Raw genomic sequence first — 1153433 nt, forward strand, 5'->3', positions numbered from 1 at the left:
AATTAATCCGAGCAAAATCATAGGTGTGTTATTAGAAGCAGACAGTTGAAACTGTCAGTAACAATGCAGAACAGACAGAAATATTCCATGAATATTTCTGCATATTGCAGTCCCATCCCAGTCATAAATGCCATATGGTTTTTCCTAAAAATAATATGCAAATAATTTTTAATGCATGGGTAGTTTAAAAAGAATTTATTACTGGTCTGCCTGAAAATGTTCCTATTCAATAAATTAAAGAATATTAAGGAAGTATTAGAAACCTGGATAAAGCCAGGGTTACATGTAACCAACATAAAAACTATGACCTTGATTATATAATTCTAGCTGTGCTGGAATCAGTAGCAGGTAAAATAACCGAAGGCCTGATACATGATGTAACCAATACAGAACATGACTGTGTAATTGGTGCCAATGAGCATGTCAAATTGGGTAGCTTTCTGGGTGAGACTGCCGAATATGATTGATAAAGGTGACTTCATTGACATACGCTTCTGTAAAACAACATACAACAGGACATCAATCTAATTAAATGATTAGTATTACACAAAATCAGTAACATGTAATAATTAATTAAAAATCAACTTAATGACAGATCTCCAAAAGGAACTATAAGCAGCTAATCATAATGCCTTGGGTAATTCTTGAGGAATTTGTGGAGTTCTCTTCTTTTCCATAAGTGAGTTTTTCCCGCTGTGTTGGTGCGGGATGCTGCCAGCCCAGCCCAGCCCAGCCCAGCCCAGGCTCTGGCAGTGTTCAGGGCGCCAGTGCAGCTCCAGTTGTCTGGATCCCTGCTGGGAGATGGCACAGGCTGTTTACTCAAACAGGCATCTGCGACCACACCATCACTAGTTCCCTTGGCCTGGTTTGGAGTCCTGAGAGCTGAGTGCCTCTCTGACATGAAGTGGAACGAGCTCGAAACACACCCTTGACACTGGTGCCTTGGGGGATTGAGCCCCACATTTTAGAAAATGCTCTCCTCTGCTACTACATAAATTTATGAGTGATCTGAAGAAACATTCAACAGCATTAATGGTAAAAATTGCAGATGACATAAAATGCATAAAGTACTAAATAATGCAAAGAGAAAACAGTTTTTTTGTAGGGAAATTGACATCCTTTAGTAAGCCAGGACCATTTGAACGTGCTTTTTGAGACAGCTGAATGCAAAGTCATTCAGCAGGAACAAAGAATGTAGGTCACGTTTAGAAGTCTGGAGACTGTGTCCTGGAAAGCAGTGACTCTGACAAGGATTTAGGGGTCACAGTGGTTAGCCAACTAAAGAGAAGCTCCCAGAACAATGTTCCAAGGCATTTGGTACAGCCTTCAGATACAGGAATGTTCGGTGGTGACATAAACAGCATCCAATTCTACCGCACACTTTTGATAAAGGTGCTTAAAAATCAGAAATATTCAGAAAAGCACTCCTAGAATACTGTTAGTATTAATTTCCAGTAGTAATCTGGAAAACCTGATTAACAATAACAGAGATTAAAAGTCCAAATTACTTACTTTACCCAAAGTGGCATTACGAAGTGACTGCATTGTGGTTTATAAAAATCCATTACGTATTTCCAACAAGGAAAGACAACTCTGTCAGTAGCAAAACAGCTCTTTAAACAGGGTAACCATAGGACTGTTAAAAAAAGTTATGCAGGTTTTGTTTCTATTTAGAATTGCATTGTTTTAATTTGAGGATGAACATGAAAAAAGTAAAGGAAAAGCATCTTTTAAAGTGCTTTAAAAGAAAAGCATGGCAGGCTAGCATGACAAAGGCAAAGAGACTGCATGGTACGGTGTTGAGTCTTCATGTTGAACACAAAACTGTAAATGAACAAAATAACACATTTTAAAAGACAGTTTCCTATTGTTTTTATACTTCCATGTTGATTTATACTGTATTCTTTTATTTTGGCCTTTATTTTTTTTTTTTTAACATAATCAGAGTGAAGATCTTTCTTGAACATCTGTGAAATATTTTGCACACTCAGGCTAGACGTAAATAATACATGTTGGAGAGATGTAAACACCAATGGGAGAAATAAATTATGTACGTGAACACAGGGCACTATAGCTAAAGTAATGAGCTGAAACATAAGAAACTTCCATTAACTTGATCATCAGAAAAAAAATCCTTATAATTGGAGGAATTCAATTTTGAAGAGATGTCTCCTTTGGGAAGCAGAAGCCCCATTACCTGAAGCATTTAAAATGAACTGCACAAGACAGCATTGAAGAAAGTTAAAGACCAGTCCTTTATGAAGACCATGATTGTCTTTTCCATCTCAAATCTTTGTGATCTCCTGTTTTTTCTTATAATTTAAGACTATCATGAATATTTTGATTGTCGAGCTACAAAACAAGCAGTTTAAAGAACAGAATTTTATTGCAAGATTACCAGAATTGTTTTAAAATTAGTTTCCATTCTCCTATCTAGTATACAACATTACCAATATCACCATGTTACATCTAAATATAGACTAAGAGATTTTCAAAAACAACAGACTAAAAAGCAATATAGTTGGTGAAATACTCAGTGTGGAGGTGCTCAATTTTTAAGAACTTGCATCTGAAAAATGTCAATCTCTACTAAAGTGCCTCAGCGCTCCATTGACCATTGGGGAAGAATTAAGTAAGTGCCTTGGAATGAGATCCACAAAAACTAAGCTAGGTGGTAAGAGTGTGCTGAGGACAAAGTTGTACACTGAGTTCTGAATCTCTTTGATGTTCAGGTGTTTTAATGCTATTACTCCTTTGAGCAGAGGCTTTCCTGAAGGTTTTAGGTGCTTGTTTCTCTTTCAAAAACTAGGAAAACAAGTGTAGCTGGAAGACTCTTGTCTCTGCTCTATAATTCAGTGATTAAAGAACTCCTCCAGGATGATGAAGACACAGCAACAATTAATTTTCTCCTTTAGTGAATCTCGCGTCTCCTAAGACCCTATCTGAGGACTATTCTAGAGGAATAGAAAAGAAGGGGAGCGCTCCAGCCCCTTCTTCCTTTGAGCCACTTACAGTTTTTGTAGACTGAAGGCTTCATTTGTCTTCAGACAGATTAAGCAGGAGCCTCTATTCTGATTAGGGGTCTATCACTGGGAACAGGTCACCCTGGGCTTAAGATCCTGCTCCACTGTTTCTGGATTTATGGATACAAAACACATAAATGGTCCATAGTACAAACACAAAAAGCCATCTTTTGTCCTTCCCAACCAAGTGCCATATCCACAAGGTTACAGACTAATTCCCCCTCTCTGATCTAATGCATTTTTAATTCTTTCAAAGTGAGCAGCTTTAGCAGAAGGGACAGATTGTGTTTTCTTCTCTTCCACATCCCTGCGGACTGTGAGCTGTTTACCTGACAAGTAGAAGAGAGTTGAAGTCTTTGTTTTACAAAGGAAAGCAACCAGATCTTTTACCTAGAGAATGTCTTAACCACTGATATTTTTATATTAAAATGCAGAATAACCAAGCTTTTGGGGAGAAGGCATCAGTTATGGCTGATTTTTTGTGTGCAGGTGGATTTAGCAGATATTCTCCAAGATCTGAGGGGCTTGGGCACAAGAGGAGCAAGTCAGTCAGATGAAGCCTGAGATGCCTTTGGGCGAATACAGTTTCTGGGGAATTTAAGCATAAAAACTGTAGCGTCTGTGGAGGTTAGTCACCTCCAAGGTCAGCTGTAACTGAGCGAGTGATGTGAAGGAGCCTGGCTCCAGTTTCAGTATCTAAATTCCACATCAGTCCCACCTTCAGCACCCAAGCCCTGCCGCAGGAATTTGGGGACTGGGTGAACCTCATAGAATCAACTAGGTTGGAAAAGACCTTTCAGATCATCAAGTCCAAGCATTGCTCCAGGACTGCCAAGTCCACCACTAAGTCATGTCACTGAGGGCCTCATCTGCATGGTTTTTGAACACTTCCAGGGACGGTGATTCCACCACTTCCCTGGACAACCTGTTCCAATGCCTGATTGCCCTCTCAGTGAAGAAATCTTTCCTAATATCCAATCTAAACCTCCTCCGGCTCAGCTTGAGGCCATTGCCTCTTGTCCTATCGCTTGTTCCTTGAGGGAAGAGACTGGCCCGCACCTCACTACAACCTCTTTTCAGGTAGTTGTAGAGAGCGATAAGGTGCCCCCTGAGCCTTCTCTTCTCCAGACTAAACAACCCAGTTCCCTCAGCCATTCCTCATCAGACTTGTGCTCCAGACCCTTCACCAGCCTCGTTGCCCTTCTCTGGATCCGCTCCAGCAACTCAATAATACCAAGCGACAGATTTGGTAAAAACACTTGGTGTTTTTTTGGACTCCGGGCTGGCAGCTGCCCCCCGCCAGGCACGGTCCTGCCAGCCGCCGGTGGAGCACATCCCCCGGCCGGGGCTCGACGGGGCGGCGGGAGGCAGCGACCCGCGGTACAGTCAGGAATTAGCTCTGGGGGAGCCCACTGGGGCCGATAGTCCCGGCGCGGCCTCTCCCCCGCGGCCCCTGGCGCAGGCGGCAGCGGGCTCCCCTCGCACCCACCGCCCAGCAGACTGGGAGTGTTGCCGGGGCGGCTCCGCAGCGCCGGAGGAAGACCGAGCCCGCTAACGGAGGCGGAGAGGGGGAGAGAGACAGAGGCGACGGCACCGCCCTCCGGAGAGAGCGGCAGGGAGAGGCTGGTGCGAAGCGCCGCATCTCAATGAGGGCCGGGCTAATGCAAATCACTGCAACCGGCAGCAGCAGAAGAAAGGCGAAGCAGCTGCAGCCCGGGCTCCCCAGCAGCGCGCTCCAGCCAGGGGAGGCGTAACAAAGGCAGTGGAGCCGCTTTCTGCGGCAGCTCCTGCTATTAGAGCCGGGTGGTCGCCGGGGGGGAAGGGGGAGCTGTCGCTCTCTGGCCTCGTCCTATTTGGAGCTGCCGCCTTCCCTCCGCGCCCCGCCAGCAGGTCCGAGGGAGAAGGTGCTCGCCAGGCTGCGGAGAACAGGTGAGCGCCGGGGCCGAGGCCGTCTCTCCCTGCGCGGGGACTGCGGCGTCGGGGCGCGGCGCGGCGCACCTGTACCCATTGTGTGAGGCGGTGGCCTCCGCCGAGCGCCGCAACGCCCTGCCCGGGCGGGCCGCGGGTGCCGGTGCGGTGTGTGCCCGGCGGTGGGAGCGCCGGTGTGGGTCTGTCCCCCGGTCTGCTTCCCGGCACGCCGGGAGCGCACCAGCTGTTTCCCCCGTGCGCCCGGAGGCGAACGCACCTCGGTTTTGTCAGCGTGTGCGTTCACGGTGCGGTACCAGCCCGCAGCGGGGCTGAAGTGCTTGATGCCGCCTTCAGCGGTCTGACTGTGTGTCAGACACGTTTCCCCTACCTACCTCAGCAGAATAAACCCCTCTCTTCTTGAAGCCGCTGCGGCATGTAGCCACGTTTTAGCCCCCCCGCAATGACTTGGTAGTGAGCCTGCGGCTTAGTCTCTGAATGATCTTCGCTGGGTGCCAGTCGCATCGCTGCGTGATGTATTTTTTTTCATCAGATTGTTTTATGTAATTGCTCACCCACACCTGTATTATAAATAATTCTTTAGCGGATGTACAGAGTGTGAAGTGTTGGGCATGGTGATTTTGCAGGGGTGTGTCCCTTCATTTTTCTGTCTCTATATGTATGTGAATATATATACCCACACAAACGGAAACATCTGATCAGATCAAATTGTTTAGAATTTCTTTGTCTTGTGATTTGAATGCGATTTCCTGCAAAATAGCAGGACTGTGGTGTTCAAGGGGGGCTCTACTTCCCTTTTAAAGGGCGTAATTGGGAATTACAGCCATTATTGATTAAAGCATATGTGTGTGTTGAAGAAAGGGCAGCAACTCGCATTTCTACCTTTCCCCATCCAAAATTGGTAAAGCTGAAAGTCTCTTAAAAAAAAAGTATATCTTCATGTAAACTTGTGTTTTGTTTTGTTTTTTTTTTTTTTGGGGGGGGGTGTTGGGTTTTTTTTGTGTGTGTGTGTGTTTGTGTCTGAGATGGTTTGAGCAAATGAAATAGCAGACGTAAGAAAAGTCCATTTTTCTTGGCACAGGCATAGCTTTTGAGATACAGTTTCTGACTTGTGGGTTCTAGGATTGGTTAAATCTGAATAACAGGTTTTCATAGGAATTAGAAATGAAGTAAAACAACTGACATGATTTTTTTAACATGGAAATGTTGGTGGTATGTTCTTGACTCTAAGCTGGGAGTGATATTTTTTATTAAAACTATAGAGGAGTGTCCGTGAAATGCCACAGTAAGTGTTCTTTCACTGAAGTGGGCTGTATGTATGTATGTATATACTGAGGAAGAAAATTGTGTTTTTCTTTTATCTTTATAATACACAAATATATACTACAATCATAGAATACCTCAAGTTGGAAGGAACCCATAAGCGTCATTGAATCCAACTCCCTGCTCCTTGCAGGACTACCTAAAACTAAACCCATATGGCTAAAAGCATCATCCAGACATTCCTTGAACTCCGACAGGCTTGGTGCCATGACCACTTCATACTGTACTGTTTAAGTATTTTAGGTACCTTTAAAGTATTTACAAATATAAATCTTGCATATAAACATAAGCACATGATCCTGTGCTAATGTAACAGAGTAAGCTGTGAGCTGTAACCAAATCAGGGTAAATAATCTCCACCAAGGCCCCACACTTGCAGTGGTTAGCCTTAGGTTCTTGTTCCAGTCAAGCATTGTGAAGTTGCTGAGCACGTCTCCTACAGCTTTGCAGCATCAAGGTTCAGCTGTATAACCACTGCTTTAATGCAAACTTCTGTAAGCAAAAGAGCATCCTTAAGTCTTTCTGTATTTCCTCTTATTGCTTTACAACTGGTCTGAATACATTTTTTTCTTCATGGTCACACAGTTATGAGTGGTTGAAACAAAGCTTGTGCTTGCTATTTTTTTTCTTTTTATTGGAAATCAATGAGAGAGGCCACTTGTAAATTAGGTCTGTGTGTATGTGCTATAAATAAACTTACCGTGCTTTGCTGTTCTGCAGACAATGCAAATCTAGATGGCTCCTAAATTAAAAGAAATGTGTTTTCAACCTAATGATCTTTTGATAATACTATTTTTATCATATTTTTGTTTTATTTATGAAGATTAATGTGCAACTTGTAGTGTTCAGTCTTGTGTTGGTCGTAAAAAGGAACAGAAGTGTCTACTTCCTTGATTTCATTTCAGAACATGTGAGCTTGCGTATACATGATCTATATTGAACAGCTGGGATCATTTTGGGCAGAGCTGATAGGTTTTTGTCATTGTCAAATGTGGGAGACACCAACTGATAATTTACCCATCAACACTGAATTTATCACTCCTTTGGTGATAGTTTTGTAGGCAAAAGAAGCTGTCAGCCTTAATCAATTTGAGTATTAGGCTTAGGATATTAATAATGCATCTTGCTAATGTTACAGAGCACTGAAGTAGCTTGCTCATTGAAAGGTACTCATTTCCTGTCTCCCTCTAATACTTTTTTTATTATTTCATTGCATTTGAGCACTTCTGTTTTTCAGTGTATGCAAAGTATTTGCACAAGGACAACTGAAGGAATTTACTACAAAGCTTAGGCTGTAGGGAAACCAATATTTGGAAAATGCAAGGACTGTTACAGAGTGGGCTTGACCCACTGAGTGGTAGTCCTGATTCTCATCGCCAACCTGTGACACCTCACCTATTCCTTTGACAAGTTCTTAACTGCTTACTTGTTGGTGACTGATTGCTTTTCTGAAATGGCACATCTTGAGATCACAGTTGGAACAAACTGTGGGGATGCATGGTCTAGAAGGTAGACTGGACTCAAATAGCATCTGAATATAACACGAGTAGAAGTAGAAAGTTGATGTGGTTTTTTTTGGTTTTGGTTTGGTTTTTTTTTTCCCCAGTAGCTCAACTTTGTCACCTCATTTTCACAGTTCTTACTGAATTTGAACGCTTTTAATGTTGCATATTACTAGCAGTTGGTTTCATGAGTGCCATTGCTATGCTGTATACAAGCCTAACTTATAAACCAGGTTTTATGGCCTGGCAAGAGAGGTAGCTGTAAAATGAATGTGTGAATATAGCATGGTTTCATTCAAATATTTTTTCTCAACCTGGAAAGCAGTCCTTTGTAAGTGCCATGCATAGAACATACATTCTCAAAGTAAGCTTCCTTAAAATGTGTAAGTTTCTTAAACTTTTTCTGTTCTCTTGTTCATCCCTTAGATTGAACTTCAACATGTCCTTTGGGAGAGATATGGAGCTGGAGCATTTTGATGAGCGTGATAAAGCGCAGCGATATGGCAGGGGGTCCCGGGTAAATGGTTTGCCCAGCCCTACTCACAGTGCCCACTGCAGCTTTTACCGAACCCGCACTCTACAGACCCTGAGTTCTGAGAAAAAAGCCAAGAAAGTTCGTTTCTATCGTAATGGAGACCGGTATTTCAAAGGGATTGTATATGCCATCTCCCCTGACCGGTTTAGATCCTTTGAAGCTCTCCTGGCTGATCTGACCCGAACTCTGTCTGACAATGTGAATCTGCCCCAGGGAGTGAGAACAATCTACACGATTGATGGCTCCAAGAAGATTTCCTCCTTGGACCAGCTAGTGGAAGGTCAGCAGTAAGATTTGGAGGCATAAAGTTATGTTTGAGTTGATGTTTGTTTGTCTAATCTGTTCAGTTTTCTGTAAATAGGTAATGGTATTGTTGTTCTTACTGATAAAGAAAGGATCCTCAGTGGTATAAATAGAATCGTGAATATCTTACAGTGTGCTATGAAGAAATATTGTTGCCTTGCTTCTTATTTCCCTCATATTGAAAGTGTTTGACCTTTCCCTTTCTGTTAATCTAGTGTTGATAGTCCTAGATCTTGAAGATCACATCTGTTGCTTCTCTTGAACTTGCCTATTTAAAAATGCCAATGCTGATGAGAGTTTAGTCAGTTAAGCTTGATGAAACTTACATGAAATTAAGCTCTGATGGATTTTATCCTTTTCCTTTTTTTTTTTTTTCCTTTTAAAGTCTGTGTCTACCTAGTGAAAAGCTCCAACTCTTCCCTACAAGTAGATATGCCTTAAGTAAAACACCCTAGTCTCATGGAGTAGCATAAACGTAGGTAACCTGTTAAAAAAGTAATTCTGTAGCCATGGTGTAGACTGTAAACTTTTCTCCCCTGTAGCATTTCTCTTTGCCTCTTCCCCAGTCCATTGGCATCCTTACCTTGTTTTTGAGTAAGGCTCATGTACCTGCAGTATGAAGCATTACTAGTGATTTGGTCAGAACTGACAGGTCCTGGTCACTGTCGAAAACCAGAGACTCCAGCTGCCAATTTGCCCATTGACACTGAAATTATCACTCCTTCACTGATAGTTTTGTTGGCAAAAGAAACTGTCAGCATTAATCAATTGGCATAGTAAGCCTAGGTTATTAATAATACTTTTACAAGTTGTAAGAGTTGCTATAGTAGCTTTTCCAACAGAAAGTGCCTCTGGCTTTGGGCAGGTTTCTTTTTGTGTTTGTAGGCAGTAGCTCCTAGTACAAAACATGAGACTGTATAAATTCTGAAAGCATTAACTAGTGCACTTTTGGCCATAACCAAAGTTGGTTTTTATCTGTGAAATTCAAATGCAGGTGCTTGACTGTGTTCAAAGAGAATAAAGGTGGAACAATGTTTTTATTGTTGTATTGTGGGCAAACCTGCAAAGCCACTGGACAGCCAATTTAGAGTTGTAACAGAGATTGTAATTTCTTTATGATTTTCATTTTTAGCATTGGGTGAGAGAATTTGCAGTATCAGAATGTAATGAGAGAATCAGAAGGTGGCTAAAGTGGGGAGAGAAGAAGAAAAGGTTAATGAGATGAATAAAAATCCTGAAGAGGAGCACATCTTTGCATAGCAGGTGTTTGGCCACCATTGAGTTGTCTCCTTTAGGTGTCATAGTAGAGAAAAGCTTTGTAAGAAGTTTTATGAAAAGGATCTTTTTGATAGTCCCACTTGCATAAAAAGGAGAGTAGGAGACAACATGAAGACGCTCAAAAAGAAAATTAATGTGGTAGGGTTACCCATGTAAGTAAGGATTTTTGGGGTTAGGACAATAGGTTTAGTGAAATGAAAAGGAAACTGATCTAAGATCAATGTTATGAATTCTAGGGCAAAGTTAGAACTGTATTTGTCAGGACAGTATTTAATTGGTGCAGAAAATCAATTTCTGGGAGGAAACACCAATATTAATCAACATCTGTTTAAAAGCAGTGTACATTTTATTCTCTCATTTGATTGGTATGCTCATCAAGAAGCAGGTATCATTGATGCTAATGTTGCATCAGTGCAGAGTCTTTCATGGCCAGTCAGAACCAGCTTCTGAAAAGAAAGAAGTGAATGCATGAATAAATTCAGCAACCTGTAAGATTGGTTTATTTTGGCATCCTAGAAAAGAATAATACCATTTATAAGTCAGTTAAAACGAATGACTACGGCAGCATGTATATTTTAAAGAAGGGCTTTGGGATTTCTTTTAGTTCTGTGAGACTTTATTCTTTACCTTTTTAATGAACACATCTCCCTTTCTGTATAGTTCCAGACAGTCTGATTTTCTTGTGCCAGTAACGCTGTGGGATTTGCAGAAGCCACTCTTTGAGTGCAAGTGGAGATCTACATCCTTCTTCCACCTGAAAGGGGGCTTCTGTCTGTTTGTATAAAGGAGATGGGTTATTTTGTTGTTTCCATCATAGAGTTTCACTGTACAGTGCAGGTTCATATATTATTAGTTCAGCGATTGTTTTTACATAATCTCCTTTCACTCTTTACTGTACAAATTTATTAGAGTTTGGCTACTCTTGTACTGCATTAATTAGCTTGAAGCTGTGCTTTGTGTTTGAATAGCTGGGAAATCACTTGATTTTTGCCTCTTGCCAAATGACATTTGTGCTCAAACTATTGAAATATGAAGTATTGCTTTCTTCATAGTGAGACTATTCCCGTACTGTATGAATCCATTTAATGAGACTGTTATGAATTTAGATGATTTTTTTCTGTTTGTTGGGGGAAGGGGACACTGATTTTAGCAATTGTGTTGTAAGGTAAATGTGTAAGGTCTTGTTTGTTTTTTTTTCCTTTATGTCTGTGAAGAAGTTCCTGTACTCTTACCTTCCAATATGGTAGATGAAGACAGAGAAGCAACTAGCTCCTGGGGGAAACAAGACAGCAGCCACTGTCTTTTATCTCAGAGCTAAATACATAGAACTGCGTGAAAGATAGTCCCAAAGGAAAAAGATTGTAAAGGAACTGTTTTGTTTCAGTAATATTTAGTTCTGTCCTGCATAGAATTCAGAACTGGCATGGCTGTATGCTGATGTTGTAAGTTATTTTGAGGTGCATGAACACGTCTTCCCTTTATTTGAAACTAATGACTTCCCTAGGTTGGTTGGTTGGTTGGTTTATTTGTTTTTAAGACTTGCTATATGTGAGATTTGTTGGAATTTGATAACAAGGGGTGTGTACTGTTGCAAATTTTCACATGCTCTGAAACTTCTGTTCTCCTCTGCCTTAGATGAAGGAAAAAATGAAATGGATTCATGTTACATTCTTTTTGTCAGACCTCATGTTCAGGACCCTCTTACCTTTAAAGAATTGTTTCCAAATGTGACATGACTTAATTCCCGATGTATGACATGCAATCTAAGCATGTAGAATAAATAAAGATGAAGTTGCTCTTAAGGCTAAATTGTCTATCTATAAACAAAGTCTAAGAAAAAAACTAAATGCCTTTTGCTTTTCCAAAAGTATACTACTTTTAAAGCTTAAGGCAGAGACTCATGGGTCTTAACCAAAAATTATCATTGAACAGTATATGAAGAAAAGTAATAGATTAGAATGAGCAGTATAACTCTGAAACAAAGAGTATTATTTACTGTTTTTACTCCTGGGGTCCTGCTATGTGGAACGAAGACCACAGAGTCAATCCATAGCCATAACTGCATCCCTTTCCCATTAATTTTTATTATAATATTACATCAGAGTCTTGGGTATGAACCAGAATCATTTTAGGTTTCCACAATACCTACCACAAAAGATGAACCCTGCAGCAGAGAACTGGCAGTCAAAAGACAAACCAAAAACCCCAAACCACAAGGCTGAGACAGTACTGAGAAACAATATTGTCACATGTCAATATTGGGTGCGCTGCCAGACCTGTAAAGACTTGTATGTGTGTGTGCACGTTTCGTGTAGGCATAATGGCAAAAATAGTTTTCAGGAATAATCTGAAAAATAAAAATGAATGTGTCTCGGGGATTATGTTGGGGCTGCCGTCCCTCATTGAAGGAGCAGTTTGAAAGAGCAGAGATATACCAGATTTAAAATCTGGTAATGGCTCTAACTGGCTGATAACTCTTGGGAGAAGTGAACCTCACTGGAGTAGCAGAGGAGATGATGGATCACCTGAGGTCTGCAGGAAGGCCCTTGTGAGTTGGAGGTAGGCGGTTGTGTTTCATGCAGCAGAGAGGCTGCCTGTCGGAGGAGGGTTCAACAGGCAGTGTCTCCTTGCTAAAGTGGTGGACAGACTGTGACAAAGTTCCTAACTCTTTTTGTATGTGGGTCTTGCTACTCCCACTGTCACCTCATTCCTCTTAACCCAGCTTTTCCCTCTCCTACCTGAGTCTGTTGCTGCCTTCTTGACTCTGCCACCTGCTCCAGCGGTGCTGGTGAGAAGCCCGGCCAGGTCAGACTGCAGGAATTGATTGACATGGTCTCTTATGCACATTAGAGCTAACGCTCTTTCTTCTAAGTCATGTCTACCTCAGCAGCTGGGAATTGGTGGGCTGGAAAGATTCATATGCATATGTAATATGCTATCAAAATAATAATAGTAAAGTATCTGTTTAAATGTTTGTAGAGCTGTATCTGTGTGGACGTTTGTTTATAGGATTGAATTTACACTGGATATTTACTATGGACTTGATCCAAGGCTATGAAAGTTAGTGAAACTTGGACTGGATCCTGTGGCAGAAATGCCTGCAATCCTTATATTGTTTAATAAACAAACAACTGAATAATCCGGTTGCATAAAATGGTAGATGGTTATTCTGGCACTGTTTCTTTGATTATTTTATTTCAAGAATTTGAGAAGATTCATCCATTAGATTCATCCATTTACACTGTGTCTTCCTTAACTGCTTGGAAGGTCCCATGCTTTCTTATTCTAGGTACTTTCCAGTTAATTTTTTTTTTAAGCACGTAAAATGCCTGTCTTGCTTGTAGAAAGACTGCAGAAATTTGGTGGGGTAGAGAGGGAGGATGTATGTCTTTATTTTTTCTTTTGAGTTTTGATGAGGAAAACAAAAAAGTTGAGCTGAGCAGAAAGAAGGATGTGCGAAAGAAGTCCTTTAAAAGGTTTGAGGAGATCTGATTTAAATCAGCACTTTCTGGTGCTTGTGATTGCTAGGTGGACATGGGTAGGTCAGATTTATTTCCTGTAGCTCTGTCTCTTTTGCACTGTTGCATTTTTTTCAGACAAGGCAGTAGTAATGTAGTTTAAGTAGGTTATTGCTCTATTAACTAACACATTTGGGAGCTATCAGGTAGTAACTTATTTGGTTCAGGTCATCTTCCTTTTACAATCTTCTCTGCTTGGTGAGGGATAGTCAGAATTCTTTGTCCTTTCCCCTGAGAGATTGCTCTTCTGCCTTCTGTATGTACAAAACCAGAGGGTGGAAGTGAAGCAGGGCAGGTGTGCCTGTTGCATAGGGTGCTGGGGATGTCAATCCTTTCCCTGCTATCTGAATTTGTTTCCTGCCCTATCCACTGGGAAAATGGACCACAATGAATGCTGCACTGAACATCCTCACCACCGAAGTGTGCAAGCACTGTGGTTCCTCTGCCTCAGGTGGGCTTGTAGATTAACTTTCCTTTCCTAGTATGTACTCTGCTTCAAAGAACCAACGCTATTTTCAATAAATTAGCAGTTCTGCTGCCTCTACAAAGAGGGGTTGGTTGTTCCCTCTCTGCATGATTCGACCAGGTTCTGTGTACCTTCTCCAGGATTTTCACCTAATATCAGCTGGCTTCTTTACAAAGCCATTTTAGGCCAAGTTGCCTTTAGCACAGAAAAGCAATGCAAATAATACCTTTTAAAAGGTAACACCTTGATTGTTCTTGTAGTGAGAATACCAGCAAGCTGAAGGAAACAAACAATTTACTAATACCGATAGGCCAAAAAAGGGATCAACACTTGCACCAGGAAAGGTCCTGAACTTGCAGGCAGTGATTCAATGTCTCCTTAGCAGCCACCTTGTACGGAGATATTATTTTTCTAAATTATATTTTTAATACATAAAGCATGTCATGAAATTCTTGTGCACGTTGTGGCCTATAAGAACTATCCTTCAGTGTTACATGGCGCTAATGGTTCATCTGCATTGAATTTTGACGGATGTGTAACTACAGGTAGTAGGTTTTTGTTTGTGTCTCTTTTTATTTTGTAAGTATAAACTGTGTTTTGGGATCTGTCCTCCTACATGATTAGCCTTCTGATTAGCTTCTCAATGCTGAGATGAATTTAATTGTTCCACATGGAATTTCCTGAAATGTTGAGCACTTGCACAAAATAGATTGTGGGATTACTGGTTCAAAACTGGCAAGCATTGTGTATAATTTTTTTTTTTAATTTTTTTTTTAAGGGTTAAAGTGATGTTTGTTTCATTTACACTGTTGCTATGAAGAAGTAGGAGGGCTGTCAGGAAAGGGATACTTTATAAGATTTAGTAATGACTTTTTTTTCATAGATGTAAGATATCCCAAAACAGCTGGGGGACCCCTTTTTCTAATGGCTACTGACTGATACTGTAATCAAGAGTCAAAATTTCATTAGTGACAGCTGACTGCACTGTGAAAAGCTTGCTCTCCTCTCTTGGGGAACTGCAATCAAATAGACACTTCAAATGGGCTGTCTTTTCTATGCTTTTGTTTAATCCAGCATGTCCAAGGATTCCTTATTCAGCACGTTATGTTATAAATCTAGTGCTTGGAGATTGTTACCTTCTTCCTTCAGCTGCCAGTTAGTCAAAGCTGGTGCTTGTGGGCTGTATTTGTGCTTAGGCTTGACCCAGAATAAGAACTGATGATGCTCAGTGGGATTACCTCTGGATGTGTATTTTCCTGGTGCTTTGGAGCTGGGAACACCAATTTGCTGCTGGTATTGCCTGTCAGCAGATTAGACAGCTTCTGTCTCTCTTCAGGTACAAGTGAAGCTTCACCTTGAACAGGGGGTGAAGCTGTTGTCTGCAAGGTTATCAAAAATAAAGATAAAAATAAAAATAAAAAAATTTGTGTCTTCACCTAATAGTTATGAAGAAGCAGTAGTTGAGGTGGAAGGTGGATTTATTGGACTAGTAAGTCATGCCTCTTGTGAAACTTCTCTGCAGTCTTCTCTCCTGAAGGTAACTATGAAAAAAAAGAGAGGATGAAAATCTAGGTGAAGGATTTTTGTCCTTTTCTTTGAGATTTCATCTGCATACAGACACCATGGCTCTAAAGGATTAGGCTAGATACTGGAATTTCTGGGTGCTGTCAGGGTGCGTTCCACATTCAGGAAACTGTTTGATAAATCTTGGATCATTACTATGGTTAAGCCTTTCTGTTCTGAAGTTACTACATATCTCTAATTTCCCTTGCATATATATATATGCAATGGGTAACAGGAAGAACTTACCTTTGTCTCTCGTAAGGTTGGTGTAAGTATTTCATCTTAGATTCTTTTCTTGATGATTTAGATATTACTAGAAAACAGATTAACTTGAGTTTTCATGATGACTACTAAGCATTGCAATGTCTTCATCTCTCTTTATTTTGTTCTGCTTTAGAAGAATACTTAAAAAAAAAAAAACCCAAACAAAAAATCTTTTTATGGTTCTTGCTTGATCATACTCCATTACATTTATCTTTCCTGCTGAGTGGTCCATCTTCCCGTGTAGCTCTGACTTCTTTGTCTTTTGGTGTTCTTCCACCGCCTTTCTGAAAATCTCGGTACAGTGTGTTACTTTCTGGTGTCTGGAGCATCATGCCGATAGGCTTGAACCTCTGTTGCACCTGGGGCCTCATGTCTCAGATCATCCCCCCTATTTCTAACTGTGGTGACTGTGTACCTGCCAGCATTCCTTGTATGCTGTCTTGTCTGTGGGATTGGGTTAGGTGCTTTGAAACTTTAAAGTTTGTGCCCAGAAGTAAAATTCAAGTACTTATTTTTCTTTTAAGAATTGAACTGTAAGTCCTCTTTCCTTAGGGTAGGTATCATTAGGAAAACCTTCGGTTCTTATGTGTTTTTTGGCATAGCAGGTACATCACTCGTTTTTTTTCTGGTTTTGTTTAGTACCTTGACTAAACTGCTAAAATGAAGGTCTCTGTGCTGATAGCATACACTGAACTTCTGAACCCAGAAGAATTAAACCATCTCAGATGTCTTTGTGGTATTTTTCAGGATGAGATTTTTGCATTATTTGTAATGGAGTTTAACTGTAGGCTACTAAAAGGTGTGGTCTTGCTGGATCTAGTACTGTTTCCTTTGGTGGTTTTGTTTTTTTTTCCAGCCAAAGGGTGAACTGAATCAGCTGATTGTTGCAAAATTAGTATTGTCTTTGTTACATTCAGCCAGATCACCAAGTTGATCTAACTCACCCAGTGCAACTGGCAGCGCAGTCACTCAGTCAAGCTCAAGGGAGACGCTGGGTGCATCTAAGCATGTTCCCTTTTCACAGCAGCCTGCAACTGGACTCCGTTAAGAGGTTAATCAACTGGGATATGCTGGTGTTTCTGTCTTCTAGGTCCCCCAAAATTGTGTGGGATTTGCAGAAATAGTTTGTTGTAGATAATGCTCCAGTGGAAATATGGGCTACAATCCGTTTTTTTTCTTTAAAGTATGATATATTTGTTGTGAGTAGCACTCTGTAATCACTCCTGTTTGCCTTCCTTTACCCCCCCCGTATCATATGTTGAGTCAGTAGAATAATAGATTTCCTGCCTCTATATATCCTGCACTTATGCTACTTAAAGCTTTAAATAATCAAATGTTAACAACTCTCCAATGACACTTTCATCCACCTTTTATGGAAAGTTATTTGTAGCCTATAGTTTTTGATAATGTTTCATATTATTTCCCTTGAAGTGTTTGGGGCCTGCTGTTTTGTTAAGAGCAGGCCACTTAAGCATGAAGGCTGGGAGACTACTGTGATAATGTGCTGGGGCTGGGCAGCTGATCAGATATGAACACTAGTTACTGACAGCAACGATCCCTACTGCAGATGGTGTTTTCTGAAAAGAAAACTTCTGCTTTCAAGGATTTTGTAACAGCATTTTCCAAATGGTTAGCTGATGAGTGATGTTTAGAAGATGTTTTACAGTCTATAGCATCTAAGAAGGGAAGAGATCAATACTTTATGTAGATCAAGAATGATAAGAATAATGTTTAATAATTTGAGAAGGATTTGATTTGATATTTTTCTGTTGTGGTGATGGTTTTTTTTTTTTTTTTTTGTTGTGTCCCTCTCCAATCTGACTTGCTGGTCTGGCACTTTTGTTTCTGCAGGGGAAAGCTATGTATGTGGTTCCATAGAACCCTTCAAGAAACTGGAGTACACGAAGAATGTAAACCCAAACTGGTCAGTGAATGTTAAGACAACTTCTACTTCTCGTTCAGTGCCGTCTCTTGCCACTGCTAAAGGAGGTACTCCAGATGCAAAAGAAAATAAGGATTTCATTAGGCCTAAACTAGTCACTATCATCAGGAGCGGAGTGAAGCCACGAAAAGCAGTCCGGATTCTGCTCAACAAGAAGACAGCACATTCATTTGAACAGGTTCTTACTGATATAACTGATGCCATCAAGCTGGATTCAGGGGTGGTTAAACGCTTATACACACTAGATGGAAAACAGGTAAGAATTTTCATGGTGATCATTCTAAGCATGAAGAGAATATAATTTTCTGAAAGGAAAAGAATAGTACATTAGTTTTAAAAAAAAAAAAATCACTTTTTTCTAGAACACAGAATCAGGCCTTTCACTGCCTATACTGTGCTTAAGATCTGTGAACAGGAACATATCAAGAAGCATTACTTGCCTTCAGTGATGGTCTTGCCATTTATGATAAATAATGGCTCTAAATCTGTCAGCTGAAAGCGTGATGTGGTTTTGGCTCTGCATGCCGGAAACGTAGGATGTCATTTTAAAGAAGCTCATTCTGTTAACTTGTTTCAGATTTTTCTTGCAGCAGTTCTATGAGTCACTGTACTTGCCTTTCCATAAACTGTAAGAATATACAATGAAGATGCACTCCACCATGATAAATGCAGGTCTACTGCTGTCCAGAGTGACCAACTGATGAATCTTACAGCTAAAATGGACTATGAAGAAGGTGCAAGCTTAGAAAATGAGTGAGCTTTTTCCGTTTTGCAGGAAAACAGGTAGGGTTATGTCTGGTGCCCACATTTATTGAGGAGTCTCTTGTAGGTTACATGTTATTTCTTCTCGACACCTTCAAGCAGTGTCTCTTTTTTGCTCTGATTTATTACATTCCAGTGGGGTGAGATTTTTGAGAAGCTTCTTATTGAACTTGAGGATGGAGGGGCAAGAAAACTTACTACAGACTAATCCTACTTCTTTTTTGTCTTTCACTTTATTTGTAATTTATCTATGGACATATATTAATTATAGCAAAACTGGAGAAGCTGTTAACCTGGTGAAGGGCAAGACTAATTTCAGCATGACCTGAATTGATTTAGAGCAATGGTGACTCTAGAGAAATAAGGCCGATATTTGCATTTACACATGTAACTTATTAAACTGAAGAAATGATAGAGGTATAAAATATGGGTGGAAAGATGAGCGACCAGTCTCCCTCAGAAGCTAGAAGTTGCTAGTGACCGAGATATTTCTGCTGTAATATAGCTGTTTTATAGATTCTGTCTCAAGGATTCACAGATATACAGGTGACAGTAGCTGTCAGAAGATGCTGCAAAATATCCGTGATACAGACCAGTACTCGGCTAGATTCAGTGGTGATCCTAACACATCTGCAGTTATGGTGGTTAATATGCAGGCGTAGCTCTGGAAACAGCTACAGCAGTACCCTTTGATCTCAGAGAGGGCTGGTTAATGGACAAACTGCTTATTCAGAGCACTGATTCAAATCGGAGCCAAGTCTGGCTTGACCAGAGCTCACTTCCATCTGCTGTTTTGTATCAGTAACCTCTGATGACAGTTACAGGCAGCAGTTTGATTCTTGATGACTGCATACATGCCTGCTATGATTCTATTACTCTGTCTTTCTTGGGAAGTTTGACCTGGAGCAGAAACGTGGATGGGAAGTTCTTTTTGCCTGCAGCAAAAGTATGTGTCTGGGGAAACTCTCAACCCCTATCCTTCTTACCTTGCCTCATGCTCCAGGGTGCACTAAGGCTAGTAGCTTTGAGGAAGGAGTTGGGATTTTAAAGCTGCAAAGATCAGTGGTGGTCTCTGCTGTGACCTTGACAGAGTACCTCAAGTGACTATTCTGGTTCCTGAAAACCCTCTCAATAAAATACGATTCATATCTGTTTTGTGTTGTATATGTAAATAAACTTGTGGTTTAGTTACGAAGAAGTGCTGGCTGGAAGGATGCCAGTGTGGCCTCCTGTCTCCTGGATAATGTACTCTTTTTTTTTTTTTAATATTCCAACTTCCCTTTAATGATTGTACTTAAAATGAAAAAAATACCTTTACACCTGTTTTAGAGCTCCAATTGCTGGAAGTAAGTAGTAATATCCTACTACCAGGAGAAATGGAAAACCAGGATTTCTTGGTCCTGATGTTGTCGAAGTTCAGTTGAATCCTTTGTTGATTCATGGGATTTGAGGTGAATTTAAATCGGTGGTGTATCAGGACACTTGTTAGCTACCTAGCCTGAAACTCTCGTGTCAAAAGGCTCTTGCAGGTGACTGGTGTCTCCACACTCCTTCCCTTTTTAGCTTTTTGAGATTGCGTAGCTCGCTGTGTAACCCTACTGGCAAGGGCAGGCTTTGGGGGAAGGTGTCCATTTTTCCTGACAGTGTGACAGAGACCTTGCTCGCTGCACGTACAAAGCAGCTTTGCTGGCAGAAAGGGAAATGAATGATCCGGTGCTCAGCAGGAGCAGCCTGTTTCTCACCCCTGTGTGGGGAAGTCATTGATTTCCTGTGCTGCTGGGCAATTGCTGCTCCATTTTTCTCTGCCAAGAGCCTGATCTCCCAGATGGCGTTGTGGGCCCAGTGATTGATTTCTTTATTGCTCAACTCAAGCTGTGAATGATTACTGGGAGGAAATCTATGGTAAATCCAAAATTTTGCCAGTAGTGTTTATAGTTGGGAACTTCTACTGTGACTCCTGCTGGAGCTTCGAAGGTTCTGGAAAAGCCTGTGTTCAGTGGCTAAATCTAACAAATCTTGTGATTAAATCTTTCATCACTAACTTAAAAAGCAAGAAAGTCTTACAGCTCTGATCCAAGAAAAGTAATTTACTGTAAGGATAAGAGAATAAAGCTCTCCTAGGATTATTATTTGGAAATGTAACTTAGAGAAAGAATAGTTTGTACAGTCATCTCTTGTGAGTTATTTTATGAGGCAAACACTGGAACTGCCCATCCGTGGTGAAAATTGACATGAATCCCATGTGTTCTTAGTGCTGGTGGGCAGTGAGGTTTGTATATTGTTATTGGGTACTATCATTTGATACCTCAGGCTAATGAAGAGAAAGTAGCAGGAGTCAGTCTTAAGTGGACATCCAAGTTAGGTGATTGTCCCATACTGACACTACACATTGAGGAACGGAGTTTAAATGTTTTCCCTCCAACAGCCTGGTCAGATGTGATGTTTTGATTTGTATCTCTAAAAGGTGTTAATAAATACTATGTTCAGTTAAGAGGAATTTAAATGATGTCCTTTAATATTTGATGACAATGTAAAGAGCTTGTCTTGATGACAGAGGTAGTGCTTGGACAATCGGTACCTGAGGAAAAGTTATGATTGCTAGGAAGAAAGCTCTTCTGTAGCATCCACTTGCTTCTCCCAGCCCCCAAATTCCTTCTTGGTTTTGGAAAACTCAGTGATTTTTTTGGTGCACAGGATGCTTTGTGGGTGTTTCTTAGAACTCCAGGGACCTTAATTAAGTAGGTGTGCTACTTAATAGCCATTTAAATTTTTTCATGCTGAAATAGCAGGAGAAAGGGGGGGGGAAAAAAAAAAAAGAACCCCCAACCAAACAAACTAAACCCACAAAAAACCCCAAGAAAACAAATCCCAACAAAATTAACCAGTCTTGTCTCATTGTGTCAGTGTCAGTTCAGGGACTGAAACTTGATGTTTTTCAGAATTGGATCTCATATATTTAATTTAGTTTTGTTATAATGTGTTTCTTCTTACTACAAACAATGGCATGGTTTATTTGCATTTCCTTATAACTCATCAGAATCTGTATTTTGACTTCAAGGTTTCTGAAAATTTTAAATATAATTTGATTTGCACTAAAAGGGGCACAATATACAACTATTGTCTGATCATATAGCAAGTCAGTGGCCTGCATTTAGTAAACTCTTGCAGTTCAATTATTAATGATTCCTCAGAGCCAGGTAGGTTTCATATCATGCCTAGAATACAGTACATGTATTTTTATGGATATATAATTATTTTTTTTTCCTACTGATACAAGGAACTGATGCTGTTTAGAGGAAGAGAGAGAATCAATTCCATGTAAGATACTATGGGTTTGAAGAAGATGGTGGGACTCTCAGAAGTGTTGAGAGCCTTATGAGCTAAGGCCAAAATAAAAAGCTTTCTAGGTCTTGAACTGTTTTCCTTGCAAAATTTGCCGTGTAAAGAAAATAAAAATAGAAAGAGTAGGTTTAATGGCTGCCTGTAGGAACACCAATCATAAGGGCATGCTCTTACTGCATTACTCTTTTTTTTTTTTTTCCCCCCCCCCAGATTACAAGGTTTTTTAAGTGCACAAGAAGGTATTTTTAGTGTTGACCCTTACTGTTATCATGTACTTGTGCAGAGATGGAACACTGTCTCATAGCTAAAATATGTCCTGCTCTACTGTAGCTGCACCTTTGCAGTTTGTTTTTTATCCTTCCTTTAACAGAAAGTGTCATTTTTAGTTTGATGTGCATTAAAACATGGTTTTGTAAAAGGCAGTGTGTGCCTTTTACATCAAGGCTACAAGCTGCCTGTGAAGATAGAACCTGGTGGCTGTGTTGCAAGCTCAGATCTCTGTTTTCTAGTTACTTGGTATACTTCTAGAACACTACCAGAGACTAAAATGGGAGAAAAATAACGAAGGTCACACTTAACAGCAAAATTATGAAACAGTGCCATTTTTAGAGGAATTATGATATGTGTATTTGCACAAGGTATTTACAATTTGCATGTTTAGTCAGAGACTAAAGTTTGGACAAAAGTACTTTGTTACCTTGTAAGTCCTCTATTTGCTTTTGGCAGAACAAACATCTGGTTTGTAATGGGTCCTGCTTATTTGAACAGGTGGTTTGTTTAGCTTAACAAGATGCAATCATGCAAATTATTTTTTAGTTTATGCATTATGCTGTTGGTTTGACTCCAGACAGAGTAAGTGGTCAGTGGCAGAGATACCAGAATAAAAGTCAGTGTCTGATTTATTCATTTTTTTTTATAAGTATCTTATTGCAAATAAAATTACCTTTACAAATATGAAGTACAGCTACTGTTACTTGAAGACATACCTTACGGAAGTATGTGTGAGAGACGTAGGATGTCCCTGAATAACTTTGCTTTAAGACATTAAAATAGCTATTAAAAAATTGTGGCTGCAAGGAAAGGGAACATCACAGTGCTGGAAAGCTTGAAGCTTGTTCATAGAGTGTAATATGGTTTTGGTTTTTACTGGAACCCCACTTTAAAGGGGATATCTTATGATGCAGACAATCTACCTTTCTTGTGGACTCCTCTCTGTGAAGGCACCTAGTATCTTTGTTTTTGATAAAGAATTAATACCACAGTTTTAAGAAAGTACTCTCTCAAGTAAAAGAAAGCAACTGCACCTACAGCTAAACTGACCATGTGCTTTTAAAATTGTTTTGTTCTAACAAGTAGAAAACATGTGATAATAATGTCTATATATTACAGTAAATTCTTGGCCAAATATACCTTTTTGTAGGATGGATTAAAGATCTCAAATGTCTTTCTCTAGACTTGGATTGTCCTTGGTACAGAAAAGCCTATGTGTAAAGCAAGGTAGGTATCATTCATGAAAAGACATTCTCTGCTTAGCATTTGTGTAGCGTATGTTATACAACAATGGAGACAAAAGGAACGTTAAACACAATAAAATTTATGTGCAGCAAGTGATTTGTTTTCTTTGTGCTCTGTGATTTTGATCCACATCAGTGTTTGTAATCAGTTCCATTCTTATTATACAAGGTGCATTTAATTTTAAGGGTGACTGGTTGTGCATGTTCTTTTTATTTGTTCTTAAGTTGTAGTTACAATCTACTTGAGATGCACGCAACTTAAAATTACTCCCAGTTTGAAAAATATGGACAATAAGTGCTATTTTATCTTGTGTATGACCTCTCTCGAGTGCAGTAACTTTTAACTTCTCTCTTCTGTTGAAGGCTTTGGAGCTCACTGCCAGCCACAGGCATACAGGGGTGGTGGTGTTTGACCAGAGAACCATGGTGAATTCTTTGGGAGATGTAACTGTGCAGATACTGACTAATTGGGAGCAAACATTAAATAAAATGGCTTCTGCAGTTCATGCAAACAGTTTAACAGGGAAGCAACAGCTAGGGAAACTTGTGCTTATGTTTTTAAGGTGGTACTTTAATATTGCACTACCAACTACAGACCTGAAACCCAATGTGCTTACACTGTACAAGCTGTTCCTTCCTAAAGGGCTTCTAATATGAGTGCTTGTCTGCCATACCCCTCAGAAAATGCCTGTGCTGCTTAATTTTAAGCTTCGAGCCCTATCTGGGAGATCCTGACAGTCCACCATGTTATGTAGCTGTGAGAGACACTTTCCAAGAACAAAGAGTGTCTCTCCAGCTTTTAATGCACCTCACTTCCCCTTCTTCCTGCCTGCAGAATATTTAATCAAAACCCTTTTCCTTCCACTGGAAAATATATCATTTCTGGCTTTGATGTTCTGAAACAGGTTTGGTTTTTTTTCACTTGAAATCTTTTTCTTAATACTGGGCCCCTTCTTGAAGACATGATAGACTGAAAAACAAAATAAAAAAATTCAGGGACTGCAAATTGCCTGTCTCAGCAGGTAGTGATGGGCTCTGGGGGGTATTGGAATATTCTTACAATTGCTATTAGAGAAATGGACTTCCATTACAAATTAGACTGTACTTTCACAAGAAAATCATGAAAATCTGGTTTGAAATAATTCAAAGACAGTTTGCTGGCAATTGGTATTATCTTGGTGTTAGAAGAGAGCTGTGATAGGTCCTTGAACCCTTATGACTCTGGATCGGCTGTTTTGATGTCATGGTATGACATTGACTAACAATTTTAATTGTTATTCAAAGTCCTCTATACAGGAGTGAATAGAAGCCCATTCCTAATTGAAAGCAGTGTGTTCATTCATTTGTCTAGGGTCAGTTCCTATTAAGCTTAGACTGACAACTGTGTTGCTCTGTCTCTAAAAGCGGTCTCACAATAGGAGTTTCCAGGGTTGCTAACTGACATCCCTTAGGAACTGTAGGCTGACTTTGAAAATTAAGAAGAGAAGATGCCATCTTCTGTGACCTTTAGACTGGCTTTTGTGCTGTGCAAATGAAAAGCTGTTGTTAATTGAGTAAGATTGAAAAGTTGTGTATCTGCTTTGCTATGCTTTAAATATCACATAAATTGACATTACTCACAAGCATATCTAGCTACTCATTAGAGAGTTTATGTATAGTCAGAAGCCTTTTTTAAGGAAGAGTAATTTCTAACTCCTCAAAGAGGAGTATCATGTAAGTGTGAGCAAGGGTGTCTTAGTGGAAAAGAGATGGTGTGGTCATTCAGAACTGTTAGTTTCTATGATAAGCGTCCTTTTCCTCTACATCTGGACTTTGCTTCATTGCTTTAAATGTACAATATAAGTAAGAAGAGCTTCTTATCCAGTTAAGTTCCAATTTGCATATTGCTGACTGGTGAGGGGGAGAGGAAAAGCGAAAAGGAACATCCTGAACTGTATGGTCTTGTTGGGGGTGTGTTTGCATGTATTTTTTTCTTATTTGTTTGGTGGAAGAGGTCTTGGAAAAGTACTTGTAGATTTCTCTGATAATGCTGTATGATTATTTTGTGGAGAGAGGCATGAGATTACTGGTGATCATTGAAAAGAGTTTCCACTACTCAGTAACACGCAGTCCGCAGGATCAGATAGGTTCTCTGTCAACAGCTGAAATCTTTCTGTGATGCTTTCAAACAGTAGTCATCCTAAACTTTCTATGTTTTTCACCCTCGACATGTAAGTTATTCTATTTTATGACTTTCACTGAATGAGCTGAGCTCAATAGTTTGAAGACTTTACAGTGTGTATTGTCAAATGCTTGTCTTCCCTGTGATTTTATTTTTAGTCCCTGAAGCTGTTACTGTTAGTAATATTTTTTTCCTTAGCGTGAGTGTGGTGTGTGTATTTTCCTTTCTCTGAAGTGGTATGATGTAGTAATCAGTATGCTGTAAAAAAGCATAATGAATCTTGGATTTGCTGGGTTGCTTCTGTTCTTTCTAAAACTAGCTCTTACAAGAAGAGGAGGAATTTTCAGTCATTTAGCAGAATTTTAAAAATCATCAAAAGAAAAAAGACATTTTCCTGTCATAGTTTTTTGTAGCATGTGTTTCCTTTCTTCCTGAGAAATTATACTATTCATAGAAAAAATTCCTAATATTACATGCAGCTTATTAGAATGAAAATGTTTACTTTTTAATGTAAGCATTTTAGTATGATTCTATGTTTGGATTGTTGGGCCTTGAATTTTTGCACAAACACTTGGAAAATCTTAGCAATCTCTCTTTTGAAAAAAAAAAAAAGTTAATAAACTAAGGCCTGCTAACTTTTTAATCGAACTTCAGTTTGAACAGCTACCTGAGACTTAGTGTGTCCTTGATTATTTCATTTACTTTTCTCTTCAACGCCTTTTTGCCAAGCTCTTGTGTGAAATTCTTCCATGAATGATGAATATTAAGGGGGCAAACTACATAAATATTCTGTCACTAGTCATATTTTTCTGTGAAACCTAATCCTTTAATTTTTCTCTGCCTATTTATGGGAACAAAGATCTTTAAAACATGACAAAATGGAATTGTTACTGGCAGAATAGTTCTAAAATTACTGATGGTGGTGGAAAAGCTAGTGATAGCCCAATTTTGTTCCTTGTTTTTCCAATTAAGCTTTTATGAACTCAGTTTCTTTTCTGAAACTGCAGTCACCTGTGAAGCATCTTAACATATTTTAAATACTTTCCAGCTGCTTAAGCCGTGTGCTTTGCTATATCTTACAGCGAGTGGCAAGAAACACAAATGTCTTTGGATATTCTACCTATTTGGTCTGGAATTGCCTTTCATGATTCTTTTTCTTTAGAAAGTAGTCTAGGGCAACAATGTACTTCTCAGGTGCTCATCAAGTTAATCGAGATGAATCCAGGTCTCTACCTCTAGAATAATTCTTTCTTAAATGAACCCTGCTGTATATAGAAGTTGCAGTTGCAATTCTGTTTCCTCACTCTGTGTGTCTGAGGATTTCTGCTGTGAATTTCAGTAGAAGTGGGACTGAGACTTACGGGTTATTCAGGGACAACAATATTAAGTACTATTAAATCAGCACTGTACAATGTATTCTGCCTTTTTGCCCCTCCATTCCTCTTTGAGCTTGAAACTAATTTGTTCAATCCTGTAGGAAGTATAGACTTAATCTCTTCTGAATCTACATCCCCACTACTCTGTGCCAGTTCATGGGTGCAGAATGTCCATACTCAATCAGATTTAGGAACTAATACAATTACCAGTAGGTTAAAATATTTCTGTTGTGCTGAGTGAAGACAGTAATGCTCTGAAAACAGCTTAGATTTTTATAAACCAATCAAACTCTTTTGAGACTGTTTTCCTGATGTCACCAGTTAATGATATGTGACAAGGTGTGTATCACAGTTTTTTCTTAAATTGTAAGTAATTTCTGTTACAGTTTTCCCCCAAAAAACTTCCAAAGTGTCAGACCACCTGCGACAAAGAGGTGTTTTTCTTGAGAAGGCTGCTGAGGAGAAAATCAAGCTTCTTCCTTAGGATCGAATTCTTAAAGTCATAGACAGAAGAGCAAAGAAGTCTTGGGAGACTTGAAGGACATGGGTATGGTACTTTACACATAGATAAAACTGAGTGCAAATGAGTGTGAAATTATCAGAGATAAGTGAGTGTGAGTTCAGAAAACAAGACAAAAGACTATTGTATGCTTCCACTGGAATTAGGAAAGCATTATACGGTTTAGAATTCAGAGTTGGATGTTACTGAAAATAAAACTCCTGTTAAGTAGTTAAGGCTGATTGCTGCTCCCAAATCAGTTGTTGTGGTGGATTTGGTTTTCCATTAAATGTTGGATCTCAGAAACTTCTTTTAAATAAAACTCCTCTGAGCTTTAATGGCTTAAAACTGAGTAAGACATTGACTCATTGAGTGAATGGAGAGTGAAATTTCAGTTTGAACTGCTTTTAATTATCTTTTTGGCTTGGTTAAAACAATGATTTTCTCAAAGCTGACAGGCAGTAGGGGAAGATGGGGGCATCTTGTGGAATAGTCACAGTAGAGTGCCTTTGATTAAAAGTGAGGGAAGGCAGGCATTGCCTGAAAGGCACATGGTGACTCTTGAAATAGAAGAATGTTTGCTATTTAAAATGCCTTCACCTGCCTTCCCTTGCAGCCAGGTTATGTGTGTTTTGCATTAATTTGAATTGCAAACTGCAGCTGCTGCTATATAGCATGCATCCAGAAGCTAAACCTTTGACACTTTCTTTATTCTAGTTGTCCCTGGAATATCCCACTGTCTCATGTTCCCTTTCTTGATTTCTGATATGCCTCTGAATAATTTTTCTGTTTCTGAAGGTTTTCGAAGACACTCCTGAATTTTCTTTGGGTTTCTAACTACTATTCTTGTGTATTTCAGTATTATTTTATTTGATGTCTAGTCCCAGCTCCTGTTCTTTTAAAATCTAGCAAATTCTGACAAATGGCACTTTCTGTGGAGGTTGCTGTCTGTGTGAAATGGTCTCCTGATCACATTTATATTCTACAGTCCACCTCTTTCCTTCTGTTTGCATAGCTTGTATGCTTATAATCGAGAATTCTTTAATCTTCTGCTGTTTCTCAGTGTAGGAAATCTGTGTTTGCATCTTACACCCACACAAAATCTGAGTTAAAGCTAATGCAATATATGGAGTGTCTAAGTGGTATGCTTACATGCTCCTTAGAAAGGAAATAACTTTCAGAAGGAGGCGAGTGTAGCATGCATTTGTAGTGGGAAATGATCTTGGCACACTAGACACTGATAATGAGAAACCCTGTGTTGACATGAGAATAAACTCATGCATGCTATGATTCTGTGTTGGTGCTTCAGAATAAAAAGGTTAAGAATATAGAAGCTCATGATCATGAAAATGTCCATATATGACATTGTTGATTCTGATACAAAGTAGTTTATTTTCTGCTCACTTCTTGCAATAACTACATAGACTTGAATAGGGTCAGTGCCCCTGTGTGGGTATGATGGTGGTAGCAGAGATTATACTTAAGCATCTGGGTTTAGGGTGAGAGCACCTGGAATACAAAAAGGAACTGTATTATTTCCTGTTGTCTGAATAGTCCATATTGCTATATATGGACTATATACTTCTATTCTTCTTGCTACTTAAAAATACCTCCTGTGCTCCAGCACATTCAGTTTTCTATATATTTTTGAAAAGGAAGAAAAATTATGGGCCTTAAAGGAAAAAAAAAAAAAATAAAAAAAATTTGGACATTTCAGTTTCTAAACCAGAACGCATCTCTTCTGGGGCAGATTGAGGAGCATTGCAAATACTCTGGAGAAATCTGTTTAAATAGAATGTGATCTTGATGAACTGGGAACACGGACTGCAATCAGTGTAAAATTTAATAAGGGAAATATGAAGCAGTTAATGTAGGAAAGAATAATCGAATGGCCTGTTGGAACTAGAGGAACAGAAACCAGATGAGAGTGCAGTAAGCGTGACGTGAAGGTTTTTAATGCAAGAAGTGTTGAACATTTCATTGCTATGAGGTGGTGGAAAAACATATGTACGTAGGAGAATGGGACATAGAAGTAAGAAGTGTTTGTGCAGTTGGTTTGGATCTTTGTGAAGGCAGTTTTTGTCATCTGCTTTTTTCATCAGGGATAGGCAAACCAGAATTTCTGTATCTTATGTAAAGACAATTGGATTACTATTAGCATTGATTGCTCTCAGTATGCTGAGCAAAGGTTGAGAGAGACAGTATCTGAAGGGATGTAATAGGAAGAACAGGGCTACTCTAACTGGCTGAGAACCAGGAACACTGACACGTGAACTTTTCACTTTTTTGGTCAAATTTAGCAACAAATAAACTGGAGATGGACGTTCAGTATCTGTAGTATGGACATGACAAGCAACTAGGTAAAGTCTTTCTGAGGCTTCAGTTCTATAACATAAGATCGAAAGGAAATAAAACCTGTTATAATCATGTATAAGTATTTCAGTAATTAATAAAATGTCAGACATTGTCAGTTACAGTATTTGTCAAAATGAATACATTTATCCAATAACTTTTTGACAAAAAGCTATTCAGTTGAATGCTTTTTTTAATCAGAAAAATTAATTAAAACATGAGCAAGAAATAATGCTGTGAAGCTAAAATTAATTTTAAAATACTTACTAAATTTTAAGTGTGGGACTAAAGGAGCAAATGGGTAAAGATGTATAGGAGTCATCACAGATGAATGGTATTTGTAGAAATAACATCATCTTGAAAAATGCTTTCAACCAAAATCATATTGCAGCTTATTTAAATCTCATTTAAGCAGCAGTATTTAAATGTGGCATCTTGGTATGTAGCTTGCTGTGTTTTATACTGTGGTTGTTTCTGTGGGGAGAGAGGTGATAAGAACAAAAGGATGAGACTTTCCCTTCTCTGGTAAGTCTTCAATTACACTGTAGGAGGAGTAGCTTTTAAATGTGGCATCCCTGTAAAAAATGAACCCTTCTATCTGCAGATGGAGGAGGGCTGTCCTAGAAAAGAAAATTAAGCTCTGGTTTCTCTTGTGCTGAGTCCAAGTGAATGCCAGTCATCTTTCACAGCATACAGCAGGAACTGCTCTCTTAAATGTTACTGAAGGAGGGGGAGAGGAACGACTGAATGTCAAATTGTGCCTCTGCAAGAAAAGGAAAGCTTTAACAGTGCTTCTTCTCTTATAGGTAAATAATCAGAAGGATCAGTGAAATAACATGTGGGTGCTCTGAAAAATGGCCTGTGTTTTGGCTATACTGATTGAAGCTCTTCACCACCACCTCCAGTTCATTCCTCCTCCCTTGCCTCTAGTTTCATTTAGTGGCATCTTGTCCTGCTGTAGCATTGAAACGTTATGATGTTATGCAGTCACCAAGCTTACTTTTATTTTTCTTATAGCAGCCTGTCATGACCTAACATTATTCTGAAATGACAGGCAACCTTACAGCTCCAAGTTATCTCTTCCAGAAGAACATAGAGAGACCTTGTGGGAAGTTATTGTATCCCAAATCAATGTAGTCTGTCTATGCAGTAAGTGTTTCTGTTCTTTGGGAACAAAACCTCGCTGAAAACATGCACCAATTTACCTGAGATTTTATTCTGTGTCATTTTAGATTAGTCCTCGGAATTGAGTCTTTAAACTTGGTACAAAACCAGCCAGATTAGAAAAGGTGACAATCAATTTTCAGCTTGCCAAGTAGAGCTGGAACAGTTTTCTCAGGTGCAGTGGGTGTGTGCTGCGTTAGAAAGAACAGACACCACTTCTTCCTGCAGTCCTAATCAAGGTTAGGCAGAAAATGCTGGATAACAGTTAAATGAGGGGCTTATGCAAAATAAAACTGACACATTTTTCCTTTAGTAAGGAAATTACTTTTTAAATTAGTACTTTAATCACTTAGAAATAGAGATATAGAGAAGGAGAGGCTGGTTATTTAACAGTGGACATGAAGATGAGCATCTGGATAATCTTGCTTCCGTGAGGAGAGATAGACAGAAGTTGAGAGGACAATATAAAGTTGTCATGCATGATGCTAGTGGACTGGATCAGTGAGGCTAAACACAGCACAGAAGGAACAGCAAGGAGAGAAGAATTTGTATAAAGCAGTATACTGCTACTGAAGAGACATGAAAAGATTCCCTCCCTTCCCCTTTACACAGGAGCCTGTGTTACATATAGCTCAGGATTTAAAGTCCTGTGAAACTCGTACAGGAGCCCTGGGAGTAGAAGAGTTATTGGTAGGCACTATAGAGGGAGAAGCAGCTGTCTCCTGGCAAATTCCGTGTAATGCATCCCAAAGGAGGAAGAGAGGACTCTAGACCCTAGAAGGGTAGATGCTTCTCTATTTCCAAAAACGTAACAAGTAATTTAGAGAGTCTTCTGAAGAGTTAAGTTGGTGAAACTGTAGCTGAAGCTATGTAAGGGCTTTTGGAATAAAAATTTTGCCAGACAAAAGACTTCTTATAAGCCTTAGTAGCTTGACTTGTTTTGTCTTGTTAGTGAAACCCTAATTTGGGGTTTTTTTCCACTTTAGGCAGCTATTTTCTGTACAACATTGAAATCTTTTGTAGGCTTCATGTTCTCAAACTTCCTTTCTCAGAAAAGACTTAAGTGCTGTGAGTAATACCATTCTGAGTCAAGTGGCTAATGCTAACAAGTTTAAAGTATTTTGACAAATCCTGCAATAGAATAGTAAACTAAATTAAGCAGGGTTTTTTTGGTACTGCTTTCATTCATAAAATTTCATACACTGTGAAAATTTTCTTCAAACATCTTACCTTATTCACTTGCATCTAAATTGTCACATGGAGGAGAAGCAAGACTGTCAGCCACTTACCAACACTCCAAAGCAGCTGGGCAAACTCTACTCTTCCTAGTTGTCTCCCTTCCTATAGGGAAAATGGAGTGTAGGAAGGGGCAGGGATGCAAGAGGAGAGGTTGTTTTGGGGGTGCTTTTTCCTTCCCCCAATAAACGTAAAGTTATTTCCTGAATGAGGACACAATCAATCTATATCAAAAAGAGATTACTCCCCTCCCACTTTTGTTTTATGACCCTGTATAATTTAGGTTTTATTTCTTCAGAAATGCCTGCATAAATCTCTGCTACTCAGTAATTTGCCCATCTGGGAAGGGCAGGTTGGAGCTCATGTGTGTGCGTACGTATATATACACCCACCCAGAGCTCGCATTGCTTCTGTTGAGAACAAATAAGGAGTTAGATTTTTTTTTCTGCTAATTTGTTTGTTTGTTTGTTTGTTTCTTCGAGGCAGTGTTGTCTGTGAGCAGAAACTGTGCTATCCCAGTTATTTTTTCAGGAGGATTTTTAACCCCATCTTATCCCTGCCCCTTGTTGGTGTGGCTCAGATTTCCCTCAGCATAGTGAATTTTGGTTTTGCTGGGAACTAGGACTGAACAAAGCCTGTCTGGGCTAGTCCTTAACTATGGCAGTTGGCTTTATGGGAGAGCAGGTACAGCTTTTGGAGAGGAAGATGTTGCTAGAAAACTTGGCGTGGTTCTTCCCTGATTTTGCTCCATTACATATAAATGCCATCATTCTGCCACTTGCTTCAAAATATTTGTTAAAATCTTTCCAGGGTGTGCAAAAACTTGTCACCAGCAGAGTCATTATTTTAACATTGCTGCTGATCTTCAGAGCTACTCAAGTGTGTTGCTATCATGTGAAAATGTGAAAGCCCTTACTTTCAGAGGTTCTGGGCAAATGTTTGATATTTCTTATAGAATCATTTAGGTAGGAAAAGACCTTTAAGAACATTGAGTCTAACTGTTAACCTAACACTGCCAAGTTCACCACTAAACCATATCGCTAAGCGCTATGTCTACATGTCTTTTAAATACCTACAGGGATGGTGGCTTAACCATTTCCCTGGGCAGCCTGTTCCAGTGCTTGATAACCCTTTTGGTGAAGAAAATTTTTCCTACTATCCAATCTAATCCTCCTCTGGCACAACTTGATGCTATTTCCCTGTGTCCTATCACTTCTACATGGGAGAAGAGACTGACAACCACATCACTACAACATCCTTTCAGGTAGTTGTAGAGAGCGATAAGATTCCCTCTGAGCCTCCTTTTCTCCAGGCTAAACAACTCCAGTTCCCTCGCTGCTCCTCATCAGACTTGTGCTCCAGACCCTTCACCAGCTTCATTGCCCTTCTTTGGATCTGCTTCAGCACCTCAATGTCTCTCTTGTAGTGAGTGGCCCAGAACTGAACATAGGATTCAAGATGTGGCCCCACCAGTGCAGAGTACAGGGGGACGATCACTGCCCTAGTCCTGCTGGCAGCACTGTTTCTGATACAAACCAGGATGCTGTTAGCCTTCTTAGTCCCTGGGCACGCTGCTGGCTTGTATTCAGCCAGCTGTTGACCAAAACATTTCAGAATGATAAAAGATCCTTAATCCAATGAGTGTTTTAGGATGAAGAATGAAGAAACTCTTAAAATAAGCAGCAAACTGCATATTCTTGATTTTAACATATATCACAACAGCTGCCTTGTTCCAATAAGTTGATAGTTTGATGAAAAGTTTGAGTTATAATCTTCAGGGTAAACTGAATTCATGTAGGCAGTGAAGAATGGATTTGTCACTCACTGTCAAATGTGTAAGTATAATGCTGTCAGATATCCAGGTGGAGTTTTATTGACTGACTTCCTGAGATCAAGGGAAGTTCAAGAAGACTTATGACCAGAGCATGTCTTCAGCAGAAGAGAATTAAGACTGCCTAGTGGAGACTGTATCTCCATCTTCCTTTTTGAAGAGCAGAGAATGTGCAACGATGTATTTCAGTGAAACAAGTTAACAGCTGACATGCTAATAAAAGCTTCTTGCACTTCAGAACACAGTCTGTAAGGAGAGAAGTATGCTACCCACCTTTTAGGCTCTAGGGTGACAGCACCTCTAACTCTTCTAAGTCATCTAAATAGCCAAATAGTTAAAAAGTATAAAACCACTTCTGAGATAGCTGGATAGTTTTCTTACATATCTCACACTTCTGTCAAGTGAATTTGATCTGAATTCATAGATCTTCTGCTGTTCAGTGTCTGGTTAAAAGAACTTAAATTTCTTATGTCTTTTCTATTTCTGTTTTGAGTTTCTCTTACAGGTAACTCAGAAGTTACTGTAGTTCTGTTAGAGTACCACAATAGAAAGAACTTCACAGGCAGTATTTGGTACTGCAACCCTTCAAGCTGTAGAAGTTAAAATTCAACTTCTACTTACAAAACTCACTGAAGAAGCTGTGTGCAGTAGTATTTGTCAGGTCATTAGGGTGAGTTTTTTTTGTGGTAGGAAATAGGCTGTTGGTGTGTAATGGAGTACACTGGAGAAACTTCTCACGTGCACCCTATAGCTCAGAAATTATTTCACTATTACACTAAAATATACAGAATCTGTGCAGAACTTGTTTATATAGCAGGTAAGATGTTAAACTAAAGGAACTCAGGGAATTGTTCAGATGGGATGCATTTTTTTTTATCATTTTGTAATTCCTGATAACTGATAGATGTGCAGCATTTCTCCAGAGCAGCTGCTTTCCTTTAGCTCCACTAGGTTTTACACATAATCACCAGTGAGAATACTGGTTTTCACAGTTCACTGAATAGCTAAAGACAATACAGTTGTGTGACTGATTTCTTTGATTTGCAGAAAGCACCAGGAAGATGCATTTTCTTTTAAACTTGCTGACATCTTCTTCAGTTCTGGTTTAGTTTCCCATGGAAATAAAGTGTATGGACTGTTTCAGTCCTTGACTAACACACTTTGAACCTATGGGTTTGCTTAAGTTAAGCTTGAAAGAGCAATGCAATTTTGAAGCAGTTTAAATGACTTTGTGGAAAGTAAAACAGGCTTGGATCTTTGCAATGCTGCAAGAGGACGTTTCCCTTTGTCAAGGCGAGACAGACAGTACTTTTGTCACTGATGCTGTGTTTCATAGAGTCATAAATCACAGAATCATTAGGGTTGGAAGGGAGCTCTGGAGATCATCTAGTCCAACCCCCCCTGCCAAGACAGGGCCACCTAGAACAGGTTACACAGGAACGTGTCCAGGTGGGTTTTGAATGTCTCCAGAGAGGGAGAACCCCAACCTCCCTGGGTAGCCTGTTCCAGTGCTCTGCCACCCTCGATGTAAAGAAGTTCTTCCTCATGTTGAAGTGAAACTTCTTGTGTTTTAGTTTATGGCCATTGCTTCTCATTCTGTGCTGGGCACCCCTGGAAAGAGTCTGGCACCATCCTCCTGGCACCCGCCTTTGAGATATTTATATGCATTAATGAGCTCCCCTTTCAGTCTTCTCTTTTCTAGACTAAACAGGCCCAGCTCCTGGAATCTGTCCCCATGAGAGATGCTGCAGACCCCTGATCGTTCTTGTGTCCCTCTGCTGGACCCTTTCCAGTAGCTTCTTGTCTTTCTTGTACTGAGGAGCCCAGAACTGGATACAAACTCCAGATTTGGCCTCACCAGGGTCAAGTAGAGGGAGAGCATCACCTCCCTCGACTGCTGGCCGCATTCCTCCCAATACACCCCAGGCAGTAAACATAGTTATAATCTAACCCTAATTCTGTGGAGGTGTCATGGCAAATTGAAGAGTGCTGAGGTTAACATGGCAGAAGGAGAATCCATACTGCGCCTGTCAGTGGGAACCTGCCATCAGTGAGTCTGTCCCTGAGCAAACGTACTCAGGCTTTCTTCATCTCTCTTTCTCTTGAGTATATCATGCTGAGGAGTTAAGTTGCCTGTCTAGGCAGCTGAATGTACTAGTTTTCTCTTTGAAGTGAGGACTTGTTATAGTGATTTCCTTTCCTGGGAAATACAGTATGTGGTGGGGTTTTAACCCCCCTTGTTCACTGGTAAAAATATATGCCTTGAGCATGCTCTCCACACATGCATATACACAAAATGTAAATGTGGTTAAAACGCATTAAGAAAATGGCTGTCTCTGGCGTTTCTCTAATTACTAAAGAAGATTAAATATTTACTACTGATAAATATTTATTAATGAATAAGAGACGTGAATATACATTCCTTAACTCAAGTGAGCTATGATGTATGCAATTGTTCTGCCTTTTCACTATGTGAACCCTTGCTTTATCCAGCTTGCAATTATTCCGGGCACATCTCTCAGCAGTTGTTCTGTGCCTTTTTCCCTCAGCTCTCATCTTCCCTGAAAGGGAAAACACTGGCTGAAATGGGAAGCATTCCTCTTCTGCTGTGGTATAAATCTTCAGGTATATTTGCCAACTTGAACCAAAGGGAGACCAGGGCTTCTTACTGCTGATGCAATGGAACATTAGGTCTCCATAAACACAATTTTACAGAAATAACGAAAATTATCGCTAGTAATTTAGTATTTTAGTTTATTTGTTTTAACAGTGGGAATGCTGTAGGAAGTAATACAGAACATGCCCACCCTGTTTAGGGTTGTCTTTACAGTTGCTTTGTTTCAGAGTTTTTATAAATGAGTCTTTCCCATTTCCGTGGCAACTCAGTTGTCTGCATCGGTTGCCAAGGAACAGCTTCTGCTGCACAAAGGACAGGGACACTGCTACACAGTGATTTCATTCTTGGCACTAATAGGCGGTGGAAATGGAAGCTTGATATTTGATGGAGTATGGCCTCCATGCTGACTGTTGGCAGGAACTTTATTATTTTTAAAGTTTGAGGTGTTGGCTTCTCTTTGTACTGCAGCCATTACAAACCTCCTGTTAGATGCAGTTACAGGACTCCTGTAAAAAGATGTAATAGTTGCATAGATGTAAAGCACTGGAAAATGCATGTTTTCAGAGCAATTTAACCAACCATCTGATAAATTGTGATATTCTCTGGTTAAAAAATGAATTGTTTTTACAACGCAAGGTAGGTTCAAATTCTGTGATTTGCAGAGAGCAATTTAGATGTTCTCTTTCTACATATGACAGCAAAGGCAGGATTAAAAGTGAGCACTATTAGAGTTACTCTTGGATATTAGGGTAACTCTTGGACACATGGCTCCCTAGGCTCGCTGGAACTCTAAAAGTATTTTCTTATTTGACCTCTGGTAAAACTACAATCTGGATTCCCATCTGATCTTTCTTTAAAGAAGCACAAACTGGCACCTGTCATCAGTTCGTCAGTTTTCTAGAATGCATGCAGATAGAGGGAGCATATTGTGAGTCATGATTCTATATTAGCGTAAAGTTTTGTTTTTGAGGCTGCCTTGCAGCCATCAGTTCTGTGGCTGTGAATTTCTGAGTGCATGATCTCAAAGTAGCTAAGGAATTCATTTGGAATTTGTTACAAATTAATTATGTATTTTCAAAGGAAAATAGTAATTTGCTTTTTAGTTTTATAAGTGGCAATAGGGGCAAAATATTTTACATAAACATACTAATAAATCCGGTTCTGTGACAGTGAAAGGGAGAATTGGACCATTCCTCAGAGGCTGGTGTAGAAACAGAAATAGGGTCTTTTGATCTTAGTATAGAATCTGTATCTCAGATTTAGTCTACCTCCTCTCATTGATTCTCTAATGAAGTGCCATTACTATACAGTGTTACATGAGTGCTACTCATCAGTGGGTTTTGAGTCAATGAGCATTTGGAATAGCTTCAAGAAGGGTGAAGTGAATATTGTGTAATACAGAATATTTTGTTATATACAGAAATGCAGATACTCCTGTGAAAGAGAAAAGCTATTGTGCAGTGTTGTCTGCCCACATGTGTATAAGAAAAGAGGTCAAGAATAGTTCTTTGTTCTTGTAGCTAAAATACCAGGAGGAGTTTGCGATCACAATGCAGTTTACAGAGTACAAGGAGAAGCTAGGTAAGTAGCAATTCAATAACATCCTTAGTTCTATGGTTTAGGCAAAAAACTATGTTACCTGCAGCCACTTTGCTTTTGTAGGTACTGAGTCAGGTGTAGCCTCTTAAGGTAAGTGTGGTCAAAAAACATTGTTATTTTCCAGGTTTTGGACACTTTTTAAAGCCCTCTGTCAGCCAGTACTAGCCCTTCTTACATGAACTGGCATGCCTGCAGGCTAACTCATAGGAGTTCTTTTGGACTCGATTTACGTTAGTTTAGAGATGCTTTGGCTTTGCAAAACTGAAGTTCAGTCCCTGGAGTTAGTGCTTCTGAATGGTATTCCCAGCATGATGGATTACTGAGTCAGGTGCAGTTTTATCTCTGACTGTTGTTATCACCTTTATTACTGAATTCATTATTTTTTAAATTTCTAATGTAAGTGAAGAATTGCTGAAACCTTTCCTGTGTTGTTGTAATAAAAATAATCTGTTGTTTCATAGTGAGGATGTTTGTAAGGAAAGCTATAGTGCAGTCAGCACAGATAAGCCTACTGGAAATCAGAGTGAGCAATAACTTGACTTAGACTAATGTTTGAAAAGCTAGATACCAGATTTCCAATATTGTATTACACCTTAAGCAAGCCAACTACATTTCGCAAGTTAGGAATAAAGCAGTAGGTATGGTGATAGTATTTCATAGTGCAGAACAGAGAGCCCTCAACCTTTTTTCTCTTAGCTTTAATCTGAAAGCTTTGAACAGAGAAGGCAGAATGCACTGGAAAAACAAAAGAGCAAGTTACCTGTCTTTTAATGAATGGCATAAATAGCAGCCTATCCTTTGTACTTGCTCTCTCTTTCAAATACTGTATTCCATGATACAAGCTCTACAATGTTCTTTAAAAACCATTTGGGTATTATTAAATGGGGAACATCAAATTCCCTTTCTGTGTAATGCACTTACAGTAATTTGCAGTTGCCCAAATAGCTTTACAAGTCACTCGAGGCATGATTTACTTAAAAATTATATGAATCAATTAAATACTAAACCATACTTAGTGTGGAAGTTATAGCAGAGACTGATAAAAGCCAGGCAACTAGATTAAGTATTTGACCTAAACTTGTCCTTTGGAACCAGATGCAGGGCAGCACTTGAGCTGTACACTGACTGTAGGTACTCTGAATTGTACCAACGTTCTCAACTCCGAGTAGATAGGTTGGTTAGAGAGCCTGTGATCACTGTTTAAATATTTATTAAATAAAAATGTTTATTAGAAATACCATTTACAAGGGAGAAAAGGACATTTCAGTACAATTGAGCACTACTTCTTGGGTTATTATTAGACCTTTCTTTAAATGAGATCAGTTATCCAGATTGTTTAGAACCTGGTCACACTGGGGATTTTTTTTTTTTTTCCCCTCCTCTTATATAATGGACTTTAAAATCCTGATTTGATACAGCAAATCCACACAAATGTTTTATGTAAAGTGCATGTCCTATATTCCATCTCTCTTTACTGCCTCCCCTGCCAAAATCCAATAAACTGCTGAACGCACACATGAATAGAAATTTCTAAAAAAAGTCTTTATTTTTGCTAAGTCTATAGTGGCTAAAAAGAATGTATTCTAGAAGAGGGCTTGAATGGTGAAACGTGGTTTCACCTTTGGTTTATTGCCCATGTTGGTGCAGCTTTGGTGGGGTGGGGTTGGTTTATAACTTGCTTACATGGCCTGGTGTGCTCATGTTGTTGAGGGTTGGCTTCCCAGCCTGGTTCTGCAGCTGTCAGCACAAAAGCTGTACCAGCCATCCCTGTCCTGTGTACTCCTCCCAGCTTTTGATACTATCAAAGTATTCTTCTGGTTTTGATCCTGGGTTGGAGAGTGTCCAAGTTCCTAATAATTCAGTCTCATAAGAAGGAACTGAATAATGGTTTAAAGGTGTTTGTGTTACCTAATGTTAATAGTCCAAGTTCCTAATAATTCAGTCTCATAAGAAGGAACTGAATAATGGTTTAAAGGTGTTTGTGTTACCTAATGTATCTTACAGTCATCCCAGTCTGAGCGAAAAATCAGTCTCTTGTTACACTGCCTCCAAAGTATCTGGAAAAAAAAAGAGACATTGAAGTTAATCATAACTATTTCACAGCGCATCTTAAAATTCACAAAACTAAAGCTTAGCTTCAGTCTGTGTTATGTATTGGAGCTGAGCTGTGAGATAATTCTGTAACCATGCTAATATTGCCTTAAGAAAAGAGCCAGCTGATCAAGTAAATAGCTTCCTAGAAATCTCTTTGGGTAGATTTCCCTGTAAAGACAAGGAAATCATTCAGAAGAATATTATCATAGAGTTGAGACTTTTCTAAAATTTCACTGAAAACCAGCATTTCTGTTACTGGAATTTCTATTTAGTAAGTTGTCAGTACTTGCTATCTAAATAGTGTACCATTGAAATAAAGTTACTCATGCTATATTGCTGTTCATTTAATAAAGGCATTGACACCAGCTGTGTGATACAAGGGAATCTATACACTTAACAGGTTGCTGACCCTTTTTTAGCCTTGTGTTAGAAGAAGCTAAGGATGTAATGTTGGCTTTACATATGAATGCATAAAAAGGCACCAAAAAGAACTCCTTATTTGTTCCACTCCTGCAAAAGGACTCTCCATATGAGATTCTACATGCCTTCTTTAGTCATCACCTGGCCCAGAGCTGCTCCAGTTTTTGGGGAAACTGTTTTGTCTGTTCCTAGTTTGTTTTTTTTTTTCCTCAGGTTGCCCCTTCAGAAATTAGGTAAGTAAAATGCATGGCCTCTGCATTTCTGACAAGTTGCTGAAAGTCTCATGATCCCTCTTAGATTATTTTTTTAAATTCTTTTTCTTTGTGAGAGTCTGCTCTGTGTGCTACCTTGTTATTTAAAGCTCTGCAAAGGTGTCTTGAACTTCTTCAGGTATTCTATATAGAAGGACCTTCTATAAGCTCCTAAAACCTAGCCTACCCAGTGAATGCATGTATTTGTTAGTCTGGTTTTAAGTGTCACATAGTGAAACTGATGTTCCTTTACCTATTATTAATTTTCCTGCCATTTTAAACAGCATGTTGAAGTTTGGTTGCATTAAATTTCTGATTTTGGTTAACAGAGACAATTCATAGCAAATCATAGAATCACACAATGGTTAGGGTTAGAAGGGATCTTAAAGACTATCTAGTTCCAAACCCCCTGCCACAGGCAGGGACACCTTCCATTAGACCAGGTTGCTCAAAGCCCTGTCCAACCTGGCCTTGAACACTGCCAGGGATGGGGCAGCCACAGCTTCTCTGGGCAACCTGTGCCAGGGCCTCATCATCCTGACGGTAAAGAATTTCTTCCTAATATCTAATCTGAATCTACCCTCTTTCAATTTAAAGCCATTTGCCCTTGTCCTATCACTCCATGCCTTTGTAAAATAAGATAAGGAACAGGAGGACATAAATTTGGTTACTTACTAGAAACTCGTGCAATTTTCACCTTAGCGTCATTTTTTGGTCTACTTATGTTGTGAGGCCTTAATGGCTTTAGCTCATGAGTCACAAAAGCTACATCTAATATTAGTGACATTTGAAATGTGCATGTAAGAATACGCTGTCCAGGGTTTGAAGTTGGCTTAGAGAATTAAGTCTAGTTTAGTTCAACTTCCCCCCATTATACGGGGAAAAGCTCCAGGGCAGAGTATCATACTTCTGTGCTTAATCACCCAAGCTGGAACTTCTATACTGTCTGCAAACCTGCTGCTTTGGCTGATGGAACAACAGGTGATATTGATAGTTCTCTTGCCCTTTTTCAAAGGGAGCAGAGAAGGGTCACAGCAATCACAAGGCTTCAGAAATATTCACTTTCTTTTGAACATGCACAGGCTTGGCTATGTTTTCACTGCAGTGGCAGCAGCCCATCCCGTGATTTGAAAGTGAAATTATATTTATTGTTCACATCTGTTTTCAGAGGGAAATCTTGTGAGAAATGATTGTTTCAAGCAAAATGCTCCCTTTTCTGAAGTTGATGGATTTTTCTTTTTTTTTTTTTTTTTTTTTTTAATTGTGGGTTTAAATTTGGGGAGGAAGCTAGCCTGGCAGACTGTGGTTCAGTTAGTGAGGTTTAACAGCAGCAGCAGCAGCAGTGGAATAGTCTCAGGGGCTGTGGTGGGAAGCTTTCACGGATGTGGCTGCTGCTGCATCTCAGTAAGTGCAGCTGAAAAAGCTGAAGCCAGCTGCGGTTGTGGGGAGGGATCATTTACGATTCTGTTCACCATCAGCAAATTGCAGCTTTGGAAAGGCGACGTTGACTCACGCTGAGAAGCACAGTGTCATAGGGCATGAACAGCAGGACATTCTAAGCAAGCTGAATGTACCTTGGCAAGATGTCTGCAACTGCCTCTGGTGTTCGGGATAGTTGTTGTCCTTAGAGGGGTTTTTGTACAGCTTCAGTGAGGTGGTTTACATGGGTTATGTGTATTCTTTAGAGTTTGGATTGGATTTATTTAGTTGGTTTACAGTTTCTTGGTTGCAGACACTAGAAAGGGGGAGTATTTTAACCTGTTACTTTGTGTATTGAATGTTAGTCATCATGTTTCTACATTAACTTGATCAGTTGTTCTACCTAGGGAAGATCTCTTTCCAATAATTCGGCCGTGATTTGCCTTTGATCTATGCAGCAAACCATAATGCTTTTCTTGATTGCTCTCTCATGATTGCTCTACAATATTTTGAGAATTCTTCTGCTGTGAATCTTTATTTGGCAGGTACATGGAGAGCTACAGGATGTAGCTGAAAACTGACAACTTTCCACATCCTGCTGATCTTGGCCACATTGCTGAATGGTGGTGGTGTCTTGTACTTCTGACTTTGGAGTCTTGTGTTATATCTTAGTCAAGCTTTTAATCTTGGTTTAGAGCTCATTGTCACAAAAAATATTTGGATTGAATAAAGTGTCTGTGCAACGTATGAAGATATAATGTCTCTTGTTGTAATGGTCCTCAGGTAAAATTCCAGGACAAGAAGCTGTTTCTATTAGCATGGCTACTTTCTCAGCATTCAAACTAGTAACTATATCAATCTCTTTATCCCAAGCACTTACAAATCAAAGACCAAATGATCATGATCAGTTTACAAATCAGTAGGCTTATTTTAAAAATAATAAAAAAAGAAACTTTCACTTCCTTCCCCTGCCACTCCCTGCCTTTTTTTTTTTTTCCACCTGGTGCTCTTCCAGACCTTCAGCTGGGGATAGTTAACAGTTCCTTGGTACTGCACACTGTATACTGAAATTTAAATTGAACAAGTATTGCATAAATGCCTGAAACCAGAAGTGGGAGCTTTGGGGAATTTACAGAATATTGCATGATTCTTCATTAAGTTGTGCATTGGCAATGCAGAGGAGTTAGATTCTTCCAAATCCAAGCCAGGGTTATGATATGGAAAACAAAGCATCCTGCATGTGCAAAAATGAAAACCATATGCGATACTGCCATGCCTTTAAACAGTTGTAAGTGAGAACATGTGAGATTGCAGTAGAGTTTAAAATGTGTGCAAGTAAACATGGTGTGTTCTTCCCTCTCCTGCTGGTAGATTACCCTTTGATGCAATTTCACTTCACAAAGCAGTTTGCAATTTTACAAGACTGCTTTGTCCCTTAGCCCAAGTAATTTTTTTTTTTTTTTTTTGACTATTTCTAAGCTGTCCCCAAGACTTCTCTAGCAACTTAGTGTCCAGCCATAAACAAACTAACTAGTGGAGATTACAGAAGTCTTAGAAATTATAACTTTAGGATACACCAGAAGCAAATGCTAATCAGGCAACATGGTGTTTGCAATCAGATTTGGTGGCAAATGCAGGAGACATCAAACTTTCTGGTCAGTGGCCCATAAACTAATGGTTAGGCCTCTCTGCTGAGAGGCAACATGGAATTTGTGAGACTCCTGCAGCTACGTTTCAGAAACATCTCTACACTTCTGGAAAGATTTTTAAAGGTGTTTATGTGTACTTAGCTGCCTGCAGCTAGTATTCATCTGAAAGCCTTGCTAGATGCTTAGCAGTATCATTAGCCACCTAAATACCTTTTAAAAACTGTTCATTGCAGACTTTGCTGGGATGAGTCTTTTAAATTTAGCTCTAATGCTCAGGTTTCTCATGCTGTGCTAAGACAGGTAATGTCAGGTAGAAAGTACATATAAGCAAAACTAGACATAGTTTTGGAAACTGTATAATAATGGGGTTTATTTTTTGTATTTCAGGATGTACTGTGTTTTGTGTGCTGCACAGAGAAACTTGGGCAGGTTTCAAAAGAGATTATCAAATAGTTATTTTAGTGAACTGTGTAAAGGTTCCCCTTCAGAGAAACAAGTAAGGAAAGCTAGCAGGAAAATGGAATTTTCCTGGCCTTGGAATTTCAGTTCAGTTCCTAGTTCTGGTTCATAGAATCAAAGAATGGTTAGGGTTGGAAAGGACCTTAAGATCATCTAGTTCCAACCCCCCTGCCATGGGCTCAAACATTCTAAACAAATGGTCCATCACCCGTTGTTTCTGCAATGGGGTCAGGGGCTGTTTCTAACACTCTGCTTAACATTCTCACCATAGCAAGTGATTCTTAATCTTCACAGCAACCTAGTATAATAGAAACAAGAGGTTTTAAAAAAAAACCCATAGAGCTGAGCAGTAGAAGGCCCTTAATACAAAGGGACCTAGGGTAGACACTTAGTGGTGACTTCTCATTGATTTCTACTTAGCAATTCCTGGAATAACCCAAAGTCTTCTCTCCTACGGTTCAGCTTTTCAGCTCTGCTGCTTACCTTCCCAGTCTTCCTCCACAGCCTCAACTCAACTACTGCTTGAGCACTGCAGACTCTGCTAGACAAACTGCCTCAGTATTTAGGAGAGGATCTAGGTTGTCTTAAGCCATAAATCACTTTTTTATTTTTTGCAGTGCACGTTAAGATTTGGAATCCATCCCCAACCATGACCATTTAAAGCAACACACATTTGCAGAGAGGTTTGCTGGAGAAACTGTTTTTATGCAGGACTTGTAAGATGCTTTCTTGTTATCCTTTAAGTATGCCAGTTACAAAAGAAAGTTCAGGGAAAATGGGGTGGTGTTCAAGAATGGAGGAAGGCAGTGGAATGACGGGTAATGCACGAAAGGCTGAAGTACTCTTCCAGTCCCGCATCAGTCTTTGTAGACAAAGCTTCTTTCCTAGCAAAGTAGTTTGGGAGGGAGAGGAGCAAGAGCAATAGCTCACTTGGGAAGTAAAATTTTGACATTAGGAGAAACATTTTCATTAAGAGAGCAGTACAGCAGTAGAGCAGTCTGCTCAGAGTTTGTGTAGTCTTTATCTCTAGACTTTTTTGGAGCTTGAATAGATGGAAACCATCAGGAAGAAATGGGAGTCTGGCCTAAAGATCTCCAGATGTCATTTCCAACCAAATATCTACGGTTCTGTGAACACTATTCTTTATTTTTTTTATTGGCCTCTTTGGGTAGGCCAGCAAGCCCAGCTTCTGTCATGAGCTGGTGGAGAATAGCAGTTCTCCATTTGTAGCCCACAGTCAATGTGACAGACCACATTCCTCAGGGAAGAGTGTGCCTTTGAATGTTAGGTACATGGCAGCTACTAATCTTGAATCCTGTGTATTAACTGTGTAATAATTTACCCATGTAGAGGTTTGATAGTCTTGACATTTCATTCTCTTGTATGCTTTGTAAATCACAACTGTTGATATTTCCTCATTGTTGTCCTTGGGAATAATTTTCTTTAGTATTCCTCAGGAGACCTCACTGATCTGCATAATCAGTCTGCTTGCTGATGGATGAACGTGTGCAAAGATTCAAGATTTGTGCAGATGTGTGTCATAAAACTTTATGGAACATGGATTAAGTAAAAATAAGAGACAACACACTGGCATTCCGTGACGCATAGATTCTGAGATTATTTTTTTTAAAGGTTATAACAAAACTTCAATCTTGCATCCTTTCTTAGGATCCACAACATCCAATCTTGCATCTGTTTATCTTAGAAAGAAACAACAGCCCTCTTTGCCTCAAAATCCTAAAGATAGCTATTTCATATTCAGTTCAAATTTGACTTCTAGATACATGCATTTCTGGTATCTGTCATTAAGATCAAATATGTTTAAAGTAGGCCTTTTTTTAATATGACCTATTGGCATAGTATGTTCATACAAAAATAGAGGATATATAAATATATCTTGTACAGAGCACTTTATATCTTAAGGTCCTTTCCAACCCTAACCATTCTATGATTCTATGTTAAAGCTTGTTTGAGTTATAGAAGTATGAGCTTCTGAATGGTGTATTTCTAGAAATACTGTCATTTTTATTTCTGTTTAAAAAATGTACATTTACATGATTTCTAGAAGATGGCATGTACAGATGGTAGTCTACCTCCCTTTCTTTTTTAAATCTTTCTATGACTTTACCAAGGTACCTTCAGTCCTCTGCCAAAACTGTTTCAAACATGTCTCTGGAACTAGCTGTTTGTTAGTTAATACAGCATTAGTTGTTAGATCTGGAGCATAAAATGGTAATTGTACCTCCCCCTTCATGCTATCCTTGTGGCCCTTCAGTGTGTTCTTACTTTTGTGCTTTATCTTTAATTAGGTACTTTTCTGTTTATCTCTGAGCAGCTATGGCAGTCATTACAAATGTATTAGAGACTTGCCTGGTTTTGAAACTCAGGATGATTTTGAAGATGCTAATGTTCAGTGTCATAGAGAGGTGGGATTTTTTTATTACCAGCTCAAGCACGTATGATATAATTAACATGTTTCATCCAGAGCGAATCTCCAGAGCTTTGCTGTCAACACAGAGCAGCATCCTAGAAAGCAGTTTCCTGTTTGGCTGGGGTTCTTTTAGCAGCGCTGCCAAAAGATGCAGTTGTTTCCTCTTGCCTCTTCTGTGCCAGGACAAAAGATGACTGACTGGAATTGCAAAAGCATTAAACCCAGTAAAAACTGGGGGATGGAGAGAAAGTACTACAGCTGGCCAGAGGTGGAAGGGTAGGATGTGACTAGCCCCATGACAGCAGCACTAATGTGGGTTGGCTGCAGGTGTTGGTGGAACTACATCCTAGCAGATAGCTGATGAATATATTTGAGTTATGTTCATTTCAGAAGCCTGTAATTTGGTCACATTCAAGAGGGTTTTCACAAGTATTTTGAAAGTCATGAACTTGGCTTTAGCTTCCTAACCAAATGGCGAGTCTGTGCTCCAGATTGTGGAATTGTAAAAGCTTCTCATTGAAATGAGTGTTCAAAGATTTTTAATATGAAAAAACCTCTTCATGTCAAAGTTGTACTTAATGAGGCTTCCCACATCAGAGTGACGTGAGACTGCTACATGGCATGGAAAGTTTTACTCCAGATGCATCATTCCTTGCCATATTTTGAAGAACATTTTGATTTTTAGAAGAGGATTAATATTTTTATTAAAAGGGGAAACACAAGGGAAAAAAGGCTTCTGATCAGAATAGGATATTAATTGATCTCTTAGCATGGATGGTGCATTACGTAGGCCTGTTGAGCTCACTTCTGCATGTGGAGGGTAAGCAGACTTTGCCTGCTGGGGAAGAGACATATCTCCAACTCCGTTCCCTACAACAGCAGCTTCTGGGGGGATAGTTCCCATGTGGCTGGTAATGCTCAGTGTATGGTGAAGTCATGTGAAGTTTGTCTTTTATGTAAAAGCTTCTTGGTTTCCTTTCATCAGTCTTCAAAAATTCTCAGCTTATTCATCTATTTGCCACTTCGTGCCTCAGGGGAGAGGACTTTAATTTAGAGATACTGCTTACATGACCAAAACAAATAAAGGTTATTCAGCAACCTCTGTTTGCTAACTGAGTGCCCTTTTCAGCTTCTGAAATGAAGATGATGTGCATGGTAAAACATTGCACTGGAGTAGCAAATTATTTTTAGAAGATGATGTTTTGGTGGTAGGAAAGTTACAAGAAGATGGGCATAGTTGTGATCTGTTCTCTAAATAAAGCAATGTTAAAGTGATGAACAAGGAGGAAATGTTTTCTATGGCTTCACAGAAATCCCTTGTGGAAAGTTCTTAACTCGTGTGCATTTAATGGTGCTTAAAGCTCAAGGAGTTTTCAGCCCATTGGAACAATTCTTTCTGTTTAGACAGGAAGAAGTGCAAGTGCCTGCCTTGGGCCACAGAGCTGGCTCATGGAAAGATCAGTGTGGTGTGCTTCAAGTCACAAGTAACTGTACGCGTACACTGTTGGGGCTTCATGTGAACAGTTGCTTTCATGATTTACTTTTTATCCCACTTGATCACCTCCTACTGTTACTGCAACACATTGGGATTTTAAGGCCACATAAAAATCATTTCTCTGTTGCTAACATTGAAGAATGAAAAATGGTTTGAGTGTGGCCTTTTGAGGTAAAACCATCCAATGTAATACTGAGTTAATTACAAAATACTTTAGAAGTTGTAGCCTTATCTTTCCTGAAGAGAAAGGTAGTTAGTATCTGCTAACATCATGTTTATTTAGATGTTTTGTTTTTCCCAGGGATAAAAGAGTCTGTTTATTTCTCTTGTGTTGTTTTGAAATTTAAGATGTTCAACAAAGCTCAGTTTTGTGGCTCCCTGCAGGATGTTTAGCTTTAAGTTAGGAGTAATGGTTGTTTTTATGATTGTGTTAAAGAGGCAGAATAATAAAAATCATGGAGTCCTTCACTTTTCAGTTTTATGAAAACAAATATTTTAAGTAAATTTTACTTTGTTCTGTTTTGAAAGTAAGAAAAGACAAAGCAAAAGGGAAAGCTAGTTTTCTGTTGTTGATAAACTTTGAGTGTTACAAAACAACCACGGAAGGCTTTTCAGTTGTCTGTAACCTGTCTTGGCAGTGAGCTCCTGCACAGCCTTCCCCTTCCAAGAGTCATTTTTATGTCTGTCTTTATTTATACTATCATACAGTGAGGAGATGTGTTAAATAGCTGAGACCTCTGCTTCTCTGTAAAATTTGAGTCAAGCCAATGACTTAAAATATTGTTGAGATAAAAATACGTGGTTTGGAGTACCCAGTGTGTTTGCATAGGCCTGCTTCCTTACAAGATTAGTTTGTTTAGGATTAATTATTTATTTATTTTCTTTCCTGTTTTCATACAATTATTTGAAAACCTCCAGGTTGAGGTGTGTATGGCCTTTAGTATAAGGTTGTATGTAGGTCTAACTTTGTATTGAAATAGTCCAAATGATGTATTAGACTCTGGGAATGGCTGGAGCGCCTCTAGGAGTCTCATTGGTGAAGGATAAAGTACAGCACAGATGACTGCATGTGTCTGCAGGTACCATGCACAATAGAAGAAGTTCTCACAAGATAGGAGCTCTAACTACCATTATTCAGTACACTCATTTTTTAACCCAGTTTTTCTAAGAAGTTCAGGAAAAAATATTGTATTAGGGCCCAAATGGTGGGGCCCTAATTAGCTGTTGTGTTTTCTGCTCTTTACAGATCTATGTCTCCCTCTGGAGTACAATGAACTGAGAAGTTACATTTTTGGGATGTGGACAGCCCGTGACTCCCTCCAAAACTGGAATGTGAATGGGGGCATGGTCAAGGAAGCATGTTTGTTGTTGTTTGGTAGATCGTGATGTTTTCTAGACAAAGATGATTCCCACTTGATTTCAGGTAATAATACTGTTTGGGTAGAGAAATTAATCAAATGGGTCATCAATATTTTTGGATGCATAGCAGACTTGAGTAAGTCTCCAGGTAATTTTTGTGAACTGCTAGTTTTTTAATGCTTTGTGCTGATCTGCTGTTGTGAAACACAACTTATCTTTTGAGCAGAAGCTCCTGGGTTAAAGGGCAGTGGCACAGCTGTGGCAGGCCAGCTCAGCAGGGAGTGACAGTTCTCAAGGTATCTACTCTCCCTCTGTACCAGCTGACAGAAGGCTGGTGCATCTGCTCGTATCATTAGCAGCTGCTCTTCTGGGTCAGGAGCTTTTTAATACAGGGCTCCAGTGACCGCAGCCTTTGTGGAGAGTTACCTGAGCTAGCAACATAAAGGGAGGGCAAAAATATGTTGAAACTAGATCCCATGCTGCTCTTCTAATTCTTAAATAAGACACGCCATTCCTACTAACATAGAGTGATTTTGCTGTTTCCACTTACTGGATTTCTGTAGTACTGAAGCATAGCCCTTAGCAAATCACTTAGGATGTCATAATGTGGCTGTGCTGTAATATCAGTTTGTACTCAGAAGCTTCGGCAGTACCTAAAGTGTCTGCAAAAATGTAGAAATGTATGTCTGTTGAAGTTGAGGGGAAGTGATCTTTTTACAGCTGTAAAAGCAAAGGCATTGGGGATGTGGTACTAACTTTGGCATTTAATTGATATGCTATAGCAGCAATAGGAGACTAACTCCTGCAGTCCTGGGAAAGAGAGAAAGAACTGTTCAGAGCAGGAATTAACCAACATGCTGTTAATCTTTCTGACTTTTGGAATAGAATTTCCAATTTTGTTTTGGATGTTGGAGTTTTTCTACATCAGAAAAGGAAGAATTAAAATGGCAATGAGTGGTATTGTCTACCGTATCAGAGGGTGGAGAGGAAGGATCCTCTGAATTAGAGAGGGTAGAAAAAACTTATATACAAAGCAAGAATTGCAGTGGAAGAGAGTGTTTGATAAATAGATCAGAGAAAAGGGTCTGTTAATGGAGAAAAAAGTTCAGAAATAGCGAAACAATAGAGAAGTTGTAAGAAACTTTCTCAAAGATTGATACCAGTGAATGAAGGGGGGGCTGAGAAGTTACGGGTATGTGTGTTTGACTGAGACAAGAAAGAAGCAAAAAGCAGCGAAAGATAAGCGGATCTGGGTAGTGGTGGGTTAGATAAGAGTACAGAGCTGGATCAAGCTTAATATCTGTTGTAAGACTGAATCTTCATAAGGCTGCTGGAGAAGACAATGCAACTCTGCCCTCATCTTTAAGAATGGTTACTTTTTTGCTGATGCTTGAAAGCATCCAGCTGGCTGGAAGCACCCACCTTTACCCAGGAAAGGAGTATTTCTGGTTTGGTTGCAGGTCATTTTCCCCTCTTGTGACTAGGCTTATATTTTTCTATTGCGAAGGTAACCTAAGTTCAAGCATACAATTAGGAACATGCTATTTCTGGTGAGAACTTCACTGAAGAGGAGCAGCTCCTACACAGTCTTGCCACATGTGTTACTAATGATCATTTGAGCTATTTCATAGGAAAAGCTCCTTCATAAGCATCCTTCATAAGTTAGTGACCTGGAATTTTTTTATGAAGCTGTGTATGTATTTATTCAGTAAATAGATGATTAAGAATTTAAATTCAGCTCTCAGGATCTCTAGGCTGAGGACTGACACATGTTTGAGGCCTAAGGAAAATGCAAACAGGAGCTAAGGCAGCCTGACCCTGCATGGGAAAGTAAGGAGCCATGCACAGCCGTGAGCCTGCTTCTTCAGGTGAGATTCATTTGCCTCACTTCAGATGTTTACAGCTTAGCCTCCTCTGTTTAAGCTAATTGTCTAGGCTATTGTGATAGCCAGTGAAAAGATATATGCATTGCTAAGGCATGACTCGTGATCTTTTGTAAGATGAGATGACCTGGACCTGCAAGAGAGGATTTTTTCTTTGTGAAATGGAGCTTGAGGTAACCAGAGTACATGTAGATGTTTGCATCATGGAAAGCCACAGCTGGGGCAGAAGAGCACCATGCTGCTGGAGGATGTGCCTGGCACTGGACACTGCTAGAAGCAGAAGGAAGACAAAGGGGATAGGACTTTCTGCTGCTTGTGAATCCACACCTCAAATCAGCGACATAATAGCTCTCTTAGAGGAGGATAGCCTATCTGACAAATGGTTGGTTTCCAGTTTTGAGGGTGTTTGTTGGTTTAATTTAATTCCTCTTGGGAGAGAGTGAGTTATGTAACAAAGTGTCAGCACACCCACAGCAGCAGAGTGGTGACAGTCACCAGGTGAGAAGAGCAAACCCAAGATGCTCTTTGCCCTGGAATTTTAAACAAAATGGGCTGTTCAGAGGTGTTTAATTGCAGGCTTAGCAGCTCCAATTTTTCTGTCCTTAATTTTGTGGTAGTCATTGTCTTTCTTGAAAATGTGGCTTCAGAACTCCTGCAGCTTTGTGTGAGAATCTGTACTGCTTTTTTAATTCTAAGCTGCTTAATATTATGCTTTGAAAGAAACTCTAGAAATGTGATTCACAGCATTTTATCCACATAATGATTTTTATTCACCATTGAAGATCTTCCATTTGCTTTTTACCTTAGCAGGTTTGGGGCTGCCTTTGTAGATTTTGAGCACATTGATTTGTCAGTGTTGTAAGAACTTTTTGATTTGATTACTTAGGCAGGAGTAATCTGAATAGTTCAAATTTTTTGCTACCACTCAAAACCAAGTATAACGGAAGAGAATGCAGACTGGGGATGCCTTGCGTTCTTTGGTAACATAAAAAAGCTCGAAGAGTTGTATTTTTTTTAAGAAAAATAACAGCTTGTAGGGTGGAGGTTATTTCAGAGTTTCAGTTTTTATTCACTGTAACTGTATGTGTCTCAAAAGAATAATTGACAACAAAAGAATTAGATTTCTGGTAGTTTCTCTGGCCTACAAACATCTAATTACATTTGTTAACCTGCAGTAAGAAAACAATTGCAAGAATACAGGACATGTTGATGTAATTATTTTCACTGTTTATCCTGTGATAGCAAAATGCACAAAGACAGATTAATATAACAATCCCTATTAAATGTTTCTGTTCTGTAAGACTTGGGGAATGATGCTAATGCAAATGCTATTCTGAAACTATCCTGATGATAGTTTCAGAAATTTCAGTGGTCATAGTGAAAGAGCCAAAGGTAGGGAGGGGAATCTGCTAAAAGCTGAATTATGTTCAATTTTTGCATGGTGAGTATCAGAGAAGGTACTCTGTTAACCAAGCCTTTCTGGAGGAAGTTTCTGAAAGCTTTCCTTCGAGCAGTTCTGAGTGTCCATCAGGCCTCAGTCTAGAGAGTGTTGCTGAACTGGTAATTCTTGCCTTGGCCTTTATTAGGTAATAATATCCACAGACTACAAAATCATCTTTTTTTTGTCCTTCTGAAACTGCGTTAGGTGTTTATTGAAATGTCTTTCCTAGTTATTCCTGATACTTTATTTCCTATTTTAACTGCTTGCTGAGCAGGGGCTGGTATTTTCTTGCAGCTGTCTATCATAACTATCGAGATCTCACTGCTAACAGGTGATGGTTTACTCGAGATCACAGTTTCCTTTCTGAAGTTAGGGTTGTTTCTCACATGTGCATAATTTGTGATTTAACTACATTGAATGCTACCTGCCACTTTATTGTTTGTTCAGTCGTTTTTCATAAAGTCTTTGTTTTGTTGTTATGGTTTAACTCCATCTGGCAACTAAGCACCACACAGCTGCTTGCTCCCCACCAACACCAAAGCAGAATGGGGGAAAGATAATTGGAAGAGTAAAAGTGAGAAAACTTGTGAGTTCAGATAAGAACAGTTTAGTAATTGAAATAATAATGACAATTTGTAATGAAAAGGAAAATAACAGAAATAAATGCCAAGAAAGACAAGTGATGCAAATGAAAACATTGCTTACCACCAACTGACTGATGTTCAGACATTTCCTGAGTGGCAGCCGCCTGGCCAACCTTCCCCTAGTTTATATGCTGAGCATGATGCCATATGGTCTAGGATATCCCTTTGGTCAGTTGGAGTCAGCTGTCCTCGCCCTATCCCCTCACAACTTCTTGTGTACCCCCAGCCTGCTCGCTGGTGGGGTGATGTGAGGAGGCCTTGGCTCTGCGTAAGCAGTACTCAGCAGTAAGGAAAACACCCCTGAATTACCAACACTGCTTCCAGCACAAATCCAAAACATAGCCCCATACCAGCTACTACGAGGAAAATTAACTGTATCCCAGCCAAACACAGCACATTTCTGTAGTTTGCCTTTTTGTCTATTACCTTGAACAACTTAATATCTTTGGTGGATGTTGTCAATGCACTCCTCACCCCTGTATCGAGAGCAGGAGGGCTGTATGTCCTATACTTCTCAGCACAGATATCTCTAGATCTTCACTGGTGATGGCAAGAATTGGAAACAGGAGTAGGAGAATGTGGTCAATCTTTCAATGAATTATTCACTAGTGCAAGAAGGACCTTTGCTATTTTGCATACTTAACATCCTAAAAAGCCTTAATTAAGGTCTTTGTTGAAGTCTTTGTTGAAATTTTAAGGAGAGGAACTGGGTTAGTCTTTTCCAGTGAACTCCAGTATGCTGGTCACGCCATTACAAAAGGCATTCTGATGCTACTATGTACAGCACAGATCTCAGGCTTAAGGTCTTTCCTGCAGACTCTTAAAAGGCTGTCACTTTTGCCACCACAGAGTCCTCTAGTACCAAGGTGCTTTTAATTGAGAGGTGGCATACCATTGAGTTAGTAGTTCACCGATTTCATGCTTGAGTTCCTTTAGGATTCCTGGGTTGAGTGCCGTCTGGTCCTGGTGAGCTGTTAGCATTTGTTTTCTTGGCTCCTGCTGTATCTGCTCATACAGTCATTGCAATTTCAAGCACATCCTTGGAGCCCCTGCCAACAGGGATACTGGTAGGGAAATCCTGAGAAATAGTGTTGCAATATTGTAGCAATAATGTGGCAAAACTCTGAGATCTTATAGGAGGAGAAAGTGATTTTATTTTACTAGAGAACTGATTTCATTCCACACTCTCACACCTGTGTACTTACAAGCACCAAGATACTTCTGTCCACACAGTTTAGCACTGAGGCATTGAGATGTGTGTAACCAAGTTGCTGGTTCAGGATTTGTTGCAGTGATTTGGAAGACAAGGGACTCCAGCTGTTGAGTTCTCATCACAACTTCTGTACCCTTAGTTTGGCAGGCATGTAGTTAGTCTCCATCTGGTTAGTGGTTAGTTTCTCCATCCTTTCTTACCTCTGCATCATCATTAATTAGTTGCAGTTTTAGACTTCTTTTCCTGATCTGAGTACACCAAAACTCTGCATATAAATGTGCTGCAGTCTTGCTGGCCTGCTAATCTAGGTGCCATAAACAAATGCCATTTTTATATTCCCTTTTTTGTTTTTTTCTGGTGTTTCTGTGCTCAAACTATTACTATTTATTCTTCATTCATACCAATGTTAATACTTCTATCACAGTTCTTTACAGAGGCTCCTCAGCTTCTGGTGTTCTTACCGTCACTGCAGTGAATCTGTCTGGTGGATTATCTGTAATGCCTTTATCTTCTGAATATTCCTTCACTATCCTGATGATGAGTTGCATCCCAGAGTTTCTGGCAGACTTCCTGTTCCTGATGTGCTTGAAGAAAGATTTATCATTAGTATCTGCCAATTGTTCATCAGATTTTTTTGTTTGTTTTGCCTGCCCTGCTGTGTTTTACATTTAATTTGCCAGAGTTTAAGATCTGTTGAGCTATTTTTTTTCTATTTGGGCTTGAATAGACTTCAGCTTTTTTGAGGGTAACCTCACTTCTGCACTGCTGACTTAACTGTTCTGGTTTCCTTTCTTCCTTTCTTAGGTTTTACTTAATAGGAAGCATGTACCTGCCTTGTCTTTCCAGTCTTATCACCATTCATAATCTCCACAGTGCCTGTAAAGATTTGAATTCTTTTCCTGGCCCTTTTGGATTCTCTTAACAAACTCCTTTACCTTCTCATGCTTGCACTCTGAGACTGGGCGCAACCGTAGGTTTATTTTTCACCTCCACTGCTCTAGTTGAGAAGTTGTTGCATGCAGGATTTTTCAAAATCTTGCAGCTGAAGAGCCATTCTATATTTAGGACCAAATCAAGGGTTGCATTTTCTTTTGTGGACTTCCTACCCAGCTGCTCTGTGAAACAGTCACTGAGTTAATGCAAAAAAAAGTCACATCCTGATATGGTGGGATATTTGTGATCTACATTGAAAGGAAGTGATCTGAAATCTCCCATTATGATACTGCACTTTTGTCATATCACGTTAAATGTTGCTATTCTGATTAGGTGGTTGTAAGGACCAAATATCTTCCCGTTTCAGCCTGGAATCTAATCCATAAGTATGTTGCTTTAATTGCGGAAATGACAGGTTTATATATTTGGAATAAGGGGAACTGAACATACTTGTAAATCAAAGTTGTACTCTATTTAGTATAATCGTAGAATAGTTGGGGTCAGAAGGGACATTTAAAGATCATCTAGTCCAACATCCATGTCCTGCCATGGACAGGGACATTTTAACTAGATCAGGTTGGTCAAAGCCCTGTCCAATCTGGCCTTGAATGCTTCTGATAATGGGCGTCTACAACTTTTCTTGGTAGACAAACAACTGTCCCAGTGTCTCACCACTATTGTAAGTACTCTTCATAGTGACCAATCTAAATGTACCCTCTTTCAGTTTAAATCTGTTGTCCCTTATCCTATCATTATAGGCCCTAGTAAAAAGTCTCTCTCCATCTTTCTTATAGGCCCCTTTTAAGTATTGAAAAGCCACAATAAGGTCTCCCCAAAGCTTACACTTCTTGAGGCTGAAGAACGCCAACCCTCTCAGCCTTTCTTCATAGCAGAGGTGTTCCAGTTATGAGGAGAAATTCTTCCTTTGTGTGTTAAAGATGTTTTCACTTAATCCAGTAGGCAGTGTTGAAAGCCTCTAAAGGTACAATGAAGAAAAAACAAGTGATGCTAACTCTCTTTAGATTCCTCAAGTAGGCTATTTCTCAGCAATGTACATTCCCAAGTACAGGGTATAGTGTTCAGGAGGACTTCAGCTGCTCTAGCAACTTCCAGAAAACAGTATTGTAATATGCAGAGTCTCGCAAAATTTCAGCAATTCTTTTGATGGGCAGTGTTGAAAGCATCTCATGGTGAATGTCTTCTGTATTTGCTTCTGACTAAAAGGAAGAAAGGGGTCGAAGAGGGTGATGAATTGGATGGAAGTGGCTATTAAGCAGTGGCCTGGAAAACATGCTTCAGAAAATCAAAGAATTTGTCGATGTCTGAGGACAGAAGATTTAGTGGTTTCTTAAAGACGTGCTGTAAGGGCACAAGTACAAGCTGTTTCTTTGGGAAGAATAGATAGCCATAATTGTCGCCACCTAATTGCACGTTATTCATTAGTCTGAAACTAAAGGAGCCATGCACAAAGGGGGTACTGGTTCAGCTTTTGAACGTGTCTTATAAAAGAAAAATACTCTCTTGTAGAGACATTATTAGAAGGACTCTACAAAACAAGACAGAGTTGGCAAAGCTGCAGCAAGAAAACATTCTATAAATATATTAGTAGCAAGAGAAATCGCTAAAGAAAGAAATTGCCTGTTAGGCAGAAAGACTAGAAAGTTATCGACAGATGTTGCTAAAGAGGTTGTAAGCACCATTTTTACTTCATTGATCAGGATTAAGTGGGCAGAAGCACAAAGGGCTAAGATGTCGGAACACAGCCTAGTATGCATACACAGAGGCTTAAGCTTGGGGTCTTTCCCTAAATGCTCTTATGGCAGATAGAAAGTTTAGGCAAATCACTAAAATGGTTGATACTATTAGGGATGTTCTTTGAGAATGAACAGAAGATAACCAAAATTCTGGAAGACTGAAAAAGGACCAGCTTAGTGCCTGTTTCTAAAGAGAATGAGAAGTGGAAATATAGAACAGAACTACAGGCCAGGCAGGTTAACTTCTGGAAAAATATTGAAACAAATTATTTATGAGTATTTGGAAGAAAGTGAGGTGGTAAGAAACAATCCACATAGACTTGCCAAAGACAAGTCATTTTGAATCAGTTTGTCTTCCTTCTGTGACAGAGCAACATGCCTGCTGGATATGGAAGAAGTAGATTTGATATATTTTGACTGTAAGAAAGCTTTCAACATGTTCCTAATGCTCCTATGAGCAGGGTGTAAAAGTACTATCTAACTGAAGCTTTGTACAAAGAAGACATAAAACCAAGTTTAGTGCATCATTATGCTTGTTTGTTTTTGGCTGCAGAGAAATTCCTCATTTTGTAGTAACCTGCCCCAAATCTGCTACTGATTAATATTAATGTCGTGAACAACAAGAACTTTTAATTAAGATCTGTCCTGCAAATCATATCAGAGATAGAAGCTATGTTAGAGAACAGATTTAAAATCGATGGTTTCTTTTTTTAAACACTGTAAAAGCTAAGTGTGAAATTGGCAAGAATAATCAAGTACCACATGGAAATCAGTTGCTAGCTAAGCAGGTCTGAATAAAAGAATTTTGAAGTTGTAGCTGATTCCAGCTGAACACTAACTAGGAATGACATCTTGTTGGAAAACATTGCCATTGGCTGTATAAGAAGAGTGGTTATATGCAGCACTGGTCTGTCTTGGAAAATACCGAGTAAGGAGTGAAATGAAATGTGCCCTGCATGAGGCTTCAGGCTTCAGAAAAGATGTTTGACGGGTTAGAGACAGGCCAAATGCAAGAGCACGAAGAATGAGCAAAGATCTAGAAAACGTGCATGACACGATCCACAGCTGTGGCAGTCTGTGCCTGCAGTTCTTGTTCATTTGCTGAACTCTTTAGGCTACTGTTGACTGTGAGTTACGGTAAATCTTGTATATAATCATGGGTTTTATTTTTTCTTTTCACGTAATCTTCATATAACTATATTAAAAAAGAGGGGAGGGAAAGTCCTTATTCTGAAAAGGTTCTTACTGAGATTGCAAAATGTAGTACTTAAAAATCGAGAAAGTCCTTTTGTTACATGCATAAGTATATTCAGCCTCCATGTGTGACTATAGGCTGTCTTTTTAGTTATGCAGTTGCATATTGTTTTTTCTTATGCAGGTTTCTCATCCTATTTACTGTCAGGAATGCACAGAAAACCAGCAAAGGTGTGTGGTCATCCTAATCATAGAATTGTAGAATGGTTTGGGTTGGAAGGGACCTTGAAGATCATCTAGTTCCAATCCCTCTGCCATAGGCAGAGACACCTTCCACTAGACCAGGTTGCTCAAAGCCCCATCCAACCTGCCCTTGAACACTGCCAGGGATGGGACAGCCGTAGCTTCTCAGGGCAACCTGTGCCAGTGTCTCACCACCCTCACAGGGAGAACTTCTTCCTTTTATCGAATCTAAACCTACCCTCTTTCAGTTTAAAGCCATTCACCCTTGTCCTATCCCTATATGTCCTTGTAAAAATCCCTCTCCAGATTTCTTGTAGGCCTCCTTTAGGTATTGGAAGACTGTTATAAGGTTTCCCCTGAGCCTTCTGTTCTCCAGGCTGAACACGCCCAACTCTCTTAATCTGTCTCCTTAGCAGAGTTGCTCCAGTCCTCTGATCATCTTCATGGCCCTCCTCTGGACTTGCTCAAGCAGGTCCACATCCTTCTTATCTTGGGGACCCCAGAGCTGGATGCAGTACTCCAGGTGGGGTCTCGCAGGTGTTTAGTTTTGTGAAGTTGTGAAGTCTGGTGTGTTTAAGGTTATTAGTTTTGGTTGGTTGGTTGGTTTTGTTTGTGGTTATTTTTTTGGGAGGAGAGGGGGTGTTTGGGTTTTTTTGGTGGCTTTTTTTTTTTTTTAACTCGTGATTCAACTTGTATACTATGCAGTATTGATCACTTCTGTCAGCTTACTGGAGGAAGTAAAATGAGTTTCAGCAGTTTAATATCCAATTGGTCACATTCTCATTGTATAATTTTAGTGTAGAAGATACCTAAGGAACTATTGCCTTAATATAATCAAGCAGATGAAATTACTTGTACTTTATTGCTTGCTATAGTTTTCCATGATAGCTTGTGGTATATATTGGTTAAGCTATCTCAATGGCCATATTAGAAACAGAATGTTCACTTGAAGAACATGAATTCAGTGTGGTATCTTTTGTTCTTCCTATTCACGCTGTAAATTATTTTTCATTACTGTGATGTAATGAAATTCATTTAGTTATATGCTATGCATAAAAAGATTATTATAGCGATGTATATAAACTCATAGGTAAGCAAGATCTTATTTTGACCTATCTTCAGTTGATGCAACTTTTCCAGTGCAACTGGAAAGAGGTACTGGTCTGTGTTTTCTGTATAGAAATGGGTAACATTTGTAAAAGGCACTTACATTGTGTGCTGAAGGGCAGGGGCTATGTATTTTTGGAAGGTGACTTTCTTGAACTACATGTTTTAACTCTGTTTCAGTCTGACTCCATTCAGACAAGAGAACTTTGTTATCTTGTAAAAGTGAATGATTTATACTTGCACTGTGCCATTCAGCCCAAAGAATCTTGAAGTAGCCATAGAAATGCAGAAAGTATTGGGTTTGCAAAAAGCAAATCTGTTTCTTTTTACCCGTTATTATGTCAGCCAGTTTCAAATAGGAGCTGTGCAGTGAGAGGCCGTAATTGCTTGTCAGGAGGGATAGAGGAGGTTAGGGAATACCTTTCCTATGAGACCTTTGTTGAGTAACTTGAAGATTTCTGATTGTTAAACTGAAATCCCCGATTTCAACCATCTTCTGTATGAAATCCACAGACTGAAAGTCTCAGGAGTGATGGTGGTCACAGCCATGCATGCATTCTCTCCAATATTTCTCTGTAAGCTTCCGGGGGCTGTACTAATGAAAGCTCCTGGTGTGACTGCAATGCAGTCTGGAGTGTGACTGCAGTTCCCTATGCATACTGACTGCGTGTGGTGCAGGGCACTGGACGCAGTGAACAGAAGCGTGAAACCCCTGTCTTAGCAATGGGAGTGGAATGAGCCCACAATGGAGAAACTCCCATACAGTCTCTGTTGGCAAAAAGAATTAGAAATTGTTGTGTATTAAACAGTTTCCTTTCATTACTCCTCTCCCTAAACATATCTCTCCACAAACATGCTTAAACTTTCTAATGGTGAAATACTAAGCTTTACTTATTCATGCAGATTGTGCATGAAAGCATTTTAATGAGTCTGTCAGCTGAGTGGCCTCTGACAAAAGGAACTGTAGCTGTTCTTGTAGGGTAGCTTAATAGATTGTCCTGCAATAAACAACAACCGAACAGAAGAGGATAGCGTTTGAGTCAATTATGTTGCTTGATTTTGTCAGCTGGCATATGGTATTTGCAGTCCTTAAATTGGTTTAAAACATAGATCTCCTGCTGTGCTGATAGGTAAATCTGATTATTCAATGATCTGGCTTTTCCTGTAAGATACCAGAATTAAACAAGGCAACATATTTATTGCGACATGCACCAGGACCTCATCAGTGTGTCCTTTAATGAGGAATTTGTGGAACCAGCTTTGTGGGATTAGAGTACTGGAGGTAAGGTTTGACTGTTGCAATGTGCCTGGCATTTATGAGGAAGTAATAAAATGTATCTAACGCGCTACCCTAGGTTTTATTATAGCTTCACTCTGAAGCAGTAATAAATACCTGCTTACCAACTACTGTAGAACAATTTATTAATCCTCACTGCAATATTAGACACAAAACTACATGCTTCAATATTTGACTTTCCCTCAGTGTTCATAAAGAAAATGACTAAGTTCAGTTCTGGTCTCAGAAATTTGCAGTCAGACACAGAAAACATAGGGCATTTGCAATTTAAAACTTGCTTCAGACCCTTTTTCCTCCACATTACGTCGTGTTTCTCTGGTTATAAATTCATTGAAATTAATCTTTTCTGTTTGTTTTTTTTCTTTTTTTCTTATGTATGGCAGATATTTACATGGTATTCATCATCGTCTACACCTTAGAGTTGAGTAATGTAACAAAAGTTTTGCTGTATAGCTCAGAACTCTGCAATGAATGGTCCAGTCTCATGAGTTACTGAACAGTCTCAACCCATTGAAGACCAAAGTAGTAAATCTCAAATGTGGGAAGTAAAAGGATTTAAGTAAAGAAAATGCTGTTTTCAAAATCTACTACTGATTATGCCCATCCACAATATTTGGTAGTTTAAATCCTTTTAGTTTTAGAGGGGAGCTGCGTGGCATTCATCACTCTTGGTAAACCCAATGCATATCCACAGTAGTTTTGCACACACTGGATTTACACGTCTTGATGGGGCATATATATACCACTTGTACAGAAGAATGGTTAGTTCCTGCTTGCATGGGATTAACTGTTTATTCACAGTACTGTTGTTCTGTGCTTGTATGACAGCTTCGCTGTTGCTGGGGAGCAGTGCAGGTGTAGGTACCTGGTGATGTGATAGGCTTGAGGGATTGCACAAAGGCTCCAGGTTAAGCTGCTGCAGCAGCTACCAGGGCAATGGATCCAGCCTTTGCCCTGAAGATCCTTTTCTTACGCTTGCAATTTGCCCTGAGGAGATGAAGCTGTCTGCAGCAGAACTAAATGAATTCTCCTGGAGGCCCAGATCAGCCTCTGTACCACAGGTTGAACAGAATAAAATCCATATGGTTCTTTCAGCCTGTTTCTGTAAAATATCTAAAGCTTGCGGTGCTGTGAGCAGAAAGATTTGCAAATACTAGTTGCGCAAAAGTATACAGGAGGTAGACAAAACTGATGGTGATGTTGATTTTAAAGTGAAATATATGTGTATACTCTGTGTGCCGTATTCTTGCTGATTCATGAGAATATTTTTCAGAGTTGGCCTTGGTTGATGACCATCAACACTGGAGCTGTGTATCAGTTATGTGCTCAGGCTAAAAGTTTCTACCTTGTTTAAAAAGTAATCCAGGAATCATTTCCTTCTTCTGCAAGGTTTGTACTATGCTTCTGTGTGTGTTAGCACTAAGAAGTTATGACAGTTATCTCGGGTTATCTCTTCTCATGATTCTGCAGTTCAGAGAAACAGACACAGAATTTTAGTTCAGTGTGCGCATAGTTGCAAGCTAATTCTTACTTGGATTAAAGAATGGGATCTGAAAAGTGCAGCTGATGTTGATTGCAGCTCTTTTTCTTATCAGATACTTCAAAAATCTGATTCCCCCTTCTAATATGAAGAAAATTATTTCAATAGTTGGCAATACCAGTTAGGGGACTTGCCCAATGCTCAGAGAGGAAGAGTGGGAGGAGACTCTGTAGGAAATAACTTTTGTCCTAAATTAAGTTCCCAAACCCCAGAAAATACTCTGCTTGCCATGTGGAAAAACCTACCCTTTTATAGTTCTAGGGAGAAGATAAGAAAATTGGATAACAAAGCATTTGGGATGTGGCTAGATGTGCAGGATTCTCAGGGTGGCATCTCTGCCATGGATGACTGACACCGGTAATGACTGTATGCATCCCTGTTAGGGAATACTTGTTTTCTCTGTTGAAAGTCTCCTGCTCTGTTACTCAGACCCCAGCTCCAAGTGCCCGGTCTCTGCAAAGAGTGTGTTCACTAGCTATGTAAGTGCTTCAACCAGGAGATGCAGGCCGTGCCCAAGTACAGTGGGCAGCTGAGTTAATAAACCCTGCTGGATTGCTGCCGACTCTGGCATGAAGCACAGTGTGCAGAGATGAAAAAAAATGAAAAGTGAGACTCTGCAAAAATACATTGAGACTCTTGGCAGAGGAGTTTGTAGTCTAAAGTGATATCTGTTAACTAAAACTGCTTCATTTTAATCAACAGGGAAAAGTCGATGATCACCAAGGCTCCTTTCCTCTTTGGGAGATTGTTAGCATGCAGACTGTTACTGTAAGGAACCTAAGCAGGATCAAAGTGGGTACTTTTCACTTGCATCCATGTGCGATTTCTAGGTGCATATGGAATTTGGCCCATGCAAATGTAACCCCTTCCAAGTGTTTGATAGTACTGGGTGGTGAGGGACGTTGGCAAAGACTGTGTGCCTTCAAAACAAATCAGGGTGAAGAGCTGAGCTAGAGGACTTCTAATTTGTTGAGTCTTTTTAAGTCCTTTATAAATATGGTGATAAACTTGTTTCATAACTTTTGCTCATTTATTCTGTGTTTATGTGTATATTTTTTTCTCCTGAAAAATTTATAGTGCAGGAAATGGAAATACTATTCCTGAAATTGCCATTGCAGTCTCAGTAAATATAAAGACTTTCTGATAGTCACAAATAAAAACAAACAAAGAAATTCAATGACCAAAGGAGACATGGTCATAGAAGGAATAGCATATATTCCTGTATTGTGATTACAAAGAAGAAACCAAATTTATGTTGCTTATGTCAGACTAGGAGCCAAACACCATCCGTTTACATTTTTAAGGCTTTATATCAGATGCAACACATCCAAATGTCTGCTGTTCCATTTCTTTTGTTAGTCATTCTGTAGAAATAATATCCAGTTTTCAAAGGACAAATGTTTGTTTCCTGAAAATCAACAAAAACGTATTAGTTACTCTGACATCTTGTTTAAGTTACCTGAATCTATTGACATACTGTTCACTGTAGCTGGTAACACACTTAAGTTATTCATAGTGCAGTAGGGCATTTGCACAAATACCTCACTTTGAGGATTTGTGGGCATTAACGGGCAGCACTCTCATAAAGTAATGCAGTTGCAGTTCCCATAGTGCCATGTCATGCTCTACAAGGTTGGCATTGCCATACACTGGTGATGTTACAAAAAATCAGCAGAACTAAATAAGAAAGCTAAATTAGTTTATTGTTTGTCTCTGATTCAGATCTCATTTGGAAGTTCTTATTTCTTTGGCTGATATAAAAACATTTACAAACTAGTTTTGTTTCTATGCTGGAGTTTATTTTCAGTGGCTCAGACATGGACACATTTTTCCTCAGAACAGCCTGTAATTCCTTATCACTTTCCCACTCTTCTGACTGAAGTATTTCAGTTAATTTTTTCAAATGGACTTTCCAGTTCAGGGCCAGGAGAGCACGATGTACCCAGCCTGTGATTGCTGTTCCCCCTGAACCTGATTATTGAGCATGTGCAATGTCTTGTGGATTAAAGGGAGCTGAGAACCTCAGAAGAACAAGGTCTGTGTGTCTGTCTTGGAACACCAGGACTGACACCTGCAATGAGGCTTTTGTGGTCTGGGATAAAAAGTGGTTAAGGAGAAAGATCAGAAGAATTAATGGGATCTGATATGTAATCTTCTCTCAGAAGAATCCTTGCAGGCTGGGGGGATGTTGATGGTTGTTGGAGGGGGTTATGGAAGTTCACTTTTCTTAGTGGAGAAAAGGCTGGCGTTGACCCTTGCTGCTGCAGAGGCGCTGTTTGTGCTTTTCCAGAGCTTTTTGGCTTCTTGGAACCTTCTGAGATTTCACAGGTGCTTACCATATGAAGCATCTCAGACCAAACCTGCCTTCTGAATGCTGCTTCTTTTGAAACTGCTCAAAGCTAGTGTTGGCCAAAATTCTACCAGTCTCCTGTTTCCTTACAAAATATAAATAAAATATAAGTAAAATATAATGTAAAAGAGGTCCTGCGGGGAGCCAGGCTCCCTGCGTGGGTGCGTAGAGTATGACATTTTGTGTGGCTTGCTCCTGTTTGGACTGCAGGAATACAAGTGTCTGGCTTTCTTACCAGACACCATGAGACATTCTCTCAGCAGCTGTTCATGCTAATTTAGTCTTCCTTTGCAGACAGATCTTTTACTTTGATTGCTTGTGCCTTTACAGAAACAAAACTTAAACCACCCAGAATATCTTCATTTACTCTGCAAGACTACTGTAGTTCGTCCTTTCCACACTTACCATCTAAACAGTAAACACACAGAGTTTTCCAGTTGTTGAGGGTGGGCTTGCTGCTTTCATTTATTAGTTTTGCGTTTAGTATTTATTCTTTGCATTCACTCACAGGGGTGCTGATGAACTCATCTTCAGAATAGTCAGATTTAACAGGGCTCCTTTTATTCTCTAGAGCAGTGTGTTAAATAGATTTCCTGATTGCTTTGAATATCTTGGCTTTAGTGATTGTGCAGAATTATTCTAATATTTCTGACATAAAGAAGTAAAATTGCATAAAAATAAAGCAAGTGGCTGGGTGATACAGTTGGAGGCAGACATCTCTGGTGGAAGTTATCTAATTGCAGCCAACATTGCAATTAAACCTAATGTGTGCCTCCAGTCATGTCAGTTCTGTGCATTCAGTTATTATTAGGCAGGTCCAGCTGCCTGAACATCACTTCATTAAAAGTGAGACTCCAAAGACAGCCTTCAAAAAAGTATGGATATAGGATCTACACCCCATTGAATTCATGAGGAATTGGGGTATTCTGAAAACCGTTTACTCTGCTGTAGACACTATTTTGCTGCAATTATTGTTTAAAATATATTGATATTGCCTTCTTGGATTTAAAGTAACTCAGAAGGAAGAAACTAAGAAATACTCTTCATTATACAGACAATTTTGGCCTGATGAGAGAGTGGTTGCTCTGACTTCAGAGGTGGGACTGCAGCATTTTAGTTGCTTGTCTACACATCTGCCTTTTGGCCATAGCATTTAGCTTAAAATAGCCTGTTGTAGGGGTGAAATGAAGTATCATGTCTGATTATTTGTAAATCCTATTCATCTTTCTCAGTGCCAGTCAAAGAAAAGATGCTCATCTATTAAACCCACACAATTTTCCCTTCAAATATCATGAACAGAAAGGGTCCCATTCTCTCTCATTTCCATGTGTGTTGGCATGCCAAACTTGCTTGTTACTGTGAAGTTCTGCATGACTTTAGTGTGATAACATTAATTTTTTTTTCCTTTCTTATATTCTCAGTGTTTCCTTGGTAATCTCTGCATTTTAAGCATCAGTCCCATCAACACTGAGACACTTGAGTGTCACCACGTGGCATGTGTGGAACAGCCAGGTGATCAGACCTAGTCAGCATGGTGTGTGTTAGCTGAGAATGGTGATTTCTGCCCTGATAATCAATGCTGATAACACAGCAGTATTCAGGGTCGTTATCAGATTCTGGCCTCATAGGCAATCCTGATAAGCTTGACATACAGTTGATTAACATTAAGCATACAGATATGTTTATACTCTCTCCTCCCTGAAACAAATTCATCAGGAGTTATCAGTTTTGTCTTGGAAACCAGTGGCTTTTGTGTAGGAAAACAGAAGCTTCATCTAACCTCAGCTTCAGGAGTAGATTTTAGCTAACCATGTTTGGATTTTCCAAACTGCGAATCTGCAAGTCCTTCCCACGCCCAGATCTGCACACACAGATATGTGAAAATCAAAGGGCATAATCTGGTAGAAATTCTGCTGTCATTATAGGATATACAAGATGATGACAGTTTTGGCTGAAGTGCATTTTTCTAACAAGCAGCATCTGGCTTTTAGTATTAAAAATAAGTCTGTGAATAAAATCCAAACTATTCACAATGTGTTATCATAAGACTATTTTTCAGGAACATTTGTCTTTTAGGTACTGGCTAGAGTGATTCATTTCTAATGATAAACATTTTGCCTCTTTTGCCGAATCCATTGTTTTAGTTCTAAAAATGAATCAGTGAGAACAGAGCTTTCTATTTACAGCTTGCCCAGCTCAGGTTAATGAGCCAAAACAAAATATGCAGAGTGTTGGCTGTGAAATAATAGCTCATTTGCTGTGGGCAGAAAGCATTCTTCTCAGAAGCAAAGGAATTGTTAGGGCTAATCAGATACTTTTTTTTTTTTTTTTTTTTTTTTTAATAATTAGAAAAGCTAATTCAGGAATGAGATGAAAAATAGGCATATGAGCTATATATTTTGGAGGATGATGTCTGCTCCATGTTCTGTCCTTACCTCAAAAAGAGAAGAAGACAAAAAGAAAGAGAAAAGAAAGAGAAAAAGAATCTTATGCAACATGAAAGAATATACTGTTGTCCTTTTGTTCCCAATTCCTGCTAGTTTTGGGAAGGAAGAGGACAACAGCATCACTTCTTAGGTTACAATTCTGTCTTTACTTTAACATCCAAAACACATTGTGTAACATTGCTTGGAGTTTGTGTATGAGCTTGTTGTCTGAAGGTGCAAGATCCTTTCCCAGTCAGTTTTGAGGCACTGTGTTTCAAACTACTCATAGCTGACTTTGGATGCCCTGTCACTGGAAGTGTTGAAGATTACTTGGATGGGGCTCTAAGAAATCTGGTCTAGTGAAATGTGTCCCTGCCCATAGCAGGGGTGGTTGGACTAGATATCTTTAAAGGTCCCTTATAACCCAAACCATTCTATGATTTTATGACTTATTTGAAATACACAGCTCCTGTCCATTTGTGGCAGTTTGCATGAAACTCCCATCTCGGTTTAATATTCAGTACTGCTGTAATACATTTTCAAAGCAGTGTTAGGTTGACCTTTCTTATGGGACATTATAGACCATCACTTTGTTTAACAGTGCTTTCACATTTAGATACAGGTGAACCATTTTAAAAGTATCATATTTCTCATTGATACCTCTTCTCAAAGGGTGTTACAGCTTTGTGCTCTCATTAAGTCTGCCCTCGTCATGGGGTTAGGCAGTCGAAACTGAGTTTAAGGAAATACATGTAGAATAATTCTGTTCACAACAAATAAATGCAGTTTCAGCAACTGCATGTGAGTATTTAATCTAACATCTTCGTCTAAATTGCATCTAGTTTATGTAGAGAAGTCTTGTTCTTCATTATGGCTGTTAACCACAGTGAAGAGTTAGTCTCTGCTGGAGATTGCATTGCAAAAGAGGAGATGGGGGAGGAATAGGAAGAGGTGGGTGTGTGAGGGCACTGCTAGATTTCTATGTCATGTGTGTAAATCTGTACACCTGAAATATCAGTCATTAGCTCACATTAAACTTTGGAGGAAAAAAAGTTCTTCTAAACTTCAGTTGGTACCTAAAAACAAAATTACTAGCATCTTGCAGTAAGTTGTATTACCTTGCCGTTAGTAAGGCTGGAGAGAATTATTCGCTTTCTCCTCAATCATCGTTTTTTAGACTTCTGCCAGGAAGTGAACTGCAAATAGGATTTTTACTTTGCCAAAAGTTTTTAAAATAGCTGTCTTTTCTGTCCTCTTTTGATTTTAAAAGAAATCAGTCTTTGAGATGTCTTAGATACACATTCGGGTTTGGGTTTGTTTTTTGTTGTTGTTGTTGTTTATTTGTTTTAAATTCAGCATTATATATATTACACCAGTATGCGTCAGTGCTTTGGTACTTGCCTTTTATTAGCTCCTTACCTTGCTTAGAAAAAAGCAAACCTGAATTTACCATGTTATGGACACCAAATGTTGCAGACATGATACTGAGGGCTGAGCACTTCCAGGTGATTTGTTAGCAGCCCCTTATAATAACAGAAGAATCTTAAACTGAAAGTTAATTTCAAGGACTGCTTAATAGGGTTACAGGAAGGTGTCCCATGGGTCCTTACAAGGGAAGCACGTGGTGGGTGTGAGCTGTGTAGTGCATCAGAGGCAGAGAACTGTAAGGACAGAGGGACTTCTGGGGTGAACATACTACGTAATTACATAAAGTGAGAAGTGACGCTGCTGCTTTTCTCTTTGTGCATTTATGGTGAAAAAATCAGATTCTTGCCTGAAAATCTAGGGGCAATTAGAGGAATAAATAGAGGCCTGATCCTCAGTTCTTCAACCTACCTCTCCCTCAGCATAGGTGATTTTCGTTTCAGTGCATGACCAGAGCACCACAGGCTTACCAAGCTATGAATTAAAAACAAAAGCATAACATGGTTATAATAACTGACATTTAGGTTTTCCTTGCTCTTGAGTGTGATAACATATGGGCTAGAAAATTATTGTCCTGCATGTTAACTGGCTTTCTAAACTAATAATGATCTGTGTTGTACTTTTCAAAGTGTTAACAGCTTCATTATAGGCTCAAGTGCTGCTGCCCAGAACAGTTTTACCTGGCTATTAGAGCACTCTCCAGAGGAAAGGGAAGTATTTCCTTTAACCATTAGAATATTGCTTGTCTACTACCTTGGACTGAAAAGAAGTGTGCTTGTTTTCCCTGATGGAAAGGCTTTGGCTTGTGAAAAAATGCTTGGAGTGAAGCATTTAAGATTGGCAGAGGTGATATTTAAGGTACATCCTTCCCGCCCCCCAGTTCTTCATGTTTCCTCTTAATTGCTCAGATACTCTATTGAGTGCTTTCAGTCATTTCAGATCCTGTTCCTGAGAGATCTGATGAAGTACCTCATACAGATACTTTTTCTACTCTGGAAGATAAATGCCTCATTACTCTTTGTCAAGGTTTTGCTTTTCTTGAAAACACCTGAGCTTACTTATGTATTCAAAATTTTTGCCTGCCTATTAGGTGCTTTCTTCTTGCATGACGTTTTCACTCCCCTTGGCACATCAATAATTTTCTGTTTCCTTTATTCCTAAAGGTATAATCACCCAAAAAAGCACTGAAGTCAAACTTTGAGGGTTCTGAGATATTGGAAGCCCAGTCAGGTCTTGGGAATACTGTAAGGATGGTGTTTCTGTAAGTTGTCTGTGAAGTGCTTATGTACCCAGCAACATATGAGTTCATAGTTCCCACGCCCAGTTCAATAACTGGAAAAAATAAATTATTGCGACTAGGTGGTGTACACTTGGGAGTGTATTTCTGTTACAAAAATCAGAAATATTTTTGCTACATTATAATTACGCTATTATATTACAGATCTTTATCTCCTCCATGCAAATTTTCAGCAAAGATTTGTACTGGAAGTATTATAGTTATTATGAACATCCCAGAGTTGAGACATATCTAATGTATTGTTCTGGTTTTCCATTTAAGGAAGATGTGGCATCATGATAAATGAATACCACAAAATGTTAGATTTTTACTATTCCTCTGAGTAGTGCCTGACCTTTATTTAGTGCATAGTTTTATAACTGTGCAGCACTGAAATAATGTATTCTGGGTTTTGGATTCTGTGTTAATAATGTCAAATAATCATGGTATTAAAAGAAAAGGAAAAAAAGGTTTAGGCAATTAACTGGTATTTATGAGCCTTTTACATTTGTGACCCTTACAAAAATCTTAATGCTCCTGCAGTCTGCGGGGGCTTATTTCCTCTTGTGGAAACTCTTTTTTGCTGTTAGTAGGAGCTGGAAACCTGTTTCCAAGGACTAATTGTATCCCACAGATTCGTCCAGCACCATTTAGCCAGCTCTGATCTAACACTGGCATACCTGTGTAATCTTTTCTTTCTAGGGAAAAAATTGCAACCTAGCTTCAGTTCAGTGCTGCTCAGTACTTCTGCTTCACTTTGGAGCTCTTCGAACCTGGTGCTGGCTGCAGCAAGCTCCATTCTTTCCCTTCCTGGATGTACTGTGCAGAGGAATATCAGAAGATACCTGTCTTCTCATCAGTCCTGCAGAAAAGGGAAAAAACAAAGAGGGGACACATCCACTCGTGCTCCTGAAGTCCCTAAATATTTCCCTTTCCCACCTTCTGTAACTAAAATGTTCCTTTACCTCTAGAGGAGGGAAGAACTATGCCTACTTTTCAACTCTGATTTTGTGCTGTAGGGTCAGAAGTGGCAAAGGTGGTCAGTCAGTCAGTGGGAGGTTTTCACTGGCAAGAATTTGAATCATGTATTTTCACATCTCTAAGGGGTTAATTCCACCAGGATATGGAGCCATAAGAGACCGCAACACTGTTCGTTGCTGAGTACTTACACAGACTCCGAAGATGGTGGCTGGAAACATATTGCCATGTTATTCTACAGTCATGCTGTAAAAGACTCACAGTTTATCTACTTCCATTTAGGACTATGCTGTGGAACTGTAGCAGTTCTTGCAATAACGGGTCATTTGAAAAGCTCAGCAGGAATGAAATGGAGCTCACAGCTGATTGCCAGCCAGCTGTTGGCTCACTGAGCCTTTAGCAAGAACAAGCAATGTAGCTCCCAGGGTGTAAGCATGCTGCGTTGCCCATGTTGCCGCTGCTCATGGGGTAGCAACACATAAAACTTTCTGGTGTTATTTCTAATTTCCTAGCTCTTCTTCTGGGTCTTTCTGCTTTGTACCTGTCCATAACTTTGAGGGGTAGAATAAATAATTAGATAGAACAAAGGTACTCTTATTGTAATTTCTGAGGCTGGTACTTTCAATTACAAGGTGTCCCTAGCTTATAATGTTTTACCTGCTGTCAGCAGTGTGCAAAGCTGAAATACTCACGACACAATTGTTACTCCAGCTGAAGGACAGGCTAGCAACCGTGTTGCAACTTGAACCCTTTTTGTTGCAATCATATTGTATGCTATCCGCTTAAACATAGGTTGCATGATCTGCAGTCCCTAAACAAACATTTTCTTGCTGTTGCCTGTGCAGATGTATGTGAGGCTGATGAGCTGATTGGACTCTCCTTGTATTTCTTCTTTTGAGCTTAAATAGTCCTACAAGCTATTTTTCCTGCCCTGAATTTCTCAGTGAGTACATTTTGAAATGCATATCCTCAATCTTGTAACCTTCCTTTCTGTGTCGTTGGAAGCATTTCTTTTTCCAAAGCCCAGGTCCATTAGTAATTCTGCCTAGCAGGCCATGCAGAGCTATTATTGTTTTAAAACTTTATCAGCTTTTCACTGAGAAATAAGATGACAGTGTCAGTACCGGGCTTAATTGGGCCTGTGATTAGACAAGAATGCAAATTCAATGCGACACTTAGTGAAGGGGGGAAGAAAAGGTTTCTCTGTGGACAAAAGCAAGAAGTAGAGCCTGTAGGAACTTGCTTAATGGCACTGTTTTCTCCTAAACTGAAGACCTGTCACTTTCTATATGTGAAATTTTTTAATATGCAAAAGGCAGATGTAGCTATGAGGAGAGCAGTATGACATTTTAAGATACTTTGATAAAAATCTAGTAGGCAGGGAAGTTAGAGCAACAGAATTCTTTCACAATTGATATTTGACTTTTAATCTGTGTTTGCAGTAGATATATATTTGTGCATTAATTGAATAAGAAAAATTCAATAAATAAGGAATTTATTAGATAACCAGTTCAGAATGTAGCTATATGAATTTTCTGTATGTTTGCTGAAATTAAATGTTCTTCTAAGGAAAACAGCAAGAAGTTTTACTTGTCTTAGCTACTTGCTGTGCCTCATTTGAAAAGGCTTGTGAGAAGCCTTGCTTCATAGGTTGACAGTCTTTGAAGAGGTACTTCCATTTGAAGTGTCTTGTGTTTGGTTTTTTTTTCCTTTGTTGTGTTTGGAGGTAGGGAAGAACACCTGTAGACTGATATTCTATGAACATATGAAAAACTCAGTTACTGGGATTTTCTGGTTTGGGATACAGCTGTATCTGTATCCTTATGTTCCAGCAGACAGGGGGAGGGACAAAGGTAGAAGAGAATAAAGGAAAGTGTGATTCATCTCACCTAGCACTGTCTAAAGTTCAGTGTCTAGACTAAGCTAATTGTTCAGAGATAAATAGATATTTCCACAGGGCAATTCAGTTCCTATTGGAATAAGCTGATATGACTGATTCAATGAATTACCCTTTCAGGTTTGCAGTCCTCTGTTGACTGTGCTCTGTCTTCAGGCAACAAGCTGAAATCTTTCTTGACTTGTGTGCTAAGTTTGTTTTTAAAGTCACAGGGTAGTCTTTTAACTTCTAATTCTTTCATTCTGTTAAAAAAAAAAAAACCCTCACAGCACTCCTCCCCCCAAATACCTAACCCCATCCTCTCGTGTAAGGTCTTCTAAGTAGTGAAAATATTAAGCAAATCTTAAAATCTATGGTTGCATTCTTGTTTAAGCTCTGCTGGAACTGAATCCTTAAAATATCATATTGGTCCTCTAACAGTGAGTAGTCTGTCTCTTATTTCTATGTCTTTATTTGATGGTAGGCTTTTTGTTTTGTTTAGGGATAGTAGGAGACCTGGGGAGGGAAAGAACAAGGCATCTCCCTAGGCAGAGGTGCAAATGCAATGCTGGCTCACTGCATGCTCTTAAGTCACTCTTTCAGTCACATTCTTTAGCTTCACCCAGACATCGAAGTCAAGTCTCACTATTGTTTCTGAAGGAAAGAGATGAATTTTCAGCCTACATCATGATGAGCTGGAAAACTGGCACAAAGAGTTGAAGACCCTGAGCAGTTTGCATGTTGTGCCAGTGCTCTCTCCATATTCCTGATGCTACAGAGAGAAGTTTCATAATTATCACCAAACCAATCTCATGCATTAGTTGTCTACAAAATAGTATTTGATGTGAACAAGGTGAAAATCCTTGTTCACTAAGAGTCCACTAAGTCTTCAGACTATTGCCTGACTGTAACATCTCCTTTCCTTTGTAGAGTGCAAGTCTTGGAGACTGTATAGGAAACAGAATCAAACTGCTTGAAGCTGCACCACCTGCATGGAACAATGCAGTTACCTGCTATGATGCCATCTTATAGCAACTTCCCCAACACTGGCACCTTTCTGAAAAGGTCTCATCCATACTGTGCACATAGTCAAGATTATGTGTTCCCCAGACATGTCCCTTGCTGCTGCCTTGCTTGTGGCAAAAGACTGTCTGCAGGCTAATACAAGGGTACTAGGAAATCACTTTTTAAAGCTTGTTATTTCAGTATGAATAATTGCATGGAGAGCTTTGGGCTGAAAGGTCTGGAGGTAAATTTGCTCTGATGCTCCTGCATCCCTTGCAGCCATGCTGGAGGCCAGGAAAGATGAAAGGAAGCTCATACAGAATCAGTTATCATGATCCAGTCATCTTATATACACATACTTAACTAATCATTCTACACCTTCATCCACATCAGGCTCCTGTCACAGACTGACTTTAGTGATCTGAAACTTGTTTGGTTTTGGTTTTTTTTAAGGGGTTGAAACATTTGCTGGAGAATTGATTATTAATTGTGACAATTATGTGTATTATTTTGACTGATTATATGAAGATGAGAGGACTGCTTAGGACGTGACAGAAAATAAATAGTGAATTAAACTACAAAAAAAAAAAAAATTCAAGAGAATGTTTCTAAGATAGAGCATGTAATAAAGGGGAAGGAATGACGACCTGTTTCCAAAGAGAAAGAGCAGTATTGTGGATTAAGGCAAGGAGTTCTACTGGATGTCTGGGACATCCTGGGTCACCTAAGCTCTAAGAAAGGGGATGAGCTGGAAGCATTACGTGCTTAACGTTTTTTCCTCTGCTTTTTGAGTGCTTTGGGGAAGAATGAACAATGTTGATTTGGAAAGAAGTTGCCATTTTGAACTGTTTAATCAGTCACTGGTAACAACTAAGCAAGTCTTACAGTTAGGCTTGTCATAGATTCCCCCAAGAAATGTAGTGGTGCAAGGTGGTACTTACAAAGGCGTGAAGGCATAAGAAATTGTCTTTAAGTAGTGTGTTGGTAAGACAATTCTTATTAGAAGTATGGCATCTAAAGATTTACACATAGCATCCCCAGCAGCAGTAAGCAAAAGAACATGGACATATATTTCTGTGAACCCTCAATAGCATCTACACTGCCATTGATAATATCATGGTATATCAGTTAATTTCTCATAAGGTCAAATTTGGTTTTCCATCTTCCCCCTTGTTCTGCCTGTAGGGATATGGGATATATTTGAAAGAAGGGCACAAGTGGCTCTGCTTCTGAATTTAATGCAAAATCTCCTGAAACAGAGAAACATTTCTTAACAAGGCAATATTTTCTTTTTTTTTTTTTTTTGTTATAAAAAAGATGTCTTCTAGCAAAGATGACCTTGAACAATTTTGAAAATTCTTCTCTTACATGCTGCTATGGGATTCTGCACCCATTATTTAAAACTTAGGGCATGTTTTGATGTATTACACATAATTAAAAATATATAATATTGCAAGGATTTTACATCAGTCAGAGGTATGGCTCTTCATAAGTTAGTCTTGCATATCAGTGCCTGTATGTATCACATTGTCCCTATGTTGAAATAAACCACAAATATGACTTCTTTGCTAGTATGGTATTTTTGGATAATCATCTGAACTAATTTATTTTTTTTATTGGAGAAAATTGTTCAATTTCTATAGCTGAATGAGAAAAACCATGAACCTCCCAAGTAATCTTTTTTTTTTGTTATGATTTTTTTCTGTGTGCACAAATCTTAAAGTTGTTCCCTTCAGCAGCTGTCATTCGGTTCTCTTGTGTGTATGCATCTTGAATGATAGTTGGCAACATAGAAATGTTTAAGAGAAGAGTCTGGCTTCATCTTGCATGAATGGGGAGTGTAATAACTGTCTGGTTTACTCCCAGATATCAGAGTGCCAAATGACTAACTATAACAAAGACTGTGGTAATTCTCTCCTAAATTTAACTGTTCTCTACCCCAAAAAACTCATCCTAAAACCCTATAAATGCACAAATGGTAGAAGCTGCCTTACTGGGAGGAACCTTCACGTTTTGCATGGACAAAATATCTATTGAAGAATTACTTAGCAGCAGTTCCTGCACTACTGTAGAGATTGACAAGGGGTGTAGTTGTTTAATGATGGGAACAGTTCTGAAGCTGTCAGCTAACATGTCTTCTGTTCTTATTACATTTTGAGTGGTTTAGTTTCCAAGGCAACTGCTCATGTCAGCATACAGAGGTGCTTAAAGCTATGGAAAGACATTTCCGAACAAATCCTTAATTTAGTGACAAAACATAAAGGACTAACTTCCGTCCTTCTTTCCAACATCTGCAGAGAATTCAAGATTCCCTGTGAGACAGCAGCATGTCATGTTAATACAGAGATTTACCAGAGGGGAGTGATTGGGATGAATACCTAAGTGAGGCATGGTATTTACTGATGGAAAAAATATACCTTTGATAGGATCTCTTTACTGGGAGGACTAGAAAGTGAATAATGAAGAGATTGTAATCATTGTTAAGGCATTGTTGTGGTGAGGTTTTATCTTGGTGTTGGTTTTGTCTTCCGGTTGGAAAGAGAAAACTGGATTATTGTAAAGCAGCACATTGTGAACACAGTGCACAGCACTGTGGAAGGTGCAATATTTACAGATGGTGCTTTTCCTGGACCTATATTTCTCAGTCAAGTAGGTCACCTTCTGAACTAACTGGGGCTGCTTTCTTGAGGGAGTAGAGCAAATAAGCATCCTAAAACTGCTGAGCTGATGAGCCGTTACTGTAATAGCTTTAGTTCAAAATTCCAGTGAAGTACAAAAGAAGTACTATTTTCAGTGCCTTGTGAACCAATAGGAGGACTTTGTCCATAACAGAGCACAGTGGTTATCTATGAAAGAAAAAATAAGGGAAATTATCCATGGGTGCAAAGATTAAAAGCTCAGAACAATCTGTTGTGGTCACTTACCCTGATCTGCCATAATAAGCAGAACAAAGGGGTTTACTCTTATTTTGGTTACCAGACTTGTAGCTATATTTGAATAGTATCTGCTATAGCATAAACACTGATATTTAAAAAATTTCTGATGATTGAAAAATCCCCTATAACCCTTGATAGTTACTATAAGTGGCTTAATATTATGTGGTGCACATTTTGATACAAATTTATCCGGCTCCATCTTCCAGTAGTTTGTCTTGATTAGGTCTTTGGAAGCTAGAGAGAAATTCTAAATAATTAAGTTTCTGTTTCTGGTACAGTTGCTTAGTCTTTCGTCCTTTTTACCTTCTCTTTGACTAGATGAATACATAGGTATTTTTGAATGTTGTAGTAAAGGGGTATGTTCTCATCCCTCAATTGTTCCACTAGCCTTTTTCTAAACTGTCCACTTTACTGCCACTGTCCTAGAGGAGACAATGTTCAAGGAACATCTGCCTTAGCCTGAAACACAGAAATACCATCACCTGTATACCATTATTTGAGATATCATTCTGTACATCCAAACACTGCGTTTGCTCTTTGTGATCAGAACATTACAGCAGGCACTAACATTTACCAGTTCACCCATCAGAGGCAGCACTCCTCATTTAAAACAACTATTTCCACATTCTCAAGATATCAATTAGCAATCTGTCCCAGTTGTCATTCATTATATTTACTTCTTTCAGTTGCTTGAACCCCACATCAGCAACCGTCTTATTTTCCCAGAACCCAGTGTCTGGCTGACAAGACTTTTTAATTATGCAGATAACCCTGCTCAGTTCCCTTGGTTGTTGGACTGGACCCTTTTCACAGTCTTTCTGGACTTCTGTTGCTTCAGAGGACCTCATTCAGCCTCTTTTACATGTTCTGAATGCAAGGTATCCCCTAGTTTACTGATTCAAAACTGGTACTGGAGCAGCTGCTGTTTAACATCCTCCTTTGATGATAATGGTAGGGGCATTATTTCATCCTTTATATCCTGGTTTATATCACTTACCCCTGTTTTATATCACTTACCTAGTTAACAGCTCACTTGCAGAAGTTTTTTCTTTTTCCCTTCTTTTTTCTTTGGCAACTAAAAGGAATCTCAAAGAAATTCACTTTGCCATTCCATTTATGTTATCTTCTGTATTTCCATGCTGCATCAGGCTACTAGATAGCAAATTGAGTCATTTCTTAATCCTATGGTGCTACTAATTTGTAAGCCTGCTGGTCAGAAAATTCTTCCATGATTATTGTAATGTTATTTCTCATCCTTTCAAACATTAGTTTTCTTCTGATATATAGCCACCAGTCAGTACTGGGTTTTGTTTACTTTCCAGTGGCACAGTGAGCATGGAAGAGAAGGGAAAGTCTCCAACAAAGCTATTTGCTGCTCCCCAGCTCTGCTTATCACTCCGCAATATTACTGACAAAGCTTTGCTGCTCTCATCCACCCCTCTGCTCAAGCCAAAAGGGATGAACAACTGACTCAGCTGCTGAGCATGGCGACAGTAGTCAGGAGTACAGAATGTCAGGGATGGTTCTGGTATGTACGTGGTATTGTACCCAATATATATTTGAAAAACCTAATTACTAAAGAGGTGTTCCTCAAGAAAACATTTCCTAGTTAAGTAGAGGTGTGGATAAACAAAATGGGGTTCTTGCTTTGCTTCCATCCAGTGGAGGAGCACCTTCCTCTTCTGAACAGTTCAAGTTCTACAAGAATTCCTGTAGATCAGGAATGGTCAGACTGTGTTATCTCTGTTTCTGTCTAAGTACTTCACGAATGTACATAGGAAGATGGTTTTTAAACCTTTCTCTATCAGTTTGTTACACAAATATTTGCTAATGGAATGAAAAGTGTATTTTGTAAGTTTCAGGAATATTAGGAAATCTTTAATCTGTTATACCAGCTGCATCAGTTTACACTTATGAGAGGTAATATTTATGGAATTATTCCTTCTATTGAAGAGGTCATTAAGAAAAAAAATGGCTGTAGTTATGGTGAGATGTTTGCTTTCAAGGGGGACAGTTTTAATGTCTTTCTCCAGAATATATGTATACCATGCTGGTGAAGGGTAAATTAGAATCTGATTCCTAACCTTGGAAGAATTGTATATCGGTTATGATTAAGTCCCCCAAGAAATCCCAAAAGTTTGCATAATTGAAGAGGTAGTGCTCAGAATAATAACAGCAAGCGGAGTCTCAACATGGAGAGTGCTAAAGGAACTTCATGCCTCTCTCCTAATGCTACCGGTACTGAATACCGTGATAGATTCAAGTTACAACTTGTAAAGGAAGGTAGAAAAAATATTTCCTAAAATTATGTATTGAGTTTATTTGGTATGTTTAGGAAGTGATGAACTTCAAGACTATTTCACCATCATGGGTTTCTCTGCTCTGAAGATTGCGTGGCTGTGTAAGTTAACCTCTTATCCCTGTTCATCCCCTTTGTTTTACAGCTGGTGATTCAGGGTGATTCAGTAGTGTCACTGGGAACAATCCTGTTTACATATGTACAAAACTGAAGAGTCAATACTTTTAAAAATACATGCTTTTGTGGATTTTCTTGAAAGAAATCTTAGTTTTGCTGCAAATGGGATGTGGAAAATTTTAATTTCAAGGAATAATAAAAATACTGTTGAAGAAGCGGAGACTATACATTAAATTATTATTTTTGTGGTGATTTTTCCCAAGACATTTCCAGTTCATATTTGTAAAAATTTTTTCTGCTGTAAATACAAGTACCCTTTGAAATGGATCATGGCAGCCACTTGCAGACTCAAGTTTCAAGCTTGTAACTGATCATGGGGAATTTTCATTCTTTGGGAGATTCTGAGCAGAGTTTTGTGCTTAATTGGGACAAAATATCAATCTCATTTGTAGATGGAGCACTTCAAAAACATAAGCACTGTTTTTGTTTAAAATATTGATGAAATGCCTATGTTCTCACAAAATGTTTTAATTAAACCAAATCCTTATTTCCCAATGAGAAAAATTCTGATTTTTTTTCAGGCTGTTTTACACAAAAGCACAAAACACTGAGTTAAAATCCACTTGCTACAGTAGGAATTAATTTTTGCATGCATGACAGAATTGAATTTTGGTTACTTAATGAGAATCTTTTTATCATGCATAAAAAATAAACCATTTTGTTGCAAAGTTGTTGGCTTGCAAGACTAGTATGACCAGGTTAGAGTTTTGCTATCTGTTTTTCATGTCTATCTTGAGTCCTTTATCAAATTGGATAAGATAACTGAGCCCCTTTGGTTAGGAATCCTGAATTTTCCTGAAAAAAAACACCAATGTGTTTTGTCAAGTCTTAAGCAAGCATTGCTGAGTAAGTAGATCAGCAAAGCCCAGTTTGGATTGGTTGAGTAGGCAGAGGAGGACACTCACCATTAGACTTTTGATGCAACAGGGATATGGAGAAATAGAATCACTTGGTGCTGCTTTTGGAGTGTTTTTGCTGAAGGCACCACTTCAGCAGGCATCCTCGGTAGGTGTATTCACAGTTGTTCGTTCTGAGTTTAATGACTAAAAATACATTCTTTATATTCTTTTGACTATTAAAATTCAGGACCCAGCCATCCACTGAGCTGGGAGAGGCGCAGTGAGTAGAGCACATCCACATACGCACTGCTGTGCCATCTCCTGAAGGGCATGGACTTCCTGCTGCTGTTGGCACCCAGCTGGCCCATGGCTGAGCATGTGTGCACAGGTCTGCTTTGGCTTGCTTGGTGTTTGCACTGAGGTTGCTGGCTTACATTTGAGGTGCAGGATCTCCTTCCCATCAATATGGGAAAAAGAAATACTTGGGTTTGATTATAATTATGTTTACAAGGCAACAGTACACAACGTTTTTTTATTAGGTTAAGGGGAGCTGTTCTGGAAGTTTAAAGCAGCTTTAGGCTTGAATTTTAACTATTCCAATACAAATGATATTGAACAACTAGTATTTTATGACATGAATCGAACCATGTTACCATTCTACTTTGGCATGTAACCATTGTAGCTAACCCTATCTTGTCATGTTGTCCAGTATAACAAAATCCATGCCAGAACAGCTTCCCAAAAAACTTTCGCCAGGGAACGGTTTCAGTGCCAGAATCATACTCATGTGGTAGGAGCCTCTGCTTCTCTTTGCTGAAGCCTTTGAAGATAGAAAGCTTTCATTTTCCCATTCCTTTGTAGTTGTTTCTGCTTGCATATGTTTGCACATCTACTGGGAAAACCTAATACCGCCAAGCACCAAAAGGCTGCTCCTTGTGCTCTTCTCCAGACTGCAGAAGGAGCAAAACTATGGAACTGGAGCTGAAAGTTGTCAGTGGTTAGGGTCAATCTCTAAGAATGGTCTGTCATTAAATTCAGATCAAGTGACTTTATTATAATTGCAGAGTAGTATTGAGGACTTCAAACATTCTTTAAATCTCCCTTGTATATGCAGTAAGGGGACCATATGGTGACTTGTTTCCTGTGTAGTTATGAAGACTTAATTATTTATTTTTCAAGCTTCATCTTTAGCATTTTAGTTTTGCAAGCCAAAAAAAAGGAGGGGAGGGGCAAAAAATAGGCTGGACCACACAATGGACTAATTTTTGGCTAGATTAGGTTAAACAGATCCACTTGGAAATAAAAATGTACCTTTCGATCACAAAGCACAGATTTGCTGGTGTATTATTCTTTCTGTTTTTTCCATTAAAAGACGTTTATTTGTATGTTGATTTTGCTGTGTAATAATAAGATCCATCTCTTCCATCTGCATGTATCAGAGGTTGGGCTATTCCTACACCACCTTGGCATTGTTTTGCTGACTTTTTATTTTCCTTCCTACCATGCTCTTTGATGGGTTAAACATTCACTGGAATTATTTTTCATATAGACATAGTGGTAGTAATTCTTTTTTTTTTGGATGATGCTATTTTTAAATCTTAGAAACAAAGTGTCAAATTGCAAGGTTTAGATTTTTGGAGTCTTGAAAAGAAGACAAGCCTCTGGGCAATTTTTTAAAGGAAGGCTTATGGAGTGATAAAGTGCAAGACAGTATTCTTTGGGACTTGTATGCTGAGCAGCTGCTACCACGGATTTATTAATGCATTGCTGTGATTCAGAGCTGTCTTTTGGAAGACCAAACTGTGGCTTTGGGGTGCTTCTAGAAATCTGTACAGTTCTTTGCACTTCTCAATATTCTTGTCAGCTACAGTGAACACCGCTGCAGATTAGGCCTGCTACAGCTTTCTGCACTGGTAGTGTCTGCTTTTCAAGCGGGCGTTTAGAGTCTTGCCCCAGTAAAAAGCATAAGTAAGTCATTTATGTGTATAGCGCTTAGAGAGATACTAAGGAGGGCAATAGTTTGCGAAAGGCTTACAGACTTCACATTTGGTGGACTGGTTTAACAGATAGCCACCCGGAATAGCTCAACACCAAGGGTGAGGTTTTGGGGTTAGTGGTATTACCTAAGTTGTACAGTAGTCATTACTCCAATCTCTTTTATATAGAAATCCACTGCATTTCATTTTCTGTTAAAAAATGCCTGCAAAATAAACTGTCACATTTTCATCATTGTTTCAGGAACTCTGTGGGTTAAGTTTTTCTGGGTATTATTTCTAGCATATAAGGTTGTCTTTTTAGACTTCAGAACTGCTGCAGTCACATCTGTAAAAGTGACGGGTATGGTTGCACCCTGAGTTACTCAGCAGGTTGCAGTAGTTGATCATAAGCTGCCTCTGTACACTGCTGTGTTTTAGAGCTTTGAAGTCTTTCATTTCATCTGTAGTCTCTTGTTCTGACTGTGGACAGTGGAAGTAGAAAAATCCTGGTAGACTTAGTTGTTCAATTGTATGAAAGATGTGGGGTCTGCTGAAATAAATACCTTTTTATTTTTACTTTGGCATCTGATATCTGTATGTATTAGTGGTTACTGTTGACTCACCCAGAAACAACATAATTTGAGACCACCAGAAATAATAGTATTTTTCAAGAATCCATGAGCTGGAGCTGACTTGTATATGTTGTAGCGTTTTTTTTTAAGACTTCTTCATGGAAACTAAGCATTTTGAATTGGTTTTGAAAGGTGCTATTAAAAGGTAATTACTAGTGGAAGTTCCGAGTAAAATGAAAGTTTCAATTATTAAGGCTTCTTGTAGGAGGCAAGCTGCGGAGAAGGGATGGCTGTATTGGTAATTAGTATTTTTCAAAAGACCATATAAACCAGATAAAATCCTTTTCAAAGTTATGTATGGTGAACTTTGTAGCATTTGAAAGAAACATAGGCTGTATACACCGATACTTTATTTAAACATAAGCTTCAACTTTAATCCTCATAATGCAGGGATTCTTACAAAATGATAGTGGAAGATGAGATACACAGCATTAATTAGAGAGAAATATAAATAGGATATGGAACTCAAGATGTTTAATCCTAAGAGGAATCTTGCCTTAAAGCTTCCCAAAATTGCTGGAATACAGAGGCTGAGAAGGTTATTTGACTAAAATCTGAAGGACAAGACACATGTAATGAAAGATCAAAGAAAGAAGAAAGCTTAGGAGAGAGACAGAACAGGAGGGATTCTGTGCAGAGTTGCTGACAAGTTTTAGATGGAAGTGAGCAGGTAACAGGGGAATAAGGCAACTAGAAGAAGGCCTTTAACATGGATTTTGCTTTGAGGTAACAAACTAATCCAAGCTGAAGACCTTCACCTCTGTGATATTTCTGTATGCAGAGGATTTGTCTCCCGAGGTGGCAAGCTCTTAAGGAATGGATGTAGGGCTAATGAAGGTTAAACAGTTTAGTTTGGATTCCAGAGGTCAGAAGTTCACACCAGTCCAAGATTAAATTAGAGCTAAGCCTGGAGTATGGATGGTTTCAAGATTTTAAAGATTTTTAGATTATATTGAATTATATAGAATTGGGGCCACTAGGAGGAGGTTCTATTCCAACAACTATGTCAAGAAAATAGATTATTTTCACTACAGGCGTGTTTCACTACTGTCACCCTTGAAGCTACAGTAAAAAATGGGAACAGTCAATGAAAAGGAAAAGCTTTCAAAATAAAATCATTGGACTCTGCATTGAGTAAAAGAGTATTAACCATTCTGCCTTTATTTTCTTTACCTTTTCCCTGCTTTATAGTTTTCTTCAGCAGAAATGTTATCCTCCGCATCTTTTTTTTTTAGGTCTTAGTGCTTTTGCAGGTTTTTTGAATGTAGAATAAGTTTCCAGGAAGAGATAAGCCATGCCTTCTTGGCGCTGTTAGCTGAATAAAAAGTTTTATTAATTTTCTAAGAGATTCCAAGACTTACGTATCAAAGTGTACTTGTCTGCATTGACTGCCTTCTGTGAAGAAGACAAAGCTTGATATTAAGATTCCTCAGTCTGTGAACATGCTTGGTTTTGAGATAGGTGAAACCTTAGGTGGTTTCATCTGTTCTTTGTCACATCTTGATTTTCATTCTAGAAACACATGAAGTGCATTTACTAAGCTATTGATCATTTCAGTTTACTGCTTCAAGCAGTGTTTGTTCATGTTCTGTTGATCATTGATGAAAAGTCAGTCCATGGCAAGGTAAGAACAGCTTCTTGGCTTTAATAAAAAATAGCAGTATGAGTCGAGGTCTTCTTTTGTTTTCAGTTTTCCTCACACTTCACAAGATCAAGAAACATTTCCTGTAAAAAGTGTCTGCCTCCAGAAAGTAGATAACGCTGTAGATAATTGCTGTAGATAAAGCACTGATCCAGGCAAAATACAGGAAACTTCTCGGCACATACTTCCTTAACAAATCAGTTCATCTGTCCTTCTGTTTCCTAAGTGACATGTATACAAAACATAGACCAGGGCTGTCCTATATGTTTCTATAAGAATTTAAAATACTGTATAATATAAAAACACTTAATGCATTTCTGGTTCAATGCAGTTCTAGGTTTGGGATTTGTTTTTGTTTTGTTTTGGTTTTTCTTCTATATGGGCTTTTTGCCCTGAACTGACGTGTGAAATGGATGTAAATTGTTTTTGAGTCATATTTAAGAATGTTGTTCTCTGATGAGGTTCCATTTTTATAAAGCATGATGGAGGCAGATTATTTAGGACTGCTGTTTATAGTGCTCAGCTTAGCTCTTTACCGAACTGCACAACCCCAACTGCTTTTTTTCAGGTGTAATATGTTCAGGGACAGAACATATTACACCTCCTGTGTGAAGACAGGCTGAGAAAGTTGGGGCTGTTCAGCCTGGAGAGGGCTGAATGGAGACCTCATAGCAGCTTTCCAATATCTGAAGGAGGCCTACAAGGATGCTGGAGAGGGACTCTTCATTAGGGACTGAAGTGATAGGACAAACTTAAACAGGGGAAGTTTAGGTTAGATATAAGGAAGAAGTTATTTACTGTGGGGGTGGTGAGGCACCGGAATGGGTTGCCCGAGGAAGTTGTGAATGCTCCATCCCTGGCAGTGTTCTAGGCCAAGTTGGATGGAGTCTTACATGACATGGTTTAGTGCGACGTGTCCCTGCCCATGGCAGGAGGGTTGGAACTAGATGATCTTAAGGTCCTTTCCAACCCTAACTATTCTATGATTCTGTATTAGGGCTTCTGGCCACCAGCTACCTTCTTCCCCATGCAACCTTCTCTGGAACAAACCTGGCCCTTTGTTTAGCACAGGTGGGATTTCCCTCACTGTGCCCCTCTCAGGCCGGATCAGGAGCTGTAGTGTAGCCCATGGAAATCTTCTTTAACCAGAACAGTGGGCTAAACCTGAAGTAATACGAAACAAAAACATACTGTGCAGTGCAATTCCTGACTAAAACTCCTGCATTTGATTAGTTAAACAGGTTCTGTTCTGGCGTGTGGCTTTCAAATGTGTTGGTTATCATAAGGACTTTACTTATAGTTTGAATTGTAGAGGGTTGATTGCACTGTTTCTGCTAAAACATGACATCTGCAACTTAGATACAAGGTTGCGCAAGTGTTGTGGCCAGTGTTCAAAGTATCAGTTTTACAGGATTTTAAGGCTTTTCATTAAAGTTGCTCTTTCCCATCATCCTAATGAGGTCTACAAACCTAGGCTTCAGCAAATTTTTATCTTTGTTCATTCTGAAACCAACTAAAATCACAATTAAAAGCAGGCAGATGACAGCTGCTATTGAATGCCATAATCTCTAGAGTGAAAAAATACCTTTCCTAGTATGTAAAAATCTGGAGTAAAACAGGCACTGGGACGTCAAAATGACAGCTGACACGTATCGTAGTCTCAGGTCAGCCTCTTCACTCAGGTCACTAGTGCTGTCATCAACGCCTGTGTTCAGAGGCTTTTCTCGTGCTTGAAGCTCTGATGAGCTCAGCTGTCATTCTCAAATACATGGAGTATAGAAATATAAATGTTAATGGAAGTGTTCAGAAATTTTTTAAGTCCATCTTTTGACTGCCATGATGTTCTTCTGATGTTACTGAGTCTGTCTAGCTGAATTACCCTGCCTTATTCTGCTCAATGAAGAAGATCGAAACAACATGTCATTTCTACTTCCTATGTCTTTTCTTAGCCTGGAACTAAAATAAATGCTGCAGCATAATGTGTTTCAGTTACATAAATGCTTTTCCTCATCTGGTTAATTTTCTTTCCCTTCTCAACTTCCTACTGACCTCTTCACCAGTTTCCATCTCCAGGCAGAAGTATTTGTGACCTCCACTTTTAATCCATAAGGTAGTTAATTATGGCCTAACATCTAAGAAGCAGGAATGCAACTAGAATAATTGCTCATCTGCATTGTTGCGGAAAGGTCTTGAAATGATAGCCAACAATTTAAATGCTTTGCAAATAGGTTCTCTGTGTGATGTAACAGATACACAATTACTTGGCATACAGCAGCAGCTTAGTGATATGATGTTGGAGTGTATTGGGTCCCTGGGGGACTGCACCCCATGGAAGGGACCCACGCTGGAGCAGTCTGTTCCTGAAGGACTGCACCCATGGAAAGGACCCACGCTGGAGCAGTTCATGAAGAACTGCAGCCTCTGGGAAGGACTCATGCTGGAGAAGTTCATGGAGGACGGTGCCATGTGGGAGGGATCTGAAGCTGGAGCAGGGGAAAAGTGTGAGGAGTCCTCCCCCTGAGGAGGAAGGAGCGCAATGACAATGTGTGATGAACTGACTTCAACCCCATTCCCTGTTTCGCTGTGCTGCTGTGGGGAAGGGAGTAGAGAATTTGGGAGTAAAGTTGAGTCCAAGAAGAAGGGAGGGGTGGAGAGAAGGTGTTTTTAAGATTTATTTTTTATTATTATCTTACTCTGAATTGGTTGGTAATAAATTAAACTGATTTCCCCAAGTCAAGTCTGTTTCGCCCATTACAGTAATTGCTGAGTGATCTCTCCCTGTCCTTATCTTGACCCATGAGCCTTTTATTGTATTTTGTCTTCCCTGTCCAGCTGAGGAGGGAGTAACAGAGCGACTTTGGTAGGCACCTGGCATCCAGCCAGGGTCAACCCACCACATGAAGCTGGGCTTAATTTCAGCTAGTGCATTATATTATCTTGGATCATGCTGATATGCCAATTGTCTTGCATTCCAAGTGACAGCAGGTGAATGCTTCTGAAATATAAGGACAATGCTCTAATGCAAAAGGATTTTTCCGTGCAATTTAGCACCAAGATATTAGTAACTTGTAGCTGTCAATGGGATTATGAGAGATGTACATTTAATTTCAGATTTTTTTTTTTAATACCATATTAAATCTACTTTTTGTGTAAATTCCCTTAGCATCATACAGTGCATTTCAGCAGAGGGACTTTTGGTAACCATCCAGAAATTTAGGATTGGAGTTCAGTGTTCCTACTGTTCTTCTCTAAGTTGTTATGGGTAAAAATATGTAAAAAATGTGTGTGCATCACCCCACTACCATTGAATACCTGCCCAGGTCTGTTAGCTGGGATGCAGGTGCCAAATATACCAAATGTATGTAAGAAACCATAATCTACATTCTCAGAAGTGAAGAGATATTGCACCACGTTGGCTGTGCAGTGTGGTGGCTTCTTGCTCCATCTGTGCACTTCAGAAGGGTCAATATGAATTTGGCATAGCATGTGCACTGTGGCATATTGCAGGATATCACATTGCTCATGGTGACTGAAAGACTAATTTGTTTAGCAGTAGAATGGTCTTTATTTTCAGGGTTTTTTTTTAGGTTGTTCTTACTGATTCAATTTGAATTTTACTCATAATTACAGAACTTTACAAATCAATTTAATGGTTAATTTACAAAAATAAATACAAGTAATGTGCTGTTATTTTTTTCAATTGGTAATGTGCTGCGATTTGAAAATCATCATTGGAATAAAATGGCAAGTTGAAAGAATGATAAATAACAAAATAATAAATAGTAATTTAAAAGTTAAAATGAAAAAGATGACCTATTAATCCATTGGATTAATCCAGGTAATGGCAGCGGTTTCAACTATAATTAGGACTGTAGTGAAAGAATGTAGAAAATATTTCCCACTAATAAAATTCAGGATGGAAAGCTGCATTGCTCACATACTCAAAACGTAACAGCTTACAGGACGTTGTAGCTTCTGTTTTTACAGACAGAAAGGATGATAAATTTGAGGTACTTAAAATTGCCATAGGAGCTTTGGGACGTCAAGTGTTCCTAAGGATTGAGATATTTTAAGGGCATAATTGGGGGTACAGCAAAAAGGAGATGGGTCATAAATAAGGGAGACAGAAATTGCCAACAAATAGAGACAAACATTCTATGGAGTTTTACTTGGTCAACTTAAAAATCCCAGTACAGGATGCTGGAAAAATGCTATTGCTGAAACCCGGAAAAGCATGCTGCCGTATGTGTGAGTTTATACTCGGAGCATTTCCCCTCTTTGAGTATTGATGGGAAAATGCAGTCATTCGATGCTACTTGAGTAAGGAAAAGCAACAAGTTTTAGTAGATACAGAAAAAAGATTTGCGTGCATTAAAGGACTGCCCTTCAGAAGTTTGGGTTAGTTTTTTCTTTTTTCAACAGAATTTTCATGTTGGATTTTACAGCTGAAAGAAGATTTTTATGTAGGTAGTTATTATTTCACATAGGAAGGACTGATCCTCCTGGACGAGCAGTTTTTGTCACGAAGACAATAAATATACTTCAGAATACACTTGGCAGAACTTCAGAGTCAGTACTGACTTTTAATTTCTTTCCACTTTTGCATCATCTCTTCTCATGAGAACAATACAATTTGAAAAACCTGTATGTCTTCATGCAGCCTGCAGCACAAAGCTGTAGCTGTTGTGAAGTCCATTGCAGAACTGACCCAAGCATCTCTGGAAAAGGACTGTATAGTGAAGGTGGTGGTTTCCCATGAGAGACAGTTCATTCTGAGAGGCACAGATGCATGTGCAGGGCAGCTTTTTCAGCAAGGGATGGCTAACAGAGGACACTACTGTATAGTGAGATCAGATGGCACTACACTACCCTTCCTCAAGACTGAAATACTAAAACGACTTTGAAGCCCTGTGCTGTAAGAAATGCATATTAAGGCCATCAAGTATCTGAAGCCTTTCTTGACAGAGCAGCCAGCTACCAGGGAGAGAAGCTCTCAAGTACTTTAAACTATGGAGGTAACTGGGTACTGCAGGGACAAGCATGGCATAAGCTGGCATTAAGAGTTGGAAGCAGTAGCTGTCATGAAGCTGGTGGGAGACTTCTTGTGTCTCTGATGGTGATGCCTAGGACACTTCATACAACTCCCTTTTCCTCTTTTCCTGTTTAAAAACAATAAATATTTCTTTTATGCTGCTACTGTTCTGAATGGCTCATGAGTTTTCTTTTCATATGAGGACCGTAGCCCTTTCTTTACAAGTAAAATGAAAGCAACTCATGCCCTGTTCCCTGAGAAATCACCTCTACAAAACTTTGGGTAAATGTGAAATGTGAGTTTCCTGTTGGCTGCAGATGCTTTGTTTCTTGCTGGGGCTCATGCAGTTTCTTTCCAGCCTTGCCTCACAAGAAGACTTACTGCCTTCATTTTACTAGTATACATACTCTTGACTAAGATCAAATGCCATTTCATTGTTTCTTGATACCAAATGTGTGTATCTGGTATTACTTGAATAACCCTTATAAAATAAATACTACCATAGTGAGTCCTCTTTTTAGTAAACCACTAAAGTACTTTTAAGCTTTTCTGTCTGTTTTTAAACAAAAAAATAAATTGATGAAATACCAATCCATATTTCTCTTTTCTACAGCCCAGAAGTTCTTTACTGTGAAAGTGGTGAGGCACTGGAACAGGTTGCCCAAAGAAGTGGTAAATGCTCCATCCCTGGTAGTGTTCAAGGCCAGGTTGGACAGAGCCTTGGGTGACATGGTCTAGGGTGAGATGTCCTTGCCTATGGCAGGGGTGTTGGAACTAGATGATCTTAAGGTCCTTTCCAACCCTAACTATTCTATGATTCTACGATTGTACTGCTGCTCCTTGACCCAGCAAATTGTTAAGAAGTGATGTGATACTGATGTGTAGAGGATGGATGGGTACAAGAGATCCTCTGAGAGTTTAATAAAAGTAATCTCAGTGGACATCAAGAGGCAAAACTGAAGGTGGAGCAGGTATGGAGATGGGAATTCCGAGACTGAACACAGCAAATGCTTCCTGCCTGTGTACTTGGAGAAGTGCAGAAAATGGAGCAGTAGTTGCAGAGGCATGAGAAACCAGGGTATCTGATTTTACCTTCTTCCTTTTCTTTTGCTCTTTCTGGAATGCCTACTTCAGATCTTGAAACCAAACTCTCTGTTCAGGTGAGGTTAGTCTTTGTGTTAGTCTTCATCTAAACTCCTGCCTTTGACAGTGCTTCTTATGGAGGCTTTTCCACCTTGGAATCACCTGGCCTTAGAGCAGGCAGGCAGGGGTAGCTGGTCACCTCCATTTCCCTATTCCCACCTTCTTGAATAGAGCACCTCCCAGCCTGCTCACTCTTTCTTCTCTATTAAACAGCTTGAGAACTCTCTCTAACCTCTGCCTTGGTTAATTTTTTCCTTTAGCAACAGGGAAATTAATTTGACTTTTGTACCTTGTCCAATTTCTCTGTAACTTTATCCAACCTTTCTGAGTGTCCTGATTCACCTTGGTACCCCCTGTCAATCTTCTACCTCTTACCCTCACTCAGCTTCTCTGTACCTTGTAGTCCCTTAGCGCTGTTGACTCTGCTGCTGCTTTTAGTTCTTCCACTGGTTATCCTGTAAGGGCAATTTGTTTAATCTTTTTCCTATTTAAAACTCCTTTTTCGGTATTAATCACAAAGTACTGTAACACTTTGTCTTGTGGTGGGCCTGGTTTTCGCTATTAAGTTAATTTCTCTGTATCTTTGTTATTTGGTACGTCTAAGCTTTCTTTTTGATTCAAAATGGTGGTAAAGTGTAAGACTATCAGGAGATATCCACTGATACAAGTGGAAAGTGGGGAATACGCAGAGTCGAAAGCATTGATTGCTACAGCGCCAACAAAACAACTTTCCCAAATCTCTTTATAAATAGACTGCAATTCAGTTTTTAAACCTCAGAGATGATATGGTTAAAGTGGCTATGTAAGTGGTACCAACTTGTTATAGTGTACCGGCTAGATATGAAAAAAACCCAAATCTTTTTTATTGTGGAAAATTTGTTGGTTGCTTGGGGTTGGGTTTTTTTGGTTTTTCTTTTTTTCACATAGGAAGATACAGAAAAATGATAGCTTGAAACAGCATTTCAAAGATTGCATTTGTTTTTCTGAACAGTGAATGTACTCTACCAGAATTGAATGCTTCTGTTATAGCGTTTGAAATATACCATTACTTAGACACATGCCCTATGCCAGCCATATTACTTGTAAGCAATAAATCAGCGTATCTTCAAACAAATTAAGTCTGACAGCTGGCCTTTCATCACTGCCTATCAAATGAACCGTCAGACTGTTCAACTCATTAACCTCCTACTTAAGTCAGAATCCAGTCTGGGTTTCATATGAAGTGAGGTCATGGTAGCCTTTTAGCATCTGTTCTTTAAGGAAGTTCCTAAGGGTTCTCCTAGGAAGAAAGCTCGAAATCCTCTTCCCTCTCAACCTAAATCCTTTAACCCGCTGGCAAAATTTGTGGAACTGTCAAAATACTTTGGTGATAGTGACAACAAGGAAATTCAAGCAAATGGCTTTGGAAGGGTGTGTGTGTATCTTGATGTTGTCTAAATATGCAAGTATAGCATTGCGATTTATGCTATTTAAAGAAAAGTTGAAAATAAATTACTTTGGAAGCCAACCTCTAATTGGTGAACACAGAACAACTTAGGCTGGGGTGTTTTAAGTTGCAGTACCTGTTACCTAGACAATGGGTAATGGCATATGTACCAATTACCCCCTTTCTGTGGGCATATGTGGGTGGATATTAGGGTACATGGTTATAACTTCTGCAGATGTGAAGAGGAAGCAGAGAGCACTAAGGAAAGTGTTTCTAACGAATGGTCTGGTTTCAGCTGAACTGTGTTGCATGTGCGTCAAGCAGTATTGACTTTATTGTGCTAGGTTTTGGACAATACACAGTATAATCTTTGCCCAAATTATTTATAGACTGAAGTGGAACAGAGATTGATGAGATTAAGAAGTGGAGCATAAACAGAGCTGTTGCATCTTTTAGCGTGCAAGACTTGCAGAACTGACTCCTATCTCACACTTCCTTGAAATCATCTGTACTGTTTTGTGGTCTTTCTTTGACCCTTTTGCTTTCACTTGATTCAACCTTCATCACAGGCATGAGAACTAATGTGTGATAAGATGCCCAATGAGTCTATAGGTAAGTCTGCAGAACAAAAACACATAGAATTTTAGTAGGCACAAAGCAGACTTGAATGCAGTGAAACACAACTTTTATTGCTGGCAGAAGCCCCATGTTAGCACAAGTAAATAATATGCTATTGGTCCAAAAATAGAGGTGTATATGAATAAGGAAAAAAAACAACCCAAAACAAAAAACAAACAAACAAACAAACTAAAAAACCCCAACCACTCCAGACAACAAAAAAATGCAAACAGACCCCCCCCAAACAAACCAACAAATCCCCCTGCAATTATTTCACCTTTGCAAAGTTTGGTTCTGTACACAACATTTAAAAAATCTGAAGTTATTTGGAAGTTATAGCTCATAAATGAACAGGCTAATGTTATTTTATTTTGGTTATGACTGTGCCATTTCTTCTACATGAAATACCCAATATAAATTACCAATAATTTTTTTTACCTCCTCCAAGTTCAGATTTCATTTCAAGGTTCATTTGTGTGGAGCTCTATATGTCAGCCAAAAAATGATGATCTGAATTATATTTTGAAGTTTGGAGTAATAGTTGGATAAGGAAGCATCCAAGAAAAGGTCTGCTTAGCCTTCATTAGTAATGAATGAAAAACTGAGAAACAGATGGTGGGAGTTAGATCGGATTCATAATGAAATCCCAGAAGGTTTTGTGCTAAGGCTTGTGCTGTTCATCATGCTTATAAATATCTGGGAAGAGGGGCCAGTGTTGGCTTGACAGCATGTTTCTTATTGGGAAAGTCAGTGGTAAAGCTGGTGGCCAAGACTTGCACAGACAGATATTTCATAATATTAAACAACTTGCCAGAAAGAAAGCACAAATGTAACTTGTCAGCAGATGAAAAGTGATGAACCTAACCAGGCATTCAATAATTTATAAATCAGCTGTTTCTGTTAAGGAAAAAGATCTTGAAACTGAAATTGATTATATTTTGAAAGCTGCAGCTTCAATACTCAGCAGTCGTCAAGGACACAAATTGATGTTAGAAGTGGTTTGGAGACAAAATAGCGGATGCTGCTGATGCCCACAGCATTGTAGTGGCATGCACACTTCTCAAGTTGTGCATGCAATCCTGCCCAATCCTGGTTTTTCTCTGATGTACAGAGAAGAGGAGAAGATATGGAAAAACAAAAGACCTGAAATTTCTTCCAAGACTAAAGCTTTTTAGCATGGAGAGGAAAGCCAACAAACGAGAAAAGGAGTTGAGGTCCATACAATCATGAATAACATGTGAAAGTTGAATAGGGAATTACTGTTTGCTGTTTCTCATTGCATGGGCAATAGTTGATAGTTCTCAAATAGAAATAAGAAACAGTTTTTACATTTATTTCCAAAGTTTAATGTAATTTCTCAGGGGAAAATATAAACCAAAAAAATATTGGTAGATTCTAAACTCTGTGAACTGTTAATGCAGTGACTTAAACTAATATGTCAAGTGGATAAATAACCTTTGTTCTGAGCCAGCACAATTGATCATCGTTTTCAGTTCCTTTTTAGTTTCCATCTCAACGTTAAATTAAAATGCTTATGACTGTAAGGTCTTATGTGATGCCTGTTATTTAACCTGAAGACATACTTGAAAAATCCTGACAGATACAGTTGTATATATAAGCAAGTGTGTGTACGAGGGTTAAAAGTCCATTTTCCATTTACAGAAAAGGCCAGAAATTTTGTTTGAATGTAAAGCTACTTTCTCTCAGAGGCTAGACTCTTGCCCTAGTGTTTTCAGTTTCAGTCAACAAAATCAAACAGGTTTACACTGATTCTTCAGTGATGATACTCAGTATCTCTCATTAGCTTCAAATGGCATTAGAAATAAGGGGTTTTTAATGAGGTTGGTTATTCTGAGGGAAGAACAGTTCCTGCTCTGCTTAGGTTGTCACAGGCATATTGACTTAAGGGATGTTGCTGTCATTTACATACTCTGTGCGGCACAGAATGATGATTCAAAGCCCTTGGCTCTATTCTTTCATTTTCTTTTAAAGATGAATTGTGAAAGGGGAACATGCAGGGACATTTGATATATCCAGGGAAGAGAGTCCAAATGTAGAAACAGACAGCTTTACAAACTATGCCAAGTGTATCATGTTTATAATAGTCCTCTTAAGAGATGTAATAAATATTTTCTAAAACTTGTTCTAAATTTATGTTTTACTAGGAAAAAATACCTTGTGTACAAAAGGAAGAACTTGCTGCATCCTGTCCTCTTTAGATCCCAAAAGTTTGTATTGTTGAGAAGAATAAGAATGTAAAACCAACTTGGTTTTGACACCTTGTGTCTGCTCTCCACATGAAATCTGAAGATCAGCAAACACAAAGGTTGTCTTTGTTACAGATAATGTCATCTTTACAGAGAGGTGACCAAATAACCTGCAATAGACTGATTTGGAGGTAGACTTTTCTCTGCACAACAAAATCAGGAGTATCTAAAGATCTTATCTAACGACTCAGAAAAGTGCTTAAGTCTTTAAATTATTTTCATGAATGCCAGAAGATGCTTGAGTAGAACTCACAAGTTTCTATCTAGGCTTCGGGTTTCTGTAACTTTGCAAACATTCTTATCTGTGTAGTTAAAAAGTAAACTGTAAATACATTAGTTTTGGCATTGTAAAAGGGAGAAGGATATTTGTTTTCCCAGAAGTGGGGAATTAATTTTTTGTGTAAATGCTGTAGTATTATGGGAGAAAAATATTTGAAAGGGCTCCAAAGGGGTCAGTAGCCTGTTGAGTCAGCCTCCCTTTTCCAAGGGAGGACCAACTCTTAGCATGTGTTTGTCTAAAACTTCAACTGCCAAGAGATTCTGCAACTTTCCTGTGGAATCTTTTCCAGTATTTTACTGTTCTTGCTATCAAAAAGCTTTTCCTAAAGATTAACATAAATCTTCCTTGCTTATAATGAAATTTCTTCCTTTCCTAGCAACATATCCTTTTCCTATGCAGTAGTCCTTGCTGAATACAAATGCTTATGACCAAGGAATGCTTTCCCTCCAGACTAAACAACTCTAGTTTGTTCAATTTTTTTTTCATGTCACATTTTGTACATTTTTCTTTTTTCTTTGTCTTTCTTGGACTTGACAGTAGCTCCTGACACTGTAACTCTGTGTTCATAACATTAAATCATTTGCAGGCCCCCTGAAATACTTTTTGGTCTGAGCTAACCAGTACACTCCTGCATTAGAGAAATGTAGAATTTAATTGTATAGATGTCACCTGAGGGTCCAGAGTAGCACTGCAGAATGAGTAGGAATGTATAAAACATGATTTGCATGCACTTCTTACATATTAAGTCTATTCTTGTCTCTCACAAATCTCATCAGCAATGACTTTATCATATTTCTTTTGGGGTCACTGACTGAAAAAAAAATGCTGTTAAACAACATCAAGCCCAGTGCCAGTCCCTATGAACCCCTGCTGGAAATCCTGCCTTTTCAAGGTGATTTCCCAGTTGCAGCTACTGTTTGAGATCTGTTGTTCAGCCACCTTAATTCAGTTATCATGCACTTTACTGATACTGAATATTACTAGGTTTTGAATCAGAATGTCATGCAATAACAACTCAGATGTCTCATCTAAGTTTGTCTGTTGCATCTATGTAGTTACCTTTATCAACCAAATTGTTATTTCATCAGAGAATAAAACCAGGTTTATTTGACAAAACATGCATTGACTGACCCTAATTATGTTCCTATCCTCCAATTCTTTATTTTCCAGATGCATTGCCTTTATCAGGACTGGTGTCAGGCTAACTAGAGTATATCTGCCAGTGTTATCTGAAATGACCTTTTGTTTTTTATTGGTACCCTTACAGTCTTTAAAAGATTCTCTAGCAGACAAATATTTATGTATCAACCAGACAGATTATTTTTAAGCTGATCCTTCTAGTCTTTTTGATGATACTTATCCGGCTCTTCCGATTTTAAAAGGTTTGTTTTTGTAGTAGATACTTTCTGATACTCTCTTCAGTTACCCAGGGACTGGAACACGCTCCGTCATGACTTGATTCAGTAACTTTTCTGCCACTTCTGAAATGCAGGATAGACAAACCTTTTCTGCATCTTTATTGACAAATTTACCATCCTGATCCATGGAGAACCTATACTGCTGCTTTTGTTCTTAATTTGCTCAAACATTTTCAGTACCCTTGGAGGTGAGACTTTTCCTTTCTCATATTTCTTTGCTGGTTTTCTGTCCTTTAACAGCTTTTACCATGCTGCTATTTATTCCTCTCTTTTCCGTTTGTGTTATTTGATAAAAGATACCTTAAATTGTTTAACCACCAAACCAAGAAAGGCTTTTAGTCCATATTATCTTAATCGGCCATGACACAAGTTCTGGACAACAAGCAAAAAAATAGTTGTACTATTTTTCTCCAGTCAGTTATGCTCATAGTTATGGAAGAAATCTATATCCACTCAGAGCTGGGGAGTGTCTTGGAGCTGCAAGTCTGTGCTCATGTGTTTGGTTCAGAGTTGTTTCTGTTCTCCAGTAATTTTCCAATTGTAGTTATTACTTCAGAGGTAATGCACTTCCATTGTCAATTTACAGTTCTTTACCCAGAAAACAAATGTACTATTCAAGAAGTTTTTGGGGTTTTTTTGTTATTGGAAGATTATTGTGTAGAATGTTTTAAAAGCAGATGCCGTGAAATGCTGCTGTTCACAAGAAGTCAGGCATACATTTCCTATGTTGAAGTGTGGGAAAGTAAAAGCTTGGTCACTGTGCAATGGTGGAAAAGAGCATTGTTCATTCTAGTGGAAGGGAAGAAGAAGAAAGTGGCAATTGAGATAAAGTCTGATTCAGTACTGATCTCTGGAGAATAAGTGTTTGGGTGGCTGATGAGCAGACGGGCAAAGGGGCAAATGAGGTTGAGCTGCACTAAAATATGAGATTTACCTGGAGACATCTCAAATCAGAATGTCACTTCTTGGCATTTTAACTGCTCTTCTAGAAGAAATATTGTAGAAGGGAAAAAATGAGAATGAAAATGCCTTTCAGTAATGTTTTGTTGCCTGCAATTATGTTTTTTTATACTACTACTCTTTTTTGTCTGCATTTCTGGCTGGCATTTAAATAAATATTTTCAGTAGGGTTGATCAGAAGCTAGAATTAGGGATGCAATTAGAGTACTTCATAAAACTGAACTTCTAGTTTCCCTGTGCTTGGAAATGTTTGTTGCATTGGGAAAGAGTATAGACCTCAGAACTGGTATGTATCACAAAGGCAGTGAAGAAAGAAAAGTACAAAGAAAATTGCCTAAAGCTCTCTTAAGGTGTAGATAATTGAGGCCCTCACAACAGACTTCTGCTTTTTAAAGTAGCACAGATACATGGGAAGTTCCTGTTGCCAGTGCATAAAATAGGCTTTTTGTACATAAAAGCAATGAGGACTGTAACATCTATGTATCTTCTCACCAAGCCATTTATTGACAAGCTGAATGTGTGGAAAATTATGACTCTGTTTTCCTTGGGATGCTTGGATGAGATTGTTGCCTTGGAAAGTGTGAATTTTATGACACTGTTTGACATGTCAAGCATTTGAAATCTAGCACATGAGATCCCTAGTCCTCCAAAGGCCTGTGAAGGTGAAGAAGGAAATAACAGTCTTTAAGGAGCTGGAAGAGCACAAAACAGCCTTCTGCTGCAGAGCCCCTGTCCCACAGGCCTGTCCTGAATGGTGCTCCGTGTCTCCTTTCATATGAACTGTACTGGTAACTGTCTGTCCTTCGCAGTCAGTGATTCAGCACCTTTTAGGAATTGTGAAAATGCAGAAAATTACTAACATTTAAGTAGTTTAGCATGCCCTCACACAGCAAAGCAACATGTATTCTGCTGGAATGGTGGCTGACAGCTACTGAAAATCTGCAAGTGCTCCCTGCCCCTTTCAGACACACATTGGATAGACTGAAGTCAGCAAGTTTAGGTGTTTTGAATTTATCATTTCCCATGTACATAATGATGTGTAGGAGAGCTCCTCTGACTTTGTTGTCCATATCCTGCTTTATTAACAGTAAAAAAACAACTATGCATGATCAGCAAAATCCATCGAAATGCAACTGCCTCCATCCTCATCCACAGTTTAACTGCAACATGAAAATTAAAATTGACACAAGGATTCCATTTTTCCTCCTGTTTCTTCTAAAGGATACCTTTTGGAAAATGCTATTTTGACATGCATGTGAGAGCCTCAGTATTTATTTGCACTGCTGTCACAAGAGCACACAGTAGAGATTTCCACACTAGTTTTAAATCACTAAACTGATACTGGAAGCAGTGTCTCTGCAGCAGCACAAGACTCAGTATGGGCCACTTTACAGACTAAGAAAATTGGGGATGTTCAGCCTGAAGAAGAGAAGGCTGCATGGTTTCAGGCTGAGAAAGTTGGGGCTGTTCAGCCCAGAGATGCAAAGCTGCATGGAGACCTCATAGCAGCCTTCCAGTTTCTGAAGGAGGCCTACAATTATGCTGGAGAGGGACTTTTCATCAGGGACTGTAGTGATAGGACAAGGGGTAATCGGTTTAAACTTAAACAGGGGAGATTTAGATTGGGTATAAGGAAGAAATTCTTTTCTGTGAGTGGTGAGGCACTGGAACAGGTTGCCCAAGGAAGTTGTGAATGCCCCATCCCTGGCAGTGCTCAAGGCCAGGCTGGATGGGACTCTGAGCAACCTGGTCTAGTGGAAGGTGTCCCTGCCCATGGCAGGGTGGTTGGAACTATATGATCTTAATTTCCTTTCCAACCCAAACCATTCTATGATTCTACGATTTTAGCTCCCTATGCAGTCACTGTTTCCACAGGGCAAGCATGTCCCCATTTGCCACTGCAGAGAGACAGTTGTGATGATGTCTGCCACTGACTCTTAGCAATTTCTTTTCACCTTATTGTGGTGTCATATGTGGAAGAGTTAAAAGAAATAAGAAAATTATTCTGAAGCGTAAGAATGAGCATACAGAAATTAAAACAGCCCCAAGTTCAGGGTCAATAAGTTAAAATCCAAATCTTATGCTTAATTGTATCAAAATAACGTCACACTTCTCTACCAATGTATCAAGACGTAGCTGGAAGCCTTAGTGATAGTGAAGGTGAAATGCATAAGAAATACCTACTGAATGTGCTCTATTTTGTTCTAGATTGTCTCTCTAGCTATTTTAAACCTCATTATAACCAGAAAATTACCTTGCATAACAGCATGCACTACAAGAACTGAAAGGGTTTGTGAATAGCAAATGGCAGTCAAGTTCCATCGCAATCAGCAGTGCTGTTTTTAGGCCAGCTGAGTACTGCTTCTCAAAAGTTTTCTATGGTTAAAATGTGATTGTTATCAGTGTGATGGTAAAAGCTCACAGAAAGAAGTGAAATTTCTTCTGGCATTGCTTGAAGCAGGCTTAAAATGCTCCTGCTGAACTGTGCTGGGAGTCCAAGAAGAATTTCATTTCAGGTGATTAAACTCTGTCCAAGTTTAACTTAGTGAAATGATCTCTCACCATTTATATTTTTAAGAGAAGCAAAGTCTTCACAAGAAACATAACTATTGCTCCTAATATCCCCCTCTTTAGGAAACACTTGGAGTTTGATAATGAACCTAGAGGTGGTGTTTTCTGAATAGCTACTGCCTTTGTAGGAGATGCGCAGCATTCAAGATGCTTCCCAGGCCTGAAGATGATCTAGGGCACCTACACAATCTGAGAACTACAACCCACTCCAAAAAAGGCAGAGGAAACTGCAGCCTTTGTGCTTCTCTCCTGAAGCCTTCACCTGCCCCACTCGGTCAAACAGTAACCATGTCTTGAAGGGTAGGTTGGGAGGCTTGTTTTTTAATCCAGCAATACAGGGAGAATGGGGACAATCTCAGAAGATCAAGACCCCAGACAGGACTAAGTAGCATTCACTTACAGGGCTAGATTTCATTAGAAGATGCTTGGCAATTAATCTTTCTAGTTTATGATATGGAGGAGGAACCAAGACTGGAAGTGAGAGCACGTGGTAGTCATGGTAATATAGAGGAAACATGAAAGGCCAGTTGCTGTTCTCTCTCAAACACACACAAACACACATTTATATTATTCTTTCATCCTTGTGCCTCTGTCTCTATAAAGTCACTGTGGCTTACATCAGAAAATATAATCTGCAAAATTTACTTAACAAAGTGGAGTAGAACTGTCCTGTTGCGTTAAAAAAATGCTTTGAAACGTTGTTAACATTCAAGGTAAAATGATAAACCCTCTCCTTCTTTAGTCAACTACAAGCCCACAGACCAGTCTTGGCAGTAAGAGCTAGGTGAGTAATCACTGGGAAAAGCATGCAAACCTGAAGTCCTCATCCAGAAAGGTCCTGGCCTTAACATCCTTTTGTGCTTTTGAACAGTGGTCTTTTACCCTTTATCACTTTCTACTTCAGTCCTTAACCTTCTTGCTCCTGTCCTTTACTCCATCCCAATTCTACACTCCTCAGCACTGTGCTCTAAGCAGTTGTACAGTCAAAAGCAATTCCAGATGTTGGGTTAATGATACCATTTGAGCACCATCCTTTTATGAATCTATCTGAAAGCTCTGCAGTGCAGAATGAACTGGCAAATACATGGCGAAAAGAAATGGAGGAAACCTGACCTGTGTCACAGGCTCCTGTTTTCTCTGACGGAGGACAAGGGGGAAGATGAGAGGGAAGGGATCTGTGTGCCATACATTTAAATGGCTGCAGGCAAGACTGAAGCTGTGACATTGTAGGACAGTTGTTGGAAGGCAGCAGGTGGTAGGACAGCAGCTCTGTTTTGAGCTTGTGGACTGACTGTGGTTTAGAAAGGAGCTGAGAATCAAGTGTGTGGAGGATAAGGACTTACTTTTGATGAAGGAAAAATGCTGTCTAAAGGAAATGAGGTCATAGAAGGGGACTGTCAATTCTGCATATTGAGTTTATGTTTGAGCCTGGTTGCTTATCAGGACATTGTGATCCTAAAATATAAAAAAAAAAAAAAAAAGAAAAAAGCAAGATTTCTCTCCTGTGGTATAATGATTATCTTCAATTTGGTGATAAGGTGACTTTGCTTTTAATAAGTTAAGCTACTTTTTCTACCCCTGTGCCTCTTCTTTCTTCTACCCTGCAGTGGCAGAGATCAGCCTCCCAAACAGTAATGGTTTCCTGCTGAGCTGCTCTAGTGGGAGCAGGCATGGGCTGCTGTACAAACACAGGTCTGGTCATGGAGGAAGAATTGGAGGGGTTTTAGGTATCCCATCTCCACATGATTTAAGCCCTCTAGTTGACAGTGCTCAGACTTCAGGTTTTTGTTGTAGCAAATGGGGAAGGAAGTAATGCAAATATTATTGGGCATTCATTGAGGCTGCAACACGATGGGGAAAATGACTGCAAATGGCTGAAGGGTTAAGTGTTAAATCTGGGCTTTCAGTGTAGTTTGGATACTTGTTTGAACTATTTATCTTGGGCATTGCCACCCCTTCCTGTTCTCTGCACCTTGCCTTCATTCTTGTCGTCTGGCCATCCATGAGATATCATGGCCTTCATTCTCCTCATACCAAGCAACCAGAGCTTGAGTTCTGTTGCAGTAAGGGGGCAGTTGACTGTGGTGTGCTGGTTGCCTTACAGACATCCTAGGGGAGGGCCTCTCCCTAACCTTGGCTTCTGAATTTTCCTTCCAATGTGCCTGGAAGGAGATTGGAATTTACATTATGCTGCTGCCTTTTAAATATGTAATACTGCCAAAGGTCCTTAGAAAATGTTGAATAGCTATCCTTTTTTGAGTTGTGTACATACTTAGCTTTTTTGTAAAAACAAAACAAAATTACCCGAACAGCAGTGTATTAAATAGCCATTTTCTTCCTTCTTTATGCTGTGTGCCATGCTGTCTCACTGCTACTAATAGTTAATGTATAAATACATTACTGCATTATAGAACCACTATTTGTTTAATACTCATAAAGTCACTTCAGAGACATTGGCAGGCTTTATCTCCATTTTTCAGAGAAAATGGAAACATGGAGAGATGAAATACAGAATACCCTCTGATACTGGATAGCCAGAATGGTGTGTCTGTACCCAGGCTCCCAGCTATGCAGCCCTTTTCAACAATCTCCTGTGCAGCACAGCTTCATTGTGTGCAGCCGCCTCAGCCTGGCACCCTCCTCTTCCCCTGCAGTTTCATTTTGTTCAATACATACCTACTAACTTTTCCAGCAAATGAAGAACAGTCCTACAGATAATAGCTTTCTTCATTATCCTTTTCCAAGGACACCTGCTCAGGGAACGAGCTAGTGTATGATCATGTAATTAAAGATTGTATAATGTCCATTCCCCAGTAGCAGACTATGGGGAGTGCAGCAGCCGCAGCCCCTGGCTCCCATTCTAATGCCGCAGTAGCATCTGGTGGTTGGAGCAGCAATTGCACAAGCTAAAATGGGCCTTTTCAGTTTCTTGTGCCATAGAGCTGGGAGGGGCACAGCCTCCTTATTGTTGCTTTGCGCTTTCTAGGGCTAGAAATTGCCCTAAAGGGACAGAGCATTAGAAAAAGAGATTGATTCCATACACTTCTGCAAGATATGCGTTTGAATAATGTACACCCACCTTCAAATGTGAGGAAACTGGAGTTTTCACAGGGAGAGAAATGAGGCTTTTCTTTGACCTTTCTTTGGTGTAGTCCCTGCTCCAGAGGGTGAAAGGGCCAAATCTTCTGTATAAAGCACTTAAGTTGTCTGAGTTTTATCCTAGCTGGTTACAGAGAAATGGCTGGATAGGTGCTGCTGAAGATTGCCCTGCTGTTTTTTTGGGACTGACACTGGTATAAAAAATGTCAAATGGTCTAAGAACTCCACACGATCATCAAAGACGATGATCTATACTATCTATATATAGTGCAGCCATCTCTACACATTGCATAAATTCTTCCTTCTGGAGAGAAGAAATTAGGAAAAGCAGATTTCATGAGACAAAAATAAGATTTCTTTCAGAAGAGAAGTAGTAATTTAAAATCAGAGCAATTCTTCTTTGCAGTGGTGTCTCAGTGGTGTGTTGTCCATTCTCGTTACAGTTCATCATCAAGCATGTTGGAAACTGCAAAGATTATATGTACATTCTGAAAATGCCTGGCAAGATGTTTAGCCACACAGCTTGACTTCAAAGCTGACAAAAAGCTGTGGCCAAAAGCTGTGTGCTTAGCCCCACTTACGCCTAGTGAATATGGCCCTGTGCTAGGGCTTCTGATTGCCCTCACAGGAATGTCACAGACTCTGAGCTTCTCTCCCTTGGCTCTCCATGGGGCTTCTCCCACCATGAGATGACAAGAGGTTTTCAGAACATTACCATAGATAGCCCAATGTTCCAATCCTGTTGCAGCTCCTTGCGCATTTTTTCACCTGAAAGATCTCTGAGTCCCTTACTTGTCAGCAGGTTATGAGGGATTACTCCAAGTACTCAAGCCAGGAAGGAAAGCAGAAAAGTAGATAAGCTGCACTAATGTGGTCACTAGATAGACATACGGGGGAAGAAATGCTGCAGTGTGCTTCTGCAGATGAACAGTTCCTAGTTTCAGTGTTTCTCTTGTTTTTGTAAGTTGGGGAGCATCTTTACAACAGCACAGTTGAGGCTCTCCTGCTTTTCCTGCCAAGCAGAGGCTGGTAGAAGTCTTTGGTTGCAATAGCTCATATTTTTGATATGCATACTGAGTTTGACTTCAGGCTGTGGCAGGATGATTTCCCATCGGTGTGACACAGCTGCTCTGGGCTGTTGTATCTGCCTTCTTGGGCCACATTGTTTAGTAGCTTGCTGCTTTCTGTTGACTCTGCTTAGCTGAAGTGGACTGCTCCCCGTGCAGTGTGACTTCCACTCAAGTAAATCAGAGATACTGTGCTTGAAATGTTATTTTCTCCCCTAATATCTCAGTACTGTATGACTTAATAAAAACTGTATTGTTGACTTTAGTTATTTCCTAATAGGAAAAAGAATAATGTTAGCTCAAATGTTTTTGAAGATCATGTATTCTTGCTTTAATAGCACGCCATTGAACAAAGGCCAGATGTTGTTCATTGATAAACTTTTCATCTCTTACTTTAGGTTTAAAGCAGAAGATTTTGGTTCTTTAGTGCTCAAGAAAAATTAACTTCCTTCTCTGCATTATGCTTTTTACTGAACACTCTCCAAACTCAGGACACATTGTAAATGTAAAAAATATATCTGTACTGTAACACATTGATTAAACTGGTACAAATCATATGATGGCTTCTGGAAGGTCAGACTGAGATTGAGCTTGAAACAGAACCTACAAGAGTGCATTGCTAGGCCTAGGGGTTAAATCTCTATAGCCCAAGTACTACAGGGGTATAAGCCTTTATTCCCTCTTAGGATTTAATACATTAATTAGTCTGTTATGGCTGCTAATTAGCCCTTCCTGTACTTCAGTCCTGGACTTTTAGGCCTGTGATTGTCAAGGTTTGCGTCACACTGTCACTTCAGAAAGGGTCAGTTATATAAATGACATTTTCTAAATGGGAAAACATTTTCTAAACTTGCAGATATTTTTAATTTTTTAAGGTATTTAAAACAGTAGTAAATATAGGATTATGTCCATTAAATGAATTGGAAGCTGCAGATTTTGAAGGGTCAAGTGTGTTGTGCATGATAGCATGTAATGGAAAATAATACCAGAGGAAGCTGTCATACAGCAAGGCTTCCCTCTGCATCAGGTAAAGTGGGGTGACGGCAGAGACTTTTCTGCTGAAGGACCATGTATGCTCGCTTCTTAGTGGCTTCGGACTGTCTTGTGCTGTCTGTCTGCTGAGTTACTTCTTCATATCCAGTTGGAGAAGGTAAAGGCTGTTGCTAGCAGGTAGGCACACAGTGGCAAGCTTATATGAAAGCATGAAAGAGCAAGCAAAGAGAAGTTATAAGGTGAATATTTGCAAACATAACAATAAAATCACACTGTCTTTCAGAAGATCCAGCATACTCTACAGTGGGTTCACAGCGGTCATTTCAGCTCCAGAAAATATCACCAAAAGTCTTTTGTGTGTTTATCTTTGGAAGTTATAAAAAAGTACTCCATGACATTGTATGTATCTGGAACACCTTGTTCCATCCTGGGGTTCTTTGTTTTTCATCTCATGGAAAAAGCACATGTGTTTCACTCCATTGGTCATCTAGCTCGATGCTGGAATCTTGACCGTGCTGTGGTGAAAGGTTTCCATGGCTTTGTTATCTGCCTGTTGCTTTTATTTCCTCTGAAAGTTACAATTTGTGCTTGTGAGTGAGAACATGCTGTCATGGTTATTATGGATCTGTGCTCAGAGGCAAATGAAGAGCATGATGAAGAGAGAGCATTTCCCATTTCCTGCCAAACAAGAAAAGAGTTAGGTCTGAGAGACAAATCCATTTTCTAACAGCCCATGTCACAAATGTCTCACTTCAAACCTTAGGCAGCTCCAGATCTTAACTACTGTGAATTGCAATAATGGACAGATTCAATTGCAACTTCCATTTTGAGTTCAGAGCGGAAAAGCTCCCTAAATTAAATGTGGTAGATCAGATCCTCAGAGATTGCAAAGGCAGTGGTTTCCTTTTCTCCCCCTCTCCTCTGTCCTGTTTGCAACAAAAAGACCCTGGCAAGTTTGTGTGTCTGCAGAAAGGTCATTTAGTAGACATGCTACTCCACATGAGGCATCCTGCACAGGAAGAGCTCTGTGCTTTGTCTAGACTGCATATTTCTTGACATGAATAAGAGTTGGCCTTTATTGCTTGCTTCATCTTATCCCTGTGTTATGCTTGGATAAAGCCTCATCTGTGAGATATGAAGAGACTTTATAGAAATGGCTGTTTGTGCAGTAGAGCGTGTGATCCTTCCAGCTTCATAGTAATCTGAGAAAGTAGGTAAGATAGTAGTAATATGAAAATGGCATGTAGGGTTAGTGTTAAAAATAATCTACTGCTCATTGTTCCCTTTCCATGTAACAAAGTAATCTGTTCATCGTTTCTTATTACCCTTCAACCTCTTGTCACACTGGTATTAAGCCTATTATGTGAATTAAATGTGTTCTGTAAACTTAGGTCAGTTCTTAATGGACAATAATTTAAATTATGAGATACGTAATTGGTTATAACTTGCTCTAATTGACATTTTCCCTGAACAACTCCAGTGCTCAGGCAGCAGGAGCATGGATGTTATTAACCAGGGCAAGTGTGAAGGATGTCCCACTTTTATGTCCTGTTTTGTTTCCCTGGATCAGATGCGCAATAACTTTCATCCAGACAAAATGTCTTTCAGGTCATGTATATATAAGTACCTTCAACCTCAGAATCATCCAGAAAATTTCTGCCTACCTTAATTATATTAAATTTGAATGCTTTTACAGGCAATGACTTATAATGAGCAGACAATGCAGTGTATGTGTTTGCTGTGTCTTTCAAACATTGGTCACAGACTCATTCCTTCCAAGGAGCGTAGTCTTAGGACAGCATTTAAAAAAGAGTATTTTATATTCTTACAATTACCAGGAATTTGAAGCCCTCATATATGAAAGGGCAGAAAAGAAAAATTTCTTCCAGAAAGTGTTACATGTAGCAATAACAGTGCATTGACATTTTTTCTCCTCTAGCCCAGGACTTAGAACTGCAAACATGTTTTCAGATGATGGACTGCACATAACATATGTTAATGTAATTTGCCATCTTAAAATTGTACTGTCTTTAATTTTTTTAAAAGTAGAGGAATAATTATTTCTCTAAGTTGAGCAGACAGAAAGTAGACATTTATTCCTGCAGAGTGGAAAGCTCTCATGAGCTTTAAAGTACTTTTCAAAAAATAACTGCAGCAACTGCAAAGGTTTTTAGTTATGGAAAGACTGGAAATATTTTCTCCTCTTTCTTAGACTCCCTCAGAGCTGCCAAAGGTTACAGTCACCTGTCAGTCAATGAAAAAATAAAGGCAGTTTCTTAACAGGAATCAGATACTGGTTTTATACACAAGAACAGTCAAAAAGCACAGAAGTTTTCAGGTCCTATTAAGATATTAAGTCAGATTTTTGATGATTTATGTTTGTGCCTGTTCCTGAGTTTCTGCAAAGCATTTTGTGTCATTCGTAGAGTGTAAAAAAGTTGAATGTCACCTATGGCTTTTTCCTCCTGAAAGTTCCCTGTCTGCCTGAGTATTTAAAATATATCTTAATTCCCATACTTCCAGGGAGTTTTGTTCATTTTGTATGGTGGCAAATGCACTTTCTTCAAGACTGCATGCGCGGATTTTAATCTGCTGTAATGCTCTGGATGTCAGCCATTTCCTTACTGCAAATGAATAATGAATAAGCTGTGGTTTGAAAGCTAATGGTTCAAGATGAAATCAGAAGCTCATTGCAACATGGATGATATTCATTTGTCATCTCCATAGAAACATCTATTTATCAAGACACTGCAGCTAAGACTGTAACAAGAAAGTAAGCAATTGTTGGAATTTTGGGCTTTCGCTGAGAAGCAGATTTAGCAAAGAAATTATAGGATTGCACAGGAATGCACCATTATTTTTTAAATTGGATTTTTCTCCTTTCACCTTGAATGATATGGATTTGGTTGTTTTGAAAAGTTGAAAAAATACCAGTAGTATGAGGAACAAAAAGCATAGATATTCTGGGAGCGGTCTTCCATTTTCACCTGTTGTGGTCCATGTGCCTGAGAGCACATGGTAATTCCAGAGCTAGAGTTGTGTGGCCTTCTTGCATCCAAAGTATGGCAGTAGGGCCTCCTGCATATAATATGCCAACTATAAACTTAACTGAATTTAACAGTGCTGCTTAGCAACACAAATAATTTTCTGTTGGGTAAATTTGAGATAGAGCAGACTTATTTCAAAGGTAACTGAGTTTGGGTTAAATCCTTTATTTTTGTTAGTGGGAAACAGGGGCTTGCAGAAGAGGCGGCACAACAGTAGATTAGGTATCATTTGTCAGGACTGGGCTCACCACTGCTTCACTCAGACAGTTTATTCCTTTCTGATTTGAATAGTCATAATAGTGCAAGCCCCAATCCTGAAACACTGTTTAATACGTCTTTCCATAACAAGCTTGAGTTTTTATCTTTTTGGATGTGATGCAGTGGACTGAATACTTTTTTTTTCATGCTCTTAAGACAGCTTTAATTGCATGCCAGGAGGTAAGCTCAGAGCTTGAGAGGCAACAGAAAGAGCATTAAAGGCTTGTTTTCTAACTTTTGTTTATGCTGTGTTTCAGCTTTCGGGAGCAGGGAAGAGCTTTCCCAAGCTGGTGCTACTCTCCCAGGAATGCCACATGCCCTTGCTGGGGCAGGTGATGCAGGAGGGAGAAGAGTCTTTTCCCCTCCCTGAGTTTGACTGAAGTTTCCATAGGCAGATGAAATAGTCACCTCTCTTCCTCAGGAACAGGGCCAAGGATACTCTGGCTTCTGTGTGCGAGGTTAATCATGTCACGTAGCTTTGTAATTTGATGTACAGGTAAAGTTGGTGAGGAATTTGTTCACAGAGCACAGGCAAACCTGAGAGGGATTGGTGGCAGTGAGGGTTGTCTCCAATAAATTAGGGACCTACAATCTGTTCTATTGTTTATTTCTGTTCCACTTTTGTTTATGAAAGTGACTTACACTGAGCTATTTTTTGCTGTTTTAAAGGAGCATGCTCATAGCCCCCATCAGTTTTTTTCTTCTAAACCTATATAAAGTCTGCTTATTATCCCTTACAATTAGTTTCAAAAATCAGTTTTTAAAAAATAAGCAGAAATTTCAACTTGATTTTGCAGAATACGTACTGTGTATGTGGCAGTTCTTCAAATGTAACATGCATTTACTTCCAGCGTGTTAGCAGACCTCATGACATAGGGAAGCATTTTTACGTTGATACAAATAGTGCAATTTACTGTTACACAAAGTATGCATGATAGTATGTACACCTGAATTGATATCCTCTAGCCATGCTGATGATGCTCTCCTGTAGTGCCTCTTGCCCTGTAGTTACTATAGAGATGGAAGATGCTTCAGTAGGACCTAATCGTTACCTCCAATTTACAGATAGCTTCTCCTCTTATTTTCCAAGGGCAGAATATTCTTTGACTACCCAAGAGTGAAAATCAGGAGATGAACAGGAAGCAGAGAGAAAACACAGTGGGAATAAGGGAGTTGAGGCAGCGGATATTAATGGGTAAAAGAATGTGAGTGAGAGAGTGGTGGCAGGAGAAAGTGAACTGAAGGAAAAAATCACAGAATTGCAGAACGGTTGAGGCTGGGACCTCTGGAGGTCACCTAGTCCACCCCCCTGCTCAGGTAGGGTCACCTGCAGCAGGCTGTCCAGGCCGATGGCTTTTAAATATCTCTGAGGCTGGAGACTCCACAGCCTCCCTGGGCAACCTGTGCCAGTGCTCGATCACCCTCACATTAAAATCTGTTTCCTGATGTTCAGAAAAAATGAGAGAAAATGTGAAGAACAAATTTCACGCTATGAGCACTAGCTTTGGTGATTGCTCATAGCTGTAAGAAAAGCTAAGTTTATGCATCTGAAATGTCAGTAAGGGAAAAAGGCTTTCTCCTGGGTAGAAACAACCAATTTCTCACCCTTAAAAATAGAAGTCATTAGTTCTGCAATGAAAGCTCCCTTCAGGGTGTAGGAGAGTTTATTTATGATCTTTTTTCCCCTTTATTTCTCCATTTATGTGCTATTTTCCCCTTAAGTCTGTCTGGGTATATGAAGCCGAGTATGAAGCCGTGTGTCTCTTTGCTAGAGAGTGCAAAAACAGTAGCTGAGCGCACCGCGGCGGGTGCTGGGTGCTGAGAGGAGCGGGCCTTGGCAGCGCCGAGCTCCGCGGCGCCGCAGCTCCCCCGTGTGTGCAAGCGGGAGGCGGCAGCGGCGCCGAGGATGGGGGGGCTCCGCTGAGTTCTAGCCTCGCGGGTGCGGTACCTCCGTGCGCCTGCGTCTGCTGCGTGTCGGGTTAACCCCAGCCGGCACTAAGTACCACGGAGCCGCTCGCTCACCCCCGCCTTCCCCACGGTGGGATGAAGAGGAGAATAGGAAAAAGGTAAAACCTGTGGGTTGAGATAAGAGCAGTTTAATAATTGAAATAAAATACAATATAATATTAATAACGAAAAAGGATTTTTTTTTTTTTTTTTTTAATTTGAGAGAGAGATAAAACTAAAAAAACCCCAGCAAACCAAACAGACAGCAGTGATGCACAACACAATTGCTCACCACCTGCTGGCTGATACCCAGCCCGACCCAAGCAGCGATTGATCCCTTCTGGCCAACTCCCCCCAGTTTATATACTAGGCATGATGTGCTGTGGTATGGAATACACCTTTGGCAAGTTTGGGTTAGGTGTCCTGTCTCTGCTTCTTCCCGGCTTCTTGTGCCACTCCTTGCTGGCAGAGCATGAGACTGAAAAGTCCTTGGTTGTAGTAAGCGTTACTTACCAACAACTAAAAACATCGGTGTGTTATCAGCATCATTCTCAGACTAAAGCCAAAACACAGCACTGCACCAGCTACTAGGAAGAAAATTAACTAAACCCCAGCTGAAACCAAGGCACTGAGCGTGTCATCAACAGGCATCCCTGCTTTTCAATAGACATTCACATTTACTAACACTCACTTTAAACATTAAATAAACTCAATTAAAATCATGATAAACTAAGCTAGTTCATCACATGCTGTGGAGCTTGAGTATGCAGAGGGTTTGAAGCCTGCGCTGGGTAAGTAAAATTGAATTAAGACCTGTGGAGCCACTTCAGATGGACAGAAAACTATTTAGCCTCATTTAGAAGCAGTATTCATTTTTCTGAATATTCCTGGCTGGTTAGGAGGTTCTTTCTGGTTCTTTTTCAAGATTGAATTAATTCTGAAGTGGTCACTATGAACTCAGTAAGTCAGACAGTAATCTTTTCACAGGAAATATTTTAAAAGATGCCTCAGATAGTAACTCAGAACTTTATGTTCTTCTGAACCTTCAAGTTGGTTGAGTTGTGCCATCCCAAACAGTGAGTGGGTTTTCTCCTCTCATATTTTTCCATCAACTTTTGAGTCACTTGAAAGAAATTAATGCATTACTTCTGTGATCAAGTTTCTGTTTGCATAGAAACATAGTCTGAAGGATTTTTAGATATATTTTATGAATCTATTAGTGGTCTTTTCTGTTGCTGTGCCTCCATTTTGTCCCTCTCCTGCACTAATTTGCAGGTTTAGCAAATTTTGAGACAATTAGGGATGCCAAGTAAATATATTTATGAAGGTTATTAACTAGTAAGACTGGTTTTTACTGACACTCAAAGCTACTGCACCTGTCAGCGCTGAGACGCCTCTTGAAGGTAATTCAAAACACAAGTTTTGCTCCTGCTTGGAACCACATTTCTTTAAATCTATCTCTTTCCATGGAAGAACTTTCAGTTCGTAAAGTTAACTTTTGTGAATACATTCCCTCTGTGAATAGCACAAACGCAATTTATTATAACTTAGTTTTAAACAAATGCAAATACCTACACTACGCCCAAATCAAAGACTGATAAAACACCTTTCTGCGTCCTACCACTGGCCTTACACAGATGCTTCACTGGTGGTGCTAAACTCTCTGGCTCCTACTGAGAGCTTATTCCAGGTCCTTGTAACTTATTTCTGTACCAAATTACTACTCTTAAGTAGACAAAAGGCATTTTGTATGCTTTCAGGTTCATTTTTATTACGAGAAGGGAAAATGCCCTTCTTGTAATAAACATGCCCACAGCCTCTTGGCTTATGCAAAGAAGGATGATAATAAAGGCTAATCATCTTGAACAAAAGGTAAAGTACCTCTATAAAACTGCAAAGAGATGGAAAGAAGTATCTTTGGGGATTGAAAGAGTTAATGGTTTTAAATGATGGGGAAAGTTCATTTATAGGTGTATGTTTGAGGTTTTTTGGCTGAGTCTGCTATAAATTTGCTAGAAAATTGTAATTATGCAATTAATCCAAAACAAATGCATCTCAGAGATGTTTCTGCCTAACACACATTAAGAAGAGTAACTATGCAGAGTGCCCTTGAACAGTTCTGCGCTTGACAGTACTCTGCAAAGCATGAGTGTGAAACTCTGATTTTTCTGTCATCATGTTCCCCTTGTTCAGGTTTTCCTTTAAGCAATAAAAAGACTTAAACTTTGGATTCCAATATCAAGCTGTTACTATGGTATCTCTTAAGAAAGAAAAGCATCTCATATTTTTTCTGAAGTGTTACCTGCACTTGCTAAAAGTAATTAACTACACTTCCAAACTAATGAAGCCAGTCAGAGTAACTGGAGCCTTGCCATTAATATAAGTGAGAGTGTTTATCCCCTGTCACGTACCTAATGTTTGTGAATATCATTCAAGGAGTCCTTGAATAGTCCCAGGACTAAGACTGGTTCATAATTACTTCCATCGCCATCAGAGTGTATCACCATCTGTGGGCTGTGTAGTAGGTTCCTTCTTGCTGCTTTTATCTGACTTGATAATTTTTTTTAATGTGGCACAAATGACCTGACCCAGCTTTGACATTTGATGTATCCACAGATCCATCTTTGCTTTCACGTGGTTAAGATGCTTATCTTTTTCCCCTCTTTGCTTCTGAGCTGACAACCCAGTTCTTTCACTTGCTCAGTTAATAAAAACCCACCAGCCAAACCTCCATAACAAACAAAACAAGAGAGATTCAGGCTATGAAGTTTCACAGACATGCCTAAACTTAGGAGAGAGAACCAGTTTGGACAAACCTTCATCTGTGGTGGTTTGGGTTTGTTGTTTTTTTTCTTATAGGCCAGACGCTTTCTGCTTCATTATGTTGGCAGTTGCAAATTGTATCCTGGGATCTTTAGATCTGTTGAGACTGATGCACATGGGATGTGTAGAGAAATGTCTACAGATCTAACTCGGTTTCGTGAGTTGTTCCAGATGCAAACACTGAGCTTGGGTGCAGTGTGGAGGTCAGCTGTCCTCTTGGGGATCTGGCCCTTGGTGCTGCAGAAATACATCAGTGAGTGAAAAGAAAATTCAGAAACACAGCAGGGCATTATCACAGGTATAATCGCTTGTGGTGCAAATTTCCTTTCACAACATGTTGCTGTTTTCTGTTGTATCTTTCTCTCTTGAACTTATCTGTGCCTAGCAGCCTCCTGAATCACAAATGTGCTAAAATCTCCTGCACTTTGTAGCCTGACTTCTTTCATCTTTATGTATCACATCATTCCCTAAAAGATGTAGGATTTCAGAAGCAAAGGATTTTTAACTGAAGGCTATTACATTTGAGTTCATGATAGTAAAATTAGAACATAAGCGATACAAGTTGAAAGATTGTGAAGTTGTGTAAGGAACAGCCAAAATGCCTCATGGTTTTCTGGGCTTCTGGGCTTCCAGTTCAACAAGTTATTTGGGGCTGCAGTGTCTGAGCACAGAGTGGTTCATCTTTTTTATTTCATTTGGATTTTGAGTCAGTTCTTCTTCAAATGTGTTTTAATAGCATATCATTTCCAAGCGCATCTGGCAAATATTTTCAGTACAACTGTTGCACGTAAGCGACGCTGCACTGCCAGCAGAGACGTGCATCTGCATCAGGGTGTCAGTTTGATATATCTTATTATGTCAAAAAGAATCAAAACACTTCCAAATCCCTTTGGCACTTAATATGTCTCCACATGTTTCCTCTAAGCCATGCTACAGCTTAAAATAGGTCACCCTAAAGGTGCACAGATGAGGATGAACTTTCTAGTAATTAAGCATGAGTGCAACGCTCTTCGCTTGTGGAGTCTATAAATATGCAGCTGTCGGGTCAGTGATGAATGTGAGATGGTTGTATGGCAGCCAATAATTTTCCTTTAGATGTTCTTAGGAACAAGTATATCTTAATGATATTGGTATCGGTATATTCTAATAATTTTAATCTTAACAACTCTGAGTATCTATTAGTAAAAAAATACCTCCTTTCACAGTTTACAGCTGAGATTAAGATTGCAGTTTAAATTATTTAAAAAAAAAGTTTTCTAGCAAAAGAGAATGTATTTTGAAGGAATTTTTTCTATGTCCTTGTGCTAGAACTTCCTGATGTGCTTGAAAAAGCTCCTCTTCACTTTCCATTGTGGTGTTAATTTATTCTGTGTTTTGCTGGCCTGGATTTAGCTGAAGTTTTATCTGACTGTATCTTTTTGTTTAGCTACCTCTTACTAGGTTTCTTTTTAATTCCCAAATCTTTGCATAGTCGCTTGTGACTATCAGTGCTTCTTGTAAAATCCTTTTTCCAAGTGTCAATCTGAGTTTTTTGATTACTTACTTTGATGCCATCTCTAATCCTGATGGTTCACATCATACTCATTGATTGGTAAATTCTGCTAATTTTTTACTTGCTAGATTTACTAATGTCCCAGAATTTGCTGTACTGAGAAACTCACAAGCAATAGTCTGCATTCCAGTAAGAAACATTTACATGGAAAGCAATTTCCACATTCAGCATGGTTCAGAAATTGTAACAGTTGTAGCCAGCCTGCTAACACTGTTCTGACTGAAGTGTCTCTTCCACAAAGCTGAGATTAAAATTCCATATTTTTGTCATTATTGCTTGTGTCTGCTCTTTCTTTATCCTTAAGCTTCTGAACTCTTTCACAATGTAAATTTTTGTTAGTTATATTCTCTCTGCATGTTTCCTATCTTTGCTGCTCGGTCCTAAGGAACCAAACCTAGTGAGAACGGTTTTCCAGTTACCAGAATCCTGCTACAGATTACACATGGAGACCCTGTTTGTGTTGCTTAGTAATTTTTCTGAAGGACACAGTCTTTGTTAATGGAAATGCCTTGAATTTATACCAGTTACTAGCAAGACAAATTCTCTGATTAATTTCCCGAGAAATACTCTTGGGGAAGTATATAATTTGAACAGTGGCTTTGCTAGATGGATACTTATACACTAATATTAATGTTTATTTAACATGCTCTCTATCCATCTTGTTAACATCTGTTGTATTAATGGAAACTATTGCCAAATAGTTTCAAGAGTGATGGTGATGAGATGGCGTGCATCTGAATGTTGGTTTGGATTGGACTTTAGATTTATTGTCCCTGTTCTGCACTTAGAAGGAAGGGAATCTCTCAATTTTCACTTTTCTTGAACATAAAGAGCTTTAATAGTTGAATCATTTGATCTGGATATTGAAAGGATTACTATTATTGTTCAGCCCAACTGACCCTCTGGAATTTGAGGTAGGTGTTCAGCTCTTCGAGGTTTTGCATTTTCTGCTATTTTATTGCCCTTATCGTTACATGAAATGCTACATTATCAGCATACGCGTGTTGGTTTTGTACTGGTTCCAGCTGCAGTGTGCAATGACTTGTTGAAACCTTGACATCTGTTTTCCCTTTTCCTCCTTTTTTTAGAAGTCAACCATGTCGCTCTTTTTCAGTGTTGCATGCTGAGCCTTAACTTAGCATGTGTAGCTAGCAAAAAAGCATCATACATCTCAGTTATGTTCTGGACAGTATATGATGGAATGCTGTCCTGCATGCTCTTTATTAATGGTTATGCCTGAAAGAAATGCAGTGTACAGCATTATCGTCAGAGTCCACCATCAGTCAGTAAGCTAACATGAGATCACTGTGTCATGGCTATTAAGGCGATGCCTGCATTGTAGCACTGGGATTTTGGAATTAAAATGCTTTCAAAGAAGGAAAAATAAGTCTCCTATCTCTAAACGTATTTGGGTAGCTATATGTTATTGCACAGTCCATTTGCTGTTTGAATCACTAGCTAAATCTGGTTCTACTACAGGCACAAGGTGCGATAAATTTGGTTCAGATGTTAATCACTCTTACAAATTCCATGTTTCTGCCTGCTTCTGCAGTGCACGCTCTCTCTCACAAGAACAAGAAAGCCAGAAATATTCCTGCATTTGACAAAGACATACTATGAGACAGGTTGCTCTGAATCCAAAGACCAACCAGACAAAAGGGATTCTTTGTTTCTAGGGGGCTTTTCAAAAACTGCCACCTTGAATGCCACCACTGATGACATGCTAGTCTCTTAATTTGGATGCTTTGATAATGGTGTGTAGACTATAACTTTGACCTTTTGGTGTCTCAGCCAGTGATGTATATACTGCAATTTCTGTTAGAGACAGATTTGCAGTATCTAAAGCAAAATTACAAATCGAAGATTTCCATTTGGATTTGGATCCAGACAACTAGTAAATTTTATTCAGACAATTCCCAGATAAATGGTGTCTCCTGCAGTCTCAAAGGGAAGACTGTATGATCTTCTGGTGTCTCAAAAAAGCAATTGCAGCTTGCTGCCACAATTCCCATCAGGGAAGGTAGAGAGCAGCATCTTGCCAGCCACACAGATCAGGACCCAGTTTATAGCTTCCTGCTGAGCAGAACTTCACAAAAATAAGCAGACTTCTGGAAAAATACATAGTGGATCGTGGTGAAAAATGAATCAAGGACTCATACATACCTTATAGAATGTGTTTGATGAATCTCTTCATTGAAAATAGAAACAAGTGTTGCATACTTTCAGGTAAAATGATGAGAGTGTCTTTGGCTGAAAAATTGTATGAATTTGAGGAGAAAGTGCAATCAGGCGACTTTACTGATCTGCAAGAATTTGGAAAAAAAAAGGATTTTGAGAAAAATTGATTATGTGCACCTTATTTTTTAAATTTATGAATGAAATCCAAGTTTGCGAGATTTGGGGGGGAAATACATTAAAACTACTTCAGAAATAGCAGACCCACTAATTGTCTTATGAGGAAATGGGACAACATAATGCATTTATTAAACACAGCAAGTGTGACTGAGTACAATGTTTAATTTCCTCTAGCACTAGAAGCTTACCTGAAAAATATTTTTATCTGTACTTTAAAAAGACATTTCCTTTTTACCTCCAAACCTGTAATTATAATTTCCAGAAATTGGTGCCTGACTACATTTTCCTCTTGGATGAATTCATTTCATCTAGCTGGTCTCTGCCCCCTCATTTACCTACTCTAAGCAACTAGAAGGATAGGATTAAATCATCAGCTAAAATTTGTCATGAAATGTGAACAATGAAAATTCATGATTGATTGTTCTTGCTTATTTTAGAAACTTTACACACAGACATGAGAATCTAGTCCAGTGCTCTGCTATTGACTGCAAACATAACAAAGTTGTGGATTTTAATTTTTTAATATATCTGGCATAGTATTCTAAAAAGTAATATTATCAAAACCAATTAAAAAACCCCAGCATTTTCACCTGTAACATGATTGATGATCCAAAAGCCACGTGGGTTTTCTACTGCATGGCCTTCAAATTGTAGGTTTTTCATTTGTAAGAGGTTTTGTCATACAAAGGTTTTCTCCAGCCAGTGAACTCTCAAGTGTTACTGCTTTTTGAAGAAGACACTGACAAGTACTAAAGATAGTTGAAGAAGGCTCTGAAACCAGCAGCTTTTGTTTGATTTCAGTTTCAGGAGTGCAATGATTTGAGTGGCAAATAAGTAAAAGTCCATCTTGATAAAGAGGATATTAGCCATACTACTGTAAGTGGATGAACAAGCTTCCTTAGGATTTCTCACTCATTAGATCATGAGCTATGCTCAATTTTTCTATTCCTGAGTATTTAACAGTAGAATTCAGTAATAACCACAAAATGAATAACTCACAGGGGTATGGTACTGCATTCATCTTTTTCAGCAAAACACAACTTGTATAACTGCATAAATTGTTTCCCTTGTACATACATTCTGAAATTCAGATACATTTCAAGAGAAGTCCACAGAGTTGGGTGAGATAGTATCATGGTTTTCCTGGTAATAACTTGCAAATGTTTTTGTTTCACTTGCCTAGTCTTTGAAACTGTTTTAGTACCTCTGACAAGGCTTTACTCAAGCACCTAAATATAATAAAAAAAAGTGTATTCTACTTAGTGATCAGAAATTAGGGTAATGTTAATTTTCTGGTTTTTAGGATTATCTAAGTATGCTATTTACTCTTAAAATAGTTGCCACCTGTTAGGGCAGAACTACAGGAGGGCTGCTGGAGTCCGCATTTTGTATGTTTGACCACTGAATGGTAGCGTTGTATTGCAGCTGATAAAGGAAAATACATCAATATGGCAGAGAAAAAAAATTAATCCAAATGTAGTTGAACTCTCATATCAAAGTCCCACTGGCATATTAATTACATCTTCTGCTGTTAAATCAGCCATTCTCTCAATGTTTGATCATTCTGAAAAAGCATCCTCTGTTTAACAGTAATTTATTTTAAATGTGTGAGGAGTTTTTTCTTCTCTGTCCCTTTACAACTTCTGTTCTGCTGTTTGAATTGTCCATCACAAACATGTTGATCTGTTGTGCAATTGCTGTGGGATTAACAGAAGCATATTTTACAGTGAGTAGCAGGATTCAGTTTCCATCAATGCAAAAGAAGACTGTAATTGATGTGGCCAAGTGATTCATTATTTAGGAGAAATGTTTAGCTAGTGTATGTGTTCAGCTTTTATGAGCAATATTGTCTGGGCTCTGGGACTGCAAATTCATCTCCCTTTTAATTGTGGTGTAGGAATAAGCATTGTGTATTTGACAGGGAAAAAAAGGGCTTGGGGATGCACTGCTGACAGATGGACATCCTGCTTCTTAATTCAGTGGGACTTCTGAACCTGAAGGTTTGCTTTCCCATTTCTTTGCCAAAAATATTGCTTAGAGATTGCTGCAGTCCTTGAATTGCTCCTAAGTATGTCCTTCTGCTTACTTACCTGAATAAAGTAATTCAGCTTTACCTTTTGTATTATTAATAAAAATTTAAAATACTCAAATTTAATTATCAATTCCAATATAATGATAAACAATGTTATGAATAATATACAGTTATGTTTGAGATAGCACCTGTGGTGTTTACTTTCCCTGGGTGTGGGAGTATTTCTGGCTTATGCTGCAGCATACGGGTACCTGGCCAGCTGCTGCTTCCAGTAGGTGTTACTGAGATGCTGGGAGAAGAGAGCACCCCTCTATCCTTTCTCAGTATGGATACAAGAGGCAATAATAATGCCTGATACTGCTTTCTGTGTCACCCTTTGGCAGACAGTAGAGGACATACAGCTGCTTTATGCTCTAGCAGCCTCTTATCTGCCAAGAAAATGCTGTGGACCACCTATTGGACCACAAACAACAGGATACAGCTTTGATTCAGACTTGGAGCAAATGTATGTCTTTTTGTTGACTCTGTGGGGAGGTTGGATCAAGCATTACGTGGCTTGTTGGATGCAAGTCATTGCTTGTTTGTTAGTTTTTTATTTGCTAGACATTCTACAGTAGTTTAAGGAGTAGCCAATGCCACAAGTTTTGATTTCCCATCAAAAACATAGGGTATACCTGGCTGAAACACAAATTCTGATTTTGTAGGAAATGCCAATCAATAAAAATTTTGAAGCTCTATAAGAAGTAGAGTTAAAACTTACTATTCAGAGTTTTTTAACTATTCTTAGTCCTGGATGTTGCTTTGGAGTTGAGCAAATTATGGGACCTTGAGTATGAGTATCCATATAAAAAAGTATCAGTGTGATGTTCTTACTGTGATTTTCTCCTTGAACAGTTCATCTCATCTAATCTATTTAGATAGCAAAATCTCTGCAGCACATAAACCTTGGATTCTGACTAAATAGAGTTATTGGCATCTGTCAATAACTTGGGGAAGTGAAGTTTCCCAAAAGGTCAAGATGAGTCAGTTTGTGGATATGCAAAACCTTTGTTGAATCCCTATTGGCAACCTAATGATTATCAAATTTAAAGATAAAATGCATAAAATACGATGAAAAACTATTGCTTGCTATGTAAACCTTACCGATCCAGATTTCCTCAATCTAAGTTGTGTATGACAGTGACTCTCAAAACAGATATAGCAGAAATAAAAGAGGCTCTGAAGAAACTTTACTGACAGTTGTGATTTTCCGTAGATATCATGAATGTGCAACGCACTCCACTTTTGCAAGCATAAAAGCTCATGCTTCACTGGTCTTTGACCATTAGAGGACTGGGTGAAGCTAGTAAAGGCATCTGTTCACCTCACATCTGGTAACTGCAAGATCTGAAATACTCCCCTGAAATGCCTGCTAATAGCTGCTGTGGATGGACTGGAATGCTGCAGGGCAGGAGCTGTCTAGTTAAAGATGTATACTGAGTTAAGGTTTCAGTAATAGTAGCAAAGTATTTGAAACCCCCTTTATGCAGGCAAAGGGGCAAAGTAGTATCATAAATTTAGGATGCAAAGAGGAACACGCTAAGATTATGGACTTGGGAAGCCAGTAGTTTTACGGGTTATATTGTAGCCTCCTAAATTGGAAATATAGAAGGTATAGAGTTTTCTGATAACTGTAATCAATGACATAGTACAGAATAAGAGAAAGGAGCCAAAGACTAAGCCACTCCAGAAATTAAAGAGTGGTTTGAAACAGAAAAGAAATGTACTGATTGCAGTCTTTGCGAGCAGGAGAATAACTAAGTATGGTACTATGAAAAGTCTCCCAGAAGGGAGATTTCCACTGAAATTATGTGGCTCTGATAAATTGGAGTTATATTGAGGATGAGGAGAAAGCATTTCAGAAAGAGGCTTTTGTTGAATTTGCAAATACTATCCTTAGTGAATTCATGGAGAGATTGTAAAGCTCCACAACTTTATGCCTGTGGTGCTCTTTAGAGGGTGCTGAAGAGGAGGATGTGGGAGGAGAATTACATTGTGTTACAAGAGTGTTGTAGCCAGGGTAGAGTGAATAGAAAGAGTGTGCTCAAATAATTCATATGTAGGGGAGAAAATGGAGTCTGGTAGAAAAGGAAATGGGAGCTGCTTTTGGCAAGGTACATTGTTGTGGTGTGTGATGTAAAAAGCTGAGTTTAAAAGAGAACTAAAGTGAGAGGGCAGCAGTAGTGTTTTAAGTTAGAGGTGGCTGCAAAGAACAAGCATCAGTGCTGGTGACTTTTTGAAGTAAGAGGTGCAAAGGGAACTTAAATTTTAGTATACTGCAGGGTTTCAGTAGTGGAGTAGCGGGACAAAAGACGCAATGAGCCGGTTAGAAAACTGGAGGGCAGCAAGTTTACATTTGATACAGGAGATGCAAAAGAAGGTGAAAGGAGGAGATGCCCACTCTAGGCTTGATAATGCTGCCCCTACATTTTTCCTCTTTCCCATGTGAATGTGTATTATTTTGTTCCACACTAGCTAGTCAGTGCAATTGTGCGTTGGTGCAGCTGTGAAAGCAAGAAAACATTCGTGGAGGAGCAATTTTTGGATGTGGATAGGAGCTTCATTCTCACTGTTCTTATCCTGTCTGCCACAAAGCAATTCTTGATAGGAAGGTTTTGAACTGGCCATGTTAGTAGTTCCCATAGAGAAACCTTTCATTAAACAGTATTAGTGTTTCTCAGCATTGCATTCATGCATAAGGCTATGGGTTCCCTGTTGGGAAATATCCCCTGCTCTCCTCAAATTCAGTAACAAAAAAGCTTGTTTACTATATTAGTTTTAATCTGTCAAAAAAATTGGGTCTCAACTAATGTTTCAGGCCAGGGTATAGCAGTTTCAGTCTGTCAGAACTGCCAAGTTTCTATCATCTTTATCTGAACTTTAGAGGATTAATTTGAAAGTTTGTTTTTGGTTTTTTTTTTTTTTTAATGTCACAAATGAAACACATTCCTCAAGAAGGTGATGGCACAATTGCAAAACCTGAGATCTTAATTTAGATTGATTTTCTTGTAAGTGCGCTATCATTTAGTGCAACACGGAAAAAAAAAAAAGAAACAAAACCAAACAAACCAGAGGATATTAAGATTAGTGTATAAAGCATAGTGCAGAAAGGTTTTCTTGTCCTTATGAAAAGCCCTTGCTGACCAAGACAGAAATGTGTATTTTAACTGAGGAAAACAAATACTTCACTCCTAGTGATTTATTTGCCAGATGTTAGCTGGATAAAGATCATCAGCATATATGTACTCCCTCGACCGAGCAGTGTGTGGCACAGAATGGATGTTGATGAATACACAAATTGCAGAAGTAGACTGATGCTACATCTTCGACAGCTTAAAAAGTAGAGCAGCCTCTGTATTGGTGACAGAGGGAACAAACTGAAGAGCAGTCAGTCGTGAGCTGGTGCTGATGAACAGGTAGCTAAAGCAGAAGGTGTGTGTGGGGTGAAGCAGAACTCCCCTGGGTCTGAGGGTGCTGGCTTGCTTTCCCTTTCCACCTGTGAGGCAGCAGGAAGGCAAGTTATTTCTGCTGAATTTGAGTACAAAAATTCATGTTTCTATCTATGAAGTCATCTTGTGTTCATCTATTTTGGAGGGATTTCAGAGGCATTAATCTGCAATGTGGCCTCACAAGAAAGTTGGTAAAGACTAGCTTCAGCCAGCTGAACCCCTACAGTAACAGCTCTTCATTTACAGAAACCCCTACAGTAACATCTCCTCTGCATTTACAGAGGGCACTCTTGTAATGAGAATCTCATGATAAAATGCTCTTCACTGGAAAGCTCTCACAGCTTGGTGATGCAGTTGTCACCATGGAGATTTCACTCTTAACAGAAAAGAGCAAATTCATTGCCGATCAACTTCAGAAATGTGTAGCAGATACCTCCCAATGCCTTTGTCTAAGCCACCATCCAGAATTTGGATCAGAAACTGAAAGAGGAAGTACTTATATGCTGATCATAAATTATATTTTTTGTAGATGACTGCATCTCAAGAAGTGGCATGTGTGTAATGACAGATACATGTGAAAGTGCATGAATAAAAACCTCAGAGCCTGAGCCAACAGGAAGTGAATCAGACCAGCCTTAAACTTAAAGGAAATATTCAAATGTGATCTGTGAATTCCTGTTGAGGTCTAATTCCTTCCCATCAGAAAGGATATTTCTTGCTATTATTCCATAGTCCACACAGAATGGGGTCAGCTGAGGTTCCAAAAAAAAAGCCAAAACAACAAAACAAAACAAATTGTGATATCAAATTTATTTAGAAACTATGACTGTTTTTCTTTCCCCTTCCTGAAAGCCTTATTGATATGTTTGGATTTCTTGTTTCACAGCAATGACCTAATAAGCAATTATACCAGTGTGGAATGATTAATTTCTGATTTTACTGAAGCCGTGAAATCGTTCTGAATGAGTAATTTTTGGTTGTTTTGCTGGTCTTTCTGCTAAGGAAAGCTCTACATAGTAAGGAATATATTACAAAACTGAACAAAGCATTGGGAAAGCTAGTATGGAAAGCAGCCCTGTACTGGCTAGGAGATAAATATAGTAATGTAGAAGGTCTCTTCTGTTTCTGTAATTCTGCTAGGATTATGTAGTTAGTTTGTTAATACTTATACAAACAACTTGGACTTGGGGAAACTGGTGGATGAAAAGCTGGACACGAGCTGGCAATGTGTGCTTACAGCCTAGAAAGCCAACCACACCCTGGGCTGCATCAAAAGAAGTGTGGCCGGCAGGTCAAGAGGTGATTCTGCCCCCCTACTCCTCTCCTGTAAGACCCCATCTGGAGTCCTGCATCCAGCTCTGGGGCCCTCAGCACAGGAAAGACATGAACCAGTGGTCCAGAGGAGGGCCATGAGAATGATCAGAGGGGTGGAACACCTCTCCTATGAAGACAGGCTGAGAGAGTTGGGGTTGTCCAGCCTGGGGAAGAGAAGACTCCAGGAAGACCTTCTCTTCTATTCTGTGGGGCAGAGTTTTTGGTAGGGCCTTTTGCAATAGGATAAGGAGTAATGGTTTTAAACTAAGACTGGGTAGATTCAGACTAGATGTAAGGAAGAAATTTTTTATAAGGAGGGTGATGAGACACTGGAACAGATTGCCGAGGTAGGTGGTAGATGCCCAATCCCTGGAAAATTCAAGGTCCTGTTGGATGGGGTTCTGAGCAGCCTGATCTAGCTGAAGATGTCCCTACTCACTGCAGGAGGGGTTGGACTAGATGTCCTTTAATGGTCCCTTCCAACCTGAACTATTCTATGATTTTATGATTCTATGATTTATAAGCTCTTAAGAAAATCCATAGCTGTCATGAGACTACTTACTGAATTGGTAGATGGTAGTGAAGTCAGTTCAGGATCTAATCTGAGATGTTCCTCCATGAAGCAATAGACAAAGAGTGTGGAAACAGGTAAATAAGTACTGCAGTGGTGATGGTTAGATGGTTAGTTTGGTTAAGGAAAAAAATAGAAGGGAAACATCAATAAAGATCAATTTATATCTTAAAACAAGGAAAAGCTTTGTTTAATTGGAAAGATCAGTCAGGAGATAACAAACAGAAGTATAGTGAGCTCCTTCACTGTATGAAGAGCTAAAAAGACCTACCTAGGAATTAAACATTGAGGCTGAGCGAACTAAAATGGGAAATGAAAATGAAAAGCACTTCCATAATAAAACTCATAACACTTGACACAAAATTAATGAGTCAGAGTCCTAAAATCATGAGTCATTTAAACGCTGAGGTTTTTCCAAGGATAAATGGGGTGTTTTAATGTCTTCTTCACTGTGAGGGAAATGATAATCAAACTCAACATGGGATTGTTTCAGGTTCAAAAAGGCTGCTTTAAAATAGCTTTAAAACTTCCCAGCTAGCTGGCTACAGGATGAAGTCTGGAAGGCATTTGCCACTGACTCTGCTTGCCCCATCCTTTGGGCTGCTTATTTCCCACCAGCCCCCATTACCTCTCTGTTGCATTCAGTGTGCACTCCTGCCTCTCAGCCCACGTCTCCTCCTTTCTCTATGCCTCGTGTTTTCCTTTGTCATCCTTCATTTCTCTTTTTGTTTTCAGAAGAGCCCTGTACCCACTTACCATTTGAGTTCTCCTTGTATCCTTCTGCATCTTTTTTGTTTTACTACCTCATTTCTTTGTCCTTACTTTTCTTTCCAGCCCCCTAACAGTGTAGTGCCTTAGGGCACCCCAGCTTGAGGTTTTATCAATGTTCACCCAAAACTGCTTTCAGCTTTGAGCCTAATTAGGTTGTTGTTATTGAAAGAAGACAAACACACAGACAAACACAGACAAACGCACCGCCCTCCTCCTTTTCCATCCAAAAACCCAGCGTTATGAAAATTGTAACAAAAATGTAAGAGTTTTAGTAATCCTGATGGTGATAGTGTACTGTGCTGGACCTGTGAGCTATTCCTGAATGCAGAGGAAAATCTGAGTTTCTGATTACTTTTTATTTAAAAATTTCAGAGTTGATACTAACTTGGTATGTGATCAACTTTAAAACAATAGGAAAGTATTTGATTTGCTGTGACTGACACATGCAAATAATTTTGTTCTGGATTTTTGTGTGTTTTAAAACGTGAACTCAAAAAGTCCCTGATACCACTATAGCCAGAATAAAGCAATTACAAAAGGTGATTTAATCTCTAGCTTTCATTTCATGCTTTTAGAGAAAGGATTGATTCAGTCCCTCTCTCCATCCCTCCCTCCCACTTCTCCCTCTCCGTCTTTGCCTGTGGCCCTCCCCTCTCTTTTCCCTCTGTTCCCCCTTCCCTCTCTCCCTCTCTCTGCACTTCCTCCTCACTGCTACCAACTGGTCTTTCTTCCTTGTGGTGAGAAAATAAAACCAAGTAATGGCTCTACAAGCTGCTATTCTTACTGTGTCGTCATCTGTGCTCCAAAACATAAAGCATAATTTCTCACATCTTCTGTAGATGCAAGAAAAAAGGGTCTCCATAACAAAGTTAACAACTTCAAAGAGGTAAATATTAAGAGCTTAAGTGTTTCAGATCAGTCAAGAGAAAACTAAAGGCTCCACAATACTTAGGAGATTTCTCATTGGTTCCAGATACTTGCATGTTTAAAAAAAGAGAGAAAAGTGAAAAATTTTAAGGTGCTTATAGTGTCTGTGCAATGGTGAAAAGCCAGTCCTTGTGGCTGGACTGGAAGCCCAGTTTGCTGCTCTGCTCCCTGTTCTCCTTGGGCAGTTCAACTGCTCTGCTTCCTGCTCCCCCAGCAGTATGGGTGCCTGGTCCCACTGGGTCTCTATGTCCCCTCGGCTCTTCTAGTGAAAGCACCACAGCAACTAGGGAGATATGAAATAATCTGGAGTTCTTCCTAGGCAGACATCTGCGTTTCCCACTGGAAGGGCATCTGGAATCTTAAGTTGTTTGCTAGGACAAGGATTTGTGAGGGATCCAGATTTCAGCCTGTACAACTTGTTCAGGTGAGTTTAGGCATGCCAAATTCTTCTGCCTCTCCTCTGTTTTGCATTGGGTATGTACAGGTCAGCTAGTCTTTTTATGTGACTTTTGTATAGCCTGAAGCCTGTACTAGTGATCAATTTTCTTTGCTGCTGCTTGTCATCTTTCTCACCATGGATGCAAAGGATTGTAATGCCTGATCTTCCTGGCCTCCGGTATCGTTACTGTTATTTATTCAGTACCCTACAGAGCATAAGAGAGACACCATTAACTTTAAATATCACTTCTTTGCCAGAAGGTTTTTTGTTTACAAGTGTCGCAGTATATTTAGTACCAGGTGTGTGGTAGAAAATATTTATGTTTTCAGTTTAGTTTTACTCTAAGGTATATGTTTGACTGCTGCTGTATAAACTTTGTTTTCACCATTGTGAGATATGTCCTGGTAGATTATGGAAGATAAAAACTTATTTGTGAAAAAGAAGGAGAGAAGATATATTCCATGACTTATAAATAGTAAAAATGTTAAAGGAAGGCTTTTGTAATTTGCTATATTAAAAATTTACTAATTTTAAAGCTGACAACGTGCAACAGAGCACACTGGCCTCTTTTAAGCACTGGCACAGTCTGCTGGTACAGGTGATATAAATCTTTGATCTTCTAAACCATAACTTTTGAGGAGCTGTGTTCTCCAGAAGTGAAAATCCGTAATAAAAAGCAGGTCCTGTTGCTTAGCTGATAACTGAGTGTGAAGAGAAAGTGCTTGCAGATTTCCCTCTAAAAAAGCCTGGAAGGGAGTGCTGTGTCTTTGTTAGATGCCTGCTGGGAAGGACCGTCAGTGTAACCTCTGAGGATTACGAGCCGCGGAGTGGGGCGGGCTAGGGATGCTGAGACAGAGAGAATGGAAAATGCAGACAGCAGAGGACATCTCAAGGCTTCCAGCAAATAATATAAAAAGATACTGAAAGCCTGAAGAGAAGATATTCTGCAGGGGGATGGGTTTCGAGGGAACTTATGCTCTTGCTAGAAGCTTTCTAGGAGCTAGAATTTTAATTCCCAAATTATTAAAATCTCAGGAGGCAAGAAAAACAGTAAGAAGTGTATGCAGTTTTATATGCAGAGTAGGAAACTGAGAGCATGGAGAAAAGAAGCAAACAGGAGAACGCTTTAAATTATAAGCATAAAGTTTAATAAAAGGACATCTACGTACAAATTGTGTTCTGTTGTGCTAATCCTGTTTTCTTTCTTATTTGCATATAAATTGCACTGATTAAACCTGAGATGCTTAAATATTGGCATAGTTGAGCCTGGTTAGGTGTTGCTACCTCCATTTTAATGTCTTGTTTAGGCTTGAATGAAACTCTCTTAACTGGGCAGAGCCAAGCATTTTTGCGTTTTATTAAATCCGTACAATTTTTTAATTCAAATAGGAATTTAATTTTTATTCATGCTTGTTGTCAAAATAGCTCAACTTGATGCCTAAGGTCGCTTCCTATTCATTCAGTTCTAATACTCTGCTTAGTATAAACACAAATGGAAAGGTTATCATTCCTCAGAAGAGTGTCAAACTTGGGAGGCAAACAGGAAATTACAGGATTTTTAATGTCATTCTGCAAATTAGTAGCTTTGTACATGCTGTGGGAGATGTGGCAATTTCAGAGGAACTTGACTGAAGGGAAGAGATGTTTGAAGCTTGGTGGGAGTATGGGGTGGGAAGATAGGCAGGATATGTCTTGCAGATAAAAAAATGGATGGGAAGTAAACGAGTTTGTATAAAGGTTGCTGAAACACTAATAGAACATAAACTGAGTAGGAACGTGGTAAAAACCTCCATCAAATATTTACATTTCTGCTGTTGGTGTTAAGGTACTGTCTGATGTTAAGATGACAGTGGTGATAGGAATAGGGCTGTGGTGGACATAAATTTAAAATTATCTGCGTTGCTTAAGGAAAGGATATCTTGGGGAGTACCTTTGTCTCTTTGGGGTTATTTACTTCATCTAGTTGTTCTTCTCTTGATTTCCTGTTTTTTTCATTTGCTCTTGTTCTACCTTTAAAATAGTTTTAATGATAAACTTTATTCTGCAAGCAAGTCGCGACATCTACCACAATTTTTCTTCCTCGAAATTTTTCCAGTATAGAGGCTTGTAACTGTTGTAGATGACAAAGCCTTTCAGCATGTTTCTGGGAAGCATGTTATGAATTTTATAACCTCTAGATACCAGTCAGTGCAGCTTGGGGGGTGCATGCTTTTATGCCAAAGTCTGGCAAAATCTCATTAGCTAATTTTTTCACTTGTGTTTTTGTATGCTTTAAGAGCTGACTTTCCCTCCCCCAGCTTTTTATGAGGGGGTGGTCTGGCTCAGCTAAACTGTTCACAACTATGTTGTTAATTTTTGGAGATTCTTAAATGCTTTGCTTTCCTATCTGTAGACTTGAAATTTATTTGTGAAATTATCCTGTTCAAACATTTGTGCACTATTTAATTACAAAACATTGTGTAAAAATAAGCAAATACAACCTTCTAAAATGCTCTTGTAGATGTGAAGCAGGAACAGAGTTTACCAAGTGTCTTTGGTTTTTTTTAAAGTTTATCAGATATCTAATTTTTTTCTAAAATTTGTCATAAATGGATCTATAAGTCCCTCCAATTAAGTCAGGTTTGGGGAAAGTTACTGGTTTTTCTTTAAGAATCATAGTATGAAGTCATATGAAAGGAAATGTTAAACTGTTAAGTAGTGTCTTGTGAAATAAAAGCTGTTGTAAAGAAATCATAGAATCATAGAATTGTTTGGGTTGGAAGGCACCTTCAAAGGTCATCCAGTCCAAGCCCCCTGCAATGAGCAGGGACATCTTGAACTAAATCAGGTTTCTCACAGCCGCATCCAACCTAGCCTTGATGCACCAGGCATGGCGCATCTACAACCTCTCTGGGCAACCTGTGCAAGTGTCACAGCACCCTCCTTATATCTAGTCTGAATCTACCCTTTTTTAGTTTAAGACCATTAGCCCTTTTCCTAGCACCATAGGCCCTGCTAAAAAGTCTGTCTCCATCTTTCTTATATTCCCCTTTTAACTATTGAAAGGCTGCAAGAAGGTCTCCCTGTAAATCTCACGTGTGGACAATAATTCTATACCAGCATAATCCTGGCTATTCATATTTAGGAATAGAAAGGGATTATCCTTTTACTCAGTACTAGAAGTATTCCCAGCTCACCGGGTTGTTCATCTTGGCACCTTCGAAGAAACTTCGCATTGATTCTGCTGGCAAAGAGGAAGAGTGTGCTAGGGAGGCTCAGTTCACCCATATAATTTTCATTCCCAGTCAGGGAGATTTTGCTGCAACAACTATGTTTCATTCTGCATACACAGCTGTAACCTTGTTTCAGTGCACCAAAGGATAGAGATGTGGGCACAAAAGCAAATTAATTGTCCACTAACTACTGAATGGTGTACCATTACGTTGTGCATAAACAAAAAGCATTTACCTCATACCCCATTGATGCATCATGTAATAAATGTGACAGTTATGGCTTTCTGTCTTATCTCTCTCTTCCTGCGGTGTCCATAAAAGTGTTTCTCTCTTGTAACAGATGGTCAAGCCACAGCTTTGAAATTTATCTGGAGATGAAGCCCTGTTGATAGCATTAAAAGTGAAGAGTTTTCATGCAGATGGGGACAAGGAGGAATTTATTCTTGTTACAATTCTGGTGATGAGGTATTTCATACAATGTTTTCCTTCTTTTTTGCTTGCAGGTGATGTGCCTTCAGGATTTCTTTGGCGATGATGACATTTTTATTGCATGTGGACCAGAAAAGTTCCGTTACCAGGATGATTTCTTGCTGGATGAAAGTGGTAAGAAGATGTATTTTTAAAATGTTTACAACCAGCATATAGGGCATATTTCCATATCATGCTAATTAAGCCAAAACTGTATGACCTAAATTAATTTCAGAAAGAGCATAAATATTTTTATTCTTTAAATACTAAATACTGAAAATAAGAGGTAACTGAAAGCAACAGTAAACCTGCCAAGGGAAACATATTTGCCTGTGCAGCGTAATACTTCAGCCTGAATTTCATATACCATAGAAAGTAGTCATGTGTTTGGTGGAACTTCTTTTTTGCAAAGTCTTGCATAGAGTTTTGTATTTATTTTTTCTTTGAATTTATTTTTTTTATTTATTACAATTTTTCAACCTCACAGTCCTTACAGTTGAGATATAGATAATGCTCCACAGGTAATATGATAAAGGAAGATAGATACAATTCTGTGTCAAAGATAAATATAATCAGCAAATGCAGACAAAGTAATCTGAGAAAATTCAGGGAGTTCTCTGTTTTCTCAAAGGTCATTCAATAATGTAACCAGTGTACGTAATCCTCTAAGGAAAATACACGTTAGATTTGCAAATACCTTTTTTGTTACAAAGAGCATTCCTAACTTAGGAACTTCAGTAACAAGAAAAAAACCTATAAGATTTGTGCATTTTGCAAGACCCAGCAAAGGTTTTATTGCCCCTGCAGTCTCTCTCAGTCCAGGGTATGTTTGTAATCCACTGGTATCCACTCCTCTCATCTTTTTTTTGAAATATCAAAGGTCTCAACAGCTGACTGGAAAATCAGAAAATTTTTTTTTACAGTAGTAAAAAAAAAAGTAGGCTTCTTTCATAGTCATCATGTGCATATTTGTTTAACTTCACCACTTCATCACTGTTTTTGATGCAAATGCACATTCAGAATGAAAGATGGTGCAATTGTACTTCCCTGACTAACCTGCAGAACTGGAAGGGTTCTTGGTTTACCTGGATCCAGACAAATGCTCCATTAGCTTGTGTAGGAGCAGAAGGAGCCAACTTGTGCAGACCTTACATTGTGAGTTGAAGGATAAGTCTGGAAAAGGAGTTATCTTTGCTGCTGGCAAAGGAACAACGTTTTGTATCAGGCACAAGCAGAAGCAAGCACACATTCTGCCCGCTTCTAGAGGACCTTATAATACGGAAATAAAAATCAAATAGTGCAGCAGATTTGTTCTTTGCAATAATTGTAGTTGCCTGTATGGTAAAATGCACTAACTGTGGAAAAGTAACATTAGCCATCATTAGGGCAGGAATTAGAAAGGAAATGGGGACGTATTTGGGCAGCAGTGGGGTTTCCCAGGTGGTAATGTGGCTAGCACAGCTGTCCTTGCCTTTAATAAGCAGAGAGCCAGGTAGCTGACTGCACAGCCTGGATTCACTTGTGCCTCTTATCTAAAAGATGACACTGGTGGCTGCCTGGTGTCTCCTCACAGTGAATCTTGTGGCAATTTTTCCAGTGCTGACTCGGGGAGAAATGATGACAACAGATTTGTCTAAATTCCTTTTTGAAGTACATAGCTCTTTTTTGGATGTCTAGAGTCAAAGTACAGACATAACCTGACTCTGCCTAGTCTTTATTTGTGTGACACACCATCATCTCTTTGAGTAAGCACTATCTTTCTCTGGAACATTGGTGCTTAAAACCATATTATGCTGAGCTGGGAAAAAGATTAAAAAAAAAAAAAGAAGCTTGAAATCTAGGCTGAAAGTACAACTTCAGCAATTTGTAGTGGTGTTTGCTTTAAAGATTCAGTGAACATTGACTGTTTTGACTACAGGAGCAAAAAAAGAACAAAAAATCAGACTCCAGACTATGTCTCTAATTCCTTTGTGAAGTGTACATCAACTATTTTGGGATGTTTTTCAACTAAGTTTGCTATCAGAAAACTTGTATAGGTTTTTCACCATTGATAGGTAATCTACCAAGTAGATACACATCTAGTTAGGCTTCTCTGAGGTAAGAGCAAGATTTGGACAGAGAATTAAAAGACAACTGAGCTTTTAGCTTGTTTTGTTTCGCAAATGAAGTTTGTGTGATAACACTGTGTGTTCTTGTGTCCCTCATAGTTAATCTAAGAACACTGAAAGTATTAGTAAGTGCTGTCCAACTGTGCAAGGCTTGGAAAGCCTGTCTCTGTTTCCCTGAAAAGCAGCTTGAAGCAACACTGTGCTATTCTCTGTCACTACATCCCTCTAGTGTTTCCCACTTTCAGCCAGTTAAGGTGTTGCGGCTCAAAGAATAAAGAAAAGCAAAATTTGAAGGTGGAAAAGAAAAGCAGAGCGAATAAATGCTTAAACAATCAGGGCTCTGGGTTTTTGGGAATTACTTATCAGGGAGGAAGAATGCCTTTGTCCTGTTGTCTCCTGATACTAGAGGCGAGTGAGAGACAAAGTTTCTGGGATTGGAAAACTGATCACCTGTACTGGGATTAATATTAATTTATGACAGGTGTCAAGAGAGTATGTATCTGCAACTGAGCCAGTCCCAGTAGGTTTCTTTCCCGGTAAATAAAACTTAGTCGTATTGACAAGGTAAATGGTAGATGTTTGATTGACTCAGTTGAAGGTGGATGTTTAGAACAGTTCATGTGAATTATGCTCCAGAAATGTCTGGTTTGCTTTTGTAAAGGAATCTATATCCCTGATTTAACTGTTCTTACCTACATTGTATTTCTCTAAAGTTCCTGAAAAACTTTTAGGGTGCAATTAATTCCACCCTATCAGAAAGGAAAAGTCTAAAGACTCGTGAGTCTACATTATTTTTAGTCATGTTTCTTTATCCTGCTCCCATGGCTTGCTCCTAGCACAGGGTAACACCTTTTAAAAGCCATAGAATCAGAAATTTAGAAAGAAACAGTCTAGAAGTAAGTGAATCAATCTCCCTGTCGAAGTGTGGGATTAACATTCCCCATTTCATTTCTGACATACTCGTCTAACATGCTGCTTTAAAGCCTCTGATGAGGAGGAATCTGTAACCTCCTGAGACATTCTTTGACAGTGGTGAACTCTCCTCACTGTTTTTCAGCGATCTTACCCCAGATTCCCTTGCTATAAATGAAGCCCGTTACTAATTTTCTTATCTACTGTGAACATGGGAAACAGATGATTCCTTTTTCTTTGGAAAATTCTGTGGACTTCCATAAGCCACATCAATTTTCTCTTGTTTAGGCTGAACAATTAGTTGAGCCTTTTTTTTGACTTCAGGCTCAAACCTGTCCTTGAAGGAGAGTTTGTTCCTTCTTTGTATTATCTCCCTTCTCTGTTTTATGTCTCTCAGGAAAAGGCACTGCACATCCCCTTGGCAATCAATTAAGAAAAGTCAGTTAATTAGGGAACCATCAAAGAGAAAAAACAAGCAGTTGGCACATACATTGCAGTTTCTTCTCTCTTCCTTGATATACAGATGGTTTGCATATTGAACACACTATAACAGGAAGTACAGAATCAATAGGCACCACCCACATCATAATTCCTGGCAATCATCTCTATATTCAACCTAATCAATAGATACAATAGCCACACATATTCTACCAAGAGAACTGCAGATGGGACATGAAGATGTATGGGAATGACCATAAAATTAAGAAGTGAATACTCCATGTTTGTCAAGCATCAGTGGCAATGCTACTTTCATAGCATGTTTTTGTGGGAAATGTAAGCACAAAAACATTCTATTAATGAAGCACGCATTACATCCACCAGCTTGTAAGAAGAAAAAATCCTCAGTGTAGAATATGGCAGTGGCTGCTTCAGGCATTGTTAACTTGCAGTTCTGGAAGCTTTCCCAGAAATCCCAGTTTTTCTTTAGCTCTTTTCGAAGAAGAGGTCAGAGGATGGTTTTCTATAGCTCTCAGCTGTATGTTGGCAGAGATTAGGGTTTAAGGGCCACGCTCACAAAAATATTTGCAATCAGCTATTATTTAGGCACTTAAATAGGATTTGGCAGTGTAAATAACTTATGGGATTGGCCCTACATGAGAACATCTCCTTGGCTTGTATGGATATTTCTTTCTTAGCACTGTAAAAGATGAGAGTTTTTGCAGATGGCAGTATCAGACTTAAATTTTTTAAAATTAAATTATTTTTTATGTTTAATTAATGTTGGCTGAGTTCTTTGGAAGCTTGAAAGTTGCACAAACCCAAGTATATCAGAATTCATCACACACTGAGACACATCGTGTAAAAAGACTGATCTTGGCTGACCAAAGCCAGTGTCTGCCTCCAAGCAGAGCATAACCAACATAGAATGGGTGTGTCTGGATGTGAAAACAACTGCAGATCGCTTGTCAAGAGCACATATTATTGTTATGGAAACAATGATGAGAATGAGTCTCTTCTAGGGGAAAATTAAGACTAGAATCTCTGAAACCTAATTTCACTTTGACTTTGCTGGCCTGTGTTAGTCCTCAGCTCAGCTTCTCTGTGCCAGAAGTGTTACTGCTTCATCTCGCCAGCAGCAGACAATTTGCCAGGAAAATCTGAGTCCTGTGGTGTCCAGACATGCGCACGTGCACGTGGAGGCATGCACACACATCTGATTCAGTAACTGCAGTTAGGGTCAGGAGTGTCATGTTTATCCCTGTTAATAACTGTCAGGTTTCTGTAACCTCCATTACTCTGTCCTTCCTAAAAGAGGGAGGAAGGGGAAGTCGGTTATAGTCCTTGTCTACCCTGATTTATAGGACGGAGACTGATGTGTTAAGCAGCTTTTGGCTGGACTTTGGAGTGGAGAGCATGCTGGCTGACTTACTCTGCCCTCATTAAAAACTTGTGCTTTGGCAATTGGAAAGTAGTGTTGGGTTCTGGGGATTTTGAGATATAACTTTGCTTTCAACAGAGGCATAAATACAAAGTGTTCCAGTGCAGTGTGATATTTTCAAATGTCAACAACTTCTGGGCCTTGGAGACAGATATTCTGTGTATGAGGCAGAAACAAACGCAGGCAGGAGGGACCAGTCCTCTGACTGTGAGTTCCATTTAGGCTAATGGTTCAGAAAGGGCAGAAGGAAAGAAGCTGATTTTCCTGTGGATTTGCATCCAGTGCCGCCTTTATTTTCCTACTCCACCCTCTCATCATGCCTTAGACACTTGCACAGCCCTCTCAGCTCCCTACCATTTGGCATGCAGCTGCTTGTCCTTGTTCTCTTCCTCACAGTAAGGACATTAGCGGGGTCTCTCTTTTATCCAGCCATGTGACAGTTTGACAACTATCTCCAAAATGATGGGAACATCGCCTCACTGAGACGACCTGCATCCAGCCATGCTGGAAGTAGCTCCTTCCCCCAGCCCACGCACCAGGCTTGGCTCTGGCTGCGTGGAAGTACTCGTCCATAGGGTAGCGTGCGAGTGACTCGCTTGCTTCAAATGGTGATCTGCAGATAAATACTGAGAACAGGCTGTTAGAATGATCATCAGGTGGCTGTTAGTATAATATCATGTGGAGCTCATGAAATAAAATCTGTAGTAATGCTTAAATCAAATGAGCTTTTCACATGAAAAACACATTTACAGAACTTCAGTTTTTTTCTGTGCAGGATTTCTCTTTTAATATTTGGCTTTTTAGAAGATACGTTCTTGATTACGTTAAGTCCATTTCTATATTCGTTGTCTGCAAGCTATTTGCTTTTAATATACTCTGTCTCGCAGGTCTACTTATTTGAGGCATCGTTTCTCGCCTTTCTGCCTAAGCATCATTAGCAGTGAAAGTTTGGTCACTTAAATCATAAATCTTTGCTCCCTGTCTGGTAGATTTATAGATGTGAATAAGGACATTAGAGCTTTCAAGAAGATTACATATATACTCTTCAATCCAGATTTATACTGAAGTGCTTATCTCTTCTTTCCCTTTCCCCACCTCTTCACCATGCATGCAAGCATATTTGCATAGTTATAATTTTTCATCAATGTTGCTATGAAAGTTGCCTGTATGTATAACTAGAAAAAATCGTGATCACTTAAAACTTATGAAACAGTCCCTCATTGAAACTAGCCAAACAGTAAGACTGCAGTTCATGCCAATTCACTGTGTTCATTGAACCAAATGTTCTTCAATATGTTTTCTTCAGTATTTGCTTTCTCTGATGTCTGTTAAAAATAGCATGAATGAAACACCATTCAATAAATTAGAACTGATGGAAATCCCACTTCATTTGCATAAGGAGTTTTGAGTGTGCATATTCCTTCAACATTTTTCCATGATAAAGCTGATTTTGGATATAAAAATACCAAAAATGTTGAGTCCAAAAATATCAAGCATCTCTCAGTAATAGCTGGATATTAATAAAATTGCATTTTTATTGGGAATTTATAATATAAAACTTCAGCTTGTTTTAAATGAAAGAAAAATTGGTATTAAACATCATCAGTATTATTATCTTAATGTACGGGAGGTTTTATTCATAACTAGTAATGTTAATATATGGTTAATAACAGAGTAGACAGAATGTGTTTATTGGTTTTGTATAGCTTTTGATATTTTTGAGCTTTCATTTTATTTTTGTGTGGTAATTTGTTGAACTGAATCTTGCCAGAGGAATATTTAGATTATTCAGATTGCTTCAGTAGATGATTTTTCTTCCAACACATTTTAAGCTAGTTTCCCAAACATCTCAGTTGTATACCCAAATGTAAAGAGTGTAATTCCAATTTTTATGACCAGTTTTATAAACAAACTTTCAGTTCTGGGGAAGTAACACAGACATTTGTTAGACATAACAGGGTAGATCTTGGCACTTGAGTTCTTAATTTGACTGCCTGCTATCTCTTCTTTCATAGAACTTGCTTTATTTTACAGCCTTTGATCCTAGTTCACAGTTTGTATAATTTGTATAATTTGTTATAGACCACAGGTTAAGTTTTGAGCTTGTATGTTCAATCTGTATCCTCAGAGGATGGTATTAACTTCCTTTGAGTGTTTTGGGGAGAGACGTTATCATTTATTTTACCATTTCCAGTGATGATGGAAGCAGCAGATAGTAGCTGTATATTATAACCCTCTCCACCAAGTCTGTTAAGGAGTTTGGTGACAAGCGTAGAGGAGTTTAGTATCAAAGATGTTAGGAATCACCTTTCCCACATGTTTATCTTTGTACTTTTCCTTGTCTTTAATTAGCTTGGTAAAATGGACCATACAGTGTTGGTAATCTTGGCAAGCATATTAGTGTTTTTCACAGTTTGCAGATCCTTTCCAATGCTGGAAAGTATTAGAATCTGATCTATTTTTGAAAAGATGTACCCTATAGTCCTATTGCAGGAGATCCTTTGGGTGAGCAACTTAGACCCATTTTGTCGAGTTATTACAAGTTTGTATGAGACATCTTCAAGATGAGCTCTTCTTGTAACGTCAGCGCTTCATTATTCAGTTTGAGAACCTGAAATGTGCTGTCTGGTAAACTGTATTAGGATGTGCCCTGGAGACCTGCTGGTTGTGTCAGAGAGATTTGTGTTAAGAATAGATTCTACCTGTCATCAATAAAATTGGACTTCTTAAATCGCCCATTTAATTTTCTACTTCTCATACTAGATACAGACCTTATACCTGGAGTTTAGTCATGTCTTGAGTAAGTGTGTGCACACTTTTTTAATGCCAGAGCTGTCCACAGAGTCTCTTATACTGGCAAAATCTTTTGAAAAGAGAACAGTTATTCAAAATCCAGAGTTCATTAGCTTTTAGAAAGCAGGAATTTTCTGAAGGCATATGAGGAAAATGTATTCATTAAGGGCCTTTTTTTCTTAAACTTATCAAACACAAACTGCAGTACAGCAGCTGAGAGAGAATGAAAACCTACCTGGATAACATTTCAAAGTGTTCAAATCAGAAACTGAGTACATCAGTGATAAGTATTCATATTTATATATTCATACATATCTAGTGAGATGCTGTATATACAGACACAAATGCATCAAGCATAGAGGGTTTTACTGTCCTGCAAATACAGCCAGTAGAAGACCTCTGCAGAACGGCTGTGGTGGTCTGCACTGCTAAACTGATGGCTCACAACATATGCTGCAGCAGTTCAGTGCTGCTGTTTTCAAAATGCAACCTACAGAAATTTCCCACTGAAAAACTCTGAAGTGTTTCTTGAGGCTTCAGCTTGCTTCTGTGAACAGTCACCTTGGAATAAACTTTTTTCATAGCATAGCTCCCTGCAGGAGGACTGGATGCTAATATTATGCATAAGGTAACGTAAGGCTGAGTAATTATTAGGAAGGCTCATGTTGCCGTGGAATTAAATACCTGTAGGTGGTAGGTCATGGAGCTCTGATTTGGATTCTTTTATTCTTCAGTCAGAGTTTTGGTTTTGGTTGGTTTTTTTTTGTTTTGGTTTTTTTTTTATAATTTTGTTCTACAGGAATTGTAACATTTATGTTTTTTCTTTTGGAAGAAAATCTTTTAGGGAGCTAACCTGAGTTCTCATTATTTAACTGAAAGACCTGGACCAAGGAAAGTTTTTGGAAGGTTGTTAATTATTCCTTATAGAGTGGAGGGTGGTTAGAAGACAAAGAAATTTAGACCACTTTTAGTTTTTCCTGTTACTCTGGAATAGGAAAGAAAAAATTTTCACAGGTACTTAGAATTGTTAAGATTGTCTAGGGAAAAAGGGAAGACAACTTACAGAGCTATCTAGTTTGTGCTGAAAACACCATGTTTGGGAAGTAAAAAACACCTTCAGGAGAACAAGTTTGATGAAGCTTTATACAAATTATTTCTGTCTTTAACTTTATAGACTCTTTCTGTTTTTTTGCAAGCACATATTAATGTCTAGAGAATAGGTGACTTGAGAAAATGGAATGGGCTGATTTTTTGTATAGCAGTTGTACAGTAAGGCTGGAAGATACGATATATTGTTTTCTACTTTAAAAAAATAAATTGGGGAATTATGGGGAATACACACCAGGGAGCCTAACTTTGGGATCAAATAAATTGCTTGAAATTGTTGTTACAAAAAAAAATCTTAAATTTATACATAAGCATTTAGTAATAAGGCAAACCTACATAAATAAAACAAAGTTGATTTTTTAAAAATCACTTGAGGGAGGACCATTCTCCTGAGATTCTGCTGGGAGTCTACTGGGATCACAGACCAGACTGGATGCAGACAGACAACTGTGTAGTTTTTAGCAGCAGGAGGAATACTAACGTATTATGAGAACCCTTAAACTTCCTAGATGCAGATTAGAGATAAAATGCTTCTAATGCTACCTGAGAACATTTATTCTGTTTAATTTAGGGCTGCTAATAATAACAGTATTACAGAAGAGCTGTTTTAGAAAAAGCATTAGATGTTGTAATTGTATGTTGGTTTCATTTATGTTGAATAGAAGATTAAAGAAAACAAAACCAGTCCTGCAGTTAAGTGGGTTTTTTTATATTAAGAGAGAACACTTTGAAAAATCAAGGTAATTAGTGAATTCCATTGCACTTCAGAGTTTGGGGATTTGAACGTTGGAGGAGGTTTGAAATTTCAACCAAAAAGCAACCCAAAATCTGTCTTAGGTTTGCATTGGTCCAAAATATATTGGTGAGATCCAAACTCAACTATCAGAAAATTAAAAGTCTAAAAAGAATTGGTTGGTAAAGAAGTTTATACTGCACTCTTGTCACTGTTGAGGAAAAAATATGTTTGTATATGCTACTAAGATAGTAACAGAATTTAATGCTACCACACCTTCCTGTAAAGCAAAAAAAATTTGTATCAGTAAAGCTTATCTGTTATTTCTTTACTGATCTGATTCCCATGCTCAATATAAACAGGCTTTTTAGGACATCAGCCTTATGAACAAACTCATCTGTAAACTTCAAAACACTCCTCTGAACAGTCTCTGAAGTATGTTTTGATATACAGGATGAAAGATGGTTTCATGGGCTATTTCCAGCCTAACATGCATTTTCAATCGGCCATTATTTAAACTTTCTCAAAAAGAAAAAAAGTCATTCAGACTTTACACACCTCAGTAAGTGTTGTGGTGTTAGCAGATGTTCTTAGTAAAGCCATGTTTTCCAGCTATCCACTGTTAGCCTATTGCCAGGATGACTCAGCCTGTTTACTTTAGTTTTATCTAAATAATTACAGCAAAATTTAATTGCCTGAACCAGATAGCATTCAAGGAGAACCCATTAATATTAGAGATAAAAGCTGCCTAGGGTTTTTTTAAATTAGAGTCAGTCCTGAAGTCCTCAGGTTTTTTTAACTTAGGAACCTGATTTCTGGATTTTCTATTGATAGGTAAAGCAATGCTGTGGTAAGTCCACTGCAGCTGAAGGCAGCAATACTATCGTGGAGGTAGAAGAGGCAAAAATGCAGGTGGGCTGGCAATTGTACAAGCCTATAGATGGCAGGCGGGTTTTGCTGCCCACATTGCAGCACAGCTCAATGTGCGAGGCATGCGCATCCAGGTGTGAAAGTGGATTTAATGTAACCATATAACAGTGTTTTGCTTCAGTAAGAGTGCTGTATTTAATTGGTGCATGAGGATTTTGTCTGTAAAAGCAAACTTTTGAGGAGGTCCATACTGTAGTAAGTTTGTCCAAATCTCCAGTTTTGCATTTTTTCTTGTATTCATTTGTAGACTCCTTAGACTCTGATTGATTTGATATTTTTCTTATGTTGTAGCTCAGTATTTTTTCTCTTGTGTATGAAAATTTGATGAAAAACACTCAAAATTGTTAATATCTGACACTATAATTATTCTTTTTGTTAAGGGCATGCCAAGTAATGCTGTTTTTTAAATAGCTGTGAAAATACCAGGTGGTTTTATTTCTTCAGACAACATCACTTTAGGATTTTCTTCTTTAAAAATTGCTGCCTACTAACTTTCAGTACTGTACTACAGGAAGATCTGAGGCACTAACTAGAAAAAAAAAACAACAATCTGTAATAGTCTGAATTCCTTGAGTTATGTTAAATAACTTAATTTGCTGCAAGAGAGCCCGTGCGTGCCTGTTTAACCTTCTTTAAAACCAAACCTACTGCAGTGGACACTTACATAACAGTTTTTGTTAAAAAGGAACAAAAATATGGTTATTATAATTCATTCCCTATTTTTTCAATGTTTTGAAAGTTTCATCTCCTTTTCCTAACCATTACAAGCAATCTACACCTACTTGTATAGTCCTGCCAACCAAAACCAAATTCAGACCAGTTACACAGGTCTGAATTCAGAATAGGGAAGTGCATGATTGGTGATTGGTGAATTGGACTAGATTTGGATGCAGCTTTTCACAGTGAGGACAGAGAAATGATGTGAAAGAGCCAACAGCTTTTCTCTTCCCCCCTTCTGTGATATAACACTCCATTTTAAATGTATGATTGAATGAGGTTTGGTAAATGTCAAGATGAGAGGAAAACCTGCAAGAAACGAAGTAAACGTGCCATTATTTTCATAGTAAGTATTGTAAGTACATAGCAAGGTAGCACAGAATAGCAAACATATTGTTGATACCTGATATTCTTGTCATGGGCAAGACTATAATTAGCTTAAACCCCTACACATTGATTGAGCTATACTGGGTGCTGAAACCAATGACTTCCTAGTAAGCTGAAATAGTGTGATTCTTACTGGCGCTGGTCCACATTTTCCACAAAACAAGTGTCCTTATATTTTGTATGCAGGAATGTAAGAGTCATAAAGCTGAAGAGGTAGGAAGCAAGAGGAAGCATGTGTCTACGGTGTAGCGTAAGGACGTAGAATCATACAATCATAGAATAGTTAGGGTTGGAAAGGACCTTAAGATCATCTACTTCCAACTCCCCTGCCATGGGCAGGGATGCCTCACCCTAGACCATGTCACTCAAGGCTCTGTCCAACCTGGCCTTGAACACTGCCAGGGATGGAGCGTTTACCACTTCTTTGGGCAACCTGTTCCAGTGCCTCACCACCCTCACAGTAAAGAACTTCTTCCTTATATCTAACCTGAACTTCCCCTGTTGAAGTTTGAACCCATTATCCCTCCTCACTACAGCCCCTGATGATAAGTCCGTCTTCAGCATCCTTGTAGGCCCCCTTCAGATATTAGAAGGCTGCTATGAGGTCTCCACACAGCTTCCCTTCTCCAGGCTGAACAGCCCCAACTTTCTCAGCCTGTCGTCATACGGGAGGTGCTCCAGCCCTCTTACCATCCTCATGGCCCTAAGATAAGAGGTTCCTTGATACTGTGTTGTGTTAGAGATGAATTTAATGAATTGCTTTGTTATGAGGTATTGCATTCCCTTTATTGTTATTGCATTGAGCTCTAATATAATTTGCATTGCATTGTGCTGTAATGGCTTTCATCTTTAGTGAGGTGGGATATTGAGTATTTCCTCTTCTTACTTTTATGATGTCATTATTTCCAACTCTGAATTTGACCCAGGTGCTTAGTAGGTATTTGGAACTTGTTATAGATGAGGGGCACTTATTGGTGGAGATACAGTTATATATAGCTGGAGTGGATTGTAGTACGGAGGTACAATAGTAGTTCTTTGAGTTGTTTAAAAGTAACTGGAGTATATGGATACAGTGCAAAACAGGAATCTTTGTAAGCTTGAGTGCAATATTTATAAATATTCTTTATGCCTCTTCTTTTTAAAGGGAAGGACGAATGCTTCTAGCCTGAGACCATGACAGGTTAATTATTTCAAGATCTAATACATGAAATTACAGGATATGAAAGACCATAGAGAGACCTTGCAGATTATTGTTTTTATCACAGTCCCTTTCACACCATTCATCATGAATGAATGATTTGTGAATTCCTGATGCTGAAAATCACAGAAACACAGAACGGTTGAGGCTGGAAGGGACCACTAGGGATCATCTAGTTCGATCTCCCTGCTCAAGCAGGGTCACCAAGAGCACGTTACTCAGGATTGTGTCCAGACAGCTCTTAAAAAACTCCACGGAAGGAGACTTCGCAACTTCTCTGGGCAACCTATTTCAATGCTCAGTCATCCTCGCAGTAAAGAAGTTCTTCCTCAGGTTCAGGTGGAACTTCCTGTGTTTCAGTTTGTGCCCATTGCCCCTTGTCCTATTGCCTGGCACCACCGTGAAGAGTCTGGCCCCATCCTCTTGCCAACCTCCCTTCACATACTTATATACATTGATTAGATCCCCCCCAGATAGATAGACCTTGTTGGGATGGGAGACCTGAATAAGAAGGTTCAATGGTTGTTACCAAGAAGAGGAAGACATATAAAGTCAGTAGTGAAAACTTCAAGGGATGTTTACCAGCTTTTAGGCAACTCTGTTTCTGAAATGGAAACTCTGTGGATAGTTACTTGTTCAAATTATATTGCTGCAGTAGAATGTAAATGAGGTGTCCTTTTTAAAGCACATAAGTAGTCTGCATTAAGCTACAGGAATTTTGTTACGTTTGGGGAGGTTTTAAACTTTAGGGAGGGTTTTGCCTGCATAGTATAGGGCACCAGCCTTATTTCTTTCAGCAAAACACTCATCTGAAAGATTAAAAAAAATGCTTGCATTCTCATAATTCATGTTTCAAATTATCAGACTGTATGCTGAAGACAATTTGTATAGTTCTTGTTGCTGTCCCAGAATATTGACATGCCTGTGGGGTTGATTTCTTTATCACTGGAACATATAAGGGGGATTTACTTTCTCCAAGCTCTCAGATGGATGGCAACAGACCAGCTTTCTGTGATGTAAATTGCAATACCTGTATCTGTGGTTTCACATTAACTTTTCACATAGTTTTCATATATTTGAATGGAGCAATGAATCTGGCTTTGCAATAGTACATAAAGTTCTTCAAGAAAGAGTAGAATAGAATAGTTCAGTTGGAAGGGTGTAAACATTCCTGCTTTCCTAAGAGACCAAGCTTCTGAAACATGTTTTCTTCTGTATATGGCAAGTTTGGAAAATAAGTCACTTGCAGACATAATTTGATAAAGAATGTCTATGATTAGTAAGACTATATTAGCATGTTAGCTATGACAGAGTTGCCAGATGAGCCGTTTCTCTCCTCAACAGATAACAGGGAAGACTTTTAAACATGTGTAATGGATGCTTTCTAAATGAGACAAAATCATACAATCGTAGAATGGTTAGGGTTGGAAAGGACCTTAAGATCATCTAGTACCAACATTAGATTAGAACATAATTCTCCTTTAAATGACACAGAAGTCCCTTAATTGTGCGTTAAGAGTGCCTAGCTTTCTTCTAAACAGTTTAAAATGTTAACTGCTCTTCCACAATATTCTTAGCTTTAGTGGCCAGTTACCCCCATGTTTTCCAGAACTTTCTTTCCCTCTCCTCCTCCACACATAGGAAATAGCCTTCCTGAACTCATCCATAAGACATCTGTTTCAAGTCTTTCTTCAATGATATTACTTATTATTAAAGATTAGTATCTTCAGAAGATAAGAAGATGAGAATAAGATCTTCTGGTAAACCTCATGATGCAATTAGGTGGACGGGTAATTGAGGATGCTTAACATGAGGGGCAGGTCTTTTCTTACTCCTTTTTAAATAACCTACATGAATTTTTCTCAAAACTATTAGCCCTTCTGCTATCACCACAGGACCTGCTCAAATGTTAGTTCCCATCTTTTTTATAGGCTCCCTTTAACTAATGAAAGGCCACAATAAGGTCTCCATGGAGCTCAGGATGCCGTTGGCTTTCTGGACTGCAAGTGCACATTGCTGGCTCATGTCCACCTTTTCATCCACCAGTATCCCCAAGTCCTTTTCGTCGGAGCTGCTCACAACTCCTTTATCTCCCACCCTGTCTTGATACTGATATTGACCTAGGTGTAGGACCTTGCATTTGGCATTGTTGAACCTCATGAAGTTCACAACAGCCCACTTCTGGAGCTTGTCCAGGTGCCTCTGAATTGGTCTTTTCCAGTGTACCCTTTAAATATGTGCCTCCTTTCCATTACACTCCTGCACAAAATAAAGTACAGAATGGAAGTTGGCCTGTGTGGCATGATAAAAAATATAGGTTAGTAAGTTCAATGTCTATATGAACTTTCACAGATTACTGATGCCATTGCAAATTCACAGTAACAAACAATTCTAGTCCATTTACAGACTCCAGTTTAGGAAACTATTCCCAGAAGGGTAGCAGATTCACTAACTCTCAGGTAATTATTTCCTAAAATTACATACTGGAAGATGACTTGAGTTTAAGGATCATCCATAACATTCATCCAGGGGTTAGTCCTTTATTCCAAGTCAGGAAAAGGTAATTTAGGTAGTATACATGGGACATCTGAATGTGTGATTCTGTGTAGCCATTTTATTACTGCTTTCCCTTACTGACAAATTCTTTAGAACGAAGATTGCATATTTCTTAAGGGAATAGTTAGCAACTCTTATATATGGGAACAGCTTCAGTAAACTAGTAAACACCTGGTCATGTATATTTAATGTTATTCTTAGGTATACTGTGATGAGTTCTGACACAGCAATGCGTGTGCAATGAGAATGGGAAAAGTGAGAAGGAAAAAGATCCTCATCCTAAAACGTGATTTTAAAAAGTTTGACTGCATTCCTCCTACTGCAACATACACTTGCTGTGCATTTATCTTTAGAAGTAGTGTTGCTGTCAGGCCTCCCACTCAGCACATCTTTAGACACCACATCTTGTGTGTATTAGAAGTGCCTAACTAGGCAGAATATCTGACTGCCACCATTGCTACAGTTGAAGTTGGCCTCATTTTCTTTAAAGTTCCCTGTGGTTTGCAAACCCAGTAATGAAGAGGGAAGAAAGAAATGAAATGAAACAGTAATATATATCTCCCAGGTATTTCAAAGCCACAGAGTGCTAATTAAAATATCTGATACTTGGGGGTATAAAACAGTGCATAGGTTAGCTAGAAACCATGGCTGCACAGATTAGCAGTGGCAAAATAAAAACATAATTGTCTGGGGGGAGTTTACATGTGTGTTAGAAGAATTTTATCGGAATAGGTGTTGATTTATATGTCTGAAAACTGTAATTTTCTTCCAGCATTTGCGTATATTATCTGTGTTGTTAGATACTTGAGCTGTAAAATGTCAAGAGATTATCAAATGTGGTGCAACTGTTACTGGTGTGCTTTATGCATGGTGTTGAAGCTATGCCTTCTTAGAATATAACTCCTCACCCAAGGAAAGTGTCCCATCTTTGCTGGCTCTGGCTCACCTCGTCACAGGACAGGGGATGGTTCATATTGTGTAGAAATGCTAGTGAGTAGCTGTTAGAACTCAAGAAATTTGATGCTAATACTTTTTAGCCTGTCTTCTTTACCTTCAAAGTGTCTCCAAATGAATCATTTAATGCACTTGTTTTCCTCTACCCTGAGTGGTAATGTGTGGTCTGTGATAGAGAAGGGCAGAAATAGAAATGATGTGTGGAAATAGCTAAAACTGGACTATAATAAAAGCAGATACACTATAAGGAAAGAACTAAAAATACCATCTGGATAGACGTATGTGTGTGTGTATACACAAATGGGAACAAAACTTTAATGGCCAGTATACAGATTCTGTTTCTTAGGGATTAATTTCTTGCTTTACATTTTGTTATTTGGTAAACTTTTACTAATTTTAAACATCTCTTTTATAGAAGTACCTGTAAAAATCCAAATAAATGCTTCAACTAAAAAAAACCAAAACAAAAAAAAAAAAAAAAAGGCAAAAAACTTTTCCAAATCCAAAACACTATATAATAATACTGTGCAAATATTAAGCAAATTGGGGTCACAAATGTTAAGGAATTCACAATTATGGTTACATATCAAACTGTGTTTTACTTAATCATTTTTTGGCTCCCTCAGTGCTTCAGCGTGGCTGTTTCCTCCTTCCTCTACCATCCCTTATAGGACAGCATCGGGTATGCTGTGAGTCTCCAGTTCTCCTTTCCATGCCTGGAATAGCAGTAGCCTGGGGACATTGGGAAGGGAAACTGGAAAGAAAGTCCTGCTTCTCCCCAGAAGGGTCCAAGTGGGAGATGCTCAGTGGTGGCTGTACAATATGGCACACCTAACCATGTCATCAGTGAGATGGAAGCTGTAGAGGAGATGGGTGCTCCATTGTGCAGGCAGGCTCTTCAGAAAATATCTCTATAAAGTCTGAAGACCTCTAAGAAAGTCTTTTAATCACATGAATCACATCTAAAGGTTTGTATTTTATCTAGACCTTTGCTTTTCTGTATAGCTGTGTAAATCACAGGAAAACTAAACTTGATCAGTAAGAATTTTTATGGAATCAGGTGTTTTGGGATCTGTTCCAGTCTTGCTTCCTCTGGCTTCTTTAACCTGACAAATAATAAATTTTCCCTAAAAATTTCTAACTTCTGGGAATCAGTTGAGGACTTACAAGTTGAATAAATCAGCCTGAGGACAGACAGTAAACATGGAAGATTTCAACCCACAGCTAAAGTGTTCATGAAGTTTTATAAGCAACTGGTAAACAGCATTTTATAATGGGAGGTATCAAGCAACTATAACATTGAATTGAATTTTCAGTTGCAGTGAACTGTAATGTTCCTCTGAATGTAATCTCAATAATGTGTTTTTCTCAGGAAGACTCGTGGTGTAGGCAACGTTATACACGTGAGTTGCGAAGAAACAAAAGTTCTTGGCACCAAATGTTTTACCTTTTAAATGTGGCAATGTGTTAAATATGAATCACAGAATGGTATAATTTAGTGTTTCTTTGTGGATTTCTTGACATGTACTTCAGCAGAAGTACAAAATTTTAAAATTGCAATTTTATTTTAAAAGTGTATCTTAAATAGCGCTGCTAATTACAGCAACGAGAAAACCCTTGCATTTTCTATGTTGGGATATCTATTAAGTATGGTGTCTAGAGAATGATGCAGCTGTGCCATCTGGGACTTCTCATGCAGTTATTAGCCCAAGGGTCTAAGTCCTCACAAAACTCAGGGGTGTCTGATCATGTATATCATCAAAGCAAAAATAATAAAAAATCAATAAAATTTACTGGACATCTTTTATGTCAAAAAAGAATTATGACAATGTTCAAAAATTTTCAGTGTGTTATCAAGAGTAATCAGTGTTTAAGGCCAAGTTAGATGTCAATTTGAGCAACCTGGCCTAGTGGAAGGTGTCCCTGTCCATAGCAGGGGACTTGGAACTAGAACTATTTTGGAACCCAAACCATTCAATGGTTCTAAGATTAGGACTATGAGCTGGTTTTGGCAAAAATAAATAAAAAAATACCATATTATTAAGATATTTTATTTTTTATGACTTTATAGAGGAAAAAGGAAGTTTTAGGTAGCTTGATGTTTGAACCGTTCAAGAAAAGGTCATTTTAAAAGCAAGTTACGTGGAGCTAAAAGCCTTTGAAAGGTGTAGAATGAGAAGATAAGTTGGAGCTGTGCAATTAAATTGAGGCCTGAAATAGAAGACAATTCTGGCATTTGGTTTTAAGCCAATAGACATCTTTGGACTGAAAAAATAAATTATATCTGGCCCTCTGCTGTCTTTAGTACACCTTCTCTTAACAATGCAAATGTGTGTATTGCAACATGGCATGCATTTGAAACAGAGAAATTTAGCTCTGTGGTGAAAGGAGGCTATTTTCTAATACAGTGTGACTGCTAATGGCAGACTTCAGCAAATACTTGTGGCAACCACCAGATTCAAAATAATAAAGCAGTCAAAAAATGCTGTAATAGCAAGAACAGCAATAGAAAACTTGATGCTTGCAGCCTTCTTAACTTGCACATGGAAATGTAAAAGACCGGTATCTTACACTGCAAATCCTCCTTTGCCAGGACATCACTGTTCTTACAGCTGGCACTGGTGGTCTTCACCTCATGAGATCTTCTCAGCTTCTCTGTAGTCATTTCCTTGCTCTCCAGCTGCAGCCCCAGTGTTGCTTGTGTTATTTCCAACTCATCAAATGTGATTTTTCAGGGGTTCCTAATTGTCAGTTCCTAGCCAGATCACAAGCCCTCTGCTGCATCCTTCTCTTTGACCCTTTTCAGATCACACACTGTCGATCACACTTTCCACAGTAACATCTTCACTGTTAACTCCTGCGTTTTCCTCTCCCAGTTTCTCTTCCTACTCTCTCACTGCTTCAGTATTATCATCACAAAAACAAACCAACCCCTCACCTACTTTTAGGGAAGAGGGGAGAGAGGTGATAGACAGAATAAACCTCAAGATGTGATAAAATGCTGGTAGACAATGTATTTGTTTCTGGCTGAGTACTGCAGTTAAGGATGTTCTTCAAAATCACTACTCAGTTAAAGCTTCTGTGTCCTGGGAGTATTTATGTTAATGGGAGAAATTTTATTATATCAAGGTCTTTCAATATTTTCTTGGTGGTACTACTCATGGTAGAAGCAAACTCACTGTCAAAAAAAGCAGAAACTTGATTACAGGTTTGGAATATTTAGTGAAGGTGGACATTTAGGCATTCGCTCATACCCCTTAAATAAGATTTATTTCCAAATTTCATTTTCTTGACCTGTTCAGAGTAAAAAAAGAAATAATCAAAATCACATAATTAAAAACAACCCTAAAATATCATTGCATAAATATGTAAAATTATTTATTCAAGAGAAGATGGGGAAAATAGGAAGTCTTGTTAGAAGGTTTTTCTACAGCCAAATACAATCCAAGAAGAACATCATCAGCTAGTATATATTCTCTTAGTCCCTTCATAGTAAATCAATGAAAATCAAGATGCACAAGCTGAGAATATGCACTGAAGTGTGCATATTAAACATCTGCTGTTTAAAAAATAGATCTAAAAATATTTGGAGAGTGAAATAAACTGTGAAATGTCTGCTTTTTGTTGTTTTCAATTTTCAGACATTTAGTCCTCTAGACCGTATATGTAAAGTTGAAAATATATCAAGGTCATATAATTACAGAAACCATAAAACCTAAGATGTAAGAAACGGTATTAAAAGAAGGCTAACTATGCTAAACCAGTTCGGTCAGTTTGTTTGAGGTACTCAATATGATGTACAGGTAGAAAGTTATGGAAATTCCAAAGAAATGTAAGGAATGGTTTTGTAGAAACGATGGAGAAAAAGTTGTTAGGACTGGATTGCTTCTTGGTTCATTTTCATAGCATGCTTTAAGAATAGATTTTCTTTACTGATGCATATGCTAAAAGAATCCTTTGCTGTAGCCTCTCTGCGTTGCTTCCCAGAATCTGAGGATGAAATACATAGCTCTGTTTTTCATGCAGGTTTATTTTAATAAAGGTGCAACATTACTAATATTTGATCAGGTAAACTTGCAGAAAAATTACCCAGGTTAGGGAAGGTCACACTTCACTAGGATGAGTGCAGAGGTTCTTATTACTGTGTGCAACATTGCTCTTCTTACTTCAAGTCATGCAGCTTATAGTTCTCAAGCTGCATGTCTCATAATGTCAGTCTACGTCCTGTATCTGATAACAGCTTAATCTAGTTGGTTAGTATCCTTTCTTTGTAAGATAAAAAGGAGAAAACATAAAAGACTGTTCCTTGTCCTCTTCGTTGCTTGGTAGATTGTAGAATAAATCCAGATAAGCGAAGCATAAGGCTTTTGCTTTCTGTAGGTGTTCTCCACTTCTATAGTACCAATACAGTACAAATCACCACATATTTTCCCACCCCCTACGTACATAAAGAAAAAATGGCTTATGCCTGAGATGTAAAATTAATCTTGTGGAGATCAGCAACATGCTGCTATTCTCAAATTCTGTTGCTTCCATAGAGATTCATTTTCCATTGCAAATTGCTAGGAGAGCCATAAAATATTTAGATATCTACGTATGTAGAAACCTTTTGTTGGATACAATTGTGTCTGTATATAAAAGATCTACAGTTAACTTTGGGGATGGGATCTATGCAGAATAAAAAAAAAAAAAAAAAAAAGGAAAAGCCAATATCTAGTATTAATGCTGTAGAATATTCCATATTATTTAAACTAACTTTCCGATTAAAATAAAATTAATTGCTCATTTGCCATAGTAATAGAAAGCAACGTGTTGTGTTAAACCAAGGATGAATGTAAAGTTCTATTCATCTAAAAAGCTTCCTCAGCAAGCTGGAAGAACAATGCACATCTCTTGTACAGCTCTAGGTTCTTTATTCTCTCCATGGTGTAATTTAGCAAAAGAAAATGCCACATACACCCTCTTGAGATACATTAACATGTGGAAAGTTGTGCTGAAATAGACCAAGATAACAGATCAGACCAAATTCTTTATAGTCGTCTTTGAACTACAGTCCATCCACAAAAGCCTTGCAGAAATTCTCCCATAGAAATGGATAATTTCCTCACAGGTTCGGCCCTACCTGTTTAGGTGATACTTTATTTCTGCCTTTTCCCTCCGTTACAGGAGGTGCAGAGGAACCCTACGTTTCCATGACAGTTAGCTGCTATGTATTTCACCAAGACTCTGGTATCACTGGTAGAACTTCACACATCCAAGTGATACATTTAAATTTCTGTCCCCAAGAATCACAGTTCTCCATTTGACTCCTTAACTTTCTCCTTTCTTGGCTCCCATGCACTAACCTGTCCTGTCTTAAAAGGAGTTTATTGTTTCCTCTGAATTTCTTCAAACAAGAGTCCATTGTTCAACACAGTGCACCCAGATGTTCCAGTTGGACTCTGGGAGGGGATGGCGAGTAAAGAGGAAGCCAGAATCAGAAACAGTAAAACTTTCACAAATGGCTGTTCTGTTGTTATGTCTTTTGAAAATGAAGTATGCGCCTACTGTGTTCCATAAACAAACACATGCATTGCATTAGGTACAAGCCAATGCATTTCATTCAAGCACATCTAAATATTAGAGGGAAACCAGCAACGAGTTATGGTTGCAGGGAAAAAGTAGGGGGAAGAAGAAAGAGTTCTGCCTAGTTCACTGAGTAATACTTGACTGGAGGACATTTATAGGATAATATTGAAAGAGCAAACAAATATGCCATCTAATTAGGAAATTGAGAAAAAAAATAACAAGAAAAAAGAGAAACTGAAGAAGACACAGCAACAGCTATAAAAGTGTCTGTTGAATTGCTGTTCATAATGAAGAATGGGGAGCACAGCACAGTATCTGATTTACACAAGGTTTCTCTCAAGTTACAGAATGCAATATTTGTGCCAGCTTAAAACTGGAAATTACATTGGTGTTTGTGTTTTGCGTGCTTCGCGCAAAAGTTCTGAGCGGATATTTGTCATTACTGGATGAATAACCCTTTCTTATAAAATTATTATGTTATCCTCACCCACAATGAATTCAAATAAAATATATTGGTCCGTGTATGTGTGTATGCTGCCATATTAATAATAATTTGTGGGATGATAGAGATGGTTTCAGCTGTCTAATTCAATACGGGAAGTCAGTGAGATCATAAATCATGGAACAAATTATCTTTTATCTTGAAAGAGAGTGAAAACACTGCTGTTAGATTTATGTGAATGGACATATGCTTTTGCACCTAGGTGTTCTGAAAGCAAATTAGTAAAACGGTTTTCCATACAGATGCATTTGAATTTTCAGATCAATAATTACAAAAGCATTTATACTTTCTGGGGGTCCTTCTTTATTTTTTTGTCATCATGTCACTCAGTAAATAAATAGTTTATTTTAAAACCCTTTAAATTCCTTTTTTAAAATTCTAAAATTATTTGTGTGGCTCCTAGACTTTAAAGTTCGCATACACAAGCAATTTCAGCTGCTTGAAAAGTAATCACACATCAGCTCAGCTGTAGCAATTGTGCATGTGCACATAACTTAATCTTTTATTGTAGGCTTAGCTAAGCCATGTTGCATTAATTCGCTTTTAGCATGCATATGTGCAGATAATTGCAGTGACTCAGCTGACACTCAGTAACTCAGTAACTGCAGTAACCTGATCATCTGCTTGAGCATGTTTTTTTTCAAATTACTGTTCTAAACCAGACCTAATGAAGTTTCTCATTTCTTTTGCTTTTTAAAAATACTATTTCTTTTTTGATTGGGCATGGATCCTTTTTTTTTTGTGTGGTTGGACCAGCAAAGTTCGGCACATTAATTTCAGGCCACAAAGTGAGAGGGATTGCAAAGACCTGTGTCCACAGCTGTGGCTCATACTGCTGTGAAGAGAGAAGTCAAACCTCCTTCTCTGTCAGAGACACAGGGAGTGAGAGCACTCATCAACGAGCTCAATACAGACAAGCACTTTGGAGCCATGAAACGATCTCCTGCCCACATGGGAGTCTGCAGGAAAGGGTGAGAGGTTGACGGCTTTTTGGATCTGGCCCCATTTCATCTTAATCTGCTCTGGCTCCTGATCTTTTCAAAGTCTCCCCATTGTGCGTGTGATTTCTACTAAACATGCAGAGAAATTTTTAAGATCAAGACCATATGATATAGCAAGATTAATCTACCCTTTGGCCTTCACCTCTCCCTCCCACTGGGGGAGAGGTTTGGTTCTGCTAATTTGTCATGTTACTTTCTTTTCTTTCTCCTGCCATCATTTTTTTTTCCTCCTCATGGTTCACCTAAACTGGGGATTTTGGCCCAAACACTCTCAGCATATAATGAAGATAAATAGAATTCTTCATGTCCACTACATGAATTTTTAAGACATGATTGTTTATTTCACCCAGTTTTAACATGGAGAATTTGTAACTCATTTGTAGAGTAGAAGTGTTTTTTTGCTTTTATTATATATTGTGGCTGAGTGAATCCCTGTAGGTCTGTGAAGCAGATGTGTTAGTACAGCCGCTGTAACAACTTCATTCCTTCCCTCATCTTTTGCAATTCAGTCAAGTTTCAAATTGTTATGATATGCAGTAATTAAATATGAATAAATAAAATATCACCAGATAATGAAGCTGCGGTCCCTTCTGTCGTGTTAAATCATTTATGAGGTGCCTGTGAGTAGGAACTGTGGCTGATGATGTCTTCTGCATTGAAGTCTCTGATTAGTTTTGGAAGCATTTGTGTGAATTTTTCTGTAATATTTGCATCAATAGCCAGAAAAAAAATCTTTTGCCTCAATAAGATGTATATCCTCCTGCCTCATCAATCCATTCCTTTCATGTCTTCTGACATCTGAATAACAACTGAAATTGGACCAATTTTGCAGATAACAGCTATGTAATTCAACTGTGTTGCCTTATTAGGTATCGGTATGTAATTTGCAAGCTTGTTAGAATTAGGTTAGGTTTTGGGGAGCAGGTGCAGAATACCTCTGTTTATCTATCTGATGTGTTTAAATTCATATTTACCCCAAAAAAATATTAATTTCAGTGAAGGAATGGAAGAAACAATGAACAAAATTAAAATCTTTGTTTGCATTTGTCTGTTTCAAAGCAGAACAGGTGTTAATCCAGGTATTTTAGATCCTACAAATCCTATAGATACCAAAATAAGGTATGAATACAGTATTCATGCTCTTCTGAAAACTCATCCTCTCCCCGTGGCTTTTGACCCATCTGAAACATTACTTCTCTATTTATATCTATTACTTTTATATTTATAAATATCTCAGATTAATAATACTTTATTTCAGGCTCTACTGTTTGCACTGTATTCCTCTTACCCATGAGAGGGCCATAGAATATCTAGTTTATAAATTAGGAGAAGGCTGTAATTTCTTTTCATCAGATGTGAATATTAGTTTCCTCCTCTTCTAGCAGGAAGGCAATTTAAGCATCAATTTGACCACTTTAAAAGCTGCTGCCTGCTTGAAAGAATTCAGGGAGCTGGAATGCTACTGCTCTTCTCTCGGTGTTTCAGTTGGCCACTTAGGATGTATAACTCAGTCCATCAAGTGTTCCTTGCTCCTGGCTTTAGACCATAACTGCTGTGGAAAAAGCATTGTCCAGTGGTTACCTATAGGGTGATGGGTTAAGACTAGATAATCAAAGTAGTTGAGTTTATCATGTTCTCTTGTGATTTATCATTGCATTTGCACAGGTTTGTCTTTATGCCACTTTTATCTTTTTTCCAATATTTATTTATTGTTAGAATCACGTTTCCTTAAAACAATGTTTCTAGTACCCTGTTTTTGTATGATTGATGAACTGCATCTTCTGTCACATAAAGATAGCATGGAACATAATAATTAAAAAAGAAATTTGACTGGGACTGATTATTTTTCCTCAGTACCATCACGAAATTCTTGTGGATACTAGAGATGCCCAATTGAGATTTAAATAAACCCTCTCACACAGTCAAGCAGTCTGTTCCAGCAGCCCAGAAGTTAACATATGGTAATGCTAATTTACCTTTCTGAGCTCCATTTTCATGTAGCTAGATTGCTACCCGTATTCAAGTTAAATCCAGGATGATACCTCCAGATCTCTACACTGCAGTCACAAAATAAACATGCCTCATTAAAAAACTCCCATTTGTTCATAGCATTATTTCAGTGTAGGAAAGCACGCCCTTCTACACAACAGAGTTTTGGCATCCAGAATTATCTTTTATCTCCACAGGTTTGCATGCAGGCACATGTAAATGTGGAGTAAGCAAACAAAGCCCAGCTTGTGGCACCTAAATAGAACCACATGCCGCAAACCTCAGCCAGCAATACAGCTGCTAGCAAAGCTTCAGTGTGCATACATCCCAGGAGCAATGTCAGCAGCTGCAAGCCCAACAATATTTCTGGCAGTGATGTTCTCCAGTTTAGGCCCGGCCACGCTTTGCATCTCTTGCCCATCTGTTTGGTTTGCATTGTGTTATATCATCCCAAATGCAATATTTAAACTATAAAATCATTGGGGGATCATACAGAGGGGGAAGCTGCCTTGCACACGTCGCCTCAGGGAGAGCTTTCTATTCATAGAAGTTAGTGTCAGAGAAAGTGCAGAGGCTGTTTTGTGGGAGGAACAGACATCTGGGAAGCTGGGAGTGACACTAACAAAACCATGGGGAGGTTAGAAGCAAATCGGAAAGTTAAGGCAATGATATTTTGTCTTCAATATTTCTACATTTTGGTTACAAAGCGGATTTATGATGTTCTTGAAGAGTTTCTTGGGTTCCAGATGTGGGTAAAATGGAAATTAGGAATCTAGGAACTATATTTTATCATTGGCATTGTTGCCTAATTCAGTATTTTGTGACTTTGAACAACGTTGCTATATATGTGCTTAAATTTGTGAGAAAGAAGTCACATTTTCTCTTAGAATGTCTAGAAGAAAATAGGAGTAGGTCCTGTGAATAAACCTGGTTTTTAAGTTAACTTCTAGGTTTAGCTGTGTTTAGAATTCTTGAATATTCTTGTAAGAAAAAGTATATTAGAATGACTTTTCACAGGAAATTAAGTGTCTGCTTGTGAATATTGATAGAAAATAAGTGAGTAAACATTGGATTTGCATCATGTCTTTACTGGTAGCTGTTCCTTATCTGTTCAGAAACAGCTTCCAAGACTAGGAATACTCTTACATATTGAATAAACCCAAACTTCTCAATGCATGTTTTGGGGAAGCAAGACTTTAAATAAAGAACATATCTGAGAAAATTGTGAGTGACTCACAAAGAATAATATGGCAGAACATGTTAAATTAATTATTTTTTATCTTTCATAGTTGCTTCATGACTTCAACTTAAAAGCAGTGTTTTGTCAACCCATATGACAGCCCTTGTCAAACACTTAGTAGAATTTCATCTTCATTTGAAAAATCAGCAATGGATATGGTTTCACATTTAATTTTTTTTTTTTTTTTTTTTAATTAATGGAGGATATACAGGGCTAGAGATGTTTCTTGGACACCACCTTGCAGAACAAAAAAATTAAATAGGTCATAGAATTTAAAAAAATGAGAGCCTGTGAAACGTACTTGTCTGCTCTATTGTTGGGCTTAGCATACTTTGTCAGTTGTAGTAAAAGCTTTCATTTCATGGAAGAAGGTCAGCTCAAAGTGGATTTTTCTAATATCAGCTAAGTTTGTGCAACTCAGTAGTGAAATAATTTTACAGAAAAGACTCTAAAACCAACAATTTTCTGAAATGTTAGATACTATCATAAATGATACCTGCAGTTTTATAAGGTAGAGTGTAAAACATTGCTTCCAACAGTAACCTAACTGAATGTGTATAAATAGGGTCTTATCGATGCATAGTTAGCACTTTTCCTGTCCCCCTTTGCCTACCCACTGCTTGTTGATTGTCTTTTAAGCATCAGCTGCATAGTAAACTGTGATCCTTGCTTCAAATGTTTAAAATCCAGACTGCTTCAGAAGATGGTGTGGGCTAACATGTTTTCGGTTGGTTGGCATGGCAGCTTTTCTTGGACTGGGTAGCACGTGTGAACTTCTGTTTTCATTTTGTTTTTTCATCCGGACATGCATATATAGGGGATGAAGAATGAAAGGTGTGTTTCTAGAGCAGATTCAGTTATGGAAGATGTAGACAGAGCCATGCCGTTCCTCAAACAATTCTGGCTTAAGAAAGCATGGTTCTAACGCACAAAATCAGTTTAGACCTGTCCAATGAGAGTAAAAAAGGATGTAATGCATGAAGTTGGTAAGAAATGTCTTCTCTCATTATTAATTTCCATCATATAGTTGGTTTGGAAGGAATGTACGTGAATCTTAATGCTACGAGAGATTAGCCAACAAGATTCTGAACTGTCTGTGAAGGAGAAAGTCTGTGGTTTTGAGGAGATTACAATTCTGCTAATGCCCTACTGAGAGAAATTCTTAAAGCTAATTAATATGGCTTTTGGAGACAAATAAAAGATTTATATCTCAATAGTCACCCCACTCAGAAAATGATAATTATTTTAATTCACCCATTAAGCAGGCACTTTTCTGTCACTAAAATATTCTTGGACTTTCAGTCAGTTTTACACTAGAGTGCCTCTCTTCCTCTTCCTTATCTTGCAGCTAAATCCAGACAGAAGCTTTACCTATGTTAATGTAATCTCCAGATTTAAAATGCGCTCTCAGCTTATTAAGTAAAATATTACTAGTAACTGGCTCAGAAGCAAAACCCTGGTGTGTTCCTCCACTCATTCTCTCCTAGTTTGACAGTAAACCCATTAGCAACTACTCTGGTTTGGTTTTCCAACACCCATCTTAAAAGCAGTTTCTGTAGATGGTATTTTCCTAAATTGCAGCTTTGGTTTCAAAATCCCATTTAGAAAAGTTTCTAATTTCTACTGTCCCCCCATTGTGATGTTATACAAAGGCTAATTTGACAGAGTTTTTTCTTGACAAAACTATTTAGGATATTATATGATTATGTTTCATTCTTTAAAGGGTGGCTACAAAGAAGGTGGAGACTCCCTTCTTACAAGGAGGGGTGATGGGCACAAGTTTCTCCAAGAGGCAGTCCAATTGGACACCAGAGGAAAATTTTTCACAATAAGAACAATCAGCCACTGGAATAATCTCCCCAGGGAAGTCGCAGTTTTCTCCAACATGGGACACTTAAAATACAGCTGGACAGGGTGCAGAGCCGTCTAGTCTAGGTCATGCTTGGCCATGACAGGTTGGACCAGATGATCCTTGAGGTCCCTTCTAACCTAATATTCTATGATTCTATGATACAGTTTTGATCTCTTCCAAGCTTCAAATGGTTTCCTTCCTTTATAGTTTTGTTTTGACACAGAATGTAATGTCACAGAGTGGTTGAAGTTGGAAGGGACATCTGGATGTCATCTGGTCCAATCCCCCTGCTCAAGCAGGGCCACCAGGAGCTGGATGCCCAGGATCATGTCTAGATGGCTTTTGAATATCCCCAAGGCCAGAGACTCCAGCAGCTCTCTGGGCAGCATGTGCCAGCACTTGGCCACCATCAGAGTGAAAAAGTGTTTCCTGATGTTCAGAGGGAACCTCCTGTGTTTCAGTTTATGCCCATTGCCTCTTGTCTTGCTATAAACAAAAGGAAAGGAGCTTGACTCTGCCTTCTTTATACCTTCCCTTTGGATACCTTTTTCCATAATCTCAAGTTAGTCTGACCATTCTGCAATTCCCAGTTTTCTGATTTGTCCGAGTTTTAAAGATTAGCATTTGCTTTGACTTTTTCTAGTCTCTTGGAACTTTACTTGTCCTTCACAATTATAAAGAAATAGCATCTGATAGCTCAGAGATTCTCTCGAGTGTGTCTCTAAATAGTCCTCACATCTAGCTAATTTGAAAACGTTATCTAAGGAATCTGTATCACCTGTTCTCAGTGCATTTTGTCTTCTAATCTCACTATTGCTAAAGTTATCTGCCTGATTGCAGTTAGTCTTTTTTGATGAAAATTAAAACAGAGAAATTAAACAGTTGGCTTCTCATATTCCTCTGTTTTTAATGGATAGTTGATTTTTTTATATATATATATATTTTTTTTTTTTTTTTTCTTGTGCAAGACTCCTTGGTAGTCTAACTAATTAGCTGTGCAAGTGCCTTGGGAATTTGGTTTGTGCTTAACTGTTGTGACTATAATATTTATCCCAGTGTAGTGTATTTTGTTTCTTTGAAGAAAAAAAAAAAGACTTTTAAAACTTAATACTGCACAATGAAGTTGTTTTAGACTGTTAAGTGCATTATAAATATGCAGATTTACTTGAGAAAAAACATCAAAGCAGAAATAAATAGGACATTCTCTTTGAATACATATTTTCTCCCTTATCGCAAATCAGTTAGTTACATGGAAAAAATCTGTAACTTCAGGAGACCCGATTAAAAAGTGTTAAAAGTTAACTGTTTTGAATGGATGTTTCTCGGTAACAGCTTTAGCTGAGCATTTAAAGCCAGTGTTCTGCAAATGAGATTTTTTTCTTTTCTAACTGTAGAAAGGACTTGAACTTCTAAACTTCCAAAAGAGTCATTTGAAATGGAAGCAAGCTGAAAAGAACTGATACTTTTCAAACTGCAAGTGGTAGTACCAAAACCCCATAATTTGTTGGATTGTAAAATTGTCACTTCTCTTAGGCTGGGAAAAAAAAATTAAAAAATATGATGGAATGCCTGTGTACTTAATGCTTAGGATGATGTTAATATTTACCATATGGATTGGATAGGAGGTCTGTTTATTCTCAAAGTAAAGAACAAGATGATTTTTAATAGGTAATATTAAAAATGTTACCTCTTTGTGCTGAACTAGAAAGCAAGCCATTGATCTCGCTGAACAGAAAAGTTAAGAACTAATGAATTTGTACCATCCTCTTATTTAACTTCCAATTGCATGAATAAAGCAATGACAAGAAAAATGCCATCCAAAGTGTGCAGTTAAAGAAAGGCGCTTCAGTGATGAATTTTTCCTCTTACTTCACCAGGGGTATTTGAGGCATATCTGCTGTTAGAGGATTTGCCCAATAAACAAGCTTTTGTCAAAGAAAAAGAAAGTCATAAGCAGAGGCAGGGAACATTTCTTTGCTTAATGAAGAATAATGCTGAGGCCATAAATAAAAACAATATATTTGTTGCAGTTGTAATCAGTTGTGTCGTCTTGACCATTTCCAATTAAAAGTAACTTTCTGGTATTTTGGTCAGCACAGCTAGTGTGGTAAACCTGTGCAGGTAGTAGTTGGGTTCTGAATATAGGGGCAAACTAATGAACAATTTATATCAGTATTGGAACAGTTTGCATAAAGTATATTGAACAGTGATAATTAAAATCCCTGGAAGTGAAGCAGAGTATGTGGCAAGATGCACAAGACATACATGTTAAAAGATTACATGTGTGTTAGCAGTGTGTTTTAAGTAATGACAAATAAAATTCCTATTTCAACTTGGTCTTCAAGTTTCTTAAAAAAATTTCAGATAACACAATTTCACTTTCAGAGATTCATATTTTAGACATGCAAATTCATTCACAGGGGTTCAGTAGGAAATATTTCAGATTCATTTAGGCAAGCAGGTTTTGAGGAAGTCTTCTAATTTTGGCTGCCTACAAATGCAGAACAGGAAAATAATTAGATATTGTGCCTTGTCAGTGAATCTGCTGCAGTGATAAAAAATGTGTTTTTAACTCCTTATTATCACTGCTGTGAGGTGGAATTTTTAATGATAGCAGATTCCTTCTCTGTTGAAAAGTTAAATTTAACATTGTAGCATTAGTATAGTCAAAATATTAACATGGAAGTTTGTGTAACATGATTCTGACAAAAAGGTTAGCACTTGGAAAAGTCAGGAGGATAAAATCTACTCATACACAGTAAGATCATGAAATACATCAAAAATCTTGTGTTACTGTTTGTATCAAGTAAAAGAGCCTATCCCTATCCAAAGATTCTGCTTCCAATTAGGCTATGTTCACCAGTACTCAAAAACCTATAATTTATATCTGGTCATTCATGAGTAAGATTCATCTTTTCTAACTTACATGGTCCTAAGATAGGTCACAGAAATGAACATGTTCCATTGACTGTAGAAGATGCATGGGGTGAATAGTTCACACGTATATCATATATTTAGCTATCTAGTACTAGATGAGTTCAATCCTCCAAACAGTGTCTAAAAGTTATTTAGACAGGAGAATGTTTGAAAATAAAGTTGGAAAATCTTGGAGCAACATTTTGATTATACATAAAATCTACTAACATTTTTAGAAAAACTTTATGGGCGACCTCACTGAATTTAGAAACAAATAAGGACTTTGAAAGTTATACATTGGAGCAGAATGAGATATTAGTCATAATACATGAATTCACTTATACTTTCCTTATTACGAGCTTAAAAGTCACTTTTACAGTAGTACGTACATCTGAAAGCATTCTTGGGTTGGATGAAGCCTGCAAGAGCTATGTTCCTAAGAGCTTGCAAGATTATTTTATTGATTTTCAATAAGACATAATTGGCTTTAACTGTTCGTGTTTTATCGTATGTGGCTTTTGCCTTGTTGGTAAATACTTATCCTAGTTTCAAAACTGGAGATTTTTTCACATGAAAGAAAATCTAGCTTTTTCTATATTTTATACCTGGTCAAAATATGTTTTTGGCAGGGAAAAAAGAAAGAGGCTATTTAGCTATTTGCTACTACAAATATGTGGCATACAGTTGAAAGAGACAGTATTCCTAATCTTTGTCATGAGTGGAGGACTGGTTAGCAGTAAGAAATCAAATCAGAAGTTAAGATGTCTCAAACCCCCATGCATTTACAGTGACAGCTTAGTGCATAGGATAATATTTTAGGATTTTTGTATTCTATGCATACATCACTGTCCATCTGGATCAGGAACACACTGAACGGGAAGACGTGGAACAAAATTGAAGTAGACACAATCATGACGATAGAAGATTTAAAATTACTTAAACCTCTGTGAAACACCTTATATCCCTTTCATTTCTGGAAACTGTATGACAGTTACCCTTTTGAACATGTAATTACAAGTCATAACTGCCACTGATTCATCAGTAGGGTTGGGTGAATTGCAGTGTCACTAGACAGGATGGTACCATTTCCCTTTTGCTGAAGAAAGTGAAACTTAGTTCCTCAAGCAGAGGATTACTGGTTTTAATTGAAGGCATGAATGCAACTGAAAAGTAAAATCTTATTAGCTGCATTAAGAATTAGCAACATGGAACAAATTACTCAGCATTAAAAACTAAAATCGGTACTGGATTTGGGGTAATGATCTACTGATTGGCCTGAGGACATTGCTAGTGAGGCTAATGTCTTTAAGCAGTGGTAAAAGGTACCAGCCTAAGGCTTACAGTAAAATGGCTTACCAACAACCACAGACTTGATCTTCCCTCCTTGCTTGTCTGTAGGATACAGCTGTTGTTGAAACCAAGTTAAATGTTCTCGTCTTAGAGAAACAGATTGACAGGAATACCAGAAAATAAATACCTATCCCCTACATAGGGACCCCAAAAAAAAAAAAAAAAAAAAAAAAAAAAAAGCGAAGCACAGCAGAAAGTGATATTTTAGCCCAGAAAGAACTCATGAAGGCCAGTCAACAAGCTGACAAGTAAGTCTTTTTGATCTTCTGGTAATTTAGGTAACTTTTAACAGTCTTCTCTAAAAACATATTAAATTTATTCATTTTATGACACATTTATTGCAGATTAGTTACTCTCTGCTGCTTTCTTGCCATTGTAAAATCTAATGAACATAGAAGCTAATGAAACATTTTGGAAATGAAACATCACAGAGCTGGAGACTGGAGGCGTTATGATTCTGCATGTTAGCATTCTATGATTCTATTCTATTCTAATTACTTCATGCTTATATTTTACCCATTTGACAACAGGAAGAATTGAGAGCTCAAACGTGAATATGTTCGGGTTCCTCTTAGTTGTACCAGTTCCTACTGCTCATTGACAACACTGTGCAATCTCAGGAATTTCGTGGTCGTTATCTTGTCCCTGTCATTTCTCACTAATGTCAAGTCATAGCCTTGGGGTATTTCCTCTTTTTCTCAGCCTTGTTGTTGTTAATGTCAATTAAATGACTCCAACCTCTGTAGGAATATTCCGTGCTATAAAGGGACTGCAGTGTTAGTCTTGCTGCCATTAGTCTGTACTTCTCTCTCTTACTTTGTAGTTCTGTCTGTAGTTATACAAGAGAGCATATTATTGAAAGATGTTTTGGTTGGAAAAACATTCTTATTTATCTGGTATTCTGAGTTGGAAAGCAATAAAGCCCGTGATCGGACCTTTAAGTTGACATTCTTTTGCTTCACATTATTTTGAGTGTCATCATTTTGTTCCTTTAATCTTAGTCAGTCAGTGGTTAGAGGAAGGACTGGGGCTTCATGATACATTTCTTTCCTTGCTGAACATAATATAGAAATACCTGGTGTTTCTCTTGGCTGAGCATGCCCACATGAGTGAGAAAAGGAGTATAACTCTATTCTGTCAGGAATTCAAATCTATTTTGATACAGTTTTGGCTTACCAAGGATCCGTTGTATAGTTATCAGAATACTGTTGAAGAGAAGATATATATTTATTCCTTACCAGTATAGATTCTGTGAACAAAATACGGTTTTAAAAAACACACATTATTTTTTGTATTTTCCCTCCCTCTTTACATTTAGTTCTCCTACAGCAACAAGCAGATTATGGTAATGTTTTAGAGGAGACAACCAGTGGTAGTGTGGTTACTGAGTGGGATCTTTGCCTTCAGTAAAATTTTATTTTCCAAACTAAACATGACAACAAAATTACATACATAAACTGTTCATAGAAGCTGAGACCTATTTAGAACAAGAAGCATGGTTACTTTCTACCCATGACTGGAAATCTGTTTAGACTCTAACTAGTCTTGAAAATACGAGTTGCCTGACCCTGATGTGCACTGAAGTCTCGCCCACATGGTTCTCCACATGCCGTACTGCAGCCAATGTCATTTATGAATAAACTTCCAAACCCACAGGAAACATGGCACTTGACAAAATTTACCTTAGAGGTTTCACAGTGGTGTTTGAACTACTACCTTTTAAAACTGCACAATGTGAATTATTTTTGAGAGGAGAAAGAAAATTCTGCCAAAGAAGTTCATAACTGAGCTCAGAAAGGTTTGTACAAATAGAAAAATAGGTAAAGAGAAAAAATTTATGTGACAAACTAAAGAGAAGAGAGAGTTGCTCTGACAGCAAAGAATGCTAACAGCATCCAGGGCTGTATGAACAGGAGTGGACTCAGTAAAGGCAGGGAAATGCTTAGTCTTCTCTACTCAGGACATGTGAGGCCACATCTGGAATACTGTGTCTGTTTTAAAGTCCCCAGTTCAAGGAAGGCATTACTAAATAAGAGGCAGTTAGAGGAGGATCATGATGATGGTGGGGAGCTATTGCAGTTGCCGTGTGAGGAGAGCTGGTCTTATTCAGCATGGAAAAGGAGATGGCTTCAGGGGGACCTGCCAGCAGTCCCCAGTGCCAATGGGACAGCATCTCTTCTCCATCAAGATGGTGGAGTCATACTCCTTTCTGCCCTTTTTAAAGATAGGAGTAGTATTTGCTGGGTCTTCAAATGACTATTCCAATCACTGTTATCTTTCAACGATTATTGTAAGTGACTTCATAATGACATCAGTCAACTCTCTCAGCATCCCTTCTTGCGGGGTTCCATGGACCTACTTACGTCTACTTTGCTAGAGTATTCTGTAATCTCTCCCTCTTCCACCCAGGTTAAATCTTCCTTTCTCCAGGCTTTCCCCCTGCTTCTGGGACCTGGGATTCCTGAAGACCGGACTTGCTAGTAAAAACTGAGGCAAAGAAACCATTCAGTACTTTAGCCTTTTCCATGTTCTGTGTCACCAAGGCCCAGCCTCATTCAGCAGTTGGTTCTGCCCTTGACATCTCTCATCAGATTCAATTCCAGTCGGGCTTTGGCTTTCCTAACTGTGTCTCTGCATGCTCAGACTTCCTTCCAGGTTACCTGTCCCTACTTCTACCTTCTTTATACTTCCTTTTTATGTTTGAGTTTTGTCAGGGGCGACTTGTTCCTCCATACAGACATCCTGGCATTTTTGTCCATCTTCCTGCTTGTTGAATGGGCTATTTTGGAGCTTGGAAGAGATGATCCTTGAATATTAATCAGCTTTCTTGGGTCCCTCTTTCCTCCAGGGCCTTATCCAATGGGACTCTTCTACGCAGATACCTGAAGAATCTAAAGTCTGCTCTTCTGAAGTCCAGAATTGTGATCTTGTTTTTTATCCTCTTCCATCCCCTCACAATCCTGAACTCCATAATTTCGTGGTCACTGCAGCCAAGGCTGCCTTCGGCCTTCACATCTCCAGTGAGCCCTTCCTTTTTTTGTGAGTGTAAGCAGAGCATTTCTCCTCACTGGTTTCTTTATCACTTGGATCAGGAAGTTGTCACTGATGCTTTCCAGGATCCTCCTGCACTGTTTATGCCCTGCTGTGTTGTTCCTCAGGTTCATTGAAGTGTCCCCCAGGTGGACCAGGACTGTGAATGTGAGGCTACTTCAAGCTTTGAGAAGGAAATTGGACTAGAGAACTTCTCATGTCTAGCCTGGATTTTCCTATGAACCTGTGATGATTGTTCATTTCTCAAATTATCATATAAACATATGGTCATCTGTGTTCCTGCTCCAGTGGAGAGATTTAATGTTCAGCTAGCTGTGAAAGGTGGCTTCCTCATGGGATGATATGCCACTAGTATAGGGTTACTCAAATAACAGGTCATGGTCTATATGTAGCCCATCAAGACAATTTTCAGACTACTCCTAAGATCACCCTTTCTAAGGAGACTGAGTGAAGAGTGGTCAAATGCCCTAGTGGGTGCAGCCAGCTGCCAGCCTCCCTCTTTCCCAGAAATGGTAGCACCCCTCCATAGCATGTGAGCAGGAGCATTTGTTGCTGGGAGAGCAAGAAGATGGTTGCAAGATACTTTTAGCCTATGCTGTTCAGGTCACCCACACTTTTCTTGCACATGTGTGACAAACTTCAGATGAACTATAATAACTTAAAAAAAAATTGGTTTGTTTTCATTTCTGAAAGGGTTGGGTGAAAATGATATAAGGTTTGTCTTGAGTATTGTCCTCAACAGCATTATATCACTAGGATGGAAAGATAACCTGAATGTGCATTTAATTGCCTCTTCTTTCCTTTCATACCACTTTTCACCTTTCCAATACTGTGAGAGGAAATACACATTCAAATACAGAATCTTACCTCTACCCTCATTCTAACTCTGGGTGCTTATAAGGTATTGAGGGAACTTGGATGAGTATTAATACTTGTAATAAGATGAGAGTTAAGCTTTAGTGTATAGCATGAAATGCAAGAGAGGGATGTAGATAGTTGTTTTCTTTATATGTTGGAAACAGAAAAGCTTTTTACACAGTAAAGTATATTACAAAAAGTAGCTAGCCGTTTTCTTCATGGACTCTTCAGTTTTTCTACTAAGCAAATGGTTATATTCTAATGGTTCTAGCTTGATTGGGTCATTCTACTTTAGTCTCCTTGTTTGCTGACCATTAGAATATTCAGTTCCTTTCTTGATGGATTCTTGTAAATGGGTCATACACTGGGATTACATCCTAGTTTTATAAGGTCAAACAAGTTGGCTGCTAGGTGTTTGGGCATTTAAAATCTTTATTTACAATAAGGTAAAGAACCTGTTAACATTCCACATGTATAGATGGTTTCTGGAGCAGCTGATATGCCAATACATCAATGTAAGGTGCCTGCTGTGGTTACCTAGTGGAATCTAATTGAAAGCTTTCATCTGATTCCTCCTGTTTTCAGTTGATAATTTCGTCTTGCAACAGAGTAAATGTTTTTCTCCGTTTCCACTCATTGTTCAGTATAAAATGAGAGTAGTCATCAATGAATCACATAAAATGTCAACAGAAAGAAATAAGCTACTATTGGGCATCAGGAAGGTGGGAGAGTTTGAGAAGAAAAGCTTCTCTGGGAAGACTGGGGCATTTATCTGGCTCTCTAAGGTGTGCTGGATGTTCCCTCAATAGTACATCAGTTCTTGCTTCTATTTCCTTCAAGAATTTGACAAAAGACAAATAGTTAGGACAGCCAAAAGAAATACATTTCATTACATCATTCTCTGGTGGATATGTTTAAGTTATTTAGTTATGCTCAATTTTATTTCTTTGTTCTCTAATCTGTCTAAACTATGTTACAGACTCCACTGATCTGTGAAGACTAAATAATGTGCAGACTTGTACATGGTATTTTCTGACTAGGGAGAAAAAAAATCTTGTTTCTCTTAACCTATGTTGAGGAACCTTAACCATGGGAAGAAAATGGGGAATAGGTCTGATATAGTACTATATGTTTACTGGTGTATTTTTAAACAAATGAGGTATACTGACATCGTCAGGTGAAGACGGTATAAGCATTGCTGCAGACTTCTAGTTGTATATTAGCTAAGAAGCGAAAATCTGTTTTTTCCTCAACTGTATAATATGTCTGGTGATTAATTCAGTATCCATTATGAGTGCAAGACATCAGCATTATGCACACTAAGTTCTTCCATCCTCAGGCCAAGAACCATTTTGCAGGCATAATGCAAGAATGCCTACAGAGCTGTGTGGGTGTATATAAACCCTAACCTGAACATCTTGAAGTGTTCTCAAGTGGGAGGGTAATTTCGCCTCTTCATTGATTTTACTGATGTCTCTTATGAGCAAGTAGTGCCATTTCCCTCAACCTGTGATGAATCGCGTGTGCTATACAATGTGGGCTGTTGCTCACCGGAGGATTAGGCAGGAGCAACAAACCTGCTTCACTTTCTTCAAATCTTTCATGAGTGACAGACACCTGCATCATCTTGTACAGTCTTAACATTTTGGTATATAAAAGCAGCTTTCCAGTTCATCCAGAGGAGACTGCCTAGGTCGACAGAAGTGCTTACATTTCATTTGGATCATTTACAGAAAAAACCACTTTTGCTGAAATCCTCAAAAGCAAATAAATTTTATGTGTAGTCTAAGCACTGTTAAATTAACCTATCCTAAGTACCTGCAGTAACCATGGTATCTGAAAGTCTGGATTACTGCAGCAGTTCTTTGTCTGGGATGTGGTACATACTGTACTTGGATTTTAGTGGAGCCATTTATACAGATTTTATATTTTCCCATAAAACTCCTCAAGGTGAATGAAAACAAGCGTGGGCTAAATGTTTGTGCTTTTCAGTGTTCTTTCTATTGCAGAATTTTGCTGGCTTTCTTAATTGCTAAATTATGCAGTTTCTTTGTCTTTTAGAATGTCGGGTGGTGAAATCCACTTCCTATACCAAAATAGCTTCGACTTCCCGTAGGAGCACCACCAAGAGCCCGGGCCCATCCCGACGCAGCAAGTCTCCTGCTTCTACTAGCTCAGGTAAAGCACATAAGAAATCTTCCTTAACAACAGCAATCAATCTGTTTCAATACAATTGACAATGTGTTTAAAATTCCATGTTTCTGAGGAAAAACATTGTATGTATGAAACAGTCCATAGTAAAAATTCACTTGTTTTCTTAGTTGTATCTATCTGAGATGAAGTGTCTTCCCAATACAGAATGGTTCTTCACTGTTCTATAAATCATGATCTGGCATTACCATGGTTCAGTTTATTTTCTGTGCATAATTTTGGTGCCAGTACCTAAAGACTGACAAAAAGAAGGTATTCTTCGTACTACAAACTGGATGAGCACAATGCAGAAAGTAGTCCAAGTTACACAGCATAAGTTCTGTGGTTGATTTTGCAATCATCTTTTGTATTTTGTTTCTGAGAGTGTTAAGAGGCAGCAGTGAGGAAAGGATAGGTTGAGGACAATGAAGATATTGAGGAAAGAGGGGCAGGGCAGAGAAAGAATGCAATTACAGATGTGAATGTGAGGTGCAAAGATAGCTGAGGAGCAAATAAGTCAGAGTTGGCCTAACAAGTCAGTGGTACAGGCTGGAGAAGACACAGCAAAAAGCTTTAGAAAGTTCTGTCTGAAGGGCCTTGATTTGGCTGCCTTTGCAATTGCTCCCACTGAACAGTGCATGACTAGTTCCCCCCTGCAGCTTTTTCCAAAGCAAACCAAATAAATAGGCAAAAAATGCATTAGGTAATATGCCAGTATTGGTGCCTAAAAGTACAAATAATACTTGGTGTGGGCCAGTTGAGTAGACCCAATCCAGCATTTGCAGCATTGCTTGCGAATATGGATTTTGCAAAAGGCAAGAGTTAGAGCTGTCTGAAAGCCACCTCACTCTTTCTGCCCTAAGTCTTCTGCCAAGAGGGAAGTGAATATCATACTGGGACCTACATCCAGCACCATAAGGTCTTTATAGGGAGGTGATGATCACAATGGTGCTTCTGGCTGGTTTCACAGAGGCAGGGGCATGGGCCAGCTGGAACCATATGTTTTTACAGGAAGACAAAGTTGAGAAAAAAGTGTTTCCTTACTCACAAGAGGAACGTGGGAGAGACAATGAGATAAGGCGTAGATGTGGGTAGCAGGGCTGGGGGACAACGTGCCTTGTACGCATCGTAAGAACAGCTGAAATAGAGAAACCTGAAAAGAGGTAATGGGAAGAAGTATCAATTGCTAGGAAGAAGCCCAGAGTAGCACTTTCTTAAACATATATTAGGTAGCTTTCTTTGTAGCTAGGTGGAACAGAGTTTAATTTAACTTCAGCAAGGGAGGCCCTTTTTAGCCTGTGAATGTTATGGACTCTCTCTGGTTTTTTCCTATTAAAGAGTCATTCAGGAGTACAAGTAATGGACACTGAATGGTGTATGTTCATTTCTATGTGGAATAACTATCCTGCTATGCATAAAAAATGTTTCTGCCATGGGACTAGCAACATTTTTACCATGTTGACTACATGATGCCTTGTTGGGTTTGGTCCTGAGAGAAATAGTACTGGTTTTATTTAAAAATGCAAGGGAAGGGTAGGTAAGTAAATCTTAATTTCCTGCAGGTCAGTTTTATGGCGGGTCTGAGGAGAATACCATTACATGTTCAATCACTGCAAAAGATCGGGGGATTATTTTACAGCTCTTAAAAAAAAAATAATTTTTTTTTTTTATGCCCCAATAATAATGTATCATTAAATTTATAAGAAGAAAAGAAACGGTGTAGTGGAAATATTAAAAATGCAAACCATTTTGGATGGTTCTGTGCTGATGACAAATTTACCCATCTTAAAAATATCCTACATAAAAACAATAAAATTACAGGAAATAGGCACATACTAGTTTGTCAAAAGATGGTCCATGACCTTGCCTGTTTGACATAATCATTTGGACACTGTAATTAAAATTTTCTTAGAGAAAGACATCAGACAAAGCCCTACAGGCATTTATACAATGCCAACAGAACAGTCTGTCAACTGTTAGGAGCATGGGTGAAGAGTTTGACGACTGTCTCTGTAAAGAATTGCTTCCTAATGTCCAGTCTTAACCCTAATAATAATATAGTGTTATTGTGATGTAGTGATATTGTGGTATAGTGATGCTAACATATCATCACTATATTCTATTTTATTTTAGTTATTAAACTGTTATTATACTGTTAGATATTTTTCTTTCATTAGGGATAAACATAAAAAATACTAAAGAAAAACAATAGATTCTTTGCTCAGATCAAAGATCATCCGCATTCCAAAGTGAAAAGGTGTATCATTTTGTGAAGAGTTATATCATAAAAGAAAGTTGAGAAAAGTAGGGGTCAAAGGCAGGTAGAAAGCATTATTGATAGTGTACCCTGGAGAAAAAGCAAAGCAAGCTTTATGGAGAAGAGCATGTGGCTAATTAGAAAAAAATTTGATTCCTCCTGTTTGATTCTTGCTGCATTTTGAAAAGGCTATGCATTCTAGCTACACAAAAGGATCAGAGGTCTGCCTCAGTCATCAATTCATGCCCATATCAAAATGATACACATGGATAACTACATGGGCCAAAAAAGGAAAGTTGCATAGGCAAAGACTGTGTTAAAAAAAAAAAAAATCTCAAATTTGGATATTGAAACATTATTTTATTTCTTAACAGGCACAGGGTAGCTGATTGGGATTTGTTATTTTTAGAGTTAATGAAGGTACAGTCATTGGGTCATTTCCCCATTGTTAGGGAAATGGATGTGGAAGTGAGACTGGGACATGTAGACAGTCTGCTTTGATTTAAGCACTTAAATTTCATCCTCAAGAACTATTTCCTTTCTTTGACATAGAATTTCAAGTGGTAAGTGGATTAAACCAAGTTTTGGCTTGAACTAAATGTTTATAAATGCAATGAAGTCTATGAATCCCTTGTTCTGAGCAAATAATGGTATGGTTAATGAATTTTCCAAAATTCATCCCAGTAGCTTTTGAAGTTGCTTGCAAAAATCAAAGAGGTTATTTTGTGGGATTGCTCAGTTTATTGGTTTTCTTTACGGTCTTTGTCTCATTTTCACATCTCTAAGTTTGAAGCAGTATCATTTTATCAAAACTCGTGCCTTGAAGATAAATTCAGAAATGTTAACAAGTGATTTTTAGAGAAAATTCTCCTTGAAGGCCTGAATGTCCCCTCTCCTGGATAAGCCCCCAGGCACTGGGGGCAAGCGGCTCTTAGTGACATTCCCAAAGATTTTAGGTAACTTCCACCCTTTGGAGGTGCCCTTCTGTCTCCATTGCCTGTAAAGGTGGCATCCTCGTCAAGCTTGAAATCCCTGTACAGAACCTGCCATAAAAACACTGTCCAGCTTTGCAGGTACATGGCTATGGGAGTAATGACATGGGAACAGTGGGATAAAAAATACTGTCCTACAGGCTCTGTGGACAGTCATGGCAGCAAGGGAGAAAGAGTGGAGCTGTGAGTGAAAAGCAGGCTTCAGGTTCAGAGAGAAAGACCCTTAGCAACACCAGAGGCTACATTAGTGCTCAGTGCCACACAGGTTCAAATCTGTGCTCTGGTCAACTGAGGGCAAGGTAACACGTCAGTCTGTAAGGGAATGGGAGACACACTCTTCCTTTTTTGAACCATACAACCTTTAGTGAGCAAAAAAGCTGCACAGAATCACAGAATAGTTAAGGTTGGAAAGGACCCTAGTTCCAACCCCACTCACACTAGACCATGTTTCCCAAGACACTGTTCAACATGGCTTTACACCATTTCTTGACATATTTAAGAAGAATGTATGCTTTTCCATAGGTAGTGTTGTTCACCTTTCTTTCTTCCATCTTTGCTTTTTTTTTTTTTTTCCTGAACAGAGCATATGTTAATGTGCTTAGATTTTCCTGGTAGCCTCCCTGACTCCTGAGAGCAGATGCATCCTATTTCTATATAAAAACACAGAATACTTTTTTCTTAAAAGAGTACATGCAAGCTAGGAAGGTCTGTGGTAAGGGCTGACTTCTCCATCATGTGTTTTGTTCAGTTTTTTATTTACATCTGACAGTGTTCCAAAACAGTACCACAAGACAGCAATTTCGCTGCAGGAGGATTGCTTTCTGGTTTTTCACAAATGCATTTGAGGCATCTGCTTCAAAATGCTTTCAGTCTAAATAGAAAAAAGAAACAGAGAAAGATAGTGTGACCTCCCAGGCGGGCAGAGGGCTGAAGTCTGGTTCCAGGTTGTACAGATAATCCTGCCTCTATTTAATTTTCCTGATGTCTTCTTAAAGCCTGTAAAACACTTAGATTATTTTTTTTTTATTTTTTGGTTTGGTTTGGTTTGCTTTGGTTTTTTGGTTTTTTTGGTTTTTTTGTTGACATCATATAGTATTTAGGAAAGGACATCATAACAGAGATGTTGAATTTCAGTGAGACCAGGTATCAGCTTGTTCCTGGTGGCTGAAAATTATGAATGTCTGACAGCTATTTAGTAGCTGTCGGCTTCTGTCCAGCTACCAATTAACGCCATTGGTGGCAGCCTCAGTGCAGGTGGAGAGACAACAGGTTTGAAGAAAGCAGTGCTTCATGATTATTAGTTTTAATCAAATCAAGAGCAGCATGAGACTTTTGGAATTATTGTACCCTTGGTCCATTAAGTTAAGGAAAGATACTGCATTTGGATGAACTCTCTTTAAGCCTCTGAAATCTCAACTCTAACTTTCAGGATTTGCTCTCAAAGATAACTGTTTTCTTTTTTTTTTTTTTCAGTTTGAGCACCTCCTTTAAAATTTTTTCCTTCTCACTTTTCCTCCTCTCTGAGCTATCTCCCGTTCCCCTCAAATTGTCACTCAAAATATTTTCGATGCTTGAAATCTTATTTCTAACAGCAACTCAGGTTTGGTGTTGAGTTATTTAGGAGTTTCAGTTTAGTGCAACAAGCATCTATTTCAAGAGTGACAGGGTTAATACGTACCTGTTCCGAATGGCGAAAGCAATGTGTGTGAAGAATGGATAAAGTAGGTGGTATTAACAAGGGCTGTGTGGTTGTTGTTTTTATTTAAACTATGAAGCTACAGGTCAGACTAAAGCCTGATCAAGACTGTAGATGTTGCCTAAAGAAAAAAGTGGTTTAGGGTATGGAAATTGGATCTTACTGAAAGCTTCTCTAGAGCAGATGCCTGTGTTTTTCTCAGCTAGTTAGAAAAAAGGAAGTAGATGTGTTCCTCTGCAAAAAAAAAAAAAAAAGCTTTCATTTAGTTTGATAATTCATCCCTAGGCCATTATCCAGAAACAACCCTTCTTCAGCCACCTGACTCAAGAAGGTCTTTTGGATCCCAAAGGAAGGAACACGATGTATCATATTGTCTTTGGCGAGGTCACATGTTTTTATTCACACTGTTATAGGTACTCAGCTGACAGATTTTGTAATAAATATGCTGAAGCAAAACTTTCCTGAAGCCAAGAGTACAAACCCATGGGAGCGATGGAGTCATCCTACAGACGCAGGGATTTCCATATTATTTTTACTTTGATCGTGGCTTCCTTTTAATTTTTTGTTTATGGTGTTTGTATTTGATACAAATCATTAAAAAATTAAGTTTTATCATTTTATAGCCTGTAACAAAAAAAAAAAAAAAGTTAGTAAGAGAAATAGGTTTGGCCAGACTAAATAGTTTAACCTTCTTAAAGGATTAAAAAGTTATATTGCATATGAACATCGTCATAGTTGGTACTCATTCACAGAGACTGATTTGGGAATCCTAGTATTTCCAATTAGGCAAAACAGTTTGAAAGAGAGATTTTTATTAAATCTTATATATGTGTAGATGCTCTCGTCATTAGATACTACATGAAATTAGCCAAGATCATAGATGTCAACTGTACTCTAATGAAATGCAGAGAAAAAAACAAAAGGCATTTACTCACCTTCTGAGGCTACAAAAAAAAACCAAAACAAAAAAACCAAAAAAACCCCAGCATTGATTCCAAGGAACTACATTTTCAAGGAAATCTCCTGCCTTCTGAGATATCGGGCATGTCTGCAATGTGTAGGTGTCTGCAGCTATTCTCTGCTTGATAGTGCAGACATAGCTGACTTCAGGTTGAGGTAGAAGTGCTATCATAGTGGCCACTCCATGGAGATCAGCATGGGCTGAGCTTGTGAGGGGTTTACAATCCCTGCTGAGCTTTGCACTGCTTGGGTTACATTGTGCAGCTACCAGAGGTACTAGTGACTTTTAGGAACTCAGGTATTAGTGGCTGCTGGGATGGGAATGTAAACCTGACCTGAAGGTGACCCTTTCTGCTGACATTTCTAATCTGTTGATCTGTTGATCAGATGAATCATAGAATCATAGAGTCATAGAATCGTAAGGGTTGGAAAGGACCTTAAGATCATCTAGTTCCAACCCCCCTGCCATGGGCAGGGACACCTTGCCCTAAACCATGTGGCTCAAGGCTCTGTCCAACCTGGCCTTGAACACCGCCAGGGATGGAGCATCCACAACCTCCCTGGGCAACCCATTCCAGTGCTTCACCACCCTCACTGTAAAGAACTTCTTCCTTATATCTAATCTAAACTTCCCCTGTTTAAGTTTGAACCCGTTACCCCTTATCCTGCCACTACAGTCCTTAATGAAGAGTCCCTCCCCAGCATCCTTGTAGACCCCCTTCAGATACTGGAAGGCTGCTATGAGGTCTCCACACAGCCTTCTCTTCTCCAGGCGGAACAGCCCCAACTCTCTCAGCCTATCTTCATACAGGAGGTGCTCCAGCCCTCTTATCATCCTCGTGGCCCTCCTCTGGACTCGCTCCAACAGCTCCCTGTCCTTTTTATGTTGAGGACACCAGAACTGTACACAGTACTCCAAGTGAGGTCTCACAAGAGCAGAGAAGAGGGGCAGGATTACCTCCTTCGACCTGCTGGTCACGCTTCTTTTGATGCAGCCCAGGATACGGTTGGCTTTCTGGGCTGCAAGTGCACACTGCCGGCTCATGTTAAGCTTTTCGTCAACCAACACCCCCAAGTCCTTTTCTGCAGGGCTGCTCTGAATGGGTCTGCGAAGCCTTGTCTTCAGTGGCAGACAGATCTTGTATCTGCATAACTTCATGACACAAACTCTAGAGATGATTGAATGTAAAAAGGACAGTTTTAACACCAGTTGAAACAAATGCAGTACTGGCTATTTGGGATTTTTCTCAACCTGTTGCATGCTAAGGTAGAACTTAGAAAGCCTTGTCTTTCTGGGAAGTGATAATGAGGGTGTTTGCTCAATGTGGTGTTCTGGGCAAACTGTCTTTTGGAATGAAGACAAAGATGATGAGATGTATACAAGTAGAATACAAAAGCAGAAGGAATGAAAACGCAATGTATGGTTTGTTCTCTAACTACTTTTTAACTACATAATCTTATTGAGACAAAAATGTTGTTTTGGAGAGGACAGTGACAAAACTACAGGAGTAATTGAGACAAGGTCAACTAGTGATCTTGTATCACCATTTTCTAGCTAACAGTTGCTGAATATGACCTAGACATGTTGTGATTTCTGTAAGTAGTTTTTCAGCTTAGCTTGTCTCAGTCATAAGTAAGTTGTGGCCGTGAAAAAGCCTGCACCATTCCTTTCCCTTTGTCTCCTCTTTCCTCTTTGCACACATACTTGTGTTTGGCAAACTACTTTTGTAAACACAGAGTCATCTCTATCTGTTCTGTAGAGTTCAAGATGCTAACACATCAACAGGCAGTTTTATAGGAGAGTATGATTTTATTACAGTGCAATGGCACTGGCAGCTTCTCAGACTGGCACTTGATACGTTAATTCAGCTTTGCTCACTTTTTGGTTTACTTAATAAAAAGATGCACTATCAAAATTTATTTATTGGAATGCTTTCAGAGTATTTTTTGTTTATAGCATTTTCACTGGTTTATAAACCTCATCATATGAAAACATATTTTGCATTTATCTCAGTAGATGATGGTATCCAGCTTTAGTGTTCTATTTTGTGGGAGTTTCTACCTTCATGTGTGTGCCAGGTGCTGGAAAAACAAAGACAGGTTCTTGCCCTGTTATGCATCCTCAGCAAGAAAGGACAGTAAGGAAAGGAGTTCACAGTTAAGCAGTTGCATACATCTGCTCAGAGCAGACACAATAATTTTGTTATTGTTTTAGCCTTTTAATACAATTTTTACCTGTGAAATTCTGAACAGATAAATCTTTTTCATGAGACAATGGGAGGGTGCCGTGTGTTAAGCCAAAGTCTCTGACCCCTGCCATTTTATGAATAAAAAGTGACAAGAAACCTCTTGCCTCACTCAATAACATGATTAATCACAACAGTGATTTACCAATTTCATATGTCTTTATCTACATCAAGGTTCCCTGTAGGCATATGTGCTGTATCAGTCAGTGAGAAATGCAGTGCAGATACTGGACAGGAGTGCAGTTTCCAAACAGAATGCATTCCACCTAGAACTGGATTTTAGAGCCATTTAGACTATATTTCTGTACTTATCTGGAATACATTATTATTAAAAATTACAGATTTTATTCACACAACTATTACGATGCTATCTGGTCATGAGTGGCATATGTAAGAATGGTATAGTGATTGTAAATGGAGTTGAGGAAGGGGATCAGAATTAGTCCAGTCTCTTCCTGCTGCACAGCACCTAATATCAATTCTATTTGAAAATAGTGTAAGGACTCAAAAAGAACTAGATTCAGAGGTGAAATGGCCAGCAAGCCATATACAAGGTGATACAAAAGGAGGGCCCCTGGAGTGGACTGGGGAATTATTCGCAATTTTCATTTCTTCCTTGCTGTGATGTCTGTCTTAAGCATTACATCAATAATATCAATAGTAATGTATATCTCCAGGTATGCAGAATATAATTGTTGTCTGAAGACAGACAAAATGATGTGCAGAGAGAGTTTGTTCTGACAGAACTTAAAGCCTAAGTAGACAAGTGGTAGAGATGATATGACTTGTCTGATGTTCTGCAGGTGCATATACAGAGTTGGGAATAGAATCCATGTCACCCAAGTCTTTGCTGAGGTTGACTGTAATGTAGACTCTGTATGGCCTTCAGTCATCAGAGTTTATTTAATGGAGTTCTGTGCTTGGAATAAAAGCCACCAAAATTGGTAAGTGGGGAGAATTTTGACGATTTTGCTTCATATCCAGCATATCCTAAACCTCTAGGTATGTGGGTTTGGATTCATCTTGCCTAACTGTAGAAGTCTACACTGCAGTGAATGCTCCTAGTACATTGTTCATAAGGTCTGTTTTAGATGATTGCCTGGGGATGGTACAGCTCATGATATGGCAGCAGCTTGGTTAAAATAAGGTCCATAAAACTACTTCAGATATAGAAGCCAATAAAATAGGTACCTGAAAATTGGTAAAAGGAATCTCATCCCCAGTGCTAATTGTCATGTCTAGAGTTTCCTAAACAGCTCTCCATAAGGAGACCTTGTACACTCACAAAAATCCTGGTATGTGTTTTAGGTATTTACCACCTTTGTATTTTGGAATGGATAAGGAGGTGAGCAAGCTCCTTTTAAATCTCATGAGGGCCTTGATCCATTAATTGTGCTCTTGATTTCACATATTACAGACAGCCAACACAAGCACAACTATCATAATTTCCCTTTTTAAAAAGTGCTGTTGGGGACAGCATTGGTGCTTAGCTTAAATGCTTTGGTGGTGGCAAGTGTAATTTTTAGGATTTATAGTACTTTGTTTTTTCATCTCAAGTAAATACTCATTAACATGGTACATGTGGGAAGTACATCAAGAGTTAAATACACCAATGCATCTATTTGTCTAGTTCCACTTTGTAGTCTCAAGTCTTTGTCTTCAGGACAGAATAACTGCAATAGTAATTCTAAAAAAAACTATTGTTGAAAGTTATGGGGAAGGAGTCATTCTATAAGCAACAGGAAATGGTGCCTGGTGCTACAATGTTTGTTAAAGTGTATCTATCTGTTGCCTTAAGTTTTCTTATAACAATAAGACCTAAGTTGGTTTAAAGAGAAGGCAGAGCACTAGTATTGTTATGCAGCAGTCTTGAGGACTAGCTCTGTGTGAATAGTAGTAGTTTAGTATTAGCTTCTAAATAACACCAGATTTGTTTACAAGAAGTCCTTTAAAACTTTAAAAGTTTGAGATTCCAAAAAACTCTTTTTTTCATGTCCTCATCTTGCCCTTTTCTTAAATGTTTTCAGAAGTATTGATAATAAATTTTATTTTAGTAATTTTGGCCAGACATATGGGGTGCTTTGCTGGATACTGTATGAACTTCAGTGAATGTGTCCATATGCGTGTGCTTTCCCACATACACTTAGTTAGTACAACATTTGAATCAGTGCTGATATGTGCAAACCATTGTCCTCTGTATAAAGAGAATCCAAAGCCTAAATAAGCGGAATGGTTTTCTAGAAAATCAGCCTATTGAAATCCTGTTAATGTGTCTTGTTGTTCCTATGGTTGTACAAATATATTGCACCTTTACCTTGAACAATGCCTTGCACAAAGTGATGTTGAGATTTGATCACTTATAGCACCCAAGCACTATTAACTGATCATTACTTATCATGCAGTATAATGTGTTTTATTGATGTGCGTGGCATGGTAGGTACACATGTTTCTCCCTTATAATGTGTAAGCCCATTATTAACCAGTGAGAACAATGTATTATGTAAAAAGTAAGAAAAATCTATTAAAAATCCCTACTGTATTATCCAAAGGAATTAGCATTTGCTTGATTGCCAGTCAGCCAAGGTTTTACAAGAGTTATAGTCATTTTGATTTTCGGATGAATCATTTGGTATATTGCCCCCAAAGGCACCTCATTATGATTCAGTGCACAGCATAGAAAATTGCCTCGGCTTTCGGGGCTCCATGGAAAGCGAGTGGGGGTTGCGGTGGCTCAGCATTGTGAAGCAGTAGCATTGTGCTTAATTGACACCTTTGATGTATCCCTAAGACAGCACCTGCACCTCCCACTGCTGCTCTGAAGACGTCAGCCTTACGCAGAAAAGGCTTCTGCTTATGAATCCTGCATCGCATTCAGCTCACTCTGTGAGCAGCCCCAGCTATCCTTAACTAATCCCATTGCTTCTCAGTTTGGTTACAGCTTGGCTTAGTACAGAGCAGGAATTTTGCTGCTTGCTATTATCAGGTTAAACAGTAAGATTTTGTCCATGTTAGAACACATAGAAGGTAAGTCAAATGCCTTGTCGATACCCTAGTGTGTAAATATTCTCCTAAAATTCAGAATCTGGGAATCTGATTGTTGATTCTTTTTTCCTGGTGCTGATAAATGTGGACTGTGATATAACAATTGCTTGTTAAAGAATGTTTACATATATGTGAGATACACGCTTTGTAGTGTTTCTATCAGTGATTCAGTATGAACATTATTGATAGCCTCTCGTGTTCTTACTTTGTAGTAGAATTCTGTCCTCTGCTGGTATTGTTTTGTTAATTGAATGGATAACATCACATGCATGCAAAAGATGCTTCTAAAATGATCAGCACTAACATATATGAAGGAACTTACCTATTTGAGAAAGTGGTGCTTTGCTGTAAGTCATACTTATTTGCCTCTAAAAAGCCCTTCTGGGTTAAGTCTGAGGTGATGTTTGGGTCAGATAGTATTGCAAAAATCTCTTCAGATGAATGAGTGAGGAGCAGCAAGCAGCTGATACATTCTTGCAACCAGTAATGCTTTTAAATTTTGGTGGGTAGCGCTTCAAGCCATAAGGAAATTGAATTAAAATGTTTACATTAGCAAGTGTCTGTTAAGGTTAACAAAGAACCTTGCTCCCTATCACTTTCAAGCGCAGGAACAAATGCAGTGTAAGAAAACATGATCATGTTCTCTGCCGTTGACTAAACAGTCTTTTCGGGTTTGTTGATCACCTGCTTGGCCTCTGTATAAAAATTGGCTTCATGAACCAAAACTCTAAGGCAATAGTTCTTTTGTGAATTACCTTATTTAATGTTTAAAACATTAAGCAAAACCAAATTAATCTGTTCAACAAAGAATGAAAAGAAATATATTGATTCAACTATTTCTTTGCTTTAAATAATGCCTTGTATTTATTTTTTCAATTTATCGTTCTTTTAGTGAATGGAACCCCTGGTAGCCAGCTTTCTACTCCCCGCTCTGGGAAGTCTCCAAGCCCATCTCCCACCAGTCCAGGAAGTCTACGGAAACAGAGGGTAAGGAAATAAGGAAACTGATTTCTGAGCATGGCTGGGGAGATTCCAGCATAGGGCTTGTTATCCAATAGACTTCTCCCCACTGATTCCTTGTGTGTAGAGTCCTAGGGTGGAAGAGCCTGGCTACAGTCCTTGTTGTGTTTTTACAACACACTGAAGTGGAATACAACTGCTCTGTGTCTGTCAAAATGCTAAGTATGCTGCGAATTTGTTTTTCCTTGAGGGGAAAAACAGGGATATCTTTCTCCTATTATACAAAACTTTTGTTTTGTTTTAGTTTCTTTTACCAAATGTTTCAGAGCTGAAAGGAAATGTTTACATTGTCAGAGACGTATTTTGTTTTGTTCTTAATTTGCCATGAGCATTATGTCACTTACAAAACCTACAAAGAGCTTTGATTTTGAAGCAAGGTGAAAGAATGCAGTGTGGAATTTAGAAGAGGATTAGCTGTGATATCATAGCCTTGTGCAGTGAAGATACTATCAGTACCAAGGCAGCATGAGACTTGTCAATCACTTTGTTGGACCAGAGTTACTAGTAGCTGTAGGTTCTCCCTAGTTATAACCTATAGAGGAATCTACAATGTACCTAAGCATCAGGAATTAAGTTAGTACCAATCTTACTGCTGTAACCTGCTGACAAAATATTACTCGTTCAACCCAAAAGGCTCCACATGCTGATTTAATTAACTATATCTGTTCAAAAGCAATGGGACAGATGTCTGTGTATCTTCTCTTCTGCTATTTTCTAAACTGTGATCTGTTCTCAATGAAAGCTTCCCTAAGACAGTACTCTGTATCTCAGACTTGTTTATAAATACAGTTTGAACACATGCTTTTTCTGGCTTTTCAGTTTTTAAATAAAGACATAATTTGTGTCTCTCAAAGTAAGGGGATTAGGTACAAGATTGACAGTGCTGGACTTCAGGGGCTGGTGCAGACCTGCTTCCCCAGATAAGGAATAGCTGTAGCATGGCATGACTCCCTTCTAGCCTGTGTACCCTTCTTGCTGTCCAGTAGATACCAGAGAGCTGAGGAATTGTGCCTGCCCAAGTCTTACCTCAGGCTGGGATAGAGCCATGGGTTTCTGCATGACTAGTTTATAGAAGTGGAAGCCAAGTGTGATCCTGCAGTATAGAGAGAGCCAGAGAGTGGCAGCTTGAAACCTCAGGGTAGCGTCATGGTTTTCATCATCTGGTACACAGAGAGTAAAGATGCAAGTTTCTGTACCAGGGGTAAGCTGATACTAAAATCTTCTTGAATGCTATGTCTTACACTACTGTTTGTTCTTACTCTCAAAGCTTATTAATGAATCATTAATAAGTCACCAAACAGGGAACAGAGTCTCCCAAATGAATTATACGTTGGTGACATAAGTGTGCCTGTTTAGATGGATGATATCAGTATACAGTGGATTTTCATTTGCTGTAAGGCTGTCTCATTTTATTGGTAACTTTCCTAAACTTCCTTCCCACCACTGATACTTCTCTCCCCACAGTGAAGAGATGTTTTTCTGTTAACGTTTGTGGGTGGGTGAGTGGGAACCATGTGGTCAGCACAAGTAGACACAAGGAGGTTTTGGCCACAATTTTTCTGCCTTTCAACTGTGAAGAGGAGAGTAGATGGGCTTCTCCCTATCCGGGTTCCTTATATGGAAGTGTAACAGGATCATTGAGTGGCAGTATTATGGATGCAAAGGGCTGTGTAATGGTAACATCATCACGTTGATAATTCTGTAGAAAATAAATATTGAAGTAAATGAGAGGAGAGATAAGACATTTTTAAAGAGTTGAATTCCCTTCTCAGATATTCATATCCAGTCTCCTTGACCTCGGTAGGGGACCTTTCCTGCTTGTCTGGCTTTATTTTGGACAGATTTTTTTTTTTTTTGCCTGATGAAACATGGAATACATTCATGTAAAAATAGATCACAATCATGTAAAAATACATTGCAATAATATTATTTAGGTTACAAAATCAACTATTCAGAACTTCATGGATGGGAACTTTACACTTGCTCTGAGAATTTATTTCAGTTCCTTTCATGTTTAACTTGTGAAGTGAATGAGCTAGAAGTTTAATGTAAAAACATATGATTGTGTTGTTAAAGGTCATAACGTGTACTCCATTGACTAAATTAGTTATATGAACAGCCATTATGGTGCTTACTAATCTTAATTTTCATATTAGCAGTATAAATGGTGTTCTGTTTGGTTTTAGTACCAACTTTTGTATGTTGCCATTTATATTTTATTTAGAGGACAGGTGATTTTATGTACAATTATTTTCATAAACCAAATTTGAACCCAAAGCATTTTGCTTTGTCTTCAATGGCTGCAGATACAGGGCTGACAAGGCACCTGTGGGATGGTTATTCCCTAAGAGATTGTTGAATTGTCGGTATCATGTGATAGACCTACAAGAGAGGAGACTGATTTCAGTCCCTGCCTTGCCCCCAGTGTTTCAAGGTGAGGTATTCCTGCCCTGACAGAAGAGTGTTGGCTGCTAGAGCTACAGTCTGGGGTTGGAGGTGATGGCTGGGCTTCTGACTGGTCTGGGTTTCTCTTTACATGGTGTTTGAGGGAGTTACTGCTTTAGAACTGGAATGCTAGGTCCTGGAAATGCCAGCTCAGCTGTGTAAGTCGGTTTTTTTCTGCCTCTCTGTTGGTTAGAGTTAGAGGAGTGCCTGTTCTCTTGTGCTGCCAGATACATGGGATGCCAGTGGTGTATACTGAGTCAGGAAGGCAATAGCAAACGCTAACTCTAGCATAGCCTGATTCCCCTGTATGTAACTAATCCATCGGCTCTTCACCATCCCTAGCTGAGTGCTGCAAGGGAGTTGTAGGCTTAGTACATCAAAATGCTGAGGGGTCTGGACAGGCTGACAGGGTTTGTCCTGGGAAGTACAGGTGAGGGGAGGTCATGCTTTTGAATTCAGAGGCACAAAAGCGAGGTACTTGCAGAAACTGGGGGATTTCTCCCTCAGAATAGTTAAGTCCTGTAAAAATAGTAGAGGTGGTAGAATTTTCCAAAGAAAATATTCCATCTAATTATAGGGTTCATTAGGCAAATTAAAATACGGATCAATCATTTTACTTACTGGCCTTTGATTGAAAGCTTTCCATTGATGTAAATAAAGCCAAAAATGCTGCTGTGGTACGTGCTCATGAAAGCAGTACTCTTGTAATCCTAGAGATAAAATTTTTCACCCTCAAAAGCCACAACATAAAAAGATGAAGTTTTTTATCCTTTCTCACTTGCATATGTATGTGATTGAGTTGTTTCCAGAAATTCAGAAATCAGTGGAAGTTACATTTTTATACTCTTGGGAGAATTTCAGTCTATGTTTGAGGAAAGTAAGATTTGAAAGAATAATTTCATGGATGTAATACAAGGACTTCCAAGTGAACTAGGAACCATTTATCAGCTGCCTGAGCTAACTGTTAACCAATTATCAGCTTCAAAGTATTTTAACTTGCAGGATGTGTACTATAGCTATACTTTCCTGTAATTTAATTCTTTCTTTATATTTATTCTTAAATAGGAAATTAAGAATTTTGGTTTAAAATTATTATGTACTTAATAGTGTATTTCCACAGAGGATTAAAACATGTGAAATTCAGATTTATAGCAGTTGAAATAGAGTTATTGTGTTGCACATGCGTATAGTTCCTACCACAACAAAGCATGGTTAATGACCCAGATTCAGAAAAGGTGACATAACAATCAATATCATAACAATAAATATACATAACACATTTTATTTGACTGGCCTTTATAATGCTTTATGAGCTTATTTTTACTCTGTCTTCTAATCAGAGTAATTATTTCAATTAAGGTAGACACATACTATTCTTCATGCCTCATTTTCTGTTGCTTGCCATTATCTTAAATGTTTTTTCTACTTGCCTAAAGCCTACAACCTATAGAATAGTAAAAAGTAGATTTAAGGTACCTCTTATCTAATCAGACAGAGTTGAATTCTATGTATATAAGTCTTCTTTTAGTTATATGTGGCCAAGAAGTCTTATTCATTCAGCAAGTTTTGTCTTTTTATGAATCTATGCAAAATAATAAATGGGTTCTTATATTTTTCAGAAATATAGCTCTTTGGCTAATTATAGGCAAGGAAAATTCTTGCAGAAAGGAAAACTTTGAAAAAGTTTCAAGTATTTAAAAGTATATGAAAAAAAAACCCCAGAGAATATGATACTGAAATCTCATGCATGATTTTGCTTTAAAACGAGAGTTTAACATAGAGTTATTAAAATAAGCACAAAAACATTCCATAAATATTAAAAGTAAGTCCTTGTAAGTGTCTTCTTTGTAAGTTCTGAATACATGGTTTTTATATTCAGAGAAGTGAGCCATCACCTTGAAGATATTATTCAAAAGTTAGGGGTGTTACCCTCACTAGCAAATCAAATGATTGTTTTTCTGTACTATGTATTAGAATTTCCCAAACTGTATGTGCTGAAAAGAAATTTTAACAATTAACTAATTATTTAGTATTCATAATGACATGATCTTGTCTGTTTAAAATGCTTCTTTTGTCTAGATTGTTCACAACAAAATAGAAATGTATTTAAGATCTGATTTTCACTCAGAAAGTACCTGCAAATATAAACCTGCATAGATTATTGAGATCCTTGTAAATTTGAAATTTGTAAAGCATTCGTTTTAGGTAGTCCTTGTTTATAGTATAGCTTTTAGATTTGTTTATTTTGTGTCAGTTATTTTCTGTGATTAAAAAAACAAACAAACCCCAAACCAAGATCAACCCTAAAGCTGACTCCATCAGCCTTCCCATTCCCATGCATTCCTGTATTTCGTCATATAGTTGTTTTGTTGTATTTTGTAAATATGTCTTATACTTAAAAGATCCACCAAAACACTTTAAAGCGATCAGAAGTTGGCTATGAGTTGTGCTGGTCACCTGCCTGTGCAGCACTCCTCTAAACCATCAGTGATGCTTAATTCACTCTAAAAAGATAGCACTCTGTCCGCTACCACTTCTCTTTGCTGAACTTTCTCTTTCATTCAGTGCTATTGTGTATCTTGGCAAGGATTGTTGTGCTGTGTAGGTTGGACAGGGCAATGTGTCATCCCCTAGCACCTCTGGTATTTGAGGAATATCTGATCCATTAGAGGATGCTCGGAGTGGGTGTTTTAAAAACAATGAATTCATGTACTCAAACTCTCCTCTGCTGTCAGGAGCTGGTTGCTTGGCTACCGTCAGAAAGAGCCTGTGATGGAGGGTTTTACATGCTGTCTTTTTACACATGCACACAGACACAGAAACACTGTGGAAAAGAGATACTATTATCAGTGCAATATAGGTAACGGCAATATTCAATGTCAGCATTCTGGGGCTCGAATGCTGCTGGACCCATGCTATATCACCACGGGGTGGCAAGTTTTGATTACCTTATGTAAGGTAAGCACTTACTTTCCTACTGCTGTTTGCCAAACAGCAAAAAGGGAGCTATATTTCCTTTGAGATTAAATTCATAGTGCCAAGTTTCAAAACAATTAGGAGACTCCTCCAAACACACAAATATTGTCTTAATAGTGTTTAATAGGACAGAATCAAAGAAAAAAATAATTGTCTCTTAGAATATGTTGTACTTTGAAACTCCAGCATTATTTACTATCTATTTGTTGATTAAAAAATAATTATATGACATTAAGCCAAAAATCTGAGTATATAGAATATGTGTATTTTATGTTAAACAATATCTTCTGGTCCACAGTAACAAAAAGAATATAAGACATTTGCAGTGCAACAAATCAAACACAATAAACAAATCTATACTGCACTTCATCTTACAGGACCTGTATCGCCCACTCTCTTCGGATGATATGGATTCAGTAGGAGACTCAGTGTAAAAGAGAAAATGGAACAATGTTTATGGTTTGTGATTTGGTGAAGGTTTAACATTTTTAAAGAGAATAGCTGCTAATTTACAGTAATAGTGAATCGCACAAAAGAGTTTTGCATATTTAGTGTTAAAAACATGGGGCCAAATTAATTCCAGTGTGTGGGGGTATTTTTGGCTTTACCACTGCATTTTAATGCAAGAATTTGTAATGAATGAGCCATTGAATATGTCCATCAAATACAAAACAGCATTGTGCATACTTTAAGGAACGAAGATTGGATAAGGTGAATATAATGCACAAATCTATAATGGGCACATTTATGAATAGCACTCTTTTTATAATCTAAGGTACTGATTATATGTTCTGTTTTTACCATGGGTATCTTTATTCATTTTGGTATGAACAGTTAATGAATACTTTGCTTTTACCAATGAATAGGTAAAATGCAGAAAAGAAAAAAACCTGCCATATTAAACTGCTTGCACCATGCTGTTTGATCCTGACACGCATATTTGGAACACTCTAAGTTTAGTCTTTTTATCTAAATGAAAAGAAAATTAAGAAATCTTGTGCGGTCACAGGACAAAAAGTAAATGCTTTTAAAGCAGTGTTCAAGTTCTCTTCACTGCATTACCATCTCATGACTGTAAACAGAAGGATGTTCACAGGCAACATCAATGTTTTACCTGGCAAGAGCTGTTAATACTGATCGTCTGCGTGTTGCAAGTAAATATGGACAGATTTCTAAATGAGGAAATTTGGGGGCCCGCTGGCTATCAGCATCATCAGACACACATATGATACCTTTTGGAAAAACACAGTTTGGCTGAGAAACTAGTGATTATTTTCACTTATGTTGAGAACAGGAACACTGGGTTTTTATTTGCTGTAACAAGGCATTTTATGCATTTTAAAATGAAAGCCTACAGAAATGGTGGTACTGTAAATCATCCTCCTATCGACCTAATTTCTATGTTTTCATAATTTGTAGAGGTGGTCATTTTTTACATCATGAATATGCAAAACTCTAGTGTTAAAGTAGGTCATGCATTTTAACCAGTTGCTTAACAAATTATCTACTAATTTTATTTGTTTTCTGCTGCTTTATTGTGAAAATCTTAGTCTATTTTAATTTACATAATGGCAATATTTCCCATCATTGCATATTGCTTTAAATTTTATCTGTTGTATTTAAGCCCATAGTGTAGAGATCACACATTTTTTACTGTCTTATACCTTTCTGTTCAGTATCTCAAATACTAATGATTTAAGAATTAGAAATTACTGTGATTCTGATCCTCAACAAAAGCTATAGAGATTATATTGTTGAGCTACTTAGTGATGATTTAATATATTTTGAAATCAGGAAAATTTACCTAATAGCAGCAAATGTTTAGCTGCCACATGCCAACTTTTAAATGTAGTGAAATAATTCCTTTACACTAATTTGTCCATAATAAAATTCAACATCTGGAAAATGTTGGCATGTGATGTTACAGCTTCACTGTATCAATATTGGTTTCTTTATGGAGGGTATTTGCAAAATGAAGTAAAAGGGCAGCAGAATACAAAACTTACCTTCTCTAGTTTCAATACTTGGTTCCAGTATCACGTGGAGAGAAAGTCATTGATCTGGCAGGTTTGGTGAAGCAGTTAGGTCATTCTCTTTTGAAATGCATGTTTTGCCATTCCTGCTTCAGACTTCAGATCTAAAACTGTTCCCAGTAATACGAACAGTCATGTGCCCCCCCTCCATACCCCAATCCTCTAAGGCTGTCCTGTTCTACTGAAAAAGTTTGCAGCTGTGAAGTTACTTGCATTTTTGCCACTTACGAGGGAATGTTTTTATAAAATATATTACTTAATCCCAAGAAACACGTATTATGTAAAGGCATTATGTTCCCAAATATTCAGACAATTCCACCAGACTGAATAAAGTACTTACTGACGTTTTGAAAATTGTTTTCTTCCTGTAAAGAAAATAAATTCCAGGAATTTTAATTTTCCTCCCCTCTCCTGTATAAGCTACTGCTGTGTAAGGCAGTTTATTAAGAATGTTTGTTCTGTGCAGGGAGCACAGATTGCCAGCAAACCTGAATCCCACAGCTTTGCTTATCTGTGGACAAGGAAAATGGACCTTATATCAATAATCGTTATCATAGCGAGTTCTCAATCAAGACTGTTTCAAAGAATATGCTAGTCCAGAACATTTAATCATTTCAGCATATGACTTGTATTAAGGGGCTATTCAGGGGCAATATGTATCAATATTTCATTTAAAGAATGAAAGTCTCTTAGAGATTGAAAAGGTACACTGTTTATAGACTTTGAGATGCCTTTTGTGTGGAATGTAATTCCCATTACACATGAGCAGAAATGAAATGTTTCCTTTGAGCAACACCAGAAGGTTTCAGTTTATGGATGAAACTGAAATTGTGTTTCTTGATGCCGTAGTTCTGCTTGCAACAGCACAGGTTTTAGTTTGTTCCTAGATTTTATCAACCTCATTAAATAACTTAATAGCTTAAGCAACTTTATAGTGTTTGACCCTCTTATAGTTCTCTGTATGCTGCATTACTTGTGCCTACTTTAAGGTGATTATGATGTAGCTGAAGAGTCTTGTATAGATTATGAATGCTTTGCTTCCCTTTGAGCTTTATGAATACTTGTGATTATTTCCCTAATGCTTTCTGCAACTTTTCAGGGGTTTTTTTTAATCCCTTCTTCTTCTATATAACAAAAAGTTCACATGTGAAGCACAGAATGTGTATGTTTATATTTATATACACACACATATAGATTAATTGCTTTGAAACCCATGCACAGTTATGTCACATTTGTGGCTTTAAACAAATACGTGGGGAAAATGTATTAATGGAATGATGTTCATCTGGTGGGATTCGCTGTAGCTCTGCTAAAGTCAGTGGAGCTGCACCAACCTGCACTTGCTGAGCAGCTCCCCCGAGGAAGACAATTATAAGAGATCTCGTGTACAAACAAGGGCTAAATTCTGATGAGTTTGCAGTTAGTGGCAAAACCACCATTGACGCCAAGGTGGGAAGGATTAGGACCTTGTGCACAAATATATATACACAGACAGAACATTAATCATAAATTTGAAATGGTATGATTTTGGTATGTTCAGACTAGAGTCTCTTGAATTGCACTGTTCTAAAGTTTTTAACTCATACAATATTAGAAGTTATTTTGTTGAAATCTTTAAACATAAACATACATGAGTAAAATCTTTAATATTCATTATCCAATGTGAAAATTGCTTTTCAATTTGTAAAATAATTCAGCAGCAGCACATTATATTTACTTATTTTTCTCTTTAAACCGTTTTCACAGGGCATATATGATTGTAAAATGAAAATTCTGGGGCATTAATATTATGGCCATAAGCATATATTATAAGAAAGGATATATAATATTAAAGAGCCTTGAAGAACACCTGGGTTGAGATTGTGTGATATAACAATTGAAATTAATAATAATGTTTGTTTACTTTTACAGTTTCATACTTCCCACTGCTGTGAAGTATGTGAACTTTGTATGGTGGACTATGTTGCAAAAAATGTCCTCCAACTCTAAATGTTAAAATGAAATAATAGTAATATAGAAAAAAACCTCTGATCAACCCAAGTTTACTGTTTTGTCAAAAATAGTGGTGAAATGAACAAACAGAAAATCGTTGTGGTGCTAAAATACCTCATCATTTGATGAGTACATAGATTAATGTTGTCTGTGCTTTTTCTTGTATTCAATTAATGGTATAAAACCAAATGAAATATTCATTATTTAATCTTCACTTTCAGTTTATCTGTTAGTGACAGAATGAGAACTTGTAACTATGAATGAACAACAGAAAAATAATGTCACCCAGTCAGCAGTAGCTTTACATGCAGAGCAAAGCAAGCAAGTAGTGGTCACACTCTGGAAATGGGTGTGCTCCCCTTAGGAACCCCTCCATTCCAAAAGCAGGGCTTGCCAAGCACAGCAGAGGCTATTCTGAGCTGTATTTGCTGTCATAACACCTTTCGGCTGGCTCAGTTTGCCTCTTTCACCTCGCACCTGATCTCAGACTGGCTGAGCTCCCTCACTCCCCATGGAAGGCAATGGGTATGTAGATACACATGTTGTGTACACACACTTAGCGAAGGGTTGTTAAAAACACATGCAGTGCACACATACTTATCCATATGCATTTTAGTGTCTGTATTTGCGCATGTTGGTTATATTCAGATTTTCTTAACTCTCAGCAGTGAAGTATGAAAAAAGGTGTACTGTATTCAGTGTACTTGTTGTCTGATGTTCTCTGAGGTAATTAGTTTGTGGTTTGCCCTGCAACACAGTGTTTTGGAATTTGAACTCTAGTGAAAGAGGAACTAATGATGTTTGTGCTAAGGCCTCTTAATTTTGTTAGTTGCACTATGATATTGTAAATATCGGCACATTTACAACAGAAGTTTAAGATTTTACAAAGTTATGCATACAATTATTTTATTTTTCTTTTTCAAAAAGTGCTTGGATATTTGCTTTTTAAAATATACCATTTTTGTATTAATGTGATGCAGGAAACCAAAAAGAAAGTTGTTGATTTATCAACAAAAAATGTAAAACTTGCAAATGAATGTTTTATTTCATATAATCATCCGAAGAAAATCACCTTAATTTTTATGCCATTGTTTCATCATACTGTGTTGTACTTGTGTTTCATATTTGACCATGTCATCCTGGTTGCAATTTGTTGTTTCGCTAGATTTAACATTACTGTAGGTTATTGTAAGCGATGTAATAAATATATTTAAAAAATGCACACTGTTCAGTGAGTTTATTTTGGAAATGTGATTAACAGGCTTTAAAAAAATACTTGCAGTTGGTATTGCTTGTTCATTTTGGATCAGCACTGTCCATCTAATGGTTCACTGAGCATATGGGATTCAGGCATCCTAATGGGTCCCTTTAAATAGTAGACGTATTTTGCGCTTTTTTAAACTCCAGACTCTAGTGTGTAGATGCAAAAGATCCTTCAAGGAAGAATTTGGCTTCTAATGTGGTTGTTTTGAGTCAGTAAATATACCTGCCTTGAATTGCTTATGGGTAAGCGTGCGTGTATATGCGATGGGGTAGATTTGAAATATGAAGTGAGAAATTAGTAGACTATCCAAAGCAAGGTACCAGCCCCCTGCTGACAACTCAGCTACAGCAGCGCTCCTCTTAAGACAAGTATTAGGAAAACAATGTCTGTGAAAAGCTAAGAGGACTGAAACGTACCCACGGTGATTTAAAATAAGTACCTTGTTTTCTTGATATATCTTTCCACATTTTAAAAATACACATCTATAGCCTGGTTTTGTTTTTTTTTTATTTAGCAAGGGTGGGGGAAGAGAGGCGTTACAATTTCTGACATGTCATCTGCCAGTCTGATGCTTCAGCTGATGTTCAGACACTCTCCTAGAGGGATCTGTGGGCCTGATAAAAGTTCTAGTTTTGAAACCCACTTGGTTGCGAATAAATAGGTCTGCCTAAAACTGGTGTACAGACACAGATAGAAGCAGTACTATAGAAATGAGGAAGAGTAGACACAAAATAATTGGGGTTTCTGTCTCTACCAAGTAACATTTAAGAATACCAGGAGAGCTTTTAAAACTCAACTTGAAGAGATTAAAAATAAAAGTGGCGATTGTGCTGCGCCCTTAATTAGATGGAAGAAATAAGAACCTTCTTTCATGGTCTTTCAATTATTATTCAATAGTTGAGTGGAAAACTTTACCTGTGTATAACTTTAGAAAAGGAAAAAAGAAACCTTCTCATTGCATCATTGTACATGTAACTTTTCATGTTAACCACAGTATGGATAGAGTAATGACAGATCAATTTCCGATTCCATGAATCTGATACTTTATTTTTTAGATCATCAGTCTTTTTTGGAGGATTCCAAAGGTTGAGTGAGCCTACAGTCTGAATTATGGCTCTGCTTTGGAAGCAGCTGCTTGGCACTAGCAGAGGTTAGATTTAAGTTTACTTTTAAATACTATAAAGGAAACTATGTTGGTCTTTCAGAATTGCCTTGTCATGCAAATCAAATGAGTGTATAAGCAGTTGATGCTGCAGCTTAGTAAGAGGATCCTAATAAAAAAAGTACTTCAGCTTGAAAATTCAATTTTAATCTGTCAGCTTGATTTACTTGCAAACTCTTCCATTTGTCCCTCTATCTCTCAAAGAAGAAAATCAACACAAGTTCCTGAATGACGTGCACTGGAGTATTGCTTGTGTAGTTTAAACTTTTCTCTTCTCCAAGCTGTGTAAATCCTGAATTGCATAAATGAACAAAAAAATATCATTTCCCTAGGTAGGGCCTCTCTTTAGTCAAGTGTCTAACAAGCCAGGGCAGGATGTAGAACTGTGGATAAGTAGCAGGTTTGCATACATTTTTTATTGTTCCTTTCCAGATGAAGCTGTTTATAAATAAATTTGGATCTTGTTTAGTGCACTGTCCAAATTTGAAAAGAAAACAATTACATCATTTCTCTTTCTATACGTTGAATTCCACTGACTTCCATTCTTTCAGCATGCGGATTGTGGATTTGATATTTCTCCATGAAGTAATTCTTTGCCAGCTCTGTACTGTTTACATGAAAACTTTTTTCCCCTTCTGAGCTGTCTGGGCCAAAAAAATGTAAATGATTAAACAAAAGAAAATCAAAACTATTTTTCACTAGTTAGAGTTGGGAGAGGGAGTTTCAATGTAACCCTTTGCTTCTCTCTAAATGGAATAATAAAAACTGAACTTGTTTTCTTAACACTGGCATCAAAATATGTTATTTTACTGTTTTAAATCAGTTGTCCTCTGCTTTACCTTTTGTTCTCTGAAGATGTACCATTTTGTCGTATTGACTCACTTATTTCTTGCTTAACACATATTGCAGGAAATTTTTGAGCCCTTCAAAGTCCTTCAAAGCTGATAACCTGCACTGGACTGTTTTCTTAATTTTGCTAACAGTGATGATCTTTAGGCTAAGGAATTGACTTTGTCAGGATTTCATGATGGCTACCTTGCAAAGGTTATTTATAATGAGACTGAGCCCTAGTATGGGCTCCAAAAGAGGTGAGCGTGATTCCTTAACTGTTTAGATTTGGTTTTAATGCTGTTTATCCTTGCTGAGCTGAACATCTTACACATATTACTGACACAAATTGCTTTTTGTGTGTTTTTTAATTCTGTAGAATTCTTCAGAATAGGGAAATCTTAGGAAGCATCATTTAAAGACATTGATAATTCCCTTATCCTGAGCTTCCTTCCTGAATTTACACTTTGTTTACGAATTTTACTCTTCACATCACTAAGCCTGTTTCTAAAACAGCAGAACTCTGCATGAGATCCAAACTTAGTGTTACACCTGTGTGCATTTCTGTTACTCACATTTCATCCAGATGCTTCCTTCATGCTAGGAACATACAAAGGGATCTATTGTTGAGAGACTTTCTAGACTCCATATGCACTAATAAAGGTTTTGAGAGGTTTGGAAAATTAAATGCAGTGTTTGGGGTTTAAGATTCAGGAATCTGAATTGCCTTAACAAACTTTCTAGTCATACTTGTTTTAAGTTTCTTTTCATAACTGCTGACACTTGTAGTCCACAAGAATAATTCCTGCTGTTTTGTTGAAGTGGGATTATAAAATTAATTTAGGCCAAAGTTGAGTATGGCGATAGAGAAATCACAGTAATATTTATTATTTTACTGCCTTTTTTTCATGGATTTAGCACAATTTCCACTGAGATACAAGCTATTTACAAAATGGTTGCTAAATAAATCTCCCAGTGAGACGTGGATGAAACTCTATAGTGCTAATGTTTCCATTCACATCAATGAGATATGTGATGTGCTGGCCATCTGTTGTATAAACCTGAATAGGATCTGAAATCCTTACACCAAAGACCTGACTTTTTTACGCCATCACTTTTATAGAGGTGTGCCATAAAAATGGCCATGTGCTGGCGACCTGTGCAACTGGATCCCTTTAAATCTGTGTAATAGTGATGACATTTCAAGCACGTCAGCATCTCTTAAAATTAAAACAGCTAATTGCATTAAGGTCTGTGTGTTGAAGAGATTATATTCATGCTTAGAGTTTGTTTGTCCCCCCTCCCCATCTGCGATATCCCTGGTGGGGTCCACAGCTGTGAGAGCGACAGTGTGTGCAACAGACTGCCTTACGATTGGCAAGCCAAGTGGAAGGAACACCAAGACCCACAAGGATTGCTGGACTCGGAGGGCTTTCAGCTTGTGAGAGCAACAAGCTAATTAAAGTCTAAATAAATGGAACGTCCTTCCAGCTGAAGTAAAGATAAATAAATAAATGCCTATGTGTTGTTCCAGAGGATTGAATAAAGATGAAAATATTTGTGTCCTGTTTATCCAGTAACGTCTCTTTAATGGTGAAAGGGGTCCATCAGCAGACTTGGTGAATATATGCAAATGTACAGTTTATGATTTCTTTTTAATCTGTTTTAATAGGAGGGGTTCAGCAAAGGTAATGAAAAGTATGTGATTTCTTCATATTTTTCAACTAATTTAAAAATTTTAAAGTTTAAAGCTTTCAAAATCTCAGTATGTATTTTTAGCAAGTCTCTGCTTAGCTACTGTTCCTTGTCACTGGCGAGCTCTGCTTCTGCTCACCCACTGGTGCTTTGCACGCAGAGCTCACTGAGGGGGCTGTATGCTTTGTTTGCAGACCTTTGGTACAGTAAATGCTACTAATGCATCACTTTAGTTCTTCTTCAGTTACAAATATCATCTTAGTCTTCCCATTCTTATGTAGTGTCAACAAGAAAGGGGTTTTATATCCTTTAGATTTTCAATGGGCCACTTTTTTTTCAGTTTGTTTAATTAAACCTAGCCTAGATACATATTTAGTGAGCTATACCTAAAACATATAGGAGTGAATTTAATTTCAGTTATGTGTAGGCCATTAAGACTACATTTTTTTAATACATTTGTATTTATAAAGTGTATTATATATGTATGTAAAATATATTTAATTACATTTATAAATATATTTGTATTTAAAGTGTAGCACTTGCTGAAGCGCTTTGCTGAAATGAGCCCTCAAAGGGATCTAATTTTGGAAGGAAATGACTGAGCAATCACAGTTCTCAGCTACACCTCATCTTGAGGGTCCTTGAGAATTTAGGTTCCCAAATAGACATTTGAGTCACTCTAGGCACTCATTCTGAGAAGATGTGGCCACCAAGTTAAGTCTTGATTTTCACTTCTCCCATTCTCACGAATGAGAACAATGGGTGCAAGACGCTTTTAAAGAGACCATCAGACTGCTAAAGAAGGCTGCACTGGTGTGCGGTCAGTAGTCTTGACCTAACATCTGCTGAAAAGTGTAATCCTACTATTTAAAATAGGAAAAAAAAAAAAATCAATAAAGTAGTTGTTTAATAATCTATTGAAAATCTAGCACTAACCTTTTTGTGTTGTACCCCTTAACTGTTGTAAAGGTTCATTCCTGATTGTATATGTAACAAGTATTAAACATATTAAAATTGTAATTCATGTAGGAAAATACTGTGGAGTGGGAAAAGAAGTAAGAAATTGGATGCCTGGTCTAGGAAAACAAACAGGCACAGCAGAATGAGTAGAGAAAACATGTTTTTCTGCGTATTTTACAAGCAGGCATGTAAAGGAAACAATTCTCTCATTACATGTGTATAAAAATAGGCTTTGAGGGTGACTTCTCCAGGCATGAGAACTCCTAGCATTTGCCGTTACCTTGATCCTCATCTGCTCATTTGTTCAAAAAATGAACCAGAGGTAAGTTTTTACTGACATGTCCCACAGTTTAGCACAGCAATACCATATACATAAGCACATCCTAATCATGAAACAAGGGCAGCAATATCTTAGTGAACTGCATAAAATCCATCAGTGCTCACTTCTCGTCAAGAGGCAGCAAAACTAGTCCAAAAACTGATTAATGCCATTTTTAATTCTGGTCAAAGCTCAGAAGAAATGCTTGGATGGATGAGAACAGTGAGCTGGGGTTGATCGAAAGAAAAAAAAAAGGGGGCGAAGAATCTCTTGGTAGATGGGATGTGCCAGCTTTCAGGATTATTGAGTGAAAAATGGGCCATGTTTAACCATCTTCTAAATCATCTGACCTTAATCTATTATGGGAGAAATTAAAAGTTAGTCTGTTCAAATGAACTTACCATACTGGCCAGCTTTTAACTCTGCTAACTGCCTTCTCCCTGGCTCTGTACTCTGCAAAAATCCCAACAGCTGCAGCATTAGTTATTCTTGCTCCAGTCATCAGCTGTGCTCTGTGGTGGCAGAGGAGAGAGATTGTTCCATAGATGCTGTATGAAATTTGTGAAGGGGATTGGTGCCCTGATTATGGGCATCTAGATACCTTGCAAATACAGATAAGAAGCTGATGATGTTAGTTATATGCAGTACAGCCTACAGTTTCCATAATATATAGATTGAAGGAGGTAATTAAGTGCTGCAGCACTTTGTAACCTTTCAGCATGTGAACCTGAGAAAGTTTTAGTTTTGGAAATCCTCTGAATACTTCTCACTTATGTTGCAACACGAGGACCTGAGGAAAAGCTTGATTTTGCTGTAAGTTTAAAGGGCCGCTGTTACATTTGCAGCTTTTCTTAGTTTCCTTTGAAGATGAGAGAATTCTGATGATATGTTTGTGTAGTTGTTACGCAACACAGGATAAAGTTTTGGGTGAAATCCAGTCCATCTCGTATGTCTGTGTAGTTTCATCCATCTGTATGTGTGATGAAGCAGTCTTCATAAAGTACATGACTAGAATCCATATGTAACTGATAGACATTGATATGTGCTTTGGAAGTCTTCCTTAGTGAGATCCTGCCTGCTATACTTTTGGCATCCAAGCTGGGTGGCTACAAATTTCCTTCCAGAGATGATAGAGATACCATCCTCCTCCCATTAACCGTATAGGCAAACATAGACACTTGCTGCACAAGTACTTAAAACCAAGGTATAGACTCATGCCTCAAGTGAGCTATACCCAATCAAACGCTTTTCCAAAGAAGCAAACATTATTCACCCTGACATTTTACTTTTTCCATACATTAACATAATGATGACTACGTTCTAGAACACAGCTGGGGCGGATTTAACCAGAGGGAGGTTTGCAAAAGTAAGGAATTCTGCCTGTAACAAAGCCAACTTCAGTCAAAGGAGACATTTGTGCTTCTAGTGGGTGCTGAGTTAACAGTGTTGCTGAGAAAACAGTCTCCTGCCTGCAGAGGGCATAAAGCTCTTTGGCAGGGTTTCCCTGCCAAAATATGTGTAGAATAGGGAGAAACTAATGGACCATACATAAAAGCCTTGCTGCACATTGCTGCACATGATGGATCAGAGATGTCTCCATGTATGCTAGGGTAAGAAAAGTATAATTTCAGTGGAGAAATTGGACTCTTCCCAAGCATTCACATATCCCTCCACCAAAGTAAATCAATACCTTACATAGGGAGCACTGAAGCCACTCTGGGATGTGTGTCCAGCAGGAATCTGCTGTGGGTACTCGTCCTCCTTAAAAATCTTCTGTTTTCATTTGTGTCTCTCCATTTCCAGAGCTCCCAACACAGTGGCTCCTCTACCTCATTAGCATCCACCAAAGTTTGCAGCTCTATGGATGAAAATGATGGACCTGCAGAAGGTAACATTTGAAGGCTGACATTTCAAAGCAGTCAGTGTAGTGATAACAGCAGCTGTGTAGGAAATGAGTCATTCCTCCTGCCGGAGAAGGTGGGAGCATTGGGGGTTGGATGACTCTCCATGAGGAGGCTCATCAGTCTTAGCAAACCAGTTAGGTTCACCGTGGTTCAGAATTGATCTGGACATCACTGTTCAGAGGTGGTTTTGTTGCAGGATACTCAATATACTAGTTCCGCAGGTGACGCAGTGCTGAGTGGATTATTTTAGTAATTTTTTGTCTCATCTGTCGTGGTGCTAAAGAGCATACTGCAGTCCTGGGTCTTCATTCAAAAATGATTAGTCTTACCCCATGTTAGGGCTTTGAGCAAGTTGGCTAACGGATAGTGTCTGCTTGAATACTGCCAGTTCACACGCACATAGACGTAAGCGTGTGTGTTTGTTCCCATCTGACAGTAACTCTACATGCGGCCTGTGAATTCAGGCAAACCCCAGCTCCCCTGGATCGTAACATTCACTTTTAATATTAAACTGAAAAAAAGGGACAGATAAAAATACAGTTAAAAGCACTGTCTAAAAGAGTGTAAATTCAAGTCACATTTCTGAGAGGCATTTTTTTTAATGTTATGATATTTATATGGTAGGTTGTATCAGCTGCAGTTTACAGTCAGCTTTTAGAGGCATGTTAGGTATTTGTAACATGCTATTTCAAATGCATTTAGAAATAATGGTACATGAATGAGCACTAAAACACATGAAACTACAAACTTTTCTTATGCTTAGACACTGTGTAATGCAATTTTACCTAAACATCTGGTGCCCAGGTTGCATGTGAGGTAGTATTATTGAGAACATTTGTTTAAAAACTAAATATTTAATACTGGGGGAGGGGGAGAACTAGCACTTAGCACATGAGGAGTTTTATGGATGTCTCAGTTTACAGGATGTAATAAAATAAGTGCTTGAGTGTTGGACTTCTTTGGTACATATATTTAATCATGCTGTGTCAAGGAGTTCCAGCCCTTTTTGGAGGCTGGTCTGCGCTTGTGCAGATCACAGGGGCCTTTTCATAATTAAAAAAATACAATTTTGGTTTCGTCCTGGGGGCATATTGCAGTGGGAATGGTAAACTATGTAACAGTCAAATGGCGGTATGTTTGAGCCCCCAGAAGTCTTATTTTTCATTATTGTATCTGTGTGAAACCTGTTGAGTATATACAATGTCAGCAGCATGGTTTCACTGTACAGTAAGTGAGATACTGACGCTGAATGGTTTCCAGGCTCCAAAACCATAGACTTAAAATGCATGTTATGTGCAACATCTGTGTTTCCTTCACTAACAATAAAAATGTACTAATGATTCTTTCAGAAGTGTTGGAGGAAGGTTTCCAGGTTCCAGCATCAATAGCAGAGCGATACAAAGTTGGAAGGACTATAGGAGATGGAAATTTTGCTATTGTGAAGGAGTGTATAGAAAGGTGAGGAGCATAATATACTTATTACTGTAAAAGCAATCATTAATGCCATGGTTTTTCTAAATCATGTCTTTAGTTGTAGAATATGGGACATATAATAGGGTAATGTCTCAATGCCAGATGGAAAAACTGGTGTAATGCCCTCTCATATAAAAAAAATAGAGTGAGTCCAAGGGACAGTCTATGAATTTAATTCTTTGTGGGTTTTATATGTTTTTTTCTGCTGCACTCTGCATGATTTTACCAGTTCTTTGTGTTAAATCTTTCTCATTGTGCTGAAATAACATCTCTTCTTGCAGTATATTATTGCAACTCTCCCTTTACATTAGACTGATGAAACATTTCACATGTAGATGCATTCTGTAAAGATGTCAGGAAGTTTTGTGTGTGCAGTGTAGTGGTCATGGTGAGTACAAAGGACTGATTTTGGATCCATCTATTCTGCCATCTGACACTGAGGAATAACCTGTTCTATGTTTATCTTTAATTACATGGGCATCTATCTCCTCCTTGCCTGCTTTATGCCATTATATGGGCTCCTTCCAACTTTGGAGCCTGCACTTCAGCCATCAAAATCTAACTTCTTCAGTGTCCTTTACTGTTAAGAAGTGAGAACAGTCCCCTTTAAAGACTGATTTTAGACATCCACTCAAGATTAACCACAAGTCACTTCAGCTGTTGGTGTTGCTAAAAGCATCCAGGTTGACTATCTCAGGTGTCGGGTTTTAAATCTGGCCAGGCAGGTCATGAGCCAGGCTTGAAATGGCTCTACCCAACATTAAGAGTGTAAAAAATAGGGAACTAAGAAAGACAGAAATTCTCTGAGAAGAACTGCAGATGCCTTTTGGTGGTATTGTTAAAAACAGGAGAGTATGGGATAAAAAAGACAGAAGGTATTTCACCTGCATGTCAAAGGATTTTGAGATCGCTCATGTTATACAGTGGTACTGCAAAGAAGGCAAAAAAATTCCAGAGCTAGAGATGTCCAAAAGAAAGAATAGAGGTGTCAAGGTCTGATAACAAAATTTCACAAGTGAAGTTGTGTATCTGCTATTACCATGTCCTAGAGAGAAGACTCTCACAGAAGACTGTAACTTCACCTCTGAGATCAAAGAAAGGATTTTAGCCTGTAAGAATATGGTATTAACCCTAGAGACTGAGTAAAGGTTAGATCTCATGGCAGATACTGATAAATTAGCTTTCCTGGTTTTAAACTAGAGTCTCTGGAAAAAGACAGTTCCTGCTCTGTATCTCAAAGTGTCTGGCAAAGTCGGAGACCATGAAGACAGCTGTTGGAGAAAGGGGAAGAGCGTATTTTTTATCAGCTGACAGTGTGCTTGTGGGACTTGACCAAAGCTCTCATGGGCCCTTTAGAGTTCTGTCAGACTGAGTTCCTGGTGGAGCTGGTCATCTTGAGGGTGAAAACTGTTCAGATCAAACCCTAAGGTCTCAACACTAGACTGGGGAATCTGGAAACCCAAAGGAAGCAAAGCAAAATAATATGAAACAAGAAAGCACTGAAACACAACCCATGGAGGGGGCATGACTGATAAAAAGCACAGGTGAAAACATAGAGCCAAGAAAAGAGAAAAAAGCAAGCTAAAAGTAAAGTGAGCAGTGACTAGGAGAAACAGATTACAAGGCAAAATAATAAAAGGTTGAGGTTTGGATACACTGTCATTCAGCTGAACACGCTAGTTGTGCTGAGAGATGGTTCAAATGTGCTAGAGTGCATTTTACAACTCTTTCTCAAGCTGAGAGAAAAGGCATGAACAAAATTAAATATAGGTCCCACCACACCTAAATATAATACCGATTACAATATCCTTGAGACCTAAAATGAAAACTGTTTCCTCTCCTCTTGTCTATACCACTGGTCCCAGAAGTATCTGATAACATGACGTACCTAGTGAATATGTGCTCAAATGGCATGATTGCTCAGGTATTCCGAGATACATGCTTTTATGGTCTCTGAGCTATACCATTTCAAGATCTCATTTGTACCAGAGTTACTACTTCGTAAGAGCTTGAAAATTACAGTAGAATTTTTTCTGATAGTTTCCACTTCTAAAGCAGTATACCCTTACTGTCACGAGTGTGGAAGGCGAAATAAAGGCTCAAAGGGTAAATTAAATCCAGTATGTGTAAAACCCCTTCAAAAACATTCTTCACAGTCTTTCTGAGCAAAAAACACCTCACATCAAAGTCTGATTCGTCCATCATTTGCAGAGCCAGAATTGATGGAGTGATACTTGGGACAGAGGACTTTTCCACTTTCCTCTGATGTACAATTCCTGTGTGCATTAGACTTCAAAAGAATAACACCACGAGGTGTTAAGCAAGTAGGGGGGGAATGGGTCTTGTTATACAACTTCACTGATCACATGGGTTCTTCTTCTCGATAGCTGTGGAGATCAGCCTGTGCGCACTGGTTAGCCACTCTGACAATTCAGATGCATTCACAGACATTTTCCTCTGACAACAACCAGTCCAAATAGAAACCATAAACAATCTTTAAAATTTTCACGAGGACTTCTAAGTCCCATTCTGTGCATCTGTGAATGCACAGGCATGTTCACACACAAAAACATTTAATATACACACAGAAATAATGAAGATAGATTTTGTCTCCAGTGCAATGGAAATCTCTCTGAGCTTTGCAAAAGATTAAAACAGCCAGGGAATGTGGCACAGGGCCGTTATGAACTGGAAGTCTAACTCTGTGTCCTGCTGTAGTGTTGCAGGTCCAGACTTTTATCCAGCTATAATGTGTTCCCTACTTTGTGTGGCACCTTTTCATTGTTTGGGTAAGAGGTGATATGCTCATTTCACTCTGAGTTTCTGGCATGGCTGTGCATTTTTTTTTAGCATGTGTGTAAGTTGCTGTGCTGCTGACAGCCTGTGGTTCTGCAGCTTTTTAAGGGAAAGGATTTGCATTATCTTAGCTTTAATTTTCTTTTTACCAAAACAAAGAGCAGTCAGAGTTGTCATCTGCTCATTACATATCTACTTTATCATATGTGCAATTTGTCCTGTGGTGTTTTTATATGTGTTCATTTTTAACTTTCAGATACTTCCAAATTCTGACATTTCTTCACTAGATCAGATTTCCCAGTGTTTTGGAGTACATGGAGTCTCTCATGGCCAACAAAAACCATCAATTTCCTTTCTCATGACAGAAAGGAAGCATTCCTAGGGCAACCAAGCAGCTTGAAAGACTCCTATTGAAAGAGGGCATATTTTGTCTGAGTTTGAACCCCAGATATTTTAATTTTTAACATTCCTTCTCCTACCTCCTCCTTTCATTCTCCAAAAATAGTGTCCCTGTCTCTGCCTGTCCTGTCACTGAGCTGGCACTGTAGTCATCAAACAGCAGCACCAGGAAGGGGCGCCCCACATGGAGTGAGGACCATTTCCGGAGGCTGTAGCATTAAACCTCTTTGTGTACAGATATAAGAAGCTTTTAATTTTGCTTTGCTTAAATCTTGAACAGCCATGCTGTACATTTTTTACAAGTCATAAACATCATCATCCAATATGACTTCTTTGCACAGCCATTGAATGTCTTAATACAGCCATTGATGTCTTAATACAGGCTGTCTTGGCTCCCTGGGAACTCAGACAGAATTAATATTTTATTTTGTTTTTTTTTAATTTTACTGAAGTCTTTATTTTCCTTAAATTAATATAGTGGTACATCATTGCCAGAGGAGTTCTCTGTGCTTAAATATGGCAATGAAAATACCCTGTCATTTTCCTAATGCAGTGGTTTCAGTTTGTGACTCACTTTGCATGTCTTATTTGACAGACTGTGCACATTTTTAGGCATGTTCATTTCTCTCATTAACTTACTATATATTAATTCAATCTATCAGTTTAACTGTGTTTTGCTAAATGAACAATGAAAAACAAAATCATCCCATATGCTTGAGAGGTTTTTTTTTTTTTTTTTTTTTTTTAACCAAACATATGCTTAAGGGCAATATAATAGACTTTTGTAAACTGCTTAGATCTTTATTATAAAATGAAAGTGTTTCGTTAAGAGCTTTTTCTTATATTACCCATTCTCCATTTAGTCTTCTAGTGTAAATAGAGCTTGTGAACAGAGCTTCTTGGTTTCATCCTTACAACCATCTTTTGGTTTTGTAACTTGATTAAGAAATGGAAGTTGATACTGTTAACTTGTCTACAGGCTTATTTTCCTATGTTAGCGTTCTATATAATATATATATGTAGTAGTGATAAGTATTATATGGTTTCAAAAAAACCCAAACTCAATCAAAAGGAAATGTGTCCTCATGCTTAACTATTTCTCTAGAATTTCTTACTGTCTCCAGAAACTTTCATATTCTGTTCTAAACATTGTATTTAACTCTGCTAAATATCGTATACTTACTGAATACATAAAACATTATTTCAAGGACTGACTTTTCTACCATAACAGTTGTGAGTGCACATGTGCAAACAAAAGACTTTTCACTTCAGGTCTAAAATAAAAATATTTTCCATAGCTCATAGGTTTTTTTTGTATAACAGAAAACAAAAATTTTGGGGTTTTAGAAGATTTGGAATCTGTAAATACTGTATAATGTTTTTACATAAAACTGCAGAAGGAATAACAATTACTAATATAAAATGGAAAAATAAGGTTATTTTGTTTTGAAAACGTTGTAATGTCCTCATTTTTAAAAAAAAATGCTTACTGTTTTTTTTCCTCAGGCATACAATAAATTTGGATCAAGTTCACAATTCCAGTCAAATCCAAGCTTCATTTCTTGACAGAATAATTACTTGAATGGAATTATTGCCCAGACCTATTGTGCTCAAAGGACAAATATTAACTCGATTGAGAAAAGTATTCAATGTGATCGAACATACAAATTTTTCTTTTCTCTTTCTTCAGATCAACTGGTAGAGAATATGCCCTGAAAATAATCAAAAAAAGTAAATGTAGAGGAAAAGTAAGTATGAAAAACTCATAAAAGACAAAAGATTTTGATTTTTTTTCCCAGGAAACATTTTGTGAGAGATCAGTTTGGGAAGCTGTTGGCGTTTGTCTACTTCTTGGCACGTGTTAGAATCTTTTTGATTGAAGCCTTTGTCTGACCTCTGGAGGCCCTTGGAGTAGCAGTATAAATGGCTGCGATGTGGCCATAGAAGCATGTGTTCATTGTCCAGTTTGTTGGTTGTGTGTGGACACTCCGCTTGCTCTTTATCCCTGTAATTATGTCCTCTAACTTGCATAATTCCAGATGCATAGAAAACAGAAAAATAATACTAATAATTATAACGACGCTGGTTACTATGTCTAAAGAGTTTGCAAGGTTAATCAAATTGATGTCACTTTTATACCAAGTGACTGTTAGCTTTTGAAATCTATAACAAAAGATGCTGCTTCTGAGAAAAAACTTTAGAAACTTCCATATTTAACTTTTCTCTGTTCATGTGTTTCTTTTTCAGTTATCACGTGGATGTTGTTTCTAGACATGTTCCTTCCATATTGCTGGAGGCAACATCTGTTGCCTTTTTAAAAAACTCTGAGGAGTCTGTGCAGGTCCCAATTCTCTCTGGTTTTTTTCCACTGTGAAAATTTTTCCCACAAATCCATAGTCATTAAAGATTTATTTTGTGTGGCAGGAACACATGATCCAGAATGAGGTATCTATTTTAAGACGAGTAAAGCATCCCAACATTGTACTTCTGATTGAGGAGATGGACATGCCAACTGAGTTGTACCTTGTCATGGAACTTGTAAAAGTGAGTATTTTGGAGACAAGCTGCTTATTAAGAAATGTTTCAAACATACTAAGAAGTTTCATTGGTACTAATGCTTACTAAAAATCATGGAATCACAGAATAATTTAGAATGGAAAGAGTTTCTGTCCAGCACCCTACTGAAAGATGTGTGACACGCTGTCAGATTTTTTTCTTATAACTTTCAAATATTTCAAACATTCATCTAACTTTCTGTAAGCCCACTCTGGACAGTACTTTAGAGATGACCAGTTTTATTTGCTCCCCCAAAATAAGTGTCTTTTAAAAGTTTCAACTTAAAGAAATGCATCTTCCTTGAGGTGAATTGAAAATGCCCCCAGTCTGAATATCCGTAAATACCAGCCTTCAAAATTCAATATTCTTTTAAGAAATACAGTTTAATTAAATTTTATTAATTTATATTAAACATTATTACTTGTCCTTTTTCTCTATTGATTTATAGTAACACATTGTGAGGCTTGCCTCCTTGATAATAATCTAAATTTAAGCTGGGGGAAGGGGGAAATGAAAGAGAAATGCCTGCTATTTAAAGCATGGTTCTATTCTGAAAAGTGAGTTTGTGAATGCAGTATTTTATATTTGAGACCCTATTTATTTCTTCACAGTAACTTCCAGATCTCATGCACTTCTTTCACTTGCTGGTGGAATGACATATTCAGACTGGATTATGAAATTCAGAGTAGGTCATCTCTTGCCCCAAATACTGTCAGCTGTGCAGTGCAAGAAGAATTAATTTAGCCTCGATTCTGGTACTAATACACAAGTATGTCACTGTGCATAAAAGGTGGTAAAAATACATTTGCATAAATTGTACAAATCAGGGCAGAAAACTGCTGAGGACATCTTGTCCTCCATACTTATTTTAACAGAATACGCCTGCTTTTCACATTCACTAAATTAGTAATTAGTGATTCTTTTTCCTTCCTCAGCTATTCTATGGGAAGGACATCTTTCCAGCAGCCACCTCCATTTCTGTATCTTGATAAGCATGCTCTCCTGGGGCAGCCTATCATGCCACCTGGGAAATCCACAGTTTTAGGTGTTTAAGGACAAAGATTTCAATAAAGCTGTGCAGCAGCAGCAGCATTTGTGTGCAGGCCTGTTGTATGTGCATGCTTAACACTTGTGAGCAAATCAGGTACTCTGAACCCTGCCACCCAGATCATTTACATTTAAATTAAATTTAAAAGTGTTGTCACCTTTGGCAGGCATTCTCGGTATCCATGGTTAGAAACAGGCATCAGCAGAGGTCATGAGAGAAAGTGATTTTGGCAAGCAGGATTGTTATCTGCTTTGCTCTAGGTAAAGATTAGGGGATGTTCTTAATATAGGCAACTCATTGAGATGCGACGTAGGATGATCCCAGGTCCAAGTGTTTCTTAAAGAACTTCTCACTCTCTGGACTGGAATACAAGACCAAGGAGAATGAAAAGTTTTTTGTTTTGTTCCATTATGCCCCATGCTCCATGGCAGCACCAGTGACACAAGCTGTGTTCTCAGTGTAGAGCTGGGAGTATGTCAAGTGTGGCCTGTGGGTGGATGGTCACAGATTTTCCAAGTCCTTTTGATGGGCTGGGATAGCCTTATCATCCATGAGAAGCTCAGGTGATGCCCCACTGCTTAGAAGATGGCAATGTCATCCTCTTAGGTTTGAGCCTGCCAGGTGTCCTACTTGGCTTGAGTGGTGCTATGGAGCTTAACGTACCACTAACCCTACTATCCACCACCTCCAAGCTCTGAGGAAGCACACTGGGACATGTTGGTGGCAAGGAGCTGACAGGGTACTCAGCATCCCCATTTTTGTCTCTGATAGAGGGGTTAAATCCTAAGAAAAAAGCAAAATACTGGCACTCTTCCACACCACAAATCCCTCTGTGTAACCAGTGCCAGAAGAATTTCCCTACCTTCATCATAGTCACAGCCCTCTCTCACACTCAGGAGTGCAAAGTGAAGTAGCACAGCTTCAAATCAGATGCTATTAGCCATCTAACACGATTTTAATCATAATTACTGCTCTTTTCTACAATAAGTGAGCTCACTTGGAGATCCATGCTATTGTAGGTTTTTTCCAGTGTCGATGAGAGCTTGTTCAAAGCTGCCTCAATTCTCTTGCATGACGTTGTAATCTAACATAGCCACGGCTTCAGCCTGCATTGACAAATCCTTCATCTTGGCCCCATGAGGTGTGCTAAGAAGTAAAAGCTGAGCCTTGTCTAACATGCCAAGACATAAGCACATAGCTGGTTTTATGGGTGCAACCTGCTGTGTTATTCATGCCTGAAAAATGTTCAAATTGTAGTCTCCAGTGGATTTTTAATCAAAGTCCTACTCAGCTAAGTAAGAGGAGGGGACTGACAACCCTTACAACATAACTAGCCGAAAGATCTGTATAAAAAAAATCATCCATTATATTCACCTTCTGGAAAAATATCTTTTCTTGCACTCTTTCTTTTTTACTCTTTAGAATTTCTGCACATACTAAGATATTTATGCTTTTAGTTATGTTATAGAATGGCTTTATAGACATTTCTGTAGTTCAGGTATCTTAGAAAGCACTGGTTTAATGTTTTTTACTTTTATGTGCACTAATAGAAGAAATTTAGAAGAAATATCTTGATCCTGGGAAGTTAACCTTGTTTCTTTAAAGCAAATGTCTATTCCTTAATATTTAATGGAGAAAAAAACCCAAATAAACCAAGTATTTCTGGAAAGACATTAATTGTTAATTCATCAATTGCTGACTGTTAGTATTTCATAGCGTGCACTGTTAAAATTGATTAACCATCTGTTATTGACTGGCTTTTGAAGACCTGACGTTAAATCAAACTCACAGACGGGAAAGAAATTCAAGGAGAAAAGGCTTGATACCGCAGAGCACGGTTTCAGTTAATACCACCCTGCATTAATTGGCAGTAACATGTTTGACATAAGTGGCTGCTGCAAATAGTGCCCTCACCTCATGGCAGATAGGCCATTCATTGCTTTGTAAAGTGTAAGAAAAAGCACTTCATAAATACAAATATAAACACATTGCAAGTGGTGCTTGTAGAAGGAAGCAAAGACCTGGTTTCTGGCACGTTGCCTTTTTGCACAGCGAAACAAAATTGTTATTTAAACCTAACAGGGGTTTGGCCAATTTAACAAGCAAGATTTATTGCAGTTTCCTTTAGTGCTCCAGGATATGATTTCACTTTTGCAGAAGAAAAGAGAGATTATATCATTTATATAACAAGGTAATAAATAAATAATTAGTTACTGTACTTCCAAGTATACTTCCTCATGTGCACAGATGATAAAAACTGCATTCAGATGTTGCTGATCCCATTTCACTCCAGAACTGGGGATTTAAGACTGAAATGTCATCCTGAACTCACCCCTTGTGCCTGAATAAATGATAGTGACCTGCTGCGTGAATCAGCTAAGCAGAACCTTGCAGGTTAAAGTGCTCTTCAGGGAAAGGGAAGTCTGAAAACAATTCTGCCTGATATAGCTGTCAGCTGTGTTGACTCTTTCCAGGATATTACCTCTCTTTTCACTGCAGAGAATCCCACAGACTAAGTATATGCTTTTTTTATCTGGCTACCTGGTAAGAGACTTTACTGAGTAAACTGCTTAAATGGGGAAAATTAGTTTGCTTCAGCTTGGCTTGACTGTCTATTAATGTTCTCTGCAGCCTCTATCTTTTTCTGAGTTTAGTTTTGGGTTTTTTTTTTTTTCTTGTGCATGAACATTTGTTCTTTTTCTTCTGACTTAAGGCCAAAATTTTCCCTTCTCTTTTTAAAGTTCAGCTTCTTTCCTTTTTGCCCCTCATACCTCAGCTTGGACAGTTTTCTTTGTTTGGAAGCAGATCTTTTGCTGATGTTACTGGCACTTCTCCTGGGCATCTGGAATATATTAGATAAGACCAAAGATCTGTCTAATCCACTACCTCATGTTAAAAAGCAGCTGGTACAGGGACTTCACAGGAAGGATCTTATGGAAGATAGATTATCTATCCCACATCTTTTGCCACATGCTGATATCTAATACTTAGGGATCAGATAATGCCATGAAGTACATGGTATTGTACTTTTGCCAAATACTTGGCCTTTTTCTGTAATCCTCTATCTGGTTTAGCTTGGCCTTTTAGTCCTCTTTTTCCTAGATGCTATGTATCTTGATCAGTCACCAACCAGAGCAAGAGGTTTTGATGTGGTCCAGATTTCACAATGGTTGGCTGCAAGCAGTTTCCAAAGCTGGGGTTTTGCATCTACAGTGGGAATAAACCTGCCCTGGCAGGCTTCAGCTGCACCTCAACAATGCAAAATTCATAATAGTTTGTTTAGGGTTTTTAACAAGTAGGGTCTGTTTTCTCAGGTTTGAGTCTCTGGTGGTTGTCGTTTCCTGCCTTTTTCTCTGTAGCTGTGGTTCCTGGGAAAATTATGGGTTTTGTTTCTTCCCCCTCCTCCTTTCTCTTAGTGAAAACAGTGTTTACTCTGGAGCTGAGCCTTAAAAAAAAAAAGGGGGGGGGCAAATAACTTGAGACTGTTGATAAAATCCTGAGAGTTGGGAAAGTTGGGATTCCTCTCTTGTTTTCAGAAAATACCTACTTTTTTCTTTAAGATACAGTCTCCTGTATTTATTTTTTATCTTTATGTTTTGGCTGCAGCATGGATTTTTTGCACTGGTTTTGCAGAATTATCCTTCTCCCCCCCACCCCCCACCCCCCCATGTTTTCTTTATGGTGCTGCTGCTTTGGTTTTGGCCAAGAGCCCAATACCTCTGAGTAGTATCTCTCAAAAGATATTTGTTTTTTCCTTCACTCTGGCAAGATTCAAGATTCCTCCTTAATTTCTTCTTTAAACTTATTTTTTGGTCTTTCTCCAAGCACTTACATGTTCTTCTTCCCACTTGCCAACTCAGCTCTGGAAATACAGTCCAAATGTCATGGCTGCCTTAGATCCTGATGAAGATTATTTCAGCTTCGAGAACTTCACCCAATTTTCCTTCTTTTCTTCTTTCTTTCTTTCTTGTTTTTCTTTCACTGGAAGTAGCTTTTAGCTGAATTAGACAGCACGATGAGCTGGAAATGGCAGAAGCTGCCATCTGTATTTGTAGCTGTGGTGAAATACTAATGTTAATTCTTAAGTGTCTTCCAGTATGACTGTCTGACATATATGCTGGAGAGTTCTTCAGTGTTAGCTGCAAGAAGCTTCACACTACCAAAAACTTCACATCTTGTGTAGACAAAGTGGTTTCTATAATCCATGTTTTCAAAGTTTTATGAGACAGAAACAGATTTTTAAAATATGCTAGCAGTGATGACAGGTAGCTGGTTTGAGTTTTACTCAGAGTTCCTTTGTTTTCCTGGAGTTCAGTCAGGATTTGGGCAAAAATTTTGTATCAGCGTGTTTATGGTTATAATAAAGAGTGGCAAGGGTTGGTACATGGCATCATCACAGGCGTGTTGGCATGCCAGAAATTCACAACAGTGGCTCTGAATACACAGGTTGTCAAGTGCTGGACACGTTACAAAAGCAGCAGCAGGTGGGAATGGTTTGCAGTAGAGATTCCTGCCTCTTGGCTGACCGCCTAAGCCACGATGAGTGGTTCTGAATTACTGATATATTCAGCTGCCATTATGGGGGACGTTATCACAGTACCCATAGTTTATAGCTCCAAGGAAACTGTGCTATTCCTCCCTCCTCCTCCTCTATAAATGATGCTCCTTGATCTTCCCTAAATTTTTCAGTCATTTCACAAGCAATATTGCTCATATGCCATGGTCATTTTACTGCAGGGAGGAGATCTTTTTGATGCTATCACTTCCACCAACAAATATACAGAGAGAGATGCCAGCGGGATGCTTTACAATCTGGCCAGTGCCATCAAATATCTTCACAGCCTGAACATTGTCCACAGGGATATCAAGCCGGAGAATCTACTGGTAAGTGAAGGTTCAACTTTTGGCATTGTTGGTAACTTGGGAGTGTGTGACAGAAGGTCCACGCTTCTCCCTCCTTCCACACACCCGCCAAGTTTATTTCAGTCTTTTAAGTCACTAGCCCTTTTTTTAACCTTAGCATTGTAAAGCGCTCCTAAGAATAACAGCTATCACAAGAAGTACAGTAACATAAGCTGGTATGTCTAGACTGTTCCTCAGGACACAGCAGCAAAATTGTTCCAGAGATCAATAGAAGTGACCTTTTAGTAAGCTGCAGTATAATTTCTAGCTTCTCATAAACACAGAGGTGTTCTGTCCTCAACAGATTACTGTGTACTTCTGCAGCTGCCTAAGTAATTAGCAGCAGTTCAGTTTTACGAACACTGTGGATGTAAATGTTGTGCCCTAATCATGAAGTACAGCAGAGCACAACCAGGAAGAAACTTCAGTGTTCTTCCTTTCCTTGCTACATCTTTCAAATAGTCCTATAGCACTTTGTATTAAGATACTTTCTAAAATAGACAGCCTAAATCTTCATTTTCCTGGTTGAATTTGTATGACCCCTATCCACTGAAGACAGTGAAAAATGTACCCTGGCAACAAGTCCTTCATCTGAGAATTTTCACTCTTGAATGCAGCAATTGTGATGCCCAATGGACATAGTTTTATTTCTTCTGATTATTTCACTGTTCTCTGAGTTTTCCCAAATTCACATGTTCTAGTACCAAGATGTCCCAATTGTCCATATATTCTGTGACCATAAAACAGTGTTTAAGATACCTAGAATATCAGTTCTCTCAGTTGTGTGCTCTCTGGCATGGCTTAATGCATTTAGTCCTGATTGACAGTGAAGAAGTTTTATGGGAAAGTTGACTCAAGTAGATCTTACTAAATTTCCAGGGAGGGGGATTTTTACAGTTGAGGTTCCTCTAGTGTTAGATGCCTTTATAGTTCTGGGTGAGGAAGCAGCCTGCCCTCATTTTCCAGAAACTGCTACAAACAATGTCGGGTAGAAGTTTCACTAAACACTAGTGATTGATACTCCTTTCGCAGCCCTTGTGCTGGTGTTCAGAGGTGACTGCATGCAGAAGTTATAGCAATCACATGCCAGGATTCATTAATGCTGTGACATGGAGTGTGCAGGAGGGTCTTGATCTGGGGCAAGGCTTGCCCTTCTGCTGTCTTGATGTGTCTCTAAAGTCTGAAAACAGAAGAGTTAAGGTTTTGAGGGAAGAGGGAAAGGTAGGCAGGAGGTGGAGGCAATAGGGAGTAGATTAGATTTACCTTCCCAGCCATCTCTGGTAATTACTCACCACCAGGAATGATCACACTGTTTGCATTATAGCTGAATTGATTCTGAATGATTATTCCAGTGCTGTGCATATGTAAAGGTCCTACGTCGATATTCGTAGTGAGCAGTGAGGATGCAGCCCTTAACCTCTTGCAGCATCCGAACTCTTAGAAGCCAGCAACTGAATATTAATTCTCTAAGATTTTTCATGGCCTTGAAAGAAATGAACACTGTTTTAGAAGAATGCTTTGGAAACAGCCTCATGTGAATTCTGACCCTGTCTTGGACATTGGCTGTCTGTGGCCTTAGTATCTCTTGAACTTTCTACTTTTATGTTCTTGTCTGTCAAATGGAATGCATAGTTCCTTGTATCACAAGATTGCAATTAGGGTTATAATTAATGGCATTTATAAAACACTTACAAAATGTCATATGGGTCTTAGTCTTTCTGATGTTAAAGACCTTCTACTTGCCTTCTGTAGCCTGCCTTTTGCTTGCAGGTCTGTAACCCCTCAGCTAAGTGGTCATGGCATTATGTTCCCCTTGTTCTTGTACTGCTGCTTTCGTGTCGTTACTATCACGGTCTGGCATCTGCAACTGCAAACCCCCGTAGTGTTACAGTAAGTTCTCCTGGCCACCAGTGTGAGAATCAGCCTTTTTCCTCCCTGCCCTTTTCCTACTCACAGGTTGTAGCTTTAGGTTTAGAGCAGCCTATAACAGACCTGCCCAGAGCAGAGCAACCTTCCCTGGGGGGAAAGGAGGAGCAGCACCTTTCTCTCTCTCTACTTTGTTTTTTCCTTTTCCCCAGAAGTAAATGTCATGCTTTGAACTGGTCTGTGCCATTAGCTACGAACCCTGCTGATAAACCTTCATGTGGCACAGCTACACGTTGGGCAGAGAAGAGATTCAGAGCAGCCCTGTAGAGAAGGACTTGGGGGTGTTGGTTGATGAGAAACTTAACCGGAGCTGGCAGTGGGCACTTGCAGCCCAGAAAGCCAACCGTATCCTGGGCTGCATCAAAAGAAGTGTGACCAGCAAGTCAAAGGAGGTGATCCTGCTCCTCTACTTTGCTCTCGTGAGACCTCACTTGGAGTATTTTGTTCAGTTCTGGTGTCCTCAACATAAAAAGGACAGGGAGCTGTTGGAGCGAGTCCAGAGGAGGGCCACGAGGATGATAAGGGGGCTGGAGCACCTTCCGTATGAAGACAGGCTGAGAAAGTTGGGGCTGTTCAGCCTGGAGAAGAGAAGGCTGTGTGGAGACCTCATAGCAGCCTTCCAGTATCTGAAGGGGGCCTACAAGGATGCTGGGGAGGGACTCTTCATTAGGGACTGTAGTGGCAGGACAAGGGGTAACAGGTTCAAACTTAAACAGGGGAAGTTTAGATTAGATATAAGGAAGAAGTTCTTTACTGTGAGGGTGGTGAGGCATTGGAATGGGTTGCCCAAGGAAGTTGTGAATACTCCATCCCTGGCAGTGTTCCAACCCTGGCCAGGTTAGACAGAGCCTTGGGCGACATGGTTTATTGTGAGGTGTCCCTGCCCATGGCAGGGGGGCTGGAACTAGATGATCTTAAAGTCCTTTCCAACCCTAACTATTCTATGATTCTATGATTCTATGTATGAACCTGTCTCAACATCCTATGTGCAACACTAGTAATAAGTGGTTAAATATTCCTTAGTATCTTCAAAATATGCAAAGCCCACCTAACAGTTAACTGTCTAAGAGTTTAGGGTATGCTGAATACCTGTGATTTCTTAGCTTTTTTTTTTTGTTCTCTAGAGAGTGTCTTCCGTGTTTGAATTGGAACATTTTTCATAATTGCTGCTATTTAGCACATTTGTTTTGTCAAGTCATGGGATGTCTTTATAGCCATATAATAAACCCTAGAGAACAACTTCTCTGACTGTTGCCATCTGCACTGATCACAAGAGCAGCTTAGAAAATACTGACAGTCTTTATAGTAATAGGATACATATGGTGGCACACAATTATGTGTGGCTGCATTCAATTAGTGTTGTACAATTACACAGTTTTATTGCTTAGTTAAAACAGTGAAAGCACTACATAGTGGGTAATTTGCACTAATCCCCATTTCTTTAATTGCCCTTCAGTATTTAAATGCAGTGGAACATAGATAGCATTTGTTCTGAATAACGTGAGTGTTAAATTATCTTTCACATTCCTTGACTGGCAAGTAACATACCACAGCTTTACATTGGGCTCCTTTTTATATGCAGTTATAACAGGGTGAGGAAAAGTTACTTTCTTCAATTTTACAAGTCAACTGAAGTAGTTTTCCAAGGAAAGTAATTCCTAGAAACAGATGGGGCAAAATACTAGAAAGTGCACAGTACCGAACCTTCTGCATTGGTAAATATTGACAAACAAGCCTCTTCCATAATTAGTTTCTAGGATATATGAGTCATACAAGGTGAGACCTATTGAATGAAGAAATTTGTGAACATTCACTAGGCTAACACAACTCGGAGGGTTTTGTAAAAGATAACTGCATGAAATAGGAGATGCTAATTAGACTGGATTCAGCTCTTGATGTCTAAATGCACACTCCCCATTTTTCAGCAAATGAATATTTAAAGCTCTAGTCTCTAGCCTTTAATTAAAACTGTTGTTGAAATTAGATTTATTACTGCCATTTCAGAGAGCACTTTCTTTAGTTTCAGGAACCAGATGTATTTAACAATCTGTGTTTTTAATAAAACTGTAATTGCCTTTTTTTTTTTTTTCCAGTGCTTTTCTATAAGCCTATCTTTTTTTTTTCTGGTTTAGTAGCAGAGAAATGGGAATCCATATGAAATTGCTGGTCCTCTTAAAGATCCAGTTGTATTATTAAAAATAACATAAGGAAAGGAGAAGGATTTTGTTTATTCTGAATATCTGCTTAAGGCTCTATCAGCCGGTAGCAGGGATTCAGGACAGGGAGGGGTTTCCTCTTTAGACATGACTACCATTAACAAAGGACAAACTGGGCAGTAAAATATATGTCATTATTATGAGCTATAGCAGATCTGTAGCAAACAGTGGTGAGACTACAAGATTTCATTTTTGCACAAAGTGAACTGTTCAAGGGTTCATTGTAGAAGTTATTGTGGTTTTGTAAGGAGAAATAGAGCATTTTTCTCTGCAAACAGTTGTAGATAAATGTGGTTTCTGATGTAGGAGTAGCTGGTCAAGATGGGTATGATTTTGATTTTAATTGTGAAAGATGATATCTTCTATTTTTGTGCAGTTGTTTACTGCTAATTCTTGTCAGGATCTCACTATTGGTGAGCCAGACTGTGTACTTTGATTTGGGTTGCAAAATAATAAACTGCCTCCTGCAAACTGTTTCCAATTCTTAAGGTGCTGTTGCGATAAACAGCATTAAGATGCGTCATAAACAATTTCAAAATGGGAAGCAAGAACCCAAACAAGCAGTTAGATTAGGGAAAAACTCACAGTCTAGTGTTTTAATTTAGATATGTTTTATTTTAAACATTTTTGGTAAGTTTACGGTGTTTGAAAGTTAGAAGTTGTTCTTTTGCATTAAGCCAGCTTTTAAATCATGGTTTTTTTCTGATGGTTCTAGCTTTTTTCTTGTGACTATATCTTAATCTTCCCTTGCACCCATAAAAGCCCATGAAAAATCATGTTACTGCTGTGAAGACCACGTTTTAAGACAGGATTTTCATGTACGCTCATTAATAGCCCATGATGGTAACATGCCACAATGACACTGATCGGTGTTTAACAGTCATTCAAGGAGAGGACAGTGTTTCTAGGTGAAACAGTCCAGCTAGGTGACTTCAATACACAGGAAAGAATCTGTTGCTGCTATCAGTGCAATCACTGTTGCATTATCTAAGAAGCTGAAAATCCGGTGTAAGCCTTTAAGCTCTGTGCAAGTAAAATTAATAAACTCAAAAACCCTACACTGTGAATTGCTGTCAGTGAAGAGTTAACCTGGGAATGTCCCTGCTGGAAGGTCAGACCTTTGCTTCTGGGCTCTAGCTTCTAGCTAGCTATGTCCTTTGTTGTCCAGGTAAAAAGGTAAGTCTTTCCCAAGCATCCTGAGTGCATTCAAGGGAAGTTGTCCAAATACTGAATTTTCAAAGCACACAGAAAAGTATGTTGTAGGTAAGGAGGAGAACAAAGACTGTAATTAGAAGGCAGTTAGTAAATGATACAATAGTTACCTTGATGGTATTGTGTTAAACCTTTGAATTTTCCTCCTGATTTAGGTTTATGAACACCAAGACGGAAGCAAGTCCCTGAAGCTAGGAGACTTTGGCCTAGCAACAATTGTGGATGGACCTCTATATACTGTTTGTGGGACCCCAACATATGTAGCTCCAGAAATCATTGCAGAAACTGGGTAAATCACTTCTAGTGATGATTCTTTAACATATACACAGTGGAGCACGTTCTCACCAGCAAGTCAGGCAGGAGTTCTTGCAATTAAGAATTTTATGCTGCCTTTGCTTGAGTGGGATGCAGAATCATGGCTTATAGAACAGTTCAGCTGGGAGGAACCTCATAAGGCAATCTTGTCCAAAACACCTCAGAGCAGGGCCAACTTTGGAGTTATAGCAGGTTCCTCTGCCAGTTGTTGGCCTCAGACTTCTCATCTTAACACTGAGTTACTAACTAACCACTTGCAGATACAGTAGAAGTAATTCTTAAGTTATCATTTACTTAATTTTGTTTCATTATCACACACTGTGCTCTTCTGATTTATTCCACAGAGTAGGTGCCTGATAGCTTGAGCAGCCTGTGTCACCTTTGCAGGCTTCATGTTAGGTGAAGGTAGGCATCACTGTCTAACTCAAGAATACAGTACAGTGTCTTCTGTACACTCCTACATTCTGATCTAATGTAGTTTTAAGATACAAATGTAAAAAAAGATTTTAAAGTGGAATGAGGATAGGCAGGTGGGACCTAGAGAAAGTTCAGATAAGAATATATAAGAAATTATTAATAATTTTGAAAATGTTTCTTCTGTTCTTGTACTGTAGTTCATAGGATTCAAATGTCTCTAACCATGTCTCTCATACTTCTAGATATGGCTTGAAGGTGGACATCTGGGCAGCGGGTGTGATTACTTACATCCTGCTCTGTGGCTTTCCTCCGTTCCGTGGGTATGGACTGATCTATTCAACCATCCTTATTCTGTGAATTGGTCCCTGTGCTGCTTTTGTATTAAGCACAGAAATTCCCACTGGAAACAGTTCTCTACTCGTAGGTTGTTTTGTTTTTTTCCTCTGCTCTGCACAGTAATTTGCACAAACCCCATAAATGCCTGTGATTTTACTGTAAAAATTCTGTCTCATGTTTGTTTAGTTTAAACTTCATTGCATTATAAAACAAGAGCCTTCATTACAGGTTCTGTGTGGCTTTGCCTGATGTTTAAAATACACACTGAAATAAGCCTCTTCTTTCATGGACCAAATACAACATATTCTGTGATCAGTAAAAGGTAATTAAAATGTAAGACCCTTAATAAGGACATATGAGAACTTTCCTCCCCCTCAAAACAATTGCAAAGTCGCTGACAATCCTAAAGACAAGCAAGTTACCTCAGAAAGAATGCACCAAATGCATTTTGTTTTACTTCACTTTTCACACCCGTGCTTGCGGGCCTGGGGGGAATTAACAGCTTCCAAAACCATACTAAGTGATCACCAATTAAAAGCAATTTCAAGAAGCCTATTGAAACCAGCTCTGGAAATAATTTCTTTGTGGGTTTTGTTGTTGGTTTTGTTTGGTTTTTACTTTATAGAAGTGGAGATGACCAAGAAGTACTTTTTGACCAGATTTTGATGGGACAAGTGGATTTTCCATCTCCATATTGGGACAATGTTTCTGATTCTGCAAAGGTGGGTTTTATAGTAGATGATACTTTCTTTTCCCAGTGCCAGTATCTAATACATGGCGTTCTCTCACAATGCTGTATTTGACATGTTTCATACATGTCTTGCTACACCTATAAATTCCTCTAGGTCACCAAGTGTGATGTTGTTTGATCGCTGTCTGTCTGTTAGACTTTGGGTGGTTCTGAAATAGACCCCATCTCTATACGATGTCTCACTCAACAGAGACGCCAGCAGCCCTTACTGATCAAGAAAACTTTGAAGTGACTTCTTACAGAAGTACTTCTTAGCTTGGAAACTCCCTGGGACTGCGCTTTATACGTACTTATGATGTGGACCAGGTACCAACCTGGGCCCTTTGAATATTATATAACAACATTATAGGGAGGCTGTTTTCCCCTTATTAATCCCATTAGATGATATGTCTGTTGTTTCTTTCTGTCAAAGAACCAGGCCGCTCATTGCCTGTAATTCCTTATTGTGGTCAGTGTGGTATGAAATACAGACTTGTCCTGGCCACCAGTTCATGGGCCATAGCCTCTTGGCATATGACACAGAGGAGGCAGAACGTGAGGTGTGCTAAAGCAGGTACAGTCCTTTTCAGATACAGACCCTAACAGAGTTCATTATATTTGCAGAGCAGATCAAGTTTTTTAACTCTCGTTAGTGCACTGGAGCAACAGTTTAACTGACAGATTTTCTAGGGATCTGGCATTCACTACAGTTATATGTATACATGTATATGTAGAGATAATACATATATGTATGTAATAAAAAAAAGCCAAAACCATAAAACTATTTATATTGTCATCCTGTAGATAACGGCTTAATTATCACATAATTGTGTTGTAGCAGGCTCTATTTCATAGCATCATTAATGAGAACTCTGCAAGTCCTTTGCCAGCGTTGTTCTGTGAAACTCCTTCTTCCGAATAGTTGAGTCTAAAATTTCTGGTTTGAAGTATTAGCCTATTTATTTAACTTCTGCTTGTCACTAAGAATTATAAACTTCAGGTTTTGATGATACCTCTTTATTTGCTGTCATGCTGCCATCCTGTTTTCTGAGCAATCCACTCAGTGCTTGAATTACGTATGTTTATTTACATGCTAGTTGAAAACTAGGTAATTGCACAAGAAATCAGACTCTGAAAAATGTTTTTAAGTGGATTTTTTTTATATATTTTCTATGTCATTTATTCAAGAGCTTGAAGTAAAATTCCTCATTTGCTGGCTTTTTTCCTACAAAGGAATCGGCTTTTTCTTAATGGGAAGCTAACCTAATTTCATGCAACCATCTGTTTTGTACATTATGTATTAAGTGCTTTTCTCTGAAACAGTGGCTACAGAACTGTAACTCAGAACTGTCTTCTAGCTTTTCAAGGTACTGTTAGATATTGATTTAAAAGTTCAGCTTGAAGTTCAGCAGTTCATAGTTGGGTTTTTTTTTTTTTAATAATCTTAACGTATTTCTGCAGTTGGCAGTTCACTCTCTCTTTGAGAACTCTTACATAATCAGCTGAAAAGAACTTTAGTGAATTAAATGATTTGTTCTTTAAAAGAGTTCCTTAAATTTGACCCAGTATTCCATTTCTCAGGAACTTATCACGATGATGCTTCAAGTAGATGTAGATCTACGATTCTCAGCCTTGCAAGTTCTTGAGCATCCATGGGTTAATGTAAGTATTTTCAGGCTTGTAGATGCTGCTTGTAATTAGGCACCTTTGAGCTCTCTTCTGTCAGGTCCTTTCTATGCCTTTTTGGAGCCAGCACATTCTAAAAATGCTTCAGATTTAACTGGAAATAAGCTGGGTTACAGGCTGGTTTAGTATATCACACATACCTCAGAGTATTCACTATTTTATGCATGCTTAGCTACATTTTCTCTGAAATATTTTGGGCCAGGTTTTAAGCAAATCTCAACCACTCATGACAAATTTATACCTCCAACAATCGTCTTATGGGTTCAGTGGCACATATTGCTATCCTAAAGTCAGATAGACTCAAAAATCTGACAGTCATGATTGAGATATTGAAATATAGTCCATAGTGTTAAGCCTACTTGAGCCAGCATGAAACAGGGAAACCTTTAGAATCATATTTAGCTTCTGACATTGAAATATATGTATATTTATGTGCAGCCATACCCATTTGATTTGACTTACCTATATATGTATCCTGGCTTGTCTCTAAGTGATTGGACATTTGCCATAAAAGTGGTAATCGGTGAGGTGGCATGTGGATAAATCTGGCAGAAAATAAACAGATTTCTCTTTAATTAATGCTGAGACAAGGACACTACTTAATATTTTTTAATTATTTCAGACTATTTAATATATCTTAAAATATTTGTGTGACAAGAGGGAAAAATTGGAGAAAATCCAGGTTCAAATTCAGAAGGGAAGATTGAGAGAAAAACACAATTGGGATGAGCAGAGAAAAAAAAAATAAAATAAAGGAGGAAGAAATACTGCTTCATTTCGTTGGTTGCAAGTTTGAGTATGCAGTCCTCCCTGGAACACTATTTGGTTCCTCAGCTGCTGTATCCAAAATCTTTTTCTCACTAAAACACTATCCTAAAAATTCAAATATACAGTAGCCTCAAATGTTTGGGGTTTTTTTTATGAAACTGTCCTCCATATAACCCAGAATTGTGGTCATCGCTTAAGTGTTTACCAAGTATATGCTTTACTCTTGGAATCTCCCTTATTGCCCAAACTTTTTTTCTTAAATTGTAAATACTCTTATCATGCAGAGCACTTCTACAGTGTATGAAGAATGCAAGGATCCAGGACAATGTCTGATGAAAATCCTTTCATTTTTAAGATGACATTCTAGCAGCTGAAATATTAACTTTCCTCAGTGCCAAGTGCTGTCCTTGGACATAGTGTTCTGTCACAGTTTATAATGACTTTTGGTGACTGAGGTGTCTCTCTCTCCACGGGAGGATGATGGGTGGGGATTTCTGGACTGCTGCTGAGGAAGAGATGTAAGTGACTGATCAGAAGCCGCAGAGAGGCCAGGTCACCCGCAGTGTCACTCTGCATATTGCTGCTGAGGTTACTGAAACATCACATGTTTACACCACATAAGGATGTTGTCACTAATCTTCTTTTTCTGAAAAATATATTAGAACTGTTAATTTCCTCCCAGGCACTTTTTTTTTTTTTTTTTTTTTTTTTTTGGCTTTGGTTATACCACAGTATGTTTTAGGATGCCTTTTTAGAGAGATGTATGAAGGTGTGGCTCTTTGCCAGTAACGTAATGGCGATGGTGTGCAGGTGACATGAGGGTCTGCTCCCTGCCCTCAGTAGTGCCTGCTGATGAGGAAGGATGGGGAAAGGGGCTGGGGACTAAAGCTTTTTAACACTTCAGAGCTCCACTAACCAAACCTGAGCTCTGATTACTGAAGAACCCTGGCAAATTCCTGGGTTTCTGTTCAGTAAGTTAAAACGTGGTGCAGTTTGCCAGAGAGTGCTGTAGAGTCCAAGTATAAATGGATTTCAAAAGAGAGTTTGATACATTTTTGGAGTATGAGCCCATTGGTTCCTATTAAATATAGTGGTCTGGATACAACTCTTGGCTCACAAAGTTCTTGAGTACTTGGTTGGCAGAAACTGGAGTATATACCAGGGAAAGTTAAAGATCTACTTGTCTTCATTAAATGTACTATTTCATAAACAGTGACTACAGCGCACAGTTAGAAACAAAATATTGTGTTCAATTCACCTTTGGTCTAACTCTGCTGCAGTTTTTCTAGTTTTAGGCTGATTATAATTCTTTGCAATCAAAATCTGTAGCAGTTCTGTCCATAAATAAGTGAAACAACTATTCCATGACGGTTTTTTAATTTCTTCTTTTCTGTCCAAAATTTTGTAATTTCTCCTTTTCTGCTTTTAGCAAATGAGACGAATCAGTATTTTGTCTTCAGCAATATACTAATGATAGTTCATAACACAGATCAAAACCTCTTTTGAATTCTCTTATGTATCCTCCAGATATTTTTTCTGGAAGGAGAAAGGCCAGCACTGGGACCAGTTCAGGATAGTGCTTGAGCACATTCCAAAAGTCACTCCTATTTCAGGGCATCACACATGGAAGCACTTAATATGAAGCATAAAATTAACTAGATGGCACTAAAATCCTAGTTCACTCCAGGAGAAATAAGAACAAGGCTGAGTTGAAACAGGTGCTTGAGTGCTTTCGTGGAAAAGGACACTTCACTGAAGTGGGTCTGGGAAGTACACAGTAGACAGCCTAGAAGGGACAGCCTGCTTGTTTACAGCGACAGAATGATGCACTGGTGTCAGATCCGACCTCTCATCACCATACCATCACCTGCCTGACCAGCTGCAATTCTGTCACACAGCTTCCTTGTACCTCATTTTCCCAGCTTCAGTACAGGGAATTAATACACTCATCCCTGTTTACAAAAGGCTCTGTGATCTATGTTGTTGTAATTACCTGAGTGATTATCTGCAACTTCTATAAAATACTGTTTCTGAGAAGAAATGGCACACAGAGTTTTCACCTAACAGTCAATTTTCCCAGATAACATGTTTAAATACTTTTCCATGGCATCAAATACTGGACTTTCCCTTTTCTTTTTCCAGTTTGGAACCTATTCATAGAGTGGTAAACTTGCATAAAGTACTGGATAGGAGAGCTGGCTTGAAAAATACGCATGTGTTTTCTTCAGCAATTTTAAGAACATTTTCTCTCTTTGATGAAACCATTGATAGAAGTGTTGTAACTGCTTACACTGTATAAAACCATTTTGTAGATTGTAAATAACCATTCTACTTTATAGCTGCTTACTATGTGATTACTTGGTAAACTGCTGAGATTCCTGGAATGTGCTTTGACAGTTTCAGTAGGAGCCAACCCTCATTTCAGTTTCAGTTTTTGCTATAAAAATAGCTGGAATCCTCTTGGAGAGTGCAAAACTTGTTCTGGGCAGTGAGACCGATAAAGCAGTTCCTATGTCAATAATACCCCAGCTGTTTTCAATTCAAAAAAACAAAACCTGAAAAGATGTTGGCTACGTGCCACTGCCACAGATGGCGATCTTGAATTCTAAATGCAATTCAGCAGCAGTTCCTTGCCCCCTCCATTTAGTTTATTTGGATTTTTCTGTCCTATGCAGTATACTTAGACCTGGAAACAAATCCATCAGTTTATACTTCCCCTACAGGGACCCCAGCTCTTTCCTTTACCTGCTCAAATTCTTTGCAAAACCAAAAAGTTATAGAAGAGGCTGGAAGCCTGAGGTCTGGCATTTTAAACATTGATGATATTGATAACGTGAATTATACTATGCAAGTTGCAGGACAAGCCTACTCTCTTTTTGTTGTATAAGTAGTAAATATTTCCTTATACAGCAGTGAAGGCTGAAAAGAGTGGATTGCATTCTATAAATCCTTCTCTGTTAAAATAATCAATATAAAATGTGATATGTGGTTGCTGGAGGAGGAAGATGGCACACACCAGCCTAAAAAGAATTAGCAAAATTGGAACTTTTATATGTTTCCTTAACCATGTCTGCCTTGGAAATTTGTGTGCAAAAGAAATGAATAACCAAGCAGTAAGTAGTACTAAGCTGAACATTTGCAATGAAGTTAATTTAAAAAGACATTTCATATTTGGCAGCTGCACTACCTTTGGTTACACCCTAGAACACTGCCTAAAGAAAAATGTCCTTACAATCCTTAAAGGAAAGAGAGTCCAAAAGGTTTTCCAGCACTTCTATTTGTTCTAACTTTCTGCCATTATTTATATAATGACCTATTCGTCTGATGCTTTTAGACCTGGAAAGTAAAGCTCTTGTGACTGGCTTATGAAATGGATCTGAGTGCTTCAGGGCAGTAGGAATCTGTGAATCCTGAACTTTGTTCCATCTTTTCAACACTTATTTCTTTTTTTGAGTGACAGTGCCTCCTGCCATAGGAAACAAAGCAAATATGAAAACAGTGTTTATTAATTACTCAAATTATTCCAAGACCCTCCGCCCCCCCCCCCACTACCCCCCTTTTCTTTTTTTTCCCCCCAATTTTTTTTATTTCTTGGAAATAGAGCAGGAAAGGTATTTTATGGAAGCTGATTTAAAAAAACAAACAAACAAAAAAATCAAACAAAAAAACCCCTTAAGATCCCAAGCAGTTTACGTTGTCCAAGTGAAAACTCAAATTCTGGACCAGAGTTTTGAAACTGTCAATGTTTTTTGACTGCTCCGCATCTGAGACATGCACAGGAAAGCAATTCTTCCAGAGCATCAGCAGTCAACATTTTCTGAAGCTCATGACCCTTTAAAGTTCCCGGAGTTAAGCAACAAAAATCATTAGTCATCTTTAAAAGATCTTGTCCTGACTGCTGAGATGAAGCTCAGATAAAATTCTGTGTTCCTAACCCAGTGCAAGAAGTAGTTCCTGTAGCAAAAGGTTGAAATAGGGTAAAGGAACAGTTAAACTATTTGGGGTCTGACATCCTTCCCATTTCAGCAACCCGATGAAATTCTTGTCAGCAGTGTTTAGTCTGTTCTCCAATTCTACAACTTACCCTGCTGATTCTGGTGAATCTGATGGGATTTTTTTCACTTCTTGCCTTTTAAAGTGCAGAGCAGCTTGTTTTGTATGTAGTTAAACAGCTGCCATCTCTCTTCCTCAATATCTATTTTATTGTTGGCTGAAGTGATTCCCAGAGCCAGCAAATATATATTAACTTGTTTATATAGCATGTTGGAATTAAAAAAGAAATAACTACTAAACATCAGATAGCGCTAACAGGAGCAAGAAAATTTAAGACGATATTAAAATTTAAAACGATAGAGTAATTCCTGTATATCCCTATACTGCATCTTAAATTGAGCTGGAAGATATTTCATCTAAAAGCTGGAGCCCAAACTATGTGTCTCTGGAGCATTGCCACTGGAACTGTGGGTGTGGTGCTTCACCAATAAAATATTACCACAGTCTTCGTAACCATTGTCTTGTCCATAATTTAGTCTTTTGACAAGATGACATGAACATTTGGCAGGCTTTCATGTCAAGAAAGCCAAAAGAATGGTTTTTTTATTTATTTATTCCTCCCCCTCCCCCCATGAAGAAGAGTTCACTTTACAGAATAGCTCTCTTCTGGGAAAGGCAAGGTCAGCGGAAAGCAGGTTATTTTTAGGGGTCATATACCACCAAGCCAAGACTCCCCAGTGCTAGATAATAATCGGCTACTGGGTTGTATTGTTTTGTGTTTTGCAGCTGTGTGCACTTGACCATATTTTGCCAGCTGAGGTATTTCGTTAAGAGGTGAGTGAGGGATCTCTAAACACAAACTCCCCAAGCTAAATAAATAACAAACCCTAACCAACCTCCCTAAAATTCCCATATGCTCACTGAACTCATGATTTACTGCAGCAACTCTCTAACTCTTTAAGCACACTCAGAATTGCTGCAAAGCCAGAAAAAGAAGTGTCAGTCATCTCTCTGTATTCTGATCTTGTCTCGTTTGCCTGTATTCTGCTAGAATTTTGCTTAAGTGGAATTTTAGAACTTTTTCAACTGTTGATTGCTACACACACCATGCAAGATTGTGTGTGTAGTACCAAATTGGGATGACCATTGTGGAAGGCCAGTGACCTGATATCCTTGCATATTCTTCCTATTCTGCATTTTGTTGCCTATTCCACCTATTCTGTATATTGTCGCCAGAGATCCTGCATATGGAGATGTCCCTGCTCGTTGCAGGGGGTTGGACTAGATGACCTTTGAAGGTCGCTTCCAATCCAAGCTATCCTATGATTCCTATCCTATGATATTCTGCTAGCACGGGAGTCTCACCAGCCAGTGGCCTTTTGCACTGTTTTTCAGGCATAAGGCTCTTAGTAGCAATTTCTAAAAAAATCCTTTCTTCTCTTGGGCTTGAATTCAACCTGCTGACTTGCACAGAACTGCAAACTCCCTGCTTTCTGCTCGGGTTTTGCTTCAGCATTGAGGATGCCTGCATGTCTCGGTGCAGATAGACAGGTTTGCTCTGCAAAGAGGGGTGTCTCAGCTGGGAGGAGGCACCTCCTGGCCCAGCTGCATGGCTTCTGGGCTGGAGCTCACGTGCAGCCGGCTCTCTTGGTGTGTGTGATAGCAGAGCATGTGTCTGCCTCTGGCCATGCAGTTGTGTGCCTGCTTTCACCTTAGCTCAAGTTGAGAACATGTGTCTTTCAGCAAGGAAGAAGAGGCCATCCACAGCTGGCTCCGGCCCTGCTCTTCTTTCCCAGACAGTCTGTGCCTCTGATCATCCTGTACCTCAGCCACGGCGTGCCTCAGCTCTCATCTTCCTTGGGTTTCCCCACCATGGGACTCCCTGCGCTGTGGCTGCAATATTCACCAGCCACAGAGTCCCAGAGTTTGTAACCTTTTGATGAGACAAGGATCTTATTGGTGTCTCTCAGGGCTTTTGGAGATTCTTTCCTGCATCCTACCAAAGCAGGGCCTCTGGCTTCTCTAATCTCTTGGGTGCTTTCTACTTTTGAGGTCATTGTCTTTGAATTTATATGATGAGTAACTAGAATCATAAACAGCTCCCAGCGTATCAAGCTTTGAAATATTAATGAACCTAAAAATAAATGGGCAGTGGTAGTTAAGATGTGGTAGAAAGAATAATAAAATATTTAACAACTATTATTAATTAATATTACCTAAAGTTTGAGAGGAAGGTACTGGATAAATTCTTTTAAAAAAGAGGGGCTGGTTCATGCCATTATATGATGTCCATCTTATAAATACCTTAGATATGGAGACAAAGATTGGAGACAAAGATTGACACGTATTTCATTACTAACTTTTTGTAAACTTTTCTATATTGACAGGTGCTATCAGAATCACCTCGCAATTCCTTTATTTCACCTTTTCTCTCTGAAGTTTTATCCTGCTTTATTTCTCTGCAGGATGATGGCCTTCCAGAGAATGAACATCAGCTCTCAGTAGCTGGGAAGATAAAGAAGCATTTCAACACAGGCCCTAAACCGAACAGCACAGCAGCTGGAGTTTCTGTCATAGCAGTAAGCATCTGAAATACACAGCCGAAACACTTAAATTTATGTGCCCACAAGACAGTATGTGTCTAAGACATGCCACCAAAAGAAACTGGAGAGGGTTAATCTTTAAATAATTCTAATGTTTAATTAATATAAACATAGTTAGACTGGTATTCTGCGCAATTTCTTCACTGATTCTCCTTGTGAGTCACATTGTTATTTAATAGCCGTAGGAGATATAATTCTGTACACACATTTCCACATTTTACCAGAAGATCAGTAGACCTAAGTCCAATGTAGATTCAGTAATTTGAACTATGGGATCATGACATTTTACTTGGCAGCAGAATCATCACATGGATTGAGGCCACACAGAGGTTGTAACAGGACAGCAGCACTTTAAAATGGAAATTACTTAAAATTTGTAACAGAAAATCTGTATGGCAGCCTAAGTTTCTCTCCTCTGAAGACTTCAAAGAGAGCTGTGTTGCCTCACTGCTGTGATGCCTCACTGCTACATTCGTAGTTGATATGAGTCTAGCTCTGCAGATTTAGCTGAGCATCAGCAGCATTTTATTGTACTGCCACATGCAAGCTGCTTCCCTTTAGGCAGCAGGACTTAATGGGGCAAAGACTTAATGGAGATCCTTGCTGCCTTCTGTCATGTTGCAATTCCAGTCTAGGCATTCCAGGTTAGAATATGTCGGAGCTTCTGAAACCAAACTTGACCAAACTTTTGACCAAGCTTTACTGAGGTTTCAATGACATCCTCAGTGTAGCATGCATCCCATACATTTGTATTTTTTCACCAAAGATGAATATGTGTGTTAGATGTATATGCACACAGAATATATTCAGTGTATTATGAGATTATTCATACTATTGCCATTGAAATGTAACACACACATCCTTCACATTTTTGATACATCTGCCTGTGTTTGTAAGCTTTTCTTTATTACTCATGGTAATGTTAATGCTCCAAATAGTCACTGAAAATAAGTGACACATTAAACATAACCATTCCCATATCAGATTACTCAGTGTTCATTCCCAGCTTCCATAAATTGCAGGTGGTGTGACTGCACATGTACACTTTCTTGTACTGTTTCCACTTTCATGTTTCTCAGCTCAGCCCCTCCAGTGGTGAGTTAAATCAGCATGAAGTAAACTCAGCTCAGCACATGCAATCTGGCTCACAGGTGTGAGCTGTTTCTGCAGCAAAACGAATATCTCTCAGTTGCTTGGTTTAAGTACTTAAAATTTCAAGCTGTGCCTCACTCATATTTTTTCTTTACTCTTTCCAACCCTGAACGTCCTCAACATGGAAGCAAGTTGTTCCTCATGCTTTTCCTAGATTTTCTCAGTCATCAGCTAACATAGCCAGCATTTATTTATTTTCATTTTTAAGCAATAATACTGCAACAGCTCTCCCACAACTAAAACATCACATACCCATTGCTCATCTGAAATACAGGTATGTTCTGTATAGCCTAGCTGAAACTGTGTACCTTTCGAATGGACTGCCAGCACGCTTGTCCATGAGAATTACTGCTCAGATCCTCCATGCTAATAACTGCAAAGCTTAAAAGCAAGAAATTATGCCTTTGTCCTCATCCATCCCTCGCCTCCTTTATGTTTTTAATTTCCCCACCCTCCTCTTTCTTTTTCCTTTGCCCCAGTTGCTCTGCCAAAGAATCGTTTACAGCAGTTTGACACTTGAGTAATGAAAAACGCACTGTAGTGAATCTTTCCACTGCAAAACATTATACATGGGGGGGGGGGGGGGGAGGGAGGGAAATTACATGTTTAGTTATATTTTTAATGGCTTTTATTTATTTTTTAGTGTTTGGAAATTTAACAGATCATTTTTAGTAGTCATCTCTATGGGTGAACATCATACTCTGTCACGATTAATACTGCAACTTGGCCTATAAAGTAAAAATGTTTAGAATATTTTTACAGAATTTAGAAAGTGGTTTGATTAGCTTGTGTCAATTATTTCCTAAAAACTTGGAAGAGATGGGGAATTATAGACTTCTTTAGTGTTTTGGTAATGTTCCAGGAAGCTGGATAATTTTGATTTTAAGAATAAATTACCTTTATTTTCTACAAAGCTAATTTATTAAGTAAAATCCAAAAGCAAAACAACAAAGCCTTTAATTGTTGTTTCTGCATTTGAGAGCATATTTAATATACATTTGGTATGTATGTCATCAGGGTTTTACATTTGGGAATCTTCTTTTAACTGTGCAATCTCAAATATCATAGAAGTAAACCCTATTAATGAAGACTGCTCTGCATTTAGAATTTTCAAAGTATGTACAGATGCTGTAACGTATTGTTCAGCGCTAAAGATGTGCATTAATTATATTTTCTATTAAAACACTGTTTTATTGTGCCTGCCTGTATGTTTACTGTAACTTTTTGAGAGAGTGCTTGTGTATATAATATATAGAGATGCTTTCTATATATTACATAACACATCTTTGTCTGTGTGTGTGTTTGTGAAAATATGTTAATATGTGGATATATTTATATAGTTACTTAATATTATAAAAGATAAATATTAGTATTATTTTTGAGTTTTATAACTCTGTTTATGCATAGAGATAGCTATTCTGTGGTATTTAGTTCTTAATTTGTCCTCACACTGGTATGATATTATATGCCTGTTTTCTTCAGTGGAAATAAGTAACACACCTCAAAGATCTCAAGTGGTATTTATCATATGCACCAATTAAAACTATAATATGAAAACTAAGTTTTTAAAGATGTGTTTGTGGTCACTTTGACCAGGAGAAAGTTTGAAGCCACGTGTATTTTATATACATCTACTGTGGCTACTGCTTCCTTCAGCAATGCCCAAAAACATTGCATTGACTCCTTCAGTGCAGACTTATGTCTGATTTTTTGATGTGGCAATCTTCAGTAAAAGTTTTCTCTGACCATTCAAGGCAGAGACATCCTAGAAGTTCTTGTGCATGTGTCCAGACTTCACATTGTCCAGATTTGAAAGGATTTGTCAGTTTGGACAAGCTACCAAAATTAACATGTTGTGCATGCCTAGCAAAGTAGTTCCTTTGCTGATGTAGCAGAAGATGAATCCTTAAACAAAATTAACTGTACAGGCAAAAAGACTTTTCTGTTGATACATTAGTATATCATTAAAAGTTCTGCCAGCATAACTATGTCAGTTGGGAAAAAAAAATCCCTTAAACCAGCATAGCTTCACCAGCAAAATTTTGATTGGAGAGCTAGCTTTTAAAATAGCAAGAGAATTAACAAGTCCCTAAAAAGCACTGCTTGCTGATGGGAGAGTATGTAGGAGAAAGATCACTTAATTTGACTTGTTCTTAAACTCTCATCATAATCATTGACTACTGGTCCTTGTAGGAGACAGGGGCTGGGCTAATGCCCCTCCAGTTTGTGTCAGAATGGCCACATATTTGCAGGATCAGGTTTCTCATACAGCTTTCCAATAGGAACAGTATCTTGTAGTTCTGTGATGTTGTTTATAAAAAGAGACTGCAGTGAAAACATAAAACCAGACTTCTACTAAACAATCTTTTTTAAATTTGGGGATAGATTTTTTTTCCTTCAATTGTCCAAGGACATCATTCCATTTTTTTTTTTCCTTTGGACAAAAAACAATATCCTGTGGCTGTACCCTCTGGGCATTAGTGACAGTGGCTAAAGCGACCAAGAGCCAAAGTCACTTTTTAAGAATGCTTCTGCGATCCAGAGGTGTGCTGTAATTCCTTGTATGAACCAAGCATCATTTAATTTGTGTCCTTGTCTGAATTGTTAAAGCTTTGCCTGTATGTTGTCACTTTTGTGCTTGTATTTTTGCCATTGTTACGACAGAGGAAAGACTAATGATAATATCCTGTCAAAGTTATATGAGGTCTCTGTCTTGGCAATGGGAGTAAACTCCAGCTGGAGAACCAGATGAATCGAGTAGGCCAGAAGATAAAAGCTGCTCAGAAAGTTAGTGTAGCTTTGCAGAGTCCTCTCTGGGCTGGGGACACCAGTGTGGGGCCACTGCCTGCAGTCCAGCAAGGGGAAGGCAGCGGATGGATCACGGCCCTGTGTTCTGCTGATTTTAAAGTAAAATTGGAAATTACAAGTGGCTTTTTTAGCGGTGGGATTTCTTGGAAGAGGAGCCAAGCTTAGTCTGTGAGTTTTGCTTGGCTTAAAGATGAACACGTAGCTCCCTTTCACTTCCCACCTATTGTCCATGTTGTCCTGGTATTGTTGTCCACAGTCGGTTTTCTCATGGCAGGATTTCCACACCAACTTAATTGTTTCAATTCGCGTTAGGAAGCAACTCTCCCTTTTTTCTCTGTATTACTTTTTAGCTATTCGATTTTAGGGCAATATTTTTGATCTGCTTTTCAAGAAATTATCCCTCTTGTGTATTTTATGTGCAGCATACAAGGAAGCCAGTAGATGGCAATAGTAGACCAGTGTACTGAAGCCAACAGAAAATTAGGTACAAGGTTCTCGTGGTTTTAAACAGGAAACGTCCTTTAAATAATTCTAAATAAGATGAAAGAGTCATTGTTTTAACAAAATGGAATAAATTATTAAAATCTACACTTGCAGGAGAGTCATCAAGAAAAATTTAAATTTGGAGTTAGCTCCTAGCTACCCTTGAAGTGTTTGGTAATTGGAAATGTGTTGAACTGCTTTTCTGAATTTAGAATTAGGAACTGTCATCAGTATTGGAAATATGTGCCATGCTCTTATTGAAGCACAAAATGGCCTCTTCTCTTCATAGGACAAAATAGGAAAATCATTGCAACTAACAATTTTAAAGCAGGCAGAGTGTCTCCCTCAAGATATTTTTCCCTAAAATTTCATTTAACTTGGCTAAATGATGTCTCTACCGTCTGTTAGTGCAGCAGGAAGGGCTAGAGAAAACAGCACATTTTCTTTGTTCTTATGCACATGATTCTGCTAATGATGAATTAAACTTAAAAGGTCTGTATTCTTTAAGGAATAGCACGAGCACACTTTCTTGGACACAATGTTAAGTTCATTTCCATTTTGACTTTAATTGGTGCAATTTTAAACCAAATAGTTTTCTACTGTTATATTTTTGAGCATGAGGTGTAAGCTGAAATGATAAACAATGTTATTCATGGCTCTGAGTAGTTCTACTCTCCAAGGTTAACACATTTTTAGAAATAAATTACCATGATTGATGGGGTATCAAAACCTGATTCTTTTCATCTTTACACATTCCATGATTATGAAGCAGTCTAATTTAAGCCTTGTGTAGTCTGTCTTGCCTGCTCCTTGTGATGGTTGCACTGCATTTTTTAAAAAAAATTATTAAACCTCTCAGTTTAATTGCAAAAGATAATTTTCCATTACTGGTATGTGCAACTTAAAAGGGCACGTCTGTCTTTGGAGGTAACAAGATATTTTGTCAGACTTTTAAATGAATGCGTTATGCATTAAGTAACCTATTTCACAAACTCCATTTTAGCTTGAATAAATTGGCTTCTAATTTAGCAAGACCAAATCTAGAGTTAGCATCTTTTTCTTTTATTTCTTTACTTTCTTTTTCATCTCCAGTACGTAGATTTAGAATGTTAGATAAGTGCCTTCTGAAAGTGAAAACAGTAAATATGCACTAAATAAGGAACAGCTTGCTCTGGAGTCTGAATTCTTTAGCCTAACGTCGATCCACTGAGTTGCCCCATTTCTCTCTGCTCAGCTGGACCACGGGTTTACCATCAAGAGATCAGGGTCTTTGGACTACTACCAACAACCAGGAATGTATTGGATAAGGTATGAGATGGTGCAGCGCCAACAGTCAGTGTTTCCATGGCAACGTGCTGGCAGTCTCCATTAACCAGTTCCTTCAGTGGATAAACATGCTTTTTGATTTGTTATCCGGTCCATATGCTGCTTTATCAGTTTCGTTTTAATCTTGATTGAGATGCCACACCCCCTCATTCCCTTTCTTCACCCATCCCTCACACCCACATTGCCAGCTTTCTCCTCATTGCACATGCTCAGTATCAATTTCCCCTGTAGTTAAAAGGACAGTGTATATAGAAAATGTACTAGATATGCTGAAGTACGCACCCTCTCCCTCCCTATCGCTTGTTAAGGCATCTGCTTCCCCTACGCTCCTGTTTTGAAACACACGGAGCAGCAACAGGCTCTCAGCATATATTTTCCTCTTTTTCCATGCAAGTGGAGCTATATACTGTCATTTTAAACCCACTAAACACAATCCTTACCTTAGATCGAACAATGCATTTACATAACGCGGGCCGTAGAAACTCTCCCAAGTTCAATGAAATACAATGCATTGTATGTGCTGGTAAGCTTGTGTTTCTAACAATGCATTCTTTCTCTTTTCTTTTTAAACCCTTTCTGATACCTATTTATTTTGATTTTTTTTTTTTTAAATATTGCATGAGTCTTTTGAATATATTTTTCTTCATTGTGTAACTGTGCCAGGGTTGTTGTTAGCTGGCTTAACCTGTATGACAAAATGGGACTCTGGGTGGGAGGGGGTTATTCTAGCGTGGGGGCAAGGAGGGATCCAGGTCTGACGGCCCACACAAGGCCCACACACCTCAATGAATCCAGATCCCTGGAATTTCCATCAAGTGGTTTTTTGCTGGCTTTTTTCCTTCTTGTTACTCACAAGACCCACATTTTGATAGCTGGAGAAATTTTTACAAGTTTCTTGCAAAATCTGCTTTTTCTAACACTGCAGTGATTGGAGTCTTTAAAAACTCATCTGTGAGATGTTTGGAAAAACTCAGCAAATTAACCACGTTAACAAAAGAGCAGAGATGGTCACTGCAAGTATTTCCAGTAAAGTAAAACTCCCACCCTGGATCACTTCACTGAGTGCATGGATTGGGCTACAGCATGGTTTCCATAAAACCTAGCAGTTCCCTGGCACACACTGAGAGTTAAGTAGATTCTTATATGGATGTTCTGGGGAAATTAAAAAAAAAATTAAAAAAAAATTCCTATTTTTCAAGCAAAAAGTAGAAACGTGGTTCCCATCCATTAGAACACCAGCTAGCAAGAGTTGAGAAACACTTTCACTCCAAGTGTTCGAGTGTGTAGCAGTACCTGTAATTCCAGCCTGTCACACTTGCGCTGGTGGCTATAAACCTACCATGGCCTGCAAGATAATAGCAAAATCTGCTTGGTCTGGCTTGTCACTTGGCATCACGCTTTCCAGGCTCCATCCCTGTAATAGAGCTGAGAGACAGCAGCACAACATAAATGCTTTTCTAGTTTGGAGAAGCGGGGAATGGGCTCTGAGTGCCCAACTTTAGTTGAGTGTGGATTTGATAGTGTTAGAGCAATTTTTCCTTTCTGCTTGCAATGATGGCATTTTGTGGCAAGCAGGACTTTGTCAAATAGTTACAAATTTAATGCCACCTCTGTAAAATGGGGGAAAGCTGACATGAGCTTTATTTATCTTTCTGGAGTTGAATTGCTCTCCATGATCAGCATACACTCCTTCTCTGCGTTATTGTTTTTATTTTACACACAAAAAAAGAAAAAAAAAAAGGGGGGGCGAGGGGGGGAAAGGAAGAAATCTGTCTTTCCATTTGCGATAAAACAGTGTTTGGATCTTTTAAAACCCCAGCTTCAGGGGAGCAGACCACCAGAAACAGGAGCCTGTGATAAAAGCAAGGATCTCCTCTCGGATTGGCCTTGACTCAGTTTAACTGCATAGCCCAAATTTTGAAACAAATATGCATTTTGAGAAGGTGGGGGGGAGACTCTAATTCTGAAACTTGGTAAATAAATAAACACTATATATAAAAAAAAAAAAAAAACAAAATAGGCCATTTGACTAAAGCAGTAGTAATGGCTGCCATCAGCATACAAAATGACACATCCCTGAATAATGGGCTGGAGCAGATGGGCGATAATCTCTTTTATTCATACATAAACTGCTCTGTTTTCCAGCTGGGGGCAGTAACAACAATGCTTATAATTAGTGCTTTCTAAACAGGGCACCTAGTGCGGAAAGGCAAATTGGGAGAGCAGGGCTCCTAGGTGTAGATGCTTAATTAGGAATTACTATAACAGGGGATACCTCTAAACAAGCACTGCCCTGTGTTCTGTCCTTATTCATCTCCAATAAACAAGCAACTACTGTAGTGACCAATATTTTAGTCTAAATAAAACCATTTTGATGCAGCAAGAGTTTACTTTTTAGTAGCACAAATGCAAAGCTTATGAAAAGTTTCATCAATTCCCGTTGATAAAACAGTTAGTTTATCACAGGCACATGAAAATTAACCTGAATTCACAAGTACAGCAAGGTCCCACGGAAAATTTAACACTGCCTTTTTTAGTGTTAAACTGTTCATTTCTTCTCCACTCCTTTGATCGTTTTCATCCCTAGCAGTCTTCTAAAATATCTTTTTAAATGGCACTAGGAAGGAAGGAAATATCCTTCAATCAACCTGAAAAGCTTTCCCTTTCTCTGCCTAAAAGATTTTCCTATTCAAAGGGCCTCAAAGTCCTGATTTTCTATGTACCTATTCTGCATCCTGTTTTATTGCATTTCGGTAGGATAATGTGTGCAAAAGTGAATTTTTTGAGATGCTAAGATACAACAAACATTATGTACAGTGATAGTTGTTGTAGCAGGTATGAGATATAATGTTTGGAAAATCTTACATTGTTCCTCTAACACGAGGAACAGAAAAAACACAGGGGTCAAGTCAGTAAAACCATTTGGACCCCAGACTGATACATGTTTTATAATTAGCCCACCTGATGCTGTTGGAACATCAGCCCTGCAATCAGAAGTGCAGGAAAGGCCAAGTCAGTGCTGGTAGGGGGTGAGACCTGGAGGTCCCAGTTAAACCCCCACAGTCTGCACTGCCCCAATGTTGGTGAAACGTTGTTGTTAATAGCCAGAAAAGCCAGCCTTGGTGCAGGTAGGTAATGCCCATGGTGCAATCACATCTTCATTCACCTCAAATTACTAACGTCAACTCAAGTCAAAGACAGCAGAGATGATACATCTCTGAGCAGAGATACTATGTTTTTTCTCCAAAGTCATCCCATTCTCTGCTAGATCTCTTTGTAAAAGGGTTAAAGCAAATGCATTCATCTTTTATAATTTCTCTTTCCTGGAATTTAGCAACAGTGACCACAGACAGTCAAAATGGCACCTGCATTGTCCTTCGGAAATATCATAATTGATAGATTTACTGTCTTTTTTACTGAAAAAAAAACTTTTCTTTTAAGATGTACTTAAAGGAGGCTTTTAAGAGGGTTTTTTTTGCTTTCTTGTAACTAAGCCAGACTATTAAAAGTATTTCAAGCTTTCCCTTTAGCCCTGACTCTTGCAGTGTCCAGTCCATAGCCTTCTTCAGCTGCTTTACCTGTACCTCCTAATGGCAGCACATTTTGAAGGCAAAACTTTGTGTAAGTTAAGTTCCAATGTTTTCTTTGATCCTGAATTTCCTTACTGCTTCTGGTTTATGTCTGAATCTTAACATTATTTTAATCTGCTACTGACAGAATGGCATGAATTTTCTGCCTTTTCTGGGCTGATTCTGAACATCAAGGGAGCATCAGAGTGGTTGTATCTAACATAGTAGGAAATATTAGTATATGTAATATTATATAGAAGCATACAATGTTAGCATATGTTATTTTCTATATGTCTACAGATACTATATAAAAGGTAAAGGAGCAAAATAAAACCCAGGAAATATATGGGAAAGACATTAATGATATTATCCATGTAATGACAATAGAAAGGAGATGAGTTATGTTAGATACTTCACATAATCATCAATCCAGAAATACTGAGTTAATAAAATAGCGGATTTTTAAAATACAGTTCTTACTATCACAGTTTTATATGTATCCAAATAGCTCATTTAAAAACCTATCGTTCCATCCTCTGTGTTTGGTTCCTAGTTCCTAATACTTTGCATCTGTTGAGTTACTTACACCTGTCCCAGGTTGATACAATACATTTTCAAGTCAAAAGTTACAGCCAGATGTCTTGACATGGAACAAGGAAGTTGAGAATCAGGCTTGATATCTGTAAAGTGCCATTTTTAATACCTTAAAACCCTCTGTAAACTGAGTATTGGTAAAAACAGGCAAACATCTAAACTCATTTAAAAATCTTTTCTCCTGCTCTTTGACTAAGAAACCACAACTGATTTACAAACTATAAATAAAATTCACCCATGCAAACAACTTGGCACTAAGTCTCTTCCACATGTAATTGAAACCAGCTGAGGAATTGTGTCTCTAAAAAGGGGGGGATGTCAAAGAGTAAACACAAACTTAAATATAGCAATAGGAATTCAGCAGTTACATGTGTAGAATACTTGTCTTTGTACTCACCAACGCAGTACAAAACATACATCAAATTGATTTGGTTTTCTTTCTTTTTTACTTTCATTTTAGCTAAGTTTCATGCCAGAAGTTACATGGTGTGCTAAAGCACTGGCCTTTTGTATTTGGAGGTCTAGGTTCAAATCCACTCGATTAACTTGTCCCCTCGATGTGGTCATTTGCACATCTCCAAATCACTGTGTAACTTGACTTAGTTATAGCTTGTGCCCGAGGAGCTAAAACTAACCTGTGTCTTTCACTCTTGGACTGAGGTGCATTGCTAAGTTTGAAGTACTCTCCAAAAAGTGTCTCGAATCATGAAGCGATCACATATATATATAGAGATATATATATGTATGTAAAACTTGAGAAACCCATGGAAAAAATTAAAAAAGAACAGATTGAAAAGCTGCCTGGCTCGTTCCACAAGCATTGTTTAATGGTCATTTTTACAGTAAGGAAACCTGCTGATGCATATCTCAAGGTATTGAGTTCACTAGCCAGAAGCGTAAGGAAATAAGATAAAATTATCTAGGTGTGAACATTTAAATATGTGCATACACATACATGTATATAAAAGAATACACTGAAAGAAAAATACCTGTGTTTCAGTACATATGTCTGTGTAACTCCACACACTAAACAAAGCAGCACAAAAATTGCAAACAAATTGCAAATATGCTGCTGCAGAATGAAAGTGAGTGAAGGGAAGGTTTTCTGAGATTAATGTGTGAACAGCTGCATCCCCAGTTCAGTCTCCTGGCTGGTGTGAATAATGGATGGGCTAAGAGGCAAAATGCACAATAATGTTCTTTTATTAATGAAATGAATATATATCTATATTTGGTGGCCAGCAGTAAATTAAGACAAGTGAAAAGAAAAACAGTCACTTCTCACATTCATAAAATGCAGTTACTTCAATCCAATAATTACTGACCTGACAGAAAATATCACCCCACAGCTAGAATAAGGTGCTTCCTACTGCAAATCCAACATATATATCAAAGCAGTTGTAGTTTTTGAGTGTCTGTTCGTAAACACAGAGTTCAACGTTTTCCAGGGTAAAAACCTAATTTGTATGGCCCAGGTCCTGCAACATCAAGAGGTAGGAATCAGGGTAAAGACACTCCCTATGGCAAAATCCTGGAAAAATGCTAACTACATCTTAGTATAGGGGTGGCAGAAACAAAGGTTTTAAAATAATGCTACGTTACTTCAAATTCAATGCATTTCCAAAAATGGCTTGTTAACTATTTAGTACTGAGTGTCAGGATTACTAAATGTTGATGCAAACTGCATTAGTGCTTAATGAAGTGCTTCAGACCCATCAGCACCAAACTATTAGAGGCTATCCACTTATCTGCTGCTGGATAAGAAGCTCTACATTTCCTCATATGGATTGTAGGAGGACAGCTGCATATCTTAAATGAGAATGCTATCCTTACATTTTAGTTGCCATTACATTTAGTTGCCACTATTAAATAGTGCTCAAAGTTTTCACTCTTTCACCTCAAGCCAGGGAAAAAAATGTCGAAATATGATAATGAAAATCTGGCATTTGCAGCCCTGTGAAGCATAAGTGCACTTCAGATCCTCTTATTATTTATTAAAAGAGTACCCTCAAGTAGAAGTGCCATAGAAATCCATAATGGACTGATTCATGCGCTGATGAACTACCCAGCTGAATAGCAGATGAAATAATACATCTCTTAAACCAAGACAATGTGTATAAGAGGCCCGTGCTACAAAAACAGTAATAACAATGAAAAAGCTGATTTTTAGAACATACTCGTGCACTAGAGGGTACAGCAGGTGAAAATTGCTTGTACAAAACACATGCGGCCAATACTCAAATGTAACTTACCATGTCCTCTGCATTCCAAACCATTAATCTATTGTATTTTTAAATTCTTTAGAGGTAAAAAGTAACCATGACCTCATTAAATGAAAAATAGTATTTGTGCAGAATGTAGAATGGCAATACCACCCGGCAGTGTATTAGACACTGGAAGTTCAAAGCATCATCGATTGGGTAGAATAAGCCAGATCTTGAAAGTTTAGTAGGGCTTGTAAGTTCTCTGTCTGTGGCTAGAGGTGACCTGCTTCGTGGTTCTGACATGTTAAATACGAAAGGTTAGAATACGACCTGTGTATTTTTGCTTTCTCTAGATAAACACTTCCTTCTTTGGCTCTCTGTAACTTTATGCATTTTTATTCTATACACTCTTTGGGTGAGAAAGACTATGAACGTCTCAGCCCAGGAGAGTAACCACAGTAATGCCCCTGAGTCTACAAGCATGTCTTTGCAAAGACCAACTAGATGAAATTTGGTGGAGACTTTGGATAAAAATGTAACAAAACCTATAGTCTCTAAATATCTCAGGAAGTTTCTGAAGTGTTAGGAAGCCAGAAATAAGGTGCTGGATCAGGTGAGATCATCAGGATTTTTTTGCTTAATATTTTTCATTATTGAGTCAGGAAGTGCCTTTATTTAAACAAATGCATTTAAACAAAAGCCCCCAAAGCTTCCCCAACAATATTAGCAAACTAGTATCTTGGGGTTTATTTTTTAAAGACATCTTTAAAAACATGTCCTTATATTTAATTATCTAAGTACTTTTGCAATTTTAGAATTTCATCCTTTAAAAAAAAAGCAATGTCCTAGATGAAATTTCAAAATGAATATTTTATTCAAAGTATTCTCTTATTTAATTTTAAATATCTTCAATTTTCACATACACATTTACCATTCTCATGTAGCAGGTTTTAAAAATAAATTTTGAATTTAATACAAGTATTTTTATTTATTCAACCAGAAATGTTTAACTTTCTCAGAGGAGAGTATCTATTACCACAGGATGATGTGATGTGGTTTCAACTTTAAATAAATGCTTATTTCCTGTAAGCATAAAAAAATCTTTTAAATGGAAATCTGTATTTTATAGAGTGGTAATATATGGCATTCTTTTCAATTTTCACACAGAATTACAAACTGTATGCTGTATATTCACTGTGTGTAAAAGATCTAGGTATTCTTCTGTTTCACATTAAAAATAATCAAAAACTGAATTGGTTCAAGACTAAGAAACATAGAAGGCATTGAAAATACTAATTAGAGCTCTTAACCGAAAGACGATCAGTAAACAAATTCTCAGCAGATGAAAAGTGTTGCATTTTGTAGCAATTATTATTTAAAATATGGGGATGAACTTATTAAAGCTAATTATTTTACCCCTTTAAAGTAGAGCTATGTAGGTTCTAGACACAAAAATAATAGTTCAGCCATTTAGCCTAACTAAATCCATTTGCTATAGTAGCTCTGTACTCTTGTCCATCTTTCCGTCTCTGTTACATCATTATTGAATGCTGATTGCATTATTTTAGAGCGTGAATTGCTATAATGCTATTCTGCACCAGTATGATGGATATAGTTTTCATTCTGTTCTCAAAAATATGTTGGCTATAAATACATCTCTGCTCTCCTATGAGGCTCACACTATAACTGGTAAATTTTCTAGAGAAATCAGTCATGTGTGTCTCAAGAGAACACAATAAATCCTTTGAAGCAGAATAACCTTTTGGCCGCATTCTTTTAAAAGGAGATTTTCATACTAGGGATAAATTTTACAAGCTTTACCAGTTAAACTTATTCAATTCTCAAAGTTATGTTTGCCTCCAGTAGCATGATCAGATATTTGCTTACATTTTGTATGTCATCTTAGTAGCCTCTTTCTGTTTTGCTTTTCCAAAACAATCAGGAGCCATGTTTTAAGAAGGCAGCCCTGCTCCAGAAGACAGTTAGCTATGTGTCAAAGTGCTCTTGCTGAATCAAGGCCATTCTGCTGAACTTGTGCAGTCTAATAATCCATACTCAAGAAAACCAGTCCCAGGATTGAAATCATTAGTCAGACTTGGGTTGCCCTTAATGTGGGTTGCAGTTTCACCATGTAAATGTTCCAGAAAAGCAGAAGAAGGGATGTGGCTAGAAGTTACAACCATCTTATTGAGACTTGCATTCTCAATAGTTGCAGAATGAGCAAAAAATAAAGACCACGAAGAAAACATCCTTCTTCGCCCTTCCTAGGTACTCTAGATAGACCTGGATAAAATTAGTGGAGTATTTAATTTGATAGACTTTGGTTAACAGGAGGAAACAGGTGGTCAGGCTAAATGGGTCTTTCCATCAGAATTAAGCATTCTCCCTAAGAACATCCATAGAGCAGCATGAGAAGGTGTCAGAGAGCTGGGCTATCTCCCTTCAGTGTTTGTTTTTCTCTGTTGTCTGACAACTTCATCACAATTCATCTTTCTTAGCTGATTGCACTGTCTTGAACATGGGTGAGCGTGGATCAGCCTTCATTAGGTCAAATCACAGACAAACGTATATCTCTGCCTTGTCTGTAGAAAGAGATATATACTTTGAGAAGGGTGGGGGGAAGGTCAGTTGGTATTTGACTTGAAATTTGAATCTATTAAAGGATGAAATTAATAGCTTCCAGAAGTAGAACATATGGCATGCATATATATGGTACTGTATCTGCTCAATGATGTCACGCTACCTCTTAAGGTTTGGGAAATGCACTTTCTAAAGCATTTAGCTATGTTGTGGGCTCAACCTTTCAGACCTGAATGAGACAGAACAGGTTTAATTTGGTCTGAACATTTATTATCCCTGGTATTTGCAGGCCACATAAACTCATGGTTTTCGTTAGCTTTGCATTTCACACACAGCCTAATTTCATTTATTCTTATTTTATGCCCCTGCCAGACCACCGCTCTTGATAAGGAGAGGCAGGTTTTCCGACGAAGACGCAACCAGGATGTGAGGGGACGTTATAAGGAACAGCAAGCTCCACCTGAACTCAACTCCGAATCGGAAGACTATTCACCAAGTTCATCCGAGACTGTTCGCTCACCTAACTCACCCTTTTAATAAAACACTTTTACTCAAAAGTCTTGGCTTTAACCCTTTGAGACCCTGAAAATCCTTCAGACCTGTGTGAAGTGATTACAGCTGATCTATCCAGCGGTAAATGCTGGGATGGTGGAACACAAAAGGGTGCTCACAGAATCTTTGTAAGAATAATTTCCTAATTGATTGAAATACGTGTTCTCTATTTAGATTGCAACTTGCTGCTAATATGATCCTCAAAGGGTTAAGGCTATTTTGCTTTTTTATTTAAAGATAGAAGCAGTGAATGTTTTCATCAGTGAAGCTAGGAACTGCAGTATGTAATTTTAGCACGTTAACCCTCTGAGTAAAAGATCAACTTACTTAAATCTTGACAACCCACATTAGGGCTTTATTTTTTCTTTTTTGCTTTTATACGCACATATCTTTTATAGTACCCTAAAGTTCCTTGCCTGTTTCTGGCCAAATCAAACGCACTATTCCTTAGGGGTTACAAATATAGGCTTTAAAAATGAAAATAAAATTAAACGAACAGTATATTCTATAGCAGCTCTTTCTAAACCTGCATCATACTTCCACAGGCAGTGACTGTTGTTGGAGGATATTATGCAGGCTAAATGGGAAATTCAGTTTAGGGCAGACTCATAGTTTACAGAAGATGGCATGATGATGGCTACAAAAGGTTGCTTCCATATCGTTTGCTGCTAATGACAATGCAGAGTCTTGGGAAATGGCTTGAGGACACGTTCTGTCATGTAATGGTATGTAATGATCTAGCTGAGAAGTTCCTGGTTCCTTTGCCTCACATTCAGAAATGTACAGGCATTCTCTCAACATGACCTGGTTATCCTGGGAGAGTCATTTTTAAAGATTAATATTGATAAGAATAACACTTAAAATAGCTGAAGTACTTCTAAATCCGGGAAAATACAAGTAATTTCATATATATGTAAAACCTAAACTGAATTAGTGGAAGTTCTGTCTTAGAATGGACAAACTAAAAATTATCACCAGTTCTATTTGTAATATTTAATAAAATGGATGTTTACAGAGAGTATACACATTTGTAGTTTGTTAAAACCTCAACACAGCATTATAGCATTTTATTTAACCATTATCCTAAAGTTGGCTTTCACAGAAATATTACACTTTGTAGACTTTTGCTTCAAATGTGATAATTTAAAAGAAAAAAAATTATGAAATCATTCAGAATATCAATTGAATGAAAAAGGCAACTTCCAAACTCCTATTCTAAAATAAAAACCAACATTGCAAAATTTATACTTGCTTTTATTACTCATATAAAATGGAAGTTTTCTGCTCTAAAGTTAAAATTTTCTCTGTTTTTAAAAAGTCACATAGATGTGTTTGCTTCTCTCTCTCTCTCTCCTTGCTCTTTTTCTCTTTCTTTATCCCTTTTTCTTTCAAATTATACCACTAGAAATATCAATACGCTGCCCAAAAAAAAAAGCAGACTTTTCTGATCTTGCTAGGAAGTATAAATAAATTTTGGAGGAACAGGGCAAGTTGCCTACAGAGCCACTTCCTGTGACTCGTATTTGCTCAAGGAACTGTCCCTAAGAGCAGCTGTGGCAGCGAATGTGTACCTGCAGCTTGTTGAAGCTAGTGTAATTCTCTTTTGCATTTCTAGTTGGAAGTATCATTTGAACTGTATTTCAAGAAACATTGAAATTCTTTTGTTTCTCCATCCTTTGAAGTGCATCTTTCATTGCCTCAACCGTGAAAATTTATATTCTAAAAGCTCTAAAGATTTCAAATACAGGAATTTCATCTTGTGAATCTTCACACAAGTGGTACAAGCATTTCATACAGAATACTTTTAAATTCACCCAGTGTTAATAATCTAGAAACGAGACATTTAATAGAAACTAGTTCTCCAGATTTCCTTGGTAATACAGAGAGATGAGCATTTCCAGGTTTGATTCATCTCACCTGTCATGGGCACACATTTTAGGCAGGACTCATGCTTTGATTCACCTATTGCTCTCCATTGATGGTAGAAGAAAGTGCTGGAAGCTTACATCTGACACCAAACTTCAGCTTATGAGTTTAGTAGAATGAATCTCACCCTAAGTCATTGGGAGACTCTGATCTCTGAACATACATCCATGGGCAGAAGGCCTGTGCACAGCCTCTGTTACTGGAACCTGAGTCATAACATCTTAACCCAAGTGAAGCAAATAAGTGTCTTGTTGGAGAACTCCACAGGGGAAAGAAGTGAAGGGATAAAGGAACTGCTATACAAAAGTTCTCATATTTTAGGTTTTGGGAAAGGGCTATCTGTGGCAGATCCATGCCCAGGTGACCCTAGAGTCACAGCAGAGAGAAGATCCTTGGTAGATAGGGCACAGCCACTGGACTGTGATGTTGTTGGTTGTAGTTTGATAACATTTGGATAGGACAGGGATTATTTTTCCTCAGCCAAGGTAAAGCCTCCCTTGTCACTTACCTTCATCAATTTACTGTAGGTCAGGATCTGTCACATGTTCTTCCAGCATCGTTCTTCCCACATTATATCACAGCCTTCCCTTTAGGAGAGATACAACTCAGCCATGTAAATGAAAGACATATATTTCATAATAAAAAAGTATCCATTAATACCACATGCTACTTGACTATTGGGAAACTTCGGCAGTCTTAAAGCAAAGGCCAACGTTCATTCTTCTTAATTAGAGAGGGAAGTCAGGACAAAAAACTAAATATAAAAATATACTTCACCTTATGCATGTGAAATATTATTCAAAAACCCATCTGGGATTTTCCTATCACCTTTGCTTTACTTTAGAATACAGGGTTATCATTAAAATGTTTGGCTCCTTCATCTTACACCATCTTGTACTACTTCAAATAAATGTGAAAATAATCCTAGATCCTGAAAACCCTACTCTTCCCCAGCATCTTATATGTTTCTGATCTTTGGTTCCTGTTTTATGAACTTAAGTATAAAAATACATTTCTTCCTTGTTATTTTTTAGGTCTGTGAGAGAGTGGGTTTCAAATTGCTGATAGCCTCTTTTTTAGGCCTCAAGGAAAGATATCTGAATATTTAAACTGTTTTAAAAGAGTTTTCAAAGATGTTTTTAAATATATCTGTGTATCCATATATATTTTTAAATATAACCATATATATGTGTATATGTGTATGGTTTCATGGAAATAATAATGGTTCAGGCTCGTTTGGCAGTGACTGCCCTTTTTCTTGTCTAACCTCTGAATTCCTGGGGGTAAGTGAAGACAGAAAATGTGGGCCTAAAAATACTTGAAACACCAGTGAAAACAAGAAATCAAAGATAACAGACTATTTCTAATGTGATAATCTGTGAGAGCAGAGAGCACATAGCACAGTGTGGTCATTTTACTATAATACATACCAGTCCTCCTCACTTCTTCCTTCATTTCGCTTTTGAATCATTGCATTGTACTGTTGCTAAATGTGACGACAATTTTCTTTTCCTAATGCGTATTACATATACAAGGCCAACTTCTTCCCACCAAGCCTGTGTAGTTAGCTGAGATGGATGGCAGTCCTGGTAGGAACTGTCTATCACCAGGGAGATGGAGAGGAGCACTTCCAAAGGGTGCTTCAGGTCATCTAATATTCGGTCTCTGGAGATGCTTGATAATCTGATCTTAATATTAACAAAAGTGTAGGACAGGATCACTTCCAGCTTAAATCTTCTCAATTAAATGTAAGTGAGGATAATGTGGACTCCAACCTAAGTGCAATATTTTAGTGAGCTTACATTCAGTGAATAAACTTTGATGTGAAAATGTAGTACTGATAGGTGATAGCACAGGATTAGTTAAATGGCACCGAGCTGGGCATTGTCTCATATAGATGTATCCATCTAATAGTTAAGCGTCAAATCTAGGGCAATCATCTAAAATTCCCTTATAGTTGCTAGAGACTGGCTTCTTCAGTAGGTAATTAAAACTTGAGAATGGATGAATAGCTCACTAGATGAGGTGCCTAGCCAAAATATATCTAGAGCATGATTCATTAAGTCATGACATATAAATTAATATTTCTGTAAGTTACAATTCTCATAGCATTAATGTACAAAAAAATTCCAGAATATTATAGTTTTACTCAGAGGGTTAACAGAAGAGCACTAGGCATGCTGATTACATTGGTGTATCCAAACTGCTTTGCTTTTTTAGCCAGTGTTTGCTGATTTTTTCAGAAAATTCTTGAAAAATTTCAAGTTTGAAATAATTTCAGTGTTGTCGTTTAAGGAATTTCTATAACCAAATCTTATTTTTAGCTTAACTTATCACAGGAATAATATGTATCATTGATGCAATGTAAGTCTGTAGTTATCAATTTTATTAATTCCACAAGTGACTCCAGAAATCTCTCTTTTTTTAAGTACTTACTATAGAGCTTATAATGGTGGCATAGGTGACTGAGCCTGTCTTTCTTATAGGTAAACAAACAGTATTGTAATTTCAAGAAAGTCCTAAGAATCAGCTTTTCAGTTTGGTAGTGTATTAGTTAGGGGGAAGCTATCTCATGACATGCATTGTGTAAATCATCTTTGTAGATGAAGATTGTTCATATTAATGAACACATTCTTTTTCCTTGACATTGTAGCAGAAACTGTTTACTTGTTAATGAACAACCAATACATTAATTTGCTTCAGACTGTTAGAGGGGAAAGTGAGATTCCAGTCATTGACAATGTTATTGCTTTACAGTAGCCCTCATCTAATTTAAATGTGGTGCATACTACAATAAGCAAAGCCAAACCTGTGAATAAACTCCTGAAAAAGCCTGGTGGGTCTTCATTCAGTTGGGTGCTTGCATACAGTAGCATGTGGCAGCAGGAAGGCTTTCAAGAATTGTCGAAATGAAAGCGATATATCCACAAATAAGAGCTAAATTGCAATCCTTTCCCTATGGGGCATATATTTTAAAAGAAAAAAAAAAAGAAAAGAAAGGAAAAATTGGCTCAAAGGTTTGCAATGCTATTATGTTACCACAGGGCAACTACATTAAATCATTGTTATTTGGTAGCCTGGGGTATATGTTGGAAAATGGCATCTCTTTTATTTAGTTTAGATAGTGGGTAGGGAGAGCTTTTTTAATATTACTGCAGTGGCTGCTAGTGCTGCCATGGTTAAGGATGTGTTAGTACTTCTATTGTAAACTCTTAGTCTCAAAGGTTTTTAATTTGATTGTAGAAATTTGCTTCAGGCAGAAACTTGGCATACATTTTTTCAGCTCAGAGTGATGTTTTTCCTAAAATATGAGGGAAATCAGCTTGACCTCTTTGACACATATTTTCTAAGTGTACACAAACATTGACACACACAGACATAAAGGCAATTTTTATGCAGCTCATTTCAGATGTGTTACATTTTCAAGCATATCTCACAGGTCTTAACTACAAAGGAGACAGCTCAGAACTTCTGGGCATTTCGAAAACCAGGAGAAAACTCAGTGATCAAGAGCAAAAATGTTCCACATGTGGGAAAGTTTTATTTTGACGTGACAAGGATTTAAAGTGTGTACAGTAACGAGTAGGTATATACACCCTGCTGAGTGCTCGTGTAATTCCTAAATCCATTAGCTTAAGTCATTCCATGTAGCAAATGCTGAATGTGAGTATGCTGAGTTTCCCTGTAAGACTGGGAGAAGAAGCAGTTTCATCTTGTATCTTAGAGTAGCACCATGGACAAAGCTGACTTTACACCAGCCAAAAGGGTCCACAAGAGAAGAATCAAAGGAACATGTTTTCTCTTAAGGGGAAAAAAATTGTCTGAATAAGACAGGTTGAAAGTTCACACCAAATAAGATAGGTATTAAAAGCAGTTTAAAAAGCATAAGTATGGAATAATTTAAAACTATAAAAGTGCAAAGGAGCCATGCAGTGTAATGAATCCATGTGCAGAGCTAATTACCTACTAATCTGGAGCAAATTTACAGCTACAAAAAGGCATAATTAATGTACAACTCAAACACACCCAGCAGCAGATGGAATTGAAATCCCAGTTCTTTTAGCAAACATAATGCAGGTCTCTTCCTCATATATTCACTAAATGAGACCGTGTGTAGCTTTTTGAAGTAGTGTTACATACAGGCTAGTGGGAAAATTAGGCGTTTAAAAAGTGACTGTAAATTAATTGTTTTTAATAGGAATTCTGCAGCATGCTTCTACTTTAATGGGTCCTTTTGGGAAATGACAGCTTTCAAAAAGTGATGTCTATGCATTTTATAATTGTTTGTATATATACTTGGACAGTCCATACCAAACAGAATTGAGTTGCTATACTGAGGCTTTGTTTTACCTGCAGTTTTCTGCAGCAGGGCGAAAGAAAGGAAAAAAGTAGCCATGAAATAGAGTTCATGGAATGACCCACCTGTGATGGAGATGTCTTCCTGATCCTTATTATTCATCAACTTGAGTGATGAACCACAGCACTGTCATTTCCAAAAGTGTTCACCCTACCTAAGTGGTGGAGGAGGGACACTGGACACAGTTATACCATTTTTTTGGCATCTGCCTGCAGTGCTGCACATCTGTCAAGCCATGAGTAAATGTCAGGTTGAGAAAATAACTGTTTATTCTAAATGACAGAGCTAGAAAAAAGCATATAGGTAAAGATTAGCCATAAAAAATGTTGACTGGCATTTGGAAGATGGTTTCTGACCAGCTGATCAAACATAATTTTAAGTTTTTTTCCAATGGAACCATTGGAGCTAAGGAACTCCAGTTAATTTTCAGGTGGAACTTGATCTGTTGACGAGAAACTTTCTTCTTGAGGTGTTTCTGATATGTCCTCATATATGTTTCTTGTTGTAGGAAGACACTGGACTCAGAAACCCAGAAGATACCTTGTATTTCTATGTTCCTAACAGATTTTAAAGCTAGTGATGAGTTGTACGTACACATCTAATTTTAAGTGCCTGGAGAAAAAAGCAGTTATGAGAAAGAAGCCTAGCTTACTTGTTTAGAGCTACTCTTAAGAGGAGCTGACATTCCTACTATTACTGTTACTGCTACTGCTATTACTACTACTACCATCATCACCACTACCACCACCGTTGCTGTTCAGAGGTAATTATTTTTTTTTCCTACACATCTCATTAGGTGCCTGGAATGCTTCAAATTCTGCTAATAAGACCAGAAGGGTCTTATATGAATAATAGCACCTATAATTTTATTTTCTTTTCAAACAGAATGGCCACAGCATAGAAGCTGGGATGCATAATATGGTGAGAGTTTGAGAATTGGTAAAAGAGGAATTGATAAACTGAGAGAGAGGATTATTTGTAAGGTATAAATGCAATGGATCATATGTCCAAGGGAATTCCTGGTGCTGTATCTTGCAAAGGAGAGAGATTGGTAATTTTTTTCTTCAGCAAATCCAAGCACATAGGAAATGGCAAATTAGGCTTTAAGATAGGAACTTCTGAAAATTTCACGTTCATTATGAATCTTAACTATGTGTAGTCTTGGTGAAATTACTTCGGTGTAATAGGGAGTTAAAATTTAAGGTGGGTAACATGAGATCTTGACAGCTTTTGCCATTGATAGTTAAGGGGTGGGAGGAATAAAATTGACTGACTGATGCTAAAACCAGAAGTAGTTCGTGCCTTCAAGGAGGCATTTCCAGAGAGAGTTGATCTGAAAAAAAGGGAAGAGGAGTACTCCTGTGTAATTCCCAGAGGTCAATTTCTCACTTACTACTTGTGCTGATCTTTGGTGTCTTATCTGAGGGGAAAAAAATTACTCAAACTGGTCCAAGGTTAAAGACATATCCACTATAACTTACTTTTTATTTTATTAAGGAATTAATAATAACCTTTTATATTCTGCCTGAAAGAAAATTGTTAAAGGATTAGTTGAGTATGAAATTAAATAGCACTTTTCTCATGCATGCTAAAAAGCTATCTAAGGAACTGTTGGCCTTTAAGAAAGTTTCTAAATTATTTTAATTTAGAAAAATTTTCATTTCTTTTGAAAAATAAGAAACTTAGGAATTGCTATGTGGTTTGAATAGCTTAGATGAATTTTTAATTTTCAAGGTACTCATTAAATGATTTCTAGATTATACATATTCCTGAAAAAACAACGAAGGAAGTCAAATGGCATTTTTTAAATCCTACCACTTACGCTAATAAATGTAAATGAACAGGAATGAGATCTGATATTATCACCTTAACTTATAAGCTGTTTGTTGCTTAATTTTATGTAAAATATTTGCTCTAAAATGGTAATAAAAGAGTAGGAAAGGACAAATCACTTAATACTTCAACTCTAGTCTCAACTTCCAACAAGGTCATGTTTCTTGAGCAAAGGAGCATTACAATATATTTCAATTCAGTCATCACAAGAAAGCCACTAAGGAGTTATATCCTGCTGCATTCCTGAGAAGCTGTGCACAGGCTTTAAAAATTAGTCATGCAGCCACATCCTAGTTTTCCCACATAAACCTCTGCACCAAAGCGAGTCTTGATGAACATGATTATAAAAAAAAGAAGCAACTATTCAAAAAATCTGCACTTCATGTGTTAATTTCCCAGTGCAGAAGATGAGTTTGGATAAGTGTATTGAAATCAAATATAGTTGTGGACTGACAGCCTTTGTATCTGGTGCCATTCAACACTATACATACCAATTCTCATGAGAAAAGTGAATACTATTTTACAGTGGAAGCCTGCTAAATCCCACTAATGACTGGAAGTTTCATTGTAAATGGCTGGATTTTGGGAATTAGCAGGTGAATGGAGAAACACAATAGAAGACTAGAGAATAATGCATTGAATAGTGTACTTTTTCATTTGTTCTGACAATTGATTAAGTTTTAATTTCATACTTCATACATAATCAGCAAGTGTGCTAAAGTGTTAAAGCTAACAAATAAGGAGTCTGAGTAACATAAGATCCCACCAGGGTTCTCTGATTATTTTTGCTGAAAGGCAGAAAAAGTGCTATTTTATCTGTGTTGTTAAAAGCGTGTATTTTATCCTACTCTCATTTACAAGTTAATAGTTGCTATTTAACAGCTGGTTCATGGAATGATTCTTGATGCAGAAGATAGATGCAAAACTAAAGAGTGTCAAAGATATCTGTCTGTCTCAAAGATGAATTTTTATGTTCACGGAGATTATGAACTGACAATAGGGATATAGGCATATGGTACTTTCCCTTTTGGACTTTGTCTTCCCAAAGAAAGTATCCTCCATCTTACTGGCAGTACAAGATTTGGCATGTTAAAACGAAGGCTAGTGATTTGTGAAAACCATAAACCTTCATGAACCTTTGCTGTCTTCAAATAAAACAGCCCCCTTCTCTGTCGGAAGAACCTCCACACACCACCAGCCCCTCCAGGCCACTTGTTTCTTTCTCCTTCCTACACTCCCCTTTTCTTGTTCAGTATAAGTGTTTTACATCCATGTGGTAAAACAGATCGAAGAAATTGCTCCAGGTAAATACAAAAGTTTTATCTTGCATTAGCTACCTAGTTCTGTTCATTGCTCCAATATACCAGCATGCAAGGAAAAAGGGTATTAAAATAATGATTGCTGCAGTGGGAAGATGGGACTACTTTCAACAGCAGTGGTGGCTTAAACTGTAAATGAAAGTAAGGGGCAAGTATTGCATCTGCTGGGATCATGTTCTACTCTTTTCCTCTTTATATCTGGATCTTTCAAGTCATTTTTTGTTTTGAATAAACTGAAAGAGTGAGAGGATGTGAAAAAAAATACAATAATGAAAGAAGACAGACTTGGAGGAAGTTGGGACACAATAATTTGTGTTTAAGTATTATATATGCTCAGTAAAACTGGGAATATGTGGAGAGGAGGAATCATGTATTGCCTTCAGATTGCCTACATGCTTTGGGTTTTTCCAATGCTTTCTAAAGGACAATGATGGAAGACACACACAGAGTCTACCTTGCAGTCATTTGCCCCAGGGTGATAAATGACACACAGCTTTATTATTTGTTGCCACTTAACCTTCAAGACAGGAAAAGGAAGTTGCTGGAAACCTTAAACCTAGATGCTGTCCTGGTTGTAGCTTTTTGCTCTGCTCCAGAGCTGCGCTGGCTATGCAGTGTTTTCCTGTCATTATGGTGTAGGTAGAAAACTAAATCCCAGACAACTGTACACCATCAGGTAGGCTTTGCACTGTTGGTTTCTGTCAGAAAACATCAGCATCTGTGAGGTTCCTCTGCACTGTACCATCAGCAGCAGCTTATAGAACCATATAAACATAGAATGGTTTGGGTTAGAAAGGAACTTAAAGCTCATCTAGTTCCAACCCCCTGCCACAGGCAGGGACACCTTCCACTAGACTGGGTTGCTCAAATCCGCATCCAACTGGGCCTTGAACACTTGAACACTTCCAGGGGTGGGGCATTCACAGCTTCTCTGGGCAAAGTGTTTCAGTCCCTCACCACCTTCGTAGTTGTCCTGGGTTCAGCTATAGCAGTCATTTTTCTCCTTCTTAGTAGCTGGTGCAGTGCTGTGTTTTTTAACTTTCAGCCTGGGAACAACGCTGATAACACCAATGTTTTTAGTTGTTGCTAAGTAATGTTTATTCCAACCAAGGACTTTCTCAGTCTCATGCTTTGCCAGGGAGGAGGGGAAGCCGGGCGGAAGCAGAGACAGGACACCTGACCCAAACTAGCCAAAGGGGTATTCCATACCACAGCACGTCATGCCCAGTATATAAACCGGGGGGAGTTACCCGGAAGGCCCTACTTACTGCTCGGGTCGGGCTGGGTATCGGTCGGCGGGTGGTGAGCAATTGTATCCTCTCCCCTTGTTATTTCACGAATCATTATTATCATTGGTGGTAGCAGTAGTGGTTTGTATTATACCTTAGTTGTGGGACTGCTCTTATCTCAACCCGTGGGAGTTACATTCTTCCGATTCTCATCCCCATCCCTCCGGGAGCGGTGGGAGGAAGAAGGCGGGGAGTGAGCGAGCGGCTGTGTGGTTCTGAGTTACCGGCTGGGCTCAAACCACGACAGTAGTGAAGAATACATAGCGAATATATAGTGAAGAATAGCTTCTGACAAGGTAAACATTGATGATGCCTTAAATACCTTTAGTCTGGCTAGATGAACAGCAGTGAAATGTTCTTTCTAAAAGATATTTGAACCAATGATAATAATAAACTACCCACTTCTGCAAAAGGACTGAAAAATGTGGCTATTGGGGTGCTGACTTGTTGCCTCTGTACTGAGTTTGAGCACATGCCAGGTGTTAGGCACTAAACAGGGACCATGTGGGCAGCTTGCACATCAGTAGTAAATGGTCATAGTCTTCCATGGAAAGCAGATGGATTTGGGTTTTGGGTTTTGCTTTTGTTCTTTTAAACAGGAAACTTTTTCAAAACTCAAACTTACTCCTGCATTTTTTTTGCTATTATTTCAGGGAAATGGAACTTTGGAAACATTAAAAATAAAAAATAAAAAAAATTAACAGCTTTACATCTTGTCATTATTCTCCTGTTTGGGCAACAGGCAGATAAGATTTAGATTATGCCCAGCTGCTCATTCTGAAGTACAGACATGTTGCACTGCAGGCAGATAAATCACCTAAATGGAAACCTTGGTAATTCACTATTCATTTCCTTTCATGTAACATGGAGCTTGGTCTTGTTATTTTACATGCAATCGCCACATAGTCAAATCTATGGTACCATTATGTTCCAGGATATCCCCCAAATTGCTATCTTCTTATGCCAGCTCTTGGTATACACAGGTAGCAGATTTAATGAATGACGTTATAATTATAAAGTTAAACTTCTAACACTGAGACAGTTGCCTGTTTTCAGAGGTTGCTGGATTTTTGATCAAAACCATGAATTTTCGTGTATTTTTTGGGGCAGATACTGAACTTAGAAAAATAGCAAGTTTAATTATGCTATATAGTAAAAAAAAAAAAAAATAGTAAAAAAAATATTCCTGGTCCAAAGCTTCTCAAATCACCTGCATAGAAATAAATCAATTTATTCTTTTCTGTTAGATGCCTGAAAAGGCAAATCCACTGACCCTGAAAATATCTCTTTCTCTATTCTTGGCCACATCCATAATCCTCCTTTCTTAATAGCTGAGAAGAAAGTCGTAATTAATACGCCACTAGAGAGTTTTCATTATTTCTTGGGAATTACCTCTTAATTTACTAGATTAGCCTGATTAAGTAATGAATTTGTCAGTTCCAATTTTTCCATAAGAATATGAAGTATGTCATTTTTGACCAGGTGATGCTGAATTAAACTGCAACCGAGGAAGACATTTTGGCCTAGATGCTTGAGTTAAAAATTCTCTAAAACCATCTTCTTAATACACACCTAGTTACTGAAGGCTGCAGAGCCCCACAGACCCTCTTTACCTGCAGACTTTGCAGCCACTGAGCTGGAAGCAAAGCACAGTGGCCTGGCAAGCTCTTCCTCTGCGCTGAAAGCCACGACACAAAAGGAGAAAGGATGTTGTAGACCACAATCCTGCTGTTATGGCACAGCAATTTGGTTGTTTACTGAAATGGTGTGTTGAAGTGCCACTAAATATGTGCAATCACTCTCCTGCAGACGCAGTCCCTTCCATTGGCTGGAGGAGGATAAAATTCTGGGGGTTTTTTTCCCCAGTATAGGTCAAATTTTCTGTGCATCAATGAAGAACGCCATCCTTCCTTCACCAATGTGTAGCAGAAAAGTTTTGTGTTGTTTCTGTGTTCATTCTTTGAGAACTGTGGATTTTTCCCTTTGGCATTTTTGTTGTTGCTAAGAAAACACCTGTGTGTAATTAGTTATAATATTTACTCTATTTATTCTATTTGTGAGTTTGTAGTGGATCAGAAAGTGTCATCCTCTTCTCTTTACACGTCAGGAGAAACTGGTCCATATTCCTTGCAGTCTTTCTCATTTCACCCAAATGGGTCAGTTAAGTAGCTAGGTCACTGACTGCATGTATTAATGGGCTCAGTAGCCTAATTTGCATAAAATATGTAGTGGTTGCCATTAAAATGTCAACCTTTACCTCTTCTAGCAGCTATACTAAGAAGGAAGACTTTAAGGTTCCTGCCTGTGACTCGAGGTTGATGGTACCATAATTGCTATAGGTGGAAATTTTCTAGGGCCATTGGAAAGTTTCAATGACTGGCTCTGTGCTTGTATGGGAATGTAGACTGGCAGAAACTGGTACGGCTAGTAAAACCCTGAGAGAAGCTAAGAACTCAGTCAGTCTTAGGAGCTGGAGTGGGGTGGAGACTGGTATACATAATTATATACATAAAAAATGATAGATGGAGAAAGCCAAACCACAAATAACCATGTGGCACTGAAATTCCTAGAGGCCAGCAGTTCACAAATCAAGAGAACATACCCAATGAAGAGTGATAAACTGAAAAGGAGAGCACAAAATCCTGACACGCCGTGAACCAAGAAAAATTTCCTGACTCCAGGATTTCAGCAACTCACAGTCTAAAAGGTTTGGCAGTGCAGGAGCCAGTGAGGTCTGGCCAGATGCTCTGGCTGCAGAGCATTTCGTGCTGCACAAGTGTGCAAATCATATAGTGATGGTGAAGTGCAATGCTATAAGGGGAGGAGCAGTCCATACCAGCATAGGGGCAGGAGCTGCCTATTCCAGCTCCCCTCTTTGAAGTACTAGACTTCACGTTTTCTGCTTGATTCCCAAACCTGTGGATTTTTTCTTTTAGGCCAAATGAAGAGGTGACAGCTGCTTTTGTTTTTACCTCCTGTCTGCAGCTCTGATGTTGTGTCTGCACTACAGGGTTATGGTCTGCACAGGGGAAACTTCACCACAGCTGGTGTGGAGGAAACCCTGAAACACATCAAATGAATGAAGACTTCTAGAAGTAAAGCTCTAATGGTGAGCATGCGCAACCCTCGGTGCCCAGAAACTTTTCAACTTGCCCAAATCACAGGAGCAGCATATGGCCTCTCTGTGACCCCCATGAGCATCAGCATAGTGACCAATTTTATGTCCTTGCAGCAGAGCACAGAGGTACTAGAGCTCTTCAAATAAACAACAGGAAAATGAGCTGTCAGTTTGAACAGCAAAAGCCTATGTGATGCCCCAGTTTTGGTTTATTTGTTAATTTTATCTTGTGAAAGGTGTTCTTCAGAAAGGTGGTGGTCTGTGTGGAGGAGTGGCACCCAGTTCCTCTGGGAGCAGTGCAGGCTGCTCCGCCGAGCCATGGAGCACACACGAACAGGGAAACTGCTGAAAACAGCTAGGAACAGTCATGGCCTGATTTCAAAAGTGATGGAAAGACCATTTGAAGGAACAAAAAGGGGTGGGCAGAATTTGCTACAACCAAAAAACAGTGGAGTTGGCTGAAGCAGAGGCTGAGTCAAAGGATTTATCTGCAAGGACACAATGGGCAGTGGGAGGTGTGTTAATAAATCCTTTTTATTTCTATTCTGTCTGGCATAATCACTCTGAGCTTAAAACAAGTTGGCTGTTCCATATCTGAGCAGTTCAAAGGCTTCTTCTGGGGCCTTCTTTCTGAATAGAGTAAGTTTTGGTGGGGCCAGCTCAGCAACGTGCCTGACTCGAGACAGTGACGTTCAGGGAGACCTTGGCCCTCTTTAAAAGTTTTCATGTTTTCAAGCCCTTGCACACCATCCTTTCTGTGCCATTCCAGAGAATGGGTACCACTGTCACTTCAGGGAGAGGAGCTCCCAGGTGCCTTCTGTGCCACATTCCCTCACCCAGCTGTTTCCCTGGGACACCAGGGCTGTGCGCTTACCCCTTCAGTGATTGGGGTTACACTATAAATGAGGTAATGGAAATTTGGCCTAGTTGGAAAACTGAATGGGATACGCAGAAATCAAGCTTCAAACTCTTACTTTACTACTCGAAGTCCGAACATGGACGATCAATCTCCCATGGGACTTTATTCAGTCTCACATGTGCTGCCTTTCATGTGCGTCTTAAATTACACTTAAATGAGGCTCTTGTGCCCACAGACCTGTCAACGTACCACTGCTTGCCTGCATCTGTGGAGAAAAATTCATTAGTTTGGGTGCCAGAAGACCATTAGTTAAAATCCTAGGTCTTCCTGTCTGTGTCCCTCACTGTCATCACCCTGCTCTGAGCCCACTTCTCCCTTCACAACTTCTGAGTCTGTTGGGTGATTTCAACTAACTTGGAGAGAAGAGGCAGAATTCTCAAAAATAATTAAGGGTTTTCAAGTATTGTGAGAAGCTCAGTAGCTGGGAGCTCAGTAGCTGGGAGAAGCCTAAATTAGCTGTCTGCCTTTGTGCCAGAGAGGTGGATGGGAGCCAGCAGTGCTTCTGCTCAAAGGGGCAGCTTGGTGGTTGTATCTGGCTGTCTTTTTGCAAAGGTGCTGGGCTGAGGTAGCTGGAGGTTCACGTGGAGAGCTGGCTTGATGCTGGGCAGCAGACAATACAATGGACCTTCAGGTGGCAGCTCTTGCCACTTTGGTGTCATCTTTTCTCACTTGCAGCTGGAGGACTTGATCTTACTACCCTTTCTGCATCTTTCTTGTCTTGATGCACTGAAATTAGAGGTGAAAATGGCTGCTCCTAGGCTTCCTGTCCTAGGTTGCATTGTATAATTTTGATCTTTCCAACATAAAATGGGCTGTTCTGAAATTTTCTGACCATGACTGTAGCTCTCATTGGAACAGACCTCTTCAATATTTGAGTCGTCTGAATATTTTTTGAAAGAAAATCCCTTATTTCATAATTCTGATTTTCTTCTCAGAAAAAAAAAACCAAACAAACCAAACCCCCAAAATCACCCCACATCATTGATTTTTCAACTAGTTTTCCTTAGAAGCTATTAGTCAGCCCTTATGAAGAAAAGAAAAAGATTGGGGGGGACCCCAAACCCCAAAGCCGACTCCTGAATATTTTGCAGATCTTTAATATTATTCTTTTAAAAAGATCCACACAGGCTGACTACACAAGTGACACTGCCTTGAAAGCTTATGTGAACACTTCCTTGGCTAATGCTCATCAATCTGAGGAAGGAAACCAGGCGACACACTGTGAAAAGCTGACCCTGATGCTTGTCCCTGTGCCATATGGCAGCAGAAGCTGGCATTGTTCTTTGGCACTTAGACCAGAAATCTCTTTTGCCCCAGCCTACTGCTGTTTACAGAAATAGTGCTTCAGCCCTGACCATAAATGATGTGCATGTGTCAGATGACAATGCTGTAATGTGCAGTAACCTTGTAAACCTGGGGCACAGCACAAACACTGGGAAAACAAACACATTGTAAAATTTAAGTAAAAAACTTTAAGTTTGATGTGGTTTAATTTACTGCAAATGAGTAGAAGGAATTCCGCTCTGTTTCTTATAGGAGAAAATTGACTGGGAAGAATCACAGCTCTGTCTAGTCTGGGCCACTGGCTTTATCAGGGTGAATCCACCCCATATAGAAATGTTATAAGCCTCCCAATGTTCTATAGTTCCAGTGTTAAATTCTTTGATAATTGTATCTTGAACTATTTCTCTTGGTAGCCTGATCTTTAACCCAATAACCTTCTGAGTCAATTTTTTTTCCTGTTATCCAGCTTAAATCTCATCTTTCTTAAATTCTGGTTTGTGCCTGCTTCTGCTTCCCTTGTCTGCTTTTCATGCTGAGCCCTCAGGTTTATAGGCTGAGTCATTCCTACTTGAGGTTTCTTCCCATTTTTTACTTTGTTCTGCTAACTTATGCAGTATGTTTCTCTTTTGTTCAAGAACTTAGAATTTAAGAAGCTCTTATTATCCTTACCATTTATTTTCCCACTTCATCATCTGTCTAACCTACCATGTAATTCAACCCCTCTGCAGTGGCCGCAGTTGTTTTTTTACAGAAAAACTGTATCTGGGATGTGAATGATCCAGAGCTTCAAAAGCAAGCTGTTGAATATTAATGACTGCCTTTTTATCTCCAGGATGACAGACTGTCAATATCCTTCCTGACAGTAGGTTACCATCCACTTCAGCTTGGCATTAATCATGCTAATTTGATGACTTTTAGTTTAAATGTTTGCTTGTACAGTGGATCTTTTCCCTGTCTTCCCCTCCTTACTTTGTTTTTGATTACCCTTTTGATAGTTGGTGGCTTAACTAGACAACAAGTGTTCCCCTGACTTTCAGCAAATCCTTCTTTTTGGAAGCATAATCTAATAGGTACATAACACAGACTTGGGAGATTTCAGTCTGTTCAGAGTTGCATAATTTCACGTCTTCTACCTTGGTACCCCTTTTTTTCTGCCTTCTATAAGGTGTGATTTAGTCTTCATGCCTAATCTGAAGCAGTAGACAAAAGATGTTTTGGTCCTTAATCCAGTTTGAGCAAAGGTTTGCTTTCCCTCACTAGGGAAAATAGTGCTGTTAACACTATTTTAACAAAAATAGAGCTGTAATCCTTGTCTTGTGATCTCCTGATGTGCAGCAGGTCAGAGCACTTACTCATAATTAAATGAGTTTGTCAACAAAATATGGTCTTGTTACAAAGGGAAGGAAAATAACTAAGTTGTCAAATCTTTCTCCTCAAAGGCAAACAAATAACCAATTAAACCAATTCTTCTTTGTTCTAAATTCATGAGCACCTACAATGCTCAGAGCTGGAGATTCATTCCCCCATTCTCATTGTCCTTTCTCAGATCCATGCACAGTATGTGCCTTATCTTTCTCTGTAGAAGTTCAGGACCAGTCACCCAAAACCCATCACTGCTTCACTGTGATTGATTGCCAACTTCTCTGGGCAAATATTAGCAATGAATTATATACAGTCAGCGTGCTACAAACATGCAGGTTTCTAAGTACGAAAAAATAGAGAAAGCAGGGTTCAGTGAAAGATGTGTTCCTCACCGGGTCACACCAAGAAGCTGCCAAAAGATGCATTTTTCACTAAGTCACACCAACAAGCTGCCAAAAGGAGGAGGCAAGAAGTTCAGACCCCATTTATCCACAGTCCTTTAGCCATCAATTAAGAACAGCAGGTGACTACTAATGTAGCACTCTTTAAAGTATTAGTAACTAATAGCACACTATAACTAATCCAATACATTACTAGTAAACACAGTAGCAGACTGGCATTTCTATAACATTGCTGTAGTTGGGAAGCAACCTTTATTCTGCTCATGAGGGTGAGCAGCCTGTCTCCTACTTCAGGCACAAAAAGAAGCATTTAGGGGTGAAAGTTGAAGCCAGTCTATCATTTAGGAGGTTTAAAGGGTCCATTGACTAGAAAAGTTGAGATATCCATTAAAAAGAAGGTATGGGCAAAGGCAGTCATCTCATCAGGAGGTAAACATCAAATCTGATGAATAATGGAAAGAGAGAACTTTCTCATGTTACTTTAGTGTAAGCAGATTAAGCATATTTTTGCTTTTATATTTTTCTGCCTACATCTTCTATAAACATTTGTGGCTGTGTTGTCTCTTTTGAATATTATGAATAAATGCATGTTTGTGTCTTTGCTTAGCCTGAGGTGAGGGAATTGGAGCTGGCTCACATTTGCATTTCAGGTCATCCACCAGCCGCAGCAATGTGTTCCTCTCCCCGGCCCCCTTTCCTGCACATTGTCCATTGCATCCACGGGATCCAACAGGTCAAGCCCATCTGAATCACATGGGGAGCTAACACAGGGGTCAGGAAAGACAGAAATACCCTCCAGCTCTCCACTGGGGAGGCAGAGGCTTCCTGCCATGCTGAAAGGTGTCAACAGCATCCCTCTGGTTCAGGTGTCATCGTGGCAGAGTGTTTTACACTGGGAAACAAGAGAATCAAGTTTTTCTCCAGCATGATAGTTGATTTATTAAATGGCTCAAAGCAAAGCCATACTTTGAGCCAATCTGCATGGGAGTATAGGTTGCCTGGCTAAGGGAGAAAAAAGACTCCCAGAAGGCAGGGTACGAGGAATAAATGCATGGTCCAGGCCTGCACCAAGCTGTTTTGTCTCACTCTGGGGAGATCAGGCTTTGCTACAGGCTGAAGAAACACTGACCAGCTGCAGATGCTGCTAAATAAATTGATGCTCCACAGATTTAACAGGAGGCCTCCGAAGGCAGTGGTACACAATGGTCCCTGGGGAGGTTCTGTGGCCTGGCAGCGACGAGGTCTTCCTGATCCATGGTGCAGGCTCATAGACAAACACAGATCGGCACCATGTGTGTCTACATCAGAGTCCGTTACTCCAATCTGCATTTGTAGTCAATGCAGGGAAACAGGCACTTACAAGACATGACTTTTCTCATCCCAAGGTCACATGAAATATGTCGAATGAATGCTATATGACTTGCTCAGGTGTAAACATCTGTAAGACTGCCCATGGCAAGGGGTTGAAATTAGATGATCTTAAGGTCCTTTCCCACCCTGACCGCTCTGTGATTCTATGATTTCTTGGGAATAATCCTTTTCAGTACTGGTCCACTATATTGTTTACCTCCCAAACTCCTCCATGATGTTCCCATAATGTTTTCCCAGTGGCAGAATTCCTCTGCGTTTCTTGGTGGCAGGCTTTGTGGGCTCAGTGAACAATCAGATGGAGCCTGTTCAAACCACCAATAGCTGAAAGCTTTATTTCAGTATTAAAGTCATTTTGCACCCTCAGACGTGATATCGTTCAGTGATTGCTGCTGATTATTTAGATACTAACAGGATTTCCTAAGCATTCAGTCAGCCATGGGAAAAAAACAGGTAGGACAATTTCTTTTCTCTCTGTCTCTGAAACAAGGCATGCACAAACCCAGGAGAGACACAGCAAGCAGTATGGCTGTTTTGGGATCAAGGGGCAGTATAATGTCCAGGGGACAAACGAGGCAGTGAGAAAGATGTGCAGCAGTGCCATGACTCTCCTGCCCACAGTTCTGACAGGCATGGACACACTTTGGTTACAAAACACAAAGGAGACACCTCTTGAGGTCTTGGATCTTCTCCTGAAACCCTTCCTGCAAGCACTTCTGACAGGGCAAAGGCAAGCACCAAAATCTTTGTGCGTAAACCTCTGAATTGAAACGTGCTGAATAAGCCCTGGTAAGTTAACACAATAACCTTGTACCAGCAAAGTACCCAACAACAATTTTATCTTTTTTAATCGTATTGGATGGGTTGATAAAGAATGCATCCTTCCTATACCAATACTGCAGTAATTTCTGGCTCTCATAGCACTGTGACTGAAAGGTGGAATTATTTCCTATATCTTTACGGCTATTTCAATTAATTTTAAAACTTTTTCCTCTGTGATCTTGTTTCATTCCTAACAGGTTGTGACACATCTTATAACCTGGCCCTGCAAAGAGAGTTAATATTATATCTTTTTCTACCAGTCCCTTACATGGCACTTTTCTACAATAAAAACAGGACAAGAAATCATTAAATTAGAGTATTTCAAAAACCCTTGGTCCATCTAATCTAAGGTATGCTTTTGAGTGGAACATATATTTTCCTCCTACAAGTATTCAAGCGAAAGGATATTTGTGATATAATCTTATGACAGCCACAAAACCTATAGCTTTTGGGGCTGGAAAAGCCATTCCAAGGGAAGGACAGCTCTGCAACAGCATTGCTTCCTCCACGCCTTTCTAATCTGGGTATCCCATGGTGCTGGGCACCTCAGCCCCAGCCCCAAGATGCTGTTACTTTTAGGGTTAGGTTTCAGAGAGCCACAAAGTCTATAGCTCCAGGGACAGTGGGGCTGGAAAAGGCACACACATGGGAGAACAGCACTGCTGCCTCCACAGCTTTCTGATCTGGGCATCCCATGGTAATGAGGACCTCAACCTCAGCCTCAAGCTGCCATTCATTTTATGATTAGGATTAGGGTTCAGAGACCCACAAAGCACTCAGCTCCAGGGACACTCTGGCTGGAAGCGGCACACTCAGGACAGCACTGCACAGCACCAACATTTTTGCCTCCACATGTTTTTAATCTGGGCCAGCTGTGTTCCTGGGGAACTCGGCCTCAATCAAATCTGTCGTTAGGGTTAGGTTAGGGTAAAGGTTCAGAAAGCCAAAAAGACCACACCTACAGGTACGCTGGGGTAGGAAAAGGCATGCCAAAGGAAGCACAGCACTGCACCAGTGTTGCAGCCTTCAGAGCTTTCTGATCTGGGCCACCCATCGTGCTGGGGACCTCTGCTTCAGTCCCAAGCTGCCATTATCATCAGAGAGCCACAAAGCCTACAGATCTAAGGACACTGGGTCTTGTTGTATTTTGCAGGGGGGTTGGAACTAGATGATCTTAAGGTACTTTCCAACCCTAACCATTCTATGATTCTATGATTCTATGATTCTATGATCTCAGTTGAAGTGCCTGTTTATGGTGAACGCTGTGTTCTTAGCTCCTCAATTTAAATGTTGGTTTGTTTTTTAGAAATATCATGTTTAGCTATCAATTAAAAAACTTTTGCTTGAGAACTGTCATACTGAAAATTTTAGGGATAGATAAAGGAAATATAACTTTAAGGTACCGCCTTAAGAATCTTGGTTGTGTTTTATCTTCTGCGATATTTTATACTAAACTGCAATGGCAGAGATTTGCTAAATCCAAAAAGAGTAATTAAAGCTAAGATCTCAAAGGGTTGTTTTAGGGAAGGAGGGATGCATGTCTCATACCTGTGTAGATGCATCCAAGTTGATACTGCTTGTACAGTCAGTTTGCAGAAGCAGCCAGATGGATGAGTACTGTAAGGTGCTTTATTTGCCTCGCAAGTTGATGACAGTGGCAAGTTGTGGCTGGTGGTTAGTTAGCCAAAGATGCTTTGTCAGACCTTTTCATTAGTGAATGCCTCTGAGAAATTGAAAAGCTTTTGAATGCTGAAGAGCCAAGTTTTGTTCACATCTGGGCTATGGAACTGCCTTCCCAAGCGATAATACTCCCAGTGATTGGGTCACACAAACAGAAATAACAAAGTCATGTGGGTAACTCTCCCATTGCAGTCCTTTCTTCGCAACCCATTTTCAGTCATCACAGGGACTTTCTCCATTGCTGCCAGTCCTACCCAGTGATCTGTGGTCCCTAGGAAAGCTCTTCTTACCATCTCAGAGGTTGGACTTTGTCTATCCTTCGCAGCAATTTGTCTCCATGCTTGAAAACAAGCAGACTCACCTTCTGGCTGTGACTTTTCTCATGTCAGCTGAAGCCTCAGGATGCTGATCTGTGGTGGTGGCAATTTCTGCTCTCCCTTGGTGTCCCACATGGCTCAGTCTCCTCACAGGAGAATCAAGGAGTTGTGAACAACAAAGAAAAAAACACAAACCCTAAGTACTCTCTGTTACCCAAGGTAGCAGCACTTTTATGGTATAACTGTAATTTATTTACGGAAAAGTGAAGAAACTGTATTTCATATTTAAATGAAAAGTCACCTATTTCATGCTTATTTTTGATAATATCTACTGGGCATTGAGTGCAACAAATATAAATGATCTAAACCTAAAAGGGTTACAAATAGTTTCAGGGAAAGAAAAGACCTCTGCACCTAAAGAGTGTGAAAGTAGCAAGGGAACACTCATTTCAGCTGATGTATTGTTTTGTGAGAAGAATTGGGTTATGGGTTGATCTGAATGCTAAAGCTGCGATATGAAGCTACTTGCTTCAATTGCTGAAATGTAGTTTTAAGCTTTGAATTGTGTACCTCCTCATGACTGAGAAACAAACTCAAGTACATATGGTCTAATGTAAGGCTGAGGCTTTCAAAGGCATTTTCTTCATGTGAACTTACTTTCCCTCTCCCACTGCCTTTCTGGTAAAGTAATTTTTCAGATTGGGTTGTTCCTATATCTTCAAAAATAAGGGAGAAGATTGAGTTTTATAGTCCTTGCCAGGATTCTAAGACATTTGGGAAAATGTAGATAAATGTTCTTGGGATTTTTTAATCTTAGTTCCTTAAAATAACCAAACAAAATAAAATAAAATTAAAAAAAAAAAAACCAAAACAAAAAAACAAAAACAAAAAACAAAACCAAAAAACCAACAAACCCACAACCAAACCAAAAAACACACACATCCCTCCATCCTCCCCCCTTTTCTCCCCTCCAAATCCCAGACAACTTCCATAAGGAAAACAAAGTTTCAGCAGTTTCTGGTGGATATGGGCTGACCTTTGTGAGTCAGACATGGCTAATTACTGTTTCATGCAGAAATTGGGCAAAACTGTTTTTCATGATGTCATGCTTCACACCTAGATTAACTACAACGGTTTTAGCTGAGTTTAGTTTAGTTTCTGGTTTGTTCAGTTCTGAAGCATTATAAAAACAAAACACTATAAGGGGCATGACCCCGTAGAAATGAAAACACAACAAGGTCTTGCACTAATAGCTGTAAAATACTACTGCTGAGTTCAGTGTTGCTTTAGCAAATTCCCTAAACTTTTCCAGTCGCTCTTTATCAAAAAGTAAGGATAACTCTTCTATTCATTGCACCTGCTGCTCCTTTGCAAGTAATATATATATATTTATACACGTATGTATACACACATACACATGCGTGCATACACACACATATAATTTTTTATGTATATCTTATATATTTGTATAGTGTGTCTTTCTACTTGAGTAGATTGACAAAACTGTTTGATTAAAACTTAAAGACTTGCATTAGAAGTTCATGTTAGTTATTGACGATCCAGCCTGCACAAGGCAAATGGCCAGGAGAGGTACCTGCTGCACAGATTTGGGGACAGGAGAAGAAAACAGTTTGTGTGTTTAATTCCTGTGAAGTGCCATGACGCTTTAACTGAATTGTGCCTGTGTTGGCTAAAAAATTCTCTGAAATAAACCTGAAGTGGGAAGCTTTTGCTATTACCATATAGCAGTGCACAGAAGCACCACCCACAAAGCAGGATCTCATTGCAGTAGATGTTATAAAAGAGCATCAAAGCTCACAACAGTTCTGAAAAAGCCAGAGATAACAGGAGATGGTACCTAAGAAGGAGCTGGGACTTCAGCTTACTATGCAACAGTTTTTCATTATTTCTTTTTCTCACATGCCACTTCTTCCACCCATCCTTTTCCTGCCCCATCCTCCTGTTAAATTTGTCAAGATGGGGTTCTAGATTTAGAAGGTCTGAACTTGGATCCTTTAATAGTTTTCTTTTTGTTTCAATTTGCTGATGCAGTGCTCTTTAAGGGGTAATAAGACAAGGGTAATTAGACAATAAGGGGTAATTAGACAATAAGACTATTTTTTACATTAGTCATTGATATCATATATGTGCTTAGAGATTAAGTGAGAGTGGAAAGCTGAGAAAAGCAGCAAGTTTCACATCATTAGTGCATAAGGAGTGGAAAATTACAGTTCCTACCTGCATGCAAAGGAGAGGAAAATCACTGGACTGGAAAAAAAAAAAGGAAATTTATAAGTAGGGGTTGGAGAAATAATTTGCAAAAGGAGAAATTATCAATGTGTTTTTATCTGTGTGCATGTCAAGGTTTTGCATATATCCGATTGAGGTGGTTAGCTAAACTTTTAATTCTGAAACTTGGTTTTGTTCTCAAATTTTCTGAAGGATTTTTTTTTTTTTATTACAATGGGGACCACATCATTTATTGGGTTAGAGTGGTGCTGTAGATTAAAGGACAAGAATAAGGTGGACTGAATGAAGGCTGCCTCAATTTTCCTTGATTTTGCTACTTGAATTGCAAGCTTACTCAGACTATTTTAATACAGTTTTTGCTTAGTTTTATATGTGTTTGAATTTTTTTAAAGATATGATAAAACCATGGTGTTATGGTGCCCAGCACATCTCTGTTTTTCATTTCAGTCAGTAAGTTAAACAACAGTTACTGGATCTTCTAGCTGATATCAGAAAAGGCAGTAATGCTTTAGGAAACTTGGAGATCAGATGAAGAATTCTGTCTTGCCAAAACACCTGGCTTTGATGGAGTCCCAGAAGGCTTACGTAAAGATTTTTCAGAGTTGCTTTTCCATCTGATAGGGAATAAGTTCAGTAACTCTAGAAAAAGTGGCTGTTTGCCATGCAAGAATTAAGCATTTTAGCTAAATCTAATAAATGCCCAGAATGTGATGCTTATTTCCTGATTTCACTACGTAATGTAGATGTAAAGATTTTTATCGAGGATACTGGACACTAGTCTTCAAGACACTATCAGAAAATCTATTCACCAGCAAGAGACTGGTTATGTTCACCCCAGACATGTGTTCTGTAATGTCAGACACTTAATTAATATACCCCAGGTCTCCTGTAGATCTAATCTCCTCTCCGTCTGTGTCTCATCTCCACTGATGCTGAAGAAATATTTGACAGTGAATTTCTATTTATAATTTTATGCTCCTTTTCAGTTCCAGAGCCATGTATTGTTACCTGCAGGGTTTGTAATCTGAGTCTATAAGTAAGAATCAAGTGATTGTATCCAAGAGCAGTCTGGCTTTAGATAACCATATTAAATAATCTATTCTCTGGACTTCTCATGTAAAATTTGCCTCAACAGTTAAAACAACTAACATTAGATTGAGGGCTATGGCTTCTTCATTTACAGATTTTATTTTTTTTTTTTTACACAGACAAAATTATTACCTGTTTACACAAAGAAAACTATTATCTGTTGCTCATTCTATACACCCAGAAGTCTAAGAGAAGAATATACTTTAAAAAAACTAAATTGCTTATCAGGTTGCAGATGCCTTGAGCAGCTGATATATCCCGCAGACCATTTTTCTGTATGTTTAGAAATGTCATAAAGTCATTTATGCACTAGCCTCAAGAGTATCTGGTTCTAAATGAAGTTTTAATTAGTCATACGCCTTGCTGAATTCTAAATTAACTCAGGAAAGACACCTGGGTACTATTATGGAAATATAATTATGACTTCTACCCAATGTGCAAAACCACTAAAAAAACCAACCTCAGCAATATTTTAGAAAAAGGACAATAATAATTCTGGAGATATTAGAAAGTCACCTACATAAACCAGTGGTTATTTCAGAACAGAAATAGTAATATGAAGCATGTTTAGTTCAGGTTATCTCATCAGGAAGGGATATATTCATGACAAGCATTTAGAAAAAGAAAAATGGTTAATTCATATGCTGACATGTTTTGTTTAGGGCAGAAGAGAGAGAAGAGTTGTAATAAAAATATACAAAGAAATAACTGATAAACACAAGGTGAACAAGCACTATTTTCGCAACCATTCTCAGAATACAGAGATAACAGTATGTTCAATGTAGTTGAAAGACAGTACATACCAAATGGATGTGAAAAAGTATTTCCTTTTGCTGTACAATCTGCAGCTATTCTGCAAGATGAGAAATACCTGGAAAACATACAACAACTTTTTAAATGGAGTTGTAAAATCATCTCAAATACAGTAGGAAACTTTTAAAGCAGTTCTCTAGGGAAGATTTTTAATAAAAGTTTGAAGGCATAATATTTCTTTATGCTTCAAAACATGATCCAATTTACAAATGGTGGTAGGTAGAAATAGATGTCACCAGTAAGTCAGGCCATGACTGGTTATCAGAAAGTTTCTTCTATCTTTCTTGACTGGTATGGCTATACCATTAATACAATCTACAGATTAGTTTCCTTATAATCCTTCTAAGCCCCACCTGTCTTGAGAAAAACAATGGAAACTCAGTGAGTCAAGGAATTTGGTAAAATCACAGTCACAATACTGACTCCAGTGTTAGAGAATTTACTGGGATTGTAAAAGAATTTACTATAAAGAATGTAAATACTATCCTTACTGTAGAAGAATTTACTATATATAAGATATGAAACTGTAGAAAAGGCATCTTCTAGTTATTAGGTAGTGTATTCATTATATATTATCTACACAATTTCTTCTTTCTAAACCTCACAAAAGTACTTTGTGATTGATTCTTTCCATACTGTCATCAAATGTTGATGACAGTTCATCATCAACTAGCTCTGAATAGATCTTGATCAAATCCTTGTTCAGAGGATGTACTCCTACCATTTGTACACTGTTTATTTAATCCTGTTCCATTTACCTAAAAAAGGAAAGATTGCAAACTGATTAAGCCACTTGGCACATCATAATTAGAGAACAAGGTTCACTGCTGTTGGATCTGCTGTAAAAGAGAAGTGCAGAATACAGCTGCCTATTAATTGGAAATCCTTGCAGGAAGTACTCTACACCTGTTCTCTGTAGCATTTACTGGTTTCCAAATTGTGTTTTGCATTATTATAAGGAATTCTATTTGATGCTGTAACCCCCTTGGAAACCCACAATTCTGGTTGTTCTGGGGATTGCTTTTCCTCCCTGTCTGATTTCAGTATAGTTGCAAATCATTTTGCATGAAAAGTGACTGTTGGTGCATAGGAGTTTCTGATGAGGATTCTTTGATCTCAGACTTTTATCCCATCTTTTAATCCCATTGTGTCTTAGTTTGTTTACTTTGTGGCTTGACAGCAGAATTTGCATGCCTCTCCATATTTTCCTCAGTCAGTGAGATTTAAATATTGTTACTAGTTCTGTTTGAACACCCACACATGACATTCAAACCCAAACTATTGTCCTAGCCAAAGCTATTCCTTTGTAAGACGCTTACTACACTGGCAGCTCTAGTGATGCATAATTAGAGTATCACCTTGTTGGCCTTTGCAGAATCGCAGACTTGAAGCAGTTTACTGAAAGCATAAGTAACTGCTTATTTGATAACTCATTTTGCAGACTCTGAAAAAGGAAGAGATTCATCATGTAGTTGCAGGAGCTAATTGAGGTGAGGAATGTAGAAGGCTCAACTTGCTTCTAATCAATAGAAATTCATCTAGGGAAATATAATGGTTGTGAACATAAAGAAAAATGGGTAAAAATGCGGAAAATCTTTATTAGAATTCATAGTCATTCTTTGTCTGAAGCATTCTACCCCAAGAAGTGTTGGGGATAAACACTGTAAAGAAACTTTGAGACTATAGAGACTTCGTGCCATGTAAGTGCAGGAAACTTTTCTAAAATATAAAATTATTTCCAAGACAAGAAACTCACAGGTATCTGTAAGTGTTTAGAAAAATGCACAAGTGACTGTGCACCATTAGGCAGTGAGGAGTCAGATGGAAAGGAGACTTAGCTAAGGGTGAAATCAAATAAATTTCTCGCATCTGTGTTTTCCATGGAAGGTGCTATTCAGAGGGCATTTCCTATGGGAAATCAGACGTTGGCCTTAAGAGAGATTGCAGTGTCTCAGGAGGAAGTTATGAAGCAACTTGAGAAAGACAAATGCAGTGAATTACCAGGAGCAGATGGTATTAATCTGAGAAGTCTGAAAGAAAGAAACTGTGAAATAGTGGAGATACTGGTGTGATCCTTCCACGTATGGTGATTGCTTTGGGGGGCTTCAAAGTAATTTGATTCAATTAATTTGATTTTTTTTTTCCTTGGCAGAGGATTTATCCAGGATCTACTGTCTGGATGGGTTTCCTTGTTGTTTCTAGGCTGGCAGGATCGGTGAGGTGCAGGATGTGAGGAAGGCTAATTCAGTTGGCTTAGACCAGTGTGGCTGCTGCAGAGGAAAACCTTCAGTGCTTAGGCTTAAATGCAGACAAAGGAAATGTGGAAAAACTGATTCTCAAGTTAAGTCATGGGAAAAGATTTTCAATGAATGGCTGTTTGCTAGTGTCAAGATGTCAGTACTGAATAGGGAGTTGAATAAATCTGTAGAAGATATGCAATTGTGGGAACTAAAAAATATAAAGAAATAGGAAATACTCTAAGCAGATTTGCATAAAGTATATGTGGGCTAAGAAATAAGATGTCAGATAAGGTAAAATCTAATAAGTAAGGGTTAAGGAGTAGATCCAGTATAAAAAACATATCTCCATATAGAGCAATAGCTGGTGAATTCATGAAAGGTTCTATGCAGGAAAAATGGAAAGTATCAGAGAAGGTTGAAAAATATGAAACTTGAATTGCAGCAAATTCTTGTGTGGAACACATTAGGTGAACAACACAGTGCTATGCAGCAAATGAGAGTGAGAATTGGAAAGGCAAAGGTTTTATTCTGACAGCCCTTCACATAGACATTTCCTGTGAGCAGAAAAGCCATAGAAGTGAAAAGTATCAGAAATTATTTCTCCTGAAACATAACAGTGGGAGGATAGTGATAAACATTGTATTTATATCAATGTGGATGTTTTCTGTAAGTGTTCAACTGTGACACCGAAAGTAATGTTGCTTGTATAACTGCCATTTTTCTGGTCCTGACTTGGGATTATATATTTTTAATGAGATACCATACAGAAAATAGGAAATGGGATTAGGTACCTGAAAGACTCTAATAAAGTATCTGTGGGATTTTCTTTTCTACTTTAAGAGCAAGAATTGAGGAAGGCATATGGCTACTGAGACAAAAATTGATTGGATTTAGAGGGAAAAAAAAAAAAGGAACAGAATCCATGAGGCCTAAGTTCTTCTGAAGCGGGTTTGTAATGCTCCCATAGTAGACGGAGGAGGTGCTGGTACAGTGGATTTCATGATGAAGAAGGTCTGCAGACATGCAAAGTCCAAACAAGAATATGTGGGAGTCAAACAGCTAGATAAGGAGAGCTTATGTGGCAAAACATGGTTACAGGGAGAATACAGAGTTTGCCTAGGGAATAGGAATAAAGTTTTGAATAGTTTTGCTGCGCAGAAGAATGACAGGGACAAACAGAAAGAAGATAGGTGACAATGGAAAAAGGGAAACTAGCTACCAGAGAAAAAGAAGGCAGAACAGCCTGCATAGTCTGAGACTGGAGAGTAAAGAGCAAAAGATACTGTTCAGGTAATTATCACACTGAGAGAAGTGATAAGACAGAATGATCTAAGGACAGACAGAAAACTATTAGAGAAGAACAAGAAATTTGCTTGAACATGAAGAATAGAAGTTTTTATGAACTAAATGACAGCTCATTACTGTGAGATGTTAGGCCTGCACTAAATAGCTGCAGAGAAAAAAAGGATGTGCTGTGGATGCACATGATTCCAGAAAGGATTCTGGAAGAAAATCTATGGGTCAGCCTTCAAATGAAGGCAGATGGTACTCCCAAATTCTCCCTGAAATAGATGAGAGATAATTACCTGGGCTGGCAAAGTTACTCAAAGAAACAGAAACTCCATTGACCCTCTGAAGAATCCTCCTGTTTGATAGAAAAGCAGGACCAAAGTTTGACAAAGCTATGAAGACAATATCCAGGTTTGAATTTTTAGAGAAGCTCTGGGACATTGGCAGTTGAAAAGAATTCACACAAGGACAATATTTTACATTTCCGTACACTCCTCTTAAATACCCAAATTTCTGGCTTTAGGAACTCAGGCTAGCACAACTGGTAGGGAGATCTCCAACCTTGGAAATAGAAAAGCAAACTCAACAGACACTTTTATAGTCCCTGTGCTTAGATTTAATATACACAAATATGAAAATCCAGCAAATGGAAAAAAAATTAATAAAGAACTGGTGTCACAGGTGCAAGCAGATTTCAAGGGATAAGAGAAACATGTTAGAATAGCTACACTGGTCGTAGATCAGCTGTTGAGGAGTGCACAAAGTTTAAAAAAACAGATATAAATGTGAAGTTAGAATGGTAGGTTGCATATAATGATATGGTAGGTAATGATAATATAACAAATGATAGTATGGACAAAGTGTGAATCAAAATTATGCCAGTCAAAAAGGGGTATTTGTTGGGGTGCTACTAAGACCCTTGTAGTCATCCTACAAGTGGTCCTACAGTCTTCACTGCTTTTGATCAAAGCTGACAAAGGCACAAGACCTTTCTGTTTCCCTTGCCTTGCCTTCCCATTCCCCTTTTGTCTTAGAGCGCTTTCCGCTGGCTTTACTGAGAAGATACTTGCTAACTACTCTTGAGACCATTGGGTATCCTGCTGGCCATAATGGCTTTGCTCTTTGATGGAGTCCCTTGGCTGTGTTCTTGCAAGGTCTGTTTCTTATGTTACTCTGTTTGTGAGTTTCCAAAGCAGTCTTTGTTTGTATGCTGCTCAGTTCAGCAGTGTGCTGCCTTGTAACTTTTAGATATGAGAATCTCTGTGTTGTTAAGAAGTGCTTGTAACTTGTATAAAGTCATACACAAAATCCTAAAGTGGGAGTTTCTGGACTCCATTCTTGTGCGCAGTCCAACAGCATACCACAAACCTGAGAGGGAAAGTCAAATAAAGTGATGATAGGTACTTCCTTGTGGCTTCAGAGATGACATGCAACCAACAATGTGAACAGCTTAATTTTGTGAGTTCTTGAAACCTTTATCACAAAGCTAGAGATGGTGAAACATTTGAAATGCTACATCCTGTTCCTTTTAATAGGACTTTCTAAATCATTTTGGGTTGTGTCCATGCTACAAAGAGGCTTTCCTTGAAATTCTACAACTGTTCACATACTTGGTCTGACTGATTTATTTGCTTTGTTCTATTATAGCTTAATTTTCCAAACAGCAACTACAAACCTGCATTTGTATGATGTCAGCATCTTCTGCAAGAGATTAATAAAATGCATCTGATTGGGTTTTGTTATAAATTTTTGCTTGATTAGTGGATTTAAAGCATCCTTTGACCCAACAGCTGTGAGTTTAGAGGAAGGAGGAAATGCAATCATACTTCTCTTGCTCCAAGGGGACTGCAGAGATAACTTGCTGAATCAACCAGCAGGATGCTCAGTACTTTAGCTAATCCAACTTGCATGTAGTCTCACCCTCAAGATGCACCACTTTTCTCCAGATACATGCTGTATCTGCAGGAAGACAGAGGCCTAGTTATCACTAGGAGAAATCTCCGTAATCGGGGTATTTATTTCCCTATGAGAACCCAGTTGCTCTTCCTTTCTGTGTTTGCACTATACCTGTGGGGGAGCACCAGCTTGACAGGTCATGGATCATCTCTTAACCCCTTGTATTGCAATGAAGCTTGATTAACCATAAACTATTTCCAGGTTAGTCAAGTAAATTTGTGAACATATTTTGTGGCAAGGGGCTGGTATTACTTAGGAATGGTAAAATTTTAATTTGCTCTATAGTATCTGAAACCTGTAAATTTTTAGGTCAATCTGTGGGTCTGGATACCTTATCTGGGCATTCTAATCAACTTCAAATGCAGATGCTAGGCTGGACTGTCTTTTGCCTGGTTATCATCAAGCAGTTGACATAAAATGCAGGGGTCTGTTAGGGATGTGAAATGTATTTCCTTCTGCAGTGAATGGGGATGTTTCCAGGAGGGGCATTTTTTATGTTAAAGTTAAAAATGCCTCTTCTACACCCAGCTCATACAGAAATAATCAGTTTAATGTGAGTATATACTGCCATGTGGTCAAGCTTTAGGTGAGAGCAGATTTACACAGAGAAATCAAAAGGAAATGGCAGGAGACGTCTCTTGCTGGATTCTGTGACAGTAAGTGGCCACACAATGGAAAGCTGCCAGCACTAATCTCTAGTCTTTTCTTCATTCTCAGAAAGTGCTCTTTCATTTTATAGAATATTAGTTTCAAGGCACCCTTCTGCATCCATTATTGGTTATTTTTTCCTTTATAACAAGAGGCGTATGTAAACAAAGAATCCATATTCTAAGGAGCTTAAATGCCCCAGAGAATTATATTTAGTATCAAGATTCAGAAAGCCAAGTATCATACATTAGTTGTTAGAAAACAAGGTATTTGGATGGTTAAGATGAATAGACATCTCAAGTCTACAAATACTTTAAGATATATATGTATGGAAGAATGGGGAAGTGCACTTTAGGTATATCAAAAGAAGCATAAAGAGGAAAAGAGTGGAAAACTATGGCTTATGAGAAAAAATTTGACAGGATATTTGTCTGAGAAGTAATCTCTCCTGGGAAAGGTCCTCTGAACAAACCAAAGCAGGCCAGGCAAAGGGCTATAAAAAGTTCAGAATTATGTGCTGAGATGTAATGGCTGTAATTTCATTTTCTTGTTTGTTTTTCTTTCTCACAGCTCTTGGTGTGGGTTTTCCAAGGGAGCACAAGTTGATTCTGGTAGGGGCAAAGACCCAACATTGTCGTATACATGTCACTGGCAGCACTACTTACTCAGCAGCACAAAAGGGATCATGGGGACAGGAGGTCCGTGGGAGGATGGCAACTCTTTCTTCCCGCAGCTGAATCATGCTTCATGGTCCTGGCTGCAGACAGAGAGAAAAAACAGCATTGAGAAGGGACTTGTGGGATTGGAGATATTCACAGGACCCTACAACTAGCAGCCACCCTCAACAAGTTCCTCAGCCCTTGCAAGCTGTTTGTCACAGTTGGCTTTGTGCTTGCCCTCCTTGCCCTGCTTCTGGCTGGCTGAAATGGGAGTGTCATCGAGGAGCAGCAAGGGCAGCTTGAGCTAAAAGAATGGCAAAAACACAAGGGAAAAACAGGGCAAGAAGGTGACTGATAGTATTGCAATAGATTTTGTGGTTTGTTACTTTTTTTTAATTGCTGGTGAGTAAAACTTTTTATGTGTGTGGAGGAAAGAGTTGAAGATCTGTAAGACACAGCTCTCTACAGAGGCGTCTGTGCAGGGGGCTAATGTGGACAAGGGGCTGTCATTTGCTGCAACGTTATGCACAGTAGGAATGGCAATAGGTCATGTCTTCTGAAAATAGTTTTGGAGAAGGAGGTCTAATTTATGCATTTGGGTACTCTGATACAATGCTGCTCAGTGTGATATCTGGGTGCATTTCAGATATCTTCAGCTCCTGGGACTGAGACATTCACAATTAAAGTGAGACAAGTGGAAGTTGGGGAGGGTTTGCTAGGGAAGACTTTCCAAAATTAGAGTCTTTCCATGCCTCACATCTCACCCCACCCCCATGCATTTTTGTAGAGTTTTCACTCTAAATCCAAACATGCACCAGAGAAAAGAAACAATGAGATCTCAGGGTCAAAGGGTGAACTTTGCTTGTTGCAACATCTGTTCTTGCTTACACAGGGAAGTTGCATGGGTGTAAGGAAGAGAAATCAAAAAAAGTGCTTAAAAAATGGTCATGAAATGCTGGAGAAAATAATTTCTTGTTCCTATCAACTCTCCCCTCCCCCCCTGCTGGTGCCCTTTTGGAAATCGTTATTCACATTTTTGACCGAAGAGTAAGAAGTGGATTTGAGGAGACTGTGACTAAATGCAATTTGGCAAAAGAGAAGGAAAAGGGATTTTAGCAAAAGCAGAAGAGTTCCCATTTTTAGTAGAAAAAATCAAGCTTCCCTCTTCAGAGGATTTCACTGATGCATTCAGCTGGGGAGACAGCATATGGTTTACATAATGAGTTGCAGCTTTATTAATACGGAAAGCAAAACAAATGACAGACTCATTTTTTTGTGGCTCTAGATGGAGTTAGACCTGATACTGCACTCCTTGATTTTCATGATCAGCCTGTGCCTTGCCACCCAACCCTCTGAACCCTCTGCCCAGGTGCTGGGCTGTCATGACACGCAAACTTTTGATACGAACATCACTGGCTTGTCCACTAACTACTGAATTTCAGAGTCCCTTTTAGCCCAAAACATTGAAATGTAAAGCAAAGGCAGAGCTGGTCTGTGAAACTAGTGAAAAAACCTGTGACCTTGTCTCTGGGAAAGCTAAGATTAATGAAGAGAGCAATACAGCACAGTAGCCAGTGATCATATGATAAAATAGAGTTATCTGCACTGTGATTGCTGAGAGAAAATCCAGCAAATGGCTATCTTACATGACAGTCACTGTCAGGTGTCTTGACATCAAACACTTGCCTGTTACAGGACCAGTTAAAGGGCAGGACACAGCTTCACAATCCTTGTTCATAGGAAAAGATGCAAAGTAAGATTGCTTTCAGATATTAAAAAGCTGAGTTCTTCACCCAGAATTGAATTCTCTTCCTGAATTCATGTCGCACCTTCACTTTCCATCCTAGTTTTAGACTTTGGAAGTCTGAAGTCATTGACTTCACTTGGCCTAGACCCACCTGTTTAAAGGCTGTACTTTCCCTGGTGCCAAGCAGGTTTAATACTCATGAATCAACAGACATAACTAGGAACTAGTAAAACATACACATATGTGCAAATGCACATGGCTACAGACACAAACCTCATCCTTAGTGGTGTTTTGCCACAAGGACAAGAGGAAGTGGCACTGGGGAAGCCCACTTGTTTGTAGCGCTGTAGGGGAGAAGGTGGGTTGTACTGTGGTGCTCTCTTCAAAGCCTCTGTGCTCAACACAGCAGCACCCACCTCAGTTGTCAACTTGTGGGTTTGACTGCTGAAATGCAAAGTGCCTGAACACCCAGATTTATGTGTGCTGAGTGTTTAATCCTCTTCTTTACACCTCCTGGGATGTCCACATCACAGGCATTAGTGAGGGGGTGGGTAGAGCATTTTGTTTTGGGCCATCTTTTCAGTGGCTATAATATTGGGGGGGAGGGTTGTTTTTATGATTTTTTTTCTTTTCCATCTTGAGAAACTATCTCCAGGTCACTGTTGTGGTTTCATCTTCTCAGGCCTGCACTGCCAAGGTAAGCTCTATTTCAGGATAGATCTTCAAAAATCTTGTATTTTACACATATAGACAAAAGTAGGAAAGAGTTGGAGTATCTGAAGCATCAGAGAAATCTGTCAATCTCTCTTTAATTTGGGATAAGAGTAGGCAATTGCATGATCCCAGTGGATATTCTTCTCTTTGCTTGATCTGGTCATCTCTGTGTCAACTGGTTTATTACAATTGCTTGTGTGAAGATTTTTTGAGATGTGAAGAGAGACAATAAATACATTCCATGGTTCACTGCTGCTCTTCAAATTCTTTCTATAACTTAGATGAAGTAGTGTGGCTGTCTTTTCCCTATAACCCTTCTTTTTCAAGTCCCCTGGTACCTGTGTTTATCCAGGTTGCACAATAGATGAAGAATATGACAAGGGAAAATATATGATTGTCTGGAGTGTCTTACTCCATTAATGCAGGGTGAAACAGAATGGAGAGGTTGATATTTAGAATAACGATTTGCTATTTGAAATCTTTTTCACTTACAATGTTTCTTTAATGTAAAACAGAAACAGCAAACTTGAGTTTTGTTTTAGTAACTTTACTGATCTACCTCTGTTTGTAAAACCAGTCTGATTTTTTCTCAATTCACAAAACTAAACCTGGGGTCAGATTTTAAACTGGGAAGACCAGTGTTTGAAACTCCAAAGTGCTTTCCTGTAAAAGTGTCTAAATATTAATTTTGCTACTGGCATGTACGTTCAATTGTTTATCATGGCTGTCCACTACTGAGTAGGTGTGGACACACATCAGTGCACGGCTGGGAGTTTCATGGGCCTTGAGGGCTTTCTCCCAAGCAGAGTTACTGAAAAAGTGCCTCAGTTTGCTGCTAAATGGAAATACTTTCTGGGTGGGCTTTTTAAAAAAATGCTTTGGGTGCTATAAAAAAAAGTCAGCTTCCAACATCTGAACACTGATTTGATTTTAGTAAAGTCTTCGTTCAGCACAGTAATATTTCCTATGCAAAAGAATGACAAAGTTGGAAAGTTTCATCAACGATACATCAGCAGGATTTTCAGTATTTTCCAGTTACTTTATCAACCAGTGATGCTCCATCTTGTGTGACTTTTTGCTGTTACTATCAATCAAAAGTTGATAATGTAAAATGAAAGGACAAAAATATAGTTGACAGTTGTTAGAGCTTGAGACACAGGATAGAAGGGGGATGCTAAGTAGATATTTAAAGAGCAGCTTTTTATTGGAGCAGAAGAAGAAGGTAGAATACATATATCACACCTTGCAGTGGCCACACAGAGGAGCAAATGCACAGCCTGAGCTCTTTGGCTGCCTGCAAGCCTTATAACCAAAGCTGACTGGAAGCTGAAGGCTGGCACTGCTGCAGCAGTGGCTGAGCGAACTCCAGCAGTCACAACTGCAGTGAGCAGCACTGAGAAATGCAGTGACACATGTATTTTAATTCCATTCTTGTAGACATGGTCAGGCCTAATGCACCGATGTCACAAGAAATATCTGCTGAGTGGACTTCCTGGAGCAGTTGTGGGTGTTGTAAGTAGAAGCCAAGAACCTCTTCAGGTGCACTTTGAGGTCTGATCACCTCTGAGAACCACATGAGGAAATGTACTGACATGGAACTGTCTCAGCTCGGGCCCTAAGAGAGAGCCATCCTCTGCCAGCCCCTTGCAGTGGCCGTTTGCAGATGCTGGTTATGGTTATCATGTTGGCTGACCTGCCAGTTATAGTTTACTCTATGTCCTGGGTTCAGCTATAGCAGTCATTTTTCTCCTTCTTAGTAGCTGGTGCAGTGCTGTGTTTTTTAACTTTCAGCCTGGGAACAACGCTGATAACACTGATGTTTTTATAGAATCATAGAATCATAGAATCGTAAGGGTTGGAAAGGACCTTAAGATCATCTAGTTCCAACCCCCCTGCCATGGGCAGGGACGCCTTGCCCTAAACCATGTGGCTCAAGGCTCTGTCCAACCTGGCCTTGAACACCGCCAGGGATGGAGCATCCACAACCTCCCTGGGCAACCCATTCCAGTGCTTCACCACCCTCACTGTAAAGAACTTCTTCTTTATATCTAATCTAAACTTCCTCTGTTTAAGTTTGAACCCATTACCCCTTGTCCTACCACTACATTCCCTAAGGAAGAGTCCCTCCCCAGCATCCTTGTAGACCCCCTTCAGATACTGGAAGGCTGCTATGAGGTCACCACGCAGCCTTCTCTTCTCCAGGCTGAACAGCCCCAGCTTTCTCAGCCTGTCTTCATACGAGAGGTGCTCCAGCCCTCTTATCATCCTCGTGGCCCTCCTCTGGACTCGCTCCAACAGCTCCACGTCCTTTTTGTGTTGAGGACACCAGAACTGTATGCAGTACTCCAAGTGAGGTCTCACAAGAGCAGAGTAGAGGGGCAGGATCACCTCCTTCGATCTGCTGGTCACGCTTCTTTTGATGCAGCCCAGGATACGGTTGGCTTTCTGGGCTGCAAGCGCACACTGCCGGCTCATGTTAAGCTTCTCGTCAACCAACACCCCCAAGTCCTTTTCTGCAGGGCTGCTCTGAATCTCTTCTCTGCCCAGCCTGTAGCAGTGCCTGGGGTTGCCCCGACCCAGATGTAGGACCTTGCACTTGGCTTGGTTAAACTTCATAAGGTTGGCATCGGCCAACAACTTAGTTGTTGCTAAGTAATGTTTATTCCAACCAAGGACTTTCTCAGTCTCATGCTTTGCCAGGGAGGAGGGGAAGCCGGGCGGAAGCAGAGACAGGACACCTGACCCAAACTAGCCAAAGGGGTATTCCATACCACAGCACGTCATGCCCAGTATATAAACCGGGCGGAGTTACCCGGAAGGCCCTACTCACTGCTCGGGTCGGGCTGGGTATCGGTCGGCGGGTGGTGAGCAATTGTATCCTCTCCCCTTGTTATTTCACTAATTGTTATTATCATTGGTGGTAGCAGTAGTGGTTTTGTATTATACCTTAGTTGCGGGACTGCTCTTATCTCAACCCGTGGAAGTTACATTCTTCCCATTCTCCTCCCCATCCCTCCGGGAGCGGGGGGAGGAAGAAGGGAGGGGGGAGTGAGCGAGCGGCTGTGTGGTTCTGAGTTACCGGCTGGGCTCAAACCACGACAGTTCTTTTTGGCGCCCAACGTGGGACACGAAAGGTTGAGATAACGACAGATCTGACCAGAGTGTGTTTAATCATATTTGTGACAAGCATTCATTGTTACTACTCGTCACAATGGTGATTATTTGGCTCTCAGACTTGTTGCGCTTGATATCAGAGTTTCGGCATGTTATACCTTACTTACAGCCACTATTTGCTGTTTTAGTGTTTATCGGCTGGGGGGCCTGGGCTAAGGTTCTTGTTTCACTGTACTTCATGGTAATGACTTGTAATACAATAGACTCATTGATCATGAAACTGGTCTGGTTTGTGCTTCCAGCGTGGCCATCACCACTATACATTGGGAGGTATATAATGAAATATTTTAGCAATTGCATATCTTTTTTTTTCTCCTCGGGGGGTAAACTTACGAAGGAAGCATTCTCTTTCACCCCCCGTTCCCCCACCAGCCTATTTGCAACAGCAGTTGAGAGTTCTGAAGGTTTTAGATGGCCTTTGAGTACCCTTGAAACCTGCCTGCTGATTGTGCTGGGGATCAGCATGTTGGCAAACATACGCAGTGTGTTTTACCCATGGCCATCCCGTCATAGGAACATCCTATTTCGTTTAATCTCAAAAATTCAGCAGTATCAGGTTCGAATCTAGTCTAGGGTTAGAAGACGATATAGGAGGACAACCAGGAGATTTTCCCTGAGGCTGGACAGTTATGAGTGGCAGGGTGTGTGGGATAGTATGGGCAAGTACCTAGGCCAGTGGGCCCCTCCAGTGCTTTGGAACTTCACCACTGAACAAGTGCAACATCCGGAAAAACTAGTAAAACACTTAAACGAGGTGTGCTGTCGTCCTGGTTATACCAGAGAGGGACAAATCTTGGCAACGTGCTGGGGCTTGGCCTGTGCCTACAGAGCCCTGCTCAACACTATCCAGCACCTTCAAAGGGAAAAAAATGTCTCTGGATCTGATGGCAAAGCAACAGACAACGCAGCTATGCCAACTACAAGCACAGCAGCTACTCAGACCCTGACCACAACGGACAACACAGCTACTCCAAGTACAGCAGCTACATCAACCCCAGTGACAAGCACAACAGCTACTCAAACCCTGACCACAACAGACAACGCAACTACTCCAACTTCAAATACAGCAGTTACACCAACCCCAGTGACAAGCACAACAGCTACTCAAACCCCGGCAGCAACAGACAATGTGGCTACTCCAAGCACCGCAGCCACACCAACCCCAGTGACAAGCACAGTAGCTACTCAAACTCCGACAGCAACAGACAATATAGCTACTCCAAGCACTGCAGCTACACCAACCCCAGTGACATGCACAGTAGCTATTCAAACCCCGACAGCAACAGACAATGCAGCTGTTGGTGTTACTCAACTCCCAAGCACAACAGCTGCACCAACCCCAGCAATAGACATTGCAACCACTCCAATCCTAGTGGCAGGCACTGCAGCCACTCCAACCACAGTGACAAACACTGCAGCTAAACCAAATGTCCAGTTCGTGACAATGTCTGTTGCCCCTGTAAGCAAAAGCAGACGAGAGGCACAAAGAGCAACCCGCGAAGCGAAGAAAGATGAAGACCCAATGCCATTACTACATGCAACAGCATCTGAACAAGAGTTACTACTACGTGGGTCAGAGGAAGAGGAAGAAGAAGAAGAGGTCACTTCTCGACCCCGGACCTCAACCGAGCCGCGGAATATGCGAAAAGATTTCACCCGTCTTCCAGGGGAGCACATTGTCACCTGGTTGCTCCGGTGTTGGGACAATGGGGCCGACGGTCACGAACTAGAAGGTAGGGAAGCCAAGCAGCTGGGATCACTTGCTAAGGAAGGAGGAATTGACAAAGCGATTGCAAGAGAGAAGCGAGCCCTCAGTCTTTGGAGGCGGCTCCTGGCAGCTGTGAAGGAAAGGTTTCCCTACAAAGACGATATTACGAATCGCTCAGCCAACTGGACCACGATAGAGAAAGGCATCCAGTCCCTGAGGGAATCAGCCGTTATAGAGATGATCTATCGTAGGCCGGATTCCAGGAACACATCCGTAGATCCAGATGAAGTCGAATGTACATGACCCATGTGGCGGAAACTTAACACGGAGTGCGCCATCATCATATGCCCACATTGCATCAATGACCTGGAATGACGGAATATCACCAACAGTGGATTGCCTGATTCGTCAACTCCGAGAGTTCGAAGACAATCTCACCCCTTCCATCATTTCAGCTGTGGAAAAACTGTCCCAGGAGTTCAAACAATTGAGAGACGATTTATCCGATCTATCCAGCTCTCCACGCGTACCAACCCATGTCTCAGCTATTAACAGAAGGCGCCCTACTGCTCGAGAAAGAAAATATAGGAGGTACACGCCACGGGCCACCCTATGGTTTTACCTGCGGGATCACGGAGAAGACATGAGAAAGTGGGATGGAAAAACTACTTCAGCTCTGGAGCAACAGGTGCGTGAACTGAAGAGGAGAACAATGGTCAAGGATGATCCTCCCAGGAAAGCTGCTGCTCCAGTCTCTGGCGAGCAGTTTCCCAGATGGAGTGAAAGAGCTGATTTTACTCCAGCTCCTGTGATAAGGAATACTAATCCCTTTCTACAAGACAGAAGTGGAGAATTTTGTGATCACTATTAGAGGGGCCCTGCCTCCAGCCAGGTGGAGGAGAGGGATAATCGGGTTTACTGGACTGTGTGGATCAGATGGCCTGGCACATCAGTCCCACAGAAGTATAAGGCTCTAGTAGATACCGGTGCACAGTGTACTCTGATGCCATCAAGGTATCAAGGGGTGAAACCCATTTATATTTCTGGAGTGACAGGAGGATCCCAAGCGTTAACTATGCTGGAAGCTGAAATCAGCCTGACTGGGAGGAAGTGGCAAAAGCACCCCATTGTAACTGGTCCAGGGGCTCCATGCATCCTTGGCATAGACTATCTCAGGAGAGGGTATTTCAAAGACCCAAAAGGGTATAGATGGGCTTTTGGTATCGCTGCCTTGAAGACAGAGGAAATTAAGCAGCTGTCCACCTTACCCGGTCTCTCAGAGGATCCTTCTGTTGTGGGGTTGCTGAAGGTCGAAGAACAACAAGTGCCAATTGCGACCACAACAGTGCACCGGCGGCAATATCGCACCAACCAAGACTCCTTGATTCCCATCCATAAGCTGATTCGCAGACTGGAGAGCCAAGGAGTGATCAGCAGGACCCGCTCACCCTTTAATAGCCCCATATGGCCAGTGCAAAAGTCTAATGGAGAGTGGAGATTAACAGTAGACTATCGTGGCCTGAACGAAGTCACACCACCATTGAGTGCTGCCGTACCGGACATGTTAGAACTTCAATATGAACTGGAGTCAAAGGCAGCCAAGTGGTATGCCACAATTGACATTGCCAATGCATTTTTCTCAATCCCTTTGGCAGCAGAATGCAGGCCACAGTTTGCTTTCACTTGGAGGGGCGTCCAGTACACTTGGAACCGACTGCCCCAGGGGTGGAAACACAGCCCTACCATCTGCCATGGATTGATCCAGACTGCATTGGAACAGGGGCAAGCTCCAGAACACTTGCAATACATTGATGACGTCATCGTGTGGGGTGATACAGCGGAAGAAGTTTTTGAGAAAGGGAGGAAGATAATCCAAATCCTGCTGAAGGCCGGCTTTGCCATAAAACGGAATAAGGTCAAGGGACCTGCACAGGAGATTCAATTTTTGGGAATAAAATGGCAAGATGGATGCCGCCAGATCCCCACAGACGTGATCAACAAGATAACAGCAATGTCTCCACCAACTAACAAGAAAGAAACACAAGCTTTCTTAGGTGTTGTGGGGTTCTGGAGAATGCACATCCCAAATTACAGTCTGATTGTAAGCCCTCTCTACCACGTGACCCGGAAGAAGAATGATTTCAAATGGGGCCCTGAGCAACAACAAGCCTTTGAACAAATTAAACGAGAAATAGTTCATGCAGTAGCCCTTGGACCAGTCCGGGCCGGGCCAGATGTGAAAAATGTGCTCTATACCGCAGCTGGGGAGAATGGTCCTACCTGGAGCCTCTGGCAGAAAGCTCCAGGGGAGACTCGAGGTCGACCCCTCGGCTTTTGGAGTCGGGGATATAAAGGATCCGAGGCCAGCTACACTCCCACTGAAAAAGAGATACTGGCAGCCTATGAAGGGGTTCGAGCTGCCTCAGAAGTGATAGGAACTGAAGCGCAGCTCCTCCTGGCACCCCGGTTGCCTGTGCTGGGCTGGATGTTCAAAGGCAGGGTCTCCTCTACACATCATGCAACGGATGCTACATGGAGTAAGTGGGCCACACTAATTACACAACGAGCTCGAATAGGAAATCCCAGTCGTCCAGGAATTCTAGAAGTCATCATGGACTGGCCAGAGGGCAAAGATTTTGGGATGTCACCAGAAGAGGAGGTGACGCGTGCTGAAGAGGCCCCACCATATAATGAACTGTCAGAGAGTGAAAAGCAATATGCCTTGTTTACTGATGGGTCCTGCCGTATTGTGGGAAAGCATCGGAGATGGAAGGCAGCTGTGTGGAGTCCCCTGCGACAAGTTGCAGAAACTGCTGAGGGAGAGGGTGAATCGAGTCAGTTTGCAGAGGTGAAAGCCATCCAGCTGGCCTTGGACATTGCTGAACGAGAAAAATGGCCAGTACTTTATCTCTACACCGACTCATGGATGGTGGCAAATGCCCTGTGGGGGTGGTTGCAGCAATGGAAGCAGAGCAACTGGCAACGCAGAAGTAAACCCATCTGGGCTGCTGCATTGTGGCAAGATATCGCTGCTCGGGTGCAGAACCTGGTGGTGAAGGTACGCCACGTAGATGCTCATGTACCCAAGAGTCGGGCCACTGAGGAACACCAGAATAACCAGCAAGTGGATAAAGCTGCTAAGATTAAAGTGGCTCAAATGGACTTGGATTGGCAACATAAGGGTGGATTATTTTTAGCCCGGTGGGCCCATGACACCTCAGGCCATCAAGGCAGAGATGCAACATATAGATGGGCTCGTGATCGAGGGGTGGACTTAACGATGGACACTATTGCCCAGGTTATTCACGAATGTGAAACATGTGCTGCAATTAAGCAAGCCAAGCGGTTAAAGTCTCTCTGGCATGGAGGACGATGGCTGAAGTACAAGTATGGGGAGGCCTGGCAGATTGACTATATCACACTCCCACCAACCCGCCAAGGCAAGCGCTATGTGCTTACCATGGTGGAAGCAATCACCGGCTGGCTGGAAACATGCGCTGTGTCCCACGCCACTGCCCGGAACACTATCCTGGGCCTTGAGAAACAAGTCTTGTGGCGACACGGCACCCCAGAGAGAATTGAGTCAGACAATGGGACTCATTTCCGGAACAACCTCATAGACACTTGGGCCAAAGAGCATGGCATTGAGTGGGTATATCACATCCCCTACCATGCACCAGCCTCTGGGAAAATCGAACGGTACAATGGGCTGTTAAAAACTACACTGAGAGCAATGGGTGGTGGGACTTTCAAACACTGGGATACACATTTACCAAAAGCCACCTGGTTGGTTAACAGTAGGGGATCTGCCAACAGGGCTGGCCCAGCCCAATCAGAACTTTTACGTACTGTAGAGGGGGATAAAGTTCCTGTGGTGCACATAAAGAATTTGCTGGGGAAGACAGTCTGGGTTATTCCTGCTTCAGGTAAAGGCAAACCCACTCGTGGGGTTGCTTTTGCTCAGGGACCTGGATATACTTGGTGGGTAATGCAGGAAGATGGGGAAGTCCGATGTGTACCTCAAGGGGATTTGATTTTGGGGGAAAACAGCCAATGAACTCAATTGTATGCTGTTGCCTGCTCTATAACACTTTTATAGCCCAACAGCTAGATATCTTCAGGTTGCCAGCAATTGACCCTAACTTCCTTCCGATCATCACCTCAACAAAGAATGAATTTTGAGGAAACCAGATGAGCTCAGCAGTGACCAGACGAGTTTGGCGGTATCATCAGCAGGCAACAACCCAACACTACATACCGTCCCTCCTGCCCTGAAAGACTATTACAAGAGATGGAGCCTGACATCATGGACTGGATGAGTTCAGCAATTTTACAGGGATTGGTCCATGGACTAAGGAATGATATTTTTCTCTGTGTGTGGGTGTGGGTGTATATATATGTGTATATATGGGACAGGGGTGATGGTGTGCTGAGAGATGTGGGATCTGAGCATGACATGAATGGTATGGAATAAGGGGTGGATACTGTCCTGGGTTCAGCTATAGCAGTCATTTTTCTCCTTCTTAGTAGCTGGTGCAGTGCTGTGTTTTTTAACTTTCAGCCTGGGAACAACGCTGATAACACTGATGTTTTTAGTTGTTGCTAAGTAATGTTTATTCCAACCAAGGACTTTCTCAGTCTCATGCTTTGCCAGGGAGGAGGGGAAGCCGGGCGGAAGCAGAGACAGGACACCTGACCCAAACTAGCCAAAGGGGTATTCCATACCACAGCACGTCATGCCCAGTATATAAACCGGGGGGAGTTACCCGGAAGGCCCAGATCACTGCTCGGGTCGGGCTGGGTATCGGTCGGCGGGTGGTGAGCAATTGTATCCTCTCCCCTTGTTATTTCACTAATCGTTATTATCATTGGTGGTAGCAGTAGTGGTTTTGTATTATACCTTAGTTGCGGGACTGCTCTTATCTCAACCCGTGGGAGTTACATTCTTCCCATTCTCCTCCCCATCCCTCCGGGAGCGGGGGGAGGAAGAAGGGGGGGGGAGTGAGTGAGCGGCTGTGTGGTTCTGAGTTACCGGCTGGGCTCAAACCACGACACTCTAATTCTGCCAAAGTCTTGCTGCTGTTGCTTGGTTCCCTGCTGAACAAATGTACAGCTTTTAGTGCTTGTCCTCATTAACAAACATGACATTGCCATAGGTTCAGCTGTTGTTTTCCAGCTCACCCTACATATGGGTGAGCCAAAGGCACAGCATCGTTTGGGGCTGACAATCGCACATGTCGTTCTGATCATATCCTGGTATATTTTGGGCCTGGTGTTTTGAACTCTTGGATCTCCAATATTGCTGATAATAAAGTGTATATGCTGTTTCACTGCTGCATTATTGCATCCCTCCTGGTGTTGAATGAATCACTCAAGCAGAAGTTGCTGGAATTTGAACCAAATTCATGTCTCCTGAAATTTTAGTGGTGGCTTTATTTATGAGTACAATTTCTATTCTTAGCAGCTATCCTTGTTTGTGCAGGGTAGCACATCTCTGGAACCACTTTAGCAATATCTATAATAAATGATTTTGTGCTTCAAATATTAGATCCTCAATGGTTTAAAAATAAAGGGTAGAGCTTTGTCCTGGAGTGATGGTCTTCCCTCAGTGAGAGGCATAGCGTGTTCCTTTGCCTTGTCATAGCAAAGAAAGATATATATGAGGTAGGAAAGAGGGAAACATGCTCCTTAAGGGCACCCGATTAGAGATATACCTGAGATACACATGTGGTCCTTCAGGAGGAAGAAGACGAAGTCTTAAATCACCTTGTGGCTTCCTGATTTCAGATTCAGTGAGTGGAATGTCTTTGTCTTGCCAAAATGTTTGCACAATGGCAATGTCCCTAGCCCTTGCCCCACTCAGTCTGTATTACAGTTCCACCTTCTGTGAAAGCTAATGGACAGGCACATGCACCAACCCTGCCTGGAGAAGTCAGGCTGGATGGAATTCCTCTTGCCTGACTTCTGATGTCCACAATGCAGACCTTATTTTTCTCCACTGACTAAATGAATGCTAAAGTAATTAGTCAGCTGAAGCCCATGTGGTCACTCTCATTTGCACAGTGTGCTGGGTTAGGGTCCTTTTGGATGAAGCTGTTATAATATGTGGAGGGATGGACGTTGTATGTTCTACATATGTTTAGACATACCATGAAATTTGCTGATTAACAAATATCATCTAAGTTCCAGAATATAGTTAAAGATTAAAAGCTTATGTATAAATATGTTTCTTCAATAGTATACATGTATAATGATGATCTGGAGATTGGTTGTTCATGTACATAACCCTCTACTTGGGAATAACTACATTTTCTTAAAGTAAAACCTAGCATCTCCGTGAAGAGTAGATATTTATAGAATACTGATGACATATAAACCTAACACAGGCCACCTGCTCTAAATATTTCTCTTCCTGACGGCAATAAACCCAATGAAAAGTCAAAACAGAAATCCAGGTACAGAATTCATGTTTACTCTTGCTAGACTTGGAGAAATTACTTTTCTTTTAGGAGCCACGGTCCTGGTGTTTGATACACTGATTGAAAGTTTCATGGGAGGTCAGGTAGGTGGCAGAGGGTAAAATAGTAAAGAAAGGCCTGATTTTTAGAAGAAATACAGAAAATGCCCTAGGCTGAAGCTTAGTGTATCAATGTAACTTCTATGATGTTTTACATGTAGGATCAATAAACTTGTAACTTATTAATAATATTATATACGGATGTATATCATATCTGTAGTGAACAGGGATAGTCATAAGGCAATCACTGTTCACTCTTTGTTTTAAAATCATAAAATCATTTAAGTTGGAAAAGACCTTTAATATCATTGAGTCCAACCATTAACCCAGAGCTTGCAAGTCCAGCACTAAACAATGCCCCCATATGCCACATCTACATATCTTTTAAATACCTCCAGGGATAGTGACTCAACCACTTCACTGGGCACCCTGTTCCAGTGTTTGACAACCCTTTTGGTGAAGAAATTTTTCCTAATATCCAACCTAAATCTCTCCTGGTGGAACTTGAGGCAGTCACCTCTTGTCCTGTTGTTTGCTACTTGAGAGAAAAGACCACCTCACTACAACCTCCTGTCAGGCAGTTGTAGAGAGTGATAACGTGTCCCCTGAGCCTCCTTTTCTCCAGGCTAAACAACCTAAGTTCCCTCAGCTGCTCCTCATGAGACTTGTGCTCAATGAACATTATTTGTTTTATTTGTCTGGCATCCTTTCTCTTTTGGGAGCTTGTAGGCTCACAGAGTAGGCTCCCCTGTGGAGTCAGCAACAAGTTTCCACAGTGCCCCCATCACAAAACACCTCTGACTCCTAGTGAGGTAGAAACTTCACTTTCACAAATCAGAAGCAGTACCATATTTGCTTTGAGAGCTGTGCTGACACTCTTCCAACTGATCGTTTCAGTGGCTTGAGAGTATGAAGTCTCAAATGATCAAATAAGCCTGAGAGTATCCATGTAATGGGAAGGATCCCCATTTGTCTATTCAAGAAATTTCCCTGTGCAGAAAAAAGTATTTTTAGCAGTATTTTAACTGCATATGTTGGAAATGGTCCACATATATCACTTCTGTCATGTAGTGATTAGATCTGTGGCTGGGTCTATGACCAAATATTGAGATATAATGAACAGAGTAATATGGAAAATAGGTTTGACCCATTAAGTAAAAGTGAGAACTGGATCTCACAGTGTAAGTGCTCTTTGTGTTTGCCTAGAGCAAACAAGCAGGAAAGGAAAAGCATTCATGTGGAATGTGGACGAAAATAATTCAACAAGAGTTACTGCAAATAATGTAGAAAAGCACTGGTGAAAGCAGATATAATTCCTACTACAGGCAGATCCCAAAGGCTGTAACACCAAGGCAGAAAATACAGAGAAGAAATTAAATAGTTTGATTTGATAGCCTTGTGTATACGCTAAGGAAAGAAGTATGTCCTTCTACTGTCATAGTACCTTCAACAGTTTTCAAAACAGATAAAGGATCTTTTTCCACAGTCCTCTTCCAGTGATGGCAAAAAATTATTCCCAAATTAGCCTACACAGGTTCTTTCTAGCTGAAAAGTACGTAAGCTATTTTCCAAGATGAGGCAGACATCTGGGGTTTTTTTCAGGTTCCACAAAGCCATTGTATTGGATTTTAAATATTTCCATATATTTCCTTTTATATTTCATATGTATAAAGATTTCTATATATTTAATAATTCCAGTTATCAAGGGGAAAAACCAATATTAAAAAAAATGCTTATTTTATTCTTCAGTTTAACAAAAACTGTATAAAACCTCTTTTAATTGCACAGAATTGCCTTTAATTTTCTTTTTTGGGGAAAACATTTAGCTCATTGCTGTACCTTAATTATTTCATATACACAAACGAATTGGCTTACAGTCTAATATGTTCTTTTGGTAGGGAAATAATGGAATTAACTAGAATTACTAGCTTCCTTCTTTGAAGACTTACAGATGCTGCTTGCTACGTAGGACTGGAGGTATTCTTTATTTTTAAGAGAAAGGAAATGTTTTTGATCAGATTACTTCATCGTGGAAGAATTGCAGCTGCATTTTGGTAGTGTTTTTTGTGTACCTACTCCATGTTATGGCTAACAAACTGAAAATTCATCTAGCTGATGCAACATGAAATACTGAATACTTCCAAAGGACACACAAGTGCTACTTAGCAAGACGTGTGCTTTGCCTCACAGGCCACTGGTGTGAGTAAGCCAGCCACAGCTGACCACAGCATCTGCTACATGAGAGCAAAATGTTGCAGGCATCAAATCTTGTTTGCAATTGTATTTTCTTAATCTTTATAACAGTGAATTCTCCTCTGCACGCTTTTTCTTCTCTACTTCCTTTCTTTGTATTCCTCTACATGTAATTTTAAATTGAAAACATATGACTTACAGCCTAACTCTATCCATTTACTCAGCTGTACCTATTCAATCAATTTAAATCGAAAGGAGAGTTTACCAACTTTCAAAAATAAATCCAGGACCAGTGCAGAGTATTGTATAAACACAGGTCTAATTTCATTTTTACTTCTTTTTAGAAAAAGAGTGTGCGGGGAGAAAATTTTACAAATGACCTTTCTGCTTAGATAAAAAAGAACAGGGAACATGGTTGTTCTTCACTTGGATTCTTCCTCTTCTAAGGCCACAACAAAACTAACAAGCCCTGAAACAAAACTGGGCATTTAAATTAATGGCTTCTGGCAAACTGTCAGCTGATATTAACTTTATCATTCACCAGAATGACAGTTTGAAAAGCTTCAAGATAGGGCATTTGAATGTTAGAATCCTGATTAACAGATTAAATGAATTCCACTTTATCTTTCAGTCCAGTACCATGGGCCAGGACCCCTGGCTTACTAATCTTCTCTGACTTTTGGGTAAGTATCACTGACTGCAGCTTGGACTCAGACCATCATAAGATAGATGAAGATAGCATGGCAGGTAGCTTAGTTGCTGTTTTCCAGCAACTATTTCGTTATTTTTGCTGGCCAGTTTAGATCTTATTAATGCTAATACTGGAATAGGCTTGTGACACACAATCCTAAACTGTGTTTCATGTGGCCTGAATTTTCCTGGAAGCAGAGGTTTTTAAACATTTACATTACGTTCACATTTAGTGTCACTAAGCTCCAGGGCCCGTCTTGCTATGTTTTGTAAAAATATTTAGTTCATGCAGTCCTTCTCCTGAGGTGCTGCTGTACTTCATCAATGGCAGAAAGCAGTATGCTCTCTAGCCGGAGCCAATGACTTGCTTGTGAGTGTATGCTTATTCCCATTGTTAAGTCAGAAATTTTTATAGTTTGCCAGCAAATACCAGCAAGTTTTGTTTATGCTATTGTTAAGCAGGCATAGTTTCATACCTAACATAACAATGATGCTTGCAGTTTTCCCAGGGATTTATTTTTGTTTAAAAAAATAGCCACTTGCAAATTTAAACGTATTTAGGATTTCAGATGCACTTAGAACTCAGATGCACAGTTAAATGTGAGGCTTTCATAGAGGTGTTTGAATAACTAAGTGCAAAAAATAAAAAGACCGATTTCACAATCAATTTTGGCAAGTGCTTGGAACAGGAACATGGAAATAATAACACATGGAAATGGTTAAAACCATTCTGAGGTCCAAACACCTTTGTTTGCAAAACACAATTCTCAGATTTCCTTTATTTTGGTAGACAAGAGTCTACAACAGCCTCATTTCTGTAAGGAATTACCATGTCATTGAGACAGGTATCATTGTGGCAGGACAATTGAAAGAGGAAATTAATCTTTGGATGAATCTTGGAATGGGATTCCTCACACCACCTTAAGCTGTCTCCATTTGAGTTAGTCATACTGAACAATCTTTGTGGACAAAAGAAAGAAACAAGCATTTTAAACCAGATTTCTATTTTAAGTGTTTGCTTTAAAATGTGAGGAATTGTGTTCTTGAAACTCATTTATTTCCTCTGTCAGTATAGGGAACTGAACACAACTAGTTCTGCTGAGGATGTTCATAGTGCATATGAGTTGCGCAAACTGAGTCACACCTGAGCACTTTCCATTTCATGTGCTGTTGTCCGTTCCCAAGGACAGATAGGTCCCAGTATATTCTTCCCATTCACCTTCTGTTCCTTGATTTCTCTGTTCCTGAAAACAACAGAATCTTGAAGCTGATAAACAGATATTTTCCACTATTCAGATTTTATTCTTGCATGTCTGGTAAATGACATCTACATTTTCAGCAGCGACAAACTTACTGGTTTTGCTATTTGCTGTAGAGCTGCTCTTTCAGGAATATGTGCCTGAAATGCTGTTCCTTTTTAAGGTAATTTTTTTTGCTCCCTTTCCAAAGAAGGTAGTATGTGTTGGTGAGGCCATGACAGTTGATTAACTCTGGTTATCAGGATGCTTTCTTTATTCCTGGTAAGTCTCTTGCAGATGTGTGGTTGCAGTTTATCACATCACTTTGAAAGCAGCAGCATTGTGCTCTTTTGACCTTTCGACCATTCTTCATTAAAAATTCATTGTTATGTTTCCCCCAAGAAACCTATATTTCTCCTCAACCATGTTTCAGTCCTGGAAAACACTAAAATGTTTTTAAACTCGTTTTCCCACCCAGAAAAACATTGCAAAACCATGTTTCTGCAGCACCTCCTACCTAAGAAGGCCAGAGCCCTTCACAAGCATGTATACACAAAAGAAAAGGGAATATCATACTCAAAAGACGGACAATGAAGGAAAAAGCTTCATAAATTGCCAAAGCTCACACAGCAGTACCATTATGGTATACAGTACTTTTCACATGATGCTCTCTTTTTTGACATCCACTCCTGTGCCTTAACCACAGCAACCCATAGAAACACATTCTTCTCTCTTTTCTGAGAACTGATTTATCACTAAGGATGGTTTATTATACAGCCTTATGCTGTAAATCTTTCCTGCTCTAATGGCTGATAGAAGTCTGGCACCACAATGAGTTCCTGCTCATTTACTCTCTGGATATCAGGTACGCTGCTGATGTGAGAATGAGTTTCCTGGGAAGTCCCTCTTAACATAGAAACGTGAGAAGCAAAGAATTTGATTCTGCTGGGATTTTTCCCATTAATCAGGGTTCTAAAAGGTTTCAACAACCCTTTGTTTCCTTCATCTTCGTTTTTGTTGCATCACAGGTTTTATAGGGAAGCATTTTTTTTTAAATCAAAAAACCAGAAAACAATCGAGCAATAACTGTGAACTACTGCCTCAGTAGGACTCTTTGTTCAACACAGTCACACAGAGGCAGTCTGCTTTAAAAATGTGTACAGCTTCAGTTCTGTTAAATATTATTTGTCTTAATGCAGGCAATAATCAACACTGCATACATCTGTGAGGGCTGAGAAGGCAAGAGATCCCACATATCCTTTTAGATTATTTCTGTAGTCTCATGAATTTATTTAGGGGCTTGGAAAGGGTATTTAATTCACTACAGAAATTGCTTGCCAGTGCAAGCAAGGCTTAATTCATAAGTAGTCTGCTGGTGTAGAGTGCTTTACAGTCCTCATATTGAAGGTGCCCCTGTAGCGCAAAGTACTGTCAGCATGGAGCGGTGGCACAGTAATGTGAAGGATGACTCTTGGAGGCTATGTCTGAATGGAAGTCATAAATGCAGCTGCGGCTCATGTTACCATGCCTGAGATAGCTGCAAATAGGCTGTTTTGGGTAAGGCTGGCCCCATGTCCACCCCAGTCTGAAAGCAGACTGGGCACAATGGAATATGGCAATGAGTTTTCCCTCTCTATCATTTTACCTGAGTAAAAAACGCTGGTTACAGTTAAACTCCAGAAAAACAGGTAAAACTGTTAGGATCTACAGAGTATCTCTTCCATAATATCTATATTACAGGGTAGTTGGTCTCAGTGGGTTTCTTGTAGATCCCTCCAATACAACTTGTTACCAGATAGCAAAAGTCTTAATAGCTGTGTCTGTTTGTGAGTGGCCTAGTGCTAACCAAGCACAAATACTGGGACGTGCATTTTCCTACTTAATCATCACCATTAAGTCTATTAAGAGGGGAAAGTTTTGGCCTTGTAAAGGTCCCAGATATTCAATTACAGCAGGTTGTCCACTGAGTAATGTGTTAATGTGAACAAGTCAGAGTTTTCTGTTTTCAGTCTTTTTTGTCTTTTTTTTCTTTCTAATTTGGGTTGTGTTTTGAAATGTCTATCCCATGTTCAGAGCTGTCTTTGGGAACAGTTCCCATCGGAAACCTTTCCTCCACAGCAGCTGCCTTTGCTGTGACCAATGTAACTGGCAATGAGCTCAGGGGAGTGTGTGGGAGGCAGCCCCCTTCCCACTACATCTGGGAAGGGACTTTGGAAAAACTCCTGTAAGCCACATTACATTGGACTTAGTCGTTCATAAGGAAAATGTGCGGCTCTTGACCTTGCAAGCAGAGTCCTCTGCTAGCATCCTGCTTAATCAGGTAAGGTCCATGGTGGGAGGGAAGGATTTGCGGTTTTTTGCTAAAGTAGAGGAGGCCCCTCTGACATCCGTTCATTTCACAGGGAAATAAGGGGACTCCTCCTCCACTGGGAGATCTTTTACAGGTGCTGACTCTCCTGGAGGGGATTTTTTTGCTGAACACTTATCTCAAATAGCCTCCTTTTTCCTGCTTCATAGTGTAGTTTCCACTTTGCTCCTGCCTCAGCCCAGATGTATTGAACATCTTGATCACATTAGGTTGTCCCATAAAATAGGAGAATGGGAGAGTGTTGGGGGATGGCAGCTCCTAACAGCTCGTTGGTTAGGAGGAAGGTTTTAGAGAGGCAGCCTACCAACTGAAAGGCTGCAGCCTTGGGAAGGGTTAAGGAACTTCTGGTGCAGAGGGGTTTGAGACTGATTTTCTCACAATGAGGCCTGCAAAAGAAATTGGTGAAACCCATGTGGAAATCCAAGGTCTTCATGTGGAGTGGACTCTGTACTCTCTACACATACATTGGCTTTTGTGGATGTCAGCTTGGAAAACAGGAGCAGGGATCTTTAATCAGGTGGGGTGGGGTATATACAGACCGAGATGCCTCTTAACTTCCTTTGAGGATCCCCTTCTGTGTTGTGTCAGACTCACAGCAGCTCTCTGGTACGCTTCCCATTCACAGACCCTGCTATATCTTCTCAAAAGTTGAGTTTTAGCCTCCATTATTCTAGGTTGGAGAAACCTATAAGATTTCAGTTAGCTTAATCCCTTTCTTGTGGTTTACGCTTTCTGGGTTGTATTGTATCTGAAGCAAACAACTGCAGATTTCACTGAAGGAGCTCTGAAGCAGCTCTGGGTTCTTCAGACACCACAGCACATAAGACAGAGATAAGGGGAAGCAGAGGCTCATCTACATCACCACTCTGGACTGTTCATCAAGGTTTTGGTCTGTCTCCATTTAAGATTACTGGTCACCTCCAGTTATCTTATTTGTCTTGGTAAGAACCTTCTTAGGTGTTACGAAGCTTAGCACTCCTTGGGGAGAGGCACTTTTCTGTGTGCACAGAAGCAGAAGTGCAAACGCCAGGAACTTCAGCAGTGAAAACCCAGATGTTAAGACAGAGCCAGTATCTAGAGGTTTGAGAATGGCAGTGTTAAGGGTGCACAGCTGTAAATACCTGTGGTTTGCCTGAAGTATAACAGAAGCACTGAAGTCTAGACCTATAATCTACTCATATCTGGTTTTGTGCATATTTGAAGTACGGCTTATCTCATGATAGCTTTTGTACAATCCCTCTGGCATACAAACTCCGCTCCTCTCCACTGGAGTCACTGGAGCTCCACTGCTTAAGGGGGGATAACAGCAATGTGCTGTGTTTACGCGGTTGTGACCAACAGTTTGTTTTCTGTACAACTTTCCTGCATAACAGATTTTGGGTTTTGTTAAGAAGGCAAAGGATATTTACACATTTAAGGTTCTCCCTCTATATGAAATAACAACTTTCAAAAATCTAAAGCCCACTGACTTTTAGAGAACTCATGTTACTTATAAAAGGAAGAAAAAAAAGAAGGACATGAATTGTGTTCATATTTAAATGCAGATTGGCACAAGTTTTACTATGGATTACTAATCTCCCTTCAGGTTTATCTTTGTTTCATGAGCCATTAGGTCAGAACATGAAAGAGGTGATTATTCATGGGTGACATGGTTTAGTTTGAGATGTCCCTGCCCATGGCAGGGGGGTTGGAACTAGATGACCTGAAGGATCTTTCCAACTCTAACTATTCTATGGATCTATGATTCTATGATTCTGCCCCTCTACTCTGCTCTCGTGAGACTCCACTTGGAGTATTGTGTACAGTTCAGGTCTCCTCAACATAAGAAGGACATGGAGCTGTCGGAGCAAGTCCAGAGGAGGGCCATGAGGATGATAAGGGGGCTGGAGCACCTTCCGTATGAAGACAGATTGAGAAAGTTGGGGCTGTTCAGCCTGGAGAAGAGAAGACTACATGGAGACCTAACAGCAGCTTTCCAATATCTGAAGGGGGCCTACAAGGATGCCTGAGAGGGACTCTTCATCAGGGACTGTAGTGATAGGACAAGGGGTAATGGGTTCAAACTTACACAGGGGAAGTTCAGGTTAGATGTAAGGAGGAAGTTTTTTACTGTGAGGGTGGTGAGGCACTGGAACAGGTTGCCCAAAGAAGTGGTAACTGCTCCATCCCTGGCACTGTTCAAGGCCAGGTTAGACAGAGCCTTGGGTGACATAGTCTAGGGTGAGGTTGGAACCAGATGATCTTAATCTCCTTTCCAACCCAAACCATTTTATGATTCTATGGTTCTATGTAAGGACGAACAACTAAAATGGAGATTGCTTCCTAAAGAAAATCATGTGTATTTGTGTGATGGTCACAAAGTTACAAATGTTCATTTCCAGTATTGTAATTTGCAGGACCCCCATTACCTGACAGTGGAAATGACAGTTCCTTTAAAGGCATGTTAGTAGTTTATTGCATTTTCTGCATCAGCTTAGATATGCTTGTTGGTCACCATCACTGCTGGAAATCTGCATACTTCCTAATGTTTAGAATTCTATGTGCAATGGTATGTATAACATGAAAATTATGAATATAAAGAACAAAAGTCAGCAGGGACATGTACAATTCCACCTATTTTTAGTGTTCCATCCAAACGCTTGTTCAGCAATGTTTTTGTCTTTTTCCCCAGTATCCCTCCCCTTCTATGTGTATGTTGTGTGTGCCCTGCCTGATAACACTGAAAACTGGTAACTCTTGACAATTTGAGGGCAGACAGAGGAGGCATCTGTTGTACGTCGTGGCTTTTTTTTGATGCCTGGTGATAATGCTGATACAGATACTTTGATCTTCAAGCAGTTTGACTTCATGGAAGAGATTCTGACTGTGTAGATGTCTAAGCAACTTCCATCAGCTCATAAATCTAAATAATTCTCAAACTCTCCTACTGCTTTTATATTCTCCTAAATTATACAGTCTAAAGTATTTTTCAACTGTTCCACTTTTCTAACCAAGTCTTTGGAGATGTTGAAAACTGAGCCTTTAGTGTTCTGTTTCTATGGCAGGAAGGGTGCAGGCAGCATTTGTAGGCCTGGGCAAATGAAGATGGTTTTCACTTGCTTTGTTCTTGGGCAGATGTTTGTCATGCTTAGCATCCATTCTCCTTTTATGCCTTTATTAAAAACCTCCCTTCCACACAGAATAAATTTTGCAGCCTACTTGGGCTCTCATTGATGTTGCAAAGGTCTTTCCATGGCAGATTTGAATAAGGGACAGACATTTTAATATTTTTTGGTAATGACTCCTGTGGTTTAGGATAAGTTTTTTTGTTACCACTGGAATGTAATAAAAGCTTATTTTGAACACTTTTGATGAAGGGTAAACTCCTTCCACACCTGTATGTCTGGAGGGGTATGCAAGCAGTACCCACCCAGAAGTCAGACCCTGCTCAGTCTTCCTCAAACTAGTCTTGACATTTAAAAACTGCTCTTAGAACTCCCTCACATCACAGATCAGCACCTTACAGACACGATTCCAGCTTCCTTTCCCTTGATAAAATCTCTACTTGAAACGATGTTTCTTCCAGACTTGTCAGATTTCAGAAAAAAATGTGATTTATAGAAGAAATTCTAGTTTGCCAGTAATGTCATGATTAGGCAGAGAAGGAAGAGGAGGAGGAGGACCTTTGCATTGACCTCTCTCCCTCCTCTGAGCTCTGTTAGGCACTGACTACTGAGTCCTGGTCTCATTCAGACCAAATATGAGTTTTGGCCAAATTTGTTCTGTAGAATGGCTCCAAGTAGAGCTATTTCATTGTATTGTGTATCAGCAGGTTAAAATTGCTGAGGCATCTGTCAGAGCACAGTAACTATCACTGCTTTCTTCTTACCCAAATCCTGTGTGGCCAGCAATGCCATTTTGCAGCCAGAGGGAAACAAAGAGCCATTACTTTCAGTGTGCGATTCTGATCAGGATATATATTGATAGTTTGTGCTAGGAAGAAGGGTTTATGAGTGCCTCTGGCAACTGGTGGTGTGAGCTGTGCACCTATAAATTTTAAGTTGGCAATATGAAACAAAAAATATTCTCTGGCTATAGCCTGAGGTAACAGGGAGCGGGAAAAGCCAAGCTGCACTGCTAATCCATAACCACAGAAATTACCTCCAGTACGAAACAAACACTACATAAAATTTTAAAATCTGGCCAGCCTAATATATGTAGTAAACTGCCAGTAGTATAATTCAAGCCAACCTTAAAAATTGTAAAATGTTGCATTTAGTCATTTATACACTTCTGTATCAGCATTAGCTAAGAACAAAGGTTGACAGCCATTCAGGAGCTTATTCTACTCAATGAATATTACCACCAAACCATTCTGCTTTAATAGTAATACTTGTTAACTACCAGAACACACCTACACAAAACCAGACATATACTAATTTTGCAGAATTTAGTTTCATTTAAAATATCATGAAGAAACATTTGTGAATTTCAATATAGTTATTTGGATTACACAATGTTGTAGCTGAGAGAAGACTAACCTTAGAGATTTGGCAGCAGTTGCATTTGAGAAGCGATAAACCCATTATAAGCTCAGTATATGCCCCCATCTGTTGACAAAACAAAATTATAGAAAATGTTGGACTGAAATCAAATGTTTTTAATAACTGGTTTTCTTCCCCCTTCAACAATAAATTAAATTCAGTATGACAAATAAAACGTAAAATGCACAACAGTATAAACAAGATAATTTTTATTGTTTCATAGCAGATTTTGAAATTTCTTCTGTGGAGTTTCTCCAGGTATTTCAGGCAGGTATTTGTGCTATTTGCAAGGCTGTCTTTCTGTAACGAATTTCATTTTGTGGGAACCTACTTAACTCACCCTGCTTAGCTAAATTATTTAAGAAATTAATTCTGCTTTGTTTCTAACTGTTTGCTGCATCTGCACTTAGGAATAGCAAATGGGACAGTGTTGGAGCTGTATACTTCGTTAGCCAATTAAGTTTAAAAGGCAGATATAAAATACAGAAAATACATGTTCTTTTGTGATTTCTTATTAGGGCCTGATGCTGTAAGTTTCATTTTTGTCCTTCAATATGCCTCCTGTCTTTAGACCAAAAGTCTGTTGGAGCATGTTGAGGCTTCTCTCCTGTTCAGACTGCAAACTCCTGCTGTGGATACATTACTCCCCAGTCTGTGAATAAAGACATTCCCTTACATGAATGTTTTGAATTGCCAGAAGTTGCACAACCTAAGGATATATCTCTGGATCTAAGCATGCTCCTTAAATACTGCTAGAAACGCTGGGGAATTTTCCTCACTATTACTGGTATCTGGGAGACACTTCGTCACCCGGTCCCTGGATCGTGGTCTGGCTTGTGCACCTTTTACGGAGGTGTGTTGAGCTCTTCCTTGAAGACCTTCAAGTAGGGTTTTAGTGAGTCTGGCACTTATTTCTGTAACCCTGAGCTTGTGGTTTAGATTTGCTGTATCCTGTGTAAGGAATTCTTTGTTGTAAGCAGGGTGCATTAAATCATCTTTAATTCAAATCAGGGTACAGTAAAATGCAAATCCATTTATTCATTTACAACATGGTAACAGAAATTACAGTTACAGGCACTCAGAAAGAAATACAGGAGGAACAAAATCATGCTGAAACTGCTGCCACCAAGATCTAACTAGAAAAGTCCCTCTTCTTGTATTTGCCTGACTTGCAGTATATGCTTCCAGCATGCGTTTCTTTGAACACAACGTGCTCCTCAGGCTTTGCTCCCCAGGGACAACTTGCTCTCGGCAGAGCATGCCAGGTTTTATAGCTCATCCCTTTCCTGAGGTCCTTTGTATTCCTACTCCCTTCCACCTCCCACCTCTCTACACATTATCTCCTTCGACCTTATTCCACGGATACCTACAACATGGCTCAGAGAAGGGGTGGTTGGACAGTGTGGTTAAGCTTTAATTCATCCAGAGAACTGATCCAGCCAAGAATGAAGCTTGAGGGGAATGAAAAAGGGAGAGAAGGTCTCTCTTTCCACCCTGATCCACTTCTTTACCCACTTTACCTGGCAGATGGGAGAAGAAGCCATACCCGCAGTATAGGGAGAGTCCAGGTTTGGCTGGATCAGATAGAAAGGAGGGGCTGGATGGCCAACACCAGTTTGAAATGCCTTAACTTGTGTAGGTATGAGGTATTTACTTCTAAAGCAGTCTCCCCAGAGTATGTTTGTTACCAGTGAAGAGAAATAAGTGTGTAATACCACAGGAAGATTTCTCTCACTAGGTATGTTAGATACCTAAGACAGGCACCTCAAACAGTTCAAATGACTCTGTCTCCACAAGTGCCCATTTGCATCTTTCCATTGACAGTAAAGGTATCCTGGGGTGACATGTGCTGATTTGGGTATCTGATTTTAGCTGAAGCATTGGGTGAAACAAATACTGGGTTTTGTGGATGCATTTCCATGCTGAGCATGTCCCAACTAATGGACTTGAAGCCCACCTGCTTCAAGTAAATTAGTAAATAGCTAAATGGCACGAACATATGTAACAGGTTCCTTACTTGACTTGCCTCAATGGGAATCAGTTCATTTGGGGACACACTAGACTAGAATTGGTAAGCTTTGACTCTCGGTCTTCAGGAGATGTTTTTACAAGATGTTACACTTCAAATGCTAATCAATCAGATATTTCATTCAGGGGGTCACCACATACTTTTGTTAGAAATTTGGGCTTCAACCTAGTTCCCTTTTTCCCTGGAAGATACCAAGAAAACTATGATAAATTGTCAAGTGTGATATACAAATAAATGTTGCTATGAGGTGTGTTTCTCTGGAATTTAACGAAGTTTGTAAGACAGTGTATCACTATAATCTAGATTTAGTAGTGGCGAAGTCAATCTAAAATGTTTTCCTTCTGCATCTAAATACCTGTCAGTCTTCCTTCGCATAAGATCTGTGTGATTATAATTTTTTGAAACACATGAAGCAATTTTAAAATCAAAAAGCAACCCCACAATGTGTCACAACTAACTTGTAAGAAAGTGTCATTTTCTACTTACTGTAAATAGCATGGATCTTAAGCTTCTTATGTAATAAGTGTCTAGAGTTCCTTTAGCCTCCGCATTCTCTATTACACATTGATTTTTAGTGTAGTGGATAGATAAGGAAAAGTGAGCTCGTTAATGAAATCAAGGACTACATCTGGTCTTTCCTTAATTCACATACAGACTTTCTGAGGAGCATTTAGCCTAACATAGCCAAGTGCCACTTTCTACTTATCAGCTGGAACTGGTGTAAAAGTGGACTCACCAGCTCCGCTTTGCGGTTACAGTGACTGGTTTTGAAGACAAAGAGTTCAGTCAGGTTTTATGACAGCTCCACTCTTATTTTCTTCCCTGATTTCACAGTGGCCTCCCTAGACAAGGCTTTGAAAGACAGAGCTAATAGGTCACTTCTCAGCAACATGGCTTTACTTGTTAAGAAGCTGGGGGCACTTGTGTTACTCAGAGGATGGTGGTGCTGCTCCCGGTTTCTTTCATCTGGATACTCCTACTTCAGGGAACAACATGTTGAACAGTAGTGTTTTGTATGATTTCTGCAGGACAACTTTATTCCTTTGCATTGAAAAGAGGACAATACGGTGCTGTTAGCAAAGCTTTGGAAAGGCGTTCAAGAGTGTGAGTTGTCCCTTCTCATTATGCCATGGGAAAATGGAGTTGCTGAAGAACCTAGTTGTGTGCTTCCAATTCCCCGTGTTTGTTTTCTGTCTCATATGACCTAGCGCTGTTCAGCCCAGGTCCTGTTGGCACATCTAGCCTTCTTGGGAAATGCTTTTGGAAACTGAGCCATATGAACTATCTGTCTGCTGCCTGACAATCTTTGCTGAGTAGTTTATTGATAAAGTTGCCCCTCTTACTTGTCCAGTCCACCACCATTACCAGCAGAAAAGAATTTTTAAAGATTGCACAAAAAAGCTCCATGAAACTGTTGTAGTATTTGATCACCTCTGCACTTCCATAATAAAACCAGTAAGACTGGTAAGCTTTTCTCTAGTCAACTGCCAGTATTTCTAGTAATAGCTATTTAAACCAATAATAGTTGATTTATTGTGTAACATTAGGATACTGTTAGGATATTGTGTAACATTAGGATATTGTGTTACATTAGGTTATAATGTAACTTCTTTTTTTCTGGTTTGCTTCATTTTATATATTACATATTATATGATTGTAAATAAGATTGCACAAAAAAAAAAAAGTAAATAGAAAGAAAGGTAGAATTTAAAATTATTTGAGGTTAAAACTTGCTTTACCAAAACCATGGTTTTGAGCTAAATTGGCTATGAAAGTTACTTGAACACTGTTGGGAAATACAGAGCAGTGAGGATCCCATATTTTACATACTTTGCACATTTAGACATAGTTTGCACTTATGGTCTTAGGCCTAGGTGATATAATTCTAGATAGCAGATGAACAGATAAATGGTAAATGGTAAAAAATAGTTGCTAATGAACTCTGTATTTTTGCTGTTGTCACTCTAATCCTTCTTTAGCTGTTGTTTGTACATGAACAGTGATATTCTATAAAATCCTTTTTAAGTTCCATAGTCTTTGTAGAAGTGACTTTATATGTGAAAATATTTTTTTCATGCTTATGCAACTCCTGATTTATTACAGAAAATAATGTTGATCTCATTATTTAACACTTATTAAATTTATTTCAAAATCCAGGTTTCATATAAAGTCTCTTCCCTCCCAACATCAAAAGGCCTTGAGATTGATATCTGACTGAAAAATGAAAGGTGAAGTATTTGCAAGTTCATTGAGAAAAAAATGTCAGACAGGAGCAACCAGAATGCCCCCCGAAGCAGTCTTGCAAATGAGGAGTTTTACTTCAGGCTACATAGGGATCTTGTGCCTTTGCTTATTAGCGTGTGTTGCAAGACGCATGTTAGTCTGGACAATCCCAGAGTGTATGCAGAATGTATCCAGTCAGCATACATCATCACTGGCACTTGGGACACTCATTAAACTGGAAGATATCTTCTTTTTTGGAGTAACAATTCTTCTGTCTAAGATGTTAATATCTATTCATCTGCAGTGACATTTATAAGATTGCCTTTTATATCTCCATGGCTTTCTCCTCAGTCATTCATTTTCCAGTCAACCGCTAAGTACATTCCTATGAGTCCTTTATTTTTTTATTATAAGAGATAGGTAGCTAGCTGTTATAAATCCTGTAAATCCATGAAAGCTGCTTTTTACTATTTATATTATTGAAAGGCCAGCCTGTACCATAATGTGCATAACTGCTTAGTCCAACAAAGAGGTAGGCCGGCTCCAAACGAAGAATTAGGCGGACTGTAGAGGTTGCCCCATGCCAACCCTGGCAGCCCCAGGAAGCGTCCAGTACACAAGGAACACACTTTTCTATACAAAATTTCCCTATCATATGTTCAAAATTACTGTTCTCTTCCTGCCTTAAGTGGGCATGTGGCTTTTTTGGAGGAAGGGTTTGAAACCCCACTTCCTCTTCCCCTACTCTTTCATACTGCTGGCTTGAAACAGCTATGGGATTAATAACCAGATGGAAAAGAAGGAGCAGAGAGGGTGTCAGTAAAGTAATTTGATTTAGCTCAGGTGTTTTGGCTTCAAACCTGATCGCTGTAGTCACTGCGCGCAAGGGCCACCAGTGCTGCACCTCGGCAGGGAGCAGCTGGTGCCTCTCACACCTCATCAACATAATCGTGTAATGAGTTCAGACAGTGACACCCGCCTGGCCCTGCCACTGCACAGGGATTACACCCCTATCACAGCCAGCCTAATCTGGGGCCTGGGGGAGCACAGGTGTAACTGAGCACCTAATTTGGCCCTGAGGCACTATTATTATTGGTGATGTGGAAGGTGGTTCGACCTGACACTTGAGGCAGGGAGCCTGGAATTGAGTCAATAACCAGAATCTTCCTTGTTTAGGCCTAGAAACTGAGAGTGTTTGGGACACAAATGTGAGATCAGTCCTAACATGTTTTTCAACATTTTCCGGACTTCCAGCCTGTCTGATATAAATCTTTGTCTCCTCTGATCCAGTATTTGTATATTCTTGCCTTTGGTTTAATAAAGCAAACATTTGGTTCTGCAAGTAATCCTTCCCCAGATTTTTTTTTAAAAGCCTTTTATCACACTGCCATTGATGGGGGACATCTCAGAGAGCTGGGACATCTCCAGGTTTCCTAGCAGAAGGTAACTGCTCTACACATCTCTACACTGTTTGATTGATTGACAGGAATTGGTGTAATCAACCACTACCTCTCAGGAGGAGAAGGTGCTTTGGGTTGACTTTAGAAACTCTTGATTTGAATTGCCGAGGTGAGTATCTCCAGAGAGGACGCCTTTAACATCGGAGCGGGGGGAAGCACAGCGTCCAGGAGCCTCAGTTCGGAGCAGCAAGAGCGACCGAGGGAGCCTCAAGTCCTCGACAGGACTTGCCCAGGAGCCGGCAGCTCAGCTGACGCGAGCAGTGACTGACAGGGGGCGGTGCCAGGAGTGACGGCACCAGCCCTCGGTGGGGAAAAACCCATCCCAGGGAACGCGAGCGACCAGGGCGCGCGGCAGTTCGCGCAGGCAGGGCGAGCGGGCAGCGAGCGGAACGGTGAGCACTCGCCTCAGGACCGCTGCCCGCTCTGGGAGCTCTGCCCCGGCGGTGGCCAGCGTAGGCACCCAGACAGAGCCGATGAGAGGGGAGGCTGCGACGCAGACCTCGGAGTGTAGAAAGTGCCTCGACTGGTCTCTTGAGGCGAGGGTGCACAATGGGCGAGTGCAGCCCTGGTGGAGGTCCTCCTGCAGCAGGTGGCTGAGCTGCGGGAGGCTGTTGGAGAGCTAAAAGATGCCAGGGAAGCTGAGAGGAAGCTGGGCTGCTTGCTCCAGGCCCAAACTGTGCAGGGGCTGCAAACGTCCAGCATTGCTCACATAGGAAAGAAGGAGGGCAGCAACCCAGGAAGCTGGGAATTAGTTACGAGAAAAACGAACAAAAAAAGGCGGAAGAGGACAATTAACAACAAGGGGCTTCTTCCTAAATCTGGTGTCCCCACCCAGAACCGCTTCGCAGTTCTGCAGGGGGCTAATGAGAAAGCACCCACCACACCTAATGAGCATCCTGCTGATGCACCAGTAAAGAGGATCACTACTGGTGCCTCCAGGAAAAAGCGGAGGGTCATAGTAGTAGGGGACTCTACTTTGAAAGGCACAGAGGCACTCATCTGCCGGCCTGATCCAGTCTCGAGGAAGGTGTGTTGCCTGCCAGGGGCTCGGATCAGGGATGTTGCTGAGAGGCTGCCTGCTCTAGTAAGTCCTGCTGACTATTACCCCCTTCTAGTGGTCCATGTGGGTGCTAGAGATATAGATAGCAGTAGCCTGGCGAACATTAAGAAGGACTACAGAGCCCTGGGGGAGGTGGTTAGGGGCTCTGGAGCTCAGATAGTTTTTTCATCGATTCTCCAGGACAAAGGGGAGGACTTTAAAAAAGCTAGGCTCGTTTGGCAGGTTAATAAATGGTTAGAATGCTGGTGCCATAGTCAGGGGTTTGGCTATTTAGAACATGGGGCTCCATTTGGGAGGCCAGATCTACTGGAGGCTGGTGGAGCTGGTCTGACAAAGAAGGGGAAGAGCTGTTTTGGTAGGAGGCTTGCCAGGCTGGTCAAGAAAGCTTTAAACTAGATGTGTTGGGGGAGGGGAACATTGATCCATCCCAACACTCCTGGTCAGTTGCCAGCACCTGTAATAAGTGCTTGGAGCAATGTAGAGATGTTCCAGCTGCCCCAGCCATTGAGTCGGCTGCATTTGGAGCTCGGCTAAGGTGCCTCTATACAAACGCCCGTACTATGGGGAACAAACAAGAGGAATTAGAGATGTGCGCAAGGCTACGGGAATATGATGATGTCATTGGTATCACAGAAACATGGTGGGGTGGCTCCTATGACTGGAGTCGATGGAATGGAAGGTTACAGGCTGTTTAGAAAAGACAGGCCAGGCAGACGGGGAGGGTCATTGCTATCTATGTCAGTGATAGGCTAGAGAGTATGGAACTCTGTCTGGGGACGGGTGATGACTTAACAGAGTGTTTGTGGGTCAGTATCAAAAGGAAAACAGCAATGGGGGACATTACGGTGAGGATCTGTTACAGGCCACCTGATCAGGAGGACTCTGGATGAAGCGCTCCACAGACAGATAGGAGTAGCCTCATGCTCGCAGGCCCTTGTCCTCATGGGAGACTTCAACCATCCTGACATCTGTTGGAGGGACGGTGCAGCCCAGCACAAGCAATCCAGGAGGTTCCTCGATTGTGTGGAAGACAACTTCCTCTTTCAAGCAATAGAGAAGCCGACAAGGAGAGGTGCCATGCTTGACCTCGTGCTCACCAACAGGGAGGGACTGGTTGGAAATGTGATGCTCCAGGGCAGCCTTGGCTGTAGTGATCACGAGATGTTTGAGTTTGAGATCCTCAGGACAGTGAGAAGAGCATGCAGCAAGCTCACTGCCCTGGACTTCAAGAAAGCAGACTTTGGCCTCTTCAGGAACCTCCTTAGTAAAGTTTCATGGGATACAGTCCTAGAGGGCAGGGGGGCCCAAGACTGCTGGTCGATATTCAAGGATCACCTGCTACGTGCTCAAGAGTGTTGCATCCTGACTAGAAGAAAGTGCAGCAGGAGGGCCAGGAGACCTCCATGGATGGACAAGGAGCTGCTGAGGAAACTTAGAGGGGAAAAAAAAGGCTTATAGAAGGTGGAAGCGAGGACAGGCGACCTGGGAAGAATATAGGAGCATTGCCCGGGAAGCTAGGGACCAGGTTAGGAAAGCTAAGGCCCAGCTAGAATTAAGTTTGGCAAGGGATGTAAAAGATAACAGGAAAGGATTCTATAGATACGTAGCAAATAAAAGACAGACTAGGGACAATGTGGGCCCTCTCCAGAAGCTATCAGGAGAACTGGCTACCCTGGATTTGGAGAAGGCTGAGGTTCTTAATGACTTCTTTGCCTTAGTCTTCACCAGCAAATGCTCTGACCACATCACGAAAGTCTTGGAAAGCAGATGCAGGGACTGTGAGAATGAAGACCTTAGGCCCACTGTAGGAGAGGATCAGGTTCGAGACCATCTTAAGAACCTGAACGTGCACAAGTCCATGGGACCTGATGAAATCCATCCACGGGTCCTGAAGGAGCTGGCGAATGAAGTTGCTAAACCACTGTCCATCATATTCGAAAAATCCTGGCAGTCAGGTGAAGTTCCCGATGACTAGACGAAGGGTAATATAACCTCCATTTTCAAGAAGGGGAAGATGGAAGATCCAGGGAACTACAGACCAGTCAGTCTCACCTCTGTGCCTGGCAAAATCTTGGAACAGTTTCTCCTGGAAGACATGCTAAGGCACATGAAAAGCAACGAGGTGGTTGGTGACAGCCAACATGGCTTTACTAAGGGGAAATCCTGCCTGACCAATTTGGTGGCCTTCTATGATGGAGCCACGGAACTGATGGACAGGGGCAGAGCAGTTGACGTCATCTACCTGGACTTGTGCAAAGCATTTGACACTGTCCCGCATGACATCCTTGTCTCTAAATTGGAGAGACATCAATTTGATAGATGGACCACTTGGTGGGTCAAAAACTGGCTCGATGGCCGCACACAAAGAGTTGTGGTAAACGGCTCGATGTCCAGTTGGAAACCTGTAACGAGTGGTGTCTCTCAGGGATTGGTGTTGCGACCGGTCCTGTTCAACATCTTTGTCAGTGACATGGACAGTGGGATTGAGTGCGCCCTCAGCAAGTTTGCCGACGACACCAAGCTGTGTGGTTCGGTTGATACGCTGGAGGGAAGGGATGCCATCCAGAGGGCCCTTGACACGCTTGTGAGGTGGGCTGATGCCAACCTTATGAAGTTTAACCAAGCCAAGTGCAAGTTCCTACACCTGGGTCGAGGCAATCCCAGGCACTGCTACAGGTTGGGCAGAGAAGAGATTCAGAGCAGCCCTGCAGAGAAGGACTTGGGGGTGTTGGTTGACGAGAAGCTTGACATGAGCCGGCAGTGTGCGCTCGCAGCCCAGAAAGCCAACCGTATCCTGGGCTGCATCAAAAGAAGCGTGACCAGCAGGTCAAAGGAGGTTATCCTGCCCCTCTGCTCTTGTGAGACCTCACTTGGAGTACTGCGTACAGTTCTGGTGTCCTCAACATAAAAAGGACATGGAGCTGTTGGAGCGAGTCCAGAGGAGGGCCACGAGGATGATAAGAGGGCTGGAGCACCTCCCGTATGAAGACAGGCTGAGAGAGTTGGGGCTGTTCAGCCTGGAGAAGAGAAGGCTGTGTGGAGACCTCATAGCAGCCTTCCAGTATCTGAAGGGGGTCTACAAGGATGCTGGGGAAGGACTCTTCGTTAGGGACTATAGTGGTAGGACAAGGGGTAATGGGTTCAAACGTAAACAGGGGAAGTTTAGATTAGATATAAGGAAGAAGTTCTTTACAGTGAGGGTGGTGAAGCACTGGAATGGGTTGCCCAGGGAGGTTGTGGATGCTCCATCCCCAGGTGGTGTTCAAGGCCAGGTTGGACAGAGCCTTGAGCCACATGGTTCAGGGCAAGGTGTCCCTGCCCATGGCAGGGGGGTTGGAACTAGATGATCTTAAGGTCCTTTCCAACCCATACTATTCTATGATTCTATGATTCTATGATTTCCATATTGCATCAATAAAGCCGACAGAAGCAACACATGGAGTGTCAGAAGGCAGAGAATGCCCTGTGTAGTTGCATGTTCCCCTCAAGATATGGTGTCATTTAGTGTTGTCCTGGCTGCCATCTCTGCTCCTTTTTGTAAGAACAGGTTTCTTTCCAACACTGTTTCCCCCCTTCTCACTTCTTTAGTTCAGGATATGTAGTGAAAGGCTTAATTGAAACAAGGACTTTTCTATGGGAGTGTGCTGGTTTTGGCTGGGGTAGAGTTAATTTTCTTCACAGTAGCTGGTATGGGGCTATACTTTGGATTTGTGCTGAAAACAGTGTTGATAATACAGGGATGTTTTGGTTACTGCTGAGCAGTGCTTACACAGAGCCAAAGCCTTTTCTCACCCCACCCACCACTGGGCAAGCTGGAGGTGCACAGGAAGCTGTGAGGGGACACAGCTGGGACAGCTGACCCCTACTGGCCAAAGGGTTATTCCAGACTACATGGTGTCATGCTTAGCATAGAAAGCTGGGGGAAGAAGAAGGAAGGGAGGGATGTTCACAGTGATGGTGTTTGTCTTCCCAAGTAGCCATTACACATGATGAAGCCCTGCTTTCCTAGAGATGGCTGAACACCTGCCTGCCTATGGGAAGTGGTGAATGAATTCCTTGTTTTGCTTTGCTTGCTCATGTGACTTTTGATTTACTTGTTAAACTGTCTTTATCTCAACCCACGAGTTTTCTGACTTCTACCCTTCTGATTGTCTCCCCACCCCATTGGGCAGGAGTAAGTGAGCGGTTGTGTGGGGCTTAGGTGCCATCTGGGGTTAAACCATGACAGGGAGAAAAACCTCTCTCAGCTAATATATGGAGGAATCACCTTTTTTTTTTTCTTTTTCTCCAAAGGCCTTGTTTGAAAGTTTCACAATGGTTTCAGGAATCAGTGAAGCTAAGTCACATCCATTTGCAAATTATCCACACCAGAGAAAGACATTAATACTTCAACTGCAGGATAAAGTGGTCTGATATCCCCAGTTGCTGGTGGCATTTTTGTCCTCTGGAACGACAAGGGAGCTGAGGACTTCTTGTAGAAATCCCTCTAGCCTGGGATGTTACAAAAGGCAAAGAAATTACCTGTGGAACTGCAGAGGTGGCACTATATTGTTCTAGCAGTTCTTAATGAAACTACTGCATTGGTTTGAATGCTACAAGTAGCCACCTCTCTCTTAGTAAAAATCATAAACTAAATAATAGGGACTACCTAATTTCCATATGCTTGAGATTCTGCTAATGTAAAATGTCTCAAGGCGGTGTATTCTGGAACTTACCTCAAATTGTTTAAAGGATCTGGATGTCTTTTGAATTACTGATTTTTGCTTTTTATATACATAGAAAATGATTAAAACACAAAAATCTTACCAATATATTAAAAGGAAAAATGGATCAAATTATGACAGGGTCATCCTGATACAACACCATGGAAAATAGTAGGTAATAAGGAATTTACAGATTAGTTAAAGCAATGAGCTAATTTGCTGTCACAATAAATTGTAACAAATAGATACAGTTGGTATAGGTTTGAGGAGATTACAGATGTGTTGAAAGAAATAACAATGGTTTTATAAAAGGCATTTGACTAATACTGCATAATATTTTGAAGAAGAAATAACAGTTACATCCATATCAGTATCTCAGAACATAGTTGTTTCAAATGTCCAAAACGTAGTTGTTTTTCTTCTGGAATCCTGCAGAAATGCTTTTCCATTAGAAACCCCTTGCCAAAGGCTAAAAGCAATGGAGGATACAGCAAGAGGGCACTCTGAGTGTCCCATATTTGCCCAAGGCAGAATCCCATTTTTCTTATTTTATCTGTCAAAAATGGATTTGTTTCTGAGTTCATAAATTTCTTGTTGATCTGAGATTTCATATATTTTCTTTTGGAAAAGCCTTTCAGTGAGTCTACTTTGGAGTTATGTTAATGTTTGCTTAGGCTCTTAACCTTTTATTCTTTGAAAAATGTATAGTCTGTATTTTAGTGTTAATTTTTATGGGAAGTCCAGAAATCTTTTAGCTGTATTGTAGAACAAAGCACTATAAGGAGGAGAACCTTTAATGAAAATATGCTTAAAAGAAATTACTGCAAACATTGATGTCTGAAAAGAAAAACGGTCTTCAAGAAGGACTGGAGGTTTTATGCACTTATAAGTAGATCCACATTAAACGATTAGAAATGGACATTTCCAGGAGTTGCAGTCCCACAATGTTGGATTGTCTACAGGCCGGATATAGAGAGATGCTATATTCTTAAAACAAGATTTGAGTTTAATTTAAGTGGTGGCAATATAAATATAAGTGGTTTACTCTTCAAATCCTGGTTTGCGAGTGGCTGCATCTGTTAATCTGAAAAGGTTCCTACACAAATCCCCAGTTTATTCTAGAATTGTTAGTGAAGATGTCTTATTTCTTTTTGCCTCTAGATATAAAAAATGGACTTGGCCTTGGGCTCCTTGTTTTGCCCTGAGCCCAGATCCTGTCAGATTCCGCAACTAGAATTTCCACTGTTCCCTTTATCCTCCTTGGTACACTCTAACCTTGAGATTTAATGATTTCTTTGTTTTGTTTTGGCCTGGTTTTTGCTAGAAAGTTCCTAAGTAGTATAAAGAACAATCCATAACTGAGCTGCCTTGCACACATACATACATGCATGCATACTTATGCTGTAAGTGCCTCTGAAAGGCACACTGGTCCCTTCCCACCCCATGGCAAACATGCAGTGACAAAAGGGATTCCAGAAACCTCAGAAAGAGGGAGAGACTTGGAAGAGAGTGGTTAAGCAGTAGGTTGAAAATGTCCCTGTAGGCAACTTATCTTGAAGAAAAATTGCAGGCAAGCAATCTTTTTTCCAACTTTTTATCCTTATGTACATTCAGAACCCATCCTTTCACCCTTCCCTCAATTAAGACTGCACTTTGAAGAAAACCATAACCCCTGAGCTCTCTAGTTCTGTATGTGTTGAGTTGTCACATTCATTATGGGCTCACATGGAACTTAGAAGGTACTCCTGACTAGTGTACTGGCCAGATCATCCATCAATGGAGAAGGATCAGCATGCCTTGGGACACTAATCCCAGCCTACATGGAATGCAGTGTACATGAGTACATTACCTATAGCCAGCTCCTGTGCAGGATCCATATTCATTCATTACCTGTCTAGAATTTTACGTCACAGATGAATGCTTCCCACCTTACATTCTTAAGTGCTGCAGTAGGTGTCTGGCTAGCAGTCTTATCTCCCACAAGATACCTCTTACCATAGAGGGACTTTGCAAGTTAGGGCATAAGCCTCTGCAATGAGGCTCTGACAATGGAGGAAGCTATAGCAACACTGATGATATTTTTTACCTCTTTCCAAGGTATCCAGTTTCATGGATCTGAAGCTAGTATCAATGAACTTCATGAAGGAATGGCCAAGGAGGACCCCTGACCAGCAGAAGCTTTTTCCAGTTGATATTGGTGTCCCATCATGCACAGGTATACATAAGGCAGTACACAAGGGGAATGCAAGACTGAGCATGCCAAAAAGCACTAAGGTCTTGACAAGCTGAGCACCTTCTATGTAACTTTTTGCAATACCTGTAGTCAGAGATCCAAAACAAGGGACAATTTGTGGGTGTCTTGGCTACACCTAGCAACTTGAGCAACTAAAGGTGAAGGCTTGGGAACTGTCCTGTGCTCCTCTGCACAGTGTAACTGGCATGCCATTAATCTATCATCCTATAAACAACACCCTGAAGTGTGCATGGGCTAGGACAGCTTAAGGGCTGATCCCAGGGAGTCTGGCGGCATGGCTAGAGACTGTCATGTCACTTGCTTTAGAGTCAGAGAAGGGCTCTGACCTGTGTTAATTACTAGGAGAATAATACTCCTACATGACCACTGGTTCTGCATGAATAGACAGCTGAAAGATAGGGTACCCTTTTTGTTTCAGGTTTTTACCTCCTGCAATTCACACTGGGACAGCAAGGAGCTTGGTGGAGAGATTTGTATGGGTCTTCTGGAGCCTTGCATATGTGTGTTTTATGCTGAATTTGTTTTAGCTCTCTCTGGCAGTTAGGGGGAGTGAGGGCATGTGATGGATACCAAGAGGGACATGGTTGCTGGAGAGAGAAAACCCAAGTTACAGCCTGCTCTTCATGGCAACTAAAAACAAGGGGTCAGAGGCTTTAGCAGAGGAAAGAGGGAGAGGGAAGGAACATTGCAGGAGCAGAGCTGGGACACTCTGGGCCTATTCGGAAGAAATGGACCAAGTGTTTTGTTGTAGAGGAAATCTGTCCCTCTCTGACTTTTCTCCAGCCCCGACCCCTTCCCAGAGTCCTGCTGCTTTCCTACTGAAGCAGTTCCTTTTCTCCATTATTACTATTTGAAAAGATGTGCATGCAGGGACACTGGCCACCAGGCACCTTTTTATTTCCTGCTTGATAGCTCTGTACAAACTAATGTATCTGAACGGCCTTGGGCACTGTATCTGTAGGTGTAACTGTACAGGGAGACTGAAAGACCACTTTCAATTGTGCTTGCTGCCTTTTCTGGCAATCACTAGTGCTACACAGTGAGAGAAACTAAGTATATCGTTCTTAAATTTGCACAGCTATGATACTAGGGTTAGCTTTGCCACAGGGTTTGGTCATTGCAGCATCCTGCCAAGACTAAGCCTCTTCAAAGTATAAACAGACATGAAACTTTTAAGTCAATTTCACTAGTGCTAATAGCTTTTATCTGTTTGCAATCTTCTGGCACCAGAGGAGACTTTGTTTTTTTCTATCTAGTTTTGTATATAAAAGCATATTCTCTGCTTGATATTAAGAATACTAGGCTGAAGGTAGCTTGGCATTGTGGCAACCTTTGGCACACAGAGCCCTGATGCCAATCCTTTAATGAATAAAAAGCACTCCAGGCTCCAAAGTTTGAGCATTCTGCAAATGGGGTGCCACTGACAGAGAACTGCTTCTAACTAATGATGCAGAGCAGTAGTGCTGTTTAGGCATGATGTCACCATAGAGGCACCCATAAACCAAGTCAGTTGTTTGGCAGATTTTCATCTATGTAAATCCCTCTGTAAACTAATTATATGGACACAGCTTATAAATTTTACAAGAAAGCAATCTCCAGACTTGTTTTTCTTGTTGGTTGCAGATCTTGAAACTTAACTGTAGAATTTGCAAAACCAATCACTGGGGTTAGAGAGTCTATAAACTGTACTGTATTGCATAGACATGCACATTTCCAGTACATATGTCCTTCTTTAAATACCAGCGTAAGTTTTAGTCCATTCATTTTTAGTGTTTGCAACTAACATACGCACACACGCACCCCCAAAAGGTTAAATAAAACCAGTCCACAACTAAACTCTTGGAAAATGTGCATAAACTCCAGCTAGAAGTCTCCAAATGAAATATTTATGTGTACTAGACGTCTTGTATCTGGAAGTGGTTCACTTGCTGTTATCAGAAGTCAGGCCTTCACTCCCTGTGTCTGTTTCAAATGCTTTTATCACTGGCAGCATGAAGTTTGCTTCAAACATCCTGCTTGCTTTTCAGCAGGGCTGATGCACTATATTAAAACAAGCATTCACCACAACTGTTGTTCACAGGCAGCATTTTTAGCTCTACAAACACAACCCATGAGGTTCTCTATCTACATAATCATTATTTACCTAAGGCTCTTCCAGTAAATTGAGCCTAACTAGTCTTTTCTCAGGGTAAAATGCAGCAGCCTTTCTTTTATAGTTGCTCTTGTAGAGAAAGCAGCATCCTCCTCGACAGTGACAGTATCTGGACAAGGAATAAGCCTTATTGCTGCTGCATCATCCTCCTGGCTTAGCATTGGCTTATAGTCCAATTCTTAACCTAGGACTAACTGGCAGGAACACAGCCGATAACTGCGCATTATTTTCATTGTAGGTATGTTTTAGTTGCATCATGTATCCATAATGCTGCATCTTTCTTAGCTGGAAGATTGAGAGTTGAGAGATTGTATTTAACTGATTTGGCCAAAGCTGCTTCGTCTTCGACAGGCAGCTCTCAGAGACTCCCTGGAATCAGTAACTCTCATTTCTACAGAGTAGAAAAGGCAAGTCAGCCCAGTTTTACTTTGTGGTAGAAATGGGGCAACTGAAGCTTTGGAATAGTCTTGTGAAACAAACGAGATCTCTGTATCTTGGGTTTTTTACATTAAGAGACCTGGCAACAGACAGGTGTATGCTAACGTAATTAACACAAATTAAAAAACAAACAAACCAATAGAAAAAAAGTCCAAATCCATACCCCAAAACAACAAAGAAAATTAAATATTCTGGCACAATTGTAACATTTTTCTCTTAAAAAACCACAGAAATTAAATAGAGAGTAAAACGTGACAGTGGTGTTTCTCCACAAAAAGCTTTATCAAGCTGGTCTATGTGACTATACCAGCCTGTTAATACATTCTCCTTGTCCTGTGCCTTTGTGGAAACTCCATTTTTTTAACTTAAACCATAATAAAGATGGCATATTATTGTTATTATTATTATTGTTGTTGTTGTTATTACTTGTTTGGGTACCCATAACTATGAATGCCATGCAGTAGGATTTTTTTTTTCTATTTTTGTAACCCATGGCCAATTTCTCATACAAAAGTTTGCTTGGGAATAAAACCTTCTAATTTGTGACTAAATCATACTTCATGTAATGCTGACAGACTTCATGCAAACAACAGTACTAATTAAGATTACAGTAATATTAATTTTTTTGTTTAACTGCAATGGTGCATTTTTTTTAATCAATTCAGTGAATAAAATATGACATTAGGGACGACACTTGCATAATAGTGGAATGGAGGTTGTGACATATCAATAAACTGTTTCACATGCCACCACTAACATCCTCCCATCTCCTTTCTCATCTCTCCTCCAGACCAAAACAATCAAGTTAGTTTATCTACAATCAAGTTAGTTTAACTTCAAAAGCTTATATAAACAGATATCTGCTAAAATGTATTCTAATAAAGGGTCTCAAATATTGGCTTTAGTTCATTTTGATAATTGTTTAATGAACAGTCCTTCTAAGTGGAAAGGCAATGAGTGGGGCAACAAATTGAAGTGTTGGTTGTTATTCTGCTTTTTAGTCAATCTGGAGTTTTCTAATTATAGTGAATGCATTTTGCTTACCGTTGCTACCTTAAATTAGACATGTGACATTTAGATAACTATCTATCTCCACTTACTTGCTATAACATTTTTAGGGACCTCAGCACTTCCAGAAGGTAATTTATCTCACCTGTTTTGTTCTGCTATGCAGGGAGTGTAGATATCTAACTTCCAATGCCCCAAGTAAGACGAAGTTAATTCCATTTTATTAGACATTGAAAGATACCCAAAATGGCTTTCATCAGATCTTTGCTTTCTGAGAGGTCTATTATACAAGATTATCGCCTGTTCACAAGGATCCAAAATATCCCTTACAGGCATGATTTTTCACTTCTGCTGCTCAAAGTGTTTTTAGTAGCTTCTCTTCATGTACTGACAATGAAAAGAGTTGCAAAACACACTCTGTAACCTCTGTTTTATCTCCTGAGACCCCAGGAAATACAACCACCCAGGCATGCATAATTTTTGGCATATACATATGATATAAGAAGGATTTCTTAAAATAATTGTCTGTTTCTAATGATAATGTGGATGTTTTGACAAAAAGTTCATTGAAATGAAAAACAATTACTGAATTCTTTGCATATTTTATTTTTCTTTTTGATTTCCAACTCACACACATCTGGCATATTTTACATCTTTGCAATAAAACATGGTTACAATAGCTTAAGGAATTTATATATCCAAAATATTTCACCATGATCTCAAGATGAAATGAACTTGTCTTCCAGATGTTCAATAGTCTCCCAATTCTAAGCTACAAACTCAAGATATTGCTTACAGACGGGTGATGAATAACTTAAATCATTACACTGATCCCCATGATTTCAGAATCTGATAAATACAAACAACAATGAAGAAGGAAATTCAGTGCTAAACTTACTAATACAAGGTGGATAACAAATAAGTAATCACATCAATAAATAATGATATGTTTCGGTGCAAAGTGCCAATACAAAGAATCCATTATCTTTTTAAATAAATGACTGCAAGTGAGTGTAAATTCTGAGAAAATTACATTCCTGTTACATGCCTCATAGCCCTACCGACACAATATGTACATCTATGACAATACAGTCACCAAATATACAAAGAAGAAACATGAATTAAAGTGTATATACCCCTGGGTGTGTAATTTGATCAGTAATGTGCAGAAAATTATTCCGATAGTTATCATTACGGTATTGTAAAACATGAAGTGCCTTAGTCTGAGTAGCTTCAGGTGAGATTTTCAGAAGAACTGAAAAGAATAACCTCAATCACCTTTACAATCAAGCTAAGGCTGTCAAATAAACCAAGCTGCTCAGAGGAAAAATAAGGGAAAAAATCACTGGGGGCTTTCTTGCCCATGATTTGTTAATAATCCAGAAGTATAGTACTTTGCCTGTATTGGGAGTCATCAAGCATTGCAAAGCATTAAACTGAACTTCCCTCTTTGCTCCCTTTCTGTCTAGTCTTTGAATTTTAAAGGGAGGAATTTAATTTCTGTTGTATAAAGTATAAATATGGCAAATGATGGCTTTTTATCCAAATGCTTCATGAGCAGAACTCCACTTAAGAGGGGTAAAGTTTAGATTCAAAAAGTAAAAAACACAAAAAGTGTTGGTGGAAATGTCAAAATTACTGTTTGCGCCCAAATTCAACCCTTTAACACAAGCTGTACCCTTAGGCAGATCTCCAGTTCGATTTGTGTAAATGCACCTGTTCCTTCAAGACATCAGGTTTAAAGTACATGCAAGTTGTAACTCCACAATAAAATTAAGAAACAGTTTTGTTCTTTATACAAGGTTTTACTTTTACAAAAGTATCCCTTTAAAGTTAAGATGTGCATCTGATGTACAAAGTATCAAACGTATTTTTTTATCTCAGCTGGAAAAGAGGCTGGAGATGGGATGCATGTTAGGTTCAAAGCCTAAATATTGAAATAACTGGAATCAAGGTTCCCCAGAATTTTCAAAAGTCTCTTGTGGCGCATCCTCCTACCTTTTCTCAATAAACAAAGATATATGAAATAATTACCAAAACATCTCCTAATTCATATAATTTACATGATACAAGCTTGCTTTTCAGCAGCTGGTGTTCAGTTGTGAAAAAACACACAAAGTAAAATGGTTGCTGACTACAATGTACAGCTATTGCTGGGTGTAATGGAATGTACAACGGAGGTCAATGCAGACGTGGTTTTCCACCAGAGACTACACCTTTCATTGCAGCACTTGTGCTCTCAGCTTTACCTGGGCTTTCAGTTCTTCATTCTGCTTTAGTATCTGTTCTGATGTTCATAATGCCACCGGTTAAAATCTATATTAAAAGCTACGATGCTGCCAGAAGCCATGCCAGTAATCAGAGTTCTGAAAAAGATGGAAAAGATGGTCCTGTTAATACTTTTTTACCTTCTCAAGCAATGGCTTAGTATAAACAGTAAAAAAGCTAAAAGAATGAGGCCCTTTTCACAACACTGTCTGAAGATTAAATTCATAGGTGGGATTCAGTTTGCAATGGAGACGCTACATTTAGATGTTGACATATAAGCCAAATTTCTACATTCCCCGTCAGTCATTCCACCATAGAAGGCTACCAAATTGGTCAAGTACGATTTCTCCCTCGCCGAATCCATGTTGACTACTCCTGATGATCTTCTTTTCCTCCACATGCTTAAAGATGACATCCAGGATGAGCCGTTCCATCACCCTTCCAGAAGGTGATGCTGACTGTAGTTCCCATTGTCCTCCTTCTTGCCCTTTTTGAGGACTGCCTTTCCTCTAGTCCTCAGGGACCTATCCTGTTTTCCATGGCATTTCAAAGATGGTGGAGAGTGGCTTAGCAATAACGTCTGCCAGCTCCCTCAGCACTTGTGGGTGCATCCCATTGGGCCCATGGATTCGCGGGTGTCAAGTTTGCCTAGGTGATCTCTAACTTGATCCTCTTGACCAAGGGAAAGTCTGCCTTTCTATAAACTTTTTTGCCTCCAAGTTCTGAGATTACTGAGGGCTGGCCTTAGAAATAAAGACTGAAGCAAAGAAAGCACTCAGTAACTCTGCCTTCTCTGTATACTTCATCACCAGGGCACACACTCCATTCAGCAGCGGGCCCACATTTTCCCGTGTCTTCCTTTTACTACTGGTGTACTCAAGGAAGCCCTTCTTGCCCTTGACATCCCTTGCCAGATTCAGTTCTGAATGGACCTTAGCCTTCCCTAGCTTCCTTGGCCTCCCTGCATACTCTGAGCACATTCCTATACTCCTCCCAAGTGGCCTGTCTCTTCTTCCACACTACATAAACTTCCTTCTTCCACTTGAGTTTTGCCAGAAGCTCCTTGCTCATCCATGCAGGTCTCCTGCACTCTTTGTTTGATCTAGAGGTTCATTCAGTTGCTGTCACATAAGTAAAAGCATCATGCCATCTGAGATGCTCTCACATATCCTGTCCTGCCTTGCCTCCAGGTGCCTCTATAGAAAGGTATAGGTCTCTACTAGGTCATTTGCCATATGTGCTACACTAGGTATGTACCTCAGACCTCCAAGGTATCTCAAACAGTACTAACACACTATGGTTAGGCCATCGAATTAGGCCCTAACCAGTACCTTCAATGCAGCCTGAGACCAATACAGGTCAATAGGCATGTACTTTAGGGTGACCTTAATTGTCCTCTAGACTTCACAGTCTCTAGCAAGTAAATTGCCATGGTTCTTACAGAAGCATATTCTCGTACTCACATAAAGACACCTATACCAAAACACTTTCATTCAGATGTTTTAGAACTGAGCTGGATATTTTAGGCACCTTGTGCCACCGGAGGTGTTCCAGGATGACTGACATGCCTATGCTGGCTGGCAGCTGGGACACAGGACCTGTGGAATGCTCTGCATTTGAAGCTGCAGCTGGGATCAACTGGATATCCTAGGGCCTCCCAGAAAGAATGAGATGCCTCTGTGAAGACAACTGAACTGATCCCTTAATCATAAACTGATCACACCTTGGTACTCCTAAAGAGTTTCATATTGAAAAGTAGCCCCATACTTACGTTGCTTCGGTGGCAATAGTTGACGTGATTTTCCAGTTATCACATATCCTTTAATTCTGGTAGCTGAGATTTAAAATTGGATTAGATATCTATAACCACTTCTATCAAACCATACAATAGCCATTCTCTGCTTAATTATGTGACTAAAGCTAAGCAGGTACTTTTAAAGCACTTTGCACAGCTGGGGCTTCCCAGACTGGTATTACAATAAGGGATAAAGAAAAAAAGCTAGCTGAAGTTTTTTGCAGTGTAAATGAAACTCTTCAAACAGAGCACAGTAGTGTATGCATAAATTGGCAAAGTTCCAGAGTGAATAGGCCTCTTTCAGTAAGTTAGTTTCAATTAGACTAGGTGGTTTTGTTGCTTTACAAAATGGGTACATAGCACAGGAATGCTGAAACATATAAGAAAAATAAACTGAAATGAATGCTGTATGATGTTTCTAATATCCTGTGAATTCTTTGCATGTCATGAGTTTGTATATTAATAAGAAATACAAGACTTGTGCATGACACAAACAGCGAATCCACTCACAACCCTGCATAAATGCAACATATAGACTTACATTATCACATTACAATAAAAGACTGAGGGACCAGTTTCATATATCTTTTATATTTACAGTATCCATTTTAGCGATGCAGTAGTGACTGCAAAAATCTAGGCTTGTACTCTGCATCTTCATGGATGCAGGCCAAAGGAAAGGACCACACTCACTTCTGGTGCATAGATCCACTGATAATATTGCACATTATAGTCTAGATGCAACCCCAAGAAATTCTCAAGCTTTACATAGCTGAAAATCAGAAATGTACACAAAATTTTGGAACTGATTAAGGCATTGGTTAATAGGCACTACTGCACTCTAATCCAGTCTGACTATTCCTGTGTTCTCAAATATAATTTTACTCATATTTTGCTAGCTGAGTCTCTGGCTTACTGACTTCAATGATGTAAAACCTCACCGTAATGTTAAGTGCTTGTGCTATGAAACTCAAGGATCAGAAAAAATGCAGTCAGATAGATAAATCAAGAAGATACCAACAAGGGTAACGATTTTGTACCTGTTAACGACTGCATACCATAAATTCATACCTGAAAATTCATGGAGATGTGTAATTCGTAAAATTTTACCATTTACATACAAATATTAAGAACAAACTCACCTCTGATCATGAGACAGATCCATAGCTCTTATGCCAGCATCACAGCCAGGGTAAATATAGAGCTGCTTGAAGTCACAGGCCTGCCATACTTCCACTACACCATTGTCTCCCCCTGTCACCAAGTTCTGCCCATCGCTGCTCAGGAGGATGGCCTTCAGGAGGAAAAGGCAAAATCCAATTGCACAGTTAGCTTTTATGGAAACAGGTCAATATTACAAAAAATTAATCAACTTACAAGCATCTAGTTTGCTCTGCCCACTTTAAATTTGAAGAAAAAGGCTCCCACTCCTCTTTCTCCTCAATCAAAAAGTAAAACAATTGTGTCATTATAAACATGATACACGACCAAAAGGTATTTAACTGAATCTGTCAAGACTTGAGTTCAGCACATACATAACATTTCAATGTTTGCCCTACAACACTCAGTGCCATCACTAACACCTAAAGCAGAACAGTGATCTGCATTCCGAATGCTGCTGGAAGTGCTAGTGACAGAGCAGAGCCCTGAAAGCAAAAATTCATGTCTTGGCTAATAAATGAAGAACGGACACTTTTCAAACCATTTTGTTTTAAAGACACTGAAATTTAATTGCAAACAAAAATTCCAGGAATCATGTGGGACCATGAACAATTTGTTCTTACTTATTCTGGAAAAGTTCAAGCACATTTTTGCATTTGGAGATGGAGACGAGATGATCTGTGTTTGAATAGGACTTAACCAGGAGGTGGCAATTTTCCATATGTGATTTCCTTTAAATCACATGGCACATAAATTCAATTTATTTTAAGAAATAAATGCGAAACACAACAAATATTTGTTTGCATTAAGATTTACCCTGGTTGAATCATTGATCTCCATCTGAGCTAAGAGTTTGCCATTAATGCTGAAATTGCTGAACCGTCCTCGTTCATAGTAGATGATGCAGTGACCTTCACTAGATACTGAAATTAAGCGAGGATACAAGCAGTTTTCTGTTCCTTCCAGGGCTCTCAGCAAATCTCCAGTAATTGTGTGTACCAGACAAGGACCTTCTGTATATGAAAACATAATAGATCATACATTCGCTGCTTATACAAACTGTATATGCTGTGCACAAAGGCAATGCATAATACACATTTATATCACATTAGATGCAATGTTTGCTGAAAGAATTTAAAATATGCAACTGAAAAGGAAATGCAAGAGCTAGCATACTAAGAAAATAGACATAACATTCCTAAAAGTGGTAATTTATTGTTTACTCAAACTGGTAGAAGTTTTCATTAATCTATCTTCTAAAATATTCTTTCCTCTTTCAAGCATTCAGAAGCCTCAGTCTTACTGTTTTCCTGCAACAACATGAACTCTTTAGTCTGCCCATTCACATTAAACAGATGGGGCCCTACCTGTGATTAGTAGGAGCAACTCCCAGAGGGCATAAAATTGTATCACTGCATATTTCTCCTATAGACAATGGCAGTTCCTGTAGGTCCTCTCCACCAATGATACACTATATGCATAGATTTCAGTTCTGAATTGTTTTAACAATGGGAGTTTTCTTACAGCCAAGAGTTACTACAATATTTGGACTGTAAGAGCTCTTAGGAGATCACACTGTAACTGCACTACTCCAGAGGGATTTTCATGAGAGATTTTAGCGTCTTTTTATTACTTCTGATGAAAGAAAAAAAAACCCTACGAAAACTAAAATATACATTTAATATACATGCAAAACTAGGCTACTTCCATTTCAAGATCTACGAAGAAAGCTCTTTTGAAAGTGAGATCTGTATTTCTACTAAGAAAAAAGAGTCTCTTCTGTGATAAATGTAAAGAGTCATGGTAAATACTAAATGTTTGTTTTTATGAATCACAAGATACTCCTGGACAGCACAGTAATCTCTTCCTTATACAACTGGCTCATGACCCTGAAAGTAAATTCATAGTGGCAGACTCAGCCACCTCATGCTAAGCCTTTCTAACTTCTCTGAAATTCACACAGCAGTTGGGTTTGCCCAAGTAGAATGAATCACAGCATCAGTGAATTTATGTGTAAGCCCTCTTATTCAGGTTTTTGTCTGTGTTTGCATAAAACCTTATGCAGAGAGACCTCAAGCCTGACTGGGCCTATGGGATACGACTGCGATGCAATTAATTTATTTTCTCATATAGCTGAGTTTCAGCTTTGGAAATACTGAAGTGCCAGAATGTTATAAGTGATGCCTCCGCCATTAGAATAATTACCATTTCAGATTTTTCAAAAGAAAAATGTCATACCTTCATAGCTAAGTGGTCACAGACACGAAAAGCCACAAAGAAAATATGATTTAGGATGCTCTGTAAAGACATACAGACTGACTGCTCTTTTTTGGAGTTGTTGGATAAGAACATGCAAGCATCAACCTGATACACAGGAGTTTTCTTAGAGGAGTCTTATACGTGTTGTTTCCCTGCCTCTGCAGATTCTCAAGTGCTGACTGAGCATGTTATGACAGTGCTGCAGCCAGCTCCGGTGGGATAGCCTCCCCATGAGGGAGCACAGGCAGCACTGAGGCAGGACAGCAAAGCAACCATGCCATGAAATGCAATCAAAGAAACTGGAAAGGGACTGGAAAGGACAGAAACTGAAGCCTTAAAGCAGTCGTCTTCTAGAAACTAGCAATAAAAAAGTGATTTTCTCTCTGCATTTATACATGGGCTAGAGTTTGAAAAGGATGAACATGAGAAGAGTAACTCAGGACAGACAGGGCCTCCATTTCTCTTGATCAATTACAAACATTCTGGAATTGATGTAATTTGGTCCTCCAGCAGCCTTTACCTCTAAAATCATAAAAATTACCAAAACATTACATACTTAATGAAGCAGAAGATAAAAGAATACAGATTCCAGCAGTAAGAGTATGTAAAGCTGTCTTAAAAGATAAGAGATAGCAGTACTGCAAGAAAAAACTTTAGGTTCAGCTTCACTGTACACTTTTTTCATGAATTACTTGACTTTGCCTATGACTGTTACATAGTATGTTATTACAAGAGTTAATGACCCATTAGGATTTCCTGTTAAAAATGCCTTTACTCAATAGTTTTACACTCAGCTTTGAAATTAAATGTTGAGCTCCGAGGCAGTATAAAAGATGATAACCCAGGAGCTCAGGTTGTGAGCAAAACCAGGCAGAACAAGCATCACATCTGTCTTAGCTTCAGAAACAGCAAACTTTTTAAAAAGGAGTACAAAGATATCCATGGCGATGAATAAAACTGGCATCACTGCAGAGAAAGCAAGTAGCCGGATATGGATGTAGGAGTGGAGTGGAAATAAGATGGGAAGATATATAATGAAGAAGAACCTTAAGTGAGGACAAGAGTAATGTAAAGAAAGTAAATGTAACTAAGGGAGAAGAGATAATGTAGCACAAAAGAAAGGAAAAGAGAAGGAAGAGGATGGAGAGGCAAATAGGAAAGGAAAAAAGAAAAAGACATGAAGTTTGCCAAATTAAGAAAAAAAGCTGAACGAGAGAGGGCAGTGGGACTAGAAAAGTGCACATGGAATTAAGGGGAAAAGGAGAAAGCAGGCGGAACAAGCAAAATGGAACAAATGAAGGAGAAACAGAATAAGGAAAGATGAAGCAAATACTCATTGAGGCAAGTGCTTCATTTACATTGATTACCTGCTATACAGAAGAATGCTGCAGGTATGGAAAGGCATTTTGAACATTTGTATTAGCAATTGTTGGATACTCTGGACTCCATAGATAAGTATCAGGGAGAAAGTCTGAAGAGATGGTTGAGAAAGTCTGAAGAGATGGTTGAGAAAGTCTGAAGAGATGGTGAAGAAAGTTTAACAGAACCTGCAGATTCCTCATTATTTGGAATCCACCACAAAAACCCCTACTGGATGAAGTGCTGTCCACAGATCAAAACCCAAGTAAATTAACCCTGATTCCCTTGCCAGGGAGACTGAGGTCAGTCCTACAAACTGCCATTCTATTAACATCAGGGTGGAGAATTTGGAGCTGGCCTTTTCCTACATATAGGTCTCTATCAAAAGGGTTGTTTTTGGATTTTTTTTTTTAAATTAATGGACATCAGTATGAATTATTGTGTAAATTTTTATTGACTACTTTTCCAGATCTGGGGGGAATAGTAGCACAGGCTGATAGTTGGAAGGAACCTAATTTGTGTCTAAACCTAGTAAGTCCGGATAGTAAGTAATAACATTGAAAGTAACCTACTGCAGATTCCCCCAGAAATACAACACATCTTTAGCAGAGGAGACTTTGAGTAATTAAAGCATATGTGGTTTGAGGGAAGACTGAGAAGTACCACAAAAAAGGCTCTAAAAATTTTAAGACTTCAATCATAAAAACATTTCTGACCTTTAGCACCACTGATAACAAGTCCCAGCTCTGCACAGACTGACACACAGACAACTTCATGGTCGTGACCAGTTAGAACAGCGCGAGGAGCTGGATAATCACCTGTTAAAAAAAAAAAAAACAACCAAAAAAACCCAAACCAACAAACACACAAGAAGAAAACAAAACCAGGAAACAACAAAGGAATGCCAAACCAGACCTGTTTTATCAACAAAAGAACTTTGCTGTAATTTGCCGTAAGTCAGTAAGCACCAGGGAGGTACAGTGTGCTTAAATATCTCACATTTAGGTTTCTGAGCAAAATGCATTCAGGTAACACAAAGTTTCACAAGCACAGCTTCCCAATACATTAAGAAAATTTTTTTGGTTTAGAAATTACATGTTCATAATACCCAAATAATAACAATACATAGCTGGTTTATGACCTAAAAATAATGTGTAAATGCATATTTCAGATAAAGAACACAAAGTGTGGTGGTATTAAAAGAAGCTGTAATGTACAGGTCTGCTGTCAAATATGTATGTCTCCAGACTTCTGCTAGCAACCTAAAGAGTAGCATCAGTTGAGGATGTTTACGTATTAACAATCATAATTTGCTTCATGAAACCGGGGGTGGGAAGAGAGGAGGAACAGCACTGTAGTAGAAAGATACTACTGTTGCATAGACATTATTGATTCAGAGACACACTGAACGCTTATAGATTAAAATCATACCTAAAAATGGTTATGTGTATACATCATTTTACATATATCACTATGGATACCGGTGCCATTTTTATCACATTAAATTTATTAAAAAGTAGGATGGACTACTCCCTAAATATTTATTTTTCATATTTAGGAGTGAAGTGTAACTTATTTATTATTGTGTTCAGACAATTGGGCATTTATGGAGTGTCTACATGACAAATAGCAACATTTTTGTTGTTTCTAATAATAACAGATGCTGACATCTTAAAAGTGGAACTCCTATATGCAGTTAAGGAATTGCTCAGTATTTGATATTGCTTTGCTAGGCAAAGCTAATCAGTAACAAAAAATTAGCAACTTGGTAGATTTCACAAATTTCACCTGGTTATGATGAAATATAGAAAAATGGGAAATCCCAAAGGACTGGAGCTCTGCCAGTGTAGTTCAAATACTTAAAAAAGATAGAAGAAATGATCTAGGGAACTACAGATGAATTACTGTAACATTAATCCTATGCAAAATAACAAAATGGTAAATCCACAGTTTTGTCAACAAAGACTTGGAAGCAAAAATTTCATTAATGCCAGTCACTGCAATGAGAGTCTTGTCAAGCAAGCTTATCTGGTTTTGACAGGATGACAGGTATAGCTGATAGACATCTATGTTAAAATGGCTTCCATGTATTTTTTTCAAGGTATTTGTGTTAGTAGAACAATGTTTTGATCTAAACTCATTTTATATGAAACTGACTGTGGACAACAACATGGATGGCACAGAAGATGGTTCAATGAGAGATCTTACAATTTTTTAACCACAGAAAGGTATCTACTATGAGCTACATATTAGGATATTGGAAAGTACAGTGTCCAGTTAGGAGCTGGGAATTGATTCTTGATCAAATACTAACAAATAATGTTATATACAGTATAATATAAAATCTTTGCTGGTAATATATGGTTGCATATAAAACTGATACAAAGATTCATGGGCAACTGTAAAATGAAGCAAGAACATTCTTTGCATTGCCTAGTTAAATTAAAAGGTAGAAAAATGTCTTTTATTTTATTTATTTTGAATACAGCCAGGTGGAAGGTTGATGCTCCTGCCTAAGCACAAGCGCTGCTCACTGGAGAGGAGATTCGTTCAGGAAGACAGTGAGACAGAAAAGGATTTATGGAGCCAGAAAGGAAAACTTCCTCCACATTAACTTTCAATGCAATACCCTAGAATAGCAAACAGGCATTGAGAACTATCCTGCCACTATAGACCAGAAAGATTAAAGTCTTGTACCCACATTTGCAGAAATAAGTTTAAAGGAGGGTCACACAACTGATATAGGAAACAAGACAGAAGGCTGCACAGTGTTTAAAGTGTTTTCTTTCTTCACTACACAGAAAGCAAAGCAGTCACTCGACCAGTGTAGCTGGCAGTCACAAGTGTAAAAGATGTCAAATAACCCAGAAATTTATCTTGCAGCTAATGGCACAGTGAGGTCCAATGGGTGAATGGCTGCACACATTTCAACCCTGTGATACAATGCAGTTTCCTAACTGGAAAAACAAACAATAAAACAAACTAAAAAGGGAACTACCTGAGTTCCTAAGCAATATTGCATGAGTTTCTGAAAGACATGCATTAGGAATGGAGGCTTACACAGATTTCTGTGGGTCTATGAATTTAGTCTTTTTTATTGCAGACACTCACATCAAATAACCTATTAATAAATTAATGAAATGTCTACCTGGGTATGTAACTTGGAAGGATGTTCCAGACCTTTCCTATTCTAAAGGAGAGAAATATTCTGATTTTCAGTATGAATTTAATTCCTGTCTACCTTGTATCTATTTCTTCTTGTGTCAGCATTGTCCTTTAGCATTAGGTCTTCTCCCTCTCTTGTGTTTTCCCCTTCCATGTACTTACAGAATAAATCAGCCCTCTTGGTCTTTCTTTATTACTCTATTAAACAAACCAAACTGCTTTGAAGTGGCAGGCTTGCCATTTTTTAGTCATTGCAGCAACCCATTTCTGTGCCTGTCTTGCTCCAGTTCTGTCTTCAAATTGGGGTAGCCAGAACTGTATGTAACAAAAGTTCTTGAAAATTTAGCATGAATCTACAGGATTTCTTGCCAAACCCTAACATCTCCCCTCATCAAAATTTTAATAATAATTCCATGTATTTTACTATCTTTCTGAACCACCTGAGAACTACCAACCATGGATTTAAAGACTCTAGTTTTGGACGCAATAGTACAGGGTGGCTCAATCTACCTGTTTTTACCGTTGCCTAGCATAGACACATTAACACTTTCCTATCATTTAGGAAAACAGCTACCACAGTAAATCCTAGTTTCCCAATCTTGAACCTAGCCTGCAAGAAAAAAATTGTTCTGGTCTGGAAACTGAAGATGTGAACAGAAAACTGGGCTTTACTGCTGGGGAAGGATTGTAGTTGGAGCAGACAGAGAAAGATGCTTTGTGTATCTCATCAAAGATTACCTATATTTTGAGATTTAGATTTTTATAATTTCCCCATCAATGTTGATGTTCAGAACCCCATCTCTTTTTGATTTTTTTTTTTCCAAGCGTATAACAGAAAACTGAGGGGGAAAAAAGAAAAAAAGAAATTCAATTAAATTCAGAACTTTCCACTTTTTTTTTTTCCTTCTGTATGTCCTCCTGGGAAAAAGAAAATTATGCTTAAGGGTCATCTTGTTTTAAGCTCTGATTACAGAGGTATATACAGCAGCATCATCAGACTGCAAGGGTGAGAGACTGAAATTATTAGATAGTTAGAAATTTTTAAGGGTAAAGAAATAATGCAATTTCCAAAATGGTATTTTCCTTAGTGTTTCCTAGGAAAGCACTTTAATATCAAGAAACTGTAAAATGCCCAAAAATGAACATATTTGACTTCTTGATTTTTATCAGAAACAACTGCTTATGAGAAACTGCTTATGAGAAACTGCTTATAAGAAAAAACTGCTCTGAATTATAGATCTTTGAGTCCTATTACTCAGTAAATACAAATTAATAATGGAATATCATTAATAGGAGTAACAGTCTAACAGTAATTGAAAATGGGATTTTTCCCCTTAGGGCTCTGTGAAAAAATTATTCAGTGACACTTTCTACAAGAAAAGCTGTGGCATGGGGAAGAGAACCTCAGTCATATTATATTTTATTGCTAAGGACAGAAGTTGTGAACTCCAGGAATCATTCAAAATCTAGCAAAATATTCTGTCACTGTCACATCACCACTCATCGATGCAGCCAGAGGTCAAAGGCTGAAGCTCTGAGAATTGCAGATGAAAATATCCTACCTAAGGACTGAGATAGATAGATATCATCACTGTAAACTCCCTGTAATTTCCCCAAAGGAGCACCTTTGATCTGAATTACTAGAGGGCAGAAGGAAAAAATAATAATCTGCATTGTATTTCAAAACAAATAAGCTTTTCTACAAAGTTGAAAATAAAATACGTCTTCCCTTCCCTCTGAAAAATGTAATGCTTAATTCTATTGTAAGGTTCATCTGGAACAAAAGGTGCTCTTGCGTTGTAATGAAAATAAAAGAAGAAAGAGAACAGACAGTGTTACTATTTCTCTCACACTGTCTTTTTCCAAGAATTATGTACAGATTGCTATGGGCACACATCTAGGAGTTTTCTGTGTAAAGAAACATAAGAGCACAAGGCAAATTTCAGCCTCCATTTCATCTCTGACTTTGATGGAAGCAAGTACAATGCTTTAGCTAAATTATCCGTTGAAAATAATTTATTTTACTATTTACCTTACTATTAACACTTTTGAGGGGATATTCATCAGAAAAAAAAATCTTAGAAAACACTATGGCTTTTATGGAAGTGAAAATGTAACAGCCTTCTTGAATTTCTACTGTCAGAAAAAATATATCCTGTAGTTTGGTGAATATATAAGTCTATGACCAATAAATAGGAATATTTCAAAGTCGGAAATCTCCAATAATAATGTCCACAACTTCAGAGAGCAATGGTTATAAAAGAAAGATTTCTGACCAAAATATAGTCATATATTCAAAATATTCCCAGCTTTGGCAGAACTGGCTTATTTGATGAAGAATGTGAGCAGCATTGCATGTACCTACAAACAATTCACTCAGGTGAGTGGAATTTCAGGTATCTTGCACCTATCCAGGCCTTAAAAGAAAAAATACGGTGGAGGAGAGGAGAGTAAGGATTTGCAGCTTCTCTTCCTATTTCTTCCACTAAATTGCTTGGGAACTTTGGCAAGTTGCTGAGCCACCCTGCACTGTACAGCCCCAGCAAAGCATGGGCACAGACATCTGTTGGTAAAATGGTAGATATAACTGCATTAGTTCAGGTGTATTATTGGCTCATTTACCTTTGCATAGCAGTCTTACAAGAGAGATGTCTTTGGCTACCACAGGCAGTGCCAGTAAAAATTACACACTATTTTTCGAAGAGCTTCTACTCTGGCCGAACAGTGCTAATATACTATATTTTAAAAATTAATACCTAAATTGTGCAAACATTGTACCATAATAACTCTTTAACAGCCAAAGCAGACTGTATGTGTGCCAATGCACTTTGCGCAGGACCTTCAGACAGAAATCCAGTCCACTTCATACAGAACACACGGGTGACTATTTTGAAACTGATGCTCTTTCAAAGTTAAACTAGGGCATATTAAAATATAGAGGGATATAAAAGAATAAGTGAATACTCTGAGTTCAGAATAACTATTCTTTCAAGATACGAACTCATGAAACCCATGATGTTCACAATTTAAAATTGTTTAAAAAATATGCAAAAGGAACACATAAAGGTATACTTCATGACAGACTTAAAAAAAGTGCAGGTGAAGTGCAGGTTAACTTAACAAGGATCTTTAATGGGGGCAGTTACCCTCCCTTTCAGGTATATACAGAATACACTCACTTGGAGTGGATGAATTGTTAGCACCTCTGAGGATTATGTTATAATGCTAAACAAACTCAGATCAGGGCTGATAGACACAGTATTTTCCAATGGTCAGCACAGTTCCCATTAGAAAAAGCAGGGTTAACTTTCACACCTCTTGTGACCATCCTCTTGGAAGCTACAATAGGTAATGAGAAATGTCAAGTCCTAAAATCAATGAAATTTCAGGCTCTAGGGACAAAACAGGAACAGCATTGATCCTTCTAAAGAACACCAGTCAGAGGGTGAATGTAATATATTGCACAGAGAGACTCAAGAGGATAAACGGCCAAGTCCAACATACTTACCTGACAAAAAATTCAATCAGCTTTTAGCACAAGCTGCCTAGCCTTCTTTTCTTTCATGCAGGAGTCTGATTCCAATTAAAGTGTGCAAATTAATTTTTATCACTTCCAAATTAGTTTCTGAATTTGTGTCTGTTTCAGATGAAAGCATCTGTCCTTCACTTTTCTGCAATTCTATCATCCACTTTGGTATCTGTTCAAAGACTTGGAGATAATTCTAATTTTCAAAGTCACTTGTTTGAAAGCAACATTCAATAAAGCAATCATAAAAATATAAAAATAAAACAACTACAATGATACATGTTGAACTCCAGGGCATATCATGTACTCCCTTTGCTCCTTTTTGTGATTACTAATAGAGTTGCTATGTGAAAACAAATTTGTATACAAATTAGCACTCAGTTAAAACAAATCCCTATATTTTCTAAGAGAAAAAATGTCAAAACACAAATTGTCAAATGTCATCACAATAATTTTTCTACTCAATCTCTTAGAATTGCAAAGATTTACGTTTGCCAGATCGCTTCAAAGAATTAAAATAAGCAAACTACGCCTTTTGCATGTGCCATGTCTTCTTAAAGGAAAACAGATTCCTCTCACTGTTCTCTCAACTGCAGCAGATTTATATAATGTGGTCATCAACTTAATACGGTGCAGATTCAGATTACCTATTTCAGATGGGCAATTTTGACTTAGAAAGTAGGCACCTGACCATGGCAAGATGACTGAGCTTCATTCAGTTCAGTGTATTTTCCCAAAGGTGGTACTTACCTAAGCAAAGATAAAGAAATAAGGGGAGTCTCAAACATACATAAAAACCTGCATGCAGCTGCCCTTCAGCCTAAAGGAATTCATGCCGTATCTCCCACTTTCCAGGAGCATCCCCAGGCACCAGCCTCTAGCCTAGCCTGGAAAAGGACATTTTCTATCACTGCTCTTGGAGCTTAGCCATTGCACAGTCATGAAACCCAATTTTCCTGAACCAGAGAAAGTACAAGTAGGGAGATTTGCCCTACATACTGCTGTTGAAGTTTCGGTTCATACTGTAGTTTTGGTTCCTGATATCTTGATTCAGCTCTACTTCTATCCAATCATCGTGTCACATAAGATCCATAAACAAGAGCAGAGAAAAGAATTTTGCTTTTCACCAAAGCTGGAGCTTCACAGCAGGCCCCTCCCACATTAATTTATAACCTGATAGTCAGCATATGCTTGTGAATACGGGAATGCGAGTTTGAATTCCCCCAGTCTCCAGAGGCCAAGAACTGGACTCTCCAACCTCCTGGACAAACATTCTAACCATAAGGCTTTTTATAAGGCTACTTCATCGAAAACATTGTCTTTAAAATCTGGTAAAACTTGATTCTTCTCACAGTAATTGTCAGAAGTGTCAAGAAATTGTGGCAAGTACAAACTGAACTAGAAACTCCTTTTTGATATTTGTTGTAGAGTAAAAGTGGTAACTTAATCAATGCATTGATTGGAAAAAATACTTTTAAATTATAAAATGAATCTCACCATGCTGTCATAGGCAAGTTTTCAACTACTGAGCTGGAGCAGCCACTTGCAAGAGTCTTATCCAATGGAGTCTTTTCTCCATTCTCCTCTTTAAAACATAGCTGGTTCTGTATTTCCCACAGACAGAGCTGGGGTCACCCTCTGAGCACATGCCTGCACAGGTATTTCAGCAGAAGGCTCCGCACAAGTCCAACAGGTTGGGTTATTGACATACATGTTGTTCAGTAAAGATTTTATCTAACTCCTGGATATGGAAATTTAGCAGAAGGCTTTTGTCCTGACAATCTTTTGCCCCAGAGTATTTCACAATAAACGATTGTGATTACTATGTTTTCTAATGAAATGGTATCTACATTTTCTATACAAATGTTAAATTACATAATCTGATTAGGACTGAGGCTTGCTTCTCTCTCACCCCGGTTCTTCCCCCCTCCCCCCTACCTTACATTTTCTGAAACAGCTAAGTTCCTTTTGGTAATTGGGTGCACTGAAGCTGAAATTGATAATTAACTGTCTTTCAGCTTAAAAGATCATTATAAAGTCAAGCATCTGACCCAGATAATTACTATACCTGACATTTTTCTTTGAATTCTTCACCTTCTTACAGTCTGTGGTATAAAATACCTTATCTGTGTCTCCAGATGACAGCTTTTAAAAAACCTAATCCCTCTTTTTCCCCCCTGAAAATATCATCTACATCTTTCTGGAAATTCATTCTAAAGATGTTAAGTAATTGGATTTGACCTACAGTGAACATCTCACTTTCATTTTCCCTACAAGATAAATCATAATCTTCTACCAGTAAGTATATAAGAAGAGTAGATTAGGAAATATTTTTTTACTACTTCAGTGGCTTTAACTATGTAAAACTTCAAACATATTTTCACAAGGATTGTTAAGAATGCTTCACTCTTGAAAATAAGTATACAGGGAATCAGTCATACAACTATCATGCCTGTTCATATTAGGGAATAGAATCTAGTAGGTATTACTTAAGCAGAAAGACAGTTATTGTATTAGTTTTAAAAGGCAGAAGGTCCTTCAGGCACATAATTACTTATGTGATCTATTCTTACCGATGTATGTTCATGAAAGGTCAAAGTAGCTGTTAATAAGAATGTGTTTACAACACATGAACTTCCGGTTTTAGTACAGTATCAGTACATAATTAGCATATTCATAATAACTTTAATCCAGTGAGTAGAGATAGCAATAATAGTGATGATATAATTCTTTCTCAGCACGAGTCTTCAACATGTCTCCAACAGGAGTATTAAAAAATTTTATCATTAGATTTTGAAGCTACAGCAGTGGACTTGGGTATTTAATCTTCCTGAGTTCTGCTACCTATGCCTGCGAGATGTCATTTACCTGGACATGGCTGCAAGCACAGTTTCCCATTACCCTGACTATAAGGCATTTTTCTTCAGCAAAACACATATAAAGGTAGAGACAGACAACAAATCATATAATTTGGTTTTGTTTTCATTGATTTCTCTCAGCTGACTGATATCCTTTCTTTTCATAAAATTAAAGATCTCCAAGGCAGACACTTCTGCGACTACACAGCTAAGATATTAAACCTGAGATTCCAAAAAGTACCACTTTCTTGCAGTCAGATATGTTCATGACGACAAAAAGGTATCAGAACTAAAATGAACCTATCTGCAAAAGAATTGAAGCAGCTTGTATCAGCCAGTAAGGAAATGCTAATGGCGAGGCTGCCCAAGCCCCATATAATCAAAGGAAGTAAAGGAAAAGTCTTCATTTTCTTTTCTTCAACAAAAGAAGCAAGCTCTTATTCTTTTCCGACTGAGCACAGAAATTACTCATACCTGATATGAATCACAAAGGCATTCAAAGAAGTAAAATGGTGTCAAGAGTGCCTTGACATGAAATTCCTTTTCAGACTGAATTTCTCCCTAACTGAGAATTAAGTGCTAAAAAAGCCCCGGAATATACATAAAAATCAGATAAATTTGTTATGGGAACATAATTTTACCCCTCCCCCTCCTTCATTCTCTCTCTGTTATAAAAGCAAATGAAAGTCAGGTGAGAAAGAGGCTTTTATGTGTCTTCCCTTTGCTCTGCTTACAGACAAATGGAAGAAAATTAAAACACCATAAAAAAAATGCTGCTGCAAAATTAACAAAATATTTACTTTGTAACAAATAAAACACTTTTCCACCAGACATTCAGCTGAAGAAATACTTTCACTTAGATGTCTATAACTGACAGGTCTACAACTGCCTCCAGTCATTACTTGAAGCAGAGATCAAAATTGATAGTGATGGCTTTTTCCATGTTCATCCAAAAAGGTAATATCCTTGTCCTGAAAAAAATTATCAGAATTCAGAAACTGCTTTCAATGAAAGGGATTTAGTGTTGTACAAACCAGCTCTAGCATATGGATAAAAGTGGCTCTTGTCTTTAGCTGTGGTCATATTACTGGCTTGGGTGAAGGGACCTTGTAAATTAATTGTGAGCTTTAAATGCCTTCTTACATAAATTAGTATTATTATTATTGTGCCCTCTTCACCCTGCAAAGCACTGATAGTTAGTTCCCTACAAATGAAATGTAAACTTTTCCTGACATTTTATATTTTTCTATTTTTATTCAGTCATGTTGCTTCACCAAAGGTTTGCTTGCAATAGAAAGGCCTTTCTCACAGATACTCATTTAATTCCATGGCATGTGAGATATTCCTTTTTTGAAAAGGCAAGCAGCTGATATAGCATGCTGTAGCACAAAAGGAGTAAGTCAAAATGCCAGAAAGTACTTCTGGAGAAAGGAAAGTCAAAATATAGTGATATACATCCAGTCACTTAAAGGCCATAACCATCTTGTTCTAATTTATGATGACATGATGCTATAAGTGATAAAGGCAATTATGAATTTAAGAATTACTCCCATACTATTATCTGTTACCATGCACAGACTGTTTAAACATTTTTTTGGCTAGTACTCAGTGAATTGCTTAGCATGTGGTGCTCTTCTTATACCGACTTTCAACCTGTAAGAGAAGTAATGGATATATTTGGTAATATTTTCTGAAGCTGACAAATGGAATACTAAGAATGAATAGGTGTGACAGAGGACCTCTCAGTAAGGTGTGTTTTTACAGGATACTTACTGCTGTTTGGATTGTCACCTATAATATGATGTCGGCCACTCCAGTACCAAAGCAGCAATGTAGCATCACGAGACCCAGACACGATGTAGCAATCACCACCAATATAAGACTCTGATCTGGCAAGGCAAGTCACTACATCCCAGTGGCCAAACACAATCTGAGTTAATTTTCCTGGTGGGAGTGCAAAGTGATACAAATTCAGGCTTTTTAAGTACTTGCAGCATTTAGAAATCATTCACTAACTCATTAACAAACATTTTTGCCTTATGTCCCCTAATTAGAGTTCACTACATGCTAGAAGAAGATTAAAAAACTCTTCTTTTTCTCTCTTTTTATGTTCCTATTGAGGGCTGTGCCCTGTGTCAATCCACAGCCTAACCCTTATCTCTGAAAATCAAGTCAGTGCTGCCGTCACTGAATATTAAGTGGAATTACAGCTCCATCAGTATTTAAGCAATAGTGTTAGACCATTATTTGTGAATTTCATGAATGATATGCATAAGACAGCACATGAACTTTTCCATTATGCTACGTTTCCATGGTGCTACATTATTATATTAAAAATATATATTTGTTCTATGTTAATGTCAAACTAAGTTTTACTTCATTACCTCCTTCTTTCTATTATCGTAAACATTTTTTAGCAATACACTGAATAATATTAGACTCTGCAATCAGACAAAGAAATGAAATATTGTTTCTTGGTAGCAAGCTATGTAACCTACTTTCTTATTACATGAAATAAATAGAGATGGAAATAACACAGCCTTAAAAATACTGTAACAAAAATTTTTCTTTATCCTTTTGATATGATTGATTTCCTGAATATAACTATGTTTTTCAAAAGTTACCACTAACAAAATTGTATGCCTGTTTCCTTTTACATACTTTATCTATCTTCCATTAAAAAAGCATTTTAAAGTCTTTATGCTCAAACAATAACGAAGGGTATTATAAAATGCCCCTTATCATGTATTGAGGGGGAAGCACAGGCATTAGATATGGTAGTATTAAGACCCAAGAAGAACAGGTAGTTGTATTTAGGGTCACCTGTTTCTGTAGAATAAACTCGAAAGCTTTTGTCCCAGAAACCACAGATAAGAATATAGCGATTATCTGCTGTGACCACGAAGCAATGTGCATTGATCTGGATGCTCTGATCCACAAGGTCTGTGATCTGCCGTTTGTTCACACCAGAGTTATTGGCTGTAACGACATGCAAAACACATTTTACAAGTAAGCCATTCCAACACCTTCCTGTCATCCACTTACAGGAGAAAATGAATACATTTAACTTTCAATGAACTGTGAATTTGTTGTTGAGTAAGCATTTTGAATATGAACATTTAGAGCTGTCTATATGGGTGTCAGAAATACAAAATTATTGTGAGATTTCTGGTTTCCCTTTGCATAAGACAAAATATTTTACAGGAGATGACAATTTCTTATAAACTGCCAGATGCACTGCATAATATGTGGTAGTATTTTAAGTGCTCTGCAAAAGTATTCTCAAAAACCAAACTGAACTAGGGGAAAGTGATAGAAGTCCATTTTAAATGCCAAGTCAACACTAACAATACTGCAGAAAGTAAATTCTAGGTGATTGGTATCTCACCTACAGAAAATCTCCCAGCTTGCATTGTGTGACCTTGACATCCCTTATACCTGCAGACATTTAATCAGATCAAAGACATAAGAGTTCAACCAATGAGGCTATTCAAATCTAATGTGCTTTTTCAACACTCTCTTATCCCTCAGAGAGCCAGGCCATGGATATTAATGTCAGAAGAGGCAATGCACCTGGAAATTCCCCCAGAAAGAGGGAAAAGGAATGGTTCATGCAGAATCCTACCACCCTGACAGTCAAATTGAGCTGCGAGGAAAGGCTGGGTTAAGTGAAATAAAACTCATTCTGAGAGACATGTTTTCTCCTAACATAGGAACAGGACTTAAGGCAGATAATATTCTCAAATTTCTTTTGTCCCTATTTTTGGTTATTCTACTTAAATTGCTAACAACTGCATGAAATAAAAAACTAAGCCAAAAAAAAGCACCCTCAACTGATTTTAAATTTGCTTGTAAAAGTTAATATCACGTTTATATACATTCCAAGAATCACAGAATCATAGAATAGTAAGGGTTGGAAAGGACCTTAAGATCATCTAGTTTCAACCCCTCTGCCATGGGCAGGGACACCTCGCACTAAACCATGTCGCCCAAGGCCCTGTCCAACCTGGCCTTGAACACCGCCAGGGATGGAGCATCCACAACCTCCCTGGGCAACCCATTCCAGTGCTTCACCACCCTCACTGTAAAGAACTTCTTCCTTATATCTAATCTAAACTTCCTCTGTTTAAGTTTGAAGCCATTACCCCATTACCCCTTGTCCTACAGTCCCTAAGGAAGAGTCCCTCCCCAGCATCCTTATAGACCCCCTTCAGATACTGGAAGGCTGCTATGAGGTCTCCACACAGCCTTCTCTTCTCCAGGCTCAACAGCCCCAACTATATCAGCCTGTCTTCACATGGGAGGTGCTCCAGCGCTCTTATCATCCTCGTGGCCCTCCTCTGGACTCGCTCCAACAGCTCCACGTCCTTTTTATGTTGAGGACACCAGAACTGTACGCAGTACTCCAAGTGAGGTCTCACAAGAGCAGAGGGGCAGGATCACCTCCTTTGACCTGCTGGTCACGCTTCTTTTGATGCAGCCCAGGATACGGTTGGCTTTCTGGGCTGCGAGCGCACACTGCTGGCTCATGTCAAGCTTCTCGTCAACCAACACCACCAAGTCCTTCTCTGCAGGGCTGCTCTGAATCTCTTCTCTGCCCAACCTGTAGCAGTGCCTGGGATTGCCCTGACCCAGGTGTAGGACCTTACACTTGGCTTGGTTAAACTTCATAAGGTTGGCATCAGCCCACCTCACACATATTTAAATTATCAGAGCCTCTATGTCCATCCACTGAAAGATAACGAATGAATAACAAATTACTCAAATTTCCAGAACAGGTGGGCACAATATTTATGCCCTAGCTTTTGAGAGGAAAATATGAAGAGAAAACCATTGTCATTATATGAGCAAATGAAGCATACAGAATGCAAAAGCTAACTCTCCTGAGGTACTTGTATATAAATCTTTCAACTGTGAATATTGGCACAGACGAAAAAGGAACTTTTCATCTGGAGATGTTTAAAAATGCATTTTTTTTCTCACCAACACTGCAAAATTGTCTCTATCCTCAATTTCTGTTTAAAAAATATGCCTACTGCAAAAAAAACCCAACCCAAAGCAAAACAAAAAACCCAAACCACTACAAAGAAAATAGTTACAAAAGAGAAATAATGACCATTAGGAATACAAGTCCTGCATTGAATAGATTTAGCAGATGCTGTTTCTTAAAATAATTCACTTTCTCAAATATTTTGGGATTTGAAAAATACAATCATGCACCGATTTAAAATCCAGTCTTTCATACATTAACTTAGTAATGCTAGCTAAACCAATCCAAATCATAAATTGAATGAAAAGAAATGGATCTGTGTCTGCACTGGTATATACTGTACTGGCTGTAAGAAATGAAAATATGTGAACTCTACCAGATCCTCACATTTTATTTTACTAATGTGACCTGATAAGGGAACAGAATTATAGATACGGGTTGACGATGTAACAGACTTAATTGGTTGTTTCTTAAATACCAATTGCTGCTGATGCTAATAATAAATAGCACTCATGTAATTCATTCAGCATCAATAGCTAATGCTTTTAGTTCTCCAGGACTGACAAGAACAAATATTTTCCTATCTTCTGTGTTAAATGAAGCACAATATACAAATATAGCTTAATCAATAATTCCTGAAAATGCCGTTTTCAAATATATCACTACATTCTCATCTTGACATACCAATCAATGGATCCATTTCAATTGGAAGATGATGGGCTTGATCCAAAGAATATCCTGGAGCTCCCCGAAGGCCTACACATGAAAGGAAGAATAAAGCACATAGGAACTTTGTTGTCTAAATTTTGTATATGATTTTTCTAGGGTTAAAACTGCTTTATTGGATATATAAAAAAGTAACTTCTTACTATTAACATGAATAATGTTCTATGAATCTTTTAAGATTCCTTCCTTCGTGCTACACAAATATGCATTTGTTAATTCTTAGTTATGTAATACTAACTATAAATGTATGAACACTAACTTCATCACGATTTCTGCAGCCACAAACATTCATTAAATAACTCCTTTAAAATAGTGTGACAGAGATTTATTTTTTTTTTTATATTTAAGCACTGGGTGAGATCTTATGACACAGAAAGGACAAATAATTGGATTAAACATTGTTATGAGTTTCTTACACATGGAAGTGACAGAAACTTGAACCTTTTCACAGATTTATCTAGAATTTTTAGTGGGGAACTTGTGGGCTGCAGTAAATTTCCCACAATTATTCCTATTATTTCTATCCTGAGCAGTCCTTTAGCTATTCAAATGTGCATCAGGTGCTGCATGCTTAGTGCTATCTGCTCTCATGCATGGACGGCATTGCTTTGGCTCTTCTGAGCATCTTCCCTAGCACATAAATCACAATGGTCACTAGTGATAACACATTTTTTGTCAGAAACTGCCATGTTGAACAAGAATATCCTCTATAAGAGGAGATACAGAGTTTTAGAGAATAAAGTCTGTCTTCTGCTACAGCAATAGTCAACTGGAGGAGGTAAAAGAAAACAGGGCCTATAGCTAGCCCTGCTATCTTCTGAGAAACACTGCTATGAGAACTTCTTCCATTCTTTTTCTCCTTTCAAAACCAAAGCAGATTGGGCTTCTATTAGGTTTGTGTGGCAAGTTTTTGGTAGCAGCAGGGGCTACACTGGTGGCTTCTGTGAGAAGCTGCTAGAAGCTTTCCCCATGTCCGACCAAGCCAATGCCAGCCGGCTCCAAGAGGAACTCACTGCTGGCCACGGCTGAGCCCATCGGTGATGGTGGTATTGCCTCTGGGATAACTTATTTGAGAAGAGGGGAAAAACCCTGTGCAATAGAAACTGCAGCTGGAGAGAGGAGTGAGAATATGTGAGAGCAACAACTCTGCAGACACCAAGGTCAGTGAAGAAGGAGGCCAGGAGGTGCTCCAGGTGCCAGAGCAGAGATTCCCCTGCGGCCTGTGGTGCAGACCATAGTGAGGCAGGCTGTGCCCCTGCAGCCCATGGAGGTCCGCACTGGAGCAGGGGGATGCCCGACGGAAGCTGTGACCCTGTGGGAAGTCCGTGCTGGAGCAGGTTTGCTGGCAGGATTTGTGACCCCGTAGGGGACCCATGCTAGAGCAGTCTGTTCCTGAAGGGCTGCACCCCTTGGAAGGTACCCACGCTAAAGCAGTCGGTTCTTGAAGGATTGCACCCATGGAAGGGACCCACACTGGAGGAGTTTGTGAAGAACTGCAACCTGGGGGAAAGACTCATGTTGGAGAAGTTAATGAAGAATTGTCTCCAACATTACACACACATTAGACCCCACACTGAAGCAGGGGAAGAGTGTGAGGAATCCTCCCTCTGAGGAGGAAGGAGTAGCACAAACAACATGAGATGAAATGACCACAATCCCCATTCCCCTATGCTGCTGAGCTGGAAGGAGGTAGAACATTTGGGAGTAAAGTTAAGCCCAGGCAGACGGAAGGGATGGAGGAAAGTGTTTTAAAGATTTGGTTTTGATTTCTCATTATCCTACTCTGATATGACCTGTAATAAATTAAACTAATTTCCCCGAGATGAGTCTGTTTTGCCCATGATGGTAACTGATGAATGATGTCCCCCTGTCCTTACACCAATCCACGAGCCTTTCATCATATTTTCTCTCCCCTGTTCAGTTGAGGAGGGAGAGTGATAAAGCGGCTTTGGTGGGCATCTGGCACCCAGCCAGGGTCAACCAACCACAAGAACAGATCTTTGCTGATATTAACTTGGATTCACTTCTATTGTGAGATGGCTGTGCAAATGCCTTCTACTGTGTATAAACTCTAAAGCTCTACTTACCTCCCACAACATTAAAAGTGATCTGTGTATACATTTCTGTAGATGAACCTATCCTTTATATTAGAGATGTGATTCATTAAAAGATATTATGGTAATAGTAGAAAATTGATACCCTGTCCTGGATTAGCCTTTTGCAAAATGAAAGACATTGCCAGGCAGGATGTAAAAGTTAAGAAAATCATTAGAAAGAGTTTTGATTCTCCAAATCAAAGTCTTGTTTTCATGTCTCTTCCTGTTATAATATATTCAGAAAGTATTCTCTTTGAAATTTACGCCAGAGGTTTTCAAATTATGTAAAATTTAGTTCATGGTTGGTGCATGATGTGAATTCTGCATGTTTGCAACATGATTTCTGTTTTACAAGAGTATATATGAAAAACTACAACATAACAGTCACAGGCTAACACAACTTGCACTAAACGGATGACTTCAAATAACAGTTGTTAAGGAAATCCTTGAAATCCAGGATACAGCAATATTAGTAACCTTGACTCCTTTCCAGTAAAGTATCAGTAGGAATTTTGGCTTCCCCTTATTTAGCACTCTGGATGAGAAAGGGGTACTCAAGTACTAAACAAGCCTCCTCAAATGCAGGAGACGTGAATGATGATGGGTACAGAACACTTGGGCAGCATCCCTGAAAAATCCAGGGGAACTAATTAGGAATTAGTCACTCAGTGTTAGTCAAAAAAGTATTAAAATACCAGGGGACAGTTTCTGTATGTCTCAATAATTTATGATATTGGCTTTTCCACTGAGGACACTGTCAAAAATATATATATATATATAAAGTTTTGTCTTTTTTCCCCCTCCAAATTCTTTGCTTTCATTTTAAAGAAATGGGCAAAACATTTTTATATCTAATGCAGTTGCACCTGATAGAGTATCATAAATGCATGGATTTGTGAAAGGCAATCAAGTATCCTGTTCTGTTCTTGTCGTATTCTCTAAACCACCACACAAATTTTGTTTGTAAACAGAAACAAGTACCTTGCAAATAAATGTGAAATTTAATATTCATGGTAACATTATTTAAATGTTCAGAATATAAGTAATACTAAGCCTTATATTATTATTCAAGAATTCAGAATTATATTAACTTTACTTGCTTTGATAGTTCCTATAATGCATGCCTATAAGGAAATTTCCATTCGTTCCTCTAATTAAGGCTTGTAACACCAGTCTTTGGCCAGCCTTGTGCATAAGAGGTAGGATTTATTTCACCTGACTTGAATTATTCACTGAGGAGATGTTTACATTTAAGCTATTGAAATCCCTAGGTAATCTAGAATCTCTTTATATCTGATGGAGGCAGATATCTAACCTAAATATTACAAATCCCTCTCCAGGGGTTTCTCCTGTGTGTAAAGAGTGGAGGATTTTTCTTTTTTTGTCTAGTCCCTAAAAGTTCCTGAGCCAGCTACTGAGTCACACTCTCAAATACCAGGTACTTTCTTGTTTCTCCCCAAAATTCCAGATACTTCAGCATATGGATTATCACAGCAGGAAGATGCCTCAGAAAATGAAACCTGTTCATTCCCACATGCACCTCATAGCCTCACCACCTATTTAGCAATGCCTGGGACAACCTCAGCACCTGCAGGTCCAGGTAAGCAGAGAGGACAGTCCTAGTGGCAATACAGAGAGGTGAGCAGAGGATCTGCAGGGGAAATTTGGGATGACCTTGATGGATGGGCTTTTGAGAGGGAATGAGGAAAGTTCTCTTCTGAATAGTTTGGTGTCCAGGTGCTTAAACTTCCTTAGGATCCCACATTACCTAACAGTGACCCGGGGGAAGGCTTATGACAAGTTCCTGGACAGACCTAAAATCTCTCTCAAGCAGCAGATAGTGATGTATGCTCTCTAGCATGCCAGTATGTATTCCTGAAACCTGGGACATATTAATATTGGCTGTGTCAAGAACAGCTGCACTCTCCTGAAAAGCATTATATCAAAGGCTGATCCTGATGTAACCACAAATCGATTGGCTGCCATGGTGATGTGCTGCTCTTAGGGAGAGTGTTTCTAGGAATGACACCAGAGAAAACACAAGCTTTGATTATTTGACATAAACCAGAAAAAACAATACATTTTTTGTGCACAGGCAGGTGAGTGAGATTAACCCACATCTAGCTAAATTGCACTCAAAATTAAAGCTGTTCTATTAAGGTCTTCAAATTTGAATAAAAGGTGCCTGTGAGAACCTACCTACTGTGTTGTGCCACCGATTGACTGCAAACAGCCTGCTGCAAGTGACGGTCACCACGGCGGGAATGGTCAGGTGGGGCAATGTGTTGGCTGCTACGTGTGTGACGGGGGAATTTGATGGGAACTTCAGCACCATGATGACATCCTGCTGCATCTGATCTTTAAACATGAGTGGGCTCTGTGGAAGGAAACACTGTTGAGTAGAAAGGAGAAGAGAGCAGAAGAAAACAGAAGGGATAACACAATTAGTGAGAAGGTCTGAGGGAAAACAAGGTTAAAAAAGAGCAGGCAAGCATGTGCACATACAGGGAAAACAACGCTACCTGCACACCTACACTAGTGATGGAGGAGAGCAAGATCAGAAGCTATTATGGGATCATTACATGAGGGCAAGTGGAGAATAGGCATGGTAAGGGTTATCATTACAGGGTGCAAAATGACCATTAGCATTAATTAATATACAGTAACATGTAAAATTATACAGCAGTTAATATCCATACAATAGAGATACGATTCAAATAAAAGAGTTAATGCATCATAAATATAAATGCTATAAATTACAATGATTGAAAAAAGACATTTTAAGAGGGACTAAAAACCTCACAGATATTTAATTTTTGTTTATGAATTCTTTATATGAAATACAGCACTTCTAAACATAGACAACTTAATTCTATGTAAAGGATATACTTATTAGGGTGTCACTAATTATAAACCAGTTTGATGATTCTACAAGTGACACAGTTTCTTGTACATGGATAATAATACTGTTATTAAGTGCTGGTTTTAATGTTATTGTTTTCAACCACTGTTTTAACAAATAGAATTATTTCTAGAAGTTCAAATAATCCTTTCTACTTGTCTTTAAACTATTAAAAATATTATTCATATCTTAAATATAGAAAATAAATACTATGTACCTTTGACATCTAGACATTACTTAAAATAACACAGCTAACGCTTCCAGATCAATTCCCACTTTTGCAGTGTACAGCTAAATAGAGTGATTTCATTGTAGATAGATAAAATGATTGAAACTACTGCACATCTTACTGTCAATTTACAAAATTTACAAGATAATATCTATAAGCATTTAATCAAAGGCACTGAGGGGCACAGAGATCTGTCTTGTTCAGTCTGGCTATTTCATGTAATTCTTTGCAAGAAGCACAGAGAAGAATGTGTTTGGAATGAATTTCGGAGTTCAAATTGAAATTTGAAATGTACATTGTATTCTCCCGGAGGAATAGGCAGGAAGATTCCAGCAGGATTTGAACTCCCATAATTTTTCTCAAGCAGACATTGTTCAAAAATCAGCCCCTAACAATGCATCCTTTTAAACAAAACAAAACAACATGCTCACTCTAAGAAAAGCCTGCAGCCACTCCCACTACTTGCAGGAATAAGAATGTAAATATGTATTTATCAACTGTATATTTATGAAAATAAGGTCTTTTTATACAGTATTAGACAGGAACATCCAGGACTATAGGAAGCTAAAGCTATTCAAACCTCCACCTTGCTCTGCTAGAGCACTGCAAGCCCTTGCTGTCAGGAGAAGGTATGGCTGCATGGGCAATGGAGGGCATTAAAAGTGGTGTTTAATGGGTGGGTACTTTATGACCTACAAAGGATCCTCAGGTTCAAAGGGAATGCATTCCCAGCCAGCAGTTACATCTCACCAGGTGCATGGCAGAGCTCCGAGGTGGATGGGGCTCAATAAGCAACTGTGATGGCGTCTGTCCAAAGTTCTGTATCTGCGCCTCCATGGCCTGCGGGCAAGGGAGAGAGACTGTCATGAGCAATATGCATCAAGGAGAGAGGTCAACACACTGTGTGACAGTGCAGGCATATCCCAAGTCAGCCATGAAAAAAGTCCAGAAAATTCACCCGGTGCTCTCCTCCCAGGCTGCAGACTCATCCAAGTGTTAGTATTTTGTAGCCAAGCTTTGCTTCTCCTTTCAAGCATGCTTTAGTTAACCAACTAACCATTCTCATTTCCAGTAACTGGCATTATATGTGAAAATGTTAACCTGTGAGGACATGCAGTTCAGGTCTTGAGAGAGCTTTGTTTTTGCACTAAAAAGAACATATATACCTTAGTAAAGTCCTTTGTAAGGAGAAAAGTATGAGGATCTCTAATAAAATAAGCCTCTGGAATCTTAAATGGGAGGGAAAAAAACCAAACTGAGAAACAAAATTCATGTATAAAATATAATAAAAACAAAATACTTACTATTTCAACAACATTAGTAGGCTAAAACAAAAAAATGACGGAAACAAATCTTGACAGGCACATTGAGACTAATGTATAAATCTTTCCAAGTTGAACACATTCACTGAGTATTTCATGCTTAATTTTATTGCTGCTTTTTTTTTCTCATGGACTTTCAGGATTCACAGGTTTGAAATGAAAACTTAGCAATTTGAATACATTCTTCAAGACTCAAATCTACTTTCAGAATAAAACTGGAGTAATTCGATAAGGAGTAGAATACAGCCCATATGGAGAGATGCTTCCACTACTCAAACAGTTCATAAAAAAAAAATGTATATTTAAGATATTTTCTTTAAAATGTTGGTAAAAGATTGCTGCTTGTAAAAGAAATATTGTTAAAGAACATGCCTTATTTTTCAGACAGATACTATTTTATTTGACCTTGAAAATTGAGAATAAAGCTTTCATAGAAAACTAAACTGGCAGATTTCGAAATGCACTGTGCATTATGTACCTATATATTTACTGTTCCCTGCACTACTGATCCTTAATATTTTTCTTGTGAGCTTTATGAATTTTTCATTTGCTACCACATAAGAAACATGAAAAAGCACCAGAAACATCACTGTCTTGGTAAATGACATTATTTCTTTCAGACATAACATGGTAAGAAGCACAATAAATACTTCATGATAAAGAAGAATCCTTTTAATCTATATATTTTGTAATTCCTACAAGCCAATCTGTGTTTTCCTCCACTTCACAGGATAGATGTAAGAACAGATGTTAGAGAGACATTTCCTCACAGGTCACTAATGTCTACCACTCTTGATGCCCTACATTGACAGGTATATAATGGAATACCACAAACAAACATTTGCCAAAAAAGAAACTTAATGCAAAGCCCAGTCAAGCAGCTGAAGGACTTTCAATGGGTTGTAGCCCTAGTGCATTTGATGCTGTAATTATCCCAGTACAGGTGATTTCTTGTTTGCTGACTAATTCAGAGTGAACTTCACAGTCCAAGGCAGAGCGTTTCTTGGGATCTGGTAAGCATCTTGGGTTTTATTAACATTATTTAATGATAAATTAATTTAAAATCATAGAATAATTTTATCCAAAATCAACATGTGTGTGTGGGCATATGTGTGTACATGTGTACATGTCTATACAGCAGCTATCTATGCGTACCACATAAATAGTATCTCTTCACACACAGTGTAGACACCTTCACTCATGTAGACACTTTTTATACAGGAACATAGAACTCACATCATGTCAAATCGAAAGTAGTATTTTCTATTTCATTCAGTACTCAAGACTGATCTGCCTGGTAGGGAGAAGGGAAAGGAATGATACCTGTTCGTGAATTTCATTTTCAAAATGGCAAAGACTAATGCTAACAGTATCAGGCACTGTGTGATATATGCTTCCACCCAGATCTGTCAATAATATTTTCAGAAAAGCAATTTCCATTTTTCTTTTTCAAATAATTAACAAGGTTAACTTAATTTTAATTTTTTTTAAGAATTCTCTGTTGAAATAAGAGTGTGAATTGTATTTGGCAGCAATACTGAACAGAACCCAGATATTCCTTTCCCATCACCCTTACAGTGATCTCTTAAATGATACTTCTGTTTTCTCATAGGCACATTGAAATGAATCATTAATTTATTTTTTTTTCAGTGCAGCCCAATTCTAATTTATACATTTACTTTCATGTTGTCTAGTTTTGGCAGATTCTGAGAGTTTGCCTGTAAATTCTGCACATGTAAACTTTGCTGGCTCTGCCTCCCAGTTCAGGTGGATTTATGATAGTAATAGGGGAAGAGTAAGAGAAGTAGAATACAAAAGCTTAAAATGTAACTGTCAAAAGCTACTGCTACTTTACAGCTGAAAATATTCTGGTAAATACTCACATACTTCACACACCCATCATTTTAAAACATTTAAATTAACACCAAGTCCTTCTGTATCCAGAACAAATGCAGAATCAAGACCTTGATATTCTGGGGAATATTGAATATTTTTGCTGGCTTGCACTTAATAAGACAACGATCTTTCCCCTGCTGAATGGATAGTAATATTATCTTTCTCTTTCAAAAGTACCTTTTGTACTTTTTTGTACCTTTTGCTCTTAGAAGCAAACAATGTTTCTTACAAAATACCTGTAATATTCAGCTATGTACTGAGACTATAGATTGCAAACACCACAGATGTGCACAGCTACAACTAGTATCCCTCTCTGGAGCTCACATTAAAAAGGATGGAAAAACCTTGTCAAAACTTAACACAGAAGACAAACATAAGCATAGGAAATAAAGCGACTGGCCCAAGGGTATTCCTAATGCTGCCTCCTATTAGATTACTTATCACAAAATAAAAAGCAGGTACAGAACAGATCTGTGAATAATAATGTAATACATTGATTTGTTTACAAGAGAACTCTGGCTGTATCCAAAATTAATCTGAAAACTGGTAAATGTACACCACATTTTTTCTTGAATTGTAAATCATCAAAATTCAGATTTATTTAATGGTCTTAAAATTTTCATTCTAATTAATCAATTCCTTTTCTCCCATGAGATCTTGAGTATTGTGTGCAAAGTGCTATCCCACTCCCTGAGACGCTCATTCTAGTCAATTTTATACAAATTTTAATAAAATAAAGTTTATTTGTATTTCACCTTCAAAGGTCCTTCGTATAGAACCAATATAAGGTTGGAATTCAGAGGCTGCCAGATTTAACACTTTTGGAACAGCAAAATGGCAATAATATTAGTTTTTGCTTTGTTATAAGGTGTTGCAGAAAAGCTGTTTAGTGGGCTGATTTGAGATTCCCTACTGTTTTTAATACACATAAAAAGAGATTTGTATTCCAGACACTTCAGGGAGTATCTGTTAGGATCTGATCATGTATTGCAAAAGATAAAATGGGTCTTAGCCTATTATCTGATAATCATAGGTCAGAACAAGGAAAGAAAACATATCTGCAAACTTGCTGGCAGTTCAAAGTTTAAAATGAGTAGATCTCACACATCCTAATTTATGCAATCCAGCAAAACACAACTTCATAGCACTTAATATTGGCCATTTAACAATTACATAGATTTGTATTATATGTTTGCATATATTTTGGTCAAGAAATTAATATAGCAAATCATCCAATCTTATGAATGATACTAATCTTAGACACAATGAGCTATATCCTCAATGTATTGTGCTCAAAAGAAATACATTATTGGTTTTCAATTTTTATGCTTAAAGATAGCCTGTACATTCACAAGGACACTGGGATGCTCCTCTGCAACCTGGAGGATCCATCTTTAGTGTCAGCTTCCTGTGGAATGAAGAGTTCAATACATCTGTTTTGCTCATTATGCAGTCTATTGAGGTATTTGCATTTTATTTCTTAATTCTGGTTGAAAGAAATACAAATCTGCCAATAAACAATTCAAGCAATGTTTCTCTAGGTGTACAAACTATTTTTAGTGGTCAAAGGCAATGACTCCAACAGCAAGCAGTGTAACTCAACAGAAGTAGAGCTGCAGAGCAAAAGAGTTGGTCCCAGAATAGACTATGATATATTTTTATAGTTGGAAGGGACCTGCAATAATCATCCAGTCCAACTTCGTGACTGCTGATCAAAATTTAAGGCATGTTATAAGGGCGTTGTTCAAATGCCTCCTAAACACCGACAGGCTTGGGGCACCAATCACTTCTTCAGGAAGCCTGTTCCAGTGTTTGATCACATTCTCGGTGTGATCAAAGAAATGCTTCCTAATGTACAGCCTAAATCTCCCCTGGTGCAGCATTAAAACCATTCCTATGTGTCCTACTGCTGGCAACCAGAGAGAAGACGAAGCCACCTTCCTCTTGAGGAACCCATGTTTAAACTGTGCCCACTGTTTTCCCACCAGGCTGGCTCTAGTGTGAGCTGCAGACCCCAACAGCGGATGAGCTCTGCTAGCTTCACCCCTGGAGCACACTGCTTCTGTGGCTTGTAAGCCAGTTCAGACACTCCAAAACTGCTCTGCAGCATGAATGAAAGCATGATCAGCAGATTCATTTCAGAAGCATAGACCTAATCTAAATGAAAATGCTAAAACTGACTCATCTGACACATCAAAGAAGTGAAGGTTTTGTTTCCTCTTTGACATAGCTTTGCAAAAAGGGTAAGCCATGAACCAGTTTATTTTTAACATACTTCTTCTCTTAAAAAGTTTTTTTAAAAATGCAGAAGATATTCATGGTCCATTTCATTTGCAAACTCCTTTTGCTGAGAGAGATGCCTGGTGACTACAGAAGAAACATAAAAGCACAAGCACTTTTACTTGGAATTACAGAGGCAAGAAAGAAATTCCTAAAAACAGACTGCATTGCTGATAGTAACACAATGGTTTTATTCTTACGTGAAGAGGCCTTGTTTTATCCATCTTCACTGATTTCTACCATAATCAGTTAAACTTTCTAAAATATGTACGATCTGATTTTCTCTATGGTTTTATTACTTTTTTTTTAATATAGTAACTCTATTTATTACTAATTCCCACAATCCTGGTGTGTTTTGTTCCTCTTGTGAACCACATTCAGGTTTTTCTACAATCCATTTTCCCCTGCGCATGGGGGCTGTGTCCAATGAAGAGTGAAAATCTGTAGGCATTTGAGAAATATGCACCACAGCAATAGTCATCCAGCTCTGCTTTCCTGAAAGTTTATTTCATTTTTGCATCCAAGTGAACACAGGAATATTTTATGTGCTCCCTCACCCATGCAGCCAGCATGCTCAACAGCCCCCAAGCACTGTCTTCTTCAGAGCAAATATGATTGACAGCCCTTTGGTGGGTAGCATAAGCAGCTTGAAATGTTACTGTTTTGTACAAGTAGTGTGAGATACTGCTTTTTTATTTGCATCTACAGCTGCTAAGCAGCATCAATATCTTTTTGATAAGTTAGGTTAAGAGTATTAATTTCCATTTTATTATTGTATGTTTGGAGCAAAGAAGTGCTATAGTTTAAATTCAAGCAATGACTCAACTAGTCTGGAGGCTTCGAGACAGTCAGTTATTTAATCAGGATACTCAAGGGACTGAAAGATGGGCACATTTCTCCACAGGTCACTATTTTATTAATTTAACAATGGAGTAGGGGCAACCTTAAGCTTCTTCCCCTCACAGGAGGTATCTCATTGGATCCAGTGTGCAATTAAACGGCTCCCTAGCAGAAGACCGATAGCTCAGAGCTGACCTTCAGCCTTCTCCCAGAGTCAGCCCACCCCTGAACTTCTTCATTCCCCTGTGAAAGGAAATAGTACTACGAAAGGAATGAGAATGTGAAAGGCAAGATCTCACGTTCTCTTTACACGCATGAGTCACATTGGTGACCTTATTTGTCTCAGGGAGCGCTGCCTTTTAGCTTTCACATTTACCTCATTCAGCTGCTAATTGTGATACCTAATTCTTCCCTCTTTCACCTTTATAGTTCTCCCATTCTTGCCCCTGGCAGTCCAATATGCCTTTCATGATGCAAAACAATTTTAAACACTCTGGCAGCTTAAGCAAGCATTTGGTTAATACACTCCAAATGGAAAATAAATTCAATACATCTCACAAGCAGCAAGAGAGAAGGTAAAGCAAAAATACCACAAAGATGGATATCCTGCAGCCAGGGCAGGTTTAGCTGAGAGTGTTCCTTACTCTTTCAGACTTACTCTCATTTGCAAAGATCCTGTGTGCCTGAGCACAAACACTTCCTCTCTAGCAGCCCAGTCCCCTGAAAATCAGGGAAAACTTCCTTACACTGAAAAGGGCTCATGTCAAAGAGTGAAATCCTCTCCTTCATTCCCCTCTGGAACAGAACAGAATAGAATAATCTCAGTTGGAAGGTACCTACAACGATCATCCAGTCCAACAGCCTGACCACTCCAGGGCTGACCAAAAGTTAAAGCATGTTTTTAAGGGCATTGTCCAAATGCCTCTTAAACACTGACAAAATTGGTGCATCAGCCACCTGTTCCAGTGTTTGACCACCCTCTCAGTAAAGAATTGTTTCATCATGTCTAGTCTAAACCTCCCCTGGCATGGCTTTGAACCATTCCCACACATCCTACCACCAGTTACCAGAGAGAGGAGACAAGACCTCTCTCTCCACTTCCCCTTTTTAGGAAGTTGTGGAGAGCAATGAAGCCACCTCTTACATAAAAAACATTTTCTTATTCTCATTTCATGCCACTATTTTCTTCAGTTGAACTATTGTATTTCTTATGTTCATATTAGTAATAATTCCTGTCCCATACAGGTTGGTAACATTTACTCTTGTGTGTGCACTGATGTCATGCCAAATGAAATCATCGCTCTGTCATCATTCTCCCATATCTGTATTAAGTTTATAAAAGAAAATGTTTATTTCTTTGATCAGTAAGTTACTGAATACAACGCGTTAGTAAATATTTTACTGCTAAGTTACTTTTGTGAGAGATGTAATAGCATGATACAATAATTAAATGTATCTATACATAACTTCATTGTATCAATATGTAACTTTATGCCCTAAATAGTTAAGGTTTTGAAAAACCTGGGCAATTAGATTTTATTTGTAGGTGACTGATGATTTCCCTGTAATAATTTTTGTATTGTTACATAATGGACAACCTCAGAAACTATTCTTCTCAAACTGACAAGTAATTTTATTTTTTCTGAAGACATTCCCTCATATCTTTTAAAAAAAGTATTTTTGTTGTTGGTTTTGGATGATAAATATTTAAGGGGGCTGACTGAAATAATTTCTCATCACCTAAACTCTACCTATATAATGAAACACTTCCATAGGCTTTTTTTTGTTATTCATGCACAAACACTTATTGTGACATTCAAAAGGCTACATGGACAAAAGCTCTATGTGATTTGTTGGGTGAGAGGCCAATCTAGATGATCTTTCCCATCTGGTGTTTAGGTCTATAGAACAAGCTTGTCTTTGACATCTCGATTCTGCAATGCAAATTACTAAAATGTACACCTGAAACATAGAATTTCCCTGTCGATACTAGTCCTTCGTATTAGTCCCTTACATGATGGTAATCAAAGCATCACAACATGCAGAATTGCAGATGTGTCCTAGGTAGCATTTGCAAAACAAACCAAACCAGTTCCATTGTCTCAATGTGCCTCCTGTTGTATAAATCATGTTAAGAGGAAGTACTCACTCTTAGCTCTCAGCAAGATCTTGCTCAGAACATCATCTTCTATTCTGGCTAAACTGTTTCTTTCTTCCTGAGTTCGTGTCACCAGTTTCAACAAGTTCTAAGACATACAAGTCCTTGTTGTTACCAAAACTTCCCTTGAAGCTATTCTTACCTGCGTCTTTCAGAGTTTTCCCTTTTTTTTTTTTTTTATTATTCTACCATTACAGCCTTAGGTTTGTCATACCTCTTCTTGATACTACTGCTCAGGAGTTTTGCTCTTAAGCTAAGCATTCCTTTCCTCTCCCTTATGTCATTCTTTAATTTATTTTTCTCTTTTGAATATAAAACACAAGGCAGGATGCTGAAATCTTAATTTATGCTTTTAGATCTCTGGGATGGAATTTTATTTTTTTAAACAGAGCAAACTTATGACACAAATATTCTTTTCTGAAAAGGCCCCTTGGATTCCAAGCATATTATCTCCAACAGTGAAAAGTTATTTCAAAGCTTTTCTAAAGCAGAGATAAGTTAGTTACATTTTTGTGAGTAAGAACTAAAAAAAAAAATCCTCTGAATTTCTAAATGTAGCTTCTCTTCCGACTGGAATCACTGCAGATTTTCAAAGTCTACAAAAAAGCAAGTGAAGGAATAAAAAAATTCTATTAAAACTGTCATTAGCATCCCTTAGTTGGCAGTCACTAAAATTTACAGACATTTAAAAAAAACCACTGCTGCTGTCTAGGATGCTACAATTGTTTCCACATGTGAAAAGCAGTGAGTAATAGCCAGAAAGTGTGAAGTTCCAATTGTGCTAGGCTAAAAATTGTCAGTAGCATTTTTCAAAACACCATCAACTGCATTTAGAAACCTGCTAAATTTTACAAGTCAGAAGTACTTAAAGTCTTTTCTTTTGTTTAGAAATGCCTAACTAGATTATATTATACAGTATCTCAATTCAGTAATGAAAAAGGAAGTCCTCAAAGTCAAGACAAAAAAATCCCAAAAAGCTCTGGGAAGGCTGCAAACATAATTTCTCTGCATCAACAACTATACCAAGATCTCTCTCTTCCTGTGGTAGTTCCTTCACTTCCTCTATAAGGCTCTCAAGGACTGCCTTCCTCACCTTTTCCCTTCCTCCTTTCTGTCCTTTTTCCCTCTTTTTGGTTCACCTGGCTTCTCGTGCTTCGATTGCACTTTGGCCTCTTTCCCGCCCTCCCTCCCTCAAGAAGACAGGAGTTATGTAAATGCCCATCCTCCCATGCAATTCCATTTCCCCTCCTTCATCCCTCATTTTTTATTTCAGACATGGTCACCCTGACCTGTTTGGTTAAACACTACAGCACATGCAGGGCTTTATTCTGGGCAAAAAAATTAGGTACTTTTAATTTTCCTATTATTTATAAGGAATTAAAAAAAACCCCTTACACATCACTGGTCCATCACCATTTATACTAACCAGCTGAAAACAGAAGCTAGTTATTCTGTGGCAATGAAGACAGTGTTATCATTATACCTTTATATTCCTACAACAATAAAGCTCCAGATATTTTGCAGAAGTAAAAATGGCGCAAAACAGAGAAGGTACTTTTAAAAATCTTGTTACTTTTCCTCTCCACTGAGGCAGAGGAAAGAAGAAACTTCTGTTCCTGAAGATCTCCTGGGGAAAAAGACATGGAGCAATCTCGGGTCTGGACAAAACAGCAAAACTGAGCACCCCTGTGCTTATTCTATGGCCTGGTCTGGAAAGCATAAGCAGCCAACCTGACCTCCACTCACAGCTCTCAAAAGGGCAATGTACCAAGCAGAAAAAGCAGTGGTATTTTTGAGGAAGCTGTGGGAGTGACTATTTCTGAAAGACCCCCAACTTTCAAGCTGGGTGACCAAATGACTTGTGACTTCTGCTAGCTAAGAAAGATCACAGAAGAAAAAGCCTGGCTTTGCTGGTACCCTCACAGCTGCCAGAAGAAAAGGAAAAAATAACCAGGATGAAAATAAACTACAAGTACCCTAGACTTATGAAGTGCTTTGGGGAGTAATTGGGAGTGAAGCCAAGAAAGTAGCATTGGGCTACTTCCCATGGTTTTCAGAGACGTTCATGTCAACTTAACAGTGCACTGACTCTTACATACAGAGAAATTTTACTCCATGATGTTAGAAGCAAGAATTTGCTAGGGACCACATTGGGTTTACTACTACTTATTAGCTCCCCTGGCCTTTGATTTTGTTTAAGACACCATATATGTTTCTAATTGTCATTTTTAGGAGCACAGAGGCTTCTAAGTGTAGCCATCCTATCCATAAAAATGCAACAGTATATCAGCAGGAGGCTTCACTGAAACTTTGAAACTTCATCCACTCTTTTCTAATTAATTTTTTTTTTTCTTTGTGACTAAGAGCTTTAACAGTGCATGCTTACAGCTGGTTTTATCTATGCTTCTTTATTTTAAAAGCTAAATTGTGAGCTTTACAAATTCACAGTTAAATTTTTAAAATCAACAATAAGTGTATGTAAAGTTTCTGCATGATGAGCTTATTGTGGGAGGGAATGATTTTTAAAGAACAAAAATTCTTAAATTCTCTCACTTCATTCATTATTCTTCTGCCCATAAACTGAATTTATGCTATTTTTACAGAAAATGTCTCAAGTTATTTCCTCAATCTTCTTCCACTTCTGTTATACTTCCCTCCTAAATACCATTCTTTTTCTTTCTATCTTAGGTAATGCTCATACATTTGCATTGTATGCTATAAAACTACTACATATTTATACATTTTGTGTTACATTCTGACAAAATTTTCAATATAAGAAATAAAAAAGGGAATGTGAATATTTAGGACAGTATTTAATTTCTGTGAATTGGTGTAAATTACATGCAACTGAAAAGCTCCAAAGAGCTAAACTGACTGACAGAATTTCCACCTATAATGTAGCAATTAAAAAAAAAAAAAAAAAATCTACATTAAGCATTAATTTATCAAAAAATAAAAACTTATCAAGATAATCCTGAATTAAAACAAAAAAGATGCAGTGACTTATGATGGAAGTTCATGTAATCATAAGAGGAACAGACTGATGCAATTACTGACAACATAGTTGCGTTCATATTATACTTACAGCTATCACCATAACAGAACACAGCAGAATAAAAGACACAGGTGAAAAAGTCCAAAGTTTTCTATCTGCCCATAGTGTACATTCTTCCTAACAATGCATTTTTACTGTGTTTGTCCATTCTAGTTTGAAATGAACCTTTTACTGAAGCTTCTACCATTTCTCTTTCAAGACTGTACAGTCAAATTCCAGCCTACAGACCTTAGGAAACTTCTTCTGCCATTAAGCCTGAGCTTTCCTGCCTGAAGTTGATCCTGTAACTGCTAGTTAATCTGGCACCAGACCAAGTAATATCCCTATCTCAGCTGGCATGAGCCACCCTCCATATTCCTGCCTTTCTGCTACATGTCCCCTTTCACTCTGTTATTTTCTGTCAAGCTCTTGAAATCCTCTTCATAAGCCAGTCTTCTCTATCCTCTCATCACTAGGATACTCTTCTCTGAACTCTCTCAAATCTTTCTGGTAAACCAGCATAGAGAATAATGCACCGTGCTCATGAAGAAGTTCAACCAAAACACGAGAGAAAGGGGGACCATTAGCGACTGTTCATACCCCATGGCAATTTGGCCAGTAGTTGACAAGAATTCAGATGATCATAAGCAGGCAGTCTTTCGGACTACTGGAACATTGACATGTTTTGATGCAGAAGTAAATAAATGAAGGTATAGGATCAAGCCTATAGAATTTCATTGTCTTGCAAAATAAACATTATCAATAGCTCGAATAACAAGTAATCTTTACTTCCAGAATGATAACTTACATGTTTCAGAAAGCCATTACACAGAACATAGTCAACATATTTTTTTCTACTTATTTTACTGTTAAGAACTTCCCCTGTAGGAAAACTCAAAAAACCAAAAAGGAAAACAGGGGAGCAAACAATAGAACAGGCCTTCTGAAAGCTTGCAGTAATAAAAGAAGAAAGGGTACTTAATCATTACAGAATGCATTTTAGCTGTGACTTCTTTTTCCTGTGGTTTATTATTGAAATAAAACATGACCACTGAAGGCATTTTTTTAATGCTCAGAGAGCAGAACAGACTAAGTAAACCGAAGCATCTAGCATGCGTAGTTTGTTCTTGATATAAAACTATTCAAAATTAAAAGTGTGACTTCATGTTGGGTCTACAAGGATGCTGGGGAGGGACTCTTCCTTAGGGACTGTAGTGGTAGGACAAGGGGTAATGGGTTCAAACTTAAACAGGGGAAGTTTAGACTAGGTATAAGGAAGAAGTTCTTTACAGTGAGGGTGGTGAAGCACTGGAATGGGTTGCCCAGGGAGGTTGTGGATGCTCCATCCCTGGCGGTGTTCAAGGCCAGGTTGGACAGAGCCTTGAGCCACGTGGTTTAGGGCAAGGTGTCCCTGCCCATGGCAGGGGGGTTGGAACTAGATGATCTTAAGGTCCTTTCCAACCCTTACGATTCTATGATTCTATGATTCTATGTTCTACTGCTGCTTTGTCAAAAAGAAAGCAAAACTCCTAAGTAAAATCATTCCATGTTAATGAATAAAAAGGAGTAAGTTAAGAATGTGGTAATATAGCATTAGTGGCTTTCTTTTTTATCTGAATGGAAAGTAAATGCTAGCTTATCTCTTTGCTCTCAGCTTTATCTTTCTATCATAAATCATCTGCCTTGTTTCCACCTTAAGAAGGTGCACTGAGATTTACCAAGCACATACTCTTCACTACAAATTGTGGTTATGATGAGGCTCCAACCATCTGCCAGCCTTCAATTTATCCACTGCAGGACACAAGAACTATCTCAGAGAATAGGCAAACCTTCAAAACTAACATCGGAAAAAAGGACTGACAGGGAAGTAGGTAAAACATACATACTGAAAGGTGTCACACATAGTATTCATGAAGCTTCAGTGTATATTAGAATTTCAGTTTTGGGAACGGGTTATGCTGTTACATTTAAAATAAATGTGCTCAGTTATTTTCAGGGTTTAGCTTAGAAAGAAATAATTCTGTTTGGATTATTTCCCAGAACACATTCTTCAAAACTTCACTTTGTTCTTGACATAAATTGAAAACAATAATATAGATATACTGTATACAGGCTTCAAAATGGCATTAAAGAGGCACATTATCAATATGTTTAAAACATTTAGAAAGCTCAGCTTTGCATCTTTCTAAGTGAATGACTAGATACTTAGACTGAGTAATATCTGTTCCAATAAACTGCTGTGTGTGAAATGTTTTGAATAATAGTTAATTTATGCTGAGGTAATGACAGTGTAATATAACTGAAATCTGTCCTAATAGGAAAAAAGAAGCCCCTTCCAGCTATTTCTGTTACAATCAGCTGCAATAATTCTCACCCCATATCTCTCTCTGTCTCTCACATAAAATATTACTCTAAGTATATGTTAAAATCCTTGCTGCTAATTTTAAAAATCAATAATTGGTACCTGTCATCCATATGGAGAAAACCAAAATAATCAGACAATAAAGAAGAAATTTTCATGTACAAGACCTGTATTTTATGTATTTCTGCAATAAAAGAGAGCAATTGTGGTTAATCATGTTCTTTTTATATCAGCAAAACATTAAACTCAGTTTGGGTAAGACTCCAGGATGTTCTGCAAAAAATGCATATGAATTTCTAACGTAGATGAGAACTGGTCAAGCAATTTATTCCAACTAATACTGAAAGTAGGTCGAGACATTTTCCTGGGCTATGAGTTATTTACAAACTCATCCTAGTATTCTTTTGATGAATTAATTATCTTAAATAGTTACTAAATAGCATGGTTGAATCTACGCGTAAATTGTTTTAAGCAATGGTAGAAGGATGTTTTAAATTTGGAATCCTATAGAACGGATTATGATTTCTGACTCCTTGTCATAAATGGCTTGTGTTATTTAGGGTAGGTATTCCCAAGAAGTTACTTCACGGTAAAATTGGATGAACAGTTCAAATGCTTCAGTTATTCTGCAGAAAACAACTTCTGAAAGCCCTTTCCCCTGAACAAGAAACAAGTAAAAGAGCACACAATTGGGCAATTACTGTGTGGTAACTGACCTGATGCAATTTACACTAATTCCTTATTGAATATTCTGATTTAAGGTGTCTCCTCCTGTATTCAGTGTCTTCTGCAGGAATCTTTACCTACAGAAATAAGTATCTTCTACCCTCAAAAAATCCATGTGTTTTTCTCACTGATCTAGAGAGTTATCATAACAAAATGACAGCAAGTAAAAACTCTTCCTTTCCTATTTACAGAAGAGGATACTGAGCTCCAAAACTCACGAGAAAGACATAGAAATTATTATATCCATGGATGCTCCCAGAGTGAAACATAAAAATATTTTAGTTTTCTGTTGATGAGGTCTTAATGCACACCTAACAGACTCACAGGCTAAAAATACTACAAACTAATCAAGGTGGTTTTCCCCAAACCAATATAAATTTGGGGGAAAAAAAAAATCCCTGTTTTGTATGTCTGGGAAACACAGTATTTGGGACTGAAGGTGGTGTTGACTTCTCAACAAAAATCAACAACAGTTGATGCAAGTACATATTTCTTAAAGAAGAATTGAGGCCTTAGCATTTAAGAAAATAATTTCTATTTTGATGATGGCTTTTACTTGAATAACTGTACTTGCTATACAGATTCCTCCAATTAACTTTGAAAAAAGTGGATATTGATATGACTTACAGCTTCCTACTTACTTCACCACTATCTGTATTCATGCCTAAGCAGGACTGCTCCTAGAAAGGAAGCACAAACCAGTCCCTTGTATGGAGGCAATTAAGCACAACTGAACATGTAAGTGGCCAGTGCTGTGGGTACAACTCAATCAAGCAGATCCACAGGGGTGGTTTTGATATTCTTGTCACATCAAAGAAATGGCGCCCAGAAGAAAAAGATCTAACAAGTTAAAAATGAAATTAGACTAAATAAGATTAACTCCGAGCAAAAGCAAGAACAAGCACATGGTTGCAAGGATTGGAGTTACCCTGAAAGCATTATATAGTGCTATTAAAATAGTGTGTTAATTTTTTCCTCATAAATTTGCCAGGTTTGGCCACCAGGGAAAGGGTTGCATTCCAGTTCCCTTTGTTAAAGATATATCTATCTTGCTGAGTCTTGACAGCCCTATCATGTCAGCCCTCTGTAGTAGCAAAGAGTGTTTCAGCAAAGAGGGGGGAAAAAAGGAAAGGAGAAAAAAAAAAGTGAAAACTGATGTGATCTACTCTGCTTCCTGTAGGCATATTTCACTATAGCAGATCCAGAGGGATGCTTTGTTATTCCTGTCAGATTAAAGAAAGAGATAACAGAAGAAAATATAGAGGAAAAATAAAACCCAGAAATGAGGGTAGCTGAAAAGCACTGCAAGACTACTGCATCATTATGACTTCTCAAATTATTTAAATATGCTAAATATCTAGTCACCACCAAAGAAATAAATATTGCATAGGCCATATGCTCTGTTAGCTGCCAGAAAAACTGTCCTACTAGGATTAGTTTACAGGCACAGCAACTGCCTGTTGAGCACTAGCAATTTTAATCATTTTTCAATTTGCTGTGTGAGTTGCGAGTACGCTCAGGTATTTTGACAGGTGGCTGCTCAGAACAAGTATCTGAGTCCAGTAGCTTCACACTGCTTTGTTTTCCTGTGCACTTGCAATTCCTGTTGGAATGGGGGGGATACAACTGTTTGGTGAAGATGCAGCAGCCACAGGAAAGTCACCGTACTGTAGTGCTAAGCTGTATTTGCAACTTACAAAGAACACGAGGATGACACGTTAGCCTCAAGTCTAGTGCAAACCAATAGCTGTGTAATACAATGTTTCACTTGATTTTTTCAAAATATTTCTAATCACAAACAAGCTGAACATCTGAAATAAAAAAGAAATACAGATCTGGCTGTTATTTTAAATAAATAAACAGAACACCTAAATAGTACTTTTCTGCACACTAGATGTGCTTTCAGTACTACCTGTGATTAATCTATTATGCATTGACTGCCCCCCTATTTTGTGTTTAATCTACAAGGTAGTACTGAAAATAATTTTAACTCTTCTGTTGCATTTTCTCATGATCAGCACAACTGTGCTGTTCCCTTTCAGTCACAATACTTTGTGTCATACAGAAACAAGTTCCTAACTTGAAAAAAGCCCTAATTCTATTGATTTCTGAGTGTCCAAATTTCCGGGTGGTTGGGAAAAATGAGGCTTCTAAAATCTATACACATTCTGGGAGAAAACAAGAGGAGGAACTATATTTGCCTAAAGAAGTGAACCAATAACATTGAAGCACGATAAAAAAAGTACAATTCTGATACTGTTCTTTATACATTAGCATTCTCAGCATCAAGCCCCTGAAGACAGCCAGATCTGTCCAGTGGAAAGAATTTGGATTATGATGTAAACTAACAGTAAAGACAATTCCAAATAACATCTAATGTCCAATATAACTACTGTTTACATATTAAAAAGAGATACAGGCTTTGTACCAGGGATGTTCTGTCATGTTTCACCACAGGAGAAGACTGTCATGGTAAAGTTCATTATCAATTACTGCTTTACAAGTACAAGATGAGTTAAGCTGTCATAATTTTCTCAGCCAGAGATCCTGTGCTGTCAAAGAATGTCAATTTTTAATGTGACAAAAGGAAGAAAATTATCTGTTATTCTGACCTCTAATTTCTTGACATTTTAATGCTATAATTGCTGTGGCTTTTGCTGCAACTATGATTTCACCTGTCAAGTAAGAATGTATCAATATCCTTAAGCTGTTCTTCAAGTTTCAGCTTTCACCTCATTGCTTTTACTTTAAAAAAGGAAAATTTTACAAATAGAATACAAAAAGTTGCAATAATTAAAAAAAAGGAATAATTTGGGGCTTGAAAAAAAATGTTCATTTTGCAACGCATTTTTTCTCCTCCTTATTCCAATATGAAAAAAGAATTACAGGGTGCAGAATAAAAGAGACCATTAGAACGGACAGAACTGAAGAATTTCCCAATATCTAATCATAAAAGATCTAAAAACCAGAATTCAGTTTTACACATTCTGTGGAGCATATAAGTCAGGACTTTCATGTTGCCTTCAGCACTACTTGAAATAAATTATAATGATCAAGTATTTTTTGTGTTATCAAAAAATTACAAAGTTGTTTGAAATATCAAAATCAGTATGTTTAAATGAAATCAGTATATTTTCAGTGCAGATCTTCAGTTGCCAAAGAGTTATTACAGGGGCAGATATATATGATTTCATAGACTCTAGTTATCTAAAACAATGCTATCCCAGCATTCCGGTTTCACCCACTGCAAATTCATAAAATAGAAAATGAAGCAAGTAAGCCAGGTGGAGAGCCTTCTACTAAATAGATCCAAACAGAACAAAAACACAGGATGGCCATTTTTCCAGTGTTAAATAGTAGAGAGTTCTTACAGGGCCTCCCCATGCATGTGAGAAAGATGTAAAAAATGGCAGGCATGAGTTATCCCACTGTTAGTTTTGCTTCAGCAAGAATGCTACTGAAGTGACTACCATTCTTCATTCAGCTAAGAATGTATTCCTCAGTGGTTAAGTAAGGTGCTCAAGCAACAGGTGAAAGGGCCAAAGTATAGCATGAACAGTGCACTGTCATTTTAAACAATGTCTTTCTAATACATCACCCCTAAATCGAGGATTTTTTTATTTGGAGCCTGATTTCAATAGACAGGTTCTACCGGGGCTCAGCTCAATATGAATTTAGTTATGGCCACAGTTTGAGGAGGCTACTGCCATATTTGAGCCCATTGGCCAGATAATGGCTCCTGCCAATATGGTACTATTGATTGGCTTATTTTACAGCCATTTATTGAGAACATTCACTGATTTCTGTGTGACAGAACAAAAATGTTTCAGTTTATTTAGACAATACATATCAAGAGCATTTGGATACTGAGAGATGCATTTTCCTGGACAACTGTAAAGCTCAATTAATTTTAAATTGCAGTGATTCTAAGTTAAGATGCCAGATACCACCACCTGCCACTGTATAACGTAGTATTTTTTATAGTGCTAGTGTTTCTACCCTTATATTTCTGTATTTATAAGTGTTTTTCAGAGGCTTTTAGAAGATCTTTTTGCTTTTAATTTCTTTTCTGGAATATCTAGTAAAAGCCAGAATAAAGTAAAAAAAAAATAAAATAAAAAAATAGCCACACCAAAACCCACCACCCGGCCAAAAAATACAACAAAACAATTTATACAGAATATACACATATTTGTAACAGAAACACGACATCTAAATACTTGATCTACTAGATCATCAAGATGTGAAATGCTTTATTACTGGCCAGCAAATGCCTGCTAGTTTCAAAAATAGAGCTCAGGGAAACAGAAGATGACTCTAAATCTGTCTATATTTACAGGTGTATTGCAATTTCTTCTTAAAAAATAATAAAAAGTATTTTTTTAACCTTTTTATGGCAAACCACAAATCCCCATTGTCTGAGATCTCTTGGAGGAGAAAGTGTGCTATTTTTAAACGCATTCATACAAGTTTAGCTATCTATATATAATAAAAACTAGGAGGATGCATGTTTTCTAGACATGTTACTTTCTCATTGCTAACAATATATTTTATTTACCAACCTAACTTGTGGCAATGAAGATGAAGTTGTGCTTTTAGAAGTTTGCATGGTGTAAATAGCCTAAGAGTTTTATATCCTATTGACTGACAGGGCATAGGTTAGACGTACAAGTGAGTGTACAGAAACATCTCCATGAATATCCTGAAATTTCTGATGACAAGTTATGCATGTAAGTACAGCCACAGAACAGCTGAAGAGTCTAATCATGTCATAAGATGTTAAATAAGGTGCACAGACAGACAGATAGACCTCAATCCTACAAACTGCTGTGTAGGAGTAGACTCAGTCAAGACATAGGAGTCTGCCCATGCAAAGCAGGACCTGAAACCATGCAAATCCCTTGTATTTATGGTTCTTGGCACCTGTTTTATACTTTAAAAAGCATTTGTCCTTCATGTATATCCAGTTTTGTACCTTACTGATTCTTCTCGTACTCAAAAGTTTTAAATCCAGAAAACCATTATGCAGATTTTAACATTAAATATTCGAGGCAGTGGGATCAAAGCAATTCTAGCCATTCTTACAGCTAATCAAACACTAACTGTTTACAAAATATAAGCTTTGCAATGCGTGCTGTGAAAAAACAGCTCTAGGAAGCTAGGGGTCTAAATGTTGTTTTAGTTATGTTCCTCAAAAAGCATCACATGTAACAAGATGCAACAACACACTACTAAAAAGCAACATGCCAAAACCCAATATTTAGCTGCATACGAATGCTAATCTAGAATCTATTTCTTTCTGAAATCTGTAGATTTCTGTCTCCAAGATTGGAAAACAAACAAACAAACAAAAACCCATTGCCTGGCAATGTATAAATTATTACTGTTTTGCATACAGCAGATGGCAGCTATCTGGGGGAATGGAAGATTGTGTGTACAGCTTCATCACAGCGGTACTCATCTAGCAGCTGTTGCTTCTTCACACTTTTCACCAAATTTCAATTGTTTTAGCCAACGAATAGATGATATTAGAAAATGATCATTCAAATTAATAATCTTACTAAAAACAAATATAGTCACTGGAAGGAAATGTATCAGGATAGCTAGTGCAATTTTTTTTTAATGTACTGACTAAAATGCTCACTTGTATACATGCACACATGTATATTTCACAGATACATACATGCACAACATAGCAAACATTTTCTGTATTGGTAAGAGTTTGATTATACTTTATGTGATTATGTTATTAACATAAAGTAATATGAATAATTGCTACTGTCACTCTAGCAAATATATTCTTATTCAGATACATATTCTCAACAACATTATCTGACTGAAAAGGTTACATTTTTTTCCCTATGACTATGATACAGCTTTTTCTTTCAGCTTTTCGGTTCTAATTGAACTTAATGAAATTAATAAAATTATTAAAATCTAAAGAATAGATATTACCGAATATACAATACATAATTTCCCATATCATAACTGACCATTAAATATATTAGTAATTTCAAGCAAACAAAATACTTTGAGATATGTGTTTTATTGCTGGTTTAGTAGTACTTGCCTCCGAAGTCACTTAGGGCCCAAGTTCTGAATCAAGTCACACAGAACAATTTTCTTGAGCAGCAAAAGATGGAAACAGTACTATTTCTTGTGAGATGACAGCAGGTTTTAGAATGAAATGGCAGTAAACACCTACCTCCCTGAGGACAGGATCAGTGATACTGTCCAGGTTCACAGAGCCTTCATATGTTAGGTAGTGGAAAACATTGAGTGCACGCACTGCTTCTGGTCCTCGTTGCTTGTAGCCAAATATAAGGTCAATCCACTGATGAAGCTGACATGATACAAATTCACTTTCCAGGGCCTGCAAGTGAAATTCAGAGTTAGGAAGTAAATTCTATCTTGCAATTTCATGCTTAAATTATGTCTTACCTTTTCCGATTAACTGAGGAAACATAATGGATATCATTACATTTCCTGTTCAGGCTTATTTGATATATTTGAAATCCTTCAAACATTGAAAACCAGAATTAATTATATTCAGAGAAATACTAAAAATATATTATTCTTTGCTTCAGTTTTATATCATGCTAATTTTCTTCTCAGCTACTGGGTTTCTCCTAGCTGCGAGGGTTTTAATTATTCATTTTTTTGGGCTTGTCTAGTAAGTTAGGTAATTTGTCAAGAAAAAAATATGAAAATGGGAAAACAATTTCAAAAAAACCAATCTTCCAACTCATTTTACAACTAGCAGTTATTAGTCTTAAATCTAAAATGGAAAATTGAGGATTAAGAAGCTGTATCAGCAAAATAAGATTCTGAACTCCATGTGTAAATTGTGACTGATTTCTCAAAGGCGAAAAGCATTTTTCATACTCATTTTTGACATTACATTGGTTTACTAGAGAAAACACAGTCCGTGACTACTTAGTTTAAAAATGGGTTCAAAGATTACTATTCCTTTGCTCAACATATGGAAAGAGATTATTCCCAGACAAAGGAAATGATGATAGTATTACCACTGAACCTGATCCAACCAATGTGCCTTTATCAGACATGACTGGCATCCTTAGAACATACCATTGCCTGAATTGGAGCTTTCGAAAGCTGAAGGCATTATACAGTTTCTTCATACCCCTCTACCTATCTTAGTTTCCCCGATCCTGTATCTGGATACACAAATCATTCTCCTATAAAGATGGCATCCTGACACACTTGTTCCTTCTTTCCTAATGCTACCTTCAGAGAAGAACCGTGATAAACAGGAACTGGTGTTAAAACAAAGATTTATGGTTCATTGAGCAAGTTTTTATACATGTCATTGATCACATGTCCATCACAGTCCTGATTTTGTATGGTGTCATATACCTAATTCCCTTCAATCAGAACAAGTGCAGTTCAGTTGTCAGACCTAGGAACTAACTTTTGCTGTAAAAAGAAAAACCACAGAATCACAGAACGGCTGTTTGGAAGCGACCTCTGAAGATAACCTGGTCCAACCCCTCTGTTTAAGGAGGGCCATCTACAGCAGGCTGTCAAAGGCTGTACCCAGACAGCTTTTGAATATCTCCAAGGGTGGAGGCTCCACAACCTCTCTGGGCAACCTGTGCTAGTGCTTGCTCACCCTCACAGTAAAAAAGTGTTTCTTGATGTCCAGAGGGAACCTCCTGTGTTTCAGTTTGTGCCCATTGCTTTGTACCAGGCACAGTGTGGTGGAAGACTGGTATGGTGTGGGATTTGGGGCAGAGACCAGAGGGCAAGGTGGAGAGAGGAACCAGAGCTGTGAAGGAGAGCGGTTCTGCATGGGCCTTAACACTACACAGTCTCCAGCTGCAGGCTGTGATGGTGCTGTGTGAAGTTCATGGTCTCCCCATATTGGGGTGTCCTGTGAGGTATAGTGCTGGGCAAAAACAATATGCAGGGTGCACTCAAGAACGGGCCACCAAAAGGCCACAAAGTCCTACCCGGACCTCAGTGGGGACAAGGCTCCTGATGTGTGTTTTAGTCAGGAGAAAGCTTCTAATATCAGGTATGACCTGATTAGCTTGTGTTTCTCCCAAGTACTTCTGCAACACTACTCATGCGATACTTGCAGAATCCTCTCCCTAATTTGCTCTAATGCAAAGGCTGCTTCCCCTCCATGTAAGTGCCTCCTGAAAATTTATGAGCTGTTCACTGTCAACAATACATTGTTTGGTTTCTCAAGAATATGCAATGCTCAGCAGGGAATAGGGTGAGGGAATTTTCTGTGTAAAAAATAATTTGTAGATACAGTAGCAACAACATACAGAAAAAGATAACAGTAATATCCTTAAATTAGGCTGTTGATAGCCCTAAAGAACAGTATTTTTCAAGAATATTTTGCCTTTAAAACATTGGGAGCTTATTTTTTTGAGCATATTTTTAATGTGACATATAAGGAAACAGTTATTTTATTTTTTTTTAGAAAAGCAACAATAATTATTACTTATATAATTAGATAACATTATTTATGTTTTTTAAAAATTCTTACTGTTAAACAGAAATGAGATAATATCCAGCTTATTTTCCATTATAACTGAAGTATACAGAAAACAGTTTTATTCAGGCATTCTCAAATTGAACTTGCTTGAACCACTGTTATTAAGGCTTCATTTTCAAATAGCATTTGAGTCAGTATTTTTTCATGGATTTTGTTTTGAGGAAGGAATCTTTTGAGTTACTGTTTTCAATGGAGTGACTTTTACTGCTAACAGGTAAACCACAAGGGTTATTATACATCTAGGGTGTATATACATATATATATTTTTATGTATATAAATTTTGAAATAAATGTACTGTGGTTTTTGTGTGTTTGCAGGCGCAAGTGTATGCACACATGTTCCACAGGCTGAAAATCTGACCTGTAGCAGCTGTAAAATATAAATAGGTATTAGTAAGCTTATGTTTATGTTTAAACTAAATAAAGTCAATATAAGCCAACTTGCTGCTTGGTGGGATCAGTCACTATAGCCGTTTTCAGACCTTTGTGCAGTATGAACACTGCACACTTTCCACTCATCCTAATTTGATGTTAAAATTATTTTTTACAGAGATTCCAGCAGGAGGCATTTTTATTTTTATGCACACTAAGTGCTGTGTAAAGTGTCAAGAGTTCTGGATTAATAAAATATTCTATTCCAACCTCTTTCTGACACAATGTTTTGTGTTGCCTGGGTATTTTGTGTATCCAGAGCAGAGGAAAGCTCTGATGCTGCCCCTCATCTGGACTACAGCTGCACCTGCCCCTCCTGTTTCTGCAGTTCCTGCCTTGTTTCCTTTCCCTGCATAGCTATATGCTGTCTGTCTCTCCAAGAACTCCTGCTACAGTATCTTGTTATTAACTTCTATTCAGTATGTTTAAAAAAATCTTCTTAAAACTACTCTGAGACACTTCAGTTTTGTAGGTCTGCCCAATAACAGACCATTAGCTATTTCATCAACTGGGTGGGGTTTTCTTCTCTCCCTTCACATTCATGCTCCTCTGCAGCCACTGAATGTACAGATTCTCTCTGCCTAGTATTTCTCTGACTCATTTACCATTTTCTGCACTGACTGTGGAGTAAAATCTTCGATTCTTGTCATTAAATAAACCAGGCAATACTAATATCTGAAATTAGTTATGTTTGTCTAAACAAAGGAATATTTTCATAAAAGTGACAAAAGTGCATTCTACAGATCTGGGTTATTCAGAGATGCCTGCACAGAAACTGATCCTTTATGTGAGCACTGCCATTTCCAAATTCCATCGAAACCCCTATTAGCTGAACAAGTTTTAATTGCATTGATGACAAACCTTGGCAATACACAAAATAAAATCAAAGCTACTACTGAAGAAGTAATATCAAATCTTATCTACTGCTTATCTGGTAAAAAGGAACATCAACTGCTGCTGAATAGTGAGCAGAAAAGATAAATCTTCCAGAACCTCATAGCACAGAGATTTCATAATAGATGTTTCTAATGACTATTCAAGAAGCTTTTTAATTATGAAATACTATGCATGCTTCTGAATAGCCAGGGAACTGGACAAAAATGTAACTGGCAGCAGCAGAATAGTGCAAATAAATCATTTCAAAGACAGAAAGAAAATTCAATCTTAGTAACAGTTATGTAATTGGAACAAAATATGTATAACAAAAACAGGACACCGTTTAGTCTCTCAAAAATATAATTTACAGTGAATGCATTTTACTCAACACTGTAATTTGTAATATAATATGTGCATAAGCCATAATGAAAATATCATTATAATTAACTTTGAATTACACAATCTTGCATCTTTTGTTTCAAAACTGAAGAATGCTTATTATAAAAGCTCTGCTTCAGTGTTTCACAGTGGTGTTCCCTGCCTTGATTTAACATGCTTGACTTACTGACTGAATCTGTTCTATTTCTGGCTCTCAGGACTCCTCTAAGTCTGTGGGGACTGAGAGGCTGAGTAGGACTACAGATGCACATCTGTGGAAGGTTTTATGCGTGGGGTTTTTTTTTTTCTTGGTAAACTGGGAGATTATGATTGATGAGCCCAGCATTAGGGTAATGTTATCAGGGACACTTTCTGCCTCTGTCCTTTGTGCCATCGCTGAGGTCAGACCATAATCATGTTAGCATTGAACGTAGTGCTTTATTAATGTTTCATGAGTAACTCTGTAGTAATCAGTCTAGCTTTGTATGGATAAATAAAACCGCTACAACAACCCCTGATCTATACACTGACTGCTTTAGAAGCTACTGCAAAAAGTCTTAAAAGTAACTTGACTGAATCTCTTTTCCAGCCTTTATAACAAGTCTAATTTTCACAAGTTTAAAAGAATCTATTTTGATGGAAAACCATTTCCACTTCCATTTCTGTGTTTAGTTAGAAGTGTAAAACACCCAGCTGAACAATCATATAAAACAACACCAAATTCCTGCCTGCCACTTATTAATTTGCACAGAATTTTAGTAAAGCTTGTTAACCACTTTGTTGAATTACATTGATTTATGCCACTGTGTCTCTGTGATATTTTCTAGGCCGTTCCCTGTTTGCTTTGGTAAGTCTCAGGATGAATGCTGAAATTCTTGATGTTATTTAAAGAAAATGTTTACATTCATAAATGTGCAAGTATATAAGGATTCGTATTTACTCCCACATAAAATTACACATTATATGTGCCTGCAGCAAGCAAAAACTATGTATGAACTGAAGGAAATAATGTCAGCTAAGGAAAAACAAGATCCCACTATATGTTCCACAGTATTACACATGATCCTTTCCACTGAAATTAAATGATGACTGCTGATTTCATTAGACAAGGGATCAGGATAATGCTCACGTGAAATACTCCTCTGTTTTCTGTGGCTTTCCTGTAAACATGTTCTCTACTTGCTTTGCTAAGTTGCTGTAGAAATTCCAGAGTTGCACAAGCTTGCTGTGTTTTACACGTCAGCACCACACCCAGAGGTTTTGTTTTTTTCTCAAGATAGATTCTTGTATAACAGCCAAAGCTTGGCCTGAGGATGACCTAACTGAGTAATACATCTGTTGCCTGGTTCAAAACACGGAACAGACATGCGGTAGGGAATGTCAGATTTTCCAATCCCCTTATATTTGTTACTTACTTTGACCAGTACAATTCCAGTGACCAAAAAGAGCGTGCACTGGCAGTTTGCTGGATGCACTAATAAAACCCTATGTGAGGAAGTTTTTCTGAAAAATTATTACACACTCAAACTACTACACTTTCAAAATGTAATTCCATTACTACTTATTACACACACTATCTGCATTTTCTTGACAGGGATTATCCCGCTTTAGCTACTTGCTATTTTACAATAAGCTTTATAAACCCCCCTATGTATATATCACACTCTTTAAACATCCCTAAGTTATTCACTTCAATTTCTATCCTCTGAACTCCGTCCAAATGTGAATACTTCTTCTATCATCTAGTCTCCCAGAAGTGAATCCAATATTCCAGGTGCAGTCTCAAAAGGACCATAGACAGGTACACCTCCTCTGTGATGCAATGATTTTCCACAGATGGCATCAAAATACACTTATTTCTGGTGAATAGAGAATTACAGAGTTTTATCTAATCTAATTGCTGATCATTGCCACCCTTCCCCTCGCTACTGCTCTGGTTTTGGTACTATTTTTGTTTCCAGACTTCGTTTGTTTCCTATTGAATATCTTTAATTCTTTCCTCTCAAGGTGATTTTCAGTGTATTTTCTGCATCTAAGTCAAATAAATCTGTGCCTCTTTCTCCTGTTTTCTAGGCAATTCTCAACTTTATTATCATTTGTGAATATCATCAGACTGCTCACTTGAAGATAGCATATATCTGTGTAGAACTAAATTTTAACTACTAATGATGCTTTGCTAAAAGTAGATGCTGGGGTGAATAAAGGCCATGCAGAAACTGCCTCCAGGCAAAACTGTAATAACGGCATGATGCTCACATCTGTGGGGACAGGAGTGAAAGACAGTGTAGGAAGGGTATGATACATAAATGAGACAATTTCTGATTTTAGAAAGCTGCAAAGTACTCAATTAGTTGAAGTCTGTAATTCTAACACTACCCGAATCTTAACATGAGTTTGTCTGTCTCCTGGCAGTCTGAGCATAATTCCACATGTATGGAATCAGTCCTTAGTGCTATTACAGCTTAAAATTTAAAAGGTATTTCCAGCTTTTAACTATCAGCCTTTCTTGAAAGTATAGTCCTGGAGGATCATTAATGTTATACTCTAAATTCATGCAAGCAGTTATTTTCTTCAACAGCACAAAACATTTCTGTAGAGAGCTCCTATGTGATTTTCAAAAAAGCAGAAATTACATGAGAGAAATTAAATAAACTAAAGCTGGCACTTTTCTTCAAGTGATCTCATGTCACAGTGCCTTTTATCCTCCTATTACTCATTCCATCTTTGTGGAAAGATGGAGAAAACACAATTTAGGATACAAGAACAAATATTCTTTACAAAATTTCCCAAAAGGAGTCATTAATATGCATTTCTCATTATATTCCCAAATAGTTGGCAGCTTTTTTATCCTTCTTCACTAAAGTATCACACTTCTGTTCTTACAAATGTCAAAACTAAACCTCTTGGTCAACTTTAGTGTTCTTACTCCTGGGCCCAGTTCAGGTTTAGCCACAACCACAATCCAAAAAAGGGCTCTGTGCAGCAACATGGGCACTCTGGAGACATGTACCCGTGACTGTGCATCCCACACTTGAGAATGTGAATGGAGTGTAGTGATCCTTTGAGGCAATCTCCATATTTGCTAGTAAAATTGAATTTATTGCTACCAGCTGTGACAATTACTTGTTTTTAAAAATAATGTTACAATACATGTATCTATAAGAGAGATCAGCCAAACAAAGGAGGAAAATGTTGTTCAGCTTCGTCCTGCCAACAAAGGACTACTCCCTGGAACACATTTCTCATACTTTGGGAAGTGCATTTCAAATGTCCCAAGTGATGAGGTTGCCATTACTTCATTAGGAGACTGCTGTACATATATCAAACCATTTACTCTTCTAAATGGAGGACGCTTCTAAATCATACACATCTAGGAAGAGATTTATTTTTATAATATTATTCTATTCTTTTGAATTTTAAATGGCTACTTTTTCTTTCAAGTCCCGAAGGACTTCTTTAAACAGGCAGTTCTTGAAATTAATTTGCCAAAGTGATTCGAAGAAACACAACACTGCCAGACCTACTTACAATGCTACTACAAAAGCAGTATGTATGGAATAATGCACAAGCTAAACAGTTCTGCAACTGTATGGAAACCCATAGCTTATTCAACATATAGTCCTAACTCTATAAGCAAGACAAGCAATATGACTTTAAGGAAGATCTGTTTCCAGAACATAACCTTAAATTGAACTATTCCTGGCCAAAATATCAGAATATACCTTGTTTTTCCTAAAAAATACAAGAAGCATATGTGCATATTACCTCTATCATTAATAAAATCATTATCTATCAAATTAAACAAAAAATGTACAATATAGATAAATGTTTTTCATGCTTAAATTCTGCAGACTTCATGGTGATTTACATCAGAGCAAAATTCCTTCAGAGACTGCAGTTACTGGCTTATGTTCATGTTTCTACACTTTCAGCTCACCTTCGATGAATAGGAAGTGCATAGCTTCAGTCAAGTAAGGAATACAATATATCTTGCAAGATACCAGCATTTATAATAACCCTTTATTTTTTTATGTAGAAAGTGGTGAGGAGGAACAGACATATTCTTCAGGCTATCCTGTATTGTCCAGCTCATGCCCATCTGATGCTTTCTCATGAGAGAACAAGTAAGTGAATTTCATTTTCCATGATTTGGGCACACGGAAGGAAAATCCACTCTAAACTAAAATGTTCTGTCAAGCAAGACAGAATGCAAATTCTCCTTCACTTTTCATTTTATTTCTATAAATCTAGTTCTACAGAGGTGAAATATGGCTTTAGTTTAGCTTGCTAAAACAGAGAACTCTTTACTTAGGCTAAAGTGCAGCTTACCATCCTGTTGATACGGACAAAGTCTTCAGGCTTCTTGGCCCATGGGGGGAGATCAACATCATTCACAACAACTTCATCTTCCCTGATTCCTAGATTATAGCCATTACTGTTGACAAACATCTCTGGTAGGTAGTAAAACTCTGGAATTAACTCCTAGCATGGAGAAAACACACAGTGAGAGTTCACATTTATACAGAGATACTAAACAGTGCTGCCAGAATCAGGTTCTGCTATACAAATTAAAGCTTTCCTAGTTTTGCTTATGTTTTCTGTGCACTTGTTTAAGAATTTTATAATCTGTTTTCTTGTACTTAGAGTCAAACATATTTTTCATAATGAAATAGTCAATCTTTGTTTTTCCCATATCTGTTTATATGAAAAGTATAACTTTCAAAAAGCAGTGCATACCAATAAAGGACAACTTTTCAGGATAACAGGTAGGAGAAACTGTATGCTAAGCCTTCAATATTATAAATAATGTCATATTTTTTAATTGCTATTTAACTAAAATACTTAAGGGAGGGGAAGTTCCTGATACAACACTGTCTCGATTTTACTTTCTCTATACTCTTTAATTGCATAAGAAAATATGGCTATTTGATTACCTATATAAGGACGAAGAATTCATGGTGAATTTATTTTTCTACTGTAAGAAAAATTTAAAAATGCATGGAGGAAAAAAAATCAGTACAAAAAAATGTCCTTAGAACAAACACATGATATAAAAAATGTGAAAGATCACTAAGTAGCAAAGATCATCTGCAGTATATTAACACATTATAGATAAGTTAGTGTGAAGTTTTTCCCAATTTCCAGGGTAGCTAAACAAAAATGCATTTTCACATAATAAATATTGCCATTTGTTGCTGTCTATTATTTTAGCAGTAAGTATTGAACTGCAATAACAAAAAGCTTTAAAGCCTGCTATCTCTTTTCTAATATCCAGATGTGGATTAAATTCACTAAATTACATTGTTAAAAGCATTATGGTATTCAGTTGTGTAACATGATCAAAACTGATGACACAGCACCTGAAACCTGCATCTCTCTGTGGTCCTTTCAAAGGCTGCAGACTTGAGAAGCATAAAAAAAAAATCACTGCAGACACAAATTTATCTAATTAAAGCTGATCTGCAACTATACAGAATAGAGCAGTTAAAGCATAGATGGTCCTTTCAAATATACTCATTTAGAGAAAAAGATAATATTTATGTTTAGGGAAGCAATTTACTTGCTTCTTTACATCATTTTTAATATGTTAAAACCAGTCTGAACTCAGATTAGACTTAAATGCAATGCAAATCAAAACCTTACCAGTGCAAAACACTAACCAAGTGAGACATGCTTAAGCTTGAATAGCTTATTTTGAAACAAGCCGTAATTTCAAAAAGCCAAAAAAAATTAAAAAGTATTACACGCAGTAAATAATAAAAGAGCAGCTAGAGCAAAGCCAAACTAAAAGCAATCCTCAATATCTTATAAAAGAAAAAATATTATTTTACTGACAATCTTAAATTTGATTATATACCTCTAATATACTCAGAATATTTCTAAAAATAACCTTTGCCCCTCTCCCCTAGACAGGATTCACTAACTCTCAGGCTCCTGAGGAAGCCCTTTGGCTTTCTCTAATGGAACCCAAAGAAGAATGAATGATCCTCACAGTAGGAGAAAACCAGACATTAATCTTTCTAGAGCTCAACAAAGTTCTAGTAACTTGGGACTAACAGCTGGCCACAACCCAACATGGGCTACCATACAAATCACTGACAAACTAAAAGCATTGCCTTAAAGAAAAATGTATAAGGACCTCGGAATGATGAAATATTAATAAGTCAAAATTAAATTAAAATTTAATATTCAAATGGAACAGAATTTATTAAAGGAAAAAAGCAAAATTTACTTCTATTTTGTACAGAAACCTTGAAAAACATACCACTGTTTTTTAATTATTACCATTTTGTATGCAACATGGTGGTGTAATGGTACTAACCTGTAATGTCAAATAGCAAGCAGTTTTTGATTCCATCAAAGATACTTTAACTCTTATATTTCCTTTTTCAGCTTTAAATGTTCTAGGATCTAATTGTGAACTTTTACATCTAACATATCTGAAAGATTTGTGCTACTCAGAGACACATCTAGCGTTTAACTGAATTCTACTAACCTTCTGATTTCAGGGGTATCTTGAAACAAAGGGATCTAAATCACTAAGTATTTTTAATGGTATTTCCATTTAGTAATTTTATCTTTGTTGCTATTTGCTTTCAGTGTAATTTAATGTTCCTTTGCCTGGTACAGCACAAAACATAAATAGAAATAGAATAAATAGAAAGCATGTGATTAACTTTCTTCATAAGATTTATTGTGTTGTATATGTTTACTTTGACCTGTCTTATTCCTATGCTCTGGAAACTAAACAGTGCCAGACATCTAAATGTTTTTCAAATAACACTCTTTCTAGAACCCTAATCTTTTCAGTTACAAATCTCCTGTTAATTCAATTTTAGTTTTTAGTCAAAGTAACGAAACTAAACATAGCATTTAAAAAAAAAAAAAAAAAACCAACTATGTTATAATCTCAGGATTCTCTTCAGTGTTACTTTTAGTGCAGCCTGCAATTTTTTGTGCTTATTTGAGTACTATTTAGCACAAATTGAACCTTTCCTTGAGATATGAACAATTCATCCCCTTCTCATTTCTAGAGAATAAATGAACATATACTAAAACAGAGAACCACTATGAAAACTTGTGGCAGCCTGTAAGTATGAACTTGCTGATATTTGGAAAAATCTTCAAAATGCGTGTTTAGCTACTTAGAAGCATAGAAAATACAACTGATTTGGAGAACTGTAATAGCAAGGTTTGGTTTTATGTGTTCATTTTTTATTCTGCTGAGAAAAAAAAACGAAGCAGCTGTGCTTCTACCTCATGCCAATGGCAGGCGCCAGGTGAGGATGGAAAGGTGAAGATTCCCTTCCCCAGAGCCCCCGAGCATGCTTCGCTAGGAGAAGTACAAGCTGCGAGAGGCAGACAGAGGAAGGATTATCAAGGACAATGCAGGCAGCAAGGGTGGACTCTGGAAGGTTGCTGGGAAAAGGAAGAAGTAGATATGAGTGAACCTCAGAGGAGACAGTAAGATGACAACTGAGGGCTGCAGAGAATATCTTTAAACAACAAGCAACTGAAAGTTGCAAGAATGAACACAAGAATGAGGGAAAGGATAACACTAGCAAGGGCTAGAGTTGTTTTTGAAACCTATTTACATTTTTCTTCACCAGAGTTTGGCTCTTTTTCTTTGTTTCCTAAGTGGGTTTGTGCCAGTTCATATTCTAACAAAGATTATGGCTAGAGAGAGACAGCTCTTTTGGTGGTTTTCGTGTTAAGGACAGAGAACAGACACCTCAAATATTTGTTTCAGGGTTACATTTGGAGAGGCGACTGTGCCCATCCCTCCATTCCAGAAGCGGTTCGGCTATACCAACTTTCCTGCCAGGTATCTGTCTACCCTGTTGTCCAAGAATTTGAGTGACAGCAACTCCACAATCCTTCCATCAACTGATTTCAGTATTTTTCACCTGAGGAATTTTTACCTATCACCTGGCCTGAATCATTCATTATACAATCTAAGCCCATTTTCCCTTGTCCTAGCTATCAATCCATCCCACATACAGAGACCAAATTACTGTTTTCTCTTTGCATAGTCTATTAAACGTTTGGAAAGCATTATCCTACAGCTTTACAGCCTTTCAGCTCCTACAAGTCCAAATAAAAGACAATGATCTTACCTTTCGTATCGCCACATTGCTTAAGTTTTATTTACAGATATGTAAAATACGATTTTAATCTCCCCAAATATCCAGCAGAATTATTCTTATACAGTGCATCACTTAATTTACTCCTATATATACTTTGGCCTTATTATATTTTGTCACATGTTCATCACACAGAAGCCAAAATAAATGTTTTTATCAACTTCGGTGGTCTTTAGATCAGAGATTAAGATTGCATGCTTTTCTGGCAGCATCTGCTATTTTTCATTCATTTTTACGCACAGTGTAATTCACCATACAACACAGCTTCTCATAAATCACCAGCTCCATACTTTAGAAGGGTTATTGTTAAATTCGCCCCGAAGATAGGGAAAAGGAGACTCAGAAATCAGAAGGGGAAAAATTTATCGCAAGGATGGTATTTACACCAAGGGATGGGACACAGAGGACCTTCTGTCTCCCAATCTGCTTTCCACTTGACAGACAGAATAGTTGATAAGTGGATCCTTAAAACTCTTACTACACCTTCAGTGGCACTAGTGGTAAAAGGTCGATGCAAAGCCAGGTCTACGCAAAGGAATGCTTGTTTGAAGCTACCATGATTTTGAAAAGTTATATTTCAAGCTACAAATGTTCGTGAAAGACAAATCTCAAAATACTTTCTTCCTACACTACAAACATTGACTCAGCCAGTGTAAAGACATGAAGAAAAACATCAAATATAACAACATAAAATCTTTCCCAGAAGTTATAGCAGTTTGCAAGCATAAAATGAGGGAATGCAAAGAAAAAAGACACCAAAGACCAATACCTTTAAAAAGTATGGTATATTTTAAATAGTTACGGACCAATTGAGCATTTTAAGTGCATATTGTTATTGTAAGTCATTCAGCTGATATATAATTTTGCATTAACTGATGCAATTCAGTAAATTTTATTGATTTCTTTGCTCTTGCCAAAACATATCAAAAGGTTCTAAATCAATCTTTCTGACTACATAACCTGTCATGGGTAGTTTCTTACCACAAGAAATATCTAGAGTTCAAAGAGTTAATAAAAATAGGGCTTCTAGTGATCTAAATCTATTTGCAGTAATTTCTGTCTAGTTGTCCTTGACATTTCACAAGCTGGTAACCTCCTCTGCTTTCCTTTGATTCACACTTCTAATAAGACAGGTTAGTTTTCTATCATTTAATAGTCAGCTACCTTTCAAACTGCCCGAGAAGCTTGGCTCTTCTCAGATGAAGAATGATGCAATAAAGTTACTGAGGGGTGTAAAAAAAAGGTAAAATGAATATTATAACAGACATTTCTTGTCTGTAAATGCAATCTCTAGTTTATTTTAATAGCTATACTAAAACCCCAAGGTATAGTTAACAGTATTATATGCTTTGTGTCTTCATATAAGAAAACATCCCCAAATGCATTTTCTAATTTACAAGCCTGTGACAAATCCAAGCTGCTGAGAAATTAAACTTTAAAAATATGTCTTGGGGTGATAGAGGACCACTATTAACACTATCATAATTGTACACCACTTGCTTCAAATCTGACGTTTCTCTTTAATATGTTTTGCTAAGGGTATACCATTTTATGGACTCCCAATGAAATCAAATCCAACCCAGACGTTTTCACTTTTCTAATATAATTCACTTTAAGGTTTTAAAGCTGCCATTTCTTTTTCTTTTTTTTCTTTTCCTCCAAAAAGGTTGATCCCCTGGCATCCATTAATTCCACAAGAGCCTAGTACTAGGTCAATGAGTCATTCATGAGTACCTCCATTAACTGCATTAATTCACACTAAGGCATCTTAATGACATTTTGTCAGAGCTACCTTTCTAAATTCTAAACACACTATCCAAAAAGTAATATAACAAGTTTAAGAGGTATTAGGAAAGATTAGTGCCTGAACAGGAGGTTCTGGGGAAGTCAATGTTACCAAAAACTGGAGCAGGGGGGAGGTGGAAAGTTAAAAATGTGAAAGCTGACTGGCCAACTTATAGTCATTTCCGGGTGACTTGCTCAAAGGTCACTCCATGAACATTCATTCTTCCTCCAGCTTGTACTGATTATCTCACGAGAAGGTCGATGTTCATAAAAGCAGACAATAAAATAAACTGTTATCCAGGTCCTCCCTTGTGTGTTACCACTCTAACATAGCGCATACCGTATTAGTTGTGTTTCATCCACTGTAGGTGAACAGGTTTCTTTGAAAATGAACCAAAACAATTGAAACGTTTGTCCCAAAGGAACAAGATCGTTTAAGTAGATCTTTAATCATCCATTGAGCAATACTTTATCATATATTATATTTTTCAAAGGTAGAGTACCTTTTGCCACAATTTGACATGTAGCAATTACAGCTTTTTTATCAGACTGATCAAACTACTGCCACAGCCCTATTTTCATTACCTTAGTGTGAAACAATTTAGTTCCAGAGAAAACTACACATATACAAAGGGGGAGAGGGAAGGAGAAAGGCAAAAGGGAGAAACAGAAAGAATGTCAGAAAGGACATATGCACGTGAAAAAAGGAGACTGACTGACAGAATTGCAGCTTCCTAAGGAGACATGCATTCTTTTGCAAATGTCAGGTATTTGTTTTTAAAATTTTAATGCAGAATTTCTGAAAAGTGGTTTGGATGTTTCTTTTAAAACTACATTGAGGCTGTAAAAGACCACTATTGTGGGAAGTGTCTGCATTGTTTAAAAATCTCAATTTACTAGTTAAAACTGACCTACTTCAGAAATGACTTCAGCACTTAAGAATAAAGCATCTGATAGTCCTCTTTCTTAACTGATTTAAAAAAAAATCAGAATACATATTTTACTTTCCTAAAAAAATTAATTTTAAGAGGATTTTTTGAATTAGGCAATCGGTATCATTATTTAATATGGTAGTTGAAAGCAAAAGTTGTGGCCATCTTATAATATACAGCATTGAAGAATGTCAGATTAATTCATTACACACACTGTTTTAAAATTATTTCATAACCTGTGCCACAGTAATTAATGAGATTAGTGAGATCAGAGATTAAATGTATTTAAAACAGCTCAGATGAATTTCGGATATATGATAAGGAATATATGAATAATGAATATTTGCTGTTCTTAACAGTTTTCAAAGTTTGCTGCTTTGATGGATAGCCCGTATTCCACACACTTAATATTTACTAAAAAACCTCAAAGAATCTTTAGGGTGGGAAAACAATTTACACTGTGTGTGTCACATTGGAATCCACATTGACAAAGACCCCCATTTACAACTGCGTGTGCAGCCAGAAGAAGCTACACAAATATGTAGAACACTTTGACAGAGTACAAGATTTTGTACTCACATGCACCGTCTAAACATCTTCTCTTTTACACACTATCTACTTTCTCACAGGACTGCTAGATAAATATTAGAAGTTGCTAGACTACTGAATATGAAATTTTGGATGTTTCACACTTCAGAGCTGAAGGTCCTTTGTTGTGCAAGACAGTGGTTGCTGCTCTTAGGAGATTGGGCAAAATGAGTAGAGATATTGAGGGGGCTCCTAGTGGTTCCCCAAACCTCACTGCTTTTCCAGTCCCTGAAAACTTGATTAAAATGGTCAAAAAGCCTGTAAGGCATTCCAAGCAATAGCACAACTAAACTGAAAAAAATGGGGTATTTGTAGTATTAATAATAGTTCAGTTTCCCATCCTTTTGCAGAATGAATTCCAAGGCCTCAGGGAAAAGTTGGCCCTGATGTCATGGCATTGAGAAATGCAGTTCATTAAGACCTTAAGCAACAAACAACAGCAACAATTAGCTGCTATACTCATTCTTGATTTATCACTAAGAAACACGGACTCTACGAACGGAAAGGGCCTAAAGGGTCAACTAGCACATCCTCTTGCCAATTCATGATTGTCCTCGATGCTTTTCCAGTGTTTCACCAGTCTACACTTCTAAGAAACTTGAGACATAAGGGGTCTACTACTTCCCCTTGCAACGATATTAAAATTCAGAGAATACCCCATTTTGCTTTAACTTTTCATACTCTGTTGGTTAAGCATGCATTTTTTAACTCTGATCCCTTTCCTTTGAGGTTTAGCTCTTTGTTCCCTGACAAACAGCTCTTCTCCCTTTCATATGTTTCCATATTTCATAGTATTTATGTAACCAAGTCTTCACTTTTAGACATTAATTACCCCACAAATACACATATTTTTCTTCCTGTATCCAATGCCTTAATCTGCTGCTCTTCCTATGGCTCCCTCCAGTTTGGGTATATACTTCCACTAGCTAGTTCTCAGCACTAAGAATTTGCTTTATCCAGCATGAACACATGCTAAAAATTGAAAAAAAAACAAAATTTGCCTTCTTGAAGAATGTCAGAGCTCTGAAACAAATGAATAACTAATCAGACTGTTTCGAGTGGAATTTAGATGCTATGAGATATTCTAGTTGTTAGAATGCTAACGATATAGCTTTGGTCTCACTATAAGCTTTCTGGCATCCTGCTGATCTTCAGGTTTTCTTGTTAAACTGAACACAAAACAGCAATGCATTGACATATATTGCTTAGGCTACTGAAATGTACTTCAGTATACTTATTCCAGTAGTGGTTTTGTATTAACATATAATAAATTCATTTGGTGATGCAATACATTGAATGCTGGTATTAAATACATTACAAATTCTCCTCTCCCTTCTAACTTTTTCTTAATTTTTCTTTTTTATTTGGATAGTTTATGAACTTTTTCTCTTTGCTTAAAGATTTAGTTTTTTAGATTTTCAAATTTGCTTTTGTTTATCCATTTCTATCTTAAGCTGGATCAACTCATAATAAATCAATTCAAGGTTAACTTCTGAACCCACCTTAGCTGTATCTTCATTAATTAACAAAACCATATTTTAAACAGCATCTTTAATCCCTAAAGCATCCCTGAACAGACAGGTCAGGGAATATCTGGAGAAAATATTTATTGGCTAACATACCTCATCTGTGCCTCTCATATTAGATTTTCTGTAATGACTTAGCTCCAAGTAGTATTTCTCGTTCTAATGGCCTAATAGAAATGTATATATATATCTAAATCTGACTCTGGGGCTTTACAGCATACTACCAAATATATTCTAGAATACATTATTTTACAATCTTTCCCCCAGTGTAACTCTGACCCTTAATGGTTACTATTTTACCCAAGTTCTCCCCAGCTCCCTTTTTTAAATTCAGTGACACTAAAGGACATAGCTATCCCACATCTTCAATTTTTGCGTTCCTTTTCTGAAGGTGAGTATTCAGTTTTGAACATCCTTTTAACACTCATTTTATTTTAGTAACTTGGGGCTTTTTAATGCAAATACATTTTGTAATGCAACTGTTATTCCTCCATAATTCCCACATCCTTGCAAATAGCTGACAGCAGCAGTTTAAATTACTCCACTTGGTTCACAAGACTCCTGGTGTTTTCATACAAACATTTCAGTTCTTTGTTTTACTGACAACTCATTCAGTTGCTATTTTAGGAACAATCCTTCCACTAATTATATACCCTAGTTGAATACCATCCCTCTGTATGCCCACAAATATTACTCTATCTTTTGCAATGCCTTCATGTATTTAACTGCCCTCCTCCTGTGTACTAAAGCCAGACAAGAAGATTATAGTCACTTCCAACTGCCTTCCCTTATTCCTCAGTTTAAGGCTCTTATCTTTTGTTTCAGCCCCACTGCTAGGAAGACATGTTCCCAGATATTCTGGAGGAATTCTAGGAAAATCAGATTTCATTGAAAAGGAAAGATCAAAATGTCAGCACTCTGAATTTGAAGAAATGGCTGAATTTCAAATACAGCAGATATATACCCCAATTCCTTCCAAGTTCTGAAATTTCCTTTTACTACTTAAAATACTACTGTATTCCAGAGGAGCATAAATAAACATGAAATGGGTTTATTTCTTTTCTTTAAAAAGCATTTTCTCCCACATATTAAGATGTTCATACAATTTGCAATTCATTATTCCAACTAATAACTGAATAATAACAACATGGTTTGTCTACATACACATACACCAGACTGCTGGTTTATTTATGCAAACAGAAGCTCTGGAATAAAAATAAATCAACAAATTTACATCTTCTTCTTTTGCCAGGTTAAGTAAAAAATACAATGGTAGTGTGAGCTTGACTTTAGCATTTCCTAGTTTGAGTGGCAGTATGAAAACAGAAGAGAGATATATTCAGATATATTAAATAAAGATATATATGAATAAAGATATATTCACTTTAAATAGAATTTTTTTAAAACAGCAATTAACGGTGTGCTGCAGTCTTTGCCTACTTTATTACTAGAAAATGAGAATCAAGAAAGGACCATATTATTAAAAGTATCATTAGATTTTGGTTTCTTTCTGATAAGGTCCCATGTATATGAACAATAACCTTTTGTATTTAACAATAGGTAAGGACTAACAACAGTAAATCTCCCTGCTCTACGGCTGTTTCTGTATATCATGTAGAAGTTGTTTTAATCTAATGCGTATTGTTGCATAATATCCCCAGGCACATTCAAGTAAAAGCTAAAGCTGTACAGAAAAGCCAACATTTTAATGGGTCTTGTCATTAATGCTTTATTAATTGCCCCAGGCAATGCAAACCCAGAGCTAGGCAAGCTATAACAATATGACACTTTAAGGTCAAATCCAATTCCTGCTGTGTTTTATGGAGTGGGCCAAATATTGAGTTAACAGCAGGAAAGAACAATTTATTGGGCTTTTCTCCATCTCCTGATTATCTGATCTAAATTAGATCAGTTAGGTTGTTTTTGTATAAAAACAAAACACCTTTTGTCCACTCAACTTCAAAGAATCTTTGATTCTTTCTGTTAGGACAATAATCTTTAGTAACATGTACTTTTTATTTAAAATATACCTAATGTACTGAATATAAAGATATGAAATATAAACCCCTCTTTATCCCTACAAAACCCAAAATCCATAAATGAAAATCCACATTTATCAGATTATTTAATGCATATAGAATCATAGAATAGTTTGGGTTGGAAGGGACCCTTAAAAGTCATCTAGTCGAACCCCAATGCAATGAGCAGCGACATTTCAACTAGATCAGGCTGAATATGTTACCTTCACATCTGAGGTATCTCTTTGGCTGTTCCTCCAAGACCTGGCTACTGAAGAGAAGGTTCGATCTGGGTGGTCAAACTTGCCATCATTTGCATTTAGAAAGAATGTTGTGAAGGGCTCCTGTAGTCAACAAAATGAAGACAGATTAAGAAAACAGCAGAAGGAATCATGCAGCAGGTTTCTAACAAAATTCAAATACTTTAGCAAATCAAAATACTTTATGAAGGCAGAATTAAAGAAAAATATGGCACCATATAGTTATATCTATACATGGGTATCTGTACTGAATGTCTTAGTACATTTATTGGCACTAACCCATTTTGCCCACACAAATATCGAGTTCTGGTAAGAAAGGTTATTTTATATATTCACTCTTCCATAAGACTAATTACTTATCAGTGGCAGACCTATGGAGCTTAGCTCCAGTTCACAATGGCTGCCTACCTCACTGCAACTGTCGTAAACACCCTCTGTATTATTATATTACGATGCTTTGTCTACCCCTTGTAAGATGTTATGCCAAAATAAAACCTTGCTTCTGTTCCACTTAATTTAAAAGACCTGAGCTTCATGGCGCACAGAATGGCTCTACAGTCACAATGATGCAGACTATGGCTGCAGGTTATCTAGCTCTACCATTACTTTGGGGCAGAGGTACAGGGATGAAAGATTTAGAGTTTTTACTTTTGCTAATTCTATCTGAAACCACACTCCCAATACTCACTAAATGGACACAGCCTTTAACTTTTGGGTAGGAAGAGTTCAAGTCTTAGACCATCTGGAGAATCCATTTTTATGTCACCGCATTCCACCATAGGGTGGGGGTTAACAGGTAAAAACCAAATCCTTAATTTGATGGCAGAACCTGAATACTGAAATCATTGCCAACTCCCTGGTTTTCCAACACCACTCCATAAACTCTCAGATTAAACTGATATATATTTGGCAATATACCCACATGGATGGAAGCCACTTCTTCCTGTTTGCCAAAATCTGATGGGGAATGTTTGAAAAAGTGTCCCTTTCCTTAAATTCACACACAAATTTGTTTTCTTGTATGTCCTGATTATTTGGAAATTTTGTTAAACAAAGCAGTTCATAATTACCATATTGGAATTCTTATTACAGTATTACACACCTACTATTTGAATTTTATTCTATATATCCTCTATTTCCCTTTACGAAACTTTTGAACAAAGCAGGGAACACCTCCATTAATCCAGAGATTCTGAGGGAATTATTTCACATTATATGTATTGCGTTTAAATAACCCAAGAATAAAGAACACTGAAGTAATTAATTTTCTGTAGAATTTAAGAGCAATTAAAATAAATATAAGGAAATCTTGGACACAAAGGTAGTGAAAAAATCCAAGAAGAGGAGGAAAATAGGAGAGGGAATTCAGACTTTCAGAGACCATTGTTTCTCTAATCTTTACTTCACATGTTTTCCCAATTAATCTTTCCTATGATGCACAACAGTCAACACAGACTACTTTTTTCCAATAAGGAGAAAAACTTTACATTTCTCTTTCTAAATGAGAAAGAATGGGATATCTTTCTTATTGCCATCATGGTGTGCCAGTACCTTTGAAGTAGCTTAAGTGAACTGTTTATATTCAAACAATTGGAATTGTTTATATTCGAACAATTTGAAGTATTTCTTTTCTTTTGAGCCAGGGACAGTATCTTAACTTTAGTGTCTGCTGCTGCAAATATAGAATAATTTTCATTATAATAATGCAAGACATTCTACCGCTAATTGAATGGTGGGGTTTTTTTCCATAGCTTTTTTTCTCTTAAAATATTGTGGATTTACTTTAAAAGGATAAAAGAATAGGTAACAACCTAAGAAATATACTTTCATCAGTACATATGTTCCCATTATAGAATCCTATTATGTGTTATTATAATAAAAATAATCAAATTAAATACAAAAATTGTCACAATATAATTTCTTGTTGGAGGACCCTAACTCCCACTGCACAATGACTTTGCTTGCACTTGTGAATATTGAAAGAGTGTGTGGCAAGTGAGGAAGAGCTTGCACAGAACAGAATATTAAAATTTAACCAGAGCTCAACTTGGTGAGCAGCATAAAGGTATCGCAATGAACTGAAATACTGAAAGAAAAGAAATTAAGTTTTTATGTATCCAGATTTCACGGTAAGCTTCATGTAAAATATAAATGAAAAAGCATATGATTTAGACCCAGAGCTAGCAAACAGAAAACAATAAACACAGGAACTGGATTATATTAATTTATCCTAAAATTCTAGTAATATAATTTAACATTAAATGTACATAAATTCTTTTAACATTAGGATTACTTTGGTTTTAACTGGTTTCCTCCCCAATTGCAATAGCAACCTTTGCAAATTCTGCTAATTTTCTCGCTTACTCATACTGGAAAACTTTGTACGTTGATCTGAGAACAAATAATTCTGCGCTCTAGCAACCTCTATCTATCACTTTTTTACTTTATAAGATACACGTAATTTGTGGTGAATATCGTTATGGAGCAGACTGTGGGTCCCTGTTGAGGTTCTGAAATCAGTAGCAGTTGATGGATTTAAAAAAAGCAGAAACCAGACAAATTATGTAATTACAATACATTATGTAAAAATATTAATCCAAAATTCCATTGACAACATTATTTTAAGCATCCGAGACAAATACACAAAAGCAATAAGATTCATAATCAAGGATTAAACTTCTAGTAGCTGAGCACTACAGGGTGCCCTATTATGTTATCCTGCTATGACCTGTTGTGCCTGTCTTTCTGGATTTTTAATCCTTAGAAGGAATTCAGAGCTTTCACTCGCTTTATCTCAGACCTCTCACATACTTTTAAGGTAATTTTATTCTCTGGAAAGTCAAGTGCTTACATTATAGAAATACAATTCATATCTGTATTCAATACACTCATTTAAATACTGTTATTCTATGATACTGATTACTGTCATTTCATGTAAAGGTTTTGTTACTGTGAAAGCTATGAAGCTGCACAATCTTTTCATTATAACCCCATCTCACACATTCTTAAAATTCTGAATAAAATTCATGCCTTTTTTCACTACCAACAAGAAGAGAAATTCTTGGGGTACTTGACTACGATGAATACAAGCTTGAGCTGTGTGAACAAGGAATTTTTCCATTCAACAGCACTTCTCTCACCTTTTAACCGTGCCTAGTCCCATTTGAATCATTTATGGTGGGAGTAGGGAAAGCAGGAGAAAGGGATGTGTCATTCTAAGACATCTTATGTCAAACAAAAATGTCTTTTCAGCAATTTATAAGAGAAAAAGAGAGTATTTTGGGTTTTCTCAGAGTGATCCACACCTCTTGTCTGATAGATCTGCCACTGTCCTGCTCAGACTTATCAAAATGAAGACTCAGATTCACTTATGTTTACAAACGGATTTCAAGTCCTCCTCACCTTTGAATCTCACTAAAAACTGGTTTCAGCTCAATCAGACCTGATGCATAACAAATTCAGAATTTCTTCTTGTACAAGTTGTACAACTACTTAGTCATTGTAACAGTAACTGGAAACCAATTATACTCTACAAAACTTCTTGATTACTATGTAAGAGAATCATGCTCTCTAATATTGGTCTCCATTTCAATGAAGATGTAACTGATTCACACAAACACAACTTCTTCAACAGCAACTACTGAGAGTTTTTTGCACCATAACTCTAGCCTATTTTACCTAAAAACCTGAAAACAATGCTGATATTTAGATTATACATGATTCAAGCCATAATTCATTCTTCTGTCTACTTTTCTATTTTTCAGGTTGACATTCAAGTCACTGGAGTATATGTCATTCTGATGCAGCATTCTTGGTTTAAACTATTCTGCCTTCTGAAACTTAAATACTTACTAGTCCAGACAGAAAACATGAAAAAAAAATGACTCTTGAACAAGGTGATAAGGCCACCTAGACATAAACTATGAAAATTTAATTTAATATATTAAAAATGGGACTATGCCAACAGAACAGAACAGTACATCCCTTTCCAGAATACCTTTTTGTCATGGCTTAACCCCAGCCAGCAGATAAGCCCCACGCTGCCACTCACTCACTCCCCCTGGGCGGGATGGGGAAGAGAATCAGAAGAGTAAATGTTTGCTGGAGAAAACTTGTGGGTAATGTTGGCTCCTACAGGATAAGTAGAATTTTTTCGGCTTATATGCGCACGGGACGTGCAAAACGCTTAACCATGGTTTACTTTCAGTTACACCTCAAAGGACAGGAAGACAATGTTATATAAATCATGGTGTTCTCTGTTAGTTTTTATCATCATTATTAACCTGACAGAAGAATAAAGTTGACTTTCACGTTCATTATCTACCTCTGTAAAGTAGTTATCTAATTTTTAATCTACTCAATTTAGAAAGAAAGCTCATAACTTTCAAGAAACAGATGATTTTGGATATAAGCTTCACATTTCTGAGATCATGTGGGATTCATTTGTAATTATAGCATTAAATACTTCTAGGTTGAAAAATTTGTTAATGACAAAAGTGAGGCACAGATTGATGATATCAAAATCAATTAAACAGGACAGAACTGAGGCTAAGGCATAAAGCGCCATTTATAAAAGCAGCCTTATACATCACATAAAGGAAAGCAACGAAGGGAAATATAAAGCAGTAGAGAGCAGATTATCACAGAATTGACTCAGAAATATGATATTACAAGCAATGTTTTGAAGAGAACTGACAGGAACCAGATTGCATCTGTCAAAGCCAAAAAGCAAGATTAAAAAAAAAAAAAAAAAAAAAAAGGTTTTCTGGCAATTACACAACTCTATACATACATACTTCAGAGTGGCTGAAACTTCCTTTCCTACTGCAACTACTGTTTCCTCCAATGCAAAGATCTAGGCATACAGTTTCTCCCCCTGGTTCCCCATTACTCTATATTGTTTTGTTCTGTTTCTATCTAGGCAATGTCATACTTTCTGTTGTAATTTTTTCTTTGTTTGTTTGCTTGCTTGCTCGTTTTCTCTCAGTTTATCTTTTTTCTTTCCCTTTTCTTTTATTCTCTGGTCTATGCAGCTCCCACCTCATGATTTCATTTTCACTCTTCTCTGTCACTCTCAATTTGTTACCACTTTCTACCAAAAGCTCTTCTGTAACACCTCTCTTACTATGAATCTTCTCCAATCTCTTGAAATACTGATAGCATTTTTCTGTCTAAATCTCTGCATTTCTTATTGTCACTTTCCTCTTCTTGGACTAGACTGTAATTTACCTGTTATAAATGTTCTTACACAGTCTTCTTCACAAACTCATACCAGAACAGTAGCTCAAGAAATTCACAAGCAAGAAATACTATTTTAACTTCCAGAAATCTCACTTAGCCTTATTTATCAACTTCACTGGCATAATCTTCTCCCTTAGGATTTTTGATCTTTTATTTTGTAGCCAAAAATATCTCTCTAAGGATCCTTATGACTTTATAATCCTCGTATCTATAATCTTTTCCTGTCTTTATACCAAGATATTTTCAAATCTTTATTTTGGGTTTCCATATGCAGCCTTATCTGATCTCATCAAGTTACTTCTTTTTTTCCCTTTTTTTGAGCTTTAAACTTTCCCCACATCTGTCTCACTTTTGATGTCTCCTCCCATCAGAGATTTCTTTTCTTAGCTGGTCAGTCCTATTTAAATAATCTTTAAAATACTTATCTAGGTGTGCTCACATATTGAAATTCTCCCATTTTCTCCCTGTTTATTTTACCTTCTTGCCATCAGCAATCTCTTCCCTGGAAAGTATTGGTTTTTCTTTTTCTTTTCTGCTTTATATTCTCACACATATTGTTTGCTCTAACACATGTAATTTGTCAGGTCTATAGTGCAAGGTCAACAAGGCAGAGACCTTGTTCTCTTGGTCCTTTAGGGCAGAAGGGAAAGAGAGCAAAAACACCTACAGTACTACATAAACATCAGTAGTAAAAATGACACAGCATTAGCCTAATACAGGAAATGAATAGTCCTTGGTGTGTTGTACATTCAGCCTGTAAGCACTTTCAGACCTAAAAATTTGCCGACTAGCAAGAGGGGACCTTTTGTTGAATAGCAGCCAAAATTAATAGATAAACATGCAAATAAAACTACTGTTTTTAATATACTTTAAGGCAACAAGATAGCACATGTGAACCATAAAATGTATTCACAGTACATGAATAATTTAGCAACACTTAAAAGCAGTACAGTGATCACCCCATATAGGAGTGTAATCAACGCTTAGTTTCCCATGGGTTAAGAAGAAGTATATCCTGAACTCATAGACACACAACTTCTTCCCTTCTGAGCTGAAATACAGGATATGTCTAAGGGAAGCTGAGATGAGTAAAAACTCAGACAGCAAGCTTTTGTGGCTCTGCTTTGCTTGGTCATGTGCGAAACATGCTTAGAATACACCTTATGCGGCAGATTTTTATTGGCAGGGTGTAGTTTGAAGTTCAGTAATACATAGTGACTTGTTAGTTACATAGTGGCCTGATTTTTCATTAATTCAGGTTTCTCTGTGCAACCTTAAGTAAGTTTCTCATTTTCTTTTTCTGTAATTCATTGTATTAACACATAAACTGAGTTCAGATTCATTCTATCTATCTTTGACGTTTTGTCTTCCTCCCTAGATCTGATTTTGAGGATAGATTTAAGCTTGAGGTTTCCAGAACTGAAATAAAAGTTAGAATCTGTATTTTTGCATTTCTGAAAACTGTAAGTTAATAATTCATTGAGAGTATAGATCATTTGCATAGAATATTACTCCATGCTGCTATATATAAATATAAGTACTATAGTCATAATATAAAACTGGTTCTATAATTCCCCTCTCAATTTGTCACAGTTTAATGGATTTTTTACAAAAGGTTTTTCTTTAATGTTGTATATATCTGTCCCTAGCTGAAAATAATAAATGGATATCTGAGTACTATTAGCTTTTTGTATGGGCCTGAGACTTTTTTTTAGATGCATTTTCTTCACCATAGGTGTCCTTACACCACAACAATTTTGTGTCTAGATATATTTCAGACTGTTTGGGTAGGAAGGACCCCCGATCACTACAAATGAGTATACCCAGTATACCTACAGAATTTCTGCGATTTCAAGGTCTGGAAGAGCAATGAGATCATGATAGAAAAGTATTTTCATTAAAAAGACAAAAACAGTGATGACAGAAGAAATGTGTAACTAAAGATATTAGTGAAAACCAGGATCCAGAAATACTTACAATACGAACAAGCCAAGCCAACGTAGAAGTAGATGTAGAGTAGTGGGTGTTGTAATGATAAGGTGGAGTCTGGTCATCTTCCCATGTCTCGTACCGTTCTGCATAGAAGACTGCTCTCTTTGGGTTCAAAGCACCAATAGGCTACAAAGGCAAAAGAGGTCAAATATATCATCAGCTGAAGGGCAGCATGGCTGCTATGTTGTATATTATACTACACTGCTATATTACGATTCACTACATAGGAGACTCTGCAACCAAACTGTAATAATCCCTTCAGATTGCTGTAATCTTAGAATTTCTTTTCAAAGGCTTTCTATACTAAAAGTCTTACGACTTTTATTTTAGTTGAAAATATAAGTGATCCACATCTGCGAAATTTCAAGATCTTCTTGAAGTATGAGTTGTTTCCCAATTAATTCAGTAACATTGTTCTAGAAATCAACTTCTAAAACTGCATTTAAAATGCTTTGAGGCCAAACTAATATTTCTGTTGCTGTCATTCACCATAATCACACAGCTAATGAAAACTGACTTTTGCTCACACAGGATACTTTGTAATGCACAGTTCATGATGAAAAGATTTCACGCGGAACTGCTGATGGTGTCTGGTGATCCTAAGCAGGAATACTTAAAAACCACGCATAGTGCTGCAGGACTGGACGTACTTTCTGACTGAACAAAAGCCATGTTTTACTGAGCAAAACAAACAAGCTTTATATTTAAAACCAATAGAATTTGGAAATTATTCACAAACTCAAAGTCCATTCTGAGGATACTTAACAGACAATCTATACAAATTAGGTAAAAAATAAAAGAAATGTAAGGCAATAATAGGAACTGCTTGTTTTCATGTGTCTGCTTAGGGGACAAGATTTTTTTAAGCCACTTTATCTCAGACTTTTTTTTTCAAAATGAAACAAAAGTCACTGGGTTAAGAAAAATACAACAGAAAGCAACTAAAATGTTGAAAGAAATAAATAAGTGATCTTCAATCTGTTGTCCAGATGAGATAGTAGTAGTAGTGTATTTACTACCTATCTGCACAGAATGTTCAGACTTTAGCTTTTGTAGTAATATTAACCAAACACACAGAGTTCAATAGAGGAGAGCACACTCCACACCAAATAATTGTATAAACTTACAATAATTTAAATGATTACTTGATTCGCATTAATAAAAAGTAAGAGAATTGATCTTATTAAGGAAATTACAACTTCAAACCAAACATACACTCAAGGACTTTGACGCTTTTCAAAACGCTAACAGGTATTCTTACATTTCATTCCATCACACAATTTTTCTACTGAGTTAAGATCCATAGTAATTTGTAATGGAAATACCAGTACAAGGTTGAATCAGTGTGTTTCACTACACTATGTAAGTAACTGAACAATTTTAAAGCTACAAGTATTTTATTCCTTCGGTGCTGCTATATTTTTGATATGGCTGCTAAAATGCTGACATAGACCGTGGTATTGTCCAATTTTACATAGTAGAGCTTGTTTTTAAATAACATTGTTTGATGAACGCTGACATTTTAAAATATTTTGATTTCAGTATTCTTCACATGAAACACTCTGGATGCTTAATACTTTGCTGTGTCATGGAGATGTTAATAGCTTTCTCATACATGCAAAATGTATGAGTAATCCCTAAAGATCAGTGTTATCTGGTGCAGATTGCACTTGCAAAACATTCTTGAAAAAGAAGTATGAACCATTCCCTAACACTTTCCAGGCTTGTGTCTCAACTACTGGAAAAAGAAAAAATAAATATTTGCATTTTTGTTATGGTCATTTTTGTTACATGTCCTGCCACTGTCAAGAAACACGCTGGCATAATTATAGCCTAAAAGTTACCAATATATAAAAATGGTTGTTTGATCACTTCCTTGAAAGAATAACTTATTAAAAGACACTTTTTACCTATTTGACTGACAAACTGTGCAGATATATGGGCACTCTGCTAAATTAAATCAGGGCTCTGCATTGCTTTGAGGACTGCATGGGACCTACCGCCCTCATTAAGGTACTGTGCATCCACTTCTCTGGCAGAATAAATTCCAGTCGCCAACTGCACATTTCAAAATTTAAAGCAGTAATTCACACCCTAGTTTGTTAATAGGAAATGTTCACCCCCTCTGAGAGGGAAACACAAAATTGCAGACAAATTGGTGAGATTGAATTTGTAACAGAAAACTATCCTGAGAATCTAACTATCCTGAGAATCTCTCCTCCCTCCACTGTGAAGGTGCATCTTACCCTACACTGCAGCAAATTTTGAGGCTATGGAAGACAGAGGCACCATCTGTCACAATATTATTGTACATATATGTTTGAAGGCAAAGTAGACATGGGATATGGTGATTAATGCAAGACTGAAAATCAAAACTCCAGGCCTTTCAAAATATATTTGAAGTGGATCAGATATCTTTCATCAAACAAGCTCTGTGTTTTCACTCTTCACTGTGAATCGATTAAAGTAACAAGAACTGTGAACCGTGACTGCTGCTCAAAAATAATTACCAGGTATTTTGTTTTATAGACTAGCAAAATTTTAATGATAGTTTAACCTGTAGCTTTAAAAAAACTTCTTTAAATATCTATATATTGTTGTACTTAATGGAAAAGCTACCTTCTCTCAAGAAATTGACAATAATTTTCCAAAGTCACATAAAACACTAACACAAACACACATCATCATGTTTTTTAGGTTCTTCAGGGAGAAGTGCTCTTTCAATTTAAAAGATTAAAGATATAATGTTTTAAGATGGAGCATTCCCATTGTCATGTAAAAATGCCTGCACAAGTAGCTAAAATAATCTACTTTCAGAAGACACATGTTCAATTTATGAAATGATAAACCTAAAAAGCTGTATTCTGAAGATTACCTTCATCCTCATCAATATTCTTTTCAGAGTCAGAATCCATTTTTCTTTCAATTACTTTAGGATTCATCTGAAGAAAAATGCTGAAATGCACAAAATATCTGCTGAGTAAAACGTACTCTTTAAGTGAAATATCATGAGAGTCATCGCCCTTCTTGCTTGGTATGGAAATTTTTATGTGAAAATCTCTGGGAAGAATCTTTTCTGGGAATTACCCTTCCTTGCCACAGAGATAAGGAAAGAAAGAAAGAAGGGGTTAGGTAGAGCTTGTTTTCAGCTAGAAAGTCTCACCTCAACTTCTTGGGAGAGATCCTGAATTGGATGAACTAGTGATCTGGACGGTAGCCTGGGGTCTGGGTACTATAGGTTAATTTCTGTCATTCCACAAAGATTTCCAGTGTTCCTGGGTAAACTGCTTAGGTATGACTAGCTTTCAACACAAAAGCGTGCAATAAATCCCTGTGCTAGCTCTAGAGGGGCTGGCACACAAATACAGCACCATTTATGCAGACATGACAACTGAAATCTCGGAAGCACTGCACAGGGAGAAGAGCTGGGAGCTGCCCATCCTCATGCAACTCTGAAGCTTCTGGTTCAGCATCATACCAGTTATCTCTGGCTTGTGGTGAAGAAATACAAGCAACATCTGATCCCCCTTTCCTGTGCAGTAATGGAGACCCCCTATGTGAACTACTCCTCTGTACATTAATCAAAAGGACGTAAATCTCTCCTAATGTAGGAAACCATATGAGTTGAAAATGCTAACAGAAAGTGCTCAAATCTCTCTTTTTTGTTGTGTAATCAAAAAACTTATTAACCACAAATAGATCAGCTTGTGTGTACCAAATGACCAGTCATTTTCCAAAAGTGAAAACTTTCATCAATAAAATAGCATGAAGTAAATGCAAAGAGGTCTACCCCCTGGCTTCCTTAGTGGTTTTTTTTCACGTCCATTTGGCAAAATGCTGTTACTTTAAGAAATGGTAACAGTTCATCTTTCAGCAAAGACATACATTTTCTGCAAAGACTTTAAATCTCAGTTGTACAAACTAGCAACTAATCCAGTTTTACTCTGATGAGGCATGTGTCATGCTAGATAGCAAATTCTGCAGTAATGGTAGTCTTTCGCATTTCTTGTGAAATGTGTACTGTATATGGAGTTTTGATCACTTTTCCATAGAGTTACTCTGCCATTCTCAGTCCAGAAAGTCAGCTACTACAGTTTTAATCTGATACCATGGCTATAAAATGGAGGTAAATTTTATTTATGGACCAATCCCTGTATCTTCACGTAATGGAGGAAAATAAGTCTATTTCCATTTCAGTGAGATTCTACTGCTGTGTGAACTAGTTAAAATGACTTGCAGAAAAAATATAAAGGCAAAGCTCAATCCATGTATCATGTCTCAGTTCAGTGCCTTAACCATAAGACTAACAGAGAGACTGAATTAGAGTAAAAAAAATGTTCTGAATATTAAATATGTTTTATAGAGCTTTTTTTTGTTTTCTTTTTTAAACACACCAATTTTCTTTTTCTTTAAAAAAGTCCTCTGTAAGGACTCATAACAAATATCATAAAATAATTTTATTTTTTCTTTTACTCCATCCAAGCAAAATAACTCATTATATGACAATGCCTATTCAGCCACTCCACATCTGATGTACTAAAAGCTGCTGTTTGAGTTTATTTTATGCTTCTTTTTCCATTTAAAAATAAAGTAAGCATTTACTTTAACATTAAAAACATACTGCTATTCATGTCACTCTTTTTTACCTGGCTAATCTCTCCAGACATCTGGCCTTTGAACCAGTGTATTGTCAATACATCTAGTGTTTATATCCGCTGGACATGTTATGTTAGCTCATGTAATATTTACTGTTTTGCCAGCTATCTTCATAGAACTACATTCTCTCATGAGAGCAGAACTGAATGTAGCATCCTATTTATCCAGCCACTGAAATATCCTGCTTGTCTTGACTTTAATTCATGCAGCAGCTACCTTATCTGTTTATCTCTCTTTTTTTGGTAATGTAATGTACTGCACAAAAGTGTAGCTGGGTAGAAAACAAATCTTGAGCATGGCTTTATTTGGCTCTGGCTGAGTAAACACTGAGCTTTTCCTCACTGCTTGTTTTTAATAACAGAAAAAAATGAGCACCAAACAACAACCTTTAAGTAGGACATCTTAGGATGGTTCTTTAAAATTTAAAATAAATTCTAATTTTATCCAAATTTGTAAACAGCTTTTCTTTAGCATACCAATCTCAACATTATCAAATATAAGAGTATTGGCAGATTCAAAGTACCAGAGTCTCACTCAGTAAATGAACTTTTTATTTAAGAAAAGAAAATGTTTAATTGTATGGCTTAAACCAAACAAGAATCAAACTAATTTTAATTCTGATGACAGAGTTGCATGTGGTAAAGACAGAAGTTTAAGTTACAGAAACTGATTTCGTTTTTTCAGTGAGGGTGGCTCTTGATAAGCCTATAAACTCCATTTCACAGCATACACATTTTTGGAAGTATTAAGTGTGGTTTGCCTTGAAATATTCACACTTCGATGCGTTCATTTGCATTATTACATTTAGAAGCCTTGGGGTTTTATCACTTCCTTTTCTTGAAATGGCACAGTAATAAGGAAGAGTGGTTATGCTTATCACCACCCATCAGTCAAATACCTTCTATATTAACAAAATACAATTTTTTCCACTCAATGAATGGGCGTGTGATGTTTCATACACGTCAATATTAGTATTACTTTTCCTGGTGAAGAAATAATTTTATTTAACAGGATGTATGACTGGAAGTAAATGAGGAGAAATTCCCATTTACACTTTAATGAGTAGGGACAATGCAGCATGTCAAAACCATGCATTCACTATAATTTAGGAATAAAAGTCATACAATTTTGCACTTTGTAAGTATGGTGAAATCCCAAAAATCTCAAGGTACAGTAAGGGCTGCATATGCTTTTCCTGCACCAATGTTTAATACCCTAGGTATTCTTCCAAAGGAAATCTCAATAAAGAAGAAAATAAGCAGATCGCCTGCTGGTTTGATAGTGAAAAGATAATCTATGTATCTATGACAGACTCTTTCATTAGCTTTTCATCCTGTCAAACAATAAATGTAACCTTTAACCTCGTATATGTAATGAATAAAACTTGAGCCTACACTGTCTAATCAAATGAGAGGTCCAATATATCCTACTGCTACAGCACCTTCCATGCCCATGGGCCCTGGTTTTAAATCTCAAATTGCATGCAAAAGTTAAAAAAAAAAAAAAAAAAGCCTTGATAGGGGACTTTCCAAGCACTTCAAAGAAAAAGAGCAAGGAATTTCAGACTAATATTTAAATATAATTGTTCTGAGAAAACAAGCAACATCTGGACATAACAGTACCACAATAAGGAGCACTACATAAAAACAGAATAGAATGGAATGGAAGGAAAGGACAAGTTACATGTTCAAGACGGCTCTGCAGAAATGTAAATATTTAAGTTTGAGCTAAATGCAGAAGGCATATGTTTTACTCTGTCACTGACATCATAAGCAAGCCAAACACATCTAATTTCATTTCAACAAAACATATGTATTGCATTTGTTGTGTATGTTCACTTAGGAATTGTGATATCACAAACATGGTGTATCATAACTTATATAGAAAGCCTAGGAATCAAAGATTAAAAAAATTAAAAAAAGTACTGTCAATTATCATAATTGACACTGGAGCTTTGCTTGAACTTTGTGCAATAATACACAATTATTTTTTTAAATAATTAATAATGCTCAAGTCCAGTTGGAGGGCAAAGTTAGATCTAGCATCTTCATTTAACTACCAAAACTATTTAAAACCAACAAAACAAAGTATGATAGGTGGCTTCTCTTTTAATTTCTTTGATTTTGTGGGCTTTTACCACATACACTATAGTGTTAAAATTCTAAATAATTCCAAAAGATTGCTTGAGGGTTATTAATTGCTCAATATTAAGGGCAGAGGCTTTGTGAAACTTAAGAGGGGCAAACTTGCAGGAAGACAGAAGGTCAGGAACTGACAAAGGAGATTTTATCCATCAACAGCTTAGCTGGAGGTTCTGATTTGCCATCCAATCTGCAGGAACATTTTTCCATTGCAGAGTAAAATCTGACAGAAGGAAGTGGCTCCTCATGGAAAGGATACTGTGTGTGCTTGCCCCAGAGGTCTGTCTGAGGCTTGATAGCACACCCCGGTTCAATAACGTGAACAATAAATCACTAACTCCTGCTTTTAAGCACTAGGCTACTCAGGATTTACCTCTCTAACGAGGAAAGGGATTTACTTACAGATACAGGACAATATTGAAAATGAAAACAGAATTGCCAAAGAAATACTTCAGATACATTCTGATTTTGAAGAGTTTTACCGATAATGTCCAAATTGAAACAGGATGCAAGTAATAGATAACATCCGAAGTGCACAAAGCAAGGCATTTCATATTAACTGGCCACTGCCTTTTACAAAAAATCATTAATCTATTTTTCCTTTTAAAACCATTGTGAAATGAAATCTATCAGATGTTATTATAATAAACACCGGGAAAATTTTGCAATTACATCCCATTTATCCTGAGGGAACCCACAACACTTTACAGATTGCACATGTGTTTTCTCACATATCCATGGGATAAATGCAGCCCACATATTGCCAGAAAGGAAAGACCATTCTTAACTAATGCTGTATAGGCTTTTTTTTAGTGGTCAAAATCCTAGCTTTTCCAGAGGAAACCACTGTTAGCTTTTGAATAAGAGAATGCAGTTATCAAATTGGCTAAGAAAAGATCCTCAGGCAAAATACTGCTGTGCACATTGCATGGATTCTTGAAGAAACATAAATAACCAGGGACTTGATTTTACATTTCCTTTCAAGGAAGACCACTACTAGCAGTGCAGTGATACTTCATAAGCTATACAAGCACTAATTCCATAATGAGTCTTTACTTACTCATGAGGAAAACCTATCTATGCAACTATCACACTTCTTCCTGTAGCAATTACAAACTTTGATAGGCTGCCATAAAAATTTGGATTCAACCAAAACTAAGTACCTAATGAAGGACTCATGAGACACTATCTGATCTTGTTGCACTTCAACACATGCAGTGCTATTAATATTAGAAAGAAGGGAGTTTGAGAGATTTTGAAAAGTGTTAGCATCTTAATGAAAGGTTTATCACTATAAACAGCTTTGAAACAGAAATATCTTTATGCATGCTAGGCAACAAGCCAGTGAAAGATGATCACTGGTCTTTATTTAACTGATGTCTGTGGATCTTCTTTCATTGTTCCTGGCACAAATTACAATGGTGTTACGGAACTGAAAAATACATTTGTGAAACATACCTATAATATGAAAGTTCAGGAGTTCTACATAACCTAGGTATAGTCTGAACCAATTTGTTTACAGTTGAGGCATGCTGTGAATGCATTTTAATGTCTATTTTATTATTTATTTAGCTAAAAAAAAGGGAGATGAAACTTCAGTGTGTCTATTTGCTATTATGCAATCAAATCCTAGTCAAATTATTTTGGAAGTCTCACAAAAGCAGACTTCCAGGAACTGTTACAATACATCTGGAGGTACTGAAAGTACACTCTTTCCAGCAGGGACATGGCACTGTGAGATACAGAGAGTGGGATCTCTCCATTGCTGCCTAGGACATGTGCTTGTAGGATGGGGAGAAAAGAAAAGCAGACTTAAAGGCAGAAGCCCCAGAAACTCTCATCCCTGACCAGCAGCAGAAGAGAAAGCAGGGGCTGCAGCACACGGCTGCAGCACAGAGCTGCAGAATAGGCTCTGCGGGTCATTTTCTCCTCTCCAGCCCCATTTGTTAAGTCAGTGAGTGACAGCCTCCTGCATTTTGAGCCTCACTCAACTTGCATGAGCAACTTCTCCCTCCTGGCTGAGTAACCATTGCAAGGACTCAAGAAAGCTGACATGCCCAAACAACAGAAACCTCACACTGGGGATACTGCAAGGCTACCCACCTTGATTGGTAACAAAATGAGTACACTTTCTTAGTTGATTGGAAACAGGAAAGATACTTATAGAATCATAGAATCACAGAATCGTAAGGGTTGGAAAGGACCTTAAGATCATCTAGTTCCAACCCCCCTGCCATGGGCAGGGACACCTTGCCCTAAACCACGTGGCTCAAGGCTCTGTCCAACCTGGCCTTGAACACCGCCAGGGATGGAGCATCCACAACCTCCCTGGGCAACCCATTCCAGTGCTTCACCACCCTCACTGTAAAGAACTTCTTCCTTATATCTAGTCTAAACTTCCCCTGCTGAAGTTTGAACCCATTACCCCTTGTCCTACCACTACAGTCCCTAAGGAAGAGTCCCTCCCCAGCAACCTTGTAGACCCCCTTCAGATACTGGAAGGCTGTTATGAGGTTTCCAAGCAGCCTTCTCTTCTCCAGGCTGAACAGCCCCAACTCTCTCAGCCTGTCTTCATATGGGAGGTGCTCCAGCCCTCTTATCATCCTCGTGGCCCTCCTCTGGATTCGCTCCAACAGCTCCATGTCCTTTTTATGTTGAGGACACCAGAACTGTATGCAGTACTCCAAGTGAGGTCTCACGAGAGCAGAGTAGAGGGGCAGGATGACCTCCTTCGACCTGCTGGTCACGCTTCTTTTGATGCAGCCCAGGGTACGGTTGGCTTTCTGGGCTGCGAGCGCACACTGCCGGCTCATGTTAAGCTTCTCGTCAACCAACACCCCCAAGTCCTTTTCTGCAGGGCTGCTCTGAATCTCTCCTCTGCCCAGCCTGTAGCAGTGCCTGGGATTGCCCCAACCCAGGTGTAGGACCTTACACTTGGCTTGGTTAAACTTCATAAGGTTGGCATCAGCCCACCTCACAAGCGTGTCAAGGTCCCTCTGGATGGCATCCCTTCCCTCCAGCGTATCAACCGAACCACACAGCTTGGTGTCGTCGGCAAACTTGCTGAGGGTGCACTCAATCCCACTGTCCATGTCGCCGACAAAGATGTTGAATAGGACCGGAGCCAACACCGATCCCTGAGGGACACCACTCGTTACAGGTTTCCAACTGGACATCGAGCCATTTACCACAACTCTTTGCGTGCGGCCATCGAGCCAGTTTTTTATCCACCGAGTGGTCCATCTATCAAATTGATGTCTCTCCAATTTAGAGACAAGGATGTCGTGCGGGACAGTGTCGAACGCTTTGCACAAGTCCAGGTAGATGACATCAACTGCTCAACTTCTCACAACACAGTTTCAAACTCTGTTTTTTTTTCTTTATTCCAGCTGGCCAAATATAGAGCCCCTCCATATGCTTCTATTATGCTTGGCCAGGACACACCTTCTCGCCAGTCTGTTGACACAATCAGAGTACCAGAACTGGGTATAGATGGCAGTCTGGTGCTATTAGAGAAACAGATACTAGGAACTGCATTGTCACAAAGTGCTAAATGTTCAAGTCCCGTTGGAGGACAAAAATCACAAATAATGATAGGGACCAAATACTTCAGGGTCTAACATACAAAATACTTGTTTATGGAAGAATTATTAAACCAAAAGGAGGTGCTGCTATTATATTACTTATCCAGTCACTGCAGAAATCCAAGCTTTTTATTCCTGAAGGATCAGCTTTCATAAACTAAGGAAGACAATTAGTGAGATCAAATGGTCTGACGCGCTCATGATCTGTAAGTCAGAAGGTACGGAGGAGTTGCAGATCTGTTGGAACCAGATCAGTCAGGGACAAGGAAATAGGATAATACGGATATTCAGTATAAAATGATTCTAAAATAGAAAAGTCTATTTCAGACTTTTCTGACTTTCAGATAAAGACCTAACTTAGCCAGGCTGTAAATATAAAACAAGATCTCTTCCTAAAAGGGCTGTCTGACTCTCTTTAACAGGATTGAAGCATACCTTCGAAAGATCTCTGAAGTTGCCTGGAAGGGTCAGGTCTAGCTCTTCAGATTCATAGTTTGTTAAAACCCATGGAAACACAGGGTATTGGTTCAGATCATTGTACGTTCGCCCTATGAAGAAAGAAAATGTTTTAGGAATTAGGAAATAGTGTCCACTTCTCCAGCTGAAAAGCAATCTAGCAGTTACTTTTGTTGCATCAGATGTTCCCAGTTCCCACCACTTCACAGAATCAGGTATAAAGTTTCTAGACAAAAGTAGCCGTTTCGATGCACTTATCTTGAATCAGCAGTCAACACAGAAATCAGCATAATATAAAGGGCACAGTACCTTTCAAGATCAACTAAAATGCACCATATGCCAATAAATCCTTTCTTTTTTATTTCCATGAACCTGTTTTCATAGCCTGAATGTCAAAATTTAAAACCACTAGACTATTATTTTCCTAGCAACTGTATGCAGTATCATTAGCTGGCAAAGATTAAATGAGACTCCAAACAGCAAGGGACATCTGAGGTTTGCAAATCTAGGTCTGTCCTAGATAGACCATACTAATCCATTATTCCCCACAGCTTTTCTTCACTGAAGAAGTGGTGAGATTTCACTGCAAGAGTGGAATTAAAGTGAAGGAATTAATATTTGCTTTAACATTATTTCATAAACACTTCGAAAATTAAAAACCATTTTCTCCCCCCCAGATGACAGAGCTGACTGCCCCAGGCCACTCTCTCCAAACATAATGAAAGAAACATTGCTACTATCCCAGCAGCTCAAATGTGCAAAAGCCATCTTTAGATACAGCTCCAAAACAACAATCTGCAACTGAAGTGAACCGGAAATTATGAATTCATCACAAAGCAAAGTGTTTGGGAAAGGCTGTTATTTCTGTATCAGCTGGTATTTAGTAGTATCTAACATTTCAGTGAGGAGACAAATGAAGTTGCTTGGTACAGAACCATCCACCCTATTGATTTACTGAGAACCACATAATATGCAGCATGAGTCTTAAAAAACAAAATCAGGTCATAAATATATGTGTGTATGTATTTATATAATATAATTAGCAGACTGAAATAACCCAGGTTAACAATTCCCAGTCCTGCGGCAGATTTACAGCCCTGTCTCACTAACTGCTTCCTTCCAGATTCTGGACAGATTCCTGAGGTATAAAACCCAGCACAGGAAAACACAGGCTTCCTTGTTCTGAGTAGTATTTCCAATTCTCCACAAAAATCAGCTCTGCTTTAATGAAATGTGAAACTTTCACTGCTTTACAAACACCTTATTTTTTCAATAGAAGTGGATGAACAAGAAGCATGTTTCTATTTCGTACATAGTTTGTACACTGGAAACAGGAAAAGTACATATTGTTAACAACTGCGTGTCCTCATTTTTACTTTATGAACGCACAGATGTTCACAAGAATATAAAAAAATAATTGCGGTGCAACTACAACTTTGTTAAAAAAGCACTACCAGCACTTTTTTGCGACACACATAAAGATGGATAGAAACAAAACCACTTCTTCTTTAATATTGACAATGGATGAATGCAAAACCACTCCTGGACAGAATGAGAATGTATCTAACAATTAAATCAAGAAATACACTATAATTTACCCATGTAAGGGAGGAAAAGGAAAGGTGCTCTCTGGCAGAATATTTTTTGAGGGGAGCTCTATATGTCTTGAGGTAAGACAAGTCTGCCTTATTTTCCACATCCATCAAATCAGAATATTATTTTCCTCTTTAGCAAGGGATCAGTTACATATGAAATGTAAAGTTTCTTGAGATTGTCAAATTTAAAGTTCTATAAAATATAGCCTTTATAAAACTATACCTTTATATAATGAACATTTTTCTTACTGTCAGAATCCTCAATTAACTGAAGAGTGTGCAAAAGCTTGCACAAAAGAAAGACATTTGTGTTTCTGTAGACAGCAGACTAAAGGAAATTTGAGATTCAGAAAGAGAATGACTGAGATTACTGTAGGCTGTTATACAGCATAAGCAAAATAATGATTCTTCAGAATCAAAAGTTTCATGGGACACAGTTCGCAGTAATAAAGACATCCAGTTGAAACAATTTATAGAAATATTTGGAGAGGTGAGAACATCCTTTCACAGAATTTTGAAAGGAAATTTGGGGTTACCCAAGATGACCTTTTCTTTCAAAACTGAGATTTTATTTATTTTTCTATTCACTTGATTTCAATTTCAATATTCAGTGAATAGGATTTTGACTTTCTGTTCCTGTTCCACTTGGGAACATCATAAATATGGGAATAGCACAAGAAAAAAGCAATCCTGAGCCTTACTGCTGTACATGAGTTCTTTTTTGCTGTATGGTTTTGATAGGTAACTTATAGTATTGACACATGAACAACTATCATGTGCAATTAGCTCCATGTCAGGACACTGCAGTAACTCTTGTGTGCATTTTTTTACCCCACACTGCAAAAAAACTTGAAGCAGCTTAGGTAGGATAAATCACAAACAATGGAGCCTTCACAATTATGCATTTGATAAATATAACCATAGTCTTGTGAAAAAATAAACAAAGTATTTACTTCTCTCCTACTTCAATATTTATAGACCATATTTTATTTATGAAGAGATTCACTACTAAGAATAGCTATTACTTTGTTTAGTAAAAAAGTTAGTGATTTATTTTTCTCAATTCAACTATTTTCTTCTTCATACCAACAAATAAAAATGACTTGAGAAGATGAACTGTAATTTAAATTGTGAAAGGAGACGAAACCTACATGATCTATGCTTATCTGAGTGGAGGACAGTGACCTAGGCCTATAATGGGATTACAAATCCCTAATTCTAAACATGCATAAATATTAGTGGTTTAACTTTATTAGGAATGCTTTCTCAATCAGTTCTGGCTTCCCAATGATTATTTTCAGAGTAAAGTCAGCAGATGAATATATTTAGCCATCTCATCAATTGTCTGCTGCTTCCAGCAAGAATTATTTTGTTCTTTATTTAGCGAAATAAATATCAAACATAAACCTGTACCACTATTGGTAGTCCCTATACCTTTTCAGAAGCTTCAGATTTCCTTCAAAGTAGGCTTACAGAGATTAATATTAAAGGCTGAATATTAAATATCGCAAGCCTGTGACACTAATCTACTCGAACAATAAAACTGAGGCATAGTAAATGAGACCTCAGAAATACTGGGTATGTTTCTTCATTAAAAAAAAAAAACAACTTTTTAATTAAACCATCCAATTTAATGTTTTTATATGGCACTTTAGTTTTGAAGGTAAAGTGAGCTAGAGACAGCTGACAAAGAAATTATAACTGCAATTCCTTGGTGAAAATGTTAATGACAGCAAAATATTGTTTAATTAGATGATTGCAGCATCTGGATTAACACTCTTTAAGAGCGATGTTCCTGTGCTTGTCTGCTTCTTCACACTTTACAGACATTTTGTCATCTCTAGGTCATTAGGAAAGAATTTTTAATGATTTTTCTAGAAGCAAGTAGTTCGAGTTACATCTAATTAGATGACAATAATAAGCCCAACACATGCAGTAGCTAAATATATACATAATTAACCAGTGAGGGCTTGTACATCACAGAGTAAAAAAGTGGAAAATGCTAAACAGGCTAAAAAAAAGAGGGAGGGCAGAAGTTTGTCTGAATTTATTACCTGACTGAAGATGTCATTTTTTTCTTTTTTTTTTTTTCACAAATCTTTAAAAATAATTCCTTTCCACTGGAAGAAATTACTTACAAAAATTATGTATATAATTTTTCTCCACTTCTTTTAAAAGCTATGGCAGGTAGGATTTAAAAGCATTAAAATTCCAATAAATACAAACTCAAACACACATTTAATATACTGCAATTTGCAAATAACTAAAATAAAACCAAAACCCAGCAGAAATGAGTTCAATACTGAGAAACAGACTTCTAAGTAAAACAGTAGGCACTGCAACCATATTAGAAAACACGTTTCTGCTCCCACTCCTCTCAATTCCTTTTGATGCAGTGGGATTACTGTTAAGTACTTTTTTCAATAACCTTGTAACTGAGAATAGTAAAAATACTTATTTCCTATATCACCCAGAGGGTTCAGTTGACATATACACTGATCATATACAATATGGAGTTTTCCTATGTGCCTGAAGAAAGGACAATTAGTATAATCGTAGCTGTTTCCAAGCCTTCAAAGGATCCCTGAGAAGGTAGGAGGAGGGGAAAGGTGGCCAGGAAGGCTTATGTCTACACAACCAGGACAAAAACCAGGGGCACAGAGCGTATAACTCTGAGACTGATTGATAAGCAGCAGAATGCAGTGTTTACCTTTGGGAGAAAAACCCAGAGCTGTAAACATGATGAAATATGCTTGAGTCAGGAAAGAGGGCAAGAAAGAGGTGAAGACCTTGGAAGCAGAATAGGGACGTGAGAAAATAGTTGGCTAGAGGGCCAGAGAAAACAGGTTGAAACAAGACTTTAGGGTTAGAAAATGGAGAGCTACTTTGAATCAAAATTGCAGTAAGTCAACAGGCCAGCACAAGTGATGGTAATCATATATCCCTGGATAGGAAATGATCTAGAAAGAGAGAACTGGGACAGCTGAAGTAGACAGTTACTAAGTCATGAGTATGGACCACACCAGAAACAGCTAAACTAAAATGAAGCCGGGCGATGTTTCAGAGGCGGTAACAGGGTGATGCAAAATTTAAAAAAAAAAAAAAAATCATAAAAAGATGGATTTTTTTTCCAAGGGGACACTTCAGTATTTCAAACATTGATTAAGAACTTAACAGAATAGCCAGACGCCATGCCCATCAGGACAGACATATTGGCAAACCAGGGAGAGATTTAAGAAGAAAATCATGTATTTATTTCAGTGGTTCTGTTCTACAGAGACCAACAGGCTGTGTAATTAACAGTATTAACAAGCAAGCAAAGGACTTCTTGTGGGAAAGGACCCAGTTGTATGCCACAAATGAAAGAAATGAGTTGGTGCCAGCAGCCTCACTTCTGAACATCTCTCTTCCAAGGCTGCTGTTTCTTGAATAATTCCAGAAAAGGATCGCAAGAAAACATGAGTGATTTTTGTAAAGGGGTAGATGCTAACTAAGCACCATTGGAATAAGAAAAGAAGCTACAATGACTTCGAAAAAAGTGTACTCAACCACTTTGTTAATGGACCTCTATTTATTAGGAAGAGAAGAAAAAACAATGAAGGGACTTATGTGTCACTTTGCAGAAGATAATCCACATTTCTTAATTGCTAAACCTACACGTTTCTTAAGTGACTAAATTATGGCTCAGATATGCTGAATAAGACAGTAGGAGCTAAATGGCAACACAAATAAAAAAATTTTGATGCGTATATTTTTCAGTGGCTAACAAAATGATATTGTTAGAAAAGAAGAAGCTGCTTAAACCGTTATAGTCTAAAACTAGGCCACTGCTGCCTGCATGAACAATTACTGGCAAAGAAGTTGTATCTTTTAAGGAAATATTTCTTACGAGATCTCATTACAAAAGGGTATAATTAAAAATGCATTTGGAAATTGGATTTCCAAGGAAGAAAGAAAATACATGTATTCTCTTTACTTGGCAAATAAGGTCATGAATATATTCAATACTCTACCTTTGTATACAATATAGAGAATCCTGTATTTTCTTCTGACTGCCAAGGGTCCTGTCTACAGTGTATACACGAATTTGCTTCTGTTTAATACAGATGTATTTGGACAGTTATCAGTTCAGTGTTATGAAAACAAGGGCAACATGTAGTAGAAGCACTGTGCTTCCAGTTCTGTATTTCTGATAGATATATTCTTTTTTTAGTGCTTCATCACAAAGGAAATATTTTGAGAAATACCTTTCAACAGAAGATTTATAGAAATATAGGCACAGCTGTAAAAGCAGTGGTGTCATTCAGGCTGCCACATAGCTCTCCACCCTACAGTTTCCCAGATCTCAGGCCCTGGCAGTACAGTGCCATGCAACAGTGGAGCCAGGAAACGGCCTGGGGATGTGAGAACTTCTAGGCTTTCTAGCATGCACTTATGTTTTGAAGCCTTCTACGCTGCCATTGGACTTCGAGCTCACATGCACTTCATCATGGGTGAGTTTCTGGCTTTCCAGGAACTTTATTAGAAAATTCTTTCCAATACCCACAAGTTCTTGAGTTTTTGGAGTCAGCTTCCTAGCTGAAGTGCAAACTTCACTAGGACTACAAATCCAGGTTGATCTTTCAAAAAGTAACTTTGGGGAATTTTTGCTTCTGTCAGAAAGTTGGAAAATTTCAGGATTTGTTCCAAACTCAGATTAAAAATTTGTTGTCATGTGTAGAATGGCTGTTGGGCTTCAGCCAGTTTTAGTTGTCTTACGTTGTTTTCAGAAAAGGTTTTTTGTGTGTGTCACTGGCAGGGAGTTCAACCATCAAGGATAAATTTTACTTTAATTTGCAGAGAAACATAATGAGTTTATATGAGAGTGCATCAGTGAGTGCAGATATTATAATGACATTAGCAACCGAAATCTATTTTTCTATGTCCATAGAGACTACGAATCTCCAAAATCTTAAAGGAAGAAGCAGAAAGAGAAAGCACATAATACAGCAATGCAATCATGCTTTCTTACAAGCCCTTTGTATTGAAGACCATTCTAACATGCAATAGCAATAGTTGATGCCAGCAGGATCCTTTATTTCACTAATCCTGCTGGAACACTATCAGATGTGACAGCACTCTTGCTGACTGGGAAACTACCCAAGAATCTCAGCTGCTTTTAGACATTCCTCCAAAATATTTTATGAGATTGTACAGTGATACTGTCTTCCCAACCTAACATGATGACTGTTACCCTTCTTGCGAAATGAAAACAGAACAGAAAATATATAGATTGGTAAGCACCCATTAGCAAAATCCAAGCAATGCAGATGGATTTAAAAACCAGAGTATCGGATATAATAAAAACCAGAGTATGGGATATTTTTTATGACAAGGAAAATGTCTTCAAATGTTACTCAACACCTTGCTCACATCTTAGCAGAACGGTATGCATCAGTATTAATTTTTATTTCACCAATATTGGTGTCTTCCAATCTGTCTGCGTATTGGTTTTCCTTCAGAAAAAATATATATGTTGATCCATGTAACTTGAAAGCATCATTAAAAGGAATTACTTACAATAAAACAGTCAATACAAGATGGAGACAAAGTTAGGCTGAATTTCTTCTGAAGACTCAAATTTACCTTCCTCTCGTTTGGGGAATATGGTATTTACCGAAATTTGAATTTGATCATGCACTGCTGAAAGATTTCATAAGATGGTAGGAAATGCTGTGAAAATGAGCAAGTGAGCTTATACAATTAGCAACAATGAGATTACATGAACAAATGAGATTTACCAGTAAGAGACTGATACCAAAAAATCTGCCAGAAATTAAGTATTTTGAGTCAGAGAGACACACTACAAAGGTACTGACCAAGCTGCTGGAAGCTTTTCCAAATAAAATACAAGCTCATAGATTCACACACACACAAAAAAAAACCAAACAACCCAATCAGTAATCCTCCAGTGCCTCCCTGGGCATAGCAGGTGGTAGGTGGAATGAAAATGCAAGGCCATCCTGTTGTAAGGCAGGTGGATGACACTAGATGACATTAAGAGAAATGTGTCTCACGCAACCACCCAGCTGTTTGGATATAATGCCTTCCTAGCAGTACTAGTATCAAACAACAGCTAAAAAACATTTTTCTTGAGACCTCTGAGATTCTGTGAAAGAATTTCTTCAGGCTGAAGCTTGTTTACTGATGGATACTTTAGTGTGTCACTGCAATTACTAACTGAATTCAGACATAACAATGTCTTCCAGGTTTGGATGCTTTGGTGATGTACCTAAAAATAAATGACCTTGGATTTTGTTTAAAAATGAAAAGTAATTTATCAAAAAATGGCTCAGCTCTTGTCTACTCTCATTTAAAGAGTTTAGACATACTTCTTACAGAAGAAATGAATACATAAAAGGGAAATTACAAGTGAAGGACAGTTCTGTCAATAATCTATTGGACAAGGACTGAGGGGGCCTGGGCTAACTTCCCAGCTCTCCACTAAACCCTCCAAATTCGGGTGAGGCAGTCAGTGAGCCTGAGAGGTTCTGCCTGCATTTCGTCATCCACAGAAGGGCAGAGGATGTGCGAGAGACGCAGAGCAGCTGGAGGCAGGCCAGTGTCCAGAAGCAGGATAGCGACATTCTTGTGGCACTGCGCCAGAGGTAATAAATGCTCAGCAAGGCTCCTTCCTTTGGCAGAGATCTGCGGGACTGTGGCTAAAATGCCTGCGAACCAAGCTGGTGAGCCTGCACTGGGCTGCACCATATGGGCTTTCCAGCCCAGGGTCTCCAGTAGCTTCAGAGACTCTGCTTTGTGCTCCACTGCACAAGGTAAACATGCCCTCAGATTTCCAACTGTTCAGTGGTAGCACTTCTGTATCACACTGGGATAATTTGATGACACATTTATTAACGTCTGTAAGACTGGATGCACAGAGGATGACTACCATATAAAAGCCTAAAGGTTCAAAGCAAGTGAGTTTGACAGCTCCTGAGTCCTGTCACTGCCCTACTGGGTAGAACGCTGTGACCATCCTCAGACTGGTCAGCGTAACGCGTGTTACCTTTGGGTTTCACACTTACATTTGTCTTATGTCTGGCCTGAGGGTAACCTCAAGCATAAAATTCAGGACGAAGTAAAGATGAGAGTTGTAACACTGGAGTAAAAAGTTCTGCCTGGTGGAATTTAATTTGGGTTTCAAATTAAAACTCACTCGAGTGAAATGTCTGAGAAAGAAAGGCTCTCTGCAGGCAGATTCGTAAGCAGCATGTGTGCTACAGGCAGGAATCGTAATAGCAGACAACCTCCTGGAAATCTTTATATATGGTGTAGAAAGCTGCTGCTTTTTACATTTAAAATTACCACAGGAGTTAACACATAGAAAAGAGAAAGGTGAAAAGAAAAATGCCATCATGAATGTTTAATTAATGATGATTGCCAGGAAAGCTCTTCTTTTGCCAATAACAAATGATGTCTATGGCAGTTATTCGTCATTTTAAATACTTAATCCAATATTATATTTCAGCTCAAAGAACTAAACAAGAAAAGATGCTGTAATCTAATCATACTGCAATCCAGGTGACATCTGTACCAGGCAGAATACTGTTGTTATTCTGCTGTCTAGTTGCTGTTGCTGAGAATGATGAAGTAGCGAAATTACATTTTCCCATTATTATTTCCAGACACTCTCTGGCAATGGTTTGTTGACTCTAATAAAGCTTCAGACAAAGCTGTCAGCAGAGGAAATGGCAGAAGGGGAGCAAGGAACAGCCTCCACAACAATACATGAATCTAAAGTCTCAGTGATAGGTTGTGCATTTTCTGATAAAATTTAATGTGTGTGTTTCAGAATCTATCATAACGCTGCAGCTGAATTCTAGAGGGATAAATGTATTCTATCAAGTCACGGTGCTTAAGATTTTGACAAACATAAACATATTATGAAGGATTACAGAGTCAGAAACCTTACCTGCTATAGTGTTGAGGAACATCAAATACTCGAAGTTAGATATCTCCCGTCTCTGCCAGCGCTGAGTCATGTTGGAGGATTTATAAAGCTGTCGGGGAGTGGCCAGAGAGATTCTCCTAGGAAATATATTTAAAGAATGATTTTTTTTAAGAGCCTCATTAAATGTTAAGATGTAGGACAATGTTATTAGTGTGATTAATTTCAGATTCTCTCAGAGGCTTTTTTATTTCATTTAATGAAGTCAAGAAGACACTATTACCCTTATTTGAGAAATTACTAAAATTACGAGCTGTATTTTATTTTAGCAGTACTACAGCATAGTAATAATTCAGAATAGTATATTTTGTGTTTTATTTTATTCTGAATCTGGTTAGAAGACTGGGAGTAAAAGAAACTGCAGACCTCCTGGTGCCTGGCTTGTCCAGCAGGAATAAAAGAGGAATACCATTTCCCTGTTTCAAAAGGATATGTTGAGATAAGTTCATTAAGGTGAGTGAGTGATAAAGTGCCATATATTTCCAGCACATGGATTGAAGATATTTGTTCCACAATTTGTGCACCTCCTCCATGGTCAGCTACCCATGATACCTTCCTATATCCCAGTAAGCTTCAAGATTTCTTTTTATAGCCTGGTTTCTGAAAGAAATAACATTTATTCATTTATCTGCTCACATGTCTATCTGCCTGTCTCTCCATAATAACTTCTGAATTTCATTTCATTCAGATTTGGAAAAGGAGTAGACACTTCTAAGATACTCAATTTCCACACATTTCCTAAAACTTACATGCCTTAATTATGGGAGAAAAAAACAAACCACTGTGCCAAGGAAGAGAAAAGCAGAAAACTTCAGCTCTTCTGTATTCAATCTGACACCACCACAGTAACCAAATACTATGCACCAAATTCTAAATTACCCATAGTATATACTGTCCATGGTTGGTAAAACACAGGGGACTAGATTCAGTCTGTATTACTGCATCAAAGAAAAAAAACCTGCAATAAGCAGAAATAGCTTCACTGCTCACAACACATTTGTAGGGAAAACCATCCTTGCTGAAAAAAAGACACGGAAAATCTTTGGGAGAAGAAAAAATTCAGCTCCTGAGATACTTATTTTTACAGAAACCTATATTTTATAAATGGATGAAAATAAAGATGTTTATACTTGTTTAAAAAAAAGGGGGGGGGGAAGAGGATCCTTAGTGTGTAGCCTATTCATTAATTTAAAGAATGTATCTAGTATTTATATAGCTTATAAAGAGTAAATAAGGACCCCCAATGTTTTGGCTTTCACTTGTACACTAAACACACTAAGTGTACTATTTCTAGACTCTGAATGCTAAGCAGTTTCTTAAAGATATAAACAAGGTGTCAAATTGGGCAGCAATTACAAAAATGTGGACCATCTACTTCTATAGATATATGTACATACTCCTATGTATGCACTAAATCCTATTTTCGGAGAAAAGGTGAGTATTGGCAAGTGATTGGAGTGTACAGGTATCAAAATTATATGTCTAAATTGTCAATGTGCCAGTTGCCTATCTCTGCCACAATTTGGCTTACAAATTGGGCATACAAAAATGACCATGCAAGTATAGGTAGTCTTCCTTCTTTTTCTCTAATCTCTGTATTTTTGCAAAATAGCAGTACATAAGGTCTTGCCAGCTTGGCTAGCCTTATGTTACAGTAAACTCTAGGGTGCCAGTGGTAAATAAACTTCACTAGTATACAAGAGACATTACAAAATTTTTTTAAGTTGTTTCTATTGCACTTCTTCTGAACAATTTACCTAAAGAATTACCTGAATGTCATCATACTTTATATTGCATTTTATGGAATAACAATTACTTCTACAGTGGAGCTTTCAAAGACATATTGTTCCCAGTAAAGTTTGAGTTATGCTACACACAAATTAATAAATACAGAAAATAAAAATAGTAAAGAGGTCATTAAATTTACAAAGCATTTCTGTCACAGACTTTCTGTTCCTCCCATGACAAAACAATATTTACGCATCAGTACAGCTTAGTAGTTCCTTTTAGACTTTACTCACAACCTCCCAGGGAGTCTCAAAAATCTATAAACTGTCAAGTCCTGGGCTTCACATTTGAATGCCTGATTTGAGTGAAATCTACAGAAAATCAAAATGTATTAAAAAAGCTCCTTATTTACTCTATATCTAAAGTATTTGAAAGGTCTGCAGTTATTTCAGCAGAGACTGGAAAAAATTATGCGCAATAAATTGGTTCCACACCTTCTTGTTTCAGTTAACATAGGAAGACCCGCTGTTTTGTGTTTTGCTAAATCCGCACAACTTTGATCAAACCATTTCTCTCCTTCGGTATGTCCTCACCAATATGAAGATGCACAAATGAATGTGCTTCCTTTGCTTCTAGAGAACCTTGAAATACCTACTTAAAATGGAAACTGCAGAAGCCTCTCTGATGTACAAGGGGATGAGCCAATTTTTCAAGATTTATTTTTCCCATTTTATTGAGGGAAGGGATTTTATATATCCATATGTGGAGCATGACCCACCCCGTTCCACAATCGCTTTTAATTTACTTAGCTACAAGCCAATCTCATACAAAGAATCTTTAAGTAAAAAAATACAATACCTGTGTGATATTCTGTGGTGTGTTGCTCCTGTTCAGGAATAAAAAAGGCTTGGGAAAGTCACTGACTTTTGACAAGAGACTCATCAATATTTACTTTTAATCAAAGCTCTGAAAGGGGTTTCATGCTTTGATGTCAACAAATCTTAGTTTTCCTAACCCTCTCCCTTCCGAAAATCCCAAAATCCAACTTCTAACCAGCTATACTGAGATCTGGAAACCCATCACCAAGCTACTGAGGTGGAACAAGTGGCAGAGCTGAGCTGACATTGCATATAGTTACCATATCAGCCAGCATACATTTCCATTCAGCAAAAACTACATAATTTCTGTTTCTTAGATTTAATAACTGGAGCTATGGTTTTTGTAATGCATTAATAGCCCACAGAATTTCAGCGGAAGGTGCTAGCAGATGTTTAGTGGTGAAGTATGATACTGTATCTTTTAGCAATTCTTTGATCTCTATATGCTTACAAAACCGTCAGGCAGCTCATGGTTTCTAAGCTGTGATGTTACCCTCACTAAAAATGTATCAGTAAATTACACCTGAGGTGTTAGAACTCTAAAAAGTGGTCTGCTAACAGCATTGTAAAAATGAGGATATTTATCTATGTAAAATCATATGGAGCTGCAGAAATAAGTAAAATATGAGGCACAGTACTGTCTGCCCAGGTGTCTCCTATGGCATGTTTCAGGAACAGTAAAAATGTGTTTATCAAAGACAGATTAATTTGATTACTGAATCAGACCAAACTTTTCAACATGCGAAGAGTAATTTTAAGGACATAATTACTTCTCTGTGACATTAAACACAGGCTTGAATGCTTTGTTGAAGTAAAGCAGTAGACAGGTTGTTGAGAAAGGTAGTAAAAAGGCAAACTGAAGACTTGCTCAAAACAGCAGGTCTGTAACAATCTTGGGAAGAGATACTAGCTCATCTGCTTCCAACCCTTTTTGCCATCAGAAGATCATGAATATTGCTTTTTCTTCCTATTTCCTTCCTTCTTTGTTAATCACAGGATTTTTCCATGAAAACAGAAATGCACTTAAAGTCCATGTAATGCACTAAAGCTAATACACTCCTTTAGAATGTTTCTATCATGAACATAATTCTTTATGCTAATGTATTTAACTTGAGATGAAATGTTTATCAGAGTAGTATCAGAGAGGAAATATTAATTACAAAAATAAACTAAGAACTTCAGCAAAAAACCCCAAAGATCTGCTTTTGTTAAAATATTTTAAAGCACAGCTTAATCTGGAAAATTGTTCATTAAAAAAGATAACATTTTACTCAGCATAGCAGCTCTTTTTGGTTACTCAGCATAACTTCTCCTAATGTTAGTTATACAAATAAGCATATTTTTTTAAAATTATCATTCCAGAGCCAACATATTCATAGGAAAGGAAACTACATTCTAGCATCAACAAAATATTAACTTCCAAGCAGTTAAGAGCCAGATTTTCCCTCAGTTACTCCACTGCAATCCTACTGAAGATAATAACGGTATGTAGACAGAAAGAAAAAGAAAAAAACCCACGATTACAGAGTCTTTATTGTGCATAAATCATACCATGATTACACAAAAACAAGAAAGAAAAACGACTTCACTATCATACGCTAGATTTATTCTGAAAGCTAGCAAGCCCATTTTTGATTCAAATTGAATCAAAGTAAAAAGGTATGGAAATAACTCCATATAATACTGAAGCTGAAACTTTTCTAAATAATTATACATCCACAAACTTTTTCAGATAATTATTCACTGAATAATGCACAAAGGATATGAATTTCAAAACGTCACTGTAGATATAAAATTCTGATTGAGAAATTTGCATTTTGTTTGTTCTAGACCATGTGGTCATTTGTATTTCAGGAAAGAATACTATTACTTTCCAGTTAGAGACAGCAATTCCTTTAATTTGAGTATTTGGAAGAGCAATGCAAATATTAACAAGATGCACCTTCCAAGGAAATGCCCCAACTTCCCCTTGATCTCAGTGAAAACTTGAGAAATTTGGCAGTTTGCCTAAGAACTTCAGCACATTCAGGAGATCAAGCCTTAGGCATCATGAGACTCTCGAGCTCATGACAGGGAATGATGTTCAGCTGGGACTGAGATAGTTCTCCAATCCTACAAATGCTTTGACACTTCAGAGTATTTCCACATTCTACACTGGGATAAAACAAGGACAATATGAAGTTTTAGTTTGTAGGAAATGACTTAAAAAAGGAAAAAGACACATCCCAGACACTACACTGATGATTTAGACTCTGGCTTTTTGCCAATCATTCTTTTGTCAAGCCAAATGGAGACCTGAACCCTACATACCATATTTTGTGAATTTCCTGCTGTTTCCACACTCACTTATGTTTATTTATTCTTCCCGCATTTTGATCAGAAATTAATTCTGAACCTAAATATTTTTCACTGAACTTCTGTGGATACACCCTCAAAACCAATTTTAGGTCTGAACAGACATTTCTAAACAAGCACTCAAAAAAAAAAATTGGAGGCAGAAACACACACCCCTCCCAAACTCAATGAAGTACATATGAAGATCATCTTATCCGCCACTGAAATATGAACACTTTTATAGTATAGGATCCAACAATCTCCAACCTTTTCCTGACCATAAGCTGATTTGATATTGATGTTGAAAAAACTACACTTGTCCGCGTATGTGAAAATCTCTAAAACTGAACCTTAGTTGTCTTTTCCAAAATATATACCCTCCTTAATTTTGGAAATAGAAGAATAATGCATAATACTAATGAATGGAAGAAATCTGGAAATTGCAAAATAGCCACTGTACTTGATGACCAGTGAAGTAAAACCCACACACATTCATATAAAAGGCAAGTGAGCAGATGATAGAGATAAACAATGCTTTTCATTCATCAATCATAAAATATAGTCTAGTTTCATGTCTTTCACACCAATCACAGCAAGGATGAATGTTCTTTGCATTTTTAAAACCTAACTGAAAACCGTGCTCTGAAAAGAAAAGGTATAAGGCGGTTTTTTGGTTCTTCACTGGTACTTATTTTCTGTAATTAAAATAAAATCTGTAATTTTTTCTGTAATTAAATATTTTCTGTAATTAAAATAAAATCTAATTTATAATACTTTCATTTCTATTCCATAACAGGCCATATAGCAAGTAAAGGGTATTGCTTCTCAAACTAAACTTAAGAAAGAGAAAATCTAGAATCTCATTACAAGAATAATATTTTAGTATTGACATGTTTAAAAATATCATTTGGATAATACAGAAAGCACAAAATATACAAGCTATTTTAATTAAATTACCTGGCTTGTGGCAAACCATAACTGGTTCCTACTCCAACACGTGGTAAGCTGTACACAACTTTTTTCACTGTTGCTTGGTCAGGAAAATTAAACATAACAGAAGCTAAATGAAGAAGAGAAAATACGGTCTAGTAAACCATCTGAATAAGTCTGTTTCTCCACTTGCATATATTTTTACAACGCTCTTTGGTTTTTATTTGGGAAGAGAAGTCAAGTTCCACTTTTCTTTTCCTGGGGATCCAAGTTAGAACAGAAATTCCTGGCATACTTCATACCTATGGATCATTAGCACTAACAATTTGGCACTAACTCTCCCACTTTGCAGAAGACCTGAGTGAGGCATCCTTCAGAGGCACTGGAGCTTACCATTAATCCATATAACCTCTTACCAGGCTGGGAAGCTGTTCAGTAGCTGGCACTAAAACACACAGGACCAGAAATTGTTTAATTCCCCCTACAGCTGAAATAAAAACTTACATCAGAGCTCCTCAGTGCAAAAGACTACAGACACACCTCACAACCAGTCAGCTCTGATTCAGAGTAGTACATACAGAACACTGAGTGGATCTGTTTACTGACCTGGTCCTTTTTGCTTTAACTCAGAAAATGGAGGAGATGGGTGAGATCATAGAAAAAGCAAATTTCCTATCAAACATTTGAAGAATTTACTAATTGCAATGATCTGTTTTATAAATAAATGTCACTATTGTACAGAAAGCAGTGAGATTGATTTACGTGATTGATTTTAATACAAAATGCGATGAACACATGGAAGGATAAGCATTACTGAACAGACATAAGCACTTTATCAAAGGAATTGCAGAGTTTAAATTCTAGGATTAATAAATAATACACAAAATAACTACTAGCATAGTTTTATGCAACAAAATAAACAAAAACATACTTCTGTTTGCCATAAACACTTCCAAAGCTGTGTTCTGGAGAAGGTAGCGTCTTGAAAAAACAGCCCGAATCTCGCTGAACATCCATTTTCCATGAAGGCCTTCTGTATAGGCAAGGACCTTTAAAAAAAGTCAAGGAGAGAGTTATTAGCAGGAGCTTTTCATCAAAGTGTTGCATAAGAACATAGTAATTTTCACCCATTAATGAAGTAAACTTAAGTTAATTGTATCTCTTTAACACCTAAAAACCATGAGTTAAAACATGAACGTAAATGTTTTAAAAAAAATGCCATCAAGTATAGCTGTTAGAAGATTATCATAAGTACTGTAACATGATACTCCTAAGATCTATTTCTTGTAAGTCACATGAACTTATTTCCTCAAAACCCCTCCAAACTCTACAAGCAAGCACAGGGTAATGGACACAGCTGCAGTTATGCTTAGCTGTATATTCTTCCAACACTGCATGACACAGTTGTCACATATGGGATAACAGATTTACTTCAGAGACCATCTTGTGCAAAGTACAACCAAAATAATATACCTTCTTATTCACATCCAATTCAGGGTCATATATTAGAACTCTCTCCATTCCATTAATAAATATAGAAATTAGCTAGAAGAGTATGTCGACACAGTATTTTTTCTATAGGTAAGTATATCTAATATCCCAAACTATGAACAAACTTAACAATTTGTATTTTTGCATTTTAAAGTTAATGTTTCAAATAAAGTAGTTGAAATTAGCATTTGTTTCCCAATTTGTCAGTTTTTCAATTGAAGGTATTATTTTAAGACTAGATAGCAATACCTAAATTATCTTTTTCACTCTTCTTTCATTGTTCTGGATGGTCAGGAAAACAGACAAAAAAGACACAATTTAATTAGGTAACAGCTTTATTAATTTTTCTCATCTGCGAATTATCATTCTAGCAGTATCATGCATTGAAGAACAACCCTTTTCCAATCCTTTTCATCAGCTGGAAGGCTGTTTTCAGCCCTCTGCCTCTGGTCAGATGGGCTCTGTCCATAGCTGAGACCCTGACTTCATGCTAGGAGGAATCAGTTGTTTGGGATGGGGATCATCCCCTCTCCACACTCAGCTGCATTTCCCATTCTCTGTAGACTGCATCCTCCCCTAGGCTGCAGTTACTGAGAGAGCTGCAGCTTCAGTGAAACAAAGTAACACAATGAAAACTTTTGCTAAAGAGAAATGCAAAAACAAGGTTTCAGACTGGAAAGACTAAATTTCTCTGTTCTCCCTTAGATACATAGAAACTGTTGGTGCACCAGGTTGCAGCGCTTTACTCACTCAGTTGAGGTCTTTGCTTTCTGTTACCATGACCTCCTCCAACTTCTGAAAAGGGAAATGTTAGGGAAACCATATGTTGCTGCTGCCAACAATCCTTCATGCTTGAGATAATGGAAATTGTATTCCATCATTTTTTTCACTGATGTAGCTTCAGTTTTATGACATGTCTTCATATATGAAAAAATTAATTTAAGTTTGTACACTTGATGCTAAAAGAGCTCCCCGGATTTTTGTTAATTTGTTCTCCATAACTTTTTTCTCATAACCATGATGAGTCTATTTCAGAGCTGAAAGTAACAGCAACAATACAAACGTGCTTCAGCACGCTTAAGAGCATTCAAATGTTGGTTCTGTCCTTGATGGAAACTGGACAGAGGAACACATTGAGCCTGCTGTTCTGTGTATATGAGAAGGAGTTACAAATAAAACTTAGAGCAACACTGTGGCTGACAGCCCTGTTTTATTCACCTCAGTTCTACGCACTAACTAAACACAGCCTTGGAGAAGGGGCTTGATTTCTTTGGAGGTCCCCAAACACATGCAAGACTATATGCTCCCTCCATCCGGTCACAAGCCAGCTGTGGAATTACTGCCTCGTATGCTTAAGTCTTACAATGGTTAAAAATCTGCGCCTTATTTTTACTTTGAACTCTGCTGACTTCAGCTTATAGCCACTAGATCTCATGACACCTTTGTGAGATTAGACAGTCTTCTAGTATCAGATAGACAGATTTCCTTGTGTCAGTAATTACGGACTGTGATCTAGTTACTGCTTGGCTTTCTCTTTGATAAGCCAAATAAACCAATTTTTCCTTCAGTCTTTCACTGAGATCAGATGATAGGATACAGCTGGTATTGTGTATGTGAAATTCAGATGGCTAAGAAAAATGACTGAAGATTTCAGCACCCTCCTTCTTTGAATGCATTCTGGTGCTATCTGATATGTAAGTTTTGTAAATACACAGGTTCTTAAGATACATAGAGAAAATAGGGAAGAAAACACTCAAGTTAAAAAAGCTAAAAGATGAAAACAGTCTCAAAGAGAGAGTAGTTTGAAATGTATATAGCTGCAACCAGATCTACAGCAGCCAGCAGATTTGCCAAATAATTAGTTCCTTGACAAAATACCATGCTTCAGGAATTCAGCTTTTGTTTCAAAAATGTTTCTAGTTGTCCATTTTTTTCTAAAGAAAAATGTTTAATACTGACTATATCTTGTGTATTAACATCTTAGATGATTCACATAATAGTTTTACAATGTCTTAATATATACCACAGCTTACTTGTTATAGATCAACACTAAAAGCCCTGTATACTGACCATATACTGCCTTTTTCTTCCTCTTCTTACTCAAATGTAAACCAAGTGTAACTCCATAGAGGTACATTCACCCTTTTATGACATGAACGACTGAAGACAGAGCTCCAGTAAAGCAGATAGGAAATCAGAGGAAAGGAAGGAGTCTGTAATTCAATTACTGTCCGAAATTACACTCTTCTTAACTGTCTATTAGTCCTACAAATATCAGATTATCATGTTGATATCAAATCATCTCAATTATTTAAGTATTTCTGTTGTATTGTTTTCCTGTCCAAGATATACTACCCAATTTTGCCATCCTCCATAACATCCATCAAACACTATTTTCAAGCAATGCATTAAACCTTCCATTATTAGGTATCCATAGTTTACAGCAGAAATTACTGACAGTGTTGCAAGATTCTTTCTTGTTTGTGTTGTAAAAGCCAAACCAAAATAATTTAAGTTTTCTGAATTGGAATCCTTTAAAACGTTCAAACTTTTTTCCTTCCATGATGATTTTTAGCATTTCACTTTCTCATATTACATGAATGAATGCCTGCATGTATTGTATATTTCATTATTCAGAAACACATGGAAATAACCACTTCATTCACTAAAAGACACTGAAATCATTTACCTAGTTGTCTGAAGCCAAAATTACCATGTGGTCTATCCAATATCCACTGTTTATAATTAAAGTCAGTGCTCAATATTTTGATAGCTTTATGAGGTCTTTTCCTAAAAACAGTCAACCATATCTTAATGATTGAAATGTCATCACAAAGCAAGGAATTCTAGATATATCTCAAACAAGCTGTTTTTAATAAAATAAAAACCAACCAGCCAAACAAAGTCTACATTTCAACTGGGCATGCTTTTAATTTTTAATATCAGCTGCAATTGTTTGGTTTAAAGTTCATTTCTCCTTACAAAACCCTTTCACTTACTCAGAAATATGGGTATGTTTTAAAGATAGTAATGGGTCCACTGGACAGACAATAGAGCAAGAACAAAAATTTGCTAGGATGCACTGCAGTAACATGAACCTGTCACCCTAACAGGGAAATGAGAACTCACTAAATCTCAGGGTTCTGTAATATGAAAAAACATCTATTGGTGACACTTACTTCGATTAGATTAGCAAAGCATCTTGGGATCTTCGGATGGAAAGATCTACAGAAGAGAAGCAGAACCGCTACTTAAGTGCTTTCCTCTTGGCTCAAATGTAAAGGCTCCATTTTAATTTTATTTCTGATATGAACAAGATCTCTTCTTGTTGCCTTTTTTTTTTTTAATTAAGGTTTAAGGCATTTTTAATCATAAACATACTTCAGTAATAATTCAGTTATTGATAATGTATTGTTAACTAACTGCTCGAATTTTGAGATATTGCATTAACCAGAAGACCAGAAATACTAGTTTCCATTTTGCTAGAATCCCCGATAGATTATCTCCATAGGAGAAATACTTTACTATTCAGGCTTATTTTAGCTGGTTTATACCACTTTTTGGTATCTCATAGCACCAGACACAGCATGCAAAAAGATATTGTGGCCCTTTTCTTTTGATTATTTTTTCTGGAATCAAAATAATCAGAAAATCAGGTGCTACAAAGAAATTGAGGAAAGCAGCCTGTACAAGTCCTATCTATTCTCACACACTACCTTTATGGTAAGAACGGTCACTTCTCCAGTGTGTTGCAAAAAATTGTTTCTTATTGTGTAAGATTTCCTTTTTTTCAATTAGCCCTTTGGGGTGATTCATTAATGCCTACGTATGTGAATTTAATCTACATTTTTCAATAGGAATTCATCACTTGTATTTTGAAACAAGATTTCTGGTTCAGAGTATTTTAATTCTAACCTGATTCATCAAATAATGTATTAACTGATACTTGTAACATTTGTGAATCTTTGTTTAGTGCAAAATGCATATATCTGTTAACATGCAATATAACTGGTTCTGTGGGGTTTTTATTTTCAAAGCACTTATTTCCTGATTTCCTTCATTATTATTTGCTTTTTGCACTAATAAGCGACAAGAGCAGTAATAAACATGGTTGCCTTGTACTCATGCATTATATAATTGGGGTTTTTTTTGGTCTGCATTTCCACAGATATATTTCAAAGTTCCTACAGATTTATTTTTTTTAAAGTCTGAAAATGATCCTCAGAGTCATGCTTCGGGGGGGGGGGGGGGGGGGGAATTAAAAAAGTAAAAAAAAAAAAAAAAGGCCATTTCCTGAAATATATTTTTTTCCTTTATCAGTAACCAAAAAAGCTTCCAAGAATACTGTAATTTTGGTACAGAAGACACCTTTTCATCTTATAAAGACAGTTTTATCCAGTGTTTAAGTGTAGTTACTACTACCTTTAACCTGGACATTGCTATTCTAGTTAGAACATTAAAGAAAAGAACTCTGGCATGTCCTTAGTTTAGATATCAAAATCCCATCTATCTGTTAGACACCTCTGTTACTTGGCAATGCAGGTATTGTCTTTGCCATGTGGTACTTTCTTCATTTTCTTTCTCCTCCAGACATGCAACAAATTTCTACAAATTTATCCTTTTTCCTCCTTCTAAGTTTACTCCTCCTACTTCTTCAATTTTAATCTTTTACATTTCAAGAAGTATTCACTCTGCATTTGAACAGACTTGACTAAGGTCTAGTGGGATGCTGTTGCATCCTGGTAGCCCAACCCAAAGCAACCTTTCATCTTTTATTTGATTCGAAGGTTTAGAGACATAACGCCTAAAAGCACTGTATAGTATATTCACAATCTGTCCCTCCAGCAGTCCAATAACCATAATAAATTTTTAAGGTCTCTCTATTTTCCAGTGGTTTAACTATTCTGAATTATGTGTCCAGTTCTGCAATTTTCACCAAACTCTGCATGTCTTCCTCAACACTAACTACAACTTTTTTATTTATTCACCAACTATATACTGTACCTTTTTGTCCTTTTTTTTTTTTTTCCAAACTAAGCTTGCAAAGTTTCTTCCAATTCAAAATAAGTCCTTGTCATCCACATATACAGTGGTACTTTAGTCTGAATAGAATTTTGTTTGTATTTCATTCTTCATTCACCATCACCAACTTTTGGAAGACAGATTAACTGTGAGAGCCAAGTATGAGCCTATCTATCTTATGTGTCCCAACCTTGAAAGAAAGACAGAAAGAAGAAATCTTGATTTATTACAGTTACACTGCAGTTCCTACACCTACGTTATCAAAAAGAACAAAAGTAAAATAGCCTTGGTGTTCCAGGTTTCCAGGTCAGGAGCCTGCATATAGTTTCTCATGACAGACTTTTCTGTTAATGCAGTTGGCAAGGAGAGAAGAAAAACTCTCTGAAGCTCCCTTGTCCATTCTTGTCAAATGAATATTTAATATTCCCTAAGGTTAAGAAAGCGTTTTCTACACTGAAATTCAGTTCTAAACTTAAAAAAAAAAAAAAAAAGATACATTTTTGTTAGTCTGATACTACCCTCCTGAAAAATAACCAAACACAGTTGTGATGGGCATGAACTATGCAAAAGGTTCCGCTTGGGTCTTTTGCCTCCCTGTTGTCTGGTGGAAACTGTAGCTCCTGCTCTGGGTAGAAAGTGAGCTAAGAGGTCCATAATGAAAAGCTAAAATCTAAATTTGTGGTCACCTCAGCTTTTTTGTATATGAATAGGCAGGGAGAAAAAAAAAAAAAAAAAGGATGATGCCAAGGAAGGGAAGAAAAAATAAATTATCTTTGTGGGAAAAGCTACCACCCTTGATAGTTACATTTGAAATAGCAGGCAATAGTATGCTTCAGTCACAAAGCAGCAGTTGATTTCATATTAACCATTTCATGGAAACCATAAAATTCATGCAACTTATGTGGTACATAACCTACATCAGAGTCTTATGAGATGCTTTAATACTTGCAACCTCAGATACCCTGCCAATAAAACATGGAGTACTTCACAAAAACAAATCACAGTTAACAGATATTTCATAAGAGAGCTGTCTAGAGCCAGCTACAGAAGAGTGCTTATGCACCTGACCAGATTAACAGTAGGCATTCATAAAGTAGTTTAGCATCATGGTACACTTTCAGAGGTTGCAGAATCATAGAATAGTTTGGGTTGGAAGGGACATTCAGAGGTCATCTAGCCCAACCTTCCTGCATTCAGCAGGGACATCTTCAACTAGATTTGGTTGCCCGGAACCACAAGAAACACTTGCAAATGATTAGAGAAAATCATTCTCTCCTGTCACGGATTTGACTTCCCTTTTTCATATGTTTTCTTGCATCACCATTTGCTTCAAGGAAAGTGTGAAATTCTGAATGCACCTCTTCATAGGTTAAAAAAAATGGCTCCTGTACACATACAGCAAACTTTCTTCTCCAGAATCATCTGACAACATGGAGCTCACTACAAATACATGGCAGACTGCATGATTGCTTCATGCATTCTAAATACAGACTGAAATGACAGACATTACTGGCACGGAACCAGACTCTTAGAATTTATGAAATACCATATTGAGTAAGCGTTATATAATTTTAAAATGTTTGATGAAGTACTGAATATGATCAACTTTCAGATTTAGCAGAAAAATATGCATACACTGTAACACAGGATATATCATGTCAAGATATGTAACTGTGTAAAGAAAACATTTATTAAGAAATTTCAAAATCAGGTAAGTTCAAATAATGAAACACCTTGTATTTTCCTTTTCTGAAATTGGAAACTCACAATAAGAATAAGAAGGACAATTCAAATTAATTTAATATCCTAGTGTTTCATTGACTTCTTACTATTTTCTCTTTTTGTATACATTTAAGCCACTTCAAGAACATCCTCTCTTCCCCAATTCCCATAGTCGCATAAGAATAGACACTTTTAAAATCTCACGTTATAATTTTTGCTTTGAAAACTTTGCTTTAGTAAAATGTTCTCAATTTCTCTTTAAGTTAAGGTCTCCTTTTCCCTTATTTATAACAAGTTTCTGTCTAAAACGTTTCTTTATTTATAAGGCCTAAAAGCTTTCCTTCAAATAGCCTTTGTGATGATATGCTCTGAAGGATGAGCTGAGTATTATGTGCCATTATAATTTCTTCACTCACATCAGTTTTAAAAATCATTTTTAGAACTTTTTTTTTTTTTAATAAATATTGGCGCTCCTGCTTCATTTTTCTCCTCCTCTCAGGGATCTAAAAAATGCAGATATTATTTTTGTGGGTTTGGGCTTTACTTCCTTGCCAAATTTTCTGAGCTTACACTTCTATTTGCAATGTTTTTTTAACTTTCAAGAGGCCCCTTGTCTTGAAACATGAGGTTCTGTTCACCCCAACCTTCTCTAAGTTTGATTTCTCTGGTCAGCATAGCACTTCAGTGTCCATTAAAACAATGCCTGCTCAGCTGACGGTAACTGACACTCTTATTCCCATATTCATTTTCAGTCATCTGAAAAATTATTTGAAGTTGGCCCATTTTCAGGCCATTTTCCTCTTTGCATTGGTAAAATGTTTTTGCATGTTATGATTTTGTGTTTCAGGAAAGTAATGGAAAAAAGATAAGGGGATTTCTTGAGAAACAGCCACAGTAAGGTCATTAGAGTAAAAAAACCCACTCCTTAATATGGAAACACTGTTGCTAAATGTTAACATCCAGATCAAAATAATCCAAAAAGAATATTTTACTTATTCTAAGTGCACTATTTCTAATTCTGCTTTTGTGAAACACTAATGCTTAGTTTTAAATACAAGGACAAACGCTAATGACATGGGAAAATATTACCTTTGTGAAAACAGAATTCTGAATAATAATTTTTACCATTCATTTAATGGGCGTTACACATTTGTGTGCCTTTGCATGGTTTTCTTTCTATGCAATGTCTAAACAGACTGCCAATTTAGGCAACTCCTGAAATGCCAGCAATGCACTGAAAATCTTGGGAAGAACAGCATCAGGAAGGGATAGCAGATGTAGACATTACCACCTTAGAAAAGATAGGCAGAGACCTTTTTCAGGGTCTACTTCCAAATTAAATTCCAAAAATTACTGTTTTAATCAGAAGTTTCAGCTGATTGAAGGATTCTAAAAGCAGGAATAAAGCTGATGGTGCCATCTGGGGCAACAGTGCAAGTGGAGAAGCACAAGACAAATATATTTTAGTGCCACAGAAAGCCATATTAGAGCACAGCTCAACTCAAAACACAGAGGCCGAGGAAACAAACATTGGGGCAAAATCTGAAATAGAGAAGCTCAATTAGTTGTAGTTAGCAACAGGATTGAAGCAGACTGTGCCTGTTGCCTCACAAGATTTAAGATGATTTTGTGTTGACTTTGGCAACAATGGGATGTCAGACTCAAGTCTAGTGAGAAACCTTAACAGAACTGCTGTTTCTGTTCTCACACTGCATCTTGTGCTTAGAGATTAATCCAAACAGGCAAATGGTAATCTCAATATTTACACTCAGACCGCTCTGAGCAATTTTCCCCCAGCACCACATTCAGTGAAATGCTATCAATTTTTTTCAATTAGAACTGCACAAACTACATTTTAAGTAGAGTGGACAAGCCAAAAAAGACATAAAATTGATATGATCTGAGCAAAACCAGAGAACTTTTTTTCAGCATTAAAAATGGAGAGCTTGTTTTTCTGTCAACTGGTTCATTCTGGACCTCCTTGGCAAAGTCAAAGCAATGGAAAGAAAGGACTTGTAATATTCACAAATCCAGGGAGAAGAGACTGTTGATAAATGCTTGTAATTTGAAACCAAAGCTGGAAATTTATTCTTTAAATAGTTACTTGGCAAGATAATGCAGTTTTATTAAGCTTGAAATATCAGTGTATTTAACAGAATTTGTGAAGGTTTCAGCTGGAAAACTTGCGGGATTAGATTCAAACAGGAGATGAAAACAAACAAGTTCTCTGTTGCCTAAAGAAGAAGCTGGGGTAGGCACTCAGATTCAGTTCCCTTCTATCAAAGGTATGTGAGTGCAAATGACACCCCCAACAGCGTTGCCTGCTGTACCTCACACTGTGCTCTCTGTGAGCAGCTCACAGCTGGATGAGTGCTCCTCGCTGGTCCAGGACGGACAGAGCATGAGTGAGCTGCGTCAGCTGCCTCAGCTGTGTCCTGCCCAAGGAAAAGCTAAGCAGTTCCTGGCAAGCTCCTACATATGAATGACTGAATAAGCAACAGAAAGAGGAAGCTCCCTGACTCCTGTCATGTTTCTGCAAGGATTACAAAGCAAGCATTGATCGCTGGTCATAATTTACCGACACACAAGGTAACCTGACTCCCAAGTTTCCAGGTGAGTGTGCTGATCATCCAGTTTTGGAAAGGACTAGGAGAAACCCATGTTCTTCTATGCTCTAAAATTTAAAATTGTGTTGTCTTCTGGTGCTTACTTCATCCTCACATGTATTAGGTTTTCCACTGCACTAAGGGTAAGTGACTCAGTCGAGTTTTAGGACTCAACAAAAGCAAAAACCATAGGAATAGTTTGAATATCCACGTACGGTATCCACAACTATGCGATGTGTTCTTTCCCAAGTATAAAGAATAAAGCTGTCATAAAATCCTCGGGGTCTTTTCTTTTTTGCTTTTTGGGGGTTTTTTTGGTTTTTGTTTTTTTGGGGGTTTTTTTTAGAACTTACATACCAATGTTTTTAATCAAAAGCGCAATGCAATAAAAAATGACCAAAGACTCCAAAGTAGCCTGATCAAATCCTTAACATTATAACTGAAAGGACTGTAACTGGTCTTGAGAAAAGTGTAAATATTGAGTTTGGTTAAACAGTACGCATTTCCTATCTAATGACAGGTGGAAAGATAGGTTTATGTCCCTCCTTTTATAGATGTGAACTCAATGTCATACAGAAGATATGTGCAAGTGTCTTGGATTTTAACAGTTTCCCATTTGATTTATTCAGTGCAGAATGCTATGATCTAAGATCTATAAAAGTAAATAGAAGACACCATTTTTTCTACTACAGAGCTTATTTTTTTTAAGTTTCTGTTCTTGATATCTCTTCCTATATAAGGCTGATCATAAACCAGTAACACTTCCTTTTTAACTTCATATATAAAAGCTTTTTCATTAATCCCAACATTTGGGAATATAATTGGAGTAATTTCTACTGCTGAAACTATAGCAATCAAATTAAAATTTATTTTTATGAGCAAAAAGAAATATATGAATGAATAAAGTGATAGATATTATACATCTGCAATATTCCCACCATCCCCAAAATTTCTGTATTAGTTACAGACAAGCGTAATCCTCCAGAAATTCAAAATTTTACAGCTGCTACACACTCAGCTGTGCCTAGAAGTGTTGGCTCTGGAACACGAGTGACTCCTGGAAGTCAATTTGCTTGCTGCCGGAATTTCAAACAGATTCAGGGCTACTCTATGTTATGTCAGCTTCTAATGTCCCCAAAGAACAATTACACTGCCTGTGAACATACATAAAAATTTCATCTTCCTAATATACCGTGATACCAACTGATTCATTATGATAACTTAAGATGTGCTTCAGATGAGTTTCTTTTGCACTGTTGGAGAAGACAAGAAATTATAGCCCTCAGAAAAACTTAAGCCACAGCTCCAGTAGCAACCAAAATTCTACTATGCTTTTTATTACTGTGTATGAAACATTATCACATATTACTAAGTCAATGCAAGGAAGGAATAGCAATGTTCCTTCCAAGAATTTTAACTTGGAGTTCTTGCAAACTGCCTGCTGCAACTAAATAATAATTTAATTAGTTTGCATTTCATTACACTTATTTTGCTTTAGTATTATATGAAAAGTACCTATGCATTCTATATGTGCTTTACAGACCATTTTTTAGCAGATACAGTAATTGAGCACTGAAAAATAAATCCGAACAAATTATAAAAACTGCAGAAATTAACATGTACCAAGTGTAAAATGCATATAGAAACTCCATAAATGATTTTTGTATTTATTCCAATAACTGAAGACACATTTACACAATACTTTCAGCACGTGCATTCTGTATGTTCTATGTGTACTTTCATATCGTTAACTACCGGTTTGTTGAATTTGAACAATATAAAGGTCAAAGTAATAGATAAGCACAACTTTTTTGGGGGGTCTAATCCTGTCAAAAAAATGCTCATGATAATTATGAGGAATATTAAGAATCTACTCAGCTGGCTACCAAAAGTGAATTCTGGGGCACACATATAGTCCTCTGATGTCTGCCATAGCTAGGGAAAGAAGCACTATAGCAGATTTAATATACAGTTCCCTCTTCTTCAGATTTCTAGCCAACTGGAATGTAAACCTGCATGTCATAAATTTGGGCATACTCACAGGCTTTCCTGTGGTGAACTCTAGGTTCCCAGTATGAAATTACTGGAACACCTGTCAGTGTGTAGAGATACTCCTTGTGAATGTGCCTCTCTTTTTATCCACTACAAGCTGCTCCACCACAGAATGCATTTAGATTTTATGGACTTCTGGGTACTATGCAACTATGAAAATGTGCCAATCCCAGTCAAAGAGGATTCCCTCATATATACTCAATTAATTTATTCTTAACATTAATTAGAAAAAAAAAAAAAAAGGAATTCACCTCAAGCTTTACAAAGAGATTTGATATTTCCACTTTTTTTTTAATAGATTACAACAGCCAACTATTCAAATTCTCCTATTAATCTAGATTCTTACCTTTCTTTTATGTGGGTAAGAAGTTAATTGCTTTAGTAGACAATAAACCCTATCAGCTTGTATAGACAGATTACTGCCTGTACTGTGATTAGTTCCATTTCTACTGCCATTAAGTCCAGGTTTGATGCATATCACATACCTTCCAAAGAATACAAGCATCCCATAATACTCAATCTCTGATAGACTCAATTTTGCAAGATGCATCTTTTCTTTGCAGCTGAGTATCCAAACTCCTACTGTTTGGAGTACCTACTGTTTGGAGTATTTGGAGTTGAAGCTGAGAGTACTGAACATCCAGAAAGAGAGCTCAGCATTTTGCAAATTTGCTTTTCTTTCATTGAAAGACAAGTCAAATATAAAGAGGGGGAAAAAAAGGGAGGCAGGGGAATAAAAAAATAAAAGCCAAGAACATTAATCATGTTAAAATGTGTCTTAGCTCTCTAACATGCAGTGCTGTCCAATGTATATTGAAATATTGGAAAATATACAATGATCCTCAGTTTTACTTTAGTATTATGAAGTTCTTTCATTTTAGAAGGTTTTTTGTATGTATACACATTTGTGAAGGAAAAAGATTATGGTACAAAAAGATCTTATAGTTTAATTAAATGAAGCAATCATAAGAGTTCAACAGTTCAATAGTTTACAATCACGTTCTAAGCTTCTCACTGTGCAAAGCCAGAAAAAATCTTATAATTGTTATTGTAATTGTTATATGACTATTTTTGGCTCTTAGGCTCAAAAAAAAATCCAAACAAAAAAACCCAGCTAGTGGACACATAGCTATAGAAAGAACCTAGTTTTGTTAAGAGGAGAGTCTTCAATGAAAAATTTGCTTTTCTTAATTTATATGAACGGGAATTAATGATGAACCCAAGCTAAAATAAGTCCCCACTCAACTTTTTAGCAGAAGGACAGTTTACTGTTACAGCAGTCTTAGAGAGAAAATCCAACACAAGCCATTTGACTGTTGCAAACTAATCCTCGCTCTGCTTCTACTGCTTTCTATGAACTGCGATGCAAAGTCCAACAGACAGCCTCAGATGCGTCTCAAGTCCAGTACATGCTTTTCAAACTTAATCAAGGGAATATAGAAATGCATATAAAAAGATGAAAGTGTCTTTGCCTTTATATGTATTGGGGAGTGGGGGGGAAGCACCAAAAAGCTGGAGGGAAAAAAAAAAGTGAGATGTTTCATAGGGGAAGGTTAAGTCTGATGCTAATGCTTATTTAAAATGGTGACAGTCTGGAGTAGTGAAGCCTTGCTGGGCTGCTTTAATTTCTCCCTGGAATAGCTCTCTCCCAACCTTCGGCAGCACATCAAAGTCTCTGGAGCTCAATTAAAATTGGATTATATTGAAATGCTCTATCTATGGAACTGTGTGCTCACTAACACTTTTCTTTCAGTAATACTCAGATGACAGTTGCCCATCCCAATTTAAACAGTTGTCATAGAGACCATGAACTAAAGCACCAGTAACTAACGACACAAAGGAAAGGTAAGTGGTAGGATTTCTGTGAATGAAGGGCTCAGTTTTCAGCTGCCGTACTCACAGTGCAAGCAGCTAAATGCAGAAAACATAAAAGGCTGTAATGCTCTCTGCACTCCTGTGCAGAAGCGCAAGGTAAGAGAAACAGTAAACATTTTTTTTTCCAGTGGCTACGAAGTGTTTTACACACCAGCACGTTGTAGCTACCTAAAATGTCTGGAACTGAGTGACACCCCCTAAGAAAAACAGCAGGTAACCCTGGTGTCAAACTACAGTCACCAGTCCATAAATCAAAAGAGTCAATAAGTACTTTATCATTGCAATAGAAAAGATAAGGTATTAAGTGGATTTTCTTTTAAAAAATATTTTATAGAAGATTCTTTAATTATAGATGATGCACAAATCCCTTGTCTTTATGATAAGAAATCTAAAGTGAAGATCTGATACAAATCTGTAAGATGCTCAGAGTCTGAACACATTAACATTGTGACATTTGATGTGCCTAATGGTTTCAAATCATTTTATTACTGGTTTATACTGTTTTATAATCTACAACCATGTAGATTTTTGATGTACTGCACCAAAGCTTCACAATACCACCAAAACACTCTGGCAGCTTCCAAAAAATCCAAAATAACATAAACAGCTTATGTTTTTGGCAGCACCAGAGAGCAATATATTTAACAGCGTAGATTGCTAGTAATGATACTATTTTCTCATGGAGATGGCATGTTTCTGGCACTATAAAACTCTTAACCTTTCTTGTAATTGGCTTATTGAGAGTCCCAAGGTTGTTTTTTGTGCCATTGGGCTGATCACCATGGAAATGAACACTTATTGCTGTTTCACTGTAGTGCTCTATTTTTCTTCCAAGCCCTCCACAAGCATCCTCCCTGCTCTCCTGGGAAGGCAGTGTTAGGATTTTGAAGCAGCAACAAGGCAGAGTGCAAAGAGCACAGGCCAAAGGGGAAGAAAACAAAAATGTGTCAGAAAATCTAAAAACTGCACAGATCAGAATTTGTCAAAACAAGGCCTCAGTTTAAACCAACAAGAAGGGCCCCTACAGCTTGGGCCTTGACAAAGTGTGGCCTTTTTTTTTTTTCTTTTTTTTTTTTTATTATTTTTTTTATTTTTAGCCCTTAGCTGTAGAAAACACCATCTAATGAACCTGTCTGGGGCTGCTGTCCCCATCCTGTCAGGCATGTCAGGAGATGACAAGCACTGGGGACAGGCCGCCGCCAGTCACAGACAGGCCTGCCAGCTGGAGAGTTCAGCCCCAATCTAATCACACCACCAGAAAATAACTTTCACGCTTGCAGCCTGACAGGATGAGCTCAAGGAAAAGAAAGAGAAAAAAAAAACAAACAACAAAACAAAAAAACCAAAAACAAAAACAAAACAAAACAAAACAAAAAAAAAAAAACCAAATAAAAAAAATTAGGATTGAGACAATGGTTTTTGTACCAATTACATACCTTTTCAGAGGAGGGGGGAATTAAAACATGTAAAAACTACTAGCAGTTTATGCTGGTTTCCATTAGTGGAACTGTTTCTGTCTTTCCTTTAACAAAAAGGAGACCAATAAAAACATTAATGCCATCAGTTACAGAAGTGAAAATGAGACAGCATTTGTGGTACCTGGATATGTTTATTGCTATGTATACACACTCTTCTCCAACATATATATAGATACAAAAATATCTGCCACCATTGGCAGAGCTACAGTTACAAAAATGTGTGACTAATGGTATGTGTTTTTCTTATTTCCAAGCAGCTGGGTTCATTGAATATTGTATCTCTTCATAGCCATCACTCTAGGGTTTGTATTATCATTTGGGCAAAAACTCCCAAAGAACTAATGGTGGAGCTGTTTGTGCTCCTAAAATGGAAATGAATATTCATACATTAAGAATAACAATTAAAAAAAAAAAAAAGTATTAGAGCTCATGGCCTCAACATAGGTGGTGCCTTCCTATTTACACACAGACTATGAATAAAGGAAAATCTGAACACATATTTTCCAAGTGGCTATACTGAAAAGACAGTAATATACTGGTAGGTATCCTGTCTTTCTCATTCAAAAATTGCCAACACAGACCTCTGCTCCAGAAATTTAATAATCAAAAATTGCTAATGTAGATCTCTGCTCCAGAAATCTAATAATCAATAAATCCACAGAAAGAAAGACTGAAAATTATTACTTAAAAAAACCCCACCTAAAAAGTAGTCCCCCTGATAACATTAAAACAAATTATTAGGTATAGACACAAACAAAAGTACTTAAAAACAATACACTCAGCTAAAATGAATGTGCAAAGTGTTAACTAAGTGTATCCTATCTACTCCTAAAAGTAAATCAAAGTATATTTATCTTCTACTGTATGTATCTTAATATTTACATCTTGGTAAATAATTTGCATTACTTGGAAGGTAACTGGGATGGAAAACTACTGGTTCATGTGGAACTTACTTAGTAATTGTTTTAGGAAGAAATTCTGAATGAGTGTAGGTCCATCTAATCCCCATAAAATGGTAAAAAATGAAGATTTGTTATTGCATCCTGCCATTCATTCACTCTCTGCTGACATTATAGATGTCAGAAAGTCTGTTTAAAAGCTTGCTATCTCTATTCATCTTTGTTTCTAGCACGAAATACAGACTATAATAATCTTGTCAAGCCCACATTTAGACACTAATTTATGACCCTCTGCTACAATTTAGAGAAAATTCATTCATACATACATAACTCTTTTAAAGCAAACTATGACCCCAGATGGAAGGGTAATATCTAGATTCAGCTGACTAAAGCCATGGCTACCCTGATGTTTCTGTATGGATGACATAGTTCAAACCCATAAAACACATTAACTTTTTTTTTTTAACCTGAAGACCAATCAGGTTTGTTTGTTGTGGGTTAGTTTTGGGGGTTTTTTTAATCCATTTTGAGATATTAGGTTTTAAATCAGGCATCATCTTACTTTCCCGGGAAAAGAGAAGGAATCATTTCTTCGACAACTTAAAGACTACAGCTAGAGAAAACAGAAACTGAGACTGGATGCAGCTCCCATTGCCAATTCCATCACGAAGTGGTGACCCTCAACCTTACAGCAAAGCCTAACTCCCCAGTAGGGACCCAGCCTGCAAAACTCATGTAGGAGGATACATAACAGAGCTGGCCACTACTCAAAACCTATCTGTAGACTTGAAAGGACAAACTCAAACAGAAATGCATTACTGCTTACATACAAATGGAAATGTCTGCTATTAGAGGTCTAGATACTTCTGCAAGGAACCTAGATACAAACATAAATATAACTCAACCTACAATTGCCTAACTATCCTTGAAATCTGGAAAATGGGACAGGAGAAGCAAATGCTGTCACAAAACCTGTTAGTTCTTTCATACATAAGCTACTTAAGCTGCAAAAATCCTTTAGAGAGCAGAAAATAAGAAATCTCTTTGGGTTTTTTTATTGTGGGGTTTTTTTTTAGGAATTTTATTTTGATTAATTTGATAAAAAGAATGGAGAAAAACATGCTTTTTATTGGAGAAACAAAGGTATGCCACACTGGTCATGATGACAGTAAGCTAGCTACCCAGCTCTGCCTGTCAAAGGCATAGATTGACATGATGAAGGGCAATGATACTGATATATTCCCTATTTATCTCTTATATTTGGAATTTTCATATGACTAGTTACAGATTGATGCAGTGTCTTATCTTTATTCACATTTACAGGGCTTACTACACATTGACCAGGGAAACTCAGTCAGCTGTTGATTTAAGATGGGGAAACATACATATCATACACCAACTGGGCCATGAAGTGGTACGGAATTGTACATCCATATGAAATTCCAGAAATTTCTGCTAGACATAATGTAATTATTAAAATCGTAATTTTCTCTGAACATCAGCATTACCACCTTTTTAATAATGAAAGGTATCGCACAGATTTAAAAGCCTCCAACTGAAAAAGAAAAGCTGTTCTATTTGAAAACAATTGTAATAATTAAAAAAACCCCAAAAAACACTGATTTGAAACAGCATTCCTGTAGATTTTTTTATCATAGACAGTATTTTTCTCAAAACCACCAAGTACTACTTTATCATTAGATTATATACTTCTGCTTTATGGTGGTATTATTTAATTTATTTCATTCATGTTGAAGCAGAGAGCTCTGGCCTCTTGACCCCAATTTTCACTTAAAGAAACAAATTTCTTTTCTGCAAACTAACTCAATTTTTCTCCTGTCAACCTTTAGCCTCACTTTAAAATATTAACCTTTTTCCTATCATGATAAGCATCCAACTTTCTTCTATCCAAATTTAATGTTAATCACCATATCTTATGATAATGTTATATTCACTTTTAGCCACCTCTGTCAAGCACACAAAAGTAATTTACATCTGTGCATCCTCTTGGAATGTAGCACTGGGAGCATTTCTGTACATGTGAAACGCGCACAATCCCCTTGAAAAAAGCATTCTTTCGAGTACTTGATTTTTTTCCATTTTGTACTCTAAAATGTTAGCTAAAAGATGTGTTTCTCCTTTGAAAGCAGAACAGGAAACTGAGACAAGACTAAGAATACACTTCTAAAACAGAGAGCAATGCAAAATTACCACAATGACTTGCCTGCCTTTTCTGCCAAAAATCATTAGGCAAAATGAAAACAGCAGAATTAGGGAGAGGAAGCCTGAACTGGAAGGAATTTTTGCCTACATATATTTTGATGCTATCTCACCAAATTAACTGAATGAGCTGTATCAGTGTTGCTGACAGAAGAATCCATTTTATATAAATTACTATAAATAATTTAAAACTTTAACACCACAGGAAATAAATAAGTGAATTTTTTACATCATCTCTCTAGAAGCAGTATCTAAATAAGATACATTAGCTATTATAAATATTAATGCTGATTTTGAACTTATTTGCAAAAATGTTGAGTGCTCTAAACAGCTGTTACCTTTGGAAGTTTGAAGTAGAAGCTGGAAGTACTTCAGAGAGTCCAAATTTGTTTTTTACACACAGGCACCCACTCTCAGGTACCCACTCTCAGGTACCTACAGAGTGACCTTACTTGCTTTTCCCATGGAAAAGTGTTTCACCCATGTATAACTGCTGAGAAGAAACACCTGTTTGCTTCAGGAGGCAAGCTAGATATATACATTTCTCCTTCCTGGTATTAACCACTTATCCTTAAAAACCCATGGTATCATTAATATAAGAGATTGCAAAACATAAATGAAACAAGGCCATAATAATTTGTGAAACACCTCAGTGAATGAAAACAGTGACCCTCTCTTTTGGCCGTTTCAATCTTCTAGTGCAACTGTACCACACTGACATGAGTGTCCTGCACCACTACTTTGTCGCATGTTTACCATGGAGAATAAGATAATCAAGCTGTACTTTAAAAATACCTAGAGAGAGGTATTCTTGGAAGAGTTTTTTAAAAATCAGTTGGTTGCTATTGGAACAGCTTTCTCTACCAGCAGGAAAACTTTAGGTATTTTTATTATTTATGAAATAAATATAAATTTTTTACAATGGAAAATGTCAACTAGTTTTATAGAAACCCTAACACTTAAAATACTTTTTGTCATTTTATAGTGGAATGAATCAAAAAATATGACTTTTCAAACTTATTATTAAAACTTAGACTGTGAGAAGAGTCAGTCTGGTCCTGCTGGGATCTTTATGTCACTGAACAAAATACTCCTTAAAAGATTTCAATTTTTTATAAGCTTACACCAAATAACACCAGGAAGTAGCATTTTCCTACCTCAGTACAGACAAACTAAAAAGATCCCATACGAAAAGCTAAACAGCCCAAGACCAACTTTACATGAAAACATCACTTCATGTAAAGAAAAACTGCTTATGGGTAATGGCTGTCCCAGATGTGTTGGGCTCTGACAATAATGAGCTCATTTGTCCACTAGAGGGCAAGGAGGTGGAAAATTTAAATATTGAACTGAGGCATCATATACATCAACAAATATTTCAAGTAAAACTGCTAATAGGATAAACAATAACATAATAGGAACACAATTAAAATTAGTTGGAACTTGTATTCATTAACTATCTGAGTTTTTCTCTGCGATGACCCCATTTGGATAAGGATGGCAGTACTTTTATGCCTCTGGAACCCACTAATGTCTAAGGATTTTCATGGACATTAAACTGCAAAAGGTTTGATCAGAATTGCAGAGCTACGTGATTTTAGAAGGACTGGGCCTTATCCAAAACCCACTGAAATAATTCCAGGTCTTTCCACCGATTTCCACAGCTTTGGATTGAAAGGAACTCTGATTGGAGAAACGTCATTAAAAAGTAGGGGGAGTAGCATTAAGCACAACGAAAGTGAAAGAAAGTGAACACATCACTATTCAAATTATTAGGTGATAAAAGAGAAGGGCCATTGGATAGACAAAACATAACCATAATATCATGATTTTTTAAAGTGTTGCTGCATTCTGTAATTACATGCTGAAAGGTGGGGATGCCATACAATGAAGGCATCACTGTGTTTTGTCAGGACATCCCTTTGGTTACCTGGGCAAGATTTAGTCTGCAATTTAGTATGAACACATCAGTTCAGATACTTGTCCAAAACTTTCTATTAAGTCAGTTTTGCAGAGTCAGTGTGTTCCACTCCACTTAGTTCAGGCCTTGTATAAACAGTCTGGATATCAGAGAATGATATTACCTATATAACGATGAGTCAAGCAAACTCATCTGAGAATCCCATTGTCAAGCTGGATTCGTTCCTGGTTGCATATAATCACCACTAACTGTAAGCCACCTGAGGTGTATGCTATATGTTGACATTGTAAAATTGAGGTGTACAGAATTTTCATTAGAAAAAAAAATGCAAACTTGGTTTTGTTTGCATTTTACCTGAAAAGATAAATACATTTCCTAGGCTTAGGTGGCTTTGGTTAAAGACAGAGTCATGAAAAATTCCACTGTGCTCTTCTGAGCATTGCTAATCATAGCAAAATAAAATCTCTGCAGGCAAAATGCTTTTCTCTCTGCCTCTTTCCCCTTTATAATACACAAGCTCAAAAAAGTCAAACACTCCATACACCGAGCCATGATGGGACTAGTAGAACACTTTCTCCATGATTCTTGATCAGTTCTACAAGGGTTTATTGCAAGACATGACCCTGCTAAATAGTGGAACAGAACAGGCCAACCTAGGGGAAATGTAGGGACAATGGACCAACTGACTTCTCTCTCTCAAGACAAGAGAGGTGGGTATTAGGACTAGAATCTTCCCATCCTCTCACAAACATTTACCATGTGTTCTGGGAAAAGATGATGCTGATGTCACACAGTCTAACCACTAGCACTGTGATCAAATCACCACAATGTGTCAAGACATTTTTTAATTTAAATTTACAATAGAAAATACAAGACTGACATGAATCTCTCCAGTCAGGCATCCTATGAAGTCTGAATTTGCTAAAGCAACACACTTTTTTGCTAAAGCAACAATTGCTTTGAACATAAAAAGCAGAATTCACAAGGGTTATCTGATCACTGCCATTATCTATTGATAATTACTTACTGATAATGGCACTGATTTTAGACTTTTAAATAGAACTGAACTATATACTATGAACAAGTAAAATCCACAAAAAGGAACGTGATCTGAGCTACCAAGCAAAGAAATGTGTTCTGCCTGTAGGATGACCCAGTTTCTAAGTTAGATTGTTGAAGTAGGTTATTGTGACAGATATTGTGATAGATCTTGCATGAGATCCTGTAGATTATTAAGAAAACCCTTGTGATGAACCTGAACAGAGCCCTCGGGTCCTGTGAGGTTCCTCACAGCATCACTTGATTCCTGGACAGCACAGCATTCACCCTGCTAAAACGACCTTCTCCTATTGTGTTAATTATAACAAAGCATAACATGGAACAGAATTGCTATCTACTCATTTCACACACATATTTATCAATGATTGATAAACCCACTGCAATAAAGTGCAACCCCCTCACACCTAACCCAGTTCCCGACCCCCTTCTGTCCTCCAGTACTCTTCTCTGTTTATCTTGCTATTAGGCATGAGGTAGCAGAAAAAATCCTTCTCCCCCAGTGTCTTGGTTTCAGACTGCCAGTGAGTGAGCCTGTGTTGTTGACCTTAGCTGTTCTTTCTGAAATCCTGTATATGCCCTTTACCGTATGTGAGCATTTTAGTTTAAAAAATACACAACTTTATGAAATCAAACCCAGTTTTCACTACTAGAAACAACAATCGAGGCATATTCCCAACTATTTTTTCTTTCTTATCAAACTGTAGGTTTTCCTTTGTGTCCCTTAGAGTACTAAAGTTCCTAAAAAACCTCCTTTTTTATCCCCTAGAGAGAGCAGCTGAGAAATTAATTTCTTTTGGTTTCAGAACTTTGGAGTTAATTTTATGAGTTCAGAATAAAAAAAAAAATTAAAATCCTCTATTTACTTCATCAAAACCACTCCTCTGAAATAAACAAAAACATCAAGGAAGCTGAATACTTTTTTAAATCTTTGAAGGTTTAAAATCCAGAATCCATTCTCTGAGTACAAATCAATATATGTTCTTAATTATCTAGGTACCTGACACTCCTTTTGAAATTAAAACATACACAGAGAAAACGTCATTATCAGGTGAAAACATTGTATAAGTACAGAATACTTAAATAAATTTTAAAACTGTATTATATACCAAGATTTTTAAAAGCAAATAGAATACTTTTAAAACTATATTCTGCAGTAAAATCAGCTGCTACTCGGAGAATGCACAGAAAATAAGGATGGTAATTGAAATTATTGACCCAGTGATAACTCTCTGAGTAAGCAAAACTTGACTTCGACAGGAATTATACTTGAGTTAACACTGCAGGATTGGTCTGTGCAATTGCCAAATGACTTCCTGTTTTTCAGTCTTTTATATTAAAACCTAGCAAAACCTTGATACCTTGATATAATTTTATCTTGTCACTAATGTTTCAGGATACTCCAGCTTGCCTTTGTGTTCGGAAGGAGCCCTTCTGCTGACATCTATTACGTAGTTTGCTTCCATTTGCAACTGTGCAATGCAAACAACGCGTAGGGAGCGAACTGTTCTGTTCCACACCACCAACAGATAAAACTGCCAAGTTCGGAAGCACAATTGAAAACAGTAACTGTGATAAAAAAAGAACATCCCACCAGTTTACTGTTCTGACCACAGGAAGACTGCAGGAGTAATAGCCATTGTGTGTTTATGGAAGCAGGGAGGTGACTAAAAAGCGCCCTGTCAGTTTTTGGCTCTGTCTTGCCAGCTGCATTAAAATGCAGCCCTGAGCAATTTTTTTTTTTTTTTTTGTCTGGAATTTCAGGAGCAGAGCGTACAAAAGAGCTGATGAGCAATGAATGCTTCACCCTTCCTCAATTAATCTTGTCTCTCTACCTTTGCTTTTGCTTTCCCTCTACATGAAGGTAATAATGACACCCTCATCCATTATCCTTTTATCCCTGTTATTCTCGTGAAATTGCTTAATAATATGTTACAGATTCGTCTTCACTCACATAATTCTTCCTGTCATTTGCAGTATATCATCCTGCAAACATACAGCCCACTTTCACTGGCCGTTCTTTGAAGATTATTGTCAGTGACATCTTCAGGATGCATTTGGAATCTGGAGCATCATTTCCGTTGCAATGGGGAATTACACTGACTTATCTGTCATTGCCAAAAGCACAACAAGCAATTCAGTGTTAATGCAAAGGTAACACAGGTTTTTATCATGCCGCCAGAACAAGAGCTCTTGTAAATTTATGCTAATATGGCCCTTTTATAGTTTAATAACCTCCTCCCCTACTGGAAAAAGGGGCACGTGCACATGCACGAGCACACACATACACACACGTACCCACACACGCTGGTAGTTTAATAATCTGTGTCACAGTGTGGTAGGTAATTTGTAGCTGATCCTCTTGTAATTATTTATTTTAAATCTTTTTATGAATGCTAATCTCATATAGTACAGCGGATCTCCAGTTTTGTTAGATACATGGAAATCGTAAGAACCAACTGAACAGCTTCTATTTCTATCAGTAGGTATCAGCCATAAATAGTTCCTATAATAAGAATTCCCTATTTCTCAACAAAATAATAATAGATCAGGTTTTGGTCGGGTTTTTTTTCTTTCTTTTCCGCAAGGCTACGGCTGCTGATTCCGTTTGCTTTCCTCATCAAGAAATCCACAGTACTACAAATGAGCCCTTCTCCCTGATCCAGGGTGGCATTCCAGAGGGACCCTGGCGATCCTGCCTGCATGCCAAATCTGACAACACATGACAAGCTGGTCGGCATGCAGTAATTTGACTAATTATACCGGATTAGAGCATATTAATGCAAGCTGTTTTCTCCAGAGTTAATGACCTGCTGACTGGGTTCTGTAAGGCCCCACTAGGTCTACAGACAGCTAAAAAACAAAACCCTGCTTTCTAAGCCCTCGTCATTTCGCATCAGCAAATGAGTATATCAAACTACTGAGCAGCAAAATTCAAGCGACATTTTGTGTGCTACAAACCCATGCTGCTTTCCCTAACTTTCCACCTCAAGGGTTTCTTTGATATAAAATTTAAATCTATTTTTTTTCTCATTTATTTCCTTCCTGCAATGCAGAGTCTAGAAACTGAGGAATTTTTTTTTCTCTAGATTTTCCCCCAGTTTTTTATTAATGAGCACAGGGATAAGAAAAATAACTTTTGGTGACTATAATACTGCTTATGTATCTTCTTATTATAAGATTCTGCACTTTTCCTCAAATAATTCAGTATTACAAACAACTTTATGAAGTGATGTTCTCAAATTAAATGTGTTTGTCAGGAGGTTATAACCCTTGAGATGATTATTTTGGGATTGATTTTTTGTATACTTTCTTCTAGCTGAATGACTTTTTCATAGATTGTTTGTTGTTTTAAAATAATTTAAGTCAATGAAAAATATTTTTCAAACTTTAATTGGATTGTTTAAAAATAATTTAATTTTAAACTTTGGCCTGTTTTAAATTGATGTTGTGAAAGCACAATCATTTTGACAAATATGAAACAATTGGGATGAAATTCAAAGTTTCCCCCCCCAAAGAGCCATAGATAACCTTCAGCAGCATGACGAGGGCTTTGCATGTACCTGTGTGTATAAGATGTAGGTTCTCATATTCTGAAATACAGAAACACGTTTTTCATTCACTTACTTTAATGTATACGTAACGTAATTATCTTACTATTCAAACACTTAAATCATCTATTAAGGATGCTAAAATAAATTCACATGTGGAGCTCTTCATATGCACAGGCTTGTGTATTCTTATTTAGAGCTTGGAATATTTCAATACTTCACTGAATAGTGAAAATATGCCCATTTAGCAGAAGACAACGGTTATTTCGTTTGCTTCTTTTTCTAATGTCATATTTTAGAACACATGTATGTGATACTTTCTGGAATAACTAGAAATATAAAATCAAATTCCTGGTACCTTTTTTCTCAAAATACACACAAAAGTGGGCAACTGAACTACAGCTCAGACACAGTAAGCACATATTTCCAATATAAATGTATCACTGATGCAAAATGTGATAAATAAATTTATTGCAGGGAACAAGCTAAACCTTCTGTTAGCACTATACTATTTGATCCATTATAATTCTGCATGCACATTTGTACCTTATGTCTCATAAAGGACCAATTACATACATCCAGTATATAAGTTATACACAGGGAACCAAGTACCGTGCTTATGCCCGCATGTGTATATAGTGTAACTCCAATGGAATTTAAACTTACGTTACCATAAATGAGATCAGAAACATACTAAATTATCCCATAAGGTCTCTGAGTCAAATTAAACTTGGTACAATCCACTATCAAATTAGTTATGCTTTGCATTTTGTAAGCCAGAAGAAAATTGGGCTATTTGTGACTTGTGCTTGCAGAAAGCATTCTTTCCTTTCAGTGAGTAAAAGAAGAGGGTCTGAGGAACATTAGTAGCACTGTAAAAAGTCCTAGAGGACTAGCTCAGTCAGGAAATTGGTTATGGGCTAGAGAACTTGACTCTAATTTACTAGGCTATATACAATAATTGAATCAAATCCTGCTCTTGCCTTTAACTACCCTAAGACCTCTGCTTTGCCATTACCTCAAAGAGCCTGGAAGTTATCACCCTCAGACTGCTGTGCAACAATCTATGGAAAATGAGATGTCCACTGCAACCTGAAAGGCAGTTATCAAATGTTCAAAGCAAAAAAGCTCCACCACCCTGGCAGTCTTGTTGGCACTCTCAGCAGAGGACTGGAGGAGTGGATAGGTATGAAGGCTCCTAAGCTGTCACCCCTAAGGGGGATCCTACAGGTCATGGGTGAAGCATATCAGAAGGGCAGTGTGGGAAAGGCAGAACTGTTGCTGCTCATGCATAAATAAGGGACTTTGGTCTTCAGGCCTGTCAATCCAGCATCTTTCAAGAGAACTAAATTCATTATACACAAAAAGTGTAGATAGCCCTTCTAAAAGGAATAAAGCCGGCATCTGATCCTCCTTCAGATAAGTATGTAATCAATTTTATACTCAAGTTACTTTGACAGTAAAACTAGGTTTAGTAAATGGTTTTGTATGTTAGAAGGAAAAACAAAACAAAACAAACAAGGTATATGGTGACTTTGTTACAGTAAGAATTCAAATAACTTCATATTTTAATATACATTATGTTTTTCACGAACACATAAACAGAAGAAAATATAAATCTTAAAATGAAGGAAACATCTGTGTAACACTCAATAGTAGCGAAAATGTACACATCAAACCAGGATATCTCAAAGTTCAGACTAGCAGCCTTTAATGCTTCATTGCTTTTAAGAATTTATGCGGTACACACGTACTGTAATTGAGAAGAAATATTTGATTCCTGCCATTATGTAAGTTCTGAATCTGTTTATCTAAAATTCCAACCTTTGTAGTTGATTGATAGAAATTTTTAGGCTTTACTTGAACAGCCTGATTACCATTTACACCTTCAGATCTCTATGACACTGGCATGAAATGGTGACTGGGTGATCTCCCAAAAACTTGCACAGATGCATAAATCTTGCTGTTGTCTTTCCTCTTATGGCTATATAAATTCTGGTACAGAGGGCAGAGGGTTTGTGGCACCAAGGTCCACTCTGACAAGTTCCCAAGAGCTCAAAGGCTGTATCTAATCTACATACAAATGGCCATATGTATATTTTCAAAACAAAATCGCAGAATCACAAAATTGATTTTTTTTTTTTTTTTTTTTCTATCATTGTGCTCCTGGTAGATAAATAGGAACTAAGGACTGGTAATGTCCACCCATCATAAGCCTACTTTTCCGTCAACCTGTAAATTCTGGCATTGCAGCTGTGAAATCTGTCCTTTTTTTCTTGCAGACCACCTATATTTTAAAGCACGTAAAGTGGGAAAAAAAACAAACCAAAACCAAACACTGTAAAAGTATCTAGGAGGAAGGCAAAGGGGACTTGAACTCAGCACAGGAAGGTGTTCACTAGTTTTATTTTGAAGAAATAATATAGTACTTTTCAGCCTATCAATCTCAAAATATCAGACCATAAAATGTATTTTATGTTACAGGAGTTCTTTCATTACCACTATGATTCTTCATTTGAGTTTGTTACAACTTTGTAAAGGGCATCAGGATGCTGAAATTATAAAATTAAATAACTTCCAGGTTAAAAAAAAACAGAACTGGCATGTGCTCAATATATACATGTAATGGTCAGTCAGAAAGACAGCATACTACAAATCAGTGACGGAAGCTTTCTTTAACATAAAAATATCTGTTGATACCCTATTTTATCTGCGCATGGCAAACAGTACCTGGAATAAATGTTTCTATGGATGAGTGACTGGGTTCCCCTTAGACTAAAGAAACTACATAATAAAGGACCAAGATCTGTGACGTTCTGAATGTCCTGTAATTCTGATCCTCTTGGATATCTACAACTCAGAACAGCCCGGACATATTCGCGCAGGCTTATATCATACAATTTACATTAACTTCATTCATTCATGATACTAATTACTGAAAAAGCCCTAAAAATGGGGTTAACTAAAAAAAAACCCCAAACAAACAAAACAAAATACACTCCCCCACACCATTTGTTACTGTTGTAACTCTCTTGTTCCAGTTAGGCAGTGGTTTTGAGGAGAAGAAAAAAAAAACACCACAGGAGACATACATTATGAAAAGAATTGGACAGTCAGGATTTTTATTTCACCAGTCACTATGCATACCACCATCGGATCAGAAAATACATTCCCATTTTGATAAAGAAGTTGACAGGACAAGTTTTAAATTATTTCTTGTTACTTCCATCAGACACATCATACTAATATTTCACTGAGAGCTGAGCATTTTAAAAATGTAATTATTTCTGGTTGTCCAAAGCCCTAAAGCCAGCTATTCCTGTCTAAATGTAAACAAAGATCTGATTGACTACAAACACAGACTACATTAAACTCAATCACCATTTATTATGCACGGTTTACTGTTGAAGCTAAATTCTCATCAAATGAGATTCAAGAGACAGGTCAAAACTTTTCTTTTTTTTTTTTTTAAATCATGTTTTAAGTGGCATTTCCTAAAATTTAAATTCAATGAACAATAATAAATATAGAGTTTTTGATCTGGCTTAAGTATTATCTAATAATGATGGTACTAAATAAAAATCACTAGAAAGCTATAGCATCTGCAAGACAACAAAAAAGGCTTACAGCAGAGACTCCATGAAACATTTAACTAGTATTTTCCACACACTGATCCAGTGAAAAAGGGTAAGCTGTAAAAATGTGCTTCTGAGAGTTTCAAACCATATTATACAGAAGTCACATCAAATTAATACTGAGGACCATTTAGAGCTTTTATTCTGAAAAGCTTTTGAAAAGGGATTAAACTATGAAAACTCGCATGATACTAAAGTACCTATTAATGGGTTTAGGGGGGGGGAGGAACAATGAAAGTGTTATTTTTAGATAAATCGTTACTTTGTATGTAGCAGCACAAAGCATTTGCTAAAGAGACACTGCAACAGTTCTCCAGCAATATCCCACACATCTAAACACCGATTAGCAGGAGAATTTTTCTTGTCATTAAGAACAATCTTACATAGAATAGAGGGTCTTCTGGTTTTCTCTTTAATTTTCAACAATTTCTATAAATAATTCATTAGGAAAATGTAGTCGTAGTCAAAAACTGCACATGTAAAACTGGCAACGCTTTTAGATTACTTGTTATTATAGAAAACACGACTGCATGTTTGTAGTCTTCCATATGCACATCTGATTATCGAAAGCCTGCTAACAAACTACTTGTATAAAAAAAAGTTCACACCGTACAATATTCAACACGCAAAAAAAAAAAAGTTTTCAAAAAATAACAAGAAACAGCATGAGTAGTGAGAACAAGGAACTGGGGTAGTTGTCATCTCATCAAAAATAATGAATGCTCAAGAGATTTCTAACTTCATCTTTTCCCAGTCATTTGTCCGATAACAATAGGCTGCCAGGAGAGAAAAGACTAGACACAGAGCATGCTCTTCTTCCTTGGCTCTAGCTAGCACCTGTAACCTCTAAACAACTATGTACCAGCTGAAATCCACATGAGGACAGCCCCAAAAGACAACTGGAAATGTTGTTCCTAGCCTGCTGTGCCTCCATTCAGCGACGGGATGCACCACATGGTGGATGACAGCTTTGTGTCTGCCCCATCTTGCAGCCTTCCCTCCTCCCTCGACACACAGCCGTGCACACACAAAACAGTCTTATGGCTAATGATGCAAACATGAAGTGTAAAGTCTCCTTAATTTGACCCTTGTTAAACTCCTAATTGGATTGAGGCGGTCTGAGAGTGGAAAGCAACCCTGGATTATTCAAGAAAGCTTTTACAAAATGAAGACCAAATTACAAAAGGCTTCCACTCTGGCTGCAGGACACCACAAAGAACAGGCAATGAATTGCAGCTGTCACTTAAGTTAAAAATCTAATCAATTGCCTTTTTTTCAAACAGGTAACTTTTTGAACAGTTTCTTCATTGTGATACTCTTCAGAGTGCGCTTGACCCAAATTTAATAAGCTGCTATTAAAGCAGAAGAGCAGCTGTAGAGCAAACACTGTAGAATGATACCGTGCATTCAGGCTCTTAATGATTTTAAAATGACTACAACCATTGCTTCATTCAAGAGGAACAAAGCTCAGGGCTCTTTGCTCAACAATGTCTTAACACAAACTGTCTGAACAGACAGCATTCATTTGTCCTTCATGAACCCAAAAGGTCAGCTGCATTGCTGAGAACATCTCAACAGTTTAATTGTTTTTCTCCTGCAGGAAGACTGAAGGGAGAAACTTGGGGATTCCTTGTGTACTAAAACTAGCCTTTCTTTTTTTTTTCCTTTTCTTCCAAGGAAATATACAGCTTAAGTACAGAGACAAGGGGTGCATGATATGCAGACAGGTGTAAAACATGAAGTAATTATAGAAGCTCAAATTAGTTCCTAGGCCTGAGGCAAAAAAGAGAACAGTGCCTTGACAAAAGGGAATAGCAAATAAGGATAGCAAACAAAAAATGGCTTGAATGTGTAAATTAGCAAGAAAAATGAGACAGAAAAGCAGCTTTACTCTACTATTATTCACCACATGAGAACAGAGCAGCTGAACATGATCAAGAAGGCTTTGGAGAAGAGAGGCAGGCATCAACACCGAAATGAAGCCAAAGAGTGGCAGCTCCGCACTTTCTAGTCAGTCACTCATTATGTGGTGAAGTGCTCTTGAGAAGTGCCTCTTATACTTGACCTATCATATTACTTCTTCTGTAAACACATAATCCCTGCTTGTTAGGTGGTGTCAACACTAGCATTCATTCACTGTGGTAGTCCTTTTGTGTATAGACACTTTAGAAGTGCTGCCAAAACCAAAGAATTGACACCATAATAAAACAATTTGAATTTCAACCAGGTAAACAGATCCTATGCGCTTCTGTAAAATGTACTGTGCAGAGCATTACACCCAGGGTCGCTTATTTGAGACAAAGCTGCTTTCTTATCACAAAACTATTTTCTCTGCATGCCTTTTTAGCCAGATTAACAACCACCTAATGATTAACATTAATAAATGAACAAGGTTTAATAACAGGAATTACAATCACTGCAACATATTTGCTTCATGCACAAAAAAAAAATTAAAAAAAAAAAAGAATTTGCATATTTTTACTACCAGTCAGCTAAGCAGAAGACCCCAAAGAAAACTAATTGTGGTTGTGCAAAACTGACCACCTCCTTCTACATGCAACTTATCATTACCATGAAGGTCACACAAAAGTCATAAAACCAGTCAGCTTTTATGCCAGAACTTCATCCACTTGTAGAGACATTTTATACTTCAATCTTTGTGAGAACATACGTCTGATTATTATAACTAGATATGTAGACCTTCCACTCAAAGATTTTACTTTTTGTTGTTCAAGGCAAAAAGTCATATTTGAGAACACCTTTTTAACCAATCCAGAAGTATAAATAATTGATTCTGCGTTTCTGCATTAACAGAGGTATCCTAGACAGTATATCAACCTAACATTTATGAAGTGCTCTGAACACTTTTGCAGCCTGTATGACTAAAAAGATGAATCATTCTTTCATTCGACACTCAACAAAATATTAGTGAACTTCCTGATGTATCACCGAGTATGAATGAAACGCAACACCACAATGCTAGTAATTGGTTAAAATGGCAATTTTTACAAATGAGTCCACAAAGATATACAAAAGGAAGACTCAAGATATGTAGCACCCCACCTCTCAAAGCCATGTTAGCACTGGGTACACCAAAAGGAGCAAGAAAGTAGCTGATGATGCAGGCCTGATGTTGCAAGAAGGTGACATGATCTATTACTCCAGTCATGTCTAAAAAATAATGTATTATCATGTAACACCAGTGTCCCCATCCTGCCCGGGATTGCCAAGATTTTTTTGTTGGGTTTTCTTGGGCAGGAAATCGAGCCTACATTCCTATCCACATGAAAACTTTGCAGCTGAATGTTTTGTGTTCATGTACTGAACTGTGCATTTTTGGGAAACTTTGACAACTCTAGTGTTTGGCTCAGTTAGCTTACTTAGCAGGCAGCAACATGCACCTTGCCCACCATTTGGTCTTCAGCTCATCCACCTGGGAGCAGGAACAGTGAAATACTCCTACTTGTACTAGCCACTGCACCATATTCAGACACCTCTGAAGGAATTCTCAGCACCCTCAACCAACCTGAACGAACTGACATCAAATGGAAATCTAATTCTCACACCTTCTACCTTTGCCTTTCAACTGTTGCTTCTCCCAGTCCTAACTTAGAACTTCTCTACATCACTGTCCTTTCAGAAATTCCATTTACACTGGCTGTAAAAAAATTAGATATACACACTTCCTACATAATATAGTAGCAAGCATTATTTATTATGACCTTTTTACCTTTCCCACTACCTCTTCTTTATATTTTTTTTTTCACAATATCTTGCATTGGCCAAATTAGACTGTAAAATGAGGCCAGAATCATATAATTTTTATTTCTCTAAGACAACATGGAAATGTGTGTCACTCTATAAATATTAAACAAGACCAGTAACGAATAATGTAGGCTTGTGAACGAAGGCCTCATAAGTCTCACGTTTAATAACATTAATTTAAACAGTTCCACGCAATACAAGCAAGTTCAGCAGCTTGTGCATCCAAAAAGGTCCTGTTCAGTCCTACTCATTAGGACTTAATTTAGAAGGTAAAGAAATACCAGCCAAGGTGCCACTAAAATTATCTATCTTTTTAAAGATGTGCCATGAACTTTATTACGTGTTCCCTTTCAGCTTCTTGAAACTCTCTGTTGTCTCCCTCTTCTCAAACATATCATGTTTCCCATCATTATAGAGTTTTCCTTTACTGTATAGACTGTATAACTTTCTGGACAGGTTAACCTACATGCCAGTGAAGGATGCTGCAAAGGCTGCTCTTTTCAGTGTCAGGGGCTCTGGAGAGCAGCTCTGGAAGAACTACCCTCTTTGCTTTCACAGAGCAATGACTTCTGCCCACAAAAGCAGCAGCTACATTGAGACTGGCTCATTTCAAGAGTAAGCCTGGAAATGCTGATGCTTTCCAGCATGATTCACAACATCAGAGTCACCACGAGGGCCAACTGTGCTTATGTGCACTGATAGAGATTCCTTAGTTGGGATTTCTCCTTAGTATGGTATTTAACTTTATATGAAGAAAACCGTACATGTTTCCACATTATTTCAAACTTGTTTAAGCAAAGAACTACTTCTTCCTTCATAATTTGCCCTCTTATTTCCTCCTTTGGTTCTTTATAATGGTTTTTCAGTCCCCTCCCTTCAATGAAACAAATTTTACTAGAAGTTTTCAAATTAATTTTTTCCTGAAAAGTTTTGAGGTCTTCCATTTCAAACTCATTCTCTCTGACTTTTTTCCCCTGATCTTCAGACCATCCTGTCACCTTGTTTTCTAACCCAAGCACATCATATTTTTTGGTTGTCTTCCTGTTTATGATTTATTTCTTCTATTCCACAAAGCTGTATTAACTAAACTGATACAAAAGTTGGGGTTTCAGCTGAATCACTATCATTCTGGCTGCACAACTGATCATCAGATACAGTACCACAGGGTCAGCATGAGGTTGGAGTTCAAATTTCTTATTCATTCACTAAACTCCCACATGCCAGAATTTGCTTTACAAGCAGTCCAGCATGTCCACTGTGTGACTGATTGGCACTTATGGAATATGGCAAACACTCTTCTGTTAATGCTTTTTCAGAATTTCTAGAAAACAGATGGTCCAAAAAGGCAGCCTTGCCCCACAAATCTGGGAGACTACCAGGGAAAAGGGAAGGGCATGGCTTACCAGGAGAATGTCTGCTGCTAACACCAATGAGCTTAAAAAGCAAGAATTTACTGCCCAAAAAAATACTCAGCTTCTCGGTTCCAATTTCTGCTAAATGGTTATCACTGTAGGTACTAATGAGTACTATTTTGCTACTATTTTCTAGATACTCATATGAAAAATTATTTTTCCCCTACACATAGCTGATAAGCATATCATATGCATTAGCCCTAGCATAAATAAGTTTCTAGGTTCAAGGTGACTTCAATAGTCATTCCTGTCACAAAATTCATGTGAAGTAGCAAAGGAATAGGAATGAACAAAATTAATGCAGCTTACAGAAGAAAAGAAAATAGCATAGAGAATGAAACTACCACTGCAATTCCAAGCTTTCAGGCAGCCACATTCTGCTCTGACACAAATCTTGCAGAGGCTGGCTGAAATAAGACACAAGTTCATGCAACGAAAGTTAGTCAGCACAAAAGAATGATATGTAAGCATCACTGATCCAGCTACATCTGATGTAATTAGCATCATTGTTTTAGCTAGTGCTTGATTTGGACCATTAATCTTAAATATTTTATGAAATGTTTAAAATTATATAGAACAGATGTACTCTGACTAAACATGAGTAGATTACTCAGCAAACAAAACTACACCTGACAACTGCAATATTTTAATAGCACAAAAACATAATTCCAGCTAACTATTCTTTAAATATGTGACAATCTTTCTCCAAGGAAAACAACTGCTCATTTTTAGGCATTTTCTAATATACCAGTCATTGTAGCTTGTCACGGTCCTTTGACACAAAACAAACAAAACCCCAGAAAACATTATAAAACATGCAGAATTCTGGTTTTCATCTGTGATGAGTATCCTACCTAAGGATTTCAATGATAAGTATGCGTTCTAAATTCAGCAAATCTGGCATGGTAAGTAGGTAATATGTGCGCTATCCCCAACGTCAAAACTATCATAATTGTATCGTCAGTGAACCCAAACCCAGGTCAGATTTCATATCGCCATAAATCATTGTGTAAAGATTGTCCTCAGAACATGCTTTTATATATGGAAGAAATCCAGAAAGCTAAACATCCTTGCTGCCACAGTCCAAAACCAAATTCTGTTTATTTAAAACAACTTAAGCATAACTGCTACACTATGATACAACTGTTCTCTGCAAGCCAGTCAGTTTCCAAATGGTATGTTTCTCCATACACATTACATACACTTACATTCACACCCATCATATGCAAATGGCTTCTCTCCAATGCTCTTATCTTCTGATAGTTACCATCTTGGGTATACAACACTGCAAACTCTTACTAGGAGAACATGTTACACACAAATTCAGGTGCAAGAATGAAGTCACTGGCAGACCTGTCCACTTTTATCTTTACAGTTGTGAGGATAAAAATCAGTTTGAAACTTTGTTTTGCTTCCTTTTCTACTGAAAGTACTGATTTTGAAAAATGCTGTTGGTACTATAAACTTCACTACTGGGACAGGTTAGAGCATAGGCAAACTTTAGGTCTGCTGGTGACTACATCCTCTTGCTTAACATGCTAGCTGAGGAATGTCATCTTATACAGTTCTGAGAATTACTGACACCTGCTCACCCATCATGCTGCTAATATTGTCTTGAGCACACCCCAGGTTGTTTCCACAAAAACAGATTAAAACAATGATTCATTCTTGGTAAAACTATTTTTTTACTTATGCAGCTAGTAGGAAGGATGTGAACTGTATTTTCTAAGCAGTTGTTTTCCAACCTCACAAAATGCTTTTTATGAAGTGTGTACCAAAATAAGCATTTATTTCGCTCCTCCCATTTCCACAAGCAGTACTACAAGTTTTAACCCCCATTTTTCCTCTGAAGGAAAATTTTGTTTAAGCACTAAAAAAAATATGATGCTAAAGTCTTTCAAATCTGGATACAGAGTTAGAGGGTGAAGGGAGAAGCTGATATAACTTAAGACATATAATTGAAGACTATTATTACTGAACACTGATAATGAGATATTTGTAAAAACATCCAGCCTGCTTGGATATCTATGAATCTGGTAAATGAAGTGACAAACCCTGCAGCTTCTATGCACCCCACTATTTCATGACTTCAGAGGTATGTTAGCATCTTGGAAAAAAAAAGATTTTTAAAGCCATGTTGGCAAACAAATGTATGAGTACTTCTTGTATATAGCATGAGTCCCACTAATGTCAGTGAATTTACTTGCCTGAGAAACTGGTAAATCAAGTCAAATTAGGGTGAGAATGGTACATCTAAGGTTAAATAAAGGTTGATACCCAGGCATCAGTAATGCTATTTTTGTTGTTGCTTTCTGAAACCTGCAATGCTACAAGGTATTTCCTTCCCAACTTTTAAATCCATCTTTCCACAAAATAACATCAGTTATCAGAACTCAAATTGCACAATAAAATCTGCTTCACTAAAAGGTATGAGGGGAACCAAACCTTAACTTACGGGGTTCATAGGAACTCTGAGCCATTTAACAGCAGTCCATCTAAGGGGGTTACTGCAACTCTAGGAAGAGTATACAACTAAACAAGAGTCATACTAAAGTCAACATCCTAAAGTTACAGATCCCATTTATAATTTCAGTTCATCCCTATATTTTTGAACAGATGTACCCAGATAATGTATTTGTAATTAGTCTGTGGTACAATGAACAGAAAATTTTCTCAGATGGACTCAATACCACATGCTCCCATACATGTCCAAAGTGGAAGGCACAATATAACCATTTTACAGAACTCTCAGGAATCAGACAGGAGCAGAATAAATCACTCTGTGAACAAGCTGTGTACCAGGCTTCATTAGTTATAATTACCCCCAAAATATGCTTAGCAGAATGCACACGTGTCATCTGGGAGTGACACACAATAGACTGGGCAACTTATAAACTCCTCCAAGCACAGAAAGAGTCCATAAAACAACTGGCTTGTGCATTTGGATTCATGTGATAACACCTCCTATTGCATAAGCCACCAGATGACACAGATGGGGCAAATCCAAACAAGGAACACTTCTTTTGTATAGGCACTGGACTTCATTTGATGCCTATTCAACCAACAAGCTGAGAAAGCTGAGTATGAAACACTAGATCTTTGTCTGTCTTATTTCCTAGATAGTGCTACACTTGCTCAAAATAATGAAACATGTATAGTTTTAAATACTTAGTAATGACTTAAAGAAAAAAAAGAATATGAAACAAAACAAAACAAGATGTTAAATTTAACATACTTATGCATAGGCAAAAACCAAACACTTTTCCCCAAACTTTAAAAAGAAACATTTATAATATAATCTTAACCAGAATCTCCTTCTCATACATCATATTACCAAAAGAGGTAAGTACTAACTGAAGCTCTTTGAGAATGTATGTATCAGCAATCAGATCTATTCTTTTCTGGAGAAAAGAATATTAATTAACATTATGTTCACGGATCAGATTACCTTTCCTTTAATGATTACTACAGAACCAACCACATTACAATTATTGCAACACTGATTCATCCCAACTTTGCTCTGTAAACATGCTCATATTTTTCTGCTTCCTGCACTTTCTGCCAATCATAATAAATAATTCTGTCTGGGATATTCCAGTCTCATACCAAATGCACATTTTTTTCCTCCTATTCTTGTTATTTACTTCTTTGCATCCATAGACCATAGGGTTCCTGGTCTTTTCATTAAATGCCTTTCCACACTTTTTCTGTAGTTTTCTATTATTATTCGCTGTATGGAGGTTTGATCATGTCAAAATTTTGGAGGTAAGTACTTGCTTACTATGCTTTACTAACATGGAAACATACTGATATACAGTTCACTGTACAGACTGATTTAATGGCAAATACAACATGCAAGTTAAACATGTTCATATATGCCAGTATCTTAATATAAACACGGAAATATATATTGTTTGGATGTTACACGTGGAGGCTAGTGCATGTGTACACATATTTATATGAATGCCCATATGTCTACTTACTTCTATATTCAAGTATATAATGCATACAAATACACCCACATAAAAATACAGACACATGTATGTGTACACACTCAAAAAGCACCCTACGCCTTTAGGTGGCACATACAGTGCTTACAGTATGTTACGTTTCTGATGCACTGTTAAGGAACTACCATAATATCCTCACATCTGTTAGCTACTTCCGAGAAAACCCAGCAAGTAACTCTAAAACTCTGACTAAGAACATATTTAAATTAGTAACTTAACATTAACCACATGACATTGAGTTCTATGAAACCACTCATACCCACAAAATAAATACTCAGTTATTTTTATACAGTGGACTTTAACTGAGGTTCATAGACTTATAAGATTCATAGACTGAGGTTCATAGTGGTAACATGAACTGGCAGGAAGAGAGCTGAGTATATCCACAATAAGTGAGAGCAATTAAGGTCTATTATAAATAGCATCAGTTCACCTGTGATCTGCCAGATCCATGGATCAATAACACTGCGTGGATGTAAGCAAGGACAGAATTTGGCCCACTTGGCCCCATTTCTGCGTAAGTGCAACCGAGAGGTCAGCTTCAGCATTCATGCATTCAGCACCAGCAAATTCCATACAGTGCTCACAGGAACAGTGGCAGCAATTTCCTATTTTTCTACATCAGACAAGCATGAACAATTTGTGAATACAAGCTGTTGTGGTATTATTTGAAGTCACTGTCGCCTTCTTTTCTTTTTTTTTTTTTTTCCTTTTTAAAGAAACAGATACTGAAACTATCCCAGCTAATAATTTCATTTTGACACTTGCGTTTAAAAGGTTAAATTAGTATCTGAAGAAAGGTAATCTGACTGCCTTTCACAGCAGCCTGCAAGCTCTGCAATCTGCATAGAGAGGGGCATTTGTCATCATTAGCTGAGCAGTGACAGCTGGCACCTAGGGTGTCCCAGATTCAAGAAGTGGCAAAGGCACTCTTTTACCTTAAGTTGCCATTAAGTATAGCATGTTTCTAAGGAGCAATATTTTCTTTTTGTTACAGAGCATGAAATAACAGCAGTGAATGCATCTTCACCATGGAGAATGGGCTGATACACAATTAGCAGTTGCCTTTAGACAACAAGACACCAGGTTTATTATATGAGCAAACATCCGATTCATGTCACTTGAAAATAACTACAATTGGCTCAAAATTAGGGCACTATATTTTCCTTCAAAGATATTTCAGGCTGATTGATTTGTAAATTGTATTTATGGACATGACAAATCGTGAATAAAACACAAGTTTTTAACTAGAGGTATAGTACTGTCACTTCAAGCTAGGAAAGCCTAATTACTTAAAACAGACAGGTTATTAGATATAGGGAAAAAAAATAGTCCTACACTGGCATGTAAGCTATTGCAGTACATTAATGCTTTGAAAGAATACCTGATGGAGCACTATTTTAATAGCAGCATTAGAAACTTAAAGTATATTCTTATAATGCATTTAAAAGCTAAGTTTGCTGGGGTTTTGGTTGTGGGTTTTTTCGTTTTTTTTTCAAAACACTTCCATGAGATTTTACAAATGTATTCATCATATTTAAGAGCATATTTAATAACTGGAATGTGTAAAAGTGTATGAAAGAAGTAATTTTCATACTACCATCAATTATTCAATCTATGAAAGACTGAAGAAATGGTTATAAACTTTAAAAGACCCTGATTTGTTTCCTTTTATAGAAACAAAACACAAACCTAAAACCTAATATGCCTTGACATTAAAAACCAACAACTCAAAAAACAACCAGCAACAAACCAACCTAATTTTTTTAAAAAGGAGAAAAAACCCCTAATTTCTCCAGTCTCTCAAATTTGGAACCATAATCCATAATGCTAGATTTTGCATTATTATGTAAACTAGTTTTTCACAAATAAAACTAATTTTTGTGTTAATGTAAAATCTATGCAAATACATGCAGTCATTTATCAGAGAACCTGACAAGCATTCCATATTGGAGAGGGAAAATGAAACTGCCTCAAGAATAGAGGCAATTAATTATTTCTGTATTTTCTCTTCCTCTGTCTTGAGGCACAAAAGTTATCCATCCAGTTAAAACAGCAAATGAAATAAAGAGATTTTTTTTTTATTTAAACACATATGGCTTTTGCCTGCAATACTGATCACCACAAGGTCTACAGATGCCCGTGGCTAAATTGTACACTGGCAGATGCACACAAGGGAAAACTGTGTTAATGCAGTGTGGTGAACAAAACAAATGAAGAACTGAATTTGGGGGGGTGAGGGAGAGAGGTCTTCTTTTACCCTAGCGAGATACACAGTTTGCCTACCAAGAGTGGATTAGGTTAGTTATAAATTTAACTTGAAAAGTTTTTTTCTCACCCCCTCTGTCAAAAATCTGAATAGTCCATGTAGAAGAAAACATCCATACAGATCCACACATTTTTTAAGGTACAGATTCTAAATGGGCTTGCCAAGCTAAATGGTTATCTTATTTCATCTTTACAATTAAGGACTAATAATACACAATGAACGTACTCACAGAATATAATGAGAAAACTGTTGTCCAACATACTTGCTGTAATTTTTTACTTCCTTAAAGAAGCAACATCTTGAAGTATGGCTGAAAATTACAAGCATTACGGCACAACCTAATATATGCATATACTCTTCTGTGCTTCAGAGGGCTAATAAGTGTTCTGCACTTGTTAATTGTTCCTTGTGATAAGGTTATTTTAAAAAAAAATCAAAGCCAAAATTAGCCAGTTCATTCCTGAAAATAATTTGCACATTCACTTAAAATAAGACAGAATTATGTTGATCACAGTAACCTCTCTCTTACCAGGCCTATACATACTGCATAACTTTAAAATTACCACTGTAATGACCACATAAAAAGTAGTAAAGAATATATACACAGTCCATTTTTGACACATATTTTGAATATGTCACACAACATAAGTAAATCCATGCCATTAAAACCAGCATTAACACAAAAAAAAAAAAAAAAAAAAAAAAAAAATCATCATTTTTTCTGGGAATTTTCCTTTAATTTATAAAACGATTATTTTGTATCAACTGAAATTGTGTATAAAGAAGATTCAGAAATGTGAAAACACAAAGATACCTCCTTTGCCTCATCTAAAACTAGAGACTTAAGAGAAAAACATTGTCACTACCCTAACAGATACACCATCTTTTCTTTTTCTTCTTTTCAATGGTATTGAAGGATTACAAACAATAACATGCCCAAAATGCAAGATCTATTCCTACTATTAAGAAAAATCAATAGTAATATTTCTATAAGATAAACAGATTTTTCCATAAGCAGCTAGTATTTCTTTCAACAATCCTATTGGAAATTTATGAAATTACAAGACTATATGTTATTTCTGTAATCTTTCTCATTTCAATGACACTAGCCCTAAGCTGCAAGGGATCTAGTTCTGTATATTCTGTCCGAGAGCTGGGCTGAAAAAATGGTAGGGAAAAGTAGCAAGGTCAGTAGGTGATCTAGGTTAAATTTTCAAACCCAAGTAAGAGGAGAACTATAGTAACTTGCTGCTCTTAATAAGAGACTCAACTCTCCCCTAGATAAAATATTACTCTCTACAATGACAATGTTCCACCAGTTCAGAAAAAAAATGTTCAGAGTGGTGGTGAGAAAACCAATATATTTTAAAGGCCAAAAGAAGTGAGTATCAAGTTTTTCCTGAACAGATCTCTCCTCTTCTTCTTTAAATAATAAGTTTGTTGATACATTTCTATCACAGTTACAGCTAAGATATTTTTAGAAACAACGAATAAGTGGCTTTAGCATGTAGGTTGCTTATATTTAAGCCTGTTAAAAGATTCTGGACCTTTTGCAAGTTATAGAAATAGTCCTAAATATGCCAAAGTACCTGAAAAATAGAGATTTTTGAAAGCCTAATCTTTCACTTGTTTCTCTGAATATATTCTCACCCTCGTCGCAAAGGCTTTAGAACAGATTAGGGAAAGCATTTTTGTGGGAGCATCTTGTTAAAATATGGACAAAAGAGCACTGTGCTTTCTCAAGAAGGTAATTCAACACTATCACTAGAACACAGTGAAATTAATGGGGAAGTTCTGCTTGACAGAAGACTAGATATTTGGGCCAAAAATGTATTTCCTCACCAACACATGTACTTGATGCATTACGTATTTTAAAGGCTTACTGTATTTCATCCTATTCAAAAGTTAACCTCCGAGCGTTATCCTGCTTTGGCCCTGATCCTGCGAGTAACTGCCCGTGCGCTTAACTGTGAGCCTAAAGAAAGAAAGAAGCCCGTGACCTCACCAAAACCAGCTGAATGTTTCGCTAGCCATGTGTGCATTGGCAGGATCAGGGTCTTCATAAGGTTCAATGAAACGTATTAATCACTGGCAACCAACTCACTCAACTCCTCCCTTCCCCGTTATTTGGAAAGAAAATATCAGAGACCTATACACTACATTAAAAAATAGAAGTCTGCATTGAAATATGTTAGGCATGTCTTTTTATAGCTAAATCAAGATAAAGTGAATTACACAGGTAATTTACCATACCTATGCTATTCTAAGGGGAGAGGGCAAGTTTCAGTTTGAGTTAGAGGGATTTAACATGCCCAAAGCTTTGGCAGCATGAAAATTAGCAATAAACACATAACATGACAAAACGTATATGAAAAGATGGTGCTTATTTATAGCTTTATATAGGTTAATGTTCAAAGATGCTAAGCAACATGTTTTCTGCTGATTTCAACAGCTCCAGCACCTATCTACAAGATGATGCAGTTTAGTTTGCTAGTCGAGATGAAACCAGCTTACAGAAAAACACCAGTCACAAAAACGAGTGTCTTCAAGACATAGGACTCTCCCATTTTGACTGGGCTAAGATGCTGGGTTACTCAAAAAACATAGCATGAACAAGCTGAGTGGTGCCATAATTTATATAATGATGCATTTCAAATGCTCCCACACTTAGGTTCCAACTCTTGCTCTAGTCCTTTCTCAAACAATGTATTCCAGGGCTAGAAGTTACCAAGGGGAAAGGTTAGTTTAGACATGAAGTCTTTGGAAGCTGCTCATCCAACACTTACAGCTTTATTTTCAAGGTCAACGCTGAATATTTCCAGTCATTTAATCATATACAGCATGAGAGAGTAATGAGAGTTCTGCAGTGTTGGATGACCCACTACAGATGTAGTAGATTAAAAGGCGCTAATCCCCACTGATTCCACACTCCTCTCACAGTTCAGCAGAAAAGAGCATTCTCCAAGCAGATCTTAAAAAAAAAAAAAAAAAAAACCACCAGTGCTGACTGCTTAAATAAAATGCTGTACCTTAAGGAATGTCTGGCTTTGGAGAAGCTAATGGAGAAGTGAACCAAATGAATAATTCAACGCATTTTTTCCCCTGCTTGAATGTCTCTGCAGTTCTAGCTAAAATTACAGTTGTGCAACCTCCATGTTTACTTTTGAAACATAACATTTTAAAGAAAACAAATCAATTACTGTTTTTTTCCCTTAACAGATTGCAGATTAGAAGAATTTAAAGCATGGACAGTTCATCCAGAAGACCTAGGATGACCAAGTCCAACAGTACTGCAAAATATTTTCATGTTATATAAAAAGATAATAATTTTTATTAGTATTATTTTTAATTGGAAGAGAATACATACACATATTAAGTTTAGCACCAATGAATGGTAACTGTGTACTGTAAAAAGTAGCTACATACCAGTTTTTCAAAAGAACAAATAACATTTGCAGAAAATTGTAGATAATGGAAGAAAAATGTTTGCGTACCAAATTATACAGAAATTTATACCCATAAATCTAAGTAATGAAGTGTAGAAGTTTATTAAAATTGCACTTTTGCAAATACTATGGCAACTTACGTTTAAACTTTTCATTTGCTCCTAAATTTGAATGTGGAGGCAAAAAGTAAACTACAAAATAAGAATACAGAAAACCGCAGGTACCATCAACTTCTATCATCAAAAATTGATGCTGCCTATTTTATATAATGTGACACTTCAAGCAAACTTGGCACGAATATATGTCTTTAGTTTTCCTACTTGGAAAAAAGTAAATTTATTGTTGCTGGCAGGATGATACGGATGAAATAACCAGGATGAATTGAGGAGGGAAGGGGAGAAAGAGGAGCCAAGAAATCAGATACATTCAATGAGCCTTCAAACTCACTTCACCAGTAGGGATAAATAATTTAATCAACTCAGCTTCATTTTTTTTCCTGGCTCCCTAGTGCAATAGGCAGATATTAAAAAATAAAACTTTAAAATTCATGAGCAGTTGTGTGTGGAAGAACCATCACTATATCATAAGAAATACAAAGTGATATCAATGCAAGCACTTTGTGTGTATATGCATCTGCACGTGCATTTTAACTCCACTTTTCACCACATGAAATTATTGGTGAAATTTATATATGGCAATTTTGTTCTTTTTTCTGTTTTATTTTCAAATCACATTTGGGGGACATGGGTGCGTACTTGCAGTCAAAGATTTTCAACATCATTTGGCTTTTTGGCTAATATGAGCACTATCTGACAAGGCACTGTAGTTTGAAAGATGGGAAGTAACAAGCAGAGTTCCACGACTACTGTTATAGTACTCCTAATTAGGGGTAAGTATCTAGAAAACAGTAATTCGGTAAAAGTCACCAATATCATATGGTACCATTATCACGACAAATAATCAATCATCATTTTAATGAGGTGATTTTAATCCCAATTTTCCGAAACAACTCAATACATATAAAAATAGAACTCAGTGATGAAAAAGTGTACCTTCCTTTTATAATTTATGAAGGACACGTTAATAACTACAGAGGAAAACTAACTGCAGTAAGTGGTCAGAAGCTTCGAAAATATTCATATTTAGTGTCATATTTAGCCAAATAGATAATAATTTTCAGAATCTAAACCAAACCACCGACTTCGTGTCATGCTAAACGATCGAGTCACCTAAGCAGCCACATTTCAGTGGCTGATTGGTGTCAGCGATGCCTAAATCCACAAATCTCCAAACTATCAAATGTTTATTGTGTATGTGTGAAATGAAACGATACAGTGAAGTTAATAGCAACCTTCGCTGCTAGACATCACCCAGCCAAAGCTAAAGCTAGTGTTTCCTACAGCCACCAAGATACAGTAAATACATATAACCTGCAGTACTTGATACTGTAGGTTGATCTTAGCATTATACACTGAAACCTCTGATTTAGGATATAAGACGTAATTTTAATTTAAATTAATTTTGCCATATTATGAAAATTAAGCCTTCTGACAGCTTAAAGGTACGACCTGTCGACTTCTGCCTGCAGCAATTGGATTTACCGAGCTAAAACCACAGGGCAAAAATAAACAAAACCTCGCCGAAATGCTGCCACCGCCAGCGCGCAGCACCGGTGCGGCCGAGGGGCTGGGACGGGACGGGGAGGGATAGGGAGCCGAGAGGATGGGGGGGGAATGGGGAGCCGACGGGATGGGGAAGGGATGGAGAGACGACGGGATGGAGAGGGATGGGGAGCCATGCGGTTGGGGAGGGGATGGGGAGCCGAGGGACTGAGGAGAGATAGGGAACCAAGGGGCTGGAGCCAGGATGGTGAGCTGAGGAGCTGGGAAAGGGCTGGGGAGCCCAGGGGCCGCCGCAGGGACGGGCTGCTCCCCCGGCGGAGATGGGCGGAAGGCACAAAGTTTTGCCCGCCCGCTTAAACTTTCGTTTTTACACGGCTCCGGTATGTAACCTCGCGGGGAAGGAGCTCTTTCTTATTTAAATCGCAAAGAAGCCGCCCCGACCAGGCAGGGCCGGAGGTTTCGCGACGGCCGGCTCCGAGGCCGAGCGGCTGCCGCCGCGCCGGGGCGGGGACCAGGGCCCCGGCCAGCACCGCTGCCGGCCTCCCTCACCCCACGCGGTCCCCGGGACCCGCCCGCCAGAGTTGGACCCAACTTCGCCGCTTTTCCTTCCTCCGCATAGCCCGGCCGTGCCCTGCTCCGGCGAAAGCTGCACCCGCGTCTGAGGGCAGGGCGCGACAGGCATCGCCCCCGGCCCTGAGGGGCGGGCGGGGGAAGGGGGGTCACCCGAGTCCCATCGGCGGGGGCAGTGGGGCGGGATGTGCGGAGCCGGCTGGGTGCCTCCTCCTCCCCGCCCGCCGACGGGGCCCGCGGCGGTGCTACCGAGCCGGCTGCCGGACAGGGGGGAGATGGCCGGTCCCCAACCCCGCCGCGTCCCCTGCCGCCGTGGCAGGTTCCCCGCGCTCCCGGGGGCAGCCGCCGGTAAGAGCAGCGGGGGACGGCGGCGGCGGGGAGGCGCCCGGCTGTCCCCTCGGACCCAGCCAGGAGCCCCGTAAGTGCCTGCTCGGGGAAGGCGGGGGGAGCCCGGATCCCGGGCGGCGGTTCGGGGGCCGCCGGGACCGGTGCAGTGTATCTCTGCCGCCGCCGGCCACGCCGCGGCCGGGGGGAGCAATGTGTGTCGCGCCGCCTGGCCGGGAAACTACCCGGAGGAGGGAGAAGAGCTGGCAGGAAACCAGCTCCTCTTCGCCCGAGCAGCCAGAAAGCGGCCGCCTCTCCGCCGTCGGCCAGGGGGCTGCGGCCGGGGAGAGGAAAAGCTGCTTCGGGACGAGCTGTCACCTGCAGTTCCTCAGCGAGGCGCCCCAAGACAGCCCCAGCCCTGCTTCACGAATGGGAAGAAAATGATTCCCGCATCAGCTTCCTCCTGGGAAGCGGCACGGGCAGCACCCGTACAAACGCCAGACCGAGTGAGCCAAGCACGAAGTCAGAAATTCTCCGCTCTGTCCAATAAAGTTGGTCGCATTAATACGGTGTATAAATGTCGTGAAATGTTCTTTGCGATATGCCTGTGACAGTGACTTTAAGAATTAGTAATCGGGCAGTGGATTCAAGATTCCAAGCGATTAAAAGCTTTGCTCATGTATACACACACACACACACATATATATATATATAAAATTAAGGGTTCTCTTTAAGTGAAGCTCGGCAAATGCTGCAAAACAGAAGACTGCCACTCCAGCTTCTTTGCAAATAAAGGTCCCGGTTCCTAACACTTAAAGTACCGAAGGCGAAATTTGCTAATTACGCATCACACACACGAAACCCCAAACTGTCAGACTAGTAGCATACCAGCATGTTTGCAGTCGCTAGCATGCCTCCCGTGTGCACATTTACTAAACGCAGCTTGCTAGCAGAGCTTGCTATACGATAAATCGTCCAGGTTTGAAATTAATAGATACTTATAGTAGCGCCTCAAAAAACAGCTAAGCATCCACTCTTCACAACATATTGGAGCGCTATTCGCAATATAAAAACAAAGCTAACAACTGGCATATGAGATTTACCGTTCGTATCTGCTACTTGATTTCTGGAGGGAACGTGAAAAAGACCTGACAGGTAAGTTTAGCGATTGATTCTCCCTTGCAAGGTACAAACACAAAAAGCCAGGCAGAGACAATGCCGAAATGCATTAAACCTCAAAATCGATTAGAGTCCGTCAGAAGATCTTTTAGAACAATACAAATCGCGGACTTTTGCGTGATACTTTATTCCAAAGAACACTAAATTTGCCGTGAATCTGCTGCCTTGTTCACTGGCCGATTCACGAGAGGAAAAAATCCCCAACAACTTCTCTCTTGCAGTTAGAAGCAACTATCAGGAGGAAAGGACAGCGTGATGTGCCGCCGAGTGTGAGTTAATGACCTTACGTCTCTGCTCCCGCAGGAGCGAGCCCGGTGTGTGGCTTCCGAGGTGGGGGACGCCCAGGAATACACCTGCACCCGCGCCGCGGCCGGGAGGGGGACACGGCGTGCTCACTGCGGAGCGGCACCCTTCTGCCGAGTCCCTTCGAAACGTCAATACCCTGCACGTTACACCCGAAGGAGAGCGATTTCTCTCGATTTCCGAGCGCACAGATGATCGGGGCGGTTTTTCTGCCAGTAACCTTCTACCTTTGTGTATGTGCCTGTGTGCGTGTGTGTGTATACATATCTATCTCCTAGCGAGGGATTAATTAGCAGGGTTTGAGCTGAAAGAGGCTGCAGTGACGAGCCCAGTGGCGATTGGCCGCCCGCCTGCCTGGCCCTGCCTTTATAATTTCCACACGAGTGCGTCTGGGCTCTTATACAAACCAACAGCCAGCTTCTTCTGACATATACACACACACACACACGGCACTTTTTTTTCCCCCACCACCTGATTAACCACCCTGCATACACACAGTGATTACTACGGAAAAACATAAATAAATACGAAGAGGTTTTATTATTTTGACTACTGGAAGCCTCGCTGTGTCTCAGTGCAACTTTTGTTTTTCTTGCTGCGGGGGAAGGTGCAGCTCTCGATGCTTTCCTCTCACTTACGGACCCTTTAAAAAAAGGGGGAGGAAAAATATCGCCCCCTCCAGTCCCCCGCCCCCCCCTCCCCCCCCCCCGGCACACACACTTCAAGACGGCTGATCTAAAAAAGCAGGAAGAGAGCATCTGAGGAGCAGCAGCCCCGGCGCATTTTGAAAAACATTTGTTACATTTCAGAGTGCGGCAGCCTGTTTCTCCTCTGAAGTTGGCTCCAGCCTTAGCAGCCGCATTGGATCCCACAGCCTATTGCGAGACTCCGGTATACAACCCGGATCTCTGCCCCAACATGATCGCGGCCCAGGCCAAGCTGGTGTATCACTTGAATAAATACTACAACGAGAAATGCCAAGCCAGGAAAGCTGCCATCGCCAAAACGATCCGAGAAGTCTGCAAAGTGGTGTCAGACGTGCTGAAGGAGGTGGAGGTGCAGGAGCCTCGCTTCATCAGTTCCTTGAACGAGATGGACAATCGCTACGAGGGGTTGGAAGTTATCTCCCCCACGGAGTTTGAAGTCGTGCTGTACCTGAACCAAATGGGGGTGTTCAACTTCGTGGACGACGGCTCCTTGCCGGGCTGCGCTGTGTTAAAGTTAAGCGACGGGCGCAAGAGGAGTATGTCCCTCTGGGTGGAGTTCATCACGGCGTCTGGCTACCTCTCCGCTCGCAAAATCCGGTCCAGATTTCAGACTCTGGTGGCTCAAGCCGTGGATAAGTGCAGTTACAGAGACGTGGTAAAGATGGTGGCGGACACCAGCGAAGTAAAGCTGAGGATCAGGGACCGGTACGTGGTGCAGATCACTCCGGCGTTCAAGTGCACGGGGATCTGGCCGCGGAGCGCTGCCCACTGGCCGCTCCCCCACATCCCCTGGCCAGGACCCAACAGGGTGGCCGAGGTCAAGGCGGAAGGCTTCAACCTCTTGTCCAAGGAGTGCCACTCTCTGGCCGGCAAGCAGAGCTCGGCGGAGAGCGATGCCTGGGTGCTGCAGTTCGCGGAAGCCGAGAACAGACTGCAGATGGGCGGCTGCAGGAAGAAATGCCTCTCTATCCTCAAAACCTTACGGGACCGTCACCTGGAGCTGCCGGGCCAGCCCCTGAATAATTATCACATGAAGACTCTGGTCTCCTACGAGTGCGAAAAGCATCCCCGCGAATCGGACTGGGACGAGTCGTGCCTGGGGGACCGGCTCAACGGGATTTTACTGCAGCTCATCTCCTGCCTCCAGTGCAGGAGGTGCCCGCATTACTTCTTGCCCAACTTAGACCTCTTTCAGGGCAAACCTCACTCGGCCCTGGAAAACGCGGCCAAACAAACGTGGCGACTGGCTAGGGAAATACTTACCAACCCGAAAAGTTTGGAGAAACTTTAGAGGGTAACTATAAAACCGGCCCGAGCGACAAATCTGCTTATTTCCCGATGAAGTTTAAGCTGCCTGTTCGAAAAGTCAAATGTTTCTACTTGACAATGCAAATACTGTTCTCTTTTAAAAAGGAATATAGCTTAGGCTCTTCAGAAAGAAAAGCAAATGACAAAGCCAAGTATCGTTCCTCTCTTATCTTCGTCACAATTTTGCAGTTCCCCGTGAAAGAAAAAAAAAAAAAAAAAGGGAAAACAATAATAATAAAAAGTATGTTCCCTAGAAAATTGGCCGTAATTTAACATGATTGTGACCATTCTGCCTAGAAACGGTACCAACGGATTATAACAAATCCCAGTATTTTTATGTAAACCCTCTGTGAGTAAAAGCTATTTGGATATGCCATCTGAACAAACCCTAATGTACCTTTGATTTGTATCAAATATTGTGATCTTACACTGTCTTTGAAATTGTGGATGTTGGTGTTTTGTGATTTGGTGAACGGAAGTTAAATTGCCATTTTGGATACTTCAAGGACATTTTCTGCTAAAGAGAAGATACCATTAAAAAAGGTAGATTTTATCACGGTACTTTTGTTAATTGTCTTTGGAAGTGTCTGAACTTAACAAGTTTACATATTTCGTTTCATATATATTGCTTGGTCTATTCTAACATTCCATAAATATACTTGAAATGTTATTTAAATATATTCAAAAGAAATTTGGATTCTGCTTATATAATAACGCTTGAATATTGGAATTATATATTTGAAAATGCACTTGAAATACACTGGATAATTACCTTTTGTGATTTAGATTTAAATTTCTGTTGCTGATTTATTTAATTACAAGCTAATAAATGAAGTAAAATGCATATGGGTAAGCGTTTCAATACCGGCTCAAGTTTTCTACTTGAAAAATCAGAGGCAGCTATGTTTTGTGAATTTTGCCTTCCTGTGGATAGTTGCTTAAACCCTGTAAAGCTGAAAACTTGAGGGCAGCCGCCTGATTTTTGCATTTTTAATAGTTTTGTAGAACAGGGAATTATTAGTACTCCAGACATATTAGAATTTAGATCCAGATGACCATCAGCATCTGTCAGACACCGATGTTGTTATTAATGCAGTAACACTTTTTCAGCCGTCAGAAAAGAAATCTGGTTTTGAAAGGTTTACTATACGGCACTGATGTGTTTGTGCTCGGTGTTGAACAAAGCTGAGGAAACACGTTTCCCTGCAGTAGCCAGTGTACCGAGTAAGCCGAGCAACGAGCCTGATAAAACTCACGTTTTCGCACAAGTAGTAATAAAGAAGAAAACAAAATTTATAGGTGAAAGGTTCAAGCCGGCACCAATAAAGTGAAAAACAATATTACTTCTGACCTACAAATCCGTTATGAATGTGATAAGATTGCCAGCTGCACTCCTAGAAATCAAGCCCCTGTGCTCCCAGGGTATTCAGAGGGAATAACATGTGTGTGCCTAGAGAACTGCAAGCGATCCAACATCGCCTCTCCATACCGCAGTGCCTGGTCCTTTTCACTGTGCCTTTATTTAAAACGGCTTTAAAATCAAAACGCGGAATCACAACGCGGAATCGGTTTAGTACCCTGACAGTCAACAAGTGCTGAAAGAGGCCGATCGCCTGTGTAACATCCACCAGCAACTGTTTCCAGTGGGAAATATTTCCCTAACGAAACCGTTATCCCAAGTGATTCTGACAGTTGTTGTTTCTCCCCAGCACTGCAAAGAAAGTTCCAAGTTTGAGAAATTATTCGCCAAAGAGAAATCGCCATATTACAAACATATTCAGACGAGGTCGGTAGAATTTTCTTGGAAATTATTTACGATATTTCTGCAGGAAAAACAAAAAGCAAACAAACCCGAGGTACCTCCCCTATTTTTAATCTTTAACATTTCCCAGCGCAATTTACAGCGATAAGGCTAAAAAAGACTCTGTAACAGACGGCCCCTCCGCACCTCCCTACGCCCCCCCCGCGGCAGCCCCCGCTCCGCGCCCGCGGGAGGAAGCCACGCAAAGGTTTCCGCTCCAGTCACGCACCCCTGCTCTGCGGCGGCTGGGCTGGAGGCTTCCGCGGAGGAGGGGGAGGCGGCGCTGGGGAACTGGTAGTAGTAAATGACTTCAGAAAAAACCCAGAGCTTTCCCAGGAATCAAGTCTTGGGCACATGCCTATTTCCCTTTTCCTTTTCCTTCTTTTCCCTTCCCCTCCCCCCGCCCCGAAAATCAGCATGAACTTGCATTTCAGCAGTCAGAGTGTTTACAAAATGCGCCGTATTTTCTTACACGGAAACTAACGTTATTGAAATAACGGGATTCTACGATATCCTCGGAAGGGCTAAAACGCTCCGCTGTGCCTCGGGAAGGCTGCGGGCTAGGACTGCTGCTCCCTCCAGGGATTTCAGAGCAATTGGCTTAACTACTAAATCTGACCACGTTCATACAAAGGCACCGAGCGAAAGGCTGTTGGAAAACGCGCACGCTGCGTAACAGAGGATTTAACATCATTAATACATTGCGCTTTTTTTTTTTTTGCCCTTTTTTTTTTTTTTAATAAAACGCAGCGAGAGGCGGCAGACGGGAGTTTGGAGCGGGGGGAAGGGCAGCCCCGGCGCACGTGTGCAGGGACCACGACCGGGAACAGGACCGGGGATAGAGATGAACATGAGGAGGGGGACAGGGCCGCCCGCCGGCCGCACTCACCTTGGGGTCGATCTTCTTGAAGGCCGGGTCATCCTCGTCCACCTCGAAGTAGATTTCCGTGGTGGTGATGGAGAGCGTCCCCTTGGCCACCACCACGGGGGCTATGAGCTGTGCCGGCGTGCTGAGGACCACAGGGCCTGCAAGGCAAAGCGAAGGTCAGGCTGGAGGCGCCCGGCCGGCCCATCCCGGTGGCCCTTCCCCTCCCCTCCGCCAAGCCAGCGCCCGGCGAGCCCCCTCATAAACGCCGTTTGTAAACCTGCGTGTTTATTCCCCTCCTGCCCGCGGTCAGTGCTTCGAACTCCGCGGTCAGGACAGAGGCGAGTTGGTGAGCTCCGGGGTTGCGAGATAAATCAGCCAGCAGCGAAATTCAGAGGGGTTAGAGTGAAAAATAGCTGCCTCTTAGAAGTAGGTCCCTTCTCTTTTCATGCCCCTTTGCTCCTCGTTAACACTACCGCTGTTTACGTGCGATAGCGGCAACTCGTTACATCCAGCTTCGACCTGGCAGCGATAAGTTCGGGCCGTGCCGGGCGGGCGGCAGAGCAGTCCCCGGTCCGCAGCCCCTGCCCGCCACACCGGCTCTGCGGAGCCTGGGGACATTATTATTAACTCTGGGTCCAGAGTTCAAAAGCATCGCGAAAAATTGTGGGGTTTTTACCTACTTCCACACCAGACGCACACAAAGGCTAGCATCGTTAAATATATTTACGGCAACATCATTTTTATTTCAGCTTCACTTAATCCTCTTAAAATTACGGTAACAATATTTCGCCCAAATATGTTCCATATCGAGATGCTTACACGGGCACTGAAAAGATGGCATGGGGAAAACCTATTATAAAAGGCAGCCTTCTCCGCACAAACTGTTAGGTTTTAACTCAGGGAAGAAAACTTCTGCTTTAATGTGAAAGACAACGGGGATGGATTTTTCACCATCTTATCTTCGATATGAATGCAATCTACTGTTAAAGCTGACGGTGTCCATGTATAAGAAGCTCACCTGCTCTAATTAAAAGATTGAATATAAACCACTTTTCAGGATTTAACCACTAAAGTTTGCATGGTAATTTGTACACACATATATAAACACACATATCCACACGCAGGCACACACACATATCTGATGTACAAATAATAAAGCCTCAGTACTGAGAAGCTGGGTACAAAACGACTGAAGCACCTTTCGGAAACTGGCAAACTGATCAACCCAGTGAATGCTAAAAAGGGTTTGCATGGATAATGCAGTTGTTGAATTCTCCTGTGCCGTAAGGAAGACCTTGCTCAGATGGCAGGGAGGGCCTGCAGGCCCCGGGCACCCCTCTCTCCAGGGATGAAGGCTTTCCATGCTCGGGGAGCACAGCACAGTGGAGGTGAGCCGTGGGCCACACTTGGCACCCAGACCAAGAGCATGGCTGCAACCTCTCCTCCTCCCCCAGTACCCCACACCCGCTTTACTACCAGATCCTGTAAGCAACACTTCCAATTACTCACTTAAACCAAATTAGTCCTATATAGGCACATCTAACTGTCATGTTGTTAACGTTTTACGTTACTGTAACACCCAATTTGAGCCTGTATTCCACAATGTTTTGTCGTTTACTCTGCAAAATAAATAAAGCGGAAGGCACGAGTTACTGTGTATACAAGGAGAAGCTAAAGTGTGTAGTTTCAGTGACAGCTTTCAGCAGCCCAGCGTGGCAGGCTGGATAATATTGATACAAACTCTATTTTCTTTCATTTTATTGTTTTCCATCTCCTAATAAACCAGGGTAGCCTCTTGACCCTAGTCAGCTGATCGGAATCACATGCGCCGGGCTCGCTTTGCTGCTCTCCCTGTCTCGTCTCCATCTTCCCTCCCTCCCTTGGCGGTGAGGAAGGAGCCGAGCCGAGCCGAGCCGAGCCGAGCCGAGCCGAGCCGGGCCGGGCCGGGCCGGGGAAGCCCGGCAGCAGGCTCCAGAGGGCAGGGTGATCGATCCGAAAAGCCGCGTTAAAGCCTCATCAATCTTCATCAAGGCTGCTCGAGTAATTACGCCCGATTCCCTTGTACGATTACAAGTGGATTTGGGTTTCTATTCCCCAGGCCCCCTTTCTTTGTGTTTACTGAAGGGGGGTCTGGGCAGAGCGCGGCTCCCTGCCCTGCAGAAGCACTTGCCTTCTCAGCCACAGCGTCCCAGTCCTCCCCTCGCCCTTCCCTGAGCGCGGCCGGGAGCTGCCGCCCGGCCCGGCGCACGGTGATGGGCTCCCGGGCCTTTGTGCGGGAAGAAAAGTGCCTTCGGAAGATGCGTCCGGGAAACGACCCGATATTCTATCACATTAAGGAGGCGTTTGTGGGCTTTGCTGAATCCCAGAAGGAAGACCATCAATTTAATCCAATTACCTCTTTTCCCTGGTGTTGTGCGGCTAAAATGAAAATAAAGCCACCGCTATTTAGTGGTCAAAAGGCCAAAACCTACAGCCTGACACCCCGGAGAAGACAATAGGTGTCCCCAGGCTGGCGGGTGTGCTAGCGACAGGCACCCCCGCACGGAGGAGGGGGCCAAGCTGCAAAGGCAGGGGTTGGGTGGGGAGGGAGAGGGGACGTTCACTTTTGAGCCCACTGCTGAATGCAGGGGAAATAGGGGGTTTTCTGGCTTCTTCCTCCTCCTCCTCCTCCTCCTCCCGAGAAAAGGCTCCGAGCTCCCAGACCGGTACCTTCACATCTGCCCCGCGTTCTGCTCAAATGACACCCCACATTTGTTGCAATGTAAACATGTCAGATGTGTTAAAATGCAAGAAGGAATAAGCGTTATCGTACTTTCCAGATGATAAAACGTTTATTTTTCCCCCCCCCATTAGCAAAAAAGAAGCAGTGAGCATAATGAACAGTGGTCAAATTACAGGATTTCGGGGGACGGGGTGTTCCAACTAAGTTAAAAAAAGTCTTTGTAGATTTTTTTTTTCCCCCTCCTGAAAGCACAAAATGAAAAAGAAAAAAAAAAGGAAAAGAAAAAGTCGGTATTAAGTGTGTCATTTTTACACTTGTCCTTTGGAAATCTCCAATTACAACTTCCAACTCCATAGCATGTTTAAGGAGCACAGAGTCTTTTTGTTGTAGCCTTCAGGGAGCAAGCCAGCCACTGAGAGAATACGAAATTAATCCACTACAGCTATAGAGAGAGAGGATTATGTTTTAATCCCCTTTGGGATAGTCTCTGGATTTTAAGGATCCGATATTAAAATGTTTACACAGAGCATAATCAAAATAGCGCAGATTTTCCATATGGCACCGCGCTATCGGGAAGCTTTGGGTCTCCTTCCCAACCTCAATTGATAATCTAATGGAACAAAAGCCGGGCACACCTGAGCCAAGAGCCGCAGGACGGGCTCATTTGCATGCGGGAAAGATAACGAGCTCCGGCTACCAGCCTGGCCCGGCCCCTCGGCGGCGGCGAGCTGCGCTTTTCCAGGGGATGTAAATATTCATTCCCAGGGCGGCTGCGAGGGCCGCGCAGCGCAGGGGCCGCACACGAGGCCGCTGCCGGGAGCTCTCCGCGCAGGTCAGGAGCCTCCGGCAATGCGGAGGGCATACCCCTTCCAGCTCCGGAGGAAAAAAGCCAACCTGTGGCTGCTCAGCTTCCCCAGACAGCATGGGGGCTGTGAAGAGGACTCGCGTCCAGGGCGTCTGTCAGCTGCTGGGACTCTTAAGCAAGAGCATCTCTTTTTAAGGATCATTTCGTTGCCTCTTCCCAAGCTCTCTGAAGCGGCCCACAGCAGAGAAGCAGCAACCTAACAAAGAAGTTCTGGCCTTAGAGCAGTAAATCACTTCAGATCCACGGGTCTTGTAATCTGTTCAGAGGGAGAATTTTCTGCTTTGCCTGATCCCTGTGGTCGGCACATGTGATTTACATTTCTAAAATAAACGCTACCGCGCATATACTTTTAAAAATAATATTTTCCTTCCAAAAGTAAATGATCGGGGGATTAGAAGGTCCCAGTGAATAAAAGCAGAATGTAATCTCTCTCCTCCCCTCCGTTAATTTTTGTTAAACAGAGAGTTCAGACCTTGTATTCAGTTCTTTTAGTTGTATCCTAGCTCTTGTATTTTTCAAGTTCAAGTAAAGAAAATCAATGTCAGTGAAAAGTTCTATCAGGTGAACGAGTTTGCTGTCTGCTAAAGCAATACCAGTAAAATTGCACCTCTTACGGAAAACTCAAAAAAAGTGCTATTTTGAACTTGTGATTCAAACATTTTCATTTCCATGAGCAGTCGTTTTTAACTGTAAGAGCTGAAGATATGTTACATTTATGAGCCCACAAATTACACCAGAGGTATATTCTCTGAGACGATTGAGTATAATTACTCCTAAGTAGGATAAGATGTATGCTTTTATACATTGAATTACAAACCCAAGCAATTTACGTGCAGTAGACTTAAAAGTCTAACTTTTAAAATAATATTTTGGTGATTACTTATAGATTAAAAAATACTAGCTGAGAAAAATACTTTGAAAACATATCTGATCAGCTTGACCAATTTAATTTTACAATTTACTGGTTATTCTGAAAAAAAAAAGTGAATATTGTCATGTGTAATTCTTAGCTGACACTGTTTTAAAACAGAAAACATCAATCTTTTTTCATATACTGTTTAACATGGAAAAATATAAAATGGATTAGCTGAAACTAATAAATTTACTATGTAAAATAGTTTGCATAAACTACAATTTGTAATATGATATGATGCTTAAACAAGAATTTTAAATATTAATAATAATAATTAAAAATCACTCACAAGGTACCTGAAATCAGACAACTGAAATTCCCTCAGCACTTTAAAGCCAAGTGTAGTTGACACTGACTTGCATTTAAAATGACTACAAATCCTCATAGTTGAAACAGGTTGTATATAACACACACGCATGCACACAAACCCTGCAGTTTCTTCTAATATAAATCACATAGCAATACAAGCAGAAACAGGTATAGGCACCAGAAGCCTTTGGGAATACCTCTGTAGTCAGGAAAAGATTTCAACCAATTAGCACCATTAATATAATACATGCACTGCCATGTAAATAACAAGCAAATAACATAAGATTCCTAAAAAACCTTATTCACAGAATTTAGTCTTTTTTGTTCCTATTGTCATCATAAATCTGATCCAAACTACCTTTAAAAAGACTTCTGCAGTAAATATACTGAACTTACATGAGGATGGTTGCCCCCAATTTGTTCTCCACCATTGCAGATATGGGGAGTAACTCCCTTCACTCAAACCAGGGCTTTTATAAGAATGTACATACCCAGCTCCCTTTACATATCACTTTGAACAGTTTCAATAAAGAGAATAATTTGCACAACTTTTTGATTGCAGAAACCAGAATCTAAGTCTAAACATGACTATAATCTTGTTTTTCTCCTCCTCCACTGCATAAACCCCCCAATTCCTTCCCTCTGTGTTTAGAGATACCCAAGCTTATTTTGTTGGCTTTTTACTCTTGCGCAATCACATGTTTCATATTGTGAGGGAGGGACTGATTTTTATTGTTTGTTTAAATGTCATTGCCAGTGTGGATAGGCCCCTGATATCCAAAATTTTCCCCACTTTCCCCCCCTTTCCTCCATAAAGCATGTAACACTACTACTAACATCAAAGATCAACTTCAATGGTCTTTTTCAACAACAATAACTAAACAATTACAGCAACTCAATTCTCTTAAGTGGTGCCATAACAGCAAACATATGTGTTTGATTAAAAAGAAAATGTAAATAAAAATAATCTTACATATTAAAATTCTGAATAAAATAGTAAGAAATAAATACATTTTTTAAATGAGAATGTGAAAATAGTGTTACTTAAGAAAAAAAAAAAAGTAATTTTCTCTCAAACACATATACGCCTTCCATATATTTGAATTGACACATGCACCTCCACAGGCAAATTACTATTTTAATTCTATACCTCCCTGCTCATGTTGAAAGGAAAATATAAAATAGTACAATATTCCTAGGAATAAATATCTCTTTCTTATGTTCAAAGTATGATAGAAAGCAACCACTTAATAGAATGGTTACAGAATATGTAGAGACAAGCTCAATACCATAGCAAAGTCAATCTTTTTAGGTATCTTCTCACTGAAGGTCCCATGGAATGATTAGCTGTATGCCTAACAGCCTAAAGCAACTCAGAAAATCATCTTTTGCCTGCTTTTGCAGGTAAAGTCTGATTTACTCTGTGGCATAAATGACAAGGTCTGAACTGTGCTCAAACTCTGAGTGGCTTATGTGGGTTTAGTATTGTTCCAGGATGTGTTCGAGCACCAACCTGACAGATGATCAAGTATTAATAATAACCAAGATTCCCCTTAATGGTTTACAGCTGGCCAGAAACTCAAATGTTTGGGATAGAGACCTCACTACTGCGATGCATATATTTGCCACTTAAAATTAGATTCATACAGAGTGCTCTGCCTGAAGCTATACATAAGAAGGATTGAGTAAATTAAGCTGGTTTGGAAATTAAGACCTTGATTGTTAAGCAGTGCATCCGGATGTGAGTATACTACACTAATGCACTATGACCCACACGAGCTTCCTCTTCATTTACAGGTAAAATTTAAGGTATTTTTTTCAACCTAGAAAACCTTACGTGATGCTGAACACATCCACATAAGTGATAGGTTTTCTCTCTGAGAGAGCCACTATATCTGTCTATTTAATCAAAAGGTAACAGAAAAAAACATACCTTAGAAAAGCATATTTAATTTTGGAAGAAAAAAGGAGAAAGCAGAGAGAGCATCCTGCTACAGCAGTATGCCACCAAAACAGGAACTCACTGTAATGAGTCGGGAACAAGAGGGATCAAATTCCAGCTGTCAGTCTGAGTGAACTAGACTTGACAAGCATCTCATACAGTCCAGCTTGTGTACCTGGGCATGCCAATAGAGCTCAATTGATTAGAAATGAAATGAATGATGTGAGCCCTCAGCTTTCATTTTGGAAATGAAAGTCTTCATTCTGGAAAAGCTCTTCAGGATAAACTGTAAGCCTTATTCTTCTTGAGACTGTAGTGAAGGGAATTGTTATGTTCAGATAGCCTGTGATATTTTAAAGCACACTTATTTTGTTAGCTACTTCTATATGTGTGTTTGGAGAAAGAAATAAGTTGTTGAATCAGCATATAATTTGCTAGGTGCATTTTGAAGAATCACCTGAGATGGAACTGTTGTAACCTCAAAATTTTTTGAAAATATGACTATCTCTAAACACCACCAGAACCAACAGAGAATGTTTTCTAGTGGCAACTGTATCTACTGGTTGATTGAATGTTTTGCTGCTTTTCCACAGTTAGGGAACTTCTGAAGACTCTTTCACAAAGATTCTCTGGTATCTAATAAAAAGGAGAGCCAATGTGGCAGGCTCTGCCATGTAGGATTCTTCCTTTCCCTTTACAACCTGATTTCACTGCAGGAATTTTATTGCTTCTGAAATCCTTACTCCTGTGTTAAAGTTTGCTCAAAATGGCTTCCAGGTTCAGATGTTACAAAGATAGAGGCTGACAGAGGATGCTCACATAAACCTTGTTTCTTTAGAAAGCCAAGCTAAAAGCACTCGTGTAACAGGCTACCAGTGAGGACTGTTCAAATGCACTTGATGAGGCTGCTTCTCGTGCAATCTCTGGCTAACAAAACCAAACTGTCTTCTTGATGGCTTTTTTTTTTTTGCTTGCTTCTTATAACAGCAGTGGTGAAAAAAACCCCAAACAAACCCAAACAAAAAACAAACCCAAAACCAACAAAAGGGCAAAAAAGCAAAAATCCTGTCCAGAGGTCAATGAAAGTGCTTAGGTTAAACATAGGTTAGTACAGTTCGGGATAAATTCCTACCACTAATCTATGCAGGTCCATCCCTGTACGTTCTTACAAAGATTGCAGGGATTTATATATGGGAACCAACTGCATAGTGAAGATGAAATAAGGTGCAGAACGGTGGAATCTGTCTCCTTATGCCTAGGCCTTTCCTTCTTCTATGGTTTACTCACTCTCTCTGTTATTTATGTATATATTTATCTCTCCATATATCAGGTAGCTCATCAGCTTGCCCTTTGATAAACTAACAAGCTCCATCCAGGGGGACCTCAGGACAAGGGAGAAGCTACAGACTTATGTATCAGGCAAGTGTGCAGTCGAAGGCCCTATTGTAGTCTAATTTTGCAGTCTTAAATAAAAAGAGTTTTGGAAGTTATGGGAAAAAAAAAAAGAAATTTAAACAGAGCACATGAAGTACTCAGAAACATTCAGAAATACAAAACAATGAAGTTTGAACAATTTCATTTTAAAGCTTGGAAAGCAGGAAATCTGGCTGCCATTTTAAAAGCTGAAGATGCTAAGCTGAAGATGCTCAGACCTAGAGTGTGGTGCAATAAGGTACAAACGGAAGAGCTCTTCAAAGCTGTGCTTAGAAGCACTATCATATATGACTGACAACCACCTTATAAAATATTAAGCTATTTTGGATAGTAATGTGGAAAAAATTATTAGTATAAACACTGAGGTGTCTAAAAATAGAATGTTACAGAAACTGTAGGGCTTTTTTTTTTTTTTGTAATGTGAAAGCCAACTACGTATCGAAAGTATAACTGTTTTCAGTCTATGCCTGAATTCATCCTCTAAATTAAACTCATACAAATATGTTTTTCTTTTTTTATACTTAGACTTGAAGATCAAAATCTGAACATATAATAAGCAGAAACTATGGAAATCTGACTGAATTAGATTTCCATGTTTGGAAGTACAAGGATTATGTGGTTACATGCTTACCATAAGGGAAAAAGAATCGCTCTTCTTCCACATTCCTGTCCCTTCACCAAAGAAACAACCCCCTGAAATGAAATTCCTATCTTGAATACTAATTTGCAAGAAAAATTGAGTTTGAGGGGAGAAAACTACTCAGTAGTGCATGCTGAATTCAGCAAACAGTTTCCACTGGGAAGCTTGAAAAACTAGGAAAAATATTTAGACTTTTTCTGGCGTTTTCTAATGAAACTTTGCTATTTAACTGACATATTTGTGTGTACACATGTACATACATTTTTCTTAAAGAAAAAAGCATAAAACATGGAGCTTAAGGTACCTTAGCCACCTCCAGAAAGAAAAAGAGAAAGACAGTGCAAGGCAGAGGAGAGAGAGGAAATGGGAAAAAAAGAAAGAAAGTAACTAGTACCTCAGACTCTGGAAGCCTCAGAGGTGCAAGCTGTTGTGGGCAGAGAGAATTATGAGAAGGCATCACTGCGTACTTGTTACAGTCCTTCCTAGGCTTCCCCTGTGGTTGCTGCTTTCTGCCCTCAGGACCCCCCAAGATCATCAGAGCTACTGCTATACAGGTGGCAACCGCTGCAGTGGAAGGAGAGGACGTGATGGGTGGCAGGTCTCTCTCAGCCTCTCAGGAGAGGACACACCAGGGAGAGAGGAGAAGGGTTGGAGGTGGAAGATGAGACCACTCTCAGAATCACTGTCATGTTTTGCTCTCCAGGAGTTGAGAGGGATGAAGATGATTCTTCTCCTCTCCTCCAAAACCTCCCGGGTAGGCTGGAGGTAATATAATGTGCTATTTGGTGCTTTCTTTCAACTTATTACTGATAATGTATCAAAACTTTCTCTGGTTGGCCCCAAATTAATGATGTGGGGTTTTTTTTCTCTTGCAAAACTGACTAATTTCAAAATCTGCTTTCTCAGTAGAGGCCCAAGTTCTTTAATTAAGAGTCTACTGCTTGTCTTAACTGCATTAACAAAACCAATAGAAATCATCCTACATACCTTAAAATAATGTTGAAAATTATTTTGAAATAAACCCAAGAAAATATGCCCCTCCATTACTCCTTAAAAACAAGTAAGAAAAAGTTGCAAACAGCTTTGCTTACCAGAGATTGACTACACTGGTCAACTCTTGTAAAGAAAATTCAGGGTCAGACTTTGGCCATATACATATTTGTAAGTAAATATGTATATGTCTAAATATCAAATGTGTCAATCATATTTAAGTTTTCCATCCCAAATACTTCTTTCGTGAGCTTTCTGAGGCTTTAGATGCAGTTCCTTGGTGTGTTAGTGCTTTTCTTACTGCATCTAGCCCTGTGCAAGGCTTCAAAATAATTTCAGAAATGTAAATGAGTCCTTTGTTAGAACCCGGAATAGAAAATTTCCCTAAGGGCTAAATGATTTACATTTTTTTTTTTTTCCTTAGGTACTGCTACACAATCTTAACTGCAACTCTATCTAGTAGAGCTTTTCGTACTATTCCAATTTCTTCCAATTACACCGTCAAATATTTTTTCAATTGAAAAATGCTCAAAATCACAATGATTTCTGTTAGTTTGTCTGAAATGAGACAAAAGGCTATTTTGCATAGGCCAAAACATATGTTGATAATGTTTGGTTACCACCAGACTTGTCTGGACTTCAGATGACCTGGAAGTGAAAGGTCTTATATCTCATTAATAATAATATAAGCTGTCAAATCCTCATGACCTAGTGTGTTCCTCAGCACAGGGCAGTAAGTCTGTACACTCAGCACACTACTAAGAAGTCTGGATAGAGGGTTTAACATGTTTAGTGCTCAAGCCAATGTGGACTAGCTACCCATTCTGGCTTGGATGGAAGATCAGCTCTTGTTTAGCAGTACTGCTTTCTAGAAATATTTCTATACTGAAGTTCAGAGTTGTTAAAGGTTAGAGCAGTGCTGGGAAGCTGCATCTCACTCAAACCTTCCTGGCACATACGCATGGTGGGGGGTTTCCTTCCACCTAGAGACAGATGTCCAAGAATAAAACATTCTGTACATTAAGACTAAGATGCACTAAAGGCAGTTAGTGGCTTTCCTTGGGTTTATTTGGATGAGTTGGTCAATCTTCTCATATAATGGAGTGAACAACACTTATTTATTCTTGCACGACTGTCATGAGATTGTAATTCATGATGGCTTATGAGTAAGTCAGATTCTGAGTTGATTGAGCCCATGCAAATAACCAGAAAGATGCCTGCCAAAGCCTTTTGTCTTCCCAAAATAAGCCAAAGCCTTATATCCTCCTATTTTTATTTCTTTTTTTCTTTCTAGAAACTGCTCTTTAGAGAGTAGCAAAAGACTTCATCAGGGATACTTTGTTTGGCTAGGACCTATTTGCTGTTGCCACCAGCCATATGACGAAATAGATGAAATGTGCTCCAGTTACAGAACATGTATCTTTCAAAAACTGTCATTAAGGCTAAATTCTGCTCTCGGAGGCACACAAACGATTCTCAGCAAGTCATTTGCAACTTCACAACAAAGAGAAGAGAATGTATTTCTAAAATCTAAAATTCATAAAACCTGAGTGGTTCAACCATTATTCTTTTTTCTTTCTCTTTCTCTTTTTTTCTTTTTTTTTTTTTTTTACTATGTATTTTAGTGCAAGATCAGTACTGAAAAAAAAAGTTTTGGGAAAGAATATTAATTATCTGTTAAAACATATTTCCCTTTGAGAATGCCAGCTTACAATATTAGAATACATCCACATTTCATTTGGAAAAAATCATCTACTAAGCAGAAGACAAACGGTTAGAAAATTTGCATTCTCAGGCTTTTAAGAGAAAAGGTAGGTATTTAAGAGCCCTATTGCAGTGTTAAAGATAGGAAAAGAGAGGAAAAGGAGAAGAGTTAGTAATATCAACTCACTACAGCAGATTTGATTGTATTATCCACAGATTCAAAATGTATTAGAAAACTGTTAAAATTGACTGGGCTATCTCAATTATTAGTTCTAACAGAGATGTGACTTGCCTCTTGAAGTGAACAGTCTGGGAATAAAAGGAGCTAAAACTGAAACAGAAAAATGTAAAATATTTTAATATGTAAATGCTAAAACAAGAACAACATCTTCTGATAACTCATACTGTAAGACAGCTAAAATACTGCTTTTGTTAAAAATCTTGATGCAAACTTAGAAGTCATAATTCTAAGACTATAATAACATGGAATCTGATTTTTATATTTTATTAAAATGCTACTTAATATAATGAAATCTGCCATTGCAACATACAGAATACCGAGGTTATATAATAAAAATATTCAGGCTATAATTATTTAAAAATTCTCCATCCCATATGTAATTTATCAAGGTGAACTTTACATTGATTTGTGCCACATGGTTGATGAAAAACTATAGAGTGTCTGAAACAAAAGGTATGTTCAGATAACTTTGTATAAACAGTCTCAATCTGTTTCAAACTTTCCCTTTTTTAGTTTTACCTTCACAAATCAAAATATTGTAATATTTATGTTCTCTTAATTGAAAAATTTCTAAAATCTAAGGTCTCATAATTTTAAAAGGTGCCTTAGTTTCATGGAATAAACAATATTAAATTGTTTTAGTTAAATGCGGGCAATCTTAAATCAATTGAAACCCAGTTTATAATGATTTTGCTTAGTTCCTATCCCTTACTGAGACAATCCAAATCGTTGTAAACCACATTTCAATTGATTTAAGCTTTAAAGTTAAATTGGAGGCATATCTGAGTATAGAAACTCCGATGTGTCATTCCACTCTGAACAGTAACTAGATATATATGATGCTGTGAGATACCACAACTTGGCATATATCAAAGATTTCCGGATCACATACACTCAATCTAAATAACTCTTTAGAATTAGACAAGAATGGACAGTGTGGTTTTATCAAGACCTGGTCTTCAGAGCTGTCAGAGCTACTATATGCATATTTAGTTGGAAACACTGTTCTAAGAACACATTTCTAAGAAACAGTGCTTCTAAGAATTTAGCCAAAGCAGTACTGAGTTTTCCTTCTAAAGGAGAATAGGACACTGATCAAGTTATTCCAATAATGGTACTGCTTGATGCACTATTTTATTGACTGAAGACAACAGTGTCTCAGCAATGGTTAGCTGCAGATTGAAAAAGCAAGCAGATTGACATATTAACTGTTATAATCATATACTGAAGGTTGCTCCCAAGCAACCAAAAAGCATTTACTTGCCCCCTCTGCTCTGCTCTAGTTTCAAAGCATTAGACTAACTTTCATGTAGGCTTTTTTTCTTTGCTTAACTTGCTTTTTTTGTTTTTTGTTTTGCACCCCCCCTTTTTTTTTTTTTTTTTTTTTTTTTTTTAACCATCCATTTATAATCTTATCCTTGCTACAAATTTCCACTATGGCATCAGAAGAAAGTACAGGAGCAAAAATGGCTATTCTAGTAATTCAATTATGCAGAAAAAATCCTGAGACATCACAAACCTTCCCCTTAGTGGACCAGTTTAACAAATATATTCCTAAGCAAAATAACCTAAAAAAAAAAAATCATACTGCATTTCACAGTTCTCACATTCTTATCTTGTCTGAGAAGAGATTGAATTTTCAACTCATGAAAGTATTGCCTCAAGACAAAGCTGTAACAAAACCTGTTAGAAGACAGATAAATCTGAGACCTCACTGTATACCTTCACCCAGGGAGAAAGGACCAGAAGGGCTCTCTCAAGTATATACACACTGAGGAATTATTCCCAGCTCATATGCTAACTAACAAAGTTCATAGCTTGGTTACAGTTTTTCCTTCTTAGTCGTTCCTTACAACAGGCAAGTTTTTCACTTGCTGTGGCAGATGGGTTGAGATGCCACTTAACTCCACTCCTGAGAGAAGTGGGTGCCAGGAGTTGCTCAGGTGTCTCTCCACAAGCTGTGTGGCACTTGAGATCAGGTCATGAAAGTGCACAATCGCTCCCTGACTCACAAAACCTGAGTTGTGGAATTAGTCCTCATCTCCGTTTTAACCAAAAGAAAAGAGACATTCCACAGTGGTTTTACAGAATTTTCAACAAGTCACAGGCACTAGTAAAAGCTCTGAGGTATTGCTCTTTCTCACATCTCTGCTGAAAGACTGGGCAATAGGCATATGCTTTGCAATCAATTCCCCTAGTTCATAGAACTAGGACATCATATTAAATCTAGAACACAAAGAATCTGTTCACACTGTAGTTATATACTTAGCTGTCAATATTAAGATGCTAATCACGAAGCTTAAGAAGCAACAAGTTTAAAAGCGACTTTTGGCTCATACCTTAGATGTAACGAAAAGCAGAATTACCTGCAAGGTTGTCAATCTCCTTCTCTTGGAGCAGGCTAACAGCATCATCATCTCCTTCCAGCATAAGCTCTGTTTCTGCATTTTGATTTACCACAGCTTGACTTCGGAAAGTTTTCTTTGACTTCACTACATCCTCTTCAGTGCCTAAAAAAGTTACAAATGTTGTGAATTTAGCTGAATAATATTTTAAATATAAACCAACCACAGTCAAGTAATAATAAGGTATAAATCATCTTTATTGAAAAAGGAAGGAACATTTTCTAAAACTTTATCAAGGTTTACAAAATATGCAGCTTTATTCTATCTTTCAAAATATATCTTGAATAAAATACAAACTGTTTCACAAAGACTCTCCTGCTTTTAATAACTGCTATTTACTTTATGTTCAGTGTTGTTCCATTAGTTTTCTATCTGCAAGAAATTCAGCAGGAATTTATTTTGGGTGTCCTGACTGCCCTCTGAGAGCTCAATCCACCTACTCTAAATTCAAAGAGTTGCCTTCAGAAATTCAAAATCTGTCATCATTTTTGTCTTAGCAATAGGAGGGACAGGATGGTGAAGTAGGAGATGGCTTATTTCAATGTACAAGGTGTGCTATGCGGAGATTCAGAAAAGACTGAAAAAAGACAAGCACAGTGAGGGAACTTTAGTGTGCATCTGCGTGTGTGTTTTTAAGGAGCACAATAAAACTGTTGGTGTATGGGCATGTGGCAAATACCTCAAAGGACTTCACAGGTAAGTCTTACCCGTCCTTCTTGCTTATAACTGACTTTTTCTGCTCAGACTGATGGTTCCTTACAGCAGGAGATATACCTTCTTAGGTTTTGGGAAGGTCCTACTAGCACTTGCCATCATTCGCACGATGTAAAAATTAATCATAGTGTGGTCAAATGACAGAATCATAAGTAGCTTTCACATAATAAATAGCTTTCATGTTCCCCTTTGTGACATCCGCACACTGTTTCCTTCTTAGCCAGGGAGAGGACATGAGCTTTATTTTCAGTACTACAGACTCATAGCAGCCTTAGGCAAGAAAGCTTTCTGTTTTTTTCCTAAACGGAAAACCCTGCATCTTCACGTTAGGCCATATAAGGTGTGGGCACCTCCAGTTCTATCAACCAAGAAATAAAACTCAAACATAATTTCTCCTTTCTGTATGATAATTTGGAATTTGTCCTCCTACTAAGCTACAGAATGATGGGTGAAATATGAGGAAAACCAGTCACATGTAGATTTTGCTTGTCTTCTACAAAGCCTTAACATGATTTAATACTATTATGGCAGATGTAAAATGATGAAGGAAAGCCCAGTAAGACTCCTGGCCTCGTATTAATACAGGACAAGTAAGAGGAATATAGCAAGCAGATAGGTCAGTGGAGGTAGATGCGTGGAATGGCACTGAAGTGTCAGGCAGTTTTGTTACTACAAACAGGAGAGTCACATACAAATAAAAATGCTGGAGGCATATTTTTCTATGAGTGTGTTTACTCTGTTTGAAGATCACTGTTAGCATGGTGGATATCAGACTCTACTACAGGCCGAGACAATCTCATGTTTTACGTTACCTAATATTAATCTTATATATAGAATTGCTATTATCTCAATTGCTATTTCTGAAACTACAAAGCAGGCAAAGACAAACAAGTAAGCAACCCCCCAGTTTTTTTACCAAGCCCAAAATACAGGACAGCATCTCTAGTCTTCCTGTTTGCTGCTCTCTCCATTAGGACCATACTGATAATGACAGCGATTAAGACATTACCAATATATACTAATACACTGTTTTGTTGTGTCCAGTTATTAGGCTCATTATCTCAATTGCATAGGTTATTACTTAGTACACTAAGTAATTATTTACCTGATTTTTTTCTTTTTTCTTTTTTCTTCCCTCCTAATTCACAAAAAAGATCAAGAATTGCAGGAGTTTGGAAAACCAGAAAGGAGTAATGTGCTGTAACCAACTTTCAGTTTTGTTATATCAGAATTGTCCTGAGTATTTAATTGCTAGATCAGGATCTTGTTACACTCGTGTTTACTGCAAGGGAGTTTAGCATCATTTGACACAAGTAATAGCGCCTGCTGTGAAGCATTTGACACTAAAAGAGACCGGGGCCTCAGATTAACTAGCAGGAGGGAGCAAGGAAGCATGAAAATACTGTTCTCTTCCTTTTTGGTAGTTCTAGTGAGTGTTAGGAAAGTTTCAGAGCTTTATAAAATGTGATAATCTTCAAATGAATTACTTCAGAAATACTAACTTGGAGTAATCATAGAGTCAAAATTTCTGTAGTAACTGATTAGATTAGTGACAGTCTTTCAAAATTATTTATGCATGAAGATGTATTTTTAAAATTACAAAGAAAATAAGTTCAAGTCCCAAATGATTACCAACACTTAAAATGCATCAGAAGAACCTGTAATTTAGTGTAGTTTAAATCCCTTGTAATGAGGGTTCCAGTTACCAGATTACAGAAATATTGCCAGACACCGATGTAAGAAACATGGTAGAGTAGAAGGCACTAAATTAGTTTGGCAAATTTGGAGATTAGCAACAGGACAAATGTTTCTAAAGTCCATTCTGGTTTATAATATTAAACATACATTTATCTAAAAGAAATATAGTAAATGGCACTTCTTTGTCTTTATGGAAAAGAGCTCTCACTTGGCTGTTGTTTAAATTTATCACTTTGTTGAGTGCACCTCAGTTTTGCTGTACTGTACCCAACATTTATCTAAATGAAAGTGTACGAGACCCACAGTTGCCCTTCAATCACTATATCCTTTATGAGTTAGAGTTCCATTTATCAAAATTACAGCAAGAAGAGTAAGGTCTCACAGGGCTGTCTCATTACAAGGCTTGTAAACACTGTCCTTACAAAGAAATGGTTTAACACCTAACAAATCAAAAAATGATTGGGAATAGAATTTATTTGAGATCATCTATCTTCGGAAGACGTGCTGTACTGAGTGCACTTCGTGGCCTTTCTAGCCATTCATCAAGAAATTAACAAGCAAATACCACAGACCACCAGATCTTTTTGGATCCTGAAATGTGAAATATATTCAAAACAGATCTGTCACAGATGTTCTATTTTTATATTTCAAGATGACTTCAAAAGGTTTTAAAATAAGAGAACCTCTCCAAATGAGAGAAAAAGAAAAACAACTTGTCCCTTTAAAACCAGACAACAAACTGAATAAAAAATTATATGACGTAAAACTATGTCTAGTATTGTTAACAATGATATAAAAAGGAGAGACAAATAAATGAATACTTGATATTTCAGTGTGTTTGGGGGAAAAAAAAAATCAAACCTCAAATGATTTTTTTTGAAAGCACTGGCAAAACGACTATGAAATGAAATCCATTTCCAGATATTCCATTTAAAACTCTTTTTAGGATACAAGGAGTTTGTATTTTAAAGACACAGTATGGAATTGTACTAATGTCAGTTCCTAAGTCTAATTAGAAAATGTTTCAAATCCATTAAAATAGGAACAAAGTAAAATGAAACTAGATATAATTTCAAGAAAGCAACATTCTGACATTGGTGTATACAGTCTGGATCTTGCAGATGATATCAGTACTTGTCCTTATCAAGCTGCTTCTCAAGGGATATTTTTCTAGACTGGGATTTGGAAAGAAGCCTTGAAAAAAGCAGCTAGATATTTCTTAAAACTGTATTTTGCAAAGAATTCAAAGGAAATAAGTCACGTGGCTCACCCTGAAGTCCAGATGAAGTTCATGCCTTCTAATTTCTTGAAACTTGAAGGCTCTATCTTAAAGATACTTGAAAAGAATGTATGTATAAGACTAGATAAGCTATTAAAAAAAACCCCAAACCATCTTTTGTTACACCTGTTATCACCTCGATAATTTTTTTAGATGTTCATGTTAAAAACTAGCTTCCTACAGTAGCTTCAGAGTAACTGAAAAGAGCTCATATTTAAAAGAAATTAATCAACCACCACCCCTCTACAAAACCCCTACTTCCATGAGAAGGTATTTTATACGTCTGAAAGATTATATGAGCTTCACAGTAAAATTGTACACTATTGCCAAGAATTTACTAATCTCTCTTCCAGTAGCATTACTTTTCCTTAAACAGAAATTGTTAAGCAGACAAAAAAACCCTCATACCGAACCCCCATAAAAACCTAATAATTTACGAAGAACTGAAGAATCTCCTGTTATTTTGCAGCTGCAGCCTCTAGAAGTATTTCATATGGGCAATATCTAAACAAATTGGGTGTGTGTGTTCTTGTTATTGTAACACCTGAATTTTTGCCTCTCTATTTTCAATTAAGTCAACAAATTCCCTGTGGGGCTGTGTATGTCACAACAGGTTCTAGGGATACAATCTAAATTTCAAACACACTGTAACTGTCCAGAGCCACAAAAACGATCCTTAAATAAAATTTTAAAATTAGCAGTACAAACACAACATATTTTTGATTACATTTATGTTTATGTATGTTTATCTTATTAGATCTTACACCAATTACTACAATTTGGTTGAGCACAGGGAGTTTCCAGTTCCCTCTTTACTTCTATCTATTTATTATATATTCAAATATAGTGTTTTAAATTTTTTTCTCTCTGTATTTAGTATAAAATGAGGTAAAAAATATGGTTAATTTTAAGAAAAGTTTTCTACGTAATACTGTAACCAACAAAAGGAGACTACTGCTTCTTATAAAGTTGTTTCCATAGTTTACTTCAACGAATTACTGATAAGGCAATTTATGCAGTGAGTGCTCTTTGATCTTTGAAGAGAGATGGCAGAATGGAAAGTTAACCTCATTTTAATGTTACCTAAATATACTGACAGGAAATTCTAATGTTTCCAAACATCTGGAAATCTGCTTCATGGGATGGTGCTCTTCTTTTCTATAAGAAACCTTTTTCATATATTGTCTTTTACAGTTTTATGTGGCTTCTAAAGGAGCATTTTGACATAAGTAAAGTCTGTTCTCTTTACAGTAAAATGCTGCATTTAATTAAAACCTCTCTTCTGTAGCAGCTGAAGTACAGTGTTTGTGAAGCTTAGCTCTCCTCAGAAACTTTTAAGGATTAAGTTGCTTTTTCCTCCTTACAGATCACTGGTATGTACTGCTTTGTAGAACACTTCTTTTGTTGCTGGATTTTAATCATGTAAGGTAGTTTTTAATACTTTGTTAAATAAAGGAATTTAGAATTAGTTCCTCACAAGAGGCTACCTGATAGGTCATGATATGAACCACGAAATTATATTGCAGGTAAAATAGAATTTATCAACAGAGTTTGAAAAAAACTAAGCTTTTCCTTGGGAGTCATTTTTTGTTTATCAATCACATAAACAAACTTTTACAGGAAGAACTAAGATCATGTGTGCACAGAATTAGAATGCAACAGTACTTCCTACTTTTTTATTCTTCCAACAGTATTAATAGTCAAAAATACTTTGAAAAAAGTTTCACTAGATAATCTTCCTGCTTTATATATTCTAACAGTTTAAACCCCTGCTTTCATTGCTGATCTTTACTAACTTGATTAGGCACCGGGACCCTTGCAGCAGTCACAGTTATGGAGAGCAGCTGCTTGGGAGTCTGTAAACTGACCTCTACAAAACCCAGCAAGATTAAATCATTGACATGGTGATCACTCCACCCCAGCCTAATATCCTTCTGCAGGGCTACAGAGCCAGCCCTCCCAGAACTGCATTCACTCCATGGGAAACACACACCAGGTATCCCTGGGTCTACTCAGGAGACGGCCTTCTGGCTTTGAGTAGCAGACCGGTGCTGGCATATCTTGATGAACTGTCCCCACCTGTGTCTGCTACAGTTATTTAAATTGCAATGTGTTTCTGGAACTGGCAGCTTTGACTGGCATATAATTTAATTTCCCCAGAGAATCAGAGAAGTGACTGTTATTAAAGAAAGTCTGTTTTTAATAGATTTAATAAAAGCCAGAGGAATCTAAATCATATTTTCATTATTAAGGATCTTTGAAGAAATGAGGGTGAAAAATTCTATGAATTCTAGAAAAGTCTATGAAAATTGCATAGAAATTAAAAATTGCACAAATTTGTATTGGAAATCACTTCCATGAAAAGTAAAACCAAATTATATTTTTGTTATCTATAATAAATACCTTAAAATTTAATCACAGACATTCCATAAATTTTTTCTCCTATTTTTATATGTACTATCTGACCAAATGATCTTCTTTATGTGAGTCATTTGTAAGTAAATGCTTTACTGTTGTGTATGTTTTCCTCTTTAAAAGTCTCAGATGTTCTGCATTGTAAAAATGAGACTGACACAAACTATGCCAATGAGGAGACGGAGAATATGGGCAAGGCCAAAACGAACACAATTCTCAGATGAGGTTGAGGGCTTTTAAAACAATAAGTGCTTGTAGTTAAAGTCAAAGTGTTGCATATTAATATAAAAAGTTCTACATAAAAATAAAGATGTAGTTACCATGTTAGGCACTTGTTCTTTTTTTTTTTTTTTAGTTTACAGATAGGAAAACAGATTCCAAGTGGTTACAAAATTAATTTTTAGAAGTTGTCACTATTAGCATTATATTTATTTCAGATTTCAGATACTCTGAGCATATGAGAAAGGATCCTGCACTAATTCGGCACTGACTATAAACAGCCAGCGGGTGACAGAGTCAGATACGCCCAGTCCAGCAAACATTACAAGGCATTTCAGGCTCCTGAAGGGCAGTCTTCATTCTGACCGGAACCAGAAGTCCTTCTAATGGGAATTTAAAACACTCAAATGTTTATATTTGGATTAAGATGTAGTTTGCCACTGTAACTTGTACACACAAGAATGGATTCATATTTCATTACTGTTGACCTTTACAAATCTCTGTCAGTTTGAGATGCAGCCTCTCAGTGCATACTGTAGTTTGATAAATTGCTGAAAGAACCCAAATTATCTGATACACCATGGATCATTTAAACAGGCAAAGATGATATACAAGAAAAATAATCAAGAGCAATAAAATTTTCCTAACTGTATTTCCAGCTATTTTACAGAAGTACAGTAATAGCTGAGAGGAAAATAACTACATCACACCAACAGTTATTGCTCAGTGGAAAGGACATCAAGGACACTTGCAAGTAAGAGAATTGGATCAATATTAACGCGATTTTCATTTCATGCTTCCCCAACTCCAGTAAGCTGACAATATACTCTGATTATGTGAACTGCCTCTGAGTAACATAGAAAAGGTTATTAGAGCAAGAGGTGGAAATGGAATGCACTTTTTATATTGACAGGTCTGCTAATAGAGTGTACTGATTTTCAAAGCTGTGCAATGCATTTTCACAATTTGGTTTTGACAGCAAAAAAGAATTTCATTTATCCTTAATTCAAAATATTCACATGTATGCAAAGGTTTCTTAAGACAGGCCACAGAAGAGGGTAAACAAACTATTTCAATAGGAAAAAGTAATTAATAAGGTAAGAAGCAAAAGGCGATTGAATTTAAAAATGTATGGCGTGAGAATGAAATAATGAAATAAATCTGCTAAACAATGCATTCTATGCTTTTGAAATAGCATCTGACAAAGCGCTTTTAAGATAACGTATAAGTGAAAAATACATCATGTCTTAACATTCAGGTCTGGATTATGTCTGGAAAGTTTTAGATTAGTTCTGAGTTTGAAATACCTAACTCAAGTACACATTCTCCAGGAAAAGCCACCTTCTGACTCTAGCTGCTGGCGGAGCTTAAAGACAGGATCAAAGTTGTTAGAATTCTAAAGAGGCACACCGCACACCAAGGAATTGCGCCCACATATGCTAGCCTCGATTTTGCTTCCTGCTCATGAAAAAATTCTAACTGAAAAAGCTAATAACGATAAAGCCTTAGGAAGAAATTATATGCTCTTTGGAAATACAAATGCTTGGTGTATGCTAACAGCTCAAAAGCAATGCAGTGGCATGTGAGAAATGTGATCTTACCTCCTGTACTGGGATGTTCTACATCAACACTTCAAAATCTTTACCTAACATTTAAAAATTAGAGCCTCCAACCCATGAGACTGGTCCAAACTCCAATACTTTTTAGAAAGAAAGATATATGTGTAATACTGTGGTCTGTCTTCTAATTTCTTAGTTCTCCCTCTCTGTGGCCAAAGCATGGTCAATTATGTCTTTGCTAGAAGGCAATTTTGCCCCTCACCACTTAGGCTTTTGCTATCAGATCCAAACAAGATCAGCTCTTTGGAAACAGCCATTGTAGAGAGACATAATAGGACAGCTAAAAATTTAATTCTCTAGTGCAATGAATGAAGGTGTAGGGAGTAAGTTTAAAACTATTTTATAGTAGCTATAGTAATTCCAGTAGTTCGGCAACTGTTTTCATTTCTATAGAGACTACTTATTTGCAGAAGAAAGCCTCAATAGCTCATGATCAGTGCTTCAAGAGTCCCATTTGCCAACATATGTGAAATGATTTTTGCTTTCTAGAATGGTAATCTTTTTAAATGAAGTTCTGCTCTTTTGAGACATAGAGAAGGAACATCTTATGCAGTCTTCACACAGGAAAAATCTCCTATACACAACATAATGTCTCCTGTAACTGTTTCTTAGAAGGACTGTCCCCATTATATATAAATAATAAATTTGCCAATATAATAATGTCATTAGAACATCTAGATTTACTCAACAGTACTTTGTCTTTTACTGTGCACAAATTTCATTTCGTTCTCACATAGAACAGCACATCTTTAGAACTGGCATACATAATTTTCACTTCAGCAGCCACAGTAACTGGTGGGAGGAACTGTTTCTATTTCTGTGTAGATCAATGCGTACAGCAACACTAGACAAAGGGTAGCACCCACAGGATATACACATTTGTGAGGCAGCAGTGTGGACCTAACACTAGGATATTTGTGTTTAACTCTTAGTGCTACTAAAGGACTATGCTCTAGTAGCAATAGACAGCATTTCTGTTTGGGCCAAGCTGCTGTAAATACATAAGCTCCTTCAACACAGCAATTATCTATCAATAGCAATTATCTATCAAAATTATCTATTTAGAGAGCAATTATTTATGCAATTAAAATCAAAGCTTCGCTAGTTACTTGATTTAGGACAGAATCTTACTCTGCTTTTGTTGTTTGTTTATTTTTTTAAACTATATCTGCAGTTATAAAAGATCTTTGTTTCACCCAGATGAAAAGTGAAGCAGTAGCGGTACACAAAATATCATTGAGATTAAGCAGATTCTGAGGGTCTACCATTAAAATAGCTCAATGAGATAATCAACAAGATTTTCAACTTTTTGCCTCTGAAATAAGTAAATGGTAATCACTGCCCCAGGTAGAAAGCCTGTGTGAGTATTAAGGAGAGCTAACTCACAGAAATCTTAGCAGCAGTCAGCAGTAAAGAAAAAAAGGAGAGCAGTATTTTATTTCACTTTCCATTTAGCTGTCGTGTGAGGTCTGTGATGTCTTTCATTCTGCTTCATAAAGATTGTAAGAGAATACAAACCTTCCCTCAACTGCAGGGATAACTGCAAAATGTCTATGTCTATGTTAAATTTGCAAGCACTAGCAACAATATTTTCCATTCAGACTGGAACTGAGATGCTATTTAGGCGACATGATCAGCTTTTTTAAGGGCATGGGATTGAATGACTGGTGCTATATGGCAAAAGAGACACCAATAAAAACACTCTACAAACATTAAGCATAGTTCTTTCAGCCGGGTAAGTTTATCTATTGTAGATGATGTTCAGGGCTTTACACAAACACATTGGCAGATACACGTTTTAGGCATACAACAGGGGTAAGAAAACAGTTACGTAATGATGTAGCATACATAATATGGAAAACAAAATTGAACATGTAACTGGAAATGTGCATAATATGCTGGCTGATAAAATTCTTAACAAGGTGTCTCTTCCTTGCCATGCTGGTTAGTGATATATTTGAGAACTTTTCCATAAAATATATTTGGGTTTCAATATGGTGCTTTCACTAAGTATTTCTGCTTCCCTACCTGTACCTTGCACAATGCTGAAACTCATAAAACTTTCCAGTTTGTTTCACTACACTGCTACTTTTTGTGTGTGTTTCAAAGCAAACAGTATAAAATGAGTAACATAAAATAAGTGGTATTGAAGAGCTCACAGTACTTGTAGGAATATGGAATAACCAGGGCACACATACATAATGTGTACAAATCTTACTATTTACATAAAATCTCTATGATAATTTTAATGTGATAGAATAGAAATAGATTTTCTGTGGTAAATGTAAAGCAGTTCAATGTAAAAAAATCAGTAAAAATACTTAGGTATATTAAAATATATACTGTCTCCAAAAATTAATTAATTTATTTTTGTAATCTAGACATACTGGTTCTGTTTGCTTTGTGAAAGACAAGGAGTCACCTGTCGACTTAATCTTTACCTTGCAAGTAGACCCGAGGCTCTCAGAACGTGAGCCCACTGCCTGAAAGGCTGTCATGCCTCCTACTGGCTGTCAGAAAGTAAAGTCTTTTTAAATCTATACTATGATCTCCTAATTCTAGGCTGCAATGGTTGCTGCACTGCTGGCTCTCCATTCCAACCATGTGCTTGGCAGGCTGTCCCAGCCAGGTCTTCATTAAACACCTTCCTCCATACAGGCAGAAATGGAACTTCACCTTGCATTTTTAGACCCATGTCATCCAGCTTTGGCTTCTTTACTCAGTTATGTGTGTTATTAAACACTTGTTTCATGTAACAAATTACACATATTTCCACTTACTAATATACGAAGTGGAGAACAGAGACCTGCAGTCGAGAAGACATCAAGAATAAGAGCGGAGAAAATGTAAAATCAGAATATTTTTGCACTTCTAACTAGCCAAAGATGATTTAGTGCTGTTACTCCTCAATATGGAGTCTTAAAGCACAGAAAATAGGAGGTAAGAAAAGCACACAGTAAAACCTGAGTCCCAAGAGCTATATTCACCCAGCTGTGAAAGGTGTCCCATAGGACTATTATTAGACTTTCACTGAGAATGTTCTTCCAAAATGTTTCTGAGATGCACTGAATATACATGGGTCAATAACTTCTTTGTCAATCAGCAATAGAACTGAATTAATAGAAGAAATACACCCTTCATGTGAGTTTGAAAACATTTCATGTCATAGTAATTTAAGGGTTTCAGTAAGTAAATTAATTTTGCAGAACAGACTGATATCGTGTATTCTTTTCACATGACAATGTAACAGTGGAAGGGAGAAAAATGCAGCTAGAATTCTAACACTCGCAATGGTTGCAATATTTAGGTCTCAGGAATGGTTTTGCAGGCCAATTTGATTACTTCAAGAACATTCTGGAGTCATACGCTTTCAGATGAAGCAGCGAGAAACAGAAGTAGTTAACTGCTGATAAAAAGCCAGAAAGTTCTACAGTAAAATCTATTAGCTCAGACCTGTAACAGTAGCTAAAATTTGGTCATGCCAGCTAACCTGAAAATCTCAGAGGAAAGGCATTTGAAACCAATACAGAGGTTTTGAAGGAAAACAGAAGTTTTCGTATTCTATTTGGCTCTGTGAAAAGCTTGAATAAGAGTCAATATCGATATTCTGACATTCAAGATTTGAGGAAATAATTACAAAAATTCAACTACTTTATGAATCTGTACTTAAAACTTATTAAAAAGCTGCCATAGAAATTCCAATGCTAGAAATAGTATAGAACAGGAAGCAGATATTTAGAGACTGCAGAAGACTGTTGGGATGCAATTGTAACTCATTTCCGCCACCTAGCCAAACAGCAGAAGGCCAGACACTGTTCGATACAATTCAGCACAGCAGTGCGCAGTACTCTACCTAAGCAAATTCCATTACAGTTTACACCTTGAAGGTGTCTTCCATTACATTACAATGGGTTATAAGAACGAGAATCATCATAACAGTAGATATATTTAATGAGAATATACTTACAATCTGGGGGTGGGGGAGGGCTAAGAAGTACTAGAAAGAACAAGTTAAATCTAGTATTTTAGATTTAATTATTCTCACAATTAGGGTTTTGTTTTGCAGATCCTTCGAGTAACACCTGTTGCAGGATCTTATTCCTGGACTTTCTCTTAACAAATTTCATTTTCATCTGTATCTGACAATTACCATGTAAAATATTAAGATGACACAATTATCATGTCATATTTTCCCTATAACCCTATAAGATGAAATATTTGGAAGTTTATTTGGAGAAGCAGTGGATGGCACTGTTGGGCTACAATTATAAGGCTGTAGATGCAAATCTTAAATTGTTATACTTAAAAAAATGCACAGATTTTTGTGACTCCTTCAGGCACACAATTCGGATGTAAACTGATTCAGAATACATTGGAGATTCCACAATCAGTGTGCAAGTTAGCTCATATACTGAGCTAACTTAAACAGAGGAGAATTAGGTTAGATATAAGGAAGAAATTCTTTACTGTGAGAGCGGTGAGGCGCTGGAGCAGTTTGCCCAAGGAAGTTGTGAATGCTCCATCCCTGGCAATGTTCAAGGTGCAGGCACCAGTATATGCTGGGGCCACCCAACTGAAAAGCAGCTCTGTAAAAAAGGACCTGGGGTTCCTGGTGGACAGCAAGTGGGACATGAATCAGCAATGTGCTCCTGCTGCAAAGATTAATGGTATCCTGGGCTGCATTAAGGAAAGCATTGACAACAGGCTGATATAGAGATCTACTGAGCACTCATGAGGCCACACCTGGAATGCTGTGTCAAGTTCTGGGCTCCTGAGTACAAGAAAGATATGGACATACCAGAGAGAGTCCAGCAAAGAGCCATGAAGATGATGAAGGGACTGAAGCATCTCTCATATGACGAAAGGCTGAGAGAGCTGGGACTATTCAGCCTGGAGAAGAGAAAGCTCAGGGGAGATCTTATCAGTGTAGTAAGTACCTGAAAGGAGGGTGCAAAGAGGATAGAGCCAGGCTCCTTTCAGTGACAGGACAAGAAGAAACGGGCAAAAACTGAAAAGAGGAAGTTCCCTCTGAACATTAGGAAACACTTTTTGGCTCTGATGGTGGCCAACCACTGGCATAGGTTGCTCATGGAGGCTGTGGAGTCTCCACCTTTGGAGATATTTAAAAGCTTTCTGCAGATAACCTGCTCTAGTTCTGGATAACCTGCTCTAGTTGGTCTTGCTTGAGCAGGTCCCTTCCAACCTCAATAATTCTGTAATGCTATGATATGTAAATCTGCATTTCTTAAAAAAGTTTTACAAAGATTAAAGTAACTTGTCATGGATTGCATTTCTAGTATTAATCAAATTTTTAAACCCATGAGAAATTACATAAGATCAGTCTTGAACATAAAGATACAAATAATCTAGAGTTTTAAAAATATTACTGAAGACTATGTTCTGGCAATTGTCTACTTTAAGGTCTGGCTCCATTATAAGAATCACAGAATCTCTGAGGCTGGAAAGCACCTCTGGAGATTGTCTACTTCAACCCTCTGCCCAAAGCAGGGTAAGTTAAAGCAGGCTGCCTAGGACCTTGACAAGCTGGGTTTTCGATATTTCTAATGATTGAGACTACTCAACTTCTCTGGACAACCTGTTCCATTGTTTGACTGCCACTACAGTAAAAAAAAAAAAAATTATGTTTAAATAGAATATTCTGTATTTCAGTTTGTGACTGTTGCCTATTGTCCTGTCACTAGGAAGAGAAGTCTGACACCACCTTCTTCATTCTCTCCCAACAGATATTTATAGACAACTAGATGACTCCCTTGAGCCTTCTCCCCCCTGAGCTGAACAAGGAATATCTAAATAATATCTGGATCAGTTTAGAAGTAAATATAGAAGGAGCCTACAGAAAGATCTACAAACTCAACTCTGACAGCAAATCTGTTCAGATAGATATAGTATAGAAAGCAGTATTTTACAGACAGAACTGAAAGCATAATTAGGTCTTTAATCTCTTACATGCTACATACAGAATGCTCTCACTGCAGATACACCTACAAAAGTAACTGGTTTTTATGCATCTAGTGGCCCTGCTAGCAAAACTCTTATAAGTGATGATTCGGTATCAGTTGTCTTCAATTTGCTTTCAGTTCTGCACTAGTTACTAAAAAATACAGCTTTCTTAAAGATATGTCTGCAATTGGCATTGTTGAAACAGCTCTGGAAATATGGTAGGCATTTTCAATACGTACAGACAAAAGACAGGGTGAAGATAATGCAGTTAGAGGGAATTATGAAGCTAAGAAGTAAATTAATGTTTTTAGATAGATACAATTTATGCAGAATTTATTTCACAATCTTGAAATTATTGTAAACAATGGTGGTATTTTCACAAACAGAAAACAGTTTAGCAATGCCAAACTAGTTGTTAGCAATGTCATTAGTGTCATTAGTGTCATTAGTGTCAAGAACCTAATACATCAAAGTGTAGAAACCAAAATGCAGGATGTCTGGAGATGAAGACTAGCTTTTAGGTTAATCTTACTAGATTAAGGCGTTTGATTTTACAGCAAAGTTTCTGAAGAGAGATGATGAAATTGACATCTCCGGTCTGTGGGACATTTTTATTTCTTAAAATGTCTATCTAAAAATGTCAAGTTTGTTTGTAAAACCGACTTAGTTTTCTGGAATGACATTTGATGCATGCCAAATTAAACCAGCTTCTTACTAGTTTCTCTGGAGTCTCCTTCCTCTATCTTGTTCTAACACTGGCTGAAGCAGGCAGGAAGCCCAGCAGTTTAGGAGATGGAACTCAGGAGCTGTGGGAATCAACTGCCCTGGACTTCTCAACGCTGAGGGGTTGCTTCAGAGCTACAGTTACTGAAAGTTCATCTTGCTACATTTTTCTTTAATACTGAGGACCCTCAAAAATTGAATCTTCCTTTAGGGACATCCAGAATCCCTGTTCTGAAAACAGTCTCTACCTTGAGTATGGGTTACCATGGATTTCAGACTTCCAGTTTCATAGCAGGGAACCCGCACAAGGTAGTGCTTGCCTGAAGCTAAATGTTCTGTGAATATAAGTCCTTCAGCAGCCTGAAGGAATCCTGCCTGCGATTCTTTGAAAGTCTATCAAAATCCAGCTGCTTTTATGGAAGTGGATTTCAGACTTGAACATTTCAGATTTCAAACCCTGATGCTTTTTAATTGTTTATATAATGAAACCATATTCCTGATGATGGGCATGCACAGCATTTGCTGAAACTAACAAAGCACTAATGACAAGTCCCTGAAGGAGCCACATACAGTCTGCTTCAGCTAGAACCGCTCTTGAAATAAGGTTGCTCATTAGATGTCCAAATGCATAATGGAATGAGTAACTTAAAATATGCAAGATCAAAAGCAACTGCCATATTGCACATGTAAGACATATCTACAGCTTTGTTTCAAAACTTGAATGTATTATATATTACATTCCAAAGGCTTTTTTTCTTTTATAGTTTTCTTTTTCCTATTTTTTTTTTTTTATTTTTTTCTTTTTCACTCTAAGGATTCAGGATCTGTCACGATAATCGGCTTAACAGCCCAAATATTCTTGAGCACAGACACTAGAAATATTTGACCAGCTTACATACATATGTTTAGAACATGAGCACTGAGTTATTCATATTCATTTCCTCCAGTGCAGACTAGAAAATGTGGCCTTTCTTGGACACCCTCTATGTGCAAATGGTTTGTGGACCACAATCTTTAAAGACTGAAGGACCAAAGCTTGATAAATTAACTATTTTGCTCTTAAGATGACCTCTTTGGAGCAGTATTCTGTCTCATTGGCAGGGTGGTACAGTAGTGTGTCATCTATACTAATCTCCAATGACTAAACTGTTAAGATGATTAACTGGAAAAGACAGTTCTTTCACCACATGTACAGAGTCACTGTGAATGGGGTCATATCTGCATATGTCATGCATTTATTGGTAGTAAAATTTGGGGAAGTAGAGTTTATAAAGTTTTATACAATCTTTTTTTCTTTTTTCTTCCTTTCTTTTCAGTCTACAGTTTAACCAATTACATTGAAATACTATCTAAATTTAAAATAAAAACTGTTTAAAATCCATTGACACTATAGAATTAAAATATATTGACACTATAAAATTAAAACTCTACTAAAAGTTTCCAGATAGTTCAAAATCCCATTAGCTTGCACTTTGATACTGCAGGAAGTAGTATCCCTTCAGCTTCACAAAAGGGAGAAATGAATCTATATTTTTATTCAAGTAAGAATTTAACTAAAACAAAAGGGTGCAGCAGATGATGCAATGCTGAACTAATTATGTTTGCATTTTAAAACTAGATATGAAAGTAATTTTAACAGATTACGGACAAATCCAATGCCTAATACCAAATCATAGAAATGGAGGAGACTAATACAAAGGCAAAATTTCTCCAGTACATCTCCTGTAAATGCTGCTATGACTTGACTGTACCTACAGTCTCAAAGGACAGCTAAGTATTTAGCCATAGGAATAAGCTATAATTTTTCAAACAGTTGTATATAGCCATAGAAATATGTTATAATTTCTCATTGCAATATTTTTACTAGTCAGGTACTTCAAACACATATATATATATGTGTGTCTGGAGATGCACACACGCATACATATATGTATGTATATTATATTTTATCAAACCCAGACATCTGAACATGCATACAATGGCTGACTAACAGACTGTAGTTAAATAGAAGCTTCCTCCACTTGCCCTGTAGTAGACATTTTTGAGAGAATACTATTTCCCAGTAGTAGATTATACATAATGTTTCCTCCAGGAAGAAGTCACTTATCAGCTAAAATTATAACTTTTTTTTAATAATCTCTTAAAGATAGAATTTATCATTTGTTGCAACTTCTCTAAAACAAACATACAGATAACATAGCTTTCATTTCCAAGACTCTTCTATTTCTTGATGACTGCAAGTATTATATAATTACAGTATCCATACATCCACCATCAACTCTGATTTAATGCTAGAGTGACCGTAGAACACTTTTTTATTTATCAAGGTCATATCTTGATGGCTGCACAAGCTTAGATAAATCAGGTGTTAAGCAGGCACATTTCCAAGGTATCTGGAGATTCTCTCATCTGCAGTATTCAGCATATCTTATTATTTACTGCCAAAGAAATGACTGATTAATTTTGTCATCTTTGCTCTGTGATTTTTGCTCAGCTGAAACTGTCTGCCCTCTTCTGCAATGCCTGATCAGACCTATTTAAGCTGATGCCTTTGACCGTAGACACTGAGGAGCTTGTTGACTGAAGCTTTGACTAAACATTCCTCCATCGCAATATTTATGCACAAAGTCCTAAATGATAACTGACAGTCAATGTAGATAACAAAAACTTGTGAGATGTTTCCACTATTTTACTGATGCTCAAAATAGCTTTACTTGTATAGAGGTATCAGTCAAGATGAAAAATTGCTATTAATATAACAAAAGCCTAACAAATTTTGCTTTGATGAATGTTTATTTCTCACAAACCAAATGTCTGAGGTCAGGAAAAAAAAATGAAATCTGTTACTGGAAAACTATGCAGTATGATTTTTTTAAAAATGCTTTAATTTCTTTCTGTAGTGTGATATCATGCTTAGTTTTGGAAGCTAGGGGCATTGTACTACCAAACTGTTCCAAACAAAATTATCAAAACAAATCTAATAAAAACCCCCCACAATGAAAGTTAAGCCCTGTGGAAAAAAATCTGCCTCCAGCTCTTTATTAATCACATTCCAACACCAGAGGCTAAAAGTACATCAAACTGCACCAAATCCTTTTCACATGACAACCTCATAAATTATTCAACTCATTAGTAACACCAAGAGGCATAAAAATAACATCAGTGTTAAGGATGTTTTCCTACAGAGAAAGGTCAGCTAGAAAGTTTTGGTATTAAAATCCAAAGGCTTAAGCCTCTCAAAAGTAAGTACATCTAGATAGAATCCACAAATTATAACTTTAATGCATGCTGCTTTAAAATTGCAGATGTTAATTTAATACATGTCAAAAGTTAGAATGATTTATTTTAATTCTGCATTCAAGACAACTTCAGTCTATTGTGATTTTCACGCAACCACTGATGCACACCACCTCTAAACACGCCTGAACTTTAATTTTGCTTTGTGTTGAATGCATTAACAGGTGAGTAGAGTGAAATTATACGGAAACAATCCAGTATGAAACCCCTTCAGTTTTTCTGTTTCTTTTGCTTGTAGCTTTGTCTTTCAAACCAGCTCTAGTACTAGGCAGCTGTCACCTGCACTAAAATACTAGAACACAGAAACTACACAAATGGAGGCAATCTCTGCAACATGCTGAAACTGTTTAATTGCAAGTTGTATTGTAGTTCTCACAAAAAAACCACCCTCAAACAAAACCCAAACCATTTCTAGCATCCTTTGAGTGCAATCTTATCCCAAAGATACAGCACTCCTGCTTTAAAGGCATGAAACAAAGTCCATCTAAGTAAATGGAAAGTTACTGTTATTTTAAAAACAGGATAACATCAAGGCTTAAAACTTTGTAATAGCACATAAATCAGATTTCTTCCCGCTTTAATGCTAGTTTAATATGAAAATTTGAAAATACGTTTAAGTGTTTTTATACCTGTATAACATGTAAAGCCCATGATTTTGATTATTATTTGCTTAAAAAAGCAACACAGCAATTAGCACAGTTTTGCATCTGCCTTTCATAAGATCTGTATTTTGATGTTTTGGAAGAACATGGAGAAAATAATCCTCTGTCAAATATGAAATACTATATACTAGTGGGGGAAATATCTTCCTTAATCCAACTTATGAACAGTTTATGACTGAAGTCCTGCATATGATAGTCTTAATGATTAAATAAGAATTAAATTACACTAGCTAATACAACTTTACACACATATATTAATTTATATGTCTAACCTTGTTTGAATCCCAGCTATTTGCCTCAACAACCTGCAAAGTTGGTGCAGGTCACACAGAGTTAGGTTTACATCTATCATATTCAGAACTTCTGGAAACATTAGCCTTTGGCTACAGATCGGCTGAAAGGTACAACTTGCTTTGCTCAGATTACTTCAATTTTTTACTCCTAAATGCTAAAGAAACACAGTATCTTTTTTTTTCCCCCAGTACTACCAACTTAAATAAAAAAAAAGAAAACTGATTGAAGAAAAAAGAAGGACAGAAAACATACTGATATTCTTTAAAAACCTCCTTTCCTTGATATGTTAGGGAGATATCCCAGCTTACACATGAGAAATAAATTTGCTTTATACTTCTGGAGTACTCAGATTTAGTCTGCTGTACAGAAGTCACTAAACATATGAAACTTATAGATGATATAATTTGTAAGCATGTTCCTCCTTCCTCTTTTGTACTTTAGCTACCTCTCCAAGTAAATCAAATGTCATCTGATCTTTAAGTTCCTAGAACCTCCTATGTAGTCAGTTGACTATTCAAAGTGTAAGTATCCTTAAAATAATGATTTTAAATAAGTTCTCAAATATTTCATGATTTGCAAAAGAAAAAAAGTACTTTTGACTGAGATTATGCATGCCAGGATAAAACTTCTGATTGTATTTAAAACCAGTTAATTCCTCATCCATGAAAAGTCTCCAATGGAACTATTACAACACATAAGTTTGATGGCCTAACAGTTTCGTCCTGTCACTCCAGAGAGACAAGTTCAGTTACTTTTACCAGCGTCTCAAAATTAGTGTCTGGGAATGCTAGAGAGGTATAATGTGAATCTCTTGGGGATCAGATAATTTTACAGCTGACAAGCTTAAGTCTTCTGGTTCATTTAAGTGCAAGAATTGGAAGAATTCCTTTTCTAAGAATATGTTGTCCTAGGAATTCTCAGCATTGTCCTTAAAAAGCAAGAGACATGATTCTCAGGGATTCATGGATATAAAGATAACATCATAAGCTGTATTTTTAAGCAGGAGTTAGTACTGACCATATTCCACAGCAGCTTTTAGGAGAGCATCAGAATGAGTAGACCCAAAAGCATTGCGAACAAATCGCCTCCGCCGGCGCAAATCGTCTTCCCAGTAATCCAAGCGCCAGAAGTCATGCAGTTGGCTGTGAAAGAACACACACATTAGCACCTACTACAGCTTGAAATGTATTTACATACATTCTAGTGTAACTTCACTGCTGCTTTTCTATCTCAGGAATACAATCTTGTAAAAACATGTATTACTAAAACATACAATATTCTAACGTTTCTTTATGTGCATTTATATATTATAAACGTCAGCCCTGCCTGTCTCAAAATGTTCTGCCTGCTGCTAAAAACATTAATCACACTGAGCCCATTAACAAATGCAGCATCAAATTACAAGTATTAATGGCACAGCTTGCTTTCTTTTACAGTGTTTTTAACAAGGCTTGTAAATCATAGAATGGACCTCAGTGCAAATAGTTTGCAATTTAATGACTATGGTCCCTTAGCAGGCTGAACTTAGAAGTATAAAATATTACCCACTTGAATTTTGTGGAACTATGATTAAACTAATGTGCTGAAATATTCATTGAAATAATTCCCTACTGCCCCTAGCAACCTGAGAAAATTGCAATTTTATTCATTATTAATACCACTGAATTAGAGCAGCAGAAAAATTCCACCATGTGGTAATTGTCTTGGTAAATTATTATGCCAGCACTAACAGAGTACTAGGATGATTTTATAGCTTCCAGCTAATACAAGCCATTAACAACCATGGCCTTCTTTGCATTACATTGCCTTTTTACATTCAAAAGCCATACTAAAGTTCTGTAGAATGATAGAAGCCATAGTTAATCTATATTCAAGTCAAAACATATACACATATACAATCATCCGGTATTCAACTTCGGTTCTTAAGAAATTACCATCTCCACTTTCAGACAACTTCTTGACCTTATCAACACTAACATCTCCCACATCAATTTTATAAGTATGCTGTGAGATATTTGGGCAAAGCTGTATTTTAAGCCAACATTATAAAAACTTTTTGGATCACTACCAAATACCCAGAATGTTTGTGGATGCATCCTTAACATCAAACTCTAAATTGAACACACAATACGGTTAAAATGATTCTACAGATCATGACCTTTCATACCGTAACTAGGGAAGAACTGCTTTAAACCAGTCATTTTCAGTCTCTGCAGAACCCTGGAGGTGTGTGGTCAAAAGGAAGATGAAAAAATAAAGCAAAGTTTTCAACTCATAAGTATGGGCTACATCTTTGCTAGATTTTATTATGTGTCACTTCAGCCACTGTTTTCTATATTGCCTTCATTTTGAGAACCTACATGCTGGTAGCCATTTCCAGAGAAAATGCAGAAGTATGCTATAATGTAGAACGGACCTTTTCATTTTTTACAGTCTTAATCCCTTTTTTTTCTCATGCTTGCATGAGTTCTTGTCCAATTTTACTAACTGCTGTCGTAAGACCTGGATCAGTTCTGGAGCACACAGCACCAAGGGGAGTGGATGTTCCAGCATACCTTCTAGTTACTTACAAATTTTCAGAAGCAGCACACCATAATATTTAGTCAGTGTTGGGCTTTTATGAATTCTGAATGACATTTTCATTATATGCTTCTTGAGTCTGCGTGAAGATCCTACTTTCACTGCTGCCTTGCAGAGCAGGCATTTTACTTATCTACAAGCAGTGAGGAGGCAACTTCAGGAGTTTAGTGGGAGCTGCTTCCTCACCAAGAGCAATTCAGAACATCTTGTGTAAAGGTGAGGCAGTGACTTTGAGCTCCCATGGTGGGAAGATGCAGCATTAATGGCCTGGCCTGCATGCTATGAGTCAGAAATATCTTGCTATCCTGAGCACCAATTATCTTTTGCTAAGTAAAATAGCCTACTTTGGTTTTGTGGTATGGTACAGTTTTTGCTCAGAGATGTCCTGTTAGCCTGAAGTATCAGTCCATCATTTTTCCTCCTACACTGAGCACTGATTAATTTTACTGTGACTGCTAAATCCTCTTGACCCTTACAGGATATGAATGCAAAAATGGGTAGATAACTGCCCCATGATACAAGACAAAGCTTAAAGACTCCTTGCATACCCCAAGTCTACATCTTAAACTGATGACTTCAAAGATAACCTAGAAGTTTTTTATCATAGTGATTTTTTTTAAAGGCTTTCCCTTTTTTAATTTTAAAAACTTTCCCTTTTTAATTTCATCTAAGAGTAAGTAATGATGGAACAGGAGCAAAGATATTAAAGAAAACACTTTAAGCACAAGAGTTCTCTGAAATCACATTTGTCTCCACAATATTAATAAAAAAAGGCTGTCAGGTTGATAAGAATGATATACAATTATGTAAAAATTAAAAACTTTTAATGAAATTAAGAAATATTCAAAGACTAAAAAAAATTTCATTTTTAATTTGTTCTGTGTTTTAATCTGGTAATCCATTAATTTCATTAATCAGCTGAAGAATAATGTGTATTCTCAGCTGAAAGTAAAACAGGTCATTATTTTAATGAAGTCACTATTTTTTAAAAGTCACTATTTTAAGGAAGTGCTAAGTAAAGAAGTGATGAAATTGTCAGAGGATAAAGTCTATTTTGGGGATCCAAAAAAGGTCCAAGCTCATCAGAGATCGAAGTCTGAAATATATAATGATGGTGCAGAATAAAAATTTAGAGATAATAGAACACAAACCTTATTCCTAATCACAAATCATATGGCTTTTTAAAACATGACTGAAGTTCTTCAGAGGGTTTTCTACAGGAGTCTATCCCACAATGATATTACATACTTCTGGGTACTAAAGGATGGTATCTGAACCTTGAGGAAAAGTTTTCTGAATCTTAACCAATTACTCTCTGATTTACCCTTATCTCTTCGAGCAACATGTTTAATAAAAAGACAAGATACTTTCTCCTACCCTATAGTTAGCAAGAAAACAGACACCTGAAAAGCTGGTGGCTATACTTACAGGAAGTTTTGAATGGCTGAGGTTCATCATTTGCATTATAGACAAATAAACTGGTGGGATTTTCCTAAAAAGTTATATTATTACATTTTTGAATTAGATTAAAAATACTAGTAAGTAGAAAACTGTGGCCACAAGCTCCTGTCTAAAACTAAGAGTATAGCTTGCTTTAAAAATCCAGAGCTAAGGACTGAATCAGTATTAAGCTGTCTAGCCCTAGATTACAGCACTTTAGAAATACTTATATTCTAATCCTGTGGATATTATTCAGGTTTTAAGATTTTTCAGGAACTTAGGTAGCTGAAAGGTAATTCTAAATGATGGCTGTAAATCAAGCAGAACTACAACTTCTAACGCTGTACCAGGCACAAGTCAGTATAAAAAAGAGCATGTCTGCAAATTGCCCAGATCTCTTTGTGCTACAATCTGTTCTTCCTAGAAATGACTTGTCCAAATCAAGTAATTTTAGTAATTTATCTCTGCAACAAGTACAATATTTCAATAGGTGTTTTCTTTTTAAATAATCAATATTATTAATAATCTTTATTTCTGCAGCCAATTGTGTAATTTCTTATTCCCCCATATCTTATACCAGTTAAGTGACATTTTGAATCAGGCTTGTTTTAATGAAAAAGTGCATATTAAGCATACTGTAATGAAATTATTTTTTAAGAACTAAAAGTTCATAGCATCATTCACGAGCTACTTCTACATACTTAAAAGAACCAAATATACCTGTATTCGTTTAACTGAACAGTTATTTGAAATGCACCCTAAAACACATGATCCAAAGAAGTCTGCACCATGAGTTTAACTCTCAAGATAATTTCCTTACAAACTGTAATATAATCCAATATAACCCTTTCTCATCCTTATCATAATGAGGACTGGTATGAAACTAGTGATATTAAAAAAAATTGTTTGGAGTGGTGTGCATGTTGCAAACTTAACCCTGAATTCCAGATGTGCAGTCTTTCATATAGTTAATACAGACACAAAATGTAAATCTTTTAATGGAACAAGCCCTGTTTTACTACATTTACTGAAGGACTGCAAATTCTGTTTCACTGCCACTGTCATCACTGGTACCCACTTAGCATCTAGCTGTATACATTCTCCTACTTCAAACAGCATTTTATCTTGTTAAAGACCATCATGGGATGGAAAGGCAAAGTTATGTTATGCTACCCAAGATAGCGAAGGTGGACTTCGATAAGTCAGAGCAAACAGCTTTGAAGTCTCCCAAGGGTAGCTTGCTCTAAAACTCAGAACTGCCCAGAATTCTGTATAATTCTCTTTGCTCCCGTACCACACACACTTTCCATATATTTGGTGACAAAGACTACTGAGACAGACTAAAGTATTTCAGTTAACCAAATCTACTACCCTCGTGGAGGAAAAATTGTGTAGCACTCTTCCACCAAAATGATCTAGAGGAATATCAAGCTAGCGTGTGCAGCAAAGTGCTCCCTGCCTTTTCCCAACATCTCTACAGCTTGAACTTTTTCAAGACAACTTTTGGAAAGATTTTCTGTTAACTCCTACAGCCACAGCTCTGATGAAGTGTATGGGAAGGTTTTTGTCTTTTACTTATGAATATCATCTACCCTAAACATCAAGCCTTTGTCCACCCCGTCGGCAGTCAGCATCTGTGACAGCAGCTCCATGGCTGTGAAACCCAGTCCCTGCTAACGTATAAATACAGTTTGCTGTGTGTCACCTACAGCTACAGCAACTACAGGCAAATACAAACAGTGGAGAGTAGCAGTACACATGTTCATAAAAGATCTTTAGACTGCAGGCCAAACGATGGGCTGCCAGATGGAAGAGATTAAGTTCGAATATGTTAATGAGGAGGAACAAGCCTGCAGGCATGGGGGAAGGGGAAAAAGTTGTTTGGAAAAAGAGGTGGGTCACAGAATTAAAAGGATGTCAGAGAATCCATAGGCTTTGTAATAGTGGGAAACTGCACAGAAAAGGCAAGGAACTGATGATAATTTCAAGAATTAGTCCTGGTTGCTTTTATGTAACGTATTTTAAAAAGGAAAAAAACCTCTTTTCACAGTGTGGAATTATGACTGTGTTTTGAGAAATAAGAAAAGAAAAAGTATGTTGGAAAAGTATAAAGCATTTCCCTAGGGTAATATGAAGAACAGAAAATTTGTAATGTTTTTTTAAAAAAGTAAAATAAAACTTGAAAATACAGAAAATTCACGTAATTATTATGCAATGCTTATTACAGTTAAAAGTATAAGCCAAAATACAAACCTATTTGCCAGAAAATCTAAGTAACATTGTCTTTGTAACAATGAAAGAACAAATACTGTTTAGAAGTGGTATAGCACCAGATACAATAATTGTATTAGAGTGAAGGTTTTTCTGACTGTGCTTGAAACAGAAACAGTGACTGCTGTTTTTATCAAGATGGTGAGATAGGTATGCAAAAATCATATTCTGCATTATAATGGCTAAAAGAAAACAAAGCCTTGTTGTACATGAACAGAAATAAGTATCAGAAGCCTTAATTAGCATAACTAGTATAGTTACTCTACACAAAAAAGATTTTTTTTACAAAAATCACAAAGCTCCATTATGTTTTTTCCAAAGAGCATGCGAGAGAATCACAGAAATAAAATTAGAAATACTGAAAACTAAGAATAATATTAAAAACTGGAAATACCCACACAAGGAATAAAGATGTCAATGAACCTGAGAAACATCTAGTGCAGAGAAAATTCAAAATAATGGTAAAATTTTTATAAATAGGAGTTTAAAAAATCTTCAGGCATTCTTAGCAATATTTTTTTATCTTAAGTACACATGTGGAAGAATTATTATTATTAAACATCAGTATATATTTGGCAGAGTTTCGGAGAAGAAGGGAAAAAGTGTCGGAAAAAGTGTCAGAAAAAGAGCTTACCATTTAAATAGAAGGATGCTAAGTACTCATAGAAATTTAGGTCATATTTAATATTTTAAAAGGTGGGGTTTTATGAATAAAATTTTGAGTGACTCAATTCATACCGTAATTTTTGAAAGAAGCTGGGTGGACGCATCCTAGGGAAGTCATGTGGATAATATACGGATTGCTGGAAGCAGGGCTACAAAGCTTATGATATCAGTACAATATGATGAAGTTATGTTCACAGACTGGTGAGGTGACCTAAGAGCAGGGAGACAGCCCATAAGGAAGAACATAAGAAGCTGGTAGAGAGGGCATTTTCTGTGGGATGGCCGGATGGTCAGTGACCACTAGCTTTTTCTTCAATTTATCTTGTATTTGTAATCAGTGAAGCAAACTAGCATGGGTACAAATGAGAGAGAAAGCAGAGGAGTTCCCTTTGAATTTGGTTAGGCAGTTAGTGTCCTGGTCACTGACAGCTGAAGGAGGTGGTGTGGAGAGCACAGCAGTCCAGCTAGGCGACTTACATTCCAGGCACTGCTGTATTCAGAAGTGACATGAGAGACAAGAGGTATTTTTTGTACCTCCTGTGTAGGGCTGCCAAATGTGAAAAATTAAAATGAGAAGAGACATGAGACAGGAATGATTGATGAAATTTGAGGAGAAATGTAAACAAAGTCAGAGCCCTAAAAACGAAAATGGACTTGACTGATAGAAACATCTAGAGCTAGGCAGTGAGGAATTAAAAAAGTAATAGCGTGTAACCAATAGATACTACTCATTGGAATAATTTTACTGGAGCAGGAGTGAAACAGTAGGACAGGTTTGTTCCAGCAATATTTTTCATGATACAGGGAAATGGGAAACCATACAGACAATGTATTAGGAGGCAAAGAAATTGAAAAGTATAGATGAAAGGTTTGAAGTGTAATTATTGATTGGTGAAGAAAACACAACACTGAGCTGGAAAAAATGGAGAAGTTGTAAGTTTGAAAGGAACAGAGATGTGAGAAGAAAATCAATGACTGGAAGCTAGTGTGAAATAACTGTGAAAGTGGATGGGAAGAGAAAGAAATCCATACGAATAATTATGGATGGATAAATACTGTACATCAGAAGTATCTTTTAAAAATTCTGTAATATTTTGAAACTTGTGAATTTGAGCTACTTTTGTTTAAAGCAGTGAACTCCAAAAATCTGTGAAGTTTAGGGCTGATCTGTAGGGTTCTATGATTACTTTGTGAGCAGAAAAAAGGGGAAAAAAAGGGTTAATTTTAACACAGTTTATATGCAGCCCAAGTTACCAGCAGATGACATACTAGTTGACACACAGGTTTCCCTATGGAAACTGGAGAATGGTAAAAGGTTTTAAAATAGGAAAGAAAAAATTTGAAGTTATTTACACTTGTGAAGGATGAACGCAGTTCGTAAACGTGTAAACTTTTACAGAGACTAGTACTTGTCTGTTGTAGCTTTGCAAGGTTTGGGCAGAGGAGAAGAGTTTTCATGTGGACTTTGAAATAGAGCATGGAGGAACTCAAAGTAATAGAAAATACTACCACTGATCATCAGAGCAGGAACAGAGGAGTCACCTTTGAAAAGCAAAAAGAAAACTGCCAACACAGTTACTCTCCTATGATCATGTTACTAATGGTCTTGCATTAATAATGAAGGACAAACCTGAGAGGAACAGAGAATTGGCTACAAATGAAGAGACAAAAAACTATCAGAAGACAACTAATGATTAATGATCCACAAAATATCCAGACAAGAATTTTCTAAGAACTGTTCAAAATGTAACATCTTTGTCAGAAAAGAGGGATTGATTTATGTGGTTTTTATTTTCTTCTTAAGGCACTGGAAAAAGGTATATTTAATATACACACTGTTAAGGAAACCCTGCAACTCCTAAAACTTTTATGACTTCATTTTAGTGAAAAAAATGAGGACACTGAAGTTCAAATGAGGAAAAATAGAAAGTGGAAGCTGAAAACAGAAATCTCTCAAGATGTATTAATCTTCAGTTACATGAGACATCAGAAAGGACAGTAATGTTAGTAGGTGTGAGAGGGAGGCTGCAGCAATAGAGATGTTCCTTTTAGCTACAGTAGTACCTGAAACACAAACTTCTAATGCAGTTAATTCCCAGGTCATAGTGTATGGTCCAATAACTTGCTTCTGATCATCAGGAAAATTTATAAAGAATGCAGACAATAGAGTCTGAAGGAACAAACTGATAACAAACACACAAAGAAGGACTAACAATTATGCTGATGGTCTAGATTTTTTATAAAGCTCAGATCTTTGGAATGAGATGTTCATTCTAGAATGGCTGCTATATTATTAAACAGTAGTAAATTTATACCAAGAAGAAGTAGTTTTAGGGAAAGAAGGCTTACCATGCATAAAGCCATATGGGAAAAAAACATAAGAAAAAGCCAGGTACGTGTTGAAAAAATAGCAATGAAAATGACAATAAGTCAAATGTCTACAAAGTAGAATTATAGGTAAATACAAATTTTTAATTATTAAATTGATCTAACATAGAACATAAATTTACAGTAATATGAGATATCTTTGGCAAATCAATCAAAAAACTAATGTGCAACAGTACGACATTCCATGTAGTACAGTTAAATGAAACAATACAATTTCCTGAAATTTTATACTCAGTTCCTTTCAGTTAATCCAATGACATTAAATGAACAACTGAGGCAACATAAAAAGTGGATACATAAACTGTCAGCATTTGACTCACCAGAATCACAGTGGGCTTTTTTAGAACCAAACTATCAATAATAAAAGAATGCAAGTGAACCATATTCTAGGAATAATAAAATACATCCCTGGAAACACTAAAATGCAATACATTTTAAGGTTACTAAAATTAAGACATATAGCATGGTGGTTCAATTCTGTGCATGGAAGGTGACCAATTGGTTGCAGTAAAAAAAGGCCAAACTGGTTTATGACCACTGGTCTCCTGTAGTTATGCTTTGCCTTTGGTATAGCATCTTACTGGCTGACTCCCTTTTTGCACAAAAGTTAATAATAATAAAAAAAAAAGAACAAACCCCAAATCCCTAAAAAACAATCTTTGCCCATCTAACTGTGGTTGGGTTGGGGTTTGGGGGTTTTTTTTGGTATTATTTGCTTTGTTCAGGTGTAGCACTTAAAAGGGAAGACAGAACAATTTATTCAAATCTCACAGAAATACCCTTCCCCTTTGCCTTCTGCATGAATGCTATCTTTTCTACTTACGTAAATGACATGATATTTTGCTCCTGAGAGAAATGAACATCACTAGATTCTTTAAGCAGCTTTTTCTATCTTTTTTGGTAGGAAAAATAAAATAAAATCCATTTTCCCTTTGAATTCTGAATACTACTGCATTAAGAAACTCTGATAAGCAAAGCTGGAGGTTGGGGCCCCTCCCTAGATTGTTGCAGATGTCATCCCCACACAGTCCACATCAGCATAGCACAGAAGTTCTGAGATTTTGGAAATGTTTAGATGAAGCAGGCACCTTTTACAAGAAAACCAATTTACCCTGTATTTCAAGATTGTTCTCTATGATATTAAATACTTGCTGGGTTTTAAAATAATCTAGGCTTTTGTGACTTATCTGCAATTCTAGAAGAGTAAAACACCAGCTAAAAGTTGGTTCAGTTAGGATTACTGTGCTTGAACAACTGAAAAAAGAGTCCCAAGTTTTCAAAGTGGGCATCCAAAGTAAAAGAGCTTGTTGAAGCTCTTGAAAAATTAGGTGCCTCATTGGCTTGCTTGTGGAGAAACACGAAAGGCTCAGACTTGTAAGCAGGGATAACATATGTGACTGCTGATGAGGATGCTGCCCAAACTGTCTGCTCCATTCCACATGCACAGATTAAGGTGTCTGAATTACTTGTGAAAGAACTACTGAAGAAGCTACTGAGCACATCAATTACAGTCCAGTTTCAAGGCAAACCAGCAATGGCTTGTCAAAAAAATCTAGACCTGTACTTTTAACATAAACGGCAGGGTTGAGGTAGATAGCTAGGACACATTATCTCATTAGTTACTCCTGTTTGTAAGTCACAGCTCTGAGGCTATGGCATCCAGGAATAGAAATTTGGTCTCTCAAAACCTTTAATTAGAAGAAATAAAAAATATTTTTAAAGTGTTATTCTAAAACCAAGACACTAAAACCCCACAACAAATTACTGTTTCAAACCTTTATAAATTATTCAAGCTGCAACTGTTTAAAGACAGCTAACATAAACCTGGCATTGCGATGAAATAATTAGCTTCCTCAAGGCCTATCAATGAACAGCAACAGTAACCAAAATCTAATAAATAAATAACAAAGTTTTACCTAGGCAATTCTTTTAATTTCCATCATGCAGAGCTGTTTATTAGAATGCAAGTCTAATAATACACTATTTCAACAGAATGATTATTTTTGCAAAATGCTGTTTCAAGCTTGGTTATTGGAAATATTTGAGTTAAAAAATTATAGAAGTCTAAAGTTTTAAACTTTCTGCAATCTTTTTGGGACAGATTTCTTTTTCTCCTAAATATCATCTTGAAGTAACGTATAAGGTAAGACAAAGCATACATCTAGCTTTAAACCTAATATTGTTCTTAAGAATTGAAACAAAGACATGTTGGTCCAATTAGTGGATACATCTTGACTGGTGTATAAACAGTTACTCCAATCCACAAATGCAACTTGTATTGATGAAATAAACATTTGCCACGTGGCATAGCCATGAGTGCTACAGAATTTACAGAATTTTTAATAGAGACCATGTTTACAACACTATCAAATAAATGCTCAATAATCTTAACTTTGATCTTTTTCATTCTTGGGAATTTTTGTAAGAGCTAAGAAACCAGCTTTGCAAGTAAATCTAAACTGTTCTACTTATACATTATTTTTGAAAGCCGAGAGGTTCTTTAGAAGTATAGAAACAGTCTTCTATAAACCATCCCAAAATATATCAGTGTGACCTAATGATTTATTTTTGGCTCTGCGAAAAGCATGGGAGAACAAGCCTACATGACATAAAAAGGAAAAAAAAGGGAAGAAAACACAGAATTAAAACTTCCTTGTTCCCTGTCTTGGAAAAAAAAAAAAAAGAAAAAAAATCTATTTTTGTGGGTTTTGAAAAAGCAGCAGCATAGGCTTTACAGAAATTTTGCATACAAAGTATTTGACAACTTATTATTCTGGAAATACTTTTTGATGTTTTCCTATCTTTTAGCTACTTAATCTGTTACGCAATTCTGTGTGACAATCATGAGACACAGCTGACTTTTCCTTTGTTTGTAGCACAAATCTGTGACATGACTACATGTATTTTCTGCATTTTCCATGTACTTTCATAGTTCAGTTGATATTGAATAGTATGATTTCCTATAGGGATATGCTTTACACATATAACATAGAATGTATATTTGGCTGTATCTGGCTGTATCTTACTTAATAGCACAGTTAAAGAGAAATCAGTAGCAACAGTAGCAACAGTTTAATTAATTTATACAAAATCCCACCACTTTTCTGTGTAGAATCACCATGAGGAATTACAGTCCTCAACTTTGTTCAAGATGATTTCATCTATTACATATTCATTGCAAGGGTTCTTTTTAAGACTCTATTGTCATAGTTTGCATGGAGCATGAGAAACTAGAACAGGAGTTCAAATCCATCTATTATTACACCAGAAAGAAAGCTTACTGGCTGGACCAGTACTGAGGTAGGCCATTGATGGAGGAAGGAACCATACTTCTGCGAACAGAAGGATGTGCTGCTCTCCCTTCAGAACATAGGTAGCCGAATTTCCTGATCCAAGAAAGCAAAAATCAAAAACTTCACGACTCTCAAATAGAAGCTGTGTGTTGAGAAGAGACAATACTCTAGGAGTAGTTCAAAAGTGGGAGAAAGTGAGACAAAACGGAGCTGGACTCGGTCTGTACCTGGGTTTGAAGGCTGTTTGGTGATGGTATTTTTTTTTTTGGCTTACTTTCATCCAAGCTATGAATCCGGATCATCCAGAATACTTTCTGTCAAAGCTCTTTGTGATGTAGGTCTGGGAAGAGAGTTGAACTTGAGGTGCTGAAAAGCCACATGTGGCTTAAGAGCCATGGAACAGGTTATGCCAGCCTCAGAGTTTCTCCAATTTCTAATGACCAATTTGGGGGAAATTATGTCTGAAGATGCTGCAAGGTTGACTATCACCTTATGTTTTGAAACCCCTTTTTCTACAGGGACCAAACTGCCTCTGACCTCGTAAAATTTGTTTTCCTTTCTTGCAATCTGGGAGGCACAGTTCAATTACTGGGAAGTTAATACTAGCAATTAACAGTTGTAACCTACTGGAAGATTAAAGTTGTCAAATTATGCCAAATGATAGCTGTGTTGAGTTCCTTTTATCTAACTTAAGATGTCAACATTATTGACATTTAACTAATCCACCCAAGCCCATTTCATAGGCGATGGAGAGAACTAGTTGCACGTTGGGAAAAGTTGGGTGATAGGAATCCTATTGCTCTTGTCTCAAGTAACAAAGGTCTCAACAGCAGAGAAAGTAAAAATCTAGGGCTCTCACAAAAGAATCTGGCATCTAAGACTTGTGTGGAATTGTCAAGGGAAAGATCAGGTAAAAAAATTCATGATTGAGTGAAATCCAAGAGGCAGGATAGAGAAGATGAGATTTATAGGCTATATGGATACTGTTAAATGAGAGAATTGGAGAAAGTGGCCGATTGACTTGTCCCAGTCTTATATTACTACAAGTTACATGAAGGTGACTATTCACCACCTGATTGACCTGCTAAGGGGAATCCTGAAATATTAAATAGACAAAAATCACAGAAATAAACTCCTCTGTATATACAAATAATATTAATAAAAAAAAAAAATAAATCAAAGTTCCTCTTTTAAAGAACAAGCTTATGACTTTATTGCTATAAAACAGCAATGGACAATCAGAGGGTCAGCATTCAAAATCCCCATATTCAGACTGCCAATGCCTTACTGGAAACAAAATTCTTTTGAACTGATACAAAATAAGGAGCATAAAATTATTTACATTCAGGAAACAAAAACTATATAAATTCAAGCAAAGGAAATAAAAGCTGACATGCTCAAAAAATCAGACTATGTTATTAAAGCAATCGAGAAAGCCTAAGAGTTAAGTACTTAAAAACAGAATACTCTTTATTATGCATAATATGAAGTTAAAAAATAGAAACTATTATTTTGGAGATTCTGAATCTGTGGTGTAGTATATGCATATTTTTAAAGAAAAAAAAAATTTAGGCCAATTCTAAAAGGAAGTATGAGTTTGCTTAAGCATACACCTATGAAAAATCCCATTAAAGTCAACAACATATTTAAACTGAGACATGTTTCAGGACATATGTTAGGGGCTGAATTCCATCAAAATTTGAGAAAATGCTTTAAGCTACTGGTAGAACAACTATGTGTTTTTTTACACTACAGATTGAACACTGGTAGGAAAAGATATATAGTAATTGTTCTTTATTACATACAAATAAGACTTCCATTGAGGTTATTTCGTTAACTTTTTTCGCTTTCTAAAACAGCTCTTTTTTAAAGAAGCAAGCAAACAAACCAGAAAGCCAAGCTAGTGAAAACCTTCCAAAATACCTAATAAGAAATTGATTGAATTGACAACAGTGTGAAAAGCTGCTAAATCACTCTGAAAGATTATTAATCTTTATACAGAAAATGAATATAGATTCTATTCTCATCTCATGCTTTATAGGACTTTCATTAAATAAATAACTCTAATACAGTTCTAGAATAGCTTTTGTCTAGCATCTCACTCTTTATTTAAGCAACCAAAGCAACATGGTACTAGGTGGGTGAATATACACATCATGCCTGTACTCTTTATCCGCTCAACAGCTATTTGTGTTTTTTTTTTTTTACCTAATGTTTAACTGAATTAGCGTAAGGCTCCTTGTCCTGTCAGCAGAAGACCAAATGGTTCAGTTCTTTCGTCTATATTGTTCTGCAGATAGATATTTACAGATTAAGACCTTCTGTGACTGTTTCTTTTCCAAACTATTGTTTTGGTCATACTCATATTATCATTGACTCGAAGCATCTTTGTCTTTCTGTAGCTGTTCTATAATCTCTGCAGTTAGTGATGTGGTTCCAAACTGCGCATACAAACAAAGGCACAACATATAACGAATCTACTACTATTTTAATAGCCATATCCTCCCATGGAGTAGTAAAGCTGGATTATGGACCAAGAAGACAGCTGCTCTTTCTGGTTTAACATTGAATTTGTCAAAAGTTTCTTGTGTGGTTTTGGGGTAAAAAAAAAAACCAAAGAAAACCCCACAAAAATGTGTTCTTTTTCACAGCAAAAAAAGCATTCTGCTTTAATTTAACCTACTTCTTGAAAAATATTTAGCTTCAGGGTAAGCTTAGGAAAATTATACTGTGCCATGATATCTACATACAATGCTATGAAATTACTCTTGCTTTACTCTCCTCCACACTTAAAACATTGTGTTAAAAATTGATTCCTGATAACAGCAATATTACCTTTCAAACAGGCAGTACAACTCAACAGACTGATAGTGAAAAAAACACAGTTAATGACAAGTGCAGTGTGTCTATGACTATAGTGATTTGGTGACCAGTGAGAAGGCAGTATGATTCAGAACTTACTCCCTACCAGTAATTGGAATACTTGCTATAATTTCTTTACTTCATAGAGTCTTGTTGACGCTGTCTGACCAGCCTTTGGTCGCCAGCTGGACCGTCAGCCCTTGCACAGTGAAGACTCCTTTGCTGCTAACTCACAAATATCTGTGCAGCCTTCAGCATAGCTAATGTGGCAGAAAAGAAACACACTAAAAATCTCACACTCACGGAAACACAAAGTTCAGACCTGACTCAGTAATACACCCTCCTCAGACACTTATCTCCTAGAGTTTTATCAGCCACCAGTTAATAGTCACAAATGGATAGACTCAGCCATTTCTTCCCTTAGGGCCTACTCGGCCATCATGAAAAATATCTGATGGCACAGAACCTTTCAGTTTGCCTTTAGAGCAGTTAGGTTCACAAGAAACACTGATAACTCAGAGTAGAAGGAAAATATAGGAAACATTACAGAGGATTCTTGGATGAGCTGGTAAAAGCTCATTTATTTATAACACTTGGTGTTTTCACTACAATGTTTATAAAAAGTGCTTAGTGAACACCTCCAAAACCTTAATTTGCCTGCAGCAGGCCTTTGAAATAAAGTAGGAAGCAAGCAATCAGGTTAGATCATTGCTCTTTCTGATATTAAATGCTTTTCTGGAGTGAGATATGATTTTTGAAAAAAACCCTCTGTATTCTGTTTCACAGGAAAATGTTGGCAGCATACCAAAATAACAAAATGAAATCAGCATAATACAGTCATAATGCTCCAATGATCCTAGAGCAGCAGTAGACCCAGCACTAGGACTATATGGAAACTTTTAGAAAGATGAAGAGGAATCCTTCCCTACTACTGGGAGGTCTCTATCCCCATATAACCTTTTTTGCCCTAGATTAACTATATGTCATTCAGTGCTCCAGGTGTATGCCCTAGGGGAAAAATTGTGGTTCCTCTCTCTAATTTTCCAGTTAAATTTGCAAGCAGAGCATTTTTAATTTGTACACAGTGTATCAAAAATTAGAGAAACCACTATTCACCACTGTGAAATACACACATGCTTTAACTTCATCAATATCGAAAGACACCAGAATGCAATTCACTATAGGGCATGATGCCTGAAGTCTTCTGGAGGTACTCTGAAAGCCTGCAACAGCAAATTTTTTTTTTATTTTTATTTTTTTTTCAGGCTTTGTCAATGAAGTGTTTCTCTCTCAAACATACACACTAATAATAATTTGTGCCTAGACTGCTACTGCTGATTCTATAAATACAATTATATACAAGATGATAGTAAATACAATTGTACAAGAAAATCTATGGCAGAGACAACATCCTTCCCCCATGAATCACCAAAGTTTTAAGGAATGGAACACTGTCAGCCTTTTCTGATGACGCTATCTCATTTTTCACTAGTGAAATATTATTTGTAATGGGGAGTGAAAAGACTACAATCATATGGCTCAAGCCCAGGCTCATCTCTTGCCACATTGCTCCAATTCACAACCCAAGTCTTTACTATCTTTCCCCTTTTGAAAATATTGAGTCAGTGTAGATGTGTGGATTTGGTTGAGGAAGCTTTAGTCATTCCTGGTCTGCTTCCTCATGGCAATAAAGCTACAGCCTGGCACATCACAGATAGGGGAGGGAGGGTGAGTGGGAATAGGACAGATGCGAGTACATGTGTATGTCATTCTCTTCTCTCTGCCTATTACACAAAGTAAAATATCTCCAGCTGGAATGATTAACAGATACCTGCTCTAGAATAAGCTACAGCCTGCAAGGGGAGCCTGCAGGAAGGTGGACAAGGCCATTTCAGACCTCGCCAGCTAAAGAACAGAGCCATAGCTGAAAGGGATATGATAGTGATCTTTAGTATGAATGGCACTAAGATGGTGAATTGGCAACAAGGACTCACTGATAAGAAAAGACCTAGGGAGAAGATATAATCATCAAACAAGTTCAAAACAATGAAAGTGCACTTCGTGTGAATTTCGCACATAGCATACTCAAGATGTGGAACTCAATACTATGCCATATCATGGACAGCAAAATTTTACATGAGTTCTTAAAGGTATTAGACACTTCCTTTCATAGAGGGAAAAATAAAACCACCAAAAGTTATTAAATTCAAGGATATCACCTCAGGCTAAGGAAGTCTCAGAGCTACAATTTGCTGAAAGCTGTGAGGATATGCTGGGGGAGTATCATGATAAAGCCGACTAGGGAAATACTATACTCTCTTCCCTAGGCCTCCTCTGCTGGCAGCCAACAGACATTGGAGTAGCAGACTTGTAACCTGATTCTTGTAGTGTGCTGTTATATCATTTTCTACTGTTGTTTTGGGGCTGATCCCCCAGTGTCATCAAAATAGCACCATGTTAACCAAATTTCAGGCAATTACCTTTCTTCTCCAGGTTAACAGCAGTATTAAGTAACTCATGCCATTGCTCAGATATTGAGCATAGGACAGCATGTTCCCAGCAGGACGACATAGGCTCTGTAATTATTCTTTAGAAGAACACAGATTTGGCCCAAACCTTTGAAGGTGTTCATACAATGGATAAGACATACACATACTGTGCAATTCATTGGTCTTGAAATATAAACTAGTATCTAGTATAAAACCCTCTAAATTTATGAGCTTTTAATTTAAAAAAATGCCATTGAGTACTTACATTCACTGCCAGGTCACAAATAGTATTCTATAACATTTGAATAAGATGACTGATATATAATCTTAATATTTGTTGTTTGGAGTAAGTGCAGTAAAGATAACCGTACACTGTTAAATAAGGGAAATTAATATAGTCATGAAAGAAAATCACCAAGCTTCATCAATATTATGGTACTTTGCTAATATGAAAGAGAAATCACCCTAGCTGCACTTTAACTGATGAAATATGGAATTCACAATTTCTTCTATATGTTATTTTTGATCAACAATACCTTTTGTTGCCATTTTTTAAATGGAGACATTAGTAAAATCATAAAGCTGTATAAGACAGTACACATTGTATGATATGTATAGTTTAAGATCATTTATGAAAGGAATGTCTTTAACAACTAAATTGCACAGGGTTAGACTGCAATGAAAATGTTATACATAAAACATCTTCAAAATTGGAAAAAAGCGACTTGTTCAATATGTAACTGCAAACTGTGAAACAAAAAGAAAGTGAAGTTAAACAAAAGAAAAAATCAGTACGCTTAGGGCAACAGTTGATTCATTCAAAAAACACCACTTTATCTGTTCTCTTTTCCTTTGCAAAATCCAATAAAATGCCATTGTATTCCTTTTAAATGGTTCCATTACGAGGATTCTATAACAACAGACTAATCTCTTGATAATTATAATAAATGCCTGTAATCAAAGCAGGAACCATTTAAAATAAGGAGAAAGGCTGTTTTCCATCATACTCATTGTAGTTCTGTGACCTTTGAAGCATTAAGCTACATCATACGCTGCCACCTCCTACTGCAACATAGCTTTCCTACCAATCTTGCACAAATAAAAATAAAAAGGATAAGAGATCAATGGCAACACGGATTGACACATGATAAGAGTTCTTACTTTCCAGCTCTGAGACTTGTAGAACATAAACCCCTCAATTCGCAAGATTCCAAAGGTTCAAAGCCAGCAGGATTCAGCCAGCAGCTTTCTGATGGGCTTTGATATGTAGTGCTTCCCTTCAGGAGGGAACACGGGAAGGAGGAGGCCGGTATTTTAAAAAGTTATGCTATGGCAATGTCAGCTGCATATCACTACTAATGCTTAAAAAAGTATTACTTTTCAGAAAGACAGGACATTTTATCACAAACTTCGATATAGTATTCACATGAACAAACAATGATTTCCAGAGATCATTTAAGAAACTGAAGGCTGATAAAATTACGGGAAATGACTATATATGATCAGAATGGCTTTCATCTGCATTTTGTTAGACCCAGCATTGATTTCACTTTTCAGCTGTGAACAGCGAGAGGCCAGCTGTGGCCAAGGGAGAGAGCAAGCAATGAACCAGGGTCACAATAGAGGCTGAGTTGTCAGAAAATTTAACACTTTTAATGACTAAATCTCAGCAAAAAATCTTCGAGTTACAACCATTTGAAAATTATATCCAGTGGGTCCCAAAAACTGTCAAAGAACAGAAGATTTAATTTATGACAAAGTAAAACCTTTGAACTGTAGTTATGTGAATAAACAGCATTATAAGGGGAAAACAAACAAAGCAAAGAAAATATAAAATACATTGCCTTCAAGGCAGAAACAACTACATTTTACTTTGTATTCCCAGATGTGCTAAAGGGAAATTTATGACAGCATACTGAAAAGCAAGATTCCCATTGTGAAACCCTTCACATTTATTTAACTAAGCACAATCATTGAAAATGACCTTTATCCAAACCTTTCACAGCTGTCTTAAAATGATCTAAAACTATTGCCAGATTTTCTTTAACTAACATTACTTAACAAAAAGTCATTACCCCAGGGCCATATTACACTACTGGCAAGTAAACACAAATCCATTTTCAACAACATGCTACGAAGTTTTAATGAAATACCGATAACAAATTGAAAACTCCCCATTAAAAAGGTGCCAAACAATACAAATCATCATAGTTTTTTGTTCTAGCAATAAAGACAATTTCCATATTTCTGATAACATTTATTACCCATTAGATGTACACGTGAACAGAAGAATGGCTACTATTTAAAAAAAGGTCTTACATTTAAAACTGTTATTAAATGTTTCAAAATTATTATAAATGAAGCTATTCTAGTAGTATGTTGTGAAAAGATATCCTCATCTTTTCTCAAAAGACAGCACATCGAGAGCACACATTACTCTATAAAACTAAAGGGCTACTGATAATAAATTCATACATCAGTTTTCATTGCAGTACACTAATAATTTACCAGTGCATTAATAATGTTTGATCCAAGACTTACAAAGAAGCGTGTCAAACCTACAAATACCTTAATCTTTCTCCTTTTTCTACATAAACACTAAATATACAGATTAAAAGATTGTTGCAGGAGCTGGCCTGCTGCAGATCAACTGACAGGGGTTAGGGAAAAAAAATAATACTTGTGGATTCAGAACAGTTTAGTTTTTAAAATAACAGTATAGAGCCACAATAAAGCATGTGTATACTGTGGGGAGGGAGGAAAGGACTTTATTAAGGGGCTGGTTAGTTCAGTGAATCATGGCTTTCAGATAAAGATGGTTATGGTGGCTACTTGGTGTGAGGGAGAAGGGTACAGGAGGTTCATTTCACCACCAAGTAATTATGCTGACCTACACTGTTACCATTTATCATGGCTGAAAGATGACACTCACTATTAGCCAAGGGAAACTGCTAGTCAAATGCTTCCATCTAGATCAATACACACCACATTTTTCTACAGCCAAAAGTAATTATACAACAGCAAACTTCACAATCAATACCCACTTGAGCTAACTTATATTCTGCTGTGCAGACTTGAAGGGATGACAGTGTCAACTGCCACTAAAAACTACTGCATTTGACCCAGATTAAAGGGTTTCCCACCACTATAAAGGATTTTGCTATTTTCTAAGTAAAATCAAATATATCTTTTTTCTTTATCATTTAAAACAATGAGCAACCATGCAGGTTTGCAGGACAGGTTGCAACCTGCAGCTGAAACTGATGTTATCATTTCATAAAGTCTCACTTAGCACAAAATAAAAAATCAGTCAATTAAAGAAAAATCCATCTATCTTCCTAACCACTGAAAGCTAAAATAGTTTCTGGAGCATTAGTTTCTAAAAGCTGCAGTTGAAGACCTGACCTGTGTGAACTCCAGGGATCAGAAAAGAGAAACATTAGGTATTAAATTAATGCCATTTTCAGTATTAAACATATATTCATGTTTGTTTACACAGAGATGCACACATAGGATTACCAGCAAGGCAGCTAGTGGACAAAATTAAGCTTTAAGAGTTTAGGTTTTGTTTCAAAATATATCTAAATGTCAGTTTTGACAAATGCTTTCGAAAAGGCAGAGTTTACTCTTATAAAACAATCTAACACATCAAGAAAGGCTAGAGAGCAGAAAAAAAATCACTACTTCAGTCAAAAAAAAAATTTGACATCCAATTTTCAAGCTGATTTATCAGTGGAAAGCTAAAATTGATAGTTTGCCATTACTGGCTAGCAGGCTGTCTAAGAAAGCTGTTACAAAGCCTTTCATTTTGATTTAGCCACAAGGATCAATACAAACCTATACTGTTTCAATTTTACAATTATTGATTTTCTGATATAACCTCTGTGGGAGAACATTCATCACCTGTCACTCTGGAAAATATTGAAATTTATTTTGTAAACTTTGATTCTCAACAAAATATAGTGTTCCACTGAGTGAAATGAAATCTATTTTTCCAGATAATAGCTAATCACTGTTAAAATGGTTTTTTGAGTAATATATTTTTGCCTTTGCATTTTGGAGTCTGACTTACACTGCTAATCCTTTAATTGATTTCACATCGAGGAAGATCATAAAACTTCTCTTTCCTTTTTGATCAAGTATCTTGAGATTCTTTTCAGTTTTCATGAATGGGAGGAAAACCTAGAACTTCCAGTTAAAATATTTAGTTTGATTTGTTAATGGCACTTATTAAATCCACTATTCCCATACAAATGTATATTTTAAACAAAGATTTAAAAACTACAAAAAAATTTAATAACCACAATTCCAATCTCCATATATTATTCAGTTTTTTTAAAAAAATTGAAAATATAATTATGTTTATTACATAAAAAAAATTTTTCTTGGTGTAAAATAACATCTAATAATTTCTGAAAAATAATTCCTTCCTAAGAGGGCTGGGTTGTTTTGGTTTGTTGTTGTTCTTTATTTATTTATTTTATTTAGGGAAAAAAATCAGGTCTCTAGTTCTCATGGTCTCTACTTTGTTTTCTTGGGTTATTTTTGGTTTTATTTTTTATTTAATGAAGAAAGAAAGTAAAACCCAGAAGCAAAATATCTTGTTGACACTTGAGCTGCTGTCATATAACCATAGCAGCAAATAACTAAAAAGAAAGCATTTGTAGTAAATGTGTTTAAAGAACCTTTCTTCTATTAAGGCTTTTCTGTACCTAACTGTATTCAGAACAAGAAGAGAATGACCTTCTAAAAAGTAATGGTGGTGATTATCCATATAATGGTTGTAACATGCAAATATACAGCAGCCATGTAAAGGAGCAAAAATCAGGCAGCAACTTCACAATGCTTAAGGGCTTCATATTTCACAGTACCAGCATTAATGGAAAAGTTAATGTAGCATCGAATAACAGTGAGTTGCTCAGCTGCTGCTACTGCTGCAAAACATTTAGATCACGGAAATAACACATAATTTTTTCACTCCTATTGCTTTCTTGACCCATGGAAAAAACAACTGTCACTCACCCGCAAAATCACATGCAAAATATTCCTGCATTACTCAGTTGCTTAAGAAATATGTCCAAGCATATAATTTTTAAGACTGAACATGCAAATAAATAATTAAACCACAAAGCTAAAAATAATTAAGCAAAAGTGCTGAAGAAAATCTCAAAAATTATACTGACTTAACTAATGCTATGTTAGAAATGCATGCATGAGCACAATCACTTAATGCAGTACAAAACATGAAACAGCATTCTACAGTACTTTTGCCTCTTAATTAATGATCTCAATACATGAAATATGCAGATGAATTATGCATGTTAAATTCCCTTGTTTTCAATATACTGTAAACACTACTGAGTGCACTCAATACTGTGTCATTTAAAAACTTTTCATTGATCCAAGTCTACAGGAAAGTTTCGGAAGGTAGGCAACACCTAGGTACTGAAAATGGAGGCACAGATTTGGTTCTAAATTGAATTGCACTGACAACTGTGCTTAGGGAGAAATCTGAGGAAACGGCCACAGACCCTACAAATCCTATAAACCATGTTCCTCCTTCATTACAAAAAGAAAGGAAGCTGTTATGTAAATACAGAGCAAATATTGGAATATATCAGCAATCTTTCCCTCCTTCATAAATTCAGGCAATGACTCTGAGATTTTTGCTCCTTCCTGATGCAAATTGTAAAATGTGAAGACATATCTTCACATATGTCTTCATTTATTTATGAAGATGCATGTGAATTTAGAATTCACATTAAGGAAATTAGTCCTTCCTGGAATTCCTGACAATCATTCCAGCTCTTAAAGGACTTCAAACTTTATTGCTTCTCCAGTGATGTTGGACTAGTAAAACTTTTCCATTTCGTTGCTGAATGCCTTTTTTACTATCAGAAGAACAAAGTGAAGACTGGTGAGCATGGTTATGGAAAGAAGATTTACCCATTTTCTGCTCTCAAAATCATAAAAAAAGGTGCTACCAATCTGAAATTCGAGCAGCTCAAAAAGTAACACAAATGTTTGACTGATACTTTATAGTTTTGCTGTTGATGTCAGACATGAGAATAAAAACTGGGAAGTAAGGGCCATTGGCTTCCAGATTCTTCCAAATGTGGAAGGTCTAAACTCAAAGCTTTTATAAAACGACTCTTCAGTCACCTCTACAACCGTTTCTGTCAGATGCTATTTGTCAGGTAGTACGAAGATCTTCCTCTCCCTACCTTAGTTCATTTGCTCTAGGTGTCCAACTTCAATTTTCTGGAACTGATACCATCACTCAGTTATATTTATGCCAATTATATCATTCACTGACCTTTATGCTGCTCTAATGCCTGTAATGATACTAGCTATGAATTTATAATAGAGTTGAAAAAGTACCAGCAGAAAGTATGTGTCTTGCCTTTACAACTGGTATGGGGAGAAAAACAAGAAAAACTTCTGAGTATTAGAGCCAATGGAGAACCCGAGAAGCCAGCAGCCAGGAAACCCAATTCACTAAAAGCTACCTCAAAACCTGCTTGTGATCTAACATCTTATAAATGCTCTGGAAACCATGAATGACAGCAAGAATCTGTAGAAGTTATCTTGTAAGGAAATGTCCATTGTGGCCTTTTAATTCTTACAACAGCTATTTTTCCTATGGAATGTATGACTTTTAGAAAACAGTAGCATTACAACTTTACTGTGGGGATTATGAAAAGTAAAATTTAACAAAAAAAGGGGAAACATATTTTCTTAATCCTAATACCAGAGAACAAGAATTTAGAAGTACAAGGGGTTTTGTTTTGGTGTACACAAATCACAGTTTTGTTGATTACTTTTAAAGAAGTGGAACCCTCTAAATAAATATTGCATTGAGAGCCACCTTTAGTAATTTGTCACTGTGTCACTGAAATAAAGGAGCTATTCTAGTACATTCAGAATAGGATATTCCTAAGAAAAAGTCTCTGTTTAAAAATCAGTGGTGCCCAAAAGACCCTTTTGAACTTCGTGCACAGCTGGAAACAACCTTTCATAGTTCAGCTAAAGATTATCAAATGATCCAGATATACAGGGAATACCATAGGCAGAACCCAACATATGACCTGTAGATTTAGCTTCTGCAACACAGACATTGCAAAAGGTTATGTACTTGGCCTCAACTTCAACTGACTGTCCATTCAGAAAGCAACATGTCTGTTTCTTTCCAGGGAAGATAATATATTCATCACCTAACAAGAGCAGCAATATACACAGTATCAGTCAAAAAAAATAAGTCAAAAACTAAGCCTGAGTATATTTGATAAGCTAAAGGACCATTTACGCTAATGGAAAAACATAGTATGTATATAAAAAGTAATTTCCTTGTTTTGAATGACAATTCATAATACTCCTCTAACACTACTGAATTGTACATAAATTTCAATCTATCTTTCATACTAATTTTAACTTCAGTTTTATTCCATTAGGCCTCAAACCTTTGTAACACTTTGTTAATATTTAACAGATAGTACAGTTTTCATTGAGGCCATTATCAGAGAAATTGCTGGCCATTCCCACAAGTTTCCAGTCACTGTTTTTCTACATTTTTAATTCCAAGACTGTTAAAAATTAAAAGTAATATATACTTGGGGAATAATTGAACAGTTTGTCTGTCTGGGTCCTCTAAGAGTATAGAGAGATCTTCATTAACTCTTTGTGATGATCTCAAATGGGAAGTTTATTACAAAAGAAACTATTTTATTCTTATTTAACCTTACCTGGCATTTAGCCAAATAACATGGTGGGTTTTGTTTTGTTATGGGTTTTTTTCTCTCATGCTTCTCAGTGGTACTTAAGATTAAATCAGAAAGAATAGCAGATTCTATTTTGTTCTGGTGAACACATATCACATCCTGCTCCTGCTACTGGCTGCTTTTCTTTCCTGACAGGTTTCACTCAATTAATTTTCACACATTTTTAGCTCAACAGTTCAGTATGAAACTCTACCACTGAAAACACTGAGTTTCACTACATAAATTTCCTCTACTATTAAGCTGTCATCAACTTTGAAAACATCATTTTTATTCCAGAGGTTGGGGCACTATTTAGTGTAAAACACTACTATGTGAGTGAAAATAATGCATTATTAGCTAGCAGAAATTGGAAACTTGAATGTCATTGAAAAATTCAAAAATGAACATTTTTTAAATAATAACAGAACTTGCACTCACCGTGAGGCAAATATATCATGCTTTATTTTTCTCCACGTTTTCACAAAGCACAAGATGTATTATGCATAAAAGTTAAGACTCTCTTATGACAAAGTATCCCAAAGGTTTTAGTAGTATTTCTAAATCAGGCCTAAGAGATGTTGAATTTAGCTTTCTCTTTATGTACGTTTTTATTGCTTCCTACTATTAGTGCAAACATAACTTCTAGTGAATCATCAAATGAAATTTCTTACACACGAAGATTGTGTCTGTAATAAAACTAAAAAGCATTCCACCCAGTAAATATAATTTGTTATCAGGAAAGAAGAAAAAAGGACAATAGGAATCTGAAAAATAATTAGACTTGAATTTTAAGAAATAGCTTCATTTTAATTTTAGTCTATTGGCATTGTGTATACTGAATATCTTTTAAAACAGTGGTTAGAATTCTTAAATTGAAGAGCATGTACATGTGTTTGAACCACAGTACATGTGGTTTATGCATTTTTGTGTGGATTTTCTAATAATCTAGGCAACTGGATAGTTCGCTACATTATTGAGTTTTAAAATGCTATTTCAATGTTATTGAATGTTTAAGAAATACCTATGGCATAAGGCAGTACGTTCCTGAAGCTGAAACAATCTTAGACTGCAATGTTCATCTATTTTACGGGGAGGGAGCTTTATGGGCATTTGATCATGTCAAGGTCACAGGATTAAGTGAGCAGTCATGTCAGTAAACAAGCCTTTTCTGTGTATTCTAAAGGGTCTTACTGAGTTACTTAAAATGCCATAAACATAATTAAACTCTTATCTCTACAACACACCAATGACAGATGACTTCAAAATATAACACTCTTCAGCAATGGAGTATTACAACCTAAACAACAGCCTATATTATTGCCAACAGATATCAATACACTGGGAAGCACAAATATTGGGAGAAGCTTACAATCTGTCACCATCAGACATTTTATGTCTGTAAATGTACAAGAAATATATATATATACACGTTAAACCTCTATGTGAACAGGTACTACTGCTGAAAAATTCCAGAGCTTACAGGTTAAGAAAAAACATGTTCATACAGGAAAAAAGTAAATACTATAATAACAAATATATCAAATCTATACAAGATATGTAAAAACAGATAATAAAATGAAATCTATATATACTTTCAATATACACTTGAATGCTTTAATTACTCCTTATAAGTGCGCTGTGCATTACCATATCTATTTTATCAATGATGAAAGCAGTACAATCGAGTACAGCAACCTCATTTAAGTCATGGGAAGTCTATGACAGACATGGTATTCGTGAATCAGTCAAAATAAAGCCATGTAAACTTATTTTTTTTACTCTTTTAAACAAAACAAAAAGCCCAGAAATGATAAATTGAAAGAGAAATGTCTGCTAAGAATATTGCTCAGAAATCAAAAAAAGTGAATTGTTTAAAGATGATCTTCATAGTTTAGTATCTGTGAACATACAGACTATGCTAACAAAATGCATACAGCAACACCAAACCCAAGGAACTCTCCTGCTAAGCTATATTGCGGTAAGAAGGACCAGACAAGGCTCTGGTTGCTGGCCTCTGAGTCCAATAAGCCATGCTTCTGTGCACCTGAAAACAGGACCTCTTACGTGTTGCTTGGGAGCAACTGCACATGCACTTGCCTATCACTCCCCTGTAGTAATACTGCAAGATATGACTCCAAGAAGATTAGTAATTACTGCAGAGTGAGACGAGATAAAGTGAAATAGGCACAAGCACAAAGTATTTCTGTTTGATGGTAAAGATATGGATAGATGAAGGCTGCAGATTATAAGGACAGTAGAAAGGAGATTTGATTTCCTCAAACATGGGACTAGGAACTGAAACAAAAACCTGCTATGCAGAGATATGCATAGAGAAAAGATTTTCTTTTTAGCATCAGATGACCTGTATGATTTATGCATCGACTTAGGAAAGCTCTAAACTAGTGTGAAGGAGAATGATGTACTCAGACAAGCAAAAATGGGAACAAACTCATCTTGAAGGTTGTTTGTTTCTTTGTTGTTTGTCGGGTTTTTTTTTTCTTTTTGTTGTTGTTTTGTTTTTTTTTTTTTTCCCTTGGGGGAAGACAGGGAGGAGAAAATAACAACAGCTGAGGAGACAAGAAAAATGGATCAGTCTATTACATATCTTAGCTGATTACACATGGTAATGGCGGGGGGGAGGGGAGAAATGGGAAATACAGGAACTAAAGTCTCTTAGTATCCAGAAGATAAAACTTTGGCTACATCACAGAAGCTTGCCAAGAGAAATCAGTGTTTGCTTCCGTGAAAAACAAGAAAGAAGTACTTTTTCTTTAGCACATAATAGTTTACTTCCTTTGAAGTTCATAAACAGGCATGAAACATTTATTGGATGTCTGGGTAATGTTAAAAGGAAAAAAAAATGTAGTACTGCACTTTGAGATATAACAGAAAAAAGTCTCTACCACCACCTCTGAAAGAGGATGGAGACATGAGATATCTTAGTTTTTCAAAACAACTCAATGAGAAAAGACCAAAGTCAGTGGTAAAGGGATCATTTATTAAAACAATTGATCTTAAAGAAAAAAGAAGTTACAAAAAGATGTATGTTTTGTGTGCAAATGTATAGGTTGAAAAAGTAGCTGAAGTTAAGGATGGCATTTTAGATTTGATTCTGATTAGTTCAAGGGAATTTCTAAAAATAAATATTATTTTGAATGAAAACAATCACTGAAACAAAGAATTCCTATTTCCAAGGAAAATTGTTAAAGCTACAGAACTACTAAGTTTAAATCCCCCAAACTTAGAAAATTTCAGGAAATTGGTGGGTAAGCCTCTTTTAAAATGAATTTGCCACAATATCTAAAACTGAAATTACATACACAATACCAAACAATTCTGATGTTGAAGGAATAAAAAGTATACTAAAAAACCAATGTGGTTGTAATCACGAGCACTTTAATAAACTCACATAATCAAATAGGAAATGTAACAAGAAAAAAAGAGGAAAAGGACAAGGCAATCCCTGATCATTTCCTTAGCAGTTCTCTGAAAAATTATGAAGGATAAGTGTGATTCCAAGTGACTGGAAGAGAACACTATGTGGTCTTAAAAGGAGAAATATATACTAAATGCATTATAATCTAATGTTTACCTTTGATGTATGCAAGGATACTAGAAGAATTTATCAATCAATCAGCTAATTAATTTGAAACAAGTAACATGGGTTTATTAAGAACAAATAATTTCCTGTACACCTTTGCAATTTTATTGATTTGTTCATTTATCTACGGCATAATCAGAATAGTGATATTTTAACACAACAGTACTTACTGTTCGCATAGACTAGGAGAAATATGCAATAACATGATAAATGAATACATTAATAGTTAAACCCTGGGGTTTTATAGCATGTATCAAAGGTTCACGACCAGATTGGGAATGTTTTTAAGTGGGAGACTATATGGGTTGTTTCCTGAATTCTGCTATATTAAACATTTCATTACCAACTTTGATGAAGAATCAGAGAAAATCCACAAAAAGACCTGACGTAAAAACAAACTAAGAATTGTAAGTATAGTGTGGGAGAATAATAATTCAAAATTACTTTAAAAATTCTAAACTCTAAGATGAATGAGACAGACAACATTCTTAAAACAATTAGAAGCACAGATATAAAGCAGCAAGTGATTGCCAATTAGTAGGAGTAAAAGCCTGCAGAGTAGTTCTAGGAAGTACTGACAGAGCCTACAATCTCATTTTAGGCAGTAAAGATATAGCGTGAAACAGCCTTAAGCAGAGTTGTGCATTGTTGAGGGGTCACCTGCAATCAAGGGCCCAGATTGCAATACCTCTTTCTAAGGAAGATGGAGGCAAATTGCAGGGAATCTACAGCCAGACACCAACATTATACAAGATATGGACAACTGAGCCAGCAAAGGAATACTGAAAAAACTGTTTACTCTGGAAGTCAATAGCCTGACAGGACAGTATGAGCCTCCAAATCCTTTGAGAAAGGCTAGGTTTAAAACAAGGTATAATGAATCTAATTTGTAGCAAAGAAAATGATCCTATAATGCACATGAAAATTCAACATTAAAACTATCAAAGACAAAGAACGAGTTTTCTAAGGCATTTGCAGAATTCCACTCTCCTCCTCTCAAAGAAAGAGGGATGCAAAGCATGTAATAGGGGTGTATCAGACTACGCCTATCTCAGTGCCTGAGGATGATTTAATCTTCAGTTCATTTCCAGACCCTGCTGTGAATATCTCAAATTATTTTACAAACATACATTGGACATAAATGCGTTTTGAATAAAAAAGTACAAGACACAGTAAGATTTTGAGAGGAAGGGAATCAAAATGGCTCCACTGGGTTTTCACTTCTGGTTAAATTTTGCATTTCTGACGTTTCTAACAAAAATGTCTGAGAAGTCCGCCAAAACATTAGAGATATTTCTCCTAGAAAAAAAACCAAAACCAAACATTTTCTACAGCTTTGCATTCATCATCTGTAATCTACTTGAAGTATCACACAAGAAAGAATCTTGGAGTGTAATGGTACTACAACACCTCACTGTAAGTTAAAACCATGATGTTTCTCACTTATTTTATGTCACAAAATAAAGAATAAATCAAAGGATTTTAATTTCTGAGAAAAAAAGCCTCCTTAGAAACATAAAAATTACTTTTTCAGAATCTTCTATCCATGGCTTTTGTTAATTTTTTTCTTTGCTTTCTATTCTTACATATAGAGAAGATGGGAAATCCAGTGCTATATTGCACATGGATTACTAGATAGACATGGGAGAAAAAGTAAGAATTGTGTAAGGGAAGTGTTATCTGCCTAATGAGTTCCTACCTCTACCTAAATTGGACTCAGTCAAAGAAGGAGCACTGATGCTAGGAACACTGTCCAATACCAGCAACTGTTAGTCCAGCCTACTGATACCCACTTCAGAGGCTGTTTTCACTGCAGGATCTAGGAGGAAAACACAAAGAAAGGGAGCTGGATTTTGAAGGCCTACTGAGATGTGGAAAATTCAAAATTGGACTGACTGAAATTGAGATTCCTCTGGAAATACTGAGTTGAAAATTCAAGGAGTCTGAGCATTAGATGGACCCATCATGTCTACTTGTCCTCTCTTTCAATTTCTTTAGATTCACTCACAGCTGAAGACAGGTTACAGGACTAAATGGACTGCTAGTCTTGAACATTACGGTTGTTCTTGAGACTGGCATCTCAGAAGCTGAATGGCTGCTGAACATGATAGCTCTATGGAAAGATTTAAGAAGAAGCAGAAGTCCCTTTTGGTTTGTTAAGGCTGGCCTTTCTCTCAATTTCGGTATATTTTAAAATTCCCTTGTTATTGCTACAGTACAAAAATACATATAGTAAGTTGACTGTATGCAATTTGGATTTGTATTCTGATTGTTGTTCCAGTTAAAGACCCTGCTGACATTTGAAGATCTGTTGTTTCTAAAGCTTAAACAAAAACAGTATTGGCAAATCTTTCCTGTTTGTGTTTGCCATGAAGAAAAAGGGGAAAACCAAATTTTAGGTCGAGAGAACATATTCAAGAGAAGTGAAAAAAACCCAAGAAAAAATAATTCTCTTACTGCAGAAGTAATAATGTGAAAGAAAATGCAGAAGCCTTCCTTCCTTAATTTAAAATACAATGTACTGTACTTCCCAGAGACAAACAAGTCTTTCCACTGAGTTGAACAAGTCCTCCCTGAGTACCATGCATTTCCCAACATCAGAAAATGCTACCTCTTTCCAAAGAAAATATTTTCTTCTAAGGTTTCTTCCAGCTGTGGGAAAAAAATCCATGGTGAACAGCAACATGGTTCAAAACAACTGAATAGCCCTGCACAAATACAGAACTGAATAAATCTCATGTAAGCACACTGTACACTCACCTGTACAGCCCATCTCTGGTTATACAATTTTTGGTAGCTATCTCTATGCTGCAAACAGCATACCACACCTAACTTCCTATTACTAGAAAAGGATACAGAATTCTTCTATCTCTCTTTTTCCATTGTGCTCTTCAAATGCCACAGCACCATTATCAAGGGCTCCTTCAAATAGTTTCTGCCTTCCACCACAGCAGTAAGCAATCAGGGAAGGAGGAAGGAAGAGGGTAAGCAACGGTAAGGGATGTACTATAATGAGTGCAGAGCAGCAGGAGCACCACAAAGTTGAAAGCATAGTAGGAAAGGTAAGAAGGGGATTGAAATAGTAAAATACTACAAAAAAGTTATCAGATTAGGAAACTAGTTCTACATTTATGTTTAAATCCTGCTACAGAAGGATGACTAATACCGGACCTAAAATGTGAATAATGATAATGACACTTTTGCTGATCTCAAGGTATCTCAAGTAGTGCAGTTAAGTAAAAACAACAGAAGACAGAAAAGCATTTTCGCAATGTTTGGTTGCGATGAAATCAGCTCAAACAAAATATTTGGAATTTGTAGTCAAGATAGTTAATGAATGAGCTGAAAAATGTGCAGTTCCATCAGATCTATCTAGAAGGATCTATTCTGCAAATAAAAATAGATTCAGCTAATTCCAGAAACATACAAAAATTCATAGTTCTTACAGAGTATTTAGAAAAATGCAGTACCTTAACAGGCCCTCTAACAACAGGCATGTCAAACACACTTCTGGATCCAGTAGACAGGCTCTTTTCCACTGTTCTAAAGCTGATTTTTTAGTTTATGTCTAGCAGTTAAAATGAGCCAGAAATGAATGAATAGCTAAACCAGATGAAGCTGATCTGCAGTGGGGGACAGGATAGGTTCTATGTCTCTCTGAACTTACTAAGACAGCAGCTAGTATAGAGATGGAGTCAGAGCATGCCAAAGGCTGGCTGTAAGGGAAAGTCCTTCCTACTAAATTCCTGCATTCTGGTCTCCCTTGTAAACTGGAAACATTTGGTTTAGAAGCATTGTCATCCCAGAATCAACTTATTTAACTGCCAAGACCCATAGACTAAGAAAAGGAGAGTTCCCCTCCTTATGCTCTCCCTCCCTGGCCCCCAGCAGATCTCAGCCTCTGCAGAAGCAAGCGCTGTAGTGAGAGGCAAAAATAGCTGTCTGGCAAGAAACTTTTTATTTCCAGCGTGTCTCCCCAGATGAATTTGGCCTTCACCACAGAACAAGACTGACAGCTCTGCCCTCCACCATGAATGATTAATTTGTTATGGGTGTCTAGTTTAACCAAAGATGGATTTGAACAGAAAAAGCCCTTGTATACTTGCTATTTGATAAAGCTGCTTTAATGTAGGTGGAACCTCCTTTATCAAATCACGGAAAGCAAGAGAACCAAGTCTCATTTTTAAATGTCATTTTTCTCATTATGGTAATCCTCCTGTGTATATCAAAACTGTTCATGTGAAAATATCTATGACAAGTATTTCATATTTAGATTTAGAACACAAATGAACTCAGAACTCTCTGTATTGCCCTAGATTGCCTTAAACCTATAGTAACTGTAAGACAGAACTGTTTATGTACAGTATTCTTGAAGTTTTTGAAAAGTTGAGATATCTGATTAAACCAAGCAGCTGAGATAAGAGATGGTAACAGATTATGGCCCAAAACACAGGCATGCATATGGCTGACAAGGAATTTGAACTGTGTGTGCAGACAGGTTTTACAAAACCTTTTTTTTCCCCCCAGAAAGATGTGTAAGGGGAGAGAAGCAGATGGGGAGGAAGAGAAGCACCATATGAAGCTGACAGAAGACTGAAGGAAGCATATGTTGTGACATGAAGACTATAATCCTGAAAAAAGCTAATGGAAAGTGCTGTTTTAAAGCAGCTTTGAACGCTAAGCTATGAAACATCCTGTTTGATTCTTCCTCAGTTCAAGAAAATATGATGTTGCATATTCCCTCTGAATAAGTGGCAATGCATCAAAGAAATATCCAACTCATCAATTTCTCATCTGAAAGGGAAAAACATGCAGAATTCTAGTTTTGGTATAATGCTAAAATTTAAAAAGGGGAAAACAATATGTTTAGGATAAGATATTACGAAGATACCTGTAAGTGTCGAATTGCCAAAATGAGGAAAACAGAATTAGTTTGGTTTAAGGGCACAAACAGGATTTATAACAAACTAACAAGATTTATTTTGAAATCTATTATTCTTTGTCTGAGATATGTAGGAGAAAATAAGATGATTCAATAATTTCCTTTTGCTGTCTAGAAGTTGATGCTCACACCTGCAAGAAATTGAGGGAAGACCTTTAGTTTTGACTTTGACATGAAGGGAAAGTATTTGTGAAGGGGGAAAGATGTTAAAAATTACAAGCAATACAAAATAAAAGGTTCTTTTTCAAACCTGTTATTTATCATTTTTAAGCTGAAGGAGATAAAAGAATAAAAAGGTTTCCAGACCAACTCTAACTGTACTGATTAATGTATGGACAGGGGTAGGTTGTACAATGTTACTACATTTGTGTTTAGTCAACTGGTACAGCATTGCGTATGATTAATTTCTCCTCTAAAAATTAATAGCTAATTAAGGTAATTGAAATGCAAGTCACCTATGATTTTGTTATTTTTAATTCAACTATCTTTATGTTACCATAATCTAACTTAGAATTGAAAGTTTCACATGGTATTTTGCTGACTCACACCATTAAACTTCATTCTTGTTTCTTTAGACATTTTGAGAAGAGTTTATAACATAAGCATGTATCACAGAATCATAGAATCATAGGACAGTTAGGGTTGGAAAGGACCTTACGATCATCTAGTTCCAACCCTCCTGCCATGGGCAGGGACACCTCACACTAAACCACGTCGCCCAAAGCTCTGTCCAACCTGGCCTTGAACACTGCCAGGGATGGAGCATTCACAACTTCCTTGGGCAACCCATTCCAGTGCCTCACCACCCTCACTGTAAAGAATGTATGTTGAAGAACTTAAAACTGTTCTTTATCTTGAGGAGATATTAAAACACACACACACACACACATATCTTGTATGCTACAATTATCAGTAAATCGGTAGCTGCAGATTGTGAACATGATAGAGAATTGAAGCTTTTAAGAATCACAATCATCTCCCCCTCCAGTAGTTTCATACCTACCTTATCCATCTTATCCATTTTGGATGTCAAAAGGCACTGCTATTGTCCAAGTATTTACCATGCATAAGTGGTTGCCCATTTCTCCCCCTGCTCCTTCTGCACCTGTGAACAATCTTCCTAATTCACCATTTCAAAGAATGGTCTCCAGCTCCAGAGGTGGACAGGAGACCACCAGTGTGCCTTCAGAACTGGGAACACTCTTCCCAACAGAAATGGTGGAGTCACTACAGAGGTCTAGCGGTCTGGAGTGTCAACATTTTTATTTATTTATTTATTTAATGTAACTGTATTCCAGTCAGATCTCCTGAGGCAAAGAGAAGCATCAGTTTAGAAAGAGACTGCTAACACTGTAACTGTTTAACAGGAATTAGGAGAGTTGGGGCCTGCTGTATCTCCTGCTGGCCAGGACCCAAGGTATGTAAAATTTGAGCACCCATCTCAATTTCCATCATATAAAAAGTACTGGAAGAACTACTTAATTAACAACAGTTTTTGCCTTCTGTGCCTACGTAGCTTAATGAGACCCTTTGGTACTTTCTGCACTTGAAGCCTTTTAAATCTGCTCACCAAGAACCAGTGACCTTGGTCCTTAACAGTGCTCAGAGGCTCTCCCACTGGGCATCTCCCCCTGCCTGCTGCCATCCCAGGCCTTCCCATTCACAGTCCACTAGTTCTCATGACAGAAGGTACACTTATGTGGTGGATCACACAGCTGCCATGGCACACACGGCAAGACCTGCAGTGCAAGGCCATTTGCTTCCTGATCGGCTCCTGCAAACAGGGAACCCCACTTGGAGACCTCATGCTGTCACCATTCTCCCCTTCTCCAGGTTAAGCAGCAGCCTGCAGCTAAAATACAACCAGGCCAATGGCTGCACCTAACACAGTGAGCACTGAAATAGGAAAGCAGCACTGCAAGTAATTGAGCAGCAGACACACGAGGGAAGTGGCATGACAGGAATAAAATAAGAATTCCTTTTGCTTGATGTAAGAAATTCATAGGTTTGTCACAGGTGTCAACTTGCTTCATGGCCCATCAAAACCTATCATGGACTGAAGAGCAAAAAAAACCTGCAGCAGTGGTCTGTTGCCATTTAGGATGCCATCAACAATCCAGGAGAGGAAAGTTATTTGGCCCAAAGAAAAGATGGTCTCCAGAAAAAGTTAGTGAGCAGGAACTAACTTTAGCCTGCAAAGTGTCTGCAGTCATTCACATACTTGAGCAACATTATTAAAAAATTCTAAGATATTAAGAGGGCTGAAAATTGCACTTATTTTCAAAAGGTTCAAGTCTCCAGATACACAGCTTTAAGCTTCAGCTAGAAATAACATGAGCATCCATTATGGACTAAGGCTGTTTTAAGTTAACAATATCACAATCTTCTACTTGTCATTTTTGTAATTTCCACCAGAACATCTCTGGTGCTAGACAACAGAGTTTCTGCAAGACTGGATTTCCACACTTTCTACCACCTTAAAAAAATGAATACATCTCCATCATCCTTCAGGAAATAGTGATTTCTTTAGCAGATATGAGGATGATGAACATAAAAAAAATCATTTTTTTAAACATTGTATAATTGCAAGAACCAAATAGACAGAATTAAAAAAAGAACAAACCGTATATGTGGTATTTATTAAACCTAATTACTGACATGTCAAATTTATTACTTGGCAACATTTCTAATAGGCTTAAGCCCTACATATATATTCAAGCTAAATACAAACAGACTTTTTGAAAGATGATCTTTATCTAGAGATATTTTTTATTAGTCTGTATTAGTCCACCAGTCTCAGCTAGATTTTTACTGAAAAAGTTTTTCAGAGCTAAAATCTAACTTTCTGTTCTGCCTGACTCAGAGCAGACTTAAGCAGGATTTATGTAGAAAATCAAGCTGTAAGAATTTGGGTATTTGGGAGCAGATCTTCCTTGATTTGTCCTGTTTGAGATATTCTACTCTGAATAAATAATCAAGTATTTGTGGATAGAATGCACAAACAAGAGAGAGACTTGGCAGTCTCTAGTTTTGCAGACAGGGCACTTACACGGCAGACCCAGGTTCAAGACCTTTCTCTGAGTGAAGGAAAGGAGCAATTTCAGCTCAAATCTTCCACATGGGGGTCAGCACCGTAGCCACTGGCTATTTTTGTGATTCAGAAAGCCCAGGGTTTTTTGCTCAGATCAAAACCTCAAACGGTATAATATCACTTACATACAGTAGAAATTATGTTTGGGGTTATTTATTTATTTATTTTTAATAGGCGTACCTGCAGAACTGAGCTGCACTTTGCTTATGTTCAGCTTTGTACACACGAAGTACAGTGTAAATTTTGCTTTAAGCCTACAGAGTTTGACTGTGCATGTCTGGCACTAACTACTGTTTTGTTGTAGTTCACAGTGGATCTTACCAGTTCATTACTTGCATGGAAGAGGTGATAAACAAAAAAAGCATTAGACAGTGACTCAGTGACTTGGTTCTGCTGTTTTTTCCAATACTGACTCAGTCCATAATGCTAGACAAGTAATTTTGATTCTTTCTTTATTTCAGGCTTCCTCTGTTGGCACCTACATAAGAAATCTCTACATGTCTCAATATCTCATTCAGAACACTTCACTCTAACACTGATAGGAGCCTCAAACCCTATTGATATACCAACAGCAAAACTGCATTATAAACAACAAATATGCATCACAACTTATTTAAAATATGCTATTATGTTTGCATTCTCTAAGGAAGTTTGATCTATGAATCTTTAGCAAAGAGGACTTCTCGAGAACCACTTGAAGAAAAGACAGAGAAAATATATTTCAGGAATACTAGCTCATAATACATTCATATTGACTGCTTCTCTTAAACTTTGAAATTAACGTTTAAAACTCAGATATTTTACATTTGCAGCTTACCTATGAGAAACAGCTCCCCAGGCACCATGCTTATTTGTTAGGATGTTGAGTATCTTCTGTTTCAGCTGATTGGCTGTAACATGATCTCGATGCTTAGCAGCACTGATAAGATGATCACACATCTTCTCCTCCTCTCTTCTGTCAGCAGCATACTGAGCACACTGCGACTAGGAATGAAAGTACATCCACTTCACAAAAGACTGACTATTTAGAATTGCCTTAAAATGATGATTCACCAAAACTCTTTAAACATGACAAGAATTCATTAAAATACATTTAAGAGGAATAGGACACACCATTCAATTGAAAGAGTTCTGCTGCTATATATTGTCCATGAAGAAGCACTCAGAACATGTAAAAACTGATATATCAACGGCGAAGACAATAGAATTGCAATTAGAAACATTTAGGTAAATGTCTCTGTGTGTATATGTATGGCCATGGATATGCCTTAAAAACTGGTCTTTATTTGTAAAAGTTTCACGTGTTCTCAGGTATAAAATACAGATATAACACACATAGCATAATATAAGGGAAAAAAATTATGTACAGTGGTTTTGATTTCTAGATGTCAATAAAACTTACTTACAATTAAAAAGCCAGTTGATAATTTTATTATTATGGATGCTGAAGAGAAACTCCTTTAACTATGAAATTACTGACTATATTTTCTATTTCATATCGTGACATGACAAATTTTCATAACATACTACATTTCTAAAAAACGCTAATGGTTAAATGCTCAGCTTTTAAACTGAAAAAGATCTAATGTTCTCATCATGTTTTCTTTAAGAGATAACTACCTCTAAAATAAATGCTGTGGTTATTGACCATGCAAATTTGTTTCTAAAACTATCAAAACTCTACAGCGTATTTTAGTTTAGATAAATCCTTTGTGCATAATAAGCACAACATATTTTTTCCATTTTTTTTCTCAAAATAATCTCAAGTTCAAATCAATTGCTCCTCCTTGTAAGGATCATTTAAAAATGTCTAAACAAAGCAAATGTAGCCATGCAAATAAAAATAATTAAATCCATTATATGTATTGTTTTCTAGGTATAAATTACAAAGGCTAGACAATTCTCAAAACAGTTATTTTTAAAATCACCTTTTAAGAGACATTTTTGAATGCACAGTTACTGTGCACCATTTTAGAACATTTAACCAACACTCAATGCTGTAACACAGTGCTGACTAGAATCCTATTTTCTAATATTCAAAAGAACAATTAAAAATAAGTTAACCTTATGCTAAATTGTAGTTTATTGTTCATATTTCTGCACACTACCTTGTTAGTACAGATCACATTAGCATTCAGTAAGATTACAATAGTGGTCTCTCCACTGTGTTACAGCATTATTTCAAGTAATCTACCTGGAAAAGAAAAATCATTATACTAATTCATAAAGGGTTAATTCATTTTTCAATCTATCCTCTTGTACAGGGAAGCACCAATTAGTACAATGATATGCCTTAGTAATGAGGTTAATATTTCACCAGCTCATTGGACAGTAAAATTAAATTTTCATTTTTCTTCCTGAACAATTACAAAGGTTAACAAAATGAAAGTGAACTGTGAAGCACCCATTCTGGGAGGAATTTCCCTGGCCTTGACTGCAACTGGAGTCACAGGATAAAATTTAGATGCTGGTCCATGGCCTCCCCACTTTACAGGAGACACAGTAACTCGGTGCAGCTTGGGCCAAATAATTTCACCCATCATGATTCAATTAAAATTTAAAAGGTAAAAATAAAGTAGCCACTCACTTCTCTGGCTGAGAGCAGTGATTAACATGTACTAAACCTCAGAATATATACCAATACAGCTTATTAAAACAAAATGACAGATTTACAATTATGCAACAGAAAACTATCAGAAATATCTTTGTCCCTACTACTTTCAAGTAGGATGAATAATAAAATGTTCAGTTATATACCTACCATCATTAAAGACAATATATAAAACATTCTTTCAGACTTTAACCATCACCGTACTTAAATACATCTGAGCTTCATATTTAACACATGGTACGTTTAACAATTTTCTTTTATGACTTGCAGATTTTATCTTACTCATCTAAAATGTGTAGCTGAGATTTTCCATGTGACAAATATAATGGAAGTTTTCATATATGAAAAATATGCAGGTTTCTTTACCAGACAATAAGACTGACTTAAGGCTATTCCTTTAGGGAATTTAGTTAATATTCTAAATCCTATTTGCTAACAGAAGCTGAAAGTTAATTGAATATTCTCATTTTGTCTAGAGTTCTGACAGATCTTATACCTCAATGTATTCTTCAAAGAGCAGATAAGTCAATCTTCTATTGTCATCTTAGGTTACTGCATGATGCTCTGATAAATATCAAATGTTATGTATTGTTGAGGCAATATGAAACTTCTCTCTGACACACATTTAATTGTAAATGTGATTTTATCTAAGTTCAAAATATCCAGTATATGGTTGGTAATAAAGTTGTTGCAATCCTGTATGACAAGTGTCTGTTGTCTGCTCTGACAAAATGAAGTAAAGGTTATGTGTATTCAAAATGACGACAGATATCTCTGTGTCTCACACTTTTCAGACAGGTCAAGGAGCACAAAAACTAGTACATCAAAGTGCACATTTCAGAGAGCTGTTTCAAGGAGATAAAAACCTAATCAAAACTGAGATTACTGGATCCTATTTCTAGCCACCAGGTGCTTGTTGACGTTTTCTGACAGATAAATAAATTGATATAGCTATTTATTATCATCATCAGTACTAAGTCAGTCTATCTTAAAAATAATGTTAGGTCATTTGAGCATTAAAACATGTAGAAATGCATGTTTGTGCATATATACTTACATATACACAAATGTATGCAAGCACAGGCAGGTTTTGAAAGAATAAAAGCTAGTGATGCTGAAAGGTGGTACAGAACGCCATAACAATGCAAAACCATGTTTGATAAAGCCAGGTACAGAATGAAATTTTAACTTTACTCCATCACTTTAGCATGAAAGTTTTTGAACAGGAACAAAATTAATCATGAAGAAATAATTAAAGCTCTGTTAAACTGAGCACATTTTAAAAATCAGGGGGGTTGTATATTTCTATAATTTTCAAGCAGTGTAATTTAAATTGTACACTGCAACACTCATTGATGAAAAAAACAACTGAATGTTGACTCCTTTTGGGAGTAAGAATTATAGACATTGAAGAGTTATGGGAGTCAGCTGCTCTGTTATTTCTTCCAACACTTAAGAGGAATAGATATTTTAACCACAATCTTACTCTCAATAATTAATGATTCCTGACTAGAAAGATATGTAACATCATATTTCAATATATAAATTATAGCAAGTAAATGTTCTAAAGTGCTCCAAAATGCAAAGTATTCTAACAAAATTACCTTAAATACTAATTCTGTTTAAGAAAGCATTTCTATTTCTTATTTTTCATGAAGAAGTGCCTTAAGTGTATTAATTGCTTTTCTTTCTTACTGAATATATACACTGCTGATAAAATAAAAAAAAAAAAAATTACTAATGTGATTTTCATTACTATTCACAATAAATCAGAAAAGTTCTTTGTGAACCTAAGGGTCTGCCATATCAGTTTAGACATTCCGATTAAGGGATTTCTTCAAGCTGTAAATGTTTTCATGAATTTAAGTGAGGAGATGAGAAATTAAACCCATTCCTTGTGTTTGACATTTACCAAAGCTTTTAAAAACTAGTTTTGAAATGCCTTCAATGTAAATTTCTTCCTTGGAAGAAAAAAATCTTTATTGTATGGGGTTACAGTCGAGGCGACAACTGAGTGAAAACAGAGAACCAAAAATGTACCAACTCTCAGGCTTACCTCAAACTCAGCATGCTTGTGGACATCTTCAGCTCTTTGTCGGTTCAAAATAAATTCTGCTTCATTTGCAACACGCACTATATGGTCTTTCATTGCATGACATAATAATCTAAAACAAGAAAAATAAAAAACAACCCTTATATTTGATGTACTTCAATTAACCTATTTCAGGACTTAAAATGGAAGAATTAAAATGAATGAAACTTCTGTAATGCAGTTGCAAATTAATTGACATCAAAAATTTTATTCTACCCAAAATTTACTGCATTTGAGAAAGTACAAACAAATCATGTTATATGGAAAAAGCTTTCTATTTATTATTGAAGGGAAAAGTTCTTTATGGAAGTATTAGATTTTTAACAGCAGGCTCAATATGAATATGAATTCTACATTATCATTAAAAAAATCTAGACATCTGCTTAAACTCTTATTTCAAATTCTTAAAAACCAACAGTTTACTGAAAATTTAAAATTCTATTAAAATTGCAAAATAATATAAATATCTCCTATATGTTTTTCAAACCCTGGAGTGAAAAGTGCATCATGTTTCCAAGTTTTCATGGCATTTCGACTAGTCATATCTTACTTAAAATGAAGGAAAAAATAGATTAAGATCAGACTGAGACTGAGGATGTCAATCAGACACCTTAAATTAAGATTCTTGTAAAGACCACCAAATACCATGTTGGGGCCTCAGCTCAGAGACAAGCAGGTTTGGGTCAAGGTTTCGCAGTGGATAGTCATGCTTTTAATAAGCTTTTTTATTATATTTATATTTATATGAGTGGAATGTCGGAATGGAAGGTTACAGGCTGTTCAGAAAAGACAGGCCAGGCAGACGGGGAGGGGGTGTTGTTATCTATGTCAGTGATAGGCTAGAGAGTATGGAACTCTGTCTGGGGATGGGTGATGAGGTAACAGAGTGTTTGTGGGTCAGGATCAAAGGGAAAACAGCAACAGGGGAAATTACGGTGGGGATCTGTTACAGGCCGCCTGATCAGGAGGACTCTGTGGATGAAGCGCTCTACAGACAGATAGGGGCAGCCTCACGCTCACAGGCCCTGGTCCTCACGGGGGACTTCAACCATCCTGACATCTGTTGGAGGGACGGTACAGCCCGGCACAAGCAATCCAGGAGGTTCCTCGATTGTGTAGAAGACAACTTCCTCTTTCAAGCAATAGAGGAGCCGATGAGGAGAGGTGCCATGCTGGACCTTGTGCTCACCAACAGGGAGGGACTGGTTGGAAATGTGATGCTCCAGGGCAGCCTTGGCTGTAGTGATCACGAGATGGTTGAGTTTGAGATCCTCAGGACAGTGAGAAGAGCGTGCAGCAAGCTCACTGCCCTGGACTTCAAGAAAGCAGACTTTGGCCTCTTCAGGAACCTCCTTAGTAAGGTTTCATGGGATACAGTCCTAGAGGGCAGGGGGGCCCAAGACTGCTGGTCGATATTCAAGGATCACCTGCTACATGCTCAAGAGTGTTGCATCCCGACTAGAAGAAAGTGCAGCAGGAGGGCCAGGAGACCTCCATGGATGGACAAGGAGCTGCTGAGGAAACTTAGAGGGAAAAAAGAAGCTTATAGAAGGTGGAAGCGTGTTGCATCCCGACTAGAAGAAAGTGCAGCAGGAGGGCCAGGAGACCTCCATGGATGGACAAGGAGCTGCTGAGGAAACTTAGAGGGGAAAAAGAAGCTTATAGAAGGTGGAAGCAAGGACAGGCGGCCTGGGAAGAATATAGGAGCATTGCCCGAGAAGCTAGGGACCAGGTTAGGAAACCTAAGGCCCAGCTAGAATTAAGTTTGGCAAGGGATGTAAAAGATAACAGGAAAGGATTCTATAGATACGTATAGAAAATATAGCAAATAAAAGCAAAAAAAATCTACGTATAGATATATAGCAAATAAAAGATAGACTAGGAACAATGTAGGCCCTCTCCAGAAGCTATCAGGAGAACTGGCTACCATGGATTTGGAGAAGGCTGAGGTTCTTCATGGCTTCTTTGCCTCAGTCTTCACCAGCAAATGCTCTGACCACACCACCCAAGTCTTGGAAAGCAAATGCAGGGACTGTGAGAATGAAGACCTTAGGCCCACTGTAGGAGAGGATCAGGTTCGAGACCATCTTAAGAACCTGAACGTGCACAAGTCCATGGGACCTGATGAAATCCATCCACGGGTCCTGAAGGAGCTGGCGAATGAAGTTGCTAAGCCACTGTCCATCATATTTGAAAAATCCTGGCAGTCAGGTGAAGTTCCCGATGACTGGAAGAAGGGTAATATAACCCCCATTTTCAAGAAGGGGAAGGTGGAAGACCCGGGGAACTACAGACCAGTCAGTCTCACCTCTGTGCCTGGCAAAATCTTGGAACAGTTTCTCCTGGAAGACATGCTAAGGCACATGAAAAGCAACGAGGTGGTTGGTGACAGCCAACATGGCTTCACTAAGGGGAAATCCTGCCTGACCAATTTGGTGGCCTTCTATGATGGAGCCACGGAACTGATGGACAGCGGCAGAGCAGTTGACGTCATCTACCTGGACTTGTGCAAAGCGTTCGACACTGTCCCGCACGACATCCTTGTCTCTAAATTGGAGAGACATCAATTTGATAGATGGACCACTCGGTGGATAAAAAACTGGCTCGATGGCCGCACGCAAAGAGTTGTGGTAAATGGCTCGATGTCCAGTTGGAAACCTGTAACGAGTGGTGTCCCTCAGGGATCGGTGTTGGGACCGGTCCTGTTCAACATCTTTGTCGGCAACATGGACAGTGGGATTGAGTGCGCCCTCAGCAAGTTTGCCGACGACACCAAGCTGTGTGGTTCGGTTGATACGCTGGAGGGAAGGGATGCCATCCAGAGGGCCCTTGACACGCTTGTGAGGTGGGCTGATGCCAACCTTATGAAGTTTAACCAAGCCAAGTGTAAGGTCCTACACCTGGGTCGGGGCAATCCCAGACACTGCTACAGGTTGGGCAGAGGAGAGATTCAGAGCAGCCCTGCAGAGAAGGACTTGGGGGTGTTGGTTGACGAGAAGCTTAACATGAGCCGGCAGTGTGCGCTTGCAGCCCAGAAAGCCAACTGTATCCTGGGCTGCATCAAAAGAAGCGTGACCAGCAGGTCGAAGGAGGTGATCCTGCCCCTCTACTCTGCTCTCGTGAGACCTCACTTGGAGTACTGTGTACAGTTCTGGTGTCCTCAACATAAAAAGGACAGGGAGCTGTTGGAGCGAGTCCAGAGGAGGGCCACGAGGATGATAAGAGGGCTGGAGCACCTCCCGTATGAAGACAGGCTGAGAGAGTTGGGGCTGTTCAGCCTGGAGAAGAGAAGGCTGCGTGGAGACCTCATAGCAGCCTTCCAGTATCTGAAGGGGGTCTACAAGGATGCTGGGGAGGGACTCTTCCTTAGGGACTGTAGTGGTAGGACAAGGGGTAATGGGTTCAAACTTAAACAGGGGAAGTTTAGATTAGATAGAAGGAAGAAGTTCTTTACAGTGAGGTTGGTGAAGCACTGGAATAGGTTGCCCAGGGAGGTTGTGGATGCTCCATCCCTGGTGGTGTTCAAGGCCAGGTTGGACAGAGCCTTGAACCACGTGGTTTAGGGCAAGGTGTCCCTGCCCATGGCAGGGGGGTTGGAACTAGATGAGCTTAAGGTCCTTTCCAACCCTTGCGATTCTATGATTCTATGATTCTCTGATTCTATATTTAACCCTTTGCTATTCTTCAAGCAAAAAGGTTTTGGCAAGCTATAATCTGAAAGACTAAATTTTTTCAAAATTTAGCTTTATTTCTCAATCTACCCTGCTGGAAGATATGGTTTAGTATTTTATTACTCTAAAGTGTTCAGATTTTTATTGTTAAGAGGAAAGTGTAGAACTTCTTGGATGAATAAACTATTGAATAAATGCAGCACGGTGCAAATTCAGTATCTTTGAGTCACCTGTGGTCCAGGCAGGATTTCTAGTTCCAAATGGCTGTAGGTGAAATCGATAGGTTTCTCAGACACTCCCTGATGGCAAGAATTTGGTGAGAAAAGATTGAGACTAACTTTGATCCACTGGATTTATTATTTGGGACATCTGGGCATAGCTTTTATATCTCAAAAAACGATCTAAGCTGCCTCTGCGCATGAGCAATGATAAACACATACCATCCTCATCTGAGACATATTTATCTGTAGTAAGAAGTGTTCACATTCTCTGTACCCATTTATGCATCAAAATACCTACAAGAGACTTCAAATGGATTCCCAAAGAATGCTAATTTCCACAAGTTATAAATAAAACTTTTGCCAATACTCAGGGAAAAAATATATACATATAATAATTAAAAAAAAAAAAAGCTGTCAACATTTGCCTCTGGCTTCTTTACAGAAAATGAAAATATTTACAGACATGCAGCAGATGATACAAATCAGCTGGCTGAAACTGCTGGTGACCCCAGCTGTACCTCCAACCCCTCTAATGGACCTTTCTGCTCCAGAGTCTGAGACGTGATGCATTTGGGAACAATTTTGGAGTTGCTGCAGCTTTTGGACAGCACATTAGGCAAATTAAGCCAGATTTCATGTAACCTTGAAATGCCACGTCTTCAGGGTCCAAAGTCAAGAAGATGACAAAGAAGAGGTGACCAGGGAACATGCCTGAGCACAGGGTCCTGACTGCCTACAGCTCTCAAATCATTAGCTTAGCCCCCACTCATTTTTTGTTCACTCCACAACCCAGAAAACGTAAAGGCACGGTCCAAGGCAGTTCACTGAAGACCCATCAATGAGACTGAATCAGCTTAAACTGTCTCCAATGTTACCCAAGAAAGTCTGCAGGTGTTTTCACTCGATACTCCAGCACATCATTCTAGTGGGTAGCCCTTATGTTATTCCAAACCATCTGACCTAAACAGATGAAATAGGAATAATATTTTTAAGTGAAACAGGAACTGTACACGCTTGAGGGAAGACCTGGACTAAGTGCCATGTAAGATGAATTAAGACATTCTGATCTAGTGTCATCTTAGCTTTGAAAGGAAAGGCAGCTACTACAAGGTCAGGGAAGCAATGCCTTACAGAGGTTTTTGCAAAAAGGAACTTGTTTATGTGTTTGCTGTACTTGTTCAAGGAAACTCGTTACTATTTTGAAATATAAAAACACTACTTAACAATAATTTTTTTGTACTGATTTTTATTCCTAAAGGGAGTTATCCTGCATTCTCAAACTATATTTCTACTAAGCAAAAGGTGGTGAAAATGTTATTATTGTTATATCTGGATTAAATCACAGCCAGCTAGCTCTGATTGAATCTCAAATTCATATGTACACAGCACAACTCTACATACTGTCCTAATGGGGTTACACCTGATGAACATGCTTGGCAATGCTGTCATCCTTTGAATACTTACCAATTTATCTAAATCCTTACTAACTCAACCATATGCATGGCACAGGACCAAAAAAAAAAAAAAAAAAAAAAATAAGAAGAGAAAAAGAAAAAAGAAAGAAGAAACCTCAGGCTTTTCTTGCATGAGAAAAAGTGCTTACAACTATCTTTTGGATTCTCATAGAAAAAAACAATAGAAATTGTTCAGAAATGATCCCAAACCAGGAAAAATCTCACACTCAGTAGTATCAAAGGCTAACAATACATCAAAAAAAAAAATCTCCTTCTCCCTTCACACACTGCAAATAAGACAAGGGAACAAGAACTTCTAGGACAGCAAATTCATTCCTTCACTGCAACACCCAGCCATATCATACAAACTCTTTCATAAACTATTTTTATAAAAAAAAAATAAACTGATAAAAAATAAACTATTTTTAGTTTATGAAAGGCATTTTCATGAAATCTAGCTCATGAAATGCATTTTCAGTTTATGAAAATGTGATCGAGTTGCTTGCCTCAGGCACAGCTTTGGAAGGTCCTCTGAAGGTTAAAAACCTCTTACTTTCCAATCCAAACGTATTCTTCAGCAGTCTTTACTGTTTCATTTTATGCAAATGTTGCCTTTAAGTTTACACTATTCTTCTTCCTTCTATTGGCCTTCTGATACTACATCTATTCGTATTTTAATAGCCTAAGTTAATCAGCTCTCTGACTTTCCTTGTGTGGCAAACCAGTTAGTAAAAGAGATTGCCTTTTGGGTTTTTACTAATTTCATACACTGATTTTACCTTTTCTGAAAGTGCATAACTAAAACTGTCAGCAGTATTCTAGACAAGTTCTAGTCACTATTTACATGGTAATATTAATGCTGCCTTATTTCAATGGAAATACCTTCTCTGATGCAATTCTAGAATTGTGTTTTCCTTTTTCTTAGCCCTATAGTCTATGAGTTTGCACAAGAAAATTTCAGTGTCAGATTGGCCTTTTACCTCCTCAGATATTTTTAAAAGATGAACCAACATTCTCTAGCACATATTCTCAAAGAATGCAAACTTCATGTACTGTTATTCTGCAAAATATTTACGCAACATATTACAATGTATAATATTTATATTAATGCAGTTTCGAAACCCACCCAATACATCCTGATTCATATGTCAGTCATCTGCCCGACTATGTTTCCCATCCACAGAGTTTTACAGAGAACTCCCTTTTGGAGAAAAGTCTATCCTCTGCATCTTTCCCAAACCATCATCCTGTACAGAGTGACCAATCCAAGTAAGAAGGAGCTTGAGGCACAAAATGCTAAACAGAGGGAAGATTTGAAATTTGACAGCAGTACCATTTTTATTCTCCTTTGGAAACAAAACATGTTATTTAGTGATATCTCCTTTTCACTGACAACAGAACATTTGTTGTGACTGAATCATAACCACTGCTCTCATTCACCCTTGTAAATCCTCATCCTGCCCTAGCAAGCCCGACTCACTAAAGACCTAGCGGATAGATTGATGTTGAGACAGTGATGAATCAGGCCTTCTGGTCACACTTATCAATCTTTATACAAGTAGTCCCCCCAAAGGCCTAAGGAGTTGTATGAAAAGTGTCACCACAGGCTTGGTGTACTTTTTATACTGTTTTCCACTAATTCATAGCATACCAAAAGAAAACATATATTGACCTAGAATAACATTTGGCTTTATCCTATGTGACCATTTCTTCAATTGCACCACTGAAACTCTTACCAGAATGGAAGCCAAGTGTGCTTTTGTGTCCTTCCCTAGCTGAGCTGATCTCAAGCAGGAGCTAATGACCAGTAAAAATCTTACCCTCATCGAGTGGCAACTCTTACTGCATAAAGTAGTGACTGAACACTGACTTGTTAGCTTATAGCTTCTCTTTACCAAGACAAGCTTGATTTCTATTAACGCCCACAAATTATGAACCACAGTTAAAGCTCCCTTAATAGTAAATAGGTTTGATTTGGATTTAGACTGAATCAAAGAACTGTCAGTAAGGAATCCACGAACAAAGCAGTCTAAAATCACTTGTGACTCAAATCCTGGCACACTTCTAGGGAGAAATTAGCTTTCTGTATAGATAACTGAACTTTCCAGCTGAACATAAGGAATATGGAAGCATGACAGGGCTTAAGTATCTGTAGGAATAGGAGAAAACAGCAGGCTCTCCTGTACCTAAAAAACTAAGTCTCAGACTTCTGACTGAGAGCAGACTAGGCGAAAGTACATATCAGGATATGCTGATTCATAAATACGAGTTATTTTCAAATGTTGCAAATAAGTAGGTAAGAAACTATTTTAAATCCATCAGGTTTGCTTTCCTGAATTCTGTCCTCAGCAAGGTTGCTTTAGAAGTCTAGAGCGCTTACAGGTTAAACTAAATTGTCAAAAAGTATGTGTAATCAACCAGAAGCCCCTGTTTTTCTGAGGGGTCCTGTTTTACTGAGAGAAGCCCCTGTTTTACTGAGGCTTAAAAAGGCTGAGTCATGGAATCCAACATTCCAAGAAGCCATTCAGGTAAATAACCAGAGCCTGGGATAATTTAATTTTTTTGGTTTAGAGTTTTGGAAATCAAGTTGGTGATAGGACTATATCCAAATTGCCTTTTAAACATGTAAAAAGCATAAAATGCAACACATTTAGATGTGGATTGGAATAGACTGTTAGACTGTGACAAACTGTGCTATATGTACACCTATCAGAATTGAAGGATGAAAACTTGTATCTCACTAACCACTCTGAACTGACTTTGCTATCCTGCAGTCAGTTCTTCCTAGTAACAATCTCGCACAGACAGAAAGAGGGCTTGTAGCAGTTATGCTGCTAGATAAAACAACTGTGCTTAAGTTACCCGATCTTTTATTTGAGATAAACTAGCAAAGCAGATCATTCCAAAGCAGCAATTTTCAAAACAGATTACAAAATGAACATTTGTTATAATTTAGCTAAGGTCGTGTTTCCTCTACTCATTCCTGAAGTTCTGCCAACTCACATGTCCAGGGAAACAGATGTTTCTCTGACTTACTTTCATCAGGTGCCCATAGCTTAATTTTTCCAAGAAGCAGCCTGGAAATATGCCACTTTTTCACCAAATACAGTTGTTTTGACAATTATTACTCTTCATGGCATTCATAAGAAATGAAACCTATTGTTGCACTTGGTATCTATAACAGGATTAAGAAACTGGTTTAACTTGAAGAGTTTGAAGTTCTGTAAGATGTGGTACTGCTATAAACACTTTGAAAGTAAACTCCTATAAACTTTAGAAGGTAATGTCTGACACAGGGTTCTGATTTGTAGCAAAAGGATAATGATGAAGAATTTACTAGAGAAAAGTTTGAAATTATAGCATGCAAAGACTGGCTACTGGACTACAATATGAGCACACTGGCAAGATAAACTTCAGGAAGAGTAACTAATGCTTCAGAAATGTCACAGAAGCTATAGCAGACACTGTGAAACTCAGAGTTGACTACAGAGAATCTATTCCACTCCTCAAAAACTTTGTATTTTGCCCAACAATTTTCTAAATCAAGAGGAAACTGCCTGTATTGGGTTAGCATGGCAAGGTTTTGGTAAGAGTGAGGCAACAGGTGTGGCTTCTGTGAGAAGCTGCTAGAAGCTTCCACTATGTCCAGTAGAGCCAATGCCAGCCAGTTCCAAGAGGGACCCACGGCTGGCGACAGCTGAGACCATCAGTGATGGTGGCAGCATCTCTAGGATAACATAGTTAAGAAAAGGAAAAAGTTACTGCACAGGAACAATTGCAGAGAGAAATGAGAATATGTGAGAGAAACAACTTCACAGATCAGAAGGTCAATGAAGAAGGAGAGGAGGAGGTACTCCAGGCACCAGAGCAGAGATTCCCCTAGCAGCCTGTGGTGAAGACCATGGTGAGGCAGGCTATCCCCCTGCAGCCCATGGAGATCCATGGTGGAGCAGATACTCACCTGCAGCCCGTGGAGGACCCCACACCGGAGCATATGGGTGCCCAAAGGAGTCTGTGACCCCATGGGAAGCCCACGCTAGAGCAGAGCAGGCTCCGAGCAGGACTTGTGGCCATGTGGAGAGAGGAGCCCACGCTGCAGCAGTTTTACTGGCAGGACTTGTGACCCCGCTGGGGACCCTCACTGGAGCAGTCTGCTCCTGAAGGATGCACCCATGGAAGGGACCCACGCTGGAGCAGTCTGTTCATGAAGGACTGCACCCTGTGGAAGGGACCCACGCTGGAGCAGTCTGTTCATGAAGGGCTGCATCCCATGGAAGGGACCCACACTGGAGCAGTTCATGAAGAACTGTAGCCTGTAGGAAAGACTCATGCTGGAGAAGTTCATGGAGGACTGTCTCCCATGGGAGGGACTCCATGCTGGAGCAGGGGAAGAGTGTGAGGAGTCCTCCCCCAGAGGAGGAAGGAGCAGCAGAGACAATATGTGATGAACTGACTGAAAACCCCATTCCCCATGCTTTGTCTAACACAAACTGACTATTAGTCTCGAGGTAGGGCAAGGACAACTGTAGTAGAGCATGAGATTATAAAAAAACACATCTAACAGGGACCTCAAGCTCACACCTCAGCTGGAGCAAAGATACAGACATTCAGTGCCCAGTTTTACAGAAGTACCTATGACAGGAATCCTCTACCAATGGAAAATGACATTTAGGATGAATTTCTATAAAACAGCCACTCACAGTTGATACAGGATTCCACCAACCAAAAGTTACACTTGGTGAGGGTGATAATACAGCAACAGAATTGTTACATCTGTTAAAAACAGAATAATCAAACACCTTTGTTCCTATTTATATATTGTAATATACGAATTACATATATTGTAGCTGAGTGCTACTGTTTCCCCAGTGTTATTTTCCACCTGGATTTGCATATACTGGATTTTTCACATCAGACTGGAATCCTTTGCAAGTTATTCTGCTAACCCTGAGTTACATAATATCCATGAGGTCTGAAGACCAAGTATCTTGCATTCCTGGATGATTCAGATGAGATCCCCTTTGTGACCTCAAGGTTCCTGTGACCAAGGTCATTGTCAAGATGGAAACAAGAAGCAGCATCCTTTCTCCATCCTTCTTGGACTGAAGTACTAATCAAGTGTTTCAAAGGGTATCCAGGGATCCAACTGTAAATGCACGTCGTAAATCAAATATGGCAAATGGCACCATAGATACACAGGGCCTGAACATTTAAGTATTGCAGACAGTGAGTAATGACTGTGAGCTCATTTACCACAAACCAAACATATCAGAACTGCCAAACTGCAACAGAGGACGTCCAAAAGAAAATTTTCTGCAGTTACCCAAGAATCCTAGTTGAGGTAACATGGAAAGAATGTAAGTCTTTATTAGCCTCCTTTCAGGATTTAATCAGCAATTCATCTAAATTTAAACAAACACAAATTTCCAGTCTATTTAAACATTCTGCTACTCTTTCCAGGAAATTAGTGAAACCTCTGAACAAAAGAAGGTTTAAAAGAAAAAGGCCTCCTGTGAATTTTAAGTATGCTTGGATGACCAGTTAGGTGGATATGCAAAAGTATATATTTTCATGGCTAAAGGCAGAAAGCAGACTTAGGTACAGAGATGAAATTACAGAAACAAAGTTTACAATTTTAAATCTGTGATGAAAAATACTCTCATGTTTCCTCAAATTTAAATTATGATCAGACTACTCTTGCTATTTAGAACGAAGAAATTCTGTAAAAAATGAATTATTTTAAATAAAAGGACAAGGTAATCTTTCTAAGAGGTGAGTGTTGTGAAGACGTAAAAGGGGAAGGAAATCGAAGATGAGGATAATAATCTAATTCTGAAAGACTAATGATCTGTAACATTCATCTCTTCGGCAGGATAGACCCCTGAGATACTCCACCTGTCAAGGTCATCCAGGTAGAGTACTACCAATTAACCACAGCCCTCGGAGCCCCATTATGTAGCCAGTTTTCTACATATTTAGTTGTCCATCCATTCAGAGTGTAGCATTCTAACTGATACATTTGTGGGACACAGTGTGGAAAAGTTGCCAATGTGAAAGTTAATGATGTTCATTGCTCTTCTCATGTCCACAAATCTAGTTGTTGTATTATAAAAGGCAAACAGGTTGGTCAGATTTACAAAAGCTAAACCATTCCTATGTTTATTCTCAATTACCTTCTCCTTCATGCGGTCAGAAATGTGTCTCAAAATGGCTTCCTATATGGTTTTCCAAGGGACAGAAGAAAAGCTGACCAGGTTATAGTTCTCTGGCTTTTGCGGATTAATTTAAAGATGGGTGCAACATTTGCCTTTCTCCAGGCACCTGCGACCTGCCGCAGTTTCCTTGACCTTTCAGAGATTATAGAGAACAGCCTTGCTAGCACTTTCCCTACCATCAGATGTAGCCCATCAGTATTACGGATCTCAAGGAATTCTTGACTCAATCGTCACCCACTGCTGGTTGTTCTCCTGCTTGAACTCTTTCACTAGAGAGGCTTGAGAAACCTTGGTGAAGACTGAGGCAAATAAGGCATTGAGCATCTCAGACTTATCTGTCACTAAATCACTCATCCCGTTCGGCAACAGGCCACATTTTTGTGTGTCAACCTTTACTACTAATTAAGTGGTAGAAGCTCTTGTTGCCCTTAATCTCTCTTCCAAGTCTTGCTTCCTTGCGTTGGCCTTCCTGACAGTATTCCTTACACGCTTAACCAGTGTTTCTGAATACTTCCTTTCTAGCCTGCTTCTACTTCCTATGTATTCTCTTTTTGCATCAGACCTCTACTATAATTTCCTTGGTTGGCCAAACCAGTCTCTTGATACATCTACTTTTTTCCTGTTCTTGCACTTGCATGATGCCATACTTTAAGGCCTGCCACTTTTCCAGAGCTCCCTTGACCTCTATATCTGCTTCCAATGGGATCCTACCTGTCAGTTTCCTGAATAAGCTAAAATCTCTGCTTGTGAAGTCTATACTCTGCTACTGTCCATCTTTGCTTCCCTTAGGATCTTGAACTCTACTATTTCATGGTAACTACAGCCAAAGGTGCCATTAATTACCACACCCAAAACCAATCCTTGCTTGCTAGTAAATAGCAGATCCAGCTGTGTGTCACTTAGGTGGCTCATCCTGTATCAAGAAGTCATTCCCAGCACCCTCCAGGAATCTTCTTGACTGCATGCTCCCACCCTGTTGCAGTTCCAGAGGATGTCAGGAAGATTAAAGATCCCCATAAGAAATAGGGTTTGTGATCCAGATGCTTCCTCAAATTGTTCAAAGAATGCTTCTTCCTTTCCCTCACACTGAGTGGGTGGTCTGTACGAAACCCTCACCATGCTGTTACGCTTACTGGACTCTCATCCTGTCCTGCAAGTTATCAACCAGACCGTCATCCGTCCCACTGAGGAGCTCCACACAACTGAACTGATTCTTCACAGAGAATGCAACATAATCACAGAATGGCTGAGGTTAGAAGGGACCACTGAGGGTCATCTAGTCCAACCTCCCTGCTCAAGCAGCGTCACTGAGAACACATTACTCAGGATTGTGTCCAGAGGCTCTTGAATACCTTGAGGGGAAAAGACTTCTCTGCCTGTCTTTCCTGAGGAACTTGTATCTATCTATTGCAGCACTTCTGTCATGTAGTGCAGGCTGTTGCACTGAATCTCATTCATTCCAATGATGTCATAGTTTTGTGATAACATGTGGAGCAATTTCTACTGCTAGTTTCATTGCTACAAATGAAATGTATGCTACAAATGTTGTATGCATTCGTGTACATACTTACTTGAGGTGGGTGTTCCTATCTCTATCTGTTGTTCTTGTCACCCTACACCCTCTTCTTTTGACCTCATCCATCACCACGCCACTTAAATGTGGGTTATAATCTCCCTCCCACATCATTCCTTGAGAACTCTTTTCATGTCTCCTTTTACAGCCAACATGGCAGATGCATCCAGCTCTTAAATTAAGGAGCCTACTTACATGTATACCCAAACGTAAATCTGTAATCCTAATTAAGCTGCTATCACTAAAGCTCTTGACTTGTGTGATAACCTCAACATCACATATTCATAGCATGAGTGATTAAAAAGAAGCATAAAGTTCAAGATCATAATCAGGATGTCTCTAAATCTTTCAGGTATATTATAGTGTTATTTGACAATTCCAAATTAAATTTATCTTCGCATATGTTTCCCTTGAAAGTATTTAAATCTAGAGGCAGATACTCTTTTTATACTAAAACCTGTTATAACACTTCCTATTTTTAGAAAGCTACATCAAAGTGTTTGTATGGTGAACTCTACAAATGTGTCATTCAGACCTTCCTAACAAAACATTATCTAAGACAAACACAACCCGGAAACAAGCACAGTTAATCAACTGATTTAAAATGAAAATGCAATTTATTATGGTGACAGGAATATAGATGTTATACTTTTTTAACTACAACTAAACTGAATATTTTATTTCAGAACATTTGTAATAAAGTCAAAGATTAGAAAGACATTGAATTATTTCAAGGAGAAACAACAAAAGTTAGGTAATCAGAAAATCACCTTTTAGCATTCATGTATTAAAACAGATAGACTTCTGTCTGAAGATATTAAAAACTCTGTTCCTCTGCATTGCATCTAAACATTTTCCTCCATACTCAAAAGAAAAAGCTTTCACAAAACTGTTGATTTATTACCCAGGTCTCTCAAACTCTTACCCAGCAAGTCCTTCAAAATATTCTTAGTCTTCATTTTGCTTTTAATAATTTAAAATTCATTCATTATTGCACAGCGATTATACGCAATTTTACATCCCATTAACCCTGCTTTGTTTTAATTATAAAGATCCTTTGTTAGATTCCTTTAAATGATCCAGTTTATAATTTCAGGTTATCCTAGGGAGCACTTTAATTCAGCTGCACATTCATCAACTGTTTATGTCCTGTTAATTGTTGACAACTGCACAATTGCATTCTCTAGCTATGATTGATGAATTGCATTCACAAGTTTAGCTATCAAGCAGAATAAATATTTATAACAATCTCCAGTTAAAGGATTCTCTTTATACCCAAAAGGGTAAATTAAAAACAAATGGACTGATTGTAGAGAAAAGCACTCTAGCAATGCGCACACACTTGTTCTAAAACACCTTTCTGATAGCAGTATATGAAGGATCATGTGTCTAACGACAGTTTGATTAGACATTCCTTTGATCAGACTTCAGCAGCAGTACTTAAATATTACTTTGTTCGAAAAGTTATTGTTAGAAGGAAGTAGAAGGTCCACTGATATCTTAATATCTGACTGCTAAAAATACACAGATACAAGATTTGTTCAGAATAAGCATTTTATCAATAGCAAGCATGCAATCATATCTGAACTCACTAGCCTGGCTGAGAAAATAAAAACGGTCAGAATGGGATTGTATATTGCTATCTGAGAATTTAAACTATCAGTTTACTACTAAGAGTCACTCTATCGCCAGGTAATATTTATTGTATAATGTGCAGAAAATGACCTACTCAGGTAAGCCCTATTATGGTGTAAACACTCATATTGCATTGCCAGTTTGCACCAAGAAGAATTTCCAAAGAGGACTACATTTCAGATTGCTATACTGCAGTGTAACTTCAGTGTGCACAGGCAATCTAATGAGAATCTACAGCAACCAAAAATTGGGTAATAAGCTCTATGTTCCTGTTCTGCAGATACTCGTATTCCTATATTCCTATACCCTGATGTTTTCTAAACTTCATTTTAAATAAATGAATGATTTAACCACTGAAATATGAGCTAGACAAAAAATACCCTATAGTAAAGAAAACATTTGATACTTTGGTGATGACGTACCACTGGTGAAAAAAAAAAAACACACATAAAATGGCAATAGCTCTTCAACAGGCCTACAGTTATACATATTTTTCTTTTTTCAGCTGCACATACCAAGACATCTAGATTCAAATGGTTTTAATGTACTGGTCAGTACGAGCCACACACATTACACAAGTGGCTCTGTTTGTGGCATTCCACTACCAGGAAGCCCAAAGAGTCCCCCCTGGCTGCCTAGCTTGCTGGCTGGAAGTACCGACAAATGTTGCACAGAGTAGAAGATAGATACAACATTAAAGTTACTTAAGGACTGATAATAAAGTATCCTAACAATTTGCAAAGTCAAGCAGATCTTATAATGTCCTGTGTGTTTTACAGGACTCAAACTGGACCGGAAATTCTAGATAAAATCATTTTTCATGAAATGATAGAATAAAGAAGTGCATCTGTACAATGAACGTGGTGCTCCTAAAACAGATGGAGCAGCAGATGGGTTTACAGATTGGGCTCCCTGGGCTGTGTGGGTGAAACAACGTTGCTGCTCTGGAAAAATGGTGGTTCAGTTCTCAAATAAACCCAAGCCTATATACAGTTCATGGGAGCTCTATTTCCTTCCATCAATAAACAAAATTTTCTGAATTTACACATTTCCAAATTAAATATTTACTATATAAAGTAACTATACAATAAACCTCTTAATTAAAATGGCTTTTTCACAACCTTTTTGGAACAGATGGTGAGGAAGTTTTATCACCCAATGGAATAAATGCAAAATGACTACTTGTTCAAAAGCTTTAAAATTAATTACCTTCCTTCATTGATGAGCTCAATAAATGCAAGTCCTGCATTCTTCTGAATAGAATTTTGCCATTCCTAAGAAGATAAAATAGAACATGATCAAAACCCAAGGATTTCAAACAATATTTCTGAAGCTGACCCTGATGATTTCCCTAAGGAGCTTGAATTTAGGCCGAACTTATAATGTAATGCCTTCAAAAAAAAAAAAAAAAAATTACCAAAGAAGAATGACCTACTTATTTCCATTCATTTTCAAATAAATTTTAGATGGTCTTATTCCCTGCTTTACCCTTAAGCCAGCCTTAGTTTCATTGTCTAGAGAATATGAAAACACACCTTGTTATTCCAATTCACACAGTTGGCCAATGAACATATTAAGTGTAAGGAAGTACAGCAGCAGCAGTTTCTTCACATTGCTTCACTGTCACATCTTGTACATTTTTTCACATAGAGCAAGCAATAATCTGTGTCCCGCCCACCCCTCCTTGAGTTCAACCTTTATTTCTTCTCTATTATAAGTGAAAACAAAACCAGTTGCTAATAACAAAATGAGTTTTTAGAATTCTTTTACCATTAACATGGATTTCCAAGATAAATTTTGAAACTGATTTAAGCCACTTAATAGATATTAAAAGATATCTTTTATTTCATATACCACGAAGTTAAAGAGAAAATCCTCAATGCATCATAAACATACAACTCAGTGCCTCTATCACATGAACAGACTTTCTATACTTGATATAAAAGATTAATACATCTCTCTAGCAAGTAAAGATGCCTTTCTTTAGGGATAATTTCTTAAAAAAAATTCTTTAAGAGTAATAAACATTTTCTTTTCCTCATACAGAAAAAATATCAAAATACATTACCTAGATTATAGTTCAGAGAGAATTTTTCTAGCCTGAGACTTCATTTTATAAAAAAGAATAAGTAGAGAAAGTTACAGTTACAGAACTATTCTGCTTTACATTTAATTTTTTCCAGGAATGAAAAATCAGACAGAAATTTCCAATGCTTGCTTCTTAATATTGGGGGGGGGGGGGGGGGGGGGGGGGAAGAGGACAGCTTCACAGAGACAGACAAATTTTCTCTAAGAATAGTTGTGAAAAGTAGCCACTAATCAGCAAGGTGCTTCTTACTGTACTTATAATACACAGATTTGAACAAGTCATGCATCTTAAAAAAACCCCACCAACAATAATCTTGTACTCATGTCTGGTTTCATAAGAGGCAAGTTACTAAAATACAGATACTAGAATACTCAAATAATAAGCATACTCTTAATCCATTACTGAGCAGGTAAGTTCTGCTTAGGGAAGATGGAGTATCAGCACTTGAGCCTCTAGCTTGTGCACTAGAAAACCATTGTAACAGGTCCTTTCTTCAGTGCTGTTGATTTTGTTCTTTTCCAAATCCAGTATCCGAAGCAAATCTAATGATCTAATTTTTGAAGCAATTGAATCACCTTGGTATAGTACAACGTCACTCTGAGAAACTAAGAAGGACAGTATTCAATTGCCTAAACATAGATGCTGTGCCATTTTAAGAAACAATAGTCTTGGTCAGAGACAGTATTTGCTGTGTAGCTTTTTTTTTTTTTTTTATCTGAGCCTTTTACGGTACTCTATAAACCCCCCTATTAGCATTTTCTTTTGAGATACTTTTCTGCACCACAGCTGCTATGACTTTGCAATCAGGAAAGCAGAAGTGGTGTGACTATAATCCAGGAAAAAAGTTGAAAAGAGAGACCTAAAAAAAAAAAGCTTCCTAAGACAGCTAGAAGAAAGCATGCAATTAATTTTTTAAAGAGAGACAGTGGTTCTATGTGTGTCTGCAAAAGACCAAGACATTCTTGCAAGTCTTTTGTCAGATCTTCCTGCTCAGCACAAATCGCTCAGATACTGCAGGAAATCCCACATGGCTAACTGGATTTTAGGTGACGTATCTTAAGGTACCTAAAAAGCCATCAGATACCTACGTGGAAGCAAACAAATCTCTTCTTACGTCTCCATAGATGGAAAATCTCATTACTTTATCAAAAGCAATTATCCATGATAAAAATGTGTGAAACCTGCCCAACTATCTACCAAAAACTAGAGGAAAATATAATGATACAGAACCAGAAAGAAACCAATATTCATGGTTCATAAATTGTTTCACTAGAAACTCACTACTACAAAGTTCACTACAAACTCCCAACTCTCCATTAATCCACAAATAAGGGAATAATTATTACTACTACAATTTCCTCCAAGTTTAAGGCATAGTTTAGTATAACAGATTCATGATCCTGAGATGTGAACTGTACTTGTGAAGACGCAAATGGTTTTCTTTTTTCCAGTTTCTTTTTAGAAGACCCAAACAATAAATGGAAATACATAGAAATGCCAGCATTAGTTGCCTTTGCAATGGCCATTCAGATTACTGCATACACTTTAAGAAGAGGATTAAGACGTGGAGTTACATGCTCAAAGACTGTACAACACTTTTTTTATATTATTTTAGATTCCACAGAAAATCTTCTTCACCATCAAGATGCAAAAAGCAGAAAGATAGATAAACACCAAACGTAATGGATGCAGTGACGGTGGTTGGAAAATTTATGCTATAGGCAAATAGAGTCATAGCATAGACGTGGTTATTAGCACTTAAGTGCCTGAATGACTACGCCATGTCTCAAGTGGTTTGGTGTAGTTCATATCCTGAATTTCCTGGGCCTTAAAACAAGAGCTGGGAGAGTTTTCTGAGGCTCAAAATGCTGATGTCAATTACATGCTGAAGTAATGGAAGATTTTGACAAAATAGTGTACCAGAAAATTTCTTCTACACAAGAAGAATGCGTTGACCTTTCTTCCCCTGGGGCTCCTGTTTGACAGGGCAGGGGGGAACGACAGTTACAGTGCAGCTCTTAGAACAAGGTAGGGTATAGAAGACTCAGAAATAGAGGCATATTTAGAGACTAATATAGATGGTGTTCAAGAATGATGACACAACTTTTCTGTACTAAAACCAGAATGAAGATAGCAAACTTCATTTTAACTTTACTCATGTTGCAACAAATAAAAAAATTGTCTTTATACACAATAACTAGACATTATAATTTTAGACAATTACTATCCAGTACGGTTTTGTTCTAAATATTTTATATTATGCAAACTTCTACTAAAGACATCAAAAATTTACTAAATTATTAGGATACTGGCAAATGCCACCCCCTTGTTCCCCCTTAACTTGTCCTCCCTCCTCTTCTATTCTACCATTGCTTAAAAAGCATCACTGCATCAAGAAAGCATCTGTACATGTTCCCCGACAGAAAGTTTAGACTGAATCCTGTTATGAAATTGTCCATGCAGAAGAGGACAGGAGATGAACAGAAGTGGGATGAGAGTAAAAAGCTAAAAATCCTAAATAATAAACAATAACACAGTACAGATATTCATAGAATCATAGAATAGTTAGGGTTGGAAAGGACCTGAAGATCATCTAGTTCCAACCCCCCTGCCATGGGCAGGGGCACCTCGCACTAAACCACGTGGCCCAAGACTCTGTCCAACCTGGCCTTGAACACCGCCAGGGATGGAGCATTCACAACTTCCTTGGGCAACCCATTCCAGTGCCTCACCACCCTCACTGTAAAGAACTTCTTCCTTATATCTAATCTAAACTTCCCCTGTTTAAGTTTGAACCCATTACCCCTTGTCCTACCACTACAGTCCCTTAGGAAGTGTCCCTCCCCAGCATCCTCAGAGGCCCCTTTCAGATACTGGAAGGCTGCTATGAGGTCTCCACGCAGCCTTCTCTTCTCCAGGCTGAACAGCCCCAACTTTCTCAGACTGTCTTCATACGGGAGGTGCTTCAGCCCCCTTATCATCCTCGTGGCCCTCCTCTGGACTCGCTCCAACAGCTCCCTGTCCTTTTTATGTTGAGGACACCAGAACTGTACACAGTGCTCCAAGTGAGGTCTCACAAGAGCAGAGTAGAGGGGCAGGATCACCTCCTTTGACCTGCTGGTCACGCTTCTTTTGATGCAGCCCAGGATATGGCTGGCTTTCTGGGCTGCAAGTGCACACTGCCGGCTCATGTCAAGCTTCTCACCAACCAACACCACCAAGTCCTTCTCTGCAGGGCTGCTCTGAATCTCTTCTCTGCCCAACCTGTAGCAGTGCCTGGGATTGCCCCGACCCAGGTGTAGGACCTTGCACTTGGCTTGGTTAAACTTCATAAGGTTCGCATCAGCCCACCTCACAAGCGTATCAAGGTCCCTCTGGATGGCATCCCTTCCCTTCAGCATATCAACTGAACCACACAGCTTGGTGTTGTTGGCAAACTTGCTGAGGGCGCACCCAATCCCACTGGCCATGTCGCTGACAAAGATGTTGAACAGGACCAGTCCCAACACCAATCCCTGAGGGACACCACTCCTTACTGTACACCACTCGTTACTGTAATGTTCAGTTACTTTCAGTTCAGTTCAGTTACATTCAGTTGCTTTTTTTCTTTCAAATCATGATGTACATTTTCTTACTCTCTGCTATTCTCACAATTTTTAATTTTGAGTGTATTTTCCTAGTCCTATTTCTTTAAAATTCTCCAATCCCTGGTATCCTAAAAAAAAACCCAAAACAATAACCCAAAGCCTATCAAAAAAAAAAAAAAAAAAAAAAAGGGAGGGGGAGGGCCCAGAGAGAATTAATGCATTAATAAATCTAGCAAGGTGTTAAATTGATACCTGAAAATTTGCACAGGTAGAAAATAATAGTGAAAGAGCACAGAAGGAACAATTAGGCTTGGCATGCTAAAAACTTTTTTTTTATATTATATTTCTTTCCAAACTAACTTTGGCATGCAGTAATTTTTTAATTTTTATTCATGATGATTAGAAAATTTCTGTTAAAGTATCTTGCAACAATATTAAAAATTAAGTAATAAATTTGACATAATATCTTTATTAAAAAAAAAAAAGGAATGGTGATTTTCAGAGTTTTCTTAAGCTCTTACCCTTTCCACTTTCTGCAAGGAAGTCTAAAACTGCCAAATTACAAGTTTCTCAACAAACTGCAGTTACTGAATAGACAGGAACCTATGTCTTAAACTAATCCAAGTCATTCTTTTCCTTTTGTCATATTGACTATTTATTGAATGGTCTAGTCTAAGATATTAATAACTCAGTTGATTGATAACTCAGTTTTCAATGACTCTATTTTAATTGCAGCTTCCTGATACAAATGATATTCTATTACATTGACAGTCTTATTTCTAGACTCTTGGATATGTTTTGAGAAAAGTCTTGTACAGAGCTGAACAGGTGCTACCTTTTATCAGGAGGAGGAAGAGGAAATTTTATTAGAATGTGTTTGCAATTCACAACACACATGAAATCTAGCTTAGGTTTGAACTCCATGTTATGAAGTTACCTTCTAAAACCAACAAGAGCTTGCTTTACTTCATTTAAGAGAAAGATTCAAAGGAAATGTTACAAGATTGAAGGAAATATTTTTTATGGCAAAAAAACTATGTCCATTAAAAGTAGGTGGAAACAGAAAACCCCACTGATTTCAAGATACAGCCTCACAGATTTTTGAGTAAATCACTCATAAATTTTTGAGATTATACAGCTTTTAAGACTGCCCGTAGCATTCCTAGAAGAATTTGTCGGAAGATATTGGAGTCTTAAAAGCTTCCATTAGTTGTTGGAATGAGAATCAGATCTAAGAATTGAAATTCTACTGCCTTTATCCTTATCTCACTACTGCTGATAGATGATACATAAAATTATTTTTGGGCTACTCTTTCAACGAAATTTAGGATAAATTTTAGGATTTTATGATTAGTCAGCCATTTTAAAAGTGATTATTTCCCACAATAAGGAAGCTGCAGAATGATTGACGACATCCTCCTGGAAGGCAAAACTGCAAGCATTCACATGCACTGGGCTTCTGGCCAAATCACAGAAAGGAAAAGACTATGAAACTTTCACAACACTATTTATGTGACTGCGACTTCAACAATGCAGCAAAGGTAGTAGGAAATTTTAGATTTCACTTTCACAAGACTAAAGCTTCATTTTCCCTCTGTTTTTTTGACTTGGAGTAATATGTTAATTTTTCCCTTTCTTGGAAACGCACATACCCATTGCCCTTGTGATCACCTGTAATAATTGCCCAATATGTCTTGGAAATGAAGTCAAATGTTCCCAGAGGAACATTTCATTAGTATCTTAGAAGAAAAGAGAAAAAAAAAAAATCCACAGTTGCAAAAAAATTTACATTATCCAAGCAACACTAGGGAAATGGCCAAATTTATTTAAATGATACAATATTAATATCATCAACTTGTAGGAACTTTGCGTATCTTCTAATACAGACAGAAGCTATCTGTTAGAAGGTACACACATCTCCACAACTTCTAGAACTTACTTCATTACTGGAAAAATATTTCTTCATTTAAAAGACACTAAAGTTATTATTAACATCATGTGTTGCTACGTATGGGTATTAATGCTACAAGCCAGTCTACTTATCACTCAACCACCTAAAATTTTGGTGTTATAAGTGGATAAGTAATTTGATGTCTTCCAAAATGCACCATTAAAGAGAAGAATTTCTCAAGTACAGAAAACTACTCCTGACATTGTCTTCATTACGCATATAGTGAAACCGCTCAAAATTATGGTATATTTCTTAATAATAGCCTCCAATGATGAGCTTTTGCACCGTTTCTCAGCCCTTTAAGAAATAACATATGACTCTTTCTGGCTTTCTAGGTGTTTTCCTCCGATCTAAAATACTTCTCAATTGCAGGCAACTTAACAGAGAAGTCAGGGGAAGAGACCTTGCCATGTCAGGATATCGTGAAGGTAATTCTTACAGTTTTTTTATCCTGCCTGTTTTGCCATGAATCTAGAAGAGGTACAGATCAGCATCTCATAGATGTGTAATAAAGGTACTCTTTGACATTTTTTGACAAAAATATTCTGACAAGGACAGACAAGAGATTAGAAGTTCCATGAGGACTGTGGTTTAAGCAAGACATTGAAGAAGAGATCCTGCTTATTACTAGAGGCAGACCACAGAATTAGGTTTCTGAGTGTACAGGGATCTGGAAGGATGTCTCACAGAATAATCAACAAAGGAAAAGTGCCCAACAAGTAGGAAAGAATACACTGATGGTTTCCATCTGAAAGTCAGATTATCAGAAGCAGATGGCCAAGAGATGAAGACTGAGACTGGTCTGGAAGACGTTCCACACATGGACAAGAAATTAATGCAAGAAAATTTTCTGACAACCCTTTAGTGTAAAAAGAAGATAATGCAAAATTATCATCTTCTGGAAAACTTCCAGAATTCTATAAAGCAAGAAGAGACACCAGGAAAAAAAAAAAAAAAAAACAAAAAACAAACCCAAAACATACCCACCCATACCTGGGGGGGGGGAAGGAAAAAGTTTTCTACTTCCCCTGTAGCTTGTACTGGAGTTCATTTCTGGTTTAGGAAATTACGCTAACTGTGTGTAACAACCTATTTTGTGTATAGGCCATGTTCCCGATTGTGAAGAGCCCCAGATCAACATCAGAACATTATTATATGTTTAAGCTATTTGTACCATATTTGATGATGGATAAAGACACAGTAGAAATGTTGTTTGTCTCTTGTTGGACCTTTATATAGTCCCAACAGGAAGACAATATTAGAGAAAGTACTTATTTCAGCTACAAAGACTTTATTTATAGAAATTAAATTTGAGCCTGTGGTAAAAAGTGAAGGTACAAAGTCTTCATCTGGAGCTACATGACTGATGTTTTCATACACCTTTCTAGCACTTTGTCCAGTGTATGACAATCTGTGGATTTTTTTTCTTTTTTTTTTTATTTCTTCCTCTCCCATCAAATGCCAAAATTATTTTCTGTTTTCTTGACTGCCACAGAGCCAGCCTTTCTTTCCTACAGACCCAGACATCCTACCTGCCACCTGCTATGAGCTATTGCATTCATGGCTACTCTAGAAGTGTAATCTGTCAAAAATTACTATTTTATCTAGAGTTACTTCTTATTTGGACGTGGCTGTTTCCCCCATTGCATGTATTGGTGAAAGGAAGCAAGCAAGAATATGGAGCTAGGCATGGAGAAAATATGACACCTCTGCAAGTGTGATGTGGGCCAGAGAGAAGCCCAAGCTGATTATCTGAACTGCAGCCTAAGAGTATGATTCCATTAGATGGAGAGATCTGAATTTACAGATTGTAGCTATGAAAACACAAGTGGTGTTTTCTTTCTTCTCCTCTGTGCTCTCAGATTTGCAATCCTGAGTTCTTCTCTTTGAGTATCTCTGGTGACTTTTGAACTACGGTCCTGACCAGCTTAACCCACTAAACCAAGAAACAAATGTCTGAACAGTTTTCAGATGTGTTTGTGAGTTAGTCTTAAATATCAGCACTGATATGAAAGTTGCAAGACAGAAGCAGTGTAGCAGATCCAGAACTTTGTTAAGATAAATGTTTTCAAGATATGCTGGAAAAACAGATTATTGAAACACTGAGTTTCTGTATGTTTGCATGTGTGTTTCTATGTATCCTTCCCTTCTATATAATATTTGAATTTAGAGTTTTGCAGCGATATAACATGCAACATTTTCTCCTCCTAGTTGCACGGGTACAAATACAGAGACAGTGCATAATCCAACAGGACAAATTGGAAAACATGGCCAAAGGCAAAACATTCAACTTGTTTCATAGGAAAAAAGAAAGATTAAAAATTACACCTCCATAGGAATTTGCATAACGACCTCAATTTCACCACTCAAGTTACATCAGACTAACTGCCTAAGCAGATTAAGCCCCAGGTTCGCTTTTCTTCAGATTTAAGAGAAACATCCATTATTTAACTTGTCTTCAGCCTTCCTACTACAGTTGGTGCCAAAAAGACAAATAGCAAACACTTCCATTAGTGTGCTGCTATCAGAGTTACTATGCAAGAGCTATCCCTTATCAAACAAAAGTTTAAGAATATAACTACAGGAATACCTTTGGAGGGAAAAATAAGGACCAACAGGCATAATTAAAGTTTAATACTGGCAACAAGAGTAAACAGATGCAAAATTATTTCAAATAAATCTATAAAAATTAAAAGGTTTCTAATAATGCATAAAATTAAAATGTAAAATAGGCAAACAAATAGCATGGTACAGGAATAAAGCTAACTGTCTTAAGATACATCCTTACAGTGTAAGGATGGTGCTCGATAAAAAGGTACTGTGCAGCAGATCTGGAGAATTGCTACTTAAACTTTTCTAGAAAGCCTTGAATAGAGTATGTTTAGTATCAAGGAGCATGGATTGTGTTTCTATTATATGAATCCCACATTTCAGGGCTGCTTCTGGTCAGCTGTAGGGACCAGAAAAAGATTTCTTTTTCTGCTTGGTTTCTGTGTTGGGCAGCTGCCAGTTTCTGAAGCCCAAGATCTATCCCACTCTTAGAGGCAGAATGCACATTTACATGTCCTAGTACATACTGAAATTTCTCCAGTGCCTGGTGGATGGGTTTTCCTGTATTCTCAGAGTTAAACCTATCACCACATTTCCTCAGTGAGAATTTCATTCGAATTTGCATTGGCAAGGCACATTTTTTGTTTGCTTGTTTGTTTTCCCACCTCTCCTTGGAGTGAGATTAATTTCTTGATATTGTTTCAAATTTTTTCTTGCCGCTTAGGACAACAGGCAATGCACTCATTTGCCTTACCCTCTCCTGCCTTCTGCCCCATTTTGCCAATTTATAGTTTTGATTGCTATAGTATATATAGTGGTATACAACTGCTATGTCTTACACATGTCAAAGTGCTGGAAAGTGTTTTATGGACTGTTCTGCATGGAAGCAGATCCTTCACAGGTCTTTTCTGATTAAGTATGTACTGAATGGCTGCCTGCAATTCGGAGAGACAGACTAGATTCAGCCCAAATAGCTTCTAAGTTTCCAGGTTAACAGACAAGACAATGTGGACAGATAAAGTTCATTTATGAGGCTCATACTGTTAAACAACATTTGAAAGGCTTAGCGGAAGTGCAGTTTTCCCATTAATTACATACTGGAGTTTATCAAGTTACGGATATACTCTTGGCATAGTTTGCTTCATTTAATGTACTTTCGAGTTCTACATTTTTTCATAAAAGTAAACAACTTACATATTCTATATAGGCCTTAATTATAAGAGGGAGTATGTGTTATCATTTATTTGAGAATCTCCTAACAGGTTTAAATTGCCAGTTTTAAGTAAAGCATTTTGTGGTTATGTACACCCTTTTCCTCATTCCTCATACAGTTTTCCCAATAAAAGCCTATTTACAAGGCATAGAATCTAAAATAAATCTTTTTCCTCAACACAGTGATTCAGAAGCAGATTATTTTCATTCGAGTTTTGGTATTTCCTTTGGAAGCTCCTGAATTATAATCTTGATCAAACTTTCAACATGGGGGGAAGGGAAATCAACAAAATGAATGATGTATTCAAAACTACAAAATCCCGAAATCTGCCAAATATTCTACGGATATTCTACATGTACTCTACAATAACAAATGACATAGCATTTTTTCCCGAACATAACCATTTATCCATTTTAATAGTTATTTTTTAAAGAGGTCAAGTAATAAAACGTCCTAAATACTAAGACAGTATGTTCTATTTAAGAAAATAAATTTTCCCTGTTAATAGATAAGGTACAGAAAAATACAAGCAGCATGAGATAAAACTCCTTTGGGATAACATCATTCAGTTTCTGCAGAAGCTGAATTCCCAAAGAGAAAAATCTGCAAAAAATCTGGAAATAATTAGAAACTATTGTATTGTTTTGCGCTAGGGGGGAAGAAAAAAAAAAAAAAAAGAAAAAAGTCACTGAAATCTAAATCTGATGTAAGAAGGAACTACACTGCAAAAATTAATGTTTTTCTGTTTTTTTTTAAATTGCATGGTGTATTGACAAAATGTGCCACTCCAACAGCAACACAGCTGTGACATGCTCAACTAGGCTGAGGGAACAAAGACCAGCTAATCAAGCACAGATCTTGTCAAACAACACATCTTCATCCGTTTTATGTAAAAATACACTACATCCAAATGAAAATGCCTATTTTACAAAAAGTGAAAATCATTATATGTATACTACCAATTATTAGAAAAAAAAAATCTTTCAAGTACTTGGATGTATATTTTTCATTTATATAAGAAATAAAGAAAATAAAACCTTCAAATTAACCTCAATTTTAATCTAGTTATGTAGGTGATACTAGGAAAAAATAAAATTGGTGAAGGGATGCAAGTTACAGTACAAAAGAGTTTCTGAAAATACGAAGAGTAGAACCTTCTGTTCTTCTCCAAACCAACAAATGATGCACTATCCCTACAGGAGTTCTTTTAAAACTTAAAATATATTTTTCACAGAAACTTCAAATTCCTTTGGGGGAAAGGCTTGATTGCATATCCCTCAGAGTCTAGAAGTCTACCATATGAACTGAATTATCCATGACATGTACCTTCAGACATTCGTAATGTGATATTTCATGTAAATTTAGACCATACCTTGGACGTGAGCCGCTGGCAATGTTGATTTTATTCAGGAGCTCAGATAAGAAAAAATCCTGACATCCTTGCTAATCTGTAGCTGTTAACATGGAATTTCCAACATAAAGAGCATAAAAGCATCTAATTTGCTGTAGCAAATGAAAGGAAAACAAACTTTGCATTTCCCTTTCCTTTTCAACGTCTAAAGTTACTCTGTTCTGTGCAAACAAAATTGTACTTTTCAAAGGTTTTTTAATATTGGCATCTATCTTTTGAGTGACACATTTCAAACTTTGCCACATAACCTGTAAAATGTTGTTCAATTTGAATATGAAGGATTTCCCCATGTTAGGAGGGAAAGCCCTAGTTACATTAGGATTACTAAAAACCCATAGTATTTTACATAGTCTTTACAGTTCATATTACTCAATTTATCATATGGAAAAGCTCAGGTAGCACTATCTCTTTTTTTATGGACATGAGTTAGTTAACCTCATTTGCTGCAGATGACATCACTTAAAGCTCCTAATTTCAAATTCTGTAAGCTATAGGCTGGATTACAGTATTTGTCTGTCTGCCATTCTCTTCTAGCCATGTTATGCATTTGTTTTTTCATACTATTTACCTCATGTTTTCTTTTGATAAACATTTTTAACATGTAAACAGAAAAAATATTTTTTTTCTCCTGCAGTTGAATAGAACTACAGACCTGGTTGTTTTGTACAACTCTAGGAATAAATGCAATATTCTGTGGAGATGCAATTTACGGAAGCAATACTTTTGGAGTTAGGAAGGTGAGGGGAGGATAATGCAATTTGCACCTCTACAGCCCCCTGTTGATCAATTCCTGTAGAAACATTTAACACCAGCAAACACAGCATTAGCTTCTGAAGTACTTAGTAATAAATGGACATCAGTACACAAAATATTCCTTTTTTAGAAGACATGAAAACAACCTTGAAGTATCAGATGGGCTATGTAAACTAAAAGCTTGCAGTTTCCCTGAGTAATTGGGTAGATGGAAAATAGCTCTCCCAAGCAAACGCTGAAGGGAATGAATAAATGTTCAAAACTTCAAAATTATCAGGCTCTTCACATTATTTCAAGTATAAAATTAATCTTGTTTTTTAAATAGTATTTTAAAATAATAAATAACATGTATATTAGTAATAAAAATAACAAATCAATTTAGCTGCATTTGTTACACAGCTTTACTGGGATATCTAAAGAAAAAGCATTGCACAAAGAGCTTAAATTTCTCTCTCTTCCTTTCAATCAATATTTGAGGCAAAGTTTCATCTCTAGGGCCCTTAATGGCAGGAATTCCTGGAGCCAGCAAATGAGTAATGTTAAACCTATGATTAGATGATGAGGCCATCAAAGACACTAGACCTTAATGCTACATTCCACTTTATTCCTGAGAACTGCAGTAAATGCAAAGGCTAGAGAAGAAAGGACTGTAAGTTATTCCTTTCCTCGTGAAAATGTCTCAAAAACTGCTAAAAAAAGAAAAAAAAAAAAAGAAAGAAAGAAAGAAAGAAAAGAGAAAGAAAGAAAAAAGTTGCATGACATGAAGCTAGAGCTCAAAAGCCGTAATGGATCTTTTGGAATTTTCTTGGAACCCAGGACTTCACCATTAGGTAACAAATTTTTCAAATACCCTGCTGGAGCAGGTTTGAAGTTCAAAACCCACCGAGGACTCCTGCCAGGGATGTATTTTTCTTTTACTTTTCCCTAACCAATATCCACCCAGGCTAAAAGAGGAAGGAAAAAAAAAAAAAAAAAAAAAAAGAAGGAGGGAAGAGAGTTAAAAAAAAGGAAAACAAGATTTAATGATTTCCTTATGACACAAGCTTGAAGAAATGCAAGCTACGGACTGGCAAACAGCAGGTAAGTTGGAGCCCCCTCCCCCAAAATCAGTTGTAAATGTTAATTATTTTTAGATAGATTTCTCGAAAGTAGATCTTAATTTTCATTTACCCCTAGGAACTCATTTGTTTTTAGTACATTTTTGGTGCATGTTCTTAATGTGCAGCAGTAAAGGCACAAACAAGTACTTTTCCTTGGTAATACTGTAACAAGTTAACTTGAGCATTTTTATATACTATCTTGGTTCGAATTTAACTTGTATTATAAATCTATGGGGAACTTGACAAATTAAGCACTGTTAATAAGTCTTTAGAGAAGTATAAAAACTCGTGAAGTTATTTGGATGTTTTAGGCCATCATTTTTTTCTTATATTTTAGAAAGAGAGAAAAATTCTAAAATGTTTGTTGATAGCACTGGCAGTTTAAAGTAGAAAACTATATATATGAAATTAACCAATAACACTTCTGTCAAAACAAATAACATTAAAATTGAGATATAAACAATCCAAACAGTATGAGGAATTATTTTAGTCTAGAATCTTTTACTTGTGAAAGCAATTTAAAATGTTAATTTATTCAGATTTCTGAGAAACCCATTACTGCTTTGCTGAAAAACCCCAATAATTAACCACAGCATTTTTTAAATAGAAATACACCGCTTCTGCTTGTTCTTGAGGCCAGCCTAAACCATGTTCTTCTGCTTTTTATATACTGACAGCTAGATAAAATATCCAGTAAGTTATGTCATGTATATCAAAAGTAATAGTCACCTCAAAGTGAGGTTTTAAAAAATTACTTATTCGAAGACAGATTTCAACATAAAATTACGACAATAGTATCTTATTTATGTATTCTAAATAAGAACTGGCTTGAAAGAAAGTTCATGCCCAGAAAAAATGCATAATGTACATCCATACACTTTTACAAAACAAATGCAAATATACACTGTGTACCCTGTGAATATAGAGAAACTATGGAACTTGAAAAAAAAGAAAAAAATCTAGAATTTATATGCTACCAGAAGAGATTAATTTGTATTTTCTTATACTGAAATGGAAGAATGAAACAAACAGCAAGATACAGTTCTTAGGCTGGCAGTAATCCAGCGCTATGCAAAGAAACTAATACAGTTTAAGCCAGAGAATGTCTTACCTGTGAACAAAGTAGCATAACAAGTTCAACCACTGAAGTACTCGACTTCATGCAAACCAGACCTGCAATAAATAGTCAAAAAATAATGTAAGATTGGTGATGTTTAGTTATCATAACTCCATGGTTTCAGAAATTCCATGAAGTATCTGTAACGTATATTTTTTATCACTCAAATTCACTGAAACAAGTTTCAAGCACAATTATCTGAGAATTTGAGATTCAAATACGCTTAAATATTCAGAAACCATCAAAAATTTCACCTGGAATAATCTATACCAGCTTCAGGACAGAATGTTTTTTAATCAATACCTAATAACATTGCCACTATTATAAATATTTGTTTGCAGCTTTGGAAAGGCAAATTTACCTTCCAAGAGAGGGATAGCATACCCAAGCTTTTAAAAGATGCATTGTAAAGAGGCAAGGAGAAAATTATGCTTTACTGTTAACTTTTTATAGTAGCTTCTGCTATCGAAACTCATATAGACATTGACACGATGGTTTAGGGCATAGAAATACTTTGGGTATATTATAAAAATGAGAAATTCACAAATGTAAAGCTTGGAACTGAGGACTAAATAGAAAGCTGAAAAGCAAACTGATGTTCTTTAAGTAGGTTTCTACAAACGGCGATTAGAGACAAAAGCACTCCTACACAACAGCACATATATTTATTGCTGATGGTGGATAAATACCCTTTTGTGCCCATTTTGCTAACAGCCCCATCCTTATTGTATAGTACCACAGAACAAGCTGTAAGAAGCTACTAGGATTCCATTCTATCAGATATATGGGCAGACAGTTAACTAATGAAATAAGAGGCAGATGTGCAAACCTCATTTAGGGAGACAATTGCTGTAATTGATCAGTTATTCTCAAGCTCAAGTGCTAGAGGAGCAGAGAGATTAATGGGATGCTTATCACCTGCAAGCTACCTCCACTGTTTGAAAGCTGACAAAGAAAATCCAAACAGAAGACTCCACAGTTAAACCAATGCAGGTAGCAGAGACATATAAAATATTTTATCATAGGATGTTCTCTGATTTATTTTTAATCCACCTCATATTCTGTAAAACTACATAAAATCTGTCACGCCCTCACTTATCATCTTTCAGTCATACCTCAGGTGTATTAAAACATGACCAAGGCAAAGTAATGCTCTTAGAAACTTATTCTCATACTACAGTCTTCTAAATTGGCACACTTCTTCACCTTCTGATTTTACATCAAAAGAACGAATGTATCCAGAATAAGCATCAAACACAGCTACAAAAAATAAACCAAGTAAATTACCTAACAAATATTATTGTTAGGTTATTGTTAACAAATACTGCATCAGCAGTAATTTCTTTGTATCTTCACCAGGTTTCCAAAAAGAAAACTCGATGCAAAATATACATATTAAAGATAAAGTCATAATGAGTATTTCCTGGCTTAATTCATGAAGTTCTTAACTTTCCGAGACAGTTGTGTAGCTGTTGCCACCTTTGTAGCTTCAAACAATATGAAAAAAAGTTCGGAGCATGGCTCAAACCAAACATACCTAAATGGCACAAAGCTAGGATAAGCACTTATGATTATCATCCTGATAACAATGATGATCTAGTCCTAATGGCAAAAATGCTGTATACATAATAAACCAGGACTCCCTGTATGAAGTATGTAATAATTACATTAGTGCAAACTTTTGTATTTACAGTAATAATTTTTATATGCTATATATAAATTTTTAATAGCTTGATGATTCTATGGCCTTGAGTAAAGTGGTTGTCTGACATAAAATTATTTTCTCTATTTGTGTAGACATCACTTGATAATTTTTGTATTTCACATTTAATCAATTGCCAGCTTGGATGCAGTGTTCTAGCATTCAAAAGATTAATCAAACTGATTTTGGTGAAATTCAGAAAGAGAAGGATACAGAACTGACATCTAGTTAGCACATCAGCACACCAGCTCTGTAATTGCTTGTTGATGAAACAATCCATTGATAATAGCCATTAACACCTCTCACAACCAGCAGTAGTCAAAACTTGACATTCTAAGAGGCTGGCTTTTATGCAAAAATAAAACAACTATCTTAGAGACTGGAGCACTTTTCACATGTGAAAATACAGAGGGAGGTAGGAGAGCCTCATAAAAGAAGTTCACGGTGTCAGAGACGGATGCAAGCAATAGCCTTTGCAGAGAGCTCAGTCTATGTCAGAAATTAAGTGTGCAGCACTCCAATTATAAATAAGCAAAAATAAGAGTAGCCATGACAGAAAATGGGGAATACCATGCCACTTGATGGGTAGGAAGAAGGAAACAGAAACATAAATATTTTCTATTCAACTTTAAGTACTCATACCATACATTCCTTCAAGTAAAGGAGAATACAGAAACATGAACCATTCATAAAAAGGGCCACCTTTTCACATTGTAAGTTTCTTGCTTATCAGCCTCTTAGTCCCACTTCAGGGACTCCTTCCACCCAAAGCATGAGGGAAAGTGTGCGCCCTCCATTATATGCTCCATTTCCTCCTTCCTAGCTGCCAAGGGCTCTACTGTGCATCTTCCCTTTTTAGCTTATTCCTGATTAAGCAGTTAAGATTTGAAATAAATAAAGATTTTCTTCCTGTTACGCAAACCACAATTAATCTTCAGAGTTTACCGTGAGATCTGTTGTGGAGTCAATAGCAGAGAATGATAAAAACACTTCAGACCTAATGGAGGACAGATCCATTTCTGCCTACTAGGAAAAACTGTCAGAATGCAATCTCTGGTTTATGAAGATCCCATGTAAACAAAAGTTGTAGGGACAAATAAAGGAAGAATTGCCAGCCCTCTTCTGCTTAACTTATCATATACAGGCTGGGGCAGGGTGGAAATCATTTTAGTACTCTTGGTTTTTAAATTTGCACAATCCTCTGTCTAGGAAGTCAAACTTGTGCAAATTACCTTACTGCTTTTGTCATTGTACAGGCACTGAAATGATTTCTTTCATCAGATAGTATATATTCTAACAGAAAAAACTAGAAAAGGAGGAAGAAAATGCCCTGCTCCCATTTTACACACAGAAGAGGAGATATAAACTGGTTAAGATATCTTGACAGAAATCAAAACTAGAATTTGTAACATCAATCAGAATAAAGAAAAATTTCCTAAGCCCCAAACACACTGACAACTGCATTTGTTCTTTCTCTTTACTGTTTCGCAGGATTTGACAGAGACTTTTAGAGTGTGCAAGATTTTACTACTTTTAACATAATGAGGAACAAAAATGGCAACAAGCTTTGAAAAAAATGGTTTCTCTGATTGAAGAGAGCACACATATCTATTTTCAGTTCTCTCCCCCCCCCCGCCTTAACTCCAGTGAAAAAAAGTATTTGCAATTCAAACTAAAACTATTGCCTGCATTCTTCGACCACAGATAAATTCTTCCTATACCATCTGTATCAAATGCCATTAAGGAAGCTAATGTAATTACTAAAATACAAGTGGATATTTCCTGCATACAGGAAGGTTAAAAAGGGCACTGTTTAACTGAATGGAGTATGTGCTCTTTATATTTGCTGTTCTTAGTACTTTTCTTCATGGTCTATTCTCAGTCCATTAAATATAGCCATCAAAATTCAGTAATTTGATGGCAACAATGACCACATATATGGATGCAAAAACTGGGAGCATCAAGTGCATGACCTTAGCTAATCTGGAATAAATGATGTATGCCTAGCAATTATCTTGAAAAGCTCTGGTTTACTTGACTTCTTTTTCAGTGTTCTGTTGGCCCAGATATGCTAATTATTCCTTTTCACTATGACTTATTAATGTCTAAAAAAAGATTAATTTCAACTACACTATTTCAGTCATGCCTGTGGCATTAATGAAGTCATGGGTTCAAAACCTCGAAGTCATCATGCTGAACTAGTCAGTGTGAATTTCTATTGTGAAGAAATATAATGTAGGCTGATAAAAACAATTAAAAAAAAAATCCTTGTGAAATAAGATCATGGTTTTGAACTTCTTTTTATTATTATTAATACAATGTGTGTATGAGTCTAAGTGAATACCACCACAGTTTCATCTGGTCTTTATCAAGGTTTGCCTGCATTTTCTTTCAATGATTTTACTTTGTGTCAACTTAAACCTTTATTGGAACTGGAATCAATTGTAATATTAGCAAAACCAAAAGTTAAATGGTTTTATATCTTATGTTCAACTTCAAAAAAAGAATGCAATTAACTATACTTTAGAGCCAGGAGAAATCTTTCACTCAGTTATAGCTTCTACTTATCTGAAAGTCTCAGGTATGGCTAAATAAAAAGCTTGAGAAAGTTTAATCTATTTAACCCTATTCACAGAAAAAACTTGGCCCTTATTACTCCTGTTTAGCATGGATCAAAACTAAAGGAGCTTTGTATAGAAAAAAAATGCTTATGACAAAATAAAGACATGCTGTTATATACATTATTTTATTAATATACGAAAAGTGCATAGAATGTACTTAGAAATTAGCATATGGTCCTAAAACTAGTAAAAAAACCACCAACACAAAAAACCAGAAAATACTACAATTAATCTTTTTAACTTGTACTTTTGTAAGGTCAACTATTTCTATTTCCTAGTGATATAGTCTTCCATGTACTTTAAACAAAACTGTATTGTTTCAAATTGGTCACTATAATTACTGGTAACTCATACCGGTGTATCTCTTCTCAAAGTCCTTACTGACTTCTGTGCCAAAGGACAGAGTAGGAAATTTCCACTGGTAATTACCACTCAGAACTTGTGTCTTCATTTTTGATATACTATTCACTTACACTCTGTTCAACATTTGTTAGGAATGGCACAACAAAGTTTCAAGGACAGTTCATTAAACAGAGAAAGTTTAGATTAGATATAAGGAAGAAGTTCTTTACAGTGAGGGTGGTGAAGCACTGGAATGGGTTGCCCAGGGAGGCTGTGGATGCTCCATCCCTGGCGGTGTTCAAGGCCAGGTTGGACAGAGCCTTGGACCACGCGGTTTAGGGCAAGGTGTCCCTGCCCATGGCAGGGGGGTTGGAACTAGATGATCTTAAGGTCCTTTCCAACCCTTACGATTCTGTGATTCTATGATTCTATGATTCATGCTGCTGCTGGAAACTAAAGCATGTTTGGATGTGATAGTGCTAGGAAAAAAGCGATGGCAATATTTTGACTGAAAATGCAAGTTTTCTTTCAAGTTTATTTGTTCTTGCAAAATGTCTTTCTTCTGCCAGCAAAATCTTATGATGAATGTTTTCTTGAAATATTTGACTAAATCCAACTTAGAATCAAAGAAATAAACTTGAGATTTCTTTTTTGACTATTAATTAAAATTTACATTATTCTCTCTCTGCCTTACGTTATTCAGAGAAACCTAGATTCAAATTGATGTTTTTAATCAATTATCAAGTTGCTGGTGAGTTTGTTACAGATCTGAGAAGAGGGAGGGAAAATGTAAAGATAGGTGAAAAGTTTGAAAGTAAATGCTAAATATGTAAAACTGTTAACTGAAATGACAGATGTTCTTATTCCAAGCAAAGCAATTATTAGGAAAAAAAAAAAAAGGCAAGATGTATATTAAACAGAATGTAATGTTTTGCAAGATTACACTCAAAGTTTTTAGAACCATACATATGTCACATATTTTGTAGACATTTAAATTACACTAATGGTCTTAATTTATGAAAAGCAAAGGCTGGCAAATATTCAGGAATTGCAGAAAGTCTGCAGATGGAAATCACAGCCTTGCTGCAAAATAATTACAACTTCACTTTTACTAGATGAAAGGAAACGCTATTCCAAAGAACGTAACTCACTAAAATACCAAAGTCAGGGTTATGGATTTAACAATTCCCTTCTGCAGCCTTGACTGGCAGAACACAACATTACCACCAACTCTAGGGACCATGAACGATGGCTGTATTAGTACTCCAGACCATCCTTTGTATGGGTAGATTTCCTTTACAGAGCAGAAGAGTGACACAGAAAAACATGATGAATGTGAATTTGACTCAGTGCTTTTGTAGTTGATCAAGACAGTTATACTTTTATGATTTTTTGTTACCGTGAAAGGCATTGCACAACATATGCAATATTTTTTATATCCAGTACCTGAAAACCTAGAAATAGTATAATCCAGGCTATCAAATGAAATACCTTTAAAATATTATCAGAAATCTTTAGAATTTATATCTTAAGATATATGCCGATAGGTCAACATAAAAACCAGATTTTAATCTGTTCAAACCCAGCTCAAATGGTTTGGCCTTTTAATCAAATTTGTGAAATAAGACAGGTCTTAATACTAGGATAATGTTTACATGAATAAGAACGTTACATAACAGTTTCTTGAATTATTTTATTAAAGTAAGAAAACCTATACTTCTTCACTACTGCAGTTACTAAAAAGGAATCTGAATGAGGACTATAAAATATCCAGATGGAATCACAGAATGGCAAAAACCCTTGAGAGCATACCCGCAGAGAGGGGATTTATTACAATGTATACATGATTTACTTTCGTAAAATTACAGACTTTCATACTGTGATCCCATGTGCTGTAATGATATTGACAAAACTGATGTTGGTGCCACATTACTCTGAGAAGTCCGGCCTTATACCAACGTGTGGAATTTCTGTTAATTTTCCATTCGTAAATGAGATGCACAAATTCTCATTCATCAAAAAAGAAGGTGATTACTTAATCTATAAAATAAAATCCACTACCACTGTTCAGTTTCACCTTTCCCTGAAGATTTTAAAAACTGATCCAGTTTTTCATTTAGCACCTGTGGTAATTTTTTTCTTGGCCAACGGTCCATTGGAATTTAGTCAATATAAGCATTTCTATTTCTCTGTCCTCCTCTTAAAACTGTAACTCTTTGGATGGATCTCTTTTCAAATAATTGTTGAAGTTAACTAATATGTTTATCTAATTGCTATACCAGAACAGATCTAAAATTTACATCAGAAAAAACTTAGACAGAAGTTCTGGATAATCCAATCTTCTTAACCTAGAAAGAATCTCAATGAAAACCATTCTACTTTTTTCCAAATATCCAGCAGTCCACTGTCAAAATAAAAATAGAATCCTGAAAGTCTTCTGATTTCCCCCTTTATCCTATGATATTACTTTAAAAAGTGGCTCAGAGTTGTGGCTAAGTTTCTGCCACAGCTGCTGGCCAGGACGCTTTATTTCAACAGATGAAAAAAAAAAAAAAAAAAAAAAAAAGAATTAGAATGTAAAAAGTTAAAATATTTTTTCAAGTTTTGTCATGATATTTTCTCAAAATGCCATTCCTTTCCTGATCAAGGTGTTATTTTTGTAATTAAATTTGTAGAAAAATTACTAAATGAAAATATGCAATATCAAACAAGTTGCCACATATTCAATACATCTGGGGAAAAACCCCAACTATTCTGAGTTTTTATGTTCTACTGATCCCTCACATTTTTCTTATTTGAAAGAAGAAACATCTATCCCTCCTTCCTCCTTTTCTCTCAGTTCTTCACCTCCTCTCAAATCTGTGTCAGAGGAAATACATTTTGGAAGAATTACCTCAACAGTGAATTATTTTCAAAGAAGTACACAAGCAGAAATGAGAACATTAATTTCACTCATTAACACAAGAAAACGTTTGTATTTTGTACCTTTACTACATCACTACAACATGCTTTCCCTTCACCTCATGAACCTTTTCCAATTCTTTCTAAAGTTGACAAAAGTGACATCCTGGACAAGATGGATCGTAAGCATGATCCCTAATGACAGTCTCTAGAATATCGTGCTTTCCTTGAAAATGCATTATTCATTGTCACTTTTCCTTAAGTGTGAGGTTTTATTTTTCACCTGAAATTTATCAAGTATTCCTTACCTCCAGTCTATAACTTATTCTTATTTGATACCCTATTTTCTGTCTTTATTTATTCTTTTTTTGCTTCTCTTTGTTTTGTTTTTTTTTTTAATGTAGGAATTGTCTTTTTTTTTTTTTTTCCTTCTTTCTACTACTACCTTCTAGCTCTTTGTTACATTCTTTCCTACTATAGGGGGAATATTATCATCATGGCATGACACAACTGAAATATGTGTATGGCAAATGACAAAAAAAGAAGGCAAGAAAGGATAAGTTGCACAGCAGTAAAACCACTCACTCATTACTAGTCCTCCTTACTGTCTTATATTTCTTCTCTTTGGCAACCTTGGGGCCATACTGAGAGATCAGTGAGTGAACTAGGGTAGCTTACAAGTACCATGACAAAGTATAACATCACAGAACTCAAGCAGCTTCCTAAATTTCTAAGACCAAGATGACCATTTTTGTATCTACTTGAGCAAACTGTTGGTGAACTAATATTTTGTTTAGATGGCAATTGTTTTCTGAGAATTTGATAACAAGGAAAAAAAAATTATCTCAGTTTCCACACTGAACTTTGCTGACCTTAATTGGCAGCCATCAGGTCTTGCTCCTATCCTGAAGCCCTACTGACAAATGGTAATCATTCTGAAACACTGCCGCTCAAAACACAGAACCGCTACAGTCATAGATCTCTTGAAATAACTTGTATTTCTTTGTTTCAGTTTTCTTACCTACTTGACAGTAACATTGTTATGCGCTCTCCTTAGAGCTGCTTTGACATCACTTTGCCATCTTAATTTGACATATCACAACTGTCTCTGTTGTCTGACAAGTTCTTTCAGCATGAGGGTTTTCCATTGCAAGAAAATCTCCACAGACAACATCACTATTAGTACAAATAGACTGGATCATAAAATTCTACATACCAACAGACAAAAAGAAGACATGATATAAACCAATATATGTTTAGCAGATTTGGTTTTTTGGGGGGAGAGGTAAATTTTGACATAAACTTACACTGAACACAGTAAAGATATATTCTCTTAGTCCTTGCAAAAATAATCCCAGATCTGTAGAGAGTCTGTTAACATCTAGATAAATCAAGCTTGATGGTTCATTAATGTTTATGTCATCATTAACATTGTTTTCTATCAAAACCAAAAGGCTCTATAAACAGGTATATTTTAAAGATTCAAGTGTAGTAGTTTCTCAAGTTAATTGATTCAAGAGTTCTTGTGGAATATTCTTTGTTTATGCCATGGAAACAAGCACATCCATATCCAATAAGATACGGAACTGTAGAAGTGCCTTTAAATCATCAGGACAAGTAAGGAAGTTTTGTAAACTTGGTCAATGATTAAAAGGTTTTAGTCTGGGTCATAAAAGCAGGTGGTAAGAAGACAGAGAGTTAAGGAACACAGAAGGAGAAACTTTGACCAGCCCTAATGAGATTAGTTTTGTCAAGAATCTGGACATAGAGCTCAGGCTACACAGAAAAGGATTATTAGACTCCGCTTCATGAGAAATACATCTTTCATGGCAAAATCTGATACAGAGATGTTATCTTCACCCTATAGTTTATCAGAGTTAGGTAGTTCTTTGGAAAATACTGCTCGGATAATAAAGTAGATTGATTCTATTTTTAAGCCTTTACAGGCCAAAGGGTGGGGCAAATACCAGCCCAACTGTTTCAAGTCCAAAATGAGGCAGAGTCCCCTGCTGAGTTCTGAATGATGAATTAAGTGGAATAAGAACCAGAGAACCTCTGCCTGTGGGGAGCTTCAGTCACAGCATGAACATCCTGTAGATACTGAATACCTTTCTGGCATACCACCTCGTTTTTCTTTGGATCTGGACAGTAGAGGAGAAAATAATAAGGGGGAAAAAGGTGGCTGTTCTAAAAAAGAAATTGTACAACTTTGTCAAGTGTTACCATGCAGCACTGCTGTATACCTGATATGATGATTCCACCTACAGGCTATGTTACAGTAGTGCCTGCACATGTTAAGAACTTCCTCAAGAATCTTTTAAAAATTATTTCCTTGAAATAACATTAAATAAATTTCTTGCTACTCTTTTTGTAGTAGAAGACAACCTTACTGAGAAAAAAAAAGGGAAAAAAGAAAATTATTTTCCATGAAAGCTGAAAGTTAGGACAAGAATGGAGACAGAGGGACTTCTGACCTGGATGGTATTAGGACAAAGAAAGAATATGAAGTCATCAGGGAGGGTTTCTTCTAGAGTTTTAAAGCAAAAAGACCAGTCCTCCCCAGGCCTTATGGCTTGCAACTGGAACACAGGCTACTAGCTTGAAAAAGAAACTTGTGAGAAAGTAACCAACACTGCTGGAGTTAAGGGGACCCGAAGACCACAAACAGCTTTTCTTGCTCTTTAAAGGCTTCAGTATTATGTGCATTTCTTTACATTCTTTTAAAGAACAGCAATTGGTATTATTTGGTTCCTAACTATGTAATTTTTACAGTAGCACTTTCAAAAGAATTTAGCAACTTCAAAAATCTAGTTGCTTCTGTATTTTCCAGGATAACTAACAGAGGTTCTTTTCACCAAACCTGACTACACTGCTATCAGCTTTTGTTATCCTGAGGGCACATATTTTTTTTACTGCTGCACTATCTTAACCCTTTCCGTTGAATGTATGTAGCTGATTCTAAACTTTACAATTAGTCTCACATTTTTAGTCACTTTTTCTCCATTGGTAAACCACAGACCCACCCCAACTTCTGCCTAAACGGAACTCCATACGTTTTGGATTGTAAAGATATCTTGATAATTAATTAATGTAATAATGATAATATAATCAAGGACATATAATCTGAGTGCCAACAATTTCGACCTTTAAATTATGTTGGGACCACACAAGCCAAAGACAAAGGAGAGGACATGAGCAGTTAACCTCTGCTACATAGTCTAATACATCTTAGTAAGTGTCTAATTCATTAGATAGGGATAGAGCGGCTCATATGTGTAATTAATTATTGGCAGGTTTACTTTTAAAAAGGTGCCAGATGCTATGCATTTCCTAGTTGCTACCTAGATCTCTGATCTATAATGTTTCCTGCCACGTTAAACATCTGTTCAGAACATACTTCTGCACACAGGAACTTTAGTAAATCAACAGTTAAATCTTCAGAATTGAATGAATGTGAATCCTCGTCACTTTTGGATGTTTGTAATTATATCCCTTTAAAGACATCATAAAGAAATATTATATGAAAGAAAAATGTTCTGTAACTGGTGTGAGGGTCATTATAGTTTGAAGATTTCACTGTAGATAAACAAGAAAGACTTCTACTGTGGCACCTGCTCTTTAGTTCCTCCTCTGAATGCCAGTATTGGGACCTGCCTTGTCACTAGTAGCATATTTTGAAAAACACAGTGGAAGTTGTAAAGCTTTGAACCTTGGTGCTACTGGAGTATGTTTAAATAAATAGGCAGATTTGAATATCCATTTAACTTTTCATGATTTCTTTGTTCCTACCATACAGACTTCTGGAAAACTGATATTGTTTTCTGTCTCCATGTGTATCAGACTCACCAATGTTTTTTAGTAAGAAACACTTTCAGCCCTGAAGTGTTTGCAGAAACATGAGCAGACTGTGGAGCCTTTCAGTAAGATACTAAGAATTAATCACAGATAATTTCTTACAACAAAGTTCTTAAAAGCCTATAAATAGCAGTTTGAAATTAATGATTTTTTTTTTTTTTTTTTTTTGTGTTTATGAAGGGATTACAATCTGTGTAGGCAAGATTTCAATCAGCAGCAGCATTTTGAATTATATCCATTGGAGGATTTCAAGGATTTTCATGCCCTGTTTCAAAATTACCTATTATTTTCTTGGTAAAAACAGGATTACATTATTTTCATGGTAAAAAACAAATCTTGCAAATTACTTGCAGAAATTCATAAAGTAAAAAAGGAAAATACATAAAAAATATCCCCCAGTGCAAACCAACACTCAAAGCTTGAAACGATATGAAGTTATTCAATGTCTTTTTAGTGATGACGAATGTTTTTAAACTTACTGAAGAAAAGCATTACCTGCATCTCATTATTGTTCAAACCTTATTATCTAAATGGGGTTTGTTTTCAGATGGTAATGTGAATTCATTGGGATCCTTTTACAAGTGTTTAAAGTGTGAGATAAAAAGAAATCTATGAGCAGGAATCCTACTACCAAAAGTTAAGGAAATCTGTCTTCCAGAAGACTGGGTCAGGCAATTCACTGGCTTTAACTGCACTGTGCTAAGCCTGTAGCATAACCTCTTACTAGACGTGGAAGAAGGGCACCGAGGGCACATGGAAAGAAAGGAGCAGGAGGCAGCATGGCAGAGAAGAAATATGTTATGGACTCCTTAGCCTTGAAAACCAATGCAGAGTTCTTGGCCCAGAACAAACCAAACAATCTGTAAGATTCCTGAGCCTGAACTGAACAGAGTGATTGTGTAGACTGAGACACACACTGCAAATGACACTAGCCTGACCTCCCTACAGAAAGAGTTTTCACATTCACCTTGATTTCTAACAAGAATTCTCTGATGTTTAACCATAGCTGGCATGAGCTTTATATGAAGCTTGTCTGAATGCAGAGAAAGGAGAAAATGTTATATACCAAAATGAGCTTCAAGGTAATGATTAAAGAACTCCTTAAATAAAAAAAAGAATCACTTTCTATATATATATACATACACACACACACAAACACACACAAAAATTGAAAATTGAAAGGGAAGATGATATATTCTTGACTTCATCTGCAGTTGAAATGCAGTCAACCACAGAAAAAGGAAAAAACACTTTACTGATCTGTGCAGGTGGATAGCTGACATTGAAATATATCTGTCTATGATCACGTGAACAAGTGCAGTGATGGCAATGTTAGAGCAAATTAAGGTTAATGGCACAGAGGAAATGGGGATTCACAGGCTCCCAAGCACAAAGAAGCTCCAAAACCATTCAACAAATACATGACATTTTTCCTCCTGAGAAAGCTGGATCGAAGACTGTATTTAGAAAGAATGTGTAAAATAGTCATAAAGAGCACAAGTAACATCCATGTCAACACTTGATGGTAAGCCCTAGTAAAATTTTCCAGTTATTTACCCTCATTAGGCATTCTGTTGATAGAAAGGCTAAGATACCCTGCAGTACCTAGCTTTTTTTTATCTCTTCTCTTTGGTACATTGAACCAATCAAACTCCTTACATTGTATATCACCTAATTTATCTTCCATCCATCAATCACTTTTGTGGCCTGCTCTTCTGTTCCCTCTGCATTTGCATGTATCCCTCTTGAAGTGCTGGCTATAGAATGGTCCTACCTCCAGATGGTAGGGGGTTGACTGAATTTGTGCACAGAAACGGAATCACCTCCTCATCTATTCTTCCTAGGCATCCAAGTATTGGACAACTCCTTGTTGCCTGAGCACTGAGCTAAGAGAGCCCAGAGTATGCTAATTATTATAACAATCCCTACATTCTTTGTGTGGGTTTGTCCGTCATGTCCTACCCTCCAGATACAGTCTATATTCTTTGATCCTAGAGATTGGACTCAGTATTTGTCTCTGTTGAAATTTGGCTTTTTCTTGAGTTTCAGTTATTCCACAAAATAATTCAACATATCTCTCCAGTGGAATGCCTTTGCTTCTCATTTTGTATATCTCTGTCTAAGCAGTTAGCTTTGCCAGGAACAATTCTGCACTGTAATAAAGACCATTAATAAAAATACCAAAGTAGGATTAAAAAGTGGCTTATAGAAACTTCAGCACTATGAATAGCTTCACATTTTACTTATGCGCTCTTAATTCCAGTTAATGCAAATTTCAAAATCATAATACTATTTTTAAATTCCCTTTCTTTCTTGCTAATATTTATTTATTTTGATCAGAATGTTAGCTACATGCTCTGCTACAGACTGGTAAGCAATTACCCAAAGTCTCATTAGTTGAAAAAAAGCATGCCTGGACACACAAACAAAAATATCTTGGATGTGGCAGAGTGAGATTAAAGAATGAGAGAACAATATGCACAGGAAAATAAAGTTCTGCAAGTGTATGCACTCTCTCTATTTTATAGCATCGGTGCTCCTGAACACAACAGTAATACAAAGGTTCTGAGAGGCTTCCAAGAGAAAGCCAAGGGCCATGTTAAGAACCAAAAAAGTACTTTCTTCTGGTTTTTTTTCTTCCCTCCCCCCCCAAAAGTATAAGGGATTTCCAGATTACTAAAGTATTTTAGGAAAATGGTTATTTTGTTTTCCCTAACACAGAACTCAGTATTGTTCAAGGAAATCAGAAGCTAATTGTGCCAGTGTTGGTACATGCCACATATGTGGTGTTTGGGAGCTTTTAAAGTAGCGTCATTTAGCACCCAAGTTCTATTTGTGGTTTCTAAAGGAATTTTTTTGGCAACATTTCAATTGTTTCAAGAAGCCTCCTGTCAAATACCATACAAAGCTAGTCTATCACCACTTCTACTGAATATTTTCATAAGGCTGTGTGTTGTGTTAATGAGGAGAAACAGATTCTGCTCCTATCAGCACAAAACCATTTTCCGTTTCACCTGATTTGAATTGTGCATGTATCAGAAACATATCAAATGTACACCAAAGAATTCTTAACAGCTCTTTTGGAGAAAGGCTACCTGGCTGACCTTCTATGCACCTAACAATAAAGGAAAAGGAAAAGCACTGGTAATGTTTGTTTGGTACTTCCTAAAAAAAAAAAAAAAAAAAAAAAGGAAAGCATTGTATGTGACTATGTTTCAATCTTGGATCTTGTTACAGTTCAGGACACTCCAAAAGTAGCTGTAGTGAAAATATTTTTGCCCATCTGTGCTTGACAAAAAGAAGATACAACTTTTCTTTTGGCTACAGATCAGATTACACTCGTCTGTAACATTTTCACCTAAAAGCTAGAATGGTGTAATGGAGGGAATTTGCAGACCATATGGAAACTAGAATTAGAGAAAACATATCTATGAAAGTGTTAAATGGAACTCCACAATGACTATAGCTAAGCTCAAAAATGTGACCTACGCATATTGCATGTTTGTTTCCAACTGGATTCTATATGGACAGTTTTAACCTTTGCAACTTCTGTTCTCTGAGGCATTGAAACAAACTCAGTTGATGAACTACAGTGGGCTGGTTTTGGTACACTCTGTTTGAAGATATTTGCATTCCATTGCAAATCAATCCTTTTTAACCTATCATTGAGGAAAAATTCTACTTATAAAATATTCTGGGAAGTTGATGAAATATTTGAAATTCAGTCAAGTGTAAGATACCTTTGAAGAAAGAACTTGTTCTAGAAAAAGGAGCAAAAATGAGTACTATTTCAGTAAATAAACAGAGTTTTACCAATAGATATATATTCTGCAGTGTCAAATTACTACTCGATAGTGTTCCTTTGCTACCAGTCACATTTGGGAATTTACATGAACAAACAAAAAAACCCCAATTTTGAGAATGAGTGGCCCAAGTTATTGGTCTAGACTGACCAGATCATTGCAGCCCTTTCATTTCAACTCCATGCAAAAGTTAAAAAGCCACTGCTTAGATATTAAGTATCGCTCTCTCAAACATAAACCAGCCAGTCGTCCATGGGACAGAATGATGACACAAGCTAAGGGAAAATGAGGTGGCATGGTATGAGTGCAAGATTTTTTGCCAAAAGTTTGAGACAGCTCAGCTACTACAAGAAAGTGAAATCATAACTAAGTTGTGTACACATTTCCAAATATATATTAACAACACCTATCTCAGAATATCAGATATTCTGGAAAGTTTGCATAATTAACCTGTTTTAGAAGTATTAAAATGATTCTTTTCTGTTCCTTTTTTTTTTTTTTGTGCTCTCTCTTCAGTATGCAAACCCTCAGTTACAAAACTGACGATATTCTTACCAAGTCTGAAATGATTTAGTAATTCTTAGACACATGCATGCACAAAACCACTAGAGAGATCTTCAGAAAGAAAAACCACAGGTCATCAAGGATGACTGAAGGTATTCAGATTTTAGCAAAAGCTGATACAGGAAAGATTCCATACCATAAGGAGATATTGAAAAACAGCAAGAAGAGGGAAGGTATTTTTATGTTTCAAGCTTGAATAACCAGAGGAAGAGGACATGCTTCATAGAATGCAAGACATAGATACTTTTATGGTGATCAGTCTGAAAGACAGCACCTTCAGATGTGATTAAATGAAGTTTATTTGCTTCTTTTTGATTGTTCTAACAAAAACCTTTACACATAAAGCAACAAATTAAACTATTTTTTATAAAACTGTCAAGCTAATTACTGCTTGCCAGTAAAAAATCAAATTTAAATTATCAAAACCCCACAGGAATTCTATGTACTCACATATCTTGAATATGCCACTAAAAACCTGTGTTTTGCAGAGTCATTACATGGAGAGCACTTTAAAGCACTTCAGGGACCACCACGGGCGCTTTTAATAAACAATGGCAGGAAATTTCTCAAAGTAAACCAGGTATCAGACTAGGAGAGAATTTAGAATTCTTTTTTAAAGGCAACTTAACTAGGCAAGAATTCAGTTTAGTTAAGATCAAGGGTCTCACACTGGCAGTGAAAAAAGAAAAGATGAGAAGTACACAGTGTCTATAAAAGCAGCTCTCCAAGTTCTCTGCTAAGAAGAAAAAAAGCCCAACTATTCTAGAGGGATTAAGCAGAAATTAGAGTCCTGTGAAATCTATGGTGTGCTTGGATTTTTAATTTACAGGTTGCTATTTCAATATCTTGGGAAGAACGGATTTGTTTTTAGAAATGAGAGGAATGCGAGTGATTGAAGAAAAAGTTCATTACCTTTTCATTAGCTTTCTCATTACCTTCATTACCAAAGAACATTAAGTAAAATGATGGGAAGGACAGTCCTTATTTTGGAACCCGGTATTTGGTCTGTAAACAATGATTCCGGAGTCTAATAAGGTGGCTGATTCATAGATGGTACAAAATTTGGAACAGCAGTACAAGTGGGTATCAGAAGAATGCTACAATAAAACCATGTCTCTCTCTGGACAGACAATGAGGTAAGCTCATACTGCCATATAACTGTGAGGTTCCTGTGGCCTCTAGCTTTTCAGTCTTTGCCATATGCTGGGAACTGCTGTAGCCTTGTTCTTGCTTTGACTCTGGCCAAAAGACAAAGTCAGAACAGCACTGGTGAAGGATTTTTTTAATCTATGACAGAGCTCAGGTGAATCCAAGGCAATTTTAGTTGTATTGTATAAAAACTATAGTTCAATTAATCAATTGTGAAATGCAAAAGGAAAACACTGCTACAAATTTTGCAATCAACTTGGCTTAAATAAGAGAATTAAGAATGGAATCCATCAAATATCTTACAGTCATCTCCATGATCTCAATGACCACCTCAGATCATTAACTTCAGGTGCCAGTAAGTGAGAACTGTGCCTTAAGTGAGAGCTGCGCCTTAGTCATAGCTATAAAATAAACAGTATAAAATACCTGAAGCTTCTGAAAATTACTAAGCTGCTATACCATTCCTTTGTATTATTAAACAATAATATTATTAAATAATAACGAGACAAAAAGAAAAGGCTATTTAGAAGGTTTCAGCTAAAAGGTGCAACTACTTCCAGCATTAAAAGAGGGCCAACATTGTGGGGAGTAATAACTGAGACCACAGAAAGACTAATATTTACTAACATTAGATAATACACTACCTACACTATCTAATACACTATCTAATATTAGATAATACACTATTAGTACACTAATATTTAGATAAAACACATGCATAATAGAAGAAGTTTTAGAATTTGAATACAAGGCTGTATTTTTTCTTTGCAGATCTTCACACATTATAATCTTTGCCTTAATGAGACTTTTTCCTCCCAACAAAGAACAAGATTTTGTGTAAGAACAATTCTGGAAGGAAAAAGGTAACTTGGCTGAATATATTTATCTGGATATATGATGTGGGAGCAGTGCATGCTCCTGCAAGTTACCCATCACTATTTTACCTGCATTAGCACTGATTCGTTACTTTCTGCATGAGCTTGCTGTATTTGCACTTTCTGCATAATTTCTGCAATACCTACTGCCTCACTTATGAGGCAAATTTTCTATGAAGTAATAAAGTCAAAGCATAAAACCCTATAAAAATCCTTGAAAGTGTCCAAGGGTAACTTTTTTAAAAAATCATCACTTTTTATTCCCCTCTAGGGATAACTCTTTATCTGCCTGTGTGAATCCAACCAACCTGCCTGAGCAGATACTGTCCCTACCAGATATAGATATGCATATCAATAATGTCAGAGCACAGTCTTCAATTTAATTTCTTCTATGTGAATTGATTACACTTTTTAATTGTATTTTTCACTAGTTTCTCAAAGTCAGGCTGAAACACTTACATGAATATTCTGAGGAGGAAAAAGCAAACTATAAGAGAGTTTTTTGCATTCCAACATGACAGGTTGTATCTTTACACAGCATCTCACTTAGGGAAAAAAAAGGAGTACAAAAGCTATCACTTTTAATTTCTTTAAATGAAATTAAATGCAAGGAAGTGAAATCAACAACACATTAACAACACATTAACAACTGATTCATTTATTTATCAAAAATAAATAGTTATAAAAGGCTAGTGAAAATGAAAAATTGTTCATATCAAATGACTAATAGCTAAAATATATAATCTGATAACAGAAACAGTACCTTCAATCAACAGCTCTTGACCATGACTGCCCAACAATGTTCGGGATAGGAAAGGGGCAAAATCAACAAAAATTTCTCGCAGAAGAGGGGCCACCTTTTCCAAGGCTCTTTCAAGCTTTGCAGTGATACTGTGGAAAAATAGAGACCATGATTGAAAGAACACTTAACAACAGAAACTAAATGATGCCAGATCACACCTGTTTTTAAAAGTTGCTGTAAGCTTCTTAAGAGGGTGGTCATAATTTGATTGAACTTTGCAGTGATTAAATGGCCTTAAGGAAATGCAAATGTCACATCAGTCAGCAGTGCGTCAGCCTCATAAAGCCTACTGCATTTAGAGAGTACTCCTGAACAAGTAAAATTTTTATTCTTGGTTTCAAACATGCTAAGAAGAATGCCAGATATTTAAGTGTAGGTCTATTTCACCTATCTCAACTTATATGCATCTCATAATTTTATATACATTTGAAAACTTGAAAAGAGAAGGTTTTATTTACCCAAAGAAATCACAAGTAACTTGCTTTTTTAATCAAGCTTTCAAATAACATTGTGATGGCATTCAAATTCCATGGCATTGTGATGGTAGACAAGAGAGTGTATGAGAAAGTGTTCCAGCACAAGTATCAAGAAAACCAGTATTCTTTTCTCCAACTTTGAGGAAACATGATCCCTGGTAAATAACTTTTTTTTGCATTTATACTTCTCTGCATTTTGAGACAATACAGTCTTTGAAGCATGGAGCATTTCTACTCATACAATGAGAAGAGGTGGTGTGACTTCTGATGCTTCTTAAATAGCAGAAATAACGTATCTTTGTCTGAGGATACAAACCTAGGAATAGTATGTGAACGTCAGCATTGTGCTAAGGATTGTATCTATCTCTTAAAAGTCCTTCCTTTGAATAATACTTGTGCCTTCTGAAACTTTCTTGCCAAGATTAAAAAGCTGATTTGTTATCTTAATGAAGTGAACTATTACTTAAAAATAGAAAGGAAATTATATATGTGTTCTCATCTACCAAGAATTGTTGCTGTTCTCTTTCAGACTGCTGATGGGGGTTTTTTTGTGCTTGAATTACGGCACCAAAATATTATTGTCTTTTAAAAGTGCCATTATAGGAAAAAGTTACATTTCTTGACAGAATCAAAAAGAATGAACACTGACATTAACTTTTATACTTTATCTACTATCTATAAACACTAAATAAATGTGGATATATTAATTCAGATCATATGACGATCCCAGACATTATAATGTGTGATGAAAGCAGACATTATAAACACACCGGAAGTTTTCCTTCATTAGCTTAAAATTATTTTACTGAATTCCTACAGCTTGCTTTCTTTCAATGTGCTGTTTCCCATTTCAAATTCACATATTGATTTTCCAATACTTTAAAGGATGGATTCATATTACCAGCCTTTGTTTTAGTGAATTTCACTATGCTAAAGTCTCTATTGACTATACTTGAAATGCAGGTGACTAGATTGGAGGTTTTAATTTGCATCATGAAACCATCCCAAGCTTTTGCTGCTAGGGATAAAAAGCCTATTATATTAATCCAGACTTCTCTATACCATGTTTTAAAAAACGGTTTCACTGTAAACTGGTTTCAAAGGCCTAATTTTAAAGTTCATTTGACTCTGAAAACTTTACATACAATAGAAAAAATTTCAAGTTCAAAAGTTTTTAAAGTAAGACCAATTTTTATTTAAGAATCAAGTAATATGGGAGGTGTGGATGTGCTATTAATCTACACCTTGGATGAGCTATTAATAAACACCTTGTCAAATGGATAGCTGATAGATTTTGTATCTTATGGATCTATTAATGGGCAATTGGGAATATTGTTCTGCGAAAATGAGGATCAAAGCTTAGCACTGTTTAAAAATGCATATCAAAGAACAGAAATTAATATTTAAATAGAGAAAAAAAAAAAAAGTCTTTTTTCCTTCATGTAAATCCTTAGTGCATTTATGTGTTGAAAACGGGAGTTCTGGACCTTTAGTTTCAAAAAGAACAAGCAAAATTAAAAAAACCCACAAATGTATACAGAGATGCCCAAAATGTTTCAGCGAAGCAGGTGGCCCATCTACTGACTTTCCTGCATGAACACACACAAAGGAGAGACACCGGCCTGATTCTACAGCTGTTTCCATCATCTATTATACCTTATAATGCATCCTGCAAATATTAGGGTATGCCATCTTCCCAACCTCATTCCAGGCCAAACCTCTATGTCTAAATCAAGACTATTAAATGTCTAAAAGTCCAAGATCATTCTCCTGCTTGCTTCCCTTTGCTCAGCCTATAGCCATAAGAAGCACTTTTCCTATCCAACTCCTGTACAGGAAGGCTTAGGTAAGTTAGCTTTCACTTCATACTCTCTGCCCACACAAACAACTCTGCTTTTTAATCTCCTAGAAGCTGAAGCACAATGAATCCAAAGTGAGAAAAAAATATTTATTATAAAAAAAAAAGTTCTACATTTTTTTTTTTTTTTTTGGCGAGGGGGGGAGGGTGGAGAGGAGAAAAGCAAAAAAAGCCCAAAAGACATTTCTTGGGTTGATTAGATTTTAAGTTACCTGCATTTATCATAAAACTCAGAGAAAACTCTAAGGTTTTTTTTTAGTCATAATTTCAGTTACTGCTCAGAGTACTGCTACTTCTGAGCTCAAACAATTTAAGATTTGAATTCTAGATTTTACAACTGAAGTTCTTGTTTGACGACAGGACAAAAACTTTCAAAATGCTTGTGAAAAAACCAAGAACACTGCATTGGTTAAAATAACTGAAAAATAAATCGATTAACAATCCAGCTTAATTTTAACATACTTTATTATCTGATTTTTAAAAAAATATTTCACCCTCAGTGAAACACTCTCCTAACATATTAAGAAGACAAGAAGCAAAAGGAGTGGTTTAATTACAGCACAATGTTATTAACTTGCCTCGTAACACTGACAAGCAATAAATAACACCATACAGATGGTCATTCTCTCCTTGACCATTTGCACCTTTTGGAACGGAGCCAAGAGCCCTCACACCTTCAGGCTGGGCCCTCACCCATTGCTGTGATTCCACCTGCAACCGTCACCTGACACTTGAGATAGGACCAGCAAAAAAGTGCAAAAGCACTGTGTGTTAAAACACTCTAGCACCAATACTTTATTTTTACAGGTTACCTAGGGCCCTTGATTTAAGTTTATTTCCTTTCTAGTTCACCAGGGAATGAAACTGACTTGTTCCTGAGCTAGCTTGGTTGCCGTCTCCACTCCAATCTTCTGAAAACCATATCTCAAAGTGGCCAGACAACTAAGGGACACTTGGCAACTTGGCAACTCCTTCGTACACCCTGTGTCTTTTTAGGGCAGAGAGGTGTGCACCTTGAAAAGGTCAAAAATTTGTCTTTGAAATGTGCTGTGGCACAACTCAATACCTTTACAAAATAATAACCTATTATACAATGATATTTAACAGAAATTTCAGAGGGCATTTTCCTGGCTGCCAATTTAAGAGGGATATTAGCGATCCCACGGCATGTGTCTCTTGCATGCCAACTCAAATATGGTGAACCATTCAGTTGGCTGCACAAATACACGTCTGGTTTCATCCTCTCCCATTTAAGTATGAAGTTGGTCTGGGAGGAGAAACTATAATTAATATTAAAAGATAGAACTTGTGTACCTCATGTTTTCAGCTGAATCCTCTGGCATTGGAGCAACAGTTTGGACAGCTGGGAGATTTTTGCTGGTAGCACCATTCACAAAGCTGGATGACGAAGAGGAAGAAGAAGATCCTGAGTCTACTGCACCTGTCCCCCAAAAAATATAGGTCTTAATTCAGTCTGAGGAAACATAACTTTTAAAGACTTTTAATAGGGTCCTTGCCTTATTCATCTACTTTTAAGTAAGCAAATACTGTTATTTATTCTAAAACAATTAAAACCATCCCATACACTATCATATAAATTAATACCTTATTTTTCTAGTATAATAAGAAGCTTAAACAGCTATTGAAAATCAGGCAAAATAAATCCTTACCTCATTTTCATTATTCCCAAATTACATTCCAAAGATGAAAACATTTTTACATCATCCTGTAAAGCAAGATCTTTCTAAAATAAAGGTATAATTCAGATGAGCTTGAGTGGAGAATAGAAATTTAACTATTTTTTTTTAAATATACATATACACACACACACACACTTCTTGGCTGTCCAGTTGCAACTACAGGCAGGAAAAAAAAATCAAATATGACAGAGAAGATAGATAGAAAATGTATATTCCTTCAGGAACTAGGGTGAAAATAGTGTCTGAGGAGTACTAAGATCCTAATTACAGTTTTTCTGTTCCCTTCCTTGAGTCAAGGAGAGTTTTAAGATCTTAAAAGTAGAGGGCAGTGGGGGTATCATTTTAATGGTTGTGAACAGCTGCCTAGAAAAAAGATGCAGTCAGAGCACACATTTATACTTTAAGTGATCTGGGTCAGAGCTAAGGGCTAAACTTAGACTCTAACTGCCAATCTATCAAGTTTGCTGAAATGGCACTGTGAGTTCAGCCTCTCTGAATCAAACCAGCAAAGGCTCAAAGTGACCATGAACTGCAGTGAGAGCACTGTGATAAATGCTGTCCCTGCTCCCTGTCCCTGTTGCACAGTCCTTGTGCAACACATCACTGCAAGAGAGGTAGCAAGGAATGGTCTTGTAGTCAGGGTTCAAAGCCTGAGGGACTGCAGTACTATCAGAGACAAGGGCAACAGGCAACAAGATCTATGCAAGTTAGCAGCGAGGGGTGGAGAACCCAGTTTAAATATCAATGGCATTATTCTGCCATTTAAAAATAAATAACAACTGGTAGCTCCCTGATGCTGGTCAGTTTTAGCAGTTGATATATCACTGTCCTTTGCATTACACAGCTCTATTTTATTTTTCAGTTTTCTGCAAAGCTCTACAAAGCATTTATGGTTTCTTAGCTGCTTAAGCAGCAGCTGACAGTGAAACAGAGGTCAAATGCTGGTGAAAAATTCTCTGGCAGCAGGATTTTTTTTTTATTTAATTTGGCTTTTTACTGGTAAGAGAATTACAGTAAAGATCAGAATTTGGACTGGATCATTTAAGAAAAGTTGTATTCAAAGCAGTTTAAAAAAGCAGCAGGATTTGCTGGGCTTGCTGACACTGGAGTAGCTGGTGAGGTTCCGGATTTAGATTAGGAACTGATTTAGTCTGCTGTTTTCATAATGAAAATGGGAGGTGGGTTGTGGCTTATACTGTGGGTTCTAACTTGAACTAAATACAAATTGTAAATGTACCCAAACACACTGAGAAGGAAACAATATATATGGTAGGCTATCTCTCTCAACCTAAGAATCACAGCAACTTAGCTGGGAATAGGGTAGCTTAAAAAAAGAATAAAGCTTACTATATATGTGTATATGTGTGTGTGTATGTGTGCGCGTGTATTTATATTATATCTACACTTAAATCATTTATATCTTTATATTATTTTCATATTTATTTTCATATATACATAGGTAACACATATTTTTATTGCTTCTTCCCTTTTCCTTCCAAAATCAAAGTTTCTTCATTAAGGTTGTTGTCTAAAAATGCACTTGCTAAGTCTTTTAACCAGCTAGGGTCCCAGAAGAGAAGGTCAAACAGACCTAGAACTACTAGATTAATATAGAAGTGAAAATCAGAATATGAATCGCAGAAATTCCAATCTAACACCCTGTAAAACCAGTTTCGTACATAAAGACATGAAGGAGGAAAACCTATCTCCCAAAAGATACATTCAAAGCACTAAAAGGACTTCAGTAACATACATCTCACTACATTGTGACAGTGACATTGACTATGACAGCAATGGCAGATGGAACGTAAACACTGACTGCAATCCATGAATAACTGAAAAAAACACCTTACGCACAAGTTCAGTGCAGAATATACCTCAAAGATAAAAATGTATTTCTAGAATATTTGTGACATACTGTAAAAACAACTGTAAATAGGTTTGGGGGGACACCTAGTGTTTCTAAAAAATTGTATACTGTTTCTTTTTTATCACAGGAAAAAGAAAAAAAAAGTGCCATTTGATGAAATTCTATATACTATTTTAAAATCATTACTAAATAGATAATTTCACAGACTACAAGTATAAAAACCAGAAAGTATCTGAATGCTTTATGTATATATCTCAAAAACTGACACACACGATCACTGTTTTGACTACTGTAAGCATAGTAATTAAAAATGGCAAAAATACGTGTTTTAATCTAAGATATATTTATAAGTTTTCAATGCGATAATAATTATTTTTACTGTCATCAATGTGTTTAGCATTTCTAAAATGTGGATATAAAATTAAAACTCTAAAAAAGGAAGTGCTTTTGAAACTATTTCTTAAAAGAATTCATCAATAAAGCTCATTCAGATGAATTCAGGCATAAAAGGATTTACTAAAGAACTTATGTAACATATAGTTCTAATTAAATCTGATACTTGCTGAAATTCCATTGAATCAATACTTTTCCTTTAATCAAGGTAATCCATAGTTTAGGAGACAAAACCAGTCGCATTAAAAAAAAAAAAAATAAAATAAAATCTTTAAGATCTACCAAAAAAAAAAAAAAAAAAAAGCTGCCTTTAATCCACAGTGAATGTACCATGGTATTTGGAACACTGTCCTTGACTAAGAACAGTATTGAGGAAATGACTGATTTTTAAATGCAATTACTTACAAAGAAGAGCTACTACATTAGAGCCAAAGCAGTTCAGATCTTTAATCAGAGAGAGGACTGAAAAGCTTACACTAATCAGTATCATTTGGAAAACAAGGTTTCCAATGTACATTTTTTTTTTTTTTGCATGACATAAGAGTACCTAAAAGGAAATCCGTTCAAGATTAACAGAAGTGGCTACACAAATGGAACTGTTCATAGAAGTGATAACATTATTCAGAGCATTCATTCCTCCCGTCTGCCTCAGGATAATTGTATTTTAAGATTTATGGGTTTTTTTTATCCTTAGAAAAATCAAAGTTCTATTACCAGGTATGAAAGGTAATCTGAAAAAGGAAAGAAAAAATAATGAGTGTGTCTTCATATTATTCCATGAAGCAGAAGGATGCCGAAAGCTTCCCCCTCCATTTTCTGCAACCCCAAGGAGATTTTCACTTTCTCAACCCTTGACTGAAGTTGTGATATCCATGAAGAGAGCTCTTCTCTCAAGTGGTTTTGCTTAGTTTAGAAAGAAAACAGACCATAGCCAGACATTTCAAAGGAGTTTAAGTAAACATCAGTTGCTCTCAGTAAGGATTCATTTCTGAATCCAAACCACAGTCTCCATTGTCAATGGGCTCCTTCATGACAGACAATCCCATTATTACTATTATAAAAAATTAAAAAAAGGTCTTGTTCTCCTTCTGTATGTCACAATAAACAAGTACCGATAAGACATGACTACAGTTAAATTATTAGGTAGGTTCATACTGAAAAACCTTCCAAAAAAGTCATAGAATATTTTCCACGGACAAATAGTAATTGCCCAGAGTATTAACCCTCCACAGTCTACAATACATTTATTCAGTAACTAGTTGTCTAAGGAGGGTTTAATTGGTATATATCATATAAACATCCTCTACTGCAGAGGACTGGAGAAGTTAGCTCATTTAAATTCTAAACTATGCTTATAAAAGTATTAAGGATATTTATTCACCTATTTAAGGCTGTGCAAATCCACTGTGCACTATCAGACCATAAACACACATGCAGAGGAAACACTGGCTCTAATAAAGGCCAAGATTTAATCTTCCTAGGTTTTTATTTTGGAAGTACAAAAACAGTAACAAAAAAGATGATTAAAAAACAAAACACCACTTAAAGTAACAAAACAAAAAACAAACAAGAAAAAAAATGAGGGTCACAAAAATATTTAAGGACAATACCTGTTGTATTAATCATACTTTTTGGTGTAGCTCCTGTTGCAGCAAATATATTAGGTGTACTACCCGGTGGCAGTCCACTCCCAGCTGTGGCAGCTCCAACTGTGGTAACAGCCAGACTACCTGGAGGGGGTTTCTTTACTGGTACAACCACACTCCTGAGGAAAAAGTAATGGCAAATTACTAAAACTGAACAATGGAACCAGCAAGAGTTGTTGTTTATGATGGGATTATGCTCAGTTATAACACTGTTGCTGAGGAACACACAGTAATGTCAATTTTCTTAACCTTTCTGAAATAGGGTAAGACTATGTTAAAACCATACTCCTATCCTTTGTCTGTAGCGTCATGTGATTCTGAGAAAATTAACTCATCTTTCAGTGCCCACAAAATGGAAAGACACCACCACTGCAGTGATATGTTCTGAACACTGCTATCACCTGTAGTTTAGATTTCCAAAGACAGTGCTGAGTGTTGGAAATGACGCCAGCATAGTAGCAGCCCATATACATGCAGTCTTAATGAGTGTGTTAATTTGTTGATCCTTCTCAAGTTACCTAAGATGACAATTTTGTTGCCAGTCATCTGAACAGTTGAATACAGTAGTTGATTCTTTAGTGCCATGCACATACTGGTCTTGTAAATAGAGTTGACTAACAAACATGATTTTGCACTCAGCCTTCTGGAAAACTTTCATAATCATTTAAATCAACAGCACACTTAAAATACAACACAGTAAATATTTGCTTTCACAATATTGATACCATGCCCATTTAAAAATAAAGTTTAAAAAGCAGACTTGAGAAATTGAAGCTTTTAAGGAGAGAAAAGGGCTTTCATACAAAAAGTCTGACGTAATATATATATACAACACTGCATTCAAACACACACATTCTCAGCTAATCTTCAACCACTCTTTTTTTTTAAATCTCACAGCTAAAAGACTGGCTATATGTGTTAAAAGGGAAGAAGAAAGAAAATATTACAGAGACATTTAATTAACATTTTTTCAGCGCTGGAGTGCTGTCATACCGCAGACAACTACATTTACAGTTTTCCATTTAATATTTCTATGTATCTATAAAAACTGCTCCTAAAAGGTCTATTTCAGTAGAAAAACTGAGGGGAGAAAAAAAAAAACCCAGAAAAAATTATTTCTGTAAATGTTAAAAAATACTTTTCCATCATAATACATATATTTTCTGGTAAAACACATAAAAATTAATCATTGTGATCAAAGAAAAAAGCAAGAAAATGTAACTAATTATGGTAATAGGTACACTTTGGTGTAAATATGATGGCACATGATGGATCAAAATGTGTAGAACAAATTTTACAGTAATGTGGTTTGTTCATTTATTTCTAAATCCTTGGTCTCCCTAGATTTTGAAGACTGGTGATGTAAATTGTCTTGATGATGCCATTGCTAGAATTATATACAAGTGTTGGGTTTTGTGATATCCTCTTATATGATCTCAGTGTACAGAACTGCAATTTTTTTTCTCCCTCTTTTGGAGGGGTAGCCGTGCCGGTTGTTGCCTCTGTATTCTGAACAATAGCTTTACCACCACCCTGATGCAGGTACTATGAGAAATGTAATTCTGGGCGTATTGATGGTTTTCTGTCCTCTTCCATTTATATTAGAAGAAGATGAGTTTGCACAATGCAGTAATCGATTAAGATACGTGACCCTAAAATAATTGCTTTTGACTGTAGTTAATAATCTCTTACAATTTTTGCTGATATGAAGTGTTTACATAGCAGCAGCTACAGGTTAATAAAGCCAGGTCTACATGGGTTATACTAATCTGTTCCATAATGCCATGAAATTTCCTAAAATTAGCTCCTATCCACACACAAATATCTCTACCTCACTTAATAATTCAACCAAATACTTGAGTTCTGGTTGTTTAGAAATATCAAGTAAGTACTCAAGAGCAGAGCTCCTGTAGTGCCATAGAAATACAAAAAGAAATTAGGATTTGTACCTTAAGTGGGATCATCTCCCGGTTATATTAATTTAATAAGAGAACTACAATCATTACCTACAGTGTAGAGAACTGCAATAGAAAGGCGAAGATTGGTGTGAATGAAGAATGAATGGGAATATTTAGGCGATGAAACACAAGAAGGAACAACAGCAGGAAAAGGCATCTTAGACCGGCCTACACTGATGGCACATAAACTATCAGGTCATCAAGCCACAGGTATGTGTGTAGCTTCAAAAGATAACCGGACCTTGGAGACAAAACCAGTGAACAGTGATGACTCAAGGAGGTGTGGGAAGACAGAGAGACTGCTGGCAGCTCCATAAGGATTTACCTTATGGAGCCAACCTATGAAAAATAGTTGCCAAACTATGAAGGACCCAGAAGATGTGAGGAATATTTGACAGCTGGTGTCCTATGACATTGCAACAGATCCTGGACCTAACATCTGGACACAAGCATGGGGGGTGCCTGATTGCTGGACTGACTCCTTAGACACACCCCCATTCTAATATTTACAAAAGTGAGACAGAGTGAGATCTGTTTTGGTTTGGGTTTTAAGTAAAATAATTTTTCCCTCCTCTAAGGTCTGGTATTGGTATCTGATAAATTGCTGATACAATTCCTGCAAAAGTATTTCCTATTTTCCCGCTACTTTTCCAAAGAAGATGAAGCTAAATTCAAGGTTTGCCTCCTTACTTTCAGACAGCTCACTGGCCTTTCAGAGTATCCAAAAGCCAACCCAACTTTCCACAGCAAAGACCACATACGTCAACTTAACTTCTCAGATGTAACAGAATCATGGAATAGTTGGGGTTGGAAGGGACCTTTAAAGGTCACCTAGTCCAACCTCCAAATGTACTGGCCTCCTATAAAGGCAAAAACTCTTTTCTCAAGAGTGTAGTTTAAGACTGACAATCATCTCCTGTAGCAGGAAAGGACAATCCTGCCTAGATCCCACAGGTACTAATGCTTTACATATGGTTGACAGTGTTTTGTAAGTCTGATTCAGGACATTAAGACAGGTCAAGGGTTGTCAAATTACAAGTTATCAAGAAACATCAAGAGAAACCTCTCTACTATAAGGACAGGCAAAATGAGCGATACACTATCATCGCAGACTGAAAGAAAATGCAGCTTTCTGACGTGTCATACATGGTGACCTTGTCAAAATGTGTCATTCCTATTGATAAAACAAAATATAGCAAGTGAATACAGAATGACATTCAGTTGATGGAGACTGAAAAACTACATGAACAGCACAATAGAGTGGTCAAAAATGTGCAAAAGAATCAGAGGAACAGCAGAACAAGAAAGGTGAAAGAGGATGACTGACTGCTTTCAAGTAAAAATCCTCTTCTTTTAACAAATCAGACCACTCCAACAGCATATTTGGTGAAAAAAGGCAAATCAAAACAAACCAAATTTATCAAGGAAGTATAGCTATTTACCTGAGCACAATATGAATGGAGGAAAGAATTTAAAATTATAGATACCTTACATGTATCTGTCAGTCATTCATGAATTTTTTGCATGGAGGAAAAGAAATCTACAGACTAGAAGAAAATGTACACTTCCATCCTTTCATTTTAGGCCTTGTTTCACACAACCTATTTTAGACTTCCTAAATGTTCCAAACTGATCCACATTCTTCTGAATCACATCATCAGGGATTCAAACGATCCCTGATGATTTAGTCAGCAAAAGCTTAGTAGTAATTGGCTGTAGAAACTGATTTTATTGCTCTTTTCAGTGGGTGATTTACAATTCTACAGAGAATTGTGACTACTAATCTCTACTCTGTTACTCTACGGGTATCCTTCTCAAACTGTAAACTAAGCCTGAAGTCATCGTAATTCATATCATGCCTAAGATGAGTGTCATTGGTTCAACCTGCATACTATTTATGTATTGCTGGTTTGTAGCAAATGGCTACAGGATTCTTCTGGGGTTTAGAAATTTGCATGAAATAACTGGATAGAAAAATAATACTATCAACGTGCTGAACTGGAAAAAGAGAAGATGGAAATTAAAAAAATATTTTCTCAAATTAACTTTCCTTAAAAATATAGCTACCCAGTGCTGATAACAGACAAATTCGGTGATGTTGCACTATATCTTCTCTCTCTTTCTCTGTGATCCACATTCTGTATCTCTTCTACATTGAAAATTTAAAGGCCTTCCAACCTAATCACTCTGGTCAACCAAGAGGTCAGAGATAAGCCTCCAATACTGGATGTCTTGTGCTATGTATCTGAGCAGCGGCAATTAAATTAGAATAACTTTACCAGCTCTTCTGGGATATGTGAAACCTCTTAAGGCTGAATTAATATTCTTGCTCCTCCTTCCCTCCCCCATGACAGCAGAAAGAAGGAGTATTTTAAAGAAGTGCTCTTCAAAAAGCAGTATAGGCTTCAGGCAAATGTTTTAGAGAAGTACTCTGTGTCAAACTGCAACTTCTACCAGTTGTTTCAGAAGAATTCACAGTAGAAAATGAGGGACAATTTGTCTGCTATATTACATGTTACCTTGTTCCTACAGCTAGATTCATTTAATCTCTGAAAAGAAAGCTTAGTATTTCTTCTCTGAAAGTTATTCATATTCTTCATACCTATGTACATGTCCAGTCCTTTATGAAACATGTATATTGGTGACTACCCACTGTCCTTTTTGATTTCAGCCCCAGACTGTGATTTGAGTGTGTAACAAGTGATTGTTAGTATGTACTAACAATATATTTTGAATCCTACTTTAGACAACCTTCTATTAGGCTGATTGCATTAAGATTTATCTGAAATGAAGGAAGAAAGACATAACTGAGAGTCAACAGCCATGGAGAAGAAAAACTGGAATAAAAAAATGTGAGGTATACTGAACAGATATGGAAGACTCACAGAAGGATATAATCTTTGAGACTTATGCAAATGAAACATAGTTTCAGCATTAGTGCTGAATGTCAGTTGTTACAGATTCTGTCAATCATATTATACCATACATTCATCAAAACATCCAAATCTTAAAGTACATAAAATGATCCTAATCTACTAAACACAAATTGCTTGTTTCTAAATAGAAGAAAATGAATAATCTCTGGTGTGATTTTAGGACAAGAACATAAAGACCACTGATTTTCCCTCCTAGATCAAGCTGGAGAGTATTTACCCTCAATGAAATTCTCAGTTACTAGTACCTCCTTTGCATTCAGGACAAATTAGCTCAAGCATCTAAAATGATCTAAAATACTGACAAGAAACAAGGAAAAACTGTAAGAGATAAAAAAGCTAACTATCAAGAAAGATGAATGGTCTTGGCTGAACAGAGAAATTGGAAATACTGGAAATCTAATAAGCTTGAATAATGTGAATACAGTATAAGTGAAAATGTCACACATTAAATGCCGCAAACAACATTGAATAAAGAAAAAACATAAAAAACCTATCAGTATAAATTATAGACTGGGGATGGGTAATCCTGCACATATGATGCAAACAAATAAAAAAAAGCAGAGCTAAAAACCAGCAGTCCTGTAAAAGTCAATACAGCTTTAACAGTGCTTTTACAGAGGCCTATTTGGATGAAAAAGCAAGACAAAAATCCAGTACAATTTTCACCTGTATATCCAGTAAGTAATACTAGAGAGCAGAGACACACTGGTTTCTCCTGATAAAACATACATAAAACTTCAGTTGAGATATACAGCTCCATGCATATGAATATGAAAAGATGCACAAAACATGGGTTATAACAGGAGTTTTGAAAGAGCTACCTTTGTACAGATTGCTAAATGATGGACAAGAGGAATACAATTACAGCTTGATGAAAAAACCCGAGGGTTAATATACCCAATTTCAGATGAATTTGCTCTAAACGAACAGCTGAGGTGGAGATGCACTTCCACCTTCTCCCCCATTTTATTCAGTGAATTAGTGGTTAATACACTCTCTAGGAGTACAGACAATGCAACTCCAATTCCCTTCTCTGTCTAACAGGACCTGAAACCGTACCTCCCATTCTCTGCAGTGCATTTTAACTGCTCCCTTAGAAAAGATAGTCTAGAGAAGAGCTCTCAAGTCTTTCCTTTGGACCACAATTTCCACTGCACAAAGATGAGTAAAATTATTGAAAGTGAACAGAATCCGAGATGAGTCACTTAATTCCCACACTACTGATTAGTTTGTTCATTCACATATCTACAAAATACTGTGATACCCAAAGTATGCAATGACTAAGTACAGACGGCACCTGTCACTGTCCCTTCCTGATTCACGGGAAAGGTGCTCTGTTTTCTCCAATTATTTTTCATTATGAACTTTAAAAAGTAATCTTTTCTGTTGGGAGAATAATAAGCCGTACTTATTCGTAGTTCATTTTTATTACGTTGTCAGGAAAATCAAATCTATTTTTCAGCAATCATCTTTTGAAGAATCTAATGACTGTAAAAGGAATATAACCTCCCAGTTTATCTATTTTATTTCAATGACTGTGTAAACCAGAGAATATAAATATAATATAATATAATATAATAATATAATATAATATAATATAATATAATATAATATAATATAATATAATATAATATAATATAATATAATATAATATAATATAATATAATATAATAATATAATATAATATAATATAATAAATATGATATAATATAATGTGGGCAATAATAAAACAAATATTGAACCTTTCTATTTGAACCTTCGGTGCTCTTCTCTTACAGTTCTTGTCTGTTTATACTAGTAAAAACACACATATTTTCTGAGTAGTCCTTCTAAATACAGCCTACATACATTAAACACACTAAACATACTTTCTGAAGACCTTCTTTCTCTGTACTAATTGGCATGTATCAGCCCTGGTTGGATTTTGCAAGATGTCCACCTTTGCTAGCATACAGATGTTTTTAAAACTGGCCCCAAGGACCTACTATGGGGAGAAAAAAAAACCCTAAATCCAAAAACCCAAGACTATAACACTTCAGAAGTGTGTCCTCCAAAATATTTCAAAATATGCTTGTAAAGACTTCACTGAGCATATAAACTATGCAAACCCATAGTACTCCAATTTATGAAGTGGTAATGGATTAAAAGGGAATAAGGTATTAAATAGCAGCAAAAATAACTGATCTCCTTTCCAGGATCTCAAGGTTTTCGGCTTATGCAAGCATGTTTCCTACTGAAGTAATTCAGTTAAGTACAGAAAATATATGCAAATTACCTTTGAAAAAATAATGAGACAAAAAACCCACAAGCACTCTCAATTTCAGTAATAGCACCCCTCTAAAAACTCTCTACTAGAAAAAAGGAGAGTGGAGCAAATGTAAGCTTCAGAATGCAGTACTGGGTAGAATCACAAATAAATTCACAAACGTTAATGGTCTAGGTTGCATCTAGTGGGACAAATGCAAATTTACAAAAAAATAGAAACAAGAAATCCTCAAACCCCAAAAATCAGTAATGGGGACTGATTTTTGTCAGACAAAAGATGCGAAGGCAAAAAGGAATTATTGGTGAGTTATGCTCCATTAGTTACAAATGTAGGTGAAATAACCCTTTGTGTTTGCTTGTCAACCTGGATGCTATTTTCAAGGAATTCAGTCTGATGTTAAAAGACATGTCATAACTTTGAGGATCCAGGCTCCAGCATCCCAGAAATCTGTTTATATAGCTCATAATGTAATTACAGCTGCCTTAAGACAGATGAGGCAGAAGGCAGGGATATATTGAAAACTAATTGAAAAATGCAGTTGTCCAGAAGCACTTGTGGGGAAGAGGTCTCTGAAAAGCTGCTCAAAGCTTCAGAGTTTGAAGTGAAATTTTTGATGTTGTCACTCTCAATCTATTGAAGAGCTGACAGACAATCAAACCCGTCTGGCTGGCTGGCAGCTCATTTTGCTGGCAGGTGGCAAACAATTAGACACACCAATTTGTGCCTCCTGATGACATTAAAGCATGAAACTAAGTTGTATGCAGGGCCTAGTGATTTGTGTGAAAGCATTTCAAAAATAATACTCTTTGCCGTGGCAACTCATTTCAGACTGCCACCTCCCATTATGGCTTTGAGCAGTGAAGACGACAGACTTGAGTTACGTGTGGTGCAAGGCCGCTTCTGTTCAATCCGTCATCAGCGCCCCCGGAGACCTCAATCCCCTCCTTTCATCAATATCACCTCATCATTTACATTCGATAGTACTTGAACTGCTGCATACATTAACTGCACACCAAGTCCTACTTGATAAAACACGTTGGCCACATTTTCTGCTTTTATATTTCATTTTTGACTGAACAAATACTACAGAAATATACACTGTAGCCTATCACACGACTCTTACGAAGATACTAGCAATGTACAATTAAAAGAATACACAGAGCAAAACACAGCACATTAAATGATAAAATATAGAATTCTTAACTTCAATTCTATTTACAGGAGTTTGCTTTATGTGGTATTTACCTATATGTGAGATCAGTGATTACAGTTAGAGAAATATCTTTAAAACAACAAGGATACTATTATTTTTTCTATTAATTACCTCAACTCTTCTTCCACAAGGGACTCAGCCATCCAAATGCAAAAATAAAATAAAAAAAGTCTAGCCTCATAAGGACTAAGAATACCATTCGATTAAGGTGAAAAATACACTTCTCTAACCTAGATTTGCTTATAAATATGGAATCACTGTATATATTTTATAAAAACTGAAACAAATAAAACCTGACAAAACAATACACTCTATTGCTCAAGATTCTCTAGAGAGAATAAACATGACCAATAGCTGCATGCTCAGTGAAGTACCAAAAGCTCCATAACTCCAGCAACAAAAGATCCTACAGAAATATGTTCCACAGGGATAGCGTTTGCCTTCAAAAAATATGCAGTGTATATTATTTGTTGTTTTATATCAGTAAACACAATTATATTTACATGAACAAGTACAGAAAAACAATCGTAATTTTTTTCAGTCTTTCAATGATAATTGGGACACTATCAGCAACGCAAAATGTTAATAAACCACCACAAGCTAAAATTCATGTTGCTTTCTCAATTACTATTTTAATTAATTCTAATATTATTTCAAAACACTATTCAAAGTTTTTTTGAAAAAAAAAAGCAACACCACCACCCATCTTTTGCCTCATGGTCAAGTAAGTACTTTGAAAATATAAGCAAACTGCATAGAGAAATATTTGCCTGAACAATGGTCACCATTCAGTAATGTTGCCGTGAGGTGCAACCAGACAGTTGATATACTGTGGACTACGAACATCAGTATTTTTATCACAATGCCCACAGTTTTAATACCATTCATTTAGTTGAAGGAAAGAATTTAACACTTCCTGATCTTCTTCCTGAACCTGCCAATTTTCCCTTCCTAGTTGTTTGCTATATTAAAAAGCATGATCTACCTTACTCTCCAAAATCAGACAGTAGGATTATCTACTTAAGAGAAACAAAATATCCCAATAAAATGGATGTAAAGGAGTCTTCTTTTGCTTAACTTTAACAATTACCACTTGTTTTGCTGAAGAAGTAAACAAAGCCAAGGGATGAAAGGGTACAACATATGCTACTAAGATACAAACACAGCTGTACACTTTGTACAGGAAATCATGGAATCACAACTTGGTCAGCAGGGTAATGGGATAGGGGGAAAAAGGTATCACTAAACCTTGTGGCTCCTAAGCAAATTTTTAAGTATAAAATGCCTATCAAAATCTATAAACTCTAGACATGAAGCACTTCTCAAGTAATTCCATAATTCTGTATTAGCAACTACTAATAATGATGTTCAAAATGTACATGCAGTCACATCATTGCAAGAAGAATCTAATGGAGGTGCTCACACTAAATACAGATTATGGCCAACCTTCTGCAGCCCTTTAGAGTTTTTAATGCTTTCTTATAAAGCTATAACTTAGAAATGCAGAATAAAACTCATCAACCACTTTGATGTTAAGTTCCTTCTAACGATGACAAAGGCATCTCATGAGGTGGCATGCTCCATTTTAATTTAGGTGTCTAACATTTTGTGAATTAAAAACAATCCTCTGAATGAAGTATTTTTCTTAATCGACCCAGTTAGAAATCTAGCTGAATAGGTTCAACTAAAGTAACCTTTTGGTGGTTGCAGTTAGCTGTATTAAATCTACACACAGCACAAATTTTTGCAGTGTTTAATGTACAAGCATGCATTCTGGAATATAATGGTTCCTCATAGAGGAAAAGGAAAAAATCCTAACTATATAGGAAAAAAAGTATTTTTCACATCACATTGAAGTCACTCTAAAATCAAAACATGCAGACTGATGAACAAAAAATAGCCTATTAATGAAAAGGGTGCTAAATGAGCTTTCTCTGGAATGGCCTTAAGACCTGAAGTATTATTAAAAAGGGACATATCCAATGCTTCTAAAGCACATTTCTCTTTTCCTATCTTGATCCAATCTTCTTTTTTACAACAGATGCTATTCTGTTTATTTAATTATTTCAGAAAAGCAGCCTCAGTCCTTATATATATATAGACTAAAAAGCATCAGCTTTTCTATGGAATTTCAAATGCAAAATTGTTTCTTCACTTTCAGTCTGAAATTCTGATGTATCTTCTTGTACTTTAGTGTTTACATTATATTCAAAACATTCCTCGCACATTGTTTTTCTTAAGACTTTAACAAAGACATTTCTGACATTTTTGCAGGCTTTCTGTAAGTGCAGATGGATTTTTCTCATAAATCACAACAGCCATTTTCTTGTTTTTTTTAATTCCCCCAGGATTTTAATTCTTGTACCTGCATGATGAACTAATGTATTCCTACAAATCTGTTTAAAATTTTGAGACATGTTTTACCATATTTTTGAGTTAAGTCTTGATTCCATTTTTTACCTTTTAAAAAGATTTTTATGAAGAAACCGCAGGGAACTTGTCATACTGGAAAATGTAACCACAGCACCACTCATAACATTAGTTCTTTGCACAGGTTAAGATTGAACCCACAATGGATCAGGTTACCCTTTTTCTGGAAGGATGTTATCAATTGCACATCTTATCGCAACTTCTATGTTCAGGATAACTGAGATGGACTGGACTTTTAAAGAAAAGTATATTCATTAGAAACTGGGAAGCTACAGACTAAAAAGAGAAACAAAGGACTCTGTGGAAATGTTTAGCAGTTTATTTTTAAACACTAACTTTTGAGCATATTTGCTGTTTAAAGAGCTAAAAGAAAACTGGTTTCCGCCATGACCATGCAATTTTCCATGGTCAAAACATTTCAGTACCAGAAAACAGTACAATGATGGATCCAATTAAGATTTAAGCCTTTGAAAGAATATTCGATCGAATTTCTGCACAGTCTGTTCTATATCAACAGATATTACCCCTCCTCCTCACTAAAATGCTTTTAACTAAAATGTTTTAAAGGAAAAAAAGATTTTATTGCAAAAATATTTCTTTACAACAGGCTTGTTTTCCAAGTGCCTCGTAGAGTTTTATTCACTGTTGACAGAGAAAAACAAGGTGAATTACTTTTCTCTATACTATATGGTCCATTTTGGTAATACAGTAAAGGAGAAGTAATGCAGCTGGTTTTTAACAGTCTAATATAAACCAATAGAATAACCACGTTAAAAAAAAAATAAAAAAAAAAAACCCTTCAAACTTCTGAATTACATCAATATAAAATAATGAATCCAGCCATATACCTGTCAAATGAGTGAAACTGCATGGGAAGAATAGCCTGAGCTTCTCTCTTCAGTGCAGGATCTGGGTAAGGGATCGGATCCGGACCACATTCTGCAATTTCAACAGGGGCTGCTACAAGACTTTTCAGTATTTCCTTGACATTGATGCCTTTACTTTGGCTGATACTGGATATCGATGATGCAGGCTTCAACATTTCACTGGGGCTTTCTGTTAAGCTCTCCTGAGATTTCTTCACTTCCGAAGACAAAGTAGACAACAGCTCGCTCATAGCATCAGGGCCTGTGCTGGTCTCCAAGTCTGTTCCATTCAAAATGTTGGGCATCTGTTCATCTCCAATCCCGGAATCTGTATGAGGAATAGAGCTTTCCAACTGAATATCTTCAACTGGTGTCGGTGTTTCTTTATCTTTGATATTTTCTGGAAATACAGTTGGTGTCTCTGCAGTGAAATAGAGATTATGAACAATATTTATAATTTAGATTGATTTTTTTCCCCTAAAAATATGATCATAAGGTTTTACAACACAGAAAAGTGTTAGAAAGCCCACAAATCTTAGTAGATTAAACCTTAAAAACTCATTTTACATACAAAACATTTTGCTTTCCACAGCTGTTTGGCATATATAAAGGCTTGGGAGAGGGAGCCCAAAGTTGCATTATGCAAGCTCAGTGACATTTAGAAATTACAGCCCACTACTGACACACTAATCAAACAGCAAAATACTGCCAGCAAAAACAACATTAAAAATCATAACCTTTTGACTGCATATCTGTATGATCTGTTAGACTATTCAAGAGAAAACTGCAATCACTTATGCTTTAGGATTACTACAAAATTTAGGGATTTTGTTTCTGCCAGCAAATATTAAGCTTGCATTCAAAAGAAAACTACTACAGCTTTTGTTTGTTTTGTCTTTTTTTAAAATATGCATCATACTCATTTTTACACATAATTATATTGAACACAAATGTATTTATACATCAATGATAAAAATAAGTGTTCTTGTTGATTCTTTACATAACTCCCACTTCCCTGCAAAAGGTAAAATTCTTTAATTCTTTCAGGTAAATGTTAAGAACAAATAAACACAGCATTATAGAGACAGGCAAGCGAAATCTGTTGAGTCTGGAACATTTCCAGATTGAAATGGACTCTACAACATCTTGTAACTGAGAAAAGTGTACCTCTATTAATTACTTCAGTGAAACAGTCACAAGACCTTCATTAAATAAGAATAATCTGCTCTGCTTAGTGAAAAGTTAGAGTTGCGAATAACTTCGATATTCATATTTTTGGCTACATGTTTTTAGAGCAACAGACTGTAGCTATTTTTAATGACAAAAAGCTTGCACTCAAGCCGAGATTTAAATTTATTTTCAAACTATCTTACTTTCATTGGATCACCTCTCTTGATTATAAAATTTAGCTGGCTTCTGTATGAAATAGGACAGTTTTGGGTTTTTTTTTTTGATGGTGCTGATACAGCAATTTAGATATTATACAAAATACTTTACAACATCCTTCGATGAAGCCCTGCCCTTCTAAATATTACAAATTTATTACCAATTGTTTAATACAATGAGGTGTAAAATATCTACATATTTACCACATGGACATAAGTTGTGTGTGTGTGCATGTGCACATAAAAAAATTCTATATAAGATTATTTATGTGTTTGAACTAATGGTAGCGTAAACCTCTTCATGTATAAGTATTAACAAACAGATATAGATAAAACAGAAGAGGCTTCTAAAAATACAAAGCAGAATAACCCATTATAAGGAGTATTGCTTTCTTCTTTTAACAGCCATAAAGGCTGAAGCCACTTCCTTCTTCTCTTTCTCCTAAGTGCCTTAAACACATCTTATCAAATAGATATGAGCCCTGCTTTGTGAAGCAGGAAGTAGAAACTGGATTTATGAGCTGCATAAAATGCATTTAGCATCTGCCAGGTCAGGAAGTAAAAAATCCTTATCTACTTAGTACTGCCTATATTTGGCACAGAAGGACATCTGATCCACAGCATGATCCTAATGATTTTTATGCTTCTTTGTCTCTTTAAACTTCACCCATACAAAGACAACACTTCTCAGCTGAAGGGAAGAGTAGGACTAGACTGTCAATCAAGCACCCTTGTAATGTATGGTAAGTAAAATAGCATAATGTTCCATTATTATGTAAATGAAAAGAGGGCACTGGAAAAAGAACATGGTCCACTACACGGTGAAGTTAGAGTACGCCTACTCTCAATTTTTATTAAGGTCAACAATGTTGGACAGAAAGCTAAAGACAGGAAAGCTACTAGAAATGCAGTTGTGGAAATTCAAATACGCAAATTAAATGTATTAAAATAATGAGAATGAATGGACTCCAAGGCAATTTTGAAAGAAACAGTCTCTGAAATTACTGGTGTAGTAGCAAGTACTTTTGCCAAACAGGTATGTGGAGACAGCAACACACAACTGGAGAAAACCACACATGGTTTCCTTTTTTAAGAAAGGGGAAAAAATGATCTGGACAACTGCAAACCTTCAACAGCAAGACAGATACAGGATTTATTTTGGAGTAAAGATAGTAATGGAATGGAAGAAGATAGATTACAAAATGGCTTTGCTAAAAGAGCTTTTTAAATATTTATTGCTCAAAGAAAATAAGAGCCAATGTAGTAAAATTCAGTAAAGCTGGGTTGTTACAACAGATAATAATTTAGTCAGGAGAACCTAGAAATTAATAGAATGTGGGAAAAGAAACTGAGTAAGAAGGAGCCAACAAATAGTTCCAAAAGAAAAAAAACATCAGACAGAGAAACTACCATGGGAGTTATCTTGTTTAAAATTTTAATAAAGATTTGAGGCTTAAAAGTAAAAACATTCCAGTGAAATATGCTGATGACAAAGTTACAAGGTACAACTGACAGCCACAGAAGGATGATTATAAGAAGGCATTATGGCAGAACTGCAAATTACATGTAATAATGAAAAGCTATGCATCCAGTGACTAACACAAAGATTCCCATTATAACTGGAATTCATCAACTGGAAATGACTGAAGAGAAAAACCTGGATATATCAGTCCCTGGGTAACAATTCAGTTACCAGCACAGTACTGACATAGAAAAGGAAAACACGATTCCAAACTTTTCCAAAGAAATAGTTCCTGCAACACTTAAGTATTAATGGCATTAGAGAAGGCTTTGGTAGGGTTCATTATGAAATACTGTGTACGCTGTTATATTTGAGAAAGATGGAAGTGCCATTATGGAGATCCACAGTGATCTACTGTTGCAGAAAAAAAAGGGTTTGGCTGATATAGTCTGGCTAAACTAATACTGAGAAGGTACACAACAGCTTTTCTACATGTATTTTCAGGATGTGTACACCGAAAAAAAAAAAAAAGAAAAAAAAAAAAGATTTAAACTGCATGGAAGAGTTGGCATGAGAAAAACTGAGTTGAAGTGACAGCTATCAATATGGAATTAAGATTCTGGGATAGTTTTCCAGTCAGAGTAGCAGGTTCAAAAAACAGAACCAATTTCAAGACACTATAAATAGGACTGTACTTAATTACTCAGCAGGTGCCTTATAATCCTTTGTTCTCAAATGAGAATAAAATGTCTAGGTGATTGCACCATTTGAAGTTAAAAATGGAAGGAAAATTAAATCCATGGATATAAAATTTAGATATGACATACTATAGAATGCATAACACTAACTAAAATTATATAGGGAAAAAATATCAAGAGAAGTTATTCTATATACAGTTAAGTTTATGAATACTCGATTTCCACAGAAATCAGATTTGTATCTTTACTTTTCTTACTGTGCCTCCAGTACCTAATATGAATATGCTGCACTAAGTCAATTAAGCTTAGTCCGATTTATGACTATGAACAACAATCTCTAAAACCTACCTAAATCCAATGCACTAACTCTCATTTTTAAAACATCAAGCAAGCTAAATGAATAAGGATTTAAAAGGTCCGATTTACCTTTTCTAAATCAAAGGAAAATAAACTCGGAATAGATAAAACTGGTAATAACTATCACTCAAATAAGAATAGTAGCAATTAAGTATTTGTGAAATTAAGATAAATATGTCTGAAAAGATGTATTATAAGACGTTCTGGATCAGCATTATTATTAGTATTACTTTATGTAAATTATAAACTTAGCATGGGTCACGAAACCCAACCAGTTTTAGTCACAAACTACACTGCTACACTGCATAGCCACAAGTTTTATTCTGTGTTCATTTATACTGTGTCACAGCACTTCTGTTGCCTTCACAATTCAGGAATAAAGAATACTGCTTCATAAAGTTACTTAGAAGAATCTTAAACCAGTAACACATATGCGTTTATAAAAATCCTAAACACTCAAAACTTAGCAAAATGATAAACATGAACAGAAGCAAAAATGTAACTGATTGCATCTGTCTAAGTTATAACATTGTGACAGTAAGCCTGTAAATTTTCAGCAAACCTCATCAGTTTTCTGCAGCACAAGGCCATGTCAGTAGACAAAGCACAAACATTACTAGATCTAGTGATCTTAACCCTGTCAGAAATAGGCAGTTGGAAGCCAGATGCCTCCTTCTTACTGTTTTTCATTGCAACTAATGAGTTCATCTACTACATTATGGGAAAAATATGGGCTTAAGTTAACTAAATGACATATTGTATATCTGGTGACCTCATCCGTCATGCTCCTTCCCTAAAATATCTTGTTTGCTTGTGATTTATGAAGTGTATTGTAATTGTTTTAACCTACTGAGTTACCTAAAAAGCACTGCTTCCATATGCCTAAAAATACAAAAAAACCCCATGTTTATTAATCTGAGATTTTTCATATCTGTGGAAACGATATACAATTTTGCCATTTTAAGAAATGGCAACACGAAATATTCTGCTTTTAATCTTTACTTACTTAAAAAAAGGAAAAACTGTGTGTATATTCCTGTGCTCTTTTTTTTTAGTTTTAATTACATTAAATCTCCCTACTAGATAAAAATCAGCTGAAAATTTTCAAAAGTAAAAAAAGTATGAAAATTATGATTTTTAACTGCTTACAATATGGCTGAAAATTTACTTGAAAGTCATGCTATCCCAAATCAATGCCAAATTTCTGCTGCAAACAATACAGCAGCACTTAGCAATGAATGGTTTGGGACATTCTTGATATAGGAGCTGCTGCCACCTTTCAGTCTGCATGTCAAGCGTTTAGGGGGGTTGGAACTAGATGATCCTTAAGGTCCCTTCCAACCCAAACCATTCTGTGATTCTATGATTCTATGATTCTACAATTCTACGATTCTACATGCACTGGAAAATTTATGAGTTGCTTTCTGAATAGGTATCTTGAGGCATTGATAATAACCTTACTAGCTGCCTTTTATATACCCCTTTGTTGTATTCTATGAACTTTCAGGGACAGTACACTACAAGCTGAAATGCTTTCAATCCATCCAGGCAGTGATATCATAGCTTCCTCCACAGGTGGCAGAGTCAACTAATCAATTCCTAAGCTCTAGGTTATAAAGAGAGAGTGAAAAATCTCTTCCTAGCAACATCAATCTACTAGCTATCATATATGAGAAGCAGCACAATTAAAATTGTGATAAGAAACAAAGTATGGCGACAAAATCAAACAGTAATAAGGGTTTGATTTAATAGTACACTGAAAGGAGCAACCAAGAGTGGAGTTGCAATGGAAATGTCCTCAGAGGCTGAGGCACAACAGTGAGAAGAATCACCCTAAAAGAAACAGTAAGATGCCAAGCTGCTGTGTATCTACTCAGGACCTTTTGTCCTGTTGGCATTTCTATTTCTGTGTGAAAGTTATAAAAACATAAGAGGAAAAATTCCCTGTATAGTCATCCTGGCCATGGCCCACAATGTACACTCATTCTGGCAGCCTGGCCAGTATTACTCACAATAGCTATGCATTAATTGGCAAAGAAGTTGGCCGTGCTCCACTAATGGAGTTCATGGGCTTCTGTTATTTCTGAGGCAAGGCTATCTGAGCCACACTGACTTTTATTTTGCAGAACTCATTTGCTGTTCTAAAATTTTTTAAGCATTTTTTTAAGTAAACAAACAAACAACCCAAACAAACAAGGAAAAAGAGACTGGCTTAGGGTTCCTATTTGTCACTTTTGCACTATCAGGCTTTCATCTAGAAAAACATTTGATAAATGCAGCCTGCATTTAGCCTGCATCTGTTATTCAGTCAGACCATTTATCCAGGTTTCTGAAATTCCTGCCAGACCAAAAGCTGGCCCTTTTCTTCTGCAAGGGTAGCAATGCAACAGCATGGATCCAGTTGTCTGTCTAACAGAGTGCCACTAATTGTGCACATGAAGAGGTGGAAGTAGAGCGCATGCCATGGCAGCATCTGTCTGCAAAGAATAAAAGCCACAAGCAGGGATACCCCAGGGCTCTGACATGAATGGCTGGAGGCCTGAGGAACACAGCTGAAAACTGGGGGACTGGGGAAGGTCAGATATGAAAGAGTCTTGGGTGGGTTGGCAATTGGAAGGGAGCAGTCTTGAGACAGCAGAATTAAGACAGAGGGTTGGGAATCTCCTTTTAACTGGAGTGGATTTGCGAGGAGAAAGGATGTAGCTCCAGACTAGGAAAAACAGAGAGGCTCTGAAATGGGAGAGAAAGGAGCAGGAGAGATTTATGGTGGGGAAATCAAGGTTGGGAAGTGATTGAAGAGGACAGAGCCCTTTTCACAGCTGGACACCTGTAAGCGCATGTCTTCTCTTTTTGTTCACTAGAAATTGTTTCTATTTGCTCAAATTCCTGAAAAGACTTATCATGCATTTCTGTCCCAGCAATCACTCCCGGACTGAGACAGGCACACAGGGCAGCTCCTTCTACTTTGACCAAAGAAAGAGTATTAAAAGAGCCACTTATGACAAACATAACTCTTGATCTGTTTGGGCAATGTCTTTAATCAATGTCTTAATTCTTCCTTACTAATCAAACCTCTTTCACCCAGTGCTTGATAGATATTTGTAACATTCGTCTGATCGATTAACTGGTTGCCAAACAAAATGTCAGCAGTTGTAAAAGAAAGCATTACCAAGGCACTAAAGACTTAAATTTAAGAAAATGGTAAGTTGTATTAAAGAAGTATCAACTTTAGAGTATAAAACCAGCCATTTACATTTGAAAAAAAAACAAACAAATAAGGAACATCATGTGAGTACTTTTTCTGGGTGAATTTCCCTAGGTTTTGCCAGTTTCTATTTTTTTATTTATTCTCTTTTTTGTATTTTTGCCATGTGTAAATTCAAAAACACATAATGAAAAAACAGATTAGTTAGCAGTTATCTGTGATAATGCCTGTGCTTCTGACCCATGCTGAGAAAGCTGATGGTTTTGTGATTAGACATTTCTTGCAAAAGAAATAAAAAAACCCAAAACTGGCACCTAGATTACAGCATCCAGCAAAAGATAACAGTGAAGCACAGAGTGTGTTCCACACATATGATGAAACTTATACCAAAAATGTTTCATATTAAGCACTAATTTGAAAAATCAGAAGTTTTAAAACATCTGTAATTTGTACAAATGAAAATAAGTATTGATGTTACATAAAAAAAAACCTTGCAACCTTTTACAACTGTTTCATGCTTATGTAATGACTGATCAATTAAAAATGAAACATATGTGCAAATCTTTCTTCTGATGCCTTAAGTACTTGATGAAGGGCAAGAATAGATCAAGATGTATTTATTGCTATCTCATGATCTTCAAATGCATGTCCTCTCAGAGGCAGTTGGAATAAGCAGCATATATTTCATCAGGAAAGCAGTATAATAATTTTAAGCAGCAGGCAGAAATTCAGTAGAATTTCAATTTTGATTCTCATTATCATCATCCATGTCTCTTACAACATTTCCCTGAGTTTCTTGAAAACATATGTATAACTAGATTTTGAGGAAGATTAAGCCATGAATTTTGTCAGAACTTTGTGGAGGCAAAGGACATTTTGTCAGGCAACAGAAATTAGTCCTTTAGGTCACTTTGCATAGCTAGACTGCTGCCCTTACTCAAAATACTAGTTTAAAAATGGGATGGAAATCTTTATGCTACTACATTAGGAATACAAACAACAGTGTAGCAATGTACGATACCCAGAGTACTGCATGCCTATGACACTGGAAAAACCTGATGCTTCACTTGTCTTCAAAGAAAAAGCTGTTTCTGCAACTTTTTAACATAGTTTGTTCTGTCAAGAAAAGAAATCAATAGCTTCCAGTCCATCCACAGCACATACCTTTAAGAAATCTGTTAATTTACAGTACTTTGGGAAATATACAGACAGTGATAGCAAGGGAGTTGAAAAGCCAATACAGTTTCAATAAAATGTTGCAATAAGCTACATACGGATTTTCTTTGCACAATATGTTATCAGGTGAATTGCACTGCTGCAATGTTTTAATTTCCGAAACACTCCTGAATAATGATAAGCAGAACCATCAATTTTCAACTAAAAATATCTTTCCGTTATCTGGTTAACATCAATTGTGTTCTCAATAATTAACAGGCTGACAGCTGAGTGCAAAAAAAGAGATTATTCACACTTTTCCACTGCTGGAGATGTGGAAGCACTGTTGAAAGAAACAATAGTTCGATAAACCTTCAAAGTAAGCAAAGATAGCTTCAATAATGACCGGAATTGAGAAAATTCATGTTAGACAATCCAGCCCACCTACTTCAAAATTGTGGCTGTAATTTGAAGAGGTTACTTGGTTTTACATGATAAGGCTGATTAGCAGCCATTATAGAATCATAGAATGGTTAGGATTGGAAAGGACCTTAAGATCATCTAGTTCCAACCCCCCTGCCATGGGCAGGGACGCCTCACACGAGACCATGTCACCCAAGGCTCTGTCCAACCTGGCCTTGAACACTGTCAGGGATGGAGCATTTACCACTTCTTTGGGCAACCTGTTCCAGTGCCTCACCACCCATACAGTAAAGAACTTCTTCCTTTCATGTAACCTGAACTTCCCCTGTTTAAGTTTATACCCACTACCCCCCAAATCCTGTTGCTACAGTCCCTGATGAAGGGTCCTTCTCCAGCATTCCTGTGGCCCCCCTTCAGATACTGGAAGGCTGCTATGAGGTCTCCACGCAGCCTTCTCTTCTCCAGGCTGAACAGCCCCAACTCTCTCAGACTGTTTTCATACAGGAGGTGCTCCAGCGCCCTTATCATCCTTGTGGCCTCCTCTGGACTTGCTCCAACAGCTCCATGTCCTTCTTATGTTGAGGAGACCAGAACTGCACACAGTACTGCAAGTGGGGTGTCTGCTCTCAGAGCAGAGTAGAAGGGCAGGATCACCTCCTTTGACCTGCTGGTCACGCTCCTTTTGATGCAGCCCAGGGTACGGTTGGCTTTCTGGACTGCGAGCGCACATTGCAGCCAGCTCATGTTCAGTTTCTCAGTGACCCATACCCTCAAGTCCTTCTCCACAGGGCTGCTCTGAATCTCTTCTCCACCCAACAGTGGAGAAGAGCAGTGCCCAGGATTGCCCCGACCCAGGTGTAGGACCTTGTACTTGGCTTGTTTGAACTTCATGAGGCTGGCACTGGCCCACCTCACAAGCATGTCATGGGCCCTTTGGATGGCATCCCTTCCCTCTAGCCTATCAACTGGACCACACAGCTTGGTGGCATCAGCAAACTTGCTGAGGGCGCACTCAATCCCACTGTCCATGTCACCGACAAAGATGCTGAACAGATAAGTCCTAACACTGACCCCTGAGGTTGGTCTCCACTTACTACCCCACTTAAAATCATAGAACAGTTAGAGTTGGAAAGGACCTGAAGATCATCTAGTTCCAGCCCCCTGCCATGGGGAGGGACACCTTGCACTAAACCATGTCGCCCAAGTGTCCAGCCTCACCTTGAACACTGCCAGGGATGGAGCATCCACAACCTCCCTGGGCAATTCATGCCAGTGCCTCACCACCCTCACTGTAAAGAACTTCTTCCTTATATCTAATCTAAACTTCCTCTGTTGAAGTTTGAACCCATTACCCCTTGTCCTACCACTACAGTCCCTAAGGAAGAGTCCCTCCCCAGCATCCTTGTAGACCCCCTTCAGATACTGGAAGGCTGCTATGAGGTCTCCACGCAGCCTTCTCTTCTCCAGGCTGAACAGCCCCAACTCTCTCAGCCTGTCTTCATACAGGAGGTGCTCCAGCCCTCTTATCATCCTCGTGGCCCTCCTCTGGACTCGCTCCAACAGCTCCATGTCCTTTTTATGTTGAGGACACCAGAACTGTGCACAATACTCCAAGTGAGGTCTCATGAGACCAGACTAGAGGGGCAGGATGACCTCCTTTGACCTGCTGGTCATGCTGCTTTTGATGCAACCCAGGATACGGTCGGCTTTCTGGGACGCGAGCACACACTGCCGGCTCATGTTAAGCTTCTCACCAACCAACACCCCCAAGTCCTTCTCTGCAGGGCTGCTCTGAATCTCTTCTCTGCCCAACCTGTAGCTGTGCCTGGGATTGCCCCAACCCAGGTGTAGGAACTTGCACTTGGCTTGGTTAAACTTCATAAGGTTGGCATCAGCCCACCTCACAAGCGTGTTAAGGGCCCTCTGGATGGCATCCCTTCCCTCCAGCGTATCAACCGAACCACACAGCTTGGTGTCGTCGGCAAACTTGCTGAGGGCGCACTCAATCCCACTGGCCACATCGCTGACAAAGATGTTGAACAGGACCGGTCCCAACACCGATCCCTGACGGATACCCCTCGTTACTGTTTTCCACTGGACATTGAGCCGTTTACCACAACTCTTTGCCTGCGGCCATCGAGCCAGTTCTTTACCCACCGAGTGGTCCATCTGTCAAATTGATGTCTCTCCAGTTTAGAGACAAGGATGTCGTACGGGACAGTGTCGAACGCTTTGCACAAGTCCAGGTAGATGATGTCAACTGCTCTGCCCCTGTCCATCAGTTCCATGACCACCTCATTGTTTTTCATGTGCCTTAGCATGTTTTCTAGGAGAATCTGCTCTAAGATTTTGCCAGGCACAGAGGTGAGGCTGACTGGTCTGTAGCTCCCTCGGTGTTCTATTTTCCCCTTCTTGAAAATGGGGGTTATGTTACCCTTCTTCCAGTCATCGGGAACTTCACCTGACTGCCATGATTTTTCAAATATGATGGACAGTGGCTCAGCAACTTCATTCGCCAGCTCCTTCAGGAGCTGCAGAGGGATTTCATCAGGTCCCATGGACTTGTGCATGTTCAGGTTCTTAAGATGATGTCGAACCTGATCCTCTTCTACAGTGGGCCTAAGGTCTTCATTCTCACAGTCCCTGCATCTGCCTTCCAAGACTTGGGCCATGTGGTCAGAGCACTTGCCGGTGAAGACTGAGGCAAAGAAGTCAGAGAACCTCAGCCTTCTCCAAATCCATGGTAGCCAGTTCTCTCGATAGCTTCTGGAGAGGGCCACATTATCCCTAGTCTGTCTTTTGTTTGCGATATACCCGTAGAAGCCCCTCCTGTTATCTTTCACATCCCTGGCCACACTCAATTCTAACTGGGCCTTAGCTTTCCTGACCTGATCCCTAGCTTCCTGGACAACGTCCCTGTATTCTTCCCAGGCCGCCTGTCCTCGCTTTCGCCTTCTTTATGCTTCCTTTTTCCTTCTGAGTTTTCTCAGCAGTGTCTTATCCATTCATGAAGGCCTCCTAGCCTTCTTGCCCATTTCCTTCTTGTCAGGGAACAATGCCTCTGAGCTTGCAGCAGGTGATCCTTGAACATCAACCAGCATTCTTGGGCCCCCTTGCCCTCAAGGGCTTTATCCCATGGAACCTTACTAAGCAGGTTCCTGAAGAGGCCAAAGTCTGCTCTCTTGAAGTCGAGGGCAGTGAGCTTGCTGTGTGCCCTTCTCACTGCCCTGAGGATCTCAAACTCCACCATCTTGTAATCACTGCAGCCAAAGGCTGCCCTGGAGTGTCACATTCCCAACCAGCCCCTCCCTGTTGGTGAGCATGAGGTCAAGCATGGCACCTCTCCTTGTTGGCTCCTCTATTACTTGCAAGAGGAAGTTGTCTTCCACACAATTGAGGAACCTCCTGGATTGCTTGTGCCGGGCCGTACCGTCCCTTCAACAGATATCGGGGTGGCTGAAGTCCTCCATGAGGAGAAGGGCCTGCTATTAACAGAAGATACCATGTTTCTCCATTTCGTCTGTGACTTATTCCAATAACAAGATAATCTGCTCTCAAAAGACATACTGATTACCCTCTACGTGATAAGAGAAAGGGCTACTCTCAATTTTTCAGTTTCAAATTCCAAGCCTTCCAGACATAACAGAGATATTTTCATACGAAATTTGAGAAAACATCCCTATCTTACCACAGAAATCAACCAAAATGAAAACATTACTTTCTAAGCTATTCCAATTGCTGCTATTCCAGAAATACAAATGTTAGCACTTTATGTTCAGTTCACAAGGCTAGTTCTTGGTGACTAGAAGTACAGACCACTAATGATGTCTTGACTTACACAATTTTATCTGAAAATGGCTGTGGGAACTGGCAAGTTCCACTGCTCAGAGGCACTTTCAGAATATGCCATTAGGTCAGAAGCTTTGTAAGAGTCTTGATAACCCTCCTACAAAACCCTAAACCTCCTGTGACATTAAGAATAATTTCATGTGTTTGCTTGCAAAATAAAATAGAAGCAGCTTCCATGGAAAGTAGCTTTGCTTACAGGGACTATGTTCATTCTTCTGAATTTGAAAAGAAGCTTTTCAAAGGACTTGATATCATCTGCCATCACCAGGAGTAGAGATTAAGCTTTAGTACTGCTTCCCTACTAAACGCAACACAGTTAGGATTTCTCACACACAATCTTTGTGGAAGATGCTGCTAAAGATGAAAGCCAAGGATTTTTATAAAGGGATTTACTAGTGCATCAGACTGCAAGGAATAGTTTACTTCGAGGATCTCAAGCACTCAGCAGGCAAAAAAGGAGACTGAAATACTTATAAGACAAAAAAGAACAAAACTGAAAATCCATACAATGAAACAAATAAAAAATATTTGATTCAAAATATTCAAAAATATTTTGAATCAAAATTCAAAAATACTTTACAATGAAGAAAGGAGCAGAGTAGTGGCACTGCACTCTTAGATAGGTAGAGAAGAAATAGGGGCTAATGTAGGGATAATGATATGCATTGCTCAGATTTATTAGATGTCAGATACAAAGGGAACATTCATGCCAATTATTACATTGGAGACATTGCATAAGTGTTTAGATGGATATATAGTTCCTACTTTCAAACCATATACATGGAGTACTCATAAAGAAGAATATATATCTATGAACATAGATGTAACAAATTATAGCTGTCTATGGGATGGGGATATTACTAAGGCACATAATGTCACTAGACTGCATTAAGTGTCTGAGATCAAAGAATTTCATGACAGCTTTTGTCATAAAGCAAGTTTTGGGTCTAGAAATCAGTTAAGCCTAGTCAAAGGAGCCAGGATTAATCTGACCAAAGCAGTGATCTACAATGACATCTACAGGGAATGGAAAAAGATTTCTAGTGCCCTATTTATCTCTCTTTTAAGCAAATCTCTAAAGCAGACCAGATGAGTTATACCCTAAATGTGCCCTAACTTCTCTCCACCTATTATAAAGGGAGACTAGGATGACTAGCTCAGACATTGATTCAGTACTGATATTTTCCAGAAAGTACAACTCACATATGACTGATGATTTCATGATAAAAACTGAAAATCTAGTACAGAGCTTTTGGTCATATTGCAGTGTCCTGGGTTCAGCTATAGCAGTAATTTTTCTCCTTCTTAGTAGCTGGTGCAGTGCTGTGTTTTCGACCTTCAGCCTGGGAACAACACTGGTAACAACGATGTTTTTAGTTGTTGCTAAGTAATGTTTACTCCGACCAAGGACTTTCTCAGTCTCATGCTCTGCCAGGGAGGACGGGAAGTCGGGACGAAGTAGAGACAGGACACCTGACCCAAACCAGCCACAGGGGTATTCCACACCACAGCACGTCATGCCCAGTATATAAACTGGGGGGAGTTAGCCGGAATGCGCAGATCGCTGCACAGGTCGGGCTGCGTATCAGTCGGCGGGTGGTGAGCAATTGTATTCTCTCCCCTTGTTATTCCCCTTATCATTATTATTATTGGTGGTAGCAATAGTGGTTTTGTATTATACCTTAGTTATGGGACTGTTCTTATCTCAACCCGTGGGATTTACATTCTTTCGATTCTCCTCCCCATCCTTCCAGGAGCAGGGAGAGGAAGAAGGTGGGCAGTGAGCGAGCAGCTGTGTGGTTCTGAGTTACCGGCTGGGCTTAAACCACGACATGTAGTCACAGAGATAGTGAGAATGATAAAGAATGTTTCTATCATTTTTGACTATTCAAGAGAAGACAACTCTCCCCTTCTGGCAAAGACATTTTTAATGCTATTCTCATCTTTACTATACCTCCATATTTTAATTACATTGAAGAACTTCTCTTCATTGCAGTCAGTCAAAGAAATCTGATGAACAAAAAGGTGTGTAGGCCAGGCAACTTTTTAGACCACTTGACAGGCTCTTGCATTTAAATAATTCTTGGTTTAAAGTCTCCATTTTGAAATCTTCATAAATGCAGAGAAATTGAGCCATTGGACATCTCAAAAGCCTAACTCATTCTAATTCTTTGTATTGTGAACAGAAAGAAGCAAGCCTGGCAATATTCACTTTTGTAGAACTGTGTTTTTCACGTCCTTCAGATCTAAGAGAATAGTTTTGATCTGCTATTTTCCTTGAGAGCGTGATAATAAATGGCTCCAATGGGTTAATACTGTATATGACCTAAACTGAAAAGAGAAGGAGCTTTCATTTAATTTTCAAAGTTCTGACTGAACACAGACTATTTTAGAAGCTGCAGACCCTTTAAAGTTATCAGAAACTAGTAGAAGAAACCCAAGCAAAAAAATTGACAAGGAGTAAATCTACAGATAGAGACACATTTTCCTTCTCCACATGGATCTGGCTAGAAAGAAAAATAAATACAGAAGTATAGAATGCCATAAAAAAATAAACATTTGTATTGTTAAATGGTAGTCATGGACACCATTGGTTTATTTTTTCCTTCCTGGGTGTGTCCCTTCTCCTTTAAGCACCATAAGATAACATACAGCTTGTGAATAATCTATTATTAACAGTAAAAGAAACATTAAATCCTTATTTTACCACCTACAAACATCTTTAAGTAAAAGTAGAATAAATTTCTCTGCAAAGCATATTTTAAAGTCTTTTATTTCAATACTATATTTTATTTGCATACAATATCATCAATAAACTAGGCAAGGGTCAACATTTTATACGATGAGAAGTGAAAAGTTTTATATTAAGTATAATGTTTAAAATTCTTATAACTTGCACTTGAAACCAGCTGTAGTTGCTCATAAGCAGTATACTCCAATCACATACTGCAATGTGCCTGAGACAAGCAGGGTTTCGCATAGACTTAAAATATATTTTAATTAAAGATACTGCCCCATGAAAAGGAAAAAAGGAAGCATCACTAAGATCAAAATAAGTATCTCACTTAAATACTGACAATATACCTACTCCTATCTTACCCGGCAAGTTTCCTGGTCAGATAATTAGATTCCATCTACTAAAAATAGACTGATTTTAAGCAGCCAATCCCTCTCTCTTAATTCCTAGAGATCTGTCCCAAAGAAATCTTGTACAGGTCTAACAATAATGTTACAATTTGCTGTAGTGAATTGGAACGACAAAGGACAAATCCTCTACATCCATTTAGTGTCATGTGGAATGAATAAATATAGAGACTTTACTTCCATGTAACAACTGAATTCTTATCCATTTTTTAATAAATAGGGTTTTGCTTTAAAATATGTATTTACTATTAAATGCTACACTAAACCTCTCTATAATATGTTAAAATACCTTAAAATTTAAAATAATATCCAAATATTAGATGCTCACTGCCAACATCTGAAAGCATGTCAGATCACTAAGAGGAAAGCAATTGGCTTAGCCACTGGAAAGAAAGACTCTTGAAATGAAAAAATAGGTTTTGAATTTTAGCCTTTTCTGTCAGTGTTGACAATTTTATTTCATTTCCTGCTAATGTTCAAAATGGAGGAACTGGGTTCAGAATATAAAAAGCAGAAAATATTTTCTTTTCTTACGGGTGAGACCTCATAGAGTTAAAACCTTGAAGGATGTGATGATATCAACAAATAAAATAAGCAGCTGCACATAACATTTCCTTTATTGAATAATTTGTTTCTAGAGCCAAAACACTTTTCTTTTGTATCCTGCTCACACTTTTACTATAGCTTTATTGAATTATTTTAAAAACAACCTGGACTTTACTTGAACTCAAGGTAAAACAAGTACTACCAACAACAGCATAGAAGACACAATTCTTAAAAAGTGCTTTATCTGAAATATTCTGCTGAGTTTGTATGGCTGCCTCCATTTCTTCTTAAACTTTTTTCTGCTTTCATTAGGTTTATTTTAGTTATATACTATATGTGGATAAGAAAAGCTATTTGGTTTTCCCCTTCGTTTGTCACTTATAACAAATACCAAGATTTGTACAAATGGCAATATAATCTAATTTATGTTGTATAATTTATTTTTCTTTTGTTGTATAATTTATTTTTCTTTTTTCTTTTATTATTCTTTTATTAGAAGCGTGACCAGCAGGTCGAAGGAGGTGATCCTGCCCCTCTACTCTGCTCTTGTGAGACCTCACTTGGAGCACTGTGCACAGTTCTGGTGTCCTCAACATAAAAAGGACGTGGAGCTGTTGGAGCGAGTCCAGAGGAGGGCCACGAGGATGATAAGAGGGCTGGAGCACCTCCTGTATGAAGACAGGCTGAGAAAGCTGGGGCTGTTCAGCCTGGAGAAGAGAAGGCTGCGTGGAGATCTCATAGCAGCCTTCCAGTATCTGAAGGGGGTCTACAAGGATGCTGGGGAGGGACTCTTCCGTAGGGACTGTAGTGGTAGGACAAGGGGTAATGGGTTCAAACTTAAACAGAGGAAGTCTAGATTAGATATAAGGAAGAAGTTCTTTACAGTGAGGGTGGTGAAGCACTGGAATGGGTTGCCCAGGGAGGTTGTGGATGCTCCATCCCTGGCGGTGTTCAAGGCGAGATTGGACAGAGCCTTGGGCCACATGGTTTAGGGCAAGGTGTCCCTGCCCATGGCAGGGGGTTGGAACTAGATGATCTTCAGGTCCTTTCCAACCCTTACTATTCTATGATTCTATGATTCTAAATTTAATAAAACTTAAAATGTCTTTGTATTTTGAGGCAGTCTAACCAATCCCAATTTTGTAGCAAAGGTGGTTAAAAATAAAATATCCTATGCCTGATACACAGAAACATGCTCTAAATGCACAAAAAAAAAAAAAAAAAAAAAAAAAGAACAGAAAAAAAAGAAAGAAAGAGGAAGCAGTATTTAATAAAATTTGAGGGGTTTATTCTATGGTACCACGTAGCACTGCAGTACTCTTCTGAACTAAGAGCAAATGAATTCTTTTTTTAATCAATGACGGATTAAATCATATAAATGCAACTATGTCACAACAAAGACTATTACATCCGCAAATTGAATGTTTTTGGGGTTTTTTTTTCTTTCTATGGCAGGCAATAGCCTTATTAATCAAAATCACAACCCGTCTTACTAATTGTAAGAGTTTAAAACAATTTATAATACACATACATGTGCACATCGAAGTTTAAGAAATGCCAGATTAACATAGTGAAAGTTTAAGATGGTGTAATGAGTATTTTAACGTAATGCTCCCAGAACAGCATATGATAAACATGTTTCATTATTACTAAAGCAGGAAGTTAACTATTTCTATTCTTTTAAACACGATGCAATTTTAAACCTCTTAAGCTTCTTATAAATGAGCCTTTTTACTCACTGAGATTTTTTCAAAAATATACCAAGAACATTTTAATCAGATTAAATTTTTAACCTATTTTACATTTCTGTGTTTGCAGTACAGTGCATGCAAATAAATGGGGCAATGTACATGCAAAGTTGGCTGAAGCTACATTTAGTTAACCTCCTCTTTCAAGGAATGACATCTGAAAAACACATTCCCTACACTATACAGTATCTATTAAAACAAACAAACAAACAAACAAACCAAATCAGGCCCAAAACATATAATAGTTGCTCTGGTCACAAAAGCAGTTTCCTTCAAGAAAAACACAGCACAGCACATTAACTAACAGGCATAAAATAAATCACAGTACATACAATATCAGAGGTTTACATACCATCAAGAAGGCAAGAAAAAAAACGAGAAAGGCAAAGAACAGGAAAAGATATAGGGAAAGGGAATACTACAAAAGTACTACATGCTTGTGGTATGCAATATTTTTAAAATAGGCCTGATTTATTTTTATGGACCTAATATTGTAGCAGAATAACCACAAACTAAAAGCATTAAAAATTTCTAGATTCATTCTCTCCTCTTTTCTGCCTTTTTTTTTTTTTTTCCCACATAATAAATAAAGTTAATAAATGGTAGTAAAAAGTGGGAAAGAGATTTCCTAGAGAAATGTAGGCAGGAAGTTAAAGTTTTAAAGGTATCGTCAGGTCTGATCTCCATGTAACCTGAGGCGTATGTTTATTTATCAACAATTACATCACAGTTAGTTCTTGAATTACATTACATTAAATAAGAACACCCAAACAGGTTAGGAGATGATGTTAATATTACCTTTGTAAAATGAGTGGGCAAAGCTCTGCTCAGGAATTAACTTGGCAAGGAATCCATGGTTCAAACTTGGGTGAGGGATAGATGGTATGACCACAACTGTGGAGAAAATCATGGAATCAAATGTGAGCCAGCTAGTAGTATTCATGTATGGCCTGGTCCACTGTGGATCCATGACAGATATCCTATCTCATTGAAACATGCAAATATGGTATTATCAACAAAAAAATGCACTTTTAAAGGAAGAAAACAAGTTCTGTATCAAGAGATAGGAAACAGCATACCTATTATTTGGGCACTTGAAGAGCAATATTCATGGGGAAAAAGAGACACAGATATATATATTTATATATATATACAAGCACAGAGGCAAGACAGTCGTGGCTGATACTGAAACCAGCAGTTTCTTAGTGCAGAACCATAACATATAACCAGGAAGGCACAAAAAATTATGATTTCTCATAACTGACAATGTTCATGTCGTATATTTAAAATGGAAAGCCTACAAGCCCAGGGACTTTAAAAATTATGTATAAGTAGTAAACGAAAACATCATGATGAATCAGAAAACAATGACTAAATATAAATATGACACAAATTAGAAGATAAATTCTATGAAGAATGAAAATTAGCAACTCCATAAATGAAGTAATCAAAGATCAATACGGGAAGAAAAACACACATAAAGAGCTTCACACACAAATTCAATTACTGTTCTCAGCTTGTTTAACATAGAAGGTACAGTTATAATCAATCCAACTAGACCTGAAAAAAACTTACTGAACTGTTTAAAACAAAGTGGGGTAAAGTTTGGATTCCTAATTTCTGGTGGGTTCTGACAGCTAACAGACTCCCTCCCTCTCAGGATGAAGAGCACATGCTAGTAAAAAACACTACTACTACTAAAAATCACGAACAGTTCAGTCAAAGAAAGCAACAGAAATGTTTCCTTTTTATTATATTGTTTCCATAGGCTTTTAAATGCAGGCACCAACACAGCAGGACTCCAAGAAAGTACTCAGTCCTCCACCAGTACCCTTTCACAAACCTCCTCACTCAAACAAAAGGAGTTCACATGGGCAAACAGCTGTTTGCTGTTTACACATTTCATGGCATAAAGTTAAAGGTATCTGTTTTTCCTAACAAATAACAGATTAAGGAAGCTGTGCTGATCAACTATCTTGTACTTTACAGCTTTAACTTCATCAGGCACCCTGCTTCTATTTAATTATTATCAAATTAAAGAAAAAAAGGCATTAAAAAGCACTATACAGATGAAAATTAGTTAAAGCCTATAAGCAAATAGACAGAATAACAGAAATCTGCCAATGTATGTTAAAGAACCAAATGATTATAGAGCAAGAAAGTAGCAAATATTTTCTTACTATGATCTTAAGCTACTCATTAAAAATATTTTGCAGTAAAATAATTACAGTTCTAATAAAATCAAATAACATTTGAAGAAAGCAAATGTACCTGTACTTGTTGGTGAATTTATTTCTTGTCTGATATTTCTACCTGCCTGGCTCCCAGACCTTGCAGTTTCTCGTTGTGGCTCTAGGATATCACGGTATTTGGAGACCATTAGAACGGAAATAAAGTAGACTACAGCCAAAGCTAAGAACTGAGCCTGTTTGCTATCATCCTGTGTTGGAGAAAAAGGAACAGATCTATAATATCAGACATTTCCATAGAATTTTCACACGACATCATCACAAGGCTTAATAAATAATACCTTTCTGAAATGTTGTACCTGTTAGTATAGTAGCAAATGGATTATGTAGAAGATTTAATGGATTTTCAGTGGGGTACTATGACACAGAATATATTAAGTACTGAATTTTACAGGTAATTTGGCAACTCAAAAATCTCTGGGACTGTGGAGTCAATGGGATTTTCAGAACAGAGGCCTGACTCTGCTCTGAGAGTTCTTTCAAGGATTCCCAACTGCAAGGCCAACTGACTTTGGCTGCCCCAAGGATGAGTCTCTGAAAGCTCCTGCCACAAGAAGGTAAGGGGTACTACTGCTGAGAGAGAAAATAAAGCTCACTGATGCAAAAAGCAGGATGTAAAAGCAGGAAGGATATGACCATTGTTTTTCTTCCAGCAATAAATCCCAGCTCCTACATTCTGACTTCTCCCTGAACAGGACTGTCAGCAGCAATCCTAGTTTTCCTGGACTCTGATTTAAGTAAATGTCAGGACCAAAACAACTTTGCTTTCTTCTTTTCTTCCAACCCCAGTCTGCTGTTCTATGTAAACTATGGCTTAGATATCATCCTCATTGAGCTTAAGTTGCTGTAGTTCAACTGAAAAGCATTTTATTATTATTATGGTGTAAAACCCAACACGGTAGAATTAAGACTCCAGCCTCTCTCTACTCCTACAGTGGTTTCACCTTGTCTCAATTCCACAAGTATGCATTTTCTGTTAGAAATCCACTGCTTGCTTTCCATGTTTTCTGGGTGTTATTTAATTTGGCTGCATGTCTTTGCAATTATTAAAATAACAAGAAATCCTCTTAGTAACTTCTTTCATAGAAATGCCAAAAACAGTATTTCCCCTATTCCCTTCTCCTCTAGTTAAGAAAAGAGTAGGTGACAGATCTCCACCCAAATTCAACCCTGCCTTTTTAAGGTCATCCTGACAGATGGCTTTTTTTGTGTCACATTCTATCTTTTTGTTTTCAAATCTACTTCTAACTTCAGGTTTTTAATTCAATACACTCATACTTAGGTTGGAGAAGTTTAAACATAACATATGTACTTGCATATATATAATAACAATCCTTATTGTACTATTTTCAAAACCAAACACATTGTGGTGCAATTTTATGCTAAAAACAGTTGCAGAAAAATCTGAAAAACATTTTAAAATATATTTATATATGTACATGTATGTTTAGCAGAAGTAAAAATTGCCTTTCTAAATCAATTTGCTGCACTTCTGTAATACATATAATAATTCTTCCTCCTACCCTGGTTGGACAAATAGCTGACACCTTTAGTAATACAGTTTTAATCAACATAGGTCATAACCGGTTTATTCTGTTTGTGATTATTTGGCTAATATAAAGTCTGACCGTTAACTACTAATCTCAAATAGCTTACCAGTATGATTTTGAAGTGCAGAAAGTGGCTGGTAGTTACAAAGCCACAAGCAGATGGTTTGCAGATAATATATGAAGTGCAACACAGGAAGGATATTTTTAATTCTGGGACAATCAAAATCTCTTTCAAAATATAAGTGATGATTTTGCAGAAGAAAGGATTACAGCACATATTACTCACCACATCACGAAAAACAACTGCTCGTAGACGATTAATATCAACATCCTGAAGAAGCCTATCTGGGTCTTTTATAGGAGAAAGATTGCCAGGGACATTTTCAAGGGGAGTCTAAAAATAAAAAGTAGTGAGATTTAGCTCCTCCACAAATATAAAATCATTTCTGTTAGGACCTTAATTTGACACCTTTTTTTAGATACTGCATCAATCTTAGATGCTTTTTTACTACCAATATACTTCCAACATAATACTCAGACAAGGGTTCTAGAAACAAAGCAATGTTTTGTATTATTGTCTTAATACTAACTATTTAGATATAAATTGTTACTTCTTTCCAGTACCTCAGAACAACTGTATCTCTTCCCAGAGTTTAGATAATAATTTGCACACAAAAGGTTATTTCAGACTACAGTTGTTTCATAGCAGTACAATAAATTATTTCTAATACGTGTGTTAAATTTAAAACCAATGAGCATATTTTTAAAAATCAGTTTATGTTCATTTTACCGAGAATTATTACAAACTACTTGCAGAATAACTGCTATTACTATGAAAGTATAGAGTAGTATGCTTCCTTTAAAAAATGACGATGTATTACAAACAAGGCCTGAACACCTAGAAGTCTCCTTATGCTGATTTGCTTTGCACTGAATATGATAACTTGGAAAAATGTAATGTTTTTAGTGAGATTTAATGAAATAATATTGTGAAAAGAGCTGAACTGGTAAATGCTATCTGAAAAAGTCTTTAGAGAAGACAAAAACCTAAACTTAGTAATGAAAGTATAGTAGCAAAAAAAGGGAAACCTTTACATGATACAAAGTATTGTACTTTAGGCATGGACTGTGCTAAATTCTGTGAGATTTTAACTTTAGGACTCTCAAAGTCTTAAAGTAGTACACAAGGTTTGGGGTTTTTTTTGTGTTTGGTTTTGGTTTTTTGGTTTTGGGGGTTTTTTTGTAAAAAAGATTAACAATGAATTAAAGAAACTGGAAGAACTAAGCTGTAATTGAATATTAGACAAGTTTAATTCGTCAAATCAGACAGAAAATAGTGATGTCTAATATGCATGTAAAGGTCTGTTGAAGTTACCAGGACTGAGATATTCCACCAATGAAGATGCGATTGCAGGATTTCATCAAGACTGCAAGATTAAAAAAGTTATGCAGGTATATATGACAAATGTGAGTAATGGGACTTACTCTTTGAAGTAGACCATGCGAGAGTGCAAAAGCTGTTTGAAATTGTTTCGGTCATACTACTGCATTAATGTTTTCTTCATTCGAACAAACTCCCTCACATACTTTTACTTTAAACTAGTTAACAGCAAAAACCCAAGCTTTTGCCAATATTTGAGAAGGCAGTTACAATTATTTTCTGATCCTATAAAGCAGTGGTACAGACGTGTCGCTCCTGCTGGTAACTGTAGACTGGGTTACCTTGGTTGCTGCTGCTGCAGTTACACCCTGAAGGGCATCCTGAGTCTTACTGCTGACTAATGACATCTTGTTGACTCTCTCTCTCTGCCTCTGCCGGCATTCTAAGCAGTTTCTCACAGCCACACAACAAACTGAAAAGTTATGGAAATGCAACACATTAGAATATTTTCCATTATTATATTAATAACTTCAATTAGCAGTCTGTACATCTAGTTTGATATGTCAATAATCATGTCCAAATAGCAAGTGCAACATAGTTCTCACATTAGACTCTGTCAGTACTAAATAAAGCATTATGACTTACTCATTCCATTCTTTAGTTGAACAACTGTTTTATATAACTGTTATATCACTGTATTAAAATTTGAAAATCATTAGTCCTTGAACTGCAGCTCTTGTATGCTACTGATCAGTTATTAACAGTTAAAATCTGAAAGTAATTACATACAGCTAGAATAGAAAAAAATAGTAGAATTTGAAGAAAATTGATCACTGAGAATAAACTACAAGTTTTATACTAGAAGCAATACAATTATCACTGACATAATAAGTGGTATGAATAATAACAGGACTGATTACAAAAATTATTTATCATTTGAGAGATGAAAAAGTATATGGGATGTCACATTAGGAAAACAACATTACGCCAGATGACAGTCAAAATGTAATGTTCACAAGGATAAAGAGATACAGTTTGCATAGAATAGTTTGAATTATTCATAAATTTTTAAATTTCCTAAATTAATTGTAACAGTATATAGCAAAAAATAAATACTGAAGAGAGATGCCAGACTGTTGCAACATATATTAAGGACTACAGGGTTTGCACATGCATCCTATGCTTTTAGTCTTGCATAGACTACAAGTAGTCTTCCAAAACCATGGAGAATTGGATAAGGAAACCTGCAGCATGCAGGTAGCAAAACAGTTTTAAGAAAAAAAAAAATCTGTATTTATTAACTTAATTTTTTTACTCCCCCAAAACATAAGAAAGAACAATTTCAAACACATCATTTTAACTTCTTCTTGTGCCTAAACTGAATTAAGTTTAAAACTGTATCAAATCAATAATAACCGAGATTTTTATTTTATCATATCATAGTCAGTACAAGTCCTTTCCTACACATGTCACTATCTGATTCATCTGTAGCTCATTGATCTGTAAGTAATTATTTAATACATACTTCTGCTGACTTACCAAGCCTTAGGCACTGTCGCATTAGTCCTCCAGAAGACATGTTTTTTTCAGCTTCGATCTCACTAAAATTTAGAGAACTGGCAAATACTAGTACATCAACCATTGCCATCAGACGGCTGAGAAAAGTTACTGCTGTCTCTGCTGACATTCCTTGTGTCACTTCAATATTTTCCAATTCAGTCTTTAAAAGGAGAAAATTGAATTAAACAGTTTGAACACAACTGAAATATAAAGACAGCACACACACACACAAATCTAAATTGTTATGGTTACTGACAAATACATTGAAAAGTTATTTTAAAATCTCTTACTGTTACCATTAACACAAACCAGGAGTCAAAGTAAGACAGCATGAAGAGCAAGAAAATTTACATTTACATGCTTTAATAGATGATTAAAAGTGTAATATAAATGAGAAAGTTATTAGCAATTACATAAAGACAAAGTGTGGCCAGATAGTAAAACAATTCATGACATATAAAGGTGCAATGTACTCTTACATTTTTCCATAGGCTAAGCAAACTGCCGGGTAACGTGAAAGTAATTACTGTTTGTATAGCTTCTACATTCCTTTAGATAAACAAGTAAATGTGAGGAGTGGAGTGGAAAAAATCAGATAGTTTTGCCCTGTTTCAATGAATTGATTCTCCCTGGGAATGCTTATACATATAGGAACCTGACAGATTCCAATTCTCCTGGAGATAAGAAAAGAGTACGCTTACTCCCTCATGACAGCAACGAGAGGAAGTAAAAATGTGACAAGTTATAAGATGTACAGCTCATGTTTGCCAGAGAAAGGCCATTTCTTTCCTAATTTAGTGTTGGACTTTCCTTGATGGGAATCCTCAGAAAAATGCTGAATGAAGCCCATATTTCTGAAATCTAAAAAGGGATTACGTTTTTCTCAAAAAATATACTTAAATGCCCTGAGTCATGTTTTCAAATGCATTCAGGTATCTAACAGTACCGATAAATGAGGAAACAATAAGTTTCATTAAAAAAATAAATATCTGTTTAAACACTTTTACCTCTGGAGGCAGGCAAAATTGAAAACGGGATTTAATACTTGAGTGTGTCCACATTTATATGCCTGAATACTGCTTTTAAAATGGTTTACAGATGGCTGATTCTTATTGACTGTCGCAAAATTTCAGACCACAGGGCTTTTCTGAACAGAGAGTTCAGTCTCTTCCAAAAGTATTATTTTCAACGTGTTTATTTTATTCATTTGCTTAGAAGTATCTATTAAAAAAAAAATCAAAATCTCTTTCATGCTGTTAAGGCTGTTTCCTTCTGAAGAAAAAGAAATACAGAAAAAAAAAATCCTTAATTTCCATACTTCTAAAAAATCAGTATCCTCACTCATGAGCCGCTTTTTAGAACGGTTTCCACACAAAATTATAAAGGTGTAAACTGTGCCAAACAGTATTAAGGAAACAACTGTTTTGAAAGATGAAGGATATAATTTGGCATGTGTCACCACCATGATAGATACCAACTCATTTAATTTCTCTTAAGGATGTAACAAGTCAGTTACATGAGATTTGGGAAAGGCTGTCATCTGTCTGATCTGCCCAGTAACATCAGTAAAACGGTAAAATGAAAACGCTCAGAAGAATGATTTCCAGCCTATCTTCTTTAGCCAGGTGTCCCCTGATTAGTGTGTACTGTGTTCCTACCTTTTGGAAAAATCAGTTGCTGGCTTTTTAGAACATCATTTTTGAAAGCACTCATCCAAAGAAAATAGATTTGCAAAAATCTATAGCCATAACAGTCTGCTAGAAAAACTCATAGGTGGTTATACAAACTTGAACTTTGAACTCACGCTAGAAATAACATCAGGCTTCCTAGCAGCCAACTGACTGCCTGCTGTTGATTTTTCTCAAGTTCCAACTGTATCGCATCAATCATAGTCTTAAACCTTCTCAGAATACTGTCTTTTTTTTTTTTTTTTGCATGTTATATATAATAAATTCATTTTTTTTATAAAACTTTAGTGTATTCTACCAAGATTTTTGTAACCTCTGAATTGGGAAAAAACTCACACCTTTTTTCCCCCACCCCCAATCTCCCTAGAATTTTGCTGCATGGAAGAAAAAAAGAATACTGAAAGTTTTCTTACAGCAAAACTTACTTACCATCAGTTCTACCTGTTAAATACAGCACATTGATATTCTACTAACATTTAAAATAAACACCATTGTTATCAAGCTGCTTTCAGGTATTAGCAGTATTTTAGATAGGTGTAGCTCAAAAACTCTTTAAAAAGTGGACCAATCACCATTTCATGACTACTTAGCATACTTTAAGATCATGCTTAACATGTCTCCTCTACAATAAACACGTTCAGGGCCTAAAGAGTTTTTCCATTTACAACCACATTTACAACTTCATTTACCTCATGGACCTGCCTACATTCAGTCTGCAGCTAATAATAAGCATCATACTTAACAATGCATTAAGTTACTCAAGGGACACAGGTTAGGAAAAGTTAATGATTACACCCAATATATTCCTATTCACATCCTACTATATGATATAGGAAAATAATACTAATAGTAGTTAAAAAGCCAAAATATTAAATGATCAAAAATAAGGTATTTTTGAGAAACCAAAAAACTGAAACTTACAGCAGCAATACTAACCTTAGAACCCTGGACATGCAACAGACAAAACAGACAACAGATCACAACAATAAAAGAAAAAGAAAATTATTTAAGTTAACTAAAAATACCATGTAAAATTGAAACAAATTAGTATATTGGAATCATAAATTTGTTTAATTTATAATTAGAACAGCAAAACATTTCAGCTCAGCATGAACATTTGAAAATAAAGACTTCTAAGAGACAGCTATGCACAAGGAAAACTGTAAATCTTGTATTATTACGGAGTTCCTGTAAACAGTGATTCTTCCAAACCAATGTACATCTTTTATATAGTATATAGAGCAATTTTATGAAGCAATGTAAATCAAAGTAATGTTTTCACTGATTACATAGAAATAAAATGAGTGTTTTACAACAAGCCATTCAACTGTAATGTAATAAAGCAGTTAATACTTGTATGAGGAGGCAAATATGTTTAAAATGCTTTGACAAAACAAATATAAATCACAAAAAGCAAACTGGTTCTTCATGCACAATGCTCCTTCCTTGAAGCAACACAAGATAGCTCATTATATATATTATCATACTTGGGTGCAATTTCTTCAATCTAAACCAAGATCATACTGCATATCTGAATGCTTCTGAATCACAGAAATACAACAAAAGATTCACTAAGCCCCTGAGACTGAGTTAGTCTTCGAATTCCAGTGTTTACAACTGAACAGCTGTTTCAATTTTTATGTTTAGTTTTAGGGAGAAGCACCTTCTCTCTTATCACAGGATAAGAGAGATTGGAACTAACCCTCAAGTTTTCAGTAATTATATTTTAAAAAGAGAAAGAAACTGAACTTTCAAGAATATATCAGTAGTTTTGTAATTTAAATAGTGGAAAAATGTAATCTAACCGAAAAAAAACCAAGCTGAAACAAACTGCTTTCCTTTTGGAATAGAAAATACTATGTTCAACCAATTTTTAAATGTGTCTTCCTCTTCTGTAGCTGGATGCATCTCAAGAATTAACCTGTGGCTATTATCTCTTGATTATTCGCTGACAGGTTTTACATTGTTGGGTCACTGTTGTTTCTTGGAATTGTTATGGGTCACACAGCACCTCTGACATCACGAGTCATGAACATGATAATGCTACCAATATATACAGGACATACAGAAATGTATCTCAGAATGGCTTTTAATCCACATAACTAACAAGGCCATTTTTAAATGTTTAATCGAGCTTTATAGACAGCTGTTCAAATAATCCCAGCAGCCCTCAGATCACAATTTGAGAGCTGCTGTTATAAATGCTCCAAGTAAGAATTAGAATTGTAGACTTCAAAGAATAAGCAGAAAAACAAATTGCAAGGAGTCTGGAAATTTACTCTCAATTGTCACATCTATTTTAACTCCTCAAATTTCTTTTGCCTTAATGTCCTCAAGTCCTTGACACATCTGCTATCCTTGTAGTAAGCAATGATTACTTCAAATTCCTAGCTTGTTCACAAAGTGCTTTATCTGAAAATCAGCTACTATTAACGGAAAGCATCTTCTGCAAACCTTTTTCCTAACAGCTCCCGAAATACGTGTTTTTCAGATTTGCACAGCGTCTTAAAAATGTCTTCCTCACAGCTGTAATTAAAAAAAAAAATGCCTCAAAGACCTCCCCCACAGAAAGGAAAAAAGGAAATCAGTATTTTGTATTTTACGACCTCTCTATAACATTAGCAGAATTACTTAATATCCCCAATTTAATAAGATGACATCAGAATCAACACAGGAACACATCCCATCTTATACTGTAAACCAACAAAAACTGGTTATATTTTTTTTGTTAATATTTGCTTCAATTTCAAATTGTTTCAAACATATAATTGACAATCCTTTAAAAATGCACAGATCCTGAGACAGGGTAGCATAGAACTGAAATCAATGGAAATATTAAAATGTGGGAATAGATTCGTGTGAATCACAGTAAAATTTCCAATGTATTCCATACAAACATATAATCTTCACTGTACTCAAGTCACTCACAGATTTGTGAGTGGTTTGTTTTCACACATAATGCATTTTCCCCTTTCATTTTACTATTCAAATTTAAAGTATCCTGTTCACAGCATTGTTCAGACCATCCTAGTCTGGATTTAAAAAAGCAAGGTGAAATACAGACATCTATTATAAGAACTCAACAGTGAGGTAATTCAGTAATTAGGATTGCCTGTTTTACAGCAGATAAGGGATCATGGAGTAATCTTCCACCCTGCCCAGAAGAATTGCCATTTCACTCCAAATCCTAACCATGCGAAGGAAGACATCTTTTTGAAATGGGAGATTCCCCAAACATTCATCTTTTTAAAGAAACTGTGACAATAGTGCTTTTACAGCAGGGGAGGGAATAAAATACAGAATGTGTTGGAAAAAAATAAAAAACCAACTCTGTAATTCCTCTGATATTCTGAAAATTATTTTGCTAAATTTGGTTCTTTTCTGCATATAGCCTTATTTAATTCAAGCATTCAATAGTCAGCATCTATTCTACTAATGAGAAATAGGCAAAATGCCTTTAAAAAATGAGAGACAATAGGACATATGTAACAACAACCAACTCTATAGCAGATTGTTGAGAAGAGAGTTTTGTAACAGACATTTAGGACTGCTTAAGAATGAGCAGCTCAGGATGAAGCCTTGCTTGAACTCTGACATACTGAAGTCAAGGAACTGTGCATAGGTAGGGCTATGACATCGACACAGGAACCATGTGTTTCTATCTGTCATCTTCTCCGTTAGAAAACAGATAAGCTACCTTGTAAAAAAGAGGCTGGATTCAGCTCCCGGTTAACAATCATTGCAGTTTGTGGACGCTACAAACATCTGGCTGACCAGCCACTGGATGTCCAGTACCTCAGAGATAGCTGAATCATTTGCTTCTGTTGAATAGATCGCCACCGGCTAGTAATCTAGTCCACATGTAAGTACTCCTAGCGGATACATAAATTTACCATAATCTCTTCCTGAATTCCATCCTGTTCTGTCATACTGAAATTAAAGGGTGGAATGACTTTTATCGGCTGTTCTATAGCCTCTTTGCTCTTACATTTCATTATTCCAGACCGAAAAGTAAATTAATTTTTAGAAGTAGATGTAAATACATGTTCTATGCCATAAATACACATTAGGAGGAAACAAGTAAGAACTACTGCTATAAAATTTCAATATGGGCCCAAAAGGCCTTCAGTGGGGTTTGGAACTAGATGATCTTAAGGTCCTTTCTAACCCTAACTATTCTATGATTCTATGAAAACGAGCTCATTCTTGTTGATAAACTAAATATATGTATCCTATAGGATCTATAAAATGTGAGGGTTTCAACACTGCAGAAAAGCTCCACAGAATAAAGATAATGGAGGATCAGAAGCTTCCAACACCAGAAACTAGACAAGATTAAGACTCTACAGATTCATACAGGCAAACCAGGAGATATGACTCAAGCCTACAAAGTCATAAATGATATGGAGATGAATGAAGAGAAAATTAACCACCCCTTTTAGAGCATAAACAGTAAGGCACATAGTAACTATATATTTAAGCAGGCATAAAAAAATGAAGAAGTGCTTCAAAGGTTATATAATTACTTTGTCAGACTCAATGCCATATGGTATTATGGATGTTAAAAGCATAATAGCTTCAAAAAAGATTAGATGAAGTCTATAAGGACAAATTCCCCAGTAGTTATTAAACATGACAGCCTGGACACCCTTTCTAGCTCTTAAAATCCTAAATGCTGAAATGAAGTATCATTAGAGCAATCAATATGCTTGCTCAGAGTTCTGTATTTTGATGTAAGCTGCAAAAAGTCACTGTTGGAGGCAGAAGGTTAGAGGCTAAACCAGCCGGGCCCTTGGGCTGACCCAGCAAGGCAGCTTATGTAACTTGTGAACAGCTTGCTTTTGTAAGCATAGCACAGTAACTCCTTGACTGGACTTCTACCATGCCCAGTTTAGATGACAGAATCACAAAATTACACAGAATCACAGCACAGTTGTGGTCGGAAGGGATTCATGAGTTGCAACACAAAATTTGGACTTGTGGAAAGAAACCATTCATGAATGTAATTAGTTAAAACACAGCAGGTTCTATCTGAAAATGGTGGAGTCTCTATCCTTGGAGATACTCAAAAGCCATCTGAACACAGTACTGGACAACTGGCTGTAGGCGGCCCTTCCTGAGCAGAGAGGGTGGACCAGATGACCTCCAGAGATCTCTTTCCAGCTTCAAACATTCTATGATTCTGTGATTCTTTGAATTGGTAAGGGAGAAAGCGTATTAGCAATTTCCTCTCTTGAGAGTTACTCTGACAGAAGAGTGACACTAGAAGGCCTGCCATGTTTTTATGCAGTGGAGACGTCATATAAATATCCCAGTTTCAGACCTTTTTTCCAATTAGTAGCTCTTGGAAGAAGGAGAGTGAGACAGTCTTTTGTAACTGATTGGAAGCCCTGGACTACTTTGCCCTTTCAAGACTGAGAAGAAATATATTCCTAACAGCAGTCCATCCACTTTCTCCATAGCAGTTCAAGGATGCAAAAGTATTAGAAGTCTGACAATCAATACAAAACTTCATTCATCATATGATGGATATTCAGAAGTGGTCTGATGCCCAACAGAGCATCTGATCCCTTCATAACTGTGATTCAGAACAATATTGAGGGAGAGTACCTTCTCTAAGAAGAATGACATGCTGGGCTTTTTGTATCTGAAACAGTGAATAAATTCACTTTCCTGCTAATGTTTATGGATGGGCAATGATGAAAACAGGCATGGAGATGAACGGGAGGGAAGAAGCTCTCTACTAGGTGGAAGTGATTATGAAATCACCATCTAAATGGTAGCAGTTATTTCCAGGTGAAGGAAATCTGTGATTTTATCAATTACTTCTCTCCACCCTCCCTGTACCATTGGGACAGAATTAAGCTTTTTTTTTTTTTTTTTTTTTTTTTTTTTAATTTCACAGAGTAGGATTAATTCAGTTTGAAGCCAGCTACTGATCTTTTAGTAAATTAATTTATTTCACAATCTATTTTTATTTTATTATCCTAAACAGATGGCAAAATCAAGCATTTAAGTAATACACACAGTCCCCATGTAGTGGAGAAATGCATGCATAATACTCAAATTTGAAAATGTAGTCTTCTGTATCAACACATGAAAATCAATGCTGTTGTAGCAATGCAGTATCAACACACAATACTTCAACAAGTGGATGTGTAATTTCGAAAGCTGTATCAGTTATCTATCTGTACACACAGACACACATATATATTTATTACCCAGAACAAAATAGAGGGAAATGGCATGCATGTTGTCTCGTACTTGTCAATATTTACAGTGAAACACTTGCAAAATCTTTTATTCAGCAACATTGAAACCATTCTTGTGACTAGAGACAAATAAAGTCTTTCCTGTGAGTCTTGCACTTTTGCTTACAGCTAATATTTTCCCACTTAACACAGCGAAAATAGTAAAGACACAGCATTTTGCCATTAATTGCCTGACTGAAAGTCATATTAATGTTTAGCCAATTGCTAGTCCATACATTCATACCTTTCAAATAACATCATGCAACCCCCTTTTTTATTTGCTAGTTAACTAGAAGTAATAGCAGAGGCAAAGTATAGTAATCTTAGTGGCTGAATGGCCAGAACAAGGAATTGAGCTTTTCCTATCAAGCTACATTTGTAGCCTCCAGTGCCTACTAGCCACATTACTTCAAAGGAGCCTCTTTGTCCCTTCTGGACCTCATTTTCTCCCCTTTCAAAGACCAATATTAACTGCAGATGCTTATGGGATGCTCAAGATGAAACATTTAGTGTCAGTTACAGATATTATATGCCCAGACAAAGTGTCACATTCAAATAGTGTAATTACTATTGACAATAATGCCATATTTACAAAACATTTCTCCCTTTTTCATGAAGCACTCTATCAGGCTATTCTGTCTACCTGAGGTATGCTCACCTAAGAACTTACAACTTAATAAGAACATTGGAGTAGATAAAAATATCAGCCTATTTCAATACAAGACTTTAAAAAAAAAAACAAACATGAAACGAAGTTCAGTATCTACCAAAGGAAGAAGTAAACAGAGTAGTGAGGGGATGACTTCTAGTAACATCTGGCATACAAACAAATGGTGGCCATGGAAAACAGATTTATTAATATCAGTATCAATGACTAGCCATCATAAAGCATGTAATTTTGTTAGAGTAATCATGATTCGTGACCATGATCCTAATGTTCTTCTCTTTCAAACAAAATACTAAATTTCTATGAAATATTATTCTTAGTACTACTTGTCTAATAAAATTATAATATTGCAAATGCAAAATATTATCAACACTCGGTTATAAAAGCATAACAGTTTCAATTACAAATGTAATTTTTTTGAAGGAATTAGCAGAGGTGGGACATGAGTGCCTAAATAAGAAAAGTCAGCTGCAAATTATGGTTTGTATTATTAACAACAATTTCTAATATGACCACTAGGTGGAAATATTGTACTTACAGTTGGGGATGTGGCTGCTGACAGCAATGGTAAAATTCCTCCACAAGCAATAATAATATTGTCTACCATCTGGGAAATGAGGTGTATTGTGTTGTGTACAAAAATAATATTTTCATTGCTATTGACAAAATCCATCACAGACTTTGTGGAGTGACTGCAAGAACAGAAGAAAGGATGAATTAAAAAGATTTAAAATAAAAGTTTAAATAAATTTATTCTTTGAAACCAGACGATGAATGTTTCTTTGAGACAAAGGCAAAATCTGGTCTACAAAACTTTGCATGTAAATGGTCTAAAATATGAACAGGACTAGTCTAATGAACAAATTGATTGCTATCTATTTTCACACCAGGATTTGTTTCAGATACCCATTTGAGAACAAAAGCTCATAATCTTTTATTCTCATCAACCAGTACTTCACTTTACAGGTAGTTCTGCTGAAAGCAGTGGTGTTGTTTCTTCAGTGTGAAAATTATTACTTAAAATTAACAGTTCAGGGTGCCATTTGAAGCACCTTTGATAACTCCTAATGAGAACACCTTACAGTGTTTTACAGGAGAAATTTGATAATATGGCGATAATACATTGATCTATTATTAACTTTATTAACTAATATTAAATTTAGCATTAGCAATTGCTTTGCAAGCCACAGATGCTAACAAGATTAGCTGAAATCTCATCAACTGCTAATTGGTGAAAAATTGTCCCATGAACCAGTCACTCCCCCAAAATGTAAAACACTCTGTAAAAATATTAAGGAACACTCAGTCTGTAAGTATATTCTTTTCCCAAAACAACATTGTTGCCAGCCAGTAAACAAAAATTAAAGGCTTTAATTGAAAATAGACAAACCGAATTTTGATCTCCAAGCATTATCTAACCACAAAGTATAAAGCCCTCTCACATATTTGGCCAAAACCAAATTATCAGAATTGTCTATTTCTTAGCAACTATCACAGAACAGTTCACCAAATTTGAAATTAAATGCAATATAAATTGGTCCTTGGATATAATTATGCTAAAGTTTTCTGAAAACGACCTATTCCGTCCTGGAAATCAGATTAGATAGTGTCTATTATACCTAAGGGTTTTGATAACAGTAAGTTATTGAGTATCTCTGTTAAAGTGTACAAAAAGACTAGAAAATCACATTGCTGTCATAATAGAAAACTACATTTTTTTATTACTAAAACTAACCAGGAGCTGGCCTGCAAAAAAGAATTATCAAGTAGAAAGAGTTGAAAACGCTATATAAAAAAGTTTTTATTTATAAGGTTTCCAGGTAGAGAAGCTCTCTGAATTATCAGTTGAAGAGAATAGCCATTTGGAGAAACACAGATCTTCCTCATGTCTGAAACAGAAGTAGCAGATTCTAATGCTAAACATAGGCTGAAAGAGCAGTTCATTTTAGTTAGGTAGGTATGACTTATACAATCCCTCAAGAAAACAGAAATTGTTACCTGTGAAATAGAGCAGTTACAGGCTGGGAAAGGGTGAAAAGACAAAATACAAGATACAGAAGAGCACTTCACTTAACACCAACCCTTTCACTTCCCACTATCCCAATAACACCCTCTCTACAACATATCTTATTTTTCTTTGTTAATGGAAACACAAAGGATTTTAAGAAGAAACAACCACCTACCTTCTCCAAACATGTACATCTGTTTCTAGTGCAAAAAGCAAGTCTGTCAGGAGCCGCTGGTGCATGGGAGACCATTTAAATTCTGGAATACGAAACATAGTTGTGCGTGGACCTGGACTAAACTGTCGTCGCTGCTCTTCCGTCATTGGCATTCCTCGAAATCCCAAGTCAACACGTAAATCCCGGTCTTGCTGGGTGACAGATCGACCCTGTACTGCCTACATCAACAAGAAATTTAAAAACCATGTTAATTTTTTGTAATGTGTTTTTGAATGGATCATAGAATTTGAGAAAGGATGGGCTAAAACTGGAATCAAGCACAAACTAAAGGAGATATTGATACTCCAAGGCAAGAAGTATCCTTCAGTAAAGGAGCTGTTCTAATTCAAGCCAATCAGCACTGAGGGGCTACGGCTGGCCTTCTTTTCAGCTATTCACCAACATTTTACACTCAGATTTTTCACTGGAAGTATTACAGAAAAGACCAAATGCAGCATGTACAAGGTCAGCAGTTGCAAGACTTTGTTTTCAGGAAATAACTATTCTTTTGTGCTAATAACACAATTTTCTTTGAATATCTGACTCAATACTACACAGTGATGGCTTCAAGGAACCCATGTACTTTTAGACAGCTCCTCATTTTCCAAACCATTTTTTTTATCTGCTCTTTTTAGCAGGATCATTAGAGACTCAAGTTGAGTCTCCCAAATCTCATTTTACCAATTTCGTTACACGTTGCTAATTGGTTAACAGTTTTATGGATCCTCAGGACAAGCTTAAGATTTTTCCAACAGATGGCAGATGTGAATTTCATTCTCTTTCAATACTTCCATAGTCTTGACTGTTTCCAGTTGGTGATTAAAGACAAAAGTAAAAGATACACATACTATGCGTACACACATTGCTATGACGGAGAATAACATGAAGGAAAACGCAGTAAAGAACAAACATTTTGACTGAATTTGAGGCAAATATTCATAACAACGAAATTACTTATAATGTGCAGCATTTCTGAAAAGAAGAAATATAATGTACGATCCTTGAAATTATTTTAAAGTGACTGTAGATTAGTTTAATACTGGCAAAATAAAAAAAATATAGCTCACGTTTGCTCACATATTCATTTTCTGATCTCAGCATACTGTTTAAAATTTGGACATTTAAAAGCAAAAAGGCGTTTACAAAATATTTGTGTTAGCAATGTAAAAATAGACATGGCTTTGGAGTTGACCTGGAAAGCTTCTTAGATCTTTAGTCTGATTTTGATCTTCTGTAGCCAGCATTCTGAGAGCAGGGCAGGTTTCCTTCACTCAATTTGACCTATTGGGATCAAAACTGGTACTGTTGCTTTCATTTTCTATGTTTTTCTTAAGAGTTATCTTTATTCATTTTTTATTTTTCAGACTTGCATGAATATTCTGCATAATGCTTTCAATTCTATTTTCAGTTTTTCCTAGTTGGGATCATAAGAAAGAGTTAATTTTATATTTTTCAATATTTGGTCTACTAATGATAAAGGCATTAACTCTTCTTAGAAGTAAGCAGGAGCTCCTATCTCTGCTGTGCAATTTGCTGCTTCCTTTCAGTCCTTTTTAACAAAAGACAGCTTACTTCTTACTGATAAGGTGGGGAGCTGATTGTAGATCTAGTATTAGAAAATTTCAGGTTAGCAACTCCATTCACACGCCAATTGTTCTTTTTTGAGTACAACTACAGGTAGCTGTCAAGTCAGCAGCAGTAATGGTCCCATTACAGAAGAGCTTTAATCTAGCCAAGATAGTTTAAGGAAGTCTGCTTGACTTTAAAATCCTAGAAGATAAATTCTGGGGTACATACTGGACATACAGTCAGCTAGCAAAATCCTGAAGGTAGTCAATTCTTTTACCTGATAATATCCTTGAAACAATCTTTGATTATGTGTTATGGTTTCTGAACAATTCCAGTGAGGAAATTAATCCTGTGCTTTAAAAGTTCAAAGTGATCCTGCACCTTGCTGCGTATACAGAGAACAAATTCTTTCAAAGACTAGTCTTCTGCTTTGGCCTTCCTATTTTCATAATGCTATGGCTCTCAAAATCACTTATTTCTCAGAATTTTTCAGAGGGAGACACAGACAAGAAAGGATCTCCAAGAAGAAAGAGATACTTCTTATATTAATCATCTCTTGTCTGGAAACCGAGTCTCAGTTTTCCTTCTATTATTCCTAAATCATGCCTTTTCTTTGTTACGATCAAATATGGAGATTACTTATGCCAGCATTCCTGTACAAGAAGAAAGACAGTGTACTGAAGTGCTGCAAGACTACACTCTGAAAAAGGTACAGCAAGAGTAAAAAACCACTTCAATGTGTATTTCACAGTAAAATATAGGTATTTCTAATCTTAAGACATAGTAACAAGAAAGTCTAAAGCAGAACTCTAGAGTATCAGTTAATCTGTCCAGAAGAACTAAGGAAAATGGATGGTGAGAGATTCTCTTAGCTGAGTTTTTTTAAACTAAAGAATCCACAGGTGCAATACATATTTCCTATATAGACATGAAAGACTTCATAATCCTTACACATTATGGCATTTTCAAAGCAAATAGGCTTGGAGGATGGACACCTTTTATATAATTAAGGGAATATACTTCAAACATCTCTCAGATCTCATAATACTAATTTATCCAGCAGCAACAAATAGTGATTGTATTAGACACATAAATGGCTAAAGCCCTTGAAACTTACCTGGGTTGTGGTAGTTGTCTGGATCTTCCGTATCTCCTTTCCTGCTTCCTTACCATCATCAGATCTCTCTGTATCTGATATTATACTTCCTGCATCAACACTAGGTACAGTTTTGCTACCAGAAGACTCTGTCTCAAGAGTTGTGGCAGTCATTTCAGCATATTCTAATCCTTTAGATGATGAAGCCAGCTCCCTCTCAGAAATGCTACTCATTCCATCTGAAGTTGTGTGAATCTTAAACTCCTTGTCCTCTATTATACTTGAAGCACATGTTATATCTACACTACCCGTCATATGTGCCAGCAATCCCAAATCATCATTTACACCAAGATGCATCTGTGTCTCTTGCACATTTGGAATAGAAATGTGATTACTTGAAAGTTCAGGCAGAAGTTTTTCCTCTTGACTAGGTATTTTATCAAAGAGAAATGAGGTACTGTTGGTAGAAGGTTCATCCTTCTCATCAGCCAGAGTTATTAATGGACCATTATCTTTTTCCTCATTCTTCTTAATGATACCCACACTTCCATGAACATTGTTTTGGAGCTTCTCAACAGCAGCACTATATACATTGTCTAGAAGAGATTCGACTTCTACAAGTGCACCATTTTCTCCAGTTACTAGTGTCTCTGGTGATAAATCCATATCATCAAGTTTTACTTCAGTAGCTTCTACCTTTTCAGCTTTTATATCAACTAAAAGGTCATGAACTTCCACATGAACTCCTCCTCCTGGTCTCTCAGCACTTCCAAGCACATCATCCGATACCTTTGTAGCCATGAGCAAGTCCCTCGTATCTGTACTGACAGGGTAATCTGTTTCACTTTCTGGACTTTGACTTTGTGAAAGGTCTTCTATCTCTCGAATTTCCATTCCACCTTTTGCTCCTGTTGTCTGAGAGGAAAGACCTGAGATGGTGCTCACATTCCCTTTCTTCCCCTTTTTTATGTTTTCTTCCTCTTGCCTTTGATACTCTTCATACATTTTTGCTAGATACTCCTTGTGAGCCTCATATGTGACCTTAAAAAGAAAAGAACAGATTATGTGGGTGAGTAGATGCTACACGAACTTGGACAAAACCTAACAAGAATCTTAACATACATTATATACAGCTTACAAATTGTTTCACAGCAAAGGCCCTACAACGATGGCAAAAAATTCCACCTTGATATGTGTGGAGATAGCCACCAGATGGCACCAAATCACTTTACATCTCTTACTATATTGCTAGTGCCTTTGCGGGAGGTGCCACAATTAAAAGAAACATCTACGCGCCATTTCTTACCTTGGAATGAGCTATAGAAAGAGTATCCACCCACACTCTCCAGCCTCCCCATTCATATTTTATTGCATGATACAAGAGAATACGGAAAATGTTGTAAACCATCTCTGTGATCTTCTGCTCTTCAGAATTCTTAGGGTTAATGTATCCCAGAGAAAACATCCAGTCCTGCCACACTGAACACTGAAGTAAACATCTGAAGTGAAATAATTAGGTCAAAATATATCCACAAAAAGCTTCTTTATTTTAAAATTATGATGGTTAAAATGGGAGGAACATCTCCTCTGAACATCAATCCAATGGTAGGAAGAAATTTAAAAATACTTCAGGATGAATGAAAATCTAAAGCATAGTCTAAACAGAAGAACCCAATATTAGTTGCTGAACTGAGAAAAGTTACCATAAACCTATTCAATTTATTTTTTATGTATCCCATTTAATGTACAGTATAAAACTCTACACAGAGATAACAGACTGCTACTACCCACAAATCAAGGATGAGAAAATACTATTTGTAGTGACATACCTTCTGTTTTCACGGCTATTACTAAAGAGTTTTATCATATCAGATAAGAACAAACGTCGAACTTCCATCAGCTCTGCACTTGGTGTGGAGTTTTTTAACAGCGTTGCCACCACCTTAAGAATCACTTTGAAAGAATAAATTAGTTACGTAACACATTTTAACAACCTTAGAAAGAAAAAGTTGCTGACAACAACTAATGTAAGTAGTAACTGAAACCCATATGTATTTGAGATACACTAATGAATTATTCTTGCTTCCTGAACCATATTCTTTCAAAAAACTACACAATCTCTAGGCAACACATTTATCATACAAACATAATATATTGTCCTTACTTGGATTCTGAATTTTCACTGTAGAATCTGGCTCTGGATGTGGTTTATGAACAACTTGAGTGCATACTTGTTCTGTCAAAATCTAAAACAGAATATTAAGTTCCTTTTACCATTTTTAATTAAACATAACAGCATTCCTTTGCTTATTTTAAAAACTGTTAAGAACATTTACTATGGCCACACTGTAACTTCATATAAAAAACATTTTGGTAAAATATTTTTATTCTTAAAGAATGGAAACAAACAATTCCTCTATGCAAGGACCAGCATTTTTGTGATTGTACAGTGGCTGGTTAACTAACTTATTAGTTAGCTAACTAAATATACAATAACGTTTTTTTAAAGATTATTTCATTTGTATTCCTTATAGTATTATACTTTCATGGATCAAAAATTCTTTTGTAAGCTCTGTACATCAAAAGTTATTTTCATACATTCCATCCATAACCAAACCAAATAATTCTTGAAAGTGGGTTTGGTTTTCTCCAGCTAGGAAAAAGGAACGGTCACAGGCAGCATCCTTAAGAATAATCCTGGGGCTTCCCATACTGAGTAAGACAGATCATTGTCCTGTTTCACAAATTGTACCTGACAAATGAATTAATCTGTATTGAGGCAATGTCACAGACCTGTCACACTGGGATACCTGTTACTGGTTCTATGCATGCTACTTTATTTTTAAGAACAAGCTAAAAATGTAATGATATTAATATGGGTTTCTCAGTAAGTATATTCAAGCAAGTATATTTCAGAACAGAATAATTTCACTAGTAATTCTGATTTATTTTAAAGCAGAACTTTAGCTCATTCATTAATCTATAATCAATACTCAAACTAATGCCAGTAGTAAACACAGTATCTTTGAACGGGTCTTTACATGGTATTTAAAATAGTAAAAAAAAAAAAAGTATGCCATTGCTTTTTATGAGAGAACGTTGAAAATATCTGCATCAGTGCCTTGGCAAATCTTTTGTACTTATGGCACTTAACTCCTTTTTTACCTCTTCTGGCTACTTTTTAAAATGTAAATGCCTGTGGATGCTGAACTCCATAAGGATTTTTATTTTGTCACTGTGCTATATGTTTTCTGAGCAATCACAGAAGCTCTCATAAATATGAATGCAGTGACATCTAGACTATGAGACTCAAGTAGTTAAAACACACTGGATAAGCTTAGATATGCGCAATACAAAAGAACTTGATGTCTGAGTAAGTCACTGGCAAACAGATGACATTCAGGTTTTTACAATCATATGAGAACATTTTCTAGGTCACTCAGATTCAGAACCCAAAGTACCAAGCAATCCTTTAGTTTTCCATGTCTTTTCTAGAGCCAATCCTAAGTATTTAGCCAGCACACCTATTTATGCCTAAAAATAACTAAAGAGAGAATCTTTCTAGTGCATGAGATCCTCAGAAATCACAGAAGATTCAATTCTAAGTCACTATTTAAAAAACGGAAGATTGAACATGATTCTTATGCATCTGCAGGCATGAGGACATGGTTTTGGACACTTGATGTTGACAAAATTTTGCTTGAACAAAACTGCTCATCATCCTAACTGAGGTTTCTACAAGTACCTTACAAAAACATTTGAATGCTTCGAGGTCATATTCACTCGCCTCAAGCAGTATCTATTACGTAAAAGTGGCTGAGTTCAGTTATCATTTTGTAATACTATCACCACTAGTAGTTAAAAAAGAAAAATGGCACTTTAAAAAACCTTGTAAATTTGAAAGGAATGGCAAAAAAAGAAAAAGAAAAAGAAAAAAAAAGGCATCTCTTCAGCTTCAGCACTTTCCATTGCAATGGAAACAAACTCCTCCAAACAATGGAGGAGAATGAGCAATTGGAGGTCTACAGTAACTTTCTTGTTGTGGAAAGTGATGAACATCTTAAATAGCAGGATCTCTTACATCTGTATGTAATGCTGTAAGTGGAAAGTTTTATAAAAAGAGACTTTGTAAAAATTATGACATTGTTAATAAAAATATCCAAAGCATTGCAAAATACACTCTCAACAAAGAAATCATTTCTTAAAATTTCTATCAAAAATTTTCTCAGAAGTCTTGAGAATCATGATATTGTAAAGCACAGTCACAACTAATTAAGTCATATTTTTTACAATAGAGATGACAATCTCTATGTTTAATAATTTGTACCTCATAAAGTGTGTTATATGTTGTAACGGTCACTGTATTTGTATGCAGCATTAACCTTTCTCCAAGGAGTGTGAAAAGACTGTGGGTATGCATGATTTCAACCTTTCGCCTGGAAGAGAAAACAAAAACATTAGGAAAATGCCTTGAATATTTTAGTAAATGCAAGAAACCCCAAAATCCAAATATTTCGAATTTGTACTAAAAAGGTCTCAAACTTTTTATTCTGTAAATATTATAAAATAAACATAATTTAAGATCTTTACCAATATGAACACAATTGCAGTAATACACAAAGGTTCTTAAAAAGCAACGTTGTATAGAAGATGGGCTTTTATATAAAACAGATCACACACCATTCTCACCCTCCATGATTTTCACAGTGGAAAAAGACAAAGGAATCCCTTTCTATCTTAGTCAGGCTGAAAGAGTTCAAAATGTTCACAGGCTGGATAAAATGTGATCACTGCAGAACATATCTTTTGTTATTCTTTCAAGGATTCAAAATAATCCAATCTCAAGATCTTCCAACATAAATACTAACACATACAGATTTAGCAGTACTGCCATTCTTTTTATATAGCATTCTCTTTTGCAGCCACAATAATTAAATCCTGGAATAACATGCACTACAATGCAAAGGCAATAAAATCCTGAAAAGTTACAAAATTCCAAATGATTGAAGAGAATGGTCAATGGGAAGGTCTAGTGGAAGGTGTCCCAGCCCATGGCAGGGAGGTTGGAACTAGATGATCTTTAAGGTCCCTTCCAACCCAACCCATTCTATGATTCTATGAATTTTATAGACAGGGTCAAAAACTATTTGAATCTTAAAAAGTGAAGAAAGCAGCTTACATCTGTGAATTCGATCTGGCCCAAAACACTACTTGTTAAAATTGGATATAACCTTATTGATAAAGAGTACTTCTTGTAAACAGCATCATTAAATTCACCTACTACTGTAACGAATATGAAATGAAAAACATTATTCAAAATAATCTATATGAAAGCAGCAGAAAAGTCTGAAATAAAACAAAATACAGTAAAGTTTCTGTAAAAGTTTATGTACTGAAAAGCTAAGAAACTCTCTTTTTGTTATTAATGATGATTACAACACAGGTTCAAATTGCATATATTCATTCTAGATCTTTTGAAATTAATAACTATATTAGAATTTTTGAATAACCACAAAAGTGAATGGCAACAAAGTATAACAGTGTGTACTCTTCTGTTGACAGAAGAGAGTTCATAAGTTACTTATGAGAAAAACTACAGGTATTCAACCTTGTGAGCCATGATGTATCACATGGAAGTCAAAATTCTTTGGAAGGTTTAAATGTGTAAGTAAAAACCAAGGTAAATAACAGGCTATGATTTCAGTGGTGGCACAGAAAGAATCAAAGATGGCAGAGAAGGAAAAGAACAGGATTTTTCCAACTGTTAGACAAAGAAGTCCATCATCAGAGATCACAAAGAAAAATCAATTAAGTTATTCAGGCTCTCATCTAACACATTACTGGTCACTTGTCCCACGAATCAATTACCTTCACACTACAGATTAATCTGTGATGAATATATATGAAGTACAGCAATGGTAATTTGTTTTGTACCTACACATTTGTTATTAATATTGTATTAGATCAAGTTTCATAAATCCCATTATAACATCTCTATGCAGTTCTGCTTTAGTTTATTAAAATACAATGTCTGTTTCCTGTACTGTGAAACAAAAATTTAAGTTTTATACTTTTATTTGGTTTATAATTTTATAATCACTTAGATTTTCCTGTAGTTGACTACAATTTTATAAAACCATGTTTGTACACATATGTATGTGCACAAATAGGCCCACCTCGTAAGCACTACCATGAAAATGGGGGGCGTTTTTACTTGCTGAAATCTACCTAAAATGTAAACATTTACAGATGTTCAGAGGTCTGAAAATATAACAAAACTTTGAAAATTACACAGAATATTCAAAGTGGAATTCAATTATTTCAATTATATGAAAACTAAAGTTAATTTTGTGCTAAGTACCTACTTTCACTCAACAATGGAAACTTCGATATATCCATAATGACAAGTAGATGCTAAGGACTGGGAAATAAAATTCTAGCTTCTGAATAATCTCACTTTTCTTCTTCTGTAATGTTCCACTGACAGAGTTTGCTATTTGATTCACTGGATAAGCAATGAATGCTCTAAACAAATGTACACAATTGGACGCAAGCAGGCTTCTGCACAAGTTCAACATTCATCTAGTGTATATTACTTAATCCAACTCCTATCAATGTGAATGATTTTTAGTAAGTAATGTTTGAAAAGCCCTTGGAGATTCTTGAGTGGACTATCAATTTGCTTTATTAATTCCCAGAATGCTAGTTGGCTTGCGGGATCCTGAAAGAAAAATCCCATTTGGGAGAATATTCACAGCTAACTGTCTCTCAATTATACAGATATACTTTATTGATCTTACTGAGAAAAGTGTGTCTAGCAATGCCACACTCTGGCTGGACTCCTAGCTCCCTTCCCTTTTAAAGAGATTTTGCATGATGAATTCTCTTGTGAAGCACACAGCTAATTTTTATACTTCACAGTCTCCCACTGAAATATTATTTTGGGTTAACCCCAGCAGGAAGCTAAACACCATATATAGAAGGGGAAAAGTAAGCAGCAGCAGGTTACACAGCACTGCATGCTTTTTAATACTTTCTTAACACTAAAATATTTCTTAACACCAAAAGATAAGACTAAGTATGTCTATTTAATGACACCAATTTTTTTAAATGTGAACATTTCTTGCTGCCACATTTTATATGTGAATACTTCTTGAACAGAGGTATGTCCTTATCTCTTTTTTTTTCTGATCATTTACTTAGTCTGTTTGCTTCTCTTTCTGAAACTTTCCCACATGAACAGCATATTCTATTTCATTTTTCCATCATTTTAAAGCTATTTTTAAAAGTACTGTCCTGAAACTTGTATTGCAATGACACTGAAAATTCCAACAACGAATTTTTGATGACACTCATTGATTTCCTGCTATCTCCAGCTGAACGTGCAAAATACATTTATAAAATATATTTTTACAAAAAAATGTATACATTTATAAAATGTATTTTTGGAAAAAAGTTTTTCAAGTATTTTAAAACTTGAATTTCAGCATATCATATATTTGGCAGACAATCACTGTACCTTTTCAAATGCCACACTAGCAACAAGTTACAAGAGGTAACAGGCCTCAAGCTGCACCAGGGGAGGTTTAGATTGGATATTAGGAAAAATTTATTCACAGAGAGGGTAATCAGGTATTGGAACAGGCTGCCCAGGGAAGTGATGGAATCACTGTCCTTGGAAGTGTTCAAAAACCGTGTGGATGAGGCCCTCAGTGACATGGTGGTCTTGGCAGTCCTGGGCTAATGGCTGCACTTGTTGATCTTAAAGGTCTTTTCCAACCTATGACTGCTTCTATGATTCTATGATTCTAAGTTAACTGGAAAATTAATTTTATCCTAATGTATAAAGGTAGCAGAGTATGCAAATCATTAATCAGAAAACCTAACAATTTTATTTAATTTCTAAAGACTGTCAAAGAATATACAGTCATCATGACGAAAAGACAAGAAGAATTGTGAACTTAAATACACCATTTAAAAAAAATTTTAAAATACACTTACTTATGACCCAAGTGTTTAAGAAAATACCCAAGGACCTTCAAAGCTTGAACCCATATACTCTCACTTTTGGAAGCCAATAACTTATAAATAACTCTAAAAAAAGAAAAAGAAATTCAACAATCTATCAGTTTATTAATAAACATCATATATATAGATTGTATTTAACTGAACAGTGATATTTCTTAATATAGAAGAACATAAAAATAGCAATTTACACAAAATGGAAAGATACTGAAAGCACTGAGCACAGCGTAAGAGTTTGACTATGAATTCTTCAAGTTAGAGACATAGTCAGTTTTGGCTCAGTTCAATGTTTTGTAACAGAAAGCAACAACCTTATCGTATGCTTCTACCTGGGAACAATCAAATAAAAGATGATCTGAGCAGTTGTAGCTTAAGACAAAAGAAGACTGGCGCACAGAAGGTCACATGCTGGAGATGCTTGGAACGGCTGGATTCTACTGAAAAACTTTAATTGTTAAAGACCCTACTTAATAACCTTTCTACACAGGAGAGGGTACCTGCATTTAATCACAGCATGTTTATACTGAAATCTCATTTGTCAAAAGTGAAATATGGCAATATGTTACACAAAATCCCATATACACTTACTAAGCCGCATCCTCACTGCATCAAAATTTGAAGGGGAATCCTCCCCTGCCCTACCCTCTGCTTTGAAATCTGTGATAAAAAAGACTTTACAATTTAACTAATTTAATTTATTACAAAGTGTTCAAGGGCAGGCTGGATGAGCCCTTGAGCCGATGGCAGAGAGGTTGGAACTAGATGATCTTTAAGGTCCCTTCCAACCCCACTCATTTTATGATTCTATGACTGGTTTAAACACAAATTCTAGACTTTCAGACAGGAAATCAGCCTTGATTTGAGTGGACTCAGAGACAGAAAACATCACCCTTACCCTAGACTGTTCTTCAATAAACTTTTAAAGTTATTTTATTGTTTCATTTGAATTAGCTGAGCTTCAGTTTTTAGCCATTGCTTTTAGTCGTCTTTAGTCGTCTTTAGTTGTCTGCGCTTTAGCAGACAATATCTTCCTCTTTTGAGAAGACTTATGCCATTATCAAATGACCTCTGAGGCTTTTGTCCTCTGATAATCTAAGCAGACTAACCTCTAATTCTATGTAAGGCATTTTTTTTTAATACAATAATAAATAAATGTTGTAATTCTGTGCATTCTCTCTAAGCTTTTTCAACACAGACTTTTAAATACAGAAACTGCACCGTCAAATAATTTTACTATCGGTACCACAAATGTTACATAAAATGATCCTCTAAATCAGTCCTACCCTTCTTCAGAAGGTGTCAGGAATAGAATTCCATCTCCATACAGACAACTATTGGCAGTCTTAGAATTGAATACGAGTCTTCCTTTCAACAAGCATTGTCATGCAAACAGTTTTAAATCCAAGTACTTGTACAAAGATTTTAGTATTTTGGCAATATGGCAGACAGGGGTTTTGGGGGGGTTTTGTTTTGGTTTGGATTTTTTTTTTTTTCCTGTTTTACAAGCCCCTTACATTTTCCAAAGCATTTTCAGAACGGCACAAAATAGAATTCTACAGTAAATACTAAATTTTTAAGACAAAAATTATTAATCTCTGGGAAAAAAATAAGCATTACGAAGTTAGGCATAATACAACAACAAAAATACTGCTTCTCTGGGAAATAACAGTTATTAATTTTACTGTCAAACAGACAACCATATCAATTCCACACATAATTTTTTTTAATCTTTCCAGAGAGAATTTGCGAGATTAGGGCACGATTTCCTGTTTTCCTCTTCTTCCCTCCAGATTATGTTAAACCTCTGAAGACAAAACATTTAAATTTTTCTGAGATAGATGCTTGGCTTTGTGATGGATCTTGTTAATTATTTGAGATTGAGAAGCAAGTACGACAGTACGTTTACCTTCAAATATCATAATGATAACCTTAAGCAGAATTTTTTTCCTCCAAGCTATCAAAGCCACTCTATTTTTGGAAAAAAAAAAAAAATAGCCTAAGTTAACAAAACTGTAGTTTGAAACATCAGCAAGTGTGATAATTATGTGAAAAAGCAACAATCTGGAAAGTGATGATACTGGGACTACTTTTAAGATATTTTCTCACTTAACTGTCTTACCGTATCCCATTTCTCTGATCAAAGGCAGGTATCATGGATGCTGGATGTTCGGACATTAGTGCCACTAGCAGCTGCAGCACATCATGAATATTTTCATCCTGTATGACAAGTATCAATGTTATTCTACAAACTAACTTCAACAGCAGGCTTCCCATAGAGCTGGTACAATTGGTTACAGTAAAGATAGATAATTACAGAAATATACCTCATGCATTGTTAATAAGTAATTTAATATACTCTGCAGTTCATCTTCTTTCACTCCTCTGTCCTAAAAAAAAAAAAAAAAAATAAAAATGGAGGGGCATTATTCCGAGAAAATACATTCTTTAGATTTGGCTCATGAAAAACTTGGATCAAGTCAAATAATCCTACAGTTTTTTCTATTTAAACAAAAAAACCTAAATTCTCTCTTTCATTACATTGCTTTTCCTTATCACGTTGACAATTCAAAACAGTATGAAGTCAGCCCTCTATTCCTAGAAAGAATTCTGACAGTGTGGGCTCTGAGCCACTATAAGCTATTACTGCCACTCCTCCAATCCCCGAGACAGAACAAAAGGAAACAGCAGGAAAAAGCCAGGCCAGAAAATAATCGGTTTCAGTCTAGCCTCAAATGGAAAAGCATACCTCAAAGACTAGTGTTCAACTGTAACAGAGAGAAATAGTCCTAAACCATTTCAACCAATGCTAGAACCAAGAAAAAAGGATAAAACAGTAACTAACTTAACAACTACCATTACCTTTTTAATTTGACCAATCAAGCAACCATCTACCATCACACAAAAAAAGCACAAATACCTGAAAGGTTCCATAGTGTCATACATATACACAATTTCTGCAAGTACATTTAATAAAATATATATGGCATGGTTTGGTGAGGTTAATAAGAAATATTGTATGGATTTACAACCTTTATGTTGATTAAAGTATGTGCATGGACATTAAAATTAACCAGAAACAGATACAACACATGACAGGTATTGTATATTTACTACTAGGAAAGATCCTTTTACATGTATAAAACAGAACTCAATGTTTTCCATCTGGAATAGACTATTTTACCTTCAATATAAGTTGTTTCAAAAACAGAAGCATAAATGCCCTTAGTGATATGATTTCTTTCTGTGAGGGCCGAGGACCATCTGGAAGAAGCAAAATATACCACTTTTAAATATAAACTAATTTCTCTAATGACTGCAGCTCCTGACGGAAATCACAGTTTCTACAACAGATTTAGCATTCTATTCATTATGTAAAAGTTTGTATTTGCAAATGATATCATTTATAACCTTTCAGAATCACACTTTACAACAATATACATAAGTGATGTTTCATTTTGGAGAAAAAGAAATCCATGTTTATATACTTAATTTTATTTTATTGTATAAAGACACAGGAAGATGAAAGGTAGTAATTAGGTTTAGACTCACACAACTGAATTAAGGTATACGTTCTGTATGTGTCTTTATATGAGCCAGGAGTTTTAAATCCCAACATAAGCAACTACTCTACCGACTAGACCTACTCAACTGACCCAATGCCAATGCCCAATTCAGGATTAAAATTGCTGGTTCTATTGACTGCATTGAGTTGAATTCCATCGGAAACAATGGGTTTTTAAACACCTACTATGAGATACACTGTGGACATGTAAACTTAAAAAGGTCTGAATACAAAGTTGAATCTCACCTAAAATTTGTGAGAACAACTTGTAATAACACAGCCAGCATGTTAAATACCATCTGAATGGAAAACAGCAGAGAAAGGATTAATGAAGTATTAGTGGTGGCCAATACCTGTGGCAGAAATTGAAGCTAATTAACCAAAGAGAAACCACCATCTGAAGAAAATATTAAATTTAAAACGGTACACCCCCCTATCCTGTAATCCATAATACTTTTTGTGCTTGAGAAAGTACATTAGGAAAACAGAAGTATCTAAAAAATTGAGTAAGAAACAGAGCCTGAATAATGATATTCAGTTGAAACTTGCTCTATTGTATTTTCGATTCACCCCTTTCATAAATAATTAAGGTTGAGCTGGAAATTCCTTTGTTAAGTTCCTACTTTTCAAAAAATGCGTATCATAGTCTTAAATTTTGCACAGTGAAAATAAATGCAACCTAATTTATTTTTTCATCAACCACTTCATCTTATGCTGATAAAACACATATCAAAGCTTAATAATAGTCTATGTTTCAGTATTATTTCCAAACCAGATGAATGCAACTTTTTAATGAAATGTTTTTTATAGTCTCTGATGCCACTCTTCGAAGTGAAGCCACTTCTGTACCCACAGTAATGCCAGTTTGCAACAAGGGCAGACGTGAAGGTAAGTTATACTTGTTTGACCATCAGGAACAAGAAGAGTGGTAAATCCTCTCAAATCTTCTTCCATTTAGGAGTGGAGAGAGGAGAACTGGGTACTTTTCAGAAAGAAGCAAATAAATCTCAACCTGTCCCCACCACCACATTGTAAAAGAAATAAGGATATTGTTGTAATAAATCTATCATATAGGCTTTAAAGCTATAGGAATAATTTTCTATTCACATGTTATAACAGCACCATGAAACATCTATTTTCCATCGTAAAAAGAGAATTAAGTTAGATTTTTTGGTACAAGTTGCAAGTACATTAAGTACTGCATGTGTTTTTATGTCAATGGAGCGCTTCTAGCCAACAGCTATTTTTTTCCCTGATTCAAATGCAGATTCAACTCCTCTAACTGCATCCCAGAAATCTGTTTCTGTGCACACCCTCTTCCCTCCTACACTTTACTGGGATTCAATATTGGACAGTATCTGAAAACCAGGCCTACAAACTAAGGCATTTTGTGCTTTCTGGAACACTGTAATTATCGAAGCAGAGAACAGAACTCTAAGGCAATGCGTTCTGCAAAGTATTTCTGTAACAGAAATTTTAAGGAGGTATTAAAAAGAAGATATCCCAAATTAACTGGGAACCTGTTCAAAGAAGTTTCATGCTTCGTATTCACATACCCACTAGTTTCCCTGGAGATGTGCGAGAACCCTGAAAAGGGTTCTTTAACATGTAAAAGATACCAAAGAAGTTGTTACTTGCAGGTTATATGCCATGCAGGCAAAATGGTGCTTTTTCCTTCAGTCCTCAAGTACTACTTATTCCTTGTATTTTAGTTGTGTCTTGAAGCTTCACTGCATTAGGATCAGAAAAAGGGGACAGCCTGTACCCAAAAGACTATATTAGTTTGAAAAATTTAGAAGAGGACTTGTAGAGAAAAAGAAGAGATGCTGGAGAAACTGGAGGCTATGTAACCAGTAGACAGCTGCAAAAAGTGGAAGAATGGACTGCAGCAATAGTAACGCAACAGTCATCTGATACAAATCGAATAGAATTAATTAATCTAGGAAGTTGTAAAGCTACATGAAATGCATTTGCTACTATAATTGCTATGTCATCACAATTTTTGGCTTTGTTACTAGGTGAGAACTTAATTACTATTTGCAGATTTATTTTTATTCTAAGAAATGCATTATTGACCAAGCAATAGTATAATTTATGCTATAATTAAAAATATACACTACATACACATATACTGAGGTAGAGAGAGACACTGAAAAGTAGTTTTCTTTACTATTAATCTTTGTGCCCATCACTGGATATAGGCAATTCAGTGCCACCATCATTCAGAAACTGATAAACAGCACTGCTAAAGACTAAAACAAAACCCAAAACAAATCAACAACAAAGATAATCCTTTTAAGATCTTGTACAGCAACCAAAAGTCCCTAGTACAAAATATCAACATTCTTATTAACTGGCAAAAAGAAAGGATGCCTCCCTTTTCCCTCACCAGGATGAGTCACTAAATCATTTACTGCTTTTAGATTTTTATGTATGTATTTATTGCAGATAGCGCATGATTTGCATCATATTTTTTTAATATACACTCAAAATGAGAGTTAGCCAGCTTTATCCAGACAAAAACAAATAAAAAAAAAAAAAAAGAGGATCCAATTCATCTTTGTAGCACAGACCAATTATAGCGGCATAAACCAGAACTAATTAAGAGGGAATAAGTAAACATATTCACAGAGTAAAGTACAATCAGTACTGGTGTAAAATACTGATTGGGAGCTTTGAATAACAAAAATAATGACTTATAATCCTGTCTTTGGAAACAAAACATTGTGTTATCAGTTCTATGGGCAATCAAATGCAGTATTCTTCCATCTGGCTTTTTTTATATGTAAAAATCATGATTTTTCTACTCCTTAAATTAATAAAACATGACACAAATAGCAGAATCTGATCTCCATGCATGCATAAATAACATCACGTTATGTGGATGACAGAAGGACCTACTTTTTCTTAATGCTGCAAAGCTAATGAGAACTGAGTTACACTCTAACCCAGCCCTTGAAATTAGTCTGTGCAACATTCTTTTATCCACAAACCGAAAAACTATAGTTACTTTCTCATTGCAATAATTTCTATAATTCCCACTTTTCTTACTTGGGTTCAAAAATATCAGACATTAAAAATGTTCTTAAAAACTATTTAACATGAGTTAACTTGGATATTAACAACGCTCTGTCCTCTAGCATGAGGCAAAATACAGGTCATATAGGTCTGTTCAGAGTAAGAGTTGGGAAGCACACAGGAAACACTAGTAGAGAAAAAGAAATGCTTGGCCAACAGCTCATAAATGAACTACATTACTCAATAGTCTGGAACCTACATGCACATTTCTCTCATACAATGAGAGTATTGACGTTGCAAGTATTTCATAAGGATGCTCCATAACAGGGTCCAAAATTACAATTTAGCACACTACATTTCTGAGAGTTGCTAACACTGAGTATCCTAAGTTAGTTTTTCCTGGGAAAAGAAATTCCACAATATTTAGTTTGTTTTTCTGTTATTGCTTTCATTTTATGCCTTCTCATTACTTCCCCACTCTATTTTCAGAGAATACCATGCAGTTGGTAAGTTATTCAGTGCAGATTTTTCAAAGCATAAATATCCTGTTGGGCTCTAATAAGCTCTCTCTTACGTTGCAGAATTCATATCAAAATAATTCAGCAACATGGAGAATACTTTTTAAAAGTGTGTAAATGTTTTATTTTTCCTTAAAAAGGTTATTAAAGAAATTAAACTATACGACGGTTAGTAGACATCCAAAGATTAAAAGTGTGCTTAATTTTTTCTCTGTTTCTTTGATATTAAAAATATGCCTGTTCTGCCCCTTCTGAAAGACAATCACAGTGTAGCTTTTCTTTAAATATCATTCTAGTACATATTTTGGAAAGACAAAACATCAAAAAAAAAACCCAAAGACCGGTGACGTAAGGTTAAGACTCCTCTGGCAGCTTGAAGTATTATTGAAATGCACCATCTACCATTGATGGTACAAGATAAAGAGCTAAAACTCTCCCCACTTATCCTTTTATTCATTCCCAAAATCCACAAAAGGACATAATTATGGAGAGAAGTAATATAATTTTAAATAATTTTTACTCAATTGTCTGCTTCGCTGTGTCTTTAGATGCTGCAAGCGTTGGGTAACCCTACGATCTTGTCCCACCTTCATATCTTATTCTGTATGATTCAACACAATGCTAAAGACATGTATGTGGCAAATAAAAAGAATAGCTATAATCATAGTTCAAGTGTAAAACGTAAAATTAATAATAAAGTTTAGAAACACTTCCCTGTGGAAATTGGTTTGACTTTTTCTGCTCTTCCTGACATAAAAATTGTTTATAAGTTCACCTTTAATATGGTATTACTAAAAAAAAAGTCACTTTTGTCCTGCCACCTATTTATAACTGGTAATTTAATTTAAAACAAACACAAACACAACACAAAAAAAGAAAGTAAAACTCGTAATTTTAAACAGAAAACTTGCCTCCACTATGTGGATCTCTATCTATAGCCTACTAAGAATAAATATCAAACTAACTGATAGGCATACATCACTGAAAAAGTGTTTCTAACAATTCAGAAGGAAACCAAACAACACAAATTTAGTATATTGAATCAAAGAAGAAATACTAGCTAGAAATAGGACACCAATAATGAAAGAGAAGATACAACCCCAAATCTGAAATACATATTTGAGCCTTTTAAATAATTCGAAAGATTTACACCTTCTATTTTGTAAGCTGAATATGAGGAGAATCATAGATTCATAGAATAGTAAGGGTTGGAAAGGACCTGAAGATCATCTAGTTCCAACCCCCCTGCCATGGGCAGGGACACCTTGCCCTAAACCACGTGGTCCAAGGCTCTGTCCAGCCTGGCCTTGAACACCACCAGGGATGGAGCATCCACAACCTCCCTGGGCAGCCCATTCCACTGCTTCACCACCCTCACTGTAAAGAACTTCTTCCTTATATCTAATCTAGACTTCCCCTGTTTGAGTTTGAAGCCATTACCCCTTGTCCTACCACTACAGTCCCTAAGGAAGAGTCCCTCCCCAGCATCCTTGTAGGCCCCCTTCAGATACTGGAAGGCTGCTATGAGGTCTCCACGCAGCCTTCTCTTCTCCAGGCTGAACAGCCCCAGCTCTCTCAGCCTGTCTTCATATGGGAGGTGCTCCAGCCCTCTTATCATCCTCGTGGCCCTCCTCTGGACTTGCTCCAACAGCTCCATGTCCTTCATATGTTGAGGACACCAGAACTGTACGCAGTACTCCAAGTGAGGTCTCACAAGAGCAGAGTAGAGGGGCAGGATCACCTCCTTCGACCTGCTGGTCACGCTTCTTTTGATGCAGCCCAGGGTACGGTTGGCTTTCTGGGCTGCGAATGCACACTGCAGCCGGCTCATGTTAAGCTTCTCACCAACCAACACCCCCAAGTCCTTCTCTGCAGGGCTGCTCTGAATCTCTTCTCTGTCCAACCTGTAGCAGTGCCTGGGATTGCCCCGACCCAGGTGTAGGACCTTACACTTGGCTTGGTTAAACTTCATAAGGTTGGCATTGGCCCACCTCACAAGTGTGTCAAGGTCCCTCTGGATGGCATCCCTTCCCTCCAGCATATCAACCGAACCACACAGCTTGGTGTCGTCGGCAAACTTGCTGAGGGCGCACTCAATCCCACTGTCCATGTCACCGACAAAGATGTTGAACAGGACCGGTCCCAACACCGATCCCTGAGGGACACCACTCGTTACAGGTTTCCAACTGGACATCGAGCCATTTACTACAACTCTTTGCGTGCGGCCATTGAGCCAGTTCTTTATCCACTGAGTGGTCCATCTATCAAATTGATGTCTCTCCAATTTAGAGACAAGGATGCTGTGCGGGACAGTGTCAAACATTTTGCACAAGTCCAGGTAGATGACGTCAACTGCTCTGCCCCTGTCCATCAGTTCCGTGGCTCCATCATAGAAGGCCACCAAATGGGTCAGGCAGGATTTCCTCTTAGTGAAGCCATGATGGCTGTCACCAACCACCTCATTGTTTTTCATGTGCCTTAGCATGTTTTCCAGGAGAAACTGCTCCAAGATTTTGCCAGGCACAGAGGTGAGACTGACTGGTCTGTAGTTCCCTGGGTCTTCCATGTTCCCCTTAAGATGGTCTCGAACCTGATCCTCTCGTACACTGGGCCTAAGGTCTTCATTTTCACAGTCCCTGCATCTGCTTTCCAAGACTGTCGTGGTGTGGTCAGAGCATTTGCTAGTGAAGACTGAGGCAAAGAAGTCATTAAGAACCTCAGCCTTCTCCAAATCCATGGTAGCCAGTTCTCTCGATAGCTTCCAGAGAGGGCCCACATTGTCCCTAGTCTGTCTTTTATTTGCTATGTATCTATAGAATCCTTTCCTGTTATCTTTTACATCCCCTGCCAAACTGACTTCTAGCTGGGCCTTAGCTTTCCTAACCTGGTCCCTAGCTTCCCGGGCAATGCTCCTATATTCTTCCCAGGCCACTTGTCCTTGCTTCCACCTTCTATAAGCTTCTTTGAAGAATGCGGAAAACTTTCATTTTTTAAGAAAACAGCATTAGCTGAATAGGAAGCTTCAGTATCGGGCCACCGTGGCTTTAAACAAAGTATACTGAACTGTCAGTACAGAAATTCACCCACTTTGTGCTTTATTAAGATAGGTGAAGGTAATAAAACCTTGAAGCAGAGTAACTGTCTGCAAGTAATAGTAAATCAAACTACTAATATTAAAAAGTGTTTCAGTTTATCAGCATAAAAAATGATATGCCTAGAAGACAAGAAAGCATCACAGTACTAAAATGTCTGCATGAATAAGCTTATGTTCTAATATGACAGTAAATTATTTGAAACCACTACAGCACATACAGTCAAATTTTGGATATGGGCAAGTTTTCCATCAGTCTTCTCCAGACCTGAAAAGTCTCATGTCAAGTTAGCTTAGAGTTTCAGTTACCTCTGATAACGGAATATCATATGCCATTTTCTTGCATTATGACATTTTTATGTTTCTTACAGTAAAATTACTGTTCATAGAAAATGTGTTCTTTCATTTTGAAATATCAAATGCTACTAATATGCAGCAACTCTAACATTCACACTGTTGTATTTTTACAGTGTTTCTTACTTCTGCAAACTTCTTCTTACATATTATTCTGTATTTTAACAAATGGGACAGGATCACCACTCCTATGAAGACAGGCTGAGAAAGCTGGGGTTGTTCAGCCTAGAGAAGAGATGTTATAGTAGGATTCTAAAGGCGCGTACAAGAAATCTGGAGAAGGACTTTTTACAACAGCATGTAGTAACAGGACAAGGGGGAGAATGGCATTAAACTGACAGAGGGTAGATTTAGATCAGATATAAGGAAGAAATTCTTCACTGTGAGGGTCGGGAGGCACCCAGAGAAGTTGTGGATGCCCCATTCCTGGAAGTGTTCAAGGCTAGGCTGGATGGGTTTTTGTGAAACCGAATCTGGTGGAAGGTGTCCCTGCCCATGACACGGGAATGTAACTAGATGATCTTTAAGATCCTTTCGAACCCATACGATTCTATGACTCTATGAAATCATGAACTTGCTGGCTACATATAGCAGTAGTGGCTGTATGCCATCTAATAAAAGCCAACACAAAACCAAAATCCTGGAACAGTCAACTTTTTAAAATATTAGGACTGGTGATGTTATGAGTTGCTGAAAATTTTCCACAGAGGTGGATAAAAAAGTATCATTAAGCATATTAACTACAACTCATTATATTATTTTAAGACAATAATCCTGAATAAGCCAGACCTGCATATCACATTGGCAGATTGCACTCAGTGTTAAAAGAAAGAGCATCTGGTGGAGAAAAGTGATATAATATCCAGGTGATTAAACATTTTGAAAAGTTTTCAGGAATATTATCAATTGAAAGTAATTAATGTAAATTTGATAAAAAACTAATATGAAATTAAGTTAATGTGAAATTAAATTTAGCAACCCATCACCTCAGCAATTATTTTATTTCCACAGTCGTTTGCAAATCACCGCAGTTATTACAGCTGTATTAGAAGCAGAAGTTACCTGTGAAATAATAGCAAAAAAAGTCCTAGGGCTGATTTGCATGGAGAAAATTCCACAGCTATGCTGGACTTGCATATCCATTGCTATGTCACTGATCTTCCTCCCTGATGAGCTGACACTCTTCAACTCAATACAAGGAAAACCATTTTTACAGACAAGAGAGTACTATAAAATACTTTCTTAAAGTCCTACTAATTACATGGGACTTTATGCAGTCTAAGCAACAGGGATAAAGGAAGAGGATAAGAAACACGGAAGAAAGTTGATATTAACCTTTAAAAATGTCAAGTTTATCTATAAATCTAACTAAATAAAAAAGAAGAAAATTCAGATATAGTGGATAATAATACGTATTTTAAAAATGTGCATGGCATCAGTTTACCAAATGCCTTCCTAACTACTCTATGAAAGTGTTAGAAATTGTGGTTTTTGTTGTCATGCTGCTACTCCAAACAACCAGTAATTTGCCGTATCTGATTACCTTTCAGGGACCTACATGGCTGACTTCCTGAGAAAAACAGAATATTGTCTGGAACTGACATAAATGTTAAGGGAATGTACCATATCCTTAAAATAGGTAAGAATGAAACAAAAGGTGGGGATGTAAAGCAGCCATAAGTATGCTAATTTAGAGTTAACTGATTCACTTCTCATTCCTAATTTTGCGTCCTTGTGTACCCCATGCCTTCTGTTCAGGTTTTGATGAACACATTACATACTTTTTTTGCAGCTATTCAACTGGCATTACACATACAAATACTCCAAAAATACAGCTAACTGGCGAGATGCAAATATGGGCAAGACAAAAACAAGCTATAGCTCCTACAGAAAGAAATCTCACACTGTTTCCACAAAGAGCAAGCCTAGCCAGAGAGTAGTCCGTAAGATGCAATACATTTTCAATGTGTTGTTAGGTACCAGTATCGTAACACAGAGGTACAGGAATTCTTTAATCAAAAAAACAAACCAAATCAAAACCAACAAAAAAACTTCAAACCAAAATAAGATCCCAGAAGAATTACAGCAATAACAAATATACAATATTATCAAACTTATAGTCTCAAACTTGTTGAACAATTTCCCAGGTCTCTGTCTAGATATAAATATGGTTGACATCTGGAAACTTTACCTTACAATAGATGGTCATTCAACAGCCACAAATACAGTGGACATAATATAAGCTGATCAGCTTTTAACATCCTAATTCCTCCTGAGCTCAGATATGATTAATTTGTCCTATTGTGAAACTGTTCTATTGTGAAACCTATGCAGCCCAACAGCATTACCCTCAACAGAGCAGAGCTCTGAAAGCATGAAGATGGATAAAGTCACTCCCAGGGTAGGATTCGGCTCACCTGATTTCAGACATCTATAGTGTAGATGCCAACACATGAGACTAGCTTCTAACCTTCCACTGAAGTCAATGAAGACCTTATCAATATAGTCAATGGACTCTAAAAAGCAACTACCTTTCAAACTAAACAATTCTCCATACTCTGTTGAGTAGGAGTAGGACACAGCTTCATAAACATATTTATCAGTGTGATTTGACATGCCATAAAGTATCCAAAATATCTGCACAGAAGAAGCAGATTTGACGCCAGATGCACAGAACACCTGCATCCTTCTGAAAGGCAGGTGATGCCCCACAGACTAAAATGATGCTAGAAACCCATATTCAGGCAACTGACTCCTGCATTCCACAGTCTATAATCAGCAGATATCTAACTTAGATGAAACACCTTGACTGTAGGTACCAAAAATTAACTTAATTCTATTTTGGCAGAGGGAATCCAGATTCAGTGTAAGTGGAAAATATATTTTATCACTGACAAAAATTTCACACTAATTAAGTAACCACCACAGTTAATTTTTATAATCTGATACTACAAACTTTTCATTCAAATGAACATAGAAGGGTGCTAAGTATTTTGTTAGGTATTTTTAAGGCAAATTTTAATAATTTTATGAAAAATACTGTTCATCTAATATTATACTATAAGAGAACTATAGATGAGGTCCCAGCTCCAACAGCAGCCTCAACAAGTTACAACTTCACTATTAGGACACCTAATCTAGGATAAGGATTGTTCTTTCCATTTAAAAAAAAAAAATTGAATAAAACCCCCATGCATACAGCTTTCTTACAAACTAAGAATTATCCAATGACTTACATGTTATATATGTCACTTTCTTAAATATTTGGATATGTGATAGCACTAAAACATTCCCCAATTATTAAATTTCTCAGCATGACAGTAACAGTTACAGAATAAATCTAATTAATATGTTCTCTTGTATCAATTCATTTTTAAGAGACTTTCAGCCAAATCCTCCTTCCTTTACACAAGTAGTCAGCTAGATGTAATGACATTACAGCTGGAGTTTATAGGATTAGAACGATTTGATGCTTTGGCTAATACACATCTGTTATATGCAGTGTTTAGTCCATATGTATTATCGTATTTTGTTGTTGCCATCATTCAATGCTTCCTGAGCTAAGCTAAGAGCATGACTTTAAGCAAAGTTAAACCAATCTCTATTTTGAAAGGGCAGAGAAAAAATACTACTAAACTGGAAATACAGCTTCAGATATCTTGGCAGTGAGAACTGTAAGTTTCCATTTGTTTTCAAGGTCACTTAACACTACCAATCACACAAACCACACAAACTTTTCTTTGCCATATGAAATATGCTTAATATATCCTCTTTGTCACAGAAAAATCAGTGATTTTAATGTTTTCCAAAGTATGCCCACGTAAGTATATGGGATGTAAACACAGACCAGAGTTGGAATCTTCTGGGAATACATATAAACATAAGGAATTATCATCAAAGGTGTATGATACACTAAAAGTACTTGCATAGTCCTACTGTTGACATCCCTGGAAGTATTCAAGGACAGGCTGGATGGGCCTTTGTGAAACCTGGTCGAGTGGAAGGTGCCCCTGGCCATGACAGGGGGCTTGGAATTAGATGATCTCTAAGGACCCTGCCAACCCAAACTATTCTGTGATTCTGTGACCACTGGGGCCGATTATTGCCATTTACCTACCTCCTTGTCTACAGATTCAAGGAGCTTTCATACATTTATGTCATAAATCTTCCTATACAAGAATTGCTTATATTTTCTCTCTCATGCATTGCACTTACCTAATCCTTTAGGAGTAATGCCACTGCTATCAGCAGGATTAACCACCCAGTAGTAGTATTTCAGTGTGTGCATTAACTGCAGTACTGTTCCTACTCTGCGTATAGTGTTATAGATCGTAGCAGTTCCAATGAATTCAGCTGACAAGTAGGTATACAAAGACAGCTGCACCTGAAGAATGAAATAGTTATGCACATAAATGTAAGTTCTATATTAGTAACCTTAAATTGTAGGTTTTTTAGGATTTATTTTGGATATAATATACAAAACATAAAACATAATTACAACTGTAGTTAGGGCAGGGACTGGACTGCCACCTGGAATGACTTCCAGAGGTTGCTTCCAAAATCAATTTTCTATGATTCTATGATTTAAGTCATGATAAATGTACTGTTTTGTTTGGTTTTCTATTCAGGTCTTTTTTTACAAAAAGTATATGTTTTCAGATTTTAGGACTATGTCATTTTCACTTTTGTTCGCATTCCTCAACCATGATTATTTAGGGACACAACTGATTCATTTTTACTAGACATGAGTGATAGCTTTTTACAGTTTTTATCAATCTAAAATATATAATATAAATTCAAATTAAAGTTTATGTGAATGTGTAACAAAACATTTATCACCTTTTCCTTACAATTAAAAATACGTACTTTTATGCTTAATCTCTAGAAAAGCAATGTGATGCAAGCCCTGAAAAAGGGACTGGGTTTCTAGAAACAGTCTTTTAAACAGAATCAGACAGAATCTTAGGCAAGAATGTAACTGGTTTTAGGGACTTATAAAAAGACACTGGACAATATAGTTATTGCAAGGTACAGACTTAATGATCTAAAAAAATCTTTGTTATCACATTTTAAAATAAAAAGAAAAAAACCCCAACCAGAAAACGAACAAACAAAAAACAAATTCCCAGGTACCATGGTATAAAAGAATACTAGTATTTCACTTCACTGAAGGAGAGTCGTAACATCATTCAACTGTACAATTACCTTCGCAGGGGTGTGTATCCAGATAGCAGGATTAAAAAGGATGTGATCACATAATTGCTTCAGTAGAGGTGCTCCATGAGACAATCCATCCAAATATTTTGCAAATGACAAAAATTGTTCCAGAACTGCTCTGGTTATATGAACCCTAGATGACTGGGGAAAAATAGTCAGAAAGAACAAAGATAAAGAAAAGCCTTATTCCTCAGTATGCTTACAGGAGGCTCATCTTAAGTGAACACATGCAACCTTGTAATTTTTTTATGTCATTGGATATGAAAGTAAGAAAAAAAAGTTATCAGCTACTTAAACTTTCTAATAATTTGCAATAAGCCTAATGGCTACACTTACCAGGTTAAAAATATTCATCAATAACTGAGGTTAAATCCTTTTTTTTTTTTTTTTTTTCCTGGAGGGGGGAGGCGAAGAATAAGTGCTGGTTTTGGTTTATTATAATCCAGTCAGGATTTTACATTTTACAACACAGTGACTTGAGAAATTCATCTGAAGTCCTTAACTCTTCTTCAGTTAATGATGTGTACTGCTAAAGTTGGGTGTTAGAGTGTGTAAACACACAATACTGGTAGACTTGCTTTCGTTTCTTCAACATAAGTAGGTATTAGAAGAAGTTGGTTTCAGGGTTTCCTCAAACTTTTTTGTGTGCCCCTCAGTTTCATATCATATGCTATAAAATCACTGTTGAGACCTGCTCCTATGCAGTAACATGGCATGTGGACTTCGACAAACTTCTTTATTATTTACTAAGTTAACAACAGGAACTAATAGGAAAAACTACTAAACATCCTTCCCCCTGCCTTCTCTACAAGATGTTCCAATTACTTTTGGTGGTGTAAGTACACATTCCTGGTAATTCTGGGAATATGCAGATTTGTTATTTTTTAGAAGTGAAGTCCATTTGTCAGTAATAAAAGTTCAGCCTGGATGCTGAGCTTAATTTGGCTTGTACATCACAATTCACAATAAGTAGTCTGCAACTAATAAGAACAACAATGTTATTTTGAAGTTCAAGTCAGAAAAAGAAAGCTTTCTGTCCTTGCTGAAGTATTTGATCACATGCAAATGAACAACAAATAATTTACAAATAATAAAATTGAGCCTGGCTAGGAAGTAAAAGGATATTTTCCTGCCATATGTGCCAAGTGAATATAAACATGTACTGGAAATATAAAATATATCTTTTTGAAAACTGTAGCTAGGGAGAATATAGCATAAAACCCCCCAGAAAAAAGCATATGCTGTAAGAATTATGTTGTGACAAAATCAAACAAAATCCTTTAAATATTCATATACTCTGAGTGTAATGATTGTAGCAGGTGCTAATTAGAGCAGTATAAAAACTTTTTTTTTTTTTTTTAATTTCACATACAACATTCTAAATTGATGTATTCGATGTGTGTAAACCATAGTGCTCTATTCTAGTGAAAGGAATCCATGAAGGCTCGCTAGCCTGCCTGTATATAACTTACGGAACTGGAGCTAACAGCTTTGTAAATTCATTCTTTTTAAGTCACAAGAAAACCTACCAGTAGAAAAAACCTAACACTTTAGACTAGTTCTTTGACATTCTAAATGACACTTGCTCAGTACAGGAAACACAGAAGCATAGAAAACAATCTGCTTTTAGATGTTAACTTTAGTGAAGGTAAAGCATTTCTACTATAAGAATGTACTTCCTTAGCTGAAAATAATATAGGGACCAGAATAAGAGAAATTGTTTATCATTCTTCTTCAAAATTCAGTATATTTTTAAAGGTGAGATTGTTATTTAATTTCACTATTGGACAACACAAAGCTCTCGTCATGACTGCTTCTCAAGTGATTATTATACTGACTGCATGCTAATGGAAACTACGGTAGCAGACATTCAAGAATGTCAGAGCAATGAGATTCAATCATAGGAGTATTACTATATTAGTACAGGCAACAGTAGTTTTCAGATTATTAAATCACAGTAACAGGGTTTCATGAGGGCTTTGGGCCAGGAGGCAGGTTATGTTCCTCACACAAACATCTGAACTAGACCTGTTTCGTGATAACTGCTTATCACGTCTGAAAATGAGCAAGTAAAGGGAATACTCCTTGCAAATGTTTCTTTCAGAAATGAAATTATTTTATAGTTTTTCTTCTTCAAAACACAGAGCAACTATTTCAACAATTTCAGAATTGAGCCACAGAGGATTAATGTAATTTTTATTAACATATTACAAAAAAAAAAAAAAAATATTCTTACATGTTGTAATACACTTGTACAAACTGGGAATAAAAGAACTTTCCCAAATGAGAGTTTGGGTGACAGAGAGTGAAGAAACACAAGTGATAATATATATTTAAATGCTAAAATGCATAAATTAGACAAACAGGATCAACTACAGAAAACTGATTCTTCCAAAATTGGCATGTAAGAAGATAATTAATTATAAGTATTACAAATCAAAAATATCTTGTGTCACAAATATATTTTATTTCACCTTTTCCATCAGTCCTCTGAGCTAAGTGACTGGAAATACCATAATGACAGCTGAAATACTAAGAACAGAGATAAAAAAAAACCTCCAAACATACCTTTTCAAGGAGGTAGCCAATGACTAGAAAGCCTTTTCCACCAAGCATTTGTTCTTGCATGGCTACTGAACTCTTAAGAAGCTCAACCAAGAAAGCCAGTAGGGTAGCACTGCATGTAAAGAACAAGCATTTTTTTTTTTTTTTTTTTAGATTACAAACATAGAAAAATCAATCTATCACATTCTCAATCTTCACCAGCTATTAAGTGAATGGAAACAAGCCTGAAGTAGTGAACAATTCCTTGAAAGAACAGAAATCTAACTTTTCCTGTTGACAAATTTCTCCAATAATTGTTCATGTATTACAACGACAGAAGTGGGAGTTCATATTCAGGCAGAAGTGCAAAATCATTTTGTCAATTCTCCTGATTTGACCAGGAATAACCCAGTTTTAAATACCCAGTCCTGCAGCTTGCAGTTCTAGCGAAATGTTTTGCAATTGGAAGAGGTAGCATATGATGAGTGTGATCCAGCTGACAGTGCTAGAATGACGCAGGCAGGGGCTGTGTCAACCATTTTACCATCCAGAATTAACTATGCTAAACTGCAAAATATGCAGCCACTAGGTACATCATCCTTCCACACTTTCAGCCCCTCAAGTCACTACTACCACAGAAATGAGGCATAAAATGGCTGAACATGCATGTGGGCAATCCAGAGGGACCTTGACACGCTTGTGAGGTGGGCCAATGCCAACCTTATGAAGTTCAACCAAGCCAAGTATAAGGTCCTACATCTGGGTCGGGGCAATCCCAGGCACTGCTACAGGTTGGGCAGAGAAGAGATTCAGAGCAGCCCTGCAGAGAAGGACTTGGGGGTGTTGGTTGATGAGAAGCTTAACATGAGCCGGCTGCAGTGTGCATTCGCAGCCCAGAAAGCCAACCGTATCCTGGGCTGCATCAAAAGAAGCATGACCAGCAGGTCGAAGGAGGTGATCCTGCCCCTCTACTCTGCTCTTGTGAGACCTCACTTGGAGTACTGCATACAGTTCTGGTGTCCCCAACATAAAAAGGACGTGGAGCTGTTGCAGCAAGTCCAGAGGAGGGCCACGAGGATGATCAGGGGGCCGGAGCACCTCCCATATGAAGACAGGCTGAGAGAGTTGGGGCTGTTCAGCCTGGAGAAGAGAAGGCTGTGTGGAGACCTCATAGCAGCCTTCCAGTATCTGAAGGGGGCCTACAAGGATGCTGGGGAGGGACTCTTCCTTAGGGACTGTAGTGGTAGGACAAGGGGTAATGGCTTCAAACTCAAACAGGGGAAGTTTAGATTAGATATAAGGAAGAAGTTCTTTACAGTGAGGGTGGTGAAGCACTGGAATGGGTTGCCCAGGGAGGTTGTGGATGCTCCATCCCTGGTGGTGTTCAAGGCCAGGCTGGACAGAGCCTTGGACCACGTGGTTTAGGGCAAGGTGTCCCTGCCCATGGCAGGGGGGTTGGAACTAGATGATCTTAAGGTCCTTTCCAACCCTTACGATTCTATGATTCTATGATTCTATAAACCACAGTGGAACAACAGTAGAATGGAGAGAGTCCTTCATAGTGTCTCAAAACTAAACATGAGAATAATTATCTAGGCCTGACCAAATAAAGATTGAGAACCACTTTCATCCAGTTAGAAAAGCACAGAGAGACTCCATAGGCCACAAGGAAATCACCCAGAAACCCACCCCAGAAGTATCTGTAAGCGATGTGTTCAGAAAGCACAGGGAAGGGAAAAAAGTGGTCAGAAAAGGTTACAATTTAGAAACAGAATAGATCTGAAAAACTTTGGGTGACAGACTCATCAAGAAAGTGAAACTATGTTATGAAATCCAATAGTGGAAACATATGACAAATCAATGCACCATGAGCAAAAATTCACAATTGACTCTTGGATGGTGAGAGGCAAATAACAATACACTCATTTGTTGCTGAAAAAAACAGAGGAAAAGGACAAATTGAAAAAAACCACCACATTTATGACAGAAAGGAAATATTTAAAATTATTTTTAAAATATCCCAAAAAGTTAGATGACAGAATGCACTGTACTGCATATACAATGCATACATGAAGTCATTATACTAAAATAGGTATATCAGTTCCTAGCTGTACAGATAAGTATTTGCAACCAGGAAAGTTCTCGCAAGGTGGTGGGCACAGGCAAGGGTGAAAACTGTGGCTTTATGCAGCTGTGAAAAAGTGAATTAAAGGAAATGTCCAACCTGCATTTTATAAATTTCAACTTTATTTTATAGTATCTAGTCAGCTAAAGGTTTGCTTGCTCACCAAATATAATCTTTAGACTGAAAAATACATGTTGAGATTGGTTAAATCCATTACAGCACCAAAAAATAACCAATCTGCTGAGGAAAACAGTATTTATTCCATCTGGTGAGAAAGGCTGCCAGGCGAAAAGTACCCAGTGTAGGCAAAGTACACGCTGTGAACATGAAACAGTGCCTTGTCTTGCTTCATTGTTGAATGGTCTCAATAATCAGTCTAAAATCACATACAGAATGCTCCACAGATTGTCAGCAGTAAAAGAACACAAATAATATCCATTTACACTACTCCAAAGCTTTTACCGAAACAGCCTGTCAAGCTGTCACATCAATTTCAAATCAAGTTATATGCATCATTTTTTCTTACCCTGACTGAAAGTTTCTATTGTACTTCTCATCTAAAATAAGATACTCATCATTTTTACTATATGACAATCCTTAAGAAGCTCATCTAAAGGATTGGAGACTTATTTTTGAGACTTTTTTAAATTTAGTAGGTCAAAGGGAATTCCATATAGATGTGCTTTCTATCATCCTTTATAAATATCTCCATGACTTAGGAGAATAACTAATTATGCATGAAGTTAAACAGTATACATCTTTGCAGGATTAGGACCTAAATTACGATTATAAATACTATTAATATTATATTGAAAAATCAAAAATATTCTTAAAATGCATTTAAAATATTGTTGTACCCTGAATATGGCACTAGACTTAAGTTTAAAATGTATACCACACCTCTAAGTGATCTATCAAAAGCCTATTTCTTTGTATTGCAGTTTATTTGTCCATTCTATGAACTCAGACATAAACTCATGGGCTGCAGTTATTCTTACCTCATATTAATACAATCTCTACCCAACTGTTAGACATTCTGATAGGACTCCAAATACAACTCGTAAGACACACTCACACCCTAACAATAACGGTTAGGGTTTAGGTCTCTTTCCTTTTCTTTTAAGTACACATAAAACACAGCAGTCAACTCAGAAATAATCAGTGGACAGTTAATATTTAGCTGTGCCACAGACACAGAAACATACAAACTGGTTCTACACAAGAAAGACTGAATCAAGGAAGTTTACTAATTCAGATGCCAATAGAGCCCAAATATCACTTTTTAGATACTGACTATGTTTATGTGGGGTATGGCTGAACTAATTAATCCTGTCTGACTGCATTAACCCTGCACAGAGCTACCTTAGCTGTCATTGCAAAGTGATGCCAATACTTCTAGTTCCAGGAAAACATATTAATTCAGCCAATACCTTTGTGAATGAGCTATGTCTTTTCTTAAGTCCAAAATGGCTTTTAACATCTATTGAACCAGACACTTAAAGACACCATAAGCCAGCTCTGCAGCATCAGCTCAGGTCTGCAAGCAGTAACTCTACCTTCTAATCCTTCTGCATTATCCAAGATTGCCACTATAAATAGCGGAGTTGACTGTGGTACATAGTAATTCAAATCTTGGGATATCACACGTGAATGCATCATTACACTTTAAACCTTCAAGCACATAAAAAATTCCAAGTACAGAAAAAGCAGCAGTTAAGGAGAACCAGCTGGCAGTCACACAGAGGTACAATGAAGTTTGAGATTAATAGTGTATAGGAGCACAGTATTGACAAAAATTGGCACCATAATTAAATGTAATTAGCAGTTTGTCCTGCAATTTGCAGGATATGAAGTAATTAAAAGATGTGCAATATTTTAACTGATAGAACTGTAAAGTCAAAATCAAAGTGTTTTTAAGTTTGCACTGCACGTACAGTACTGAAACTATTACTACCTAAAGATGATGATCAGAGATAGGCAGAAAACAGATTACATGCTTAGTCTGATTTTTTTTCCAGAAATCTTGCTTACACTTGTTTCAGGTGAAACTTCTTTTTTTGGAGGAGGAAGGAAGAAATGAAACTGCACTAAATAACAGCTGTTGCACAAAAGACTGTTTTTACATGTAATGATGTTCTCTACCTTATTTGCTTTATGCCAGAGAGAATTCAATTTGCCTGAAAAGACCCAACAGTTAACAATTCTCAGATAAACTTTCCCATTCTCTTCAAAACTTCTCTTTCCCCATGTTTAGACTGACCTCAAGCAAACATCTAAATATATATGTGTGTATATAAAAATCCATACTCACACAATGGATCTTTTCTCCTCAATGTTGCATTCTAAGACTTTAGTCTTCTAGAGAACTCACTGCTTAATTTAGAAGACTGTATCCAGAACTTTTAACACATTTCTAAGGATATTAAATTTCTGTAGTCATCTTGGCAGCTGAAAATAAATTAAACCTGAATACTTTAAATATAAAAATTTTCATCAGCAGAGCCAGATTGCCAAAATTATGCCTTTAAAATGGTTGCTGTTGACACAGGGGAAATAATATCGATTAGAAGACTGTCTTCTAAGATGAACACATTTTCAAACAGAATTAACAAACTTACCAGTAACTAAAATGCATCGGATTGCTGCAGGGCTCACATTACACTTGCAAAATTCTGTGCACTGCCATACAAAATTTGTCTCCATTCTTGCCTATTTTCAACTCTCCTAGATACAAAGGCAAATATAAAGGATACTTCAGCCCATTCCTACATCTCCTCTGTACCATGCCCTGCCTAGAACACATCAGTTTGTCTGCAGTGCAGCTAAGATAGATATAGATACACAATGAAAGTCAGCTAACACTAAATCAGGCAGAATTATGATTTCTAATGAAAATATAATTAATTTCAGGACAAAATTTTTCTAGCAGTTTTCCATTACTAAGAAGCAGAAAAACCAGGCTGCACACCAAAACAGGAAGATACTGTATTTCCAATGGTTATGAAGCTGTTTGTTCTGTAATTAGCATACTGTAGAGACAGTAAGTCTCTGTAATACTGTTATACTATACTGTTATACTATATAAAAAAATTGAAGATTAATTACATTGTTACAGCATTGCCTGATTTTCCCCTCAAACATACATGTCCCTTGTGAAGACTTAAAAAAATAAATAGATTTTTTTATATATATATATAAATTAAACAGAAGCACAGAACTGGTGTTCACAGCATACACTGACTGGAAGATGTTCTTAAGGATGCTTTCATGTCTATGCATATTTATTATATTTGTGAAGTCCCTACCTTTAAAATTCAGCTATTCTTACGATGTGCACTGAGAACTTATAAATACCACCTAGCTTATTTCATTCATCTAAATATATAAATGTAACTAACTATTATGTGTCAATAGTTCATGTTTCAACATTACAATGTTTAAGCATCACAACCTTCAGTCAACAGTCATGCAATGTTACTCCTTAAATAAAAAATATACTACAGATATTCACAAAACCAACAGCTTCTGTAAATAACAGGCTTCAAAATTCCAAAATATAAAACTTTCTACTTCACTAAAAATAAGAATTACACATATACCTACTTCATTTCCACTGCCCATTTATATTAAAGGGAATTTTAAAGAACCTTTTCATATTACACATAAAAGAAGCTCACAGTCAAAATCCCAGGATTATGGGGGAAGTCTTTCTGCTATGACAGTCACTGAAAAAGAAACAACTGCCTTTGTCAAATTCTAAATTGACTGGTAGTTCTGACTAAGCAAACAATTACTACTGTTTTGTGGAACTAAAATACAGGACAATTTAGATAACCTGTTCTTATGAAATGAGTTTTTGTGACTTCACTTACAAATGAAGCATCCTTTTAGGAACATCCATAATATATTCAAATAAACTCATCTTACAAAGGCTTTGGAGAAATCAGAAAACCCCTAGAAGTCAGGAATTTGCACCACTAGGTTAAAAGCGAAATTTGTCTTGTATATATATTTTTTGTCTGCCTTTTTTAATAAATCACTACATAGATTGATTTCTCTAGCCTACCCCTTCCCATGATAATTTTCCCTGAAAAAAACCCTTGGATTGTGTGTTACAAAGTTATCCAGATTGTGCTTTACAAAAGGCACCTTTAATTAAAGTCAGCCTGTAGCTATAAAGATCTAAGTATGATGATTAATAATAGATAATTTAACTCGAAGAGGCTATGTGAAAGAGAATGATACTGGTATTTATTCTGTCTGATTATCTTTGGGAAGGATCCTTTATAAACTAATTTGTATTTCCAGCTTCTCCAAAATAAGACACAGGATCTTATGATTAAATCCATCACAGGCTATTAATGTGATAACTTTAGAAAACTAATCTTAGCACAAACAGATAAAGTGGCATTAAGGAAAATAATACACCAACAATAAATGTTTCGTTTTTAAACAAAAAAAATCCTAAGGTACTTGCACATGAACTTCAATTCAAAACACATGTCCTGGGTTTGGCTGGGATAGAGTTAATTTTCTTCCTAGTAGCTGGTACAGTGCTGTGTTTTGGCTTTAGTGTGAGAATAATCTTGAATGAGATGAATGTGGTACTTAGTTGTCTCAGCTTAGTTGCTAAGGTTAAACCACGACAATGCAATACTGGCCATATTAAGATAAATTATTATTATTTATTATTACTAATTATTATTACTGTTGTTGTTATCATTACTACTACTGTAGTGGTAGGACAAGGGGTAATGGCTTCAAACTCAAACAGGGGAAGTTTAGATTAGATATAAGGAAGAAGTTCTTTACAGTGAGGGTGGTGAAGCACTGGAATGGGCTGCCCAGGGAGGTTGTGGATGCTCCATCCCTGGTGGTGTTCAAGGCCAGCTTGGACAGAGCCTTGGACCATGTGGTTTAGGGCAAGGTGTCCCTGCCCATGGCAGGGGGGTTGGAACTAGATGATCTTAAGGTCCTTTCCAACCCTTACGATTCTATGATTCTATGATTCTACTTCTACTACATCTGCTGGCTGCCCATTACATCTCGTTGTTATCAAGCAGTTTAAAATGAGTTTGGCTGATTCATTAAGTAATTTGTTACTTCATCAGAATATTTACTAAATATTTCTTACTATGGACTTAGAAAATCCTCAGGGAGAAGCATTAGCAACATTCTAACAATATATTTAGATGCACAGAACATGCAAGATGATCTCCACTTCCTTACTTCATTCCTTCAGGAAGAAAATCTAAGCACAAAGAGTAAGCACGGATTTCAGAAACTGTTTTGATTGCACTGGTAGTATAGGTTGGGAATACAAAAAAGGGTTTTTATCAAGGTGTATTCACTGCTAAAGCACGAAATCAAACATTTGTGCATATTTTAACACAGTGAATTGCTCTGCTGCTACATTACTAATTATTCATTTTCATTCATTTATATTTATGAAGTTATGGGCACTACAGCCTGTGCGCCACAAAGCCAAGAAGGGTTCCCCTAACCAGGTTGGGGGTAAAGGTAAACTTAGGGCAGAAGAGACATGGACAGATGGTAGGGATGGAGAGGAAGTTTCCATGAGCTACAGCTACGGCTGCTCTCTAAAGTGCTTCCTTAGCTTCCAGCTTAACTGCCTTTTCTTTTTGTAAGCTTTCTGGAGAGAATGGAGAAACTACTTCTTTCTTCTTCCTTTTTAACTTTTTTTTTTTCTCATAACATATGATGAGAACAGTAAAAGAATACTAAACCTGTTTCATCCAAACTGATGCCACTAAACATGAGTCAGATGAACAGGTGTCGTGTGGGAGAACTAGAGGCAAGTCATTACACAGCTTTGCTTACAGGCATAATATTTTGGGATACAGATTCCTGTCATAAATTAGCCACCCTTAATAGTCCCTGGATTTTCTGGAGAATGCGGAGGTATTACAGTTTGGGAGTTTACAAAGGATTTCTACCACATGATACAGTAGCTGTATTTTCTTTATAAACTATGGTCCAGGCAGCCTGATTTGGCAAGTCATATTCCTCCTGTCACAGTTTGGGAAGATTCCAGTACAACTGATTTCATCTAAGTACAGCTAGGTTATACTAGAGACGTGAAATTTCAGGTGCAAAATTCAGCCTTCTTCCCTTTGAAATGCGTGAGAAGAAAGTTACTGGCACCCAATTCTGCAAACTTTAAATTGTAGACTGTGGTGGACTGGGACCTGGCTCTCCATCAGAGGCACAAAGGTAAATGCAATGACCTCAGAAAGGATGACTTTCGCACCTACTCTCAAGTTTAAATACCTGGGCCAGCTGTGGCAAACAATAAAATTATTGAAAGACAGCAGGAGAGGACAGGTTAGGTACGTAGGGTACTACCTGGCATTCATCTTATTTACTACCATGATCTTAAAGATAACTTCAATTAAACTAATGACATCATTAAGAATTACTGGAAACTCACAGATTACTGGAAATTTACAGATTTTTCAAATTAACCTAATTAAAAAATCAAGACATCAAATTTTATCTCCTATCAAGCTAGAATATTTCCCATCTGTGGAAACTAACAGGAAAACTGCCTACTTCCTATCAAAGTATTCATCTATCAAATAGTAGATGCATCAGCACTATTAGTTACAGACAGGAACCCAAAAAGTCATCATCTAAATATAAAAAAAATACTAAATAAAATTAGTAAAATATACTAACTGATCAAAGCAAAACCAAATACAATTACAGGAAAAGATGAAGAACATGAGTTGAAATATTATTATTGCCTCCCTCACCAATGTTTCTATTCCATTGACTTATTCACAATAGGTGGGCAATATATTCTGTAACAAGGCTACCTATAATAAAGAATGAAAATAATGACAGTAATAAAACTGACTGAAAAGATGCCTAAGTTTACTTGCTTATATTATAGGTAGGTGTATATATCACCTTTAAGAAAATTAAGGTGGGCCTTGGCACTGCATTTATTTAGTATGATAAACAGTATTTTTAATTTTTATTGTATAGTGTACAAGATCTAGCAAATCCAGTTAGTAACCTCTACAGTATGTATTTAAAAGAATTCTTGGAATGACTTCATCTATTGAAGCAAACAGCTACATCTCCTTCTGTTTTCAAGTATTTTTCCCAATATGGTATAGTCCAAAGCAACAATCTCATCTGAAATAACACTTGTTATTTATCCTGTGATGGAACTGCATCATTGCCAAACACTATACATTCAACACCTTGTCACAACCAGTCTGTATGTCAGTGCTCAGCAGACCCAAATTCAAAACGGTACATGAGAGACCGCAAGTGAACAAAGCAAGTACTTCCTATCATATCACGCATATAGGCATAATCAAAGCTAACAACATGAGTGTAATAACATTAAAAAAACACTGTATTGGGTTTGTGTGGCAAGATTTTGGTAGGAGGGGCGCTACAGGGGTTACTTTTATGAGAAGCTGGGAGAAGCTTCCCCCATGTCTGACAAAGCCAGTGCCAGCCGGCTCTAAGATGGACCCACCGCTGGCTAAGGCTGAGCCCATCAGTGACAGTGGTAGCACCTCTGGGATAACATGTTTAAGGGAGAAAAGTTATCGCGCAGGAGCAATTGCAGACAGAAAGAGTGAGAATATGTGAAAGAGCTCTGCAGACACCAAGGCCAGTGAAGAAGGAGGGGCAGGAGGTGCTTCAGGTGCTGGAGCAGAGATTCCCCTGCAGCCCTGGTGCAAACCATGGTGAAGCAGGCTGTCCCCCTACAGCCCATAGAGGTCCATGGTGGAGCAGATCTCCACCTCCAGCTTGGGGAGGACCCTATGCTGGTGCAGGGGGACGCCCAAAAGAGGCTGTGACCCCGTGGGAAGCCCGCACCAGAGCAGGCTCCTGGCAGGACCTGTGGCCCCATGAAGAGAGGAGCCCACGCTGGAGCAGGTTTGCTGCAGGACTGGTGATCCCACGGGGGACCCACACTGGAGCAGTCTGTTCCTGAAGGACTACACCCATGGAAGGGACCCACGCTGGAGCAGTTCACGAAGAACTGCAGCCCATAGGCAGGACTCACACTGGAGAAGTTCACGGAGGATGGTGTCATGTGGGAGGGACCCAACGCTGGAGCAGAGGAAGAGTGTGATGAGTCCTCCCACTAAGCAGGAAGAGGGGCAGAGACAAGGTGTGATGAGCTGACCACAACCACCATTCCCTCTCTCCGTGTACTGCTGGTGTGGAGGAGGTAAAGAATTTGTGGGTGAAGTTGAGCCCATGAAAAAGCGAGGGGTGGGGGAAGATTTTTTTAAGATTTAGTTTTATTTCTCATTATCCTACTCTGATTTGATTGGTAATAAACTAATTTCCCCAAAGTTGAGTCTGTTTTGCCTATAACAGTAACTGGTGAATGATCTCCCCCTGTCCTTATCCCAACCTAACAAGCCTTTCTTACTATTTTCTCTCCCCTGTCCAGCTTATAAGGGGAGTGATAAAGCAGCTTTGGTGGGCACCTAGCATACAGCCAGGGTCAACCCACCATAAGCCCTCTATATTTCTTTTTATTACATAAACACCTTATTGACCTAAGCAGCTAAATTTTCTATTCTAATCAGAGTACTGAAAAGAAGGATGAAAAGTAGCAGTGTTGGCATTCAAGCTGAAGGATCACTTCTGAATAGCAGCAGGTGCATCACTTAATCTAAGAACACATACTTAAGATATGAACTCAGCTTCCATTCTTTTAATTTCAATGTGCGAGAGTATAAGAATCTATATTGTGCTTGAAAAGCAGAATTGTAGGTTAATTCAATATTTAGTTTGGAAACCTCAGGCACTTATATCAAGCTATTTATGCTTCCCACCTCCCAGGAACACAGTAGGACAAAAGGCAGCACAGCTATGCAAGTGACAACTTCTGAGTTTCCCCAGTTGGCCACCAGAAAGAAAGAAATTCTACAGCCTTTACAGACAGACATAATGGTTTACTGTCATCAAGCATCATCTGGACTTGTTTCTTTTTGCAAAGCAGCACCAAGATAATATGCTTACAAAAATACATAGATTGAAATGTCTGAATGTCAACTACTTTTCAGGAAGAAGTGGTGCAGCCCTCTGTGCTGTTGTAGATACGTTTTCATAGGTAAAAATGGTATAAACAAGTATCAAATACAGTTCAATAACCATATTTTGGAAAAGAACAAGTACAGAGAGAATAGTCAAAAAAACAAGCGGAAAGAAGGAAAGCACTTATTAAGTATACTTCTTCCCTTATTCTACTCCACAAATGAATCTTAAATGTAGCCCTGTTTTCCATGTTTAGCCCCCATTCTACATTATATCCTATCTATGCCCCTAGAAATATTTTATTCCTTTATTTGCCTAATTTCTTGTTCACTTAAACTATTATTTTTCTCATTATCATATGCTATTAAATTAAATGTAAGAAAATTATGCACATATACCAAATTCATACACATGAATTATCAAAGCTATGGTAATTCAACATTCCAGTTACATCTCATTGAGCAGTCATTTGCTTAAAAATCTTTTGAATATGTTCTTGAGTTAGGATTACATCTTGTTGTATTATGCATTTGTAAAATCATATAGCAAAATGAATTACGTATCTCTTTTCAGAATATAATCTAATTATAGAAGAAATGCATTGATTATTAAAGAACAATTTTTTTTCCTACTTACAGGTCAACTAAACCCAGAAATGTTCTGTACATTTTAAACTGAACTTTATGAATGTTCTCACTCACTGGAAAGATCATACACTTGGGAAGAATCAGTCTTTCTCTCTGTCTTATAAAAGTTACATTATATTAGCTCTCCATTCTTAAACAGACCTAGTTACTGCTTTACCATTTATTACAGACTAAACTCATTGAAGAATTTAACACATATTTTATTCATATGTATGGGCACTTATGCACATAATCTTCCTTAAATTGGGATAAAGCATTTTTGCCTCCTGATGTTCCAGTAAATTAAAACATATTTTTTTTCCAAATTTATTTCAAATCACGTGGTTGTTTTTTCTATTCCCCTTACTTCACAATACTTCAATGCAAAATACATACTGGAAAACAGACTACAAAAAAGTAAATATCCCACATAAGCCAATACAGGAAGAACTTTTCTTTCTTTAAAATTGAATGAAATCATTTGCACCACTATACTGCTTGGGAGTAGAAATTGTTATTTTTAAGAGTGTGATATTACTTCTAACATTGTACTGAAATATTCTCATGAAACACATTAACTTTTCACACTACGGAAACAAATAAAAACCAGCAGCCATTTTAGCTACATGTATTTGAGTCACTGGGGGGGAACTTTGAGGGAAAAACAGATGATTGACAAAACTTCACAAAATTGATTAAATTCTTAATTTAGATTGAGACAAGTGATCTTTCATGAGAAATTATACCAATGTATCAGTTTCAATTAAATTTTTCAAAATGGTCATTGATTTTAGTATCATTTAATTATTTTTCGGTTAACTAATTTATTACTGAAGTATCTAATGCAATAGGAAATATCTAGAACAACTAATAGCAGAGTGTTCTAAGCAGGAAAATAAGCCATGTACTCTGCATAATGCACCTATTTTATAAATTTATTCAAATAACAGAATCAGTTTATGCTGCCCGTAAAACGCTAGCAGGTTTTGGTTACCTACCATCCCACAGGGAAACACCGTGCCGGTTCTTCAGCCTTACCTTTGAAGTTTTGTTACCTCCAGAGGTTTAGGCCACACACTTTGTTCTGACAAGTTTAGACATCTTGTGTTGCCACTAGAACAGGAGACTGCCTTGACAAGCAGGTGGCAAGAGATCTTCTTTGCAAAAATAACCACAGTTGAGCTAGCTTTGAACAAGTCAGCATGGGCACTGACAGACTTCTAAGCAGTCATTTGCAGGCTACGCACGGAAGCGTTCGCCTAGTTTCTGTACAGGCTTTTCAACCTAGCGGTTACTTCCATAGCATCAGATGGTCCCTGTTTAAAACTCTCTTGGTGTGTCTCCGGTCACTGCTGTAATTGTAATATGGCTACAAAATAATCAATCATATCTCTGTGACTTTCTGACCATGTATTAATAGGGAAGGAGGCATCTTTCATTAATTATGAATGGTACGAAATATGAATTCAAATGACACAGACTTTGAGAAAGTACACAGCATTGCACTGTAAAGTAAAAGCACATTGGTTTCTTTTAGAAGTTGCAAGAACTGTCGCAAAACTATCCTTAAATACTCTAGAGTGAATTGAATGGCGGGGGGTTAGAACTACATGATCTTTAAGGTCCCTTCCAATCCAAACCTTTCTATGATTATATGATTTAATCCAATCATCTTTATGCCAGTTCCACCTGGAATCTCATCAGATTAATACAATTTACACATGTCTACCGTAAACTACTTTTAAAAAATAATGTAATTTTCAAAGAAACAAGGATAAAATGTAAGTCACAGCATTTACAAAAGAAAATAAATCAAACATTCACACAATAAAACCAGAAACATTATTAGTTTAATTTAGTTTTTATCTTGCTTAAAAGAAGCTTACCAAACTGTTGTTTCCACCTGACTGTCGTGCAGCTGTCGATTGTCTAACTGGGCAAAGAGAGGAAAAAGAACTTGAATCCCTCCAATAGAATGAATTGCACTGTGAATGGAGTGGGTTACGATAGCTTTCACATCCTAAATAAAATAAACAAACAAAAGAAAAAACCTCAGTTATTCTGATTTTTAAAGGTCAGTTACAAACATAACTTGGGAACACTTTAACAGTAAACTGAGTACAAACTAAAACAGGCTTGTTTTAACTTAGTTTCAATACTTATGTTTCAATTATAATCACTATACTTGAAGACAAACATTAAACAGAAAAACTTCAGTATCATGGCAAACTGTGCCTTATGTTATGAAGTATGCATTTCTTAATGAAGAAATAATCTTTTTCTTCTCTAGAAAGTTAGCAAGAAAGAACAGTTCAAATGATAGGTATATTAAGAGGTAAAGGTAAAATAATACAAAATAGCAACCTCTTTGTATACTAGCACACAAATCTGCTTATTATCCAAATGAGGTTGAGCTAATAGTACTCACAGAACAGCAATTTAGTAGCACAAACCTGAAGCATAAGAGCATGGGGGGAGTGTACAAAAATTGAAGGATTTTCCTTTGGTGAGGATTCAAGGCATAGCTGAGCATCAGTAGCCTTCGCATTATAGGTAAAAGCAATGCTACTTGCAAGTTTCCCATCGTATAGCACTTGTTTATGGTGCTCAGCCAGATGAATGTCACTCTCAGATTTAAATTTGAATGTGCTCTGAAAAAAAGTTTTACAAAACAAACATTTTAGACAAAATCGCCATGAAATATGCAAAAAACACGTTGAACTTGAGAGGGAATATAGAAACTGCTAAACTTTGTTTTAATCTTCCAGTAGTTTAATGCTATTGAACATTGAGATTTTTTTATTTACTCCACTCCACATCAATATGTCAATATAATATTTGTATTTTATGTCGTATTATTTCTCTCTCCTTTTAGCATTAGTGTTAACAAGTCTCAGAAATAACACGAATCAACATGAAATAACATGAAATACATGAAATATGTCACATTAAACATCTATAAATAGGTTAAAATAAAAAATTGAGCATACAATGCATTCACAATGAAGAACAAGTTAAACGCCTTCTATTTTAGTTTATATAAACTCATTAAAACGACAATATCGAATCCTGTACCATTCTGATTAAAGGAATAGTTATTTTTAAACAGCATTAAACCCCATGCTTCATTAACAGTCAGGAGTATATATAAATAAACTACCTACCCTAAAAAAAAACCCAAAACACCAATAAAATTATAAATACCATTTTTCAAATTAATGATCCTCAAACTCAAAGATTTTACAATGGAAGACTGAAAATTTCTAGTACTGTTCTGAAACATACCATGATTCATATCTGACCTAAACCTATGTTTGCTGGCAACGCTGACAAATCAATCAAGCACATGAAGATAGATTTCTGCCCTTCTGCAAAGCATTGTCAGATTTACTTGGCACATAACTACTTTGGCATGTAACAATCATTTGACAGTGGCAAAAAGACAACTAGTGGTAACACACGGTGCTGTACTGATGCAAGTATGGCAAATTTGTTAGAAATGACCATCATTTAATTAATGCAATATATCATATGCTATATTTCTAAAGTCTTTACTCAGTTTAAAATAATTTACTGCTGAGATTAAGTATGAATATTTTTGCTTGTTGTCACTGCATACAGCCATCACAATTCTCATTATCCCTTTGTAGCTACCAAACCTTTCCCTCTCTCCCCCCACACGTAAGAAATCACGTATCATGAAACTACTGAAAGTACTATCATTAGGGTTTTGGTTATCATTTTAGAAAAATTAAAATAGGCCACTTCCAAGCTATCAGTTGCTCTTTCCAAACAAATTACAGTTTCCTACTGATTATGTAAACTCATAAAACCCATTCAGTTTTTCAAGAGCTCTCAAGGCTGCTGGAAACCCTGAAAAATTTCTCTTGCTTGCAGCCAAATGATGGGAAAGCGCATCTGCTCAAGTGACTGACATATAGCAAAATAAGGTCTTGTGACATGCATCCGTATGGGTCGTAAGATTGATGTAGACTAAATAGACTGGGCACCTGACTGTAGCTGCTGGAGGACCCGTGCAGCAGATATGTCCCATGGTGGGTGATGTCAAGCAGAAGGGAGGCAGCAGTGCCATGCTGAAAATGTATGAGATGCAGGTACCATGAGAGAATGCAAGTAGGAAGGGCAAAAGGAAGTGAATGGGAAGTCAGTGGTTCTATCTGCGTTTGGCAAAAAAGGATGTAACTTAGTTGTATTAGAAGGAGTGTTGCTAGCAGGTAGAGGGATTCTTGCCCTGTATTCAGTACTGGTAAGGCCATACCTGGAATTCTGGGCTCCCCAGTACAAGAGAGCCATGGACTTACTGGAGAGAGTTCAATGAAAGGTCATTAAAATCATGAACTGACCGAAGCATCTCTCTTATGAGGAAAGGCTGAGAGAGCTGGGACAGTTCAGCCTGTAAAAAAGAAGCCTCAGGGAGGATCTCATCAATGTGTATAAAGGGAAGGTGCAAAAGAAGATGGAGTCAGGCTCTTCCCAGTGGTACCCAGTGACAGGACCAGAGGCAATGGGCACATACAGAAAGACAGGAGGTTCCCTCAGAACATCAGAAAACACTTTTTCATTGTGAGGGTGCTCAGCAAGGTGGTAGTCTCCATCTTCGGAGATATTAAAAACCTGTCTGGACACAGTCCTGGGTAAATGGCACTAGGTGGCCCTGCTTGAGCAGGGGGGTTGGACCAGATCACCTCTAGACGTCCCTTCCAACAACCTCAACCATTCTGTGATTCTGTGATTTGCATTTGGGTTAGACGTGTATTTTGTAGGAAAACTCCCAGTGACCTCCACTTACTGCTCTGTTCATAGTACAAAGCTCTACAGAACCAGAGACCTCCTTTTGGCTGAAACTTAATGTCCTCCAACTGGTGGTAGTCATTCAGCCCTAAGTATCAGACTACAACCAATCTGAAGTAAACACCCACAAATATACACACTGTGGGTATTCAGCCCTCAGCACCAAACGCTTTAATCTAGAAACTTGTTCATATCGTGCCACACTAAATATTGAAGTAGAAAACCCCAAAGAATTAATATTATGCTCAGAGCTTGAGAGCTGGCTCTCTGTTGATACGGCTGGCTACAGGAAGTGACTGCTACAGATTACAAATTTGTCCTGAGGAAGGTGATGATGTATTTCTCCCCAGAGGGCATTTTTAGCTATAAAGATAAATCTCTGTCCACTTTCTGAAGAGACACAAATAACTGAGTGATTTCATAGATTTCCAAAGATGTCTGCATTCTGTATATACTATATTTTGATGTTTTACCACATAAAAACACTTCCTACCTGGAAAATTTTTCATGCCTCTGAGCTTTGTCAGATTCCAAAGCTCAGAATGTTTTACCTCTATACAGTTTTTCATAACTTTGCTCTCTTAAATATGTCAAAGTGTTTCAACACAAAATTTGTATCATTTCGCTACCATGAAATTTCATAACTTGCTAAAATGATGAAGTCAAAATAAAACCAGTTTTATAAACAAATTTTGTCATTAATCTACCTCCTCACTTTCAGCGTTTACTATGCCTCAAGAATTTATCAGAGATCACTATTTGAAAGTCAGGCACAAATAAGTTATGAATCAATCTAATACTGCCTCAAATTTTTTGGAGAAAAGAATTAAAGGGGCATTTTGCCATCAAAGCCTACCAAAAGTGATCATAAATTGGAAATGCTATTCTCCCACCCAAAAGATTATTATAACAGAATCGAAAGACAGGCTACAAATTCTGATACATGATATTTCCTTATTACTAACATATATCTTCAGAAAGAGAAAAGCAGTTCAGTACATGCATACTATACCAGGGACTTGGGAAAATACAACCACAGGAGGACAGCAGAGGCTGTCAAGCATATACGTTCAAATTGCAAGTGGTTAGTTACTGGTCACTGAAGTAATACAACTTTAAGATCTGGTAAAAGCAGTGTTAGGGCATAAAGATGGCAAAAAAGAGTCAGATTTAAAATATTCTCTGTATGATAAAAATATATACAGGATCTATAAAGAAGGTATAATGGTTACTTGCTCCTACAGAAAAGGGAGAGAGAACAGAGAGAGCTGAGAATTACTCCAGCACTGTTTTCTCCAGTAAAGAAGCTGTGCTTTATCAGGACCACTACTTAAAACACCAGCAGCTCTTCCTTTTCCTTTAACATTTCCTTTAGTGCTGCTTTTTGATTTACCATTCACCTCATTTAGCTACTACAGTTCAGTAATCATATATAAAATATTTTCCTGTACTATATAACTGGCTTAAGCAAATTTGAATTTTCAAGAGTATTTTGTGTGTATCTGAATGTGCATGTATGAATGAATTATTTTCCTCCAACCTTCGTACATGACAAAAAGATTGATACTGCAGCATTGATCAAGGGCAAACTCAGATGCAGCAACATATGAAAGAATCTGATAACTTGGGTTTTTTTGTGTATGGGAGGGATAAGAGGAGAGGCACAGATTTGACAGGGCTATTAGGACAGGGCTTTGTTGCAACATCCCATTAAAACCAGCACCAAACTGCTATTAGATGCATGTGTTCATCCCACATTACCTTCTTTGCCCCTCTATTCTGTGTTTATCAGCCCCTCAGGATCCCAACTGAGACATGGTCCTCTCTCTTCTTTGCTGCCTGGGAACAAGGATGGGTAGCAGAAAAAGCACAATGAGAGCAAGAATGCTGCTCTCATTGCCTTTCTTCAACCTCTAGCAACCAAAAGTGTCAACATAGTAGGCAAAAGCCCTGTTCAGCAACTGTAAGACTCAAAATGAGCATGTTTTATGACAGATAAAACCTAGGAACACAAATATTGAATTCTACTATGTTTCTACTAAATATAATTTAAAATTTCAAGATATTTTATGGATGAATTTGGGAAGAGGCAAACAGTTCTACTGCCAGTATATTTTCCTCCCTTCCTCTCTTAGAAGTTTGATTACATGTCATTTTTATGCAATAGTTACTAAGTGTGGCAGCTTTTCAATATTGCTACTCACATAAACAATGTAAAATTTTTTGTTACAAAAAAAGGCCTTTTGCTACAACTGAAAACTTAGTATTTCAAAGTAACCTATTTGCTTAATAAATATTTTTTTATATTAAGGTATTCTGGTTACAACTAACTGCATTCAGAAGGACATGTTGAGCAAGACCAGCATGGAACTATTATGAACTGTTTCTAATGTTCTTTAATAAGCATGTAATGTGCAACCAATAATATAAACACTATATATATGAAACTATATGTACTATATGTATGAAACTACATAAATATTATATATAAATAAAGCTTCTCTAGTTAATCCTAAAATCCGCTGCTTCTACCTGCATCACAGAACAGGGCTGGGCAAAGTGCAACAAATTCACTTTTCTTTGTATATCAAAATCTGCCTTTTCCTGAACTTTGTTGCAACATTACATACTAGATATATTCACAGATGTGTGCTTACTGCACACACATCTTACTACACATCTGGTATGCTGATAGAGTAGGCAGATTTCTCTGTATTCCAGAGGTCTTGATGGCAGTCATTGTACACTAGGGACATAATGAATGATCGTGAGAGTAGCAAAATCATGGTCTCTTGTCACATACAAAGCAGGCGGAGCACTAAGTAAGGGATGGTTGCTTTCCTGAAAGAATCAGAATCCTGGGTTGGTGGACTAAAGTAAGAATAGTAAATCAAAGGAATTAGCACAAACACGTCATATGAAAGAAAATGCACAATGTATGAAGACATTGCCTTAAAAATTCTCAGCTATTTTGAATAGTCCTCCTTTGGGAGAAAAACTTTGGCACAACTGGAGTTCACAATAAATCTATAATAGTTGCTCTTTTGGAAAAGCTGAACAGTTGATTCTTGCAGTTGGTTAACAATACTAACAATAAGAAAGAACAGGACATGTAGCAAACTAAAGAAAAGTTTCTGAAAGACCAGTTTGTGTCAGCAAATTAGGGAAGAGCAAGAATGGGGTCTCTAATGTCCAGCAATTTGAGCTATGTGTCAATTGAGGCTTCCATGTACAACGAAATAGCATCCTGAAGTGTTCTGAACTGATGGACCTTTGCACTCACACAGAATTTGAAAAAAATTACAGAAATAAACTTAACTGAGACATGAAAGAGGCAACCTTTCAGTGAAAGCCACAATCAGTGCCCTGAGATCTCTAAATTACAGGACATGGTTCCTTTTTTGGCTGAGGGTACATCTTAGGTTGGAAGTAGGTGAGGAAAAATGGGTTCTGTTTTGTCATATTTGCTGGAAATAAGGAAGTTAAAGAAAGAAACTGTGTTATTTCCAGGGTCCTACTCTAGAAGCCTGCTTTTTTTAATGGCTATTAGTAAAATATACTTTCAGATTCTTAGACAAGAAAGGAAACTACTTTCGTAGTAGTAAGGGAGCATTAATGGTGCTGGGAACACAACCAAAAACTAAAAACGTGATATATCAGAGAAGAATATCCCTGAAGTATTACATTTTGTCTAACTGACATTTTAAAAAAAATCAGTAAGAAACTACAGTTGTGAAGAAATGTAATTTCAGGGAAGCCTATGAATGAAGCAAGGTAGTTTGACAACACTGTAATAAGGTTAGTTCAGTAACTACCGGAAATGTCATTTAGCATGAATGTGTGTGTACCTTATGAACCCCTCCAACACTCAAAAAATACTACATAATAATTTTCACTTCTTGAAATAAATGAAAATGTTATTTTGTATCACTTCAACATGCTTCCGCTAATCCAGGAACTTAATAAATTCATAAAGATTTACTGCATTTATTATTAAGAAGTATAAGGTTACATTAGGTTTTTTTATATGACTAAAAAAACATCTGCAGAAATATTTGTTCAAACATACAATACAGTATTAAGTTTGGAACAAAGTATTCCTCATTTGCACAGGTGATACACCACTCTTGACTGACTGAACATTTTTAATTTCAAGGCAGGTTTAAACCATCAATCATATGCAATAGAATTTCTCTAAGTAACCTTGACATATATTTGGCTACTCATACCACATACATACTATAGAAGATATTTTCAACTATCACTGTCATTCAGTGTTAGCTGTCATCAAACAATTTAGAGCAATCATTTTTAGCTCCCCAAATTAGTATTATTAGAATCTAAATGTTGATTTTTACTTGCTAAAGTTTTTATTTTCAGAGTATATGATATGTACTAAAAACCTGACAATGTACTTGAGATGATACTGCAAATTTCACAAATTAGAAAATGAAGAAAATGAAAATTTGGGAATAATTGATGGTAGAAATTCAATAGTGGGCTAGATTAATTTTCAGGCCTTCTCTACTAGGCAGTTTCTGCAGACTTCTGCAAAGTATCTGCATAGTTTTTCTTGATGAAGTAATACTATACACAGCCATTCCAAGACATTGTTCACACTAGAGATCCAATTTTATGCATGCACCATTAATTTGTCCAAACTGTCCCTTAAATGTCACTAGCAAAGCATAAGTAAAAAGCTCAACTTTTACTTCAACAGAACTGTTTGAAACTGTGCATTTGAACAAAATTTGTTTATTATGCCTTGCTGAATGTTAATCTGCCTTAAGTCAGGTTTTAAACACAAACAGCAAAGAAGAAAGTTATTCCCCTGGTACTCAATACACCAAATACAAAATTGCTTTAATCTGATTACAATCCAAAGTCATAAATTTCACATGCAAATGTGTTTCAGCTATGCTTTAAAGAAACAACTTGCATCTTTCAAAAAGCTGGCGGAAATTAAGGTTAGTTAAGATACTTGAAGAAATATTGTTTTGCTGAAAACACATCACATAGCTCTACATGATCCTAAGAGGAATATCTACATGCATACATTATCTTCCAGCTATATCTATCAATTATTTTCTTTTTCCAGTTTTACATTTTTTAAGAGCCATTATTACCTTATATCCAGGTCCTAACTGATGTATTGCAAAAATCTGTGCTGGGTTGAGTGCTTCAGTGAATACATATACTGCTCCAAGCTGGCCACAGAACACTCTATTAGCATCAGCAGTCTCCGAAGAGCCAAGAAAGCATTTATCATAGCTCTGTATCAGAAAAAGGCAATGTTAACAAAGTTTAGTCATACAAACTATACAATGAAATTAAATTAATGTACAGTTACTGAAACCAAAAATAAAGGGAGACTGTAATTAAAAAAATAAATCAATAATTTATTACTCCAGCACCTGGTTTCCTGTAGTGAACAACTTCTTTTGAATATCGTAGCATTAATTGTTTTACAAGTCAGTATGACAATGCTATTATGACTGGCTGCTAGAATTTGGTTTTTATTAATTGTTCAACATACAACAGAGAAAATTAGGACAATACATTCCAGCACCAAATAACCTTCCCTATTGTCTTCTAGGAAATATGAAAGCCTTGAACGTCGTGAAATTACAATCAGAACTCCCACTGATAACACGTAACAACACACATTGAAACGCACTCTTCTTTCACTGTTATGCTAACAGAGCTAAACTTCTCCAGCAGAAAAAAAACAAATACGAATTTTCCTAGTTTGCAACTGGTACTCAAGTCTCCACTATGACCGCAGCCTATAATGATTTGGTTAGATCTTAAACTCCTCTTCTGTCTTCTTCCACAGCCGCAAGAGTTATTTTCTATTCCTCCTTGCAACTACTCCTCTACACAAAGACCTTCTGCAGTTCTCCATCTGCCCACTTCCTATTATTTCAGGTCTGAAGCATTTTTTGTGGCTTTATTTTTCCCAATTTAAATTTATTTTGCAAGAATGAGGTAAAATTCCCCTAGTGCTTCCAAGAAAAAAGTCTTTCAGATGAAACAAAGTTTAGACCTTAGCTGTCTAGAATAAAGATCTGGGGAACTGGAAAACAAGATGGAGAACAAGAGGAGAACAACAGGAAGCACAAGCATCTTTGCAAGGCTATTCTATCAGCTTCCTCGAGTAACATGTACTTTATTTAATGAAAACAAAGACCAGGCCTCACTTTTGAGCTGAATCAGCAAACCAATAAAATTTGCATTGGGAAGCCTGCTTTTTCATCTTGCTTGACTGCTGAGTTTTATCCTAAGAAAAACTTCTGTCAGTCTCAAGAACAGAATCAAATATGGTGAACTGCGACAGCAACTGATCTAGATGGATCAGTTAAAATTATTAACAAGGAAAAGGGGACTGTTTAAAGAGTCATGAGGAAGTCAAAGATGTGGAGCTCAGCTCTGCAATGAGGTAAAGTAAGAAGTAGCTAGGATTTTTCTCCAATTTATCCTCTTTTTGACCAAATACTACTACTTTGTTGTTGGTTTTGTTGGAATTTCTGATTTTTTTTTTTTTTTTTTTTTTTTGGATAAAACTAGAAAAAAACCTCCTGAAAAACCTACATAAAAATTATTCACAAAGTCATATCCAGGATGCATAGTGAAAAAGATGGGCTATAAGACCACTCTGACTATTGCTAAATCTAATAGTGAAACTTCCTAACTACATTGAGTTAATTAATTAAAATCTTGCTTAGACTTGAAGGCTTTACTGACACCCGTGCCATCACTGTCAGAATGTTAAGCCAATTCATGTTGAGCAATTGCCATTTTTCATGGTTATTTCAGGAATTTGACTGAGCTACTAAAGTCACTCTTCTTCCTATTGTATACTTACAAATTCTGAGACATACATTCCTTCCTATTACAAGGGTATTTTCCTGGATTCTTCTAGTTATCATTAATTGTACAACAGCTATTGTAGCTCTCAATGGATTCTCACGTTTACATATAATTACATTCTAGGTCTGTTAAACTGCAGTAATTTCCAGTTCTGTCTTTTTTCATTCTTACCAGATCACACTTTCCCATTTTCTGGTGCTTCATTCTGGATGAGGCATTTACATTATTTTTAATGAGAGCGGAGGGCTAACTCCTGAACTTCTGGTAATTTTTATTCACTTCTTTTCCAGGTGCCAAAAAGGCAATAAACCTGATTTATGTATTTATTTATTTGAAAAAAAGCGCCCAGCATTCCTAGCTCATTTGGTCTTCCTCTATCTCACATTTCTAGTTTTAAACCTGATGGACACCAACTGATCCAAGTTTGTTTGTCTATTTCTGTATATTCCCGGTCATATGTCGACGACCCCAAGATCAGGTGATAGACAGATCTGCTTCATTCAGTGCCTTGATCCAAATCCTCCTATTTTATTTAGACAAAAAAATTAAACTCTTTGTATTTATGGATCTAGTTACTTCATAAATCCTTCTACAGTTTTCTTATCTTGCAATGGAAATGTAAAGTTCTGTGAAAGACATCAGGATATCATCACACTGATCTTCATCCAGCTATCTGAATAAAAATCTTTCACCAAATCTCAGTATGCTCATATTCTGCACCTTGAAGAGAAGTCTTATGCTTTCTCTCATGTTACTTCTCATAACTGGGGAAAATCAACAATTCCTCAACCTTTATACGAAACAATAAAGTTCTAATATAATTATTACTAAGGACTACAGATCCTCACTCCATATAATTAGTAACTATAAATAGTAACTTTGTATAATACTATAATACTCTGAGAGCTCAGCTAGCTTTTCAATCATCACATTCTCACCTATCACAAAAATGTTTATATTACAAAAGAAAAACCATGCTCTGCAAAAAGTAAAAGGCCTGCCTTTTCTTTCAAGTAGAAATGCTACCAGGAAAATAAAGAATGATCATTAGAACCTTTGGCAAGCAGAACCCTCCTGCTTTAATAAACATTCTCGCTTTCGAATCCAAGTTTGCCTCTAGAATTTAGCAAGAGACAGTTAATTTCCTTAAGTACAAAAGAGCTTCCTTATCCTATAGAGGCAGTCAGAAACAACTGAGAACTATATCACAAATAAGAAATTACAGAAGTGTAGCAAGCTGACAAACAAGTGAATCAAGCACCTCTGAAAGTCTAACACAGATTTAGCTGAAGGGAAGCACAAGAGAATCATTTTGTCTGCCTTCCCCATCTGAAAATTTTGAGCTTGAAAGAGTCCCTATTTTCCACATCATTAGGTGTAGATTCCCAAACCTTCCAAAGTAGCAGGTACAAGAAGGGAGCACAAAAAAAAAAAAAAACACCCCAACCCCAAACTCAAACCAAAACCAACAAAAAACAAACAAAAAATCACCCATATAGATTACATTAAAAGAATTCAAGTATAAAAAATATGAAAACTGATGCATTTCCTGTAAGAATATATGTTAATTTGAATGTGTTCCAGTTAATAGATACAAGTATACATGCAATCTTCTCCAGGTAAAAATGACTGGTTTTCTGCCTGTGGGACAAGCAGATCACCATGTCTTTGCTCTGAGCTGACTGATGCCATGCAACTTTACATCTCTCAGTATCTTTTAACTGGTTTGGATCGGCCAATTAGAGAGGACATCTCTCTAAAAGCTTCCTACCCAAGAAAATTGCTCAGTATTAGAACGGATGAAATTTTGTAGCAGTTGAATTGCATTTGCCAGCAATATTAATTAAATATTAATACCCTAAAACTTAGCACAGGATTTTTAATACTGGTCAACTGCCTATTTACTAATGTCAAGTCAAACAATTAAAGGCAAAATATGTTTATTACTGGAAGATAGATGTAAGACTTCAGACTTTGCATAATACTATAAAACTCCTGACACTTCTCCAGACTTTCTTTCTATCTTGTTAGTTTAAAATTATAAACTCTGCACAGAAGAAATGATCTTTTACTATACTTATACAGTGCTTAAACCCATATGACTCTGATCATAGTTCAGGCTACTTAGCTCTATTGCAATAAAAAAACTTACTTAAAATTTTATGTTCAGTAACACAAAAAAGCATGGAAACCTTTTAACTCTTAAAAATATTTCCTATTGTATCCAACACAGAACTTAATGCAGTACAAAAATTAGTACTTTTATATACATTATACGCATTTGGCAGAATGAATCAGCTTTTCTTAAAGGCTTCGCTCAAGCTAAATCTGTAAAATCTGTAACTCTATCACATTTTTCTAATTAAAAGTATTAATCCACTATTATCAGATGTCCTCTATATGCTATCACATATTGAAAATACTAGCTCTAGCAGTCTCTCCAAACAAAATCTGTGAAAATGTCATTAAAATAGCTACACAAAATAAACCCAAAAACTTCCCAATATTCCAAAAAATACTGTCATATAAAATAAATAATCTTACATTTTATTAAGTACATAGCTAAGGAAGATAGATTAAATGATAAAGTTAAGAGAAGAAAATTTATAAAGATCTAAAGAAAAAAATAGTACATTTTTTATTTTTCGACTTTAAAACAAAAAGCTATGAGAAAGGAAAAAAATTAAATCTTACATCGTTTGTGTTAACATGCCAGGCCATGTCACCATAGGACACCAGCTGACCATTCACATAACATCGTATTTCACTGTTTCTCCATCGATTATAGATGTGTACAATGCTTATCATGTACCACTGGAAAGACATGGAAAATCAGTATACAGCAGCAGGTTTTGTGCTATAAAACATAAAGTTAATGAATGGCAGTGACCAGTCTCATAAAGTTATACAAACAGATGAATCCTTGCAAACTCATAAAATTAAAAATCAAGTCAGTGAAACTTCAAGTCCAGTCAGTAGAACCATGCCTTAATGTAATGATGCACCTACCTGCAACCCTTTATGGGATTAGAGTCAAAAATGTATACATATAATTAAAAAGTTGAATACACTTCCATTCCTGAAAGTGTAATTTAATTTAAACGCTATACGCTGTAACACAAAACACCACTGAGTTCTGATGGGAAATCCAGTTCTATGTGCACTCACCTTAACAAACTCGTATCACGTACCTCTGCCCTTTTATCATAGCTCTCTGTCAGAAATTATTAAATAAAAGGAAAAAATTCACAACAGCAAATTTTACAGGCTGGTTTAAAGATGTCATCCTGATTGTTTCATATGATTTTCCTCCTCTATTCTTTACCATTTCACTGATTTTTTGACAATTGCCATATCATTAAAAATGCATTATATACTCAAAGAGAGAAAGCATCGCAGTAAAATGTTTCCAAGTACAACTATGGTAATCTTTCAAATAACCTGTTCAAAAGGAATCATCATGTTCATGATGAGTAAGTTCAAGAAGCAAACCTTCACTTTCCTTTAAAACCAAATCTTGAAACTCATCTAAGACTAGGAGTGTAAATTAAATCTTTAAGATCTGCGAATCAACTCATACTTAACTCTAATGGGTGTCTGCAGTATTTCAAAATATATACAAACCAGACAAAAGTGGACATACTGGAGAAAGTTCAGAAAGGGCCACAAAGATTATTAAGTGACTGAAGCCTCTGACACGTGAGGAGAGGCTGAGATATGGGTCCATTTATCCTGAAGAAGAGAAGACTTAGGGGGATCTTATCCATGTGTATTAATACTTGATGGGCAGGGGATAAAGAAAATGTAGCCAGAAACTTCTCACCAGTATACAGTGACAGGACAAAAGGCAACAGACACAAATTGAAATACAAGGAAACTCCTTTTAAACATATGTAACAAGGGTGGCAGTAAGTAGTAAGGATAGTCAAACACTAGCACACATTGCTCGGGGAAACTGTGGAGTCTCCTTGCTTGGAGATATTCAAAACCTGACTGGACGACATCCAGAGCAACCTCATCTAGGTGTCCCTTCTTTTAACAGGGGATGAGACCTGTCTGTCTCAACACGTCCCTTTCCAATCTTACTGAAAAAGTAAGCTCATCTACCCTGAAAACATAATTTCATATTTTAATAATTTGGAATAATAATTTACAATTTACTTGTCTTCCCCTTCTTCGTATCTGTTTCAATTATTATCTTTTGATTTCTATGTTCAGCTAAGTCTTTTTTATTCAAAGCAGAGAACGTCTGCATTCCTCAGGGCATTATTTTAATACGTCACTTGGTGACTTGCTCCCTGAGCTGCAGTAGGTAGATAGATAGAGAGCCTACTAACATAAAAATCTGCCTCTCTGTATCAGAAAAATAAAAGCATAAAGTTTTCACATGTTGATTTTGAAATTAGACAGAGCACAGAATTACAAATAAAAAAAAGCATGCAGCAAAATGTATTTTTACAATAATCACTGCGTTGCAGTTCTCGAATTGAGCTATATACTGTTACAGATCTATAATACCTCTATATATTAGAACACAAATGTGTCTCCACATCTATTTCTAGGTCTTTAAAAATACATTTTTAATTTTTCCCTCCTTAAAACCTACAACAGAAGGGGAAAAACCCATACAACAGTACGTAAAGGTATCTCACTTCTTGCATATCTAAGTAAGCAGATTTACTGGGCAATACTAGATTAAGGATGCACTGCTACAGCTTTGGCTTCTGAAGTCACATGTGACCAATCTATTATTTTTTTCAAGCAACCATGAACAAGGTGTTTTTCTAGGACACTCCTCCCACTCTCCCCCCAAAAAATCAAAAAACCACCACACAACTCAATAAGCAAATGTTATTCTCCAATCTGTAGGCAGATTCTATTTCAGAAAGAAACGCCCACCATAAATTCAACCAACAATGCCTAGAAGCTTAACTGGTGCCTATGCTAATCAGAAACTAAGTGTAAACTGCATGACTAGAGCTCTGCTTTCATCAACACTTCTTTTCCAAAGTTTCCACACCACCTAACATAAATTTCTTACAAGAAAATCTCCCTTGTTCTCTTTCCTTCAAAGGTTAATTTACCAATAATCTCCACTAAGTGATGATTCTATGAAATACTTTCAATACTGCCCAGCAAGCAGGCGTTCTTTGCAATAGCACTATTCAAAGCTGTACCTTTTATAACTTTTTATTCTTATTTCCAGTTCTGGTATTTTTCTAGCAGAAACCAGATGACATTCATAATCCGCACGTTTTCCCATTTATCTTCTATCTGTGATTTTTCTTTCACAGTGATTTAAGAGCATTTCTGACAACATACTAGTTTGTAAGACTGTCCCTGTGTGTAAGCTTAAGCTTAACAGATGACTCATCATTTGGAAATAAACCGTTCATTACTTTTGTTGAAACACAGTCCACAGAGCCTGTAAGGAACTAAAATGAGCAATGCTATCTTGGGAGAGCTTTGGTGGCCATGTCAAACTTTAGGCAAATGATATGATCTTTTTATAGTCTTCCCCCCCCCCCCCCCCATGTTAACTCCCATTCATGGAATCACAGAACTGTAAAATGGTTAGGGTTGGAAAGGACCTTAATAAGAGCATCTAGTTCCAACCCCCTGCCATGGGCAGGGACGCCTCACCCTAGACCATGTCATTTGCCGAGGTGAGGAGCTCTGGATGCCTTCAGCACCGGACCGTGAGGAAAACTCAGCGTCCAGGACCCCCAGTTCTGAGCAGCGAGAGCCACCGAGGGAGCCTCAAGTCCCCGCCAGACCTTGCCCAGGAGCCGTCAGCTCAGCTGGGGCACACAGGGGGCGGCGACAGGAGGGACGGCACCGCCCGAGCGGGGAAAACCCGCCCCAGGGAGCGTGAGCGACCCAGGGCACGGCAAACAGGGCGGGCAGTCAGAGTGTGCTGTGGCTGTTGGCACAGGCAGGTGGTTATTCGCCTCAGGGCCGGGGCCCAGTCTGGGGGCTTTGCACTGGCTACCCTGGCGGTGGCCAGCGTCGGCACCCAGTGTCGCCACCCAGACGGAACGGATGGGAGGCTGCAGTACAGACCTCAGCGTGTAGAAAGTGCCTCCACTTGTCTCGTGAGGCAGGGGTGCACAATGGGCAGGGCTGCACTCGGTGCGCCCTGGTGGAGGTCCTCCTGCAGCAGAGGCTGAGCTGCGGGAGGCTGTAAACAGAGTAGTAGATATCAGGGAAGCTGAGAGGGAGCTGGAATGCTTACTCCAGGCCCAAACTGTGCAGGGGCCACGAGCGTCCACCATAGCGCATACAGAAAAGGAGGGCATTAATGAGGAGGTTGGGAACTTGTAACAAAAAAAACCCCAACAAAACAACAAAACAACAATAAAAAAAGGAGGAGGAAGAGAACAAATAAAAGCAAGGGGCTTCCTCCAAAACCTGTTGTCCCCACCCAGAACCACTTCACAGCTCTGTAGGGGGCTAACAAGGTAACTCCCACCACACTGGAGGAACAAGCAGTTGCCACACCAGCAAACAGGATCACTACTAGTGCATCCAGGAGAAAGCAGGTGGTCATAGTAGTAGGTGACTCTACTTTGAAAGGCAGAGAGGCACCCATGTGTCAGCCTGGCCCAATCTCAAGGGAGGTGTGTTGCCTACCAGGGGATCAGATCAGGGATGGTGCTGAGAGGCTGCCTGGTCTAGTAAGTCCTGCTGACTATTACCCACTTATAGTGGTCCATGTGGGTGCCATAGCGATAGCCTAGATAGCATTAAGAAGGACTACAGAGCCCTGGGAGAGGTGGTTAGGGGCTCTGAGGCTCAGACAGTTTTTTCATCAATCCTCCCGGTCAAAGGGGGACCTTAAAAAAGCCAGGTGGATTTGGCAGGTAAATAAATGGTTAGAGGGGTAGTGCCATAGTCAGGGTTTTGGTTACTTAGACCATGAGACTCACTTTGGGAAGCCAGGTCTACTGGATGCTGATGGGGCCGATCTCACAAAGAAGGGGAAGAGCTGCTTTGGTAGGAGACTTGCCAGGCTCGTCAAGGCAGCTTTAAACTAGATTTGTTGGGGGATGGGGCAGTGATCCATCCCGGCCAGTCAGTTGCCAGCACCTGTAATGAAGGCTCGGAGTGATGCACAGCTACTGCAGCTGCTCCAGCTAATGAGTCGGCTGCATTCGGAGCTCTGTGGATGCCTCTATACAAATGCCTGTAGTATTCATGCACACACAGCTTTTTCTAGACCAAGACTCCTTTCTTTCATGCAGTATTTTTTAATCTTTAGCATTGCCACCATCAGAGCGCTACCTATTTCTGTTACTCTGACCCACAAGGCAAGATCTACAAAAAACACTGAGCTTTTTTTCTCTTGAATCCTTGTGCATATACACATGCACACAGTCCACCCCACCTTGTTGTCATAACTATCCCAGTAAAAAAAAATTGCTTTTTTGCCAACCTGCACTTGAAATAGCTAAATTTACACCTTAAACTGTAATTTCATTTTAGCCAGGGAAGTATTCAAGTATTAAAAAATGGTTTACTCTTTGTGTCATATTTGTCACTAAGATCAATCTAGATAAAATGAGTAATACAGGTTTTCAAAGCTACTTCCTAAAATAGAGGATGACAAGCTCCACTAAGTCCTTAATGCAGTATTATTGACAGGAAAATAAAGGTCCTTCTGAGATTCCTGCTTACTCAGTTGATTTATATCCTTCCATCCATGTATTTTAACAAATATAAATTCTATTACTGCATGATAGCATAACTTCTTTAGGGCTTTCAAAGAAGTATAAAGCCTAAAGTTCTTGAGAAATCAACACAGTATGTACCAACTGGCTCACAAACCTCTTCTTATGCACAGTAAAAATCCTTGAATTCAACAGAAATAGGGGACAAGACTTCCAGTGCAATAATGGGTTGCTTTGTCCTCAATATGTTTGTCTGTGTGCTTTCTAATAATTTCTTTCTCTTTTTCTAGCTTCTACTCCATTTTAATGATTAAGATATCAGGCATGATACTATGTAATTCTAATTATCAGAATAGCCGATACTATGTAATTCTAATTATCAGAATAGCCTTTTTCTAAAATTTGTATATTTTTCCATCACCCATTTGTTTGACAAAATAGATTACATACCAAAATTAAAAGACTGGTAAATTTCATATTCAAATTTCTTTGGAACTTGGGGTGCCCAATGTCCTGGAAATGAATTATTATCTCTCATATTGACTTCTATACCTCTTCTACTGCCATTTTAATTTCCTCTGACTCATCCCCATTGACTCATCTTGCAGTAAACAATGATGCAATTAATTTACTTAGGTTTTTTGTTATGATACTATATGCTTCAAGGGCTCCTATAAAGCCTTAGTCATCTAATTACTCCTATGGACTGGAAAAAAGAATTGTCTTATCATTTTACATACAATTTGCTATAACATATTTTTCTAAGTCCTCTTAGTTTTGATACAATTTCTTTCTGAAGAACTTTTTACTTACAATGGTTCTGCTATCTACTTATGCACAGGTACATTGTGAGGAGCTTTTAAACTTTCTATTGGCTTTTTTTGACTAATGGTATATTTACTCTTAGTCTTTTGTATCTTTGCATTTAGCAATTTCTCTAGTACTATCTGATCTATCAAACACCTCCATCTTTAACTGCTCCTCTTTTATTTTTTTATCTTTTTTTAAAAACTAAAGGCAGCTTTTTGCAGTTCATTCAAAAATAAAAATAGCAAATCCTGCATATCCAAGCATGTTCTGCATTTTTCAAGACAAAATCAAGCAAGAGTCAGTGTCTGAACTTCTAAAAGTTTCAAAGCAAAATAAATCCAAATGCTTCTGGTATTTAAAAGTTTGAACTTTCGTTCTAATAAGATGCCACTCAGTATATAGCAAAGTAATGTAAGCTTTTTTATAGTAGTATGCTTTCTAATCTTTGCTAGTTCATCACAGATCCTGTAACCATTCTTATGATGTGGCTAACAATTTAATATGAGTAGAATGGTTTTCCTACTTAGGTACAGATTTTCAGTATACAGCAACTCTGATATTTATTGTTACAATGAAATTATTTATCTGATTAGGTTAAGTCTTTAATACAAGGCATCACTCTATTGGCAAGACCTGCCCCAGCTTCACTCGGAAGAACAATCTGAAATGGGTGTCCACTGATGGTCAAGTCAACAAAGCTTCTGATACTTATGTCAATAAGTTAATTTAATATAGAATCATAGAATAGTTATAGATATTCCAAATTCTTTTATATTTTTTTCAGATATCTAGAAACAAACACGTATGTATGTCTCATAACTTCCTATTATCTATATCTCATTTATTTTCTTTCCTGATGTTATACAGGCGTTTTGTTGATTTCCCTCCTATTCCATATCTGAGAACATGAATTTCAGGACTTTACTACTACACAGGTAACCAAACCAAGTTGTATAATCTCACACACAATTTTTCTTCAAGTTTTAGTTGAAAACTAATTTTTTTCTTTTTTTCTGATTTTCAAAGTCAGTAATAAAATTTTCTTTTAAGTTCATCCTACAGTTTCCTTCCCTATATAATTTTCTCAAAAATGCACCAAGACTATGCCTCTGCTATAATAAAAGCTTCCTTAGGTGGTATGCAAAGACACTTTTAGATAACAGCCTGTCCATTTTTTATACTGCTGAAATCTTTCACACTTAATCACCCACTGCTGAGTAAGTCATATTCCTACTCCATAGCACAGTACAATAAGAGAGATGAGGTATCACACATGAAGTATTTCCAAAATGTGGAACTTATTTCAGTTTATACTACAATTAGTAAAGGTGTTCAGGATTAGAAACACAAAAAAACCCGTGTTTGCTCTCGACTACAGTGCTTTCCTGCTCATACATTTACAAGGATTGATACTGAGGCTGGAATTCAAGGAAGAGAGTGAAAATTACTGGGGGTTACTAATACGCAAAAATGTCACTTTGGAGTCCCAGAAGTACAGACATATTAAACAGAACACTGCAAAACCTAGTTTAGCTATGTTGAGAGGTCAGTCTGTTATACTACAGCCACAATTTCTATTTGGGGATATGATGACGAAATTTCTCCATGTGTTTTTATAAATACTTGCCTTTATAATGTTGTAAAAACATACTAATTAAAACCTTAAGTAACCACTTGACACATTTTAAAGTTTTAAATCAAGATTGCGTACATACTATTCTGTGAATGGTATCATATAGTTAACAGTGGAAGATCTTCACATGAACGTAGTATCTTTGTGATCTGCCTGCATAAAACTTTTGACCAGGTGGCTTGAATAAATAATTTTACTGTGTTTCAACAAAAAAATTTAAAAAACTTTATTCAGAAGTTTAATGATGATGGTGTTTCTGGCAAAAGCTATTGCTGAAATGTCTACGCCTGTAAGCAAATGGCTAGAAAATAGTTTATCTGATGACAAAAATCACACTTCTCAAGTTAGCACTTGGACAGTAAGCTGCTTTGTAAACAGATACACATTTTTTTGAATACATACATACACATTCAATGCTTGCACAGTGAAACCAATGTAACACCTAAGTAACATGAAGAAAATCGATCTACATGTTAAACAGGGTATGTTTTCACTTGTTATAGCCAAGAATTCTATTTGACAGGTTTTCTTTCCTCCATTATGTGTTATGTACATTCCTACATATGTGTACACCCAAGTTATTAAGGGAAAAAATACATCATATGAAATTACTTGCACGTATAGTCTAGAAAATTTATTTCAAACAATTTCAAATACTTTCCAAGTCTGATATATGACCCAAAGTGTATGAAACACGATCTTTGTTAGATAGAGGACTTATATTTGGACATACTTCAGCAGATCAGCAGATTATGATTTGAAACTGATACTCATATAATGAGATATACATATACTAGTATTTAAGAATTAACTATTTTAAGTAGAGTAACATGAGCTAAAATTTTCCAGGGATGGCATGAAGAAAACTAATCATTCACAATAAAAATTATCAAAATAATATTTTGCTAAAATATGAAAGGCTGCTTCTTCATCAACCAGGAAAGAAATGATCAGCTAGGTCCCAAAAGCTAGTTATCAATAACATAATCCAAAAGATAACTATTCAGTTTGTTCCTAGGCTGAGAGTTTATCACTACTGCTGATCAGATGTGCTACTTTACTTTAAAAGAAAATGGAAATGTCACCAAAACTTTTCTAGCTATAAAATGAAATAAAATTTGCAAAATAGAATTGATTCATTTCAATACAATCAGCAGGTATGTGTTTATAAGGCTTAATACAACCCTGAGTAATACGCTGGGAAAAGGTATTACTATGTTTTAAAACACCACAAATGACCTCAAAGCTACATAACAGAATTAGAATCAGTGATTTTGAATCACAAATACATACAAAGAAAAACAGAACATAAAGCTGATGAGAAAACCATGGCATTCCCTCCCTAAGAGATTGGTTTCTCAAAACAAAACAAGCACTGAAATTCAATATACAAACTCTAAGGCCATAAAAAAAGAAATAAGCCTCACAGCAAAATATATATAAGGCTGCTATCAATGACAAACACATAATGCTCATTGTACAGAAAAGTTAGTGCTTCAGTTAACTAACTGAAATATTGAAGCCAGCCGAATCATCTCTTAGGACTACTAGGCATACAATAGAAATGAACACTAATATGACGTAGAGAAATAATCAAGATTTACTACGAAAAAAGAGAAATCCTAAACCACCACTGACGTAGAAGAAAGTTCAGAGCCTTATGTTCCCCAGCAACAGATAACAAAACTCTAGCATTGCCAGAAAATTGATTCAGACATTGGCACCAAGGCTACAAAGTACAGAATGTTCGGAAATAGAATGATGACCTTTTAAATATAAAAATAGAGCCTTTTAAAAATAAAATAGAATCATTTTTACAAATACCCCAAATTCTTCTGAATCTGAAGCTAACTAAGCAGTATTTTTAAGAAGTAGTTGAGTTCATAGAAGTGTTACTTACTAAATTACTTAATAAATTTTGAATTGATTCTGGTCTGTAACTGACATAAAACTTTGCATGACCATCAGAGAAGCTACTTATAAATAAGAAATTATTAGTAGCACTATGGCACTAAAGGGCTTTTAGCCCTTCTTCCCAGAAGCACTTTGTCACATTTTCAGTGTTACACTTTATTGTAAATACCATTTTGCTTACCTTGCGTGGCTGAAAGTCATACTTCACACAGTGCTGGAAACCTTTGCCTTTTGACTTCAATGATGTAACTATTAAGCAGTTGCCAACAAAATGAGCAGAATACCCAACACCTTTGCTAGTGCGGAAACTGAAAAGAAAGAATTATTAATGAAGTTGAAAAAAGGGGAATTCTTGTAAGATAAAAAGATCCAAATATTACTTTTTGCCATGAGAAAGAAAAGAAATTACTACCTGGAATAGTGAACTTAATTTCCTTTTTATCTTCTCTCCCCACCATTTCTCTGGAGGGGAATTACAAACCTTCATCGCTTACTTGATTCTAGGCTACAGCCTAAAAATCAGTATTTTTTTTTTTTCCCCAAAAATCCAAGATGGTAAATATTGTATCTGTCAGGTTTTCCCTTTAGTTTCCTAATTCATCATCATGTAAAATAACACATCTGATTTAAGTTTTAAAGAAAAATTAATCACAGAACAAATGTGAGATGCTTTGTAATTTTATGGGGTTTGGAGAACAATGTGGCCAGTATGGCATACGAATTTGCATTCAACATAATTATTATGCACAAGAATTATTTCTTTTTCAAGACTTATGATTTAGTTAGGCTAATGATCTATGAAGTTTTAATCATCTGATTTTGTGGATTTATTTTCATTTGTCAAATTGATAAAGGACTACAATTTTAACAAAGTAAGTTTAGTCAGGGTTTACAGCTTTCTTGTGAGAAATACCATAAAGACAGACAATGCAGAAAGCTCATACATTTCTCTACTTATATCTGAAAGCAAAAGCATTGTAAAGACAAATTCCAGACTTCTTAAAATTCCAGACTACTTCTGCAAAGGTAGCTGGTAGAAACTCATGAATGACATTAGATAGAGCACTTTTAACAAGATAAGTCCATATCTACAGCTATGTCACTTCTTTCTGAAAAGCTAGGTACAACAAAGAGAAGTGTTTGTTGTGGCATTATCCTTAATACAGAGCACACTTTATACAGCTTTTAGTCAGTTTCTTGGTTTTTTTTAAAGTTACAATCAGGTTATAAAAATAACCAGTGGCTGAAGTACAAGGTCTAAATGGTGAAGTTCATCCATAAATTCTGAAATGAAGCCTTGCCGACTATAAGAAAAAATGACACTACTAATTTTCAACATTTATATATACAACTCCTATAGCCCACTAATTACACTCTTTTCCTTAATATAGATGAGTTATAAAATAATTTCATACTATTACAATAGGTATTTTTTAAATGGTTTCATTGTTGTAACATTTTCATCAAGCGTTTTTACTAGGTTTTCCATAGTAACATTAAGTGGTGAAAGGTACATGCAAACACTAAGTTTATATTTCATCTTAACAGATGCTGAAATTCTACATCTTTCATCTACCCCACTACACAAATACAATCTTCATTTTAATATGCAGAAAAAATGCATAGAGACCTGATTCCATCTTCAGAAACTTACAGTTAAATCTGTATGTGTACATTACTGAAGGAGAAAGTCAGATTTTCCTCTTTTCTCACTGTCAAAAATATAGCTGATAAACCACAACTTTCAGAAGAATATAAACACCTTACAAGATAGGTGGTGTGACTAGGCCCTGAGGTGGCCAGAGCTTAGATGTTCCCATAAGGGAATCTTTAAACAAGGTCAAAAAAGAGATTCAAATTCTAGTTATAATTAGTTTGAATACTTCTATTAAATGTGACAGTGATCAGGCTAAACAGAACAGCAGTAATAACGTCTAAGGATGACTCTTCTCCCCCCTAATGGGCCCTTGCACAGAGGTTCTTACTTCCAGTCTTGATTTCAGTCATCCTACAAATTGCAGCATACTATACCTGATGATCAGAGATCATCGAGATGGTTCTGTTGGCCTTGAGACATGCCTTGGTTCACTCTTTCCCTTAAATAACTTGTTAAGGTGCTGCAGAAGCTTTATTTTCCCAAATTCAGGCTGTGGTTTCCTCATTTTTCTATCTGTCTCTATGCGTCATACACAATTCTCTCTCCCCTCAATCTGCTGCACTGGAAAGGAGCATTATTCCCTGCCACAGCCTGTTGTACAGGCTTTGACAGAACCCTCCTTGCAAAAAAAGGACACCATTAAAACCCTTACAAAGTCCTCTCTAAATAAACCTAAGATACATTCTAAGGAGAAGAATTACATACTGTCCATCACACTGACCTCAACAGTGAAGACAGTTTATAACACTGCCTGCCATTCCCCTGCATCTTTCAAAGACTATTTTTAACATGGATCATTTCAATGATCTGGCTTCCACAATGACCCCATAAAGCAGCTATACAGCACAACAAAAGGAACAGTGAAGAGCCTTACAAGAGAATATTACTCATATATAAATATACATATATATATAGCCTGTATTACCTAGATACACAAATAAGCTGCACAACCACAGTGCTGAATTTTGTACAATAATATAAAGGTTAAAAATCTTAAAATACAACTCTTACAGTAAGAATAACTGAATGTTTTGTAGGTTAGTTTGAGACTTTGATTTACCTCCTTGGGGCTGTATGCCATTCAGAGAACATTTCACCAGGGAGCTGCATGTCCCACAATGCCAGATTTGTTTCTCAGCAACGTAAGTCATCTCTACAAGCTAAAATGATTTTGGCTAACAGAATCCTATTCTGAAGGATATTGAAAAAAATACACAGATTCACTATGTTCCAACATATGATGTAGTAGTATTTGATTAGAGATGTCAAATAAAGTATTTTTTTCTTAAATTACCAACAGCCACTCATTGTAAATACCATTATGGTTTTATCTGATATAAGATTATTAAAATTGTGCAAAATACATCCTACTACTTTGAACAGGAGGTAGTAAGCATTTTGTTACACACTGAGAACACACTGTTAAAAAAAAAAAAACCACCAAAACCAAACAAAAAATACAAACAAAAACCTGAAGAAATGTCTATGCCTTTAGAATTTTTCCCTTTCCTAACCGCCACCTCCCTTTCCCCCCATTACTGGGCTGATTTTTTTACCATTATGGTCAACCAGACTGTTCCTGAAATTTTAAACACTGAATTGTCCTTACATGTGTAACTTCCTGGAGTTCATCTTAGAAAGACAAGAAAACAATGAAATAATGAAAAAATAGCTCATTTGTTAGCAGGGCTCTTCATCTTGGAATAGTACAAACAATTTTCTGAACATGAAGCTTAGCCAGTATTTTACTACTTTTTTTTTTTTCCTACAAATGAATTAGCATTCTAATGCAACAGTAATTGAGAAAGTGAGAACTCAAATGTTGTTTGTTTACCTCAACATTATAATATATAGGTTATGTTAATCTTATTTTTTGCCAAAGGTAAGCAGCCTAGGACTAGTCTCTAGGATACTGCACAGAAATTCTCTTACCAATTACCTACACATGCAAAACTTGACACATCCAAAGATGAAATGCACAGAGACAACATGAGCAGTACTGTCAACATCCATATGGTTTTATGAGCCTTTACCTCCCATAGCAACTGGTATACTGTTTTACTACAGATTGTTCATAAAACCCTTATAGTTATGTTTCATTTCAGCTGGTTTCTCAACGCAGCTACTGGACGGTATTACACTTCAATAGCAGGTAAGCATTCTTCCATCCACTGGTGAAACTGTTTAGTGATTCCAGTTTCATTAGCTTAGGATTTTATGAGCAATTTAACATATGATCATGGTACTGAGATTAAGAAGATATTAATTCATTCTTTTCTATTAACTTTGGAATTTCATTATGTGCTTTTACAACTGTTCTGCATTATCTTTATAATTATTAGCTCTAGAGAAGAACTGAAAAGTCTAGACAGCCTGCTTTGTTTTGTGGTTTTGGGGTTTCTTTTCTTCTATTTTTTTTTTTTCTTTTCCCTACATCAGTAAAAATAAAATTTAGAACACTCTTTCAGAAGTTTTAGCCACTCTTCCATTAAATGGTTGTGGAAGCATTTGGATGTTTTAAGGACAAAAAGCAACAATTATGACAACCCAGTCTCAGTTCACCCTCTAATTCTTTTACAGAGTCAATACAAAATTTGAAATAAAATATCTCTTAAAAAAAAAAAAATATATATATACATATATATCACAGAAACCCCACCAAAGAGTATCTGGATTGATTTTATCTAATTCCAGGCCCTAGAAGTAATGTCACCCCATGTCGGATTTCAGCAGAGACAAGTATAAAGATTTAGAGGATGGAGGCTTGCCAGTTGAGTGCACTTATGGTTAGGGCTAAATTCTTAAAATTGCACTGTCTTTATGACAAAGAATCTACACATCATTTTTGAAGAAACATTTTCAACTATCTATTATACTCTGATTATTATGATGATTATTATTATACTGCATCTTATAATTGTGATACTTAAAGTGACCGTAGTATTATGTGTCAAAGAGTTGGAATTTTTCCGCTTCACTCTCTACCCGCTGGATCTCAGATTAAACAATCCATCAACATCAGATTTTGCATAAATTCTGAAAACAGAAGTTGAGAGCATACCTAATTTCGTAATTTTATTTTTCTTGGAAGGTTTCATTATAAAGTGTGTTTTCCAGAGTACAGTTCACTCCAGAGTGTTCTTTGAATAGCACCAATTTTTCCCATGGTCTCTTAAAAGAAGCAGCAGTTTTTAACTGTAAATGGTATTCCAGAGATGCTTTTGCCAAGATTTCAGGAAGTGATCACATCACCTTTACTCTCTTCTCTGTTCAGACTACCATTGAAAAGATCACATTAGCTCTTTCAGCCAGAGCAATGAAAAAGCAGTTTATGGTTAGTTGGTTACCTACAAAAAGCCTTAATATCCTTTTCTAATTACTGCTTTGTAATAAATACCTATCACTGGCTTGCTTATACTTTGTGCTACAGAATTATGAATCTTACCATTTGAACCTGACTGCTCTGCAACAAAGCTTTCTCCTTATTGTTATTTATCATCCATGCAAATGTCAGAGACTCCTAATTTTCCTCCAGGATTGTCACACTCATTTTGTAATTGGTAAGAAAGTGACAACACGGTTCCAATACACAAGTATTAATGGACTGTCACTTAGCAGCTGCCTAACATCATCCTCAGAGATAATTTTTTTTTTTTTTTTTGAGAAAAAACAAATTGGCTTACAATTCTTGAAGCAGCGCTTAGCATTCAGCTAACTACAAAATAGCAGCAGTTTTCCCTCACATCTGGTAAATGAGAAAACATTTCCTTGCTTCCCTTCTCCATTTTTAAGCATTAGTTTTCACCTCATAGTCAGGCTGATGTAACAGCTCTCTCCTACCAGAAAGGCCTCTTGCCACATCTTTCTGCACTCACTTAGAGCCTGGATCATACCGTAGTACATACCTTGGTACAGGTTTTCCAGTGAGGTTGCAATGTGTCAATATTCAAACACCTGACAAGAATGTCCTGAGGAACCAGTTCTAGCTGATGCTGCTTTCACAGCACCACTGCTTCAAATCAGTCTTTGAAGTTGTACATACTACTAAGTTTTTGCTTTAAAAATAAAGTTTGTTTAAAAGACGGGTGACTTTTAGGAATAAACTGTGAAGAGTTCATTTATATGTTTTTCACCTAAATAGAAAATATACTATATGCCCAAAAAAGCACATTGAAAGAAAATAAATCTTTGCTTTGGTATCTTCCTCTTGGTAGTGGCTGAGTGTGACTCAGCCTTTCATGTGGCAAAGTCTAAAATCTGTGTAAAGAAGCTCAGATGGATGATTTAGTTTGTCCACTGACAGTATGATTTACTTATAGTAAGTAACTTAATAAAATATCTGTTTATTAGATTGATTGGAATAAAGAGTCCAGCAGAGTAAGAAGGCATTTTTTCCTATGAGTTTATCTTTTTTTTTTTTGAATATTTTTTTCTGGTTTTAATTATTAACTATGGCTTGGTTTCAGCCACTATATAAAAAGGTCAAGAATTTGCATTGTTCCTAATTTCCTTTTGAGGTTGGCATATTCAGTTTCTCTTACGTCTTTTGCACACATATTACATTTACACGTACTCAATTTTGGCCTTGATTTCTGTAAGAGTAACTTCTTTCTGTGGCTCATATGAAGCACTTGCAAAGTTCCACCTTATTAGTCACCGAAGTTTTATTTCCCACTTTTGATAAATACTCTCATTTTACATATATTCCATAACAAGAACTAACATGAGAAACTGAGACACTGAACTGTAAAGATTTGTGTGTGTGTGTGTGTCTGTAGGAGATAACGAGTCATCCATTCAGCACAGCTATGCCCAAAGATTACTTGAAGAGTCTGTGCGTGCACAAAAATACCTATGTTTACTAGAGAGGTTATTCTTTACATACTAGAATTAGAGTTGAAAGTCCATATGTTTTGGGGCTATACTGTTTCTCCTGGTTTCCAAGCTGCAACAGCAAAATATAGAAGACATTATTTTGGTACATTCTGCGTTATGAAAACAGAAAACCCACGAAAACAAAGAAAAGCACACATCAACCATGGGGAAAGATAAACTCATAGGAAAAAATGCTTGCTTACTCTGCTGGACTCTATTCCAATCAATCTAATAAACAGGTATTATATTAAGTTACTTACTATAGGTAAATCATACTGTCAGTGGACAATTTTAAGCAAACATGGAAATGTTAAGGTTGTAGATATTAAGAAGTATGTTAATTAAAAAACTATTCTTTAGAGTATAATGTTAAGGTAAGACCTAGAATTCTTTTGAAGGAAGAAATTCAGGTTTCTTTGATAACTCAAAGGGCAGCTTTGTGGGGTTTATTCACTGACATGTTCAAAACGAATAATCTTATCCAGGAAAAATCTGTTTATTAAAGACAGTTGTCTGAGTATACGTGGCAATTTTCCTAAGCTATATCACTTCTTTGTAGCAAAGTGGCTAGAGAAAAGATCTAAATCAATATACTTATAAATGGAAACAGAAGTAAATTCCCTCTGACACAGGCAAATATGAAGTATCCATAAATATTCAGGACGGCTTAACACATGGAAGATTTTAAACTATTTCAGTGCAAAAAGTACGTTAAAAAGTATGCTCGAAATCTTAGAATTCAATAAAAATCGTAATCACATAATAATAAAAATCAGAACTACATCATAGCAATAAAAAAAAAAGTATAAAAATAGTCAAACATCTGAAGTTATTCTAACCTAATGCCATTGCTGCTTCTGCATTATACTGGAATCTGAAAGAATCATATTAATCACTCAGGCTGAAGGTCTTTCTACACTACTAACCATAAGAAAAGCAGCATACATCATGAGCTGTGCAGCTGTGGAGTATACTTTTCATGTTCTGAGGCAGTAACAAATTCTCAAATCAAATAGACCACCTAAAATTGCCATTCTGAAAGGTAAATTCTGGCTAAGAAACAAATTATCATGTTAAATTTCCATATGCATGTTCAATACTATAACTGCATTTGTTACTGTCCTTGACAGATTGAAAAAAATAAATAAAATATACATCATAGTAATAAGGACAGCTATAGCCAACAGCTCGAAAAAATCTCCATGGTAAAATAACTTTCTAGAGCACTTAAAAACCAGACACATGGAAAAGCATTATCCCAGATGGCAGTGTAGAGAAAATGCATTTTTTTCTTAAATTATTTTTAATCAGATTTTTTTCTGTAAAAAAATATTAATTATTTTTGTTTTCCAGTGACAAAATGCACAGTAATATTTGTACTTATTGATAGTACAAGTACCTTCCTGAGACCATATCTACTGGTTCTCTTCTCTTCTGACTACTAAAAACTTCTGCTCTGTAGACTACCTAGAATGACTATAAAGTGAAAAACATTACTTTTGGTTACTTCCCTCCTTGTGCTATTCCTGTTTTCCTGAGCTGATGAAACTTGATCTTGCTTATGTCTAGTCCTCATCTTTCTGCACTCCTGATAGATTTTAAGAATACGAGAAAAGGTAACCATACTAAATAGCAAATTTATAAAGAATGAATTACTGCTGAAAAAATACCAATGTGTTCTGACACAACAAAGTTTCCTTATTTTCCCATTCCATTTCTTTCTTCAGCTAAGACAAGTATTTTTCAAGACAAGTTTTCTTCAGCTAAGACAAGGGGGCCTAAACGAAATCTGGATAGGGACTTTTCACAAGGGCATGTAGTGACAGGACAAGGAGCAACGGCTTTAAGCTGAAAGAAGGTAGATTTAGATTGGGTATAAGGAAGAAGTTCTTTACTGTGAGGGTGGTGAGGAACTGGAACAGGTGGCCCAGAGAAGCTGTGGCTGCCCCATCCCTGGCAGTGTTCAAGGCCAGACTGGATGGGGCTTGGAGCAGCCTGGTCTAGTGGAAGGTGTCCCTGCCCATGGCAGGGGGGTTGGAGCTGGATGATCTTTAAGGTCCCTCCCAACTCAAACCATTCTGTGATTCTATACTCCAGCAGGTATATAATTAATTTCTGAAGTGAATTTTTTTTCATGACTGACCAACAGAATAAAAATTTTTAGTTATAGCGTAATTTCTAAGTACCAGAGGACTTTATTAAGGATGCAACCATCATTTTTCTGTTTTGACCACAACAGCAAACCTAAGTAAACCAAAATTGTCTCTCCTGCAATTAATTTGTTATGAAATATAGTTTCCATTTTTGGGAACAGGTGGTTAGTGAGCCATTTTTAAATTCACAGATTGACCTTCTATTACCTCTAGCTAATGTGCAAACAGAGCTCTCTAATTATAACAGATGTAGTACTGACATCAGCCGAGAATCTTAAATACCAAACAGAAAATTGACATTCTTAACTCTAAGAAACGATGTATTTTGACATTCCTAAAGAAACCATCACACTAGATTTTATGGTTTATCTACAAGGCACATATCTTGCATTCCTGGATTTATAAATTGTAGAGCAGAAAGGACAGATGACTTTGTACAAGTCTGTATACAGTAAGCAGCCTCTAAAATCTGCATGTATTTGGGGGTAAAAAAGTATGTCAGAAACTAAAAACAATGAGAAAAATTAAGTGCAATTAGGAAGCCTGAGAAAACTGTAACTGCAATGTTAGAAGTAACTTACCAATAGAGATAGGGTTTATCCTTATCTACATTGATATTGTTTAGCGGATCCATACGAAACCAGGTGTTAAGAGTAAACCCATTTTGATAAGGCCACTTAGCAATAGGAGGCAATGCAATTGCCTGGAAGGAAGAAAAAAAGACAAAGGAAATAGCATGTCAAAAAAATTTTAATGTTTTGAGAACCACTGTTAAAGGCAATCACTTTCTAAGTTCTTGTCATTCTAGATCTGCAGATCTGCTTTAACTTTCAAATGTTAAAGAAGAATATAAAAAAATAAAAACCTTCAAATAGTGCTTTTGAATAAATGCATTAGTTTTCCATCTATTTTAAAATACTTCCATTTTTATCTACATAAATTCTACCAGTAGAGGACATGAAATTGAATTTGTGAATGGGTAATATGATGAGAAAAAAAAATAGAAAAATTACTTCTCTAGAAATTAAAATATAAATTCAGCTTTCAGTAAGTATTCATCAATAGACTTAAATATCAAGATCAAATTAATCTGAACAGATAGTACAATAGAGATTCACTGTTAAAACTACAGTATTAAAAAAGTAGTTCTCTGAGATTTAAGAGCACTATCAGTTTTTTTCTTTTCCCATAAACACTTAGTAAGGTAGGAGACTGAATATTTTACCCCCATTTTCAGTTAAATACATTAATCGTAAGGCAAAGCCTGAGAAAAAATTGGATTTTTCAAGATTTCATTTTTATGTGCTGGCTGAAGAAGAGGTTTCAGAGAACTCTTTATCCCTGGGCAAGGCCCTGAATACCTGATCTAGTTTTTAAGTTAGGTATTCTTTAGGGAGGAAATCAGGAAAGATGAACTTCAGAGGTCACTTATAAACTGTTTTCAATGATAACACTAAAAGATAAAACATATTTTTGCCTCAGCGTAAGAACTATACACAAAATTAAGTAATTTTAAATTAATTTTAAAAATGTAAGAAATTGAATGTTTGTAAAAGCTTAGAGATTACTGTAGTAGCCAATAATTACAATACATTCTTTCTCCCTCCATCAGACAAAATGTAGAATATTTTATACAAAAGCAGTTAAGAAATAATAGCCTTTAATACTGCTTCTTGAAAGAAATTGTATATGAATGCAAAGCAGAAGAAAAAAGTGTATTTAATTGATATTTTTCAGTTTCAGTAAGATAATTTAAACTTTTACTACACTTTGAAATAATAATGACTGGGTAATTAATCTTTGCACCAATAATATTGTGTTCTTACCAAAGCTGTCAGTGATACTGACTGAACACTGGCACAGGTTGACCAGTGAGGCTAAGTCTCCATCCTTGGAGATGCTCAAAAGCCATCTAGACACGGTCCTGGGCAAACAGCTTTAGGTTTCCCTGCTTCAGCATAGCGGGGCTGGCCAAGATGACCTCAAGAGGTCCCTTCCAACCTCAACCCTTCTGTGATTCTGTGTGATACCAGAGTCACAGTTGGAAATACTTTTTCATGAGTGCTCAAATGTTGCACTGTCCCAGTTCATACCAAAGACTACAAAGATTTGTAGCAAATTCATTCACTGCTTAAAATGAGAATGGACATGAGTCTTTGGGCAATAGTCAGAATAACCACACCAGGATTGTATGCCAATGTAGAAGTACGTAAAAAAATGGTACAGAATAGGACTGACTTTTCATTAGTTTTATATGAAAGGCAATTGCTGAAAGGGTTTTAAAGGCAGAGACATAGGTAATTAAGAATGATAGGGAACTCACGGTAAATTTTAAAATCACATACAGCAATGTCCTCAGATTATGCTAGTATTTGACAAAAGAAGTAAGGCTGATTCTGCTGCTAGCCTGGTACTAACTGCTCAGTACAAAATATTTCAAGGAACTCCTTTGGGATATCACTCCTGCCTCCTTAGAGGGAGTTCCCTGCCTGAAACAGGAAAAGAGCTGCTTCACGACAAACAGGAACAACACCTGGGAATACTATGGCCACCACAAGGAGTCCTCTTAATGGAGTGACTAATGTGCTACTTATACAGGCTGGCAAACATGTAACACAGTACTGGTAAGAGCCCTTCAGTTGGGATAGTGAAGCAGCTCTCACTAGCAGATAAAAAGCAGGCTCCTTCATACTGCCATTAAAGTCTTGATTATACAAGGAGCAACTTTGAAGAGGACCAAGGTGATATTTATCATGAGAAGTAAACATTATGCTGTTTCTCTGTCCGATGTTATCACCATGCATCACACATGAAACCCTGAACTCAGTGCCAGTAAACTACATCCTATCCAGTGTCTTTCTTCTAATGAAGTGTTTTGTTGTTTGGGTCACTTTAAAAGTAATCACCCTAGGTCCACTTCAGAGGATGACTCCTTTCCAGAACTTCATAGTGTAATCCAACATGCGCTACTTAAGAAATGCAAATTTGAAACTCATATATCTTGACTTACAGGGGGGCAATTAATCAATGATGAGTGGTATGTGAAACAAGATCCTAACCAAGGAAAGAAAAATGCTCATTTTGCATTTCAGTTAAGACACTTTATACTCCTGTAATTGATGCCCCTCTTTGGACAGGGAGGAATGTTTGAAATTATTCTGCAAGACTTTTTTTGAACCTCTGATACAAAATTAAGTTTTTTTGTACGAATTTGTATGAATTACATTTCATAAGGGTTTGCCTCTGAAGCCCAGAAATGTCAAGGCAGTATATTTCATTGTAGACATTCATACTCTGCAACAGCTGTCTTGTTGCTGCATGTACTTTTAGAAGAGCTTAACTGTGGTTTTAATTTAGCAGTAGCAAATGAAACTCTCTCTTTCAGCACTCAGTAATTAATTCCTTACACAATCGACCCTATGCATTTTGCTGACGCATCTGTTTGTGCAGCTGAATATCAAACAAGATCAAGGAAGTGATCTAGCCAAAAATAACCTAGGTGAAAACCAGTGATTTTCAGCCAGTTTATTCCCTGATGCAATCTTTCACACTAGCAGCAGTATTCACAAAGAACAGGAGGTGGTGGTTTATTCTTGAAGAGTAACTTCAGTGCTACAGAGGAAATACAAGCAGAACAGCCCAAGAGAATCTCTTATCACCCTTCATGCACTGGCATGAAAAGACATGGATCTCAGGATTATTTCCTCTTAAAGGATTTCAAGTTCTACCATAAGCATATGCTATTCCATACCACAAAAGGAACTGAACCTCAAATCTAGGTATCTCATTTTTAAGCATTTGTATTTACTGCCTTAATAATTAATTTATAAGCCTGTATACAATATTTGAATTTATTTGTAGGTTTTTCTGAATGTACATGCAGTGAATGGGAGAAAGAATATATATTTAAGAAGGTTGAGAAAGGCATACAATTTCATTATCATAAGTAATCACAAAAAATAAAGCCAAAAGAAGGCTGTAATTAAATCTCTGCCTTGAGGGAAAGGAAACAGCTGACAGAGTTCAGATAAAAAGATATAATAACATTTATGACTAAGCTGTCACTGTAAACAGCTGTCACTGACACTGTAAAAGCTCATCCCTAGATTTTCATCAAGCCTCTGCTCTGTATAATATCAGTTACATTATTCACATAAAATACACCATTCTTTGGAATTTTCAGGTTTCACTTTTATGATAACTTCCCCAGACAAACATCTGCTATTTGACACTCCATCCTCATAAGTGCAACTTCGCAATACTACAACTACCTTGCAAACCTACAGAAGGCAAGGTCTACACTGTTCAAGGATTTATTCCCCCTCTCATTTCCTCTTCAAGAATTTCCAAAACCAAATGAAAGGAAATGCAAATGATGAGCAATTCATTTGTTCCTCAAGTTATATTATTTTGGTTGAAAACTTACTGCAGCACTACAGCCTGGGAAGTTGAAAAAGGTATCAGGCCCATGTCTCTGTGGCATCTGATTAAGGACTGATAATAGTTTAACTGCATGTCTTGGCTGTGAAAACAAGAAAATGGCACAAAAGTCAATAGGACCATTTTTGCACTCTCTAGGCTACAACGGAAACTGGACGGTTTTCAAACAACACAGCAAATTAACTCTAAAGTAGTTAGCAAAAATACTTCATTAACATATGTTCAATCAACATTAAAAAAAAAAAAAAAAAAGTCAAGTTTATACGTCCCAGGAGACAATTTATGTTAACTTCAGGCTCTAACAGAATGACACTTAATGCTTTATCTGATCACAGCTTACCCAGATTCCATTTTCGCCTCGAAGCATGCTGAACAAAAGCTTCAACTCTTTGACAGTGATGCTGTAGCTGGCAAGAACCCCCAACATATCAACTAGGAGATCTTCAAAGGAAAATAAAGTTATTCTGAACTCTGAATTTCATTGTTTGGACAAAAAAGCTGAAAAAGTTAACACCTTTAAGAATAAGTGTATTCACAAATTCTAAAAATCAAACTTAGTTGCCTTAAGTATTTTACAAAGAATTTCATATTCTCATTGTTCTATTTATTTTAGAAAAAAAAAAAGTGCAGCTTTAGAATTTGCACACTTGCAACAAAGTATCTATTAAATTTATGAAAAACTAATTCTTCCCATTTAACCACATTCATCATACATTATAACCTTGCTTGCTTGCTCCTTTCTGTCACATACTTTTGAGATAAGGGTCTCTTCATTCCTCTGAAGTTAGTATTTTCCAAAAATTTCTGACCTAAAAGATGCTTGATATTATTATTTAACTTAAGCACACTATATACTGAGAATTTGTATGGTTCCCACAGTTTTGCTACAGTGATAATGCTTCCAAGTTTTACCTGAATGAAAGGCCAGGGAGAAAAAAAACAAACAAAACCAAAACAAACCAAAGCAAACAAACACACACATAAAAAAAAAACCAAACCCAAAAAACAAAAACCAAACCCCAAACCCACAAATAAACCTCACAAAAAATAAGGAATCACTGAGAAAACAATAAAAGACTACAATAAAAATATAAAAAGTGATCAAAATTTACGTAATACGGCTTTCATTGAAACTTCTCAAAACCCATAAACTTTTAAACTAATAGGATTACGTAGTCTGCCTTTCAAAGAATAGCAGGTTTAAAATAACTGCTAGTGCTTGCTAGTGTCAAAACACAGAATTTCATTTTCACATTTTTTTAGCTTGTGGGATGCTGGACCTTGCCTTATACTTTCTTTTGGAATAAAATGCACTACTAAGAATTACCACTTCCTCTAGCAGGAGGATAAACATTTTACTTATCTTCACAGATGTAGCGTATGAAATTTAATTCAGAGATCAAGCAGTGAAGTACAGAGATTTCAACACAAAAAAAAAAAAAAGTAAGGACAGAATAGAATCAGCATTAACAAACTTTTTCAATGGGGTCAAAAATCAGAAATTTCCCTCATCAAACTTGTAGAAAACATGAATAAGCACATATCTTATTTGCAGGACTACATGTTCTTCTTGTTCATTAGAGAAAGATGACTTTTACAGGTGCTGACAAAGAGTAGTCTTGAAAAGCATCCATCCTTTTCGAGGAAATTTTGCATTGATATTTTGTTTTAAAACAAATTTTCTCTCTGCAAATCCCTACTTACATATTTTTGAATAAGACCATCAGTATCTATTTAACTTGTTCCACTGTGAAACCGACCTCTGGTCCTCAGTACACAAAAGTGAAGACTACAATACCATTTAATTTACAGGAGATACAGTAAGCGGTTCAGTGAATGAAACTCTATGTCAGGAAAAACAAAAGCAAAGCACTGTAACTTGCAGTCATTTTCATAATAAGATCTGAAGATATTCCTAATGTTCAAGTACAGACTTTTTCCCCCCCTTTCTTTAAAGGAAGAGTTTATTTAATCTTCCCTTTAAAATTAGTGTCACATCCTGTTTGTGACAGAACTTCTTAAGGGAAACCAAAATAAAGCTAAGAAAACTAAAACCACTTGTCATTTATGATGATGAATTCTATGACTCAGCTCCTCATCTAGTACCTACAAGCATCTGCCGTCTTCACTGTACAGTCTCCAGCCTGTAATGTGAAGCTGGTAGAGATTGCACATATTGTATATGATCAGAAATTGGGAACAGTAACACACTGAAAACTCAAAAAGGAAAATCAGCACAAGTGAATACCAATCTTTGGCTGAGAATTTCCCAATTCTTATTTTGTAGTCTTAGTTTGCTTTTTAGATCAAACTACTTCAAATCTTGTTTCCTTTACAGAGGAAAAAGTGTTGTGTAGAAGCAAAGTTGTTTGGTGAAAATCAGAACATGATTTAAAAAAAATCTTCTAACATAGATAACAAAAGTGTAAATTAACACAGTCAAACACATACATGCTTGACAGGTTTTAAAAATTACTGAACATGTGCTGCTTTGTATCATCATTATAGCCCTGTGCTGCCTTATGGCACAGAAAATTTCTTATTTCTGCTGAAGATGTTGATAACCCGCAGGCATTAGAAATACATATTTATAAATAATGAATAAAACATTGATGGAGAGAAATAAATGTAAGCTCCCTAACAACATAACTCTGGGTAAAACAAAGACCTGAAAAACTGAAGCCCAGTAGGTAATATATAAAGATTAAAAAAAAAGAACATATGTGGAAAACGAATCCCTTCCTGCTACTTTAAAATATTCCTGTAAACACACCTAAAGAAGGTTTGTTTCTAGTTTCAATATAACAAGACATAAAAAGAACTGTACTCTATTACATAACTTTATTTATACTTATTAGAAAACTCAGTCCACATCTGGTTTATAATTCCTAACAAGCCACTCATCTATAAATAGAAAAAGGTCACAGAACATACTACAATTGGATTTTTTTACTGTTTACTTCATTTTTTTTTATATTAAATAAGATCACATATATAACTGGTATCTATGATCTCATTTCAGAAACAAAATTGTGTAAAATAATATTACATTCAGGAGAAAACAGGCACTGTTTCTCATTTTCAGTGCCTTTCTGAAATGCACTGAATGCAACCAATTTTATGCCTGTTAATGGCAACTTCTGACTACTTTTATACTAAGCAGTTTATATATGATCTATAAATTAATCAGAAACCTTGAAAGAATGCCTAATTCCATTATCTAATATGAAAATACAACAGTGAGAAAAGAGCCTGCCTGTCTTTCAAGTAACAGTGAGCCTATATCAGAATGAATGGTATGGCATTAACTTTAGAAGACGTATTAAACGGCATTGGAAACATATTAAACAGTTCAGGAAAACTATCCTCATGCCTCCTTAACCTTTTAATAACTGATAGCCATGAAACTGTGAATGTTAATTCTGTCAGTGAATTAATTTCTACAGGTTGGCAATAGAGAATGTGATAATTTTTTTAAATTTTTTTTCTACAGGTTGGAGAAATAGAGAATGTGGGAAGTTTTTCTTATGGAACCAATTGAAGGAGAAATGCTTGTTAACAGCTCATTAATGACAGTCAAAACCTAGATTTTTGCTTAAAAACTAGGAACTGTTGAAGTGCTTAAGAAATCAGTTCCAGCAATTTTAGAACAACTATCTGCAGCATCACAATAGAACTGCAGGAAATAAAATGAGGCTTAAGGGAGGCAAAGCCACTCTGTATGAGTTCTGGCTACTTTCTCATCCACCATTCAGACTTCTCTGAAGGTACTACGGATATCCAGTTGGAAACCTGTAACGAGTGGTGTCCCTCAGGGATCGGTGTTGGGACCGGTCCTGTTCAACATCTTTGTCGGCGACATGGACAGTGGGATTGAGTGCGCCCTCAGCAAGTTTGCCGACGACACCAAGCTGTGTGGTTCTGTTGATACGCTGGAGGGAAGGGATGCCATCCAGAGGGACCTTGACACACTTGTGAGGTGGGCCAATGCCAACCTTATGAAGTTTAACCAAGCCAAGTGTAAGGTCCTACACCTGGGTCGGGGCAATCCCAGGCACTGCTACAGGTTGGGCAGAGAAGAGATTCAGAGCAGCCCTGCAGAAAAGGACTTGGGGGTGTTGGCTGACGAGAAGCTTAACATGAGCCGGCAGTGTGCGCTTGCAGCCCAGAAAGCCAACCGCATCCTGGGCTGCATCAAAAGAAGCGTGACCAGCAGGTCGAAGGAGGTGATCCTGCCCCTCTACTCTGCTCTCGTGAGACCTCACTTGGAGTACTGCGTACAGTTCTGGTGTCCTCAACATAAAAAGGACATGGAGCTGTTGGAGCGAGTCCAGAGGAGGGCCACGAGGATGATCAGGGGGCTGGAGCACCTCCCATATGAAGACAGGCTGAGGAAGTTGGGGCTGTTCAGCCTGGAGAAGAGAAGGCTGCATGGTGACCTCATAGCAACCTTCCAGTATCTGAAGGAGGTCTACAAGGATGCTGGGGAGGGACTCTTCCTTAGGGACTGTAGTGGTAGGACAAGGGGTAATGGGTTCAAACTTAAACAGGGGAAGTTTAGACTAGATATAAGGAAGAAGTTCTTTACAGTGAGGGTGGTGAAGCACTGGAATGGGTTGCCCAGGGTGGTTGTGGATGCTCCATCCCTGGCGGTGTTCAAGGCCAGGCTGGACAGAGCCTTGGACCACGTGGTTTAGGGCAAGGTGTCCCTGCCCATGGCAGGGGGGTTGGAACTAGATGAGCTTAAGGTCCTTTCCAACCCTTACGATTCTGTGATTCTATGATTCTATGATATACAGTTGCAAAGAGTCTCTCAGAGCAGATGATCTGCTTCACTACTCAACAGCTGGAAACAGAGAACTGCAAAAAGTGAATTCCTCAAGGAAGATCCTTGAAATAAAAAAAAGTGCCAATCGCCTGTGCAATTATTTTAGCAATCTTTTCCCCTTAACCACTGATAAAATGGCTGACCATCCTCTATCTTGGTATAACAAATTATCACAGTACAAAGACAACTTCTGACAGGTGATGTTTCTGGAAAGCAAGTGGGAATACGAGTAGCAATGATCCCATCTGGACTGCAACTGAGACTTTCAAGGTGATTAAGCTTTAATTCTTGACCACAGAATCTGTGAAACTTCAAGAAGTGAGATATATAAAATGCTGAGAAGCCTCGTTAATCTGATAGTCGTAACCTAAACAGACAGAGAAGTTCTTCTCACTTCTGGTGTCATGACTCTGCATAGCAGATTAGGGAACACAGATACTGCATTAGTTGTCACCGATTTTGTTGTCAAGTGCCTACCATTGAACTAGTTAGTACCTGACCATAGTTATTACTTACGACTTATTACCAACACTGTTGCCACTTACAAAAGTGGTAAAGTGCTTGCAGAAGAGACAAAAGCAAAATGATGAATTTGGTTGCTTCCACACCTTCATCAGAAAAATTCTCAAAACCCCACATTCTCATCTATTTACAGTTATCAGAGAAAGACCCTACAAAGTGTAATTCTGTTAAATCCCTGCTCATGATACATAGAAGAGTATTCAGATAATTTGATACACATTGCAGAACTAAAATGCCATCAGAATTCCAATTTTTAGGCTTGATTTTACATTAAATGTGCTCTCTTCATCTGTGTAAGTATACAGAAGAGTAAGCTTAGTCATGTTTTCTCTGCAAAAGGTCTTTTTCTGAAGAACTGTGTGATGACTCTCAAAAAAAGATTAATGGGGTAGAAGCTCCATGGTTTTTTTAACGTACTAACCTTGGCTTATATTAATAGTTGTAAATTCAGAGTGATTTTCCAATTAACAAATGCTCTCGGAAGCCAGATCCTATACTTTTGATTTCTGATTCTACAATTAGCTAAGCATTTTGTTTAAAGTTCTCTCCAATGGGTACATAATTACAGTTCTATATGCCACATACAGGAGTACTATTTAGGGTATCTCAAACTGGACAAATTTTATTGATAATGATTACTGATGTAAGCATATTATTTCCATGAGTGAAATAAGACAGAAATGTTTGTTTTCATTAACTAATGTCTTATATTTAATGTGGAATAAAACAATATCTTCACCCTTATACTATACTGATGTATTTACAAGTCCTGCAAAAAAAAACAACCCATACTTGGCAAAAATAATTGGTTTGTTAATCTATTGATGTTTTGTGATACTTCAGTCTGAATCTTGCAGAACAATATTTAGCATAACATTTCTGGGTTTTGCATTTACACATACATTAATCAACAAACTGTTCACTAAGACTTGCTTTGAAATACAGAATGTAGCTTTTTCAAATACTTAATATTAAAGACACCTTTATAATGAAAAAGAAAGATGAGGACAAAACCATTCCTGAATAATATAGCTTTGATGGATCTTCCTCTTGTTTCTGGTCTGAAATCCTTGCTGGTTTACTGTTCCCCAAAGCCTATATATGCGTTAGGAAGCAGATTATGGACCAAAATCTCAGGATTATAGAAGACAAACCTCTTCAGTCTTTTAAAAATGCCTTACAATTTCAGTATCGTACTATATATAAATTAAGAACTACTTTCACATTGAGTTGAAAGAAAGCGGCTTAAGTTTTTCCCCAAGGAAAGTAGGAGTAGATAAATACTAATCATAGGAAGCCGTGACAACAATGTGACAACAAAACCTGTTCCTCCAACCAAGTAATTCAGGATTACAACCTGTACCCTACTACGCAGAGATACAGCATGAAATATCATAAAATCCTACACTGAAAATGCTGTGCAACAACTTCATCAGTTATTTTGAGTATGTGAACAAAGCATGCAATTTTTTTAATGCAGTAAAAAATTACAGAACATTAAAAATCACAAGTATAAAACCAAAAGGGTTATTATAGGGAGCACAGCTATACGCTCTGAAATTACTGTTTAATATAATCCAAATGTCCTGCATTCAAACCTATGAATAATTTCTGATATGTTGTCAGATGTAGGTTATGTTTAAAGTGAATCATAATAACAATTTTAAGATCTGAGTAACTCAAAATGATCAATACACTTAAAACTAAAACATTACCTTGACAGTTAAGAAGTCTGACATGTACTGTTCTTAATTATGTTCAAAATTGCTTTTTTATCATGAAGATGTTATCTCCTCAGAAGAATTAATAGGCAATTATTTTAAACAAGGTATCAACATATATTTTATACTAAGAACATATTTTTTTCTTTTTTCTGAAATTGATAAGAAAGTACTTCTGACTCAATAGTAGTATTAACCAAAATATCACTTTAAGTAAAAACGAAGATATCCCAAACCCTTCCATAATCCCAAAACGTTGACAGTTCAAGAATGCAATAATTATTTTATCAGCTGGCAATTTATACCTGCAATCATGTCGTCCACAGTACTCATCTTCAGCAGTACCTGTTCAATTAAGCCAACTTCTGTGCTAGTCTGTAAATTACGGACACTTTTACGTAGAATTGCTGTAAACATACTCCAGATTTCTGCTTGGCACGTTACATCACAGTGCTCCAAAAGCTCTGACATGCACGTAATGCTCTCTGCATCCTGGATTATAAAGTTCATCTCTAGATCAAATTCACCACCAACCAGCTACAAAAGAAAACAAGAACAGCATTACAATGTGAAATACATAGCTTAGTGTCTTTCATACTCTTCATTGTGACCAATACTGAATATTTTTTGCATTATGAGAGAGGTGATTTTGATATGAGAAACTCACAGCTATGATCTGTATAAAGCAAATTAAAAATGCTATGCAAAATATAGCTTGTACAAAATCTATACACTATCATAAAATCCTACTTTCAATTTTGTCATAGTGTTGAATACAGCACTTCCATAAAATAAATCAAAAGTTATTTGAAATATCTCTTCCTACAAAGTAACTGAAATGGCAGCCTGGCCCTGAGGGATGTAGTGCAGAAGCTGTAGAACCTGGAAAGCTCACAAGCTCTCCTGATACAAGCCAACATTTGCCCTTAGTGACATGTTTGCAAGACCATACCGCCCTTTCCACTGTACCACCCAAACTGTCATGCTCAGAAAAAGAATCAGTGATCTGCTCTGGACCAACATAGACTTCGAAAACTTGTTTAATTATACCACAGATCAGTTTGTCATGTGGCCAAGGAAACCTACTGCTAGTGCAAGGCAGAGACAGCTCTGGGAGAAGAACAAGCACTCAGGAGAAAAGTGATTTAACAGCAGTACTGATGAAATTACAGCATGACTCCTACCTACTGAGATAACTTGCGAAATGCTACCTGAAGTCCAGAGCTCCCATTAAATACCACAACTACCAGGCATGTTTAAAAATCAAACCCCTTCTAATGGCAAAAACATCTTTCAATTCTGAAACAAAGCCTGACTCGCATGCATCCTACTTCATCCTACTAGCCTTGAAGAATTTTGAAAGCACCAATGTTAAATTTCAGTAACTGCAAATATCAACTTTAGAAAGGCAAAACAAGAGAATAATTCTAAAATAATTTCAAGACATTTTCTATTTGTTGCAGAAAATTATATAATTAAAATTGCAATAGTATGCTTTAAATTAAAGATATTCAAAGAATTAGTCCTTATAAGTGTATAATTTCAAGTAACTTTTAATAGAAGGCTGTTTCATAGCCTAAAAGCAGTTGGTATTGCCTTCAAATTGAACTCCAAACAAGCAGCAAGCTGAAGTCCTATGCCAACTTCTTTTTGATGGTTGAACCTATCCAAAGCCTTCTTTCAGACCCAATATGCAGACAAAATTAATAAAACTAAGCAAGGACTAGCTTTGGATTCTACCGTAACTCATATTTTTCAACCACTTACAAATTACTTTTTCTCTGTCAATTAATTGCTAAGAAAAATTTAAAATTTCCAAACCCAAAGGCTTCTAATATACTAAAGATATAAACTATCTTCTTAGTTCTCCTGAGACATTTAATTACATTTGAATAAAACTATTATCCTAACTGAAAGAGGGTAGGTTTAGATTAAACATTAGGAAGAAATTCTTTACTATGAGGGTGGTGAGACACTGGCACAGGTTGCCCCAAGAAGTTGTGGCTGCGCTATCCCTGGCAGTGTTCAAGGCCAGGCTGGACGGGGCTTTGAGCAACCTGGTCTAGTGGAAGGTGTCTCTGCCCATGGAAGGGGGAGGTTGGAACTAGACAATCTTTTAAGGTCCCTTCCAGCCCAAACCATTCTATGATTCGATGATTATGATTAGTATTTTAGTTTAGAAATTGTGACTGCGTATCATGTATTTGCATGTTGGGTAAACACATACTGTGTACCAAGGTCAGGCAATAAAACTCTCAAAACTAGAAGTACAGTTCTTCTATGGTCATTCCTTAGAATCATTAAAAAGTTTTACAGAGGAAACCACCACACTTTTCAAGAAATCCAGGTGGAGTTTCTGTTTCCGAAAACAGCAGTAACTGCTTCACATTTCAAGAGCAATCTGGGTGGTTGTTTTTTCCAGTATCTCTCCACCTGGATGAGCCTCTCTGAGATAGTTGAAAACACACAGAGGTAAATCAGGCACCTGTAGAAGACATTCAATTAAACTCTCTCAGGTGCTTATCCTAAGACGAAATGAACCACCTTCTGGAAGTGTCTAATTTTTTCAATTTCTTTCCATGCAGGAGATACAGGATTAAAAATCATATTTGTGGAGTCTGAATCCTTGGATACATTCAAAAGCCATCTGGACACAGATCTGGACAACAGGCTCTAGTTGTCCAGGCTTGTGCAGGAAGGTTAGATCAGAAAAGCTCCAGAGATTCATTCCAACCTCAACAATTCTATGACAATATTTAGATATTTAGACAACTTTCAGATACCTAATTTAGGTGAGATGAATCCCACCATTTGTTTTTGATAACAGATGGACCTAAAACCAAAGGAAAAACTAGTAATACCTCAGTTGGAATGTAGAGGCTTAATACAGACTGATCCCTCTTTCCTCAAACACTATTCATTGTAAAATTTGTGCTAAATAGATTAATTAACATAGAATGGTTAAAAAAGGCTAAAATAAGTCAAACTGTATTTGCTTGCTACTGTAAACCAATATACTAATATGTGACATTTAAAAGACTGAAATAGAGCTCACTCTATCTAGTACTATTCAGTACTATTAAAAACAAGCTGTCTGTATATAAAACATCTCAGGGAATCTGAACCAAAAAATACTCTGAATGCTAGTAAAATTGGATTTATGGAGAATCTTCTACTGGGATATGGACTATCCAGTAGGCACTACAATTATATGACTTGTCCAACTGGAAGCATGAGATTTACAGTCCACCAGAATGACTGTTTATTTCCACAAACACTAAAATGTACCTGATTTGCCCTTAACTGCAGTTTAAGCCTATTTCAGCCACTATCAATGATCATAGTTATGAAAATCAAATTCCTTAATAAAAGAAACAAATTTATGAACAAATTAACGGTGATGGTAAAAATTTAGGGTGGCAGGGTGGTACTTTTAAAAAGTAGCCATCCTAAAAATCAACATAAATTAAAAATATTAACAGTCATGATAAAAAGAAGTTTGAGAAGACTTAAGAGGGAAAATTTTAACAAAAATGGAGCATACAGAAATAATGACATAAATTGTGTTCAAGAAGTAACACAAAGCAACCACTCTTGCTTTAAAATGTAAAAAAATAAAATATAATTCAGACAAGAAAAGAAGTAGAACACTCACTACAAAGAGAAGCATTCTCTAACAATATTTCTGCACTTTCATTTCTCAAGAAACAGTAGTAGGTGAAGAGGAATAACCAGTCTATCTTCACTACAGAGGGAGGTTACCAGTGGAGAACCACAGCAATAATGAGCTGATAACAAGTGTGGACACTAATGAAAGGACAAAGTTTGCTAAAGAGTCAAAAATAATTAAATGCAGTTAAAACCCACCAACTACTGAGGGCTGCAAAGATTTTCTCTGATATCAAGTGGCTGGCAAGCCACACATAAGAGTTCAAAGTTAGTAAATGCAAACTAATACCACAGCTACAGGTTGGGCGGAGAAGAGATTCAGAGCAGCCCTGCAGAAAAGGACTTGGGGGTGTTGCTTGGTGAGAAGCTCAACATGAGCCGGCAGTGTGCGCTTGCAGCCCAGAAAGCCAACTGTACCATGGGCTGCATCAAAAGGAGTGTGACCAGCAGGTCAAAGGAGGTAATCCTGCCCCTTTCGTCTCGTGAGACCTCACTTGGGGTATTGTGTTTCGTTCTGGTGTCCCCAACATCAAAAGGACAGGGAGCTGTTGGAACAAGTCCAGAGGAAGGCCATGAGGATGATCAGGGGGCTGGAGCACCTCCTGTATGAAGACAGGCTGAGAGAGTTGGGGCTGTTCAGCCTGGAGAAGAGAAGGCTGCATGGAAACCTCATAGCAGCCTTCCAGTATCTGAAGGGGGCCTACAAGGATGCTGGGGAGGGACTCTTCCTTAGGGACTGTAGTGGTAGGACAAGGGGGAATGGGTTCAAACTTAAACAGGGGAAGTTTAGATTAGATATAAGGAAGAAGTTCTTTACAGTGAGGGTGGTGAGGCACTGGAATGGGTTGCCCAAAGAAGTTGTGAATGCTCCATCCCTGGTGGTGTTCAAAGCCAGGTTGGACAGAGCCTTGGACCACATGGTTTAGTGGAAGGTGTCCCTGCCCATGGCAGGGGGGCTGGAACTAGATGATCTTCAGGTCCTTTCCAACCCTAACTATTCTGTGATTCTATGATTATTATAGTTTTACCCATATGTACCAAATGTCAGGCTCTCAAACCTGCTATGATCAGCCAGAAAAGAGATCTTGGAGTCCCTATGGGTTCTGCTTTAAATAACCATGGCACATTAAAAACTGTCAGTAGGCAACTACAAATTCATAACAAATTTGCAACTTTATAACTTGGGTACAATTCTGGATGCAATACCACACACAAAAAATTTAAATCATACTGCCAGAAAGTAACTTATTTTTAATATAACGTGTGAAGATTTCTGTACTAAGACAAATTTCCTCTACAGTACAATATGAACACTAAGATAGAAATCCTTACAGGAGCCAGTATACCATACCATAAATCAATGTTCTTTCCATATCATAGATCTCAAATACAATCTTTTTTCTAACGTCAAACACTCAGTCTTACTTTGCATTTTTCAAGTGAACCTTTAATACTCAGTAAAGACCACGCTTTCACTGTGATTAAGTATCCTGAATTATTGCTTGTACTTTGTCAAGCTCATGTATCACTTTTTAACTATTCTGCATCTTTCACAGCACAACTGTAAGAAATGAAGCAGCAAACTCATGTTCGGATCATGTTTCCAAGTCAGATGACTATAGCCAACAAACATAACTCCTCCTGAAGAAGTACTGACCTGCAGTTATAAACAAATTAGGCTTCCCTATACTGAGGTTGTTTACAGGTTGACGTTCCTTGCAAATTGTTCCAAGAACCTATCTTATGCCACACCACCACCCTCAAAAGTAGCTGCACTACTCAGAATCTCAATTTTTTTGAATACTGTGGCCGTTCTTCAGTAAGCATCTGCCATTCGCTGTGTTACGCAATAGAAGTGTTTCTTCCTGAGCTGCTGCATCTACACAGAACTTAGGCTTGTCTTTCACGCCCTTTTAATATAGAACAGAGGTGAAATACTCCCCCAAAATAGAGAAACTGTCTACATATCTCTGATACTATATTCAGATTAGTTCTCAAAATGGAGCAAAGTGTGTGCTGCTGAACATCTAGAATTAAATTGTTTACTTGTGAAGACTGGAACTCTTCAGAATCAGATTCTTCAAGTTCTGAAGAATGGATTGAAATTGAGAACAGAATAGAATATTTCAGTTGGAAGGGACCTATAATGATCATCTAGTCCAACTGCATGACCAATTCAGGCAATTCAGGGTTGACCAACAATTAAAGCATGTTATTAAGAACATTGTCCAAATGCCTCTTTAACACTGACAGGCTTCAGACATTGACCACCTGTTTAGGAAGCCTGTTCCAGTGTTTGACCACCCTCTCAGTAAAAAAATGCTTCCTAATGTCCAGTCTCCCTGTCCTTCCCTGGTGCAGCTTTGAACAGTTCCCACATGTCCTATCAGTGGATACCAGGGAGAAGAGATCACTATGTCTCTCTCCACTTCCCCTCCCCAGGAAGCTGTAGAAAGCAATGAGGTTTCCCCTCAGCTGTCTTTTCTCCAGTAATAGATGGCTTCTCAACTTGAAGATTCATCAAATGAACACAGAAGGAAAAGAAAGACAGCAATCAATCTTGGAAGAAATAAACAAACGGAACATCAGGACGACAATCCTACTGAACGGCGAAAAATTCAAAGACAGCAGAGGTCAGAACTTATTCTAGGAGGATTTTACTAAAAATTCCTGAAGACACGAAGACTTTTCAACATAACTTCATCTGTGATTAAAAGAAACCAAACAGCCACCAAGCATAAGGATTGTAAGAAGTGTGTGAGATGCAAAAGAATATTTTAGAGGCATTTGGAATTTTTTGTTTAAATGAAAACCATGAGTGCATTCTGCTAAAGTAAGAGTAACACAGTAACACAAGTACACAGGAACAACTACAGAATGTGGAAGTCTGAACTACAGGAAGATCTCTAAATACTTCTGGGCAGGCAAAGATATTTTTTCAATTTTACATAAATGAAGATCTCTTTAAGTGTTTAGAATGCTAAATGAAATAAATCAAACTTTTAAGTGACCAACATATGTGCTGATCATATGCACTTGTTAACCTAAACGTATCAAAACAACTACACAGAAAAAAAGAACAAAAATTTAAAGCAGATATTTTCCATAATTTGTACATATTTCTCTTAAAAAAAAAAATTTACTTTTAAATCCTTAATTGTTGAATGAAGTTCTTCAGAGATCTGAATTACAGATGTGCGTATCTGGGGTCATTTTCAAAATTTTCTTTACCATCAATGGAAAGTAAAAGGTGCTTCTGGGAAGTGATTCATCTCACTGGTTTCAGATGCAACTCACTGGTTTCAGGATGAAATAAATCTTTTCCTGGAAATACAGTACTTTTCACTGACTGTAAAAGGACAACTAGTTCAGACAAGCACATCTAAAGTGATGTCAGATTAACCTTACCCAGTGTGCTCACAGTATGGTTTATAACTGAATGACAGCACTAAAAGGACTGATTCTCATGTGAATGGCTACAACAGCATCTAATTCTCCACATTACCATATCTTTGTTAAAGGAGCCTTCCTTCATTTTAGCTTCAAAAACATTTTTATCCTGAATAATGCACTGTATGCACACAGCAGTGTGCCAGTAACAGAGTGCTACCTCAAATTTATTGACAATTTAAAATTATTCCAAGAAAAGAAAAGTAATTTAAATGTCCTTTCTACCTGCTGAGAACGTATGACTCAGGTAACACATTCTGCTTCACTTTTGGTACTTTCAAACACAAACTTGTTATTACATGCAAGCTTAAAAATATTTCAGTGAAATATTTACCTTTAATTTCTTAATAGTTTATTTTGGGGAAGGAGGACACTCCTGTAGGTTTATACACTGCCTGTGCCTGACATGGAGTTAATTTTCTTCATGGCAGCCCATATCATGCTGTGTTTTATATGTTTGTGACAAAACCAGTGCTGATAACACACCAATATTTTAGCTATTGCTGAGCAGTGCTGAAACAGTGCCAGAGCTGCCTGTTTCTAACTCTGCCCTCCCAGCGAGTAGACTGAGGGTCTGGAACAGGTTGAGAGGGGACACATCCAGGACAGCTGACCCCACCTGACCAGAAGGATATTCCACACTGTCATGCTCAGCAAGAGCACTGGGGTAGTCTTTCCAGACTAATGGTTGTACAAAGTGTCGCTGGGCATCAGTCTGTTTGTGAGAGGTGGCAAGTGATGGCCTTTTCATCACTTGTTCCCCACACACTTACTGAACAGCCTTTATCTCAACCCAGGGGTTTTATTTCCTTGCTTTTGCTCTTCTGTGTCTCTCCCTCAATGTGGTGATGTGTGTGTGGGAGCACGTAAGGTAGTGGGTGCTTACTGCTTTCAGGGATCAAGCCACGATGGTTTAAAATTTTGGCTTCTGTCCTCCAATTTACTTTACACAGTTTTGACCACTGAGCATCACTGCTCAATTCAGTAAACTAATGTATCTTGTATAAGTGGTCTTAAAAAAAAGCGCTGAAGGGAAAAGCTGTAAATTACAGAGTTAAACCATAATATGATACAGCAAACTTTGCTTAAGAATGTGAGCCGAACTAATCTTGAGCATCGCCTGCTCAAGAAAACATTACTTTGAAAAACATTACTTTTTGATGTTGGTCTCAGAACATCAACCCCCCAGATTTTCTGAATACACTATAAAGCATGTTTCCTGATTTCAAACAAGCACCAGTCCCAAATACCAACCACTGAGGAACACCACTTGTCACCAGTCTCGACTTGGACATCAAGCCATTGACCACAACCTTGAATCAAAGAATTGTAGCATGGGTTAGGGTTCGAAAGGACCTTAAGATCATCTAGTTTCAACCCCCTTGCCATGGGCAGAGATGCCTCACACTAGACCATGTCACCCAAGACTCCATCCAACCTGGCCTTGAACACTGTCAGGGATGGAGCATTCACCACTTCTTTGGGCAACCCATTCCAGTGCCTCACCACCCTCACAGTAAAGAACTTCTTCCTTTTATGTAACCTGAACTTCCCCTGTTTAAGTTTAAACCCATTATTCCTCGTCCCATTGCTACAGTCCCTGATGAAGGGTCCTTCTCCGGCATCCCTGTAGGCCCCCTTCAGATACTGGAAGGCTGCTATGAAGTCTCCACGCAGCCTTCTCTTCTCCAGACTGAACAGCCCCAACTCTCTCAGCCTGTCTTCATACGGGAGGTGCTCCAGCCCTCTGATCATCCTCATGGCCTTCCTCTGGACTTGTTCCAACAGCTCCCTGTCCTTTTGATGTTGGGGACACCAGAACGAAACACAATACCCCAAGTGAGGTCTCACGAGACGAAAGGGGCAGGATCACCTCCTTTGACCTGCTGGTCATGCTTCTTTTGATGCAGTCCAGGGTACAGCTGGCTTTCTGGGCTGCAAGCGCGCACACTGCTGGCTCATGTTAAGCTTCTCACCAACCAACACCCCCAAGTCCTTCTCCGCAGGGCTGCTCTGAATCTCTTCTCCAGCCAGCCTGTAGCTGTGCCTGGGTTTGCCCTAACCCAAATCCAGGACCTTGCACTTGGCTTGGTTGAACTTCATGAGGATGGCATTGGCCCACCTCACAAGCGTGTCAAGGTCCCTCCGGATGGCATCCCTTCCCTCCAGCCTATCAACTGGACCACGCAGCTTAGTGTCGTCATCAAACTTGCTGAGGGCACACTCAATCCCACTGTTCATGCCATCGACAAAGATGCTGAACAAGATCGGTCTCAACACCAACCACTGAGGGTGTGAACTTTCATTTTTGTAGAGTTTCCCAAAAAAACCAAGCACATGTTAGAATGTGTAATTATAGACAGTAACAGACACAAGGTATATGTCTGTCAAGACGCATTCAATTCAGTCCTATAATTCCAGTACTCCCCAAGTCCCAGAAGAAATTTTTGCTGATTTGATAAGCCCTGCAAAATAGCAGTTGTTAGTACTTATCTAATGATAATGGTAATGCTTAAGTAATGACAATAGTAACATTAAGTCACTTCAGCAAGCTGTCCCAAAGGAACTGTACCTAAGAAAAAAGGTTTCTGTCTATTTAAACTGAGTTATTTTTGTCTTAAGATATTGTTCCAGACTCTCATCGATTCTTACTATGAAATTCATAAGCTGTAGTCCTATAAATACTAAGAGAGGATTTCAGTCAACAGAAGTCTCCAGTAAATAAAAAGATCTGGTTTCTACTTTTGATTTTATTTATTAGTTGTTATTTGAATGTACCTGTCAAAACAATTTGTTTGTTTGTTTGCTAACTCACAGATGCATTCTGTGACTAGAATAAATTCAACAATACAGTTAATGGAATTTTAGTCTTGGAAAATGGTGGATTTTATTTCAGAATAGTCTGTGGGATGGTTCCCACATATCAAGGACATACAACTTAAGGATCATAGAAGAAAAATATGATAAAGGACATTAACCATGAGGATTATGGTCTATGTTGTACCTACTTATTTTGACTAAGATTATTAAAGTAGCCACATACCATCAGGAGAAAGTATAGTAGCCCCTTATCTTCTAAATAGCCATCATATATCAACCCTTGGCCTGTAAATCCAAAATGAGTAGCCTGCAGACTCTCTTCCTGTCTCTTTCTTTCCCATGAGGTAATCAGAGAGGCAAAGCCGGCACTGCCTGCTGGCACAACCTGCTTTTTCCTCATTGTTAAGGAGCCCTCTTGCACACCTCTTCTGCAAGCTCCTACTGGACATACTGGGCAGACCTCGCTCCACCCAGGCCTCACCTTTCTGCTCTGCATCCCCTGCAAACTTACACGGTACAATCTGTCACTCTATCACCATTACGAAGCAGGTCTCTATCCAAAACACTGTAAGGGGATTAAGACAGCACTAGGTCCTGTGTCCTTCCTGAGAAACTATGGAGAAAAAATATTTCCCTAATTACCTGTTCCATCATATTAAGTGAAATTTGGTTACCTGAGATACTCAGCAGCTAGCCAAGAAATAATCTATGGTTTATTCTAAAGGATATGACTATTTGAACATAAAGAAAAAAGAAGTTTAACCTAAGTAGCTTTCACACTGCAATCAGGTTTCTGTATCACAATCAACATATGCAATTCACTTACCTTGCTATACACCACTTGCCATTAACTCAGCTTGCTTTTTTATACCACTGCACTGCTGTTTGGTAAGAAAAGGAATTGCTTACTTTCATTAAGATTAAGCTATCTATTACCCATTTTAAAATTAAATAATCCATTTTTAAAGTGTCCCATTCTTGAGGGTCTTTGCTTTTATTTTGAAATCAAACATTTCCCTCTTGTCACAAAACACTTTAAGACTCTGAAAAGCCCAGAAACTATAAATCATGGTTATGCAGTATTTAAAATTTGAAAAATTCCAATGAACTTAGTTATAACAGTGCCATTTTCCAACTGATACATATAGGTGTCAAAAGTATTCTGGTACTGAAAGAATACTGTCAGTAAAATTACTTTTACTGTCAGTAAAAGTATCCTATTGCTGACTAATGATAGGGTGAGAGCCCAGGAGAACCACAAACAAGGGACAATCTCAAACAATACTGAAGTGCGACAATGGTGGTCTTACCCTCCACTTCATGTTCCTGAAAAGCAGGAGCTTCATTTCACGGCAAGAACAAAGAAGTGTCCTTAATTCTCAACATCCTGCTGCTTGCTTAATCAATAATTTTGAGATACCTAGTAACATTTTTTGGTATCAATATTTTGCAACTTTCTTTATTATGAAGTCCTTACATAAAGCTCCTCTTGGTGATAAAAGCAATGCTGATACTTAGACTTGTAAGAGTAAGGGGTTTTTTTAAACCAGATTTGTCAATACTTGTCCCATTTTCCTTCCCTAAATAACTCACAGGATAGTGTGAGATAATTGTTCTGGCTTATGACTGGTCTCCCATGGGGTTTTGGCTGTCATTAATGATTCAAGAGTTTTTTTGTGCAAGGATAAAACCCAAAACCGCAACCACTAAAGGAGGCACCACAGAGACCACAATGACAGTTGCTTTACAAAGCCAGAAGTGCATCCTAATTGCCTTTCCCCCACCCTTTTTAATTTATTCTGTGGTTCTTTAACCAATGAAATAATTTCTTTAATCTGTAGAAGATAAGACAGTCAAGAACAAAGGCCAGAATCATACAGCAAAGTAGGAGAGGTCAATAATGCAACTCTAACCACAAAAGGTAACTTGGAAGGAAGAAACTGAGAGGTTGATAAACAAGCATATAAAACAATTTATCAGTGGTCAGACACCTTCCCCTATATAAGAAGCTTGTTGGATCTCTTAATTGTTCAGCTTTCCCACACTGAACACCATTTTATGCACAACTGCTTGCATTGTTCATTTTTTTCACATAATCCAGAGGCAAGGGCAACATAATTAGGGTTAGGTGCAATTACGCACCTACAGCCAAGGTAAGAGTGAAAGTTTTGATTTATTCTAATACAGTGTGTTCCCTATTTTTGTTACTTAGTATTATGACTTTAGTTTGTTACACAAAGTATCTCAGCACTTGAAAAATATACACGCATCTTTCTACAGATGAAACCCATAAGGAAATGAAACCAAATTATTGCAATAGGAAACTCCTGTACAGAGAAGGTTATCCCAGTATCACACTAGTTCTCCCACTGTGTTTGCCTGGTGTTACTATTTGAACTACTGTTCAAGAATACAAAACCAGCAAAAAGGTCTATCTAGCCTATCTCAGTGGCAAAATGCCAAATATCTACTAAAAGGTGTAAGAACAGGATAAGCATATACTGGATTTCCTCCATTACACAGTCCTGTCCTCCCACTACTTATGACACAGGAATTTCTTGACCCAGAAATAATGTCTCTGTTTCAACAAGCTGTTGGATTTCCTTCCATTAATTTCTCTGATTAGTTTCTGAGCCTTCATCTTTTTGGATCCTCAACATTCTACAGCAACAAGTCCCCCAGTTTCCTCGTGATTTGTATAACAATATCTTGGTATACATCTGCTATAGGATTATTTAATTTCTATTTATTGCATTTGAAAAGCAAAGAACAAGTGTTTTCTGTAACATTCTCCCCTTTATTCACCTCTATCTCAAATATATGTGGTCATCTCTTTTCCAAGTTGAATGGTCCTACTTTGTTAAGTCACTCTTCATCTGAAATCCATATTGCATCACTCTTCTTATCCTTCATACTTTTTCCTAGTTGTAATATAGTCTTTTGATTTGGAAATTGTCAGGACTTCATGCAACATTCAAAATACTGACATATCACTAATTCCTGCAGTTACATAAAAATGCTTTGTTTTGCTCATGTTTTTCTTACTAATGATTCCTAATATTTAATTTGCCTTTATGATTGCTACTAAGAACCAAAATGATTTTTCACAGAACTAATATAACTGTGAGGCCACTTATAATGGTATTTGTGAGAAAGCACAGTTAACACAGGGTAGCAGATATGGAATAGAGTTAGACCTTGTATTTGTTAGTCTTCATGAGATAGGGAGGAAAAAAGACTTCTGAAAAACTTTACAAAAATGTTAACTGCACCACATGTTCATTCTTGTAAATATGTACACAACATAAATGCAGTATGTAAAATCAGAACCATACTTCTCTGTAAACACTTTTCCCATTTGTGATTGCTGTCATAAGCTATATTTATACATAATTGCTACATACAGTTTAAATGAAAGGACAATTCCACTAGTAGCAAATAAGGATGCTAAACCCTCTCCGCTCCCCAAAACAACATTTTATTAAAAAAAAAAAAAAAAAAAGTACCATTCTCTCTCAGCAACATATTATCCCTTAGTTGGTTTACTTAGAAAACACAAGTGCTTACAAAATATATGGTTAACAGGGAACATGTTAAAAATACTCCATCACATTTTGACTTCTTTTTCCCATGTTTGAGACTAATTAATCATTTACTCAACTAATGCAGGCTGAAGCTTGGAGGATGTACTTTTATGGTCTTTCCAAGACTCAGACCCAGGTTTTGAAACTTAGGGTCTAAGTTTCAAAAACTGATTACACAGCTCCATCTGTACTAAGCATTCTTTTAATTGGGCAAAACTGACATCACCTATCATTTGAGTTGATTAAAAGACAACTATAATTGAAGTGTCAATAATTACAAGGGTAGATGTTATACAATAGAGGAAAATCAAGTGTTCTTAGAGACACGTATGATTATTCCTTTAACATTATGTTTAGTTGATATTTACATAACTTTAATATAATTTCAAATCACAATCTATGGATCATGAAACTCTTCTTGGTTAAAAGCATTTGCCAAATTACAAAAAATTTTCTGGTAATTTTTTTTCTCAATACGTAAATAAAATTTATTTCTACTTGGCAGAAATAAACTCTTAACTTACTAGTAAAAACTCTGATTCAAAGAAGAAAAAGGGTGGGTGGGTGTAAGAAAAGAGGGTTTCAATGGAATTAGAACCCATTTTTTAATTACGCTCCTTCTATGTAGACTTATCTCCTTAATCAAGGTTTTAGTTCTAAAATAATCAGTTTTCATTTAAAGTTATTATGTTTGGAGATGCCTAACATATTACTCAATCCAGTTTCAGAAAATAAATTAGAATACAAAGGCATTCAATAGACCTTTATTAAAAAGACAAAAACTCACCATTCTATTCACCTAATTGATATGAGAAAGTGAAAAAAAATCAAATTAGAATTCACACAAGGCACCAGTCAAACTTATTATTTAACTGGTCTTGCATCATCTTACAAGCACTTACACACCATTCATTTTTGATGGAAAAGTATAAATTACTAAGAAGTAATAAAAACTAAGGAAAGGACATCTAAACAAAGCCTCCTTAGATGGCTGGATTCAGTTACCTTGCCTTCCCTTTCAATTCCTTACACAATTTAAAAAGGGGAATAAAATATAAGAAAGAATTGTAGATACAGTTCACTCTTTTCACACAATATTTTTAATATTTTTTTAATACCATAAACCCAGCAGAATCTATGAAAAGGACTTTTCAGATCTCATTTTAAACATCCCAAATCGAACCTTGAATATGTGAAATGTTAAAGAGCAACACAGATACTTTGTGAAAAGCAACCTGAAAATATTATTTTTGCTATTCAGTATTTTAACCTTATGAAATGCATTGCTTTATATTAATGCAGATTTAATATTAATTTATATTATTTATAATTCATTAATAAAGTATAGTAATTTAAATTTTTTACAAATGTTTTCAGAGACCCATGTCTTAGATCAGGATTAACAGAGAGTATGGGTTTCCCCTTTTGGCTGGTGTAGAATGGAATTGGTACTTGATTTAGGTAAAAATAATTAAGTTGTTCTATTTTTGGTAATTTATGAACAATGGATTGCTTTGTTCTGATTCTGAAAGTCTAAGTAACTAATCAAATATTCTATGTTTCTGTATTTTTTGTACATTTTGCATTAGTCACAGCAGCAGGAAAATCCATAAAAGAAAATATACTTACTCGTAACTAGCTAAACGGAATTAAAGAAGAAGAAAAGTTGCAAAACTAAATTCTGACTGCTTTTAACAACTGGGGGAAAATAAATAGCTCAACTGTAAAGTGGGCATCACTCCCAAAGAAAAAGAGCACAGGCTCTAGAAAACAGATAAATTGTTAGGGCAAATGAAGTAACGTCAGTGTCAAAAATGTTTATTACTTGAAAGCACCCAAATCTGTATCAATTCGTCCTTCCAGAAGTGCCAGTGAAACTTCTATTGTCAAACTTAAGCTTCACTTAACCTTAGGCAGCATATATCACTCCCTCTTCAGTCCAACATGAGACTTGAGGGTTTATTTCTGAATGCTTCTCCTACAGAGTTCTGTCTAGAAAGGAACATCCATTGAAATACTGTCACACAACTTCCACGTCTCCTCTGTGTTGAAAAGTAATCTCTAGTACTGTAAATAATACTACTTTCAATACCAGTGACAATACTGATGCAAATCTTATCTAGCTTAGACACTTTCTCCTCCCTCTCTTGATGACTCAGATGGGCATTTTAGTAACATGCTCCAAGTTTGATTGACATGGAGAACTTTGATTTTTCCCTCATTAATAAAGATGTTTCGTTTTACCAGCCTCCCTCCCAAATCTGAAGTCAGCCAAAGCTAAGTAGTTACTGCAACACAAGAGCAGCTTAATGCATGCAAAATTCTCCCCACTGAGGTTCTGATAGCAGTGGCCATGCTGGAGGGTCCTGTGCAAGCTAGCAACCCAACTGCAAAGAGGCCCATGTGCCCACATGGGGAGAAGTCAGGAGGTGGGAGAGAGGGATGATCACTCCTGGTCTTGTTTCACTCTGGTTTAAGGGCCATGTCAATCACACTATACCAGCACTCCAAGAGGAGGTTTTATTTATTTTAAATTACTAAAGACTGTAAAGATTACAAAGGTTGATTAAGATTATATTGCCTTGGATGAAGTATTTTTGGAGGTGGTTTGTTGTTTTTTTTTTTGTTTGGAGCAGATTGTTAAAAATCTGAGATTGGAGCATCATGGATTGAATGCTATTAGATCCCTTCTTGCTCCTGGTAGAAGAGAGAAGTGGGGAGGGCCATGGATTCCCTAGTTTTTACATACTTGAACTAGAACAAACAGGCCCATGGTGTGCACAGAGCATACTTGACTAAAATTATCCAGTTAGCACATGAGTACATTTAAAGCAGACTCCATGCTGACAAACACTCAAGATCCCTTCTTGTGTGAAACGGTTTTATTAGAACATTTCCTCTGATTTTAAGTTAGACTTTAACAAAATTTCTGTGTTTTAAAGCAACAAAAATCGCATTAATTGCATTTTTAAGAAGAGATTTCAGAGTTACTCTGATTAAAATAAAAATTTTACCACAAAAAAGCAGCCTTAGTATAGGTCTAATAGTCTTAAGCGTATAAGAAAGGCTAAGTTTACATATGAAAATGCCTCACAGTTTGAGGGACATAATAAGAGCAAGATAGCATGCCCCTTCATGAGTGCTAACAGGTAAAAAAAAAAAATTTAAAAATAAAGCAGCTATCCAAACCACGTTTAACAATACAGGACAACATAGCAACCACGCAAAAGCAAAGTTGGTGGAAAGTATCCTATTACCAAAATTCTTATTACCCTTGCTCTCCTAGCTCAAGTCATTTTAAGTATCTTAGATGACTGAATAGTACTTTCCACATAGTCCTGTCATCTGATTCAATTTTTGATATTCCAGACCAAATCGTATTTACAGTGTAATTTTCAAAAGACATTATATAGTTCCTTTTAGATATTACTTCATTGTTATTTTCAAATTATATCAATTTCTTCCACTGATTCTTTTATGTCTGGCAAGATGTCCCGGATGTGGCTTGATGCACATCCCTGGAGTCACATAATCCAACCTGTGTGCTACCTGTGTCTTTCAGGCAGTCATTGCATATTGCCTTCCAAAATGTTGCCAGATGCAAGGAGCAGGGAGCTGGACTTGATGATCCTTATGGGTCCCTTCCAACTGGAGATATTCTTTGATTCTATGACTCTTAAAACCCCTGAACTTAGAGGATTCTTAAAAATGTATCAAAACTTATTAAAGTATTTAGCGTGCTCAGTCTTAATAGCAGTGTAAAAACACTGTAATCTTTCATCTAAACATTTACATCTTTAAAGTACACACATACATGCATTTCATGTATAATTAGATATCCTAAGTAGTATTTAAAGCTTACTTCAGCTCACTGGTAGAATGGAATTTTAAAAAATCTTGCAAAATGCTACAAAAAATTAAATTTTTTCCACTTTTTATTTTGTTGTTTTAGGATGCCCCTCTTTTTAATACAACTGTCTTAATATATGGGACACTACAGTTGTATATAAACACACATATTGAATAATCTGTATTTGAAAAATAATTAATAATTAAGCCACTTATAAAGATATTTAACCAACAACATGAAATTTATTTTTCCTAGATAAATAACATTAATTTTATTGCAACTATGAAAGCTAGGAACACAGACACATGAAGATTGACGGTTAATGCTGAATTAGCTGAATAAACTTTTTCTAATTCAAAAGGTTTGCCATCAACTGCAATACAGGTATTTCATACTTGGTACATTTGCTCAAAGGGGACAGCTGAGGAGGAGATGCTGATCTCTCTGTGTTCAGCAGTGGTAGGACACAAGGGAATGGAATGAGGCTGCATCAGTGAAAGTTCAGATTGGACGTTAGGAAAAGAATCTTCACTGAGACTGGGCAGTGGAACAGGCTCCCCAGGGAAGTAGTCATGGCACCAGGCATGTCAGAGCTCAGGAGTATCTGGACAATGCCCTTAGTCACATGGTTTAGTTTTAGGTAGTCCTGCAAGGAGAAGGGAGTTAGACTTGATGATCTTTATAGGTTCCCTCCAACTCAAGATATTCAATGGCTTCATGATAATTTGTATCAAAGAAATTGACTTAAGAATAACATGGTCTGCAGCCTAAATCAAGCTTACACTTTTGTGCATTTGATAAAGGGTAAGAATTCATTACACATCTTTGTGCTTCATCGACTCCCATCAACATCACAGGACACAGCCAAATTTCATCAGAAGGACATTGCAGAACATGGAGTCACTCGGTTCTCACAAGACACGGACTCATAAAGTATACTCATACATGGCAAAGTAGTATATTACTACCTCTATCACCAAAACTCAGCAACTTCCCTCTCTCTCTCCAGACCACACACTTTCCACTACTCTAGGCAGATCTCTATGCATTTTTTCATTTTAAAATTTAAAATGGGATTTTCTGTATCAAGCACTTCACTCAACATCTGGAAGCTTCATATTAGTAAGAGATTTACTGGAAGCTTCTCTCTCATACACAGTTTAGACACTTAAGCTACTTGCATGTAAGAGAGCTATTTAAGTCTTTTCACAGACTGAGAACTTAAATGTATTTTAAATGCTATTTATTCTTTCATGCAACATGGTATTTACATTGACAACAGCAACCAGAACCACAAGACAGCAATCATCAACTTGTAATCGTGTTTAATAAAAAAGATTAAAATGTCCCAAGTTAAAAGTTGTATGCTGTGAAAATAACGAAAATATGACAGCTTTTAGAAAAGGCATTTTAACATGTATGTGGTCATAGCCAAACTAGACTTAACACTCACAGCATGTGAAAACAAGGAATTATGTGACAGAAGACATGGATGACCAAATGCCGTATCTATCACATTTTATTAAAAAAGCCACTATGGTCAAATGCTTACACAAGCTAAAGGACACTGAAGCGTCACAGGTTATTTTTCCTTCTGTCTTAATTTGAAATTCTCAAATTAAAGAATTTGGGGGGGGGAAGTAATTTCCATCTTTTCAAAGAGTAAACATCAGCAGCAACAACAGCGTCAGATTTCAGAAAACAGAATATTCCACATAGCCGCTAAGTAAAGCTATTAAGATGTCCTTACGTGAGTACTGTCCAAATATTATCGGTCTTGCAACTGGTTGTGAAAGACAAGATCCAATTTGACAAAATTCTGAAAGTACTTGTTCAAAATTGAAAATACTGGCAAATCTTTGTACTGTTCTGCTAGAAGTAAACACTGCACAAACTTCTGATCTCTTTAATAAATAGTGATTTATAACATGCAGTAATAAGCTTAAATGCAGATATTAAGCATGCTTCAAGTTCTTTCTTCAAATAGTTATTTTCAGATGTCCAGAATTCATCATATTGGAAATGGGAATACAGTCAACACTGGGTAACCGAAGATGACATACAAAAGAGACATATACCAAGTTCAGGCACAGGAAAGATGCTAGGAAAGTCCCTGATAATGCTCTTTACATACTATCTCCTAGAAGACAGCTGTCTATGAAGTGACCACACACTAGTGCTTCCCCAGTTACAGTAAGCAAGCTCAACTTCTTTCAGTTCTGCTCAGGCTTTTGTAAGTCTTAATCCTGTGTAAAGTGCATGTATCTAAATGTAGGTAAACTGGAAGTAAAAATCAAATCGGTACCAAAATTTCAATACAGTGCAGTGTTTTCAGAAAGAACTAAAACCTATGATTCATACTGCAATTAGTCAGGTGAACCTTCAACCAGATAACAAGATGATTCTGGATGGGGACCACAAGAACAGACTGCAGCAAATCAGCAAGGGACTGCCAAAGAGTGAGCTTCAATCTAGCTGTTACAAAGAAAAAAATTACTACACAATCTGGAGTATCAGTAAATGTCAGGAATTCAGTTTATGCATGCCCTCATTCAACAACACTTAGTACTCCACATAATGTTGTGTAATTAACATATCAAATTATTACAGCTTTACAATTTTATTAAAAACAATCTACTCAAAGACTGCAATAGGCAAGACAGATGAATTTCTGCTTAGTGAACTTCAGAACATCTGTTTAACCAAATTTTATAATCCTGTCTGCACAAAGAGTAATCTTTCCTTGCACAAGACTTTTTTAAAGTATAGCAGATAGACTAGATGATAGACATTTCAAAGATAGTTATAACTAATCAACAGAACAGAAAAACCCCAGTTACAATGAAAAAAAAATTATGATAGTATTGCTGTAATTCAAACCAACTAATACAGGAGATAACAGACTGACTGGAAACAAAGGAACACCAGATTGGCCACGTTAAACACTTTACAGTGGCATAACTGGAAAAAAACCCAGCCGCTACATAATGGGCAAGATAACTCCTCTGTAAAATTTCTGAAGTCCTTTGAAATAATTGCTTAAACATCTGACATTAAATGTGCATTGATTTTACTCTGCAAGCTCTAAAGGATATGTCTGCCAGCAAGGTAATGAATAACTATATTGATTCATCTGTTTTTTTCTCAGATTTCCTGAAGTTTCCTTTGGTTTTGTTTTGGGGGGGGGGTTTTAAACTGCTACTGTGTTTAATAATCTGATTACATATTCCAACATGGTGCATTAAGCCTACAAGTCTAAGAATAAAAGGGAAGAGGAAAATAAATATATTCCATTTTGGTTTTGTTTCATAGTCACTGCTGTGATACAAACTACCCGATTTCCAAAATGCAGATCAGAATTTGCCAGTAAGGAGTAATGCCTGTGTTAAGGCCTGTTCATTACAGAAAATATACATCCTTGGGTGGAGCTGGAAAAGAGTTTTAATGGGGTGGAGAGGTGGAGACAGCAGAGGGTAAGAAACCTGTTCCCTAGGAAACAAGAGATCCCATGAGAGAAGTAGATACCTTCCCAGTCACTAGCAACCACAACAAACAAAGACTAGAAGATTCAAAGCACTAAACCACTTTTAGTTCTTTTGGGGGGGGGGGGATACTTTCCCCTTCCACCTACCCCTTCACACCTCCACGTTTAAAAAAAAAAAAAAAAAAATTTGGGAAATAAGCATGCTTTTTAGGGAAGAGTGGCTGGAAAGCTGGCTCGCAGAAACTTTGGGGGTGTTGGTTGACAGTCAGTTTAATCACCCCAAACTTTAAACAAATACCCCACACACATACACAGACTCCAATTCCACAACTAGATGAACCCAAAACTTTCCAAAGAGTCCAAGTATGCTTCTCAATGAACAGAGAAATGTACTCCCCCAAACTCAAGCACTCTGGGTGTCAGTGCATACCTCCTGTAGGTGAGAGACTGTGGGTGAAGTTGCCACTGCAATATTTATACACAGAAAGTATAAAAGTTCCTACTGCAGATGTGAAGGCTTCAGTAGAAGAGGAGCAGGAGGAGCATTCTGTTAACTAAAGCTCCAAAAAAAAAAAAAAAAAATTAAAAATAAAAAAAAAAATACTCTCCTAAATTTACTTTTGATCAGCTAACATTTTCTGACAAGTTATTTATTTGAAATTGCCTTTGCCAGATCAGGTGGAAAGTTCCCCAAACTAGCCCTAACCTTATGTTCTTAATACCACCACACTGCTTCTGAGCTATTTCTGTGCTAGCTCCATGGAAACAAAGACATAATTGTTCATTCAAAAGGCTGCTGAAATTTCCATTACAAAATATGCTTATAAAAAGCCTTTACTTTGTGTTTTTATTATGAGAAGGAAAAGAGAAACTAGGTTATTTTCCACTCTTTACTGCAAGCTTTAGAGACTTGTGTGCAGATTTAACCAGCACCATTGCTATAGTAAAAAGTGAATTGTGAAGAAGCTTAGCAAACTTGGTACTATTAAGAAATCCAGTTATGGCTGATGACTTCATTTAAGTTTCAGGGTTATTTGCTGTGTCAATCAGCACAGTGAGAAAACACTCAAATAAAAACATATATCCAACTTGAATTTTCTTTATTTGGTCATAAATTTGGTAATTAAACTGTTACACCATAAGCTAGTTTTACAGAATTAGTATAAAGTATTAATATTTATATATTCTTTATGTAATGTTTCTAAGAAAAAGATATTAAAGCTTTCCTGCTGCCAAAACTTCATTTAAATTTAACTGATGCCCCTCCACATCAAGAACACCCATAAGAATGCCTTTCATTCCTCGAGTCTTCCACCTTGCAAGATGAAGATAATATTCTTTTACCCCTTTATTTTGATTTATGCCCTTTTTCTCTCATAAGAAATTTCTGCCTAAAAGGACAGATGATTAAAAAACTATCCATTGTAAAAATGTTTTCCTCTGGTTCCTGCATACAGCAAAGTGAATGCCATGACATTGATCATACGAAATTACTCACCATAGTCATGGTTTTATCAGATGGGAGGACACCAAGAAAACAATACCTTATGTCACAATATAGTTCATAAATATCGCCAATCAAAAGTAATGTAAGACTTAAGTTCTACCACTCTACAACAAAGACATTAACAACAAAAACAGGGACAGTGAGCAAAAGTTTACATCATCAGATGCAGAAACCTTACAAAAATAATCAGTGGAATGAGCTTTATTTCCATGTGAGAGCTTGATTATAGCAATGTTCAAACCCCTACTTACATGATGGTTACACTGTAACACTCAGAAAATCCCTATACCAATGGGGTTTTAGGTTAAGGACCTGATGCTGAAATTAATATAATTATTTTACCAAATGTCTGCTCTGGACTGAACACTTTTGACAGCGTACTGCCAAAACAGCAATGGGAAAAAAAAAACCTGCATCACTACAGTCACTTCCTGGAAAACCTCTAGTTTGCTTTTCTCTGGAAAGTATCTTAAAATGCCGCAGTTGTCAGAATGCACTTTTGCTTTCGTATTCAAGTCTAAGCAAATTATAAAGTCCTTCCAAAGAAACATGTGTTTGCCTGTTCTTAGATTTGCTAAAGACCATAAATAGGCATCCAAAATCTTGATTTCAAAATGTGTAGTAAGAAGACAGGGATACTCTACTACTCCTCCTGCGTAAATTCATATAGTGGCTTTATATTCTATTAAAAATGTATATCTAATTTTTAATTTGCCTGGTTACAGCTTGTGGCCATTTGTTCTTCTTATGTTTCTTGTCACTAGGTTAACAAGACTTTTAGAAACTTTTACCACAAAGAATTCCCTATGCGCTTCAAATGAAGTCACACCTCATCTTCTTTGATAAGTTCATTTGACTGAGCTTTATGTCTTTTCCTGCAAGATGTTCTCTCACAGACATAAAAAGAAATTACTTTTGAAGGCTAGTAGATAGAGGGGAAAATTAAAATGGAGAAGCTCTAGGCATACCAGAGAATGAAAGAAAAGGAAAATAAAAAAGTATGACATATGCATTGTTACAGAGAAACTTACATGAGCGTACATTTTAAAAGAATTTATGCATGAATACTTGTCAAGAGAGAAATGAAAAGGAAAGAGGAATTGGGAGAAACCAACCATTTACCTTTAGAATTTTGTAATTCCTTCAACAGCAAATAAAAGATAAACAAATGCATAATGAAAAATTTGTTCTCCTAAGTGGCACTCAAGTTATCTTACAAGAAAATAAACAAGAAAACCCCCTCTCAATCACACTTTTTACTTTTGTTCTTATGCAAAACTGCATTTAGAGTTCCTCGCTCATCCTAGCCCAGAAAGTGAAAAAACCTTAATGCCATTTAATTTTGCCCAAATTGTTAACTGACTCAACTATTTTTCTTCCATGTAATCTTAATGAAGATATAAAGAAGGTCATCTCTTCAGTCCCTCCTCCCCTTGCTCTTATTTAAAAATGTCCCTATCTTCTTCCTTCCTAACTCACTGTCCTTTCTTTGTCTTACTATTCTCCCACTTCTTGGTAGTTATGCAAGATCCTTTTCTTCTATGAATACAGCCAAATAACAGTATTCATAATTTGTTTATAAAACCAACATTAATAGTTTAACTTTTAGTTCTATTATGTTCTTAATGAATTCTAAAATAGCTTTCTTTATGTATTCACTTGTTGAACTGGGAAGAATTTTTCTGAAGATGTACCAGAAGAAGAATCACTGACATTACTGTAATTACTGAACACATCTAATTTATGTAACAGAAATACGTAAGAATATGCAGGGAACCACAAGAAATAGGTTATTTATGTGGACTATCCTCTACGTTAATGCTCAGTATTACCTGTATATTGGTTTCTAAATGCTCCTTTATTAGCTATTCCTTGTTTATAAATTTACTTTTTTTCCCCTATACATACGCAATTCCCCAGAGAACAATGTTTATGTCTACACATGTACTGGTTTTGTCTCTTTTTCAAAACACTGGAGGAAATTTTTCAAAACCCTGCAGAAAACTTAATATAATTCCAGTATGGTCCTTAGGCCATTCTTTCAGCACATGGGGTTTTTTAAGGTATTTTATTTCGTATTTGCACCTTTCTATAAATAAAATCTGCATTAATCTAATTCTTGAAACATTTCTATCAAAACAGTGTGTAATTCACAAGATTCACAACAGGAAAAAATACTGTAATTTTGAATGAAAATACAATATATGCCTTTCAGTCCGTCCCTTGAAGTTATCTAGCCCAGCAATTTAGTACCTAAAGGAAGTGTTATAGCTTTACAGGACTCTGTTTTTCCTATACATTCACTACAGATTCTCCAAGTTACCTCTGTGGTGCAAATACTCCACTTCGCAAATGGTTAATATCCTATGTGATCAGGAATCAAAAATATGCACTATTAGGTAGACTTGTCACCAAGTTACAAAATAACTGCAACCTTCTCGGGTTTATAGGCTGTTCATGCTTTTCCATTTGAAAATGATCTATAAATATATATAGTATCTATCTCCCCTGCAGATCTGATATTATTTGGAACATACAAAGAGGATTGTTATCTTGAACAGTAATGTGAATTTTGAACAGATTTTTCATTTTAAAAAGTAAATAGATATGCAAAAATTAAGAATGCTCCAAGGTTCAGTTGTATTCCCCAGTGGTTCAGGAAAACTTCATTTAGAAAATAGGACTGATTCTTTCCCATACAATTTGTATTTAAATATAATAGTGTTGATGAAACGATCATGTCACAGCCTGAGTATTTTAATAAAAACTTAATTAGTAAGCTTAAAATGCATAGTGTTTCCAAAGAAATTTCTGGATTAACGCACTTATCGTCCATGCAAGAAGCCAGCACAGCAGGGTTTCCATAGCTCTTAGCTTTATGCGCCAGCACACTCAGATTTTAGGGTTGGAGCCTAAACCGTCTCAAAACTGACAACAGAAAAAATAGGCACAGACAAACAAAATAAAATGAATAAACCTGTTACACACTCAAATCAGAGACATTGTGAGTCCCAGGGATGCTACTATATTGATGAACATCACTTCTGCTACACTTGCTGTTCTGACATTTTACACATCCTGCAATAATGCCTGGTTTTCGGGGTTGGTTTATAAAGCACTCCCACACGTAGGAACATAAATAATTCTACCATCATTGCAATGCTAAAATCAGTATTAAACAATGGGAAATTCTGAAACAAAAGTAGACAGAGATCACATTCAATAACATGGCAGAAAAAAATAAAAATACACCTACAAAAAATACAAAGTAAACAAAGAAACCCTCCTGCTCTGACTGAAGCCAAAATCCCCACTCCTTAACCAGCTATTCTTACCTGGTATTAGCTCCAGAGGATTAGACCTCCCTCAGTTATGCCCTTTAGGATGACACAAGCTGCAATAGCTGGAGAAGTAAAGTAGCTTAACCTGGAGAAGGACGTCTTCAGTCAAGAACATCCGCTAAGAATTTAACACTTCCCAGAATGAAGAAAGCTTAAGAAGAATTATGGTGGCACCAAACAGCGTTCGATGGAGTGCAGTTGGCACTGGCGATTATATGGGCTTTAGGCCCAAAAGCAAAACCATGCAGGGGATGCTGGAGGGAAGCAGCTCTCCAAGAGGTCATGAGCAGAAGACTATCAGCATTATATTTGATTTCTCATGACGCAGGCACAGAGCTTTTCTGAAGCCCAGCAAAATGAAAGTGTGCATAAACCTGGATTCAAGGTAACAGACAAAATTCTCCAACTTCTGACAGACCTTCCAAGTTAAAGCAACATAATTTACCTGACAAGTTGCTTGATCCACACATTAAAATTTCACTGAATTCATACAGTATTTGTACAGGCCTCATGCTATTCCATTTACTCCTACACCTCCTCCTCTCACCTGATCCTTACCTTCCAAAATAAATGACACAGAAATCCTACAGACAAACACTGTATATGTACAGGGCATAGCCAGGAGGGTTTTGGTATCAGGAGGCTACAGGAGGCCTTGTGTAGGAGTGGCTGTGAACTGCCCTGGGCTGATCACAACCAGTTTCCAGCTGGCTCAAAAACCACTGTGAGTAACTTGTCACACCGCAAAACAGCACACACACACCACCCAAGCAGCATGCTGATCCTCTGCTTGGGTGTCTGTAAGCCAGAAGCAGCAGCCGTAGGGGCAGGCAACACCAACATGTACTTGGGGTGATGTAGAGCTCACTACAGAAGGCATGTGCACCCCTGAACGACAGCAGCCGTGGGCAACTCACGCTGAGGCCATGACACCCTGAGGGACAGCCACTGAGGACAATCATGTCAGAGGAAAACTTGAAGCAGCCCTGTGTGGCAAGGGAAAACTATTAATAAGCAAAGAGCCATAGGAAAAAAAATGAGCAAGCAAAACGCAGCAGAGGAGATCACTAAGAAGTAAGAACCGACGGACAGAATTATAACACAAATGACCCCGACTGTGCTGCCCATGGCCTGTTGGAGGGACTGGGATGAACCCAGTGCAATGCACAGGGACCGGAGGTGAAGCTAGGGCTGGGGCACTATAGTTGTTCAGCTGCTCTCCTGCCTTGGGCAGGTGTAAGAAAGTATTTATGTAAGAGTTGGATTATTTAGTTCTCCTCAATACCCAAATCCAAGATCAAAATTCTTAACAGTCTATAAATTCAGTAAAAATTCCCCAAGTCAAGGCCATTTTGTCCATGACACCTTAATAGATAAGCAGACCATTGCCATTTAACCCAGGCTTCTGTTAAGAGATGGAAGAACTAGATCAGAATATGCAACACACAAGGGCGTCTAAGCATTTGACTTTGTAACTATAAGGAAAACTACACTAGTAATGGAGCAATAGTAATCCTTTTAAAAATCCTATCAGTCCATAATCCATTCTTCTACTAACTGTAAATCTCTATGAAGTAAGAGATTTGAAGATGTGGTTGATTAATGGTACAATGACAGGAGGCAATCCCTCTATGCAAGCTGGTTCACCTGACTTCAAATACTTTTATGCATTAGAGATAGAACACTTCGAAGAGAAAGAAAATCAAATAATGGTTCAAACTGGGAACACTATCTGAAGCTAATATACAAAATTAGAAAAAAAGGTGGAAAAAGTACAATTTCTACAGACATGTCCTGAGAACCAGACCTCAGAGAAACGGTTACTTTTTGTCTTCATTATCATACTATAGAGAATTCCGTAATCCTGCCTAAAACTATTTTCAGTTACCATCACATAACTGTTCTATTTTATTTAGAGAAATGTCAGATCAAAGTAATTGATTTATGCATGGAAAGGCATTCTAGATCGCTGATGAAGGAACTGTTGGCAAAGTGACTTAACTATTGAGCCTGGTATCTTGGTTTTATTTAAGCAATTCATTATTTCATTTTCAGAGAGAAAAACCAGTCTGTGCCATTATAATAACGAGCGCCTTGTGAGGTGGAGCATTTGCTAGGAATTTACAAATTACACTATAGTCAAGTTGCATGCATTCCATACAGAACTATAAAGCACAACTCAACATTGCATATACAAATCCCAGATACTAAGTGACTCAAAGAGCACAAAGGTTTGTTTGTTGTTTTAGCTTTTCCTCTATTTCACCATAGTACACTTGAAAATTCTCATAAAGTATAATATTCATGTTCTCAATTTATTCACTGCCTTTTTTTACCACTGCAATTCTCAAACCTGTGTTTGTAATTACTTCCAGCATTTCCACCTGCTTCCACTGTCAGCTGCCCTTACATTACACTTATTAAGCATTAACAAAAGAGCCTCTAGTATCCCCCAGGCCTTTGTGTCTCACTGTTCTGTGCCTGTTCCAAACAACCTTGCTGTAATATAACCAGAGATACACAGTGGTGTCCTTTGCCCAGGCCCAGCCGGCTTCCTCTTGGCTACTTTCTCTGTGCACATACAGTGCTGAAAGAATGAAAATTTTTGTGCAAAGACTTGACAGATTTTCATAGGTAAACAAAACTATTTACACAGAAACTGTCACACAATACTAAACATATAAATATTTCTTTCATAATTTTTTTTTTTTTTTTTAATCTGGAAAGAGATGAGACAGTTCAGAGATGAAAGAATTTTTAATGTCAAACCATCAATTATTTTAATTCTGCAATGAAAATACATTACTGTAGCTTTGTATTAGAAATACTATTTACTAAATGTTTGCATTAAAAAGATTTTGGAGTCAACTGCAGGTATTTCATTTAACTTCTTTCTCAAGATTTGTCTTTTTCAAGATTCCAAGAAGGTTTTGCTCAGCCTACCCTTTCAGTGAGAAATGACTCCAAACATGGAACCAAGCATTAATTCAAAGCAATTATTTAAGAAGGAGAAAAAGATTCCCTCAAGGAAGAACACACTTCTTCATAATGTATTTGAGATTTTGTCCTTCTCTTCTATACAAACTATCCATCTGGCACATGAAAAGTTTTTGAGCCTATATTCTTATAGTAACACCTTAAAACTTTCCTGCATCAATAAAATCATTGCTATTCCACACAAACCATGGAACAGGGTGTAACTTTTACCTATCAGGACCAATTAGTCTGAGTCTTTTCAAAAAGTCTACACAGCAGCTGAAAAACACTTGGCTTCTCAAATATAAGAGCTCTGAGAAAAACATACAGAGATTATATTTCATTTTTAATATCACAAAACCATTAAGAATAATCGGAAAAGTCAAACCAAGTTCTGTATTTCAGCAAATTCTACAGGCAACTCACTAAGTGTGCAAGACCATCCAACCAAAGTATGGCAACAGTGAGCAGTCCAGGCATTGGTAGCTAACCCATTTAGTTTTCATGTTCTGCCATGCATGAACAGCCCCCTTCTCTTATCGGGCAGTGGCAAAGCAAATGAGGCCTAAAGCACTTTGGCTAGATTTAGTGACAAGTACCTGGAAACGGTGTAAGAGATTAAAGAACAAAGCAAAACAAAACAAAGCACAATCCCAGTCCTCCCTCCTATTTTGTTTTCCTCTTTTCACTCTGCCTTCCTTTCTCTTTAGCAATACAAGTAAAAGTTTAGTAATATTCAGCAATACCTAATGGAACAAGTAGAAACAAAGATTTGAAAGATTTGGAAGCAATGAGGTTTTCGCTGTTCTTTAAGGTAAGTAAGCTTGAAATCCCCTAGCATTCTGATGCAACTCCCTCAAGATGTCTGATCTCAGTTAACATTAAAAAAAAAAAAACAAACCAAAAACCAAAACATAGAGAGCAACTGCCACATGTTAAAAAAGACTTGAAAAATAAAACATGAAACTTATCTCACATCTTTATAAATCAAATATATTCATAATCTGTAAAACTGTATTCCAGTAACAGACCTTTAACATGAGTAATAAAATAAAGTAATTCACACAAATTTTACGGTTCTAGTTTATAGATTTTACAAGAGAGGTATATTAAGTTATAACACCTAGAAATCCACTGGAGAGTAAAAGTAAGTAAGTCAGAAAACCTACTGTGTTTCAAGCACTTACACCCATTGTAAAACAGTAAAATAGCAAGAGCTACAGTCCCAGATTCCCTTAGCAACAACAAGGAATTATATTGGAAAATGAAGTGCAGAGAGAGGCAAACCTGGAAATGACAAGCAGTGATACCAGAGCAACAGGCCGAAGCTAATCACAAATTACAAAGCAAGTATCAATTACCATTACTGAAAGTACTGCAAAAAGCAGCTCTCTAACTTAACTCCTCAAAATACTGAAGAGCATCAGTCTTCTGAGTGTGCTTCCCAACATATGTATTGGGGCCACAAGCCACGCATCTTCGTCTACAGGAGTCTGAGTTTACTGCTGTTGAAAATAAGACAAAATGTTAAAAAAAATAAAATCAAATAAAAAAAGTTGTTAAAATTTCCATTAGACTGCTCTTTCAGATAAACTCATAAAAAATATGCAAGTTTCTGTATTATTTCTTATAATGATTATAGCAAGCCTTCACCTGGAAGCTAAGGGCTTTCCCACAAAACCTCCATGTAAATCAAATATATGCTGAGGTTTTGTTCAGTTTTCACCTTTCTTTCAAATTGCATGAGCACAATAAATTCGTTTTTAAACTTAAAATATAGTTTAGGCTGCAGGACAGATCACAAGGTGCCCTATGAAGTGTTCTGCAAGCTAGAAATCAGTAGTGTACTTTGAAAAGAAGTCAGTACTATTTATACAAGACTGGGAAGAAAATAACATAGTTCTCTTAAAAAAACAGAAGGGGCCAAGAAGCACAAAAGCTCAGTTGTATTAATGGCAGCATGCCAGTCAGACAGTCGTCAAGTAAGGAGGTTGTTTCATCATCAACTGATCTGTTATTAAACTGAGGATTTTATATTCAAAAAGAAAAATCAAACTAAACTCACTGAACAGACATAAAATGGTGTAAAATACAGCTGGGATACCCAGAACACATTTGGACTAAACAATGAAGTTTGAAGAATGTATTTTAACACAACACAGATGAGGTTACAATGGTGTCAAGTCGCTTTGGTTAAGACAGAAATAGAAACAAAAAGAATGAAAATAATTTTAACAATGATAGAGAACAAAAGAGAAAAAGCTTTTCAAAGAGAAAAAAAGGGAGCATAAATTGTCAAACAAGATAGGAGAACAAAATACAGGGAGACAAGTTTTATGCTCTTGACTATGAGAAATATGTACTAAAAGGAAAAAAAATTAGTTATGTGCAGTAGAAGTGAAAAGGAGATCTACGTTTCCCCATAAATATTAAAACAACAACTTGGAAGAGATAAACACAAAACCCTGAACAGAATTTAGGCACACACACAAAAAAAAAAAAGTTGTTGTTTTAAAATGGGACTCAAGTGAAATCATCTGGAGACTTCTAATTCACTAAGAAACCTGGATGGGCACAGCTTCCAGACTGGAACCAATACTGGAAAGTACTTTAAGGTCTTGTAGGAATGCCAGGTGGAACTTTAGTACAGTTTAGACATGCTCTTAATTTAAATATCTACACGTCAGCTGCCTATGTAAGCACTCATTCTTGACAGCAAAAATCTAAGCAATTCAGTTGGTGAATCCAGAGAACTACTGAGCCAGTCACATATACATCTGTAATTTATGATGATACACACAGGTGTCCAAAAAATGGCAGGGACAGCAGAGACACAGGCAGACAGCTGGTCTTCACTGAAATTCTGCAACTTTTCACTGCCACAAGAGTATCAACTCAGGAGTTTAGTAAGAATGTAAATTGTTCTTTTTCAAATCACTAATTCAGGGTTTGTTGAGAAGGCTGAGTTTGTGGGCTGCCCTCATACTTGTTTTAAAGCTACATCATCCCAGACTAATTCTACTACAAAGGTTTGAAATAAAACAGTACCTCAGCAACTTGGTTAAAAGATATTTACTCAAGAACCAAGGCAATCCAATATGAATTTTACTTTTGAGCTGCTGAAAGTAACATGTTTACAAGTTACCCCTGTTTTGCTAGCTTATTATTAAAAATTCAAAGGCATATCACAGAATCACAAAATGGCTGGAAGTTGGACATCATGTCAGCCAGGCCAGGTACCCTCTTCAATCAAGGCAGATGGCCTCTTCAATCAAGGCCACCTAGAACCAGTTGCCCAGGACCATATCCAGACAGCCTCTGAATATCCCCAAAGTGAGAGACTCCGCCACCTCCCTGAGTAAGCTGTACCAGTGCTCAGTCAAAAAAAAGTGTTTCCTGTTCAGGAGGAACCTCCCATGTTTCAGCTTGTCACCTAATACTGAATATTGCCTCTCCTTCCAAACATGTACAAACATGCCTGCAGTAATTTTCTCTATCCAACCATTTAGTCAGTTTTCAGAACTTCAAAACAATCTTCTGAGATCATCTTGAGTTTCAAGATCATTGCTCTTCTAGATGTTGCACCCAATCACTTAAAAGTCTGTGTTGTTTTTCTCTCCAGCTTATTCCTCAACCCAAGTGATAAGTACATTTCTACATGACCGTTAGTGAGAGCAATCTTTACATGAAGTTCCTCTAAGAACAGGCATACTAAAATGAAAAATTCGTAGAAAATCTCAGAATGAGGAGTAAAGGAAGACAGAGGTAATACAACAGAAAGATTTCACAATGATTCAAATGAAGTCTTTAACAAAGACAGCCTCATGACCAACACAAGACAGTCCAAGAAGTCACTCCACTGAAACAAGCAGTCTTATGAGCTTCTCTCTGGCCATAAATTCCTATAATCTCTCATGCTGGATGAATTTTCTAGATACATCTCTTTCACCACATGACAGCAAAACTATTCATGTTGACTGCAAGATCAAAGTGTAAAACATTTCTGAACAGCAGGAAAGCTTCAGATTGACCTTAATTTACTGTGAAATCTCATAATTTTTTAACATTAATACAAAAAAATTGCCAAGAAAATTCTCCTTGCGATCAACATTTATTTCTAGTTCTATTTGGGCTTGGGTTTTGTTACAGTAGGATAAGCTCAAAGTGTATTAACTTCTACCAGATTTGGCTCATTTCTCAGTGTAGGTCAGCTGACTGGAGTTCTACTTTTTTTCTGCAATGACTTTCCCAGTGCCCATGCAGACAACTTAGTTATGTTATGACAGGGGTCAGCAGATGGCACTATTACTCATTTTTTAATACTATTCTTTTTATTGGTAAATCTTTATTTAACAGAAACCTTTTCTAATCTGCTGTGTGTGCATGTGCAAGCATGCATACAAAAGAAATCAATTTCAGAACAACTCTAGCATTGTATTGATAATCAGGCTGCAGTTCATGAAAAGAACTGCCTATATAAAAATTACTTCTGTTTCACGGTTACTGTGTGTTAAGCACAAATTATGCCCGACACACACCTAAACTCATAGGACGTTTTTTCTCTAACAAGAAGCAGACATGAAAGCCACAATAATTATTACCACAATGAAGTCACATAAATCACACTCCAGCTTGGGACTTTCCTTTTCCTCTATAAAGTGGAATATCTAGCAGACTCTGACGCATTACAGAACAAAGACAGAAAGATAAATATTACTGACATTCTCTAGCAGTCATCCAATCCATCCCTTCCTTTCTATAAATTAACAGAGTAATTATCATATCATTGTTTATAGAGGGATTATTTCAGCTTTCCTCCTAGATTAATTTCAAGGCAGTCACTATGACCAAAACCAACAATTTTACCCTATTCAGCTAAAACCTTACCTATATATGTCATTCGAACTGTGAATTGACAGCATTTTTCTCTTTAGCTATGTATTTCATCCTTGTTTACTACATGCATTCTGACCTTAAAATTTCTGCCTATTCAACTATTCTGAATGAATTCAGCTCTTCCATACTGCTAGTTTACTGTAAAATACATGTAATCTGGAGAAAACAGATGTAATATCTATTTAAGAAGAAGCCATTAATGGTGTAAATTAATTTAATGCTATGGAAACAAATATATGAATGCATTTTCTTGCTATTAATGCAGCACCTTTTCCTGTAACAAAGTCATAAATCACAGAAGTGTTTGCACAAAGCGGAGCACTGCAAATCTTGCCAGACCAGAATTCTCTTCATCCTTGTTCACACAGCCTTCCTCGCCTCCAACTAGCTTCATGCCTGTAATCCCCATGCAATCATCTCTCCCCTACATCTAAGTGACACCGATATTCGAAGGGAATTCAGAGCAGCAAAAGGGATTAAGTTATGCTTCAGAACTTGCTTTAGTTACAGAAACAGTCAGAGGCCTGGGGTGAGTGGAATGACAATGCTTGGGGAGAGGATAGCACAGATTACAGGATGATATTGATGGTAATGGCTAGAATAACAGCAGGATGAGGGGTAATTGCTGATCAGTGAAGACTGGCAAATTGCTGGGGGGATATGAAGCAACCTTTTTTTCCCTGGACTAACTGTGCTGCTCTACATTCCCTATCCTCTCAAGCTTTTGTTCCTGCTCCAATCACTGAAGAGGAACTTGCAGAAGCAGTTCAGGAACTCATTCAAAGGATGCATCTTGCCAGGTTGAACAATGCAATCTGCTTTCTTTCCTTCACCTTATTTTGAACTAGAATGAGGAAGAATTACCTGAAAGTGAATGAATAGAACCACCAAGTCCATAGAGGTCCTTCCCTGTTCACCCTTCACTTATAGTTCATAATCATCAATTAAAACTACCTTGTCTGGCAAACAGTCATAGCACACAGTTGAATCATCAACTTATATTTGGATACCTGCATTGAGCTCATTTTAACTAAGCAGACCAGAGACAGAGTATGGTTAGCCAACTCAGATGATATTTTGAAACCCTTTAAATAATCAATATATTCAATAATGCATTAACTTCAAATATAATGATATTTAATATAAATTTTGGATTTCAGTTTTCACCTAAGGTAAGAGCTAACATTGAGAACTATGATGATATCAAAATATTAATCTTGGACTTTTAAACTCTTACTTAACCACCTCTTCTCATTCACAACAGTGTACAATCATTTCCTTCAAAGCCTCAGTAAGAGAAAGTGATTTATGAAGGACATTATTCAAATAAGTGTTTACAAGACTTATACAGACAACTTGTTAAGTATTTCTAGATTCCAGGAACTAAAAGTAAAATTATCTAATGTATTATGTGGGTTTGGAACCAAACCCATATATTACAGAATGTACTTCAAGTAAATATGTTGTGTTTCAGTATAGTAAAATAAAATTTTATATGAAATATAATATACACATCTGTAATTTAAAAAGCAAACTTTCAAGTTTGCTTTTGAAATTCAAAGCAAAGAGATTTCAAACATTTCCCTGAGCATTACATACTTTTCTGATTCTGCATCAGTATAACATCTAAATATTTCCAATAGATTAAAATTAGAAAGACTACATGTCTTCATCTAATGAAAATTTTGGATCAGGCTTTCGAGTAATTAAACATTCATTACTTTTCTCCTCAGTTTTATTTTAGTTCCCAACAAATATAGGGACTGTGGTTGGCCAGCTCTTCTTTTAGCTATTGGAATTATTTTTTTTCTTAATAGATTAAGGCCTGCCAAGAGTGATATAAATCTTTCATTAAGTATTTACTTCAACGTTGGAATAATCTAAAGACATTCTCCTTTGGCCAAAATTTGTACTTTCAGATCCAAATTCCTGACAAGCACACTTCCCGCAAAGTCTGTTCCCATTATTTGAACAAGACTCACCCCTTTCTTTTTTAACTTTGGAACAAAACACAGAAATTAAAACTCAGCTATTACAATATACAAAAGTTTACTGAATTTCAGAAGCAAAATAGAAGTGATAAATTTACTTATTTCATTGAAAGTTTTTGGTAGTTTCTCTTCTTGGACTGATTAGTAATTTCATAGTCGCTTTCTTTTCATCTATCTCATCTATCTAATCTAAGACTTCAATTTAAGTCTTTAATCAACTATGATAGTTGAACTCCAAAATGAAGCTACAGCAAGGCCAGTGTAGTCCAGAAAAGGGAGTCAAACTGTCAAATTTAACTGCCTAGCATGTCTACTATGGTCAGTATGGGAAGACACAAACCATGACTTCCAGATTTGGTAAGATGCATCTAGAATCAGTATTTTGCCACAGACCTTTTTTTTATTTAACTTATTTAACTAATCTAAGACTTGAAATTAGGTCTTTAATCAACTATCATAGGTGAACTCCAAAATGAAGCTACAGCAGGGAGAGCATAGTCTAGAACACGTAGTCAACTTGCCAAGTTTAACTGCCTAGCATGTCTATTGTGGTCAATGTGAGAAGACACCACGACTTTCAGGTTCTTTGAGATGCGTCTAGAATCAATATTTCATTATAGACCACTTATAAAATTTTGCATGCTCTTGAAGAATTTGTGACTTGATGAAAACTATCATTTCTAGCTAATTAAATAATATATTTCGATATATTAAAGAAAACTGAAAGGAGGAGGAAAATGCCATCTCACAGTACAAGACAGAATGGAAATGTTTTTTATTACATTTGGGTTTGTTTGGGTTTTTTTCATTTTATCATGAAATTTTATTAAAAAACAGATTTTCATACCTCCTCAAGAAGTTACGATTTCAAATGCTGCAGTGTTTCAAAGTCACTAGAAAGGTTTCCTTCAGCAAGCAGGAGACAGTACAAAGACACACAGTCAAACTCCTAATTGACAAAGATGCAGTCAGTGAATTTCCCTATATTACTAAGTCAATTAAAAAAAAAAAAAAAATCTTTGAAATATCAAAGCAAAACTAATTGTTGAGTTATATCTCTGCACTACAGAAATGCTACTTCTCATGTGCCATGTATGGAGATGAATAACACAATTTACCTCTTCCTCCACAAGGTGCAGATTGTGCTTGATTAAAATCAGGGTACTTTATATATAGTTTTCTGCAAAAACTGATAAACGTTGTTGGACTATATTAAAGTTTCTGTCCTGCAAGCCTTGTATAGCCCCTCAGCACTTTGCTGAGGGTCTTCCTCCTTTTTCCTCTCTTCCAAGACACCTACTGTTTGTCCTTGCAGGAAGAAAGAGGACAGCAGATAAAGCAGCAGCTTATACTTGCTTGCAACAACACAAGCCTGTTTGTGAGAAGACCTACAGATGCTGTGCCCTGAAGGATCATTATCAAGACTTCCAGCAGAGTAAGATTCTCTATATAAAGCAGCACAGTAATTGCTCAAGTGACAGACAAAAATCAACCAGCAAACACAGAATTTTCTGTTGTTCTTCCCCAGTACTTGTTGCAACAAAAGGCTCCTTTCTATTTCTACTGCTATAAATTAACTGCTTGTATTTATGTGCTTAACAAACATTTTGCTTTATCAAAACAGTTACAGAAGGAACTCAAACCACCAAAATTGTGAATACACTATAAAAAATTACTCCTACCTTTAGAGAACATGGCCTAAATTTCAGCAAGAAGACAAGAGAAGAGAATGTCACATATCTGTAAGCCATTCTAGACCACACCAACAAATTATCACTTATCTAGGTCACTTCAATTCCTCGCATCTAGAACTGCTTAAATCTTCAAGACATTTATTTTTTTAATAGCAAACAATTACTAAAACTCAATTTAGAATTACATTTGAAATTCTCACATAAGCTTGGATCTTCAGTAAATACATTGTAGTAATGCTCTAATTAAGTAGCGCATCTGAAGTTTTAGAGATAAATACAGACAAAAGCCATTGATTAACTGTGAAAGTCTGCTTGCTGAAGGGCTAAACCACCCTTTGACACAGAAGTCTCTTTTGTGAAGAGAAAAATTCTGGAAAATACCTAATTTTAGTCTATTTATTATTAAAGCTTATTAGTATCTTCATCTACATCACTATCAGTTCATTCAGACTTCTGAAATGGGCTAAGATACACAAAAAGTACCCCACTTCCCTTTTTAATCTATGAATGTAAGTGAAGAGGTGGATCTACTAGCTCTAATGTCATGAAGAACCAGGAACTCAGCCAATTGAGTATCCAACCTCCTGCACTATTTTTGAGGCTGTTTTAAATTCAAAGCTGATTTGAAGGAACTGTAATCAGAACACCTAAAATTATACACACTTAGCAACAAAAGCAGTTCTAAAATACTAGACCTTGATGCTCACTGACAGAAAGGCAGCATCAAGCTCAGCAATGTGGCTTTATTTGGGGATATATTAGAACATCTTGATGTCCTTTATGAAACATAATTGAAAAAGCACAAAGTAGAAGATGCACTGACTGCCTAAACACAATTAAATTAATATGATTCAGATACTCTGAAAATACACATTTATTGCTCTAATAAATTATTTTGATTTAAAATAAGACCTAATTTTAGAAACTAAGTTCTCTTCAGACTCACAAAGGCTTTGATACATGCAGCCTTCCCCCACAAAAGTCTCCAGAAATTAGCATTTTCAGCAAAGTATACCAAATCACTAAATTGTTGTATTAAAATTGGCTTTGATTTCTTAAGTCAGACAATTAAATGAGAATCCTGGATTTTATTTTAAAGCCATCAACATTTGGGAGAAAATAAAATTGGAAAAAAGAAAAAAAAAAAAAAAAACAAAAAAAAAAAACACAGGATCATTAGAAATCCCTGCAGTTTCTGTCTAGGGTTGCAGGCAGCCTTAGTTCTGACAACTGATCATAAGCACTGATTTGGTTTTTAGATGAAAGAAAATCTGCTCTATGGCTTTTTACAAACATCTTTTAAGAAAAGAAAACAAACTAAAGCTCTAAAAACCAGGCCCTGAAAACAATCATGGATTTTGATGGAAGTCCAACAAAGAGGCTTTACCAGTAGCAATACTGGAGAACTGTGAAGTTCATTACCTCTCTGTTCATTACAGTACTCGTACACAAAAGAAACAGAAATCTTTCCTCCATAGACACTAGGAACCTCTTCTTAGTTCTGTACTCAGTACTCTAAAAGCTAAAGACAAACAAGTCATTTAAGGAGATAAATTACATCTTAAAATATTTAAAGCCCCAAATTATTCTTTTGTTAGACGTATTTTTCCTGTTTTGGAAAACTGCTATAATGATTGTTCAAACCAACACTTCATTTGACCTAGAAATATTTCTTGTCTGTGTTCTTTAAATGAAAAAGTTAATGTGAACTCCTCTTACTGAAAGCCATTTAGAATTACTACCCTATTATCTGGAAGGACTCTGTAGTCATTTTATGGTATACGTTCAAATAGTCAAGAGTGAACTCTAACAACTGGGGGAAGAAAAAAAATAAAGAGGCTATTCTGGATACTTGAAGCAAGTAATAATTACTCTTACATTTTTTAGTATATACATGAAAACTATGACAAACTAAGTACTATCAATTTAATGTGATATGACTTGTCACAAAGAAAAAAGGTACTAAACTTATTTCTTCACTTGATTTCCTTTTTTCCCTATTGAAGCTGACTTTCCTCTCTATGGAAAAGGAATATGATCACTTTCAACTAACATGGACATTCTTGGCTCTTCTGGAAAAATTCCAGGTACCTCACAACACGATTATTCCATATCTGGTTCAACCTGTGTGCACCTTATATCTCTCCACTGCTCTGGGAAAAAGGTGGCCAGAAGCCCCTTCTGCTTTTGAGGTCTTTCTGGCAGCATCTTTTCAGTATGAGAGAGTTATTCACAAACTGAAGAGCATTCATTTTGCCCTACATATCTCTGTAAGCCACTGCAGACATCCCTTATGTGGACTGCTTTCTCTGGAGTACCTATAGCCTGTGGAAAAGAACCTTTGGATACACACACATATACACTTCAAACGTAAATTCTAAAGCCACTATTAAATCAGTGCAAAGGTGATTGTAAATATTTAAGATAAGGAATCAGAACAGAGCTTTCAAGCATGATTACCTTCAAATTTCCCTTTCTCTTCCTGCCATGACTGAAGGACTTTATTTTCCCAAATAGTGTTATCAGTGAATCAGGCTATTTATACTTCTCAACTAAAAATCTATGACAGAATGAACAACATCCAAAGCATCCTTTCATATTGTGTTTCTTAGGAAGGACTTCATTAAGAAAACATGTATCATAGCATTCAAGAACTCCAGGATCACAGAGATCTAGAGGTTATGCAAGATCCTTATAAAAACAGAAATGCTGAAACAACAATGGAACAGAGCTCTACTGTAACCAGACTTTCTACGGAGAAGAAATCTGCTAATAAGTCTGTACTAGTTCCGTGCACAAAACAGGGATTAACCTATTTTCCTCTATGTACCATCTGGATGCTAGGCAAATTAAAAAGTCTCTTTTCACCTTCTACAAAATTTATATACTTATTCATATTGTGCTGAGGTCTGCATTAGAGACGCTGAACTTCATATCCCATTGCATTAAAACTCACAGCTATCCCTGCACGCTTCATATTGTCAAATACTAACTTGAATTCTCTGCTTTGTTCAAGAGTTGAGCGTTACAAGAGTTAAAACCTTATAAAGTACAGTAATTGTTTTTATTGCAGAAACAAATACAGAGAGAAAATAATCAGGAAATGGCCTGCACTAGCTTACAGCTTTTTTTTTTTTAATATGTTCAGGTTTTAGTTAACATGAAACTTCATAAGGAAAATGGCCCAAATCAAGATGCACATTTCAAAAGACTATGAAGTGTTACATCTTTTACAATAATCACCGAAGACTTTTGCTAGTTTCATAGAATAATTTATGTTGATCTGTAAATGCCAGCAGAGAATTTAAAAGAAGTACTTTCTTTTAGCACAAGCACTGCCACAAAAATAAAGCTAGTTTTTTGGGACTGTTTGATACAGTATTTAGTTTTCACCTCTCCTCCACAGTTGACACACAAACCACTGAATTGCCTCTCTTTCAAACAGAAAACCTACTACAGATGAGCTTCGCTGTCAATGAAGAGCTGATACCCACAAAAGACATCACACCTACCTCTGCTATAATCTTTGAGGTGCACCAAAAGACCATGTGAGCAATTATGACATCTTTTGTATTGTATTTGGAATTCAAAAACTTTCCCAGGAGGATTTAGGCTTTGTTTACTGTCCATTTTATACAAGAAAAGGAAAAATGCAACTGGTACAGGAAAGTGGAGTCTATCTGCTGGCCGTGATTGGAAAGACCCTCTTTCAGAATCCTCTGATCTTTAAATATGTTATTCAGGTATAAACATCTTGAACGATCTTGCCAATATTTGTACAGAAATGATCTCTCACAGGCAAAAGCCTACCACAGTTAACAAGTTTATGAAGAACGGAGTTGCTATCAGTTAAAGGCTTTCCACCAGACTAAAAATGTTGTAAGCTGTTGTGTTTAGCAGACTGCTGTTGTGTTTATTGCCTATGTTATGACATAGGTAGATCTAGATGTGTCTCCTGAGCAGTGTTCATTAAAAGAATTATGCCCCATCTTCATATATTCATTAACTGAGGTGGTACTACAAGTTAGAAATGATGAAATCCTTCAGTAAGCTAGTCACACATCCATTGAGGCACTGATAAATGCCCAGCTAAAATGAATCAGGCACATGATCTGGATTAAAGACACGTAAATACCCATGCAGCTCCTGCACAAGCAACTGCAGTTCTGCAAGACATAAACATCTGTCCACGAGAGTAATTGAGAGTCCTAAACTGGGGAAACAAACAAACAAAACCAAAAACCAAACCAAACCGACAAAAAAAAAAAAAACAACCTTTACTGAGTACAATTGATCTGATACCTCTTTTGAGGCTTTCTCTGGAAACAACCAGTAATTGAGAGATGACAGAAAATGCAGACTTCCTTGACCAGAAGCTTACAGAGGACATGTCTTCAGACAAAGCAGGCAGAGTCAAAACAGTTTATCCACCGAATGGTAGGGTGAAGTGAGTGCTTATCTCCTCCTTCTCCCATAAAGGGAAAAATCGTATTCAATTAGGAAAAAGACTCACGTGATAACAACTTTATTAATCATAGCATTTATCAACGTTGCTTGGGAGTAACCTGAAAATAGTGCTGGCAAATTAATGGATGCTGAGAATGAAATCACGGAAATCTGATCCCATGTTTCCCCGTATTTTTAGTAGGGATCCCAAGAGAAGGGAAGAAAGATAAAAATGAGAGATTTAGCTGAGTAACAGTATCTATGAAAAAAACTGTGGAGGTGGTTCTTAAGAGCAAAATGAGACGACTGTGATGATACAGAACTTCTTTACAAAGGAGATATGAACCTATTTTTGATTTCACTGCATTACTACACTTTTACCAAACAATACTGCATGAATATGCACAGTGTCCCTTTCACGAGGTATCCCCTGAGCAATTCTGAACAATGCTCTTGCACTGCATTCTGCCTGCACAGCACTGAAAACAGAAATTGTAACTGATACTGAAATTGTCCTTAACTAATGAAAAATAGCACAGATCTCTATCTACTGATTCATTCTGAAAGAAAAGTAAAAACCAGGGCTTAAAAGACTGGAAACACTATGTACATCAACAATTAACATGGAAACTGGTGGTTGCTACAGGACTGCATGTGATGTTAAGACGCTAGCACCAACAGTTAAGCAAGTAATTTGAACTTATATTTTTATCATATACATTCTACCTAATTCAAACGGAAGAGTCAGAATAGCTACAAAAATAGCACATACCTACACTGAACACACCAAGATACTAAACTTGGATATGTACGTATAAATACCTTAATGGACAATTAGTCACGTGCTACATAACAATATGTCATAAATATAAATCACAACTACTTAACACTGATGCAGTTACATAGTACTATGCTGTGGTATATGATGGAAGCCATGGATAGTAAACTTTAAATCCAGCTGCTGAGCAATCAAGATTTACTGATATTACACCCTGAGTTACACCACTGCTCACCAGAATACTCAAATAGCCACTGGAGTGATTGTTCAGGTATCTATAATTTGACATGTGAAGCCTGAGACAGGACTTAATAAAAATATTAGGAGTTAATGCAAATTTTTCATCAATGGCATTTTTATCTAAACGCTGTAAATGAAGTGTATTATCTTGCCTTTTACTAACTCAGGATGGTCATTTTCCTATGAAGACATCTACAGAAACCAGGATATACACATCTCCTGTCTTTGCATGACTCTATGAAATAATAACAAGGTGAAGTAATCCTTTGTTGAAATGTTAGTTTTAGAATTGGATTTAGACTTTCTACTTGAAGGGAGAAAAATGGGGGGGGGAGTCAGCCCATATTACATTCACCTATGACAAAAATTTCTAAGTTGACTTAACTTCTATGGATGACAAAAGTTCTAATAGAAACAAAAAACCCCTTCAAGTATTTTGTAACACTGATACATTTAATCTAACATAATCCAAAATACTCCCAGAGAACAGACAACTTTGTTATTCATAAAATAAATGGTCTTCTAGAACTAAACACTAGACTTCTGCTAATTTTAAATACACACTATTTGGGGTGTATCAGATGGCACTTTAAAATATTATGGTACTAACTCAGCTTTATCTAATATGGTTTTGTCTTTAAGTGAATGACACAACAGATAAAGAAGTTATACAACAGCAAACAACAAATGGCTACCATTCACAATTCAATACAGTAGCAAGGTGTCAGGATGAAGTGAAACATTAACTAGAACAAATTTCTGGTCTTTTTAGCAGATTCAGTTCATTTTAGATTAACATATTGATTGTCCAGACATGAGGGGTTAAACTGTCTAATTTCATCTGCATGCAAACTGTGTCAATTTTTTATTTTTGTTCAATGTTAGCCAGATCTCTCAAGCATCAATTTAGCCAAGAAAAACGCTATTTGTAATGTACACTTTAAAGACATGTTCATCAATGAATGAATCATTATGTAGTAGAAACTCAGGGGTGTCCCTGCTCTGGTACAAGTTGCCCATGGGCTGTAGCCTCTCAGTGGTGTCTCTCCTCCAGCTACCTACAGGCCACAATTGCCTCAGGCAGGTACACAGTTGAGTATGGACAGTTATACATCTACTAAAGGCAAAGTTTACTTTTGCCATATTAGCAAAACTGGAAAACTTGAGAGATACAGTAAGCTTGTAAAATGCTTTTAAGTAAACTTCTCTAAACAAATATGATAAACATAGAATCATAAAGTCATTTAGGTTGGAAAAGACCTTTAAGATCATTGAGTCAAGCCATACGCCTAACACTGCCAAGTCCACCACTAAACCACACTCTAAGTGCCATATCTACACGTCTTTTAAATACCTCCGGGGATGGTGACTCTGCCATTTCCCCTGGGCAGCCTGTTCCAATGCTTGACAACCCTTTCAGTGAAGAAATTTTTCCCAATATCCAGTCTAAACCTCTCCTGGGGCTTCTTGAGGCCATCTCCTCTTGTCCTATCACTTGCTAAGTGGGAAAAAAGAGACTGACACTCACTTTGGTACAGCCTCCTTTCAGACAGTTGTAGTGAGTATGAAGGTCTCCCCTGAGCCTCCTTTTCTCGAGGCTAAACAAGCCCAGTTCCCACAGCTGCTCCTCATAAGACTTGTGCCCTAGACCCTTCACCAGCTTTACCGCCTGTCTTTGGACATGTTCCAGCACCTAATGTTCTTCTTGTAATGAGGGGCCCAAAACTGAACACAGTATTCGAGGTGCGGCTTCACCAGTGCCCAGTACAGAGGGATAATACCTTCCCCCATCCTGCTGGCCACACTGTTTCTGATACAAGCCAGGATGCTGTTTGGCCTTCTCGGCTACCAGGGCACCAGCTGCCTCAGGTTCAGCTAGCTGCTGACCAACACCCCCAGTTCCTTTTCTGCAGAGTAGCTTTCCAGCTGCTCTTCCCCAAGCCTCTATAAATGTATGCAGTTGTTACCCAAGTGCAGGAGTCAGTACTTTGCCTTGTTGAACCTCATTTCAGTTGGCCTCAGCTCATTGATCCAGCTTGTCCAGATCCCTCTGTAGAGCCTTCCTAACCTCAAGATCAACACTCCCACCCAACTTGGTGCCACTTGCAATCTTACTGAGGGTGCACTTGATCCCCTCATCCATATCATTGATAAAGATATTAAGCAGAACTGACTCTAGTACTGAGCCATGATGAACACCACTTGTAACTGGCTGCCAACTTGATTTAACTCCATTCACCACCACTCTTTGGGCTCAGCCATCCATCCAGTTTTTTACCCAGCAAAGAGTATGCCTGTGCAAACCATGAACATCCAGCTTCTCCAGGAGAATGCTGTGGGAAATGATGTCAAAGGCTTTATTAAAGTCTAGGTAGACAACATCCACCACCTCTCCCTCCTCCACTGAGCAGGTCACTTTGTCATAGAAGGAGGCCAGGTTTGTCAAACAGGACCTGCCTTTCATAAACCCATGCTGACTGGGCCCGATCACCTGATTGCCCTGTACATGCCACATGATGGCACTCAAGGTGATCTGTTCCATAACCTGCCCAACACAGAGGTCAAGCTGACAGGCCTGTAGTACCCCAGATCCTCCTTCTGGCCCTTCTTGTAGATGGGTGTCACCTTTGTAAACCTCCAGTCCGCTGGGCTCTCCCCAGTTAGCCAGGACTGCTGATAAATGATAGGAAGTTCCTCATCAAGCACTTCCACCAGCTGCCTCAGTGTGTGTCTAAGTTGTGTAGCAGGTCACTGACCATTTCCCCTTGGATTATGGGGGCTTCATTCTGCTTCCCATCCCTGTCTTCCAGCTCAGGGGGCTGGGTACCCAGAGAACAACTAGTCTTACTATTAAAGACTGAGGCAAACAAAGCATTTAGTACCCCAGCCTTTTCCTTATCCTTTGTCACTGTATTTGTCCTCCATCCAATAAAGGATGGAGATTCTCCTTAGCCCCCCTTTTGTTGTTAATGTATTTATAGAATAAATAGTGAAAATTAAGTTAAATTAAATTAATTCTTTAGAAATCATGATGAAGTATGAAAAGACATCTGCTTCAAAGTAAAATCTGGAAAGACATGCAGACACATGAACTAGCGGAAATTTTTTTTAAGTACCATTGGGATGTTTGAGGGGTGGTTTTGGGGGTGGGAAGGGAGTTAATTTTTAGAGCAATTTTAATTCATGTTTTATGAAAGCCAGATGTACTGGGTTTGGCTATAGTAGAGTTAATTTTCTTCATAGCATCTGGTATAGGGCTGTGTGTTTGGATTTGTGCTGGAAACAGTGCTGATAATTCAGTGATGTTTTAGTTATTGCTGAGCAGTGCTTACACAGAGACAAGGCCTCTTCTGCCTCTCACCCCACCCCACCAGCAAGAGGGCTGGGGGTGCACAAGAAGTTGAGAGGGGACACAGCCAGGACAGCTGACCCCAACTGACCAAAGGGGTATCCCAGACCATATGGCATCATGCTCACCAATAAAAGCTGGCAGAAAGGAGGAGGAAGGGGGACAGGCATTCTGAGTTACAGTGTTTGTCTTCCCAAGTAATTGTTAGGCATTATGCACCCTGCTTCCCTTGAAATGGCTAAACATCTGCCTGCTGATGGAAAGTAGTCAATTCCTTATTTTGTTTTGCTGTGTGCATGGCTTTTTCTTTACCTATTAAACTGTCTTTATCTCAACCCATGAGTTTTTTCACTTTTACTCTTCTGATTCTCTCCCCCACCCCACTGAGGGGGAGTGAGCCAGCAGCAGCAGTATGGTGCTTAGCTGCCTACCTGGGTAAACCCACAGATATCCATGTTTTCAAAATTGAATTCCCCAGTGCAAACACAGCTCTTTCATTGGTCACTTTTAACATTTTGCAACAGAAGCGTTACTTCTTTTGTAAATAAAGTATGGTTCAGGTAAACCACAGGGTACTTTTCAATCAACTGGTCAAAATCTGCAAGTCAGTATAAATTTATAAATATAAAATTAATTTTCAAATAATTGCAGCATTTTTTGTGTTACAGAACTGATCTCAGAAACTTAAAATCTTTTACCAATAGCCTACTGCACATTTCTTGGATTTGCTTTTGACAAGACCTAAAGTTAGCATTGGAGTTTGTCCCCACAGAAAGAGGAAATCAGGAATCACTTCACAGTCCCAACTGGTTGAAAAGACAAACCTTCAGTCTATACTTTAGTATTACACCCAGCACCTCTTTGTGACACTAAACATATATGATTATGCAGTGGTGTCTCAAATCCAGATAATGATGTGTAATCTAAGAATATGGTAACTTGCCCTGTCTGGCTGAACAACAGCAGAAGAGCATGTCAGGGCACTGCCTTCAGTGTCTAGAAAAATAAGCGTATCATATATGACCTTCCACTTCCCATACTGCTTTCTCACAGTATTACAATCACAATGAAAGCTTTAGTTGTTCTATGGTTTCTTTTTTTGATTTTGTGTTTAAATTTGCAGCTGACAATTTACTTTGAAGAATAAAAATGAGATGTCTCCCCTACTTTATTAAAGACAAATTTCTAAAGGAATCAGTTCAATACCAATGCATGTCATTAGAACCAAGGATCATCAAAAATCTTCCCAATTTTCACAGCAAGGCATGTCTATGACCTAATATTATTTAACAGGAAAACTGTTCCTTAGCAAGCCCCAAACAACCCTAACATTGCACATGCTGTCTCCTTGGAAATCTAATGAGCCATGGCATAGAAAAACCTCCTTCTTCAGTTCAGGGGCAGATACAGTTAAGCTCCTGTAGTTCAGTTTCCCATTCAGGTCAGTAGCGTATTAGTAACCAGCTTGGTTCTACTGCTCCAATTTGAAACAGTTAGAAGAGAGGAGGGGGAGTAATATTTATACACAGGCTGGTTTACATAATTAGATAGGCTTCTAAGTAAGTATAACTTCAAACCTTATCTCCTGCTCCACAGCAAAGCTGGAAGCAAACCTGTATTTCCAGCAGATAACTGTAGCTTCCCTTCAGTTTGTTAAATCTGATACAAGGAGCTGAGGAAGAAGCAATAGGCATGCTGGAAGTGTAGTCCTGCGGTAGAGTAGGCTTAGCATGTTAACAGGAAAGAAAATAGAGCTACTTCACATCCACATATAGCTGTATGACAAAAGAAATATCAGAAGTAAGGTCAGACTGCCAGTGTCAGCAGGACTACAGGAGAACCATATATTAATACTACCACCATATGAAGAGAGGTACTAAAAATACTACTTCTCCTCTCCTTCTTCTCCTCTCCTTCTTACCTCTCCCTCATGAGAGGAAATTAATTAGAGCTTTAATTAGAGCCTGCAGCCAGAAAAAGAGTTTTCATACTGAGAAAGTTCATAAGAACTGCTGTACTAGGTCAGATAAAAGAAAAAAAAAAAATCTATCTAGAAAATACCTGTTTATTAACAAGCCCTTAGAAGATATCATGGCAAAAATGTAAGGATAGGTCAAGTGACATATATGCTTCCCCTAATCCTACCCCTCCAGTATTTTCTTCAGACTTCTTGAGCTAGTGGTATACACCTGTATGTGATAGCTTCTGCTGCAAAAGCCCATAGTGAGTTGTCTCAGAACCTAACTATACATGATGTTGAAAAGCATATTACTTAGTTTTGAATGCTCTCTACTTGTTAGAATAATATGACAACTCCTAGTTAGAAGCAACCACAAATCTGTTCAAGTCTCCATGTCATTATTTCAGCAGAACTGTACCCTGCTCGTGTGCTGGTCTGATCTTTTCCTTTCAATTGTGTTTGTAACGATGCCTAAAACTTCCCTCTCTGTGACTGAGGATTAAGCTAACATTTTCATTAATCTATTTTAATTACAAGGTTTCGTTCTCTGAGTAGTAGCTATCATCTTAAGCACCACAGGTCTGTATGTAAAATTAGGATTATTCCCTTTCTCCATATACATACTTATTTACATTGAATTGAAATGCCATTTTATCAGCTGGATTATTTTTACTTATCCTGAATTGCCCTGTAGTGTCTGCAAACTTTGACACCTCATTATTCATTCCTCTTTTAAATGCTTTACGGATATATTAAGAGCACAGGCCTCAGTTCTAATCCTTATGGGATTCCACCAGTGACCTCCCTTCAGTATGAAAACGGGGCATTTATTTTTGTACTTTTCACTGAACACCTTAACCACATTTTACACATGTAAGACTCTTCCAATGTACCACAGTAGCTCAAATTCTTGTAAGAGCCTTTGGTGAAAAATCTAGCCAAATACTTCAGATGGTACCAAGTGCTCATATACATAGCTTCCTTAGCTCATATCCATAGCTGATACTTAAAACATACTGAAACTTTTCCAGTATTAACCCATATGTTCTCTAATTCTATTACTCATTATGATCTCCTCCTGCTTACCAGTCCACTTAACAGATGTACTGAACCTACACCTCCCCTGATCTCCTCAGAATCATTTTCATTATTATATAGAATCACAGAATATGATTGGCAGGTTAACAAATGGTTTGAGAGGTGGCGCCGTACTCAGAGTTTTGGTTACTTAGACCATGGGGCTTGCTTTGGGAAGCCAGGTCTACTAGATGCTGATGGGGCCAGTCTCACAAAGAAAGAGAAGAACTGCTTAGATGGAGACTTGCCAGGCTGGTCAAGGCAGCTTTAAACTAGATTTGTTGGGGGAGAGGGCACTGATCCATTCCAACCCTGCCAGTCAGATGCCAGCACCTGTAATGAATGCTCAGAGCAATGCAGAGCTACTTCAGCCACTCCAGCTAATGAGTCTGCTTCATTCGGAGGTCAGCTCAGATGCCCCCATACAAATACTCATAGTAAGGGGAATAAACAAGAGGAATTAGAGATGTGTGCACATCTACGGGGATATGATACCACTGGCATCATGGAAATATGGTGGGATAGCTCCTACGACTGGAGTGTTGGAATGGAAGGTTATAGGCTCTTTAGGAAAAACAGAATGGGCAGAAGGGGAGGGGGTGTAGCTATATATATCAATGACCAGCTGGAGAGTATGGAACTCTGCCTGGGAATGGGTGATGGGCCAAACGAGAGTTTGTGGGTTAGGGTTAAAGGGAGAACTGCGATGAGGGACATTACTGCTGGCGTCTGCTACAGGCCACCCGATCAGGACTCTGGACGAAGCGCTCTATAGACAGATAGGAGCAGTCTCACACTCACAAGATTTTGTCCTCATGGGGAACTTCAATCATCCTGATATCTGTTGGAGGGACGCTACAGCCCGGCACAAGCAATCCAGGAGGTTCCTCAATTGTGTGGAAGACAATTTCCTCTTGCAAGTGATAGAGGAGCCGACAAGGAGAGGTGTCATTCTTGACCTCGTGCTCAACAACAGGGAGGGGCTGGTTGGAAATGTGATGCTCCAGGGCAGCCTTGGCTGTAGCGATCCTGAGATGGTCAAGTTCGAGATCCTCAGGACAGTGAGAAGAGCACACAGCAAGGTCACTGCCCTGGACTTCAAGAGAGCAGACTGGCCTCCTCAGGAGCCTGCTTAGTAAGGTTCCATGGGATAAAGCCCTTGAGGGCAAGGATGTCCAAGAATGCTGGTTGATATTCAAGGATCACCTGCTACAATCTCGGCAGTGTTGTGTCCCAACTAGAAGAAAATGTGGCAAGAGGGCCAGGAGACCTCCATGGATGGATAAGGAGCTGCTGAGGAAACTCTGAAGGAAAAAAGAAGCTTATAGAAGGTGGAAGCAAGGACAGGCAGCCTGGGAACAGTTCTGGTGTCCTCAACATAAGAAGGACATAGAACTGTTGGAGCAAGTCCAGAGAGGGCCAAGAGGGTGATCAGGGGCCTGGAGCACCTCCCATACAAAGACAGGCTGATAAAATTGGGGCTGTTCAGCCTGGAGAAGAGAAGACTGCACAGAGACAAAACAGGAGCCTTCCAGTATCTGAAGGGGGCCTACAAAGATGCTGAGGAGTGACTCTTCATCAAGGACTGTAGCGACAGGACAAGAGGTAATGGGTTTAAACTTAAACAGGGGAAGTTCAGGTTAGATATAAGGAAGAAGTTCTTTACTGTGAGGGTGGTGAGGCACTGGAACAGGTTGCACAAAGAAGTGGTAAATGCTCCACCCCTGGCACTGTCCAAGGCCAGGCTGGACAATGAGGTGTCCCTGCCCATGGCAGGAGGATTGGAATTAAGATGATCTTAAGGTCCTTTCCAACCCAAACCATTCTATGATTCTATGCTAATAGTTTGGGTTGGAAGGGACCTTCACAAGTAATTTAGTCTGACCCCCCCTGCAATGAGCGGGGACATCTTCATCTAGATCAGGTTGCCCAGAGCCACATCCAGCCTGGCCTTGAATGTCTCCAGGGATGGCGCATCCACCACCCCTCCGGGCAACCTGTGCCAGTATTTTACCACTCTCATTGTAAAGAACGTTTTCTTCACATCCAGCCTGAATCTCCCCTCTTTTAGTTTAAAACCATTACCCCCCATCCTATCACAACAGACCCTGCTAAAAAGTCTTTCCCTATCTTTCTTATAGGCCCATTATTATAATTCCATTTCTTCATACTTAAATTTCTTAGAAATGCTGGGTAAAGATGACTTGGGCTTATTAGCTGCTGCTTCACATGAGGCACATTTACTGCTAGGGTTAGCGAAGTGGGATCAAGCAGCCCAACAGCCAAATACCGACGAAAGAAAGGTTCTGTGCTGCTGAACAAATTGCTGACTCATGCAGCAAGGAAGGGTTGCTCTGCAAATCCTGGCAGGTTCACACAGCCCCACAGCTGACAGGTCCTCAGGAACACATACTCAGCTTTAATGGAATCATTCTGAAATTGTAATTATACTGCAAATCTCTGATTTGGGAGCAATGAAGACTGAAAAATAATAGTTCAAGGTCAATGAATGTCTTTGTTTATTTTTAAGTAATCGTTCAAATGAGGTTCTGCTCTGATTCAATTAGTCACTGCTGGGAGAAAATGCACACACCTTACACAGTCACACTGCTGAGGGATTGCTGGAAGGTACGTACGCATTGTGTACCAAGCACTGCCTTGCAAGAGAGAACGGTGACATAAGAAACAGCCCCCTCAAAAGTCAGATGACAGATAAAGAATCAGATATGGAATCAAGTCCATGATTTTATGTATGCACACTTGCTTCCCAACAGTTAAATTTCTTTTGTAACAAAACATGTTTTTAGGGTATGTCCTACTTTACTTAACAAAATACAAGAACAGACACAAACTTCTCCAAAAGAAACTACACATCCTCTTAATAAAAATTAAAGTATACTAGGTTAATATATAGGTCAAAACAGGTTAAAAAAAATAAAAGAAAAAGAAATCGTTACATTCCTTCTTTCTCCCTTTTCCCTAAGATACTCATTAAGTAACTGATGTTGTACTCATTTATCAGCAAGTGGAAAAAACAGACAGCAATGATTGTATCTGTCACCGGTTACTATAGAGGAGGACATTACAGGTGCTATGTGGAATACTTTCAATCTGATTTTGTGACATCATGCTGCATTGAGCAGACTGCAGGCAATGCTGAAACACCAGACTGTTGAAGAATTACCAAGTCCTAGCATCACAGTAGCTGGGTCTGTATTGAGTTCATAAGGCTTTTCAAAGTCCATTTAATCAATCTCTGCCTTAAAAAGTCACCATCAAATGTCTTCAAATTTTATGTTAATCTCATCCCAGAAGCAGTATTATTTAAAAACCACTTCACATATTCTAACACTAAAGTGAACAAAAATGTATCAAATAGAATCTGATACTTCTCAGGACTTTGAATATCAATCTCCTTGGACAGCAAGCTTCAGATCACGTACATGCAAACATGGGTGTACTACAAACATTTTTTACTTTAGGCACCTTTCAATAGCCGCAATATTGAGTGCTTGAACACAGATGGCTTACTATACGTAACTTCATATATAAACTTTAATATAACTTCATGAACTGTAAATTGCAACACTCAGTAATACATAAATCATATGCTTTCCTAAGATTAATTCTTTTAAGTAATTGTTGTTCACTAGTCCAGTAAGTGAACCTTTGCAGAGATAAGGCATGCACCCTGCAGGTGGTACGTAACCTTCTTCTTCCTTTGTAATAAAGTTTCACAGAAAGAGCAAAAGAAAGCAATCACAATTCTAAAGGTAACACAAGCGTACTACATCCCAAGAAATTAGAACCAAAAAGAAAGTCTTTCACCCTTCTAAACTCTGTAATAGGAGGAGGTGCATTAACTTTATCTGCAAAACACAGTTCACAAACAAGTTCCAGAAGTTAATGCCAGAAGCTTCTTTAACTTATATAAATGGGAATGTACAAAAACGCTTGAAGAACTAACATCCTAGTTTCATCCCTTTTTTAAAGTGGTTCTTAGACTCCATTCAAAAGAAGTATTCTTTGGTAAACGTCTTGAGAAACCTTTCCAAAACAGTCCAAAAGACATGGACAAGTAGGAAATTCTAAAACAAAGTACTAGCTTAACAACATCAATTTCCTAATTGGCATCTACCTAAACCTGTATAAGTTCCATGGGACTGCAGTTCACACAGCTTTTAGCATCTGTGTTAAGTATACCTTCCCAAAATGCCTGCAACAAAAAATAAGCATTTATACTAGTATTTGAAATAAAAATACTCTGAGGTTTCCACACACATACTTTTATGAAATAAAATCCCTGGAGAACAAGGCTTACTTGTTAAAAACATGGAATTATATAATATTTGTGACCTTTACAAATTTATCTGTCTTTTAATTACGTGACCAAGGTTTTTGAAGGTATACTATTTCACTATACAAACAAGATGTGTGTCATTTAACTGACTTATCCGTAAAATAAGCAGTCCAAACCCTACTTCAGTCTTGCTGGGTATGCAGAAGTAAGCTACGGCTAATCTCTAAAAAAGGACATTGTTTGTAGGTGTTACATAAGGAAAGCTTATTAAAAGAAATAAGAAGATAACAGTTAAAAGCATAAGCAGTGTTTTTCAAGACTATGCAAATCAGCCAAAATACAAAAAACTTTTTTTCCATACAACCAGGTTGTTAGATGGGTAATTAAGTGGGTAAGAGACTATACATACAATATTTACAGTGATGAGTGGTGTTTTTCAGGGGTCAGTATTGGGACCAGTGCTGTCAGCAACATGGACAGTGAGATTAAGTGCACCCTCAGCAAGTGTGCTGATGACACCAGGCTGTGTGGTGCAGTCAACACAATGGAGGGAAGGGATGCCATCCAGAACCACCTTGACAGGCTCAAGAGGTGGGCCAATGACAACCTCATGAAATTTAACAAGGCTAAGTGCAAGTTTCTGCATGTCAGTCAGGGAAATCCCAGGCACAAACATGGGCGGAGAATGGATTGAGAGCAGCCCCAAGAAGAACGACTTGGGGTGTTGGTCAATAAGAAGCTCAACATGACCCATCAATGTGCACTTGCAGCCCAGAAAGCCAACCATATGCCAAGCTGTGCCAAAAGGAGCGTGACCAGCAGGTTGAGAAAGGTGATTCTCTCCTCTACTCCACACTCGTGAGACCCCACCTGGAGTACTGCATTCAGATCTGGGGTCCCCAACATAACAAGGATGTGGACCTGTTGGAGCAAGTCCAGAGGTGGGTCACCAAGATGATCAGAGAGCTGGAGCACCTCTCCTATGAAGACAGGCTGAGTTACAGTGGTTCAGCCTGGAGGGGAGAAGGCTCTGGGGAGACCTTAGAGGAGCCTTCCAGTACCTAAAGGGGGCCTGCAAGAAAACTGAAGAGGAAATTTTCACAAGGGCATGTAATGATAGGACAAGGGGGAATACCTTGAAACTGAAAGAGGGTAGATTTGTATTAGATATTAGGAAGAAGCTCTTTCCTGTAAGTGTGGCGAGGCACTGGAACAGGCTGCCCAGACAAGTTGTGGATGCCCCACCCCTGGAAGTGTTTAAGGCAAGGAAAGGCTGGACAGGGTTTTGAGCAACCTGGTCTAGTGGAAGGTGTCCCTGCCCATGGCTGGGGGGTTGAAACTCAATGACTTGAAAGTCCCTTCCAAGCCAAACCAGTTCAACCTTCAGAGAAAGCTGATATTAAGACAAATTATGGAATTTCCAACCACATTAAAGCCACATTTTCAGATTACAAGATACAGTGAAGTAGATAAATCAATCTATCTTCCTGACGATCCTTTTATGTTTTACTTTCTCTTCCTAAATCTAGCTACCACAAATCACATTGGTACAAGAATAAATAAATTTTGAAACAAGATCTTTAGTTATACAAAGATTCACACATAAAAATAATCTGTATGTTGCAGAAATATGTATTTAGTTCCAGTATGTTAAATACTTTGCAACTATATTACTTACAAATATACTACACTTTGTAAGACGCATTTTAAGCTATTTTAGAAAATAAAAATACCAAGTAGGAGATTAACACATATCGACATTCAATTACAACAGATTATGTTTAAATGTACTTATGTACATTTAAACTTCTGTTTAAATGCTGTATTTCCTTGATTTGGGTCAAATTCACTTTTTATCATTATATTATAGCACTGGGTCTAATGTGTGCACAGAAGTGCCAAACAGGCAAATGTTCTCAGAAAGGCTGCAATGGGCAGCCCACACAGAGCTCTGCGAAGAAAGGAAAAAGCGACTCCAGAACTGTGGTGATCATTTGACACAGTGAAGGAAAATACGTAGACTACAACCCAACTAGCAGTGTCACAAAACCAAGGGCTTCCTTAGTTCCTATTGAAGACTGCAATTATGGAAGAACTCACAGCATGATTCCTTTTGTCATTTATTAGAATCACATCACTCCAAATTGAGGATATTAAGAATGTTAAGACCAAAGCCTTACACCAAACAAACTCTTAAAGACAGTATTTTTTTTCAGTCAAAATCAAAGCATAGTATTTGACTGTTCCTTCCCCATTTATCTGCATCCTTCCTCTTTCCTCTTTTTCCTCCTCCCTCTCCTCAAATTTTAGGATTACCCCTATTTTTATTTCTTGTTGTTCACACCACTTCAAGCACATCTTCCATGTTTCCAAGAATATTAATCTTCCTTTTTTATGAGCTGATGTCTCTTGAATCTTCTGCATTCCACATACTTTCTTTACACTGTCAGTCAAATGTCCCCTTATTTCTCTTTGCTCTCTTTTCTGCCCCTTCCACTCATTTCTACCAAAATAGCTACCTTTTCTTACCCATCAGTTGCTCATTCTTTAATTCACACTTCCCACAATGCTTTATTCCCCTCCATACTTTCAACACCAATGTTATTAGCATATATTCTTGAATTGGTAGACACATCAGGGTCTTTTTAATATTCACCATAATAGAAGAATTAGGCACATTATTCCTGACAATCCTTACATTTGTCCAAGGTGAACCTCAGCCCACTGATACCAGAAAGTGCTTTCAAAGGGCAAAGTTTAACAAGCACACACTTTATGCTGCCAATAGATTTTTATGTCAGAAAATTAATCCATCTCAGATTACTCATGGCCTTCTCCTTTAACCACAGAGACTGAATCTTTAGGTCAGACAACTGTTTCAGCAATCACCTGGAGATGAAGACCTCAACATCTTTCTCTTGCAAAGACTATTCCATGACAAACTCATACATGTATGCTAACACAACTCAAAAAATTTGAATGCAAACCCCTCACTTACTGATTCCAATAAATACAAATAAATTAAGATGCTTTAAAATATGGGGTATCTAAACGTTCTTTTATACCAAGTCTGTAAGTATAAACACTGAGACATTCCATGTGACTTCAGGTAAAGACACAAACAAAAATACTCTACCTGTAAAAGACAATTTTGGTTATACTGAAGCAAGTCCATGAAGATACAGTTATTCTTAAAGAATGTCAGTAACAAAATGCTATTTGCCAGAATCTTTGCAAAAATAATTTTTCATCACAGATTAGGATTCAGAAATTAAAAGGCAAGTCCCATGTCAAAGCAAGCAGAGGCAGAAGTGTTATAACACACGGTAAGCATTCTATTTTTAAAGGAGGCAAAGTAGATAATGGCTTATCCTGCCATTATGAAAATGTGGGCAAAGTAGATAATGGCTTAACCTGCCTTTATGAAAAGCAGAATATTTTACCTGAACAAGTTGCAAATAAGAACGCAAAAGCTGTACTCCAAAAAACAAGTTGAGACGTACAGATTACAAAAAGAAAATTAAAAAAAAAATCTTTAGGAGATGTGGAGAGTTTTCAGAGGTACAGGTATGTCTAAGTTGTTTTGGAACACTGATCTCACTAATTTTTCTATTTCCTGACCAATACATTGATAAATACTAAAACATTGAGCATGTAACTATTAGGTATTTTTAAAACTTCATAAAATTCATTAAAATTATTTAAAAAACTTGTTAAAATGCTTTTTTCTATACTTGAATGAAACTGAGTTGCCCTCCAAATTCAGTTTGACACGCATCTCAGCTAATAAAGAAACTTTTATTTCTGGTATGCATTTTGAAAATACTCACCAAACCAATGCTTAAGAACCATTAAAAATGGAAGATAAGTTTTTGATTACCAAGCAATGGTAAGTAAAGCTCATTAAAAGCAGACACACCTTGTCTGCCATTTTAAAGCTTGGCTAAAATTGGGTACTGAAATAATTTCATTATATCACTGCGTTGCAGGAAACAGCAAAGCAAAGGCCGCAGTAGCAGTCAGCTGTAGCAGTCACATTCATTGTAGCTTATATGTGAAGAACCTTAAAACAGGACAAGTAGAAAAGTTAGCAGGCATAAATCACTGAATGTGAGAACAAGTTCTCCTACAAGCACAGACTGACTGCTTCCAGCAAACAGTAATGTTGCCCTCCAGTGTTCAACACCATTTCTTTTTAGGAATCACTCCTAATGAATATCTCCATCAGTCTCCTCAGACATGCTCAATTATAACATCACTGAAGCAGAGAACAAACTACAAGCCTCAGGCTAGTTATTCAATGAACAGACCAACAATTAGAGATGAGGATTTTAAACTTCTCATTTTTAAAAAAAAATAAAAATTGTTTAAAACTGCCATAAGATTACCTTGTTTATCCTGCTTCTTTTTGGGTTTTTGGTACCCAAAAGTTATTTTATAAAGCTTTACAAGTTACAGCTTTAACACCACTTACTGTATGAATCCATTACTCAGATTCTCAAAATCCATTACTGAGATTCACACATAGCAAATGGCAGTTTCCTAAAAGACGCAAGAAGAAATTATCACATTTTTTTAAGAGTTTTAGGACTTCTAAGGCTAATGTAATAAAACTGAGTTCCAATTGATAAAGTCTTCAGTCTGTAAGGAAGGCTATCAGTGTTAGTAACTCTGGGCTTGAAACCTTATGAAAATAAATACACAAGTCTGCTCTTTGCCAAAACACAATGAAGCTTGCAATAAAAGCTTTATTATTTAAGCAAAGCTAGAATCACAAAAATGACTGCATCTGGGTCAGAAAATAAATCAAGAATAAACCCACTTTGTTTAACTAGGCAACTGTCCTGTAACCAAAAAAAAAAGTACCCATGAGACAGATGCACAATGCAAAAATATGCACAATGCCTAAAGAGACAAAATAATGAACTTGACATTTCAGTGATTTTTATTCTAAACATGCTCTGAAATCATATATATTCATGTTTCCACTAGAAACTTAAAGATACATTTTATACGAAGTATAACAAAACTGCTCAGCAAAAATCTTTACAGATACCAGTATAATAACCAGTACAATAATTTGCATTGGCAACACAAAAATAGACTACAATAGAAAAGTGTGGGTTAAAAAACAAACAAACAAACAAACAAAAAAAAAAACCAACACAAACACAAAACTGTTACAAAGCTCCAAAAAGAAAGTATTAAATTCAAAGTTCAAATCCCAGATTTGAATATGTCAGTACCACTAACTATAGCACAAGAAGAGAGATGATACTGACTGTGCAATAACAGATCTCAAATTAACTGAAAATTAACCACTAGGTGATTAGGAAAACATCTGCACTACCAAATTTGAGAGATCTAATTTGGATTCCAAACAAAGGACTAATCTCTTGAGACAAGGAAAACGGGGGGGGGGGAGAAATAAAAAAAAAAAAAAAAAAAAAATTAAAAGAAATTAAAAATCTTTTCTAAGGTCAACTGAAAGAAAGCTTATAAATTAGACATCTTCCCATCTCTGTAAACAAAGTCCTTCTCCATCTCCTCCCTTCCTTGAACGGCTATAAAGTACACCTATAGAGATGATAGCCTCAAACTTGGTACCTATTACACACTGTAATCACCACCAACTCTCCAACTTCATTTTGTCCTCCCTGACATTGACAGTCACCAGAGTCTCAGAAAAAAAGCCTGTCAGAAAATCCATGTTGTAGTGCTGGATATGCTTCCAACTACACAGTCTCACAATCTATGTAACAGGTGTTCAACTCCAGGAAAAGAAAAGCTACTCTGTAGTGTCTTCAATTACTCATTCCAGAGCCTTGAAGCAGAGTGCTTTTGTCAGAGGACAAAAGATACCACTTTCTCCTTCACAGGATGGTAGTTTTGGGGTTTACTTTGGTGGGTTTTGTAGGGTTTTTTAGGTTTTGCTGAAATACAGAAAACTGTGGTATTTTGCCATTCTGTCACAGTGCAAATGCCAGTTAAATACATCTTCATAATGCCTTTGGTCACATTTTTCTGAGCACAGATCAGTTACTACCTATGTTAACACACTGTTTAGTATCAGGATTCGTCTCAAAGGTATGAAATCATAGAATCATAGAATCGTAAGGGTTGGAAAGGACCTTAAGATCATCTAGTTCCAATCCCCCTGCCATGGGCAGGGACACCTTGCCCTAAACCACGTGGTCCAAGGCTCTGCCCAACCTGGCCTTGAACACCGCCAGGGATGGAGCATCCACAACCTCCCTGGGCAACCCATTCCAGTGCTTCACCACCCTCACTGTAAAGAACTTCTTCCTTATATCTAATCTAAATTTCCCCTGTTTAAGTTTGAACCCATTACCCCTTGTCCTACCACTACAGTCCCTAAGGAAGAGTCCCTCCCCAGCATCCTTGTAGACCCCCTTCAGATACTGGAAGGCTGCTATGAGGTCTCCACGCAGCCTTCTCTTCTCCAGGCTGAACGGCCCCAACTCTCTCAGCCTGTCTTCATACGGGAGGTGCTCCAGCCCTCTTATCATCCTCGTGGCCCTCCTCTGGACTCGCTCCAACAGCTCCACGTCCTTTTTATGTTGAGGACACCAGAACTGTACACAGTGCTCCAAGTGAGGTCTCATGAGAGCAGAGTAGAGGGGCAGGATCACCTTCTTCGACCTGCTGGTCACGCTTCTTTTGATGCAGCCCAGGATACGGTTGGCTTTCTGGGCTGCGAGCGCACACTGCAGCCGGCTCATGTTAAGCTTCTCATCAACCAACACCCCCAAGTCCTTTTCTGCAGGGCTGCTCTGAATCTCTTCTCCGCTCAACTTGTAGCAGTGCCTGGGATTGCCCCGACCCAGGTGCAGGACCTTACACTTGGCTTGGTTAAACTTCATAAGGTTGGCATTGGCCCACCTCACAAGTGTGTCAAGGTCCCTCTGGATGGCATCCCTTCCCTCCAGCGTATCAACCGAACCACACAGCTTGGTGTCATCGGCAAACTTGCTGAGGGTGCCCTCAATCCCACTGTCCATGTCGCCAACAAAGATGTTGAACAGGACCGGTCCCAACACCGACCCCTGAGGGACACCACTCGTTACAGGTTTCCAACTGGACATCGAGCCATTTACCACAACTCTTTGCATGCGGCCATCGAGCCAGTTTTTTATCCACCGAGTGGTCCATCTATCAAATTGATGTCTCTCCAATTTAGAGACAAGGATGTCATGTGGGACAGTGTCGAACGCTTTGCACAAGTCCAGGTAGATGACGTCAATTGCTCTGCCCCTGTCCATCAGTTCCATGGCTCCATCATAGAAGGCCACCAATAACACACTGAATCTCGATACCACACACATAAAAGCAAGTTAGGCTATTACAAACACCTGAACCAAAAAGACTGAAAAAAGTGCCCCAAATTAGGAGAAATAAACTAGCAGAGCCATACAATAATCTGACCAGATCCATATGCAACTAAAGGCACTGAAAAATGGTCATAATTTGTTTACATTCAAGACTGAACCATTAAACCCAGACAATTTGTCACACCTAGGCAACAAAAGCTGTATCTCTGCTCCATTAGTGTGATTTATTTTGCAAAAATCAGACAGTAAATTAAAGGAGCTGCTATGAGAAATACTAAAGATTTAACAACGGCCAAACAACCTCCTTTTGAATTCTCCTGCCAGGAACCAAGGGAATATGGCAAAATAACAGCACCTTGAGATGCTGTTTAAAAAGACCAGAAACAACACAATAACTCTGTGCTCCCACGTGTCTTTGCAATAGAATCAGAAAAAAACCCAGATAATCTGGCATTTAAAGTATTTAATGTTTAAAAAATAAAAAAAGCACATCATGAAGCACTAATTAACTATATCAATCCTCATACCCTGTATAAGGCAAGAGAGAAGTTTTATCCTACTTTCTAACAATGACAGCTATATAAACATCAGGAAAATAATCCACTTCAATGAAAACTTATGATAAATTACCAAAGTTCAGTATGTCACCTGATAAACAATACCATGGTAACAAACTTATAGGTAGCTAAATCAAGACCAGAATCAAGGTAGCATCACTACCTCACTGTAGCAAAAATTTCAGATACGTGTAAGCAACCAATTTAATCCAAATCAGGCTTGTGTGAATTTTCCAATTAAATTTTAATAACGGCTTTCACAAATACTCCCAGTATTCTCTTTCCACTGAAAAAAATCAATGGTCATAAAACTTATTTCTAGTAAAACAGTCTCATTCCTACATCGTTAATGCAATTACTTGTGACAAAAAGATCTAACCAGTATCAGCAGGGATGCAAGGCCTAGTAAAACAGGAGCAAGTAAACAAAACAGATGAGGATTTGTTCCATGTATCACATACTTAAGCAGTGGGGGGAAAAACCCAAACAGTAGGTTTTCAAAACTAGGGGATTTAGAACTAAGGGATTATGACTTCAACCTGTTCCAGCAAGCTCATGAACAAGAAACCCAAAACCCAAATAGTAGTTAAGACTGAAAGATGTAATTCTAGAAAACACTTTTCACTCCAGTCAAGAACAGAAATGCTGGGTTTAAAGTATTCACCATTTATATTTTTTTCTGTTTAGATATGCAGTAGTTTCCTACAAGAAATAAGTAAATTAGGACTCTTCAGCTTGAAGAAGGCATCTGAGGAAAATATACGAGAGCTATAAAATTATGGGTGGTATGATAAAAAAAAACAACAGCTCTTGAAATACAAGAACTAAGGGGTATCATATTAAAGCGGGAAAAGGTAGGTTTAAAAATAAATACTACATAATCAGTTTTGTAATTCCTTCCCACGGGAATATATGCTAAACCACATTTTATGTATGTTCAAAAAGAGAATTTCGATGGAGAAGAAGACATGCATCGACCAATGCTTAGTACAAAGGAAGGCCCTTCGGAAGTCTCAGAGCCATGTTTTGCTAGTGACTAGAGCAGCATTAGGAAAAGGCTTCATTATACGCTTTCCCTGCTCTTCAAATCTCCCCTATGCACCCACTCTTGAAAAACAGTATACTGGGCTAGATGGTTCTTTAATGCAACTTGGCACAAGCAACATATCTTAATGAGAACAACCAAATTTCTCCCTTGAAAGGAGATGCTTGCAGTCCCAAAATAGTAAAATAAAATCTCCAGTTAAAGAGGAATGATGAAAAACTGCGCTGGGGAATTAACAGTTGTACTGACAGACTCAGGCTACTTACTTTCCCAGAGCACATACAAATTTCATTTGTAAAGGCAGCATCAATTTCCTGCCATTTATTTTCTTGTAGTGGACTCTAAGACATGGGTTTGAACGTGCACCAAAGCACACACACAAAACAATCTGTTTAACTCAGTTAGCTCTTACCGAGGAAGAATGCAGAAGTCCATGCACATGAAGTTACATATAAAAGGTTGTGTTGAGTCTGGATGAGATGGAGTTTATTTTTCCCATAGCAGCCTTCATAGTGCTGCATATTTGTAGCTCAAAAGGTGTCAATTAACACACCAGTGGTTTGGCTATTGCTAAGCAGTGCTCCCACAGCACCAAGGCTGTCTCCAGCACCCCACACACATACACCAAAGGCCACTAGGCTGGGGGCAAGCAAGATCTTGGGAGAGGACAGTGCGAGGACAGCTGCCCCAAACTTACCAAAGGGATATTCCATACCATGTGATATCTGCTTAGCAATAAAAGCTAAGAGAAAAGAGGAGGGGCATTTGCTATTACAACATTTATCTTCCAGAGCAACTGCTATGCATATTTAAGCCCTACTTCCTGGGTAGTGGCTGAACATTGCCTGCTGATGGGAAGCAGAGAATAAATCATTTGTTTCCCTTTGCTTCTGCATGCAAATTTTGCTTTTGCTTTACTAAACTGGCTTTATCTTGACCTATGAGTTCGTTTCCATCTGATTTTCTACCCTGCTGAGGAGGGGAATGATAGAGCAACTTGGTGGGCAACTGGCATCAAGCCAAGGTTAAGCCACCGCAAAGGAGTATTAGGAGGAGAAATGGGGAGGGGGAAGAACCCAAAACAACAAAACCCTCCCCCAAAAAACACAACTACCAAAAAAACCCCCAAAAAAACAGAAAAAAAAAACACCAAACAAAAAAAAAAAAAAACCCACCAAAAAACCCCCCAAAAAAACACAAAAAAAACCCCAAAAAAACCCCAACCCACAAACCATACAGCAAAAAACAACATTCCCCCCCTCCAAAAATACAGCATCCACTCAAAACTAAATTTCAACTGAAGAAACCAAATCTTAATGGAATTAAGTTGGGGGGCAGGGAGCAGAGCGCTGCAGCAATCACCAAATTCTCTAGGTTATCAGACATGTTTAAACATGTGCTGTTTCTAGATTTTTGTCATTTTGGCCATATATAAGGTGTTAACACTCGGAAGGTTCTGAAAACTGTACTGCTTTTAAACAATAGAGTGAAGACTGTAATGGAAGGTTAGCATGACTCTAAACATTACCTTCAGCTCCTCCCTTATACCCTGTAAGATTGATTAAATCACTCCTTTATGTTTCCTTCGGTAACAGCAGGATCTCTGCACCAGAGGACAGTGTAACTGTTTGCAGATTTCCCAGACACAGTTTGAATACTTACAGTAGTTAGATGCAAAACTTCTCATAAATAAATAAATATCTCAGCATTATGCAGGGAATGAATTTCATAGTGGAAAAATGCAGATTAAACAGAAGAAAATTTAGAATAAGAACTAAACAAAGTGGTAATCTTGACTAAGAAAAAGTATGGTCACAGTTTTACATCTTCCTTAACAGTGGAAATGAGGATTGGCAATTAATGCATTTAAATGGAAGAAATCTCTAAAAATAAACGAGATGGGAAAAGTCAGAGTATGTCTACATTAGCATCATAGTTCATGAGATCATGTGTGTGCTTTTGAAGCAAATCATCTAGATTTCTCCATTTTGAATATGGATGCTTCAGTTCACATCACAACATGATCTTGGAGTGTACAAATTATATTTCAGATGACCAAATCAAAAGATGTGCTCCAGAAGTACACACAAAAATCTACCTGGAGAAATCCAGATCTTCAAAAATAAAGTGTGTTTCAGTCGCTATCAAACAGGAACAGACTAAAATTAGTCTGAAAGATCCTGACATATCCAGCCCCCTTCCACTAACACTACTGAATCACCAGGATACCAATAGCTCATCTGCATTAGCCAAAGGACTAAGTTAATTCCTAGGTGACACTGATGTCAGTAAAACATCTTGGATCTTGTCAGGTTTCATAGAAGGAAAAATTAAGTTCCCAATTTGGCACTCATAAGCTAACTGAAATTACAAGGAATAACTTTTTATAATTTTTATTTATTAATTCTTGTATCTGTAAGGCACAAACAGATAGGGTAGGTCCAAGAGACACACGGTAGGTCCAAGAGAAATAACAGTCCTTGTGCAGTACCTTGTGAAATCACAAGCTACTGGAACTATTTTTCAGAATCTGTGCAGAAGAGTTACTGCAAAACTGCTCTGCCAAAAAAACACTGTTATTTGAATTACATGCAGCTTGATAGAAATAAGAAAGAAGTTCCAGGTAGATTAGATATAAGGAAGAAGTTCTTTACAGTGAGGGTGGTGAAGCACTGGAATGGGCTGGCCAAGGAAGTTCTGAATGCTCCATGCCTGGCGGTGTTCAAGGCCAGGTTGGACAGAGCCTTGGGTAACATGGTTTAGTGCAAGGTGTCCCTGCCCATGGCAGGGGGGTTGGAACTAGATGATCTTAAGGTCCTTTCCAACCCTTACGATTCTATGATTCTATGTTGTCCACTAAGGAGAATTCTCCAACTTTGAACTGAATCTATATCCATAGCTTTGTTTAAAGTCTTGACGCAGAAGAATGCAACTCTGATACCTTCTAGACAAAGATGATTGCATTTTTAAAAACACATAGTAATTTGGTTCGTCTTGTTAAGCAGGTCATTTCCCTGGATCCAGGATATAGTGGAATGTCTCTGCGTGAGAGGCAGAGAACAAAACAGAAATAAATTAAGCTCACCTAAGAAATTCAGTCATAACCCTCATTGACAAAGTGATCTGACTTTTCAGTCTTACTGGAGAAAAAGCCAGCATAACAGTAACCTGCCATTAAAGCTAGGAGTTCTTCCAGTGGAGACAGAAGTTTTCTGAAAAGGTGAAACAATAAATGGATTGCAAAGGGCAGAACGCTATCAACAACTATCAAGTTCAGATCCCATGGATATACAAGCTACCTGACAAAATCAAACAACTTGCTATCGCTACACAGAAGGAGTGTGGAGAGACACAAGAAAGAGCAGATCTGTGAAGAGCTGATGTTGGATAGCTTCAACATATGAGACCTTAATGCAGCTTCCAGTCTGAGAAGCATCCTAATCTGAAAATGACCATCACCCAGGAGAAAGACTCATACTTCAATCTGGTTCACTTGGTGGATACATGCAGCCCTTACCTCTTTTTAAACAGATTTAAGGAAAAAAAAGGTGCCTAGCATACAAAAACCATTTCACAAGGGATATGAGGTTCAGCTAAGATATATCCCTTCCTCCTCTGACTTGCAAGAACACAACAGATTTGCAAATCCCAGATAACAGGCTTAACTGACTGAAACAACAATGGCACCTAAGCTTCCACACACAGTCACAAGCACTTAACCCCACTCCTCCCCTCTCCCTGCTTCGACCTCAGCACCTCAGTCACCAAGGAATTAGGAGAAACACAAAAAAGAACACAGACTGCAGCCCTTGGGTAGACTGGCTGCAAACTCTGAGCCCTCAAAGGAAAACTGATCCCAGAGAAATGGATCCTCAAGAAGGACATGAAGGAAAGAATATAGCTCTTATTTGTACCATCCAATCAAATGAAATGCCCATTTCTCATTTGTCGGAGTGCTCATAGTATCATAGAATGCTTTGGGCTGGAAGGGACCTTTAAAGATTATTAAGTTCAACCCACCCTGCCATAGGCAGGGACATCTTCTACTAGACCAGGTTGCTCAAAGCACTATTCAACCTGGTCTTGAACACTTTCAATGTCCCAATGATGGGACAGCCACAGCTCCTCTGGGCAACCTGTGCCAGTGTCTCGCCACCCTCATTGTAAAAAATTTCTTCCTCCTATCCAATCAAAATCTACTCTCTTTCAGTTTAAAACCATTGCCCCTTGTCCTGTCACTACAGGCCTTGGTAAAGAGTCTTCATTTTTTCTATAAGCTCTTATCAGCTTTCTTGTAAGTTCACCACTTCCATAAGGGAAACTTCTGATAAGCAAACTAATACTTATATGCTACTCACAAATACCAATCTATTGCGTGACACAAACTCAGATTTCTTTTTATGGAAGTGAAGCAACACAGTCATGTTGTCATTCACATGTACAATATAATCCTGGCCACAAGACAAACGCCTGGCACATGCTCCTTACCAATGTTACGCTATACTGTTGCACAACCTCTTTCTATGGTGTTGATAGGTCCATGTTGCTCTACGTACATGAATAAGCTTTCCAAATCAGTAGATAACTGACAACCAACTTCAAGGGAAAGGCTTATTAATTCAAATGGTCTGATGGTCCTGCCATTGTTTTGTGGAAAAAGGAAAATCAGCAGAACTGTGCCAGCAGCACTCTGAAGGTAGGTGATTTCAAGGACATAAGTCTGAAGTTTAGCTGGGACCAGAAACAACGCCTGCTACATGTGGCCACACATGTACAAGCTGCATTTTGATCACTGACACAAGCTGACCTCAGGACAGCAAGCGAAGACCAGCAACATCACAGGGACCACAGCTAAGAATGAGTCCCAAGAAATGAGGGTCCTGATCAACACAATGGCAAGTATGTCCACAGTATTACTACCACATTGATGGTATCCGAGGTTTCGGGAGCTTCATACTGATATACTTACTAAATCTCATGAGACCTGAGAGGGGTGCAAGACTGGCTTCACAGAAGTCTGTTTCAGAAGCTGAATTTCCTGTTAAAAGTACAATGAAGCCTGACCATTAACTTTTCTTTAGGTGCATATGAGAGTGTCTTTGGGAAGGGGGGAAGAATCCCACCCTGAAGGACTTAAAAAGAAAAAAAAAAAAGATAATCTTGCTGTAGGTGGCTTATAAAAGCACATTAAAAAAGGGAGTTTTAGAAATGACACTAATACTGTAATCTGTGAGAAAGGAATGACACTAAAACAGAGCTGGTAAAAAGAAATTGGGAAACCACAATTGCATACGCATAGAGTAGTGGTGGTATCCTAAGGACATCTTCAAGAGATGGTTGGTTATATCAGACACAGGCTTTCTGCCTGTGTTTTAGGAAAACTTACAGTGTATTTTGAAAAAATAAAATCTGAAAATGATTCTTAGACTGACTACTTTTTTTTTCCTTCAAATTGTAGAGAGAGAGATTAAGGCAAGGAAAAAATAGTTTCCGGCTTCTCAATTCTAAAACCCAGCCTATCTTTCTCTTTAAAAGGACTTCCTAATGTCTCACTAGAAGGGACAGAAGTTTTAGACCATATCTTTCATAGTGACAGCATAATTTAAATTTGGAATGGCATCACTCACATTTATCCATCAGTAGATCCTCTCTCATCAAAACCTGATCCAAACAGCTGAGCTTCTAAATGGCATCCCCTTCTCTGTTGGGAGTCTGACACACAGTCACAGATTTTCACTTTTAAGGACAGCATTATGTACACCCCATTTCAACACACATCTTAATAACAATTATTGCAATTTCATCAGCAGTCAATTACTGAATATACTATTGCATTCCAGTTGAAAAACCTCTGACGCAAGAACTTCACAGCACTCAGGAGTCAATGACTGCCATACTATACAGCTATTATTAAAATAAATAAGCTATCCAAATAAAAGAAATTACCACAGTGAAAACAAGAAGGCACTTCTTTTCTGCCTTCACCAACCACAAATGAAGGACACGCAAATCAGTGTGCTGCTGTGGCAATGAAAGCCAACAGAATACTGGGCTATGTCAACAAGGGCATCACCAGAAGAGATAAAGATGTCATTATCTCTCTCCACTCAGTGCTTGTCAGGCCACACTGAGAATACTGTGCTCAGTTTTAGCCCCTGCTATGCGAAAGAAGATGTGGACAGTCTGGAGAAAGCCCACAAAAGGGCCACAAAGGTGATCAAAGGACTGGGAAGCCTGCTGTGTGAGAAAGGCTGAAAGAACTGGGTTTGTTCAGCCTTGAGAAAAGGCAGCTCAGGGGAGATTTTGTCACCATGTCCCAGTATTTAAAAAGGTGGCTACAAAGAAGATGCAGACTCCCTTTTTACAATGAGTCACATGGAAAAAGACAAGAGGTAACGGGTGCAAGTTACTCCTGGGAATATTCTGATTGGACACAAGAGGAAAATTTTCTACTGTGAGAACAATAAGCCATTGGAATAATCTCCTATGGGAAGTGGTGGATTCCCCAATGTTGGACACTTTTAAGATTCAACCGGGCAGAGTGCTGGGACATCTTGCCCAGACCAGGCTTTTGCCAAGAAGGGTTGGACCAGATGATCCTTGAGGTCCCTTCCAACCTGGTATTCTGATTCTAAGCAGAAATCCCATGGGCTATGGCTGGCAACACTAGATTCAGGCGTAAAAATATGCCAAGAATATCACATCAAATCAGTATTTCCACTTAAATCAATCACTTCTTTAATCAAACGTTTGGGTAATACAGGAACACACTGTTATAGCAAGAATATCTAACTCAGCCAGAAAAGAATATACCAAGTAATTTTGGAACACTGCTACATAAATACTGAAATTGAGAAAATAAGTTGAAGGGTTTTTTTCCCCCCTCCATCTTTTCCTTTCCATAAACCATTTATTCAAGTTAAAGGAGAAGCCTTTATAGCTCCCTTTTAGCACTTCTAAAAACATATTTTAACTTGTTGATGAATGTAAGTTCCACAAGATGTATAGTACTGTACTTGAGTATTTAAAACCGATTTGAAATTCAGTCAGTAACCTGAGTGTGCAAAATACATGTTAGTACAAGAATTTACCTGTCAGTAGTGGTTCTTTGGCTAAGAAAATACTTTAAAGGGCTTAAAGGATGTCTTCTACATTGATGACCAAGAAATCTGGAAGAGATTTTTCAGAACTGTATAAATCTCACTTTACAAAGTTACTCTGGTTCATGAATCTGCCCTCCTTAATAAAACTTAATTGCTGAAGAGCTCAAATAATGTTCAAAAAATGCTTCCCTGGACTATCTCCACCACATAATTATTACCTCCACCAATTACTTAGCAAAAGATGATGGCCTACCTAACATATTTCACAAAGGGGAAGGAAGAAGTTAAAAGATAAAACCAAACAAAACAAATATAAAAAAAGCAACTAAGACTTCTGGAAAAAAATATTTTTCCTTTAAAAATAAATAGGGTGTATTTGCATCTATGTTGCTGTATTAGGACGCATACTTATTTGATTTGTATAAATCTGCAAGTAAAATATTTTTTCCCTTTTTATATTAGATACTATTCATGTACAGTTAAAAATGTTCACTGAAAACACCCCTTCGAGCAAAAATTAAACTTCATGACCACAAAGATTTTTTCATTGGGAATTCTTTGTATAGTTTCTCACATGCTTTTAAAACTCCTTATTTTTCCTTCAACAGTGTACAGGCGCCCAGTAAAGTACATTTCTGATGTTCAGAAGTCATTAAAAAAAAACCACCAAAAACTACAAAGAATGGTAGAAATAAAATCCACCATGACAGGGAACAAATGAATTAACTTTCTACTTCTATTGATGCTGCCTAAAATCCAGCATTCTCTTGCAAGTGAAAATGATATTAGTAATATAATTCTAGCCCTTCATAGATCTGTCTATCCCAAATCAGTCTGCAAAGAAAACTTTCACAGACCATACACAGAGATGAGACTTCCTGATCCCCCTGTGCAAATAACCAGCTTTAATTTTTAGTTCTAAGAAAGTTATTCAAAACTGGTATTCTAAGAAGTTTAAAAAAAAAATGACTTGACTTTCAGTCAAGTGAGGTTGTTTCATTATGTCTTTGGGGTTTGTTTGTTTGACATTATTTCTTCCATAAGAATATGTCTTTTAAAGAAGTGAAAAAACACAAACAAAAACAAAAAAACCAAAAAAACCCAAAACAAAACAAAACCAACAAACCTACAACAAACAAACAAAACCAAACAAACAAACAAAGTCACTCCACAATTCTGACACTGATTTTTCATTGTTCCTTCTGAAGAGTAGTTTAGCTAAGTTAATGTAAGCAAATCAAGGATTTTTATGGAAAGAAGTATTTTGCTAAAATACTCCAGCCAGAAGACACACTTCAAATGTCAGACACCATGAACATTATTTGAAAAGTATGTTTGTATTTTAAGGAATGCAGAGCATACATGCATATTTTTCATTTGAAATTCATTAAAAACAAACAAACAAAAAACCTCAACAATTAGCCCCAAATCCTGGAAGAATAGGCACAGCTTTGATGTTCTGTGAAAATTTAAGAACAGAAAAATGTAATCTGTTTACTCAGGAAAAAAGACTATGGTAGCCCTACTTTCATTCCCTAAGTAACAATCCTCACTTTGAGTAATGATTTAAAATAAGCATTTTGAAAAAGAATTACTATAATTTTAGCTACAGATAAGCTATAACAGTGAAGCTATGGAAGCTGAAGGGAGAACATGTATAAATCTAACTGAATGGGCCTACAAAAGAGAAAAAAAGAAAGCAGACAGAAAGCTTGCAGCAGATACTTGGTTTCTGTTTCCTTCACTAACAGTATCTACCCAGTACTCCACAAATACAGTCATCGAAATGCATCTTCACTACTTGTTCTCTATGACAATTCAATTTTTACTTAATTTTAAAGTAAAGCTAAACCCCACAGTTTGATATCACTTACGACAAGGATTACAGTGAACTTTACTATTGCAGATCAAAAGGAGACTTTAAAAATGCAATTGTATTTAAATAGTGAAGATGACAGAGTATTAAGAAGAGTGAACCTTTAAGTACATTGATTCAAATTTCCATTCTGAAGAAAGTAAAGTCCAACCAACTGAACAATGACAAAGAAATCACTGGGTAATAAATGCCTAAAACAACAAATCAAATAAACAGATATGTCCCCTTCTGTGTCCAGTTTTATCAGCTTACTTAGAGCAGACATGTTTTTTAAATTACTTTTTTTTTTAATGCATGTGGGAAAAAAAAACCCACAGTATTTGGAAGGCATCAGATTTTTATATCTGCATGTGTTCCATTATGTCTTCCCTCCAAAGCCTGAACTTGAATACATGCTTTCTCAGTAATGTCTACTAGTATTAAGAGGTCTTCCATTCTAAATTATTCTGCGAGTCATGACTTAACATTCTGCAACTGATCCAAGGCTTTTTTTTCTTTTTACTGATATCAACCAACCTTCAGGGTTCACCTGTAAAGCTTCGGAGTCCTGTGATTCAAAGCTGGATAACAACATCTACATTAACATTTTTTTTCATACTGCAGAAGTACCCCCAAATGCTTATATTTACATTGATAATTTACTGATGCTCACTAGGCATTCCATTTTCTTTCATTTTTGCCATAAATTTTTAAACAAGAAAAGATGATACAAGTGAACAATGTGTGTGCAGTTCAATGGAAGTTTGCAATTAAATGTGCCAGACATCTATGAAAGTCTCAACTGTCCCTGTGCAAGGAAAAGAAGGAATAGTTCTGCAATTTAAAAAGCACACAAAATTAAACAATGTTAATCTCACACAAAGAAAATGTTATATAAACATCCATCATAAACTACCAAATACAGATTAAAAACAACCAAATGTTTCCAGGTAGACCACACACACACATACTGATTTCTGGCAGTCAACTAAACCAGAAAATACTATATGATAGTGATAAGAAGGAAGGAGTTCAAACATGGCCTTGATCCTTTCTCTTAGCACCAAAAAAAAAAAAAAAAAAAAAAAAAAAAAAAAAGAGAAAGAAAGAAAAGAAAAACCTTCCAGCCTTCCAGTTCAAAAAAGAAAACTCACAGTAACAGTGCCATGGCACTATGATGCTTAACTAAAAACTAGCTGAGTGAATTGTGAACATAACCAGAACCGACATAAATGAACAGGGACTTCCTAAGTTTGTTTGTTACATTTAAATTGTAGCTTACCATTCAGTGACCATAACAAATAAATTACAGTTTTCTCCTGTACAAGAGTTTCAAATAGCAGTAGCTGTCTGATAGACTTGAAAAAGAAAAATTTTATTTCCTCTTTAATACACACTTCATTATAATATTCCAAGTCTGGGCAAAACACCTCAATCACTATGTACTCTCCACAAGAACAGTTACAGTTTCAGTTTAGCCAGGGACATAAAAAGCACAATGTAGCTATGAGATACATACAAATCTTACAAGACCTTTGGTATGAAAGCTAGGCATACAATTCCAGTGGATGTGTCACACAAGGGGCACTAGTTAGTGGGAAATAATCCCTACACGTATAAGTAAAAGCTACAGAGCATGAAACGTAAGCACCTTCATCCACATTGCATTGAAGTATAATGTGGGATTAGTGACACAAGAAGTTCAATACAAGCTGTTTACTGGTAACACTGTCCACCAAGAAGTCTCTAAATAGCTTCAGGAGAAACGTTAGCGATCTGCATGAGAGAAGCTGATTCATCTGCATGAGAGAAGCTGATTCCTCTCTGTCAAACAGGACTTTCCAGAGGTGGCAGTGGAGTTGCTAAAGAGCTGCAAGCCACAGTCAGTTCTTCTAACTAGTCAGAAACGGTAATGCACCCAGGGCAGCCAGTATGCATAACTAAACCTATGTTCATCACTCAAAATTACTAATCACATTTTTTCATTATGCATCACCACTGCAAATGTCAGTGCAACGAAGAAAGTCCACAAATTTCAAAAGCTGAAAAAACAGCTGTTTCTTAAAATACTGAGAAATTAATAGTAGCGTACATTGATCAATTTCTATATTAGACTAATTCTGTTTACAACTATAAAAATAGTTAATCACAGGTTCTGTACTTCCTTAAGAATTGCATTTCAAAATGTTTGCATCACTTAAGCAAAACCTATCTCAAACTGGTGGGTTGACCCTGGCTGGATGCCAGGTGCTCACCAAGCTGCTCAACCACTCTCACTCCTCAGCAGGACAGGGGAGAGAAAACAGGATGAAAAGCTCATGGGTTGAGGTAAGGACAGGGAGAGATCACTCAGCAGGCAAAACAGTCTAGACTTGGGGAAATTGATTTAATTTATTACCGATCAAATCAGAGTAGGATAATGAGAAATAAATCCAAATCTTAAAAACACCTCCTCCAAACCCCTCCTTTCTTTCCAGGCTTAACTTCACTCCTGAATTCTCAACCTCCTACTCCCAATGGCGCAGGGGGATGGGGAATGGGATAGTGGTCAGTTCATGACATGTTGTCTCTGCTGCTCTTTCCTCCTCAGCAGAGGACTCCTCACACTCTTGCTCGCCCCAGCATGGGTCCCTTCCATGAGGTGCAGTCCTTCAGGAACAGATTGCTCCACTGTGGGTCCCCCCTGGGGTCACAAGTCCTGCCAGCAAACCTGCTCCAGTGTGGACTCCTCCCTCCATGGGGCCACAGGTCCCGCCAGGAGCCTGCTCCAATGCAGGCTTCCCACGGGGTCACAGACTCCTTTGGGCATCCCCTTGCTCCAGTGTGGGGTCCTCCATGGGCTGCAGGTGGGTATCTACTCCACAAAGAACCACCATGGGCTGAAAGGGCACAGCCTGCCTCACCATGCGCTGCACCATGGGCTGCAGGGGAACCTCTTCTCTGGCGCCTGGAGCACCTCCTGCCCCCTCCTTCTGCAGACCTTGGTGTCTGCAGAGCTGCTGCTCTCACATATTCTCACACCTCCCTCCATGTGCAATTGCTCCTGTGCAGTAACTTTTCCCCTTTCTTAAATACATTATCCCCAAGGTGCTACCACTGTTGCTGACAGGCTCGGCCTTGCCCCAGTGGCAGGTCTGTCTTGGAGCCAGCTGGAACTGGCTTTGTTGGACATGGGGGAAGCTTCCAGCATTTTCTCCTGTAGCCACACCTCCTACCAAAACCTTGCCATGCAAACCCAATACGCTTTCTGAGACCAGGACTATATCTCTGCAATTCCCCAAATCCCAATACCTTCAAAACCTGACCATTATCCCAGACACTGTCCCCACAAAGGAGCATAATACAGTTTCTTCTATGACATTTTACTCCCCAAAGATCAGTCTGATTACATAAATTATTCTTCCTCTACAGCTTATTTTGATGCTTATAGCAGTAAAAGACTTGAGGCAAGTCACAATACAAACCTGTTGACATAGAATGGTTACTCTTCATTTACAAATACTTGAGAAGAAATAAAAGTTGAAAAAATAATTAAAAATATTACTAGGGAAACTGATCACAGATTAAAAAGCAGGAAGCTACTTACCATATAGCAGTTCCAAAATGCATTAACAATTACTGCTAAATGCTACTTTTCTCAATAACTCTCTTGGCTGCATTAATTTTTAATAATGCCTCAGTAGCCTTCCATTATAGTGTTTTAAAGATCTCATTTTGCGACACTAAGTATAGACTATTTAGTTGGATTTCAATTTTCTAAATAAATAGAAATGCCAAAGAGGTTTTTTAAGTCAGGATTTGTTTTTAGACCACAAACAACACCTTCCTATCTCCCAGGAAATCTTCAGGATTTCTTAACAGAATTTTAAATCAAAATTGACGTTGGCTGCACTCTCAGCTGCAGCCTGTACCATGTCCTGCTTGTACTATGAAGTATGTGGTCCACTCAACAGTTCACACTCTACAAAATGCATACATATGTTAATTTTTAAACTCAAGATTTTTCAGAAGACTAACGCAGCAAAAACATACATAGCCAGTTCAAATGCACTGCGAAGGCAAAAAGCCCAACCCTCATCCTCAAAAATGCCCCACACCCTGAGACACCCTAGTACCTGTAAGGGGCTGGGGAAAACACCACTTTAAGAGACAGTAGAATAAAAAGACATAACATGATCACATGCATAGCTCGGAAAACTGAATCCCCATGTTAGCAGGCTGGCACCAGTTTAGTTCAGGCTGCTTAACCGCCTTCCTTTCTGAGGAAGCCCCAAAATCTACTGTAACTCCACAAAGAGCATATGAGAGGGGAATTTTAAAATAATAATTTAAACAAGGTGCTCCTAAGATTTCTCTGTCCTCCAGAACGGATTCAGATCATATCAACGCTTCAAGTTTCTTACTGCTTTTTCTGCACATCTGGATAGTATCATGTTTTGGTACAAGACATATTTAGGACTGAACTCAGCCAGAACAAAAAAATACATTATATGTGCTGATCTCTTTTCAGGGTGAAGTAAATGTTGGGTAAAACAGCGTTTGACTGACTTAAAATTGAAAAGCAACTACGAAAATCAAAGCCACTGCAGAAGACCTCATTTACAAGTATTTGCAGCTATTTTAACTTCAGAGAATAGGCTAGAACCACAAACCAAAGCTGTGACAAACCACCCAAGAACTTAAATCTGGAGTATTAAAAAAGAAAAAAAAAAAGGGGGGGGGGGCGGCAGTTTCTATTTACACTCTGAAATCTCTTAACTGCTTTAATTTTAAAGGAGGATTTCTTACTTAAAAAATTAAACACTTAAAGCATTTTGAAACCCACATGGGGGCTTAGACTCTGGTATTAACAGATGGTGGTAATTCCCTCAGACACCTCAAAAATTAATAAAACATCATATAAGCAGTCATTTCAAGGTCTCTGTAAATCCAGGCAGACACTGCATCACTGAGAGAAGAGAACCTGTTGTACTCTGGATTTTCCACTCATATTGCTAGAGTTTTTTCTAAATGTAAAGCTTTCAGCAGTATCATTTTCTAATAGTTAATCTTCACCTCATCAAATAACATGTGGGGGTTTTTTTGTTTTGGTTTTTTTGGTTTTTGTTTTTTTTTTTTTTTGTTTGTTTGTTTGGTTTTTTGTTTGTTTTAGTGCTGATATTTTTCAGAACAGACTCAGCTGCAGAAGTATCAGCTTATATGGCTTAGCATCTTTCAGCTGAAACTTCTGCTTTCCCCCTTCCTCATCCTCATTTTGACTGTTGCCTATAGTTACACCAAATGCTCTTGAGCTGCTGGGTTTCTGAAAGAGGGGAAACTTGCTAAGTAAATTACACCTTCAAGTGAGAAAAAGGATTACAGACTTGAAAACTATTGGTTTATGTGAACCAGGACATGAAACAAAGCAAATAGATTTGAATTTGTTCTTTAATAGAATTTAATCACTTTTTTTTTTTTGGGGGGGGGGGGGAGGGAGAAATCAGGTCTTTTTACTTTTTCCCTTGTTATGAAACTGTAATAGTAATAAGGGAAATTATCATGACTGTGAGAACCAGGAATGACCTCCTTCTGGATTTTAGGAAATACCTGTAACTGTCAACGTCTTCATTGAAGAACAATCCATTTTAAAGACCGCATTAACTCCTATTAAGTGAAGACTACCTTTAAAATGTCAAATACTGCACTATATTAACTGTCAAAGACTAACTCCCTCTCAGTGACTAAGCCTACACGTTGTTCCAGTCACATTTGTTATTGTACATTATAAGTTACTTTGAATTAAAGATTTTCTTTGCACGAAACATGAACTCTTAGTTTTGTTACAGAATCATCTTTCCTCAGTATATTACAGTTTAAGTTACAAAGTTATAAGCACATAAAGTTCTATCAAACATTTAAACTGTAAATATTAGACTACACATAAAGTCATGAATCTATTCTTTCCAACAAGCTCAATACAGAAGTTCAACAGCTTTGGCTTCATACTGAATATTATGTGGTTTGGGGTTTTTTTCCTTCTGATATAAAGCATCTGTAACTTCGAAGACTACACTAACAGCTCTTCTAGCTCAATTTCAATTCATGCTAATTTGCTGAAGAACGTAGTATTTATAGTATACATTAAGAGCCACAAAGTTTCATTAATTCAGCTTCATATTTTTTCAGCTGAATATCAAATGTAGCTACATTTTATATCTCTGAAGTCCAAGAAACCTACAACCATAACTGTGATCTGCGGAACTGATACACACTCTTCATGTTTGTGCATTTCATCCAAGGCTATCTATTAACAAGCAGGCACAACAGATGAAAAGCAAACACTCACTGCTGTGGCTCACAGAGGTCTGTTTTCTTTCTTGGCTGCATGTGATGCAAATTGTCCTTTGCTGGGTTAGACATAGTAATATTGACTGGATTGTTTGTGGTAGATATTGCAGCTCCTACTGTGAGATGAAGAAAAGGGCTGCTATAATTAAAAGGCTTTCCAGACTCCACCTCCCACTTTTTTGAAAGGGAGCACTATTATCTGCACAAGTAGAATAAAGATCTAAATGTGTGAATGATTAAGGGATTGGAACATCTGACACATAAAGAAAGGCTGAAGAGAGCTGAGATTGTTTAGCCCTAAGAAGAGAAGGTTTGAAGAGATCTCATAAATGTGTATGTATATTTGCAGGGGTAGGGTGGGCAGGAAGCAGGGACAAGGGAGCCAGACTCTTCTCAGTGGCACCCAGTGACAGTATGAGTAGCAACAGGCCCAGGAAACTCCACTTATACCTAAATATTTAATATGAGAGTCTCCATCCTTTGAAATATCCAAACCCCAGCCAGACAAGACCCTGAGCAACTTGCTCTAGTTGACCCTACTTTGAGCATGGCTTTTTTTCCTGGAGACCTCCAGAGGCCCCTTTCATCCTCAACTGTTCTACAGTTCTTTCATAAACTAGCAGAATCACAGGAATTTCAGACTGCTCTGACAACGAATTTTCAGGAGGATGTTGTAGTGTTAGTGCAAAAGAAAAGAATGGAGAGGCATGATCATTAACATGGTTTTGATGAGGGGGGAAAAAAAGTTGAAAATCAAAGCGTGTTGCCAAGCCCAGGACAGTATGCTGAAGTTTCTTTCCAGATGGACTCAATTGACTTCAGTCTTGACTAGTAGATGCAACTCTAACAGGCTTTTCTTTATAGTTTATTTCTGAATCCACATAATGCACTCTAAGATAACAAAAGATGCAACGGAGGACACAACATTTTCATGGAATGAGAAAAATCTTTCGAATCACCTAAAAGCTGCATAAAACAAAATATACAAAACCCAGAAGAGTTCTTCAGGTCAACTGGAGGTACACATGAAAACACAGAAGGAAAAGCAAAGATTTTTGGAACCCCAGAAATGTGGGGCAGAAGCCCCACAAATCTTCAGGGAAAAAAGAATCAGAAGAATGAAGTAGCTCCCACCTCCTGAGCATCTTGTTTGGAAGACCTTATTCAGTCCAATGCAGTCTTACATAAATGTTCCCGTTTCTCCTATTCAATGTAAGAATATTAACAGCCAAGTCAGTCACAGATCTGACTCAAAAATACCACACACCTTGCCATTTACCAAAACAGATAATGTATTTCACTATAGTAACAGAAGGAAAAGAGGGAGTGCTGATACTAATTTTGACAGCTTTACATCAGCAAACTTCTTGCTCATGGAGGAACGTCTTGAAGCAAACAATCCTACTGGACATGTAAACACTGAGTTCACAGACATGGCTTTTGTTGGAGCTCTCAATCTCAAAAGAAAACAGCAAAAGTCACCAGCCATGAGAGAATAACTTATCAATTCATAAGGTTCTTTACCTCCTTCCATAACTTAGCATAGCCACAATGCAGCTTTCAGAGGCCCCTTCATAAATTTCATTTAAGATAAAAATTACAATTTGAAGAGGGATGAAGCTGCTTTCTTTCAACAAAATTGGCTATTTCTTCCCATTTGAGGCAACAGCTCTTGTCCTGTTCTCTCAACATTCCAATTCCTGCAATTAAACAGCTACAGCTAATGTCTTTCTGCAAAGATGCCAAATTCTCAAGTCCATTCTCCAGACCACTGGGAAGCTCATTCTCCCTGCACAACATCCTCAGATATACTATTTCACACTTACTCATATTATGGAGATGCTACACAACTGCAGCTGACAAAACTCTGCAGCTGTTCTCATGTGCATGTACTATTGAAAGAGGCAAACTTTCCCGTTCTGCTAGCTATAAAACAAATCCAATTTAAGCAAGAATGCTTCCCTGACTTCAAAGTAATCTTTTTTTTTTTTTTTTTTTTTTTTTTAATTGAAGGTTCCCCACACTAAAAGCAACTCAGGAAAATTTGTAGCTCAATTAAATCAATAAATATTTTTGGGATGCAGTGCTGTTGTAGAGCAAGAGCAAACTGATCAGTCAGGCACAAGCAATCCAAGACAGGGCTTGGCTTCAGTTCGTTCATTACTAGCTTGAATGTGCATTTTATAGTTACTAGTCCATATTTAATGAAAGCATATCTTACTGTTTTCTCTAATTCTGTAGTAGGAAAGAGTCTTTGTTTCAACAAGTTTGTACAAGCTCCTTTGTGAATCAAAGGACACATTATTTCCAAGTTCATACTTGTATTTATGAACAGTCAAAATATTTTCTTTTTACAAAACAAAAGAGCAAAACCTGAAAAAAAAACCACCCTGTTCTTGTCGGTTTTAAAGCAGGCAATCAAAAGTCAATAAACATTAGAAAATTTTATGTAATTGGGTATTTGACACAGAATATGAAGACTTAAAAGCAAAAAAAAAAAAAAAAAATTAAGATCATGTAATCCTGATTACAATGCCATATTGCTGGTACTGGAGTTGGTTTAGAAGGCTCTACTCAGAGAATGATTATTTCCAGCCTTCTATGTATACTAAGTACTACAAAAGCCATCAGGTACCAAAAAACGTGATATGAATAACAATTTCACTTGTGTCTTGCCCTAACTTACTTTCAGCTAACCCCAAACCCCAATACCTATTCTGAATAAAGGCTTCCAACTGTAAACAAAAGGGCAGTGAAAGAAACATCATTCTCCAAATATAGAAGACAAGCATTTGTAAGCTGTTGAATAGCATAAGCAGTACTCACATTTGTGCCAACTTTCAGTGAATTGTTATGTTGGAACAATTTCACTGATGCAACCCAATTTTAAATTAAAGAAGGGCAGTCACATTATAGTGTTGCATTAATATAAATGAATCAACGTTACTGGTATAAATTTCAGTAACACCAGAACTACTTTGACTTATTTACTGAAAATCATTAGTTTCCATGTACTTCAAGAGTAGAACAAACTCCAAACCACAAAAATTACCAAAATGCAAATTTTAGCTGAGAGTCAGTAGTTGATCAGAAGTTGAAGTGCTGCTCTACTGTAAGTCACAGATAATCTTTCTCTTAGAGATGAATGTCATTAACAACCTTCCTAAATTGGAAGTTATGAAACTATAGTTCAAATAGATGCAATCCATCATAATTCTATAGTTGAAACAGGTATTTCTATCATTAAGGAAGCATATGTGACCCTCTACAAATAACCCTTCTTTTTTTTTATTGTTCATTACCGTTATGCTGAGTATCACATATTGAATACTGTATCATTCATAGCACATCCAAGCCAAACTATTGCAAGACAGATGTAGGAGGTAGATCATCAAATTGAAAACGGGTGTTTCAAAAGATCTGCTGCCTCTGATTACAAAATCAAGTTCTAAATTTGGTTCAGACTGAAAGAAAGCTTGAGGGTTCTGACTATGTAAGAATTAATAAAACTCCACAATGGGCTATTGCCAAAAAATATGAGTGGTAATTACGGATCAAATTCCACCATGAAATAAACAGAACTCCATCAATATAAACACACACGACTACACTGACCTTTTGGCCGCTAGGCACATACAAGATATCAACTAATGAGGCAGCTACAATGATACTCTTCTGTATAAAGTACTACAAAATGCTATAGTAATGGGAGAGCAACACAAGTTGATTTGAAACAACAGATTTATCAAGACAGGCTAAGATGCAAAACCAAAAAAGTATAGTTCCAAGTAATAAACAGGTAAGATAAGGAAACTGATTTAAAATAGCTTGGAGAGCTTATTAAACTAGTGCAACTGTGTTAATACTGTGCACAGTATTTATCAGGAGATAGAAGTCTCAGTTTTGGTACTAACCCAATCACAGATTTCATTCTACTTCGACTCAATTCAGTATAGCATGAATGGAGAACAAATGCTTCAGTAGGAACTGAGAGGTGATTATGCAGGTTTCTGCATGTTGGTTTTTGTGTTTTGGGGGATGGGGGGGGACTTGTGTATCTGGTTTGGGTTTTTTAAGGATGTAATATAGACAGCGATTCATATATTTGAAAAGTGTAAGTGGAGATACTGAAAAGCATTAACATGAAAGACAAAAGATGCACCACATCCTCCCAGACTTAAACCTTGTGAATTTAATGAGCCACCTCCTTGACTTCTACCTCTTTGAGTATCCATTTGTAAGCTAAGAAGAGGGTGCGGGGGGAGGGAGGAATAGAGTGAGGGAAAATATGGAGGTGAGAGAAAGATTAGTATATAACTGAGTACACAGCTAAATGCTTACTCTTATAAAACATGGTTTAAATAGGGAATCAGGTCACAATTTTGTAAAAATAACATCCTGATAGTAAAAGGTGCTAACTCTTTGCTTGATGCAAAGGGATAAAACAGGTGGGAGCAGGGGGAAAGGCCAAAGATCAGAGCTGTTTTATTAATACCAGTCTCAGAACTTTATTACTTCAGCATGACAAAAATAACAAAGCCTCTAGTTATCCACTTCCCTTATAATCCATAAACTGAATCCTCTAAAGACAAGATGTAAAACTAGGAAAATTACTGGTCAGAGTTAAGCAGTAAGGAATACTCAGCAAAATGCTCACCATGACAGATTTCTAAATGTTATCACCTATAGAAATGTATCAATCCATCGCACCAGAACCACAGCAGATTCCAAGCCACCTGCTGAGATACCACTAGTGCTTCATGACTGACAAAAGGATTGAAAAATTTCCCACCCATAAATACCTACTGTCAAAGGTTAGATAAAAAAGTCAAAAGCAATCAGTTATACTAAAAGAAATTAAGTGAACATTCACTCACTCAAAGATTTTCCATAATGAAACCTAAGTTGTCCATGAAAGTATCAGATAACGACAACAGCTACAGTACTCTTTAGTAGCTGCCAATGGATTGCTATTACAAACTCTCACATTGGATACTGCTCTTTCTATACGGCTCTGGTAGCTTCTACCATCCAGACACAACAACATCCAGACATAGCTCATTATGGAGATGATACAAGCAGGATAAAAAGGGACCAGTAGGACAGACAGTAACTTGGACAGAGACTGCCACCTCCAGTTAAGTATTCCCAGACAGAAAAAGAAAGAGAAAAAAAAAAAAAAAAAAAACCTACTTCAAAATTCCCCCATCTATCAGCAGAGAAATATACCATGAAAATGGGAAGGCTTACTCCAAGAAAATGGAATGATTCTCAAGCCTGCAAAGCTAGTTCCACAAGAAAAACAGAAGTCATATGATGGAGGCTACAGCTCATGTGGCCCATGCTTTCTCAGAGTACAACAGCATGCAACGAACAAAAGCAATTCTTCTTCCCCGCACAAGAGCAGAACTGCGCCCCAGGATATTGCAGCAACCAAACCTGTAAATGGATTCAAAGAACTCAAATATCAAAAGCCAACTTTGCCTTAAGACGACCCTCAACCAATCTTTGAAGAAAAGTACCACCAAAGGAAATAATCTTTCTTACATATGCCTGTCTTTACACTTTTTCTTATGCCCACTACTACAGAAGGGCAAGAAGGATCCCTCACATAATCCAGCCCATTTGCTCTAAAGCTGTAGATGCCACTCCTAGAAGTACACAATGTGACGGAGCACTAAAAAATGGCTTACCTCTTGTGATGGGTGACTAACACTGAAGTAGGATGGAACAGCCAAGAAAATGAGAAGAGCTAGGCAGAAGCGTGGGCTGTAGCTGTAGTCAACAAGAACAGCAAGAGACTTTTTGAACTACGCCTGATGTTTGACCTACTTCTTACAAGCACTCTCTAGCCTGACAAAACATATATAAAAGCCTTCCAGACTGCACAAGGAAAACCCTGGTCAGCTACACCTGTATCAGACTGAAATCTGTTCAAATCTGCATCACATCATCTGTTCAAGATGCACAGGCAAAACAAGCAGCATGTGTTAGCACCAGTCACAATTTTTAAGTATCAGTCGCTGCCTGTTCACCTTTCTTATGTTGCGCTGCTGTAGAATCAGCACTAAAAAATTCAAAAATCAAAAATTCTAGGAAATTCAAACTGGAACAGAGAGAGCTCTCTAAAAGCTAAGAAACAATGCAATTCACGTAGTCATGTTTGATGAAAGCTGTCCAGACAAGAGACAGTTCAGAAATATACACTGAAGGAAAAATTCCCAAACCATTAAATACTGAAAAAGCAGAGAATTAAGGAGGCAAGTCACTAAACCTAATGAAATGAAAGGCCATTTGAGATATATTATACAAAAACTAATTAAAGCCATGTGTGGAAATTTTGCACTAGGAAATAAGTGAAACAAAAATACACTTAAAGTAGAAGAATACACGTGGACAGACTGACCCGCTTTCACCTTAATATCATATTGGCTGGAACACATGGTGCAGGACTCTATTTTAAACATTGGTCTAACACGTAAGTACAAAACGAGGAACTATGGGAATAACAACCAGCACATCTACCATAACAATAACAACATCCTTGACAGTACCCTAAGAAAATTAACAGAGCTATTCAAAGGAAAAAGGCCTCCTCATCAATAGCAGAACAGAACTTGTGTCAAAACATCCCCAAAGCAAAATCACTAAGAGCAATTAAAGGATTATGTTGCTTGTGAGGAAAGCCTTTTCCAGTTTGGTGCTTTGCAGTACACAAGGGTCAGTGAACACGCATCTCGGGGACAGCATGCTGAACCTGGGAATTCATATTAAACACATGGACCAAAATCAAAACAAGCACCATCACAGAAGAATGCATGATGCACAATGAGGAGTCCCCTCTTACTTCCAGAAACATAAGAAGAATACAATATGCTAAAAATAATTTTAGAAAAGCCTTCGGCTCATAGACTCTTAACATCTTCTGGCCTTCAAAGTATTAACACTAGCAGATTTTTTTTTTAAGGACAAGTGTAAGTAGTTCATAGATAGGGACTGATATATAAAGAGCTGAAACCTCTCTCCATTATGTCTACCACTGTAATACTAAATGAAAAATAACACAAGCAATACTAGAAACTCTACCAAGTGATACTCCATTAAACAAATTCACCAGTCTAACAGAACTTGGAACACATGAAATCTTTGAAAAGAAGATGAAATCTTTGAAATCTTGATGAAAAGAAGCGTCACTGAGGAAAAGCATCAAGAGAAACAACTTATCTCATAAACAGCATAGGCATGCCCAAGAACAAAACACTGTCCGAGCTGAAAGTCAACTGTTAAAATTTGGCAAAGCAGAAAATCCAACAACGTATTAGACACGGAAGAAGATTTTCAGCACTGCATAAAACACACTTCATCACCTCACAGATACAGTAAATCACTGTGCCCACCAATATCAGTAGGTACTATATGAAGTCAGTCTGAATTGCAGTAATAGAGACTACAGTGTGGGGTCACCAAAAAAAAGCATTCAAAGGTAAAAACTGTCCAAGAGAAACCCTAAGAGGAAAACTTAACAGGAAATACGAGTGACCATCTCCACAAAAAGGGCAAGCCAAACCAAAGTTTTGTCTCAAACATTTGCTACTTTCACATCAAAGCAGGAAGAAAGAACAGACTTGTTTAAGCTTTACACAGAAGACAGCAGAAATCTCAGATAAGAAAATTAAAAAAAAAAAAGTATCTCAATCTTTAGCTTCTGATTCTCTCCAATAATAAAAGAAGTCTCAGCTATGCAGAATTCCTATACTAAAAAGCTATTACCAAATGACTTACATATACTCAATGTATAGGTTATATTTTTCTCAAGGACTTAACCGACCGTATCCTGGGCTGCATCAAAAGAAGCATGACCAGCAGGTCGAAGGAGGTGATCCTGCCCCTCTACTCTGCTCTTGTGAGACCTCACTTGGAGTACTGCGTACAGTTCTGGTGTCCTCAACATAAAAAGGACATGGAGCTGTTGGAGCGAGTCCAGAGGAGGGCCACGAGGATGATAAGAGGGCTGGAGCACCTCCCGTATGAAGACAGGCTGAGAAAGTTGGGGCCGTTCAGCCTGGAGAAGAGAAGGCTGCGTGGAGACCTCATAGCAGCCTTCCAGTATCTGAAGGGGGTCTATAAGGATGCTGGGGAGGGACTCTTCCTTAGGGTCTGTAGTGGTAGGACAAGGGGTAATGGCTTCAAACTTAAACAGGGGAAGTTTAGATTAGATATAAGGAAGAAGTTCTTTACAGTGAGGGTGGTGAAGCACTGGAATGGGTTGCCCAGGGTGGTTGTGGATGCTCCATCCCTGGCGGTGTTCAAGGCCAGGTTGGACAGAGCCTTGGACCACGTGGTTTAGGGCAAGGTGTCCCTGCCCATGGCAGGGGGATTGGAACTAGATGATCTTAAGGTCCTTTCCAACCCTTACAATTCTATGATTCTACCAACTGACATATCGAGATCAGCTCTTTAAGCACTGTGCACTCATTATCACCCTTGCATCAAAAGTCATTCAGAAACAGTAAAGACTGAAGGGATAAAAAAAAAAAAACAAACAACAAAACAAACAAAAAACCCCAGGTGAGGTTCTCTCCACCCCCACTGACACCCCAAAGAATGCTTCTAAAATACAAAACTGCATTTTATTTAAAGTTGCCATTAAAATTCTTAGTATAGAATCAGATAATGTTTTGTAGTTTAGGGATATGCCATCAGCTTTACTTTGCATCAGCCATATTCACTATGCTTGTTTCCCATGCAAGTAAATTTAGTTTCAAATATACAAGCACAAGTTTGAGACATTCAGAGACCTGAGAAGAAAAAGATTCGCAGACACAATATAACCTCCCTCTGCTGTGGGAATACTGACTATTGTGTATTAGAGTCCATCTGTTAAGTAATGACTGATCCAGAATGCATCGCTACTGCAGCAGACTCCCAAGCAGTTTCACATTCATACACGTCTCTTGACACTGAGAGCACTGTTAAACACTCTTGCACTTATTTTTAAATATAAGCACAGTTTTCAGCAATAGAAACTAATTAGGAAGTAGATCTGATACACAAGCACTGTACCAAGCACTGCATGTCCTCCACATAAATACCAAAACACATTATAACCTTACCCCCAAAGACAAACCAATGTTAGTTCAGTTGCTGATGCATTAGCAGCCAGAATTAAAATAAGCTTAAATATCAGTAAGAAGAATGAAAGAAAACTGGAAAAGGATTAAACATCTTTGTATCTGTCATGATCTATACAAAGCCAGTTAATAAAGTAACTGCACGTCATTCCCCTATTTTAAGTGCTACTTTTAAACGAATGGGTAATAATCCAATAAAGTTATGACGACTTCTACCACACTTGTACAAAAATAATAATAATATTTACAAATCATGTTTCAGGTAAGTGTCAAACAGCTTCCAGAGAGGAGCAGGAAATATACCAGATTAGTGTTTTGACATATTCACAAAACTATAGGGGCTTTAACCCTGAGTGTTCAGATAAATCATAAATATTAAAATGATCTGACCAAATCATGTCTTTCCCTGCATGCTGCAGCTTTTCTATTCAGCCTGTGCTAGGTCAAATGCAAATAACTGTCAAACAGAAGAACACATCCTTTTAAAGTGTTTGAAACAAAATATATTCTTTACATGACTTCGTATAGAAGCATTAAATTCATTTGAAACAAAGGCAGTTTCAATTAATTGCCATTCAGTTTTGAGCAGTCATTTTTCTATCCTATTTTGTATGCAAAAACTGAGGATACTTCATTGACTGAACTGCTTCAAAAGCTTTGCTGCAGCAAATCTTGCATTCAGGAGCAGCACCAAATTGCACATAATTGAAAGTGATTCATTTTTAGATCCACTCCTTTGGCTTCTGTAGGTTCCTCAGGCTTTGGTGTAGGTAGCGCAAAAACATTAAGTCATACAGTCCTGCAGTAACTCTTTCACTCCATGAAGTGAGCAGATGACTAAGGAGCTACATTTTAGCATCTTCTCCTCGATCGAAGCTATTTACCAGCATACAACAGTACTTTGCAATGCACAGACCTTAAAAAAAAAATTAACACCACCTACTTTGTAGACAAAAATGTGTTCTGGAAAGCATGCGAGATTATTAAGACATGAGCAACCCAATTCAATACTGCAATACAACTAACTCTTTATTACAGATATTAAAGCATATTAAATCCTCGCAAAAATCTCCCTCCTCCCCCTTCCTCTACATAAAGTACTCGACTAGGTCTGAGCTAACAGTGTTCAACCCTTCACGTTTCAGCCACTAAGAAAAGATACCAACTCAAGCAGCCTTTTTTTTTTTTTTTTAAATGTTTTTCAATTAGAAACAGATACCACATTCACACAGCTCTTCTTCCAGTGAGGAAGCCACCAAGTTATAGTGCAGCATCCAGCACCTGTAATCCTGAATTCCTGAATCACCTTATTTTTTTCTACATTGGGAATTGCACACACTCCACTTCTGCAGGAGGCGGCCGGGAGAAGGCACTGGGATGGGGAACAGTGGCCTGCCTGTACTAGGTAGGGTCCTGCAAGGAGTTAGCGGCGAGGGGGCTTCTGTCACATGCACGACGAGGAGAAGCGCAGGTCGCAGTATTAACGAGAGGAGAGAGGCACAAGAGGAGTTTGGGAAGGGAAGACGGTTGGAAAAGGGCCGTACATGGAGGAGGGATGCAGGGGCTGGGAAAATGAAGGTCCCTTTCGGGCTGCCCAGGGGCGGGGGGAAGCAGCCCCGGCAGGAGGTGGGCTGCGCGGGCCGGTGCCCGAGGCCCTCTGCCCGCCGGGGCGTCACCGGGGCGGGGTGCCCGGCCGCTTACCAGGTTCAGCACCGTCTCCACGATGTCCCGGTTGCTGACCTCCCCGACCTGGATGAGTCCGATGAGAACGGCGAATTTCATCCGGATATTGCGGATCGGCACCGATGGGTTAATCATCCCCGCGGGGAGCACTACGGACCCGGAGCCCGACGCCCTCAGCTCCCCCATCACCGCGACGCTGCTGCCGCCGCCTCCGCCGGCCCCGACGGAGATGAGTCCCGCGGGCTGCGGGTCCGGCCCCGACACCGGCTTCTCGCTCGCCATTTACTCCCCGCCGTTACCGGCACCTGCCGCCGCCGCCGCCGTTTCCCCGCCCGGCCGGGCCGAGCTGCGCATCCACCGCAATCGTACCCGGCGGGGCCGCAGGCAGCCGGCCCGAGGCTCAGGCACCGTCCCAGGAGCTGCTCCCCCGCACCGCTATAATGAGGGATTATTATGGGCGCCGATGCCCCGTTATCCGAAGGCTGCCCGGCCGGGGCCGCCTCCCCGCCGCGGGGCACGACGAGCGGGCGCGGCCGAGCGCGGCGCGGCGTAGCCCGGCTGAGACGAGCGGCGCGCGGAGCCGGCGGCGGCGCAAGCGATTGCCGCTGTTGTTGTGAAGCCGAAACCACCGCCGCTCACGCCGCCATGTTGCCGCCCCCTGCCTGCGGTAGCCGCTAGGGCGCCTGCGCCGAGCCCGTCGAGGGGAGTGGCCGGGCCGGGCCCCCCCAGCCGGCCGGGAGACAGGTGAGCAGGTGCGCGGGGGCTGCGCTGCCACCGTCGCGGCGTGAGGGGCAGCGCCGAGGCGATGAGCCGCCGCTTCCCACCGGGCTGCCGCGGGCCGGCTCCCACCCGCCGCGGGGAGGTTACGCAACGCCGCCTGAAGGGGCAGGGGGGTGGTGCCCGCTATCCCGCTTCGACGCGGGGCCGCTCGCTGGCCGAGGGCCCAGCCTCGCCCCGCCGCCCTAGGGCGCCCCCTGCGGGAGGGGCGGGCTGCTGCGCCGGCCTTCTGGCTACCCGTCACGGGGAGGTGCCGCTTCCTCGCCTCCCGGAGGACCCTACTGGTGAGGGACACCGCTGGGTCCCTCACCAGCCTCTGCTGGGCTCCTCAGGCGGCTCCAGTGCTTTCCAGGTTCAGTGCTCTCTGCTATGCCTCTCCTCTACTGGTCCCACGCTGTTGTGTGAGGAGAAGTGTCTGGGTAGGGACCTTTTGGGGTGGGTTGTTCTAGAAACTCCAGTCCTAGCAAGCGGTCAGGTTTGAGTGAAGGTGTCAGGGGTTGTGCAAGGGCTTCTGAGCTGTGGTCCCCTTGGGGAGAGATAAGGGAAGCCTGGGGATCTGCCATCTGAGAGCTCGTGTGCTGCTCGTTCGAGGAAAGGGATGTCTTTCCAGAGTTGTTAATACCGGCACTCCTCATTGTTGGTGGTGATGGTACATGCAGAGGTGTCCAGTCAACAGCAGTTTTACCAAGCCCCTTGGTTTCAGTGATGCCTCATGGCAATAGTATTTTTCCTAGTCTCTCCAGTATTATAGCAGAGAAACAAGTTTTGTAGGAGGCTCAAATTATTCAAATAGTTGTTTGAAGAAAGTTGTATCTATTTGCTCTACATGTGCTGGAGATAATCCCTGTTCAAAAACATGTTCTTCTTGGGTTTGTAGTGATTGTCATCACAAAGTTGAATTTTACAACAAATCTGGTGACCTTGTTCTGAGAATACGATTAATCTTGTCTCTTTTGTAGCCCCAGATTTGGGAATTTGCTGAACTGCTGGTCCTCCTTGTATCCAGCTAGATAATAAACTGCATAAATATAATCAGCAGGACTCAAATCACTCCGTCCTCCAGGATTACAGCAGCTGCTCTAAGCTTCACCAAGAGAAGAAAGAGAAGACCTCAGTACTGTACTATGAGATGCATTAGCCCTACGAACTTGTAAATACGTTTATATTTACATGTTTGCAAGGTCCATAGGTGCTTGACAATATGCATAGCCCAGATGCATAGACATAACTAAAACAGTGGTTATCTGGGATTCACAGAAATTGCGTTATTTCAGAAAGCTGCAAAAGATGGAGAGAAAACCCGAAAGGGTTGGTTATGGGAGATAAGTTTTCTTGGAAAGAAATTCCTTTACAGTTTTCCACCATCCACAAGCGACCTTGTATGACTCGGAGTAAAAGAATACTTTAATTTTGTATACTCGCGGAGCAGCCAAAAGTCTCATTCCCACCAGCCCCATAGCAGAACTAGTAAAACTGAATACACATGCGCTTAACCGCTTTAGGACAGAGTCAGCCCATCTTAGTTTAAGCCCCCGAAGGCGGGTGTTCCAGGGAGGTAATCAGGCAGACCTTCGACTGTAGAGGATGAGAAGCTCTCATATATCAGAGAGTGAGGTCTAGGCACAATAACTTCCAGATAGTGGATAATGATAAGCTGATAGAGTAGTGTCTTTTGAATTGCGCTTGCTGTTTCTGTCCTTGGCTGAAGGAAGTCCTGTTCTAGAAGCTTTCAAAGGGATTCTCCAGAAAAACCAAGGGAAAAATCCTTAGCTTGGGAACATCAGTGAAAGATTCCATTACTTGGTTTATTTTGCCCCATTTACCACAAAAACAAACAAACAAACAAAAAGCCAATCCAAAAGGTAAAATTTTGACTATGTAGGAATGTTAAATTACCATTCCAGTTTACAAACCAACCAATTATGCAAACGTTAAGTTAGGCTGCCAAAAACTGTTCATCTTGATTTCAGAAAGGAATAGGTTTTGTTCTTAATGACTGTTACCTGTCAACCAGGTAACCTCTTAGAGTTTGCAGGTCTTCAAGTTTGTGTAAACACAAGTTATTTAATTATACATGTAAATATTTTTGAAATCAAGAATGCATGACCTTTTTTGCAAAACTGAAACCTAAGCCTAGAACTCTGTAACAGTGATCAAAATTGTAACACCCTTAAGAGCTAACACCCAACAGCTCTCTTTATTATTCCCATGTCTACATCTATATGGTGAGGCATGTTGCTACAAATAGTATGGTTGGCTGAAAGCTTCATAGGTTGACCAGTTTTCTTCTTCAGATTCATCACATGGCTGCTGCCTGTTAAACAGGTAGGGAGCTAAGTTGTAATTGCTTTCCTATGGGTAGGTATATTAATTTGTATAGCGACTTACTTACCAACTTCTACAAGTCCCAAAATAACTCTGTAACTTTGGGATCCAGTGTTAAATTTACTTAAAATTTGTCAATGATTTCTTCATCTTTATGATGGAACAGGTGGACCAATAGCATAACCACATAAACTTCCTTTCTCTAGAAAAGTGGGATAACAACATATGGTTTGATATGTTTTCTTATCCATTCTATACTTCATACTACTGTTCATAGAAGACTCCATGATTTACACATATACCCACATGCTGAGGTAATTGGGTACATGTGTATGGCTGATCCATATACAACTATCAATGCATTCCTCCACACTGAATTTCTGATAATGTTGCAATCAAGAGTTCGTTCAGAAGTTGTATTTGTGAAATCCTTCATTATATAACTTCCAGTTTAGGACTTAAACTGTTTGACAGTCATTTCCTCTACTGAAATTACATAATATACTATATATTGTACAGGAAAAAATGCTTATTAAAAGAAGGTGAATTCCCAACATTATGTTTAATAAAAGAGATTTTCTTTAGGTCTTAAACTCCTATTTGGTTTTACAAATAAATTTTTACAAAATCACATTCTTTTTATTTTTATGAGCTGGAACACTGTTAAGAAGCAGCTGTCTTCTCTAATCAACAGTGTTTGTTTTTAATAAGCAAACTTTCATTGAGGTGAGCCATTCATCAACTCATGTGAACATTGTTGTAGACTGGCATTCTGAAAGAACACTGTTCCAGTGCCTCACCACCCTCACAGTGAAGAACTTCTTCCTAATATCTAATCTAAATCTGCCTTCTTTCAGTTTAATGTTTGTCTTATCTCCTTGATATTGACATATTCAGTACACAGACTGAATTTGTCAGTGACAATGTCATTCAATAAGTCTCTAGTTGCATCCCGGTCCAGCAAAGTGTTCTGCATGTGTTAGCAAATCATGATATTTGCATGATTATAACTATTTTCAGTTCAGCTTGCAAGATCAGTCATTGACACAGGCCCAGACTAGGTGTGGCAGGAGATGCTATGAGTGGAAGGATGCTATGCATTCTTTTATCCTCCACAAAGACTGATGCCAGGATCTAATCTGTACGCTTGCTCCCCACTGAAATGAAGGCAATGCCTTTGCTCCCAGACCATACCTTTGCTTCACCTGTAATAGATGATGAGAGGTTTGTTTTATGGTATTCAAATTTTCTCGGCATCCGTTCTCCTTAAATGCCAGCAGGTGGTCTCAAATATAATTTCAAAAACCAAAGAAAAAGACATGTATCCATGTTCCTATGCTTGTAACAAACAGATGGCGGAGAATATAAAATCAACAAGTTTTAGCTCCATTTTTATTTCAGTTGGAAAATAAATTGTAGCAATACTACTTTATTTTGGGGGTAAAAAAAATTATGTTGTAATTACACAGAGAAGGCTTGATAAAACATGTTTTAGAAGACAGACTCTTGGCTACAAATAAGGTTACTACTTAAGTGAATAGGGACTGCTTTGTACAGGTATATACTTACACTAAATTTTAGCAAAAAAAAAAAAGTGAAGTGATGTAGATCAGGGTGGAACCATGTTTGAGAGAGACAATTTTCGTTTATCTGCCACTGTGGCATTAAACTACTGCTTGCTTTACCATGTCCATATGAGGACTCCTGTTGTGTTTAATTAGACTGTTCCCCTGAGTAAGGATAATGTGATTTGTTCCTGTGCCAGGCTCAGGAAGGGCTGTTAGCCCCTTTCTTGTGATAACCAGGATTTCTTATAAGTTTAAAATAAAAAGCTAGGAAATACAAACTGAAAGGCCATCACATCATCTAAACTTACCGTGCTGTGCATATATATTTCACTGAGTAGTTCCATTCATTGTTTTTAAAATTCCATGTAACAGGGTGCATGAAAGCAGAAGTCAAAACCATGAAGTTAGATTTTTCTTGCTACTCTAACTGTAAATGATTTTTACCTGCTTTTTCTAGAATTCCTTTTCTTTAGTCTTGAAAGAGAAAAATGTGGAAAAAACCCCAACAAAAACCAAACCTTTGTATGTATTTCCAGAGGCAAGTTTTGGTTTACCCTGTGCAATTTCAGAAACACTGTAACAGGCCTTCCAAGTGAGATATAGATTATAAACATTTCAATCACAGTGAAGCAGGTGAAGCCAGTATAACTTCACTAAGTTATTGTGAAATTTATTGCACAAGGTTATCCAAATAATACGGGTGTGATTTTAGAAAGATGTAGTTAATATCTGTATGAAATTTATATTATTCAGACTTAAATTTCTTTCTGCTTTTTGCACTCTGAACAGTAAAAATAAAGTAGACATTACGTTTATTCTCATGGTTGTAAATGCTACTGGGAAGTATTCAGTATATGTAAGCTTTTAGAGTAAAAAGAGGTAATAGTCTAACAAGTTGTTAAACAGTAACCAGATCCACTTAAAATATAACTCTTACATGAAAATATGTATTCAATTTATCTTTTTTTTTAAATTTGTTTGTAATTAGTTTCATTATGGTATAATCATAGATGTAAATAGCAGGATTCATGATATTACAGAAAACATACAGCACAATTTGTTATACTAGTGCATAGCTCTCGTTCTTGGCTTTGAAAGGGTTTATTCTGTGATTGAGTCACAAATCTTGCTTTAAAACCATGACTTTGAGCTGCCTAATCAGTTCAGCCGTTTATTCTCATCTTTTTTATTTTTATGAGCTTAACTATGAGAGCCTTTTCAGTGCTGAAATTAATACAGTAATTTTTAATATTGAAGTTATTATAAGGTAAATTATTATGAAGGTTATTGATTAATATTGATCTCTTTGTTGGTCTCTCCATAACTGATTTTTTGTTTCATTGTTCCTGGTACCTCATCTCCTTGATCTGTAGATGCTTCAGTCTGTGTCATTGGCTTTTGCACAATGCAATGGGAATTTAGTAACATGGGGACCCATAAAGATCTATTTTCTAGACAACAGTAAAGATCATAAGAAAAATCATGTTAGTGTCTCCTCTCCCTATATTCTCTACTCTCTGTTAAGTACTCCATTTGCATAGAGCATGCCAAGCTGCCAGCTAACTTTAATTATCCTCCAACATTTGTTACAGTGTGGTCAATTCACAAAGAAATCACTCCATACTGCCATTGTTAGTCCAAGACGCTCTTTTACAACTAATTCTCTATGAGCTGTTTTTAGAAAAAAAATATTTTTAATTATAAATTCAAAACTCTAATTAGGGTTAAAAGCATGTAGCTCACAGAATTAATTGAGATGTCTTAAAAATGATACAAGAAGCAAACATTGTTTTAAGTTCCATATGTATGAGTGAAATTATTTTTACTTCTGACATTTTTCTTGTGACACGTTTCTAGGCAATAACTTATGATGTACATTAACTCTGGTGGGAACATTCTCTGCAATAATACAACAAACTAATTGTTACTATTATACATGTCTATGTTTAAGAAAAAGACCTAATTCATTGGCAAATTATGTTTATTTTGTATGCTTTGCATGTTTATACTTCAACTACTTGGAACCAAATAAATGCTTAGACAGAAAGGATGTGCTGGTCGCACATTTTGTCTGTGTACCACAGTATGAACAATGACGAGACAAAAAGGATCGCAAAGCTCCATATCTCATTAGAAGCATTTGCCCAAAAAAATACCATCAATTTATAACTTTAAGGACTTAACAGTTTTTATAGTACACCAAGGAACAGAAATCAATCGAAGGTTTAAAATTGATAAGCTAGTTTATGTCAACAAAGTATGTGTTTGACAGCCTGATTTTATTATCAGGAAACACTCACCAGGTTACTGAAATATCATTGATATTATCAGCAGGAACCTACGATAACTATGAGTATTATTCGACATTATTTCTCCTCTACTCAGCACTTTTTTTCCTATTCTACTCAGCACTTGTCAGCCTGCACCCAGAGTACTGTATCCAGTTCTAGTCCCCACAATTCAGGAAAGATGTGGAGAGATTGAAGAGGGTCCAAAGAAGGGCCACAAAGATGATCAAAGGGCTGGAGAACCTGCCCTGTGAGGAAATGGTGAAGGAGATACGTCTTTTCTCCGTGGAGAAGACAAGGCACAGGGGCAACCTCATCACAGTGTTCCAGTACTGAAAGGACAGCTACAAAGAGGATGGAGACTACCTCTTTGCAAGGAGCCACATGGAGAAGACCAAGGGGCAGGGGTACAAGTTGCACTGGGACAGTCAACATAAGAAATGAATTTTTTTAAGTGAGAACAATCATTCATTGGAACAACTCCCCCAGGAACGCGACAGAGTCCCCATCTCTGGAGGTTTTCAAGATGCGACTGGGCAGGGTGCTACATAATCGCATCTAGGCTCCCTTTCCCACGAAAGTTGGGACTAGATGATCTTTGGAGGTGCCTTTCAACCTGGGCTGTTCTATGATTCAATGATTCTATGATTATCTTCCTAAATTACATATTTAGCTATTATATCTGTAACATTAGAAATAGTTAAAAAAAAAGCCAAAGAAACAAACACCCAGTAAATATATTCATTATACTCCTGCAAACCAAGTGACTTCAGAGAATTTTCGTGAGTGAAAGTAGGTACGGGATTTCTCCAAAGGGTTTTATTTCATTGCTTTTTGCTTGCACTAAAATGAGAACAATGTGTTATTCAGGATAGTTCTTTCGTTTTCTGACATCACTTCCCCCCCCCCCCCAAAAGTCATCAATCATCAAGAAAGAGCTATGATACACTTCTTCCTCGAGTTCCAAATATTATTTATTTCCCTTGTTTTGTGATTAACTTTCAGGATATTTTACTGATATTGGCTTAATCACTTCAATCTATGACTGTAAAAGAAAGGTTGTGGCACACATCAGGGAAAAGGGTGTATTTCTGGATGTTTACAGTTGTCCCAAGTAAGTAAAAATTAACCTGTCATTAGAATTCCAATAGGGTTTACGTTTACGATCATGATCTTTAGTTAATTGGTCTGTATCTTTCCTGTAGTAGTGCTTAAAACTGGACTGGCAACTACAGTTGAGACTTTACAGTACTGTGTAGTGGGAAGATTATTTCACGCGTCTTGCGGGCTACACCTTTTAAAGAAAAAATGCCAGTGTTATTTGCTTTTATTCCTGCAACATGACATTGTTGACTCTTACTCAGCCAGTGATCCTCTGTTGCCCCTGGATCCTGTTCTGCAGCGGTACAAACAAGCTGAATGAGCCACATCCTGTATTTGCACAATTTAGTATTCCTTCTAAAAGTAATGCCTCACACTTACGTCTGTTCAATAGCATCCTGTTTTCCTCAGACCATTCCTGCGGTTTGTCAGGATCAGAATTTTGAATTCTGATCTTGTCCTACAGTGTACATACAGTTGCTTCCAGCCTAGAGTTGTTTGCAGATTTAATAAGCACAGTATTCCATCATCCAGATCATTAATGACATTATTTTATAGCATCAAACCTTGGTCACCCCTGCAGAAGCACACATGGCACTGTTTTCCATGTGGACAGTGAGCTATCTATATCTATTCTTCATTATAAAGAACTGTATATTTACATTCATTATAACCTTATAATAGAAGTTACATACAATGTTTCTAAGTCTTGCTTTCAAAATATTTTCTAAGACAATCCTAAAAGCTGAGCGTGACAAAGTAATTTAGGCTGGCAGAGGTGACCTAGTCTAATTCTCCTTTCTCAGATCCCCAACTCACAACACTGTGAGGCCTTAAGCAGGGTCAGCTTTGAAGTTAGATCCAATATTGAACTTGGGTTGCTGAGGAACCTTGTCCAGTCAAGGTTTGAATACCTCCAGATATTCACATCTCCAGAGTTGAATGTTTTACAGCCTCTCTCAGAATCTTCTTCCAATATTTGTCCATACTCATGGTGAGTTTTTTGCCCTTGTAATTATCAGGAATTTGTCCTTCTGCAACTTCTGTTCATTGCCTCTAATATTTTCACTGTGCATATCCAAGAAGTCTGGCTCCATGTACTCTATTTCCAACTATTGCATGGTTGAAGACAGCAGTTAGCTGTCATCCAGCTGCCTTTTATTCAAAATGAACAAGCCCAATGCTCTCATTCTCTAACCGTCTTGATGGCCTGTGCCAGACTACCAGTTTGTCAATGTCTTTCTTATACTGGAGAGTCCCATACTTGACACAATTCTCCAAATGCAGTCTCACAAGTGCCAGCTATAAGAGAATAAGCAATTCAGCTAACCCACTGGCTATATTCTTACTAATGCAACCTGATTTGTGTTTAAGCTTGCATTGCTGCAGAAATGCGCTGCTTATTCATGCTTATCTTCTTGTCCTTTAGGCACCCCTAGGTCCTTTTCTGTGGATCTGCTTTCTACATAGTCAGCCTGTGCCGCTACAATATTCTATTCCAGATTCAGGATTTTGCATTTGCCTTTGCTGAATTTCATGAGATGCTTTCAGGCTCCTGAGCACATTCTCCCCCTTCTAATATTTTAGTTGGCTGAGGTAAGGCCTGTAGCTGCCTCAGTTCAAGGTCAGCTCCTTCACTGGTAAAAGCTGTCACAAAGCAAGACAGAAGTGAGGGCATGCCCCTCCATTCCATTGGGAACTGCTTTTAAGCTGAGGCTGTACTGCTGGCCCCTGCCTGTGCTACATTGCAATTGTGTAGCATCTACAACTGTGCATGATCTTGTGCCTTCTTGATCCTGACCTTGGCCCAGACCCAAACAACCGAACTGTTGTTTGGCTTTGGACCTCTTTAACACAGCATTGGACCTGTCTTGTCACTGTAGACTTTTAAGGCGATCACTGGATTGGAGATGGACCTGTTCATTGTGTCCAGACCTGATCCTGATCCAGATTTAATGACTCAACATTCTGGTTCCTTGTTAATGAGGTCTGCCTCTACCTGCCTTGCTGCTAGTCAATTTTCCTTGCAGAGGAGCCAGCGCCTACTGCTCCCTGTCAGGTTCCTGCTAGCCTGTTTCTCTCTCTGTTGAGGTCCCTCCAAATGGCAGCCCAGCCCTCCACCTTATCAACTGTTCTGCTCAGTGGTACTATTCACAAAACTGAGAATGCTCTTCATCCTGTTATTCTGGTCTTTATTAAAGACATCGAAAAGTATCTAACCATCTTGATGGCCTGTGCCAGACTCTGCCAGTTTGTCTGGCAGAGGACCCTGAGAGCATCCTCCCTCCTGGAGGTCTGGCTCCCTGGGATCAGGGCCAATTTGAGGATAGTGCAGCTGAGGACCATTCTCCTTCCTTTGGTGGCCTTGGACAGAGTGGTCCCAGACAGCTCTGCAGGAAGGCCTCTGCAAAGGATGACTCCTTTCTCTTGGGAGCTACTTTAAGCTGCAGCTCGACTGTTTGCCCCTCACCTGAACTACAGCTTCCATTGCACTGCAGCCATACCTGTGCCTGGTCATGGGCCCTGCTGATCCAGACTCAGACCCTGACCTGTGGGGTGATTTCCTGGCTTGATCTTGGCTGTGCGTTACCACTATGGATGTGCCTTGCCATCACCGGACAGCGTCTCAGCCTGGCTACCTCAGCCACACCCCACTTGCCTCGTTTAGGCACTGTGGGACTGGGTCCTTAGCACCAAGGCCCTCTCCCTGCTGCCTGTGTTGTTGCACTCAGCTTCTGGCTCTCCTGTGGAGCAGTGGGCTTTCCCTGCTTCCTTACAATCACCCCAAGTATCCACCCTTGAGGATTTATTATTCCACTAATAATCAGTTGCCAGGTGGACTTCAAGCTGCTGACCACTGCCAGCTCTGCACGTACTTTGTAGTCCACCCATCCAGTACCTCTGTCTCCTGCCTAGGAAGATACTATAGGTGGTTATATCCAAAGCTTTCCTAAAGCCAAGGTAAAGAGCATTCACAGTTCTCCCCTTATCCACAGAAGGCAATCAGGTTGTTCAGGCATGTCTTTCTCTGAAAAATCCACACTGACTGTTCCTAATCATCTCCTTCATGTGCTGGAAAATGGTTTCCAGGTGGACTTGCTCCACCATTTTCCTGGGGACTGGTATGAGAATGGCTATCCTGTTGTACAATCCCCTTTCTCAACCTTCTTGAAGATGATTGTGACATTTCTGTTTTTCAAGTCATCAGGAATTTCCCCTGATCACCATGACCTATTGTGCTGGTTTTGGCTGGGATCAAGTTAATTTTCTTCAAAGTAGCTGGTATGGGGCTATGTTTTGGATTTGTGGTAAAATAGTGTTGATAACACAGGGATGTTTTAGTTGTTGCTGAGCAGTGCTTACACAGAGCCAAGGCCTTTTCTGCTCTTCACACCACCCCATCAGCGAGTGAGCTGGGGATGCACAAGGAGTTGGAGGGGACACAGCTGGGACAGCTGACCCCAACTGACCAAAGGGGTATCCCAGACCATATGGCATCATGCTTAGTATGTAAAGCGGGAGGAAGAAGAAGGAAGGTGGGAACATTATGGTGTTTTGTCTTCCTAAGTGACTGTTACTTGTGATGGAGCCCTGCTGTTCTGCAGATGGCTGAACGCCTGCCTGCCAATGGGAAGTAGTGAATTAATTCCTTGGTTTGTTTTGCTTGTGTGCATCTTTTGCTTTACCTGTTGAACTGTTTTTATCTCAACCTACAAGTTTTCTCACTTCTACTCTTTCAATTCTCTCCCACATCTCACGAGGGGGAAAGTGAGTGAGCAGCTGCTGGGGCTTAGTTGCCAGTTGGGGTTAAAACATGACACCTTTTGAAGATGATATCGAGCAGCCCTGCAATGACATTGGCCAATTCCCTTAGCAGTACTGGATGCATTTGTATGTCCAGCTTGCTCAAATTTTCATCAGCTCACTCTTCTTCTACCATGGGTAGCACTCGGCTTCTGCAGACTCTGCCTTTAGACCCAGGGACCTGGGAGGGACCAGGGGCTGGGAGAAGATCTTTCTAATAAAGACTGAGGCAAAGAAAGCACTGAGTACTTCAGCATTTCTGTATCCTTTATCACTAGTCCCTCAACTTCTTCAGCAACAAGTCCACATTTTTCTTACTCTTCCTTTTGTTTTACCTATAAAAGCTCTTGTGACCCTTCAGATCTGTTGCCAATTGGAATCCCAACTGAGCTTTTGCTTTCCCAATTCTTTCCCTGCACATTCGAGCAGTGTCTCTGTAATCCTACTTGATAGCTTGTCCCTACTTTGAATAGGTTGTGCCTACTTCCACCTTCTGTACACTTGCTATTCTGCATTTGAGGCCAGTCAGAGGTTCCCCATTAAGTCAGACTGACCTTCTGCTATATCTGCTTAAGTTCCAGTATACTAGGATGGAGACATTCTTGCATTTTGAGGAAGATATCCTTGAAGATTAATCAGCTTTCCTGTCTCCTTTGCTCTTTAGAGCAGCCTCTGATGGGTTCCAGGCAAACAAATGCCTGAACAAGACAAAACCTGCTCTGAGATCAAAGATCTTTATTCTGCTACTTGCCTTCATTAATTCTCTCAGGATCTTGAATTTCTATCATCACATGGTCACTGCAGCCAAAACTTCCATTGATATTAATATCACCAACTGTTTTTTCCTTACTTGTTAGTAGAAGACTGTGATTACCTTTGTAGTTAATCTCATGTGTCACGTGTGTCAAAAGTCTGTCCTGAGCGGACACCAGGAAACTCTTGGATTACTTACAATTCACCATGCTACTCTTCCAGCAGATGTTAAAGTGGTTAAAGACCCCTACATCAGAACCTGGGCCTGCAATTTTGAGGCTTCTTTCTGTTGTTCAAAGAAAGCTTTGTCCACCTCCTATTCTTGTTGAGGCAGTCTGTAATAGATGCTTGTTACAGCTTTCCTATGTTAACTTCCCCTACGATCCTGTTAGATGAGATTTGATTTGTTTGTTACTTTTTCCATAGCAGTGTAGTAGAAAGCTCCTCCTCCTGGTCTCACAGCCTGTGGTTCCTAAATAGTCTGTATCCATCCATAGCAATGCTCCAGCTATATGAGCTATCGCACTACACCTCTATGATTCCAGTGAGGTCATAAGTCTTTGACCATAGCTCTGTGACTGTATATGGACTCCTAATTCCTTTTCATTTCCAGTTTGAAGTTGAAAGGTTTACCAGTCCACTGAATATGCAGATGTGCTGCTTTCTCAGGGGAAGAGTGAACCTGCCCTGTTACACTGTCCAACAGGCCCTTCTTCTCTGTCCTCCTTTCTCTGTCTACTCCAAGCTTTGGGCTTTATCCCCTGACAAGTGCAGTCTAAAGCTGTCCTCATGAGTTGAGCCTGTTGACAAAGATGCCACATTTTGACTGATAGAACTACCTTCCAGTAGTTCTCTTCATTCCTTGAAGAGAGTGCTGTGGTCGTAGAAAGCAGAACACTGCTTACAAAATCAGCTGTTCAGCCAACTGCTGATCCATAGCGTATTTCCACTCCTACTCTAGTCTATCTGGGCTACTGTGCTCTTTCATCTAGGTCACAGAACCCTGGAGTCTCTCTTGACAATGCTGGTGCTCACAAGGATGATAGAGATTATGGTCTGAGGGCTGGGCAAGCCTTGGCAAATCTCTTTGCAACATCTTAGATCCAAGCCCCTGCAAAAAAACCTCCAAATGTGGCAAGCTTTAGCAGCTGCTTGGTGCCTCTGTCACCTGCAGAAAGCAGTTTACCACTACAGCGTCTTAGTGCCTCTTAATCTCACCTTTTTAACATATCATCGGTTGCAACCCCTGACAGAACTTGTTCTTTTTACCCTGTTGCAAGTGTCCCCCAGTTGCATGTGTGTAGTAATAGAAAGATCCCTCATTCTGTTGGTGGAAGTGACAAGTATTTCCAGCCACCACTCACTCAAACATAGCTTCTGGCTGACCTCTGATAAGTCTTCATCAAGAACTTGTAGATTTCTTCCCATTCACTTCCTCCAACACTACGCCTGTTCAATTTCCTTGGCATTTTCACCTGGTGGCTCAATGATTTGAGCAGAGCCTCATATGGATGAATACACCATCACTTCCAGCGGAGTACTGGGGAGAAGCAGCAGGCTCTCTCTGCAGTCTGAGACGTGAATGGTTAAGTCCACTTTTAAGAGCTTCATCTCAGTGAAGACTTCTGTGCCAGGAGCAGTCAGTCTGGCTGCTGCTGGGGAGCATGCGTTGTGACATGCCAGAATCGACAGCTGTGCTGACTCTTGCAGTCCTGTGCAGTCTCAGAAAGAGACTGTAAGCTCCTTTGTTTTTCCCTCTGGTGTGAACTGCTTTGTTGGCTGTAGAACTCCTGGTTTTACACCATTTGGGACATTCCTGGGCAGTGGCGCTCCCTAGGAGTTGGTCAAATAAGAAGATCGGTACAACCTTATTTCCCTCCCACATAAACAAGATTACCTGCTTGGCAAGCAACTTCTAATATTGTTTTTTGGCTGCTGGCCATGATACATTTACTGTGTGAATGCTAAGTCAGTTTTTTGTAAATTACTTCTACATATAGATGAAGGGAAAAAAACCCACAAGTTTTGGGTGTTATATGTTGTCCATAAAACTTGTGCATTAGAGGAAGAAGTTTTGAAAACTTCTTCAGCAGATACCTCCAGAGCTGAAGTTCTTGAAAGGATTTCATCAGTACTCTTCAGTCTTTAGTTAGTTTTCCTAGGACTGCAATAAAGAGGACAGTTAGACAGATAAAGGGTTAGTAAGGTAAACTGAGCTTCATAAACTTTGCATACTTTTGTAGTGTGACCAATTTATCCTCACTTTCACAGTTACATAAAATTTTCTTGATAAAATCATAGATTTTCACCAATCTTTTTATAAATACACAAATATTTTGTGTATGAAAGTCCATCAATAAGATTTATTTACCAAGACCCAGTGATGTAGGAAAAGTCGCCAGGAAGAATATACTTTCAAAAATGTGTCTCATAAGGGCTGTAAAAGTTATTGCAAGATATTCTAATGTATCATTTGAAAATTAGTAGGTGATCAAGCAATTACACTGTCATAGCATGTAAGCACAAGGGAGCAGTTATAATTGCACAGCAAAACTTAACTTTGGAATTTCTGGGCTGTAGAATTTTCTATAGCTTTTTTATTTTTCTTGAGTAAATGGAAGGTAGCTTTTAAGAATACATTAATACAACTTATTCTACATAAAACTTCATCAACTACTGTTTGTTTGGGGTTTTATTCTTACACTGGAATTACTTCAATCTATTTCTGTTTATACTAGTATGGTGAAATATAGCATCAGGCTATTTTCCCTATAGGTTACACAGACCAAGCGAGAAATAACTAAGTTGCAATGTTTGAAGAGTGTTAATGTTATATTTGATCAGAACTGGTAGTCTCACTGTGCCTTGTATACATTGCATCTCGAAGGTTTGCATGTTTAAAAAAAGGACTCATGGAGCTTTGACTCATTTTCTTGGGTAGCTACAACATTTTTATTAACCTCCACACAGTTCAATTACTTGCAGTTTCCAACTTTAGGTAGACACATCAATGCTATCTTTAATTTCTTTATAGATAGCTTACAAGGTATTTGGGTTTGATGTAGGTGTGAAGGAAACAAGACACTCTACTTCAGCTTTTAACTTCAGTGTTGAGTATGGATAAAGGTTACATAAAAAATTTCTCCTTTCACAGAGTTTATCTCCACTGTTTAGAAGAAAAGCCCAACAGATCTTATTATAGTATCGTATTTCCAATTTTTGTTTTTTTTAAGCTTTAAAGAGTCTTCAAATTTTCCCTATTCATGACAGCTTTCTTTGCACATAACACTATCTGTGAGAGCTGTTATCACTATAAATGGGCTGTCTAACCTGTATCTTTATATTTTATACAGAGGTAAGCAAAATTATAAGATATCTTACCCTCCACTCTGCTCTTGTGAGACCCCACCTGGAGTACTGTGTCCAGCTCTGGGGTCCCCAACTTAAGAAGGCTCATGTTGGAGGGAGTCCAGAGGAGGCCACAAAGATGGTCAGGGGGCTGGAGCACCTTTCCTACGAAGACAGGCTGAGAGAGTTGGTGTGGTTCAGCCTGGAGAAGAGAAGGCTCTGGGGAGACCTTAGAGCAGCCTTCCGGTACCTGAAGTGGGCCTAAAAGAAATCTGGAGAGGGCCTTTTTACAAGGGCATGTAGGGATAGGACAAGGGGAATGGCTTTAAGCTGAAAGAGGGTAGATTTAGATTAGATATAAGGAAGAAGTTCTTTACTGGGAGGGTACTGAGGCACTGGAACAGGTTGCCCAGGGAAGCTGTGGCTGCCCCATCCCTGGCAGTGTTCAAGGCCAGGCTGGACAGGGGTTTGAGCAACCTGGTCTAGTGTGAAGCGTCCCTGCCCATGGCAGGAGGTTGGAACTAGATCATGTTTAAGGTCCCTTCCAACCCAAACCAGTCTGTGATTCTATGATTCTATGCCTCTTTTTAAATCCAGAATTTTTTTATTATTTGTTTTTAAGATGCTTGAAAAGTTTAGAGTCTGTTCGCTACTTACTAGAGAGTATTGTGCTTGCTTGTATTCGGGGGAATCATTTGGAGTTATTCTTTGCTTCCTGAAATCAAGTTTTGCCAAGCTCCACCTGAGAAAGCTTTTTTTTCAAGCATAGTTCTGCTTGTGAATGGTTTGCATTATTGATTGGACTTTCATTCTTGCATTTAAAAGCGAAAATAGAGTCATTACCTTATAAGCTTCAGGCTAAATGTTTCTTCAGCAAAACTGATAAAATCCCACTTTAGGTTGCTGGTGATCTAAGACACTCTGATAAACATTTACATTTACTGTCTGTTTGCTCTGCCTCTTGCTCTTAGACTTCTCAGAATATAATTTTGTTTCAGCATCCATTTTAATTCTCAGCACAAGTAATAATGCATAATGAGACAAATAGTTTTATATAGCTTTTTCCTTTTTTTTTTTTTCTCCATGTATCTGCAGAAATGGTCTGATTGACCAGGTCCACTGACATATTTTGTGTTGTTCTTTGCCTGCTATTAAGTCTAGTTATTACAGCAGTATGGTTTGGATTATCTGTGGGCTCTGTCTCTCTGTGGAGAAAAGAAATGGCCTAACAAAGCCTGCCTTGGAAGATCTAAATGAGGTATTTCTCTTTCTCTGTGTTTTATTTTGTGGTTTGGAGTTTTTTTTGTTGGTTTTTTTGAGGCAACTGCCCCTGTATATAACTGCCTCCAGAGGTAGCAAGTGTTGTAATATCCTGTGTGAAGAACAACATAGAGCTGATATAAAAAGGTGACTAGAGAGTGTATTTGAGTAAGAACTTACATTGGGGCTGCACAGTAAGCATCTCTGTTCACCATGAAGTTCTCTTCAGTACCTCTGGAGCTCCTCCTTCCTTGGGAGCTTCCTTCTTTTTGAACTGGAAAATCAAGCTCTTTTTTTTTTCTGCTTTCCCATCCATTGCACTTCTTCCTGCGTGAAAGTCCAGCAGAAAGGATTGTCCCACTACTTTATCATTCCAGCATAGTGTCTGGAGCAGTATCCTTGCAATTGTGAACCAAGGATTCAAAACCATTCAGATTAAAAGATTTTCATGTAGTGTTAAGTAGATTATTAGGAGGAAATTGAGTAGTGCCAGCACAGCTGTCTGCATAGGATGTAAAAAGCATTTTCTACTGTGTTCTCTTTGGCCTCCAATGTAAAATTAACTCAATCTTACCTGTTTATGACAGGCTCAGTCTTCAGTGTGCCACCTCATAGATTGAACTCATTCTGGTGTTTAGATGGTGCTAACTTGGGTGTTATATAGAGCTATAAGCTTCAATATGAGGTTTAGATGTGCAGCAGGTGAAGCTGAAACACTGATCTCAGAGCCTGAAAATGGTCCCTGGATCATTTTATGTAACGGTATGTAAAACAGATAAACTGGATGTAGAGTATCTTGTACAGAGTACAAATAACCCGTTTTCTAAGATGATGTCATCACAGTTTAAAGTATTTATCGGTTTCATGATGAAGGAACTTGAGAAATACAAAAGTCCCAGCTACTGTCAGGTAATCCAAACAATGCAGCTATTTTTTATTTTTGTTTTTAAATCATCCTTCATGAAATTATTTGCAAGATGCCATTTTACAACATGCAATCAGGATTTCCGTATTCTCTTTTAATCTTTTGGATTGATTCTCTGCTCTCCAACTCTCCCATCCTTACACTGTAACACAAAAACAATTTATACAGCCTTCGGTGTGGATAATCTATATAGCCAAAGCACTACCTTTCATTCAGTAGCTGGTCAAGACCTATTTATCAGGCTGCTTAAAGAACTGAAATTTCTCTTGTACTTCTCATGCTACACACTGAGTTCCTGGTTTAATAGAGCGTCAGGTTTGTTCATTACTTTTCCCTCAAGATTGCTTTTCTTGTGGCTTAGTTATTGGAGAGTAAAATAATTCCTGAGCTCATACTGGCTCCTCCCAGACAGGTTTGCATGACAGCATTCAGCTTAGATTCTCCAGTGCAGCTGCTTTACCCTCAAATTAGTGTATCTCTTCCTTAGTTTCTTTTACTAAACCTTCTTCTCAAGTGTCATTGGCAATTGTGCTATAAAAGCTTATATACGGCCTGGACCTAATGGAAACTGGGTGGTGGTGTTGTGCAACTTGTCACCTAAATATTCTTATTTATTCCTAATAGTGATACTGTAATTCTTTGTATTATAAGAAGCTAACAAATCTGTTAGGTTAGTATGAACCTGGATGGGTTTTCTTCTTCTGTAATCCATCTTTAAAAAGCAAATAAAGTCTGATAAAAATGTCAAAAGGGCACCCCTCTACTCTTACCCCTCCCCCAACTTTAATGTCTCTTCCATTAAGAGTTAGATTCTTAATTCATATAAGTCCTCGTTTCAATGGGATGCCAGTGAAATCAGTGTCATAACACGTATTGCTGGGGATAAGAAGCTGGTCCAAGAGTTTTTTCTGCAATAATCTGATAATACAAATGTAATTAGGTGCTAAGGAATCTTGAGATGTCTGCAGTGTAAACATTAAACATTGATCACCTGCTGATTTAATTTATGAGCACAAATATATTCCTTGACAGTGCCTTGAACTTCAGTAGCAGACTGACATAAAAAAGAAAAGTAGGATTGAACAGTCATTAACATTTCTCTGAGTGAACACTAGAGTGGAAATTCTCAGGCCAGATCATTTATAACAACAGGAAGAAAATTGCATCATCACCTGCAGCACCAGGAGCAGCACAACAGCCCTTTTCACATCTTCACTTCACAAACCCCAGTGATACATATTGCTTCCTTTTCAATGTCAAAGCTATCATGATAATTTTTAACAAAGTGGAAAATCCGTGGGTGACATTGGCTGCTTTCTTTCATCTGGTACTATACTAAAGAAGTAATGAATGCATTTATTTATTGAATCATTAAGCTACTTCAGCATGTCTAGCAGAATGTAAATGTTTCAGAGAAAAATGGTAAGTTACACTTGGACAGTAAGCTAGGAGTTGCTTATACAGAAAACTCAACATACTCAAAATATTTATTTATGAACACAGACTTTTTAAAACATTGTTTGTTATTTCTTCAACACAAACTAAGCCTCTAAAAGATCAGATTTAGAGTAGAATTTGCTGAAATGAATGATGAATTTCCCTCAATGTGAAAATAGAAAAAAAAGGAAATGAGTTAAGCCAACATTCGCATCCAAAAGATATGAGTCTTTAAGTACTAGCCCATAACTATGTATTTGGTGCATACTTGGAAATGCTCATATCTTTGGTTCCAACTTCCTAAGTCTATATTTGAAAATAACTTGCCACTAGCTATAATGAACCTCTCAGAAGTTTATTATCTACACATAACATACAAAGAAATAGCAGAAAACATATCCGATTTGTCTCATTTTTAATAGACCTTCAAATATTTCATACATACAGACTTCCACAGTTACCTTGTGTACACATAAGAGATGGGATCTGTCTAGTCTGATTTTAGATATCTAAATCTTATTCAGGCAAGGATTCAGTCTGACAAGCATTTTTTTGGCTGACAGTGATGGCTGAAATAGGTCATAGCTTCACTGAATGCTGTTCCCTCCATACTGTCCAGTGAATTACACTAAGAAATCTGTTAGTGGGTCAGTTATGACTGCTGTTAAGTTGAAACGACCATTGAAATCAAGATTCATCAAATGATGCATTTGTGCCTAGGGTCAGGGTTTAAGGAGGAGAGGAAATAACAGTAGTGGAAAGGAAGCAAGTTAAGGTTCTCCTGAGAAATCTTAACCTATCAAAGTCCATGGAACAAAACAGGATGCTTCCAAGGATGCAGAGGATGCTAGCTTTAGCATGTCTGAATGATCATAGACTTTGGGGAGATTCCTGACAACTGGAGAAAAGCAAATGTCCTGTCCTCAAAAATGCCAAGAAGCACAATTCAAAGAACTTCAGGCTGTTCCCTGAGAAAATCATGAAGACATTTCTGGGTGCATGGGGAAAAATGAGGTAATTCAGAATAGTCAGCATGAACTAGCTGTGGGTAAATCCCTGAGCAACTTACTCTGACTTCGTGTTGACTCTGCTTTGAGCAGGAGATTGGACCTGAGACTCTTCACTTCAGCCTGAATGATTCTTTGTCTTACTGATAGTAACTGTATTTGAACTGAGGAGGGTGATAAATGGGAATAGTAACTTTCAGCTGAGGAATTCTGATACTGTACGCTCTGATGCTATTTGCATGAACAAAATGAAGAAGCACTTTAAAAATTCACAAGATTTAAAGTAATTTTGTCTTAGTTTGAAACTTACGAAGATCTAAGTAATGTCAGTTTAGTGAGTGGTTTCCAATAAATACTTTGTTATATTCATACCTTAGGAAGAGAATCCAGTTTTATACTACACTCCATGTTGACTTCTGTATGCCTTTGTTTGACTGCTTTTAAGGTACTTCAAGGCAGTTTGCAAAATTTCCACTTACAAACTAAATTAGTTACATTAATAACATTTACAAAGAATAAGGCAAAGGTCAAAAATTTTGAAAGATTGTGTTACAATTATGTGGTAGCTTTTGACAACAGTTATGCCGTAGTTGCTGTGCTTACAATGTGCAATTTTGTTTTTCTGTGAATTCATTTCCATAAGGAAAAAAATAGGTCAGATAAGATATCAGAACAGCTATTTATGAAGTAGGAAGTTTTATAATCTTCACATGCTAGTTTGGACCTTGTTCATAATCTACTGAACTGGTGAAAATTAAATTTAACAAAATGCAGAAGTCATCTTAAGGGCTTGCCTATGCCTATATGTCCAAAAGCAATTAAACCTGTGTTTAGGTAATTGTGAGGGAAAATCATCAAAATCATCTAACCCAACTTCGTATGTCTAGAAGCTGAACCTTTAAGACCATCTGTTCACCATCCTTTTTGTTCATAATCAAGTGAGAGAAACAAGCTTTTGTTGAGGGTGTAATATGTAAGCTTCCTTCACATAATCACAGAATGGCCGAGTTTGGAAGGGACCTCTGGAAATAATCTGGTCCAACCCCCATGCTTAAGCAAGGCCACCTAGAGCTAGTTGCCCAGGACCCTGTCCAGATGGCTCTTGAGTACCTCCAAGGAGGAGACTCCACAACCTCCCTGGGCAACCTGTGCCAGTGCTCAGTCACTCAGTGAAAACATATTTCCTCACATTCAGAGGAAACCTCCTGTGTTTCAGTTTGTGCCCACTGCCTCTGGTCTGGTCACTAGGTACCAATAGAGCCTGGCCATGTCTCCTTTACACCCTCCCTTCAGGCATTTATATATGTTAATAAGATTGCCCTGAGCCTTCTATTCTCCAATTTGAACACTCCCAGCTCTTTCAGTCTTTCCTTATATGTCAATTGCTTTAGTCCCTTAGCCATCTTTGTGGCCCTTTACTGTCCTCTCTCCAGTATGTCCATGTTTCTCTTACACTGGAGAGCCCAGAACTGGAAACAGCTGCACAGGTGTTGCCTCACCAGTGCTGAGTCAAGGGTAAGGATCACCCCCAACCTGCTGGCAACACATCTAATGCAGCCTGGGGTACTGCTTATCTCTGCAGCAGGAGTGCATTGCTGACTCATGTCCAACTTGTGGTCCGTGAGGGCTCCCCGGTCTTTTTCTGCAAAGCTGCTTTCCAGCTGGGTGGCCTCCAGCATATACTGGTGTATGGGGTTGTTCCTCTCCAGGTGCAGGGCTTCTCACTTCTCACAGTTGAACATCATGTTGTTCCTGACAGTCCATTTTTCCAGCCTGTCCATGTCTCTCTGGATGGCAACCAAACCCTCTGATGTATCAGCTGCTCCTCCCACCTTGGTGTCACCTGAGGTCTTGCTGAGGGTACATTATGCCGCATCACCCAGATCATTAATGACATTGTCAAGGATCCTTAGATGCCCTGGGATGAGTTGTTCTGCCCACTGCAGATTGCCTGTTTCTGTCTGTTGGCTATAGAGAACATCTGTGGTTACTAGCTATCATTTAGGCATCTAAATTTGTTAGTTTAGCTTGGTTGCTAAAGCTAGAAAGATTATCCTGAAGTAAACAATCTGGATTTTAGAGACATAGAGCATTCTGACCTCTCAATGGCTGCACATGTTCAACAACTTCAAATAAGAAGGTTAAGAGATTTATGCCTAATAACATGAAACTGTTTCTTACAGCACCTATCACATACTTTCTAGTATAATTTGGAATTGCAATGAAACATTCATCACCCTTTTTAATGAACTATTCATGATTTATTTGTTCTCACTATTCAGTCATGTTCTTTTTATACAGCTTTCCTGTTTCACAAAGACAGAATCTTTTGGAAAAACTTTAGCTATTCCCTGTATTTACACTTCTCTGTATTTTCCAAATGCTGTTACATTTCCACTTTTTAGCTACTTGCAGAAAAAGCCATGTTTCTATCATACCATCTTCTTAATAATTTGTCTTTAACTTCTGAAGTCTCACAATTTTATTAAAAACTCTGTAGTGTCAAGATTAGAATTAGTTATTCTAGATGATGTCATGGCAGGCCAAATGAAAACAAAACTTCTTTTTGTACATGATGTCTATATTCAGTGTCAAGAATCATTGCTAATACTGAGTTAAAGTTTTCTGGTCTTGTGTCCTTCCAGAGAGTAGCAAAATCAAAACCTTAGATAACCAGAAAAAAAAAAAAAAGAAAAAAAGAGTTAAGATACAGGAAAATGCAAATTTGATTTTTCCTTCCATTCAGTGCCAGAGAAGCTTACAGTACTTGAATTCTGGTATTTTTTCAGGTAATATAGGAAATTAGGGGAACACCATAAGACAGAGTGTCCTGGGTTTAGCTGTAACAGTTATTTTTCTCCTTCTCAGTAGCTGGTGCAGTGCTGTGTTTTTGACTTTAGTCTGAGAACAATGCTGATAACACACCAATGTTTTAGTTGTTGCTAAATAATGTTTACTCTGATCAAGTACTTTTCAGTCTCATGCTCTGCCAGTGAGGAGGGGCACAGGAAGCCAGGAGGAAGCAGAGACAGGACATCTGACCCAAACTAGCCAAAGGGGTATTCCATACCACAGCACATCATGCCCGGTATATAAACTGAGGGGAATCACCTGGAAGGTGCAGATCACTGCTCAGGTTGGGCTGGGTATCGGTCAGTGGGTGGTGAGCAATTGTATCATGCATCACTTGTGCTTATTGGCTTTTTTTCCCCATTTTAGTTTCATATTCTCTCCCCTTGTTTTTCCCCTTATCATTATTATTAATGGTGGTAGTAGTAGTAGTTTTGTATTATACCTTAGTTACTGGACTGTTCTTATCTCAACCTGTGCGATTTACATTCTTTCGATTCTCCTCCCCGTCCCTCCGGGAGCAGGGTGGATAGAAAGGGGAGAGTGAGCGAGTGGCTGCGTGGTTCTGAGTTAACAGCTGGGCTTAAACCACAACACAGAGGAAGACCAATAATACTCTGATTTCACTTCTCTGCTGACTGCTTTGCTAACTGTTCTCACTAATATCATTTGGGCTAGAAAACTGCCATGTGCCTCTGCTATTGCAAGGTTTAAGACCCAGTCAAGGATCAATTCCACCTAACTTTAGAGACTTAACTGAGTTATCTAGGCTGGAAGCTGAGTTTCTGTACATCCTTTGTAATCCACACAGAGTGAAATGCCTACCAAAGTTCTGGGTGGCCCTTTGCAAGTACCTCTTTTTGTTGACTACAAAGGCATTTTAGGGTCATGGTATAGAAATATGCACTTAGAATTCCATCTAGAAATCCAAAGATGGGTCAGATGAATCCAGGTATCTGTCTGAAAACAGACAGAATGGATCCTAGAAGAGCAAGAAGTACAACTGTGTTAGCACTTTTGGCATTGATTTTCCAGGAGAACAAGAAAAAGATTTTTTTTTTTTTTAAGAAATAAGATTAATTAGCTTATGTGCATTTGCTGTACTATCGTGGACAGTTAAATATTCTGTAAAATGCTTTTGTAAGGCAATTCACCTTTAGTTTCTTATAATGGAATAGAAATAAAAGTCATGGTATAAAATATATGGAGGGTGGACTTTCTGATTACAGAGCCTAATTCTCAAAATATTAATAGTTAAATGCTATGTTGGTTAAAGTAACTTTAAATACATGACAGATGGTCTTCTATTCATCCCTTCTACCACCTCCAATATTTTGTCATACAGAAGGGCAGGGTGCACCTAGTTCCTATCAAGTAGCAACATGTTCACCCTAACAGTATATGTTCTCTTCACTTATTGATCTGTTATTTTATTTTAAGAAGAAGTTGAATGGGTTTGGTAGCATGCTTTGAGGGGAGATTATGCCTTTCCTAAAGAGCAGCTGAGCACCGTCCAGAAGTAAAGATTTGAGACTGCTGAGTGTTGCAAGAAGAAGAGGGAAAGAAAAGAGTCATCGGAAGAAGCTGCACACTGTGAGTTCAGTGACAAAGAATGATGTGAAGAGCAGAACAAGAATTGCACCTCTTGCCTAACAGCACCAGTAACATAGTTTTAAGGGCAACCTGTTGAATCCATGGGTTCCTTTGATAATTGGCTGCAGTCTTTCTTATTTCCCTTGCCATGCCTATGATGTTCCACATTTTTGATACGTTTCTTGTAAGAGCTAAAGAGTTAATTTAGTGAACTGATCTTTTAAGGATATTTTCCTTTTTACTTTTCTGAATTATTGTTGAGACATAGTTGAAGATAAATGCAGGTATGTACGATTTACCTGCCTGTCATTTGGGAATTATATTTTAATGCATGAAAAAGTTAAGCTTGCCCACTCTTTATTTGCACTAAACTACTGCCAAATAGGATGTAGGTGCCCTAAATGACAGATCAGTTAGGGATGGTCTTTGTTTACTTGTTCCTGATAATCAAGAAAAACTGGTTTCTGTGGCAGCAGAATGCTAAACCTGAAAAACAATTGGAAAATTAATCTTCTTTCATTTTCTTACCATACACCTTATTGGCATAAACGTAACACAGGGGATCTTGCTCTCCACCCAAAAAAAAAAAAAATTTACAAAAAGCATCAACATACCCTATATGTATGTAGTTTCTTAAGATATCTAGTAGGGTCCACACATCACAAATTCTGTCAAATGTGCAAACCTGTTGAACTGAAGCATGCTGTGTATAGGGTTGTCTTTGCTGGCGAGTCCCCAGTAAGAAATATCCTTGAGCAGCCCAGCATTCCCTGAAGACTTCAGAGGGGCACACCATCTTCAATACCACTATCCACTTCAGAGCCTGAAGAACTGAAGAGAATGGATTTAGCTAAAGCAGGCCTCATCTGCATGCCTGATTTCCCCTCCCCCTTTCAAAATAGCAAAAGCAGGTTTTTCATGTTTTGGTTTTTTTTTTTTTTTGTTTTGGTTAGGTTTGGTTTGGTTTTTTAAGCTGAGGTGAATACAACGTCATCTGAACAAATGTAGGCTCTCAAATTCTGTCTGTTATGTCCTGGGTAGAGATCACCTGCACATGGCAAGGTAGCCCTCAAGAGAGGTCAAAAATTTTGTTTATCTGACAAGAGAAGGGCTGTCCAAGGTTTCCTCTCCATACCAAGAGTTCTGAGACCATGTGTATTGCGGGTCCATCCCACAAATAGCAGGATGACAGCAGGGGCTCCTTTTTTAGGAGTGTGGCAACAGAGGTGCCTGCACAACAAACACCAGTAGTAAAGGCAACAATTCAAATAAAAAAAAAAAAAAAGAAAAAAATGACAAAACCAAACCAACCTGCAATATCCATCTTTTGTGAGATTTCATTTGTGATGAAAACAGTGTTGATAACACACTGCTGTTTTAGCTGTTGCTGAGCAGTGCTTTTGCAATGTCAAGACCTTTTCTAATCCTCATGCTGCTCTGTTAGTGAGCAGGCTGGGGTTGCACAAGGAGTTGTGAGGGGACACAGCCAGGACAGCTGATCCCAACTGACCAAAGGGATATCCCAGACCATATGGCATCATGCTCTGCATATAAATTAGAGGGAAGAAGAAGGAAGGACGGGACATTTGAAATTATGCTGGTTGTCTTCCCAAGTAAATATTACGTGTGATGGGGCCCTGCTGTCCTGGAGATGGCTGAACACCTGCCTGACCATGGGATGTTGAATTAATTCCTTATTTTGCTTTGCTTGCATGTGCAGCTTTTGATTTACATATTGAACTGCCTTTATCTCAACCAATGAGTTTTCTCAGTTCTACCTTTCTCATTGTCTCCCTTACCCCACTGGGAGGAGTGAGCGAGTGGCTGTGTGGGGCTTAGCTGCTGGCTGGGGTTAAACCATGACAAATGCTTAATAAAGTAAGAGGGTTTTAATTATAGAAGAACTCTCAAACCGCACCAGCCTTGTTGGCTTACAATATCGTATTGCAAAGTGTATATCCATAGAAGACAATGCAAGGCAATGCTTGGACCTGTGTACTACATGAGTTCAAGGAATCTGGATTTCAGTTTCACCTATTTAAACTCAACTCAATTCATTCATCCTTGATCTCTGTCCACTGTTATTATATAACTATTATAAAATATGTTAAATGTAATTGATTAGGTTCAATGAATTATAAAATACAGATAAATAACACTGTTGCTTCATTCTGTATCTATTTGGTATTGAATTGTATAAACTCAGGAATGTTTTTATTTGGTACAGTGCAGACTAAATGTATTTATGTTTTAAATGTTGCCAGAGACACCAATTAGAGATATATCCTGTCATAACAGGCACTGTGCAAATATTACTTCCTAGAATAAATGGGTTTTATCTGCAAGAAAAAAATCTGGTATCCTTTATAGCTGCACAGCCTTGAACATAAATGGGGAAGAACTTAGGCACGTTGAAAGTTTTGTGTGACATTAGAATTGAATTTGGCTCTTGAGACCTGGGAATGTAAAACGAAACTTGGAACTGCCTATGCTTTGTTTGAAGTATAAAACACCTTTTAAAATGTAAAACACCTTTTTAACTATAAAACAAAACTGTTCTAATTTTCTGTAGTTGAACAGGTACAAAGAGCATAGTTTTTTCTTCTTTACCAACTCCCTTTAGATTTTCTTGCATGTAAAACTGGTATTTGACTTGTTTACTGACTATCAAGCCAATATGGGCAAGTAATTTGCAATTTATACCATATTACATTTAACTCCTAAACACCCTGTGCCTGCTGATATCACCATCCGTTTCTGTAACTTTATTCTGTGGGTGAAATTTTAGAATATTAAACATAATAGCTCTACCTTAATTTGGTCCTACAGTTTACTACGCATGAGATTACTTTTGTTTATATCTCTCATGAATTCTCTTACAGTATTGGATGTAGAAACAGCCTGTGAAATTTCTACTTGTGAGAATTTGTCCATGGTGTCAGAGAGTCATGTCAGGTACTAGCCTCAGGAAGCTGTAGAGAGAATGAGGTCACCCCCAACTTCTTTTCAAATGAGACAAACCCAGAGCCTTTAGCCGCTCCTCACAGGACATTCCTTCCAGCCCATCCACCAGCTTTGTTGCCCTCCTTTGGACACATGCAGGGACCTTGACATTCTTCTTAAATTATGGTGCCCAGAACAATACTCAAGGTATTGTGCAGCACCAATGCCAAATACGGCAGCATAGAACCATAGAATCATAGAATAGTAAGGGTTGGAAAGGACCTTAAGATCATCTATTTCCAACCCCCCTGCCATGGGCAGGGACACCTTGCACTAAACCATGTCGCCCAAGGCTCTGTCCAACCTGGCCTTGAACACCACCAGGGATGGAGCATCCACAAACTCCCTGGGCAACCCATTCCAGTGCTTCACCACCCTCACTGTAAGGAACTTCTTCCTTATATCCAATCTAAAGTTCCCCTGTTTAAGTTTGAACCCATTACCCCTTGTCCTACCACTACAGTCCCTAATGAAGAGTCCCTCCCCAGCATCCTTATAGACCCCCTTCAGATACTGGAAGGCTGCTGTGAGGTCTCCACGCAGCCTTCTCTTCTCCAGGCTGAACAGCCCCAACTCTCTCAGCCTGTCTTCATAGGAAAGGTAGCTAAATTAAGCACCGAGGAACACCACTGGTGACCAGTTGCCAGCCCCACTCACTGCAACACTTTGAGCCCTACCCTTCAGTCAGCTCATCACTCAGGGCACCATGAACCCACCCATCGCACAGTTGGACAACTTGCTATTTAAGAGGGATGCTGTGAGGGGCAGTGCCACAAGCCTTACTAAACTCCATTAAAACTGTGTCCACCACGTTCCCTTTATCCACTAGGCAGGTGGTCTTATTATAGAAGGATATCAAATTAGTTAAACAGGACTTTCTCTTTGTGAACCCATATTGACTATGCCTGATGACAGCATTGTTCTTTACACGTCTTTCAACAACACCCATTATCATCCTCTCCATAATTTTTCCAGGAACTGAGGTTAGACTATCAGGTCTGTAGTTCCTTGGATCTTTCCTCATGCCCTTCATGTATATTGGCTATCTATCTTCCAGTCAGCATGGACATAAAATTTCAGGACACATGAAGAATGTCTTTACATTTATGTGCTAGGTGCCCTAAGCATGAACTTGGAGGATCACCCTTAAAGGTAAACTCTCTAGAATAGCAGCTTCAGTGTTGCCCTGCCTGTTGGAAATTACAGTGAAGACAATAAATATTGTGGACTACATCAGAAATTGACTACAGTCCACTAAGAAATTAACTGAAACTACAGAACCATTTTCAGATAGCCAGCAGCCAGTGTTTCCAAACTTTAGATAACAACCTGTTTGCTCTTTTAAAAGTGTTGAGCTAACAAACACTACTTACCAGAAAAAAACTTGCATTACTTTTTAACTCCAGAATCACGTGTTGTGCTCTCATTTCATTATGAACATTATCAGAAATTAGACAATTCACTTTAGAATATTTTAGGTTAATTGCTATATGTAGCTCCTCTAGAAATCCTTAGATAACCCCTGTGCTCCTTGAATAGGTAGTCACAGCAGTATAAACAGAAGAAAATCTGGCCTTGGTCAATAGTCTCTGTACAAACGAAAATGCTGGTGAATATAGCCATTATATATTCCAGCATGTTCTTACCTCTATTTTAGAAACAGCTGTATTTAGAGAAGCTTCATTACTTCCTAATTATACTTACTTCCCACCCTTTTTCCCTCATTAAAAACAGAGCAGTCAGCACCTCAGCAATTATATCATCATCACTAATTTTCTTCCTCTTCATTTATTAATTAGGCTCTTTTGCTCTCATTTATTTTTTCTCTGCATATAAAAGTCATTCTTCCTTTTATTCTTTTTTTTTACTAATAATGTTTTTGTTACTAGTTTTTTGTTTAACGTTAGTATCACGGTCAGAAATTATAAGGCTTGATTCTGCTTGATTTCGTACAACCAGAAATCAGGAATCAAGTTAAAAGACTGAAGCAGGACAATTTTAAGCCAAACTTTCAGCAAAGCAAGTTTGCTTTAATCCTGGTTACTGCTAGTACGTTGTCCTGCATGACCTCTTTGGTTTTCGAGAAACATTTGGGAAACAAAGTGATTCTAGAATACTGGTCATGAAAGACCCCATATTCAGGTGATTATGATAGATTTACTAAATGTTGTGTCATGGCTATGTGGGAGACAAAGGACTTCTGGGCCTCTGTTACAAAGACTGGAAAGATACCTGTCAGCAGATTTGCTTTGGCTCGCATGTAGACCTAGTGGCAGGGTGCCCAATGCACCTAAAGTATATTTTGTAAATCTAAATGAATTAAGTCTGCATATGTGTCTGAAACAATCTTAGATGCACAAACACAAAGAATACACCCAAAGCCATATTATTTCCATGCTATTTGTTGTACAGAAGTAATAAAATTACTGTCATATAATATTGGTATAATGTAGTTGTCCTGGGTTCAGCTGTAATATTTTTCTCCTTCTTAGTAGCTGGTGCAGTGCTGTGTTTTCGACTTTAGTCTGAGAACAGTGCTGATAACACACCAATGTTTTAATTGTTGCTCAGTAGCACTTATCCTGATCAAGGACTTTTCAGTCTCTCTTGCTCCGTCAGTGAGAAGGGGCATGGGAAGCTGGGAGGAAGCAGAGACAGGACATCTGACCCAAACTAGCCAAAGGGGTATTCCATACCACAGCACGTCATGCCCAGTATATAAACTGGGGGGAGTTACCCAGAAGGCCCAGATTGCTGCTAAGGTTGGGCTGGATATCTGTCAGTGGGTGGTGAGCAATTGTATTGTGCATCACTTGTGGTTTTTTTGTTGTTTGTTAGTTTTGGTTTTCTTTCTTTTCTTCCCCTTTTAGTTTTATATTCTCTCCCCTTGTTATTTCCCTTATCATTATTGTTTTTAATGGTGGTAGTAGTAGTTTTATATTATACCTTAGTTACTGGACTGTTCTTATCTCAACCCGTGGGATTTACATTCTTTCGATTCTCCTCCCAATCCCTCCGGGGGCAGGGCAGGGGAAGAACGTGGGGACTGAGGAAGCAGCTGCATGGTTCTGAATTACTGGTTGGGCTTAAACCACGACAATAGTATGTATAGTATAGTAACTTCATAGGCTTCAGTCAAGATGAGGATTGTGGAGTAGCAGATAGTCTACAAAATGCACTTCATCATACGATTCCTATTCCTTAAAGTTCATATGCATTCAGATAAACACAACCCCCTAAATATTTTTCCCATAAGACTTTTATGTAACTTTTTATATGAAGATGTGTCCCTTGATCATTTACTTCCTTGTACTTTTGAGGTCTTTCCAGTAAATTTATTCCAGACCTTCCCGCTCGTCTCCTGTTGCATTGTGCTAAATAGCTTTCCTGCTGATCACAAGGTTATTTCCTTCTCTAGTCTTCTTTCTGATCACATACTTTCAGTGTATTTGTTCTTCCTCAATATCTCCTGCTGTTGTCTAATAGCTTCCACAGATGTTATCACTGTTTCATAAATTCCTTTTTCTGACAAATGCTCCTTTGCATATCTGTCTGTATCTCTGAAATATTCTCCTAACTCCTCCCTCCGATTACAGCATGCAGTTATGCAGGGCTCCTCCAAACCATTCCTGCTCTTTAAATACAGTGATTCTTCACTGCACTATGTGCTCCCTTCAAAGACCCTTTCTTCTGCAGCTACCTTCCCAGTAGATCATGTATTTGCTCTGCTCTCTTTCACTGTCATTACACTGGACCCTCTCAGTAATGTAATGTTCTCTCATTGGTTCGTGGTTTTCCCATGTCTCCCAAGTGCCTTTTAAATAGGAAATGGGTATATGCTTTGAAGTTCATGCAAAGTTCAATCTTGGTATTATCAATAGCAAGCCTGCTTTTCTGTCCAAAATCTCCAACGAGCAGTCTTTTTCCCTTTCAGTCTTTTCTTATCCTTTCCTGTTTGGACACTCAAAGTGTTCATCACACCAGCTCTTATTACTTCTCTTTTCCCCTGCACTCAGAACTGAAGCTGTTTTGCTTGGGATCTTCCTTTGGATGACATATAGCTCTTTTTGTTGAATCCATAGCCGTTTCTTGCATCAACAGCTAATCTTGAAAGCCTTCTAGGTAAAAGGAGAAAGACTGCAACAGCCAGCAGCATTTTCTGGGCTTAGATTTATTTTCTAATCTGCCAAAACACATGCATTTCACGTCTCTAGCAGCCTGGCTGGAATGCTAGACATTCATCAGGGCTGCTGGCATTACTCAATAGCTCTTCCTTTCCTTTAGTATCCTCTTTTAATGTGTTTTTTCTGCCTTGTCTTTCAGCAATCTTACAGTCAGCAACTATGGGGAAGTGCCACACGGACAAAGAGCAATGATAGAGAAGGAGAAAGAACACTAGTGTCTCTAGTATCAGGGCTCTGCTATATGGGTGACCCAACTCTTAAAGACAAATACTACCCAATATCATGTACCCACATAAACTCATGTCAACAACCTACAGCAGCTGCAGATGTCCTATCGCAATTCTTGCTGCTCTGTTATTTCTCAAGCCTGCCTGATCCACTAAGTCCTTCTATAAACCACTCACTATTCTCCTGTCCTATACCAGTGTCTGCTGCAACTAACCCAGCTTCCCTCATGCTTCCTTCCTCAATTATTCTTTTAGTCTCCTGCATGATCCAGGCCCATCTTTCTACATTCCTCTTCTTTTATTCAAAGAAATGTTGAAAGTGTGAAGGCCGCAGTAGCATTTATTTTTCTGGAATGTGCAGATTTAGTGTGCTTGAATCTCTACTATCATTTGCCCTGGTTGTGAGAGCAGGGAATTAATAATCTTCATTTTTGAGGAAGAGCAGAGTTGGAATTGCAAAGCTCAGCAATTCTGCACATCCTCCCTTTTAACTCATATTTTCTAATTTTCCTTCTTCCTCCCACTTCCTCTCATATTTCACCCTACAGATTCTGGTAATGTCTACTCTGGAAAGACTTACTACAAAGACATTGCTCCTTCTCTGCCTTTATTACTTACGTGGAAGATGAGTCACTGTACAAACATGATAAGAATAGCATCCTGTCCTCTCGTGGCCTAAACTGTGAAAGTCAATCTAAAAAAAAAAAGCCAATCTATGGTGGTCATTATCCAGATTGTGTGAGTCGTGCCAGAAAAAAAGCAATCAGTCTCCTGCCAGCGCGTTATGTGTTGCAGGTTTATTGCACTGATCTTTTCTCCTGAATGTCATAAATATGACATGTTGCTTTAATAAGTTTTGTAAAGAAAGTGCAGGATGAATAAAATGATGCTAGTGTTCTGTACTATTGCACCTGTATTCTTGTTTGTTTTATTTAAACAAGCATTATTAAATAAAAAATTAACAGGAAATATTTCTTCTTAATTCAAATTCAAATGGACAACACTGAGCAACACTGAGCAACTGAACACTGCATGTTTATACACATGTTGCTGTTATTTACCAAAGCAGATCTTCATTGACACTACTTCTCATGTCTGCAAATCCGAAAAAATAACGCTTGCCTAGATATAAGCAGGTCTTCAATGGTTTCCTTTTTTAGAGTTAGGACACCTTATTTTTTATCATAGTAATATATTTTTCTGATATATTGATGATATATTTTGCTGTTAAAATCAGTCAGTCTGAATCTCTAGAAGCTTTGATTAATGAAATACTGCAAAACTTTTCTCTGATAGCTTGTACTTTTTTTAACAATTCAAAAAGCTGCTCATACAGTTGGAGTAAAGAAGATGGAATTTAAGGAGTTTTGACTTTTATATGATCATTCTTTTCTGGAAACCTAAGTAATTTTTTCCACATTATATTTTCATGAATGTATAGATGTTTCATGCTCCCTCATCTCCAAGTATATTCATAAAGCTACACATTTTTTTCCTTTTTTATGCAGAGAAGAGAAACAACTATTACATCAAATTTCAAAATCCAATAAACTTAGACTCTTGTTTATTATATTTGTGTGACAGAAGTTTCTAATATTTTTAGACTACATTTATTTTTGATGCAAAGAATTCGTATTGGGTAAGACTAAACCTATTTGCATGAGGTAATGTCATTAGCATCTGATGTGCCTCAGCAACTTATGGAACTGGGTATTTAAGACTTTTTCCAAACAACCCTTTCATATACAATATTTTTTTCTCCCAGAAGATCTGTTTACATGTACAAAAATAATTTATGCTGCTGTTTGATTAACATCAGTCTACAACTAAAAGGTATTTTCCTAGCTCTGAATAGTTTGAGTTATATTTCTTTTTCCTACTGTAATTTTTCTACAGCTTTTAGGGGCGTAAATGCAAGAACTACATGCAACTTCAAGTCCAGTAATGTCATGTAATGAGAGAAAAGATAATTTCTCAACTCTTCTCAAATACTCCTCTGCACTTACATTGAAGAGTGATATTAGCATATCGTTCTAAGCTGCTTGTCCATTGTGACTCTTTCTTTTCTGAGTTGTTGCTTTCCAGTATATAGTCCTCATTCCCCAGCTTTTTCAAACATGTTTTTCCTTATATGGATATTCTTTATTAAGTGGCATTAGTATGGCTTTCCACCACTGTTTACCAATCCTAATTGTAATTTGAAAATTATTTGTTTCTCCACTATTTTATGATTTATTCCAATTCATTTCTGAAAGCACAGAAATGGCACCTTACCTTTATTAATGGCTGAACAGGTTGAAGCCTATTCTGAGTTCAGTGGAACCTCAGCTTCTCAGTTGAAGGAGTTAAGCAGTAATGTTGGCTTAACATTGTTGGCTGCAAGCCTAACTATTTGTTCCCATCCCCATCCACGAACATACTGCTCTTTTTATTGTGTCAGCTGTATCATATGGGGTTAACATTACACAATCCAATTTTAAATCTCAGAAGCATGAGTTAGGTAGGGAGCAAGAACTTAAGCTGACATTCCTGCCAAACCCAGTGTATTGTGGATTTGTGGCTGCAGCCAATTCCTACTTCATTTAACATATAAATTATTGATATTTCATACTTACAACAAAGAAAAAATAAAAACCCCAAATAAAAAAATGCAAAAAAAAAAAAAAAAAATCCCAAACAAGAAAAAACCCAAACAACTAGGATGTTATGCATATTTAAATTGCTTTCCAGCAGATGTGGCATCATCACACAAACTATACCGGTGGATAACAAATGACAACCCTTTTAGAAGTGCCAGAGAAATCTTTTATGCCTAAAAGGCTTGTTCTAGGTTAGGAGATGTATTAACAAATTAGCTGATGTAAATTTGGATTGCATTACCAACCACGTGAATATGTAAATGATTTTTACCTTAGATATAATATCTTTCATGACTGCTGGAAAATATTTCCTTTCTTCACTATAAAAGCACAGGAAAATACCTAATTTTAAGGGTTAACAGGGAAAAGGGAAGGCTAAATAACAAAATTATGCATTACTATGCTATTTCATGTTCCCTATAATGTGTTAATGGTTTCCTAGTAACAAACATAAAGTATTACCAGGTATTTTAAATGGAATAGAGTACTGTCTACTGTAATTAGCAACTATTCAGCTTCTGAGAAAATTGAGACCATGAATGCCTACTTCATTTATCTGCACTTGATTACTGAAGTATATCACATAATTTAGAGTCGCCTTTTATTATATTTGCATCTCAAATCTTAAATAAGAGATGTTAAACTGATCTGTAAAGCTAAGCTACTACAGATAGCCTCAGTAAATGGAATAGAATAGAATAGAAGTAGTCTTTCTTCCTGAAACTATCATAAAATTTTTGGTCTAAGGTATTTTAAGATACAATATATATAAGTAGAATATATATAAGGTATGCTATAGGGTTTAAAGTTTTCTAACCTACCTAAAATGTCTCAAACGAAATGTGACATGCAAGTTAATTCTTAAGAGTTTTCTTTCATTTGAAGGCAAGCTAGGGGCTTGCAAGAAACAGAATCTCCTTCCCGGTTTTTATACATCAATTTAATCTATGACTTTGGTAAAGCTACACTTTATTGAGAGTAAAAATTCTACTCTGTTTCCTCTGGTAAACGATGTGAATATGAACATTTTATGCTTTACAGCATTGTAGTACTTCATTTTGAGAAAAAAAGATTTGTAGATGTAAAACAAGGGCACAAGGATAATTCTGCCTTTGGAATTTTAGGAGTAATGTCCTCTCTTCCCACTGCTGAAAGGTCTTATAGACTGTGACCTCATTCTCTGAACATAGTTTACTACAAAATGCATCTGCATCTTCAACAATTTTGACTTTGTATCCATAGCAAACAGAGCATGATTTCTTCATACATGGATTCTTCCTAATACATCCTGCTGCTGTAACAGGCTCGTGGTTATAATGCCACAGACCGTTAATTTAGCCTTATCATTAACACTCTACTGACCATATTGTGCACAGCTTTGACACAATAACTACAGTAAAGGAAATTCCCAGAATTCAAGACAATATCATATTGTTCTTTACTCCCTTGTATATACTTCTGATTTATTTTTTTTTACTACTGTTTTTACAGATTGTGTTGCATATTCTTTTACATTACCAATATATCTGTAAGGAAGAGGTAGAAATTTGTTATTTGTAAGTCCCATAAATTCTCAACACTGGCACTGTATCAAAGACTAGTCAGTTTGAAAATGCATTTTTGTTCATGATAAAATAGAGGATCAGGGTAGATGATACAGACACACTAACATATGACTGATGAGGATATCTGAGACAGCAAAAGGCATTGTCAGCTGATGCTTTGCTTTCATGCATTGTCTAGACTCAAAGTCTCATGCAGTAGACTCAAACAGACTAATACTGACTGCATCTGAATGATAAAACCCCATGACAGTATAATTACATTTTTGTGATATCCATGAGAGGCATTTGCCAATGATGTACTATATAAGGAAAGCTGGGAATCAGGGTTTTCTAAGCCAACTGTTTCATATTTTGCTACGTGACTGTGTAAAGAATGACAGAATGTATTACCATGATAAACCTTGTGCAAATAAAGAAAATAAAATGGTGAACTATACTTTTTAATGCACCAAATTTTCAGTGACATGTGAGATTGAAGGGAAAGTAATTATTGTGGAGGAGTTCAATTCAGTTAATGAAACCAAATGGCTTTAGCCCCATTTTGGTTTGCTATCTTATTGTTCAGAAGAGTAAAATTTCCACATAAAACAATTTGATTACTCTACTGCAGAGGTGTTTTGTGGATTTTTTTTTTCCATAGTAAATGCAGTGCTTGTCTCTATATATGCAGCACAGTCTGCATATACTCATGTGGACTTACTTTTCTGCCTAAAAAGTTCTCTATTAATTTTTCAGTACTGTACCAGAATACTGGTGGACAGGTTTGACATAGTAAGGTGTACTCCATTTTCTTGCATGAACAACATTTTAATTGTAAGATTGCAGTGGCTGAATGATTACATTTTGTCCTCTGCTTTTTGAATCTCCAAATCAGCATGCATACAACAGCAGGCTAAGAGTGTTCTCAAGTATGAAATGATATCAAAAGGTCATGTGATCATTAATTTAATTCCTATTACTCAAATGCTCACACTCTTTGACAAGATATTCCTTAAGTCGTGGAAGGAAGTCACGTGAGGGAGGGAGGCAGGAACTCCACTGAAGGAGCATCTCAGCTCATTAGGTTGAGTAGCAGTATCATTGCAGTTGGATCCACTGAACATCTGATCAGAGACCTTCCCAGAATACACCATAACTACCACTTGACTTCCATACTCCAACTATACAATACACTCCTCAGTCATACCTGTCAGACTAGTACCCAGCAGAAGACCCACCTAAGCTTGAGAACTTCAGAAATTCCTTCAGGTCAAATGTTGGTTCTGGTGATTTTAGAGAAGTGATCAATCCCCCTTTCTACACAACATCTGTTGCATCACAATTTAGAAGAAATCTCTGTGATTTTTGAGGACATCATGATTTCGTAAGAATGCAGTCTTACTGGATGGGATTTCCTTAATTTAGTGGTGAGAGCAGCCTGCCATTTAGTCAAAGAACTGCAGCATATTACAGAAAAACATATACTATAATTTCTAAATTATTTTTCTTTTATTCTTTCATTATTTTCACTTCTTTGGTTTAAAGAATGTTATTGATGCAAAAATAGAGGTTTTATTTCTCTGCCTAAATATGAAAACATGAGTCATGACCAGTGAATATAAACCAGTGCAGCTCCAGAAAGGTGGAGTGAGAGCAGGCTAAGAAGCAGAAACAAATCAGAATTAGTTTACAGAGTTAGGAAAGATATTAATTTTATTTGAAAGGTTGAAATAATTTTGGATGTATACTTCAAGACACTGAGCAATCTGTTCATAATACTACTTTTGAAAAAAGCACTAATACAGAAAACAGGCATTCTGTGCTGTTTGAGCAAGTAATATTTTTGCAGTACATTTTCTATAAACTGAGAAAGAATGAGGATTAGGACCTAATAAAGTTGCAGTATGCAGCAAATGAGTTCATATTACAACAATGACCTGTTAACTGCGCAGGGTTTTGAAAATCGAAACACTGTAAAATATAATTGATGGATATTATTATTTATTTAGATATTTTTAGTGCTTGAGGTTAACAGGTATTTGTCTCCATTCCATCAGCAAATACATGCTTTTAAAAACAAATAATGCTTAAAAGGCCAGATAGCTCTTACTCAGTAATAAATGAGAAGACAGTGAAAGACTTAAATAGCATTCCTATAGATTGCTTCCATTTCTCAGAATGCTCCAGTGCAGAATTTTTTCTTCCTTTAGAAAATCTCTAATGCAAAAATATGACTAGATAGAGTGCATATGTCCCAAGTGTGTCAGTCCTCTAAAGTACCGAATGGCATCTATTAATTAAATGGGTTTGATTGACTACTCCGAATCATCATCTCCTAAGGGTAAACTTGATATACTAAGATTAAGCTTTTCCTAGTGATTGTCTAATGAACAGTAAGGAGTATCTTGAAAAGTTATTCTTTGTGCTGAACCAAAGTCTTAGAGTAATCTATTGAAGAAACTACACTCAGAAGTTCATTTCAAGGTTTATGTATAGTCTAATGCATGAAAGTACTTGGAAAGAACTCAATACAGTATGGATGTTCACACTATATGAAGATGTCCATGTATTGTGATAACTTAGGGTTGAATCATTTGATGGGTAGAAACACATTCTAATGAAGGCAGGTACAAAACATGTTTTCATAATCTGAAATGCTGCAAAAGGTGTTCTTTTCATCATTCAGTAGCTCATCCTATTTTAAAAATATCTCAAGTAAGGGAGATAAGCCTGTAAAGATATCAAATTATTTTGTTGCATGAAAAAAATAACAGGTGTGGAGTAGGGTTTTGCTTTGACATCAACAGTGTGTATTTTCAATAATCAGATTGATGGTCATTTTTGTATATAAAGCAGTAGTAAGAGCTATTAGTAGAAACATCCATTTGTACATCCAAAAGGAGTACAGAGTGTTTGAAAAAGGTAAAGCATATATCAAAATTTTCACCTGAACTCTCCAGATATTAAAAGCCTGTTGTGTTTAATGTGATGGAGGCTTGGGAACACAATCTTATGCATCTTCTCAGTTGGGGGAGTCCATTTTAAGTATTTTCCAAATCCATACATTCGAGTCATTCCTCTCTCAAGGGATAGAAGGCTCCTACTTCTCACCTTTTTCCAGGAAAAGAAATCAAGGTGCCACACGCCTAATGGTAGGAGTCAGGTTGTGATTTTTTTTTCCCCTTTCCAGTCAGCTTTTTTAATTGCTCCTTAAACTAACTAGGCTTCACACATGTGGTGCCTCTTCTCAGTGGGTGGTCCTTTTATCCCTTTCTAGTCCTGGTGGGGAGCCCATGCAATCACAGCAGGCATTGCATACAATTCTGCTTCTGAAAGTGGCAGCTATATGGGGAAACTGTATATAAACATGCACACAATATTTCTGATTTCTGAATTAAAAGAATTTTAAATCCTTACAGGGAATTCTAAAGCTGTATGTGATATTAAAGTTATTCCTTGCTTTATACCCAGTGAGGAGGAGCAAAGATCCTAAAGCTGTGAAAACAAGGTCTGAATGAGATCTCAGGAGTCTCTTTCAACATGGTCCAGCTACGCCAAAATCCTAAGTTACAGAAATTTTTCAGACTTACAGCTTAAAGAGTAAGACTTGCAAACATCAATGTTAAGATTGCTTTTTTTTCTTTAACCATTTATTTCCAGATCTGTAATCAAATTAGGATACTAATTTAAACATACTCATACTCAAATTTAGCTAAATTCTGCATCCCTTACATAAGTGTATTCATCAGAATGGATTAATAAAAAAACCCCACTCTCTTCCTACTGTATGATATTGGCTGTTGGCCAAAGTTACCTCTACATAAAGAGAATTGAAATTAAAGTATCACGTGGATCCTTTTTGCCACCTTCAACCTATTTCTTAGCACTGAAATGGCTGAAGAGGCATAGGTTAGTGTAGCAGCTTCAAAACAGCTGGAGATGATGTGGAAATAGGAAAAGTGAAAGATTTTTTTATGACACTGATTATACATTGCATACCCTCCCATGGAAAAAATTTATCACCTATTTCAGCGTATACATGTTTGCATGTACTATATATGTGTATGTATTAAACTTATGCCTCCAGTACTTGCTAGCTGTAGCTCTGAATAGTTTTACTGACAGAAAGGAGAACTGCTAGTGTCAATAATTTTCACTGACAGGTCTTTGGACTGGTAGAGTGACAATGAGTATTCTATATGTAGTCACCTCTGTCAACTAGAAACTTGGTCTAGAAAAGAAAATATTAAAAAATTTTCTTGTGAAACACAGCTCTAAGAAAGACTGACTGTAAATAATAGCAGCAGTATGTTGATAGTTATGAAACCATAAAACTTTAAGACTGAACTGTATTTGTAAAGTGAATATGATTTCTCAAACTGATACCTTACATTTTTTTAAATGTCTTATTCTTCTTTATAGAATGTCCTTAATTTCCCAGATATAGCTATACCAATATTGTATTCTTCCCCATGGAATTATGTCAGGTAAAATACTGTTTTCAGCATAATAAAAACAAGTGACTTGTTTTATCCAAGTTGGATATCATGTACCTTTATTACTAATGCCTTTAATCCATCTTCACCACTAGCTGCTGTAAAATCAGTGTGCCTTCACTACTAACACAGTCTAAATAGGTCATCTGCCCAACGATCTGCCAACAGTTTCCCTAAAACTGTTTATTTCGCTTGTTTGACCTAGCTGATACTCCCATACTTTTCATTTCTGTTTGAAGAGGGTTTCTGAGGTGTGAAAGAATGTGCATGTGATATGAAGTATAACAAAAATGTATCTTGTATCTTGCCCTGAAGGTGTCTAGCTCATCCTTGCATGATCACCACAGTGGTGGGATCTGCCATTGGGAAGCCACAAGCAAGAGATGCACTCCTGTAAACATTAGCTCTTTTTCTTCTATCAGGATAACAGTGGAAAAAAATTCTCTCAGTTGGGCTGACATCAAGATTTTATATTTGACATTGATCATGTGTGCTAGCACAGATAGCCAAGTATGCTTTTGTCAGCCAATGTTTGTTAGGAGAGAGGTTTCTGTAGTGCACACCAGTAGCCACCTCTATTTCAGGCTTGATGGTCGCATTCCACAGTATATTATGTTACAGTTGTAACAGCTGAACCTAGAGGGCGCAAGGATATATACCTGATACTGCTCACATACTTTTCGTGGCTGTATCTATGCTCCACACAAATACTTTAAATATTTACAGTTCTGTATGACAGTGTCCCTCTATTACACATTCTAAATACCCATTTCCTTTACTCCTTTTCCAAATTATTTTTTTCCTACTCCTGTTCCTCAAATACAAAGGAAAAATATCATTGCAGGAAAGGGAGAAAATTTACCATAAAAATAGATATTTAATCTTAAAAAATCATATCAAGCTAAGACCCAGTCTAAATTTCTCTGTTAAGGGCTCAAAATCCCATAACTTGAATTTAAGGCAGCTCTGCAGCTACCACCTAAACTTGGATTTCTCTTTGTTAACATGTGAAAGATATCTGTCATACTAGTTTGTGCCTAGCACAAACTGACTGCTATCTTTAAATAACCCAATGCATTCAATGTTTAAAACAGGAAAATTACATTTTGTTTGTCCCTCTTTCCTGTGAGGTAAGAGGTGAATTTTTATTCATGCCTTTATTCATCCAACTTATTCATCAGGTATTTCATGACCCTAAATTATCTTACTAAAAACTCAGAGTACACAGATAATTGCAATATCAGAAAATAACATCTTGAAAACCAGTCATTTTTGTCTTTCAAATGTACACGATTTTCTTTTTCTTTTCTTTTTTTTTCTTTTTTTTCATAGCTATCCATTACTTTGTTCCATTTCATTTTTTCTCAAATCGTATTTGCTGAATTCATACTGCTGAATACAGATTATTGCAATGCAGGGTAAAAGTTTTGCTGGATTTGGTAAAGCTGCGGATATGTTTGCCTATAGGACCCTTGTATGGTGGATAGCTTTCTTCATTACTCATTGTGTCTTTGAGCAATAACAAGGATTCACATATATTATTTGCCTATAATTGCAGTTTGCATCTATACTAATGGTTAACTGCTTTAACACAGCTATCTCCTAGGCACACATTTCTAGCATTAATCCAAATTTTAGCCTGTTGCAGACAATGGCAATTTTTTCTGGAGAGCCTGTGGCATTGTTGGAGACAAGACCAGATTCTTAGAAACCCCTTTATGTACTAACTCCTGTAAGTCCTCTAGGGCCTTCTGTAGGGTAGAAAGCCTAACAAGCACCAATTCTCCTTTTACTACACAGAACACTAATTTCTTATAGATAATTTCTCATAGATAATTTCTCATGGTCATTAACATGGGTTCTTCAGTGTTATATCTAACCCAGCTTTTTCTGGCTAGAAGGAAAGTTGCCAAAAGCACCATGAAATATAGAATCATAGAATCATAGAATAGTAAGGGTTGGAAAGGACCTTAAGATCATCTAGTTCCAACCCCCCTGCCATGGGCAGGGACACCATGCACTAAACCATGTGGTCCAAGGCTCTGTCCAACCTGGCCTTGAACACCACCTGGGGATGGAGCATCCACAACCTCCCTGGGCAACCCATTCCAGTGCTTCACCACCCTCACTGTAAAGAACTTCTTCCTTATATCTAATCTAAACTTCCCCTGTTTGAGTTTGAACCCATTACCCCTTGTCCTACCACTACAGTCCCTAATGAAGAGTCCCTCCCCAGCATCCTTATAGGCCCCCTTCAGATACTGGAAGGCTGCTATGAGGTCTCCATGCAGCTCTCTCTTCTCCAGGCTGAATAGCCACAACTTTCTCAGCCTGTCTTCATACGAGAGGTGCTCCAGCCCTCTTATCGTCCTCGTGGCCCTCCTCTGGACTCGCTCCAACAGCTCCCTGTCCTTTTTATGTTGAGGACACCAGAACTGTATGCAGTACTCCAAGTGAGGTCTCACAAGAGCAGAGTAGAGGGGCAGGATCACCTCCTTCGACCTGCTGGTCACGCTTCTTTTGATGCAGCCCAGGATATGGTTGGCTTTCTGGGCTGCAAGCGCACACTGCCGGCTCATGTTAAGCTTCTCATCAACCAACACCCCCAAGTCCTTCTCTGCAGGGCTGCTCTGAATCTCTTCTCTGCCCAACCTGTAGCAGTGCCTGGGATTGCCCCGACCCAGGTGTAGGACCTTACACTTGGCTTGGTTAAACTTCGTAAGGTTGGCATTGGCCCACTTCTCAAGCATGTCCAGGTCCCTCTGGATGGCATCCCTTCCTTCCAGTGTATCAACCGAACCACACAACTTGGTGTCGTCGGCAAACTTGCTGAGGGCACTCAATCCCACTGTCCATGTTGCCGACAAAGATGTTGAACAGGACCGGTCCCAACACCGATCCCTGAGGGACACCACTCGTTACAGGTTTCTAACTGGACATCGAAATAATATGCATTATTCTGATATGTCCTGTCTCACTGAAAGGTGATGCAGGGGAAGATAGCTCACAAGTGCTACATGAGAGAGTGGCTGAGTGTCTTCCTAGTAAATGAAAGAGCAAGATCCACACAAACAGTGCAGAGGGACCACACCGTGCTCTCAGTCTGGGATGAGCAGTGTCTGCATAGTTTTCTTTCTGCTGGAAGACACCATGTTCATGAAATTCTGCCAGATCTGATGCTGATTATGCAACAGACTGGTTGACTCAGTATTTGAACAAAAACTGGAAGGATACGCAGACTGTCCATTCACGTTGTTACATGTGGGCTGGGAAGCATTCCAAGGTTGGTTAGTCCTTTGCGTACAGTGATGGCTATGGTTGTAACATCACAATGCTGTGCTTCAGTGTTCTGGTGATTGTGTCTGATTCAGAAAAAACTGAGATCTCTTGTCGGCACTGGTGTCATTGAAAGACTGTCCTTCCTTCTAGAAAGCACATAGAAGAAAGCATCACTGCTATACCTGGAAGTATGGTCTTGATGAGTGACTGTGGCAGTTCATGCACATACGTACTGGAGGCACATTGTAGGTAGAAACTGAAGAGGGTAAAACCACTGATTGTACGGCACAGTATTGCCTGCCTTGACAAACAAAGCACTGTCTTCAGCCTTCAGGGTCCTGCACATCTGCTGCCTCTGCATTGTTCCCATGCTATCCTCCAACAGGTCTAAGGGGATGTGCTGTGGTGACAGATATGCCTAGGACAGTCTGCTGATTAGGTATTCAAACCCACTGTTGATTTGCTATCTGCACCATACTCTCTTTCTAATTTAATAAACCACCACCAGCCTAGTTTGTTCTTTCATGATTATTGATGTTGTTCACACTTAATTTTCCATAAAATAATTATTTTTGTTTACAGAGGAGGAGGGTGATAAAGCAATGTTGGCCTGGCTAAGGGGAAGCACTGAGTGTTTTATTTTGAGGCAAAAGGCACTCAGGTTATACTATAGTTCCAGTTTACTTTCTTTTAAATCACAGTCTCTAGTTGCTGACTGTTTCTGCTGGTGATAGTGACAACATTCCTAAGACAACTCTTGTTGGGAGTGCCAGTAAACAGCAATTCATGGGTCAAACCACAGCTTTACTGCTGACTGGCATGACGCAACTATGAGAGGCAAAGGTATGAATTTAGAAAGAAAACCAGCTGGGTTTCAAATACCTTGTCTGAATGCCTTTGTTTTAGAGGAATTGGCCCATGTTGCAGGTGAAAAGAACGGATCAAACCAGATTATTTTTATGAATTTTATTAAAAAGACAAGCTAATCCAGAATTAAACATACACATCACTGCTTAAAGCTGCTATTTATTACTGTCTGAGATAAACTAACAATGAACCGATGCAAGAATTAAATCAAGGTAAAAATTGAAATTGAATCAATAAATCAATGGTATCGAATACCAAGTCAGCAAATTAATTCAACTACTTAAGTTTAATCATGAGGTTGGCAGAAGGTAGTAGGGTTTTTTTTCAGTTCTGCCATAGTATCTGAAGGAGAAGTTGTTTCTTTTCATTTTAGTCCTAACTGGGCTCCAGCTTGAAAATGAGCACTGATCAGCTGGTGAACTTCTATGGAGGAAAATTAACCAAGACAGGCAGTGAAATTGTTTTCACCAGTTTTACAGAAGTACAGATACTAAAGGGACTCTTTCACCACTCACAATTTTACTTCTGCTCTATTTCCTTCATACATAAAAATAGAAAATTTAGGAAACTTAAAATTCAGTGGATGCTTCTGAATGCAGTAGCTGTTTGGGGTTCTTTTTTTTTAAGAAGGCAGTCAGCAATGACAGATTTCACAGTTTGAGCTTTTAGGATTCTGTAGGTATTCTTTTCTGTCCATATGTTTTCACTAGCATGTAAAAGCCCTGCCCACACAAAAAGAGAACAAAATGACACCTTCCCCAAAGAGAGAAACTTGATTTTCCTGGTCTCTCTGCATTGTGTAATTATTTATTACAACCAATTTTTCATGTAGTGCTAACTATGACAAATTAGTGTATCTTTCACCCCTTCTTTCTTTGGACATCTTGCCAAAACAAGAAAGGAGTACCTTTCTACTGTGTGGTCCTGACAGTTACAGAAAGTATGTTCCACATTATCTGAGGTATTTTCTTTGTGACTTTGGAATTAAGTAGATGGTTCATGAATTTTAGGTATAGTCTGGCCAAAGCCCCACCCGGGGAGCAAGCTTTGGCCTTTACATCAATTTAAGTTTCACCCAAGCATTACCAGTAATGTACAAGATCTATTTTCAGAGCATTGTAAAATGTGTGAGACCTGTACTAGAAAAACTGGTACCAATCTTCTGTCTGGTCTATGAACCATGGTCCTGTTCTTGGCAGCTGTAGGAATTACTGGTAATTGTCAACATTTAGTTAAAAATGACCTGGTTAATTCTTTGCATCAGGCAATAAAATCGTGGAAGTTGTTATGTGGCTTCATTGAAGACAAAAATGTATGACTTGCTCCAATCACTTTTAGCCTAACCATTTACAGCTATGTTTGTATGCCTGTACAGTGGTCTTCCATTTACTGTAGACCAAACTTTTCTTGTGCTATGTTCAAATATGGACTTCTTTGCCTTATGTATCAACACAAACCTGACAAACTACTGCCAGCATGCCAGTCCTAAGGTGAACTATATAATAGAGTTTTCTATTGTAAGAATGTAAATCAGCAGCAGATGTGAAAAGCCTGCAAGTAAAACATAACAATACAATGATAAAACTTTGTAGTAGCATGCAGGTTTCCTCAGTTCTCTATTGTCAGTTCAGGTCTCCAGGGCTTAATAGCTGCATAAACCTTGCAAACAGAAAAGAACCATTGATTTGAACAAATTCAAGCATGCACTGAGGGGGTAGAATTGTATCCCTGCAGGGTACTCATTCTTTTGTTGATGCCTCTGAATTGGCATGATGTGCACAGAATAAGATTGGCCTCTCACAATGCCCACCTCAACTGGCAAAATTCTGCACATTGCACAATATGAAAGTGGTGCAAAGCAGGGCATGCAGATGGGGATGGCCAGCAGGCTGAAGAGTTGTGCAGTTACTCCATTTATTTTTCCAGAAACTTGTGTCCTCTCCTGTCTGTACATACTGGGCATGGCCCACTGCCCAAGACCATTTAATTGCATGAGGTAGGATATGAACTGCCAACTGCCATGTTTGGCACATGAAAACAGCAATTTTGAGCTTATTGCGAAAGAACTGAAACTGTATGTAGTTGCTTTCAGAGATAATATAGAAAGCTTGGATTATAATGTAGCTGACATTCTCTGCATACTGTGCAAATAAAGATCCAGATTTTCAAATATTTAATACTGACAGCTATGGAAAAAAGTGTTCTAGATGTATCTTCAACACAAAGGGGACATGCTGAAGAAACGAAGACCATGTAGACATGTATTTTCATCCTTATATGAAACCATTGTCATCATTGCAAAATTTAGCAACCACAGTTTTCCAGGAACTCTTGCAGAAATTTCTTCTGAAAACTGCAAAAAACAGTGTTTAATAAATGGATTTACTGTTAAGGTACATCTTGTCCCTGGGTTCCCGTGGTGTAATGGCCCCAATTCTTGTGCTGTGAATGGTTCTGGTTAGGACTGGGAAATCAAATGAAATAAGGGCTCTACCCAAGAACACAGTAGCTTACTCTGATACATGCATAGACACACACAGATGACCAAATACAAATATGAAGACACTTTAAAAAAAACGATTTTTTTTTTTCCTCACATGAAAGTGTGTGGAGGTGTCAAGCAGACAAAGAAGTGAAACATTTAATATTTTTCTTTGGGAAAGTCAGGCCAAAACCAGTTACATAAGTCTAAAATTACCAAACTGTGCAGTTCTATCAGAGTTGCAGATCATTAGTAGAGTACCTTCGATTTCATTGAATTATCCTTCTCTGAGAAATAACTTCAACAACTTTCAAATTTTGTGATTTATTCACTGAAAGCAGTTGTCAATAAATATTGGCAAGTAGGAATCTTACACAGCTGACTTATGCTAATGAGATTTCAAGCATTTTTGGCAGAATAGAAGGAGCATGACCAAATAAATATCATATATAAGTTTTAATGCTATAGTTGCACCTTAACTACAGTGTGGGTCCTCCTCCGTTAGTAATCCAGGGCAAAAAATATTTCAAAGGGCACTGCAGCTTCTTCTCTTCCCATTCAATGGGTTTTCTTCCCTGGCTGCCAGTATTTCTTTTATTTTTCTCTAAATGAATGAAGCTGCTGAGAATTTTATCTCTTTGCTTCAACACGCTGCATTGACTTTTTATGCTGTCATTTTGAACACTAAATGAAATGCACTGTATTTGCCAAATTTCTAATGGTGTCTTCCCTTTCATGAGGAAGTGACATATGTTTAAATACTTGTATGGGTGCTTAGAGAATATACTGAATTTGACTAAAAGTTCAAAACCAAGCCACAAAACAGGCTATAATTCAATCTGAAAAAAACCCTTAATTTTTCAATTTCGTGTTTTGGTTAGAATTATGGAATTCAGGCCTTTTCCCTGCATACCAACAAAACTGTAATAGTTTGTTTTCACTTAGGATATAATGGTTCACTTCTGATTTGTGTTACCACTTGCTAGAGTCAATTTTTTAAACACTTTACCATATGTGTATTTATTTTGTTTTTATAAAGTGCTTCCAGTGAGGACATACTTAAAAAAAACCCAACAAAACCAACAATTTTTAATGTATACAGTTACTTTAATCAGTGCTCAAAAAAATTATTTTAAAGCAAAATAAAGTTGAAATAAAATGGAAAAACTAAGTTCAAATTTAGAAATTAGGACAGAAAAGAGCAAGTGATTACATTCTAGATGAAGTAGAAAGACAGCCAAGTGAAAAGGAATACTGTAAATTACTTTCATATCTAAAAGGCTTAGTGAGGAAGCTGATCATGATTTTGGTTAGATAGACTGGTCTGGGGCTGGTCTGCACCTGTGGGTATGCAGACTGGAAAAACCCTGATGGTATTTAACAAGAAAGAATGGCTGTGCCTTCGCTGCTACAGGGCAGACCCAAGACCAAATCAATTCATATTAATAGCTATAGTGTAGTTAATGTTAGTGGTAACTTAATTGTTAGTAGTAGGAGGCTTGCACTCTTGAAGGAAACCTTGCAGTGAGGATGTCAGGTGGAACAAACAAATTGGGTCCTTTCTCAAAGGAACGCCAAGGGATTTTCTAGGAGTACTTTGATATGCCAAGCACAAGGGCAGGTGGAGTTTGAAGGCAGCCTGAACTTGGACTGAATTTAAGCTAATTAAAAGAACAGTTTGGACACTTCATCCTGGGTTTTGAAGAGAGTGTCGAAAATTACAATGTGATTGTTGCTGAGGTAAAGTTACTGCCCACATATACAGCAAGGCAGTGGAACAGTCCAGTCAGGCTCTCATAGGATTTGGGTGATATTATAAAATCTAGTCCTAATTTAAATGGCAGGGATTTTTGAGTTGTGTCATAGCTCTGTGTGTTCAGGTTTCTTTTGAATTTCTAATTCTTTGAAAACCACATACTTTTTTCTGTTTTGGAGTTGTTGCTTTTGTTCACTTATGTCTATAAACTACAGTCTCAGTCGAAAGTATAAACCCTTGGAAGATGATATTCTCCTCCATCTATAATGCAAATCCTTAAAATGCCACAAAGTGATCCTCTGTAGGATGCATAGATGAATGCCCAGCTGTGAAAGTACTGTTGCTTTTATCAAAGAATCTCAGCTAATTTCAACAAAGTTCTCAAAATTGTTTGCCTAAGCAAAGCACGCTGCTACCCATAGTGGGCTTGCTGAGCTCACTCATCATACACCTATTCCCTTCAAAATACTTTTCTTACTTCATATTTAAAATTATGCTAAAGTGATGGACAGTTAAAAATACCATTAATTTCTAAAAATTATTAAAATTATAAAAACTATTAAAAATACTGAAAAGCAAACTCTGTGTTCTCAGGCTGCAGTTCCTGTTTGAAAAATCACATCATTAAAAATTAACAGTTTGAGCTGAATGTCTTGGCACATTTGTACTTGTTAATCTACAGTTTAATGAGTTGTTTACTGTGAAGAAGAAAAGAAAAATATCGCATGTAGGAAGATCAGTAGTGCAGGCATGGGAAGTCTAACCATTATCTTCTTCAGCAAATCTTCATAGGAGGGGTTCCACTGGCACAAAACCAAGGCAGAGATTAAAGCAAAACAAATGTGTTCAAAGAAGCAAAATTAAAAATGTGTGTAGCATGGAATTACTGGCTACCTGAGAAAGCCATATGTCTGTCAATTACTTTGGGATTAAAAACCGAAAAGAAAATTAAACCACTGAAGACATTGTAACTGGATGACTTGCATCACGTCTGGTGCATGTTTTATCGTCTGTAATGTAGTTGCAAAGTCCCTGTTTCTCTGATAAAAGGAGTAACACTATATGATTCAATTGAAGAATTCCAGATTGGCATTGCTAAATCATTTGTTCAGCCTCCTCATAGACCTGAAGGACTTTGCTTATATGAAGGTAAAAGTCCAATTGACTAATGCTGAAGATGTCAATAGTTTCATACAGAAGTTGCATCAGGTTTGATGCATTTGTTTTGGATCTCTAATATCAGCGGGAAAGATATTTCTTGGAAACAGTTCTTATAGACATGGATCTGATTGCACAGTGAAGGAGTAGGACACTGTTTCTTGTGAACCTCGTATGAAGATTACCTTATACAACAGTGCAATAGTGACACTTCTGTTTCTTTATCCTTTTAGGGGTATTAATCAGTCATGCTTTTGGAAGAACATGAAGGCCACTAGTTGTCAGTTGATTCCAAGATGCATATAAAATGATCACAAGTATTTGGATAGTCCTTCTTGGACAATTTGCACTCTTGAATGCAGTTTCCCATAGTGCTTCTGCCTGTAAGAATCTAATTTAATTATCTGTAATTCTACAGGAAAGAGATTGTATCTACACTTTGTATCCAAGGCTTAAGCACCAATGTTTCAATGAAATGCTGTGATCAGGGTAAGCAACATATGTAACATACAAAAAGCCAATCCCAGAACCCTGGCTGTGATTCAAGATGCAAGCAACCATGGCATGCTCAGTCTATTCTGAGTATTAATGAAACACAGTGCACTCTTGCCCTTTCATAGGTGTTCTCATACCTAAGTTGGAGAATAGGTTGAAAAGAAAGTGTGCTTTCACAAGAAACAAGGGGAATGAATCATCCTTATCTTCAGTATCTAAAAAGTAGAAAACCTGTGCAACTTAGGCTCTTTTTATTATCAAAGGAGAGAAATAAATTATATTGTCCTGTGATTCAGAGTCCAACAAAGGGCACATTAATCCTTATTTGATAGCGCCTATTCTCTTCTCTTGATCATAAAGTATCCTACAGCGATTAGGTCAGGCTTGACATCTCACTTTCAGACATTTTAAGTTAAATAATACAGTTCCCACTCAACAGGTCCTCTTCTACATGATTTGTAGAATATGGCTGGTGGAAGGAAAATATGATTTCATGCTTTAATTACACTGGTAACCATCTCTCATAGGGTATCTAATTTTACTCTTCTTGATGCTTTTTCTTCCTTAGTTTTATTTTAAGGTTATATTATAGATTAATATTTTAAATTTATTTAAGACCTTATATATTAGCATTTATTAGCTTACCGCAAATGAAATTTACATCATTATCCATAAACATCAACCACAAATCAATGAAATAGTAAAAGCAGTCCTATGTTATGACTTCACTCTGAAAAATCATTAGAAGTACATATTTTATAAAAATTCTATATTATGAACACTTTCTTTGAATTTCTCACTATCACTATTAATGATATCATGAGTATGTCATCCTGAAAGTGTCTATCTATCTGGCTTGTGTGCTAGAGTAATTCTTCTGGTCAACTACCAAATCTATCAAAGGTAGTAGTATTTCCAATATTTTGCTAGCTGTTCTGCATGTCTCTAAGAAACTATGGGCATATGTCAAGTTCTTAGTCATCTATATAGCCGTAGAAATAATACAGCATCGATCAGTCTTGGAAATTGAGTTAAAGTTGGCAATTTTATTTTTCTGTGCAGTCATTAAATATTTAATATTTCCTTTTGTTCTTCAGGGAATAAATTTAAGAAAAATCACTTCCCTTCTAAATGGTCTCGCTTCTACCAAGTGCCCCAAGTAATCCTTTCCTATGATAGATTATGCTTGGTTCCACACAGCTACTACCTGCTCTGTTTGGAGACCATAATCAGGCTTGTCCAGATGTTTTTGCCTCCTTGCCTGCTAGATAAGGGCTCCTTGTGAGATATTTTAAAATATCCCATTTGTAGCCAAAGTCTTAGGAATGTGTCGAAACACACATTGTGAAAATGGTATATTATTTAAAAGAAATATTTAAATGGAAGTATGTGCAATTTTATTTCCTTAAATTGATTCAGGTGCAAAGGAAAACAAGGAATTGAAAATGAATGCGAAAACCAGAAAAAAAGACCTCTAGCTTTATGGAAAGTTTTTCACCTGTTAGGATACATAGGCAATTTATATTTCAATATGTATTTAATCTAGAGAACAGATAATGACTGTCCTTCACAATATTCTTACTATATGCATTTTATAATTCATTTATAAGCCTGATTTTGAGTGAAATTGATTTACTTTTACTAAACACTGGTATTCTGAAACATTGAATAATGAAATTTCTGACATTTCAAACACTTGTGAATATAATTTACTTTTTTATTACTATTATCTGTTAGCTTTTTTGTGACTGGAGAAACAAATTTGTGCTGTGTTCATATGGAAGCTCACATAAAAAATCTGTTGTCAAGGTAAACTTAATTACAAATCAGAAAACGTTTTGGGACTGTTCCTTCAGGTAAAAAATATATCATCCAATAACTTGAATGAATTATTACAGAGAAATATAAAACTAGAACATTAAAACTCAAAGTCTTATAATTATAGTCCCAGTCCCCATGAGAGAAATTTCTTTTTATAAAAATCAAAACAATTAGAAATGGTAATGGCAACCCCTTCAGCTTGTGGAAACTTATAGGTGTCCTTTCAGCAAATGATGGCGAGCTCTGAGTCAGCTGCCTGTTCAAAGTACGGCCTGGAGAAGACAAGTTTGGTGCCTGAGAACGTACTTCACACCATCTATCAAGATGAAAGTGGTATTGAAATATTTGTCTTAGTAGAAAACCATCAGAGGGAAGCATTCTTCTGAAATTGGTATCTATACCAGCAAAAAACAAGAGGAAAAATGCTCCTCTTTGCACCTACTCCTGGTTCAATGCCCTGCCAAGAATGAAATATGGAGGGCTCCAGAAAGAGACTTCTCTCTGTTCTGTGAAGGCCTTACTGCTGTAATACAAGGCCCAAAGCAATTTAGACACAGGGAATTTAGGGTCCATGGCATTAGAAAGCAACTCAGTGGAGATTCAAAGAATTCAGGAGTCCCAGGAGTATCAGATCTGCAGATAATTTGTCCCGTTGGGTTGCAATCTCAAGACAGGTAGGGCTGCTGCCTTGCCAATATTGTGATTTCCACATATTTATTCTATGGAGACAACAGAGAACTCTTCCCAGCCAACCACTAGACATCAGGGACAGAACCAGTAATGCACAAACAAATGAATAAGAGAAAGAATAAGTAAAGGTTTCATGTGGGTTTATTTCAGAGCATTCACTTTGAAAATTCCTCACTAAATATGTTCTTTCTAAAAGGTGTTTTTGTACCAAAATAGAATGCATTATACAGTCAGTCTCCATGGTAACTTTGTTTCTTATTAAATGGAAGAGGAAAAGAGCCTAATTAACTCATATGACCTTTTATTCGTTAAAGTGTTCTGTTCTACCTTTAGTGACTGTGTGCTGTATATTGAAAGACACCATTTCCCTCTGGCTGTTTTTCTTTTTTAAGAATTACGGGTTTTTCATACTAAATTTAAATCATCATGTGCAAATAGCAAATGATTTATCAATGGGGAAAATGAAACCCCTCTGCCTCTTGAAGCTTCTCTTAATTTTCAGGCATAAAGCTACTTTACCTTGGCACTGCAGGAATACTTATTATGCTCCTCATTCTCTTCATAAAACCCCAAATGATAAGCTTCCAACAATAATGTCTGGCACTAGTGAATTGCGATCCCTTAGACAATTAGTTTAACCCCTTTACCCAGGGAAGTAAACAAAAATAACTTTATCCAAGCCTTTCAAAAGCATTGCAGAGCAAAAACAATTGAAAGGAAAGATAAAATAATATAATATAATGAAATTTCCAAAGGGAAAAGAGCAAGAAAACCCATGGGCCTGGTTGTAATTCACACTGTGGCTTCTTTATTTTTTTGAAAGTTTTAAGAAAGCTATCCATTCTATTTGTACATTAACACAACACTGGGAAATACTGTGGATGTAGAATGCTGGAATCAGTGTTTTTAAAAAATCCAAATATCTTTCAAAGATCTTCCATTTCTACAGATTTTAGTGTATAATTGAAAGAAAAAATAAAATATGTGAGAGTGGAACCTTGAGTTTAGTTTTCTGCATTTTCCACAGACAGACTGAATGTTTAGGAGCTTGTGCCCAAATCATCCTGATACTCAAGAGATAAGTGCTTAGAAGTCCAACACTGCAGCAAATAATGCCTGAGGTGGCCAATCCTGACACAGTTAAAATGTTTTACAGAAAGGCTTCAGCAGCAAAGCTTCTATGTGGCCCTTAGCAATGCTTAGCCCAGTCTCAGCTGGGGAAAGCATCATTATCAGTGAGGAGAGGGGGAAGGAAGAGGAAGGCATACATTCAAATTAAGGGCACCCCATTTACTCAAACTACAAGCATACGTGTGAATGCCTCCTCTCACCACAAGCATCCAGGAAAATATTTGCTATTTGCTAGAGACTCAATGAGCAAGGACCCAGGCAGCAGAATGATGTTCAAGCAGGGCATGATGCTAAACCTCACCCTCTTGGGATGCAAACCTGGCAGGGAGTTGCAGAAGAGCTCTTGTGCATCATGCAGAGTGGGGCTCCCACTGTTCCTCTGTCCTCACCAGAAACCAAGTCACACCTCCTCTGTGCACCTGGGAGACATTACACCAGCACTGCTATGTACCTGGTTCTTTGACACTAGAAGAAACTGTTTCTCAAAGAATAGTGTGTTCCTGTACCTTACCTTTCATTAAAAAACCTGTTGCAGCTGTTTTTTAATCTGTGAACTTAGTCTGAAGGGGAACCAAGGATTCTTGATGACCCTAGTGAATAAAGATACGTGAAATGTCACTACTCTGTGATAGTGCTTGGCCTGCCTCAAGTAAACAATGGGTCTAGGAAAAATGTTTTAGAATCATTGATTCTAAGTAATGTACAATGTCCTTAATACAAATGTAAGCCTCTCCTTATGTATTACAGGAGGGTTTTTTTATTAGATACACTGGCTCCAGAAGGCAGCTATTCTTTATATATATGTGTTTTGTACATTAATTTATGCTTCCAGATGGCATAATGCTCTTAAACAAGGGCTGTTTTTTAGGGTTTGCCCTTTTCATTGGTCTGTTTATCTGCAGCCTTAGAGTTTATTTGCAATGAATAATAGAATCATAGAATCATAGAATCGTAAGGGTTGGAAAGGACCTTAAGATCATCTAGTTCCAATCCCCCTGCCATGGGCAGGGACACCTTGCCCTAAACTACGTGGCTCAAGGCTCTGTCCAACCTGGCCTTGAACACCGCCAGGGATGGAGCATCCACAACCTCCCTGGGCAACCCATTCCAGTGCTTCACCACCCTCACTGTAAAGAACTTCTTCCTTATATCTAATCTAAACTTCCCCTGTTTAAGTTTGAACCCATTACCCCTTGTCCTACCACTACAGTCCCTAAGGAAGAGTCCCTCCCCAGCATCCTTATAGACCCCCTTCAGATACTGGAAGGCTGCTATGAGGTCACCACACAGCCTTCTCTTCTCCAGGCTGAACAGCCCCAACTTTCTCAGACTGTCTTCATATGGGAGGTGCTCCAGCCCTCTTATCATCCTCGTGGCCCTCCTCTGGACTCGCTCCAACAGCTCCATGTCCTTTTTGTGTTGAGGACACCAGAACTGTATGCAGTACTCCAAGTGGGGTCTCACAAGAGCAGAGTAGAGGGGCAGGATCACCTCCTTCGACCTGCTGGTCACGCTTCTTTTGATGCAGCCCAGGATGCAGTTGGCTTTCTGGGCTGCAAGCGCACACTGCCGGCTCATGTTAAGCTTCTCGTCAACCAACAATAAAAACAGTTTTCACAGTTGATAAGTGTTGGTTCCCTTAATACAGTGTCATCTGGGATTAGGTAGACCATGCCCCATGTACACTATTTTAGGCACCATCCTTGGAAGAAGAGGCCATTCCTCTGGAGTAAAGCAGACTGGTAGCTTTTCACAGAACAGAGAGCACTCCCAAGCCATACACTGGGAAGGAAATATAGTGAGAAGATAGGGTATGGCACTGGTATCTGGTCACTTGGCAGAAGGAGCCAGAGAGGAGTGGAAAATGGTTAAAATATGTGCGTGGCTAAAGGTAAACCTTGGGGTATGCAGGTGGAAAGAGAAGCTGCCTGCGTTACTTCGAAGTGGGTTCTGGTCAGAGAAACATTTGCCATGTTTCAATCAGGCTGTTAAGGCATTCTTATGGCAACAGAAAAATGATGGAACATCGAGGAAAATGCAGGGGAAGTTCCTTTGAAGTCTGGAGAGGAGAGTTAGTAATGATAGGAGAGGCCTCTGGAAGAGGCTAGCAAAAGCTGGCTGATGCAGGTGTGTCCTGTTTTCAGCTGCAAGAGGGGTAGGGTTTTTTTTTCTCCTTCCTGGTAGCTGGTGCAGTGCTGTTTTGGCTTTGGTCCGGGAGCAATACTGATAACACACCAATGTTTTAGTTGTTGCTCAGTAGCGTTTACCCTGATCAAGGACTTTTCAGTCCCTCATGCTCTGCTAGTGAGGAGGGGCATGGGAAGCTGAAAGGAAGCAGAGACAGGACGCCTGACCAAAACTAGCCAAAGGGGTATTCCATACCACAGCACGTCATGCCCAATATATAAACTGGGGGGAGTTACCGGGAAGGCCCAGATTGCTGCTCAGGTCAGGCTGGGTATTGCTCAGCAGATGGTGAGCAATTGTATTGTGTATCACTTGTGTTTATTGTTTTTTTCCCTTTTCCCTTTTAGTTTTATATTCTCTCCCTTTGTTATTTCCCTTATCATTATTATTATTAGTAGTATATTGTACTTTAGTTATTAAACTGTTCTTATCTCAACCTGTGGGGTTTACATTCTTTCAGTTCTCCTCCCCATTCCTCCTGGAGAGGGGAAGGTGGAGGGGTGAGCGAACAGCTGCATGGTTCTGAGTTACTGTCTGAGTTTAAATCACAATAAGATATAAAATGGTATGGTGGTGTGTGAATGCAAACCGTGTGAACTTGGGCTACGGCCACAGAGTTGACATTGTCTGCTCCAGAGTACAATGGTTATGCCCTGGTATAGGGTGGCTGTATTGTCACATGGCAATGTGACAATAGTCCCCTCTACATTAAACTGACAGCTTCAATGCTGGTAGAAGGTTTGGCCCTCTTGGTCCTCCTGTCATGCTCTGTGAATTCCCATTTTTTATGAATTTTCTAGTTTCAAGGGTCTGTAATAATTTGAGACCTGCATTTCAGGCTATCATATATAGCTACTGATTTATATCATGAAACTGAGGTTGTGCTGCACACCTTAGAGCATGGCATGACAAAAGGAATACAGGTGTGCAGAGAATTTTGGAGGTGCACAAGAAAGAGGGCTTTGGAGAGGGCTTTGGAGAGGTGCTCAGAATTATACGAGACACATCTGCAGCATTCATGTCATTGCTGCTCTTTGATAGCCATGAGAACCATGCCAAAGTTTTGCTTTAGAGGAAACTAGTCCCAGGAATAAACCAACACATGTGCAATCAGGGGACGAGGACTGGTAGCGAGCTGTTGACTTTCATACTCATGAACCTTCCAGTCTCCCAGATACAAAAAAAATCTGTCAAATTCATTAAGAAAAATGGAGAATAGAAATAAATAGACATTTTATTGGGGAAAAAAACACAATCTGGAGCACAGTAGCACATGATACAACTTCAAGCTGATATAGGCTTCACCAATGGCTTTGAATGTCTGCAAGAGGCTCGTGACAGACATATGGCAGGGAAGGAGGTTGAGAGAGTACTCCCAGTGTGTCTGGGACCATCACAAACTGTGCCATCAAAGCCAGGGTAAGCTGGGTGCTCTTCATCACCCACCATGCAGTGGTGCTGTGATGTTGAAGCAGATTTGCTGTTCCTGTTACCATCACCTAAATTTGTGAGTCACAGTTTGCGTTAGTGTGCTGCAGAGCACGATCGATGTGGATACTGAGGCAGAGTGCGAGGCAGCTCCCTTATAGTGAACTGAAGACAATCTAGGGTATGACCTGGGGTCTGGAATGCCCTTGCAAAGGTACCACAAGGTCCTGCAGGATAGCATATATTCCCAAAGACTTCCCATATAACATGCAATGTGAAGATAGCTGGCAGGGCCAGAAGATACTATATAAGCCTGAAGTGTGTGTGGAAGATCACGCTCAGTCTTCCTTACTGGAATGTCCTTAGGGAACAATCTAATCTAACAGAAGGTAGCACACATACAGGGCTAGAAAACACTTCACCATAGGTCTCCACAGTCTGCTGTTCATTATCCGTGCTGGGGACACATGTGGCCCCAAACTCAGCATGAACAAAGAATTATAGTTGCTGGCCTTTTAGTATGTGTGAAACGTTGTAGCTACATGCAAGACAGAAGTAGCTCAGCTAAATATATGGAGAATCACTGGCATACTGCTTGAGATATGGGACATTGTTACTGGATGTTGACTGAGCTTAGACCAGCAGCATGGAGCAAAATGGTGAACAGAGATTTAGAAATGCAGGATGCAGAACAAGGCACTGACCATCTAGCTTTTCTCAGAACAGTTCTCCTAACCCTTGCAGAGGATCTGGATAGGAAGCCACCCTCCCTAAACAACCATCCTCAGAAAATCCATAACTGCAGCTGCCACAGGACCTGGTCATTTAACTGCTCTGTGAACCCTGCTTGAGCTCCAGCTTTCTGACAGCACTGTGGTTTCAGAGTTCCCTAATTTTAAATGCCATGCAGAGAGGCATGAGGACAAACAAAATGTCACATCAGACATTGAGAAAGTGAACATAGCATGAGCATTAGAAAACTGATTTTCTACAGCTCACCACAATTTCTGGTACTGTCAATCTAGCAGAAAAGATGCCTGAAAGAACAGCTCATAGGGAAATATTTACTACCCACAGTGGTGCGAACCACCCTGAGTTTCAGTGGGCCAAAGAAGGAACTGGAAGGCTAGCAAGTAACTGAATTGATATTCCAATTACATATTATATGACAAAGGCCAAACGCAACAGATTTCTGCCATTGGGAATAAAGGCTTGTTTTCAGTAAACTCAACCAATCTGACAAACACTTTGCGTATTAGTGTGTTCACTTCCTTCCACAGTGTTGAGTATAGCTCTTGGAAAATCTCACAGAATCATAGAACGGTTTGTATTGAAGAGCACCTGTAAGATCATCCAGTTCCAACCCCCTGCCAATGGCAGGGACACCTTCCACTAGACTAGGTTGCTCAAAGCCCCATCCAACCTGGCTTTGGACACTGTCAGGGATGGAGTATCCACAAGTTCTCTGGGCAACCTGTTCCAGTGCCTCACCACCCTCACACCAAAGAAGGACAGCTCCTTTGCCTTTCTGCCCTAATCCATTCTTTATCCATTTAAAATTATAAACACAGAATATAATTCAGATCAGGCATGGATTTATGGAAGACTGATGTTAAAATAAATGTTCAAATGTCCTGTAATAGCATTTTATAAGGTCATAGTATTTCTCCTTTGTTTTGTTGTTTAATCTAAGGGTTTTTTATAACCTTTGTTACCTCCTCCATGCCACTCCAGGATGCACAAGACTGGAATGGAACTCCTGAGTTATCAGCTTCAGCAGGTCCATCTCCTGTTATGTATTGATTAACCTTTTTCTAGAACAGAGGTTGAAATAACTTAAAGGTGTTCTCTGTCATGCCTTCAAGCAACCTGTTCAGCACCTCACTGTGCTGTTTGTTGATAACCTATTCTGCAGCAAATACATTCATGGTCCATTCATACCTATGCCAAAGTGGCTCTTTAGCATAAATAGATCTGTATCTCTGCTTGAGATATTTATAGACAGCATTGACACCCCCACTCAGCTTTCTTCCTGCTTGTCTAAGCAAGCCACACTTCTCATTCTCAGCTAATAAAACATGATTTCCATTCTCTAGAACAGTCTGGTTAATATTCCCAGATTTAGCTTATCTGAATTAACTTCCATGAGCATAGGTAACCAGAAATGCATGATCAGGTGATGGGACCTTTGGAGGGCTATAATATTCATGTTTCTCTCTCTCTTTCGAAAGGGATATACTCTAGATTTAAAGTTGTATTTTTCACAGTCTCCTCATATTGGTGGACACAATTCCTGTATGTCATACTCTTCCCTGAAATTTATCTGAAGTTTCAAAGTATAAACTCCAAGTTTACACACAAATTCTCAGAGCTGTCTGACTACACTGCACTGCATCTTGTACTATTTACCTACTGTTCATTAGTTCCTCTTTAGTCTTCATGGCCATTTAGTTTTCCTGCATTATATTCTAATCTTGGTCTATATAGCTAACTTCAAACTTCAGCTCATCAGCAAATAAGTGTACCTTGGTTTTTTGCATCGTTATCTTTCTTTTTGTCTTGAAAGTGTTCCTGAGAACTAACAGTACTTTTTTTTGCCTTCACCTTTCATTTTTATGCAACAATGATCAGATTGCTATTTTTTCACAATGGATGTCACTTTACTGTGCAAATATTCTTACTGATTTCATCTAAATAATTTGCAGAGTAAGATATCACTTAGAGGAATGGATCTGCATTTTACTTGGAACGTATAAAGTACAATGTACATCTAGTTTACAGGCTAAGTAAGAATTTACCAAGCACCTGAAGAGTTATTGTTTCTGTAGGCACTTCTGTTTATAAATCACTCTTTGATCACAAAAAATAGATTCTTTTACATGGAAAAAATAAAGTGGCTGAGATTGTGTTTCCCCACAAGATAAAGTTTTCAAGAAACATTATTGGAACAAGGCACAGCCACTTTTTTTTTTTTTTTGGTAGGAAAAGGACAGAGGATGTTTATGATGTGTGTAGCTGTGTTAGAAGCTGATCTGAATTCATTTAACCTGGGGCCTCTAACGATAATGTAGTTGAAATAATTTTAATTATTATCATTCTTATTGGAGACAGTTGAATATTTTTTCATAAAAATCTGGGGCTTGTTAAATGAACTAAGTCAGGCATCTTAAAACAAAATGACATTAAAAATTATTATGCCATCCATTATAAGATGCAACATAGATTATATTTGCATTTTTTACATTTTGCTATAAATCAGGGTCAAATCCTGATATATATCAACTGATTATGTACTTTATGGCTGGCAAAGTTTGCACAGTGTCTTTTGGCTTAGCTGGGAGGAAGGTATGTGGCACCTTTGGGTACACTGGAAAAGAAAGACTAGCACTTACAATTTTCAGGGCAGACACTTCTGCCTTTTGTTTAGTTACAAGACTTTGCTATCAGAGCAATCATTTGTTCTGGCTGTTTGGTTTTTTTTTCTTGTGCTTTCCTGCACAATTCAGGTGCTTATTTCCCTTGGTAGTGGTTTTATCACCTTTTTACTGGGCTTTCAGTGCAGGCTGGCTGCTCCGTGGGGGCCAGGAACAGAAGGGCATTCCCAAGGGCAGCAGGGCAGCAGGGCACCACTGCACCTGAATGGAAGAGAATGGTGGTAGCAACCAGGTAATTCAACTGTCCAGCCAAGTTCCTAGCATGAGGCAGGTCTGAGGTCGAGCCTGGATGTCAGTCTGTGGATCAGGGTCCAGATCTGGATCAGCGGGTATGTGGCAAGCGGCAGGCATGGCTTTAACACCGTGTGGCCCTGCAGCACCTGGGGGTGCAAGCCTCAGCTTAAAATGAGTTCCTGGGCAAGGAGGTGAATTCCTCACTGGGGCATTTTAGCAGACCTGTTGAGGGACCTGCGCTAAGGCTTTTTAGCAGAGCGTTTGCCAACAGCTCTCTTCAAGGCTAGACACCTGCACCATTATCTAAGTTGACCCTGAGCCCAGGCAGGCAAGGAGTGGGGTGATGTGCTCAGGGGTGCGACATTCGGTATCACTGTATATATTGACTGTCATAGAGGAAATTATATTGTTCAGTGTGAAGAAATGTCCCCAGACAACACATAAACCAGTGGTATGGCTATGTTATTCACTGAAATTGATTGAATGTGATTGCTGTCTGTCATTGAAGCTAAGTAGATTAATTGGGTCCTGACCAGGTATTCCCCTCTTTGAGATGAGCCCAAATTAAAAAATGCCAATAGAAATGCTGCAATTTAGCTACCAGCTAAATTTAGATGTTCAATTACCTCCCTTAATTTTTTTGAGAAATTTCCTAGGTTTGCAAAAGTCTGAACATCTTGATGCTAACTTTGGTCTTGTGCTTCCAGGATTTTTCCAAATGTCAGATAACAGCAAAGGACGTGAAGGCAGACTGAGGTGATAAATTGAAGAGGATTACTAAAAGCACCAAAGTTCACCACAAATAAATCAAGAACGAGGCCAAGGTACAAACGGAGATGTACTCTTACCTTTTCTCAGTCTTCTGCTATGAAAGGAAGCTATTTATTAAACAGTGGTGAGCTGAGAAGGGGGTTGGAGCTGCAAGCAAGGAAACTGCCTCTGGCTTTTTCATTCCTGCTGTTTTGAGAGGAAAAGGACTGAGCCTCCACTGTTCGTAAATAAACAGGACAGGATCAAAGGTACCTGGCTCCGCCTACTGCTCCTCCTAAGAGAAATAAGCTGCAGGACCCTGAATGTTGGGTAAATGCTGGGGTCAACAGGGACAGCAACTTCTATGCTTCCTGCCTTCGTATCCGTATTGCATTACGGATAACTTTTTCCATGTACTGTACTTGAAAGAAATGTAACTGTTTTAAGAATGTTTGATCATCCAACTTTGCTCACCTCACTGCTGCTTATATTTAGACTTGGGTTATTTTATATGAGAAAAAACAATTCTTTTAAAACACTGCTCCAGTCTTTAAATATTTGCATTCCTAGGAAGACTGTCTTGTTGAGACCTCCTCCTATCAAAAGCATATGTATGAGCTCATGTACTTTTACAAATTAAGACTCCTCCCAAACTTTCAGGAGGAAGAAATATGTCTGTAGGAATACTTAAATGACAGAATTGTAAGATTACAAAGTACAGGAAGATTCCTAAAAGAAAGAACCTTGGATGATTCCTATCAGATAGATACTAATATTCTTGTTGATACTCCTACTGACAGGTAATTAACTGAATTAAATACACTTAATTCCTATCAGAAATGTAGTTTGACCATGCCACACTGTCACTATTTTCTTTTGCTTGGCGACATATCACCTAGCTTTATCTATTTTGAGACTTCAGTAGCTACTCTGAACAACCTGCTAAATTTCCCTTGTTAGATGCCTGGAGAGGAGCCAGCATCTCAGGGGAGCATTTCTGCTCACCATCTTTCCTTTCTTACTCTTTGGTCTAATTTGGTTGGCATATGGACTGGCTACCTGGGTGGTAGTGACTCAGATTTTGAATCAGTAGCTAGACATGAACTAAGCAAATAAAGTATCAGGAATTATGCTGCTTCTCACTTACTGGCTGGCCAAATAAATGGCTTTGATGAAGTCTATATATAGTGGGTATTAGGATATATTCTGCTTTGCATGTATTTGGTAAGATCTTTTTCTTTACCTTCACTAGCATTAAAGTACATGCATCAAAAGGAAAATACACCCTTATCTCTCTCAAGCTTAATTGAAAAGTACTTGGTCTTTAAATATAAAATTCCTTTTTCTGAAGCATTGTTATTCTCGTTTAGAGGAAGAAACACCGCAGAAGATGTGCTAATTCTATAATTGGACTCTTTTTCTAGCATTTATTTCTCTGAGTGACTTTTGTTTTCCTTGACTTCTTGTTCTGTTCTCAACCATGTATGATAATCTCACTTTGCTCTCCTACTGCTACTGTTTTCAAGTGGCTGCAGTTATAAGCAGCTAACCTGCTGAGACATAGTTTATTCAGTACCTGAAGCTGTCTTAGGGACCAGACATTCGTACAGAATACAAACAATTGTCAACGGGCAACTGGACCTGGAAGAAATAAAGACCTAGCCAAACCTTCAGCAGATGAGAAAGAGTGTTGTGGGATTTTTGTGTACAGCAAAGAGTAATCACCAAAAGTGTGCCCAGGCTTTGTATAAACTTGGGAAATTTTAAAAAAGAATCTTCTGCTCAGTAGGTTTTCTTTAATTAGGTTCTTCATAAGACAGGGGAATAGACATAAGCAGAACTTGAATATTTATATTCTTTTGGAATAGGTTTCTTCATAACATAAGAATAAGAGGAAATAAGCATCCTGTACCTGAAATATCTGACTTTTCACTTTCATTTGGTTTCCTAGATCTGAGAATATTTGAAAAGTTTTGTTCCCAGTTTGAGATCACCATTCTTGCTCATTTTAAATGCCAGCACCTGCCCTGTCCTTAGGGTCCTCGTTCATTAGATACTCTTTGACAATTGCCTCAACTAAGGAGGGAGACGTGGAGAGTTCAAATAGTCTATCTACCTACCTAGGCCAAATAATATTTCCAGATAAACTCAGGGCAGAAATGTCTGTACATGAGCTCATGCAATTAAAACATGCATTTGTTACTAAGGCATTTTTTTGCAGTGTTTGATTCCAGTGAATATTTTGTCCCATTGCACTACTGAGATCAGAATTGCCTATTTCAACATTTCAAAACCTGTAAATGAAGCTCCAATTATCATCAGATCAATTTAGAAGTAACGATGCTTTAAAGATTTTCGTTCCTTTTTTTTGTTGCCTGATTGCTAAACTGTCAAGATAAATTTGAACATGTATTCAAACTTTTCTCCATATCTACAGAGCATAGAATTTTTAAATTTTTTAAATGAAAGGCTGGATTCCAGAGTGTTCAGATAACTTGAGGAGGTATGACTATAAGAAAAACATTACAAAGAAATACAGAGGCACAGACAACAGTGACCCTCTTCACTTCCACTTCCAGAGACACTGTCTGCCCTAAGGATGTCACAAACTGAATAAAAGAAAGCAAAAGAAAGTAAAAAAGTAGCTTTTCTTTCTAAATGAGAAACGGAGGTATACAGAATGAAAAGTTCCCATCCGTTAACGCATTTAGGCATATTTAATTTGAGAATTTCTACACCATTAAACAAAACACATGCAAGCTTGATCGTAATTATGTTATTTTAAAACCTATTGACTTCACTAACACTCCTCAGAAACTTGTATTTATGCCCATAACAGCTTTTATCTGAACTGGAATCTTATCTCTCAGATTCAGGTCACCTAACCTTAGGCACCAGACTGAAGTCCTGCCGTGGATTCTTTTCATTGCTTAGTAGAAAGGGATACAGATGTTAAATGTGTCTGTGCAAAATACTTGCAGTTGTATATGATATACGCAGTCTATGATGACATATGTATATATGTCATATATGAAATATTGGGCACTGGCATAGCACATGCCAGTTTCTGAACATCCAGCCGTGCATTCAGGAGCACCATCTTTGTATCACAGAATGATGACATCTGTCAGACAAAGAAGTGGTGCTCTGTTGCTGCAGGTGCACTAAATTACCTGGAAGAGAACCAGTTTAGGAATACAGTGAGAATTTTGGGGTGTATCTGAAAGTGCTAGCAGGTGCTCATCCTCCAAAATATACCAATCCCCTGTTTAGACCTCTCAGATCTGAGTGACTAGTAGTGTCAGAAACTCCAAAAATCCTCCAGTGTTGCTCGGCTACCATCTAAATGTTATTTTGTTTCATGTTTTTATGATTTACATATATTTAATATGTTACCTGTTTCAAAAGAGAAAAATGTGGAGTAACATCCGCCCCAACAGATTGATTTCAGAAGTAAGCTAAGCTTTAGAAAACATTTGGAAGAAATACTAATTAATAGAATCATAGAATCAACTAGGTTTGAAAAGATTGGACTAGGATCAAGACTTTGCCTTGTTCAACCTCATATCACTGGCCACAGCCCATCCATCCAGCTTGTCCAGATCCCTCTGCAGAGTTTTCCTAATTGCCAGCAGATCAACGCTCCCATCCGACTTGGTGTTGTCTGCATATTTACTGAGGGTGCACTCAATCTCCTAATCCAGATCATCAATAAAGGTATTAAACAACATTGGCCCTAATACTGAGCGCTGAGAGACACCACTAGTCACCGGTTGCCAACTAGATGTGATGCCATTTACTGCCACTTTTTGGGTTTTGCTATCTGAGCTCCGTCCATGCCTGGTAAAAGGTGTGTGCCTTCTCCTGAGACAGCTGTTGAAGATGGGTGGGATAATTTACATTCTGTAAATGCTTGTTCCAGTCTGTCAGCTGTTTAGACAGTCTTGATGTCCAAGATGCCTAACTTACAGATGTTAGATGGAATGGAAAGCACATGTTGGGGGTTATTTACAAAGTTTTACTTTAGGTGAGGGAAACTAAGCTTTGTATGCACCCTTCAGAGCCAGGGCACTAGTTCCTTTGGAGGATGAGAGAGTGCAAGATCCTAAATCTAGTCCCAGTTAGTTGCTCATTTTTAGTGACATTAATCTGTGGCTACTTGAGTGTCAGGACTGCATCCCGCCTTGCTTGACAGGGGTGGAAAGTGACAGCTAAAGGAGAGCTGACAGCCTTTTTTTCTTTTCAAAATGCTTTTGCTCCAACATATTTAATTTGAAAAAAAAAAGAAAAAAAAAGGTTGTTAGGAGGCAGGGAGGGCAGGGTGCCTTGTAAGGGAAGGGGAGCTGTGAGCCAAGACTCACAGCAAGGTGGGCAGGACAGAGCCTCACCAGCCAGGTCCCTGCCACAGCCCCCAGCGAGTAGGGTGGCTGAGGGCAGCCACAGGTCAGGAAATTGGGCACCTCCCTGGGAACAGGTATGGCCCAAGACTGGGCTGGGATGTGACCCAATGGGTTGAGGTCTGGACCCATGGTACCCTTGGCCAGGCAGACAGCTGTGATACAGTGCAATTCTGCTGGGGATGAAGGGCAGGAGTGTCCTAGTAAAGCAACTCCAAGAGCTCCAAGGTTGGGGAGCATAGACTGGTACAGGTGTCTCACATAGCTCTCCTTACCAGTGAGCTAGCCTTGTTGGGGACTTAAGTATGATCTTCAACTCCCTGCTCACAATGAAAAAAACTCTAATTTGAAGTTCCTAAGAATTAAAAAAAAAAATGCTTGGTAATTTGGTAAATACTGCAAGCTTCATTTTAGGGGGGCAGATAGGAGCACTTTGTGCACCTTGGGTAAACGTGCACAAGAATAGAAAGGGAGCTGTGTTTCTCCAGATGTAAATATGGGATGCCATTCATGGTCTGATAACAGTGTTGACATTAGAGCTTTTACAAAATTAGGAATGGTTTTCATTATTTCTCATGCAGATAGTATTCCTTTGCTTTTTGAGTTCTCAAAAGTAATTGGATTATTAAGCTCTAAACTTGAAAAAAACCCAAATTACTCTGGAGCAGTAAAGCTATCTGAAAAACCTGATAGATGATAACTCCTGAAAGTTGCTGATGACCAAAATTAGGCAGTTTGGATGGAAACTTACACAGCAGCAACTAGGGTTTCCAGTGTCACTTGTTCTGTAATTGCAGTAGTATTCTCCAGATGTTTCAGCAGTGCACTTACAAATCATGGGCATACACCTGTGTTAGCATATTCTTTTTCTTTCTAATCAATTCACTGTTTTCCTGCTGTGTGCAATGTTTGTTCCCTATCAGAGGTGTCAGGAGACAGCTCCCTTTCCTGGAACATGCTATCTGTTCTGTAGGATGAAATAAAAATGAAGTTCTGCCTGGAAACTGTCCTAGTTTCAAGGAGATCCCAAATAGCTTGCTGAGCTGCTTTTGATATTACAGCTAAATATTTGTCCAAGTGTAATTAACCCCTCTACAAGCACCATCCTTTGCATTTTTTATAAAAAGAAACATTACAGGCTTTCTGTACCTGTCATAAAGGAGCAAAACTAGCACATTCCCAACATTTTTCATTAGCAGATCTCCTTGGAGATTATCACACACTACCTTAGAGAGGTTTAACTGCATGGAATCCCATAATCTATACTTTCCTATGTGCATTATAGGTTCTTATATTAACTGTAGATTGGGCTCACAGCTTTTGGTGCTGAAGAAGAACTATATTTGGGGTAGTGTGTGCTGGACTGGGCTTTAGGGTTTTTAAGCTTACACTAAGATGCTGAGCTGTGGTTTAAATTTTCTTTACTCAGGAGGGGTCTCATGAGGTAATTGGCAAGTTACAGTGTCAAGAGTAGAGCCTTGGTCCTGAGCTTAAGCTGAAGTTCTTGTTTGAAAAATGATATTGTAGATACAGCTAAGGAGCCTTCTTTGAAGGTTTTCATTCATATCCTACAAAGTTTCTTAATCTTTTTAACCTTTGTGGTAGCTCTTAAATAGGTAAAGACTCATCAGTCTTAGTTTTCACCTTTTTTAACAATAAAAAAAGATATTTTACCTAAGTTAGAATTTGATAAAAACCCTAAGATTTTAAATAAAAGATATTTTCTAGATATTCCAATTTGTTTTGTGATGTAAGCTGTAAAGCAAGAGAATATTTTCTGTCATGGTTTAAGCTTTTTCATATCCTGTTTTGAGAGACAGAGGAAATTGAGCAGCTGATGAATGAAAATGCATTAGGTTGACTTACGGTTTTTCTTTCTTAATATAGCTATTCAATTAGCATGTCCCTCATTATAATTACTACTTTTTTTTTAACAACTGCTATTTCATATTTGTGACTGCTAGAAATTTTACATTTTTTGTATTAACGGAAATACACCTCTGCTATCACAGTGATCAGCACCATTTTGTACTTTCCTTATACAGTTCTTTGGACTTGGATTTTCCTCTTGACAAAGAAATGAGGTTTGGAGCTAAAGGCTTCTGGCAAGGCTTCATCATTGATTTAATGCACTGAATTGGATTTCTAGTTTTGGCTTACACTGAAGCTAACTCTGTTTTTCAGTGGTTTGCAGGTACCTGGCATTGTCACAGGGATGAGAAAATTGTGATAATGCCAAAGAAGGACCTGGGATTCTCAGACTGTCACCAGCTCTGAGACCCTCCGAAAGGTGTCGGATAGAAAACAGGAAGAGCAACACATTTGTCCTAACCTTCTCCACAGCTGAGTCTCTCTTTGTCTCTTTTATTTCCATTTGTTGACATTTTATTCTGACTCAGTTGTTGCAATGTCATAAATTGAGAAAGTTTTAATCTTGATAACTTGTCAAGGGTTCCAGGCTCCAGTGAGTGAATAAAATAATGAAGACCTTTTATAAATTGGTCAAAGAGAGTTAAGTTTATAAGCATTTAAAAATAATGAAGCCATTTAAGTTTGCAATTGTTAGTTAAGTTTGCAAATGATTAGTTAGTGAGATGTAGCTAATGAACATGACGTAAAAGCCATACATAATCCATAGCATTGTGGAAGTGAGAAAACAGATCCAGATTCCTGACCAGAAATTCTTTCAAGCCTTGCTGCTGTTCATTTCAACATACAGCACTATACTGGAACTAATCCAATAAAAATTCTGAGAGTTCACCTTCATCCTCCTTTTCCCTCAAGGGTTTCTCTTTTGGCAGAATCTACTGTGTTCACACTCTGTTTTGCCACAGTTGTTCCCTTCATTCAGATCCTTTGCTAAATTGGAAAGTGTTTCTCCTCCAGAACTGCAAAAATATTTGTAGTTAAAATTCCACCCAGACCCGCTGTTTGAAAACACCTTCTTTCACTGCTGTTTACCATGCAGTACTCAAGCCTTCAGATTTTCACTTACATTAGGGCACTACTCTCGTTTATTCTACCTTCAAATTGTTTGCACTTTAGAGAGACCCTCTTTGCAGGAGCCATCTGTCTTGGTAGCACATTCAACACTCTTCATGTATCACAGAAAAGTCCCTCTGCATGCTTGGCACAGGCTTGCTTAAAGGACTGAGAAGCTCTTCTCCCCAGAATTATTCTGTGTCATCAAACTTTCATGGTCTAAGGCTATATTAGCTTTTTCTAGTTTTCTCCTGTCACATTAAAGCAAGCCCTGCTGAGAAAGTCCCCTGAGCAAGTTGTGGGGTCCTCCAGGGAGACACAGAGTTTTTTCCACAGTGTCTTTAGAGACACTGCAGAGCAATCCCAGCTCCAAGCTAACAGCTCTCACAGCATTGAGAAGGAAGGGCGGGCAAGGAAGACCCTCACTGCTGAGACTTACAGGATATACACTAGAGAAGGGAGGAAGTTTCTAGATTCTTCAGGAATTGTGAAAAACTTCTGGAACAGAAGTAATATTTTTCAGGATAGAAAGGTTCCTTTCAAACCAATCTATGCTGTGATTCTATGATTTTACAATTCTATGATTCTATGATTTTATGATATATAACTGAATAACTATATTAAGAAAGGGTATCCATGAGTTGTCATTGATCAGCTGATCAATTTCCTCTCTCTCAAAACAGGATATGAAAATACTCTTTTGCTTTATAGCTTACATCACATCACTTCATGCCAGATCCAGGGAACAGGCCTTGGTCTGTTAGATTTACTAGCACAGATGTGGCCTAGATTGGCTCTGGGAGGTATTGGCCTGCCTGAGCTTGACTTGCACAATATATTGGTACTACCAAAGGCCTATAAGATATCATGCCAAAGAAGGAGCTCCTTTCTTTCACTGAATTTTCATTATGGAGACATCATAAAAAATATTGGTTTACATTTACATTATCCTGATATTTTCCTAGAGATTTTTAGTGGAAAGGGGTGGCAGGGAGGAGGAGAGAGGGGACAAACATCCAAAGACTTCTGTCCTGATGGAAAACTGGGAAAGAACTCCATGAACTATCATTCACATAGATGTATTATTGTCACACAAAAGAGAAAGAAATCATTTCAGCTGTGAGCATGTCCTTGTTCTGGCTAAGTTTCAGTCCTTGCAGTAGGAATTTGCCTAATAAGGAAACTCGGGATTTACCTATAAGTGCTGGATATAATTAAATTCAAAAGTCAGTATGGGATAACCACTATGTTTTAAGTTTTCAAGCTATATGCTCAAATGTTAAATCAATTTTCTCCAGTTTTTTACTAATGCTAGTTTCTGTGTCACATTTTCCATCTGACAACAATTATCTTGTCCTCCTTGTTTTATCTTTTGAAATTTTAAAAGTAACTCTGGCCTAGTGACTATTTCTGAGATTTGGGCGGGGTAGAGAGTATTTTTCTGGAACCACTGTCTGTATTTCCTATGAATTTACATTTTCTTTTTCCCCCTTTACAGCTGCACCTTTAAAATTTCGAGGTAACATTAAGTGCATGCAAGCTTATCCATTTTGTAGACTAAGTGTGAAACTGTCATTACATCAAATGTGATACATAAAATATGTTCAGTATTCTTGAAAATAAAATTAATACCATTTCTGTGCTGACATTTATAAGTCTTTATATTGATTTAGTTGGAAACATGCAATAATTGAGTAAATTATGCAGATAATGGAAGCACAACGACTGCTTGCACAAAATAATACTGAAAAAATTTTCATCTGAGATGTTCCTGAAGCCATTTTGGAAATACTTTATTCTATATACTGTTTTAAATATTGTGTCCTACAACACTTAAATTGTTGAAACAAGATATAAGAAAAATAATATGCACTCCACCATAGAAAGATAGTGCAAACACATAGGCTGAACTATATGCAAAAAGTGCATAATATATTTCATCTCAGAAGCTATTCTAGAATCTACAGAAAGTTTCAATTACTAAAAAAAGCTCCAGTTATCTTGTGAGTACATTAAAACTGGAAGGACTATACTAATGATTTGAGGAGATTTATCATTGCTATTTTCCCAGTGTTTCGTAAATTTATGTTAATGTTTCTTCTAAGACCAAGCAAATGTTTCATTGTGGGGTCGTATTTGGAGGACAGTGGACATGTGATGAGCCAGCCATATGAGGGCCTCTTCTAAGCATGCAGCTGCATACCGAGAAGAAGATAAGAGGATGTGAACCAGCCATCAGAGAGCTTCTTCTAAACACATAGCTGCATACCAAGAAGAAGATAAGAGGAAGAAAACATCTGCAGTCGGATACATGGGAAGAACACCAGGAATTAGGTGATCCAATAAGGACACTTACCGAGCCGCGTGATTGCCTCGTGCAAGAGGGCTTTTACCAATCAAAAGGTGCGTGACCGCATGTAGAGATAGAAAACTCTGTATATAAAGGGATCGTGGGAACAATAAAGTGGCTTCTGCTTGATTCACATTAAATCATGTAGGGTTCATTGTCGTCTCTCCTCATTTCACAGTAAATACACTTAATTGATAGTTTATTGAGAAAACCATTCAATAAGAGATGCATTAACTAAGCTCTTAGATTTCTACCTTATGTGCTTTTCTCTTCTTTATTTGACACCCATACTAGAGGACAGTGATTTGCTGTGAGATGCTAGTGGCTATATTCCTCCAGTTGGTTATCCAAAACCATTCCACTGCTGGCCTGCAAAGGCTAAAGTAAATAAAACCACATGATCCTATACAAAAACCTAAGCCCTTCATACATACTGGCAAGACTTCAACGGAGCAGTAGCTGTGTAACTGGCACTAGACACTGGCTTGCAGTACTCTTGTACTGTCTGCTCTTTCAGTTGAGTGAACATGCACAAATGTCAAAAGAAATAAAAATGAGGTCACTTTTAGCAGTGATTATGTTGTCTCATATCCTTTGCACTCCACACCATGAAGTACCTCTCATTATCTACCTTTGTCAGAAGAATATTCTTTCCCATTTAAAATTTGCATTTAAAGAGCACATAGCCCTTTGAAACATTCCTCTATCCCTGGTGTGCAATGTCTGTTGACTGGAGTACACATATTCCACACTTAATCCTGATCCCAGAAAAAAAAATCTAATCAGTAAAAGGCAAAGTAAAACCCTATAGCCCTATTCATACCCATGAGATATGCCAGATGATAACAGCAGTGATTTTTGCTTCCCGTCTCATGCATCTGTGTCACCCTGCTGATGCAGTCAGGGGACTTAGCAGAGCAAGCTTTTAAATCTTACCTAAAAATACCAAGTTCTGGTATTTGGTTAGAAGTTTACACGCCTTTCGTATCTGCTTGAACATCTTGTATGCCACAATTCCGTTTATGAAAAGTAAATCAGCTTTTAATGTTATGGGGAAAGTCTCTTGTCCAAATAGAATTTAATGGCAACAACCTCATTTCTGTCCAGGTTGCTGGATCTTAGGATGTCTCGAAAGTGTTCAACACTGTTGAACCTGGATGCCATTGCTCAGTGCAGTTGCAAGAAGTCTTTCCTTATGAACCAACATGAGTGAAATACTAGTATATACATGTATACTGAACCCAAATGTAATTTGGTTAGACTCTATAGCCTATAAGAACACAAGTGCCATGTGATCAATGGATACCAAGACTGTGTGTCCAATTTTTTTTAAGTGGCTGCTTATGTGATACAATGCCGATTAGTTTGCATCATACTGAATGCTGTACTGTTAGAAGATGTAATTAAACAGTGTGTGGCTATTTTGGAATGGCTATTTTGCAAAGAGCTCTATTAAACTTTGATGCTCTGGATAGCCTAGTAAACATACTATCAACTGCCATGGCTCCTCCATGGGAGGTTCTGAGCATTTTGTCTGGGACTGAAGTCACTGCTTTATATTCTGTTGGCTTTTGGTGTATGCCAATAACTCTTTTAGTTTGAGCATCTACCAAGGGATACAGTTACTGATTCAGTTTCCACTGCAGTAATTGGAAATCTTTTCATCAACTTTAGTAAGAGTTAAATCAGACAAAAAATGAAGACCGTTAATAGACTAGGTCGATATTCCATTCTTGAATGAATATTCTTTGTTAGACGTGCTATTACTGTCTATAAAGACAGTAGACTATCATCTTTAGTCTACTGTAGCAGTCTACCTGTAGAGTGCTACCTTCTATTACAAGATCCAGGCTCTGATATATAGTTTAACAAACAGATTTGTTGTTGTTTGAGGTAATTTGAAGGTATTTTATGGAAAAACTTTGAGATGTTGTTTGAGCTTTTATTTTTCATTAGTCATATGCTAATTCTTATAACAAACCATCATGACATCTTTGTGCTTCATATATCTTGCATAAACACAAATATTTCAGAAATTACAGCTATATAAACTAAGCAAGTGATTACAATGTCTGCTATTAAAGAAGAATAGCTTTTTAAAAGTGCATAGTTACCTGGTTTTGAAATTTACCTGTCATCTCATTTCTTTAAGATGTTTGCTACAGAAGAACATTAGTTTGCTTCTTGTTCTTAAGACACTTGACAGTACTCAATTGTTGCCTTAGTTGCGCTGTGCAAAAGTCAAGAAGCTATTTCTGTGTGTGTATATCGTCTGTGTTGTTATCATATATCAGAGTTTTATCATGATTTACGCTATTGCAATAAATAATTACATGAACAACTCCTGGATCTTTGTTTTAATGAATTACTGGAATTTTTGTGAATTGGCACTTCCTAAACTTGGTTCTAAAATACAGTTTTCTGACTAGACCAATATCACATCCCTGTGGTAATTAATCATGTGCAGAATGTATCGCTTAAAGGAGAAGTATAATCCTTGTATATCCACCAGAAAATACACTCTCTGGGACAGGATTTGGAGTCTGGCCAACCTGCACATAGTGCAGAGGGAATTGTTTGTTAGGGATGATAAGACAGTCTTCTTAAAGATTAATACATACATGTAGGGCAGACTTTAGAATGCCAGGATTTCTTAATGCAAATTCTGTTTATTCAAATGTTCATCTCAAGAAAATAATTACCTCAAATTTAAATAATTCTTCCTAAGCCCTAACAATATAACTAAAATCTTCTATTTTATTGATATTTACCTTGACACACATACATATATATTTGCTTAACCTTGACTTTAACCTGCAGCTTTAAAAAGTGTATTTTTCCACCAGCAAAATACTGAGTTTGAAAATGTCCATAGGGTAATAGAAAATGTATAGTGGTGATAAGCAGTAATTTCACAGTTAGCTGATCATGATGTTGCAAGATGCAATTCACCCTCCTAATCTTTCCTTACTCTTTCTTTTTCTTTTTTTTTTTTTTCCGCAGTCTAATTAGTATTGCCTGGTAGTTTTATACAAACTTATGAACCGAAGAAATAAAAGACGTGGCAGTGAAAGTGCCTGGCCCAGATTTCTGGCTGTGGTCAGGTACTCAATATACTCATGAGAAAAAGAGGATGTACCCTTCTGAACTGAATCTAACACATCTCCAACACCTTACATGTCAGGACTTGAGATGATGGGTTATCATCTTCCACACTTGCAGGGAAATGTAAGGTAAAATGTTTTATTTCACTGTTGTAATTGTCTAGGACTATGCATGCTGGCAGTTACCACAGCTCAGCTGATGAGAGGTTACTTGTTACACTGCTCTAACATTACCCTTTGCATTCCTCTGTATATATCTCAAACCTCAGGAAAAGCTGAACTGAATCTTCACATGTCTGGATTCCTTTCCAGGGAAAAAAGTGTGTTTTCATTTCTGAAAGCAATATGTTCAGTGCTTGGTGAAATTCTGAATGTGCCAGTTTCTTTTTTTAACCTCTGGCCAGCAATATGGCATCTTTGAAAGTAAGACTTGGGGAAGGATGCCTCAGGAAAAGCCATGTAAAAATTGACTCCAATCAACTGAAATGAGTTTCTCGAAATAACTTTTTAAGCTTTCAATTATGCTCTGATTCAAAAATATGGGTAAATATTACAAGACTTTTCTTACAGCGAAAACATGGCCAAGAAGGCATAGAGCAGTTCAGATCCTATTGACCTTTCTTTCCAGTCTCTGTATAGCTGAACTTTCTAGAAACTGTTCCTCAGGTCCTGAATTTTTAAAATCAGCTTGGCACAGGCCTTCATATAGTAATGTTTGCAGTTCAACACAAAATTGCAACCCCAAACTTCTACCTGATTAGTTTCATAGCATGAAGATTTCCTTGATAGAACTGATTCTTGCTACTTAGATTCAAACCAACAGTATCTTCTGGGTGGGTTTTAGTTGGTTTCACTGCTTTTAATTTTGAAAGTATACCAACCCTTTCACTATCTGCTTTAGGAACACAAGCCATTCATAAAGATATAATCCCACTGTGACAAGAATCTTGCAATTTATGCAAAAATGGCCTGATCTTAACTACACACTGCCATTAATATTTCTCTGTGCTTATAATATGGAACTAATTGATTATAGTAAAGTGGATGGGTTTTAAAGCTCAAGAAAAAGTAAGTAAGTAAGTAAGTCAGTGATACCAGCACTGTCTCGAAGGAGCTTTGCCTGATCTGTGGCAGCCTTAGGATGGAAAGCCCAAGGCTTTCAGAGCACATCCTGGGCCTAGATATTCCCCTGATGAGCTCAGTGAAGTGGTTGCCAAAATGCTCATACCTTCCACACATTAAACAAAAAGGATCTGTTTTCAGTCCCCAAAGAGCTTTTTGAAACAGTTTCATTCTTTAGTAGATTATTGCAAACTGTTTAATTTCATTCCCACTCAGTAAGAAGCCATGAAACAGCTGGACTGTTCTGCAATTAACTCTCTGTATTATACTATGCAGGTTGCATTAGTCAGGAATGTAAATATTTTTTGAGACTTACTCTGTTCTCACTGATTATATTTTTATCTGGACCATTGCATGGAAGAGCAGAATCTGCCTAGAACTTGCAGAATAAGGTGCATTGTCCAGTTCTGATAAGTCAGGTAACCTAGATATCGTTTCTGTTGCATTATTCATGAAGGTTTTAACTCAAATATGAATGGAGCTCACCTAAGATTTGAGTTGGGATTTGTTTGTCCTAAGATAGACACCTAGAAGTTATACAGAAGGTCTGATCTGTCTACCTTAGGTTCCCTTTTCAGTCAATGGAGAGAAGCAGGCACGCACTGAGAGAGGTTCATTTTCCCTTAGCCAAGTGTCTAAAGTAGACAGAATGACTGGCCTGCTGGGGTTGCCTATTTGCCTTTGCTCGTTATGAAGGGTAACTACCTTAGACAACCAACTTGGCTATGTGGTGAGCAATCGTGATAACTGAATGTTCATGACTCATGACATTTTAGATGATGTAGCATAACCAAGGTGTCCATGTGGATATGGCTGATATGGCACAGCATTTTTGCACATTGATCTTTTTAAGTTCCTCTAGTTTAAAAAGTACACTTCAATACTTCAGTGAGTTTTGAAAAGGATCTGAACCCTCTTCAATGAGTGTACCCATGAGGGTACCTCATGGTAAGAGCCCAGACCGATAAGCAGGTTTTGGAGGCCTGTTCAAATTTAACAAGCTAATATGATGGATATGAGGAATCAGCTTGGCTAAAGTAAGGAAGTAAGCAGACATCATGACTACAGAGTCACCACTCATTCCCTCTTGTCCTCAACTTGTTGTCTTCTGTCCGAGTAAAGAAGATAGATTGCTAAATTAATCTTAACGGCATTTGTAACAGAGGGAGATGGAGAATGTGTCGGGATGGAGAAAGCATTAGCATCCTTGATTCTGGTGAACCAGCAAGAGGGAAAATTACATGTAATGAGATTTCTTCTGAAGTTATGAACTTCTCAAAACCAAAAAATTTGATGTTAGAAGGTGATATACAATATCTCTAAGTGACCAGGAGTAAAAAGAACTGCTTTATAGTACCTTTCTGAGAAATGTTGCTTTTCCTACTCTTCCCATCATTAGCACCTAGCCTGCTCACAGCTTCATGGTATTATTCATGGATTTCATGTGGCATAGAATTGTTTTATTTCCTGGGAAACTAATCCTGACTATCACAAACCAATCTAATTAAGCAAATGCTGTTATTCAGGGACAACTAAAAAGAGTGAGGCTCAATGGCCAGAGCCTGAGCCTTCATCTCTGATGTGTATCAGACTAAAAATTAATGCAAAAGGTCATCAAATAAGAACAATAATTTACATTTATGCTGCACAGCTATTAATGCAAACACAAGGTAGAGAAATTTTTATTTATTTAGCAAACAGGAACAGACAGTTGGGACCAAATCTAGAAGAGGACTTAGCTGCATACAGGTTACATAGCACAATGTTTTACATGGTAGGGCTTGTTCCTGGAAGTCAGGTCTGTGCTAGATGCCTATTTCTTACACGGGGAGATATTTTTACTTTGGGTTGGGAAACCAAAATAACCTCTCACTGCATATTCTGACATGAAGAAATGTCTGTCTACAAAGATCAGTACAGTGCAATTGTGACATTTAGGAAGTCTCAGTAAGCTGAATTGTTCCAGGCAGTTTCAAACTTCTTGCACGTTCCTAGAATGAGCTGTAAACCTAGCACCTCCAAAAAGAGTTGGATTTAATGTGTTGTGCACTGTCTCAGAGTGTACTCCAACATTTTCATCTGCTACACAGGTCCACCACTCCGCACTGAGCACACACTCTGCCATCGCTGGAGGGCTGTACTGTTCCTGGAGACCAGGAGTAGCACAGGGCTGGATGTGTGGAACAAACATCAGTTTCTTGAACCACTCACAGATGAGATTTCTGGGTTGCAAAAGAGGCCATGTCTGAGAAAATGTTCATATATATTGTAGCCCTTCTCCTAGAATTAGTTAGGAATTACTGGGCTGCTAAGAGTTCATTTCAGAAATTCAAGACTCAGAGAGAAAAGGCAGGAGAAAAGTCTTTATTTCTTGCCTAGTAATCAGGACATTCACCCAGAAGAGAAGTGTATGGAACAGGTATGAACTGTTTCACAACACTGCAAGTAGGATTTTTTTTTTCTCTGCCAAAATAGGCCTGCAGTTCCCAGGCAGATAACTGTCACTTTTCATCTGACTGTATTTGTTCTCTCTCTGTCTAATTATAGAAATCTCAATTTATTTTTTCCCAGACAATGTTGTAACTTCAACAAGAGGGGAAGAGGATTCCTGGCCTCAGTCTAAGCTGTAAACGTCTTCTTAGGGCAGCGAGGGGTGAGACAGTAAGGTTTAAATTCCTCAAGTTGACAAGGGAGCAGAAACAGGCTCCCACCCTGTGCCACATTCGTTCAGAAGATGCTGGAAGCAACCAGTGGCCAAGATGATAGGTAGCGCTTGAACACACCTCAAAAAAGGGAGTGCTTGGTAAAGAGCATCTCTCAGAGAAAGTTCCAAAAGCAGGCATGCTGTCGTCATTATGAATCCCTCACTGAGATGACCAGAGAGCTGAAGGGCAGGTAGTTGGCCCAAGGCAGTCTCAGGGTTGTCTTCTGCTTCTAAGCCCACTTCCACTCTTCCTTCCAGTGCGATCTTATGATCACAAGCCTCAGGGGGAACATTTTGCTTTCCCCTGTGCCCTCTCTCTGGCCTGTTCGACCATTACGCTGTCCAACCACACTCTCTCCTACTCCCAAACTATGTCCTTTCCTACTGGTTAGTTAAAGGTGGCTCCTTACTGAAATTTTTTTACATCTTTTCCTAAGCTTCCACCTCTGAGTCTTTGAGACCAGGCTGGTGTCCAGATGCTTGAAAGTTAGTCATTGGAGCACCTAATTAGCAAATGGTCAGACAGCTTCATAGCATCTACTTAAAGGTATCTATTGGTAATGAATGATGCACCAAATGGTTCAGATGGGAATAATTCTGCAGAGTACTGCTTGCAGAGCAGGCTGTTAGAAATCAAATAGAAAATATGTCTACAACTGGGTTGAGGTTTAAAGATTGTAAAGATTATGTGTGAGCAAAATCCTGGTTTAAGCGCTTCAGCTCTCCTATGGTTATAGACTTCAATGAAGGACTTACCAGTCTTATGGGATACATTAAATGGTGATAATGTAAATGCTTATGACTGCATGTAAGATGCTTCCAGCACATAACAGTTGGTTTATTTTCTTTATATGGGCATTCAGGTACTTTAAAAACTTAGGTTCATTTGATTAAAAATGAGTGGAGCTAGAGACAAAAATTAGTAGTGTTACTCTATGAAAAATCTTTCAGATCTTTTATACATTAGAGTTCAATAAAGCACCTAAAATAAATCAGCAAATCTGGCCAATTTAAAATTTATTTATCTGTGGGACAGTGGTATGCTCTGCTTCATAGCTGATTTGGTTTCTTCCAAATGGATACATTTATCTCACATTCAAAGTTTCCCTAGTATTCCCTAGACTCCCTTTAAACTCAGTGGAGAGACACAGATGCCTTGAAGGGTGATTCATTCCTTTCAAAAATAATTTTCCAAGATTTGTGAAATTAATATCTCTGTGGAGGTGTCATTTGCTCTTCATGACTATGGAGAAAATCTAGATAATTATCACAGGCTACACATTTAGCTTCTAGGTGACCAAAGCTAGATGAAACTAAACTTGCCCTATGCCTTATTCCCATTTCTCTTTTTTAATCCTTTCCTTTTTCATTACAACTCAAATGTTCTCCTTGGGCCTATTCTGCCTTCATCTTATATCTCATTAGATATAATGTATTCCATACGCTTTAAACCTATTTTAAATCAATAAGAACTCAGAACCTTGCAAAGTTAACTTGAAGTCAATGAATTTGACTGTATGAGTCAATCTAAGCACAAGCAACAGTGCTTGTCAGGGAAGGTTCCTTACTTATTTGCCCAGATCAAACAAGCTAGCAACTGCAGATGGGCATCTTTTCAGGATTGACTTTATACTTCAAACTGGTAGTATTTACATCTCATTTGTCTCATGAAAATGCCTTCTTGTAAAAGATTGTTTTTCGCTGTTCCTTGAATGTGGAATAAAACCATGCAAACAAACAGAAAAGAGAAAAAGCATAAATAAACCCCAGAGGCTGCAGAGTTCAGACCAAGTGTGCTATCTAACAGCCACTACAGTTCTTATGTTAATCAGCCTTTTTCTGCTTCTTCAGCAGAAGGAAAGAAAAAGATAAAGGGCAGAACAATTTCCTGTATTTAGTCTGTTTGAATCTATAGAAAAGGCCCTTTTCCGCTTGTTCATCTCGGTGTTAGAAAGATGTTGCTGTGATGTTAGACTGCTAGGTCTGCATCTCTTTAAAATGGCCTTTTGCTGTTATGGTTAGCACAGTCATGAGGTTCCCTGCCATGGTCAGTTCAGTACAGACAATGTACTGAGCAATTTCCTAGCTCTTTTCTTTACCTTCTACTCACAATGTAACATCCAGTCACTCAAGTTGAATATGTGTCTTTGCATCTTGCAAGGTATCACAGCAGGCCGTTGCTTCTTGCAGCTGCTAAAGACTCTTTTAAATGTCGTATCATATATGCGTGGTTCATCCTTTACTAGTGTGTGATGTAAGGGGATGCTTTTTGATCTCAGCCTGGCCATTAAACATCCTGACAGAAAATTGACAGTAATATCTGTTGGATGCCCTGGAGTGGCTGGCTAGCAAGGAAGTGCTATGGTCTCAGTTTTACTGAGAAAATGCTGTCATGTTTCATGTTCAGCTGAAACGCTATGTCAGTCTTCAAGGCGTGGACGATATAGGATGTTGAATAAAGAACAGCTGTCTTGGATGTAGTCAGGAAATGCTGAGTAGTACTCAATCTTTGAAGAGGCAATTAATACCTTTCCATTACCATTAGAGTGCCAGTTATTCCATGGTCACTGAAACTGCTCTGGCTTGTTCCCTAACATGTCTTTAATAAAGAAATATATAGCAAGAAGAAAATCAAAAAGAATCTTTCATGTTTTCCCCAGCCAAAAAAAGAAGGGCCATACAGTCACAGTCACGTAACCCATCCATTTTTGAGTTACTTCCCCACATTGTAATAAAGTTCAGAACAACCATGGGTACTGCAGAAACTTCAGATGGTGTTGAGTATGAAATCTCAGACTCTTTGCTAATAAAAATGTGATCCTTGAGAGGATCAGGCCAGATAATCTCAGATGATGTTTTCCCATGGCCTCAATTGTTGAAGAGCAGGGGAAAGTATAGGAAGAACCCATCAATAGATGTTTATAAAAAAAGGTTCCCAGATGCCACAAAAAGGCCTTTCAATTCTGTAATAAATAGGCATAGTGTAAAAACTTCATAGATGCATGGCTATGCTGAAAAATCTGTTAAACCTGACATTTTTGCATCCTGCCTTTCAATACAATTAGTTTTATCAAAATGAAAAATAGATCTCCCTTTTAGTAGTCATTCATGCTACGTTATATAGATCACAATGGAATTTGGTCTCATTTGTCAAAACAATCAAGGCAGGTAGTGAAAAAGCCTTATCAAAAGTTGGGAGAATTCTACATATGTGCAGACAGAGTCACAGGAAAAAAGAAAAGGAGACACTGCCATAACAGCTGTCATGGGGAAACAGTGATTGATGTTTTATGTAATGGAACACAAACCTCATACTAAGTAATAAGCACTCAGTCATCATCCCACTAATTACTCAAACTTCATTATAAAGAACACTAGGGCCACAATTAAATATTGTATATTACCCCTGATTCTAATTACATAGTCTTTTTAGTTACACTGTAAAAGCAATACATTATTTAATTATTTTCATTTAATGTATTTAAAAACAGTATTTAAAACCTCATCCAAGACCCCAGGGATTTTAACAAATCATTAAAACCACTATTCATGTGTACAGTAGCAGTACTGTAGCCACATAAAGTTGGCATCCATTTCAACTTCATTTATAAAAATCAAACTTGGAAACCCACTGGCTTAAAAGGTCCTCATTCTGACTGCCAGAGCCTTAATAGGGTTTCACAGATATAAGCCAGCCTTAATTATATCCCTAAAGTGTAAAAACATATCAGGAGCAAAGCCTGGCCTCTTCTCTCAAGAGTTTTCAGAAAAAGCATCTTCATTGGAGTGTTCCACCGGGATACCTTGCAAATGCTGTTCTGGTTGCTAAGGTTTCCTCTAGGGAAGGCAGAGTGCATGGATCTGAAAGGCCTCATTGGTACAGATACAGGTGTAAGAATCTTTTATTGTCTACCAAATGCAATGGATACTGATGAGACAGACAAGTGAGAGGGAGATGCACTTGATTTTGTTGTTGCTCATTCCCCTAACGTGCTCAGAAACACAGTGGTGTTTGTGGTGCCTAAGAGCACACCAAGGGCTTCCCACACTGCTCCTCACACCAAGAGAAGTGGATTCATGAAAGAGATCACAGAATCAGAGGTAAGGTCTATGAATTGAGGGGTCCAAATGCCAAAGGCTAGAAGACAAAAAATGTGATGGCCCATCAGCTTCCTTTTTGTTTCTGATGGAGCTGGAGATTCAGGGAAAACTGCTAACATGAACGTCTTATCTGAGTGAAAAAGATACAGCAGGACTTTAATTCTGGAGAGTTTATAGCAAATTTCACTGGAGTTGTAACTTGACAGCCAATGTTTTTTTTTTCAGGTACCCCAAACACTGTGGTCTTCAGATAACGCAAGAAGACTATCTATCTTGACATTTAGTGATTTCAAGGATAAGCTAAAAGAAGTAGACTGTGTATTTAGTCAAACAAAGGTTATTTAATGGTGTCATCTTTTTTAGACTACTTGCTTTCATTAGCTGTGACCATATGGAGCTCACAGATGGCAAATAAAACAGTGACGTCCTGTTCAAATAAGAAGAGGGTAAGAACAGTAAATACATTGCTGGCAAAATCAAGATGAATGATGTAAGTTATATATATGCTATATGTCAGAGAGGACTCAAAATGTCATGTAACAGTTGAGTCTGAAATAGTTTGATGTCTGAACATCAGGAACTGTTAGATTGACATGAGGTTAATTTTTGGGAAGAGAGATGAACCATTAGATCTTTGAAATGTGTAAGAATGAAGGCTTCTTTCCACTCATCAGCTTTATTTCCACCTTGGTCCTTCCATGCTGAGTTTTTTCTTTTCTTCCTTCCCTGAGGGTACTGTCAGTCACTTTCTCTGACCTTTTCTTCTTCTCCTGTAAGGAAGGATTTTGCTCTGCCTACAGGACTGCATCTAGCTAGACAAGGACACTTTTTGTGAATGGCATGATCCATTGTTTCTGTCTAAACCCAGAGATACATTAAGGAATTGGTTGTACACTATCTGTTGCACCAATTGTCCATGAGCTAATCAGAGGGAGTACGATTTGAGGACTGTGAAGCCAAAGTACAATTCTTGTTGACTGAACTTGGATGGGTATTTACCTTTGTCTCCAAAGTTTTACCAAAACCTGCTTATTAAGGTATATTACGTGATGCATATGAAGTTGCTGAATATGGTTGTGGTGAACAAACACAAAATGTTAGGGTACTCTGGTGATGGGCTGAAATGCCACAGGCAGTGAACAGTTTCAGCACACAACTTCAACCAGCTGAAAGGTATTTCTACTGTTTGCATCTCCACATTGAGACCACTGATCTTCATTTCTTCTAATGCAAAGTCAATCAGGGGAGCTTAAGGCATAATTATTTATAGGCACAGGTGGTTTAAATTCATCCATTTGATTTGGACAAGAACAGAGAAAATAGGACTCCATAACACGCGTACCAGTTTGCCTGGGTTGGTGGCAGCAAACAGTACTGCTTCTGCAAGAATCCAGCTCCTACTGCCTTGCACCTAAAATGTGTATCTGAAAATCCAAACCAGCTGACAATCAGAAGCCTCATTACACCAGCCACTGAGCTGAATAAGCAATACAAACATTCCCTAAGTCAGGTAAACATCTGACTGCTTTGTGGTGATGCTTTATACAGAAGAAGAGTTTACACACCGGCCTTATACAAAGAACATGGAATGTTGAGGAACTGGTACTGTCGCAGACCCCTGAGGATATACCAGGTATTTTGGGAAGCTAACAGAGGTGAAGTTACTCTTGCTCGAAGAGGTCAGTTGCATCTATTTTCCTCTTTTAACTCAAGTGTCTCCAGCTTAGCCCAGGTGGGTCTAGATAGGAGTATTGTTCATTCCTGTAATTTTTGCTGATGCTTGGATCGGCCCACTTTGTTTTATATTAAGAATCCTAAAAATTAAAAACTTTCAAGAATGCTATTCATATCGTCTTGCCAATTGCATGACAATAATACTTGATCATTGTTTAGATTTTTTCCTAATTCTGAGGTAAGCATGGAGGACTGAAAATCTTCACTATAGGAAGCTGAGGATGCTAAGGTCTAACAAATTAAAGGATGCACTCAGAAAGACAGGCAAAAGGCTAGGGAACAATTCTGCATTTGCAGAAACAAGAAAATAAAAGTTAATAACTGGTTTCGTGCTGACTTGTCTGTATTAATTCACTGTAGGATTGTGGGGGTTTTTCTGTTTTACCTAGATAGCAGTCTTTTTGAAACAGGGATTGTATTCTTGTTTTCATTTTGTGCAGCACTGTGCCTTCTAAAAATGCTGGGCTGATATGCCCATGGGCACTCTAATAACATATGCAATAACAGGAATGATGCTTTCAACTATAGAATTCATTCTGAAAGGAATGTTGGGTGTCAAAATTAGTAAGACTAAGTATGAAAATTGTAGGAATGCAGATGTGCTATATTTAACTAAAGATTACTAGTAATTTCTGCTTTTTTTGTCAGACAAGTGAAAGATTTACATTTTCTAAGAAATGATTGAAAGCAAACAGGACTTAGCCAAGGGGATCAAAATTGTGATATGCCAAGAATGTTTCTTTTAATCATAGCCCACTAATTCTCTTGAAGCTGGCATTATGCAAGACTTCCTTGGCATTCTTGAAGGTATTCAGTATTCCAATTAATTCTCCATTCAAAAGTGTGAGCATGCACAATGGTGGGATACATTAACATTGTGCCCTTTGATACTCACTCAAAAACTGGATACTGTCTGAATTAAGAAATATCAGCTACAGAAAGAGCATAAGCAAAGAAATGTGACATTTAGTGATTACATGACAAATCTAGAATAGGATTGAGGTTTGCTTTAGGTAAAAAGTCCCCAAATTGCCATTAACTGCTTTACTCTGAAGGTCTCTAAATGTCAGTAATTTTTCACTTCAAATCTGTAAACTGCCTAAGGTGTCCTTTCTTAATGTATGTAAAGATCTACCTGGTCCTAATAGTTAGATTCTTCATTCCTTGTAATCTCTCTTGGGATCTAGAAGCTTCTCAGTGGCACGTAATGTAGGTGTACCAGTGGATATACTGTCAGCCTGCGTAGCATCCTGACATAAATATAACAATAGCTTACTTCTTGTAATTTTATGAGTTTTCTAGTACCCTAGTGGTACTAGAAGCTTCCCCAACACACGTGAAACATCAGTTAAATTATCTTTTATGCCGACAAATCCAACCCTGAACTTCTTTCATCTGAAGAATGTGTCCAAACAACCAAGCAAAAGGCTATGCCATGACATGTTCTACTTAACCTCTTACTGTTGTATACTGTTGTGTCAAAGTGCAGGAAAGAATGTAGCATTCATGGGAGTAGAGAAATCAAGTGATAAAAAGAGTGTAGCCCAGTGATTAGGTTGTTTTGGCAGACCTGTTTGTTCTAGGAAGACTTCCCTGGCATTATTAAAGGCGGTAACTGTCACATACCATCATGGTCACACTGACTGATACCAGCTTCAAGCTCCACATTAGTAGGTTGCAACCTAGCTCAAATGTTCAGGCACACAATGACTTTGTAGTAGAAATACAGGATTCTGGCTTTTGCAGAAGTAATGTAAGTGGAAGGAATCCAGCATGGTGAATTTAGAGTTAGGTCACAGGCTTAAGACACCAAATTGGAACAAATTTCATACCAGTTAATAGCTGATAATGCAGCCTACTGAAACTCACCAGCACTCACTTGGTACTCCACAAGTTGTCAAATGCTGTAAAATAAGGAGTAGAGTGCCTACCTGGCTATGCAAGACAGTAAGAACTCACGTTTTAATGATAGCTGAAAGGTTTGCTAGCTGTCCTCTCCACTCCTCCCTTTTTGCCCTTGTTAGCAGTGCGCTGACAGTTAAAACTTTCTTGGCTATGGACAATTGTTGGTTGTATGTCCAAATTTTGCTTTATGAATGCAGCTTTTAAATGGGTTGTGCAATATGTCCAAGTTACCTCCCAAAGAATGTGGTTGTCCAGTAATTTAAGCCATACTTGCAGCTTCCATCTTCTATCTCCTCTGACCTTCCTGTAAATCTAAAACCTGAAATAAAGATTTTAAGCTATCTGGTTTGGTTCTCAAATGCTGAAGTTTTGCCTCTAACTGCTTCAGAATTTAAATACTCCTTATCAAAAAGAAAAGACATTTTTAACCACTGAAGCTCTTGCATCTTGTTGAAGGGGATGGATCTACAGACCAGATCCTTATATCACAAGAAGTTAGTTAATTAAACCAACTAAATATTAAGATTCAGCTCTGTTAAATGGTTTAAGTTAAAGTAATTTTGAAAATTAGACCCAGTCTTTAATCTTATACTACTTACAGTCCTAATTGTCAGTGTATAGATGGATCTTGTTTCTAGATGCATGACTTATCATAATCAGCTTCCTAACTACTTTTCAATATTTTTAGATTAGATGTTTGTTAATTTTTTTTAAATTATTCATTTGAATTCTGCTTCACCCATTTGACTAAGAAATTTTATAGGAAATTAATGCAACAAAACAATAGTTTTAAAAGGCCACAGTGCTTCTTAACTGTGAAAGCAATCCCAGTTTCTCATAACACCTGTAAATGTGTTTCATGTGCAGGCTCTGTAACACCAAAGAGCTATTGGTACTTTCTTTCTCCACATTATTTATTAACTTAAATGCACTCTCAAACACGTTTGGTTATTCTGTGGATGCTTATGTGTACACCTGTTGTAATTCACAGCTAAGTTGACTGACTCAAATAAATGGGTCTTAGGCAGAAATTCTTAAAAATAACTCCTGACTTCTGCCTCTTTGCAGATTTCCTACCTCAGAAATCTCTCAGGCCATGTGTTATCTCAGGCTCCTCCTTCCCCTATTTGAACTAGTAATTTATCTCAAAAAAACAGAATGATCTGAAAACACTTTAATATATGACAGAATGTCCTCTCTGCAGGCTTAATCACCAACCATTGAAGTTGGTGGAGAAAGCTCCCATTGATTTGAGTGGGAATTGGTTTGAAACCTTTAACTGGGTATATACTTTAATCAGAACAAAAAGCTGTTCTGTGAGGTCTCTTGATTGAGCAGATATTATTGTCCTTAAGTGGATAACTCTTGGCTAGTTTACTTCAATACTACTTCTTTTTTCCTCAATTAAGCACAGCACAATGAAATAGAAATCAATCCTGATCAAGAGAGTTCACTGATGTCTGAGTTTTAATGAGACTCTTTTTTGTGCCAAAAGGCCACTGCATCTTTTCTAAAAAGGCATGAAAGCCAAAGACTTCCTCCTGGAACTAGTTTTAGAAAGATTTACTCTTCTTACTTTTTCATCAGTCCTATGTGACTGCTGCCAATACAGTAATCAGAACTTTGGTTAATAAAGATAATAGGGTGAAATTCAACTTCTTGAAAATATTTGAAGTCACCATGGAGGGTGATAACTAGTTAGAAATCAGAGAAATCAAAAATCAAAATCCGTAATTGAGTAGAAACATTAAAAAAATAACAATAATACTTGCGCCTTGAAGTGAATCCACTACTATAAACAAGTGGGTGGTTGTAACAGTTCATCTCAGGCTTCTTCAACAAAAATACATGATTTCAGCTTCTGAATCCTTTGCAGCCTATAAAATGATCTTTGGTACATAGATCTTATGATATACCTGGGGAAAAAAGCAGAAATATCTTGTTCTGGAAAGGTAACCACATTTTATGTTAACTTTGGAAAAATCTTCTGCAGGTGTGCTGCAAGATAGCTTATGTGCCAGTGCTAACATGAGGGAGGTGGAGATGCTCTCTGTTGGTGACTATGGCTTTTTCCTGTCAGTCAGAGGACATGACTCTCAGAGTTCCTGAGTCTGACATCTATCCAGTTGCTGAAGTAAACAATGTAACATTAAAGCATTGTATAGCACAGTGGGTGTCAGTAACAGCACCCTCTTTTTCATACTCTTTTTAATGTATGGTGTAGTTATCTTCATATTTTTTTAATGAGTGAGCCACCTGAAAAGAAAAAGCCAGTGCACGAGCTGAGGAGGTTTTGGACAGTCACACATCATGTAAGTGCCTAGTTCAGTGCAATGAGAGACACACCAGATTTCTAGCCTAACATGCCTATCTGTCTCTGAAGTGCAAGGAAGTGCTGGGGTCCAGTTCCCTCAGGGTGGGTGAAAAAAGAAGTGGGGAAGGATGAATGAGAAAGTGACATATTGACAGGGTAGGAGGTCTAATACTTCTGTGTGTTATGATAGATGCCTTGAGGATAAAAGCTTGCCTTTTCACTTCCCAAGGTCTGTAGCCCTAGTTTTTAGCAAGGATTCCTGCTCCCCAGAAACTAGCTAAGGAAAATGTCATTAAGGGTGTTTTATTTTTCTTTGCAGTGGTGCATGGGATTTTTCACAAAGGACTGACTTATTAAGAGTCTAAAAACCTGCGAAGCTAAGAAAAGCCGCTTGGGGCAGTGTCCTCACACCTGAGGCAGAGTTTGCAGGTAGACAGAATAGCCAGCAGCTGCAGTGAGGAAAGGCCATGCTGCTTGGAAGACTTCACCAGAAAACCACTGGATATCGTTGGAGCAGAAATCTTACCCTAAGAGGCTGCTCATTTTGCCATTCTCAGGAGCTTTTAGTGCCTGGAAACTATGTCCTTCACTGCATAACCACACCAAGAAAACCCATGAACACTGAGGGACTTCTACTGTCTTATTTTCTACAGGTCTTCATTACCACACTCTTCAAGTGTTTTAGTGTAAAGCTTCAGATACTCTTAGTTCACAAGTACTGGCAGTTGCATTACAGAAACCCAATCAGTATGTTATTTTACTATTAGCTACTTATAACAGTACTTCTCCAACTTTATTGTCCAACTCAATGCTTGAATTGAGGCATTTTACTGATTCCTCAGGTCGTATGTATGCATTGTATGTGTGCAATCCATTGTGGGTTATGATGTACATAGATCTACTCTATGTACATGGAATGAGGAATAAATTTAAACACCTACAGTCCTCTTGCCCAAATGTTTTCTTGACTAGTCCTGGTTATATCCCAAGAGTTGCACACAGATTTTGCTCAGGACAGATACCAGCAGGTGTTGTATATTGCACAACCAGTTGCACTTGCACCAAATCTGCAGATGAGACTGCACTGTGCTGAAGCCATGCTACTCTTCTCCAGAGTTAGGGCGATGATGGTGAGCATCCATCTGCATGCACATGTCCATGTAAAAACGGCAGGAAGTTACCATATTTGAAATGGAAAATGGATTTAATGCCATGGGTTCAACCTGCATTTCCCCATAGGGTTTGTTTGGGCAGCAGGAGTGAAGGTGATGGGGAATATGTAGTTGTTTCCTTCAACTAGAGGCTCCATGGCTTCATAATGTTGGATAGCCTCTGTAAGACAAGTACATGTTTCTTCCTTGAGGCCATAACCGGGCTTTTCCCAGGGCTGTTGCTTAGAGGTGGAAGGTGTTATAGTATGTGAGTTAACAGGGAAGTAAAAAGGCAAATTAATAATGAAGTAGCTGAATTTTCACAGCACTTCTGCTCTGTCCCTCTCTGAGGATTAAAAGATGGTACTGAGATGGTTTGTTAAAAAAAATCTGTTCAGCTCCTGACCTTCACTGCTGCTGAACAGTTTTCTTCTGCCATAACCATCTCTCTGATTTGCAGAGAGATAAATAAAAAATGTGTGCACTAAGTTATAAAACAGCGTGCATTGTTTGAAGGAGACACGTGCACTTTGTGACACTTACAGATGACCTTGATGCATATGATACAGGACAAATGTAGCTGCAGGGAAGCTTACAGCTAGTCCTGCCTTAGCCACTGTCAGCACGAGTCGTGTTGGAATGCCTTCCAAGGTGCTGCTCAGCTTGAAATAGCTTCACATTTTAGAGCTACTTTGAATTTTCTCTTTTTCATTTTATACTTTGGTTGAATTTCCAAAGCATAGCACTATATTAAAAGGATTTTCTGCCTGCTTTCTTCCCCCCTTCCCATCAGCTATTCTCTTTTCCTCTTCCTGTTGTTGCAGTACTAGTATATACTAGCTTTTAAAAAGCTAAGAGCTGGCTCTTCCAAGCTCTGATCTTTTCCATTATTAGAACATTTAAAGTCACTATCAGCCATAGCAGAATGGTAGGGGAGGAGGTTGGTTTATGGGCCTTTTGTGCAGTCTAAGATACTAAGTTCAAAACCTGTCCATAGCAGCTCCCATACAGGATTACACAAATAATAAAAAAGCCTGGGAATTCTAAATGAATAGTCAAACAGTTCAAAACATGAATGTGAAGACAAATATCTGATGAAACCCCAGCCTTTGCCACATTTCTTTTCTGTAGAAATAGCATTTTTTTCTGAATTACCTTTAAAGACAATTCACTATAAACACTGAGAGTAAATACATCGATTTTCAGGAGCCTCAGATCAGAATCATAGAATCATAGGAAGGTTAAGCTGGAAAGGACCTTAAAAATCATCTAGTTCTGACCTTCTGCCATGGGCAGGGACATCTTCCACTAGACCAGGTTGCTCCAAGCCCCATCCAACCTTTCCTCGAACACTGCCAGTGATGGGGCAGCCACAACTTCTGTGGGCAACCGGTTCCGATGTCTCACCACCCCCATAATAAAGAGCTTCTTCCTAATCTACACCTAAATCTACCCTCTTTCAGTGTAACTAATTGCCTTTTGTCCTATCACTACATGCTTTTGTAAAAAGAAAGTCCCTCTCCAGCTTTCTTGTAGGCCCCTTAAGGTATTGCAAGCCTTCTCTTCTCCTGGCTGAACAACCCTAACTCTCTCATCCCATCTTTCTTAGGAGAGGTGCTCCAGCCCTCTGATTATTTTGATGACCCTCCTCTGGGTTCACTCAAGCATGTCTATGATGTCCCTCTTGTGGTGGGGACCCCAAAGCTGGACACAGTACTGCAGGTGGTGTCTCACGGGAGTGAAGCAGAGGGGGAGAATCGCCCACCTCAACCTGCTGGTCACACTCCTTTTGCAGTTCTGGGTGCAGCCCAGAACACAGTTGGCTTTCTTGGATGCAGGAGCATACTGCCAGCTCATGGTGAGCTTCTTGTCAATCAACACACCCAAGTCCTTCTCCTGAGGGCTTTTTAAAATAAATTTTGTTATCATTTCCAAATCACAATAACCAGGAATAAATGTTCTATTTGACATGAAAAGGGATGTTACACTTATAAAACCACCTACATATATTTTTGCTAAATTTACAATATTCAATCTTTATAAATTGCATCTTTTCCATAGCCTATTTCCTTCACCTTTCCTAATGTCCTCATTACTTCCTAGTCCATCATTGAAGTCTCAGCCCTTTTTTTTCTGTAGAAATAGTATTTTTTTCTGAATTAACTTTAAAGGCAATTCATTATAAACAAATTGGTGCTTACATGCTTAACATCACACCTGAACTTCATGTGGACCTGTCTACAAATGGGTTCTCTCAGATATGTGTGGTTATGGTACAGGGACTTTCACGGACATCTGCACAATAGCAGTGTACAATGCACAACAGTAAAGATCCCCAAGGCATATGTGTACAAAAAAGCCATCTTTTTTTCTAGAATAACCTTTATTTGGGATGTCCTCAGTGCTAGCCTTTGCTTTATGCAGGTGTAAAACAACTGGATTCTTTCCCACTATCTAGACTATGTTTAAGGGGTCACCAAGTCAGTGGTTTTTTAATAGTGTAAATTCAATTTTAGGGTTTAAAACACCAAATCTGAGATGCTGCCTTGACATGATGCACAACACTGAATTAGTGCAAGTTCACTCTGCCAGTTCAAACTCCTTTTAAAATTTTGAAGGGGTAACTTCATCCCTTCATACATTCTGCTGGATCAAGTGTCTCTCTTTATACAGTTGAAATAGACCCAGCTGAACACTGTACAGTGTGTTCTGGCTAATAAAAAGGAAAGGTAGTTGTGTTCTTACACCTAGATATCATATTTGTACTGTGAGTTGATCTAAAGCAAACTGATCTGCCATTAACAGACAAGAAACAAAGGACATGTTTAGAAGTTGCATTAAAAATGCAAAATTTTCTCAGAAGCCTGGAGATGGGACCAAAATGTGGCACTGTTATAGAAACTGAGAAAGAAGCCTCTTTTCTCACTCTGAGGACTGGGTGCCTTACACTGGTGTTTAAGCGCTCATGGTATAGTTCCCAGCCGTTGCCCCAGGCTGCCACTGAAGCCAGCTCTGGCCACAGCTCTGGGATCACTACAGTAGGATGGGGAGTCCGAAACAGTGGGGTATAAAAAAAGCTTTTTAGTGAATAAAAGAAGATCCTTCCACAATTAAAAACTAAGGCAAAAACAAGGATTACATGGGAGAGAGTTAAAATTCAGTTGTATTATTGGGCTGTAAAGAGTTAAACATTTTAGTCTAGACATAAATAGCATAACACACAAGCCTTTTCAAAGACAATACCTTTACCACTTCAGACATCTTGAAATTAGTTCTTTTGTTACATATCTAAGCACTTTTCCAGCTAATCTTTCCTACACCAAACAGACTGTGATCTTCTCCATTATCTAAATAAAACGGATACCCGATCGAATCCTGAAGTGGCATCTTTGATGGCTTTTTCATCAGCTCACAAAGACATATGTTACTTTTCCCTGCTGTGGGGACAGTGAGGGGACGATGCCAGTGGGGGAGGATGTTGATATTGACCCAGATTTGAGCAGATGTGTTGCTAGCTAAGGGCTGAATCCAAGCAGTCTCAAAGAGAATCAAATGTACCAGAGTAAATCAGTGAAATTCTGATGTCTGGGATACATCTTAAACGAAAGCAAATTGATTCATGGTAATGTTAGCACACATTTTAATCAACTGAATGTACAGATGATTTAGATATGCCTGTGTGTATATATATACATATAGGAGTTGGACTTGACGATATTTATGGCTCCCTTCCAACTTGAGATAGTCTATGTTCCTATACTAAGTATTTTTCATTACATGCTGCCCACTATTAGCAACTTCAATGAAAACGTTGTTTTATTGTATTATGGACTGGGATGCTCTTCTAGAGTCTTAGGTGCAATTTCTTTTGTACTTAACAGCCTGGTTTATCAAGATTTTGCAGTGAGTTCAGATTATGTTACTCAATTAATACTGTTGCTAGGGAGCACCAATAACAGTTTTGAAGTATGATTTGCTTAAATGTGTTTAAATGGTTTTTCAGCAAGCTTGGAACCATTTGAATTGCATTCAGGATGTTTCAGGTATGGTAGTTTAATGTACTTGCACTTACAGACTTTCTGAATAAAATCCAAGAATGCCTTGGAATATTCCCTTTTTTTTTTTTTTTTTTTTAACTGAAAAATCTATAAAAACTTAAAATTGGTGGGAGATGTGACAATGATGATGACATGTCACCATTTCTTGATTCCTCACTTTTGTCTGACTGTCCTTTCAATAGTAAAACATCATTCCTTTTTCAGTCTTTTGCCTCCTTCTGCTTGTCCCAGACTGATTTTACTTCCACATTTAAAGTCCTTCCCTTTACATTTGGGGAGAAAAATAATCCCTAAAGGAAACTTTCCCTTCTTTCTGTATCAAACTTTGCTTCACTGACTTTATACATAGGATTCTTTATATAGAAATCCTTTTTTTTATTTTTTATTGTTAGAGTTGCACATTAAAGGTATTTTATGAAAAGGAAAAGTCCGTACAAACTATATATTTCCAAACTGAATTCTGAAGTAAGGTGTTAGAAGCATTTTTTAACGTTTCTAACTTTAGGTTTTAGACAATAGCTTCTATTTCTGTGGGTTAGGGGGTGGGGGTGGGAAATAAATCCCAACCCAAAAAAACCCAACCACATACAGTGGCTAATTACCAAAGGTCAAGTTAAAAGTTACTGGGAAAAGCAACATATATAAGCCCTATGACTCGTATCTAATACTTTATGCTAGTAAAGCTTGATGCTTCTCCGTGAGAAATGAATAATCTGAAGTTTTAGAAGTAATAAGTATTTTCTTGCTCACAATATCACAATAGAAGTCTTTTATCTTGGAGTTATCTATGAGACCTAACATGAGGACATTAGGATCAGGTGAATCTTTTTGCTGTGTTTTAGCGTAGGTAAAACAAAAAACAAATCAAACCCAAAAAATCCAAACCCACAGAAAAAAGCAGTATTCTATTCTCTTTCAAGATCTTTAAAGGATCTTGAAGTCATCGCAGGTAAAAAAATAGCTTGACTGTGGAAAGATAAATTTCATACTGCATTTATGTTGTTTCCCATAAACAAAGTTCTGCAAGCAACATGTTACATATTTCATGATAGCAGATGCAAGATGTGGTATACAGCTAGTTTTATCCTTTGTAATCCGAGGGGAAAAAGGTCCACTCTGTGTTTTTACCTAGGGCAGAGAGAGAACATGCAATGATTATAATGCTTACAGAGCTTCCATACCCTGCATTACAATCCAACTTAAATGAAATTGCTCTATGTTTTGTCTACCAAACTTAAAATTAATTAAGCTGCATGGGTTTAAAAAAAGCAAGAAACGGCCCCCGGGTTGAGATCTTCTCATGCATTTTGAGGACCTTGGGTAGAATCTGATTTTACCAAAATAACAACTTTATTGATTGTGAAACTGGGCACTCTTTTACCTTCAGTGTCTTCATCTCTGTATAATAAGAAGACTCAGCCTACCTGCCAATGAAGGAGGAAAAATGTATCAAAACCAGCCAAAGTGAAGAAACTTGCTCTTCTTTTTCCTGCTGATAACGCCTTACAGCTATGTCTTCTTTTAACTGAATGAGGGCTTTAGCTTCATAGGAGTTTCTTTACATTTTTTGGCATACATATGATAATTTTTAGCATTTACCATTTCACTTTCCTTTTTTTTCATATTCAACAGATTTCGCCATTGTGATTCTGTAGTTACCTTAATTCCAGATACTGAAACTGATATCCTATTCCTAATTTCTGAGTAAAGTCTATGTCTATTTCTTTCATCTTTCGGATATCTAGAACAATTTCTGTTGTCTTTATCACTTACTACCCATGGTGCCCTCAAAGACTTATTTCTGTAGTTAGTGGAATGGAGGGGGATTATTTCCTATAGTGGCTGTAATTTACATTGCTCTGCTCTAACCATGGTAATATATCTATACGGTAATACATATATCTCTAACAAGATATAGTACGTGTGTGATAGGTGGCTGATGAGGCTGTTACTCCATTAAGGACTTCCAACAGCAAGATAGAAAGTTCTACCAGTATAATGCAATTGGGATATTTCACTTAGTTTGAGCTGCTATAGATTTTTCACTGACATCCAGAAGCTTGGCAGCTCTATTTTGAGAGCTATTTACAGTCCCCAAAGTGTAAAAGAGATTATTTTATTGTATACTTTGCTATCGTTTTGTTATTATACACTCCCTGAAATTACTTGTCTGTTATGACATACTGAAGAGTAATAAGAATTTAAGCATCATTTTTATGTTGCATTTTTCTCGTGATTTTGGTATAACCAATTTGTTCTCACATAAATACTAGATTAATAATAATAAGAATATTATGTTTCAGAGTATTCTATTGCTCTGTGTATAAAAACACCCTATGCTGTCCCAATTTGAAATAATTCAGGCTCTCTGGCCTTTGTTGTCAAATGATTCTCCAGAACTTTATCAGATAACATCACTTTTTTTTTGCCTTAAATCTCTCCCATTATCCACTTTCAGTAATTTTTGCCAGTTGATGAAGCTTAAGCCCTCTGTGACAGAGGCTATGTCCCTCCTGTGTCAGCTGGGCATTCAGCAAGCTAAATGAAGTGGACAGGATGTCCACTGCTTGCTGGGCGTGCTGGGGGCAGGGTGAAAGGCTTCCTTCTTTACTGCATGTGCCTTTACTGTGGCCAGTACCCGTTTTTATGCCAGGGGGTGACTTTTTCAGCTGCTTTTGTAGGTATTTATTATCAATATTATTTTCAAGGCATGAATAATGACTTAGCTGCTATGACTAGCAGCACATGCAGAAGAGAAAATACTGAGCGTTCTCCTGGAGAAATTGGCTGCTCATGGCCTGGATAGGAAGATTCTTTGCTGGGTTGGAAACTGGCTGGATGGCTGAGCCCAAAGAGTGGTGGTAAATGGTGGCCGGTCATTAGTGGTATCCCTTAGGGCTCGGTGTTAGGGCCAGTGTTGATTAATATCTTCACTGATGATTTGGATGAGGAGATTTGAGTGCACCCTCAGTAAATTTGTGGACAATACCAAGCTGGCTGGAAGTGTTGATCTGCTGAAGGATAGGAAGGCTCTGCAGAGGGATCTGGACAGGCTGGATTGGTGGGCTGTGGTCAGTGGTATGAGGTTCAACAGGGCAAAGTGCTGGGTCCTGCACTTGGGCCACAACAACCCCATGCAGCACTACAGGCTTGGGGAAGAGTGGCTGGAAAGCTGCTTGGCTGAAAGGCACTTGGGGGTGCTGACTGATGGCTGAACTTGAGCCTGCTTGTGCCCAAGCAGCCAAGAAGGCCAACGGCATCCTGGTCTGTATCAGAAAGAGTGCGGCCAGCAGGGCCACGTCAGTGATCATCCCCCTGTACTGGGCACTGGTGAGGCTGGACCTCGAATCCTGTGTTCAGTTCTGGGCCCCTCACTACAAGAAAGACATTGAGGTGCTGGAGTGGGTCCAGAAAAAGATAATAAAGCTGGTGAAGGGTCTGGAGAAAAAGTCCTTTGAGGAATGGCTGAGGGAACTGGGATTGTTTAGTCTGGAGAACAGAAGGCTCAGGGGGGACTTTATTGCTCTCTACAACTACTTGAAGGGAGGTTGTAGTGGGGTGGGGGTCTGTCTCTTCTCCCAAGTAACAGGTGATAGGACAAGAGGCAATGGCCTCAAGCTGCACCAGGGGAGGTTTAGATTGGATATTAGGAAAAATTTATTTACACAGAGGGTGATCAGGCATTGGAACAGGCTGCCAGGAAAGTGGTGGAATCACCATCCCTGGAAGTGTTCAAAAATTTTGTAGATGAGGCCCTCAGTGGCATGGTTTAGTGGTGGTCTTGGCAGTCCTGGGGTAATGGTTGGACTTGATGATCTTAGAGGTCTTTTCCAACCTAGTTGATTCTATGATTCTATGAAGATGAAGATATCTTCTATTATATAGTGGTGAAAAATACCTTGCCTGGATTTCATGCCACGTCTTACAAAAGACAGTAAAGATGCTTCACACATTCCTTCTTAAGGTCATTTTCAGTTGCCTATTCCTGTGACAATATGTAGCTGTTAAGGCTGATTTTCTTATGCATCGTCTCTCACTCAATTTTGAAATGTCAACAAAGGCAGATTAGACATTGTAGTAAAACTGAAAAGCTTGATTTGTCTATCTTGTTTTCAACCCATTAACTGACAGGTTTATTTGGTGTTGAGTGGTTCTGTTATTGTGAGGAACAGTGAATAATCATACCTTATTCAACATTTCTGCATCATTTAAAAATTGTATGTTTAAAACTATTACATTATATTGATAGGTTCATGTTATGTTCCTTTAACATTTTTAATATTTTGTTCTGCCTCAGTCTTCTCTTTTCCACTTTGGATGGTCCTAGTCTATTTTGTTCGACATCCACTTCAGTCATGTGGTCATCCAATTTTCCTTTATTTGGAATTTTTTCTAGTTCTGTTACAGTAAGGATTACCACCTGTAGATTTATACATATTTATACATAGATTTATACAAAATTTCAAGAAGCAATTCTCAAAGACTTCAAGTCATTAGAGTCATTGATGGTAATTAGCATCTGTCAGTCTAAAAATGTCTGAATAGAGCTACTTTTTCCCCCTGTTTGTTACTTTGCACTAATGCCGTAGAAGTCAGGCCACCAGTGTGGCAGCACAGCAGTTGTGAATCTGGGTCGTGACTCCTGACTTTACCAAGTTTGGCTGTCCAGAGCAGAGGTAATGGCTCAGAGACTGGAAAAATCAGAGATGCAGAAGACCACATCTCTTTAGGCATCCCATCTCTCCCAGCAGACATCCTGGCAGGGATGGACCAGGATCATAGGAATACCACCCTGTGAAAAGGCCTGAAAACACTCAGCTAACCTGTATGGTGGCTGATAACCATTGTGTGGCTCTGGATAAGGATTGCTCTCAGACTAGAAAGATACGGTGGGCTGCACTCTACACAGAGGCATCCTAATTAAGAAGGAAGTAAGGACAACTAAAAGGCAGGTACAAAATAGAGGGGTGAGTGGGTTTAGGAGTCCTACAGAGTGAACTGTTACCTGCCTGTTACCTGCAGACAGAAATCCAAACATGTCAGGCAGAATAAGATCCACTTTTTACATTAGTCCCTGGGTCTTCTGGCAACAACTCATGTGGGCTTTGGAGCATGAGCCAGCTCCAAAGTCCTGTGCATGCAGGTTAACTTGTTCATAGGTCTGCAGAAAGTGCTTAAGTGCCCCAGTGGGCCTCAGCTAAGTAGGTGCTACTGAAAGTGGCACAGCTGATTTTGTTGTGGGAACACAAAGTGCTCCCATTTCTGAAAAATGTAGACATAGAAAATGTAGCAGGAATGAATGGTTGAAATTATTTTATGTCACTTGAGCACCACCTCACAGGTAAGAGCATGCCTGCTCCCTGCTTCATGTAGGCTGTATGGTTTTATATAAATTTTGGACTGTCTCTATCATTTGATTGCTGTGTCTAATGTTTCTGTGGGAACACCATGATTCACTGGAAAGATAGGTGATACTGTTTCTAATTTGAATAGTCATATGAGCCCCTAGGCGCAACAGGCTGCACATCTTGTCTGTGGACTCCCCTCTCGTATTGGGAAGGCATTATGTCTACAGCCAGCAATGACATCTGTCATACTGCATACTCTGCTGAGTGTAGATGAAACTGGCTAGAGTTATCTTCATAATAGTGCTGGTAATGGATAGCCTTGCTTTTCCAAAGTAGTTATCAAAGATTCTCACTTTATCTATTTCTACGCAATACCCTCCATCCACCCTGCATCTTACTGTGACAGCAACCTCCATTGCCAGGAAGAATAACAATATTTAATATTAAAAAAAAAAATCAGCTCTTTAGAGCTCATGACAGTGTCCCTGTGCACAGAAAGGTTTTTCAGTCCTTTGCAGCTAATGTCATGTCTCCAGCCTGATACAGTTCCATCACAGTGTGCTTCTAACCTAGAGGTGTTGCAGAGTGGATGCATCCTGCCAGCATCCCTACAAAAAAACAGTGTTCCAGCTGGATTGTGTGTATTGGGTTTGCAAGGCAAGGTTTGGGTGGTTAGACAGAAGGGCTACAGGTGTGGCTCCTGTGAGAAGCTGCTAGAAGCTTCCCCTATATCCAATAAAGCCAATGCCAGCAGGTTCCAAGACAGACCCACCACTGGCCAAGGCCAAACCCACCAGCAACAATGGTAGCACCTCTGCGATAACATGTTTAAGAAGTTGGGAGGAAACCCTGTGTAACAGCAATTGCAGCTGGAGCAAGGAGGGAGAATATGTGAGTGCAACAACTCTGCAGAGCCCAAGGTCAGTGAAGGAGGGGAAGCAATGCTCCAGATGCCAGAGCAGATATTCCCCTGCAGCCTGTGGTGCAGACTATAGTGAGGCAGGCTGTGCCCTGCAGCCCATGGTGGAGCAATCTCCACCTGCAGCGCACAGAGGATCCCACACCAGAGCAGGGGGATCCCTGAAGGAGGCTGTGACCCGGTGGGAAGCCTGTGCTGGAGCAGGTTTGCTGCAGGACTTATGACCCCGCCCGGGACCCACGCTGGAGCAGCCTGTTCCTGAAGGACTGCATTCATGGATGGGACCCTTGCTGGAACAGTCTGTTTCTGAAGGACTGCACCCATGGAAGGGACCCACGCTGGAGCAGTCTGTTCCTGAACGACTGCACCCATGGAAGGGACCCACGCTGGAGCAGTTCGTGAAGAACTGCAGCCCATGGGAACTACTCATGCTGGAGAAGTCCATGGAGGACTGTCTCCTGTGGGAGGGACCCAACACTGGAGCAGGGGAATAGCGTGAGGAGTCCTCCCCTGAGGAGGAAGGAGCAGCAGAGACAATGTGTGATAAAATGACCCCATGTCCCTGAGCCTCTGTGGAGGGAGGAGGTAGAGAAAATTGGGAGTAAAGTTAAGCTAGGGAAGAAAGGAGGGTTGGGGGGAAGGTGTTTTAAGATTTGGGTTTATTTCTCATTATGGTACTTTGGTTTGATTGGTAATAAATTAAAATAGTTTCCCCAAGTTGAGTCTGTTTTGCCTGTCACAGTAATTGGTGAGTGATCTCTCCCTGTTCTTATCTCGACCCATGAACCTTTTACTCGCTATGCTTTTCTTTTTTCCACTGCATTTCATGGTTAGAAAAATATCCACAGGAATACCAAACTTCTGCACTGCTGATAGAGGACAGCATACTTCACATGGGCAGCAGGGAGGATAGTAATCATGCTGGAGGGTGGATGTGACAGGGGTAATATCAATGTGCTATTACAGCTGCAGTGTGAACACAACTGGATTGCTGACCGACTGGTAAAATCTCAGCACTCGCCTACAACAAGAATGGTAATGCAGATAGAGCAACTTTCATGGAAGCTGGATCAGACTCGTGCTTTGTGTAAGCATAAACTGAAGCTTTTAAAAATAGGAACAGATAATGTTTTAAGAGTGTAAATAAGTAATGGAGTGGAACAGTTAACAGAAATACTATAAGTGGTGGGAGAATACATTAAGGCACTCAGTTTTGCTTGAAATTGAACCATGGCTTTGCTTATGTGCGTAAAATTAAGTACGTGTACAAGCTTGCTGAAAGACTGGACACAGACACTGAAATCTATCCACATACAGTATTTTCAGGTGCAATTCAGTACAACTGAGCCACTGCACAGGACTTCATGGACTCCATTAGCCTGTCAGCAAGGGATCAGAAAGTCATCTGTGTAAATTGCCGTAAGTCAGTGGCAGTCAGGCCTCAAGAATGTAACTGAGATTTAAATACTATCTGTGATGATAGTGTCCATGGTTTTGTGTAGGCTGTGTGCAGGGGAGGAGAAGTCAGGCTAAAAGGAGATTTTTTAATTATTTTTTTCCTGAACAACATAATCATTCTTCAAGCCTCATATTTACTGAAATGCAGATCAAAAAGAAGCAAACGGTTAAAAACACAAAATATGACTCACGAAGGTTAGAAGGTAATAGAGGCTTACTTTTGTTAAAAAGCCCCTGAAAAATAAAAGCAAATCTAAGAACAACTCATTAGGCAATGACTGAGATAATGCTATATAGCATCCTCTCAGCTCTTGCTTTTTGTGCAAGTCTGCTGTGTGCTTCAGCCTGGAGGCAGAAGAAGCAGCTTTCATTCACCCCTCCTACACTGTGTGGGACTGTCAAATGACAGCCCTTGAAAGTAATCATTATTATGACATAACAAAAGGGGTTTTTTTTTGAAAAAAAGGAAAGCAGCCATTAACAACTTATTCAAGTTGATATTTCTGATGTTTTCATGTAAGTGTTGCCTCCTGTACGGCAAATATAAAAATTCTTGAATTAAGAAATACTTTATCGTGCAAGCTTTACACTAAACAATATTGGTTTTGACTGAATTCTTTCCCCACTTGCTGGAAAACTGAAATCAGTTGGTGTAAATGTCTAGGATGAAGAAAGCACGGCTTGTACCCATTCTACAATTCTGACTATCTAACACCCACATTTAATAAATTTACCCTTTACTTAATGGCAGGCTTGATTTTAAAAAAATGTGTTTAAGTTTAATTTGAGTTCAGGCAATGGAAACTGCCTTGTTTTATTAGAATAAAAGTTAGGGGTTTTGCTTGGAAGAAATTTTGCAACAATCAAGTTTTTTTAGAAAAGTAAAAGCTTTCTGTATTTTTCATGCTGAGGTATGACAACTGTAGATCTCTGATCCTTTTTAACACATATTTATTATCTTCTTATATGCAATATTTGCTTTAAGCCTTAAGACTTTGGGTCTTACAAAATGTTTCCTGGAAAATCCTGGTTTGGAGTACAGGTATGTTAGGCCATTTGGACCAATTTTTGACACTCGCGTGAATTAGTCAGTGAGTAGAATAAACTGCTATTTAACATAACAAAGAGGACAAGAATTTATCCCCCACTGGAGATTTTTTGATATATACCCCAATTCACAGTTGGGCTTTCCAAGGTTGTTACTGTAACTAAAGCCTCAGTTTTGCACTTCATATTCAGTAAAGCTCTTGACTATGCATTAGATTTTAAATGCTCACTTAACAGCTGCTAAAACGAATGGAAACTAAATGTACATAGAAGTACTTTCCTAGAGAGGGTTGTACCTAATCACTTGTTTTGAATTTTGCAGAACAACGACTCGAATCACAGTAACTGGCATAGATTTTACTTCTCAGCAGCTTAACCTGATTTCAAGTATTTTACCTCACTTTAAGTGTACATACCTCACTTTCAGTGTACATACCTATACGTTGATAATAAAATATTACAGTACATCCAGTGTGGAGAATGATGATACAGTTCTCAAATTCCCATGACCCCAACAACATGTTCCTGATTTAGATCCCTTTAAATCACCGGACCTTTGGACGAAGTTTCTTTATTCCCATGCAAGCCCTTCTAAGCCAGGTGTAGGACTTGGCAGGTGCCTTTTATCACACACAATTCCATCTAACACAGTTCTGCAAGTCCATTTTTCTTGAAGACTTTTTCAGGGTAATGCTGATCATGCCTTCAGAAGGAGGTCAGTGCACCACATATGCTCAGTCCTCTCCATCTGCCTAATGTGTGCAGTGGCTGCACCAACCCCCTTGGGAGATGCCCCACTGAGAACCAGACTGAGCTATTCAGAGCCTCCACAACCTAAAAAAATTCTTTATCCCTCGTGTCTTTGATTTAGCTCAACAGTGGGCAAACTTTTTTGCTTGGGCAAATTTGTAAACTTCAGAGTCTGAGTTTTTAACATTTCTCTGTACATCCTTGCTATGTGTGTGAAGTTTTGGCTCATATATATGGCTGTACTGGATTACTAAAGCTAAGCCTCTGCACAGCTTCTAAAATTCATACTTATCTGTATGGTTTTCTGAGGAAAATCACAGTCCTTAGGGAATCTAACAAAAGTTATGATCCTGGTATATTGGTATGCTTGCTAACCTAACGATCTTGTACTTATATTTCACTGTGTCAGAAAAGTTATCATAAGGGACAGATCTTCTATTTCTGTATGGACAATCTCACCTTTGAAAAGAAAAATAAATTTAGATTCACTTTCCTCTTTAGCTGCACTATAAGTACTGGATTAATTTCTAAACACATTTATCTTCTTATTATTTTCCATAAAGATATTTCAATTTACCTGTAGTTCTTTCTTATGGTTAACTTCAGCTTTGCAGAAAAATATGATCTTTATCAAAAGAGAATTTTTTTTAGCAAAATTTTTCATTCTGCACCTGTTGTGGAGGTGGATAGAGATTTCATTCTGGATGGGTGAAGAGGGAGTCGTGTTAATTTAATATTATGTTTAATTTACATGACAATGCTGTAGGACCTCAGATTACCATGTGCTTGACAAAGATCAAGAAGAGTGTCTTCTGCTTCAAATACTTTACGGTTTAAGCTAAGAGTATGAGTAGTCATCTCCTGTCATGCCCAGCAGACAACTAGACATGGGGGTAGTTCTTTAGTTTCCTGTCCTGGGAGAAGAGTATTAGCAGTTTTAAGTTCACCAAGGATTAAAAACAAGGCAAGGACATTGGAGAATAAATTCAACCATCCAGATCTTTAAACTTTCCTACCTAATGTTAGTCTTAAATTTGAATTAACAGAATATAATGGAATTTCCCACAAACAAGGCATCTGTGTAACAGCATCTGTGTTCCTGAGAAACGTGTCGTGCTACGTGTTACATGAACTATATCTCTGTGTTAACTTTGTCAAATAGTTCCACCTATTTATTTATTCATTAATTCATTCTTTCTTCTGTTGTCTTTTAAGAGGTAATTCCCTCTGTGACAAGTAGTGGCAGACTAAGACGCAGGAAGACTGGAGTCTTCCCTTTGCCCCTCTAAGAGGCATGATGCAATGAGTAGATGAGTTTGCACTATTGAGCCTTTGAGCCTCATGTCAGGTCTATGAAATTAAGTACTCGAAGTGAGAGGGTCTGTTTCCACATAAGGAGATATAATTCCATTGATTTCATATCATCGGCCACACTTGCATTTTGGTTCTGAGAATGCCAGCGCTAACTCTGATTAGACGAGATGTCAATTGAGATGTGGGCAGCAATCTTCAGGAAATGAACTCAATATTATTCATTTTATGAAGGCAATTGAACTTAAATAGGGACTTCAAGGCATTTTGAGATAAGCTGCATTTGAACTAGCAAGTAGGAAATCAAAACCAGGCTGAAAACCTCTGCCAAGGACACTGTCTGCTGGGGAGAGGTGAGGGTTGACCGCTGAGCAGGGGAAGTGGAGCTGGGAGCTGAGATTCACAGCAAGGCAGGCAGAGGCAGTGCTGTCACCATCCAGGGCTGTCCCATGGCACCCAAGCCAGAAGTGCAGAGCAGGCCTGTGACAGTAACCATCATCAGATACAAACCAGCATTCACCTAGCAAATCCACAGTGATGAGGCAAGTCCAAGGGGATGCTAGAAAGTCAATGCAGAGGTTCATGGTCAGTCAAGATGAGAGATGCACAATATGGTGCATAGCTATGGCTGCAAAGCAGATGAAGTGCCACTGAGGAGCGGACCAAGCACAAGAGCTTCAGCTTCAAAGCAGCTCCCAAGAGAAGAGAGAGCCCTCTCTGAGGGTTTTCCAGCCCATGCTGTACAGGACTCATTGGTGACCTGGACTTGAGCACAGTCTTCTAAACTCCTAGATGGGGAAGAATGTGCTCCAGACCCTGAACACTCCCATCATCCTGTGGCCCAGTGCTGCTGAATACCAAATGAATGAACTGGGAGAGGTCCTGAGCTCCTGGATTCAAATTAACATCCCGGCTCAGTACTGACTCTATGCGGGGGCAAGAACCGAACTGGGTGTGCTTCATCCCCTTTCCTTCATACCTGGGCTCTTGACAAATGGGCATCAGCGCACTGCTTGCAGGCAAACCATGGTGCCTTGCTAATGAGATAACTAGATATCAGCCAGCGGGTTTTTTTTTCTTTTCAGTGAATCTTATATTTGACAAAAAAAAAAAAAGGGGGAAAAAAAAAAAGCGCAGTGCTTGAACAGCTGCAATCATTTGATATATTCACAGTGTATTTGCTAAGCTTTGGTCACAGTGAAAATGGCAATAATGGCTAGAAATGTCAAAACAGTTAATTCTTATATTTTCTAAAATATCTTTACATGCGCTTCCAAAATCCTTTCATTTCCAACACTAAAAAGAAGCAAAGACATGGTATGCTGGCTCGGCAATGTTGTCAAGGCAAAAATGATCCCTTTCTATTAATTGAGAAGGAATTCAGACAGTCTGATGAGGATGGATGGAAGTCCTTTCTTTTACATTTACAATATCCTAGCTACCATGATTGAAGGTATTTCGAATTATTCTCAGACATATTGAAATGTGTGCTGAACCAATGACAACATGCGTCCTTGTAATGGAGACAGTGGCAGAATGGGATATGCGGGTTCTGTGCGCATATGGCCAGAGCGTAAGAACAGGCACTTGTGCCATGTTCATCTGCTCACTCTCTGGCTCTGTTTCGGAGTGCTGCAATCAGCTCTCCAGCATATTTTGCTGTAGTGGGAAATACCATAGGCCGTACGCATATGGGCTGGCTGGTGCTGCTTGGTCTTGTAGTTACACAGTGGTCCAGTGGTCCATATCCTATTTTGTTTCTGAGTATGGATGTTACCAGGAGAGACAATGAGACGTTCTGCCATGTCATCTTTCCCACGTTTCCAGATTCATTCTGGATGTTCTGGGTTCCTGCTCGCCTCACAAGGGTGGGCTTCTGCCTTTAGAAGGCTTGCACTGCTTAGCCGTGTGCACCCATTTGCTGTTCCTCAAAAGAGTGCCTGTGGAGGCAGATGCCCCTTCAATTCGTTTTATAGGTCCTCCAGGGAATGTACTTTCTCTTATTCTCTCACTAAGGGCAAGTGAGTATCTAAGCATCCCTAGCCAAGAACAGCGTCAGAAGAATGGTTTTCAGACACCCCAAAGCAGAATAACACTAGGCAGTCCAGCTGGGAGCTGTGACAGGTAAGCAGGCTTATTAACATCAAGAATTAACTACTCAGACACCTTCTTCTTCTCCCCCCACCCCCTTTTACTCTAGTCCTTCTGTCTCTTTTTTTCTCTGTCAAACATCTGAGAGTGAATTATTCTACTCTAAATTTAATACTTTTGATTTTCTTGGTTTTACCTTGGTGAGAAGATTTTTCCAATGTTTTGGTTTGTCAGTCAAATGGGAAATGTAGTTATTCTTATACCCTTAATCCTTATGGCTTTGTTGCGCATACAGGATTGTGAAAGTGCAAGGTAGTCAAGAGACAAAAACCGCACAGTGTAAAGTATCCAGTACATTTTACATCTACTGTTCTTTTGGAAGTAAAATTTGCCAGGCCAGTGGATAAAATTTAGTTTAATTTACTAAACCTGTTTCTCCTTAGATAATGAAATTTCCAGGTCAGAGGGAAGAGGAAAAATTCTCAGAACACTGCGTCTGAAATAGGAGATTGTAGAAGTAAAGCATTATATAGAATATATACTCAAAGTTTAGAAGGCCAGAAGAAGCCACGAAGATCTCATATTCTGACCTTTCATGTAGCTTGGACAAAGCTGTCTCTTCTTGGATTATTGTACTTTTGAGTGAAAAACACAAAAAAAGTTTAAACACTTCCCGCTATTTTGAATTCAGCACAGGCTTTAACAGTTAAAAATTTGTAGGTTGTCTGCGAGTCAGAGAACTTTGTTCTTGTTTTCTTCCCTACATAGATTCTCATAAACTGATTTATCCATCCTTGAACCTTTTCTTTGGTAAGCAAAATAGAGTGCATTATAAAGCAGAGCTTCCAGCCCTTCAATCAATCTTTGTCATGGCTCCTCCCTGAACTCTAATTTTTCAATAAGCTTCTGGACAAGTAGAGGAGGAAGCAGATTTCCACGACATCTGGAAATGTAATTTTCTATCCACATATTGGAAATTTCCTTTTTTTATGTATCCTGGGATTGTTTTAGTCCTTTGGACAGTGTCAACCTAGTTTTTTATATTCAGATTGTCCAGTGTGCTCCCCAAACTCTTTTCAGACTGCTGCCTAGGTTACACTCCCCCAACCCGTATGTTTAATCTGCATTTTGTATTCTTGAATATGAGTTTGTATTTATCCCTCCAGCTTTGTATTTTGCCTGAGCACTGCTCAACACCATTCTCTTCATCAGTGACAGAGCCTGTTCACTCTTCCCCATCCTTAACACTGTGATCTGCAAATCTTACCTGCATGATGTTATGTTTCTTTCCAGATCCTTGAGAAGTGTTACACACCTTGGAATGAAGCCCTGCTGCCTGGAGGTATCCCAAGAAACACATAAAATTATTAATTTATAGTTATCTTTTGAGATCTATCAGCTCGCTAGTTTTTAATCCATTTACCATGTGATTTTTTTCTGTTGTTTTAGTTTCTTAATAGAAATGTGTAACATCAAGTCAAATATTTTCTTCTGTGCTCATGTTAGATCAATGCTGCTCTCTTTACTGACCAGCCTTCCCTATTATAAAAAAGATATTAATTTAGCTGAACAAGCTGTAGTTTTCATGAAGCCAGTGGGCAGGCATTAATAAAATTAACTTCCCTTAGCAGTGCAGTGAGGGCACACCATAGCAGAGGGAACATCTTAATCTCTCCATCCATTTTGAGCCACCTCAAGAAGTTGAGGGAGAGAGAGAGAAAGAGCCTACCTCTCTGGCTCGAAGAGAGCAGAGGGGCTGCCCCGTGTTAGTGGAAGCAGATTCCTGCATCCCTGAATCCCTGCTTTCCAGTCCCTGGTTTTCCCATGAAAGACAGATAGTAGATCTATCAGCCTTGTCACAACTTTTCTGACTTATTCCTGCCTTCACTGCCTTTAAAGCAGCCAATACAGTGGGAGTCTCTGAGATATAAGTTGGTGATAAGATAAAGATAAAAGCCCCATGCCTAAGCACCTCAGGTTCCTCCTGTCCTCCCTTATTCATCACAAGCACATGAATGCTGCTAGATCTGCCGATGGCAGCAAAGCTGCTCCTTTGTCAGTGATACACGCTGTCAAGCTAAATGCTTGAGGTACAGAGGATGGCTAACAGTTAAAGGAAAAGGATTAAGCTATTATCAAGAGCCCAGAATCTCATCTGTAGAATTAATACATCTGCTTCAATAGGTATACCAAAGAACATTTTGCCTGTGTAAAGACTGTGAGATAATAATAATTTAAATATGCAACCCAGGTGCCTTAAGCAGCATGAGTCACAGACTGTGAAGGAGCAGAACTTTTCTTGACCTTGAGGTCTGCAGAATTCAGTTCTGGATGGTTAATCAATCTTTATTAGAGGCTTGTTTTTGTATCTTGCTGTGCCTCCTGATTCAAAACCTGAAGTGTGTAAGGACCAGTTTAAATGTAAGCACATGAATAGCGTCAGTGCTGTCCATGGGACTTTATCTGTCATCCATGCATAAGTGGTCTGCAGGAGCAGAAGGAAAATGTTCAGCTTCTTATAAGATCAAGTGCTATGACAGTGCATGGTTCCCAGTGAATCGTAAGTTTAATCACTCTGCAAAATATTTCTCTTCTGGTACCAATTTAAGGACAGCTATTGATTTTACATCTTTCAAAAGCTTTTCCGACTGCAATTATGAAGGTACTTTCTTGTTCATCTGAACATAACATGAAATAGATATCTGCCAGAACAAGCATACGTAGATATAAGAGATCTTCATTACTTTGTCAATTAATTCTCATGTATTATTATGTGGAAAGTGTATTCTGTTATAAATATCTTGCAGTGTAATGACTTGCTAGTATTTGATTAGACACATAATATTTTTTTTGGTTAAAAACTTGATAGTACATGCGGTCACACTGCATTCTCTTTGTTACTTGCCTACAAGTGATAGTTCCTTGGGGAACAAAAACACTCTGCTCATGAGTTTTAGCTCGGTTATCTCTTCCTTTTGAGATCTCCATCACTGTAATCCCTTCCTTTCTACATTCTATGGATTAAATCTTCTTTTCCAGCATGACAGACTTTAAATAACTTAATGACTATATTATAAATAGCCTATATTATATACTACCTATATGATAAATAATAATACACAGTCCTCAGTGAACACTGAGAATGTAAATCTGCATTACTCTTGCTGTTTATAATATCAGAAGAAACCCAGAATTGAATTACAGCCTTATGTTCAGCCACGGACCATGAACTTAGTGGGTAATAACAATGTATTGAAACTCATACTCTTTAAAAAGGATCAGGAGTAGAAATGATCAGAAAAGTGTTTTTATAAAACTGCCCTTCACATGCAGCCTGAGTCATTGCTGCCTCACGTAGAAGAGAAACAGGTGAAAAGTCAAATCTACATTTGATGTTGGCTGGTTATCAGCTAGTGTAAAGACTCTCCATTTGGTCTTTAAACAGTAAATAACATCACAAAAAACCTACCAGATTATGTCCTATTAAACTTTTTCATTTTTTATGGTGACTTTTATGTGTATGTTGTTGACTGTTATCGCTATGTCATTTTGATAGAAAGTACCTGCAGAGGGGTGAGGACTAAATCAGATTAGTTCAGAGGGTGTAAATCTCAAATAATGAGTGACCTTCAGGTCTCCAGCCTTACATAAGGATAACCTTGCACAGGAACGTCTTCCTCATTGTGTCTTACACCACCCTGAGCCCTTGCAGGGTCAGCCATGGCACTGCTTCACTGCACAGCAGCCTGGGTGCCGGGATGGAGCTATGAGGTGCCCACCAAAGCAAAAACCAATGCAAAAACCGTAAGAGCCTCCAGAGGGGTGGGAGGCTAGGGCCAACCCCTAGCCAGCAGTCAGGTGTGAAGTGCATGCAGCATATGGGCCAGCGCTCACTCATGAAACACTGTGAACATTTTGTATTCCACTCCTGTCTATTAAAGCAGAAAATTATGAGATCCTGGTCTGAAAGGAGCAGGACTTTGGTCACTGTCCTCCACAATGTGATTTCAGCTGCACAGCACCATACTAATGGAGAGAACCCTTCACTGACGGTGAGGAAGTGGCTCCTTGCTGGGGTTAGGCACCAGCCTATCAGACACTAGGTTGAGCGTCTAAGATGAGGCCACTCTAACTCAGCTCCAGCTTTGCTTTATTCATAGAAGTATTCCCTAGTAATGCCCTGTTAGTCATATGAATAAGAAGAAACTGTCTGGGATCTATATGCAGCTTGCTTGTCCTTGATTAACAGGTCCCACTAGAATCCAGAAGGGTTTTATTACTCTCCCTCATCCTTTTGAACTTGGTTCATTTTCTTAATTTTGCATTGGCCTAATTTACAGTACCTGAGGCCATTGCCATTCTTTCTGTATACGTAGCAGGCAGTATCTAATGAGTTGCTATGAAAACCCTTCCTCTTTTTATCTCTGGAATGTCTGTTAGTAACTTTAAACAAGCACTATTCATCCCTAGAGCAGGTCTGATCTCTCTGTTGTGTTGGTTTTTTAGGGTTTTTTTCTTTTGTAGGTCACTGTCACTCCAAAGTTTAATTTTGTAGCTATTATTTTTCATAGAATCATAGAATAGTTAGCATTGGAAAGGATCTTAAGATCATCTAGTTCCAACCCCCCTGCCTTGGGCAGGGACACCTCACACTAGACCATGTCACCCAAGGCTCCGTCCAATCTGACCTTGAACACTGCCAGGGATGAAGCATTTACCACTTCCTTGGGCAGCCTGTTCCAGTGCCTCACCACCCTCACAGTAAAGAAAGAACTTCTTCCTTATATCTAACCTGAACTTCCCCTGTTTAAGCTTATACCCATTACCCCTTGTCCTATCGCTACAGTCCCTGATGAAGAGTCCCTCTCCAGCACCCTTGTAGGTCCCCTTCAGATACTGGAAGGCTGCTATGAGGTCTCCACGCAGCCTTCTCTTCTCCAGGCTGAACAGCCTCAACTTTCTCAATCTATCTTCATATGGGAGGTGCTCCAGCCCCCTGATGATCCTCATGAGCCTCCTCTGGACTTGCTCCGACAGCTCCATGTCCTTCTTATGTTGAGGACACCAGAACTGAACACATTACACCAAGTGAGGTCTCACGAGAGCAGAGTAGAAGGGCAGGATCACTTGGACCACTAATCAGACATTATCGTACAGGTAAGATTCATGCACTTGGAGTAAAGTGGTATTTTCTCTGTTCTTTCAAAGTACAGATAAATAACAAGAAAGAAAATCTATAATGAAGCAGAGTTACAGATCTAGATTTTACCCATAAACTCACAATAACACTGAAGTAAAAAACAAAGCAAACTGCCAGTCCTACTACTTTTTCAAGAGAAAGGCAGAATAAGTGTGTTTGACATTAACTGCTTCCTTAAAATTCATCTCGTTTTTCCAAGACTTGAGAGAATGTGCATAATTCAGTTTTAGATTAGAATGTTTAAGGGACATTTCCAGCCTAATAAAAGCAAACAAGCCTCTTTGTAAGTGTTCCAATTTTATCATTATGCAATAACTGAAGAAGATTCAAAATACTATATTCAGCTTATTTTCTTCGTGTTATTAAGAACATTTTTGGTTTAATTATTTCCCTTGTCTGGATATCTTTCAAAACCCAGTGTAGAGTTAATAGGTGGAACAAAGAAGATCAATCAATTCCCCTCTCCCCCTCAAATTTTATTGCAACAATAAAATCGATAAATATGGCAGGAGGACTGTTAGGTAGAGGTACAATTTCATTTTAACTATTTTTTATTCACTATGTTTGAGGCTGACGGTCCTTGTACCTGGTTATTATTGTTAGACAGAAATAGTTCTTATTTTAAGACACCTTATGTGAAAACAACTTCTATTTAAAATACTGCAGCACCTTTTAAACAAATGAAACTCATTTTAAAGCATTACATCATATATTAGGTTAGGGTTCAATGTATAAAAGGGCTAATAAATTATAAAGGTAATAAAAGGTAACCATAAAGGTAATTATAAAAGTAACCTATACCATTTATGAACAGAACATCAGAATGATCAAATGATATGTGGGGATCAGTTAGGAGTTTGTTTCTATATCAGTATCTGCACACCTCTGTACATGTACACATAATTAAAGGGGATCTTACAAGGACAAAAGGTAAAGCAAGCTAAATAAGTGTTGCCTTCCTCTGTATGCCTTTTGACTTAGTGAAACAGTTGGGCTTTCCTCAGATTTTCAGAATTACCTTTGATATTCACTTCTCTTGCCATTTCATTGTGTCCGATATGCACATTGTCACACTGACACTAGCTTGGACGGAGGTTTCAGCTGCCATTTTTATCCCATGACTTTTACTTCATCAAAGCAGAATACTCTTCCTAATTCCTAGCACCATTCTTGGGAATTGAGAAGACTTCCCAAATCCTAGTAACTACTGTGGCTGCATCCAGAAATGGAAGCAAGTTGTCAAGTCCTCTGCATAGTGCATGGGAAAGAATATATGCTAAAGAGGAAGAACCACAAGCATTAGCATAGGACTTAGGCATAGCAGCAGCTGTAAACTAACAAGAAAGAAATGCAGAAAGGAGGGTTGCAGGCTAAGCCCTTCTTGACACAGTTGGTCAGGTGCTTTATGGTGCACCTTTGAGAATGTCTTCCCTTTGCTTGGGATTTATAGCCGTATAGGTCTGTTTGACACATGGGTCAATCTAGTTCTCGTGGGAGCAGGATTTTAAGAAGGTTGGTTTGTTTGGTTTCTTTTTAAAGTTGAATTTTTAACTTGAGGACCTAAGTCCTTTTGTAGCTGTAGGATAGGGAGGAGGCCAACATGTTTGGAATGAGAAATAATTTTGCCAGAATTATAACTGACCATAGTAAAGCAATGTCATACTGTAATTGCAGCTTAAGAAGTGGAAGCAACCATAGAATAGCAAGGGGCAGCATTTTTGTAGTCATGTGATAATGAAAGAAATGACAACAGGGAAGGTGGAACACCACCATGGAACAACCCATGTAGCAAATTTTCTCGGTGACTCAACCACAGTCCTGTATAATGTGGATTTCTTTGGGGACATATAGTAAGGCAAGTTTGATTCTTCACCCACTTTTGCAAGTTTACTGTTAGTCAAACTCCAGTGACTTTGACTGAAGAAAATGAGAGGATAATTGAGTTCAGGGTCCCTGCTTTGAAGACTTAACAATCTAATTTTGGACTGGGGCAAAAAAACAAAACAAAACCCAATTAGGGAGGAAAGGAAGACAAAGTCGCACAGGTTATGCTCATGCATTTACTGGATTTGTTACATGTCTTTAAATAGAAGCTCTAAATCACCATTTTATGAACATCATGAAGGATAAGAAGAAAGAGACTTGCTTTTATTGTATGCCACTAGAGCACAAGTTTTTGCATCAATACCATAGCTAATTGTCTGCTTACGTGTGATAAAATTGTAAAGCTGACATTATTTGAGACATCTTCAAAAACATCTGTGATTGATGCTCCTTTGTTTTTATCAAACTAGAGCTTCTTTTTGTAGTTAGGTGACTGTGCACCACTTTCTCTCGGAGCCCAGGTCACTCCTCCAGACCTCACAGAAAGGTACATGTGAGATCTCATGTACCTCATGTCTTAGCAGCTGCCTCTCTGATGATTATGTCTCTAATTGCACCGTGGTTTACCACTATTTGTACTGCTCTACTGAGCTGAGCTTGGAAATGGAAAACGTAAAACCTCCTCATTAATATGCATCTTCCCTTTAATCTCACTTATGTATTGGCTAAGGTAAAACCTCATGCATTGCACAGGCAGTATAGAAATTGGAAGGAGAAAATGAATTCAGTTTCTGCTTTTTAGAGCTTGCTCTCTTGCTTGTAATCACAGATGAAATATTTCTTTTTAAGATTCAATTCTACCACTTTAGCTCAAAGCCTTTACAATTTCATTCTTGGGCGTGATAGTGAAGTTTAATCTTTGAGGATATTGAAATATATTTCCTGCAAAATATTATGGGCATAATGCAGGAAACAGATCCTGAAACAACAGAGAGCTGCTGGAGTTTTGTGCTTTCGATTGTGTTTGCCTTTAGTGTCAATAGGGTAGGCTTTCTTTGCTTTGCTTGGTTTTGTTTTCTTCTGTTCTTCAATAGCAACATTTCAGCACTTTAAAGTCAATAGATTTCTTGCTGTAAACCTTACCATGTACCAGGTTCATCTCCTGGAAGACAAGCAGTAGAGGGTCAAGAGTAATAATTATTGTGGCAGAACACCTTTTCATTCATCCTGTGTTTCATACTCATGAACTATTTTTTTCAGCTGAAGCTGTTAGTGTACTGTATCCAGAGCTTTACATGCTCTACAATATTTCTTAATGTAATGAAAAAGGAATCTGTTGGACCACAGGACAAAAAGGATCCTACCAATAGGTTGGTATTTCACTAGCAGATTTCTCAGCCAACTGAATGCTAGTGTTCTGCTGTATACACACTGAGACTCATTTCTTTTTGCATCTGCTATTTTTTCCTACATAATACATTTCACAGGGTTCATTCTTTCTTTCTTTCTCTCTCTATCTCCAAACCAGTGGCTTCAAATTGCTGGTAGAGCTTGGGCAAGGTGGGGAGTGCAGGGAAGGAAGTAGGGTTAACGTTGATTTGAATGTTTGTGTTTAAATCTAGATTTTAGTATTTAAATATACTTAGAGTCAAAAATTTCCAATGTTCAATTATTTATCAGTGAGATTAGGACAGCTCTTGATTTGTTCTATGTACTTTTTATAGTATGATGCTGTCAACTTCCAGAGATAGGAATTTATTTATCCCAGGACACACAGAGGCTTCAGGCTGATCGTTGTCTTTCCATAAATATTGGATAAGACCTAGATTCTTTCCTAGCTCAAATGGGACACTTTTTTTTTTTTTTTTTTTGTCAGCTCTGTAAAATGCAGACTGAAAGAGAGAAGTACCTGCAAAGAGCAATTCTACCTATGTTGGATCTGAATTTTCCTTTTGAAGTGCCTCTCTATCACCATAGTCTACTGAGACTACTGGGGGTAGCTACCCTCTGCTTTATGCATCTCAGTTAAGTCCCAAGCCCCACACATTTCTCTATAGTATATAGTATATTCAGGAGAACTATAGTATCAGTCCAACGGATAAATGTATTGAACTTATTCCCATAATGGGTCTTTCATATTTACTCAGAAGACCAAACAAGTCATAGATATTTCTATAGAGAGATGTTTCATACTCAGTAGTAGATGTGGAGGGCAAAGAAGATGACTAAACCTGGATGATTGCTTGTAGAAGATAAGCCAGGCATGTGTGGCAGTGATAATGAATGCTTCACCTCCCTGACCCCTAAAAGGTTGTGAATGACATGTGCAGTTAAGTGCTTCAGGGGAAATATTAGAGATTTGGGAATGGAAACAAACTGATTAGGTAGGTGAAGGTTTTTAAGAGGCTTAAGGTACATTTCTACATATGGGATTATCTGTGGCTTGGCCATTGTCCTAAACACATAGACGTACTGCTGTGGAACAGATTAGGAACCAGACCGTCTCCAAAGGTTTTGCTTGTTATATCCCTCTCCTGTGGCTGTACATCCAAATAAAGTGAGAGGAAAAGAGCCAGGTAATCCTTAGGTGCCTGAAATGAAAACTACATGAACATGAGGAACTTAAATTCTGGACAGCAATTTCTGACACCACCTAACTAATGGATTCTGTTCCTGAGACCAGTAATGCTAGGCACAGAGGGGCAGGGAATGGGGGTTGCAGTCAGTTCATCACATGGACCCATCTCTACCACTCTTTCCTTCTCGGGGAGAGGAGTCCTTACACTTCTCCTGCTCCAGTGTGGGGTCCCTCCCACAGGAGACAGTTCTCTATGATGAACTTCTCCAAAGTGAGTCCTTCCCATGGTCTGCAGTTCTTCATGAACTGCTCCAGAGTGGGTCCCTTCCTTGGCGTGCAGTCCTTCAGGAACAGACTGCTCCAGCATGGGTCCCCCATGGGGCCACAAGTCCTGCAGCAAAAGTGCTTCAGTGTGGGCTCCTCTCTCCATGAGGCCACAGGTCCTGCCAGAAGCCTGCTCCAGTGCGGGTTTCCCATAGGATCACAGCTCCCTCTTAACTATGTCATCCCAGAGGTGCTACCACTGGAGTCACTGATTGGCTCAGCCTTGGCCAGTGGCAGATTCATCTTGGAGCCAGCTGGCATTGGGTCTGGTGGACATGGGGAAAGCTTCTAGCAGTTTCTCACAGAAGCCACCCCTGTAGCCCCCCTATCTACCAAAACATTGTGACTTACCCAATACAGAAAGTCTTCAAAGAGGTCAGTTTCATAGGTCTGCAGTTAAAGGTTAAACCTGTTAAAGGTTTCAAGCACTTCATGTAAGTATATCACATGCAATGAAAAATGTTAGATTTTTAGTTAAATATGAGATTGCATATAGTTGGGTGAAGAACTATCCAAAAGACATTTAAAATGTAAATGAAGCAGTATAGCAGAGGGCTTAACTTCAATGTATTCAAATCCTCAAAGGAAAATAAGACCAGAGTGAAAACAAGGAATGACAGCTGTCATTCTGATTTACACCATTCAAGGATTTCAGCTAATTAAAATCGAACTACCAGAATTTTGGATGAACTGATTAGGTTTAAATAGTCCTAGGTTTCGGAAGTGAAGTATCATCAGAAAATTGCAATAATGATATATAAGTATTCCTCCATATCTGGAAGCATCTTTACTAATGACACTCTGAAAGAGACTGAATCCCTTTGCCTCTTCTTCAGATTTTTAAAGCTGGATATTAATTAATAAAATTAAACCCTGGATAAAGAAAGTGTTTCAAACAGAAGACTAACAGCACTTTTCAAATTTCCCGTGGAGACCATGGCTGCAATAGCTTCTGCACCTGTTTTTTAAAGACGGCATTTTTGGGGTCCAGGAAGGTCAAGGTGATCTGAAATGGGCAATGACAATTGTTCAGAAGCATTCATTTCTGAAGTCTTTCTAAAGGATTCTTCTACAGTGGCACATGTAGAAGATTTTGCTTGCACCTATACATTTCATAAAAGTCAAACTACTTCCCTAACAGAAGATTGAACTGTTTCATGTATCAAAGCAGACAAAAAAAAAAAAAACCAGCAAAGACTGATGGTCCAGAAATATATGAAAGTAGGAATCAGCCTCTTTGTACCTGGGCTGCCTTTTGCCCCACAGTCTGTAAGGCTGCACCCTCAGTTACCTGCAGGTCCAAGCCCAACTGCAACTTCAAACTCATCTGTAGTACACTTGATGTGGTACCTAGGACATGTCAACAGCTGCCAAATACAGGTGGCACCTTGTCATGGGCCAGGGTCTCCTTTATACAGGGGAAGCTGTATGTGATCAGAGGCTGGGCTGAATCCACTATGGTCCAATAGTCTGGAAGACAGCCACAGCTTTGTTTTTTTCTACTGCATTTGTCCATACTGTACCAAATGCTTCCTTGAAGAGGTTTGAAGCTGAGGCTGTCAGAAGCCCAGCACTGTGTATCCATAGTGTCTTTTCCACCAGCCTGAACTCAGCCCAGCTTGAATTCTGCCTACAACCTCCCACTGCTCTGCACATGGCTGTGCCAGACCCTTCCAGGAGACAACATGAATCTTTCTCGTCTGCCTGACATTGTCATTGCAGATGGACAGAAGGGCTTGATGGAGATTACAGGGGGTTGGATGCAGTAAACTGGCTCAGGATTAAACTTTAACCACAGAGCTCACATGAAATTGTCTCCAGAAATGCCAGTTGGACAATGTCACAACTTGAGGTAAGAACCCTCTGAGAGGTGAGTGGTATCAGTACATATCTAAAATATGGCTTTGAGCCCATGCTCAATGGGCTATGGAGCTGAAAAACATGGGGGAGGGTATGCTTAATCCTACTCCAAGGATGCTCCTATTTGTTATGCTTCAAGAACAGTGTAGTCTGCTTCAGGGTCACTTGGAAACAAGAATACTGACATTTGCAAGGACCTAAAAACTGTTTCAGGTCTCAAAGCCTTTCTATATCACAAGGTGAATCCTGCCTTCACTGAAGTTCACTAAAACCTTCTGGGTTTCAACAAAGTTAACCCTTTGCTGGCTGCAAGACGAATGTGCTGTTCAGAATGATTTCTGAACGTTATAGTGCCTGAACTTCTGGAGTATGAAAATGAAATATGACCTGCTCTGCAGCTGTGGCAGTTAGTGCTTGGCAGTTACTTCAATAAGATCAGGCTTTGCAAGAGGACTGAGTCTTTCTCCTTCAAATTGTCCCAGGTTGTCACCACTGTCACACCCGGGTAGACCTGAACTCACTTTTCCTATGATAGTCCCAGAATCAGAAGTACTGGGGAGTGGGGTACCACACCCCGATTTTCTAGTTGTGAAGCAGATAGGGTCAGGGTGTGCCTCGGCTGATCAGTTTTCCCAAGAGTCAAAGATTGTCTCAGGCTCAATGCTGGGCTAATAATGCACTGTGTGGACTTATTGCCAACATCTCCAGTAGCTGAGAGATCTCTGTGCCGTCCTCCATTAAGCAGTAGAGGCATGCTTCAATACAATGACAATTTGTAATAAATCCACTGCCTTCTGATATATGATCAGTCTCCAGTCCACTATTCTGAGATCTAGTTGCATTTTCCTTAGAACTCAGAACTGAAAACCTGTCCTGCAACGGATGTTTGCAATCTTTTTGTTTATCTTGTTTTCTCAACACTTAAGGCTCCTCTGTTAGCTCCCTGTGCCACTGTCCACTGCCAGTGCAGAATTTTGATTGAGATTGAGGTCAGAAGGCAGCAGAGGAACAAAAAACAGCTCTGCAAGGAAAATTGAGGTTTCAGAGGGAGGTAGACATGTTGAGAACGTACCAGGTTTCAAAAATCATTCACAAGGTGTAGGTAGACATCCCCATCTTCCTTCCTGGTGAGCTGCTGCAGCTTATCACACTAAAATCATCACTTGGAACAACAAGGAGCTGCTGGCCAGAGATGCAATGTGCCACCTGTTGTAGTGGCCAGTGGTTGGGAGAATGTCTCGCCCTTTAAAACCTGTGCTGAAATTCATCACTGATTTAACCAGCTTTAGCTGTTTAGTTAAATCTGTGATAGCACTCTATAAGCAGCTGAACAGATCTCTGTGCCTCCCTGTTTCCCTTATAAGCATCTCTTCTGTTTGCTGGTTTACTTGTCCTAATAACAGAGATTCATCTCAGTGGTAACTTCCTACTCCATCTTCTCATTAACTGCTCCTGCAGATCACCACAGCACCTAAGAGTTCCCTGCTGAACTGCAAATTACTGCCACTCCTCTCTTTCAGCAATTACAGGCTGTTTTTTCAAAGCATGAAAACTGGTCACAGCTGCTGTGGGGGATTTCTACATTGTTTGTAAACGGCCATTACACCTTTCCACCTCTAACCACCTCCAGTTCCTGGGACAGGCAGCTCTGCATTTAAGTGCCTCAAGTTCTTTCTCTGTATGTGTGTCAAAAACACTTCACAGGCTCTGAACTGCTTTTTTAGAGCATGCTTTATGTCAAATTCACATACAGTTTACGTTAACAAAAGCACTTGTACTAGGTTTATTATGAAACATAGGGTCTGCCACGGGAACAAAAACTGTCAGTTTATCTTGCAAGTTAGACACAGTAAAGTGTGTGCACTCACACATTCAGGAGGGCCCTTACCTGCAGTGTGAACAAGCACGATCTGACTCAGTGGTCTCCATGCCTCCTGACTGCCTTTGCACTGATGCTGTCTGGCTGGCAGTGCACCATGAGTTATTCCGCAGTCAGGGCCTAAAAACATCTGTTGCAATTGGAAATGGGAGTAACAGGCATCGCACATTTATAGTGCATGTTACTTACAAGGGTAGCTCTGCTGCAGATATCCAGATCTTAGGAAAATGAAGAAGGATTCAGGCCACTCCTAGCAGCTGTCTAATTAGCACCAGCCAATAGATTGTAACATAGATGTAACCAAGGTCTCAGCAAGGAGCAATGGGAGAAGAGCTCTGTGCAGGGACATCAGCTGGGAGCTAGTGAACACCCTCCTCTTGCTGCTGCCCCAGGGACTAGCTGCAAAGGTCATGACTGCATTCTTCTCTTTCTCACTCCATCCACCCATGGAGGAGGCAGTGTTATCCCTGAAGGACTGATACATTGGGATGGATGAATGGATGCCAGAGAGCAGTGATGGTGGGTGTCCTGGATGGAGGTTGCCAAGTGCATGCATTACAGCTCTGGCCTTAGCTGTTTTCCTCATTCATACGTAACCAATCTTTCTTGCATGTAACTAGTACTTCCATCACTTCTGAAATCCATACACTCTACTGATACTCACAATATTTTTCTTATATCCATATTTACTTTCATTTTTTTTCCTAGCTCTGTACCTGTTTTGTCAGACAGTTTCCTGCTTGCAGCTCTTGCTGCAGTGTTTTCCATACAGCAAACATCTGGGTTAACTCTAGAGTCCTTTGCATTAGCAACTGAAATGCTGGTATCTTCAGTATATTAGTGGAACTGAACTGGACTCCAAAGTTTTTGCTTTCAAAGAATTTTATGTTTGTTTGTTCAGTTTTGAAATAGGCTGCCTCCCAGCAGAGGAGAGAGCACTGGAGCTTCAGAAAGCTCCTGGAGAAGTTTGTGCTTAAAACTGAATTTTTGGAAGGGTAATTTCAAAACCACTGCTAAGAGAAGAGAGATCCTTTTATTTCTTCTAAAATTTGTAAGTTAAAACAGATCTCAACTAGACCGCCTGGGTGGAGTCCAATAACCAGACTCTTCTGGAAACTATTTCAAGTACGTATTTAGTACTTGCAAACTGTTGTTTCTGTGTTTATCTTTACAACAACTAAAACTTGATAAGCAGAAAAATTGCAAATTAGATTAAAGATAATCCCAGTGACATTATAAATATTATAAACCCCTAGAAACTTCCCACGTGGGAATGTCTAATTTGAATGACACTTTCACACACAAGATAGATACACAGATTTAACAGGATCAGTCAACGGCATTTGTGACAGTAAAATGAGCACATAGCATAGCACATAGCTGTCTCAGCAGCGAGGACCTCTGGCAACATCATGAGCAAGGAATGTAAGTTCAGTCCTGGCAATGCAGCATAGGCAATATAGTCATACATCAGGTTGCTATAGAAGAAATCAACTTACTACTGCTAGCTGTCACTCCACAGATACAAGGGAAGCTGTCCCCTGTGAGGAGTTGTATTTGCTCACTCATGAGTGAAAGGTGTGTGGTGCTGGCTGCTAGACTCATAAAATTGGGAATTCTTATACTCATGAACCCAGAACCTAGAGCAGGGCCAGGACCAGGTGTGGGAGGATGAAGAGGAGCAACATGTTTTTACAAAGTCTTTAGGAAACGTAAGACCATATCAAGCTGGATTTTTCCCTTCTTTTTTTTAATTTAGAACATAGAATTTCAGAAACAAACTTGCCGTTGCAGATATAAGTAAAGGCCTGATCCTCCTTCACTTTTCTGTTGCCTTCACTGTCATAAGCAAACATAACATCTGTGGCTCAAGAAACCTGTCAGCTACAGGCTTCAGTGTATTTGATCAGTGTCACAACATGCTTCCCTGTTCATGTGCATCAGCATCTGCTATTGCTCACTGCTGGAGGATCGATACTAAGCTAGATCCTAGGTTGAGCTTTTTTAGCCCTCATAGCACCATTAAAGTTTAATTTCTCTTTTTTTTTTTTTTGTTTGTATTGAAAAATCTGTTATTCATTCCTTTTTAGTTATTAAAGGAGATAATTAAAATGAATGATTGAAGCACATTTAGAAAAATAAGACTGCACTGACTACACAGAGATAGAGGAAAAACACATCTGCCAAGGCACTAGTTAAAGGCAAGGGAACTATCGTACGTTTTGCATTATAATTGGAACTATAGCTCTTGAAAGCACTGATTATGCCGTGTTTCCATACTGCCAAACCCTTGGTTACCTGGAATGCTAGCAGCATCATTCCCTGCAGCAGTACTTTCTTTGCTGTATTATCTTTAAAGAAATAGAGTTTCTTGCTTAATTTTACCCATGTTAATAGATATGGATTAATTTTGAGAAATGCAGACTAAAGCAATGAATTAGAAAAACAAAACCTCACCTCATTTTGTAGATACCTTTGAACTCGAATCAAACCATTCTGTTGACATAATCAGCCTTTTTTCTAATCAGTAGTTTTACCCAGCTGAGTACTTGAAGACCATGACTGGACTCAAGCTCTCCAGTTAATTTTTAATCCTTACAGACCTACAAGTTCTTATACTCCTGGCTGTATGCCCAACTTAAACAGGAAGAAGGAGGGTTCCCAAGGTATTAATTACATTTTTCTCCCAGGGGAAAACAACTGTGGATTTGGTGTTACCTCTTCCAAACAAAACATGCCTAGAAGTTGTATGTCCCATTTCTTGAACAAGTTTATTACTCACTAAGCTCTAATGTAAGGGAAAACTGAATAAGGTAGGAATGAGATAGGACGTATGTAGCCCGCACTGCATCAGGTGGCATGGGATCATGCTCACAGTGTTGAAACACAGTGAGAAGGTGAAAGCCCAGGGATTCTTTTGCCAAATATGTTCCTGTTTGTGCATGAAATTACCACAGTGTAGTCCCACTCTGATTCACAAAAAAGAAAACTTGAGCTCAGGAGGGAGTTCAAAACTCTAAATCCCAGGGTGGAATTCATCTGGTAAAACACAGGTGCCTGCACCTGACTTTCTCTATTCAGCTGGTTTTTTTTTTAAATGATGAGACAAACAGGCAGTACATCATGACTTCTCTTAAAGGTAGGTGTATAAAGGAAAGGAAGTTATTTGTGCTTGAAATTTCCAAGTTTTCTCTGATCGTTGTAAAAAGCATGAGGATGACAAACTCAGATGTAGGTTAAGAAGGGATGAATCCAACCTGGTGTCACAGATACATTGGTTTTGCTCCCTTGAGGTAGGTGTCACATGCAATGGAAAGGAAAGAGCTACCAGTATATATTTTCCCTGGCATTTTCTACTGATTGTTTGAGATATTCTAATCATTATGTATCCACATTCCACATTTTCCCACTTGTAAGAAATCTCATCTATTGGGTATGGAGCATGAGAATAATCAACTTCATGAAAATGATCACAGTGATCTCCTTTGTAGTGCATTCAAAGAACGTACAGTGTAAATCCTAGCACTCCCTGGGGTCTGACATCAGTTCTATGTGCAGTGCAATTGCTTCCAGATAACCTAGCTCATCACCTGGGAGTGTACTGTAATTTAAATGATGTACATCTTTTACTCTTATGTTGAGCTAGCCGTATTGATCTTCCCAAAGGGGGCACTTCAGCAGGTATGTATCATGAGTTATGATCTAACTGTTAACTTTTCTAATTGTGTAGCCTGAAATAGGCTGATAAAATACTAGATTTATGGATATTGTTGCTTTGTGCCCAGCTCTCACATCTATAATTTTCATCTGGTGTGCAGAAAGGAAATTTGTTTTCCTCTAAACACGTCAGGCTGTTAAATGTGTGTTGCTTATGATCTTGAGCATAAAAGGCACATTTAACATCAGTAAAATGAACAGTGTACCACCAATCCTTCTGTGTGAGAGCAATCCGACCAAAAGCTTTTGTTCTATGAAATCATTCTGGGTTGACTCTCTGGAGAGAGACTTTTGCATTTAGCTTAGCTAGTTTGCCCTGGCTTACCCAGTATATTTGCAGTGTCATATTAAGCTTGTCTATCACCACATTAAAAGCGCCAGTTTTAAGTGATGCAGGATGCTAATTATGAGAACTACTGTGGTTTATGTATTAAAAATGAGTCCAGAGTTCAGGAGTGGAATTCAGATTTAGTTAAGATTTAAAATCTTGACTTTCTTGAGGTCACTGGTGAAACTGGCTGGATTCTGTAGGACCAGAACTGTACGCAGGGGTTTGTGCTGGGTCCTTTATTGAGATAACACAACTGAGAGCAGAAGAAGGATAATAAAGCTCTGCTCTGGGCTCCAGGGATGGTCCAAACACTCCTAGAGGAATCCTGCCTTCAAATGGAGAAACGGTGCTTTGAAGACTGTTCTGATTGTGCAAATCACATTTTCCCTAGCAGTCAGGAAAGAGTAGTGCCAAATACTCCCCCCTAAAAAAACAACAAAATGCTCTCATACATGCCTTGTAGTTATTATTTTTTCATTTACATCTTAGAACTAGATGAAAGAGCAATCCTTAATTCCTAATATTGTATTTCATATTCACTGTGTTACAGTAGAGCATCCCTAATACAGGAAAAACTATTAAGGACATATTAGCTACAATTAGATACTAGCAATTCACAGAAGAATAGGTAGAATACACAATTGGACCACACAGAAAGTAAGGAGAAGTAGGGAACCCTCAGGTATATTTTTCAGTAGCAGGGTAGTTCAAAAGTCCTGAGGCTATAGTAGGGTCATCTCCTTTCTTCCTCACTCTGGGGAGCTGGAATGAGAAGAAGAGAAGGCAATGCTCTGCTTTTGCTCCTTCAGGACAGACTTGGATTACACGACACATCCCAGCCTGCCTCATCCATAACCAAAGAGGGCATTTCATAGCACTTAATTTGAGCTTCAGGATCTCTGTTTTGTAAAACCCCTGGGTCAGAGTTGCTCTTTGCTGAGATGGTACCGGAGTTTTTGCTGTATCAAATGTATGTTTGGTAAGGCGTGCCTGGGATAGGTTTCATCCCTTTCCGATCTCTATCTCACTTTAGTGATGCAGCTGGAAATGTACCTCTGCCTTGTAGCTGGGTGACCTGAACAGGGACATGGCATGGCACAAACATAGATTAGCTACAGATGAAGTGAAATTAGCAGAAATGCCATCAATGTCTGATATTACCAGTGCCAACAAAATGGCACCTCTAGCCTCCTTCCATACCTGAAATAGGTTGCTAAAGCAACAGGTTGACTCTAGAAAGCAATAAGCTAAAACTCCCTCTCTGCAGTTGGACATATGAGGAAGAAAAGACTGTAAGCATATTCCTCAGTCACTGACTCCAGCAGTGTCAGAAGTTGTCACAAGTAATTCAGGTGTACCAGATGACTCCACCCTTTGGGTGGCCGGGAGCCATTTGAAGTTATATGTTTCCCATTCTTCCCCATTAGCTTTGCTGGAAGGATCTTCCAGTGCTTCACTGAGACAGCAAATAGATTTTTTTTTCCAATATCCAATTTTAATTTATTCCTTGGGCAGTCTATGTGCTTTTGTGCTTGTAATAGTATTTTCTTCAGATTAAGTAACTCTCTCTCTAGTGTATTTCTAAAAATCAGTTGTGTCACCTCTCTGTCACCTTTGTTTTGTTAAACTGTGTGAGTGTTTAATTTTCACATGAAATATGATCTCTTCTCCTCTGATCACCATAACAGCTCTTCTCTGCACCTGCTTCAGGCTGAATTTATCTTTCTTGAACCTGCCTGTGAGGATTTCAAGGGTTAGATCTAAGAAGGGAATTGGAAACTTTTAGATACTTTATTCCAGGAATGGAATTCACAGTGCTGAATTTGGCATCAAAACTCTCTTTGTGCTGGATGGGAAAGTTTGAATGCCTAAGGATGAGCAGAAGGAATAGCTGGATATGTAAGTGTACCAAGAGGAAAAGTAAAAAAAAAAGGAAAAATAAATTTTATCTACAGCGTAAGATTTAGATACCTACTTGTACTCTGAATAAGATTTTTTTTTTGCCACCTCTTTCCTGGTTTAATAAGAATTAGTGTTAATATTGCTCTGAAGGAATTTGAGGAACAAGTTTGCTTTCACTCAACATCCCAGACCACTGGTTGAAAGCTTTGAAGCAATGGCCTGTTGGAGAAGAACCTTGCTGAGTGTAGGTGTAATAAAACTTTACAAGTTTGCCAGTCATCTGGATTGTTTTGATTTGCAACAGACAGAAAAGGACACTTTTGTGGCACACTTCATCTTCAATAAGACAAAAGCATCTATATATCTTTGTTAACTGCAGGATACTAACAGAGATCTTCATTTCAGCAGTTAGAAGCTGTGTGAGGTGAAATCCACCCAGCGTAAGCCTTTGGCCATAAGGCCCCTACCAAGGAAAACACCCAGCACTGGTGGAGGAGTCTTCTGGTTTATCAGAAGGAACCTTTCTGTTTGTTATTTAAAAAATTAAAACAAAACCAAACCCCGAAAAACCCCATACATGCAAGATGACTGGGATACTAAACTATATGTTTGATCTTCTCCACTTGTTTCTTAGGAAGTTTAACCCAATGGTTGGTTTTTGTGCCCAGGAGCTAGAAATCATCATCTCTTTGGGATTTTTTGCCAGACTGTAGAAGAGTCAGTGCCTCCCCCCACTTCTTTCTCTAGATGTCCTAGCAACAAAAAGAAGTGGCATTTAGCTTCAGATGTAGGTGAGGGTGGAAAAGAGAAAGCGCCCAAACTGCTTTACTTCTGTATTGTCCTCACTATTACTTGGCACCTTTGCCCTTCGCTCTTTCTCAGGGACCATCTTATGTCTTCAGACCAGGTAGATGAGTGTGGGCTGTGGTGGAAAGCTCTGCAGCCTGCTCAGTCATGAGCAGCCTGCAAAACTATCATGGGTCAGCTTATAAGCTCCAGTTCTCCAGCTGAGGCAATGGTGAAGAGTACAGATGTCATTTTTATAGACAAGGGGTAATAGTTTTAAACAGAAAAAGGGTAGATTGGACATAAGAAAGGAATTCTTTATGACGAGGGTGGTGAGACACTAGAACAGGTTGTCCAGAGAAGTCGTGGCTGCCCCACCACTGAAAGTGTTCAAGGACAGGTTGGATGAGACTTTGAGCAACCTGGTCTAGTGGAAGGTGTCCCTACCCATGTCAGGGGGTTGGACTAGAAGATGCTTTAAGGTTACCTTCTAACATTCTGCAATTGATTTCTATTTAATTTCAATTTTAAAATTCCAATCCTGCAGCCAAGTGGAGCCATTACATGCACACACTCCTTTCACGATGACGGCACCAGCCTTTCACAAAATGTTTGAAATTTTTACTAAAAAGTACTTAGAAAGTAAGTAGGAAATATAACTCACTTTAATCAATTCTTATCCCAAAATATTTGCTATTTTATATTTCCACTTACAATTTAATAGTTTCCAGGCTCAATACAAATGCAGCTCCATATTCTTTTGAACAAATATTTCTGTAACAGTCTATACCAGATGAGACCACACTGGAGCTGTACATCCCTGTGGATTGTTTTTAGGCCTGTTAGAAATTCAACCGTATTTACAGATTTCATTTAAGAGTAAAGGGCTACCCACAAAAAGCATCTTAGAAAACCTGTCAGAGTTCAGCTGCCTCTCTAAAATGCACAAAATGTTCGGTGTTCCAAACAGAGAAAGTATGAGAAACTAATTATTTTTTTCTCTCTCCTTTTTCTGAGATAGCAAGCCAAGTCATTATCTGGAGCACTGTGACAGGTACCACTGTCAGCCACAAGTGTCATGTTGTAACCAGCGTTTCATTTCACTCATCTTAGAGCAACAAGAGCACAGGTCTGCTGCAGGGAAGAGAGAACAATATCTCTTACCTTTCCTCTCCAGCACAGACTTCTTAGTTTGGAGTTCCACATCCAGCATAGACCAAAACTCAGAGTTTATTGCAGACTCAGAGCATGATTTGTTTTAGGAAACAGAAAGGCCTATTATTCTATAAAAGTGGCAAGTTCTCTCTCTTACATCAAGTTATTCCTTCTAGAATAACTTTAGGAACCTATAGTTCACAAAAATCCTGGAAGAAGGAATAAAGGTTAATAAAAAACCCACAGTACCACCACTATAAAGAGATAAAAAAGGGTGTTAAAAATTGCCTAACAACATAGTGTTTTACAGTATATTCATAGAACACGTGAAGCAAGAATATTCAGTGCAAAAGCAGACTCTTTGTTCTTAGCAAGTACACCTCTGTGGCTTTTCTGTTGCACAGTATCACTGTTAGTGGTGTAGCTATATAAAGTTCCAGCCATGTATGGCGCTGTACATAATAGTTTCAGGAATTCTGAAGTTTAGCAGCATTTTAGGAAAGGAAAGCAGCCTCGGAAGTGTTTCTGACAGAGTCATAAATTACTTTCTTTCCATAAGTTCAGAATAATTCTTTAATATTTCCTCCAACTTACTCCTGCAGAGCAAATTGCTTAACTCATTTTACAGTGGTGGTATTCTGCAATGACAGAATCGAACTAAAGCAAGCAAATTTGTAGGGAAAGTAAACAACTGACATACGACTGACAAATATCATGGGGAATAAAACTGCACACAGGGTTTTGGCCACACAAGTTTTCTTTGAGTCTGAAATCTGAAAGAATTTCAGCTTTTCAAACTTTTCTTTCCTGGTGAGTTGTAAAAAGAAATGAAGTAGATTAGAAAAACGTAGGTCCCACCACATCACCTTGAGATCATATAAAAACACAGTGTAAGAAATTCTGTTGATTATATGTAAAAAGTTTTATGTATTACTAACTGTAGTATAAGCAGTATATTTATGAGCATCTAAGAATACTCATTAGGTATGTATATAAGTATCTGTACATTAAAATTAATTATTAGCTTACTAATTATTTAAGTTACCATTATTAAGTAATTTTAGAGTACTAAATATTTGCTATTGGGTTATTTTTCCTTCTCCAATTCAGTGTGGCTAGAAGTCTGTAACGTTACCCTTCTGAAAATTTATTTCTCCAGAAGTAAACTGGAAACAAATATTATCCTCAGATTCATACAGACAACTTAAAACTCTTGATTCAACAAACACTGGAAAAGATTTCAGAATGTTAACAAATTCAATACTACAGGTTTCATTTGAAAATGTTATTTTTGTAGAAAACATCCAAGACAGACTGCTAAGCAGGCACAAATGGGAAAAGATAGGAAAACTCTCTAAACAACAGCAATCAAACTTGTATTATGGCTGATTTTGAGGGATGAAGCTGGTTCGAGAAAATCACCTCCTCCAAGATCCAAAGCGGTCGCTCCCATATGCAGGAAGTCAAGCAAATGTGGTAGAAGGTCTACATGGATGAGCAAGCAGCTTCTGACAACACTCAGACATAACAAGGGAACACACAAGAGGTGGACACCCAGAAGGAATACAGAGACAGTAATGGGTTCAGGAAAACCAAAGCCCACCTGGAGTGGAATCTGGCAAGATATGCAGGGCAACAAGAAGGGCTTTTTCAGGGGTATCAGCAATGAGAGAAAGGCTAGGGAAAATGTGGGCCTACTGCCAAATGAGAGAAGGGAACTGATAACAAAGGACATGGAAAAGTCAGAGGCACTCAGTATCTTCTCCACCTCATTCTTTACTGGTAAGACCTGCCTTCAGAAAACCCAGGCTTCTGACACCAGGAGAGTCTGAAGCAAGAAAGACCTAAACTTGTTGGAGGAGGCTGAGGTTAGGGCACATTCAAACATACCAGATATACGCATGGTCTTTGGGACCCCATTGGAGGCACCCATGAGTTCTGAGGAAGGTGGCAGACATCACTGAAAAGCCATTGATCACTTTTGAAAGGCCATAGTGACTGGGAGAGTTTCCAGAGGACTGGAAGAAAGTGAACATCACTGTTATCTTCAAGAAGAGCAAGAAGGAGAATCTGGGGAACTCCAGGCTGACCAGCCTCACTTCAATCCCTGGAAAGGTAATGGAGCAAATCATTCTGGAAGCCATTTCCAAACACATGAAGGACAAGAAGGTGATGGGAGAATTCAGCAGGTCAAGTGAGGTGATCCTTCCCCTCTACTTAGCACTGGTGAAGCCACATCTGCAGTGCTGTGTCCAGTTCTGGGCTCCACAGAACAAGAGAGAGATGGAGTTACTGGGAAGGAGTCCTGTGGAGGGCCACTAAAATGATTAAGGAACTGGAGCATCTGATGTACAAGGAGAAGCTCAGAGTGCTGGCACAGTTCAGCCTGGAGAAAAGAAAGTAAAAGGGGATTTTATCTATGTGTATAAATGTCTGAAGCAGGGGGAGGGGAGGGTAAGGAGGATGTCAAAAAGATGCAGCTAGGCACTACCCAGCAGTGCCAGTAAAGGGACAAGAGGCAATGGACACAAATTGAAATCTAGGAAATTCATTTTAAACCAAAAACAAGTCACTATGGGAGTGATTGAACATCAGAAGAGGTTGCCCAGACAGGCTGTGGAATCTCCATCCACGGAAATATTCAAAAGCCAAGTGACCATGGTCCTGGTCAACCTGATGTAGCTGACCCTGCACTGAGGAATAGGGTTGGACTAGTGATCTCCAGAGGCCTCTGCCAACCTCTGTGATTCTGTGAAGTGGTCAACAGGTGAACGTTTACACTTTTGATAGTGCTAAATAGATCTTCTTAAAGATAAAAATTCATCAGGGGACTTTGACACCCCTTTCATGATAATTATCTCTCAATTTATTCTTAGTAGGGAGCAAAATAATAAGTGCACAAAATAAACTTTTCACAGACCCAGCTTAAATATTTTACATTTATAGATCATGCTTTGTTTGCAGAGAGCCTAAGATATGTTTTATCTGCAATAATTGTTATTAACTATGAGGAAAAGAGATTATAAAAAAATATAGACATTCCCTGCTTCTTCGTCTCCACTAGGTATTTTAGGAATTATGTCTTTTTCAAGTTTCAGTTCATATGCCCAGGTATGAGTGAGGATTTTATTTTTCCCTGCATATGTCACCTTGTGTCCAGGTTGCAATCCACATCCTACAGAAGATAAACATTCAAACGAAGTATGTAATACCAGTTGTTCATATCATGAAATGCTATGTAGTCTTTGTTGAATCAAGACAGTTTAGGCTTTGTATCTGAAACCTGAGGCCACATATTCTTTTTCAACTTCTGGAAATACCACTGTCACTGGCCATGACCTAGAAATCCATAAAACTGCCTGGCTTCTTGTTGAAGAAGTGAATAGTAACCTGACCTTCAGTGGGGTTGCTCAAGCACTCAGGAGAGACATATGTTTACACAGACACTAAATCAAGTCTTCTGGTAGTGGCAGACTGAATGGAATAGCTTTTTGAACCCACCAGCTACAACCCTACAGATGGGAATATTAACTATGCAAAGTGTCTCCACCTCCCTTCCCACCTCATCTAGAATCACACCATACAGTCTACCCAATGCTCTGTCCCTTCCCGGTTCTTCCTTCGCTTCTTGTTGTAATTATTTGCCTGATATCATTCTGTAATACCATTAGCATTATGTAGTATAATGCAGTTGCAGAATATTGACGGAGCTCTGAGTAGACCCAGCAATTACTGTGGAAAGGACGAGAAAGGCTATTGTACATTATAAAAGCATTAAATGTGAGAACTATGTGAGAATGATGGTATTATCCTTATTCACTTCCTGGCGCTTTCTGAATGTCCCACACAAATTGAGTACTAGGCAATCATATTCCCACCTTTTCATTTTCCACCTTTAGTCCCTATATCATGTCAGAAACAACTGTATCCTTTTCCTGCAGCAGCTGTGTGGGCTAGACTAACAAAAGCTTGCATGAAGAATTAAACATGTTAATATAGTAGAATACTTTTACAGTTTTTTTTTTCCTTCACTTTTTGATGAACTACATTTTTATTCAAGCTCTAGTTGGTGAATTGGAAAACAATTCAGATTTCACCTCCGCGTAATTACTGTTAGACAAGACTCTTTGTCTTTTTGGGGTCATTTGTAATGAAGTAGTTGAAGTCAACAGAATATGAATTGCCCAGCACATAGCTGTATTCATGGCACAGTGAAGATAAGAACATAAGAACATAAGAACAGAATAAATGCCTGTCTGGGTCAGACCAGGGGTCCATCCACCTCACTGGTCTCCATTAACTAAAGGAGATGCTGTTCCAGCAGCACACAAGCACCACCATTTTCTGCTGTTCCTTCTGCTTGTATTCCGCACCACCCCAGCTGGTATGTCAGGGATGTTAGAAAGTACATGTCTTTCTTCTCCCTTTATTATCAGTTTATGGACCTATTGTGCATGAGATGTCTAATACCTTTTCAAACCTGCGGATACGACCTGCATCCACAAACTCTTATAGCTATAAATTGCAGAAGTTCACTACCCACTGGAGAGAAGTACTTTCATTTACATGTTTTAAATCAAGCTCCTACTGGTTTAAAAACCTGTCTGTAATTCAAAGACTGTGAACAACAGTTCTACATTAACTTATCTAATGTTTTCATGGCTTTGGTCATACCTATCCAGCTTTCTCTTCTCCAAAAGTTAAGAAGAGACTAATAATCTCTTCCTTGCCTTAGTCTATTCTTGTATGTCCTGGCCTTGTCCTGGCCTTCTTGATCTCTTCTCATAGTGCAGCTGCTCTATCCTCTCGATCTTTTAATTTCTTCTTCTGTATTTTTATTGAGTTGAACACTAGGAATATACATACTTCCACATACATCTCAAGACATGGCTATACCATTTTTTTCACAGCAGTGAGATGTTGTCTTTTTTCTTCATTCTCAATATTCTTCTTGATGAAGCCTAGTATTTTGTTGGCCTTCAATCTGCTGCTGCACACTGAGCTACTGTTTGGATGAAAGCCGGTGCTCAGGCCATGATTTAGACATTTTAACAGAGACCCATTCCCAGCAGAAAGATGGTACTCTACCACCCTTCAGTGTCATATCACCTACCTCCAGTGCAGGTGGACCAGTCAAACAATATCCTGCATGTTCACCACATGCTCCCGTTGGCACTGGCAGTGCCATCGCATGGCTGATATTGGATACATGTCATTCATAGGAGCTTTTTTAGATAGGTGCCACCTCAAATCTGCAAGGGCAACCCAGATTTGTAAATTTTTTGTGCCCAAGGTGGCCTTGCATGTGGTGGACATGTGGATGTAAAGCTATATGTGCCATGGAGACACATGGGCATGGAGACAGCTGAGAGAGTGAACTGAGATCTAGCTCAAACCTCACTTCATAAGTTACAGACCAGAAGTAGCCCTTCTTGCAGGGGAGGATGCTGTCAACTTGAAGTGCAGGTACAGAGCTATTAAGAAGAAAGCGATCAAGAGCCGTTCACTTGAAAGCAGGGCATGTGTTGCTCTACCCTCTTAGATCAAAGCTGAGTACAGTCCAGTGGTGTAGGTCAGCTAACATCAGGGACATAGCACAAATAAGAGAGGTATTGGTCAGAGAACTGTAAATCCTGAATTCCCAAAATTAGAAAATGTGTGGACCATCTTTTTATTTTGCAGAAGTGTCACTGCAGGAACTTTTGAAACGAGAGCAACCCCCTTGCCAATCTCTACCCTTCAGAAAGGAGAACAGTTGGGTGAATATCTGCACAGGCTATCACCATGTACCACAAGAGCTGAGCATCAACTGCTTTATTTGGTGCGTTTATCAACTGTTAGTGTTTACCTCCTTTGCTTGTGTTTCAATAGGCTGAGTATTTTGGCAGTGATTTATCTTTTCAGGCAGCTGCTTCTTTTGTGTTGAGATTTTTAGGGATGCTTTTCTCCCTGGCTATGGTATTGCGGGTTATATGCAGACCTGCCAGCCTTATACTATTCCCACTAACAGAAAAATAGCTGACGGCTTGAGGGAGAAATGGAGGTAATTTCAACAGACCTCAAGCACATTATTATTTCTGCATTTTATGTCTGTTACAGTTTCCTTTAGTTCACTTGTTATTCCAGCTGCTGCTGATTGCTCTGCCTCTTTATTTCTGTTTGTGAATCCCTGTCAATTTTCAAGAATAACAGCAACATAGTTCTTTATAATTTTTCACTCCTTAATTATTAATTAATTAGTTGCCATGGATTTCTTTACAATATTCTTTACAGACCTACCTGATCTGTAAATAGGATAATATGAGTTGCTCTTTGAGCAGCCTACTGGCATATATGCTTCCTGATACGCATTGTTGAAAATGGGTACATATAGCTATTTATACATCTCATTCCTCTGGAATAGGTGTGATGGGATGGCTGAAGAGGTCATGACATGCTGAATGCTGCCAGAATTAGACGGTTTGTAATTCACATTAGTTTCTAATCTGGGTTGCTCTTTCCTTCCAGTTACTGCAGGTGTGAACCCTGCTAAAGCACAGCAAACTGAGGACTAATGAGGAAAGACTTGGCCTCAGCATCACTTTTTCTCTATGTGTTGGAAAATTCTGTCCTTGTCTGATAGAAACCTTTCGATTATATTTAGTGCCAGGAACTAAGTAGAGAGAGGGATGTAGTTTGAAAAAATTGAACAAATATTTGCTTCTTAGTTTTAACAGACATTTACAGCTAAAGTATCCGTTATGACCTTGCATCAATTAGAAAGTGAAGAGCCGATCTAAGTGACAATTAGATGTAGAAAGTGGTCATATTTTTCCTAAAGGAGAAAGAAAACCAAGCTAAAGATGTTAGCCAGGAAGTTCTACTAAGAGAATCCCTTCAAATAAAAAAAAAAAAAATCACTCTACAGGTGGCTGTTGGCTGTTGTCTCAGTATTGCATATCCAGCATTGGTAGCATGAGGGGCCTGATGATTTTGAGATCACTTCCGACCTCATTTTCTACAATTTGCAAAGCAAAGTATTTCATTTGAATGTTTAAAGAACACAACTAAGCTGCAGTTCTCTAAAACCTTCCTGCCTCAAATCAAATGCTCTCAGTTTTCCAACAGAACCTAGCTTTTCCCTTCCCAAAGCTTATAGATTCAAAAACCATCTAAGTATATGGATGGGATCTGCTCTTTCTCTGGAAGAAGAAATCATTATTAGAGTTTTTTCACGTGGAATTGTAAAAAAACTTGAGATTGTCTAATTCAGGCTGAATTCTGCAGGAAATGTTTGTTTTATTATCCAGAGATGACAGCAATGTTCAGGCGATGGTGCAGTGAGTTCTTATAACACAAATCTAATCATGAGCCTGAAGTGACTTCAATTGCAAACATTGCAAACCAAACTGCAGCATTCAGCCTGCATAAAAAGCCCCTTGGAATTCATATGATTTCTAAAGCTATTGTTTTGAGGAAGTGGAAAAACCAAACTCAGAGTGTACAGAGTGGATAAAGTCTATGGGAATACAGTTATCTATACAATCTATAATCTATATGCTGAGATGTGCAACACCCCCATATGCCCCTGATCCAGTCCTGAAGTTCCACATAACCAGGGTTCAGGGCAATGGTAGTTAGGTTAAATGTGTCCCCAGCACTAATAAACCCCACTCTCTTAAAGTCATATTTGCTCTTACATCAAATAATAATAGGCCCTTTTAAAACAGATCCCAGAGGTAAATTGTCCACCAGAAAGCAGCTATGTAACAGGGCTGCAAGAGCACGTGTTTGTCTATGGTTGGGTCAGACATAGTGTGTCCAGCCAATGAAAGGAACACAGGATCTGATGGATTGTCGCATGATAATACAGATTTCCTCCATGTTCTGTAAGTGTAACATGATTTAGGGCTCAAGAGTATGCTTGAAGCCCAGGCCTTTCATAGAGTATAGATGCATCAAGTATCATATCTTCCTTATTAGGCAGTACTAGGTGATGAATGGAAGGACCTATTTTTGCTATCAAATCTTTAATGGCTTCTAAGTCTATTATCATCAACTGTAGCTGTCAAATCAGTCGTTCAAACTTTCATGGTGTCACAAGCATCATAAATATTAACCAGTTTTTCAGAGCAATTTTAATATGTTGTGCTTTTCAACAAAAGAACCTTTCTTGATATAGTCAATAATGCATGAGCATTATGGGTAGAAACATTGTGCTACTTGATAAGGATTAATGTGTTTGTTTATTATGTTGGAAAATATCTCCTCCTGAGCCCCTTTAACACTCTTATCCTCAAAAATCACTTTCCAAGCCTCATCTGTAATAATGTAAAAGTTAGATCTCTGGATCTGAGCATGTCACTCTAGATTCTCCTTATACAAAGAAACAGGCACTCAAGAGGGTGATTGTTAGGACAGCCTTGTAGGACAGCTTTGCACTGCCTCTGTCACCACTCCAGGGAAAGAATTCCATACCAGGTGTTGCTGAATATCTGATGACCACATTGCTGTCACCATTCCATGAAATCTGCCCTCATTCAGCTTGTCCAGATCTTCTCTAGCCTTTTTGTAGTGCCAGATAAAATAATGTTTGGAGGAGCAGGATTCAGTTCAAACTGGCCAAAATAATTAGGGCGCTTGTTTCAGCATGTGTAACCTGGTGAATGCACTGTGTGCAAAGCAGTATAGCATAGGATGGCTGGGCCACATCAGGGTGCAAGGCCTGCTTGGGTGTTGGTGTGGGACTACACAGAATCACAGAATCACAGAATAGTAAGGGTTGGAAAGGACCTTAAGATCATCTAGTTCCAGCCCCCCCGCCATGGGCAGGGACACCTCACACTAAACCATGTCGCCCAAGGCTCTGTCCAACCTGGCCTTGAACACCACCTGGGGATGGAGCATCCACAACCTCCCTGGGCAACCCATTCCAGTGCTTCACCACCCTCACTGTAAAGAACTTCTTCCTTATATCTAATCTAAACTTACCCTGTTGAAGTTTGAAGCCATTACCCCTTGTCCTACCACTACAGTCCCTAAGGAAGAGTCCCTCCCCAGCATCCTTATAGACCCCCTTCAGATACTGGAAGGCTGCTATGAGGTCTCCATACAGCCTTCTCTTCTCCAGGCTGAACAGCCCCAACTCTCTCAGCCTGTCTTCATACAGGAGGTGCTCCAGCCCTCTTATCATCCTCGTGGCCCTCCTCTGGACTCGCTCCAACAGCTCCCTGTCCTTTTTATGTTGAGGACACCAGAACTGTACACAGTGCTCCAAGTGAGGTCTCACAAGAGCAGAGTAGAGGGGCAGGATCACCTCCTTTGACCTGCTGCTCACGCTTCTTTTGATGCAGCCCAGGATACGGTTGGCTTTCTGGGCTGCGAGCGCACACTGCCGGCTCATGTCAAGCTTCTCGTCAACCGACACCCCCAAGTCCTTCTCTGCAGGGCTGCTCTGAATCTCTTCTCTGCCCAACCTGTAGCAGTGCCTGGGATTGCCCCGACCCAGGTGTAGGACCTTGCACTTGGCTTGGTTAAACTTCATAACCAAGGTGAGGTTGGCATCAGCCCACCTCACAAGTGTGTCAAGGTCCCTCTGGATGGCATCCCTTCCCTCCGGTGTATCAACCAAACCACACAGCTTGGTGTCGTCGGCAAATTTGCTGAGGGCGCACTCAATCCCACTGTCCATGTTGCCGACAAAGAAGTTGAACAGGACCGGTCCCAACACCGATCCCTGAGGTCACCACTCGTTACAGGTTTCCAACTGGACATTGAGCCATTTACCACAACCATTTGTGTGCAGCCGTTGAGCCAGTTCTTTATCCACCAAGCGGTCCATCTATCAAATTGATGTCTCTCCAACTTAGAGGCAAGGATGTCATGCGGGACAGCGTCGAACGCTTTGCACAAGTCCAGGTAGATGACGTCAGCTGCTCTGCCCCTGTCCATCAGTTCCGTGGCTCCATCATAGAAGGCCACCAAATTGGTCAGGCAGGATTTTCCCTTAGTGAAGCCACGGTGGCTGTCACCAACCACCTTGTTGTTTTTCATGTGCCTTAGCATGCTTTCCAGGAGAAACTGCTCCAAGATTTTGCCAGGCACAGAGGTGAGTAGTAGTTCCCCGGGTCTTCCACCTTCCCCTTCTTGAAAATGGGGGTTATATTACCCTTCTTCCAGTCATCAGGAACTTCACCTGACTGCCATGATTTTTCAAATATGATGGACAGTGGTTTAGCAACTTCATTCACCAGCTCCTTCAGGACCCGCGGATGGATTTCACCAGGTCCCATGGACTTGTGCACGTTCAGGTTCCTAAGATGGTCTCGAACCTGATCCTCTCCTACACTGGGCCCAAGGTCTTCGTTTTCACAGTCCCTCCATCTGCTTTCTACCACGCCATACTGCCTGTCTAGGCAGGATAACCCTGCTCAAAACACCCAGTGCTCACTTCTAAGGGAGCTGCTGGCTGGCCCTCAAAAGAAATCATCTGGCCTGGACAGTATGGATTTCAGGATCTGGTAGTGAAACAGGAGCTGACAGTGTAGACACCAATCCTGGATGAGTTGCGTCACCCCCAGAGGTACCTATTTCTCCATTGGCTGTATAGATAGCATAGAAGAAGTACATAGACTTTGAATTTTGGTTTCCTAAATTAATGAGGATGAATTTCTCCATAGATACCAGAGACACTGTTTGGCTTGTGTCCCTTAGGCTCATTGTGTAAATAGGAGGGGCCAAGCGGAGAGGCCTATGGTGTGGACTGGCTCATGTCCATGCTGCTGAGGACAAGCCATTTTACAGCAGATCTCTCATGGAGAGCATTAGCTAAAGCAGTTCAAATCAGAGACAGGAATTAAGCAGGGTGTATGGCCAGTGTTTGAGCTCACTCTTTTATGTAATCCTCATTTATGCAGCAGTGTAGGCCTTTCTATAACAACTTAATCGAGGTAGCAAGGTGGAGCATGCAAGACTGTGATCCTTAGAAGACACAGTGCTGGAAATTGCTTTCTCTGTAAACCCTTGGGAAGGAGGTGATACATTCCTCTCAGAAGAGCCAGCTGGTTAGAGCATTCTCATGTACAGGGGAGGATACTTCTACATCTGAAAGGCATCCAAATTCGTGTCTGCCAGGAGTATACCCTAACCACCAGTCTGTAGAGTGGTCACAGGGGAAACTTGTACAGAGGACTTTTCAACCTACCCTTGTAGGCTAGATCTTTCCTGAGGCAAAATAGGCAAATTAACTTGGTCTCTCACATACTTTCAAGCTATTTTATAAAAACGTTCTCTCCACCTGTTGTTTGCTGTTAATAGATGTGCAGTGTTGGTATTGTAATCTTGGCACCTTAGCAGCTGTCTGGAAACTCCAGCGCTAATCTTGTCTTGTATAACACATCTGTAGGCTCAGTATAGTAGCGAAGTCATAGCCTGGTTTTCTGTCACCAAGGCATAGCCAAAACAAAAATAGTTTGTCCAGCAAGGTGTTAGCACAGTTATGCCTATGACAAAGCATGATGATGTCTCCATGTCCAAAATCTCAGTTGCATTATTTCTGACTCCCCTTGATACATTGGTCGGACCAACATTTCAGACTGCTCCTACCTCCCAGTCTGGATGTTCATGTTTCACCTTGATTCACCCTCTGCTCAGTGAATACACTTTTTTTGCAGGACCATGCATATTGTTCTACCCTTCCAACTGAGTTAACACAATCTTGAATAGATAACTTGTCTATCAATCACAGCTGTCTCTGAGGAGTGCTTTGAGTGGTATTTCAGTGAAGCTGTTAGATGAGTGTGCATACTGATCAGGCCTCCACCAAGGCCTGCCCATTACCGCTGCCTGAAGGGTGATCTATATTTCATTTAGAAGAAAGAAAAAAACAGGGATATGTATTTGCGAGGTAGACTCCTGGGTTGTTAAACCCTGGTGGAATAAACCTCTTTCTCAGGGTACTGAGTGAGATCCACCAATTTCTCACTTCCCCCCTTCCCATGATCTTAAGCAATTTGGTGTAATTGTTTTGGGGAGTCCCAGTCTGAGTCACTAATTCCTGTCTGTGGTTGTAAGAGGAATCAATTTACCTAAAGTAGGGGTTTAGACTTTGCCGTAGAAACCAGGTACTTAAAAGCTACATCTTACAGTGCCCCAGCTGCAACATTAGAATCCTTTACTTTTGCTCAAGGCTTGAGCCATATTTTTTCCTAGCAATTTCATTCATATTATGAGCAATTTTGAATCCACTGGTGTCCAATAATAGAAACGTTCTGCATAAACCATGAATGATATAACTAGTTATGAAATACCACTGCTGGCTGTTTTACCTTTTTACACATGATGTGTTGGGGTCCCAGGTCTCTAACACCCAGATAATCTGCTTAGTTTGCTCCAGCTTGTCTGATAACTGGAGAAGTGAATACACTACTGTGCATCAGTCTCATCTTGCTATGAAGATGGAAGGGAGCTGGGACGCACATGCAGGCTAGGGAACTGAGAAGTACTTCTGGTGGTAGTAGCATGGCTGAATTGGTATGCAATGTTTCCCTCATATGTCTCAAGTGAACATAAAAATACCGTAAATACAGCATGTGAATGCTTTATGGTCTTGAACATTTTAGTCTCTGCAATATCTTGAGGAGCAGAGAATTGTTGTTAAATATAATTGGAACAAGAGCTTTCCTGAGCATTAGTGATTTGCAAATTCAGAAATATAAAAATATAGTATATTCTAACTTAAAAATGTAAAAAAACCCCAAGTTAAATGAAAATAGAAATGCCACCAAAGCATAATTTGGGAAATAGTAAACCCAGTCCACAGTACCTACTCTTTTTTAAGCACAACTTTCAAACAACAAAATGGACAACTAATTAAGGACCAGAACTTGTCTGTACTGGTGAATATGTTCACGCAGCATACATCAAATTCTTCTTAGATACATCTAACCATAGCAAATCCATTGTAAAAATGTCATGTTATACTCCGTATAGATTTGGATTCCATAAGCAAGATCCAGATTTATCCCAGTGTTACTTTCTCTTGCTGAGGCAAGTGAATTTTATGGGGCCATACAACAGCAATTTACCTGAAGGCAGCAATGCATGTATGGTTGCCCTGGCCTACTTCACTCATTCCTTTTGTCAGCTTCAGGAATGCTAATGATTTAAATAAAGGCATTAGAATATTTGAAGGTGATTAAAATATTGAGAATAATTTAACCTGTGTATACTGTGGTTCAAGAATAATTTTCAAGGTAGTTTCCTGTCACAGAAAGTGCTTTATTCTACCATCTTACCAAAGCTGACTGATTGAGGTGATGGGATCTCTGTTCGGTGTGTGTATATGGGAGGTCTAAGCACCAGCGAGTAGAGAAGGATGTTTCCCTGGGGAACATCAATCCTCTATGTTCGTATATAAGTACACATAACTCACACATGAACTGCAAGCCAGACCAGCAACAAGAAGGATTAGAAGTCTGGGGGCCAGCAAAATGTATTTGTGCATGCGTGCCTAAAGGGATACATGTTATATATATATACATGTTATACATATCTATATCTCTACATAGCAGTAGCCTGGAGAATATTAAGAAGGACTACAGAGCCCTGGGAGAGGTGGTTAGGGGCTCTGGAGCTCAGATGATAGTTTTTTCATCGATTCTCCAGGACAAAGGGGAGGACCTTAAAAAAGCTATGTGCATTTGGCAGGTTAATAAATGGTTAGAATGGTGGTGCCATAGTCAGGGGTTTGGCTATTTAGAACATGGGGCTTGATTTGGGAGGCCAGGTCTACTGGAGGCTGGTGGAGCTGGTCTGACAAAGAAGGGGAAGAGCTGTTTTGGTAGGAGGCTTGCCAGGCTGGTCAAGAAAGCTTTAAACTAGATGTACTGGGGGAGGGGAACATTGATCCATCCCAACACTCCTGGTCAGTTGCCAGCACCTGTAATAAGTGCTTGGAGCGATGTAGAGATGTTTCAGCTGCTCCAGCCATTGAGTCGGCTGCATTTGGAGCTCAGCTAAGGTGCCTCTATACAAACACCCGTAGTACGGGGAACAAGCAAGAGGAATTAGAGATGTGTGCAAGGCTACGGGAATATGATGTCATTGGTATCACAGAAACATGGTGGGATGGCTCCTATGACTGGAGTGTTGGGATGGAAGGTTACAGGCTGTTCAGAAAAGACAGGCCAGGCAGACGGGGAGGGGGTGTTGCTATTTATGTCAGTGATAGGCTGGAGAGTATGGAACTCTGTCTGGGGATGGGTGATGAGTTAACAGAGTGTTTGTGGGTCAGGGTCAAAGGGAGAACAGCAATGGGGGACATTACTGTGGGGATCTGTTACAGGCCGCCTGATCAAGAGGACTCTGTGGATGAAGCGCTCTACAGACAGAGAGGAGCAGCCTCACGCTTGCAGGCCCTTGTCCTCATGGGGGACTTCAACCATCCTGACGTCTGTTGGAGGGACGGTACGGCCCAGCAGAAGGAATCCAGGAGGTTCCTCGATTGTGTGGAAGACAACTTCCTCTTTCAAGCAATAGAGGAGCCGACAAGGAGAAGTGCCATGCTTGACCTCATGCTCACCAACAGGGAAGGACTGGTTGGAAATGTGACGCTCCAGGGCAGCCTTGGCTGTAGGGATCACAAGATGGTTGAGATCCTCAGGACAGTGAGAAGAGCGTGCAGCAAGCTCACTGCCCTGGACTTCAAGAAAGCAGACTTTGGCCTCTTCAGGAGCCTCCTTAGTAAGGTTGCATGGGATATAGTCCTAGAGAGCAGGGGGGCCCAAGGCTGCTGGTTGATATTCAAGGATCACCTGCTACGTGCTCAAGAGTGTTGCAGCAGGAGGGCCAGGAGACCTCCATGGATGGACAAAGAGCTTCTGAGGAAACTTAGAAGGAAAAAAGAAGCTTATAGAAGGTGGAAGCGAGGACAGGCAGCCTGGAAAGAATATAGGAGCATTGCCCGGGAAGCTAGGGACCAGGTTAGGAAAGCAAAGGCCCAGCTAGAATTAAGTTTGGCAAGGGATGTAAAAGATAACAGGAAAGGATTCTATAGATATGTAGCAAATAAAAGACAGACTAGGGACAACATGGGCCCTCTCCGGAAGCTATCAGGAGAACTGGCTACCATGGATTTGGAGAAGGCTGAGGTTCTCAATGACTTCTTTGCCTCAGTCTTCATGAGCAAATCCTCTGACCACACTGCCCAAGTCTCGGAAAGCAGATGGAGGGACTGTGAAAATGAAGACCTTGGGCCCAGCGTAGGAGAGGATCAGGTTCGAGACCATCTTAGGAACCTGAACGTGCACAAGTCCATGGGACCTGGTGAAATCCATCCGCGGGTCCTGAAGGAGCTGGTGAATGAAGTTGCTAAACCACTGTCCATCATATTTGAAAAATCATGGCAGTCAGGTGAAGTTCCTGATGACTGGAAGAAGGGTAATATAACCCCCATTTTCAAGAAGGGGAAGGTGGAAGACCCGGGGAACTACTACTCACCTCTGTGCCTGGCAAAATCGTGGAGCAGTTTCTCCTGGAAAGCATGCTAAGGCACATGAAAAACAACAAGGTGGTTGGTGACAGCCACCGTGGCTTCACTAAGGGGAAATCCTGCCTGACCAATTTGGTGGCCTTCTATGATGGAGCCACGGAACTGATGGACAGGGGCAGAGCAGCTGACGTCATCTACCTGGACTTGTGCAAAGCGTTCGACACTGTCCCGCACGACATCCTTGCCTCTAAGTTGGAGAGACATCAATTTGATAGATGGACCGCTTGGTGGATAAAGAACTGGCTCAACGGCTGCACACAAATGGTTGTGGTAAATGGCTCAATGTCCAGTTGGAAACCTGTAACGAGTGGTGACCTCAGGGATCGGTGTTGGGACCGGTCCTGTTCAACTTCTTTGTCGGCAACATGGACAGTGGGATTGAGTGCGCCCTCAGCAAATTTGCTGACGACACCAAGCTGTGTGGTTTGGTTGATACACCGGAGGGAAGGGATGCCATCCAGAGGGACCTTGACACACTTGTGAGGTGGGCTGATGCCAACCTTATGAAGTTTAACCAAGCCAAGTGTAAGGTCCTACACCTGGGTCGGGGCAATCCCAGGCACTGCTACAGGTTGGGCAGAGAAGAGATTCAGAGCAGCCCTGCAGAAAAGGACTTGGGGGTGTTGGTTGGTGAGAAGCTCAACATGAGCCGGCAGTGTGCGCTCGCAGCCCAGAAAGCCAACCGTATCCTGGGCTGCATCAAAAGAAGCATGAGCAGCAGGTCAAAGGAGGTGATCCTGCCCCTCTACTCTGCTCTTGTGAGACCTCACTTGGAGCACTGTGTACAGTTCTGGTGTCCTCAACATAAAAAGGACAGGGAGCTGTTGGAGCGAGTCCAGAGGAGGGCCACGAGGATGATAAGAGGGCTGGAGCACCTCCTGTATGAAGACAGGCTGAGAGAGTTGGGGCTGTTCAGCCTGGAGAAGAGAAGGCTGTATGGAGACCTCATAGCAGCCTTCCAGTATCTGAAGGGGGTCTATAAGGATGCTGGGGAGGGACTCTTCCTTAGGGACTGTAGTGGTAGGACAAGGGGTAATGGCTTCAAACTTCAACAGGGTAAGTTTAGATTAGATATAAGGAAGAAGTTCTTTACAGTGAGGGTGGTGAAGCACTGGAATGGGTTGCCCAGGGAGGTTGTGGATGCTCCATCCCCAGGTGGTGTTCAAGGCCAGGTTGGACAGAGCCTTGGGCGACATGGTTTAGTGTGAGGTGCCCCTGCCCATGGCAGAGGGGCTGGAACTAGATGATCTTAAGGTCCTTTCCAACCCTTACTATTCTATGATTCTATGTCTAGCTTCATTACTGGGTGGACCTGAGTATGTGAGTAGATCACATCTATCAGTGTACTGGATTTGGCAATTCTGAACAAAATGCTGGCACTCTCTTCAGATGAATGTGACCATAACCATCTCCACTAACACAGTAATCAAACTTTCCATAGAAGCTGGATCCTGGGAACTCCACTATGTTCTGCTTCCATTCCAACAGACTTACTAAAACCATAGACTTTGACCACATTAAAACTGGACAGATCTCTGGGCCGGTATGATTATCCATGTATTGGTGAGGGTGTGGTTCTCCCCGTGCAAAACCTCATTCAGTACCAAAACAAACACTACTGTAAATATTCTTCAGATTTAGAGAGAATCCAAGTTGGTTTAATTTTTTATACAATACCATAGTTGCATTTTCAGTTAAATACACATTTTAAAACACACTGTTAAGACCCAAAATCAGGCAGGGTGGCAGATGCCAATACTCTTTGCATCACATCAAGACATGATATACTATCTAGATTTAGAAAAGGTAGTATATCATGTCTTGATATACTGCCCTTTCATTTGTCATTCAGTGCTTCTGTTGCCATAAAAGCCAAGGGAAGTTTTGCCATCTAATTCATCTGCAACATTTGGAAAGTGTCCAGCAATGTACTGTCTAGAAACCTTTTTCCTACTAGGAAGACATCATTTGTTCCTTGTTTGAGATCTGTTTTTGATGCTCTCCTCTTAGCATGGACAGAACAGGGTTTCAGGATTTGTGAGGGAGGAAATTATGCCTTTCTTTAAATAGGTCCTTTTAGAGGTGTTTTAACCCTTGCATCTAATCCAAACCATTTCAGCATCATCCCCCAATGGGTCTGTCCTCAAGATGAGCATAACAAGTAAAAATGCTCCCTGAGTTCTATCTTGGGATCTGCTGTAATTAGTGAGTAGGAGGTGACCCTGTAACTTACAAACCTCTCTTCAGGACTGTTCAGATGAGCTTTCAACCATTCCACTGCCAACAAAACAATGAGGCTTATTTTCCTTACACTTGTACTGATATAAATGGAAGCTCGTTCCATCGTTGTAAAAGTGCAGCAAATCCAATTACCTTTTTTTTCTTTTTTTCTTCAGCTGTCCAGATTCAGAAGGTCTTGGCTATTCTGGATCAGAGTTAGGTGAAATGAGACAACTGAGAATACTTGAGTTTTGGTAACAAGGTCTTGATTTCTCTTGAGCTGATCTCATATCTAACTTGAGAAAGTTCTGCCTTCAGTCTTTTGTTTGTTTGTTTGTTAGTGTATGATGAGGTAGATGTATGCATGTGTTGACTCATTCCACATTCTATGCAGTGTAGACTGTTGTGTCCAATTAGTCCTTAGAAGAATATATTGTTCTTAAAAGAGTCCCTGTTGTTTATAAATTATATTCTTTGTAATCATCTATATTCATCTACATCTGGAAAGACTAAACACAGAATATTCTTTTAAAATCCTGGTGAGAATTTTATGCCAAAATGTCCATCAGGAATACTTTCTACAATTCTGATGAAAAAATACCATTGTCTGTAAGAAAGAGATGGCTTTGAAATACTTTTTGTACGTTCTGTGGTATTTTGATGGAATTGTAGATCTGAAATGTCCTAATTATGTATTTACTACAAGTTTACAGATTGCATTTAGGTTGATTAATATAAATCAGCAGTAAAGAATAATAGAGCCTTGTGTCTACAAAAATAGTGGCAGTAATAACACACTTATTTCCTGTTATCTTTATTCAGCTAGTTTGCATTGATTAGAATTGCCTATAGTAATGTGGAGTTTTTCATGTTCATTTAAGTGATGAAACACTTTCTGCTATGTAAGGAAACCTAAGCTGGTGCAGCTTACTTACTGTACTAAGTCTGTAAGAACACATGGGATGGACACATGAATCCAGGCTTCCTTCAATCAAGCATGGGGTGACTTAAGGTGATAACAATGAATTGAAGTCTTAGAGAAGGAGGACCTATATTAATATAAAGAGGAAAATGTTCATGCTCTTCTCTACTAAGTATGGTTCCTCATATTTAATATTAACGACTAGGCTTGACATTCATAAGACTGCCTAAGCTACATAGGCAGCCAATGAGGAGAACAGGAGCTTTTGTGGCATCATTCGTTTGACCTTTTTGCAGACATTCACATTGAGTTGGAAATGGCTTTTGCCCTGTCTGTCAAAAGGCTTATCTCCCTGAACACAAAGGAACACATAGTTACAGTGTGAGGCAGAGGAGCCCCAACAACCTAATCAAAGAATATGAAGCCCCCTGACCTGGCTCATGCCAGGGCTGTCACAGGGGAGCCATCAGCCCGATGGTCCAGAGATGAGGCCAATCAGTGAGTCAACAGGAAATGCGCTCTCCATCACCTTACAGATGGTAGAGTCTTACTGCCTATGGGTATCCGGGACACGTTATGAGGTGGAAGGGAAAAACGTCTTGGAAATGTACAAAACTCAGTATGGAATGTTTAGAGGAAGGAAAAATGGTGAGGAAAAGGAGGTTTCAAAGTGATTGATCTGTAGATACCAGAGTGGGAGAACAGAAGGAATAAGGGACTCAAAGGTGTAGGTCGTGTAAACAGGTTGCTAACCAATACACTTGTCCAGCCACATGTACCATCTTGTCTGGTCACCACTGTGTGTCTTGTTTACTCATTTAACTCCATTTCTAACTATTTTTCTGGGCAAGGGAGCTCTATGCGTATGTGTGTGTACGGATGTCTGAGTGCCAGCAACTGGAGGGGCATAACAAGTCACATATGGGGGTCTGCATGCTTGTGGTGTCAGCAATGGGAAGAATGGGGTGCATGCATGTTGTGTGGGTATGAGTGTCTGTGGGTGTAGGCAGTAGAATGTCAAGATAGACTTGCTTGGGAAGAGGCTTGAAAGCCAGATACTGAGGCAATCGTAATTATACTTGAGTCAAAAGGGGCTAGAGGAACCAGAGGAGGTCCTGGTTTCTGGAGACAGGTGGGTGTTGGATGAGGGAAACAAGATCAGGCCATTGGTGCTCTTTGTGTTGTTCAGGTTCTGTAGTTTCTGTCTCTGCTGGTTTATGTGGCTTCCTATGAATGTAAGCATACGCATTGCACATATGTGTGAACACATGTATATTGAGAACACGTACTCATCCTCTCTTACTGGCAGGACCTGGGGACATGGAGCTGCAGCAGTCTTGTCTCTGTCAGGCTGCTGGGTTTGGCAGCTCCCAACACCCTGGAAGTGCTGGTTCTGTCCACTGACAAGAGGGTCTAACTAGTTCACATTATGTCATAAACGTAATAAATGCCTTCACTGGTCAGAGAAGTTCCTTTCTGGGAACCTGTGTGAATGAACAGCAAGAGCACAGTAGTGCCTATGCACCTGAGACAGTGCCCTTTGCTACCTCTCACATAGCCCAAGGGAGCAACTGCCTGAACAGTCTAAAAGCATCCCCCAGTGTGCAAGCACACCTCTTCCAAAATCAGCAGCCCACCTGCATCAGCAGAGAGTGGCTGGGGAGAGATCGCTGCATCATAACACACTGGCTGGATGCAGAGGTTGTGTAATGTGCTGTTATCAATTCCGATGAATACTTTTGAATTTAAAGAAAAGTGAAGGCTTACAAAGGCTTCCAGGCTGAAGTGCCATTTCTATGTACACAGACAATTCTCACCAAGTGAGATGTATGTGTACTTCTGTATGCAAAATGCTGTGAAAAATTAACAAGGGCAGAGTATGTGTGGTCCCTGGGATCCCTTCCAGCATGTGTGCTCTATTATTTCCATAAGCCAAAACACATTACCTTTCTGATCTATGCCTTGCTGATTTTGCTCTAGGATGTTAACTCTCAAGTCCCCTGAATATCAGAAAATTCTGGTTATTATATCACGCATATGGAACACATTTATTTCTAAAAGCTCAGGGCTGGAAGCAGAGCTACACCACAGTGAATTTGTAATGGTCCTCTGAAGTTAAAGGACTGAGTCTGGTTTAAATTCATGTAAATGGAATTAGAAACTATGACATAGGTTCCTCTTTACAGAATGTGTTATTTTCACATCAGTTTTCTATTCATTTCCTTTTTTCCAGGCAGATGATGAACCAACAATTAGGGTATGGAACAATCATGTAAAGGTTTCTGATTGACAGCTAATCACCAAGAGACATTCCTATTACAGTCGGTAAGAAAAATTATTCTACTATGTAAATTATAAACAATACCCTTGCTTGCAAGGGAAAGTATTTTGAAATGGGAATTCTTGGAGAAATTCTCTATATTGCAAGTAAACATTTTATAGCATATCTTTTCCTTCTTGAACACTAAGTATCTGTCATATAATGGAAAACCTTGTGGCAAAATCAACTTGTATTCTGACCTTTTGTTTTTACTTTTTTCTCTTCAGCTTGACCTACTCACAGCCTCAGGATCGCTGTATGAATATACACAGTCCTTAAAATCCCTTGACATTACAGGCCTGTTCTCTAAATATTTTTTTCTTCTATTTTGCATGAATAACTTAAGGATATTTACGCCAGTCTAGACCTTTGCCTTGCAAACCAAAAAATCAATTAAAAAACATACACTGTTAAAAAAATTTAAAAAAATACTGTGGCATTTAAAATGTTATCTAGATACAGAATAGCTAAGGAAATGAAATAGAGTTTGGCTGATGAGAATCTTGGCAACACTGAGCAGAAAAAGGCAGATGACTGAAACAGGCATATTATTATAGCACTCTATTGTATGAATTTGAAACAGTGGATATGCAGCAAGTATGTATACTTAAAAAATGTCTCTGCCTTGTATCTTTGTATTGTTCTGTGTCATCATATTCTGCTTTAGCCAAAGCACAGCCATCTCTTTGTCTTACTCAATAAAAATGGCTCATCCAAATTAGGTCTGGGATATTCTTCAAGGCATCAGCAAATGTTGCATATGTGAAGAATAACCTCTGCTCAAATGCTTTATACATTCCTGGAGATTATCAGCTAGTGTACCATATTTGTTCATGTAGAAACTGTACCATTCCCTCTAGATGAATTTATTGGGCCGATGCCAACCTTATGGTGGGCCGATGCCAACCTTATGAAGTTTAACCAAGCCAAGTGCAAGGTCCTACACCTGGGTCGGGGCAACCCCAGGCACTGCTACAGGCTGGGCAGAGAAGAGATTCAGAGCAGCCCTGCAGAAAAGGACTTGGGGGTGTTGGTTGACGAAAAGCTTAACATGAGCCGGCAGTGTGCACTTGCAGCCCAGAAAGCCAACCGTATCCTGGGCTGCATCAAAAGAAGCGTGACCAGCAGGTCGAAGGAGGTGATCCTGCCCCTCTACTCTGCTCTTGTGAGACCCCACTTGGAGTACTGCGTACAGTTCTGGTGTCCTCAACATAAAAAGGACATGGAGCTGTTGGAGCGAGTCCAGAGGAGGGCCACGAGGATGATAAGAGGGCTGGAGCACCTCCCATATGAAGACAGGCTGAGGAAGTTGGGGCTGTTCAGCCTGGAGAAGAGAAGGCTGCGTGGTGACCTCATAGCAGCCTTCCAGTATCTGAAGGGGGTCTATAAGGATGCTGGGGAGGGACTCTTCCTTAGGGACTGTAGTGGTAGGACAAGGGGTAATGGGTTCAAACTTCAACAGAGGAAGTTTAGATTAGATATAAGGAAGAAGTTCTTTACAGTGAGGGTGGTGAAGCACTGGAATGGGTTGCCCAGGGAGGTTGTGGATGCTTCATCCCTGGCAGTGTTCAAGGCCAGGTTGGACAGAGCCTTGAGCCACATGGTTTAGGGCAAGGTGTCCCTGCCCATGGCAGGGGGGTTGGAACTAGATGATCTTAAGGTCCTTTCCAACCCTTACGATTCTATGATTCTATGATTCTATGATTCCCTCCACCCTGTTCTTTGTTTTACTTTCAAACAAAAAGGTTGCCTCAAAAGGGTATTCTTAAATTGTCAATAATTTAGCTTGTGTTGCTGGTAGAGGACATGGCCATTTTTTGCATACATCAATATATACTGCAAATACTACATGTGTTCATTTTACAGCATCTTCAAGGCAGCTGGAAATGAAGCCCATTTTCTGGCTTTCTGACATTCTCTCTGTGATACTGTGACTGATAATGCAGGGAATCAAAGAAACGGAAAGCAGTCCTATATATGCAGACATGCAGAATATGCAGATAACTAATGATGTGGCAAATCATATATTGTCCAGATATTTTGACACCTCAGAAGCCTACTATCTAACTTTTTATGGACATAAGCAGTCAATTTCTGACAGCTAATTGGTATACAAATACATGTTGTCCATATGATTTCATTAAGTTTGTCACAAGCAAATTGAGATAGAAAATATCTGTTTAGGCAAATACATTTCAATTTAAACCTTATTTGCTGATGCCTATGGGAATTATGTAAGTGAAGGGCAACAAAGACATAATGAAATGCAGGAAGTAATTGGTGGCACCAAAATAAACCTTCCTGAACCTTCAAATTGGTTTCAGATGCATGTCCAGCTCTGCAAGTGTTTTATAACTCGTCCTCAAGAGAGAATGTCAAGCTTTTGGACTCACAGATAAATGACATGACAGAACATAACCTCTGCGTCTGAAATATTCTGCCCCTTCATTAAAAGGAAACTCCTGAAGGTGGACCAGAGTACAAGAAGAGAGATAAATGGGAGGTGAAGGAAGATGTCATATGAAGAAAAAGAAGAATCAAATTTCTTTATATGAGTTCAGGATGTATAACACTGCATGTTTCTGATTAGTCACTGTTCAAGCAGTTTACTGCCATTTTGTACTGATGGAAACATTTTTCTTTTAATAACAAAAATAGAAGCAAAAGAAAGCAAAAAAGTATATATGATCAGCTGGGTAGATGACCTTATTTTCCTTACTGCTCTCTTTTCTTACTCTTCTTTGTAGTTCATTAAAGTTCAAGGACAACAGGAAAAAGAAGTTGGTCGGTAATTGAGGTTCACTTATTTTCTTTCCTGAGCAAGGTGGGATTGGAAGTCAAATTACAGAGATTTCTGTTCCCATCTGCTCTGCAATTGGAGCCTCATCCAAGAAGAAATAGAAGGGAGACAAGTGTCATGCTAGGAATAGTTCAAACGGATATCAACAGGATGTTTGTAGCCTATTGTGGTTTCTCCTTATTTAATACACTGACTTAAATGTCTATCTAAGAGACCTCTCAAGATATGAATGTTTCCTTTTCTAAAAATATGCAATACATCACATATATTTTGAGATATCTGCATCTCTGGAAGTGCAGGGAGATGTGTGGATGTATTTGAACACAGTGGACAGTAATACACTATCAGTAGTCAGGAAAACAAAAGGAAATTAGGAAGGTTGTTGAAGCCTGTATTTCGCTATGAGGGTCTAATCTCTGAAGACTCCTTCTATAACCAAGGGAGAGGTTTCTCCCAGGGACAATTCAGAAGGAGACCCCAACTCAAGATGCTCTCAGAAGTCTCCTGGAGCAGTCCCAGGCAGTCACTAAGGGGCAAGTCAAAGAAGAGATGCCTCCTGTGGCTGATTTTCCTTGTGGGGCTCAGCTCATTCATGTGTAGGCAGGTTCCCATCCCTCTGCTGCATTAAAAGGGACTATCAAAGAGCAAAACTGCTGTATGTTATAATTTTCTCTGCCAGTAGAACTGTAATCTATTTATCACTTCTCAAATATAACTTAATCTGTTAACTTAAAACACAGCCTTTGAACATGATTACATGTTAATTTTACTATATAAACCATGAAGATGGGATAATTAAATGTACTTTTAAACCTTCCTCCATGCCCTGTTTTGAATGATTACTATGATTCAATTGTAATTTTTTTTCTAGGACTAATCCCCTCATGTTTTGAATTATCAGTACCCACAAACCTTGTTTCTCCTTGCATGAAGACTAAGTTCAAATTAATACAGTTCTCTTTCCTTCACTGTGTGAAACATGAAATTCTCAAATTTTCTTTATTAATTTTCCAACTGTTCAGGTTTGGTTTTTGCCCCTGTATTACAATAAATCAGAAAGAAGACTGCATTCAACCATAATACAGACTGCTGTGATGAGTTGCATTTTGGCCGCATGTCTTAACTTGACAAAGGTATGCCTGTTGAACTGGGCTCCCAACACCTGTCTTGGCCCGGAGAGGTGAGAAACCACCAACTCGGTAATGGGGCACTTCAGATTTGATTAGTTCTGCAGTGTTAGTGCTTGGTTATGCCCATTTCTGGCTGGCTGAGCTAAAGAAATCACCACTTCATTTGCCTGCACTGTCTCAGCTGTTCGTTGGTGGCCCCTGCTGTCAGCTACTGTTTCCCGAGAGCTGTTCATGAAATCGTTCTCATCAAAATGAGGACACTCAGCAAAGCTGGAGTATTTGAACTGCCCACCTCATTCAGGCCTCATGTGTGAAACATACCACCTGGTCTGAGTGAGCAGCAGTCTCGGAGAGAAAGGTGACAGTGAGAGCTGCTGCAAATTAGCAGCAAAAAGCAAACATGACTCTTGTCTGATCCTATGGCCGTCTACAAGCAAGTCCATGCAGGTAGCTGCAAGAGCCCCATAAGAATGTCACTCTTTCTTAAGACAGAAATAGTGTTTCAGTTTCTGGATTGACTGTGTTCTACCTATCTCCAGAGGATGATAGGCAAAGGGTTGAAACTTCACAGTGTGCCTTTAGGTCTAGATCTAAAAACAGAATTTAGATCCAAATGGCTTGAAAGATGAGATCCATCAGCTGTATCCACTCACAGCAGCCTGGACAGTAATAAGTCATAAGGGGCATGTTTTCTTGTAAGCTGGCTAGAAAATCTAGCACATCTAATAGTGCTATTATTTGGATTAAGTTGCGGGGTGTGAGTTTTCGTATAAAAGGATAAGCCAAATAGCTCCCTTGCCCTGTAGAAAGGGGGTTATCATTTCCAAGCTTACGTATCACATAAGTCAGAATGTCCATGTTCTTTATCTCCTGTATCCACTTTGGAGGTCAAGGTTACACTCCTAACATTAAACTTCAGACTTGATTATCTACCAGACACATAATGGGGCAGGGGAGTTTTATAGCTGATGCACACTAAGAGGCAGAACAGTCAGACTAAATGATCTACTTTTTTTTTCCCAAAAAAAGTTCTGAAAATAAGACTTCAGTTGTCACAGCTCTGAAAAACTCACCTATGACCCATTTAAACCTTACATGCCTATGCGAGCTGGTTGAAAGCAAGAAGAATAACTGTGAGATCTGAACTTCCCCTTTTCATCTCAGCAAGGTTTTACTCAGCTGCCTCTTGATCATTTAAATTTTGGTGTGAACAATCAATCCATTCCTCAGGCTAATCAACAAACAATTACAAGCAGAGGGAAGTAAATACTGTGGGATAAAGATACTACTCCTTACAGCCAAGACCAAGAGCTCACGGGAACAATACTTGTCAGAGGTAAGAGAAGTTAGGTCTAAGCTCGGTAGATCCAATGAGTATATACACCCATAACTTCACAGCTACCCATTTGAATTTGATTTCCATGTTTCTAAATTGAAACCCACTTGCAAAAAGACAGCATTAACTTCAAAATCTGAAGACATATGGTGATCTGCAACATCATTGTCTTAGTAATTTCACAACATTCATTCAACCACTAATGGTCACATTTTCCTGGACTTGCTGCATGCTCTGACCTTACACAGCAGAAAGATCAGGATTGATCCTTGACCCTGCCATGGCCTTCCAGTACCAGATTGGACAAACCACTTATTTCCTCTGTGATTCAATTCCCTTTACGAAAAATTTCCTGTATGAAAAATGAAGATAATATTATTTCCACAATTTGCAAGCCATGTTGAGGCTAAATGAAAGAACAGTAGCACATAGAGTAATAAAATATGAAGGAAATTGCTTAGTTTAAGGATACTGTGACTAATATAACTTTTTGATTAAGGAAGAACTTACAGAAAAAATGCATAATGCAATTTTACCTCTAAGAATTTATGAATTTCTTGCATCAAACAAGGCTTAGTGGATTTCTGTGAGATAAAACATCACTAATTCCAATTAAATCTTTTCAATTGTTACCGATTGATTATAGGCAAGAACTGTAAAACCTTAGTTGTATAAAATACATTTCTCTCAAAAGCCATTATTTTATAAGAAAAATCTCAAACCTGTGTTTTGTTTCTAGCAGAAAAATACATTACTAACATCCCATTTTGAGTGAACTGCATGCTTAGCATATTAGAAGAGCACTAATGCTGGCGTATAAAGTGCTTTGTGACAAAGCAAGCCTCCAGTATATTTCAATTCTAACGAGTCTGCCAGATTGGAATCTCGTGATTAAATCTGGGAGGTTTTATAATAAACACACATTATACAAGTACATATATCGAATGCCTAAATGTATATTTAGCCCAGAGATGTCATGGTCATGATTTTTTTGTTAGGTCATTCTAAAAATTGATTCAAGTGACTATTAGCCAGTCACCATTTATGAATTAGGTAAGCTCAAGAGTCAAATTGTCCAGAATGAGCAGGTTAGTGCACTAATGGGCACACAGAAATGGAATACCAGATCATACCAGCTCTTCTTCTCGTATTTTGTCTCTAGTACTGATCAGGGATTTTATATTAAAATTTAGCAAACACTACTACCATAGTCTCCTCCCCAAAAAATTTCCCATATCTCCACTAGTTAACAGTAGCGGGTTTTCTCATCCTCTCTCAAATACATAGTATGCATTTTTTTATCTATATATGAAGAATGCTTTGTTTCAACTGTCATTACTCTTCTAGTTTATATTCACTTCTAATCTTTGTTCTCAGTCTTACTAAATATCAAACAGGGTGATATTATGGAAATCAGTTTCCTATGGAAATATGTTAACTATACAACATATTATTCATTTTTTTATTTTATCTTTTTTATTCGAAATAGTGTAGCCTGCAGGGCCAGGGAAGTGATTGTCCCCCTGTACTTGGCACTGGGGAGGCTGCACCTCAAATACTGTGTTCAGTTTTGGGCCTCTCACTACAGTAAAGACATTGAGGTACTGGAGCATGTCCAAAGAAGGGCGCTGAAGCTGGTGAAGGGTCTGGAGCATAAGTCTTATGAGAAACAGCTAAGGGAACTGGGGTTGTTTAATCTGGAGAAGGTGGCTCAAGGGAAACCTTCTCGCTCCCAACTACCTGAACGGAGGTTGTAGTGAGGTGGGTGTCAGTCTCTTTTCCCAAGTAAAAAGTGGTAGCACAAAAGGAAATGGCCTTGAGTTGTGCCAGAAGAAGTTTAGACTGGATATTAGGAATAATTTCTTCATCGAAAGGGTTATCAAGCGTTGGAACAGGCTGCCTCGGGAAGTGGTGGAGTCACCATTCCTGGAGGTATTTAAAGGATGTGTAAATGTGGTGCTTAGGGACATGGTTTAGTGGTGGACTTGGCATTACTAATAGGTTAACAGTTGGACTCAATGACCTTAAGTCACTTTTCCAACCTAAGTGATCCTATGATTGTATGATCTTATCGAAATTCAGTTTCTTTTTGCACTAAATTCAGGTAAATCTTACCACTCAGGTTATCTTCTTTATCAAGCTTAATTTCTATCAAGCTCCGCCTTATCACTTTTCCAGCCTAGACAGCCCATGGTTTACTATGTGGTTCTTGATACTTCAGCATCCAGATTGAACTTCAACATCCAGAGTCCAGCTAACGCTTCACAAGCTCATTCTGTTTATCTAGGTCGTTTGTCATGTGCTTCTTTAGACACAATTCTGTCATAGCACGTATTGTTGTCTTAGTCTTCTACAGCTTTTAGTATAAATTAATACGTCATTTGCAATTAAAAAAAAAAAAAATTGCAACATCAGATCACAGAATTTGCTGGAGGTTTAGGCAAATATTCAGATAAAATGTTTAGTATTTGCTCTGCAGTTTAGCATTAGCCTGGCTAAGTTTAGAATAACCTGGTGTCCTGGTCTGAGGCAAATGAGAGCAAACATTCTTCCTGTACCCAGGGCTAAAAAAAAAATAAGCCACAGGAAGCTTCCTACTACCGAACTGTCTTCTGATAGTTCCTGGATTTCACTCAGCACAAAATCTATGAAGGAAAGCTTTGCTGAATGCTTATAGGTGTGTTTTTTCTGTCTTTACTTTTTTTCTTATGATAATTTACAGGAAGTGAATTCAGTCACACTCACCCCTGCCTGGCTTCTTTTGCAGTCCCAGCATGTGAGCACCTGTGCTGGGTATTTTGTTCAAGAAGAGCATTAACTCTTTTGCTTCCAGCTATCATGTAGTCTGGGAGTACGGACATCCTCATGGTTTTGCCTAGAGGGGCTTCTTGGGGCCTGCAGGAGCAAGGGTGCTCCCCTGCACAGAAGTGTGCACACTAAAGCATGACACTGCTGTCAGACACCTTGGTTTAACCCTCTCCTAGCTTGGGGAATACCATAATTCCTCTGGTGCATTTATTTTCAGTTTGTAGCTCCACCAACAGCAGTACTGTTCTCTATTTGTAACACCCGACGAGTGAATCAGTTGAAGAGGGTCTGACTCTCTCCCACTTTCACTGGCAAGACTTTGGAAGCCATTCCTACATACCAAACCTGTGTTGCTCATTGCTTCTTTCAAAGCATTTCAGTTTCTATTCAGATTTTTGACACACCAATTTTAGTGTTTAAAACATGTCACCTTGCTCTCATCATAGTCAAGAGAAATTTAGGGCTCTATTCAGTTGCCTAAACATTTAGCGCCATTTGAGATGTCCTTCTAGCTGCCACCCTGGAAGTGTGGGGATGTCCTCTGTAAATTCACATATAATTTTTGGAGAGCTAACTAGGAAAGAATAGGAAATGGGATTCAGTTCTTTTCCACCCCATGGGCTTCAGCTTCCTCTTTCTCAGCTTCCTGGGAGCAGCCTGACACAGCCCACTGGCTGCTGCTTGCACTGAGACCAAATCCTGCTCCTACTCAGGGAGCATTTGGCAATGAAGCAGTCAAGACGAGGTGTCCACATTTACGCTATGGACCTGCTGGTTCTCCCACTTACAAGACTGGCTCCAGTAGTAAATAAACTTTTGCTAAGAGACAAGCAACCAAATCACTGCAGCAGAGACCAGGATGCAGTATACCCTGTCCTAATGGGAAGATATACCTGCTTAGGTTCAGTATTGTTCTCTGTCTCCTGCTTGCTTGCCCACTGTCCTCTATATGTCATATTGTGTCCTTTTCTCACATTGTTCCCACATCTTTTTGTATTTGTTTTTCACATGCATAGCCCCTCTATATACTTCTTTTTGACTGTATAATCATGCTTGGCACCCCTCAGACAACTTAGTTCTCTACGTGCTCCTGCTAACCTCGTCTGGATTTCATGTACAATTGTCTGAGGAGAGCAGAAACAATTTCCTCCCCTTTGGCTCAGTATTGATGTTCATATTATTTTTATTTGTTGTCCGTGCATAGTGTTCTTAGAATCAGGGTTCTATTGTAGAAAACATGGCACAAATATAATCAGAAAGCATACAGGTCTTTACACTAAGTTATTTAGGGATAAACTACGTAAGAAAGGGAGTTCTAGTGCTTTTACTTCACATGCGGTGAGTGAAGAAAAGAACAAAAGTATTCAGACACCTACAGGTAATCAGTCAGTTTGTGGGACTTTCAGAAGTGAATCACAGGAAACTTGGGAATATCTGTTTTCTGAATATGACCTACTTCTCTGCTGAAAGAGTGATCTCATACCTCTTGTATATCTCTTGCTTCTCTTCCCTTGAGGTCAAGAAGTTATTGCTTTCCCTCTAGCTTCTGCCTGCAGAAACTGTCTATAAGGCTAGCTCTAAATATTAATGGCTATACAAACACATCCTCTGGCATGCTGATATTACCTTAATTCACATGACTTCTATTTTTCTGTGTCAATATGGAACAAAGTAGATACTATTTGCAGGGACTATCAGCACAGGAAAGCAGTAGTGTGACTGTAATAGTATCACAGCTCCTCCATCCAAAACTCTTAAGTTTTGTCAGAAATCCAAATGATAGAGTTGTCATTCTTTTTGGAGCTAAACCCAGAGCTGTAACATAATTTTCTTTAACTTCCTCACCAGAAGACCAACTCCAAATATGGCCTCAACCTTTGCAAAGTGTAGCTAAGAGCCATCTCGCCTAAAGTTGTTACCTGGAAAACTACTGGAACAAATTCTTAAACCTCTCAGATTGCAAGCACTTGAAGGATAATACAGTAAGAAAAACGGGTCAATATGGATTTGTCAAGAGCAGTCACATCACTCAAGTTCCATCTTTCAGTGGGATAACAAAGCCTAGTGGATAGGATAGAAACAGCAGATATGTACATCTTGACTTTACTACAGTTTGTGGCACAGCCCCTGCAATATTTTCATATGTAAATTTTGAAACTGTTGTTGAAGTGGTTTTATGAAGAATTTGCTTTTAAAATGACAAATTGGGAGGCCCTGCAAAAAGTCTCTCCCCATTAATATTTAATATAAACCTTTAATATTGTGACGGTGAAATAGGGGGGTAGTCCCAAAAAATTTACATATGATGAGAAAGATGAGAAATACAACATGCACTTCAGTGGTCAGAAATAAAGAATGAACTTGATAAAGTAGAGGACTAGTCTGAAATAAATATAATTAAATTTAATAAGGCCAAGTGAAAAGTTGTCCAGGAATAAAATAAAATAAAAAATTAAATTTGTAAATGCAAAATGAGAAAAAAAGCAGAGTAACTGGTTAGTCGGCAACAGTGCAAGCAAGGCTCAGGGGGCTTCGCATGAAATGAGTCCATGTTTGAGATGCTGCCACTAAAGAGACTAGTCTCATTCTGAAATCTCATTACATACAAGAGTTATTGCTAGTTAAATGTTAACATGCAAATAATTATTAATGTACTATGTAATTATTACACTTCTTGGAACAAATGGTCGACACTCGATAACAACATCATGTCCCATTTTGAAAAACATCATTAAAAAATGTTATGGATAAACTGGAGGGAAACCCCAAGTGATGAACAAAAGTGAAAAGTAATCTAAAAAATTTACAGGAAAAGATAAGGAAAATGTTTAGGCTAGAAAGAAGACTGAGACAGGATAGTATAATCACATTAAGAGATTCGAGAGTAACAGTAGTCAACTGTTCTCAATTGGAGTGATTGCCTAATTTATAACAAGAGACATTTAAATTGGATATTACAAAAACTTCTTGGCTGTCAAGATATTTGAACGCTGGATTTAGTTATCTCTGGAGGTTATGGAATTTCTGGCAGCTTTTGAAAAGCAGATCCAGGTAGAGAAGTATCTCTCAGGAGCAGCCCAGAAACCATGTTTGACCTTCCTTTGGAGCTAGGGAATGAAGTCAATGACCTCCTGAGGTCTCCTTGCTTTCAAGAGAGTCCATGATTTCTTTCAGGGCTTAAAGAAGTACTACTGGATACATAGCTGCCATTTCATCAGTCAACAAAAACTTTAAAAAAGGTCAGATACAGTCAGGAGAAATGTGTAGTGCCCACTTGCCTGTACCTGTGATCTGCGCCACTGATGTGACTGGTTTTTATTTTGGATCAGTTTGCATCATTCTCTAACTGCACATCCTGATTCCAAGTCCTCGATGCATAGTCACCTGCATCTTTTAAGGACCACTGGTTCATTGATTCAAGCCTACTCCCATCTGTTCATGTTTAACTTGCCACTGCCCTGAAGTGTTTGCCCAGTCACACTAGTACAATTTATTCAGATAAAATTTTAAATTGATATAGGAGCCATAACATATATTTTTAAATCCAATACTCTAGTATAAACATCACTAATTGTCTCTCTAGACAAACATGAACTTAATAACTTTTGAACTCATGTTCAACTTCCGAACTTTCAGTTTTCAGGTGAGCTTGTACTTAGCTTTTACTGTGAACTGAACAATACTTTGTCATTCACCACTGACAATTTTTTTTTGTAGGTCTTTCTTGGGTATTTTGAATAATAATGATAGTGAGCATATTTCCTGAAGCTACTCACTTACTTAAGTAGTGAGTAGCTTCAAGAAACATTTTGAAGAGGAAAGAGTGGCAGAGGATCAGTGATGGGAGAATATTGACTGCCCTTATTTGTGGATGAAGCGTTTGTTAAGTTGATGCAGAATGAGCACTGAAGATAAGTCTTTTGGGAATGGAGCATTAAAGAGAGCCCAGAGTTGAATAACTAGAAAAATCAGGGCACAATCTGTTAATATGAATAAATGCCTTGCTGATTATGGAAAATTTAACAAATATACTGTATCACAAATACAAGTTAATAGTAATTTGTGTTTAACAGACCATTCCAGGGGGTTAGGATTCACAGCCTATTGAAATCTTCCTTAACATTTCCTTAAAAATACAGTCAATTAATAACATCCCCAATGCACTACAGGGCACTGCACTTCATCCCAAGATGAAGCTTCCAGAAAATGCTCCTCTCATTTGCTTTATAATTACAGGGATGCAATATGCAGCCTTAGGGATGTTATGCATACCTGCATATTGCAGAGGTATCTTTCTGCTACACCTTTTTGTATCTTCTCTGCAAGACATCATTTGTATTGTGTTACATGCTGCAGTTAATGACTTGTTTGTTAAAAGTTTGAGAATTCCTGCTTTACAGAGGATTTGTCTTCATCTGGTTTGGCTAGCAGAAGCTGGGCCAGCTCTGATTGATTGCCAAGCATCATATCTGATGGGGACACAAATCTATAGTGATGCGCAATACAGAGTGTGATTTATATTTACCTGCATGTATTCACAGTTGCTTAAATCCTAGTTTACATAATCTATGAAAAATATAGAAGAATCATTAAGAAAGAAAGTTGGCCTGATGATCTTGCTGTCATGCAAGTACATGTTAGCAGATCTAGACAGCTCCTTTATAATTTAAGGAATCAAATCAAAACGGAAAGCAATCATTTATTTTTAACTAGCAAGTAATCAAGGCCTAATTCAACACAATATTTAAGCACCGGCTTAACTTCCATTGAAAATTAGATAATTTTCATTTGGAAATGGGGAAAGAAATATGTGTACCTACAGACCTAATATAGGAAGTTCATAAATATCTGACAGAACACTGTTTCTCATAACAGGTGCTTATGTATAGACTAATGTCTTAATTTTAGCCAACCAAGTTTCAAAATTTGGTGTGATTGAATGTGAAATTGGTTGTGAAAAGTGAATGTGAATGTAAAAATCTTAATATTATAAAAATACCATAATCACTGCAATAAAGATCCAAAACAATATTTAAGTTTTATCAGTAACTGAGGGCTAAGATCTTCCGAACTTCTCTCTAAACTTCCCCGTGAGATAGCTATAATTCAACATTTGGCTCCTTTACAAACACTGGAAAAACCTTCCCATCCTCTTCCTCAATGTTAACAAGAGAAAAAAAAAAAAAAAATTGACCACCACCAAAGAAAATGACAAGTCAGGTACATCAAGTTTTTCTGGATGAATAGTAGGGTTGGTTATCAAAGATGAGGGAGCAAACTGAGGTAAGCAACATTGAAGACAGCAAGAGATGTTGAGAGTGAACTGGAAATCTTGTTCTGCTTACGTTATCAGTGCTCAATTTCACTGACAAAAAGATATTTATTATTCTAGTTGTGTTTGCTGGTAATGATTGGAAAGAAATTTCATCAGGGATTATAGTAATTGATAACCACAGATTCCAACTGTGACTGCAGTTTAACAAAAATGCTTCAGTATCTTGTACATCTGAAGAGAAAAACAAGTCCTTTGCCGTTGCTTATTGCCCATCTATAGCCTTATTGCTGCACCTTTTTCCTTTGAGGTTTCAAGACAACAGTTTTTAGTGAAAGAAGAAAAAACAAACAAACAAACAAACAAAAGACAAACACAAAACCCCTTTACAACTCTAAGGAAAAAAAACCAACACTGTGGAGGTAATTCTGAGAATACTGACAGCTTCAAACCATCACCCTGTTCACACATTGCATGTTTTTCCAACTAACCATATCTGTCTGTGATATCTACCCAAATACATCCTCTCTGTAGTAAAGGCTGCTCATCTCCTTGTGTGCTCACCAATGTTTGTACAGGGTCTTGACAAGAAGATATCATCTGCTATTACTGGAAAGGATACCCACTTCAACTAAAATAAGCATTTAAGCCAAGATTTGGGGGAGTTTGTCTTGAGATTCGAGGTTACCCTTGCATAGATATGTATATAGCTAGAGATCTTACCAGGCCCCTTGCAGGGCAAACATCCTAAAATAAAAACAGATAAAGGAGCTTGGTTTTCTGAGACCCTAACAACAGTTAAATTATCCCCTTACTTTTCTGACATTATTTTACATCCAGAGAAGACATGAAACTATAGACTGCTCTGAAAGTGAGAGTAACAACACTCAATTACGCATGAGCTAAAAATGAACCCCTTAGCTGCTGCTCCAGGAAAAGTTGTGGTTGTTGGTGGTTGCCCTGGCTAGAGTGGACATCCTTGTCTGTGGCACAGCCCCCAAGGATACTCTGGTGACTGCAGCACTACATGAAAGGGACCCACCATCACATCCTTCTTCACCTTTTCCCAAATAAATAAACTCCATGAGTGTTTTTGAGGAAGCATGATCATGCCTGGGCATACCTGCTGTGATCCAAGAGCCCCAGTCACTCTGGCTCCCCACGATATGGGAGGAGACAAGCCCAGCCGGTTTCTGGATCCCAGTTAAGTGCCATCATGTCTGTTGGGAGGAAACTGTGGCCATGTGTGCCTGGCATTCAGTAAGCGAGCCGTGGAACCACTGCACTGCCCAGGCAGGGAGTCCTGAGTCTTCATCGTGTATTTCAGTGCAGCAAACAGAAAGCTATAGCAATTGGGGATTCAGGGAAATACCCAGTCTGGCACCTGGCTGATGAGCTTCTGCCTTCAGCTGGTATCTTTAAATCGGCCTAATCCAGGTTAGCTTGTCTTTGTTCGTACTGTTAAACAACAGAGTGCCAAACTGGGATTCTTGGTTTGGCAACTGAAAACAAAAAACCCAACTCACTTGTATAAAACAGATGAAGAATAAAGGCCTTACTTCAAAAAGCATTAATAATACCAAATGCCCCATGTGATTGATGTGTGAATTGCATAGATATCAGGCACAGAGCACTTTCCTCGGTATTCAGTAGGCATTTGATAAAATAAATCACAACATACCAGATTTCCTTATTTTGTTCAACTGAAGTCATCACCTCAGCTAACTGGATTTTCTCTACTCTCCAAGCCTGACTGTGGAAAAAAAAAAAAAGTGTGAAAATTGATTAGGTTAGAAAAACTTGCATGAAATAAATAATTGACAGAAATAAACAGAGTAAGAAAGAAAGGGAACAGTTTAGACACTTGTTGTCGTGTGTAGAAAAATGATAAATATTTGGTATCATTTCATAAAAGGAATTATCTTTACAAACAAATAAAAATAGCATTTTCAGAAGAGCGAATGACATAATGGATACATTGCAAACTGGTGTAAGAAACTGTGAAATCCATAACTAAAGCAGATCCTGTTTTAGGAAAATCAGAGATTCTTTTAAAATGTAATTAATAGTTGGCACAAGCACTTGCTTTTTTGTAATTGTAAATGATTTATTACAATGCATTTAATAATTTATTAATGATAATTAGTGATGGTGTTTGTTTCTATCCAAACATAACGTATTTTTTTCTTGCTGAAGTGGAAAGACCAATTCACTATTTCAGGATTTTATCTAAGTTAAAATATTATCTCATTAAAATAATGTGATTGACTAAATGGGAATTAGAGCAGATATGCAGGAGTAGAGGCCCAAATATAAAAAGCTGTTGAGGAATCAAGCTGCTATTGAAATCAGATTAAGTGAAGGCATATAAGATTGAAACTGTACAGGTCACTTTGGGGAAGTTAACAAAAAGTCTAACTGATGCTAACAACTCAGCTGAAGTGCTAAAAAAATCAAGCATAAATTTTTAAGACATAAAATCAGACTCTAACTCATTCAAGTCCTGTCAGCTCCAACTCATTTAATTGGAAAACCTCCCAGACACTAACAGAAACGGTATCCATTCCTAACATAAGTGCTATAGCAAAATTATATTTGGGAGCTGCCAAACAAGAAAATTGCTATTCCTGCCATTGAAAAAAGTATGAGACCTTGTGTACACAAAGGCTCTTGTTAACCTGTGGGAAATCGGTGCCACTGCTTAACTAATCAGTTAGTATTAGCAATCTTGTTTTGCAAAGGTAATTATTTTTTTTCAGATAAATTTACTTTTTGGTTACCATTGCGGAATGGATGCATCTCTTCCAAAACTTTTATTCAGAAAAGCAAAACAGTCATTTCCTTCACTCTTTTAAAGAACCACCTCAATAGGGTATTCAGATCACCAGTAGTAGGTACATGCTGCAGGTGCACTACAGAATCATAGAATCGTAAGGGTTGGAAAGGACCTTAAGATCATCTAGTACCAACCCCCCTGCCATGGGCAGGGACACCTTGCCCTAAACCACGTGGTTCAAGGCTCTGCCCAACCTGGCCTTGAACACCACCAGGGATGGAGCATCCACAACCTCCCTGGGCAACCCATTCCAGTGCTTCACCACCCTCACTGTAAAGAACTTCTTCCTTATATCTAATCTAAACTTCCTCTGTTGAAGTTTGAACCCATTACCCCTTGTCCTACCACTACAGTCCCTAAGGAAGGGTCCCTCCCCAGCATCCTTGTAGACCCCCTTCAGATACTGGAAGGCTGCTATGAGGTCACCACGCAGCCTTCTCTTCTCCAGGCTGAACAGCCCCAACTCTCTCAGCCTGTCTTCACACAGGAGGTGCTCCAGCCCTCTTATCGTCCTCGTGGCCCTCCTCTGGACTCGCTCCAACAGCTCCCTGTCCTTTTTGTGTTGAGGACACCAGAACTGTATGCAGTACTCCAAGTGAGGTCTCACAAGAGCAGAGTAGAGGGGCAGGATCACCTCCTTCGACCTGCTGGTCACGCTTCTTTTGATGCAGCCCAGGATACGGTTGGCTTTCTGGGCTGCGAGCGCACACTGCCGGCTCATGTTGAGCTTCTCACCAACCAACACCCCCAAGTCCTTTTCTGCAGGGCTGCTCTGAATCTCTTCTCTGCCCAACCTGTAGCAGTGCCTGGGATTGCCCCGACCCAGGTGTAGGACCTTGCACTTGGCTTGGTTAAACTTCATAAGGTTGGCATCGGCCCACCTCACGAGTGTGTCAAGGTCCCTCTGGATGGCATCCCTTCCCTCCAGCATATCAACCGAACCACACAGCTAGGTGTCGTCGGCAAACTTGCTGAGGGTGCACTCAATCCCACTGTCCATGTCGCCGACAAAGATGTTGAACAGGACCGGTCCCAACACCGATCCCTGAGGGACACCACTCGTTACAGGTTTCCAACTGGACATCGAGACATTTACCACAACTCTTTGTGTGCAGCCATAGAGCCAGTTTTTTATCCACCGAGTGGTCCATCTATCAAATTGATGTCTCTCCTATTTAGAGACAAGGATGTCATGTGGGACAGCGTCGAACGCTTTGCACAAGTCCAGGTAGATGACGTCAGCTGCTCTACCCCTGTCCATCAGTTCCGTGGCTCCATCATAGAAGGCCACCAAATTGGTCAGGCAGGATTTCCCCTTAGTGAAGCCATGTTGGCTGTCACCAACCACCTCGTTGTTTTTCATGTGCCTTAGCATGCTTTCCAGGAGAAACTGTTCCAAGATTTTGCCAGGCACAGAGGTGAGGCTGACTGGTCTGTAGTTCCCCCGGTCTTCCACCTTCCCCTTCTTGAAAATGGGGGTTATATTACCCTTCTTCCAGTCATCGGGAACTTCACCTGACTGCCAGGATTTTTCAAATATGATGGACAGTGGTTTAGCAACTTCATTCGCCAGCTCCTTTAGGACCCGTGGATGGATTTCACCAGGTCCCATGGACTTGTGCACGTTCAGGTTCTTAAGATGGTCTCGAACCTGATCCTCTCCTACAGTGGGCCTAAGGTCTTCATTCTCACAGTCCCTGCATTTGCTTTCCAAGACTGTCGTGGTGTGGTCAGAACATTTGCTCGTGAAGACTGAGGCAAAGAAGTCATTAAGAACCTCAGCCTTCTCCAAATCCATGGTAGCCAGTTCTCCTGATAGCTTCCGGAGAGGGCCCACGTTGTCCCTAGTCTGTCTTTTATTTGCTACATATCTATAGAATCCTTTCCTGTTATCTTTTACATCCCTTGCCAAACTTAATTCTAGCTGGGCCTTTGCTTTCCTAACCTGGTCCCTAGCTTCCCGGGCAATGCTCCTATATTATTCCCGGGCCGCCTGTCCTCGCTTCCACCTTCTATAAGCTTCTTTTTTCCTTCTAAGTTTCCTCAGCAGCTCCTTGTCCATCCATGGAGGTCTCCTGGCCCTCCTGCTGCACTTACTTCTAGTCAGGATGCAACACTCTTGAGCACGTAGCAGGTGATCCTTGAATATTGACCAGCAGTCTTGGGCCCCCCTGCCCTCTAGGACTGTATCCCATGAAACCTTACTAAGGAGGTTCCTGAAGAGGCCAAAGTCTGCTTTCTTGAAGTCCAGGGCAGTGAGCTTGCTGCACGCTCTTCTCACTGTCCTGAGGATCTCAAACTCAACCATCTCGTGATCACTAGAGCCAAGGCTGCCCTGGAGCATCACATTTCCAGCCAGCCCCTCCCTGTTGGTGAGCACAAGGTCCAGCATGGCACCTCTCCTCGTCGGCTCCTCTATTGCTTGAAAGAGGAAGTTGTCTTCTACACAATCGAGGAACCTCCTGGATTGCTTGTGCCGGGCTGTACCGTCCCTCCAACAGATGTCAGGATGGTTGAAGTCCCCCATGAGGACCAGGGCCTGCGAGCGTGAGCTGCTCCTATCTGTCTGTAGAGCGCTTCATCCACAGAGTCCTCTTGATCAGGCGGCCTGTAACAGATCCCCACAGTAATGTCCACCGTTGCTGTTTTCCCTTTGATCCTGACCCACAAACACTCTGTTAACTCATCACCCATCCCCAGACAGAGTTCCATACTCTCCAGCCTATCACTGACATAAATAGCAACACCCCCTCCCCGTCTGCCTGGCCTGTCTTTTCTGAACAGCCTGTAACCTTCCATCCCAACACTCCAGTCATAGAAGCCATCCCACCATGTTTCTGTGATACCAATGACATCATCATATTCCCGTAGCCTTGCTCACATCTCTAATTCCTCTTGCTTATTCCCCATACTACGGGCGTTTGTATAGAGGCACCTTAGCTGAGCTCCAAATGCAGCCGACTCAATGGCTGGAGCAGCTGAAACATCTCTACATCGCTCCAAGCACTTATTACAGGTGCTGGCAACTGACCAGGAGTGTTGGGATGGATCAATGTTCCCCTCCCCCAGTACATCTAGTTTAAAGCTTTCTTGACCAGCCTGGCAAGCCTCCTACCAAAACAGCTCTTCCCCTGCTTTGTCAGACCAGCTCCACCAGCCTCCAGTAGATCTGGCCTCCCAAATGGAGCCCCATGTTCTAAATAGCCAAACCCCTGACTATGGCACCACCATTCTAACCATTTATTAACCTGCCAAACGAGCCTAGCTTTTTTAAAGTCCTCCCCTTTGTCCTGGAGAATCGATGAAAAAACTATCTGAGCTCCAGAGCCCCTAACCACCTCTCCCAGGGCTCTGTAGTCCTTCTTAATGTTCTCCAGGCTACTGCTATCTATATCTCTAGCACCCACATGGACCACTAGAAGGGGGTAATAGTCAGCAGGACTTACTAGAGCAGGCAGCCTCTCAGCAACATCCCTGATCCGAGCCCCTGGCAGGCAACACACCTCCCTCGAGACTGGATCAGGCCGCAGATGAGTGCCTCTGTGCCTTTCAAAGTAGAGTCCCCTACTACTATGACCCTCCGCTTTTTCCTGAAGGCACCAGTAGTGATCCTCTTTACCGGTGCATCAGCAGGATGCTCATTAGGTGTGGTGGGTGCTTTCTCATTAGCCCCCTGCAGAACTGCGAAGCGGTTCTGGGTGGGGACATCAGATTTAGGAAGAAGCCCCTTGTTGTTAATTGTCCTCTTCCGCCTTTTTTTGTTCGTTTTTCTCGTGACTAATTCCCAGCTTCCTGGGTTGCTGCCCTCCTTCTTTCCTATATGAGCAGTGCTGGACGTTTGCAGCCCCTGCGCAGTTTGGGCCTGGAGCAAGCAGCCCAGCTTCCTCTCAGCTTCCCTGGCATCTTTTAGCTCTCCAACAGCCTCCCCGAGCTCAGCCACCTGCTGCAGGAGGACCTCCACCAGGGCACATCGAGTGCAGCCCTGTCCATTGTGCACCCTCGCCTCATGAGACCAGTCGAGGCACTTTCTACACTCCGAGGTCTGCGCCGCAGGCTCCCCTCTCATCGGCTCTGTCTGGGTGCCTGCGCTGGCCACCGCCGGAGCAGAGCTCCCAGAGCGGGCCCTGGCCCTGAGGCGAGTGCTCACCGTTCTGCTCGCTGCCCGCGCAAACTGACGTGCCACACCCTGTTCTTCGCGCTCCTGATCGCTTGCGCTCCCTGGGATGGGTTTTTACCCACTGGGGGCTCGTGCCGTCACTCCTGGCGCCGCCCCCTGTGAGTCAGCTGCTCGCGTCAGCTGAGCTGCCGGCTCCTGGGCAAGTCCTGTCGAGGACTTGAGGCTCCCTCGGTGGTTCTTGCTGCTCCGAACTGAGGCTCCTGGACGCTGTGCTTCCCCCCGCTCCGGTGTTAAAGGCGTCCTCTCTGGAGATACTCACCTCGGCAATTCAATGTATCTATTTTTATAGGATTCCAAGTTCTAGCAGCCTTACAGAGCAGGCAGTTTCAGTCAGAGTCAGAGTCAGACTGTAACTGTTCCTAGCTCAAACAGATGTAGATTGCCTGTTAGAAACCCCAGTGTCTATCTTGTAGGAAAAGCAAGAAAAGGTGAGTTAACGCCTGCTAAAGGCAATAGGAGTTCTTTTCACCTTCCTGAGAGCACTAAAGACACCAAAGTGTTCTCCACAAGAAGACTTCGGCTTTGAAACCAGTAAAAATTCCCATTAAGGACTTGCTCTAGTGAATTCATAATTACTGGCAAGAATTTGTTAATACCATGATGATAAGCCATGTCATACGGACAGCACAATTTGCTAATGAAATAGCTCCTCTTTGCAACTTTATTACCCTCTCCTAATAACTAATCATTGGAATAGGCTACGAAGTGTCAGACTTTAATATTAAGGTATTATTTAGATGCTTATAATCCACACTTTAACACTGTGATAAGGTTATAGCACAATTCCCTAATATTAATTTCCACAAAATATGAGTTATCTCCTCACTGCACTTTAGCCATGATTTGCTTTATGCCTTTGATTATGTAGTAGTTATATTTATTGTCATATGATGCCAAATTTATCAAGCTGGGAAAATTTTCTGACCCATCACATGTAAAAACTTCACAGTTTGATGTGCAAATACTACTTTATCATTCTTAAACTAAAAAAAAAAAATCAAAGCCAAAACTAAACAAACACACAAACATAATGAGGACCTTATTTGGCTAATGAAAAGAGCACAGCTGTGATTGATAGCTGTGATGGACTTTATTGGGAGGATTGGTAAAGTTTAGTGGGGAACAGACATCTTGCAAAAGCTCTTGTAGATCTCTTCCAAAGACCATCTCAGTGAGAACAGTCGAGGGTGGGCTTTTCCAGCTGTCCAATTCTCTGGATTCCTCAGGCTCCTTCACTGCAAGCCCTTGGACTCAGATGAACCACTTGCTAAATTCCTCCTCCTTCCCATCCCAAAATAACCCACGCCATGCACACCCATGCATAAACATGGAAGTCTAGTGGTCTTTGCAGACCCCCTAACTCATTCAACCCTGAATGATCTGGACCCCTTTAGGCACACATTTTCCTCTGCTGTGTGTCATATGCTCAACTTCTTTGGATGTCTTGGATGCTTCAGAGCATCTCAAGCAGCACTAGACACATACGTGTAGGCAACTGAGTCATGCAATGGCCCAGCAAGCAGCATTTTGGAGGATGCTGTCTCAGTCTGGTCATCATGCACCAAACCTCTCTGGAAGGAGGATGGGGAAGGACACGGGCCATGCACAGCTTAGGTATCTATATACCAGACCTGACTGAGCAAATGGACAATGTGCTTAACGAGACGAAAATCCAAAAATAAATGAGTCATCCTTGTGTTTTTTGAGAGCTTGTAGGCCTTGGCCAGTGGATGGCTACAGCACCAGCTTGGGGTCTCAGGCCTGGGCTTTTTTGATGTCAAATTTGGAGACACTCCAAGGACCATAATGGGAAAATTTTCTCAGAATTTGTATAGGAAATGGTCATCTCAGACACCCTCAGATGCTGAGAAAAGCTGGTGATAGGCAAGGTGGATACAGTACTGGCTGATAAATAAATACTTCTTGTCGCTTTGTCACTGGGCCTTCACCAGAAACAGGAGCTCTTCTTTCAGCAAAGCAGTCCAAGAAGTGATGCATACACTAGTTTCCTGGCAGATCTGGGTTGCTTGCAACCCCCAGTGTCAATATTTAGCCAACAGGATCAGAAGAGGAGCACACTACAGGTGAAAGCCAAATCGCTGGGGGAAGTGCTGGAGCCATACATCCATCAGCACAACCCTGTGCAGGTGTATACCACAGCTCTGGGCTGACGAGTGTCCTTATTGCTAGAGAAACACTAAAGCGTGCTATGGCTCCTGACTGGCCCATTAGTGGAAATCAACCTTTGTGTGTGCACGAAGCAACTAATGCGTCACCACGCCTTCTTCTTGGGAAGGGCAGGAGAAAGTCTGCAGGATCCACCACTACACGGAAACAGGAGATTCCTCCCAGAAATTCCAGATTCCAGACACTGGAATTGCTCGCAGAAGCCCTAGCACAGACACAGCCTGCTTGTACCGAGATGCAAGAGCACAGTCAGAGTGCCACTGCTGTCTGCATGTGTAATGCTTCTCTGCAGCACTCTGTGTGGATATAGTTCAGACATTCCTTCTGATGCAGGCATACACCCACTGGATCATGACCATTGCCAGAAGGGTTTGTTAGAAGATGTTCCCAGGGCTTGGTGCTACCCAAATTTTCCTAGTGTACCAACTGCTGCACTCTCATGGCTCCCACTTCCCCCGGGCATAATCCTGAGGGGAGTCACAAGACAATACCGAGCAAATTAGGCCTTCTGAGGGTTGCACCAGGCACTTTATAATGTGATTGTGACTTCTTTGTCCTGATCATGGTATTTACTTATAAAAACTGCTAGAAATATGGAGATGTATAACTAAACTTTGCACCACCAAACTGAGCTGTTCAGAGATTTGTGAGACTCTCTTAAGGACACAGAAAAACAGGAAAACCTGAGGTGAAGTACAGGACTATTATTGCCACTCAGATAGTTTAGCCCACATGTTTGCTGCAAAACTGGAGGCTTACCATATCGTGTGAAAGCCTGGTACAAGCTCTGTGACCACACAGAAAAAATACCAGGTACACTGGGCAAAGTTTATAAAGAAAACAGTCTTATTTTATAGCATGGTGGCTGTAGCATTTCTACAAGATGGGAAAAAAGGATCCCTGAATCTCAGTAAGTCGTTCTGTATTTTATTTTTGTGACTTTTAATGTCAGATACATGTACATTCTTGATAGAAAAGACAAATACCAAGTCTCAGCCCAGTGGTCCAACTAGTAGGTAGACAGCCTAGGGTTTTTGTCACATTCCTACCCAGTGAAATCATATTTGGAATCACATTGCTGAAGTGATAAAACATGCGTAGCTGGGTACTTCAGTCTGAAAATGGAGTTAAGTTTATTTCCTAGATGAGAGATCTACAAACCAGATTATTATATAAAATTTGAGGAAGGAGGAAATGCAATGCCGCTTTCTCATGCCAGCCTTTAAAAGTAAGTTATATAGAAGCTGGTAGGGGAGTTTGATCTTCACAGATTAGTAGGCAGCCTTTGAAAACCTGTCACAAGCTGTAACAGAACTGGTGATGTCAGAAATTGCTACAGTAGTCACAGTAGAGAGATGAAGATAAGGAATCTGTACGGAAAGGATGGCTAGAAGGCAAAGTGGGGAAAAGAGGCTGACAAAAATAAAGATAGGGAAGGGTCACGGGTTTGTGGATAAGTAGTCTGAAGGAAAGAAACTAGAGGACTGAAAATAGTCATGTGGGAAAGCTACTTTTAGGGCATGAAGCCCAGGCAAATAGACTTAGATTAGATGAACACAGAGTCTGAGAGTGGAGCAGGGTGTGCAGAAGGCATAACTGAAATGTATCTAAACAGAAATGATCACATAGGTATGAGAAAGGCAGATATGGTTATGACACTCCTCTCCAGAGTTGAGAATGGAGCCAAGGCTCCCGATATTGGCCACTCCTCCAGTGCTAGCTGGACATTCAGCGGGAAACTATGTCATCCTATATTCTGCTTATCCCCATAAAAATAATCTCCTGCTACTGCTATCAGCTGTGCCCTGAGCTTGAGTGGTGAAGGTCTCTGCCATGATTCCTAAAGCTTTTCCCTGCAGGGTGCTTGTTCTCTGAAAAACATGATTCTGGGCTTGGGAAGTAAAATACAAGCAGTGCTCATGCTGGTGTTGTTTGTGTGCTGAATACTTGACCATGGAATTTTAAATTTCTTTTTTTCTTTTAGTGTGCAATAAATATTATATGGATGTAATTACTGTCTACAGAGTTAATAATTGCCTTTCATATCCAAGCTAGTCAATTTGCTCAAGAAAAGGTCAGGAAACAGTCTGTAGTGTTACTTCTTCTGCCTTCTGCCTTTGAACAGAAAACATTGTAAGATTTCTGTAGATCTCATTAAGGTTCCAAATTCAAATTCACATTTTTAAACAGGTGGATTTTTACAGGCAAAGCTATGAACTTTCTAATTAACCTGCACACACATACCACAGAGAAGAGGATGGCAATGTTTACCAAAATCAATGTGGTTACAGTCCAATTTGTATTGCTATTATAAAACTTTTTCCCTAATCCAGCTGCAAATAAACCTCTGCTGACCAATTTTATAATCTAAATTCCACATGGGAAAAATTATTTTTTTCTAATAATAAATAAGAACAGTTTTAAGAGAGCCCCAACATGTCAAACGGTAAGTGAAGGCAATCCTTGTTTACTCATACTGCATGTTTTCATTCTGGAAGTAAGTAATAATACTGGGGAAAAAAAGATAAAATCATATTTTAGTAACTTTAGAGGGTGAAAGCTGTGTGCAGAAAGTTCTGTGGGACTTGAGGTTACTCAACCAGACTTAACAAGTAAGATCACTGTTATTTTGACACAGGAAAACCACTTTGTTTCTACGTGGGGACACTGTTTTGCTTACTTTGCTTAAGAAGTAAATTAGAACACTCTTATTTTGCCCTCTGGATACTGCTTTACAGTGCAGGGTGAAGGGTCTAGAGCACAAGTCCTATGAGAAGCAGCTAAGGGGACTGGGGTTGTATAGCCTGGAGAAAAGAAGGCTCAGGAGAGACCTTCTTGCTCTCTACAACTACCTGAAAGGAAGTTGTAGTGAGGTGGATGTTGGTCTCTTCTCAAGTAGCAAGCAATAGGACAAGAGGAAATGGGCTCAAGTTATGTCAGGGGAGGTTTAGATTGGATATTAGGAAAAATTTCTTCACTGAAAAGTTTGTCAAGCATTGGAACAGGCTTCCCAAGGAAGTGGTGGAGTCACCATTCCTGGAGGTATTTAAAAGATGTGTACATGTGGTGCCTAGGGACATGGTTTAGTGGTGGACTTGGCAGTGCTAGGTGAACTCAATGAACTAGGTTGGACTCAATGCTCTTAAATGTCTTTTCTAACCAAAACAATTCTTTGATTCGATTTGTTACTATCATCTCCTGCCCAACTTCTGCTTTGTTATGTCTTGCACTTCCCAAGTGCTTCAGAATCGCAAATTGAGCTGCCAGGCTTCCCATACATTTTTAAGTGCAGGGATCCACCTAGCTGGGAGCAAAATACCGAGGACAGAGGAAGAGAAAGGGGCAGTCTAGGTGAGGAAAATGGTGGAGGCAGTTGATTGATAGGGATCCTCTGCTCATAGTCCTCAACAAAAAACCCTTAATATCAGTCACACATAAAATCATTCACTTAGAAAGCTCAAACCCTAAAAGCCAAACCACATGTGACCCTTCTCCTATGGTCATTGTGATGATATTGCTCTGTTCCTCCTCTGCCAATTAGGACTGTCAACTCCATCTCCATAGAAAAGCTCAGCTAAGCTTGGAGGGTACCAACAGGTCTTGGTAGACAGGCAAAACAAACAAGAACCACTTGTAGCCAGAGCATAAAGTTGTGGGATGACATCCTGCCCCTCTTCCTTACACCCCAGGGATGTCACCAGAGAGGAGTAGAACATGATCAGCTCGGTGGCAGCAGGCTGGCCCCAGCTGTGGGACTGCTATCAGCACAGGCGTGCTGATATGCTCTGCTTGACAACAAACAGCTCTCTGCCTCCTGCCACGTTTCCCACAGAGGGCATCACCTGCCCTGTTGACCACAACCACAGGGAGGGATTCCACCCTCTCCTGCCCTCGGACAGGCCCCACCCATGTTCTTAGTACACATCATGGGAAATGGGACTTAAAAGGGACAAAAGAGGAAGGCTATACAAAACTCTAGATATTTTCCTTTCTGTAGCAAATTTACATTTTCTTAATAACTTCACTTCTGGGAATCTTCTAGGCCTCAGCTTGACCTTGGTCTCTGAGCTATTAGTCAGCAGTGAAACAGCTTTGCTGCTTTAGTCAGCTTTACAGACACTGAACGGGGGAAAATTAGCCACCTTCAGGAAGAGCAGAAACTCAGCTGCAGATTTGGAAATGCCAGCGTTAGCCTTAGGCACTTAAATAGCTATGCGGATCTGATCCTAAATTGCAGTTCTTTCCTCATAATAATAAACACCACTGCAGCTTCACATGTGCAATAGCTGTCACTGCAATGAACACACTCACAATCTTAAAGGGAGTTGTGGAATATCCGTGACTTTAAAAAGGTTTCTAACAACCACATCCTAGTTTTCAAGAACCTAAGTTAAAGCGAAGAAAGCATCCATTTCATGGTAGCATATGGTTGTTCATGAAGATGTAACTCTTCTGTTTGCTTTGAGATATTTGTCATGGAAGTCATAACATGCACTTTTCTTGCAGTAGTAGCATACCATGAAATTCAGTTTAGTTTCTTGTGAAGGATTCGGTTAAAGACCTACTATCTAGGTCTTTAAATTTAAATCTAGGGATTTAAATTCTATTATTATGATGATGTGAAATCTGATAACAAAGTAGCAACAAAATTAAATACCAGGGTTTGTGATACAAAAAACCCAAATCAGGCTTAACTACACTGCAATTCCTTAGTATCAGAACAGCAAAATAATAATGCATTTACATTTTAATCAAGGAAATTTACATTTCATGTTGAAACAGCAGCGTTATCTCCTCTGATATGTCTTGATTCTTCAGAGTTCAAATCACATTACTAGTGAACTTGAATCTAGCTGTGGAGTTTCAATACATATTTTAAGTAAACAAGCTATGTGTCAGTGAAGAAATGACTGTGGAATATTGTACTGTAAAATCAAAAGGCTGTACTTCTTCCTGGAAATGTAACATGGCATAGACATGGTAACACACTTCAAAACAGATTCCAAGTAGCTTAGAAAAGCATATCGTGTAGGTTCATTTTTGCATATCAACTGAATATTGCTGAATTTAAATGTCAATTCTGATTCCTCTTTGATTGTTCCAGAACTATATACTCTTCATCAAGATCTAGTTGTAAAATCAACTGTGTATCTATAATTTATCAGAATACTGAGTGAACTAGATTTCCCCATCCAAGGAAATGCAGAGTGCCTTCACTTCATTGTCTCAGTGGGAGTTGTGGAAGTTCAGTACATCAATGTATCTTGTTCTTAATGCAATCTATTCGAGTTTTTGTTGTTGTTGTTTGCTTTATAAGAATAAGATAAGGTTCTAAATTCTTGTTCAAACACAGAAGAATGATAATTTTTGCTAATATCCTTGCTAATAGGGGTGCTGAAATAGCGGAAGCTAATGTGAAGTCAGACAGTCACACCTTCATAAATCATTCATGTAGTAAGCAGCTGGTGGTGCAAGAGTAATAGCACCCTCACTGCTACCCAGCTGATAAAACCCTTTTGTCTTCAGTGCTGAATTTCACTCAGCTCTTCATATAGTCGGATAAGATGTCTACTACCCACAGTGAAAAAGGCAAAGAGAGATAGAACAACCCTGAAATATATAGTTAAAAAGTCAATAATTAATTTACCCTTATTCCCTTTTATCTTTTATTGCAGTACAAAGACTGAGTTGCTGCATTAGGTCAAAACATACAGTAGGAGACAGGGTGGGAGTTCTTACAACCCACATTGTTCATGCAAGCATGATGGCTTTCAGGTGGTAGATGCTTATTGACTCTTCTGCACCAGCTAGGCTGTATGAGCATCACATAGCCAATGCATATACACTTTCAGGATGAACATATGAATCAGTGGACTCTAGAACCAGCAGCAAGAATTTAAGAATAAATTTCTGTGCCCCGTGATGCTATGGAGCATGAAGGATGTGTTCAGCATCTGTGCAGAAAGGCAGGGTTAGGAGTCGATGGTTTTCACTTCTCCTTTCCTTGCTTTCTTCCTGAAGGTAGACTTGACAAAGCTGTATGATTGCAAAGACAGGGGAGATAGAATGAGCCAGGGGATACAACAGCCAGGAAAAGCAATAGTTAGGTGTATACACAGAGTACCAGAAATGCTAAAACAGCAAATTATTTATTACATGGAACAAGATAACTGCAAATCTTTGGTCTCCCACTTTGTTGGGCATCTCTAAAAAGCATTAATTAGACACCGTGACAATCGTTTCTTCTTTGTTTGCTTGAAAGTCCCTTAATTTCAGTTAAACATAAATGTTTGTCTGGAAAAATATGCTACTCTCAGGATATAGGAGGCCCAGATACAAGGATTGGCCTGCAGGAACTGTGTAAGGAAACTTCTGGGGATTATTGAAGCAAATATTGCTGATTCAGATGTCTTTTACAGTTTCTCAGGAACCTGAGCCTTTTATGAAAATTAAAGGGTTCTTGTCTGTGTGGAAAACACTGACAAGCAGAAAGGAAGTGAATAGGTGACCCAAAGCTGTTGTTACTATTCCTCTTCATTGTGGCAGTGTATCAAATGCAAGGAAAATGCACACAAACTGATAGTGCTGTGGTCATAAAAAAATCACTGTAAACTGGCAGGCAACCGTAACAGCCACCCCACTCCCCCTCCCAGGCTATGCTTTCTTTCTTCCTGCAGTTTCACTTTCAGAAAATGCTGATTAAGAAAGTCCCCCCAAAATCATGACAGGGAGAGAAAAGAACAGATGATACTTATGATTAAGAATCTCAATCACTCTAGCATAAACGATGAACTTAAGATCATTGGCAATAGAAATAGTTGACTTAACAGATGGCAGGCAGCTCCAGTCAGCAGAAACCATTTTGAGCATGAGCTTAATTGAATGGTTCAGATCTGTATAAATTAACAAACTTTAAAACTGTGCAAATTCTCAGGTGGATTTTCAGAATAATTTTTTAGAGGTTTTCAGGTCCTTTCAGTGAAATACTTGTTGTCAGAGGTCGATTCCCGATTTTCAGATGGTTATATATAAGAAAAATGAATATACTGTCATCTGCTTCAGAAAGCAAATGCTTGCTAATGCAAGCTGTACTCTGCTTCTGGCACTCATGATGTTGAGTTCTTAGGGGAAAATATCTGCCTATATGAAATTTTACTAGGTAAATGATTTGAATATCCAGTAGTTCCTCCACTTGAAGATATTGCAGTATATATATATGTATGTATGTATATAAAACAATGAAATTGCTCTACACTAACCCTTTTCTTAAAATTTTCATTCTATTGTGGATTGCTGTGCCTATGTGACAGGACATCAGTTCAGCCAAAGAAACTGTTACGAACACCTAAATAATTCTTAACACCAGACTGAGGCTGTGCATCAGCATAATTGCTCATGAGAGCTGTAAACAGATGCTGTACGTTACGCTGACATTTACAACAGAAGTGTGAGCAGTGAGTTTCCATATATTATGGTGCAAATGGTGTGCTATTGCTATGAGATAAAGTGAAGGGGATCCAATACAGGTAGAAGAGCATGAATGGGATTTATTACTTAGAAAACCTGAAGTAGAGAATGGTAAGAGTCTACTTAATTCATCAAGTTTATAAGAACTCAAGAGCGTAGGGTGGTACGATGGTGAGCCCCATTATCCAGTGCTTTACATTTTGCACAAATAATCCCTAGGCTGAAAAATTCCACTGAAAGAAATATATAATGTAAAAGCAGAGGCAAAAAACATCTGTCAAAATCACCGAACTTCAGAGTTGCATTATGTCAGTACATCAGTATCTTGTTTCAGACCAAGTAAATCCACAAAATACATCTTTAAGTTTCTGCCCTGCTCTGGCCCTCTGAATATCCGTGAATCTTTCCAGCTGCTCTGATGTCTACTTCTGCCATACTACATTCCAAACACACATTTTTCTATTATTTTTGCCAAGGTCAAATATCTTGAGCTAGGTAAAACAGAGCAGGAAAACTGGCCCTCTGCCTGTAGTCTGACACCAAGCAAAGAACCTTTTTGATTATGAAAACACTCTCTTATTTCTCGGTAATTCATACAAATCATGGGTGATGGGCCAAATTCCCCACTGGCCTAAGGCATTCCAGTTCCATCATCAGCTTCAAGGCACATCTATCATTCATATGTTTCTGAAGAAGTTTTGTGAGTAAAGTGAGAGTATTGATTTACAGCAAATGCTTTACTCTGCAGTACCAGCCTCTGTAGCTTATTCAGCTCTGTAGCTGCCTTATTTTGACATCACTTTTTTTACTTTCAAATATAACTTTACGTTTCTAAAATCAAATTGTAAACAAATTTGCCAACCAAATTGTAAATTCATGTGGAGACACTCTCCCCCCAGATGACTAAATACTTGTTTCACGGGGCTCTTCACTAAAATTGAATCAGACACTGTACCCAGTTGTAGTAGGGACCCACACATCCCAGCGTGAATAGCATGAGAGGAAAGTAGATGGTTGTGACATGACTCCATGTGAACCAGAGATGAAATTACCTTGCTTTTTCTTTAGAGCATTCACATTGAAAGACAGCTAAAGACAACAAGGGTTCAAAAGTAAGATTTATCAGAGTGCAGAAACAAGAAAGACCAAAATATCTCCTTTAATACATTCAGCATTGCTGGGTGAGGCAGATTAAATTAAAAGATTGGAAGATGAATCCCCTTCCCACTGTACCCTTCCAAGGGGCATCTTCCAATTTTATTTTCCAGTTCAGTAATTTTCAGCATCTTTCTGGGCTACTGTAGCTGTCACACAGTTTCCTCTGGCTCATCAGGAAAGCCAGAGGCATTGGTTTTTGTCTCTACCCTGCTGCACAAACTAGTCCTCTGCTCCTCTTGGGAGCCTGCAGGTTGTCCCACTGCAACCATCCCCTGCTGACAGTATCTCTAGCTCCTCTGTTGCCCCACACAGCCCTTTAGGAGCTCCTATCCAAGCCTACCTAGCTGCTTGACTCTGTGCTGTAGTCAAGACACTGTAAGCAGTCATTCTACCTCCCTGCTGCCTAGTTATACCTCCTAACAAAACATATAATACTGAATATTTACAGTAAACTATGCCCAAAACCAGTTCTGATATCCGTCACAGTTGTGAATAATGAGTTCTTCATATTTCCACAGAGTTATACATTCAAAGATCTTTCCATAATTGCAGATAATAGAAGTGGACACCCAGCATTCCACTGATGGCTGTGTTAGTACCAGTTAACAAATAGACAAAACAGGGTGTGAAGGTACTAAAGATATTTACTTCACCTAATAAGAGCTGTCTAAATATAAGGCACCTTGTCTACTCTGCTTAGATAGGTTCTGTCTTTAACCTATAGAAAGAGACATGGTCACTTCCAGAGTGCTGGTTGTCACATATTTTCTGGTCTTCAACTCTTGGAATGAAGTCCTCTGGAAATGCCTGTCTGTATTCATTGACTGCACAAGGAGACTTGATACCAAACCTTCAACCAAACAGCTCCCTTTTTTAGGGATGTCTAAAATTAGGTGAGATGATTTCACACATAAGTTACCATTGCAGAGTCGATTAGTGAGCTGAACAGGGGAGCCCACTTCAAAAGGCTGGGCTCAAAGGGCAAGTGGGACAGCCACAGCACCTCAGGCTGGAGAGCACATGTGAACGGGGCAGGTCCCATCCACCAACGCTCTAAGCAGAGCGCAGGGATGAAGCAATGTGTATTCTGAGGAGTTTGCACTCTTAGTAAAGAAATCTAGTCTTTGGAAAGTGGTATTTTCTTGGGAGAGGAGGAATAAAACTGAAGTGAAAAAAATTAAAGAAATGGAGTTAAAAGGAAGCAGAGAGGACTAATGGAAACACAGGGAAGGTTTCTGAGAGCACCAAATGGACAATCATTGAAAGTCACTGAAATCTTTCTATCTCCACACCAGATCGGTTTTGTAGAGAGGACAGGTGGTGAGCAGAGCTGTTCAGGTCAGTCCTTACACCTGCCTACTTGGAGAAAGGCACAGTCCAGCTGAGCTGGCACTGGGCTAAAACTCGAAAGATTCGGTTTCCAGCTCTGTCAGTGACCTGAAATACCATTGCCACAGACAGGTCCATTCTCTTTTTTATGCTCTACTTTCCTTACTTATCAAGTGAGAATAGTTATTCTGTAAGATTCCTTTATAAAAAATTTCTAATTGGCTAAAAGGATAACCTCATGTCTTGAGTTTGGAGTTATTAATTACATCCCTAATACTGCCTGATATACTTGTGACAAAATAAAAAGAAAAAAATGATTTTTTTTATTTTAAATTTTATATTTTTAGAAATTGTAGAAACCTATAAATGTAGAGAAGGTGGATGACTAAATATATATATATATATGCAAACATATATGTACAGGCAGATCTTACCACCACAGGGAAATCTGATTACATGCTAAAGCAGAGTTCGGGCACTGTCCAGGTGAATTAAACAGCAAATTCCCTCTGGTCTATCTAGCGCCAGAATTGAGCCAACTGTGAGCTGTGAGGTTTTCTTTCAGGCATGACCACTGCCAGGGATAGCAATATTTTGCATTTGTATTTTCAGTAGAATTAGAGAAATTTGATGGTTAGGCAGCAAGAAAATTTGCTGCATTTGGCCCTGACTTCTCCCACGTTCTCCCTTCAACAATGTGCAAACATCCCTTGGCTGTTCTGCTCACAGATTTGTCAAGCAGAGATTGAATGATGGGAGCATACCACTGAGGTGGTTTCATTCATGTAGTGGGTGTGTTTAGGCAGTTGCTATGGCTCTTAATTTGTTTTCCAAGTACATATTTCTCATCCTTCCAAGGAGCCTATTTCAATAGGAACTTAGCAGCAGCAACTTCATTTAGGCACTATAGTGTCTGCCTAAGAATATGTGACTCTTTGGAACAAAATTCTTTCCCCACTGAGATCAGGGGGACATTTGCTGTCAAGGGATAAGTCTTTACTCTTTGTCTCCAATCCTGATTTCATCTAGTTATATTTCTGTCTGTAGTATTTTCAGACCTCTTTGCAAACCTGAGGACAAGGGAAATACTTATTTTTTGTGGAGTCCTGTGACAAGTCTTGAAATTGTAACTATGATACGATTTATCAGTTGCCATAAGGCAGAGCAAAATATATGTGAGTGACTGATTTGCATGTCCCAATTTTGGGGTTATTTTCCAGAAGACTATTGCTGGTTTTGCCTTTTCCTGTCCATGATACCCTGGATTAACAAGGAAATAAATAAGAGGTTTATATGGTCATTTACATACAAAGTTATAAAAACTGTACAAAGTATCAGACAGTTAAAAGTGTATTTTCATGTAGTAAGGGTTGCAAAGAATGGGAAGCCACTGGTACAAGAAGAGTGTGATCTGGGTTTGAAAGGTCCTTCAAATGGAGAGGGCTCCCACCTGCGTTCCCAGAAATTGTGCTGTAGAGCACTACAGACCTTGCCGTAGGGTGTGGTAGGAGGGCAGGAAAACAGAGAGTATTTGCCTGGCCACATCTCAGCTTGGCATGCAAGACCCACATGGTTAAAAGGAAAACAGGACAAAAGAAAGAGTATAACCGCAAGATTTCTGTTATGTCAACAGACCCTGTGTTCCTGGTCCCTCTCCTCTGAAGTACTGCTCCAACTGCAAGACTGTCATGCATAAGTTGTGCACTGATACCAGCTTCTCCGAGGTTTCAAGTTAGCATGTACAGACCCTAACTTCAGTGCCTGAGAAGCTTTTAGGTTAGCCACAAGATGCCCGTTGATTTTGAGCATAAAGGCATGATGCAATGCTGCACTGCTGTCAAGGCAGAGATGCTTAAATTGCATTTAAAAGCAATTGTAGTCATAATTTTAAAGGTGTGTATCTAATTCTTTGTAATTAAAACTTCGTGTTACAGATATTTCTTAACATCAGTATTTACTTAAAAAAAAAAAAAAACAACAAAAAAAAACTATTGCAAAACAGGCCTTGCTGGCTCTAGTAAAGGTAAACCAACAGAAACAAAGAGGCCGTGCAGCTCATTGCCTGGCAGAAAGAGAGCACAGTGCAAACACTGCTTGCAAATATTGGATGAAGTACAAAGGAGCATATTAATGAAGTCAAAGCAACATCACTGAACACTGTATTAATTAATCACTCCCAATATTAATTACTCTTTTTGAAAAAAGATCAAACCTTTAAAGAGCTCTGTAAGGGAACAACCATCTTGGCAAACACCACACTCCCACAGTGGTATTATGTACGTTAGATAAGGTGATGCAGATGTTATCAGTTTCACACAGGTGCCACGGTCACACTGATCTGTTCATGAGTCGAGTATGAGGAAAAGCTAACTAAGAGGGGTCTAAGTTCAGACAGTATCTTTCACCCAAGCCAGTTATCAATGCAAATCTGCCACAAAGTCTGCTTAAAATACACAGTAAGGATGCTACCAGTCTGTTAGAAACTTGGCAACAGGAGATTTCAGGTTTTTAACAAAGCACCAGCAAACCCCACAATGTACAGGAAGCCTGTATTAGATGCTTTAGGAAAAAAATTGCTATTCTACAGTGTGTAGCAGCTGCCTTGCTCCAATGTGGGGAAGTGTTATTACGCTCATCATTGGCTCCATTTCTTTCCCTGTTGTTGGCAGCAACTACATCTGTCTTAGCAACTCAGGATATTATTAGGTAAACTATGAACACCCTTAGAGGCTGTAGGCACTCAGGGTATCAATATACCTGTCACATTTCAAAATCATCAATTACATGTACAGAACAGACTCTTCTCAGCATCACAGCGGGGACCTAGACAGCAGCTGCTTAATGCTGGCAGCAGAGTTCCTGCTACACGAGTAACTCCAGGTCACCTTCTCAGTATAGTAGGGCAGCTCACCCACCTTTCCCAATCACCAGTGCTGCTCTTGTAAGGGCTCTGCCTAACTTTGACTCCCCTGTAAGCCCATGAGAGGGAGATGTTGCCCTGGGGCTCATATTTTCTCTGAGGGACAAAATATAATGGAGCATCTGGTGCCATACAGGTGCTGACAGCTGTGGGCAGGGTTGGGGCCCATCACAGCTCAGAAGCTGCTGGGCATGGGGACAGGTACATTCAATGCCTAGCTCCTTACCACAAGCAGCAGCCTCACAACAGCCCCATACCTCAGACATGTAAATGCCTAAGGACATTGGCCATAGTGCCTTCAGCACTAAAAGAAACTAAGAGACAATTTGCTTCCTATCCCTGGGAACCTGGTCAGGGCAGTGCCCTACATGCAGCAAGGGTCCTCCTCATCCTGCCCTGCATTTCTGCTGTGGCCACTGCAGGCTCCTTGCAGCTCCCCACAGCTTTGCAGCCTTCCAGCTCCACACCCAGGCCCTGGATCCTGGGGAAGGCAACACTCAGCCTGCTGAGCCTCAGGCTGGAGGAGCTGGGAGCTGTCAGTGAGGTGAGACTCACAGTAGTGAGTAGTGGTGATGACTGTGCTGAACAAACTACCGCTATGGTCTGACTGTAATGGCAAGGCTCCCTTTATTCAGAGAGTCTGCCATTGCAGAAAATGTATTGCGAAAAGTACATTGTCTGCAAAGGCTGGATTATCTGCTTGTTGTCAGAAGACTGTTGGAGTCTCTCTGGAGGCAGATACACAATGACAGTGGCAAACAGCACACACATTCCCCCTTTAGGCAGTTTGCTTACCAGTGAAGATTACAGCATTTACCGCTCTTAATAAGCCCAGCAAATTACATCAATTAAAAAGTTTAGATTTTCAAAGTAGTACTGGGAACTGAAATAATTTCTGTAAACATCTATCACGCAGTTGGTGAAAGAGTGTGCAGTGTTTTCCAAACATGGAGGAGGCTCTGAGTACCCATAGACTTAATAAGAAAATCTTTGTCTTCTTGTCAGACAGACTCACTCCATAATGCTTATTGGATACTACAGTGAGAACATTACAGGAGAATAAGATACAGCTTTAATGACTTTATTGGTTTTTGTATATATACGTAATAACATTCTCTCAAAACCTATTCCAACTTCTCACACATGACTAGTAGAAGTAGTGTTGCTGAAGATGTTATGACCTTCATTGTTGAATATGATGATATTAAATAAGCAATAAGGAGAAAAAAAGCAAGCAGCAAGGCAAATGGAGTGCTGGCATTACCCCACTGATTCTTTTGTATTCATAAAAAACCATGAATTTGCTCTCATATGCAAACACTGCAATAAGGTGAAAGCTTCTCTGTTGTATAGTAAAGAGGCTATCATGGACAAGAGAAGATTCTCTACATGACTGGACCATCTATTATGATGGCTGTAGAACTGAAATTTACTCCTCTATGTTTTTTTCTTTTGTCACTGAACTGCATTTTATTCTTGGCCATACTGGATTTAAACAGTGTTACTGAACCTAGTTCAGCATAAAACTACCATAAATGAAAAGAGTGAGGCCTCCTGCTTGAAAAAGTACGTATTATCAATATGTACTGCAGTTAAGGAGAACAATATACATAAAAAGACAAATTGGAAAGTCAGTTACCTATTTGAAAATTGTAGACTATATTCAGAATAAAATGTTGAAAATATTACTCTGTTTCCTGAACTACACTAAGATCATAAGATATTTCAGCTATCTATGATAACCAGTACACAGAGCCCACTTATAAAAATTACCTTACTATCTGATGCCTTTTTTGTAGCAAGACATTTATATCGTTAAAATACACACAGCAGGCACATGTTAATTAGTCTGTTGACAGTTATTACTACTGACAGACTTGTTGCTGAGCTAGATTAGTGCACATTCTTATCAGCAGGAACTACTCTAAACAAATCATGAAATAGAAACTGTAAACTAGCACCTGAGTTAATCATGGGATTCTTGAAATTAGAGACATCCCAAAAATCTCTGTTTATCAGGGTGAACCCTGTGCAATGTCCTTCAAATTCTTTCCTTGTGCTACTAGTCCTGAAATCAAACCATAAGCATTCTAGTAAAATTTTGTAGCTTTAACTAGTTAATTTCTAAATTAGAACTTAATGACATTAACTTTCTGATATTTAAGGAATCCCGCAGAAGATGGATTGAATTTTATAGTCACCTCATTTACCTTCAATTTTTAGGCATGTTATTCCATAGTTTTGTCCCTTAAATTAGTTCAAATACTTTGCAGAATCCACTTCCAACAGCTGCATTGGTTCAGTCGAAGTAAAACTTTTGGTAGACCAGCGTTGTCAGGAAATTGGGACCCGTGTCAGCAAAATATTCTCCCTGGATGGACACATGCACACATTGCCTTAATTGCATTCCCTCACGGCATAGTGAGTTTTGTAATTTCATTTAGGTAGTAATAAGAAGTGCAGAGATTTCACAAGAATAATAGCATATTTTGTCTTGGCTTCCCAAATCAGAGATATAGAATATGCTGAAGGTGAGAAGCCAAACTTCACTGAATTATTTTCCATGGGCATACTTTAATATTCAGAAGCTGATGGAAGCTGACTGCTCAAAACGTCCTCAGATTTGGCCTTTTGGAGTGAGAATGCCCCAAAATGAAATGTATGATTGAGCATACTGCAGATTACATCCACAAGAAAAGCAATCTAAGTAACCCGGTCCTGAAATTATCTGACCTGGATAGTTCTGTGTTCGTAACTTTTAGAAGCCAATATTTGTATAAAATCTACCAAATGAGTTTACTACAAGGTATGTAAATACAAAATTTCTCAATCTTTTGAACTAAAGTCAACTTTAAACATTGCAATGTCTTTAGCAAAAGGAATGTTATAACCACACTTACATTCCTTACTAACTTCCTTGAGAAGCTACCCCACCCAGGGGTGTGTGTTATCATTCAAAACCTCTCTGTTTTCAATGACTGCTTACAAAGAGCGTGAAGGAGTACTGTTATGATAGTGCATTCACAAGGGTACACAGTTGTAATACACAGAGGTAAAAAACTCTTCCTCATGTCAGCAGATTTTGCAGATGTCCAAAGATGTTACTGTATTGAATTATGTTTGACAATAAGGTCAGTTTTGCTATTTGGTTGGGTTAATTTGATTAACGATGATTAGGAGTGTTCCCTGCTCTGCTGCAAAGCATCGTAGAGTACATTACTCTCTTGCACTTACTTTAATGACTTCCTTGCTGGAAGGATCTCTTGTGCTGGGAATGGGTTAACTTTAGAGTGATTCATGCAGGCATACTAAAACACATCAGGCCTGTATCAAAACACTGCTAGGCACTGTTAACAGAGAATAAGGAAGACATCTGTATTGGTTTTCAATGGCTGTTTTACGTGTCTCAGTTTATGTGCTTGATTCTTTTTTTGTTTGAGTGCATGAATTTAAATCTGGAGCATCTATTAGGAGGAGCTTTCGCTTTAGTCAAATAGAAGTTATTGAACTCACTACAAGGATAAATGGGTGAAATTAAAGGGCCTCTGATATATATAAGATGAGAACAGCTCTTCTAATGGTCCCTTCTGGGCTTAAACTTTATGAATCTATGTTTCATTTCCTGCTTGCTCAGTGATACAGATAAGATATCTCCAGGGGAAATAGCAAGAGTCCTTCAGAGAACAATGGGTAGGCTATTAATCTGAAAGCCCCTACCTGCCTGGTTCAGGCTAAGGTTAACAAGCTTATTTTCCTACTTCTATGGCTTGAGATCAAAGGACATCTATTTGTTTAAAAATCTTCCTAGAGAGAAGCGGAGAGCAAAGAAACTTGGGGGAAGGCAATGTGGGGGAACAAAGAAACCAGGGGGGAAGCAATGTGGGGGGACAGTGCAGGAGTAACTGTAGGAGATCATCTCCATCTCAATGTTATGGGTGCCTAACCTAAACGAAATGTAATAAAACCTAGGAAATAAGCTCAGGTGTGGGTAAACCTCAGTGATAGCATAACTGTGTTCCCCACTTAGTCAGACTTGCAAAAAAAATACTAAACTGTGCTTTTAAAGGTTGTTTTAGATCACTACTAGCAGCTGCTGCTAGGATATTAGCAGCTTTGAAAGGATAATTACCTCCAGAGACCAAGCCCACATGGATCAAGCAGAAACCAGAAACCAGTGCTAGTAAACAGAGGGTTTGAAACAGTCAGTACAGGAGTGGTTGAACTGCAGGGTTTCAGTGAGGACCTATAGAGCAAATGTGACCCAAGTCTTGTTAATCTGTAGTTAAGATACTCCAAGGCTGCAAAGACCATACAGACACATATTTCAGCAATGCCTTCCCAAGTCACAGTCATGTCTGACCAATGTATTCAGAGCCTTCCTAACCTGTTCCCTGCCATCATAACTCACCATACTTTGCAAACCACTTGGTCCCACTGCCTTAGCAACATACCTTTTTCTTGTTCTAATAGTTGTGTCCATTTGATATTACGAAGATATTTGCTACCAGAGCTAAGACATAAACCTGGAAATCAGGAAGTGAAGTTCATTCTGCATCTTTGCTGGAAGAGTTTCCATGACGTGGTATGTTGTTAGCTACCAGACCCTGGTTCCTCCTAAATAGAAAGATGTTTATAATACTCAAGTTAAGTATTGAAGATATATAGGCTATCCAAGCTATGCAGGCTGAATATCTAGCTAGTGTACACGCTGACAATACTTAACTTCAGTAAATGTGGCATTTAGCACAGATTATAAACCTAGCCCTGGACTCTGCGTTGTTGTAATTGGGGATCAAGTGCACTGTTCTCAGAGTATGGGTTAGTTAATTTACAGTTAACACATGCATGCCTAGATTAGCTGCCATCAGCTTTTCCTTATAGCACCAACATACTTCAATAGAAGCCATTCCTTACCCTTCCTTTGATTTCACATGTGGACCTCATAGTCACCTGTGCAATCTTTCCAGGCAATATCCTCTCCTCTGCATTTGTCTTTGCTTCTTATGCATTTGTGCCTCCTCCAAGGAACTGCACAGGTCCCATGCTATCTTCTCTAACAACACCAGTGACCAGTCCTGCTATCAGTTTGATTAAGTGTCTCACCATTTCTCTAGCCATTTATTTTACCTGGAGCCATTCCACATCCCTTTCCCCCTCTCTTGCTCCTTAGGAAACAGCAATGAGATGTAGCCTCAAAAGTGCAGACTCAGCAGCCTCCACATGCTCAAAGCAGTTCCTTGCCTCATACTACACATGAGCACTGCTCCTGTATAAAAGTGCAAGGTAGGGAATAGCTGCACTTTTTAAGCAATAAAACTTTTTATACTATTTGCAGGGATGCCTGCCAAGCGGGGTTATACTGATGTGTCAGCAGCTCTGTTATGATAGCCAGCTGTGGATATTTCAGTTCAAAGGTCACAATATCCTACCAAAAACCAAGAGATAAACTTACATTACCTATGGAGTAAAAGAGAATGGAGCGGGAGAAGACACTGGTTAAGTACTGCCAAATTATATGAAATTCGATTTAACCCTTGGCAGCACAGTGCGAGAGGCAGAGGCTGCCTGGAGGAGGTGGCCTGGCAGACTTGGGCAGCCTTGCTTCAGCTTTGCAACGTTGCTTCACAGCCCCATCCAGTTATGTCCCTACATAAGGCTCACGCTAATCCACTGCATAAATGACAACACTAAAAAAAGCGTAGCAGACACTTATTCTGTGTCCTACCTCAGTTTAAGCACTTCCCTTCTGTTGCCTAGGACATATTGATGGCCTCAAGGGTGGCAGTGGGAAGTTAGAAATGCCATCACCAGGCCCAATATTAGATCTATCAAACCTTCCAGACCCAAAGAAAAAGTACAAGCTTTGATAATTTTTGCCAGCGTGCCAAGCATTTCCACAGATGATTCATTTGTATGAGCAGGGTGAGCCAAAATTAAGTTCAAATTCTGCACTTATACCAATAAAGAGTGTAGGAGGTTGTGGATTTTTTAGGATCCTGCCTAAGCGATGTCTTACGTAGTTTGAAAAGGGTGAATTTCTAAGTGTTTCAAGTAGCTCTTATCTCTCTTAGCTACAACCTATCCCCAAAACTCCACTCTCCCCTGGGGTGTTCAGCCCTACACCAGCTTCTTCAAGTCCAAATGTCAACAGTTACGCTCAGCCAGTGAGGGAAAAGAGACATGTTACTTGTTTAATCAGTTGTCACTTAAATACATTGAATATCATATTATGCACCTCTCAATAAATCCATAATCCCACATGTATGTACACTGATAAAATGGGATTCGTTCTGGGTAACTACAGTATGGAAGGAAATCTTCATGAGATGATTGCAAATAAGTAATTAGGAAAAGGTTGATTTAAGCCATTAAACTATTCGCTTCCAATTGTCAGCTCAGTTCTAAATGTGGGTATCTTCCAAGCTACCAAGTGACTAAGAAAACAACGCTGCTGGTGCAGGATTAGTCACTATGTTGGGATGTGTTTCTGTGCATGCCTTATGGATAGATTTCTGTGGGTTGAGATAAACTGCATATTGCTGACACACGCTTCAGCATGAATATGTGTGAAAGGAGTGAATATATTTGGGTCTTCTTGTGTCTTTACCCACAGGGCTTAGAACTAATCTCTGAAACTGTTTTTGTCATGGTATAATGCCATTATCTACACTGGAATAGCTTGATGTGTGAGCCCTAATTTGCTTATGCCTGTTTTGGCTCATAACCAATGGCTTTCAGATAATAGGACACCCGGATGTGGAAGGCCATCTCTGTGGATGTAGTGCTGGAGTTCACAATCTCAGTCACATCTTTGCCCTTACCTGGGGAACCTGATCTCCAGGAATTACATGATCACTCCTGGTAATTAATGCAAGAACTGTCTTTCTGCATGAAAGAAGCATGACACAAGATTGGCCAGGTTATCTTTTCTCACAGTCAAATCTGTCGTGGTTTTCTCAGCTTTCCTGTGACTCATTCTTTCAGGGTAAAGAATGTCCCTATTTGTAATGGTGAAGGGTGTCCACTTTGCCTCCAGCATCTCCAGCACCTGTACCCCAGAAAGAGCTCCCTACCTTGACTCATGTGCGAGAATTGTGTAGTGTGGCAGTCTTCCAGACAAGATGCTTTCACTGTCAAATATGCTCACTTTCCTTGAACGCAGCCCTTTTCCTACATTTTGGCTTTTCTGCAATGCTCAGTACATCATTCCGACAGGAGCTAGAGCTCAGCAACCATATGACTTGAATAGAGGCAGTTTTGAATGTCTGTTGCACCTTTCTTGTTTGGACATCAAAGCACTTAATAAATCGTCCCTGCAGATCTCAGCTCACCCACAGTTGCAATGCAGGCTTACTGTGATTTCTAAGCCCATAAAAATAGTTCCATATTTTCTCATTGATTCCCAGAAAGAACATGATGATAGATGAGAGTATATCAGCTTTGTTTTCCCCAAATGCTACCCTTGCAAATTCAGTCTTGGGTCCCACAGTGAATTTAACTCTTTCCACTTTGTGCAGCAGAAAGAGTAGCACAAATCCTTTAGGACAGTGCTAGGACCTGAGTTATTCTGCCTGATTTACTGACTTCACCTAGAATGTCAGGGACTCTTCTTTTGTTTTTGCAGGACTGACTCGAATGAGAAGAAGTGCAGTGGGTGGCCTGCACTGGCACTTTTTAAGCAAGAACAGGCCTCAGCTTACATTCATTTATCTGTGTTTCCTTAGAGGAGTTAACACCAGAAACATGTTTTTTCTTCTAACATAAGCAGATATAGTTATGAATACATACAAGAAACTGATATGCTAAGAAAGACTGGGCTGCTATTGTTTTTCAGGGTTGAGTAATCCACCAAGTGATTTACTCAACGTCACATGTAACCTGTGAAAGAGAATCCCAATTTCCAGAATCCCAGTATGGTATTTTTATCACATGATACCTCCACTAGGTTAATAAGAGATTATGGCTGCTGTTCTTGCGTTGTTGTTAACAACCTAGTCCTGCCCTAGGTGCTGTTCTCCAGAACCCTCCAATGTTCTCCATTTCTGTTACTGTCAGATTATTTTGACTCTTCACTTGGTATGAAAAGCCTTTCTTTAATACATCCAGTCCACCTTTTCAAGTAGATCACGATTGGCTTGAACACTGAAGAAACAAGCAGGAAAGAAGAGGAAGACAGGCTGAAAATGCTGAAGGGGAAAAGTCCTGAGAGAATGTGCTTAGAACAGTCTGTTAACCCACATATTGCTTCCTTCAGATTCTCTAGTGGCTAGCTCATAGAAATTTCATTTTCTATCATAGAAGATCAACTGACAAGAACTTCTTAATAGAAAATGAAAGTTTTATATTTGCAAGCTGCCAGAGAATTGCACAATTAAAAATAACCTGACACAGTCTAGATGAGAAATTGCCAAATTGTACAACTGAATGGGCTCAAAATTTTTATGCAGAAAAAAAAAAAAGACAACCTCAGCCTGTCCAAAAATGCTGCTCTCTATTGCCTTAAATCCTTCAGTGTCTTGCACATGTTTTTCTCTACCAGTTTTCCTGCCTTTCTGCCATTTTTTGTAGCATATTATCCTCCTTCCACATCAATAAATTATGTTAAAAATGACAATCTTACCATCCCTAAAACCAAACCCCCAGTTTCACTGGAGGAGCCAAATGTAATATAGGAAAAATTAATTGTGTGAATGCTGGGTTTAGAGGTGAAGCGGGCATATCATTCATGTCAGCAGTAAGGCAGATTTAGAGCTCCAAACTGGAGTATGAGGTGCTTGCTTTAAGTAAAAAGCTGCTCTCAACCTCCTTTATTAAGTTAGTAGCAATAGAGGAGGACATCAAAAGATGGCCCTGCTTCCCTGCTTGCAACCTTCACAAGGGCTACATCTGTTCTGTTAAATGCATTCAACTCCAGCAAATGGTTCATCACACTATGATCAAATGGTGGAGAGAGTAGAGATGGACTTTACACCATTCAGGGCTAGCCTGACCTAGAGCAGGCTGTCTACATTTATGTTGCATAGCAGTAGATCTTCAGAGAAGAGTATTATCATAATACATTAGAATGCAACATTTCCATGAGCGTCATAGCAACTGGTCTGGATCTAGGATACAATTATTACTACATGTGTTTTTTTCTCAGCTTTAAGTTCATAAATAATGTAAATGCGTGCCATGCTGCAGCCCATCCATAAGAAACTGAGGCTTTTGTTGCTTGCACTGAGATGCAAACAAATGGGTGTCTGTGAGAATGAAGAGCCTTCCGGGAACCCTAAGGCTGTGCATGATGGATGGAGCCAGATCTCCTACAGGCTAATCAATATTGGGTTTTGGGATTGGTCCCTGCACTGAAGTTCTGCTACTTGTACCTGAACACTGCTTTTAAGAAGGCTGTTTGGAGTGGTCCAAAACAAAACTGGGAAGAAAATTAGCAGTATTCAGGTGTGGACAATTTGTCTGGTCCCCTCATTGTTTATCAGAGTAGTTGTATCCACATAACCCCTTTGTAGAACTGCACTAATTTGACTTGTTATGTTGGTTCACATCCCCTAAGAGGCAAAATGATTTAAGAAAGCAGTCACAGGCACTAGCATTCGGCCTGTTCACTGCATTGTTTTGATGTAAAAAGTGGGAAATAATTTGCTCCTTTTCAACACCGGAATAGATGGCACCTTTGTACAAAGTGGCTGTCCCTCCAGAGGCAGTGCAGATCTGTATTTTCTCATGCTAACTCGAATAGAGGGGAAGGCAGCAATAGTTTAATAATTTTAGTGGGAAATCTTCTGTAGAGCTGGACTTACCATGAATAAAAAAGAGCACAGTGACTCATATTTCTGTTTCTTCATCCAAAAAGCTCTTGAATGCCAGCTAACTGATGAGATTAAAATAGTCAGTGATGATACAGGCCTAATATCTTATTCTTCAAAAGCTAGATGAGACAAATATATGCCTATCAATACAGCTAATGAAGAAGAAGAAATATGCAGCAACTGAGGAAGCAGAAGGAAAGAGAAGATCAGGTTAACACAACTTATTCAGCTAATGGCTTGCTGTGTTGCTAAGGGTTGATTCTCAAGTCCAAGCGTGAGAATGAGAATTATGACACGTCAAGCATTCACTGTGGTCCACAGCTATGCATGTGTGATAACACCTTATTTCTAGTCTAGCAGCCACTGTTTTTAACCACTTCATAAAAAAAAAAAAAAAAGAAAAAGAATAATGCTAATTACCGTTAAAGCTTTTCTTAACTTCCCTTGATTTTAACTTTCTCTTTGACAGTGAAGAGTTTCATGGTGGGGGAACATCAGCCTTTCTTGAGCAATCTTCTTAACTGTTCTAAGACAAACATCATTAAATTTGTTTGCATACTCTCTGCTTGGAGAATCATGGAAAAGAAACTGAAGACAGGAAAATATAATTCTTGTCTCTGTAGTGGACTTCCAGAACTGTTTAACGTGATTTTATTGGTTACTTTAATATCCAGAAAGCTTTTGCCAAAGTCACTTCAGCCTTAAAGCAGCAGTTCACAATGTTGCTTGGTATCCTTGCGTAGTCACCAAGGACTTTATGAGCAGCTGCCACGTGAAAACTTATTATTACACAGTTGTATTTTGACCGTGACTGTCAAAACTGACGCCACTGGGAATTTGGCAACCACAGCAAAAATGTGTTTGAGAACTATGAGGATATGTCTGAATGAGTACATGCAGAGAGATTTGAGTTCACTTTGCCTTTGCTCAGAGCTGGTCCTGAAGTGCCATGCTGTGCCTGAATTCATATACCCTGCTGAAAAGTCAAGTTACAGTTTTGTAAGCTGGACCTGGGACTATGCAAGCATGCTTTCCAGGTATGCAGGGTGGTACATCCCTGTACAAACTGTGCTGGGGCTGTGTTCTTGACCATGCAGATGTGCCCATGGGGGCTGAACTTGGAATTCCACCACACTGGCAAACTGAGTTGATGGGTTCTGTGCATGGGAAATTTCCCTTTTAGTATTCAGGTGGATTTTAGTATGACCCTATGGATTTCCAGAATTTCAAAACTTTACTGTTATCCCCCCCCTCCCCCAGCCTCCTTTTAGTACATTTCATGTATTTGTCTCCAAGACAACTTCTAATTATTTTTAGATTCATTACAGCAGTAACTGTTCAGTCAATCAATCATAACCATTTCTATATGCTGTGGTCCTGGGCATGCAAGGATTTGTTACTGGCAATTTAAGGTCCCTACTGTACAGCAATATGCTAATAATTAGCCCTTGATGAATTATACTTGATATACTTACTATATATACATTGACATGAAAGGAAATACAGACGTTTCATCCTGTAACCTCTTATGAAGTCATCCAAGCTGTTTTCATTTTCTGTTTTCACAGTGCACTTATTTAAAACCTTGGACATCTGCTGCCACACAAAGTAAAAGACTTATAAAAAGACTATGAGATTTGTTCTACTATGTGTTACATTACAGACTGTGCATAGTGCACATAGGTGCAACTGGAATAGTCGGTAGTGGACACCCAGTGGGGTGAGTGGCAATTATCCATGACCGCATTCATCCTTCTAACACTGCCAAAGAAGGGCATACAGCAAAGCTATTGTTCAAAGCAAGAGTGATCATCACAGTGTGCTTGCAAGAAAATTGTTTCAGTACAGAATAATCTCTCTGAATATACATTGTTTTTAAAGAAGAATGTTTTTAAAGCCACTTATTCTTGCCAGAGATGACTGTTGTTGTCATCCTCCTGTGTAGTCTTCTTTTTGCTAAGTGGTACTGCCAGCAAAGAAACAGTCATGACAAAAAAGATTTGACATTGTCATTGACGTTATCTCTTCTGACATCAGCCAAATTATGCTAGTGTGTATATACATCAGTAGCACGAAGTCTTTGGTATGATCACTAAAACATGGAAAAAAGAGAAGAAAAAGACTGTAGGCCCAGAGCAGAAGTATAGTTGGGTGCTAGAGAGTTTTCCACATTAACAGAAGGTTCTTAATATGTGCAACTAATGATGCCATGCTGTCAGCCCAAATGGCAGCAAACTTTGCTTCTGGTTCTGGAAGGAGGGTTTCCTGCCCCAGGGCAATTTTATTGGGAAGAAGAGCTGCTAGTAATGGCCTCATAGCCAATGCATTTCTGATGTGGAGTCCATGGACTAAGAAATTAAAACTCTTCCATTATATCCTACTCCTCCCATCATAATGTCACATTTCTACAGTTCTGTTCCCCACTGTGAATTAGTCAACCTCTGGCAGAAAATTGAAGTTGTCACTGGATTTCGGTAAGGATGGCGAACTGAAAACTTTCTGAAGTTTTGAAATCTGATTTTTTTTCTGATGCTGAATGAAACTGAGCCGAAAAAGAGCCACAAACAAACAAACATACAGTTTGTTTCTGGCAAACAAACCAAACCAAACCAAACCAAACCAATCCAATCCAAACCAAACCAAATCAAACCAAACCAAACCAAACCAAACAAAAAAAGTAACAAAAAATGAATTATGGGATAATCTGGGGTCACAGCACTCACCTGATATAGGGAAGATCCTTTTCTAGTTTCATCTCTTAGAACAATCCTAGTGATGCCGTTGATTAGGGGCTCTTGGCTATGCTGTGAGTAGACCCTGATGCAATTGTCTGCATGAATGACAGTGTAGTCCCTAAGCAGGAAACAAACAGCACAATAAAGGTCATTTTATTACATTCATCCTCCATAGTTCCTCTTTTGCTTAATTTAATTTTCATTGACCTCCATTACCAAACCATTCTGCACTGAGCAATGCTGCTCTCAGCTTCACAGGACACAAGATGGCAGCTCTTCAGAGCTATCTCCTAAAAGTCTTGTTGTAGTACAAAGGTTCTTCTTTTGTTGTTAAGCTGCACCAAGCTATTGTGCTTCTAACACTTTTGTCATTTGAAGTCCTTTTTATACTCTCACCCTTTTTTTTTTAACCTGCCTAGATTTGCATCTTTGTGGGTGCAAATCCCACCCCAGCCCTTCTTGGATCATGATCTAATTCTTCACTCACCAACAATTTATGTACTGTATCCAATCCTGCATTGAATATAGTCACCATTACATACAAAATCTTGCTATGGACAGAACAATGAAGTACTTTTAAACAAAGGCAAGTATTTATTGTTAATGTAGTTGGAATCTTAACTGTCTAATTAGAGAGTTATTCTTAATCTCAATCTAATTGTTACAAAAGAAAAAGAGAATGGTATGCTACTATAAAATGGATTTCAATAATGACCCATTGTTTAAGATCAGGAGTGATTTGTGATGAATGGCTTGGCAGTCCCGCTGCCCCAGGTTCCCATTGGCTTTTCAAGAGAGAGAGGTAGGTACTGTACCCAGTCTGCCATGGCTGAGCTCCACCGCAGGAAAAGCCTGCTCTCTCCCTGCCATGACATGGTGATGAACCAAACCCTGTGAGTTTCATGGTTTGCTTTCATTCAAGTACTCAGTTTCTGCTTGACATCTCTTTAACTTTTGTAGTTCTTCTCATTGGGATCCTTTGCGGCTGCTCGGCAGCACCATTAGAGGGCTTACTAGCAAGCTCCCTACCTTGGGATGTTAATCTCTGCTTGATAAAGTCAGCTGGCATCTGAGAATTTTATCCAGAGAATTACTTGACAAATGATAGCCCTGTCTCACTTCAGCAGCAATGCCTTCAAAAACCCATAGGATCTGGATGCAGATTTCTAATGAGGACACTTTGTAATCTCAGTGACACTGTTCAGGGTTAGCACAAATTTGTGGGCTATTTTTCCAGCAGCAGTGGATGGAAGAGGGATTAAATAGATTTTGCCTTCAAACAGTATTCTGTTTTGCTAGTATATCTATGAAAAATGTACTTCTTTTTTGTTCTATGTGCACACTTTTCTCTTTTTTCAGAAGTACCTGCAACTGGCATATACTTTTTGCTATAGAAGTAAGATAGTTTTTATTTGTCTCATATTCTTCAATGAGAAAATACAAAATCAAATTGAAACAGCAGGCAAAATGGAATATATATGCACAAAGCAACATGCAGTCATGCCTCCTCCAGGCTGGAGCTGTCGTCAGTTACAATAAAGCCAACATACAGCCTGTACAAAATATGCCAATAACCCATCTCTCTCTTCAGTTCATACAGAGCTTTGCATGAGGTGTGATCCAAGGGAAGTACTGTTTTTGGGAGAGAGCCAATATCTGGGAATATTTTCCTCTCCATCTGATGTGAAAGAGCCTCAGTATGGTGCTGCAAACACTAAAGGCTCTGGCTGACAGCTAGTCCAGATGTCTGAGGTCACACGTACCACCACACTACCAACTGTATCTCAAAGATACACGTGGAATCTGAAAGCCAGTGCTTCATACACATCAGAAGCCCATAAGGCTGAAAAAAATATTCTCTGTTTGGCACAAGGTGATCTGGTGCCAAGTAGTTTAAAAGCTTTCCCAAACATATGTGTTTACTTTGCTCTGAGGCACCAAGTCTACTTCGATCATCACAGAAATCAGAGCTATAAAGGCAATTGGTTAGGAGGGATGGAAAAAATTTTCCCTCTTTTATATGTCTTTGAAACGGCTAGTTGTCATCTGGCAGATTATTTTACCATCATGGAAGCTTGGGGTGCTGCTTAGAAAGACAATGGAGCAGAAGTACTTCAGAACAGGAAGCTGCTAGTAGTGCAGAAATCGGACAATGGCAGCAGAGCTGCTATGGCCATTTCTTCCCAAATTGTCCCATTTACATATATTGGTTGATGCTGTTTTATGAGATTAGAGCTGTGGAAAAGCAAGTTGTTAATCTAAAGCAATATTTTTGCAAACAGAATGTGTTTGTCATTACACATTTACAGTATTTATATGGAAAATAAAGATAACATAGAGGGTATTGCTCTTGAGCTATATCACCAGTTGCAGATAAGGTGAATGCCTGCTAGCAGATTCCTGTTTACCTTGGTGAGACTCTGTATTTACCGATATCAAAGCAGAGTTCTGTCTGTCAAAAGCATCACTCTTTTTGGTACCAGTTAGACATCTCAAGCCCCTGTGGAATTTAGCACTGATGCCTTATTGTCCTGTCAGAGTGATTTTGGGGGCAGAAGGACATGCAAAAATCAGTCCCGCTTTAGGGAATTAGGATGAGGAGAGGCAGAGAATGAGTAGGCTTCTCCAGGGGCAGGAGCATGGTGTTGTCAGCACCTTTCTTCCCTCTGCAGATGAGGATTTACAAGCCTGAGCTGGAGGAGGAATGGAGAAGAAGTGGAGGAGTTGTCCACTGGGGCATGTAGCTCAATGCAGCTCCTTGAACATCCCCAGGGAGCAGAAGTGGCCAGAGACCACCTTATATTGGGAAATGCATGCAGTTTCAAGATCAGGTTTTACCGCATGAGTCCGTGTCCTCCCTGTCATCCCATGACTGCCCCTCAGAAACAACAGGCCCTCTGTCACCACACAGCTATTCATCAGGCACTGCTTCCCCACTGTCCTGTCATCATTCCTACCTCTGGCCCTCTGCAGCTCCCCAAGCATCAGTCAGCTCACATCAGTTCTGGGGTACAGCAGGGAATGTTGCCCTGGAGCTCCTGGCCGAGAATCCCAATGAGGTTTGCACCTTTTGGCATATGTGGAGGTCCTTCTCTGGCTACCCATTTTAATTCAGTAGAAAAGCTCTTTAATACTCTAGATGTCTCAGTGACTAAGCCTGCTCCTCATCCCTCACCCACTCATTATACATTTGGCATCGTTAGTTACACTGGTGCTAACCATACTGAGGATCTGGAAGAGCTGGACAGCTGTGAGCACTTGCATAATGCATGATATGCCTCCAGCAGTGCCTTACTCCTTTGCTCTCTCACAGCAATAGAAAGGATGTCTGGGTTTAATTTTTTTTCCCCTCTTTCCCTTGCTTTCCCTGGTCTTATTAGCCTCTCTGGTGGCCACAACTGCTAGGTATGCTCCCTTAAAGCACACACACCCACACGCCTCACCCATTGCTTCTCGTCTGTGCTGCCAGTGCCTGAGGCTATCTTGAGGACTATTTCTCTGACAGTGTTTAATGCAATTCTGTGTATTATTTCATTCTCATTCAAAAAAAAAGAAACCCTGCTGTCTACTTCCTTTTTTCAGGCGTACCATGACCCTTTTCCCTTTTCCGCTATTTTCTTATTAAACTGACCCTTTTAAGAGTCTGGCTTTTAAGCAATAAAGGATGTTTAATTTTTCTTTTTTTATTATTTTTTTTTTCCTAGCACCAGTGGTACTATCGTTGCCTGTGGCCTTCTCCAGGGCTGCCCTTTTTCTAAGCCTGGGACTTGAGGCAGCTTGCTGCCATGGTCAGTGCAGCTATCTTTAGCTTTCAAAAAGACTACTGTTGCTGCTCTGTGGCAGTGACAGTTTTCTTTGTTGTTACAACTGTTCAGCCTTTTAAAGGTTATTTTTAGGATGATAACCTTTGAAATGAACCTTCCCACTTAATCTCACCAAGTGTTCCAGGTACATAAATGACTGTTGGGAATAATCAGGTGTATGAAAGTTTAAATAGAATGATCTTCATCTCCCACCTTCAGTTCTCAATTTCATCTCTCCTGCATATATGCATATACACATGAATGCACATCTGTGCATATACTTCCATAGATGTGAACGTGTTGATGGGGCAAGAAATATGTCGTTGAACATCTGAAAGTCTATTACTTTATTTTATTAAAGCAAACCCATACAAGCAGTTGCCTTAAGTCCTGTCCAGCCAAGGAAAATTACTGAAAGCGAATAAATGAAATGAGGAAATAAAGATTAAAGCGGGTTAAAAACAAAACTCAAGGTGTTCTCACACTGGGATAGCTCTGCTCACTTCAGACAGTCAAATTTATATTACTATGAATTAAAACCAGACAATAAACAGAATTAAAATATTAATAAAAATTTATTCCATCTTGTGCCATTGGGAGATATTTTAAAACTTCCTTTGTTGTTCTAAAAGCCAGCTCTGGTTCTCAGTGGTACAGCAGAAGACTTCGTTGTGTTGTCTGACACTATATTTACATTTAAGAAGGGCGTAGCATTCCTAACCCACAACCTCACAACACTTTCAATACTTCCTTGCAGCACAAATGGCTCTCTGAATACCATTGAAAGTTTTAAGCATTCAACAAATACTGTGCAAGATCTGCAAGGTGACCTTGTTCATCCAGTTTTGAAAGAATGACTCCAAATGTCAATAATAATCTATTGTTATTTACTGTGTTTTTATTGTCACACATATCCATTTCTTGTTGTAGTATTTCCATGTAAATCCCTGTGATACCCACCACCAAGCACACTTTTGACCTTCTACCTTAGCAGATTTTTACAATGTTAGTTGAGGTATCCTTAAAAATTACAAGATTATCCATAGCATGTTCTGTTTAAAACTTAATTTTGCTTTAGAACTGTGTTCCCATGCTTTTTCTTATTTGTCCTTGTAACCTGCAGCTGATATAAAACTCCATGCCTGGTATTGCCACTAACTACTTATATTAGCCATTACACATTTCTGCAGAGCATTTTTGTGTATCATAAACAGTAACAACAATGTGAAAAATATAAGGAGAATGGAGAAGTAAATGAATATAAATAAATAGAATTCATTCTGCTCTGTCATAGTGCTGTTAATATACAAATTTAGGCATTCACCTTTTTTTATGAAAACATTTGTAAAACCTTAAAAATTTATAAATCTAATATAAAATGCTTTTGTCAATATTGTATGCTACTTACTTCCCTCTTCATAAGATTTTTTGATCAATCTGAAAACAGAAATAGTATGCAGTAACTCACCTAGCCAATGAGTTATCAACTGGGGTGAAAGAAAAGCAACCAAATCCAGCATTACATTAAGGATTCAAATGTGGAATTTGGACAGCTGCATGGCTGCAGCATATGATTGTTGATGCTAAATTAACTCTAAAATAAAGTGTAGTTGCAGAGTTTCAGACCATATTCCCACTCAAGGGGATGTGCATTCTTATGTTCTCCCTTTTATCCACACCAGCAGCCACAAAGCTGCTCAGTGTATCAGATCCAATGGTAGACTCATGAGTGGGTCATTTTTTTGTTTTTCAGGAGCAGAATTAAGGAACTGAGTGGAACTGACTGAAACATGACAGCATGATGTGATGTAGATATGATCAAGTATAGGGATGGAGGAAGGCAGAATCCCCCTGAAGCATACGCTTCAGTAGTTTTGCATAAGCTAACTGCAAAACCTCACCCTGAATTAAAAGAAATCAGGTTCATATTGCAATTTGAGCATCACTCTAAGTCATTGCTAAACAATCATTTCGGCATCAAGTGATGTTACATTGTTGATTGCACTCTCTACTCTTTTTTTCCCAAGTCAAAAGTCTACCCACATCTCTTCTAACAGAGTTTACCACTATGCCCATTACATAGTGTTTACAAGGCAATCTGTGTCACCCAGCATTGCCCCAGCTCTTTTACATGACAGCAAAACTGGACATGAGCCTATTTAGTATCACTGATTCTTTACAAATTCCTTTTATCCTTCCTTTAAAACCCTTTTCCTCATTTAGATATTCCAGTTCAAGGATCATGCAGCTATTTTATCAGAATGCACTATGTGTCTGGGGTATTTTATTGACAGGAAGTTTAAGCTTCACCATCTCTTCTTGCAAAGATTTTGCTAAGCTTTGAAATTGTTAGTCAGTGGAGTGAAGTGGTGAATCTGTTGTCACCCATGGTGTTCAGACCACTGACTGGAACATTTTGACTGACATTATTAAAAAGAAATATAGCTCCAATCTCTTTTATTTTCAGTTTCTTTACCTTCAGTGATGTATGAAATTTCTTTTAGGTTATTACAAATCCTCATCAATTTTTTTCTTCACTTGTCATAGTAACGCAGACCTCTGTGTTGTATCGTTATTTTCACTAGCAAAAGAGCATGACTTGAAGTTCAAACAGAAATCTTTGCCTGGATTGGGAAGCAAGATAGATTAGGTGCAGTGGGACTTTACCTACTTGAGCGCACCAAAGTCAGTGGGGTGGGTTACAGTGGGGATTTAGCTTCTGAGTTCTTCTAGATGACATGCCAGCTACTGTAGTCCAGTTTCCATGGAACTGTTTGCCAGAAGTTTTACCATGTTTTCTGAGCACGTTGGCTCTGTTCTTGTTTGGGATGGCAAAGTAGCACCTTAGCCTGAGAAAAGTCCTAGAATAGCAGTTCTCAGCTGTGTAAAGGAAAAAGTTGAGTAGGGATTTGTAGCTACTTTGGAAAAGAAACAGAAGCTTGATATAAGCAGTGTTGAGAGGCAGCTTTTCAAGCACACATTCAATTTTTTTATTTGTTTCTCAGCCACTTCTACCAGGCTCCACATGACTGACATTAGACCATGGTCCCTGTGCTTTGAATCTCTAGCAAGGTTTCTTCTAAGTTGAAACATTGCACATGGCATGACAGCTAACTAGTAGTCCAGAAGATTACCAATTCCCCAGTGATTACCAAATTACTATGCTGGTGTAAAAGGCAAATATAGTTCATTGTATAAATCTAAGAAAACTGAGGATGTAGAAAAAGGGTGCATTTCTTTCACAGAAGACAATGTACGAATAAATACTATTATCCATTATTGAATTGTTTGAATACTCTTTGGTGCAGTATTTAATTAGTCATTTTTCTTTCCTTTTTATTTTCAATAGATAAATGTACAACTGAATTGTGTACTGCTGAAGGTCACGTCATAATGTAACCAGGTTCTTTTCCTTCTCCATTCAATCCATTATTTCATGCCTGTCAAGATTTTTATAAACTTGCTAATTTTTCCTGAGCATCACTCTACCTGTTAACTTAAATATTTAATGAGAACAAAATATGTATGCCCAAGTTACCATTTTCAAGCATAACTTTGCATACTAGGTTCAGCAGATACTATGAAAATAGACCACAGTGCATGTTAGGGGATCTAGAGCGCTTAACATGATCAGAATAAAAAGAATTACAGCTACATCTCCCAGGAGGAATAGTGACAGTGAATGCAGCTGCACTCTGAACTCCACCAAAATAAAAAACCCAAACAAAACCAAGCAGAAAACCCCAAACCAAACCAAGAAAACCCTAAGTCTGTGCAGTTCAACAGACTGAAAGTGTTTAAAGAAACCTTGTGATCATTTTTTATGAATGTATTTTTTCATATTCTGTATTATTTTACATGTTTTTTTTCATAAAGATGTTTATGCTCTAATTCAGAACAAGAAATGCTGAAACATCAATATTTCCCACATATAGATATTCCAGATGTCACTCAGGTTTGCCCTCCTTTATTCTGGTCCTTATGGGTGTAGCTAAGACCATTCTTACGTTTTAGGCATGGCTTATGGTACTAGCTTGACATATATTACAACCTTTGAGATACTGGGATCATTGTGGCTTTTCCCAGACCTACTGGAGAAGATGGTTCAATTCAGTTTCTTACACTGAAGTATTCTTTGTTGGTGACATGGACAGTGGGATTGAGTGCACCCTCAGCAAGTTTGCCAATGACACCAAGCTGTGTGGTTCAGTTGATACGCTGGAGGGAAGGGATGCCATCCAGAGGGACCTGGACACGCTTGTGAGGTGGGCCAATGCCAACCTTACGAAGTTCAACCAAGCCAAGTGCAAGGTCCTACGCCCGGGTCGGGGCAATCCTAGGCACAGCTACAGGTTGGGCAGAGAAGAGATTCAGAGCAGCCCTGCAGAGAAGGACTTGGGGGTGTTGGTTGATGAGAAACTTAATGTGAGCAGGCTGCAGTGTGTACTCGCAGCCCAGAAAGCCAACCGTATCCTGGGCTGCATCAAAAGGAGCGTGACCAGCAGGTTGAAGGAGGTGATCCTGCCCGCTCTACTCTGCTCTCACTTGGAGTATTGTGCACATTTCTGGTGTCCTCAACATAAAAAGGACATGGAGCTGTTGGAGCAAGTCCAGAGGAGGGCCGCAAGGATGATAAGGGAGCTGGAGCACCTCCCATACGAAGACAGGCTGAGAGAGTTGGGGCTGTTCAGCCTGGAGAAGAGAAGGCTGCGTGGAGACCTCATAGCAGCCTTCCAGTATCTGAAGGGGGTCTATAACGATGCTGGGGAGGGATTCTTCCTTAGGGACTGTAGTGATAGGACAGGGTTCAGTGATAGTAATGGGTTCAAACTTAAACAGGGGAAGTTTAGATTGGATATAAGGAAGAAGTTCTTTACAGTGAGGGTGGTGAGACACTGGAATGGGTTGCCCAAGGAAGCTGTGAATGCTTCACCCCTGGAAGTGTTCAAGGCCAGGTTGGACAGAGCCTTGGGCAACACGGTTTAGTGCAAGGTGCCCCTGCCCATGGCAGGGGGGTTGGAACTAGATGATCTTAAGGTCCTTTCCAACCTTAACTATTCTATGATTCTATGATCCACTGCTGTTTGAGATGCCCTAGGGTGTCTGGAAGATATCCACCACAACATAGGACCTGTGAGAGACTGATGATCATGTGCAAGAGTTGCTAGGGGCAAGTTTGGATACCTGGAGGCATCTCAAAATAATCAGATGTATGCAACTGACATAAAATTACCTCTGGGCAACTAAGTTAATTTTATGTCTGAGTTCATGGGACTCGACCCACCTAGTTTTAGATACCTATATCAGAGATGCCTAGGGTAAGAGACTAGTCTCATTAGACTCCATAGAGCAGCATTAGGTTGCCTAAACATCAGTTTCTAATGACTTTTCATACATCTTGTGGAAACTGAGACAACTTCCTGGGATTTGCAGACTTGACAAAAGCTCTATGGGACACTCATGTTCCTCCATGGGAAAGGGAAACTAGGCAGGTTGCTTAAAGGCAGATAAAGTGGAAAAGCAGCTACATTAGGCAGCTGAATTTCACTGAATTATGCAGTAAGTGAAATAGACATGGCTTGATTCTAGACGTGGAAGTTGAGAAACCATCTGAGATGTCTTCAGGGAACTCAGTTGGCCTCCAGCTGCTAATCCTGAAGGCATATTTTGACTCTAGGTCTAGTGTCAGATCTATTTGTACTTTCTAGCTATCCTGGCTGTACTATGACATTTGAAACTCCACAACTAAGTAAGGGCAACCAAGCCAAGCCCCCTAGGCTCTGAGGATGGTATTCAACTGCCTTAATATAAGTTGATTAACATTGTATTACGTTAACTCTGAATAATTATTTGGTGGAACCCAACTGGTTTTCTTGTGAGGTTGTGTGAAAGCAATAGAGGATGTAAACTGCGGGGAGAGTTAAATTAATTGGGTCCTCTTATGATTTCCCTGTTGTTTTTTTGGTTTGGTTTGGTTTTTTTCTAACTTCTTTCCTCCTTTTATATGTGGACAGCTGTGTGACAGAGAAGGAAAAATGGCTGGTTTAGCCTTCAACTTGTATTCAGGACTTTCTCTGATGATAGGTTATGGATCAGAAAAATAAAATGAAGACAAAATAAATCATGAGAAGCAATGAATAAAAACAAAGGAGCAAGGAGGTGGGGCATAATTGAGGCTTAAAGTCCAGTATTTATGGAACAAGTTGTATAATAAAATTTAAGGTATTTCTTCCCTAACTGGATGTTTCTGATGGTCACTGAAAACTTAAAGCTGTTCAAATTGGACACAAAATGTCTCCAAGTAAGAATTCATAATGTACTTAGCCTTGGTGACATGTGTGACACTCAGTTTGTACAGATTCAAATATGACTGACAAACTGGAAGTCTAGAAGTCCTGAAGTATTGCAACCCATGCCCAGAAAACTTCAGCATGTACCTTTGAAATTTGGAGAAGCATTGTTATGACGTACAGTTCATGTGACATATCAGCCCTTTTTGACCACTGCTTAAATACTATACAAGATGTAAAATTGTGTAAGATCAAGTCTTCCCTTTCTATAGCCCTGGCATATTCAAATTAATCTAACGACTTTGCAGAAAAAAAGAAAAACTGAATAGAATCTCATATTTCATTATCCTAACTGCCAGGAGCGTGCCCTGAAACATTCTATCTCCTGACCAATAAATGCCCTTAGGAAATATTATTTATTTATGTCATTTTGAAAAGAAAAACATTCTGAAAGTTTATGTGGGATAATTCTGAATATGAGGAAATGCATCAATAAACTTCTAATTAGGACATTGACATTCTTCCCTCAGGGTGATAGAAATCTATCCACTAGTATTTCAAAACTTGTAATTATGTCATTAGGATGCCACATAAAATGGGAAGATGGGTTATTAAATGGATGAGAAAACAGAAGCTAGAAAACCTTGTATTTTCCTAGTGGTAAAATGCACTTTTTCATTGCAGCATGGGGCTCCAGAAAAAAAAGGATAAAAAGAAAAGATGGGTGGAGAGGCAGACCTGATCTAGGAAATGTTTCTTGTAACTGACATATCAGTGCACAAGAGGTCTTGATGATAAAATCCTGCCAGTGCATCTGTAAACAGTCTACAATTTATGGATAATCATATGGATAAAATATGATAATCATGTAAAGTACAACAGAGAGTACAAGAATATCATGAGCAAAAAGTGTTTGCAGTATATCCTTGAGCAGCAAAAGAATATCTGGGCAAAAAGCATTTGGAGACTACCTATGAGCATAGTCAAGGGAGGTTTTAAAAAGGGTGCAAAAGATGTCCCCAGATTCAAAAAGCTTCTTGTTTCTGATAAGTCACCACCCTCAAGTGGGAAGATGCATATGGTAGAAAACACTTCCACAAGTATTTCATAAGTGGAGTGTGTGAAAATGATCATGAATGGGTTAAATAAGCACAAAAGGAAAACAACGGGTTTGAATTGGTTTGAATTGCAATTGTTTTAAATTGCAACCCTCAAGTAGATTGTACTGAAGTAACTTCTATGTCAGAAATTTTCTCCCCCTGCCATCCACACTCAAGGTATTACAGGAATCAGAAACTAAGACAAAATGCTAATAAATATTTTCCTGTTACTTTATACTAATAAATATTTCCTGTTATACTCATTTTAACATCAGGGTGAAGACTCGGAGGGATATTACTGCACATCATGGCTAAGACATAGGTAGTGGCCTTGTCACATTTTCTGCTTTGTTCTCAGAATGCTCATGAGACAAATGAGACCGTTGTCTCTAGGAGCGCAGTGCAAGCTTCAGAAGATCTTCTCTTTCTTTTGTAAACTTAGCTGCTTGAAAATACCAGAAGAGGCATTCTTCCTCTGCCAATATTGGCCTCAGCCAATAAGCCTGGAGGCCCACATCACACTGTCCTTCGATCCCACAAAATGCTTCTCAAGAATTAAAGATTAATATGAATATTCATGACAGTTTAATAGTTCCAGATCCCTGCTTGAAGATATACAATATGTGGTGTCTTTCTCAGAGTGGAGTGGCAGAGCTAATTACTGTTCTCTGCTTTCTCTTTCAGCCATTACCTCTGTTGTTGACAGCTTCTGGAGTGTCTTATGACTTGGTTGTTGCTGTGACTCCTTCAGGATAAAGACCTTTTGAGTCCTGAACATATTGTGGCCCACTCACATAGCCTTTTGAGACAAATGCTTCATCTCAGACACTGACTAGAGTCAGGTTCTTCCTTCTGTCTCTGAGTTTCATTACTGCCCAATAATTCTTGGCAGTTTTTGCGGACTTCACTGCACCGTTTGGAACACACCTGTGGTTCCCGAAGCTCAAAGCAATATTTGTACCAATCATTTCCTACCTTCATGAGGCAGTGGAGTCTCGAGAGTTATTCAGCTGACCAAATAGAGGTTTCTAGTGAATCATGTCAAGACTATTGAATGTAGGGTCTAGATCTTCATTCACTGTGGTGGGAGCTTAGACATTTCACTGAATCTGGAGCTAAACACCATTCACTGTCCAATGCCTCTGAATGCATAAACCAATATCACATAGGCTAATTACTGCCATATCGCACAGCAAGCAGATATCTCATTTGCTATGTGAGCAAGGGATGGGAAAGACCCCAGCTGGATGGGATTCAGTCACCTAAACATGGGCACGAAGTACATCTTTCAGTACTGCATTGTGTCCTCTGGCTGCCAGGCCAGTGTGGTGTGTCTTTCCTGTAAGACTATTCATTCAGCTATTTATAGACATTAACAAAATCCTGTCTGAGACTTCGCCAGGCTGAACAGTCCCAGCTATCTCAGACTTTCCTCATGGAGAGGAGAGAGAAGGGAAGGGAACTTGACCTGCTTGCATTACTTTGCCTAATGTTGCCCAGTATACACCTTATATACAGTAAAGGCACATTGTTGGCTCGTGTTCAATTTGGTGTCCACCCCAGGGCCTTTTCTGAAGAGCTGCTTGCCAGCCAGGTGGCCCCCAGTGTGTACTGGTGCCTTGGATTGTTCCTCCTCAGGTGCAGAACTTTGTACTTCTCCTTGCTGAACTTCATGATGTCCTTGTCAACCCATTTCTCCAGCCTGTCAAAGTCCCTCTGGCTTGCAGCATGACCCTCTGAAGTATCAGCCACTCCTGCTGGTTTTGTGTCATCAGCAAACTTGCTGAAGGTACACTCTGGCCCATCATCCAGATCATTAATGAAGACGTTTAAAGAGGACTGAGCCCAATATTGACCCCTGGCGTACACTGCTAGCTACTGGTCTCCAAGTAGACTTTCTGCTGCTGATCATCCCACTTAGATAAGCATTTTAGGATGAGATGAAAAGATGAAATGTCCCCTGAAGTGGCCAGTCTCTATCCATAGACCATCAAGGAGGATAGAGTGGCAGAAAAAAAACCACAACAGAGCAGACCTTAGGGTAACTAGCTACAGCGTGGCTCAGGACAGATGAGCAACTCCCATGTCTGTGTGTCCACAAGTATGGTACCATGTGAATGTACATGTCTTCAAGATCATGAGTGTCTGAGTGAATACACTGGTTTAGTACAATGAAGAAAACATTGCTGCAGGACAGCTAATAAATGGATAATGATCAGTCGTTCCTAGCTTTATTTTACCACTATTATTTTCCTATTTTTCTCAGATTGGAATATCTGTCTTAGGCATTTTCTCCAATTTTCCTGAAGTGGGTCCTATGTTACTATATTCTACTTTTGTTCTGAACTCTTCAAGAAATGATTTTTCCATTCACCCAAGTATGCTGAAGTTCTTGTAATGTATCATCTGTTAGTTTCATTAGTGCTGTTTATCTTCTCTTCCAGCTCTTACCTCACCAAATAATCAGCCATCAAGATACTGTGCTACTTAACATTCCTTTTCCAAATAGTTTTTAGTTAGCTTTCTTTCTACATGATAGCACAATCACATGGATTGTGAGTCCTGAGAGTGTGAATACATTTTAAAGAATAAAGTTTAATGAAATGCAGTAGGAAGCATGCATGACTCAGATCCACATATCTGCTGCTTTTCCCTACTTAGATTTTTCAGTTTGTCCAAAAACCCCAAGTCTGCCTGGTAAATGTGCTTATAAATTCATGCTGTGCACTGTAGCATGCGTTGAGGGTCTCATTCACCTCCGTGTTAGTGTACATAGGCCAAACGATGCAAAACAATGGGACATCAGGCCTGCAAGTCCTCAGTAATATGTTAGGTACTATTTCTATTTCATAATATCAACTTGGTATTTGAGAGAATGAGAATCTTGCACTCTAGCATCAGGCAATACTTCTGAAGATGTCAGATTTCCTGCAATACCCTTGGCTGTTGTAAATTGGTCTTGCCCCAGGAGAGTCTATGAAGATGAAGTGATTTGTCTCACATGAAGTTTGGCCTATGAAATATAATTCTGATCTGATAACAAACAGTTATGGTGCACAAGAGCACACAACATTAGACCTCTTTCTCCTACAGATATATCACATATGCAATAAGCAGTTTCTAAGAAAAATACATTGCTTGCCATATGTTGATTTACAGTCCATATCAACAGGATTATTGTCATGAAGATGGCAAACTGGATGTGTCCCTATGGGTATCTACTGGTATGTCTCGAACATCCTTGATTACTGTCACACATAATCTGTGCTCAACTTTTCTGCTCCTGATTTTCTGCAGATGTTGCATGTGAGATGCTAAAATCAATTTTATTCTTAGTTCTATTCAACTTTTCTGAATATTTTTGAGGTGGGACAGGAGATGTCATCAGTTCCTTTAAGAGGAGAGACATTTTAGCTGGTGAAAACATTCAACTGTTCCCTTCATCTTCTCCAAAATACAATTTAAAATATTCATGTGATTTCAAAGCCTTATTTCAGTGGCTTTTATTGTGACCTTCCATCCTTTACACCATCTGTGTGCTAAGTGAAGACATGAGTAAATTCTTCTGTGGAAAAACAATTTTAACAGATGGGAAATCTGTTTGAAAATTAGGAGGCTGCAGGGCTAGATGCAGCAGCAAGATGTGGCTAAGAAAGGTGGGATTTCTCTTCAACATTTTCTTGAAGGTGCTACAGGCTTAGGATGAAGCAAGGCAATAGGAGGGGGCAGGGGTACAGTACAATCCCAGACATCCACACATGGACATGTATTTACAGCATAACACAGGTTCACTGTAAATTCATAGCACTAAGCTTGCTCCTTTTTGCCTCATGAAAAAATGCCATTCATCAATCATATGCAAACCATTATGTCTTCATACTTCTGGGTATTACAGTTTCTCTGGATGGTACAGTCCTGCCCTGATAAAGGGAGGAGAAAACATCGCTGCCAGGGATGTTCTTAGCAAGAACTGCTGGTGATTTCACATGAAAACAGGGGAAGATTTTTATTATCTAGGGAACTGAATATAACAGGTGCAATCAACACTGAGCTAGGCAAGCCACAGCCAGAAACTAGCCCAGAAGTGTGCCTAGCAGGCAGCCAGTGCCACAAAGCTCCATAAGAGAGACTAGTCAAGTGCAAGCAGTGACTTACAGCTTGACTTGCAGCTTTAGCAGGGGCTGGTGGTGCCCCAGGCCCTTATCACCTGCACCAGGCAGCTTTGAATCTCACCTTGTTCAAGTCTGTGGGTAGCTGTCTTGCCAGGACAACTTGTAGTGGGCAATAAAAGCTGTTTAGATGAAAGGTTTTGTATTCCCGAAGTCCACTGTCTCAGTGACATTGGTTGTCTCTCCTTATCCCCTTTGCACTGGGATTGTGGCCCCATATTCTCCTTGGGTGGAATATGTTCCCAACCAGCACAAGAAACCTTCACTTTTAAATCATGTTTTAAAATGCAGCTCTATTCTGCAAAGTAACTATGTAAAAATGTCACCTTCTAACTCATCAGATTTGTCACTTTAATGTGTTCAGAAGCAGATCTGTTCACTTTTAACGACAAAAGCAAGTTTTTACTACTTTCTGCCTGTGTTAACTCTATGGAGCCAATGCAGCTAAAATATTGGGCTAGATTTTATTTCTTCTGAGCTCTGCAAGAGCCATTTATTAACATTCAGTCATGAAGCCAATTGCCAACTCTAATTTGCAATTTCTAATTACAATCTTAGATCCACAGAGCCACTGGAGGCAGTAGATGAACAAATTTCAGGGTAAGATTTATTTACAGACAACGAAGTTCTCAATAAAGTCCTGATTTGAACAGTGTGAGTTATGATAAAGTGGTAAAAAGGAGTCTAGCTCTCCAGAATTACTTTGGATCTACAAGGCTGATAACTGTCATAATTTTTTATCAGTAGAACATTGGAAAGACTTCAAGAAATAGGATGGAGCACTACCATAGCACTTCACACTTTTAGTGATTTTCTTCTCAGAAGTATTGAAACAGCCTTTTAGTTTAAGTAGTGACATGCTGAAAAGTCAGTGCGAACAGGGAATATGAACTGGTGCTTTCCTCTGGAGACTAGAGTTGGGACAAACTTTCAGATTTCAAAATCAGGTTGAGTCTTCTCTGTGCAACATGTCTTTCCCAAACCTTTCTTTCTTCCCTGCTTTTTTTGGTGAGCTCGCAAAATACACACCAGGTCATGGAGCAACTGGATATCAGTGACATATCTGGCACTGTTTTTGCTGCTCTGCCCATTGTCCTAGCAACTTTGCTTCAATTAATAATTAGGAAAATCTGAGGGGCTCAGGGTAGGTGAATGCTGACACAAGATTGCAAGACATAAATTCAGGGAAGAGCTCCTTTAATGGGGCAGGAAGACTGAAAACTAAGAGGAGATTGCAAGGAATAAAGGGTGAGAGAGAGCTGGCTGAACACAATAAATCCCAGACTTGCATAGCCTCATCTCCCTTAAATCTCCGTGCCTTTTCCCTAGTACCCAGTGGCCAGCTTTGGGCTTTAAGAGGCCTTTGGATTATGAAACAAAGCCCCCAAAATACCATGTTTGTACTATTTCCTGTTAATGTCTGTGAACATTCATATTAAAGAGTCCATTTCACAGTGCCGAGATACTTCTTCCCATAACGAGATATATATACATATATAACCTTTTTTGGAAGATCGGGATTGTGAGTAATCAACAAATGCTTTAATTGACAACACTGGGCCCACCAATGCTCTTGTAATGCTGGCATGGTTGTATTTTCTTGTAAAACAGAAGTCTGGGCAAAACATCTTTTTTTACACTGGGGAGGAATCTTTCTTCTAACATGCAATACGGCTTTCTTTTTCCATTCAGCATTTTTTCTGGCACTGAGCTGTTATCGCCCTTTGAATTATATCAGCAGATAAAAATATGAACATTGCAAGGTAACTCAATGTTATTAAAAAAAAAAAATCCTAGGATCCAAAAGTCCCATTTATTTTCATCTTACATTTTTATATCCTATATTATTTTAAGGCCACTTTTATTAAAGTGTCAACCAAGTGATGCTGTAATCAAGTGATTGTCAGGTCCTTTCTTATGATGCTTTCTATTTGCCATTTTAACAGTAAGAAAGTTATTCTCTGCAAAAAGTCAGTATATGGGAAAGTTTTAATTTTATAGAGGCAGTTCTTTTACCCTGCTTAGAAAGAGGGTTCTGTTCTGAGGTTTTGGAGCTCTAGGCAACACCAAAGGTGTCACAATTACAATGATCTTCTGTACTTGTAGAATATAAAAAGTGATTTGATTCATAATCTCTTTCACTTTGATGAAACCACTGGGAAGTGCTGTTCAGCATGAATCGTAAATCAGGGAGTTAAAGAAAAAGGCAGAGAATGTGGGAGACTGGACTAACAGAAAGAAAAGAAGAGAGGGCATAAAAGTCTCATACTGAATGAGAAAGGGCCCTTTGCTGCATTTGATTCTCGATGTAACTTGGGGTTAAGCATCTGCTTACTCTTGTGGTGGGATGGGTTGAAGCAGAGCCCAGTAGACCATGGGTATCTTTCCATTTAAATTCTATGGGTGATGGATTACATTCTTATCGAGCAGAGGGTATGATTTATTAGGGAGTACAGAATTTTTACAACCCCAGGTTTGTACATTCAGTACTTGAACTACATGAGCAAGGAAAATAATGCTGCTCTATTTACAGCTATTACAAAGTAGAAGTGGGCAAACCTGGAAAAAGTGTCTCATATCTCCCACTTTGTCCAGATAAAGCATGTTTCTTCTAAGTTTATAGACAGAACTCTTATTTCCATGTATTATAGCTGAATGCGAAGGCTTGCCAGGACATACAAATGAAAACCTTCATCCCTAAAACTTCTTTTTTTTTTTTTTTTTGTTTTGCTTATTACATGATTTAAGTGTTACTGGTTTCAGCTAAAAAGTGGCAATAATTTTAAACCAATCTGAGAAACATTTTTGTTTAAAAAAAAGGCAAATATGCAATTGTTCACAGATGTTGAGAAGGTCAGTAACCATGGAACTCAGGGTCTCCCCTTTTGCTCTCCAGGCACACTTACAACCAGGCTATAAAATGAATTTTCACTTTTCTTGTCTTTTGGCCCAGAGCTCTTGCATTTGTGGCTGAGAATGGCGCAGCTTTACCAGGGAAGAGGGCTGGTGCCTCACTCTGTGCTGTCCTGGAAACTGGATTTCTTTGAGGTGCCTAACTTGCACAGATTGTGAGGGCTACATATGACCTGTCCTGATTACTTTTCTAAAATTCTCTCAAGTCCATGACTTTGTAACACGGACATTCAGAACAACCAAAAGAGACAATGAGCAATAGAAGAAAAAAAAAGAAGTGTTCAAGCTCTTGCACTATTTCTAATCCCTGTCCCCTTGGCAGCACAGTCATTTCATGCAGGATTTTTGACACTGGTATAAGGACTGTGAGAGTGTTTATAGAGACACAAGGGAGCCAGTCTTCAAAACTACTCAAAAAAAGTCCAATTAAATTCCTTGACAGCTGTTAAACCAGCTCAGAACAATTTTGAATACACTTATTCATCTGGGAATCAACTAATATAATGATGAAGGAAATGTAACAATGCATTTGCTTTCCAAGCCATGTTTTTAACAGCAAATGACACAGCTAGACAACAGTGTTCCTGTTGCATGAATTGATGAGAGTTAGGTGTTTATGGCAGGTGACAAAGCAGAAAGAGTACAAGCTTCATTTCCCACAGACTTGGCTGGGCCTGCAAGGCTAAATATGAAATTGTTTTCATTCAATCAACATCCAGCAGCAGTCAGAAATTGAATTCTACAAAAGATTTCTTTGGGTTCCATAAGCTTTAGGCACCCTCAAGCGCCACATTTAGAAGGTAGCCACAGGAAGAAATGCTGTCAAAAAGAGAAGGATAAGGCAATTCATCCTTAGGCTGGAGATATTTATATTTATTGGCTTAATTGGATACATCCTTATTACAGTAATTAATGTAAAATTATCAGGAAGTTCTAGAACTCTAATGGAATCTTTGCACCTTCAGAAGAAAAAACAAACAAACAAAAAATACCACAAAAAACCCCAAAACAAAACCTATTTCCACATATGTAATGCTACGTGTTCCCTTTTGGCTACATGTCCCCAGATTTTGGCTAAGTACTTCTCTACTACCTCCTCTGCCAACTGCCTCTTTATTAGCATCAGACAATTCTAGCGATCACACATAAAACAATTCTAATGATCACAACCAAAAGGCCATAGGGTGACAAGTGGGTTGGGTAGGTGAGTGTATCACTTTCATGGCATGAGAAGACCGAAGGAAACATTTCTATTTCTGGCATGGACCACATCACAAAATGTTCGACTGCATCATCCATTCTAATCCCCCAACAATGACTTTACTTCTTCATTTAGAAGAGGGAGAAATCTATCCTTGGAACTCTCTTTGCCATAAGGCTTTATTGTCTTTCTCATAACCACCTCCTCCAGTTGTGCTACCTGAGGCTAGGAGGCCAGCTGGAACTTCATGTGGGAATGGGGTGTGCAAAGATGTGTCTTGCCATTTTATTGCTAGTCCAGAAGGCAGATGTATCCCTGCAGTTTCAGGTACAGAAAGGCTGCCAAGGCCTGAAATTCATCCAACAACCAGGCCCCTAGTCAATGACCTACTGAAACACCTTCCTTGTGCAAATCAGCAGGCAGCTGGTGGGTAAAGCTGTGAGCATTAGTGAGACTCTGGAGGTGTCACCTTCTGTGACACCAGGGAGGTGAATTATGGGGTCCGGACGCCGTTCTTTGCCCTGATTTTGCCTTGGGAAAGCTCTTGTGGAAGAAAATAGTTGATAATAACACAATAAAGCAGACACTGTGATGAAGTGAACTTATAAAAACAGTTTGATTGGAAGGTAAATATTATGTGACATTTTTTTCAATGTGAATTTTTGGAGAACAGTAAGAGTTAAAGGCTTGGAAACTGTATTTCTCTTGGTGTATGTCGTGGTTTGAGCCCAGCCGGTAACTCAGAACCACACAGTCTTCTGGTGACATCCCAAAATCTTTGCCCTCTGGCCAGTCCATGATGACTTCTAGAATTCCTGGACGACTGGGATTTCCTATTCGAGCTCGTTGTGTAATTAGTGTGGCCCACTTACTCCATGTAGCATCCGTTGCATGATGTGTAGAGGAGACCCTGCCTTTGAACATCCAGCCCAGCACAGGCAACCGGGGTGCCAGGAGGAGCTGCGCTTCAGTTCCAATCACTTCTGAGGCAGCTCGAACCCCTTCATAGGCTGCCAGTATCTCTTTTTCAGTGGGAGTATAGCTGGCCTCGGATCCTTTATATCCCCGACTCCAAAAGCCGAGGGGTCGACCTCGAGTCTCCCCTGGAGCTTTCTGCCAGAGGCTCCAGGTAGGACCATTCTCCCCAGCTGCGGTATAGAGCACATTTTTCACATCTGGCCCGGCCCGGACTGGTCCAAGGGCTACTGCATGAACTATTTCTCGTTTAATTTGTTCAAAGGCTTGTTGTTGCTCAGGGCCCCATTTGAAATCATTCTTCTTCCGAGTCACGTGGTAGAGAGGGCTTACAATCAGACTGTAATTTGGGATGTGCATTCTCCAGAACCCCACAACACCTAAGAAAGCTTGTGTTTCTTTCTTGTTAGTTGGTGGAGACATTGCTGTTATCTTGTTGATCACGTCTGTGGGGATCTGGCGGCGTCCATCTTGCCATTTTATTCCCAAAAATTGAATCTCCTGTGCAGGTCCCTTGACCTTATTCCGTTTTATGGCAAAACCGGCCTTCAGCAGGATTTGGATTATCTTCCTCCCTTTCTCAAAAACTTCTTCCACTGTATCACCCCACACGATGATGTCATCAATGTATTGCAGGTGTTCTGGAGCTTGCCCCTGTTCCAATGCAGTCTGGATCAATCCATGGCAGATGGTAGGGCTGTGTTTCCACCCCTGGGGCAGTCGGTTCCAAGTGTACTGGACGCCCCTCCAACTGAAAGCAAACTGTGGCCTGCATTCTGCTGCCAAAGGGATTGAGAAAAATGCATTGGCAATGTCAATCGTGGCATACCACTTGGCTGCCTTTGACTCCAGTTCATATTGAAGTTCTAACATGTCCGGTACGGCAGCACTCAATGGTGGTGTGACTTCGTTCAGGCCACAATAGTCTACTGTTAATCTCCACTCTCCATTAGACTTTTGCACTGGCCGTATGGGGCTATTAAAGGGTGAGCGGGTCCTGCTGATCACTTCTTGGCTCTCCAGTCTACAGATCAGCTTATGGATAGGAATCAAGGAGTCTCGGTTGGTGCGATATTGCCGCCGGTGCACTGTTGTGGTCACAATTGGCACTTGTTGTTCTTCGACCTTCAGCAACCCCACAACAGAAGGATCCTCTGAGAGACCGGGTAAGGTGGACAGCTGCTTAATTTCCTCTGTCTCCAAGGCAGCGATACCAAAAGCCCATCTATACCCTTTTGGGTCTTTGAAGTACCCTCTCCTGAGATAGTCTATGCCAAGGATGCATGGAGCCCCTGGACCAGTTACAATGGGGTGCTTTTGCCACTTCCTCCCAGTCAGGCTGATTTCAGCTTCCAGCATAGTTAACGCTTGGGATCCTCCTGTCACTCCAGAAATATAAATGGGTTTCACCCCTTGATACCTTGATGGCATCAGAGTACACTGTGCACCGGTATCTACTAGAGCCTTATACTTCTGTGGGACTGATGTGCCAGGCCATCTGATCCACACAGTCCAGTAAACCCGATTATCCCTCTCCTCCACCTGGCTGGAGGCAGGGCCCCTCTAATAGTGATCACAAAATTCTCCACTTCTGTCTTGTAGAAAGGGATTAGTATTCCTTATCACAGGAGCTGGAGTAAAATCAGCTCTTTCACTCCATCTGGGAAACTGCTCGCCAGAGACTGGAGCAGCAGCTTTCCTGGGAGGATCATCCTTGACCATTGTTCTCCTCTTCAGTTCACGCACCTGTTGCTCCAGAGCTGAAGTAGGTTTTCCATCCCACTTTCTCATGTCTTCTCCGTGATCCCGCAGGTAAAACCATAGGGTGGCCCGTGGCGTGTACCTCCTATATTTTCTTTCTCGAGCAGTAGGGCGCCTTCTGTTAATAGCTGAGACATGGGTTGGTACGCGTGGGGAGCTGGATAGATCGGATAAATCGTCTCTCAATTGTTTGAACTCCTGGGACAGTTTTTCCACAGCTGAAATGATGGAAGGGGTGAGATTGTCTTCGAACTCTCGGAGTTGACGAATCAGGCAATCCACTGTTGGTGATATTCCGTCATTCCAGGTCATTGATGCCAATGTGTGGGCATATGATGATGGCGCACTCCGTGTAAGTTTCCGCCACATGGGTCATGTACATTCGACTTCATCTGGATCTACGGATGTGTTCCTGGCATCCGGCCTGTGATAGATCATCTCTATAATGGCTGATTCCCTCAGGGACTGGATGCCTTTCTCTATCGTGGTCCAGTTGGCTGAGCGATTCGTAATATCGTCTTTGTAGGGAAACCTTTCCTTCACAGCTGCCAGGAGCCGCCTCCAAAGGGTGAGGGCTCGCTTCTCTCTTGCAATCGCTTTGTCAATTCCTCCTTCCTTAGCAAGTGATCCCAGCTGCTTGGCTTCCCTACCTTCTAGTTTGTGACCGTCGGCCCCATTGTCCCAGCATCGGAGCAACCGGGTGACAATGTGCTCCCCTGGAAGACGGGTGAAATCTTTTCGCATATTCCGCAGTTCGGTTGAGGTCCGGGGTCGAGAAGTGACCTCTTCTTCTTCTTCCTCTTCCTCTGACCCACGTAGTAGTAACTCTTGTTCAGATGCTGTTGCATGTAGTAATGGCATTGGGTCTTCATCTTTCTTTGCTTCGCGGGTTGCTCTTTGTGCCTCTCGTCTGCTTTTGCTTACAGAGGCAACAGACATTGTCACAAACTGGACATTTGGTTTAGCTGCAGTGTTTGCCACTGTGGTTGGAGTGGCTGCAGTGCCTGCCACTAGGATTGGAGTGGTTGCAATGTCTATTGCTGGGGTTGGTGCAGCTGTTGTGCTTGGGAGTTGAGTAACACCAACAGCTTCATTGTCTGTTGCTGTCGGGGTTTGAATAGCTACTGTGCATGTCACTGGGGTTGGTGTAGCTGCGGTGCTTGGAGTAGCTATATTGTCTGTTGCTGTCGGGGTTTGAGTAGCTACTGTGCTTGTCACTGGGGTTGGTGTGGCTGCGGTGCTTGGAGTAGCTATATTGTCTGTTGCTATCGGGGTTTGAGTAGCTTCTGTGCTTGTCACTGGGGTTGGTGTGGCTGCGGTGCTTGGAGTAGCCACATTGTCTGTTGCTGCCGGGGTTTGAGTAGCTGTTGTGCTTGTCACTGGGGTTGGTGTAACTGCTGTATTTGAAGTTGGAGTAGTTGCGTTGTCTGTTGTGGTCAGGGTTTGAGTAGCTGTTGTGCTTGTAGTTGGCATAGCTGCGTTGTCTGTTGCTTTGCCATCAGATCCAGAGACATTTTTTTCCCTTTGAAGGTGCTGGATAGTGTTGAGCAGGGCTCTGTAGGCATAGGCCAAGCCCCAGCACGTTGCCAAGATTTGTCCCTCTCTGGTATAACCAGGACGACAGCACACCTCGTTTAAGTGTTTTACTAGTTTTTCCGGATGTTGCACTTGTTCAGTGGTGAAGTTCCAAAGCACTGGAGGGGCCCACTGGCCTAGATACTTGCCCATACTATCCCACACACCCTGCCACTCATAACTGTCCAGCCTCAGGGAAAATCTCCTGGTGGTCCTCCTATATCGTCGTCTAACCCTAGACCAGATTCGAACCTGATACTGCTGAATTTTTGAGATTAAACGAAATAGGATGTTCCTACGACGGGATGGCCGTGGGTAAAACACACTCCGTATGTGTGCCAACATGCTGATCCCCAGAACAATCAGCAGGCAGGTTTCAAGGGTACTCAAAGGCCATCTAAAACCTTCAGAACTCTCAACTGCTGTTGCAAATAGGCTGGTGGGGGAACGGGGGGTGAAAGAGAATGCTTCCTTCGTAAGTTTACCCCCCGAGGAGAAAAAAAAAGATATGCAATTGCCAAAATATTTCATTATATACCTCCCAATGTATAGAGGTGATGGCCACGCTGGAAGCACAAACCAGACCAGTTTCATGATCAATGAGTCTATTGTATTACAAGTCATTACCATGAAGTACAGTGAAACAAGAACCTTAGCCCAGGCCCCCCAGCCGATAAACACTAAAACAGCAAATAGTGGCTGTAAGTAAGGTACAACATGCTGAAACTCTGAGATCAAGCGCAACAAGTCTGAGAGCCAAATAATCACCGTTGTGACGAGTAGTAACAATGAATGCTTATCACAAATATGATTAAACACACTCTGGTCAGATCTGTCGTTATCTCAACCTTTCGAGCCCCACATTGGGCGCCAAAAAGAACTGTCGTGGTTTGAGCCCAGCCGGTAACTCAGAACCACACAGCCGCTCGCTCACTCCCCCCCTTCCTCCCCCCGCTCCCGGAGGGATGGGGAGGAGAATCGGAAGAATGTAACTCCCACGGGTTGAGATAAGAGCAGTCCCGCAACTAAGGTATAATACAAACCACTACTGCTACCACCAATGATAATAATGATTAGTGAAATAACAAGGGGAGAGGATACAATTGCTCACCACCCGCCGACCGATACCCAGCCCGACCCAAGCAGTGATCTGGGCCTTCCGGGTAACTCCCCCCTGTTTATATACTGGGCATGACGTGCTGTGGTATGGAATACCCCTTTGGCTAGTTTGGGTCAGGTGTCCTGTCTCTGCTTCCTCCCGGCTTCCCCTCCTCCCTGGCAAAGCATGAGACTGAGAAAGTCCTTGGTTGGAATAAACATTACTTAGCAACAACTAAAAACATCAGTGTTATCAGCATTGTTCCCAGGCTGAAAGTTAAAAAACACAGCACTGCACCAGCTACTAAGAAGGAGAAAAATGACTGCTATAGCTGAACCCAGGACAGTGTATTATAAGTAGAGTGTATATATATAAAAACAGGCCATGAGTATTTTCCAGTCCTGCTTCTATCTTATTCCAGTACTCCATTTCTCTCCCTGAGAAAGCTCTTCAGGAGCCGTGCCTATTGGAATATTTGCCGCTCTACTGTGATTCTCCATAAAGATATATATTAATGTCAGTAGTGATGATGATTTTTCATAGTATAGACACCTGTCCACTAGAAACTGTACTGAAAACTGCAGATCGTAGTCATGATTTCCAACCAGTTCAGTTCTGGACAGTATTCAAGTCAGGGACACAAAATGAAAAGCTCAGTCACCCATAACCAATCACCCGAAACATACATTCTCCCTGAATATGTTTAATTCTTCAACACTAATTTAAATAACTTCATTAAAAAATGTATTCAAGGGCCCTGGAATTTTAGCCACTGATGCATTTCATGTAGGCCAAAGAGTACTTGTTCTACAGCGTTGAAGGGGGATTAATCAGCAGATTGACTGCAACTTTCTTCAGAAACAGAATGCTGATTTTTAACTACTGTATTTTAATGGTATCTCTGAGCCTGAAACTTGATTTTGTGGTGTTCAGCATGTGACTCATGTTCTCTTATAACTTTGAATTATGCATTTCATCTTTTCTTCTGATTCTAGTTTTCACTCACAAAGAGCTCAGTCGCTCCCAAATAAAACCAACTGGCATGTTTCTAAGGCTCATTTGGTTTCATTTCTTATTATTCATTGGGACTTAGAGACCTGAAGTCAAGACTCAGACTGAGTACTTTTGCCTGACTGAACACTTCTCATAGCCTCGCCAACTACCCCATCAAGTCAACTGTTTCAGATTCTATTTTCTCTCTCCAGTTTTTGCTTCATTTTTGAGACTTCTCAAAAAACTTTGCTTTCCTTGTAGTGGAGCAGCTGTGGCTTTTGAATGCTTATCCACCAGGAAACCTATCTGCTGATTTACTGTGTTGCCTGTTTGAGCTGCCATACTGGTGCATAAAAAAGCAATCGTGACCGAGGTTAGAAAAGACCTTTCTGCATGCGAATCCTGGGCAGACAAATTGCTCCAATATTTTAGTTGCCTGATGTATTCCCCTTTCTGGCTATTTGTAGGACCACTGGATAGTTCAGTTTGCAAGCAACTTTCTACTTCTAGAACAACCTCCTGCATCTAGCAGGGTCAGCTTCAAGCTCAGCATAGTCTCACCACACACCACTTTGAAGAGTCTGGCTCCATCCAGATGCTAGGTGCTGGGGGGCTGATGTTGGATGCCCCCAAAGCTGTGTCCTCTCCAGCATGAACAAGTCCAGGTCCCTCAGCTTCTTCTTCTAGGGCAAGTGTTCTTTCCCCTCCCATTGTAGTGACCTCCAGTTTATCTTGAACTGGGGAGCCCAAAAATGATATAGTAGCCTAGATGTAGCATAACAAGTGCTGAGCAGGGGGAGTAGTCACTTGCCTTGATCTGCTGGCTCTGCTTCTACTCATAAAGCCCAGGATACCGTTGTTCCTCATTGCTGCCAGGCCTGGTGCTGGCTCATGCCCAACTCATCATCTACCAAACCCAAAGAGCATCTATAGCAGAGCTGCCCCACAACAGAGCCGCCCCACAACAGAGCCTGTCCATCCTCAGCCTGTGCTGCTGCCATTGCTTCTCCCTGCTTAGAGGCAGGACTTTGCATTTTTCCTTACCAAATTTCACAAGGTTGCTGTTGGCTGTTTCTCGCAGCAGCCTGGGTCTCTCTGAACGCAGCCCTGCCCTTGAGCATATTGACTGCACCCATGCCTGGGTGTCAGCTGCAAAACTTTCTCCAGTTTGTTTAGGCAGCCTCTTCTCTCTTTTCACCACCTCCTTTCTCCTAAATCCCATTCGTTTTTATCTTAACTGCTTACTAAACTCAAGATTAATTGCATTCTGCTCTGCTGGTAGGGCTGGCAAGCAGAAGTCTCCCTTTTTTTACTCTAGATAACATTCCTTCTTACACAATTCTTTCTCATTCATAACATCCAACCACATGGACCTGGAGAATGTGAATTTCCTCACTGCTGCAACAAAGTATTTTTCTAACAGCAGTGTAAAACCTTAATCAACTCTTACAACAGTGTACTTTTGTAATGCATCAGTAAAACCAAATGCCAGCTCTTTCAGTGCCAGATGATTAGTCTAATCTCATGCAAACCACGTAGCAAACCATGCCATGAGAGTATTTCCAAACTGGATTCCTTTCTCTCACATGTAAATAGTTCTTCAAAACTTCCAAAATGCTATTTTTATTTTAATGAGTGTATTTTTTTAGTCATAAGCAGGCTTTTATAATTTTCATTCATACGTATTTTAAACATTGGTAATTCTCAGGTCAGCATGGATAACTGAGGTTCTTACAATTTTAAAGGAAGAGTTGATCATCCTATGTTTGCTTTATTTTTCTGGTTTATCATACTAATTAAAGGATCATTAATTTTAAACACACTAATATATGCAAAGCTCCCTGTAAATACAAAATTCAAAGCTCAATTACTGTTCCACATTTTGCTGTTCCCCTGTGGAAATATAGGGTAGGGGTCACTTTAGGGTTCTAAAAATACACAGAGAGTATATTTTGCAGCTCAAATAGGTGTCAGCAAGTATTTATGAATCAAAATAGGGTAACATCAAATAGATGATACTAAAAATGTCAGTGAAAACATCAAAATGGAAATACACCTCCAATTTGTTTGTCAGCCAAATACTAAACCTAGACTAATGCTTTGCCTTTGCCAAACCTGTCTGTTTTTTTCAGGCCTGTGATTAGCATTAAAGAGGAAATCATGTCTTCTATGTGCCTGTAAGTATTCACATATCCCATTTCCCTCAGCTGCTCTTTTGTCACCTGACTGAGATATATGTATGTTCACCTGAAAAGAAAATGCCTGGCTGTCATTACTCCTGTCTGAACACCAGCTCCAGAACAAGGAGAAGCCAAGGCTCTTGAAATAAGCAGGTCAGGGAAAGTTTCGACAAGCCTCCAGGAATTGTAACACTAACAGTGGCCTCTTTATGACAAGGTCTTCCCTTCCAAAAGGTGCCAGCTGAAGAGGGAGATCAGTGTCAGGCCCAAGATCTGTCTATGTCGTTTCTCCAGACACCACTTATTAGTTGTACGGGCAATGTCCAAAACAAAACTAAAAAGGTAACAATATCAACCAAAGGATACTATGGACAACAGTGGAAGCATTATATAAAAATACAATTTGTATTTATTTGTCAGCCCCATATAGAACCAGGTCCACTACCTCATATTTCCAAGCATCACTCAACATCACACATGTTTGAGATCCCTGGGGCAATCAAATTTTTGGAGTTCTCTAGGAAGAAAGGAATTGCAAGCTGATTTTTTTTTAGCTGGTACATCTTATTTGATCATATTTAGCTTCTCAAGACTTCATTCAACACCTCATATTCTAATAAATTAGGATTATTGGCCCTAGGTGTCAATAGGAGTCCCAGGCAGTTCCACCAGCTAGAGACAGGTTGGGAAATGGGATGGCAGCAACCATCATCTTTCTCTTGCAACTTTTCCTTCGCCACAGTTGTGCAGTGTTGCATATTGGCTGTGCCACTTACCTAGCAGATGTCTTTGATGGTAATAGTCCTCTGTGCTTTACTTTTTTACAGAACAAATGTTGAAATCCATCAAACAGCTTTGTTTCAATATGCAAGAGTCTGTCTCATTTTTGCATTGCTAAAGCACATGTCTAGAACGGTAAAAAAACAGTTTGCACTGCAAGCAAACACACTTAAATTAAGGTGAAGATCCCCAGATGCTATCCTAATTGATATTACACTGGTATATGTACAAATGAATAGATGTAAATATTTAAGCTAGGTTTTGTACAGAAACGATGCTACAGAAAGAGAGATCTCAAGCTCCTAGCAGCTCAGAACAGAACTATTTCATATGCTGACTGGATTTGCTCTTGTTGTGAGTAGTTAGTTCAACACATAGAGCACAATAATGTGATTAACATGAGGAAACTTACTTTGGATGGAGTAAAACCATACCTGTAAAATCTGAGACAGTCCCATTAACAACAGATACAATGCGCCAAAAAGAACCCTGTTTTTCAGCTCTCTCAGGGTTTTTTCAAATAGAAAATGAACCATATTTATCAGATCCTTTTCCATTTGCAGCATGAATTGGTCTCCTCAGCTTACAGTCTTCTGTAGAATTTAAAACTCACTGAGAACTCTTTCTGCTTCAAGAGAAAAAGAGAAGATGGAGCGAAAACGACAGGCTGAGCATGCCACACATCTCTCTGCACTAGGACATTCTCTCACCTCATTGGTTGGAACAAACAACCTAACAAGTAATGGCTTTTGTAATCAGAATGCCCAGTGTTGCGTAGTAGTCTGGCCTCTCCCTAACAAAGTCATTTAATGCCCTGTGAGTCACTTAACCCTTATGTAAAATCAGTGCAAAGATATGGATTTTCTCAGTCCTTGCAGCAAAGCTGTTATGTGTAATTTATGTTTGCCAGACTTTTAAAGACATTTACAAGAACATTCTTGAGAAATTATTGTCATTAAATTATTAAAATCATGTTTTCAGTGTAGGGTCATCTGAGATGTGAAACACTGTCAATTATGTAATTTATTATTACAGGGTTTAGGATCTTCTGTCTCCAGTACCAAAGAACCTGATCACCAGCAATATTTATTGAAGTTAGCTGCAAAAATGGTTCTGTGATGCAGAGAAAGTATTTTATCTTGGTTTTATAAATGGCAGTCTGTCTTACAGACAGACATGAATCTTGCTGTTGCACACTGCAGAGGAAAAGGCAGAACAGGGAATGGAAACTGAAGGTGGAAGTGATCTCAGCACTTTAAACATTAAATATCCAGTCTAAAATCATCTCTGAGAGAGCAAGAGGGACATCTTCTGAGCACAGTACCTCACACGTTAAAATAGATGGTTGGGGCATGCTGCCCTCTGAAGATGTGTCTCCCCACTGGTCCTGACAGGTGCTCAACCAGCCCGATCAGGTAGCCTTCTGACAGCTGAAGCCTGAAGTCTTACCTTTAGTGCTGCTGCTTCCAAAGTGACGATGCAGGTACCTATCCATTGGGCTGCCTCCTTGTGCAACCTAGGTCATTTGTCCAGGCAGTTTATTTCCAAAAAAAGAAGCAGTAACTGTGGCACAACTGACCATCATGTTCCTTTTTTTAACCAAAACTATTTTGCTAATCAGGATACAGTATACCTTTTCACAGAAGAAGCAAATGTTCTTCAACATAACCAAAATAAAATATCTTTCCCTGGCAGGAAAGCTAGCAAGTTAGACTATTGTGCTCTGTGTTCTCCTCTGGGGACACCTATAACATTCATTCTACAGTCATTTTTAGGGGACAGGCTATGCTATCCAGAAGAGAATATCAGCACTGAAACTGCAAACCACATACATCACAGATCTCTGTTCCCACTGAGAGAGAACTCCAGTAAACTCAAACTATTGTTGTTTCAGTTGCATCAGCCTTTCTCTGGCTTGTGCTGTGAGTCCTGAAGGGAGACAAGAAGTCATGCTGTTCTTCTTACTCATGCAAAGGAAACTAAAATCTGTTATGAAATAATATATGCAGTATGAAAGACCTAATGCCAGTCTAATCTTGATCTTAAGCGGCAAAAATGCCCAGGCTGCTCAGTGACAAAACCCAACACTGAAGCCAAGCAGAGATAAGAAATAAAAATGCTTTAATACAACCTGGTTTTCCCTTCTGTTTAAAAATCTGGTTCATGTCTGCATTGGGAAGAAGCGGTGTGCAATAGGGGTGAAACTGCAGAGTGGGATAGCTGCTGTGAAGGATCTGCAGGTTCAGGGAGCAGTACTTCAGGTAGTAGTCTCTTCCCATGAACTAAATGTCCACAACTGGCCAGAATACAGTAAAGGCTGTCCTGAAGCCCATCATTTTCTTTAGTTCAACCAAGAGAAGACCAGCTTGCATGCTCAGAGGCTGCTCCATAGCCCAGAGCAAGGTTCACAGGGACAAATGGGAGATTTTCTTCGAAACATGTCCTCAATCCGCACTAAGGCACTGATCTAGATTCACTAGGCATCGTTTTCAAGGGCTTGCTTGCAAACAGAAACTGCATGGGTGGGCAGGTGACTATCTGTGGCTTAGTCTATAGTGCTGAAATTGGAGTGTCAAAGCCACCTAACAAATATGCAGCTCATACTGAAAAAGGAACTATTTCATAGGCAGCATTACACCACATTTCTAAACACCAGCCTTGGCATCTTTTACCAGAATAAACTACCTACAAGACTGCATTTTCCACACTCTGTACTAATATAGCTACTTTAGCAAGAACTTTTCATTTAGACATTTCATAAACTCTGTGAAGTCTACACCATTCTGAACTGAGAAAAAAAAAAAATCCAGGAAGGAATCAAAGTACCTAAACCTTCCCCTGGTGGACCAGAATGCTTTTCATAAGCACATTTGATTCCAGCAAAACAAATCTGACCTCACACACTGATCACCTGCTCCATGACAGTCTTAGCTGTACTAATCGGATATTTCCATCAGCTAGAATCTGCTTCAAGTAATGCTTAAATAATCACGGAAAGAATGTGGCCCAACTGTGAGAAACCTTTAATCCCCTTTCCCCCACCAAATGCAGGTGTACACAATACACTGTGCAAAACTTTAAATAGATCTTTCCTTTGACCTTTTGTGCTCTTCAGCTCCTTTTGGTATACAACCTATTCCCTGTCGTATGAATTAACTTTATGTTCTTCATAGCATAAGGTAACCAGAAAAGCAGACAAGTCTGTTTTGATATCTGAGGTCTGGATCCAGTAAAAGGTATGGTTACTTGAAAATAAAGCTCTGCAAGGCCTCTGCCAGGTCTTCTGGCTGGGGGTAAAACCCAGAGCTGAGACTTTGTGGTTAGAAAAGACATATCTTCAGTGGTAGTCATATACCATCATACATATTTTCATATACCTATATGCATACACACACATATATATATATGCATACAATCTGGATCCACAGCACAGTGTCCTGCTCACTGGACCGAAAGCTACAGTTAGTCTTTGCAAGGATGGAGACAGTCCATTCTTTGCAGTAAGCAGAGTTGAAAGTGGCAAGGTGGTGATGTAGAAAGTAGGAAAACAAGGCTACTTCCATCTTCAGATTGTACAGTTGCAAACAACACCTTCCAGTAGCTTCTTCTAAGCCTACAAGTAAGAAACCTAATCTGGATGTGGTCAGCATCCATGCCTTTTTTTGGCTCGATCACAGTACATAACAAAGCTCTCCGAACTCTGGGCAAAGACAGCATGCATATTTCAGGAAGTGTGATAGTCAGGGAACTTACCTGCAAAACAGAAGAGCCAGGCTCTGATATTAATATCCAAGGTCCTTTCTGGGGTTGTATCCAAATGAATAAACATTGGGATAACCAGTGCTACATCTGCCCTGCCTTCCAAAAGATACCATTATTACAGAGGAAAACTGATCCCTGTTCCCATCCTTCTGGCTCATAGAGCTTGCATTTTTTTGTCCCTGCAGGTCCTGGCACGACATCCTTGCCCAGCACCTGCAGAGCCAGACAGTGCTCCACTGGAGTTAAGGTAAAGCCAAACTTGCTGAAGAGGAATGCTGGTGACCCTGGCCTCCTGAGACACTGCGCCAGCCATCACTGTGCAGACAGGACCTCCTTTGTCAGCTCTGTGTTTTAAAATGAACTGTCAGGTTTTCTGGGAGAAATAAGCAGCTGGATGTTTGGTTCAAGCTAAGTGGTAACATTTCCAGTCTTGCACTGGAGCGTAACTTTGGGCACTTGAGAACATTTTGTCACTAAAACTCAGGTCTTTCAGCTGCTTCAGCAAGTGAGGCACCATGGGGAGGGAAAGGAGAAGTGCTCTCTTGTACCAAATTACATGTAGCCTGCCTCCGAAGTTCTTAAATACTGTTTAGTTTCCAAAGTCCTTGAAAGTGAAACTGGGCTAAGTGCAGCAGCATGAGGCTTTTGCAATCACAATTCAGGAACTTCTCAGCTGTGCCTTGATCTTGTCTTACATGATGATGTCCTGTTCCAGTCAGAGCCTAAATTCTGATGAGACAAATCCCCAGCATGAGAACCAGAAAAAATTGTTCCCAAGCTGTGAGCATCAACCATCCACTTCCAGAATATTTGGATGCAGCTCACACAGGTTACAGGTGTTTCTGATCCAGTGACACATGAGCACATCTGGATATGGGAACAACAACTCTCTAGTTACTACATGAAATTTTACTTCCTTGTTACTTGGACAGAAAAAAAAGTGTAAGGTTGGTAATGCAATAAAATGCTTTAAATCTGCAGCTGTGTATAGAGCAAATAGGAGGTGATTGCTGATGCCCTACCTTCACCACGTTTTTATTTCTATAGATGGCTCTACTTTTGGCCCTGAGTCCAGTTCTGCAAACAAGAAACAAGACCCTTACTGTTTTCTGCAAAGCCCTTTGCAAAAATTGTGGAAGAGAGGCAGATGAATATGAAGATATCCTTAAACAACCCTCTGATATGGCAGTGAAAGACAGCCTGATCTCACATAGAGATACTGTTAAAAACAGTAAGTGAAATGCATTTAAGCAGGTAGCTGGAATAAACTAGTTTTAAAATACCTAATATTGTTCATTCTACTAAGTTTTTATGCAAAATAAAATTATTTTACAACGAGTTTCTGACGAAGGAATAAAGTTATAAATAAAGCTTATAACCAAATGGTGAATTATAACAATCTAGTAAGTGAAGAAATCTGTTCAGTACCATTTATTCATCAAGCAGATGGAGAAAAGATATTTACCTTGGGTCTGTGAAAGTAAAGTGGTCTTCACCAGAATATTAAATCTCTTGAAGTAATTTATACTGAAAGAGCAAGCAGATGGAAGAGGCACAAATAAAACCCTCTTTCTCTCTCCCTTTCTTCCCTTTTTCTGGAGAAGATAAAGAGTTACCAGCTTTCCCTGGATGCAACATTGGTCATTAACATACCTAGAAACTTTTAATGAAAATGACGGCACTTTTTTGTGTGGTTTTTTTCAGAAACACACCTGTCCATCTTGAACAGAGAAAGCATTTGCATTACCAGAGGACAGGAACTGCACTCTAGTATCCTTCTGAGTCTCCAGGAGGACAAACTGATCTCTCCTTTGGTACAGAGGGAAATAATACTTTTAAAGCATAACTTGGTAGCTACTTCACTATAAGATGAAGAGCACCTGAGAAGCTCTTGTTTATTTCTATGTGACCATAAAGAAACTCTAGATGGTAAACTCAGATATAGATGTCCACTCTACAGATGTCCACAGCTAGTCAATAAAGTCTGCAGTAGGGGAATTGTGGCATGTACCCTTGGCTGAAGCTAAAAAAAAATACAATTGTCACTCTTTACACTCTTATGAGCCCAGAAATGGATAAACAACAAAGTTATTAGGCCTCTTCTTCTGCCATTTCCTGCTTTTGTACTTCATGTGGCTGGCTGTCATACTTTTAGTAATCCACTGATTTCAAAGGTAAAAGTGCATCTATGCAAGTTTTAGGATGATTAAGGCCTACACTCAAGTTATATCGATATTGCCATGATAGTTTCATCACAGAAAATGGCCACTGAATCTGCAGTTTCTGTTGAAAGGCTAGAATAAAGTTTGGGAAACAAGAAATATTTTACATACTCTAAAGGTTTTTTTTTTTAGTCTCTATTTACCTTCTCCCAGTAATTTCTGTCATCTTTCTCAGTAAAGTTAATCCAAATAATTGTAAAACCAGATTAAACCTTTTATATGGACACTGTTATTCAGAAAGAAACAGGGCTAAATTCAATTTCATTTGCTTCATTTTTAAAGTCCAAAAGGAAGTAGAGTGTTATGCCTGAAAGAAAGCGTCATTTTGCATAATAGTTTCCACTGGCATGGGGGATTAATGTAACTTCAATAACCAATTCCAAAATCACTATGTTTAATTCAGGTCATTTTCCCTCAGCATCAAAATGTAGACAAGCTCTAAATGGTAGTTATTTGCCACAGTGCATAAGCCCTATATGGATTAAGAATACTCTTTAAAAAATAAAAAATGAAGTCAACTTCAGTTGTCAGAGAACCACAAGATGAAATGTAGCACTTCCCAATCAACCATTCATGATGGCTGGTATCATTAGGCATGTCATGATTCATCTTCAGTCTGCTGACACAACACCCTGTCATGTGATAACGGCGTGGCGGAAAACATGCTTTTTAAAACAGCATTGTTGCACTGAATTTGGATGGCTTGATTCTATAGGGCTTGAAAAGGCCAGTTTACTGAGCTCCTCTCCAAACACATCCTATTTCGTAGGTCACAAATTAGACTTTGGTACAAGCTTAGGTTTTAGAACAGCTTTTGCATTCCAAAAATGTTGTCGCAGACATGGGAATGAACCATTAATTTGGCAGAACATCATTCTTTTCGTTATCACTGTGACATATGGGGTTGGAAGAGGAGGCGAAATGGGAGGGAAAGGTGGTTGTTTTGCATCCTTACTCAGCTCTCTCTCACTCTTTTCACATAGTCACCCATTGCAGTCCCTTGTTGAATAAATTTGGCAATCACGGAGGCCAGATGCCAAAGTCTGGCTTTGACTATAACTCTCCAACACTGGCATTTGGCTGTTCCATTGGCTTATTCATGGACAGTCCATTACCTATTTTAAAATTGTAAAGCTGTTGAGTTACCTTGGTTGTCTCTTTGCATTCAATTATTTGCAAAATAGCCATTTTCTAGCCACAGAAAATTCCAACAAGTGGCCAAGAATCTGTAATGCCATCCTTTTTTTTATACTAGGACAGATCAAATATTATATAATTAATTAGCTACTTCCTTAGTAATCTAAAATCACTAATCCTGTTATTTAATCCAAATATCTCAACCTGTAAGGAAATCATAGAGCTCGCCCTAGTCTGCTTTTATGTTTGCAAATCTACTGTGGATGCCTGTAAACAGTAAAGAAATGTCACAGTAACTTGTGCATTAATAGGGTTAGACTCAGAAATGGCTATATGTCAAAGCTAATTAGAAAAAAATAATCTTGGAACATGTGAAAGCATTTCTCCGAAGAGCTGCTCTTTTTGACAGCTACAGATGTGCATCAGAGATTGCCATCTTCTGCAGGGAGTCTCAGTTTTCTTACACAAATTTTTCAGTAAGAACAGGGACAGTTGAGCTAGGCCCATAATAAAAGGATTTGAAGTCACATTCCTTTTGTGGAAAGAGCAATCTGCTATCTAATACATATGAGATATATCTATGGAGCTATATATTGCTGCCCAGTGATGGGGGAGGGATGTGGGAGATGTGTCATCATTTCATCTCTTATAAAGAAAAATGAAAGGTATTCGCTGGACAAAAAATGCCATTATTATCAAGAAGGATGAAGATTGCAAGTGGGGAAAAAAAAAGCAACTGAAAGAAAATGCATTACAGTATTGTTTTAAATATTCATTTCTATGAACTAAAGCTACTGTTCATTTTTATTGACTAAAGGTGCTTTACATAAATATTGGAAACCTCTATATGGAATCTACTACATTTTAATTATTTCTTGCCCTGCCTGGGATATTAATGATGTGATTACCCTTGAAAGAGTATGACCACTGGTGATTTATGCAAAACTAGACCAGTTCTGTGACTCTATCAGTTTGAGTTAAAACAAGCAATGGAGGAAGTGTGCTGCTACCATGTAAGCTGCAGAACCCTATTATTTTCAGTAGTTGGTGTGGTCAGTGTACTTAAAACATTACCTTCGGTCAACGTTCTGGAACCCTTCCTTTCCTTAAGCACCAAATCACTAAGGGAGAAAAAACTTCGAGATTTAGCTCCACGGTCTTAGATTTAGTGCTATGATAATCCCATAATGTGTTTCATCTGCTGCACTTTGTTTAGATTCAGCATTTCAGGCCAATGCTTTCATAGTTCAACTGTTAATGGCTGAGTTGGCCAGAAAGTTTAATAGATACAATTTTCTGATTGTGTTAAGCTCCATATGATCAATCTCCTGGCACTCTGTGCTGCTGGATTTAATCATAAAGTATTTGTAACCACTAAAACTGAGTGTATTGGGTTTGTGTGGCAAGATTTTGGTAGGGGGGGCCTACAGGGGTGGCTTCTGTGAGAAGCTGCTAGAAGCTTCCCCTATGCCCAATAGAGCCAGTTCCAGCTGGCTCCAAGAGGGACCCACTGCTGGCCAAGGCTGAGCCCATCAGTGACAGTGATAGCACCACTGGGATAATGTATGTAAGAGGGGGAAAAGTTACTGCATGGGAGCAATTGCAGACAGAGAGAGAATTTGTGACAGCAACAGCTCTGCAGACACCAAGGCCAGTGAAGAAGGAGGCCAGGAGGTGCTTCAGATGCCAGAGCAGAGATTTCCCAGCAGCTTGTGGTGCAGACCATGGAGAGGCAGGCTGCCCCCCTGCAGCACATGGAGGTCCACAGTGGAGCAGATACCCACCTGCAGCCCGTGGAGGTTCTTCGTGGAGCAGATCTCCATGTGCAGCCCATGGAGGACCCCCCACCGGAGCAGAGGGGTGCCCAAAGGAGTCTGTGACCCCACGGGAAGCCCGCGCTGGGGCAGGTTTGTTGCAGGACTTGTGACTCCCCTGGGGATCCACACTGGAGCAGTTCATGAAGAACTGCAGCCCGTGGGAAGGACTCATGCTGGAGAAGTTTGGAGAGGACTTTCTCCGTGGGAGGTACCTGACGGTGGAGCAGGGCAGGAGTGTGAGGAGACCTCCCCTGAGGAGGAAGGAGCAGCAGAGACAACGTGTGATGAATGGACCACAACCCCCCTTCCCCAATCCTCTGTGCCACTGGTGGGGAGGAGGTAAGGAAAACTGTGAGTAAAGTTAAACCCAGGAAGAAGAGGAGTGGGGGGAAAGGTGTTTTAAGTTTTCAATTTATTTCTCGTTATCTTACTTTGATTTGATTGGTAACAAATTAAATTCATTTCTGCAAGTCAAGTCTGTTTTGCTCATGTCAGTAACTGGTGAGTGATGTCTCCCTGTCCTTATCTCAACCCATGAACCTTTCTTTATATTTTCTCTCCCCTGTTCAGCTGAGGGGAGTGACAGAGTGGCTTTGGTGGGCACCGGACATCCAGCCAGGGTGAATCCACCACAATGAGTGTCGTGGTTTGAGCCTAGCCGGTAACTCAGAACCACACAGCCACTCGCTCACTCCCCACCTTCTTCCTCCCCCCGCTCCCGGAGGGATGGGGAGGAAAATCAAAAGAATGTAACTCCCACGGGTTGAGATAAGAGCAGTCCACTAACTAAGGTATAATACAAAACCACTACTGCTACCACCAATGATGATAATGATAAGGGAAATTACAAGGGGAGAGGATGCAATTGCTCATCACCCACCGACCGATATTCAGCCCGACCCGGGCAGCGATCTGGGCCTTCTGGGTAACTCCCCCCAGTTTATATACTGGGCATGACATACTGTGGTATGGAATACCCCTTTGGCCAGCTTGGGTCAGGTGTCCTGTTTCTGCTTCCTCCCGGCTTCTCCTCCTCCCTGGCAGAGCATGAGACCGAGAAAGTCCTTGGTCAGAGTAAACATTACTTAGCAACAACTAAAAGCATCGGTGTTATCAGCGTTGTTCCCAGGCTGAAAGTCAAAAACACAGCACTGCACCAGCTACTAAGAAGGAGAAAAAATGACTGCTGTAGCTGAGCCCAGGACACTGAGTTACTGCAGATGCTCAGTAGACTCATTTATCTCAATGACTTAAGATATCTGGAGGTCAGAGGGTGCTGTGGTGAATCCCAAGAATCTTGTTTCTCTAATTACTAATTTGGCTGTGGTCATTTTAAATCTCCTCTAGAGTTGGCAGCTCTTTCCTAAACCTATTCCAGGGCCTGTCAGAGATTGCTTTCCTGGTGGACAAGGGCCATTCTGCTTTCCAAGACAATGACAGGCCAGACTGTGACTCCTGATCTTACTGGCAGCTTTGCTTTAGTCTATCTGAAATACCTGCTTCTTCTCTGTCTTAAACAGATATCACTGAATCTTTGCTCTGATCAAACTAACTTGTCTGGGAGATTTTAGCTACCACAGAGTATTTTCCATTTGATCCCCAGAACTGGAATATTTCTGGCAGAGAGGCAGGGGCTGTGGAGGTAGCAGCTGGTAAAAAGTGAAGCTTTCACATGCTGGACCTGTTGACAGCATTAAGCAGATGTTTGTCATTTGTAAAAAGAACATTTCTCTGTTCTCCTGGCTGTGGCCAGTCTCATTGGAAGCCACATGAAAGCTGTAGTATAAAGGCAGCATCAGAGCAGTGATGCCAAGGGACAAAGTGAGGAAGTTTATTTTATTCTGGTTTTTCTTACTGTGCAGGGTAAATAAGTAAGAGAGATACTGAAATACGCCACGGCAAATCTCACTCTAGGAAATGTGGCAGGAAAACGATAATATGAGGCCACATTTGTCACCAGTGATGACCCACCCCCTGGGAGATGCGCCTTCCCTCAATCCTGATTTTATTCCGCACTATAGCTACTGAGCCATCCAGGTGTGAAAATGCTGATCACAAATGTGAATTAAAAATCCAGGTTCCTGTTTGATACCTAATAGAACTCATCAGTTTAAAAAGGGAATTGCAGATGTTCAAGGCCAGGTTGGTCAGAGCCTTAGGCGACATGGTCTAGTGTGAGACCTCCCTGCCCACGGCAGGGGGGTTGGAACTAGATGATCTTAAGGTCCTTTCCAACCCAACCATTCTATGATTCTATGTTAGTCTGCTGTGTGAAAGATATCTAGTCTAACCAGAAATAAATGTAGAAACAGAGTGACTGAAATCTTGTTCTTCTTTTGTCTTCAAGGTACATACCTGCAGTTTTAACTTAATATTACTTGAGAATTGGTTTTATAGTCTAAAGGCATTGTGAAAACTGCTTTCTCTCTCTCTCTTAAAAAATGACTGCTGAGTCATATAAGCCATATGACTGCTTTGTCATTTAAGACAAGGAAGCATTGTTCATTTCTGATACAGAAATGAATGAAATAATAGAGCCCTCATTCAGCAAATGAATGGTCTGGGAAGGTTCAAACTCACCATCTCAAGAAAGAACCCAAGCCCAGGGATAGCACCAGTTTCTGCATCACCCTCTGAAACCAGGGAAATAACAGAGGAATACAAGACTCATTCGTCCAACCTTCTGCAGCCTCTGGCAGAGTGAAGATCCTCCCTCGCGAGATGAGATATAACAGAGTTCCCTCATGGCAAAAAGCAACTTGGGTCCAGGTCTCCAACTCCATGGGTGAGTATCAGATTCTAAGCTGTTGTATAAAAGACATTGAGTTGCACATCTGTTATCAACTTGAATGAGTTTTGGTTCTTCAGAACAATACTTACAGTAGTAACATATGTTCAGAAATATGTTTTGCAGCTGGAGAGAAAAAAGGTGCGTCCCTGCAACCCTCACGTTTCTGACATCTGCAGATGGGCAAGACTTTTGACTTAGCTCTCTTAGTATTTCCTGTTGGCTAGCTCTAGGTACTGTCCTGCTCAGTTTGCGGTTTTGTGTCCCCATACACCACTGGGGTTATGCACAGGGGTGTTACATATGCCTTTTAGTTTCCACTCTGGGACCAAAGTATCCACTCCGGGACCAAAGTATCCACTCCATGATGCTTCCCTCCTACACCTTCTGTTTTCATAGAATCATAGAATCGTAAGAGTTGGAAAGGACCTTAAGATCATCTAGTTCCAACCCCCCTGCCATGGGCAGGGACACCTTGCCCTAAACCACGTGGCTCAAGGCTCTGTCCAACCTGGCCTTGAACACCGCCAGGGATGGAGCATCCACAACCTCCCTGGGCAGCCCATTCCAGTGCTTCACCACCCTCACTGTAAAGAACTTCTTCCTTATATCTAATCTAAACTTACCCTGTTGAAGTTTGAAGCCATTACCCCTTGTCCTACCACTACAGTCCCTAAGGAAGGGTCCCTCCCCAGCATCCTTGTAGACCCCCTTCAGACACTGGAAGGCTGCTATGAGGTCTCCACGCAGCCTTCTCTTCTCCAGGCTGAACAGCCCCAACTCTCTCAGCCTGTCTTCGTACGGGAGGTGCTCCAGCCCTCTTATCATCCTCGTGGCCCTCCTCTGGACTCGCTCCAACAGCTCCATGTCCTTTTTGTGTTGAGGACACCAGAACTGTATGCAGTACTCCAAGTGAGGTCTCACAAGAGCAGAGTAGAGGGGCAGGATCACCTCCTTCGACCTGCTGGTCATGCTTCTTTTGATGCAGCCCAGGATACGGTTGGCTTTCTGGGCTGCGAGCGCACACTGCCGGCTCATGTTAAGCTTCTCGTCAACCAACACCCCCAAGTCCTTCTCTGCAGGGCTGCTCTGAATCTCTTCTCTGCCCAACCTGTAGCAGTGCCTGGGATTGCCCCGACCCAGGTGTAGGACCTTACACTTGGCTTGGTTAAACTTCATAAGGTTGGCATTGGCCCACCTCACAAGCGTGTCAAGGTCCCTCTGGATGGCATCCCTTCCCTCCAGCGTATCAACTGAACCACACAGCTTGGTGTCGTCGGCAAACTTGCTGAGGGCGCACTCCATCCCACTGTCCATGTCGCCGACAAAGATGTTGAACAGGACCGGTCCCAACACCGATCCCTGAGGGACACCACTCGTTACAGGTTTCCAACTGGACATCGAGACATTTACCACAACTCTTTGTGTGCAGCCATCGAGCCAGTTTTTTATCCACCGAGTGGTCCATCTATCAAATTGATGTCTCTCCAATTTAGAGACAAGGCTGTCGTGCGGGACAGTGTCGAACGCTTTGCACAAGTCCAGGTAGATGATGTCAACTGCTCTGCCGCTGTCCATCAGTTTCGTGGCTCCATCATAGAAGGCCACCAAATTGGTCAGGCAGGATTTCCCCTTAGTGAAGCCATGTTGGCTGTCACCAACCACCTCGTTGTTTTTCATGTGCCTTAGCATGTTTTCCAGGAGAAACTGTTCCAAGATTTTGCCAGGCACAGAGGTGAGACTGACTGGTCTGTAGTTTCCCAGGTCTTCCACCTTCCCCCTCTTGAAAATGGGGGTTATATTGCCCTTCTTCCAGTCATCGGGAACTTCACCTGACTGCCAGGATTTTTCAAATATGATGGACAGTGGCTTAGCAACTTCATTCGCCAGCTCCTTTTCACTAGAGAAAAGATCAAATGCTTTCGTATATTACACATGATTTACAAAATCACTTTCTCGTTTCTTGTACTGACAGGGAAAATTGATGAGGTAACCTAGAAAAAACTATCTATCTGAAGACACAGTACAAAAATAGAGAGGGCTTGAGGAAAATATGTAAAGAACTCAGAAAGCTACTAGTTTAACCACTATTATATTATTCAATATGGTATTGGTGAAACACTGAAGAAGCCATCATAATTATCTGGGGTTAGAATTATGGAGTCTTTCATGAAAACCCTCACATATATGTACACCAGCATGTAAACTCAGGAACATATCTGCTGATGGCTACTGAAGAAAAGTTATAGATGTCTTTGAAAGCACCTGGGTGTGCATTTGCAGTGCTCCATTCAAACCAGTACATGAAGTTATCTAAACCATTCTGCTTCACTTCCTGATCATGACTACATAGATTTTTACAGGTTCCTTGACAGCACTATAAGTTGTCATCCTCCTCCATGAACAACACTCAGTGCAGACAGGAACCACAGGGAACAACTTACCACCTCATCATTAGGCAGATTATCATTACCTGGACACCACCTTATGAGCACTGTGACCAGACCCAGAGAGTGTGCTCACACCACCTGGAGTGTGTAGGTTGGCACCTTTTCCTCATCACTGGAAAGAAACACCCAAGATCTTTTTCCATCTACACTGTAGGTGATAGTACCTACGTCCTGCTGGCTGAAATCACACCGTATTTGCCATAACAACTTGAATAATTGCTTCAGCACCAACTATTTAATGAGGGAAAATATGAAATCTAGAGTGGCTCTCATCAAGATAGGTATCCATCCCAAGTGCTGTCAGAATAGCTGCACTTTGAATCACAGCTTCTGGAAACTTTTCTTTGGCATACCAAGAGAGATGCTTCTGGATCGTTCTCCTCCAGCCTGACACCACTCTGGGCAGTAGTAGCACATTTACAAAGTGAGGGAATATTCTCAATACAGCGTGGGGTTTACTGCATAAACGCAAGCTGCAATATGCTCTGGAAGCCAAGTGGGCAGTTCTTGAACCCTTGAATCCTTCCTCATTGTACACATAAGACCACCTTTCTAATACAGAACTCAATTTTTCTTTATTTGAATGACATGCCATCCAAAAACCCTAAATTGAATTTTAATCTACCTTATGATATGGGGTAAAACATACAGCCTTAGAGATGAAACACACCTTCCAAGTTCCAATATTTTTGTATTGCAGATGTGTGGTGGGCAATCCAATATGACCACTAAAAATGTGGATGGAGATATCAGTAAAAATACAACAGCTCCTTTGCACATAGTGGAGAAAAATTCAGTTGATTCTGAGATGAAGTCAGAGTAAGGATCACCAGTTAAGAAAACAGAAATTGCATTTCAAATTACCTTTTCTGTTTTAAACTTGCTCTGTAAAGAGAAGAGTATTGTTCTCATTTTAAGGCTCTACTTTCAGCACTTTACAATAAGCGTTTTTAAACATTTTGCACTTCATCTTCTTTAGAAAAAAACCCAAAGGCTGTGATGGAATGAGTAACAGTGGGATTCATTAACATTCCTAAGAGATTCTTGAAGAATCGCAAGACATCCAATGCTTTCAATCTGTGTGCAGTACCTCTTTACATGATAGCTTGCTACAATTATGTCAACATGTCAATGAAAAACATGAGGCTATTGCAGAAAGTGTGATTGAAGAATAATCCAAGAAGATGGAAATTATTCCAGGAAGAAAAGGTCTCCTGAGGAGCCTGCTAAAACCCTGAATGAGGATCCTTTTCACTAAGGGTATGTTTTCTAAACGGCAGTACAAGAGGAAGACTTTAGGTCTAATCAGCTTCATCACAGGACACTGAGACTTGTGCAGTACCAGAGTCTCTTTTTACAGCCTGTCAGCAGAAGCACAGCAACCCCATTTCTTTAGTACAACGTCCTAATGAATGTAGTGCATTTACATATCACCTGAAGATTACAGTCATACAAATACTAATGTCCTTTTACTTGAGTCTATGTGTTTCTCAGAAATGCTTGTGCAGCTAGTAGGCTTCTGAGCCAACAGTGCTTTACTGGACCACAGTATCTTTTAACCAATTTCCCTTCAGTCAGATCTGGTCTTAGTTCAGATCAATTTGGGAATCAAAAGGGTCTTTACCCAAAAATGTGATGTGTCCCAAGAGCCACCTAATAAGAAAACACAAAGTCATGCAAATATAAAACAACCAGTAAGGAAGCAAGGATATTATCACAGTCCATAGCTATTTAAGAGGCAGAGTGAAAAAGATTAAGGCTGAAGGAAGCTAATTTTGTTTGCTGTCTATGGACCTTGATGACTAAGAACAAAATAGCCAGAAGAAAATGAATGGAACCTCTTGGATCACTTGGGAAATCTTCTTTTCTGTTGTTCTGCACGTCCCACTGGTCTGTTCTCCAGTCACAGATCTCTTTTCTGGGATGTATGCATCTTACTGTCCATATTCACATCTTCTGGGGACCCTTCACATTTCGTAGAGACTTAGCACTCCAGTCAATTTGCTGAGACAAACCTTTCCTGGCAGGTGCATACATAAGCAAGAAGTCAAACAGAATATGTTTCAATCCATCATTTGATCAGAGAATGCTTTCCAAGGGTCACCCATGTTAGAGTCCTTGTTCAGTTACAATCTTCAAAAACTAAGAGGTCTACTTGCTTAATTGAACTTCCTAGACTGGACCCCTTGAGAGGAAGTACAGTAACCGTTCACACAATTGTCTATACCCACAAAAAGTCTAGGAATACATGCCTAGCTCTTCAGATGAATGTGAGGATGGAAGCTCTACAATTCCCATTTGCAGATATTTCCCCATTTTCTCCACATTTTTGCTAGCTCAGTATCTTCTAAATGAGTCATCACTCCCATTCCCTAGGTTCTGTCTTCTGGAAAGATACTCCCCTCAGCAACCATCACCAGGTCATCTAAACAAAATTAAAATCTAAACCCATTTAGCAACATGGAAATAAGTAACCCAGATCACTGTGGGGATAATAACTAAAAAGCAATGCACTCCATGACAGAGCAAGTCAGATCTTGGAGAGATTTTTTCCAACAACTGAAATATAAAAATCCCCAAACCCTCTTGCCAGGGCACTTCTTCATCTTTCAAGATTAGCTGCACTTTGATAGCTTTGATGAACCTGGAACTCAACGATCATTAACCTACTTCTGCAGGAAATCAATAGAAAGGTGTCTTCCAATATCTTACGCACATATGGCTTTTCAATGGCTTATAAGGATTTCCTCTACAGCACCTACTAAAATTAGGTTTGACTCCTCAACTGAGACTCTTCTTGCTAGATGATAGCTCAGAATAACATTTTTTTAATGGTTAAATATGTAGGCATCTCTGAAAGCTATGAGTTTAGTGCTAACAATAGATTAACTTTTAATGAGAATAGCATTTACCAATGTCCCAGTAATTCATTTATCACGTACTATCATTAATGTACCAGTAATTGTAAATTGCTGCTGCCTACAGAAGCTCTGGTGCAGGGTCCTGTGAAGTCAGCATCTTTGCCTTTCTGTAGACTGTAGCATCTTGCTTGGCTAGTGAATCTAATGTGTCATTTATTTTTACCGCCTCACTTGTACATTGTTGCCATTTCTTTCAGAGGCTATATTCTGCTTTCCATGACCAAACTATTCACCTTTGTAAAGGGATAAGAATCCTTTTAAAAAGGATGACTGCCAAATGCTGTGCTTTATTGAGGTTGAAATATACAACTGTAATGCTACGCTGTATTCTGAAAAGCAAGAAAAAGATCAAATTGAAGAGCCCTAAAATTTCGAAAGAGCTGTTCAGCAGATTAAACATCTCTCTGTATCAGAACCGCTGGGATTATTAAAAGTAAATGCATATGGCTTTACTCCCCCATGAACAATTAGAAACTCCTTTTCTGAACTGTATTCAGAGTACAACACGCACAAGCTCCCCAGAGTCTAAGGGCAGTACTTAGGTTCTATAATAATTAATCAAAAACAGAAAGAGGAAAAATTATCACTACATAGTCCATGAGACAGACTGTGCAAATACAATTTTGTTGTTTAAAGAATGTCAGGAAAAGAAGAATGTAAATTCTTCTGAGCAGCCACGGATAAATGTTTTTCCCATGTCTTTGTATTTCATCAATCAGGAATGAAGCCAGTTTTTTTTTTTAGAACTGAGGCTCAAAGACAAAGCTCCGAGAAGAGGAGGAAAATAGATTATTCTTCAGTTTCCATTGATCACTCTATGCCCATTACTGATTTTTTCAGAGATTCTTTGTAAAATCAACTCTATTAACTACTTAACAACAATAGTAATACAGAGATGACCCATCACAAGATGAAAATTCTATAAATGTGCCATCGATAATTGCATAAAACTCTCAGAAAACAGCTGATTGCCTTTCTCCTCAAAGAGGAATAATACAAAATCTATATAATCAGTGCGTTTTCATATCTGATCATAGAAGGGTTGCACCCACAGCCTGGAAGCAAGCAGTAGGTAGAGTTAAATTCTCATTTATTTTAGAATAGCCTTACTTGGCCTCAGTCTAGGTTTGGAGGGCAAAAACTGGAGGAGAAAACACAACCATTACAGAGGAAATATAGTAATTTGCAAACAGAAAAGTGGGTCAAAACTGCTGCATAAATTATCTGAAATGAATTGTTGTCAGATTTATATTGGATAGATTTGAAAACAGACTGAAATTGAGATCAGAATTGCTGTAAAGGTAAAATTACTTTAGCGTAATACCGAGCTCTAGTATTTTACTTTATGAAATATTGAGTTGACATTTATTTATTCATTAGGGTCACCTGCATTACAGAACAATCCATCCATTAAGGAAACTCTAAGCACAAAATGCCACAAAGAGAATGTGTGTTGCATTAATGACTAGTGTTTAAGGAGAGTGAACATGAGAGAAAACTTGACTAAAAATATCCACTACTACTAAAAAATCACACTACAGGCTTGAGCCTCCCAGTAACAGGGTGCAGTAATAGTTTGGCAGACACAGAATCTGAACGCAAGAGGCATCTGTCTTTAAGACTGATTCATCCTTTCTGCTGGCACAGTCTGTTTTCCCCAGCATGCAAACATTTAATCCAGCCCCCTGGGGATGTTTATGCTGATAAGTAAAATGGGCTCTGTTTCGACTTTGATAACTAGCTGTCTTCGTTCACATCCGCTCTAAGCAGTACTAGCCACAGGCATGGTAGGCACAAGCCTGCTGGAGCTATCAGGTCTAGATGTGTGCTCCTGCTTTATTTAAAAGTATAGCTGTGGAAGAGGTAAAGAGGTCTCCACCAGCTCACCTCTGCACTGGCCTGTCGCCACTCACACAATGGAAACCTAGTGGTGAGGAGACTCAGGCCAAGTCTTTTGGGTACCTGATCAGAGCAATCTCTGCAACCCAACCACTTGGGCAAAGACTGGGCACAAAAGCCCCACAGCATCACCCTGCCGTAGCAACTTGTCCTCCAACAACATCTTTCTGGATCCCAACTGGGAAGCATGGATTTGGATAAGATGTGCTTTTTCTCGGAGAGCTGCTTTATTTTTCCTGATTTATTTTTGGCAACTGCTTTCGTTTAACAGGCACGTCATGGGGAATTCTCCTTCTCTTGAGACAAATTTGTCCTTGACAGAACTTCACTGATTGGAACAGTTATATTAGGGATGAATCTGGCAAATTCTTTTCAATCTGGGTAAACATCACTTAGCTGCTTTAGCATCATTTGCTCAGATAAACAATACACACAGCAGACATACAGAAATTAAGGCAAATCCATTGCATCACTGGACACAGCTGAGAATATATGCTATAACACTTGGGCAAGATTACAGAAGCGCTACAACTTGAAAATGTATAGCATGTCTCTCTCAGCAAAGGACTGTTCCTGGCTTTGATCACACATATGCCCAATAGAACACTTTCCAAATGCTCATGACTTCCACTCTTGTTTTTTCAGTACAATTGGTACAAAAGAGAAATATCTTTGGTACTTAATAGTGTGCAGGATTACACAGCATTAGAAAGATGACCTTTTTATTCTTCTCCACAAGTTACATAAAGTACTTGTAAAACATGCTGAGCACTGCTCTCTGGGCTGCTGAGCGGCAGAGAAATTATAGCAGCTGAAAGGAAAAGGTACAGGTTAGATAACTATTTTAAGAGAACATTTTTCAGCCTTCTCAAGCAGCAGCTGGCATTTTATTTATTGTACCTTTGGAAAAACGGTACATTGAATCTTCCTCACTTCATACATCAGCTGAGGGGAGAGAGATATTCTGCTTGAGAAACATGCTCAGTTTTGTAAACATTAAAAAACTTGCATGAGATTTTTGCATATCATAGAATCATAAAATAGTTCGGGTTGGAAGGCACATTTAAAGGTCATCTAGTCTAACCCCCTGCCATGGGCAAGGACATCTTGAACTAGATCAGGTTGCCCAGAACCACATCCAGCCTGGCCTTGAATGTCTCCAGGGATGGCGCATCCACCACCTCCCTGGGCAGCCTTTTCCAGTATTTTACAATATCCTCACTCTGCACTACAGCCACCACCCAGGCTGAACTTTTCTTTTGAAATGCTACCTATCCTTTCCATACCCTGGACATGCACAGCTCAGGTCAGAATGGTTGCCCTCCCGGACCTCAGATGATACCTGGGCCTCTCTGAAAGGACAGCACCATCATGCCCAGCTGTCCTGCGATCAGTGGTGAATGCATTCCTCTCTCCCTTCTCTCTCTTGCTGCGATAACCAAGGTAATCTTTTTCAAAACAAATCCACCCCACTCTGTTAGAGCTGACACCTGCAGAAAGAGATGAGGGTAGATGCAAATTATTCACTGATATATTTGGAAGCTCCAAACCCATGTAACACATAGCTAGATCAAAGATACAGGCAAAACTGTAGCTAAAGGGATTGAAATCAGCTCAGAGAAGTCCTAGCTATGATGCCTGTCAAAAAGGGATCTTGCCCTCTGACAGCTTTCAGGACCTCCTCTTGAGGGCCCAGAACTTAGTGGTTCTCGAGGTCTCCATATGGAGATGAGCAGCTTTGTTATTTCTCTCCTACCACTTTTAATTGGAGTTCAACCCATAGGAAAGCAGTTTCTTGGCTGATTTGGTGACACCTTTTCCCAAGTTGTCATGAAGAATAAGTCACTGGTTGCTAACTGCTCTTCTTTGCTTAGCCATATGCTTCTCCTTTGAAACTTTGGCCCAGGATGGAGCTTAAAATAAAAGCAGACTTGTCACAGGGCAGACTTACAAACAACTAAATGGCTTTCTACTCATGGGAACAGTCAAGGAAATAGTATGTTTGCTGTGGATGGGAGCAGACATGCACTGAATAGTCACAACTAGGTTACCCTGTCAGCAGAAAGAAAATAACATTATCAGCATCTTACTTTCCGCAGGTCCTCATCCTGCAAAATGGTCCTGGCCTCTCAATTCTGTCTCGTAAAGCTGCTCTGGCCATGCAGAGACTCCGGCTCTGGCATGTCCCCAGGCATTTGTATTGAAGTTTGTCATTGTGTCACGAAGGAGTGTTGCATTGAACCTGGGTTTCCTCTTACCTCACAGAGTGTTCCCATCCTTGTGGATGAGAAATAGGTGAGAGGGAAGGTAGCAATATTTCCTCCTGAGATTGTCCCCCCCCCCCGCCATCACCTCCTTTCCTGCTTGAAATCTCACGTGTATTTTCCTAAGATAACTGCATTTCTCAAGCAATATCATCCTTGAGAAAATCAGCTCCTCTTGTTAGATCATCCTGGACTAAAATAATAAGCTGCCTTCTTGCCAGAAAGGGAAAATGCTTACAACACTCTGACTCTAGAGTGACCTTCAGGAATTCCCTCTTTTCCCTGTCTTCTCAATACCTTTTCATTATTTGATCTCCTTTATGAATTTCTCTTATTAGAGACCTGCTTCTCCAGCACTCCAGAGAAGCCAGTATATCGGCAATTTTGAAAGAAAAGGTGAAAGCGAAAGGAGAGTAGGCTTAGTGGAGAGTCAGGGGGGCAGATTGCTGGATCAAGGTGGCCCATGTTGCCATCTGAGTACTTCATCAGCTTCTGGAGTGCATCCATTGGGCTGATTTAAGAGGGGCAGTAGGTGATGGGACCAGTGATGGATACAGCTTTCCACAATCCCTCCTACTCCAGTGCTACCACTATAAAAGCACAGGATGAGATCCTGCATACTGTGTTTCATATTCTTATTTAGCTTTGGAAAGGTTGTTCCAGCTGTCAGCAGCCTCATGACCCAGTGTCCCAATTACCATGGCTTTCGAAGTGCGTACATCAGGGACCAACAGTCTTAATTTAGTGCACAGTTCACGGCCTTCCCTGTTACCACGAAAAAATGTTTGAAACCACAAATGGGTACATACTGTTTGTTCAGCTGCTGCAAGTTTGCTGCAGTGCACTTGCATCACCGCAGTATAGACATAGCAGCCAGAAGAGCAGAGCAGGGGAAGCTGATGTCTGCACTAGCCCTACCCAGCCCAGGACCTTGTGAAAGAATGGCCTTTTATACCATCATTAAATAGGATGAGTAAAATGCAAAAAAAAAAAAAAAAAAAAAAAAAAACAAAAATCCCTGTTGGCCTTTCAGAGGCATCAAAAAATTGACTAAGGATGCTATTTTATTCTTGACAAATTTAGTTGGCACCATAATTTCATTTGCATTTAGTTCACAGACACAATACAACACTAGACAGAGGCAAGTGTTATGTGACAAGAGTACTAATTTCACAAAACAATCACCTGCATCAAGTGAAGCGGGCAAGAAATAAAAGTCTCTTAGTAGCACTTTAGTGTGTCACACACTTATTACAAACTACATCACATCATTCCATAAAGAGCTGTGGAAATATTTATTTGAACTATAAATTTTTTTCTTTTTTTTTTTTTTTTTTCAGAATAAACACAATCTAAGTTGATGTCAAAGGTTATTGCCTAGTATTTCTCTTTCTGTATTGGGTCCAGTATTCTTAACATACCAAATCTCAGTCAGATAGAATATTTCATGTGTTAATAATTTTAATTATTATCATTGAGTGTGCATTAATTATCTACGAGCTGTATTTGAAACTCAGATGTTGTTCTTATCCAAACTGCAATCTGCTGGTCACAGAAATGTGTGCAAATGTGGTTTGATTTGATTTACTAACTGAGGAAGAACCCACAATTTCATTAAGAAGGAGCTGAGGAGGGGAAGCTTTCTTCATTAATAAAAATAATTAATGAGTTTCCCAGCTGTGTTACAAAGCAGCCTGCTACTTCAAGGCTGGCACCCCAGCAGACTAATAATCCAGTGCTAATTGGGGTATACCAAGCAGGATGTTCAGCTGTTGGTTCTTATTTATACTGATCTCCACTCACAAACAAACAGCTTTATTTCAAATTTTTACTTAAAAATAAAGTAAAAGCTCAATTTAATCTGAAGCATCAGCCAGATCCTTGTGATATGAATGTTTCTCAGGACTCTGACGAAGGTTTCCCAAGAAAGAGTGCCCCCTCATGCTTCAGTTGGGGCTGTTAACCCACACACCAGCAGGGGAAGGGGGCTGTAATTCGTGCTCCTCCATCCTTGCTTTCTGAACAAAGGTGGTGAGAAAATAAAAACATTGCTCAGAGCAATGAACAGCCGGTAGAGCTCAGGGCTCTGATCCTTCAGTAGCTGTGGATCCAGAATGCTTGCAGGATCTTCAGGAAAGCATTAGGGCTTGCTAAGCACCTTTGCATCTTTCTTCCCAGCTTGGTGGTGCATTGCCTACAAGTAAGAAATGTATTGATGCTGAATGCTTTCCCAGAGGGTAAAACCCCCTCTCAGTAGCTGCTTCTTGTATTCCCTGAGTCAGCTGCTTAATTAAATAAACCAAACCAAACTACACACACACAAAAAAAAAAAAAAACCCACAAACAAAAATACTAACCAAAAAAAAACCCCCAACAACAACAACCCACCACACACAAAAAAACCCAAAACCAAAAAACCAACACACACACAAAAAAAAAAAACCCCACCAAAACCAAAAAGCAAATCAAAAAGCAAAACGGAAAACCAAGAAATGAACCAGACACACAGGGCACACACACACAAAAAATCCAAAGTCCCAGGTTCTACACTTAGTGCTACTTACTAAAAGTTGCTGTAGCTCTCTAGCCATGTATGTAGTACAGCTGCTTCTTTTTATACCCAGAAAGCTCCTCCAGATGGACAATTCGGATTTGAATCAGCTGCTACTGTGAGGCAATCAGATTCCTTAGTACCCTGTCTTCAGACACAGTTCCCAGATTGGTTTGGTGCCCTCTGCCTAACTCCAGTTACTTGCTCAGGTCTCCATGTTCAGAGGATGCCCAACAGGCACCAGCAAAACTTAAGTCATCCCAAAATGCCAACACTCAACTTGAAACCATTACATTATCTAACTTGCAGCCATCTTGTTTTTGCTTGACTCTAGCTATCAACCCCATGTGACTAACTAAGCCTTTCATTCATCTTTGGAAAATTAAAGTATGAAGCTTTAGATTGCTAGAAGTTGATAGGAGGCTGATGGAACAGATGATTCCTAGTGGGGGGGCTCAGAAATATGTCCTTTCCTGACTTACCTCCTACCTGTAGAGGCATCTGTATCCTTTCCTGATGCTCCATCCCAACAAGAATCACACAGCAAGTCAGGATAAGAGGTGCTACAGGTCAGGGTGTCCCCTTGCAGCAGTGCAGACATAGTACAACTACCTCTAGGTCAATCAACTCAAACTGGGTGTAAGAGAGTAAAAAGAAGCCATTATGTCAACTATGGCCTAATTTTCCACTTCCAACTCATAAATTAGTGGCCATGCTCTGTCAGACAGAACGTGTCCTTTCTTGTGAGGCATTCTTTCGCTTGGCAAGTGACCCAGCCTGGGACAAACAAAATTACTCATTGCTTAGTAAAATCATATTTGCCAAGCCACACAACTGAGTAAACATCCTGAAGGAAAACCATTTGTTATAACCAAATGTATCACAACGTAAATATTGTACAAAGAATGTAAATATCCCTTGAAGGTGTTCAATAAATAAAATGATAGCAAAATTAGTTTATTTGTTCAGGTACTACATGTATAGTACAATAGTCATCAATCTGTACAGGTAAAATTCAAGCAAAAAGCAATGTAATCAATCAAATCTGAAGTTTTCCTGCAAATGGAGGGAAAATTGCCTTTTAGATGATATACAGTACAGCGAAACTGCATGACCATTGACTTTTTATCAGCTGGGACATAAGCAAAGTCCACTAATCATGGACAATTTCCCTGTTACTGGTGAGACTTTTTAAAAAATTTTGCATATGTCTGACCACAGTGTTTCAGTGCATGGTTTCTTTTTGAGATATTTTCTGTTTAATGGCTACATTTTTATACAATCTGTCCATGCAGCTGTGTAACTGTGCTCAACCCTTGTGAATTACTTCCAAGGTCATTCTTAACTAGCAAAAATATTTCATTCGTTGTCTTTTTTTAATAGAAGAAAGCATGTTATACCACAGCTGATGAACTATATAGATTAAAATGCAAAGTCTAAAGGGCTATCTCTGACCTTCATAGATTTAGGTCAAATCTCACCATGAAAGTTAGCAGCTTCAGCTCCAAGAAAAAAAATTAAATCTATCAAAGACTGAACTGAAGGTATCAAAGCTTCATATTTCACATCCCTCATATGGCAAATTGGATTACAATAGCAGAAATACACCTGCAAATAGCAAACATTGTAGGGAAAAACTAACGTGATCTGGCACAGTGAAGAAAGAAGCCCTTATGAGATAGTTCCATTATAATATAGTTTCCTTGATGTAATTACTCAGGCAGAACCTCTGCATATAATGAAAGACAGTACTTTTCCTATTTGTCCTCATTGTAGATGCCGCAAACCATTACTGGTCTGCCCAATCAGTCCTGCTGGGTACATGACCAGTTGGTTTGCACTGAAAAGAACAAACCTTGCTTTTGGGGCTACAGTTGAGAAAGCCTAATTCCTTCTCCCACTCAAAGGATAGGTATGAAGGAGGGACCTGGGATAGTGTTCTCTTTGCTCACTGAGCTCAGTTCTCGTGCCCAGGGACATAACTACTTTGCTCCCCACAAATTCTTGGCCTTTGTTATTACTCACTACACAGACCAAATAGTGCCATTTGATGGTCCTTTTTGTCTTTGCTCTGCTGCATCAGGGCCATGGACAACACGCCTGGCTGTGCCAGGCAAAGCTTCTCAGAAGGGTTGTTATGGCACCGGGATGTGATTCTCTCCTTACTGCCTAACAGAGGAAGCCTTACCTCTTGATGACAGCAGCAAGTGGTCTTACCTGCTGGTTTTGGGAACACCACATCATCTCCTGGTGCCCAGGACTGTGCTAAAAGAGACAGCTCAGTGGGCTCAGTGCAGGGAAGGGGGATACAGTTTCCTTATGCTCTCAGGGTGATGGGATGCTGGGACCTGGATGAGTGAGCAGCTCACATTCAGTCTGGAAGTACCTGCTATGAGTCGCCCCTGACTCCTCCCAGGGTTAGCTGATAGTGGAGGTATAGCATGCCCCCAGAATGCTGTATTTTCTGCCCACTCTCCCCAATAATTATGTAAAGACTCTCTTTACAACATGGCTATACCTTGCCTGGATTGATGGAGTCCTAATCTCAGCTAGGCACTCCAAACTCAACCACAGTTCAAATATACTGAATGACTCAACAACAGGCTTTGTGGGCTTCTGACAGCTGCTTCTTTGGAAAACAAGCCTGGGAAATGCCTATGCAACTCAGACAGTGACTGGGAGGTTGTATTTCTCTTAGTAAGTAGAAGAAAAGCAAGCCCTGTTGCACTATTTCATAGTCTCTGGAATGTGTAAAGAGCTAGCACATAGGATATCATAATAACATGCCAGTAAAATTAAAGCACAGATCACAGCTGGAAAAAGCAGGCATTTGTTCACATTCTGGAAGCACTTCCTACAGTGCCAGAAAGGTTACGGCTTTATGGTCTTTAAGAAATAGGTTAACTAATGCACTTTACCTTGTATTTCAAATAAGTTTAATAGTAAAGGAGGAGAATCATGAGTCTCTACCAGTTTTGTAGCTGAAGGGCATCAATCATATGTAATTTTGAAATGTCTTTTTCTTTTTTTCAAATGAATGTGAGCTTAAACCACTGCAATAAGAAGTTGGCATCATTTCACTGAGGCATTGTTATAATTTCGTATATAGTAATGTGAGTTACAAATTGAAATGCTAAAATTACACCGATCAGTAGGTAAAGAATTTACTGTAAACCTATCTGGCAAAGAGGGTATTATATGTTTAAAACACTGCCTCAAGAGATGCAACAAACATAACGTGATCTATCTTAAGTCCACCTTCAATGCTCTACTTCAGTTTAATTATTTTTTTTTCACCTCCTTATGTATAACTTTGTGTTTGTGAAAATGGCATCTTTAGAGAATATAATTCTTTACCTGCTGTGGTACAGTGGATTGAAGAGATCGTGTCTTTGTCTTCTCTATGCTGCCCTGACACAGTGATTCAGAAAATGGCAGAGCCTCATTCACAGTACCTTGTGGAGGGGCAGGTGTCCCAAGAATAAGCAGCATAGCACAGCACAGTATAGCATAGCATAGCTAGCATAGCACAGTACAACATAGCATCAAGTAGCATGGATACACAGCATAGAATAGGACAGGTCAGGAAGCAGAAGGCAAAGGTGACAATCATTTTTCTGCCATGCTGTGTAAACCGGGGCAACCACAGACCTGTCCCTTCTATAAACACCAGCTATCACTTTTACTAGTACAGCTGATACTAGCCCAGGCTTGTAGGCATCCACACTCAATACTGAATAACACTGCCAAAATTGAAGATTGTAAGTCTTAGCTTAAGTTCCCTAGCAGCCTCAGCCCTGGTCGCAGTATATTTGCTTGGGCTGACATCTAGGTGGACACCCCACTATCCGGTAATAAAGACCTTTCTGCACTTTGTTTCCTGATTGAATTAATTTGAATAACCTGGAGCTTGACAGGCATAAGCAGCAATGCCTGGTGAAGAAGGAAGTGTAAGCCAGCTATCGATTTCCCTTTTATTTTCTCTGTCCTGGCATAGCAGCGAGCAGTGCCAGGTTCAACATTGCACAAGTCTTTCTGTGGGGGGCTTGGGACAGAATGCTACTTGGAGCTGCCTTAAGCCTTCTCTGGGTAGCTGGCATCCTTACAAGAGGCAGATGAAGCCAGGCTTACCACTACTTGTAACAATAATGTCTATTAGCAGTGCTCTTAGTGCTTTTACAATAGACACTACGTGATCTACTATTCCCTTCCCCAAAACACTACGTGATCTACTATTCCCTTCCCCAAACTCTCAAGTTTTACAAATAATCCTTGCCCTTTTACAAATAATCTGCCTTCTCATGCAGCAGATGGGAAAATACAGCAGCTCTATAAAGGAAGGTGCCCAGATCACAGCCTGAGCAACTTCATATTTTTATGATCTTCGTTGGAAAAGCGCACAGCATTTATCTCACTTATCTTTGAGGTCTGCCAACCACTTACTTCACGGACACATGCTGCTGGATTTATCAGGGCTATGGCAGGATGCAATTGAGATGCACTGCCCCCACACATGCTAACAGCCTGAAGAAGAAGAAATAGATAAGGGAGGACACTTCATCTTCTTGAGAGTTCGAATTCTAGACCTAAGAAAGGAGTCTGGGAACACATGCTAGATAACAAGCAGAAGGTCTGACAGGTGCACAGCTTCTGAGGTGGCAAACACAGGCAGTACAATCCTTATGGAAAAAAATACCAATTAATTTAGGAAATTGCACCAGTTCACATGAAAGGTACATGGAAAATATATGCTTTTAAAAATCCCCCAAGTCAAAGAACACCTCAGGCTGCCTGCAGAGTCATGGTTTATCCTAGCATAGACATGCTTTTCTTTCTCTCCCCCCTCATAATATTTTTCTTCTTTGCTTTACAGATTGTTGCGTAGAGGAATATCAACCTCTGCTTTAAACAAGGCCCTGTGTGGCACATCTCTGAAGAAGATGCCTGCTTGCCCTGCTTTTAGACAGATTCCCTTCCAGACAGATGCTATAAGCTACTTCTGGACACAAGATGCTGGGCTGCCCAAACCTTTCACAAGCTGTCTTGACCTCAGGATGAATTTCAGCTCATTAGAATGCAGGATAGCACCACTAAGATGCCTATGATGCCACTTGGTCTCTGTGTTAGCAGTGCTCCTCTAAACCTCTCCTTGCAGATGTTCAGATCTACCCAAGTGACATCCACTGACACATGACTGACACTTCCACCAAGGCCAGCCCGTGCCCCCAGGAGCCACGTACAGCTCAGGCTCAGCAGTGGTACACGGCTGGAGCTGCAACGCCTGCCACCTTGCAGCTGAGGGGCCCAGGAACAGCATCTTTCCTTAATCTTATTGAGGCTTTTGCTGAAGCATGATCAAAAGTACCTACGTCATTATTATTTATTGCCCCCTTTCCTCCTTTCATATTAAGGTAAAAGAGATAGCAGTGTAAATATAAACTATTGCCTCACTTCAGCATTTCTCAAGCTACTAATCTCTAGCAAAGGAGGAAAATTTAGTACCTTTCAGGAATTTCACTGCTATGATGTATGGTCGACAGTCACGTAAAAAGCCCAAGTACACTTCTTTCGCTCATGTTTAGCAAAGTTTCCTAGAGAACAGGAGCACATTTTCCTCTAAGTCCCCATCTTCATAAAGATTTTCCTCCCTCTGTTGATTGTTGTTTATAAAATATTGTTTTCCATGTTTCTACTAGCAATAAACATCTAGCAAATGCATAGTGCTACACTGTATAAGACCTCGTCATTCTTTCTCTTTCTGTCTTAAAAATATGAAGCACATACAGTTTCAAATGTCCAGAAATTACAGGAACATAAATACACCAGGCACATTTGTCTCATGGATGGGGTTTCATACATACTGGGGAGGTTCTGGTTCAAGATGTAGGATATCTGAAGTATTAAATTGGCTGTACATAAACACTTTTTTTTGATCATGCACTTCATACTACATTAGGGATTCAGCTTGCATTTTCTGTAACCATTAATTAAGAATGAGCCACAGATGTGTTTTCAGATATGAATTTCTCTGAGATAGGAATGCTGAAATCTAATATGCAAGGTACGGTCTTCTGTCTAACAAAAACATGTTCAGCCAAAATTAGTCATGTTTGAAAAATCTAAGACTCTAGATCTAAATCTAGCTTTATTGTTATTCATTATTCTGCAATTTAATTCTGCTAGTTGTTAGGCCTGTACTTAGTAACACAACTGTGCAATGGCATGCAAATTTTATCCATGCACTTTTGCCTTTTTATTCTGTAAATATATCACTTGCTTGAGTTACCACCTAGAAAGAGAAGGGAGCTGCGTTCCTATAGGATAGCTAGTGTTTGTTGGCTCCATAGCCCAAACCACAAATTTTTGAAACCTTGCTTGTGTTCAGAGGTGTAAAAGCCACTGGGCTACAGGTTGCCTAAAATATGACCGATATGGTTTATGCTTCCACAGTCAGGTAAAGAGATCTTTTGTAAATCGCAGAAAAGGAGATACATGTGTTCAACCTACAGTTAGGCAGGTTTTTTTGAGGGGCACTTCTTAAGCCACAGTTCATTCCCCATTATTTCCAATCCACTTAGTGACCTGCAGCTGGCAGTGAGATCTGCATCACCAGTGAAACCCAGTGAGGCCCATTTCTGAACAGTGATACACGTGTCAAACACATCTTGGCACTCTGTTGAGGAGCAAGTGGGAAAACACCAATCTGAAAAATGAGAGGGAACTTTCCATGGACATTAAACCGCCAAGGATGTGAGAACACATTTCTCCTTGGGTTCCTGAGCAGTCTTCTTCCACAGGGCTCTCCTGGAAGGACTTGCTGGGATGAAGGATCTACAATCCTGTCTCCTCTGGACTATATTTAAGTAGCATAAAATGCCATAACAGCAAAAATAAAAATAAAACAAGATAAGATTAAAGGGAAAAAGTGGTAGGGCAATAAAATAAAAAAACAAACAGTACACATATATTTACAATGGACATGCTATAGAAAGCACAGCTGTACTATCAGTATGCAGACAACACTATTTCTTTAAAAGAGTGTGAGAAAACCCTTAAAGACCGAATAACAACAGCAAGCTGGAAACACAATACTTGCCAGTAAAACAGGAGCCAGACATCTCACAATTAAAGAGAGTCCTATATCATACAGTAGCATTCTAAACAGAAGGGTTTTCATTGACTTTGGTGGGGTTTGCCTCAAATCCTGTTATTTTGAATCAGTTCATCATTGGAAATAAAAAGACCTCTGTTTTTCAGAAACAACTGAAGAAACTATTGTTGGTATACTCCACTGAAGGCAATCATCAGGAGAAAAATGTGCCATCCTTTCCTTCCCTTTGGCTGGCCCTGGAGAAAACAATGGCTGTTTCCAACCACCAGTCCCAACATATTTACAATTTACTTTCATTATATATACATGAATTAGACCTTTGTGTCAGTATCTTGTATTTTTAGTTTACCTAACATTATTACTGTATCTATTTATGTCCTAAAGAATCTCTAATTAATCAAATTATCCATCTAGTTTGATTACCAGTGGTAACTGACCCTAGAGGTTGATTAATACATTCTCAAATTATTCAGGAAAGCTCTTGAAAGAGCCTGCAAAATTTACCCCTTTCGTAACCACAAAATGCCTTATGAGGCCCACAGCTGCCTGAGGGTTGAATATAATCAATAATCCATAAAGATAATTGTTCCCACATGATTGGTGAACAACCTCAAGCTGAGTGCGTAAGGGCTAACATAGTAATTGATGGTTTTGTTGTGTTTCTATACTTAATGCAATTTGCCTTGAACGAGCCAACTCATCCCTTCTCTTGGACAGTAAATATAGATTTAAGCTTTCCTTCAGGGTATTTCACATAAAGGAAAAATATACTTCATGCTCTGATGTTAGTTAAAATCCTGAGTTTAGCAAAATTTATATTTTAATTGCCAAGATATTGTAGCTAATAACACTAATACTTTACAGCCATATAGTAACTTCCACCTCATATGTTCTTTCAAGTGATTAACTTTCCACTATTGCTTCAAGGCACTTAATTATATTTATCCCAATTTTACAGATTTTGAAATCATTATGGCTAATGCCATGTGTTCTAAAGCATTGAGTCAGGATTAAAAATTAGGCAATTGTCTTAGAAATGCTAAGACACTAATTTTTAAGATGTTGGTTTTCGGGGGGGGGGTTATGCTTTTTGTGTTTTCAGCTTTTAGTGGGTTCAGAAGTCTCAGAAATCTAAGAGGTAAAAATTCCAAGAAAACTTGAACATTTTCCTGGCATCATACAATTTGGAACATGAACGGATAAGAAAAAATATAATGGGGTTCACTTTGAAACAGTGCGAGGAAAGTCAAAGTTTGCTAGAGTAAACTAGAATGCAGAATTCTCAGGAATTGTGTCTTTTTTTATTCTCAGTTTCACCAAACTTATACCACAAGAGGACAGCTTATTCTCTGTTTTGGACTCCTCCATGCTCTAAAGGTTCAGCAACAATATTTCTGGGTTTAGATTTAAGTTGGCAAGAATAGCATGCATGAAACACAAGCAGTGCCATCACTGAGTGACTCAGACCTAGGTGTCCTCTCCATGTTCATGCACTGGCTGGCTCCAGAATTCACAAAGGCTTCACACAGTGGCTTCTCCACAAAGGTTTCACAGGGTGGCTTCTCCACATCTGCAGGGCTGACCCAGGCAGGCTGCACCACGAGCACTGGGACTGCACTGGGGCTGCACTGGGGCTGCATTGGGATTGCAGGTTTTCTTTGCTTGCAAAGCTACCAAGCACCACTGGCAGGTGGGCGCATCAGCAAGGGAAATAAGCGCAATTATTTAGAACAATGAATATATGGCCATTCGAGCTCTCACTGATCTTATTAGACTACAATACTTCCAAGAACCTTAGCTAAAATGGTGCATCCTTATGTAACTGCTGACTGCATTGCATGGAGATACTTCCTGAAGCTATTTTTCTTCAGAAAGATCCTCAGAGACTCAGAGAGCTGGAAAGGGACAGTGAAATTCAGCTGTGTGTGTTTTCTCTTTCTGGAAGAAATGAGGTTCATAAGCAGGCACAGAAAAGGCTATTATCCCAAGACTCAATTATTACCAATAAACAGGAAGTGCTACCAGACTATTATAAATGTGCCAAACCCTTTAATATATCTCTAAAATTCAAAGAGAACAACCTCACAAGAAGCCAGCAAATTACTGAAGCTTGGTTGAGTCTTTCGGAAGAATACAAGTCTGATGCTTCTTCTGGTTCCTTTAGCATCCTTCTCATCCTAGACTTTTGTCTTTTCATTGGCCTTCTTGAGATCTGCAGACACTAACATTTTGCCCGAACAATGTCTCATCATGTTTGGTAAAGGAGAAAAAGTCTTCTGCTTAACTTTACAAATCTTAGGTGATATCACAGTCCCAGAGCTTTTCAGGATTTTTTTTTTTATTATTGTTATTTTTCTTGACTCCCTCCCTACTCTTCTCCACAGGTCTGTAAGACTTTCCTCTCAAGAGTACTTTGTTGCTGCACCTTCTGTACTTTGCAGTGCTAACGGTCAGATTTGAAAGAACTGCAGCACCCAGGTGGTTCCTTTCTTGCTCCGGGTCTTTGCAGGTTTCTACACTGTCCTATCAGAAGGAAGATGAAATATATATGAACTTACTAGTCAGTTCAGGAATACTTCATGACCAAAACTGCTCTGTATTAACCAGTGATGAAGGTACCTGCTGGAGAAACAACATTATCCTTCTGGCTGTTGAAATACACAAGTGTCCTTAAAGACCAAAGTTATAGGATTACAAGAGCCTCCATAAGCAATGAACTGAAAATCCCTCATCTAACATGGGGAAAAAAAAAAATCCGTTTGTCTGCTCCTGCAGTTACAAATCAGACTTAAGGAGAAGACTATAGCCTTTTGGCTAAGGTGGCATCTCATTGTGGTCACTCAGAGTTCCCTATGATCACAAACTGGCTCACACACTCTTTTGTTACCATCTCAACTTCCCCTTTTATTATTAGCCTTTAAGCTGTCCTGAAGAAGTCTGTGCCTTTTTATTTATTCCATAGTATGTAGAACAAAGACTTGATGATGTAAATGAATGAAGAGGAGATATTTTGTTAATTTGTAGGTGGTTTTCCTGGCAAGAAGAAAAAAGAAATATTTGGTGAGACATACCAGCGGTGGCATCAATTTTCCTAGTTTTGGGATCCTTGCTGCCACCTATCTTTTTGTTGCCTTCTAGATACGGCAGAGTTTTTAGTCTTTGTAATTATAAGGGAGGGGAGCAGGGAATCCACAGAAGCAGATAAAAGGCTTGAACTGATTAAGGCCAAAAATATGCCTTAAAATATTCCCCAGTGCTGTCACCTTTCTCCTTTTCAGCACATAAACTCATTTAATGGCATGTCAAATAATAGGGAAACCTCCTGAATATTGTAATCCAAGTATCTACTGTTACCTCTGATAATCTAATCACAGATTCTTTTATGAAAAAGGTGACGATTAGTGACAGCCAACATGGCTTCACTAAGGGCAAATTGTGCCTGACAAATTGGGTGGTCTTCTACAACAGGGTGGCAGAGTTGGTGAATAAGGGAAAAGCAACTGATGTCATCTACCTGGACTTGTGTAAAGCATTTGGCACTGTTCTGCACAACATCCTTCTCTCTAAACTGGAGAGGCACGGGTTTGACGGATGGACCACTCAGTGGATAAGGAATTGGCTGTATGGTTGCACTGAAAGAGTTGCATTGTTTGGTTGTCCAAGTGGAGACCAGTGACAAGAGGCATTCCACAGAGGTTGGTATTATGACCAGCACTGTCCAACATCTTTGTCAGTGATATGGACAACGGGATTAAGTGCACCCTCAGCAAGTTTGCCAATGATACCAAGGTGTGCTATGTCTTTCCCTTCTACGGATTGGTCCATTCTCCCCTTTATGCCTGTGGCTTCAGCATCCACAATAGCCACCAGCACTTTGTTCACTGACCACCTGACTACCCACTGGGTGAAATACATCTCTTACTGTTTGTTTTTAACCTGCGTCGTATGATATCTGTTAAATCCCTCTATACCTGTATTGGAAGAAATGGTGAATATATCAACCTCTCTTCCTCTTCACACCACTCATGATCTTTCATGCCCCCAACCTTATCCTCTCCTGTACAAGCTTCTTTCCCAGTACAGAAGAGTCCTATTTTATATAGATGGTGCTCACATGGAAATTATTCAACACCCATAATCATTTTTGTTGCCCTTCACAGAACTTTTTCAAGCCTAACATCTTTTGAAGATGAGGTGACCTGTGCTTTATGCAATACTTAAAATGATAGCAAACCATGAATTCATACAATGGCATTATGACATTCTCTGGTTTGTTCTCTCTTTTCTTCTAATGATCCTTAACATTTGCATTGGCTTCTTTGCCCACTACTGAGCCCTGAGACTGACATTTTAATGGAAATATTTATTATAACCTCAAGATCTTACTCTTGAGAGGCAATGGTCAGCCAGAAGGCTATCATTTCATATGCAAAGTAAGGGTTTTTTCCTCTGTGCAGCACTTTCATTTATCTACACTGAATTTCACCTGCCATTTTATTTTCCAGTCACTCAGTCTCATAAGCTCTTTTTGCCAGTCTTCACATTCAGCCCTTGCCCTTATTTTTAGTCCTACTATGAATAATTTTGCATCATCAGCAACCTTTGTCATGCTATTGCTCATCCCTTCCTTCAGTTTGTTTACAAATATGTTGAACAGCCCTCATGCCCACTCAGACTTTGACAAGAATCCACCAGTGGCCTGCCTCCACTGCCCTCACTCCCTCCAGTCGTTTACTCAGCCTTTCGGTTTCAAACAATTCATCAGCTATACAAGGACTGTCTTTTTTTTTCTCTGATTCAGTTCCCTTTAACAATTTTTGTGAAACAATCTGTTGAAATTCTTTCAGGATTCCTGAGTCTGGATCTTCAGGACTGGGATCTGTCAATCAGACATTCACATCCACATTCCCATTGTCTCCCCTGAGGAAATTCAGCAGGTGTCTATAAGGCAAAAGCCTCTCCCTGCTGAGGCCACCTCAGTGTTTCAGAAGTGGATGGGACTTATTCAAAATGTCCATTAATTCTGATCCTTGTGTATTTTTCATTAATTTCCCCTGTGCAGAGGTTGGGCATCAGCCCCATTGCTCCTTGGCACTCCTTTAAAACTGGCAGTCAGTCCCAGTGCCTAAGTTAAGTGTAACTTCGTGATCTTCCATTGCTCCATCCTAATGTTTTATGAATCTGTACATCAAATGCCAGATTTTGACAAAAGGAACATCCCCCTCAACCACATGGCCTTTTCTACTATAAAAAAAGATCATTCATATATCGGAAATTTCTAATCCTTAGGTCACTGCTTTTGGACTATGATTTGGAAGAACACATATATCTTAAATATCCCTACTGCTGAATCTAAGAACAGGTTGAGGTTTTTTTGTCTTGTAAAAAGCTGAACATTGATATATCTCTGTTAGTCAAACTCAAAGACTTCATCTATTAACAATAATCATTATGAAATTTGGATATTCTTAACAAAACTTCTCATTATTCGGCATACAACTGCTCTACCATGTAATATTTACTAGCAGATGTGACAAAAACCTCCTCGAGCAGGTTTCACAACTTGTTAAAAACAATAGCTAAGGGACACTTGTTAGTGTACCAAGCAGCTGTGTTCAGAAATTGGTCTTAATTTAAGTAATCAACAAGGCATTTACTGTTATAGCATGCACCTGTGTTTGTATAGTTCTGTTCACCTAGGCATACTTTATCCTTAAAGACAAAACTGGTAGTTAGCAGGAAATAGGCATACGGATGCATGGAATACAGCTCGCTGGGAGCACCATCTAGGACCACCATGTGAGAAGGGGAGAGTTAGATGTAATCTAGGTGTTAGGGCAGATTGACAATAGGACTTAATATTCATACACAATTCTGTCAACTAGACATTTTTTAATTCTTCCTCAAAACCAGAGGATCATTAGAATCTCTCAGAAAATTCAGGCTTCTGGGGAAAAAACCCAAACAAACAAAACAAAACCACACAACAAAAAATAAAATAAAAAATTTGGGACCTCCAAAGACTCTGAGACACTCAGAATGCTGTATTTAAATTATGTCACTCAGAATTTTTTTAACCTCAATTTTTGAATAATAGTGAAATAAGCATATACGAAATTACGTATAGATATACAAAATGTAATACGAGCATATTATTGCCACAAAACCACACAAAAATATCTTTGAAGGAAAATGTCTGACTTTTTCCCTGTAAAAATTTTCAAAAATCAACACTTCTTTAGAAAACACTCTTATATGAGCAGAATGAAATCTTTTTTCTTAGCAAGACCATTCTATTAAAAAAAAAGTAAATTTATTATCTGATCACTTAACTTGACTATACTCACCTCAGCACCTGAGCACCTCACAAACATTTCTTTTCTGCATTCTTTTTCCTACCTATGACAAAGGACTTCCTTTCCTGGACTTTAACTACTGGCATTTTCCATGGAGGAGGATATCTGTATGGGGAATACTTGATCTCCCAACAAGGCAGACCATAAACTTCCTGCAGAAGTCTAGCTACAGAAAAATTTGGCTACAAAGACGAAAAGGGAGGATTAATCTAATCCAAGTTAGTTGTTTAGACTCGTACTTTGGTGAGTGGAGAAAGACAGACATTTAGGAGCCAGTTTACATCCCATACAATACACGTTGAAGCTTATCCATCTCCACTGATTAGAGCAGGAGCCTACACATTTATCCCAGGTGGTGTGCTCTGATGTTAAATATTGAAGGTCTGTAACAAGAGAAGATGAATTCCAGATGTACTGGCAAGTACTGATAACCCCATTTATTTATAGAAGAGCTGTAACTTACAGCACAACAGAATATAGAGCTCCCTCTATAGCACAGAATATAGCGCTGTCCCTCCACTCTAATAAAGTGCCTGTGTATCACTGACGAAGAAAAGCTCAGCGTCAATATTGCTCCTGAATTAGAAGACAGGTAGCGCATGGAAAGTGCTGAATCAAACCTAGACTCACAGATTAACCTTTAGGAAAGGAATGACTTCTGTTGTACAGAAGAGAAGCCTTCTGCAAAACAGGGAGGAAACTGAACTGTGAAACTAAATCTCCAACTAACATGATGACCTTTGAGTTCTAATAATTTGAGGACATTTTAATATGATGTGGTATTTTTTAACCTTTCAGATTTTATACTAGTCAAATTCTTGCAGTATGTTAAAGATGCAGGATTTTACAGGTTAAATGACTTTTCTCGAAAATAATATATTCCCGATTTAGTAGTATTTGAGCACCACAGTACAGAATACAGAATTACTTTATAATGGTTCAACCACACAAATTGCTACATCTGGTTTAAGAGATTTGTTTTTAAGGCTGAAGTTTATGATTATCATGCCATTCTGCACACCTTTATAGTCAAAGCTCTACCAGTAGATTTATTTTAAATTGTATTCTTCAAGGCTACATTAGTTTATTTGGTGGTGCTTCTATGTCTCAATATGCAAACAAGAAACTCAGCAACTCAAGACTGTGTCGCATGCATGTAGACTTGAAGAGTGGACAGAGAATCCCTCTGGGCTTCCCTCTGTGACTAGTAAGTCTCAGGAGCCATCCCAGGAGGTGACTGTCCCTACTGACCACCACCTTCATGACCCAGTTCTCATAATGTTCTTGCGTGATCTCTAATTCTTTGGAATTAAGGGAGAAAATTTTATACTCAAATTAGGCGGAGCAACTCTCCCACTGGTGTGTTCTGCAGCCGTGAAGGTACAGAGACAGGGAAAGCTTCAGGCTCCCCAGTACATGCTGCCCTTCAGGATGTCAGAGCTCTGGCTTTTCAAAACGTCACAGCTCCTTAAGGAAGATATTATTTTTTCAGCACCACAACTGAAAGACTTTCTACCTCCTTGCCAATAACATATTCACTGGAAATCAGGGGGGAGGGACTGTTCCTGGAAAGTCTTCCAATTTATGTAGCTTAATACATTTTCGTACAGTTGTCACTTCATAGCTTTCTTAACGGAAAGGTATTTTTTTCCTGTACAGCCATGCAAGATATTCCTGAGAGAGCACAGGACTGATCTTCAGAAGACTCGAAATGACGTTGTTAATAAATCCAGCTATAAGACAGGCACACTGTGTGGTTTAGTAATCCGCTGACAGCTCTCCTGGGAGTGGTGAGGCGCTGAGCCTGCTGTGCTAGGAAGGTCCTCCAGCACGTCAACTGAGAAAAACAGGAGCGGATGCCTTGTTTGCTGTCTGTCCTCTCTCTATTCCTGCACCCTCCCTGGGGAAAAACATGTAATTGGGGATGTGCAAAGCCTTGCTCAGCTCACTGCTGTCTCTGCTGTGTCCTGGGGCAGGCCTGAGAGCACCTGGCAAAGATGCTAAGTGAGGTTGACTCCACTGATGCTGCCAGGGCAGACAGCCTGGAGCATGCAGAATGAAGCAGCCTCCAGAGCACCTTGTGAGTGGGGGAACAGTGGGGGCCAAGTCATTACCCCCCACAAAATATCATTTGAAGCCAGTGTTCTACCATGTGGTCACTTATGTTTAATTAGTGAAATAATCATATAGGTACTATACTTAAGATTAGCTCTGGGATTTTCTTGCACAGGCAGAAGTTCAGAAGTAAAATGGTTGCATGCAATTATTACAGTTTGTTCTGACCTAGCTGTCTAAACCAGCCAGTCACAATGTATCTAAGCTGCCAAGGAGCAGTGGAAATAGAAACACCAATTGATTAACAGATGGATTTAATAACCATTGAGAGTGAGATTCTCACAGCAAAAATATACTAGATAATCTTAAGGTCCTTTCCAACTCTAACGATTCTATGATTCTATTTGGGACTTAGCACATCAGCTGGGCAGCAGGCCTCATTTCAAAGCCCCCCTTGCCCCCCTTGCCTGTGGCTTTGAGTCTGGCAGAAGGATGCATTTCAGACCTTCATGTCCCCTGCAGAAGGTCACTCTTGAGAAAGGTGGTGGCAGCGGAAGTGTTGACCATGCCTCGCAGGCTCCAGCCACTGCACGGGCATTGAGAGCCATCCAGAGATGCACCACATCAAGGGGAAGGGGGCAGTCTGGAAGCTTACACAGCCCTTGACAAACAGTCTTGGGCCCTGGTAATGACAGAGCTGTTGCTCTCATTTTGCCACTTCCATGTTCCCATGTAGAGAAATGCCCACATACCCAGCAAATGCAGAAACTGACACTGCACCATAGATGTTACTATAATAGAAACGCACAAAGCTGAGCGTGAGCATGCAGTTAAGTTTTGTGTAGAAAGTTATATAAATACCGCTATAAAAGCATTATAGATGCAACTAGTAAATGTGTACTTTAACAGCCATTCTGTGACGTCTTTAAATTCAGTTATTTTTGGGAGTAAAAAACATTCTGTTTCCCCTAAAAATGAAGATAAATTTCCCATTGTTTTGAGTTTCTTAGGTCAGAAGTCATGCCCTTCCCCTGAATGCCGCCATCCTTCATACAAAAAGCAGATTGCCTTTAGTGTATAAGAATTACAATAGCTCAATAAATTACGACACTGCATTCAGTTTCTGATTTCTCCTTTGGAATATGCCCAGGTGCTTTATATCATGAATGTCCCATGGGCTACCTAGGACTCCTGCTTCCTGAACATGCACTGATGAAAAGCACCTGCAGCTGTCTCCCTTGCAGCCTGTTTTCTGGAGTTATTCTGCCCTTTGCCTGCTATAACCACATACCAGCACCAACAGCACTTTACAATAAATAAAGTGATAATAAAGTGGGAGAGTGAAATTCTCTATGATTGAATGCCAATATAATTTATGTATGAAAAAAATGGTTATCTACCCTGTTTATGAAGTCTAGTTATTTGTATATTATGTTTACATTTAATAGATCTCTGATTACAATATATGATGCATACTTCACTTGTGTGCACAAAATATCTTCTCATTTTTGTTTGTATGTATGTTTCCTCTTGATTGAAGGAAACCTTAAACAATATTGAGTAGAAAAAAAATAAGAACATTCAGTTGATTTGCAGAATATGTCATTCAGTAACTGTGTACAGCCAGCAAGCACCACAGCATCTGAAACTAAACAGTTAGGTGGATTTGGTTTTGCATAAAATACTCATTCACTGTATAATGCTGATACACAGATGGCAGACAGGAATGTGAAAAGCAAGGACTGAAGATTCAGGAAGAATGATGAAGAGAAGATTAAACATGACATTGGGCTCCACAGTGTCGTGGTTTAACACCAGCCAGACACTAAGTACCATGCAGCTGCTCACTCATTCACCCCCCACACCCAGGTAGGGTGGGGAGAAGAATTGGAAAAAGGTAAAACCCTCAGGTTGAGGTAAGAACAGTTTAATAATGGAAATAAAGTTAATAATAATAACAACAACAGGAAAAGGAGAGAGAGAAGAATAAAACTCAAGAAAGCCAAGTGAGGCACAATACAATTGCTCACCACCTACTGACCGATACCCAGCTTGACCCGAGCAGTGATCTGGGCTTCCAGGTAACTCCTCCCAGTTTATATACTGGGCATGACATGCTGTGGAATGGAATACCCCTTTGGCTAGCTTGGGTTGGGTGTCCTGTCTCTGCTTCCTCCCGGCTTCTTGTGCCCCTCCTCACTGGCAGAGCATGAGACTGAAAAGTCCTTGATCAGGGTAAGCACTACTGCTATGCAACAGCTAAAACATCAGTGTGTTACCAGCATTCTTCTCAGACTAAATGCAAAACACAGCTCTGCACCAGCTACCACAAAAAAACCAAACCAAAACAAAAAAATAACACCTCTATCCCATCTGAAACAAGGACACACGGAAAAGGAAAACAAAATCAGAGGATAAAAAATTAAAAAGGAGAAAAACTCTTAAGAATGGTGTCTGCTCCTGTGACTACTGCACCTTCTCAAGGACCAGGGAGCTAAGAAGGAAGGATCACAGCCATGCAGAAAGGAAAACATTTGGAATGGCTGAAGAACATCATTAAAGACCAAGTAACTTTGAAAAGAAAATGTAAGATTATTTTGTACAGCTAATGATGACATATGGTATAGAAATGTAGTGACGCTAATGATCAGCACCTGCATTCAGCCATCCTTGTTGCACACAGAGTATAGGTACTACAGCTGTCACCCATGTAACTCCAGGAGGCTCCCAGGACACACAGGATGCCCTGTTTGTCCCATCCACCCACTGCTACTGAAAGTTTTTGCTCTGATGAACAGCGGAGGCAAAGTCTCCACGGAGATATTAGTATGTTAGAAAATATGTGGGATCAAATAGAAGTTGAAAATTCAAGACAGAATCAAAGACAAGTGCAAAGCCCTGTACCTCGGACAAAATAACCAGAAAGCCCAGTACAGGCTAGGATCTGTGTGGCTGTGGAGCACCTTGCTGACAGCGACCGGGGTTCAGGGTAGACAAAAGCTTAATGCGAGCCAGCAGTGCACAGCTGCAGCAATGAAGGCTATTCTGCATTGCTAGCAGAATAGGGACATTCAGTGCCTGTTAGGCTGCACCCACAGTACTGTATCCAGTTCTGGTTCCACAGTTCAAGCAAGACTCAGACAGACTGGAGAAGGTCCAAAGGAGTACCATGAAAATGATCAAAGGGCTGGAGAACCTGTCCTATGAGGAAGGGTGAAGGAGTTAGATTTTTTCTCCATGAAGAAGAGAAGGCTCAGGGGGGACCTCATTGCAGTATTCCAGTACTTAAAGGGTAGCTACGAAAGGGACAGAAGCTCTCTCTTCACAAGGAGCCACATGGAGAAGTCAAGAGACAATGGGTACAAGTTGCACTGGGAAGAGATTTCATTTCAACATAATAAAGAAATTTTTTAAAGTGAGAACAGTCACTGGAATAACCTCTGCAAGGACGTAGCAGAGTCCCCATCGCTGGAGGTTTTCAAGATGCGATTGGACAGGGTGCTAGATAATCTCATCTAGCCTCTGTTTCCCATGAAAAGCTGAACCAGATGATCATTGGAGGTCACTTTCCAACCCAGGCTGTTCTATGATTCTGTCATATTTTTTAATGCTGGATATAGCAAAGCAACCATCCCAGGCCCAAATAGTACTATAGTACCAAGGGTAGGATGAGGGCAGTGAGGGAAGAAGACCTTCCAGTCAACTTCAGTAACCAACAATACACCAGGAAAGTGAGTAAAGGCTTTGCAGCAGAATCCTCTAGCAGGGGAAGGGAAAGACAAGCAGGGGAAGTTGGAGGGACTGTGAGGTTCTTTCTCAAGCAATACCTAGAGACACACGCCCCCATGTAAAATTACTGTTCTAGGACTGCCCAACTTTGTAAATGTGATAGAACATTTCTACCAATAAAAGGTATACAGGTATGAATATTCTGCAACTGGCACTGCTGTATATAAAACACCTGGAATAAATTATGAAAGCCTATTGGCCTGAAGGATCAATCAAGTATTTTGAATTCAATTATCTGAGCAGCCAACTGGGTCTATAAGTTATTTCAAATAGTAGAAGTCTTCCCAAAAAACAGTGGCTGTTTGTTGCGTAAGGGTTTATTTTTGTACCCCACAAAAACATGATATTTTAAAATCCACATTGTAAAGCTGATGAAAACCTTAAAGAAGCAGTAATGAAAAAACAGAAAGCAGCAAAGTAATTTTATTTTATTACAGTCATTTATAGGCCTCAGTTGAAATCAGACGCCATTAAACTAGTTACTGCCCCAGTGGGTAGGAAGCACTACTTCCCTCATGAAGAATTTACCATCTGAGATAATAAAATAAACAAAAGATGGGATTGATCTCATCTAACTTTAGCCATGTAAAAATGAGGATTGAGGTCTAAGAGAGTTGTCCGGGCTTCTCCAAAGCACAGTGGAAAGAGATAAACTCTTCCGAAGATACATAATTTATTTTACCTGCCTCAGACATGCCTCTTCAGATGAAGCACTATCCCTTCCTTCTCTTCCCATTTCTCTTAACTGACTACTGAGATACCTCTCTCTCTCAGATTAGATACCCAACTCATGGATGGCCAAGTTGAGTGAGGTCCAGAATTACTTGCCCCATGGTTATGAAGCTGGCTAGCAGCAGCAGGGCAGTGTCAATGCCCACATCTCTTGTTGCAGGTAGGGAAGCCTGGGTGCAAAGCACATGGTCACTTAACAGGTGAAACTCACGCCAGAACAAGGACAAAGTGAAACTGCGAGCAGAACTTGGGAGTCTTTGCAGGACCAGGTGGTTACAGTTACCTAAGGTGGTGTTGGTTGGCAGCATCAGTGTCAAAGAAGTCAGTACCTTCATCTGATTTACTAAAGTCTCTGTGCTCTTGGGGATACAGCATTCTGATATTTGTTCATTGCTTTTTCTGACACAGTTTGAGCTGCTACATTTTGGCTTGGATTCTTCAGTGTTAGAGTAAATAGCACAATATACAATGATAATGCTAAGATTCAATACCTCTAACCAGAATTTGAAAAATCAAAAGAAACATCAGGAGGTAAAAATGTTAAAAAAAATATAAATTTTGGAAGTATGTGCAAATCCAGGAAGTTGCCTCAAAAAAAAAAAAACCCACCCTTTAAAACTATTGGAAATCAATGGGTATCAAACAAGCTGAAATGCAGAAGAAAGTATGAGTTAGGTTCTTTCCTACCTCAGTATAAGCATCACCTGAGATTTGTGAATCATCACATGCAAGACCAAACTGATACCAACTAAAAGGTAGTTTACATGGACTTTTCCATACCTTACAGTCTGGGTAACAAAGAGTAGGAGAAGAAACAAAATTACTTATGGCTCTAACTCAGGAATTTTCCATTTTCTACTAGTGCAGGAAGCTTAGGTCCCCTATCCTAGGAATGAAGTTGCAGTGGTAGCATTTTTTCTTTTCTTTATGTGAATTTGCCTGCAAGAAACTTTCACCTGGCCTTGTCTACCACAATCTACTACTATTGTTTCATTCTGAGATGCAATGCTTGTAAAATCTGCACCAAAACAGCAGAAAATAATTTTAAAAAATCAATACAGAAATAGTGGAACTGTCAAATCACAAGCTTAATGGGTGCTACCACGCAGTTTCACTGTACACCATTTGGTACAACATTTCCCCACATCACCTTATTGCTTTTTTTTAAGGCCTGGAGTTACAATTTATAATCCACAAGACTGCTGAGCTCTGTGGAGAAGTTAATTTGCAAGCTCTTCAAGGCACAGACTTTGTCTTTATTTCTGTGAGGTACGCGGGATGGTATCAGCACTACACAAATATTACCTGAGATAACATAATAATAACTCCTCCACAAAAGGTGCATTAGGGCGGATTTAGGGTTCTCCAAATATCTTCCATTACAGTGGACAAACAAGCAGCACATTAAGCAGCCAGTTCTCAGCCTGCACAGGGCCAGCCTGAAGGGATTACCCTGTACCATCAGATTTCTCATTGACACCAAACACAACATCTCCAGCACACACACAATTTTGATTCAACAATGTTATTGTCACCCTCAGTGAACACACCAAATAGCTGAAAAGGACCAGCTAGTCATCAATACATAAATGTGCTTTGCAACATCAGCTGGGGTAACGGAACGCCTAATTCTGGCACTGCTTCTAAGGTGATAAAAATCTAAATAGTAGAAGAGATATATTGAGTAAAATAAAGCTCATGGTCAAGAAATGTCAAAGTTTTTTATGGAATTTATTGAATTAAGTTAATCATATTGATCTACAAAAAGCAAGGAGCTCATCTAGTTCCATTCATGCCTGGGGCCAAGTAAGAGAAACTCAGACTGAGACCAAATCAATTTATTTTCAGTCAGGTCTAAATTTTTGAGAGACACTTGGACTGCAGTTGCTGTTCTGGGTATACAGTTACTATCACTATAATGAATATTATTAATCCAAAGGCTTAGTGCAGCACGAAATGTAAGGAAAATGTCTTTTCAAAAAAAAAAAAAATCTTTTCCAAAAAACTCAAGTGTTTGTCTTTTATGCTCACTTTAAGGCCTTTATATTGTGCCTTAATGGTGTAAAATAGGTGAAGGAAAATCAGCATGTCATTGTCTATTAGGAAAACACCAGGCAAGGAGGGTGAGGGTCTTTTTCTTCCTCCTACCACTGCACCAGCCCAGGGAAGCCTGACTCCTGTGGGAGGGCACAGCCCAGGAGCACACTAGGGGCTCATGCCCAGGGATCCTGATGGAGTATCAGGGTGCAGGCACCTCTCAGGGTGCAGACACACAGGGGCGCAGGAGCACACACCCTCTCCCCGTGCACCCATCCACAGCCAGAGCTGCACAGAGACATCCATTTTTTCTCTTTGTGCTCTGCCCTGCACACATACATGTAAATCTGGACGAACTCCATTACATCAGCAAAAGGGCAGCAGCATAAAACTGAGCGTGAATGAGGTCAGACCAGTACAGCTCTCAGCTAATGTGTAAAATGCACACTTGGTTTCATATCATTGATTTGATCCACCATTCTGCATTACCAATCAATCATTTTTTTAGAAGCCTGACATCCAGAACCAATACTTTAAATCAGGAAATAAAATACCATCCAATCACATTAAGGAAATGGAGAACATGAACTAAACCTTAATATCAAATTACATTATTAATATACCCAGTATATATCAAGATTATAAAAATCTTGAATGACTGAAATACAGTTTGCAAGAAAAGAAACCTGATTTCTGCTTACTCACGGGCTGGGGAACGAGGGTCTTCATGCAGTAAGAAAGATGTCACATAGTATTTGCGCTCAAACAATGAACCATGATTCTGCAAAAAATTCAGGATGGGAACTAGATCCTCCAATGGTCCAGACAAAAATACATGGAGTTACAAGAAAAAAGATAAAACAAGGGGCAAGGTCCAGCTCGTCCACTTCTGGTACCCAAACTGTCAACTCCCATATTCAAACTGTGAGTCTAAATCTCATCAGGGGCATCCAGATTAGAACTCCCTTTGCAGGCAGTGGACAGGATGAAACTGAACCAGAGATCATCCCTCTGTGTGAGTGCTGTCCAAAAGGCAGCCAACAGGGAATGGCCATAAAAAACCCCCACCCTTTTGGGGGGCTTGAGTCCAGTCAGACCAAAACAAAATGCCTTTGCTCAGAGCACAGATGTCCTGGCTGGAGAGAGGTATTTATATGCACAGAACTCAGTTATTTTAAAAGACAGCCATCAAAAGAGCAAAGGAGGGCATCAGTATCTCACATGGTGACCCTGGCAGGCAGAGCATGCACCTGCCAACGGGCTGTGATCTTGACCCCACACTCTCCTGCCTGGTGGGTTGCAACATAGGTTGTAGGTTGCCCAAAAAAGTGGCAAAAGATGCATCCCTGGGAGTGCTCAAGGCCAGGTCGGACAGAGTTGTGGGCAACATGGTCGAGTGTGAGCTGCCCCTGTCCATGGCAGGGGGTTTGAAACTAGATGATCTTAAGGTCCTTTCCAACCCAAACCATTCTATGATTCTGTGATTCTATGTAAAGGAGTGCACAAAAGTACCAGACATTCAGGGTTTTTGGATATGTGGAATAGGGGAGAGATTCTTGCTGCAGCAGCCATCTTCTGAGCAGCCAAAGAGGCATCTTCATAACCAGAAAGACCTGGAGTAAAGTACTGTGGTCCCGCCCTCAAAGTTAGGGCACTCGGATGAGAGAAGGGAGTTCAGGTTCCTGGCTGTGGCTTTTATCCAATAAAGATCTAATGTAACATGAGTAAGCAGCCCAGGGACTTTTGTTGATCATTGTCTTAATTGACTGAAGTGCAAGGATACTGCTCTAGGTATTGATTTTCTAATCAAATTAGTGCCTGGTATTTACCCTCCATATGTTTATTCCTCTGCTGTGCAAGGCTCTCTGATGTCCCATGGGGTTAGAATCTAACTTTCAAGTTTATTGTCCTGTGACTTCTCTGAATATGCATAATGCATCAGGATCTCTCAACCATTAATAACCAACTGAAGTGGAGAATTATATTCTTTTAATCAACAAAACTGCTGATAGAGAAATAGCCTTGAATTTAGAGGAATGTAATGGATGGGAACCTACCTGAGAGCTGATTCCCACTCATGACTGAGAGACATAAAAAAGTATGTTTTTCAAGACAGTGTATTTGGTAGAGTATATATGTTTATGATCATTGCAACCGTTTCTTGGAACGATGCAGGAAAACATGAGGGTGCAGCTACCCTATGACCTTCGTACTTGGCACTGGGGTGCCTGGCCAACATTCTCATCATGGACAACAGTGAGACCATGAGAGACTGCACAGCCCCATGAGTAAACAATTACAGATCTGGCATAAAGGTGATTATTTTTCTAAGGGTATAAAAGCAGGATCCTCTTGAAGCCAAATCCAAAGCCTCACCTACAGGTGGATGTACTGCGTAGGAACTTTCCCATTTACCTGAGGCTCCTGGCATTGGCCGTAACAGGGCTTCCCAGCTTGAAGTGTGGGCGTGGCTGATAATTTGTTGGTAATTGGTGATGCATTTCTTCTTAATCACTATTCTCTCTATGCAGTAATGATTTGATGCATTGCTAACTTTCCTCTGTGCTATACATATATATATCATTTGTTTTATTGTGCTTATTTACTATATATATAGATATATACCTGATTTGTGTTAGTGTGCTTTTTTGCTTTTGTGTGCTTATTCATTTTAGTGTGTTTGTTTAATAAACTATGCATGTTATACAGCTAGTGTGTCATTTTGTTGAGTACACTGCCAGTTAGTGAGACAGGGAATCAGACTCACTCTTGATTACACTGCTTCAGATTTCCTCCCTGACCACATGAAAATGGCTAAATCTCACTCTGCCTCAGTTTCCCACTAAAAAGACTGAGTCTGATGAAGACAACAGAAGATTTAGGCTGGAGACATCAGTGGTGAGATCATTGAAGTCTCTCTCTCATGCAGAGCAGGCTGCAGGATGCCTGTCCTGAGAAGCTGTGTTCTGCCCTCCACAACTCGGATGGCTTCTCCATCAGGTACTCCATTTACTCGACCTCAGAAGTGAGTCTTGGATTTGGTCCTAATGAACCAGGGGAAGAAAACATTATATACATTTCAGAAGTATCCCATAATGCAAAAGGGAAAAATCTTGTTACAGTGCACTCCAAACAGCCTATTCAACTTAATCACATTTATATTTATTGAGACAACATTCACAAAATATCAGCATTGCAGCCAAGTCATAAACAACATTACCCAAGACATAGTCCAGAAGCAACAAAATGGTTTATGACACTTCCTGCTCTCAGAGTCCTCCTTTCTCATTCCTAATGATCTCTAATAAAAGGATATCATTCATGTACCATGATCTCCAGACTAGCTGCTTCCTATAAATGCCGTTTTCAATAAAGGAAACACCTGCAAGGCAGCATATTAAAGATCAATGCCAAACTTATTTCCCTGTAATTTAGTTAATTATACTCTGAAATAGTATCTCCAGTATATTTTCAAATGTTTATTTTTCTGATGAAGACACCTTTATGGAAAAACTTACAAAATACAAAATGGACATAAATTTACTTCCTATGCTTATCTAATGATTTATTTAGTAAATCAGTGGTAAAAGAAAGCAGGTATAAAAAAAAAGTGGCTCTGAGTTAATTAGAGGTTTTGAAGAAGCAACTGCAGGAGTTTCCTTTGTGCAGAAGTGGTGGTGAGCTTTCAGAATAGGAAACAACCTAAACTGAGGGAGTAGTCCAAGTGGGTTTCTCTTACTGCTGGTTTGAGGGACAAGACACCTGGAGAAAAGAACCTTGCTTATTTTCATTTGAGAAACAGCAAAATATGGTGCCTGAGAGTACGCTCTTCATTTCATAATTACAACCTCTATTGTTCCAGGATCACTAAATACAAGCAGAAAGTCAAGTTGACTTTAACCTCAAAAAAAAGAGTCATCTCAGCAAAGTCCTTATATGCCTTGTTGAATAAGGATGCAATTCTGAACTTCGTTCTGTAAAATGATTTGGGGCAAAGTTTTGAAAATGCATCGGAAAATGCTGATACACCAGCGTCATGCTTTAATGAATTTGTACAGAGGTAAGTGAAGAACAATTGATTCAGGATTTTCAGACACATCATTGCTGAGGACAAAACTTACTAAATTTTAAGACAAACAATATATTTGAAAGCTGGCCTGGCCAAAAAAAAAAAAAAAAAGGAAGATTATGTCATAACCTGCAACTTGTACTACAGCATGTGTTTAACGAAGCCTCTTGTAATCAAAACTGAAACAACAAAGTCATCATTGCCTCCACATAGCAACAATGATCAGTGTACAAAAAGGATGAAAGTCACTGGGGAAGCAGCATGATGTCATTGAAATTAAATGTAATACCTCAAAAAAACCACAAACAAACAAAAAGCCTCATAATCATAAGACTCTAAAATGATACAGAAACATCTAGAGTAACAGATATTTTGGTCAAGATGCCTACATATATTCTATAGGATTTTACATATCAAAACACTTTTCTTTCTAGGCTTCAAGCACTAATTTGTCTTCTTTTATTTTGATGTGGCTTCAAGAAGACAAGGCGTTGTAGTCAGAGTGCAGTATCAGGTCTATAATATGCTTTGATGGACAAAGCATTTCAGCTGTCTTGGTCTCAGAGACATTTATTAATGGATGGGCTGATAATGCGTATTATGTGCCTGAGATTACCTCAAAAGAGCCAGCAAATAAAACTAGAGGCAAACAATGTCTGTTCTTGTGAGAGTTTCTTAGCAATAAATTGGATTTTCAATGCAAAATATATCACAGTTTTGAAGAAAAAGCAATCAGACCTTTGAGAGCCTACTAGCTGTAGAAAGTGTTTGGGAAATAAGCAAAGGCACATTGCATGTCTTCAAAATCATTTAATTCATCAAAAGGCAAAGAAATCAGCATCGCATTGAAACACAGCCTTCTGTATCTTCTAGTTTTGATTCACATGAAGGTAGGGAATACAAATCTTCTAGTGTTACATTCTCTGGCAACCAGGATTGACGAAAATACAGTCACATCATTGAGTCAATAAAGACGAGGTGATCCTCTTTTATTTCCCTCATTAGTATTTAATCATGTACTTCAAAAGAATTTCTGAAAACACAGATTTTCCTAGTAGTATCACACCTTAAGATCCACAGCTACAGTTCATGTTGAAGTGTGATTATTTGTATATGAATGTATGCTTTTAAATTAAATTAGTTTTGGAGGATTACTTCTCTGCCAACTGCTATTTGTCCTGCAGGAAAACAACTTCCCAGAGAAATGCAAATAATTCGTGGTTCTTGAGGACTTTGGGACAATTACTATGCCATCTGAGTTCTCAAAATTGTAGTAAGTAGATTATACAGCCTTGGTATCATCATTCCATATGGCTGCATCCGAAATAAGGTGCTCAGGTGCGTTGTAAAGTGACATAGTTTGAATACACATAATTGTGACTTAAGCTCAGCTACAAGCCCTAGGCTACAACTAGTTCAATAAGGGATCAGACATGGGTCAATTAAATTCTGTAAACATTTTATTATCTGGGAGCTGCAAGTCTTTAGCTGAGATTAGACAAACACGGATCTTCACAAATTACAAACATTGCACTGATCCACTGTTACCAAGTTACACAATGAATATCATCTCACACCACATATAAAACTAAAAGGAAAATAATGTAAACAGGTAATTTCAGGAGACACCCTAAAACCCAGCATTGATTCTGTGCTTTTTACGCATGGGAGCCATTATATAGGGCTACCTTTTTAACAGCTACATGAGCAACTAAGAAACAAGGAAACAAAGACAAAACCAGTAGGTATCTGGACATGAAAGGGTAAAATATTTCTCTGTTGCCAGACTGCATTTTCCTCTGGAAAAGGTTTTCTCCCCAAACTCCTGCCCAGCACTAGTTAAGTGTTCCCACTCTACTCGAGATCACCAAAATGACAGAATTAATGTAAGACAAAGGAGATTTTTTTGCTCTGTGTTATTGCAGTCTTGCTTTAAACTGGACTGACTTGTTCAGTTCTCTATGAAATCTCAGGATGCTGTTTGTAAGAAAGCACAGTGGGTCCCAGCAGTTACACTAGATTTTTCTGCTATTCTTTTCCCGTCACTACATTTCGTCTTTTCAATGCTTTGTGTTATCCCCACGGGATGGACTACAATGTAAAGTATGAAGTCCCAGATCACAGAATATTTTTGGCTTTTCTGCTTTTACACTTTCCTCTCCTTTCCCTTTCTAATAATTTCATAATTCTTAAAGTAATTACTAATTTACGCTTATTTTGAAATACCCTTAATTTGATTATTCTCATTATTCTTGCAACTCTTATGATTTTAGTTCCCCCTTTTAAGTATTTTTAGAAAGGATTTTCAATGCAAAACCAACTATGCAAATGCAAATTTTAATGAAAACTAATGCAAATGAAGAATTAATATTCAAAATAGATTAGGAGTTTATTCATTTTTAACAAATAAGTCCTATCTACTTCACAAAAACAGTTCTTGGATCTTGGACCCTATTTTGAGGCACTTGCAATTCAATCTCGACTTAAGATACAAGAACCATAAATCACAAAGGATGCAGGAGAGAAACATATTCTGTTCCCACAAGCAATAGCAACTTGACTGAGTAGCACCACTGATGCCATCAATTATGCTAAATACATAAATAGATCACCTTTATTAAGAAACACAGTTCAGAACTGAAAATGAACTGTATTTTCTGAAGCACACAATACCTGGTATTTTGCATTGTGGTATCTTATCACTCATAGAGCCTTAACAGATATTTCTTCCCAGTTTCCTAAAGAACAGTACTTTGTTCAATCTAAGCTGCGAGCACAACCACATTGAATGACAAGGGACAATATATAGGAGATTTCTAAACTAAAATAAAATATAAGCAGAATTTTTAAAAGATAAACTCATTTAAGTCATTAAGAAGATCTAAGGAAAGAACGTCTTTGAAAGTAGGTTAAGGGTTTTGTCAGGTTAATCACAGATACACCTTACTCCAACACATCATTTTAACAGCTGCCATCTGATTTTCTAAGGATTTTTTACAATATTTACAATACAGGAATTGAGAAGGGTGCATATAGCAATGATAGTGGGGTTTATTTTTTCAGTGAAAAAAAGCAATGTCTGAGATGATTCAAAATCCAAACCACTTTGGGTCTGTATTTTCCATTTTGAAAAATTTGGGTTCATGTGGGAGGATGCAAACCAGGGTGGCCTAGTTTCCAGTAGCACTAAATATCTCAAATAACACAGGATTGGCATGTGTTCATACATATGAAAACTGGACTTTATGCTTTGCCCTGTGCCTAGAGATCTACTTTGCACAGCCAGTTTGGAAGATTTTACTTAGTTCAAGGTTGTTCAGAAAATTAATACAAAACATCAAATTATCATATAGGTTTTCTAGACTCACATCTGGTTGTTTGATTTCCTAAAAAAATTTGCAGTTAATGGAAGTAATCAGGAAGGTGGAAAGGTTTTCACATGGGAAGTCACTAAAAAAAGAAAAAAATCACCATTCATAATTTCTAATATGGTAATGCCTAGAAGTCAGATACTTCTCTTTTCTGGACACCTGTGTGCGCATAATGGACAGATATTTTCTGCCCAAATTCTTTTGCAGTCTAAAACCAACAGACGTTTTTCGTTAAAGACAAATGGCAAAGATCTGTAGACCAACGGACAGTATGAGGAGTATAGACTATGTGTGCTGTTTAATCTCCTCTGATTACACAAGAGGCAAAGAATGTTCAGTGAAATCAACAGGTATCCAGCTACTACAAGGATATGCATTTTTTGGTGAAACATAATTGACTTTGGAATTCACTGCTGCAAGGTATCTCTGAGAATCTCTACACTGCTAAGCAAAAAGAGGACCAGAGAGTTTGCTGATATACTGAACCTCCAGGCATTCCCATTGCTTAAATATAATCTTACATCTTTGCTCTCTCAGCAGCTCCAACTTGCTTTCTTGCAAAGCAACTAGTTCCCTGTTCTTGTATGGACAACAGTGCACCAGTTTGTCTCTTTCTGCCCTTCAATGAGATCCTCAAAGGATCAGATATTCCCAGATGCACTCCAGGCCATTAAATGTATGTCTTCAGTTTGATATTGCTAAAATGCCACTATCACAGACCCTGAAATATTGCTTACATTATTTCAGACACTTTGAGTTGGAAAGCAAAAAAAAACAACAACCCAGTAAAAAAAATTCTTATGTCCTAGGACCACCATTTGGGCCCTAAGCTAATACTGGGCCAAGCTACCATATGGTAGACACACTCCATTGCAGAGTGGCCCTGTGAATGTGAGCCAGTTGGTGCCATCAGTCCTGGGGATGATGACTTCCTGGCCTACCTGCAATGTGAGATGTGGCACATCACTTACACTCGGGCAGGCAGTGGGTCTGCATCTGTTTTATTTAGTATCATAGACATAATCTGTGAGATCAATAACTCAGGAGCACCAAAAAATTATCTGATTGTTGCAAAGAGAGCATGAGAACCTACATAGCTAAATTAAATACAAAATAAACATTACCAAAGCTGTGAATTCTTGTGTTTCAGGACATCACTTAGCAAAATTTTGTTGATTAGACAGAAACTACCACCCTAGACAAGTTTATACAGTACGTAATTGCCTGCAATGGTTTCCCATCTTCCATAGTACAAATCTTCACACACCACTGGTTTGATGCAGCCTGGCAACTTTTGTGAGCCTAATAATGGCATCCAGTCATGTCACTGTTCGGCTAATATATCCCTCAGCACACAGCGGTCAAATAATTCCTTGCCACTATTGGTCCTTTTGAAGTTTACAAAATTAAAACATTAACCTATTTCCAGCATGAGGTACTATGTTATCACATTAAATGATGTAAATTGTTTACAAGAGCTTCCAACAGAGCGTGCATTTGCTGATAACAAGTGCTTCCTAAATGGAATGAGTGCTCTTAATTCCCCTTAGTGAGAGTAGGAGATGCTCAGCATTCCAGGATTAGACTTGAGCCCCTCAATCCTTGCCTGATTCCCGGCAAAACCTGTTGTCTGGCCTGTATACCACAAGTTCAGCTTGCCAACCACTACATGATTCTACTGCAAGTAAAATGCATTGGCAGAGAGTTGTTGGATCAAAGGTAGACATCTAAGACCATGATCTAATGTGACTTAGTTGCCTACATTCTCTTCATAGCCCATAAAGGGAATAGGAAGCTCTACAGAGTAATTAATTTAAATCTAATGGCTAGAACTGATTTTCCATCAGTTCTAAAGGGCATATACAGAGATTTATCTCAGACATAAACAACCACACTAGATGTCTACCATTAAGTGCGGTGAATCCCACCACCACTTACATGCTTCAATAGCTTCATCAGTTGGACTAGGCTGGAGAGTAGGTAGGTGCTGCATGGTCCTCACAATGCACAGAGCTTTGCAATTTGCTGCTTCTGTTCCAGGGATGCTTGTGCACACAAAAGCATGTCACATTTTTCCAACCCTGCTAGCTGATGATGAAAAAAATATTAGTTCTGCAAACAAAACTCACTTTGCCATTTTTCTTGGACCACCACCTGTTTATCAAAACTACCATTAATCCCCCATTCTGTCAATATTCATCATTTATTTATGTGGGAATTGGTCAGCAGCACAAAGGCCAAGCAATGGCATAAATGACTTGAGAGTACTGGACCACAGCTGAGATACATAACCAAGAACATGGGCCTTCCTCTGCCTACACCCCAAAGCAGGATGACTGTCTCAGGCTGACACACCTGTGGACCCAGTGACCAGGGCTCAGTACCTGCTACAACCTTGACCTGGTGCTACATCAGAAAAAGATCCATACACCCTCACACACACATCAACTGTGAAATGAGAGACCTGGAGTCATTTCTTTGCTTCCCTCTCCTCCTCCCAAGATAATTTCCTGAACTACACCTGCTGATATCAGAGATGGAGAAGGAGGGACCATGTCTTGCAGGAGCTCTTCCTTGCTGCAGGCAGGAATGAGGCCTGAAAGGGAGCATGAGAAGGAACTTGGTGAAGCTTCCCTTAAGGAAGGGAATATGAAGGAGAAAAGATAGGACTATATAGCTCCTTAGGCACAATGCACAAACTGATTTGGGAACACAATTTTTTCACCTCATCCTTTGCCTCTGTTTGCTTGTCTAGCTCTTCTAGGACACACGAGATAAATGTCTTAAACTTCTGATGCTGAAGAAGGAATCAGATCTCCTACTTCACAGGCGAGTCTTGTTATTTAACCCAGTATGTCTGAGCACTATATCTTTAACTATGTATTAAAGGAAAACAACCACAACTACATTTGGTGAGGAATCAAATCTTTGCAGCATGCACTGTATGTTACTGGAGAATGCTGACTGAATAAAGGACCTGAGGGCTTGCAGGCAAGAGAATTCTTAGTTTCTGGACTGTCAGAAACTGCTCAGACTGCAGAAAATTTTGGCATAAAGGTGAACTTTCAAAGCATAGCTCAGGTAGCCCCAGAGGTTAGTGGCATCTAGATAGGTGGGTTTAGCTTCAAACTTTGGACTTTGGGGAATTTCAGGCAAATAATTTTGCCCCTAGCGCAAATTCCCCATGTTTGAAATGGGAACTATCCTGCAATTGCAACAAGAGAACATTTAAAATTAAAATAGGGAAAACAATGTGCTAGAAGGACATAGAAGCTGAATAAGGATAGAGTGGGAGAAGAAAGTGAGCAAAAAGGGTGTGAGAATAGCAGAATTAGGATGGAGTGGGAGAAAATGAGAACAATCAGGATTAAAAATAAACCCCAGCCACTTTTCATGTTGAAAGCTCACAGCTAGTAAGCTGATTGGCATCTTACAGCTCTGCCAGAGTATTATAGAAAGAGCATTTGAAGTTACCATCGTGTGTTTTATGTGTTTAATAACCACATTTGTTAATTGGAAGATGAGCAAATTTGCATGTAGTAAGGTCTAGTGCTGGAGTCCAATTAGTAAATCTTGGAAAGGAAGGAATGCAAGCCAATGCTTTGCTCAACAAGCTTGTACATAAAAAGGAACAATATCATCAGGATTAAATGCTAGATAAAACTGCGGCTTTATTAATTTTCACTTGACACGGATAGAAATATATGAACCATGCAATTATTTCAAAATCATAGTGGTATTAAACTCTCCCCATCTCATACTTCTTCCTCATCTCACTTTCACCCACAGCAGCAGAGAGCACTTTCTCCTGCTAACCTGCAATAAACTCTGCTTATATCTGCCTTTGAAGGAGATCTGCTGAAACTTAAAAATAAATGAGACAAGACTAAGATTAATAAAATAGGCAAGGATAATTGTTCATTTTGTTATGACCCAAATTCAGTCCATTAAGGGGAGAGTATAAGACTCCCTTCTAGTTAAATTGACTGAAACATTCTGTAACAATGAACAACAATAAAGCACAATTAAAAGTGAAAGAGACCTCGGGCATTAAACACCCAAGAACCACAGTAATGGAACAAGAAGGCTATTTGAAGGTCAGCAGCTTATAAACAATATCCTCAGAGCAATTTCTCAAGAGGAAAATCATTTCAGATGGACCTACCATGTAGTTTATAAAAGAGAAGGCTTCACCCATCCTGAGGGAAGCCAAGCAAAATTAAATGCCTACCACAAGGCTCTGACAGCCATTGTTTCATGTCTCAGGTTCAAAAGGAGCAATTCATATTCCAGCTGGCATTCGGTGGGATCATCTGGCAAGGTAAATCTCAGAATACCATGCTTATAGAGTCATGTGTTTTCCAAATATTTGTTTCTTTGGACATGATATCTGGGCTGCAGTCCATTGGATCTGCCTGCACAGCAGGTAGGGGTTACCTGAGCACATCCACTGCTGCAGAGCAAGAGGTAAAAAAACACTGAAGTCTGCAGTTCTCTCTGGGCAATGGTGGGAAGCAGTCTCCATCTACCCCTTCTGTTCTCTGCCCAGCTCTGCTCCTCTGACAGAGTTTCTGTGGCCTCTTATAAGCACGCACTTCCCAGCACATCCTGGGGACCAGCACCTGCTGACAACCTGCACAAGTAGCGTCTTGGCACTTCTAAGGCAGTTTTCAGCCCTTCCTTGTTGAAATTAGTTGTCCAGGGTGTGCTGGGCTGTGATTTTGGAAATCTTCCCCCATGAGTGAAAATACAAAAACCATTACAAAAAATTAGTATCATCCCCCATATTTACAGAGATCCTGCAAGCTCAAAAGGAAATAAATTATCCTTCTTCACGGAGAGACCTTTTTTTCCCTTCATTTTTCAGACTTAGAAGTAATAGCCCATTCCAGCAGGATCTGTACCCCAGAGCTGGAAATACAGATTATGCCTAAAAATCTTTAAATAACTGCAGGAAAATAAGGCAATTCATGTAAACGTCCATCAGAAATCTGTCAGAAATATATGGCTAGAAAATTATGCAAGCAGGCATAGTGAATACAGTGGTCCAACAAAAACTGTATTGTGTCAGCACCAACAGCAAAAGCTGCAAACCCTAGGAAGGATTTGCAGGATCCAGGAATTTATTCTGCATGATTTAAATCTGTATCCAGGAGAGAAAAAAAAAAAAAAAAGGATCTTACATATTTATTTAGCCTGTGTTATATCTCAGTCATCATGGAACACCTCATAACCCAATGTCCAGGAGAAAAAACAACAGGACAGTTGGCACAAGGTATTATCACGTGTAAGGCATGTTTCATGCAGCTGCATCAGACTGACATAAACCAGTCGTTTCAAAAGTCATCTAATGACAGAGAAGAATTATACTCAGGCTTTTGGCGAACTCTTTGCAAATGTGTCTTAATTCAAGAGTTAGCCTAATAGTAATACTGCCTTACACAACACAGGTTTCACTGGCTATTTATGGATATTAATATTTCAATAGTTCCCTTTCTGTATGCCTTTCTTCTGCTGTGTTCATTCTGTACTTTTTCCTCCAACTGCCGCCTTCTTTCCTTTTGCACACTCCAGGTTCACTGAATATTTTACTCCCCATTCCTTTCATGCTCTCTTTTATCCAAGCAATACATCAACCCAGTGACTTGAAGTTTGATCCCCCTGTATTCAGGTTGGTAAAAAAATTTAGCCAAAAGAACTCAATCACTTTGCTCTGGCTGTATGTTGCCTATAAAGTGCCATGTGGATTTTTTTTTTAAATACAACATTGCACAGTGTTATTGACATTTCAAGAAAAAGCGTCTCCTCTATATTTTCTGCTGGTACAGTTCATTTACAGCAGGCTGACCATGCACTTGCTGTGCACAGACAGTGCATGCAGAGTCACAGGAACAGCTGATCAAACTCAGTGAAGGTAAATTCAACTCAGTACATTTTCCATTGCCTATAAAAGAAATTTGTTTTTTATAGATTTTGTCTGGGTCTTGCTTCTGAGCTATAGAAATAAAAAATAAGACAGGAAGCTGGACAGATTTTCTTCTCTCAAGACCGTAAAATCGCTCAATAAACCTCCTTCTATAATAAAACCCTTAAAAACATGGTTGAAATCCTGGCTTCACTGGAGTCAATAGTAAAACTCCCATTCATGTCAGAAGCAACTGACTTCTGTGCTAATGAAAGCCCTTTAACTACACCAGGTATGTTACCTAATGACTCAATATAATAACTTGTTATGAACTACAGACTTTTCTATAGATAGGATTTCACAATTTTTCACTAATATTAGATTTCAAAAAATACTGCTTTCTTCCATCAGTAAAAGTCAGTATACCGATGCCCATTAATATGAAGCAATACCAAGCAGCAATTTATAAAAGCACTCCTGAAGACAACATGGAAATGAAACAGCAGGGGAAATGTTATATAGTCCAAATGAAACGGTCAAGGCTGTTTTATGTCTCTGCTGGAAGCTGGTATCTCTAAGACAAAAGTAAATGTTAAAAGCATTATTGGTCAAGATGGGCTCACACTGACATCTGGCAAAACCATACAATACCGCAACGAATTAGTAGCCTTTGTCTCTGCCTAATATTTTGGTTTAGACTGACCAAAGTGTACATGGTAAGTACCTAGACATAAAAAACTAATTCCCATTCATTGCCTGTAGAATTCCAGCAAAAATGGATTTTGGAGAGAGAAATTCACATTGTCAGCTGTCTGTTTACAGTGCAGATAAGTCCCGGTGTGTACTGCAGCATTAGTCATGCTGGCTAACAAAGGCACTGCTGTGCGGGCAGGGGACCGACAGCAGAGAGTGCTGAGGTCATCATGTGTCCAAGCCACCAACTTGCCTCACCAGCCTCCAAAGCCAGCACAGGAAGTGTGATGGGGAGCTCAGGCTGGAGCGCTGTGCTGGCTGCCGCCTCTCTGCACCCCACCATCAGCTCGTCCAGGGGTTGCTGTTGCCCCTGGTTCCCCCGCGGGCAGCTGTGGATGAGCTCAGGACGACTGGTCCAGCACAGAGGGGACAGAGGGGGCGCTTCACATTAAGCTGTAGCTGTGTCAGCACTCCTTTGGTTTTGGAGCAGGATGGAATAAGAATAAAGAGGATAAAGCTTTTGCAAACCAGCCTCAGGTCTGAGATGGGCTGCTTCTGAATTCAAGCCTTGGGTTAACAAATGCATACCACTACAGGTGTGAAATGAAAGCCCCTTTTCCACCCACAGAAACATCTTTTGAAGATATGGCCCTACACTTTCTTCTTCTTTTTTTTTTTTTTTCCCCCTCAGTAAGTCAGTAATTGAGATTTGAATCTAGAAATATAATCCTCACGTAATGATTTCAATAGTTCATAAATAGTAATGGGAAAGAATATTTCTTATATTGTCACTGTTTGGAGCTATAGATGATCAGTATTGTAAATATAGAACTATGGGAATAATCTATCAAGCAATGCCTTAGATTCGCCATCACTTGAAGTCATTATATCAAGTCTGACATCTTTGAAAATTTTGCTCAATCACAGGACAAATCTGTGTCGTGAGCCTGCATTGTACAGGTGGAGGATTTGATGACAAGATGACAATAGCTCTTGCAGGCGTTAAAAGTTATGAATCTTTGAATCTGCTTTGCCAGATTGGTTTTGATTTCTTTTAATTCCAAGTTTTGGGGTGATTTCAGCATTCATATTTATCAGCTTGAAGAGAAACATCAAAAACAAAGGTACAAAGCCCAGCCTTTCAAGGTATAAATAGATTAACAGTTCCTAGAGGGAAAGGTACCTTAAGACCCTGGCTGATTCTGGGCCTTTCCAGAAGGCTGCGATTATACAAAGCCTTCCCCAAAATCCACTGTTAAGGGCATTTGAGGTAGAAGGAGATATTGGCCAGAAGACAGGCCCTCAAAGCACGCTTCCTTGGAGGGTAAAAAGTTCAGATACGTTTTATAAGGAACTAAAAGCATCTGAGGAGAACAGCTGTTTTAAAATACAGAATAAAGGCAGGAGGACTGAGGAGGCTGTTTCTTTTAAAGTTTGGAGAGTGCTGATACTGATCAAGAAAGTGTTTCAGCATAGCTGAGCTGGAGCACCCCATGCTGCATGAAACATAGCAAACCTTCACCATTGCTCCAGTGTCCTCCTCCCAATGAGTGCTCCCTGTGCCAACAAAGAGCTGTGCCAATCTATCCATTTCAAATTGTAAATTCCAACCACTGACTGGAAGCAAGGGTTTTTTTCCTTCTATCTATCTAGTCACCAAGATCATATTGTTATAAACAGTAAGAGATTCTCCAGAGCTACAAGTAAATTATCTATTTTAACAGCACTTGATCCTGCACAGAGGTAGACATCATGGGTCTATCTGCTGGCACACATCATGCATGAATGGGACCATAAGACTGGCGGATCTTAATCTTGCAATGAATTGTGCAAGGGATTCATACCAAAGCCATACAAATCCTGCAAACTGTAACACCACTCCCAAATAGGGAGGGTTTTATTTTCCTTTAATACCTAGCATAGAAATGCCCCTGAGACAGAGAGGCATTGCCACAGTAGAATTCAGTACAGCACAGTGAGTTATATGAACTAATTTGCATGATAAATCGATAACATTTTGTCATTAACTGTTGAGCTTTTTGCCACCTTTTTGGTTCTACCAACATGTTAATTAACAGCCAGTCTCTCATATCATCCCCAAGCCATACTGAAAAGCTGTGGAGCTTCACTGGCTGGAGGCAGGGAGCAGGATTTCGGGAAGGTCATTAGTGAAATCTGTGACATGTACAAAGAGCAGCCTCAAATATCAGACTTGTTTACTCATTTTAGACACCTTTGGAGTGCCACAAAGGTCACATAAAACCTAAAGTTTCTACAGTGACAAAGAGGGAGAAAGAAGGGCAGGAGTGAGGCAAGGAGAAGGGAGGGGCTTAGAAAGCCATTTTCCATGGTAGTGCAGAGTGGTCAGGGAAAGCATGAAGAGAAGGGCTCCAGAGGTGTTATAAAGAGGTTCAAACACTGCGAATAAGGAGACACAATGGGGGGCCTCCCATGTTTTGGGACACAAACCCAAAAGGACAGTAGCATCTGTGAAAGACAGTAGGGGAAGCTGGGGAAAAGGAGGTAGGCACAAATAAGAAGGAAATAATATTTTTTTCTTGGTAGTCAGTGAATCCTTCTCATGCACTTACAGAGGAAATTGCCTTTCCTTGGAGAATCTGGCACATTTTCCAGAGGCTGATAACCTTTTGGCAATTAGATGCCCTGTGTACTAGAGCAGTTTTGTATGTAAATAAGCAATGGTTTTGTTTGTGTAGTTATCTGATCCACTAACAAAAAAACATGACAGAGCTGTAGCAAAACTGCTCCCCAGCACACCCTTAACTGAAAGGAGCTTCATGGTAACCTGCAGATGGTTTACATAGTGGTTAGCTCTGCGGCATGGGTCAGCAAGCTGCGAAGGGAACCACACCTCAGCCACCCATTGATCTGTGAGAGACCCAGGGTGATGCTAGTCAGAAGTACCAATTTCTGTACATGTATATACAGATGTGTTTGACATCTAAACGTGTATGATTGAAGTTGTTCATAGTCTTGGCATTTGTCCACCCCCTCACCATAACCTTCAGACTCCTACAATTCCCCATCATCTTGGCTAAATCATCTTGTTTCCTCCTCTGAAGAATATAGCAATATAATTAATCGTAAGTAAGAGCTAACACACAACTGTATGCATTCTCTCATGTTCTCAGCCAAGCAAATCTTTCATTTTGTCGGGTAATTTCTTTTTAATGTGGTGGTTGCTATTATTTTTTGATAGTGATAGAAGACCTGAAGCAAAACTCTTTTCAGAGAATTCAAGAGGAAGAAAAAATCTTCGTTGGCTGAAAGGAACATATTTAATGCATGCAAAAAGTGTTAATTAAAAATCCTTAAAACTGACACTATAGCCCTAAAAATCAGGAATATTTTGAGTCTTAAATGTCTCAGCTACCATCACAGAATGTGTCTGTCATGGCACCCATTTCTTTGCCCTGAGGCATTACTATAAAATTAAAAATGGGCATTTGGAGCTAGTAAGCTTTGATCTAATTGAATTTGTGGTAGGATCAAATCATAATATGCCCATGATTTGCTGATCTCATTCCTCCATTCTGTCAAGGGTTTTTCAAGTGATGCTAATGGACACATATAACCTACTAAGATATTTACTGTAAAGTAAGCTGATTTTTCATTGTGAAAGTTATTGTTGGGGGGGGGCCTTAAAAAAATCCCAAAACCAAAACACAACCCACCTGAAATTTGCATACACATTAAAGGAAGTCTCCAAGCTGCTGTAATTCAGTAGTTATGACATTTACCTCTATGTGTTTTTCTTCAGCTGGCTTAGTGCACACCACACTGTGCAAAGTTGAAAATCAATTAATTTTGGAAACAATTTCTTTTTATACACTCTCTTCTGTGGATCCAATTTCTCATCTGTTCAGAGAATTCTTCTGGCATGAGCAGAGGTAAAAACTGATGAATATTAAATCTCTGCAATCTATTAAAGAGTAATACTTGCCTGAGTTTTAATGAAATATAAATATTTATATACATATACCCATATATACATATTATATACATATGAAGACATGACTAATGCATAGGTTTTAGCAATTCGTAGGTAGAGGTTCTAAATTTTAAAAAAAGAGATCTTTTAAGATCTCAGCTAGAAAAAAATTACTTTTTCAAATGAGAAGTGGCATCAGTCATCAGAGAAAGGAGCGTATGGAATCTGAAATAGCAAAGCAATTGAACATGAAAAGTTTGGCATAGAAAAGAAGGGTGAGTAATTTAAACCCACTCAGGAACAGGTGTGACTTGTTCATAAACCAGTTAGAAAAAAAATTTGTTCAATTACTCCTCTCTGGTAAATAACAAATTACCATGGCAACTCCATTTTCAAACAACCTATGCATTTATTTTGTTTCAGAAAAGCTTGAGTCAAAAACTGCATTTACTATCATGTCATGCCTTCTTTCCTAACTTCAAGATCCAAATTCTATGAACTTTCAGCTCCTTATTTACACACACCGCCTTGCCCATCACCTGAAACCACCAACTGACTGTATTGCTCAATCCATGCTTAAAAAATATTCTGCCTATTTGTTGAGACTGTTACATTGAGCCAATCTAGCCAGTAGTTTTTGTGATAGGGAGAGTAAATAGCAGTCATTTTGAGGGTGGATTCCAAATGATTTGTTAAAATCAGATGTTTTTTATCAGCAATTACCAATAATGTGATGCATATGCATGTATGCAAGTGTGTATTTAAATGCATAACTAAATATGTTGGTGGTAGTTAGAAATTCATAAGCATTTCGATTTTCAAGACGTAGAAGATTATTCAAAGGAGATCTGAACAGAGTTTGAATATAAATATATATTGGATGGCTGTTGAATTTAACTGAGTGACCATACAGAACCCAAATCCTTGTGCAGAGCTGCACAGCCCACACAGAGCAGAAGGACCCAAACCCCATGCTCCTCAGGCTTTGTTGTACAGTAACATACACTCACTCACTTCCAAATCCTGGCCTAGCCTTCACAGAAGAAACATTCGTCAGCAACAATCCATCTGCAGCATCCAACACTAGCACGATTTGTGATTAAACTTTCTTTAGACGCAACTTAAAGGCAGCCAGTGTCAGTACCTCTAGTGTACAAATACATAAGGGTTATACAGACTTAGTAAACATCATTTTAAACCCCTGGATCTTGCACCTTGAAGAGTGACTGGTTTTGTACAGATTCATGTACTGAGGGGTGTCTCACCTGCTCAAATTAACCTTTCCAGCTTGAAATTAGTTTCCAAGTGGTCTTCAGACTTGGAGACGTGATTAGAATCTGCTGTCATTGACAGGTTTCCATTTTGCAGTCAGCAACAAATGGAAGTTTACTCAGTGTTCCCATAACTATCTGTTGCCTCCACAATGGAGTCTGGATCCTTCTATCCTATCTATGTTTTCATGATTCAGATGTCAAAAAATATCAGAAAGGGCAGGAGCTGAACACTGACTCCTTCAATCTGAAAAGTATCTCAGATATGTTTCTGATTTTATTAAAATTATGCCAGAAGGTTGGCCCAGTAAAGATGAACCACGTATGCTCTGGTACCCTGCCTTCATTTTTCTAAACAATAAGGGAAGAAGGTGAAGTAGAAAATATAGGCATTTATTCCTTAGCCAGTCTCATCTCATAGTTCATTGGGCACCATTTTTGCTCGAAGAGATTGTGTGAACCACACTACTCAATCATCAATGGAAGCAGTGAAATAAATCTCTTCTCATTCCATTAGAAATATGCAAACAGTAATACATCTCTTGCCTAAAGAAGAATTCCCTGTTCACACCAGAGTAATTTATCTCACAGAATTATCTTACTTTAGTTATTCATTCTAGAAGCTTTTAAAGGAAAGAGAAAAAAATGAAAAAATTTAAAAAAACAGATACAAAACCCCAAACCACTCATCACCAGCAAGCCCTTACAATGGTTTATCAAGTTCACCTGTGTACAGTGACTCTAATTAATTGAATTGCACATCTTTTTCAGGCCATGCTTCGTGGGCTGCATCTATAGTAGCATTTTAGTCTGCAGTGGTGTGTGTTTTGAAAGAAGCCTCCCAGTTGTCCCCACTTCGAGTGCCTCAGTTGACATCATAATGAGGAGCCACGTTCCTCCCAGTGGAGCCAAACTAGCAGATACATTGCAGGGAAGCACTTAAGGCACTCATGGGTGTTCAGTCCAAGCAGGAAGGTTAGAGCTAGGTGAGTAAGACCTGAAATGCAGATAGACACCAAGTCCACAGCCTCAACTGCTTTGCTTTGCAGATGCATTCCTCTCTGGTTGCACTAGTTACTAATACGGATATAGGTTCTGCCACAGAGCTTGGCTTCAGAAGGCTTTCTTGCACAGAGTGATTATGTCAGTGGGATTGTATTGATATCCTTGGTTGCATTACCTCCTGCTACCTTTTCATCTTTGTATTCAGGTAAGAAATGCAATTCTACACAGGTATAAAGTTATCATATCCTTGCCATAAAACAAATGACACAATAACTTGTCTTGTCAGATAGTTTAACAGTGCTATGCATCAGCCGGAAGGCTGAGAAAGAAGCAAATATTCAAAGGTTTTTTTATATCTCCCCTCAAGCCACAAGGAGATGTAAGTACTGATATGAAATGACACTAAATCTTGTTTGGAAAAAATTTGCAGAGTTGCTTTAGCCCAAGATGGCAGCTATTATGTAAGCAGCAGCAACATCTTCTCTTTCAGATTTTTCATCTTCTCTTTTTTCATGTGAACTGAATGCACTTTGAGCTCAGTTAGCTTTCCCTTTAGATAATAAGAAGAGAGCAAAGTGCTTAAAACAGCACACGAAATTTTCTGAGACAGAAGGAATTGAACTAAAACAGTCCCTCCCAACATTAGACAGATACCTGACGCATGCAGAGCTAGAGTAAAAATACAGTACTAGCATCTGGAGATGGGACAAAGTTGAAGGTAAAGAATTTTCTTGCAGCGTCTTTTTATAGTTTTGAATTTTTAACTTTGAAATTCTTGACCCTTATTGCAATGGTTGTCACACAGCCACAGAGCATCCCCTCTGCCCAGGAGGGTCAACCCTTGAGCCCTAGCTTCCTGCATCTCCCATGGTCTGAGCAGTAGCGATGCAAGACTATGTCTTTCCTTGGCCTCAGGGGAACATCTAGACAGCATGGGTATCCCAACACCACTGTTGATGAAGTTTCAAGAAAATCACTAGCCATGTTAGTGCAAGAGACATGCAGATCAAAGTGAAAACACTGACACAGCTGGTTGCTGTTCCTTGCCTCAGTTTTTTGATCATTCTTGAATGCTGCTTGGTCACCACTGTGTAAGGCAATTCCTCAATTTTATTTTAGCCAGTGCTTCATGAAGAACTTTCTTCATGATTCCTTATATTAGGTAGCAGATGAATTATATTGATCAGGAAAGAGAAAAAGCAAAAGACATTTCAAGGTTCATAAATTTTCCTTAAACCTGAATGACGAGACACACCAAGGAGAAGTGTTGATTTAGATACTATTTCTTAACTGTTTTTTAAACCAAGGATCACCATGTCTTTGTGAAACATCACATCACTGCTTTTCATTAACAGCCAAACAGAATTTAACCTAAGTTTTGAGTAATCATTTATTAATTCTGTTTCTAATTTGTTTCTTATTTGCATAAGTAGGAATGTGTATATTTGGAGAATTTTTTTAATGCATTTGTTCAGTGGACCATGTTCTGAAGTCTCATGGACCTCTTGCATCCTGGAGACAATGGGTTGTTAAACACTTCTGAGTGCAGCTACTATCTCCCGTTGGAGCCTGGTTTTTATTTCACTCAGAGACTATAATTAGTCAGGCCGTTGCACACTTTGTTTTATGCTCACAACAGCTTTCTTTAACCTTAGCTAGTCCTACGGACAAGAGAAATCTCCAGTACTACCAAAAAACTACACTCTCATTCTTTTTTATTCTAAATGTTTGCTGCATTTTTAAACCCTTTCACTACAATAGACAGTAGCCTCCTTGTTGAAGCTTCTGGGAAGATCACACAAGGTCAACTTTCTCAGCGTTGCTTGGCTTTCCTGATCTGATTTTCCTTAGTTTGCCTGTGGTCAGAGGCTGGCTTTCAGTCACAACTTATTTTGTCCTGTAGCTTCTTACAGAGTATGAAATTTCATATAAAGGATCTCATGGCTGAGTCCCCGCACTTGAAGCACTGTCCAAAAAATAACGGGAATTCCAAGGATTACACATGGATTCTTCCAGTTATACTAGTATATTATTAATTAAAATTTAAATTTTAATTGTTTCTCTTGCCCCAAGAGCTGTAGAATAGCATAACCCTCCTTATCCTCAGCATTGTCAAGAGCATTTCTGGAATTCCATTTTTGTCAGGCACCCTTACAAATATCCAGCCAACCTAAATAACAGCTATCCACATTTCTTTTAAACTCTGACTTTGCTTCATTGATTCTATTTTGATACTACAATAAAATGGCACGGTGTAATTTTATTCTTTTCTTCATTCATAATTGCCCTTTTGATTTTGAAAATAATGCTTCTTGCTAACTGCAATGTGAGCTGCATTCGGTCTGTTATGTTATCTAAATTTGAGCAAATATTATAAAGCTCGCTCAGTTCCACTGAGAGACAGAATGTTCTCATTTCTTCAATTTGAATATAATGTTCACAAAGACATTTGCACTTGTTCTTCTTTCTTATAATTGGAAACTCGAAGATTAACACTGTTGTTTAAAATAAGATACATCTGAGTCAACAAGCCTTTCTAAACTTAATTTTCAGCACTGCAGGTTACTCATTTTTTTCTGTTCTAAATTTCCTTCAGAAGCAAACATATGTATCACACAAATGTACATTTTTAAATATTCTTGCTGACTGAGGCCCAGTTTGTCACAGAGATCCTGCCCTAATTATGTGTCCTGGGTTCAGCTATAGCAGTCATTTTTCTCCTGCTTAGTAGCTGGTGCAGTGCTGTGTTTTTTAACTTTCAGCCTGGGAACAACGCTGATAACACCGATGTTTTTAGTTGTTGCTAAGTAATGTTTATTCCAACCAAGGACTTTCTCAGTCTCATGCTTTGCCAGGGAGGAGGGGAAGCCGGGAGGAAGCAGAGACAGGACACCTGACCCAAACTAGCCAAAGGGGTATTCCATACCACAGCACGTCATGCCCAGTATATAAACCGGGGGGAGTGACCCGGAAGGCCCAGATCACTGCTCGGGTCGGGCTGGGTATCGGTCGGCGGGTGGTGAGCAATTGTATCCTCTCCCCTTGTTATTTCACTAATCGTTATTATCATTGGTGGTAGCAGTAGTGGTTCTGTGTTATACCTTAGTTGCGGGACTGCTCTTATCTCAACCCGTGGGAGTTACATTCTTCCCATTCTCCTCCCCATCCCTCCGGGAGCGGGGGGAGGAAGAAGGGAGGGGGGGGGGGAAGTGAGCGAGCGGCTGTGTGGTTCTGAGTTACCGGCTGGGCTCAAACCACGACATTATGCCTGCGCAAACACTGTAACTATTGAAAACATCATTCAAAGAGATGTGCCTTTTATTGAACTCAATAGAAATCTCCCATTGTATGCAGGGTCACTGGGCTGGGTCTCAAGCTTATCACCACCTAAGCATAACCATTCACTTCTGAGGCTTATTCTTGTAGCCCCAACCTTCTGTCTACACCAAGGCTGGCTATGCTAGAGCTGGGAATGAGGAAGGATGCATTGTTTCATGGAGCGATGCTGTGTGTCAACAAAATGCAGAGCTCTTGGAACGTATCTGGGCCTTTTTCTCCTTGAAACTAAAGAAGAGGATCTCCTTGTTCAAAAGGACAACCATAATAAGCATGTTTTGCATAGAGCTGACTGGGACCTCCAGGGTCAGTGAGCCTAGTTAGATGATATTGCCAGCAAGCATGTCCTATCAGCAGTCCAGGTGATGCAGAAAGCTAGATTGCTCACTGTCTCATACCTCGTGCAGTTATCCCAGCCTGTACTCACTAAGTGAAGCCTTTGGCCCCTCAGCATCTGCTTTCTGTCTGCCAGTTGGTGGAAAGCAGCCAGCACCCTGGATTAACCAGGCTTACCATGTGTCAGCACAGGAGGTCTTGCTGGACCCAACAGGGTTCCAGTGCCAGCCTGAGAGGGTTCCCAGATTTCACCAGGAAGTAACCCTCACGCATAAAAATATAGCAAAGTTCAGTTCTTGACTGCTATTTTAAACTTATCTTTTAGCCTTGAATTTGGAAATAGAAACCCTTGGTTTGGGATAGAAATGGTGATGCTTCCCATCTCCAGCAGGACATTGCTGACCAAGCCCACCACTGCTGGAGAAACTGGACAGCATACAGCACCGGCACCCCCACTCCAGGCACGCAATGATGTCCCCTGACGCACACAAGAGGCACAGAAGGCGGACAGAGACACTCCTTCTCCAGGGCTACTGCCCCATAATCTGTTTTACGCTGCTCTGGATGAACCAAAGCTCCTCTCTTGGATTCCTCTTTTTTCTTACTATTCCCCCAGAACCATGCATATGCTTTTATAATAGAGATTAATTACAGAAATGTGGCAGGTTTTGACAGCAGAAGGTAACTGCTGTCTGGAAATAGCATGAATTGTAGAGTACTTTCACAAGCACACAATATGAGGAAGGACACTGCCAAATTAACGGCTAGAAACAAAGAAATATAGACATTTTCTTTAAGCAGTGTGCTATCTAATGTTACCAGCTGAAGGGAAATCTAACAGCAAGAGGATTAAGGACATAAGTTTATGCACATAGCACACACTTAAAAGTAGGAACAACATGTATCTGTACATTTGAATCTTGATGTATGCATAAACTTTTTTTTTTTTTCCACTCATGGGTATAGCTCAGAAAGGTTCTTAGTGAATCATTTATAGTAAAATAGTCATAAGAAACATCATACTTGAGGTCAACCCTCAAGCAAAGAGTGTTTTTCTCAAAACTTGAAATACTGGTTAGCAGCCATGCCTGGCCTGAACTGAGTCATTCGTTTCTTTCTGTTTAATGAATTGGGCTGCCCTGCTCTTCATGCATAGGAAGTACAGCCAGTTTGAGACACATTTAAATAAAACCATTCTGGCAGTTATTTGCCTCACATGAAAGAAAGTAAGGCCAGCCTTCAACCTCCTAGTGGGATTTGTGGCTGTGTGTCCTTTTTTAGTTCCCCAAAAGTTATGTTCTCATTAAAATGTCACCTTACAATAACTCTCTAATGTTCTGGCTTCTGCCTTCATTAGCTGTTGAACCAAAGCTAGTAATGGAAAAACAGATTACCTTGAATTTACAGCGGGCTAATTCCACTACTTTTAGCTGCAATGATGAATTACCCTTTGTTTACAACTGAAAGACTGGTAATCTTAAGCAGAATGAAGAATGGGTGGAAAAATACAGTTTTAACTATTGGCACAGATTGTTATGAGGCCCTGAAGCAACAACATGGTCAACAAGTAAAATGTAAGAACAAGCTTTGGTAAGGCCCAGTGAACTAAAACAAATTGCACTTGTTTTAGTCAGTTGAATATCCCACCATTTACCTCTGACAAGAGATTTGATCCATGAGGAATTCTCTGTCACAGATGCAGTATTTTTATAGGAGAGGTGGAACCTAAGACTGAAAAAAAAACAACTTAGGAGATAGATAGTAGAAATAATTATAATGTCAGTAGTACCTAAAAGGTACCAGACCTTATTCACAAAGAAAACTTACATCACATCCATTTTAGGCCAGATAGCAATTTTATTATTACTATTAATATTAATATTATTATTACTACTATTATTGCTATTATTATATCCTACTTTAAAAACAGAGATAGAAAAAGGCAATGAATAGGAAATATCATACAGTGTCACTTATTGGCTTAGTATAGTGCAGGAAAAGGTCCCACCTTCGCAGGCATGGGAAGGGAGTAGGGATTCACTATCATGTGTGAGAGAAATGAAAGTGAATCCAAACTTATAACACTAACCAGCTACATTGTATGTGAAAAAATAAAAAATCCAAGCAGCTTTTCCTAACAGCTTTTTGTACCTGTCAAAATACACTGTACTTCTGTAGAAAGTAGATGATACAGGTGAAAAAAACAGTGTTAAAATTACCAGAGTCTACAGTAACAGTTTCAACTCTTCTGCAAATTCATTTTTATATGTATGTATCTAATTATCTGCCTATACGTTTCTTTTTATTTTTATTTTCCAGCAACTGTGATTTATCTGTTCTACTTCGACCAAATTGTAAAAGCCTAGAATACCAAGTCAAAAAAAGTAAAAAAAAAAAAAAAAAGGAAAAAAAAAAAGGATGCTGTTGGGACAGCAGCTCCCTAAGGGACAAAATGAAATGAAACATTTTAGCTCATCAGTCAAATACCATGTCAGCCTCCAATAAAGGGCAGTATTTTCATTTGACTGCTTCAAAGAAAGTGATCCTCAGAACCTATGCATATTGCTTTTGCTTCCCAAATGAAGGAAGGCAGTGGTCAGCGTATAGATTTAACCACCGAGGTGGAAAAATTTCCATTCATTTTGTCTGCTTAAAAAAACCCCAGGAACTAATGTTTTTAATCTCGCCCCCCCCCCCGATCTCTCTCTCTTTGGGTTATGAACTGGACTTCTGTATTCTTACATAGCATTTATTGCCTTGTTTCAGACATCAGAAGAGCAAGTGAACACACTGATAAAAGATGTGGCTAATGCAAGATGCAATCTTATTTAAACCACCCACAGAAATTAGTTGACTAAAAGAAAATCTTGCAACCATCTTCCTCTTAACCTCAATAACCTAAGAATCCCATTCTTACTCTGGAGTTCATGGCCAGTGTATTTGTAATTACTACATTCAGAAAGGGATTTAGTTTTGCCCAGAGAAAAAAGTTTATCAAAGCTAGAGATATTTGGTTTATGTATGAACTGAAATCTTTCTCCAAACTGCAAGACAACTGATTTCTGTGTTTCATTTTATAAAGTCTCCCTGGGTGAGTCTGTCAGGAATCTACAGCTGAGACATTGTGAGAATATCTTCCTTTCTTCAACCATTTGGTTGTTTCACTTATTTAAACCCTAAGTCTTGCAGGGTATTTTGCTCTTCAAATGTACAATGACATGTTTTATTGTACATGGTTTAAGGAGATATCACTGTTGTCAGCTTTGCTATTTTTAATTGACCCATTGATATTTGGTGTTTTTCTTAAAGTTCCTAAACTCCTTGGCTGAAGTAATTAAATAAGAGTTTGAGGGAGGCGAGTTCTTAGCACTTGGGGTTAGAGGAAAAAAAAAATTAAAAACTTGAACATTAAAGCAAACAGAAATAACTCAATACTGCTGAAATAATGAGATTTTAAATCCTTTCATGACTTCTTAGTACTCAACGTTAACAAAAATGATGCAATAATACACACATATAATAATAATAATGTTTGTTAAAAATGATCCTTCATTAGCAAGCAATAGAGTTTCTGATTGAACAATGACATTTAATCAAAAACTAATAACCCATGTGCCCATGCGAGTATGTCTTATTTCTGTGGCTGCAGTTTTCCACCCAGTATTATGAGAAAAACATTTGGCTCTCTTCGCGTTCCTTGTCTTTATGCTGACAGTTGTGAAGGTCTGTCTTTATAAAAGATTACAACAGGCCCTTTCCATCAGTCACCATACTATTTTCATGTAACAATGCTGATTTATTCTAATACATATTAAATATGCCCTGAAGGTATTTTCCCATCTCGTCCCCCCACAAATTTGGAAGAAAACCTTTGAAGTGTTTTCTGACTTACAAGCCTATTTGGGGATCTGCCCCTTATGTTTCTTTGTTTCCTCCAGTGTGCTTCCACCCTTCAAAATTTCTGTCTACATAACTCATTCGAAAAGTCATTTTGATAAGGCAGTTCTGGAGTGAAGAGGTTGGCTCTCCTGCCAAGTGGTCAGTGATTGTTTCACCTAATTGCAGCTGTTGGTTGGTCTCTCTGAGGGTTGTGTGCCTGAGTGCTGCTCAGGATGAGCCCAAAACTCCCTTCTCCAGCCCTCTCACAGAGGCTTTCTTCATGATTTTGAAGCTTTAATTTCCACTAGCCTATAATAAAGGGGTCTTTAGGAACACCTACAGCTGTCAGGCAAGCTGGGAAGTGTGCACATCTGCTTTCTGATCGTTTTCTTTCACTGGCAGATCCCTTCTGGGGAATCTTCAACTGCTTGATTAGGGCAACTTTAAGTTGGACTTGTGCTTGTCAAGCAGTGAGAAATCCATCTGTCATCTTCCAGGATCTAGCCCTGGAGTCCAAGCACATTTTCCAGTGACAACACAAAGGTTTTTGTGAAGATCTCAGCTTATGTTGCATCAGGATGTTGTAAATCTCTATGTTAAACCTGCTGCTTACCTAAAGGTTTCACTATAGGACATTGCAGAAATTACTAAAGAAAAAAGGAGATTAATTAAGAGCAGTCTCAAAATAGTTAGTGATACAACACACACAATAGAAGCAGAAGAAAGCAGGGACAAGAGCATTTATTAAGATCGTGGCAATATGGAAAATCAGAATGAAGTCTTAAAGAATGCTAACAAACATTTAAAAAAAAAAAAAGTCAATTTTGAAAAATACTTGGGAGTTTTGAACTAGGCATTTAAGGAAAGTATTTCTGGTTCTCTCCTGAGTTAATTTGTTCCAGTGTTCTTACCCTGGTACAAGGGATTCTGCAAGCAAGATAAAAAAAAAAAAAAAAACAATTTCAAAGCATAAAGCAGTTATTTCATGGCAAACAGAGAGAGGCAGGTAGGTAGCATTTAACCATCCATAAGGCTAAGCACAGATGTGCTCCCCACCCTTAACAGCACCCTGAGAGCTTTTGCTGGCCAGGCAGGCATGAGCAGGGAGGGGCAGGGCTGGCCTCTGCAGCTCCCTGGAGCAGTTCCTCAGTGTCACAGGGTTATCCTTGTCCACTTGCTACTGACAGTACACCATTTGCCCTGATGAGCTGATGCTTTGCAACTAGCAGCCCTGACTAGCATGACCAGCCTCCCTGAAGTTTTCCCTTTATTTTGTCACATCTTTCCACACTGATGTTTTTCTTCTTGAATCCTCCAGCTACTTCTGATCCTATCTCAACAATCCTACTTCTGCCTGTAATTTTACCTCTCTTATCTCCACGCAGACTTTCACACAGCTTTTTCTGAGCAGTCTGGGTGGAGGTTATGCAGCTGTGCTGCATCAGAGCTGAGTCGTGGGTCCAGATACACAGTCATGGAAATGCTGAGTGGTGGGAGAAAGCTTACAGCAAGGGCTAAAGAAAGTAGGGGCTACAAACAAACATAATAAATTCCTAAATGCATCAATATAAATCTACCATTTCTATCTGAATTAAAAAAAAAAAAAAAAAAAGAGAGAAAAAAGAAAGAAAAAGAGAATGTTCCTGTGAGTTACAAATAACTTACTCCTGTAAACTAGCTAGTTACAAAGGATTTTACACGGCAAGCAACGTATGCCTAGGACAAGCCACCTGATTTTTCACACTAATGCAGTATATCAAATGCTCAGGCTGGCATCCCTAGGCACCCATAATTCCTAACCTACTGAGAGCTTCAGAGATACAACATCTGTAAGGTTGGACCTAAAATGACAGAATAGTATTGAAGGTCATGCAGAATAATTTACCTCGGCTTTGGGTATTTGATAGATGAGAAGGCTCTTACTCATTGGAAATGTTAGGAAGCATTACAAGAACAAGTGAGAAACAGGAATTTATAGATTCATAAATTTTAATGCCAGAAGAATCATCAAACCTGACCTGCATACCATAGGCCATGAAATTCCACCAAGTAATTGCCACATGAAACTCATTAATTTGGGGCCAAAGTAGTGCTTATCTCCCCATAGTAACAGTTATCAGAGACCATCAGGACCCTATTTATTTTTTAAGAGTAAAAAAAAAAAAAAAAAATTATTTTACTACTGCAACCCTATCCAACCCCTTTCTCTATACATGGTTGGTGGAAGTTTTTGGAAAGCTGTACTGCAGTAAGATTACAGAGAATAAATGAGAAGTATCTATGCAGTCTGCACATGACATTGCACTTCTTGAGTATCTAGCAGCTATAAAATAGAGGATAATAAATCATCGTTATGCAGCAAGCAAGAAACAGGGAGTTAAAATAAACACAAAGAAAACTAAAGGTGACATAAAGCATCTACACCCAAGAAAAAAATACTCCTGGTAAATGGGAAGTAATAAAAAAGCTGCAGCATACATTTACCTTCACTTTAGAAAACTATGATCATGAGAAAGAAATTATAAAAAGAATCTAGGATGGATGGAGAGCATCTGAAAGCATGAATGCAGTTCTGGAAAACAACAAAAGCATGTCCTTTGCAGAGAAGATGCAAAGATTACTGGCTGGGTAGGCATGTAGTTCTCTGTGCCCTCTTCTCCATCTGCCTCTTGGGGCTTACTGGCTGTGCAAGAGACAACGCAAGAGAGAGGGCTACAGACACACCAACTGCCCACGCTGCTGTCCAGGTGGCTGCTATTAACCAGAACTGAGTCATGATCAAATCCTCTGTTCTTTTTACTCAGAAGGAGCATTAAGGAAGTCAGTCTTCCCTACTCAGTCCTTCATTATTACAAAATTTGTACGACTTTGTAATCTTTGAGGCCTCTGCCTAAACTGGCTAAAAACAGACAAAGGGGAAGAAGAGGAAGTGGAGGACAGGTAACACAATCTTATTATTTCTCATTAAACCAGACTAGAAGAAAAAAATGTGTAATTTATTCAGTAGGGGAGAATAGAAAAAGAAACATGCTATCTTCACAGGACTAAATCCTGATATGCAGGCTTAATATTTTTGCAAACAAAATGCAAAAGTGCCTTTTAACTGAGTCATCAGGATACCAACTGCCTAATCAAAATAATTAGGGGATCTCAATATGATTCATTACTTTTTGTTTTAATCATATGTGGGAGGTAGAAAATTGAACCTAAACATTTTGGTCAGAGACAAGGTCTTTGTGGCTCTCATGAAGGCAGAACACACTTCCAGGTGTTTGATGAGGAGAGTGATGTACAATCACCAGTACGAAGGGTGATACAAAATGTTCCCATCTAGTCAGTGAAGGAATATCTAAAGTAAGGCTTGAAATTAATAAATGTATGAATAGATTAATTAAATAAATGCAATGGCAAAAGCAACTTATATTAGAACTAAATGATTATGAGACAAATATGCATGTCATTTTTATTTAAAGTTCCTTATTTCCTTTAATTATAAATACTACAGAATCTCTTGGCATTTACACTTACATGAATAAGTGTTTAAGTAGATAACACTTCTATAAATATAACAAATGTTTCTATAAATGCAACTGCATCCTGATGAAGAATAATTATTTTTCTATTTTCTCAAGTCTCTCAGCAATAGATACTTGAATAAATGCGAGACAGCATCATTCTAATAAATGACGGTAGAACATGCAGCCAGGGAGATGGAAAGGAGAACATGAATTATTTATCATTGCCATTGCTACAGCTGTTTGAAAGAAAATAATTCTTGAATGCCACCTGAGACATGGGACAGATCTGCCCCCATAACTTGCTGGAGTTTGATGCTACTGATAGATGGGTCAGAACCTCTTTCAGCGATGGTGGTAAAACAGTGATGGGCCTTCCAGTGATCACATATCTGGATGCAAAAGGAGAACCAACCTGCCTATGGTGCTGTTTTCAGGGCAGGATTTTATATCTTAAGTTTTTCTTCTAGAACTAGTGGTTGTCCAACTGCTGCTTTCTTCCCAGGAGGATGGTCATTAGGGAACATCTTCCTTCTCCTATTCTCCCTGTTTTTTAGTGTCCCATCAGGAGTGAAAACTCCCACCCAACTAATGCCAAAGCTGAACTTCAGCCACTTTAGCTTTCATACCTTGCACTGGAGTTGGTCCTCTGTGCTTCTGCTACAGTCAATGGAGATGAGTGCTTTTAGTGGTTGGTTGACCTATTTTAGGCATCAACTTTAAGTTTGAAACCTTTAATTTAAAATAAAGCATGTTTTTCAGGGTTTGGAGCTTTTGCATTTGTTTTTTTCCCTTGGAGAGCTAGAGGGTGTACTGTTGGGGCTTGATTCCTCTAATTTGTTATACGCATTGCCCAAACAATAACAATATTCTCTGAACTTAGGTATTTAGGAACTTTTGTTTACACTCGGACATGTCTGGAAGGAAAAGGCACATCTTATAGATTTATTGCCATCAGCTACATGTGAAACCTGTCCTGGTTCAGACAGGAGGAAGAGCTGATCCAAGGATACCCAACACACTGGTGGCTGGAGGTGTGGTATGTATGATTCCAATTCTATCTGACACTGACGTTGATGCCTTGATGAAATAATTACTGAAGCTTACAGGAAGTTGCAAAGATTCATACATATGCATCAGGGATCCTATTGAAATATGGGAAAGCAGCAGCTGACTTCAAGTCACTGGGGGACAATGATAATTTTTTTCTGTCTTCCAATGTATGACAACTAATTATTCTTGTCCATTAAGTATCTTAAAAATTAATAACCTATACTGTTCTTATTTTTTACACTATACTCTTAAACCTCCTTTGCATTACACATGTGTAGACACATAAGTCTACTGCTGAATTATCCGTTGAGATTCCCATCAGCTAAAAAGCATTAGGGTTATCACTGATGGAGGGAAAGCAACCTGCATTGGAACAGAGGCAGCTTGGAAGAACTGAAAGACCTTTCCGTTGGCTTGGGATGAGATGTGAATCATCTTGAGAAACAGCTTACCTGTGAGCTAAGGGAACACAGGTCAAAGCCAAAACAGTGTGCAAGTGAAGTCTGCTATTATTTACCCTCCATGTAGTTGTCCTAAGTACAGTAAATGACTTCTTAGCTTTGCATTTCAGATAGATAAACTTGTGTTCCCATGAGGTAGAAGTTCACCTAGACGGGCAATTTAAAAGGACCTGGTAAGGTGCAGGTGGAGTCCCAGTTCTTTCCCATGAGAGAGCATCCAGCCTCCATGTGGGAGTCCCAGTAAGGCGCCAAGGCTCTGCTCCCTGTGCAGTGAGGACAGATGGCAATTTGGAAAGGAGTGGAGAGCGTCCTCTGGGCAGAGTGGCAGAGCTTCCCTTGGCAGACAGCAGGGAGTGTGAGGACAGAAGGGGCTGAGGCCATCACACTGAACTCCCTGCCTCTACTGAGTGCAGCCCTCAGGAGAGGAGCAACATTCACTTATGTACATGACCTAGTATTTTCTTGTAGTTAATGATGACCAAAGTCCTATTTTGTTTTAGCTACTGTGTATTTATGAATGCAAAGATGGACATGGCTGGAAGATCATATACTTATATCAAGCAAACGTGAATCCTGAGGTCAAGAGGAATGTTTCCCTGACCATTTCTATTCATGGTTCTGGTTTCGTGCTTACTTTCTGTGCCAGGAGCAGGGTGTGGGAGTAGCAGAGCGATGGATAATGTGTGCGTTTGCAGTTGAGGGGAGAAAGTGGCTGCCAGATAACAATTCTCTGTTTCCTTAATCGTGTTCAGCAGCCGCATCCCTCCCACAGACCATTTCTGCAAACACGTCCTTTATTTCTGTTTTACCACTAGATGGTAGTAGCAGGTAAAGGCTTGCCCTTTTTTTTTTTTTTTTTATTCTCTCTCACTCCCATTTCTTTGTCTACTGTCTGTGGATAGTTTTAGGACACTGGTTCCAGTAAAAGATTTATTATTTTCTCTGAATGATCAAATTACTATACAGGTATAGATTTAAAATTCACTGTTTGAAAAATAACCGTTTCCATCCTTTTCTTATCCTCACCCCCCCCCCCCCCCCCCACATCCTTGCTGAATCCAGTGCTGGTGCAGACCACAGACAGCAACCATTACAGGCAGAAACAAGCCTCACTTGTCCACGAAATCCCACTGAAGATTTTCTTACATACTGCAGATTACACTCAGCATTTTCAGCAATTTCTTCTACATGGGTGCTAAGGGGCCTGAGCAGCTGTTCTGCAGTCTCTGAAGCGCCCCTGTGTTCTTTAGTCTGCTGTGTCTTTCTTTCCTCAGCTGCTGGGCTTGGTTGGCAAGAAGCATCCCCAACCCTGGAAGCTCTGCAGAGGGACACCCGCCATCCAACAGCTACATCTCCTGACATTGTCAGCCTTGGAAAGTTGTTAGGAGAGGAGGAATAGGGTATGCTAACTTCCCCGTGACTTCAAAGGTAGGCTCATCTGTTTTGATTTTTACATAGGACAAATTTTTGCTCTGTAGATGCAGCCAACAATTAATGAAATATTGTTTTAAATGAAAGAAAGCTGTCCCAAAACCCCACTAACATTTCATCAATGTGCTCTGCATCAAAGCACAAGCATTATCATTTAGAAAAGAGAGAAAATACAGTCAGTGCAGCTGTCATTTGATAATACCAAATATTAGCCTTGGCTACTGATAAAGTATCACAAAAGCATCATTTAGCAACTGCTTGATGACCAAAGTATGGATATTAAGATTGCATTTTCTCTATAGATATTTATTATAAATGGACCAGAAAAAACTAAGTACTACATGTAATAAGTACTGTATACACTCTCCCAGCCCCTTGGGTACATGCTCATATTCAGTTTACTTCATTTATGTGACCCCGAGGAGGACCCATATGTTAAAGTGCAGGTCAATTTACTTAGAGCTGTATTTACTTTTTAAATGGATGGCACCAGCCTACAATGATGCTAACTGAAGAAAGAGCCATCCTTTCATTTAGTGAGAAATAAGCTTCTTGTAATCTTCTCAATAGGTCTATTTCACAATCATGTATTCCTACACAGATAAAAATACCTATTTAGCAGACTGTTCAAGATTAAATTCTGGTGGGCATTTTCATTCTTTCTACATGACTACTGACACAAACCAAAATAACACCAAGCAAAACAAAAACATGTATTCCTGCATCTATTGGGGATGGATTAAAGCTTCAATTTTCCCTATGGCCCCTCTGCTTTTGTAAAGTACTGAAGACAGTACTTTCATATTGACTTCTTTCTGTCTCTTGCACCTTTCCAACACAGGGAAGGAACATTTTAAAGAAAATGAAGAAATGAAGTTAAAACTAAGGGGCAGTTCCTCAGGTGCTGAAAATCAATATTGCTCCAAGGAACTAAATTTATGCAAATTTTTATTAGCTGCAAAATTGGGCCCACTGGATTTTAATTGCACTTCCACATCTGATGTACCTTTTGATAACAAAAGCAGAAGGCAAGCAGTTCTAAACAACCCTTTAATTTTCATTAGAGGAAGAAGGTTTAAGGTTTAGTGAAGCATTTTTCAGCTAGAATTTCTCCTTTCCATTCCTAAGTACATACACACTGTTCTGTAACTTCAGTACTTCATGTTCATTTCCAGGCACCTGGTTCGATTATAAAATGTTCAGAGAAATGACTGCATTAATAAGGCAAACCTCCATCAGAGGAGAAATATATTCTTTCACTTCAATCATTTGTGCTGCCATCAGGCTTTTTGGACTGCGTCCCCGCTCTCCCACAGGCTTTCTGTGTGTTCTTGCACAAGCCACCTAAGAAATGGCTCCTCCAGCCTCACTATGGGCACTTAATGAAGTCCCCAGATTGAGAACTTTGTAGCCCTGCACACTAGTGTGGTCTGTGCTCACATCAGACTTCTTGCCATGGAAGGTAGAGTTGGACTCCAGCAATGACAGCTCACAAAAACCCTCTGGGTAAGTACTTAAATTTACATATGGCCATAGACTCATGAGTATTTTAAGCCAACACTGCAGTCTTACTCTTTCCTTGCCCCAGAGCACTCATTAGTGCCTGCTCCTCCCCTTCTCATGTCTCTGCACAAGCAGTCAGGCAATTGCATGCTGAATAGGTCTGGTAGACAGATTTGGACTAAAACTCATGCAGTAAAAAAAGATCCCTATCAGCCCAGACCCGCTGTCCATTCTGGCTGCCTCATGGGCACACATTTATGTTACCATCCGATGATGTCTGTGCAAGCAACTGAAATTGGATAGGGACAGGACCCAGAGGGCAAAAGGCGTGGTGAGGTCTGCCTGTTTATGGACCCACATGCGTATTTTCTCCCCAAAAACAGGGTGATCTCATCCATACTGCTTTTTAGGGCCAGTGTCCTAAGCCATGCCCAAACACGGTGCTAGATGGTGCAAGCCAAAACATATCTGGGGGAGCTTAGCCTGAGCCTGTTCAGCTTAGGCAGAGCACTATGAGAGGGAGCAAAATATTTGCTAATGGTGCAAAAGTGCTGGGTTCTTGATAGGGAGACAGGAATACGTGATTTGTCTAAACATACACAGTTTTGTCTGGTTAGGTTTTTACAGCCTCTAACACCATCAATGCACTGCTGGTCAAAAAGTAAAACAGCCACCTGGCTGCTTTGGGTCAAAATTGCTTTCTCATGAGAAAAACATTCTCCCAAATTTTCTATGGAAAAAATTTGTTCTGTGGCTTTTCTTTGAGCCAAGATATTTTAACTTGGTTCAGTAGGAACCTGGTTTCTGTAACAATGCTGTATTATATAGCTGGGTTTGTAGTTTTAGCCTACTCTATCTCCTGTGGTTAACTTCCAGACTAGACTCTATCTAGAGGGGTACAATACACTAACACCTCTCGCTGTTATCCCTACAGCTGTGATGCGGAGCTGGAGACATGGCCTGGGCCCATGGTCTTAGTCGCCAAGGACGGAATAACACAATAGGCGATTCAACCTCCAAACCCCATCAGGCAGCATAACATTGCATAAATATGCAGCTTTTGTGCTCAGCTGGGAAAAGAAGAAATGTTCAATTGTTTCTGGATCCATGTTTTTTAGAACATTTTGTTCCACAGCATATGTTGGTTCTTACCCCAAAGTGGATGGAAATTCCAACTTTTTGTTTAGCCTTAGCTGCAGCCTCTAGCTCCTGCTATAATAAAAGCAAACCAATTACAATGAAAGAAAAATAGCTTTTAACACACAATCACACAGTTTCAATGATGCCTTGTATGACAATATTTTAAAATTCAGCTCTATGCTTTACAGAAAACAAAAGATTCCAAGATCTTTATCACAGAAAATGGCTAGTTCCTATTAGTCGTGTCACATTTTGTGTGTGCTATATATTTCTTCTTTGTCTGACTCATGACAGGACTTCCAATGTGAAACATACAGAATGTTCTGCTTTTAGCTACTCTGGTGCAACCGCATTGATTTCAGGGGCTATGCTGAGTTTGAATTCTGTTCCCACAACTGCATGTTCATGCACTCTGCAGTCAGACTTGCTCTCTGTCGTGCTCCTTTGGGACACAATTTCAAGAATGAGTCAAGATGCCTAAAAAGTACAGTGGTGGTTGTTGTTCAATATAGCTTGCTACTGACAATAGTTATAATTAATCAGGGCTTTTCACTCTCTCTGACATTGTGGTTACTTCTGAGTTGGTTGGGGTTTTTTTTTTGGTTTGTTTTTTTTTTTTTTTGTGCTAGACACACAGAAAACTATGGAAAACAAACAACATTTTAAAAATAAACTCCAGGAAAGCTTTGTTATACCATATTGTGTTAGTGCAACGAGTGCTTTAAAACTGGCAGCTAGGTTATGTTTTAGGATCAGCTGTTTGTTTGCAGAGGGGTAATGATTTTGCAATATAGAAAGCACTACCTAAAGCATAATGAAGATAATGAATTAATTTGTTCTTAAAAGCAAAACTCTTCTTTCCCATGGCATATGAGAACGTGTACTTCCTAAGAGACTAGGCTGGCTATAGCTTTGTAATTCACATAATTGTTGCAGATATAAACATCTGCCTATATGCTGCATGGTATCACAATGAGATATTTTTAAAAATTCAGCTTTAATAATTTGTTGCTGATGTTAAAGTGTGAGTTGGTTGGCATGCAGTCATAAGTCACCATTTTTCAGAAACACCATTCTTTAAATGCCTCGGACTTCAAGTATCTCATACTCTGAGGCACTCAATGTGGCTGTTTCAAAGTCAGTGACTTACCAAAGAGCAGGAGAAATAGTAAGATAGTACTGGAGTACCTCTTATGTCTGAGAACTCAGCTGTATCACCGACAACAATGAAAAGGAGGGGATCTCTACTAAGCAAGAGTCTTCCCTGATAAAATCTTTTCTCTACCACTTTTACAATCTTTTATGAACTTTATAGATCAGAACTCATTTGCATGTACAAAGTCTTCACTTTTTTATTTCATAGTTGCCAGTCATCATATAGAAGGCAAATTTCTGATTAATAGATCAACTTCTAGCAGACTGACTTCTCATGTGTTCAGCTTTCTGTCAGTATTGCAATCATCCTTTGCTCATTTAACTAAGTAGTAAGAAAAAGACAACATGCTCAGAGTAACTACTGGCATAACCATGGATTCTGTGTAGAGATAGAACAGAGATGATATGTCAAAAAATTTTTCCAACCATTTCTACAGGCTTAAGGCACGGGAAGATTTACAGAACACATCAAAGGCTTCATCCGCAGTGTGAGCACCAACATCCCACTCAGATGAGACCAGGCTCTGTCCTCAGTTTTATACAGTGCCTTGCTGTAGACACCATCCACCTCAAATACCTATTCCTACACTTATACTCTGTGTTTATATGCTCAGCACTAAGATTTGTGGGGGCATTCTGCAGATTTCCCACTGTCATAAAATATGATCCTTAAGAACTGACTTGTGCTTTTTTTGGAACACCTGACTTTTTCTTCACAGTTCTAGCACAGAGGTGATTTGGGTCTGCTTTGCATCACACATCCAAACCTTAAATTGAAACGTCTTGTTTCCAAGATGAAGTACGGAACAGACCATTATGATCTTGCTAAGCCTGAAGGGTGGCATATTTGCAGCAGACTGGACATGCTTCAGGAATAATGCAATAGCTGTCAATTCCACTGCATCCAGTGGCACATATCAGGGATGAAAGCAAAGTGAGAGAACGGTATCATACCATTTTGGATATCAACCGTGGAAGCAGATTCCCAGGTAAAGCATCCAACTTTCCTGAAACTGCTAGAAAGACCTTCTCCCAGTTCCAAATGAAGGCGATTGCACCGGTGCACAAGTTGATGGCTGTGCACTGGTGGAAGTGGATAAACCAGATTAGCATAGGTAAGTGTAAACCAGTTTGGTACTGGCCAGCCAACTGCTGGAAGTTTGCAATGGGATCTTATCAAGGCTACGCCAAGCAGATGGCTGGATGGGTTAAGGAACATAATTTATAGCCAGTGAAATTGAACTTCTTGATTGTAAGGGGTATGGCCAGAATTTTCCCTGAGGAAGGAGGAACCAAAAGTGTCAGATGCAAAAGATACTTTGCCTTGAGTTCCTCAAGGCATGTGGTCTTTAATTGCAGGTTCTTTAACACCCACGTGGGAAGCAGAGGCAAGATATGTAATGCCAGGATATTGAGGAAGCCTGGCATTTAAAGGCTGGGACAAATAGAAACTCATTTTCCTCTTAACGTTGTTGTTATTGATGTGGTGTTAGTGCCAAAAATTATGCTGGAGGACTGACTTTGGCTTTATATGCCTTGGAAAAAGAAGTTTAGGTTAAATACAAAACAGTTTCAGTAATACAGTGGAGAGCACATTTAGTGGGTTAAATGGAGTATGCATTTATATAGCAGACACTAACTAAAAGAATATTTGGAGGCTACTGTGACAAATATCATACAGACTGTAGCACTCTGCACTACAACTGCAGGGGTAAATTGGAATGTTTTTATACAGAAGGAATCCGTGGGTACTCCCAGGTTTTATGCTGGTCCACACATCCACAAAGCTATAGGCCTCAATATGAGCCAGGTTCAGAGCTAGCACAGGGGAGATCACATCTTCCTCCAATATCTTGACAGTGTGATAATGAGAACTGCTCAGAAAAGTGTGTAATACTTTTCTGATTAAATGGAATGGGAGCTCAAATACATTCACTGGGAGGGAGGGAAGTTATTCCATATGTTCTGTTATATAACATTGTATTGCTGGGTTATTTTGTAAATACTTTGTAAAGATATATGTACTGCATGAATGACAAGAATCTACAAGGAGAGAGGCATTATCTCAGGATGGGTAGGTGGGTAGGGAGGGCTGCTGTTACTACTTGAGGATTAAAGTGTGGTTTCTGAATTTCCAGTCTGTTGCCTTTTATCTCAATTTTTAGATGTAGAGGGGACTGTCAATCCATTTCATTCAACATCTGTGTCTGAAGGCTGTATGAGGCATCCCATGTGCAGTCTAGATGATTTGTATTTTTTACAACTTAGTAAAAAACATTCTCATACTCTTCATCATATTTATTTATTTGATGGTAGCTTCAAAACCATTGTTATGTAGGGAAACACACATAATGGAGAGTGGAGGAGCCCTATAAGTAAGGAAATACAGGGACCAGAAATACATCCATACTGGCCATTATACTCTCTCTCCTATTTGTTACCGCTTGTGAAAAATTATAGTGGAGAAAGGAAAGGACGTTTTGTTTTAAGATATTCAGCTGAATCTGTTTGCATTGAGCACAACGGAGTGTCTAGAGTTGTTGATAAAGGCAATATTTCAAGAATTACCTTCTGTGATTAGGAGAAAAAGAGACTAATTCCAAATGAATAATAGTTCTTGATGGCAGAATGTCCCTTTCACACTCCACCCTTCTCCAGTTTCCCCTGCTTTTCTACTAGCATGAGTTTCCCTTAGAGGATGCACTATGATGTTTCATTTTCTTTTTCAGTTCTTCACTGTTCCCAGAATATTTAAATCTGTGCATGTTAAGCCTAATATTAGTTGAGCAAGAAATACAGCCTTCTGGAACCCTTCCCAGGGAGCAGTCAAAATGAGGACAGGCTACAGCTACTGCCTGAAGAATTTGTCACTTACCACCATTGCACATTATACTGGCCAGTGTGCTCTTAAAACCTGGCCAGTGCTTTTATAGCAAAGGCATAAAACCCAGCAATGACTGATGTAATCACTCACTGAAATCAACTATATAAAAGCCCTACTCAGGCTATGAAAATAACTCTATAATCCTGGTAAAAATTGGAAAAGTCTGCTTATGAAACAGGCAGGGTTACATGTTGAGGGTTTTTTCCCCCCTCTCAGCCTAACGTTTTGAACATGTGAGATCAGAAGGGTTGCAGCTGGAAGTAGGAGACAGAAAATTAATTATGCAAAGTCACTTTATATTCTCTGCTCCTAACTGAAACTGAGCACACTCCAGAAGTAAACTGTTTCCTGTAGCAGTAAATGTATAGGGCAAACCACAGGAAATTCCTCCCAGATATATTTACATTTATACTAGGTGTACTTACAGGTAGTAATAAATAGGATAGATGACTTTAATGGATTATGGATGTGTTTCAAGTTCATGCATTTCCCTGCCTAGGTCCTAGTGTCATTCCCAGATCTGTCCCTATATGTCTTCCATTTTTTAAAGTCATCTGCTATAACAGCTTTCCTAGTTGGCTGTCTGAATCCCATTGGTTGCAGTTGATCCATGTTAGCTCTACCCAGAATCTGGGATTCCTCCTTGAGATCATCTTCTCGTCTTGCCGTGCACACAGCCGCTCGCTCACTCCCCCCCTTCTTCCTCCCCCCGCTCCCGGATGGATGGGGAGGAAAATTGAAAGAATGTAACTCCCACGGGTTGAGATAAGAGCAGTCCCACAACTAAGGTATAATACAAAACCACTACTGCTACCACCAGTGATAATAACGATTAGTGAAATAACAAGGGGAGAGGATACAATTGCTCATCACCCACCGACCGATGCTCAGCTCGACCCGAGCAGCGATCTGGGCCTTCGGGGTAACTCCTCCCGGTTTATATACTGGGCATGATGTGCTGTGGTATGGAATACCCCTTTGGCCAGTTTGGGTCAGGTGTCCTGTCTCTGCTTCCTCCCGGCTTCCCCTCCTCCCTGGCAAAGCATGAGACTGAGAAAGTCCTTGGTCGGAATAAACATTACTTAGCAACAACTAAAAACATCAGTGTTATCAGCGTTGTTCCCAGGCTGAAAGTTAAAAAACACAGCACTGCACCAGCTACTAAGCAGGAGAAAAATGACTGCTACTGCTGAACCCAGGACACGTCTGTACCAAACTACCCAGCTGAAAAGTGGAGGTGGGGCGAGAAAAGTGCTGTGTGTTGTAGATGCTGAGTGTGGCATGTTTGTACTCACTTTTGCAAAAATACGAAATGGGAATCATTGTAAGCTTACTCTAGGGTATTTATATTCCACATGCTTGATCTACACACAGTGCTGAACTTCAATTCTTGTGTATCTTCCCAGGTATATTCTAGCATGCCAATAGGTTACTTTTAAAATGTCATAGTAGAGATTACCTGTATATAGTTTGTGGTTCAAGTGGTGAATAGTTTTCTCAGAGACAGAAACCTTTCTAAAATTAGAGAACTTGAAAAGCCAATGGATAGAACATAAAAGGAACAAAATATAAATGCAAGAGGTCTCAGAAATAGCAGTGGTGACCTGTTTGCACTCAAATCCAGGTACATGCTAATGCCCTGAAGAATGACAACTTGCTGATGATCTTCAGTAGTAACTCCTGGCTAAGATAGATGATTGTGGATGTACCTAGTTGCAATTGTGTCCAGAAATAGGAAGAGGGGAAGGACATCTTTATGAACCTGAACACAGAGATAGTCCATTTTGCTGTCATCCAAAAACACTCATCCAGAAACAATGTTCAATGATTATATAGCACTCCTACTGATGGGACCAATCTTGCTTGCAGAGATATCCTTACTAGCTCCAATTATTAAATCTGACCTACCTGATTATCAGTGAACCTTTCTATTTCTCGCATTAAGCTGGTAATAGAAGGTTTAATGACCATCAAGATTATTTGCAGTGCAAGAAAGATACAAATATTATCAGGAAAAAGGAGTACAGCTGAGATTAACAGGGAAACAGAACAAAATTGCAATTGGTGAGGTGAAACACTTGAAAGTTCCCAATTTGTTTAGTCAACAAATTTAAAAAAAAAAAAAAAAAAAATCTACAACAAAAGCTACAGGTAAAAGATGAAACCTAAGAAGTTGAAAAATGAAGAAATGGATATTTCCAATGCACAATAGCCATGGTAGTCAAGGAAAATAAGATATTGTAATGTAGAAAATGTCCACAGCACAAGAAAAGATCACAGAAGACCATGTAGGAGAAGATTCAGTGCAGGAAAGAGTAGAGAGACCACAGTGGAGGGAGGTCAGGCCTGCATACATGAAAGCTGACAAGTGGTAATTCAGTATAATAGTTCAATGCCATGTGTTTGATAAACTGAGACATGAAGAGAAGCAAGGAGAAGCAGTAAAGTAAAAGATGCATTAGATTTTGGGGCATGTCTGAGACTATCTTTCATTGTCTTTTAACAGTAGAGGACAGTGGATTATGCTAGCCCTTAGGAAGGAGGGAGGCCTGAGAACTAAGAATAGAAAATCTTCATGAATTACAAGTGCCATGAAAGAAGCAGAGAGAATGGACTTAGAAAAACAGACAAGGTCTTAAATGCTTCACTAGCACCTCCAGAAGGAGGTAGTAACATGACATAAATAGTGTTTTAATTTGATAATATCACACTGAAAGTCTGTAAGACTAAAACCCAGATCTCAATGCTAAAAGAATATCTTAACCACAAAATCATTCATCTTCTGCTATGTTCCATGGTTTCATCACCACAAACTGCCATGAATAATTCAGGAAGCACTTTGACACCGGTCTCATTAATAAGACATATAATCAAGGAGATGTTTAAATAATGATGTAGAAAAGGCAGAAGAACTCAATAAATATCTAATCTCATAAGAAGTCAAAGAAGTACTTCCCAGCCAATCCCTGGTAAAGAAGAAGGATATTAAACTGAATGCCTCTGAGGTGTGGACATTAGGGAACAAATGGGTGAGGTTAATTTTTAATATATCTCAGAATACTAAGGAAATTCAGGAAGACAAAAACAGTGCTAATGTTATGTCAATGATCAAAAAAAGGTTACTGCATGGAGTAACCTTTTAGCATGCAGTTTTAGCATGGAGTCAGCCTGAACCCAATAACAGAAAAGCTGGTAAAAGCTTGAGTCTATAGCAAGAGATAGGAATAGAATTTCAAGATGATAAATCAGTCTGCTCAAAACAATCTCATTTTTTGCACTACAAATTTGTTTGATAAAGGAAGTGTGGCAGAGGTTGTAAGGTATTTGCCTTAGTATCACATGACAATCTGATTAAACAAGCAGTTCTGAGAGCTAACAAAACCTGGCTTTCTAGGGAATCATGTCTCTCTTGGTTAATTGACTGTTCAACAGTCTTACACTTAGATTTTCTGTTTACTCTGCATATATCAACACAGGGCTATTATTTCTTGCTGCAGGGTATTTCAGAATGACAAACATGCTGTCATCTTCAGCTACGGAAATTACCCAGTGGATTCAGAAATTTTTGAGAGTTATATTTGAACTCTAGTAGTATTTTCCTAGTAGTATTTTCCTACAATTCTCTACTCTCATGAAATATATTTATCTTTAGGATATTTATCTCTTCACAAATTTGCTTGAAAATGACAAACAGCCACAAAAAAACATGGCGGTGAGGGGGAGGTAAAAACAGGCACCCCACTGCCATGGGAATAAAAGTACCACAAGCACTGTAAAGTCCTAACAAACAACAGTTCTTACATGGTTTGGAAACTGTCTGACAGATCTTGGAAAGCAGTGATCAGTAAGAAATAATAAACAGTATTTCTAAAGAAACCTTTCCAATGTTAGTATTAGAAAATAGCAGATTATTCTACATGGTGGAAAAATAATAACAAGCATAGGGAAGCCACAGGATACATCTATAAGGCAGACCATTAAAAATACATTTTAAGAAGGCCAAGTTCAAGCTCCAACAGCTAGGAACAAGGAAGCAAGCAGTAGCACAGAACTGAGGGATATACTGTGAAAAGCATTAACTTCAAGAAGGGTTTAGAGATCACAGTGAATAACTGACTCAGTATGAGGCAACCATATGATAGCGTGGGGAAGAGGGATTATTTATCCAGGGTGTAATACCAGAAGAAAAGCATTTTAGATCTACACAAGGACTAACAGGCTTTTAAACCTGACATAGCTTAAGAGGCTACACAACGTGGCTATGAGCAGGTATGTTTATACTCGGCTACCCACGTGCTTGCCTTACGAAGGAGGAAACTTCAGAAGTGAGCAAAGGCCCCTGAAATCCAAGATATTGAACTTTTTGCTATCTACATGATGTAGCTGGTCTGTTCTTTGACTTGGAGACAAACAGGCATGCTCTAGCCATCGAGTTAAATCCATACTATTTAGCTCTTTTGAACTCCAAGGCAGGATAGTCATATCCAACTTGCCTCTTGGGCAAGGTCTCTGAACCAGGAGTTAGTTAAATCCTGAATGCTAAAACAGCAGCTGGAATTGATCCAACAGTTTGACCAAGGGCATTTGGGCCATGTCTTGGCATTGTGGTTTTTGCAAGTGTTAACTCATAGACTCAGAAGTCATCACAGTGTAGTACAGAGAGCTCTGTGCAGTAATTTACCCTCCTGGAAATGTTGTAGCCACACTGCAAAGACAAGTCACAATTTTGTAACTTGAAAAACCAGCCCAGCCACCATGGAGCAGGGTTCTACTACACACCCAACCCTTTGGCAATGTGTTTTCTGGTGTGCCCTGCAGTCCCTGACTCCCAGGTTGACTGCGTCAAGTCAGTCACTGAAGCACCTGCATTATCCCCACCACTCCCATCATTCTCTATGCCCATGCAGGTGGCTTTCTACAATGAAAGCCAGAGTGGGGTAAGGACACAAGAGGTAGAAGGTTAAGCCCAGAGAAGCACCATTTACCTCAAAGCATCCTAATTTCCGAGTGCTTTACTGTGAAACATGGGATTTTCGCCATTTTTGAGATCTATCAAGTGTAAGAACAAATTGAAAAAAAAGTCACATTGCTATTTCATAGATAATCACAGAATTAATGCATTACACTACACACTACATATTCATCACCAGAGCAGAAACCTCTGGATATTTCTGTATCATGCAAGAACTATTTTCTGGGGCCCAGACTTCATTCATACACCCTTTCACAGATCTTATTTGCAATCCTCAAATAAGTATTAAATTCCATCCACCTTTTTGTGCTTGCATCTTCATAGATAATGGAATCTTGAAACATCATCTAATCAATATTTGCTTACTTAATACATTCACAGAAGTAGAGTGCCATAAAAATGGAAGATTTTTGCTTTTATCCATTTAATATAATTTACTCTCTGTGTATAAAGCATGTTATTAAAGCACTATAATCTTAAATCAGATTTTTCAGCAGACCAGTGAAAGGCGTATTTACATTCCAGAAATATGTCTCTGACAAATTTCAATTTTTCAGCAGTTTTCATTGCAATGTGAGAGCTGTTCAGATGAAGATTGAATAAAAGGGCTTTCTCACCTTCTCATGCACTTATTTCCATCTAGAAAATAATTTAACAAGTTTTTCCTTAAGAATACTATCTCATATTTGAGAATAAGTATATCAGATTTCAGCTGAAAAAGCAAAACTTTGAAAAATATATTCATAACCATCATCTGAATATCATATTTTACACAGCTAAATAAATAACTTTAGCAAAGCTTTTTAGCGAATGTTAGCATATGTGTCACCTTTAATTTATCCTTTTAACATCGCCAATCACAGTACCAGCTAATTTTATGGCCCACTAATCTTTTGGCATATAATGTAATGATAGAATCAGTTATTAGGCACATCATAATAAGAATAGATTTGTGGGAATAACTGGCAAATATCTGTTAGAATTGATAGTAATGAGTAAAATTTTCTGCCTTTCTGATGGGCCACTACTTCTTTGAAATCAAAGAGAGAAAATCCTGTCATTTAAGGACTCAGAATTTGCTGTTATTCTGTTTATCGTGCATGATACTATCGATCATTGTGACTTTCCAAAACCCTGACAATGCTAAAATCACTAGAATACTAAATCACTAACATGTTCTAAATGAATGGGATTTATTGAAATCAAATGCTGTTTTATTACAAACATCAGATTTCCTCTTGTTATTGAAAATATAACATAAGAAAGTCTTAGTATCTCATTTACTTGACAGACAAGGTTCCATAGTTGTCTGCTAGCTTTTTCCTTCACCTCTTGAATTAGCAGTGGTTGGAAAATTCATTAGCAACTTTAGTCTCTTTGCTCATTGCAGAGGCTTTTGGGTAAAACCTAACATACACACATTAACTGGAATACAATGGCACATCCATTGTTACTTATTAAACAATGCCTTAAATGATGAAAATGCTAGCATGCCAAAACAGCATGATACATCTGTGCATATCCCCAGTTTGTAACAGAGAATCATAGAATCATAGAACAGTTAGGGTTGGAAAGGACCTTAAGTTCATATGTCAAGACGTGTGAGCCATTTGATTCCAAGCTCAGCATCTCCACCTACTTTTTTTCATTCCTTTTGGCTTCTAGCATCAACAGTGATAAGAAGTAGGCCCTGTTGTACTATTGATTATACTTTGTAAAAGTACTACACATTTATAGTTATATTTCATTTGATGATCTGAGTAAAAAATCAGAAGCTAATGGGAGTTCCCTGACTGACTGAAATGGGTTTTGTGTTCAGTTCTTAACTGATCCAAAAATTCTTGCAACCATCTATCCCAAATTCCTGATTTCTTCCTTTTTCTCCAGTAAAAACAAGTCCCAGATCAGTAAAAAATGTCAGGAAAACATATTTTACTCTTTTAGATTTTTTCAGTCACTGCTGTAAGATGCAAATAAACTACTGAAAACCGTTTTTCCAGTTATCCAAGTTGCATACTTGAACTGCATTTTAATTGTGTTCCAGGTTACAAACATATTAATAATTAATTCTCTTAATGTCCAATTTTGCAGAATAAGGGCACAAGCGCACAGCCAGAGGAAGTAAAGGGTCAGCATAATTATGGACTACACAGTGTTCCTAACAAAAAACAAAAGACTGCATGTCAGTAGAGAAATGACAGGATCCTTTGCTTAGTTTCATATTCTAATGCTGTAGGACTTTTCCCTCATGAAACTTTTAAAGTCAAAAAATGTATATAAAGGAAATGTAATTTATTTGCAAAATATGTGATGACACATCTTTAAAGATTTTTTTACCAAATCATTTCTTACCAGATTCTTTTATTTTTTAATTCCTGGGTTAGCCAGCTGTGCACAGCAGACTTCTGGGTGAATTGAAGCCGTGGTTCCACTGAATTTAGTAAGCTCTGCTCATGTACCTGGAGGATCTTCCCTCATGCTGTAAGTGGGGCTGGTGTATAAATGAACAGCCACTTTTTAAAGACCTTTGGAGGCTGAAAGAACAAAGTTCTGTTTTTGCAAATCTGCAAGCAAGCTGTGGTGCTGACATAGAATTTTAATTACTGAATAAAGAGCACAGTGGAGGGCAGCAGTGTGAGAGTAAACAACTGTCAGCCTTTAAAGCAAAGATTTAAAACTTTAAAAGGACCAGGCCAGCTCCAGAAGGAGGTTTCTGCTACTGGTTAACTTAGATGGACTGGGACACCTTTGGAGGCTGTCCGAGGTGCAGTTGACTAGAAAAAGAACTGAGATACTTAGGAGACTGCCACTCCAAAGTGTTAGTCACAGTGGCCTGGTGATGACAAACACTGGCTCCCACGAGCTCTCCCAAGAATAAGATCAGTATAATTTTTTTTATTGCTTACAAACACCAGCAGATCAGGAACAAAAGTCCGGTTCCACTGAAATCTGGCATGTAATACTGTCTTTAGTATGCTTGTTTAGTGCTGTAAGGAAGACCAGGATTTGAACATTTCATACAGACACTATATTTGTTAAGACAGTTTATTCTTTTCATTCAGATACTGTGTTTGCTCTACTTTTTCTTTCAGTTAGTTTTGAAGGGGTTTGATGCAAATAGGTTTCCCCAGAAGACAATCTTCCAGAATATTATTTTTTACTTTTATTTCTACAGAATATTTTTCCTCATGCATTCATGCATGGGTACAATTAACTCTATGTACTTCTGCTGGCCTGCAAGTGCCTGCAAGCTCTAGTAAAAAAGAAGGACTCATGTTGTAGCAGGTGCCATAAAAATACAAAACAAAATGATGGACTTTGCCTGGCAGATTTCATGCATCAAGTAACAAAGAGACTCATATACCATTTTTCTTCCATGGAACCTGAAGGACCTCACAGAAAGGCAAAACATGTTATCTGTTTGGAAAGGGAAAAAAAAAAACTAACTAGAAATGTGATGATTCAGAGCAACTTTGTGCAGCAAGTCAGTGGTTAAATAGTGAGCAGAGGCCAGATCTGGCCAGACCTATATGCGATTCTCCATTTCTTTTAGCTCATGAGATGTGTTAGGTCTGAAGGCTAAGCTTTTTGTCTTATGGCAGTATTCCCTATGCTCCCAGATCCTTTTCTTTTACACTCACCTCAGTGACCTGCATCCTTCTTCATGTTGTTCAGAACAAGCTGGAGAACTGTACTGATGTTTCTCCCCCTTTTGAAATACACAGTTATTGAAACCCTTTGCCACTGCATATTGAACCTGGGTAAATGTCCATGTTTCTATTTATAAGAACTGCCTGATGCAGGGGAGCACTGGAAGAGGCTGGAGGGATCTGTCATCCCCAGGTATAGCACACTACCTCAGGGCCTCACACCACTGCTTGGCCAGCCTGAGGGCTGAGGCCAGCTTCAGCCTGGGACAGGGGACACCATAATATGGTGGGTTTTTTTCCCTCCCATTCACTAATGGGATATGGAGATGGAGGGACTGGTAGCTGGGCCATGGAGAGGAGCCATTCTCCAGTAGGCAGGGAGGGAGCACGGGCAGTGCCCGGGTTGAGCCAGGGAACTCCTGGGTACCGGGAGGCAGCGGGGTGAGCAGCCACACTGCCACCAGAGCAAGGAGGTGGTGGGGCAAATGTCTGGGTGCCAGCTCAGTGTCCTGCTGGCTGTGCCCTGGGAAGAAGAGACCCCCTGGAGCTGAGCTGGGCAGTGGGTCCAACCTGGTCAGAAGGCTTGGACCCACTGGGGTCTCCCGAGGCTGGGTCCTGCACCCCCCAGCAGCACCATGACTCCCTGAGACACCCTGAGGCCTATGGCCCACCTTTGGGATCCCAGTGTAAAGCAGGCACGTTAACAGGAGGTCAAAATTTGCTTCCAGGGATGCCCCATCCCTGGCAGTGTTTAAGGCCAGGTTGGACGGGGCTTGGAGCAACCTGGTCTAGAGGGAGGTGTCCCTGCTCATGGCAGGAGGGTTGGAACTGGATGATCTCAAGGTCCCTTCCAACCCAAACCATTCTATGATTCTGTGATTCCTTGGTGTAAAACCAACCATAGCAGGCAAGGCCATGCGCTGAGGATGCAGCAGGCAGTGTATGTCCATCATTCAGTTAAGGTTTGCTCTCTCATGAGCCCCTCAGGTAGAGGCCCCTTGGCGTGCCTCAGGTGCAAGTTTCAAAGGCTGTAGTTGTCTGGCCCGGCTCTGCCCTGCCTGCTCCCTTTCCTCAGACTGCTCAAGGACCTGGGCTGCAGTGGCAGGTTTTTATGCTAGTCCAACAGCGGGCTGCCTTCTCTGCATGGGATCTTGATACCACATGCCTGCCTTTGGTTGTCATGGCAGCGTAAAGGATGTTTAGGCAACTGTGATAATGGCCCTGCCAGTATTTTGCCTATTTAAATACAATCTTTCTCTGGTACATTATTTCCAGCTGGTGAAGCTGCTTATGGCACAACTTTGATGGATGCTTCCTTGTGGGAAAGGAGGAATAAATCCCTGACCTCATGAAGGTTACAGCCCTGACCTAAAGCATGATAAATGAGCCATAGGTTGGAGAAGTCTGTGAGGGTTGTGTATCTGCCCCTTTGAGTACCTTTACAGTAGCTTCATCCTTCTTTCCAGAGGAGTTTGGCTGGGAAGCCTGCATGCTTGCAGATTCATCAGCATACCTCTGCTCCCAAGTTCACATCCCTTCTTCCCCAGACTCTCCCAAGCCCTCTGCAATGTGATTTGGTGGAACAGACCTTCTGCACCATGTACTGCAATAAGTTCAAGAACTTCTGTAGCATGATCAACACTGAGGAGTTTTATATTTGCCCTTCAAATGTTTTTCTTTCTGTAAAAACATACTTATTTTACTTTCTTGTATCTATCTGTATTCCCCAGTAATTCTTCCAGAAGGAAATCCATTTAGAATATGCTGTCAGATGTCATTAGGTATCATCAGGAAACTATGTTGCTATGTTTTAAGAATATGCATATTTCAGGGCATACTGATCCATAATGTTTGCATATTTGATACATATTTGCATTTATGAATCTCCATGCCTTTTGGAGCATTGCCAGTCATCCAACTGCCTTACTGTGGAGACAAAGTAGGCAGCCAGAAGGAAAGCCATGAAGGAAGACCTAATCACGTATCCCATTCGGTACAATAAAGCTCACTGTTAGCCGGTGTTTCTAAAACTATGATGCTGATTGATATATGCAAAACCAGAGCTCATCTGCCACTGTGTTTAAAATAGTTTATGTTCCCTACCTAGGTGGCATTTAGTTGAACTTAATGGTAAAAAAATAGTAATAAGCACTATGCCTTGATGCAATGATATTGTTAACGCCTGTTGACTCTTGGTAAACCAAAATTATTGAATTTCACATAAAAAAAAATATTCAAAACACATTGGAAGTGTAGTGTAAAATACAGAATGGGTCTTTATTAGTTATTCCAAGGTGTAAAAACAGTTAATAATTTTGCTACTAAGAATGAAGTCTAACTATATATGATGCTGAAAAACATTCTTCTGTGCACATGCTGCTTGTTAATTTTCCCTATTGTTCCTATAGTTTAGTAGAGTTTATAAAATTAGTTGGAGGGGTTTTTGACCACAAAAATCAATTTTTGTCAGTGTTAGACATATGTCTTTATGAAACATAAATTTATATCTGTATATGTATGCACTCACACATGGTGAATATGCAAAGAAAGGTAGCCTTGTAGTTAAGGTACGGGAGTTCAGAGGCAGGAGATCTTTCCTTCTATCCTGCTTTATTTATTTTCTCTTTGACCTTAGGGGTAAAAATTAATGTGGTTCAGATTCTTTCCTTATCTGTAAATTAGTGATCTAAATATGGGCTTGTCTTGCAGAAACATTTTTTATGGTAAGTTGTTTCCTCTGGCAGTAAACTGCCTAACGCATACTGATTTGTAGTTATTTCGAGTATTAGCCCTTAGAGAACTCCATCGATACGAAATCTAGTCAGTTAACGGTATTCTTTCACAATAGGGATTAACTGACCTCCATTTGCACTGTGTGTGATGCCCTTGGAAGGGGCAATTTCACTCCTGCACTGGGGTTTATGTGGCTGCATGATCAGCCAAGTCCAGAAACTAACCTGGCAAAACTCAAAAACAAAAAAATGCTTTTGACTAGATTGATTTCCCAGTCTTGCTATAATGCTGGAAGAAGGGAGTGGACAGACTGGGGCAAAAGGGAAGGTAACAACACTCATG

General features: G+C 38.5%; 3 protein-coding genes across 12 annotated transcripts; 2 read left to right on the forward strand and 1 right to left on the reverse strand.

The window, feature by feature from the left end:
* The first annotated feature begins 4598 nt into the window (after positions 1-4598).
* On the forward strand, positions 4599-248822 carry DCLK1 (doublecortin like kinase 1). 4 transcript variants are annotated; one of them, XM_030476083.1, is made up of 18 exons: positions 4599-4952; positions 8201-8589; positions 17553-17899; positions 130873-130972; positions 169500-169616; positions 181714-181808; positions 199319-199403; positions 200769-200877; positions 205778-205835; positions 206512-206631; positions 212429-212575; positions 218103-218236; positions 218922-218999; positions 219641-219737; positions 221327-221407; positions 228658-228771; positions 234473-234546; positions 243884-248822. In XM_030476083.1, exons 2-18 carry the CDS (start codon positions 8214-8216, stop codon positions 243939-243941), a joined length of 2190 nt encoding a protein of 729 aa, XP_030331943.1. In that variant the 5' UTR covers positions 4599-4952; positions 8201-8213; the 3' UTR covers positions 243942-248822. The 4 variants fall into 4 exon arrangements, with proteins under 4 accessions (XP_030331943.1, XP_030331944.1, XP_030331942.1 ...); XM_030476084.1 differs by lacking the exon at positions 234473-234546 and having other exon boundaries at positions 243873-248822; XM_030476082.1 differs by lacking the exon at positions 234473-234546.
* A 70966-nt stretch (positions 248823-319788) lies between these two features.
* NBEA (neurobeachin) lies at positions 319789-828510 on the reverse strand. Of its 7 annotated transcripts, none has more exons than XM_030475972.1 (58): positions 827868-828510; positions 739690-739921; positions 732654-732754; positions 732300-732395; positions 728455-728576; positions 719370-719496; positions 709856-709975; positions 705418-705564; positions 697933-698130; positions 697366-697499; positions 683714-683822; positions 681134-681286; positions 680144-680312; positions 668567-668646; positions 667710-667772; positions 667505-667602; positions 665362-665454; positions 661688-661796; positions 659525-659606; positions 659190-659313; positions 658667-658859; positions 657382-658401; positions 654657-654874; positions 653012-653165; positions 646492-646500; positions 643847-644027; positions 642649-642779; positions 641213-641320; positions 639399-639567; positions 637926-638021; positions 619138-619576; positions 607451-607605; positions 603192-603318; positions 599505-599632; positions 580924-580985; positions 566368-566432; positions 550354-550462; positions 546504-546670; positions 509324-509448; positions 489387-489530; positions 475282-475418; positions 423080-423197; positions 422176-422278; positions 416243-416358; positions 406673-406785; positions 395842-395982; positions 388588-388707; positions 377700-377852; positions 369360-369527; positions 349287-349376; positions 347605-347782; positions 343268-343339; positions 340417-340572; positions 339367-339537; positions 328761-328862; positions 325243-325439; positions 324408-324559; positions 319789-321568 (listed from the first exon to the last, which is right to left on the reverse strand). In XM_030475972.1, the coding sequence occupies exons 1-58, from the start codon at positions 828129-828131 to the stop codon at positions 321478-321480; spliced, it is 8799 nt and encodes a 2932-aa protein (XP_030331832.1). In that variant the 5' UTR covers positions 828132-828510; the 3' UTR covers positions 319789-321477. The 7 variants fall into 7 exon arrangements, with proteins under 7 accessions (XP_030331832.1, XP_030331829.1, XP_030331831.1 ...); XM_030475969.1 differs by having other exon boundaries at positions 347605-347797; XM_030475971.1 differs by having other exon boundaries at positions 347605-347797; positions 607469-607605; positions 646477-646500.
* Positions 470996-473435, forward strand: MAB21L1 (mab-21 like 1). Its single transcript, XM_030475976.1, has one exon. It carries the CDS (start codon positions 471495-471497, stop codon positions 472572-472574), a length of 1080 nt encoding a protein of 359 aa, XP_030331836.1. The 5' UTR covers positions 470996-471494; the 3' UTR covers positions 472575-473435.
* Positions 828511-1153433: the final 324923 nt, after the last annotated feature.

This window comes from Strigops habroptila, chromosome 2, assembly GCF_004027225.2.
Source record: "Strigops habroptila isolate Jane chromosome 2, bStrHab1.2.pri, whole genome shotgun sequence".
NCBI classification, from domain to species: Eukaryota; Metazoa; Chordata; class Aves; order Psittaciformes; family Psittacidae; genus Strigops; species Strigops habroptila.

Bases quoted from the DNA above. Each gene is read 5' to 3' on its own strand.
- NBEA (XM_030475968.1), bottom strand. From the start codon at position 828,131: ATGGCGAGCGAGAAGCCGGTGTCGGGGCCGGACCCGCAGCCCGCGGGA. The intron at 667,773-668,566 runs GTAAAATAGTCT...TTTTTTTTTTAG, and splicing joins TGAAACAACTTATATTGAAG to GACAGAGGAGTGAAAGAAGA. The intron at 325,440-328,760 runs GTCAGAAATGTT...TTTCATATACAG, and splicing joins TGTTATCAGTGGTGCTAAAG to AAGGTCCTTGTCTGGTACAC.
- DCLK1 (XM_030476082.1), top strand. From the start codon at position 8,214: ATGTCCTTTGGGAGAGATATGGAGCTGGAGCATTTTGATGAGCGTGAT. The intron at 8,590-17,552 runs GTCAGCAGTAAG...TTGTTTCTGCAG, and splicing joins CTTGGACCAGCTAGTGGAAG to GGGAAAGCTATGTATGTGGT. The intron at 17,900-130,872 runs GTAAGAATTTTC...TTTTGCTTGCAG, and splicing joins ACACACTAGATGGAAAACAG to GTGATGTGCCTTCAGGATTT.
- MAB21L1 (XM_030475976.1), top strand. From the start codon at position 471,495: ATGATCGCGGCCCAGGCCAAGCTGGTGTATCACTTGAATAAATACTAC.